The sequence below is a fragment of the Filicampus tigris genome, chromosome 11 (assembly GCF_054856515.1).
Source record: "Filicampus tigris isolate MCC_2025a chromosome 11, RoL_Ftig_1.0, whole genome shotgun sequence".
Lineage (NCBI taxonomy): Eukaryota > Metazoa > Chordata > Actinopteri > Syngnathiformes > Syngnathidae > Filicampus > Filicampus tigris.
Window position 1 is genome coordinate 21,128,150 of NC_141227.1, and position 1,035,000 is coordinate 22,163,149.

A 1,035,000-nucleotide genomic window follows, 5' to 3' on the forward strand; every position below is an offset into this window, starting at 1 on the left:
CCCTGCAAGCCAAATATAAATGTCCTCTAAACTTGACACACCACTGAGAAACGTTTTAACAACCTGACAAATTTTATTGATGAAAAAACTGCACAGTATATAAAATGAGTTTTCAAAATCATGCAAACTCAAACTAGAGTACCCGCTCTCAAATGCTGTGGGATGCGTGACAACGACGTTCCGCTCAGCTCAATCAAATACCGTACCGCTATTATGACCTGAAAATTGGATTCTGCGCCATCTAGCAAATTTCCTATCCCAACAAATCCCAAATCCTGTTTGTGCCACCAGAGCTAGAATCCAATTCAATACCACAGGATACCTGTGAATTGACCTTGGTCATCTCAGTCTGCAGTAGAATGGCAATATTTTCTTCCCATTGCCCAACCATGTCACTTATCAGCTGTTTTTGCCACACCCCAAAAAATTAGGAACACAAAAAAGTTGCTGTTGACTGAAACTTACAGTTAAACTGTACTGAAAGTGCCCTCGGGTTCGCATTGCGAAGCTCATGGAACCACGCCCAAGAAACAGGTGAGCCGTGACGTTCACAATGCGAGCCCGAAGGCACTTTGAACTCAATTTCAGTGGGTAGCGGAGGGCGGTACAGGACAAAATTGCACCTAGTATCCTGAGATTGATGAAAATGGATGGTTTCATTTCCTTGATTTTTATTCCACTAAAACAATATCAATCGGAATACCATAGAACATATTATTGCAAAGAACATTTTTGCCTTGAGTTTCTGTTTAAGGTGAGTGGTACGAATTACAATAATATGACAAATGGCAAAAAATATAGAGCACAGGATTTTGCAGCATGAAATTGAGCCCAAACGGTTTTAACAACAAGCATGCTGTTAGCGAACAGTAGGTCGGAATTCTATTAATGGAATTGTCTTCTGGTGATCCCAGAGCTGGGATCAGCTGTCAATGCGCAGCCAACAGCATGAATGCATAATGGAGGACGCATCACACCGGCTGCACTCGTATTAGCACATTAGCACAATGAGCAAAGCTGCAATTTGGTCCGTAGTCTCTTTTTGGAAACGAGTATTTGGAAAATGACATAGTCTTTACTTTTGAAATTTTGTGCGAATCATGCTCCTTTGCAGGGTTGATTTGTCCAATATTTTACATGATCACAATCCCCTGAAAATGGAGGCACTCTGCATTAAAATGCCTGAAATCCCTCAAACGTAAATATCTTCCTTTTGTGAAGCGTTTTCAATCAAAGCTCAAAGTCTACACTTCAATGTGTTATTGTTGGTGCAATTGAAGCACTGTTTATTCCATGTAATCCTTTAAGTGCAACTCTGCTTGGAGCATATACTGTATGTGGCAAAGATTTTTAAAAAATAAATTAATTAATTTTAAAAATAAAAAAGGAAAAGTGTGCAGGCAGTTGCTTAATCTATCGTCCTGCCTGCTTGAGGGCAGCAAATTGGACACCAACTGTCCTGGGTGTTCATGCCTGGATGTAGTCATTAATATTCAAACATTGTTGACTGAAAAATTAAATGCCAAAAACATGTTTTGCAATGATAAAAAAAAAAAAAAAAAGAAAAAAAAAAGAACATCTTGGAACAGCACCAACATTTAATAGGATTTTTCTTGGCCTGTGCACCACGTTTTATGGAATATGACTGAGGATGTTCTGCTTATTCCTGCTCATGAATAAACAAACAGAAAATGCCAATGGTGCAGATATTTCATAGTGATAAAATGATACTAAATATTTAACACGGGGGTGCCTTAACCTACGAGGGCATTTTTTTGTGTGTGTGATGTGGCAACATTTAACTTGCGACTGAACTTCAGACACTTTACTGCTAGATGTTGGCAAACTTCACAACATCCGGCCACCATCAATTCACGTTGGTGACCTTGCGGTCAAGTGTGTTTTGCGCTTACAGGTATTTTGTCGCATTTCTCATCTTTTTTTTTTTTTTTAAATGAATTTATTTTTCTAACTACAGTTCAATAGTGTGAGAGCAGTTTTTCTTGTCATTTTTTGCGGGGGTCTTGAATGGATTGATGGCATTTCATTTCAGTGGGGAAAATTGATTTGATTTTAGCCAGATAGCATAACTGTCATTTTTTAAAAACGTTTTCATAGAACTAAATAAATAAATAAATAAATAAATAAATAAATAAATAAAATCATCAAACAAGATTGCAGTTGCCACCTCATCCAATCAGTGTTTCTCAACCGGGGCTCATCGGACCCCTACTGGTCCGTGGTGTAATTGCAAGGGGTCCGTGAAAATAAAATATATTCTTGGAAAGATCCTTTGACATTCATCGGATTATTTTACTTAAATGTGACTGGGACCTTTTTTCTACTTAAACTACAGTTGGTAACGAGACTCGTTTCCTCTAATTGCACCTGTTTCACTTCCATTCGTATTGTTAACGTTACCGCAGTACACTGTGAATAAAATACAATTCTGTTTTCTTACATTTTTCTGAAAACTAAATGGGTTGTGTTAGATGACACCTTTGTCTCCATCTCTGGGACAAAGTGCTTTAAAATTCTTAATCAGGCTTGTTTTTATGTGCAAAGCAATTAAGTACTTTGGGAAAAAAAAAAAAAAAGAACGAGCCCAGTAGTTAAAAACGGAGTGTATGACCACCTTGACGCATTGTAAAGTTTGAGGACATGGCGTTTAATGTTCTCCTTGAGATTTTAGCATCAGCATTTTATTTGAACTGTACTTTCTTTATATGTCTTCTTATGGAAAGTGCCCTTGGTGAATGGCTGCATGGAGGGCACACAAAGCCTCCATTCTTGACTTTTTATCCAGAAGTAGATTGAGTGACTGCTTTGAAGTGATTTCTCCAATGGCGGACCTCATTGTCGTGTCTTTACGCCAGCAAAACTACTATAGTGGAGCGCCGTGCGGAGAATATAAAAAGCCCTCTTGATCAAGCTCATCTCCAGCCTCGGCGTTGGCGCGCGCATACGAGGATGGGGAGGCATGTCCTCAGCTTTAATGTACTTTGCGCTGCAGTCCTGAAAAGGCTGAGCACGGCGAAGTTTACCGACTGGGACGGAGGGGCCAAAGAGACGAGAGGATCCGGGCAAGCAGGCGGCAACGCGGCCGCTGGCTGCGTTTGTGAAGGCGCGCTTTGGACCAGAGTCAAAAGGCAACTCGGCTTCTTGAGCGTCTATTTCGCACGTCATAAACTAACATTTGCCGGTAGACCGGCGTGTTTTGAAATGAGAAATGCACATATAATTCTATCTCCGCCGGGAAAAAGACGGAGTCTCCTCTCGTTTCAAGTTTAATTTCAAAGAGGTTTCGCGAAATAATGGCTTTTACCGCGGGTCTTGCCGACTTCACTCTTTGTCTTCAGTAAGTAAGACGCCTTCGCTATTGGCGGGACATCAAGCGACCGACTCGGCCATGAAAGAATACTCCCTTGCTTTGCCTTCAAAAAGTCGTTCATTCTTTCATCTCGGTATTAAAGAATAACTATTAATTAAAATGGTTTCTTTTTGACCCCAAAACTTTTGAGCCCCCGAAAATGGAGGCACAAACTGTTGTAATTCCTCAATTGAGTGTGCCCTGTTTTTGTAAAATGTCTTTAAAAATGCTTTGTTCTTAAGTCATTAAAATATAGTAGCATAAGGCCTTGTCATAAACATTCATCCAAAAACGAGGAGGACTTCATTCCTCAACTCATTCACTGCCATTGACGTATTTATTTGTCTTTTCACAGTCCCACCATTAATCCCAGTAACTTTTTTTTTTTTTTTTGCACACTAGAAATACACAAAAAGTGTATACTTCCCTTTGTTATTATTATTAATTTCAAGTACTGTTCATCCAGTCGTTTAAGTGCACCTTGGCTTATTTCATGTTTGGAGACCAAAAACTACAATTGGAAATAGCGCAAGCAGTTCAATCCAAATACTTTGTAGGTCCGGTAGGAAAAATCACTCTTAACTCAACCCACACCAGAGGATAATCACTCAGGATGATCTTTCAGAGCCATCCGACAATCGGGCCTTTTCCGACACAAGGGGAGGAAAATTGCTCAAATTTGGCCTAATTGTCAGTATTTGTGCACCCCACTTTAGTGACTCTTTTTTTTTTTATGAGGGTTGCATTGTTGCACGCGTGAAACAATTGCACCCAGGAGAGAATCCACCAGGACCACAGACAAAAAGGATGGCAAGACCCGGCTAGAATAATGACTGCGCCATTCACCGCTATTCTAATTTAAGGCTGCTGTGGCCCACAAGCGACTGAACTAACTGTAAGAGCTCTTCTTTTTATTGATTTATCCAAGCATGTGCTCCAAGTAAAGGGCAAATCCTGATATTAACAACAACAAAAAAGTATTGTATTGTATTTAAAGTGAAACCTAAAAATATTCCCCAATAAATGACATTTGCTCAAATTGAAAAAAAATGTTGCGACCGATACAATCGAAATGAACAATTTTGAATAACGACATCGGTTTTATAATCTTTTTAGGAAAGCGCAACAACTGTTTATTTGTATCATACGTAATACTGTACATGCATTAACTTCAAAATCAATACAGGATTTTCCTGAATAAAATCGCTTGAACGTAATGACGACTGCAACATTTCGAACATCAAAGAGACTAGCCCCTATCAGATGAGATGTTCCGTTTCACTCTTCATCATCATTTTCAGATGAATTCCCTATTTATATGCAAAATGGGGCAGTGACTCTGTCGGGGAAGAAGGGCAATAAAACCAAGACCAATTGATTTTATTGCTCTATCGACAATTTAGTGGCTATAGCCGTTAATTCTCATGTACCCATTCATGGTTTCATCATTAAATCCGGGATGATTCATTTAAACCACTAATAACAAAGTCAGTTTGATGATCAATTACGCTGTTAAAGTCCAAGTTCGGGCAGTGAAAATGACATGCTGGGTCATCCCGATGGCGCCAGGAGCAGCACAAAAAGAACAAAACGGCAACCAAACTGCATGGCGGCCTCGTGCGTTCATCTTACCTTGACTTGTCCCACAAACAGATTGGCCTCCTCTTCTTGGACAGTGAAGTTGGTCGGGGAGGCGGGGTCAAACTCGGGGTCATTGTCGTTGACGTCCGTCACAACTATGTCGACTGTTGTCGTGGATGTCTGGGGAGGGACATTTGCATTCGTTTGAAAAGAAGAAAGAAACAACACACGTCCCAACGAAAGGGAACGAACATGAAACCAAAGCAAATCGAATCAAAACGAAGAGGCAGTCTTGAAGGATGAGGTTCATCGTTTGTGTTTCTCCACAGAAATTGTGGAGATCGTCCTTGGTTTTCCCAACCTTTGTCCATGCTCTATTTAGAGTCTTTCCTGTTGAAGTTTGAGCTTGGGGCAGTGTTTTATTTAGATTTGGTCGTGCTACGATGGATTGCTCGCTGTTGTACTCCCACCAGCGTTCCATTCCAAAAGGAACTGGTTTGAGTGGATTTCTTTTACGGTTATAAAGCTTTAGTGAGCCTTAACTCTACGCTTTGTGGAGTTTGCATGTTCTCTCTGTGCTTGAGTTTTTGTTTTGTTTTTCCCCGGGCTTCCTACCACATTCCTAAAACATGTATGTTAGAGTCATTGACGACTCTAAATTGTTCATAGGTATGAATGGTCCTTCGGTCCTGAATACCTTAAAGAAACGCTCATGGAATATAAACCCGGTAAGGTTCTGAGGTCAGCAGACTCGGGTCAGCAAACACGGTGGATCGGTATTTAGCTGTTATGCTGCGCGCGCATGGAATAAGATGCCAAACTGAAGTTAGACCCATGTAAACGCTTTTAAATCGAGGTGAAATGCTTTTCCCCATGTCTTTGATGAAGGTCTTTGAGAGCATTTCTATAATCCATTTTTCCAAAATCATGCCCTGACGCTGTACGTTCTTTTAGTTATTTGACTAAACGACTTTTCATTTCTCTACTTTGCAAGGGCAAAAGAAACTGAATGGATTTGAAAAGACTCAAACACTCACCATCTGTAAGTGATTGCCACCGCAATTGCATCGCCGCAGAATCCGTGGCGGTCTTTGGCAAAGACGACTGACAGGGAACGCAGCCGTATGCTAATCACGGAATAAACGGTCCGTCTTGAAGGGGATGGTTGCAAAGTGGGAGTGGTCGGCCTTCGCAACAGTTCCCTCCAGACGTACGTTTGAAGTTTGCCCTGGCAACTTGAGCAGCGTCCATCCCAGAGGAAACGATCTAGTTCTTCCACCTCGCCGTCCTCACGGGGCGTCATCCGCAATTGTTGTTTGCTTTGTTCGGGCGTAATTGCAGACATTCACGTGGGAGCTGACACGCTGGAAACCGTCACACATGAGGCCCGCTTGATCCACCGCCACGATGGGATGCACTAGCGGGGTATCATTAACATCGGCGTGGTGGTGACAGGCTCTATTTATTCTTCACTTTGCAGAAGACCTGGAGCCAATTAGTGTCACCATCCTGGTGTGGATTTTCTCATCAAAGCCGCAAGAGCCAAGAGCCTGATTAACGAGCGGCTATTATTTATTTAAAGTCAAACGCCCGTGCGCCGTGGTGTCCGAAAGGACGCAGAGATGGGCCCTTCCGCGCGTCGGCTTTTCAAGCGGCAAGCCTGACCGGAAGCCGTGGATAAGAGTATGCTGTTAGGACTCACGTCGCGCGTCAGCCGAGAGCAACGGAACAAAAAAAAAAAATGTTATCCCGGCTGATGTTTGAGCCCAGGAGGTAGTCGGGATTACAGACTTCACACCTGGGAATACTGATTTTGGAATTGGTCGCACGGAGCTGGAGCAAGTTGTGCTGGAGGTATGGACGATGTCAGATTTCGACCGGCAAATAAAGTTTGTAAAATGTATTCTTAGTTCATCATCTCCATGTCATAAATCCTTGAAATGACATGCACTCTTAATCATCTGCATGTAATTGAGCTTTAAATGCAAACCTCTTGAGGCGATCTCGAATCAAATTAAGAGGTCCTCAGAGTTTGGAGGAAAGAGCTTTAGGACGCAAAGAAACTCCGTCGGCAGAATGGAACCCAGTTGATGTATCGCAGATTTGTGCGTCTAATGTTCGTACGTACAATTTAAGCACAAATTTGCGCATACGCACTGCACTAAAGGTAATTGGATTCATGTTCATCCTTCTACGGTTCACATTTGAATCTTTGTGTGTTAAGGTAAAGAAGAAAGTAACAGTGGTGAGATCTTTGATTAGCTCCCTTGGCAAGTGAAATGAGGACATTTTCTTTTTACTTAATAAGAGTTTTCACGGTGTTTTATGAATGTGTCTGATGGCACCAATCTGCAAATGAAGTGAAACGCACCCGAAAACGTCTCTCCGGTTCAATGAGCTGAGGGACAGCGCAAAGTTTAGGTGGAAGAATTACAGCAAAACTACTCAAAAGTCAATAGGTCCGCATAGATTCTAAGTTAACTAGGTCATGGTAGTCCGCAATGGAATCCAGGCAACTGGATTCTTCTTGGTTGTTGAAGATTTATTCCAAAAGGCGTCTTCAGTTCTACATTTAGATTGGAGACGCATGCTGGCTATTTTGTACAATTTAACTCATTCACCTTCAGACATTTTCAGACCTTCTTTTACCCTAACGTTTGACAAATTTCGAAAAAATATTTAAATAAATTCCTGGGATTGAATGGCTGGACTGTGAAAAGACAAATAAATACATAATGGGCAGTGAATGAATTAAGAATGATTTTTCTTGAAAACATTGGCTAAATTTGCAATTGTTCAACCGGCAAATTGTTGGACTTTCAAGGATTCAACGCCTTGTTGGGCGTTTGAAAATTCAGCGTCTTCTCAATGAGAACCATCACTAAAAGAGATGGTTCAGAAACAAGAATTCGGAATCCTCCAAAGTACATTTTTCTCCTTTTAGCTTCGGAAGTCCAGACTTCCCTGTCTCTGGCCGGCTCCTCCAGTTCCACCTGAATGACTCTGAGGCATTGCCAAGTCAACTGGAAGACCCATAATGTGTAATAAGTCTACTCGTCCGCGGTCAAAACCGAAGCCAACCCAGCTGATATTCAAGTGACCAAGCTCTTCACCCTACATCTGAAGGCGAATTGAAAAGCAAACTCATTTCCTGCCCTTGTATCCAAGAGCTTGTCCTTTCGGTCACTATCTCATGACCATTTTACTGATCTCGACGACAGTCTGCGTTCACGTCACTATGAATTGCCATGGTTACCCCAATCCAATTCTAAGTACACCTCCCAAGTCCAGAGTTTCGATCCTTTCCCCTCCTTGGCGCATATTTTTGATCTTTTTTTTTTTTTTTGGTTTCCGACCTTTTTCGCAGCACTTTATCTGGCAAAAGGAGTTCTTCCTTCACTCCCTTGCTCCTTTAACTCCCCTCCTGTTGTGACAGCTTTTCATCCCGCCGCTGACATTTGGCACACCCGAGTCACGCGGCAATTTATTTTGTGCCTGAGACGTTTCCCTCTGCTGCGCCTCGATCTAAAACTCGCACAACACAGGTAAAGGTTATTGGCTCGTACAATCTGTTCATCTCAAGTGAGATGAATAGCCCCATTGCCACCCTACCACTCCCTACACGCTTCTTTCCAAAAAAAAAAGATGTATTCATCATCACTCTGCCAGAGAATGAAGAGAGGCTTCCGATCAGACTATCAACAAAGGAGGGGGCCGCATTTCACCTCGGCCTCGAACGGAGACAGCTGAACCAACCCGGCCAACTGAGGTGACATCTAATTAAATTAAGATGGTTTATACGACTATCAGTGGGGAGCAGAGAAATGGGTGTTCGAGGGTCCCCTAACTCTTATCTGACGGTTGAGGGATTACAGACACTCCGAGGACGGGAAAAAAAAAAAAAAAAAACAATACCTGCAGTCCATCAGGTGTCAATAAACCAGACAGTAGTTTTAACAAACTACAAAACTTAGATTTTTCAATAATTTTTTTTTTTAAATCATAATTTACAACAATACTGTAACCTAACTACTTTGAAATTATTTTATCATCAAATTTCGGTTTTTGGCCTCAAAATGCACTGTAATTGGGTTCATAACTAAAAAAAAAAAAAAAAAACAAACAAAAGGATCATTTAAAAATAATGTTTTGCCCTAACTGGGTTAAATTTGATGGCATCAAGAGTGTGTAAAGCAGAATTTAATAGGATTTTCCACAAAAGTAACACTGTGATGACAAAAGAAACATTGAAAATAATATTGTCTTTTCAAAAATGTGACTAGTTAGTCAAAAATTCAACAATAATCATTTTAATGTAATATTCTCATAACTGAAGTTGGTTAAAATTTTAAGAATCAGAATTTAATAAAGTGGAAATCAAACTATACGTAGAAAATCTACATTTTTGTTGATTAAAAAAAGCTATTCATTAGAAAAAAAGAGCGTCATAATTCAACGGTTTTTAAACGATGGTATCATCGGGTGCAAATCAAACAGAACTTTGCAGTATTTTGTACAAAAGTAACACTGTGAGGAGAAGGAAGAATAAAACAGAAAATAATATTGTCTTCACCTAAATGGTGGGAATGCAGTTTTGCTCTTACAAGCAGATGTCGGTAGAACTAACTTTCCCACATGGAATGTTTAATATACGTTAAGTACCTGCACAAGTCAATAATATCAGCCCGCTTTCGACAACAGAAGGGCAGACATACGCTGACGGCGGTAATAAAGCGGCTTGTGTCTTACCCCTCCAGGGTTGCCATCCGAGGCTGTGACGACCAGACGGTAGCGGTCGTTGGTTTCTCTGTCGAGGGGTTTATCCAAAATGAGAAGACCGATCCTGTGGAGGAAATGTCTGCGTTAAATTCATCAGATTCATACTCATCTTCACAAACAACAACGTTCCCGCGTTATTTGTCCCTTATAAGCACTTGAATATGTCATATGCGTGCTTCTACCAGAACGTATTTACTTATAATTCAGGCACATTCATGAATTCCGGCCACCGGGCAAAGGGGCAGGTGGGCTTTGAGACTTTCCCATGCTTCCCACTCAGACGCACAACAAACAGCAAGAATCCGAGTTGCGGTTCCAGTCACCGTTGCGCGCAGGCGACAATTTGCTGGCAGGGAAGCCGTCCGCATTTTCCCGAGAGCAGCACGCGGAATTATCTTTGTTTGCACACAAACACACATGCCGGCCTATGACATGGCAGCGGGAGCAAGTGCATTAATACAAAGACTCACGGGCGCACAGCACACACAAAACAATGGAACCCAGGAGAGAATCTGCCAGGACCGCAAACAAAATGCGTCGGAACACGCGGATAATAGAATAATGACTGCCACAACTCCCCGTCGTCCTGTTCTTTCCTTTACCGTTCTAATTGAAGGCTGCTGTGGACCACACGTGACTAACTGGATGACCTTTTCATTCATGAATAGCATTTGTTCAGTTTATTCCTCGCTTGCGCTCCTGGTAATGGTAAATGCGTGGCACGGATTTTCACGTTCGTATGATGGCCTTTGAAACGAATAAAGTAATAAGAAGTAAAGTCTGCAATATAGAAATACCCTATTTTAATACAGTATAATCCTGGCACGCTTTTATAGCATTTATTGCACTGAAAATGCTTTAAGGTCTTTAAATATGTTTAAAAAAATAGAAACCAAACATAAAAACATTTGTTCTGAACCCTCATTGTGTATCACTTCCCAGAAGTGTTGAAGAGATGAACAGCTAGCCCAACTGAGTCAGGGGGATTTAATGACACTTTGAACTCTCATAAACAATCGACAAAATGTGAAACTGCAAAGAGCAGCTAAGAATATGATTTAATAAACAGAAGAAGAAAACATAAAACCAGGATGAACCAGCAAATGAAATTAAATTAAAGACTCAGATAACTAGCTAAGTAGCATGGCTAACATAACTTTCAAGTTTCAAGTAGCGGCTCCTTTTTCTGACAAATGAGTACCTTTGATTTTATTTTTGTGTTTCACACCCGACAGCCTAAATCTGAATACCGATATACTCGACAGTTGTACTGTAAAAGGGAGACAACTACTTGGAAGCTGAGGCATTAATATGCAGAAATCGTAATTCGTTTGATTAAGCGCTATTGTTGGTAGATGAGATGCAAAAGAGAGAAGGAAAAAAAAAAAGAAAAAAAAGGAGGTTTCGGCTAAGAAAAAGACCTCTGGCGTGATAAATGTACAGCTGTCACGCTAATGATTCACTCCAGACAGGATTAATGGCTGTAAATCGACTTGAGTTCCACATTTCGGAATGATACATTGACCATTGTTCAGGTTTACGGGGATAAATGATGTAGTGAAAGAACGTGGATCGATATATACGGCATAGAGGTGGACGGCATGATATGATAGCTCGACACAGACGGCATCAATCAAACCTCGGAGCTACAGCCTTAAGTCTATTTTATGAACGGAACAGTTGATTTCTCTATACAGTACGTGGAAACGGATCATTTACGGTTATCCGGCTGGAAGTAGACTTCACAAGATGGGACGATGTGATCGTATAAGGGATGACGAGGTCAGCAACCGTACCAGGCAGGGTGAGTCTTGTGAATTACGCTCAGTTGGCGCTCATGCCGGCGCTTTGCCATCCATTGCTGACTCGCTATGGGCCTCTTTGCAACGAAGACCGTTGACCTGGCACACTTAGAACCACTGCTCTGGTACCTTACAAGCACAAGAATATGATCTAACGCGTCTACTTTGTTTGCCATCGCAGACTCGGCTGTATAGCTTCTGCTGCTATGGCGACCGTCTCCAGCATCCCGTCTCAGGGGGGACCTGCCCCCGTTTGTAAGAAGCGATGGACCGGAGCGCCCATTTTTCATAATAGCTGAACACAAGCGGCGGCATACGCCGAGTGTCGTCTGGAAAAGCAGCAGTGCGAGAATTTCAGCGCGGGAAGGAGTTTAAGGCTTGAAAAATGTCTCGGTGGGTGGATTGTATGTACAACTAGACAAGAGTAGCAGCTAATCAGTCTTAATTCAGAGTGTGCCACATCGGCATCTGCTTGGGCCTTTTTGAAGCGTTTTTAAATGTAGACCGACCCACTGTGCCGTATGTAAGGGAGTGAATTTTGTGGTGTAATTGTATGCTATAAGAGATCATCAGACGTGCCAGGGATAGTCGCAGCCAGCGCTGCACTTTAAATCCCTTTATTGAATGCACACAAACATAATAAACACATGTGAAGCAAATTCGTACGCTAGCTGCACAGCAACCGATGCCAGTTTACAACAGACAAATTTACGCTAGCATTTGCTGACCCCCACGTCACTCGCCAGGCAAGGCCCGGCCTTTTAAAGACACAGACATTCAAAATCTGAGATTCCACAGCGTCGCAGCTCACATGCATGTTTTGTATTGTTTAACCCGGAAATATAGCGGCCGTTCGGGTAATTGAACATATTTTCCCGAAATTCCCGACGGCCACCCTGGTGTCACTAATTCGATTTCGTACAAGAATGAGGCAGGAGATATCAGTAGTGATTTTCAATGGAGAGCCACTCTGGTCAACAAGCTCTGCAGTTTAACAAAAGAGGCTCTAAGTAGGCACACTATTCTCGACATGTCCAACGTTGTAGCTTCAATATGATAGGTGGGAATCAAAATAATCCAAAAGACATATGAGTTTACAGTTACTACTATTTCGCGATAGTGACTTTCTAACTTTCAGGGACATGGGTAGCCTGAATCAACAGCTTGTTGTTGTTAGCATGCAAGTTGCCGCCAGCTGCTAGCTGCTTGCCAGCACTACTGTGGGAATCACAATGACCGAGATGGGAAAACAGTACAAGCTAATGAGTTCCAATACAATTGCTGTATAATAATCTTAATTAGTAGCTGCCTGTTTCTGGGAAGACTTTTACATCAATTCCCCAGCATTAATACCATTGACACTGCTAATCACCGTAGCGCTATCACAGTTAATGAAATCTAATAATGTTGTACACACTTCTTCCCGATTTTCGGTTGAAATTGTGTCTCTTGAAACGCGGAAGCCGGGCAGTGGTGGAGCGCGTTTGGTACCACAGAAGAGTCCAACGAAGCTTGTGAAGAAGCTCCGGAGTCGGCGTCAGCAGCCCGCTCGTAAGACCCATTCAATGATGAGAATCTTGATTTGCTGTCAAAGTCATTAATCCACCGTTTGTAGCAAAACGTTACAAATTTCAATGAGTTCAAGTCACTATTAAAGCAGCACTGGGCAAGAATTCGACCCTAATAAAAACAATTTCACAACCCTTTTGATGAAACACTGACGTACAAGTAGTTGAATGGGACTTTTGTCATGCCCTGGGGGGGGTCGTGGTCCGTATCGTTTTTACTGGCACTAAGCAACTTTGAGGAGGATGGGATCAACCCTGTAGCTGTTGTGAAATGCGCTACATAAATAAAATTATATTGTATTGTACTGTATTGTATAATCAACAAAAACTGACATATGACACGGTGTTGCTTTAACAGGCTTGCGCAGCTTTACTTTAAATTAGTAGAATATCAATGAAATGCTCAAACCGCTTTCTATAACGTCGTAGTCCTGTGAAAAACACTTGAATATTATTTATTATTATTATCACATTAATGCGATGTCAGTAACGTAAGTGTGAGACCGGCTACGTATTTAAAGCGCCTCGAGATAACTTCTGTTGTATATTGGCACCATTTAAATAAAATTAACTTGACATATAGCGCCATCCATGGGGAAGTACAGCATTGTCTTTAAATCAAGCACCACAGCGCAAAGTGTGTAAGAGACAAAACAGGCAGGCAAGGCGTGTGCGTGTTCACGTGCGTGTGCGTGCGTCTTGAATCTCCTCGCGTCTTGGCACTCCAAATTGACTTCCTCATTTACGAGTCGGTAAAAAGGCACCTTAATATTTCATGGCGTTTCCTCGCCACGCGATAGGCGGCAGAGCGGGGTGGGATTTTTTATATGCCGATATTGATTTTGAATATGAGAGCAAGGCGGGTGGGAAACTGTTTGTGTTTCATGTCCTCCCTAGAGGTAAAAAAAAATTTAAAAAAAATAAAAATGGTGGCATCATTTTTTTGGGGGAGAGTTGGTCCATTCTCGGGTTTTATGTATGCAGTTGAGTTATTTCTGCAAACCTTTCCTTACCCTTCCATGACCTTCATTATCAGTCCACGCATAAGCTTAGCAAGGCTACTCATTATCGCCCCGTTTTTGTTAGCCTGAACCTTGATCCCCATTCTCCACATAGACGTTTTTGTAGCTTTTACAGCTAAGATTTTTTCTTTTGCTTTCATATCAGCCTCTTGAGGCTTCCCTTTCCTGAGAATCGTGACACGTGGCGTTTCATGCGCTGTCGTCTCGGAGACAGCAGAGGGGCTTGAAAAGAGGGCGGTTTCAGACAGGAGATAAAGTAGCCGTGCGCGCCGCGCACCGCTCGTTCGCTGCAATTCTCCTCGGCTTCAAATGTTCCCGCGAGCCGGTTCGTTAGGATACTTTGCGGCGTCAAAGCAGGTAACCGGTATCACCACGCTTGAACCAACACATCAAGTGTCAAGATTCGGCAAAGATAATTCCCCATAATAGCATCTCATGTGAAAATATACATTTGTTTCAGCAGCCAATACACACGGGGACAAAGCCGCGGACTTACGTTTCGGAGAGGTTGAACACATTCTGGGAATCTCCGCTCAGAATGTGATATGCAATGGGGTCATTTTCTCTGTCTGTGGCCTGGGGGCAGAAGAGAATGCAGAGCCTTTAAAATGCCATTAAAGAGGGAAAGGCTGAGCAACCGAATTGAGTAAGAACATATGGTTGATGATAAGTAAAGGCACACGCAAGTACGATATGTGCAGTGTGACAAAGCATTATATATATATATATATATATATATATATATATATATATATATACGTAGAAATCTATATATGTATAACATATATATATATATATATATATATGTAGAAATCATTAAATGTCCAACTATTACGTCCGACAAAAACATTCATTTCATTTCAGCCAATCCCAAAAGACACAAAACAAGGGCAAACTGAGGATAGTCAAAATCATCTGCGAAGGTTTGAAGTTTGTCATTTACTCCCGATACGACACTCGATTCCAAAGTTAATAAAGCTACACACAGAAATCAATAAGAAAAACCTCAATGATAATTCTGGAGGGAAACAACAGTATAGTGTCATATCAATCAAAGTCATTGTTTTTCTGTACTAAGTTTTGTCACGTATTGGAGAAGGCCCCAAAAGTCTTTTAGTTATTTATTGTTTAGACTGCCTACCAAAGATGAGACTTTTTTTTCAATTTTTCCACTTGACAGGTTACGGAGAGAAATTAGCGCTGTGGGGGGGGGATGGGTCAGGGGATGTCAGGGTTAGGGTTAATGGGGTTAGCCCCAAAGTGGTTAAGAAACAGAGATTGCGGCTTGTATTAGGCGAACATTTCCCAGTAGAGTGAGTGGTCAGAGAGGCAATGCGGCACCTGTCTATAAGCGGGGTGCTTTTAAACTAGGGTCAGGGTTCTGGTTAGGGCTGAGAGGACAATGAATAGCGATAGGAACATTGTTGAGGTCAGGGTTGGACATAGCGCTGGAAAATGGAATAATAACAAATGGGCGAAGGTCTCAATGATCCACACTGATTTTTCAGCCCGAAATCAACAACTCACCTGCAGATTGAGCAGGATTGCGCCAATCCTCGTGGCCTCGCTCACCTCCAGGTTGTAAGTGAGCAGAGGGAAGCGCGGCGGGCTCTGATTGTTGGGTGGCAACACTTCGATATAGACGGTGGTGATGGAGCTCCTGGCATGAGGATTTAAAAAAAAAAAAAAAGGTTTTATTTTGGTATTGCTTTACATTGGTACAGAAGAAGGAAGGCCAATTGTTAAACTGTTGTTTACCTTATTTTATGACGCAATACTTTTGGACCTTTTGCTCTCAACAAATATTCCATATATTATTGATAAAAGTAAAACTAACAAAAACTCAACTAAGAAGGTCAAAGTTGCTCTAAAAACACATTAAAACTAACCGAATTTAAAAAACAAAAGTCAAAGCTAAATAAAAAGGAACTGAATTCCCAAACTTTTATAACCGTGCCACCCACCCATCGATCCATCTGTCCATCCGACTGGTGCTTACTTTTTTTCCAGTTTATTTCCCGTTTTTGCGAGTGCTTTGTTGCCCATCCCACAAATGAACGTGTGCGCAGGCCACCGTACCTTCTGAGGGACTCGGGCGCATTGTCAGACGCCTTGACGGTGAGCGCGAACGATCGTCCGACGGCGAGGCTGACGCCCGGCGCCACCGTGATGCGGCCCGTGCGATTATTTACGACAAAGTGTCCCTGAGCCCCGGCCAGGATCTCGTAGGTCACCAGCCCGTTTAGCCCCTCGTCAGCATCCTCCGCCGTTAGCTTTGAACACAGGAAGACAGAAAGACAGAGGCGCATCAGCTCGGCACTTTTACACCGCTCGAGCGCGAAAAACGACTTGAACCGATTTTGACGCCTGGCTACCGGCAAACCGAAACGCACGGCTTTGTTCTGGAACATTAAAGGTGCGCGCGCTGCATTGAAGAGAAATCCTCGCCGAGGGCGGTCGCAACTTGTTGACAATAGAGATCAATACAACTTTGGATTGCATCGAATGGAGTCTACGCTTTGAAAATGAAAGTATAAGGCTTGGGATATCGCTTTGATTTCAGGCAATTATTCGGCAGCGGCGGCCCGTCGCGAGTAATTGCGAGCCTCGCCGGGCTTTCCGTACGTCATTCAGGCCCCGGGAACTTTCATCCTAAACTAACCGCACCTTGTTCTCGTGTACAAGTAGGTGCACCGAACACAAAACAGCAGCAGCCTGAGGGAACCTCCCTTGCTTACCCTCTTTCATAAAGGGCTTATAAATACCGGTTACGCCGAACGCCGCACGACCGCCGGCCTCATTTCACGGAGGCCAAACGGACATTTTTTTAAAACAGATTAAAGTCGACCTTTCCGAGCGGGACAGAAAGACAAATGAGCGGAGTCGAACTTCGAATGGAAAGGAAATGAAAACGATGGAAGTCCCTGCATGAGTGGATTTAGCCGAATGGGGTTATGGATTTACGTTTTTAGGACGCGCACGTGCGCGCACGCTAATAATTGGCAACGGCATGTTTGTGCACAGCTGCAATAAAGCAATGATATTTTAAGACAGCGCAATAATGGAATCTGTGGGGGGGTGGGATAATGTCCCTAAACTATTAACATAATCAGAGTAGGTGGAACGTTAAAAAAAGAAAAAAAAAAAAAAATCCTATTGTGCTGATGCTGGAGGTAAAGCTTTTTTTTTTTTTTTTAAATGCATTTCGTGTTGCTGTGTCATTGTGTTTTTCATCGAGTGGCATCTCTCCAAAATATATGAAACACTAACCTACGTTTCCAAAATACATTTGAACATTTTACTCATTTCATAGCATTTTTTTTAGCTGCGCTGTTTCCAGTACACGTCCATGTACAGTATATTCGTTTTTTTTTTTTTTTTCCTCGAATCAGATTTCATCTTCTGTGTGTTACCATGACAATCTGACCTGCCCTGGGCCTTAAGAATAAGTCATGCTGGCCTATAGAACTTATATATATACATATATATATGTTATAGATATTTTACCAATGATAATGTTTCCTTACCAATCGCATTTCAAATTTGCTTCACAGTGCTAAGTAGCTCGGTTTGTCAGTAGCAGTTTGCATACATTCCAATATTTAATGCTCAGCATCTCTGGTGAATGTTATATATTGTATTTAGATGAGTTTTGTCATATTAAAAGAATATTCATTCCCAACTGCTACAGGTGACGAACTGTGTGTGGCACACTTGTGTGCTGTTATATTGGGACATTGTATAGTGTTTATTGGGGCCCAATTAATCGCTAAGCCAATTTAATTATTTAAAATATTTAAAAAAATAAAATAAAAAAAAAGTTGTGTTTTGCAGATTGCATTTTTTATTTTTACAGATTAACATATTAGAACAGAAGGCAAATATAATGACATTACCCCCCCCCCCCAAAAAATATCAGCCAATTTTTGCCAATTTTTCTCTCTGTCGTAGAGTTCAACCAATACAAAAGGACAAAGTCCTGCAAAACATTCAAATGTTCCGCCTGTAAACATTTAGTGACCAAAAAGGAGTCATTTTATCCATTATATATTTTTCTAAATTACCGGCCGATTAATCGGCGACCAGAGCTCTCGTTTGCCCAAATCCACATTGGCCGTAGTATTAACGGTTGTGACCAGATAGTGGCGGAGTAAATCAGCCACTGAAGGCCAAGTGAAAATGACATTTAACGAGTCAGTGTGGCTTTTGTGCAACTGGCCTATTTTCCACCACCAAGCCCTTTTGTACAATGTGGAATAAATAATTGGCTCCATTTCACTCCTTGCCCCCCCCCCCCACAGCTGTGAATATAATGCACTTGCACGCATCGGCGGCAGTGCTAAACATTTGTCGACCTATAGTAATCTCATACATATGACTAAGAAAACAAGCCTCACGACCTATTGATTGCTCTATTTATTTTTATTTTTTTTTACCGGCGTGTGTAGAGACGATATTAGTCATCCAGCGCGGATGCCTAAACAGCCGCGTTTGAATCCCGGAGGGGGCACCCTTCAGTTGTTTATGATACCGAAAAGACTGCAACAAGTGTACGATGCGCTGTAAAAGGTCCCCGCGGTGGGGTATGATCATTTACTTAGTCGCACCACTGCTAATGATAACTTCAGTGTTTGGAGTGTCGTAGTAACAAAATGACTGAAATGATGAAAATGTATATTGCTTTTTGCTGCAAGCAATTCATATAAAAACGTCTATGTTCCAATCTCAGTAATGCTCATGCTGATAAAATGGATACGAAGAAACGGGTTACGTGACCATGCTCAGAAACAACTCAACGCGCTCCAACAAAAAAAAAACTTTTAGAAAAACAGTACTCTGTAATTTTGTACTTTAGAGCAACATAAAAAATATTTAACATAATTAAACAGAATGTAATGGAAAGAATGACACGGTGTAATGCTGCAATTCAATTCATTGCGCTGCTCCTGCTGCCGTTCCCGCCTTGGTCGCTAGTAGGCAGTATAATACAGGCATGCAGACACAAACGTAGAAGAATAGCATTTCTTTTAGTACTACTGTAAGGGACTCAAGTAAGACAATGTGAAATTTGGGGGCCCGACCGATTAATCAGCGAGTTGATTTAAATGAGTTATATTACCTCTTTTAACATCTTCAAAAATCAGCAGTTTTTTTTTAACGATTTTATTGTTTTGTTTGCTTTTTTTTTACACATTATACAGTGGTATTGACTTCAAATACCCCCCCCGCAAAAAAAAGATTTTTCTCTCCGTTGTAAAGTTAAACAAATATTAACGTAAAATATTGTAAAAACAGTCTGCCTTTGATTCACCTTTATTGTTGTGAGCATTAAGTGACGAAAAAAAAGTTATTTGACTTATTATATACTTTTTTTTTTTTTTCTTAATCAAACAGCCGATTGGTCGGTTATCAGAATTTTAATTTGGAATCAGCATGAAAAAAAAATCCATATCAAACGGGCCCTGGTAATTTTTGTAATTCTTCGTCAAGGATCACGAAAACGTGCCTTTGAATATTGTTATATTGTCAATCTACATGTATTGCTCCACCATTTTGTGTTTAAATATCCTTTTCTTCATGGGTTTTAAAACCGTAACTATCGGCGCGAGTGAATAACATTTTCCATTACATACTTTATGCTAACAGTAAGCTAGCGAGCCATTCGTAAGGCAATGTTGCTCGGTTGTTTTGAATACACAATGTGCAATTTTCTTTGTTTTAAGTTTAAACTTCAACTGGAGGTGTCATTAAACAGCTTTAAGCCTCCGTTGCAAGAAGCGTTCACTATCTGCCAAAATCCTGCTTGCTGCGAAGTGAGTTGATTTCATTGCCATCATATTGCTCGCTAGTCAAAGAAAAAATAAATAAATAAATAAATCAGCCAGAGACAGGTTATGTTATCATCATTATGGCTCAGGATACAATCCAAATTACTTTGAAGTGGTTATATTAAGGCAACTTGTATATGAAGCACACCTTTGACAACGAAAATGCTTCCCATGTGGCGGCGGCGCGGATGACTGCGTGTCGAGACTACAGATAAGATTGTGGGTTTCTGAGAGAACGGAACAAGCGGGCAGAAATGTTATTGTGCGGACTGATTACCTGCAGCACCGTCTCCCCGGGTTGCATGTCTGTGAATAAGTCCACGCTGTAAGACACCTGCGCAAACGTGGGCGTGTTGTCGTTGGCGTCCATGACTAAGATGTTGACGGCGACGGGGCCGCTCCGCTGGACGCCGTCCGACGCCACCATCTGCGCGAACGATAAACATATTGCGCAGGGTGGATTTGCTGCGGCCGCGCGAGACAGAAAAAGTACAGATTCGACGAGAGCGTCACAAGCAAGTGTTACGGAATTGTCCTTAAAGGAGGTGAAGGCAGGACAAGGCCACCGCTGAGCGCTATCTGCTTGTTTACGATGTCTGAAAGCATGACCAAGATTGCACGATTTGGAATAACACAATCAAGATGCGTAAGTTCACCTTTAAGAGGTTGTAGAAAAATATGACATTTAACATTCAAGAATTAGAGCCACTATATTGTTATATGTTTGTTGTTTATAGGGCCTCAACGGTATGAGGACGACTGATATAGTTGAAAATATACAACCAAGATTTTAAGATTTTATGTAGTATTATAATTAGGGATGGATGAGTACCGATGCCAGGATTAGTATCCGGGGTGATATCGGTCTTTTTTTTAAGGTATCGGATAATCATGTTGGCTGCCGATACCAGCCAGCGAGACCTAAGGCGGAAAAATATATATATATATGTAACGTCGAGTAAGTCCTCCAAGCTTGTAGTTGGTGCTGTACTGCGGCCGTTTGACACATTTGTCATTCTGTGAAATGAAATTGTATATAGCAAAAGTACTAGAGGTGTCGGTACTCAATACTCTGAAAAAAGTTGTACTGAACATCCCAAATTATAATATCATGTTATTTATTTTATGGTTATGATAATACAATATAATATATTTGGTAATATTGTTTACTTGTATATAATTTAAACAAGTTTCAGTTTGTATATAATATATTCATGCATATTTATAATTGAGTCCATACATACTCTTGTGTATTTCATATTGTTGATGTAACTTTATAATATTTCTGATTATATTTTATATTACAGTATTTCCAAAGTATTTTCCCCCAGTAAGAAAATGTGTTGAGGGTCTGTTCACAATTATATTATTTACACTTATATCAATTCATACAGTATGTATTTATTCATATTCAACACATAAATCTATATAGTATGTACTACTGTGTATTTAATATGACAATGTAAATTTTTTAATTACCGTACCATTTTTAATTTTATTTTTTATTTTTCCAAAGTTATGAAATGAGATGAGGACCTGCTCATACCCTTTTGCTATTATTTATTTGTATCTATATGAATGCATTTATTGTTATATTTAATCTTTTTTTTTTAATTATTATTTTTGTTTAAGATGTCTGCTTTTTATCAGCTCATTATTCCAGACGGTTATATGCCGTTTTCCATACATATTTTTAAAAAAAAGTTTGAAATGGTATTTCTGTTGATCACAGTCGCCGTTTGATCCGAACTAGCCATACATCATTAAAAGAAGAACAAACAAATTTCTTGTCAAACTCGCCCTGCGTAATTTATTCAATTTGTGAATCAGATTGGCCCCTATGTGAACTATGAGTAATGATAACATAATCAAAATATTTTAAGGACTTTTGCATCTGCCCTTTGCCAGATGGATGCTGAAGGTGAAATAAAACAAGTGGGTGAGGTTTTATTGCAACACATTCGCGTTTGACGCAAGGTTAATCTGTCAGGAGAAGGATGTGTTTATTAAATCGAAAACTTTACAAGCAGCGTGCGTAGGAGCGATATTGAGGGCGCTTGTATAAAGCTTCACCTGCAGGACAACCTGTAAATGGATCAAAGAAGGTTTTTTTAGGGGCTTTTTTTTTCTCCCTCCCATATTGATTATCAAGATTTGGCAGCCAGATTAGAAAATGTAGTGGGTAGAGCGATAAAATAAAATGGGAGAATCCATTCTGAAAGAAGCCTTCTACACCCGATTTTACCTTTTGCTGATTAAGCGGCACTTCATATTAAACGGACCCATTGCACCAAGTGCCAGTCTTTCTCATTTAAAGCCTTGTAAAAATCAGCTTCTTTTTAACTGAAGAATTGAACTTGGCACCATGACGCTTTAAAGCCGAGTCCAAGAAGATGAAAATGCTACTGCGTGTTAAAATGAGTGTGTGGCTTCAAGGTTGAACATGATAGAACATTGAATTTGCAATTCGCTTGTCGAGTTGCTCTAAAAAGTCAACGGCGGAGAAACTCAATGTGGGGTTGATATTTTCTAAATGATATATGTTCTTGGTACAATTTATACATCACGTATTTAGTTCTGAGACATGTTCATTTTCGTGTAATTGCACTGTCGGCCACTAGATGGCAACCCACTACTTTTTGGGACATTTTTGTACATTTTGAGAAGAGAGTGAAGCTCATCCTAATTTGAAATCGTCTTCAATCCTGCTTTTTACGCCTACAGACTGTGACGGCGGAAGGGTCGTTGGACTTACTGTATATTATTTGCGGCAGCAGTCCTGGAACATTCCTGACAAGCTGCCAACAGAAGTGAGGTCCGCCCCCGAGCGTAATACCATCTGGTAATTTCCGTAACTTTTGTTTTCTCTGCTTAGCTCTCGAATGCCGTTAACTGTTGAGTTTGTAAATGCTTGTCGGTGTTTGTTTGTTACCTTTGCTTGTGTGACGCACATTGAGTTGCCTTGCGTATGAAATGTGCTGCTTAAATAAAGCCGCCTTGCCTTGCCTTGGCACAAGCACGTACATTCGCAGGAACATACGGTGCCGCCGAATGCCTGCTAAAGGTCACATCGTGCGGGAAGTGCCTGGCCCTAACTTTGTGTCTTCTCTGACCTTTGTCCCAGACAAACAAAACAAAAGGAGACGCGGGTCAAAGGTCGGCGATAATTTACCGCGGCAAGTAGGAGCGGGGCGTACCGTGAACGTGTAGGTCATCTGCTTCTCCCGGTCGACGGGTTTCAGCAGCCTCAGGTAGCGGATTATGCCAGCGGAGGTCAGGCTGAAGAAGGCCGTGTAGTCGTCTAGGGTTATCTTCAACATGGGGTCTCGAGTCTTGCGACAGCGGGGACATGGAAGCACAACACCAAACGCGTTACCATGACGACGTGAACGCTCCGCGTCCCTTCTAAGGCTGAGGGAGGCAGATGTGTGATCCCCATAGCGAGGAGTCGGAGGAAGGCTCGATCAGTGTTTATTTCTTTTTTTTTTTTTTTTTTTTTTTTTTTTTTTTTAACGTGACAATATCAGTAAAAGAATCATTTCTACTCAAACAGCCACCTCCAGTCTCAGTTTTCCACAAAGACAAATAAAAATAAGATGCGCGCTATTGACGAACAATAGCTTTCGCACAAGCGGACAACTTATTTGTCTGCGCGTCGGCCGTGGTCATCGGCGCGTTCGATTAGCGTCTGCCAGCCTGCTTTGGTAAACATCACAACAGAGGGGATTATCGATTACGTTCCGCGTGTCTACCCTTCGCAATTTCTCCTGAAATGCACAGGGGGGGGGGGGGGATGATGTTTTGAAAGGTGAGTTGAGAATGGTAAAATGTCTGTTTGAGGAAGATATATAGAATTGTATAATCGTAAAGGTCTCACAAACACAGCATTATGTCATCAAATGCATGCCAGAGAAGTCCCCTTTTCCAACAATAACAAGACACAGCAGGATTCGAAATGCAAGCAAAGTATATGGCGGCACAGCAACACACTCCAATAAAAGACACGCTTTCACACAACTCAATAACAGATTGACATTTTCACCGAATCACCACGACCTACACTCACTTGGTACACCTTCACAAACTAATGAGAGCGCTGTCCATAATGTTGCCTTTTACAAAGATAATAATGCTCAGTTTCCAGAGGGATGATTTAATGATATGACAAATTTGTCCTTTGTATCTTAATGTGAGAAAAACTTCTTCATAATATAACGCGATGCAATTCTAAACCAACCACAATAATAAACACACTGCTAAATTCACGCCTCTTGGGATACTTTTGTTAAAACCGATTCAGTGTTCTTAATCATTACTAGTTGTGCTTTTCCTTTTTGTCTTATAGCAACATTATAATGCCCTGTGATTGGCCGGCGAGCAGTTCAGGGTGGATGAATGAGTGGAATATACTATAATATATTTAACTCATTCACTGCCATTGACGTATCTATTTGTCTTTTCAGAGTCCAGCCATTCAATCCCAAGAATGTATTCATATTTTTTTTCATTTTTTTTTTTTTTTTTTCAAACGTTAGGGTAAAAGAGGGTCTGAAAATCTCTGGCAGTGAATAAGTTAATGGTATCACAATTTTTTTTTCCTCTAATATATTTTAAAGAGTACTCTCTTAATGCGATTATTTATGAAACAATTGTATATATTAACACATAATTATTCATCAAGACCATTTTATTTATTCACAATTGCTAAATATGATATGCTATACCTAGCACATATTACAATGACAATATTACAAATAGTAGTAATATTAGCTTTAGTAGTAGTAGTAGTACCTTTGGTGTTGTAGTAGTCATTAGTATTATTATTAGTTGCTAGCAGTAGTAATAGTAGTCGTAATAGTAGTTGTCATAATAGAAGTAGTAAAGAGTAATAGCAGTTCAATAATAGTAGCAGTAGTATTAGGTGTGGTGTTAGTAGTAGTGGGCTAGTAGTAAAAGAAAATAGTAATAGAGGTTGCTGCGATAGCAGGTGGTGTAGTAGTAGCAATATCAGTAGTAGTAGCAGTAGTCGTGGTAATAGTAGTAGTAAAAGAAAGCACTAATACAAGTTGATCTAATAGAAATAAAAGTAGTTCATGTGTTAATAATAATAGCAGTAGTAGCAGCAATACGGTAGTCATAGGAGTACTACTCACAGTGGTACAAGTACTGGTATTAGTGATCGTAATTTTTGTAGTAGTAGTGGAAGAAAGTAGCACTTGTAGTACCTCGAGCAAGTGACTCAAAACTGCGCATTATTCTGTCATTGGATTGCGCAGGTGTACGTAATCAAGTGCCAATCGAGCATCTCTGTCATCTTTATCGTCTCCAAGAGTCCTGAGCGCTTTGACCGTGCACGTGACGGAGGGATGTCCCGAGTGGGACTGCAGGGCCGAGCGCCAATCTTGGCTTCATTAGCCAGCAAATGAATCGCAACCTATTTGCAGTCTGCGCTAAATGCGCGCGTATTCTTCCGACGAGCGCCAACGTGGTGCAGCGTCCGTTCGGCGGCACCCTCAACCAAATTGAACTGAAATGCGGGTTTAATGCGGCACCATCAGGAAGCCGTTTTGTACAGGGAAGTCATTATCTCCACCGTATGTTTGATACTTGGAAAAAACTCAGGACATCCCCATGACACGCTCAAGTCTGTTTGTGCGTCAGAGCTTTGGAAAGCCTCCCCGTTTACCTACAGGTGTATCACCAGGAGCCAGCTACAATGATGACAAACACGGGAAATGACTGGTAAACATGGACGGTTATTCTCGGACGCATGTGTGAAAGGACAATGGCTGTGGTTGGCCGGCGCTACAGGTCGGACGGGCTTTACCTCCTCCACGTCGTTATCCAGCGCCACGATCTCCAGCGGCGCGGTGAGGTTGAGACCGGCCGAGATGGTGGCGCCCACCGGGGACGACTCGCTCACGTAGCCCTGGTATGTGACGAACTGGAAGTATGGCGCCTGGTTGTTCTCGTCGAGGATTTCTATGATGAGGTCGGCGTAGGCCGGCAGCGGGTGGCCGTTGTCCTGTTCGGCCTGAGAGCGCAACGTAAAGTGAAATGCAGAAGTTGAATCTTCTTTCCTATCATTTATTTTTGCCGAAAAGCTGACCTATTCCCTGTCTAATATAAGGACATCGAATGGCATCTTTCTGTAAAAAAAAAAAAAAAAAAAAATGTCCGAGCGAGGGGAGGAGCTTCATATACGCAGGCCGCAGCACGGTCTGAAAAAAACGTAGTGCTTTGGCACCACCAAGTAGCATCTTGTTGTAAAGGAACTATGTTAAAATGAGGGGAGGAGCTTCACTTACGCAGGCCACAACCCTGTCGAAAAGTAATGCTGTGGCACCATTTAGTGACATCTTTGTGCAAATGAACTATGTTGAAGTTACTGGAGGAGCTTCATTTAAATAGACCACAACCCTGTCTAAAAGAAAAATGGGACTTTGGCACCGTAGTGGCATCTTGATGCAAATAAACTATGTTGAAGTTCGCAGAGGAGCTTCATTTACTCAAGTCATGGCTCTGTGGAAAAGAAATGTTGCGCTTTGGCACCATCTGGTGGCATCTTGGTGCAGAAACTATATCATAAAATGAGGGGAGAAGCTTCATTTAGACAGGCCATAACCTCATCTAAAAGAAAAGTAGTGGTTTGGTGCCACTTATCGATAACGTACAGTATGTTATGTACGTTATGCTTGTGGTGTTCGAATCCATTCACAACGTGTCTTAAATGTGTTTTGTAATACATTTTAAATGTGTGGAAAACGAAATGGGAGGGATGCTTTTTCTATGTCACGATTTTTTGGGGTGTCTTGAATACAAAACAGCGAGCTGAGTTTCAAATGTATGCAGTGATAGCTTGACATTGCGAAACGCAGGCGGGGCGGGGACGCCGTAATCGCGCAATCGTTCCTCAGAACGTAATTTAAATGACACAAAAAAGTCGAGCAAATTTAATCAGCGGCTCATTGAGAAACGGGGCCTTAATAATTGGCACCGACGCCATCGTAATTAGAGGCTCCGACTGCAAAAGGCAAAGAGGTTCCCAGGCGTTGGGCAACAGGCTGAGTTCCAAACGTAAACAAGTGGTGAGTCTGAAAAGGCTGCGGGAAACTTAATCGTTCGATTCCACTTCCTATTTTGTTGATTTTGGCAAGACGAGGCATGCAAAAGCAAACCGTGTCACTCCACTCGGTCAACTTTGAGGATCCATGAGTCCATTTTCTGTAGCGCTATTTTTGAGCTCATCTGGGTTGTGGGTGAGCTGGAGCCTATCCCAGCTGACTTTTGCGTGATGGTTATCGGGCTTCTGAAAAGCTTGTTGATGAGCTGATCGTATGAATCGGGTGTGTCGGAGGAGGGGGGGGGCATTGAAAACAGGCTGGATAGTGGCTCTCGAGGACCGGATTTGGGCACCTCTGCTGTAGTTCAATTCCAACTGTCCTATCTAATTTTGTTTCCCTTCATTCCTACTTTTTTTGTTGACCTTGTACAGCCGATCAATTAGTAAATTAACTCATTCACTGCCAAAGATTTTCGGCTTGTCCTTTGCCCAAACATTTGAAGAATATTGAAAAAAGTAAAATAAATACATTCCTGGGATTGAATGGCTGGATTGTGAAAAGAAGAATAATGGCAGTGAATGAGTTAAGGATACGGTGGTTTATTAGCCGTTTCTCTTGAAAACATAAAAAAAATATAACCGAAATACGTTTATAAGGAAAATTGTCTGTTTTTGGAAAAATCCTCCAGTTCTTTAAAGTAAAACCGCCAACTATCCAGAGTTCCGTTCCTAGTTGCATGCACACGGCATTGACTATTTTTAACGCAGGAGCAAAGTCACAATTTGCGCAGATATTCGTATGAGAAATACTTCTAATCCATGAATAATCAAATTCGATTGGGATTCTTAAACCACGTACGCAGTTCATAACTTCAAAGTATCGTACTGTATGTGCTGGAGCATCGTTCATTCCCCTTCTATTCGCGGTGCGATCAATTTTTATAACGCGGCGCGTTACCACACATGAACGTGCGTCATCTGATCCGTGTGTCCCCGAAATGTTGACTTGAGAGAAGCCCAACCGGATCAAACTGAAGCAATGTGCTGTGGTTCTGCTCTATCCTTATAAGCGCCCGCCATGCCACCCACAAAGAAACATTACGATTTCAGGAAAAAAAAAAACAGATGAGAGACCGTGGGTGAGCTGCGGTGAGGCAACATCTTAAACCATGACCCGAGACCAATTCCGCACATGGGCTGAATCTTGCCGAGCAGAGCGACAATGCTGCTCGGGATGCTGCTAATTGTTGAAAAAAAAGTGCGCGTGATGATTCCATATTGCCGGTTATTCCGCCTTCAAGCTAGCTGATGACATTACGACCTGGTTTCATTGCCACCGCAATGTCACGCAGGACCGTCCGCGTACACCCACACTCTCCTTACACGAAGATCCAACTGGAACACAGAGAAAGAAAAAAAAAAAAAAAAAAAAAAAACACCCCGGGGAAAATGGCTGTCATTGACAGATAAAGTCTACGCGCCATCTCAACATGATATCGCATTTGAGTCTGGTACAAGACAGACAGGCGGTGCAGGGTTGCCGTGTTCTCTTGAGAGTCTCCTCTTCAGCCGGGTTCCCGTTTCGAGCCGAAGCGGCGCTAAATGACCTCCGCCCCGCTGCCGCCAACCGGGAGATTCACTGCTTATCGCTCGCTCGCGTGTCTCCCAATCCCATCATCCCTTAAAGTGTCACCGTAGATCGTTTCGTTTTCCTCCCCCCACCCCACCCCGCCCCCGGTGTATGATAAGACAACTTCTCTTGGCGCGCAGCTCCATTTGTTCCTGTTTCAGAGGTGCGACGCAATACGTTGTGCTTGATGTGGCGCATTCTCAAGACACCGATGTCTAAACGCTCACTCCGATTCATCGGTAACCGTTCTCGATCGTACTCCCCGCTTCCCCATCTCTGTCAATCAACGCTGCGAGCGTCCTCCGCATGCATCCGCGGTGTTGTTTGCGCTTCTCCTTTGAGCTCATATTCCTCTCATCCCATCCTTCACAGTAAACAGCGAGTTAAACACAGCACCCAGAGGGGTCTACAGGCCGATGATCCTTTCGGTGGTGGTGGTGGGGTGGGGAATAAGGCTTACGGTTCCATCGGTTCAAATTAGATGTCACGCGAGAGATGCTAACTTTTTCCCCTCACGGGTGGTCACATCGACTTAGGCTCGATCACCAAAGCGGCTCCGAGATAAGGTAAGACAGCCTTCAGCGGCTGAGGCTATCTACGTGGAACAGGTGGACTACTAGCCGACTCAAAGTGAACTCATTTTCTGAAAAAAAAAATTAAATCATACACACTTATAAATTTAGAGTGAAGAAAGGTTAACCCAGGTTACAAACTGGACCAGCGCCTCAATAAAGTCTAATCCTAAACGCTTCAATATGAACTGGGCTAGCGCTGAGGGTATTCACCGATCCATCATTAGACTCCAAACTGGATCAGTACCGAAATACTGAACATGGATGACCACCAGGATAAAAACTAACCCTAACACTTAGAGTAGCTAGAAACTGGAACAGTAGGAGAATAAACTGAGGTTAAAAGATGACCAACACCAGAATAAATAAATACACTAACCCTACACTGGGGTTCAAACTGCACCAGCACCAGAAAATAGACAAACACTACCACTGTGATACCAACTGGACCAGAACCAGAATCAACACTAACACTGGAGTTTAACCTGGACGAGCACCATCATATGCACTAAGCCAATATTTGGATAGAAACTGGTCCGGGACCTGAATAAAACACAAACCTTTACACTGGTTACAAACTGGATCAACACCAAATTCGACACTCACCCTAAAACTGGCATACAAACAGGACCAGCACATGTATATAAATTATAAACCGAAACACTGGGATAGAAACTGGACCAGGACCAGAATAAACCTTTACACTGGGTTACAAACTGGATCAGCACCAAAATCAACACTTTGCCTAAAACTGGCATACTAACTGGACCGGCGCAGCCCATTTCCACTGGGACAGAAACTTGACCAGAACCGGAATAAACACTAACACTGTGATACGAACTGGATCATCATCAGGATCAAAACTAACCCTAAAACTGTGGCAGAAACTTGATCGGGACCAGAATAATCACTAACTCTAAAACTGGAATTCAAACCGAACAGCGCAGCACGGACAATAAAGCCCAAAGCAAGCGTTGCATTTTTTTTTTTTTTTTATTCTTTCAAACAAAGGCGACACAGTCAAGCTTCCTAGCAGCCGTGGAAATTGGAGTAAAAGAAAAAGTTGCGCAAGCTTGGCTGATGCAACATTAATGAGCGCATTAAAATTCCTCCTTTACCTTGATAACAAGCGTGAACCTTTGATACAAGTCCCTGCTGATGGGCTGCAGGACGCGCAGCTCCGCCGTGGTTTTGTTCAGGGAGAAGTACTGACGATATGTGACCGGATGGCCTGCGATCAAGAATTACAAAAAAACAAAACAAAAAAAACCACACACACACACGCACACATATATATTTTACGGCACGGCAAAGAGCAGCAAGAGTGATCATTCAAAAGTCAAAGCATGTCGTCGCAGCAGAGGTGAGGAAGATTAAATGAGTAAAAATCAATGTCGAGAGGACGTGATGGACTTACCAACCAGGATGAAGTAAAGAACGCCGGGCCTGTCCGACGGCGGTTGTATGTTTCTGTCCATGTCCACCGCCCGGATTGTTGGGGTCACATTGAGGGGGTTCAATTTGCTCTGCAGGGAGAAGACCGAACAGGCAGATTGTGCAGGTCAAATCGTGGGCAAAACCTCGGAGGAACTGATGCGGAAAATCTACCAACGATCATGGTATGAAGTGGATATAAAGTTCGACTGGAAGGTCGATCAGTTGGCGACACATGACCAGCATGCCAAAAACAAAAAAAGGTCAAAGTTGAAGTTCAAGAAAGTTTTACGTCCCTAACTTTTTGTGAGTAGTTTAAAAAAAAAAAAAAAAAAAAGAAGAGTATCTTTGTATTGTTGAGTCAAAAGTGTAGTTGAAATGGCAAAGAGAATTTTTGGTGCATTTGCACTTTGGCCCAATCTCACTGTATAATAACAACTAGGGCTGCTCGATTAAGCGATTTTGAACCGAAACCGAATTTTCTGGATGAAAAACGATGTTAAAAACGTTCAAATCGGCACATTCGATTTTTTTTTTTTTTTTGGTGTAACTACGTAACCGTAGTTCCCTCTGCATTTCCGCTTCCTCCCACGAGCGCGCATACCGGAAAAATTGCAACACCATGCAAGGCTACCGGCGATTCTGCCATTTGCTCAGGCAAGTGAGCGTTTAGTTAATAAATCGGGCAAATATAGATCTGTAGTGTTGTGTGTGATATTCATGTGCAATACAACCCGCGAGCAAGTAACTCAACGTCTGAGTTACTCTACAACGTCTCCTCTACAACGGACTGTTTGGTTTACAGAATTGACTGTCTACCTTCTCTCATGTTGATTTTGTTTCAGATGGTATATGCGCTTTCTTCTTTCATTCTTGGTTTAATTAAGCACAGATCTGAAATCTATTGTGTAAGTAAAATGCTGTTAATCCCAATGGATTGCTCTGTGTGTATTACGTTAAATTGACTGGCATTTTGAGTTCAAAGAAAGAAAAATGTAATTGAAATAAAAGACAATGAAAATACTTCATTTTTCATTATTTTTTTATTTTACAAAGAAATCGTAATCGTAAAATCGGGTTTGAGAGAAAATAATCGGGATTTTCTCGTTAGGCAAAATCGAGCAGCCCTAATAACAACCAATGGTTTGCCCGTTTCATCATACTCTTAGGATGGCCCGTGGAATGAGATGGGCCCTGATGAGTGAAAAAGGTTCCCCATCCGTGATGTAGAACGTTGCGGCTCACAGACGTCTCCTAAAATAACCGAGCGCATCATTATCCGGCGAATCCAACTTTAGTCGCACAAAATCTGCCCCCCGAAAAAGCAAGACCGTGTCTGTTGTTTGGTATGATAATGCCACAAGATTATTTATTCCGGTCGTGTTGATTTCTTTTTTTTTTTCTTTTTTTTTTAAGTCTCTGTATCAGATTTCAGCTCCTGTGAAAAGCAAAAATCAACAAAGAAAGTCTCCTTGTTTAACGAAATGAGCCCGAAGCTCCGCCCGTTGATATTCTTCTCATAATGTTATCCCTCTTCCGTCTGCGCTGGGAAAGGATTATGCTTGTGCCTTCGGTCGCCAACACCGCAAGCATATATAGTTCATCTTCCTCTTTGTCGTTGTATTAGAAATGCTGTTGCTAAAATCCATAAAAACTGGATAGACCATTCCAGGTGACTGAGGTACTGGGACCAAAAGCTGTTACAACTCGAGTAGTACGGCGCCATACTGCAAGATTTGCTGTCACTCCATTATTAAGTAAATACAGCGATAGTATAGACGACACTGATATCAATACTATTTTTAAGTGATTGTTTTTTTTTTTTGCAGTAAAAAAAATAAATCAAAAAATAAAGAGATTGGAAAATTACAGTATGCATTTTATCCCAAATGCACAGTGTACTGTTGGGTAGGAATAATGATCATTCAATCATCAAATAGTTTTGAATACACAACACTTATAAACACATATCGTCACTCTCCTATGAAAAACACGTATCTCCAATTTTGGAAAAGTTTTTTTTTTTCATATTTATTAATTCATTAATGTGATGTCTGTAATGTGGAAACACCATTCATGTAAAGATAAGAAAAATGAAAACAATGGAGATAACTGTTTTCCACAGGACAGCGACGTTATAGTATACACACACATATATACACTTATACACACATACACTTTTACTTATACATACACACATATACACGATATATAGATACGATATATAGATACAGTACGTACATACTTATATGTACATAAATACATACTGTAAATGTATAAATATACAGTATACCTATTTAAAAACATGTACACATATATATATATATATATATATATATATATATATATATATATATATATATATATAAAATGCTTATATTCAACTAATTTATTGAATATAAGTATGCTAAATGTGTCTCCCTGTCACGTCCATGGACATCATAGTCGCATATTCATCATACTTCTCTATTGTTTCCGTCCACAATAGAGCAACCAAAAGACCAGAAAATGCAATATCCTGATCGGTTTATTTTCTAGTTGATCTAGTAATTGATTTCTCCAAATGTCAACCAATTCGTGTTTAGGGAAGGAGAAAATTCCATTTACATGCATTGCCTGATTTCATACGGGAAATATCGATGTCCACGTAAACGAAGCGGGCGCGCAACTTGTCGACCACTTAATGAAGCACCGCCAATCGAGCTTCCCAATTAGCATGCCTCGCAACGCTTCACGATAACAGCGTTGCGTATCGAGGTTAATGTATTTGCAACGGCGCTGTCGGGTACAATCTGACAACTTCTGCAGCAATTACGCATCCTTACGACGCCATATCTTAACATATAGCCGAAGGGGGATACGTTTAGCGTGTCATATTTTAAGAGCAGTGCTTTCTTTGCAGGTGAGTAGTGGGGGTGGGGAAGAGCTTGGCTTAGTCAGACACATGCCTCTCCACAAACGTCTGGCTGGGGGGAAAAAAAAAAAAAATCTCTCCCCCCAGGGTGTATATTTATATCTCACAGCTCCGGGGTAATCCTCACATCCCTCCCTAAGAAGCCCTCTCGCTTTTACAATGTCGGGAGGTGTGCTAAATCCAATCCCCCTAGCTCGGCACAATGATGATTAGCTTTAATACCCTCCTCCAGTGGTCATTATACACGGGACTCGGGAGCCCGGCGTTATTTCACATCAACTTAATAACAGCCGTCTAGCCATTGTGATTAATTACAATGCAATCATCAATTACGGGGAGACAAAGCTCCCGGTGGGGTGAGACGCCATCGTGACGTTGGGAAGAGAAAAGGAAAAAAATGGAGTGGGTGGGGGTGGGGAAAAAAAGTGCATTGAAAAGGCACAATGTGATCATTTCCAGGTGTGAAATTGGTCACTTTCATTGTTCTTGAAATATAATACGAATACAGCGATATATTCTGATGCTGTTAATAGTAATATGACAGGATTGGATTTGCATACTGCCGGGTACTGTATGAGTGGATATAAAAAGTCAACATACCCCCTTGTTCAAATGCCTGTTTTTGTGCGATGTGAAAAATGAGAACAAGATAAATCAGTTCAAAACTTTTTCCACCATTAGTTTGACGATTTGTGGAAAATGCACTCAATTGAAAAAAATGTAACAAAAAAAGATAACCTACCTATCTGAGGCTCTGGCTATGTCCTGAATAGACCAGTCAAACTCAAACTGCCACGATTTTAAGTGCCTAAGATTAACCTCAAATAAAGTTCCGCTATTCAAGTAGGCTTTTGCAGTCACTTTTGGTTACTTTATTTAGTTACAAAGTTGGGGCGCGGTTGTGTCGGAATTAAGCCAATGCATTTTCAGGTCATGTCAAACGGGAGTCTGCACCTGCACCTGCCACTATTTAAAATGCCTCTTATTAAGCCCGAATGAAGTTCAGATGTTCTAGTAGGCTTTACCTACCATTTTTGCCGACTCCTTTCATGAATTGGTTGCAGTTACAGTTAATTAATTACTTACGAACTGGGGATGTGGTCGTGTTCCAAATGTGTTCCAAATGAACCAATGACATTTCAAACGTATGTTAAATGAGTCAGCACACACCTGCCACCAATGAACGTGCCTCTGAGCAACCCCAAATAAAGTTCAGATGTTCTAGTAGGCTTTCCCCGACTACGATTTTGCTTGGACAATAATAATGGCATGATTTGACTTTAGGAAAACCCAATACTGCAGGTGAGATTCGCATGAATAAATTGACTTGACTTGGGGCTTGACATGACCAGCGCAAGACAAAATAACTTGGGAATCGCCTGCGACTTGAAGGTTACCACTCGAGACGCACTTGAGACTTGCACATGAGTGACTTGATCCCTTCCCGCCTTGACTATGCAGGAAGAAATAGCTCACTCAGCACGACTGCAACATCAGTCATAATTGTCAGCAAAGGGAGTCTGTCACATGCAGCGCTGAGGCGGGAACGGGCGGCGAGACGGCCGGGGGAGAAGAAGGCCAACCTTTTCTTCCAGTGAAGAATTAGCCTCTGCTTCTAAGGCCGCCGCTTGGCAGCGCGCAAAGCTTTTATGATGAATTATGCAGTACATCGCACACGAGGCTCAGCTGAAGGGAAGAGTTCTGAATAAACAACTGTGCCTCGCTCGTACGTCATGTTTTGGAGTCAAACAGAGTCAAACTTGACTCACGGACCAATGAGAATATTTTGAGGGCAGCCATTCAGCCATCCGGTGAGAAGATAAACTTGAATTTCCAATTCCTCTTCTGTTTACTAAAAACCACATAGAAAACATATATGTGCAAATGGTGCCATTTCCATGTACAAAAAAAGATACACAGTATACTGTGTGATTTCATTTTGGACAGTAAAACAGTGAACGCGAGTCGAATGTGATCCTGAACACAAAGCACATCCCCAGTTTGCGAATAAGCCAGTAAATGTAACTAAGAGAGTAACTTCAAGTAAAGAACCGTAACTAAGAAGCTGTAACTCAGCAACTGTAACTAAGTAGCTGAAGCAAGTTGGCAAAAATGTCAATAAAAGACTACTAGAACAGCTGAACTTTATTTGGGTCTAATAAGAGGCACTTTAACTGCTAGCAGTGGGATGCTGACTCCCAATTTAGCATGAGTTGGAATGTCTGATCCCCAGTTTGAAACTAACAAGTGGCATTATAGTATGCGCGTGTAGACTTTCTATAATCACTTGTATGTATGTTTTTAGGGTTCCCAAAAAAAAAAAAAAACACAAGGATCAAAACAGTTTGATTCAACAAATAAGCCATCGTGGACCCTTCACGTAACCCTTCCCTCTCAGTCTTAACTTCATATTTTTAAGCCACTTTGTCGTCCTTCTGAAAATGGTCTCGCTTCTATGAATTCTGCGGGTGTCTTACTGTCATCCGACACAGCCTGCAGCTCTAATTGCTGGTCCAACACCCTGGAAAATTGCCCCGGGAATTACCATAGTGACGCCTCGCAGCCACAACGGCGCTCTCCCTCCATACCGAAAGGAGAAAACAAGAAATGCTATGAGATTATCCAAACACAAGGTTACCGCTATGTAAAAAAAAAAAAAAAAAAAAGTGGGTAATCTGTTCAAACGACTTTGTGTCTTGGCCAGCGTCCGTCCGTCAGCTCTTACCGGTTCGGTGAATTCGGGGATGGCGGCGCGGTAGGTGAGGGGGTTGCAGTCGTGCGTGTTGTTGACCAAAACGCACGGCAGGAACATGGGCCCAAGGTCGTCGCCGTCCAGGACGTCCACCGTCAGCGTGGTGGTGGCCGTGCGTCTGTTGGGAGGGTACGGCGCCCGGTCCTGGAAGCGGAACAATCGATTTCGGGTGTCAACATTTAAAGCTCCCCGCAGAGGCGTTGATTTGTGAGCTGCCGGTGCACATACTCCCAATAGAATCGGTGTCATATATCATATTGTGTGCAGCTGGTTGATAGCAATCAGTTGTAATCTTGGACTATACTACCGCATCGTCACAGAAGAACATTATAACAACTAGGAATGAAAACATTAGCATACTAGCCTAAGTCATTTTCAATTTACTAAAATGTTGTTGTTTTTATGTGCGTGTTTATTCTTGTTTTTTGCAAAATAGTCAAATATGACTTAGGCAACTATGCTATATGCAACAGTAATTTGGACGCATTAAAATATGATGTATATTACATATATATACTGTATACGTATTAGGAACCACAATTATTGACTTTAAAATGCATCGAAATACATATTGAATCATCCCTTATTGAAACAATAAGTTAAGTAATACTTTGAAGGAAATGCAACATTTACAACACTGACCAATGCATTCATATTTATGTAAAATGACAACGAGAAGCTGATTGCATCATACCCTCTCGAACTGAGCCAGACCGTATCGAATTGAATCATAACCCCGTTGAATCGGACCGCATCGAATCCTTCCACTTTCAAATCGAACCATCCTTGAATCGTATCGCACTCCATCAATTGACAATTAACAAAATAGTCTTAGAGAGATGCACACACCATCCGCCCCAAAAAAGAAGATATTTACATATATTTTAATTATGTGCCATATTTATGTATATGTTTAATTAAATTTAATTTAAATTAACTACAGCAAAAAATGTGCATTCAAAAGTTAAAACAAGACATTTTTTAAGTGCCCTTAGAGACATGCAACGTGAGCGCACGCCGCGATGCTGCCTCAAGTTGAAAAACGTAGAGTCACTGCGATGTCAGATGGCGCATCCAACAGGAGGGCGACAGGCCGAGTGATTTCAGAGTGCGAAAAGGCAATAGAGCTACCAGCGGGAAAAAAGCCTTCCTGTTACTTCCGGGTGACTCCGCTACGCAATTACTTCAAAATGTGGGCAAACCTGCAGCGGGACGCTGCTTGCCTTGCGCTGCTAGCCAAGAATACTAAGTGCAGTGTGAAAACCCCTTCAGGGTTGAGTGAGTAAGAGCCATCGAGGGAGTCGTCGCAGTCGGTATGACGAAAGCGAGAGCGCGTTGCTCAGCCATGTCGTTGCTTCGGCTGTTGGACAAAGAAATCAATACGATTGTTTCAAATATTCATCCTTGAATAAAATACAATGAAATGAGGGCTTTCTGTTTTACTCCCGCTCCAATATTCCTAACCGACAAGCGGTTCCTCCCACAATGGCTAACCCTGAGAACTGAGGCGAGCGCTTGAAAAGGAAGTTCACAGAGTCCAAGCACAATTACACTTTTGACACACAGCGAGAGAGTTCTTGTAAATAGTACGCTTTGCTTCCATTTCTTTTTCTGGAAAGCCTCTCAGGGCCCGTGGAGCTTTTTAAAAAGCTGACTCATGTGATCATCCAGGCAGCAAGAAAAGAAATAGGTTCAGCTCCACAATGACCATTAGCAGCTGTAGCCTAAATCTTCTCTCCTGATGTGTTTCATCTCATAAGTTGACTTCTTAGGGTGACTTATCAGTATGTTATAATGAATTCAGACCCCCCCGGCTGTGAAATATTTACTGGAACCGAGCCCGGCCGGAGTCATTTATTTTACCATCTGGAAGCCAAGGGCAAGTGTGTACAAATGCCATCATCAATGATTTGGGTTGCCTTAATAGCATCATTAGGATGACTTGTTTTTACATGTTCTCCACACAGAGATGGACGTTACACCTCTTTAAGTAGCACTTCCATCTCAAATCTATCATGCAAAGTTGACCACAAACTACCTGCGGGAATAACTGAAGCTATGGCGGTACGTCTCATGAGATTGGCTGACAAGCTGTCATTTCGTCTACTTTTCTCAATGGATGGCATACAAATAGAAGGGGTTGATGGAAATGAGCAAAATATGCAATCAAATATTGCTTAAAATATGGGAAATAACGGCATTTGAGATAAAATTATTGAAGTACATTTCCTGTGATATTTGTTTAAAAAAGATGCATCAACGACTTTTAGAACAAATTAAATAATGGCAGAATAAAATCAAAAACACAAATAAAATAATATATAACGAAATAATAATTACAGTATATGGCTAATAATAATGTAAAAATAAAGCTTAGATATCTATCTACGTACAGAGTGACATTTTTTGGTGATTTAGCTTTTATAGTTTTGATTATTTTACCTCACAGCTAACAAAAAAAATCCTGTGTGCCATCTCAAGAAGTTAGAACAACATGCAATCAGTAATCCAAATGATTTGTTTAATTAATCTCGATACTCTGAAAAAGAACAACTTTTTTTTTTTCCACACAGTAAATGTGTCACACAAAATCTCGATCTCCAACTCGGCAAAGGAGAGGTGCTCACTAACAATGATTTCGACAGTTTTGTGAGTAATATTCAACTTTGTGTGTATAAATAAAAAAGTCTTAAAACGTAGACCTCGCAGTTCATCTCTTGACCGACGTGATCCAAAACTAAAGCGTTACATTGAGATTTCTATCAAACGAAATCGGCAAATTTGACACGTATTTAATGCAAATATGTAATGAACATACAACGGTGCGGCAACAAATGAGTGTTTTTGCCGCCTTAGTGCAGTCTGAGCCATGGTGCAGACTGGAAGGAGATTCGTTATGTTTTCGGCATATTTTCATCACGGCTGTCGCAAATATTACATCGGGGCTCAGGGAAGGTTTGGACCTTGTGGTCACACGGTGCGTGTCAATCACTTGAAGGTCAATATCAGTCAAATCGATGAGCTCGTGGCGGCCTCCCTCCCACGTCGTTGACCTTCTGAGGTGGAAATGTGATCATTTCATTTCCTCCTATCTGACACCTACTCTAATGTTAAAGGTGCGCTAAATTAAATTCTCGACTTCATCATCACCATCAAATACCCTTCCAAGCGTGGACGGCTATTTTTCCCTCATGTTCGCCATTAATAATGCCGTGAGAAAATGTTATTTTAAGTTGACCTTTTAGTCGGAGGAGCGTCACGTGCGAACATTTGCATCAAATTCCCTTTTTCGGAACGGGTGGAGACGGAGCACTTATACGGCGTTTCCACTTACGTTGGCTTGGATCAAAACCAGGTAGCGTGTTCTCTCCTCGTAGTTGAGCCTGTCAGCTAGAACAATGTGTCCCGAGAGGGTATTTGCCACGCTCACTGTGCTGTTGGATTCCTGCAAGCAGCCATAAAAGACAAGAAATGATGTAGGCGTGTCTAATGAGTTAGTGATGGCCGAGGAAGTCCCGTAAGGTCGCTTGCCCGTTTCAAAATGGTACGGAGGAAAAACTATGAAAACATGAGCCGCGGTGAGTTTACGCGAGCGTCAGATACGCCGCCATTTGATGGCGGCAGTGAACGTAAACTGCGTTGAGAGCTCTCAAGTTGTGCTCGAGTGATTTCGAGAGATTTTGCGGTTGTGCGTTGCTAAAAGTTACGAACGTGGCGTCCCGGGCTTTGAGACAAGATGAATCAAGCGCCGTGAGGGAGTCAAGAGAGATCTCCTCTGCGTTGAATATACAGTACAAAGTAGTAGAAACGTGATTTTGGCCTTTTTAACAAAGAAATGTTAGCTTAACGTGAAATATAGCATAGCCAGACATGCTTGATAATGTCTACTCCTCCTCGTAAGCAAAATCAGGGCTTTATACATTGTAACTATTTGCTCTTACGTTAGAACAAGCAGGAAAGGGTACCAGGCCACTACCGGTTCGGTAGCTTAGCAACCAGGGCCAAATAAGGGCACACTTGCACCGTGTCGCTGTCGTCTGCGCCGTCCCGCATCCTACTCTGAGTTGTGCGCCACGAAAACCAAGTGCAGTGTCCATGCAGTATCCGCAGCTCAGTTATGTGTTTATTTTCATTATGTCTTGACTAAGGGCTCTATATTCATAGACAGACATCATCCTTATGGGCAGATCTTCTTCCAGTTCCTTATAAACGTAGTTTCCATGCGTGGGATCTCCTGCATGGACTCCAGTGAATCCGTTATGCCTCCACTGTGAATAGCGTGTGCCTCTCCCACGCGGAATTTAAAAGGAATGAGAGGCGCCACTTGAATCGGCCAGGAATCGAATCAGCTGTGTTCACCCCCACAACAGCGCAAACGGCCATTTCTACCAGCGCGCGTACTGTACAGCAGGTACAGTGCAGCGGAAAAAAAGGGCAATACATACCGGGTCATTGGCGTTGTAAAGGATGCTGTATTCTATATGTCCATTTGGCCCATCATCGATGTCGGCGGCTCCATTTCTTCCCGAGAAGCCGGTAAATATGGTCGTTCCCACCGGGGTGAGCTGTAGGAGGGAAATAAAAATCAAATAAAATAAGAGCCGGGAGGTAAAGTCACGTCAGCAGCTCTTACAGCCTCCTGTTTGTTTTTCTTGTTGTTAAGAGAGCGCCTATGCACGGTCACAGCCATTACCGGCGTCCACTCCGCGCCATTACGGCCACGGCCCGAGCAAATCAAAAAGGGAAAACGTCGCCGTCAGCAGCGGGGCCGGCGGCCGAGGGCTTATGCACACTGCTGACGGAATAATAAAAGTAAGTATGAGAATCGCCGTGGTTCCCCTGAGCCCTCAGCGCCGGGCCGGAGGAGAGCGTTTTTGCGCGCCGTGACTCACGCTACGGTAACACACTGGACCTTGAGCGTACGCGCGCAACGCGAGAGTCGAAAGCGGAGATTGATCACAACACTGCGGGGGAATTAGCATCCAACGCTGCGGTCGCGGGGGCGGGGGGGTCGGGTGGGGGGGGGGTCGGCGGGAGACGCGTAGGTGCAGCTGGAGCGGACTCGCGCAATGGCCTGCTGAACCCTCGCAGCTCGAACGTACTCGTGGCACATGAAACACATGCATGAGTTTGAACAGAGGGAGCAAATATGGACATATCAAGTGAGGCGCACTTTGATCTGTGAGAATAAAATCAGGATTAATGGGCCCTCCAGGAATTGCTTTTTAAAAAAGAAAGAATTGCTTTTGGAGAGGGGGTGAACTTGCCCAAAGAATCAAAGTGTGTATAACCTGGTGAAAATTGATGTATTTTGGCAGCCCAAAACAAAAATGTATTCGGTAGCACAACCTCTGGGAAGTTTTCCGAAATTCACCCTCGAAAACAGGTTTGCGAGTTGAACAGGAAGTCAGCCATTTTGGTATGAAGCAGCTATTTTAGGCGTATGCCAGAGTTGGTGCTTTTAGAAAATCCTACGACGGGATTTGCCCAAATGAGCACCAATGTGTGGCAATAGTTTGGGATAGATTTTTCATCATACTTACTTTTTATTTTGTTTTGACGTTTGCACATATCTATCAGAACAGGATGCAAGAAATAGTTTCAAGGAGCTCATTTTGGTTTGAACCAGCCACGTTGGGCAAATTCCGGGGCTCACAGTATGATGAAGTCCTACTGGGGAAATCCCCAATCGGACGCAGGTAACCGAGACGGATGGGCAGGGCTAATTTGACTTTTTTTTTTTTTTTTTTTTTAACCAACGCTAATGTGGGTTGCGCATGGCATCAAAGTTTGATGACCATTTCAAAGATTGAATGAGCAATTGTTGCTTGCGGCTTTTTTTTATTTTATTTTATTTTTTTTACTGTATTTGCATTTACACTAATAACAGTTGCAGGCTGTTCCTCATTTTAATTGGACTTCTAAAAAGCAATTATAAAGCCTCTTTGCACTGCAGGGGCGCAAAAGTGAAAGAGCAATATGAAGACGTTTGAGAGTTTAGGACTTTAGCGCTTTGGGAAAGCGACACGGCCCCAACATTAGGTCCATGTTCACAATGAGATGTGATTGCAGAGGACTATCATTTAGTTGAATGAGTTGATTGTAAAGTATTGCGTCAATTATGTGATATTGGAGAGTGATTAACTGTGGCTCGGAACAAGTGGAGCAAAAACGTAGGCTGTTGTTTGACTCGCAAATATTTTCCTGTCTGAAAAAGCTCAACATGTTGAGTTACATCCATCCACAGACAATGATTTCATGGCTTGTTTTATTAGATGACTTTATGCAGATGTACTTAACTCATTCACTGCCAGACATTTTCAGACCTTTTTTTTTAACCGTAACATTTGAAAAAAAAATAGAAAAAAATATAAATAAATTCCTGGGATTGAATGGCTGGACTATAAAAAAAAAAGACAAATAAATACGTCAATGGCAGTGAATGAGTTTAAGTTTTTTTTTTTTTGTTTTTTTTTTTTATTCTGTTGAAGGTTTATTGTACCAAGATGTCCTTACCTCGTTGACGGCCACATAGTAGCGTGGATGCTGAAAACGCGGCGTGTTGTCGTTGCGGTCCCTCACCACGATCCGGACCTCGTGCAGAATAACGGTTCCCACCAGCTCGTTTGTGCACTGGACTTGAACCACAATGGTGGTAATGTAGTTGGGAGGCTGAAAGAGGGTTTTGGTGGTGGGGGGGGGGGGTGAGACAGAATTTAGGCCAGTGTTGTGTGTTGTTATTTGTTTATGCCCGACGAGTGGTGCTCTCATAAGCAAATGCGGAACTTCCTTTTGTTTTTAAAGCAGACATTTTCCTAAGTGCAGCCTTCCTATCTGAGCTCCGCAGTTGGCATTTTTTCATATGCTCTTGTTGTCAAATGTCTGCATCCATTTCCTCATTAGCACCCATTTCATCAAAATTGCCTGCTATCTGCGTCAACAACTCCAATTGTGACATTTCAGTGAGGCAGCCGTTTATTAAATCGTCATCTACGGCAAACAAATGATTATTTTTCTTGTTTGTTTTGGATTTTCAGTAAGCCTGAGCAGACTTATTTATTTATTTATTTTTTTTAAATACAGCAGCACCTTGGCTACAAGTTTAATTCTCTATAGCTTTTATCAACTCTTTCTGCTTCGGTATAGTGCGGAGTGCAGACGTAGACTACTCGTACTGTTGACCACAAGCGCGTGAGTCACTCGTGTTTTTCTAGGATCAAGCTTCATTTCAATAAATATGATTTGATTCTCCTTCTCAGCACTCACTCTCAAGTTAGGAAAATAGACATTTGGGAAAATAACTGCACAAAACAAAAAAACAACAGATGCCTCTGACTGTGAGGAAACCAAAAGAACTGATGGTGGCCAGATGTTAAATTTGCTGATGCCATTTAGTAGTGGATTGTCTCATGTTCACTCATTAAAAAAAAAAAAAAAAAAAGACAATAGCAGTCTGGAATTAAAAAAATTCTAAAGTCACTTAAATTAAGGTACTCCTGTATTCAATATTTTTTACAATCCTGCATCATCTGAAATTAGCAACAAGGAAGGTGGTCATAAACTTTAATATTTACATTGACTGTCCATCACAAATCCAGTAATGGGAGGAAGCCAGGAGTGTTTCCCGAACATTTTTTTTAATCTAGTGATTGACAATGTTACACACTCCCTGTCACAGATAATTGCTTCCCCCCCCGCCCCTGTTGGCCATCTAGGTATAAAGGCTTTAATAAGTCCACAATTGCAGATCGCTAATTGAGCCTATCAGGCATGTCAAGTTTGATTTATGACCTCTCTTAACGATAAGCAGGATAGATGGATGTGAAAGTGTGCGAAAATGATGACAAAATGACTCAAAAACAGAAAAGGGAAATGAGGCGCTCACGTTGCAATTAGTCCTATTTGCAAATACATGGAATGTAGAACAGCGCAAAAGTTTGCTAAAGTTTTGTAAAATTGACAAAAATTCGAAAAACAATGGTAAGAGAAGAAGAGCAGGAAGAGCTGCAAGTCCAAGTACTATAAGCAAATAGAAATGGGGATGATCACCAATGCTTTTATTTTGGTAGGCTTCTATTTCCTGTTTTTGTTCCCATGCCTTTGGGCTAGACTAACATAAAGCGGAATCTGTGTTGTCCAACTTTTTCTCTTCTGTGACAGATGTTGCGAATTTGAGTCAATCTGTTTGGGCTGTTTAGTAGGAACATAAAAAGAAAATCGTGACACATGCACAATTTTTCGTGACACCAGTCCTGGAACCTTTCTTCCTCATCTTGTATACCATAAAAAAATAAGAATTAAAAAAAAAAAAAAAACGTAAACAAATCCATCCGGCTCCAATTATCACATTATCACACACACCAGCGAAAAGGAAATTTAAATGCCTTTTATTCCAATTTGAGATGACCTATGACCTATGTTCTGTGCCCAAAAAAAAAAAAAGACTATGAATCCAATGTATTCTTCGGGTTGTTCCTCTTAAGCATGGCCAAAACATAAAAAAATAAAATAAATAAAAAACACGCAAGCCAATTTAATGCGACGAGCCTGTTCGGCTATTAATTTTAATTTAATCTATTCTTAATTTTCGTCGCTCCCCTCTATTCTCAGGGTTTAAGAATTAATGACCTCAATAAAGAACGGGCAAGAGTTTCTATGAATATAAAAATAAATGTGTGTTTATAAACCTTTAATCACCAACCATAAGAGCGCTAACCCCGGGCCACAAGGAGACCAATGCTTCTAGAATGCAAATTAACCCAAACGAGAAACGCTTCTTATTTACATACGTATTTATGCAACAAAAGAAAAAAAAAAAAAAAGGGGTGGCCTGGGATACATTTTGAATTTCTTGACCGTGTGCCTACTTACATCTCTGTCCAGAACGCGGCCGGTGCTGTTTAGGTAGAGCCTCTGTCGTGTCGGTTCCAATATCACCCAGTAGTCGTAGTTGTCAGGTAAAGTCAGCGAGATGGTTCTGCCTGGGTCCTGCGCACGGCCATTGATCTGCATGTTTTCCACCAGAACCGTGCCTGAAACCAAGATTGGTTTAAATTCACTTTATGGCGCGGCCTGGGGCATTTATTTACTCCGGGCAGGGCTTTATTTGTGAGCAAATTTTGCATAAAATGAAACAAAGTTACCAGTATACAGTATTTGCGAGCAGGTAAATGATGCCCCAACTACAAATGCTTAGAATTGTCTTTTAAAAAGTTCAAACTATCATACCTAAACACTTTAATATTTCAAATTCATCTTACCACAGTATCCTTAAACGAAGTCAACCCAAACATATTTTTTTCAAGAATAGGTTCTATGCAAATCCACTAGTTGAAACAAGGCATTCTGATAAATACTGCGTTTGTGGAATAAGTGTTAATCCACTCGTTTTTAGCCATCTCCGGGGGCGGCCATTTTGTCTTCTGTCGACTGAAAATGACATCACAACCGCTCACAACGACCAATCACGGCTTTTCTGAATCTGAGCCGTGATTGGAGCAGTTGTGATGCCATTTTCAGTCGACAGAAGACAAAATGGCCGCCCCCAGGGATGGCTAAAAACAAGTGGATTAACACTTATTCCACAAACGCAGTATTCATCAGAACGCCCTGTTTCAACTAGTGAATAAATTTATTAAAAATAAATGGACACATCGTTCGTTGGCACCAAGATGATTTCTCATGGCGGAAAAGCGCTATTTTTGTCCAAATGAAGCACCTCAACTAGCTTCAACAGAGTACCTTGACACCAGATGCCACAAGATGGCAGCAAAGCACTACCTTTGTCCAAATGAAGCTCCTCAAGTCACGTCAACATAGTTCCTCGGCAGCAAGACGTCACGAGATAGACGGTAGTAAAGCACTAAATCGGTTGACATGAAGCTCCGCAATCCACTTCAACACAGTTCCTTGGCGCAAGATGGCAGCGAAACACAACTTTCATCTAATCGAAGCTCCTCAACTTACTTAACCATAGTCCTTTGGCACCAAGATGCCACAAAGTTGCACCAAAGAAAAAAGTATTTCCCAATCGATTTGCAAATGTCGAAACGTGAGTATGCAGGGAGTTAATATCCCTTTCATTTCTTCCTGGTGGGAAAGTGGAAGCTTCTATTTGATCGAGGTATTTATTTCTTTGAGAAAACTGTCATTAGCAATGTTGTCCATCCGTTAAAAAAAAAAAAAAAAAAACAGCTGCCGTAGTGATACTCAAATGTACCATTTTTGTGTCACTATTGTTTTGAAACAGCAAGTCGATTTTCATTTTGGGATGATTACATCGTTGTTTATGTGAACGTGTCCGGTTTGAGCCGTGTCCAAATAAAGTAGCGTTTCTGCAGACCGGTAATGATTAGCCCGAAGGCGGCTAGCACATTGGCGTCAATGGCAAGCCTTGTAATTGCTATCGATTGAACTTGACCGCGGGACCGCCACCTCCTCGGACAACCCCGCCCCCCGCCCCACCCCCACCCCCACCCCCATCCGCTGAAGGCTGTTTTTCAAAGAGCGGCTAAGTCACTTGACTTTTAAATTGCTAGATTAGTACATTAATTAAATAACTGTGGCTTGACTGAAGAACAAGAAAGCTTCGGGCAGGGAGCGTCCCTCAGCTCGATGGTGAAAACTCACACTAAAGGCGGAAATTGTCTGAAAATGTACTGTTCTTTGGAAGCATTTCCGAAGATTGCACTTTGCCTGACCTTGCCATGTAAAGAGTCGTGATGCGATCCTGCAATACTCGCACACCCTTCGACAGGACACTCGGAGTGAGCAGTCAAGCAACTATCCTTGAATCACTCGAAGGTAACTCGCCAGTCGTCTACTGCGTATTCCTACCGAGTGAATTTATCAAAATAAAAGGAACAGAGATGATAATTATGTTATAGTAGCGACAGCTGTGCAGTATAATAAATCCTTTCTTTTTTTCAAATTTAGATACAATTTTCCCATAGGAATTACCACCACTTGTGGAAATTTGCCCTCATCATCATCATCATCATCATCCATGTGTCTGTGTGTAGATTATCAGCCATCCAGGTCTTCTCTAGACCTCAATATTTTTTTCTTTAGCAGGGTGGTTGTTGAATTTCAATATTGTTGTCATCAAAGGAAGGCACTACCACTTGTGTGATTCAACTCATCCGCCAGTTCTGGACGTGAAAAAGTTGCTCTGCGATGTTGTACCGTGCGCTTGTGGAGAGCAGGGGCGGAGCCATGGGTGGGCCTGCGTGTGCACAGGCCCACCCAGATTGACAGACTGCCCACCCAGTGAGACTCATGAAAAAATATATACTTTACAATTTTTTGTAAGTTATTAAATTATTTTGGAATGTGTATTTTTTTTTTTTTTTTTTTTTTTTTTATTGACTTTTATTAAGAATGGCATAATTGCGGTTGTCTAAGGAAGATCTGAACGTCATATTATTCAGTTTGTCATTTTATTTGACTATACAAAGTGTCGGGACAGGAGGATTGTACTCAGTGAGAGAAATATTCATGCCCACCCTGATTTTTCCAGGCCCACCCAATAGCCGCGTTCTGGCTCCGCCCCTGGTGGCGAGGCTGCTTGGTCCTTCCAATGTGGAGCTCTTTGCACTTCTCACTACACCGCACTGCAGAAACGATTTGCAGAGTTTGCTTCTGGGGAATTTGTCTTTGGGATGAACCAGATTTTGTCTGCGGGCGTTAAAGGGTTTGAAATGCGTAAGTATGTTACGTTTACAGAAAATTCTTCCGTTTCTCCGCCACACAAGCCACGTAAGGGGTCACCGTATTACGCCTCTCGTTGCTATCTGCCGATTTGACAAAAGGCCCGGTTCGGATAATCGCAGTTAGTAAGAGACTGCCTGATGTGTGTCTGCTCTTTGTGACTTCTGATCCTTGAAGGTTCTGATAAGCTCCATCTTCTGTTCCAGTACTGGTCAGAGTGGGTAGGTTTTCTCGAGACCTCAATATCGAGGCTTACGTTCTTCCATGCTCACGCTACGCGGTCCAAAAAACATGTTCTCTTTGATGTCTCCCCCAAGTGAAAGGGATGTTCCTGTCCACAGAGTTGCTGTGTTCAGTAAACACATTTATTTTGCAAGCTTTGATCTTCACCCACGGGTCGTACCTGAACCAGTTGCTGGGTTTAGTTCCTCTGAGGGAGTCAAGTGCTTCTCTTTTGGAAGTAGTGGCTGATTGAATTAATCACATGACATGTGTGCTGTATTCTATGTAAGAAAAATGTATCGCATTTAATGTGGCAACTGTTCATATATGAATGTCAAAAAAAAAAAAAAAATAGTTAACTCATTCACTGCCAGACATTTTCAGACCCTCTTTTACCCTAACGTTTTGAAAAAATGTGGAAAAAAATATCAATAAGTTCCTGGGCTTGAACGGCTGGACTGTGAAAAGACAAGTAAATTCGTCAATGGCAGTGAATGAGTTTAAGAGGAAGTCGACCCAAACATAGATTTTTTTCAAGAATATATTCTATGCAAGCCCACTAGTTGATCAAGGAATTCTGATAAATATTGCGTTTGTGGAGAGTTAATCCACCCGTTTTTAGCCATCTCTGGGGGCGGCCATTTTGTTACTTCTGTCGACTGAAAATGACATCACAACTACCCAGGGCTTAGGTAATGACCAATTGCGGCTCTCATATTTTCTGAAGCTCAGCCCCGATTGGTCATTACCTAAGTCCTGAGATGTCATTTTCGGTCGACAAAAAAGACAAAATGGCCGCTCCCTGAGATGGCTAAAAAGGGGTGGATTTTGCTGCTTAGCTCATATTCCGCAAACGCAATATGAATCAGAATGCCATGTTTCAACTAGCGGTCACGCATAGAACATATTCTTGAAAAAAAATGTGTTTGGGTAGACTTCTACTTTAAATGCTCGCAAAAATGGCTACAACACAACCAGAATAATCAATCAATGCTTGCTGATCTGAATTTGACTGTGTGCTTGACGTCAGTTCAAACTCCAGAAGATTTGAACACATTACAGGGACACGTTTACTGGAAATCTTGGCAAATTACTGCCACTGGCTGGCGACTAGTCCAAGGTGTACCCTGCCTCTAAAGTTCTCATGAGGACTAACCAGGGAATAGAAAATGGAATGATTTGGGCTAATAATAAGCCTTCTACTGTTGTATCTTGGCACGGTGCCAAATTTCCATGAGGTGAGGAAACTTTTTCATTTGATTTTTCTTTAGTTCCAAACACAAAAGCGTCTGCTTTCAAGTGGCGCTTTATGTATTTTTGCAGAGTCACCAAGACTCTCAAGTAGGAGCACAGCCTTGGCATAAGAATCATCAGGCCCCCCTGCATTTGCATGCTCCTGGTAATGACTGCTCCCTGTTTGCTTTGCCTGATGCCATCATGGGAAGCAGCGGTCGAATCAACCGTCGCACTTGGGCACGCATCTTTGAAAAATGCTTCCTTGTAGGATTTAATTTGGGAGTCATAACAGCTCCCGTTTGCCGTTCCGTTATCACAATTGGCGTTTTTGCACAGAATAACACATTTAAGTCATGATGAGATTACTCTGACATATCCCAAATTGTTTTTGTTTTTTTTATTCCCCCTCAAATAGCAGGTTTGACTCATTCTGTTACAAAAAAAAAAAAAATAAATCATTTGTACCATGCAATGAAGGATTAAATTTATGGAGTGTCCTCGCTATCGACACCTAATGATCGTATTAGAACCTCTTTAGATAATGAATGAGATTGGATTACGAAGCATGCATGAATATCCAAGGCCAGCAGATTTGATGGTGGGAGAATTATAGTATTAGCCATTCATTAAAAGAAAATGTAAATCATGTAGGCCATAGATCTTATTAGATTCATAAATGAAAATATTTCTGTCATTTATGCTCCATTACAGCTGGCTGGGAAATCATCAATATCAGCACACAATATCGTGGAGGGACCGTGGAAGGCCTTCTTGAAATGATTGCTATTTTTTTGCTCGGCAACAAAATCCCTTTTGGGGTCTGCAACATGGCAGGAAAACACACCAGATCATGCATACTGCATAAAAATGTATTTTAACGGATCCCCAACACGATTACTCATAACTCACTCAGTAGCGCCGCCGTTGAAAGTTTAAAGAAAAATTAGCCACCAGCTTAAAAAAAAAAAAAAAAAAAAAAATTTCAGGATTTCGGCTAGAAATTGAATACAAAGAGGGTTGAAGCAGCCATTTTTCGCAAATTTTACTGCATTCCTACTTGGGAATTCATCCATAATCAGCCCCGCTCGGAAGCGGGTCTTTTTGACAGATGGTTGCCACTAAATTGTCAAGCTTTATTTCCATTTAAAGTGGAGGTAGCACGGCGTCAGTTTGTAGATCATTTTGAGGAATCGCCGTGAATTATTATTATTTTTTTTTTTTTTTTAAACGAGCTAGAGAGCCTGTTCACCATTGCTTTCATTTTCTTTGTAATGCTTTGTTAACCTCAATTAAGCCGCCTGATGAAACATATGATTTCTTTATCCAACCTTCATGCACAAATGACCTCGCGCAGAAAAAACATGCGTACCAGCTGTCAGGGGGCCGCAACGTGCAACATTGCTAAAATCTCATTGCGTATTACACCCACGGCCAAATGAAGATGTGTTGTCTTAAAGCCATCTAAGCTTTCCAAATGCTTAATTGGATGCAATTGCGTTTGATATATTTTGACAAGAAGCGACATATGTGCGTTGTGTCCACGCGCCAGCAAACATCATCTGTTTCATTTAGTGCAAAGCTCTCCATGAAAGCTTTTAAATGATGCAATTACGCACGACACCTCTTTTATCACGTTGCTTTCCATTTATATGGTCGTCATGAGTATGCACCGAGCGGACATTTTGTCAATGCGGGGCAGGGCTCGAAAATGAAAAGTGCCATTCTCCAAAACTGGGTTCATTTCAGCCTGGGCGACACCATCAGCTTTTCGGCATCAGACTAGCAGCCGGCTAATTCGGTTTGGGGAATTGTCCATAATGGCCAGATCGCAAAGGTCCCGTCCCGATTCCAAAGTCCGATATAACAGGAGCCCATAAGACAATTCTGGTGGACTGAAGGGAGCAGACTCGCACTTGTTTGCATGGTGACTGTAAAATACTTTGACACAAAACTGGATTATCAATCGTTGCGGTGGATGTAAAAAGTCTACACACCCCTGTATACTGAATTCCAGGTTTGTGATATTAAATATGAAGGGAAAAGCCTACTAGAACATCTGAACTTTATTCGAGGCTACCCAGAGGCACTTTAAATGGCAGGTAACATAACTTTGAATATGATAATTCTTGAACACAGCTACAGTGTGTACACTTGTGCAACTAAATTATCAGTTGTTGTTTTTTTACTTTCGGACTAAAAAGTATCTTTTTTTCCCCCCAATTTATACCGTTATTGTCCCATTAATGGTGGAAAATGTTTTTGAATGATTTATCTTGATCTCATTTTTCATACCACAAAACCTTGCATCTGAAGAGGGGTGTGTAGACTTTTTATATGTTTTCATTGATCCCGTCAGTGCGTCGCTAATTGGAGCTTTGACAGGCAGTCCCAATTTCACATATTTTACACCACGGTGCGTCCCGTACCTGCAAGTCATGTCCTTACTCCTCATCGGTGTACCTTATAATTCTGGTCACAATACTTAACGAGTATTGATAAGTTTTTGGGGGTGTCCTGTCGGCAAATTTGAAACGCAATGGTACCCAGGACGGACACTTGGGGTGAGTTAGATGAAACAAAACAAGACATTTATGCAGTTGCTGGCGCAACTAAAATTTATTAGCGGGATGGATTTCTTTTCCGTACCTCACCCACACTCTAAAAATAGTTGGGTTAAAAAGAACTTAATTTTGGGTTAAAAATGGACCGAGCCACTAATTGGGTCAATTTGTACAAAACGACCCAGAAAGTTGTGGAAAGTAGTGGATTGGTCCATTTTTGACCCCAAATTGTGTTATTTTCAACCCAACTGTTTTTGGAGTGGGGTTAAAAAGTTGTCTACGTACGTAGTATCCGAGTTCATATTCTGTGATAAAGAAACTGTATATTTAATAATTGATATATCTGACAGACAATCACTCCGCATTGTCGTGCGTGTGCACGCGTACTAATTTGACCAGTGCGGTGTGCTTTGGTTCTTGCCGCTTTGCTACATTTCTTCATTATAGTCATTTTAGGCACTGTGATTGCCTAACGTGTGTTTTTCCATGTTTTAAGTACTAAACTGTTAAGAGGCATGTCAAGTCCAAGTCCTTATCGAAAAATGAGGAGAGGCCTCTCACTGAGTTGTGAAAAAAAAAAAACATTGTCCAAACGAGGACTTGTTGCAAAGTTATTACCTCAACGTGAGCGGAGCAGGCTTCAAGCAATAATTCTTGACGAGAAGAGTATGCATTAGGCGGGAGGCTTTAATCTCGCTGTATAAAATCATAAAAATGGGACATGAGTCTTGAAAACGTAATTAAATGCTACGGCATAACCCAGAAAAGGTCAGACCCGAGCGCCGGTTGTATCCGAGTCCACTGGAGCTTCCAATTCCAAGATGTCATTGTGATTTACAGCCTGGGGCAGCTCGATTGATAATAAATGTCAGGCAGAGTTTGTGAGTTCGTCCCGAGTTGTCCCGAAAGGCATCCAAAGTATCGGAACAGGCGGGTTTTGTCAGTCGTAAGTCATTCTTCATGTTATCGTACACTGAAATCACAGGATGACGAAAATAACATGTCGGCAAGATGCCAGAAAGGTTTAGAAAGTCAGCATTCATTCAAAGCATTTGTATGTTTGATATTGTTTAATGTAATAAAAAAAAAAAAATATTGGCTGTGTTTGCAAAAAAAATAAATAAATAAATAAATAAAATTGAAAAAATAATTGCATATTAAATCGCAGTTGCAATATTGAGGGGAAAAAAAACAATTGCAACCAGATTATTTTTCAAAAGCGTTCACCCCTACCTTTGAGTTTAGGCAGGGAAGTAAACGCCATCCGGACTAACGTAGATCAAGTTACTCAAAGCTGCTTGGCTTTTTAGTAACATAAAAAGCAAACAAAACATAAAGCCACAATGTGCATGTCGGGGAGCTTCACAGGAAAGACCCCCGCCTTTCTTTTGCTCTCTAATCCATGAGGAGCAGGTGTTGTGCGCTAATCCGTTTTTTTTTTTTTTTTTGATCCCCTCTAATTACATATTGATGACCTAGCAATCATCATATCAGGACGCGATCGTACAGTTTAACACGCACCGCGCGCGACACGGGGAACCTGTTCAACATTTAATGAGACATCTGCGTGAAATGATAGGAAACGCGATAAACAGCGCGTCATGCTCACTTACGCGCACTCACACGCATTGTCATTTTCGTTTTTTCCCCTCCCTGCAAACATTTCTCTCCATACATTTTGCAAATGAAACGCACACGAGCTTGTTTTGCTGCGCATAAGCAAATTGGCCACTTGGGTGACTGCAGCATCCAGATGGTTGCTCTCCACCTTGTTTTTGCAACACACTTCAGAAAAATAGGAACAGCCCCAAGTTTTAGAAATGCACTGGAATGGAATGAGAGGAACTGTTGAGGAAGTTGAAATATACAAAAAGCTTGGGAAATTGACATGAATTGCTTGTACAGTGCTGCCTTGAGATACAAGCCGTCGTCCGGACGATTGGTGGCAGTGAACTCAACCCACTCCACAATTCTTCAAAAAACAGGGTTCACCTTGTTTCTCACCCAGTTCAAATTTACTGTCAAATTAAAAAATAAACAAATAACATGCTGTGTATTTTACCAAAAAAAAAAAAAAAAAAAAAAGAACTTTCCATTAATGTCTGCTATTTTAACGCAAATAGCATCGGCATAGCAACCCCTTTAACAACGGATATTTGAACCAAACGGTGGAGCAACACATATGGACAAATCATATAACAAAATTCACAGGCCCATACATACGTGATGTGAATTTTTTTGGGGGTGCAAATCGTCAAATTTTTTGTCTTGGGATACAAGCAAAATTTGAGATACAAGTGTGCTTCAGACCCCCACCGCTAGATGGCGGCGGTACATTTCACAACTTCTATTTAATGATGTCAGTACGTTGTTTTCATAAAGCGCAACGTTACACAGTGCTACTTTCCTCGCTAAAAACACCGTACAAACGTTTCGGTTGTTTTGATTCGCATCTCGAAGCAACACTGTATTTTGTGAGTGAGAGTCAAGACTGGTGTGGCGTACTCTGATCGGCCACGCAGAACATGCACGCAATTAAAAGAGTAAAACACTACAGTAGCTTTGGCTTCTCATTTTCATAAGGGTGGGAGGACAGACTCTAAATAAATTGCATTTAAATGGAAATAATTTGATTTGGTGAAATTTGCTTTTTTTTTTTTTTTTTTTTACAAGCCTGACTTTTCCACCATATTTCCCCCCCAAATAAATCAATAAAACAAATTTGATCACCTTCTGTAAGAGAGAGACAAAAAAGTTTCCACATGCTTCAGGGTGGTTAGTGTGATTAAATGGCGTGGGTTTTATTTTACAGTCTACCAATAAACACGGGCATGCCCCTAATAAAGGATTATTTTGAGGGTTATAAAACATCACTGGTGTTTTTTTTTTTTTTTTTTTTTTTTACAGTACCTTTACACATGGTCAACTCAAAGTAATTAAACTTAACTATGCATTGTTGCCTTTTGACTTTTTCCACCCCCACTTAGTGGCGTTACAAATTATGCTTGTTTATGCAAAGCTGTGTCGAACTATTCGATGCTTCCGTGCTAACAACGACTCTGAGTGACAGCAATGGAATTGAAGAAAATATGTACTCATGTCTTGCAGACTTTCTGAGTTGGTACAAGGTCGTTTTTTATAATGAATCCAGAAAAGTGGCAGAAAATATGCCACTAGGAGCTTATGAGTATCTATCCTAAAATGAACAGGGTGGATGAACACAGAGTCTGCTTTTTTCTTTTTTTTCTTTTTTTTTGTTTTTTTTTTGGGCAGCCTCATTCTTTTTCGTCATTCTTACATTTTACTGACAAGACTCATGCCGAGGAATATAGAGACCAATTTCCATGAAGGAAATGGTGTTAAAATATAACAACGGGAATCACCATTAATCTGTTGCAGTAAGAATTTGTGTAAATAGTTTTTAATAACAAATTAGCACTCAATATAATTGTACTTTATAAAAGTGCATCCTAATTCATTGTGAGTTCATTGCAGCTACTTCTGGTGTGCACACCGTAACCACCGGGGGGCAGTATGATACAGATACAAATGTCCATGGAGACGGTCACAACTAAGATCACGAGCTGCCGTAATATTACTACATCGCCGCAGGGGATAAAGACAATATGCCTGTGAGTATTTTGAAATTGTCTGTCTACATGGCCGCTCCACTATTTGTGTTCAAATATCTGTTGCTGAAAGGGTTACGACACTGCGACACGGATGCTATTTGTTAGCTATGCCATTTTGCATTATTTGTTAGCATTACGCTAAGCCAACTATACCAAGGCAACGCTGTTCTAGTAAACATTTGCCAGACAGTAGTTGCAGTAGATTGACGACAAATTCCATGTCAAAGCGGCCAATTACGATTTGCTGCTATGTAAGTTCAAGACCCGCAACCGAACACCCGGAAAAAAAAATACCATCGCATTTGGTTTGCCTGGATTGGCTCCCGTTGGTTTAAATAGAGATAACATCAACATTGCTCCAATGGCTGCAGTGACAATTGTTTTCCTTATTTAATGGTCTGCGCACCTCTAATGTACCATATTTAGACCATAATTAAAGGGGATATATTATGGAAAATTGACTTTTTAATTGCTTGAATGCAAATAGCTGTGTCTCTAGAGTGCCTGCCCGCCCCTCAAGTGTGAAATTACACAACTAAGTAAATCTTTTGTTAGCTGCTCATTTCCCAAAATGTGCATATTGAAATTTAATAGTCTATCTGATGCAGTGTTGTTTGACTAGGCCCGACCTTACGAAAATAGTGGGCGTGGGCGTGGAGTGCAATTGCACATCCACTACAGTAGGTGGTAGTGCACAGGGACTATAAACAAAACAATCTTAATAAAGTTACTCAGCAGAATTCTATTTCCTTTTTTATGTTCTTTGGTGTTAAGAAGGATGCAATGTTATTCAGAGGTGTACTTGTAACAATTTTATAGACAAATGATGCTATCTATAGTTGTGGCAGAGTGTTGGGGTGTGCAGAATATTTTCTTCTTCATCGGCGGGGGTCGTAGCAGAAAATAACTGAGAAGCACTGCGACAGGTGCATGTGTACCGAAAAGCTTAATAGATCAAATAGATCTGTTTACGTTGCAGTCACATAGACAAATAGCAATCGATCCTTTTTTTTTTTTTTTTTTTCAGTCGGATCCAGATTTGGCCACATGGGATACATTTGGAATACTGTCATTTGAACCTTATAGTGTAGTTTTAGTTTCATCCATTTTAACTTTGTTGGTTGAATTTTTGTTTTTTTCCCTTTTTTTTTTTTAATCATTTTGTTATTAAGATAAAATAATGTTACAAATGATCTAATCTAATTTATTAGCCCCATTTTTTTTTTTCCATGAGTGTCAGAAACGCAGAATCCATTCTCACCAATCAAAAGGCTAAGCTAAGGTCAGTGTCCATTGCGATGAAACGGCATTATAGACGGTTGCGCTGCCGCCCTTGTGACATTTCATTACGAATCACGAGGGAACAGAACGCCGGTATTATGTCAGCAGCTATGGTAAACAGTCTTGTAATGGAAAAGATCAAGTATGGCCACAGCAATAACCAGCGAGATGAAGCCTAATAGTGTAGGTGACTGAATTAAATTGAAGAGAGGATAATGAGCCCATAGCGACGGAGATCTGCACTCACTCGGGCTAGCTCATCTCATTAATTGTTTAAACCGGTCAGATTTCAGAGCCGCCTTGAGACCTTTGAATCCTCAAGGCAAACCGGCGGCCACCTGCTATTTTTGCTATGGAGGAAATACGGCCCTTTTAATACAGGTTGCTAGGTAATAACGATCTGCCTTTCAGCTCAGTGCGGCGTTTTAATGACACAAGGCTGCTCTTAAGTCCGGGCTCTGCGAAGTGAAGCCGTCCAGAGTGATGGCGGGAGAGCTCGGAATGGACCTTTAAGCCCAGGAAAATAGTCGAGAGAAGTTTGGAGTGTCTCGCTCATTCATCCTCGCCGAGGTGACGGCGAGGATGGTCGCTCTCGTTCTACCTGACGAGCTTTGCGAGACTGACTTTTGGGTCAAGTTCGGAGATGAGCTGAAAAAAAAATAAAAATAAAAATAACAGACAAGAATGTCGTCAAGTGCCTCAAGTAATGAAGAAGTCCTGCTGCCTCAAAAGGTGGATCAAAGGTCTCCTTTTAATCAATTCATGAGATTAGAGTCCGAGTACCTAGACAACAAAGTGCAGTTTCGCTTTTAACCAAAAGTGCAAAGAGCAGAAAGTGCAGAGTGAGCGTAAATGAAAGGTACTAATGCTAGTGGAATATAAGTAAAAACATACACAGGGTTTCTCAAAATTCACTATACACTTCTTTCTCTATTTCATTTCTGATATCATTCAGGCAGACGTTTGATTGTCAGCATTTGACAGTTTAGGCTTTTGCAATTTTTGAAAGCATTTATATGGTTGACCAGTCGACAATGGAACAGCGTTGTAACACGCTATCGAGAATTTTTTTCTGTCCCTGACTGCAGCTCAGCGCCGGTTTAGAAGCTTTTACGGCTGTCACGCTGCTCCGATACGTTTCCGAAACAGGATCTGTTCTTCAGCAAATACAATGAAAACTGCTGGGGCCCCCAAATAGAACCCTGTGGAACACCACACGACAGTGGAGCAGAGCGGGACTCAGAGCAACCACGGCTAACACAAAAAGTTTGCTGCAAATGATACAAGAGAAGACTGTGGTCCAACATATCGAACAGTAACGGTGATAAGTGCTAGCGAAAAGTGTTTTTGTTCGCATTGTGAAAACAGAAACGCAGTAATATGTTTGCATCATCATCATCATCATCCTTTCTTTTTAATTAAAAACACACTGGAACCTCCGAAATCAAACGCAATATGTTTCTTCACACCGGTTGACTTCCAAAATTGTTTTTCTTTAACTGCAGGCGAATAAAAATGCTTTGAAATAACAAACCGCTAACTAACCGCTAGGGGGGCATATGTCAGAAGTCCATGTGTGAGTAAACTGAGACAACATGATCATTATTGTCTATGTATATTTATATTTTTGTGTTTGGCAGTAGTCGTCGTTGTAAAACAGGAGCCTCGGCTCGACAAATGTTTGGAAGCACTGCTTTGGACAACTCGCAACAATCAACTTGCCCAGGACTTAAGTGTTTTGTTCTAGTGGGCGTTCCCTTTGACGACGCAGTCATTTATCAGCACAGTGAATACATCCTGGCACATACAGCATATAAAAAGAGCACTGAATTGACTTGCCTTGAACAAAGGCCCTTGGCAGCGATGATTATTCCTTTCCTATATGTGAGCGTGTACACTCGGGGCAACAGTTGGTACAAATCACAAATTTGCAGGGACAAGATAAAAGCCGGGAGAAAGTGCCCTTATTTATGAAGACACTAACTAGTGCTTTGCATCAACCGGATGATACATTTCAGACACTCCCCCTGCTGACATCCACAGCTCTTATCCATTAAATCTCCAATCTAATTAACCGCTTTAAATTTATCTGGTAGGCTGAATAAACAAAGGGAGCCTATAGAAGACAGCCGGGCTTGATGTGCTTATGTGCACCTGAAGCGGCGGCTTCGATAAATTAAACATAGCATGCTTCATTTGAACTCCTCGACAGCGATATTCCCTTGGGACTACTCAGAATTTCTCTGAAGTGTGTGTGGGGGGGGGGGAACATTCCGAATCAAAACAAGCAATAAAACAAAACCCAAAAAAAAAAAAAAAAAAAAAGCAGGAGGGGTGAAAAAAGAACAAGAAAAGGTCTTACTTCTCAAAGCGCGTGTCAAACTTTGTTGCCGTGTTTTAAAAGAATCAAACAGATTTCATCACAGACAACTGTTGATAAAAAAAAAAAACTGAAAGTGCTTTGACAGGTGGAAGTGAGCAACAAACTTCTCCCGCCATGTTTCTCGGAGTTGAGTTAAATGTATTCTGTGAAGAGCCCAGGAGAGTCAGAGTGCATGTTTATTTATTTTAAGGATGGAGCCAGAAAGCAGAAAATGAAAAATGCATGGCAATAGTAAAACTGGTTGCTCAGGTTTTTTTTTTTTTTTAAATAAAAAAATGGTACTTATTATTCAAAATCCAATTTTTAATTACTGATATGCAAATAGTTTGGTTCTTTTTGGTGTGGTCGGATTGTGATGTAACAGTGGGGCAAATTTTCATAATACCATCCGACACAGCTTCATCACATAACTTTGCAGCTTGGCTGGGTGAAGATCCACCACTTTCAAAGCTGCCATATTAAAAAAAAAAATAATAATAATAATAATACAGTTATTTAGACAAAGACTTTCGACTACCGTAAGAGAGTTAGTAATCTGTTGTAATATTTGTTTTGCACAGAGGAGAAAGAATATACTGTATGCCTGCGAGTATTGTGTCTGTCTACATATACTTCTAGATGCTATTTGTTAGCCTTTCTATTGTGTTTTTTATCACACGTAAGCATCGAGCAAGAGAACGTAAAGCCAAAGCTATTTGGTTATTTCAAATATAGAACAAGTACAGTACTCTTTGTTTTACGTTTAGTTTGACGGTAAATTTTAGTGCAACTTCTACTAACTCATTCACTGCCATTGACCAATTTATTTGTTTTCACAGTCCAGCCGTTCAATCCCAGGAATTTATTTGTATTTTTTTTTTTTCACATTTTTTCAAACGTTAGGGGAAAAGAGGGCCTAAAAATGTCCGGCAGTGAATGAGTCAAATGGCATCATGTTTGACGTTTTCAGACAGCAAATGACTTGAAATTGAATCCTCCGGTTGCAACTAAGCAGTGCTCTCCATTTTGAGGCAGATGATTCAAGAGCTAGCAACAATCACTCCCACACAATTCAACCAAATCGCGTCTTGAATTTTGCACCGACGGAAAAGTGAAAACGATCCGGGTGAGCAAATTCAAAGCAACGTAACGCTCCAGTGGGATTACAATAATTACACTCCGGTGATTGTGTTTGCGTGCCTTTTTATGGACGTATTAAAATCAGTGATTAGGAAAGGCCTGCCCGGACAAGGACGCACTCTTATCGCGCGCCACTTCTCCGCAACCGGTGCGACGGCAATGACGAGGTGAAAGACATTTAGACGGATAATGACTTTGGTCAATAGCGCCAGCTTGCTCTGTTTTACATTCCATTACGGCGAGGACGAACGGCGGGTCGTTTCATCACGGTCGGAGATGAATATAAAGGGACGCCGCGGCCTGAAGGGAGTCCTCTCCCAGGTAAATGAGTACTTTATGAGCGGGGGATTAGCGCAAAAGCCCACACACGTACGTTGCGTCAGCAGGGCTTTTGGGCGTGGGCTCATCTGGCCTCCAAGCCCTGAGCCAAACTCCAAATTACAGCCGTACACGCCTGCGATCGTAAACATATATTGCCACCATGCTTGACCCTTACAGACTGTTAATTTTCCACGCCTAAATAGAATGTTGCAGGTCAGCTTTGATTTGGGCCAAGAATAACCTTAAAACGGAAGTCAACGCAAACATATTTTTTTTCAAGAATATGTTTTATGCAAGCCCACTAGTTGAAATAGGGCATTCTGATAAATATTGCGTTTGTGGAATAAGTGTTAATCCATTTGTTTTTAGCCATCTCCGGGGGCGGCCATTTTGTCTTCTGTCGACTGAAAATGACATCACAACTGCTCACAACGACCAATCACAGCTCAGATTCAGAAAACAGGTCAGCCGTGATTGCTGATTGTAAGCAGTTTTGATGTCATTTTCAGTCGACAGAAGACAAAATGGCCGCCCCCAGAGATGGCTAAAAACGAGTGCATTTTGCTGCTTAACTTATATTCCACAAACGCAAAATTCATCAGAATGCCGTGTTTTAACTAGTGGGCCGGCTGGGAACATATTCTTGGAAAAAAAAATGCTTGGGTTGGCTTCCGCTTTAAGGTAATTTGTCTGTGTGAAATTATGAGTTACAGATCTTTTCCCCAAAATTTAATGGATGATTAATCCTTACTCAAAGTTACATAAAAAAAAAAGGGAAAGTGTAGTTTTATGGTTGACATCGCTCGTTTTTGGAGAGAAACAGCAGCAAATGTGGTGGATACACAGACAGTTCTCGGGAGTGTTTTCAAACTGCCTCATCAACACCATCACCGCTGTCTCGTAAAAATACACATTTGGGCCACATTTCGCAGTGAATGAATGACATTTAGGGTATTTTTGGTAGGGTAAGTCAGAAATTTGACCCAACCAATCAATGCTTATCTTCTTGTCGTTTTCCTTTTCATTAACAAGCTTCACTGACTCAAACCACCACCCTCATTAAGCGCCGTGAATGCAAATAGCTCCAGGGGACACACACACCTGTGCCATTTAGACATCAGCATTCGCCATGAACACGGATCTCCTCCTCCCAAGAGCACGCATCGGCCATCCATCACACGGCGACACACTCATCAGCTGCACGCAGACAGCTCGCTATCCAAAGAATAGGTTATGGCTGATGACAGATGTGATAGAGGACCAACTCCAGTGTGTCATGTCTGCCCCCGAGCATCGATGACTCTTGTGTTGCACACATATGACGCCGTATAAAAAAAAAAACAGCTTGTACACATGCTCGCTGGCTTGTGTGTCAGATAGCAAAGTCGCACCTCAGATTTGCTGTCCCGGGCGTCTAATTATCCAAATTAGCAAAGCCGCAATGATTGTGCTTGCGGAATTAGCGCTGGCTCAACTGTAACATCTCCGACGTGCCAATTTGGCTAATGTGTAGCCAGCGCCGGAAGAGAACCACACAAACAGGGAGCGACCGAGTCACTTCCACGAAGGGGCTCGGTACACAACATCACTTCGCCGACGTGTAGAAATTGTTCGCAAATTTACTAGCAAATTTTATAATGAGCACGTTAATAAACGAGGTTCTGTGGCCCACAATTGACAACCAATCGCTCAACACACAGACAGCCAATTAATGGCCAGCTACACTCACATTCACTGACGCACACATCGCTCACCAGGTCAAGCCTTTTAAAGCCCAAAACACTCAAAGTCATAGATACTACAATGAAGAACGCGAACACAGCTACTCAAAAATATAATACCTGCACATCACATGATTCGGTACCCTTCCATTGAGGTCAAGTTTGATACACTTTTGTATCACGGAAACAGACATCGCTCTTTTGTCCTGCTGCTATGCTGTTGAACTTTTTTTACGAAAAACGCAGCTATCCGCGGTGGACATGCAAGCCAGCAATCAGGATTAGCTATTCCAAACCGTACCCGGATGAACCCAACAGTATCGCCTGGTGGAGTTGTGACTGTTTGTTACGTACCGTTGGGGCTCTCCTCGTCGATGGTCACTATAGTAGCGGGCGGGCCGGGCCGGGACAGCTTGCACTCTGTCAAGACAGGAGGAAGTCGGATTTACTGATTGCAGTTCTTAAGAGTTTGAAAATGGACATGTCCCACTAGAATAGCACTGCAAAAAAAAATAATAATAATAACTAGTCATTTTCAAACACACACAACGGGGCAACAATGTTGTTTTTCCACATAATCACAGTGCATTAGCTTTTGTAAATTCGACTAAATTGCTACGACAATAGCTTCTAGTGCGCTGTGTTGAACAGACGGTATGCATAATATGGTGTTGATACAGTAGAACCTCCGCAGTAAGTCGGGCAAGTTGGAATTAAATCAAAACGTTTTCACAAAAAAATAGCATTCAGCTAATGCAGACATCAATTCATTCTGCACATTTGGCATTTTTATTTTTTATTTATTTATCCTTCAAGTTTATTTCAAAAGATGGCGCAGCCTCATCAAGGGTAGCAGCCAGAGCATCTTTTCTTTTCCTCAAAGTGATGAATGAGGCAGTAAAGAATACTTTTAATAAGTGTGTGTTTTGTATTGTAATAAGTTTAAATGTCTTTAAAGCTTGTTTGGGGTCCCCGAACGGTCCCTCTATTTTGTGGACTTTCACCTATCGTGCGTAGGTCTCGAACATATCCGCTGCGGTAAACATGGGTTCACTGCTTATTATAAGGAAAATTTGTCATTCAACACCTTGCGATGGATTGTATTCAACTTGGGAGGTTCAACTGTATATCCCAAAAAAAAAAAAAAAAAAAGAGACCAACAGACATACTAATTGGAGTAAGGCGGGAACAAAACAGGTGACGGATCTTTTTTTTTTTTTTTTTTTTTTTTTATACAGCAGGTGGCATGGTGGACAGCGTGACAGTGACAGCAGACAAGCAGGGCGGTCGGAGCGGCGGCAAAAAAAAAAAAACGCAGATGGAGGTCACGCCGGGCGAGATGCGACGAGCTCACGGGGCGCAGGTAATGAGAGAGGCCGCCAGATGGGGTGGCGGGGAGGTAAGCCGATGAAAGGGGGGCAGGGGGGGTGTGATTGGGGGTCGGATGTATACACGGGGAGGAAACTAAAACAACAGCCCTCTTACCCTCGTATTGCCAGTCTGAAGAGGTTAGTGGAGCCGAAGAGAAGCAGAGCAAGAAGCATGAAATAAAAATAGCGTGAAACAGTTGGGCCAAAACAAAAAAGATCATTATAAAGATGAGCAGTTATTAAAACCCAGAAAAAAGACATTGGAGAAATGCATTACGGCGCCACATTTACTCCTGCTGCCAGGCTGATATTACACCGCGTGAGATGGAGGCCGCTTTATCAACGCGAATCAATTCAAACACCGAAGCTCTCTCAGTAATTTACGTTGCCGTTGGAAGCGGGTAAAGGGAAAGAGAGAGTTAGCGGTTTCTTTTGCAGGGAAACTTTTTCATCTCAGGAAAGAAATTCAAGGCCGGGTACGACCGTAACTGGTCAACAGCCAATAACAGGGCACATACTGTATACAGTGAACGCCCGTTGATCGTGGAGGATAATGTAAAAGAGTCACCAAAAGTAGTTGTGGGAAATCCACATTTAAGGCCACATTTAAAAAAAATAAATTAATTAAAAAAAACTGTTATTTTTACAGTGTTACTCCTCGACCACGCTTTAAAAACATTTAAGCTTAACACATTTTTTTTCCCACCCATTTTAATGAATTTGAAGACAGGCATAAAATGTATAGAAAAACGCTGGCGTGCGAGTCTGGCGTGAGCTGTGACCGACAGCAGCTCCTACAAAAGTAGTGCTTTGCTGCCATTTTATTGCATCTTGGTTCCAAGAGACTATGTTGAAGTGAGTTGAGGAGCTTCATTTAGAAACAAAAAAAATGTGTGTTTCTGCACCACCTTGTGGCATCTTAGTGTCAAGGAACTATATTGGGGTGATTTGAGCCATTTCATGTAGACAACAATTGTACTTCGCAGTCATCTTGTTGCATCTTGGTGTCAAGGAACTCGCATGCCGAAATGAGTTGCGGAGCTTCACGAAGAAAAAAAAATAGTGCTTTCCCGCAACCTTGTGGCATCTATCGGCAATTATAAAGCTTTTCAGAAGGGGGGGGGGGGGGGGGGGCGGGGCTGAGATTCTAACTCAGAGTCTCTCGAACGCCAGGCAGATGTGCCGACCACAAAGTTCACCACATTGCCAGCAGATGTTTGCAAATTTGTTGAGCAGCTATTTTAAGGTATCGAATCCCTCGCAGCACGTCATCAGACCTTCTCCTCTCACATGACGGTGTGTCATCAGAGAGGCCGTCAGTCAGCGACACCGGCTTACGAGTCACAGTCTAAGGTTTCGCGCCGAGCCGCAGCCGCGCAACCACCCCGCGCGCACCTGTCGCAGGTGCAAGAGCGTGCGGCGCTGTCACATGAAATATGCATGTTGAGCGCATTTTAATCAAGAGCTAGGCCGGCGCTGTAGGCGGGCAGACGCGCGCGGCACTTAGCCACCAAATACCAATAAAACCCAGTCTAATATGTTATTGTTCATGCATGATTGATTAAGTGAATCCAAATTCCATTTTAGCGTACGGGCGCCGCTATCTCGGTTTAAAATCCACGCGGCTAATTCCTCAAGTGCGCTCAGCGCTCCCCAACCCGGTTTCCCAAAAATAATTAGGCAACCTGCTCCCATCTGCGGAAATGAAAGCGGAAGCGAGAGTCTGCGGTAATGGGTGCAAATTGAACCCACTAAGTAGATAACGGTCGGTGCGGGCTGAGGAATAAACAAGAGGCTGCATCAAAACTTAAGTATGCAAATGTGTCCTGAGAATAGTCTCTGTGAAGCAGACGAAAAAAGTAAGAGAGCGTAAATGTGAGGAGGGAAGGAAGAATTACTTTGCGTGTCAGGGTATTTTGTAGGTAAGAAATACTGATGCAAAGCAATTCTATGATTCAAACACGGGCTATTCTATGTAATGTGGACGGTATCTAAAACCTCTCTCGATGATAAGCTGTGAACAAACATTACAGACGACCAACAACAATCGCAAATCACATAAACATTCACCCCACCATCAATTCAGCTGTCTCAAAGTAAAATAAGTAATTATTCCATCTAAAAATAACAGTTTCGAAACTGGGTTGATGATGTTTACTAGAATGCATGAATAGTGGCTCTGTATAGAGTGCTACGAACATTGGGCTAAAAATAGTAATATATTCCACAACCCCATGTGGCGGACCGTACTGGTAGTTTTCTTCTTCGATCGCTTTTATTAGGGGTGGGCGTCAAATCACTGGTTTGTAATGATTTTCAGAAGACTAAAGAAACCTTTTCCGCCCAAACCGACTTTTACAGCCAACAATGACACACGCACACGGCATGACCGATGGCAAATGACGGGATGTTAGCGGAGCTTGACGACCAACGTTAGCATGAGGGCTAACATTCCTCTAAACAGGCATCTAAATGATCTTATCTCAAGACACTGACTATGTTTGTAGGAAGGGAAGAAATATTGAGGCAAAGACAAAGGGAGTTATCTATTAGCTGAGCTAACTTGAATCGAACTGGCAATTCATGTAGCTAACTAGCTAGCAAGCAATGTATGTATCTGTCAATCTGATACCTAGCTAACTGGATAAAATAAGATAGGATCCATCTACCTATGTGATGCTACAATATGCCTCTGTGTTTATTTGTATTCGCCACCGTGGCTTAAAATGAACGCGAATGTCATTCAGCAGAGCACAAAACCATGACATTCGATGAAAGAATAGTGGATGATTGATAAAGCCATTAAAAAAAGCTGGGTATCAATCAATTGAAGCATTTGGGTTAGAATATTGTTGGGTTGTGAGGATGGGTGTAACAATCAGTGATTTGATTTGCTTGTATTAAATAACTTAATTGGTTGCACTGTTTCTACTATGGGAATGTTGGATTTTTTTCGTCCAATTCGGTCCCGGCCTTTGTGTTGCCATGTCAACCTAATCTGCCCAGGGCCTTCAAAATCAGTAGCGCTGGCCCATTCAACTTCAACCATGTTTGCAATCACATTTTAAATTCACCTGACATGACATCAGCGTCTCTCCGTCCTCTGATTGGTTGGTTAGAATAAAACCGTTACGGCCAACATGGACTAGCCGAACACATCTGATCATTTAATAATCGTCACCAAGTTAAACCATTAATACAGGAAACTAGTGAAGCCCTTACAAGGCAGACCAAAAGATGACTTCTACTCAGTGACATTTAGTTAGTGTTTTTTTTTTTTTATTCTAAAGTAAAACTTTACTCTTCCTCCAATTGCTTGTTCTTTGCTGTGGCTTCAACTGGAAAGAAATAACCTTTTAAACAACCGATAAATCAAATCCCTTCCTCCATCGGGGTGCAGAATTAAAGGACAGCAAAGTTAACAAGCGGTGCGGTCCAGGATGGACACCGTTTCAATCAATCACGCACAGCCATGCAAAAAGCAAAAATAAAAAGATCACAAATATCTTTAGTTCATTAACCTTTACGCTTTGTGACCTCCTCGCTTCCTTTATTATTTTTTAAAGAAATTCACCTGAGTGGCTGCAAGTGTAATGAAACTTCCTGAAGGTGGGGGTGTTTGTCTGATTTTGTCATGTCCGTCTTCAACTCTGTAAAGATATCAGTAATATAGTGTTTTAAAAAACTATTGTTGCGATTGTGGCGAATTGTTGACAGAGAAAAGAACGCAGATGGCCAAGTGCCAAACAGCCGTAAATGTCCACATGCGGCCGTAAACATCTCTGCCCTCCCATATAAATACGGCAGCGCGTCCTGCAAATATATTTCATCCCGGAAAGCGTTTCAGATGATGCTCTATCGACACGATCCGGTTGATAAGACGTCAAGGGTGGAGGTTAACGACAGTACTAATCCTTAGAGTAGCAGGTGGGAAATTTTTTTTTTCAAATTTCATTTTAATTTTAATTTCCCTGTTGGACTATGAGGGAAATTTGCACGGGTGGAAGTGGGAAGAGTCCAGACAGACGAGGTCTGGCAGAGCAGAGTCAGACGGGTTCCAGTGGTACACGCTGTATGCCAGGCACTGGCTGCTCGTGGGCAGATGGCGGCTCAGAGCAAACAAGCAATGTGTGTTGTATCGACGGCGGGGGCGGGGGGAGGTCGCTGGGTGATCATCGCATCATTCTGCAGCGTACTCATGAAGTTCGAGGTATACTCCATTCGTCTTTTTTGATTGTGCTTCTAGGACTGAATTGAAATCATAATAAAGCACCATAAAGGGAACTTTTTAAATCTTTCATTAACAGCCATTTAAAAAAAAAAAAAAAAAAAAAAGAGAGAGAGAACCTATTGAGTGCCAAGCCAATTCAGAGCATTCAGACTGATCTTTCGAGGCTTACAGAATATTGCGTTTTATGACTACATAGCTTTTTGCGAAGAGAAATATCCACAAGTAGCTCTTGTGCTCAAAACTTTGGCTCGAGTGACACCTCGAACAGCCCCGTTCTTCTGTAAAATACCAAAAGCAACCATGAGAATGTGCTTTTGACAGCAGAACAATGTGGCTACAAATGATCGCCATTGTGACAATTTTACATTTCACAAACTTCACAAACAATTGCACTAGTGCACGTATTGTCCTCACAAAGGCAATTCAGCACAGAAGTGGAACACTCGTAGAATACTCTCGCTGTGTCTTGCTAGTAACGTTTTAAGTATTGCCCTTCACTACAGTATCACATTTCTGCACACTAGTAGGAAGACCCATTCTAATAAAACAACTACATGTTATTATAGAGAGGCCACTACTGAAGCGCCAGAATTTCAAAATTCATAAGTAGGACTAGTAGCGTGCAGTTGTCAACTAGTGTCCAGTTTTGCATCACTAGTAGCATGTAGCTGTCCTTACTAGTGAGGACAAAGTGTCCAAGTGCATGGACTGTTTTTCTTCATCATAGGCGTCTAATGACGCCTATGAAACGCCTATAAAAAAAAAAAAATAAATAAATAGATAGATAGATGATCTTTTAAAGACAGACACAAAATTTGATCGCAGCAGACATTGTTTCCCGTCCCGTATGAAGGCGCGTAATGATAACAGAATGTTAGTCGATATTGTTTGGCAAGATCAAGTCTTTGAAAGGCGATTCATTATCTTGGTACTCTCGTCTGTGTATTTGCGGAAGGCCAAGAATCCGAGCGCGCCACTTGAGCTCCTTCCTCTCCACACTAGGCAATTTGGTGGATTAATGTAGTTCTTTATGACATTTTCCTTAATCAAGCCAGGTGGAGATTTGTGTTCGGCGTGGCTGCCCTCTATTTGCCAGGTTAAATCACTTGGCGCCTGCATTAAAGCGGTCGACGGGGTCAGGAGAAGGCTGGCAGTCGCTCCGACGACCAATCATCGCTAATGGCCGCCCATTAGGACAAATTAAACATTGTTTGTTTTGCTTTTATTCCGTGCTGCAGAATTATGGGATTATCTTTAGATGTAACTTGTAATTTATGTAAACTATAGAGCGACTGCACCTGTCAATATACGGATGAAAGCATTGTAAATCCACTTCATGATGTTATGACGTATTTGGTTAAATCCACAACACATGATTTATGGAGGCCTTGTTTTTACTCAGCGTCTTCATTTCCGCCGTGTTTATAAGCCCTGCTGCAGCCTTGGTCAGGTTTTGGCCTTTTTTTGTAAATAGATTTTGGGCAAAATGGTTTGTTGTGTTGGCAGTCCTACTCGTACTGCACTTTTTAATTTCAGTCAAGCTGGATAAAAATGTAGCACACGCTCATGTTGCTGTCCAGAGTTTCTTATACAGTTTTGTTGCCATGCATAGTGGTTTCCATTTGATTGAATTGTGTGCATGCCTAAGAAGTGTTACGTATGTGAATATATACTTTAATTCGGACTTTTCGAACGCATAAGCGATAGACTCGATCCTCAAACAAAACTCACCATATGTGCTTCTATTGGGCAGGTAACAGTAAGACAAGCACGAGTACGAGTGGCGTGCCTCAGGAGTCATGAGCGAGTACTCCACACTTAGTATATAGGCGGCCCCGAGGCCAGAGGTTCTCAGTAGGTCTCGTTTTTTATTCCCCGTGTGTGGCGCACAAAAACACAACCAGAAAGGCTCCTGAATTACATACTTGCCCGTACTCTGAAGTAAAACTTTCCTCAAGGTTTACTGGGACCGTACGGCCAAGCCCTCGAACCAATCATATTCAAACTACTTAAGACGAGTAGAATGGAACCCTGTTGGAAAGCAACGATTTCAGGTAGGTCTATTAGCCACCGGCGATGTCCTTCAAAACCTCGAATTGCTCCACAATAACATTGTACACTGGGAGTCAAAATTTATAATACAGAGCATATAATACAGAGCGCATAAGGGCATCGCGAGCTTCATGTAAACATGCCATTTTACTTTCACAAGCTGAGGGGAACAAAAAGTAGAGGTGCTGCGCTCAATATCACATTCGCGAATACGGTACGCCCTCATTGTGCACTTATGCACTCATAGAAAAAAAAAAAAATACCTATGGATGATGGCCATGATATGTAAAGAATTGTTAGCACTATTAGCACGATGCGGCTCTTGTATCGGTTCTGTTCGACTCCTCTCTTTTTGTTTGTGTGCAACGACAGCTCTCGAAGCGAAGAACCCGTACGCGGCGGAGGTATCAAATCATTCGCCGGCTCCTCACACCGGAGCAAAATTGCACAGATCGATGCGCAGGCAGACGGCGCCGCGTGGTTTCTTTTTGCATGGTGTCTCCACCGGCACAAAGAAGGCGCTCTGTCTCGCTGCTCGCCGAGCATTACCCGACAAGTCTTTCCCGTGGGGGGGGGGGGGGGGGGGACTTCTAGCCATAATTGCCCGTAGGTGCTTATTCTAAAGGGTGAAATAAGGAGAATGTGTCAGAAGCGACAGGAAAGAGGAGGAAGAGGAGGAAGAGGGCGTGTGAAACTATTGATTTCAACACCAGACAGATAGAGGTGCACGTTCATTCCTGATGTTTCATAATAGATCAGGAATGGGCAACTTAAATGCTGGAGGGGGTCCACAATTTTTCATCAGTCCATGTAGGACTGACCAGACCACACACTTCCAAACCAGGTGTATGACAAAAATGTTATTCATGGGAAAATGTGTGAAATAAGTGCTCTTAATATATTCCATTTTTCATAATGCATTTCTCAATGCATGTAGAAAAAAATCCATTATCCTAACACAACAAAAGGCTTGAAACCAAACAACAAAATAGCCTCACAGTCATTTTTTCCCCAGTGCAAAGGATTCTCTTGCATAAAAAAAAAAAATTACCATTCAAGGACGGCACAAAACTGCTGAACAGCAAACCAACATTAAGTGCAAGAAGTCATTTTGTGCATTTTTTTTTTCATGAAAATCACCTCACTCAAAATGTTCTATTATTGAGTTTATTATATATATATATATATATATATATATATATATATATATATATATATATATATATATATATATATATATATATATATATATATATACATATAGGCGGCACGGTGGTCTACTGGTTAGCACGTCCGCCTCACAGTTCAGAGGTCGTGGGTTCGATCCCGGCTCCGGCCTCCCTGTGTGGAGTTTGCATGTTCTCCCCGTGCCTGCGTGGGTTTTCTCCGGGCACTCCGGTTTCCTCCCACATTCCAAAAACATGCATGGTAAGTTGATTGGACTGTCTAAATTGCCCCTAGGTGTGATTGTGAGTGCGGATGTTTGTCTCTGTGTGCCCTGCGATTGGCTGGCAACCAGTTCAGGGTGTCCCCCGCCTACTGCCCAAAGACAGCTGGGATAGGCTCCAGCACGCCCCGCGACCCTTGTGAGGAGAAGCGGTACAGATAATGGATGGATGGATATATACATATATATTTTTACACTATATATACTATTTGTCCTGCTTATCATTACAAATTGACAAAAAAGACAGTAGTTCTTCTACTCACGGTGTAGTATAGGGCAATATAAGACCCGGTGTAAGTGCAACTAAGACGTGTCTGCCATCTGGTGGTAAATGGTGAAATTGCAATTTAAAACTGCAGTCGACCCCTGCGTATCGTTCGTTTGTGATTGCATCGGGATAGTGGATCTTTTATACGTGCATTGAAAAATGTATTATCAAAAATGACATTCATTAAGAGCACATATTTTGCACGGATGTGAAAACAAATTGCATTTTCGTCATACACCTGGTTAGGAACTGCATCGTCCGATCTGCCCCTCCCCCCCCCCCCCCCCCCGTAGCACCGATGAAAAATTGCGTCCCCCTCCGGCATTTAAATTGCCCATTTCTGTCGTAAAGGAAAACGAGGGGATTGTTTGTCTTCAACTTCAGACACAGTCTTTGCCTCTCTTGGAGATTAAGCGTTGCAATCAGAGTCCCCCATCCCTCGCCCACACACGATCACACACCAAGAAGCTCCCGGCAGGGCCAATTGGTCGAAAAAGCCCCGCAAGCACAGAGCCCCGTCTAACGACGAGCGCCCCTCCCCTCGTCTTCCGTCCTGTACTGCCCCGGAGCCTGATTACAACCTACTGGCGACAGATTAAACCCCATCCGCTGTCAATCCAACGCTCCCCCCTTTTTTTTCCCCCCCCAAAGGCTGCTATAGCCAGAACCAGGCGACACATCTGGCCTCTAATCAGAAAATCCCAAAAATAGACAATCATTGTGGGCCCGAATAAATGTGCAGAGAGAGGACGGCGGTGTGGCGCTCGCATTGGCAGGAAGGAGTGTCCATAGGAATATGGACTAATCCACACCCTACACACTCATAAACACGTAAATCCAGTGTGGGTTTGCATGCGGATTAAGCGACAGGAGGGATTAAGGGGCGATGTATGGGCGCTTTACATCTGGCCACCGCGCTGCGGATTGATGTTCGACCTTCGTTGAACTACCGGGCGCGGTCATCTGCGCTCGTGTTAGCATCAATGGGCGTACACGAGGCGCAAGGCAGGGTTTTAGCATGTCAGGAATACTCCCGGAATGAGATTACAGCAACAAAGTCAAATGGAGAACATGAAGGGAGAAAGGATTACTAATGAAACATGAAACGAGGTAGTGACGAAGAGAGCGAGTAAAAGAGCAGTTCCTTTGGTCTTTTAGATTAACATGGATGAATCATTGGGAAGGATTTTTCTGTTGAAACAAGTATTGTAGTGCATGGTCAGTCACAGAACAGACTGGATTACACCCTGGATTCGTTTCCAGTCAGTCTCAAGGCACAAAGTGGAGATTGTAGAGAAATGGACCAATATTGGGAACTGAGGTTGTAATAGTTTGGGATTTTTTTCTTTATCGTTAGTTTTAACTTGTGTTTTTCAAATTCGGTTAGTTTTCCTTAATTTTTTTAGAGCAAATTTGATTTTGTTTTGGTTCAGTTTTTATTAGTGCTAGTTTTAGGGAATATAGTTTGAAAACGTTTAATGTACATTTTTTTTAAATATATGGAGTATTTGTCGAGTGCAAGATAAAAGAAGGTCACTGATGCGGTTGCGTTTTTCCGACCTCCGACCAGGAAATCCCGCACCGGTTCGCCACTCAAACATAATTTACGAGATTATAAAAACAGATTTTGCTATCTTTATTTATTACATTAATTTAGTTAGTTGACAAAACCACACGTAACACAACGTGACTTGTACTGAAGTCAAGTGAAGATAAACCGCGATCTACCTGCATGAAGTTATTCGATGAAGTGTAATCAATCTCATAACTCATTCACTGCCATTGACGTATTTATCTGTCTTTTCGCGGTCCAGCCATTCAATCCCAGGAAGTTATTTATATATTTTTTTCAAATATTTTCTCAAACGTTAGGGTAAAAGAGGCTCTGAAAATGTCTGGCAGTGAAGGAGTTCATGTGAATGGTGTACTTTTGGTGTATGAAGCACATTGCGTTGCCTTGTGTTAAAAAACCTATTATATAAATAAAGCTGCCTTGCCTATTGTCTAAAAACACAAATTTTGTTTTGTTTCAGTTACGGCAATGAACAGAAGCAGAAGTAAAAAAAAAAAAAAATCGGATTCAATTGATATCAAATTCAGTGATTCAACCATGTTGCAACACGCCAGCAGCTTATATTCAATTCCAATCATGCTGGCATGAGCTAAAGGCTAAAGGTGCCCAAAGGTGGGCCAAGGAGGGAGATTTATGAGTGAGAAGTCATCTTATTGAGGCGAGGTGAAAATAAAATCCTCCCCTACTTAAACCTCTCCCATCCCTGGGTGGAACTAAAGATTTCTACGGGCAATAGCTGCCTCATTGGCTCTGAACTAATAAATACCAGAAAGAGGACACATTCGCATCAATTCATAGCAGGGCGCGCTATGAATGGGTTCAGTTGAAAGTGGCGTGCTCAAAAGGTGGCTAAATGTCAGCAAATGACATCACACACACCGCAACAGACGTGCGCATTTGTGACACCGTTACGTCATCTTTGCACTTTGCATGCCGTCGGATGGTGTGGGCCATTTTGGCACGTATGCGTCGAGTTGCTTCCCTCGCGTAATAATAGTCTGACAGTGAAGCCAAATTACCAATAAAGATTTCGTCATTTGCATATGTTCTCGAGTTTCCTGTCAGGCAACAAGAAAAGCATGAAATAGCTGCTGAAACACAATTAAACACCCACGTGTGCTGCTGCTGCACTTGCACTACACACAATTACAAGAATGAAGCCATTGTAGAGAAAAAAGAGAAGGAAAAAAAAAAAACCTGTTGCGGTAGTGAAAAAGGTAATAGAGCGAGAGTAAAGTTAAGGAAAAAAGATGCAATTAGAGTAAATGTCATAATCAAAAGTTATAATAGTATGAGAAAAATGTTATCTTACAAAAAAGTCCCAGAGAAAAGTGCATGGGTAAAATCAGAATTTTAAGGGGGAAAAAAAGTCAATGCTACAAGAACCAAAAAAAAAAAGGCACAGTTCTCAAAATGAGAAAAAAAAGTTAATTGCATGACAATGAAGTTGTTACAATGAGACAATAAAGGCATAATTTAACTGGAAAAAGTAGCGGTATGAGAAATAATGTCTCATAAATGTTTCATTTCAATAGAATGAAGTTGTAATATGGCAAAACAATCATACTTTCACAATTATAGTCTCGCACATGAAATACTATTGAATTGAAATTATGATACATTTTATTTGATACTTTGGCATTTGCGATTTCGCCTATTCGCAGATTTTGATTTGAACCTATCCCCCTTGAGTCATGTTGCAACGAAAAGTCTGTCGGCCTCCATTGTTAGGCAACATACCGTCGACGACGTATACCACCATTTTCTGCATTGTTGGGTCGCTGTAATTGAATCGAGGAACAGGCCAAAAACAACATCAAACTAGTTGTCTTTTTGCTAATTTCCGCTCAACCAAACCTCTTACGACAGCAGCCTGTTTAGATTCCCGATTGCCAGCCACCATGTCTGCTTTGGGTCACGGCAGTTTCATTCAACAAGGACTAAACACTGCAACAAAACCAGTTCAATCCGGAACAAAAACTCAGCGCACGGTCCCATTTTGAATCCATTTACATTGTGTCGTATTAGCCTCAATCTAGCATAGCACTAAGCTAGCTCCTCTCTTAGGTCCGGCGTAAATTTGCTTTTTGTTTGTTGCTAGCATGGCGTGAGCGACCACTTTACCAGATTGTGAATAAGCTAACATTAGTGTGGGAACAATTATTAATACAATAATCATTTGTTAATCATTCATTTGCTGCTCATGATGCTTTCAAAAACTAACCGCAAGGAGGTCAGGTGGATGCCACGCTAACGATTGCTAATATGAAGGTGATTGCTGAAATATCTTGCTACATTGAATTTCTCTACTAAAGATGTCAACATTTCTTACCACACATGTACTAAGCAATTTTCCAGCTACATGCATACACGTACAAGACGTCCCGACTGCCCTTTTCCTCACGCCATCCTTTAGAGTCCCGAATGCCCATGTATCTAGGGATGTGAATCAATAAAAAGAAAAGGAACGGAGAGACTTTTTTTCGAACGCCTGTAAGAATTGTATTGTACCGTTCTTCTCCGTTCTCCTTGCAAGCCTAAAATTCAAAGCGCGTGTCTTCATCTCCTTATTTTGTGCGAACATTTATTGAACGTCCGCCTGGTAAACGTGACAATTAGCCGCTCTACATTGTGGGATGCGTGACTAGTTAGTTTGGCTTTCGCCAAAAATATGATCGTCGCATTCAACGCCTGAAGAGTTTAATGCGCGCGCTCAGGTTTCCTCTGTTGTTGTTGGAGCGGTGTCGTGACCAAATATTTAATGACAACACTCAACGAATATTAACGGCGGGTCTCGAGAGGATGACTATTTTCGCTTTTTTCAGTGCGGCCCCAATACTTGCTCATACAATATAATGTCAAAGGATGTCACATAGCAGTAATCATCTTTCCATTCTGGCAAAACAGCGTGGCCGCTCTTTGACAAGATAGTCTGCCCCTACCGTCGGTGTCCTGGCCCCAGACGGCGTTTAGTGAAGACAGGATGACCATTCCTGTCGCCAGCCATCTGATAAACCACCGGCCCCGTCGCATCTTCTGTCAAGCCTTATTGCCTGCCAACCTGGAGGAGAGAAAAGAGAGTTGTTGTTTTGGGTTGTTGTTGGGGTTTTTTTTGTTTTGTTTTTTTTTTTCATTTGAGACTCATCACATATATGCTTGGGAAACGCACACAAACACCTCTCCTCCTTCAGTAGGCTGTCACTTTGGGTTTGACGCACACCGAACAGAGAGAGAAGACGCTGGCAGTTTGGGATAAACCTACAGTATTAGTTCCGCCTCCATCTTAATACTTCTGGAGCATTCTTCTCTTGTGCCGCTTTCACCGCAGCAGCTTTCAGTTGTTGTTTGTTTTGCAGGGTTTGACTCCATTGGGGTGAGAAGCATGCTCGATCGGGTTCAAGTCTGGAGGGTGACACGGCCAGTCAAAAAGCTTCCACTGAATCTTTTTTTGTCGTTTTTTTGGCAGTGTTTTGGGTGATTATCTCGCCGGGACTTGAGCTGCAAAATTATGGGACTTTTAATTCATATTACCTGGAATAAACTAACAATGTACTAAATTGAAGGGAGGCCCTTAATAGGGAACTTAACTATAGATGGGGAACATTTATTTTAATATTATTCTGACTAAAACAACCAAATTCACACTTTGGATACGCCAGGGAATTATGATGCACAAAACAAATTCCAGTAAATTTGACAAAACTAATTCCAGTAAATTCCAATAATTCTGCGCTTGCAGATCCCGGTCGTAGCCCCTCCCACTAGCACAATGTTTAAGTCCCTGAAGCACATCACATGATGCAAAAGGAAAAGGAAATGCACAGAAAAAAAAAAAAGATCAAACATCAATAGTCATTGAATCAAATACTTCCGAAGTCTAACTCAATCAAAACGTAAAAAATAAAATGGAATCGAACACCCTAAAACAAAATATGCATGTGAAGTTATTAAGGGGCCTTATGAGAAAAAATGTTGTGAAATCCAAACCAATGCATCCTGGAACAGACTGGCCAACCTTATGAGGTTCCACTGCAGTTATTTACATACTATTCATCCTACACGCCATTTAAAAAACAGTTTTAATGAGTCAATACCAACTTTACAGACTGGGTGTTTTTGGGTCATTATCTTGCTCCCAATCCGTTATTTCAGTTGGCCGCATCTTTCTTTAAATAGGCTGTTTCTGTCGACTTCTAAGTTGATTTTGCTGCTGCCGCCATGCGAAAAATCATCAATTAGATTAGCGAGGCACATCCCAGAAGAAGCAACACAAGCCCAAGTTATGAAATTCTATGCCTCCAATTTTGCTTGAACAATTGGGGGAAAAAAAAAAAAAAAAAAAAAGAACAACCCCATTGAAAAGCTTTCAGATGAGCTGCAAGTGAGAATATGACCTCGCTCAAAACTTCCCATCTGAATGAATTGGCGGGAAATTCCTGCCACCGCGATCCCGCACAATCACGATGTTTAAAGGCTGCCAGTGTTTCCATTTTGTTGAAACCTTACTGTCTGCTAAGCCTTCGCCCCAACTTTTCGCTGGCGAATCCACAGCAGGTAGATCTAATTCTCCCGTCGGAAACTGACGGAGCGTGAAACGCCGTGCCCGTGATGACAGCGTGATCGACCTTAAGTGCCGCAGCACTCGGGGGAACACGGTGCACCACTTCGCCCGATGAATCCACCTCGTTACCCCCGTCAGAAGTGCGTCGACAGGGCCAGGCTTGGAACGTGCAAATTGTAACAGGCTTCTAACTGGCTGGATAATGTGGCGTTAAGGAGTGGTTAGAGTGGAGGCCAACCAAAACATGTTTTTTTTCCAGAGTATGTTCCAGGCTGGCCCACTAGTTGAGACGAGGCATTCGGATTAATATTGTGTTTGCGGAATATGAGTTAAGCAGCAAAATAAACCCGCTTTTAGCCATCTCAGGGGGCGGCCATTTTGTCAATTTAGTCGACTGAAAATGACATCACAGTTGCTCAGGGCCCAGGTGACGACCAATCACAGCTCACCTGTTTTCTGAAGCTGAGCCATGATTGGTCGTTGTCTGAGCCCTGAGCAACCGTGATGTCGTTTTTAGTTGACAGAAGTGACAAAATGGCCGCCCGATGAGATGGCCAAAAATGGGTGGATTTCTCATACTCCACAAACGCAATATGAATCGGAATGCATTGTTTCAACTAGTGGGCCTGCATAGAACATATTCTTGAAAAAAATATGTTTGGGTTGACTTCCGCTTCAAGCAGTATGCGCCGAGATTATAATTTTTTTGTTATCTGACTACTTCTGAAATGTGAGTGAGCTGTAAACCAGCCGTAAAAGTCTCTCCATTGTGATGTAAGAGTGGGGCGAATATATACCGAATAATTACACTGTCCACCAGGGTTGTAATAGTTTGGGATTTTTCGTTATAGTTTTTGTTTTTTAATTCTGTTTATTTTAATTAGTTTTTGGAGCGGCCTTGTGAGTTTTTATTCATTTGTATTTTTCTCAGAAATGCTTAGTTTTTTAAAATATTTTATTAGTTTTAGTTTTTTTTTTATATGCGGTATTTATGAAGTGCCGGATTAACAAAGAATTGCGTAAAATTCTTGGACATCACATGACGGATGTCCTCCATTGTTGCCAAGGATCAATCATTGCGTTTAAATATTTTATTAGTTTTAGTTTTTTTTAATATGGGGTATTTATGAATGCCGGATTAACAAAGTATTGCGTAATAGTCAACTGCAATTCCCCAATTCAGTGAAATTCCAGTTCAACCTTCGTTTCTTCTGTATAGTTGTACAGTAATACTGAAATAAAAACTTCTAAAATACCCCCAAAAGCTCATGCGTATGATAAAATTAATTGACAAAGATGGAAACAGAAAACACATTTGCTATAATTATTTCATAAACAGAAAAAGTAGTTTCAGATAGTTTTAGTTTGTTTATAGCCCTCCCATTTTCATTTCATTTAGTTCATGAAAAAAAAAAAAAAAATCAAGTTTTAGTCTTTTTTTTTTTTTTTTAATAGTTTTTGTCAACTATACTAACCTCGCCGCACACCGAGTTTCACACATCCGTGATACGATACGCTTGGCTGGGCAAAGTCAAGTCTTGAATTCGTCAATTTCCAAAGCAGGGTACAACAAGTCGTACCGAGGGGTGGAACGCCATCGGGTAGTAAGAGACGTGCAAAGACAAACACCTGATACTCCCCGCCTAGCTCCTTATGTGCTAAAAGCAATTGCTGCCGTTGCACTGGCAGTGCGGCTAATTATGGAAATACGCCGTGCTGTGCGATCACACACTTCACAAACACCAATGTCCTGCTTCAAGCGCCGGGCAAATAAATCAGATACAATAAAATTGACCAGAAAGTGGACGCCACACAGTGACTGACTGTTTATCAGCTTTAATTTCGCCCGCCCGTCCTTTACGATCTACGTGGATCAGTCATGACACTGACCCCCCCCGCCGACCCACTCTACTCGATACACTCTAATTGATTAACAAGCAACGTATGAGAGGTCGCACCCTGACCTACATCGACGAAACAGAATTCATTTGGAGTGATCAAATGAAGCTGACCCTAATCTTGAAAAGGGTCTCGCTGGGGGCCGAGATGTGAAGTAATAAAAAAAATAAATAAAAAGAATAGAAAGAAAAAAAAAAACTCAGGTCGACGCAATAAAACTGACGGTGACTGAAGCTGACGAGCGGGTGGGATGTACGACGTGTCGAGCGTAGCGCTCGCAGATCAACGGCGCCGCGGCCATCCGGAGAGCGCAGAAGTGTCATACGGAAAAGAACAGCGTCTCATCATGGTGCTTTTTTTGATGGCACACCTCACTTCCACAAGGCTTTTTTTTTTTTTTTTTTTTTTTTGTCTCCGCAGAGCAGGCGATAAGCTGTGAAAAAAAACCTTCATAGCATATGCTCGGCCCAGGACGACGGGGAACGACAACACCAACATTCAAAGTGGCTCCTCTAATCCCGCTCTTCCGTGGCAACAATGGAGGACGTCCGTCATGTGATGTTCATAAAAGGAGGCGTGTCGTTTTGACGAAAGGTGCCTTTAGTGTCCGGAGCGACAATTTCCTGCCGATCAATCAAAACAATGCAGTGTGTCCAACTAAAACCCCGTGAAAGTGAGGGCTGCCCAATCTTCAGCAACTGATTAGCTAAACGGTATGTTTTCAGTTGACCAATCAAAAGACTCTAGTGTGTCTAACTCCGCCCTTTAAGTACAAACCTGCAGATGGCTCCAAAACAGAGGCTGCCATTGTTTGTTGTGTCTTCTATTCATGTGGCTGTTTGCCGAGATTTTTTTTCCAGACCCATACTGTGCCCCCCCCCCCCCCCCCCCCCTTTCTTAAGTTTTCTTTTCCATCCAAGAAACCCATTAGGCTTCCCGTTGCCCAATCAAAAGACTGCAGTGTGTCCGACTATTTGGGTACCGTAAAACCCACAATGGTTCCAAAGCGAGGGTTTCCCAATCTTGATGAATCAAGTAACTGATCTTCACACTTTGTTCGACCAATCAAATGTCTGTGGTGTATTTAGTGCTGCCCTTTAGGTACCATGAAACCCGTGGATGCCCAATCACAATGAATCGATTAGCTGATTGTCACCTTGTCTGTTGACCGATGAAAAGGCTGCAGTGTTCCACCTTTTAGGTACTGTGAAGCCCAGATAGCGGTCGCCCGATCATGATGAATTGATGAACCGGCTGTTGCATTTTCTGTTGATAAACCTGCTGCGAACACTGCGGTCTATCCAGCTCCGGCCTTAAGGTACCACAAAACCCACAGATGGCTCAAAAACAATGACTGCCCAATCGTGACGAATCCATTAATCGTTACATTTTCGGTCGACCAATTAACGCACTGCATGAGATACTAGAAAACCCTTGGATGGTTACAAAACAGACAGCCGCCAACTCCTGATGAATCAGTTAATCAATGACTTTTCTGTTGCCCAATCAAAAGACTGCAGCGTGTCTAACTACGTCCTTTGGGCGCCGTAAAAGCCACGATGCTTCCAAAATGAGGGCTTCCCAATTATGATGAATCGATTACCCGATCGTTACATTTTCTGTTAAGGGCTGCCGAACGACAGTAAAGTTGGTTGTTTAGCAATTAAAAGACTGCAGTGTGTGAAGCTCAGTCCTTTAGGTGCAGTAAAGTAAAGAATTTTCTTAAAAAAATGCAACCACAAGTGCGCCCAGCTCCTCTCGCTAGCACGATGAACGCACGTTTAAGGCTGTCAAGCACGTCATTTCCCAAAGATATTGCTTAAGTGTCCCTTTGGTTATTGTTACAACTGCAACATCGATTCCTCTCATTTCTACATGAATCTTTCCTCTTGTCATATCAAAAACTGCAGTCCTGCACAAGTTGCAAACCCCAGAGAGAGAGAGAGAGAGAGAGAGAAGTCATTTCATTCCACAGCTTCTTCCATGTCTCCCCTCCTCCACGCTGTGTCACGTTCCCATATCGTGGCACAGTGTCGGCCCCTCAAACTTAATGAAACTAGAACTGGAGACATTTCTTACTGAGCACTGAAGGAAAATTATTTTAAGTGATCCATGAGTCGCAGCGTAAAAAAGAAAAAAAAAAAAAGGGGTGGGTTTGGGGCATTATTTTCACTGTGAAGTTATGATGAAACTCCATTCATACCTTCTGTTTGAAACGCTTGTAGGGAGGGGCCACATCCTGAAATCATCTAACCAGGGTTATCAGAATGCAATCTGAGGAGAATCGCTGGAGGTTTTCTTTTAGCCATCTCGGGGGGCGGCCATTTTGTCTTCTGTCGACTGAAAATGACATCACAACTGCTCACAACGACCAATCACGGCTCACATTCAGAAAACAGGTCAGCCGTGACAAAATGGCCGCCCCCGGCGATGGCTAAAAACGAGTGCATTTTGCTGCTTGATTTATATTCCACAAACGCAAAATTAATCAGAATGCCGTGTTTCAACTAGTGGGCCTGCTCGGAACATACTCTCGAAAAAAATAGGTTTGCGTTGACTTCCGCTTTAAGTAACATTCTTGGGGAAATAATCCTGGTCCTGGAGTCAGTTGCTAATGTTAGCTGTTTGGTAGCTAGCCATCGAGTGGCACTTGTTATCAAAGTTGAAGTTGTGTTTTCTTGTTTTTACATTTTTGATTTACGTACATAGGTGGTTCGCGTCTTTTTATTTTAGCATGACATGGGCTTTTGCTAAGCAATGCTGCCTGCCATCGTTTCTACTTCCTGCTTTTGTTCCCTCATTCCCACTGACTTGATATGACTGCAAACCAACCAACTTTATGTGAACAACGTGCAGTGGAGTCCGTTGTTGAGATGTGTGGGGCTTTAGCTTCTGGCTAGCCCGAAGCGCTTGTGCTCGTTAGCGTTTCACGTGAGCTAGAGCCTATAGAAAAATCATTCCCGATGTTTAAAGCATGACCCATAAGTCTCTGTTCTTTAACAAATAATTGATTATATAAACAAAACATCCCTTACAACGTGACAGATTTAATTATCCGATTCGCAAGACTGCATGCTAAAGAGGATGGCCTCCAAAGAGCACAGGCTTCAAATTTCAGATGCTAAATGGTCTGCCTGTGATTCATCAAGACAAATGAAATGCGCAAGTGCTGATGATCACGTCAAATGTGAATCTGTCCACAGTCTTTATAGACCTACGTATAGCCAATGCTAAAGCTCCAAATTAAAGAGGCCATTTCAAATTGTGCTATCCACGACCACGAGCATTCAACCGGAGAATTGGATGGATCACTTTGCGGAGAAACTTGAGAAACACTTCATCCACTTGTTTCAGTCTGGTCTGATAAGTACCCTGGGATTAAAAAAGAAGAAAAAAAAAAAAAAAAAAAAGTGTTGATAATTACAAGGCTTTTGATAATTGCTTGCAAAACTGTGATAAGCATTCATACTGAATCACAGACCGCTGTTTTCAAACACTAACGATAATGAAACCTTTGCTGCATGGAAATAAAAATCAAAGTGTCAGGGACTTTTTTTTTTGCGGGGTAAACAACCCCCAGCTGTGTAAGCGGCAGGCGCAGCAGTAAAGCGTCTCATTTAAGTCGGAGGAGAAAAATCGCCATTTTCGAGTGGCCCGACGTCCTCATCAGTCTCCCAACCAACACCCCACCGCCTCCTTAACGCAGGTAATAGAATATAGAAGCTGCATCAACACCCCTTTGCCGTTCGAGTGTTTGTGTCAGGCTATCAAAGCCGGCATGTAACAAATGGCCGAGTGCACTGAGGCATGTGATATCAAGGATTTGATACACAAGAATCGACTGTATACACCCCCAACGACCCTGGCGTAGTAAAAATGCGGAAATTGGCAAAAAAAAATGTTCCAGACCAAAAAAATCTAATACAAGTGAATATAATGAATAATTATAAATACACGTCACACAAGTGAGGCCAAAGCTCAGAAAATTTCACAATGCATCCAAAAATTGGGAAGGATTCCAGCTCCCGTGTGCTTTGCTTTTTCTTTGGCTTGGCATGTACTTTGTTTTTCCGCATGAATTAATTTTCGCATTTTAGCAGCATTTGAAGTGGTTTCATTTCATGTTTTTTTATTTATAATTCCCCATATATGGTGGGCATTTGTCACCTTGGTAATAGCAGATATGGAAATGTAAAAAAAAAAAAAACAAATGCTTGTACCGATTATACCAGGCATTGTGATGGCAACAGTTTGTTTAAGTCAGTCAACCGCATCGTGTTATTATTATTAGCATTAATAGTATTTATTTTGAGGAATAATTGGTGTGAAATCCAATAAGTAAATCCATAATTAGGACTGCAACTAATTTTAGTTTATTTCAATTTTAGTTTCCATGACGTTTTTTCGAAAACAGTAAAATTTTTGGACAGGTCATCAAACAAATTGATCATGATTCAGTTCCTGGTTTGTCAGAAAATCGGCAGGAATCTTGATCAAAGATAATCGGTGTGCTTTCTACAGAAAACAAATATTTTCTGTTGAGAATGCGTACATTCAGAGTATTTGAAGAATTAAATTAAACAAGGGTTTTAAATTTTAAATCGATTTAACACTCGATTCACTGTTGATTAATCATTGCATTAATATACACCCCATTTAAAACCATTTTCGGAGTCAAGACCAGCTTTACGGACAAGTGAATCCAATTTCCAACAGAGCCGAGTATTAATAGCATTAAAAACAATCATCATTCTTAAACCTCAATAATCACACAATTTAAACCAAATGGCTCACAATACAATAATGAAGTCTTAACGGGATTACATTAAAGGGACGTGTAATGTCCCAACGCATACCGAAAGCTGATCGTCCTTTGCGGACGTGGCCAAATTAAGCACCCGCTGTAGCAACGCAACACCATTTCGTGCAAGGCAAAACCGAAGGCTGAAACCCGACCTGCCGCCACACACATGCGCGCACCCCTGCGCGCTTTTACAATCAACCTGCGAGCAAGATCAAACGTTAGGACATCCAACCTATTTGCAATTCATTACCTACTGTGAGATATAATCAGCGGTAACAAGGGCGGCGCTTTAATGACAACATTTGCGGCTCGCCTTCGAGATAAAGACAAAGTTCCCATCGGGGTAAACATCCAATCAGACGACGGCCACTAAAAGTTGATATCTCCCTCATAATCTGATCAGCTATACAAGGCATTAACACAATGTATAACACAATTGATATTTTGGGATACGTGCTCCCCCGCTACGTTTAATACCCCTCTTTGGGCACATACGGTAGTTTAAGAACCGCATTTAGGCACACGCAAGCGCTTTCGGTCACAAGTGGAACATACAGTCGCACTACATCAGAGTCAATCTCAAAAATATGGAATCTATCAGGGAAATTTTTAAATGGAATATATATAACCTCACGCGCAATAATTCTCACTAGTGGTACTTTTTATGTGGTGCATAGGCTCCTTCCGGTGGTACTACTGTACAGTAATTAATGTGGTTGACGCAGAAACTGCAGTTAGTCGTTCTTCGCGGAGGATAAAGAATGTGTACCTGTGAGTGTTGTACTCTCTACATGTGTTGTTTATGTATCGTTTGTGCTCCAATAGAATTCATTGTATTTATTGTGCATCCCCACATAGACGCTAATCATGCTATTCGTTAGCCTGTCCATGGTGTTTCCCATTATGCGTTTACGAAAGCAGACTAACGGAAAAAAAAAAAATATTGACGGTACACGCGTCAAGTGTGTTGATCGGTCAATGTACATTCGCTGGCCATCAAAATCATTTTCATTTTCAATTTCAGAGTTGGGAGGCCACCCACCCCTGCCATTCTTCGCACACCACTGAGTTGACTTCCCTTTGAAAAATGCCTACCAGCGTTCAATCAGAATGACAGATATTCCTTCGAAACGACAAGGAAATGTTGACATCATATAACAAACGGCTCATTTTTTTTTAATGTATCGTTTTTCAACCACATAGCAGTGATTGATCAGTGTAAATATTGCATCTAGTCAGGCGCGATTAATTGTGCCATCCAGCACATTTGTTTATACGGCCCTGTGCGATCCCGATAGAACAGCCCCACTTTTTATCTCTCTCTTCCAGGCTGCATTGTGGTCAAATCAAATCGGAGTGAATATTGCAGACGGATTCTCATAAAAAGTACAACTATGCTCGAGTTGTAAAATGCGTTCTCATAAAGTTGAAAAGTATTAACGTGAAACGTATGACTTTATTCTCATCAAATAAGGATTCATCTGGAGCAATAGGAATTGATGGTTTGTCTTGATTCAGACCATACTACACGTCTTTTCATCCATTCTCCGACCTATTGTCCAAAATCCTTTTTTTTATAGTCACAATACTACAAGCCTGAACTTCAAGTTTGTGTTTGGTGATTGGCAGTATGACATCACGCTATTTACGTAAGTGACGCAGCTAGCGCCCTCCTGCCTTTTATCCTCCCGAAGCATCAAGTGGAATGCGAGCTCCTCAATTTCTCGTGTTGGGCTGTGAAGGCGGCAAATACTTCACACCTGTTTATGTAATGTATCTGCAGACGTAAATAGATTTCTTTTTTTTTTTTTTTTTTTTTTTCTTCCATGGTTTGAAGTAGAACAACAGAAGAGGAGGAGACATGAAACAAGGGCTCGGCTCTTTGCAGAGACGACTTCAGTTCTGTGCAGAAGAGGAGGAAAGATGACAATTTTATTGCAATGACGTCTTGCAGGCGATGAAATGTCTTTTTAATTTCGCACGTGCAGAAGAGGTTGCCTCATTTATTTATTTATTTATTTATTTTTACACATAAGCCGTACAACTCTATGAAAAAATGAAAGTGAAATTTCAAAAAAAAAAAATGGTGATTATGCAGTTGCATAAGTGTGCACACCCTCCTGGGGTGTGTTCAGAATGAACCAATCACATTCAAACTCGTGTTTAGTATCCCTGAATAAATAAATAAATAAACCTAAATAAATCGCAGGTGTTCTAGTAGGCTTTTCCTGACATGTTCTGCTCACTTGGCTTTAGTTACATAGACAGTTACAATGACCGAAATAGTCACAACCCGGGCGTGGCTGCTTTCAGAATGAACCAATCACATCCAAAGACATGTTAAATGGGAGTCAGCACACACCTGCCACCATTTGAAGTGCCTCTGATTAACCCCGTATAAAGTTCAGCTGTTCAAGTAGGCTTTTTCTGAAAAGTGAATGAGTCCATTTTAGTTGATTAGTTAGTGATGTGTAATTACCGGTATTTCTTTTCCATCCCAGACGGGGAATATTCTTGCCGATTTTTGCATATTTTCCGATCCCGATCCGCACGTGCTCTCCGCGAACATTTAATAGCGCCCCCACATGCTCTTCATCAGAACTCCCACGAGAGATGAATTATGCTGCCACGATTTGGCACCGTTATGACTACAATGAGATTTCCCCGAAGCAGGAGGCCGTGTCAGACAAGCGCTCAGCATTAACTAATGCAACTTTTGGATGGGACCGTCACTCAATCGATGGCGGAAAGCCTATAACGCCCACCGCGCCCCCCTCCCTCCCCCAACTGCATCTTATTTGTAGTCAGTCAAATATATTGCATTTTCCTGTCCATGGCATTTGCACACGTCACCAGTCAACGTGCTCTTCCTCAAAGCAGACTTACTGGATCTTCTTTCAATGCTTTGTTTGTTAGTGAATTCTTTGGAATTGAAACCATAACCTTTGCCCCCAGGACCTCATTTGCAACCCTGGCTCTTACTCAAAATTCAAAGCCTTGAAACCTTCATTTGGAACTTTAACCTCGTCTTAAAACGTTACTCTGAACTCTGGTTCAAAACCCCCAGGCTTGACGCCCTATTTTGAAACCCTTGCCATGGCTTGGAACCATGATCCAGGCTTCAAGTCCTAGACCTTAACTTGAAACTCTTCTTTTAAGCCCTAACCCTTGAAACCCTCAAGATTTGAACTTGACCCCCAAATACCACAGCCTTTATTTAAAACCTAAATCCTCATTTGAAATCATAACCCCTGCTTGAAGCCTGAATTTAAAAACCTGACCCTAATTTGAAACTCATCTTGTCCTAAAACCTTACTTTGACTTGAAACTCGAACCACACCTTGGAACCCTACTTTGAAATACTAATCTAATCATTTTTATCCACTAACCCACTAATCGTGAAGCCCTAATTTGGAACTTGAATCATAATTTCCCTATAGACCCTATTGTTGTCTTGCACACGTCACACTTTTTTTCTTTTTTTTTTTTTTTTCAAAACAATAACCTTAAGAAACGTGAGCCCTTGTTTGAAACTTTATCCCTCATTTAAAACCCTAACCATGACCATGGCCTGAGGTCCTAATTTGATACCTTAACTCCTGCCAGGTGGCAATATATTCCACCGCGTGTAATGTCAACAAGGCCCGGCGTTCCACTAAACCTTTCATTTTCTCTAATTCGCCGCGAACAACTTGGGGGACCTCGGAGGCTCTAATCCCCACATCTCAGTCATCTCCGACGGCGGCCTAAACCCCCCTAAACGCCGGCTAAGCCCAGCCGACTCCAGGGGCCTCTGCGACCGATCTCCGGCGTGCTCGCCCGCGTGCCCGCTGTGAGCAGACGAAAGCAGCGCTGACTCTTTTTCAAAGCCACAGGTTGACTTTAGCGCCGTTAATCGGAGAGTGGAGGGTCAGGAGGTTGCTCTCATGACTTGAGGATTTCGATCCAAAATCCCAAAGACTTATTTTAAGCACAATAATGAGGTCTGTTATCCACAACATGTGGCTAAGTATTAAGGTGATTTTATTGATGTTGCCATGGCATCAGTTTTGTTGAATTTAACTTAATCTGTCTTGAAACCATACCCCTTGATTGATGCCATAACCAGGCCTCTAGGGATGTCATAATATTGGCAATATCGTGATATCGCGATATTAAAATTGCCACAATATATCGTCATCGTCATGTCAGGATATTAATAGCAGCCCAAAAAAAAACAAAAAAAAAACACTTGACATTCAATATGCATTTCCCACAATAAACGGGGATAAATAGGGAGAAATCACAGAAAAAAAAGAGAAAAATCCCAAATCCTAGCCCTAGGTGTGAACCTGTACCCTGGCTCAAAACCATACATTGAAACAATAATTTTGTTAAAACACCCCAAAAAGAGACTAATGTACTGTTCATTGAGTCATCTTAACTCTCAGCTCATCAGTGCAGCACTAATATTAGGAAGGATCGCAGAGTATCAAGAAAATGCACAGCTCATCTTAAGTCTGCGCACGCTGCAATCTATTGCCCTCGTGTAATTGTACGTAACTTGGGGGCTTTTTAAGCTGGACCTGTCTCCAAACCCTAACTTAAAACTTGATTGGTTTTACTGCAGAGTGGAATCTCCTCCAAGCTAATTAATCATGTTTTTTTTTTCCCCCCAAACACATTATTCTGATCGCTTCTCTTAAGAGAAGCCACACCACAATGACACTTGTATTCATTAACAGACTGACAAAAGAGAGAGCCTGGCAAAAAAAAAAAAAAAAAAAGCTCCACATTAGAAGGACTGTATTAAAAAGGTGTCATTGAACAAAACAAGCAATCCGCTGCCAACTGTCTTCTCCCACTGCACCACTGTCTTTGACTCGTTCCCATGCTGGCTTGCAGCTGTTACACCGGCCCGCTACTAATGCATCCTATTTGCACATTTAATTCCATTAGGCGGTGCAGACTTACAATGTCTGATATGTGACACTGAGCTGCTGATCTGACAGACCTGCCCTTCTCCCTTTGGAAGGAGGCACTCAGTAGGACGCATTGAAATTGGGCTGCAATCTTCCCCTTTCAAGTGAATGGAAGTGCCATCAATCCATTCTGGCCTCCCTAAAAAAAAATAAAAAAAAAAACTCGCAAAATTGTTGTTTCTTATGCAATAAGGAAAATAGCCCTCTGTATTTAATATGAACAAAGGAACTACAATGAAATAGAATGTAAAGAAAAAAAAGAATGTAAAGAATTCACATGTTGGCGCATCATGATTTATGTTTCAATTCACTTCACTTCAATTTGTCTCTCGGATTAAAGTTTAAAACCATAAAACCTTTGGGTTGAAAACAAAATTTTAGACCTTAATCCTTGTTTAAAGCCCTAAAGGAAAACCCTACTTTGAAATCCTAAATTGAGGTACTTTAAAAGCCTAAACCTGTCTCGAAACCCTAATTTGAGACTAATTTACTAACTTTTGTTTGAAACCATACCCTTGAAAATCAACCCTACCTTGGCACCATAATTTGAGACTCAGACCTACCTAAAACCTTAATTTGATATGTTAAGATAAGATGTTTGTTTTCTGTCGACTGAAAATGACATCACAACTGCTCACAACGACCAATCACGGATCAGATCCAGAAAACAGGTCAGCCGTGATTGGTCGTTGTGAGCAGTTGTGATGTCATTTTCAGTCGACAGAAAACAAAATGGCCGCCCCCAGAGATGGCTAAAAACGCGTGCATTTTGCTGCTTAATTTATAATCCACGAACGCAAAATTAATCAGAACGCCGTGTTTCAACTAGTGGGCCCGCTGGGGACATATTCTTGAAAAAAAAATATGTAAGTAAGTAGGATAAGTCCCCTCGGAAGGTCCAGGTACCAAACGCGCTGCCTGCCTCTGGTTTATGTGAAGCAGACCGCTGAACATTTGCATTTCAATATTGTAAATTATTGAAAACGCACGGGATGCCGTCTAGTTCTCCTACAAGCGCAAGCGGCAAGTGACGTGATTAGTTTTATCTTTCTCAACTACTTACCACGCGCTCCTCTCTCTCCATCTTTTGGTCTAAACAAGCCACTCCATTACTGCTACATCTATAATGTATCCCCTCTGGTTCACTTAGGTTACCAAAGCACCTCTTTAATTCACCCTGTTCACACTTAAATTGAAGACGCCCTGAGCTTCCCATCTTCCCGTTGCGATAAAGAGGACAAGCTACCTTCATCTACCACCCCGGAAACTCATAACCCGTGTAAAAGACCTCACCCACGATCATCAGGAAACCACCACGAACCACGAAGAGGAACTTTAATATCCGTCTCGTCTATTGGCCACTTGACTTCGTCAAGAATGCCGACTAAATAGGATGCTTCCATCATGTCTTCAAGTGTGCTGTTAAAACCTTTGTACGAAACCCACGTCAGAGAGCCTACATGCTATTTTGTAAAGCAGACGTAAAAGGATCGTGGCAGGAACATAATTGGAAGGGTAATGGCTTTTTAAATTAACATTTTAATTAGCAACCACCGCGACAGCATATATGCTTTGTAGAACATGATTGACTTTGAAGAGAATTCCTAACTGTGGCATTCGGTGGCTGTAAAACCTCATTTTGAAACCCTAACGTTGGCTTGAAACCCTCATTTGAAATCCTAAAGCTTGTTTGAAATCCCGACCTAGGCACCCAACTCCTGAGAGCTTAACGCCGCAACCTGTGCAGTACTCGGAGCAGACGCGCTATCGTCTACAGCAGACGTAAGACGTCTGAATATAATTGGTAGTGAAATGGGCATTCAAATAAACATTTTAATTGGCAAAAACATTGGGAACATATGCTGAGTAGAAAATGATTATTACCTGGGTATACAAAATTAACGGTGAAGTGGGACACACGCACGCGCAACGCACGCTAATTAGAAGCTAGCCCCAACCGTGCTATCGAGGCGCAGCGCATCAAATCAAATGGCAAAGAAACAGGGAATGCCAATCTGTGCGGAAAAGCGATACATCCGCAACTGGGGGGAACATAAGGACATACAGTGAATAGCCAATGGGAGTTGATAGCCACACACGCAAGGGCAGATGTCCAATTAGAGAAAGGAGATCATGAAGACATCACTCCCTGTTGAGTGCATGCTTCTTGTGGGGAACGCTAGCTCTGAGAACCACACTCTGAGGCACAGTCATGCAAATATATTCAGAAATGAAAGCTTAAGAAGCAGTTTTCTGAGTTAAGTGGTAAGATTATCCGAAATGGGAGGAATCCACAAAGTGGATGAGAGTTCTAAAAGTGTAATGGCGGTCTGGTATTATAATGACGCAGCTCCAGTGTGATTTTTAACAAAATGGTTACATGAAGCATCCCCCACCTCCCCTCAAAAAACTTATTTTACTTTCTCCACAGTCAGTTGGCCCGTCTTAATGAAATATCGACGATCTAATTTGCTTTATTTTGTCTGAACTTGTTTGCATGAATAAAGATGAGGTAAATGGTCCTTTTGATAAGAGCCTGAATGTTGACGGGGCTGCATGGATTGTTTCACAATTTAAAACAGGTCTTTCATTTTTTTAATCATATTAATTATGCGGTAGTTTATATAAGATGTGAGCCCTTACGTACCGATTCAATCAAATTTGGGGGAACATTACAGCTTTCCTGCAGACGGCAGGCTTCGCAGCCAGCAGGGCGCCACCACATCCCAGACTACAGGTGCGCCATAATAGAGGAAGGGACATATAAAAGCCTTTACCGTTCAATATAACCCCCAATCGTATTTATTGGCTACTTCAATATGTAGAGTATTGGGCTAGCTCCATCGTAGCGTCCGAGATAGCGACGGCAGTCACCTTTCTTTTACATCATCCTCGCGCCTTACTCTCCAGGCAAAAGGAGAGCACGTAAGTAAGTTTACAGCAAAGTAAACTTGGCAGCGAGAACAAGGCAGCAGTTTGAGAGCACCATGAGTGTCATCATCAAAAAAACATCACCCCAAAGGATTCCAGGCAATCGCCAAAGGTCTTGAATTTCCTGTTTCCACACTTCATAGTGTTATCAGGAAGTGTCAGACCTAAAACTGCTAAGATGTTTCCCTGACACATGCAGGGGAAAAACTCACAGAAGGCAGCAATGCTTACTGTGGGTTACGGCAATAAAAAAGGATGGGGGGGACATGAAAGACACGTTAAGAGCTTCAAGCTGATGTGGAGTAATCTGAAGTGAAGCCTGTGCTAAAACATCCACACTAAATACATAGAGTGGAGCAAGTTTGTACATTTGTACATTCGAACAGAGGGCGGAGTTGCTTTGAGGAGCTTGTCAGCTTCGAAACGCAGCCCATAAGGAAAAGACATTGTTTGGAGTTGTTGTTTTTTTGTTAAAAACAAAAAACACATGTTTATATCCCTCTTCGTACTAGAAGAATTAGCAGCGACACGTGGGACAGTTTTTTTTTTATTTTATTTTATTTTTTTTATCCAGGGTTGTAAAATCAAGGCACAGAAGCTAATCAGCACAACATGGACTTTGATGAACTGACTATATCTAGCTCAAGCTAAATAAAGCCGTCCAAATAGTTTGACCAAAAAGCAATGTGTGTTGTAATTTGTTCCTTAAAAAGAAAAAGATTTCAACAGTTTGTGCTTCAGTTCAATGGGCGTTGTGCTGCTCCTTCCGGTGTGAGAGCTTTGACCACAAGGGGGCAGTATACTGCAGACGAAGACACGATGAGATGGGATTGTTTTGCACAGAGGATAAAGAGTCTATGCCTGAGTATTGTTATATTGTCTGTCTACATGTGATGCTCAGAACTATATGTCTAAGCCGACAGTTTTTAAAATAATAAAAGCGGAACAGAGAGCTGCTTTTAGTGAAAGTCATGGTCGGTGACTCACCTTGAGTAATTCTCCCTTTGTTGTCACTATGTGAATCATTTTTCATTTAATTCCATTTTTTTTACACTTGTAAGACTCGTAACGTTGGGAGACCGTATTAAAAAAAAAAACCGCAAAAGTGCCCGACTGTGACTCCTTTCCCACGTGCCAGGTCATGACAGTAAGTATACTGTAAAAACACATAAAAGCATTCACTTAAACGATCAAGCACAATATACCAGGTTCAGACTAGACAGTTTAAGGCTTTATGTTGTCAGTTTTATTTATCCAGTGGGAAAATCCATCCATCAACTTTCATTGGCGCTTGTCTTTATTTGTATCGTTGGATTGTGGGAGCAAACTGTGCTCGCATGAGAAATCCACGCAAGCACAGCGTGAGCCTGAAAACGCCACACAGGAACTCCCGAGCCCAAATTCGAACCCAGAACCCCCCACCCGAGAGGCAGGCGCGCATACCACCATGCTGCCCTAATATTGGAAAATGTCATAGTAAAATCAAACAATTTGCTTTTATCCTTGAGAATCCACTGCAGTTCATTTGCAAACCATACAGCAGGTGTACGTTTGGGCTTTTCGGTTTTAAAGTACTTTATACTTCCCACTCCATTTATCTCACACAGCTGCGAGGTTGACAGCAAATGCGACAGAACCACTTGCTCTTTAGAGGCATTTGTTCATGTTATGGAATATCGCAAGTGAAGCCACAACCGCCATTTGACCTTTTTTGATTTTTTTTTTTTTTTAAAGTTGAGTATCTCATTACATTGCTTGTAATTTACTATGCGAGCCTGTAAAAGAAACTGAAGTAATTAAGTTTTGGAGGAGGCCCGTATTTGTCTACCTCCCGCGGCGCAGGGCGCAATGATAAAACTAAGCTCTTATTGATATGCATATGAAGCACATAAGTGAGTAAACTAATAAAGAAACGCAGCTGCTCGCCCTCCGGAGACGAATTGACCTGAGAGACGTTCCGTCATCAGCTTCCTGCCTTGCGAATAAAACGCGGGGCACCGGAGAGAAATGCAGTCAAACCTTGCTCGTATTAAAAGGAGCATATAGAGTGAAGTGCCGTCAATGGGATATAATCCTCCGGTAATCTGGCATCAACATGCACTCGTACGGTGTTGCCTTTAAGAGATTGGTGGCAAAAGTGAGGGCAAAGCTGTGGGGAGAGTGTATGCTATTAAATGGGAGTGGGGGTGTGGGTGGGGGGGGTCATGTATAACACATGGGAAAGACAGCCAACAGGGGCTGTTTACATGCCACACTACAGACGATCGATATCAATCCAAAGAGGAGACGGCGCTTACCATGCTTTAGCTTTCCAGAGAGAAAATCCCTGTTTAGAAGGACAAAGGAGCAAAGTGGGGGTCCCTTCATCAGCTCACAGATATCCCAGTGTCTTTAAAGAAAGGTTTCCCATTCAAGGCTTCCACAACAGGCAGTCCTGTTCAAATCGCTCTGTCTCTCTTCCTCTCTGTGGTCATGACGTGTAAAGCAGGTAATCTTATTACATCGGTCAGTAAAGGTGAGCCGGGCTAAAGCGCTGTAGCCCCTCCTCCCTCACTGCGTATCTGCCAGATATGCAACTTTGTGTTGTAGATAACTGGTTGTCAAACCGGGGGTCTTGGAACCACTGGCATCGGCAAGCTATAGCTCAGGGGTCCGTAAAATGTATTCAGGCAACCCCTTTGGATTTTTACTATCACCCATTAAATTGAAGTTCCTCACAATTAAACGGGTAATGACAACTTTTTAGGTTTAGATTTTCAAATAGTGAATAATTCCTCTGCTATGTACATGTAGTAGTAGTATAGTAGTTTCATTTCTGTTTCGATTTTGAAATGCTTCACCTGAAAGGGGTCCCTGTAACAAAAACGTTTCAGAATCCCTGTTGTGTATATTTACTATTTGTATCCATGGTAAACATTATACTTACATAGCATCCAAATAATGTTTAAATGTATGCTAGTAGTCTTGCGTAGAAAATCTGTGCGAGTACCCTCTGTAACGTTACAAGCTAGCCAGTCGGTGGCTAGCTTGCTACGGGTAACGTGGTAAGCTAACGTAGAAGTCTTCACTCAAACAGATGACAGAAATGCCAAATCAAAGTCCTTTTTTTTTTCGACAAAAAGCTACTCGAACGGAAAAATAACAGGAATTAACAGAAAGCTACAAAAATAAAACTGCTAACAGCTTCAAATTTGGCTTTGAAGCAACATTTTAGCAGTTATCCGCATGGGTAGGCATTATCAATTTAAATCGTCCTTACTTTTGGGACGTCCGAACTTCAGCACTGTTTTAGTTTCAATCCATTAGTCGGATCTGTCTGAGACTGGAAAAAAATAACATGGCTGGAAGCAGTTAGCGGTGATTCACCTGCGACTTTGCAACAATCACTTTTTGCACCAGCCTCTACCTAGCTTAACCAACAACAAAAAGTGCCCCCATCGATAGCCTCTGATTACCTGCCGTGCTGAATAAATCCAGAGGAAAAAGTAGCCGGCTGCTACGCTCGATAAAACAACTTCGGCGCTCTTGAGACTCCGCTGCAAGTGCAAAAAGCAAAGGAAAAAAAAAAGCAAACGACATGAACTTTACGCAGTGTCGTTTGTAGAGAAAGCCCACTCAACAAGCTAAATGGGTTCGACTAATTTTGTTTATGCATGTGTTATGAAAAGAGTATGTTATCAAGGCCATCAAATGATTATTAGGCACTGTGAGGTTTCAAACAAAGAAAATGAGCTTCAATGTTGATGGCTTCACTGCTGTTTACATGCATAGACTGTACTGTGTGATTTTTTAGTGTGGCAGCATTATTATTAATCCCACCAAGCCTAACCCACCTTAACCTAAACCGTAACATACATGATTGATTTCATTTCATTTTGTACAAATGTGATCGATATTTGGAATGGTCATTTCATTACATCTTCATTGCTATACAGACATTTCTTGGATGGAGAAATTAGCATCGGCTAAAAGCGTTAGCTTCAGATAAACCGCACGTGCCTGATTGTTTGGTGTAGTTCAAGGTTTTAAAAGTTAATGGAAATGAACAAAATAATGAAAACTTGAAACTGGGGAAAAAAATAAAATAAAGACTGACTGAAACACTGTTTCAACATGGTCTGTTTAACAAGATAATAAAAATGTCATTTTTCGTCTTTGCCAGTTATTTTCATATATAAGCTTTTTGGGTAGTTTTTTTTTTTCTACTATTTTTGTTGTTTTTACTACACACATCTTATTGTGACCTTTTATAATCTCACAACCTGAAATAAAAAAACTAAAACTAATAGAAAAAATTATGAAAATAAAATGAAAATGAAGCATTTTCAAATAAATAAAAACATATCCCTGAAGTTGTGGTTTATTTCTGCAATCAATTCCAAATGGTTGTATGGTCGACGTTTGCGCAGTGCCTCCGACTGATTTTTAGCACTCCGGCATTCATGTTGGTTACCTCTAACTGACATGAAAAGACTGATTCCAATGGCAAAACCCAAATGAGAAATGGAGTATAGACACTTTTAACCTTTGACATTCAAAAAGTGCACACAGAAGCCTAAAGTGTGCCCTGTTGCTCTTCACATCCATAATTGATGACTTTACAGTCAGCCCCAGTAGAAGATGCGTCATGTCATGCATGTTCGGGGTTATAAATGAGACAGTTGCCGACTGCCTTGGGAAGAACGTATTCCATTCTCATAGGACTGTGACTCCCAAGAAAATTCCTTTAAAAGTGAATTCAGAGATTTCTTTACCCATAATGGATGCCTGATCCGCCACACAGTTGAGTAAATAAACTGCAGACCATGACGGTGCTTAATTCAGCGCAAGATATCCTCCAAAAATCTTAAGAATATGTAGCCCCATTCCTGATTTTAACCTCACTACTCCACTCGGCCAATTTTGTTTTTAGCACGGCAAGGTTTTGGGAGCAAAAGCTCAGTATTAATCAGCCTAAGCTACAGTACTAATTCTCCCCGTGGCGTCTTCGGTACTGCGGAGAAAACAAGAGCCAAGAGTTCAGGGGAGGAGTGAAGACGCTCCTCGGTGCAACGTGATTAAGGGATGTACTGTTTAAAGAGATGGAAAGTGTGGTCTGAGCGCCTGATCGAAAAGGCTTTTGGTGAAAAATCTGAGGCGGCAAAGACGTGGCCGTGTTTGCGTCGTTCCTTTTTAATGTCGTTCCAGGAGCCAACAATAACATTATTGAGGTCTCTTTGGCGATGTAGAGATTGATTATATTTTCTTCAGTTTGACGAATGTCCACGACTTGTATTCATGAAGAGAGTTAATTGCCTAAAGTCAGAAAATAATTTGCTTGAAGAAAACGAATTGAGTGAACTACTGTCGTGCGTCAACTTTTTAAATCTGAGGGATGTTATTTCATGGTTTGCAAAGCGCCGTTTGGGAACAAGGTTTGCAACTTGAATTTTCTCGTGGAATTTCCCCAATCGTCATTAGTCACGAGCCACTTGTGGAATTATATTGAAGCTTTAATCATAGTTACACGGAGAAGTGCAAATGAGAGCTTATCATTAAGGGCTGATATCGCACAGACTGCTGAGGCTGTCCAGGGCAGCAAATTGGGGGTTACATTCGCCCCCAAAAAATGCTAAGTCAAATGATTTTCTATTAGCATCATGAAGTATGAGTTCACTCATCCCGAGAGATATTCTGACACCCCTCTGGATATACAGTAATATTAAAAACTTTATTCCCAGTTTTCCTCATAGTCAATGAAGGAAATGTTGCCAAATGCCTGTACTGATTTGATTCCTACAGCAGCCCATTTAGACAATTGGCTGTGCGTGAACCATTTGCACCACAAAGCAACCTTTCCACATACAATAATTCTCAAAATTAAATCCCAACATCGGATCGGCGAGTTAGCGCTTTTTTATTGATTTTTGACTTGCCATCTCTGACCCACTACTTGAAGGGGTCAAACTTAATGCATGAAGCGTGAATAAACCTTTTCTTGGGTTACTTAGCACTCAATTTCGCACAATTCCAACGATCCAGAGGGGGCTAAAGTTCCTGCGTAGGGATTGATGCCTTCCTCTCGCTTGAGACTCACTTTGCGGCGATCACGTTTCCATTTGAGCTCTGCGAGTCAACGGCGCAAAAAACCATTCACAGACCAGTTTGTGGCAGCACGGTCTCCCACAGATAAGCGGAAAGCGCACTCAATTCCTCAGCTGCCTTTGATACCGCTCCGCTCTGTCCTTTTAAGATGCAATCTTAAGAGTGTGTTCGCCGCAACCTTAAAGTAGTCCCAATGACGCTACAAGCCCCAGGAGAAGGGAAGAGGAAAATTTCATAAAGCATGTCATCTCCAACAATATTTTCTGCTCGGGACAAAGTGATTCTTGTTGGAAGTGTCATTTCCCAGGGGTGCGCATCAAGCGAGTCAACCCCGGCATCCTGGTGCCTGCGAGCTACCTCTCAGCAATCCCAAGGGGATGTGCGCTAAGATATGCATGTATGTACGGATGGAGCCACGCAAAATAGCTGGCGAGCCCTTCAATTATGTAACGGCAATGTATGCAGCTGTGAGAATTGATGTATCCGTTAACACGGGCAAAACAACACAGAAAGGTAGGTGTTTGACTTGAGGAAATGGATGCATGGAAAACAAGGGAAAATATCCCAATACTATGAATAAAGTACGTGAAACAAAATTGATGGCGTGAGGTTCCTTTGGCTAGCAAAGGACACAGACTTACACACTCATATGATCTCACCAATGCAAAAGACAAGTCTCAACGCCTCTTCATTGGCGTCCCCCCCCCCCCTAACCTCTCTATTATGGCGCACCTGCAGAACGGGATGTGGTGGCACCCTGATGCAAAACATAATTTCAGATGGTCAATTGTGGGTTTTAATAAGCTGGAAACTATAATCAAAATACTTTTTTTTTTTTTTCTTTTTTTTTTTTTCTTTTTTTTTTTTTCGAAAATGTAATATTTCACTGTGTCTAGTGCTAAGTCCTTTTTTTTTTTTTTTTTTTTTTTTTTTTTTTTTTTTTTTTTTGACTACCAGTATAAATAGATTTTTCCATTACATGAGAATTCATTGAAAATCTCCTGTATTTTTCCTTTATCATTATTGGAGGAAATATCCTTAAAGGCCAATACCTAATTGTGCCAAATATCTCACATTGAAAGGATGCTTGGCCTAATGCATACCAGCGACGCCTCTTATTTTAAGAAAAAGAAAAAGAAAATGAACCACAATGATTCTAATCTCTCGAGTATATTTTGAAATGCTCTGAAGTGGACTTCATAACTATGTCCTTGAGAGATCAGCATCCCTGCATTCACTTAAAGGGCAGTTCTTTCATCTCCACATTTTATTATTCCTCCATTAGTTCGGAAGCGAACAACAATGAGCGTGAGTGGTGGCTTACAGTACATTATGTGGGCAGCCGTGCAGCCACCCACTCAGGCTAAAGTATTTTTTACCGGCCGTGATAAACCTGCTCTGGAAACTATGCAAACGCCCACCCCTGAGTTTTGCGCTTCCAGTCCTCATTGTCAAATTAATACCAAATAGTGAAATTACTCTTAAAAATGTTAAAAATAAATTTTTTAAAAAAGGCGCAATTGCTTTTTGACTATTTGCTCTTGTGGCACAACGTGAACGATAGCGTATTAGCACAATAGTGCTAAAGATTCTACTTTCTGTGGTGTACCGTCCTTAGGCTACATTTTAACACGGAATACAGATTCAATTTGGCTTTTGTGCAAATGAAAATGCCAAAGGGGCTTTTGAGTCAGATAAGTGTCAAGAGACATTTATTGTTTTTTTGTTTTTTATTTTTTACACTGACAGCTTGTGTGATAATTAGAGGTCAGGGCCACCGAATGAGTCAGTAAGGCAGACAGAAGGGTAGGGAAATGAAGAGAAAGAAGATTGAAGGAAGCCAAAACACATATTAACAAGGGACCGTGAGTGAGTAAATGCTGAGAGGAAACAGGTCAACTAAAACACATAGCAAAGTAAGTAGACATTAGGGGCCTGCAAAATAGCTACAAATCTTTCTCTGCCATCCAAATGACAATGAAAGTGGTGGAGCTTGTTGTTTTTCTTTTCTTTTTTTTTTTTTTTTAACAGCCAACAAGACAAGCAGAGTTTGGCTTTGCAGTATGACTGCCAATGCCTTCTTGTGAATTTCAATTGTCATATTAAACTACACGTTTGCTGATGGGGGGCGGGGGGGCTTTGGGCGAGGTTAAGCTTTGAGCTAATGCTAAGAGTCAAGGCTAGTCACAACCAAGTAAAGCCCTAAGATTTTTAAATGAAAGAAATTGCCTACATTTGAATTATTTCACTATATTATACAGCTAAACTTAAAAAGAATAAAAATACATTTTTCACTCCGGACAGAGTAGTGTTCCAGAAAACCGACCTAACATACTAAAACTAGGTGAGTGTTAAATAGCTACCGTTACTGAAATGTACTGAAAAGTCAAAAAGAGTCCATTTGAAAACTTGTCTTATGCATACAAAAAAAATGAAGAAAAGATCTAAATCTAAATAAATTTGGTAGTCACAGAGGAGGTTAGATCTGGTACAAACATTTTTTGTAGCTAAAGTTGGCGCCATCATTACACTCTAAATTTTTTTCTACTGAATTAAAAATATTGCCAGTAACACAATGTTGAACTAAGATTGAATCACTCAAATTGACAATTTTAGTATATTTGCCTTTCAGGTGAGTCCAATTTTCTCAGCTAGCAACCTAGCGTGGGATAGCATGGCTAACTAACATACAACTGAAAGAATAAGAAGAGTAAGCCTTACATATATGTTGCTCTCTAATGTTTATAAAATCATGGTCAAATCTAATCTTAAATGATTAATACATAATCTAAGACTGTCCACATTTACATTAAGTATTCAAAGAGGGAGTTATATTTGGTAAAAACCTTTTAATGCTTGTTACCAATCAGTGCTAAAGCTAATTTCATCATTGGGCTATCGTCACGACCATAAGAAAAATACAAATAAAATGTTATTTTATTTATTTGTGACACATCACTAGTCTATGGCTAAAGCTAGCTTTGGTTAAAATTGTCAAAAAATGTAATGTTCTTTAACTGAATATTGTTAGTAAAGTTACAGTGAATAGTGCTTGGCGGGCTAGCCAGATACTGGAGCACATATTCATCTACACAAAGCTTATGAATTAAAAAAAAAAAAAGCAAAACTGGAAAAGTTCAACAGTAAGGAGAATTCCATAATCAACAATTATATTCGTTAAATTGAAAAATACAAGGGCGGCACGGTGGAGAACTGATTAGCACGTCCGCCTCACAGTTCAGAGGTCGTGGGTTCGATGCCGGCTCCGGCCTCCCTGTGTGGAGTTTGCATGTTCTCCCCGTGCCTGTGTGGATTTTCTCCGGGAACTCCGGTTTCCTCCCACATTCCAAAAGCATGCATGGTAAGTTGATTGGGCACTCTAAATTACCCTTAGGTGTGATTGTAGGTGCGGATGTTTGCTGGCAACCAATTCGGGGTGTCCCCCGCCTACTGCCCAAAGACAGCTGGGATAGGCTCCAGCACGCCCCGCGACCCTTGTGAGGAGAAGCGGTACAGATAATGGATGGATGGATGGATGGATGGAAAAATACAAATGTGTACCTGATGCCAAGCGCTCCTTTTCCCTGCTGTGTGACGTTAATGCATGAAAAATTATCAAGTGCCAAAAGGCTTTTAGCGTGCTACATGGTTGAGCTGTGCAATTTCATGGGCGTCCTGCAAAGCTACACCGGGTCAATCTCGCCAATCAAAACAAAAAACATCATTCATCTATCATCCTTCGCGCAATTATCTCGACCCCAGACAGATCACATTCACACCTACAGGCAATTTACAGTTTTAATAAAACAAATTCGAGCTCTTTGTGTATACATAGAAAACTGTATGAAAATACAGCGCAGCAGTAACAGCAATAACTGCTTTCGGCAGCATTTAGTGAATAACACGGTAAATATGATTACCTGTAAAACAAAAAGGGTGAGCTTGTCAACAAATATTCGTAAAGGGAGGCTTGCTGCTGTTTACCAATACGTGCCATGTAGCCTGCAATCAGCGGCAAGTGAGTGCACACACTGAAACACCAAATCTGTCATTCCAAAGGCCCCCAGGCAATGAAAGCCCACACGGAGGCTCGTAATGAAAATGTTCCCTTTTTACCTTGTCTTGCTTTCCTTTTCCCCTCGTCACTCCGCTCCCCGGCAACACCATCTGACAGCAAGTTTTCCCTTTTGTGACCAAAAGACACCCTGAGAAAGTCCGGGGAGTCTATTAACACCCGCCGGACAACCTTGTGGGGCCTTGCATTTTAAATTCAGTGGAATACAATCGGGTGCTTATTCAATGGGTCATTTTGAGCAGCCATCGGTTGGCACCTCCCCCCCAAAAATTATGTAGTCTACAGTACTGTACCTTACAAAACCAGACCGTAATAACGTAACGTAATAATCACTGTGTTGATTCTTCAGGTATGTGCACCTTTGATACCAGGGGGCATTATAATACTCAAATACGTATATACGAAGACGATCACAAGTGCTCAGTAAGCTGCTGTCATAGTCGTTTTTCACAGAGGATAAAGAATATATGCTTGTGAGTATTTTGTTGTCTGTCGACGTGCAATGACTAAAATTTTTGGTCGTAACAACGGAAGAGGGGGGAAAAAAAAAATCGTCTCCCGAGCAACGGTTTGTTTCTCAAAAAGCTGGGTCACTTTTAAGTACAGGTACTCTTGTGGAGTGTAAAAACCATTTAAAATATTTGCTTTTGCTTTTTTTTGTGTGCTACTTCAGAGTTGTATTTTTCACAACAATGTCCATTAGGCTGCAACTAGGGGTGTCACAATATCAGTAATATCGTGATATCGCGATATCAAGATGGCCACGATATCGTCGTCGTCGTCATGCCACGATATTAATATCAGCAGATCTGTTTAAAAGCCCAAGTAGTTTTCCATTTGTGCAGTTCCAGCACCTTCTGGTGGTTAGTTTATTAGTGCAGTTTAAGATTCACAATGTGTGCGTGCATTAGCAAGTAAGTGCCTTTGCACTGCTGAGCCAATAGGAGCGCATGACTGGCCAAGCCTATATCTTTGTGCATGCTGTTATTATGTACAAAAACAGAATATTGTGATTTTTTTTTTATATGAGCTCTTTTTTTTCTCCCCACAATATCGTGAGCTTTTATACAGTATCGTGAGCTTTTTATATATCGCCGTGTCGTGAAAATTATCGTATTGTGAGGTTCATATCGTGATATCGTACCGTGACATCCCTAGCTGCAACAGAATTGAAATTAGAGGTTCCACTGTATTAATTTGTTCGTACAACAAGCCTTATATTAATGAAAAATCACCTGAAACACCCCGGAGGCATCGGAAAAAAATCAGGCCTTTCTTGGCTTTGACTGTACGGGCGGAAATGCTCAAATTCGGTGCAATTGTTAGTATGTGTGCACCCTGCTTAAGTTCACTCAGAGGGTTGCTACCACATTCGAATTCACAAGATTAATGGATTTTTTTTCCATTGACTTTTCTCACACATGCAATGGTGTGGAGGGACGTTAAAAAAAAAAAAAAAAAAGTGGGATCAATGCACATGCTGTACAACTGTAGGATTTGTATTAGATCCTTTTTTTGCCCACCTTATCATTCTTAATTCTATGATGCCCACTCTTCGTGTCTTATCTCTTTTTGATGGAAATGAATTGCATCTGCCATGACAGATAAGGGGATAAAGAACATAAAGGGAGATGCTATAAGGAGATAAGACTGAGATAACGATAAGGACAGAACAGCTATACAAAAAGATGACTCGACAAAAAGATCTGTCTAACATCTACGTTGTAACACTGTATGAGAAATGTGACCCCCAAAAAAAAAAAAAAAAAAAAAAACATCAAATGGTTCAAATTGATGTCATGTAAATTTGCCATGTGATCAGTTTTCTTTCAAGGACGAAACAACTAGTGGGCTTCCCTAGTGTTTAAAAGAGTAATACAAAAAGTATTGCCACAATAGAAACTACGTTTCTGTAATCAAAATACTTTTCCCGGAGAAAAAAAAATTAAAGACCCTGTAAAGTGAATTCAGAGATTCATTTCTAAATGTAGTCCATTCATATTTGAACATAAACATGCTAAGACCGAAAACTATGTACAGTAGCGCTTAATTGTGGAGATATGGCTGAACTGTTTTTCACCATTTTTCTTGATTTTTAAATACACGCTAAACCTGCGTTTTAGCCTCCCTGCCTCTCAAACTGTGTGGAAAACCGCTTCAGTTAACTTCAACCTGAATTTTAAATATTTTCCGACAACAAAAGATGGGATTATATGCCTTCCCCCCCCCCCCCCCCCCCAAAAAAAAAAATAGCACACAGCAGATTTGCGTTCTGATGTTTATAATCCGGCTCTGCTCTGCGCATGCTGTATCACATGAAGCCAGACTTCCAGGTCATAATAGAGATGAAGTAAATTGTGCCTAAAACACAGTATCGTTTTCACTTCATCTCATGTAAGGGAATGGCGCGTGGACTAACATCCTTTCATTAACGTGCAACGAGGCTTTGAAAAGAGAATTATTGAAGTAAAGTGCTCCAGTGAAGATGCAAAGGAGGCATACTTTTATGGATTCCAAACTCCTGGCGAGGTGAGATGTGCTTTAATCAAGAGATGAATGGACCGAAGCCGGTGATGCTCATCAGGCTTCGCGCCTTGAAACAAAGCACGCCGACTCATGTGAAGCAATAAGAGGCTCCTGTGACTCGACCCAATAAATCCAAAGCATTGTGGTTTCACTCGATTTTAAGTACCACATAAAAAGCATGTAAAACAAAACGGCATGAATGGCGCGCATTAGAGTGATGATTAACTGTTAAAATGGCAAAAAGTCTTCGCGTCAGATGGGCCGTTTTCCGATTATTATCGTCGTATTATTTTTTTTAAGATGGAGAAAACAGTTCAAATGCCATCCATCCATCTTCCGTAGTGCTTGTCTATGGAAAGCTGTTTTGAGAATTCATCCAATATCGTCTATTTATTTAGACTTTGAGGAAAGGTGCTTCAGGACATAAAGCAAGGCAATGCAAGTCCTTAATCTCAAGACAACGTCCATGACAGGCCAAGGGTAATTTTTCTTCGCTTTCACCTATGTTGTTGTATTTATTTTCATTGTTCAGTTGATCGTGTTTCAACATTTCAACGTTGGCTCCAGAGAGAAGAAATACAACTGAGATATTTCAGTGTTTGACAAGCACCCTTGGAAAGTGGAAAGATAAGAATTGTTTTTGTACTTATACCAAGATAGTTGTACGCTTCACTGGATTCGGCCCTGATCTTTAAACTGCTATTGTGTTCATTTGTATTTAATTTTCACAGTGCGAGATGACCGCACATTGTGTCTGATAGAAGCAATCTGCAAATAAAGTGAAAAAGGAAAACTCTCGCATGTCCCTTTGACCTGAGAGATAGTCAAAACGGGACGTCATCAACTCCGTGTGATTATTTTAGTCAGAAATTCCAAAGAATTTTGCCAACAATTTGAGTGCTAGCTGTGCCAGCTAGCAATGTTAACGACGCAGTCTGGAGAGATTATCAAACATCATGATATCATCAACAACGTCCGACATGGTTACAATTAGTTGCCATGAATTTGGACTACAACTTGAGTGCTAGCCGCCAAGTCCCAAAAATGTTTTGTTTTTTTTAAACAGATGACTTAAAACATTAGCTGTATTATATTCAGAATTTCAGTGTAAAATTCAACCTTGGAGTTTCTCGGATACTGCGTTTTGAGTAACGCTGATCTAAAGCATAAAAATGCTGACGGTGCATTAGATACAAATCTGATTTCTGTTCAACATAACGCATTTTTTTTTTTTTTTTTTTACGACTAACGATAGATAGTCGGAGAGTTGTGGGTCTCCAGTGCCGCCGTCTTGCGCGTTACGGCCCGTTGGCAGACTTTTTGTGCTGCTTGCGGATGTTATTACCGCCCTAAAATATGAGTGCGTGCGTGCGCTTTTTGAGATATGAGGCGTGCGCCGTCCACATTTCCGTTGCAAATCCATCTCGCACACCACTCAAAGGGGGGCCGCCCCCCACACAAGTTGCACTGGATATTTTTTTAAATGGGATAGCACAGTTGGTGGGGCTGGGACTATAAAGAAAGATGTGAAACCCACTGAGGTGAGCGGAGGATATAGGACTTCATATATCCTGTATTTATGATATGCCCAATATGTCCATCTTTGCAATTGGTAACAAGATGGCGTATATACTACATCTCGACAGTAACGTCTCAATGACCCCAATCCAGAGTCAAACTCTAAAGGCAAGCAGGTCACTGACTATCGAGGCAACGGACAAGAATGATGTGGGCGGCGACCCCCCCCCTGCACCTCCCACACACCCCCCTTAAATATTTACAGAGTAGACCCTGGACGAGCAGTTTTATGATGCCAAGAGATTTGCTCAAGACCGAGAGCGTCAGCAAATGTCAGGATGAATCATCTAAGTCACATGAATAAATCATGGCCAAGCTATGCTTCAAAAAAATAAAAAAATTAATAATAAAAAAAAAAAAAAAAGCTCTACCCTGTCTGATTCAGTATGTCTTTGGGATGTCCCACAGGTCCGCACACCAAGGACACTTCTGGAAATACATTATGTCACACACACACACACACAAAACTTTAGAAAAGCAGCAGTACCTGACTGGAGTTGGGTTGATGACACCACATTGCGGCTCGAGTATAATGCAGACACCTATAAAGTTGAGGGAGGGGGGGCAGGGGGAGCAAACTGTTAACATTTCTGCAGACACACTTGAAGCAGGAATGTTGTGAAGCACGTTGTCAAAGAGAACTGCCGTATTATCTTTGTAAACATCGTCTGGATTTTCCAATTCAAATTAAGACAAGATTGTAGCATGTATAACTCATGTACAGTGTTCCCCGCACAATTACGACTTTTTTTTTTTTTTTTTTTTTTTTTTTAATGTATGGAATTTATAGTATACTAGGCAAGGCAGCATTATTTATAAAGCACATTTCATACTCAAGGTAACTCAATGTGCTTCACAATTAAAAGTACAACATTCAAAAGCATTTACATACAAATGATTTAGACTTAAAAGCAAAGTAAAGAAATAAAAGTAGCTTACTAAAATTATTAATAGAACATACAAGTGCAAGAGCGTGATTTTGGCGATCACGGCTCAGCTTCAGAAAACAGGTCAGCCGTGATTGGCCGTTACCTGATCCCTGAGCAGTTGTGATGTCATTTTCAGTCGACAGAAGTGACAAAATGGCCGCCCTAAGAGATAGCTAAAACCGAGTGGATCAACTCTTATTCCACAAACGCAATACTTATCAGAATGCCTTGTTTCAATTAGTGGGCTTGAATAGAACATATTCTTGACAAAAATATGCACAGGCATGTCAGCAGCCACTTCAAGATTTGCTATACTATTGTTTGTATTAAACTGCAACTATAATATAAAAAATAAAAAAAACATGTTAAAAGGTAAAGTGAACTTGTTTTAATGTGTTTGTAGCATGTGGTAGAGGTAAAACTATAAATAAGAAAATGTGATTTTGTGTTTTTGACAATACAGTCAGTCAACCCCTCTCATAGTGAGGTATAGTAAAAAACCCATTAAAAGCATAACTTAAAAACCACACAAAAATTTGCAATATTGAGGGGGTGCGAACGATGAAACTACGATCCAGCGGGGAAACGTTTTATTTTAAAAATGTTTTATTTATTTCAAAACCACTTGATGACTATTGTTAGTTTGATGAAAGTTGTTAGGGGTGACTTTGTAAAGTAATGCAAATGTGGCTGAACGAAAGTGACATGTTTGGATCTGGGCTAAAAATCTATTTCCATCTGTGTCTCACTTATTCGCAGCACACGGGGGCCCCTTTTGCACGCACGGTGCTGTAATGCTTCCTCTCTCTCTCTCTCTCTCTCTCCCTTTCTCTCAGCTGGTGTGTTTTGTGCGTGAGTAAGCCAGAGTGACAGAAGTGCTAGTTAAGTCAAAATCGCTGCATGCAGCCCAACAATATAATACGTCAATATTTGGGATTATTGTTCTCCTTTAAAAAAAAAAAAAAAAAAAAAAAACACCACCACACCACCAGAAAGCACTGGAGCAATTTGTCCTCATTGTAAAGCGTATGGTGTCGGGGTCATAATGCCGTCCGGTACTATTTACGGCGGCGATCGATGGAGGGACACGCACTGCAAAAGGTTTGTTAAATAGTCAATGGCCTGTTTAGCGATAGATTTGTGCGACGCGGAGAAGAAAAGAAGAGCTGACTGACAGCTCCGCAGTTCCTTTTTACAGCGTCGCAAAGAAAATTTGGGAGCCCTGGTGCTCTGTGGGAGCCCTCTCGGTCGAGACCACCCGTCTAGCGTAGCAGAGAGGCTTCACACAATACAATACAACTTTAATCATATGGCGCTTTTTCACAGCAGCTACGGCTGTGACAAAGCACTTGACAAAATGTGACGAAATCACACTTTTTCAAGGCAGATTCCGAGTCTCACTTTGGAATCAGGGCTGATCAAATTTGCCTCACTCCCTTGTGGTTTTTCATACATTTACCGTCATTATGAATTTACCACCTCATTTGCGTTTGTTTGCGATGGAATACAGTGCGTTAGAGTTTGTGTACAAATTCAGGTTGTGTTGCTGCCGTTACAGCAGAACTCTATGGTAAAACAAGGACCCCCTGTAATTGAAGACAATTATCCAGTCCTCAGACGTCTGGAAAATCAGTGTCAAAAGTGGAATGGTCAGTGCTCCGCCCAGTTTGAAGGACCCTCAGGAAAGGCGATTCCTTCGCCAAAAGACGAAATAAAGTGGAAGCAGGAAAACGGATACTGACAGCAGATAATCAGGCTCAACCTGTATCAACCGAATGTGTTCGTGTCTCTTTTAGATTTTGGGATAGCTAAAAAGGTACACACAAGAGAAGCACAGTCGTTTATTGTTAGCATTGTTTTGGAGTGGATGGAAATGTCATCTTGAGTTGTTTTGACAGTTGGCTACAGTTTGCGTACAGTGTGAGCACTCAAGCCAAGGCTACTCAGTATGTCCCGAGAGTGAAAGCACTTCAATCGTTCGTGTTAACTTTGTCGCAGGCGACTTACACGCACAATGCAAGTTAGGATTTAAGACTAATAACCCGTGAAGTGTACGTCCACCTTTTCTTTCCTTTCATCAAGTGACAGCGGGTCCCTTCGATAAACCAATTGACGCAAAGTCATTGCATCGGTACCAGACGATTTTCCTTCAGGACTTGGTACTAAACTAGTCCAGTCTGCACATCAGGTCGTTCCACCCGCAAATAAAGACCTGGGATCGGTATCCCAAAAGTGCATGAATGCCTGAGACCCTTCACAGCCCAAAAAAAAAACAATCTGGAGAGCCATACATCGACAATCAGCCACCAACAAATAAAATGCACGCTCTCGGTCTAATTGCAATACTTTGTCATGGTCCTCCTCACTGAAAAGAGTCACAGAAAGAGAAGACAATCCAATGACATTAAGAGGTTAAGCTTCTAAATAAAAAACACCATCTAGGAATGGACATAAATCAATTAATTAGTACATTAATACATCATTAAGGATTTGTGTTTAATCGTCATTAATCATATCTTGAGTTGAAACTAATTCGGAAAAATGGGATGCACGACTTGGATGCAAGCAGCAGAGACAAAGTTGTTTCAGGCTTATCACATTTCCTGACTGGTTACGATTCCATCACCGATAACCATTGAGGCAATATTTCAATTCTAACAATCACGTCGCGTGAGACAACGGGAGCAATCTTCGAATGACCTTGCCGATCCTCAATTTCATTCGCACGATTATTGCAGGCCGTTGGAATCTCAACCCACCTCAAGATTATATCCGCTCCAGGCTCTGCAATTATCAATCCCTTCTTCCCGACGGGTGAATCCGCTAGGAGCCAATCCAGTGGCGGGCATATTAACATCGTCCGTGCAATCAAACAACATAATCATGATCAAGAAATTGCAGAGAGACCAGTTGAAAAGTAAAGATGTTTTTTTGCCCCCACGCAGGCATACAGTGCTGAAAACAACGCACATTATAAGATGATTTTTTTTTTGGTCAACTAATGAAATGTTGAGTTTCAAGAAAATACCAAAAATCTATTTGTGTGGAAAGTCCATAAAGAAAATATATTTTCTTCCATTGCAGTAAGTGGATGCAGAGAGTAGAAAGCTGCAGCCAAGCAAAACATGAAATAATAATCACGTGCACGGGAATCGGCCTGGGGGGGGCGGCGGGTGTATTCAGGTAAGTGTTTTTTTTTTTTTTGTTCCCTATTATAGCACGATTTCATTTTCACAAATACAACAAAGCTATTGTGGGAAAACTGCATCAAGCCGAGGAAATTACACAACTCCCAAAAGTACAATAAACTGTCAAGATTAGAGGGACGCCAAAGAAAAGAACTTTGCTGCAAAAACAGTATAATGATCAAAGTCATGTGAACAACTGGAGAAATCGCTTCCAGGAGAACATAGGGGAGGATTAGGACTCAGTTCATTCAGCACAAATGAACTCCAGAGTTGCAGATTACGTCCTAAACCCCAATTTTGCTTGATCTCCATTCCATCTTTCAGTAATGAACAGTCTTCATCACTGGCAGCATGTGCTCGTGTCTGCGTGAAAGGAACAACAACAACAGGATTACGACCCATTCTTTTCTACGGACTGCCGTACTGGATTTGCTCAAAGTGTTAACTCAATCAATACTTTCAATTGAGGTTCGCTGGCACCCATTAATTGCGCGACAGTCCTTTGTGCAACTAGTCTCCAATTAGACTGCTGTGAAGGATGAACAATCAGAGACGTGATGCTGGGAGATGAGTCATCGCCTTCTGCTGACATCGCTCCGTTGACGGAGTCGGGAGATGCCTTGGGAGGGTAAAGTTTTATTATATGGCCGGCGTTGACGACGCTCGCGCCCACGACCGTCACCGCAGCGCTGCTCAGGACGAGACTCCAACTGTGCTGCACTGCGCTGGATTCCCCCTGCCATCTTAACGGGGAGTTCTCTCATTGTTTTGCACTTCAAAAGGAAGCGTGAGCGAAGGGAGGGGGGGGCTGAGTGAGAGGAGGACAGAGATGTGGAAATGTTCAACCCGAGAGAGGAAGTGAACATAAAACCGGAGAAAACGGGGGAGTAGTGTAGGCACAGTAGGCAGCAGCTCGTTCGGTTATGATTCAAGACGAGAAGAAAAACCTGTTGTGGAGCACTTGCCTAACTAGGAACCGACCCCCAGGTACAGCCTGAAGCTCCCATAATCCATATCCATGCCGGATTGGGTTTGTATTTCCCCAGGGGGCGATGAAAGAGTTCCTGCCATTAATATGGTCATGCAGGCGACTCTTCCAGTCCTCCGACCGTGAGGTAGTCAGTGTCCAGTTTGAAGGACTCTTGGGACAGGCTTTTTGATAGACTCAAGGGAAAGTGGAAATGGGGATGATTCAAGTGAGCAGAATACAATCCATGATCCGGCTACCAGAATAGCAAGCCTGACTATTTCGTTTCAAAATCTACATCTGGATATTTTTTCAACCAAAACAGACCCTGAATTGAGGATAGAAGACCTCGGATTTACGGACAATCGGTACGAGAAGTGGACTGCTTAGGTGATTAGATCAGGGGTGTCGAACTCCGGTCCTCGAGGGCCGCTGTGATGCCTTTTTTCCATCTCTTCCCGCTGCAACACACCTGTTTCAAATGATCAGCTCATCAGCAAGTTCTGCAGGAGCCTGATCTTGATCCCGATGGTTTGAATCAGGTGTGTTGGACGAGGAAACCTCTAAGGCATGCAGGGAGGGCGGCCCCCGAGGGCTGGAGTTTGACACCCCTGGATTAGATGAATAGATTCCCATTTTACAGGACCCTTGGGAAGGGGGAGATTCCTATGTTATTGATTACAATGAAGAAGAGAACAATGGGAAGCAAACTTTCAATCCAACGGACGCAGGTTCAAACCTGGACTCATCAACGGTGAGATAGTGAGTTGCATGCCCAGTCTGAAGGAGCTTTAGGAGGCTGTTGTGTGACACCACAGAGAAGGGGAAACTCAGGATGTATTCACACCAGAAAATTACTTTGGTCCAGTCCAAAAGCGGACTTCATTTTTTTTTTTCCCTCGTTTGTTCCAGTTCGTATATTCTGTAAACACATCCCACGTGTGTGATGATTCCTGATCCCATTGGACAGAAATGACTAAGAAGGTATACAGAACACAGACCCGGAAATGGAGGAACACACGGAAGTCCCAAGCGCTGCATTCCTGCTCTGTTTATATGTGCTGTTCTTAGAGCTGCGAAATAATTTTGAGTGTCAAAAGCAGCTCATTCCACGCAGGTTTTATGATGCTGCGTTTCTAATTTTGGAACAGCGTCGGCGAATGCGTGTAGCAACCCGAAGGAGACGTTGTGCTCTGCGTTGCCCTGCCCCGCAACATGCTGGCAGCAGCGCGGCTAAACAGAAGAGTGAGGATCAGGAGGATCAGTATTGGCATTAGCAGCAGCGAATGGCTAATTTTTCCCACAATACCTTGCTATGGTGACTTGCTAAACCCAAATAGGAGCATGTCGCTTTGTATTTGGTGGTATTTACATCAGAAGCTAACCGCAGCAGAGTCCATTTAGGAAGTGGACCGAGACTACATCAAAAATGGGTCCTGTTATGGTCGTCTGGATTTGTTTGTGTGTATTCACACTTGCATAAAAGGTCCGGACCAGTGTGGGAAATGAACCGGTCCGTTTAAAGTGGACCAAACAGTGCGGGTGTGAATACACCTTAGGATGCAGACTCTGGAGTAAGGATACAATCCCCCAGCTTTAAAGACAATTGGTGTTAGAAGTGGAATGGTTAAATGGCTTAATTTTTAGTTTGAAAAGCCCTTTGGTAGGGTGTGATAGACTCCAGATAAGGGAGAAAAGACTTGTATCTCGATTTGGAGCGCATTAAATCCAGGTTTAAATCTGGATTGATGCTACAAGTCCTCACATTTATAGCCATTTAGTAGTAGTAGTAGTAGTAGTATAGTCGTAGAATGGTAAATTAAGGACTCTCCCAAAGACTCGTGATTGACTAAAACGACGGGTGTGCATACGGTGTTTATTTGGTCTTGATTTCAATACACCAAAAAGCTTTTGTTAAGAGATATAAATGCTCAGGTTTCCAAACATTTTACCAGGATGTAGACACCTTGCGTTTTGTTTACGGTCCCCTCTTCGCCCTCTATCCTAGCCGCGACGAGTCCTCTCAGCTCATTCTCTACTAGAAAGTAAATAACAGTGAAAACCTACACCACAAAACTAGCAGGATATTAAACCTTGGAACATTGTAAACAGCAGTGAGGAAAAGCGAAAGTAAAACCGTTGGTGGGAGGGACATAAAAATGGTGAATGGGGTGCATTTATGTTGCGCCGTTCGACAAAACCGCACTCAGGGCACTTGAAAATGCTCATTCGCAAGCACAATGATAACAGCAATTAGAGAGGAGAATGGCAAACGGGGAACGAAACCAGCAACTTGCTGTGGCACCAGCAGAATGTTTCCTTTCCTGAAGTCGAACCACAAACTATATATAACTGTATACATCAATCAGTTTTAACAGCCGTCGTTACAGAGATCAATTAGTTCGTGCTCTTAAATCTACCCTGACAACGCGACTGCTGTTTGTTTCTTCAAAAAGTGCAAGTTCCTGGCAGTGCAAAGGTTTATTGTATTGTATTTTATTTTCAATCGCCTTTTCGGAGGGCCCTCAACATGACCGAAAACCCGCCTATTTTCGCAAGTGCAAAATGTATCTATTTCAGTGGCCCCTCGTAACTCATTTTACTGATCGTCACAAAATTGGGTGGAGACAAGTCTCTAGGCCCCATGACTGAAATCGAACAGGAAGTCGGCCATTTTGGTTTGAAGCAGCCATTTGGGTGATAATTGTATATACGCACACCTACAATAGGTGAAAAGCAGCAATATAAAGACCAGATCAAATCGTTTCTAGTTTGTCCCCACACTTAAAACACATTTGAGGTTATTAAAACAACATTGTACTGTCTGTGTACATGCCCGTTCCTCTAAAACAGGGGTGTCAAACTCGGGGGCCACATTGTAGTTATGGTGTCCCTCAGAGGGACTGTGAACCCGTAGAAATGTATGATTGCCTTATATGATCACATATACACAACAAATAGCTAGTTTTGAAATTAGAATCCAGTAAGTAATTGTTCGTTCAATTATTTGTTCAATTTATTTTAAAAAGGGAGGATTGGTAACAAATAACACATTCCAGTATCTAATATCTCAGTGTTGATAAAAATGAAACATATTTGCAAGAAACATAAAGTTGACGCACATGATTTGCCTTCGCGGCCACATAAAATGAGGTTGTTTTTAATTGTCTTTATGACCTAATTTTATGGTTTGGTAAAATATAATAATATAAAATGCAATTTTTCCTCATTCAAAAACATGTTTGTTGTTCTTTTTTTTATCTGGAACAGATTAGCGGCATTTCCGTTCGTTTCAATGGGGGAAATAATTTTGACATAATAAAAATATCAAACAAAAACAACTGACACATGCACAGCTTGGTGATCAGTGAAAGAAAACCGATATGGGGCACGTGTCATTGTATCCGTGGGACCGCAATGTAAACAATACTGTTTTGGTTTTTTTCCCCTTACTCAGCCGCGTGTCAGGAGTTTAAATATGCAAACAGGAACTCTGTGATGGGCGATGCCCAGCTCTGCATACACAGTCGATGAACCACATGCTGCTTCACCAACGTCATTATCATCTGATCACATGGACCATTTGAATGCCGTCTAGTAACGTTCCGACTTTCAAGCATAGCTGTCGTCTTCCAACTTAATGATACGAGTTTCCACACCGCTGGTGCATTCATGAGTGTGAAGTATTTGGAAGTGTGGGGGCGGGGGGGCTTGGGTGATTCATCCCTTGGGGCCACCCCCGTCCTACGTGCTAATCAGTGACTCTGACGTGTGTGAACCGTCAAGGAGGGAATAAATAACCGTCTCCTCCTGTCACTGTCATGTTAGCAATGTTCAAGACTCCCGGAAGGCTAGAAACCTGAAAACGTCGGTACAGTAAAAAAAAAAAAAAAAAAAAAAGGACACTTTACAGCTTTATCGGAGGGAAATGAAGGACTTTGAGGGTGCGTAGACGCCACCCCTTTGCCGCTCCACTACATTCCTAATTACCTGCCTCACGGTCTTGCCGCTATCTCCACGAGAGGGTATTAGTTCATCTTTGTAGAACTAAGAAAAAGATCTGCATAATCACTCTTCAATAGGTTTTCTCACATTGATATTTCATCCTTAATTACTGGGCTTCTTTGAAATATCACCGATACATGGCCGTTTCTTTTTTTTTTTTTTTTATATACCTTCCTACGTTCAATTGAAGCAGACATTTAATCTTAAATGTTTGAAAGGGAAGGTAGGGAGTTAAGTGTGATTGGAGGAGATAAAATGACTCCGTTTAGAAAAGAAAGGGGAAAAAAAGCACTGTAGTCTATAAAAACAAAGAATGTACTGTTAAGGGGAAAAATGATGAAAATGAAAGTGATTACGTACTGTAGTATCCGTGTGTTGTATGTGTGTCTTTAAGGGGAGTGACCTAGAGCAGCTCCTTGAGAGAGTTCTCATTGTGTATTTTGTTAGCCTAATAGGATAATTGCACGTCATTTTTAGCTTACTGTCATGAAAACTACTGAATAAAAAATATGCTTGCTAACTTTTTTTTTTTTTTATTGTCTGTGTAGATTCTCAGCATTCCAAGTCTTGGTAATCAACCAGATTATTTTTCTCGGTTGAATTTGTTGTTTTTTTTGTGTATGTAAAATGTAGAAAAAATGTAAAAAAAAAAAATGGCATAAGCAATTATGCGATTAAGCTCACAATTCGCAGTTGCCCTGGCGGCCAGTAGAGTTTCGTTCAAAGTCAGTGATAGGCTGTAGCTCACTTGCGACCGCAATGAGAAACCGCATTAAGAAAAGCACATAGAAATTAAGCAAAATACAAAAGGTTTCTCCTTCAGACCTTTTGCATATTTTCAAAAGTAAAACATACAGTACGAGTCATAATTGTCTTCTTCCTTGAGCCTCCTTTCATGTCTATTGCAGCCTCGCCACGTGGTCTTGTTTGCACCCTAAACCCTAAATGGTGTTCTGTTAAATCCTTACGCGTGACAACCGGAAGAAAGCATTTTCCATTTTGTGCATTTTTCTCATTTGGAAGAAGCTCGCCCATTTGCACTGCGAGATAAAGCGGCGGCAGCACACAAAGAAGCAGGTCACATCTAATCTGCGACACGCTCGCGTGCGTCCTGTTGCCGGCGCGTGTACACTCAAGCTTGTTTTGTGTGTGTAATTGCGGTCTGCTGGAGCTAGCATTGTAATTCGCAAATGAACAGCGTCACCGTGAATAAGCTGTGTGAGGAAAGCCTGAATCGTGAAATAGGGTGGTTGGATACTAAATATAGAGGTATTTGGGGCCAGAGTTGGGCGTCCGTCGGCAATTCCGGCTTAAACTTTCAACATTGGCATTTAACAACTCACTGCCCAACCCGGTAAGTTAAATTAATTTAGATTCAGACAGTGAAGTCAACACGTCGATCTTCTTTTAGTGAGGAGCTTTTTGAGGCATATGGTTAATGTGATGGCCATGCTAACGTGTGCTAGCTAACTTGAGAGGTTAGACAACATGCAGACCTTGAACTACACCGCTGAAGTAAGATAAATACATCAAAATAAAAACTAAAACACACACCCTTAGATGCACAGGAATTGTTTGCGTACATTGGAGTTTAAGACTCCGCGTGGATGGAGTGCCACTTATGCTAAATTTACCAAAATAGTGGCATTTTACCCAACCTGCTAAGTTCAATTAATTTCGATTCATCCATTGAAGTCAAGACGTCAGTGTTCTGTTAGTTGTCATGAGGTTTTTCAGGCATATGGTTAATGTAAGAGCCATGCGGTGCTAACTTTGCTCATTAGCCAACATGTAGAACTATACCACTGAAGTAAGCTAAATACACTAAAATATTTTTTTTTTAAAAAAGAAAACTCCGCCCACTCACTTTTATTTAAATACTTTAAGAACATTTAATGTGAGAAAATACTGTAACCTTAGATACACTAATAGATTTAATGTTTGCTGAAGGTCACTTGAACTTCTGCCAAAGTTATCTTCTGTTAAGATACTTGTACCTTTCCTCAAGTTTCGCTTTCAGGTACTTTCTACAAGACTGCTAAGTGCTTTTGTGAGCTATTAAGCCACCTCAACACAATTGCATGATGGCCCTGCACCTAAACCGATGTGAGTATTAGGAGAACTTTCACCTTAAAGCACCGCCATGGAGATGTTCTCTCCAAACTGGAAAATAGCCAGCATTGATCATCGCTGCTCGGCGCGAGATGAAATAAAACCCAATGGATTACTTTAGTCTTTTTACTTTGACTTTGGGCTTTAATAGCCTCGGCTGTAATTATCCGTACTAAATGGGAAGATGGCCGCGGCCCCTCTCTTGCGACGCCGTCTCATTTGCCCAAGCCACCCTCACTTCTTGGGAGTTGGAATGTGGCTGTTTTCTCGCTAGTTAAGTGTCTCAATGGCTTTTACTGACCATTAAAGCCCATCAGCCGCCGCGCGCGTTAATAATAAGGGATGTCGCCGCTTTAATGGATGCCACCCCTGGTCCGAGCAGGTCAGACTGTAGCCTGTGCGCTGAATTAATAAATAAAGGGTAGCTGCTTCGGCACCTTTCTGGTGAACGACGCATCAGGCTAATAACTAACTCACTAATGAATAGTTCATGTTTGCGGAGACTGGCACGTCTCATTAAACTTTTAGGCAGGAAATAGTAGCTGAGTTTAAAATGTCATCTGACTCAGCGTGAATCACAAAACATGAACATGACATTAAAAATAGCCATTACGTCGCTTTTTTTTTTTTTTTAATGACAACTACAGTTAAGCGATTGACTATTCTTCTAGCTAGATTCCAACTAATTATCAATACAATTTAGTTTTGATTAAAATGTTGAGGTTTGTGTAATACATTTTTTCAAAATTACATTACAGTAGATTTTTTAATTTTTTTTTTTAATTGTTTTAGCGTTGCTCTTCAAAGTGATAAAGTGGCTACTCAAATGAAGTCAATGGTTCACAAAACTGCTCCGCAAAGAAAAAACAAAAAAAAGATTAATATGCATCTGAGGTGCAGGTATTATTTTTGTCCACTTGGCATCGCCATTCTTATTCAGGAATACGGTCGTATCTGTGACTGAATGTCTGTGGCTTTAAAAGGCGGGCTAACCTGCCTTTTATGCACTTTGGAGTAACAGTTCGTGTGGAAAAAACGATTGCAACAAAATACGATATAGTGAAAAATCCGCAGTATTAAATAGATATGTAAAATTTTAAAATCTTCAAAGCGGTGAAACCTCAAAAAGGGCACTTCGAGCCCACCAAAAAAACAAAATCTTGGTGGGTTACAGGTGTTTAAATAAGGAGCACTGTAGTGTATAAAACAAGCTCAATTTTTTTTATCTCATAAATTGGGACATTCGCAAGTCAAGGTGCCACTGTAAATTGGTTGTTTAATCTGATGGAATCCCTTAATAAAAAATGTTCTAGAAGAATATGTTCCCAATTCCTTTCATTACACTCAAAATGTACTATAATTTCATTCAACGGCGTCATTTTGTAGAAGTGAAACCACCGTCTGGCATTCGGGGCAAGTAGACCCAAACACAAAATAGAACAGCGGACAGGCAGGAACTTATGAGCCACTTACGACCAATTAAACAAAGAAACAAAAGAGCCAACTAATTAAACCGGTGGCATGGGCGAGGACGGCCCAAACTGCACCAGACGCTGACAAGCAGGGAACTTGATGAGTTAAGTCACTGCTGGAAACCCAACAAAAGATTAACAATAAATGAGTGAGTAGAAGTGGAGGGCAGACTCGGGGTATTTGCATGGATAAGACACAGGTGGGAGACGCAAGGACAGAGAGGCGAGGTAAGGCGCTGAGTGATAGACGCGGAGGGGGGCTGGGAGGGCCGGCGAGACCTAGCTGAGAATAACAATCAGGCAAAAGAGACGAGGCACAGAGGGACGCAAGGGAATGGAGCCAAGAAAACTCAACTGTTGGTATCGCAACCATCCATCCATTTTATGCAGCACTTGCCTCATACTTAAAGCAGGAATCAACCCAAACATTTTTTTTTCCAAGAATATGTTCCCAGCAGGCCCACTAGTTGAAACACAGCATTTTGATTCATATTGCGTTTGCGGAATATGAGTTAAGCAGCAAAATTCACCCGATTTTAGCCATCTCAGGGGGCGGCCATTTTGTCACTTCTCTCGACTGAAAAATGACACCTCAGGGCTCAGGTAGCGACAGAAAACAGCAGTTGCGATGTCATTTTCAGTCGACGGAAGTCACAAAATGGCCGTCCACGGAAATGCCCAAAAAACGGTTGACTTTGCTGCTTAACTCATATTCCACAAATGCGTTATTAATCAGAATGCCGTGTTTAGACTTGTGCATCAAATATATTATTGAAAAAAAAAAATGTTAAAAAATATACAGTACTTCATTTAAAACATACAGTAAACATATAATTCAATCAAATGTAAATAATCTAACAGTTTCTAGCATCGATTCAATGGGGATTGTGTCTGGCGTATGCGCCCACCAAGGGGGAAGTACGATGCATCCTGATGTACTACACCTACATTGACCATGAAACGCGGAACAAGACCGTGGCAACTTTCATTAAAATGCCCAACTTAGCAGCATTTGTTCTGAACAATCCATTTAGGGGATTTAGAATCACTTTACATTGACAAACAACCTTTCGTGTACATTTTGAAAAGGAGCGGATGAGCCCGAGGGAAAAAAAAAAAGCCGGAATTATTGCATTGCAGGTTTCATGAAAAGGATCACGAATGCCACTTGAGGCTGCCGCTGCACACTGTCTGCTGCAACTTCGACCCCCACGCGCATTCAATCTGTTGATCGAGGCTATAGCGAAGAACAAATTAATTTATTGGCAGCATTACAAATGCAAACACGCGTGCCGCTGCTCAGTCAATGCCGAGGGCGTGTCGCTTCGTTTAAGGCTATTGTCGATAAACGAGTGGAAACGAGCCACAGTCAGCGGCGGTTTCTGGCATGCGCAATATGTGCGAGCGCGCAGAGCAGCATTTCTTTACTGTATCGATACGCAGCATGAATGTCATCTTTGTAGCTCTATATAAGTATCAGGACTCCACTTGACAACGGCCGTCGCGTTTGCGAGCCGCCCTGGCGGCGCCCGCAAAGTGATAACCTTCGCCGGGGAACGGGAGGTGAATTAACCGTTTTCTTTCTGCAAACGGCCCAGGTGAATAAATGCACTGTGAAATAGGACGGAACGTACTGAGACCCCCCCCCCCCCCCCACCCCCCGTTGCGAATGAAATTGGAACATTACAAGTGGGAGTAAAGGGAGAGAAATGTCACCGTTATACATATGAGAAAGATACTGCAGGTCATGCAGACGGCTTGGATTTGAAATAAACAATGGAAACGGACCAGAACGGGCTGCGTGTGATCCGATAATCATCTGACATGGTGAAGCAGCATGAGGTTCGTTCTCCGAGGCCATTCTTGTGCCCATGTTCCAGGTAACACTACACGCAATTGTTAATTAAAACAGAGGATAGGATCGTTTGTAGATTACGGTCAAAGCATATTAATTGGAGGTGCAACGACTTATCGATTACCAAGTTAATGAACAAATATTTTTGATAACTGATTTAGAAGCACCGTTAAACTTAAAATTGTCCAATAAAAATTATCAAAAATTTTTGGGCTAATGTTACAGGCCAAAACAATAACTGAATCATAATCAGTTTATGTGTGTGCATTTTCTGCACTGTCAGTTTGTGGACATTTTTATCTGATTCATCAATTGATCTGGACGATCGACGGATAAATCGATTAATAAAATTACTAGTTTCAGCCCTAATAATAATAGAATAATTCTCAATTATGTTATTATCCATCCATCTTTTTTCTAAACCACTTATCCTCATATCATAAGTAATCAACCAATGATTTAATAAAATTAATTTTAATTCCAATGATCATGCAAATTGTGCGTTTATTTTATTGTTGCCAATAATTCAATTACTTTAATGATATAAATAAATACTGATTGAATACAAAGAAAATGTAAATACATTTTAACCAACCCATTTTAGGGAAAAAACAAAGACTACTAACTAAATTCCTAAGAAGCTGTTGTAGGCCACAGCTCACACTCACACACAGACTAACACCCTAACTTCAGTTCCTGACATCACTCACTAAACCACGTCACTTAAAGGCACACATCCAACACAGATACTACAGTACCGACAATAATTGCACTTTACAGCATTATAAAATTGTCCCTAACCGCAGTTCAAAAGCAGTTTGAGAGGCTTTATCCATCTGTGACGTGAAGTTTCTCAAAACTGGACCTGCTACGACCGCCTCTGATCAAAACAGTCAACTCGGAGCGCAGCCGTTCGCGCAAAGACAGAGAAATCTGACTCTGGTGTCAGGTTGTTGAACACTGTAATCTTCCACTTGATGCTTCCCAATGCCAAAGACAGTTAGGGCACCCTTCAAAACTTGATTTAAACACTTTTGAAGTTTGATTACAAAATAATGGGCGCCTTCCGTTTTTTCCTGCGAGGCCCCTCCAAAGTCATTTTTTGAATTGGTGACCACTTCAACATGCTTTTATGTGAAAACCCCATTTTTGGGGTGGCCTTGCCCTTTTACTTCAACACTTCCTTGACTAAGTGCTAGAGTGGCCATCTAACAATTGGAAGATTGCTACTTTGACTTCTTCCGTAACATCGGGCCTCGTGCGGTTGCCATGCCGACCAAATGACTACTCCAAACCCCGCCGCAACAACTGGCGCTCTTTTTTTTTTTCTTTTTTATTATTGTTTCCGCTACGGCGTAATCATAATGTAAGCAAGCCCGCATGCTAGGAAATGTGCCGTTTGATGGATGACTATCCCAGTATATGAATAAAAACATTCCTGTCCAGCTGCACAGAATTTCACCGAAGTAAGAAAGTCATTTTCTCTCCACTAGTGTTTCCGTGACCCACCGTTAAGGTAATGGCCCTCGACACATCTCCCCTTTTATTTCATCTTTCCTGCGCAAAACGATGACGCCCGCAAAACAAGCGGCCAGGAAATAAAATGGAACTTTTTTTTTTTTTCCATTTAATTGCACCTCTCAAATGAACTTCAAAGTGACAAGTAATTCCCTGTCTTCAGCGGCGTTTGCCACACACCCCTCCCCCCTCCACGCTAAAACCTTGTCCTCGGCCCCCTTTGAGCCTGTCATGTTCTAACACTTCCCAGGCTCCTTTCCTCAGTGGGATTAATGGAATATTTGATACAAAGTGAGGGTAAAGTATCTCAGAAGCACACTGGACCTTTTTGGTCATTTTACCATTTCATTTTTTTTATTTTTTTATTTTTTTTTCAACAAATAAATGCTCTCAATGACACGTTTTGGATTTGGAATTTCGACGCTGCGTTGTATTTTATCAAATACAATACAATTGTTCATTTTACTGAAACATGTATTTATGAATAGCAAATTTAGAGGTACTGTGCTGGTAATTCTGAAAATAACACACTTAGAAATCCACAACTAAGTGGATGAGTTGCCTGTAGATACAATACAACTTTATTTATGTAGGCAAAGCACTACTTTTGTTTAAATGACAACATAGTCCCTTAGCAGCAAGATGCCATAAAATGACCTTGACAGTGATGCCTCAAAACATCATCTTTCCCCATTGAAATGAATGGAAATCCCTTTAAGACATTGAAGAACCACCCCACCCACCCCCCCCTCAAAAAAAATTGGAATGTGTCTGTAACACTATTTAGAGAATTATTGGAAAAGTATACAAGTATTTAGAAAAATTAAATAGAATGTTTGCTCATCATGATTAAGTCATTGCTACTCCTTCATGTGTATGCAACTTGGCCACCAGGGGCAGTATAACACAGTCATGCAGACACAAACCAAGACGAGTTTCACAGCTTCTGTAAGTGGCAGTTAGCTTCAGTAATTTTAGTCGTGTTTCGCAGAGGATAAAGAACATATGCCTGTGAGTATTGTTATATTGTCTGTGTTCAAATATTATTTATAGTGGGTTATTCCACTGTAACTGTTATCCGTTATCTCTTCTATTGCGTTTTACATTGTGTGCTAGCATTAAGATAGCAGAAGGCAAAGTTGGTTTTGTTTTAGACACAAAGCGTATTTCCCTTTGTTTTATGTTAAGTGTGACAGTAAACTTCAACTTTTTTTTCCCCCCAAACTGCTCGCTACCTGCCACCCTTACTCTAAATTGTCCCTAGGTGTGAATGTCTCTCGTCCAAGTCAGCTAGGCGAGGCTCTGCCGTTCAAGCAGTGAAGCAATTTCAAAGCAGACAAAGTGACAGCTGAAGTTGAAGAAGTAAAAAAAAAAAAAAGAAAAAATTTAAAACGGTGCAGAAGAAAATATGAACTTGTGCAATGTCTCCAAGTTTTTCCCACCGCTACAAAAACACAGATTGCGGGTCAAATGTAGACCTTGCATCACACATCCGTGGGGGTGAAACGGCTTGTTTGGTAAACCTCATCTCAGGAAAGCACACACACACACACACACACAAACACAAGCTGATGAATCGCGACTGAGGAAGGGGGAGCGGGGAGGGGGGGGGGAATCTCCCGAGCAGACGAGCTGAAAAGAAACATGACGTTTGTTGATTTTCAAAAGGTTCACTTGTGGACTAAAGTCAGACACGGCTGAGGTCAAACAATTCCAGATGTAACCTTATACAGCCCAAGGGATCATATACTATATGATGCTTCATTTTTTTTTTCTTCCATGCTTTTTCTTCGGCTTTTTTTTTTTTTTTTTGCATCACCAAAGGAAGCCGCTACAGATAGCTACAAAGCAAAGTGATCATACAATATCAGGGAGAAAGCGAGACATGGGAGCAAGGTTTCCTTTCTTATCCACACACGAAAAGAAAACTATGCTGAAGTCTCACATTAATGTCCGACTTACTTAAGGACTGATTAAACGGCTAAGTATGTTTTGGATTGGGGGAATAGTATAGGTTGATTAAACGGCAGGATGACAAAGGAGTTGAACGACGTTAGCGGGACGTGACTGACATTTACGGTTACATTCATTTACCGGGTTGATTTACATTATAACCACCCCCACGACAAGTCTCTCCACCCATCAAATGATCGACCAAGGCTGGGCGAAGATCCAGAGCCCCTTTCAAGCGTGTCCTCTACAAGTTAAAAGGCTTTTGTTGCCTTTGTGGCGCTCGTTTTCCCCCTCCACGCTCCGGGCTCTGTTCTTGTCGCAACTCTCGAGTCCCGCCCCGTTGTCATGGTAACAAAATCTGAGCCAGGGGCTCATTTCAGCAAGACAAGATATAAGGTGCTGAAGTGTGCTATAATTCTTGATCGTTTTTAAATTACGGAGGGAACAAAAACGCACATGTCCTCTTTAAATACTCGCAAATTTGTGTTGTGTTTCAGATGTAAGCTGATCCACAAATATTGAAACTCCAAATCCTCCAACCGAATTGCTAATAACGTGACTCCAAAGTATGTCGAGTAATATTTTTCTGCGGAAGAAGGTCTCAGTCGCAAGAGATCGTCCCACTTTCCCTCTTGTGTTGTTTGGAGATTTCTCTTGGCCGCTAAATTACTCATGCGATGAATACGTCGCCTCTTGTTCTACACCAAAATACGATGAACGCATCAGCCTGCCAGAACAGATGTGACAATTGCAGGGTGTTAAATATTCAAACGTGGCCTAATATCTGAAATGGAAAGACGAGGCAGATTAAGCCCACAGTGGAATAAAATCAATTCACAACCCATGAAAAGTTAAAAGGCTTTTTACGCGTTAAACTGGCAGGTCTATATTGTATTTTATGAAAAATTCATTTACAGATCCCATACCTTTTGTATTTTATAAAGACAGAATAATGGCAACAAATTAGATTTTGAAATGAAACTATTTATAAAGTTATTCAATTAATCATTAAATTATTACATTTAAAATGACAATACAATTCAAAATATTGTTACAAATCTAAAATACAAATTTAACATTAAGAATATTTTTATTTTATATATGTTACACTATTAATAACATTAGATATGAAAATGTAAAACCAGTTTTCAATATTTGTTGAAAAATATTAAAATGTGGTTAATTTTAAAAAAACCAGATTGACTATATTTGAAGAAAAATACCATAATATAATGATAATCCTTGAATTATTTTTAAAAATACATACTGTATATATTTTAATCAATATTCATATTTGATGTATAGATAGGTGATGTATATTTTGAAAATGTGTATTCATGTTTTACAAAATACATATTTAAATCGTGTTTTTATGCAATTATACTTCAAATACATTAATATAAAATACAAAAAAACACAAACAAAAAAACATTGAGACGTAATTCTTTAAAAATGTAATAATGCATTAAACTAACTCGGAAATATTTTGAAAATAGTAGTAAAAATAAAAAGTAAAAACCTGTTTCATGATTTAGCCTGGCGTCAAGACAAACAAGGTCAAGGAAAATTAATCCGTTCAGTCAACTCACCAAAGGAGTAAATATTTCCTAATCTGCCACGCAAATATTTATGCTTATGGTCCCATAATCATCGTATGTTAATTCACTTGGTACCGCATTTTTGAAAAACTGCTTGCCATCAGCCGTGCGTACATAAAAGAATCACCCCCCCCCCCTTAATAACTTTGCCCCATTTGTGGGTTAAACAATAATGATGCCTTCACCTGTGAGAGGCGAACCAACGTTGACTTGCTATGGTAGGAATGTGCTCCTGCTCGTTCCACGGACATTACCCTGAGGCCGAGCGAGCAGCTGTAGTCTTGATATGCATTTATTGATTCCATTTAGCTAAACATCAGCTCGGGGCCACTTTTAATTGGTGGCCACGGGAACTTTTGCACATCTGGGGACAACAGAAATCATTACAATACATACTGTACAATACATTAGAATCTCCCAAATCGGACAGAAAAGGAAAAACAAAAAATCTGCCTCTACAACTTTTATTCTTAAAATGATTTCTAACTGCTAAGTGGAGAAATTCGGTGTGACCTTGACTTGCAAGTGCCCCAACATATGAGTTTCGAGACAGAGCCATCACTTGTGGACTTGAGGAAAAAAAACTGAGCTTCAGATACAGTTGATAGAAATGAAAATAACGGAGTGATCAAGATGCCGTGATGCCCTCGCATGTGGGCAAGGAGAGCCACGTTTGCCGATGCGCTTTGACATATTTGTTGAACGGTCAAACTCACAAATAGGCCACAACTCACCCCTAGAAGCTCGCACGCAGACTTAACGCGTGACACAGCTCTCTTGATGCCACTCACTAGGCCACAAAGTTAAACGAAAATACTACAGTACGGTAATTGCCTTTTCCAAAACAGATTTCACTGTTTTGTTTTTATACGATGTGGCATTTTTCAGCCCCTGAATGAGATTCGAGCCCAGAACCTTTGCCTGCGAGACCCACGGGGGTAATCAATCATGCAAACTCCACACAAGAAGGTCAGAACAGATTTGAACGGGGAACCTCAGGACTGCGAGGCGGACGTGAAAACCGCCAGCGCATCATGCTGTCTTCCAATGTTAAGAGTAAAATGGAAATACAGTGAAAAGAAAGTGTACATGATAAATGGTAATGTTTGGTCATGCCCAACCAATTACAATAAAACAGTTGGCCTAAAACTTTAACACCAAGTACCATCTCCAAAAAATACTCATCTCTCTAAGTACCACCATAATGACTAACATAAAATAAATGAATGCAGAAAGCTTAAGTGTTCATCCAAAACGGGAGCGGTTTTACTGCTAAATGGTAAGGCAAGGGGAGGCCGCTTTATTTTCATATATTTTTTTGGATGATGAAGGGGCGAGGATTTGAAAATAAATAACTGTTTGTAATTTGTTGTCCGTTCTGGGTGCTAAAGAAAAAGTAGCACATTCTTCTTTGCGTTGATTTTTTTTCTTAGTTTTGGTTCTAATTCCGGTTAGAGCGCCCCTTGCGGTGGAAGAAAAATCCACAGAATAGCCGCATCTTTATATAAGCCGCATTTTTCAAAACCTGAGAAAAAAAAGTAGCGGCTTATAGTCCGGAAAATACAGTACACTTGGGGCCAACTTCAGTTCATTTTTTGTTTGCGTTTCGCTTAAATTAGAGTATATGCAAATGTATTTTACTAAAAGGTAAAAAAAAAGAAAAAAAAAAGAAAAATCACTGTACATGAAAAGTTAAAAAAAATGGTTTTGTAATATCTTTAAAAAAAAATGTAATTCAGTGTTTTTTTTTTCCATGTACCATTATAATAAAATATATTTTTTTAAATGCATGGCGTCGCTGTCCTGGGAAAAACACGCATGTCCAACTTTGTCATTCTTTTTGTCTGTAACGCGGAATCAACAATACCAATAACCAACCAATAACAAAACTTTTTTAAAAACTGACAAATGTTTTCAGAGGACAACAACAACATGATGAATCTAGCACTCATTGCGTAGTTCTCTCTTAACACTCCTTGTTGAGGGTTGATCCCTGCAAAAAAAAAAAAAAAAACCCAGTCAAAACCGAGTCACTCCTCTGATACTCGCTGAACTGAAGTTTTGAATTTGAGTTTTGTGTACTTTACTTTCAACTTCAGCAGTTTCATTGTATTTTATCATACAATGCGACAGCAAAAGGTGTTCTTCTATGCCCCTTTCCCGAAGGGACGGAGTTCCTAACTGTAAAGAGTTTTCAAATGTTGGAGAAATGAAAGCCGCATGCGCGACATATTGTAGTGTGGAAAAAAAAAAAAAAGCGAGGCGGGGAGGACAAGACGAAGGAATGCAACAAATCAGCATTGCATCCACAAAGCGTCGCCTTTTAATATTCACCGCAGGTCGGCTCCTGATTCATTTGGAGACTGTTGGCATTGGCGCGCGGAGATAACTTACACTATATGCAATCATCTCCCTTCATGCTTCGGCGGAGAGCAGGACACAGATTTCTTACAGCGGGTCCAGCTTTGCTCTGGCGAAGGCGGCTTGGAGTTTGAATTAACGGCCCAAGCTCAGGAGAAACTCCGGCTTGCAATCTTATTGACCGTTTTGACGTTTACGGCCAGTGAGGAAAATGAGGAACGGGATCAATTAGCACGGTTTGCGGCTTCCCAATCGGCTCCAATCCATCACGATTATGTCGAAGTAGAACTGAGTTTTATGAGCTCGCAAGATCATACGGAAAGTTTTTTTTTGGGGGGGGGGGGGGGGGGGGTGAATCTGATTCCGGGGTCTTATCTCATGGCTCGCAAATGAGCTACTACTCACCCCACCCGAGAGGTGTGCCGACACGAGGACGGCTTTCGTTACCATGGCGACCAGGGGCAGAGTTACGGGGTGGCTGCTTGTGCACCCGAGCCCCCATGAAGACAAAGTAAAAGCAATGTGTTGTACTGTCACTCGTGAAGGCAGTGATTTGCCACTCTGTGTTGCACATTCTAAAAACATGCAGTACTAATTAAACAGATTGTAAATATCTAAATGGTTTGCGCATCATAATTCAATTGTGCTATTCCTGCCCCATGGCCACCAGGGGGCTGTATAGACATACTCCACTTTAATTTTGATGACAGAGAGATGAAGACCTTTGCAACTAAGCTATCTTAATTGTTTTCCGCAGAGGATAAAGAACATATACCGGTTTTAGTTTTATGCTCTGTCTGCATGTGTTGCTACCTTGTGTTCGAATCTAAGTTGTGTGAAGGTTTATCTATTGTGATATCAATACTAGTTCCGGTAGCCTATCTATGGCTTTTCCCATTGTATGGTAGCATTAAGCTAGTTGAGTGGTTTGGACAAAGTGCAATTCTCAGTTTTATGTTTAGCAGTAAACTTCAATTGAGAGTCGGCTATTGCGTTTTTTTTTTTGTGGACCGCACTGAACTTAAACATTAAATCCCCCTCTTTCCAAAAATTTCAGCCTTTGCTTTTTGAAACTTGCATTCTTCTACATAGCCAGGTTATTTGCATTCGATTCATAGTCCAGCGCTAATTGCGATTGCAAATCTCGGATTTTGCATCAACTGGTTTCTGATCAATGGACTGAGCACAGCAGCAAACAACAAACTGATCTACTACTCTGACTTTCAGGATGCACCAAGTGACCCAGAAGGTGCATCGCTTACTCGGCCCGGAACGAGCACAACACTAAATCCACTTGAAGTGCAGTGTCACGCAGCGGAGCACCTTATCTTCCAAATGATTTTCGTCTGAGTGCAAACAACCGCCTTCGTCAAGAAGCAACACAGGTCCGACAACAAGCACTTGAAAGCTGATACGACCTGCCTCTGTCAATGTTTGTCAATTTAAGAAGACACGGGCACGGTCATCAGCGGCGGCGGGGAAACAAACGGCGCACCTGCACTCGCTCGCGTCCTTTAAGTGGGCGGCAAGATGCTCGCACCGTCGAGTGCGGTGAAGGATGAGCCCGGATACTCGTCTCGCACGGCATCCGATATATGGATTCTCCCCGCGTCTCCTCGTAGTGGAGTGCGGAAAAAAAAAAAAAAGGAAAATAATGAAATGCAAATGAGCAGCGACTTCTAAGTTTTGGAAGGCAGGCAGCCTCGCCGGAATCGTCCTCCTGCAACCACTTGTAAACTTTTGCACTCGAGTGCGAGCGACTCTTCAAAACTTATTTGAACGACTCCTCCAATGGATTTCCTTTGTGGCTCCCCAGCGGTTACTTCCTTTGTGCTCATTTCCATTCTCTCTTTCAATAAAAGGGAGGATTAGAAAAAAAAAAAACAAAGCCTTGATCACATCTACCTGAAATGGAGCTTGCCGGTTTTTTTTGCTTCCCCACCGCCCCCCCCCTCCACCCTTTGGCGAATCAGTCACCCACGCCGGCCCTGGACGCAATACTGCAGAGCATTGCAATTTCATGCACTCGGGACAGATAAATCTTTCCACTCGGCCGACCATAAATCTTCAAGAGGACGCTGAACGGCCACACAGTGTGCCACGACTGCACCTGACGCCATTGAGAGAGAGAGAGAGGGGGGGAAAAAAATCCCTTTGAAATCAGGGATGCACCAGAGCCGCTCCGACATCTCTTAATTTCCAGCCCTGCTGCAAATGGGTGAAAATGAAGGAGCCGCATGGGGCGCCCATAACGACTCGAGGTGGTGCTTAGTGCATGAAACAAACACACAAAGCAGCTTCCATCAGGATGCCGGAAGGTCAAACCAAAGGAATGTCATCAGCCTGCTCAATTTGGTTGTGAAGAAATACTAAAAAAAAAAAAAATTAAAAAAAAAAGCATCCAGCGTGTACACATCATAAAGCCGTGTTAACGTAAACACAAACAAACCACCTTCACGTGAGGCTCATCAATAGTGTTAGCTAGCATGCTAGCGTAAATGACAGTGGCTGGGTATAATCATTACTCTTTTTTTTTTTTCCCCAGATAAAGTTCATCCGACGATGACAAGTTAACATGACCACATTATATACTAAGCAAGTGTTTAAGACACAAACTATGATTTTTTTTCTCCCAGTTTAAAACAGTCGTCAGGTGTCATACTTCAATCAAAATATACAAATATTTTTTTAGGTTCCGGTTTTGTCTCATAAAAATTAGAAGCTGCTCACCACTCCCCATGCTGCGGAGTAAATGTAAATGTAGAGTATGGCTTCCGTTACTATGACGACCGTTGTTGCAATGAGGCAAGTGACGACTTGCCTTAAAGGGGATGTCAACCCAAATATATATTTTTTCAAGAGTATGTTCTATGCAAGCCCATTAGTTGAACAAGGCATTCTGATAAATATTACGTTTGTGAGATAAGAGTTAATCCACCCGTTCAAAATGGCCGTCCCCAGAGATGGCTAAAAACGGGTGGATTTTGCTGCTTAACTCATATTCCACAAACACAATATGAATCAGAATGCTGTGTTTCAACTAGTGGGTCTGCACAGAACATATTCTTGAAAACAATATATATATTTGAGTTGACTTCCGCTTTAAGCATCATTTGGATGTTTTCACTCTTCCCCCCCCCCCCCCCCCATTCGTGAAAACAGCACTTCATCGTCCGGCCGTCAAATCACACATTCCAAATAGCACTCACATTATTACATCAACAAGGAGAAAAGAAAAAAAAAAGTATGCTAATAACGCTAATGCTAATCCGTACAGTGAGTAGGGACCGAGATCCAGACAGTAGGGATGTGCCTATAGCTACTTCAAGTTGACGGAAAAGCACTTTTTTTCCCAATTTGACAATGATATGGCCTTACTAAATAAAGCTTATCCCAGCACCAAGGCTAGCCATATGCCCAACAGCTCACTTTAAGATTCGTTTTCAGAAAAAGCCAGATTAGGTATGATAATGTGGTTGTTCCATTTCACACTTGGTGTGTGGGCGGGCACTCGAGAGACTCAACTATTTGTATACAAGTCAACGTCCCATAGCATGTCCCTTTTAAAATTCGATAAAATTAGCCACCCGGTTCCTCCCAAGCGAGCGTTGATCAGGCTCGATCCCACTGCGCAAACCGTGACAACGGGCTGCCTATTGAGCAAGACACGGGCGGAATATCAATGGCGTCTTCACAACTGGCCTGAACCGAGCTGCTGTTCATCTCTTATTTCCCCAAACGTGAGCGCGCGTGGAAAGAGGCGGCCCGGGCCCTGACTGATCAAGACATCCTGCAGCAAAAAAAAAAAAAGAAAAAAAAAAAAAAAAAAAAGAAGCTTTTTAAGGATTCCACGCACACGTGTAGCGTGCTTACACCCGCCCCGCCCCCACCCACCCCCCTCAAAAAAAAAAAAAAAAAAAAAAACCTGTGGCTACAGCTCAGCGGGGTTCTCATCAGCTAAATCCACATCAGAGAAGAGGGGGTATGTGAAACACATCCTTCAAGAACAGGATAACAGGATCACGGGGGCTTTATTCATTGGAAAGGAGAGGCGATGTTACGCGCAGATACGCTAACAGTATTTGGAATTTCATCCTATTAGATAAGCTCCTGTCAGTTTACGGCAACCTCGGTAATACCGACGAAAAGGCAGGTATTCGGGGATACAATTGGCCAAAAGCAGAGGAGTATAAAATGGGGCCTTTCATACTTATAGTTCACTTGGCGTTCACGCTGACAATTTTCAAAAGTGGACCGAAACAGAGAGGCACAGATAGCGGGTTTGATTAAGACGTATTGTAGTACGACCGGTTTGTCAGTGCCTTATCGTTGCTGCCGGGCAAACACCTTATATGTCCAAATATGGTCAAGTTGGTATTTTTTCACCAAATCAATACTATTGGTCCGTCCCCTCCGTCGTATGTTATTTTCCGCATTACTTCACACCGTTTGTGTAAAATGCTAGCGCACGTTGTGTTTGCCAGCGTGTGATGTCACATCATATCGTCGCTGTCATGTGAAAAGCATTTATGCCCATATTTTTTCAATTTTCTTATTTTTTCGTTAATGGTATTTCCGCGTTACAGACATCACATTAACGTGATTTTTTTTTTTTTACCCCCAAAATTGGACATAATTGTTTTTCACAGGACAGTGACGATATGCTAGCTAATAACGTTGATGAGCCTCATGTGAAGGTGGCTTGTTTGTGTAGAATAATTTAACGACTGTCATTTACAATATGTGACATTGGTTCCTGATTGTGTACATTCTAGAGGTGTGGTGTTGATGCTTTATGAGCCTCGCTATTATAAAGTGCTCTGTCACCACCTTGTGTCAACTATACACCATTACAAAGTCCTTTTCAAAGGGGGCATCTATTTGAGGGGGCTCGTTGTGATTGTCGGCAAAGGTCAAGTTGACGATCTGTGTTATTGGGCCAGTAAACTCCAGACGAAGTTCATGCCAGTTAACTATTACTACGATGGTGACCTTTGAGTGCATTCAGGATGTTCAGTCAGGGCTAAATGCGTGTGCACTTTAACTTTTATGCCAGGACTATTTTTATGGGTTTTCTTTCCTGAAAAAGCCTCACTTTCTTTGGCAGACGAGCTCGTGAATTTTTAATTGTGCAGTCGGTGTGTGGGTTAGGCAAGTGATTCACAAAGTGTGGCACACATGCCACTAGTGGTACACCGCGTATTACTGAACAGTCAAATCGTGCTTTTTTTTTTAACAGTTTAGTTGTATTTAACTTTTAAAGACAGCAATTTGATTTTAATCTATTAAAACTATTTTCAAATTTACTCTTTTTGTAGTACATTTTAATTTCGTTTTATTAATTTATCTATCACACACACACATAAAGTGAAAGCTCCGTCTTGTTTTTGCTGAACACTTGTGCCGACTATGCAACTGGATATTTATTTATTTTCGTTGGTACTTGTCAAAAGTTATGCAACTTTTCCGCCTTCAAAAAAAAAATTGCCAAAAAAGAATTTAGGTCCAACAATAAAACGTCCAAGTGTCATGGATGGTGCCTTTTGTTGCATCACATTTTCTGGCCCGGATGAGAGCAGGTCAATAATTTCTTTCCCCTCCTTTCGTTTTTTTTTTTTTTTTTTTTTACTACGCACACTTGAAAGCACCTTCCGCAAGTATCGATCGCCTTTAAATTCGAAGCCTGTCCTGCAAATTGTCTTCAGCCTCCGCTGCTTCGGGAAATGTCGACTCCCCGGGACACTTGATGGAACGCGCTGCGTGGGTAATAACCGTGTTACTATCCGGTGACACGAAGATAGCTATTTAATGTTTTTTTTTAAGAGTCTTTTAACAATATTTTGTCGACAGGGGTGTGTGCATAAACATCTGAAGCACGACCCACAAAATGTGTATGTCAGGCTCAAAGAACGCGGTGCATATTTATAATTGCTTATAAATAAAATTGCTTCGTCTTACCTCAAAGGCGCGTCCGTTGTATTCCAAGTGCGCCAAAGGTCATTGCGCAAATGTTCAGAGGACAAAAACAGGGAGAGATGACAAGTAGGCAGGAGTGCACATGACCTAATCCTCTTCGGTATATGTCCTTCACATGTGCTCAAGCCTATAATCTTCCAAAGGGGGGAGCTTTCCCCACTTCTCGGCCGTCTATAATCTTCTCTGTCCTCTCCAGGCAGCCTGCGTGGTGACGGCGCGCGGTTCACTTTCTTCCACGCGCATCCGCTGAAGTTGAAGTGATGCGTTCAAGGGTCCAGGCGACTCTGGAAAAGCGTGTGTTGCTCCTTCCAGCGAGGGAGTTTGCCTGGTTGCATCCCTGCCCTGACAGGTGGCTCACATGGTCTCACACACACGCACGCACACGCACATCCATTCACACGGCCGGAGACACAGTGGAATTCGTAAGGGAGACTACAACCTGTGAGTCGCTTGGCTCCGCTCCCCCTCTCTCCCGTCGCTTTCCTTTTGTTGCTCTCTGGCGCCATCCAACGTTGGATTTAGCAAATTTATCTCCCCGGTGTTTTTGGGCTGGAGTGGAATGATCAAGAACTGATGTTAGATAATAACTTGATACAAAATAAGTGGGGGAAAAGTAGTCTACGGCAGCCTGATAGCGATCCTGTGTGTTGCCGTAGGGATACACCTAAAGCCTGTTTAACGCGGCAGGATTTTAAAATCGTCGGCCGACTTCCACACTCTAAGAGACCCCACACGTGAAAAAAAAAAACGTAGTGTGTGTGAGTGTGGTGTGCAGCCACACGGCAAGATCAACACGTAACACACGAACCACATTCATTCACAGATATTCTTACGTCAAAGTGAAAATCTCGCAAAACCCCTCGAGATTAAGCGAGACTTCATAAAACCATAAACAATAATAAAGAAAAAAACAAACAGGTTGTCCATCAAGATTTCATGCTTTGTGTCATCGGACATCGTGCAGCGCCTTCTGCTGTATGCAATAGGCCACCAGGCGGCAGTATAATACAGACATATCCATCCATCCATTATCTGTACCGCTTCTCCTCAAGGGTCGAATGAATGCATATCTATACATAAGAATTTCTTCCAATAAGCTGGAGTAATATTAGTGTTTTTTTTCACGGAGGTTATAAGAATATAATGTCTGTGAGTATTGTTATAGTGACTGTTGCACCATTTGCGATTAAATATCCATTGCTTTAACGTTTATAAGTACCACAACATAGATGCTAGCCCTTTATGCTAGTTTTGTTAGAACAACATCGGTCTTTCATCAGGCAAAGTAATGTGGTTGGTTTGTATACTCAACTTTGTTTGTAACTCTCTTTGTTATGTTTAGTTTTGGCGCCATCTTGTGGTAGCTTGGTGCAGAGGAACTATTTTGAAGTCAGTTGAAGAGCTTCATTCATTTACAGGCAATTTTTACTATTACTTGGCAGCATTTTTTACGGAGGCATAGAACTGCCAATGTGGCGTACATTTTTGACTGCGCAGTCGTTCAAATATACCGACAAAGTCGTTCAAACGTATTTGGTAAAACGCAGGCTACATGCTGAAAATATCGCCATTTTTCCCCATTCCCCAATTCAAATGACTTTACCAAATACGTTCAAACGATTTTGCCATTCAAACAACTTTACAATACACTCAAAAGACTTTACCAACTTGTTCGAATGACTTTGCAGCATGTTCGAACAACATAGCCCAGTCAAAAATGTTTGCTCCACATTGGCAGATCCACGCTTCCCTAATTTTTTTTAAGGTGTTATTTCAGTGGAAGAAGTTTGAGAAGCTTCCATCCATGTTGGAATGTCTTAGATCGCTTGTGTGCCAAAGCTCCCACAGACGTGACGCTTGCATGCCGTGAGCCCGACCTTCCTTCGAGAGATTTGATTTATAGCCCGCCTCAGTCTGTTGTCTGGCATCTTCTGACTCCCTGCAACCTTCTGTCCCTGTCAGCCAGGGAGAGCCCGTCAAAACACGTTATTTCCAAACCAATGCGCACACACTGTATATCCGGCGTTAATTAATTGGAATAAATCAATAGCAGCGGAGGTGTTAGTGCTGCACCGAGCCACGTTTGAGGCGCTTACCCAAAATGGAAGTCCGTTTTCGTGACAACGCAGCACGCAGGGTCTGTTTATGTCTGCTGTGACCAACGCCTTAGGAGACAATGCCCAGCTTGAGGAGAGAAATGTTTGTCTCCACAATGGCTGGCACAATGGCTCGTCTTGCCTGCAGCCACAAACATTACAGTCAGCGCCCCTTTGTGAGGAGCTGGAAAGGGTCAGGGGGAAAAAAAAAAATAATTCACCCACAAGTGTTATCCAAACTCGACAGATGGAATCATTTGCGTCAAAGTTTTAGGGCAAATAGTCTGGAGGCAGTTTAATGATTGTCAGGTCACCTCAGCAGCTTTAAGATGAGACTTTAAAACGATCGATAAAAATCCATTAAAAGGTAAGTAAAGGGTCCTCAAAATGTCTTCAGCTACGTCACCTACACTATAAAAAAATGTTGGGTGAACTTAAAATTGTTTGGGTTGTTTTGTACAAAACCAAGCAAATCGTGTGATGCCATGGCATCTGTAAAGCTGAAGTTTACTGTGGAAAAGTGCTGCAGCGTTGGAGAATTTGGGAGAAAAAGCTGGCAAATACTGACCCAGAAATAAAGTAATGTATATTATTTGAATCATTGTTTCTTATTCATAGGAAAATGGTGTCCACCCCACCATAACGAATGCCTCATGTTGGAACAAAAAGAACGCCCCCCGGCCACTATAAGAGAAAATATGTTGAAAAACTTCAAGCACCCATAAGAAGTTATCACAAGTTAGGGGCAATCGAATGAAAATCCATTAAGTGGTCCACTTTTCAAAAGCCATAACGCATAAAACAGCACACATTTAGCTTGAAGCGTGAGGCCGATTGTCCTAAACAGAAAAAGCACAATAACGGGCCAGAGGCAGCGCAGGTGTGAGGCCACTGATAAGAAGTTTTATCGGCAAAAGAGCAAAAATACAGTGAAAAGATCACATTAGCATACTTTGAAAATAAATGCGTTTTCTTGTTCCTCCGGGCTCTTAACAAAAGTGCTGGATAGCGGCCTGTTGGTAATGGCATCATTTCAAGACCTCACAAAAAAATAACATAAGCAGCTGCATTTTTATGAGGGAAAAACATGTTGTGGTACAAACCACTTGAGTGGGTTTCATACCAGAACTGCTAAGGTGAAAACTTTATCACCCTAATTTATAGTTGCCATTTTCCTAAAATAATGGCCTAAGTGATTTTTTTGTTACATTTTTCCTAAATCAACAGCATTCTTATGATGAAATTATTAATACTTATATACTTTAAAAATAAACAGCACACTAATTTTGTCTTGAGCAGGTGTGCTAGCTTAATGTTATCACACAATGCAAAACGCGATTGATTAGCGATGCTAGTTTTGTTGGCTACTCAATAGTATACTTTTATAAACTTAATTTGCTCCAAATTAGTATAAAAAAGTATTAAATTAGTATACTTTGTAGTACACTACAAGTACATAGTTCAGAGTACACTTACACTTATACTCAAGTATACTTTATAAAGTATACTTCTTGTATACTACTTTTTCATAAGGGCAAAGTTACTGTAATTATAAACCCTTGTAAAAAATGTATTTTGACACATGCAGACAGAGCATACAACAATACTCTCTGGCATATATTCCTCTTTAGCAAAAACTACAACTAATGATATTGCAGCTTATTGTGAATGTTCTTCTGTTTCATCGTCAAATCTGTGTAGTATGGCTGTATACTGTATATTATACTGCCTCCTGGTGGCCAAGGTGCAAACACCAGAATGTTGCGCTAAACTAAACTAAACAAAGAAAAATGACATGTACTTAACCAAACATAACTTGTGAAAGCTTGCTAGCTTAATGCTACCACACAACTCAAAACGCTATAGAAGAGCTAACGAAACTAGAATCGCCGTAATCATAAACCTTTAAATAAATTTTTTGAGCATGACGGGCAGTAACAAAACATGTAGAAGCTGCATTTAACAATACTCACAGTGATGTTTAAAAACAACCAATATCACTGCAGGTTAGGGCTGCTCGATTAGGAACAAATAATTAAGATTATTTTGGTAATAATTGAAATCACGATTATTCAAACAATCATTTACTTTGTGGTACAAGACAAGAAAATCTTTAAACGTAAAAGATAAAGACAAATTTCTTTTTAACACTATAATCATGCAAGTTCCTTTTGGACCAAACAAAATTTATAAAATCATTTATCATAAAATAAAAAAGGTGCAAATGTATGAATTCAAGTATGATTTTCCTTGTGTAAACAGTGTGTTGGATATAAATGCATATAATGATAGTTTTTTTTACAATTATGCCAATTTTCATAGAGTGTAATTGTAATTGAATTTCGATTCATTGCACAGCCCTACTGCAGGTTAGTTGCAACAGACTTCTGTGGTTCAACATCCAACCTATGTTTATTATCTCTGTGTATTATATTGCCCCCTGGTGGCCAGGTTGCACACACCAGAAGGAGCAGCACAATGCCCACTGAATTATCATGATGCACAAACTGTTTGATTCTTCACATCTGGCAGATCACTGAAGGAATTCAAATCGTATTGTGACAAATGAAGTTACTATAGGCAGAATCTCCCCATTAAAAAGGGTCATAAAAAGCATAAGCATAAGTTGCAAGTCAGTAAGTCAAACAGCCAATAAAAAAACAACACTAAAAGGATTATCAGGCACATTTATACACCAAGTTTACAACTGAATTGCCACTCTTGTGTTAAATGTAAAATACAAACTCGGGTGAGCATAATTTGCTAGGTAGAATCTGAACAATAAGTTTCCCAAAAAATATGTACTGGGGCGAAGGCACTGGTTGGGAAAAAAATATATATATTTTAACCTGTCTGGACTGGTGGCCGCCAATCAGTCTGTTATAGGGTCCCTTTGGAATGTGAACAAAGCCAATAAAAAGCCGGCTAAGCTCATAGCTCACCTGCTTCTCAAAGGTGCCTTGGTTACTTTGGGGGACCAACAACTTTTTGCGTGTACCACAAAATGAAGAAGAGTACAAAAAAAGGTCACGTTAGAAAATGCAGCAGAAAAACGGCACCGGAAGGACACAGAGATTGCGTGTGCCTTTAAAAACATTTCCATTTTCCTCACTAGCAACAGTGAACTCTCGAACAGCGGTATTATTAACTGTCCTTGTGAGGTTACACGGAATTGGTTCACTGCGATGATGTCTCAAACCGCGGTGGAGAAACGAGTTATGGCCAAAACGGCGACAACGGGGGTGGGGGGGGGGGTTGGGGGACAAGTGTATTTATGAGGATGGAGAAGAAAAATGGAGGTGATGTTCACCGTAGTAGCATCATCGAGGAACTACAACTGCTCAGATGAGACATTTTTGCATACAAAGACATTTTTTAAATTAGCGTCAAAAATCGGATTAAAATTAGCTGTTTTTGGTTTTCTCACCGGTTTTCTGAGTTTGGTCATGTGACATTCCCAAGCTGAGCCGTGATTGGTCATTACCTGAGCAACTGTGATGTCATTTCCAGTCGACAGCAAGTGGCAAAATGGCTGAATAAAACGGGTGGATTTTGTTGTGCAATTCATATTCCATAAATGTTAAATTAATCAGAATACAGTGCTCAGACAAGTGCTGCCACATAGAACATACTGTAAGGAAAATTTTGGACTTGACTTCACCTTTAAGAAGAGAGGGGGAAGAAAAAAAAAAAAAAAAAAAAAAACAGGTTAGACATAGACATGGTTGTCTATTGGATATGCAGAGTCAAAAAAAAAAGTTTGGGATCCCTATAACTCAAGCAGATCGACTGGTGCCAATCACCAAATTACCAAGACTCCTGCTCTTAACTCTTCATGCGTATAAAGAAGGAAATTATAAGATTTATTATTTTTTATGATTGGTTACTGATTAGACAGATTTTCAAAACATGTACAAAAAAAAGTGAAGAATAATGTCCACTACACTCTGGCGCCAACTATGGTCTCAACTTGTCATGTCTACTAGACAGAAAGTAAGCCTCCTTTTTTTTTTTTTTGCTTGTTTGTTGATTAGACGGCTAGTCAAAAACCTCGAAAGATTGTTTTCTTTTTTTTAAGTAACGTATTGTATCCCTTTGCGCCGCAGAAAGGTCTGCTTCATGTGTCAAACACTAACGATAGAGAGCTGTCAAAAGATGTCAGTGACAAACCTGTAGATTTCCACAAGACTGGAATGGGTCACAAAAGCATGAGCAAAAGGCCTGGTGAGAAGGTCAACTCAGGCGTCTTTATGCAAAAGTAGAAGTCAGGGTGACTCTGCGAAGACGGAGAAACTGCTGTGGTCAAATGGAACCATAAATTAGCAATGCATCAAACTGAAATTTGTCATGTCACGTGTGTTTACCCTTTAGAAGGGTAAAAATCAGCATTCTGTACATCAAGCTCCTTTTCACTCAACACCAGAGATGACTCATGTTGACAGATGACCACCAAAGCATCTCTCCCCACCCCCGACTCATCAATAAAGCAGGAAACTGCAGCTAACGCCCATCCATTCTAGTCACTCACAGGTTTAGGAAGAGAGGAAACATGATTAAATGCACATAATACACATAATGGCGAAATGTCCTCTGTGTGCCACTCTTAAAAATAAGATGGCAACATCGTTTCATTCATTTTTTTTGTTCTCAAAGTGTTTATATCGTCCTCTTGCGGCCGTTTGGGTGTACTGCGAAAATACTCTCAGCCTCATGGTAAATAAACGAATGGGTAGAAAGTAGAACGTGAAAGCAGAAGGAAAGAAATTAAATTAACATTCAACAACTCTGGTGAACATTCAGCATGTAGCAATATTTGCAAGAAATTGGCTTTTTATTTACATCGAAAACGTCTTCGATCTTTAAGGTCAGCTACAAATACCATGTTGAAAATAAAATGTTGTCTTTCAATGGGATACCATGACAAAGGTTTGACATAGCATAATTAGCAGTACAGCGGATATAATGGGGGGGACAGACTTACCTATGCTATCTTAGCTGAGCTCTTAACACACAGTGTTTTGAATCCTCTCAGAAGTAAGGCCAAACTGTATTGAAAGGCTAACAGGAGTATTTATACTGGCCTCCAATTAGGACCCAACAAGGACCCAAAATATTGAAGGATGTCCTGTAAAATGCCTGTTCCATTTCCCAGACACCTCAGTACCACAGATTGCTTTTGTTTAGGTGATGTATTTCACCATAGGAGTATGGCAACAAAGACAACTTTGAAGACAGGATAAAGCTAACATTAAGCTAAAGCCGGCGTGTCTGTGTCTGTTTCCAGCCATGTATCCTCAAATGCTTCACCAGTGAGTGACCGGCAGTACATTACAACGCCCATATGATTCATCCATCCATCCATCCACCATATGATTCATTTCAAATGTTAATTATTTTTTCATATATCAAACATTTGTACAAATTTTCCTTTAATTAAAAGGTGTCTTTCCAAGATTGCCACAGAAATACAAAAAAAAAATACTTTCCACCCATTTAAAATATACAGCCCACTTGTGGGAATTCAATACAGTTAGTCATTGCCACAGAATTTAAACAGAGAGTGTCTTATGTGGCACCCGGGTAGCACTGATGAAAAATTGTGGGGCCCTCGGGCATGAAGTTGCCCATCCCTGACCCAAAGGGAAGTGCATCCAAATGTGAGCAAGGGGATCCGGCCGGAGAAGGGGAGGAGCTCTCTTGAAATCTCAGACCACCCTCCCTCCTTCGGCCAGCCCACCCCAACAACACAGACGCTACATTGAACAGAGGAAACGGAAAAGACCAAACACACGAGAAGACGGCTTTTCATGAGAAAACCCCCCGAAAAGAACGCGGAGTTCCTTCATTTTTTCCGCTCTTTTTTGTGGGGCAGGGGCTCGCTCGTCCGTCCGTCCGTCGGCCTCCGATTTTTGCGGACTTTTTAGGGGGAAAAGTTTCCAGCTGTTTGCAGCTGGCAGAACGCACCCGCCCTGCTCGGGAACAAGGCGCTCGTCGTCGGAGGAGCAAGAGGGGATTGCGAGCAAGACAACGAGGGAGAAGAGAAGCGATGGCACCCCAGCAAGCGCAGTCGCAGGTGAGGCAGCACATGGTCAAGTTTCTCCGGAGCTTCCCGGGCGTCACCCGCCTCCTGCAGATCGTCTTCGGCGCCGGCCTGTGGGTCACCATCGCCGCCAACAAGTACGAGGGCTCCATCCACTTCGTCCTCTTCGTGGCGGTGCTCTTCTGGCTCCTGTGCTTGGGCCTGTTCTTCGTCACGCTGCTGGACAAGCAAGACGCCGTGCCCGTGCTCGGCGGCACCCGCTGGCTGTGCAGCAACCTGGCGCACGACGTGGCCGCCGCCGCGCTCTACCTGCCCGCCGTGGGAGTCATGGTGTACAAGACGGAGCGCAACTCCTACTGCAACCTGGAGCAGTACAAGCATTTCTGTCTATATAAGGTCTACCTGACGGCCGCCGTGTTCGCCTGCCTGTGCTGCTTGGCCTTCCTGCTCTCGGTGGTCTACGGGGCCTGCAGGAAGAGCCGAGGGGAGCAGACGGTCATCTGAGGCTAGCAACTTTTACTTTTGTATTTTTTTAAATATTTTTTTTAAACCACAGCAAGATGAGGAAGAGTTAACTTCACTGGATTTATTTTAATCCATCACATGCAAATGTCTATAGTGTTTAAAGTAAGCGGGGGGGCGCACGAATTGAATTGCAAATTAAATATATTCAGAGATTTCAGAAATCTGTTTTCCACATGAAAATGAAATAAAATGCCATTAATCTGCTCCAGCCCCACTAAGAAAATAAGAAAAATCAAGAAAATGGGCTATTTTGTATCAAAACATAAAAGATGATGTAAAGAGATCATCTCATTGATATGGATTTTTTTAGGCCGATTCTAATATTTGGCAAAGTAAAATTCCAATAACCAATTTGGCCGAATAAAAAAAAAAAAGATAATTAATAGAATAACTTCATTTTTGGTTCCTTAACACTTACAAAAATCAAGATATTAATTACGCCTTTGACTGTTTCACAATACTTTGTCCTATAGTTCTGTATTTGTTAAATTACATCAGAGGGAAAAATTGGACGGGTTTTTTTGTATGTCGTAAAGAAAACGGCGAAAATTGGCACATAATCATGCAGCCCATTTTTTGCCAAGTTTAAAAGAGCTAATATTGGCTGAATAATTCAGTAAGATTCCATGTATTTGCGTGCCTTTAGGAGGCGTGGCCTAGGGAGTGACATCAGGAACTTGAGTTGGGTTGGCCGGTTGTGTGTGAGCCTCTGGGTTGACCTGACTGTGGCTCTCCTCGCCGACATGCAAGGGCATAATGCTACCTTAAAAAATTTGGCTTGCACCACAAAGCAAAAACTTGACCAAGCTATGGTTCAACACCTACAAAAACTGAAAGCACTGGTACCACTGTATTTTACTTAAGAAAAAGCTCACTGTATTGCATCAAACAAAAATGTCATGAAAAGTGGATAAATAGGTTATTGATATAGCCTAAAAGCATAATTGTCCAAGTCGTTTTTAACTTACTGTCACATACCAGTCTGCTAGCTAGAAATTGTGTTGATGTCTGTGTAGATTCTCAGTCTCCAAAATCTTGAAAGGTTTGAACCGAGGCAACTGGACTCTTCTTGTTTTTTGAATTTGTTGTGTGCGTTTTTTCTTGTGTTCTGAAAACATTCATAAAATGACTTGGGGAAATTATGCTATTCGGCTAACGTAGTGTACCTTCTGCCATCTAGTGGAAATTGTTCTTCAATTGTTGCTACATGCTATTCTCAAAACAAATGAAGAGGAAGTGTGTTTTTTTTTTTTTAATAGAAAATAAGACACATATAATCTGTAAATGCTTACAAGGTTGTTGCATCATACCGTTTTTCGTAAAAGGTAGCCCGCCCCTGCTTTTGAAGGTACTTATGCACAGGACTATTTTCATACTTCCACAAAGGGATGCTAACTTTTTTTATGGGGGGGGCGGGCGTGATCAGGCATTGACTACAGGAGTCCTCGGTTTACGGCGAAATTTAGCATCATAGAAAGTCATAATACGTTAAATATTTGTATGAAGAAGTGGTTAGCCTCCCACATTCCAAAAACATACATGTTAAGGTTCATTTAACACTCTAAATTTTCATTCGACGTGAATGGTTATTGTTCTAACCTTATAATGTCATTACGGTATGTGTTTGCATGAAAAACACTTCTAGGCTTTATTTAAGACAATCAACGCGAGCGTGCCTCACCACGCCACGTGACGAAGTATTCTTACGCCGTGCGCCATTCGTAACCGTAAACTGAGTACCCCCTGTACTTTTTTCATCTGTTATGTCACTGCAATAGGGAACATGTTGTCATACATTATGAGTGTTACAGCTACAGAGTTCATATCCATTATCTGTTATGTAGTATGTGTTTACACTTGTTTTTCTGTACTGAAATCTTGCCAAAACTCAATGGATGTTACAGTGTACGACTTTTTCAACTGTTTTCTCAGTGCCTTCTGTCACAATGCTGTCTACTCAAACCCCAAAGGTATGGATGTGATTGTTGCTGCCACACGTGTATTTAACAAACAAAAGTGTTCTTATTGTCAAGCCAAAGATTCAAAAGTGCAAGAATAAAGAGCAGTAAGAGTTCAGGCGATTTAGTTTTTTTTTTGTTGTTCTATTGTTTTCATAAAGTCAAATTTAGAGAGCGAGCCCGGGACACTTTGGTGGCTTTGTCTCAAATGAAACACAGATTTTTGGAAAGACCCGCGACAGAAGCCCCCACAAGCTACTTCCTATCGGGAGATTAAAAGCTTGAGCCCATCAGCAGGGATCATTTATAGTATATGCTCCGGCCACATGAAAGGACCTCAAAACTGTCTCTGACAGTACCTAAAATGATAGCAAATGTGTGTGTGTGTGTGTGTGCTGTGTCTACGTGTGTGTGTGTGATTATCTGGGAAGGGGGCCTGTTCATACCGGAACAGTCTGTTGGGGGCTGCGGAGGTGGGCTGATGTGCGGCCAATGAAAAGAGAGGATGATTCAGTGTCTCAACCTTTTCCAGTCATCTGCCAGCAAGTTGTGTGACTGCTAAATTTGGGGAGCCATTTAGCCTCATGTGTATGCAGCGGTTTGACTTCCAAGTTGTACTAATCTCAAAGCAACACAAAATCCACATATAATTGATAACTATATAACTAATATATACATACAGACCCAAACAAAGAAGAAGGTCACAGCTGCTCCATAAACTGCAGTAAAATTGGTTGTTTTTCACAGAGGATAAAGAATATATGCCGGTGAATATTGCTATATTTTCTGTCATATCACTGCACCATGTGTTTGAATATCCATTGCTTAATAGGTTATACTTTCGTTTGCCCATCTACGGCGCTTTGTGTACGTAGGCAGGATGCTGTGATAGTGGTTAGCATGTCTGCCACACAGTCAGGAGATCCAACTTTGAATCTCTATTGAAAGTGGAGTTGGCGTTTTGTAATTTGTTTTCCACTTCATTTGATCAAATTAGAGTTTGTAATTTATGTATTCTGTATTTTATATTTTAATTTCATTAGATAGATTTTTTTATCTGTTGTACTGATTATAATCCCCTGAAGGAAAATTCACTTTACATTATGAATTTACACTGTGAATGTGAATGTTTTTTTTTTGTCTACATACTGTTAAAATTAATGAACTAAAATTTTCAAGACAACACTTTTTAAGTTGGCCAATTCAACAAAATATTTTATTTTTATAAAGTTTTGCTTTTGTGAAAAGGGGCTTTCCTGCATTTCACACCAAAGAAATGAGAGTTTACAGAGCTAACTGTCCTTTGTATTGCCCCCCCCAACTTAAAGATATTACCAACTTGCTTGCTTTGTTGTGCTAACTGTCAATAATTTATATTTTTAAGTTGTTCCAAGTTAAATGACTGTTTTAGCCCCCCAAAATTACAAGTTGTATTTTTTTACAGTGTATGCTCCCTGGCAACCAGTCCTGGGTGTACCCCACCACTCACCCCAACTAAGATAGGCTCCATCTTGCAAGCACTCAAAAAATGGATTCACGGACAAGTAAAATAAAGTAAAATCGCTCAGTGTTTCAGAGCAACACTCTCAGGGCAGCAAGTAGGAGCGCAAGGGTTAACGTCTGACCATCTGCAGGAGCAGGATGTACATCTTGCACTTCTAAGAGCGAACCACCCACCCCACTCTCTCGCTCTCTTTCCGCCTTGTGGGACTTTTTTTTTTTTTTTTTTTTTTTTTTTTTGGGGCAATGAAGTGTCCACATGTCCACGCCTCTGGGAGTAGACACACACTGCGGTCCATGCGGCCAAATGACCGCATTCAGTGCAGTCTGGGGAGGCAACATTATAAGCGTGTCACAGTTATGATGCGTGTTGATGAGGAAGAGGATTCCTCATGTCTTGTTTGCCACGTTAACAGGCTCCCAGATGTGTCCACATCTGCTCAGATTTCCTATATGTGCTGTTGGATTCAATTTCCGTGCTCAGGCTTTCAAATCTCCACCCATAAATAACATGTTGTATGTCCCATAAAGTCATTGGCCATCAGCAGGTGAACACTACACTACTAATAGCCACAATGGGATCTTATTTTATTTTACAAGTAGTTTATTGGCCAGCATGTTTGCCTCACAGTCTGGAGGTTCAGGGTTTGATTCTCCTCCTGTGTGGAATTTGCATGTTGCCCTGTTAGGTTAATTAAATACTTTAAAGCCAAAGTCAACCTAAACATATATTTTTTTCCAGAATATGTTGCAGGCCCTCCAGTTGAGACAAGGCATTCTGATGAATATTGCGTTTGTGGAATATGAGTTAAGCAGCAAAATTCACCCGATTTTAGCCATCTCAGGGGGCGGCCATTTTGTCACTTCTCTCGATTGAAAATGACATCGCAGTGTCTCAGGGCTCCGATATAGACCAATCATGGTCGAGCTTCAGAAAACAGGTGATTGGTCGTTACCTGAGCACTGAGACACTGTGATGTCATTTTCAGTTGACAGAAGTGACAAAATGGCCGCCCCCAGAGATGGCTAAAAACGGGTGGATTAACTCTTATTCCACAAACGCAATATTCATCGGAATGCCTTGTTTCAACCAGTGAGCCTGCATAGAACATATTCTTGAAAAAAATATGTTTGCGTTGACTTCCGCTTTAAATTACTGCTTGGATGGCTAGGTGGAGAGAAAAACATCTGTATTCCTCCAACACTTGCCCTCGCAAAACACATGAACAGTACGCCCATTCAGTAGTAGGCTGGATGTCGTCTGGGAGGGAAAAAGCTGCTGAAAAGCCACACGCTCTCACCATGTTCAGGAACTATAAACTGAAACACACTACAAAGCCTCACTCTGTGCCAGTTCATGGTTTACACAGACAGGAAGTGTCAATCTGCGGTTCCTACTGGAAGTTTTGTGCATAGTTTTTTTTTTTTTTCTCTCAGGACTTGCCCTCCCTCTCCATTCACTTGTTCACTGTGTGTTTTCCCCATGCCCTCCTCTTCCCCTGCCTCTGACTGTGGAATGTGCATGGCTGCAGTATGCGCTGCGAGAGCGTGGTTAACGGGCTGCTGAGCTGTGTGAGCTCTGTGTCTGTGTTTTCATGTTTTTGTGGGTGTGGGGGGAATAAAAGTGGGTGTCAGCAGGAAAAAAAAAAAAAAAGAGCTGGAGACACTAGGAGAGGAGAAAGTGCTGCCCTTCACTTGGTGAGGAGAAGGATGACAGGGTGCTTCCTATTATTAATAGCTGCTCATTCGTTTTTTCGTAACAACATGCTCTAGTCTAGACACATTCAAATTTTTTTTAAATTTATTTTCAAAATACACTTTAAAATACACTGTAAATGTTTTGTCTTATTTGAACACAAAAAAAGTGTAGAAAATACTGCCCGTATTCTAGTGTCTGTGTAAATGCATGTATCTTAAAGGGGCGAAGCCTGGGTGGTGTGTAACGAGCCTGCATGTGAGTGTCTGAGCGAGAGCTGCGGTCGACAGCAGCTTCTACGTGAGTTTAGTTGGGTACTTTTTATACTTTATGTTATCGGTGGCATTAGCTGTTCCCACATTTTTCTGCATCATTGTGAGAAGTTTACTAACCTGCTATCTCCAGCGTTGACGCCACAAGGAGCCTTGCTCTCCTGTCTGACCTTTTCTGGAATGTTTCATCATACCATTGTTCGCTGGCAAGATGGCATTTTGTGGTGTTACAAAACAGAATGTGTGTTTTTTCCCTTCTTTATTGTATTTTAGCTTTCTATTGACATTCATGGCACATATGCACAGCTGCGTCATAACATAATTTATTCGATAGGGGGCGCCGTTTGGTTACATAACCCAGCAATGAGCAGGAAAAGAAAATACAACGTTAAACATTCACAAAATTTTACTTAAACGGTTTTTTTTATGTTAAACTTTATTTCCAGCATCTATCTGTCTGTGTAATTCATAATTATTACTATGGTTTTTATATTGTAATGTAAGTCCTGTTTTATTAACACACAATTTATTTATTTATTTAGCTGCATCCATTTTGTTGTTGGCTCATTTTAATCACGTCACGTGATATTACATAGGATTTTTATTTCATTCGTATTTTATTTTTAAGTAAATACTGTACTGTATGGCCAAACGTACAGTATGAAGGTCAGGAAACGCCCACCGCCGTCATTGGTGAAAAAGGAGGAAGAGTCATCATTTACTGGAGTCTCATTGGATAACGAAACCAGGAAGCGAGGCGGTGACCAATCGACTGGATAAAAGTCTCCACCGGGTTGAAGTAGTGGACCGCATCAGTGTAATTGTCGCTCTAACCTCCGTCGAGACGGAAATATTCTCTCTAATCGTAATCTTTTTCATCGACGTATTTATCTTTTTTGATCGACAATGGCCGCCTACAAGCTGGTGCTGATTCGCCACGGCGAGAGCAACTGGAACCAAGAGAATCGCTTCTGCGGCTGGTTCGATGCTGATTTGAGCGAGACGGGAGAGAAGGAGGCGAGGAGAGGTGGACAGGCCCTGAAAGGTGAGCGAGGATTAAAAATAATACTAATCATTATTCTGTAACTGCACAAAACGTTGTGTGTTCTTCGTACGGCTATAATTGCATAATCGCATCTCCACCTCCCCTCCTCACCCTGACCATGTGACATCAAGATGAAGATGTGCAGCATTTGGTGAGAAGTGATGATTAAGTACAAATATTAAGTTACTGACCACGTTTCCCTTGTAGTCTCCCACATTCGAAAAAATATGCGCTGGCGGACCGGTAGTGCTGTGGTTCACGTTGCTGCAGTTCACGTTGACGGTGCGGGTTTTTGCCACCCCCGTTGTGCAGAGGTGACTGTATCCAGGGGCATCATGTTTAATTATGTAACCCTCTCAGATCCTAGAACATGCTCCAACAGGCTTTTTCTTCACTGTGGTAACAACACATTTCCATTCTCATTCAAAAAGGGGGAAAAAAACAAGATGCACTCAGCAACAAGTGGAGACATGCTGAATTTGCCACATTGAATTGAAAGAGAAGAGCAAGTCTCACCGTTCTAAAACTGGAACTGTTATAACATAACCCTAAAACATTTAATCCACATACATAACATTTAATATGTTTACATTGATACCTTGACTGACAACTTGAATTGGTACGATCATTGGCATATATCCTTTATCCTCTGCAAAGAACAAGGTTTTATAGGGGGGGAAAACTATAACTATAATATAGTGAAAACGCCCTTTGTTTTCATCTGTTTCAATTAATTTCATACATGAGCTTTCTGGGGGTTTTCAAATGTATTTATTTCAGTATTAGTGTAAGGCCATACGGAAAAAGGAAGGTAGAATTTGGAAATTGTAGTTTACTTTATTACACGATACTTATTGTGATCTTTGTTTTCATCTTGCACGCAACAAATACTCCATATTATAAAAAAACTAATATTAAAGAAAATAAAAATTAAACAAAAATGAACCATTTTGTAAAATTAAAACGAACAAACAGGATTTGAAAGACCGCTTTAAAACCAACTACATTTTTTAAAAAGTCAAAAATGACTAAAAACTAACTATAATGAAAAATCCGAAACTATTATAACAATGGTGAACAACGACTATTATTACCGCAGTTTACTGAGGATTTGTGACCCGTCTTCATGTACATGTACAGTATCCACATCTGTATTATACTTAACCCCAGCTAGCCAAAGCGCACACACCAGAAGGCACAACACAATGTTCATTAAATTTAACCTAAAAATGTGGCAAAAACTGTTTCATTCTTTACATTCTATTTAATCATTTCGTTACTGTCTGGATTTATAAAGTACAATATTAGAGTGCTACTTTTCTTTTGAAAAAGAAAAACAACAATCTGTCCTTTGACTCAAAACAGGTTTGGAAACACTTGAATGATGAAGAACACTGACGACATGGAATTACCACAGAATATAAAGCATTTTATTCTGACAAGTCTAAAAATAGTGCCGCCTGTTCTTCAACCCGCCCAGACGCCAACTTCGAATTCGACATCTGCTACACCTCGGTGCTGAAGAGGGCCATCCGGACTCTGTGGCTGGTCCTGGACGCCATCGACCAAATGTGGCTGCCCGTGCACCGCACCTGGCGCCTCAACGAGCGCCACTACGGCGGCCTGACGGGCCTCAATAAGGCCGAGACGGCCGCCAAGCACGGCGAGGCCCAGGTGAAGATCTGGAGGCGCTCCTTCGACGTGCCTCCTCCCCCCATGGGCCCCGAGCATGACTTTGACGCCGTCATCAGCAAGGTGAGGGCGGGATGCAAACAACACGTAGGGCTCAACTGTTGGTTTGTGAGGCAAGAGTACACATTGAGCAACGCAATTGCGTTAACCTGAACAAAAGAAGAGACTTTAACTTGACGGTTAAGCTAAGCGACAGATAAGTGAAATCAGCAGTAACGTGACCCGTTACTCTTGAGCTACAACAGTCTCAAAGGTATTACCCAATAGTGTGTGAGGAGTTAATATATGACCGCAAAGAACGGGTTAAAGTTCAGCCTCGAGTCAAACTGGAGACCTAGTGAACACTACTCGTCAGTGGTGGCAACTAATGTACATATGTCAGTCTTTCAGTTATTTGTACTTTATTTAAGAATTTAGTTTTCTGACGATGTTAAACTACTCACTGCATTTAGTGACATGAAGTCATTACAACATAAGACAAAGATGACATTCAAACCCCTCCCAAAACATGGAAACAAAATGCCTATTTATTGCTGCTTTTGCTGTCTGTTGTAAGTAAAAAAAAAATAGTAAAGGAAAATTTATTGTAAAATAGTCAAATGTTCTGGCCTTAATTCAGATCATAGGGAAGTAAAAATCTGTGCTGTTGTGGTTCAGTCACTGTATACTACGCCTGTTTTGTTGCTACGTACCCGCAAGGTCCTTTTTTGGTGTCATCACCTGTACCACAATAAAGTTTTGTGTTCAATATATTTATTGCAGTTTAGACAATACAACAACAAAAATGGAAAATACAAAAGAAGAAAAAAAAAACCTCCCCACATAAAATTTAACTCCGCTTTCTCTGTTCAAATAAAAGACAGTAAGCCAATACTTTAGCCAAAATTTTACAATCACCATCCGGAAATGAGAGGAACACTCTCAGGAGTTCTTGTGATTTTTCAGGAGCAAAGTCATGCAATCCTGTTACAGAGCATTAGGAAGAGACTCCCCAATAGAACAGTCTTTACATACTGTTGCAAAAATTGGTGTTAGTTGTTAACAAAATGCAGCATAGAACTCAATTGGTAGGGCATCCAAACCAGGAGATTTGCGGGGTTTCAATCATCTAATTGCTTCCATTATCACTAGTTGCACTTTTGGCATATCCAATGCGGAAATCTGTTCTGGAGACCAAGTTGGAATTTAAAAAAAAATAGAAACTGGAAAGAGAGTGGTTTCAGAGCTAGAAAGAGCCTGGTAATAATGTTAAAAATCACAATATTTTTTGTCAAACTTTATTTAACTTTCATGTAATAGTTCTTTTTTGGACATTTTATTTGTTCCCGGTGTAGGATCGGCGCTACGCGGACTTGACCAAGGAGCAGCTTCCCACCTGTGAGAGCCTTAAGGACACAATCGCACGCGCGTTGCCCTTCTGGAACGAAGAGATCGCCCCGCAGATCAAACAGGGCAAGAGAGTCTTGATCGCCGCGCACGGAAACAGCCTGCGGGGCATCGTGAAGCACCTGGAGGGTGGGTAAACCTGGACAGTGCTGCCTCTCAACTTGCAAAATAGGATTTTTTTTATTATTTTAATTTATTGACTCATATGTTAATTTTTTGGGGGAAAAAAAAAAGGCCAGGTGCTTGTTTCAAGCTGTTTACTGCCACTCCAAGGTCACTGTAACCGGTCACCGATCAAAATAAACTTACAAGTCAAGGCCTCACTTTACATGATGACAGAATTTCAAGACAAACGTTCTCCACCCTTCCCAAAAAGACTCCACAATATCAATCGATCTTTTTGTGCTGCAGGCATGTCCGACGCGGCCATCATGGAACTCAACCTGCCCACCGGCATTCCCATCCTGTACGAGCTGGACAAGAACCTGAAGCCCGTGAAGCCAATGCAGTTCCTGGGAGACGAGGAAACCGTGCGCAAAGCCATGGAGGCCGTTGCCGCTCAGGGCAAGGTGAAGAAGTAAAACACCTGGAACACAAACAATATGTCTCTCTAATGTCGCAAATCATTGTGTGTCTGGTTGGAATACTGTAACTTGTGTGCTCGGAATTTAAGTAAATACAAGGTTGTTAAAACTGTAAATAAAAGGCCTATTAATATAAAAACATTCAAATGGAGTGTTATTGGACTGCGCACGTCATTATGTAACTAATGTTTAATTAAATAGATGATTGAACCTCATACGATTGCAATGTGTGTTTTATGTTCTCATCCATTGATGTTTGCATGGATTTTAATTCTGTCATTGGTGACATAATAGGCCCATTAGAATTCAAAATGTGTCATACTATACACAAGCTGAAGTCTACATTGAGAATCGACGTTTCTGTCATTTAAAGCATTTATTTGCAGACATATAAAAATGGTCAACATATAAATAAAGGCCCAGTGCTTTTTTTTGTCTTAACATTTTACAAGTGTTGTATTCATTAAATATTCATTAAAAAGTGGACAACCATTATGGTGGTATACCATTATTAACTACTTGAACAGAAAAAGGTTTGAAACCCAAACTGTCTTAATGTGCGTCATGCCATTAATGTTGTTGTTATTGTTGAAGTCTGAAATGTTGTCCTATGGCGAATACTGTATGTGTCCTGTGCCGCTAATAACATTGTACTACTGTATTTGCCAAATCCATTGTCAAAATAGCAAAACATAAATAATCTCATTTTACCAGTTAAATTTTGGATTTATAAATCATTTGTCTACCAAGTGTTGCCATTCTGTTGTTTGTAATGTCACTGCCTGAAATTTTAAGTAAAAATGTTCCACTTCTGTCTTCCTTTTGTTTTTGTTTTTTTTGTTTTTTATTTGACCAATAGAGGTCAAACTCACGAGACTCGCTGCGGTGTGGCCATCTGCCTTGACCGGTTGGGTTGAGATAGAGCAGAGGGAGTGGTGTGTACTTTATTAATTTAATTGTGTTGGTAACAATAATTAAGATTCCTGGTTTTTTGGGTGGGAATGTGTGCCTGAAGTCAGATGGGATTTTTGTTTAACTCTAATGTGCAATACATTTTAACTGAATCATTATCTACAGTATTTCCCCTATATTTAAGTACTGTATAATTGTATAATGTTACAAGGGCTTACAATAATATAAAATATGCTTTTTAGGAATAAAACCTCTGTCTCGTTTTTTATAAACTCATAGCCTTACCAGAGAGCTTCATTCGGAATGATTTAATTCTGAATGACAAAAAAATTCTCCATGTAAACAGATTATGCTACAATATAGTGCCACTTCTGGAGTATTTTTTTAGGGAGTACTTTGTGTTAAAATAAATAAATAAATAAATAAATAAATAAATAAATAAAAAACTTCGAATACCACTGTGGTATAGAAAATGGATGGTTGGATGGTCATCGATCCTAACTGAATACATTTTTTAAGTGGTATCTTTTATTGACTTTTGATTACATCATACCTACTGGCACCTGCCAAAACACAGTATAAAACTAACACAGTAACACTAAAACATTTGAATATAAATAAACAAAAACTGAGCATTCTCCAAAAAATACAAATGCTATATAAAACTGAATTAAAAAAAATAAATAAATGAGTAAGACACACAACTTTGACAAAACGATGATCTGAAAAACACCAAAATGTACATGAACAAATATGAAATTGCAGTACGTGTCATTTGTCTGCAGGATGCAGAGCATTGTGTCGCCAGGTCCGTCGTCTGCCGTCATTACGTCAGCACAAAAGAGTGAACGCACAGCCGAAGAAGACGAAAAACCGAAAGAAGACTACAGGGCCCATAATGCAATGCGTGCAAAGGAGCTGTTTGTTAGACGACTTCAGGCGATTAATGGTGTGAGTAGTACTACTGTACCTCCGCGTCTGAAGTCGTTGACACATGACGATAACGAAGGACTACTTTACCCTCAAAATGAAAAATGGAGCTGAAAATAAAGGGGATGCTTGGTGAGTACGCGTGCGGACTTTTGAAAATCACCGCTGTAACGTCTTCCTGATAGCGCCTACTGTCTTAAGCTAGCTTCAAAGGGGACTGTTTACCGTTGGACGGTGCCTGCAAGGTTCGTTGCAGTAACACAATTTTCTTCTACGTGGTGTGTTGCGAATTTGACTAAACAAAAGGGCTCTTAATCATGACAGTGAAACGTGAAGTTCACAACAATTGGCGGTTGAAGGGTCGCAGCGTGTGCTAGCCTTCGTGCTTCTTTGTTTTGAACGCTGAACGTCTGCGTTCAGTATTTACTTGACACAGCTTCAAAACATTTGCTGTTGCACGGCGGTTGTTTTCGTCGCACGCTGTGATTGGCCGATGCGTAGGCGTCTTGTGACGTTGAGTGTGTTATATACGTTCTACATGTCGAATTACTACTGTACATTGGAACACTGCTATTCGAGAATTTACATTTTGCATTCTTTTTCTTAACTCATCCTCCGTTTTTCTCCTTGATCAATTCAACTTTACTTGTGGAGCACTCTAAAACAGACATTGTGCCATGCGAAGTGCTATACATGGAGTGAAATTGTCACACAATACCAAAGACTGTTAGAATAAATGAATAATAACATAAAACAGTAAGCGCCACAAAACACTAACATAATACCGAGTTTCATCCTGAGTCAAAAGCCATCGAATAACAATGTCTCTTAAAACCAGTTTTAAAGATGGACTGGCTGACTCCAAAATTAAGTGCATTACAGTAATCCAGCCGAGATGTAACTAAGGCAAGGGATACTGTTTCTAAGTGCTGTTGAGAAAGGAGAGTCTTTACCTTCGCCTGCTGCCAGAAATGAAAACAGATGGATTTAACAACAGGACCAATTTAAAATCACTGTCCAATTTAAAACCAGAGTTCGAGACTGTTTGCCTTAGATAAGTCGCCATGTGGCGCAAATCAGTAGGGTGGGATGTATGAGGGCCACTGTGACCAAACACCGTAGCTACTGTTTTCTTTTCATCGCAATTCAAGAAATTAAGTGCCATCTCAACAGTAAAAATTCTCTCATTGCCCCCCTTAATGAAAGCAGACTTTTTTTTTTCAAAATACGGCCATTTGCAAGCATCTGCTCTTACTTTGGAAAACAATGATCAACATTTTTTGCCAATTTTGTCACCAATGTTACGGACCAAACCAGTATCTGAATCATAATCATTGTGTTTGTGCATTTTAGCGCTGTCAATTTGGAATGGCAAACAATGCAAAATCTCAAAAGCTTCGCAGGGCTCATTTTTCCATGGGGACTAAATAGCGCCGCAGATTCGAGCGCCACTGCAAATAGAAATCTATTGGAGCCAGGAAGAAACACTCCGTAAAAAAAAAACAGACAATGTCCAAAGTGTTGGTATCATTTCATTCTTAATGCAATGCGTCTACTGCAAAGCAAAAGCGGCATACCACAGCCAACATCTGTGCTCGCAAACACCATATCGTTGTGAGTGATATTAATACAGCCAATTTAATATAGCCTACCACCACAAATTTGAATGTGTTGTAATGCCCGACAAGTGGCCGTGGTGTACTTTGTTGGTGTACTTTGTTAATTTATTGAACAAAAGGAATCAAAAGAAACGCGTAATAGGCTTATTCATACTTTAGCTATTAGAGATGCCACTGATGCCCAGAAGTTGTTCAACTCGCAGGCTAACTGTTAACTAAGATGAGTCTCACACACACTCAAAATCACAGATACTACAGTGTTGAATGTGAGAATTGTGCCTTCTAAGCAAACATAGATAGTTTCAGCACGTCACATCCACATTTGCAATTTTATCGTGTGTTGGTATTATTTAATAAGGCAAAGTGAAATTGCTGCAGCTCCAATTATGACTTGACAACTGTGTGTGTTTTGGTTAGTGACATCGGTATGGGAACGTAAATTGACGACCCCGATGTATACTTCTTTTTTTTTTTCAAATCTGTCCTACTCTTTGGTAACATTAAATTGTTTATGTTTGCAGGACACATAAGAATGCAGAATACTATTCCCCGAGGATTAAAGGTTGGTAAAATAAATACATGTTGTGAATGGTCTTTCTTTCCAGAAAATATTTTCTTTACAAATTGCAAATATAGCTTGACAATCACGATTCTGATTGTACTTGCAATAAAGTTCCCTCTGCATCCGTTGAAGCTGCCCAATTAATTGTATTACTCATAATGTACTGAGCATGCAGCAGGTTCCGTTGGACTCTATCATGGATCACATTGCTCACATGAGACAGTATTTGATTTGTATGTTGGTTTCCAACGTGTGGTTTGCGTGATTAAGACCCACCCAGTTAATATCAATGAGGTACCGACTAAAATTAATTCAAAAGACACGCAAAGCTTCAAAATAAACAGATACACCACGAATTATGCCCATTTCAATAAACACTGTCAGAAAGCCACCTGTATAACAGCCCATTTATCATGAAACAAATTATTGAAATCAATAAAATAAAAACTTTGCCTCGATATTCTAACATTTTTGCCACCCACCTGTATATTTGAACACAAATGGTAGCAACACATGTAGACAGATAATCTAAAAATACTGTACTCACATGCGTATATTCTTTATCCTCAGAAAAATGACAACTATTGCAGTACTCCAGCTTAGTTGCAACAGTCATCTTAACTCCAGTGCGCTCTCACTGAAACTGACAGTTCATGATGCAGTTTGTTGTTTTACAATAATTCTTAACTATATTTGTAAATTCGCAAATACCCGTGGCTCAAAAACCAAAGCGTGGAGAGTCTCTGTCTCAAGAATGCACAATTGCGATGAATGCATTTTCTGCCACTGACAATGATCACAGCCCCCTACACCATTTCACATGTTTTTTTTTTTTTTTTTTGTCCTTCTAATAGAAACTCCAATGAAACCCTCTCAGATCGCGAACCGTCTCATGGCCCCACCCAGGAGAATGTTGCCGCTCCTCAGCCCCGACCTATGCCAGCGCTACGGCTCATCTTCACCCTACCATCCGTCCTATTGTCTGACGCCAGTCCACACACCAGAGTCGCACCATCCGGAGCACCGCAAGTGGCTATCGGGGCGGCCACCCCAAACGCCAGCGACTGCATCTACAGTTGCCAAGAAACACGACGGGGCGCAAGACTGTCGGCCAAATATTTCCCACCTTGAAACCCCCCATCCGAAGAAAGACTTAATCATTCGATCTCTCTCTGCTCACAACGGGAGAGAGCATAAGTCCATGGTGGCGTCGGACTCGGGAACAAGTGGTTCTGTACAAAGACTACAGTCAACAAAGGTACATCTTATCATATGGACTGGCTTGTTACAATGTTGCTGGAATTTATCTCTTACAAAAAAAAAAAAATGCCTTCTTTGCTTTTTAGGAACATTTGGCGACACCTTCAAGTGAAAAATCCATTCCAGGTAATATTTCAGATTTCAATAGTTGGTAAAAAAGGACCAAGGCCTGCCACAGTTAGCGGAATAACAGTGAGTAATTGACTCCTCCCTATAAATGTTTGCAATGACCTAAATTGAGGGGAGGAGCTTCATTTAGTCAGGCCTTAGCATTGTCTAATAAGAAAAAGCGCTTTGCCTCCATCTTGTGGTATCACTAATTTAATAAGTAATACAATTCAGTCATGAGAATGTTTTCATTACATTTTACATGGACTTTTTTTTTTTCTTTTTCAAATGTGGCCTTTGAGCACAAAGGTGTGGCCACCTCACGTACTGTATCAAAAGAAATGAGACATTTTGTGCCACCGCGATAGTAAAAGACGTGCGATTTTGTTTGTCTTCAGCCGTGAGCTTGGACCACTTCTTCCAGAAGCGGCGCAGGGAGAGCGAGGACAGCAACACCGGCGTCAAGAAGCTTTGTGTCCGAGCAGAGCCTCTAAAGCCGCCGACGAGGACTCCTCGGAGGACGTCCCCGGCCTCACTGCCCTTGTTGAAGCAGCCAGAAATTCCAAATGAACGGTCTACATGCTCTGACCCGTCGCCCAAATCCTCGCCCGCCCAGTCGCCGTCCAAGCCTACTGTGACCAAACGGCCGTTTTTAGGGGCGAGGCAGCTCCAAATACATTCCAGTCACGGTAACGTTATCCAATTGGGATCCCTTTCCAACCACAATGGAGACGTCTTCAGGACGACAATTGAGGGATGCGACAAAAGGGAAGAAGCAAATGTTGACACCCACCTAAAAAACACGAGTCCACCTCACTTCAGCCCTCCTCGGCAAGACCAACACAGCTCCTCAGAGTCCTCGGTCAGACCTCCGAAACGCAAGGTTCACGACGTTCCCCATGGCTCGCCCTCCAAGTCCGATTTTTCTCCGGGCACTCCGCCGGCAAAACGGAACAAACTGCATCACCCAAGGAGGACCGTTCCCAGCAATTGTGACGAATTGTTCATCCCAGACGTCATCGTCAGCCCCGCACGCAAGGCCGCCAAGACCAAAACGGACGAGGAGACGGAGAAAAGCCCACCGGGGCGCAGCGCCGCCATCCAATGTTCTGAGAACTCTTGGAGTAAGGGTGAAGACTCTGAAGTCACTTATTCTGCAAAAGTTCCCCCCTCGTTGAAACACCTCCACATTTCCTTGCCATTTGTGTCAATAGTAAGGCTGAATATTGAGTCCTTATACTCCACAGGCGCTAAATGCAAAGACAGCGCTGTCCCTCGGCCACGGAGGCACACGGCGCATGAGAGCCGTAAACATGACGACGGAAACGAAGCCAAGCGACCTTCCACATCCCGTCGGTCCCACGCTCCTCGAATCACAAGAAGCGAAGGCCGCGGAACGCACACGGACAAAGCGGATTCTGCGGACGAGGACCTGGACCTGAGCCTGGGTATTGCTTTCGATTTGGAATCAAGCCAGACGTCCAAAAGCAGCGAGGAGGATCAGCTGCTGTCCTTGCAGGAGATCATGAATCACGTTCGCACGAGTCCAGCTACACCGGGCAAGGGCGCCGCCTTCTCGGAGCCGAGCACACCTGGAAGTTCCAGCAATGCCTTTAATAAAGCTGTAAGAGCCTTATTTTTACTAGCACTTTTTTTTTTTTTTTTTCATGCAAGTGGTCGTACCTTGGTTCAGTGCGTCAAGTGTGGCGTAAACATTAGTATGATTACAACAATAATGCAAATAGGACTGCAACATTGATTATTTCAATAATCAATTCATCGGTCAATTTAGGGATTAGGGATTTTGTCTTTTAATCTTTATTTTTAAAAACTGTTGACATTTCCATCCATTGATTCAAAAAGAGGGCATTATTTCAAATAAACAGCGCACAAACAAATGAGTTATGATCAGTTACTGGTTTGGCCTGGCCAAAAATGTTGATCATTGTTTTCCAAAATAAAAGGAATTGTTTTGTTTTAATTCAACACAAAGATAATCGGTCCGCTTTCATGGAGGACTACATAAAATGGATCATATTTACTGTTGAGAAGCTGAAATCTCAATCGTTTGGACAAGTTCAAATCAAAAAAAGATAACTAAACGGCACCATTGCATAAGCAGTGAATTTATACACACACACACACACATATATATTTACATATGTATATATATATATATATATACACACACACACACACACATATGCTAATTGCTAAAGTGTGTTTAATTGTGACATTTGACTTTATTACACTTCATGAAAAAAGTTTATTTCTTTACATTTCATAACATTTTGTCTTATGTAGTAGTGCCACTTTCTTTTTTCAAAACAGGTGGGGGGGTGGATTGGGGCGGATCGATACAATTTCTGCTCATTTCATTTGGGGTGTAATGGAGTTTCTACACGAGTAAGTTCAGTCAAAGATAGCACCTGTACAGTATTTGGATTACTTAACAGTCATTTTCTGCTGCAGTCAACCGCGACAAGAGGCTCCTACAGGAACAGCCTGAACCAGATGCTGAAAGAGATTGACACCCAAAAGAAGTAAGCAACACATGAAAGTTTTGCCATTTATTTGCGGAAATGTAGCGTTAACATTTTCTCAACATGAGCTGTGTCGCCACAGGGCAAGAGAGAACGAGGCGCAGCTTCGTACCTCGTGCGACGAGGAGCTGTTGAGAGTGGCGGAATACCACGAGGAGGAGAACCGCGACGAGGGCTCCAGCGAACGACAGTACGGCACGCTGGACACTCACTAACCGCTCTTACGCAACCTGTCCAATGAAGATAGGAATGCGATTGTTTTGTTCAATATTGTAATCGTGATTATTAATCACAATTATTCATTGTTAGGAAAAACATCTATATTTTTACTGCACCGCTTTTCAACAAAAATGGAACTTGGCAAAGGGCTAAATGATAAACATATTACAAAAAAATACTTTTAAAAATGTTTCACTTTACAAAGTCCGACAAGTCCTTTATTTTTTGGCCCATCTCACAGATATATATTAGACTATATAAAGGCAAACACAGTTGTGGTAATATTTCACTATTTAAGAGTTTCTTGGTAAAAACCAATGTAACTATTTTGCGAGACATCTGTGCGACGTAGGTTGCCGAAAGACGGTAACTCACTTTATTCTATGGTCATCGTCGCAATTTTTGTTTTTACCTCTCCAGGGAATTCCTGCAGCGCTACTCACTGGAGTCCAGTGCCATCAGAGAGGTGCCTCCTGGAGAAGTGGTGTTCCACCTTGACAAGTTTGGCCAGATCTTCAATCAGGATTCACTGCAGCTCAGACGATGCGCGGTCAAACCGCAGAGCACAGCGCAGAAAACGCTTATTTGGTGAGCTGCCTTTTTAACCAGTCAAAAGTTTGGAAACACCTTCCACTTAACTATTAAGTCGCGATAAAAGCACAGCCGTGAACTGAGAGTCATTACAGGTCATAAAGCATTATCCCCATTATAAAACTGACTTAGAAAATGCCAACATGTGCAAAGCTGTTAACTGGGCAAAAAATGGTCTACTTTGAAGAATCTAAATTCTAAAACGAAGAATATTTGATTTTGATTCACATTATTTGTTCCCCACATAATTCCATCAATATTTCTACATAATTCCAATGACTTAAATATTCATCTACAATTGAGGACAATTTTAAATAATGGAGAGAAAAAAACCCCACTGAATCAGAGGGTGTTTCCAAACTTTTGAGAATGAACTGGTACCTCGACGTAGGGGTGACACGACTCAACTCGTCAATCAATCAATGATGGCATTGATATTTTTTCAGTACAGTGCAGGAGTTCCCAACATTTTTTTTTTTTTTTGGCGCCACTGACCTCTTTTACTTAAAACACATTTTGACACACAGGCATAGTAACAAATCAAAACGAATGATTGAAAATACAACTCACCATTAAGCTAATTGTAGTTGTTGTAATTCCTCCTTATGTTTCTCTTCAACAAACCATTCTATTCTCATCTTGTGTTCCATCATGTAGCATGTTCGAAGACAGGATATCATTGGCAGGCATAAGAAATGGAGAAAAAAAATGTCTGTTTCAATTACGCTTACTTGCTAAAGCTCTTGTTAGTACATTTTCCTCAACACAACCACACGGCTTTACAGACGGCAGTGTCGTAAAGCGATACAAGCGTCGCGATGTTGGTGTGTGTTGTATCAAACAACTTTTATGATGGGGGGGGGGAGGTTCTCGTTAGCACACAGTAGCCGTCATATTACGGCGCTGCCCTAATTCCTCACCGCCACTTCTGAGGTATAGCTTGTTAATCCTCACCAATCGGAATAGCCAACTCTAGCGAGGCTAATCACTATGTTCATCCACCACCAGCTAAAACAGCTAGCAGCTAACATTTATTTGACATGCTACATAATTACTTTTTGCACATTCCTCCGTTCTCTTTGGCCAGGTCCAGCCCAGCTCAGCTAAAACTGCACGTGAATGTCGGCTTGTTCCAGGAAGCTTATTGTTCTCAGTCGCCCTGCCCGACTCAAATCACCGATTTCCTATTCAAGGTGACTAGGACCTCTCGCCTACTGTCAACGATTCAATGAAGCGCTAAAGCACCGAGTCATGTTTTTCTCCTTGTCAGATGATGTCGGTGCATTCTGAGAGGATGTTGTCGGAAAAGATGCTGCAGGCTCTCTGTGACATCGCCAGCTCAGCTGCCATTAATATCGGTCAGTACTTTTCCTTCCCCCACGATTGGGGTTGCAAAATTTTGAGACTTTTCAAAGTTGGAAACTTACCGTTGGAATTAATAAGAATTTATGGGAGCTCGTATTTTGCTTGAATGTCTACTGATGACCAAACCTTTTTTTAAATATATTTTTATGCTAAAATGTGATGTTTTGATAAAACGCCCCAGCTTATAACTTCCCAAGAAAATTTACTGAAACTTTCCTTAAATTTAGTAGACATTTTACACCCCGCCACAATCACTGTGAGCTGTTCTCATGTCCTCAATTGTCGCTGTCTTTCTCAGTGAAAAACAAAAGCCAAGTGTTTACAGTGTGGGTGCCCGCTTTGGCTGACTTAACCTTGGTGCTGATGAACATGGGCGTCGCATTTGTGACACTGTTCCCATTTGAAAACTTGCAGCCTGCGTTCACCGAGGGAGATTTGCTGTAAGTAGTGCTCTATATCACAAATAGTTTTGTTTTTTGGGTTGTTGTAGTTGTTTGTTCTTTTTTTTTCTTTCGACAATACATATACTTTCACTTAGGGATTTACTCACTTTTGTTGCCAACGGTTTAGATATTTATGGCTATTTTCAGCCATTTTGACAGGACAGTAAATTTACAGTTATAAAAGCTGTACGCTGGCTACTTTAAATGATATTATTTTATATTGTCTTTTCTTCAGTGTTGTGCCATCAAGTCAGATATCTTTTTTTTTTTTTTTTTTAAATCACAAAAATGTGAAGGGTGAAGTAACTTTTGTGAGATGCCGTGTGTGTGTTTTTTGAAACAGGAAGAATGTCTACATTCAAAGTGAATGTCCCCCTCGCAAAAAGGAATGCAACACGTTCCCGGAACACAACTGCAACAACATCTTGAAGGTGATAAGCAAAGGCAGAATTCACTTCAAGCAGTGTCCTTGAGCAAATACAGCACACGGGTCATTTTCTCCTTTTCCTCCAGTACCTGTCATACTGCATGAGCGTGTGTCCAAAGGTGTACAGCGACTACGAGCTGCTCTTGCTGCTGACCGTGCTGGCTCGAGTGGCTCTGGACGCTAACTTCATCCCCCTGGCCGGTGTGGAGATTAATACGTTACTCACTAAAATAGTGAGAAACATCAGGGACTGGGACACAATGGTCAGTCGTACACTTGCTGTAACTTGACAAATGAATTTATTCTAACCCAGTGGCACCCAAACAATGGCCAAAAGGGCCATTTGCAGCCTGCCGGCAATTTTTCAACGGCTAGGCTAATGCTACGTTAATTAGCATCTTTGTTGCGGTGCTTTAACCACTGAAGTAACCGATTGCGCCCAAATGGTGCATGAGCATGTACACGAACAATATAATGGTACTCAGGCATATATACTTTATCCTCTGCGTAGAGTGAGAACATTAGTCCCATCCTGATGACGGATGGGAGAGGAGATGAGAGGAGCAGAGGTCCCTCCCTACTTGCGTTTTTTGTTGGTAAACTATTCTGCTTCAAGGTTAAGTCAACTCAAAACTTTTCTTTATAATAATATATTCTCTACAGCCCCACTAGTCTCAACACGGTATTCTGATTGATAATGTGTTTGTGTAATAGCATTTAAGCAGTAAAATCCACCCAAAATGGCCACCCCCTGAGATGACAAAAAATCGGGTCAATTTTGCATCTTAACTCATATTCCACAAACGCAATATTAAAATCAGAATGCCGTGTTTAGACTATTGGAGGCGCATAGAACAGATTATTTTAAAGAAAACTTTTGGCCGGACTTCCCCTTTTAATGCTAGTGGTACAAGCAAGTGCTTGCAGTAGTCATTGTGTTTTAACCTGCCTGCTAGATTTGCCTTCCAAATAAAGTCCCAGCGTAATCCCTGGTAAATTTGTCAACACAGAGCGCATGTTATCATTTGTGATTGTGCTTAATCTGTTTGTTTATGTTGTTTAGCTCCCCAGAATCTGCCAGACCCTCACCGACCTGACCGATGACCACCACAACATGTGCCTTCTGGTTCAGATGCTGCCTGACAACACTCGCGGAAAGTAAGAACGTTTGTAAGTAGAGGCTTCTGAAATAATGCAGGCCCTTGACTTTTTTTTTTTTTTTTTTGGTCTTCATTTTCTTAGGTGCCTGCGACAGCATCTTAGTCTCTCCATGATCTCAAAACTCTTAGACGGAACGAGTAGATACCGACCAACGGGAAGGGAAATTAAGGTTGTTGTCTGTCTATTTTTAACCCATTCAATCCGAAAGACATATTTGTCTTTTCACAGTCCAGCCATTCCATCCCACAAATGTATTCATATTTTTTCAATTTTTTTTTTCAAACAGGGTAAAAGAGGGTCTGAAAATGTCTCGTACTGAATGAGTTCATTTCGACGGGATTTTGTGTCGTGTTCAATGTTGTCAGTAAATCATCGTTCTGTCCTGCGCAGCTCGCCACACTCAAGCCGTACGTGCTCGCTATGCGACCGTCCTCCCTCCGCCGTTTCATACTGAACACTTCCAGCGTGAATTCCTCAGAGGGGGATGTGATGCTTGTGGATCAGCAGGTGAGAGTGCAGGCGTGTACAGTACTACAATGCGATAAAACCTCATTCGTCTCATTTAAAGTAAAACATTTTTTTTAATTCACTATATAAATCAGTGAATGAAAGTTCAGACATTCGTCGGTCAAATTACTCAGCGGATAAAGTATTACGAAACACTTAATGTCCACCTGTCACACTGAGGTTCAAATCAGCTCATGAGTTTTGCTTCTGTTGCCATGGCAACTGGCGGTGGAGCCAAGGCGTTACATCAACGCCAATTCTGTGTTGTCAGCAAGGCAGCGGGGGGGGGGGGGGGGGGGGGGTTTTGATTAGGGTCTTTTAGACCATTTTAAATCGTTTTTCTTTTAGTGACTTTAGAAACCGACTTTTATTTCTTTACTTTTAAAATGTTTTCAAAGTCTTCTGTCGATGTGTTTAAATGCTGTCAATGTACATTCTTTTAGTAATTTTGGCAAGGTTTTCTCTACTCTTGCCTCTGAATGTCGTTAGCTGCTGCGGTTCGTACGAAATGAAAAAAAAATGCAATGAGTGATGCACAAACTGTTTAATTCTCTACATTCTAATTATGTTACTACTGTATGCATCCATAAAAGCCATTTAGGAGTCCAATTTCCTTAATTGGCCCTTTTAAAATGTTTGTGTTCCAGTCCTACTACCTGTGCTACAGCCTTCTGACCTTGACAAACGAAGCCTCCAATTTCCACTTCTTCCCGACCAATCAGAAGGTACGAGCAGCTCTAAATTTGAGTTGTAGAGCGTCGCAGTCGCACCGACATGCCCCCCGTTCCGTTTCGTTTCGCCGCAGGAGCATCTGCTGACTCTCTGCTCGGATCTGAGCTCGCACGTCATGTGTCACATCAGGGAGAGCGAAAAGTGTCTGTACAGGAGTAAGGTGAGCGTTGTCACTGTCACGTCCGATGCTTATTGTGTCCTATTTTTCTTTTTTTTTTTTTTTTCCCAGTTTGTCATCGACGTGAATAGTTTTATTGTGCCTGTCGTGCTAATGTGTCTGCACCTCCATCCTCCAGGTGAAGGATCTGCTGGCCAGGATCTACACCAAGTGGCAGATGATCCTCCAGCGCCTGCAGCCTCTCCATGTAAACCTGTCGCATACTCTTGACATGACATTGAATTTTGACACCACTAGTAATGAATATGTATATATATATATTTATTTTTTTTTCATTTTACAATTGTCATTGTGTCTCACACAGTCTAAGCTTTGCGACTACTGGAATCCCTCGTCCGCGGGAACCTCGACATGCAGCCAAAAGGCGAGCGAAGGTTCCCGCACGGGGAGTGAGAATGCAGAAGAAGAGAAAGCTGGAGAAGTGAAAAAGGAGGCGGCGAGCAAATTAAGCGACGATTTCACCTCCCCCGGGGAGAAAGTGCAGCGCACTGAAGCAACCAGTCGGGAGCTTGAACCACTTGATGCACGGGCAAATAGTTGCCATCAGGTTAACGCACACGGAGGATTGTGAAGCTTTCCCGGATGCGCGAAAAACTCAACACAACAGGTGGTAAGAAGCCTCTTGTGTGTTTGCGTCGTTGCAACATTACGTTGAGTGTCGTTTCCCTTAACGTCGTAACTCAATTTGCACTGCTTACCCTGAATCCGGACACGAACGATTGTCTGGACTGCACATTAGCTGCCCACGATATTAGGTACAATTAAACAGCATAACGCCATCCAATATTATAAGTGTATTATAAATCCTTTGAAGTATTTCATGTGTTTTGTTGTTGATTGCAGCCTTGTCGTGACTGGGTCTCGTTACAATGTGCAGGTGTACCTAATATTTTGGGCAGTTATGGGGAAAAGCAAATCTTTTTCTTTCTTTTTTTTTTTGTGGTCACGTTCTGTTTGGTTAACTCAGGAAGTATGACCCTTTAATTGTTCATATGTTTTATGTGTGTATTGAATACTACGTTTGAATAGTCTGTTGGGGTTTTTTTTTTTTTTTTTTTTTACAACATTTTTTGGACACTGTTTGACCTTTTTTATTTGTCAAAAATGTTTGCTCCTGAAAGGAATTGAAAGAAATTGTGATTCATTTTCTTGAAGTTAGAAATCATTTTAAGTCGGTCTTTATTACCGATTGTCAGTTAAATGTGGATCTTCGACATGTCACCAAAACATAACTCCATGACCAGTCCTAAAAATGCCGCAAGTAAATAATGAGTCGTTTATTTTTGATTGAGTTTTTCCTACTTTTGAAACACAGAATTGTGTTCACCAAAAGAGACGTTGCTTGTTTTGTGCAAGACTGTTGCTATTAACTGTACATTTTTACTGTTAATGTACACTCTGGTTTAAATCTATTTTTATCGATCAGAATGACGTTTATTTTCTAAGAATATTTGGTGTCACTGTCACATACTGAAAATAAAGTTGACAAAAAGACTCACTGACTTTACAGTCAAACATTACACAGCAGAGTCCTGCCAATACTATCGGCAGAAACAAATGAAATTGTTTACAAGACGACGGAAAAGTTGTTGAAGTAATGTTTTGTCTCTCGGCAGCTAAAGGCTTTGTGTCTTCAATGTTAATGTTTCTATTGTGTTTCCAACCTTGATTGAGTAGAAGCACGTGCTGTACAATATTTTACATGGGGGCGGGGGGGTAGATAATCTTGGAACGCACACCACCAAACAAAAATTTGGTTTGTTGGAATTTAGCGGGTTACTAGGGTAACCCAGTAAACCCAATTAGCAATTCACAAAAACAACTATTTACTCAATGCGTGTTCTTTTTATCTTTCAAGAAGGCATCCAATAGAAATTAAACTCAAACCAAGTCGATGGAATTTGGTCGTCTGTTTCTTTCAAACTCTGTGAAGTTCAGGAATTGTACAAAGTCAGATCTGGCCTGCTTTTCGCTCACACCCGAGATGGGCCAAGTCAAAAAAGGCACGGTCTAAAATGCAACTCTCACATTTATAATGTTGTCCTAGCAATGAGTCTAAACAGGATATCGGTTGATTTGTACCTCACCAGCTGGTCCCCGGGAACCTCTGATGTTGACCCTGTGCGGGTCGGGATGCCCTGACTCCAATCCTCCCCTCGTTCCCAAGACCTTGGTTCCTGTAAACAGTATCTCATATTTCCAATATACAAGACTTGTGTGGATGCATGTGTGTGTATCCGTGTGCCTGTACTGTATTATCACGTTGGAGCACACAGAAAATACACGACACAAAGGGTTTCTTTATTCCATTACTGTTCATTATACTATATGCTGTTGATATAAAACATTTAACTGATTATATGTGATGACCATAAATGTAATGCAAATTACTTTCTGATTAATATATGGCTAACAGTGACTAATATAAAACCATGATCACCATAATGTGTAGTACAATTATCACTTGATTAAAATTTGTTTAACATATTGGCTAATATAAAGCCACCCATATAGAGTTAGTATTTACCAGCATGACTAATATGGAATAAATCCTTCAATACAAAATGTTCAATAATGAATAATCTTAGTCTCAAAAACATATATTTTTTTCTTTATCGAAAATGTGTCTTTCTGTAGTTCCCTAATCCATGCAAATGAATTGAAGTAATTAAATTGGGATCAACAATGTGAGTTTAAAAAACAACTTTTTGAAAATCTGATGGGCAAAAAACGTAGTGGAGATGCCGGGGATCGAACCCGGGGCCTCATACATGCAAAGCATGCGCTCTACCACTGAGCTACATCCCCTTCCCGAACGTCAACCCTGGCAACTCTATTTATAAATCCATCCGTAATAGTATCGTTAGTGGACTTAAAAGACGTAGTTAAACAATATTTGCATACTGCTGGTTATAAACGTCACATTTCTGTTGTGCTGCGAAAAGTGCGCATGCGCCCTAAGATTGAGTCGGCAAAACAGAGAGCCCTTTGATAAAAAAAAAGGGGGGGGGGCAAAAATCACAAGCAAGGAGTTTGAAAACAACATTAACTAAATCGCAAAGCGTATGCGCGTCGATGATGATTTTTTAAGCTTGACAGTCTTAACTCAAGAGTGGGCGAATAACGTGAAACATCGCGCCAAAGATTGTGTTCGTTCCACTCCGTCCCACTTACCCTCGGTTGCCTAGCAACCGCAGTCAGGTGACTGTCTGCAGACAGAACATGGCTGACCTGTCAGAAGACCAATGAGGGAAAGGCCAAATTGAGCATAATCGATCATTTGTTCGGCGTCCTTTCTCGTCGCAGTCCAAAGCGTTTCTTCTGGCCAGACGCGTTCAAGGTAAGCACGGTTCCGTTTGAGCTGAAAATGGATTTCACGCGTCTGTGTTTGCAAGCGCTAACGTATACGTTGACTAGCTAAGTTGAGCTAGCTGCTAACTAAACAACCCCTCACTTACTCCCCTGACAGTTAAAACATCTTTCAACTTTTTTTTTCTAAGTAGCAGAAGGTAACAACCGTTTTTGTTATAAGCTTGTTTTTGAAATGCAACACGTCTCACATTTGCCGTCGTTTAACGGTCTTAAAGCTCTCGAATAGCCACAAGTGACACTAATAAAGCTACCGTTTAAATGTTTTTAGCTATTCCAGCTGCCATGTTTAGGTTGGTCTGAATCCTAAAAACAAGTATTTCATTTCTGCCAAGAGGTGGGTTTGTTTAGCAGGGAGGCGTTTTAAAACCTTTGACCAGAGGGCAACAGTTCCAGCTTGGTTCCACTTTGAATCTTCAAATTTGATGCATTTGCCCTTGATTAAATCAAACTGGATAAAAAAAATCTAGACTACGAGATTCAATTCTTAATTTTATGATAGTGTAGTTGTGTGTTTACAAGATTTTTCAAAATGTTGCTTTACATGATAAATTTGTTGCCAGCTATTAAAAGAGAGAGCTCCTATTGAATGCAAATATTAGAGCATTCTGATCGTTCAACGCTCACAGAATATTGTTTTATGACTACATAAACACAGATACAAGTTTGAGTCTAACTTACTCATTTTTGGTGATAAAACAGTCGAAAATTGATTGGTATTAATAACCCAAATTACCTATTTTGGACCAAAACACGCACAAAATAAGCTTTTTGTGAAAAAACATTTCATGCACAACTAACTTTTATGCTAATAATTGTCTCTTTAGTGACACCTCATACATCTAAACAGTCCTATTCCTCTATACATATTGATGAGTACCGATATCAGGTATCATCAGGTATCAGGCCAATACGATCTTACTTTAAGGTAAAATCGTAATCTTATAGAAATACAATTGTATATTTTAGATATTAAGAAAGTTGCAACTTTAACTTTACGAGAATAAACTTGTATACTTTCGAAAGAAAAAGTCCTGTATTTTCAAGAGGAAAGTCATAATTCTACAAGAATGAAGACAGAATTTCATGAAGTTCTATGCTTTCGAGATGTATTGTATAGTTAAAATTATGTATAGAGTGCTGAATGGCGAAATGCTTCTGTGTGTGCAGATGAACGGGATACCAGATGGGATGTCAAATGGCCCAGACGGGAGTGAGCACGTCGGTAACGTCGATGTTCAAGTTTGGGAGAGGCCGTGGACCCTCGAAGAGATGCGGCAGAGCAGCACCAACTGGTCGCTCGCAGCCGACTCAGGGGTAACGTAAAAAAAAAAAAAAAAATGAAAACGCTCCCTGAGAATCAGCTGTACTGATGACTGTTGACCTCCATTTTTTTTTCCAGCTCTTTTTGTTCCTTCAAGACTTCTCTCAGAGAATGCTGTCCAAGACGCACGAGATGGAAAAGCAGCTGGACAGCTTGATCCGAGACACCAAGGCCACGGATAGCAGCCTGCACTCGGTCTTCAACGACTTCCTCATGCTGTCCAATACGCAGTTTATCGAGAATGTAAAGTGTAAACTTGCGCTCTGTGGTCTTCAGTCGGCGTTGCTTGAGAGGTGTTGCGTCAACCTTTGTTTCCTGTTGCAGCGAGTATATGATGAAGAGGTTGAGGAGCCCGTGCCCAAGACTGATGCTGTGGAAAAGCAGGCTGATCAGGTAGCATCACCTTGAAACCTTGAAAAAAGGATTTTGAATATTTTAAGTGTTTGCAAGGGGATAAAATTATCCATTTTGGGAAAACATGAATTTATCAAACAGATTTTCCACCTGCTTCTAAATGTATGGCAAAAAAAAACTAGACTCGAGAAATAATTTATTTGTATAGTCCATAAAAGAGTACTTGTCCAAAAATAAATGTTTAAAAAGCAAACAGTTCAGTCAAACTGAACCATAATTACTTTCCCATGCCACTAGAGGGAGCTAGAGACTGACCGCCATCATGGAAATGAAGCCTCTTGCGGGAATCAGTGGCCTGATTGCGCAGTCTCAGTATTTCTCTGTGTGATGCTCGCCGTTTGCCAACAGAAAACGCGTGAGCAGAAAGAAGCAGAGCTGATCCCCAAGATGCAGGAAGCGGTGACTTACGGCCTGAAGGTGCTGGAGTCCGCCTTCGAACACCTCGACATCAAAGTCGGAAACTCTGACTCAGAGGACGAGGAGGCCAATGACAGATTGGAAGCAATCCTGGAGCCGAAGGTAATGTCGTCGTCATCGATAAACGGAATGTGGTAACAGTTGACGCTGCATAGAAACAATGTTCGTTATTCTTTTTTTTTTTGTTTGTTTGTGTGTTTCTGAAGGACCTTTACGTGGACAGACCGCTTCCATTTCTGATTGGCTCCCAGGCCTTCATGGAACACGAGGATGTCGGCCTTGGCGACCTGTCTAGCGATGGTGATGTATTTGTTTACAATATATATATATATATATATTCCATGTTTTCGATTACAGTTTATAATCTCTTGATTGTGACCGAGAAGTGAAGATCCACAAGTAATTGACGACCCCCCTATAGATGATGCAAGATGGCAAAGCGCTACTTTTCTCGAAATGAAACTCCTCAACTCATCTTGACACAAAGATGCCCTGAGGTGCCGCCAAAGCACTTTTTTTTATCCAAAGCAAAATCCTCAACTCACTTCACCATAGTTCCATGGCACCAACATGACACCCCAGCACTACTTTTGTCAGAAGGAAGCGCCTCAACTTATTTCAACATAATTTATCAGTACTAATTGCCACATGATGCTGACAGAGCACTACTTTTGTCTAAATGAAGCCCCTCAACTCAGTTCAACATCGTGCCTTGGTACTGAGATGGCGCCAAAGCCACGTCGAGTAGGAAAGTAGAACGTTGGCATCAAGGAAACATCTCGACTTTGAGACATTTTGTATGTCAAGGAAAATCAAAGTTTAGTCCGGGTAAGTGGTTGAATAATTTGCAGGAGAGCCTTTGCTGCAAAAACTGCAAGTAGGTGTTTTTTTAGTGAGTAGCCGAGTAAAGGTTCTGTAGATAAAAAACACAAATCGATAAATTTGTGTCTATTGAGCCGTGAATGTGAAGGGGATTACTGTCTTGTGTTTTAATACGATCCCGCATTCCTACCGTTGTTCATGTATGTCAACGGTTGATCGTCACAGAAATGTCGGTGGACAGCGAGCGAGACAGCGTGATCGACAGCGAAGACGGAAATGATGCAGATGTGAGAACTTGTTGCTTTTCCTTCATATTATGATAGCTATTTTTGTAGTTTTAAATTAAGAAAAAAAAAAAAATGATGTCTTTATACAGAATTCAGATGAGGACTTTATGCAGGAGGCTGATGCCCATCACGATAGTGTCAAGAAGGTACGCTTACTTGCCAGCTGACCATTTGAACATGGTTGCTTAGTTGCACACTTGAACACAAAGATGTACTCTTACAGAAGTCATCTATGGTGAGCTTTGAAGAGGACGAAGATGATTCTGACATATTTGGAGAGTCGGACAAGGAGGAGGAGGATGCAAAGGTAGGCCTCGTTTTGTTTACTCACAACGGCCATCACGTTAGGTAGGGCTGGGTAATTACTCCAAATTGAATCGTGATTTCAATATTAGCTTCTCGCGATCTTAAAAACGGAACGGCGTGGTGCGTTTACAAATTTGTGACGTTGGTGAAAGTACCCTGAATGCATCGTGTTGCTTGCGCTCAATTTAACATGCTGAATGTGTGGTCCGTTTTTTTTCGTGCCATGCAGAGCGCAGGCCCGTCATCTTTTGCCGATGAGCTGGCCGCCAGGATCAAGGGCGAACTGGTTAGCAAACCAACGGGAGATCGAGCCTGTAAGTCGCTCCTGTTTGAATTGTCTTTGTCTTTGCCCCTCTCTCATTTATAACCATTTGAATTTGAACAAGAGACATATACAACAAAGCATGCTTCACCCCGCACGCTCATGGATGTTTTCTTCTCATCAAACCAAATCTTTAAAAGCGTTGTCGTCAAGGAAGAAAAGCAAAAGCCGAAAAGAAGCCAAGCCTGTAAACTCGCATGGTACGGACGGGCTTTGCATTCATCCTCATCATTCTGTGTGTATCCATTTTTTTTTTTCCGACTCCAAATCCGTCATGGTGCTCAAGTTTCTCTTCATTCGTACAGCGGCTGAAGACGACAGCGACGACATGTTCAAACCTCCGAAAATGGACTCTGACGTCGACGAAGACGACGACGATGACTTCTCGCCGTTTGGCGGGAAAAGTGGTCTCTTCAGTGGAGGCAAAGGCCTCTTTGACGATGACGACGAAGTAATATCCTCTCTCGATGTTTTTATTTCAGTAAAGATTATATGACGGCATCCAAATGTATGCTTTTTTTTTTTTGTTGCGGGATGGGATGCCACGCAGGGTGATCTGTTCGCTGATGCACCAAAGCTTCCCGTCTCCAAAGAGGAAACGTCACCAGAAGAAAGCATCAAAACCACCATTAAAGCTGCAGGTGAAGTAAATACTAGAGATGTTATGATTATGATTCCACATTTTTACAGATCGATACCAGTACGAGCATTCATTCTTGAATACTCACGGATACCGGTACCACTTGTACTAAGCATATATCAAATTTAAATGAACATAATGACTGATAAGATAAGACCTTTCTATCTTTTTGATGCACAAGGTGATTCACCGGTGCGGCGAACGGCCAATTTATTCAATATAAGCTTTTTTTTTTTTTTTTTTCTGCCTTAAGTATCAGTGGCTGGTATCGGCATCCGTCACAAGTTCCCGATACCTTTAACTCATTCACTGCCTGATATTTTCAGACCCTCTTTTAGCCTAACGTTTGAAAAAAATATAAATAAGTTCTCGGTCTTGAATGGCTGGATTGTGAAAAGACAAGTCAATTGTCAATGGTCTAATGGTAATATTAAGGTCGGTATCGGCCGATACCACTATGGGTGCTCGCCCATCCTTAGTAAATCCAGTTTTTCCTCGGTACTATATTGTCATGAGACTGTTTTCCGGTGACGATCATCTGACCAGAGTGAGCGAAACTGTAGCTAATGCTAGTTCAACTCCGAGAAGAGACGGAATCGTGTCTAGTACGGCCAATAAGCCTGAATTTGTGGACCTACCAAGCTCATTTAGGTTAGCCTCATGGGGGCATGATGTAAACAAAATGTGCTATTATTTCCTTATTTGTTCATGATATGTAGCTATATAGCTTGAAAGGTGACCATTTTTGTTTCTTTCCTCCCTAAAGAGTCTGACAAAATTGTCAAGAAAATTCCACCTGGCGCTGTTTCCATATTTCCAGGTAAGTGCTGCCTGCTAGCTTAGTAGCGTATATCCTTTTCATGTGCGATCAAGCTCTCAAGCCAACAGAATTTTGCTTTGTCGTAAAACAGACAACAACCTCTTCAGTCCAGCGGCTGACTTAATGACGAGCAGAGAGAACGGAGCATCAAGCAGCAAATCCAACATCACCCCTAAACCGGCCCCCGTCAGTGGGGGGCTGTTTGATGAAGAGGAGGATGACCAAGATGACTTCTTCAGTGGTAAAAGCCTGAAAAAATCTTCCACTGGTGAGTGTGCTCTCTTTCGATGAGATCTTTGATTTCCAGTCGTCACCTAGTCCGCGGTGTATTTTTTTCAGACACACAGGTAAAATCCAAACCCAAAAGGGCCCTTGACCTTTTCGAAGAAGACGACGAGGATGGTGACATATTTAGCGAGAAGGCAGCTCAGAGCAAGGAGGCGGAAGAGCCGCTCATAAAGTCGGAAAAGAAGGTAAACATTGGCGTGAAAGTGTGATTTTTTTTCTTTCCATGTTTGTAAACGCGACCATCTTTAAAATGGAATCACAATTCCGTGTGTAGACTAGTGGGGACACATATTTTTGCAAAGAATATTTTTGTGTTTAGTTTCACTTAAAAAAAAAAAAAACGATTAACATTTTTCAGTCATCAGTGTTGTAGCGTTTATCAATCGTTAAAGACCTTATTTTTGATTAATTAATGAATCGAATGTAAAATACCTGCATTTTACTTTCAGCCTATCAAACGAAAGAATAATTTTCAAATGATGTTGACGTTTGAGGAAGTCCAGGCAGAGAGAACAAGCCAAAAATAATAACTTTCTAATTCAGCATTTCTTGTTTTCTAATGACTTCACTTGAATTGTTTAGATGCCTGCTGGTGCCATCTCCATGTTTGGTCCTGGCACGAAAAGCTTACTCTCTGAAGGCCTTAAAAAACGTCAACCACCCCCCAGCGACGAGTCTGAAAAATCTGAGAAGGTTTGTTGCAGTTTCCAGCTCCTAAAGGAAAAAAAAAACCAACTTCATATTTACCTGAATTTTCTTTCAGGGCGTCAATATTTGTCATGAAAGAACGTTCCATTTCAGAACGATATTGACTCTCATCTGCTTCTTTAGAATGGGCTGGCTCCAGATGTTGGACCAGCTGTCACTCAGACCCCAAAACCCCTTACAAGTAGTCTCTTCGCTGATGATGAAGACACGCAAGTAAGCGTCTCAAGTTACTCAACGTTGTCTAACATTTGTCCATCTATTGTATTCATTTTATGCCTCTTACCTCGTCTAGATATTTCCAACTATCCCCAGGAGTCAGTCCAGTCCCCACACGATGAGTCAGAGCAGAATCAACAAGTCTCATGTGTCCTTATTTGATGATGATGAAGAAGAGGTGAACGGAAAAGCTGTTTACATTCATGCCCTAATCGGATATATCGAATTTCCTCAAGTGGTGGCCATCCTTTCAATATTGCTCCAAAAATAGATTTGTACAAATAAAGACTTCCTCCCTGACACCCACCCACCAAAATTGCCCCCCGTGCAACTCCCCTGGCTACTACATATGGAAATTCGGCAATTTACATTATTATCCTTTCTCATTTAAAAAAAAAAAAAAAAAAAAATCTGTTCCATTCTTGTTAGGATCTCTTTGCATCTGCCTCCAAGTCAAAACCGAATCCAGCTAAAACAGTCACGCCACAACCCAGCAAAGCTATCGCCAGCTCCCTCTTCAGTGATGATGAGGTATGTAAGGAGAATATATAAATATCCAGTCTGCAATATGATTTACTAACTTGATTCACATTGTGTCAGGACCCGTGGATGAGCCCTAAAACGAGCATGGCCAAGCAAGAGATCGAGGCGGGAGGAATGAAACCGAGCGCCAGCGCCCCCTCCAGTCTCCCCAGTGTTACGGCATCGCAGAAAAGCAGCCTCTTTGACGAAGATGATGATGACCTGTTCGCTCCAGCAAAAGAGTCGAGGTATTTAAAAAGCATTTAGACTCTGGACCAGTCACTGATGACCTGTTTTCTGAAGCTGAGCCGTGATTGGTCGTTGCCTGAGCCCTGTTGCGATGTCATTTTCAGTTGACAGAAGTGACAAAATGGCCGCCCCCAGAGATGGCTAAAAACGGGTGGATTAACTCTTATTCCACAAACGCGATATTTATCAGAATGCCTTGTTTCAACTAGTGGGCTTGCATAGAACATATTCTTGAAAAAAATATATATGTTTGGGTTGACTTTCTCTATTAAGAGCAGAGCCCACGGGCCATACTTTGCTCACCCCTGCCGTAACTCGTCGTCGTAAATCATTGCTACTCAATAATGAACGCGTTGTACTGCCAGTCATTTCCATCTTGTGTTGTTTTTCTCCCTTCGATGCAGTCAGAAGAAACCCCAGAGAGGTGCTCTTCTGTTTGAGGACGAGCATGATGAAGATAAATCCCTGTTTGGAATCAAAACAGATGACGGCACAAACTCAGCAGCTAAAGTGAGCACAATGGGGAAAAGAAATTCTCGGGAGTTTGTATCTTTAGTAATAAGCGATTGCGCAACATTCTCTGTTTAGTCAACTGTTCTTATCATTTTTTCCCTGTTGATTCTCAGCCCACCTCCCTGTCAGAAAAATCAACAGATTCTCCAGATGCTAAAAAGGAAGCGAAAGAGAAACCGCCATTGCCGCAGAAACCGCCATTGCCTCAGAAACCGGCGGCAAATCCCCCGGAGACGCCTTTGCCGCCGCCGTCGGCTGAAAGTAAGAAGAAGCCCGTCGGAGCCGTCAGCCTCTTCGGGGGCATCGACGTCCTGGCCAAAAAGCAGGCGAAGAACGTGTCGGGTGAAGACGTCGACGGCGATTCCAACGGCCCGCCGCCGGACGTTAAGACGCAAGAGAAAGTCAAAAGGAACGCTCTCAGTTTGTTTGATGATGACGAAGAGGAAGACCAGCACGATCCCATTTTCACCCCAAGTAAACCTACAGCCAGAAACACTGCAAAGGTTGGCGTGATTTATTTTGGCTGTCCGACAAGCACGAGGCAAATGCCTCCCGTTTACCACAAAAACAAAATTAAATCAGTAACTTGTCTCACTTCACGGATGTTATCGTTCACATATGCACGTTGAATAGTTAACGGCTGAGCCCATTTAAGCTCGATTTGTCATTTCTCTTTAGCCCGCAGAGAAGCGACCGCAGGCAAAGAGCACCGGCGTGTTCCTGGATGAGGAATTATTGTTTAGTCCCACCCAGCAGAAAGACAACGATCCAGATGTCGACCTCTTTGCCGTCTCGGACAAAACCACAGTCAGTATTTTTGATCTCTTCTTCACTTCGCCGGTTATACGCTCCTCTGGCCATTTCATTAGGAACACCTCCGCAATCTAATGAGATCCAATACGACAGCTGCATGAGCATGACTGTATGTTGCAGTGCGTGGTGCAAATGACCCAATTGTCTTTCATTCTTAGAGCACCAAGCTCAGCTCAGCGAAGCCGGCGACGTTGAGGCTGTTCTCGGAAGACGAGGAGGACGACCTGTTTGGCTCCAGCAAGCCTCAATCTCTTCCCCCGGTACTGTTTTGATTATGATGTGATTTCATTTAATTAAGAGCATGTAATTGAAGTCAGCCTTTTTTTTTTTTTTTTTTTACGGGCTGACCTTTCTCACTCAGAAAGTAGCAGAGAAACCCAGCGCATCTAATGAGAAGATGCTGCTAGTCAAGCCAGAAACAGTTTCAGATATTCAGGTGAGTCCAGTGTAAACCGCTTGGATAGACTATTTCTCCAAGACATGATTTGATTACATTATGAATTTCCTACAATCCAACTGCACAGAAACCTGCATCAAGTCCCGTAGAACCAAAAGAACCATCATCGAGGATTGGCAAACTTCAAGTAATGTTTTTGGTTCTTGATTCAAAACTGATCTTTTCTCACGTTTCATTCTTTGAAGACTTTTCTGGTTCCCTTTGTTTCCATTTTGTTTTTTGCACATTCTCCCTTCACAGCTCGCTTAAACGACTGCAGCATGGCTATGAAAATGTCGGTCATTTCTCCCTTTTAACTTTGGGGAGATTTCACTTTCACCAGAGTCTCATACATTGTTTGCCTTGTTTCTCTTGTTCGGCTTGATTTACAATTTACAAACCATTTAATGTTAATGTATATCCTGCGACTCTGTTTTCACTCTACATTTAACTCATTCAGTACCAGATCTTTTCAGACCCATTGTGAAATGACATATAAATCCGTCATTGGGATCGAATGAGTTAAAATGACACGGATGCGCGCTTACACTGACAGAACACATGAAACAACTTGATGCGCTGATGCCCAACTTCTATGTAAAAAAAATATCCACAAGTGTCAAAAGCTAGGCAGTGACAGCATGAAACCAGATAAAAATACATAAATAATACAAATATTAAACATTATGTACAGTTAAATTGGCCTGGGCTGACGTTCTCGCCGATAACCTCCACATTACTCTAATGGCTGTTATCGTCAGTTATTTTGCTTCTTTAATGGCCGTCAATTACTCGTCTGTTTGCAGCTGGGTTTGGTTACTATCACCTGTGGAAAGCGAGTTCACTTTAAATCCAACTTGAATTTCTCGAAATATCTTAAAATGCTTGCCTACATTTCAAATAGTCTGTTTCATGATGTGGTTTCTACTGTTAAATTAGTTTTTATTTATTTTTTATTTTTTTAGGCAAGTCTAAAGATCAACCCCGCTGTGTTTCTCCCTGGCTCAGCCCCCAGCATGCCGGGGGCCGTAAGCGTGTTCCCGGGTCTGGATCCCAGTTCCTCTTCTGGGGTCTCCAGCTCCAGCATTAGCCCCAGTCCCGCTACGACGCCAATCGGAGCCCGCATAGACAGTGAGGCGGGAGTCAGCTTCGACACGCCGCTCCAGGTTACGACTTTGCAGAGTGCAAACAAGGTGGGCGGTGAATGCGTCTATTCTGGGCAGCCACAACATTAGCTACCAGAGCTGAGCATTTTTCTAAAAATCGAGCGTCCCTTCCGTCGTCCGTCATTCGCCTTTTTTTCCCGGTGGGGGAAAAAAAATAGTACCGGTCCGCCTCTAATTTTAAACGGCCGTCCGTAAATAGGACCTCTCATATTCAGACGGAAAAAAAGTTCAACATTCCACCAGATGGCGCCAAAATAATTTTATTGCTTTGGCGGGCAAATTTGCAAATGCCAAACTGCTAATATACAATACAATAAAATTGAATGTATACTCTCTGCAATGTTTGTTCAGTGGTGAACTGTGAGATTTTTCCAGTGTCCAATATCTGCCTTCTGGCTGCTCTAACTGGACATCTTTTTACACAGAGTCGTGTCAAAGGTTCCGTACATCGAAGACCGCAGTCCAGAGCGGCGAGGCAAGCGTCTCAAAGATCAGCGGAGGAACAAGAGGACGTTCCAGCCGGGAATCTCTCCCTCACCTCCTCCAGCTCACCTTCAGCCATCTTGCCCCCGTCAGGCCACCTGAGCCAGACTCCGACCCCACAGAACTCCGCTCCGATTACATCCTCGCCCTTACTTTCTCAACCTCAACCGGCTCAAATCCCCACCAAGCCGTCTTTGCCGGCGCTGCCCGTACCCGACCGCGTCAAGAAGGAGGAGTCAAGTAAGGACAGCAGCCAAGACAAGACGCTGCCTCCCTTTGAAGAGGATGACATTTTTGCTTCCGACAGCTTTGTCTCCTCTGTCACGACCACCCTCTCCGTCAAACCCCCCGTCAAGAAGGCCGTACATCAGGCTGCGGTGGTAGTAAAGAAAGACATAAGCAATCTCCCCTCCATTTTCGACGTCAACAGCGACGAGCTTTTCCAGACGGTGAAACCAAAGTCAGCGGCCAAGGCGTCGCCCTTTTTGGAAGATGACGACGATGACGGCGACTTCTTTGGAGTGAAGAGCAGCTCGACGGCTACGTCCACGGGTAGCAGAGATGTCAAGAGCAGCAACAGTTTCCCGAAGCAGGATATTTTTGAGGTGACTTCATTTCTTCAAGTTACACTTACCAGTCAAAGTTTTGGACAGAGTTTCACATTTCATATCAATAGAAAGCGTGTCTAAACTTTTGACATGCGGTGCACAGTGCCCTCCAAAAGTATTGGAACGGCAACGTTAAATCCTTTGTTTTTGTTTTATACTTTAGACATTTACTCCCCGATGAAGTCCTTTCTTTTGTTGGCAGTGTTTTTTGGGTCATTGTCTTGTTGCATGATGAAGCTTTTCCCGATTAGTTTGGATACATTTTTCTGTAAATTGCCAGACAAATGGTTTTTAGACTTCAGAATTCATTCCGTAAACAGGAATTGCGTAAATTTTCTATTTTTAGGAAAGCGCAACGGGAATTATTAGTCTTCTTTTTTGGAAAACGAACGACAATGAAAACCTAAGGCATCAGCAGCGAAATTTCTGTCTTCACAGGACGACGTTGCCGTTTTGCCGAAAGCCCACAAAAAGGGCAAAGACAATCCCGTTGACGTCAGCCTGTTTGACGATAACGTCGACATCTTTGCCGACCTGACCGATTCTTTCACACCAAAGCAGAAGAGCAAGGCCAAGGCGGCCAGCAGGTCCATCTTTGACGACGAAATGGGTAAGCAAAACACAAGCAGATAACCAGTATTTGCCTACTTGAGGGAATGCCTTGTCTCGAATGATTTTGTTAATCATTTTCTCTCTTTTAAGATGACATTTTTGCACCAAGCACAGTCAAAACGGCGACAAAGGCGACTCCGAAAGCGAAGACCTCGCCTCCCCCCCAGGAGACCAGCACAACAGTGGACTCGAGTAACATATTTGATGATCCGCTTAATGCTCTCGGGAAGAATTGAAGTCTATATGTGCAGTTGTGGATCAACTCCGCAGTATTATTATTTTTTTTGATTGCTGAACGTGGAAGAGATCGGGCACACTGTTGGAAGTATTTATTCATATTCATATCATAATGATGTTTTGGTTGATGCAGCATTCCCCAAATTCATCCACTTGTTGCATTGCATCCTTCTTATGTAACATTTAGCGAGGACTGCTAATGATTAGACATGATAGCACTTTATGAGCATACCGTTGTGGTTAGCCTCAGCGCCTGGAGGAATTAACAGTAGATTGATTGTTTTATTTGGCTATGCCATGTTGAGATTTCCTGTCGATAGGTGCCATGTCATGCTTTTGTCAAATTAGCTCTGAAGTTTTTTTGACCATATTTTTATCAAGAATAAGAAAGTCATCCATTTCTTAACTTTTGATGTGATGAAAAAGAAATGCCATTTTTATGAACTAAAATGAAACATATTTTATAGTATCGAAAATGTGTATGCTTATTTTTGGGGGAGGGGCATAGTTTTCCAGAGTGCTGTAAAAATGAAGAGCTCTTTTCCAAAGCACTACAATCCCATTATGGTTATATTTGGCTTTACCTCGTTTTGGTAAAATATCCACGCCTTCTTATGAGCTTTATTTTCAAAATACTTATTGATTAATTCCGAACATATTCAACAGGAGTTTGTAAAGGTATCAAATTAGGATTTTATCTTAATTTGTAAAAAAAGATCTTCAAATAACTTTTTTGTCAAAATCTCTGAGACTTTGTTTTATAAACAATTGGTATATAACAAAATGAAATGTATATATCAACATGAAAATTAGAAACAAAAAAATGGGTCAAAGAAAACAGTAACTAAATCCAGCACCATTTTCTTGTTTTGTTAATTTCAAAGTATGTACAGATTAAATTCTGCAAAAAAGCATTTGAGAATTTGTCAGGGTTTTGGAAATTCTTACAAGTGTAAGTAAATTTGACAATCAGCGTTATGAAATTGATCACAAAGGACAAACACTAATACATCAAACTCGAAATGTCTTTCATTATCTGTAATCCATAAACAACGGTTTTGTTACATTTATGGTGTCAATCAAACATAAGACCCGCCCATTTTCACCTTTTTATAAACACTCAAAATAATTGGTTAAACTGGTGTCAATTAAATCTATGGACCGCCTCCACCTTACCAAGACAACAACCTGGCTATGTTATGGTGTCAATCAAACATAAGACCGCCTTTAACCCCTCCCCCTCGCAACAATTGGTTGCATCGCAGCGTCAATCAAACTCAGCCACGGAGGTGCCGTCTCGCCCTCCCCCGTCGTGAGTGACAGGTACGACGGCGTCGCGAACAACGCCGAACAACAGCCACCTAGCGCAGACGCGACCCGAGTTCGTTCCGTTTGTGGCGTTGAGCGTGATGCAATGCTCTGTGTTCGCGAACGTAACGGCGCCCACGACAGCGACACCGGCACGCGGGGAGCGAGGACGGAACCCACGGGTGTAGCCTAGCTCGCCGGCTAACTAGCTCGCCGTATGTGTGGAGCGGTAGCCATTGTTTGAGTTGTTGGCTAACATGGCAACGTCGGCTAAGGACAGCAGCGTCGGCTAGACGGGAGCTCGCCGCCTTGCTATTCACGGTAAGCAACACTTTCACCTTGCTCCGTTATTTATTTATTTTTTTTCAGAGCGGAATGTTTTAAGCATCGCCTACGTCAACGTTGTCTCAATAGAACCCCCTGGAACGGTGTAAAGACGCTTGGTTGCCATTGAACACCGTTGCCTTCAATGAACCAACCTTGTCGCGGTTTAACGCAATGTTTGACTTTTGCTGCCTTTTGTGTCAGTGTAGCTTGTAAGCGCCTCATCTAAAACACCCTCGCGAAGGCCTCATTGATGAGCAGCCCACAGAGAAAACAAGACATCCCATAATTTCCCATTGTGTGCTTCCTTTTTTTTTATTTAAACCCTTGTAATCGGCTATTGTGCACCGGTTGGTCACAACATTAGGTACACCTGTCCACTCCACCCGCCCCCCACAAGGATGATGATGACACAAAGGTAATGGCATGTTACTGCTTTGTGTGTGCATTCACAGGCCACACCACTGAGGATTTAGTTGATGCTGGTAGACAGTGTTAATTAGCTATGTGTTTTTTTAAAAAATGTGCTTAAAAGTTGCTGCACTACATCCACGCCGAGCTGTTCCTTATATTTCGTCCCCAACTCAGGGTAGCCAAAAAATACATAAGAAATAAGGTGGTGCCTTGAAGTTGAAATCATTCCATGACCAAATTTGTAGCTCAGAACACCGGTATCTCAAATCACCCCTCCCCAATGAAATGAATTAACATCCTATTAATCCGTTTCAGCCCCACAAAAAAAATGCCAACAAAATTTAGGGGCTTTTCAGTTAAAAAAAACAACAACACAGCACTGCACAGTCTTGTGCTTTATAAAAACATAAACGTTAGGGCTGCAGCTATCGAATATATTTGAATCAATTATTGCAGGGTCCTACATTAAACAGAAAATCAACTCAAACATTTTCTGTACTGTAATTTGTTCTATGCGGTCCCTCTAGTCTAAACATGGTATTACGATTAATATTGCGTTTGGGGAATATGAATTAAGCAGCGAAATCCACCTGTTTTTATTCATCTCAAGGCCAGCCATTTTGTTACTTGTTGTCGACTGAAAATAACATTGCAGTTGCTCAGGTAATGACCAATCACATCTCAGCTTGCGAACGTTGCACAACCAAACTCAGAAAACAGAACAAAATCTTCATCTCATATCTGTTGTGGAACGCATAACACATTGATGCTATTCGTTAGCCGTTGTATGGCATTTCGCGTAATATGTTAGCATTAAGCTAAGGCAAAACTATGCGTTTGTTGTAAATACACACGGATTTCTCTTTGTTCAATGTTTTGTTTGACAGTAAACTCCAACAAGGGGTGGCAAACAAAAATGCTTGAAGACCATTTTTTAAAAAGAATTTTTAACGATCATATCTGGCAAATCACTGCTTGTTGCGAAGTGAGTCGTTTCGTTCACTGACACCAAACAAGCACACAAGTCAAAGCAAAAAATCAACCAACACATTGTTTCTATCTGTAAAAGAAAAATGCATAAAGACAACTCATCATCGGCCACGAGACACTACATTTGTCTGCGAAACGTCTGTCGGCCCAAAATCGGGCAACGTTCGTGTAGTCTGACATCGGCATTAGACGACCTTCCTACCGCACACCTGATCTTTCAGTTCTGGCCAATGTCTTGCATGCATCTCTGAATGTTTCATGAGGCCATTGTACTCTCGGACTTGCACCAAGAAGCTCCTTTTAGTTTGTTTGTTTGTTCCAGAGCAGCTCTTTACATCATCCATAATGTAAACGTACCTCTAAAGGTGAAAGTGGAATTCAAAAGCAAATCAAACTCAGCATTAGCGACCCTTCGTTAACTTTACAGAGAATGTTTAAAATAACATTACAATTCCCAACTGCCATGTATTGAAATAAGTTAGCTACTACACCTGAGCACATGAAATCATTTCTTGACACTTTTTTTTTTTCATGTTTCTTTTTAAATTCAATAGCTACTTTTGTCTCCCTGTTAGCGAAATATTTTAACATTTGCACTCATTAATTATATAGAAACAACAAAATACAAACAAAGAGTAGATGAGTGATTAAAAGGAAGTCGTTACCGTAAGTACAATATTATAGATTGTTAACTTCTCTTACTACAATCATATTTACATTTATTTCAAGGCAGTAGCTAAAGACAGAAATTACAATTTTAAACTGGGCCAATTTGACCCACAACATAACAGGAATGTTATGTAAATAAAGCCTCTTCGCCACTATATAAGGAAACATATGCCAAGTCTTTTAGGCGACTGTTTAAATTACACCCGACGTATCGATGTGTCCTGCATTTTATTTTTTGATTTTTTTCTTCACAGTCGTGGTCATCCCACATGATGAGTGACGGTCCCCCAGCCAGGAAGCACAACCTGCCCCTCTCTCCCTCAGCTTGGTCATCACCTCCGCTTTGGCTACCCTCCTAAAGCCCCCGGCCCCCCCCCTCCCCTCCTCCCTCCCCACCCGGCCGAGATGACCGACAGGAAGGAGCCTCCCTTCTTCAACGACGACCGCGTGGGAGCTTTTCACCACAAGCTTCCTCTGTACGACCCCATGGAGCTGTTCATCGAGACCCTGACCGGGACGTGTTTCGAGCTGCGCGTGTTGCCCTTCGAGGCCGTCATCTCGGTCAAGGCCAAGATCCAACGGCTTGAAGGTACGAATAAACGTGCTGAAGAAAACGATTTCCGCGCCTTTCAATGAATCATTTGAAAGCTCGACAGGCTTCGGTTTGCGAGCGTCGGTGTGACTCTGACCTTGTGCGGGATACCTCCGTGTTGTTGATGCGGGGGGGGGGGGGCGTCAGTCAGCTTTTTTTTTTTTTTGTGATGGCGCGCACCGCTCCCACTCCCAAATGGTGGCTTGGCTCCAGTGCCAGGTCACAGAGTGCACTCGCTCACTTCATTTGCATTCCCAAGATTTCCCTCGAGATCAGCCCGCCATTCTCGCCATGCCTTGACTAGACTCTTGAGCTTTCATTTCTTATCAAATGGCAAATGCGTTTCTAAATAGATACTTTAATCAACCGCAAGGGAAATCCTCTGTTCCCGCCGTGCCCACGATGGAAACAACACAAGGCAAAGCCGGGATGTCATATGACTCATAATATTCCAAACAATAAAATATGGAGTCATTTACTGTCGTGGACTTTTTTTATTCATCAACTTGAATCCAAAGGTTTGATACCACCAACGTATCGGCCTACAGTATATACTTATATGTACGTTTTTCAACGGGTGGGCGTGGCAGAGGGTCTCGCCCAGCTTGTATGAGGAAAAATTCCAGTTTGTATACCAAATTGTACTGATTAACAGATCCCTGTAGATGGCGGCATAGCATCACTGTGGACTTGAGGTCTGTGCAGATGCTGAAGATTACGGGGTGAATCTCGTCTTGTTTCGGCGATGATGAGGGAGGGAAATGGCAACAGTCGGGCAAGTTTAGGCACCTCACGCTCAACAGAGAATGTACTGTGAGCTATAAATAGAATATGTGATTGTCATCCAAAGCGCTTTATCAATCACTTGACAGGTTTCTGTTGACAAAAAGCTTGTTTTCTCCGCTTTTTGGCCAGAATTCAGCGTTTTTGGCGAAGGCAATCGAGCCCTTTTGCCAATTACTGAAGAGTGGAAAAAGGTGGATTTATTTTTATTTTAGTTTTGTTCTTATTGTGGGTCTTGAAAGTCAACAGTGACGTAATCGCTCCAAAATGTTGTGCGTCCATGTTTGTCAGTTCTGCCTCGTTTCCTCCTTCTTGTTTTGTTTAAATCTCCACCTTCACTCGATATTAATACTAGAGTGTTCCTCTGCCCCCGTTGTATTGCGCAATATTTGAACGGCAAAATTCACAGCAGCTGTCGAGTTAGATTCAGAAATGTCACCCCAAAAACGCAATATCGCTAACTTTCTGTGAGTAGCGCATGTTGGTACCATTCTGAACCGACCGCCCCCCTACATGAGGAAATTGTAATCCTCAATCTTGGATAACTTGACAGCGACATTAAACCGTCATGTCATCCATCTGTAGCCATTTTATAAACACAAAGTGCAAAACAATCAAAAGACATAAGTGGGCAGGCAGTAAATAAAGCGGAACAAGTGCAGTGCAGAAATGGCGAAACAATGGGAAGCTACGAGCTAAACTCGATTAGATGAGCGATCGACCACCGGGTGGCTGAAGCGGGGCTCCACTTGCAGTAGCGTTGATCTGTCTAAAGAGGGCAGTCATGAATCAACTTTAGTGACTTGAACTAATGACGCTCTTAAACCTGTGCAGCTCTGTATTGATTTCTCTCATGGCCAATGTGTGTGTGCGTGCGTGCGTGTGTGTGTGTGTAAAGGCATCCCAGTTACCCAGCAACATCTCATCTGGAACAACTTGGAACTGGATGATGAACACTGTCTCCACGATTATGGGTAAGCGGTCCCCGCTGCCCCCCACCGCCCCCCTTTTCTTCACTCCAAAATCCACTGTAGGCGTTATTCAACCGGGCTTAATGAATGACTAACTTTTGACGTCTCCCCGCAACCACAATGATTCCTTGTCATGTGCCGCGTACGCCTGTCACTTCGCCACGCGGGCCGCCACCGCATCGCGCGCTTTTGTGTTTTTTGGAAGCGGCGCGTGATGTCTGCTAAAGCAAACGTTGCAGTCAAACAGTCAAATCGATGTGGGAATCAGACGGTTCCTACATTTTTTTTTTTTTTAATTATTAGTTGTTTTTTTTTTTTTTACCCCAAACCTTATTTGCTCTTTGGCTTCTGTTAGATTTTTTTTTTTTTTTTTTTTTCCTGCCGCATTAATAGTCAGCACGTGTGCTTCTTGCAGCATTGCGGAGGGCTGCACTTTGAAGTTGGTCTTAGCTATGAGGGGAGGTCCAATCAACACCAGAAGGGGTAAGGAAAAGACTACTTAAAAGCTGGGCACAGGACTTTTTTTTTTTTGTCTACCAATTATGCAGGCTCCCCTGAAACTCTTCTCTTCTTTTCCCAGTAACCATGGAGGATCCCGTGAAAGAGGTGGCGGACTCGATGGAGGGTACAAAGGAGGAAGGTTGGGAGAAGAGTTCGGCCAACAAACAGGTCACGTTTGTGGTCTACCGCGAAGGCGATCAGCTCAACTTCTTCCGGGTGGTGGACAGGGGAGATGGTTCCCTCACGCCTCTGTCTGAAACGCTCAGGTCCGAAACGCCCCACCTATTTGCGTTTCGCCATTCGCATATTCGCCTATTTGTATTTTTTTTATTTTTTTATAAACCTGCTAAAAAGTCACTTATTCGTAATATTGCGACAGGAATTGTAGGTTATCGATGCCGCAGGCCCTTGCGAATAATAATAATTGGTGTCAAGGACGTTTTGTGCGTTTTCTGTTCTGCTGAGTAGCACTTACTTTTAAATGTAATATTTTTATTTTTTGAGTTTGAAATTCTATTATACTATCTTAGGGTTGTAGTTTGGATATATTTACAGTTTAAACAGTCATTATGACTTGACAGTAGAACATGATAGATATGATCTGTAAAAAAAATAAATAAATAAATCAGCTGTTTCTGGCCCATCTTCTGCTTTCGAATTTGATATACAAAACAACTAGTCAGCCTTGCTTAGCACACGACATGACATTTCGACTTAGCGCGTGACCGCTAAGAATACGCGGTCACACGGCACTAGAAGGCGCACGGTTTCCGCTGTGTACAGTGATTTTTCATTTGTTTTATATTTAGGGCCTAGAAGTGTTTTTCACACAAATATTCACTGTGATTCCGACTTGATGACAGGCTTACAAATTTCGTCACAGGAACAGAATTCTGATGTTAACTTTGACAAATGTACACCCACGCTGGTGCTTTTCAGCGGCGGCTCAGTGTACAACATGTGCACAGAGGAGGACGGCGGCAGCGGCGAGCGCTCTGCTGCTGCGCAGAGCCTGGAGAACTCCATCACCATGAATAAAATGAAGCTGCTCAAAGCCAAGATGGAAGACATGAACATCAACAAGAAGGTATGACCGAAAATTCGTTTTGGAGTTCTTGCCTGGAAAGTGGGAAATCTCCAGAGAAGTCATTTTTATCCTATGGAATTGGTCAGTGAAAACATAATGCCGATTTTCTTGCTTTACATTTTTGATTCATCTCCGGGGGCTGCCATTTTGCCACTTGCTCAGGACTACAAATGACGTCACAGTTGCTCAGGTAACAACCAATCACGCCTCACCTGTTTTCTGAGTTTGCTCATGTGACGTTTGCAAGCCGAGCCGTGATTGGTCCCCGAGCACCTGCGATGTCAACTTCAGTCGACAATAAGTGGCAAAATGGCCGCCCCCTCAGACGGATAAATGTTAGTTGCAGCCCTATGCCAAATATGAAAATGTAAAAATTAGTTCTATCAAGCGATAACGTTTTTAAAACTAATTAATCGCAAAATGTTCCATAATTGATTGTGATTAATCATATTTTTCAACTACAACTTTTTTACGAAGCTTGGAACATATATTTACTTGAGTAAAATCTTGGAATTAATGTGGGGGGGAAAAAAGTTGAAAGTATATTTCTATTCAAAGACTCCTTTGATCCTTGAATAAGATTATTTTTCTGCGAAGTACAACTGTTTAACGATACACCAAAGATGTACAACTAATATGGTTTTGAAATTGGATTTGCATAGTGCGCAAACTATTTAGGATTTCCCCAATGAGCCATCGAGCAACTTTTTAAAGTAAAACTATGTAAAAGTGACTCTCCTCTAAGTTTCGTTGCAAAGTGAGTTAAAAAAATTTTTTTAATTGCGTTTATAAAATTGAAATTAATCTCCATAGTTAATGCTTTAACTTTGACATCCCTAGAAAAAAAATCGATTTTGTGGTTTTAACTGTCTTGCACCGGTTTTCATTCTACAGCCGAAGAAGACGAGCAAGGCAAAACCGCGTCCCCCCGTCGGTCTCCATCCCTGCGGCGGCGGCGGCGGCAACCCGACGCCTTCCATCGCACGGCTCCATCAGCGCCTCTTGCGTTCGCTCCCTCACATTAACCAGTCTCGCCAGCTCGGTGGACATCTACCTCCCATAGCGGACCAAGAACTCCCGGACCCGTCTGCGCCTGCCGCCGCCGCCGCTTCCACTTCTTCCCAGATGCCCGTCCCGAGACGACCGCCTCCCTCGTTCCCCTCGCCGTCTTGCTACATGCTTCAGGAGGAGGAGCCGTGGGAGACGTGCCCGCCTTTCGCAAAGATTCGGCCCCCTCCCAAAGTCTCCCGCTTGGACATCAGCGGCACCAGGCTGATGAGGGACTGCGTGTACCCTCAGCTCCCTCCGCTGTGCACCCGGAGTTCGCCCGACGCCGCCTTCGACCCGCTCAAGCCGGTCGGAGTCGGTTTAATGGAGGAGGCCGGCCGGCTGGCGGCGCCGCCGCCGCCGCAGGCCGCCGCTTCGTTCGGCGAGCTGGCGGACCCCCTGAGTCTGGACCTGCCCCCTCAATCGGAGGAATCTTGTCGAGCCTTCGATGTCGGGGCGCCGCACCAACTGCCGCTGCCCCCCTCCCCTCTCAGCACTTGGACACTCGGGACGGGTGGCGACACGCTGACCAGCCGAGCCGATGTAACGCAGCTCAGCGCTTCCTTCCATTTAAGCCCCTTGTCGCCAGCTTCCAGCTCCCCAAAGCCACGTTTTCAGCCTTTTGACGCCCCGCTCCCCCTCCAAGTCCATTCCGCAGCGCAGGCGAAGCCAGGCAGCCCGTCCACGGTGTCCGGTCACGCCGCGCGCCTGCGGGGCGTTAAAGTGGAGTCGCCCGGCAAGAGGCCCGAGATTCTCTCCAAGAGGGAAGCCAGAGGCATCACCAAAATGGCTAACCAGGCTTGCCGAGAGCAACTGGGCTCCCTGAGCAACTCGGCGCTCCTGGCGTCTCTCGCGGCGAGGCCCGTCGACGGGAGCGGCGCCAGGAAAGGCGGACTGGGCCTTCCCCTGCCCGCCGCTACTCCAATAGGAGCGGGCGGCTTGGGCACCAGGCTGCCGGGCCTCCCTCGGGAGGACGCCGCGCGACACCGAGCGGCGGCCTCCTCGAACACGGTGAGAGCAGCAACCGTCTGTGTTTGTTTCAGAGGGACTCGCTTTCTTTTTTTTTTTTTTTTTCTACCCCAAATTAGAGCCTTTGCAACACTTGAGATTGGATTCGAATTGAACTTGATTAATCAAGCCCCACGAGTTGTTAATTTCAGTGAATAAAACGCATTCATTTAAAAGTATTTCCTGGTTTTCGAACAAATACAGATGGGTTTCAACGCAAGTTTCCCCCATCTGCTGAGCATCTACAATTGAGTCCCTCCTAAAAAAATACTTTCCCCTTTGTTCCCACAGGCCAACAAATGTCTGGTGTCCAGCGGGGGAGTCATGCCTCCATTCGGGAGAATTGGTAAGAAAGACACATGAGGTGTGAAAACTGTCCTCTCATTTCCATACTCAAGTCCTTACAAGTGTTCCGGGCCAGCATAGCCCCTCCCACCACACCCTGTCGGTCAAATTTGCTATACGTCGATTGGCTTCCTCGCCGGGTGTGGCTGCCTTGACTCCTATCTAATGTTAGAGTCGTCTTAGGCGGTGTTATTCTGCTGTTTGTTTATTTTCCGTTTTGCTTCTGCTCTATTTTCTCGCTCTCCCACCACAGAGGGAGTACTTCAAGTTCCCCTGTTGCACAGTAAAAGCATTTGGCATCGAAAAAAAAAAAAAAAGCCAAACACATCCGCCATCCTGCGTGACCAAGCAGCTGAAGAGGAGAGGTTAAAAAAAAAAAAAGAGAGAGATAGAAGATTCACAAAACATTCTTATTTGTTGTAAGAAGTTGTCCTCGCAGAGACTGTTTTTGTGCAAAGGCCTTCGGTTTAAAAGTGTTCATTTTTGCTGAAATGAGGACCGACGTCTGCCTGCAGAAGTAAGTTTGCATAGCTTTGCAGGACTTGTGAAATATTCGCCTTTTCTGACAAATGTCACTGAGCAGGTACCATCTCGTTATATTTTTCCTTCATGATGTTTGTTTCACGATTGCGCTTTTCTGAAACGCCTCGGGGATGATGTGTTTTGCACTGCACGCTGAATATTTGATTTGAATTGAATGATGTTGATTTACAGCTCACGAAAGCCACAAATTACTATCTCCCTGTCACATAATACATTAACAGTCAAAATATTTTTATGATGTAGAAATAGGGACATGCCTTCTGAAAACAATTCTTATAGCTGTGTGTGGTATTTTCTGTATGAATTTTATTTTATTTTATTTTTTTATAAACCATATTCTAATCAGTGCTCGCATAATTTAGCGCGTATGTAAGCAGTTGGTCTACCGTATTTATAAGTTCCAAGGAGCTCTGCTACGGGGTTGACAAGGTGTGCTTGTCGAAGATTATGGAGCAATGCGTGACATCGCTTTTTTGTCAGCGCTTTCAGTGAAGACGTCGCCACACACTGCCGGTCAAACAAGTCCAGCCTGTCGCTGGGCGCGTCACACGGCGCAGCTCCGATCCACTAAATGTCTGATTTGCTGCAGACCAAGGTGCTCAAAAAGACAATAATAATCCAATCTTGGAGCCATTACCGTTTCGTCAGTCTTCTTGCCCTCAGCGCATCCTACTGCGAAGCTGCGCATTATCCTCAATTCTTTTCTTTGTGAACGGTTCTGACTGCAGGATTGGGTTGGGACTGAAAGGAGTCGCGCAAATAAGATGCTGCGCAAACAACCAATCTGTGGAATCCAGACTATTGATCGTACGCCTCTGCTTTCGGAAAATATTTTAAGAGGGCTAGCCCACACTTGTTTTGTTTGTGTGCTTCTGGCTTTAAAGCAGTGGTACCTTGAAGGTCACAAACACCTTCAAGCTAAGTCAAATTCAGAGTCAAAATATCCCTTTATCGTGGTACTCTGTTGAACAGGCCGGGAACTTGGGTGGGATTAAATGGAACAGTCCTAAAATGGTGCGGGTCCTACTTGGAGGAAAGGAGTAATTTTGCGACGGTTTGAAGTTTCAAATCTGATCGAATGGCCATGATGCGGGGTCCCTCAAGGGTCAGTCCTCGGACCCTTTTTGAAGGAACAAATGGCAGCAGTTCAAATTTAACAACTGGATGAACCAAAATTGTCAAGCACATTGAGTTACCTCGTGTGTGAAATGCTATGTAGCGGTAAATAGTCCCATCTGTTCATACTGCTTGACAAGGAGTAAAGTTGTAGACGTTTACGCTAGCTTCTTGCTCCAGCTGCCGATGGGTTGGCTGCCATATGCTACTCGCTTGTGATCGAAAAGGTAGATTGTTTTGTCACATAAGTTGTTGATTTGATGTGTTGCTGTGTGACACTTAACAGTATCAACACACCTTCCTCATTTGCCATTCAAGTTGGGCGGTTCAATTGTTTTTATTGTTTTTCTCTGCAAGGAACTCCGACGTACCACCTACCTCCAGTCAAGGCCCCCGCGGGGGCCAAGAAGAAGAGTTCCAAGCACTGCTTCCTCTGCGGCAAGAAAACTGGCCTGGCCACCAGTTACGAGTGCAGGTACGCGCGCTTGCTGCCTGATGCGAAAGCAAATCCGCTGCCCTTGTATCCGCGCTAGCCGCCCGTTCAGGCCGCGAGCCAGCTTTCTCGAAGGCGACACCTCCCCACCGTGCTCACGTTGAGCGAGCGTCCCGTCTGATGCAACCGCGTGCAACCTTAAACGGCGACTGCTAAATTGGAAAGCTCGTTGCTAGCAATGCTAAGAGTTTATTCAACTGTTTTAACGCCTTTGATGGAGTTGAGTCATTCTCATCTGGAATTTGTTTGTAGGCGCCCTTCCAAAAGCAACGCAACAGTGAGGCCCATTTACGCTATTTGCCGCAGACTGAATATTTTGGGTTTGACGGGAAGAGATGAGACAAAGGTTCAAAATTTCACATTTTATTTCGAGCTACTGACATCGGGAGCTGATGCATATCTTTATAAGATGGCCCCTTTTATGTCCAACTGCCCGTTTTTGTAATGGGGGGAAAAAAACGTGTCGGAACACGTGATTGACAATTCAGGGCTTCTCTTTTGAAGGCGACATAATGTGTTTCCATGAAAACCAGGGAACTGTCGGTGAGTAGTAACACAAAATTGCAAAGCCAACAGAAGGTGGAAAATCAATCGGCGCTGTTGCGCAAACGTTATCCACAGCCGATACAACCATTTGGAATGTCCTAAAGAAGAAGAAGAAGAAGAAGAAAAAATACCAGCGTACTAAGTCACAGATGTAGGCCGAAGGAAACAACAACAGCAGTTGATGACAGGAGCTGAAAGGAAAAACAACCGTTAGTGACATCAGCAACAATCTCACAAGTACAGAATGCTACACGAAAGGATACAAACCACTGATAAGCAAGAATAGGCCCAAAAAAAAATCACAAGGACGAACCCAGGAAATAATTGCAATAACAAATTAATTGGCCCGGCGGAACATTTGACTGTTTTATAATACTTCAACATTACAACTGAGAGGAATTTTCAAGAACAAAAACATAGCATGAACTTCAAAACACAAACCAGATGTCTTTTTCACATATAAAAAAAAAAAAAAAACATGTCATCCATGACAGAGTTCAACTTTTTAACACAAATAATGCCCACTCGGCATGAATATAAACCTTATCAACGTAACTCAAAGTTGCTCAGTCCTCAGTCACCATTTTCGTTGTGCATTGTTATGGAGCTAAAAATAAAGCGTTGTTATTTATAACTGCGACACGGTGACAAAAATATCTGCGTTTGATTGGTCCATCAGGTGCGGCAGCAACTTCTGCGCCGCTCACCGCTATGCAGAGACACACGACTGCTCGTACGACTACAAGGGGACGGGGAGGCGCTTCCTGCAGGACGCCAACCCGCTCGTCAGCGCTCCCAAGCTGCCTAAGATCTAGAAGCTCCTTCTAGAAAACCTCCCCAGGGGATGGGGGGGGCACGGCACGGCACGGCACGGCACGTTCAGCCTGGACGGACGGGATATTATTCACCGATGTGTGCTTTGGGTTTTTATTTTTTATTTTTTTTTTTTTTTGGGGGGGGTTTTGTTTTGTTTGTCCCCCTCTCAGCCAAGGTGAACTCTCCTGTGAAAAAGTGTGGACAAACAGCAGATGATCAATGTGAAAGTGTTTCTTTTATTTCATTTGTTCAATGAATCCATTGAAGTCCGTGTGCACGTACGTAGGTTGTTTGTTGCAAAATATCTGCTGCATGTTCAGACAGTAAAAAAAAAAAAAAAAACGGCGCCGATTGATTTCCATTGGACACGTCTTGGCCAGATGCACTTTAGAAATATCTGATTTAAACTTTTATTCTGGGCTGAGGGGTGTTTTTATTGACATGTCTGTGTTTGTCTCATGAAGTGTTTGTTGTCTTTTTTTTTGTTGTTGTTTTTTTTTTTTTTAAATTGTATCCTGCACATAAAACGTCTTGTCTTGTGGGCACATGCAGATGACCACACAAACGAACTACACCCGCGCGTGTGTTTAAAATATTTATTCATGGAATATTTAAATTCAAGTATGCAGTCTGTGTCTGTTTGAATGCCAGTTACAATTGTGTATAATTGAGAATGGGGGACGGGATATTTCAATGTCTTTAGGGAGTAAGATGGTTGCCATATGAATCTTTTTGTATTTTGTCCATTTTTAAAATTTTATTTCAAATGCTCAGCCTTTGCAAAAATCTCCAATGCTGTCATCATATCTGCAGGGTTTGACTTAAAATAAAGGTTCTTTCCATACCTTCAGATACAATCACTTTTCTCTCATTTATTTCCTCAACTATCTGCCAGCCACCTTAAGACTTAATTCATCCACTTGAGTCAATAGACGCCTCATGTTTCCTCGCAGGAAAATAAAAGCCTGGTAATTAAAGGTTACCTCGGTTCATAGACTTGTTTTTTCAGTCCGTATAACCCACTTAATGTCTGTTGCTAACCAAAACAGCACCACCTGCAGAATCACTTTGACGTATAACGTGGAAGATATTGCAAGTTGTAAATGTAGATTGACTTGCTAACCAAAACAGCAGCACCTATAGAAACATCAACAGATCATGTGTGGAAGTCTTATCGCAGTTCCTTGCTTATTAGTTTTAGAGGATCTGGTGTTATGTGGAGTCCGGCGTCTGTCCAGAACTCCTCTGTTGCTAACCAAAACAGCAGCACCAATTTCACTGCAAAATTCACATTGGAACAAACCTCATCGAGTCATACCTCAAATTAAAGCTCACAATACCAACGTTCTCACGGTGGACTTATTTTGCCACCGACGGGTTGTATGTGGATGTAATGGCCCAAAAACATGTTTTTTGCTTCTGTTTGGTGAATTCTTTTCAACCAAGCCGGACATGCAACTGCCTCCAAATTCCCTTAATAGTTGAAAACTAATACTGAGTCATTCTTGTGCCAGTGTGCTGGTTACTTTGCAACACGATGACATCTTTTCTTGTTTTGATTCCAGATGTATTAAAGATAAATCAGGAAGACTATAGAGTGTTTTGCCACCTAACATGTTTTTCTACTTGGCAGGTGAGTCATGAGGAATGTGCGGTGGTGCTCGGTTGTTTGCGCTCCTGACCCGAGTCACGTATCCGTGTCTGGGTGGTCGCTCTCCGTACCGTTTGTGTTTGCAGGGTTACGGCTCTGAGATAATTGCCCTGTGCACAAACAGGAATTGACCTTGCGAAGCCGTGATGGTCACGCGCTGGCCGGGACATTGCCATCGTAGACCACAATGCACGCCAGCGTTTATGGTGTTTTCCATTTTGACTTGTTTTTTCAAATTCAGTCACTTTTAATCCATTGTCCATGTGGGTTTGGGTTTTTATTAGTTTTAGCTTTATTTGTTTTTAAGATAGTTCTTGTTTAAAGCATCTTTTCTACCGTTAAAACATTTTTTTTTTTTTTTTTTTTTTAAACGGGCCTCTGTGCACGTTCCCATCCTAATCCCTTGATTACACGCATCCTTCTGACACCAAAGACACAAAACACGCATGACAATTTGGCAAACTCACTTCAGGCGGGAGAACAGAGGCTCCGTTGTCCCGCCCCGAGGACGGCGTGGTGGCCTGCGCATTCGTAATCAGGCCGAACGCAAGGACAAGTTTCGCATACATGGAGAAAAATGTGAGATTGTTACATTCCTCTGGTTAATAACTAACTTGACTCTGGATGGTCTTCCTGACCATAAAGTCTACACGCTCTTTGTCAAATGCCAGTTTGGGATATAGTTCAAAACAGAGACCGATATAAATAACTTCAAAACCTTTGCAAACAGCTGCACGCAAATGCAATAAGTTACTAAGTAGCCTAAATGCTTTTAAATCCAACTTTAAAATGACGCTTCCTCCAACATTCCTTTGATGAAGATTTTTTAAAACATTTTTCGAATCACTTTCGCAATATGGTCTTTTAGTACTTTCGGGAAGCTACTTTTCTCGCTTCTGCTTTGAAATGTCTTCAATCTTTTGTTTGTAAATGCAGTTAAATGTTGTAAATGTATGTTCTTTTAGTCATTTTAATCGCTACGTATATTCTCTTTGCTTTGCCTTTGAATGGCTTGAGCAGTTCGATTTGTAAATGTTTTTAGGTGTTGTGCTTTGGTTGCGTGAAGCACACTGAGTTGCCTTGTGCATGAAACGCGCATTATAAGGAACATTATAAATATATTTGATTTGGTTACTGTCAGCGTTGGTAGTGGAAATCTTTTTGCATGATTCATTTTTTTTTACATGCGTCAGTTATCGAAAAAAATGTATACGTATATACTTTGCTTATTCTTCATTTTTAGACGGGGGACCTTCAGCATCCCCACTAATTTCGAACCATGACGACGTGTTTTTTCTCTTCTCTTTCTTTTTTTTTTTTTCATTTTTTTTTTTTTTTAGTTCAAGCCTGCTGGTCTTGCTCTTCTTTCTCATCGCTCTTCCTCCACTGCACGTGAACGCGGAAGTGGGTGACGCGCCTCCACACGCAGCAGCTCCGTGGTGCTCGACTACGGAGCGTCTGACGTGAATTTCTAAGAACATCACAGCCACGCACGACCCGCGACCACCAGTGTCCGCTTTGTGACGACCACAGAGGCACCGCCGTCGCCGAGGAAGAGGCGAGGAGGACGGCTGTGTTTTGTATCGGTTGGTCGAGCCACCGGTTCCGGACGCAGGGACGGTAGTAATTGGATCCTAATCGAGCATCTCCGTGGGATATCAAGGTAGGAGCATTATTTATGATATTTTACCTTGTTTTTATTACAAAGCATCCAAAACTGCTATGTTGCTCAGATGGGTTATGATTTTATTAAATAAACGGAGGCTCCCGTTAGATTGAACTCATTGGACATTGGATTAGGCACACCTGCACATCCCAGTAGGATCGGATACAATTCCCAGTACAGACAATTTGGTATATGTATTGCTGACTTTTGACTCATATGAGGGAGGTATTAAAATGTTTACTATTGTGGTTGTTTGGTAGCTTTGTACGCTTTGCAAAATATGAGGAACTCACCCCAGTATGATGCACTGCAGTTTTTTCCACACAACTCTTGTATTGGGTCTCGTTGAAACCGCCAAGTGGTGAGTGAAAGGAGGAATAATGGATGGAAGGAAGAATGATGGATGGAGGGTGGAGGGGCCTCTGTTTCAGTCCCTGGTGGGATGCAGGCGTGCATGTACAGTAAAGGTGGCGCGTTGCATTTCATTGGCTTTTCTGTAGTGTGCAACTCAGGCTTGTTGCATGTTATGATGATGAAGATGAAGGAAATTATTTGAAGATGATGAACCTTGATGGCAAAATGTTGCCTTTTAATCCAGGAGTGGGGTACCTTATTCTTATATATCTATCTATGTATAGTTTGGAAAATTAACTATTTAATTCAAATTTCATATTGGTTCATTTTGGATGATTTGGGAGTTGCATGGGTTAATCTGCATTATGTACGTTTTGTGTTCTTTATTAGAATTTTCTTATGTTTTCTTACTTCTGTTAAATTCCTTTAATACCTAGTATATATATTAGAGGTGCGACAATTTATCATTAATCCGCAACTAATTGAGGGTCAAATGAATTGATAATCACTTTGATCAGCGATGAATCATTGTGAAATCGTTTTATTTGAAATTGTCCAAATCCTCGGAATTTCAGTCCCTCAACATTAAATATTCTGATCCCTGTCGTTCTTCATGAAAGCAGGCTGAATGATAATCTGTTCACCTTTTCTGCATTGTCAATTAGAAAAAAAAAATTGATCATTGGATGGATTTTAAAATTTCTTTTTGGAATCTGAGTAATAGTCCAATCGACAAAATAATCGATTGCTAAAGTAATTGTTAGCTGCATATTCACTGTAGGCTCTTTGCCACATACTTTTTTTGTTTAGTACTGTATAAATGTTCACATTATGGCAATTCATGACTCATTTTGGCACAACCAAGTTTCTGTTTTGAGCTGAAAGGACACCCTGAAGTACTGTGGAGGCTTGTTGGTTGAAATTGAGCATCATCCACACACACTGTGGATGGTGCGATAATAGGGAGTGTTGCAGAGAATGAGCCCACAGTGTGTGGCTAAATCAATGGAGTGTGGTTTGGCTTCCAGCTGATTGTTAGCGCGCATCTCGCGTTTCAGCGCCGGGCTGCAGGGATCATCTTTCATCCCGCCGTGTGCCACGCGTTGTCACATTCCACGCTTAATCCTTTATAAATGAGCCGCACGTCTCAGTCGGGGCCGCCACTTGTCGTCTTAACTCGACGCCTTTTAAAAAAAATAAATAAACAAAAATATATGTTGTCATCGTGACATGGTGAAGGCTGTGGTTTGGTGGTCAATGGTGTGATTGTGCAACTGTCATCTGTGTTACATCATCGCCGTCGCCTTTGGTTACGCGTGTGCCACTGTCGTGGGAGACTGAAGGCGAAAACCGCATCACCGAGTGTTAGTTGATAGCTTTTACAATTCCAGCCATTCTGCAGCGTCCTCACAAAAGCCACTTTGGGCCTACTAGCACGCAAACAAACCTTACTAGCAAATGACAGTGCTGTTCCAGTCACACTAATTAGGCTCACGTCGTGGGCATGTGTCACCCACTAGTAGCTTCCAGGACTCGAATAGTAGCGCCGCATTGCCCAATAATGTACGTAGATGTTTTCGCCTTACTGGTAACACGTAGTTGTGCTAGTCTGTCAAATTTGTGTGTAAAAATGTCAAACACTAATGGGGGAAAAAAAAAAAAAAACCATGACTAATAAGGCAGTCATTCTACTTGTCATTTTACCAGTGCACTAAATTGTCTTACAAATGAGGATAAAAAAGCGTACAAGTGCATGGACTTCACGGCGTATGTTCAAGGTATTGAATAAATACTCAAACTCTGGAAGGTGGTAGTGGAAACAAAAGTCACATTTTACTTGGAGTCATTCTACTAGTGCGCAAGCTTTGTTTTAAGGTCCACAACTTTGGCACACTCGAAGGAAAACTATATGTGAGCCCCCTAACTGTTTGCTGCTAGTACTACAAGTGAATTCTACTGGTGAAGCGCTGGAAATGTTTTGTCGGCCCTGATCAGTCCTACAAGGGTGTTGGTGTCAGCAAATTTGACAATGAGGTGAATGGGAGAGCAGCAGTGGTGTGTAATTAGGGAGTAGAGGAAGGTACTGGAGAAAGATCCCTGAGGTACCCCTAGGAAGAGAGTGGCATTCTGGATCCAGGTGCACAATGAGCTGCAGTGGAAAATAGTGCGCTGAATCGTCTTACGATACTAGCGAGGATAAAGCGTGTGCGTGCTCCATGGATCTGAAACCGGATTTCAAGGATACGGATGCTTTCCATATCGAGTCTTAGGGGCAGTGCAGAAATCAATAACTGCGGAATCCACAGACTTCTTAGCAACCTCTGCCTGAAACCGTGCCACTATTTAACTTTGAACATACCAGATTGTAGCTGTTGACCCGCGTAAGCAATATGACAGTCTTAGCGGAGGTCGCCGCCGCCGTCTCGGCTGCTCTTGTTGCCTTCGCCATGCCTCTTTACACATGACTAATCCTGCATCATCACACGGGATTAGCGCATATAGATTGGCTTCGACCCGCCCCTGTTTCACTTCACTTTTTTTTTTTTTTTTTTTTTTTTTTCCTCCCCCCGCAGGCAACAAGCTGGCGCGCTAATCTTGGTTTCGTGCTAAAGACACCAAAGATTGCTGTTGGTGTAAGATTGCTCTTTTATTTATGAGCTGCTTTCATCTTGTTGCACTTTTATGGCCACCTCTCGGGTGCTTGATTATGATTCGGGCCTGAGCACGCGCTGCAGAAGGACCTCTTGAAATTGCTTTTGTTTTGATGCCTTTTTATTCTTCAGCCGATATCAAAGAGTACAATATTTTGAGGGTTTTCCAACCTCCGCATATTTGTGGTTCGGGCATTTGCTACGGTAATTCATTTATTTTGTTTTGTTTTGTTTTGTTGAGTTTATTTTTGCAATTTGTCCTCAGTTATTTGCTACAAAAAAAAAAAAAAAACTCGAGAGTTTTCAAAAAAACTGTTTTGCTTTGCTGCCATCTTGTGGCATCTTGGGGCCAAGGAACTATGTCGAATTGAGACGAGGAGGTTCATTTAGTTAAAAGTAGTGCTTTGCTGCCATATCGTGGCATCTTGGTGGCAAGGAACTATGTTGAAATCATTTGAGAAGTTTCACTTAGACCAAAGTAGTGTTTTGCTGCTTTGACTTGAGTGTCTTAATTCAGACCAAAATAGTGCTTTGCTGCCATGTTGTGGCATTTTGGTGGCAAGGAATTATGTTGAATTCATTTGAGAAGTTTCACTTGGACAAAAGTAGTGTTTTGCTGCTTTGACTTGAGTATCTTAATTCAGACCAAAATAGTGCTTTGCTGCCATGTTGTGGCATCTTGGCGCCAAGGAACTATTTTGAGTTGAGGCGGTGCATTTCGACAAACATAGTGCTTTACCGTCATCTTGCGTTATCTTGGTGCCATGGAATTATGCTGAATTGCGTTGGGAGCTTCATTTTTGGCAAAAGTTGTGCTCTGCTGCCATTTTGGTGGCAAGGAACTATCTTGAAGTGAGTTGAGGAGTTTCATTAAGACAAAAGTAACGTTTTGCTGCCACCTTGTAACCTCAGGGTCGACCAAAGTAGTGCTGCGCCGCCACCGCCGTGAGCTTCGTAAGTACTGGTGAGCGATTTTGAAGCGTCAGCAAGCCCGGCGGAACAGAAGACGCGAGCGGCCGTAATTAAGCTTTTGAGAACACGGCGGCGAGAAAGAAGACGGGAGACGCCCGCCGAGACTATTGTGAGCTTGCAAATGAACTCTGCGCTTTCTGTCTTTTGAGCTGCGTTAAGGAGGAAAGTAATTGAGCGGCGGGAAGAATGCAAGGGCGAGTACACGAAGGCTCCATTAGGAGCCGGCTGCCGCCATTGTTGCGCACAATAGCTTGTGATGGTGCAAAGTGTCGTGCCGTAGTTGACAATCTGCAACCGAGGAGGAGTTTGACAGCTTCCATTGTCCGCCGCTGACGCCGCTTCAGTCAAAACTCACCGCCGCGGCCGTTTGATAAAATTCCCATTCTTGATCTGCTCACAAGGCACGAGGCATTTTTCAAAATTTGATATTTGATGGAAATAATGAAAACAAGTCCAAACCCTTCTAAGCATCTTTCCCCATTGAAATAAATGGAAATGCCATCCAACAAAAAAAAAAAGAAATCATTATGACTTGTTGTGTATTCTACTTGGCCACCGGGGGCAGTATAATACAGTCAAGCAGACGCAAACCAAGAGTTTCGCTACTATTGTAAGTAGAGATGGGCAACGCTGAATAATAAGCAATCTAATCGATAATCAATTAAGTCAATCATCAAATAATTTGAGAATCAAAGAATCATTTTGAGCCTTTGTTTAACTTAGAATTGTCCATTTCTGACACATTACAATTCAACCGGTAACCCAATCAGAATCGAATTATGTTTGGGCATTTTCACCACTGTCAATTTGAAATAATGTCCTTTTTTTTTTTATTTAAATTAATATTAAAGGGATGGCTATTGAAAAAATTGTCTGGATCTGATTCATTGATTAACCCAAAAATGAACTGGCAGATGAATCAGTTATTAAAAATTTTGTCACAGCTCAGTAAACGGCAATCATAATTGTTTTTCACAGAGGATAAAGAAAATATGCCTGCTAGAATTGTGATAATGTCTGTCAGCATGTGTTGATGTGCCGTTTGTGTTCAAACATCCACTGGTTATAACCCTTGACTATTCATGCTTTTCGTTAGCCGTCAGTGGCGTTCTGCATTGTGTGTTAGCATTAAGCTAACTTTGTCTGCTTGTTGAGAAATATGATTCCCTTAATGTGATATTCAATTTGAAGACTTGTTCCCTACCTGCGCGTATTTTAGTTCATAAGCCGAAGGCTTGACACATTTTCCACAATTTCCAATTCAAATGTCTTTTTTTTTTTTTTGTTTTCGTCATGAGCTCGTTTTCAAAATGTCAGCCACAGACTGTTGTCTGGCTCGCTCAGCATCTCTAGGCCAGCTGCTTCCACCCCCGTCGCTCCATTCTTCTGCTTAATCTCTCAAATATTATTGATTGCATTCCGCACGGAGACAGGAAATGGATACTGCTAACCGGGGGGGGGTAGCTGGGGTTTCAGGGCCAATGGCACTTTCATGATGCTTCCTGTTCCAGTCGTAGTCTTTTAATCTGGATGTGGGTGGTCGCGCTTCACTCCTCCCATTACGCTCATCGGAATTTTTAGATTTGACTTGTTTGACTTTTTTTCTAACCATGGATGCACTAAGAAAGCGAGTGCTGAGAAGTGGATGATGTCCATTCCGCCCCCCATGAAGCGGAAGTCAACCCAAGCATATTTTTTTCAAGAATATGTTCTATGCAGGCCCACTTGTTGAAAACAGAAAAACAGGTCAGCCGTGATCGGTCGTTACCTGAGCCCTGAGCAGTTGTGATGTCATTTTCAGTCGACAAAAGTGACAAAATGGCCGCCTCGGGAGATGGCTAAAAACGGGTGGATTAACTTTTATTCCACAAACGCGATATGAATCAGAATGCCGTGTTTCAACTAGTGGGCCTGCTGGGAACATATTCTTGGATTAAAAAAAAATGTTTGGGTTTGATTTCCACTTTAAGTGTGCTCTGCGCAGTTTAGCAGCTAGCTTGCGTCAAGCTATTATTGACACTCCCACTCATTGATGTCCCACCGAACATTTTGATTGAGTTTGGTTTAACGATATGACTGAAAGTCTTAGCACAGGTCGCCATATTGCTGTTGTCACATGACCACAAACCAGGGGCGGAGCCAGAACGTGGCTAATGGGTGGGCCTGGAAAAATCGGGGTGGGCCTGAATATCTCTCTCGCTTCGCACAATCCTTCTGTCCCGACACATCACATATTCAAATAAAATGACAAACCGAATAATATGAAGTTCAGATCTTCCTTAGACAATCACAATTCTGCCATTCTTGATATTAAAAAAAATATAATAATAATTTCATAATTTGCTAAAAATTTAAAAGTACATAATTTTTTCCTGATTTATCCGGCCTGTAATCTAATAACGCTAATCAGACGTATTCCCCCTTTTGCGCTGATTTTCACCGCGGCTCGGTCCGTAGAGAACGGCCGATTGATCTCAATCGGATGACGTCACGCGCACGTGAGTGGGAAAACCACAGCCAAGTCTCCATTTCAATGAAATGCTACAGTCCGAGGAGGGGGGCGTGTTTGGGACGCCCGCCATCCATCACCCGCGCAGAGTCGCTAGCTCAGCGGAATAGGCCCGAGGCGACCCTGCAGGTTGCCGTGGCGCCGGATGACATCATTAGGCCGTCAACGCAAGAACGAGCGACCCTCTTACACAATAGATTTATGTTCATGCCGTCTGTTAGGCAGAAAGTGGAGTGATGAGCGGCGCCTCTGCAAACGCGTTAGACGAATAAACCAAGGCGCGAGTACCAAGGATGGATGTTGGAGCATATATCATTCATCGACTCTTGGGCAAACTAACAGTCAATTAATGGATTTCATTTTCTAAATTTGTAATGGGATTAGCTCTGTGAACAGAGCTGGCAAAAGTCATCACTCTGTATTTAAGAAGTACAGATGCTTGTGAAAAAAAAAAAAAAAAAAGTGGTTCAATTAAAAGTATCAGTGTTAGAGTTGGAGATCTGCCATAAATAGTCAAAGTAAATCAGGGCCAAATTGCCCGTTGCTGCCACAAGATGGCGACAGAGTACCACTTTTGCGCAAATGAGTTCATCGACAAGATGCCGCAACGTGGCGGCAAAGCAATACGTTTATCTAAATGGAGCGCCTCGAGTCACACCAACGTAGTTTCTGGTCACTTCTTTTCGACTGAAAATGACGTCACAACTGCTCAGGGCTCAGATAACGACCAATCACGGCTCGGCTTCAGAAAACAGGTGATCTGTGATGCGTCGCTACCTGAGCACCTGCGATGTCATTTTCAGTCGAAAGAAGTGACAAAATGGCCGCCCTCCGAGGTGGCTAAAAACGCGCGGATTAGCGCTTATGCCCCAAACGCAATATTTATCCGAATGCCTTGTTTCAACTAGTGGGCCTGCATAAAACATATTCTTGAAAAAAAATCTGTTTGGGTTGACTTCCCATTTTAAGTACAAAATGCGAGTACGTTTCATCCTCTGCTCCCAGCAGACAGACAACCAAACGAAGCCGAGCGTTCAGGTATGTCGTTTTCCTTGAACTGTGTCAGGCATTTGGACTCCTCCCAGACAAATGCGTCCGTTCAAGCTGTGTCACCTGCAGTGAGTGTTTACTTCAAATTGCTTGTGGGGCATCGGCGTTTGTTGTCGCTGTGTGTTTTTGTGGCAGCTTCTTGGCCAAGCCCGTTAACCCAGCCAAGGAGAGGCGAGGGAAGTGACTGCGGCCCCCGCTTTGTCAACCCAATTAGACGCCGTCCCCGCCGCCGGTTCCGTTCGGCCGCGCGTCTAAAGCGAGACTCGTTGGCGTGCCGGCGTAGCAAATGAATAACGTCCCACGCTCCCTTGGCCTAATGTGCCGCGCAGGTTTAACAAAGTGCGTCCTAACGGGACGGCGTGCCGGGCCTCGCCGCCCCTCGACATCGTCTCGCTGATGACTGACAATTTGTGTATTGGCAACTGAATGAATCGGAGCAGGCTGAGGTTCAGTGAGGAGTATGAAGACCGATTTGAGTTGGAAAATCGGTTTCGATTCAACTCAATTGACATTTTGAAATGTACCATCCTGGAATCGGATCGCGTCCTATGTATCGAATTGTCTTTGATTAGAAGTAAGCAACGGATATAAATCGGCTTGATTTTTCTAATTCGTTACTTTTTAATTCGAGGAAGTTCAATAGTTGGGGTTTGGATAGCTTTTACATGTTTACATGTTGTTACTTTGACCAAAGCGACAGTCAAAATCTTAATCTGACCAAATCGAGTCGTTCCACCTGGAAATGTTCTTGAATCGTACCCCATGAATCGAGATACATATTGAATCATCTCTCATCGGAGAGTAGCACGCCCCTGATAATATGTATGTATATTTTTTATTTCTGCGTTTGGTTATTGCTATAGCGCCGCGATATGTTCAGTGCTAAAGAAGCGCAGTCCACATGTTTACACATCATTGTTTCACGAAAAAGTTAATTTGTTTGCGTTATTGTTGTCATTTGACTTCTGATTTACATTACAGCCTCACTTTATTGGTAGACTTTTGTGGAGCTGTCCCGGAAGTCTGCATTGAAATCTTTCTCCACACAGGACAGGGAAGCCATTGAGATTTTTCACAATTGTTTTTTTTTTTTTTTTTTTTTAATCGATCATAGGGTTGTTAACAACACTCTTGTCTATTTATTTTTCACTTTACAGGGACTTTAGTCAGCCGCTCTGCTTTGAGCTTCAAGCTAAAGGCTGTAACCAAAATGTGACAGCAAGGAAACTCTGTGTTTACTTTGTCACAAGTGCAAGCACTTTGTGTTTGTATTCTGTCTGTCAATTAGTCTTCTGTCAATACAAACTGTAACACTAACAGGCTCTCACGCAGCATAACAAAGATTTCGTTTTCCCTTGTATTCACAAACTAAAGTGAAACCTCCAAAGTCCCAACGTGATCTGCTTCCAAGTACTAATTTTGCAATAATGCACATTGTTCAAATTGACCATTCCCCCCCCCCCCTGCAGTTGGCGTTTTACCAACACCTTTTTTTTCCCGACAATGCCGTGTAGCCTGAAGACGTTTTCCACATTTGCCAGCTGAAATAGTTTGTAATTGAACATTCCAGCCATCCTCCTTTCTCTTGAACTGTGTTGCGACGTGTAAGCGTCCCGCATGGGTTAGTCATAATTACAGCGGTGTGCTTTAGAGAGAAATTCCCTTTCAAATGGAAGTGAATTGATTTGAAAGGGAATTTAATACATTTAATACAAATTGGTGGGCTGGAAGATAGTTGAGTTGTGCTTCTCAGTCATCAATTATGTCATGGGGTACAAAAACAGCAGTTATTTATTTTTTTTTTTTTTTGTGGTAAACCACTTTAGTTTCACATTCAGAATTTTTGATACCGTAGCACTTTTTTGTAGAGGGAGAACTCTGCTATGATTTCACTGCACCGCATTAATATGATCCTGAATATGTGACATATCAGTAATGGTGTTTTTTTTTTTTCCCCCCCTTCCCTTTCTCCGAAATGTCATGAATAATTCATGTTTAATTCGACAAACAATGCGGGTAATGTTCCGATGTGCGCACAACAACAACGACGACGACGCTCCACTACTTGGAGAATTGATATAAATTGTGTACATGCCGCCACTGATCAAATGTGCCGTTGGCAAAGCGCAGCCAGTGAGACCTGCGCGCCAGGTTTCGCTCTGTTGATTTAAAAAGTATGAAAATAAAAATGTGGAGGAAAAGTAAAAACATGCAAGAAGTGCTTCATTAACCTTGGACCTTTGCATTGAAAACAGACAGTGGATTTTTTTAACTAGATGTTGGAACTGGAATGTGCTAATGAAGGACTAAAAAGGGAGACGTTACTCGAGTGGCGCATGGGAGTAAATGGTGGACAAACACTTTAAAAAAAAAAAAAAAAATCAAAATTCTTGTTGCAGTGTTCATTATGTACGTAATCGGGGATGGGCAACCGGCGGCCCGCAAAAAGTCACGTCAGCTAGCTTAAGAGCTAGCTAACCAAGGGGGGCTGCAGTGGACTTGACAACAAGTAGCGGTTTAGCAGATAGTGATCAATTCTTTAAAAAAAAAAAAAAAATGGCTTCAATCTGTTCATTGCCATTTACAGAGGAGGTTGACAAACCAAGTATAAAACAAACAGAATTAAACGTGTATTAAACTAAATTACATTAACTTTGCCTTACCAAAGTCTGCTAGCTTAATGCTAACACAGCCTACTGGCTAACAAACCTAGCTATTTATATATATATATACACCTTATCTGAACTTACTAAAAAGAAAAATTACTTTAACCTTCCTTTTTCTTGTTTTTAAAACACGAACCCACCTGCTCCACTTGCAAAAATGTTTCGGCAATGAAACAAGATGAATTCATATTAAGAACTAAACAGCTTTAGCACCCTTCACTTTTTTATTTTACAGCTTGACGTTAGTTTTTACACTGAATTTTCCCCCTCACCGCTTGCCTGCCTTGCGCACAACTACTTGCGACACTAAATAAAAAATAATTATGGATGTTTAACATTATGAGTTCCTAGAGAGTCTGTTGGTTGCTTGGCAACATAGCAAATGTGATGAGAATGCATATGGCAGTGACTGAAAGGCATCCATGTTGGAATGTATTTTTATACCTCTAACCACAAGGATGTTGGATGCAGTCTGTCAAAGAGATTGACGGCTTGAATTGAGGACGTGATGGAAAATCGATGGCGTGATGTTTTGATGCCGGCTATTTCTGTGCCGAGCTGGGAATGATGCATCCCTCGGAGCTGAACTTTCAGTGACCCACTTTTAAGTGTGTTCACGGGGGCCAACACGGTGCCCCTGTTTTGGTAGCCGTGTCAAAAAGAAACTTTAATGGCGACGGAACAAGCTCTCCTTCCTTTTTTTTTTTTTTTTCCAAATGGAGATGCAATGCTAAATTGGCTAAAGTGGCTCGTCGTTCTCGAGAAATCACTTGCTTCCGGAACGTCTCCTCCCACCAGGAACACGACTTAATCACATCCTAAGTGGGCTTCATTAGCATAGACTCACGAAATGATGTTGTGCAGGTTTATTAGGAAATGCATGATGACATTTGAAGGACTGCAAAGAAAGTCCTAATATTGAGTTGTTTGAGCTGCTGTCTGGATCTGGAAAATTAACGTTGAGCCTCTGCTATTCACTGGCTGCAAAGTTTCATATTTGCTATTGTCTCCTCCTATAGCCAGCAAACTTGTTGGAAATGACATCAAGCAAACATTTTTTCTTCAATATCTTCTACTCAATTGTTTTGACAGAAAATTGTTGAGAGGGAATACACTCCTGAACTCTCGATTGATGGTTGTTGGCTGTAACCATTCGTGCGTAATCATATTCTTTCACTTCTTTTGTCGGCAAGGCCGAGAGATCAGCTGCTGCTGCCACTCTTGAATACTGGACTGCCGATTTTGTTTTTACAAGCAAAGTCTATATCTTTAGCCAACAAACTAGTTTAGAATCAACCCCGACATCTTTTGCTTGATAATGTCTGGAGGCGTTTGTTTGTAATTTGTGTGCAATTCCAGCAAACTGTTTGAATCAATCAAATGCTGATTAATAGTTGCAATTTATTTCGCCAGCATGCTGGTTGAGAACAATGTTATTGTTGAGGAAAAGTGAGACATAAGATAAAGTCAAATTTAATAAAACATTTCAGAACCAAATTTAAAAAAAAAAAAAACTAGATTTTACATTTATCAAACTAACAATAATTATAGAGAAAATGTCCATAGTTTTGGGCTTTTTCAATTAATTTTGTAAATTAGCTTGTTGGTAAACTTAGTAAACCGTTTTTTTTAATTTGTGGAAAAAACTAAAACCAATACTAAAAGTAAACTAAAATGAACCATTTTCAGGGAAAAAAAAGTATGAACCCGGTCTAATAATGAATTAAAACTAACTTATTAAAAGTCAAAATGAAATTAAAAACAACTTTTAATAAAAAATCCCAAACTATTAGAAACCCGGTTGTGAATCAACCCATGCGCCCTCTGCTAGTTGCAGACACGTGTCCTTCTTAGCAATTTTGTCTTCTTTAGCCAGTAGCTCATAGAAAATAAATCAACCCGCGCGTCCGCTGCTCATGACTGGCCGTTTGACTTTTGTGCTGACTTGCAATAGCTGCTGCTTTAGCCAGAAAATCTGTCGCGAATCAAACCCTACACCCTCTGCCGATTTGACTGCTAGCTTTGTTAGCCAGCAAAGTCACCGCGAATCGACCTCTCCGTCGGCTCCTGACTATCGTAACCTTTCATGTTTACTCGCAGTGTCTACCTCCCTCAGCCATTAGAATCGACCTTTGTGGTTTTGGGCCCGCAGACATTGACGTTCGCTATCAGCCTTGGCTAGCTAGCAAACCTTTCAAGACTGAATGATCCCCCGGGACCTTCTTCTGGTCGCAGCTTACATGCCATCTCTTCCGCTTCTTTAGTCAGCAAACTAGTCGAGACTGACTCAAATGAGACACAGCAATGAGGCGGTAATTACTTAACCTTTACGGTGCCTGCGACAATTAACATCTCAGATGTTACTATGGGAATAAGTCTCACAGGAGTCCCACTCCCTCTCTTGGAGTACTCGATGGGGAATAATATCCTTTTAGGAACATTGATGGCCCGTTTTGTCCCCTTTTTGTAACCTGCCAGGAAGACGTCTTGTCGAGATCTCGAGTGCAGCTGTAGTGCTGTAGTGTGGGGATGAGCGGACACACGCATGGTTGCACTTCACGGGCGCCGGACGATTGCCGGCAGACGAATCTCAGGTCTGATCTGACAGCATGGAGGGTAATAGCGGAGCGCAGCTGACCAGAACTTTCTGCCAGGGAAGACAGGGTTGCAATTGACCCTGACAAGGATTTCAAACAGGGAAGACCTACACTCAAGGGCGAGGGGAACTCATCGAAATTCCTTCTCCGGCCAATTAAAAACCCGATTTGTATAGTCGACCTTCATCCGTCCGGCTGTTTACTGTTTTTACCGCGGCCCGATGACTGCTGTGAAAACGGTCATTAAAAGCACACAGTTAACAAAGACGTAGTGGTTTTCTCTCTATTGGCATTGGAGGTTGTTGTTTTTTTTCCCCGATTGATCGGTATTTTGAAGGCTGTTTGCGAAAGGCTGCTTTTGTTAATTTCTCCGTGACATCTTTGACCAGCATTCAATAATTTGGACACGCTGTGAGTGAAATCAAAAGAAATGGACTAGCCAAGAATTAGCTGTTGGGATTTCATGTTGAGTTTTGGCACTGTGCTCTGGTAAATTCATCAATTATCTTGAGTGGGCTTTTGGATTTTAAAAAGATCTGTTACAGTGTCGAACTCATCTGTTTTTGGAATTATTTCTCATCCAGGATCTGACATTACTGACTACGTTTACAGGCAGTCAGGTTAAGGTCAAAATTCCGATTTCTGAAACATTCTGAAATGCCCGTTTACACGTGTGAGTGGACAGTGAGTGGTAACAGATGAACGTTCCTTCCGTGCTTTTTTTCTTTGGTCATTTGAAATTGATTTCCATCGAGCCCTGAAGCTACAACAGCGTGTGCGTTTAATCCATTTACGCTCCCCTTTTTTTGGTCCTCCGCAGGGCATTGCGGTGGCAAACCATCATGCCCGTTGAGCCGACGTCGGGACAGGAAGAGAGCGTGTGAGCGTCCCCTTCGTGCCTTCACGGCCTTGGTCGCTTCTGCTGGGATGAACATGCCACTGCACCAAATCTCTGTCATCCCCCGCGATGTCACCTCGTCGCGGCTGTCGGGCGGTGGCGGAGCCGGCAAAGTTAAGGACAAGGACAAACAGGTATGTGAGGACTTTGGAGAAGTGGACGGCTGATTGGGAAAAATTGAGAATGCGGTGGACAACAACCCTTTGATGTGGGGGTTACCGCGATGGGTGAAAATCTGCAATATGTATGAATAGATCATATTAAATATTTAGCGTTTTTAGACACATTTAAACATAGTAAAAAAATATATTTATTAAAACACACTTTATAAAGTATTTCTCAGCGCCTGTTCTCACTCTCTCACTGGTAAAAAAAAATAGTCGTAAAACATTACCCTGAGGAATGAATTTTACTCGCACAGTTCTCCAATCTAGAGGCCAAAGCGTACTTGCTTCAATTGGTTAATTTGTCAGTCCGAGTTGAAGTTTACTGTGAAACTGACACATAAAACCAAAGAGAATCAAGCATTGTTTTTTTAAACGCCAAAATATTCAAATAAACCATCTGATTTTGTCTAACTGCTAGCCTAATGCTAACACACAATGCGAATGCCATAGAAGGGCTGACGGGAATTAGCATAGATGTTACGATAATTATAAACCTTCAAACAACTGCGATTTCAACAGAGAGCTACAGCACTTATGGTTAGACAACATCAGAGAGTTCAACATTGTATTTTTCAACACCAAAGTGGAACAGCTAGCTTAATGTTAACATATAATGCAAAACGGCATAGACAGGTTTAATGGAAATTAGCATAGATGTTTTGGTAATTATAAAACGTTAAACAACTGCTACTGTGACACACTCGGACATACACAAACAGCATTAAACTCTGTTCTTTCTCTGTTTTCATGACAACTTTTTGGTGTCAGTTTATTTCATTTTGCCGTTTTCATGCTTGGCTGGTAACTGTTGTTGTTCATGGCAGCAAGATGCTGATTTTGGCTTCCAATTTGACAGCGTCACAGTCCTTTTTTTTTTTTTTTTCTTTTCATTATGTTTTCACAATTGCCTGAGCTGATTGTTTCAATGTGCTGTTTTCTGATGTTCATACTGGGAGACATTTGGGCTTTCTGCTTTAAAAATGTGCCTTGAGTTCCTTTGGGTTGTTTGGGGGAAACAAATGGCCTCAGAGGTTGAAACTTGTGAGCATTGAGCTCAGTGAGCATCACAAGCAGGGCGGGCAAAATATAGTCCAAGGGGCACTTTGACTTTGGCATTTTCTGTTTTTTTGGGTATTTTTGTTTTTGTTTTGTTTCATTGTGTGTGTATGTCTTTATTCATTCACTGCAGTTCAATGAAATGAACATTAGTAGTAGAAATCTAGACTAGGGATGGGCAACTTAAAGTACTTTGAACGAACCGTCAATGAACTGTCAACGGTTCTCGTGAAGAATAAATAAATCGCTGTTTGTGTACTTTGTTCATGATTTAAGTGTGTTTATGTTACCTGTAGCTCATCTTGATTAACTGTCACGTTAAATTTAAGTTGCGCGTCGTTAACATGAAACCGTGACTTGTGTACGGAACAGTGACACTACTTGTCTGTTTTGAAAAACTTGAGTGTATCTAAAATGAGCCGCGGTCTCTAAGGACTGAACGATTTTAGGAGAAGATTGAATTTGCGAGATTTTTTGACAGAGCGATTCTATTATTTATCTCTAGATACTTATTCATTGCAATACTATTTTGCTGTTAATAGCTAGATGCCCTCCACCCTATGGTGGTTCTCGCCGGACTTCTGTGAAAAGTATCCTGTACACCTAAGCACGTATTCTGCTCTTTCACAACGCCGCACTACACATTAGCGATTAGCGTTAGCTCTCCATCTTCTCGTGTTCTCTTGTTAGCCACTCCTCGTCGGCCTATAGCGCTAACGCTACTTATTAGAAGTGTAGCTTATTTGCCGCAAGTGCAAGTTAGCTAAGCGCCTAGCGTTCGTGTAGGCTAATGGCGGACGCCGTCGATCGCCAGGAGCTCTGAAATAAGTAACGGCAGTGATATATAGACGACGCGCTTGTGGACTTTGAACCAGTGGAACCAGGCGAACGTGATATGATATGGTTTGTCGACAATGAGGATATTGACGTCTTTGTAACTAAATAGAGGATGGTAATTACCACTCGATTTTTTTTTTTAATTAAAATAGTGCTTCTCTTGCAGTGACACGTTATTTTTACATCTTCGATTGAAACATAATGATACATTATTATTTACTGGTAAAAAAAATAATAAAATCTGCCGGTGTGAAAGCCACATTTCTAAGATCTCTAATTCTTTTGGAATTATGTCTCTGCCCGCTACAGGGGCTGAGATATTAATTATTTTGTAAGTGTTGAATTTCTGGGAAAACTTCAGGTTTTCAAGGGTGACTCCAAAGGCGACCGACGTTTTTGGGGAGCTGTTGAGCCAGGCGCTTTAGCCCTCATCATGAGTTCACGATGCCTGAGATCAAGATTTCGACCCAAATCAACAAATCGCTCAACCCGAGCAGTCACTTTGGCCACCAGGTAGCTACGCCGCGTTTCTCCAGGCCACGCTAGTCAACTCTCTGGCAATCACACGCCTCAAGTGCTCTCTCAAGAGCGAGTCTCCGTATTTTCAAGCGCAGAAACAAAGCGAGGTGCTAAGGCAATATGTGTGACAAAAGGCAGGCACAGGTGTTCTTAAGAGGCCTCTCACATACTGCATGTGGTTTATTTTTTTCTCCCCTTCCCATTACTACAAGCCTCCCGCATATTCACAATTGGGCCTTCTGACATTTTTTTTCGAAGCAAACAAAAAGTCGCTCGGCGGTAATTAATCATTCAGGCGCAGAGGTGATCTGTTCATCTCCAAACGGAACTGAACTTCATAGTGCTTTATCAGCATGACTGGAACAAGAACGTGCGGTTTCGCGGCGTATAAGTGACTGGAAAATCTTGTTGTCGTTAAAATCATTTTGATGTGCAGGAAGTTGAGTTGATAATCGGCCCGATTTTAGCCCCGAATCTCCCCTCCTGACAATCGTAGGTCGGGGCCGACTCTCATAATGGCTCCGAAGATCATCGTAGCAGATAATCCTGCCGTGTGTGATGTACTCAGCCTGATCTCGACCGCTCGGAAATTCAAAACTCTTTTCTTCTAGCTACGTGCGGGGTCTGTCCGAGTTTGGTATTCGACCGATGATTTTTTTATTTTTCTGCTGTGTGAACCGGGCTTAAGTGAGGCGGTCTTCACTTTGCTGTTGAAAGGAGGAGAACTTGAGCGGCGTCATTGTGACACTGGTGTGGAAACAGGCGTTCAGAACATTCAGAGATTCTCCCGGCACGCAGTCGTGAGGTTTGCCTCGGATATTGTTAATATAAAACATAGACTGATTTTTTTTTTACTGCTTGTATAATGAGTGTGTTGGGCAAGATTGGAACGTATCTGCATTTTATTTCATGAGCCCCTGACTGCGGGTGCTATGATATCCAATGACTTCTCAGGCAATGTTGATGGTGTGTTAAGGTGTGCAATCTTGATTAATGCTTACTTAAAAGCATCAAATATTATGTCGCCGTTCATGAATTTTCATAGTCTGTGTGCAGATATTAGCAGGAACTCATCATCTGCACATTAGAATCACATCTAACAAAATCGTCCCCCGGCCGCCTTTGGCCACCACGTAGCTCCACCCCCTGACCAAAACACAACACAAAAGTGATATCTAACAAATAATGATAAATCGATTCCCAGAAGATAATAATCATACAAAACATTTTTTTTTTTTTATAGAGCTAATTGGTGCGCTTTTGAAGTGCCGTTTTGGTTCTTTGCTCATGTGGCTGCGTCGTCTACTCTGAGGAGGCAGAAAAGAAAAGAAAGAAAGCACCTCCCGCTGGAAACAAAATACAGACTTAGCGCACGGCGGACTGGACTGCAGACCAAAGGAAAAAAAAAAAAAAAGGGGGCGTAGGTGGAGAGTGCTTACTTAGAATGCTAATGAGCTTCCCGACGTGTGCGCGTGTGTTTTGTCAGTGTTTGATTGCGTGTGCGTGCACGTGGGTGTATTTGTGGGAGTGTTTTTTTGTTTGTTGGTTTTTGTATTTTTTGTTTGTATGGGTTTGATTTTGTGTGTGTGTGTTTTTGTTTGTGTAATTTTGTTTATCGTGTGTGCTTGTGTGGTTCTGTGAATTGTTTTTGTATTTTAGTGCATCTGTGTGTGGTTGTTTTTTGTGTTGTTTGTGTTCTTGTTTTTCGTGAGCGTTTCGAGTGTGTGTTTTTATTGTTTTTGTGTTTGGCGTGTATTGTGTGTTTTTGTTTATTTTGTGTGTGTGTTTCTGCATGTTTGTGTTTTGTGTGTGTTTTTGGTGTTTACTGCGTGTCTGCATGTTGTTGTTTTAGATGCGTGTTTTTCGTTTCGGTTGTGTTTTTATTTGTCGGAGTCTTGCATGTGATATTTTTTGTGTAGTTGCGTGTTTTCGTGTATTTGTTTTGTGTGTATTTTTATTTTGTGTGTTTGTCCATTTTTTTTTTGTCTGTATTGTTTGTATATTTTTTGGTGTGTGATGTTTTTTTCTGTTTGTATGCGTGGTATTGTTTGTTTTTTTGGTTTTTAATTGTGTTTTTCGTGGGTGCTGCGTGTGTGCATTTTTATTTTGGATGCAATTTTTTGTTTTTTTTTCAAATATTTGTTTGTGTGCGCGTGTTACCGTGTGTTTGTGTGTGTTTGCGGCCAACAGTTTAGTCACACAGCATGTGCCCATCTGGCTCACTTGACAACACAAGCCCTACTTAGAATTCAACGGGCGTCTGCTGCTCATTCAGATGAAAACTTTGTTCCACTTCCTCTCCAGTTCATTTGTCAAGCTCCAAATCTCGCGCTCATCTGTGGTCTTGCGCCAAGAGGAAAAAAAGGCTTCCCTCGCATTTTTGGGCCTCAGCGAATAATTTGGTCCTCCTCTACGAGCGGCTGGCGGTTTTGATAAGGCCCGCTTTGCAGCGAGGAAGGATTACGCATGCTATGAAGTAAGCGCTTGGCAAGAGGTCGGCAGGTCAGGCTGCAAATTCGTCATACAAACATTTTCTTATTAAAACGTTTTTGCTCCCCCCCCCCCCCCCCCGACGGTTTTCGTCTCGCATCAACGTAAACAAACTTTGGAGCGTTCACATGAGCGATGTGCAAACCAGGAAATGCAAAATGAAAAGGCCGTCCTGTGGCTTTCAGTTTCACTTCCTCCATTGTTTTTCTTTCCCAGCACACGTGGAAGCAAAACAAAACTAAAAGAAATGCGTGTACTTTGAAAATTATATAACAGAAGAGAACTTTTGCCGTCACTCTCACAGGGACAATTATATTCTGTAAATATTACAATGACACTTTTTTTTTAGCAAGGATGTTGATGAACATGCTGAGAGATTTGCCAAGCAATACACTTTGCCGTACATTTTTCTAATCTAGTAAGTAACCCAACGCCATCATTTCCCACTTCTGTTATTGAAAATATGCCTGTGCCGCAGCATGTGGCTCATTACTCAAGGTGAACAGAAGATCTCGCGTGGCGCATTGTGTTCGGATTTGGGAACAAAATGGTGTGTTTTGGTTCTACTTTGACGAGACGTATCGAGCACTCAAATCCACCACAGGCATTCTTGGCCGCGTCCGCGGCAAAACTCTCGCGGGCTGACACAAACAGGTGGCGTCAGCTGGCTTCTATTGTCAGCCCGCCTCTGCACAAGTCGTACACGTCTCCGGCAGGGAAGCGGCCGCGTTAAATCCACTTGAGGTTGGAGAGCTAGAAAGCTAATTAAATGTAGAAGAGGAGAAGACGACGCGGCGGCAGCCATGCCTGGTCGAGGATTTCATTAGGCCAGCCTGCGAGGGTGGCATTTAGCTTCCTATATAAGATTTGAAAAAAATGGAAACAAATACAGTAATCCCAACTCCATCACTTATAATCCGACAATATACTGCACATCAATAAGTACGGCCAAAGATGTGGATTATAAAATTCATCACAGCTGTTCACACCCCCGAATGCCGATGCTAAATTTGTTAACCTTTCTATGGCGTTTCAAATGATATGTTAGCATTAAGCTATCTGACGGTCATATTATGAATCAGTTATGTGGTTTGGTTTAGTATTTGTTCTCTGTTTAGTTTTACAGTAATCTTCAACCGGGAGTGGCCATAAATGGGTTTGAAGCAAGCACACTTGCTCTCTTTTTGGAAGCGTTGCATCTGCCAAACTATTACACAATGAGTCAACCTGCTGACGTCATTTAAAAAAAAAAAAGGCTCTGTGGACAAAACTTTATATCCCAAAAATGATAGATATCTTGATTTTATATAACTCAATTTTTCCTTAAATTTACCTGAAAATAATGGACATTTTTGCTGATCGTTTCTCCATTTATTTATAAAAGACATACTTTATATATAATTAATAACCTTTAAAAAAAAAAAAACACACAACTATCCAGTGGCCATTCAAAGTATCTAGTAGTGCAGGTAGAACCACTTTTCAATTCAAGTGCCTTGGGAACTCGAAAGTCAGGTACCAGTGTGCTAACAACGCTTGCTGTCTCGAGAAGGGCAAATTTGAGCAGCATTCATTTGCTCAATAAGTTACGGCGACGGGAACAGGAGTTCAGAACATGCAGAGAGAGCCGGGAAAAAAAGCGAAACAACGGCGTTGAGCACAAACGGTCATCGGCTTCACCTTAGCGGCTCAGATGACTCTTCATCTCCTTAGCCTGCAGCAGAACATGTTCCCTAATGCTAATGCGTTCTCTTCTTGACACAACCTAATGCGGTTCCCATCAACGGGAGGGTGCGCGCCCCAAGTGTAAACAGCCCTCGGCTACGGGAGCCATCGCCTCGGAGCTCGGTCGGCCGCAGATGAGCGAGCGTTTGTGCGCAGTCCCACATTGCGACTGCGGTAACAGATGGACGAGATGAACTGCTTTTGAGGGCCGCGGCGACGCCTGGTTACAGTCTCAAGATTGTCACTCTTTAATTGCGTTGGTCCGCTGGGCCGCCGGGTATGAAATGAGAGGGATAATAGGAAGGGACGTGTTTGCCAGCGAGGCACTTAGAATGCAACTTTAATTTGCATGAACCTTGCTAGGCCAGTATTGGCTTACACGTACACACGAGTCCTGGCTTAACACTCTAGTCTGTGTGTGTGTGTGTGTGTTTTAAAAACATGTTGACTCTATTAATGCAAATGTGATGAAAACTTACCATGGATGCGGAATTGTACGATTTTTGTCATTTCTAACATGATCGCTTTAAATGAATGGTAATTGATTTCAGCCCAAAAAATGACACACAAAAAAAAAAAAGTAGCACTTCTAGTTGGTCTGTGTGTGTGTGTTTTAGAAACATTTTGACTGTGTTAATGCAAATGTGATGAAACGTCCCATGGATGCGGGATGGGATGATTTTGTTATTTGCAACATGGACACTTTAAATCAGTGTTTTTCAAACTTTTTTGAGTCAAGGCACATTTATTTGATTGAAAAAAAACCCGCGGCACACCAGCAGCTGAAATTGTGAAAAAAAAAAGAAGCTTATTTTAACAAGATAAGTGTCATATTGTTTATATAATCCTTTTTTAACATTGAAGAATGACGTTATATTATAATGTCTTGAATAAGAATGAAATAGACACAAAGAAAAAAGTATTTTGTAATGTTTCATATTGATACTTACACAGTGTGAAACATGGGCCTGTTTGGATAAACATGCGTCACTAATTCGCTTGTCTCTAAACAAAGACTATTAGCTACCTTCTGCTGCTGCTGCTGCCACCTGCTGGTATGGAATAGTACTACAACGTCGTAAAGACCATGATTACGCTGCCGGGCGCTAGACCGCACAGCCACACAAATTAGATCATTTCCCACGGAACACCTGACAATATCTCGCAGCACGCACGGTTTAAAAAAACACTACTTTAAATGAATGGAAATTGATTTCAGACCAAAAATGACCCCCCAAAAAATAGCACTCTATTATATTCTACGTTGTAAAAACATGCAGCAAAATGTAAAGAAACGAAACGGTTTGTGCCACATTTTTTTTTGCTTCGATTCATTGGACATTGCGCCGCTCCTTCTGATGGGTGCGCCTTGGCCACCCGGGGGCAGTATAATACAGACACACGGATATACCGTGGTGACGGTAAGCCGCAGTAATATTAGTCATTCGTCGTAGACGCTAAAAGAATATATGCATGTGAGTATTGCTATATTATGTGTCGGGGTGTGCAGCTCTCCGATGAGAGAAAAAAAAAAAAAAAGTATCATTAGAAGCATTCTTCACTGTGAGAGAGTGACAGCAGGAGCTAAAGAATACTAGATCCATTTCAGTAGGTCTGGAACGCATCAGTGTGATTCACAGTAAACCAAATCATATCCCTCAGCCTTGCTTCAGTCCGTGTTGTCATGCAGCCGCGGCAGCACTTGAATCAGAACAACGTCGTCTTTTTTCGCCGAGACCAAGGCGAAGTCATTTTTGTAAGCGCCGTAGCCGCGCGCGCATGCACGCGCTCCCATCACGTTGACTGATGCGTTCGTCAGAACCCGCGACAGCCACAACGCCAGCTGATTGCCGCTCTATTATGCGCCGCCTCGGGTCACTCCGCCCGTAGGGGCGAGAGTCTTGCTTTTTTTTATTTTATTATTTTTTTTTTGCATATTTTTTGCCGCCTCTTCATATCTCTCCTGGCTGCCGCTCTCCCTCATATGTTAGCGGCGCTATGTATGAAACAAACGCCCTGGGGGGGGGGGGGGGTGGAATGTTGTCGTCACTATGGCAACAATCTACCAAGGACTTTGCAGAGACGTCGCCTATTTGCTCTTGTGTGTCTTTTCAATTTAACCCGAGTGCCGGTCATTCGTTTAGTGCTTCGGCACATGGAAGTGCTCGTTTTGCTTCAGTAATGGCGCCAAGCCGAGGCCTGAAATGCATTTCAGGGGAGGTCCTTGAATGTTTTCAACTCTGGAATTACTCTCTCGCTACTGTGAAACGCCCTATACGGTGAGTTTCGCCGCTTTGTAGTGTTGTATGCGCCGTACTTTGAGCGTGATGTCACTTTTAGGTGGCTATACTACTAAGTAAACAAACTCTTCCGTCATTTAACCAAGGCGGACCGATTGAAAAATCAAGGTGTTACGCGATGTCAATTGCTTCAAAGAGCGCTTGAACGTCGGCGTTAATTGATGTGAATTCATTTCAAAAAATGATGTGACGGAAATTCTGTGTCGTTTACATGATCACTGTGGCTAATTTATGGATGAGATTAATGGTACAGATGTGCCCTTTTGACGGTGAAATGAATAGTGCGCTATAGAGCTGACTTAAGCTAGCAGGTTAGCCGTTGTCTTTTGCGAAATTAGTCAATAGAAAATCCATTCACATGTTTTACGCATCATGAGGAAGGGTTTGGCGGAAGTACCTTGCCGTCTTCCGATTTTCAACAGCCGCTTGATTTATCCTCGTCACTCACAGGTTCCGCTGGACTAATGTTGATGTAAATCCAAGAAAAGGTGTATCTGGCCAAAATTCCAAAAACAACAACTAGTTGCCCCCATTTTCAGTTAACGCTCGCGGTTTACCCCTGAAAGTACCCTGGTGCCTATATTTTCACTAACATAATGAAAAAGTGATAGTGGTACATTTTGGTGTCATCACACCCGGACATTTTCTGCCACATTTCATGCCGGAAGAATATCAATATACTACAAAGGCTGCAACCACCTCACAAAAGCAATTCAAAAGGACTTTGCTTGAAGTGGGAGGTACGACTTCCTGATCCTCGTCTCAAAAGTGCGGCCGTGAAATGCGTCCTCCTCCTCTCCCGTGTCTCACCTAACTGCAGGTGATGATGCCAAAGTCAGGCTTAATAGGCAACCTCTTCTTGTAAGGAGACAACCTGTTGGGCCCCGAGGGCATGAGCTCATCCCTGCATTCCTCGCGTTGGAAGTGTTTTTACTGTGACTTTTTGTTGTTGTCGCTTGTAACGGGCCCCAAGGTAAGAGTTGGGAACTGCGGCATCGCGCGTTTGAATGGGCCTTTATTTTCTGGACTAACAACGTTGTCGGTGTGGGATTGTGTTGGATATCACGTCCACAGTGTGCGATGAATCGATTCTTTAATGTTAGGCAACTCTTCCACATCCTTTTCGGTCGATGCCTGTCATCCGCATTCTCCTCACTTAGCATCAAGTGTCCTCGCGTTTCCCCTCACTACATCCATCAACCTTTTCTTGGGTCTTCGTCGAGCTCTCACCCTTCGAACAATATACTCAAAATCAAAGTCGGGTCTCTCTAACTGCGTCTCCGGACGATCTAACCTTGGATGTCCCACTGATGAACTCATCTCTAATCCTAACCAACTCGGTCTCGCTTAAAGAAAAACCTTAAGGCCTAGAAAAAGACAATCCGACGTTGGCCAAGAGTGGCAGACGCTTACCCCCTGCGGCGTCGGGCCGGCTGTCGGCACGTCACTCTGGCAAAACACACACCGCAACGACAGACAGCGACGCTGACCATTAAAGTACCTTCTACGCCTGCGTGCGATGTAATACCCTTCCATACCATCGGCGCCGGTAGTCCCTGTTTCTCATTGTTAGAAAAACCCAACCGGAAAGCTATTGGCCGGGGGGCGGATTATGAAAACGTAAACAATGCATGCAGCCATATTCTTCGCTCACGATGAACTCCCACGCAAAGTAAACCCTCACGTTCTCGACACGGTATTGTGAAATACTTCAATTGTCAACCCTCGCTCTTGTACTTGTAAGAAGATTAAGGCAGCGAAGGCGTGCTCACTGTTTATCCGCATTTGTCACTTCCCGTTGGTGCTCCGAGCGCTGATTTGCTAGCTGACAGCCGATCAGAGTGACCAAATGTCACGACGCCGATTCAACATGCGTAAACGCCCCCCCCAGGCGCCTACGGACGGGTTACGACGTTGGTCACTACGCCGCATTCAGACGCCACCGACGTCGGTTTGGTGTATCTGGGCCTTGAGTAACTCCGTTTCCACCTGCCTCCAGCTCCGCTTCCGGTTGTCTCTTGAGTGCCGCTGCCTCTAAACCGGAGCACGGCCAGACTCACCACTGTCTTATGAACTTTCCCCTTCATCCTCGCAGAGACTCTTCTATCACGTAACACACCTGACACTCTCCGCCACCCAGCCCCCTTACCACACTCACCACCGCCCTGGAATGTTGACCCAAAGTATTTCAAACTCCACCACCATCGCTATTACAGTGCATGCGTCCACCTTTCCAAATGTTCCTCCACCTGAAAGTCACGGTCCATGGGGATTCCAGTCCAACCTCATCTATCAGCCTATCCATCACGACTGCAAGAAGGGGCTTAGAGCTCATCCCTGATGCAGTCCCACCTCCATCTGAAACGACTGCCACAGCTACAGAACACCTCACCACTGTTCCAGTTCCACTACTATCCTAGCATACTTCTCTGAACGGCACAGTCAAGTACAAAACGAGAATATTCGTAAGCAGCTACCGTAGGCCATGTCCTTAGTCAAGTCTGTAGAGTCATTACACCGGATAGAACTAACTAAAACCCACTCTTGATCTGTGGGGTATTTTGACGGCAGACACTCGTGAAGGGTTTTGCCTTTTTTTGTGTTTTAAAATGGTGTGGGGGGGGGCGTGGGGGGGGAACGCACGTCTCCTTTCATATTCATGTGATAGCTGAAGTCAAACAGATATATCGCTGGGTACTTTTTGAAAGAGTAAAGAGAGGCGGCATATATCTCTGTGTGATCTGAGGGAAACTTGTCAGTATCTGAATCCAGCATCTTGACCGCGGCCGTGTGAGGTCAAACGGGAGAAGCCCGGAATGGAAACATTTTCATTCAGTGGAGGCGGCCCAGGTGTCGGCGCGGGTGGGTAAACCTCGCTTTAGATTGAGGTCAAGCAATGGGAAAAAAAAAACAGTCTTGTTACCTCGAGAGGTAGAGGTCATCGTCAAGTGTTACTTGTCACAAGCTGTGTCTCTCCTTAATAAGAGTTCCATCTTATTTTCCCAGCATCTTCTCTGGCATATCCTGGTGAGGTTCCCTAATTAAGAGGCAACCTTCGTGATATTTTCCAACCTGACCAAGGGCGAGATGCAAAGTACACCCGGGACTCGTGGCCAGCCAATTGCAGTGGAATAATAGTTGATCCACAAAATAAAACCTTAAGTGTTGCTCCAAAGTGATATAAAAACAATCTCTTAATGCTGCTTGTCAATCTGTGGATTAGTTTATCCTCTTGATACTACTGCAAATAAGAAATGTTCCCTGGCTCAAAGTCTCCGGTTTGCTATGCTTGTAATTACCGAAGGATCCCGCTAATTAAATCATAAATCTTGTACTTCCTCAAGTTCTTTTTATTATTTCGACGTTGAGCTCTGGGCTTGAGCATTTCCAAGGCATTCAAAATGTAAATGTAGTCAATTCCGGCCATGAAGTTTGTAACTTGATATAAAAAGAGCCTTTAAATACAAATTGCCACTGCTCCCGTGGACTGTTTGTCTAGAAACCAAGAGAATTTGTGGTTGGAGTTTCAAGGTGACGGACTCCAGTGCGAATATTTCTTTCCACATCCTTGAGATTTGACGGTTTGTACGTTCAAGGTTACTTGCCTCAGGTAGAGCAGATTTGCATCTTAACATCAAAACCATTTCAGTGTAGGCGAGTCTTTGAGAATCAGCAGTTCATGTGGATTGGGAAAGTTCAGTGAACAAACAAACCACTGCTATTTTGCAATGGGCATTTGACGCCGCTGACTTAGAACACGGGGGTCCGGGGGTTCAAAACCCAGTCAGGGCGAACGGGAACATCCAGATGGTAACATCCAGGAGGGTCTCTTGACAAGACCCTTTACGCTGGACACCCGATTCCCAGCCAGCGGCAGTCTCAAGCGCGGACAAAAATAGACACTGTTGTGATTAATCGAGCCCTGAGAATTTGGTCTTTTGTGTGGAAATGTCGATTAATGGTGCCTTGAAGCAATTGAGGCTAAACGGAGCGCCTTACTCGGCTGTTGAACCGCTGTCAACTTGTTTTCTGGCTTTGTGGCTTGACGATAAGGCCTGGTACACACAAAAGGATTTTTCTAAATCTTACAAGATTTAAAAAAAAAATTTTTTTATCTGTGACTGTCCACACACATCAAGACAATCAGGCATGTAACAGTTTTGGTCATGTCGCGTGTGGTGTGCCGCACAAGGTTCTGCCCCACCATCCAGTCCTTTGAGGCAGAAATCTTGCATGATCATACGGGATCTAAAAAAAAAACTAAAAAAAAAACCCACAAACAAATCCGATAGGAACAGACACTGCCGGAGTGGTTCCAAAAAGGATCCAATGCGGTAGCGTTGTAAAATGGTAAAGTCACTAAGAAAAGACTTGCTTTGGAAAGTACTTTTTAATGTCTGGGGTACCCACTTTTACACAAAAAAAACCCCAACATTTCATTTACCGCTACTTTGATTGGCTACATCCCGTTGACGTCACAGTCCACGGAATCTAATGACTCAAAAATTGCCTGCTTTCCCCGCACACAAAGACTTTTGATCATAAATATTGAACACATTTCAATGATTAAGATATTCCTCCCGACCTGTTTTGGACCCAATTATTTGGACAAATCCATTTCTATCTCGGACCAAATGCTAATTAATCTTTGAGGACAATTGTATAAAACGTCCTTGCTTGGGAAAAGAGAAAAATCTGAAACAAAAACAACCCGAATATCTTTGTGTGTATCCGCCTTGGGCGTTATAGACAAATGCTGACAGCACTTGGACCTTTGTGCCACACTTGACTAAAGAATCGGCGCCTTAGCTGTTCTTCGTCACGCCGCGAACTTATTCCGAGTGAATCAACCCTGACTTAATTTGCGGTCAAATGCTGCGTGCCACGCGATGAATCAAAAGATACTTGTTTTTTTTTTGCGTCTGCTACATGGGTCTGCGAAGAAGTTCAGTGTTACCTGCACCGCACGACGTCCCGGAGGATTCTCGGGGGGGGACAGGGGGGGGGTCGTTTCCGCTGAGGTCACTTTCACCCGTTTGGTGAATGCGGACGACCAAAAAGAGTTTAAATGCACGACAGGAAGCTTTGTAACCTTGCGCTTCCCAATCCCGCTGGGCCTCGGCTTCCTGCACGCGCGCCGAGAATCCTGATCGGCCCTTTCGAAGGAAGGGGGGGGGGGGGCGGGGGGAGAGGAAGCTTTTTTTTTTTTTTTTTTTTTCACCGCACGTCCAGTGGATTTGCACGCTCGGCCCACCCGTCTCGTCGTCGGTTATGGCGAGCCATCTGTTTACCAGCAGGTGATGGCTGGATGGATGCGGACGTGGTGTGAGGTCCTTCCCGCTGCGTTGCACGCGGACGGGCAAGGTGGCGAGCACATAAAAGTCCAGTACATCCGCTCTGCTCGTAGACACGTCTTTGAAAAATGTTTTTTTTTCCCCGCAAGGCTCGAGCCCCATCATTTGAGCGAGACACGATAACCATCGTATTCCGCTCATCAGGCCGTGATGTATTCCGCCGACTAAAGGCCGGCTCGGCCTGCCTATTGATTTGGCCTCAACGGAAGGGCGCATAATTACTTCATCTGTCGGTAAAGAGGAGCAGCGTGGGCTTTTTTGTAGGTTTAAATTTGTGGAAGCAGTGGCGCCCAACCTTTATGGAGCCAAGGCACATCTTTTACATTGGAAAAATGTCACAGCACAACACCAAATAAAAACAGCTCTAAATATAATACACACAATAATAGAGCTCGTCTCCCTACTTTCGCATTGGCTTCGGGTTGGAAATTGGGCCTGTCTAGTTGAGCACAAAGCTATAATTTTGTCGCATGAAAGGCAACCGGTGGATACGTAATTTTACCTTCTGCCATCTTGGCGGGAGAGCATTATGTATACATACTAGATGTCACTGGCTTACATTATTTATAGAAAATGAATAATTGTTATCCTGGCTTACATTATTTATAGAAAATGAATAATGAAGGCAACATTGCTATATTTTGGTGCCTTGAGATACGAGCGCCTTGACTTACGGGGTTTTTTTTTTTAGATAACGAATCGCCGCCCGGTCGAAAAATTTGACACCCAATTGCACTTCAGACCCCCTCTGCTAGATGGCGCCAGCAAACAGTTGACATTGCTGGTGGAAGGACAATATGAAAAAAAGATGGCTGTGAGGATTCTGTACCGTCTGTCTACATGTGTTGCTGCACAGTATTGGTTTCTAGATGCTATTCGTCCGAGGCATGTCACTTCAATGTGTCATTGACTTCTTTGATGTTTGGTTTGACCGTAAACTTGAAATCCAAAGTTGCTTGGCGCTTACTTTTTGGGAGGAATTTTGAAATCCAACCTTATCGAAGTGGGAGCCGGAAGCATTTCATCATCTGAAGTCAAGGTCAAACTACCGCTGCAGTAGCAAGGTCGGCAAGGTGGTGAATTATTAAAAACACACACACACACACAAATGCGCTGTGTAGACTGCTGTCTGCATCCCAATAACCTTTAATAGCTGCTCGCCGAGCATGCATGCCCGCCTCTAACGTTTAATTAAGCGAGCCCCCCATTTTTTTTTCTCCCTTTTCTTTAATAGTCCTCCACTGCATCTTGACACACTCACAATGTGTTGATGCACTTCTTGTTTTATGAGCCTGAACTCATTTAGAGGACCGTGGCTGGTTGGAGGTGCGGATGCGGATTTTGATAGTTGTCTCCGCACAAAAATGCAGCAAGGTTTTCTTTTGTTCCCCCCCCCCCCCCCCCACTGTTATCTACATGGTAATTAATTCCTAGAAAGAAGACTTGTAGAGGCCTACACGGTCATGTGCTTTAGCACAGGAGAGTTCGGATATGCCCCCCCCCCCCCCAAATTCCCCTTCCTTTCCCACTTTGGTTTTATTTCTCGTTTCATCTTTCCGGCTAATTCCTTTACGATTGTATTCATGCAGTACAATATACGGTGTGTAATGCCTCCGAAAAACATCAGTCGGCTTTTAGAAAATAACAGGCGATGGGTCCCCACAAAGCGTATTTGCGCGCGGTCTACCCGCTCTGAGAAAACCTTTTGCGGACTCAACTCGTGTTTAAGCGCTTCACACTGGCAGTTTAGTACGTTCAAGTGTGACGAGTTAGATAACAGCGCCGGATTTGAAGCCATCTTCTGGCTCATTTAGTATCAACAGAGTAGACGCATGCACTCTGCCGTGCGTAGTAGCCGAATGGCTGCCGCCCCAATTTTCCCGTTTTCGTACGGCGCGTTCCGCTCTGTTCCATAACAGTGAGTCACCCTGGAGCGATAACAGCGGCGGCTCCCCGTTTTCCCCCCCTGCGCTGACGTCTGCGGCCAGCCAATCAGCCTTTGCTGGACATTCTGAAAGGGGAGCAACGCATTCATATTTTTCCTTTGCCGAGGAGAGCACAGAGCGTCCTTGCGTTCCATGGCCGCGTTTGCTTTTAAAACCGGCCGTCTGTGTGTCAGAGGGAAATGTCGCGGGGGTCGCGGTAAACAAAAGGGACTGTTATGAACGCAGTCAAGGTAATGTTTGTGCTCTTTCGCTGTGTGAAAGTTGTACGAATAGAAAAATGCATTCGCCATTGTAAGGTGGTACGATACGTATCTTTGCAAGGGGCAACTCTGTGGAAATGAGCTCGTTTCAACACCCGGCAACAAAAGTGAGTACACTCGTGTGTGAAACTGTTCAAATTGGGCCCAATTAGCAATTTTCCCTCCCCGTTGTCATGTGTTCATGTGGCAGTGGTTAAATTTTGGTGTTATCGCTCTCACGCCTTCTTATACTGCTACTCGGCATTTGACCCCGGTGTGTTGTAATTTTATCGCCGCCAGACGTTAGTAAACCACAGTTCCCCATATTGCCATTACAAAATATTGTTCTGTGTCAATATAAGCACAGAATGTACCTAAAGAAGCAGTAGACAGGCTTCTTTTAGCTTCTCTTTTTTTTCCCCCCATTCTTCAGCTATCAGCAGTACAACATGAGTTGGTTTCCGCTAAAACTGGTTTAACCCATTTAGGCCTAAAGCGCGTAGCTAAACATCTCTCGCAAGCCTGAGGTCCACTTTGGAATCACTGGAAATTATCCCGGAAAGTCAACACCTTCAAAAATTTATATCTCAACCCCTGCAACATTCCACAAGAATTTGAGAGCGTAGACACGTGGCTTTCACACAAGTCTGAGTTTATTCATCTTGTATTGTTTCAACCTGAGATCGACGAAAAATAAAGTGTCAGTGCAAGAGAAGCACTATTTTTAATGCCAAAAAATTGAGTTCTAATTACCATCCTCTATTATGTACAAAGACGTCGATATCATTATTTTCTACAAACGTATATCTTAAAAATAGATCACGTTCGATTGGTTCCACGAGTTCAAAGTCCACAAGTGCGCCGTCTTTCTCACTGACGTCACTTATTTCTGAGCTCCTGCGATCATCTGCCATTGCTGCCCGAAAATATTTCCGGAAATCCTCCGAGGGCTCACGGCACCGTCACGTGCATATTTTGAGGCATTTCATTGGCTAAGAGACCGAGATTGCATTAAAGAGGGAAAATGACGTATACGCTCTCCCGGTCATTAATGGGTTAAATTAAAAGTGGACACAACAAGCCTCTTGTAAAAACAAAACAAAAACGGTTGGGTTTTTTTTTAACTTTTGTGACACCTCAAACTGAAAAACAACAATAATTAGATAGAGATCTTTTCACACCAAAATTATTTATAGATACACAAGTAAACATGTACTTGAGCAACACTGACTCACTGCATGGCTCGAGGCGAATATCATTGTTTTTTGTTTTTTTTACACAGCGCTCATCATTCACGCATCATCATTCATTTACCTACTCCAGGTGTTTTCATATAATGGATTTTTAATGAGCTATATAGTCCACTGTATAAAAAATCCTGTTTAGGGATTTTTCAATGACTTTCTCCACCATATCAAAATCCCTTTATAGTGATTAGGGAGTCAGGAATGACTGAATGATTCCAAACACGGCCACTGTTTTTACCCTTCAATGCAGCTGAGAGGAGCAATGGTGAGAAAATTAGAAGCACTGTGCCGCAAAGCCCGCCGTCGATTGGTGCAGCCCGGGTAGTGACATCGTCTCCGATTGGTCGACGCGGACGGAACCTCACGGCAGATTTACTGGCTTTTACTTGTTTTTTTGTTGTTGTTGTTTTTTGTTTTTTTTTGGCCTTAAGAGGTTGAGGCGGTGCACGTGGGCGCAAGTGTGAAATGGAGGGATGGAGTGTGTGTGTGTGCGCGTGTGGGGGGTAATTTAAGGTTAAGCTCAGTGTGCAGGAGAGAGGGAGTCTATTTAAAGGACACCGCCTCCCTTCTCATGAATGATTCAACAGGGCTAGGCCCCTCCCCCATGTCATCAAGATCAGCTGGAGGAAGAACGGCTCGGCCAATGGGATTACACTGCCGGATTGTGTGCGCGTGGGTGTGCGCGTGTACACAGCTGAGAGTGAGCCTGGACAAGCAGCAGCAGCAGCAGCTCAGCAGCTCAGCTTCTGTGTTTGCAGAAAATGTAGGGCAGCCGTCTCGCTTTCTCTTTTTTTCCACATTCTTTTTGATTTTTTTTTATTGGGGGGGGTGCGGGGGGGGGGGGTCGGTGCCGCCGTATCCGCAGTCGCCACGGTGACGGCTGCCATTGTCGCCGTGAGCTCTGTATTTACAGAGGCTTTCCTTTTCGTTCTCTCTGCGTCTCGGTGAGGATTTACATAGGGGGTCATGTAAACCCCCCCCCCCCCCCGCCTCATAACAACCCCCCGCCCCCCTCCCCTGAGGAACCTTTGTCTGCATCAGTGAGAGAAAGGTGTGCCTCACGATCCAGTCATGAATTCCTGTTGGAAAATTAAGATTCAGGTATGTTGTTTGCTGTCTTTTGTGTGTCATTATGTCATGAAAATGGGGGCTGTTATGTTGAGAACACCCCCCCCCACCCCCACCCCCCGACACAAATGCGTGATTTTGCATTTTGGTGTTCTGTTTTTCTCTTTTGTTTTGCATCAGCACCAGCAGCTCTCTGTTGTGGTCGCCTCTCTTCCTGTTTGTTTGTGCATCTGTCACATCCTCGGTGTGAAAGCGTGACCCATTTTTTTCTTCCCCGTGACCTCAACCCCCCGCCACCCCCCCCCTTCTTTGTTCAGGTCAATGCGAGGGTGGGGTGCACCGGTGAGTGAGGGTGCACAGGGTACTATCTCGGGGCCCCTTTTCCAAGACTCGTTATGTTTCCGGTAGATGCTGAGCTGGGTTTCTAAGCAGTATGCGGCAGGAATTGACAGAAATAAACATGCATGCTAACATTAGCTTAGCCTTTTGCTCTACTTTGTGCGCGCCGCAGTCTCCACTTTGCTGCAATGGGAACTCAGGGCAGAATTCATTTGTTCTTCTCCATTGTTGTTTTTACACTACTACTATTGTTTTTATGAGTGTCCCGGTTGATGTGTTCAATGAGACTTAATTTTCAGTTCCCACCACTGGTAACGGCTTGCGCAGCAGGCATTCCAATAATAAATGCTAATTCAGTTTAAGTTAGATGATCTAATTTTTATACCTTTGCTCCGGGCGCTAGCATATTATGCCCCAGTCTCCACTTTGCTGCAGATGCTCGTCGGACTCACCAAATAAATGTGTCCCTTCGCGGCCAAATAGAGGATCCTTTTCCTCGTTCAGTGTTTTGGTTTGTTAACCTTCCGTCTGATGAATGGAAGGAGGCTTGGTTTTCACGGTTTCTACTATTTTGAAGTGTGGGGGGGAGAAAAAAAACTTAAAGCAAGGTGAGTGGTTATGAGTTGAGCTGATGGTGTCCTTTAGAAGAGGTCTGCAGAAATGATGAAAAAAAAAAAACAACATAATTCATCCTTTGTTTGGGTAACGAGGTTGTGGAGTTACGGAGCCACAGTAAGTGGTTAAGTATATGACATGTTTGCTCTCTCTATTGAGATGAATGCAAACCAGTATAATGCACTCTCATGTGTTCAAATAAAAGAAATAAAAAAAGAGCATCCTAAGAGCAGTTATTGCAACTAGTTACACGTTTATTGCTGTCTATTCATTGGAAAAATGGTAAATCAGATACACGTCCAAATGAACTCAGCCGATGTGATTTGAACTATATTTTGGCTCCCGGCTTAGCGTATTGCATCATGGACCGACGCACCAAATCACAGCTTTGTGTCAAATCCACAGCTGGGGAGGAGACGGAGATTAAGTCAGTCACATGGCGCAGCTTAAAACCTGTTGAAAGGAGGAGTGAGGAAGACTGGGAAAGACTGAGCATCGTGATCAATCCATTTTTTGAATCGGAATTGTCTTTTATAGGCATATTCAGTCATTTGCTAATAATTTTAACACCACAACACGTACAGTATTTTCAAAACATCTTATGCTTGCAGTGCTTTTTATTGTGCTTGAATTACAAGTTGAACTGATCGACTTCACTATTTTGGATTTTTGTTTTCTCCGCAATATTGCGATTGCGATTTAATGTGCGATTATTTTTTTCAAGGTCCCTTTTCCATGTGTGTTTTTTTTTAACAAATACAAGTAATAAAGCTTTTTATTGTGCTTGAATTACAGGTTGAACTGATGAATTGACTTTACAATTTTGGATGTTTGTTTTCGCCCTGAATATTGCGATAGCGATTTAATGTGCGATTTTTTTTTTTCAAGGTACTCTTTCCATGTATTTTTTTAACAAATACAAGTAATAAAAAATCTGTGTTGCAATAAAAAATACAAGATTTATTACACATGAATGTTTTGATCTTATCGGTTAGGCCTACACTTAAATAAAGTCTAATTAACTCATTCACTGCCAGACATTTTCAGACCCTCTTCTACCCTAACGTTTGGGGAAAAAAAAAATGTAAATAAATTCCTGGGATTGAATGGCTGGACAAAAGACAAATAAATGCATCAATGGCAGTGAATGAGTTAAACATTTATCGGGCAAAAAATAAAAAATGAATTGTCTTTCATGGAAATGTGGACAAATGCAAAGCCCTACTGTAACAGATGACAGACTGGGGTAACAGACTGATCTTTAGTTCAGTTTTTTTTGTCTTGGCAAATTTTGAGGAGGAACAAGGGAACAACACATCCAGGGAAGAAAATTGTGTTTTTCTTGAGTACTGCCATCTGGAATTAATACTATAAACCCATAATTGACGTCGTCAATGTGATGCTCAGTCCTAAATGTGATGATTTTGACAGACAGACAGTTGTTGATACTGTTTGGTTAAAGAAAGAAACCACAATGAACGCTGACTTAACTTGAAACTGACAAAAGTCATAATACTTTTTCGAAAATACAGAACTAATGAAAATCAGGCATTGCTTTGGTTTTGTGCTACAACTAAATTTCAGCGTCAAAGAAAAACCCACCGCGGTCACTGGAATAACTTAAAACTGACAAAAGTCATAAATAAAAATCATTGTTTCACACGGCCAAACGTAACATTTTTTGTTCAAGTGAACGAAACTGGCCTGGACAAAAATGACGGTGCTCATAAGTTCACATTATATTGCACACCATTTTGAGACAACCGCTGCAGTTCAAGCATTTCTTTAAAGCCCAGCGAGACTTGCTAATGAGAAATGTTGAACCAGTGGCCAGCACATTTGCTCCCAGAATACCTCGGATACTTCAAACACGTTGTGCCAAATGTAGTGCAAGCAGCCCCAAATAACAGACCAGCCTCCTCCATGTTTCACTTTCATGCTATTTCAGTGACCACTGTAGGTTTTTTGTTCAGCACAAGGGTACCAATAATTGCTTGTCGTCGTTTTTCAGTAGAGCTTTCTCAGTCGTAAGTCGGTGATTTTTCAAACGCGTGGTATGAGTACTTTAGTGATATGCGAAGGAATGGCTGAATTAAATACAAATAAAATTTACATTTAAAACTAGCAAAGTGATCAAACATGAAGAGTGAATCTTGTTTTTTAAATCAGTTGCTTTTTTGAGTAGATTTCAGTTGTATTGACTTTTTTTTTTTTTTATGTTCAAACGGTACATCACGTTACAATGGCTTACAATAATAATTTTTTTTTTTTTTTTTTTTAGGAATTTTATTGATTTTATTTAACCGCATTTGTCCAGGTAAGGCAGTGGGAACAGATTCTCATTTGCAACGCAGGTCTGCCTCTGCCTTACGCATACTTAGCATGCTATGTTACTGTATTTTAATGGCGGTTCTTTATGATGCTACTTGGAGAGCTCCAAATATCTTGTGAGGTGGCACTTTGTGTAAAAAGTTTGTGAATCACGTGGCTTAAATTATTTGACAGAACATATTGCTTGTTTCAGATGTTCTCTGGCTTTTTTAATGTTCCCAACAGGGACTTGCTAGCGCAAGTCACACTAATCTTAAGTAAGCGCTAAGTGCTCGGAGCTACTAAGCGCCTGTTTGGTGTTTTGAATATGAATCTCCCTATTTAAAAATTGAATTTTAAGACTTGACACTATTTGTATGCGGTCAACAGTTGACTCCTTCCCCTCCGTTCTTCATTATGTAAGCATCCCTTCTCTCGCTCTCTTTGCTAGCGTGTAATTGAGCGATCGTATCACCAGGGCAGCGAGGGTGCACGAACTAATAACAGAGCTAATTAACGGATTATCTGTGGCTCGACTTCTTGGCAAAAGTCATAAATAATGAGCCGTGTTGTGAGTAAGGGCGCGACGACCAAGTACAGTCAATGAAGTAGTCCCGGAACGCTTCCTATCTTAGTTAGCATCACATTTTATTTGTCATTGGCAGGCCCCTCAGTGTTAATTGAGATAGATTGAGATAGTAGGCTGCCGCTGTCATATTAGATGCTGTCACAGTCTCTAGTTAGACCAGAAGCAAGGATTGAGGGCTGGGCACTGTTGACGTCCTGATGTAATTACAGTATTTCCGCATATACGCTGGCCAGGAGGGAGTTATCTACTCACGTCAAGAGGCTTCCATTTAGAGAGGATTCTGACTTCCTTAAAAAGCCGTAAATTAGATTTTGCCGAAATGAAGGCTTTTTATGATTCGTCTTTTTTTTTTTTCCTAAGTATAATGCTAGGTTTTTTTTTTTGTATATAAAGTCATCAATTAGATCGATGGCCCTTGAAAATGTCTTAAAAAAAATCTTAAACCTGTGCCTCCCCTTTCTACTCCGACAGGAAAAAAAAAGGGTTTGAACCGCTACTCCCTCTAGTGACCGGTGGTTGTGTTATTACTTTGGCTGCTAAATGCTCTCTTGGTTATCAATTCAACAGCTGTAAACAAGTCAGTACACTCACCAGATCCCATTTTCCAAGCCTGCTCCTCGGCGATGCAGTTTATCGCGTGGTGTTCACAGACGGCAACGATATTGTCCCACATTGTTTTTGTATCACTTCGCTGTGTGTGTCTCTTTGTGATTGTGCTGCGTGCGGCGTCAGTATATTCTTGACGACTGTTGGCTGTCGGTGACGCGACACCACCTAAATTTCGCGTTTGCAAGTGCTGGTGAATTTCGCCACAAACGCTTTCAACCAGTTTTCAACGTGCGCCAAGACATACCCGGTTTGATGCTGCTCTTTTAGTTGACGAGTCAGCAAGAGTCATCAGTTAAAAAAACAACAACGGTATCCTATGGTCTAATCCCCCCACTATCCCGGCAATCCAGGCAGGGAAAACTAATTTGGGGAAAAAGACAAAAAAAAAAAAAAAAAAAAAAACCTTGAAAGGGATATGACTCAGTCCCAGTTGGGGTCTTTTTCTCTGAATGGCTCAGACTGTTCGCCATGCTCGAACGTCTGATATCTGTTAACCTGCATATTTAAAACGTCCCATGTGTGTCTGCTCTTCTGGCCTGCAGCCACTCAATCGTGTCGTTCTGCTTTTCATCCCGGAGAGACTAACAACGGGAGGACAGGAAACTGCAGCAAGACTGTTTGTCTGGGTTGTTCGATAATACTCAGCATGGGCTCGAATGAGGAAGGAACGACGAACACTATGGTGTTTACTTCACCGTCTTCCTTTGTTCGACATTATATCCGCGGCTTTGTGCCGGTGAAGTTTGGAGTGGAATCTTGTCGACGACATAATCAGTTGGTCCATTAAAAAAAAAAAAAAAAGACAGGTTAGCTTATTTATAGGTCTCGCTGTGTCACAATGACTGTGCCTAAAAAAATACAGGAAATGCTAAGCAAGTATTTTCTATGGCACTTGTCCTCATTCGGGTTACGGCTGGGATGGAGTCTGTTACCAACAGACATTATCTCCAAATTATGTGGGAATTTGATTGACTTGAAGCTGTCACAGAGCGTCCATTCTCGACAAACCGAGCCTCGCTTGAAAACAGCTCACCGAGGTAATGAATTTACGGAGAAATCGACATGACGAGATGAGAGAGGCTACATGTCCCACTTTGCCGTGTTCTCCTCCAATTGAATTTGCCCCACGCCCGCCGGCTCACTTCTGATCTCTGATAACCATCATCATCGGCATTCTTTTCAGTGAAAATTTGATTTGATTTGACTGCACGTTGATTAGCGTGTGGTATTTATTTGTTTGGTGGCTTTATTTGAATGTGATTCCACAACTCGTGACCCAGAACAGGAACTACAGTACAGGAAATGAATCCACTTTGATTTCCCTGAACCAGTGCATATTTTATAAAATGTCTTCTGAAGCAAGCATGTTCAATGTTTGGTCCTATTTTTACATCGGTGGATCATAAGGACTCACTATCATGTCAAAGCCAAGGCTAAGCAGAGCTGCGGTGTTGTTGGCTGCCCAATTAGCGTTAGCTGCCCAGTTAGTGTTAGCTGCCCAATTAGCGTTAGCTGACGGCTATCAGGTTTTGATAGCTAGCGTATTAAATTGACTTGAATATCAACTTACTTAATGATATAAGATGGTGTAAAGTTTATCACTATGCAGTATTATGTTTTATTATATTAGTGACTGTTCAGTGTCCACCGCATTTGCTGTTCTATCAATGCCAACTGTTAGCATGTGAGTGACGTTTTCCATTGTTTCTTAGCATTCAGCTAAGCGTTCTTTTCCTCAGGCAAAGTCTATGCCCTTTGTGTTTGTTTACGCAAGATGTAATTCTTTGTTTTATGTTCAATTTGACTGTAAACTTCAACTGGGTCTAGCATGAAATAGTTTGAAGCCTCTTTTTTGGGAATTGTCCACCATTTGCCAAGCTGTTGTTTAGAGGGACCGATATGTGCCATATTTATTTATCCGTGGTGTGTTTTGGTTAGTGTCCTTCATCAAGATACCTGGGGAATGTTTTGATTTGTGGAAAAATGGCATCATACTGAAAGTCTCCTTTAAGTGGATGACGCACCCAGCGACAGACGTCGCAATGTTTTTTGTTTTGTTTTTTTTTAATGGAAGAATGCTGAGCCTTTGTCCCAACGGAGATGAACTTAGTGGCTTCGCGGGCTGTCTGCCACTGTCACGCAATTTTCAGTAAGACATAGTCCGCAAACAACCCACGTCCCATTTTCACTTTTAATTCCGCCTTAGATGACACCGGATTGATCCGTGTGATTCCTCGTCTTTTGTCTAATCCTTGCTGCTGTTTACAGAAGGTCACTTTTTTGGGGCGGGGGGCTTCTCAGAAAGTCTCCGTCTGGGCTTTACTGCGTATTTGTCCAAGAGCTCAGGATTATGGACAACCATCAGTAATTTGTTCTGTTCTTTACTATCCCATCTTCTGTGAAAATGGCTTTTTCGCGGACCTTCTAAGAACGGTCATAAGAAAGACTGTCAAGAGGTGAATTCTCCATTTATGGGCTATCATAATTCAAGATGTATCAAAATAATGACAAATGGATGAGCTCACTGAAGTCCACTACATGTTGCATTCGAAGACTGCTTAGACATTCAGAGATATCCCGCCGGGCTTACGAGGCTTGACCTCGGAATTTTCCAGACCAATTAAGTGGAATGTAAATAAAAAAGACACGGCTCACAATTTTACAGCCGGCAACTTCTTACTCTGATGTCATTGTTGGACTTCAACACCGGAGAAACATGGCTTTAGGCTTAGTCATTGGTTCGAACATTGTGTCTTTGTTTGGCTAGCTGTGTGCACAGTGATGTTTGTATTAAAAATGGGATTTAAATTAACATCACACGTGTTGAAGAGAGTACGATTCCGCTGCGTCCTGTTCTATGAGGATGACCTAAGACACAATAAATGCGGAACGCCTGGTTTCAAACTGTCTTCACTTTAATGGAGCAAATGACGAGTCATGAGAAGATCAATGTGGGCAGTTTAGAAATCGTTTTTCATTCCATGTTTTGTTGTCTTTTAAGAGATGCCATTGCTAATTTTAGTGGAAGTTTAAAGGGTTTTAATGGTCGTAACAGACATGCTAATATTTGTTAGCCCATCTGAGGTGTTCAGCATTGTATGTTAGCATTAAGCTAGCAAGCTTTCGTTCAACAAAATTACGTTATTTGGTTGATCATTTTGGTGTTTCAATAAGGTTGAGTTGTTTTTTGTTTTTGTTTAATGTGTCAGTTGTACAGTAAACTTGAAAATGGGAGTGACAAATAAACCCCTTGAAGCTAGCACACTTTATTTGGAGAGCTGTGCAAAGGAGTGAGAACGAGTTCTTAAGTGTTGTTTGGTACGTTTACACTGAATAAGCGCGTGGAGGGGATAAAAAAAACTATTGACAAAAAACATTTCTTGTTAGTATTTTTATTTATTCATTTTTTTTAAACGCATTTGTACAATAAAAGTTAGCACCCCCCCCCCCCCCCCCCAATTGACGCCTTCCTCCATTTCAGTTGCACGTGCCGCGCCGTGCATCCGCAGAGGCGAATATGCCCTGGTCAAGATTTGTTTGTATGCAAAGCCCTTTGGAAGCACGTGTGAACTCGCTGCACATTATGTAACCGCGATTGACTTGTCATTAAGGAGCCGCGCGAGGCTCTTTATAACGCCAAGGCTACATGCGGCGCAGCACCCCGCAGCAGCACCAGCGGCGGTTCTTCATCAGCGGGGAATTGAGGATCATTACCGCCTCCAAAACACAATTTGACTACGCTGCCAGTGTTCTCCTCCACTCGCCATGTACTTCCGTACTTAATAAAAGTACAAAGACTTCTGATGACTTGCATCGGCAGATATGTCGCATTTTCTGCAAAATTGATGATCGGTTGCAATGGCATAATTGACAGAGCGATCGATGACATCATCGATTGGATATGGAAAATAAGGAATTACAGAATATTCCAGGGACGTTCTCTGCTGCCATAATCCAAAATTTCTCACCATATACAGTCGGATTTTTTCTCTTTTTTTTGTTGTTGCCCAGTTTATTTAACTCATTCACTGCCATTGACATATTTATTTGTCTTTTCACAGTTCAGCCATTCAATCCCAGGATTATTTTTTTTCAAACGTTAGGGTAAAAGAGGGTCTAAAAATGTCTGGCAGTGAATGAGTTAAATGATTCGGTTTTTTTTGGGGGGGGGGGGCGGGGACAGAGACAAATTTTGGGCAGCAGCACACAGCAGAACAAGTTGTTAGTACATTTGCCTCACTGTCGATAAGGTTGACTTTGCCTCAGTTCTCCATGTATGAAACTTTATCAGCATTTTGGGGACATTTTTTAGGGTTTGATTGTTAATCATTTTTCTTCAATGAATGTCAATTATTCCAAATTTTATCTGATTGTGGGCTGGTCTGGTCCCTATCCCCTGCGAATGGTGGGGGTCGGCTGTACGGTAAATAAACAAGTTTAAATAAATTGGGCCAATCTACTGATCGGATTGGTGATCGGTTACCTTTTTTTTTTTTTTTCTTTTTTTTTTTTTTAATTAAACTCGCTCATCTGTGATCGTCTCCAAAATCCTGATTGTGTAAAACTGCTATCCAGCATGTGTTACATGTTTCCTTCCTCCAACGCGCCTGATTCAAATGATCAGCTCATAAGCGAGCTCTTTTGAAGACTGATAATCTTCTCGATATTTGTACGTAATCACGTCCCACCACTGTCGGCTACTTTTTGCCAATGTATCGAGTGCATGACTGCTGTAACAAAGTATTTGTACTTAGTTCCTCCCCACCATAGTTTGGCTCGCTGTATACCAGCAGCTTGGGCCAGACCATCCATCTTGATTTTCCAAATGAAGACGCCAACTGAGAGTTTTATGGAAACATATTAGTGCTCTGCTCCAGCTTCCAACAACACTTTATTATACACCGCAGTGCATCCATTTTCACGCAAACTCGAACCCAAGATTGGGTGTATCGACTGGACAGTGAGGCAGACATGCTAAGCACTTGTTCACCGCGCTGCCCAATATTTTCTTTCACATTTTCAGTTAAGACCGAATTGTCACACTTGATAAAAGCGCCTTATGTTGAGAATGCTGTTGCTGACTCGAGCTGGGGGGTTTTTTCTCTCTCTTTTTTTCAGAATGAAAAACCTCTGGGTCACTCGGCGAGCAGATCCAGCAATATATCAAAGGTAAGCGCAGCACAAATACCGACAACAAAATGCATTCGCGGGCATTTGAAATGGGGCAAAAGCAACAACAACTCCCGTCCTGTCAGGTCATTTTAGCAATCAGTAACTTCTGGAAAACACTTGGTGCTTTCAATGAATGTCTCCGTGCTTTGGCGCTGTTGATTTGTTTAAGCAAGAGAGTTCAAATGAGTGCTGCTGGTGAAGTTTTATGTAATCTTTGTGTATGAGGAATAGCGAAGTATGTATAGGGGCTTCCCATTTTATTTTCCTGATGTGCAAAGGGGGAGGCGTCTATTTTTACTTTTTTTTAAAAAAAATTTTTTAATACCTTGCATTTTCCACCTCAGCGTACACACCTCTCCTCCCCCCATGTGACCTCGGTCTATTTTCTTTCCTCTTCCCTTCCCCTCCCTCGCAATCCTCCTGAGCCTCCTAAGAGGATCAACCTTTTTACTCGCGCGGAGACATGTCAGGGTCACTTAGCGCTCGGCGGCAACGTGTCAGCCACGAGCGGCTCCCGACTTTTAAAACGCGAGCGCATGCCGCTACCGCGGCCCACGTGATCGCTTTTAATGGTTGCGTTTTACTTTAATGGCGGCGCGTGCGATTTTGGTGACTTTCAGACACTTTTTCTGTCACAAAGGGCTGAGTTTTTCGTAGGTTTCAGAATATAATTACAGGGGAAAACATTCAAATTCAATCATTAAATTCAGTTTTAATTTGATTTGGGAGTGGGTTTATTAGTTTGTATTTTTTTGAAAATGTGGTGTTTTGTTTTTTATTAGCTTTAGTATTAGTTGTAGTTTTCATATATATTGAGTATTAGTGGAGTGCAAGATAGAAACGACTGGTGGAACTTCTTTCTTGCGTTTGGCCGAAGATTTAAATTTAAAGTGCTCATTTTGGAAATTAAGTGACAAAAGACGAAAACGAAGGACATTTTTGCAATAATTTTAATTTTAGTTGCCAGTTAGTGTAAAATTGAGTTTCTTTTCTTTCTTTTTTTTTATTTAGAAAAGCACCCTTGTTTTTTTAATTTTATTTAACGAAAATGTTTTTTTTCAATATATATTTTGCTCATTTTCGCTAACGCTTCTAACCTTGCCGCACGCACACGTTTTGTACAAACACGGACAAGAACGGCCAATGTGCAACCTTGATCTCGGTTCCTCAGGCTAAATTGTGTGTAACGTGACAATGAGCTTGAAATATGAGCATTGCTTCTCCAATTTGACAGTTATTGATCATAACCGCGGCACACATCTGCCATTCAGCTGCTTTTTCCATCTCTATGGAGAAATGGCGCTCGCCTAAATGATATTGTTCTCGGTGGCGAGTATGGAAAAGGTCACTTTTGACAGGCTGCGGAATGAGCTGCACTGGTGAATCGTCTTGAGCCTCTTTTATTTTCTCTCTGAAAAATGCAAGTAGTAAATAATGTATCTCAGTTCATAGCTGGATGGTGGCATGACAACGAGGCGCTCTAAAGCTGGCACGCCAGTTTGAAGCCACCGTCCGCACTCTGGCGGACAGGTCAACCCCCCCCCTCCCCCATTGCTCCTCCTCCTTTCTTTTTGTGACATGCGCACACTCAGAGCTGACGACGGGGCGCTCGAAAGGGAACACGCCAGCCCAAAGCATCCATCCACATGCTGTCTGTGAAGTCAGACTCTTCCACCTTTTTCTGCGTAACGTGCGAGCACTCATGGCCAACAACTAGGCACTCTAAAGCGGCTACGCCAGTGGAATATTCAAGGAGATGTTTTTTTACTTTAAGGCTAAGTTACAGTATGTTTGCTTAAAGCAGCACTAGGTCAAGAATTCAACCTCAATAAAAAAATTCCACAACTCTGTTTGATGAAACATTGACTTACAAGTACTTGAACTGGACTTTTGTCATGCCCTGGGAAGGTCTGTATCGTTTTTACTGGCACTAAGCAACTTTGAGGAGGATGGGAGCAACCCTGGCACACAAAAAAAAAATACTGATTTGCTTTACGGCTTACTCACTTCCTCCTTTTCGCTATAAGGACGAAAGTCGATTCGAACGTCTACGCGCTATTACTGGTGTCATGGCAGAAGCCCCAAAACAAACAAAAAAAACAAAGTATTGTTTAAACAAAATTAGATTCATATCCTCATCACTATTCATTTTTCACACAGCCACTGGAAATTTAAATGTAATTCAGTCCAACTTGCAGGCCAGCGAGAGCTCAGGATTTCACGACACTACGCTCTGGAAAATGTGGTTGACCTTTGTCAAAACACTACCGCTTTTGTCCACGTGGCGCCGCCATAATCAACAAAAACTGCCATATGACAACAGCGTTGCTTTAAATACACAACATGTGATTGAAATGTTACCAAACAAAGTTCTACTAGCTTAATGCTAAAGACAATGGGAATCGCCATAGACAGGCTTATGTCAATTAGCATCGTTGTTACCAGAGTGTAGACGTGTGAGGCTCTCCCCTTTTCCTCGGCGCTCTGCTAGGTCAGGAAGCTTATCTGTAGCCCGGTCCCGGCGTTGAGAACAGTGCCAGACGTTTGTGTGTGTGTACTTGTTTGGGATGGGCAAGGAGTGCTGGAATTAAAGTATTACACTGGTCATGAAGTCAAAGCGGGCCAGCCGCCGCTCTGTAGGCTGGTGTTGAGCTTCCGGCCAAACATCTGGCGGTGGCTCTCCGAATGAGTTTTGTGCGGACCGCGATAGGTTTTTCGGCTGTTCTGCCCACGATACGGAACTCCCGAGTCAAGCCAGTCAAATGTTTGTTTCGGAACAAGTGTGGAATTACAACAAAGTCAATCCGACCCGGATAAATGAATAACTTGTTTGCGAATGTGTTATTGTTGTCGTGATTGTTACCACTTTTTGTCAAAGCTGATTTGCAGGATACTGATTTTAGGGCTCCCGAATGGCACGTTAATGGCCGGCCAACCAAATCAAAATGGCTTCTCGTCTCGTTAAAGCGTCGCCGCGCTTTCAAGGAACGTGTCAAAAGTGCCACGTCTTATTCCGTTCATTACCAAACCGTACAACGTGGCGACAGCCGTCGTCAAGCAGGTGGCATCTGCCTGGATCCCCCCCCCCCCCTGGAAGGGCTGATGACATGTTGCGTAATGCCATCATGCTCATTAATTAATTGGGAGATATTCATTAAAGCAACAGCCGCAAATGGGTCCTAAAGCCACCTGCGAGGAGACACGCTGTCATAATCAACACGGCGTCCCGTGCCTGACCAGAACAGGGACCTTAAACTGGAAGAATATCGAATAAGCGCTCAAACGGCTTGCCACGGCCTTCCCGCGGCGTCCGACGCCATGGCGACCCGTCTGCATGTTTGATGCGTTTCCAGCCGACGCCAACGGGTCAGGTACTCGTTTCAAGCGGCGTGTCGCGTCCGCCTGCGTCGTTAAATATAGCCGGCGTTGCGCAACGGCCATTTGCGTGACTGAGCTCCCCCCCCCCCACCTCCGCGGGGGCCCAGACGTCCACGGGATGTGAACTTTGCCTTATGGACTGGAAATAAACAAATAGAGGATGCTAATGAGGAAAATAACTGGCAGCTAGCTGGGAAGAAGCCGGCAGAAACGAAGGAGCTGTTGTCATTTTGGGCAAGTAACCGCCTGTGACCGTTTGTATTAATCGCCATTTGCATAAATTGACATATCTCAAAACGGCCGACGTCCACAGAGAAATTTGTTTTATACACCGCAAATAAAGGACTTTGTGAGAAATACACCAGTTGATAGTTTTCAGAGAGGCCTACAGACACTTTAAAGGAGTGTCAGGAATTTCTGGCAAGTAACTGCCTGTGACTTAACACATGACGGTCAGGAATTTCTGGCAAGTAACTGCCTGCGATTTTACACATGACAGCAATCTCCATTTGTTTAAATTGACATATCTCAGAGCCCCTGATTATTGTAAAATTTGTATTATACACTACAAATAAACACAGCCAATTTAAAGGAGCTGCAGGAATTTCTGGAAAGTACTTTGTTGGACACACAATCTCCATAAATGAGGTTATGTATGACTTACTATTTTAAGGAGTGGAAATAAACGTAACTGGATTTCATGAAGAACATAGCGGTTTGGCAAAAGGCCTAAAGTAACAAGAAAGAAACTACTGGAATTTTTGGCAAGTACCGTCTGTGTCCTACATGTGACAGCAATCTCGTTTGATTACGGAGTGTTCAAAAAAAGTAAAAACAAAAAAAATGAAATTTATTGAAGAACCTCGTGTTTGGGGAGCCTGTAAAGGGACCTACAGGAACATTAAGAGCTGCAGGAACTTAGTGCCGCAAGTAGTGGTTACGTCCTACACTTTACAGCAATCGCCGATGTCCAATGGATGTGGACTTTGTGTCATGGAGTAGAAGTCAAGACAAATATAACATTAAATGATGAACATGTTTCTTGGAGGGACTGTGAAGAAGCCCACTGCAACTGTAAAGCACCTGAAGAAATTTGTGGCGAGTACTGACTGCATCCTACACATAACAACAATCTCCCATTTGTGTGGTGGATCTTATCTCCAATGCCCAGCTGTCCGCAGGGTGTGAAGTTTGTTAGGAAATGGACATAATGATGGACATAGTGGTCCAGACAGAGAATGCCCAAGGAATTTCTGGCAAGTACCGGCTGCACCTTCAATGTGGCAATATTACACAGTCGATTTAGGAATGACGTAGCGTTCGGAGAGGCTTTGGAGGGGCATACAGCAACATTAAAGTAGCTGCAGGAATTTGTAACTTACTGGGTGTGTCCTACACGTGACAACAATCTCCTTTCCCATGGCTGATCTTACCCAGGAGGCAAAGCTGTCCAGGACATGGCAATTTTTGTGTTATATGGTAGGAATCAATACAAAAATAGGAGATGCAGCAATTTCTGGCAAGTACCGGCTGCATCTTACACGTGACAACAATCTCCCAATGCCGAGCCATCCGCGGGGTTATGAAGTGGACATAATGAGTAAATGTGAAAGGATGTCATTGGCGGGCAGGCTGAAGGGCAGATTGCATGACATCACAGCCAATCTATTGATCAGCGTAAGGCCGCCGGCTATAAAATGTCGGCGGGGTTGGAGATGAAATCAATAGCTAATTAGTTTCGCGCTGAAATGATCGGGGGGCCCACTTTTGGATATTATGTTTGCATCCGCTAAGTCGGGAGTATTTCTCAATTCCCCGAGTTGCTTTGCCAACTGACATTAGCTCGTGAACAAGAAGGAAAGCAACGAATGGCAAACAAGGAGGCGGCGGCTTTGGTGTGTTTGGAGAGCAGTGGCGGCGCGAGTGGGGAAAATGAGCACTGTGATTGGCTAATGTGGGGAAAGAGGCGGGGCTGGGGGGGTCATCGCACGGATCCACACGTTTCAGAGTTGACGCACGGTGTCTGCGTTTCAAGTTGAAGTATTTATCAATCATACGTCACGTTCCTAAAATAACGGCCTTTAACTCATTCACTGCCAGACATTTTCAGACCCTCTTTTAGGCCTAACGTTTGAAAAATTTTGAAAAAAATACAAGTTCCTGGGATTGAATGGCTACACTGTGAACAGACAAATGAATACGTAAAGGCCAGTGAATGAGTTAATGTTTTTTTTTTTTCTCTAACACAAAAAAAGTGATTCAAATATTAAATATATTTGTATTTTCATCTTACGGATGGAATTGAATAACTTGTTTAAAAGGATGTAGTTGATTTTAGCAGAGGTAGCCAGCATCATGAGATGTTTAAGGCAAAGAAAAACAAACCCCTAAAATTTCACGTTAGGGCTCACTGTGCTCTGTTTAAAAAAAAAAAAAAAAAAAAAAAAAAGTTAGTCTGGAGCCCTGAAACTGTTGAGGTTGAAGCTTCAGTTCTACAAGCGTCATAATTGCAGCCCGTGTTTGTAAAATGAATCTTTGTATGAAAACAACCCACTAAAAACCACAAGTGTATCAGTGACCTCATCATAACTTGGAAACCTTGCGGGCCTGTGCTGCTCCGATAGCTGAGGGCGGAGTCTGACGCGCTCGTTGGTCCTTGTTGATTGGCCGACAGATTAGTCACTATCCGTCCAAATGGCGACGGGAACGGAATGGGCGCCGATTTATTTATGGTATATTATTTCTTGTATTATTCATGAATCCTTCGGCTTTGTATTTATATACAGTAGCAGATGAAAGTCAGTGTGAATAATTCATCCGCTGCCTTTGCATACGCGTTGCTGACTCCACATTTAAAGCCGAAGCGCGCCTTGTTGTTTCTTTCAGGCCGGCAGTCCGACTTCGGTCAACGCTCCGTGCAGCTTCTCCAGAACGTCCGTTTCTCCCTCCAGCCAAGACATCTGCAGGTACAAAACTCGCCGCACGTTCGGTTTCGATACTGATACGCCGTCGCCCAAATGTTTGGGGTGTTCGGCTTCAGATGAAATTTCCGGCCGAACCTAAAATTCACGATAACCTTTCTGGGTGAACGAACCTCTCAAATTTTGAATGCACGTCCAGCGGTTTGATGTTTCAGTGCCTTTTGCTGTTATTTGTCAAGGAATTGAATCTCGAAAGCGATCGCGATCACAGCAGCTGCTTCTCTAATTCCATCAGACACATTTGTAAAAATAGTCAACATTTTCCATGCAAGCCCACGAGTTGAAAGAAGGCATTTTTGATCAATTTTGCCTTTGTGGAAGAAGAGTTGATTCGCTCGTTTTTAGCCGTCTCTGGGGGCGGCCATTTTGTCACATCTGGCGACTGAAAATGACAGCACAACTACTCAGGGCTAGGGGTGAGTCTTGGCAAGGCTGTCGCAATACAATACGTATCACGATACTTGGGTCACGCTGCGATATTATCACGATATTGCGATATCGTGATATTGCACCCAGTTAATATCAAAATTACATGTAGAGATGAGAAATTAAGTTTCTGAATATGTTAATCGGAAGATATAGATCAGAGGACAAATTAAGTCAAAACTATTTGCTGCAAAACATCCTATTTGTGTTTTTGCACATTTTCTCTGAGAAAAAAAAAAAAGGAAAATGGAGTGTTGCACACTGCCATCATTAAATCGATATTAGAAGTTGAAAAATCGATATTATATTTGGCGGACGAAAATTGCGATATATTGGCAAATCGAGTTTTTTTTCACACCCCTACTCAGGGCTCAGGTAACGACCAATCACGGCTGACCTGCTTTCTGAAGCTGAGCCGCGATGAGGACGCACATTTCGCAACTCTTCATGCACTTCAAACGAAATGTCAACGGTTCTTGCGGGGAAAACGTGCAGTTTGTGTTGTCGTGGCGACTCGTGCTGAAATTTTCTGATAACATGGCTAAGCAAACCCGTCAGGCAACTGAGCATTGGAATGCGGTGAACATTTCATCTGCTTCTTATTTCACCTGAAAGACACTTTTGTGACTTAATGTGAACGTCTAGTGGTCAAGTCTGTTATTACACCTAAAAACTGCTCTGCTAATCTGTTGGAAGAAACATTGAGCAGCCGGACATGTGCATGCAAAAGTTTCGAGGTCAAATTAAGATCCATAATCCATGCGTGTGCCGCAATTTTTTTCCCCCCCACCCCCCATAAAATGGGTCATTCAGTGCCACACGTTTTCATTGTCAGTACCCCCAAACCTTTTTATTTCTCTCAAATGTCCATTTTTTCTCTTTTCTTTTTTTTTTTGCCTTTCCCGTTCCCCCTTTTCCTGCTGTCCTTCCCCACTATGTGTCACACTACATTTACATTCAACACGCGCACACACGAGCAGTGCAGATGAGGAGCGTCAGAAGCAGACCGCGGTGGTTCTCTTGGCCCCTAACGGTAAAATCTCGGAAGGTCGCGGCGGCGTCACGGTGACGGCCGTCTGCGCCGACTCGCCGCCCGCCTCCAAACAGCGGGATTGGCTCTCCCTGCTGCGGCCCGCCCTGGCCGGCGCGCCGCGCCCCCCCGGCCGGCAGCCCCACGGCCCGCTCCGTTTCTCCGCATCGCTCAACGACGTGGGCCAGCGCGTGGACGGCCTCTACCGCGGCCTGAATTTTATCGACCGCACCTGCTCCGAGGGGGAGCTGGAGACCAAGGCCGGGGACGCCGCCCAGCCTCGGGGCGGCTCCCAAACGCGGGCGGCGGACTCCGGCGCTCCCGACCCGAGTCGGGTTTTCTCGGCGCACCCCCACCTGGTCCCTTCTTTCACTAACAACTACAAGTACATGCTAGGCCCTTCCGTCCCCCCCCCTCCTCCCCCTCCTCCTCCTCCTCCTCCTCCCCCTCCTGCTCCTGACCACCCCCACCCCTCGCCCAGCGCCAACTTCCTGCGCCTCCTCCTGCCCTTCTCCCGGTCGTCAACCTCGTCAAGCCTGCCGAAGTCGTCCAGCGCCATCATGGAAGGCAGCGAGTTGGAGTTTGCGCCCGAGGAGATGACGAAGGGCGCTCATTTGGCGCCGCTTTGCTACATGGACGAGGACAGCGACCTGGACGGCTGCCCGTCGCCTATGTCGGCGAAAACGGAGCCGCTGTCGCCCTTTTCGCTGTCGGGCGACTGCTGCAGGTGGGTGACTGTCCGGATGGTGTCGACCACGCCCGCCCTCCCCTGTGACGTGGTAGAGCCAACGGCAACCCCCCCCCCTCCCCACCCAGTGATGCAAGTGGAGTAGTAGACGCTTCTTGTAGGCTGATACCTGCACACACACACACACAGTAGAGGCCTTAGTACATACGCACACGCTCATTTGTCCTCATTTGTGTTTACCCAGCATATCCTTTCCAGGGGGTCCTCGACGGTTTACCGCGGTACCGATACTCTACCCAAAAAAAAAAAAAAAGTTGGGTCAAAAATAACCCAAGTTGGGGCAAAAAGGGACCGGCCCAACTCTTTGGGTTGTTGTATTTAAACCAAAAAGTTGGGTTGAATGAATAACCTAAAAAAAGATTTTTGGGGGATCCGATCCAACTTGTTGGGTTATTTTTTTTTTTTAATTAAAAAGTTTTGTCAAATGAATAACCGACAAAACAATCCAGTTTGTTGGGTTAAAACAAATGAATAACCTGCAAATAACCGTTTGTGGGTTATTTGTTTTGACAACCAAAACATTTTTTTTTAAAAACCAAATTTTGCGGGTTGTTTTGTGGGTTGTTCATTTTGCCTACCTTTTTAGTTTAAATGAACAACCCTTAAAGCGCAAAACTTGTCAGCTCCTTTCTGACCCAATTTGGTTTGTCCGACCCAATTGTTTTTAGTATATTGTGGTTTTGTTTTGTTTTTTTAAGATATCATTTCGTCAGTATTTTTACAGCATGCAGTGATTGCCATTAATCCGTTCCTGCCCGAAAAACGACACTATTTTCAGGTTTTAATTTTTAAAACACAGAAAAAGAGAATGTTAAAATAAAGTTTTTATTCGTGTAATAAGACAAAAGTCGTACACACCCAGTCGTGTTGGTGTGTTGGCATTTGCTTTTAGGGGCGTGGCCAAATGAGTGACATCAGCTATGATGCCAGCTCTGCCAATTTTAGTCAAGTAGCTTGTCCATGCTTGTTCATGTTTTCATTCTAACGTTGGGCTACTTGTCCCGTTCAATTAATGGCTGAATGGGCAAGAGAAATTTTGGCTCACAACACAAGGCAAAAAAAAACCCAAAAAGCGATTGTAACTTAATATCGTAAGTCAGGACACTCAAAGGTGCCACTCTAATTACTGTAATGCATGCTCAGTTATTGCCTTTGGTACTGTTTTTGGACCGTTTCATATTTATGGCCTTGAAGTGTTTTTCATATAATTATGACTTTGCCGAAGTCATTGATAGCTTACGGCTCGTTCCGACTTGCGTACAAAATCGCGTTGCCGCCATAGGAACGGCACAACGTCGTAAACCGAGGAACCCCCTCCCCCCATATTTCAATACCATTTCATTTCCCCTTTTGTGTTTTTGTGATGTCATCGTGGTGGCTTTGTGAACTTTAGCGGTACTCCGCCGTCATACGTTGCAATAGATTGTCATGGGAAAAGTGACTATTTCGGCTTTATTTTCGAGCTGCTGACATCTAGATTGGAAAATAACGATTATTTGTAACCAAACATAACACATTCATGTGAGTAAAAGTCTTGGAAAGGCTTCCAATTCCGTGTAAAATACTGATATGTTAAGTGGGGTTTGAATTTACGATGAGGGCAATAGGCCTTCCACTTGTCCACAACTGTAAACTTCTTCAAGATTTTTTTTTAATACAGTGGTACCTCTACTTACGAACGTCTCTTCATCCGAAATGTTCAAGTTACGAAACGCCTCAACAGGAAAATATTCCCTCTAGTTACGAAAGAAATTTCAGGATACGAAAGGTAAAAGTATGGGCTGATACGCGCAGTATGGGCTGCCACTCGCAGCTCCGGAGTTTCCTGAACGCAACATACTCATAGCTGCTCTGTCATTGGCTATTACCTAGCATCTTCCTGGCATCCCATTGGCTAAGAGGGACCCTCTACCGTACGTGTCTATGTGTGGAGATAGATATATACGTGATAGATATGTCTATGCAGCGTCCTCGTCATTCGCCCCTCGGGCCATGAGGTGTTCCGATTAGTTTTTTACGTGAATTAGAAACGAGGAAAAGAAAAAAAGGAGAAAAGCGTTTTTTTTGTCCATACAAACAAAGCAAGAGACAATAGAAAAGTATGAAAGGGGGATGCGCTTGGTTGATCACGCAGAAGAATATGACCGTAATGTATCGCCAGTCGCCACGTTATCAAAGTTGTTTATAAATTAACGCCAGGCAAAAACCACTTCTGAGAGAGAACATGAAACCAAAGAGGGCCAAAAGCCATGAGGACAGCAATTAAAAGATAAACGAGCATCATTTTTATTCCTTACTCTATTCTTTTTTCTTTTTTTTTTTTTTACATTATGCACAACTCTCATTTATTGTGCAATAATCTAATTGTAACATGTCTCTGTTACATGTTTTCATGCATTTTTATGCTTTATAAAACATTTATGTCTGAATATTGGGGGGCTTGGAACGGATTAGGGCATTTACATGGAAAACGCGTCTCTACTTACAAAATGTTCAACTTAAGAAATTTCTTCCAGAACCATTTAATTTCGTAAGTAGAAGTACGACTGTACTTACATTTTTTTTAAAGCAATACCTTTTACGGCAGAGTCACTCACAATTGGACATTGTGTTGCTGCAGTTGTTGTATTGGCGTCCCTACTGTAGCGTCTTCCGACTGCATTGCCCCCTCGAGCTGAGGTTGAGTGGATTAATCAAAGCGGCGGCTCACGTGCCGATGGGAATGTCCACGTCCACGCTGGGCCATTTTAGGCGTTAATCTCAGCTGTGCTCTTCGTGGACAAAACACGACAGAGGGTGAAGGCGAGGAGATGGCGCGGGGGATTAAAGGCGTCAAATTGGCTTTGTAGTTTCTGCTCACGCACCCAAACAAACAGCAGCTCATTTATGGAAGCTTCCTGTCGGGTGGCCCGAAGCGTGAGCTCACAGCGGCTGATTCACTTCTAATGCTCTTTTTCAGCATCTTTCTGCGTTAGCTATATAGCTAAGCGTTTAGCTTAGACAGTTGGCGAGTTATACTAACTACGAGTTACATCAACGGCCTCATATCCAGGTTCAAGATTGGGCCCTCCTCCCCACGTCCCTGCGGACCTCAAATATTTATATTCATGATGGGTGGATTGAGAGATGCGGAGAAATGAAAAGACTTACGTACGCCGTCGCAGCCAGCTGACCAACGTGCCTACATGGCGGCCATGTTGGAGAGGTCAACGTTCTCATCGAGGGATTGTACGGACATTAAAATTAAGACGTAACTTGCTTATTTTCAATTGATCTTCGTGAGGTGTATTTTTTTTTTTTTTTTAGGAGGATGAGGCGTCCCACATTTTTTTTTTGTTTTTTTTTAAACCTAAGGTTTTTCTAGTTACTATTAGTTTACTACTGCGAGTAATTTTAAATTGGTGCCATGACTCGGATAAGTATATAAGTATATTTTTAACAATGTTCTGTGACCATAATCAAAACATAACCCTAAGAATCGGACACTGAATTTTTTTGAAAGTGAGCAAACTGAAAAAAAAATCATCAGGGAATTAAATCTTAAATTCCACCAATGGGTGGTCCACCCTAGTAAGTGTATATGTCTATGTGTATATATATATAATTTGTTGCTGCGCTTCAGGATCTGTCACTGTGAAGGCGACGACGAGAGCCCTCTGATCACGCCGTGCCACTGCACGGGCAGCCTGCGCTTCGTGCACCAGTCGTGTCTGCAGCAGTGGATCAAGAGCTCGGACACGCGCTGCTGCGAGCTCTGCAAGTACGAGTTCATCATGGAGACCAAGCTCAAGCCTCTGCGCAAGGTATGTCAGTTAAAACTGCAAATGCACTCCCGGGAAGCTCATTTCCCGCCCGTCGGCAGCAGGTTGTTTTCCGAAAGCCAGTTGAGCATTGATTGGATAACTTTTGATATCCAGCTCAAGCGCCGTGTATTGATATGCACTAGTAAGTCGACTTGGCTTTCATTTCAAGCAAAGGTTTATGTCAACATTGTATGATACACTTGTTATTGTGATTTTATTGCTAGTAGCGTCAAGCTATCGGTGTAAATACACGTCATGCCCCTTGCATGTGGGAAAGGAGAGCCACTGTCACCATGCACTTTTCTGCTGCTTATTAAAGGACAGAAACGTAAAACACAAACACAATGAGCACACCCGAGCAGGATCTGCTGTCAGCCACAGCTCACGCAGACTTGTCAACGGCACTTCACCCCCCTAAGACCCCGCCTCTTAAAGATACTTATCTAATCACAGATGATGCAATGTGAACGGTATTTTTTTTTATATACATTCATGCTTGTAATTTGTTTGGTGTGTTTTCAAATACTTTCACAATTTTCATTTTTGCTGTAGTTGTAAGAGCGTTTTTGTTTTTATTTTTATGCTAGCTATGCTTACATAATTTAAAGAAATCCTGCCAACTCAAACTTTTCAGTTTATCGGCACATAATTGCGCTTAAACTAATGTATTCTTCATTTCATGCTGGTTTGTTTAAACCCAATTTTTGCATTACACACACGCCCACGTGTAGCACTCACGTGATGACTGTGGACATGTTATGCTTCGCAAACAAGCCTCGGGTTGCATTGGCTCTGGATCACTTCTAAAAATGTACAAAAAAAACACTACAGCTACAGGGAAAAAGACAGAAAAAAAATCCCTCCAAAGAGCCAATAATAATTGCTCTGCTTTCACTTTTTAAACTATTTGAATAAACATGACTTTAATTTCTGGCAAAGCAACTTGCCGTATGTCACTTGAGCCCGTAACCAGCTGCCACTACTCCAAAAAAAAAAAACATGTGCTACTGTTGTCGCCTAAATACAAGTATGCTAATACTTGTCATTTCGGCTCCTCTGTGCGCCACTTAAAAGTAATAAAGCGCTGTCACAAAAAAAGGCACGAAAGCAATTGATGCATGACTTGCAAGAAGCGAGCAAGGGGCGCCAGAGTCTTTTCAAAATAAGAATCAGACGTGTATTTAAGGCAAACCACCCCAGTCCCCGTTAGCTGAATGCTAACGTACAATGAGAAACTCCATAAGCACGCGGGCTAAGATGTCGGTACTCTTTCAACCAGTGTTTTTCAAACTGTGTGGGGCGCCTCGGGATATTGTCAGGTGTGCCGTGGGGAAATGATCTAATTTGTGTGTTTGTGCGGTCTAGCGCCTGGGAGCGTAATCATCTTTACTACATTGTAGTACTCTTCCATACCAGCAGGCGGCAGCAGCAGGTAGCCAATTGACTTTGCTTAGAGACAAGCGAATTAGTGACGCATGCTTATCCAAACAGGACCATGTTTCACACTGAGTAAGTATCAATATGAAACATTATAAAAGACTTTTTTCTTTGTGTTTACTTAATTCCTATTCAAGACGTTATAATATAACGTCATTCTTCAATGTTAAAAAAAATGCTTATATAAACAATATAACACTTATCTTGTTCGAATAAGCTTTTTTTTTTTCACAATTTCAGCTGCTGGTGTGCCGCGGGATTTTTGTCAATGAAATAAATGTGCCTTGACTGAAAAAAATTTGAAAAACACTGCTTTTACAGATATTTGGACACAAATGTTACCGCCATATATGCGGACAGACCATATAAATATACTCACAGGCATATATTCTTTATCCTCTGTATTAGCGTTCATGCTGAGACTGTCATATGGTGGTTAGCTGTATATGCATTCCTCGCTGGCTTTAATGTCGCTATTGACTTAGTGATTTTTTTTTTTTCTTTTCATTCCGGCAGTGGGAGAAGCTTCAGATGACGGCGAGCGAGCGGCGTAAGATCATGTGCTCGGTCACCTTCCATGTCATCGCCATCACGTGCGTGGTGTGGTCGCTCTACGTGCTCATCGACAGGACGGCGGATGAAATAAAGCAAGGTCGGCCATTTTAAAAGCACATTATCATCGCGGCGTCACTAAAACACGTTTGGGTTTTTTTTCTCAATTATTTTTAGTTTCTTTTTTTGCAGGGAGTTTCAGGGGTTCCCCCATTTCTCCTCGTGATAATTTCGGGGGTAGTCAGTTATTTTTACTTTTTATTTTTTCCCCTCTACATTTCAATGGGTGTCACGGATTATTATGCTGTATGTTATGTACTGTTTAATTGGATCGTACACGTGCAGTTTTTTTTTTTTCTGTTTTTAGCGTCAAGGTTCAAACTGTTCATAATGTTACAGTGACTTTCAGTGTTATTAAATGTACTACACAGGAATGGTGAGGCCACTTTTTCTCCTGCTTTTTCCCCTTTTGCTAGTTAGACATGGTGATAACACATTAATTGGGACGATTCAGATTTGCTTCTAATGCTGCTTGAGCATTTCTAATGATTATGAATAAATGCATTAATGGTTCCCCATACCTCTTGCATATTGAGTTATGCACAGATGGACGCACAAGCTGGGCGGGCACATTTAGTCCAACCTGATGATTCACTTGTAAGGCTGCTGTCGTGCTCAATCGTCACATGCCATAAATGTACTTGTTAAGTTTGTACTTTCATGTAATGCCTAACATATATATGTACACATACATATATATTCTTATATTCTCTTTACCCATGCAGCCCGGAGTATTCCAGGTAAAACTTTTTGAATTTCTAATTTATTTCCACACCCATCAGTCTTGTGTGTGTTCACTCAGTGACACTTTCCACACTCGTTTTTGTGTTAATTTATGTAAATCTAACAGTAAAATCTGAATTTCTTTAAAACTCAATGTTCTGGCTATTTAAAGAAATGCATGGAGTCGTTAAAGCACTGATATATGTATATGTAATAATACCGTTTCTTAAATTTAACCTTGTTTTGATTCAGTATTTAATTTTAATTTACATTTTTTTTGTACATGTGATAAGTTACATTACCTAATTTAAGTATGCTTTTGTTTTTATTCATTTTTAATTGAATGGATTGCTTGAGTTTTCATGTATTTTATTTTTGTATTGAAATGTCTTTTCTGATTTCTGCAATATTTTATCTTTAATGTATCCTTCTACGTTTCGCGCAATATGTTTTTCTTCTAAATTCATGAAATGTTTTTAAATGAGTATTATCGTTTACCTCACTATTTCTATATGCAGTGTGATTTGTTAGTTTTGGTTGAATGGAAACATCTCCCTCTAGCGGCAAATATTAGTAGTGTATGACAGCTTGACAACGTATAATAGCTTAATCTTGCTTTTAAAATAAGGCTCTAAATGACACAATGCTCGGTTGCTCCATCTTACTTGAAGCTCGTGTTTGTTCCCCTCCTTGATTTCCCCCCAACCCTCCCCACAGGCATTATGGAGTGGCCCTTCTGGACCAAACTGGTGGTGGTGGCCATCGGCTTCACAGGCGGCCTGGTGTTCATGTACGTGCAGTGCAAGGTCTACGTCCACCTGTGGAGGAGACTCAAGGCCTACAACCGAGTCATCTACGTGCAGAACCGGCCGGACTCGTGTAAAAAACTGGCTCTGGAGAAGCCGCCGCTATTGGAGCCCAGCGTGGACCACAAGGACACGCTGGCCCCCGCCCATTCCGACACAAACTCCTCGCACTATACGGAGACGGAGGACTACAGTATGGAGGTGCTCCACGTGTGACACGCAGGTATCGAACAGGGAACTCAATTGTTTCTCTACGATTGATCCACAGAGGCGGACGATGGAGCCGAGTTGTTGCGTCTTTGCTGTCAGGATGCTGGTTTTAGGGGACGTAAACAGGCCACACACACACACACACACACACACAGTCTAATGATTTGAGTGACAAGAGATTATCTGAACGTTTTTAAGTCAAAATGTTCACACAGTCACGCTTGGTGCCACATGAAGATAGAAAGGAAAGAATAGACACAATAGTTAATGGCATTTATTTTATTTAACTTATTTAATTTCCCCGCAAAGTGTCTACATCAGAGTGGTCAGCGGTCACGCTAAGATAGAAAGACAAGAATGTATACACACACACACACACAAACACAGCTAAAGAGAGCAACACACGCAGTGTAACCGTAAAAGGAGATCATCTTGTCAAAACACCCCCGGCACATACACCATAATAGTGTCAACTTTGCTGCCACAATAAGATACAAAGACAAGACTAGACACACATGGAGTGTGATAGTTTAAGGAGATCATCATCCCACTTTCTATCAAAATGTCCCCACAAAGAAAAAAGTCCATGCGACCCGTTGTTTGAAAAAAATACCTCTTTTCTGTGTGAAAGAACATCATAGCTTTTTGAGGGGGTCAAAATATCCCTGCAAAAAAATGCCCACTCCAAAATTTCCCCAAATGTAAATTTTGTAAGAACACACATACACACGCATGTTAATATAGTGATACGAGCACGACCCCCCCCCCCAAAAAAAAAAAGCCGTGCTAAGATGGAAAGCCAAGAAGACGCGCATCACAGTGTGTCTTCTTGTCTTTCTATCTTAGCTTAGGTGCCACACAATGATAGGAAAACCAGAACACAGACTAGTTAACATGAAAAAAGATGATCCCAGCAATTTTCATCCGATATGTCCACACCATCATGTCAAGTTTGGTGCCACATAAAAATAGAACAACGCATATAGTAAAAATAGCTCATCCTTGTAACATTTTAGACAAAATGTCCACACATTAATGTCAGGTGTGTTGCCACAGAAAAGATAGAAAAAACAACTCACACGTGCGTGGTCTAATACAGTAGAAGGAGCTCAGCCATGCAAATGTTTGACGCAATGTCCACACAATAATGTCAGGTTTGGTGCCATGTTAAGATAGAATAACAAGAACACACACACACACACACACACAACGCGTGGTTGAGTTTTTTTGGGAGTTGCTGAGCGTCACGGAGACCTCCTGTGAGTCCCGGACCAAACGTGCCGTGGATCTGCAATGTCGGTGGGCTCCACCCACACGTTGCATCCAATCCACCAACACGTGGACGCGCATTGAAGCACTTTTTGGGTTTCTTTTTGGCGGACGCGGACACAACAAAAAAGCTGATAACTGAAGAACACTGAACCAGGATGTGAATTCCCTTTTTCCTTTTGGGAGAAAAAAAAAAAAAAAGAACATCCAAACTTTCTGAAGAGAATGTACACTTTTTTTCTTTTTTTTTTTTTTAACTCAAAACCTAAAAAAAAACGAAACAAAAAATTTGTAGATCTTTTTCTATGTCTTTGAGCTCACCGTGACAACTTTGTACGTTGAAATTCAGGAGTGCGCATGCGAGCGTTTAATGAAATGTGGCTCGCTTGACGTGAGCGTCGTGTATCGACCATTGGCTGCTTTTACAGCATTTGGCTTCCTGCGCACGATTGGCCAAATTGTGGTTGTCGAACTTTGTCCCACTGGCGTTTTGTAAGAGCCTCGACCTGTAAAAACAGCCTCAGGAAAATACATTTGGACTCTCACGCAAACATGTTGCCATATTCCAGTACTGTAAAATTCTTTCCTGGAGAAATCCACCGCTGTGACATCTGCTGGCCACATGCCACACAAATAACAAAATCAATAATCCATAGTTTGGTCTAGAGCCGGACAAATAGTTGTCCAATATTATATTCCAATATTTGGCAGACTGAAATTCTGGGCTGAATAATTAGAATTTGTCCTTTTTAGCATTTTTATTCATTTTACAGCAAAGATAAATCAACACAAATCAGCTGGGATAACATTTAATGGAATTTAGAAGTTTGGATGCAATTATCTTCTTTTTATGGCGTAATTTGTTAATGTGTCAAAAACAAAATGTCGGCAAATATTGTTGGTTTTTTTGTCATAATTTTTGGCGGGGTTTAATGTTTGAATGTCATTAACTTTTTCTTATGATGTGTCAAAAAATTAGCAAAAGCCAGTAATCAAATTGGCTTTTTTGGGTGGGGTCTATTTTAAAAGTGCTGATATGGCCAGCTTATTAATCAGTCTGGCTCTAGTTTAGTCCCAAAAACCAAAAGTGATTTACAGAAAGATTTTTGGCACCAGGGGGAAAAAAAAAATCTTTTTTCCTTTTTGAAAATGTAAACACCTCCCTCAAATAATGCAAACTGCGTCACTTGTCTGGGCTGTGGACTCAGTCTAGCGCCCTCGGGTGGCGGAGCAGAAAGATGGCGGTTGATTTCTCTTGGTTTTTCTGTGTGTGTGTGTAAACGTCGACCTTCATAACCATTCCACACACACAAAAGTCATGTTTTTCAAGGGTCTTTTTGATACTCGCCACTGCCTGGAAAGCGCAATGGTGTCACAACACACTTGGTAATAATGACTGCTCAGCAGCAATAAATGAGACCAACGTTTTTGTTTGTTTGTATTTATGTATATGTCTCATGGTGACTTTGTTTTAATAACATTTTATTTTTCTTTTAGTTTTCAATTCATTTCAGTTGGGAGGATTGATTTCTTCTTCGGCGGCTCGGTGCAATGAGAATTTTTTTTTTTTTAAATGAGGGGGGAAAAAGTGCAATTACCTTTTTTATGTTGTCTTCTATAGTTGCTTACTGTGTTTGTCGTCCACTGGGTATAAAATGATATTTTTGTTTGTGTTGTATTTATTTTCCCCAAATGTATGCTCGTCCTCGTCCCCTTTTCCATGTAATTTTATGAATTCGACATTTTCACCCCTTCTTCCCTGTCCCTGATTTTCAGTACAAATCACTTTTTTTTTATAAAGGATTCCTTATTAAAATGTGTTTTAACATGCTGTATCTGTACATTGATTATTTAATGTGTGTTCATGCTTAAAGTGGATGCGAGGCTGTAGAATGTGATTTTTTTTTTTTGCTTTACTTTTTTTTAAATGGGAGCTGGCTCCTCGCATTAAGTCTTGAGCTTTAGATGTAAACATTCCTTTTTATGATCCCGTTCCGAGAGACATGGCACATACAGATGAAAGTTGTGTCCTTACGTGTACTTTGCTGCTTCGACTCGTCATGTCTGGGCGAGGGAGGGGGAGGAGGGCACCAAAATGTAGCTTGCATAAAGCTACATTTGTTTACTACTGACTGGACTTGAACATAGATGATGACTGTTCCTCCCCCAATCTATATCATTCCACAAGTTTGTCTGTGAACGTCACTTTGGAATAATAATAGTGTAAAAGCGACTTGAAAACAAACACACACACACACAAAAAAAAGTCCTCTTTTTAAACTAAAACGCTTGATGTTTTTTTCTGTTCCCATGTTTGAACAAAAAGTGTGTAGAATTTAAAACAAACAACCAAATAAAAGTGGAGATGCTTTTAAAGTTTGGTGTTTTTAATGAAAGGAGAAAAAAAAAAGGGTTCATGAAATGTAATCAAGGCAAAAGTGAATATGTGTCCTGTGCCTTTTAAGTGCCGCACGTAGTTGGAGAAAATTTTTGTTGACCGGTTCGCACCGGATCTTTAATGTAATTAATGATTACCACCACCAGTTTCATAAAAAACACGATCGGTCCCCTCCACACACAAAAATCTCCGGTAAAATAAGAGACTGTTTACAAAGATAATTATTGTTGACTAGTTCGCACCGGATCTTTAATGTAATTAATGATTACTACCACCACCAGTTTCATAAAAAAACACGATCGGTCCCCTCCACACACAAAAATCTCCGGTAAAATAAGAGACTAATGTTCCTCTTCCATTGGGACGGGCATAAAGCCTGCTTAGCGCATGTTGTGCTACATCTACTGTTGCGTTTATACAACATTAAAAAATGTCGGAATTTCTACCTCCGAATCAGATTGTAATCCACCCTCTTCCTGAAATCGGATCAAAAATTCAGCAAGGTATACGAATCTTACAAGCCGGACATAGAATTGATGCTATCATGTTAACACGTGTTTTGTTGTGCATTTGTAGCGCTGGGAGCAATGCAACTCTGGCGTGACGTGAGCTCTAAATTCCGATTCGCAATTGAACACACGGTCACGGCATGCACGGGTCTTCCCACGCTCTAAAAAATAAGATGTTTGCTCAAAGTGAAAGACCTCACTTTTTCGTTGTTTTTTGTTAACAATCATAGCTTTGATGTGTATGTGAGAGTGGTCTAATTATACAGTGGTACACTTCGGAGATTCCACCGTGTGTTTAAACAGCCACACTGTTGGGTATTTTATCGGGGCACATGTTGTAGTAGGGCATTTTCTGCCCCTGGTTCCTGGTCTTGATGCCACTGCTGATCTCTGCCAGATTCTTCCTGAACTTCTCCACGGAAGCTTTCACCGGCTTCTCCAGGAAGTGCTCGTCAGGGTACATTCCCAAGTAGAGCTGCAAGACAGAAAGGAGAACATGGCAAGTGGAGGCAGGTCTTCCGGGTGCTGAAAGAAAAGACGTACCTCGTTCTTCTGGTACTGGCTGAGGGCCCAGACGGCCCCCAAGTGCCAGCTGGAGCGTCCTCGATCCGGGAGGGTGTTCATGATCAGGGTTGTATTCGCCAAACCCTTTTGATTAGGCGGGGGCTTCCGCATGGTGGACGGAGCGTTGGGAATCCAGGAGTACCAGTCATACTTTGGAAGTGAAGAAAAAGTTTACACTGAAGCTACTCTGTACTGAAACGTAAAAGTATTTTTACGTGACCGTAACACTGCAGTGAGTGAAAGTGGCTAATTTTATTTACAGTGTATATATATATATATGTATTTGTAAGTATTTTAACAGCACTTTCACCTTGTCAAAATTGACTATTCATTAGGGACTGTCCGATTAATTGGCAGGCTAATTTATGTCGGCCGATATTTCTACAGGAGACTTTTCAATATTTATGCTTCGAGTCTTATAAAAGTATTAAACAGGCAAATGTTCTGGCTATAATTTATATCTGTGTATAAGTGTCAAGGGACCCAAACATATTTTAATCAGATATTTTTTTAAATAATCGGACGATTAATTGGTTATCAGAATTTTTTCTTTGCCAAATGTCAGAATCAGCCTAAAAAAATCCATGTGTCGGGCCCTGATATTTTTAAATGATAACATTTTTTAGAAGAACAAATTTTGGAATGTGTCGATCTTTGTGACTGTCTACAACTGCAGGAAACACCTACGCTTGTTTTCATTTAAAATCACTAAACGGTACCGTACTTGTCCAAAGTTGACGGCTGCGTGTTGGGCTGAAGCGGTGAAGACGATGATGGTCAAGTATTCGATCAGTTCCTCGCACGATTCAAGCGACCTCGGGAACCCTGCACAGAAAGTGTGTCACTAGATAGAAGTTAAAGGAGCTCTTGCATACGGTTCCATCAGATGTCCTTCAGGGATACCCACCACAGTGATTGAAGTCTTTCATACCGTAGTCGCACACATCCTTAACGAAGGCCTGGATTTCTTGGTCTCCCTTCACCTTGTCGTCGCTGCTGTAGTAAATGCTGATCACATCGGACACAAAACTACAAAAAAGAAGATCCAAGTCAAGTATGGAGAACCAAACAACTGCATGAGCACAATTTTTGTTCCTCAAAACGGTCTTCACCTCTTGGTGGCCTCCCACACCTTGTAGCCGTCGTCTCTGTAGAAGTAGTTGGGCAGCTCCTGCTTGCTGTCCATACCATGATCTTTGATCATATCCGGGAAGCAGAGGGACCTGAAGGTCAGGGTCTTCATGGTCTTCTGAATCAGTTGCACATGACCACCTCCACCTATAGCATTTGCCTTGACGTGCAGGAAGGAACAAAAGAATGTGTGGACTCTCTACTTTTGAGACTTTCCAAGTTAACTGAGTCCACATACAGTATATGGTGTGTAGTCTGTATGGGGGGGGGGCTCAAACCCCCGTGTCCTCAGTCTCTTCTTTGTTTTCCAAAACTCAAATCTGTATCTGAGTAATCAGTCTTCAATCTTGTCCCTGGTCACACAATGCACAGGCTGTCATCTGTCCCTGAGTCTTCAAAGGTTCAGACTGAGATTGACCTTGTCCCCGAGTGTCCAGAAACCTTCGAGGCTTTCAGAGAATTCCCCAGAATCTGAAATCTCTCCAAGCCTGGGTACATTCAGAGTCCTTAAAGCCTCATAGGCTCATAGGCCAAGCCCTTACTCACAAGAATCTTGATATGCTTTGATATGTCTTTGAGCTCTTGCCCCTGGTCTAGAAGGTGTGGTGACATCCTGTCTTGTCTATGGATAGACCTGGAATTGCCTCCCATACGGGTCTTTGAGTCTTTCAGTCTGCCACCAGGTCTTCAGAACTTGTCTTTCAATCTTCAAAGTGTCTTGAATTTGATCCAGCAGATGTCTTTAAGCCCGTCAAGGCCGAGTCTTCAGTCCTTAAGTGCCTGTTTCTGTTCCCGTTACTCCCAAGATGTGGTCTGTCCTCAAATGGTCAGAACCTGTGCCTGCTCTGAATCTTCGAAGGCTCAAGGGCCAAGCCCGTACCCCAATTCTCAAAGCCTAAGGATGCACTCACACATTCGAAACCAAGCTCGTATAACCTCTCCCTGAATATTACCAGGACTTAGTTTACTTTTTGGCTACCACAAGCCTGATGAAACTAATCCTTAGGACTCATGCAAACAACACCACGGTTGGTCTAAGGTTATCTAACAGCGGTTTACACCCAAAAAACTCACCTTGTCAAAGAGACCACGTTCACAGATGAGCTGTTCTCTGGCCTTGGTGTTAATAGCGATGGTGTAACGGACGTGCGGAATGAGCAGCTGTGAATAAGTACACAAATTACTAGCTTTCAGTCCTTCATTCATTCTAATGAGCAAGAGTTTTCACCTTAAAAACCGGGTGGACTGCGGGGAGCTGCCTGAACACAGCGATGGCAAACATCTCCGAGATCAGATGTGTCCTGAGCAGGTGTGTGACCACCTGGTGGTACTGGAAGTCGGTTGAGCGCACCCACATCTTTGCCAGGAGCCAATCGCATTCACTGTCTGTGGGCAGAAAAATTGGGTTGTCCTCACCTGGAGTCTGACCCAACTGCAAGGCGAAGAGAGAATATATTGGAATGTTATAAATGAGTAAATATCGCCAAAGTATCGGAAGACCTGCTCATATCCTGTACAACCCTACCTGTATGGCTATGGGCAGGATCTCGTTCTGTTTGTTCTTGTACAGAAGACAGATGGGAGCTACCATGTATTGCGGGGTCCTCACGTCTGTATCGTTTGCTTTGATGCCATCTATCATTTCATAGTCCACCATGTAGATGTTACCTGCCTGGAGCAATGACAGAAGCCGTTCTTAAAGCAAAATGTAGTGGTTGATTGATAGATCACACTCCTTTTTCATCATGGGCGAAGCAATGGTAGCTGATACCGTGGCAGGAGTTTCCGACTGAAGGGCAAACGTAGAAAATTTAAAGGAAGGGGGCAAAGAACTCAACCTTGGGGAACACCTTGGCAGTGGGTGAAGTACATGGTACCGCAATCAATTCTTCTTTTCTGGTTCGAATAAAATCTGTGTGGGGACAAATTGCAGTGACTACAGTAAGTCTACCTTTACTTCCTGTTCGAGAGTCAACTCTCTCTCCAGGCTGACAGCAACCATCTCATTGGTGACGGGAAACTTGTCAGGAAGTTTGGTCATCTTTTGGATCAGGACAGGATTACAGCCGTTCAGGAACTGGTAGCTGAACATGAAATCCTCTTTCCAGTGTTGCATCACATACTCTGGAGTGTTCAGTGATTACAGCGAAATGTGCAATTTCAGTCAAATGAGATGCGAACGCGTCAACAAAATATACGGCCGAGGCTTACCCGAATTTGTATTTTTGATGCTCAAAAAGATCCGCTTGAAATGGGCTATGTCGTCCCACGACGACTGGAACATGTTCATGAAGTGGTTTATGAACAGGTTCCGGATTCTGGAAATTCATGTGTGTTATCAATCTGTCTAAAAGTTTATAATACACTTCAACCGGCTGGCGACCAGCACAGGGTTAACCCCAACTCTCTCCTTCAAAGTCCGGGTGAGGCCCCAGATAAGGATGAAAGAGCCACGTTCACTCTGGGTTATTAGAGGATATTCGAGGACCGGGGGCTATTAGAGGCGATACTTACGCTTTCCTGTAATTCAGGACGAAATCCACTTCTTTCTCACTGTCAAACTGAATGTCCCGGGGCAATTTGTTGTACCTCTTTGCATCTATGCTCATCGGAAAGCCGGGCTGCCACTCCGCCCATCTAAGGTACAAAAATTCTGTTAGAGAGCAATGGTGCTCACTGCTCAGTAGCGGACTTCACGGGCAGGTGTGGCATACCTGTAGGCTTTGCGCCTCATTTCCAGCTCATTTTGTCTGTGCAGCTTGAAAAGGCTCATCTTATCATCCTGAGGCAGGTAAGCTAACAAAACAAAGATGCTATGTGATGGAATGAAATGACTACCTAACCGTGCAGTTTGTGACCCTACCTCGTCCGTCCCGCAGTACCATTTCCTTGTCACCCACCAGCCAGTGATAGCATGGGAACTCCACGCTGTCTCCGCCCGGAGTCCTCACCGAGACGTACCTGCAGTACCAGTCGTCCTGAGCCAAGTATTTTTTCTTCTCCAGCTTCACCAACAGAAGCTCACCCAGGTTCTCCTGCACCTTTACCGGGTAAGAATCCACCTGCGAGCAAAAATGCCCTCTGCTTTTATAGAGCTAACATTGGTGTACTTCTGGTGTCATAGTGTGCAGCGGAGTAGCGCTGCATTGCATCACACTGAAAGCTGTTGCAAATGTTTTGACCGTCTCACGCATTTTATAGAGAAGTTATATAGAAGTTTTCTGGAATTCAGTAACGAATCGGCCATTGAAAATGAACGCCAATCAGAATTTTCACCCCCCCCCTATGTCTGCCGTATCTAAACGCGTGAAAGCTACGTATGCGGTTCATTCGAGCAGATGCCCACAGAAGGAGTTATGGGAATATTTGGCCGGCTAATGCCTTGATGTTGGCCGGCTAACGGCGCGCTAGCAAAAACGAAAGGGAGTTTGCAAACTTGTACGCTGGACCTGAGAGATGAACGAGCTTAGTGCTAGCTAAACGAATAGCGGGATCCACTTGTTGGTGGTGAAAGTATAGTCGGAATCGCCGACGGACGCCCGTTTCAAATTAGAGGCGGGCTGGCCTCTAGTATAAACCGGTACTATTTTTTTACCCCGGGGAAAAAAACGTGAATGACGGACGACGGAAGGGTAGTTACGCTGCAGACGGATGATGAATAACAGACGCTCAATTTGTAATAAAACGCCCAACTCTGTGCATTTCATTAAAAAAATTACAAAAAATAAGTCCAAGGCCCATATTTAGTATTCACTTCTCCTGGAAAAAATGCATACCGTTAATGTGTATACAGCTTGTTTTATGAATCCAATCTATTCCTCTTTTATGGCAAACAGTGAAATTTACTCATATCTTGCCTGGCCAGGAAATCGGCACCTGGCCCCTAAGCCTCTGCCTAGACTTGCCCCTGGCATGCCATGTCATTGCTGTGAAAAACAGTGATGTGCAAAAAATGTCAGTCTTCAATAAGTCCAAAGCCATACTGATCTGGGAAAGACATTATCTTCTGCTTTATGTCCTTCTGCTTTATGTCCTTCCCTCGGGGCGGAGATTGAGAGTCGCGTTACACAGGACAAATAGGGTCAGAGACTCCTTTTGTCCCCACAGCGGTAAGATGACTAAATTTGCACAATGCCATTGAGAGCTACAGCGTTAGTTTTCCTCGTGTCCTTGTTTTTATCTGTCAAATGTTCATTTTTCCTCTATAAGAGGGGTCCCCAAACTACGGCCCGTCGGCCGGATACGGCCCACCTTCACATTTGGCCCGGCCCTCTAAACAATACCAGATAGCATTATGATTTTTTTTTTTTTTTTTTTTTCTTCTTCAGTCTGGCAACGCATCAAGACTAGTACACGTATGGAATGTGACATTCTGTTCCAATTGAAGCTTGAGCGCCGCAGCCGAGGCTGCCCGGGGGAAAGCGGCTTGCGGTGTGATGAGGGACTAGCCGTGCATTTTACTTTTTAACCGGCCTAATAAATGGAGGCAACGTAAGCAAAAGCGGGGCTGCCTCGATGGGATGTTTTTGTGTACAGTCGGTGGAAACTAATTTCCCCACGGGGACCAATAAATCTAAATCTAAATCTAAATGGCCACAGCTTGTTGAAGCGCAGCTATCCTAAGTGATATTTTTACTAATCTGCTTTATGTGGTCCTTAAATGTTTTCACCTGAAAATGACCATTGGCACTAAAATGATCGGGGCCCTGCATTTATTTCGAAATATACGTGTGCACATGTATGTGTGCAATGTGCATTGTTGAAAAGTCACTTGCCAAGTAAATAATTGTGACTGATACATTCTCTGAAGAATTCATATCCTGATAGAAATTTAAAAATAGGAACATTAAGATTAAGGAAGGAAGGGAAGACAGGAAGAAAAGAGATAATTTTGCTCTGCCACGACAGATAATACTGTATGTTGTGTATGTTATTTGTTGAGTGATGTAAAAAAAAAAAAAAAAAGTTATTAATTTAATTTTCAGTATTAATTTATGTTGTTCTACATGTCAATGCAAATGTTCCATATCCTTGAGAATTTCAAGATAATTGCACTTGTAAGGATGTACACTTATTATTTTTGCTCTAACATTAGTATGTCAGTGTCATTTAAAAAACAAATGATATTATCGTTTATTGTGGTACTTTCTGGGTAATATGTCACCCGAAAAAAAATTATGAGCATGACGGGCCTACCGATAAATAATTATGTTTAGGCACCTCTGCGATCATCACACTTTTTCTGTTTACAAACTGACGCCATAAACTACATCATTATGCGGCCCTCACAGTAAAAAAAAACAAAAAATTGGGGACCCCTGGTCGAAAACGGTGTAATTTAAAATGAAATGTATTGACACTTCACTATGTCCTGATTGTTTTTTTGTCCTGTCTGCAAAATGAGTTTCCCTTTGAAGGCAATCAAGTATACTGAAACTGACAGGATGAAATGCAACAGAATAATGACCTTTACCATTTAAATGTCAGAATTATGAATTAGAATCTTTATTGTCATGGCAAAGTGTGCATTCAAAAGCTATCCGGTAGACTTAAGTTCAACTTGCCTTTGTTGTGCGTTATCACAGATGAAGCGTAGGAGGGTGATGAGAGCCTGATCGAATACCTCCCTCAGGCAATTTTTTTTTTTACTTTGGAACGTAGAGTAATATGACACCTCCGGGGTTTTTCGTACACAGCAAATCTTTCCTTACGGCCGACTTCATACTCAAAAAAGTGTTTTGAAATCGTCACCTCCGATATGAAGATGATGCGTACGAAAACGTCACTTACAGAGCCCCTCTCAAAGTCATCGTGCTGAGGCTTGTTGAGCCAAGTCTTCTGGCTGCAGCCCTCAGTGCCCACCAGTGTCACGGCGATGTGGTTATCGGTCCCCGACCTGCCTTGAGTTCCCGTGGCCACGCTTACCGCGTACGTGTACGCCATCGCTGTCATGCTGGATGGAAAAGCTCAAGAGAAGTCGTCCCTGAAACTATGAATGTGAGCAGAAGAGGGAAATTGCCCTATATTTATAGTCTCCTCCCCAGTCCGCCCTTACATGTTCCAGTAAGCACCGGAAGGAATTTGAGCGTTGACAACTGATAGCAGTGTAACCTTTCATGAATCCAAGGCACATGTTCTATACCTCACGGCGCAACACATCCGTCCATTCATTATCGATACCGCTTCTCCTCACAAGGGGGCGTGCTGGAGCCTATCCCAGCTGTCTTCGGGCACCCTTGAATCGGTTGCCAGCCAATCGCAGGGCACACAAGAGACAAACATCCGCACTCACAATCACACCTCGGGGCAATTTTAGAGAGTCCAATCAACTGACCGTGCATGTTTTTGGAACGTGGGAGGAAAACCGGAGTACCTGGAGAAAACCCACGCAGGCACGGGGAGAACATGCAAACTCCACGCAGTGAACTGTGAGGCGTACGTGCTAACCAGTCGACCACCGTGCCGCGCACAGCAAAAAGAAAAATGTCACATAAAGTAACAGTCCTGTCATATTTGCTACTAGTTGCGTCCCTTTTTCAACAGACAACAGAGGAAAAATCCGGCGCAATCCTGTCCTGTTTAGCTCAGTTCTACGCTGATGGAAAAAAATACTGAAATGAAAATGTACGGCGCATACGTTAGAAATAGGACCAAAATAAATGTTTGAAAACAAACTGTCCTAAAAGATAAAATGGTGGATGAAAGAACATTACACTGGATTAAAAAAAAAAAAAAAAAAAAAAATTGTAACATTTCATTCTTGCTTAGCGCACTTTGAGAATCAATCCTATGCAGAAGTGAATCAGCCCAAAGCTGTTTAAAGGCAAGTCTTGTCTTTTTATTGTCTGCATATCTGAAAATAAGCAAATGTTTGGACACAATATGGACGAGCACGCCCCTCAAACGGCGACACTGTTGGGTATTTTGTCGGGGGACATGTTGTAGTAGGGCAGTTTCTTTCCCTGATTTCTCATCTTGATGCCGCTGCTGATCTCCGCCAGGCTCTTCCTGAATTTCTCCATGGCCACCTTCACTGGCTTCTCGATGAAGTGCTCGTCCGGGTACATTCCCAAGTAGAGCTAAAGGACGGGAGAAGACGCGGAGGTACATTTTCAGCCACTATTCTTCGATTGCATATCGTCGATATCCTGTGAAAAACACGTATGTAGATTTTTTTTTTTTCAATTTTCTTATTTTTACGTGAATGGGGTTTCCGCGTTACAGACATCGCATTGTGATTTTTTTTTTTCAAAAGTCAAAAATTGGACATGCGTGTTTTTCACAGGACAGAGACGATATGTGACTTGCCCGTGTAAGCTGCTTTTACTGTCTGATGGTTGTTCTTTCTTGCAAGAATGTTACATCAAGTTTATCCAGGTCTCCTCTACATGCTAACACCCACCTCATTTTCCTGGTACTGGCTCAGGGCCCAGACGGCCCCCAGGTGCCAGCTGGAGCGTCCTCGGTCCGGGAGGCTGTCGATGATCAGGGTCACGTCGGCCACGCCCTTCTGCTTGGGCGGAGGCTTCCGCATGGTGGACGGAGCGTTGGGAATCCAGGAACACCAGTCGTACTTTATGCAGTCACAAAGGTTTGACAGTTGAGCACACGCTGGAAAAGATACTAAAACACATTTGCTACAATAGCTATTTTTTTTTTTGCACTTAACACTGCATTGAATATTATTATTTTGGGCATTAGTATTATTACTATTAATGATGATGATTAAAAAAAAAATATTCCATTTAATATTTTTTCAAATATTTTCCCATGACATTTTTAAAAAAAATGTTAGTACGCCTACAGGTTAATTCAAACAATCATTTTCTTATGACAAATCGTTGTTGCCCGTTATAGAAAAGGAGACAATCCATAAAATCATAATAAATTGCGGTGAAATTGTCCAATCAGTTGTACTATGACAATGGTTGTATTTTTATTCAAATCAAATGTTGAATATTTAAATATGTAAAATTTTCAATCGTATTTAATTTTTAATCATCATATGCTTATTAAAAATCATACATAATTGAATTGGCATTTACCAAAACAAATTGCGTCATTTAAATGCAGACTTCATTATAGCTGTAATAAACTACTACTAATAAAATAAATAATAGTTATCATTGATGTTGTTAACTTCAATTAGCAAGATTTGTAATTTATATTTAAAATGTTATAAATCACTATTAAGTTTTACAGGAAATGTATCTATCCATCTAGCAATACAAATTTGTGTTAAACCCAAATTAAAATGCTCCTCTTCAAGGAACATGACACACTTGATTTATATTCTGCTTGAACTGTATAATATTTTGTTATTGTTATTATGATAAATAATTTTTTTTTTTTTAATTGTGTAACACGACATGATTATCCATATAATAAATCTTTCTCATTTCATCAACTCAAAGTATGGTCAAATTATCCAACAATTTAATGGAAAGAAAATAGCCCGCAAAAAAAAATGAAGTACTTCGAACAGAAACGCATGTTGCACATACTTGTCCAAAGTTGACGGCTGCGTGTTGAGCCGACGCGGTGAACACGATGACGGTCAAGTACTCGATCAGCTCCTCGCGAGAGTTCAGCACCTTTGGGAACTCTGCGAGGAATTGGCAAACGTCCAAATGCAGGAAGGCTGGTTTGTTCCCAAACATTTGAACTACTTTTTTTCACGTCGAGCACGTTTCCACTTTTGAGAGATTAGATTTTGGTTTCCCTACCACACGTATCGAAGTCCTGCATCCCAAAGGTGCGCACGTCTTTAACAAAGGCCTGGATTTCGTCATCTCCTTGCACCTTGTCGTTGCTGCTGTAGTAAATCGTGACCACGTCGGCTACAAAGCTGCAAAAGACACAAGTATGGAACCCAAATAACGAGGATATGAAAAGTCTACACACCCCTGTTCAAATGGCAGGTTTTTGTGATTTGAAAACACACTATCGTGACCTATACCTATCAATACAAAAAAAAAAAAATGGAGTGGGAACAATTTGGACGTGGTTGCACAAGTGTGCACACCCTCTTATAGCAGCAGATGAGGCTGTTTTCAGAATGAGCTAAACATTCAAACCCATGTTACTAAATGTGAGTCAGTGCACAACTCCCACCATTTAATGTGTCTGATTAACCCAAATAAAGTTCAGATGTTCTGGTAGGCTTTTCCTGACTCTTTTTGCTTACTTTGATTCAGTTAGGAACAGTTTTTACAAAAACAGTTCACTACAGTTGGTTAGTTACTTAGCTGCAATTAGGGGTGTGGCCCTGTTCAGCGTCAACCAATCACATCAAACTCATAAAGTGTAAGTTAGCACACATTTGACAGCATTTAAAGTACCCAAAATAAGGTTCAGCTAAAAGTTCCTTTTTTCCCCCCTAATTTATTCAAAACAGTCTAGTCTCTTCTTTTTGATGCACTGCTTCCAGAACGTTTTTTTTTTTTGTTTTGTTTTTTTTGGTCCAATTAGATTTCAGCCTCATTGCGTTGACATTTTTCAGTGAGTGCTGGTCCGCGATGACAGCAGCATTTTTCTGTCGTCGGCAAACGGCACCTTTAGCGAGTACGATGTATTTTATTTCGTTTTTTTTTTGCTATGTACTTAAATAAATATTGATTGAAAACTGCTCCAGTTGATGGATGTGGCACAATTACATTCTGTTATACAGTATTGTTGTTTTTGTGTATTATTGCTGGTTTCTGTGTACAGTCCTCTCACCTCTTGGTGGCCTCCCACACCTTGTAGCCGTCGTCTCTGTAGAAGTAGGTGGGCAGCTCCTGCTTGCTGTCCACTCCACGAGATTTGATCATGTCGGGGAAGCAAAGGGACCTGAAGGTCAAAGATTTCGTGGCCTTCCGAACCAGCTGCACGTGACCACCTCCGCCTGTGGCGTTGGCCTTGTCGGACGGAGGAAATGAGAAGTCAGACTCGCACCAGAGCAGCAGTGGTGTAGAGTGGACAATATTTACAAAATGAAAGGGCGCAAAGTCTTTTGTTTTTAGGAAATGAATAGTCTCCTTTTTATGAAATGGGTACGACTTATGTACCCAAGTAACGATGCGCCAGAGTCACTCAAGAAAGTGGACTGTTACCTTTGAATAGGGGCGGAGCCATGTGCACAGGCCCACCCAGATTGACAGACTACCCACCCAGTGAGATTCATGACAAAATATATACTTAAAATTTTTTTGTAAATTATTATGAAATTATTTTTTAATTTTTTGTTTTGTGGTGTTTTTTTTTTTTTAATTTTATTAAATGTTTAGAATGGCATAATTGTGGTTGTCTAAGGAAGATCTGAAGTTTGTCATTTTATTTGAATATACGATGCGTCAGGACAGGAGTATTGTGCTCAGTGAGAGAAATATTCAGGCCCGCCATGATTTTTCCAGGCCCACCCATTAGCCACCTCCTGGCTCCGCCCCTGAGTTAAACGCTAGTAATAATTACATTGGATCGTTGAAACAGTACCCGAGGCTGAAGCTTCTCTGACAGACCAAAACAAATAGATTGCAAAAGCAATCTAGTAGACAGATTGAAAATAAAGTAGCGAGTGGAATACAGCTCAAAGTAATGAAGTACAAGCAATGTTTCTTCTAGATAATAATAATAATTCAGTCAAATTAAAAAGTATGTTGCATCAAAACTATGTTGACATGTACAATTTATCCGCAGTTACTTAAAGGTAACGGAGTCAATTTTAATGTAGTGCATGACCACCAACCTCGGATTATTAACCCACGCTAATACACTAGTAAAGTCATAGATTACAGTACATATTTACATGAAAATCACTTGTAGGCCATGAATACAAAACAATGAAATTGAAAAATATGAAGTACAGAGGAAGCTGAGTGCGCTGGCAAATAGTACCATCAAACCTTACCGCTTATTGTTTACTGTAGTCGACTACATAGTGCAGGGCGTTGCCTCAGCCTGTTGCATCAGTTCAAATTTCAAAAAAAAAAAATGTCAAAAGTTCAAAAAATCTTGTTTGGTTCCGGATAAAGAACCCTTTGTATCCAGTTTGGAGCCGAGTGAGCTCTCGGCACTTTCCTCCCGCAATTCCAAAACAAGTTCTGCTAACCCTAAGTTGGATCATGGAAGATGCGCCGCACACTACTCTTACCTTGTCAAAGATACCGCACTCACAGATGAGCTGCTCTCTGGCCTTGGTGTTAATGGCGATGGTGAAACGGACGTGTGGAATGAGCAGCTGTGGAGGAGCACATCGGTCGCTGGTTCATCACCTTTCAGCTGACAGGTAGATTCATCGATGAGGGTCTGACCTTAAAGACGGGGTGGACCGCCGGGAGTTGCCTGAACATGGCGATAGCAAACATCTCGGAGATCAGATGCGTCCTGAGCAGGTGCGTGACCGTCTGGTGGTGCTGGAAGTCGGCCGAGCGCACCCAGATCTTTGCCAGGAGCCAGTCGTACTGGCCGTCTGTGGGCAGGAAGATGGGGTTGTCCTTGCCTGGAGTCTGAGCCAACTGAGAGACGAGCAGAGGTGAGACACGTAGTCAGCGTCTGTACTTTAGGAGAAGTGCAGCGGACCTCGCTGTTCGCAGAGGTGAGGGAGCGGGGCGGCCTGCGGAAAATGGAAAATCTGCGTAGCCTATTGAAATGCATTGGAGAAAATAGTAATAAACGTCAACCCAAATGAATGAAAAAAAGACTGTAAACATTCAAGATGCATTTTCCATGAAAAACAGGGTGAAATGAGGGGGGTAAAAAAAATACATTTTAAAATTTTGAAAGAAAAAAAAAAATCCACTAATAGATGAATCCGTGGGTGCCAAATTGTGAGTATGCGGGGGTCTACTATACAGTGTTTATAATTTTTTTTTTTTAAAAGTCTTCTAAAAGCAAAAATACTAAATCAACCTGTGTACTAAATATTGTTTTGATAGACGAGGGAAAAATGTTAAAGAGTTTAGACAAAAGACTTCAATAAATATTTCCGTGCATGGAAACAATTCAAATACAATCAGGACGGCTGATTCAAAGTTTTTCCTTATTTCTCCTCAGACAAGGTCAAATATTCACGCTCATGCAACTGGCAACACCCCCCCCCCCCCAAGACTCGCTCGTGTTTCATATCACCGTACCTGTATGGCTATCGGTAGGATCTTGTTCTTTGTGTTCTTGTACAGAAGACAGATTGGAGCTGCCAAGTACTGCAGGGTGCACGGATCCGTACAGTTCGGTCTGATGTCATCTAAGACTTCATAGTCCACCATGTAGATGTTACCTGCCTGGAGGCGGAACATTTGCACGATCGGTCGGCCGACAAGTCAGTAGGTGCAGCGCGTAGACCCGCGACCTAAATCGTCAGCGGAGTGACGGTTGTTCCACCTTGACTTCGTCTTCCAGAGTCAACTGTCTCTCCAGGCTAACAGCAACCATGTCGTTAGTGACGGGAAACTTGTCAGGAAGTTTGCTGAGCTTTTGGATGACGACAGGATTGCAGCCGTTCAGGAATTGGTAGCCGAACATAAAATCCTCTTTCCAGTGTTGCATCACATACTCTGGAATATTAAAAGTGTATTCATATAACATGTGAAAGTGTCAAATAAGAAGAACAACTCGAAAGACAAAATCTGAGGCCGACCTGAGATTGTGTTTTTGATTCGCAAAAATATCTTCTCAAAATCGTCAAAGTCGCTCCAGGACGTCTGGAACATGTGCATGAAGTGGTTGACGAACAGGTTCTCGATTCTGCAAGTTCATTTTTATTATCAATTCGCTGCGCGCCGTGGTTGAGGTTCACAAAGATGCAATGAGAGGCAATACAAACGCTTTGCTGTAGTTGAGTACGAAATCCACTCCCTTCTCACTGTCGAACTGGATATCCCGGGGCAAGTCCTGGTGTCTGTTTGCATCTATGCTCATAGGAAAGCCGGGCTGCCACTCCGCCCATCTACGAGGTTCGAGAAATTCTGTTAAATACTCAACATAACGCTCCGTAACTGACTTTGCGGTGGGAGAAAGCATACCTGTAGGCTTTACGCCTCATTTCCAGTTCGTTCATTCTATGCTGCTTGACCAGGCTCGTCTTATCATCCTGAGGCAGGTGAGCTAACAAACCAAAGAGATGCTATTGTGATGGAATGAACTGAAGGAGTGTAGCTAACCCTCTGCAGTTGGGTGACTCCACCTCGCCCATCCCGCAGCACCACTTCCTTGTCATCCACCAGCCAGCGGTAGCATGGGAACTCTACGTTGTCTCCGCCGGGAGTCTTGACTGAGATGTAGCTGCAGTACCAGTCATCCTGCACCCAGTACTTCCTCTTCTGCAGCTTCACCATCACAAGCTCGCCCAGGCTCTCGTCCATCCTCACCAGGTAGGAATCCACCTGTGAGCAAATCAATTTGTGTGCGGTGGAAAAGTCCAATTTCTCCATTTGTTGGTTCAGCTGTTCTCTAAGGTAGCACTTTTTCACGTTAAGAGGATGGTCCTGTCAGGAATTGCCACCTTACAGTGGTTAAAGAGCGTTAGCGGGGCCAGTCAAAGGAATCCAGTGGTCCTAAAGCGAGGCTCCAGATCCGGAGGGATTCTGAATGGCGGGTTACTTTATTAAATAAGAGGGAGCGCCAGGTACTCTCATGCAAGTGTCTAGGTAGCGGACTTTGTATGTTGTCTGGTTAGACACAGCCCAAAAAAACTGACCAGGAAGAACTGCAATGTAGGCTAAGCAGGTGGCAAGAACAGACATCAGGGTTTGATCAGCTAGAGTCCGGGGATTTGGATACAGTGTTTATCTACCAGCAGAAGCTGGGGAAAATCAGGGGGCAGAAAGTAAAAACTCTGCCACACCTGTGGCTAAAGCCAAACTGTGGCAGGGTTTTTACTTTCCGGATCAGGGAAGTATAGACACCAGTATAGACAAGATGTGAATGTTTGCCAAAGACAATAATAGCTCTGGGACTACATTTATTTGGCTAAGGTTTGCAATCTCTTCTTATCCAAAAATGCTTCTTGTGAAAAAGGGCATGGAGGGTATGGAGATAGGTAGGTTGTTCTGTAAAGCCTTCCGTCAAAGACTAATTATTGACTCTGCGGTCATCGTATCTTTGCCGCTAGGATGAGGAGAGGAACAGGAATTTTTTCTGACTCATCAAGTTAATGGATGGACTGCGAATGTGGGAAACAAAGCCTCCATTGTGAAAGAACCTTATCTGAGGTGCGGCGAGACGTCTGCCTGAAAAACTCAGGTCCGAGAGGATTGATGTGGCCTCTCCGGAGGAGGCAGAACTCCGTAAAGTAAGACTGCTCTACTCGTAGACCTGGTGCTCTGCCCTACAAACTTATGCCCCTTCCGAACTTCTTCCCGTTACACCAAATCTACCAGACGGTAGTCCGTGACATCCTTGGTTCGTTCTTTACTAGCGCCCTATCTCGGCTTTGGTGCAGCCCTTCTCCCATGACCCTTCCTAATTGGTCCATCTTCCATTTCCTCCCATCTTGTTACCCATGCACCAAGTCTACCACGGTCAATAACCACTGCTCGCCGTGGTCCATCCTTTACCCACTCCCGCCTTCTATTTGGTGAAAGCTTCTCTCACGACCACTCCTAAACTGCTCCAGATTCCACATCCTCCCACCTTGGTACTGGCGTGCCAAACTTACCGTAGTTCTTATACCGTGACTCAACTGGTCCAAACTCCACTCAGTCCAATCTCGACTTTTATGCACCTCATCTTCCACGAGCCCTCCTTAAAAATATTCAATTTCCTCCACCCTTGTTCTTAGTGTACCAAATCTACCATGGTCCTCATCATGTCCATTTTGGTTCATAATTTGAGTTTACTCTCCTCCTACCTTGATTTTGCTGAACCCCTTCTCCCCAAATTGCCCCATACTTCACATCCTCCTACATTGTTCCTGGTGCACCACGTCTTCATCGTCAACATTATCCATGCCCTGCCAGGTTCAGGCCGGATGACCCTTGTTTGAATGTTTTTTTTTTCCCACCTATGCTTTCTCCTAAATTGGTTAGTAGGTCATCGAACATGTTCAACCCCTTCCCACTTTGGTCCGTTTTTCTTCTCTTACCTTATACATGGTGCATTCTTCCGCCATGATCCATGCCCCCCTCCTTAATAGGTCCATACTCCACTTCCAATTGTATCTTGATCAAATGTTCTAATCCTTGTGCCCAAATCCCCACCCCCCACCCCCCACTCTTACCAAATGTAATGTTTCCCACCCTCTTACCTTGGATCCCACTTCACTCATCCAAATTCTGAAAGTTGATGCAAACAAACTAATGGGGAAATCAATCAATTCCTGTATTAACACACATTTCATTACAATACTTAATTTCAGACCAGCTGTGTTGTTTTTACTGGGTAGACTCGACAAACAAGACTATCACTCGGACAAAGTGTGCAATAGGTCGGTTAAAATGTCATCACTGCCTCTTCCATTGTAGCTTCCTCTTTTAACATTAGAGCCACGATGGATGGATGGATGGATGGATGGATGTCTACGTCTACCGTGTATCAGACGCATATTTTCCCTCAGTCATCTGTGCGTGTGTGTGTGTGTGTGCTCACTTACGGCACCCCTCTCAAAATCATTGTACAGAGGCTTGTCCAGCAGAGTCCTCTCACTGGAACTGTCAGTGCCCACCAGCGTTATGTAGATGTAGTCATCAGTCCCCGCAAACCACTGGCTCCCCGTGGCGATGGTGACTGTGTACGACGGCATTGATGGATAGACTCCAAAAAACACACTCCTGGATTAAAATGATCAGTTCCGTCACCCATCGACGTTCGCCTAGGTCGCCACGTTTGTCAGGTCCCAAGAGTGCACTTCTCACTTTTTCAGATGTCCTCACTTCTCTTACACAAACGCCACAAGAATGTGTAACTTTGTAAAGCAGATGTGGGCGGTGCACTACGGGAACCAGAGAGACGCTCCCTACCTCATTCACCTGGGGTCATGCTTTCCCTTAAAGCAAAACAGGAAAATGGGTGTGTTTAATTGAAGCTTTATATGAAACATCACATTTACTAGTCAAATCTGTACGTGACCACTGGACAAAGCCTGGTAGTATGCTCAATGCAAATATCACAGTACAGTGATCCCCCTTTTGCATTACGGGCTTGACCATAATGAATTATTCCTGTATACAGTGAACACTCGTTAACCCCGGGGGATGGATACGTTTCAGACCCACCCGCAATCGGTGAAAATCCAAAATATAGCGAGACCGTGCAAAAAAAAAAAAAAAAAAAAAAAAAAAAAAACCTTCCACGTGCTTTAAATACATTTCATTTCATTTTAGAAAGAAAAAACACTTCAACTTATTAAAACACACTTTGTAAAGTTATCCTTAGTACCCGGTTCTCTCCCTTGCACGGACAGCTCCCCAAATTCGAATTTAAGCGTGCTTGCTTCAAATTGTTGTCACTCCCAGTTGAGGTTTACTGTAAAACTGACACATATAACATCCGAAAATTAAATATTGTATGTCTAAATTGTTCAAGTAAACCAATGTAATTTTGTCTAAGGAAAGGCCGCTAGCTCAAAGCGAACATATAATGCAAAACACTATAGAGAGGCTAACGACTAGCACGGCATGTTGCAGCACAACGTAGTACTCGTGTACATTAAAGGCACACAACTCTAAATTTGGACTTTTCTGTATAAAGGGGCGGGGCCTGGGGGGACGAACTAATAGATCACTTCATAAAAATGATCATGAACCATGATATACCCGTGGCGCACACATATTATAAAGACTTCAAGAAGACAGACAGTTTAGTATGGAGTTAACGTGACATTTAATATAATGTCCTGATTTTAAAATTACACAGAAGCCAAACAGACAGAGAATATATGTACATTCAAAGGCATTTTTTTGTTCGTTCAGTCAGTTCTGAAAATGTTGTCAGTCACTTCTCCTTACATGACTTGATCAAGTAGCGCAGCACAAAAATATGTTATGTCATATCATATATTATAATATTTACGAGTCACGAGTTTCCTATTGCTGACATTTTGTGTTTCTGTTGTTGGAGTTCAAGTTTTGGAATGATGCAAGTATGAATTCGAAAAAATTGTGATTTACCTTCATTTTTCGAAATTCTTGTTCGCAAAGCTGTTTTAGAAGATTGTAAATATCAGTGATTGGTTTGTTGTGTTTTTTTGTTACATGTTGGAAGCTGGTAACTTTAACATACAGTATGTTTGCACACACAAACACACAAAAAAGCCTAGGCTGAAATAAGTTCTTTCACCACTCAGCACATGACTGTTGTTTAAGCGTTTGTACTATGAAATACGTTACTGAATGGTGACTGAATAAAACTAGACAATGACTACTACTACATTTTAGGGGAAATAAAAAAAAATCATGTTTGCTAAGGACTTAAGTAAATGTGGGGTGTTTCCAGACGGGAACAGAAGCAAAGGAATTTTTTCTTGGACATTCCACTTCTATTTGAGTGGCCGAGCAGTTTGTTTGAGTTCATAGTGCAGGAATTATTTTATTTATTTCATTGCTATTTATAATAAATCAATTACATGATTTTTTTTTTAAATGTGGTACTGTAAATTAAGAGATAAAAATACAAATCATTTTTAATACGAGGAAAATGGCTAAATTAAAGCAACACAATACAGGTACGTTAATAATGTACATGCTCGATGGGCAGGATTAAAAAATGCAGCGGGTGACGTGACATTTTAAAAGGCTCCCAGCAGATTGAAAATAATAGTCAAATTGTCATTCTGCAAAATATAGCGTCCGTACAGTTTGATCACCTCAGTCCTCCGTACTTGTTTGGCATCTACGATTGCAAGCTCATTCATGCACACATAAACATCGAGGCAAGTCATCAGATGTACACAAAAGACGTTCAGTGCACATTTATGCAAATCAAATTAGCTTTTTTCACTCTTTTTTTTTTTTTGGTCTGAAAATGATTACAAATTATGTATGTGTTATTTTATTTTATTTTTTTTTTAATATGCCAGCGACGTACACTATAGGAAAAGGCAGTACAATTAAATGCTCCACCACTAGATGGCAGACTGTAAATAACTGCTAATTGTAGCCACTTCTTGTGACATTTCTGTTTGGTGGTATCCGGAAACTAAATTGCATGATGATTATTTCTAGGATTTATCAGAAAAAAAAAAATTTAAAAAGATAGTGCGAAGGCCTGTTTTTAACCTCCTTTAGATTAATTAAAGAGACTAATATGACACTTATGCTGTTTTATTTGCATGACTCTCTTCAGCTATAACCACATCATTTCTGCAAGCAAAGTCGCCCTTTAAATCAATAAATATCAGAAGTAAAAAAGGTAAACAGTTAAAGTGCAATTTTCACTCCTTTCAGAACATCGGCCGATCAGGACACGTCGGATCTACATTCATCACAGATCCAAATATGGACATCAACAAGGAAAAAAAAAAAAAATCATAGCATGTATGAATATATATACACTGTGATCACGGAATTGCAAGTGATTATAAACACAGATTAAACATCTGTGGGCATGACCCCAAAAAATCATGATATTGATCTATTCAAAGTTTGAAATAAGACAATGAAAAATCATTCACAAACTGGTCAGTTTCTTTAAGAGAGATTGTTCAAAAAAACAAAAAACCAATCTGAATACTGTATGTCGACATGACAAGGCAAATGTACCACTCGCACCCTGTACACATTTATAAAGCCCCGAATCCTAAATAATGCAAACATTTAATCAGCTTTCAGTGTATCAAACTCATCACAAAAATACAAAGAAATGTGTGCATTTCATGTTACTGCAATGGTAGAAATATAGTTCATAATTTGCTCGCTTGTTTCCGATAGGTACGGTAGGTACAGTGGAACCCCGACTTAAGAGTTTTTTGTGATACAACCCGTCGTTTGGCCGTTTTTCTCTTGAGCTGCGAGCAAAAATGTGAGTTCCAAACGCTAGAACGCGTAAACAATTTGTCCAAAAAATAAGAGGCCAAGTGCTTGCTTCAAGCTGTTTACTGCCACTCCCTGTTGAAGTTTAGTGTAAAACTAAACAGAAAACAAAATTAATTACCGTACACATTGTGTATTCAACCCAACCACATAACTTATGGAAGTCAGCTAGCAAAAATGATACCATAATGCAAAAGGCCATAGACGGGCTAACAAAACTAGCATCCCTCTGTCTGTTATAAAACTTGAAGCAAATCATATTTGAAATACATCAGGAAATAAGACAATACTTGCAGGCATATAAGCATGTTTTCTTTATCCTCTCCTGCATCTTATTAAATCACTGACTTGCGATCGTTTTCTTCCGGTGTACGTCCGGATTATAATGCCCCCTGGTGGCCAAGGAATTAAAGCACTAAATCATGATACAAAAATAATTGTGTTGAATTCTTTACATTCGACTTAATTATGTTAGGATTGTTCGTATTTCATAAAGTACAATACTCCACATAGAGGGCTATTTTTTTCATACTAAAAACAAATTACAAACATTTTGTTGGCGTGGTCACGGAACGGATTAAAATCGTAAGTCAAGGCACCACTGTAGCACAATAATGGAGGGAAAAGGCACGCCCCCCCACGCACACACTGCATTAACGGATTCGCCATGGTTGAGTCTGAGGAGTTTAAGACATACCGAGTACGCATCTGCGCGAGTCAGATGAGTGACGCGGCCCCTAGTTGAGGTGGAGGAGTTGCTTCATGAATTCGTAGGTGGTGAAGGCCACAGCCTGAGAGGGCACGCAGCGGATGTAGTTGAGCGAGAGGCCTCGGTACAGACCGTTCTTGACGCCGTATTCCTTGTAGACGTAAGATAGGGTCTTGCTCAGGGAGCTGTTCGGGGGGGGCACAAGAGATGATATGCTAACGTTTGTTCCGATTGCGAGCCAGCTTGAGATACGCGGCCGCTCGAGTGACATCAGGATCCGGAGCCCACATGCGAGGGCATTTCATTATATTGTTCACGGGTCGCTAATGAAGTGTCCGGTGGCACTGGTGGTACTTACACACACTTGTGCGCGTCCGGAAGCACGGATCCTAGCTGCATCCTTCGCCGCGCCACGTCCAAGGGATATCTAGTGGGATAGAAAGAGAGAAAAAAAAAAAAAAAAAAAAAGATTTAGCTGCCGGTACGCTACATGTCAGGTGAAAGTCGTCGACTCCCGCTTACGATATCGTCTGAGCGATGGCACCGGCAACGCCTCCGCACAGCAGGTTGACTTTGGTTTTAAGAACCAGAACGTCGGGGTTGTCTGAGGACGGCCGTCCTAGCGTCTCTGGAAAATGTTTCAAGCCGAGGCTTTTCAAGGTCCCGAAGGTGAAGAAGGAGAAACCTGCAGCAGTCAGACAAACAAAAACCAACAAAATTCTTCAAATTCATTTTTCTCAAATTCGGATGATTTTATTTCTATAAGTACATATTCTTCAACCAATTCAAACCATCAAGACATTCCGCTCACTCAGTCGATCTTGTAAACTGTTTTTCATATTATCCGAACTCCCAATTTCCCCATCATTCCAAATTTCCCCAAAAGAAACAAAGCCATTCAAATGAATGGCGAAACTTTCAATGCACTTTAAAAAAAAAACTTTTTTTTAGATTTAAACTTCAATGTCAAGGTAATCACAGCAATCACCTGCATAAGGGGCCATTCCAATGAGGGTTGGGGTGAGTCCCCGGTAGAAGCCCAAGAATCCCCCCTCCTGTGCCAACACACACAAAAAAAAAAGCAAAATGCGTGACCGGGTAGCGATAAAACATTTACAAGCATGTATTATGCACGTGTTTATACACCAGCAGCTCACAGTCAGATAGATGGTGTGGAAGGCATTGGCGATTCCAGTGTAGCGATGCTCCCCGGTCACCTGGAAGGCCAGTCTGGCTCGAACCATGTCCAATGGATAGGTGCATATCACCGCTGTCATACCTGACAAGACAAGGGTGAGGCATTCATTAAAGAGAAGATTTGTTATATACAAATTCACATGACATTAAGTACCGGTAGTAATATTATACACAATAGGACAATAATAATGTGTTAATATCACAGCATCAATTGCAGAGCACCAACTCCAGGCAGAGGTGAAAGTGCATTCAAGAACGGAGAAACAAACACCCCTCAATGAATTAAAACCTTACAACACCAAGTTTCCACTAGATGGAGCCAAAGTGATCATTTTTATTGTTTTGGTCTGAGCACAAAAATAGCAAATAGACCTATTTTCAGCCAATAATGGACGATAGGTTCACAAAGAAAACCTTGCAAGTATGCGAATGCCGAACTTCAAATATGCAGACGTTCCTTGAATATGATATTATATTACATCACAGCCTCTGGCATAAATAATTGTTCCACACGGCATACAGCAACACGGTTGATTAAAACTGCAGCATAAACTATAGCTTTACAAATGCCACCAATCTGTGCCCTATAGTAAAGACATGACATGGTTTTATTCCGTTTTTTTTTTTTTCTGACCTACCTGCCATGGATCCAGCCATGAGGCGGTGAATATGTCCGGAGATCCCAAGTTGTTTACTAAGCAACTGTTGAGCAAATGAAAATGTATGTTGTGGTGCAAATTGTCATTTAAGGCCAAGTGCATCCCACAATAAAGGAAGCATCGTACCTTTTTATAATTGTCGAAGGCCATAAACTGGATTGCGCCATAAGGAAATATCCTCACCATCATTGCCCCATTACCCTTGTACAAGCCACGGAAGCCTTCTTTTTTCGGAACGGCTTTTAGAGTGGAAAACACGCCTGCACAGAGAGAGGCACAATGAAGTTTTGCTGCTACAACTACTGGGCGATGCAAAATGAATGCAGTTATGATTTATAGACATATTACCCAGGTGCTTGTAGTGGGGATTCTGGGCCTGAAGCAAAATCTTTACTCGGTCTAGAGGAGCGATTGTAGTCTTGGCACAGCATCCTGCGACACCTACAGCAGAGAAGCACTGAATGAACAATTTTTTCGACCAAAGAAACACAATTTAAAGGGGACAAATGATAAAATATTCACTTTTTAACAGCTTGCATTCAAACAGTTGTCACTCTAAATTGTCTGCTCACCCTATTATAATGCTTTACGCAACACATATACGAAGCAACACATGGAGACAGAAAATTTAACAATACTCATAGGCATATATTCTTTATCCTCTGCAGAAAGAGAATAATGGGCACAACAGTCGTATCAACAATTCTGTGATGACAGCACCAACAACAACACTACTGCACTGCCCTTTCTGTTTTGTTTTTTTTAAATCAGGAAACATCGAACAAGGCAGGAAGCCCATTTTATCATGGTGCCCCGAGATTACATTGCTCAATAACAATAATGTGTCAGGTCCTACCTCCAGCAACAAAGGAGCGGATCCAGTAGTGGTCTATTCGGGCTGGAGTGCTGCTTAAGGCTGCGGGTGTGGAGACAGTCGCAGCATCAGCCTCCGATGTCATCTTGAATGCTCAAAAATCCACCACATGCATAGCTACCAAGCAAAAATATAAAAATTTACACATTATCACTATTAATATATTGGTCATCACCACTGACATTGATTAACATTCCTTATCGTCATTTATCCAATAAATCAGATTTTTGTGTGCGTGTGTTGAGTAAAATCCATCCATTGCATATAAGATGCTGCACTGTACTTACAACGTGACATTCTGTACATACGCCTTTAACAGCAACGTGGAAGGTCGATGGAACAAATGTTCCCTCCGTAAAATTATTTCTCCGTCGCCTTCTTCCTCGACACGATGCTAGCGTGTACCAAATATCAGTGTCGCCAAACATTCATGATCTGACTCCACAACCTGTCAAATAAAAAGCTATAGGAACGTTTGCGGTGTTCATGTAATACTAAACAAGGAGAGTGCCCTTCGCTCTTATATTACCAGCGCACGGTAGTGACGTAGATGACGTCTATTTAGCGCGCCACAGTGAAGTCGCGTTTTCCTTCCAAAACCTGACACCTCAGTCAACATTGAAGCGACCGTCTCCGTTTTAATAGAGCAAAACGTGGCTCAAAATTGAGTTCTTAGTAAAGCTATTGCGCTGTTTCCAACGTTCGCGTAATACTAAACAAGAACAGTGACCCGCGCACTTGGTTTTGGAGCGCACGCTAGTGACGTCGTTTGACCTCAATTTAGCGCGCCACAGTGAAGTCGAGTTTCCGTTAAAAAAAACCCTGACATCTCAGTCGACATGGCAGCGACCGTCTCTGTTTTTAATAGAGCAAGACGTGGCTCAAAATTGAGTTCCGATCATCAAGCCGGCGACGTTATTCAGGTCGAAGCCAGGGAGGATGAAGAGCAGTGCATCAAGCTGGCGGAGATCCTTGAGCTTCTTTTGGCTGCCGGATATTTTCGGGCCCGCATCAAGGGACTGTCGCCTTTTGACAAGGTGGTTGGCGGGATGACTTGGTGCATCACAACGTGTAACTATGACATTGACGTTGATCTTCTTTTTCAAGAAAACTCGACCATCGGTCAGAAAATCGCTTTGACTGAGAAAATTGTGTCTGTTTTACCAAAAATGAAGTGTCCTCATCACCTGGAGCCTCATCAAATCCAAGGGCTTGATTTTATTCACATTTTTCCAGTGATACAGTGGCTAGTGAAGCGGGCCATTGAGACCAGAGAGCAAATGGGCGACTACGTGAGAGCTTACTCCATATCTCAGTTCCAGAAGGCCTACAACCTTCCAGAGGATGAAGAGTTCCATCATAGAAGAGGCAAGGCAGTGGGAGCAGTTCTTGATATACTGGAAGTATACAAACCACAGAGAAAATACAGAAGGCAAAAGGAGGCAGGCGAACTACTGGATGAGGAGTCCAAGGTTCACTCGACATTGCTGGAATATGGCAGGCGATATGGATTCAGCAAACAAGATAAGTCCGGTGAAAAAGCGGCTTTGACGACCAAAGAGTCTGTGGCGCAGGTGTCAGAGGAAGAAGTTCAATGGGCGGCGGAGGAGAAGCGGATCAAAAGCCTGATGAACACGATGGCCGCCATGGCCAATCTAGAGGGCCAACTGACAGCAAGCGCAGTGGGACATATTGTGGGACAACAGTCTGAAGAGATCAAACTGATTGCTTCTGAGTATGCCGAGAAGCAGTTGGAGGTATCGGAGGACTCCTCCGAGTGGTATGGCCCGCTTCAGCAACACCTCAGAGCTGTTGCCTCTCTGAACAAACAGATGCAGCAGATTACAAACCAGCGTGCTGAGCTACGAGCCAAGCACGCTGAAGTCAAGGACGGCTGCGACGAGGCCAAGATGAAGCTGATTGAGGTCGCAAAGCGGTCCGATACACTGATGAAGGAAGTGAGCATTTTAGAGGACATGGAAGGCCAAGCCGACGGCAGCGTGCTCGACAAGCTGAGGTCTCTGGTCACATCGAATGAAAACTTGAAACTTCAAGAACAGGAGTTCCGCACCCACTGTAAAGAGGAGATGATCCGCCTGCAGCAGAGTATTGAAAATGTAAGCACAGCATCTGGAGTCGGTACAGAGGAGGAGAAGGAGAGAAACCAATTGATTGACAGACAGCATAATACTGAAAGAGAGAAACTACAGAAGGTCCGTCTGCTTATGGCGAGGAGGAATCGCGACATTGCCATTTTGCAGCGAAAGATTGACGAAGTGCCTTGCCGTGCAGAACTCGCACAGTACCAGAAGAGATTCATTGAACTCTATTGCCAAGTGTCTGCAACGCACAAAGAGACCAAACAGTTCTTCACCTTGTATAATACATTGGATGACCAGAAAGTCTATCTTGAGAAGGAGGTGAATTTGCTGAATTCCATCCATGACAACTTCCAACAAGCCATGTCGTCTTCGGCCGCCAAGGAACAGTTCCTCAGACAGATGGAACAGATAGTGGAGGGAATCGGACAAAGTCGTATCAAGATGGAAAAGAAGAAGCAGGAGAACAAAATGAGGCGAGATCAGTTGAACGACAAATACGTGGAGCTGCTTGACATCCAGAGGCTTTATTTCCAAACCGTCAAGGACTTCCAAGAGGAATGTCGGAAGAACGAAATGCTGCTGTCCAAGTTGAGAGCAAAAGGAGCATCTTAGTTGGTAAACCTTGTGTTTGTTTGTATTAGCATGCAATCTTCGAAAACACACACGGTTCAATTGATCTCTTTACTGGTTTCTAGGATCATAGTCTTGACTGGATTGATTTGATTTCAAATCCCGCCATTGTATTCTCAATGTCATCTGCTGAATGGAACAAAAATAGACATTAACCTTTTCAACAATAAAAAAAAAAAATTGGTGGGTTAAAAAAAAAAAAAAAGTACCAAAACTGTTGGCCTGAATTAAATCAATGCATGGCAATCCAAATGTAATCATTTTGTCACTCAATTATGATCATTTTTATAAAAAATTATCTTATGACGATTATTAATATTTCCCCTTTTTGAAGAGAGGGACCATAACGATATCTGATGCTGCTCTACAGATTTTGAACCGACTGACCCGGGACAAGAGCTAAGGTGGGCCAGCTCCCCGGAGGCGTTTCTGTGGAGAATTCTGCATTGACCGACCGTCTCGAAGGAGTCCTTCTGCTGCAGCGCTTCATCTTATTAAATGGACTCTCACGCTATTCTAGTTAACATTGCATAGCTTCACATTATTAATAATAATAATAATTCACATTATTACGTGTTGCCCACTCTGCATCCTGCAAGGGGGCTTTCCCCCCCACCATCTTCTCAAGGTGTCTTCTCTCTTCTTGGGGGGACTAGATGAGGGGATGTTGTTAATATTTGTCAGCTGGCTTTTTGAGACTTTTGTGATTAAGGGCTATTTAAATAAATTTGACTTGACTTGACTCGCACCCTTTCCCCCCCAAAAAATGACTTTGTTTTTGTAATAATGCACTCTTAATAATCATCAAACATTACCCAGTTTGGGTAAAAATAGACCGATCCAACACTTGGGTCAATTGAACCCAACTTTCTGGGTTGTTTTGTAGAAAAGTACAAAACGATCCAATTTTGGGGTTATTTTGTACAACATGAGCACATTTTGGGAGCTGTTCTGCATAGTAGTAGTTATTTTGTTTGTTTTTATTTTTTTTTTCCGAAATTGGGTTATTTTTGACCCATCTGTTTTTAGAAAGTAGCCTACGACTTTTTTTCTTCTGAAAAATATGCCATTTGTTTTTTCTTAAAGGGGGAAGCAGGTCAAAAAAAATCTTTACAATATTACGCCTATGTTCGATGTGCCACACTAGTCTAAACAGCATACTAAATTATTGTGTTTGTAGAATATGAAATAAGCAGCAAAATCCACCCATTTTTGTCTGTCTCAGGGGGCGGCCAGTTTGACGCTTGCTGTTACCTGAAAACGATATCACAGTTGCTCAGTACTCCCAAGTAATGACTAATCAAGACTCACCTGTTGGCTGAGTTTGGTCATGTGACATTCGCATGCTGAGCTGTGATTGGTTGTTACTGAGTCCTGAGCAAATGTGATGTCATTTTCAGTAGACAGCGAGTGGCGATATTGCCGCCCTCCTGAGAAGGATAAAAACAGATGGATTTTGCTCTTTATATTACTTATACTATATTTGAAAAAGGCCCTCTAAGGGGGCGTTGCCTGGATGACCATTGGGCTTGTGAGAGGAGAGAGGATTGGGCGTGGTCTGGCTGTGATTGACAGCTACAGTGACAAAGTGCGGCTTGAATAATTTCGAATCTACGACTAGCTATGCTAAACAAACTAACCAGTAACCAAATGCTATGCTAATAAATCACTAACCTAAAAATCTATATAAAAGCAAACACTACTATCGAACTCGCTACGGAGGCGTGTACGAGATTGAGCCGCTTATATACCCCACGGTGGCAGAGTGATTACGTCAAGTTCTCTGCTAGTCCTACCAGAGGACAGAAAGCCAAATTCACATGCAGTGCAGTGTTTAACCTGAAGATGGCTCTACACAGACGGGGTTTGCCCCAAATTGAAGATTTCATCAAACATGCACTAAAATGTCTAAATAATGTCCAGGACATGAAGACATCATTAGTAGACACCCGTTTATACAATTTATCAGCGGGGAAAAAAATGTTATTTGTAGTTGAGTACCTCTTTCCTTCAAATTCCACAAATGCAATATTAATCAGAATACCATGTTTAGACAAGTGGGGCTGCATAGAAGATAATATTGCAAAGATTTTTTTTTTTACTTGACTTCCACTTACTTCCACAACATACGACTTTTGTCAAAAGTACACACATTTCTATCTTAAAGATATGCACGTTTTTTTTCTCGAAAACATTCAACATTTTTTCAAAAACGGGTTGTTTTATTCTCATATTACAACTTCTTCTAAAGAATAGTACTGTTCGCGGAAATAACCTTTTCTCTCAAGAGTATACACCTACGTTTAACTTTTTCCTCGAAAACATAACTTTTTTTTAAAAACTCGGAAATAAATGATTTTTTTTTCCCCCTCGAAAATATGCATGCCTTTATCCTTGTAATATTAAGCTGCAACTTTTTCTCGCAAAGAAATGCTTTTTACACTTGACAAGGACGTGTGGCGGGAAACTGCACTCACGCACGTCCTCACTTCCGATCCGGGCCCCACTGACAGCTGCCATCCGTGTCTGGTTTTCGTGCCTCCCCTCCAGCGCGGAGACGACGAGCTCTACCGGGGCCGAGCCCGAAGAAGGTTGGCGTCTGGCAGGAGGGAACGAGCAGCGCGGAGAGCGAGCGAGCGAGCGAGCGGGGCTACCCTGGCCGTGGCTGAGGCTGTGACAAGAGGGTTTGACGTTTTGACGACGTGAGTCGAGCGAACCGCGCGGCGACGTGGCCACCGGGGGCCCCCCTGCCCGCCCTGCCCTCCCGCCTGTCATGACTGTGTCGGTGTGGGAGCCCAGCAGCCGACCGACTCGCCATCAGCAGCGGCGGGCTAAATTTGCCGAGGAGGGGAAACGCATACAAGGTCTCGCTGTCTCCGTGGAGTATTATTAGCACTTCAGACGGCGCAACTGGCTCTCTCTCTGGTATGTCAAGCATTTTCTGCTTCAAAAAGCCGTAAATAAACCCACACGAGCGACAGAACCGTGCGAAAGTGTCGCCCCCCCCCCCTCCCCAACTAGGCGCTTTAAACGCGGGCGGTCAAGTGCAAAAAAAAAAAAAAAAAAAAAAATGGAGTAAAACGGCGACGCTTAGGCGTCTGTAATAAGGTTGTAATAAGGACATTCGAAAACAGGATTCGGCCCCGAGCACTATTCGGCAACGTATTTGCCCTTTAAACTGATCACGCCAAGGAGGAAGCGCTCGTGTTTGTGTTTAGAACAACTTAGGCTCATTGCTTATCTATGTTTGGCTCGACGTTTTTCAGACTTGGTTGTCACAGGACATAAGTCAGGCGTGGCCAAATTGTCAACGCAGACAATGTAAAGACATATTTTGGATGTTATCCTTTAAAAAAAAAAAAAAAATTGTTAAAAATATTTGCATCATTTTTCTCCCTGAACAAGTACTTAGCACATCCGCCTCACAGTTCTGAGGTTTTGGGTTCAAATCCGGGTGCCGGTATTGCTGTGGGGAGTTCCCATGTTCTCGCAGTGCTTGAGTGGGTTTTCCCTGGGTGTTGTGACTTCCTCCCACGTTCCAACAACATGTATGTTAGGTTCACTGAAGAAACCCGAAGTAAGGGCCCCTGGTAATTGTTTATGCTTGTCTAATGTGAAGTCTGGCCCTGGTTATTCTCTCCATGTTTTTGCCATTCTACTCCCTCCACTATTCTCAATGGATTCAAAACATCCAAATGCAGCGGTGTCTAGACTTAGGAGTAGTAATTCATTCAATGACTAAGCTAGTAACTGGTAGTGTAGTGGTGCCTGGAGTAAGTAATTTGCTCCAGAACATATAAAGTAGATGTTTTACAATGCTGTGAAAAATGCCAACAGTGGGGCAGTTTCTCTGGAGCCAATTATATTTTATGATAGCCTTTTTTTGCTTGCAGCCGGTAATACCTTCTGGGACAAAACCAAGATTGAGGCTTTTGAATGATACACAAATTTCAAAATATGAAATTAAATGAGGCTTGGCTCTTGGATGTTTCTTTGTGTAGTTTTATTACACCGGTTACCTGTTCATTTTGTCTCTATAGGTCATGCACCACCAGCTTCCGCAGCCAAATCAATACAATAGAGGTAGATTTTAAACAGAATCTTGATCCGAATCTGGCTCCCATGCTGGCTGTAAAAAACCCTCCCCTCCATATCCTCAGCCATGCCAGCCACCACCAAATCCGCCAGGAGACAAACCCCCGCTCAGAGAAAAAATGGCCAGAAAGTTACCGGCACCAAACGGCAAACCAGCAACTCAAATAAAGGCAGGGGACGAGTGTCGGAGCGCCTCCAGAAAGTCACCACTGCCTCCACAAGGTCGAGTGCCAAGCCTCGGGCACGGTCGGGCCGGAGCCCCCGAGGGCGAGGGATATGTAGCCGGTCCTCAGGTCAGGGCAGTGCATCCCCTGGTAGGGTTAACCATGCCCTAAGTGTAACAGGATCCGCGAGGCTTAGAGGGTTGAGCACCGTGCCTGACCACTACAGCGAGTTAGATGACACCCTGTGGCGGAGAAAGTCCCCACGGGGGGCGCAGCTGTCAACTGAGTCCTTCTTGCCACCCAAACCGTGCAGGGGCGCGAGGAAGACCAGGGGAGGAGCTAACACCAGAAACCAGCCGTCAAAGACCAGCAACAACCCAACTACTGATGAGGACCTTGAGAAAGCAGACCCCGAACAACTTCTGCCGGTTTCTTTGAAAACGGATTTTCGAGGCCCTGCCCACGTCAAAGGTGCTAAAGAGGGCAGCCCCCTCAAAGCGGACTCACCGCCATGCAATGACCCCATGGAGGACTGTGTGCCACGAGACAACCAGACAAGCATAATCGGTGAGGCTGTGACCGGGGCCCCTGCGAGTGAAGACCTGCAAGCGGACCTCGGTGATGATGCTCGGCAAGATAGCCCCAGCGAACTAGCTGCTCCGAGGATCGCCTCTCCTGTTTCTCAAGGACTGCAAACGTCATCATTCACAGGAAACAAACTCAGTCGTGTCAAAGATGACATCGATGTGTTCCTGGGAGAGACGAGGACCGACAACACGGTAGACTCTGAGATAAATCCGGACATACTGGCAGAGAAAACATCTGACAGTTTGGGTGAGGTCGAGCAAAAGGCGGCGGATGTTGCGGAGGAGCCTGCTGGTGGTCAGGGACGACCAAAACAGAGCAATCCTGCTGAATCCCTCCTCAGTACAACAGTTCTCTCCCAACCTCCGGATAGACCTCAGTCTGTCGAGGGACTGCCAGAACAGTCGCTTGACAAGGTGCTAACTGTCCCAAACACAGCTACCTCAAATCCCACCAAAGCCCCCGACGCTTCGGAGTCATCCCAACCAGAGGTTTCAAGGGAGGACGGGACAGACATGCAAACTATCGTTCAAGGTGCTAAACCTCCAGTCCCGAGTTCCTCTGCTGTACCAGAGACTTCTTTGTCACAACATACCAACCCAGTAGCAAGGAGTACCCCGGTTATTATCCGTAGTGACTCCCTGAAAGCAAGGAGCTTCTGGGAGCGACTGCAAAGCTTGGAGAACCCTCCTCTTCCTGCTCCGCAAGCCAAAGATAGGAAGCCCTCACCAGAACCGCTGGACCACCAAAGTCAGGTTGAGATTCCAGCCGAGAGTCATCCAGTCCTTAACGAGGATAGGCTTGTAGTAGTCGCCGTGCCCGAGCTAGACCCGCCGCCAAAGATCTCGACCCCTTCTCTGGACGGCAGCTCGGCCTTCTCCTGCAGCTCTGAGAGTACGCGCTCTTCCTTCTCCTTGGAAACAGAGTCAGAGTCCGGCTACGGTGAGTCCTCGGTTCCGCCACTATCCTCGTGGAAGCAGCAGCAACGCAAAGAGAGGCGAAAGCGGAGCAGGTGCGGGAGGTGCGAGCCGTGCCTGAGGACCATCAGCTGCGGCCGGTGCAGCTGCTGCCTCAACCGCAGCACCGGCCATCAGATCTGTAAGATGAGGAAGTGTGTGGAACTGAAGAAGAGGAGGCCGTCCACTTCGCTCGTCCTCCCTGTTACACAGGTCAGTCTATTTTTTTTTATTTTTTATTTCGGTCCGGTAGTTGCCCTTAGTAAAAACTGAATGTTTTTTTCGTGGTGCACTGAGATTCGCCAAATGTGGTGCAGCCTTCCTGCGAAATATTTGAGTGTGTGTGTGGGGGGGGGGGCGTGAAGAATACACATCCCATGTGAATGCATGTGTGACTAAGTTGAGTATGCTGGATGATGCCTTCTTTGTTTTCATGACCGGCAGCCGCTCAGCACGTGGTTGGAGTAATGCGCCTGTTATGTGTGCGGTAGTGTGTTTCAAACCTCAACTATGAACACCCAGTTCGCTTCTCTCCGGAGTTTTTGAATACGGTGCCATCATTTCTCATTGTTTTGATGAAACCAGTTCAAGTATAGGCTAGCGTTGAGCACGGCTGCCTCATAGTTCGGAGGTTCTGAGTTCGGCTCTGGCATTCCTGTGAAGGGTTTCCTCCCACATTCCAAAGACACGGATGTTAAGTTCAGTGAAGACTCCAAATTGTCCTGTTGGAATGTAAGTGTCGATGGTTGTTTGTATGTGTACTGTGATTGGCTGGCGACTTGTCCAGGGTTACCCTGCCTCTCAACTAGTCAGGTGGGATAGGTTCCAGCTCACCTGGCACCCCAATGAGGATACACGCTAATGAAAACGAATGGCTGGATAGTCCAACTAGACGTAATAAACATTTAGCTTGTTTAATGTTTTTGTGGGGGCCAGTGAATATGGGGATAATATGCAAAAACGCCATAGCTGATATTTCAACCCGGAACCTAAGAACCCGCCAGTCACTAAAGCTGTCCTTCTCTCATTTATGCCCCTCATAATCTTTATGTTCCCAAAGGCGTTCGTTGCGCACCCTCCAAACACAACATGGAGGTTAAACCCTAACGTTGCTTTGTGTTCATCATGTGTCACACAGCAGCTGTTTGCTAATGCGGCTAATGGGTCGAAATTGTATTATGCGCTAACTTGTTTTGGGGACTATTCTCCCTAGCCAGGGGCCAGCCGGCGTTGCGCCAAGTCTTTATTATGACACGCGGCAATTTGTGTCCGGACAGAAATGTCCTCATTCATTGGAATGGGTTCTCTGAGCCACGAGTATACCATGTGCGTCGCACAATGGTGTCCATGCGGCTGAAGGGGTGGGGGGGGGAAGGGAGAAACCGAGAGCGAGGGTCCATGTGCGTGTATGCGCGCGAGTGCATTGACTGAGTCGCCCTCCCTGTCAGAGGCATAGGCAGATTAGGAGTGACTGTTATATAACACCTGCAGAATCACTCAGTGGAGACCTTTGTGCGCCATTGCCGAGCTTAGGCGGCGACACGGAGGCAAGAGTGTGCAAACGTATTATTAGGAGCGTCCCAAATGTGGGTCAGTGTGGGCTTGTGTGGCTTTAAGGCACACTGGGGTTTGTTTATCTACACACACAAGCACACACCCGTGCATGCTGGCTGGTAGAATGTAAACTGCCTGTCAGAATTCCTCTCATTCATAGCGAACTGGTTCCTCCATTCTGCTGAACTGACATGACATTGGCGCCGGGTTTAAAGCGGAAGTCAATCCAAACATTTTTTTTAATTTTTTTGATAAATATGAAATATGAGTTAAGCAGCAAAATCCACCCATTTTTATCCATTTCTGGGGGCGGCCATTTTGTCACTTCTGTCGACTGAAAATGACATCACACAACCTCAGGGCTCAGATAACGTCCAAATCATAGCTCAGGCTTCAGAAAACAGGTGAGCCGTGTTCAGTAGGTCACCAAAAATGACGGACTGACGAATGGCCGACGGGGACCCTTGGCCACTGACGGATGACAAGTGACGGACCAGCAAAATGTTGTAAAATGCCCACTCCTGTTCATTACCACAAAACAAACCACTTTCCCTTGAGGCTCAGCAGTAGCATTAGCTCGCATTTAGCCTCAATAATACCTCAGCACAAACAGACGTGCCGCCGTGCCGTCTTCAACGAAAACAAAACGCCAAAAGCACTCGTAAGTCGAGGTATAATGTAAACATAACATGACACTGTGATATTTATATCCGCGGCTTGTACGGGTGCCCAACGAGTCAAGGCCAGGGCGAGCGTACAACCGCACATAGCGCGTGCAAACATGTAGCAATACTCCGTCGATATACACTGCGGCCAGTCTTGCTGATCAAGCTCACACACCCTTCCTGACAAACGTCTCTTCCACAGGATTGTGAAAAAGGGCAGAGGCCACATGGAGCAGCTCGTGTAGTGGCTTGCCTGTAGCTGTTCCTGTTTTCCGCAACGCAGCAAGCTCTGACGCCTGCTGTGGGTTGTTTTGGTCCTATATCATAATAATAATAGAAGCCGAAAATACACAATTTGGCCAACAAAAGGCTTCTCTGGTTTTTGCGAGCAGTCTTGTTATGGAGGTTTCCCTTTAAAAAAAAAAGAAAAAAAAAAAAGGTCTGGTTTCACTCAGGCTTGCTTGATGGTTCCCTCATGGCCTCGCCTGAGGTTGGGCAGTCGAGAGAAGGATGGGCCCGGGCCCTCGAGGCACACATGCACATTAGCGCCACACGCTAAATGCTGCCTTTCATAGCGCAAAATCCCCCTTCACCGAAGCGGTCCTTACATGGGCCAGCGCGGTGTTTCGAGTGCTTAGCATGTCTGCTTCACACTTGGGAGGTTTGGGGTTCAATTCTTGGCTCTGGAAGTCCTGTGTTGACTTTGTATGTTGGTTAGCTTGCATGCTACGCTCTTTGAAGACACTAAATTGTCCAAATGTGTGAACGTGAGCGTGACTGGTTGTTTGGCTACACTGTACGTCTTCTGTGATTAATCGATCGATTCTAGTCCTAACATGCTAGCCCCCTTTCTTGAGGGGCTGACCAATAGACTCCCTCATGCAAAACGATACACATGGCCATCATCTGCTTCCAACCAAAAGGGAAATGACCTATTTTGAAATCATTTCAACCTCTTCAGTCAGCCAAAAGTGGCTTGTTGGATTCATGCACCAAATCCCTCTAGAACTGATAACACACTACAGGAAGGGAAAGATTGCATTTTCTTCAATTGCATTTTTCCCCATAGGAAATGCAGTTGTGGAGACTTTCCAGGATCAAATTAAACATCGGAAAACCGTTTTGAACCGGACAGGCAACGTTCTTGGAATCGCTGTGCAATAAAACAAAAATAGCAATAAAGATACCCTGAAATTGGACAACTTCTACTAAGAGCCACTGTTACGGCAACCCGGCCAAAAATGACGACTCGTTGCCGCGCACAAAGCAGTTGAGCGCTTCACATCGAGCGACACACTGACGGAAAAACTGTGATCTGGTTTTAAGGCTCCACGTACAATAGACCCGACGGTAGTATTTTTTTATTGAACCACAAAAACATGGCGCGAATGTGCAAGGAATAAGCAGATGGCCGCATAGAAACGGAAACGGACAAGAATAAGGCTGTTGGCGATAAGCGAGCTGAGACTTTGCTTTCTAGGCAGAGGTACATATAAGATTATACGTATGAGGTTATACGTAGACATATATATATGGATATATATAAATTAAAAATAGTGTACAATACGTATATATGTATAAGTATATATGGGTCTCGTTTATGCTTAAAACCTAACCCAGAGAAGTATTTTTTTTTAGTCTTGTGCATTTTTGATGGATTGATTTTTGACTGTTATACGTGCAACGTTGCACGTCCAATTTTGAATCGCAGCAATCCCGGTAGATCTACGAGCGGCCACTCATGAAAACTAGCTTCCGAATCCGTCACACTGCGAGACACACTGTTGGGCTGCGTTGCTTGGTGTGCTGTGGGCCTGAAGCGACGCAAAAGGCACAAAAATGAAAATATTCAAAAAATGTCATTCTTTTGTACAGGTGCAGTTAGAACAGACAGTTTCAAGGGCCCCCTTGAATACTCTTGTCCTGTAAAAAAAAAAAAATGCACATTTATGGCAAGTACAATTTGAAGATTCCCACCATTTTCCTTGATGTAGCACACACTGCTAAATCTAAAATCCTTTTTAGTCGCAAAAAGTAACAAGCAAGGTTTTTGTTCTTTATTACTTTCCACCACTGTCTGCAAGACCGTGCATGTCGTCAGGCCTTATTTGCAGCGCGAGCATCCCCTACGTAGCTTTCTGTAACCTGCTTTAGCCTCCAACTAGCTCAGCCCGGCTCCTCCTGCCAACTCATTAATCTCTCACACATCATCCAATCCCACTTTTTTTTTTTTTTTTACTGCAGCGGTGCGTTCGCCAGAGGAGTAGTAACCCAGCTGAGATAACACGTGCATCATGAAAACACTTGCACATCCCCCAGAGAGCGAGGGAGAGAGTCGGCGCTTTGGGGGATGTGCAGTTGTAACGCTGTTTGCTTTAGCGCTATTACACATTATCATGAACGCTGCACACGTGTGTGCATCTAGGGAAAGCTGTTGAAGCATTTAGCAATCTCCTTGATATCAAGTTGTAAGACAATTCAGCATACTAGTAGAACGACTGTCTTACTAGTAACGTTTTCCCACTACTGCCTTCCACAACTGTATGACATTTTTCTTAAATGCATCAAGAATATCGAATAAATACGTACTCGCCGTGCACTACTTTTCATTCATAAATCAGCATACTAATATGCACTAGTATGCTCTTTGTCCTCACTAGAAAGGCAATTCAGCACACTAGTAGAATGACTGTGTCTTTACTAGTGTGGTAAAACTGCACTAGATATCACCTGCCAGTACTAGTAGTGACATTACAAGATTCTACTAGTTAACATTTAGCATCTCACTAGTATGCTGATTAGGACTTCCACTAATAATTACTTTAACAATCGGTTAATCCGTCTATTATTTTGTCACTTAATCGATGAATCGGATTATTATAAAAATGTCAATATCCATCCTTACATTTCAAAAAAACCAAATTGACAGTGCAGAAAATGCACAAACAAATTCATTAAGATTCAGTTACTGGTTTGGGCCGGAACGTCAGAAAATAGGGCAAAAAATGTTTGCAAATGTTTTCATTTGATTCAATACAAACATGTCTGCTTTCATGGAGGGCAACAGAAATCGGAGAATATTTAGTGTTGAGAGGCTGAAATTTTGATGATTTGAACCATTTTAAATTGAACAAGGTCTCTAAATGATAAATTGATTATCCAAATAATTGATTATATTGACAGTCAATTAGTTGTGGATTACTCGATTAATCGTGTGCCCGTAATGCTGATCTTGAATACCAACTAGTGCACAATTTGTGCTCCTACTAGTGAGGACAAAGAGCGCATTAGCACAAGGACCTTAAGAAGGGTATCAAGGACATCAAATAAATGCTTTGCATATACGTGTTTTTCATGCGTAAATATTTATTTGAATGTTAGGGTTCACGTACACGTCTTGTACTCGATGCCCTCGTGCAGCGGCCCGCCCGCCCCCTCTATTGTTTCCAAAATGGGAACCTCCTTAATGTAAAGCAAGAGTGATTTGTTCCGAGCAGACGCTCCTGTCAGGACGCTTCCCCCCACTCTGTGCCTTCGGAGGGCTTGAGCGCCGACGGTTGCCACGGCGACCTCATTGTCTGCCGCCCACCTTTGACCCGCCTGCCTACTCTGACGGAGTATTCTCAGGGTCATAATGAGGCTTAGCCAGAGATAACCGGTGGCCACGCACCACGGCCGCTGTTTAAGACTCTGAACTCAGTAACCTGCATCCAGGTAATTAGGCTAAACTAATCTGTGAAAATCAACTCAGTGTTTCCATGTTAGAATGTTAAAATTGATCTTTTGTTGGTGATCAAGCTTGTAATATAATTGATTCATATATAAAATCAAATTACCCACAAGTGCAAGACTCCATAAAGCAACATTTTTTGTTCCGTATTTTTAAAAAAGGAAAATGGCATTGTGTCGTTTTCACTGTGTACTATTCCTGTCTTGTGTCTTTGAGGGGGCGTGGCCTACTGAGTGACATCACTCCCATGTGAGCCTCGAGGTGTGAGTTGTGGCCTACATACTGTATATCGAGCACAAAAGGAGATTGAGCACCGCATGCAACTCCTGTAGGGCGGTCACTATTGAACATTTTTATATTCGATTATTCCAACGATTATTTTCATGGACTCATCGGATAACATTTTTTTTTTTTTTCCCGTTTACTGTTTCCGTTTCAAGTATCGACGCATGCCAACGTTTCCACGGAGCCAACCCGCTATGCGTCGACCTCAGACAAAGTTTATTATGGTTTGCTTTCAACCCGCTCCAAGCCAATTAGCTGGAAATTACCCCTGTAAGGTAGACAGATGCAAATAACAGCCACGCTGCTTGGTTAGTCACCCCAGAAAAGAGCAGATGAAGAGGAAATGTCTGTTTTATGGGAATGTGGCTGTCAGTTGTTCTGCCAGAGCGCAGCGAACATCAGTGCAGATGTGCCGGTTAGCGTGCGCCGTGCTTCAAGGCAACCAGAGATGTCAGGACGGTCGCTCCGATGCAGCCGAAGCCACCAGCGCGAAATGGAAATGCTCTTTCTTCGATAAAAAGCGGATCTATAGACAATAATAGTGCAGACGGATACGGAACAGTAGCCGATATCTTAAATCAAGGCTCGTCTCGGCCCGATGCCGATACCTGGTATCGATACTCGCCCACCCGAACTTTAAACGTATTTGAATTGAGGCAATTAAACGTAAACACTCTTTAAACACATTGTGAACGCTTTCGAACACAAAATTCGAATTGAAAGTATCAAGTGTATAGAAAAATAAATACAAAATACTGTATGTATTGTAGTGTCTGTTGCAGGCGCCTTTAAGAAGTGGGGCTTGGTACTAGGAATGTCGCTATCGAATATTTTACAATCTATAATTCTATCGTTATTTCCATCGATTCATCGGATTAAATTTTATTTTGTATTCAAATGTAGTACAAAACCATTTTCCTTGGCATTGTTTAGTGATAAGAAAACAACAAAGCAAGAATCAAGCAATATCACGCAAAAGGGATTGATTTGCTCAGCAAACCTTTTTAAACCGATTCACTTACTGGTTTGGTCATTGTTTTCCAAAGTAAAGGCAGATGTTTGCAAATGTCTAATTTCGACTAAACAAAACACGTTCAGTCTGCTTTCATGGAAGACGACAGAAATCTGACAATGAGTTTACCTAAGTTAGTGATACAGTATACGAAACCAACACTCTCTCAACTGATGCCATTGTCATTGGTTCCCCTCCACTTGTATGGTGTATTTGTGCTTTCAATACATGTGCACACATGCTGACTCACCATAACACAAACTCCAAAAGTCTTTTTCCACTCTCCTCGTGAGCAGCCACGAGGCCCCCGGCCGGGGGGCCGGGGAGGGGGGTTGGGGGCAGTTGCTTGCCTGCATAGTTTTGCGCATGTGTGTTTTTGTGTGTCTGTGGGTCAACGCGTACGTTTGCGTAAACTGAACTCGCGCTCACCTTTTCCGCGTCCTTCACAAGGAGGAGGTGGGGATGGTTTGCACACATTTACATTTTGAGCTAAGGGAATTCCAACAAATCAACATCTATCTATCTATCTATCTATCTATCTATCTATCCATCTATCCATCTATCCATCCATCCATCCATCTAGATAGCTACATAGCTACATTGCTGGCTAGCCAGCTACATAGATAGCCAGATAGCTAGATACAGTATCTAGTTCGATAGATATAGATCAAGCTAACTAGCTATCTAGCTAACTAGCTAAATGGTATCTCGCTATCTAGCTATCAGTGTTGCACTTGCCTGCTGTCACAATTTCTTAAAAAGAAAAGGTTCAAACTTTTATACATATATTTAATTTCCATTTTATTGTTAAATGCATCTATTGGAGAATTGAATGCTCAAAGTTTGCCTTTTTGAAGTGTCATTAAAGTGGTTATTTTGGGGATTTTTGGAAACCGAAAATGGCAATTATTTGAAAACAAGTTTATAGTGGGGAAGAATGATTTTTCCCCCCCTCAAGATTATTAATTTAACTAGTTCCTCTTCTCATGTATTTGAAATGATAACCAAATCTTTATTTTGAGAAATGTAAATAGTATTACAGAACTTTACCACGTGCATTTTTTTTTCTTTTGCCGTCCTGTATTTTTTACTCATGAGATTTTCATAACAATGTTTGCTGACAAGGTTCTTAAACACTTAAAGACATTTATAGTTATATATTCTTTATCCGCTGCAAAGAACGACATATTACTGCGGCTTACTAGGGAGCTGTGACAATCTCCCTATCCATTCATGTGTGTATTATACTGCCCCCAAGTGGCCACGGTGCACTCACACAAGGGACCAGCACAATGTCTATTGAACAGAAGCAAAATATATCAGAAATTGAAAACAATTGAAATTGTTTTGTCGATACGTGTATGTTTTATAAAGTACAATATTATTGAGTGCTGATCTTGAAAAAAATGACTGCAAATGAAATTGCAGTCGCAATATTTAGGGGGGGAAAAAAAAATCTCAATGACGTTATTTTTCAAAACGGTGTCGAATTGGAACTCCGAATCAATCAATGAAAGAGCACAACTGCCTGCAACACTTTACATCTCACCCTTTCATCGTCCTCCTCCTCCTTGCCTCCATCCCAAAATACGCCTTAACTGTAACCGATATTCCACCGCACCCTTCATTTTCGGCTTTTAAACTAGCCACATGTTTTTCTCTTGAACAAGCAGCCTGGCTCTTGTTAGGAAGAAGTAGTTTGGACATGAATCATCTTCAAATGCGCTACATGCGAGCCGCTCGACAGCGCTGGCTGGAACTGTCCCGAAACATCTGGCAGCGCCAACCCCACTGGAGGCCGGCACAGCCAAACGCGACCGTTGCCAACGGTTGTCATTAATGCCGCAGCTAATGTAAATGTGCTTCTCATTGGCCAGTGAGTGGTGACAACCACAGGCAAACAGGAAAGCGCACATTTGGGTCTTCAGCGTCAACGTGAAAAGCCTAAAAATAATCAGTGTTAATCCAGCAAACACTTCCATTGAGCAAACCAAAGCAATGATAGGTGGTGGAAGTTTATTTTTGACTTGAAAGTTGTACGTTTTGTTTGTCACCCAAGATGAAGCATTAGATTGATACCGCTCAGCCTGTTCTTAATTTAGATCGCTGGCTTCCTTCCTCCAGCCACTAAAAAATATTGTTCAAAATACTTAAAGCGGACATCAACCCAAACATCTTTTTTTCAAGAATATGTTCCCAGCAGGCCCACTAGTTTCTGATTAATATTGCGTTTGTGAAATATGAGTTAAGCAGCAAAATCCACCCGTTTTTAGCCAGCTCGGGGGGCGGCCATTTTGTCACTTCTGTTGACTGAAAATGACATCACAACTGCTCAGGGCTCAGGTAACGACCAATCACGGCTCAGCTTGAGAAAACAGGTCTGCCGTGATTGGTCGTTACCTGAGCCCTGAGCGGTTGCGATGTCATTTTCAGTTGACAGAAGTGACAAAATGGCTGCCCCTAGAGGTTGCTAAAAACGGGTGGATTACGTGTTATTCCACAAACGCAATATTTATCAGAATTCCTTGTTTGAACTAGTGGGTTTGCAGAGAACATATTCTTGAAAAAAAATATGTTTGGGTTGACTTTCTAAATCGATGCACAGAAAAATCTGCACAGAATTATTTTCGGAAGTAAAAAAAAACTGCTCATGAAAAGATTCAAGCAATATTTGAGATGTATTAATTGTCATACAAATATGAGCAATATATAAGGTATAAGACTAAAAAACACTCTGAGAGCACTCTGTTGGCTTTGATGAAGAATGAGTGCTAATAATGACAGAGAACTTTTTGAGGAACAATTCCACAAAAAAAATGCAGTGTTTAGACGAGTGGGGCTGTTGGAGCATTTTCTTAAAACAGCCACATAGCTTTTCTTTAGATAAGACAGTTTAGCTTAATGCTAACAGACACCTGTGTCACGTTGTCACATGCATACAGACAATATAACAATACTCAGTCATATATTCTTTATCTTTTGCCAAGACTAATATCACTACGGCTTAATGAAGGAGCAGCGATGAATATTTCATTGACCTGAAGCAAAAATGTGACAAAACCTGTTCAAGAGTACAACAACATAGAGGGCTAGTTTTCTCTAAAATTTTCAGTTTTTTTGGAGGGACTGTAATGGATTAATGCAATTTCCATTCATTTAAACAGGAAAAGAGGATTTGAAATTTTGCACCAAATTTTTGTGCTCAATTACTCGATTGGCACAACTTTTGGTGCAACTTCAAGAGCTACTACTGTACTATCATCTAGGAAGCAAGCGATTTTCTCTGTGGCCAAGTACTTGTATTGTACACACCATTTCACATTCTGGCTTCGGTAGTGAGCAATCTATCGTCCTCCACTTCTTGTTGTTTGTCTTGGTGTGTAGTTTTGTAGCTTTCCTGCCATTGTCAAACCTGTTCGACGAGCTGCGACAGTTCGCAGGTTCATTGCGGCTCATCCGTAACTGACACGAGACAGCATTAGGCTGCTAGTTTCAAAATTCAAAGGACACAATTGCTCTCAAGTGGCACAATTAGGATTTGGGTCTTGGCAGCATAAATATAAGAATATAAAGTAACAGGGCAGTTTTGCAATCATCTTTATATAATTATTTACAACATCCACTCGATTTATCCTTCTGACCCCCCAAAACTGCGCCTTTTGTGGTATATCTTGCGGCGCACCCCCCAAACACAACACATTTTTGTCATTGTTTCATTTCGGGTCTGCGGTAGTCACTCGCGTTCTGCCACCTGGAAGTATCCTGGCGCCTGTTGTTTACTAACTTGATTAAATGGACAATAATGTTCAAAATCGGACTGCGGTGGTGCGTAAAGGCGCTAAACACCTTTTTAAAGCGTCATTACCAAGCATTTTAAGGCCATACGTTTACGGACTCCCAACTTGGGCTGTTTCCTCTTTCAAGCGCAACCACGGCGCAATCATTTCCTCTGTGTGTGTCTTGCATATTGTTTGCCTCCTCTCGCAAACGCCGAGCTGAGGTGGCCTCATTGGAGCGTTACGCGCAGCCACACGCGCCAACTCCTCTCATGTTGTCCTGATATGACCCTGACGTCTCTTACCTCATGGATGCTTTTATGCTCGCTCACATCTTTTTTTTGTTTTTTTCTTCTTTGTCTCGGCGTTTCAGAGCCGTGAGCATCCTCTGCCTCGCGTCGTCTGCGGTGAGTGCAAAGGACGTGATGTCACAGATCGTCACCGATTGCACTTCATAGCATAGATCACATGACTTTAGTCAGGGGAAGCTGTTTTCGAGGGAGAGGGGCTCAGTGTCACAGTCATGTGAGAGCAAGGAATGCGCCATGTCGAAAGCCTTCGGACATAACTTTTTGACAATGAGTCCCTCGTCAAAGTAGCCATGGCCATAATAATTGATTAATCGAGTCATTTATTGCTCGGAATTAGGTCGAAAGCGTCTTTTCCAGAGATCCTGTAATGCTGCAAATTAGCGACATCACAACCGTGACAGGACATTGGGGAATAAGCGGGCTTTGTTTTAATACACACAAACTAGCAAAATATTGCCGCTACGGGTTGTGCGCTTATGCACAATTGGTACCCTGGCTCCTCCCATAACTTTAACATTATTATTATTTTTTTTTATATTAGACAGGGCTTTAGCCGTCTCCTCCCTTCATTTCAACATAGTTCCTTAGCACCAAGAAGGTATAAGATGGTGCTAAAGAACTACTTTTTCCTTAATCTGAGCTCTGGCGCCATCTTGTTGGCATTTCAGAGGAAGAGCGATTAGGTGGATAGGCTCCCAGAAAAAACAGCAAACAGGTGAATTTGCAAATAGCCAATCTCGAGTAGGCTTGGGAAGACTGAAATTGGACTCCCATTCATTTGCGTAACATTTCTGTCTACAAACAGAGTCTCGGACATCAAGTCTGTTCACCGAGGCGCCAATCTAATCGATCCTTAATTTCTCTCGACCGTGGACCCGAGGAAAATAGGTTTAATTCCCGCGCCTAATCTCCCCCAAATGGTTCCGTTCGGCTTCAGTTGTTTTAGTAGCACCGGGTGGCGCCTCAGGGGTTAATCTCTCCCAGTCACAGAGTTGTTGTCCTCCGAGCCAGATCCAGCGCGTGCGCGGCGTCCATTCCACAGCTTGCCTCCGATCCCCTGCGCATAGTGCCGGAGTAGAAAGCCCACATAGGGGATCCTTTGTTTAAGAGAGTCTAGGCATGGAAGATAATTTACAAACCGCTAAGGTCCTCACGCCATTGGCTGATGAGCCCCCGTCTGCCCCTTGCGAAAGGCATCTCATGTGTGTGTGCGTGCGTGTGTCTACGTGTGTGTGTGTGTGTGTGTGTGTAACCTTCAGCTGTGGCAGCGTTTGGCTACGGCCGACCACAGTCACCCTAGTCATGACACCCGGGAGCTTGCCCTGCGCTCGGCTACTGTAGCCTGTCTTTTGAGGCAAAGCAAGATGGCCACCAATATCTTTTAGCGTGTGAGGGAGGGGGGTTGGTTGGGTGGAGGGGCATGCTGCCGAAAACAGAGGGCCTTCCTCCCAGGACGGATAAGGTAAAAAAAAAAAAAAAAAAAAAAAAGAAGGCTGGCTGAGTGTGTGACTTAGTGGTCATAGTCTAGCTGCAGTGGAGCTCATCCCTTGAATTTAGCTGATTGGAGTGCTTTATTTGGAAGCTGGTTTTTATTCTGGCTGAGGACCTTGAGGGTGTTGGGCTTGTCGTTTCCAGGTGGGTTTAAAGGACCTCCGACCTCCGACGGCGCTTTTGTCTTGTCTTGACCCGCGTCATTTTCTATGACTTTCAAGAGACGCTTTTTTTTTCCGAGAGCCGTACTCGCGCACCTGCTGTTTTTCTGGCAAGCTCAGCATGTTTTGTAATCCTAACCGATCATTTGTCAGGCTACACCTAGGGTAACAGTATTCGCCCCCCCCCCCCCCGCCTTCTCACCCACGCGGTTTCTGGTTCTTTAAAGTTTCAATGTCGTCGTGGTGCGTTTTTTTCTTTTCTTTTTTTTTTTTTTTTTTTTTTTTAAAGTACCACAGAGGCAGGAAATGCACTCAAGTGAATGAAGAAAAAGTCTCACGTGCGTAGAGAAGAGAAACCGCTACTACTTCCACTCTCAGCCAGGAAAGGGGGACACGCTTTCTTTAGCGTAACGTCAAATCAACTCTCACACGCCGTGATGCGTGTTTGTTTGCGACTAGAAGCCGAGAAACACTCCAAACCTCCCCGGAGACGTGTCGCCCCGAGAGAGAGGTTTGTTAGGATTCAAACGTCTGTGACACCGCTGTTGCTAGGGTTCCTCTCTGAGCGTGCGTAAAGATTTCAGCCGTACCACTCAAGTGTTTTGTCAACCCTTAAACGCTTCAACAAGCAGAGGAGTTTTCCAAGGGACATCCAAGGGGACATTTGTTCCCATGTAAAACATTACACACATAAGGAAAGCCTTTTGGGCATTTATATAATATCCTTGATATCCAGTTTAAGCTCTATGTACTAGGATGCTCTTTGTCCTTACTAGTAAGGCAATTCAGCATACTAATATGATTGTGATGCTTGAATAATGGATGGATGGATGGAGGATAAGTGCATGGACCTTAAACTGGAATTCAAGGATATCGCCATTAATTTGGTATCTTTGATATCTAGCATAAGGTTCAAGTACCGGTACACTCTTTGTCTCCCTCCCTAAGATGATTTGTAGAACGACTAGTAGCAATTTTGGCCTACTACTACGTAGGAAAGCAACGATAGCCAAACGTCACAATATTGTGATATCACCGTTCGAGAATATGTTCTATGCAGGCGCACTTGTTGAAACAAGGCGTTCTGATTAATATTGCGTCTGTGGAATATGAGTTAAGAAGCAAAAGCCACCCCGTTTTTAGCCATTTCAGGGAGCGGCCATTTTGTCACTTGTGTCGACTGAAAATGACATCACAGTTGCTCAGGGCTCAGGTAACGACCAATCACAGCTCACCTGTTTTCTGAAGCTGAGTCATGATTGGTTTATTTATTTATTATTTGGTTTGGCTTTTGCTTCTTAACTCATATTCCACAAAGGCAATATTAATCAGAATGCCCTGTTTCAACTAGTGGGACCTGCATAGAACATAGTCTTGAAGCTTTTTGTCATCATTAGTAGAACAGATTTCAGGTCAACTACGTTACTATTGAGGCAAAACTGTGCACTACTTGACAAATGTGTGATACTAGTACTACTAGTAACATTATAAAAGTCTACTAGTTCATTTAGCACTTCACTAGTAGCACACAGATGTCAACTAATGTACTGTTTTGCCTGATTAGTTGTAACATGTAGTTGTCCCACGAAGCCAAAGGTGTCCTACTGTGTTCAGAAATGTCATACAGTAGTAGAAAAAAAACATTTCAAATCAGAAAAAGTCATTCTACTAGTGCACCACATTGTCTTACTAGAGCAGGCAAAGAATATACTAGTACACGGACCTTAAACTAATATCAAAGGTATAGAATAAATGTTAAAACTAAATTAGTAGCAAACACCTGTCAGAAACGCCATACAGTAGTGAAAGGGAGTAGTGGAAAAAAGGTTATGAGTAAGAAACAGTCACTCTCCTTTGTGCCCTAGTCATTCTACTATTGAGGACAAAGAGCATACTAGGACACGGACCTTAAACTGGATACTGATGACATCAAACGGCCTCATCACCTTGCATGTGACTGTAGGCGACCCGAGGCAGACACAAAGGCAGCATCCATATCCCCCCAGAGACCTGCTGGTTAAATGCGATCGCTTGAGTATGCATTCACATCCCGCAATAAGAAATATTTTTATTGTTCTCATCGCTAAGCCAAAGGGAGGAGAATTAAAAGCAGAGGCTGCACTTTGACGTGAGCTTTGAATGTCGAACACAAAGATACACAGCATACAGAGAGGCAAACGCGTGCGTCTGGTGCAGGGTTGGAAGACGGCCAGCAGTGCTTTGTCATTGAAAGCAGTTTTTTTTTTTTTTGTGACAGGAGGATGCCCCCGCCCCCAACTACCCCTCTCATACTAAGCACCATCCTCCCTGTGTGTTGCCCATCTTTCCTTATCCGCTTCCAAAGGTTATCCCTGGGATTACAGTTGCATCAGCAGTTGTATTGCGGGAGGCCACACATATTTAAAATGTGAAGAAAAAAAACACATTTGAAAATTCACATCGCCAATAACTGGGACTAAAGCAGACAAAGTGATACTGGAAAATGAACAATAGTGGTACCTTGATTTAGAGTGCCTCGATTTACGTATTCCAAGAAGCTGAAGTTTCCTTTCCATTCTAAACACTGTCAAACTAGAATAGAATAGAAATGTATGTTATCCATCCCATAAAATGCTTTATAGCTTAACACACTTATATAAAAACTTAAATTTAGCATATAAAACAGCAATAGAAAAGCCCCGCCATCTTAATGCTAACATCTATGGTAAATTGAATGGGAATGCTAATGTTATTTTAGCGAATGCATTAATTCATGTAATCTCTTGTTATCTACTGTTTCTAAACATTCTGCTGTACACAGTATGATACCTGGATATTAAAATAACACTCACAGGCAAACGCTTTCGGCCATTATAGCAAAGAACAAAGAAACTGTATAATTAGGTTTCCTGCTATCTGTTACTCTCTGACTTCCTGTTGTCTGGCGCCTACTTCCTGTTATCCAAACGAGCTACAGGAACCGTAAAGACACAAAATTAACATGACTTATTACAAACAACTGTGTTAAACTAACTAGACATTCAAAAAGTTATGCATGCTTTCATTAAGAGTGAAAGTAAAAAAATGTACATTTTTTTTCTATTATCTTAATTGCTTGATTGTTTGTACAATAACAGATTGATGTTTTTCTTCATTAAAAACACATTAAAAACAGATCAATGCTGGAGAGAATGAATAGATGGATTTATCCCTATTGTTTTCCACTGGATTATTGTATGGCAACTTGAAATCTCAAGTCATTTGTCAAACAGCAGAGTGCGTGGAAGGTGTCGACAAGCTGTAGCTCGAGGTGGTCATAATGCACATTACAAACCGCTTGCCAGCTGCCAACAAAAACAAGGAGGAGAGAACTCTGTCCGCTGTGGAATCAGAGGTTCCATAAGGATAACAAAATGTAATGGTTTGCTTATCCGAATCCGCGGTGAGATGTTATGCTTTCTTCCTGAGTCTGTGCGTGGTAAAGAAAAAGGCAAAACATTTACTGCTACGCTTAGGGAACATTTTTCCTGTCATAGACCATTTCCTTTTTGTAGAGTCCTTTGAGGCCTGTACTGAATTTATGAAAAATATGATGCAATGATCTATCTTAAGTATTACGCGTGTTTGTGTGTTTCATGTTTTTGCGTCTTTTTATATCAGTTCATTTGAGGTTTGGGCATTAGGTTATATTAGGACAAGGGTACTGTTCATAATGCTGGTATTGAAACTTGACTTGTATGATACTTAGCTCTATAACCATACTATCACAATTAGAGGATACCCGGTGGCATACATTGTGCTTTTGTAGTTTGGAATCATGTTGAACTCTTATAACCTTTTCAGTGGGCTCACGTGAAGTCCATGTTGTGAGTACATCAGTGTAAAACATGTATCCTGGAATACAAGCAATGTTGAATGCCTCCACGGGTGTAATAATCCAGATTTAAATGAACTCTCTGAGCTTTGGTTCCTGTCCCGTGTCCTGCTTTTCATGCCCTTTTCCTCGAGGAATAAAATGAGCCAAAATTTGTGGGTTTTTTTCCCAGCTGCGATCATACATTGGAACTTTTTTTTCCCGCTCCACTGACCTCTCCCTCTCTTTAAAGTTGGACCTATTGTTATTGTCCAGTCCGGGATGTTTCTGAGCTTTTGATGCAGATCAACCCAGAGTCAGTTTTGGATTTATCGTTCAAGCCAGGCTAAAATCAACAGTAAGAAATAAATAGAGTGTTTGAGCATCTTAAGAATTTGAGGTTGAACAATGATTTTGTTGTTGTTGTTGTCGACGCTAAGGTGGCGATAGTCGAGTCGACGTCAATTTATCGATGACATCATTGATTTTTTTGAAGCTGTCCGCACCCCCTGACTCGTTAGTCCAATCACAGTCAGACACTTACTAATCCAATATCATTCAGATACCCTCACCTCCTCTCAGGCAGTCTGAACTTTATAAACTTCAACACAAATCTAAACTAAAGTAAACTAACACTACAATACACATTATTACCAAATACGTTTTGTTGAAGCTTTGTAATGATGTATTGCAGCAAGCCTGCACTTGTGTTACGTGGGTTGTTGTGAGTTTTAGTCTTCATTTCGCAGTATATTTTCTTCCTTTTCAGATTGACGTGCATAGCATTTGTATTTTTGTCATATTCGAGGATAGACTGGTCTCATTTTGTAAAATATTTCCACGACTTGAGACACCGCTTCTATTTTACTGTAATAAATGACCAGCTGTTGATTTCAGAGAGGCGACCGCGTTGTTATTGCCAAAACAGGGGTGTGTAGAGTTTATGTAATCACTGCATGCCTGCAAATTTGGGTGAGTTTTTCAGTGTGGGAAAGCCGTCAAAAAGTCTTTCATTTCTATGCCCTGGATACTTGCATCCTAAATACTGTGCAGCAACGGTTTCATGAGTGGTCAGTTGGCTCTTTGGGGTCTGGTGATACTGATGATTACACTTGATGAGTCTGTTAGACACTGATAGAGCTTGCGAAGCGTTTCTTCCATGTAAAAAGAGGAGCGAAACCATGCTGTTCATGAGATCTCGTGTTGCAATCCCCTGTCAAACACTGAAACAAACCTTCATCTCACTTTTTTCAGCAACCAGTGACAGCACACAATGCCATTTTCCACATTGTAATTAAATCAAATGAACGATTTCACTCTTTTTGTAGTGAATTGGAGTTTAACGTTTTGGACTAGTGAAATCAATTAAGATTTCCGTGATATTCTAATAAGGTTAGGTTTAGGGTTATGCACTACAGGAACTAAGAATCCACTGCAACACGTAACTATTCTGTGTCAACATATCAACTGGCAGAAGCGTGTGTCACTCCTTCCTTAGACAATTGTTTGTTCAAATAAAGATCTCCTACAGTCCTACTTCAAACAGACTCTAGGTTCTGTTTGTTGTACAGTAGATAAGTAGCCCTGGACACTATGTGTAAATACGGTAATAACACCATATATCAACACCGTTGACCCTATGATATTCATAGAGGTGACAAAAATACTAAGAGTCTGTATGTAAAAGTACAGATAGAGAGTTGCAAAAGTAGAAGCACTGATTCAACTCATGTTTTTCAAGTAAAAGTAAAAAAAAAAGTCCAGACTGAATTGTGCTGAAGTATAAGAAGTATAAAAATGTGCACTGTCACAATAGCCGTTTGGATAACTTGGCACAGTGAAAAGCAAACTGCACACATTTGATCAAACCAAGAACCTAGCTACAAGTTACCTCAACTTTTAGCTAGCTAGCATTACCTCGACATTTACACACTCAAAAAAACGTGTTTCCATAGCTTTGCTAATGTTCTAAACTGAGTAGCAAAACAGCAGAAATTAGCTAGTGATAGTTTGAAAATTAGATCCTAGTTGTTTGAGATTAGATGTAATAAAAGTTTGAGGTTTTTAGGCTGGCACAGGACACAACACATTCACTGCGAATCATTCTTGTAGCCGACAACATCAAAAATGATCTTATATCTTGCATTTCCAAATTTGATGATGTTATCTTCAATGCTCCCTGGTTCATGTACTTGTATGCTCTGCCTGTTTTTAGTAAGTCCCCAAGATCTCAATCAATCACGGTCTCAACTGCGGTTGACTTTGAGATTGAAAAAATTAACGAGGCCATTTTGACAAAGTAAGGTGCAGAAAGTACTAGTATCTGTTTTCAAATAGAAAAGGTTGTCAGAAAAAGACAGTGAAAGTCAGTATAGATACCTGAAAAATCGACTGAAGTACAGTTACCAAGTATTTGTGCGGTTCTGTCATGCAGTCCTGGAAGAAGAAGAGTATATACACATCTGCTGGTATACACACGCATGTATTCCCCTGGCTCGCATCTGCAAACACAGTACAAACCCACACTAGCGAAAGCATAGTCATGCTCAAAACACACTGACTCTTGGTCGTGATGCAATCCTGAATCTCGCTCCACTCTAATCATTAAATCACAAGTCTTTGTCTGACACAACTGCAGCCGAGCCCCCATCGAGACCTTGAACGTGAGTGTTTTGTTGCCTCGTAGTTGGATTCTTTGTTTGCCACAATATTTTCAACCGTCTTGATGGTGGAGGTGGCAGAATCCCTCGCCATGCTGAGAGGAGGTGTGTTGTGTTTCTGACTAATGCTGAGTCACGCATACCACCACACCACATTGAATCACGCCTTTCTTATTTTCTCCTTCTGTCGCAGGTGGTTCCAGAAAGTGGGTCGTTCAATGGCAAAGGGGAGGCACAGATGGATGTCACCCACACGGCGGCAGGGGAGGACGAGGAGGAGGAAGGCCACATACGACATACAAAAACTCCTCCCGTCAACGACTCGCTTCATCACAACCTGGACCTCGGCGGACGGCCGGCACTTATTCAGCGAGAGCTCGGACTGCAGCTGAGCAACATTGCACATCAACAACATGTACGCTCTTCTGTGAATTTCCACAACGGTTCCTCAGAAAACCCGACTAAGCCTAACGGTGCTAATGTGACCGCCGGGTGTCACGCTGACCTGAAGTCTGCATATCACAGGGCTATGATGGCCTCCGAGCCTCAACGGAGCATAATCGCCAGCATCCCCGCTCAGAACGGACCCAAGACTCCTCCGTATGATACGTCGGGCCCACTGAAGAGGATCAAATTGGAGGAGGATGAAAAAGCAATCGCCGCGCATTTTAGTGACGAAGACGATGTCTGTGAAGACCCTCTGTCCACGCTGGCGGCGGTGGTGTGTCTCTCCGTCACCGAGAGGCGAGGGCTGGAGGAGAAACTCTTCAGCTCGCGTCCTTCCGCTCTTCGGTGCATCAAAACGGAACCACCAGATTTGCACTTAATCAAGAAAGAGTCCGAGGACTTGAGGAATGACTTGTGTCACACTCAGGGGAGCCTACTGAGGACTCCCCAGACGATCAAAAGTGAACCGCCTTCAAATGACCTGTTGCCGAGCGTGCAGTCTTTGGCAGAGAAGAGGAATCTTAGTTTTGACCAGGCTATCGCCATTGAGGCCTTAACTCAACTGGCAGCTATACCTCAACGCACACCAGTGTTTATTAAAGCCGAACGAAAGTGTGAACCTCATGTTTCTGCGGTCACCCCGCAAGCGACCTCAACGCGAGAAGCCAAACCCGCGGCGGCAATCCGCTACAACAAAGTCTCGGTCATTAGCCCGCCAGTTCACCAAACATCAGTGATACACCCGCCTGTGGCCAGACAGGGTAACGTCATCCAGCGTTACCAGGGCACGAGGCCGACTGACTTCACAGGAGACGGTAACGGGGCACCCTGCAGGAGGACGTACCAAAGCTTTGGTTCCCGTGTCATCAAGTCAGAATACGACAACTCGGATCCCGGCAGTGTGAAGCTCGGCAAAGACCACGAGCGTCACTTTTGGGAGGACCGGGAGAGACCGAGGACGATGAGGAACCGAGACGAGGAGGAGGTGGCCGCCCAATTGGCCGAATTGGCCTTCATCATCCAGTCCCGTCAGAGCCAGCTGTCTGAGGGCAATCACGTGAAGGGGACCCCCGTGTCGGCTATCAAATACAACTACCATTCACAGCTATCCCCCAGTCAGAAAAAGACCCCTGTAAAGAAAGCTAAAACGACTCCTTCGAAGCCCAGGAAGAAGATAAACGAGGGACCACAGGACGGAACCAACCGCAGGACCCCTGTCTCAAAACGCATGGCGAACGGAGATACCTCCCATCGAAGCAGAGGAAAGAAACCCCCCCTGTCTGGCAAATCAGGTCTCCCCCATAGGAGGAATCTGTTTCTTCCCCAGGCTCAGATTGATCTGAAGAGGTACCTGGCTGAAGCCCAGGAGGAAGCAAGGCAACTCATCCATCACAGTGCGCAGACTCACCACTACAGGACCAACCAGAGCCTCGGCACAGAGAACCAGCTGTTGTCTTATCTGCACAATCCACTCCACCACCACAATCCTGCAGCAGGACCAGGGCAGGAAAGGTGTTTGTTAACTCAGGTAGCGCAGCCCAGCAAAGGGCTGCCGCACGGTGCTGATCCCGGGGCGGCTCGCCTCGGCCACGCCGCTTACCCTGGTCCCGCCAATGGCCTCTCGGGTGCTCGGCAGTCCCCGCCTCCAAGCCAGCAAAGCTACTACAAGCTGGAGAGGTCGGGGCCTGTCACTGTGTTGTCTACATCTGCTGATGGAGACGCGGGCCACTCGGCGGAGTCGACTCCATCCAAGCACAGCGTCAACAGCTTCCTGGAGTCGCCCATGGCTTTTCTGGACACCCCGACAAAGAATCTGCTCAACACTCCCTCCAAAAAGCTGTCTGATCTTCCTTGCTGTCAATGTGTGGGTGAGTTGATGCTAACAGAGGAGTTGAACCTTTTGTGTTCATGTTTACAATTGATTCAGTCATCTTTTAATTATCTCCTGTTTCGTTACTTCTCTAGTGATTCCATTTTGTCGCAAACAACCCTTTGCAGAATTCTCAACATTACCTGATGTTGCGTTGTTATGCACATATTACCATTGTGTGGGCTACTGTCAAGATACGTTTTATAATGGATTCTTTTTCCCGCCACAGACCAAATCATTGAAAAGGAAGAAGGTCCTTATTACACTCACCTTGGAGCAGGGCCCAGTGTTGCAGCAGTGAGGGAACTTATGGAGACCAGGTACCTTCGCCACTACAATTGAAAAGCCATTTCAACGTTTATTCAATATCCATTTACCAGTGGAAAAATGAGGGCGCACTAGTTTATCATATAAGAACCGTTTGTTCCACTTCTACCTTCTGTTGTTTAAGCGCTTATTCTATATCCTAAGGCCCATGTATTAGTACGGTCTTTGTACTTACTAGTAAGACAACTCTTGGTAACTGGGCATTTATATGAGCATTTATGCACAGTGTGCAGGTTTCATTCATAATTTAGCAAACGGTGACTAAATGCTCAAACGGCTTGCCGTAAAGCTATTTAAGCATTTATTTGCGGCGCACTAGTTTCATACATAGTTCAGCTCACTGCTATGATATCAAATAAATGCTCGAGCAACTTGCTACATTAATAATATTACTGCAACTAGTACTACTACTACTACTCCTGTGATAATTGTTATTGTTTAGCTGGATGTGTGTGGGCGCGTTCACCACTGAACATGCTGAGCGTGTCAAGTACGGGCTTGGTGGAATGCGGCAAGGTCACCGCCAAGGAGTCTGCCATTAAAAGCAAGCACGCTCAGCATGTGCACCTGACACACACACACTTGACGACACACGTACACACATAAACACACATGACATGTTGAGACAAGGAAAACCGTGATGTAACCGACATGAGAGACTGTGTATAAAAGCAGTCTTCATTCGGTTAGAGGTGTCAAATGTGTTTTCATTTAGGCCACGTCGTAGTTATGGTTGTCCTCGGGACCGCTATCGGCAAACAGCGAAAACACATCAATGTATAATGGCGAGACAGAAGCTGAGCTGCATTGAGTTTGTTTACAGAGGCATGTGGCGGGAGCGCAAGGCAGTTATACTTCTTGTTCCATAGCTATGTAATATATAGCTGCAGTTTCTCCGATTTTGCTGTTTCTAGGTAGAGTGGTGCCTTGAGATGAGAGTTTAATTCATTGCGTGACCACAGTCGTAGCTCAGTCTCACAAAGGATAAAGAATATATGCCTATGAGTTTTGTTATACTCTCTGTCTCTCTTTCTTTCTACATGTGCTGCTGCACAGTCTGTGTTCCAAATATCCATTGCTTAAAGGGTTATAACACCGCCTCTCTCCAGTGTCTTTTTTGGGGTCTCTCAACTTTTTCCACAGCTGTATGCAATTATTACCATTTTATGGCTAGTTTTTAACAGAAGTCAAACAAACATTTTACGGCCGCATAAAATAATGGAGAGGGCAAGCTCTGGCCCGCGGCCTTTGAGTTTGGCAATTAGGTGTACTTAATGAAACGTCAACGACATGTCTCATATGCATATTTGTGTCGCAGATATGGCGCCAAGGGAAATGCAGTGCGGTTGGAAGTTGTTGTCTACACTGGAAAAGAAGGAAAGAGCTCCCAGGGATGCCCAATTGCTAAATGGGTATGTGACAACCACATGTAAATATTGTTCATAGTTATATAGAGTATGTGTGCATATAGCGCAAGTATATATATCCTATAATGTGAATAATTGAATAACGGCAGTTGTGTGTGGTACGTGACAGGTGGTCCGGCGAGGCAGCGAGGAGGAGAAGCTGCTGTGTTTAGTGCGGCAGAGGCCAGGGCACCACTGTGACACCGCCGTGCTGGTCATCCTCATCCTGGCCTGGGAGGGAGTCCCGCGGGCGGTGGCGGACCACCTGTACCAGGAGCTCACAGACACCCTCTTCAAATACGGCTCACCCACCAGCCGACGCTGCGCCCTCAATGAAGAGTAAGCCCTTTTGCTACGTTTACACCGTTGTAGGAATTTCGCCGTTTATTCCTCTATATTCAAGTATTGCTACGTTTTCTCAAGGTGTATATAACCGGGCATCCACGGCAATCACGGCCTGTTATGTTGGCCGATTCCTTCCCTCTGCCTTGTTCCACATCCATCCAGTTTTTCCTTCACTGGTCTGAGCTGTGTCGAGCGGAAACGTAGTCTGAACGTGGCATTATACCTCGGTCTTACAGTCAACCATTTCTGCCCTGCTCCCCTCTTTGTGTGCCCTCCACAGTCGGACCTGCGCCTGTCAGGGGTTGGACCCGGATACCTGCGGGGCGTCCTTCTCCTTCGGCTGCTCGTGGAGTATGTACTTCAATGGCTGCAAGTTTGCCCGTAGCAAAGTGCCACGCAAATTCCGCCTTCTTGGTGACTACCGGGAGCAGGTAAGTGACTGTTGTCAGATCACAATTATCGTGACCAAAAGGATCACGATTATCAGTGTTATCCTGATCATACTAACTCATGTCAACCCAAAAATATCACAGATACACACATTGCAAGCAGTTTGATGTGAATCGGCGACCCCATGTACTTTTTGAACATTACCATTTGCAATGTAGTGACTCTCAAGCTTTTTTACAAACATCAAGTACCACCTAAAAAATACCTATGATTAGGTTTTAATATCTCGTCTTTATGACTTTTAGGAGGAAAAGGTAGAGAAAAACCTCCAGAGTCTTGCCACTGACCTTGCACCACTGTACAAGTGCCTCGCTCCTGAAGCCTTCCAGAACCAGGTACGGCAAATAAAACACTTTTATTTCACATTTCATACCCAGTATTTACTCTTCATTAGCCCTTGGGTTTTCTATAGACTGCCGATCAACTACAGTGTGATATATATTATTTTCATTTATTTGTAAATGACACTCATCTCACCACTCATGTTACTTTGGAATCACCTCAAACCAAATGTTCCTGCATCTGTTCTCTAGGTGGAACAAGAGGAGAAAGGGGACTGCTGCCGGCTAGGCTGGAGGGAGGGGCGTCCGTTTTCCGGGGTCACAGCTTGCGTGGACTTTTGTGCGCACGCTCACAAGGACAACCACAACATGAATAACGGCAGCACCGTGGTAAGCGAGTTACACTGTACACTGCAGCAGCCGCAGTCTCCACTCCGTCCAGGGCCCCGCAAAGAAACTGAACAAGAACATATTTTATTGATCATCAAAGTCTGACAGGAGTTTTATTTGAAAAATCAAGTCGGTGGTGAAAAAAATAGCGTGAGCGATGCTGTGATACAGTATGCTCCAACCTCCTTCCCAAGCTCATTGTTTTGCTTGGTGACACTTGGTATCTTCTTCGTGTTCTTTTCATTCAGGTTTGCACTTTAACAAAGGAAGACAACCGCGCGGTTCGGAATATACCGGAAGACGAGCAGCTCCACGTTCTTCCGCTCTACAAGATCTCCGACAGGGATGAGTTTGGTCGTGTTGATGGACAATGGGCCAAGGTCCAAACCGGTGCCCTCCAGGTTCTGTCATCCTTCCCAAGAGAGGCGAGTGGATATTGAATCCTCCGATGGCCTTGACAGCTATGATTGAATGAGGTGTGACTTTCGACCTTATTTTTGTCTTTTTCCCGTCAGGTGCGTCTGCTAGCTGAGCCGGTGAAATCAGCCCGCAAGATAAGGCAAGAAGCTCGTTTGAAAGCTCAAGCTGAGAAGCTGGAGAAGAAGCTCGGCCTGAGCCCTCTCACGCCTGCTAAAGTAAAGCGAGAAACCCCCACCAAAGGTGGTAAGTCATTGCTTTCAGTACGTACACAGTGGAAGCGCTAAGATAAAAAAAAACATGCATAATGGGGATGCTGGTCAAATTCTGGAAACAAATAGTAATTGATTTCATGTGTTAGAGTACTCATAAAAAGTCTAACTGTTGTCATTATAACACTTGTAAATGCTGCACAGACATTATTTTATGTCATTTTATGTTTTGCTGACCCTTATAGTGAAGTAGAGCGAGGGATAATTGGTTGACGTCATGTTCTTAACTGTACAGCGGGGAGAAAAACTGAGTAAGTGTTACAAGATTTCAAATGTTAACATTATCCTCCTGGCCTGCAGGCAATTCCTGATGACAGGGAGGCAGGTCCTAGTCAGTCAAGAGAGGATCTACCAGGAGTCAGCCACAGTAGAAAAGGACTGCATGAGGAAGGAGAAGCAAAAGGAATACAGACACAAGAAGCAGGGACAGAACAAGGAGAGACAGGAGGTGACACAGAGGGAGGAAGAGGATATGGCAATGGCATATACAAGCCAAAGATTATTTATTGTTTACAAGATGGCCAAATTGTGATGAATTCAAAATAAAAAGAGGATTATATAAAATAAGGCTCCGAAGTCTTTCCAGCTTTAGGACTGTGAGGGAATGGATGCTGAAGCCAACTTTCACCTGTCAATCGCTAGCTTGTTAGATTGCTAGCTCATTAGCTTGCGAGCTGACGAACACAAGAAAGAGTTAACTTTCCCAAGTGTCTCTGTTGTGTGGATTTACGCACAGCGCACGGAGCGTAGCTGTGGAATTCTGGATTGTCCGCTAGCCCACTAGCAATTTATAAGCTACTAGCCAAGAGTAGTCAGCCAATTCGCAGCGGAGCCATCCAATTCGCTATCAGCTCGCAAGGTGCGCGAAACACCGCAGGGACGATGCATTTTGGGGCGTTGGGGCTAGCTAGATGGTTAACTGCACACTGTAGTGGTAGAAATGGGCTACGGTATTATTTTGACAGATAGCCACAGATGAAATGATGACACACAGTACTAAATAGTCAAGGAGAGCAGACTGATGCCATGAGAAGCCCAAGTGCATCATTGTGCTACTCATCAATTTAGAGCTAAATGGTTTTCAGTTTTTGCACGTTTCTAGCACTTAGCGTCAAACATTGAATGTACCGGAACCTTGATTAAATGAACTAATTGTGGGAAGGCGGACGTCCATTAGAGCTGATTGTCTGTGACATCTAAGTACTTTTTTGTGGCCTAAGAACATCCAATACAGTACAATATTGTTTTCTAATTTTTCGTAGGCTAAAAATGCTAATGTCCATGCTTTCCCATACCTCCCTGCCAAAAAAACAGCATAGACTAGCATGGTTTTGTGTTTTCGTGTTTGACTTGCTGGTGTCACCAGCTACTAGCAGCAAAAGCACAACAGAAACAGCCAATATTCAAACAGCTGAACCTTCAGTCACTGGGCAGCCCACTCGGCCAACTGAGCCACAGCCACCCAGCAAGACCATATGCTGTTTTTTTAGAAGGTCTTGGATGGGACACAGTCATCTCTGCTGACATGGCACGTTTTTAACCTTTTTAGCCTGCTCTAGTCTACTGTACGTCTGTTTACGTATGACAAGAGAGCAGAGCAACCCGGAAACACGTGACCAAGTCTGTCTGTTCAAAGGCGCTATTGCGAATTGCGGCCAATTGTGGCAAATTCTGGAACTCATAGACTTTCACAGGTACTGAACAAAGGGGTGTTTTGAGTAGACTGGACACTATGTTCTCTCCGTTGAATCCGGGGTTCGTTGGTTCTGGGTGTGTAGCAACAAATCGTGCAAAATGACGATAGAGGGTCTTTAATTGATCTTTTTTCTGCTTTCAAAACAGAGCAACATGCCCTTTACAACAAAGTATCGCCTCGCCCCGCCAGCGTGGACCGGTGCCAGGCCAGCACTTACAGTGAAAGCACCAGCAACTACCACCAACAGAGGGACTTCATGTCCCCCAACCACCACCACCCGCCCGGCTTCCCGTTTGGACCGAGCCGCTCGGTCCCGCCGTATCAGACCCCGAACGACGCGGTCAACGCTTACCCCGGCGGCTACCCCTGTACTTTTAAATGTGAGCCCGGCGAGGCGCTCTCCCCTCCGCGGAGACCCTCGACCAGCGGGAGCGCCCCTCCGTCCTCCTCCTTCTCCCCTCGACCTACCTCTGAGGGCCTCTACAGCAGGCTGAACGGACTCCACGGCTTCGAGGAGGAAGTGAAGCAGGAGGAGGTGTGGTCGGACAGCGAGCACAACTTCCTGGACCACGACATCGGCGGCGTGGCGGTGGCGCCGTCGCACGGCTCCATCCTCATCGAGTGCGCCCGGCGGGAGCTGCACGCCACCACGCCCATCCTCAAACCCGACCGCCGCCACCCCACGCGCATCTCCCTGGTCTTCTACCAGCACAAGTCCCTCAACGAGCCGGGCCACGGGATGGCCATGTGGGACGCCAAGGTGGCCAAGAGGGAGCGGGAGAGGGAGGAGGAGGAGGAGGAGGAGAGATTGAGGATGGAGGGAGGCGGGACTGGACGAGGAAGGGAGCTGGAGGAGGGGGCGGGATTGGGCGGGGAGGCCGCGTGGAAAGCCAGGGACGTCCCCACGCGGCAAACGTGGACGCTACCGAGGGACGGGGTCATCACCGTGTCCCCTTACGCCCTCACACAAGTGACGGGTCCTTACAACAGCTGGACTTAGTCAACACACACACAGACACACACACACACACACACACTGTGCTTATTTATGCCTTACCTCAATCAACTTGAGACTGCTTCTCTTGTTTTTTTTCTACCTGGTTTTAATCATGCTCTTCTGATACCTGTCTATAGAAAGCCGCTTGAGTGTCGATTCAATATCCTTAATATTAAGCTTAAGGTCTTTTGAGACATGATAGGACTACTCTGGCGAACTAGTAGGACCAACTACGTGTTAGTAGTGAGGCAAAAGTGGGCACTAGTTGACATCTGCTCGCTAGGAAAGCCGTTTGAGTAATTATTGCATAGCCTTGATATCCATCTTAAGGTCCATGAACTAGTATGCTCTTCGTCCACACTAGCAGGACAACTACATGTTACTAGTGAGGCAAAACTCTGCACTGTATGAACTACCAGTACTACTAGTAAAGCGCTTCATGTTCACTACTGGAATTACGTCACTAGTGCTGTACAATTGTCAACTACTGCACAGTTTGGACAGACTTGTAGTATGTAGTTGTCCAACTAGTATACCAGAGTTGTCCTACTAGTGAGGACAAAGAGTGTACTAGTACATGCACAGACCTTCAAGATGGCTTTCAAGGATGTCAAATAAATACCTAATCAACTTTACTGAAAGTTGTTTGAGCCTTTATTCGATATACTTGATATCCAGCGTGTTCTAGTACGCACTTTGTCCTCACTCATAAGAAAAATCTCTGCACTAGTAGAATAACTGTATCTTACTAGTAATGTTTTTCCCCACTGCTACGAGCCGTTTTTGGCCTTCTAGTATGACATTGGCTATGAAGCTTATAAAACCGTTTGCGCGTTTATTTGATATTCTTGTTATCCATCTTAAGGTTGTTGCTACTAGGAAGCTGAAGTAGCATTAGTAGTGGAAAAAAAATTCTGGTAAGACAGTCATTCCACTAGTGTGCTCAATTGTCTTACTAGTGAGGACAAAAAGCGTATAGTACATGGACCTTAAGCTGGATATCAAGGATGTCAAATAAAAGCTCAAACAGCGTTCCATACTAGTATCGCACAAATGTCAACGAGTGCACGTTTTTGCCTCACTAATAAACATGTAGTTGTGCTACTAGTATGCCAAAGTTGTCCAACTAGTGTGCAGAAATGTCATACAGCCGTTGAAGGCAGTAGTGGAAAACGCATTACTAGTAAGACGGAGTTGTTCTACTAGTGCGCTAAATCGTCTCACTAGTTTGATGATAGGAAAAAAAAACATTACCAGTAAGACGACACAGTAGTTGTAGGAGATCGAATAAATACTCAAACGCCTTGCCTTTGTGCTCCCTCGTCTTCCTCAGCAAGGAAGACCAAAATATTTGGGGGCTTTTTTTTCCCTTTGTTTTAACTGTGAGTTTTATGATTATAAACGAGATGGTGCTTTGAAGCATTTTAATTTTTCTTTTTTTTTTACTGGTTTTATATATACAGTATATACAGTATACATGTATACACACGATAAAGAACAAAAAAAAAAAAACCTAATTATTTATTTCTGATTTCTATTTAATTCCCGGTGTTGAGCCTGTTTACTGCAAGAGTTCTATGACAACTGTTGCATCCGAATTGACGAATCGAAAGAATGACAGTGGTACCTTACTTTTGTTTCTAGTTCAGTGCCATTCTCACTGTACACACTATATATCATGCATACAGATCTTACTACAGAGGATCTCATGTAGCATAATGGCTTCACACATCTGCTCTCCTGGTTTCTGTTGTTAATGAAAGAAATGATTTGTTGTCTGGAAGGTTGCTAAGAAGCACTTTTTTCTTTTCTTTTTTTTTTTTCCATGTTCTCTCAAGCTTCACTTGAACAATTGTCCCAAACGTTAGGCCTAATTATGTATGTACAGATAGGGATTTATATATATATATATATATATATATATATATATATATATATATATATATATATATATTTCACAGTTTTAATTTACAATGTTCTTGCAATTAAAAAAAAACACTTAGCATTAAGAGCAATTATAATTTACGTCAACAACTGAGTGCTTATCATGAGTGGCACTTATTTTATGTATGTTCACTTTCTTGGAAAATTGGAATTATCGGAGTTGGGATGATAGGATTTTGGAACTTTTTCTGACTCGCTGTACATTTTATTGGTGCTTGTTAAAACCTCTATTTGTCACGTATGCCAACATATTGCCAGTTTGTACTGTATTTGCATACAAAAAGACTGTAAAGCGAGGTGCAAACATGCCGATTTCCACCATCTTAACCAATTTTTTTTTAATATATATACAGTATACAGTATATAGTTTTTTTAAATAGTAAGTTTGACTGGGAATGAGTACCCTTCACTTCAGGTTTTGTTGACACCATCATTCATTTGAGCAATTTTAGACAATTTCATACTCACTTCACAGCATTGGATGGAGTTTAAATATGGTGATTTTATTTATTTTGAAATCCGAAACGTCATATTAAGGACTCTTGAAAGAAATAGCTGCACAAATGTCACATGACTTGCGAAGTAACTTCCTCTTGGTGCTAATAGGATAAGTTAGTTCACTGACTCAACATGGTTTTATACTTACGGATGGTGCTCTTTTTAAAATGGAAAAAAAATGCATTGGAGTCTATACAAAAATAGTTTTGATGCTTTTGTGACACACATTGATCATGATGTATTCTTAAAGTTAAATGCAAATCATAGTCCAGTTCCAATGTCTTCCGGAACAACAAACACAATGAAATGAATGTAAGCATGTTTGGAATTAGTTGATTCACAGGAAACTCCATTCAAAAAAAAACCAACAGGTTTCATCTTATTGTATCAGCCCATATTACAATATGACAGAGGTTTTTTGTTTTATTTAGTTTTTTGTTTTCCCAACAACCACAAACTATCACCAGCATTGAAAAACTTGGGGGGGGGGGGGCACTTTTTACTAGTTAAAATGCTGTGTAAATATGTATGTGAACTATATTGTTTTTACTGTACTGTGTGTAGACGATGGATGCTCTTGCTTATTTTGCAACAGAATTACTGTATGTGGCAAATAAAAAAAGAAAAAAAAGATTATATCCATTTTAGACTTGAGAAGAGACTAAATTTTGCATTTCTTTTATGGATGTCTGATCTCTTTGGGGATTGTGAAATAAAATCATATTTATATTTTGGACTCAGTCATAATATTTTGTTTTTGTTTTGTCACATTTATAGGCTACTGAATAATACAGGCTCTGTCTTTACTTCATTTGGAAAAGTGATGTTTTAATGTTTATTTCCACAACACATTACAGCGCTTGATGTACTACATTAACATTTGACTCACTGCTGTGGAATTTAGACTTTATTCTCTTCATGTGCTACTATGAGTCACACACTTTATTTGATGCAGTGTGACTCCAGAATATTGGACACCGGGTTCTATATTAATGTTCATATTCATCAATTTTTATAAGTAAAATGACAGGGCCATCGTCATTCGTTACATTCAATCGTAAATTGGTCACGGGGGTAATTTTTTGGCAGTATCGGCTTCCGTACGTTATACGTCATATTCCCATATGTTAAACGTGAAAAAAATGTATCAAAAATTAAATTTTAGTTAATAAGGCCGGTTGTAGGAATTGATTTAATTTAATGCTGCAATAAACTAGTGCCGTACGGCCATTTGTGCGGTACGGGTTCCCGTTTTATATAGTAGGCCTACTTGGCACGAATTTGTTTTTCACATTTATCACAACATTACACTATTTCACAATAATAACATTATACACTTCAACTTTATTTCAGGATAGTAACACCTTAGCGTTAAAGTGTCATTTAATCAAATTAATGCAGTAGTTTCCTGTGATGGTCGATCATATTTGTGCGGTATCGTGTTCCGTACTAAACGTGCATCAGCTCACTATAATTTATTAAACGTAAATATTTGCCTTCATGTCAAATTGTATTCGTTAATATGGCAAGGGAGTGGTCATTTATTGCTTTTAATGCTGTAATAATCTGGATGTAGTTAAGTATGTTTGGGCGGCACCGGCTTCCGTACGCAAGTGTCTACGGTGTGACGCAGTGGCCTTAACGGGCAGATCATTTCTACTGTCAAGATGGCGACATCGGAACCGGTAAGTGAAGCCAACGCTAACTGAGAAAATCCACCGGGTTGCCCCGCCAAAAAAAAAGTTGTCGCATCCTCGCCATATTTGCTTTGTAATTTAGGAGCACACAGTTTGAACGGCATCGAGTATTTCCCAAAAAGTCGTTCGCAAGGGGCGTCTGTTGGCGTGGGTAGCTGTTAGCACCATTTAGCATCCAGCCAGTGGCTCACTTTGTCGGCAGGGAGGCAGGCTTGGCTGCCTGGGCGTCGCATCATTCAAACTCCATTCAGTGACTTGTTGGGATGGAATAAAATCATTTAACAGGCTTACCTATCATAAATGGTAACGGGTCCACGTTTTCGTGGCAACTTCGATAAGCTTGAAATGAACGTCGTCTTGAATCGTTAATGAAATTGTGACACGTGTGTGTATGGAAGCTTGAAGCTAGGCTAGCCCCGAAGCTAGCACCGGAGGCAAATTAGATACATAATGAACGACAAAGATAATTGCATCGCATGTTCACAGTCGTGCTTTTGCTAACGTATTTTTCTTCAATTACCGAGTGTAGAGTTGACAGTGTTGTAGATGGTTTTGAATCGGTTGTGAAGAAGTTAATGCTAGCAGTTCTCCTGTGGAGGTTTCGGGAACTTGGGTTGATCAGTTTCCTGATTTCGATCATGCAGTGGTCTTGAAACTCACACATTGACATTTAAGACTAGGCACGCATTGAATAAGCTTAGTAAGGCGTTAGCACGAGGCAAGCGAATGCATCTTCACAAGTTAGGTTGAAATGAATGATGGTAACGTTGGCGTTGTAATTCATCCATCAAACCAACGTTTTCCATTGACGTGAATTAAAGTGATATTATAACGCCCCCAGACCCCCAAAACCACCCACCACTATCATTGTTTAGTGTTTTTGATTAAGAAAAGTAGCACTGTATTGTATATTAGTGACAAACCTCTTAAGGTAATTGTGCTGAAGTAAGGTTGACCCTTTCTATTTGCACAGCATGGCATAATGCCAGCGTACGGCATTTTTATACTTCGCCACAAGTTGTTACTTGAAATCTGTTTCTCTTTATGTCAAAGTTATAAAATAGGGGCGTTTTTTTCAGCCAATAGTTTGTTCTACTAAAAATATGGAGGCTTTATTCGGTAGACTAAGCTACTAAATAGTGAATGATACACTCAAATGTCAAATCAAATATAAGTTTACTAATGTGTTTTGCCTTTCATCTCTTTGCAGAAGGCACCTGAAACTGAAGAGCCGCAACCCGACAGCGAAGTCGCAAACCAGGAACAGTACATCAAACACCCTTTGCAAAACAAGTGAGAATGAAACCAGTCTGTGATTGTGCTTGTGAAAAGTATCCCGAATAAAGCTTGTTACCAATAGATAAGTAGTAGAAGCTTTTTACATGGCAGAACTAAGCGAAGGAGGACAGTGTCGGAAGTGTATTTGCTTTCAAAGAAGAACTGCCGATTCTATTAGAGACACATTTTTGGGTGCAGTATCAAAAGCGGATTGCACGCTTATTGATTTTTAATGTCATAATTGTTTTTAAAATGTGAGGGCCCACATGTGATGCAGAAAAATGGGTTGGTGTGTGTTGGACTCAAGATGACGAACAAACAAGCATTTCTGTCGTAGTACAAAGACTAACGTGCGAGGGACAGAATGGTGCCACAGCGCGTTGGGGACTGATGGAAAATACGAAAAATGTAGAAGGCTCTCCCAGCTTCTCTGGTAACTACAGAGTTATGAATAACTCCCCATTTTAGAATGTATAGCATTTTTTCCCCGTTTTTTTGTTTAATGTAGAAATTTGAATAAAAAAATGGATATGAGACAGGGCTCTACATTGGCTACTACGTTACTTTCGGGGCACCCAGAGTTCACTGGCGCTAGCCCAATCGGGCCAGTTTAAAAAAATTTTAAAAAAAAGGAAAAACTTTTGTAATGTTCAATGCTTTGAGTTTTAGCCAATGAAATTGATCAGTCATCGTTGATGTTTTAACTGTACTGCCAACATTCTTAGTTTTTTCTGTCAGCTTAAATACTTCCAAAATGAATGGCTTGAACAAGATATAAAAGAACATAACATGCAAAAAAAAATCGGATTAATATTACGTTTGTGGAATATGATTTAAGTAGTAAAATCCACCCATTTATGCCCATCTCGTGGGGCGGCCATTTTGTCACTTCTGTCGACTGAAAATGCCATCACTGCTGCTCAGTGCTCAGTTAACGACCAATTGCAGCTCACCTGTTTTCTGAACACAATATTAATCAGAATGTCACGTTTAAACTAGTGAAAGCGCAGAGAACGTATTGCAAAGAATTTAGGGGGGATTAACACAGAATTAAAGAAACGAAATATGTAATAATCATTGAAACGTATAAAATTGGATCATGAATATTACAGTGCCAGTTCTGCCTGGGCCACCACCTTACTCCCCCTAAAAGCCTTAATGTAGGACCCTGTGAGAGCAAAGTTAGCATTTAGCATAAAATGTTATTTCAAATTTGCTACACAAATTCTTCGCTACCCAATTTAGAAGACGTAGTCTTTGGTTTGGTACAGTAGACCTGCCACCCCTGTTTGACACGTTTCTATTCGCCACAAAATTAGTTTTCTCCGTTTTTGGGTCACACGCTGTTATTTTTTTGGTGAAAGCAACCCATGTTTCACAGCTGATTACTAAAGGACGGAAAAAGCGAGAAATAATTTTCCTGTAATTCTCGGATGAAAGTCATTGTCACAGTTGTCATACTAGACTTCAGGAGTTGTGGGGACCTATGCGTGCTTTTTGTGGTGATTGTTTTTGTTTGTGGATGGGTCTCTTGCCAAGTGGTTTCTAGGCCGTTCCGCTTGCGCAGGCTCCTCCCGTTTGCCAGTACCACCCGGTGTTGTTCCGGTGGACAATGAGCATCTTTAACGCCTGGTCCACTGTTGCAGGGTGTAAACAAGCAGACGCGTAGCCCGTCGGTGTTGACGGCTCGGCTGCGGGGTGAGCGAGCGGCCGCTTTGTGATTGTAGCAAGGGGAGTCACGGAGTTCAGCGGATGGCCCCACGTTGCCTCGCCGCCGGCCCCGCCCACTCTGCAAACAAATGAAACGAATCACCTCAGTAGCCGTGGACAAAGGCTGCACTTGTGCTGCACTTTTCGCTCTTGCCCGGCATTCTGGCAGCATTGTCGTCTTGCGCCCCGTCCCCCGTTTATTGCTCCCATTAGCTGCCGATGGGGCTTGGGAATAAAGATGTCGAAGGCGGGAGCCGCTCTCGTGCTGAGACTAACGAGAGAGCGTGTCCGCCCTATAGATCCTTCATTAATTTAGTCAAAAGTTATTTGCCACGAGCGTGTCAAAGCTGACTGTTTGTTGTTGTTTCCCCCCCCCCCCCCCCCCCCCCCCGTCGCAGATGGGCCCTGTGGTATTTCAAAAATGACAAGAGCAAAGGCTGGACGGACAACTTGCGTCTCATTTCCAAGTTTGACACAGTGGAGGACTTCTGGGCGTGAGTTTTCTTTTCTTGTGCACTCCAATCAGCTTTTCCATCACCCCCCCTCACTGGAATTGCACAGTACGGTGTTCCCACGCTATAGCGAAGCGTTTGTTTTGGAAAACAATCCAGTTGTACACCCCCCCCCCCCCAATCCCTCGCCCGACCTCAATATTTTTGTCGCGATTTACTTTGAGATCATTTTTTCGAGGTCCTTTTAATGCATTTTTCAACAAATGCAAGCAATAAATTCATCTGCATCACAATAAACATTCAGATTTATTTGACATAAATTCTTTCTTTTTTGTGCTTATACTATGATAAAGGCAAATGAAGCATTAAGATGACAAATGTATATAAATAAATAAAATGCATGTTTACTTATTGATCTCCAATAAAAAAAATCACATTTCTCATGTATAATACACAATTTAAAATAAAGATTTCATTGAAATTGTTATACGTATGAATGTACAAGGAAAATAACCAAAATTTGTTACATTGTTTAAACCTCTGCCGGTATATCGGAGTCAAAAAGTAAATCAAAACAAATGTGTCTTACGTGATAAGCTTGCAAGCTGATGAACTTAACTGTAAGCGTTTTTTTTGTTCCAATTTTTTTTTTTTTTTTTTTCCAACTACATTAATAGTGTGTTCAAAAAGTGTTTTTTATTCAGCTTTTCTGCGTTAAAAGAATGTGGGAGGATTCAAACTATCAGAGGTTAACTGTAAATTAGCCTGTCTCCGGTTTGGTCATCCGCCACCGCCCTGTGAATCACCACCACTGGTAACTGATCAATGAAGCAGCAACAAGATTTAGAATGATAAATTAATCATTGAACAGCCCCCCAAAATAATAACATCGGAACCCGAGGGGGAGAACACAATCTCGCCTGAGCAGGATAGTGCCTGCACAAACATTTCCCAGAGCAAATAATGGAAATTGAAAGAGTCGATTCCATCATAAAACTATTATTTTCCAAGGGTACTCCTCTGAGCGTCTCATCTGGTTGCCATTTTCTCCTATCGCGGAAAGATGGTCTTGTCAGACTTTGTCCGCTGATGAAATCAAACAAGAACAACCCTGCCCACCACAGCAATCGAATTAGTCAGTGTGAAGTACTAATGTGAGACTTGCACCTAACTAAAGAAGATAAAGGCGTCAATCAACTCTGGAGTTAAAATCTGATCCAAATTCCTTTTCGTGTTTCGATTTAGCCATTGCTTGGTTAATTCCATCCTGAGGGTCCCATCAAAGCGTATCTTTCCCTCCTGAATCTTCTGTTTGGCTTCTTTCAGATTATACAACCACATACAGCAGCCCAGCAAGCTCGTCTACGGCTGCGATTATTGCTTATTCAAGGTACTACCCCCCCCCCGCCCAACCCCAAACAAACTCACAAACCTGCTGCTCGAGACAGCCGTGATGACACGCGTGTGTTAACCTTCCAGGATGGCATCAAGCCCATGTGGGAGGACGACCGCAACAAACTGGGGGGGCGGTGGCTGATGACCCTCAATAAAGTCCAGCGGCACAACGAACTCGATCGCTACTGGATGGAGACGGTGAGAGTGCGCACGGAGCAATACCGTGATTATATTTCAATACTGATTTCATGAATTATTTCAATGGGCATTGTGCGTTTTGTGTGTACGTACTGTGGCCAGCAGGGGGCAGAGTAACACATACAAACATACTACAGGGAGTCCTCATTTTACTAACGAGTTCCGTAGCGATGTAACTTGAATTTCGGCGTATGTTGGATTTCACCGTTAAAGTCGAAATTTGCGTCAAAATACTTTGTCTAAATAAAAAAAAAAAACGAAAATACATTCAAATAAAAACATAAGATGCTGTACTTAGCATTACTGCTGAGAAGTGCCAAGGCGCCACTGTACATGCTGATGTTTGAGTCGTGTGTGTGTGTGTGTGTTTCCATAGCTTCTGTGTTTGGTGGGCGAGTCGTTCGACGAGGCCAGCGACGACGTGTGCGGAGCCGTGGTCAACGTCAGACACAAAGCGGACAAAATAGCCATCTGGACCAGCAATTGCCAAAACAGGGACGCCATCATGACGATAGGGTGAGCAAGATTCCACCAGAGGGCGCCAATGTCATATTTTTTTAACACCGAAATAGCTGGGAAATGTGAACTTGACTCGTGTATATTAAAAATGTTCTGTTTATTTTATGAATTAGAATTGCATTGGGGCCAAACCAAATGTTGTCAGCTGCTTAAAAAAAATAATTTAAAAAAAAAGCAGGTAATGGGGGAAACAAAGTGAGCACACGATGGCGGCATCTGCCTTATTTTTCCATTTTCTCTCATTGGCAGGCAAACTTACAAGGAACTTCTGAGCATCCCCAGCAAAGCCATGCTGGGATACCAGTCGCATGACGACACGTCCAGCAAGAGCGGCTCCACCACCAAGAACATGTACTCCGTTTGAAAGGCCCTCACCGTCGGCACGCCAACTGGCTGCGTTTAGCTTTTAACAACAATTGCAAGCCCAAACCGTCATCACCATGTTAACATTTTGAGTTGGAGTCAACTACTATAGTGTTGTTCCCTCTCACCGAAAAGAACAAACCATCAAACGCACCACTGCTCAATTTCAGTGTGTTCAGATTTTTAGCAGGGCAAAAATACCGTCAATTTATTTTTGTTAAAAGGAAGTGGGGGGCTCTATGCACCTGAAATAGTTGAAGGGCAGTTTTAACTTGATTTATTCTCTCAAGTGTTACACAATGAGCTGACACGCCGTCTTGAAGAATCTACAATATCTTGGTTTATTAAAAAAAATAAATTAAAACAGAAAAAAAAAAAACTGTGGCCACGTTCCCCAGTGGTTTGGATTTTTAAGGCCACTTATTATTTCAGCTATGCTGGAATTGTGAATTATTGCTTGTAGAATTTTTTGTTTTGTTCTTTGTTTCCCCCTTTTGCCCTCTTTACATTTATTTATAATGTATCCCTTGCAGTTGAGGTCGAATGACTTTTTTTTTTTTTTTTCCTTTTTATTTTGTCAAGGATGAAAATGTGGACTACTGCATATTCTTAGATGACATTTTTTACAGTGTACCATACAGTAAAGATACTGACCCAACTTTTTTTGTGTGTGTGCTTTTCACTGTCTTCTCGCTAACAAATTGTAGATAATGACACTTGCTATCTCTCTTTCTCTATTGATGCAACTTTAAAAGATAATATTCATTGTGGAATGATTTTTTTTTTTTCCTTTGCATAGTGTATCTTTATCTGTTCCCCCAGGATGTATATTATCTTCTTTCAAGTAAAGGTTAAATGCTTTGCATTAAAACCACACGCTGCCCTGTGTTGTCTTTGTAGTACCAGTAGACATCTCAAAAGCGCTTTCACATTAATCACATATTTTGATGTGTGTGGAACACTGAGTGGGCACATTCAAGTTGTAAGTGGCTCAGTTATCCTTCAGAATCCCGTAAATTGACTTTTAGTTTGTTTTGCTAACCGCCACAGATGTTTTCTTCAGTGACTTTTTGTAGCATTCATAGAGTGAAGGAGCGTTTTCATGCCGGGTGGAGATCCAGAGCCACTTTCAAGTGAAACAAAATGACTCGGTCTGAAATGCTGTCATCCATCGTGGGAGTACAGAAAGCCATTTGTATGGTACAACCAAAAGGTAGGCAGAGCTGCAGTGAGTTTTGTTTGGATGCATGAGCTAATAAGCAGCACATACTTGAATTCCCGGTGAAGTTGTTCAGTCCTGCATGTGTTTTAAGTGGTGCCTTGAGATATGAGTTTAATTCGTTCCATGCTTGTAATTCAAAACACCCATTTCTCAGAGCAGCTTTGCCCATTAAAATGAATGGAAATGCCATCAATCCCTTCCAGCCTCCCAAAAACAACAAAACATCTGTCATGTGTGAAAAATAGCAGCCCGTAATGCTTTACTTTACAAAACAGTCGTTACATAATTAAATAGAATGTAAAGAAATGAAACTTTTTTTTTTTGGCCTCAATTCGATAGACATTGGTCTTCGGTTCCTCAGTAAGCTGCAGTGATGTTACTCATTCTTTGCAGAGGATAAAGAATAGAGGCCTGTGAGTATATCTATCTGTACCATTGTGTTCCAACAGCCGTTACTGAAAGAGTTATAACAACCCAAAATGAATGCTAGTTTCACTTCAGACAGCTGGGAGTGGCAGTAAACATATCGACGCTTCTTTCTTTTGTTAATTGTCCACTATCTACCAAAACTCACTCATTATCGCTTTAATCCCAAATTTTTGCTCGCACGCCAAAGCGTAAAACTGGCCCATCTCCAAAAACACGTAACGGGTCACTCCCTGGGCACCACTATGCACTTCATATTGAGTGAATACGGTATCACGTAACAATTTCGTGTTCCTTACACTATAAAGGGTGTTTTGTTTCAGCCCATAGATGTCATGCAGGTTGTTGTCCACACCTTGACGAGCAATGTGACGACATCCACATGGATGTTAGGAACGTCCGAGCAATCCAGCCCTACAGGTTTATTTTTCTTTTTTGGCATTGGAGGCATTAAAGGCGTCAACGCAACATGAGTCATCTTCACAGTGCAAACTCAGACATTAATAAATACGGACATCAACAGTCAACCATCAGGAAATCCTCATATCCTCGATGTCTTGTGAAAAATACTTATGTCCAATTTTGGAAATTTTTTAACACCATTCATGAAAAAATAAGAAAATTGAAAAAAAAAATGGACGTGTGCGTTTTTCACAGGACAGCGACGATATATTCAAAGTCCCGGCTGCCCGTCCTCCGGTTGGACCCAGGCAGCCCGCTTGTAGTGTAAGTGTGTGTCTGTCAGGCCAACATGAAGGGCCTCTCCTCCTCACGTTGGCTGTACAGATTGGACAGCATGTAAGAAGAGAAAACGCTGAATTCCACGATGTAGCTGAGCTCGAATAGTTCCAGGTTGGCGCTGAGGATCCACTCGAAAACGGCCGACAGATGCGCGTAGTAGTAGTCGTGGTGGGCGAAGCAGAAAGCGTCTGAGGGGGGATTGGGGTTAAGGTTCACAGGATTCCGGCTCGGAATTCAAGGGGAACGCACAATCTTATTGCCAGGTTGTCCCGTAATAATGTCATGATAAAGTGTGCGACAAGCGCATCTTCACATTTTGGAGTTTTTCATTTTTGTATCAATCCCCATCCGAAAAAGAGTTTCTTCATATTTTAAAAAGACATCTTCATAATTTTACAAGAATGAAAAGTCTAATCTTAAAAAAATATATATTTGTATGTATTTTTTAGATCAAATTATGTATTTTGAGGGAAAAGGACATAATCTAATGAGAACACATTTCTGTATTTTTGAGAATTTCCTGTTTAGAAAAATTTGTGTATTTTAGAAAAAAAAAGTAAAAAAAAAAAAAGAAGGTATTTAAAGATGTAATCTTAGAAGAGTGGTCATACTTTTTTAATTAAAAAGAAGTTTTCTAATTAGAAAAGTTTACGTAAAGCTTAAATGTTGGTTTTAGAAAAGTGTCTATTCTTGTCGAAAAAAGTGGCATGTTCCCAAGAACTAATTTATTCGTTTTTATCTGAAAAAAAAAAGAAAACAATTATAAAAAGTTTTTTTAATAAAAATGTATATTTGAAAAGTTTAAATTATTTTTTTTAAGAATTATTTTTTTAAGAAAAAAGTTGTAATTTTTTGTGATTTGTAGAAAATGCTGTTTATTCTTTGTAGTTCCTTTTCAAGAAAAAATGTCATACATTTAAATAACATTTTAAATTTTTATTTTCTTTTTTTCAGAAAATGTTGTAAACATTTTTAATTTTTTTTTTTCTTGAAAAAATATTATATTTCTGAGAATTTTTTCTGGCAAAAGATGTCATCCTCTTCTAGAAAAACTTGTATATTTTTGAAGAAAAAGAGTAGTTCACACATTCACGTTTGGGCTTGTCAAACAATTATGTAGCAAACAAAAAAAGACTAGAGTGAAATGATTGTAGGTGAAATGTGACCCAGGTTGGGTGAGACAATGTGTGCCGCTGTTGTAGCTGGGCCCACTTTGTCAACAGGATGACGCTATCTCAGACCAGAATTGGTCAGGCCTTAAACATCCTGTTCCAACACCACTATGACTCCACTATATTATAGTATACTAGTGCTTCTGCGACTTTTTACACTAAGTACCACTTCAAAAAAAATATTTAGCTCTCAAAGTACGACCATCATCCAAATATAGCAGCGTAATAGGAGAGGCAGAGGTTTTTTTTTAATTCCTAAAAAGTCTATTTCATACTATTGTTTACGCGGTTGGAACATTGAATTCAGTGATTCTTTTGCATACCAGTAGAGGGACCGCACTTAGAGAATCACTCATATACATGATTAAAAAAAAGGATACAGCAAAGAGTGAGGACGGTCTGTTGCAACGTCGACACGATGCGAAGCGGGTAGAGGAAGTTCGCATATCCCGTCAGCAGACATCTACCTGTCAGTGCGGTGAGCAGGAATGTGTAGCAGCAGATGCACATGAAGCTCACCCCAGCCCCCATGTGGTGCAGCAGGGTCAGGTACCCAGGCTGGTGGCAGTCGAAAAAAAAAAACATACATATGGCTTATTATGTTATGGCATTGTTATTAATACAGTATATTATAACACGGGAACGCCATAACTAGAATCACATGTAATGGCAAATAATGAATCACCCGCTCACCTGTTTTCTGAAGCTGTGCTATGATTGGTCGATATCTGAGCCCCGAGGGTGTGTGATAAACGAGAGGTCTGCGAGATGAATATTATTGCGTAGTGCATTTTTGTCATTTCTACAATTTTGATAGTAGTGGTATTAAGAGGTGGATTAAGTCTAGCAACTCCCCGACTGAAGGCGCAGGCAACAAATGCTAGTTAGTAGTATCATACCGCATTCTTACATGAATGTTGAATATCACATGACGGGATTTATTAGTCAACACGGCATGCATAACTAGTATTATCATGAGTACATTGTTCCACAATTTGTCATCATAGTGAACAAGAACATACAATGTGAGTAATTCTCTCTTCGGTAAACTGAGAAAAGCACATTGTTGAGGAACACGCTGCTACCTGGGAGAACAAGTCGAGGATTACTGTATACAAAAGTGCTTTTATTGTACTGCATTTCCAGTCTGTCAACTGTAGACTTTTCATGCTCAAAACAAGCTCGGGTACATAGTTCGGGAATGGAACAATCTCCTAAAACATGTGAGGTACAGAGAAACACGTTTTTTTGGTTGAGTTCTTTTTCTGCACTGCAAAAATCAGTATCATATATCAAGCCAAAAAGTCTTTTTTGATCTTGTTTTGAGAATAATATACTATGCAGGAGCAGAATTTGTAAGATTATTAATATTATAGTTTTAAGATTATTTGTCTTCGTTTACATGCAAAATCGGCTACATTACTCTCAAAGTCTCAGTTTGATGCTATAGTTTATGTTTTCAGAGAACTTTTAGCTGTAAAAAAACAGCTTCAAGAACCTCCTAGTAACTAGTAACCGGTGACAATACTACAAACACTGATGTTGTACCCTGTGAGGGTTTTCTCAGTATACTCTGCTTTCCTCCCACATTCCAAAAACATGCGTGGTAGGTTAGTTTCAACTTCAATTTACCTAATACAGTGCTTGGAATTAGTGTTTCACCACTTTTCAAAAGATATTTTTTCTTATTTCAAGAAGTCTTATCAAGTGTAGTTATCTTACTGCTCTAGTATATAATTTCACTTGTTTTTAGTCTGAATCTTCTCAAAACAAGCATTTATTTCTTAAATTTAGACAGTTCATTTCTGCAGTGTGTCTGTCTAGCTAGCAAGCTGGCTAGCTAGCTACCTGGCCAGCCAGCCAGCTAGCTAGCCAGCTAGCTAACAATCTGTTCTAGAACTTACATTGCAATTTCCGGCGGCGAATGATCCCATGGAGGCCACTACGCCAAAGGCCAGCGCAAGCCTGCTCATGTTGGCGTGATTTGCGTTTTTTTCCATGATGTGGGCATGGTGGAATATACAGAAGAGGAAAACTACAAAAGTAGATGCTCATATTAACACACAGGTTTTTTGGGAGGTTAGCTTTTTTTTTTTTTTTTTTTTTTTAATTATACAGTGTGTCTGGAAAGTACAGAGCCCCAAAAATGACATGGGACAGAAAATATGTAATTGTGGCGATGAAATAGGCATAATTGCGCACAAAAATTTGTGCCCACGAAATGATTAAAATGTGGGCACCAAATACTAATTTGCGATCATAAAACATTTTTTTGTTTTTTGATTTGTGGCCATGAAACCATACAAATAAATGTCCACAAAATACAAATTGGTAGCACCAAAGTACCGGTACTTAATTTGTGGACATGTAATAGGTATAATGAGTCCATGAAAAACTAATGTGTGACCACAAAATACAAATTTGTGGCCATGAAGTAGATATAATAAATACGCATTTGAAGAGGAATTAGGCATATCATGCGCCCAAAATAATAATGTACTTATTTGTAGGCACAAATATAGCATTTGCGGCCATTATGGGGTGTCGCGTGTTGAGTTTTGGGAGGACAATTAATTAAAACCACAAGATAAGTGGTGTCGAAATTGACAGGAAATGACATCGCGAAATAAGGCTGTGACATAAAATGTGGACAAAGTAAAGCATTGTGAGTACTTTCCAGATGTACTGTACTGTACTGTGTATTGCCTCAAGTCTGGAGCGGGTGAACTCACACAGAAAGGAGCCAGCGTTGATGATTGCGGTGAAAAGTGAATTCTCCGGAGCGTAAGTCCCACTTGTGCTGAACATTTTGTTTTTGCATGAATTCAAATTCAACTCTGTTAACATAATACAGTACATGATGCACTGGGCATATTGTTGTTACCTTATGGTGGGAACTTTACAACAGTCGGTGGTGTGATTGACTGTGCAGAAGTTCTTCCCCCACCTGAGAAAGAACATTCAAATTAATTGTTATTATGATTGCGCTGCTTATGTTGGCAGCAGTGAGATCAAACTCACCAGTCGGTGAGCGAGCACACGTGTCGGCTGGAGTAGGCCAAGCCATATCTGGAAGTGGACAAGACAAGCGTGAACAGATGTAAAAAAAAATACAAAGGGTAGTGACAGTGTAGAAAATGTGCCAAAAATTAATTAGAATTCAGCTACTGCTTTAGTCCATAACATGTCAGAAAACAGGCAAAGATGTTGGTCATTGTTTTCCAAAGCGAAAGCGGGTGTTTTATTTTGATTCCAAACAAAGATGATCGGTTGGCTTTCATGGAGGACTAATCAGAAAATATTCAATGTTGAGAAGCTGAATTCTGCGGATTTGGACAATTTGAAAAGAACAATGGTATCTAAATAATTAATCAATTATCAAAACTAATTAGTAATTAATTTGATAATTGATTAGTTGTTGATTACTTAATGTATGAAATAATTTAATATTGTACCGATGAATACACACTTTGCACATACATTTTATTGTGTTCATGATAACAACGCTGCTCTAGTGTGAGGATAAAAAATGGTCACCTTGTTCCCGTCTTTGTCTCTCACTGATACTGTAGTGAGACAAAGCAAGATGTCTGATGTGTTTGGAGGACGGCAGTTGCGCCAGGACAGATATCGGCCTCTTCATTTTTATATGAATTTGATTAAAAAAAATAATGATAATTGGACACTGCTTAGCAGACGCCATTTTTGTTGGATTTGAACTGTTTCGTGTTGTACACGATTAAAATGTGGTACACTCCACTGACGTATTATTATTTTATTTTCAAGGAGAATAGGTGAAAATGACGTCACTTGATTACATTTTGGCCTTTTTTCCCCCCAGTGTATCTCTCAGTTTTCACAAAGTGCATCTCCTGCCTCCAGTCTATTCATGGCTCACATTTTCCCCTGACACAATTCATTCAAATGATACAAAATTTCAATTATGTACAAAGTTGAATTTAAACTAGGAATGAATGATTTCAAAGAAAAATCCAACTGCGATTTCCCCCGCCCCCTTTCAATATTGCGATTCAATATGCGATTGTTTTTATATTATTATTTTTTTTTTAATGCACTTCTTAAGCATGGAACTGATCTGGACACTAACTAACTATAAAAAAAAAACAAAGCCTATCGGCCAAGCATAGTGAGGTAGAAAATTGCATCGTACTACATTGCAATGTCGATTTGAACTTAATTAATTGAAAAATATATCGATTTCTAAACACATTTAAGCATAGTGTATGTGGACATCTGCCCTTTGCCACCTACTGTTTAAACTGTATTATTTATGAGTATTTGCATTGTCGTGAAAAGCATCACAACTGGAAACAGCAGCTTTAAAGAAGCAGTCATTTCAAGTGTACTTACACAGCCCACGTTCCAATGAAGGATGTCAGCGAGAGGGCCAAAGGAAAGAAAATCCAGAGCCACATGTCTCAGAAAAGGGAAGGTAGGAAAAAGTGAATATTTCCTTCTGTCACTTTCCTTTCTGCCCTTCAGTGTTCTTGTCGCCGGTCTTATACCTACATGCTTCTTATCAAGTGTGAGATGTCGCAAGCGTGTTCTCGTGGCTTGTGTTTTACTATGTTCGTCGCCGCCCTGCTTGCCACACCTCGCCTATGGGACAGAACAAACGTGATGCAGGACATGCGGACTTGAATACTTGTTTGTTCTTGGAGAATCACAGTCACTGTTACATTTTGTTCAATCATTATCTTTTGGGATGTTCATTTGGTGTAGTCAGCAAACCTTTTCTTGTTTGTTGATTTTTCCATTCTTTTTTTTAACTTAAAAATTGTTACACAGGACAGTTGTTCAGAGGTGGAAAAAAACATAATTACAGTTAAGTGGCAAGCCTCGAAATACCTTTTTTTCTTTACTTAGCGGTTTTGGTAACCAATAATTGTATTTAAAGAGCAATTTTGTAATTTTGAGAAGCATTTTTTTTTGTAGGTTAATCCCAAGGGTTTTATGAAACAATAAAAATGTGACAATATTTCCAGTTAAGAATTGTTTTTCTTTTAATCAACAGTTTTTATTTCTTAAATTCACATTGTGCATAGCAGCAAACAGTAGCGAAGCTTTGCGGGACTGTCTCTGCGGTTCAATTGTTGGAAAATTTAAAAAATCTGTCATTATCAATTATGCTATTCAATGTGTTTTGATGAGGCACAAAATGATCATTTTGATTAGCAAACCGCGATGCGAAACAACCTATTTCGAGCCTCGTGTGGCCCCAGACACGACACAAAATCGAGTGAGCAGGTGAATGGACCACACTGATCTGCTGCCTTCAGGCTAGCGAGGACCATTAGCCCCTCAGCCTGCTAGCTCTTTAGCCCATGGACTGGTGTCGTGTGTGTGTCCACATAATATGGCGGTCAAGCGGCCCAGCAGTTTAGCAGACTACAGGGCTAGCGGGCTAGGGTCGTTTGGGATGACAGTGCTCAGTATTTATATAGCTGGGGTGGGCTGATTAATGCCAAGTGCATACTTGGGCTTGGTTTTCCACACCCCAAAAAGCCATCCATCCATCCATCCATTATCTGTACCGCTTCTCCTCACAAGGGTCGCGGGGCGTGCTGGAGCCTATCCCAGCTGTCTTTGGGCAGTAGGCGGGGGACACCCTGAACTGGTTGCCAGCCAATCGCAGGGCACACAGAGACAAACAACACCCCAAAAAGCCATACAATTAAAATGGTTAAAAAGATGCTGTATATCAACAATTCAGAACTAATTTTTTCTCAGTCTTGAGTTGTTTTCAGAACTTATCTTCAAACATATTTGATGTATTTAGAAACAAATCACTGAGATCACTTTACATGGTCTGGAAAAACCCCCCGCTGCTGAAACAAAATGTGATAGGTAAATAAAACGCAAACCTAAATTATAAAAAAAATAAAAATAAAGAAATAACAGATATAGAAATATTCTTTTAAAATAAAAATACAGTATTTAGTCAGTCAATTAGTCAGTTAGTTAGTCTATTTGTTTGTTTATTTATCTTTCAATAACTTAATTTAAGATATTCAGTTTACAATAAAGAACAAAAAAAAAATCAAATTTAGCATTTACATACAAACATAAATAACAATGCTAGTTGGTTTAAAAAAATATTAGGCGCAAATCTGTCGTCAAGTTTATTTAACATATTCAATTAAAGATAAAGAACAAAAAAAATCTGATTTAGCATTTAAACACAAACATAACATAATCATGGTTGATTAAAAATAAAAATAAAATTAGGCGCGAATCTTTTAATGTTATGGTAAAACGACGTCATTAAATAGTGACGTCACCATCGTTATTTTTCAAAACAGTTAAGATGGCGGCGCACACGAGATGGGCTTTGTGCCCATTGCTACGGACAGCGAAAACCACTTTTATTCGGTTTGACCTTCCTAGTACCTACTACTACTACAAAGTATCATTTTTATTAACATTGTTATGCTCCCGGCGTGATAAATGTGTCAAATTAGATGTGTCGTTACTTGCACTAACGAGCATAGCAAGCTAACTCATTAGCGAACTGCTTCAAGGAAACAGCTTTTGTAATTGAAACGTTTCGTTTTTACTTTGTGTCGATAGTCATCAATTATTTTAGCTAGTCATTATAATAACGCCGGTGGCTTCTTTGAGTGTATTGCTATAACCGTTCAGGGTTGAATTATAATTACATTGGCACCGATCAATCTTAAATTGCATACGTAAGCTAACCGCTAACAATGCCTAGCAAAACATATGACACGGCTTGAGCCCTTTGTGTATATTAATGAGCATTTATCCTTTGCTTTAAGTTTTCCAGAGAAGACTGGAATTTCATACCATACCCACTTTCACAGGAGAGTCCCTTCTGAACCCTCAACCAGAAGCACACACGTCCCAAGTGAGAATCTATTATTTGACCCCCCCTTGACCACCGGCGGCCATTTTCCTCACCTTAAACTTAACTTTGACCCTCCTCTTGCTTTTTTTTCGTTATTTAGTTCGTCAGGTTTCCATCCACACTGAAGACACCCCAAACCCGAGAAGCTTGAAGTTTCTCCCAGATAAACCTGTTTTAGGAAGTGGGACACTGGATTTTCCTTCTCATAGCTCAACGGAGTGTTCATCTTTAGCAAGGTTCGGATTATGTCTCCTTTTTCTAACATATTACTGTTTCATACTCACCGAACCTGACAGAATCTTGCTTTTGTTGTGCCATCTCTGAATTAATCACATTGGAGCAAAAAATAAACTAACAACATCCACGTCTTGTACAGAGACCTCTTTGAAATCGAGGGAGTAAAAAGTGTATTCTTTGGCCCGGACTTCATCACCGTAACTAAAGTAAGGATTGCATCAGTTTGCCATGCATGTGGGACATTTTAAACGTATTAAACCCATATCTCAGGCCCCAATGTATTGAGAACTTCAATAACCTTGTGGCGTTCTCAATAGATAGACGAAGACTTGGAGTGGACGGACATCAAGCGCAATGCCCTGGAGGCCATGGCCAAATTCTTTGAGAGTGGCGACCCCATCACAACAGGAGACGTGCATGCAGAAAGTAGTGAGTATAAGAGAACTGATTAGTGAGGAGCTAGCTAAAGAAATTATTCATATGTAATCTTTGTTCCATGCAGGTGTCTCTGAAGATGATGACGAAGTGGTGTTGATGATCAAGGAGCTTCTTGACACCAGAATCAGGTAATAAGAGATGAGGAGATTATATATTATAATTTTTTATTTTTTTTTTTCAAACGTATGCGAGTGGATCAGAATAAATTTGCTAACTTCCAAGTTGTTATAATTAATTTTCAAGCATTCCCCCTCCCACTGTAAATAATTAAAATTGAGTTCATTCGCTCCAAGTCTGACGAGAAGTGAAACACTAAAATGAAGCCAAAACTAAAACTAGCCATTTGAGGAGAGTGTGAAAATGTCTGTAGCGCTGTACTGACACCTAGTGGTGTATTGATATACTGTTGGACTTCGTAAAGTTTGGTGGTAGATTGAATGGCAATGCTCGTATTGAAATGAGCAGCCACACGCCCATTTCTTATGCAAGTTCGTTATTAACGCTGCGGTTTTCAATAAAGGTTTTCCTTTTTGTCGTGACTAGTACACTTCTGTGGTGGCGTTGCGGAAAAAGCCAAAGAAAAAAGAAACAGTGCGTTGATGTGGGGTGGGCAAAGTTTTTTCCTCATGGGTAACATTTTTTATTTACTTTTTAAACTGATAGGCTTGGTGTCAGGTTCACACCAAGTGAGACATTAGTAAACAACGCACACAACGAGGAGAGAAGACACTCGACACGATATTGTCTTTTTTACTTGCAAGGAGAGCGCAGGGAAGTGTACTATTACAGTTCTTTAAACCCTCTGCCCGGCTCGTGCGCCTCCTCCCTTTTATTTTCTTAGGAGTCCTTGATTACAAAGGTGTTCCAGCTCTAAGGGAAAGAGTAGCGAAAGCAGCTGGAACACTTTGAACTTGTTTTGTCTATGCATGCGTGAGCCATTATCATACATAGGTGGAAGCAAAGCACACCAAGCAAGTTGGGCCTAGATATGGAAAAAGCTAAAGCCAAACCCACAAGCTAATAAAGCTAACAAGCCTAATCATGCAAAATCTAACACATGAATCATGATATACATTATTATTCTTACACTTGGCCAAAAAAAAAAGTTAAAATGTGGAAGCCTCATTTTTCATTTGTATTATCTGTAACTAATAGAATTTGGGATGCACTGATACAAACACTGGTGCTGATACTGTACATCTGGATAGTACTCATAAAAGTGGACCACTTCACCGGTCTGATACGAAACATGTAAGGTCCTATTTTGTTTCCCATGACTTAATGAGATAAACAAATAAATACATTTTAATTGGTACTACGGGGGGGAATCAATTAATGCATTAACTATTACAGGACTCATATGTCTGTATTTCCCCTCTGATCCGCGCAGGCCGACAGTTCAGGAGGACGGTGGCGACGTTGTCTTCAAGGGCTTCGTGGACGGCACTGTGCAGCTGAAGCTGGTGGGCTCCTGCACGGGATGCCCCAGCTCCACGGTGACCCTCAAGAACGGCATTCAGAACATGATGCAGTTCTACATTCCTGAAGTTAAGGCGGTGGAGCAGGTGACTGTTGTGTTCAATTATTTATTGCTTATAACAAGGATGCTATTGGTTAGCCTTTTCTAGTGACTTTCCCATTATGTCTTAGCATTAATCTAGCAGACTGTAAATCAAAGTTATGGTGTTATTTGATAAACACAATGTGTAATTCTTATATTTTATGTTTAGTTTAGCGGCGTACAATGTTCATATGTGAAATCCGCGATATGAAGATCAAGTACAAGCACTATTTTAAACTCTACTGGGTCTTTAATTCCCATGCAGGTGGAAGATGAAGTGGACGAAGTCAACACAAAGGTTTTCTCCGAGCTGGAACGCAAATTACAAGAGTGATCATAAAGTTGATCGACAAATGTACTAATTGATCATCAAGAAAAAGGAGGAGAGAAACTAAGAAGCACTGTTGGCGTGCATTTATCTGTGCCTGCTAATTAGAGTTAAAATAATTGTTTTCACTTTTCTTCACAGAAATGTCATGACATTAAGGAGGCTAATGTGCTGTGAAAATACACCCTTTGCATATTTTATCCACAAAAAATGGCCAATTTTGTCAAGTTGCGCCTATAATGTTGTGTTGTATTTATTTTTGCTGTATGAATACTGTATTTTTGGAAGGTTTTGCACAGAAGTGTAATGCAGAACGACGATGATGTAAGTCCTGCTTTATATATTTAAACATGTGATCTATTGGGACCTCATAGATTAAAGTGAAGTAGGAGTATCCAAACTAAAAAGAACACAAGCAATTGTATTGTAATTTGTTGTGTCCACTGCATCACAATAAAGTTCACAAACTAGTACTAGACACTGACTCACAATTATATGCATTGCTAGAGCCATCTGACTCCCCCCATTAATTGTATCCCTCAATTATAAAGCATGATAATTTAATGAAATGAAGTCGCGGTGGCACAAACGATGCAGCGACTCATTTAGACATTCAGTATAACAGTACAGTACTGTCATACATTCTTTATCTTCTGCGAGAAGCTGAGCCATCTAGACTAGCCAATACCTGTTTTTCATGGAAACGCTTATTCGTGCTTATTAAGTAAATAGTTTTAAAAAAAATGCTATTCATGGGCTGGCCCGAGACACCGCTGTAAAACAGAATGAAATGTCATTCCGTTTCGGCCTGTTCCAACTGAGGTGTTTATATGGAGCATTTTTATTCGCTCTGGGATTCTAACCCATTCTAACCTATTCAGAAAACAGTGTAACCCTGTCCTGTGAATTATAAAAGTCCACATACACTGAAATGTATAGATTTTTCCCACCCGAAATATATTTGTTAAAAATGCTGAGAAAATTCCAATGTTTGGCTCCACCCCAACCCCCCCCCCCCCCCCCCCCACCCCCAAAAAAAAAAAACGCGAATAAGTGAATGCGCGGTTGACGAACTACGAGTAATTGGGGAGCCGACTGTACAAGGCTCCATATACAGTACTGCCCCCACGTGGCCAAGACGGGCAGCAGCAGAATCGCCATTCAATTGATGATGTGTGCCAAAAACTAAATTTAAATTGTTAAATTCTGTTTAATTATGTAATTACTGAATGTTTTATAAAGTAAAAGGTATGTAGTATGGTAATATAGTGCTATTTTTCTCATTAAAAAAAATATCAGCTCTTAATTACGCGCATGCGCACTTGCGCAGTTCCCGTCTCCACTCCGACGACCGGATGCAGTGGACAGCGGTAAGTCAAGCTGCGATGATACTCGTAAAAAAACAAAAAAAACCCCGCAAACATAACCTTTAATTATTTGCTCTCGTTGGTTATCGCTAGATGCCGAAAAGACTTGTTTTGCAATCAGGTGTGTTACCACTGGTTACGCTGCGTGTGTTAAACACGAGTGACAACGAGTCAGCTGCTAGTGTCAGCAAAACGTTAGCCGAGGCCTCCATAACAAATCCTGCACGAGGCTACTCCAGCCACGAAGCTAGTGCTAGTGCTAATGCTTATTGATTCCTCGCGGTCCGTGTAACGTTCGTGTCTAAATAATAGCGTTTCTGAACTTTAAATAGAGTTGGAACGAGACACACTTCGGTCATGCAACCGCGGAGATTTCAGCATACGAATTCATTTCTGTATTGACAGCATTTAATTGATGCAATTTATTTGCCACTTCAAAGTGGCAAGTGTAGCCTGATAGCTTTCGGGATTTGCTGTGTTAGCAGGTGCGATTTAAATAGCTAGTGTAAGATGCCCAAATGGTAACCCGCCAGCAAATTGAGGAAAAGTAACGTTTATTCCCCACTTGTTTGTCGTTTCGCGAGAGGAACGAATGTTACATTAAAGCGTTTCAAAGCCTGTGTTAAGTGATTCACGTTCAATTCATTTTACGTTTTATGTCAAATTAAAGGTAAAATTGTGTCGCACGCGCATTGTGAAGTTGCCCTTGACCCGCGTGCTCACGGTGTTAAGGCTAGTTGTTTGCTTTCTGCCTGAAAGTGTGCAGCTCACCATTATTGCAAGCAGTGTGTGCTTGACTGCCTCTAAAAATAAACAGGACAGTGAGTAGTTATGATACTTAGTTGCGTTCACTTTTCAAGCAGTCCCGTGATGGCGCTAGTTTTCATACATTGCATTTTTGTTGATGTACTTTTATTTATTTTTTAGGTGTAAGCAACAAGCTGGCAAGTGGAGACAAGCTTTCATCCGAGTGAGTTATGGCCCAGTTTGGGGGACAGAAAAATCCGCCCTGGGCGACTCAGTTTGCCGCCACGGCCGTGTCCCAGCCGGGCCACACGGCCCACACGGCCCAGTCTCTTGACATCAACTTGCACTGTGAGTATAGTAAACCTGAATTCTTTGCCACTGGTACCTCAAAAAATAAGTGTGAAAAGTCCAAGTTGAAAAGGCAATGACTGTTGAAGAGTGAATTATTATATGCCAAAAACACCAGTGGCATTTGTCACTGCTTTGACTCTATCCGAAGAGCCCCATCAAGTTTTCTTTGGGTTCCGCCTTCCCGCAGCTCTCGGCGTGCAGCAGCCTTCCCTCTTGGGAGCCTCCCCCGCCGTCTACTCCCAGCAGTCGGCCTTGGCCGCCGCCTCTCTCGGGAACCAATCGGCCGCCACCTATCAGCTGTCTCAGCAGACGGCCGCCTTGCAGCAGCAGGCCGCCGCCGCCGCCGCCGCCGCCGCACTGCAGCAGGTCGGTCAGGGCACAAGAAGCAAGTAGCAGACGTGTATCAAACAGCACACTAGCGTCTTATCAGCTGCACACATGTGTCTGCAGTCGCAGATCAATTCGGCCCTCCAGCAATATCAGCAGCAGCAGCAGCAACAACAGCAACAGCAGCAGCAGCAGCAGCAGCCTCCCCCACAGCAACCGCCGCAACAGCCGTTGTACAGTGTGCCTCATCAGGTCAAAAATGCTCTTTGTGTCACACTTAACATACTGAAGGGACAATTTCATTAACAAGTACAAGTGGCGCACTCAAATTGCGTCAGGCCTAGGAATGTTTTTCTAAAGCACTCCCTCGCCAATATATAGTGAGTTTGCCATTTTGTGGTGCCGTTTGAATAATAATAATTGTACTCATCCCTAATTACTGTTAAATGCTAACTCCATGTTTTGCTTCTTGTCCCAGCTTCCACAGCCTCAACCGGCACTGCTGTCACAGGTAACATGCAATAATCTGCAGTGCAATGAGAATCATCTCTAATAGTCATTTGGTTGTGCCTGTAGTTCCAAGAAATAATCTAACCGCTTCTCCTCGCTAGCCGCCAGTGGCTCTGCCCACGAGCCTGAGCCTGTCCAATCCCCAGCAGACGGCCCAGATCACCGTCTCGTACCCGACGCCGCGCTCCAGCCACCAGCAGCAGCCGCAGAAGCAGCGCGTCTTCACCGGCGTCGTCAACAAGCTGCACGACACGTTTGGCTTCGTGGACGAAGACGTCTTCTTTCAGCTCAGGTTAATGAGAGCACACGCAGATCCTGTCGCTAATAGTTCTCAAAAGAGAGGCAAAGTCTTCTTGCGTCAAGCTTGTTTTTTTTTTTTTTTTGGTAGGGTCATGAATTTTGATTCAAAGCACAGAGGAACAGGGAAAATCGGTTTAAGTAGATAATTTCCGTTGTCATTTGTCCTCTTCCAGCGCTGTAAAAGGGAAGACCCCGCAAGTGGGCGACAGGGTGCTGGTGGAGGCCGTGTACAACGCCAACCTGCCCTTCAAGTGGAACGCCCAGCGCATCCAGACTTTACCCCAGCTCGCAAACCAGTCGGTGAGAGCATTCACGGTTTCTACCCGCAGATGATCGTTAGAATTGTTTGAAGACGCCTTCCTTTCAGTCTCTGGGCTGAACGAATTCCACCGTATGAGAGTTGAACCCTTCAAGCCTTAACATGCTTTTAATCCTTTTCTCCCCAGATTAAAAAAAAAAAAAAAAAAAAAAAAAAATCCTGTTTCTGCTGCCGATTAACTGTTGTGTTCTCAATCCCTCCCCAGCATCAGCAGCAGCCTCAGCCTTTACCTCAAGCTTCCCCACAGCTGGGCAGTCTTTACAATGAGCCAGGGATACAGCTGCGCTACTCTGACATGCACCCCGCAGCGGACGTCAGACAAAATGTAACCACATAGACCTTAAATCACACACTTTCTGGCATCCTGGAGACACTTTTCTTCTGCTCGCTCGATTACTTGCTTCCATTTTCAACTTCCATAATCACACATCTCTTCTCAACAGTATTTGCGTTGCCAGTTCCACCCGAAATTTCTTTATAGCGCCTTATCATGGACTCTTGACTGCGTGTTTTTGCTTGGTGCTGCTTTAATCTAGATACCATACAATTTTTGTGTCTATTTGAATAACCTACGTTTCCTTTCAGATGTTCCATCTCATATTTAATGAGGGAAATCAACCCAAACACATTTTTGTCAAGAATATGTTCCCAGCAGGCCCACTAGTTGAAACACGGCATTCTGATTAATATTGCGTTTGTGGAATGAGTTAAGCGGCAAATCCACCCCTTTTTAGCCATCTCTGGGGGCGGCCATTTTGTCACTTCTCTTGCAGTTGTGATATCATTTTCTGTCGATAGAAGTGACAAAATGGCCGCCCCCAGAGATGGCTAAAGAGGGTTGGATTAATTTTTATTCCACAAACGAAATATTTATCAGAATGCATTGTTTCAACTAGTGGTCTTTTTTTAGAACATATTCCTGAAAAAAAATGTTTGGATTGACTTCCACTTAAGGTAGATATAAGACCGAGTCAGTGCCTTTATAACAGTGTGAAGTTGTGTTCTGATTTCAACACAATTTCTTTGAAATTCTCAAGACATTCATTAGTTTCCATCAATTGACATGTATTAATCTCTGTTTTTCCTCTCTTCTCTTTTTTCTCCCCCAAGAGCCATCCTCCGCCTCCCAACATGATGAAGGCTCCCCCCATCCTTCAGTCGCTACCTCCTCCGACCACATTCAGTGTTCCTCCCCCGGCTCCTCCTCCTTCGTTGCTGCAGGCCCAGCTGTCTGCCGCCTCGCTTGGCCCTCTCCTCCAAAACCCGCCCCAGCCTCTGCTGCCGCAGCCGCCTCCCAAAGGTAAAACAAAGTCCCGCCGGTCTAGGCTGAGCTCTGAATGAAAAGGAACCAAATTTGTGCTCCGAGCTGCCGAAGCCAGTATGACATTGTTGTCTAGATGTGTTTCCAGGGGGTCTTCTTCAGCCCCCGGTGAGACTCATGCCACAGCCGCAGCCTGTGAGACGGATTGAGCCTCCTCCACGCTTCCCTCCTCGCAACGACCGCCCTCCGGAGCTCATCCTCCGCAGCAAAGAGGATCGCAGGTCATTGCGGTTAATCAAACCGTTTATAGACGTGGTCACCACGACGTCACCCGTACTTCCTGGTGGCAGAAGACGGAGCTTTTTGCTCGAAAACGAACCCTTTCATGTCATTTGACAGAGCATTTGAGAAAACAGGAATAGGGAAAATGGCTTTTTTTTTAAAAAAAATTTAAACAGGAAGTCAACCTAATCATATTTTTTTCAAGAATATGTTCTATGCAGGCCCACGAGTTGGAACACGGCATTCTGATGAATATTGCGTTTGTGGAATATGAGTTAAGTAGCAAAATCCACCCATTTTTAGCCATCTCACGCGGCGGCCATTTTGTTACCTCTGTCGACTGAAAATGGCATCCCAGTTGCTCAAGGCTCCTTTTTACAAACGATCTTGGTTCAGATTAAGAGAAACAGGTGAGCTGGGATTGTGATATTTTCAGTCGACAGACGTGACAAAATGGCTGCCCCCCTGAGATGGCTAAAAATGGGTGGATTTTGTCGCTAAACTCATAATCCCCAAATGCAATATTTATCAGAATGCCTTGTTTCAACTAGTGGGCCTGCATAGAACATATTTCTGAAAAAAAGTGTTGTTTATGTTTGTGTATGTTTGCATTGACTTCCCCTATAAGCCATCTTCACTTGCATTCTGCCACCCGAAAGCGCCCCGGCGCCTAGGACTATTAAACGGTAGCAGGTGGCGCTTGTGTCACTATTTTGAAGCATCTCCTCTTCTCACGTTTTTAGCCGAGACAGAGAGCGCGAGCGCAGACGGTCGAGAGAGCGCTCGCCCGTGCGCAAACGCTCCCGAGAGCGCTCCCCAAGGCGAGAGCGCTCACCGCGGCGTCCTCGCAGGGTGGCCCCGCGCTACACGGTTCAGTTTTCAAAGTTCAGTTTGGACACGTGAGTCGAACACTGTTTGCACTGGTTCACAGCAGGAAATTTGGTGTTTGCGCTCAAGATGTGTGCTTTTTTTTTTCCCCTCACTATTCCAGTTCAAGCTGTGACATGATGGAGCTGAGGCGGCGCTATCAGAGTCTGTATATTCCCAGCGACTTTTTTGGCGCAGCCTTCACCTGGGTGGACGGTTTCCCCCTGACGCGACCCTTTCAGTTCAGCAATGCGTGTAACTTCCACATATTGCACAAGGAGGTGGATCCTTTTGTCAAAAATACAGCAGTGCTGGATCCGCCCGACGCCAACCACACGTACAGCGCTAAGGTTGGCTTCACAAAAAACCCTCACCTGACATTTTAAGCATTGGGATTTATCGTACAATAGTTAATTTATTTCAGTAAAAAAAAACGGAATTGAGGACATGAAAAATTTGTTTTAAAAAAAAGGGAAAATGCTTTGCAGAAGGCGAATCCCGACAAATTCTCCACACAAAAAAATCCTTTGTATTGTTTATTTAGGTAAATTTCTTGAGATGATTTACGGCTTTACCTTAGTAGTAATTTTAAAAATGTACTGCATCCGTAGTGAATCTGTTATGAGTTCTACTTAATTTCATGTGAATCTACTGAAATTTTGTTTTCCATGATATTGTAATCGTACATAGTAACAAGCTTTTCTTTTTTTCGTTTCCTAGGTGATGCTTCTGGCTAATCCTAGTTTAGAGGAGTTATATCACAAGTCATGTGCTCTCGCAGAAGATTCCCAGGAGGTCAGGGACTCCTTCCAGCATCCTGCAAGACTCATCAAGGTACCCGTCGCTCTTTTCAGTGTGGAATAAACTCATCTGACATTATCTTTATTCGATTTATTAAAAAAAAGAAGGAAGAAAAAAAGTTGTAGCATATTTTATCTCGAAACTTTGCCGTGATCATTTTTCCCCACGAACTAATGTTACACGCGCACCACTCTGTGTAGAAATAAGTTGGCACAATGGCACCGAGCCTAGAAAAAAAAAAAAAGTCCAACATTTGGGATCATTTCACGCTACAAAAAAGAGAGTGCATTGCGTCTACTGCCAAACAGCTAACCTACCACATCAGCACGGCCAGTTCGGATAAGCAGTAGGAAGAAGGGATCCTATGTGACGTGGTTCTACGGATTTGATGGATTTTCGTCACTCATCTGTCTCACCTCCAGTGTTTGGCTCACCCCTATACCCTGTCTACTTTTTCACCTTCAGTTCTTAGTGGGCATGAGAGGCAAAGACGAGGCCATGGCCATCGGTGGCCACTGGTCTCCCTCTCTGGACGGAGCCGAGCCAGAGAAGGATCCCTCAGTCCTCATAAAGACAGCTATACGCTGTTGCAAGGCACTCACAGGCATAGATCTTAGTCTGTGCACTCAGTGGTAAGAGCTCTCCTTTTAAGCGTATTTTTTTTTTTTTTTTTTTTTTCAAACACTCACGGATTATACGAACATGCTCCATGGTGTTCATTTACAACCGCTTATTAATTACTGTTGTTGAAATGCCCCGTGTGTGTTGTCGCCTTGGCTCTCTCTTTCTGTCACACCCTCTAAATTGACACACACACATTTCACCGTGGTGACAAACCAAGCCCACGGGACTGTGGCTGGACGCAGCGGCCTGGAGCCCGACGACGACGCCGCCGCTGTCACTTTTGTGTTTTTCTTTTGTCTTCCTCTATTCTCTCTGTTTAGATATGACATATTTATTGATCCGGCTTTCACGTTCTTTTCTTGTTTTGCACATTCAAAAGTATCCTAGGTTAAAGGCAAGAGCTCGATAATGTGGGGGTGGGCGGGGCTATGTAGGTTGTGATAATCCTGTCATGTTTGTCAACCTTCTCAAACTGGCTCCCATCACCGTGACAACCGTTGGAAAGCAGCAGACCGGGCGGGCCCTTCCTGTGTGTTTTGTGTGAGGGAGGGGGCGTGACTGGAATGACTTAGACGGTCCTTTGATGACTCCCAAGGGGGAAGGGAAGGGAAGGGAAGTGAAGGCAGGGGTAGCTAAGAGGTTTGCCCTAGCCAGGCTTGCCTGTTGTGCTTTGCCCTGACCAGAATGTTTCTTTCCAATGCACCCTCTTCCTTTGCGACAGGTATCGCTTTGCAGAGATTCGCTATCACCGGCCGGAGGAGACACACAAGGGGCGGACAGTCCCCGCTCATGTGGAGACAGTGGTTTTGTTTCTTCCGGATGTTTGGCATTGTCTTCCTACCCGCTCAGAGTGGGAGGCGCTGTCGCGGCGACTCCGGGAGCAGCTGGCTGAGAAGCTGTCGGCCGAGCGAAAGGAGGCGGATGGAGAACAGGCACTGAACCGCTAATCCCTCTTCTTCTCATTTCCGCTTCTCACAGGAAGGCACAGGAATTACAAAAATAAGACACACAACACCTCACGCCACACACCAAAACACATGTACACGGAGTTTACGACTCCAGCCAACCTCACCTAGGCGCACTCTGTTTCCCCCTCCACCTATCCCCTCCCTCTTCTCCTCCATGCCACCATCAGCACTTGGCACCTTCCCCCACATCCAGCAGACACACACAGTGGAAGCAGTGAGACTAGCTTGTGTTTGTGTACGCTCCCCTTTTGCAACTGGTAAAGCAGCTTCCAGCTTGTCTAATTTGCTGCTAATCTGGGGGCCGACGGTTTTAATTTGTTCCTGCTCTTTGCTGACAATTCCAAACAATGTCCTCTTCATCTGAGATGATTTGCTAAATTTCAACCAGTCGGTTGGCTTGTTTGCTTTTTTTTGTTTTGTTTTGTTGTTTTTTTAACGCTGGCATGCGGAAGTGGATTACTGCTGGAATCTGTGGAGTCAGTTGCATGTCGGTAATGTCTGTTGTAGAAATGTCTTATTTTCATATGATTTCTCAACACCAATTTGATTGGGAAACAAGAGATCCCATCCCCCCCCCATCCCCAAGTTGAGTGTTCCTTGTCTTTTTCTTCTTGTTGGCTTCTATTTTTTTCATTTGGACTACATGTAGAGTTTGACGCTTCCAGGGCAGTTGTATGAACATCTCATGTAGTTCCTTAAATCCCCCATAATTGGCAAAGCTGGTAGTTGTTAGGGCCACCCTCACTCTTGGAGACCAGATCTCCTGATGGTACAGCTATACCTCATTGATTCAATTTTTTAATTTTTTTATACTTTTATTTTTTTTTTGTGTTCCGCAGATTGATTGATTGGCAGCTGGTTGTTAAAGAGCTAGAGAGCTTCCCTGTGTACCCCTCAGTAGCAGTGGACTTAAAGCACAGTCGAGCTCACTAGAACCAGACTTTTGTTTTTTGTTGTTGCTTTTTTTTTTTTTTTTTTTTTTGAGAGGACATTTTGTGATCTTGCACGGATCAACTTGAAAGCTTACGAGGGTCACAAGCGACGCGCTGACTTTGTCCTGTCCCTTCTTTCTCCCTCGCTCTCTCTCTGACTCAATGACCTTTTCTCAAGGAGGAAGAGGAGAAGGATGGTGACGAATCCAAGGACGTCTGCACCCCGACTCACTGGACCAAACTTGATCCGAAATCAATGAAGGTAACGTTGAAGCGCACTCGGTGGCATTCATTTCGTTGAATTGTAAATACTGCCCCCATTAAGAGGGGGGATTTTTATTTTTATACTATTGCATGGCTTTTTTTGTTGTTAATTTTTGCAATTGATAGTGGAAGTTATAGCTGTTACAATCTCAGAAATGTACTTCGCAGATCTTATATTTTCCTTCAGAGACGGGGGGGTTTAAATTACAGGGTTCCAGCAGATCCTTAAAAAGTCCTCAAATGCAATGATTCTAAAAACCGAGCCTTGATTAAAATGTAAATGTCTAACACATAAGTAGGACTATATGATTGTAAATAGTCTAAAAAAAAATAAACATTACATTCTTTAAAAAATTATTTACCGAATGACTCTCATGGGAACGTCACGGAACCACTATAGCAGAACCAACGAAACAGTCATGTGGTTTCAGTTGGGATTCTTAAGAGCGCACACGTGTCGTTTGTGTATTGTGGCAACTTTGAACAACATGGGTGACTTTGCAAAGTCGGTGCTTAATTCAATTTCTAAAGGAATTCAAGTCTTGAAATGAACCTATCTTAAGATGGAGGAATCCTGAAAAAATGTCGAATTCCACTCGGGGGTGTACAGTGGGTCCTCAGTCGACGCCGATCCAACATATATCACTTACGAATTACTTTGCGTTACTGCTTAACAGCGCTTTATACATTTGCTTGTCTTCTACGCTACTCATAAAAAAAAAAAAACGTGAGTAGTGCGTTCATTCATATTTACAAATGTGACATTTCATTACAAGTTAAGCACAGTGATTGAACTAGTTTACACCCCAACATATTAGAGGACAGAAGCTGACAGTGCAGGACTTAACGGGTAAATACTTGCGGTCATGGTCGGATAGTTTTTAGCTGCAAGCTACACTCTGAGTCAGACCCCCAGCTGCACCGTGGTCTGATTCAATTTGAGCTTTGCTACATGAAATCACAGTTCAACCTCAGTCAGCATCCTTGTTTTTGTGACTGCTGGAGCAGGTGGACTGAGACATCACCTCACCTTATTTGGTACCAGAGTTGTTTTCCGGCAGCAGCGGCATACCTTGAGCTTGCTTGTAACTCACATTTTGATACCGCCGTGTGACTCGCGACTTTGATTTCCCCAACGCCGCCCTGCAGGTGAACGACCTGCGCAAGGAGCTCGACTGTCGCGCTCTGAGCTCCAAGGGCTTAAAGTCTCAGCTGATCGCCCGACTCACCAAGCAGCTGAAGGTGGAGGAGCAGCTGGAAGAGTCCAAGGAACCCGAAAAGCCAGAAGTCAAACCCCCCGAGGAGGAAGAGCCGTGCCGCACCGAGGAGGACAAAGAGGTACACGAGGGCGTTTCACCGCTAACTGTGATAGGAAGTTGAGTTTGAGATGATGGAACGTCATATCCCTTCCGTGCCAGGAGGAGGAAAGGAAGAGGCAAGAGGAGCTTGAGCGCCAACGCCGGGAACGGCGCTACATCCTCCCAGATGAGCCCACCATTCTCGTTCACCCCAACTGGGCCGCAAAGAACGGCAAGTTTGACTGCAGCGTGATGTCCCTCAGTGTACTGTTGGACTACAGGCTGGAGGACAACAAGGAGACCTCGTTTGAGGTGAGAATTGCAAACAGTTGTCTTCATTGTGAACCCTCGCATATCGTCGCTGTCCCGTGAAAAACACTTTATGTCCAATTTTTGAAAAATTGTACATTTTCACGTTAATGCGATGTCTGTAATGCGGAAACACCACACAAGAAAATTACAAAAAAAAATGGACATATCGGTAATTGTTTTTCACAGGACTTCGACGATATTCGCGGTTGGGCGTTTGCCTGGTAGCTGTTTTGTCTCGGGCCAAAGCAAGTCTTAATACTGTATAAAAATATTGCTTTGGCGCCATCTGCTGACATCCTGGTCAAGGTTATTTTTGTTAGAACTAACAAAATAAAACTAAAATTGAAATTGAAATTGAATTTTTCGCAACGAAATAAAAACAAAACTAAAACTAGCTGGAAGAAGGGAAGGTCGATCAATCATCTGGGAGTTGTAGTCCTCCTTTGTCGCACAGAAGCGACATCCTCAAGCAGAAGCCAATTTAAAAATAAAAATAAAAGTCACCAAATGACGTCGCTCCTAGGAGATGAGCGCAATTGTGTGCAAAGGCTCACCTGCTCCTGTCATTTAACTCAGCCCGAAACGCAACGCTAGGTAAAAAGTGACGTGTTTTTCTGTTGCCGCTCCTTCACTCCGGAATGACAGAATCCACAGAATAGCCGCACCTTTATATAAGCCGCATAGTTCAAAACCTAGGGAAAATGTAGCAGTTTATAGTCTGGAAAATATGGTAAATATTTTGGGGGAAAAAAAACTAAAACTAATAAACACTAAAAGCCACCCCGAAAAACTAATTAAAACTAAATGTAAAAAAACAAAAGTCAAAACGAAATAACTAATTAAAATTCCAACACTATAACGTTGATCCTGGTGCTACAGAGCTTCATTTAGTCAGGCCATAGGTAATTAGAAACCTTTTTGGGTGGGCGTCAATTACTTTTTGCTGTTCTCCCTCCTCTCTGAATAGAGGATTACTCATAGAGACGCCTTGTTTGCCCTCCAGGTTTCCCTCTTCGCCGAGCTGTTCAACGAGATGCTGCAGAGAGATTTCGGTTACCGCATCTATAAAGCCCTCGCTGCTATCCCTGCCAAGGATGAGAAGAAGGAGAAGGAGAAGAAGGTCAAAAAAGAAGCCGAGAAGAAGGAGCCGGAAAAGCGGGAGGTAAAGAAGGAGAAAGACGAAGATGGCGACGAGCCGGCAGCGAAGAAATCGAGAGAGGAGGACGAGATTGAGAGGAGGAAGGTGAGTCACGCCTGCCTGGCACTTTTATGAGGGCTTTTTTAAAAAATTTGTTTTCACAACACTCTTCCCATTTGTGTACGCGGGCAGAGCGACGACAAAGTTGCGAAGAAGGAAGAGTCGCGTGACGACGACGAGAACGAAGATGACGGCAGCACGGCCAACGCGGACGAGTACGACCCCATGGAGGCCGAAGACGCGGATGAAGATGACGACGACGATGGTGATGCGTTTTTTTTTGTTTTTTTTGTTCGTGTCCGCACGCCGTCAATTATTTGAAAATCTCTCATGAACTGAATTTGTGGCCAATGATGAGAAATCATGCACCACTCTGAAACTGTGATGGATTCCATTTCCACTTTCTCTGAGGCTTTTTTCTGCTGAAATCATTCAAATTCGGACATCACATTCAGTATGTTCACTTTTGTGTTGACTTAAGGTATTTCAATTTCCGCCTTTTAGACAAGGATGATGAAGAGGAGAGAAGAGATCGCAAAGATGATCGCAAATCGCCAAAAGACAAGAATTTCAAGGACAAGGTACGCTGCTATTAAAGGAAATGGATGCAACATTTTCACAATTTAAAGCGAAAGTCAACTCAAACATATATTTTTAAGAATGTTCTATACAGGCCCACTTGTTTAAACACAGCATTCTGATTTAATATTGTGTTTCTGAAATTTGAGTTAAGCAACAAAATCTACCCGTTTTTAGCCATGGGGGCGGCCATTTTGTCACTTCTGTCGATTTGAAAATGGCACCGCACGCCCTCAGGGCTCAGATAAGAACCAATCATAGCTCAGCTTCAGAAAAACAGGTGAGCCGCGGTTGGTCGTTTTCAGTTGACAGAAATGACAAAATGGCCGCCCCCGGAGATGGCTAAAAACGGATGGATATTGCTGCTTATTATTAATCATATTGCCTTGTTTCAACTAGTGGGCCTGCATAGAACATATCCTTTGAAAAAAATATGTTTGGGTTGAAATCCCCATTAAAGCTAAGTGTAACCGCTGTAGTGTATATTTTACTTAGTATCCACTTTAAGTTAAAAAAAAAAAAAAAAAAAAAAAAATACTGTAACTGTAAAAGTAGAATACTGTAATTATAGTGTTTTGTATTTTTTTTTTTTTTACCCTCAGGACAAGAAGCAGATGGCCACGCACAACAAGGAGCTGCTGATGGCGTTTGTTTACTTTGACCAAAGTCACTGGGGCTACCTGCTGGAGAAAGACTTGGAGGAAATCTTGTACACGCTTGGGCTGCACCTTTCGCGTGCTCAGGTGAGCAGCAAACATTTCTGTATGCTCGCCGCAAACACTCGAGGCTCTCATTCTAACGCCTCTCTTGCCTTTTTTTCAGATAAAGAAGCTGCTGAACAAGCCTGTAGTGAGAGAGTCGTGTTATTACCGCAAACTAACAGACAGGCCAAACGATGAGCCCGATTTGTCCCCCGCCGAAGCACAAACGGAGAATCTCTTAGGTGAGCTAACGCGCGACGCTTACCGCACAAGAGTTAACAGTATCTTAGGCGAAATATTAAAAGTGTTTCCTTCCCGTCAGGCAACAGAGATTTACTCCCTGCCCCAAAGTTGAGTGCTCGGTCAGAAACCAGCGAGTCCGGTAATCTGATCGTGTACAACGGCGCCATGGTGGACATTGGCAGCCTGATGCAAAAGCTGGAGAAAAGCGAGAAGGCGCGCGAGGAGATCGAGCACAAGCTCATGGTGCAGGACGCCAAGATGGGTAAATACCTGAGGCTTGACTCCACCCGTTTGAATGTTTTTTTTTTTTTGTCTCACGTGTCGCAAGCTACACTCTCTGTCAGACCTCCGGCCGGACTATGGTTTGCCTCAATTTGAGCTTTGCTACACTGAAGCCCCGCTCCACCTCATTCAGCATTCTAGTTTGTGTGACTGCTGTGATAGGTGGACCGGCACATCGCCTTACTTTTACTTGGTAATTCAACTGACTGTGACATCACCGCTAACTTTTGTAGGCCCCTTGAGGTTGTTTGTCAACAATAGAGGCAACGATGCTTCCAGGTGGCAGAACGTGAGTGACTACTGCTGGTCAAAATGTCAGTTATCTCGCCAAATGTTTGCACGACAACTGCTAGCGTGCTAGCATTTGAGCTGTGTTTCTCAATAGCACACAACCACAAAGTTAGCATCCTGAGATCAATAAGGATTTGTCCAAGTCATATGGTAGCACGCCAACTGTTGGCATTTTATCCGTTTTCGTTCAGAGTCGGACCGTTGTAATTCTTTCAATACTACTGTAATACTATGCTGTTATTAATTCACAATAGCAAGAAGGTCTTGCTCACAGGCACATTTTCACAAATAGGCATAAAACGAAACATTTTGGTTGTTAACTTTCACACTTGATGGGTGGCTGTCACTGCAGAGACCCAGCTATTAAAGTCTTTTTTTTTTTTTTTTAATCCACAATGTCCTCTTCAACTCATGCCAGAGGAAGACGCCAAGGTGAAAGCACAACTGGAACAAGACAACCGGTGCTTGTCAAAGGAGCTGGATGAGACGAAAAGCAGCCTGAGGCAAACGGAGAAGATGCTGAAGGACGCCGAGGAGCAGAAAAGCATCTACCACCAGCAGTTCACCAAGACCTGCAAGACTCTGACAGACACGGTCAAAGGGCTGACGGCGGTGATTCGAAAGGTAGTAGCCGGTTTTGTATAAAGTACTTGAAGGCAATACAAAAGTACAAGTAGCCTGTCCAAACAAAATAAATGGAAGAAGTCACCAATGTAGAATAATGTATTTTCACTCCAGTTTTGAAAGTGAATATTGTTAAAAAAAAAATTGAAAGTAAAATTTGTCACTTAGTGAATTCGAACTCTAATTGGAAAGATGTACTTCCATAGTCCAGGCATTTTGTAAACCGACAATCATTTTCCATTTCAGCAGAGGTCTTTGATCCTGTCCCTCGAAGGCCGGTCCCTCAGTTGTTTTCCACCCCTCGCTGCCGCAACCCAACTGATTCGAATGATCAGATAATCGGCAAGGTTTGCAGAAGCTGGATAACAATCCTGACCATGGGAGTCATGTTGTTGCAACAGGGAGGGATGGAAAACATGCAGGAAACCGGCCCTCCAGGAACAGGATTGAAGACCACTGCCCTACAATGCTAAATATGGTTAAGTGAAATGTAGCAGTGTTTTGAAGTATACATTTCATTTTGAAAATTTAGCGGAGTCAAATGTGAATGTTGCCTGAAATACGAATCGCAGAGTAACTGAACAAAGATGTGAAACTCTAGTTGGAGCGACCCAAGTATTTTGCCCTGCATTACAAGACGCACTGTAGCGAGTATCCCAACTGATTTTGTGCAAAAAAAAAAACAGGACGCAATCTCATTTGTTACTCCCCAGCCACCCCCCCGCCAGGATCAAGATGGAAATGACAAGGAGGAAAGTGCGTCGCTTCAAATGAACGGCGCTGACGAACAAGCCACCTCTTGAATCAGAAGTGCGGAACGTGCCGCCTGTGGGCCAAAAAAAGGAGGAGTGGCCCGCCATGCAATGCTAAAAACGAGTAAAACCTCAGAGCAACCGATAGGAAAAGCCCCCCAAAAACTTTCAATATATGTCAAACCCACAAGTCTGTTTGATTGTTGACATGAAAACATGTTGTTGTTTTTTTCCCCCCCTACTTTTTGCATCGCCCATGGTGGGGAAAAAGGTTCTCTACTGCTGTAATAACAATTGACTTAAAACACTCATTGTAAATATTCACAAAAGCAATTTTAATTGTTTGGACCTTGTCTCATTTCCCCCTGTGGGTTTAGTCATTAATTAGTTCCTTTAATGACCTGTGTACATATTTTTATTTTTTCACCATCCTTTGTCATTGAGCTCACTTTGTAACATTTTTTTTTCTTGCCATCTGTTGTGCCAGTTTGTGTGATAGTTTTTTTTTTTTTTTTTTTTCTAATAGGCAATGCCGATGCTTATTTATGTGCAAGAGAATTCCTAATGAACTATATTTAAATGACGATAACTTTGGATTCCACGAGGGTCGCGCTGACTTGTCTTGTAAATAAGACTCCATCCACTGTTGAAAACCGTGTTGAATAAACGCAAACGTTTTTTGGGGTATTTCCTGGTATTGATTTGACTAATCTGAGGTGTTTTTGGCCCGAACGCACCATGCGCATGTCCTTCCTCCACAAGTGTGTAGTGTATTCTGTTGTAATAAAAAAAAAAAAAATCGTCTTTGTTTAGCCAAGCAAGTCAGTAAGAAGTTTGTGATTACAATGTCCTCAGTGATAAGAATGTCTTGTAATGCCACTCCTCGTCAGCAGAGGGAGGCAAGTAGCTACATTTATGACAAGCCCGTGGCCTCTTCTTTCTAACATATTTTATTTCAAGATTTTTTGACAGGTTTGCTTTCAACGCGGAGCATCGAGTGGCTAAGAATGTGACCCGTGGCTGAAAATGCCCCAGGCTTGATTCCTCGCATGATGTGCACTTCAACGAGGTATCAAACCGGCTCCTGGAAGGAATTCTACTACTGCAGTGAGCCCCCAATTGTGAGTGCCTGCCTCCCTTTTGTTAACTTTATGATTTAAGAGTTCATTACCTTTTAAACTCCCCTTTTGAAAAAATCCGTCACAAGGTTTGTACCACTCAGAAGTCTAATGGAAATTCCAATGGTATTTTCCCATTGGGACTTTTAAGGGAATTCTTCCAGGTTCTGATGGTTGTTGTATTGACATCTTTACTTGCTCTCCAGGCAATATTTTGAACAGACATCACCTATATACTGGACTGTAATCTTTCTGAATCCATTTTTAACCAATCAAGCACTTGCAAAGGCTCTGAATACCCAAAGTCGATATAGCGCTCATTCTTGCGTGCGCTTGCCATTTGAGAAGTAATGCACTTCCTTTAATAACATTGTAAAGCACTCAACTGCAACATGCCAGGAAATGTAATCACTATCTGGGGCCATTCTGGGCACGATTTCACACCGTCCATCAGGAATATTATCCTCATGCTTGGAAGAGCAAGATTACGGGTGTGGCCAGACACGGTTGGGATGAGGAATATTAATCATGTTGTGTTGCGAAGTGCGGTGTGGGCGCTGCTAGTCTTTTAGATCTTTTTCTCTTTTGATCCTTTTGTCTCCTATTTATGCTCTCACAAGTGTTCTCACACATACATTGCCATAAATAACCAATATGTTAGGTGCACCTGCGCAATCTTAAATTTGATTGACTGTATCACAGACTTGAATCTTAGATTTTTCTCTAACGATGGCACTACACTGTGGCAGTTTGAAGCATCTGCTAATCATCTGCGTCAGAAAGAAAGTTCTTTGTTTTTTGTTTTTTTTTTAACATCAAAAGTACTAATGGTATCGGTACTCGCATCGATAAGTACTCAAATAGTGAATACTTGCACTAGTATATGTCTGGAAAAAATTGGTATTGAACATCCCTACCTCTTATGTCGCGGGTAAAATTGATTATTTTTAAAATTTGAGAAAATATTCCATAGCGATTTTCGTTCTTTTCTTCATTTGAGTGCATATGTATTTGGAAGTCAGGAAAAGCCTACTTGAACAATTGAACTTTAATTGGGGTGAGCGAGAGGCACTATCAATGGTGGAAGATGTGCTGCGGCAATTTATTTTTTTCCCTCTCAAATTTTTTTTTTTTTGGTCAATACAATTGTGCATGTTATCACATAATTTGGGGGAAATGTTGAAATGATCAAATCAAGGTCCCCCACCCCACACGCTGCAGGTTCCCCATTCCGATTTGAATCCCTCTCACATTGCTGTAGAATGGTGTGAAATTCCTCATTCAAAAAAAAAAGGGGGGGGGGGGGTCACAGGAAGCATCTCTGTGCAAGTGCCTGCAGCTTGTCTGTGTCGTTTCCTTGAGAACAATGTGGATCTGTCACCCGGCGCTTTGCTTATGTGACTGCTTTTGTCCGGCTGCTCAGCGCCGAATAGTTGACAAACAAATCTCGTTTGTGCTCACTCCCCCCAGGAACACACAGAGCTCTTGCACTTGCGAGCTTATGCGTATGCATGCGACGTGTGAAATGAAGTGCGGCGAGCAGGCCAGGTAAGCCCACTCCCCAGGCTGCAACAGAAGCCCTTTGTTGGGCCCCCCCCCCCCCCTCACATCAAAGGCCCTCTCGCAGGCTGACAATCAGCTCGTTTCAATGCGGGGTCACACTCCAGATGAGGTTAGTTAAAAAAAAAAAAAAAAAAAATTTTAAAAAAGCAGAAGTGATCCGTTCACTATAAAAATGAACGGATAAAATTGTAATCCTTTTGTAATGCCTCTAAATATCCTCACAGAGCCAAAGAGCTGGCCCTCGATGACCTCAGCATTTTTCTGTCCTCTGATTGGTTGAAGCAAAACGTGCTCATGTTTTCTCTAAATGATTCTAACCTGCTCCACTTTTTTTGTTCTTTTTTATATCACTGATGATGTCGTGTTCAAAGGTGGATTCAGTCGGGTCAGTTCGTACTAAAGGCCTGACCCGCCACTGCGTTTGGTTCAACCTCGAACCTTGATGTCTTTTTTTTTTTTTTTTTTTTTTCCTCCTTTATCTCCATTCTCAGCACTTTGCCTAATCACTCTTTTCCATTATCGCACCCCCCCCCCGCGTGCATGTCAAAAGTTCAGAGTCGTACTTACCATGACAAGGCTGCTCCCCGTCCCACACTCGGCCTGCTGTCGCTTTTTCAACTCTTGTGTCAGGAGTCGGTGTTTAGTAGGCCACGCAATTGTCTCGGGTCACCCCGCCCACTATTTGGACAACAGGATAGTAATCCCGGCCTACATGAGGCAGAACAGAAGCTTGTGTGCAAAGACAATTTTTTTTAACTGCTGCATCACTAAACTGTAATAGTGTGTTTAAAGAAAAAAAATATTTTTTACCATCATCAAAATGAGCCCGTCTTTTAAGTAAGACTAACTTCCCTTTTCTCAAAAGTTAGTTTCCTCCTCTGATCATTTGGCCTTTCCGAAGAAGCTCTTTAAAAATGCTTTATGTGTTTTTGCTATCTTTCTGCCATACGTTTTTATCGACGTGTGACCTGACCGAGACGGGCGATTTGTGTACACAGGTAGACCCGTTAGTACTTCTCAAAGGTGTTCCGCAGGGTTCTGAACTTGGCCCACCACTTTTCAATATTTACATCTGTACCGAAATAGGTTCTCATGAACATCAAGCGCTCCCTTTTACACTCATCACTGTGAAAAATCGGCCCTCTCTCTAGTCACACAGACAAATTCACGCCGACAAAAAGGATCCCTTGCACGTCCTCTAGGGTCCATAAATCTCACTCTGGCTTTTTGTTCACCGGCAGAGGTTTTGCCAGAAATGTCCTGGTTGCCACAATCAAACAAACAAGTCAACCGCCCTCTTCGGGGCTGTTTGGTATTTTAGGTAATTGATACATAAGAGGCTCTTTTGCGGGTCCCTCGCGGCTGAGTGCGCCGAGAGAGAGGGGCCCCTGTTCGTGGCGAGGACCTCAACGCAAGAAGCCTACTTCCTGTGGAGTGGCACTGCAAAGTTGTGTTGTCGAGGAAGCGATCACCCCCCCCCCCCCCCCCCGCCACCTTCCCTCCACCTCTCAGGGAATACTGACTTTCACTGTGAGAAAGTTGCGCTCTTGTTTTTGACAGGGTGCCTGCGGGGGCGTTCCCCGGCGCAAAGGCAGCGACGCCTCACCTCACTGCCCTTCACGATGGCCGTCGTCATCTATGAATGATGAGACGCTTCCTTTGCTTGACAAATTAATGCAACGGTACACCGCTGCACACCAGCGTCGAGCCAGTGTCACGTTTCAGGCGTCTTAACAATAGTTGGACAAAAACAGCGTTCAGGCGAGGGGGGGGGGGTGGGGGGGGAGCTATTCTTTAACTCATACACTGCCAGACATTTTCAGACCCTCTTTTAGCCTAACGTTTATCGCAGTGAATGAGTGAATTGCCTCTGCGTTATTCGCATACATAACATAATGATTGGCAGTGGAAACAAACACTTCCTATGGCGTATTTTTGCAAACGTGGGCCAAAACAAGCGCGCATCTCCGTTCTCGTGACAATTTAGGAGGGTATTGTATCAAATCTCAGATCAGTTTGCATGTTCTCCCTGTGCTTTAAAAAAAACCCATCTGATTCTTCGATTGATTGGAAAAAATAATCGACAGATGAAGAGATTATTAAAATAGCGTTGGTCAACAGCAAAATGTAATCAGCCAATTTGTTGAGCAGTGTATGATCGTAAAATGGAGCCCAACACGACAACACTTTGGGCTACTAAGTTTGGGATAAAAATAGAAATCAGCAAAAGCTGCAGCTTGGCCATCCATGACCCCATTGATGACAAGGACTCGAAAAATGGTCATAACAGGCCCACACGAGAACATGTTTTCACGCATTGTTTCCCTGCGTTCCTTCCTGCGACTTTTGTTTCCATCACTTCCTCGCTCGGTGTAGCTTTAGAGCAAACATGAAGTAGCGGCGACATATTTCCTGCGTGCTTTTGTCACCTTGACTGAAAGGAAGCCCTTTCCTCCTCACCCGTCTGCGTCCATTTACATTTTGTTCGCTTAGTCCAGCCCAGGCTATTTTTGTGTTCCTGTGCCCAGAGTGCGCCTCACTAATGAAGCACATATGCAGCGCGTCACATGAGCGCCAAGCTCTTCAAAGCCCTTTCGAGATTCTGTTTCCGTTTAGCTAGAGGCTGCCTGGATCCATCATTTGGTGCTAGGTTGACATATTGCAGGTAGCACAGTCGGCCATCAGTAGCTGATTGAAACTGATTTGATCTGTTTTCGGTTTGGGGTAAAACTCCCTAAAAAAAAAACAAAAAAAAAAAAAAAACAATTTTAGAAGGAATAGGATAATGTTCCTGACTATATTTGCATTAAATGTATAATTTTGTCTGGATTGCGCCAGATGTGTTTGGCTATTTGGCTATGAAAAGTTTTGCTCTGAGCAACCAATCAGAGGACGGAAAATTGTTGACATGGAGGGCCAGCTTTCATTCTGGCCCTGTGACGATGAATTTGAAATTTGATTGGATAATGAAATGAGACATTTCTAGTGCAGTTTAAGTTTCATTAAAAATAAAGTGGTTATTTTTTGATACGTAATGTGACTGGAGCACAATCTCAAGGCAGTACCTTCAAAATAAAAGCATGCAGTATAATTTATAATAAGTTTCACTACAGCTTTTTAGCCACACCCACTAAACTGACATTGTTTGGGTGTGACCGCGAAATAAGCCAAATAAGGGACCAAAGAAACCCCTTTTATTTTGAAGGTACCTTGGACAGGATGTTACACCAAAGTTGCCTGAGTGTTGCCGAGCGGACCAGGAGGTTTAATTGCCTTCCAATTCCACTGTGGAATACGACTTGTCATCCGCACCGTTTTCGGGATAAAATTTAGCCGAATAAATCTGTCGGAAGCTGAATTGTACGAAAGAAAGGGCATACGAAAAAGTTCTGCTGTCGTTTCTATTTATGTGCAATACGTTCAAAGTGCAACATTTAGGTACAGTTGGTTTGTTTTCCTCGATTAAACAGTGTTGCGCTTGCGCCACAGTCCCATTTCATTTTTACGTCCGCGCGCGTTGAACCTGCGACGCAGCCGGCTGCGCTCATGCTGCTTCATGAACCAGCCGATCAACGCGTTGATTCCCCGATTTTTGTCCGGCATAAAACCCACTTATGCTTTATCTTTTGGCCCCCCCCTGCGTTGCTCCATAAAGTCACGTGAAAGTCGTCACATGGGATCTCTTAAGCCACACGCCCGTTACGGCTCAGTGGCCCGCATTTAAGGCCTTGCGCCTGCAAACGCTACAAGCGGAGCGCTAGTTGGCCTGTCAGGATTAGCCGAACGCTACGTGACCGATTTCCACTTCTTACGCAGTATTTTGCGAAGAATCTCCGCTGAATGACACTTGGCTCCCTTCTGCTAGCTACCTCTCTTAACGTCTTTGTTAGTCACTCGTGAGCGACAATGAGAATGCAATTGTAAGAACACAAACCGCTTCTTTCCTATTGTTGTTTTATTAGCCCGTTAACACCGCCGGTTCAGACTATTTACCTAGTGCGGACGTCCATCCCGCGCGCTCAACACCACCCAGAACACTTTAGCATTCCCGACAGCCGCGTGGCTTGACTCGGTGTCAACGTGACATTTGGAGGCTCCCAAGTGCAGCTGGCAGACATCTCGCACATGACTGTGACATGTTCATGCCTTTGTGTGTGAAGAAATGGGTGTTAACCTTCTGTCATCGCCCGCAAACTTGACTACAAAGCGCTTAAAAAAAAAAAAAAAAAAAAAAAAAAAAAGGCTTTTCTTTCAGTCTGTCTCATCTTTAGGTTTAAAATCCATCCTGATTGTCGCCCTCGCCGAAGCATGTTGGCAACCTACTAAACCCGAGTGACTCGAGAGCAGACTTTGGTGATCCACAGTTATGGTTTTAAGCACTCTTGGTGAATCTGAGTCTAATTTCGCTTCAAAAACGCACGTTGATTTGTTGCCTTGAATGAAGCGCAGCGTCCGTGGTGACACATGCGCCTGCTTTGATGTCGGAGGCTGAGACAAAGTGCTGAAATGAGGAAATAGTAATAACAGACTAGCAGGGAAGATGGTGAAAACATGTTAACTCAAGCGGGAAACAGCCAATGAATGAAACCCCAAACCGGGACTTTGTCGTCTTTTATAGGATCTCTATCTGTAGAAACGATGTCACGGCTGAACCACTTAATTTGGGGCGATTTTGAAAACAATTTGTCATTGAGCATTGGGAATGGTGTCATCTTTTCCAGGGTCAAACTTCCCACATAAAACCATAACCATTGTTAATGATAAAGTGTAAATCATTATTCCGTTAAGGATATTAATGGGGGGGAAATGTGTTCATTTTTAAGTATCTCAAAGAATAAGTCAGTTTTACTCATGAAGAATATTTGAAGTCATACATTGTCTTTGTAAGAACAGTAAATCACATCAGTATTGGGAAGATTTATTGTTTCTAATGTTCAAGAGTTGTCATTATGCTTAAAAAAAAAAAAAAGTGCCCCTGAGCAATTCTTACTAAGTGTAACGTTATATCGTTAAGCCAGACAAAGCTGTTTTTTTCATGTTTTGCCTTGCTGCTAAGGCTCAGGTGGTAATTGTACACCACCGCCTTAGTGCCACAAGTTTGGACAAGAATTGAGTAGGAAATCATACCAAAAAAAAAAAAAAAATGAATGCTCTAGCTTTTCACTGTGACCTTTGACAGTAATTTGTCATCTGTGCTGATAGACTGACATGGTCATCCACGGTTGCCGATACACTTTGTCGTTTATTGAAAAAGACGTTTATTGCCACTCCCAGGTGAAGTTTGTCACATTGAACATGAAACAATGGGAATTACACTTTGTTAAAAAAAAAAACACACACACAGTCCGTTAGCTTAAAGCTAAATAGCATAAACAGCAACCATGTTGCGAGGCTAAATCTTAAAGCATAAGATTTATCTTTAAACAGATTGAACACAAATGGACACTATAATGGTATACACAGTCATATATTCTTTATCTACAAAGAATTAGTGTCGTACTGATGAGCTGAGAGGAGTAGAGATGTCTCAATGAACAGTATTGAAATACACATTCCAATATTTTTGTTTTTTTTTTGTTTAATATGCTTGAACGGATGACTGGGATGTCCATTCTTCCAATCGGGAAAAATATTGGCAGGTCACTTAACTGCACCAAGATGGTAAGAGTGTACGAAGCGTGTGTTGCCTGACGACGATTCGGGTCAAATTCATTCCTGGCGCGGCGGTAAAGAGGAAGCCCTCTGGTGCGCTTTGGTTGGATCCCGAGAGCCAAGTTCTCCTCGCGGGACCAGATGTTTGTCACACACTGATCACGTTCCAAATATACGCCTTGATCACATCAAGGCCGTCGGCCCCACGCAAGCACCTGAGACTACTTAGCGTATGGAAATGGACGGGCCGGGGGTTTGCCGTAATTATGCTAACTGTGGCCTCAACTTTTGCTTCTTGATAATCACTCCCACCGGCAGACTAAACATTTGGGAAGAAAGACACCTCACATTTGCCACGCGGCTCTAGCGCCGTTGTCCAACAGCAATCCGTATTTGTCATATCAAAATAGAACATCATCTGGAACGCGTTAGCTTCAAACGACGCTCCTGCAAACTTCCTCCCAATGCATATTCCGTAAAAATGGATACAAGCGCGCATGCTGTGTGTTTTTCTACCGCGTATCTGATCTACTTTTGATGAACGGAGTTTTTTACAATAGCAACACTTTTCCCATGCAGGAAATCACCAATTGTTGGAGTTGAGGAATGGTTTATTGTAGGTGTAACCGAGATATAAATCAACTTCTCCGAGAATAAATAACCAGGTCAAGAAGAATGAATTATAGTGGAACCTCTAAAGTCACATTGGTGGAAAAGCACCGTGCGAGACTTGAGCTCACCGGGTATGGAGAGCAGCGTGGCGGTATGCGAAACAATCAGTTGTATTTAACTTTTTTAAATGTTGATGTATGCTTTTGATCAAGGGGGGGATAAAGCTAAAAAATATCACCCCCCGCCCCCTCCCCATATAAATTGTCCATTCGGCCCCAGGCAGGTGGCGAGCGCCACACGCTACTGTGGCCGAGTTGGAAATTATAACCCTCAACCATATCCTTTATTCTCACACGTTTCCTCTCTTAGTGGCCATCTGCTTCTTCCTTGACAATCGCACCATGTTTTTGTGGTTCAGTAAAGAACTAATACAGCACAGTACAGTGCTTTGTATATGGAGCTTCAAAATGGCATCCAGGGTCTCCGTTTTTCTGCAGCACGCCAGTCGATATGCACTGCTTTTTTTTTCTTTTTCTTTTTTTTTGTCGTGTTCAGCCATTGCTCGGTTTACGGTGGGCCTTAGTGATACGACGCTTTTTGTTTTATGCCAACACAGTAATTGTCAATAAGTATAATTTCCCCATACATGCCCGCAAAATCAAGCCCGGGTGAGTTGCAATTTCCTCAATTGTCAACCTGTGGTGACTTTGTGTTGATGTGCTGTTTTTTTTTTTTTTGCTGTTTTTTTTTTTTTTTTTTTTTTTCCCTTCAAATCGCACACCAGATTGAACGTAATCACGTGGCGCCTTCGCTCTGACCTTTTCAACATCGTTCTGGAGGGATGAAGTCAGTTATCGTGTGTTGGCTGCGGCGGTGTATTCTTGATGTGCAGAGGAAGCTCAATATCCTGTTGCACGCAGCCTCTTCATGCTAACAGGCAGAATGGAACCCGGGGGCCTCCCGGGGGTACGAGCGCCGCTTAAAAGTAAAGCCAAAAAAGCTTTCTGAGCGTTTGTTATACGAGGTGCGCGTCCGTCTGCGGGCTTCGCTAAAAGCATGGTCTAAAAGGCAAAAAGGGGAGATGTGGTTCATATTTTGGAGGTACGATGCAGGAGAACAAATGCAAAGGTTGGACATTTGGAAATGAGCTTGACTGACTGACTTTTTATTTTAATGCCATATGGACGGCCAGTCGGCCATTTGGGTCATGTTTCTGCCACTACGTTGGTTACATCTGCACAGTCTATTGAGAGCTGCATCAGTCGTCATTTGCCTTTACAAAGATTCGAATGGACTTTTTTGTATGATAGCATTTTAGCAGTTCATATTAGTGTTGTCGCAATACAAAATAAATAATACACATTTATCTAGTATACTATGAGGTAAATATTTGCATATTTAAAACACTTTTTTTTTTAATTAAATGTACCATGAATTATTTCTATAGTCATTTAATAAAAATATTTGGTTCATTATTAATTCCCATATTTACTTATTTCAATATTTAACGATTTCACTTTCATCCCTCCACCTCTATATTCTGTTTATCAAAATATATAATCAAAAATTGGGAGAGAAGACATGTTTTGCATTCAGTTCCTTGGTTGAAACATTTAAACTCCCACTGTAAAGGTGTCAGGTGAAAAATGTTCCAATATCAAATATCGCCCGTTTTCTGAGTTTGGTCACGTCACATTCGCAAGCTGAGCCGTGATTGGTCGTTGTCTGAGTCCTGAGCAACGGTGACGTCATTTTCAGTTGACAGCAGGTGGCAAAATGGCCACCCCTGGGATGGAGTAAAAAACAGGTGATTTTTCTGCTTAAATCATATTCCACAAACGCAATATTAATCAGAATGTGTTTGGGCTAGTAGGACATCAACAACATATGATAAAGGAAATATTTGACTTCGTCTTGAATTATGTATTTTTTTTTTTCAATTGAGCCTAAAAATGAAAGAAAGTCGTCACTTTTGAAATTGATAAATTGTTGTTGTTTTTAATGATGGGAAATGCACACACCTGTAAGTAGTGGGAGGGACACCTGTGTGTCCCCCTCCTCCTCTTCCCCCCCTCCTCCTTTGTAACCCGCCTAGTCTGGCCCCCTCTGTCTCACACTCCCGTCAGGACCCTCGCAGCAGGAGGACCTCTCGCCCCCCGGCTATGTTTCCAAGACACAAAGCTGCAGTTTAACGCAACAAGTCGACTGAAGTTGCTTTGAATCTGGAGTTCGGAGAGCGGCGGACATGTCGCTCCTCCCGCCGCGGATCGTGCAGCTCTCCGCCGCCTCTCTGGCGGTGGTCTTCGGCCCCGACGACGACGAGGAGTCGGCGGAGGAGAGCCGCCGGAGCTCCGCCGCCACCGGGCTGGAGGTGTTCGCTGACTTCAAGGCGCAGAACCTGCGCAGCTTCTGGAATAAACGGCTGGTGAGGGCCATGGGCGAGGTGCACTTCCAGGGCTGGATGGACAGCTTGGTGCTTTTTATCCAGGGAAGCTCGGCTAGCTTGGAGGTGCTGAGGGAAGCCTGGATGAGAAGAGCGCTCAAGTCAGCCACGGGCTTGGTCATCAGAGCTGTGGGTAAGAACTTACACACTCATTCATACAGTACACTAATGCGTCTTCATTTACACAAAAGTACCTGCTTAAAAATACGTTGCCACCAAGTATCACCTTTCTGAGCAACACAAGTACCCCTGAATTAGCAAAAACAAGTCAAAGCTGTATTCCTTAAAAGTTAACGAATATTTAATATTGTATGCTACTGTAACAGTCTCCATTCCAGCCCCCCATAACACGCCAACGAAAACTATTGTTGTTGTTTTTTTTAGGAAGGAAAAATAGTACTCTAAAGTGTTGTACTTAATTTAAAAAAACATTAATAACAAATAGAATGTAAAGATTTAATCAATTTGTGTGTCATGATGAATTCATGTGGCTACTTTTGGTGTGTGCACCTCGGCCACCGGGGGCAGTATAATCCATGCATACATACGCGAAAAGAACTTCTCAGTAAACTACAGTAATATTCGTTATTTGCAGAGTATAAGGAAGAAATGCTTGTTGTCTGCATGCTTTACTGTACAGTTTATGCTCAAATATCTGTTCCTTAAAGAGTTATAACACCGCATCATCAGTGCTTTTTTCTATAGCACGTCTATGAGTTTTGCATTTTATAGCATCAAGGGAAGCAAACTCTTTTCTTATTTACATTATTTTTCAGACTATAAGTCTCTTTGTTGTCATTGTATGGGCTGGTCCTGCGACTCGGGTGCAATTTATATATTAAAATTATAATCCCTGTTATCTAATCGTGTTGACAGCAGCAAACGAGTTCCGGTTGGATTCAAAACTAACTACAGAAAAGGATTTCTTTTTGGTTTGAAATGGTTTACCTTAAGGTAAATGTGGCGGTATTGCACTTTGCCAAACCAATAGTCACGGCAACTAATGTGTGACATATACAGCTAGCTCTTCAGCTAGGGACTTGAAACCTCAACTTTGAAGAATCGTTCACTAGCTGTTAAACTGCTGCTAGTTGTGAAGCTAGCTGCTCCATCTAGCGCTAGTGGCACAAATTGAAATGCCATTGATCCGTTGCAGCCCCCCAAATATCCATACTTTTTTGTTGGATTAGTTGATTAAAGATAAATAGATCTATATTTTAGACAAATATAAACATGATACAAGAGAATGAAAAGGAATTGGTTTTATAAAATGTGCTGAATGTGAGTCCGCTATCTGGATAGTACTGAACATACATTCGTATTAAGCCTATAAGAAGCAAATAGTTCCATCAAGTTTTATTCATTTATGAGGCTTCACACTGAGGCTTCAACGTGCGTTTACAACTTTGACAAAAATGTGTCAAAGCCATAAAATGGACCCTTTTTAGGAAAAAAAACTAAACATTTTTAAACGTGTGTGTGTATACACACCAACTGGTCACAACATTAGGTACACTTGCACCTTCTATAATGTATGGAAAATTGTGTTATACCATGCTGCCCATACTTTATACTGTACTGTTTTTGGTTTTTTAAAAATTCTCACAATAGATGTAATAATGTATTCATTTGCTGCATCATATTTGATAATACAATTAGAAATGCTGTCTCAGCCTAACAACTGAAATTGCCCCTAATAGGATCATTTTACATATTGCTTTATTAGTACAATATTCCTAGTCATCAGCTGTATGAAATGTCCCAATTCTTCTTCATGTAGCTGTGTAATCTTAAACTATTGGATATGTGATTATTTATTTCTATGAGTATTAACTATTCATATTTTGCCCATCTTGTGATTTCCAAACCATCAGCAGTATTCAAAATTGCTCTCAGAATGGTGCAGTTATGCAAACCACCGCGCTAATAATGTTTTGTGGAACTTGCTCATTTGTGTCCTTGAATGCAGCTTTTGTATTGCATCCCAAACAGTACCAAAGTATGTCGTTTGCTGTGGCCTGATGTCATGTGTTGTACATGCGTGACATCACCATCCACGGGTCAAATGATAAGTTGGACCTTGTGTTATTTTAGCCCTATGATATCTTTGTGAGTGGTCACACTTGCTCATGTTCATGTTTTGTGACGTTACAATCAGGAATTCAAAGTTCAGCGTGTCACGCATATGGAAGAAGTAAATCAGTCCCTTTGCAGGCCTCGCCTCGGCTTTTCGGCTCCGTTTAACCACCAAGTAGGAAGTGGATCGTATTTTTAGTGATTATGTACAGATGACAAAGTTGTCAAAATGGCTGAAAACTTTTTGTTTTTTTTCTTCCTTAAAGTGGAAGTCAACCCAAACATATGTTTTTCAGGAATATATTCTCTGCAGGCCCAGTAGTTGAAACAAGGCAACATGATTAATATGAAATACGAGTTAGGCAGCAAAATCCCGCCGTTTTTAGCCATCTCCGGGGGCGGCCATTTTGTCACTTCTGTTGACTGAAAATGACATCACAACTGCTCAGGGCTCAGGGAACGACCAATCGTGGCTCGCCTGTTTTCTGAAGCAGAGCTGTGATTAGTCGTTATCTGAGCACTGAGCAACTGTGATGTCATCTTCAGTCGACAGAAGTGACAAAACGGTCGCCCCCCACAGATGGCTAAAAATGGGTGGATTTTGTTACTTAAATCATATTCCACAAACACAATCTTGATCAGAATGCTGTGAGGCTGCATAAAACATATTCTTAAAAAATATATGTTTGTGTTGACTTCTGCTTCAAATAAATGACTGCTTTTGACTAGTTTTCATGGACTACTGGTTTTAGATGAACAATGGTATAAGACATCAATTTCCATCCATGTTTAAAAAAAACAAACATTTTTTTTCTGTTTTTACGGATGACCATGACCAACAATAAGAACTTCCACCTTCACTTCCACCTTGTCGAATGTTTGCGTTTTCAGGAAAATGCTGTTTTCACATATACCACTTTTTACCTGTTTTCGTTGCTACCGTTTTTAACATTTAGATGATAATGACATTAAAAAAAAACAACTAAATTTTGAGGCCCCCTTGTTAAATCTTCTAAAATGCCGTTTTGACGTTAACAAATGATCAAAACAATAGTTTGGAGCTAACAACGTTATGTCTTAGAGGCAGTATCACCCACATACACATGGGTTGTGGAGGAATGTGAAGGGGGGGACCACACAACTGGCAGGGTGTGATGTGATGGCCTCTTGGAGGTTGTGGGGGGGGGGGGGGGCGGCTTGACATGTCATCCCCATGTGAGACACTTTGTGCTCCGAAAGACAACAATCAGGCTATGTCAGCGCAATGCACACAAGTTGTTTTCATGGCCGACCTAAAGATCTTCGTACGCGTCCTGGGCTTCACACAGGCGCTAATTTGTATGGAAATGAGCTGCTTTACCGCTTTACTGAATCACTATTTGCCAAACGGCTGACCGCCACAATTAATGTGACCACCCCCACCCCCACCGCCACCACCACCGCCGCGGGACTAGTTGATGCCCAGGGGACTGCTAGATTGATGTCAGGCCTTGACACGGTCCCGCTATACAATAAATATGTCAGTCGGGAACACGAGGAATTGGCTGAAGTCACAAACAGGCAAAGGCCATCGGAAGATTTATATGAGCTAATTGTAAGGTTTTATTTTCATTTCCCTTTTGTTTTTTTTGCTTTGGCTTTAAATCACAAATTTTTTTTTCTATTTGGTTCCTTCCCAATGAAAACCGACCAGGGAGCCATTTGGTGTCCTGAGCTTCAGTTTGGCAGCCGCAGATCTAAGTGATCTATAGGAGTGGTTGTCAAAGTGGGATCCCCGACGAGCCGTAGCTTGGGGGTCCGCAAAGTACAGTGGTGCCTTGAGATACTCACAGGCATATATTCTTCATCCTTTCCGAAAATCAACTATTTTAACTGCAGCTTACTGAGTCACACACATTAGATGTGAAACTCTTCTTTGTTTTTTGTCTGCTTGACGGCATTCTACGGCTGTTTAAAAGCTCACGATATTGTAAAAAAAATAAATATATATATATATATATATACGTAAATAAGTTCCTGGGAGGGCGTCACGGTGGTCGACTGGTTAGCACGTCCGCCTCACAGTTCAGAGGTCGTGGGTTCGATCCCGGCTCCGGCCTCCCTCTGTGTGGAGTTTGCATGTTCTCCCCGTGCCTGCGTGGGTTTTCTCCGGGTACTCCGGTTTCCTCCCACATTCCAGAAACATGCATGGTAAGTTGATTGGACTCTCTAAATTGCCCCTAGGTGTGATTGTGAGTGCGGATGTTTGTCACTGTGTGCCCTGTGATTGGCTGGCAACCGATCCAGGGTGTCCCCCGCCTACTGCCCGAAAACAGCTGGGATAGGCTCCAGCACGCCCCGCGACCCTTGTGAGGATAAGCGGTATCGATAATGGATGGATGAAGTTCCTGGGATTGAATGGCGGGACTGTGAAAAGACCTATAAAAACGTTTTTGGCAGCGAGTTAAAAAAAAAAAAACATTGCAATATTCCGTTTTTTTACATAACAGCATTCACAAAGAAATAGGCTAGGCCAATCGGGCATCAAATTAAACTGCACTAATAAACTAACCACCGGAGGGTGCTGGAACTGGACAAATGGAAAACAACTTGAGCTTTTAAACGGATTTCCTGCTATTAATATCGTGACACGACGACAACGATATATCGTGGCAATTTTAATATCCCGATATCATGATCTTGGCGATGAAATTAAATGATCTAAGTGCACTTAGCCGCATCAGCAGTGTGAACGATCACTTCAGACATGGCGCTTCGGTGAATGGAATAAAATGCAGCTTCTGCCTTTATGCCAATTCACCCAGAGGTACGCTTTCGGGACGTGTTGTGACTAGTTGCGCTATACCAACTATAAGATTACATTGGAAAGGCGCCGTCTTAGCAATAAATAACCATTTTGTCCAGGCCTACCGCTGTGTAAACAATAGAAGAAGAACCTGACACTTTCTTGTAAATGTGGTATTTGACATTTGACAGACTAGGAAGAGGGGCTCATGTTTTTAGCCGAAAGGTGTCGCGTTGCCGTGGCCTCACAACACACAATAGCATGATAACAAGCACTCAAAAAAAGACACTAAAGTTAGTGAGTGGATCCTTCCTTTTCCATAATGGCATCTGACACACGCGGCTCAATTTAATGATCACTGACGTCTCAGTTAGACCTTAAAAACGTGGGAAAGTGGGACAGAGAGGGAATTTTTGACTTAATGCATCGCGGTTATCCGAGCAGGAACGGGCCTCAGTTGTACGGAAGTTGACCTCGGGGTCTTCCTTTTTGTTCCCTTTTGCGCTTGCTCAAAGAATAATATCACATACCCTCAGAAGAATCGTTTTTATTAGCCACCCGAAGCTGTAGTGGTTTATGCTAATGTTTGTCTATGCATTTAAGTGGCATGCAGAGAGGATTTAGCGCTTATTTTACAGTTTCACTGTTTTCTTGAATACAGTAGTTAGCTAAAGACCCAGTAAAGTGAATTCAGAGATTTGTTTCTAAACACGTGTTCATCGTGTTCAATTCATTGCTGAAAAGGTTAAAGCACTGCAACAATGATGGTGATTAGCGTTAGCATTAACTAGCAGGGCCTTCTTTCAACAGTTTACCTGACTGTTTTCAACAGGGAGTCTCAAAAAACTGCTTAAAGCCTCTTTTTTGATTAAATAGTTCACTATCTTCCAAACTGTTCTGTGTTGAGAACGGCGTTAAGTCACCATACAGCACTTGTATCTTAACATTTTGTGAGCAAAATAAAAAGTCAAAGCAAAATATTGGCCAAACTAAAAACTTTGTTAAAAACATAAAAACGATTCATACAGAGGCGAGTCTCTCCACTTTAAAACTAAAAGCACTCCTCAACAAGTCACATCAACGCGTTACATATATATATATAATTTAAATTATTTTTTTTTTTACCAATTTCTACATCAGAAAATCATATCTGATGCCTACTGCTCTGCTAGCATCTTGTCGCTAGCGTTTTGAGGACTTGATGACATGCATACAAGTAACACATTAGGCACTTTCATCTTTCATATCTCAACCTAGTGGAATGAATTAGCCATCTAGATGCTAACTGCTAGCTGCTGCACTTTGTTTCTGCATTATTTAGCCTCTACCAGCTGAAAAATTAATGCGGCTTTAGATGTGAGGTGTAATGAGGTATCCCGTGTCCCACCTACCGCAACACTATCCTCGTCCATCCCCCGATGTGAGCTTAGCTTAGCAATTAGCTTAGCTAAGCATTCCTGAAATGCTTTGTTAACACTTTGCCCGCCCTTTATTTCTCTCCTCGGGTGTTCAACTTTCACATGAGGAGCACATCCTCAAAGTGCACCAGCAGTGGTCATAATTCTTCCAGATGTTAGCTTATTAACCACGATGCCCTCCCACAGTGTCCCGCTGGGCTTTAAAATGGTTTGCGTTGTCCTAATTGAGCAGTGCAGGTCAAAGGTCAAAAAGCCTTCTTGCTAACAAGCTGCCGCGGATCAGGTGGCTTCAGAAACAAACATACGTACACTTATCCAGTGTGTGGACTACTTTTATATTAGGTGTGTGTGGTCCTAATTAGAAGCATTAATAAACTTGTCTTTTTTGGGGGGTAGGTATTTTTTCTTTTTTTTTTTTTTTAATACTTTTGTCTTTTTTGCGAATTCAGAATAACATTGAACTACTACTTTACAGTGAGGCATCAATTAAAGTTACCAAATATGGCTCCATGCCCTGTTAAAGTCAATTGTGTTTTTTTGTTTTTTTTCTGGATTCAATTTTTTTAGCTGCACGTAAAAATAAGCATAGTGGACCATATAAAATCTTCCTTTTGTTTTTGTTTTGTCGTCTTGCTCGACGGGCCGTCTTTGGCCCGTCTCTGCTGTAGCAAATGTTCCGCCACGTTTCCTCGTGCGCTATGTTGAATGTTTATGCTAGCAGGCGGGCAACAGGAAGCCTTGACCTCCTTCACATTGCTTGCACGTGTTGTCTTCATCCTGCATCCTTTCTGCATGGACAAGGAAACTCCCACACATCCCCCCACTCTGCCGGTCCGACATGTTAAACGGAAATTTCGAAGCAGTGGGAATACCAGTACTGTACAGTGAATCCCTGTTTACTGCGGGAGATTTTCAGGTTTCACACATTTACGTTTTTCTCCAAATAAGACGCACAGTGTGCTTGCTTCAAGCTGTTTGTAATTCCCATTTGAATTTCACTCATACTACATAATACCAAAGAGAAGTGAACATTGTATATTTAAACACCAAAATGTTTCATCAAACCATAAAATCGGATATATTTCGTCAAATCCCGTGTTTTTTTGTTGGTTTTTTTATATCAAAAAATGAGAAACTTTTTTCCACCATTAATGTAATTTTCAGTAGTATATTTCAGTATTCAGTATCATGTCAAATCCTGGTCTGGTAATGGGGGTGTGTCGACTTTTTATATCCATTGTATCTGTGGGAACAGCATCTATTATGCGAGGGATGAACCGCGATATAGAAGGGCTTGACTGTAGTATTAGTCACAGTTTTGGTGCCAATAAAAACAGCCGAGAAGTTTGTCCACCATGTCAGCAGCAGCTCGAGTTTCCCTCGTAGGATTTGTTTTGATTCTCACTCTGCCCCTGACAAATGACTCAGCTACAGTATATTACGGTAAATTTACAGTCAAAACACGCTGGGGTCTACTGACACGACTGTATGTTTTTAGGAATCGCGGCGAGTAGTGCCAGCTTTGCGAATTTTTTATTTATTTTCAGGATTTTTTTTTTGTATGTATTTAACAAGCGTCATAGCTGTGGCCGGTCTTATGAAAGGCCGCTAGCTTAATGCTAATACATAATGGGAAGACGGGCTGACGAAACAAGCATCGCCATCGCAGTAGTTATAAATTTCAAAACAGCTTCTTTATGAATACAAGTGAACATATTCTTTATCCTCAGAGAAAAATATTTTTGCAGCGTATTTGTGACGTTCTACTGTTTTTATCATCCGATCTATGTGTGGTGTGTCCTTACTGCCCCCTAGTGGAAAGTTTATGTATAGTGTGCAATTTTCTTTGTTGGAAAAAAAAAATCAGTGTTGCTGGGGGCTGAAACGGATTAATGTCATTGGGATTCATTTTAATTGGGAATGATGATGATTACAGATGTACTTTGTCAGACTTGAAGTGCGTCGAACATTTGGAAGGAGGCTATCATGGTGGTAGAAGTCAAAGGAAATGGTCGGCATCTGCGTCCAATGAGGACCATCACTCTTGATTAAACAGGGTGAGGGTGGGGGGCGGTTGCGTGGGGGGGGGGGGGGGGGGGGAGCATGTGGTCGGCATCTCGCGCACCAACGCTCAGGTTGGAGGTGAAAATAGAGGGAATGCTGAATAAATATTTCGGTGTAAGATGATCCTCACACATCACACTTGACCTTCAGCAACTCCTCCAAGAAAGCAAAAAGAAAGAAAGTTGACGAGGAAGTCGTTAGACCGGGCTGCAAATGAATTGGAACTCGGGGAATCATTGACTGAGGGGCGAATAACTTTGCTCAGCAGTAAATTTTTCATCGGAGATGGCGATTTGTCCCGAAATGTTTTTTTTGAAAATGGAAAATTCTCCTCACATCGGGTTTTTGGAAATATTTTCACATTTCGTTTTTAAGTTTGACCTATAAAAGCTTGCACAATACCGATTTTACCATGGGTTGTCATTTATAGCTATGACGTTTCAAAACAAAATATCTATCTTTCTTTTCATAAATTTACAATTTAATTTTGTTTGATTCCCCCCCCCCCATTGCATTACAACTTTATTTGCATAAAATTGCAACTTTATTTTTTATTTTTTTGCATAAAATAAAAATGCTGTTTGTTTTTATATTGACATTTTTTCCGACCAAAAAATTTATTCTTGTTAAAATTTGCTCTTATAGTTGAACTTTATTACCTTATAAAATAACAATTCTCATTAGAAATAAAAATATTTCAATAGTAATATCTCAACTTTCATCCTCTACTGTTCCTTTTTTTTTTTTTCTCCCTAATACTGTACCTACAGTGCTTTTTTTTTGTTGGGTTTTTTTGTTCTTTTTTCCCCTCTCCCACATCTTTTAACAATCTTGGTTGCACTCTCATTGATCCTCGCTCTTTATAGTCTCCCTTTCCGTCAGAATTTTTTAATAATTGCTCCCAGCCAAGGCCATAAAGAATTCTGGACATATTTGCGATAGAGCCATCGTGACGCCAAACTGCGGGACGTCCAATGTAACGATAAAACATTCAACAACAACAACAACATCATCAAGTTCTTTTGTATGTCTGGCACTGCGAAGGCAGTTCTTTATGTCTGCTGTCTGCCGCTACCCCCCCCCCCCCCCCACTAGTGCATTAGTATCACGTTTCCCACTGAGCTCTCAAAGACACGTCTGTCTTGTTTCAAGTCTCAGGTTTTTCAGTCGGTGGCGGGACGTGTATTTGGTACCGGGGACTTTACCTACCGTACTTCATCATATCACCAATATCATGTCGCAGTGATAAAAATCATCAATACTATACAAAACGCAGTTTTTTCTAATAACATGACACAAATCTTTAAAAAAAAAAAAAAAAAAAAAAAAGTAATAAAGGGAGGTTGATTTATGAAATGGCCGTTTTGCGAGCGCAAAAGTTTTGCGCTGACCAACCAATCAGATGATGGAGCAATGCTGATGTCATCAAGGGCCAGCTAAGTGGCCCTGTGAGGATGAATTTGAAATCTGATTGGGTGAAGAAACATTGTGTCTTGTAATGTTCTAAAATATATTTTTTTGTTTTAATAAAAAAAGTGACATTTTCATCTTTTTTTTTTTTTTTTTTCAACATTTAAAAGTAATCTTTTTTCTCATTTTCCTGCTTTTTAATTTAATGTTCTGATGCATGCCATGTTTGAGTTATGTATTAATGTGTGCCGATCACTATAGACCTGTTTTGCTAGCTGAACACTTTTGTTGTTCTGACTAACCAATCAGAGGACGGAAATATTGTGATGTCATCGAGGGCCAGCGAATTTGGAATCAGATTGGTTAAAGATTCAATGCATATATCGTAACATCATATTTGTATTTAAATTCTTGATTTTTTTTTTTTTCATGGTTAAAAAAAAAAAATACCATCAGTCATTTAAAAAAAAAATTTTTTTTCAGTTTTTATTTTTTAGATCTTGTAACTTTTTTGATTCATTTTAGAATGTTAGGAAAAGTTTGATACGTTTTATTTTTTATTTTTCCTGTTTGTTTTGCTTTTTTTTCTGTAACTACATGCAGCTTTTAATTGCGGGCCAGTAAAATTCTAATTCCAAAAAATGTCTATTCATAAAAAGCCTAATTCACATTTAGCTGCTTTATGGCTTTAAAGTTGGCTTGAGCATAATGTCAATGGTTTACAAAGTGAGTCTAAAAAGCTCTTGTGTGGTTTGAAGGGGCCACAAATACTGGCCTACTGTGCATTCTTCTCTTTTCTTTGGCTTCGGTTGCCACCACGCTAAAGGTTTCCATGGCAACAGTAGGCAACACAAAACTCCTCGAGTCGGGTTGTTTTACTAGTTAGTTTTTTCCACACTTTTTGGGGGGGGTTTGTGCGTGTTGATGGCTTGGATTCAGTACTTCTTATCATTCAGCCTTTTTTTTTTTTTTTTAAAGAGATCTCTGACCATACAGGTCCAGCCAGGACACTTCTCGTCTTAGCATTGGTGCTAATGTCACTATTCAGTCATGGCCATGTTGATGGTATTATTATTACTTCCCATTTCCATGCCGGCCATAAATGGCTTTCATAAATCATTGTCTAATAACGATGGACCAGCCAGGACACATCTCATGTTGTGCTAGCATTAGCATTGGGGCAAACATCACTGCTCCGAAATGTCCACTGTATGAAATGACACCAGACTGGATTCAGGACTTTTTAATCATTCAGATTATGACCATAATTTGCCTTTAAAAAAAAAAATAATCATTTTTTTGTGGTCTCTTAATAATGAACAAGCCAGGACCCCTCTGGTGTTGCGCTAGCATTGGCTTTGGGGCTAACATCACAACCCAGCAATTTAGACTATGAAATTACACCAGCCTGGGGTTAATACTTATTGTCATTAAGATAGCCACTATAAATGGCTTTTTTGTGGCCCCCAATAACAATGGTCCAGCCAGGACACCTCTTGTGATGCGCTAGCATTAGCATCAGCGCTAACCTCACTGTTGAGAGTTATTTTCATGTTGATGGTACACCCTTGCTTGCTGTGTCTGGAGCCATGTTGTTGCTCTGTGGTTTGTGCGTTCGGACTTTTATGAGGCCACTTTGGCTGCGAAAGACGCTTCAGTGCGCTTGTGAAAGACTCGTAAAGTCTAAAAACGTCCTGCGCGTTATATAGATAATTCACAGCTGGGCTTGGAGGGAGGTTTTTGGCGGGCGTAATCCTGCTACCTACCAAACATGAGAGTTGGCAAAAGCATCGGGACTCTGTGTGAAGGTTTAAGTACACTAACTAAATGTTTGTAGATGTTTTTGTTTCCTATATTATATTTTGCAGTTTCTAATACTTTTTGTAGTATTTTATTGTTGTTCTATTTTATATATTTCCTATCTTTCAAATGTCAGTAGAGGTGCAACGATTAATTGACAACTAATCGATTATCAAATTAATCAATTATTTTTAATGATCGATTACCGGTAATCACTTCGATACTTTTTTTGAAAATTAAATTTGTCCAAATGCTCGGAATTTCACCTTTTTATTGTATAAATCAGTAAATATTATCCGATTGTAGCTATCCATGAAAGCAGACGGATTCTTTTTGTTGAATCAAAATAAAACATAATGATCAATATTTTTGCCTTACATGTTATGGACCAAACTGTAACTGAATCATAATTTGTTTATGCAATTTATTTTAAAGAAAGTTTTAGTTTTTGAAAAAAGGAATGGAAAAGATAACATTTTTAAATCCGATTAATCACCAATGTTTTGTCTAATACTTGTCGTTCTCCCCCTAATATTTATATATTAATAATTGTGTTTTTCTGGCTAATATCCCTGCCACATAAAAAAAAAAAAAATTAATGTGTGTATTTTTTTATTTTTTTTACACACGTCATTTCATCCTTTTGTGTCCAGTCAGTGTAATCTACGTTTCTGAAGCGTATAGGAGGCTTATTGTAGGAGTTAAGTGATGGAATGAGACTCATGTGTTGGCTAGCAAAACAGCCATGTGGCACTCATCAGGGTCAGAAGAAGAAAATAAAAAATAAAACATTTAAAAAAGAGAGAGATGAGAAGGTAGACATTTTTCCTGTTCACTCTCAAGGGACCACTTTATTCTCACATGGAAAGTCCAAGCCTTTTTTTTTCTTTTTTATCTTTTCATCAGTGTAGCGGTATTAAAGTACTTATGTAGACTTCTTTGGTTTTTGCATTAGATCTCTACGTTTACTTTTTAACATCTGCTTCCTACATTACCCATAATGCAACTCCATTCCACCCCCTCACAAAAACACAGTCAGGTCAAAGCATTTTGCAAGTGTCCCCGGTGCGTAATCCGCTGCGTGATACCCAAACTGTCTGCCCGGTGACACTGCTGTTGCCATGGCAGCCAGCCAGCAGGGTATTCCTGCTGCGTATAACAAAATGAGTGGAGCGGCGTGGCGTGGCGCGTGCATTACACCAGCGTAGTAAACTGTGAGGGCCCCCGCACACTGCAAATGTCTGACTGACAATGAGAAGTATGTACTTTCTTTTTTTCTATTCGTATAAATATTTTGTATTGTTGTCCAAGATTTTTTTTTTTTTTTTTTTTAAATATGTTTTTGTCATTTTTGAATAGTGTTTTACATGTTTTCTATACTATTTTTTTTTGGGGGTGGGGGGGTAGTTTTAAAGATGTTTGTGTATTCTTTCAAATATTTGTTTTTAAAAAAAATATTTTTGTATTTTTGAAATGGTTTGTTCAATTTTAAAAAAAAATATTTTTCTCATTTTATAGTTTATTTCTCACAGTTCTGTTTTTAATACTATTTTTGTAGTTTGCCAGACATTTGTGTATGTTTTGAGATATTTTCTCATATTTTGTTCTCATATTTTAAAATCATATTTTTTTTATATTTGTATATTTCATTGATTTTTAAAAAATTTCCATTTTAAAAAATATATATTTTAGTTTTTGTTGTTGTTGTCGTTGTTAAATATTCTGAATCACTGTATAATTTTTTCACGTAATTTTTTTTCACGTTTAAATTTGGGGATTTTTTTCTGATATTCTTATATTTTTATCATATTTCTTTAAAAACAATTTCTCTTACTTTGTCGTCGTATTTTTTATATATTTTTTCATTTTGTCCAATATTTTTTCACATTTCTCATTTTCTGTTAATATTTATTGCTAGTATTAATTGAAGACTGTAGTTTTTCTTTTTCAGTCTTTTTTTCCCAAAGCATTTCTACTTAAAAAAAAAAAAAAATGTATTGTCTGAGTTTGTTTTTGTCATAGAATTAATTAACATTATTTTTTCCTAATTTTGGTTTATTCTATATCACGTTTGTAGAAGGCAGTAAAAGGCTTCTTCCAATTCCCGTTGGGCTAAAACGAATAGTGGAAAAGCAGCGCTAAATCATTCGTAAAAAATTGGATTATTGGGCGATTATTGATCCCTCAGATGTTAATTGGTGCCTTTCCTCTCCTGAGCCCAGCCTGCTGACCCCCACCCCCACCTTCTCACCCTTTTTGGGGGGGCTGGTCATCTGACTATGTGCTTTCTAAACATCACATCATCATTTCTATAGGAAGCGCAGCTCAATGAGGAGCCCAGAGTCGGATTGAGATATCCGAGTGGGGGGGGGGCGTTAATGTGCGGGGTTAAGGGCTCTGTTTTTTTTTTTTTTAAACAACCCCACCGTGTGTCACAGGATCAGTCTGACTAAAAAAGACCGCCATCTGTGAGCCTTCTGAGCTTCAAGTCCTGTTGATTGTGTCGTGTTGTGTTGTGCACACAATTCTACAATGCCTTTGTAGTTTTATGCTTTATTTATTTTCAAAATGTCACTTCATAATTCCTCCCCCCCGGAAAAAAACAAGACACTATTCATTCACTTGTGCGACAGATAGTTTGTGATGTGTTGTTTATTTGCCCCGTCTTGTGCATAAGTGGCTCAAATGCGATGGCTGTAAATGTTTCGTTTACATCAAGCGGGAGCTTTGCTGTGTTTGGGGGGGGGGGGGGGCATGTGGCACATGTTTAAGCTTCAAGTCGAGTGGAAACGCGAGGAAAAGCATCTGTCCAAAATTGTTCCAGCAGCATCCATCATTTTCCATGGCGCTGCCATGAAAGTACTTTCTCAAGACAACTCAGCGTTATTTATGAAGTGCTTTGAAAAAACAAGCTCAGATAAAACAGTGTTGATCAGTGATAAAAAATAATTGAACATAAAACAGTCCCATCCAATAAAAATTGGATGGATGAATAAAATGTCCCTTTTTAAGACAAATACTTATTTAAAGATTCCTGTAGTGCCTGCTCTGTCTTTAGACTGTTCATGACTGATAACTCAATTTTAAGTTGGATATTTTAATCGCGGTTGCAAAATATGATATATAAAAAATGTAAAACATTTTCCATATTATAATTTTCTGTCAAGTTTTTTTTATATTTTTAGTACTTTTTTCAAATTTTTGGTATTTTCTATTTTTTGGGGTAATTTGGGGGATTTTTGTGTATTTTCAGATGCTATTTTTTGTCAAATATTTTCTTTTATTTTCTAATATTTTTCTACATGTTTTCATATTTTTAACAGTATTTTTGTATTCTTGTCTGTTTTTGTAAAATTTTGTATTTCTTTGTCAATTTTTTTCTAATTTTCATAAATTTTATTCGCCTAATTATGGATAGCGCTAATATGTTTCCTTTTACTTTCAACACATTTTTTTAAAAATATATTTTCATCCCCAAATTTTTTGCGCCAAAAATATTTGTTTTCAATACATTTTTCACTATTCATACCCAATATTTTTGTCTATTTTTAAAAAAAAATGTATTTGTTGTAATTTTTGTATGTCTTTTTGTGTTGGTGTTTTTTTTTTTTTAAATATTTTGTATTATTTCCTGATATTTTTTTTTAGACATTCTTACATGCCAAATGCAGTGCACATACCAGAGTGCATTTATGATTGATTAACTAGTCAGACTTGTAACTATAAGTGGAGTTAACGTTTCGAATGTTCACGTTTAGTGTTGGCTTTGTCTAATCATTCACTTGGGATGTGGTTTATTTTGGAGCATTACTAATCTTCAAGTAACCTTTTAACGCCGCTAAACCGAGTCATAAACCGCCGACACACTTGTGCTGATGTGAAAACTCCACGGCAACTACCGCGGAATAAAATAAAATAATAAATAATAAAATAATAATCGCTTTTTTCCAGTCGCATTCCGAGACATGTCGTCCGCCCCGTGAGCCGAGCTCCGACGCGGCCAAAATTTGGAACCGGAACCGCTTTGAAGACTACAAGACCAAATATGTCATCAAGTTCTTTCTCACTTTGGTGCTCATGTTTTTCCAAGGCTACCTCCACGACATGGGAGTCTTGATGATACACGGGGGCGAGATATGCGATCCGCCCAGCATGCGGCCTGCGGTCACCGCTGTGGGAGTGGTGGAATTTTGCGGTTTGTCCTGGCGCTGGTGGAATGTCCGTAGCGGCCAGACTTTCACGGTTCATCTAACTTGCATAAATAGACCACCGTGGTCAGGGCTTAAGAAGTGGTTAGTGGACAAATGTCGGGGATTGTTTTTGAAAGAGTAACCAATCCAGGTGCGAGCGCCATCTGACAATCCGCGGCTTTTGTGATGTGTTCCAGGCGACCTGTCTCCGTTGCAGATGTCGCCCGTCCCCCAGTCCCAGTTCATTCCTCTGGCGGAGGTGTTGTGCTCGGTCATCTCGGACATGAACTCCTCCCAGATCGTCGTCAGCCAGGAGACTCTGGTCAATCACATGAGCAAATCACATCCAGGTAAGCTGAGGAAAGATGTACGAAGTAAAGGAGGCCCCTCGGTTTACGACAGCCCCGATTCCGAGGTTGAACGGCGTCGCGCGTTGGAAAGTTTTTTTAACAACCAGCTTAAAGCCGAAAGTCAATCCAAACATTTTTTTTTTTTTTCCAGAATATGTTCTGCGCAGGCCCACTGAGTTGAGACAAGGCATTCTGATTAATATTGCGTTTGTGGAACATGAGTTAATAATTAAGCGGCAAAATCCACCCGCTTTTAGCCATCTCAGGCGGCGGCCATTTTGTCACTTCCGTTGACTGAAAATGACAGTCACAACTGCGCGGCAATCAGGTAACGACCAATCACAGCTCACCTTCAGAAAACAGGTCAGCCGCGATTGGTCGTGACCTAAGCCCTGAGTAGTTGTGATGTCATTTTCAGTCGACAGAAGTGACAAAATGGCCGCCCCCCCCGGGGATGGCTAAAAACAAGTGGATTAACTCTTGTTCCACCAACACAATATTTTTCAGTATGCCTTGTTTCAACTAGTGGGTCTGCATAGCACATATTCTTGAAAAAAAATAAGTTTAGGTTGAGGTCCGTAAAGTATTCAATTCTGTCCTTGCTAGCAAGACAATTTAGCGCACTGGTAGAATGACTGTCTCTTGCTAATAATGTTTTTCCACTACTGCTTTCTACTTCTGTAGGTCATTTATGCACAAATAGGACAACGTGTTACTAGTGAGACAAAACGATTATTTGACATTTTGGTGCTACTAGTCAGGACTGGGAAGCTACTAGTGCGTAACACGTCTACTAGTTGGGCCTAGTGGTGTACTGATAGAGCACACGTTTGTGTACTAGTAGCCCAAAACCGGCTCCAGTAGTGAACAAAAACAATACTAGTAAGAGTCGTTCCACTAGTGCGCTGACTTGCCTTACAAGTAAGGACACAGATTCCATGGATATCAAGGCTATGGGAATAAATTCTCAAATGATTTTCCAAATGAACATGCAATGAACTAGTTTGCACAGTCGAATGCAAGCTTTGTTTTGCTGGAATTCTTGTTTTTCGTTTGTTTTATCTATGGCGAAGCATATTTTTTGGGTGATAAACAACGGCATGTTCTGGCTTATTTACGAAATGAGGTTTCATCAACACGGCAGGAACAAAACAATCTCAACTCAGCGCCGCTTTATTTATAGAGCGCTTCAAAAACAACCATAGCTGCATATTAAGTGCGCGACATAAAGTAAAAAAAAATGTGACGTGAAAACAAAGACGCTTCAAACAATCAATGGATAACAAAGACGGTAAATTCAATAAAACACAAAAAAAATGCCGGGTCTCATGCTGAGTCCAAAGCCAAAGAATAGTTTTAAAAATGGGTAGAGAGGGGGCCGGCCTAAAGTTTAGTGGGAGGTGATTCCAAAGAGAGGGACCAGCAACGGAAAAAGCGTCCTCTCAATCAATCGTAAACCAGGAGCCTCTTTAGTGTTCAACTTCCCAAGCGGATCTTTAAAACATCTCTCTCTATTTTAAAGGTATAACCATCCCAACTCAAGACATCCTCTACAATACCTTGGGCACCCTGATCAAGGAGCGCAAAATTTACCACACCGGCGAGGGCTACTTCATCGTCACCCCTCAGACTTATTTCATCACCGGCAACACGGGCCGAGAGAAGACCTGGTGGACTTCGGGCTCGGCCGAAGACCCTCCCTCGCCGCCACCTATTACGTACCTTCTGAGCAACGATATCTGCGTGGAGGGCGCTCGGACGCCCCCGCCGGCTCACTGCAAGTCTTGCAGCTGCTTCAGCCCGCTCCCGACGTCCACCGGCGTGCCGACCACTAACCCGCCGCCCACGGCTCCCGATCAGCATTCCGTCTCCGTTTCCATCAGCGAATGCACGGCCAAGAGCTTAAAGTGGCCTCGAGCGTCGGATCACAAGCCCTCGGTGCAGAATCAGTCTACCTCCACAACGGCGGACTGCCAGGCGGGAGAGGTCGGCAAGCCCGCGGCAGTGATCAACGCCGTCGCCCGCAAAGAGAAAGACAGCAAGCCGGCCAGGAAATTTGGTCTCGGTTTGTTCCGGAGGAACGGCGGCAAAAAAGAGAAGCCAAAGAAGGAGTATGCGTCATTCGCCGGGCAGTTCCCGCCTGAGGAGTGGCCTGTCAGAGATGAAGATGATCTCAATAACTTGCCTCGTGACCTGGAGCACGCCATCATCAAGCGCATCAACCCCGAACTGACGGTCGACAACCTGACCCGTCACACGGTCCTGATGAAGAAGCTGGAAGAGAGGCGGGACAAGGTACTGGACAAAGGAGTGGACAAGGGGATGTCGACGGAGATCCTAACAAGTCCAAAACCGAGGCACCACCACTCCTCCAGGTCAGCCAAGAGGTCTGCTCAGAAAAGCTCTCGTAGCAAACGGCGGGTGCACTCCACCAGAGAAAAGCAAAGGGAAAGGATCCGGAATAAGCTTCCTGTATGTCCCGGTGGCTATCCAGAGGGGGAGGATTTGATCCCCACCCGGTTGCGAGTGGAAATCCCAATTGACGAACCGGGTAAAGCGGAAGATTCTGTGGACGGTATATCGCTTTACAAGAAACGCATTGAAAACCCTTTCCACGCTCCAGAAACAGTCGGACGGGAGCATCGAAAACCGAAAGAGGGCAGGCCATCGGGGAGGAAGGAACGAGCGAGTCATCGCTCCAAATCGTGGGACGCGCATCGCACCAAGCTGAGTGTAGCAGAAGAAGAGCAACCGGCAAAATCTCCCACATCTGAAGGGAAATACGAGCAGGAAAGGGATGGCGACCGCCAACGTCTGCTGCGACCAGACGCGAAGCTCAATGGAGAGTTGCCGCCGGACTACAGCTCAGCGTACCCACAGAGCTGCACGCTGCGGATTGATGACAAGGTTCGACATCGGAGGGCGGGAAGCGGCGCGGACAACCGGGAAAACCTTCCGCTGAAAGACGGCGAAAGCCAGGCTTTGAACGATGGCCTCTCCAACATGGATCCATACGCCAATTCCGACGCAGTCCCAGCACGGGTCTGGCCCAAGACGGCTTTACAGCGGAAGCACTCGCTCAGATTGACCAAAGCACAACGGGATGACTCTCAGAAGCCCGACGACCTTTCAACACATCAGCACGCAAAGGACCCAAGAACAGTCACTGTCAGTAGAGAGCAAGGGACCCTGGGTTTGATAGAACCGGTAGTTGATGACCTTCCCTCCGTGACAGACCTTGAGGATGACCACAGACCCTATCAGAGAACAGACCATCACGAGGACGAAGATACCTGTAGCTCCCTGTGCTTGAACGAGGAGGACGTTATTCCAAACTACCTCTACCGTCAATACAAGGGCGAATCCAAGTGTCCGGAGTCCAGCGGTCACTATTACGACGCCAACTTTCACTGTCAACAAGTTACCTCTGTCAACAGACTCTCCACCGGCCGGAGGGAGACTTCTCTGAGCCCCAGTAGACCTGCGGAAACTATGTGGGGACGTCAATATCCTCAGCAGAGTGAAGTATCGCCTCAAGATGAGCCAAGTGACAGGAAAGAAACCCTGGTCCAGGAAGGATCACACAAGTCCAGTCTTGAGTTGGACCGACCTGAACCTCCAGAGGCCTTTGACGGTAGCATATTTGACTACTGCCCGGGAAGCGAGGTCGAATCGGAGGCAGAGACTGTCCGCAAGTCCACAGATGAGGGTGATGGCGAATCGGCCCACCGGGCGGCGGAGGTGAAGGAAGCTCAAGAGGAGGATTTTCACGAGAGGGGAGTTCCCCGGACCCCAGGATCTGGTCTAAGGGCAACGGAAAGTGGAGCGGCGGTAGAACTGGTCGAGAACCAGAGCATCACAGGAGACAGCGGAATAGATTCTCCACGGTGAGAGGCTGTCTATTTTTGCTGACATGATTCGACATCAAAGCTCACGTAAGCGGGGTACACACATACCGATTTTTTTTTGGGGTCTTTATTAGCATCCAACAGCAGCGCAAGCTTTCAGGTCGCTTCCATTTGGGTTCACAGTCCATGACTCAACCCAATAGTCTGTTGGTCACCCACTCCAGGATTTGCCATTGTAGATATCGAACAGGTTTATCATTTCCGATTGGTTGGCCCGACCGTTTTCCTGAGCAAAATAATCGCTCTTCACACACCGCACACTACAGAATAATCCCTCGGGATAGTTGTTAGAAACATACAGATAATTGCGCTTTTGCTGACTTTGATCACAAGGCAGGGTAAACGCTCGGCCCAATTGTCCTTTTGTGTGTACCCCGCTTCTGAGACCTGGGATATCTGAAATGACTCAAAGTGGTATAACCTGAGACCGAATGAGAGGTAAAACTTGATATCGCAACCGGTGCTTGAATAACACGCAAGCCGGGCTTTACCCAGCTTCACACCAGAATCAATCCCACGGCTTTCCCTAAGACCACTGCAGTCAGTCAGGCAAAAATAAACACTGCAGTGAGACGTTACACCTCCAGTCTGCATTACTGCATTTAGCCTTTCGCCAATTTGCGTTTCTTCCCTTAAAAAGTAAACGGCAATAAAGCTGAATAAACACCTTGTAATGAATGCTAACGTCCAATATTTGGACAGCAGGGAATGATTTTTGTAATGACGTATAATTGCTGCGCCGTGCTTAAGTTTCCAATCAGAGGAAACAAACCGCTTTGAACTTTCTAGCCAGCTTTCCATGTAGGAATGTATGAAACAGCGCCTTATTAATTCCATTTTTATCAAATATGTCCATCACCACCCCCCCCCCCCCACCCCCCCCCCCGCCCTTCTCCATGCAGGACCCACGTTAGTTTGGCTTCCAGCAACACAGTCATTCTGGAGGGTCTGAAGAGGAGGGGCTTCCTACACAACCTGGACAAACTGCACTCCAAAAGCGGCGCCATTCGACCGCAGAGCTCGCTGCTGCAGCTCACCCCCGTCATGAACGTGTAAAGAGAATGTCCACATCTTCACATGCGCTTTATTCTCAAGTTCTATGCAAAGTGTTCACAGACAAAGCTGGTTGTACAGATGTTGCATGTACAGTATATTTGTCCCTATTGTAAATATTTTCTAATATGATACGCAATATAGGTTTTCTAGACGGCATCGCGTACCTGTGAAATCTGTACCAACGTTCATGGGTTCATCTACAGTTTTCTCTTCGGTTAAAAGTCTTCGTTTTCATTGTTGTAGGACTTCAGAACCAAAAATAAAAGTGTATACATTAAACTGACTTGTGTGCTTATTTAGGGCACGTTTCTAATTTGTTCGACGATAGCCGGGGGCGGGGAGGGGGGCTTCCGACGATGCTTAGTCCGACAATTTATTTTTTTTGAAGTTGCCCGTTTATCGCCTACAAAATGGGCGTCAGTCAACAGCGGATATGCACATAGGCAAATTAGAACCAGACACGGCTCTGGTTTAAATAGTTATTAGAACAAGTTTGTTTTTTTAAATGCTTGATTGGGTTCATGTATTTTTTTGTTTTTTGTCAATGTGTGGAGTGTTTGTTTCATATTTGGTTAATTTTGGTACCGAAAATGTTTTTTTCAATGTTATTTTGTTGGTTTTTGGATCAATAATGACCTTGGTCAGCTTGTTGATAGCTTAGCGTCTGTTTAAAAAAAAAAATCTACGATGTAAAGCAGACACTGCCCTAGACCCAGACCGCTGATAAAAACTGATTAATACTGAAGGTTACAGGCCAGTTTAGCAGCCTTGAGAGTGAACCACAACAACGTAGCCTGAAGGAATGTAAACCCAAGCGGAGTGTGGGAAAAGGCCGGGAATTTCTGGGGACAGACAATTCCAAGAAATTCCTCCCCTTGTGTTGTTTGAAAGAGTAAATTAGGGAGAATTACTACTTCTTTGCATTGGTTAAAGGTGGGGGGGAGCTGTCAGAAACACCTCCCGTCACTGAGCGCAATTTCATGTGGCAAGAGCGACACCTGCAGGATTGCCGAGGGAGTGCAACGCCCATGATCACCGACTGTCACTTCAGTCAAGAGGTTTCTGTTTTATGCCAACTGTTTGTCACTTTTGACTAAAGTTTTCTGGATTCATTAACAATCAGTTCTAATGCTTGATGACATCCATTTTCTACAGGGGAAACTGTCCCTGCTGAATGAGGCAAAGACGGCACAGACCTTGGACGGGTGTTGCGGTCGCCAACCAACCATTCACTCAAGAGGCTCACGTAAGAATTGCCAATAACATCCTTCTTTTTTTTATTGTAATGTATAAGTTAGCTCACACAAGGAAAGGGAAAACAAAAACAATCAGATATTTGAACTCTGATCGCCAGATCTGTAAAACCGCCGTGCTATACCAATGTGCTGTAAAAAAAATCATTTTCTACAGGAGACCAGAAGAGAGTCAACGACCTTTATTTATCCATATATGTGCCACTCAGCAAAAAGGGGAAAAGATGTTACAAGGTTTGCCCTTAAAAGAGAAGCCCGCATGGATTCTGTTACATTTTTTTCCTCTCAAGAATTAGGCCATTTACAAGAACAGAAGAGGGGAGAAAATAAAAGACAGTATACAGTGTAAACACGATAGTATACATGAAAGCAAAAAATAATAAAACGTATCATTGACATCAAATTAAATGAAGGGTATGAATGAGAACTTAAAAACTTTTTTTTTTCCATCAATTAACAGCTCAGCATCCATTTCTACACAGCATGCAATAAGGCACCTAGCTAACACAGGAAGGAGAAAAAAATGCTACAGATTGAAGCAAAACAAATGGGGAGAAACTTAAAAAATATTGCTTGTCGTGCCCTCCCATAAAAACATCTCTTTGCTCCCTTACATATAACCCAAGCCATATCTAAAAAAATACGTTTGTAAAAGATTTTTTTTTTTTCTTTTTTACATATACGAGTCAAGCGTAATGCAGTCTTGGAAAAAATGTCAGCTTTTCTCACAGATTTTTGTTTAGTATGCACAAGCCTTTCAACCAGACTGAGAGTCAACATGAGTAACTGCTATCTATAGTCTATAAACAAGTTATTTCGTTAATTATTCTCAGAAGGGGAACCGGAATAAGGAACAAAAGGAGACTGGTGTAATATGCTAACCAGAAGGTGTTTATTCTCTGTCAGGAATTGTCTTGTGGCTGCGCGTCTCTCATCAGGTTGTCAGCCAGTATTGCTCTCTGTACAGACCGTGTCGTGGTAGACATACAAGAAAATAAGCTCATAAATATACATGGTGGCAAATTCAACTGCTGCTGCTTGAGAACACCCGCAACACAATTAACTGAAAGTGGGGCTCAAAAAAAAAAAAAAAAAAAGTAGAGACAAAGTGGGTCTTACTATCAAAAATGTCATATTTTTGGAACAGCACACTAGTCACCTATACATATATAAAAGAAATCAAGAAGTATTTACAGTGGATTTGCTTCACGTGGGTTACAGGGATGAAAAATGACTAATTGGAGTTCCGGTGTTGCTAGCCTTGAACCAAGTCGAAAAAAAGCTCCTGCGCTCACCACCGAGTAGCTTCATCCAAAAAAAAAAAAAAAAATAGAGAAAAGAATGGGGTTACATTTTTTTCCGGTTTCTTTTAAAAGTGTTCAATATTGAGTTCCTGCGCAAGCGAGAACAAATAATCCAAGCGACGCTTCACCGCAGCTTCTGCTCCGAATGCCAATCAGTCCTTCCAGTCATGTCGTCTTTGTCTTTGTCCATTTCCCCTCAACTGGTCCTCTTCGCTGCAGCTGACCTGACCAGGTACACATCCATAGGAGTCGGCCCAAGGTCTTGTGGCGGGGGCGAGGGGGGGCGCTAGTAGTTACACGAGAAGCCGGGGATTGGTTGAGCACTTGCGTGGGAGCGGGGACCCCCCCCCCACCCCCCCGCCCGCCCCCGCCACTACTCTAAATGGATTCGGTGGTGTCTGGAGAGGGAGGACGAATGGTTGAAGCCTTTCCCGCACTGGGAGCAGCGGTAGGGCTTCTCCACAGAGAGGAGGTGCTGCTTGGGGAAGGCGTTGTTGGGGAAGACCTTAGGCGAGGCGATGGCGCTGTACTGCTCGGGCGTGGGCAGCGGGAGGGGCAGCGGCGGCGACTGCGGCGCCGGCGGCTGCTTGCTCTCCAGGTGGACCCGCTGGTGGCGCGCCAGCGATGAGGAGTGGTTGAAGATCTTGCCGCAGTGGCCGCAGGTGTAGCCCTTGCCCTCGGAGTGGACTCTCTGGTGGCGCGACAGCGAGGACGAGTGGTTGAAGCCCTTGTCGCAGTGGTGGCACATGTAGGGCTTCTCTCCTTGCAGGTGCACCCGCTGCTTGGGGGGGCTGCCGAAGGCCATGGGCTTGCCCGGCTGCGGCGGCGAGAAGACGGGCCCCTGCAGGTGGGTCTTGTGGTGGCGCGAGAGGGAAGAGGAGTGGTTGAAGCCCTTGTTGCAGTGCCTGCAGGTGTAGGGCTTGCCGCCGGCGTGGACCTGCTGGTGCTTCTTCAGGTGGCGCTTGCGGACGAAGCTCTTCCGGCACATGTTGCACTTGTAGGGCTTCTCGCCCGAGTGGATCCGCTGGTGCTCGCGCAGGGTGGCGGCGGCGGCGAAGCACTTGCCGCACTGCGTGCAGCGGTGGGGCTTGTCGGTGAGCACCACGCCGGCGTGGGCGGCGTGGGCCGCGTGGGTCTTCTGGTGCTGCTTCAGGTTGGAGGTGGTGGCGAAGCCCTTGCCGCACTGGCCGCACGTGTAGGGCTTCTCCCGGGCGTGGACCTCCTGGTGCTTCTTCAGGTGCCTCCTGCGGACGAAGCTCTTCCGGCACTGGGTGCACTTGTACGGCTTGTCCTCCGAATGCATCTTCATGTGTTCCCGCAGGGTGATGGCGGCGGCGAAGCTCTTGCCGCACTCCGTGCACCGGTGCGGCTTGTCGGGCAGGTGGATCATCTGGTGCGACTTGAGGCTGAAGGCGTCGATCACGTCCTTGCCCATGATCTCCACGCCCGGCGGCACGTAGGGCTTCTCTTTCATGTGGATCTTCATGTGCTGCTTGAGACTGGCCTCCACGGCGAAGCTCTCGCCGCAGTGGACGCAGATGTACGGGTTGAGGTCCTTGTGGATCTCAAAGTGCTGGTGGAGGTCGGAGATGCTGCCGAAGATCTCGCCGCACTCGTTGCACTGCAGGCCGTGCGCCTCGTGGATGATGACGCCGTTCTCGGACTCCACCGTCAGCTCGCCGCCGTGATCCGACTCCACTTTGACCTCGTGCTCGCTCTCCGTTTTGAGCAGCACCTCGCCGAGCAGCGCCTCGCCCGTCGACGTCTTGATCTCGGCGCCGGCGAAGCAGTGCATGTCGTCGTGCTCCACCTTGATGTAATCGTGGTCCGTCTCCACGATGGCGTCCACGCACGCCACCGCGCCCAGGTCCGTCCCCAGCCCTTGGATCTTTAGTTCCGTGCCGTGGATCTCCAACTCCAGGCCGCGCTTTTCCTCGGTCATGATTTCCGTCTCGGCTCCGTAGTGCAGGTCGACATGGCTGTGGGCTATGACACACTCCGACCCAAGCGTGTCAAGGCCCGGTGTGTCACATTCAGTCTCCGACTCCGCCATGAGCACACACTCCAGCCCCACGACCTCCGTTTTTTCGCCGGACGGTAACTCGACTAAGAATCGGGGTATATTGATCCTGGTTTAGAGGAGCGCGGCGCCGGTGCTGTTTTTTGTCAGTTAGCAGACCTGCAAGAGAGGCCAACACAGCAACGTTAACCACATTGTCTCTTGTCATTTTTATTACGCAACGTCTGTTGTCCCCCTCTCGCCATCAACACCTTCGTTGGCTTCCCTTACAGGAGCTCAGTACAGGGTTGTTGTTGTTCCCCCCCGCCCCCTCCCGCCGCTTCCTTATGTTTTCTTTTCATCTGGAAAGGGCGACCCGGCGGACTCTCGTCTGTATCCCCCTGTTGATCATTGTTTTTCCTATTTGGACAGGTTGTCCGTTCCATTTGGTTTTTGCCTCGTGGCACAATGACAATATGAAGCTATTCCCATTCTTCTGATGAACATATGAGGAGGACAGACTACTCAATTGTTTTCAATCGCCTTCAAAATATTTGATCGGTGTCAATGTGATCTGGTGTTTAACGCGTCTTCCTCGGTCTAGTTGTCTTGTGTTTTGGGAGTCTTTTTCACGTTAACGTTTGAACCTACCACTTGTTAAGACTTTATAAGGGCTCAATCGGACGATGGGCTCAAAAGTGAATGGCTACTTGAAATTGGATTTGACTTTGGGTGAACGTCACCTTATTCAATCGGATGTCGAGGTTTGCATGCTCACCTCACAGTTGCGAGGTTTTGGGGTCAGGTCTATGGTCTGAACCGCCTGCGTGGAGTTTTCATGTTCTCCTCGAGCTAGCTTCCTCCCGCATCGCAAAAACATGCTTTATGGCTTATTTGAAGACGGTTGACATTTCCCGTAGGTGAACCGTTGTTGGGTGTACCCCACTTCTCATCCAAAAGTCAGTCATGGATGGGATGGGATCCTTGGAAATGTTGTGCTTAACAGAACAGTGCTGCACAAGTGTTAGCGTTCTGTGTTATTCTTTAAAAAAAAAAAAAACAACAACAACAAAAAAACTTGGACGCAATCTTGGTGAAACTAAATCGCGCTATCCAATTTGCTTCAAGACACGATTAGCCGTCGCTTGCTACATGAGACATGACACCACTCGATAAACAAAAGGACTTAGTAGAGCAAGTCCACCAAGTCTTGTATAAGATTGTATGTCGTTTTTTTTTTCTTATTGGCCTCTGTTACACCTCAGAAATCAGCTGAGCCATTATAGTGTTGTAGCGGCAAGAAACTCGGCGAAAGATTTCATTTCATTTCTCAAGTAACATTCCAAAGTTGAGTTTTTTTTTTGTCGGAAATGTCAGACAATGGCAAAATGTTAAATTTACATTTTGAAAATTGAGTCTAATCACTTATGTTTAGCACATAACCGCGTTTCGACCACTAGAGCCGGGGGCACTATTCCGTCTTTCTACCTTCAAAGCCAGGAGAGCGGATACGTTTTTTTTTTTTTTTTTTTAAATCCAATTCTCGGTCTCTTAGCCAATGAAACGCATTAGAATATACAAGTGACTGTGTCGTGAGACCGCAGAGGATGTCCGGAATTTTTTCTGTCATTAATGGCGACGCAGACAATCGCGGGAGCTCTGAAATAAGTGACAGCAGTGGGGGAAAAAAAAAAAAAAAAAAAAAAAAAAAAAAAACTCGATGCGCTTGTGGATTTTGAACCAGTGGACCCAGTTGGACGTGATATATAGTTAAGATATTTGTAGACATTGACGATAGCGACGTCTTTGTAACAGAATAGAGAATGGTAATCCCCACTCTTGTTTTTTTTCTTTTCTTTTAATAGTACTTCTCTTGCACTGTGAGTTAATTTTTACACGGACCCTCAATTTGTAGTAAAATACCCAGCTCTGCTTAACACCAGTATTGACGTGCAGCACACAAAGACAGTTGTGGGGTGTGCCAGGGTTTTATATATAAAATTTCCACTTTACTCCAAATGGACATACTTGCCTGAGTGTCTTTTAATTGATGGCTTGTTCGAGAATAAAGTGTGAGGGGCAGATCCGCGGCTGTGACGATCACAGGAACGCTCAGATATCTGTAAAAGATTCTAACTTTAATATGCATTCTTAGACGTTTGTGTCAATTATCTTTGTAAGGGAGGAAAATCATTACACAAAAGAGGACCAAGAGCTGACAACAAAGACTTGTATTAGTCCGTCCTCACCACAAAAGTCATGTCACAAAGGCACATTTGAAAGTATTCTAGATTTCACTGTCACTTGTCTCTCATCAACTGATAACACACTGATCTGCAAGGAGGCTGTAACTTGGCCTCTAGCTTTACTATACATCTTCTCAAAGGAAAACGCCCTTTGTGTTGCTTCTCAACAACTTTGATGAGTAATTAGGGACACATCCCATCTTTAAATTAGGCTCACAAGTTCAAACAAGCACATAATGTGGGGGGGAAAAAAAACAACATTACAATTGTTTGCAGGTCCCGCTACCTGTGTGACTTAGCTTATTACTGTAATATACATCGTCACAGAGGAAATCCACCATTAAAACTTTGCTCTCAGCAGTCTTAATAGGCTGTTCGGGACATACCAAACGTCCAAAAGTGCACGCAATCACAAAGCGTGAGAGAAAAAAAGCAACAAACTATGTAGTTATGTTAAACTATGGTCCTACACTGCTGATGTGGACCTCAACATGATAAATACCAGTAAGATCTGGCAAGGGAGTTTCTAAGTATAGCAACAAATGTTTATTGCTTTCATATATACATTTAGAGGAAATGCCCGTATAACCAACCTTGATAGTCAATTAGTGGCACACCATATTGTTGTACATAAGAGTATGTAAGCAAATTGTGAATACATTTTGGGGGAAATGCATAGATTAAGTTAGAGGTATGTTTACAATGTTGATGTGGCCCTGTCAATTATAAATGCCTACATACTTTAACATGTGGTAAGCATGTTTTAATGTAGACTAGTAATGCTTATTGCTTTTAGTATCTGTCTCAGACGAAATGCCACTTTAAAATGCTTCTCTATCATCTAATTTGACGAGCAATTAGGCACACGACTGATTCGACCTTAACTTATAAACATGCAAGAACAAAGTGGGAAAAAATTGGTCGGAAAAAAGCAACATTGAACTAAAAGGTGGCTATTTTAAAAATTAACCTTACAAGACCGATGTGGGCCTCTCCATCATAAATTCAAACATACTTTTTCAGAAGGATGTTGACTTTTTATCAATAGTAGGCGAACGCGCATCCGATTAGCAAACTCTCCAAAGCCAATATACAGGCTAAGTGTCAATTAGCAGGCTAGGTTAGCAGTCATAACGAGCTAAACAGCATCAAAGTAGCCAAAATCGTCATCGGGCTCTCGAGTGCAGTTTAATCTGCAAAGCGACAGGCCCACTGGCCTGAACCGCTTTCAACCCGCGCGGCTCTTTGTTCCCCACCCGACGTGATATCCACTTTGCGCCCAGGCGTTGTCAAAACGCAGTTTTAATAATAAAACGTTGGACCGATGGCTCGCTAGCCTCTCCTCCAAAACGGCTACAAAAATAGCTCCCGTAGCCGCTAGTTAGCTGGCTACGGTCGAGGGGAAACTGGTTAACGCCACAGCAGCTTTGTGTTAGCCGCTAAGTGGTCGCCATTTAGCGCGCTAACTAGCCCCGTATAGCAAGAACACACCGACGAAGCCAACAAACTGGCGGTGATACTTACGCTGTTGAAAAAAAAATTGGTTTTGAAATTAGGAGGTAAAATGTATTTCGTTGCGACTAAAGGGCGCGGTTGTCGACACGGAAATGGTCCTCTTGCGTGCGTATTAACAGGCCATCTTGTTGTGCCACACCAGCAGCTAGCCAGCTCAAGGACTACAATGCTCGCGTAAGATGGCTGCCGCGAGCTAACGTAAGCCAACTTAGCTTCCGCCCTCCCCAAACCGCATTGGATCAGCAGCAAAGCCCCGAGCCATGTCCAAATAAGTCAACCGCCCCGCGTCTATGTGACAAACCACGAACGTGTTCTTAAAAAAATCTTCTCGGTCATAAAAAAAATGATAATGACGCGACCGTGTCTTGAAAGCTAATGATAAAGTTAGCAAGCTAATAAGAGTTGGGCTAGTAGCCGAAGAGGGACAAAGATGACTAACATCGAGGGCGATGAAAACGGAGGGGAAAGCCCGGGAAGGTTGTCTTTTTGCTATTAAACGAACCCCTTAACTGCCGCGCTAGATCCACAAAGACATGTTGTGATTCAATACCAGTTTCGAAACTTTATTACACGATCACCATAGCTTGGTTCGAGGTGCGTGTATAGCATGTACCACCAAACCGGGTCTTGGTGGACTGCGGCACCCCTTTCAATGGCGGCCTTGCTGGCTAACCAGCTCCAGCCTACGTTAGCGTGCGAGCTACGTAGCCGCGGTGCCAAGCTAACCCGTCGGCTAAGCCACCTCCAGTCCTCCCTGGTTCCCCTCGCAACCCTCAGGTGACCACTTTTAACATCGAAGCTGTTTATTTATTAAACCAACCGTTCGACCACATTATCATAAGCCTATGAATAGACGCCATTTCCATATGGACGGGGTCGTTAAAGCAGTGTACTGCAAAAACGACTACAAAAATCAACAGTCAAGAGAGAATGAGAGAGGGGGGTAACATCGCGTTTAAAACCTTTAATAATCAAAACAATAATACAACAATGTGCATAGTGGATCGAGGCCTTGTATTTTTCCATGACAGAGTTCGCAGGCTGCTTGAACAACTACAACGCGAAAGCACAAATATGGGCGAGCATCCGTGCAAGGATCGGCGTCATTTCCCAACTAAGCGCTCCCCTTGCCTCTCAAGATGAGCCCGTTCCTCAATAATAAAGCAAACCAGGAGGAAAATATCGCCACAGTTTACGTGTTCCACACACATATGCACCCACCCACCTTTATGCCTTCTTCTGGCGTGGAACTAAAGAGACAAACGAAGGGATCGCTCGCGTTTACAAGACGAGATAAAGAAAGTCCGGCTTGTTGTAAGTCTCGTTTGTGGTGTTTGTCTTGGTGTCCGACTGTCCGGGGTACACAAGCGTGTTGTGCCGAGCTGGCGCCACAGTGCTCATCTGGCGCCAACGTTGGACCGCCGACGCGCTTTAGCGAAAAAGCAAGTGTTGTCGTTTCCACACGCCACCCAGGCCGATATCGCCTCCTGCAGCCGAGGAGCCGCGCATCAAGGTACCAAAACGGCCACATCATAGGGTCAGGCCCTCAAAATCTTTCAAGTAAAAGCAACCTTTATAACATTATACAATCAGGAGTTATACAGATCAATGTTTTTGGATTAACGCCCGCCCCGTAATTAATGTCCAATAAAACAATGATTTTGAACAGATGTGCTTTATTATAATAGTATTCTTCCAGTAGCGAGATGCATGATTTCACAAAGCATTACAGATTTTTGCTCCTCTGGTTACGCAACTCAACTTTATTTACAGATAACTAAAACAAAAAAACAAAAAAAACGATGCATACAAAGTGCTGTACATAAAATAAAAATTGGATTTATGAAAGCAAAGACACTTAAAACAATAAATTGATAACAAAAAACAAAACAATAAACACAATACAAAACACAATACAAAACACACACAAACACACACAAAAGTAGAGTCGAAAGCCAAAGAATAAAAATGTGCTTCAAGATGAGTTTTGAAGATGGACAAAAAGGGGGATGGCCTAACGTTTCACGGGAGGTCATTCCAAAGGGAGGGACTGGCAACAAAAATAGATGAATAAACTTGAAACATAAAAATAAACTTGAAACATAAAACATAAGGAAACTGAACACTATTTAAAAGGCAAACAGTCACAAAAGTAAAAACAATAAAAGGAAATAAGATACCAAAACAACTCGTAACGGTCTCATGCTGTGTTGAATGCCATCCGTCCATATTCTAATGATCCTCGTTAGGGTTGCAGGTGTGGTGGAGCCAGCTTCAAATGCATAAAAAGTACAACATGTTTTTTCTTTATTCTGAGCATCCCGAGGAGCGCACCAACATACTACCATGACATCATAAAGGTAAATAGTAGAAAGAAACAATGAATTGGTTTGGAAGTGATTCTCAAAGTGTGGGCTCCCTCTAGTGGTATGTGGAAGAATCACTGAATTAAACGTTGAAGCTGTGTATTATGTTACATTGTCTCAAACGTTTGTTTTTTTTAATCCAGTACAGTACGTTTGTTAGTATAGTTCAGTTGTATTTCACATTTAGGCATATTTAACCCTTTTACAACTGTTTGTTTTCAAACCGTTATCTTGGTACGCTTTTTATCTCTGGCTGCTAAGTCTTATTTCGTGAATACTTGTCCATTTAAAGTAAAGGAGCATGTGTTTGTCTTAGTTTCAGGTAGCGCCACCCGCCCATTCATCGACTGGGAATACTGGTTTTGCAGTGTGAACAGATCACATAGCTCACATTCTGTCACACGCGTCAGTCGCTCAGTTTCACCGAAGCGGCTAACTTCAGGAACTTAATCCCTCTCGTTACTGAGTTTTTGTCTGTGCATCTCAAGACCTGTCGTTTAACCGTGGATTTCGAATCTTTCATATTAACAGTACATCGTTTGTGACTGCAAGGAATAATGTCGCACCCCAGCACTTTGGATTTGGACCGATACAACACCACGGAGAGAGACCGTCGCTCCACAAGCCGCAGCCTGAACAGGACGGCGCAGGCCAAACGCGGCGAGGTCCTCTGCGACTTCTGCACCACCAGGAAGCAGAAGGCCGAGAAGTCCTGCTTGGTGTGCCTGGCGTCCTACTGCGAGATTCACCTCCAGTCTCACTACGACTACCCGGCGCTGATGAAGCACAAACTGGTCAAAGCGACTGGCCAGATGAGGGAGAAGATCTGCGCTCAGCACGACAAGCTGCTGGAGGCCTTTTGTCGTACTGACCAGACGTCCGTGTGCGTCCTGTGTATGATGGATGAGCACAAGCACCATGACATCGTCCCGGCTGGAACCGAGAGGACGGAGAAACAGGTGAGTGGGAGGAGTTACTATATTGGCTTTTTGTGTGGAATTTCGCAATGAACCTAAAATTCACTGTAACCTTACAAGTGAACTTGGTGAATCATTTGAACGGACATGTTCGATTGTTTCAGTACTTAAAGAGAAAAGTCAACCCAAACATATTTTTTTTCAAGAATATGTTCTATGCAAGCCCACTTAGTTGAAACGAGGCAGTATGAGTAATATGAAATATGAGTTAAGCAGCAAAATCCACCTGTTTTTAGCCATCTTTGTTGGCGGCCATTTTGTCACTTCTGTTTGACTGAAAATTACAACACAACTACTCAGGGTAACGACCAGTCACGGCTGACCTGTTTTCCGAAGCTGAGCCGCGATTGGTCGTTACCTGAGCCCCGAGCAACTGTGATGTCATTTTCAGTCGACAGCAAGTGACAAAATGGCCGCCCTCTGAGGTGGACAAAAACGGCTGGATTTTGCTGCTTAACTCATATTCCACAAACGCAATATTAACCAGAATGCCGTGTTTCAAACTGCTTCAAACAGGATGCTCTCGGAGGAAAGTGGCCAATGAACTGAACTTATAGTTTAGGAGCAGTGTCATCAACAGGGTGCAACAGTAGACGTCCTTGGAAATTTTCCTTGATCAAACACCTGTTGTGTCCAACATTTTGCCGTTCAAAAAAAAATAAAAATGGGTGAACTTAAAACTTCGATAACATTTTAAGTTGAGCAATTCAAAGCAAGTCAAATTTGGATTTCCCACATTTCACAGATAGAAATGAGAGTTTACAGAGCTGTTGTCCCTTGCATTGTCCCCCCAAACTAAAGATTTAAGGAAAAATTACTCAGCAAATTGTTTTGGATCAAACGACTTGCTTGCTTAATAACTAAAATTATTGGCATAAATGTCAATCATTTTGATTTCAAAGTTGTTCCAGCTTTAATTTTAAAAATTTTTTATAACCCCCAAAACTACAAGTTGTGTTTTTGCAGTGTAGAACACATAAGGGGGAGCACGTAACTCCAATGATTTGTGACGTATCTTGAGTTCTTCCTGAAATGAATCCCGGAAGCCCGATATCCTAAACTTTTTGTGAAAAGAAAAGTGTCATGTTGTAATGTTCTGTCATTTCCTCCTTAGAAACAACTTGGCGCCACGCTGCACAAATCCCAGCAGAGGATTGACGAGAGGGTCAAAAAGTGGCAGGATCTCCGACAGGCTGTGGAAGCTGTGAAAGTGATGGCATTCAATCACCTTGTTCAGCAAATAGTGGCTATTTATTTACACAACTTCAGATAGGGGAGGCCTTTAATTGTGTTTTTTTAATAAGAAAATAGCACTCTATAACATTTTACTTTGAGTGTTATTATGGCTGTCAACATTTTTACCCCACCAGTTTCGTTTAAACATCTTTTGGTAATAACACCGCAACAACTGATGCTATTTATTAGCCTGTGCCTCTGTAGGCGCTACTGTTTTGGTTAGCAACAGAGTTCAAAATGACTATCAGTGACAACAATAGTGTCTCTGAACCGACACCTTTACAGTTCTGATGGGGAAAGGGGTGCGTTTGTTTGTCTTACGGGAAAAAAAAATGTCCACCCAATCCCAAGAAACTCACGTTCCTCTGGTTTCTTTTGCGACATCGTCAGCACTCAGCGGAGTCGGTCCTGGAAGAGAACGAGCGGATCTTCACGGAGCTGCTGCTCTCCATCGAGAGGAAGTACAACGAAGTCAAGGAGATGGTCCGCTTGCACGAGCGAAGCACGGTGAGCCGCGGGGAAATTCTCCTGGACCGCTTGGAGGAAGAGATCACCCTGCTGAGGAAGAGACACACAGACCTGGAGAAGCTGTCGCACACCGACGACCACATACACTTTCTGCAGGTGAGCATGACCTTGAAAGAGAAGGGAAAAAAAAAAAAGAGGCTCGCAATTGTTATGGCACCGGCTATTTATGAAGGCTACGCGCCAGGAAAACAGCAGTACTGCTATTTCATGTCCTTCTATCCACTTGTCTTCTTTAGTCACGTGTACAGTGAGCTGTGGCCAGCTGACTTTGGGTATGGAGCAGTGGTACATCCTGGATTGCTCTGTATTAAATATAATGTCTGGATAGACACTTCTGGGGGAAATAAACAATGCTGGACCTTTTTTTTGGCATTTTGCTGGTTTTTTTCCACTTTATTTTCTGCAAATAAATCCTCTAAAATGACAATATTTGGAAATTGCGGGTTATGTTGTCATTACTTTATAGAATAATACAAAATATTTTACTCAAACATATCCGGTACCTGTAAATAGCAAAATCAGAGAAACCCATGTTTTTGTAGTGGTCTGTCCATTTTTTTAGAGCTTCATTTATGGGTCCCCTTCAGCGCCAAATACTTTCCACTAGTTTCGATGTTTTTCATCCCCAGTGTTGCCACAGTTACCTTGAAAAAGTAACTGAGTTGCTTTACTGATTACTTGCTTTAAAAAGTAACTAAACCTTAGATTACAGGTTACTTTAATAGTTACATTCAGCAGAGATACTGACAACCCTGCTTAACAAAAATGTGAACAGTGGCATCGAAGAATAAAGTTTGTTTTCATTCATGTTCCTGGCATCAGTGGTCATCCGCTTTGTTTTTTTTCCAGAGTTGGCAGTCTCTGTCCGGCCCTTCGGGTTACGAGGACCTGAACAACGTCAGCGTTGCTCCCAATTACTCCTTTGACGCCACCAAGAGAGCCATCGCTGCCCTGAAATTACAAGTGGAGGAAATCAGCAAGCGAGAGACGGCTAAAATCTCTTCCGCGGGTTGGCAGATTGAGCTTGGCGTGCCGCGCCATTAATTGTCTTCCCTCCTTAAACTGTCACTTTCCCCGTGTTTTGTCACCAGTGAAAGAAGTCTACATCACGCAAGAAAGCGAGAAGAAAACAAAGAGGGAATCAATGTTTTTGACAGAGCCACGGACGATGGAAGAACCAAAGACCAGGGAGGATTTCGTGAGATGTAAGTTGTACCGAACAAAAATAATGAAAATATAAATGCAACATTTCTATGCACACAAGTCTCTGTACGAAGTTACGGGTACATTGGAAGACGTTGAGAAGATTTGGAAAAAGACACATGGAAAACTATCATCTCACACCTGCTCACATTTAAAGACGAGTTAAGAGTTTTTTGTCGGATGCGAACGAGATTGCTGAGAACAGAGGGGGATTTGTCCCGTCGGAAAAAGCTCATCATGGATGGTCGTAACATCATGTGGTGTAGGAACTGACACCAGCGTTCCAATAACACACGTGACAGAACAGAACAGGTTTGGTGAAGTGGGAGAAAGCAAACGTACAGAAAGGTTTTCCTGCAGCAACTTGAGCGAGTCATTCAACAAGCTCTGCTTTCAATATTATGTCAACATTGGTCATCCATGTTCTAAAAATAAAATCAATCTAAATATATCGAGGCTAGAATCTCAACAAGTGTCCCACATTCCACATTTTTAGCCCTTCAGCCAACCCCTCGAATTTTTTTTCCCCACAATCTCAGGCCTCATCATTGACTTGAACGACTTTTGTTGTTTTATTCAGATTCTTGCCAGCCGATTCTGGATGTCAACACTGTGCACCGCAACCTTCACCTCTCCGAGGGCAACCGCACCGCCACAATGAAGAGCGAGCCGAAGAACTACCCTGATCACCCGGAACGATTTGACCACTGGCAGCAGGTTGGCATTTATTATTAGTGTTCCGCCGCAAATTGCGGTCGCTTCATCGTTGGCGCCCACAGGTGATTGTGTTATTTTAAACGATTATATATTTTTATATGGCTTTTTACAGTATACACCTCCTTCACTATCCCCTTCCACGGATAGCAGCAATCTGCAAATAATTCACGCAACAACAAAATGGTGGCAAAACACCACATGAAGCTCCTCAACTCGCTTTAACTTAGTTCCTTGGTACCAAGATGCCACAAGATGTCGGCAAAGCGCTACCTGACGCACCTCAACTCACTTCACATGAAAAAAGTCTACACATCTGTTCAAATGTTACATTTTTGCGATATAAAAAAATGAGACTAAGATAAATTATTTCTAAACTTTTTTCCACTCCATTGATCTGACCTTTAACCTGTGCAACTCAAAGGATTTATTTATTATTTTTTTTATAGAATGGAAGTTGAAGTTGAGTTCACTTCCTAACTAGTTTGGTGATTGTCTTTCCTTCCCTTTGTTCAAGGTGCTTTGCAAAGAAAGCCTGGCCGGGAGTCGCTACTACTGGGAAGTGAGTTGGAAGGGATCGGAGATCGACGTGGCCATCACCTATCGGGGCATTTTCCGAAAAGGAAACGACAACGTGTGCAGTCTGGGCTGGAACGACAAATCCTGGAGCCTCTACTGCTCGCAGTCCAAGTTCTCCTTTGTGCACAACAACAAGAGCACGGACCTACCCGTCCCCAGGTCGTCTCGCGTCGGCATCTACTTGGATCACGTGGCGGGAGTGCTGGCGTTTTACAGTGTGTCCGATGCCATGCAGCTTCTGTACCAGGTTCGCACTACTTTTACTGAAGCCGTGTACCCGGCTTTCAGTGTATGGGGCTACGGTAGCACCATTAGACTGTAGGAGAGTGGAATTGACTTGAGTGGCATCTAAAGTGGGAGAGAAAAAAATTTGACAAGTGTGTGATTACGGCTCTTAGAGGTCAACCACACACATAACTGTCTACATCAACAATTGCGAGTCTCCATCCCCAAAACCAGAAGTCTGGCGTACAAGGCTGACGTGTAAGAGGTAGCACACCATACATCGCAAGATAATCACTCAGGATAATCATTAGAGATACAGAATCGGGCCTTTGCTGACTTTGATTGCGTCTACGTTTAAGTGTATTATATGAGCTACATAAACATGCTTATGTCATTTCTTACCCAAAAAATGCATATGGATTTTGATGCTCACACAAAGCAGGTTTTGCTATCTGAATTTGTGAAATGACTGCAACTTTAATAAATATCATTAAAACTCACAAGTCTTCAAATGTGCAACTAGGATACATGCAGGCAGTACATCCAAACCCACGCAAGTACGGGGAGAACGTGCAAGTACACACAAGCGGGCCTGAGCCCCGGACTCAGAATCTCAGGACTATGAGGCAGAAGTGCTAACCAAATTCCACTGTGCTGACGATAATCAAAACATCCATCCAACCATCCATGGTCTTTTGGCCTCAACTGAGAATCAAACCAAGAACTCAAAAGTGCTATGCTAACCAGTGCTGCTAACCCAATGTTAGACCCAATAGGGTCTAATGTGCTTTGTAATGTAAATATGATTGGCAATACAATCAGTATTATGTATAAGATGAACAGATTTTTTGGACAGTATTTTCAGGCTTTATGCTGCCCATAATATATATATTTTTTTAATTATATTGATATTAAACCATTTTAATTTATTCGTTATCCAGGCTACTAAGGCCAGTCCTTGCGGTGCCGTACAAAGTGAAGATAATAAATGAAAGCTCAGGGGGGCAGCAGAAACACACTTTATTAAACGGCTTTACATGTTTCTCTATCTTACACCATAACTTCTCACTCAGGCACACGGTTTGCTTGTGTTCTTTTTATTTATAAATTTGTCATCTATCTTTAATGAAAAATTGGATAATAATCTCCAATGTTTGTTGTGGAGATGAATTGTGAACGCATACAACTCAATAGCGCCCCCGCCCCACACACAACCTCCCCTAATTAAAAAAACAGTGAAACTCCTGTTTTTTTAAACGAGTTCGTGTTTAATTGATTGTCCAACAATTTTTTTTTTTACAAATTTGTTGCTAAAAGTTGGACAACATATTCTGTAACTGAGCTTACTGTGCAGAATGTATTAATTTGGGGGGTTCCTTAAATCATGACACGCCATTTGAAAAAGAATATTATTTTCATTAATCTTCCAATATTTCTTACAAAGTTTTATACAGCCACATGAATGTAAATTTACAACGTCAAAACCCACATTTGTATGTCTTTGACAGAGTTATACATATATAGATTTACTTTCTATATCTAGTGCTAAAAATAAGAAAGCTGTCAAAAACTTGAACTTGTGTTTCCACTTTAATGTTTTCAATGTTTCTTAGTTTGTATTTAAGGCCCCTGGCATTTATTTATTATTTTTTAAATGTCATTTTTATTTTTTTCTCCTGTGTGTTGTTTCTTTATGTAGTTTACAATTTATTAAATGAATAATCGTTTTTTTTTTTTTAAAGACTGATTGGTAGCTAGATGCTAGTTGAGAAGAGTACTGTACACTTTTTGTTGCTAATTCTCGCAACAAAATTGCTAAATTAGCATTCTTGGGGTACTCTTAGTTGACTCGACAGCGCCCCCCGCGCTACTCTTCGGCACACTCCGCCGGTACAGGTTGCGGGGGGCGGAGTCAAACAGCTGGATACCCCGGACTGTCTCGTGGCGGCTATCATGCAGGTCGGACTACACGTCGAAGGCAGGCGAACTCCCTCCTTCTTTTTCCTTCTATCACTAAATCGTCCAAGCGGAATTTCCTACTAGAAAATACCGGTTCTGCGTCCTTTTTTTTTTGTTTAATTTTTGCTGTTTTTCGGCTACCTGAAGAGGAGCGAGGACAAGTCGACGAACACCAAAGTTAAGCAAGAAGACTCTTGCGGTGGAAAAAAATAAAACACTTGCTTGAAAACGAAGCGGCGGAAGGTGAGCAAAGTGTTCAGGTTCGCTATTGATGCACGCCGTTATTTGTTGCTAGCTTGCGGCACGAGACGCCGCGTAGCATTCGTCGTTATTCATTGCTACTACTGAATGAAGACGTGACTTAATACCGTGTGTAGTGTCAAACAACATACGCGGCGGTAAGATCGATTTAAGTCTCCCTGTGCCCGATAATATAAAACTGTACATTTTGATATAAAGTACCGGTAATAATGGTGCCCTTTCCCTCCTTCTTTTCAGCAGCTGAAACAAGCCGTGTGCCCGACTTGTTAAAATGACTCATTTGGCGTCAGTGCAGATGTCCGCCCCACACAGTTAAATGTTAGAACTACTTGAGCACATATTGCTCGGGTGGTCGAAGAGGAAAAAGAGGAAAGAGGGTTCGAGGTGCCTGCCATGTCTCTTTGGGTGATCCTGCCTGTTAGCCTCCCAGCACTGACCATCACTGGGATCTGGGTCGTGTAAGTATTCACCTCTTTCCCCACACATTCATTTACCACAAAAGCAGTGAAGACACTCATTTCAAGCATCTAAGGCCAAAGTATTCTTGTATGAAGTCATCTGAGAATGCACCCACTGTCCCAGGGTCAGATAAGCCCCCAAAAGTCAGTCAAGATCACCTAGAGAGAACCGATCGAGCATTTGTTTAAATATCCTCGGTATCCAGCTTAAGGCCAATGTTCTAGTAGGCAAAAGGTAGCTTTATTTTGACAGGTTAGCACATTTCATACACAAGACAGCTCAATGTGTTTCACACAAGCAAAGGCGACACACCTAAAAGCATTTACAAACTCAACAACTAACGACAGTCAGAGGCAAAGGAGAGAAAACAAAAGTACCTTACCCAAATTACTAAAAGAACGTACATTGACAACATTTAAAGACATTAGCAAAAGACTTTAAAAACATTCTAAAATGATTCAAAAGCCCGTACTACTGTGAAATTGACTTCATAATGTTTAAAAGACCTTAATCAAAGCTATGGGGAAAAAGCAAAGTTTCCAACTTTTTCTTGCATAGAAACAAGCATAGGCCTACCGCTAATTACAACCACTACATTTAGCATAATATATATTTTTTTGTCCTTTTTTTTTTTTTTTTTTTTTTTTTTGTCGATGCTAGTCTATCAAAAAATACTGCTTTACATGAAACCGGTGCGTGGTGCACACTGCGCAGAAGGTTGGGGACCGCTCGGATATGAACAAAACTGGTGATTCCTCCTGCCTCCAAGAGAGCAACGCTGCTGCATGTTTACCCTGAATTCCTGGGAGCCATGGCAATTGCATGTGGATTAGCTCTCCAGGAAGAGCTTTTTTTTTTTTTTTTTTTCTAAAGAATCGAAATGTGCATGACAGCCTGTACATCTTACCTCTCGCTTTTTGTACACTCAAACGGAGTGAGTACCCCCCCAGTCATGTTCGGGCTGACAGTTCTGGTATTATGCGGCGTTATTAGAAGAGGAATGCAAACCATAGGAGGCCGACAGATGGTGCAACTTAATGTATGCACAATGTCATGCTAGTACACGAATGACATAGCAAAGATGAGGTAATTGGACAATACCGTTGATGAAAAGTCGAAGGCAGTCTGTCACCTAGTGCTGATTGACATTCGATTTGTTTGACTTTTGAAATAAAATAAGAATTAAAAAGGTAGCCATTCATCCATTTTTTTTACACTGCTTATCCTGTTGAGGGTTGCAGTGAGCTGGAGCCTCTCCCAGATGACAACCTGCACTAGTCAATCACGTTCAAGGTTGAAAAATAATGCCTTAAACAGGAAGTCAATCCAACCATATTTTTTTCAAGAATATGTTCCCAACAGACCCACTAGTTGAAACACAGCATTCTTATTAATTTTGCATTTGCGGAATATAAGTTAAGCAGCAAAATGCACTCGTTTTTAGCCATCTCTGGGGGCGGCCATTTTGTCTTCTGTCGACTGAAAATGACATCACAGCTGCTCACAACGACCAATCGATGCTGACCTGTTTTCTGAATCTGAGCCGCAAAATGGCCGCCCCCAGAGATGGCTGAAAACGAATGGATGAATACTTATTCCACAAACGCAATATTTATTCAGAATGTCCTGTTTCAAAGAGTGGGCTGGCATAGAAACACATTCTTGAAAAAAATATGTTTGGGTCGACTTCCACTTTAAAACACGAGATATTAATAGGAGGGACACATTGTTTTTTGTACATCACAAAAGAAGGGAGGAACTGATAAAAAGTGCAGAATGTTTTTGTTCAGTTGTGTGAAGAGGAAGTTTATTTCGTTTATAAGGTTTCTCAACTGGCCCAAAAAGTGTGAATAATGTTATGTACCGTCTGCCATCGAATGGACGGACATTTAATTGTTCTGCCTGACTCAATTCATAGATGAATGATACATGATTTGTATCTTATATTGTATATAAAGGCGTTGATACTGTATGTCTGTACCGTATTCGATACTCGAAAATACTCCGATAATACGCACAGATACTTTAAGGACAGTGATGACGACACTTTTTTTGCGACTGTAAATTATGCTCTGCAAATTGGATGGCAGCGAGTTTTGTGTGCCTCGTCGCGGGTTCCCAACCTGCTGCTCGGCTCCTGCAGTTTTCCCGTTTATAGTTTTATTTTCTACCTTGGGATATAAGTCCTCACATGTAAGTACTTATCCTCATACTAAGTCTGGAAAAAAAAAAAAGTGGTATTGGTGCATCCCTCATTTTTGAATCCCTAAAACTGATTGTGAATCACAGACCATTATGTAATTCAAACCAACCTTTCAAAAATGGAGGGCAGCCTAGGTCACATGTATGTAGACCACCCCTACTGTATTTATGCACGCGCACATTTCTTTCTATGGCGAAACCGGTTCTAACCACCCCCAAAACCCAGGTTCATTCCTGTCGCATTGACAAGGGCGCCTTGTTTCGAGGAGCAGTCAAGGGTCCTTCCCCCCCCCCCCCCCCCCCTGAAGAGCGCAATGTCAAAGGATGTGTGACCTGTTGCATAACTCGGTTCTTCCACCGCAGGCGACAGGATGGGAGTAAAGTAAATACTGCAGGGACGTAACATAAAGCGTGCACTGCTGACCCAATGGCCATGTATGCATTGCGCAACACTTTAAACAACAGTCCCAGGTAGAGTTAGGACATAGGACTGTGTCTATGACTGGAAGGTATGGCCTTGAAACAAAATCTCCTGTTCACCAATTAAAAAAAAAAAAAAAAGCCGAAAATAACAAAACAGCAAATCAAAACAAGTTTGACCGCCCCCCCCCCCCCATCATTGAATTTTATTCGATTATATTTGTAACAATTAGTGCAAACGGCAAAGTTGCAAGTGTGATATTTTTGACAGTTACATAATGTAAATATGAGTCGTAATAGATGGCTGGTGATACTGCGGATATAAAAAGTCTACACACCCCTGTTCACGTGGCAGGTTTTTGTGGTATAAAAAGCAACTGGTCAAGCAAAAATGGCAGTGAGCAGACACTTCCAGGGCCACATCAAAAGAGGTGTCAACCCGGGCTTGCCCACGAGCGTCAAATTTCACACCTGTGTGATAGAACGTTGCAACTTTTGGTCTAAAAATAGCTGGAAATAGCCCACTAGCCACATAGGCTTATAGCGCCTAAATGAATTCATAGTTCAAGCAACACGCCCTTTCCTGTGGTTTCCCTGTGTTATTTTTTGCATAGTTCTTTGGAACTGTGGCAGATTTTTCCATGAAATAACCTCTTACATGTTTCATTTGTACATTAAAAAAAAAAAAAAAAAACACCATTAAAGTTTACGGCCGCAACTTAGCCGCGAGAGACGATTTTGTAAACAAAGCTATATTTTTACTTCATGAGAACTTTCATTTGAGCCCCATCGCTAGTATTTTCATCAGAAAAAGCTAACCGGTGGAATCATTCCTAAACGTCAGCCACCCATGATTCCCTCTCATGTAGTTCTTCGAAGGAAATCCCCCTCGCATTTGGTCATACCCTCTTTTGTATTTGTCAAGATGCTGTCAGCGATTAGGCTGGCATTTAAAAGCTGAGGAGCTCTGTCAGTCGCACTTCACGCTCACCTGTGGGTTTCCTCCGTCTGCCATGTGGCTTATGCCGCTTTGACATAATGATTGACATCGCCTCAAAGGCAAATGTTACTTTTTCCAACCAGGAAACGCGCGTCCGTGTTAGCAATCTGAGGGAACGGGAGTGGGGGGGGGGGACTCTCGTTCACACTTGGCTGAGGCCAGAGGGTTCATAAGATAATAATAATATTATTAATAATAATTTATAATAAAATGTTCTTCCTTGATCGAATATGTTGGTTTATTCAAGGCTCGCACTTGCCTTCAGCCTTGACTGTAACTTGTGCAAATAGTTTACCTCCTCGCATGTAAAATCCAAAGATAGTCAAGCTCTGTTTCAAGAAATTTTCTTAATGTGTTAAATGTTGCATACTGTATGTAAATTTAAAGGGTTCATTTTTTGAGGGGGGCTTTACCTTTTTTTTGTTTTTGTTTGTTTTTGTTTTTCTTGGGGCCTTTTTGCCTTTTTTTTTTTTTTTGCAAACAAACACCAGTGATTGGTGGAAACAGGGAAAATAAAAGATAGTTGATGATGGGAAATGTCACCTGAGCTTCTCAGTACATTATGAGCAATAAAATTTTTAGGGCCGTAATGATACACCACAGTTAAGATATGATTCACATCTCAATAGTTCAATACATATTTTATTTGAATTTTTTAAAGTAATATAATAAATACAATTCTGATCATTTTTAACTATAATTTTTCATTCATAATTTATTAATCAATTATGCTAATGGACTAACAACATGCAATTAAAAAAAAAAAGCCTTGTTCATTTTAGATCATCTCAACAGATTTTAAATGTCTTTGCAGTTTTATGACAAAGGACAAGCAAAACACAATTGATTGTTTTGGTATTGTTACTTGCTTCTGAGATTTTGCGTCGGGCCTTTCTGTGGTTCAAACTGAGTTTTTTTTTTTTTTGTGCCATCTTAGAGGCAAATTGCCCCCCCAAAATAGTTTTGTAATTCCGACTATAGGGTATTGAACCTGTGCTGTATGTCACACAGGCGAGCTCTGTCTTCTAACAGCTTGTGACAACACAATCAATCTCGTCAAGCTGCGTGCAGTTGTACACGTGCGCGGAGCAGGTGCGCATGTCAGAAGACGTTTTATGGCGCCGACATGGAAGACTTCTTAATTGGCACTTCAACTCTTGCTGAACCGCTCTTCATTAAAGTCTGCGTCTTTGATTTTTCCCTTCTCTGCAGAAAAAGACGGTTTTTGATCTGGGTGACCACGAGTCACAAGGCATTTACCGGACACAAACGTATACTGTGAAGTGTATTGAAGCGGATCAGAAGGCCACTTGTGCTTTTGATGACTTGATTCCGTTCATTCGCGTTCGTTCCATCGCTGCTTTATGGGGCTGCCGCGCGTAAGGGCAGATCAGAAATGATATAGTGTAAATCAATTGGACTATGACGGATTATACGACAGTCAGGAGAACAGCCGTTGTCTATATCTTGCAGATCGGCTGGTCGTTGACTTGTGAGCGGCGGAGCTGGTCAGCGACCTGACCAAAGTCAACACGACTGTTGGGCGGAAGCTGCGATGCGATTACCCGAGATTGACTCAAAACAAACCTCTCATAGTGCGTCTGTCTTTCGCCTTATTGAGTGATTGCGACGGAGTGATACGATATGGCAGGTTGCCCGTGCCTAAAGCAAAGCTAATTGGTTGGGGGGGGGGGGGGGCGTAGGAGCAAACGCTAGACACTCGAGAATTCACCAATCAAGAAGCGTCTTTCCAGGAAAAGGCCAAGTACAGAAACAACACCCCATAAAAGAAGTGGATTGTGGCTGTTGCTTTTAGTTAATTACCCTTGCTCTCCTCCCCCAGGTATGCCATGGCCCTGTACAACCAGCACGTCTGCCCCGTGGATAACTGGTATGCCCATTCTGCTGCGCTGACCTATCTTCTCTTTTACCTGATGCACTTTTCTGTTATGTCATGAGGCAATTCTTTCAAATCTTGTCAAGTTCAGACCCAGAAGACACTTTTCACATAGCAACGTTCAATTTGGTCGTCCTGTCTTTCAAGCATAGAACCACAAAAAAAAAAAAAAAAAAAAAAAAAGCCTCAAGGAACCATTCTAGAAAATGGACAGGAAAGTTTGATTTTGAATTTGGTCACTCGTGAGCAAAGAAGACTTAGTAGCAGGGTCCTAAGAATAAAAAAAAAAAAAAAAATCACCACCAAAAGCCAGTTAAACTTATTAACATGAAATTTGGTAGACAACTCTATCATGAGTAGACCCGCAAAAAAAACATTCCGAATGTATGCCCAAAAAGTCACAGGAAGTCTGCCATTGTGGTTGTAAGTGGCCACTTTCAAGGATATTTGGTCATTTCCTAAAAAGTCTCTGTAGCAAAAATTCGGGGGCCAATTTTTTCCTGAGTAACATGAATTGTCAAATTTCCGTATTTCGCTTCCCTTTTTTTTTTTTTTTTTTTAACTTCCTAATTTTACTATATTTTCAAGTATGTTGTTGCTCTGCTTCTGTGCACGTATCTGTCCAAATGCAATAGCGAGTGAATGTGTGCATTACGCATTTGTTGTGTTTTGTTCCTGTTGTTTTGTTTATTACGTGTACACCACTTAATATTGCATTCCCCCTGCATGAAAAGTGCTCTATATCCAAATTTGATTGAATGGTCTACAGGAGGACAACCAATCAGGGCTCATCTGTTTTCTGAAGCCGAGCCATGATTGGTCATCATCTGTGCTGTCATTTTCACAAAATGGCCGCCCCGCTGAGGTGGACAAACACGGGTGGATTTGACTACTTAACTCTTATTCCACAAACAATACCAACCAGAATGCTGTGTTTAGACTAGTGAGGCTGTATAGAACATATTATAAAGATAAATTTGGGGGGGGGGGGTTGACTTCCGCTTTAAAGCAGCCATTTTCGGGTCATTTTGTTCGCCGTCCAGTTGTTTGAAGGCAAGGCGGATGTGGCGAAATGACGCATGCTGTGTTCTTCCAGGTTGTACAACCAGTCGTGCGAAGAGGAGCTGTATTTGCAGAGCGGACCGACGTTGTGCTGCACGCTCGACAACATACCTCTCATCAGGTAAGTGAGGACCCCCCCCCCCCCCCCCCCCCCCCCCCCGCTTGCCCCACCCACACCCGTGCACGTCTTCCCCTCTCCCCTGTCGTCTGTCCATCTGATGATTCTAAACAGGAAGACCAGGCCATTGTGTTTCGCGCTGAATACTCCCCCCCACCCACCCCCCATCCCAGCATCGCCGCCTTGTGGGTAAAAGTCACGTGAGCGTCTCCTTTAAGGGGACACTTCTCCCCACCCGCGTGCGCCGTACGTGTGCGTGCCCGCGTTGGGAAAATGACTCGGGGCTAAAGTATCCTGCCTTCCACTGCGGCTGTACAGAGGCGGAGCCAGGCCCCATGCGATCATGTAAACACACGCTTGAAGAGCAGCCGGTTTGCATCTTTGGGAACAAACCAAGGCGCTCGCTGTTTTGTTTAACTTTTGGGGCTTTTGAACATGAAAGGCGAGTTCGACCCTCGATAGTTTTGCAGTTTATGTAACGTGTCTGGATGAAATCTTTTCAAGAAAAGCCAATTAATCACGCCATGAAAGATGAATAATAAGAGGGACCAAAGAAAGGGGTTATGCAAAATGAACAGAGATGAAACTCTGGGGGGGGGGGGGGGCAGCTTGTCTGAAGTTCTCTTAAATTGAACATGTTTTTCTTGGCCTGTGACGCGGCACTCCACCAGGTTTGGTGAAAATAAGGTTGCCAATTCTTGCGTAATCCAGCTGACAGACGGACATCAGAGCAGTCAGCTGCAATGCAAAGGTGCACCTTTTGACAGAGCGGGGCTAAAAGTTGAAGTTCTCAACCCGCAATTGCAACTTTTTATTCCACTCCAATGCATAGTTTTGGATAAACAAACGTGCATAAATAGGTCAGCTGCTATTCTACAGAACGAAACTTTTGAGGTTGAATGCATTTCCTCCCGTTTGTTCAGTTATTTTCTATTTGTGGTGACGTAGCGCCAAAAAAAAAAGCCAAAAGCCAAAAAGCGAAAACACGCTTGTTGAGTTAATTCTTTAAAGCAGAAGTCAACCTAAGCATATTTTTTTTCAAGAATATGTTCCCTGCAAGGCCCACTAGTTGAAACACGGCATTGCGTTTGTGGAATATGAATTAAGCAGCAAAATCCACCTGTTTTTATCCATTTTAGGGGGCAACCATTTTGTCACTTAAGTCGACTGAAGATGGCATCACAGATGGTCAGATAACAACCAATCATGCCTCAGCTTCAGAAAACAGGTCAGCTGTGATCGGTCGTTACCTGAGCCCTGAGCAACCGTGATGTCATTTTCGGTCGACAGAAGTGACAAAATGGCCGCCCCCAGAGATGTCTAAAAACGGGTGGATGAACTCTCATTCCACAAACATATTTATCAGAATGTCTCTTTTCGACTAGTGGGCCTGCAGAGAACGTATTCTTGAAAAGAAATATGTTTGGGTTGACTTCCACTTTAAGGAGGAAAAAAAAAATCAAGTGTGTCAACTTTATCTGAGTGTGTGAACTGAAGAAGGCATGTGACTGTAGTCAGCTGAGTTGGCTTTTGGTGGGCAGCAGCTCCGGGCACAGACAGGCGGCCTCTATGAGCAGACCACCAACAAAACAATTGCTGTTCACTGAAAGAGAAGCTGCGTATGTAAAAAAAAAAAAGAAAAAAAATGAGATCCAAGCAGCCTCTATCACAATATTTCACATACAGTGATCCCACAATAACGTGGTTCATCATTCGCACCCCGCCTGTAGCACAAATTTCTTTTTAAGCGACCATTTAAAAAAAAAAATCCAGTATGTACAGGCAAGTCCAATTTTAGAGTCGGGTGATTTCAGTGTGTTATTTCCTTATGCCAGTCCTTGAGGTTTACTGGAAGGGATGCATTACTATACCACAACTTTATTTGTGTATCACACCACAAAACAAAAAAAACCACTTTAGAGTTACTATAGTTTCTGTAAAATGTATGCTAAATTGTTAAGTTGCCTGTCTATTGTGTTTGACATTACACGTTAGCATCAAGCTAGCGGACCTTCGTCCAATGTTTTAAGCATCAATTCTAAAGTAAACTTCAACTGGAAGTGACAAATAAACAGCATATTGTAGATTGTAGGGTCTATTCTGGAATTTATCAGGGATAATGGGGGGTTCACTGTAGAATTGTGTGCGCGTGTCGTTAATGTCATTGTCTGTGTTTTCTCATTTTGCAGTAAATGCGGGACGCTTCCGCCGGAGAGTTGCTTCTTCAGCCTTATCTGCAGCACAGGCTCATTCATGGGTAAGGCACGACGTGCACACGCTTACACAAACTCAATCACCCCCGTCATTAGCGCTTTGTTTGTTTATGTCTGTTTCAGTCATTCCTAAACCAAATTTAGATTCTTCCCGAAACACAAGCTATTACATACTGCTAGGCAAGACAGCTTTATTTATATAGCACAGTTCATACACAGCATACCTCAATGTACTAGCTGGGATTACTTTGGCATTATAGCATAATTGGTCCCCTACCAATATTACTGTCTCTGAATTGTAATGCCTTGTGCCACTTTTTGGTATCCTACTTTCACACTATTATATTTGACTCATTGATGGCCTTGACTGCCCCATGAGTACAAACACAGCTGATTGCAAATGATAGTCTACTTACTGGAATATGAACAGGCCTACTTAGCATTTAAAGGGGGGAAGTCAGACCAAACATATTTTTTTGCAGAATATGTTCTGTGCAGCCCAACTAGTTGCGACAAGGCGTTCTGATTAATATCGCGTTTGTGGAATATGAGTTAAGCAGCAAAATCCACCCGCTTTTAGCCATCTCAGTGGCGGCCATTTTGCCACTTTTGTCGACTGAAAATGACATCACAGTGCCCCAGATAACGACTGATCTTCAGAAAACAGGTCAGCTGTGATCGGTCGTTACCTGAGCCCCTGAGCAACTGTGATGTCAATTTCAGTCGACAGAAGTGACAAAATGGCCGCCACCGGAGACGGCTAAAAACAGGTGGATTAACTCTTATTCCACAACAGCAATATTTATCAGAATGCCTTGTTTCAACTAGTGGCCCTGCATAGAACATATTCTGGAAAAAATATGTTTGGGTTGACTCCCCTTTAACAAAATCAAGCTGGGTCCACACAACGATTTTTAACATCTTTTAAAACCTGGACCGACTTCACACATGACTCTCTTATCTTAACACAATTACACCGTACACAGCTCTGTCTCCACATTTGTAATCAATCTCTATTCACCTCGTGGGCCTAAAAATAAAAACCATAAATAAGATTTACTTGACAGGCTTTATTTGCTCCACAAAAAAAAAAAAGTGACATCACCACTGTCGTTGCGCGCTTTGTAGATGAATCGTGCCGCTTTAACGATTGCCTCGTAGTACCTGAGACTTTTGGAACCCTCAGCACTCATCATCCCGTGTCCCTTACACATGCTTCGCAAACGACCAGGAAGAAAATAAATGTTACCGGGAACTCATTCCCGCCATATGAATGAAAAACAACTGTGCCCCACACACACTCACACACACACGTGCGGTAAAAGTGTGCACTCTCGTAGAGCCAAGGAAAATACGTATGAGATGATATGAAGTCATGTGCCGGTCCAAACGTTTTTTTGTTTTTTTTTTGTTAGTCTACACGTGCTGTTCCTTCTGCTAAGTGCTGGTTCTGACTGCCCTCATGTAGTTAATGTTTCCCAGCTGTGGCTGACACACATGCTGCGTGTGTATATGTGTGTGTGTGTGTGCGTGTGCGTGCGTATGAGGGTAAGGAGGGGAGGTTGCGGGGGTTGGTTCTTCGCCATGTTTATTCACGAGGAGTCGCCATTCCGCTATTTACGGACCGTCTCTTCCCTGCGATTGGCTGGCACTGGACTGTTGCCCGAGCCGTACATTTATCTACTACGTTCAATGTGTATCATTTGCAACAGTGACTCCGTTGTTGTGTGAGCTGTTAAGCCCTTCCATCAACAGTGCGCGCAGATCATTTTCGACGCAGCTGGCCGTCGCTGAGAATGGGTTTCCCTGTTTGCAAGTACAGTGTTCAAAAGTAGTTGTCTAAAGTAAAAATGATAATGAATCAAATACAGGGCTTATCTTTTTGCTAAGGGCCGAGAAGTGTAAAGTGCCTTGTGTCTAACCACAAACAATCGGTAAACGGGGTGCAGTTGAAGTTCAGCAGTTCAACTTTTTTCAGCATTTACTGTAAGCAGCCTTAAGACGATCTGTATGATGCCTCACCCCCCCCACACCAATTTTTTTCTTCAAGCTGTCAGTGGTTTGGTTTGCATTTTGTTCCATTACTGTGCCAAATTTAAACACGAACCATGACTCTAAATCCAGGGGACAACAATGTTTGTGTTATAAATGGCCACCTGCGGCAACCATAACTATGATGAAAACAAAATTTGACACCCAAGTGTTTTGCTTTGCTTTGTTTTGTTCTTTCGATTTTTTTTTTGAGCAATAGCAAATAGGAGACAAATGAAGAAGTGTGAGGGTCTGGCTGGTACATTTTTTTTTTTTTTTTTTTACCAAGCAGATGCTAAAAAAAATACATACAGATGATAGCTTAATGATACTGATCACCCTTGCCACTCTCAAATCAAGCTTTTACAATGATCTAAAATGTACTTTAATAGTAATTTATGCATTATTTATGTTGGGAAAACCTGTAATTGTCCATAGGTGTGAGTGTGAATGTTTGTCAGCTCGGTTAATGGTTAGGTTCCAACTTACCACAAGCGCTATAAAAAAAATCAATAGATTGATGTAACACTGGGAAAAAGGGCAGTCAAATTTGTTTTCGTAGGGAGTCGGTTTCAAAATTGGCAAGTATGCTAGCATAATAATGACCAGAGAATCCCTTCCTGTTCCCCTCCCAACACATTTTGTTAGGTTGTCTTCAAAGGCTGTGTTGTTTATTTATTATTTATTTTAGTTTTATAATAGCGCCACTTAAAACATTGCTAGTTACAGAAATAGGAGTTTTACCATGGCCGGTAATTGACTTGACATTTTGGTAGCACGACTTGCGAGTGACCTGACTTTTGAGCCGTTTAATGCAGTTTGCTGTCAAACTAAACCTAAAACAACGACAATTACACATGTTGTATTCAACCAAACTACAAAACGTTCTTACAAAGTTCTTCTATCGTAATGCTAACACCCAATGCGAAACACTACGGACGGGGCTAACAAAACTAGCCTGGATGTTGTGGTGTTTTAATCCTGAGCAACATATATTTGAATACAAACAGTGCAGTAACACATGTAGACAGACAATATAACAATACTCATTCTTTACTCTCTGTGAAAAATGATTAATGTAGATATAGATAGAGATAGATATGTATCTATAATACTGTGAGCCAACTTTGCTGGGCAACGGTTCCACTGCACTTGATTGCTTTGAATCACCCTGATTATAGTCGGATATCAAGTTCAGAACATGCAATGTTAATACCCGTCGTCGAGCTGGTAGCTATGGCTCAGAGAAAGCAGGCTAAGTTGACGTGGTATGTAGCCGTACAAGAACCCATTGTAAACAATCTACGCTTGAGCTTCTTAGCCTATTGATTTATGTGCTCCGAGTCTTAACTCCATGAAGAGATCACTCCATTTGACGCCTTTTTTTTTTTTTTTTTTTTTGTCTATACAATTCTTCAAAGACAATGCTTGTATTATTTCTCCGCATACCTCCTTTCGGAGAGAATGTTTGGGGCTGGAACATGTCCCCTAGTGTGGGACACTGGGGTTTGTTTAACTCTAAGGTGTGGTCCAGTTTATTTGTTGGAACGTGAAATTGTAATGCTTGCTGATTTATTTATTTATTTGTTTTTCCTTGTATGTATGACAGCAGGGTTGCACACGACGGTACGTCTGTGCTGCTGCAGCAGCACCTATTGAATCATTGAAGTCAGCCCGCCACTTCCTGACCGGGGTTTCCTGAGGTTAGAGGGCGTATAATCTCGTCAGGATCACCATTTGGAAGCCGATCAAAGCTCAGTCACGTGTGTTCACGACAAATAATTCCCATTCTTTGCTCCCGCACAGGAGGTTATGTAATGTCTGTAACTGCCATCAGATACGATTTTGACCAATCCAAACGTAACGGCGGGTTAAGTATGATTCGACCAAAGGCATGCTTTCATACCTGAATTTGCGGACTACTAACAGTAGTTAGGGACCTTCTCTGCCTCTTCTTCTGGCTCTTATTTACGCTGCAACTACATCTACTAGTACCTCATTGCTGCCCAGCATCCATCCAGTACTGTAAAACCCCCATTTAAGTGGAGGTCAACCCAAACATATTTTTTTTTCCACAATATGTTTAATGCAGGCCCGCTAGTCTAACCACAGCATTCTGATTAATATTGCCTTTGCGGGATACGAGAAATCCGCCCGTTTTTGGCTAGCTCGCGGGGCTGCCATTTTGTCTCTTCTGTCAACTGAAGAGGACATCGAAGTTGCTCAGGGCTCAGATAACGACCGGTCATGGCTCAGCTTCAGAAAACAGGTGAGCCGTGATTGGTCATTAGCTGGAAAAATACTAGCTAGCATCGGAGGCTAGCTCTTCGGCCTTGTGAGGACGAATCGGAAACAATCCCATTGCTAATATAGTTTAAGTTACATGGGCTAGCCTTACTCATTTTGAAGGCCCCTTTACAGATACAGCAACGCATAGACACTGAAATCTGATTGGACAAAAAAAAAAATCTGTACATTCACATGTACCAGAAAGCAGTGCGGCCTCGAAATTAAAAAAAAAAAATAGACTACTGGACATACATTAATACAATTTCATGGCACCAAGTATTAGAATTTAGGTTGTAATTGTAAGTCAGTGCTTTTGCCGGCAGTCTTCGCAGCAACATTTTTTAATATAATCTACACTTTGACTGTTCTATACGACATGCAGGACACCGTATCTGCTGTAATAAAATAAATGGAGTTAAGACTACAAGGCAAGAGCTTGTCCACAGCCTTTGGATGCACGTCGATCACACGGCTTGCTATTCAGACGCATACATTGAATTCCGAAGGAATCTGTAACCCGCGAACATAACTTGAACTCCAGTACACCCAAGAGAAATCAGTCCACCGAAATAAATGTGCAAACATGCATCTCAACAGTTAAATGTTTCTTATCTTTCACCTTCCGTCAAATTTCGGACCTTTTACAACAAGCTGAAACGTCCTCATCCGTAATGTTTAAAAACTCATTTTGTCGAAAATGGGAAAAGGTCCACAGCCGGCCAGTCTGCCGCAGAGAGACAGAAATGCCATAATCGAATGCAATAAACCGCTGTTGACTTACTTATCCTTTCGGTGAGCCAGCATGTTTCTCATTTTATGCAGGAGGAGGGCAGGAAAAAAAAAAGAAAAAAAAAAGATTGTTTACAAGGAGATGCTGCTGCTTTTTCCATGATTGTTACCGAGCTCACTCTGCCGAGACTTTCAGCCGCTCATGCGAGGAAGCTAGCTGAGATGAACACAATAATTAATAGTTACATGACTATCAAATGATTTGCGGTGTATTTTGCCCGTGACTGTTTCAGCTGAATTTGACTATTGAAGTTGTCGTTTTTGTGTTTGCCCGAAAATGTCGACAATCTTAACATGTCTTGACTGTGAACGATTACTCAACTACGTTAAATATGTAGTGCGAATTGATTATGACTGAGACTTTTGATCAAAGATGCGTTCAAATCTAGAGATAGACCGATGTGTTTTTTTCAGGACCGGTACCGATTATTAGTAGTCTAGGAGGCCGGTAACCGATATTTGGAGCCGATATTCCTTCTCACTAAAAAGGAAAATATTGCCGTCAAAATAAAACAGATAAAATTCTGAACTTTGTTTAATCATCTTGGTGCATATGTTTATTGAACAATTTTTCGGATTTGCACAATATTGATTTTTTTTATTTTTAATAATTGGCCAGTGTGGCCATTTTTGTTGTAAAATTCTAACATAAAATAGATATTGTATTGATTTCAAATAAAAACAATAGGTGCATAGTGTTCCCATGTGGGTCAGTAGAATCTCTTATAAAATTCACTGAAAATTCAAATAAATACTTCCTTGAATACTTCCCCCCCCCCCCCCTTTCCAAAGGTTTTGTTGAGGTGATGTCAAGTGCATGCGTGCCATCATTGAAATATCCACTCTGACATTTCCACATCCCGCCAAAAGCGGTGCTGAGCGTCATCGGCTCCGAACGGCCAAGAGTTTCCTCAGCTCGGCCGCGCTCGCCATGACTACGGCGCCCCGGCGACGAGCGCCCTCCTAACTCTGCTCCCACAAAGAGACGCTGACAACAGTGTAGTCTGAGAGTACAATATATGGGCTGCGCGTCAAGACACCGGGGGCTCCTTGTCCCCTCTCATTTTGCCATCTCGCCCTCCGTGGCCCACTTTTACCAAGAGGCTGCTCGGCCCGCGTCAGCAGCGGAGGAGCCTCAAAGGTTCCAGACAAAGACAAACTAGTGGGGGCTTGCTTGGCGGCGCGCGAACAATATCACCCCCCCCCCCCCCACCTCACAGGCCATTATCCCATCAAACAGTCATCTGCCCCCCCTCCATTTCCCGTCACCTTTTATCTTATGTAAGGCCCCGCCCCCACACTCCTCACACGTTCTCGCCGTCTCATTTTGCCGCCTTGCGAGAGTAATTCCGCTTCCTGTAATTTTCAATCAACTTCCAAGAATTTTTTGGCGCGTCTTGGCCTGACGCTCTTGTGCGCTTGAGTCAACATTTCAAATTGAAGCCAGACTCAATGGCATAACAAAATGTGCATGCTGTAGTGTTTGCTTTTGTTTCGATTTGCCGTACTTGCGGTTCTCGAAACGTTTTTACACAAAGTACCATCTTCAAAAAATACTTTCTCCAAGTACAACCATAATGTCCAACATGAAAATAGAGTGGCACAGTAGACTAGTGTTCATCAGAAACAAGGCTGGTTTTTTTTCTCTCTGAAATGGTATATTTAATATTATGCAAGAAGCAGCGTTTAAACCTGAATAATACCGTGCTTAAATATCGGGAAAAAATGTGCTTTTACGATTCGTTGGGATAGCTGTATCACACATCAAAGTGAAATAAAAATTGTGCCTCCTCTTTTTAAAGCAAGCAGTTCTAAATGATTATTGCTAATGTATTGTACTTCAAAGTTAAATACAACTGAATTGTACTTAACTAATGCACCATATTGGATTGAAAAAAAAAAAAAAAATTGAAGCTACATTTGCACTATGGACAGTTGGAACATTTAATTCTATGATTCTTTTGCATACCTTTAGAGCAGAGGTGTCAAACTCATTTTTTGTCGGGGGGCCACATCGTAGTTATGGCGTCCCTCGGGGGGCCGCCATATAAATGTATTATCGCCTTATATGATCACAGATACACAGCAAATTGATGGATAGCTCGTTTTGAAATTAGAAGCCGGTAAGTAATTGTTTGTTCAATTATTTTTCTATTTATTTTAAGGGGAGGATTGGTTACAAATAACACATTGCAGTATCTCATATCGCAATGTTATTAAATGTGAAAATTTGCAAGAAATGTCAAGTTGACGCAGATGATTTGCCTTTGCGGGCCACATAAAATGGGGTTGCGGGCCGGATATGGCCCCCGGGCCTTGACTTGGACACCTGTGCTTTAGTTTTGAGCCTATGTCCTAGTGGTGCTTATGCCACACTTTTTCGACTCATGAATCTGTCCTACTGTGAATTTTGTGCAAAAAGTACTGAAGCATTGGACTCAAAATGTTTCGAGAAAGGAAATTAAGTTTTGTCTGGAAAAAAAGGTTTTATAGTACATTTTAGGTCCATTGTCACCTTTCACTTGAAAATCAAAAATGATCCCTAACTTTTTGTTCTTTAGTGTATGAAGAATCTGCTCAACTGTCCTTGACAAATGTTCCATTTAACTCATTCACTGCCATTGACGGATTCACTCGTCTTTTCACAGTCCAGCCAGGAACTTGTTTTTTTTTTAGGAACTTTTTTTTTTTTTCAATTTTTTTCAAACGTTAGGGTAAAAGAGGGTCTGAAAATGTCTGGCAGTGAATGAGTTAAGTCTTTTTTTTTTTTTAATGTAAATGAATTAGAAAATGGATTATCCACCAAAAGATCCAGAACGAGCCCAATCCGCCTCGATATTTATGTCGCCCTTTGTTCCACAGTTATGGTGATCGTGCTGCTCCGCTACGCCCACGTCATTGAGAAGCACCAAAATTGTGTCCTCAACACGGCGAGTCTCTCCACAGGCTGGATCTGTGCCGCTGGACTCATCATGGTGGGCAACTTCCAGGTAGGCGCTCGAAGCCAAATGACACGTTTACAAACTAAAGAGGAACAGGAATGAAAATAATGTTCCTCCAAAAAGGATTTTCCAACCAATGTTTTTCTTCCGTGTCTGTCAGACAGCCACAAAAAGTACTTTTTCCTCTTTTGTAGTTTCAGTTGAAAACAAACGATCTCCATTTTTGGTTTTGAAATCCAAACTTCTTGGAAGTCAATCGCCAATATAGGAGACTTTAATTTGACTTCATGGCCCCTCCCCCCCCGCTCTCTCTCGAATACACCCTGACTGTATGTTACATTCAGGAGGAGGAGTCCATTAAAGGTTAATAAAGTCTGTCTGACGGAGCTGGTTCTGTCCTCTCCGATTTTCTGTTGATATTTGTTCTTTGGAAAGAATCTCTGCTTAGTTTAAATATTTGGAGAGTTGGCCGCGCGCCTCGACGGATGTCTGCGTTTGTGCGCTTCTCTGAAAGATGGCCACGCAGACGGAGAGAGCGCTGCGGGAGTGTTAAATGAAACTACCACCTGCGAGCGCGTGGAAACTGGAAGCTAGGAGACGTAACAACGCGGAAATATGGCAAAACGGAATGAACTGAAAACGCACAATAGGCCCCTGCGTGAAATGCTTTTGCAACATTCTAAAATCATCTTGGAACAGCTGGTCTGACAATGAAATCAGCACAAAGATGTTATTTTTCATCATTTCATCACGGTGGGGTGACTCATGGAGTCTGGCATCGACCGCCGAGGCTTTTTGGTGAGACCCGTGCGCCGGAGGCTCCATCTTTAACCAAATGCAGGCCCTTAAACATATTTTTTCTTTTTTTCAAGAATATGTTCCCAGTAGGCTCACTAGTTGAAACACGGCATTCTGATGAATAGCGCATTTGTGCTATATGAGTTAAGCAGCCGTTTTTACCCATCCCAGGGCGCGTCCATTTCGTCACTTCTGTCGACTGAAAATGACATCACAACTGCTCAGGGCTCAGCTAACGACCAATCACGACCAATCGCTCTCCTGTTTTTTTCTAAAGCTGAGCCATGATTGGTCGTTACCTGAGCCCTGGGTAGTTGTGATGTCATTTTCAGTCGACAGACGTGATAAAATGGCCGCCCCCAGAGGTGGATTAAAAACGGGTGGATTAACTCTTTTTCCACAAACGCAATATTAATCACAATGCCTTGTTTCAACTAGTGGGCTTGCATAGAACATATTCTTGAAAAATATATGTTTGGTTTGACTTCGGCTTTAAAGGGAATCTCAGGGGGAGGCCATTTTGTCACTTCTGTCGACTGAAAATGACATCACAGACCCTCAGGGCCCAGGTAACGAGCAGCTCACCAGTTTTCTGAAGCTGAGCCGCGATTGGTCGTTACCTGAGCCCTGAGCAGTTGTGATGTCATTTTCACTTGACAGAAGTGACAAAATGGCCGCCCCCGGAGATGGCTAAAAACGGGTGGATTAACTCTTATTCCACAACCGCAATATTTATCAGAATGCCGTGTTACAACTAGAGGGCCTGCTGGGAACATATTCTGGGAAAAAAAAAAATATGTTTCATTTCATCTTGGCTCATACCCTCCGCATGCTGGCGGGGAAGGAAATAGAGATGTAAATGATGGCGGATGATGAATCGCCACGCTCCATCACGGAACGCAAGAAAGGGAAAAGCAGTTTGGACAGCGCGAAGGAAAACATGGATCAAGAATGCAGGAGACGCGTGATGACATGGCCCGCGCTGTCGCCGCGTCCGGCTGCAGTTTGTTACATAAGGTGCGGGCTGGCAGGACAGCTGCGGTGCGGCCACGGGGGGGGCTTTGGCTGTCAGGCAGACTGACAGTTTGGGAAGGGAAGGACATAAATAGATGAAGCACGTCGCTCGTGAGCGCGGCTCCTTTTGAAAAGTCTTCATCATGCCGCGATAGATGCAGAAACTACTCGTAGATTTGATGATGCGACACAAAAGACTGTTGCAACTGAGCATATTTAGGATTTTTTTTTTTGCAGGGGATAAAGAATTTATGCCAGTGAGTGTTGTTGGATGCTCTGTCTGCATTTGTTGCTACCACTTGTGTTTTAATCTAAGTTGTTTTTATCAAAGGGAAGTCCCAAACGTATTTTTTTCAAGAATATGCTTTCTGCGCCTTCACAAGTCTAAACATGGCATTCTGATTAATATTGCATTTGTGGGATATGCGTTAAGCAGCAAAATCCAGCCGTTTTTAGCCGTCTAAGGGGGCGGCCATTTTTGTCATTTCTGTGGACGGAAAATGACATCACAGTTGCTCGGGGCCCTGATAACGACCAATCATGGCTCAGAATCTGTGATGTCATTTTTTTTTTTCCCGCCGTACTACAATAAAGTGTAATTGCACATCCACTCCAGTAGTTGGCACTGGCGCTCTAATTGAGTATTAAATCTACGGTGTAGGTTTGTTTTGCAATGAGCTGGCGACGTGAAGTGCAGTAAACAAACCCTTCGAGTCTATCTATAAATGTTTTATAGACAAATATTATTTATAGTTGCGGCGGAGAGTGGGTGGTGGGGGTCGCAAATTGTTTTCTTCTTGCTAGTGGGGGGGCGTGACGGAAAAGAATTGAGAAGCTCTTAATTAGAGGAACAAATGTGGCAAAACTGTTGGATTATTTACATTCTATATGTCATGTCATTACTCTGTTTTTGTAAAGTTCAATAGCATAAGAGTGCTATTTTCCCTTCTTAAAATACACATTACATTTTATTTTTTGGGTGGACGGTTGGAACGGATTAATGGCATTTCCATTCATTTCAATAGGGAAGGAGGATTTTGAGGTGAGAGCGCGGTCACGGAACAAATTAAACGCGTCTCCCACTCGATCCCTCTTTTGTTCAATCTATGCTAAGAAGAGATTTGGCGCGGGGGAAATGCTTGTAATATCTGTTCAACGTGAAGAAAATTGCAATTGATTTTCCTGCCAAAACGAAAAGAACAAATCCATTTTTGTAAGAAGCATGAAGCAGACGCACTGCGTTTGCTTTAATGGGGGCGCCAAAAAGTGATGCGGCGGGTTGGATCTGGCCCTCGGGCCTTCAGTTTGACACCTGTGAAATCAGCTCTTCTGTTGCTAGATTTTTCAAACGTTTTTTTTATTTATTTTTTTTTGAAATTGAAGTTCCATTGATTTGTGTCCTCGCTGCCTTTTTGCCACTACATCATTGTGCCCTTTACACCCCGTTCATCACCTGGCGTCCTGTATACACACACACACGCGCACTCGCACACTCGCTCTCCCTTTCGCTAAGTAGAGCAGCGAAGGCTTTATGCATCATTACACCTTCACTCCCTTAATGACGGCAATTAGTCACACGGGCGAGGACACCGAGCAGCAGGCTCACATGTAAACACTCATGCACACGCTTCAATTCACACGCCAATGAATCAGTTATGTAGTAGCTCATCCAAGTCGGTGTGAGATGAATTCATCTTGCCCATCAGTTCCAAACCGGATGCATTCTATCATATCGCGTTGTCTTGTCGACAAAACGAAAAGCTGCTGTTTTGCTGTTTCTCCTTCATGCGATGTCCTCAATGGTTTTTTTTTTTTTTTTTAATTCATTTTCGTCTTTTACAAATGTAGTTTTAAACTCCAGTTTCACAGGTTGTACATAGTAGAGATAGACCGATGTGTTTTCTTTTTTCAGGGCCGATACGATACCGATTATTAGTAGTCAAGAAGGCCGATAACCGATATTTGGAGCCGATATTCATTTTTAGCAAAAAGGAAAATATTGGCGTCCAAATTAAAAGAAAAAAAAAAATTACCGGGTACGACTCTTAACTTTGTTTAAATCTATTTAAGCGTATATTTATTGAACATTTTTTTCAGATGTGCAAAATGTTGATTATTATTATACATTTTTGCCAATATACATCTTTGTATTAAAATTATAACAAAAAGGAAGCTCCCAGGGTCATCAGCATGTCTTATAAAGTGAAATGAAAACCTAAACAATAGCTCCCTATATTTTCGACTGTAAATAAAGTTCTCCAAAATTTCAAAATGACAGAAATGTTCAAATTTCACTTATCTGTGTTTTGATTTCAAACAAAAACAAAAAAAGGTGCAGAATGTTGCCAGGGTCAGTAGAATCTCTTAAAAAATTAACTGAAAATGTACATAAATAGTTCCTTGAAGTTAACACGGTTTTAAATGGATTTATTATCGGCCATCCGATTTTTTAAAAAAGGCCAACACGAATATTCGTCAAAATGCCGAATATCGACGCCGATAATCGGCCTGGCCGACAATCGTTTTTATCCCTAGTACATGGTAACCTCATTTGCATAATATTAAAACGAATACCTAATAAATCTATTCGACAGCCAATTCGCGAATTTGAGGGTCCCATCAAATTTCTTTTGAAATTCCTCGTGCCAGTTCCAAAAAAGTCTCCGCTTCCTGACGCTTGGACTGCGTCGTACATTTGTGAAGCAGTGCAAAGACTTTGCTGTGATTCATCTTTTGTCTGCACCTTCCGTTGCAAACAAATGACAGGCCTGCGGTTCATATCGCAGCGTCTGTAAATCTTCAAGGATTAGGCTTGCGCACAGGAATGTTCGGCATGTTCTCGCCGGGTCAACGGGCAAATAGCTTGGAAGCACGAAGCGTCTTGCTTGTCGCTCTAATCATCTTGCAGAAATTATGCGCCCGGTCACACCGTTAGCGTGTAGGCACGAGATCTGACAAATAGGCAGAGAAGCATCTGAAGTCTGGAGAGCAGGGTTGCTTATTAGAGATAGACCGATGCGTTTTTTTCAGGGCCGATACCGATTATTAGTCGTCGAGGGGCCGATAAAGAGCCGATATTCATTTTCAGTAAAAGGAAAATATTTGCGTCAAAAAAAAAAAAAAAAAAAAAAACCCTCTTAACTTTGCGTCTTTACGCATGTTTTTTGAACATTTTTTTCAGATTTGCATAATGTTGATGTTTTTTATTATTATTATACATTTTTGACAATATGCATCTTTGTTGTAAAATTCTAACAAAATTCAGGGAGCTCCCAGGGTCATCAGCATGTCTTCAAAAGTGACATGAAAACTTAAATAATTGCTCCCTATAGTTGTTATCCAAAATTTCAAAATGACAGAAACGTTAACATTTCACTTATCTTTGTTTTGATTTCAAATAAAAACAACAGGTGTATAGTGTTCCCAGCGTCAGGAGAATCTCTAATAAAGTTAACTGAACATTTAAAAAAAAATACATGTAGTTCCTTGAAGTTAACACAGTTTTCAGTTGATTTATTATCGGCCATCAGATTTTACCGATATTCATCAAAATGACGAATATCGGCGCCGATAATCGTCTATCCCTAATGCTGATAAACCTTCATTCCCAGTTCCAGTCGACCCTCAGCTATTTGTGGGGGGTTGGGACCGGGCCGGTCGACAAATCGCGAAAATCCTCCTAGAATTGAGGCCCATTCAAATGTGTTTTTTGTTTTTTTTGGGGGGAGGTGAAGTGAAAAATGACAAATCTTTTTGCATCCTTGCGTCTGTCCGATAGGTGGACTATGCCAAAATTCTCCACTATGTCGGAGCGGGCATCGCCTTCCCCACCAGTATGCTGTTTGTGTGCCTGCAGTCGGCGCTGACCTATCGACTGGCCAAGACGCAGGGGGAGTACAACGTGGCGCACCTCCGGCTCTGCATGACGCTACTCGCCTTTGTGGCCCTGGTGCTCAGTATCCTCTTTGGCGACGCTTTGTGCCCTGCCCTGCCAGAATAACTGCAGAATTATGCTTTCATCCACATTTTTACCGTAGCCAGGCCTGAACCAAAATCTAATCCAATAGTAGGGCTGCTCGATTTAAAAAAAAAAAAAAACAATTAATAATTGAAATCACGATTATTCAAACGATCATTTATTTTTTGGTACAAAACACGATGTTTAAAAATAAAAAATACAAAAAGACAAATAAATTTCTTTGAAACAACATTTATAAGATTTGTTAGGATAAGAAAAGGTGCAAATGTTTAAATTCATGAATGATTTCCTTGTGTGTGAACAGTGCGTTGGCTATAAATGCATTGGAGTGTAATAATCGTAATTGTAATTGAATTTCCATTAATTGCAGAGCCCTATCCAATAGGGGGTGTAACGAAAACGCATTTGAATCAAAAAATCAGGTTGGATCATGTACCATCCAGAGATACGTGTTGAATCGTCTTTTACAGCATTTCACATTTATTTATTTATTTTTTAATTTTTAAAAAAAATCTTTAAAAAAAAAAAAAAGGTTGTGAATAATGTGGGTCTACTGCAATGAGTCCAGTAGGATACAGTATTTATCTCTCTGGCTGCAGCTTACAATTATTTGAGTTATCAATTAATTTCTTCATGAGTTTGGTAATTAAATCGGATTAAAAAAAAAAAAAAAAAGTTTGAATTTCCATCCCAGTCTTCAAAAACTGGATATTATTTCAGTCACCGAAACTGCGACAACAAATGATTCACGATCCTATGACTCGTTTGGTCCCTAACATCCACCGGAACATCAGCAAAAAGGTTGATCGTTGTTTTCCAAAGTAAAAGCCGATGTTTGCACGTTTGATTATGAAGAAACGTTAAGCTAATCAGGCTGCTTTCATGAAAGAATATTTACCGTTGAGAATCTGAAATTCCAAGCAATTGGAAAATTAAACAAGGTCTCTAAACGATTATTCACTTATGAAAAACAATTATCGATTAATTTCGTAATCCATTCACTTTTAATCAATCGTTGTACGTCTATTTGTCGCCACGCCCCTCTACGTACTCCTTAACAGTGTTTCCAGGCGGCGTGTTTTTCTGCCAGGAGAGCTTCGTCCTCCAACACGCCTCGGCCATCTTCGAATGGGTCTTCTGCGTCATCATCATGCTCTTCTACGGCACGTTCGCCTTCGAGTTCGCCGGCATGTCGGGGGACACCGTGGCCGTGCTGGCCCGAGGCGGCTCCCTGGGGGGCGCGGGACGGGAGCACAAGGTGGACGCGCTGGGGCCGCACCCGCCGCCGCACCAACCCGAAAACATGTCCATCCTGTAGGGCCGCCGGACGGGCCCCGGCCCCGGATTATCCTTCCAAGACAGACGGGGTTGCCGAATCAGTTGAGTCACTCAATCGCGTAATCGATTTGCGCGAAAGCGAAACCCCAGCGGAGAGCTTTTTTTTTTTTTTTTTTTTTTGGCATTACATCAAAGCTTTTCCACCCGCTTTTCGTCTGTCTGCATTTTGCACATGTGTGAAACCAAATTTTCCAGCCAGCCTTGCCTTCAGTTACAAGTATCAGCAGCGGAGAGCCAAAAGGTCCATCAGATTAAGCAAAATCTGTTGTTCCCTTCTCCCGCCCTCTCCGGTTGAACAAGTGACCTTGGATGATTTCCTCTTCAGGTGATTGCAGCGAGGCCTTTCCATTTCATTTGGCGAGTGCGCTGAACGCTAAGCGAGGGGCTGCTGGACAGCCGCGGCTGAGAGTAGAAAGCGCAACGTGGTTCTGTCTGCTGCTTACGTGGTAGCCACACAGGAGGAAGGTCAGGATGGAAGCAATAAACTGCCTTCGTATTGTCCCACAGACCCGTGTAGAACTGTTACGTCAATACTGTTACATATGAGAGAAAAAAAAAAAGAGAAAAGGGGACCTGCTATGTATTTTTTTCATAGTTCGTCTGGGATCATGTTCATATTGAACAATTATGTAAAAAGGTAGTGCTGTCAAGCGATTACATTTTTTAAACTAATTAATCGCAACATTTTCCATAATTGATCGCGATTAATCGTTAATTTTCAACTCCAATTAATTAATTGCAACATTTTCCATAATTGATCGCGATTAATCGTTCATTTTCAACTCCAATTTTTTACGAGGCCTGGAACTGATATTTACTTGGGTAAAATCTTGGAATTAATGTGGAAAAAAAAAAAATTCAAAGACAAAGAAATCATTTTTTTCCTGTAAAATACAACACATGAACGATACACCAAAGACGTACAACCAATATCGGATTTGAATTTGGCTTTTCAAAGTGTGCAACTTTGTATTACTATTACTTTGTACTAGTTTTTAAAGTAAAAAAAACGTAAAAGTCCGTCATTGCGACGGTGACTCTCTTCTAAGTTTGGCTGCAAAGTGAGCAGAGGTCAGCTGCTACAGGAAGTAAATAAAAGTTAACTAAGTACATTTTTTTTAGTGCGTTATCAAATTTAAATTAATCTCCATAGTTAATGCTTTAACTTTGACAGCCCTGGTAAAAAGTCATCCACTCATGTTCGACCAGGGGTGTCCGAATTACGGACCTTTTGAAATTGCCCACGGCGTATACCGTAGTTTCCTGTGACTGACAATTTTTGCAAAAAAAAAAAAAAAAAAAAAAAAAAGGTCCAAAATTGTCCATCAAAAAATTTAACATACCTTTACCATGTTACCAGATTGTTTAAAAAAAAATTATACATACATTCCAACATATCAAAAATGTATCTAATAAAATGTATATAAGTTGTCTGCGGTCACAGCAGTACTGCTAAATAAGATCTTCATTGCCTTATAGCGCCTTATTACTTACCTCACTGATGTTCTTCTCAGTATTGGTTTCATCACAAAAAAAAAGAAGTACGTGTTCTGTGCTCGTATCCTGGATTTGGTCCTTATGCGTCATTGTGCGTCAATTCGCCCGCTAGCCTTGACCGCGAGTCGTTCGCGGCACTTATTGTGAGCACATAAGGAAACGTCGTTGGCCATTTGCATACTGTCGAGTCACCTACCGTTGTAACGATTGTTGTTCCTTGCAAAGTGACCCTGCGGAATTTTACGCTATACTACTGATTGTCCGTATTATATAAGGCGGGGGGGGGGGCGTATTATTTACGGCAAATGACGGCACTACGATTCATACTTTGTAACTAACATGGCCTGTGTTGTTTACCGGCATTGCGCTAGTTACGTTCTACACTAGGTGGCAAGTGAGCAGAGGAGAAGAGATTTCTATTTGGCCCCCCCCCCCCGCCCCCTTCCTTGTTCACCATAAATCACACGTCAGCAAAATAGTCGCATTTCTATTTATAACACCCGATGAATGGAGGTAATTCAGTTACAGCAGCAACGGAATGCCAATTGTTTGGCTCCACTACAGTACAAAAGTATATCCCCCCCCCCCCCATTACGAAAATAATTTCACTCATTTGCATAGCAGGTCCCCCTTTAATACAGTCAATGTTGTTTGTTCACACTGACATCCGTATCACTGTTTGTTTGTTTGTGCTCGTGTTCTCCAAATACTGACGCCGCCTCGCAAGGCAGACGGTTGATTGTCCAAACGTTGCCAACAGACCTCCATCACGATACGATTTTTCCGCCAAAGACGCGTAGATGCGACGCAGAGTCCACAAGTCCTGCGCATTCCACCCACTTACTGTAAGCTTCTTACTTTCTACAGTATTACTCATAGAGACGATGTTACTGTCGTCAAAAGTGTGCCAAATATCAGTGTGCCTGTGGCCTTGGTGCTAATAACAAGCCTCTCTCTCTCTCTATTTTCATTTATATATATATATATATATATATATATATATATATATATATATATACCATGAAAGCAATATTGTACACTCGTTTTTATCACTATTGTGTTACAGAATGTTGCTGGACACAGCATTGGGTACACCACAAACACGTCCGTAAAAAGTTTACAAAGGTTTTACCTTGACTCCAGTTTAAAAAAAAAAAAAAAAAAAAAAAAACTCAAGTGCCGATTTGACAGCCTATTCATGCCAAAATGCCTAACCAAACTCATATCCTTAACCCCAACCCGCAAGGGCGCTGGGCGTTGGTAGGATTTCTCGACGAGTAGGAAGGGATTTCAGAACACAATATATACGTTCCGATCGGGAATGTACGTCATCAGCACCACCGCCCACTATTGTCAGTGAAATATGTACTATCATGAATGGCCATAATAGTCAAAAAAATTGGTGGGAATAAAGGTTGAGGACCACTGCCCTTCAAGACAATGAGTTAGGGAAAAAAAAAAAAGCCTGGGACATATATCCCACACATTTTATATTTTTTTTCAACCCCGTCTAGTCACATTTTTTTTTAAGGTTTAAAAAAAATGTCTTTTTTAATTTGTGGAAAAAAGTGCCCGTAACACATCATCTCACAGTCAGATAATTCTCAATTTCCATTTCACACGTTTGTCGTCTCATTTTTGTTGCGAATCGGACACTGCCTCCGGAGGACGATTGTACCAGTATGTGATCACAAAATGGCGACAAATGACCATAAAAGGGCATGATGAAAGGCAAAAAAAAAAAAAAAAAGCTTCTGATAAAATTGTTTATATCACACTGTCACTTCCAGGTGTACCTAATGTTGTGGCCTAAATTAATAATGTCGACTTGATATGTATTTTAAGAAACATTTTTCAGTCATCTTTTTTTTTGGTCCGTTCATTGTCTCAGTCTGACATTCTACTATGCTGTACTACCGAGTTATGTCAACCAAAATGACCTATGCAGCTTTTGTCGCACTTGTAATGAATGTGTCTTATTAATTCATATTCTCATCATAGTCATCATTCCACAACTGATGGGGGGAAAAAATAAATAAGTGAACCTACGCTTCTTTTCCCCCCCATCAGTCCACTGAATGTGTGAGACGCAACTGGAACTAACTTGTTGTCCCTTGCTCCCTCTACCGGTCAAAACATGTAATTGCAGCCTGTTTTTGGTCCAAATACTATAAAATGTCTTAACTCATTTGTCCCGAAACACTTAAAAAATGGCCACAAAACTGCTGTAAAAATGTTAACTGTACTTTGTCTTTCAGTTGTAACAAGCCTGAAAAATATATCAAAATTAAATATTTCGGGTTTTTTTGTTGTTTTTTTTAATCCGTTAAAGGCCAGTATGTTTACATTTTTTTTCAATTGGGTGGGGAAAAAACGAAATATAATTTTCAAGGTTGTTCTCCTTTTTTTGTGTATTATTTACAGTATATCTAAAACTTAAAAACCACAGGAGAGGTCCTGGTGACCCCAAAAAAAAAAAAAAATTGATAAAACATTTAATTTTAATATTTATCTATTAGATGGCGCTGTTTCATTTTTTAAATTTTTTTTTACCCTTATTCAAAGCATGAAGCAGGAAAAATTAGCTGTTTTCCACCAGGGTGCTTCTTTGTGAAATAAATGTCCCACATTACTCTTTCAGTTCAGTGTTCAATTATTTTTGTATTTATCCACTAGATGGTGCCAGTTTTCCCCAAAGCATGCAGGAGCAAAAATCTCACACCCCTTCGACTGGTTTTCCGCTTGCTAGCCTGCCAATTAAATCATAAACGTACGTTGCTAAAAATGTGCCACATTTTCACATTTTAGATTTTAGTTAATTCTAGATTAGTCCACCAGAAGGCGCTACTTTCCCTCATTCAAAGCATGCAACAGTGATGCCACGCTACTGAAATAAGCATGTCACTGATGTACAACAATGTCCCGCCTTATCTTTTCTGTTCAGTTTAATTTTCATATTTATCCTCCACATGGTGCCACTTCCCCTTCAAAGCATGCGGGAATAAAAAAATTGCCACATTTGTACCGTTTCCCTGCCTCAATTCTGAAATCACATCATTGATGTACCAAAACCAACAAAACATCACCATAGGAATTTGTTAGGAATTTTTTTACCTTTTTATATTCGTCCACCAGATGGTGCCATTTCCCCCCTTCAAATTCATTCAAAGCATGCGGTACAAAAATGTGTCCCTTTTTCCTGTTTTCCACAAGAGGGCCACATACTGAAATAAGCTCATAAGAAAATGTCTTAAGGGATACCACGTTTTTTTTTTTTTTTTCTGCAAATCAGACAATTGTTTTCCCACAATATCATTTTGCTGCCTACAGTCCACATTTGTTCTCAGGAAAGCATTAGGACAACATAATTCACTTTCTTCTGTTCTGTCGCCTTCTGCTGTTGACCCGTCATGTAATTTTTTTTTAACTGGCTTCAAGGTAAAAAAAAAAAAAAAAGAAAAACAAAGGAAAAAAAACATTAGCTCATTGCGCTGCTAAGCCACACCATGTTAAATATTAGCAAAAGCTATCATGCAATCATTAGTAGACTAACCTGTAAACCTCACATTGATAAATATTAAATCGATATATACTGTATGTTTATATTCTGTATTCAACTTTGCTGCCTATGTGCCTTATTGTTACTTTGATAAAGCAAAGCCAAAGAGTTTGAGGTTGTAAATTCTATTTTGATGATTGTATACTGTGTGTGTGTGTGTCTATATGCCTTATTGTTCAACAAATAAACCCTTTTAAATAATTTTTTTTCCCACCCGCTTTATTGCACAAAAACGCAGCACTCTGCACACAGACATTTGACATCTTTAATTTTCTTTGTGGTGTAATTATTTACAGTCCGGTTATACTTAGGCAACAAAAAGATGACAGCAGAGAGGACACCGATCACTATATCAAAGAATACTTTTTATACAATTAAGACATCATATAAAGCTTTTAAAAAAAAAAAAAAAAAATTGTAATTCCCATAAAACACACTTTAAGACTCTCATGTTATTGTTTGTAAATTTGCAAAAATAAATGGGACCCCGGATGATGAAAAAAAAAAAATTGTTATTGCATACTAAAAACAAAGGCACTTGGGCAACATTTTGGCAAAATTTTGAATTGAGTGTGTTTGTGCCATTTTTTTAACGTCTGTTTTAATTTGTTTTTAGGATTGTATGCTTAATTTTTTGATTGTATAAACTTTTTAGAACATTATGATGAGCATTTGTACTATTTTGGGGATTTGTACTTTTCATTTGAATTGGATGATGAAAGCAAAAGCACTAAAGAACTTTTCTAGACTCATTTGCTTTTAGTTGCATGATGAAGGGCACTTGGCAACTTTTGATGGCATTAAATATGACAAGTTTCTTTTTTGGAATAGATGGCAAAAACAAAGGCACTTTTTGAACATGATTAAACATGGACATATATATTTTTTTAGATTTCATTTGTTTTTGGACAAAGATTGGTTTTCCACTTTTTTTTTTTTTTTTTAAAGAACATTTAATGTGATTATGAACTTTTTACATCTGATTTCTTTTTCAATCGCACAATGAACAAAGTCACGAAGGAACTTTTTATGACATCAATGAATGAGATTTTATGACGACTTGTCAATTTAGGGTTTACTGTACTTGTTTTTGGGACTGCATAGCAAAAAACAAACATTGAATAAGACAAAACACCTAGCTTGCACTACAAAGGCACAAAAAGCTTTTTTTTCTTCTTTTTTTTTTAAATATGATGAGCATTTGTACTATTTTGGGGCTTTTTAGGTCCCATTTGTTTTAAGAATTGCGTCGTCAAAACATAAGCACTTAGCATCCAGTAGGAGCTGCACACTTTTTCCCCCCCCCCCCCGAGGCATTATTATATATTTGTGCCATTTGGGGTCTTATTATGTTTTGAGAATGACAATTGAGAATACGTGGCCGTTTAGAAGTCCCCAAATGTGAACATATGTACACATCCGAATGTCTTTTTTTTTTTTTTTTTTTTTCTTCTTCTTGACGTTTGGTTGTAACATGCCTCTGATGAGATGAACATGTTTTTATTGACCTGTTTGGTGGAGCACCGCGATGATCGTGACCAGCTTTCTAGCAGCACAAATGACATACAAACACTGAGAATTGAAGTTTTGGTTTTTAGCAGTAATTACACAAATAATTGTTGTAAAAACATTTCCCGCGTGGGGTTGTTGTACGTTCACAGCATTGAGGTGTTTCTGATTATATATTTATTAAAAAAAAAAAAAAAAAAAAAAAAGCACCGAGCAACAATTTAAAAGGATGGATGTCTTTGTTCTCAGGTATCCTTCACTCACGTTACACCTCCGCACCTCCTTTCTCGGCCCCTTTTATATTTATATATATATATATATATATATATATATATATATATATATATATATATATATATATATATAATAATAAAACTTTGGTTTGATTGGTTTCGCTTTGTTCCAGGTCCTTCAGTAGTATTTTCTGCGAGGACACGGAGCACTTAGAGGACAAGCCTTTTGGGAACCTCCCAGCTGAACTCGGACCGACCGAAATGGCCGTAAGTGGCGGTCTTCTGGTAGATGGGCCTCTTCAGCTGAAGCTCCCTGCAAAGAAATCATTTGGCTCGTTACAGGAAAGTAACAAGCACGCAACGTTAGCTACGGCTAACTCGGTGCCGTCTTTAACCTTATCGGGCATACCCAAACCCGCAATTTTCATGCAAGGCTTGGCCACCTTGCTCAGTATCAGGCAGATGGTGGAGACTGTCTCAGCTCCTCAGTGCGGCACTGATATCAACTCACGTACGCTAGCACTGGTGAGAAGCTCTTCAAAAAGAGAATTCAAGCTGTTTAGGATCTTTTTGTGTATGGAGCAACCACAACGCTTTGCCTTCACGTCTACTACCTTAACGCTAAAGCATGATGGAAAAAAGGCAAACTTGAACATGTGTGGACAGATAAGTCACAGGCATATTTTCCGCGTCTACGTCGACTGAATCAAAGCGCGAAAACGTAGCAAAAACTGTCGATTTTTTTTTTAGCATTCCGTTTAACTACTGTATGTCATTGCTCGGGCTGCTCGATTATGAAAAAAAATATTATTAATCGCGATTATTTTGGTGATGATTAAAATCGCGCTTATTCAAACGATCATTTATTTTTTGGGGTACAAAACAAGAAAATGTTTCAACGTAAAAAAAAAAAAAAAGATCTATAAAGGCAAATACATGTCTTTGAAAGACTATGATTATGTAAGTTCCTTTTGAACCAAACAAAATTCATAAAATTAGGTATTATAACATTTTTAAAAAAGGTGCAAATATATTCCAGTATGACTTTCCTTGTGTAAAAAAAACAAAGGGCGCTTGATATAAATAATAATAATCGCAATTGTAATTGCACAGGCCTAGTCATTGCCATGTTTTTTTTGTTGTTTTTTTTAAAAGGCGATTGGCTTGTATGATACTTTTTGACCTTCTTCTCACGCAGACATAGTGACGATTCCCGCAAGAAAAGAAGCTTTTTCGAGACCCAATGTCATGCGAACACACCTAATAAAGGAGTCAAGTGACACATAAAAGACGTATATTTCATCACATTGTGGTAAACGCTACTCCCCCCCCCCCCCCCACAGCTGATAAAGGATGAAATCTGAGGCGTTAAATAATGACATTGTACTAGAGACACTACCAATGGCTTGCTTGCACGTAAAACTGGAAGGCTCCATTATCGATTGATTCTTATGTTGTGTTTCTCTTCAGCAACAAACTAATGAAGATAAAGTTTTGGCTGGGAGGATTGATCCTATTGGCTCTCGTCAGAGTGGGTAAGAACCTAATTTAATAAACATTACGGTACAGTAAACGGCCCCGCTATTTTGTTTTTGTCGTTCTGCTTTCTTTTTATTTTTGGTGTATTTCCACGAGCAAACTATAATTTTTGACCATAAATTTGAAAACAGGAAGCATTTCAAGCTCAGCCTAGTTTTTGCTGAAATGGAGAACTGCTCAAATCCTCTTTAATCCTGATTTTTATGCCTACAGAAAGCGACGGCTGTATGTTCGTCTTATCATTTTTTGAATTATTGATATATATTAAGTTTGTTAGTTTGGGGGAGGGGGGGGGGGGGGAAACAAGCTTTGTCTTGATATATTTTAAATGTGTTTGTATCATTCTAAAAGACTTTAGAAAAATGGCATAAATGCTATCAAAACATGGCAAAAAAATGTACACATTTAGACCTGGCCCAACACACTCATAAAAGAAGCCGGAACAAAGAGAGCAAAGAAAAAGGCATTATCTAGTAAATTAAAGCTCAACAAATCGTTGATTTTTATTATTTTTTTAGAGAAACCCTGATTGTGGTTGGTATGATAAACAACGATTTGTTAGCCATTTGCGCATTGTAGCCCCGTCATCTTATGATATTGCCACCCTACTGAAAAAAATTCCGGTTCAACCCCACTATTTCTATATTGCATATTTGATTAATTGTGGGTGTGGTCTGAAACGCAACCCAGCGCGATGGAAGGGGGGGGTGGGTTACTCGCTATAATTGTTGTAAAGTTACAAGTGCTTTGGGCTACTGAAACAGTGACTATAGCTTTAAAGCTAAAACAGTAATTGAGTCAAATTGTGTGTCTTCCTCCAACTGTGGCAATCTGTGCCTTGCCTGAATACATGTGAAAATTTCCCGTCTAAGGACTGAGGAATATTCTGTCTTTACTCAGCATGCGGAGCACCCATTCCCAGAATGGACCTTGCCAGGGGTACCATAGGCAACAACGGTAACCCGATTGGTACCATGATGGTCCCGCTCCTGCTGTTGTCTTCTACCATCTTTCTGGCACTCCTCCCCCAAGAGGCTGCCGCCGCTGCTGTGCAGCCATTTTCGCTTGGCACCATTCCTATAATCCTCCATTAATAAACAATGCATTGCATCCATAGTCTGTAATACTTGTTTGAAAAAAAATGTTTAGCTCGGGAGTGCTGTGACGTCAGATATCTAGCGGAGGGCGTTGGCAGAGCGAATGTCAAGTTAAGAACTCACGACGGTATTTTCACTGGTGCTTACTTGTAGGAAAACAACACGAAGTAAAACGGTGGTCTTTGGCGCCCTCTGATGGCACCGATGATCATAACATCATGTCCTTGCTGGACGCCCTGTTGGCTTTTTCTTACCTGACGATGACTCCTGGCCTCAGGTCAAAGTTCTTGTTGACGATGTGCAGCAGCTCGGATTCACTTTGTTTGGATGAGCCGTACGTGAACAATGAGATGGACAGAGGGTGAGCCACACCGATGGCGTAGGACACCTGCAAGTCAAAAGCGTAAAAAAACAACAACAAAAACCCACCGAAACCTACAATAAAGTCAGGAAACTATGCCCCCCCTCAAAAACAAACAAAAAAAAAACAGCAAGTCAGTCATTTTGGTTTGAAGTGTCCTATAGAATTCAAATAAATAAATAAAATTAGGCCTTAAAGGCAGTCTCATTTAACATAATGAAATTTGGTAGACATCTCTCTATCATGAGTAGACCTACCAAAAAGTTTAGAAACTGCCCCAAAAATACAGGAAGTCAGCCATTTTGGGTTGAAGTGCCAATTTTGCTCTAGAATCATAAAATGAGTCCCCAAAGGCAGTTTCACCGCACATTCAGTCGTCATATCTATCAAGGGAAGACCTACAAAATAGTCAAGAAACCATGCAAAAAAAAAAAAAACGCGCAAGAATGCTGCCATTTTGGTTTGAAACAGCCAGTTTGGGGGCAATGTGGTCACATCTAAAACTGCTAGCTAACTAACTAGTTAGCCTCCTGTCCACCCAGGCAATTTCATTTAGCAACATGAAATTTGGAACACGTCTATCAAGAGTAGACCTACAAAAAAAGTCTCAAGAAGCCATTCTAAAAAAAAAAAAAAAAACACTTCAAGGGGAAGTCCCGCCAAACATATTTGAATAAATCCATTTTGATTTGAAACAAACATTTTGGTTCCGTGGTGACCTGAGTCCAAGCCCCCAAAGTCAGTTTCACTTAGCAACATGAAATTTGCATGAGTAGACCCATAAAAAAGCCTCAATAAGCTTTGTCCAAAAAACAATCAGCCATTTTGGTTTGGCTCAATAACACCCTATAGAATTGTTTTAAAAACTCAGCCCCCCAAAGGTGGTTTGGCAGACATGTCTTGATGTCTATCATGTGTAAACCTACAAAAAAAAAAAAACACCTACCTGCACCAAGACCCTCCTGCACAGCTTGGCCTTGACCAAAGATTTGGCCACCCAGCGGGCGGCGTAGGCGGCCGAGCGGTCCACTTTGGAGAAGTCCTTGCCGGAGAAGGCGCCGCCCCCGTGAGCCCCCCAACCCCCGTACGTGTCCACGATGATCTTGCGGCCCGTGACGCCGGCATCTCCCTGCAGAAGACAACCGGTAAACGGAATGGTCCGAGGGGGGAGACGGGGGGGGACGCTCGGGCCGGGGTCTCGAGGGCGTCACCTGAGGGCCGCCGATGACGAAGCGGCCGCTGGGCTGCAGGTGATAGATGGTGTTGGCGTCCAGGTACTTGGCGGGGACCACCGCGTTGATCACCTGTGAGAAGAAAGCGAGTCATTTCATTAGGGTACACCTGCACCCGTCCACGGCGCAGGCGAGAAAGCCGAAGCCCGAGCCCACCTTCTCCTTGAGGACCTTCTTCTGCTCCTCCAGAGAGATGCAGTCGTCGTGCTGCACCGAGATGACGATGGTGTGGACTCTCCTGGGGATCACGGCGCCGTCTTTCTGGTCGTAATGCACCGTCACCTGCGGGACGGACGACAAACGGTGAGCGCATTCTCCACTTTTCTCTCCGAACAAACACATTCAGGAATTCGTTTTTTAGTACTGACACTTTTATGACTTTTGTGATTGTATGAGGGATTTTATCGGCGGACAAAAAGCGCGCCTGTTTATCTGCTGCGAGCATGCTTTGTGGCGCCTTGTGTCAACGTAGGGTCCTTCTGTGCAAGTTTATAATTCAACTTGAAATAACAATAAAAGAATAAAATCATTTGTGAGACGTTCTTATCGCGGATTATGATTATTGCAGCTATATTTGATTTTTTAATGGGGTGTATTTCGACAATGAAAGTGTTTCGGGTTTTACCTTTATTAATGGACTAAATTTGCATGCAGGTCTATTGAAGCTCTTCAAATAAAATTTAAATATATGTAAAGAAATGGTAAATAAAGCTATGAATAAATTAAACAATAAATAATGTATAGTTGTGGTAGTAAGAGGTGTCGAATAAACTGACGTGGCCCATTAGCCCTAAAAACGTAAGCAGACAGTATGAAAATGTCAAAACGAAAAATGTATTATGACATAATAAATCAATAATGCTGAATTAATAACAACAATAGAAAGAAGAAACGGCAATAACAAATGAATGGATTTACACAATAGTGGCCAACTTAACTTAAACGATATTAGCAACGGCAGCGTTTCTTGAAGTAATCACATTTCAAATTGGTTGACCAGAGCAAAACTTGTTTCAGTCAAGTGCGACTAGCAAAACACACGGACGTAATAATCAGCATCTCTGGTGAGTATGATGTCATTTATTTCAATTTTTCATATTTTTAATTGACTTCGATACGCTAAAGGTGCTATAATTGAAAAATGTGATGAAAGTTAGAGCGGTGCTTTTTTACAAGGTTAATTAAATTGGGTGAGTGCATACCCTGCTACTGGCTTATAAATAATAATAATAATATTTTTTTTTTTTTAATCCTACCTGTGTTTTGGAGTCAGGACGCAGCCAAGGAATGGTGCCGTTGCGTCTGAGCTCGGCCATCTTGGAGTTGAGCTTGTGGGCTAAGACGATGGTGAGCGGCATGCATTCCTCCGTCTCGTCCGTGGCGTAGCCAAACATCAGACCCTTGAGAAGACACAAAGGTGAGTCAAGACAAGTTGGCTTCGATGCTTTTGAGACGCCATAATTCAACATGCAACACATGGACGTCAGAGCGGTTAGCGTTAGCTGTTAGCCTCACTTGATCTCCGGCGCCAATGTCCTCCTCCTTGCGGTCCACGTGGACGCCCTGAGCAATGTCTGGACTTTGCTGCTCCAGAGCCACCAGGACATTACACGTCTTGTAGTCGAAACCTGACAGCGACGCAGTGAAGATCATTTTATTTTTTGTCTTTTTGTTGGCTTGTTTGGTAGCAGGATCACATGAAAAATGGGAAATCAAGGAGCAAATCTGGGTTAAGGAGTAGCTCCTCCTGTACTTTACTTTACCCCGCATTTGTGGAGTATCTCAAGTATTTTAAAATATTTTTTTAATTCCTCATACGTTTTGATGACAAAATCCAAGCTTGATTTTAGTGTGTTGTGCTGATCCTCTGGGATGAAAATGAGTACATTTTATTAATAATTACATTTTAAAAACACGCAGAATGAGTGAGTCCAATGTGCTCATTGGACTACGTCCAAAATATTTAATTACAAAAATGTAAAAAAAAAAAAAAATGCTTAATGTCTAATGCATGAATCTTAGTGACACAATTTTGCCACATGCTGAATGCCCACGGTAAAAAATGCGGACATTTTCATTTCATGTCAGTCACGAAAAAATAAAATAAGAATGACTGTATATTTGGGGCTGTCGCTATCAAATATTTTTAGAATCGATCACTGTATTGTTGATTAATCGAATAATTGGACAAAAAAAACCCTCAGTAACATATTTATTTATATTACTTGACCAAGCATGATCACACAATGTGGACTTAACAATTTCTACTCAATGCAATCTCCCTTAATTGAAAAAAAAAGTACTTAGCTTTCGATAATAAAAATAATGAATAATTCACTTTACAATCAACATTAATTAAAAATGTTTTCTCAATTAAAAATAAAATTGGGGGGACGTTACTTAAAAACAATGACTACAACAGACTTGATTAAAAAACAACAACTATTAAGTCAGTGTTCCGCATTAATTGACACATTTGAGTATGACTTCACTTCTCCCAGTGACCTCGGTCGAGGACAATGATTTATAATAATAATAATAATAATGATTTATTGTATCGCTACGAATCACCTTTATCGGAGTTATCGTAGCCGATGTGTTTGATGGCATCCCTCACCACCTTCTGGTAGTCCACGTTGGCGCGGGACGTGATCTCGCCACAGAGCAGCACCATGCCCGTCTTGCACACCGTCTCTGCCCAACACATTCAACAAATACAGCAGCTGAGCATCCTGTGTGAGTGTGCTCTCATCGCTTGCGCCCCTGATAAGTCACAGATTTTGAAGAATTTTGAGTGGCGTGCCTTCAGTGTAACAGCACCTTCTGTCAGGCCACTGGAGAAGATGCAGCACAGTTAAGAGCAAGAAGAAGAGGCAGAGAAGGTCCCCGATAAATACCGTAGTCCCCAACAGTAATAGTTGTTGTTCTTTCATAGCAGACAGAATTTATGTCTAGGATGATTTTACGCTCTGTTTTTATGTGTAGCTGCTCTTGAAGTAGCTATGCTAATTTCCGTTAGCCGGTATATAGCGTTTTATGTTATATGTTAGCCTTGAGCTACTGGACTGAATGATATAGTTTGTTTGGATATTAATTCTCTTTTGTTTTATGGGTCAGTTTCTCGCTGAACTTCAACTAGGCAGCTTGAAGCAAGCACGCTGTGTCTCCGCATTGGAAAAAAAAGTGCTGTTATATGATGACCTCCCGTTTCTAGGAGAAAGGAAGAGAACATGCCATAAGGAATACGTATTGATGTTCAAAGTTGAAATCAACCCAAACATTTTTTTTTGTCAAGAATATGTTCCCAGCAGGCCCACTAGTCGAAACACAGCATTCTGATTAATATTGCGTTTGTGGAATATGACTTAAGCAGCAAAATCCACCCCTTTTTAGCTATCAAAGGAGGCGGCCATTTTGTCACTTCTGTCGACTGAAAATGACATCACACGCCATCAGGGCCGTGATTGGTCGTTACCTGAGCCCTGAGTAGTTGTGATGTCATTTTCAGTCGAGAGAAGTGACAAAATGGCCGCCCCCAGAGATGGCTAAAAACGGGTGGATTAACGCTTAATCCACAAACGCAATATTTATTAGAATGCCGTCATTCAACTAGTGGGCTTGCATGGAACATATTCTTGAAAAAAAAAATGTTTAGGTTGACTTTCTCTAAGTGTGTTTTGATGAACTGAATTGGCAACATCTGTTGAGCAGCCACTTCGCAAGGTCCATCTCCTTGTCACACTTGAAAGCGCAAGAAATGCACTGGATATTCCAGCGACCTCCATTCCAGATGGAATTCAGGCCAGAGTGTTCCGAGCGCTCCGTTTTACACACCACAGGCCACTTTGGCATCGGGGTCCTGCTTGAGGTGCGCGTCCAGGACGGCGTCGCTGATCTGGTCGCAGATTTTGTCTGGATGGTGGGGGGGGGAAGAACACAAATCAATGAAGGATAAGCAAGTGTCAGGTCAGACAGTACTAATCAATCAGGTGTCTGCATATTTTCTGCTTGTGGCCGCGGGAGAAGTTTGAAAATGAGTAAATGTGTGGCGCAGGCAGCGCGCCGGCGGGACAATGGCACGCTCGGCGCCCTATTCTTCTCTTGCGCGCATTGTGCGCACCACCCACAACATGATGAAGCAACGCGACGCAGAGGTTACATCAGAAATTTTTGAGGGGGAGACACACAGTAAATTCATTGAAAAAGAATTGTTGTTTCTATTTTTGTATGACCATAACCAGGCATTGCCTTACTTTGACATACGAAAATCATACTGAAATGAAACGTAATGGTAAGTAAGAAGTGCTGCGTGTGAACATGCCATTAATTCCAGTGTGTTTCATTTGCAAAGAAGAAAAAAAAAAATCAAACTTGGTATCAGCTGCTAAAGCGTGTATCCATTTTTATGGGACACCCTGTATATATAAAATCTCCAGGTCCACATTATATAATGTGCGTGTCTGTGAAGCGGGTCAAGGTGTTTTACCCCCCCCCCCCCCCAGGCTGTGTTTACTGATTATGGATGGAGCAACGTGGACTTTGACAGGATTATGACACATTGACAGGGGGGAGGTGCTGCAAGGAGGGGGTGGGGGGTATCCGAAAAGTCAGACGAATTGAACGATTTGAAGTTCTCTTTTGTCATCTTGAGAGGATTCTGAAAGTTTTCCAAACTGTAACTCGGCATTAAAAATGTAGCCTTTTTTTTTTTTGTCCTGTTCATGCAATTTCTTTGCAAAGGTTGTAGTTTACCAACAGTATATGTTAATTTTTTGGCAGTAAATTGCACATTTTAGCTAAATGTGTTCCTGGAGACATACCGACATATAAATCTGAGGCATGATTATTGTTGTGATAAAGTTTGCATCGTTTTATTGTAAGGAACATAAACAACATCCGTCCATCCAACTTCTCTATGGCTGATTCTGCCAATATACCGTTCAGTTTTATTTAACTTTGCAGTTAACTTTGCACTTTAGAGCTGCTTGTTTTCAAACATTTATTTATTTATTTGTATCTGCTACACATTTTTTTTTTAGGCCAACCCCGATTCCAATATGTGGAAGATTGTAATTCCAATAATTAATTAATGGGCCGATTAAATAAAAAATATATATCTAATGAATAAGGTTACTTATTTTTGGTCCCTTGAGACTTAAAACAATACAGACATGGATTACAGGCAGAACATTTTACTTTCCAAATTTATTTTACAATACTTTCTTCATTAGCATTTGTTTGAATTTAAAACAGAGCTAGAAATGATCTTTTTTGTTTTTTATTAGGTGGGCTATATTTAAATGTCATTATCTTTAGCTTATTTTGTAATGTGTTCATGTGTAAAAAAAAAAAAAAAAAAAAAAGCATAAAAAATTGGTTTATTTATTTATTTTTTTATATTCTTATTTTTAACCGAGCAAATATCCAACTGATAAGCATCATTTTTTAACTTGCTCACTTTTAATGCAACCTTACCCCCCAATCCCCCCGCTTGAAAAAATTGATTGCATTTTACTTTTGTCAGATTTTTTTTTTTTTTTTTAATTGGTTGGATAATTTTGAATGTCATTATCTTTGACTTATGTTGTTAGGTGTTAATGTGTCAAAAAAAAATAAATAAATAAAATCTCCTAAAAATAAAGTGCTAATATCGGCCGATTAATCGGTCGGTTTTGCATTTTTCTTTTGTTCTGTTTTATTTTTGCAGATTTTTTGGGGTGTTGGGTATGTTTGAATGTCATTAGCTTTGTCTTATGTTGTTATGTGTTCATGTGCCAAAAAAAAAAAAATCTCCCAAAATTAATGTGGTAATATCGGTCGGTCCCTCTTGAAAAATCCTTTTTTTTTTTTTTTTTTAAAGTTACTCACTTTTGCAACCTTACACCCCCCACTCCCCCCCCACCACCACCACCACCACCACTCCCTCCCGTCACCCCCACCAGCGTGGTCCATCCGAGTGAGCCTCAACCACATGCGCTATGAATGGGATGCCGAGCATGCCTACCTCGGGAGTAAATAGGCAGTTTTAAAAATAAAGCCCAAAACGTTTTTTTTTTGCATGGCGTGTGAAATGCGAAGCTCACCTGGATGTCCCTCTCCCACAGACTCCGACGTGAACATAAACGAGCCGTCCTCCGGCAGATCACCCATTTTGCCTTTTTTTTTTTTTGCTTACGGGGGGCAGCTTCGGGCAGTGTGTTTGTGTCGGGGCAGGGGGGGGGAGGGGGGCTTGTGAAAGGATTTTCCTCAGTTCCCACAGGCGAGCAGTCCTGATCTTTGACAAGTTTATATTCCCGCCGCTGCTGCTTGTTGTCTTTTCTCTACGGGAGATCGAGGCGGCCAATAGAAGTTCTGAGCTACTAAACTCCACGTCCGAGCCCACATGTTCCCTTTTATAGATGCATGGGCCAACACATGTGTGCGTCATGTGAATCCGTGGGATAGTCCATTCCGGGAGAAGAGGGGGGAGCGGCGCTCCAGTGCTTGTGGTAATGCGACGTTAACCCCTCGTGGCCCGCAAGATGCTGTGTGGGGAGCAAGGGAAATATTAAAATGCAAAAAATCCTTAGTTGATATTAAAAAAAAAAAAAAGTCTACACACCCCCGTTCAAGTGCCAGGTTTTTGTGATTTAAAGAAATGTGTATTGTATTGATCTGACCTATAAAAAAAAAAAAAAAAAGAAACAGCTCAATATGAAAAATGTCTTTTTGAGAGGGGAAGTAAAAATAAAGGAATTATTATTTAATTTAATTTAATTTTTAAAATTATTAACCACCAATAAAACCCACGCTGGTCTAGTAGGCTCTTCTTGACATAATTTTGCTTAATTTGCTTTAGTTACTTAATTACCATTTATTTCACCGCCATTGACGAATTGACTTGTCTTTTCACAGTCCAGCCATTCAATCCCAGGTATTATATTTTTTTCAAATTTTTCAAACGTTAGGGTAAATTAGGTTCTGAAAATGTCTGGCAGTGAATGAGTTAGTTACTTAGTTTCTTCATTTGTTACAAATTAAGTACATACGCTTGTATTCAGAATGAACCAGTCACACTCGAACCCATGTTAAATGGGAGTCAGCGCACATCTGCCACCATTTAAAATACCTTTGGTTAACCCTAAATACTGTTCAATGTACTTTGTATTCATTTTGCGATTTTAACATTTTTTTTTTTTTAGAACTGCCCCCCCCCCCACAAAAAAAAAAAAGATTCTATTTTTAAAAAAATTATTTATGGACGTTTTCTTTAGATCATATGACACGACAGCCCCTGATCTTAACCCCCAGGAGGGCAAGGAAAAACTCCAAAAAGCCCATCTGGTGAAAAGTGAGAAACCTTGAGAAGGGACCACAGACGGGGGAATCCCCCATCCAGGATGATCAGGCTGCAATGGATGCCGAGTGGGCAACATTGAACTCACATTATAGTCCTGTACGGTGTTTGTTAAAGCGATGTGAAAGTTAATCAAGTGAAACGGAAGATGACATCGGTGAAGTGAGCAACAAACTGAATTCAATGTCATTTTTGCGAGCGGAATGATTGGTGTCTTCGAAATCTTACCTTTTATGATGATTATTCTTCTGTCTTTCTGATAATTGCAAAAACGCCCTCATTAGAACTGGCTGATTCAGTAAAAGTTTAAAAGATAACCACTCCAAAAAAAAAGGAGCACAAAAGAAGAGTAATAATTCAATATGTCTACCTGAGTGGAGTACAGCATCCATTACATGACATCGAGGCAATAATTGAGTTAGAAGGAGACATTCACCTGTTTTTCTCAACGCTTGCTTCCATCCCTACGCAGCCCCAGGCTCTGTTCTGCTCTCCACACACTCGGGACCATTTCCGCATCATCGCATCCTAATCCTGGAAAATGTCTTTGAGAAGTGGATGCTCATATAAACAAATCAGAAGAAACAACGCTCAATGCTCATGACCTTTTCTGCCAGAACAGCCGTTCTCAGTGCTGTACATGGAATATTACTGCAAGCTATCTATAGGTGTGCACAGAGAGATTATAATTTATTTATTTACTTATTTTTGTAGTTGTACGGGTTATAGCTCACATTAATGGTGGGAAGGGTTTGCTAGGGGTTGATATCACAAAAACATGGCATTTGAACATGGGTGTGTAGACTTTTTATATGCACCCTGAGTTGCCCTTGTGTATCTTTTCTGACTTTGCAACTTACCCCCACAGGAACCGGATGAAACCAGAGAAGACTTGAATGGTACCAACAGAATCCGTTGAAAGTGTAACAGGTGATCCGCCTCTTATTTGTCTTGGATGGCGATTGGAGGTGGGGGGGGAAAAAAAAAAAAAAAAACCTCTGGATGAAGTGTTGCTTGGCTGTTTGTTAATGACTGACCACGAATGAGCTTATTTTTCTTTTTCCTGACAAGCTTGTTCTGGTTTTGGTTAAAGATAAGTGCTATCTACAAACTGTCCTACATTTCCAATACATACTGCATTGCTGATACCTTCGCCGGACACAATATTAGGTACACCTGTGTTGGTCAGTATGCAGCGCACTGATACATATTTTTGTCAGTATGCAGCGCACTGATACATATTTTTGTTTTTATTGTTTTATTTTTTAAACAAAAACCCCAATCCAGCAATAAACCGAGGTCAGTCTTGTATTTCTGCTGTCTCAGTAAGAAGAAGAGAAAAAATAAGAAATTGGGCTCGAATTATCACCTTTTATTCCTGATTGGCTGAGAGATGTCACATGGTTGGTCTGCCATTTTGACTATAAAGCTAGCAAATACGGTCCCAACCAGGAGCTATTAAATAGGTCAAACCAAACATATTTTTTTCAAGAATATGTTCTATGCAGGCCCACTAGTCGAAACAAGCCAATATGATTAATATGAAATATGAGTTAAGCCGCAAAATCCACCCGTTTTTAGCCATCTCCGGGGGCGGCCATTTTGTCACTTATGTCGACTGAAAATGACATCACAGAGGCTCAGATAACGACCAATCACGGCTCATCTGAAGCTTAGCTATGATTGGTCGATATCTGAGCGCTTTTCAGTCGACAGAAGTGACAAAATGGCCGCCGCCAGAAATGGCTAAAAACAGGTGGATTTTGTTGCTTAACTCTTATTCCACAAACGCAATATTAATCAGAATGTTATGTTTCAACTAATGGGCCTGCATAGAAGATATTCTTAAAAAAAAATGTGTGTGGGTTGACTTCCGCTTTGAGAATTATCTTTGTAAAGGCAGACTTCAAATAACAGTAAAGAGCAAATAATCATATTTGATGTGAAAACGTCTTATCCATAAGCACCGCCTCACTCCTTGCGTTTGTGTTAAAGTACATGAATGGGTGAGGTGGAGGCGGCTTTATGAGTGCGACTTGATCGAGTTGAAAGTCCAGCGTGACGATTGACGCACGGAGTTGTGCCAACGGGCCCCTCGCAGGGACGGGAGCGGAACGATTAAACCCCGGTGACCTTTGTGTTGCCTTAAACAACATTTTCAAACATTAAACTACTCTGTGGCAAACACACACACTGACTCCGGACAAGGGTTCATGACACGATACAGTGTATCATATTAATCAAACTGCGACGTCCTTAATCTGCTTCCAGAGAGAACCCTCTATTTGCTATCAGCCATCAAATGTACCACATAATAGTGGCAGTGGCAATTGAGGCTGAAAACAAACAAACAAAAAACATTTGAGCAAAAAAAAAAAAAAAAAAAATCCAAAATTCTAACCCAAAAAATTACACTTATACCAAATTTGGTCTTTTTTTATTATTATTTTTTTAACTATATGAAATTTAATCAACTGATGCTAAATTTGGGGAAGTACAACAAATACAATGCATTTTTGTTTTGTTTTTAAAATTCTACAAAATATTGGCACAGAAATTACATTCATACTTAATTTGAGCATTTACACTATTCAAAAAATAAGAAAAAATAGACTTGTCCTAAATTTGCACTAAAAAAAAATCCAAAATTGAAACCAAAATAAACACTTTTTTTTTTAAACTGTATGAAATGTTATCAACAAATACATGTATACGTCAAAAATGCTTCATATTCAATTATTTAACAAAAAATATACAACATTTTATTTTTAAAATGACACTAAGTTTTAACACAAAAATAAAATTCATACTAAATTGGAACTTACATTACATGTTTCCAAATATTTATATATACATAACATTTAAGAATTATTAATAAAAAATAAAAAAATTCGAAAACAACTTGCAAATAACACACGCAAAACTACATACACCAAATTAACCGAAATTGCTAAACACAACTAAATTAAGTAAACTTATAAGTAATTGCACAAAAATAATTTTGAACTTTGTGGAATTTTAACAAAAAATGCCTTCATACTACATTTGAACTACCAAATTTGAGCAAAAAAAAGATTTGATCATTTTTCAAGATTTGATCATTTTTCAAAATTACACAAAATTTGAGCAGAAAATTCAACTGTACACTAAATTTGAGTATAAGAAAAATCCATTCTTGAGCAAAACAATAAACACAAAATATCCTTAAAACATATACAGTATGTATTAAATAAATCAAAGTGATATAATTTGACAAAATTAACCCAGGTTTGAGAGCTAGCCCTTTTTGTGCAATTGCTCATCCTAAAAATGTGTCACAGTGACCTCACAGTGTAGGTAGGCTAACACCTTGTCGAGGTCGTCAAGGTTGCGGTGTCGTTTGGGGAGATTTTGACTTGAACGCACAGTATGAGATAAACTCCTACGGGTTGTAAAAGGTTTGTTTGTCTTTCCCCTTCAAGGGTTCAAGGACACGCAGTTGAACGCCACCAATGCAAAACCGGCGCTCGTATGGCCTGCAACCAATGTATTATGGACAGTGAGTTAGCGTGCAAATTTCTTCGGAGGCATGTGCAAATTTTATGGCCAAAAAAAAAAGCTGTTGAGGTTCAAAGAGTGATGGGCGACTCACAAATTAAGTATGGCACGGCAGTGCTTTAGCTTGGGTGCCAGCGCCAATACCAGCTATCGTATCAGGCCGATACCAGCCTTATTTTAAGATATCAGGTACTCGTGGAGGCTGCCGATACCAGCCACTGACATTTACATTTAACAATGCAGCGTTTTTTTTCTGATTAATATTGCGTTTGTGGAATATGAGTTCAGCAGCAAAATCCACCTGTTTTTAGCCATCTCAGTGGGCGGCCATTTTGTCACTTCTGTCGACTGAAAATGACAATACAACTCCTCAGGTAACGACGAATTACGGCTCAGCTTCAGAAAACAGGTGAGCCGTGATTGGTCGTTACCTAAGCCCTGAGCAGTTGTGATGTCATTTTCGGTCGACAGAAGTGACAAAATGGCCGCCCGCAGAAATGGCTAAAAAACGGGTGGATTTTGCTGCTCAACTCATATTTCATCAGATTGCCTTGTTTCAACTAGTGGGCTTGCATAGAACATATTCTTGAAAAAAATATTGACTTCCCTTTAAGGATTTTTAGGCTGAATGTAGAATAGCGGGGTGTCCACTCTGTATATATATTTCTTTCTTTTTAAACCATTTTTTGAAATCCTACTTTACGTTGGCAAAACGTAACATTCATATTAAATTTCTGTCGTCTAATAGTATAGTTGACTAGGTTACATTTGAGCAATTATTTTTTTTTGGGGGGGGGGGACATCATTTTAGCAGGTGCAATCGTATTTTTTAAATCAAAATTGTGATAAGTTAAAAATAACTTTTACAGTTACGCTATTAGGCTAATGATATCAATAAAAATACCCCTGTACCGATGTGTTTGCTGGTCATTTTGTTTTGTTTTGTTTTTTTTCAAAAAATTTTCATTAGGACTTAGCAACTATGCCATTAGACTAACAATGTGAGCAAACATTCCGTTTTTTTTTTTTGTAGCTATTCTTATAAAACACCACTAGGCGACACTATTGCTCTGCAAACGCCTTCCTGTTCCGTCTCCATTTCATTCATCATAGTTTGAGTCGTCTTAATTTTAGTTTTTGAATACAGACTTGGCCTTGTTGCTACACCGTATGACGGTTGAATGCGTTCAAATGTTGGCGTGTGCGGACAATTTCAATGCGGAACACAACTACTCACTCCCTCTACTTCCTACGGCTCGAGCTAGTTTGGAAACAACTTGGAAGTCAAGCGCTGTCACCAACATTACCAGCGAAGTGAAGGCCACGTCCTCTTTTCATTGGCTTCGCTCTCTCACAATAAAGGCTGTGCGCCAACGGCTGCGCGGGAGGCGGGGTGCCGAGCCGACGCTGCCATTGGCTGCCGCCTCCGCCTCCCACCGAGCGCCGCTGTGTGCGTTTCATGTAAATGCGTGCCGACGTTAGACCTCGCCTGAACCTCCCGAGTTGTGCAAAACACACGTTGACTATTCTGAGCATATGGGAGCCTTTAATATTAACTTACATAACATTGCGTAAAATGTTTAGCGCGCTAGTGTCGCACATGCGCGGAGCGGAAGGAATGCAGCAGCTGCTTGGTTGTCATCCTATATCCCAGCTTGCTTGCAGCCAATTTGGACCCAAAGCACATTCCTCTGTGAGGCTGCTACTGAATTATCGCTTGTGGGAAGCGCTTTGAGCATTTTTATTGGATATCGTTCGACGCAATGTGCTAGCATGCGCTTTGGCCTCACTAGTAAAGCAATTCGCTGCGCTAGGAGGGTATCAAAGGAATGTGTATAAAGGGGAAAATGATAGAAATGCACAAATGTTTTTAAAAAGTAAAACTGGTCAAATATTTGTAACATTGTTGTCCCTTTCTACATTGTTGCTAACTATGACAGCAATAATAAACGTCATCATATGCCCGAGTTGTCACCATCTGACTACAAGGTGACTTTGTGGATTATATTGGGTGTTAAAATGCCTAGAAAGGAGAAAAGTTTTTATCACCCACGTGGTGCGTCAACCTGCAAAGTTGTTATCTGCACTGCAAACTGTTAAAAGAAAGTTATAAAATAGTGACAGGATGTTTTTCGACTTACTTTGATGACGTAAGCATACAACGCAGCTGACCCAGAAGCTTGTTAAGATTAGATCTAGTCAACTCCACAATCATCTCAAATCGAAGAGTTTATACGAAAAATTCCAACCTGGTTTTCGTTCTACCCATAGACACTGAGACAGCTCTCATCGGAGTCACCAATGGCCTCCTGATGACCTCTGACTCCGGTTTTATTTCCCTGCTCATTCTGCTTGACCTCTTTGCTACATTTGATCACCATATTCTTTTACATCGCCCCCAATATGACATTGGTGTCTCTGGCACTGCCCTTTAGTGGTTTCGGTCATACCTTGCCGGAAGACCGAGTTCGTAGCCCTGCGGGACGCTAAATCTTGCTCCCACACCGGTATCTGTGGGGTCCCCCAGGGCTCTGAGCTCGGTCCTACCCTTTTCAACATCTACATGTTTCCCCTCGGTCGTCAGCAGGAATGGAATACAATTCCTTTGCTATGTTGGTGACACACAACTTCAATCACTCCCCCCTCTGTCACTCAACTGGACTCGAGATAAAGTGCTTGGATGAGTAACAGCTTTTTACAAGTTAAACAGTTCCAAAACAGAAGCCATTCACATGGGCACCGGTCACCAGCTTCGTTCCTCCCTCATTTCTTCTGTCTCCTCTCTCGGCCATAAATTCTCCCTCTCTCCTTTTGTGACTAATTTGGGAGTCAGGTTTGACCCAACCATCTTAGCTTTGACAATCACATCAACCATATTTGCAAAGCTTCTTTCTTTCACCTCCGCAATATCGGCAATAATATGTGCAGTACTGCTAACTGCCTGCTGGGGTCAGCATTGCTCCAAATCAGGACAATCACAAGCTCAGGGCCTCTGCAGACACTGCAAGACTGACATTGACCTCAGGCTGCATGTAATTTTTTTTTTTTTTTTTTAAATGTTCCTTTTCAAGACATTTACGATACGACAAAGTTTAAGGATTAAAAGTATTTATGTATGTAATATTTTGTTGGGGGCTGGGGCCTCATCACCAATGGCGGGTGGTGCATTTGCAAATGGGCCTTCACAACTTAATCCACCTCTGAATACCTCCGCCATTACATCGCAATTTTAGAAACCATCAAAACCTCATCGAAAATCAGCGAGCCTCTGGAGAACAAATTTCAAACTTTATTTGTTAAAGAAACAGCCCCATTGCTAATATAGTGTCATTTACATCGACCGGCACTCATTCTGAATGCCCTGAGCCGATTAAATTGACATGGCAACACAGATCAAAGTCTGATTGGACAAATTATTCTTATTTTTTTTTAAATCCAATATGCACCCACATATTGTACATGTATATATTAGAATTCACTTCAGGTTGTAGGTCAATACTTCTAAAAGTGTTGGTGACTATACAGCAATAGTGCCTGGTACTTAGGGCTCAGCTCAACAGCGGCCTTGTTTCACGTCAGCCACTTGGAGAGGAATTTTCTCTTCTGTTATGCTCACGTAAGAAAGGCTTTTGCTCAGATTGGGCTCATTTCAGAGCTTAAAGCGCAGATCCCCGCTCATTCGTGGGCGACCACAGGCCGGTGAGTAATGTCTCCTCCCTATGGGACTTTTTGCCGGAGACATTGTTGACGAAATGAAATGTGTAACGTAGGCGGCTATGGTGACGGTGAACACGATCCTGAAGGCGGTCGGCTTGTTTGTGGCCGAGCTCATCAGCTCCGTCACGGACTGGTTCCAGACCTCACCGACATGGGCCGACCCGCAGGTGCTGGGGGACACAGAGCTGAAGACCACCGGCGGTGGTAAGTCTGGGAATGAACACTTAAAACCTCTCTTTTTGGACTGCGTGTGCAACTGCTACCTTTATTTATTTTTATATTTGAACTTTGCTTCACGTATGGACCACACATTAGGTATACACAAGCTCAGCTTTGATTGGAGGGTTTATATATATATATATATATATATATATATATATACTGTATATGTTATGTTTATGTGGGAATCAGTGTAATTATTTTTTAAATCAATAAAATAGATACAAAAAAGTAATAAAATCAGACAAAAAATAAGAAAAAAAATGAATGAAATTAAGAATATAATTGAACATTAAAGACATAAAATCAAAATATAAAACAAAAATTGAATAAAAAAGAAAAGAAAAAATAACAAAAAAGAAAATAGAAATAATGAGTAGAATAAAATATAACATAAAGATTACCGGTAATTGCGATTGTGGTACAGACGTGCAGTTCTTCACCACTGCAAACTGAGCCAAAATGTATTGTACAGTGTTCTTGTTTCTTTTAGTCCACGAGAGACACCGGGCCAGAAGTCTGTGGGAGAAGAGCGGAGCGGTGATCATGGTGGTCCGCCGGCCTGGGTGATGGCTGTGCAGAGAGGTGTGGAACTGATTGTGGAACTGATTGTGGAACTGTTAGCGGAGCTGCGTTATTGTCAGCATTTAAAGTGTCGTTGTTATGGCGGCGCAGGAGGCCACAGAGCTGTCCTCTCTCAAGTCGCAGCTGCAGGACCTGGAGGTGCCTCTCTTTGCCGTGGTCAAAGAGAACTTGGGCAAGGAGCTGGATTGCTTCAAGAAGTATTTCACGGGGAAAGTCTACGTGGATCAGAAGGTCTCCAATTATGCGGAACAGGAATTCACTCTTGCGCAGTGTAAGCCGTTAAGCCGCTTTTCTGTTTCCTCACAGAGAAATTTCTACGGGCCTCAAGAGCGCTGGATGTTCCTCTCCGTCTTCCTGCGTATTGGAGTGTGGAGGAACCTGTGGCGGGCCTACCGCAGGGGCTTCGGAGGAAACTTGAGAGGGGAAGGACTGGTGCTGGGGGGAGTCTTTGTCATTGGGCCTGGAGATCAGGTAGACACCATGTAAACGGCCTCAATGTATTTATGTAGCGCCTTCATTTTCTTGTTTGTTTGTAATTTCCAGGGAATTCTGCTGGAGCACCGTGAGAAGGAGTTTGGGGATAAAGTCAACATGCTGGCCGTCCTCAGAACAGCCCGCAAAATGCGAGATGAGATGAAAAGATAGACCTGACCTAATCATGGCTTATACAATAATAATCAAGGCGGACCATCATTTGCATGTGTAAATGTCTGATGATGTCATTATGAAATGTGTCCAAATGGGCCACTTTGACAGTTTGCCGCCTCATTGTTTATGGTTTGCTGTCGTGGCTTTTTGTGTGCTCTAATGATGATCTGACTCTAAACTCCTCTGAGGGAGCAGCTCTGATGTTTGTACACAATCAACCATGCAGCCTGCCTGACAACATAGGACGAACAAACTGTTAAAGTTTCAGTCCATGCTAATTGTGTTTAAACACGTGATTCAACAATAAATGGGTTGGTGACTAACTGATCCATCTATCCATCGTTCCATCGCCATCCACTCCGCAAGCGATCCATCTGTGCTCGATTAGTTTCCATCCCTCTTTGGAGTATTAGTGCGCATGCGTGGGCACAGTTTCGCTTATCTTGTCGTCGCTTCATATCAGGTAAGTCAACTTGAATGTTTATACAGCTGCTAATGTTATAACTTGTCGACCCGCAGCACGCATATAAAGCATTTAATGCCGAAAAGCAGTAAAACCCCATTTAAATGTCTAACGACTCAAATGCTAACATCGACGCGAGCTATATGCTAGCAGCGTCAATAAAGGTTTGATTCAAAGTTCGTTAACTCTTTTGCTACCGGTGTAAGCTTGTCTTTCCTGTATTCTCTGGGCCACAAAGATGTCATAAATCCATAAATTTGGAGCAGGTGCCATCTTAGAATGTCAGCTAGCTGTCGCGTTGACAGCTTTAAAGGATTAAGCGAGATATTTTGAAGGTTTCGTGCAGTAAATGGTGTCATGGGATATAGCACCTGACATGATTTCCTTCAATTAGAAAAAAAAAAAAAAAATCTCCCATAGACTAACTATAATGTTCTTAACACTTGTAGCCTCGTTGTGCTGTTGTTTGGGCACCTTTTATTGCAAAAAAAAAGGGTACACAAGTAGTCCATAAATATATTCATATATTGATTTATATAAATTTTTGAGTGTAGAAGATTTTAGGGTTTCTCAAAAAAAAAAAAAAAAAGAAATGGAATGCGCACATTCAACTGTTCAATGTTTCAATACTTTTTGCATAACCTGTTCTCTATTAAGGAGCTGGTCGACAATCTTTTTTTTTTTTTTTTTTAATTTCCAAGGACATCCTTTAATGCCAATCTGTGTGGATCTCTGCTGTGAAAACCTGCTGATAAGGTCAGTAGACTCTTCTATCTGAGAAGATTGTGAACAGCATGAAAAATAAATGTTTAAGTAGCAATTCAATTCCAATTGGTCCATTCATGCCTCGGACCTGTGAATTTTGCTATGCCACTCCTTGTTGGAGAACAGCAATTTGTAGAAAAAGTTGGAACAGTTGAACATTTGCCTTCAAAAATTAAGAGATGCGTATAAAGCAGGACAGGAAATGCCTACAATTTCTGTCGCAAATAAGTTAATTCCTTGTTCTACTGCAAGCATCCCTGATATCTCGGCCTGGACAATTAACCAAATTATTAATAAAGAAATTTGTCAGGAATTTTTTGTAAAAAAAAAAAAAAGTATTTTGTATTTGATTCCAAGTTGAAAATATTTTGTGAGGTTCCACTTGTGGAATAATTTTAAGTCCACATTGCCCAGTCCAAATATAACACAAGCAAGCTAATGCAAAAGCACAATTTTTGTGAATTGAGTTATACATTTAGATACTCATTCATCTTGTCTAGCAAAAAAATGTTATCACTTACCTGGGTTATTATCATGCAATAAATCAACGCGTAACCTTGATGGTGTGCACATAGCATGACCGGTGGCACAATTACACAACCTAAACTCTTCCTTGTTGCACTCGCGGGTGTTTTTTGTTTGTTTTTTCTTCTGGCGCGCGCAGTCGTCAGTAGTTCAGGTACTCCTCGCCCTTTCCAAATTGTTGAAATGTTACTTAGCCTCACAAATGCGTTTTGAGATTTGTCTTGGACTGAGCTGATCCACAGCAAACAATGGCGACGAGTTAGTATATTTAAATATCTATCTCTGTTTCCTTCATCGCTCTCAGACTGTCATTTTAGTGTCATTGTGAATTCAGCACAAGAGAAATCAGTGAGTAGTATTTAACCGTGGGAAGTTATAAAAGAGGGCAGGGTGGCCGTTTAGTGGTGAGCGCATCTGCCTCACAAGCAGGACTTTTGGGTTCTTATCTTTTTGACAATCGCTCTTCATATTCCCGGTAGTCAGGTTTCATCCTGCCTTCCAAAAAGATGCATGTCATCGAAGTCTCTAATGTACCCTTTAATGTGAACGGCCCTACGACTGGCTGCCGACAAGTCCATGGTGTAAATTTACCCTGCCTCTCATCCAAGGTTAGCTGGGATAGGTTCCAGCTCACCTGTGAAGGAAAGTTAGATACCGAAACTGTATTTTGCATGATTACTTCCGTATCAAGAATAGTTTGTCATGCAGAGTCACTGAAGGCGTCATGTTTTGCGTCAAGCCTGTACGTTTGTCTTCCAGCACGTGCAGTCAAGTGCTCACGGCGCCGATGCTGGAAGCTTTGAGGCGAATTCTTCCCCCTCCCTTCCGCTGCCGCGTGGCGTTCGCTTCGTGCATCGCTCGCTTTGAAAGAATCCCGGCGGCCCACTTTCACAAAAGTCCCGAGCCAGACAAACGCGCTCCAGGCAAGGATTCACACCGTTTATTATTATTTAGTTGTCTGTCACCTCCCAAAACGCAGCAGTTTGTTGCGGAACCGGTGTGACTGTTAACGGCGTGTAACCCTCGACCTGCGCTGAGCAGGGTTAGAAAAGTTTAGGATGATTATAGTTTTTTTCTTGTTTCACTTTTTGGTTTGTCAAATTCAGTTTTCGTTTGTTTTTAGAGTGGGGTTTTTTTTTTTTTTTGTATTTTTTTAAATGCTTCATTTTAGTTGATTTTCTATTAGTTTTGTTTAGTTTTTTTCAATGTATGGCATATTTGTCAAGTGCAAGATAAAAAAAAAAAAAAGTCACTATTGTGTAATAAAGTAAACTACAATTACCAACATGAGCACATTTGAAATCAACCTTGCAAGCTTATGTGTGAAATTATTTGACCCAAGACGTAAAACTATTTTTGCGGTAATTATTACTTTTAGTCAGATTTTATAAAAGTACAATGTCATTTCAGGTTCATTGATTTATTTTTTTTAACACTCTTGTTTCTATTTTAGTTCATTTACACAATGTTTTCTCAGTTCTAGTTTATTTTGTCCATTTTCATTAACTATCATAACCTTGGTGCAGAGTTTGTTTTTAGTGGAACCTCCAATGGTATAAATGTAGCTTTTTATTTAGGCTTTTTTTTTTGGTGATAATGTAACAGTGTGATTACCATAGCAACCAGAAACAATCAGACTTCTCGTACAATATACAGTATAAGCAATTGTCAGAAGGCTTTATTCATTGCAGAAATACAGAAAATGCAGTATTGCAGTAATGCCTTCTGTTCACTCGTTTCCTGTGAGTTGTCTTCAAAGGGTGAGTGAGCCATTTTTTTTTTTTTGTTTTGTTCTTCCTCCGCTTCACTTGAGTTGAGCGGTGGCGTATCCAAAGATTGCTCTCAACTCCGAATTTGAACTCCGTAGCTAGTGAAGGTCGTGTTGATAAGAAGTTCCAGACTTTGATTTGATGTCACAGTGTGAAGGATTCATTGTATTAAAAAAAAAAAAGAGGATAAGTGGTTTGGATAATGGATGGATTGATGATCATAATAAAGTACATTGTGCCAATCAGTCGGTATCTTATCTGTGTTGCAGATTTGGCGTCAGTGCGTGACGTCGACCAGTTTGGGATGGGCATGTGGTCTCTGGGTCTGGGAGCTGTGGGAGCTGCCCTGGCCGGCATCTTCTTGGTCAACTCCAGTCTGACTCGCCCCAAAGTCGGCAAGGCCTCGCTGGAATCTCTCGCCGATGCTGACCTGCTCTCCACCGCTGAAGGTGCGGCTGACTTCTTCCCCACCTTGGTGGTCCTTCATCCGGAGCCACGCTTAAAGGGAATTGTCATTACCGTGCCAACAAAATATGTGGTGATTTTACAAGAAAAGAAAGTTGTAATCTCGAGAAAATTTCCATGATCACGATACGTTGTCTGCGTAATGGGAGCGCGATCACTTGAGGCTAACAATCAAACCAAAACGTATACATCTTAGTTCATATTGATTCACTTTTGCTTTAGCAATTTGCCAAATGAAAATTGCGATTGTTAGTAAAGGCGAGTGTGTCTCCAGATGGCAAGGTCGTCAAAGCAAAGAGCCTGTGGGAGAAGAACGGCGCCGTCATCATGGCCGTGCGGCGGCCCGGATGATTTTTGTGCAGAGAGGTGAGATCACGCGTTGGACTTTTCCGTGTTGCGCGCGCAGGACGATTTCAAGTCCAAATGCGGCCTTGCAGGAGGCTTCCGAGCTGTCCTCTCTAAAGCCCCAGTTGGAAGAGCTCGGGGTCCCTCTGGTGGCCGTGGTGAAGGAGCGCGTCGGCACCGAGATCCAGGACTTCAGACCGTACTTCGCCGGGGATGTTTACATCGACCAACAGGTCAGCGCGCACGCCATGACAAACTTTCAATACAGAAGTAAGAAGTCGCCATCTAGTGCTAGCAGCAGGCTAACGAAACACTTAATAATTGCGCTGCAATTTAGCGGAAACATGACTAGTCACAAAAAAAAAAAAAAAAAAACGTAAAATAAGTTCTTCTTGTTTTAGGCTCTTCATGCCATAACAAAATAGCCCAAACTTTTTGTGGGTCCCCTTTGAATGATTCATGCAGTGAGTACCTGCAAATGTGTAGTTGAAGTAATTGAAAAGCCATTGATTTGTGACGTGCCAGTCAAAAAGAGAAAATACGGAGGTGGTCTCCCTCAGACTTGTGCATTTTATTCTGGCGCTTTTCATTTGCTTTTCTGCAACCCATTGACGGCCACTCACCACCTTACAGAAACATTTCTACGGGGCAAAAATGGGCGCTGTGGGGCTGCTGCGCTTCGGCGTGTTGCAGAACTTCCTGCGGGCCTGGAGGTCCGGCTACCAGGGCAACATGTTGGGCGAGGGCTTCATCCTGGGGGGCGTCTTTGTCATCGGCGCGGGAGAACAGGTAGCGTACGGAAAACACACAGTGCAGTATGAGAAAAGATGTTTGAGCATTTATTCCATATTCTTTTTTTTTTTTTTTTAATAGTTGTCTTCGAAACAATTCAACTTGTAAATATTTCCCACTACTACACAAATAAGACAACTACATGTTACTAGTGAGGGAAAACCTGCACCATTTTGCACAAGTAGCTTAACGTCCACGTACTTGTATGCTACGAGCGAGAGAGTCGTAACAGTACGATGAAATTCCTCACTAGTGAGGACCAAGGGTATACGAGTGCGTGGACCTCAAGACGGATGATTATAAATAGAATAAATGCTCAAAAGGCTTTCCAGAGACCAAGCACCCGGCGTAAACTCCACCTTGTGGTCTGCAGGGGGTCCTACTGGAGCACCGCGAGAAGGAGTTCGGCAACAAAGTGGAAGTGGCGGATGTTCTCCAAGCCGCCAAGAAAATCGTACCTCGCAAATAAGTGTGTTCGAGCACTGAATATGAAATAGTGAATGTAGAAAGTCATTATTACATAGACACTCCGTCCAGTCTGGGCGTCTTGGCCAGTTTACCGAGTCACCTCTAGAGGGAGACAAAAAAAAAAAAAAAAAAAAAAAGCTGTGAAATGTACAACTGACAAAATTAGTGAAATGTTACTGCTCAAGACACTTTATAAAGCTTGACGGGTATAGAAACTGGATGATACGAACGCGAGATTATTATGCCGTTGAGCTTTGTCGATGTACTCCTAAATGCTGCTCGTTTGTCCCCCGCGCCAACACCACCGGATGGCCTCCGTCACGACGGCCGCGCGTGCGCTTCTGCGGTTGCGCGTGTAACAATGACGACTTGTCTTACAAAACTCTTCAATGAGAGGTGCAAGTTTGATGAGCCAACGCGTGCGTTTTCCTCACTTGGCGCCGCCGCCGTCATTCGGAGGCCCTCTGGAGTGCGGGGGCGGGAGACAGTAGTGTGCACTTGCGCATGTAAAGTAAAGCAATAAATAGAAAAACTACAGGACAACCTCGTTTGACTGTTTGACTTTTGTTTCAACGCGACAGCCGCCCTACAGTAATGGCATCCAATACAAGCGCCAATGTTCACTTTTGGAATTAATACCTGACTTTTTGTGTCTGTAGTTTCCAGGAGTGTTTTTGAAAAGGAACTGACTAAAGTGTCCAAAGTACAGTGGTGCCTTGATTTAGAATCCATGGGATGGAAGTGCTAGTTATCCGTTGAGCCCCACACACAAATTTGTTTTTAATAAAAACTAAATAAAATGATCTTGCCACCAGGGGGCAGTATAGGAGCTCTACTGTATTAACAGACTTAGTTAATTGCAGTTATAGTCATATAAATATGATGTAATTTTTTGTTTTGTTTAGTATCGTGCTTTAGCATTAAGCTAGAGGACTTTTGAACCCACCCAAAAAGGTTTTCAATGGCCTATAGATGCCACAAGCACTATTTCTATCCGACATGGCTGTGGTGTGACAGAATGAAGCCGTTCACCTCACTTCAACATAGTTCTTGGCCCCAAGATAGCACCTAAGACGTTTTTACATTAGTCGTGACTTTTTTGCTTGGTTACGAAAGAAATGACCCGAATCCATAAAATGGTCTGGCAGTAGGAAAAGAAATCCGTCGGTGGTTTAGATACAGCACTGCAATTGCTGCTTAAAAAAAAAAAAAAGGCAACTAGTACAGCTCTCTGATTACGTTTTCATGATTGAGCTTCTAGGTATCCCGAAATTTGCTGGAGGATCAGCCCCATATTCAGTCAAAAATTGAATTTCAAATGGAATGGCGACATAATTGGATGCCAGTCACATCTTTTATTGTAGTACTGAGTAAAATACACGTCAAGTAATGTATATATCATGAAATACAATACCAAAAAAAAAAAAATGCAGACAGCGTGACATAACGGAAAACATTCATGAAGTGTAACATGGATTGTGGAAACATTTGTGCCCATTCAGTACCCATCTTGACGTGCCCGGAAGGCATCAATAACGAACACAATGAAATGTCATGTAGCTCTTTAAAATAGACACATCTTTTTTTTTTTTTTTTTAATTGTTTTTTTTTTTTTTTTATGCATAGTTGACATGGTGCAAAAGCACTTACAATAAAGCTTGTGGGGAAAAAAAACATTTCTCTTTACCTCGTCAACTATTGTGTCCGTCTTTGGATACATTTGTAACAGCAATATGTATCAGTTCTGCGCTGACCTAAACCTGCTCACGAGGGAGACAAATATAAAATCGGAAGTTCATAACTGAGCGCACTTGGCAAGCGCGTACAATCTTCTCCATTTAGCTTCGCTGCATGACAGATAATTGTTGTTCCAAACGGCAACATGATTCCGTGCAGTCTATAGACAGGAGTGACAAATGCTCGCATAGGTTGAAGTGAACGTTGTGCGTCCTGTAGGTGAGGTACGAGATGAATGATTAGATGCAATTGCAGACTCGAGGAAGCTGGAGTGAAACCATTCAGGAATACAACAATGCGAGTCAATTGGACTTCTTGAATCGGTGTGAAATACGCAGATGCGCAAAGCGGAAAGATGTTCTTTAAACACGTTTCTGTGACCCTGAATAAGGACAAGTTGATTGTTAAGAAAAAATGCTGGTCAGCTGGTGCATTCAGGGACACAGGCACATTTCTGTTTACAAAAAAAAAAAAAAAAAAACATCACCTACATTTGTATCGTTTGCAGTACATCCAACAATGACAGAACTGTATTCCCACAAACATCTAAGAAACTGCAGAAAGGAGGAGCGTTTTGGACAAAGAGAGCGGCTCCGCTCAACGCTGCTGTTTTGGTTAGCAACAGAGCTGTTAATTTTCATTCGAATGAGGGTGTTTATGAACTGAGCTAAATTACTTACTCCCCCCCCCCATCATGGCCAAAATTGATTTTATAAGAGGTACGGCCACTATTTGAGGAAATACAGTACAGTGTGTCTAACTATATAAACTGTCCCCTGTTAAAGCCAACACAGCAAAAACACCACAAACACAAAACCAACAAAAAACGGTTTATGTGGGCAGCACCAATATCAACTGTGCTTTCATTTAAACATTGACATTTATATAGCATATTCATTTATATAATTCTATTAACATGTTCCACACCTACTTACACCATATCATGTCCAACACACACACACAAAAAAAAAAATAGTTTCCACCTTCAAGTATGTTTCAAACTTTAAAATAAAACCACAGAGAGGAAACATCGTCCTGCACAATGTCTGCTCCTTTCATTATTGCTGACTGACCCGAAACGTGCGGTCGGCTTACAATGACAACTTTAGGTCCACGTGCCACCCGCTGACTCAACTTGTGTCGCGGAAAGTGTGCCGTCTTGGCGATTTTAAATGTTCATTTAAGCCGACGAGTACGTTCGGAGTACTTTGACTACATACATATACTCAGTTGCTGATTATCTGCAATACTTCGGGGCTTAAGTACGCTTACAAACCCGGGGCGAGGAATTTTTTTTTTTTTTTTTTCCCAGTTTGTATGGAGTCTTCCGAGGGCCATACTAAATTCTAAATATACAGGCATCCGTATTGTAAAAGTGTTGTTTTAGTATGATTAAAACAAAAAAAAAAAGAGAAACTAACCTTATTTCTATTTTGATGATGTCTAATTTCTTTGGCTTTTTTTTTTTTTGTATGCTATGTACTATAATCATTAAAATTACATAGTAAAATCTGTAATTATTTATTAATTAATTATTCTGTAATAAACAGTACACTGAACTGTTATATGTCAGGGGATGGGGACAGCAACCTGTCTGGAAAGCTTTATAATTGCCTATAGATGCCTTTTGTCTCATTTTAACATATTCATCATCAAGTCGAGAACGGATTCTCATATCCAATGCTGACACGTCTCATCTAAAAATGTTACTTGCACGCTGTCATGGTGCCCAGGAAAACATTTTTCAAATTGTTTCCTTGGCACCAAGAATCCACCAGGTTGCGTCACAGAAATTTTTTTTTTTTTTTTTTTTTTATTGCTTCGGCCTGAGTACAACAAAGAATAGAGGTGTGACTGCAAATAATGGAGCATAGGTTAGGGGGGGAAATCCAAATAAGTGAATTTACCAATGTCGAACTTCAACTACGCGCAGGTTTACTGTAATATTCTGAATTTGTGATAGCTAATTAGGGGCTCCTGTTAGCTGTAAGTTACAATTAAAATCACAAAATCTGGAATCATTCCACTCAAGTAAATCGAAATGAATTTCACCCCTTCAATTCAAGCTACTAAAATTCCGGCTTCCGCTATTTTTGATTTATCGCGAGGTCGTAGGTTGCCCGCCCCTAACTTAACGGAAAGGTGCACCACAAGGGAAGTAGACGACAACAACCGGGGTTGAAACAAATCAATAATAGTACTTTTGGAGCAGTACAATTGGGCGGTGACGTTACATTCAAGTTCATGGTACATCCGTAACAGATCAATTTTACAGACACAAACATCTTTGCGCCGTGTGCTTGACTTGGGAGCAGTTCCAAAAACAACACCGGGGGGGGGGGGGGATTGTAAATAAATCGCTCGTGTATCCATTTGTGTGTGCCGTGCGTGTGAAGGTCCTACAGGCCCTTGTTGAAGTAGACCACACTGGTGGCCGGGTTGCTCTGTCGTATTCTGTCCTGAAGCTCCGCCTCCAGTCCGCTCACTTTCATAGAGCTGCAAAAGTGACACGATTGGGCAGTTGTGAGGGTGTGGGACAATTTGATTGTTTACTTAACTGCGTGCTTTTGTGTGGTGTGAACTTTATCGTTGGCCTGTGCTTGTCAGTGTCGTATATAATAGGTAGGCAAGGTTTATTCAATTAGTCATTTAATTACCAAAAAAAAAAAAAAAAAAAAGGTAAGCGAAAATGCACTTGGTGAAACTTCAACTTACGCCCTTCTTTACAAAACAAAACCTTAATTGAACTAAGCATTCGAGGGCCCAACACAAATTTCATCGTCTTACTGAGTAGAAGTAGATTGGGAAAAATGGAAATAAAAGTAAAACAAACTTGATTTCCAAATTGATCACAAAAGTCAAGCTGACACAAGCCAAAGTTAAGAATTCTCTCATTTCAAACAATGGAGTACTATGGCAAAGTCAATTTATTTTGTACATTATCTGTGTAGTTTGAAATTCAATTCAACATAAACGTGTATGTCATGTTTTTTTGTGTGTAAATTGAGTTTTTTTTTAACATGTTTTTTTTTTTGTGAGTGACGTTTTGAAAGTTTTTTTTTTTTGGGAGGTTTTATTTATTTGTTACACGCATTTGTGTGTTTTTGCATGTTCTTTGTATGGTTTTAGAGTGCACATTTTGCGTGTGAATTATTTTTGTTGTTATGCATGGATGTTCTGTGTTTGTGATGTGGGGTTTTTAGTGCATGTGTTTTACTTGTGATTTTTGTACATTGGTGTGGTTTTTTTTGGGGGGGGGGGGGGCGGGGCATATTTTTGGTGCGTTACCTTTTCTGCGGGAACAGGGCACAGCACAGAGGGGTGGCAAACACCAGGCTGTCAATCAAAGAGAGGGCGGGGTTATTTTGCGACTGTTGGAAGTACAAAACCTTGGCACTACCTTAAACCCTAACGTTGACTTACCACAAGCCCACAAGCCCCACCTGGATTGGAGCGTTGAGAATTGGAAAGCGCTGCAGGGAGGCGACATGTTTAGGTTGGAATGTGGAAGAACTCCTTTGAGCCCAATGCTAGCGGGGCCCTTGCATGGGCAAAGAATGTTACCTTCATGAAGGCTCGCTTCTCCAGTGCGTTCATTATGACGGGAGGAATAGCTGCAAGGGCGGGGAGAAAAGAAGAAAAAAAAAAAAAAAAACACCAATAAAGCCCTCGCCAAGTGTAAGCTCACTTCAACTACCTTTACTTGAAATAGCCGCGCTTCCCCCAAGAGGTACGGTTGGGTTGCCAACTCCCTGAAAAAAATAAATAAGGGACACCTCATCGGCAGGGACGGCCGACCTGACTGCCTTCCACTAGGGATGAGCGTATCGATCCCAAAATATCGATATTCCCATCCAGAGTGCTCAATTTTAAGTAGCGATCCTCAAGATAAAAGTCTTGATATTTGCAATTGATTCATATGTATGATGAATTTTTTTGCCAGTCGTCTGTATTTTTGCAATCGTTTCTGCTTTTTTTTTTTTTTTCCGGAGGAGCAGTGCTGCCGCCGGTCGCATTGCCGCTCGACCGTGCTGTCATCCGTGCTGCTTTGTTGACTTCCGCTATCTACTTTGGCAAGCAACATTACCTCGAGCAACGAGGTAAGCGGATCCCATATCCAGATATGCATGAATGTGCTGTCACCTCATTGGTCACGGAGCAGGGGAGGGCCTAGGACCGTTGCAGTTTGTTGTCATAGAAAGGCAACTGTTGTTCATTAATTCCATTGAGATTTTACAGGCTATTTTTTTACGCTCACAATATCAGGAGAAAGTGCGTCCCTTTACGACTCAATACGGGAAAGCGCACTTCTATTTCTAAATACGGGGGCGATTCTGTTTTTTCAAGGGACGGTTGGCAACCCTCGGTTCACTGCTCCCCGCTTTGCTCAAATCGAAACTTTTCGGACACCCTTAAGGCCACTTTAAACAATTGTAAGACCTCTGCTTCACTAAGAGTGAATACACATTTGCACAGTCTTACGGCGGTGCAGCAGGTGCAACTTTAAAAGGCGCGCAGGGTATTCGCTGGTTTAATGAAGCCAAATTGAAGACTTTTAGGATAGTTGAAAGCTAAAATTAAATTTATGGCCTCTCATTTACGAAAGATGACCTCTAAGAGAATACGTCAGAATTTCTTTTGATGTACAGGGTATGTTTAGGTTGAATTTTTAAGACTTTTTAGGTTTCTTCAAGGATACTTTGATTTTGTGACCTCATTTGCTAAATATTACATGAAGAAAACGTACAACATCACAGCCTTAAGGCCATGGAGCAAGTGCAAATTTTTGGTCGATTCCCTTTTTTTTTTTTTGGGACAACTTTTAAGCACCACGTCAATTAAATGTAAGCCTCACAAGTGCATTCACTCAATAGGAGAAATTGAAGACTTTTTTTTAAGGCCACTTGGATTGAATCTTCAAATCTATCAATTTTAAGATAAAAAAAAAAAAAAAAAATGATGTCCACTTTAATCAAATGTAATAACTCTCCATTCACTAAGTAAAACCGCCATGAGAGAATAAATTTCCCGATCGTTTTGACACAATTGTAATTACCCATAGCTGGCACTGCCATGCCGATCCTGGACACCACCACCTGCATGATGGCCTGCTGGGCCGCCTTGGCGGAGTCCCCCAACCTGTTGCCGTTCTCGTCGGTCACGGGAATGCCGTACTTCAACTCCCTGAGGGGGGGGCACGGAAGCATAAGTAGAGTAGAAGAGGAGTCTTGCTGTGGTGAAGGGAGAGCTCACCTCTGTCTCATGAAGGGAATGTTGATACAGTTGGCGGCGGCAACTGCGGCAAAGGGCACGAAGCGGCTGGCGATGGGCGGGAGACGCTAAGGGTGACACGCGCACACTTCAAAACCGGCAGAAAAATCATTTTCCGTTCCATTGGCCAAATAGTCGCTTTGACGGGACGTTACCGTGGCCAGAGACTTGAGGCCCAGGGCGGTGACAACGGCGCCGGTTGTGGCACTCACGTAGGTCGCACCGAGCTGACTGAAAGTACAAGCATGTCAGGTTTTTTTTTTGTTTTGTTTTTTTAAATCAGGCATCAGGGAGGGGAGGGGCAAGCAAACTGCATTTGATATGTTAGGTATTAAAAAAAAAATATATATATAATAGTATATTTTAATAATAGAATAAATGCTCTTATTTTATAGTTTAGTTTAAAAACATAAATTCATAAAATTTAAATGTGTTATTTTTTTATTTACAATAAAAATTAAATTGAACTACATGAATTTATTTTATCCAATCAACTTTAGGGGAAAACTGCTAAATCATGCAACAAAATGGTTTATTTTAAGAATAAAATAATTTTAAAATTGTAATTAGTTTTATAATTTATTATAATGTATGAATGCATACCACAAATGTCAACGGGGGAAAAAAAGGCTAAAAATATTACAAATATGAATTTTAGGGTTAGTAAGAGTGAGAGATGGTGCGTACTTGACAGTGATGGGGGCGTCTCCACTGCGGTTGGTGTAATTGACCACCGCGTTGAAGGACTGGTTAACCCACTGCCAGAACACCACCGCCGGTGTGGTTCTGTAAACATGCCACAAATTTTACAATGCACTCCATTGTCACAAAGCCGTCATGTGAGCACGAGTTCACTTTTGAATTTGGTTACTGAAATGAAGCACTTGACACATGGAAACTAGGTCATCATTATCCACATGACTACTGACATGTTGCCTCCGCCCAAGTTCAGACATTACTTTTTTTTTTTGGGGTGGGGGAGACTTAAAGAGGATTTTCACTCTCAACTGGGATTAAAAATTGAGTCCGGTCTGTGATGCTCTCTCAATGCATCCATTGAAATGAAATGTATCGTCATTGAGCACGAACACATACAGAGTAGAGAGAGTGACGCGCGATTATTAAGACGGTACCTGTAGAAGGTGAGCATGCAGCCAGTGATGGACATGTTCATGGGCACCTGAGCAGACATGCGGCCGATCACGAACATCTTCTCGCCCGTGTCGGGGTGGAAGGCGGAGTCGTACACGTATTTGGCCCGCCACAACTTGTCCTCAGTCAGGCCGGGCGACACCACCCCGGCTCTGGAGGGAAACATCCACTTGAACTTTTCTTTTTGGAGTGTTTTTCTTAAGTCATTTAGTTGCAATTCATTTATTTAAGTTTAAAGTTAAATGATTTTTTTTTTTTTTTAAATAGACTTTACACAGACCTGATCGGCAAATCAGTGATCAGTTTTAATTTCATATATCATGATTTTCCATCAATGACATCATTGAGCAATCCACGTTAGACATTAGAGCAAACACAATCCAGGGACGTTCTGTGCTGCCTAATCTAAAATTTCTCAGCATATACGGTCTGATTTTTTTTCCCGATATTTAATATTTTTTCAGTGGATGTTTAACTGTATTTTAATTTCAGTTTATTTTACATTTTATTTTATTTTAAATTAGAGTATTTTAATTATTTTTGATCTTTTTTTATCTTAAATGAAATCAAAATTAGAATTTAATGCAATTTAGTGCAACATAAAACATGGTGTGGCTGCTCAGTACAACGTGAGCAATACAAATTCATTTGGTATCATTTACAAGTGAAGATAATAACCGGTCATCACTAGTAGTGCGAGTAGCGCGCCGCTGTCAACTTGTGCACATTCGTGATGTGAAAATGTAATGGCTTCTTCCTTTAATCTGTTATCCTGCTTCCGAAGCATGGCGAGCCTTCTACCTGTAGTTCTCCACGATCACCCGGGCCTCCTCCAGTGTCTCGGAGGACAGCAGGACATTCCGAGGGTCTGTGACCATAAAGAAGTGCTTGGCGCGCCCCATGAACGTCCCTTGGTCCCATCGCGGCTCTTTGATGTTGATGTTGAGGGGCAGATCTCCGGACATCTTGGGTTCCCTTGCATTAAAAAAAATATATATATACTATTACTTTATTATTAGGAATAAAGTGGAACCTCCAATTACTGTTGAAGTGAAGTGAGGAATTCCATTGAGACAACGGTAGTCATTTGCCTTTTAGGTTATTTACGAGAGTATAAGTATTTTTAGGGTGGCATCAGTTACTAGGGCTTCAACTTTTTAATGTTTGTATACAAATAGTTGGCTTTCTGGTGTGCCTGCCTTCCCACCAAGGGCGAAATTAATGAATTTATACTAAACTGAAAAAAAAGCATAATATTTTCTCATTGATTAATGGACAACCAGTATAAACAACAGCTGAAATGGTGCATTCAACGGTACCAACATGTTCCAGTTATGATGTATGTTGTGTAAACAACGAACTGAACGGTAAATGGCATTTATTACGTTTACGTTACACTTAAAAAAAAAAAACTAACACATGACTGTGAGCTGTCAATCAAGCTGAACCAACCCAGTGCAGAGCACCGGCGAGCATTCGAGGTTTTTCCATTTAAAAACGTGACATGTTTTCTGATGCGCAAATTTTGGGATTGACTAAACCGACGACCCATCGAATGATACATTGTGGTGGCAAAACAACTGAACAGCTTATTTGCCAAATGCCATCATGTCTGCGCCCTTATGGTTAACGACTCATTCAGGCTGCTAGCCGGCTAGGGCAGCGTACAGCTAGCTCTCCAAGTTTGAGTCGCGAGGGAAAGCAAGGCGGTGAGGTTTCGCGTTATCATATAATATACAAAGAGCCAAGAACGCGCATTAAATCCAAACGTTACCTGTTCAGACTGAATTTGAAGACGATTGACCTCAATATCACTGTACCCGGATGGGAGAGACGTGCGGAGTTCAAGTGACCTTGGGAATTTGGAATTTAATACATGGCGACTGTTCATCAGCCGTGAAATACACACAGAAAGAGACCAGCGGGATCGTGAAGCTAGTTAACCCTTTATAATAAACCCATCGTTAAATTAAAAAAAAAGCGAAATGAAAGATCAGGGGTAGCAGATTATGAAAGATTGTAATGTACTTAAACGCAGCATGGTCGAAGACATATTCAGGGCGCGGTCAGTTGACTGAAATCCAATCAGCGGGGACATATGAGTGAACAACTCGACATTTGATTGGTCAGACCAATGCCCCCTCTCCCTGATTTGAGTTTTTGCCTTTTTTCCAATGACGCGGAAAGAAACCGCTGCTTTCGACCTTGTATTATTCAGCCATATTGTAACATTTTGCACAGTTATATGAATGGACAGTGTTTTAATCAGCACTTTTTTCTCATTGAGAGCTCTGGTGGTACAAACAGTCAAGCCGACAGCACCATACATGTTTTGGCCACTAGATAGTGCTGTTTCACAAGTTGTCACGACACAGCCCTCCACTGTAAAGGTAGTGGTTTCTCAAACAGTTTTTACACTACGTACCAACTCAAGAACAAATACTAAGTCTCCAAAGAACAGTAAACTACAGCAGAAAACAAAGTGTTCATCAAAAATGAGGCAGAGGTTTTATGATTCAACTAAAATGTCTTGACACACAAGTTAAACTGCACTTAAATACAAAAAATATTTTCAAAAGTTTTTGAAGATCAAATGCAAATGTATTGAATTTAAAACGTAAAGCATTAAACTTTGGCAGTGATTCTCGCAAAGATAGCTACCTTTGTACTGGATATGAAAGTTCCATTGCATCAGTTGCAGTTCCATTAATCCGACTAACCTGATTCTTAGCTTCATTAGTGTGGGGACTAGCGGTTGCACAGCTGACCTGGGTGGAGCACACTCATATTTACACTTAAAACTATCGTGAAGAGGCATTTTCAATCGGAATGGCTGAGTAATGCGATGGTCAAAATACTTAAGTACCTGAAGTACAGTAATGATGTATTTGTACTTCATTACTTCCCGCCACTGACAAGTAGTCATTGTATAAAATGGGCCAACTATGGTGGCGGTAAAATGGATTTTTACCACCAGGAAGTAAGTTCCAAAAGACACAGGATCTTCCCAGGATGCCTTGCTACACCAGACACCCTTGTTAATTAAACATGGCCCGGGGGGAAGCACCATGCATTTCAGATTGGACTCCACAAAGAGAAAGAGAGAGGCGCCACGGACCAAAAGGCAGCCACACAGTCCTGAAAAGTGGACTTCCTCCCTTAAATGACCTTCTATTATCCTTTGAAAAATCTGAATGACTGAGGGAAGGCTTGTAGCACTCACGCCATGGCTCACTCCCGGAGGGAGATGACAAGCGGCGGCGGGCTCCCCCACCTCCACAATGGGGGGGTGACCGGGGGGTCCCACAGCTACATGCTGAAGAGGCAACAACAACAACAACAACAACAAGGACACCGACGGAGGTCTTCCTCGCCCATGGGCCGAGTCATCCTCATCAACGCTCCTGTACAGGGTGAGTAAGACAATCCCAACTCCGTGTGACACAACACTGTGCACTTGTTGAAATCTGCGCACCACCAGTACCATTTGGTGGTGTTTTCAGGAGGAGACGACAGTGAAGACATCCACACGGTGACGGTGGACAAGACTGTGGATGGACGTCTGGGTTTCAGCGTCAGAGGCGGGTCCGAGCATGGACTGGGGGTTTTTGTTAGTAAGGTGGATGACCGCAGCTCAGCAGGTCAGCAGGAAACGCTGTGAAAATGCGGTTTAGCTTGGACGACGTCATTCATTTCATTTGCCTGACAGCGTTAGTGCAATACAATGCACATGGGACCCAGCTGATTACGCTCCTACTCATCTGTCTAGCTCAGGCTGGCTTGGCCGTGGGGGACAAGCTTGTGGAGGTGAACGGCGTAAGTCTGGAGAGCATCACCATGAGCAGCGCCGTCAAGGTCCTGACAGGAAACGGCCGTCTGAGGATGGTGGTGCGGCGCGTGGGCAAGATCCCCGGCATACGCTACTCCAAGGAGAAGACCACGTGGTGGGTAGCCATCTTAGCTTCTACCATATCCTCCCGTCTTGGTGTTGTGTTGCAGTAGTGGATGGATTACAGCTTTCACCTCCAGGCCATTTGATGATCTGATAGTGCCTGGCTGGAGATCAACAGCCGAAAGGCACTTATTTGGGGCAGCGCAGTGGTTAGCCGGTTAGGGTTTAGTGTCACATTATGCCGCCTGCCGGTTCCCAAGTAGTCCCAAAAAAAGAATAGTGACACCACAGCACCCTCTGCTGGACGAGTTGGAGCACTGCTGCGCACGCCCGCAATGCAAAACGGCCCACGGCGTTTCACGTATGTTTGTGCTCGTGTATTAGGGTGGACCTGATTCACAGGAGGATGGTCGTGGAGGAGGGCGGGCACACGCCGTCGGAGACCGGCTCGGACAGCGCCCTCCGCAGGATCGTGCATCTCTTCACCACGTCCGACGACTACTGCCTGGGCTTCAACATCCGAGGAGGACGAGAGTTTGGACTGGGAATTTATGTCTCAAAGTAATCATAATCTTCAGTAAGAACCTGGCGACCTCTTGAAATCGCAGTTCGGTATTTTTTCCCCAACAAATTTATCCTGGTGAAAACGTTTATTTTTGGGGCACCTGAACACAACACCCTGAAACTCAGCTGTGGTAATCGGAAGCCCCGACATGATTCACCGATCGACAGAAAATGTTTGGGATTTAGCTATCGTCAAAGTTGGACGAATATTTCAAGGATTCGCCATTAAAAAAAGTTGGGTTTTTTTTCCTTTCCATTTAATTTGAGTCGATTTTTCATGTCCGTGTTCAATGGTCAGGTTGGACCCGGGCGGGCTGGCGGAGCAGCACGGCATCAAAATGGGGGATCAGATCCTGATGGCCAACGGGGTCAGCTTTGATGACATCACACACAGCAACGCCGTGGAGGTCCTGAAGAGCCACACGCACGTCATGTTAACCATCAGGGTGAGTGAGAAAGAACTTTGTGGGCTCAATGGCCTATTAGCAGTGCAGTTACGAGTTGCACCATGTGTATCTATATATATGTATATGTATATGTATGTATTTGTGATTTAAAAAAAATTAAATTTATTTGTAGTACTCTGTAAAAAGGATTTCCAAATGCACTTTTTGTCTGGGGTTTGTTTGATAACAGTGCGAGTTGGAAATTTTTAATAATCACATTTTTAAAATTTAATTGTAAATGATTTAAATAATTTTACAAATGATTTCCAAGTGCAATTTTTGTCCAGAAGCCGTTTTCACTTGTTAGCAGTGATAGTTGGAAATGTAATTATTTTAACTTTTTTGTTTGTTTGCATTCTAAAATATTTTAAATAGACTATATTAGACTAATATTTTCAGATAAATATTCATAAATATTCCAACTATTTTAGATATTTCTGAAATATATTTTTATAGACACATTTCCTCATAGCATGGCTTTTTTTAATTTCATTTTTTTTGTATATTTTTTTCGTTTAATTTGTAAAAAAAAAAAAAAAATACACATTATTTCCGGAATCCGTTTTCACATTAACGAACAGTGCTAGTTGGAATTATAAACATTGTAACATTTGAAAAATTTCCCCTAAAATCTAAACGTGCTTATTATTATTTATTTATTTATTTATTATTTTTTTTTTTAAATGTATTTATTTGTTTATACTGTACCAATGTGACTACTGACGTGACGTGTGACAGCGCTCGTGTGTTTGCTCTGTGACGGAGGGCTGTCTTTGTTGCGACACAATCGGCCAAAGTGTGTCACAAAGTGTGCTCAAGAGCTGGCGTTCTCACGCTGCGCCGCTCACATTTCAGGTTGCGCATTGTACAGCGCGTCCGTTTCATTATTGATAGGCGGTCTCGGATCAGGTTCCAACTGGCCTGTGATGTGCTGCTTCCTGCTTGTGTTGCAGCCATGTATAAAACCTATTCATCACACATACGCTATATCTGACTAAAGTAAGTACACCCCTCGCATTTTTGCGAATACTTGAGTATATCTTTTCGTAGGGTGCGATGTAAGGTAGTCAGTGTGCAGCTTGTATCACACTTTACATTGACTGTGCCCTCAAAATAACGCAGAACAGACATTAATGTCTTAACCGCTGGCAACAAAAGTGACTCCACCCCGAAGTGAGAATGTCCGAATCGGGCCCAAAGTGTACGGATGTCATTTCAAACAACGTGCCTAGGATCTGCACATCTCAATTTGAAAAGAAAAAAAACGAAATGTTTTTGCAAAAGTGTGCACACCCTCTTATAATTGGGCTTATGTCCGTGTTCACAATTAATCACATTCACACTCATGTTAAATGGGGGTCGGCACACATCTGCCACCATTTAAAGTGCCTCTGTTTTACCCCTTTAAAAATTCAGCTGTTCTAGGCGGCTTTTCCTGTCGCTTTTTGTTGCCGACTTTGCTTTGGTTATAGTTACTTGAATGCATATGTAGAATACAATGGACGAGTCACATTCATTGCCACAAATAAAGTGAAGATGTGCAAGTAAGCTTTTGACATTTTTTGTTTTAATTTCTTGCAGAACCCCGAAGGTTTGTGTCATTGTTTCACTCGTTTATTGAAAAGTGTTTTTTTTTTTTTTCTTAACTGCTATGTTCAGGTTATAGATCACATTAATGGTGGAAAAGGAGTTGAAATTATTTATCTATATGTATCATAAAATCTATCATAAAATCTTGCCATTTAAGCAGAGGCTTGTTTTTTTTTTTTTTTTTTTTTTTTTTTTAAACTGAATACTGTATTCACAATATAATTTTTGGTGCTGTTACAGGAAGCTGGACGATACCCCGCATATAAGGAGATGGTGGCAGAGTACGGTTGGCTGGACAAATGTATGTTGAAATATTCCACAATAAAGCAAAATAATATTGCCAAATATAATCGGATAATACTGAAGATGCTTCTGAATATGAGGAGGGGAAAAAAAGCAGGGAATGATTTCAATGTCTTCACGCTGAGTTATCTGGCAAAAAAAAAAAAAAAAAAAAAAAACACTCAACATCTGCGGCTCAGAGTTGATTGTGACAATTCAAGGAGTTATATTGGATACTCCAAAATAAATAAAGAAATACATGAAGATCATTCTTAGTTCATGTACTGTCTGAGAGGCTTAGAGGATTAATAGGACAAGAGGTCGGACTGCTCCTGATCCCCACAAAGTGCACAGAGTGAGGACATTGGCAAAATTCAACTAAGTCCCTTTCAGTCTCCTTTCACCACAAAATTTATTTTTCAAGAAGTAGTGCTTATTTTAGAAAAAAAAAAACTCCTACGAAACAAAAAAATGCAATTAAAAAAAAAATGTATTTAGAAAAATCCATATTATTGTACTTCATAAAAATGTCGTAATGACATCATAAAATAGAACGAAAAGAACGACGGGTTTCCCCACAGTTCAATGGGCATCGCGCTGCTCTTTCCTGGCCACTTGGGGGCAGCGTATTGCAGACGTACATGGAGGCGGTCACTCAGTCAGCTGCAGTTATATTAGTTCTTTGCAGGGGATAAAGAATATATGCCTTTGAGCATCGTTATAGTGTTTGTTTTCAAATATCCGTTCGCGACGCCGATGCAATTCATTAGCCCGTTTTGTTAGCATTAAGCCAAACAGACTGGTTCACTATCTGACAAAGAGCGTAGCGCCTGTAAATGTGGGTCGGCGCCTAATGGTGTCTAACGTTGCATGTTCCAGTTTCGAGCGGGTCGGCGTTGGCGTCGGGTTCCTCCCAAGGCTCCGGCTCGCACTCGTCCATGTCGTCGTTGTCGTCCAGCACCCCCGTGAGCTCCCTCAGTGGTCTCTCCCAGATCCTCTTCCCTCCTCCTGTCTTCGGCTCCGACATGCTGGACGTGGCCATCTCCGCGGAGGACTGCCCCCCCCCCCCGCCGCCGCCGGGGGCTCGCGCGCCACCGCGGACACGGCCATACAGACGGAGGCCCCCTCCGCCCGCGGCCGCCTGGTCGGCGCCACGCTGCTCCTGAAGGACACGGTCATACGTGGGGAGGGAGAAGTGGGCGGGGCCGGTGAAGGACGGCGGCACCAAGGTCCCAAGACCAAAGTCCTCATGGCCCTCAGTAGGCCCCGCAAGCCCATCAGACGGTCCCAGAGTCACATCACCGTGTCAGGTGATGTACGTTTTACGTGATACTTGAAAAGAATGATATACATTATTTAACTGCTACTTCCTGAAACATATACTGTGAAATATTGTTTCTAAATTATGTAAATAATATAAAAAAATATATATTTTTAAAAAAACATACGTTACAGGAAATGGTATTGTAATAAAAACAAAACATATTTATTATACTATTAAAATAGTATGCATGTTTTTAATAATTTAAAAATTTTTCAGGATCATATAAAAATATTTCAGCATAGTTTGAGGGTATTCCAAATATTTTAATGCATGTAAAACAGCACCTTTTTTTGATTAACATTTTTTTTTAAACAATTAAAAATGATCCTGTTTAAATGTCAAACATTTAAAAACACATTTAAGAAATTCAGTAAATAATAATAACTAATACATGTTTTTTTTAGATTTCTAGAAATCTACATGCCTAAAACACATTTTTAAAAATGTACACAACAAATAAATACTTTTTTTTTTAAATAGACATAAATATTTCAAACTGTTTCAATAATTCAATTTCCATCACCTTAAATGGAAAATGAAGATGCTGATGCAAAAAAAAACAAACAAAAAAAACTTTTAAACGCATATAACACAATTGAACTCAATGTGTCCCATTGATGATACTCATCTACTTAAAGACATCACAATTGTGCCCCGGATCCGCCTCATTTCCAAAACAATCATTTCCTGCATGTAGGGGTGCGCGCAAAGATGGACACGCCCGTCCACCATTTGCATAAACAAAGAGTTACATGAACATAGAATGATTTGGAAGCTTGTTGACTTGTTGGCCTTTCCTCCTCATTTGTCAATGCAGAGGGCGAGCCACTTGGCTTATGTTGCGCTCTCTATATAGATGGCCTGTTCGTGCGAGGAGAGCTGCAATTCATCAGCCTTAGAGCATTACTTATACACACGCACACACACGCACACACGCAGGCAGGCGGATTTATTGTGCACTATAGAAGAAGCGACACCAATGCGCATCAGGCCACTTTGAAAGGAACATTGTGCTCACTGCTTCATTCCAAAATTCTAAAAAAGAATGCACAAGTCGGCTTATAAATGTCTTCCAAATATTAAACGAAAAATTGAAAAATGGGGGAAAAAAAAAAAAAAAAAAAAATCTTAGATGATTAAATGAATTAAGAATGGATTACTGGCCCACAAAAATACATTTAGAAATCATTTAAGAATTAAATCTGTTAAAAATATTGTAAATTGTCACTGTCCTGTGAAAAATACTTATGACCCTTTTTTTTATTTTTATTTTTTATGTGAATGGATTTCCACGTTACAGACATCCCATTAACGTGGAAAAAAAAAAAAAAAGACAAAATCGGACAAACGCATTTTTCACAGGGCAGCGACAAGATTTTATGAAAAAATAAAAATAAAACATTTCACTTTCAATTAAAGATGCGATCATTTAATTGAATGTATTTGACAAGAATGAAAACGATTCAAAAGAAAAGTACCTTGAAAATGATTTTTTTTTTTTTTTTTTTCCTTTTAACTTTCAACAAAAGTGTAAATAAAAGGGATTATTGTTGTTTTCCTGATCGCTCTTCTCACAGAGGAGCGGCAGCAGAAGGAGAAAGTCGAAAAGGAGCCCCGCAGCCCAGGAGACCAGCAAGTCAAGCTACGGCGCTCCAAAACTTTTCTCAACCTGTTTTTCAAGAAAGATCGCAAGGAAAGGAGCCATTCCAAAGGTCAGCTCACGTAACGCAACGTCACAGATTAGTCGCACATAACCACGCTTGCTTGAAAACCGCAATAAGTAAGACTAGATTTGGACAAAAGTATTTCGACTTCGGGCCATACAGGAAGTGGAAAAAGAAAGGATTGGAATCTAAATCGAAACGTTTTGATACATATTCCACTTTTGCTTTAGACACTCGGCAGGGTGGGACGACCTCCCCCGGCGAGTCCCACCTGGGCCCGAAAGGGGAGCCGTCGTCCCTGCGCCACGTGGAGGACGTGTCCAGCAAGCTGCTCAGCCGGGACGAGGCGACCGCTGTCATGAGACACTGTCAGCGGGTCGGTGGTCTCTTGCTTCCGGGAGTTACCCAGTGCGTCTTTAGTGACGGTTGTGGAGGATGACCATCAAATATCAAACTTTTGGGGTTTGGATTCACCCCCCCCCCCCCAAAAAAAAAAAAAAAATGTCTTTTGAAATTATTACAACCATTCAAGTACAAAAAATATATTTTTTTAAAATGTAGCAGACACTAAAAATGTCGATTTAAAAAAAAAAAAATAATAATAATAATAAAGATTCAAAAAGTGCTCTACGATTATGTCACATTTCGAAAATAAATCTGTAACCGCAAATAATATTCCCCTGCAGTTTTTGTCCGAGAAAATTCTGGAGGATTTGGTGCGCCCCCTCTTGGCCATCTTGGACCGGCCAGAGAAAATTCTGCTTCTCCGAGAAATAAGGTGTCACGTGTAAAAGAGAAGCGCGTAGGGTATGACGTGACGCGACGTGTTCACACGTCACGCGCCTCATTTTTGTGCCTGAATTGTGTTTGCGACAGGATGCTGATTCCTCCGAGTGACTTGGGCCGTTTTGACAGCCTGGTGATGCCCTTTGAAGTGCAGGCCTACCATTTTCTCAGGAATCCGGCTGGTGAGGAATTATGCTGAACTAGGCTGGCCGATTTAGTCAGCTGATTTTAGCTTGTTTTAAAAAAAACGGCAAAGACTGGACTTTTTTTTTTTAACACATTAAAACATAAGACAAAGACAAAACAAAAAATCCCCCACCAAAAAAATCTGCAAATTTTTGCCCATTTTTCTCTCTGTTGTAAAGTTGAATAAAATACTTAAAGGCAAAGTTTTGCAAAATGGTCAAATGTTGTGCCTGTAATTCAAGTCTTTATTGTTGTAAGCCTCGCGTCCGATGAATCGCTTATCGTTATTTTATTCTGCTAAATTAAAAAAAAACTGGCCTCAAACGAGCCACGTTCTTCATCAGCTATTTATGTTGTTTTTTTTTGTGTTTTTTTTTCACTGTGAAGAAAATGTAAGCGCTTACAGGGCACACTTTGAAATACAGTATGCTCCAAAAATTAAAATCAAATCATTTTTTTCCAACCGATTCTTTATTTTATTTCTTTTTTTTTTTTAAACCCCAAAAACACTTTTAAAAAAGTGAATCTTTTTTGATCCCCTGTTAAGATGTTCTAACATTACACTGTCTTGTTCTTTTTGTTATTCTATTCATATTGTTTACAATCATGATCACAATACACCAATATGACACAAATAAATGAAATTGAGTGTTCCACTGTACAAAACGAACTAATGAATCAATTGCATGGGTGGTTTCTCTCCAGTTCTACGCTCCCCTCGCATGGGCACCCCTCGACGCCGCCTCGTCACGCCCGTCCCAGGTACGCGCGCGCGCACACTGGTTTCCATGGTGACGCCAGACGCGGTCAGTCAAGGACACGTTTTCAGTGTGCGGCTCCATCATGTCGACAAAAAAAAAAAAAACCCTCACGTGCTTTTTTTTTTTTTTTCTCTCTCTTTTTCATTGACATTTTGAGAGCGGTTCATCAAATGTAATTATTTTTTTTCTCAATACAATTGTTCCAGTAATTGAACTTTTTTTTTTTTTTTTTTTTTTAAGTATATTTTGGAATGATTTGTGTCGTTTTCAGACTTCCGTGGCGGCTTCCTTCTCCAGCCCGTGCGGAAGGCGGCGCGGGCCGCTCGCGTGGTTGACAGCGTGGAGGGACTGACTTTGTCTCCATCACAGGTGTTCCCCCCCCTGCTGGACGTACCCGTGGACACTTTCACCTCCTCCACCTCCTCCTCCTCCTCCTCCTCCTCCTCCTCCAACGACCTTGCAGGAGGCGAGCCAGGAAGCTCCCCTGCGAGGAGGAGGAGGAGGAGGAAGGAGGCGAGCCCAGACTCCACTTTGAAGAGTCACCCGCAGGACTTTGCCGAAGTCGGCGTACTCTTTCCCTCGCCGCCGCGGACCAGGACCCCCCTGAGGGATGTTTTTGAGAGCCCCCCCGCCATCACGCTGAATGGACACTCGCAGACGGCGCAAGACGGCCGCGTCCGCACTTTGACCATCTCCAAAGCCAAACAGTCGCTGGGTGAGCACGCAACACGCCAAAGTCATCAAGAGGTCATCTTTAGGCCAAGATACGGTGGATAGAAAAAGTCGACACACCCCGATTCAAATGCCAGCTTGTGCTGTGTAATGTGACCCACAAAAATGCCAGGAAAGGCCTACTAGAACAGCTGAAGTTTATCTTGAGGTAATCAGAGGCAGGTGTATGCTCCTTTGAATGCGATTGGCTGAATTCTGAGCACAGCCACATGGCCCACATCCCTCATTTCGAATAAACTGTAAACAAGTAACTAATTGGTCATTGTAACTAAGTAACTGGATCCAACCCACCATGTAACTGACTGTAACTAAGTTACTGTGACCAAATGATTGCCGCCAAGTAACAAAAGCAAAATCAGTAATGTCAGTAAAAGCCGACTAGAACAGCTGAACTTTGTTTGGGTTAATCAGCGTGACTTAAAAGGAATAAACGACCAGCAGAGGTCAGGCTTGAGTACGTCCTGTGAGTTTGTACAGCAGTGGCAGTAATTATGATACTGTAATAAAATACCATCGCTACTAGTTACAAAAATACTTTAGTGGATTGTGTGTGTGTGTGTGCGCAGGTATGAGCGTGTCTGGAGGGATGGAGTCGAGAATTCAGCCCGTCATCAAGATCGAGAACGTCTTCCCGGGAGGAGCCGCGTCAATGAATCCCGCGCTCAAGGTAGCAGCGCTAGCGTGACGGGGAGCAACCGCACTTGCAACCGCTACAGCCGCTACTCGTTTGGATACCTAGCAAGACATTTTAGTAGAACCACTCCATGTTGCTAGCGAGGCAAACCTCCGCACTAGTTGACGTCTGCACACTTATTTATAGTACTACTAGTGAGTACCTAGATTTGTATCATGTCAGAAGTAGTACTAGTTAGCACACGTTTTTCAACGAGCGCCTCACTAGTAACATTCGTACTAGTGCGCCTTAGTCCTGAATCCTTTTACTAATGAGGACATGAGAGCGCACCTGCACAAGGACAATCCAGCGCACTAAAATGGCTTGCTGGGCCACTACTAGTATTGCGACGAGTACTACTGTCCTCCTACTGGATGATAGTTTGCCCGCCTAATCATGCTGAAACGCATTAAATAAATATATATATAAATAAAGGGGACGGCGCTCAGATTAGGTTGTCATCTATTTAATTCAAATAAATTACTTTTTTTTTAAATGCACTTTTTAATCCCCTCTTTGCGTAAATGGATCCAAATCTTTTGATGCGGCCGCTGCCACGAGGGCCTGCGGCATGAAATAAAAAAAAAAATAAATAAATAAAAAAATGAGAGCGAGAGAGAGGGAATCAAAACAAATGAAACGCTTTGGCTGTCTAAATGTGCTCTTGGCAAATGAAGGCAGAGGAAAAGGGAAGCTGAGTTGTTTGGTGGAACTACAACGCTGGTTCGTGTGTGTTTAACCTTCACCGCACAGGTGCATCCTCATCCTAAAAAAAAAAAAAAAAAAAAAGAGAGAGAGAGGATGACATCAGAGGAAGTCGCTGTCAACGCGAGTACGTACAGAAAAAACTGTTTACACCACAATGGTTCCGAAAACTTTTTACACCAAGTCTCACTTCAAAGAGTTTTTAGTCTTAAAAAGTATAATAAATGTTATTGGAATTATCCAGGCACAACAAGTGTATAGGATCTTAAGATTCAGTTAAAATTGATTGAAAGTTTTTTTTTTCTTAAATGGCCTAACTAAATGTTTAAAAACAAATAGTTTAAAACAATCAAATGACTGTAGAACTGTACTGGATAAAAAAAATAAAAAGAAATGTTCACCACGATGCAGTTTGAACATTGAATTCACTAATCATTTTTGCACACCAAACTTTTTTTCCCCCCCTATTAATTCCCTTTTTTGTATGAATATAATACATATAATATCAAATTTTTCTAAAATATTTATGTATTACTTGTCACATGCACACACATTTAATCATTTCAAATACAATTATTTAATACATAACAAAAAAAAAAAATCTCTGTATTGTTCTTATTGTTACCGGAAAAGTTGTCGTATTGGTATGAATATTTTTCCGACAGAAATATTTTGATATTTTCACAGCAGGAACAAAATGTGTCATTCATCATCATTAAATAATTGTCTTATAATTATTATAATAAAAATGTTCACTTTAACGATATCAATAGATAAATGGCACAGTGTTATTTAAATAAGACCATACCATAGTAAACTGCAGGAATATTTTTTGCAGAGGATAAAGAACGTACGCCGGTGAGCATTGTTATATTGTGTGTCGCCGTCATATTCAAAAGCAATTGCTTAAAAAGCCTTCTAACGCCACAACGTCGTTGCTATTCGTTAGCTGATCTATGACGCTTTGCTAGCTTTGTTAGCATTAAGCTAACTAAGGGAACTTTTGAGGCAAATAGTTGGGTGTTTTTGATAAAAAAAAAAAAAAAAAAGAAAGAGGTTTGTAAGCATGTGTCATCAAGTAGTGTACGTCGCCCGTTTTCACAGGCCGGCTGCGAAGTGCTGCGCGTGGACGGCGAGAGCCTGCAGGGCGTCACTCACCAGCACGCCGTCGACGCCATTCGCCGCGCGTTCGCCGACAAGGCCAAAGAGCCCATGGTGCTGGTGGTCAAGGTCCCCGAGGAGAGGCCCGCCCAGCGCCGTCAGGGAACACGCTAACTTACAACAACGGGCTTCATTTAGCATCAAACACGCATTGTGCAATGTTTTTTTGCATTCGGAATATTAAATGCCACCAAAAAAGTGACTTTTTTTTTTTTCTTTTTTTTGTCGCCATCCATGAAGTTAACATGCGGCCACGGGATAATCCCAAACTGCTCCATGAGATTTATCGCCAGATTAAAGCTGATGTATGATGTCAAAAGCCAAGGTCTGGAGATGATTGCAAAATGGCTGCTGGGCATTTATTTCGCCGCAGGATTTTTGTGCAGCCTGCTCTGGTGCAATCTGCCACTTTGGAGCTTTAATTACATGAGGAGGATTTGGGGGGAAAAAAAACAAAACAAAAAAAACAGGGGAGTATAATGTGAATACATGCTGTAGTGCCTTATTAATAACTATTGTTAATAATCACTGTCCGATCAATTATTTGCACAATCAGACAATGATTTTGCATTATTGCACAATAATACCAATACAATATATGCATGTGAATTGCGTGTATTACTTTTGTCCACTCGGGGTCGTCTTCCTCATGCGTGCCTTTGAATACATTAGAAAAAGAAGAGGGAGAGAAGCAATGTACAGCTCTAAAAATAAAATTGTAAATTGGCAGAAGTCAAATTGTTTTTATCGCATATATATATTTGAAATAATCAAATTAAAGCGGAAGTCAACGCAAACATTTTTTTTTTCAAGAATATGTTCTATGCAAGCCCACTAGTTGAAACAAGGCATTCTGATAAATACTGCGTTTGTGGAGTAAGTGTTAATCCACTGGTCTTTAGCCATCTCTGGGGGCGGCCATTTTGTCACTTCTGTCGACTGAAGATGACATCACAACAACCAATCACGGCTCAGATCCAGAAAACAGGTCAGCCGTGATTGGTCCTTGTGAGCAGTTGTGATGTCATTTTCAGTCGACAGAAGACAAAATGGCCGCCCCCAGAGATGGCTAAAGACGAGTGGATTAACACTCAATATTTATCAGAATGCCTTGTTTCAACTAGTGGGCTTGCATAGAACATATTCTTGAAAAAAAATATGTTTCGGTTGACTTCTCTTGAAGTGATGTTACGAAATATCTAAATTTTCACTTTTCTGTTTTATATTTTTGTCTAGTTGACGTTCATGTATACAGGAAGTTACTCACCAGTTATTCAGTACTTTGATTAGATGTTCCACTGAATACTTGCTCCTACTTCAAAAATATTTGGACGAAAACTTTTCTTCTATTGTTATGCCAGCCTGGCCACCGTATGAGGAAATGCAAGCACATGAAATTGTTCATCCGCATTCACGATACAAAAAAAAAAAAAAAAAAAGGTCAAACAGGTTGAAGGTGTGACAGCTTGCTCTTTACTGAAAAAACACAAGTCATTTATACAAGAACTGTACACATTTACATGAACGACAGCTACTTTATGAACCAAGTGTGACATAACGTATAAAAAGAAGAACCAAAAAAAAAAGCCACAACAAAACAAACCAAAAAAGTAATGAGTTAGGTTCCTTTGGTCTATAGTCACAGTGGCTACATATGAAATATCCGAGATAATGTGTTCTACTATCAACTCTTTTACATATTTACACTCAAAAGTAACAGTCAGGAATCGCTTCCCAGGGCCGTACTAGATATCTTTATGGAAAAAAAAAAATATGAACAAAATGTTTATTATAATCCTTTGCAGGTTCGTTTTTGGGGGGCTCTCTCGCTGACGTTTTATTTCTGTTTATATATTTATAGACATTCATATAGATAGAATTGGCATATGAAACCCACACTGATACCGGTGCTACAACAAGAAGAAAAAAATAGTGGTAGGTGCTTTATTCATATATGTATATAAAAATATACAACCTTCATAATATAGCTCTCCTTTTCGATATTTATTTAGTCTAGAAAATGTAAGCTCTAGTCTCTCGCTTGCCGTAAAAATAATCGGGATTAAAGCTGACCTCGTGGAGCAAATGAAAGTTTGCGACTTTGCCGCCAAAGTCTGCGTTTGTATACGCGGTTTACATTTTCCAGCGGTTGGAGAAAAATGGCGTCTGCCTCACGGTTGTAAGGACGTTGCAAATGAAGGAATTGTTGTTTTGTCTACAGCGTGCCTTGTGATTGGCTCCGGCTCACAAAAGCTTTGGAAGACTCGAGTTCAAATGATTGTGGAGCTAAATAAAGCCCCCGCTGGAAAGAACAAAAAGGAAAACCGTTGCGCATCCAAGCCCACCTCAAGTTCAAACGGCAGCCTGAAGAAGAAGCAGCAGTGAGACTAATAAACTCCGCTTTTAGTTTCTTAACGCTGCCAAAAATACTTTTTTTTTTTTTTTTTTTTGTGAGAAGGAGGCAGACGAAGAGAGCAAGAATCGGCAACATCCTGCTGACTGCACTCTCCCACTGCAGCACTTGTTTTGTTCGTCCGAATGTTTGTACACAAAAAAGTTTAGTCCCTGGAGTGCCTTGTTCGTCATATTACACAACCAAATAAATCTTTAGAAAACATCTTTTGAAATGAAATACTTCCCCAAGTCCGAATTTCGAGTTGCGCACCTTGAGCGTAGTACCACGTTGTGCCACAACACGCCTGGCAGCACTGAGTCGACGGAAAGAGAAGCAGCGTAATTGAAAGCAAGAAGAAGAGGCAGACTTGCGCTTAGCTTACCGACTCCAGTTTGTAAATAATGTAGCGGCAGTTCGTTGAAGGCGTATAACTACTGGACCGCTTTGCTCATTTCCATTAGCCCAGCCATAGCGTTTCGCATTATATGCTAGCATTAAGCTAATTGACTTTCATGAGATGAAATCAAACGGCGTGGTTGAAAACTTTGGTCTTTCAATATACAACGTGTAATTCTTTGTTGTTGCACGCGGTGTTTGTATGCGTTGCGGGTAGCAGTTCCTTGAAGGTTTATAATTCCGTAACATTTATGATAATTCCCGTTAGCCTGTTGTCGGGGGTTTTTTTTTTTGCATTGTTAGCTAACATATTGGATTCAACCTAACCGTTTACATTCACTGTACTATTTGTACTCGGCGGTCTCTGCTGGTTCCAAGCCTCGATTGTAACATTCAAGGAAAAACACGAGCTAGCAATGAAAGACACGCTAACGTTAGCTTAGCCCGTTGCCGCTGTTTTAACTCCACAGCCTCCACTTTCTCACCCTTGGCGGAAAAGCAACCGCGCGTTCGCGAACAGTTTGTCTCGCCCTCCAAGGGTTGGAGTGTTAACTACCAGATGAGAGGAATCTACGTTAGCATGCTCAGGCTAATATCCCCTTTGAAGAAAGACACAACACAACGTTACGTAGCAGACGTTATCGTCACATGACATGCATGCTTGTGCCCCCTTGTTAAGCGTAAGAAAATGTGCGCGTGGCCAACATTTTTTTTCCTTTTTTTTTTTTTTTTTTTAAACACTCCTCCCTGATTTGAACACTTCTCACCGCTTCAGAAGAAAATGTTTTTGTGCTCACTTTGTGGTGGTGGAATAAAAATCTTAAAAAAAAAGAGAGTGCAGGTGAAACACCGTATGAAAGATCACGAAGAAGAACGCACCTTTGGGAGCTGCTCAAGAGGTAAGCCAGCCGTTTTTTTTTTTTGTTTTTTTTTTAAGGGTCCGGCGTCTATATCTCGGTGGCGGTGATCTCTTCAAAGTGGATGTCGTTGCTGCCGCTGTGCACGTCGTAGTCGTCCATGTCCCTGTTGTCCAGCTCCAGGCTCAGCTCCCGCATCACGCGCTCCAGGTCGCGGTTCCGCCGGTACATCTGGATGTAGTTCTGCTGCAGCTGCTTCTGGTAGCGGATCACCTGAGCGTCCGTCCCCAAAGGGCAAGCGCAGACAACTTTGTTTTGCATCGGTCCTTCGAGTCAAGCCAAATATTTTCCTTTGCAAAAAAATATCTCAATATGACTTAAGTAGTAATATTGCGTTTGCGGTGTAAGAATGAAGCGGAGAGCTGCCATTTTGGCCGCAAAATGGCCGCCCCCACCGAGATGCATAAAAACGTCTTTCATCTTAATCCTTATTGCGCAAATGCGTATTCAATTTGTAAACGTGGCAAGACTGAAGCAATTTTGTACCTTTTCCTTCTCCTCCTGCCACACCCTGCGTTCCTCCTCGAATCGAGACAGCTGCTCCTCACTTGTCCTCCTCTCGTACATGAGCTCAGCCTTCAGCCTGTCAACCTGGCACAAAGCACAAAACAGTTCGGAGACGGAGTCCAGCAACATTACTTGGGAAGCTTCAACAACTTTGTGGTCACATTTTTTTTCCCCCCCAGGTATCTCACATTTTTCTCTACCGGTGTTTCTCGAATGTTTGCACCAAGTAGCACAAAAAAAACAAAAAAACTTTGCTTTCCAAGTATGGAATTCTGATTGTGTGAATTTATGTTCAACCGATCGGGCCTGTTTTCATCTGATTGCGACACGCTGAAGACTTTTTGCTGGTGGTGGTTTTTTTTTGTGTTTTTTTGAAGAGCTGGCTTCAGGCAACAATGTGCCACGGATGCAAAGTACCCAAAGCTCATGTTCCAAACGGCCACAAAACGAGGCCCAGAATGAGATATGGAAACATTTTGCGTTCACAGTTGATTGACACTCAGGGGAAGTCAAAAGATCATACGAACTAGGGCCCAATCGATGAATCGGCTGATACTAGCTTTTTAAAATGGAAACTTTGAAACAAAAACCAAAAGTCGGCAAAAAATGCATCCATTTTTTTCCCGATTTCTCTTTGATTGTTCAATTAAAAAAATTTTTTTTTTTACACTTTTCACATGATGCCAAAGCATCGTATCGGTTCGGACTTCGGTATCTGCTCAAAATGAAAAGAACATTGAAAGAGCATATTTGACAAATTAGAGCTCCGACTCTAAATGAATAATGTCTGCGAGAACGAGTGCATCGTAACCCCTGACCGATGATCGAACGGATGAAAAGGCCCCCCCCCCCCCCCCCCCCCCGGGGTACCTGTTGTCTGAGCCCCAGCAGAGTTTCCGCATTCTGCCTGAGCGCCTTGGCTTCATCGCTCTCTCCTCCCCAGTCGTCCAGGTCGCGATACGCACAGGGGCTGGGCCCGCCCCTCCCGGGCAGGCCCCGCCCCTGATGGAGGGGCAAGCCCGGGCACGGGGCCTTGGCGCTCAGGAGGCGCATCGGCGTCGGGTCCTCCAGGCGCGCCAGCTTGTCGCGCAGCAGCTCGGCTTCGCTCTTGCGCCGCTGCAGCTCGTTCTGGCACACCTCCAGCTCCAGGCAGCGCGTGCGCGCGGCCGCCTGCGCCTCCTGGCAGCGGGCCTGGCCGGCCTGCTGCTCCGAGCGGGCTTCTCTCAGCTGGGCCCTCAGCGCCACGATGTCGCCGGCCTTCTGGCTCAGCTCCGACTGGATCTCCTTCAGCTGCTGCTTGAGCAGGGAGATCTCGCCCGACTTCTGGCACACCTGCGGGCCCGAACGCAGTTTGGAATCCTTCACACTATTTTTTTTTTCTATATGCGTGATGTCGCACCCTGCCCCGGAATCACCTTGAAGGAAAGAAAAAAAAAAAGAAAAGAAAAGTGTCCCACCTCCCACTTGGTCTCCTCCAGCCGCGGGCCGAGCTGCGTCTGCTCCCGCTGGATGCTGGCGCACCTCCTCTCCAGAGATTCCCTGTCGTGCAGCAGGGACGAGAAGTCCTCCTGCAGCTTCTTTTTCTCTTGCTGGAGTTGGAATATCTTGACGACAAAGCGGCGGACGTGAGATTGGCGCAATTCGATGCCCACCCAAATAAAACCCGCCGGCGAATAAGCCGACGCGCGGTGAATACATTAGGAAGCGAGTGGCCCACCTGTAACTGCAAGACCTGCTGGGCCCTCTGGGCCTTGTGAGAGGCCTGCTTCATCTTGGTGGCGCAGTTCTGCCTCAGCTCCTCCATTTCTCTTTCACAGCGACGCTGCTTCTCCTCGTACACCTTGCGTGGGGAAAGCATCCGGCGTGCACGTTTTCAGGTCATGCACTGTGTAACCTTTTATCGCTTTACTGTACTGAGGAGCTACTTGTACCACACGGTAGGGACGTAACGATGAATCGAAATCGATTTAGAATCGATCCGCCCCAATTAATCGAATAATTGAGTTGATTACATTCATCTAGAAAATGATGTCTTGAAACCTTTTTTCATTCCACATGCAAATCACATTTTGAATGTGTGGATCAAATGATGCTTTTGCGCCAAACATCATTGCGTATCGCCTTTGTGAACGATTCATCGAAATCGATTTCAAATGGATTCGCCCCAATGAATCGTTTCAATTAATCGGATAATTGAGCTGATTAAATTCATCTAGCAAATGATGTCTCGAAACGTTTTTTCATCCCGGATGCATATCACATTTTGAATGTGTGGATCAAATGATGCTTTTGCGCCAAACATCATTGCGTGTCGCGTTTCGTGAATGGCTGCAGAAGCACACTAGTGCACAGAGACAAGCACGGTAGCAATTTTTTAACAATCAAATCGAAAACTGAAATCGAATCCAATCGGGGCTCGAGTGAATCGTTACATCCCTACCACATGGTCTTGATTACCGCGTGTGAAAATTGGAATTGTTCGCCGAGCTTCGGGTCTCACCTGGCAGATGGCGGCTTCGTTCTCGTCCAGGTTTTCCCTCAGATGCTGAAGCTCCATGTCGCGCTCCCTCAACTTCTCCTCCAGGTCCCTCACCACCACCTCGTAGCCCTCCACAGGCGGCGACGAGCGGCCGCACCAGCCGCTGTCCGACGGGGGCTGCCCGCGCCCGCTCAGCGAGCCCGAACCGCTGCTCTTACTGGACGACGAGCGGCCGCTATCCGAGTGACCGTGAAGCCCGATTCCGCCCGAAGTGTTTCTGACCAGGACCTGCCCGGGCTCCGGGTGGGCGGACCCGGAGCCGGAGCCCTCACTGGGGGCCAAACTGCAGCCTGCGCTGCTGTGAGTGGGCAGGCTGGAGAGCGAGTTCCTCCCGGAGTCCGACGTGGAGCAAGACTGGCTGCCGCGAGCGTTGGCTCCGCCTCCGAACGAGTCGCGCTTCTCCTCCGAAGCGCCGCCGCCGGCCGCGTTTGCTCCGCAGGTGGACCCGGCGAGGGGGAGGAGGAGGTTGAGGCTGCCCTGGCTCTCGGACAGACTGCAGCCGCCCGGTCGCGGGGACAGGTAATGCACCGAGTGGCCATTCTTGGGAACCACGGGCTTGAAGGCCGTTGGACGGATCAGAACTTTCTCCATGTTCTGAAAAGGACAAAATGATCAAAGTTCAGCCGTGCCAGAAGACGCTCTTCTTTCACCAGTAAAAAAAAAAAAAAAAAAAAAAAAAAAGGGCTTCTAAGAATTATTTGTATAATCAATTAATCTGCCAATTATTTTGTCATTTCATTGATGGATCTTTTTTAATTTCCATCCCTTTATTCAAAAACAGGACATTGTTTCAAATTGAACACAAATTGATTATGATTCAGTTTCTGGTTTGGTCCGTGGCGGACTAGCAAAATATGCTATTTATTATTGACAGGGTGAAATTCGGAGCATTTGGGCAATTAAAATTAAAAAAAAGTATCAGAATGATTCATCGGTTATATAAAAAAATCAATTAATTTGATGATTAGTTGTGGATTAATCGTTGCACCTCTAACTGGGTGTCTGGAAATTCAAGCATGACAAGCAGCTCGTGACTGAGCACGTTAACAATCTACGACAAAGAAACGATGACGGAGATTATTTAAATGTAAGTACAAGCGTTGACATAATGTACTCACATACACACACGACTGGCATGATGCACCCACACGCGACTAAATACTATTACTACTAAACAGCGTGCAACTATTTTGCAAGGTTTGTCAAATGTAAAATTGCCACACTGGTGATATTGTTGTTGAAGAAAAAGGCCACGTTTGAGGCATCACTAAAACTCAACTTTTGCGTGATGAAAGAAGAGTCTAATGTTTCACTTTGTTAGTTTCTGTTCTTAAAAAAAACAACAATATTCTGATTCTTGAAAGGTCAGTCACGACATCTATTTTAGCGCAGCGACAAAGAATAAGAAAAGAAATTTGCATGATGCTTTTCCCTCCCAACATTAAACCAGACAGCGGCAAAAGAAAATCTTATTACAGGACAAAGAAGGTAGCACAGTGCAGAGACAAAGTGTGTGCAAGCGCGCGCTTGTTTTCCTGCCCATGAGATGAACGCGAGTTGTGACATTGATCGACGTGAGCCTGCAAGGTGAGCGGCTGTCAAATGATCCATTCGATCCTGACAGCCCAGTGACGAAGCGTCTTTCTCAGCGAGCAATTAACTCATTCACTGCCATTTTCAGACCCTTTTTTTTTCCCCCCTAACGTTTGGAAAAAATTTGAAATAAATATGAATAAATTCCTGGGGTTGAAGGGCTGGACTGTGGAAAGACATAAAAATGTCTTTGGGATTGAATGAGTTAATATCGTTTGGGATTGCTTTTAAATGTTTTCATTTCGGTATTGCTGTACGGAAGGGAGGTGGAATCGTTAGAATCCTTTTTTTTTTTTTTTATCTTGCACTTGACAACTACTCCATATACTATAAAAACTAAAACTAATACTAAAGCAAATACTAAAACAAATACTAAAACTAATAAAAACTAAACTAAAACGCATTTTTGAAAATATAAAAACGAACAAAGCTGCTCTAAAAACGAATTCTTTTTTTTTTTTTTTCTTTTTAAAAAGTCAAAACGAAATAAAAACTGCAATGAAAAATCCCAAACGATTAGAATCCAGAAAATCCAGAGAAACACCAAGAAACACTTGATGGCCAGGTAGAAAATGACAGCCAGGTTATCGTTTATGCAAACACAACAGTTCTCACTACTAAAAAAATACAAAAAACATATATAACATCATTTAGTCTACTTGCCTTCTCAAGCTGCCCGGAAACGGGGATGAGTTTTGGGGGAGGTCCTCCAATGTTGCCATTCACAGTCCTGCTGTCCCGCTGCTCCTCCGAGTCGCTGCAGGGACTCACAGCTGCCGCCGCCGCCGCCGCCGCCGGGTTGTCGTTCCAGTCGCCGACGGCCACCTCGTTGCTCACGTAGCCCAAGTTGGCACGAGCGACGGCGGCGGCGGCGGCGCTCGCCGAGTTGCCGGGCCGAGGCTGCCTCTTGGTGGGCAGCGGCGGCGGCGGCGGCGCAACCTGCGCCTGAGGGTGCTGCTCTTGCGTTTGCTTGCAGATGGCCAGCAGCTGCTCCAAGGAGCTGGCGCTGCGCAAGGTGTCGCTATCCTGAAGGCGGAAGCAGCCGGTAGCCGGCGTGGAGCGCCGCTGCTTGGCCGTAAATTCGCCGGCCGCTCGGCAGCGCCTCTCCTGGTACGTCCGGCCCGATATGAGACTGCTTACGGAACCCATGGCGCCGGCCGAGCCGCGGGAGGCCGGCGGCGAGGGCGGCGAGGAGAGCGGCTGGCGCTGCTGGACTTCGACACCGGGGTTGGGCTGCTCAGCGGCAGGAAGGGCCCGAACCAGAGCCATGGCACCGCGACGGCGTTAGCCACACTGTGGTAGCAGACAGGAGAAGAAAAAGAAATAAATACATTTGGATTTAAGGCGGAGTTCTGCGAGGGACTTTGAATTTGCTTGCGCTGTACTCATTCGGGATATCCGATACCAGCTTTTTTTTCAGACTGATACCAGTACCAGTATTCACTGTGAGTGCTCACCCATACCGAGTACTTTTGATATATACGATTTCATATAACGCAATGACAAAAAATTCCAATTAAAGCAGAAAACAATTACAAACTGAGCATATTTTACTACTTCCTACGACATTTATGTACGTATAATATGAATGTAACGATTCACTCGAGCCACGATTCGATTTCCGATTTTCAGTTCTCTATCTCGATTCGATTTTTAAAAAATTTAAATGAATGCCTCATTTTCTAACAATCAGATGTTTTTATTTTAACATCTGCATTTTGTTCTCGTTACAAACAGTAATGTGGGAAACTTTACCCCCAAAAAAACTAAACATACATTTGACAGTTTGACTACATTTTTGTCTAATTAGTGTTTTGTTAGTGGCAGAACTAAACATGAAAATATATTTTTTTTTAAACAATAGATTTGACTGTTAGTATTACAAATCATTTGCGATCCAAATATTTTTTTTTTTTTTTTTTTTTACTTCGATACACATTTGAACTAGTTTAAATCGATTTCAAATTGACTTTCGATGAATCGTTACTGCTTCCAAGCGAAGTGTAGCGCACCACCACAATGTGGCGTTATTGCTCGGCCTTGGCTGAGGTCTGTCCGCAAGTGTGAGCTCTTGCTACGATTGAAAATCAATACTGGTTATCGGTGATGACTTCACATTATGAGCCAAGCTAGCACTAAGTATTTTTTTTTTTCCTATTACAAATCGTTGCAACAAAAGCCACCAAATGATGAGCGGATCCAATCTCCACTGCCTCATTCCCTGACAAGGCTGCTGCTAATTGCTAATTCGGCTAATGAGCCCGGAGGAGAGAAAGAGTTTGGCTCTAGCGACAAATGAGTCACGATCAGCGACACCTGCAGCTGCTGTGCGATTTTCGGGGGAATGTCCCCGTCGGAACCCGACCGTCCGAAAGTCAGCACTTAACCTACCCCGATGCCAATATTGCGATAGAACGATGCTAGCTTGATGCTGCGCGCGGATGCTATTCAAAGCGCAAGCGTGGCCGCAGATGAAGTCTTTCCGTCGACACCTCAGCCCGTCGCGCCAAGCCTAAATCCTCCGTCTGGCCGAGCGGAATAATCCACAGCAGATATAAGTCTGCCAGGACTAACGCCACCGTGGCACCGTGGAACGCGTCAGTCGGGTCCGCTGGAAAAAAATGTCTGGTTGATATGCTGCGTCAAACTTCAAAATCCCCATGAAGTGTTTTCTTCTTAAGGATAAGAAAAACTTGGAAAAGATGGAAGTGACTGTTATTGTTTACGTTGACTTACAAGTTGTACATCAAATAAATGTGTCATGAATCTGTTCCAGCCATGCAAAAAGAATGCATTTTTAATTTAAAAAAAAACAACAACAACGTATTGAATAAAAACGTAAGACATTTGACAATGTGAAGAAATAAACAGATTTTAGGAACTGTAATGAAATTTTAGATGGGACCGTAGTATCTGTGTGTTGGATCAGTTCGATTAAGGGTTGTGTATGTGTGTAAGCGTCGGGACATGAGTTGTGGCCTACAGCAGCTACTTGCGAGCGTTAAAAAAAAAAAAAAAAAAAAAAAAAAAATTCTAAGAATGCGTTTGACTCTTGGTCCCGTTTAATGAACAAGTCGGTGCTTTTCCTTGACCACATGACGTGACAATTCACTGCGGCGTATCCGGTTCTGCCGAAGCCCTCTCGTACCGTAGCCATTTTGGCTAATAACACATAGCATAAAAAAAAAAAATCAATCAATCAAGCAAGTGGCGACTCGTAGTTCGAAAAACCTGAAAGTTGGGGCAGTCCTAAGGGCACCCGGGATTAAAAGCCCAAACGTTGATCACTCGTCTTGAGTGGAGCGTTTTCACCCGACAGCATGGATCTTATCTCTCCAAAATTAACAACTTTAGGTTGTTTGTGTTGGCCAGTTGTGTAAAGAATCCTGGCCGATCTGTGCAACAGATGTCGGCATTGAAATAAGACAAACAATACTTTCCTGGACAACCTATTGTCGTTTTCAAATGAGCAAAGAGACTAAAATAACTAGCGGAAGGCAGCCGGCATTGTGGAAGTCGCGCTCTCCGGCCCACGGTAAGAAAAACATGAGGCTGACTAATTAGGTGGAATTGATCAGCCAACTGTGTCTATTTCGTTTCTCCGAAGCGGCCTTTGTGACTGCACGTGTGCAAATCATCCCCAACAATTAAAGGACATATTTGCGGCGTGATTGCTTAACGTGATGCGATTACCCAAAATAATAACACGGCGTGACCGCCACCGGTGTTTGGATCCTTTTTATCCCGACCGCCGCTCATTTCCCGGCTCCTGATGAGGACTTCTCAGGCGGGGATAACAGAATTAACAATCCTCTGACAACGTCAAGTGTGGCCCCACCCCCGAGCGCTAACCTAGTGACCAAGCACTAGGATGTGGATGTGGTGGATGTGAGCTGCCCGTCCCACCGCTGTGACCTCCGAGGGTCTGGTTTTGTTCCGACCACTCGGCCAATAAATCCCCAAAGCTAATTCTCCCTCTGATGTTGCAGTGATTTAAGTCTTCCCTCCATGGGTAAAGTTCTAGGACCAACTCATTTGGACTACGCGAACCTCAGAGCAGATTAAAAAAAAAAAAAAAAACCTGTGGTAGACCATCTTGTGTTTGGACTTTGGACTGTGAGAAATTTTGCTTGGGGCTAATGTATCTGGGCCAATAGAAGACCCTCAGGGATAGTACTTTGGCAATGTCCAGGAACTTTTGATCTGAATCCAAATGTCTACCTAAAGCTTTCAGATCTTTTTGTAGTTCCTGGAAGTCCAAATTTCCTGAGGTCAATTGCGTACATACCCTTTGTACGCACAAATGAAAGTACTTCAAACAAAAAAGACCCTTCGTTCAGCTTCGGATGTGTTACCACAGAACGAAATTAAAAACAATAGGTCCAACGGTCCAAAGGATACCACCAAAGGGTTCTTAGGTAACAAACAAAAAAATAATCCATCCAATCTTTTTATACCACTTATCCCGTTCAAGGTGGCAAAGATCCTGAGTCTATCCAAGTTGACTTTGGGGAACGCTATCGGTGACCAGGTACACATTCCGCCTCGCGATTAGAATATTTGACGTACAGAAACTGCTAAAAGGTTCCTCTAACTTTAGGTGGCAATGTGACTTCTGTGTCCCTCTCCACTTTCCTCGTTTCATGCATCGTCCCCGGTATGAGCGCAACAAGGGAGAGAGAAGAAAAACATTTGCCATCAGCCCTAAAAATAGAAAACATCTTAAGAGCCTGAAATCGCCCAGATAGTTTTTCGCTGGATATTTCTCTCGGCGAGGCATTCGAGTCGACGTTTTAAAAATAAACCCCAATCGAGTCGCAGCCAGCGATCGAGGGGTCAGCCCGGGGGCACTTGACACCGCATCCTCACGCTCTGAAACTATGAAATGACGCCCAATGTCTCCAGAGGCAGACTTACTGCAACTTGAAGGTGGCGGCGCGTGCTACCGACCGGCCAGGGACGATGACAGAAGAAAGAGCTTATCAGGTAGCTCTCGAGTAACACTAGCGGGGTCCGTGATGGGCACGTAATCCCGTTATTATAAGACCGTTAATACCGCCAGCCCATCCCCAAGAGCGGAAGCAAATTATTCCGCAGCAACACATCATTCCTCGCAATCGCACGCAACCCTCCGAGCCAAGCCTGTTCCGGAGGCTCGGCGTGACGGCGAAAGAAAAAAAAAAAAAAGGTTTCGGCGGTGATGAGACAAAGGCGGACTGGCTGGAGGTCGTGGCGGGGAATGGGAGGGGCTTAGGAGTTCAGAAGGATTCCATCCATCCAGTACCTGCTTGTCTAAAGAGAGGCTCCGCAGAGGCCTTGGGAAAAGCAGAACTCACTAATCCTGTTTGGCGAGCACACAGACGCCTTATGATGTCCTAGCAGGGGAAATCAATCGTGAAGGGAGACATAATTACAAATAGTACCATCACCCCCCCCCCACCCCCCCTTGCTGAACACCAAATGTCTCTTTTCTTATCTGTCTTCCAAAACATCTGCTTCTTTCAGATACTAAAGCAAGTAAGGCATTTGTGCTTTTTCGACATTTAGTCTGATAGTAAATCAGACCTAAGACTTTGCACGTTTGCAACTCATTGGGACATTTAACATACCAGTCCGAAATTATCTTGACATCTTACAAAGTTTGCTTTTCGTCAACATGTTGCTTGCAAACAGTACTTTCGAGTATTTTGCTACTCGCACTGCTTCAGTGGGACAAATGCTGCCATTTTCATTCCTCACAGTAGTGGCTCCATGTAGGCTCTACTCGGATCTCCTTAAAAAAAAAAAAAAAAAAAAAAAAAAAAAAAAAAAGGGTTGTCTTCTTCTGGCTGACACCCACAATGCAAATGAACAAAAATTGTCACACTGTGTCATGCCGCTATGATGTACAACCAGCAGCGGAAACTCAGATGCTAACTGTTCCAAAATGTACTGAGACGAAACGAACCCGATTTCTCTTCAGGACACCTCTTGCTCGTGATTAATTTGAAAAGCGTCTGTCCAATCTTAAAACCACCCCCCCGCCCAACCCCACTACTTTCCCAATCTGCGTGGTTCGATTTTCAATCTGCTTCTGGAGCAGCGACACGGATAGCGTGACTAACGGCGGGCACAGGTGGGGAGTGTAATATTGTCGGATCACGGCACCCCGTACGGGCAAATGCTGCGTTATACGGATGGGAACCACGGAAAGAGTCATTCATGAAAACATCTCTTGGTATAATATTTCCCCTTTGACGGACGGTCGCAACTAGAGATGGACCGATATGCTTTTTTTCAGGGCCGATACCAACCGATTATTAGTGGTCAGGGAGGCCGATAACCGATATTTGTAGCCGGTATTCTTTTTCACTAAAAAGGAAAATATTGGCATCAAAATCTAAAGAAAATTTTACTCTTAACTTTGTTGTAACATCTTTAAGCATGATTATTGGACAATGTTTAAGGTTTGCATAATGATGATTTTTTTTTTTTTTTAAATCATTATTACAAGACATTTTTGACTGTTTACATCTCTGTTATAAAATTTTAACAAAAGGTTCCGGGAGCACCCGGGATTTCCAGCATGTCTTGAAAAGGATCAAGGAAAACTTAAACAATAGCTCCATGTAGTTTTCTACAGGAAATGAACATTTCGAAATTTCAAAATGACAGAAATGTTCAACTTTCACACATCTTTGTTTTGATCCCAACACAGTTTTCAATTGATTTATTATCTGCCAGTAGAGTTTTAAAAAAAAGGCCGATGCCGATATTCGTCAAAAAGCCAAATATCGGTGCCGATAATCGGTTGGCCCGGCCAATAATCGTTCTATGAAGTTTCGGGTCGCACACAGCGCAACAAGTTAAGCTTCGTCATGAAAGAATGCGGAGTCAAGTTGCGAGTTGGGCATTGGAATGGGAGGAAATATTCCACTTTCCCAGCCGGGGTGGCAGCCGTTAATCCGAAGAGTAGTCAACGGGCTAGTAGGCGAGTCATCGGAACAAAGAAAGATCCACTAGCGCTTGCATTTGTTTGTCTGCCATGCAGCGAGAAATGTCGATTACAAAGACCCCCCCCCCCCACCCTCACCCCCTCGGTCCAACGAGGGGAGTCTTTTCATGTGCCGCCAGAAGACTTGAGGTTATATTGTTCCGCCATTCCAACACTGACTGTCTTGTCTGAGAGGCTGCTTACTGTCACCTTCCCCCACATGGCCTCTCTCTCTCTCTCTCTCTCTCTCCGTCTCTCCGTGGGCCGGTTTGGGATCACAAGCAGCCGCCCGGGTGCCAAAGCTCTTTTTTTTTGTGTCCACGTTGGCAACAGAACACGCTTGATTGCAACTTCCAACAAAAGCTGTGAGATCAAGCGTCCAGGCGGATGGGACTTGATTAAGCAGCCTCTCGCAGATGAAGGAGGAGGGATAAGCGCCCCCCCCCCCCCCCCCCCAAAAAAAAGAAAAGAAAAGAGTTTACCGGTAGTAATTGGCAACAGATGCAGTGCACTTTTTTTCCCTCATCTTTGACAGTCCATTTGTTTGCTTACTTTTCTCCCTCTGTTTGCAAGCGTTACCGAGGAAGCGGGGGCCCGCATTGTTCATGCGCGAGAGGAAAAAATACGTTGGGATGAACGATTTTGGAAGGACCCGACAGTGTGGCGTTACAAGGATAAAGAATAAATATGTTGATTCAAATTCCTGCCCCCGATCGCGGTCGGCAAGTTTGAGGGAAAAGTGTTACAGTGGACTGTTGGAGTGACAAAAAATTGTATTCAAAAAGTACAACGGAGAAAGAGAGAGGTATTTGCAGTGTTTGTGTGGTTTGCTCTAGAGATAGACCGATATGTTTTTTTCCAAGGGCGATACCAATTATTTCTAGTCAAGGAAGCCGATGACCGATATTTGGAGCCGATATTCATTTTCGGTAAAAGGAAAATATTTCGTCAAAATCTAAAAAAAAATTGAAAAAAATTTAAATAGATTTTTTTTTTTTATCTGTTGAAACGTCTTCAAGCATATCGTCGCTGCCCTGGAAAATTGTCAATTTTTTGAATTTAAAAAAAAATTTCACGGTAATGCGGTGTCTGTAACGCGGAAACACCATTCACATAACAATTAGAAAATTGAAAAAAATGGACATATGTGTTTTTCACAGGACAGCGACGACATGTTTATTTATTATTATAAACATTTTTTGACAATATCCACCTTTTGTTAAAAACAAAACAAAAATTCTGGGAGCACGCAGCTTCGTCAGCATGTCTTAAAAAGTTAAATGAAAACTTAAACAATAGCTCTAAATACTTTTCTCCACTAAATGAAGTCCTCCAAAATTTCAAAATGACATGATAACATTTCACTTATCTTTGTTTTGAGTTCGACACAGTTTTCAATTGATCCGATTTTTTAAAAAAAGGCCGATGCCGATATTCGCCAAATATCGGCGCCGATATTCGGCCCGGCCGATAATCGCTCTATCCCTAGTTTGCTCACGGTTAACGTCAGCGACTGTACAGTATGTCAGATCGCTTTTTGAGTCTCCCCGTTTTAATGTCACGCTCATTATGTGGCTCGGGATGAACAGATCCGCACCGTAGCAAACCAAGCCCGGGTGGGAAACGCTGCTTCAATTCCAACGCAAGAGCTCTCTCTCGAGTGCCGGCTGACCAAAGCCGGATCCTACGGGCGCCCTCCAAAATTCTCTGTGGGCGTTGACAGCCAGAGCAGCCGGCGACCGACAAAAAGTAGGATGCATTTGACATCAATTACATGCGAGAGGCCACGCAGTCCCGTGAAGACGAGACGGCCGTCCGGGGGACACAAAGTGTCTAGCGCGTGCTTATTTATGGCTTCATTTTGAATCAACTCGCCCCGTCGGTGTCGCCGCTGAGCGGCTCGGATGAAGAAAACGAGGTTACGAGCGCGGCCTGTCGAGGAAAAGTCATTAGAGCAGACAAAACATCTGGTCGGAGCCTCGTCAACGGGCCTCCATCGGCTAAATGAAAGCGTGAACTGATTGTCCCCTGCACTTTGGACCCTTCAATTTTCTCGAAAGGAAACGCGATCATCTAAAGAATGGCCCGTCTGATTATTTCTTGCGATCCTGGAGCCGATTGGCTTCGCCGCCATTTGGGCAGATGCCGTCTGGCGCAGGTGGAAAGAAACGGGGCGAGGCGTCTGTTACAAAAGTAGCAAGATGGTTGAAATTCCTGATCCGCTGGATGTTGTGTTTTCCAGGAGTTTTTCCAGACGCTGACAGCCACCCGACGGCGGTCAGACAGGCAGACACTGGAAATAGCAAGAGTGTCGTTTTTTTAAAGACGCAGCGGACTTTTGTCTGTTTTGCGAGAGAATCAACGATACCGCTCGAGATGTTTAACTTTGAGGACGCATTGATCCGAGACTTCAATTTAGATGTGCTCTGTCTGCAGAAAGCACAGGTTTTTCCATCCGAAACTTCGCCACCTCTGCCTCAGGCTGTACGTACGCACAGTGGAGGGCCAGTATTTCAGGAGTCTCTCTTTTTTTCTTTTAATGGAAAGATCCCAGAAAATTGCTGCATCAGAGTTGTAACAGTAGCTCAGGCGGGCCCAGAACGAGGCTGGGGAAGGGAGATCGGTGTATGAGGCCCCACGGGGTCCCACGTTAATTGGCCTGGTGGCCCGGGGGCCAGTATGACGCCGTGTCAAGCCGTCGTGTACCTTATACATGCTCAACCAAACATTTCAAAATTAAATGCGATGAAATCAACGCATTCTTTGCGAAATATTTAGGGTTTTATCCACTTAAGTCAATCAAGACATTTTATCGTACTGCACACATTTTAAAAACACTAAATATGAAATAATCATTGAAACCTCTCGGGTTTTTTTTCGTCTCGTCTTTATCCTCTCAACCAGCAGAGAGCTGAAAAGAAAAACTGCACATTGTCCATAACCTTCCTTACTATACCTGGACATTTTTATTTATTTTCCTGGGATAAAAACGACCAACTTTCACGCGGTCGACGCAGCGAGTCTGCCTGACTGGGCCTGTCCAAGAAAACGCCTGATTATACATGGTCGTTCTTTTCGCAAAAAAAATAAATAAAATAAAACCTTACTATACATGGTCGTCTTTTTGGCAAAAACGCCTTACTATATTTGGTTGTTATTTTCAGGAAGAAAAACGCCTTAATATATAGCCTTATTATACATGGTCATTTTTTTTACGCAAAAAAAAAAAAAAAAACTTTACTGTACATGGTCGTCTTTTTGGCAAAAACGCCTTACTATACATGCTCGTTTTTTTTTCGCCCCCCAAAAAAAACCTTTACGATACATGGTCCTTTTTTTCACAAAATAAACGGCTTACTATAGCCTTACTATGTATACATGGTTGTTTTTTTTCGCAAAAAAACCCACCCTACTAGCCTTACTATACATGGTCATTTTTTTTGCAAAAAAATGCCTTACTATACATGGTCGTTGTTTTTTTTTTTTGCAAAAAAAACACCTTACTATTGCAGCTCACTAGCTTGAAAGATGGAAAATTGCTGGGTCGACTCAGTCGCTCTGAGTCCGAGTCACTGGCTATGTTTACATTGACACATTTATTCGGAATAAAAGTCGGATCGGAGTAAAAATGCTTCAGGAACACACCCCATTTGGAATATTCTGACCCGATCAAGCCCATTACGATCAAGATTTTATTCCAAACGAGAGGGGTGGTTTATGTCGATTGATAATCCGATCGGCACACATAAGAACACTTATTCCGAAATAAACCGTCTTTACCGTGCACGTCTGAGACGCCAGTATACACATTTCCGTTATTCCCAGAAGCTAGTAGAAATAGAGCGAGCGAAAGCCATGGCGGGCGCAAGACTGAACTGGATACATTGCAGCTCCGTTTGGAAGTTAACTCGACGTAACAGCCCAAACGGGAAAAATACGCGAAATAACGCTAATGCTTCAAGTAGAATTGGACGACGCCCTGTTTTGTTGACACGGTCGCGACGGCTTCTTCTTCTTCTTCTAATACTATTTCCGGTATATTTGGTCAATCTGCGCATGTCAAAATAACACGCAAGTCCTAAACGTGAAAACATCACAAATTTGAATCCGAACTCTGATCGGATTAAAGAAACTGTGTCCATATCAACGTTAGCCACTCATGGTGTAGCAGTTCACTCGCCTGATTTCAGTGCCGGCAGGCGTGGATTTAGTTCGCACTCAGTGGCGCTATGAATGTGAGTGAGGTTGGCTTTCTGTCTCTTTATCCCAAAGTCAGCTAGGATAGGCGTGACCCTAATGAGGATAAGCGGTATGAAAAAAAAGAAGAAAAAAAAAAATACAATGGCTGAATAGACTTCCTCTATTCTATGTCGTCGATAGAAAACAACGACTGAAAAAAAAAAAAAAAAAAAAAAAAAACGGTAAAAACAATCCAGCTTTTACAGGCTGCGTAAAAAGGCGCAGCAAAGAAGTTTTCCGTCCCAAACTTCCCTTGCTTGACCCCCTGCAGCCTCTGGCTCTATGCGCAGCGGAACGCCATTGTTTCGGCACAACACAGAGACGAGAGAGAAAAAGGCCTGTTAAACTCCCCCGCTTTTTCGAGTGGAAGTGTGGGGGGTGGGCCGTGACCGCTTTACTCATTTACTTATCACGTGTCGTTTTCACCCAGACTCTGTTGTTGTTTTTTTTGTTTTGTTTTTTCCCCCCCCCCCAGCAAAGATGTTGCAGCGAGCTAACGCTTGTTGAGGCAGCGAGCGGCGCTAAACGACATCGCTATTGCATAAGCAGCTACGCCTCAGTTCAACTGCGCCGGCCTTGATGTATAATTCACTTGTGCTCATCTAAGAAAATATCCGACATATGCGTACCGACGCCGCTTCGAATGCGCCTCGCTTGGTAAAGAGGAGAAAGCTGGAGGAGGAGGACGAGGAAGGAGGGGGGAGGTGGGGGGGTGGGGGGACCGGTTTTGGAAAAGTCTCATTCAGCAAAAGCGAAGAGAAGCCAGGCCCACTTCTGCTAATCTCTCGCCGTCTCCGCTTGCTCTCGGTCTCCCGTGCTAGGCTTACATAAACACCTGGCTCGTGAAGTTGAGCTCAACGGGAGCCTCGGAGAAAACGTGGATCTGAGGACAACGGGGAGATGAGGAGGAGGAGGAGGAGGAGGAGTGCAAAAAAAAAAAGAAAAGATCAACCTTGAAGCCTGCCCTGTGCCGTGTCCATATATGAGTCAGCGCGGTCAGGGTGGAGGGGACAAAAGGGTTCCGCGCGACCCCGCGGCGCACGTTGACCTCACCGGTTTTGCTCGCAGGGGATGAGGTAACCCGCCTTGTTCTGATTCAAACCTCATCACCCTCCGCATTTTCCATTTCAACGTTACGTCAGCTCGCCAGCACCTGGCCATTTATGGCGGCCGCGTTCGCGCCGAGCCACTTAACGACGGGCCTTGGCTCGCGGGAAAATGTCAACGCGTCACCGTGACTACTACAAAGAGTGGAGGGCACGCTCTGGCGTCTAGAAACATATCTGCTGACATACCAAGATCTGTGGCCAGGGGCACGCGAGCGCTCTTGTAATCACACACACACACACACACACACACACACACACTGGAGTGTGTGTCAAAGCGATTCATTGCCGAAAGAAACACGACAAGTTCTGATACAGCTCGATTGAAGCGTGTGTTGAGCCTTCTTATCTTCAATGTGTGGTATGTGCGCAGATGGAATAACATCCTCCTACAGGCCAACAGTCTGAGGGTAAGCTAAACCAGCTTCTTTTTTTTTTTTTTTTTTTTGGGGGGGGGGGGTCCTTCAAGGCTGAAATTTCGAATCAATAGCTCAACAGACTCTAATGAGCAGCGCAGAAAGCTCCTCATTCCACAACATCACTTTTAATGGTGATGTTTGTACAGTCGGGATAATTTATAACAACTACTGACAAACAAGTCACTTGCTATCTCGTAGCCAAAAGACACCGAGATGAACATTTCCCATCATTAACGTGACCTGTAACCCGAACAGCAAAAGCCTCAAAACATCACACGAGCAAACCCAGAAAACAGGTTAGCATGCTTGCTGTGTATGCTGCGATAAGTAGCATAACGGGTTGATGAAATTATAATTGTAAATGTAGTTTTCTTTATGACGGGTGTCTTCGGACAAGTTGAATAAACGAAGCGTACAAATATATGATATATGTAAACTCCAACGAAGATCTTTACTAGCTTTTGGTGACATCTTGTGCTAAGCAAAAGACGTTGTAGGCGATTTTTGTCCCAGTCACCTGCTAGAATGTGGAAATTAGTTGTGCTTCTTTTTTTTTTGTTTGTTTTTTTAAAAATCTTTTTAACTCATTCACTGCCAGACATTTTCAAAACCTCTTTTACCCTAACATTTGAAAAATTTAAAAAAAATATATATATAAATAAATCCCTGGGATTGAATGGGTGGAGTGTGAAAGGACAAATAAATACGTCAATGGCAGTGAATGGGTTAATCCCAAATAAAGTCCAGATGTTCTAGTAGGCTTTTCCAGTCACTTCATTTTGATGTCTTTATTAAGTTACAGTTAGTTCACTCAGTTACAGTCACTTGTTTACAAACTGGGGATGCGGCTGTGTTCGGAATTAACCAATTAGCTTCAAACTCATGTTAAATGGGAGTCAGCAAACACGAGCCACCATTTGAAGTGCCACCGAATAACCCAGAATAAAGTTGAGCTGTTCTGGTAGGCTTTTCATTTCCTTTATTATTATTGTTCTTTTCCTTTACAATTCGGTTTTACCGGGTCACACTAACTGTGTTAAAAGTTTTGAAATTCTTTATCTCGGTCTGATTTTTTTTCCCACAGGGGTGTGTAGACTTTTCATAACCACTTTGTTTGCATGATATGTTGCCAGCAACATAACATGACAGGCAGAACAATTAAATGACCTTCTATTAGAAGGCAGAAAGCACATAACTATCGCGTGTATCCAACTTTTTGTCACATTTTTGTTTTAAGATTTTTCTCATGTTAAATATCTGCCTTAGCGCAATACAGGTTGAGAAATTACAGAAAGGCGGTGTAGAAAACGTGCTAACGTTTGAGTTTGTTACCATTTCGGGCTCCGAAGCACTCGCAACACACAAACCAATGGCCAAAATGTCCGTTATCGTCCGTTTGGAGTTCAAAGGTCCCCTCCAATGAAAAGTTGCTGAGCAGCTGAGCCAAGCATCCAGCTGCTGCTTTTACTTTCCAGCATTCATTATTGAATGTCAGAGATGCGATCTGATTGAAGCTTCCAGTGGCGTTAAGTCCATTCGGAATGTCTGAGCGCTGCTGCCAAGCTAACTTTTGGCGTTCAAGCGTCTCGCCTAACTTTTTGCCTCCGTGCGAATGAGGCCAAAAACGGCAGGATGCTGACTTTGGAGCATTCGCGAGGCGCACACGCTACACAGCCGTGACATTATGCAAACACTCACCCCCGTGAGAGCCTGGCATCTCTGCCTCCACTTGGATCTCGGCTCCTTTTGGGCAAGAAAAAAAAAAAAAAAAGTGCGTCCAAATGGGTCCGGCGGCTGCGGGCGCTGCCGTCTCAACGTCTTCCCGGCGGCGCCGGCCTCACCTTTGCGCCGCTCCGCCGCTTCTTCATGTCCTGACACTTTTCAAAACGGACGCCCCTCTTTTCTTTTGCTCTCCTGTTCTCCTCTCTGCGCTCCCTCCTCGCTTGTCTGCTTTAGCACCGCCTCCAACAACACCCGCCCACCCTCACTCCTCCCGCTCCCTCCCTCACTTTTGTCTAACATTAACCCCCCCCCCCCCTCTTCTTCCTCTTGTTTCCATCTTTTAACACCCCCCCCCCTTCCAATTTCCCTTCCCCTTTTTGGACCTACCTCTCTTTCTACCCACTCTTGCCTAGGATTGTGAGCATTGTGTCTTTTATTTATCAGTTTTTTGGGAGGTTGTGCACGAATACAGGCGAGCCAACCAACCCCCCCCCCCTCCGCACAGCCCCTCCCCACCCACTTTCCATCCAATCATCAGCACCCGACACTCTGTGGTGAAATTATTAACATTAATAAGGTGATGATGAGCTTCACGGTTTGATGGACCCACGTGGGATAAATTACGTCACGTTTGATCGCGCGTGCGGAGGTGAGCGAGGGCAACTAACCGCCCTCGCAAGCAAACCGTAGTTGCCGGTGAAAATATGTAAAGACGTTTTCAGTAATTACTCGATATCCTTGAGATGCGGACTAACGTCCGTGTGCTAGTGGGCCCTTTGGTCCTCACGACTGAGACGACTTACCGCACTAGTAGAGCGACTGTCTCTTCTTGGAAACATTTTTTTTTCCCCCGCTACTAGTCACACTTTCGGCCTACTAGTACGCAATTAAAACATTACTATGCTACATTAGTAACACCACTAGGCCCAACTAGTAGCTAGGTGTCATGCACTAGTAGCACCAAAACACCCACTAGTATTTTTGCCTCGCTAGTAACGTAGCTGACCTACTAGTATACCAAAATTGTCCTAGTAGCTTGCAGAAATGTCATACAGTAGTGGAAGGCAGCCATGGAAAAACGTTACTAGTAAAACTGTTGTTTTTTTTTTTTTTTCTACAAGTGTGCTGAACATGGACTTTGAGCCGCATATCCTTGATAACGAACAAATGCTCAAATGTCTTTCGGGCAAAGATGCGCAGAGAAAAGAAGCACACGTCGAGGCTTTTTTGCAACCTGATCCACCGTTGGGATGCTGAAATGAGGTTGACTCCTGCTAATGCACGTGATTAATGCACCAACTGTTTCAGCATCAGGCTATTTACAGATCACACGCACACACACACACGCGCACACACACACACACACACACACACTGCTGAGTCTTGTTGCGTGCCAAAGTGGACAACCAGTAAGAGCCGAGTAATGCTGGACAAGAGCAGACGTGTAAGTGTGTGCGCGCCGGTTTTCCACTTGAATTTTTTACTTAAACTTTATTGGACTCCCCGCGAGTCCCTCGGCGGTCAACAAGTGAGAAGAAAGTTCACTTCGGCTCTCCCCATCTGCACTTTGCTGCCATTAACAGCGGCCACCTCGCCATGAGGAGTGACACGGAAAAGCTTTTGAGCCTCGCACGCCTGCGTGTGCGCGCGCGCGCGCGCGTTTGATTTTCGGCATCGCAACGCGTAAAGACAAAAGTGTACAGTATGACAGCGATCATGTAAAAAAAAAAAAAAAAATCCCTCCCCAACATATGCCTTTGTTGGCATATGTCTCGGAATAAAAGTGCACACTTATTGGAAAACATATGTAACAGCCCAAGGGCCCTCGAGCAAAAACACCGTTATTATGAAAAGGGAGAAACAAATAGTTTTGGACATGAAAATGGATTCGGTTTTGTCATTTTCTTTCCAGCCTTGTAAACTAACCAGCAACAGATGCTAATAATACCTTAAGTGGAATCGTGAAACTACCCATGAAGACAAAAAAAAAAAAAAAAAAAAAAAAAGAGACACAGCGGAGTACTGTATTACTCGCCAAAACTCAAGAAACTTCTTTCTCGGCTGCTACACTTGCTACCGGGCATGTACGTTGCAGAATTTCTAATCTAACTCACACCTGGCCCAATTACAGCAATGAATTACGGGTCGCAGGTGGTCGGTTCTGGAGGGTTGGGCCAGATCACACAATATATTTTGGTAGCACTGGAAAAAGTTGACGTTTCAAGGTAGGCCGCAACCTCCTGCCCAGGTGCTCACACGCAGACTAACTGGCCACATTGGGCCAACCGCACTAAAAGCAGGAAGTCAACCCAAACATATTTTTTTCAGGAAAATGTTCTGTGCAGGCATGCTAGTCTAAACACGGCATTCTGATTAATATTGCGTTTGTGGAATAAAAGTTAAGCAGCTACCTTTTTAGCCATCTCTGGGGGCGGCCATTTTGTCACCTCTGTCGACTGAAATGACATCACAACTACCCGGGGCTCTGCTAACGACCAATCACGGCTGACCTGTTTTCCGAAGCTGAGCCGTGATTGGTCGTTACCTGAGGCTCGGTGATGTCATCTTCAGTCAACAAAAGTGACAAAATGGCCGCCCCCTGACATGACTTCCCTCTTTAAGCTCCTGACATCACTCATTAGGCTACGCGACACTTACAACACAACAGTTGTTATGACATTTGGCTTGTCCAAACGTACAGTAATTACATTTTATGAAACCAGTTTATTCGTTTACAGTCACTCTTTATACAATACAGTGCGTCTTTTTTTTTTCTTATTTGGCCCAACTGTTTACGGGGCGTGTTGGCTTGTCGCTAAAAGTGAGGTAGTAGAAATGCTACAAGGCTACGTGGGGATGCTTAGCTACAATCCTAATGACACAAATCAACGCTCACTTTTTTACGGTCCAAAATATTGCGGAGGGGTTGAATTCAGAGCAAAAATGAGGGCGAGTGAGCCATTTGTATTATGAGAGGGAGCGTGTCAATACAGGCGGTGCAAGTCGTCCCGGTCTACTGAGGGACGGGGGCAGCTGGGCCTGGACAAGAGCAAACAAGGATGCCTGTGATGGGGAAACGCCGGAACGACGATCCGGAGACAGCTGCTGCTGTGTTGTTGCTGTCCGCGCACGCTTATCTCATTTCGCAGAAACAGAATTCCCCCCCCCCCCCCCCACAAAAAAAGACGATAAAGGCGCAGTGTCGCATGGCCCGCAGGAGGCTCAAACATAAACAAACTCTGGGCCGTAGATTGTGAGCGGGAAACGCATTGAAACGGAGGTGCGGCGAGGTGAAAAGCGAGCTCACGGAGAGAGGAAATGTGATTTTGTGTCAGACGGCCGCTCAGCTGTGAATCCCTGACCTCTCCAACTTGACACGCATACCCAAACCCGATCCCCCTTTCGATGACTTCTTCAAGGACAGAGGCCAAAGATTTCCCATCAATACACAACTCACGCAGAGATTGTGATATATGGCTGACATTTGGGTGACAATTCAGATGAAAAAAAAACCACCTCACGATAGTTTGCGCACAATTGTCTAGAGGTGTGACGGTGAATCAATGAATCAACTATTAATCGCTGATCAAATTAACCTAATCGTTTTTAGAGGGCAATTTGAATTTGAAATTGTTCAAATGCTCATCATTTCAACTTGTCAACAGTAAAGGTTCTCCAATTTCCGCTGTCTTCCATGAAAGTAGACTGATTACACTGGGGAACACAATTTTTGTTTGTTGAGTTGTTTTCACCTCATATTTGGAGTGCAAAATGCAAAACTAACCAGAGTTCGTTTTTTTTTAAATGTGTATTGTATGTAAATACAATGCTAAGATGGAATAGTTAAGAAAGTAATAGTGAAGAAAATCCAACTTAGAATATAACTGATATCCGATTCATCGATGAATCACCCAGAATAATCAACAGATGAATCAATTATTTCAAACAATAATTAGTAACGCTTAGCTCTTACAACTGTCCCTGAATTTGATTGCTGTCAGGAGTCTCCAAAAAAATCTCTGTTTTCTGGAAGCATTCTGAAGCAACTTATTTCGTTACACAAAGACAACGCAATTAAAAACCCTGAGAACAAATCAGCTGAACCATGAGAATTGAAATGTTATCCACAAAGCCCAAGATTCCTAAACGTGTGCCTGTGTGCGTTTTGATCGAAGACCCAGTACGCAGGGAGCTTCCTCCGATTTGATTCTTTTCTTTTCCTCACCCTGTTGCTTAAATTGCTCCTCCTGCAGGTGCGGCGGAGACACAGTGATGGCAGACGGACTCATCCCAGGTCGGAGCTCATTTCTGGGCCTCCTCTGACCAGCCGCTAGCCTGCGGGCACACGAAAAGCACAACGATTATGTAAGCAGAGTCTCGGCGCGGATTGCGAGGGGGTAATACCGCCCCCGCCTGGCGATAATTTGTAAGATGATTTGAACAACTCCACAAATGTTTTTTCATTGGCATTTGTTAGCTCAAAAGTCCAAAGCATTTTTCGGGATGGATTTTTTTTTTTTTTTTTCACTTTTTGTTCAACATTTCCCAATAGTAGACAGGTAGCACAGTGATTGATTGATTGATTGATTGATTGATTGATTGATTGGACAGATCATTTAGATTTTGAGCATCAAGTCCCCATAAATTCTGACCTTCTGATTGCTGGGTTTCTTTTGCCCGGGCCGCACTACTAAGCGATGCGATTCGAGTATTGATTTTGGGGTCTCTTGGGGTGAAAAAAAATCTTGGAAGGTTTGCGATTCCATTTATTGAGATGTGTTGAATAATCAATGAAGCGATGCAAGCGTCGCATTGTTTATCAAAGTGACTCTTGGAGCAAAACACGCCTAACCTTGTGCCTGCTTGAGGGTCTGATGGGAACACCCACGGGTGCGGATTAGAGTGAGACTATTAATCCTAGCGTTGGATAGATTACACCACCGTGGCAGCATATGCCCTCACAGCGGTCACCGCGCTTACAGCGAGTATCCGCCGCCATCGTCGGCGGTCACCAAGGTTTCGCCGCTCGTTCGGGGCGTATCGCAGACGCTTGCGCGGGTCACACGTACTGTACAAGGTTAGCAGAGGCCTTTACTGTGTTCCGTCATTTTGCAGAGCTATGCCGCTCCGTCCTGCCAGTGGAGGGTTGAAGGAGAAAGTGGGAGCTGTCAATCAAACAGGCAGGACTGAACCTGTGCCAAGGAGATGGAGCGATCATTACCTCCTCCAAGGAGGTTGCGTGTTTGGCTTCAAGGTCTCACAACGGGGCATAAATTACATTCTGAGTTTTTACTGTTCACGTCCCAGTGCTTTTTTTTTTTTTTTTTTTTTTTTAGGCGTAGGGCTGTGCAATTAATCAAAATTCAATTACAATTCCGATTATGACACTCCAGGATTACAAAATCGGCATAATCGTAAAAAACTATTATTAAAATTCATTTGTGTCCAACGCACTTTGTTTACACAAGGAAATGTACACCTTTTTTTAAATTTTATTACAGCTAATTTTATCAATTTTGTTGCAACGCACTTTGTTTGTTTACACATGGAAATCATAAATTTTCACCTTTTTTAAAAAAATTTTAAGATAACCAATTTGATCAATTTTGTGGGTCCAAAGGGAACTTACTTACATATATTTGTCTTTATATTTTTTACGTTTAAAAACATTTTCTTGTTTTCTACCCCAAAATAATGATTGTTTGAATAATCGTGATTTCAATTATTACCAAAATAATCATAATTAATATTTTTTTCGTCATCGAGCAGTCCTAGTTTATTAACAGTATGCTTACTTACTGTAAGGCCTTCGCATGTGGGAGAGGAGAACCAAAGTCACTGATGCAATTTTCAACCGTTTATTGAACACACACGCAACATTTTCTATACATTTTATGCTTACAATTTTGGGGTATTCAAATGTGTTTAAAAAGTGTATTGTAATAAAGTTAAAGCTTTTTTTTAACATTACACAGTCAAGTAAAAATAAAAGTTTAAAAAAAAAAAAAAAAAAACAGAAATCAAAACCACAAGTTTTTGGTCCGATTATTTAATTTGGTTTCAAATGAGTCAAAACATGATTGATGAGCAATCACCACCAAACAATCAACCGCATTACAGTAGTGTGGGTGTCCTATTTCTACATTGACATTAGCAAGAATCTCAAAATGTATTCCGCGGCTGTTTGCTGTGACGTGGAAAGAAAATAAATAAAAAGGCAAAGCTTCTTTGTTGTCATAATTTGCCCCGTGTGATGCTTGGCCCACTTTTCCAGCCTGCACACATTGTGTAAGCGCGCGTACGTAAAACGTGATTTGCTGCTTCAATTGCTGACTTTTATTCGTCGGGGATTAGGTGACAGACGACGCCCGAGTCATCGGAAGAAGCAAAGCGGAGGAGAGAACGCAAATGTGATCCTTTGAAAGAGAGAGAATGAGCGTCGAGCTCAGGGTTGGCAACTGCGCCGAGAACAGGCTTTTAATCGCTGACCTCCAAACTTGCAACACAAGACAAACGGCCGTGATTAATGAGAGCCATTCGTCTTGGCGGTAAGGAAAAAAAGATGTGTGGGAGCTCTGACGGATCTATCTGCAGGTTATATTTCACTCCCGTCTGGTTAGCACACACTGAACAAGAAATGGCAGTCAGGATTGGTGCATTTTCATCTTGAGCCACTAGAGGGCGAAATTCTGAGCACTGCAGCCGTGATTCAACGTATCCCTGTTCAATTTTTGTGGAGTCACTTTACCTAGAATGTTATGCTACAGATTTTTTTCCTATTTGACGGGATTTTGCGGTGACCATGGCAATAAGCGCCAGCCAGGAGGAAAGAGAGCATAAAAGAGAGAGAATGTCCAACGTTCGGGATCAGTTTTCACATGTTCATGTTGCATTTGTGGAATATGAGTTAAGCAGCAAAAGTCACCCGTTCTTGTCCATGTCGGAGGGGGTGGGGGGGGGGGGGGCATTTTACCACTTTGTGTCAACTGAAAATCAGGTAAGAAATACAGGCGAGCCGTGATTGGTCGTTACCTGATCCCTGAGCAACTGTGATGTCATTTTCAGTCGACAGAAAGTGACAAAATGGCCGCCCCCTGACATGGCTAAAAACGGGTGGATTTTGCTGCTTAACTCATATTCCACTAACACGATATGAATCAAAATCTCGTGTTTGGACTAGTGGAGGCGCATACAGCATATTATCCTCAATTTTGGGTTGACTAGTTCTTTCAAAGGGAAGTCAATCCAAACATTTTTTTTTCAAGAATATGTTCTATGCAGGCCCACTAGTTGAAACACGACATCCTGATAAATATTGCGTTTGTGGGAAAAGAGTTAATCCATCCGTTTTTAGCCATTTTGTCACTTCTGTCGACTGAAAATGACATCACAACTACTCAGGGCTCAGGTAACGACCAATCACCTGTTTTCTGTAGCTCGACCATGATTGGTCTATATCCGAGCCCTGAGACACTGTGATGTCATTTTCAGTCGACAGAAGTGACAAAATGGCCGCCCCCTCAGATGAATAAAAGCGGGTGGATTTTACTGCTTAACTCATATTCCACAAATGAAATATTTAACAGAATGCTTTGTTTCAACTAGTGGGCCTGCATAGAACATATTCTGGAAAAAATATGTTTGGGTCGACTTCCCGTTTAAGGGGTCAGGCCCCAACACCAATGCAAGCACAGGGAGAATCTGCAAACTTTACACAGGAAACCACAACAACAATTTCAACAGGGATGTCAAGGCATCACTGTAAAGCTACTTCATTGACGCAGTGTTCCTCAGTTAAGTAAATAATCCCCCCCCCCCAGCCAGTGTTTACGGAAATACTGTACGCCATTCTTCTCTTCCAACCTCCAAGTCATCTTCCATCTTGGTGGCCGGATTAGACGAGATAAAAGTCTGCTTTTATAGCCCAAAATAAAGCTAGACTGTGAAAAATCGCTTTTGGAAAGAGAACCATTTTGCATGTTCAGACAGCAGATGACTAACGAGGGTCTTCAGTGGGAAATCTGCCAGACGTTGGCAGGCGGGCGGGGGAGCAAAAGGTGACCGTTCGGTAGAATTAAGAGAGATGGGAGAAATACAAACAATCTCGCAAGAAAGGCGCCTGGCGCGTTTCCATTGGCGCTTTTTTTTTTTTTTTTCCCCCGTTGTCAAAAGCTTCCTGTTCGCCTTTCATGCTTCTCCGGTCTAGCTGCTCGCGTGCCTTCGTATCTCTTCCGTTTTCTCTGTCTGGAGCTTTTTTTATCCTCCCCTCCCAAACACTTTTCTACGAACAGACGCCTGGGCTCAAAAAGCAAATGAAACGGACAGATGAAGTTGCCATGGGGCTGTTACGCACGCTCAACTGCGGCATCTGTCAGCGTCTGCCTGCGCTGGCTCGGAGGAGCTTTCAACACAGACGACTTGAAAATGACTTCAGTGGCGGCTGCCCATGACTATTCAGCCGTAGCCAAGTCACGTTTGCCCCCCCCCCCCCGTGAGTGCCAGTCACACACACACACACACACACACGTGTTGACCGTGTCCCCAAAACGCGTGGAAAAATCATCCCATTTTCAGTCTTGGAGGAAGCGACGTGGCACAAGCTCGGGATGGGAAGCAGACGGCGTTCCACGTGCATGTGCGCCAATCGATGACATTCTGTCCAATACGTGGGCGACCGGAGCGCACGAGAGTGTGTCACCTGTGTGTGTGTGTGTGTGTGTGTGTGTCGCCGCCGTGTCATGAGCGACCGACTTAAACAGAAGCTGTTTAACACTTGAATACTACTTACGGCGGCGGACACGGCTTTTCCGGCGCCGCTCGGCCAACTCGCCATCGGGAAGGTCGTCGCTCGGCTAGCATGCTAGCTAATGCTTTTGATCCTGAAGATGGTTTGCTTGCGCTGAGTCATCAAACGGATGAAGACGGTCATTTATGCAACATGGGTTCGTGGTGACTCGCAAGGGGGAGACGTTCACCTTTGGCTGGAGCTTTACGGGCGTTTCTGGCTTTAAAGTGATTGTGGACAAGAAAGGGGTGAAAGGGAGTAGCTTGCTGCTTGAAGTGGAAAAAGTTCAGTAAGGAGACACGACTCGCCTTTGTCTCGTCGTCAGGTCATTTCCTGCGTCTCCGCAGGTTCCGAATTGTGTACGTTCTTGATGTGCGTTGTTGATGGGGTGTTGCGGCGTGTCTGAAATTTCGGCTTGTAACACAAAACCCCCAACCAAAAAGTTGGGGTGCTTGTGAGTCAAGTTGCGTGAAATCCGGTTGCTCGAATCAGAATCACGCCAAAATATAGTTTCCGCTATAGGGCTGTGCAATTAATCGAAATTCAATGACAATTACGATTTATTACACTCCACGATAACAAAATTGGCATAATCGGAAAAAACGATTATTAATGTTTTTTTAACACAAAGAAATGATACGTTATTTATTTATTTTATACATTTTGTTTGGTCCAAAACTAACTTGCATATTTAATTAGAATGAATGATCGTTTGAATGATCGTGATTTCAACTATTACCAAAACAATCATGATTCATATTTTTTTTCCCATAATCGAGCAGCCCTAGCATCCGCAGCCATATCTAAGTTCACTATTTAGATCCATCCGTCAGTTTTGTAACCTGCTGGTTTATATTCCCACGGAAAAGTGAACCTTTCCGTAATTTTGCTTCTCGGTGAAGATGAGGCGCTGATGTTGCGCGGCATCGTCTTCTCGCACGCACGCACACACACACACACGCGCGCGGCGGCGCACAAACACCGCGTGGGTTCTTTTAACTCACATCTGAGTGGCAAAGGTCAGCGCTCCCACGTTTGCGTGACCGGCGTTTTTACGCCCTCGGAGTAATCGTGTGTGTTCGTGTGTGTGTGTGTGTGTGCGCGCAAAGCTAATGTAGACTGACACGAGGACTGACATGGATGCTGAGCTGTGCTGCGTTGGGCCAGGCGGTCTAACCCAGCAGCGGGGATAAACTATAAATAGACTATCTCATCCAGCCTCAACACTACCCCACCCCCCCCTCCCCTTTTTTTCCTCCTTATTCCCTCTTTTTTCTCTTGCAGATTTTTGTTTATTTTCTTCACAGCTGATGCTCTGCTCGCTTTACAAACACAAACACTCACCCTTCCAAAGTCGTCTTGCATTCCTTCAACAGCTCCGAAAACAAACACAAAAGTCCGCAAGTAATTTGGCGCCACCCTAAAAGGTTTAATACTGCGCTGTAATTGGCTGTGGATGTCCCAATATGGCAGCACTTTTGTCGAAATGAAAGACAAAGCCAACCCCCACATTTTATCTAGAATAATATGTTGAATGCGCCGCCGCATTTTTGAGTAAAAATGTTGAGTGCAATTGCGTTTGTGGAATATTAGTTCAGCAGCAAAATCCACCCGTTTTTGTCCATCTCACGGCGGCCATTTTGTCCCTTGCCGTCAACTGAAATGTTTTTCATCCGTATTCCACAAACACAATATTAATCAGAATATCAAGTTTAGACCAATGGGACTGCATAGAACATATCATCGTAAAGAAAATTTGGGGGTTTTACTTCTTCTTTCAGCTACTTCGGAACTGATCCGCGCCAAACCGATCCTGTTATTGCTTTGGCCGAAAGCACGAAAACAAGGTTTCACGCACAGCACTCATGTGTTGGGTGTGACTTGCCACATATGCAAGGGTGTTACAGCACTAATTGCACCTAATGACTTGATGATTCCATAAAATAATCCGACAAGATGTGACAGCGACAACCCCAATACATAAACGCGGAATAAACACGGAATAGACAACGGAATAAACACGGAATAGACACGGAAGACAACGGTCATAGCAGCTCAGTAAACTGAATACTCGTTTTTTTTCTGGGGTTTGAAAAAAAAATATATATATATAAATATATATATATATATATATATATATATATATGGCTGTGAACAGAACAATTACACGCTCTTCCGCTAGGTGGCATAATGTCCATAATTAAACTAAGTATCCACTTTTTGTGACATTTTTGTTTGGCATTGTGCCGTGACGTTTTTTTTTCCCCCCTCGTGTAAAATATGTGCTTAGGCTCTATAAAGGTTGTCTAACACTGCGGTAGACTAACAATCAGGTCAAAAGCAACCTTGTGGTCTTGTGAGAAAGCAGCGGGCAGGAGGGGGGAGGGGGAGGGGGGGGGGGGGGGGGGCTAGTTAAAGAGAGGAGATTGGAAGGGGTGAGTGTTATGTAAGTGATTCTAATCCCTTCCCCAACCCCGCGCCTAAAACTGAGACGGCATGACACGGCCCTCATTTCATCCACTGCCCCCCCCCCCCCCCCTCTTCTATTTCTTCTCCACCGACATCAGGTTGATCTACGGCCGCTTCTCGGCGTATTGAAGCTCTTCCACGTATCCAAGATAACATCTGAGCTCCCTTATGCAGCAGATGACAAATATCCGTTGCTCTTTCGACTCGAACCCCACACCGTGTGACCCCCCGCCGCTCATCACGGGACACGTCCCGGTTGTAATCCGCGGAGGTATGCTTGGATCGCAAAAGGGTCAGCAGATGTAGTTGGTGTTAAAACGACCTTGGGTTCATTCATCTCAAAGGGTTTTGGTGGCTGTGTTCAAGAGTGGGTCGTCGTGTAATTGGAAGAACTGAATTTGATACCGACGGGCGAGACGTTCCAGAATATCCACGCTGGATTAAAATCCTCGATATGGAGACTTCAGAGACCATATGTTTCAGAGATGTACTCCTCCTTCTCAATTAACACTCGATCGCACCGTATTTTTCCAGACGAAAAGCCTTTCATTTTCTCAAAAGTCGACAGACGACAAGCCAGACAGAACCGGCAACGGTAAAAAGCAAGAAAGACGAAAAACAAAATAAATCACCGACAGTGAAAACAAGGACATCGTAACACTTCCATACGTCAGAGGAAGTACGGAACCCATCCGACGTATCTTGAAAAAACATCAAATGCATACTGCAGTAAAAACCATATCAGAAACTAGGGCGGCAACTTGTGCATCCGAAAGACACCATAGCAACGACATCATCTACGAAAGAAAAACATACATTGGAGAAACTGGACGAACATTCAGCGCCCGCAAAAAAAAAAAAAAAAAGAAAAAAAAGAGCATCAAACAGAATGCGAAAAAGAAACATCCCCTAGTTGACTTCCGCTTTAAACCTACGTCACAAATAGCTAATTGTGATTATTCAGGAGAAGGCTGTATGGGTTATCTGAAGTTTAACCAATTGTGTATGACCGATTGGAGCAATTAATCTGTCACCGAAATACATTTGTAAACATTTCACTGACAAACCTCTAACTGACGATTTGCAATCACTTGAGTCTTCTTGATATAGGATAGCAAAGCCCCCACCACGGGAGGGTGGTCCCTGGTACGAAGGAAGCCCCTTAAGCCTCCGCAATCTCACCAATCCCCCAACTCAGACAGGACGCTCCAATAAACTTTGACCCACTTTTGTCCGCTGGACAGTGGCTGAGCGATGTTACGCCAAAGAACACAGCGAGGCACCCCCCCCCCCCCCCCCGTCCCAGCCTGATATGATATGGATATCAAAGGCTTATGAGGACATAGCATGTTTTCAATGTCAAATGCCTTGAAGACGACGCATGAGAGAAGAATCACATTGTTTGCTCAAGTTCATTGAAAATTCGGCCCACAAACACACACACTCAGCGCAGTTTTCTGCTGATCCCACACAAGACAAGACAACCCGCCCCCCCATCGTCCTCCTCCAATTTATTTATTTTTCTTATCCTTTCCGTGCCTCCCGTTTCCAAGAAATCCCACTCAGCAAACGGACACAATCCTCCGTAACCAATTCTCGGCAGGACAATGCGGGGACGACAAAGACACGGAGGCCGACGGAACCTTTCGTCGTTGGAACTGTCAATTAACTGCTACGGAATTGGGGCTCAAACGCTGTTAGCAATTAACCACTTTGATTTTAACATAGAATCGCCTATTCCAAACTTTTTAAGTAACCTGCTTCAACATCAGAGTTGGTCCAACCCACACCGGCACCACAACTTTACCTACCCGTCAAAAAAACAAAACAAAACCCGACTATCGGATACATTCTTCTTCTTTTCGTGTCTTCAAGGTGGTGTGATATGGCGGTCTTGCCTTTCTTGACACAGATCTTTGCATGCGCGTTGGACTCTGCAAAGTCTCTCTGGCTACAGGGACTGGGTAGCAGAGGGCGGATGAGACCATGGAGCACCACGCCGCGGTCAGCTTCCCCACAGTCAAAGATGGGCGGTCCAATCTTGTAGTCCCAAGAACAACCCTGGATCGTCCTGTTCTTGTCCTCAGACGGTTCAGGGTTTTCCATCGGGTCCACGGTGCGTCTGAGCCAGGAAGGAGTTCCTCAGTAGATGCTATCTACATGCCAACGCGTGGGGTTCCTTTTGGAGCTTTTCTAACCACAGCTGGAATCTGGTTTCCTCCCAGGATGTTGTTCGGGGTCGGACATGGCTGGGAAAGCTCCTTCTTGACTTTAGTCGGGGGGTTGACGTCTGTCAGGATTATGTCAAGATGCCGGGGCAATACCAGTAAAGAGATGGAAGTTGTTTACGGGTATGTTAGTCCGACACCATAAAGCAGCATTTCCCAACGTTTTTTAAGATACTCTCACGCAAGAAGCGGTGGAAACAAAGGTCTTAGCCTAACCATACCATGACGTGACATACATAAACTGACCGCCTGGTGAAAACGTGGCTTATCGCTCAAGAAACCATATTCGACAAGAGCCGAAAGTTCTGCGACGACATCCAGGGTCTGCTGGGATGTCTTGGAACACACAGGGGAGAAGGCCGGACTCTTGCACAACAGGGTAGTGGGACAGAATGCCATGAGTTTCTCATGAAAACTCACGTCAGCTCTCAAAGAAGGCACAGACCAACCCAACGTTTTCTTTGGTGCGGGAAATCGGGACGTGCACACAAAACTTCACAGGCCCTCCCTTGTTGTTCACCTCCCAGATTCTACAAGACAAACCCGCCACAGTTTACCAAGGGCAGTCAGCTGACAGGAAGAGGGGGTGGCGGGCGACGACGGGGAGGGTCCCGTGCGGATATTGCCATGGGGTCATCTGGCAGATGCATCCTCCAACGCGCTCAAAAACCCCTCCAAGAGGATTTAGAAAAATGTCCTAGGTGCAAACACGGCGTCAAACAGATATTCGCTTGCTTACGTTACCTCCGAGGAGCCGCAACATCCCGAAAAAGCTCATTCTGCTGAATCAGCTCATCTTATTTTATTTTTTTTTCAACGGAAAGAACATTCCGGGCAAGAGGAGACAGCTGCAGAAGTTATGAGAAACCTTTTTTTTGGGGGGGGGGGGGGGGGGGGGGGGGGGGAGCGTACATTTGATGCTTTTGGATTTCTGGCCGCGCGTGACAACAACCGGACACACCTTCATAGCTAGCCGTAAAGTAGCTCAAACCTGAAGTACAACACAAGAGTCTTCAATTCAACAAAATGTCTGGGAATTATTTGTGATTCTGCCTATTAAAGTCAAACACTAACCTAAAACGTGAACGCTCTCTTCTATCAACGGGTTACTGGCACGCTGCATTTATGGGCCTTCGCATATTTTTCGCCCAGCCAACCACGTGTGAGGATATATCCGTCTTGAAAATCAACAGACGGAGGTATCACTCATTGTTCTTTACTGCAAAGCCAAGGAAGCAGAAAACAATATTGGCCAGTAAATCAGTGCATCTCAAATAAAAACATCTGGATCTTCCTGTGCCGGGCCCCAATACCCGGCCCAATTCCTCTCATCCATCAACTTTGTCTGCACTGGTTTGTGTGTGTGTGTGTGTGTGTGTGTGTGTGTGTGTGGTCTGCTGTTTCAGCACGGGTCATTCGAGCCCTCGTATATCAGCCTCCTGACACATGGCGACACAGCGTTAGCTCACCGCGTGCAGGCAGGGACCGAGTGCAGGGTAGGACGGCAAAGACGGATGCACTGGACGGACGAGATGCCGTTTCAGCAAAGAAGGCGGGCGGCGGCTGTGTCCTGTGTTGAGCAAATTCGCTTTGACTGGCCCACTAATGGATGCTTGGGGAAGCAGTTGGCAGACTTCAGCACCGCCGCTTTGCCGGGTGATGTGCAGCGCGGCCACTCGTGTCCATGACACGCTCGGCATCCATTCCGGCTTTGATTACACATTGCGGAGGCTTTCAGAGCTCGCCGCTATCCGATTGCAATTGACTTGCCATCTACTGTACTTGCGGCGCATGAGACGCTCTCATTCTGGGGGGGGGGGGGGGGGTCCTGGTTTGCCGGCTTCCCGACACGGCGGCAAATTTTCCAGGTTATGAACCAGGGCCGACGAAATACTGTCAATCTGTCTAAAATGCGATCTTTTCCTTTTTTTTCAGTTGTCAAATGAAAAGCGTCAAAATGGCTCATTATCGTTAGGCGTTTTAAAATCTAACATCAAAAATGAAAAACACGGGCGTGCGTATCTTGAGTAATGCTTGTTCCCAGTCATTTTTGCATTCGGTTAAAAAATAAAAATGAGTCACGTTTCATTTTCCAAGGTGACAATGGAAAGAAGCATACGTTGTTTGCCATGCTCGATTACTACCAAACTTTGTTTTTAATTCGATTGTTGTATGGCCCAGAAGTCTTTTTCCATCCCGCAGTATTTCCTCAAATTTGAAGATGGCAGCCTCCGCCAAATTCCAAGCGGCCTCCGCCAACCTATTCCCTGAACATGCTGCGCGCCCTTCGGCCGACTGCCAACAGTTCTCCTAATAAACTCCAACGCTCGCTTCCAGCTGTTTATTTGTCACTCCCATCTGAAGTGTACTGCAAAACTGACACAAAACAAAAGAAAAGAAAGCAATGGATATCCAAACACCAAACCGTTCAACAACAAAAAACAAAACAAAACAAAAAACGAAGCTCTGCTAGCTTAATGCTAACATAATGCGCAACGACCGCTACTAGCAACGACGGCGCAGCAACACATACAAATCGAGCATACAACGACATTTAAGCGTTCACACAATGCATTTGAATATCTAATTTAATATGGAATGGGGTTTCTATTTATTCTATTTTGTATTTTAGTAAAAATGATTTAAGAAAAAAAAATACATTACAACAAAGTTTGTGTGAGTATGGCAAAAAAAAAAAAAAAAGTGTAGGGCTATTTGGGTAGAGTGGCATATCCACACATGCGAATGATCATAATCGCGCCGTCTCCACCTCAATTTGATGCAGGAAAAACCCTGCAAACAAATATTAGCCGCAATTATGAACTACTGAAAATTGAAATTGTTTAAAATGTGAAAAATTCCCCACTGTGCGATCAATAAAAGCCTTCTTATCTTATTTACTGCGTTAGCGCATGCTAGTCACTGATGATGCCGCGTCGCGATGTAAAAAAAATTCAGCTTACGCCATCGCCACGGGAGCAGAAAGGTCAAAGTGTCAAGAACAGCGTAAAGGTTTCCCGCATGTACGACGACAACAGGCAGTACGGCCTTTCATTAGCCGTCTTGTGGTTTGTAAAAGAGTGCCACGAGTTTCAAGACTTCTTGACGATGACACGCGTTGACCATGAACAGTTTGTGCGGCCGCACCTCCTTTTCATTGGGAGACAATAAATATTATTGAGCCTTGGAAATTTTGTATCATTCCATCTGGCTTTCAGTCAGTCAAACAAACGCAAAATGGAATTTGGTTCATAAAAATGGTCCGCCACATGAATTTTCATCTGACATCTTTTTTTTTCCTTTATTTTTTGTTGTTGTTGTTATTGCTTGGCAACGACATTTTCCAGTGCGGCCGCGCTAAATGTGAAGTCGCTTGGGCAGACAACACAAATCAGTGATTCGACATCCTCGCACGGCCTTCAATTTTTAATGAGGGGATGAGCACAACCCCGCTGATGAAAAAGACGTCGAAAAGCACAAAAGGTGGACGTGGGAATGAATGAAACGCGGAAAATGCCCGCCCTCTCTTTTCTCTTTTGATCTTGCGTCCGTCGGCGTTTAAAATGCAATGTGCGCCGTTCTTTATAAGCACTATTTGCCCTGTCTCTGAAAGACAAAAAAAACACGGTAAAGCTCCTAATGAAGCGTCATCAACTCAACTGCCGACCAAACGGCCGCCGCTTAATAGCGATTTATGCCCCGCCATAAAAACAAGCTGTAAACCTGCTCTCGCACAAACCAAACTGTGTAAAAAAAAAAAAAAGAATTATTCTGCTTTTAACAATATACCGGAGGTGATTCTGATATGACCTTATTTAGCCAAATGACGATATAACTCAGAAAAGCGTATGGAGGGAATTAAGGCTTAGAATTTGGAGTGTGGAACCAGCCCATAAAAGCAGGAAAGGTCACCCCGAAAGCAGGCGGCAACAAATGGCAGCTTACAGTTGTCGCATTAAGTGTGCGGCCGCGAGCACAGAGAGCCTTTCTCTAAAATGTTCTGACGGCTGTCCGCGGTGACGTGACGTTGGACGCATGACAGCTGAAGGGACTTGAGAAGCACAACCGGAACCGTGAACAGAGCTAGCAAAACGGCGCGCGCTGAATCGATTGGAGACAATGAAGCTCATCGTGACGCCCGCAATCGACAAATACACGGGCGCTATTTCGCATGAAAGAGTCGCCGTGTTTGTCGCGAGGAGCACGGACGGAGCCCGGTGTGAGGTGGAGTTTCCTGGCATTCATGATCTATATGACATCAGGAAAATAACATTTCTGCTAACGGACTTGGGGGGGGGGGGGGGGGGGAGTAGATTTACTCGTCCACACAGATAGGAATAATATCAAACAACGTTAGCGGCACGTTACAAAAATTCAAGTGAATGCGGTTGGAAAATGCACCCATTCATATCGCAAGTCGTGTATTTTGGTTCTGGACTTTTCCAGCATGGCGTCAAGGCACAAGTTTGGTTAAATTTCACCCACAGCCATAGATTCTTTATCCTCTGTGAGGAGCTAGGACGTCTATACCGTACAGATGTGTGTACAGTCCCGTATTTTTGGTCTGTCTGTATTATAGCGCGCCCCCCTTAACAAAGACAACATGTACGATAGTAATGTGCTGCAGAAATGCTTTCAAAAAACAATATGACCGATATGTCTTTTTCAGGGCCGATACCGATATTTGGGGTCCATATTCATTTGGTGTAAAAAGTGAAAATATTAGCGTCAAAATGTACAAAAAAAAAAACAAAAAAAATATTAAAATGCCATTAAGCTAAATGAAAAACTAAAAAAGTAAATAGCGCCACAAAGTTTTCGACAGTAAATAGTTTTCCAGAATGTCAAAATAACCAAAATGTTATACCATCACCTGTTTTTGTTTTCATTTCTAACGCCAATAAAAAGTTCACAAAAGAGTTCCCAGTATCAGCAGCTATTATAAAGTTAAGGTGACAATTTAGATAAATATGTGAATAAAAAGTACCATGAAGTTAACCCTGTTTTAAATCTACCTATTAAGCGGTATCTCACTGAGCGGTGAATGCTTGCGAATTTTGTTTTATTTTTGTCAGGGTTCATAAAAGGTTGCAAAACCTGTTCAAGATTTCGTTGCGACAAGAAAAAACTGTTTGCAACAAGTAAAAAACATCTGCGAACATCCTTGCAACCTTTTGCATCATTTTACAAACCCTGACAAAACCCCCAAATTCGCTGTTAGCAAACATTCGCCGCTCAGTGAGATACCAGCTTTATCGGCCGTCAGATTTGTAAAAAAGGCCGATGACGATATTTGGCATTTTGACAAATATCGTCATCGGCCTCTTACAACCCAAGGATGATATCGCGTCTCCCGGTAGCGGGTCGGAATGATACTCGAGCATTTCCTCGGAGAGGTGATGTAACGCTATCGAGATGAGGACTTCCGGCGCACGTGTCACGTTGGCGTTAAGACTGAAATGGACTGTAGAAGGGTAAAAACTCAAATAAAATCAAACTCAGCGCTGATTTCCAATGAAAAATGTCATTTGAGATCCACCTCGCTGTTTCCGTTCGACCGTTTGGCTGTGCCTGTCTAGATTTTTTTTTTTTTTTAAATTAACTTTTCGACCAATCACATCGAGCGCGGTGGGTTCAACGCAGATGAGCGGAGATGCTCTGCGGGGGATTATTTATGATCCAATCAGACCTTGGTAGGCTTCCATCCCAACTCCAAAGTAATCCATATATTAAAGTAAGCCGGCCAGGGATCATAAAAACAAAACGTTGCTCTCCGGCATTTTTGGTGACCTTCAACCTCTTCATTAGTGCTCCTGGCTTTCATAAGAACAGAAAACAGCTGGGGGGGGGGGGGGGGGGGGATCAGAAGTCACAGTCGTGTGTGAGAATGAATGTGTGTGGACGCTAACAGCAGCGAACGGAGGTAATAGTGTCTGGTTACATACACTGAGCGCTTAATTCAAAACACAACACAGGAAAAAAAAAACTGGGGGTTGGCCAGAGACTTCAAGTCAGATTGACGACAAACCGTTCTGATGATGTGGATTTCAAACACACACAGACACACAATAATCGGGACAATTTGGAGTATTTTTTCCCACCCTTCAGATCAAAGTGAGCAATGACCGGATTGTCGGATGACTCTCACAAATGAGTGATTACGCTGTGGTCGGGGTTGTGTTAAGAGGGATTTTTTTGCTCTAAAAAAAAACAACATGGGCTGACATTTGCAACTGTTGAATATTTATGAATATTTACTGTATATGAGCAAACAATTATCCTAATGTCTTTTATTTTTTCTTATTTGTATTCTCCAGTAGTCCGGATAACTTGCTACCTTTTACAGGTCAGTCTTGGTACTACAATATAAGTGATCAGGCCTTATAATGAAATCTCACAAAATTCCATTTTCTCCCTTTTAGCAATAGAAAAAAAAGCAAATGACAATGACTATATTCAGGATTGCTTTCCGTTTTCACTCTTTTGTAGATTTGTTTTTTTTCTCCTGACAAATCTCTCCGTTTCCTTTAATAGATTATGAAAAATAAGACCATCCTTTTTAAAACAAGTGTCCCTTCTCAGGGATCCAGACTAACTTTTTTAATAGGAGCACAGTGGGCCCTAACCTGAAATTTCAAGGTTGCACACTGCACATAGCTTGGGTCAAAAATTGCCAACACGTCAATTCCAAAAATTTTGAACGTGTACCCTGCTTCAGTCAAACGATCAAGCTGTCAACCAATTAAACAAAAAAAATTTCATCTTAAAAACATAAACTGGAGCCCCAAAGCACGCAAAAATACACGCACCTCAAAAAACGACCCCGGGGGGCCATTTCGGGTCCCCAACCCTGAGTTTGAGAACCCCTAAATAAGCACGCATCACTGTCACGAACTCCAAACAACATTTACTCTCTATTCAGCGCCATACTAGTTATATTTTACTTCAATTTTCCAAACCACAAACAATTAGGAGCTACAGTCCAAAACATTAGCGTTAAATAAACCTCAAGTCAATATTCAAATCGCAAACAACGACTTTTGGCACTCACCTCAAACAAGATGTCTTGAAGCTCCGCACAACAATTTCCACAGTTGACCGCGACCGTTCGTCGTATCCGAGTGCGACTTCCGTGGCAACCACACGATAAAAATCGACTTTTTTTGTCTTTCTTCCAGCGAGTTGTGTTGGGTTAGTCTGCCCCACGAAAGTGTCCCCTCCGCCGGCGGTTCTCCTTCAGCTCGAGACGACTCGGCGAAAAGGTCCGCCAAGAGAAGCTCAGGCTGAGGCTGCTCGGTGTGCGCACCCGGGGTGCCCGCTCACAAAATGTGGGGGGCGGGGTCACGCGGTTAAAGCTCGTTTGAGTGTAATTGCCGGAGCTCCGCCAAGGGGCGCTGCCACAAAGTAAAAACACTTAACGGTGGGATTTCACGTAACTACGTGTTCCTAGTGAGTAAAACATCTAGCATAAAAGAAAAGAAAAAAAAAAACATCTAGTGGGCATTTTGTTGCTACAAGCAGGGAAAAGTAGTGCCACCTAGTTTTACTAGCAGTTTTCTAATATAGATCTCATTGTTTACTAGTAGGCCAAAAGTGACACTAGTTGTGGAAAACAGTTAAACATATATCCAAGATATCCAATTTAATATCCATGAACTAGTATGCTCTTTGTGCCCACTAGTAAGGCAATTCATCACACTAGTAGAATGACAAGCTCGCACTGGTTGAAAGACAGTCTTACTCGTAACAGGTCTAACTAGTAACTATTTTGTAGTACAAATGTCACAGACTATTTATGAACGCCACTAATAGCACCAAAATGCCCGCTTGGAGAATTTGCCTCACTGGCTAAATGTAGTTGTCCTACTAGTATGTCAAGTTGTCAACATTGACCTATTATTGAGCAGAAAAAAACAGTACACTAGTAAGAAACTATCAATCTACTCAGTCGGGTGCAACCTTGGCTTTAAAGCTGTTGGCGCATATATTCATTATCCTTCATATCCAGCTTAAAGATGAAGTCAAGTCAAACATTTTCCATGCGCCCACATAAGAAACCCCCCCAAATGTCCTCTTGCGATTTTTATGCCAATTATTTACCATGTCAGTTATCATTAAAACGCAGTAGTGTAGAGTATCGAATATTATTCTAAGCCACTGTCACATTTTGCACAATTTGAACATTAACACAGCACTCAGAAAAGGAAAATGTAAAACTGCAATTTATGATTACATTAAAATATATTGCACATAGAAGCTTAAGAAGATCAAATACAAATGTATTGTACTTAAGTTAAAGGGGAAGTCAGCGCAAACATTTTGTTTTCAAGAATATGTTCAAGCCCACTAGTTGAAACGAGGCATTCTGATAATATTGCGTTTGTGGAATAGGAGAAATCCACCCGTTTTTAGCTAGCTCAGGGGGCAGCCATTTTGTCACTTTTGTCATCATGGCTCAGATTCAGAAAACAAGTCAGCCACGATTGGTCGTTGTGATGTCATTTTCAGTCGACGGAAAAGACAAAATGGCCGACCCCCAGAGATGGCTAAAAACGGATGGATTTTGCTGCTCAAACGCAAAATTAATCAGAATGCCGTCTTTCAACTAGTGGGCGTGCTGGGAACATATTCTTGAAAAAAAAAAATGTTTGGGTTGACTTCCGCTTTAAATACAACTGAACTCTACTTAATAAATGCACTGTACAGGATTTAAAAAAAAAAAAAAAAAAAGTTTAAGCTACAGTAACATCATGGCAATTTCTAAACACTGACTCTCGCAGCCATGTTGTCAGTGTAAGCATTGCGCGTTAGCAGGGACGCGCTTTGAACTAGTCAAACCATGAAGAAAAATTCTATTCAATTCAAATTCAATTTATGACAATTACAGCCCAGGTAGATTGATTGATCCCATTTGATCAGAGCATCACCTTGACCGGTTTGATGTTCAGGATGGTGAACTCTCAGTGACCCCGCCCCCTCCTCTGCGAACATGTTCATTTTCCCGCGTCTCGTCCAAGGACGCGACTGACGCCTCTCTTTCATCCGATGCCTTCAAGTCTCGTCCGTTTGATCCTTTGCCGTGCGTGCGTGCGTGCGTGCGTGCGTGCGTCCGTCAGTCCGTCAGTGGCTTCCTTTTGCGCCTCCTTCCTCCGAGCTGTTCTCCTTTAAATGTTCTCCACGCTTCATTTGAAGCCCGCCAAGGCTAATATGATTTCCAGCTGAAATGAGCAACGTGCAAATGTGCCGCATCCCCACCGGGGCCGCCTCTAAAAAAGTCAACTCCATCGTGTCGCGGTGGGGCGTTGAATTTCTTTCCCCGTCTCGAGCCGGAGACGATTAGAAAGGGTCTAAGGAAAATAAATCTTAAAAATCCACCTGGATCCTTTCGTTATTTTTATTAATATTCAGATCTTTCTCTGGACTGACGTTTCGTTGGTTTTATCAATACAATTGAGTTTATTGATCAATTTGTTTTTTTGCAGCTTTTACAGTTCAAAGTACAAAGTACTCCCCTTATACAACTTATACAACATTGACCCAAATAAATTAGATGAACTCAAAAACTTTAAAAAAATATATATATATTTTTTTAGTTGAACTAAAAAGTCAATTTTCCAAAACCGAAAAAGTTGGATGATATTTAACTTGTATTTTTTTACTTTCAGTTTTCAAAACATCGGAATAAGTTGACAAAACTCAAAAAAATAAGTTCAAAACACACCATTTTAAGTTCACAAAATTCAATGTTCATTAGTTTGTGTTGTCATAGTTTACTTAAACATCACTCAAAACCTTTTTTTTTTGTTTCACTTCCAATGAGTTTTGCTGACTTAAGTCCAAAGTCCATTCACTGCCAGACATTTTTTACCCTTACATTTGAAAAAATGAAAAGATACATACTAATAAATTCCTGGGATTGAATGGCTGGAGTGTGAAAAGACAAGTAAATTCGTCAATGGCAGTGAATGAGTAAAGAGTCAAGTCAAGACAAATGTATTTATATTGCCCTTAATCACAGAAAAGTCTCAAAGGGCTTCACATGCGCACAGTTGACAAATAAGGGAAAAAACGTCACAATATTACAACACAAAAGATGTATTTCTTTCGAAAAACGTTGCTAAGGAGAATAAAGATGCATTTCTAAACTTATAAGAATGCGGTCGCAACAGTACAACAAAATGCGATATTACCACAAACTCATAGCATTACGAGAATTAATTTGCAATCTTATGAGACTAAAATTGTAACATTACAATGAATATTCCCCAAATATTTAGTCAAATTCCAAATCGTGCACTATAAAAATAGATCGAAAAACTGATACCTGTCTTTTCATTTCAATTCGAATGAAGTTACGAATTTTTTTTGCCTCTCCTCGAGTCAAATTCAAGCTGAATTGACTATGGAGACTTTTTTTGCTCCGTGCATTTGTGGAGCCAATTGTAGGAATGAAAAGTCACCGCCAGCCAATTGTAGGAATGAAAAGTCTCCTTGAAAGGAATTGCTGGCGCCTCTGCAGAAAGAATACACTCAGCTTTTGTTCCCAATCCTCTTTGCTGAAGTGTCTGCCAAGGCCGAAGAAGCGGATCATATGACTCACTCAGGCTTTGGCGCCCACCTCCAGGGTCTTCGCCCCCCCCCCCCCCCCCCCCCCCCAACCCCCATCGCACACCTGACCCAAGCCCGGCCTTCTGCCTCGCCATGATTCATAAATTCATAAATACCAAAAAAAAAAAAAACCAGCGCCTCCTGCCAAGCGGATGACTCTTTGAACCTAACCACAAATAAGTCTGACTGCCTCATGTTGAAGTCGTAATTGCTTCTGGCTTATCGCTAAAGAAACGCGGTCGGCAGTGTTGAATGGACCCACGCGGTCCCGCGGCCGAGTGGGAAATTTGAAAGGCGCATCCAACGGAGGATTGAATGAGAGGGTGTAGAGTCTGAAGGAAATTGGAAATAGCGGAGCTTAGTTATTAGCCTTTTGTGTTTTATGGTGACTTATCACCGGCGTGCAAAGTCCATTTTGGAAACCACCCAATTGACTTGAACCTGAGTGATTCGAACCAAGAATGACAGATTTTCTCTTCGTTTTCAGGCATGGTTTCTTGAGACTTTTTTGTAGGTCTACTCATGAGAGACAAGTCTACCAAATTTCATGATGGTAAATAACACATTTTCATTTGCAAATCATTTCCCGGGGATGCTCCCAAGTCAATTTTGCAGATCACCCAATTGACTCTAAACTGGCTGTTTCAAAACAACGTGGCCGACATCTCGTTTCTTTTCGGCAATGGTTTCTTGAGACTTTTTTGTAGGTCTACTCATGATAGACAGCTCCACCAAATTTCATGATGCCAAATAAAACAGTCTTAAGGGGCTGAGTTTTCAAATCATTTCCAAGGGATGCTTCCAAGTCAATTTTGCAAATGACCCAATTGACTCTAAACTGGCTGCTTCAAAACAACGTGGCCGACATCTCGTTTCTTTTCGGCAATGGTTTCTTGAGACTTTTTTGTAGGTCTACTCATGATAGACTCCTCCACCAAATTTCATGCTGCTAAATAAAACGGGGTGAATTTTGTAAATGACCCAACTGATTCTAAAGTGGCTGCTTCAAACCAAAATGGCCAACTTCCTGTTACATTTCAGGCATGGTTTCTTGAGCCTTTTTTTTTTTTTTTTTTTTGTAAAGCTACCCATCATAGACATGTCAACCAAATTTCATGTTGCTAAGTGAAAAGGCTTTCGGGGGCTGAATTTTCAAATACCATTACCAAATGCAAATTCTTCCCAACACTTGCCTTGCATATTTGTTGGTGTTTTTCGAGTCTGGAAAAGCTCCGAAACGACATAGTGAAGCCATTGTTTTGTCCCTCTAAAAAAAGACAAAAAAAAAAAAAAAAAGCATCAATTAGAGACACACATGGTCATGGGGAGTCTATTTGCATATTTCCATAATGGTCTGATGAGGAGTGTGCAGTGTAGCATGAAAGGCTTGATTCCCTTTCAGATGGCGTCTCATCCAATATTGAGCGGCTTGTGTACAAGCGAAGCTTCGCATCTCGTCACTGTCGAGGTCCATCTACGTGACGGCTCACTTTCTCCAACATGAGAGGGAATGATTATTTCATATCTCCTCATTAGGAGTAGGGGGGGGGGGGGGTAATATATTCAGTCACCAGCCACCACTTTGATCCTCCCCTTTATTCACCATCCAGATGCTCTTAATACATTTTAATAAGTGGCCAACTGTTCCATGCCCTACACATGACCTCTGTGGAGTTTGTGACGGTTGTACATGACAACTTAAACTTTGTGACCCCATCAGCATTACAGTAGGACATCTTAAAAAAAAAAAAAAGAAAATCCTCCGAAACGTTTTTTTTTTATTAATCTTTTTTTTTTTTTTTTACTTTAGTCCTAAAGGCTTTACAGTCAGCTGTTTAATCGATTTTTAAATGCTGCTACTTATGAGCAAAAGTTGCAATTTTATGAGAACAATCTTACAACAAATTGTGTGACGTGAGAATAAAATCAAATTTACAATTTAAAAGTACGGAATGACAAAAAGCCCTAATTTCACACGTGTGAAAAAAACTAATGAAAAAGCCTCATTTTTGAGAATAGTTAGCATAATAGCATAATTCAACTACAGCGTTGTTGTTGTTTTTTTTTTTTCAAAATTAATTAATTTGTCATTTGTAAGCAAAAAATGTCCAAATATCTCAAGACTAAAACTTGCTTTTCTTCAAGAATAAAGTCTTAATATTCCAAGAAAAATGTGATAATGACGTCTTCCTAGCCTTCTTTCTCCTTGCAATTCAGGGTCACTCCAGGATTCTCTGTTATGAAGCACAACAGGGCTATAAAAATATTGCCGCGCTATTACAGTGGCGCCCTGAGAAATTATTTAAAGCGCGCGCGAGTGTGTGTGTGTGGCATAAATCTGAATTTGAATTACATAAGAGATTTGCTATAAAGGAAGGGGTACTGTAAGAAAAAAGCACCAATACTGACAGTGTATTTCTTCAAATTATTCAGCACAAACAGATTAGCCTCTTTATTAGCTAGCCTTCTAAATAACATGCTAGCACAACGTGACATCACAAACGAGCAAACATATACGCACTAATAATTTAATTTAGAGTTCACTGTAAACTAGTTCTATAAACAGCAATTACAAGATGTAGTGTTTGAGTGTTGGATGGGTGCCTTTAAGGGGTGTGGCCTAGTGATTGTTGATCCCGTTCAATATATGACGACTGTGGCTCTCCTTGCCCTCATGCGAGGGCATCACAGGACCTTAATTGCCCCATCATTCATTTTTTTTTTTTTTTTTTTTTTACAACATTTGTTATTATTTCAAGTTATGTTGGTCCGTGTTATGTTTAGTGCAGGGCGAATGTGCACATGAATGTATGTATGCACATAAGTGGGTCAAACCACTGGGTGTCCACTGGGAGGTAAACACACAGAGATGAGCTTTAATCCACTGGATTGGAGCCGCCTCCAGTAACTCAATTATACACACACATCAGTTTCACTCCACATGCACATCTTCAAATTAACATTTTGACATTTTGACAGCTCTGTATTTTCCTCAAGACAAAAAACAACAACAACAAGAACCAAAACAAAACAACCAAAAAACCCTCTTAGTCCAGGCGTGATGGGAATTCTTCCCTACACACACCAGGAACCCCAAATGGATTTTTTTTTTGTTGTTGTTGCAATTTTGACAAGGATGGTAGTTAAATTTCCCAAATGTTGAAGTTGCTATTTTTTTATTAACTAAAACACGACAACAAAAACATTTCGGTCGTGGAGTGCTACGAATCTTTCCACGCACTGTGGCAAAAAAAAGTGCATTTTATAAGGAGTCTTGTTTTTCAATCCCAATCATCTACGTCTTTTATTGTCGGAAATCTGACGTCGAGAGAGCAATAGTGGCAATAAATAAGCCTTTGGCGGCCTTCAGTGGACAGTAGCGGAAGTGTACCAGCTTGAATTGAAATGACCGCTAGATGTCGCCATATGTGCACAAAACGAGTCTCACTGTCTAAAACGGTCTAAACACAAACGCTGCCCATTTTGTTACAGCTTCATTCCAAAATTGAATTAATTCACATTTTCTATCCCAATTTCCCACACAACATCTCATGACAGCAGCATTCAAATTGTTTTGACGAACCTTTTTTGCGATTTTATTAATAAACATTAAAAAAAAAACCGAAGAAATCAAGTGGAGCCTTTTCAGCACAAGTGCACCGTTTCTTTCGATGAGGATATGACATTACACCTAACACAATGTGGAAAAAGCGAACACTTTGCGGCATGTTGCAACCAGCGTTTGTCACAGTCGGCGCATCACTCGCCTCCAATGACTTCCCCTTTTGCACACATGCCGATAGGCAATAAACACAATAATAAACCTGTGGCTTTTTAGGTGGCAGTTTGAAATGAATGAGCAGAGTGTGACTGACAGCATCTTTCAACTTTGATGCGCTTTCATTTTGACTGGATGCTTGCCAAGGAGAATAAACATTGTTATGAAATGACAGCGCTACCTCGACTTAAGAGAGTAGTGTCCCAACTTAGCATTTCACTCGTTGTACAAGTAGAAAGCGAATGTCAACTAGTGCAAAGTTTTGCCTCACTCGTATCATTTAGCCATCCCCCTCGTATGAACTCCACTTGTTTACCTAAATTGTTCTTCTAGTGCAATGAATTGTCTTAAAAGTGAGGAATAAATGCTTGAATCGTTTTCCATAGTCAAACTAGTAAGCCAAAAGTGGCAGTAGTTACTACTAGCTACTATTAAGAAAGTCATTGTACGAGTATGCGTTGGTCTTTCTACAAGAGCACTGAATTGTCCTACTAGTGAGGACAAAGAGCTTACTAGTAGCTAGAGACCAATGTTGAGTGTAAATAAACGCTCAAACAGCGTGATGTGCTACTCGATAAAATGAAATCGGACGACCGGTAGTTAACTTCTACTGCACTAAAAGCACACAGATAGCAACTAGCGCACAGTTTTGCATCAATAGTAGTAGACAGTTGTCCTACTAGGATGGCCAAAGTTGTCTTACTAATGTGTGGAAATGTTACAAAAACATTACTAGTAAGACTACTAGTGTGCTTAATCAACTTAATAGTAAGGACAAAGAGTGTACTAGTAGATGGACCTACAGGTGGATGTCAAGGTTATGGTACATTCCATCTCATGCCAAATGTGGCCAAGTGTAAAAAAGTTACTAGTGGGAAAATCGTTCTACTAGTGTGCAGTCAAACCGGTCCGGGAGGGGAAAAACAGAAGCGCTGCTGGTTAGCATGCTTGCACTGTAGTTTGTTTCGTTGTCCCAATGTGACAAGATGTGTTGACTCTGTAAACAGGCTCGTCCACAATAATTAATGGAAACACTGACAAAGCAACACAGATGCTTAACAGTTTGAGATTTAAATTGGATACAGGGCCAGGTCAATGGTAGATTTAGAATTGGACTTTTTTTGATTAAATATGTCTGTAAAATTGTTCAATTTAATGATTTCATGTGTGATTAATTTCTAGAAAACAGTTCACTAATACATCAGTAAAATAAATAAAAGCATTACAGTTGTTTATTTTACTCCTGTTTATTGTTTAAACATATTTAAAAATATTTCTGACTGATTTAAAAAAAAAAAAGTCCACTTTTTTTTTTTTTACGAGCACATCCGGTTTTTGAGATTTAAATTCTTTGTTTTTAAACCTAACCCAGAATTCATGAATCTTACTAAGTATATTACTATAGTACATTATTGTTATTGTATTTTTTTTTTTATGGTTATTTTGAAAACCTGACTTGCGAGAGAAATTAAACACATGAATTGACCACTTATTTATTGAAATAGAAAACAAATAAAATAAATAAAAATGTTCTGGTTTTATTCATTTATCTGATTAAATTATCGGGTTCTTGATTTACATTTTTATTATATTGCAGTAAACAATTTTTTAATTAATTCTAAATAAGTTAAGTTTAGTCATGACTCAATGTCAAAATGAGAATTCACACCATATAATAGCCGACCACATCATTTACATTTACTTTTTTACAAAACAGACATGGCCTATGACCACCGATGTTTATCAATCCCCTCCATTTTTTAAAACAATTGCGTAGTAAAAGGTGCATGGGAGTGAGCTGAAAGTAACAGAAACCATCAATTAGGCTCCTTGCGTCTCTTTGCACAGCCTCCCTGAAGCTCATCTTGATGTTTGAAATCCATTTGTTAACCCTCATCTGTCACTCATCCCCGCCAGAATCTTATTCTACCAACCACGACGAGGCCGAGCTGTTTTGATGCCATCCCCTCTCTCCAAAATGCTAATTTGCTGCAGAAAACTGGAGATATTTTTATCTTAAAAGCACCCCAAAATTGACATGCTGTTTCTTTGAGAGGGCGAACACAAACAGATAACTGCTGTCAAAATGAATCGTTGGGTTGAGGAAAAAAAAAAAAAAAAAAAAATCCACTCTCATTGTGCCTGCAGAGTGAGAGTAAACGAGTGAGAACCGGCACTTCCTGCTGGCCCTGTTCAAGGGAAGACGCCTTGACATAAATAACACGGCAGCACAAGACGTGGCTGTGGCGTGCGCGACTAATCACGCGTGTATAATGTATACGACTGCAATTGGGGTTTTGTTGCGCTGCCAGCGAACTCATTCATAAATGTCATCAACATCAGGTCACGTGACATCAGTTAGCTGTGGTGCCATCAATCCGTTTTGCATAACCCCCCTAAAACAACAAAAAAAGGTTGTAATGTGTTAAAAAAAACAACAACAAAAACTTTATAATGTTGTACTGTGTGCATGCCTGCTTAGCCACTTGGGGGCAGTATAACACGGGTATTCAAATATACATGAAGGAGATGGTAATTGCTCAGTCAGCTGCAGTAATATTAGTCGATCCTTACAGAGGATAAAGAATACGTGACTGTGGGTGTGGCTGTATTATTTGTTTGTATTTATTTATGTGTTGCTCCACTTTTTCTATAGCTATGTTGCATTTTAAATAAAGTTTGATTGATTGATCCACTCTGGCTCTGAGCGGCACATTTTATGATCTTAAATTGCTGTACATTCAAAATGTTAATTATATGACATACGTGTTTTAACAAAAAGCACAATTTTTACTCTTATTCTCACATTATCTTTAAAGTCTAGCATTATACTATTATTAGTCTCTATAATTTTTTTTCCTCTTTCTATTTATTTTTTTATGTTTAGTATCAGAAGAACTAAAGCACACAAAAAGTAAGGTAACCCTTTTTCAAAAGTGCCATTTGCGTGAAGGTTAAAAATAATCAATTGCAGTTTTGTGGAAAAAAAACCAAAACTTGAGACTTAATTTCAACTTATTTTCACTGAAGCCATATTTGACTGTGTAGCCAAAAGTGACATTTTATTCCCAAGGGGAAGCATGTCAGCTGTTTCTATAAGCAAAGGGGTAAAAAAAAAATAAATACATTAAATTAAAAAAATATATACAGTATGAATTGTTTTAATTTGAAGCCATATCACCAAGCGCTAGTAGTAGAAAGCTGAAGTTTTGAAGCTACCAAACAACGCCGAGACATTGCGCAAGAAAAAAAAAAATAGTAAAAGACAAGCAATGAGGAAAAGACGGAAGGTCGAAGTAGAAAGTTTATTCGAAGTGAAACACAGAAGCCAACAGCACTCCGTCATCTGCGGCGTTGGTGAAAAACGCTTAAGGGCACACAGGAGTGGAGGAACGTGCAAAAAGAAAAAACAACACGTGGCAATAACAAGCTGAGTCATAAGAGATGATCATTGGTGTAGTGCGGAGAATAGACGGCTAAGTGACTTGAAGGGACACTTTACTAATTTAGCAATTTTCAGAAGTCAAAAGTTCATATTATGTCGATAATGAATTTGATAACTTCATTGTTTTTCCTGAACAATTAACACCTTTAAAAACATCGAAATTTGCTGTCGACTGAAAATGACATCACGCGTGAGGGCTCAGGCCACAGCCAATCACGGCTCACCTAGCGTGAGCTGAGCCGTAAAATATCCCTTTAAGTAACGAAGTGCGCGCTGGCATAGGCTTTGCATGCTGTTGTGTTTCCTACTTTTGTCACGTCAATTTTACAACAATATACAACATTTCTCTGTCTTTTCCGTTTTGTTTTACACTTGAATTGAAATTGACAGGGACAAAGTCAACCTGCCAATTTTTCATTTTTGGAGGTAGTGTCCGAGCGGTAAAAAAAAAAAAAGGGAAACGACGGCTGTAGCAACTTCACACGTGAGTTCAATTTGTTCCTTCCATATTCGGCCAATAACGCCGATTCTAATTATGTGCGTGTATTATACTGTCCCCTGGTGGCCAAGGTGGGCACGCCGTAAGGAGCAGTTCAATTTCCACTGATTTAATTATGCTATTATATTATGTGGTCAAGGAATCATATTCAACTTGTTACTTAGCCTAATAGCATAACTGACCGAATCATTTTCAGTGTATTGTTATCAAATCAATAAAAAGAAATAAAATAAAAATATCAACATGCTTTTTCGATATTGTGTGTTTTCTTGTTTTCCGGAAATGTCTACGAGGCAACTACGCTTTTAGGCTAGCGATATATTCGGTGTGGCAACACTAATCGATCAAAGTTTCAAATATTGACATTTAATAAATAAGAAGTTAAAAAAAAAAGAAAACGGAATTACCTCGGCTGCAACACTGACATTGCCTCATTGTCCCACGTCCTTGTTGTCCTTCTGTTGCACTTGTGTGACGTCCTCATAAATCCAAAATGTCCTCTGCCTTTTTTTGACAAGTCCTTCAGAGCCTTTCAAAATTGTGCTTTCAAACAAAAACAATACAGGGTTTAACAACTTTTTTTTTTTTTTTCCAGATTGTTGTGCAATCATGACTTAATATCAACTCCATTTTTTTTTAAACAATTTTAATCTTAAAAAAAAAAAAAAAAAAGAAAAGCCTACTGTACACCAAATGCAATGTTATTAGCAGGAGATTCAGTCAGGAGTTCAAAAATTGAAAAGCCTTCAAGACATTAGTATCCATTGTTAATTAAGGCAACTGCATGCATTTGTGGGTTGAACATTATTCCTAGAGAAGAGCGGTTCTCAAACGTTTTGTCCAGGGATCGCCATTGCCAGGCTGGTCTCAGAGTGAAGTGACTGCTGAGTTCTGTGTCCTCAGCAGATACCGGAGGAGTCACTGAAAGGCATAGAAGTGGTTGTGTAAAGCTTATAGTGCATTCTAAGGTTCATCTGGAAACTTCCCACTAAAAGCCCAACTCACAATTTGTGAGCTGTCGTGTTGACCTTCCGTTTGTCCCATCGGTGAATGAGCCCCGGCCGTCCAGTGCTCAAATTTTTTTGTGGGTCTAAAAAAATTGCGAGTGACACATTTGAAAAATGCATAGGTCCCGTCTTTGCACCGAATTAGTGCAAACAAACTTTGGCTAGCTGCCCTCGCGATTTTGAGTCTCCACACATTCGGGTTTTTATTCACCATCGGGTTGCAAAGGAGTTTCTGGTAAAATTCCATGGGAATTTAAGGTGGGGAATTTTGGGGCAGTGGCAACTGGTCACTAGATGGAACTTAACCCTGGAACGAGGGTTAATAATCAACGCCAGTCCCTCCCATTCGGACTGCTTTGGGGAAAAAAATAAAATAAAAATGTAAATTGTCTTTTTGTCGATTAAACGCCCTTCCATTGGAGCCATTTAACTGGTGCACGGAAGAGGGAGCACAAAAGGTTCAATTGTCTTCTTGGCGATTTGTATTTATCAGCAGCATTTTGTCTCGACTGCGATTGTTCTTAAATTGCTCGAGACATCCAATTGGCCAAAATGATCAGATAAATACACCGCGAGATTTCAGTGGAAAATATCACATACAAATGGTCAACTTTGGAAACAGTCAGACAAACTACCGCTCACATTTACACTTGTGGACAATTGAGAGTTGTCACTGACCCGAACCTTTTTGGAATGTGGGAGGAAGCCAGACTACTTTCTTCCCCTTTATTTCAATGAATTCATTCCCATGGACAAGTTTGAAAGTTCCTGATATTTTGCAACTCCGATTCCCGAGAGGCTCCTCTCCTCAAGGCTGCGCGTGTCCGTCAGGGCACAAATGAAGTGAGGTAGAAAGTCCCCCCCCAAACCCTCCCCCCCCCCTCGCCTCCTCCATCATTCCCATTTTTCACCCCTCCCAAAAATGTTCCAAAAACTTGACCGAGGCAAGTCTGCCGTCCCCCGGCCTACACGGAGCTCTCGTCCGGCCTGGGCATCAGCTGAGTGCGTTTCCGCTTCTCCAGGATCCTGTTGAGCTCGTCGGCGAAGGACGAGCAGAGCGGCGCGGCGGCGCTCTCCGCGTCGCTCTGAGTGAGCAGCACGTAGCTGTTGCCGTTCATCCGCCGCAGGACGCTGGGCAGGGTGGCTGAAAAGCCGTTGGGGAAGCTGCACTCTGGCGCGGCGGGCAGCGGAGGGGCCGGGGGCGGGGCGGCGGCGCCCTCCGAGGTGCGGGCCTCGCCCGGGACGATCTGCAGGAAGCCGCCGTCGCGGACGTGGCCGTTGGCCGGCTCGCGGACGCCGTGTCCGTTGCTGGAGATGGTCTTCAGCTCCAAGTGGGCGGAATTGCGCTGCCGTTTCCTGTGGTTTCTCCTCCCGCCCGGGTAGGCGGCGGCGGCGGCGGCCGCCGCGGGGAGCGAGTACTTCCCTCGGGTGCCCACTCGCAGGCAGAAGCCCAGGTAGAACAGCACCACGGTGAGAACCACGCACAGGCTGCCCAGGATGGTGATGAGCGAGAGATAGAGGGCTTCCACGTTCTTGGCGGAGAGCAGCTCCGAGTGCGGCATCCGCGGCGCCGGGGCCCCCTCGGAGGGGGCGGGCGGCGGCGGCGAGGCGGTAAAGCGGCGGCCGGGGTCTTCCGTGGGCGGCGAAGGCGGCCGGGGGGCCACGGTGACGTTGTAGGTGACCACGGCGACCCGGATCTGGTTCTCCACGGCGTAGCAGGTGTAGACACCGCTCTGGTCCCGGCGGGCCCGGATGATGAGCAGGCCGTCGGTGCCGGTGCGGAAGCCGGAGCTCAGGCCGTAGCCGCGCAGCTCGCCGCCGTCCAGCGTCCACAGCGGCGCCGCCAAGTTGGAGCTGAGCTCGCACTGCAGGAGCACGTCGTCGCCCACTCGCACCGAGCGGCCGCGCGCGGACACGTCTGCGAGAGGGAGACAGACGAGTCGCATTTTGGATTCTTCATTATTACAGTCGCTCCTTTTTACTTCGGTTTGACATTGGTTTTATGTGTTTTTCCATTGATAAAAAGTGCTCCATTTTAGTTTGTTTTTCATTAGTCTTAGCTATATGCGGAGTACTTGTCAAGTGCAAGAGGAGGGAAAAGAAAAGTAAAGGCAAGGCGAGGCAAGTTTATTTGTATAGCACATTTCACGCGCAAGACAAGTCAAAGTGCTGTACATAAAACATCAAAAGCATTAGAGAAAGAGAAACATTAAGATTTACAAAAATCGAAATCACAAAGAATAATTAGATTAAAATGATTAAAAGCAAGATAAATAAAAAGTCAACAACCCCTGAGCGAATACTTTTAAAGTAAACCCCGTAAGCATTATGAAATTCATATGAGTTAAGCAGCAAAATGCACCCGTTTTTCACCAGCTCATTGGGCGGCCATTTTGTCAATTCTGTCGACTGAAAATGACATCACAACTGCTCAGGGCTCAGATAACGACCAATTGTGGCTGAGCTTCAGACAACAGCTGAGCTGTGATTGGTCGATGGTCATTTTCAGTTGGCAGAAGTGACAAAATGGCCGCCGCCAGAGATGGCTAAAAACAGGTGGATTAACTCTTATTCCACAAACGCAATATTTATCAGAAAAACATATTCTTGAAAAAATGTGTTTGGGTTGACTTCCCCCTTTTAACGAAGATTTTTTTTTTCATTTTAATCATTTCATTCATTTCCGTTGACTATCATAACCTTGGGTGCACACCCAAAATGGCGATTCAGTACATGCCTTCACCTTTCAATCTGACAGACACGTGAACCAACGTTTCATTTTTTTAAAAAATAGCTTTTGTAAAATATTTGCGTCGACAACGTCCTCTGTGTCATATTTCGTAAAACAGTTCCTTGACATCTGGCGCATATTATATATCAAAGGCTGTCCAAAGTTTGAAACTTGTGTTACTTTCAGCCATGTTATCACCTAGCACAGCCCAAAACGAGGAGCTGCCACGTTTGATCAGATTGAACGTGCGGGGAAGAAGGCAGCGTTGGCCTGCCATGAATATCAAGCAGATCTCCCTCGGAATGCGATTAAAAGAACAGAGGAGAGCAGCGCGTGCATAATCAGCTTTCAAAAGGGCTCTCCACGCCCAACTAGCATCCTTCTTTTTTTTTTTTTATTTTGTCGGACTCTTTTTAATTTCACTTTCATCACTTGAGAGGAAACTTTTGGGGAGAATTCTACGCACCGGTTTGAGTGTTGTCACAGCCCCTGCTGCCTTGCTGGATGTCCTGGATTAACGTGGATCTGTGAGGGTGGGGCCAGAAAACAACACACGGACACGTTATTTGAAGCGCCTTGCTCTGACGTCAACATTGTGCACGTAATTTGGGATTCGGTGAACATGTTTGAATATACAAATGAAAAAATTGATCGAGACGCTTTGCTTGTGTGAAAATTAGTGCTGTTAAAAGATTAATCGCGATTAATCGCAAATACGGACTTTTGCTTAAAAAAAGTTACTTGACGGCTCATTGGAGAAATCCAAAATAATTTGCACACTTTGCACAGCCAAATTCAAATACCATATTTGTTGTACATCTTTGGTGTATCGTTCAACTGTTGTATTTTACAGGAAAAGAATCGTATTCAAGGATCAAAGAAAGCTATTAGTACAGTCTTTGAATTGAAATATACTTTTTTCCACATGAATTCCTAGATTTTACTCAAGTAGATAACGGTTCAAAGCTTTGTTAAAAAAAAGCTAGTTGAAAAATACGATTAATCGCGATTAATCTTTCGACAGCACGGGTGAAAACGTTTAACTGCTGAACACCGGCGTTGACGTAACACAGGTTTCTGATTGTGTTCATGCTAAATGCTGGGCAATATTTTCAAAATGTTTTAATGAGGCAAACTTGAGGTGGCAAGACTTTCCGATTTGAAACCATACAAACTGTGGCCGCTTGTTGGAAACGTGGAGCGCGCAGCTGCGCGCGGCGCTGTGTTTACTTTCAGCTGACGGTTGTTTCTGCCAACAGAGCGATGACGTAATACTTCTTGGAAAGGACGCGGTGACAGGTCACAGCGTTGTTTGAGCTGAGTCAAAAGGCGACTGGCAGCTTTTTGATCGCCTCACCTGATTACGCGCACGCACGCACGCACACTGGCCTATCCCGCACATGTTGACTGTGTTTCCATTTCCATGATTTGCTTCGTGAGGAAGTGTCCTCACGTTGGCTAAAATGCAAAGTGGCCCTGTTGTGAAATGCTGCTCGTTGGAAAGAATGACACACGCACACACCGCGTCGCTCGCCTACACGTTCACTCGCACGCTTACCGTACTGACAGTCATCCACTCACTCGCTACATGCGAATGAGCAGCCGAGTGAGTGCGCTAACTCACTCGTTCATTCGCCTGCTCACCCACGCGCTTAGCCAAACGTACTCGCTTGCTCACACTCATTCATTCATTCACTCACTCACGCATACTGACTCACATAGTCACTCTATCACTCACGCTCACTTGCTACACACACACTCGCTAACTCACTCACGGCTCACTCACTCACTCACACTCGCATACACTTACTCATTTGGAAACTTACTCACACACAGTCATGTACTCACTCACTCACTCACTCATAGTCATACTCAGTCATTGACTCACTCACTACATGAAAATGAGCAGCCAAATGAGTGCCCTCACTCATTCACTCGCCTCCTCACTCGCACACCACTCATTCATTCACTCACTCACACACACTGACACACGGTCAGGTACTCACTCACACATTCACTCACTCATTGTATGTGAGTAAGCAGTGAGTGAGTGCGCTCACTCACACTCATACTCACTTGCTCACACTCATTCGTTCACTCACAGAAACTCGCTCACACAGACGCTCACTCGCAACACTTACTCAGACACACACACTCCCTCACTCAGTCACACGCGCACATACGCTGAGATGCTCCCTCGCACTCATTTAGTCGCACGCACTCACTCACTCATTCGCTTGCCTCCACCCCACATTCATTCACTCCCTCACACACGCGCTGATTCACACAGTCACTCTCTCACTCACTCACAGGCTCAAACTCACTCGCGTGCACAATCATTCACACACTTACTCACACACGGCCACGTACTCACTCGCACGCTCATACTCACTTGCTCACACTCATTCACCCACGCAAACTTGCCCGCATAGTCACACACTCATTCTCAACACTCACTCAGTCACGCGCTCACTCGCGCCAAGTCGCACGCACGCACATGCGCTTCGATGCTCACTCGCACTCATTCAGTCGCACGCAGTCACCCGCTCGCCCGCTCGCTCGCTCACTCGCTCACCCTAACTGTCTCACGCACTTGTCTGCTGTGCAGCGCATGACGTCCACGCACTGGTCTCCACTCCAGGCGCAGTGAGGGTCCCTGGCGAAGATGCAGTCGTAGCAGGAAGCGTACCTTTGGCAGGCGGACAGGGGCAGCTGCACCACGCCCGAGCGCGAGCCCACGTACACGCTCGCCTGCGACACAACGGACGAACGATAAACGCCGCGGCGGGGCCAGCCGACGCGGGCGCGGGCGCCGGTCGGCCACGCTACCAGTTGAACCGAGACGAGCACATCGTCCACAGGCTGCGCTTTCCCAAAGAGCTGCAGCTCCTCGATGATGTGCAGCCGACCCTCGGCGCCGACGGCCTTGTGCAGCCAGCCTTCGTCTGAGGGGCACACGGCAGAGCCCGCCGTCCGTTATTTGCAATTTTCACCCCCCCCCCCTCTCCCTATTGGTGCAAACTCCACCAATAGCTGACCGAGGTGACTGTTGGAAAATGCCAAGCTGCCTCCCAGCGCTACCCACCTGTTCCCATGTATAATACATGATACTCGTGCCCATCCAAGCCTTGGACCACGTTCACGGCCACGCGCGTGTAGTCGGTGGTCCTCCGGAACAACAGGGGGCGCCGCTCCAAAGCCCGGACCTGCCGGGACATCAGCGGGTGCCTTCGGACAAAGTTGAGCACGTCATCGGGCAGAGAGGTGGACACGTTGATGCCCCTGGCCCTCGTGCTGTCTGTGATACACTGACGGGACGGGATGGGAAATATGGAGGATGAAGTCTTTGGTGAACGCAGGTGGCAAAGATGGCAAAAATGTTTTGTTTTTTTTGTACTTTAAATAGCGAGCTTTCATGAGATTATCTTTGTGAATAAAATGGGGCCAGAGAGTCAACACAAACATCTTTTTTTCAAGAATATGTTCCAAGCAGGCCCACTAGTTGAAACACGGCATTCTGATTCATTTTGCGTTTGTGGAATATAAATCAAGCACTCGTATTTAGCCATGTCTGGGGGCGGCCATTTTGTCTTCTGTCGACTGAAAACGACATCACAACTGCTCACAACGACCAATCGCGGCTGACCTGTTTTCTGAATCTGAGCCGTGATTGGTCCTTGTGAGCAGTTGTGATGTCGTTGTCAGTCGACAGAAGACAAAATGGCCGCCCCCAGAGATGGCTAAAAACGAGTGGATTAACACTTATTCCACAAACGCAATATTTATCAGAATGTCCTGTTTGAACTAGTGGGTTTGCATGGAACATATTCTTGAAAAAAAAATGTTTGCGTTGTCGTCTCCGTTTAAGGTGGTATCTCACTAAGCGGCGAAGGCAAATTGTTGGCGACCATTAAAACGGTTTGACGTACCCTGATGAAAAAACAACATTCGCTACGTGCGCAACTACTCACAAGCGTTCACCGCTCACTGAGATATGAGTACCGATGACAGGTATCGGTACCGGAGCGATACCCGCCTGATTTCAAGGTATCGGATATTCACGGGAGCTGCCGATATACTGTAAGCCACCATACTGGGAAAAAAATTATAAAAATTCTGTATTTCACAACAAAGAAACAAGAGTTTACAGAGCTAATTTTCCCTTGTATAGTTTTCTACAATAAATGAAGTCCTCCAAAATGTCAAAATGACAGAACTGTTAAACTTCCACCTATCTTTGTTTTGATTTCAACAGTTTTAAATAATTTATCAGATTTTTAAAAAAGGCAGATGCCGATATTCGTTATATAGACCGATTATCCGGGAAGATGGATCGATCTAGAAAAAAAATGTGGTGTCAAACACCCCCTTATCATTTGATAAATATTCTACTGTAGGGGTCACACGGACAGTTTTAAACATGACAAAAATATGATTTTAACGACTAATTCCCGCCTTTAAGTACAGTAATATAGTATTAGTACTTCATGACTTCCCGCTACTAGTTAGAAGTGTGAGGTGGTGTCAAGAGGCTTCGAGAGTATTCAAGCATGCAAAAATACATGAGAGCCCATTTAGCCAGTGAGCTTGAGACACCTGACTGAGCATCCACGGGTCCTTTTGGCAAATGAGCGCGGCCCACTCATCTAAGCGGCTTTCGCGCTCCCTTGACCGATTCGCCTTTAATAGCAAAGTTGAAAATTAAGTGTTGGAGCGACAGGGTATAATGTCTGCTTTTGGCTAAGTGAGCCACATCCCGGGCTGTCGCGCTACTGAGAGCTCGCCGCCAAAGCTGCACGCCGTACTTAATTGCAGGTTGAAGGCGGCTTTCGCCGGTATAAGCCGGTTAGGGTTTAGTCTTCCTCATTTTACAGACTCGTCCTCGTTATCAGCCTCCGTCTTGTAATCTGCCTCCTTTTTGGATCTCTGCTAAGGATCACTTTCATTTGATCTCCGTTGAGAGGCAGGAGCTTCATTTAGCTTCTTATGCCTGATGAGGTGAATGTGGGCCACACTGAGACGAGTGTTGGCGGGGAGGAGAGGGAACGCGTAGGAGAGATAGACCGATGTGCGTTCTTCAGGGCCGATACCGATTATTGGTTGTCAAGGAGGCCGATCGCCGATGTTTGGAGCCGGTATTCATTTTCCGCAAGGAGGAAAATTTTTGCGTCAAAATAAATTAAAAAAAAATTAAAACTCTTAACTTTGTTGAAATGTCTGCAAGCATATGTCTATTGAACATTTTTTCATATTTGCATAGTGTTGATTTTAAAAAAAAAACTTTTATTATTATTAATGTTTGCCAATATACACGTTTGTTGTAAAATTCCAACAAAAAGGGGGCTCACAAGGTCATCAGCATGTCTTCAAAAGTTAAATGAAAACAATTGCTCCAGATAGTTTTCTACAGTACATAAAGTCCTCCAAAATTTCAGTGACAGAAATGTTATGATTTCTTTTATCTTTGTTTTGATTTCAAACATCAACAAAAAGTGCTCCCGGGGTCAGTTGAATCTCTTATTAAATTAAGAGATTATTATCGGCCATCAGATTTTTAAAAAAGGTTGATGCTGATATTTGTCAAATATCGGCGCCGACAATCGGTCCGGCTGATAATCGGTCAAAAAGTCAATTATCTGGTTTAGCACCTTGGGGGGCGGGGGGCAAGCATATTTTGGGGGGGCAGAGTCCCTCTGGCCCCTCCTCTAGCTCCGCCAGTGGTGTGAATGAGTGAGTGAGTATGTGTGAGATGAGGGAGCAAAATTTCTCGCAATGCGAATGCACTGTGCAGTGCGTATGTGAATAACAGACAGCAGACATGGATTAGCGATTCGGTCTGTGTGTGAGCGTCTGAGGCGTCAGTAGTGGCCTACGGCAGCTCCTTGTGAGTGCTCTCATTTCAAGCTGGACTGTTTGTTCTATTAATAAATGGCTGAAAAATCAACCTTGCGATGACTCAGAAGCGGGAGAGCTGGTAGGTCGGTGCACTCGAAAGCCAAGGTGCCACTTACACGTGCAGTTGTGAGTGTGTGTGAGTGTTTACCGTTCCGGGTCGCGGGTCAGGAATTTTTCCACTGTACTCCTTCCAGTTGGAGTCCTGCGTCTCCATGTAAGGGCCTCGGAAGGCCTCTTGGACATCAGACAGGGAGAAGCGACACAATGCAGACGCCTTAATGTTTTTCCTGAAAAAAAAAAAAAAAAAAAAATGTTTAACAGAAACAAACAGGCACATACATGCAGTGCGCGCAGTGTGAGCGGCAACCGCGATAAACCCGGCGTTACCGTGGCAACCACAGTAGAAGTACAGTAGATCAGTGGCGCACCTAGTTGAAAAGATGAAAATAAGATAAATGGGAAGAGGGAAGAGGAGGGAAGGCACAGGAGGAGTTCTGGCAGAGATGTGAAGAGCAGATTAGAGAGTAGGAGGCAAGACGTGTCGAAAATGCAGTCAGAGGTGAGAAGCAGGAGTTGAGAATGTGGAATATAGAATCATGTGAAGTACCGTTGGTTTTTATTTATATTTAACGAAAACTGACTGAAAAAGACTGAAATGACATCTTATGTTGATAAAACTAACTAAAATGAACTCTAATTAGAGTGAAAATGTCCTTTTTGTCTTTTTCAATCAACGTCATACACGAGACTTCGGGATTCATTTGAGATGTATTTCCTTCAGTATTGCTGTACGTCAGTAGCTGCAGAAGGAAGGTCAGTGGTTTGAAAACTGCAGTTTACTTTATTACACAATACTTAGTGACCTTTCGGTTGTTTTTTTTTTTTTTTTTTCCATCTTGCACTTGACAAATACTCCATATATTCAAAGAACGAAAACTAACACTAAAACTAATAAAAACTAAACTGCGACAAAGCATTTTCAAAAACTCAAATAAAACTAATAAAAAATAACAACCCTCCTCTACAAACTAATTACAATTAAATGAATATAAAAAAGTTAAAAGTCAAAACGAAATCAACTGCATTGAAAAATCCAAAACCATTACAACCCTGCATACAATACTGTACGCCACAAATATTTTTGTTCGTGTAGTGCTTTAATGGCATTCCTATTGCTTTTAATAAAATATTGTGAGGTTTCACTGTACGGCAGCTGACTTCTCTCTAAACGGTCTTTTCCCAATGAACCAGATTCAAATCTGCATTTTTAAATCGATTCTCCGCCACATTTTCCGTCCTCGCCGCCTCCTCCTTTCCTACCTTTCATCTCGCTCCGACTGTCTTAACATATCGATCCGTGACTTTCATCACACCTTCCTGCCCCTCCCCCGCTACTCACCAGCCGAGGCCGAAGACGGCGTAAAAGAGCGTGTCCCGCGCCGCGTCTCCGGGCACGACGGAGACGCTGCGCAGCTCGTTGAAGTGGAAGTCGTACTCGGGCAGGGAGCACGTCAAGCGGGCCTTGAGGAAGGACGTCCAGCGCTTCTGGAGAGTGAGAAGGCCTCCTCGGTCTCCCTGAAGAGGAACAGGTGGAGAGAGCGGGTCAGATACAAGAAAAAAAAAAAAACAGATGCTAGGCTACAGTTGGCACACGGAAAGAGAGCAACAGATGGCATGGAAAATCAAAAAAGGAAAAGGCTATGGTCACCTGTGGCTAAGACCACCATCGAAAAGGTCGACGGGAATCATACTGAGGTCGTTTGAATGCATCCAAAGATGCACAACTCTGCCGCACGTCCGATTGAGAGGTTCGCGGAGGTTGAATCAAGGCAATGAGACTCTTGTTATGCGTTGAAGGACTTTCAACTTTAATCTAAAAAGGTATACCTTTGATTAAAGTCTTTGAATCATTTTTTGAATGGTAAAAAATTGCTGAACAGCAAACGGCCCATTTTTTGTGAAAAACATAAACTGAATATGTATCTGCATTTTCTAAAGAATCTTTTGGGTTTGTAAAAAAAAAAAAAAAAAAAAAAAAAAAAGTGTATTTAAAGTGGAAATCAAAATAAACATATCTTTTTTTAAGGATATGTTCTATGCGGGCCCACTAGTTGAAACACAGCATTTTGATTAATATTGTGTTTGTGGAATATGAGTTAAAAAGCAAAATCCACCCGTTTTTGGCCATCTCAGGGGGGCGGGGGGTCCATTTATTCACTTCTGTCAACTGGAAATGACATCACAGTTGCTCAAGGCTCAGATAATGACCAATCATAGCTCAGCTTCGGAAAACAGGTGAGCCGTGATTGGTCGTTCCCTGAGCCCCTGGGTAGTTGTGATGTCATTTTCAGTCGACAGAAGTGACAAAATGGCCGCCCCCCTGAGATGGTTAAAAACGGCTGGATTTTGCCGCTTAACTCATATTTCATATTAATCATATTGCCTTGTTTCAACTAGTGGGCCTTCATAGAACACATTCTTGAATACAAATATGTTTGGGTTGACCTCCTCTGACCTCCTGTGTAATATCCAGGTGTCCCAATACTTTCCTCTACATAGCGCACAACATTCCAACTTGCTCTTTCCCCCCCAAAAAAAAAACCCATTAAATAAGTTACAGTGAAGAAGGCGACGAATGCTTCACAATCTGTCACCATCTCCATTCTCCATCCTTATCATTTATCCTCTCCGCTAACGATCCCCGAAACAAATGCCTTCCGTCATGCCTTATGGTACGCCTTAGCCAAGGCTCGGCTCACCTTGCAAATGCGAGCCACTCGCGCCACCCTGCTGTGGCCGCCGGAGGTGGCGCTGTGTTCCTGGCTGCCCTCGGTGAAAAAGTAGTAGATCTTGTCGTCGTCGCCGGCGATGCTGCTGCTCAAGCTCTCCCGAACCAACGTTGAGGCCACAAAGTTGGCCTCTGGAAGCAGGGAGGGGGACGGCCACAAGGGGAGTGTGAAGTAAAAATACTTACTGCTTCGAGTCTTTTAAGTAAATATAAAAACGCAGGCTCTGAAATGTACTCCCGTACAAAATTAAGAGGTAAGAAAACCATTTATAAGGTCAACTACTGTACATACAGTATAATAATACAATTTTTGTTCTTTTTAATTTATAATTTTTGCACATTTTTTCAAACATTAAAGTAAAAGAGGGTCTGAAAATGTGAGTTAAGCAGTTATATTTTTGGGGCGGAGCTCAAATTTAAGTGAAGTGAAGCGAGAGAGAGGACTAGCTAGGCTGCTTTAACAAAGGACGGATGTCCGATTTCAATTTTAGGCGGTAAAAGTCGATACTAAGTTTTCAGGAAAGTAAATACGCAGGTAAAGTACAGACCGCTGTAATGTCTACGGGAGTACAGTAAGAAATTATCTGTACTACTTCCCGCTACCGGGAAGGACCGATTTTTATTCCCTGTTGAGAAGGAGACCCAATTCTATCCGGAGCTCATGTTTATGCATGGTCTCAGCGAAGTCACTGACATCAACACGAGAGGCTCTTGCTGATCCCGCTTGTTAGAAAACACGCATTAAGATGCACGGCCCGATAATGAGGTTTCACTCAGTAGGCTTGGCAAATATCCAATGAAATGGAGACAAGCACTGCTAAACTTTTCAGGCCCCCCCACCCCACACACACAAAACGGATTTATCCTGCCTCATGTGGACATGGTTCGATTCGGGGTACGCAAGCTTTGGATTTTGACATTGAACATATGGGTCAGGTCATTTGGAGGTGTGGTTACAAAAAAAAAAAGTGTCAATGTAAAATGCGCATGTGAAATAGATTGTCACGATACAAAGAAAAAAAAAAAAAGAATCATTTTAGAGTTGGATTGTAATTTAGTAACTAATTAGTTAATGAAATCAATACAACTGTGTAATATGTAAATGTGAAATTCATTTTTTTTTTACAAAATAATTCTTAATAAACCAATTATTTGTAAAATACATTAAAAGATGAGTACGGTATGTAATATTGTTTATTTTAACGATAAGACAATCATTCTTTAAAAATGTTATTTATAATCAATTCATTTTAAAAAAGCCAATAATTCAATAAAATACTTTTGAATATGGTTACCTGCACGTGTTGATTTTACATTTCTTATAGCTTTTTTATTTATTTACATAAAATGATTAAGAGAATCATTATAATGAGATAAATCAATGAAAGTATGCATTACTATCAATAGATATTTGAAGAACCAGATAAATTAAAGCAATAAATATTACAAGGCTAAATGCTTGTTGGGCCCACCACTGCACGGCTACACTTGATTTCTTTTTCCCCAAAAAATGATCGTGAATGTGACTTCTCACCATTCAGCCATCGCGTGGGAGCATCCTCAGTCTTCAGAGTGGGAGAATTGCGTCGGATATCCGGGAAGCTTCGAAACTCATATTGGGAAGCGGTAAACAGCTCCTCGTCTGAGAGACAGCCAAAGTCACATGAGGTTTTGGTGTTCTTTTTTTTTGGGGGGGGGGGGGGGGTGACAACTTAGTATCTGTCGAAAGTCCCTACCAACGATGAGGCCGGTGTAGCCCGTCGTCGGGCTGTAGGGACATTTGTCTCGGCCCTCTTCGCGCGGAGACATCACAAATTTCTCAGCATCCTGTTAAAAAAAAAAAAATAAAAACATAAAAAATAAAAAAAGGACATGAGATGGAGTGGCTAAAATGTAAAGTGAATGAAATCAATGCTAAAAAAAAATTGTTTAACGCTCATTCATGATGACCATACAAATTTACAAATAAGTTAACTTACGACCAAAATAACTACTCCTCCGCAATAGGTGAAAATTCCCGACATATAGATGGAACATAAAAAAAAAAAAACAAAAAAAACATTTTAGCAATGTACATGTTTTAAAAATAGAGCAAAATAAATTAATTTATTACAGCTAACTTAGGTTTTTAAAAACACGTTTTGAACATTGTGCGCATATTGGAACGTCAGCGAGTGAGTGTCTGGGCGCGAGCCGTGGTCCACAGCAGTTTCTGTTTAACTCATTCACTGCCAGAAATTTTCAGACCCTCTTTTACCCTAATGTTTGAAAAAAAATTGGAAAAAAAAAATATCAATTAGTTCCTGGGATTGAACGGCTGGACTGTGAAAAGACAAGTAAATTTGTCAACGGCAGTGAATGAGTCCAGTGTTTTACTGCTCTCCCATCGCTCAAAAGAGGTTGACTGTGGCTCTCCTTTCCCACACGCGGGGGGGGCATTACAGTAAGTATACTGTGAAAAAATATTTCAAAAATGCTGACTTGAGCCACGCGTTTCCTAACTGACACATGCGTTCCCTCGTTAAGCTCTGTGTTGTCATAACAACCAGACACCTGGGTCCATGGCCTTGTCGGGCTCAAGGCTGAAACGGAGCACAGATGCGCAGCAATGTAACCTTGTTAACTTCGAGGTTGGAACGTGGAGAAAAATCCAAATAAACCAAATCAAGGCAATGACGACGGGAAATATAGTGAAGGCATCGCAGCGCGTCTGCTTCACTAAATCAGCGACATATGAATGTAAATGCAACAAGAAAGCAGGGGTTGAACATACTATATATGCACACAGAGGACTGAAGGCGTGAGTTCCGCACATGTAGAGGTGCGTGGAGTTGAACCTCTGCAGGAGGCGGATGTGATTAAAACACTCCGTCTGGTGGAAGACGAGGGGGGGAAAAAAAAAAAAAAAAAAAGATTCAGTGGGGATATGAATGCAAAAGGAAAGAGGGAAAAGTTAAATGTCTACCTTGTTGTCTTTCCCCTTGAGAAGACATTGGCGTTTTTGCTCTGGGGAGGCCTCCCACTCAATCTGACGTAACAAAACACACAGTCAGACACAACAGGAAGATCCACGGCACTGACGATTGTTATATGAATGGTCACCTTTTTTTGCCCGTGAGTTCAAAGACTGCCTTTCAGTCTACCTAAACCAACACTATTTTTATTTTTAGCGCCTATACAGTAAGTCTCTTTGGAGAGTGAATTGCATTGAACAGAAGGAAATAGAGCGCATCCGCCAATAATTATTACAGCGCTTTACTTTTCACACATTTGATATTAGAGTCGCATTGCAAATTGGACTCAAGTCATTTCCCGCCTCAAAAGTATTCATTGTCACGAAAAGCCTACTAAAACATCTGAGCTTGATTTGAGTTGTGTATTGACTACACGAGCTTGAACGTGATTGTTTCATTTTGAACATCCCCGGTTTCTAAGTGTAGTAATGTAAAAAAAAAAAAAAAAAAAAAAAAAAAAATGTCAGGAAAAGCCTACTAGAACATCGTAACTTTATTTGAGGTTCATTAGAGGCACTTTAAATGGTGCTGGGTGCGTGCTGACCGCCATTCACAACATGGGTTTGATTGCTTATTTTGAACACAGCCAGATTAAAACTGCAACAATGTAGCTCAAGCAAAAAAAAAAAAAAAAAAATGGCAGGAAAATCCTACTAGAGCATCTGAACTTTATCTGTGGTGTATCAAAAGCACTTTAAAATGATGGCAAGCGTGTGCCGACTCCCATTTAATGTGGGTTTCAATGTGATTTGGTCATTGTGAACACGCTGCCAAGGAAAATGGGCCACAGCGGCCAAAGGAAGGTGTGCCAAGCTTGTGGCATCATTTTCCAAAAGAGTTGGCGCTGGGATTTCTGCCAAAGGCGCATCGACAAAGTATTGAGCAAAAAAAAGGGAAGCGCTGAGTTCTTTCCAGATGCACAGTATACTGGAAAGACTGGTTGAGGCACTGTGGCTATCATGCTATTTCATGCTAAAACCCAGGGGCCACTAAAGCAGGTTTAGTGATTTAGGTGGTACAGCTAGTTTTCACAAAGCATACTTTTTTTTTTTTTTTTTTTTTTTTTATCTTTCGCTTATCAAATAATCTATTCCGGAAAAAAATAAAACTAATACAAAATAAACAAGGCATTGTCAAAAATATAAAAAAATATCAAACTTGCTCTCAAAACTGAAACTAACAAAACTAACAAATTGAAAAAAACCCAACAAACGTCAAAACAAAATCAACACTAACTGATGAAAAATCAAAAACTTTTATAACCCTGGTTTGTATTCATTTTTATTTATTCAAAAACACTTCATTTTAGTTTAGTCTTTGTAAGTTTCAGTATTAGTTTTGTAGCTAGCTGTATGAAAATCAGGGGCAAAGATGAAAATGAGGGACATTTTCACAATAACATTTTCAATTCATTTTATAAATGTTATAGTTAGCGATTTTTCAAAAGCAAGCACTCTTGTTTTTATTTTATTTCTGTAATGACTATTTAGTTTTATTTTGCGTTTCAGTTGTTTCGTTTGTTTTGGTTAACTGATAATAACAACCCTTGCCAAGAGTGACCATTCTGGGTAACACCGCATTTAAAACTTGGGACAGCATACCCGAGAAAATTACTCAATTGTCAAAATGCGCTGACGCAGAGTTTTTCCCATCGATTATACAGCATGACTCCTTCTTGTGACTGGCTCCAAATCAGACCTCAAAGCACTCACAAGCTCCATAATTGCATTACTGAATACAAACGATGTCATTTCGGTTTCTGGCATTTCAAAAATGCTTACACGAGCGTCCGCAAGACCCCCCGACCCTTCAAAAACAGGGCGAAACGCCGACTAAAAAACGGTTTCAACCGAAGCACAGAAACTCACAGTGAGCGTAGGACCGGCCGATATGTCAGCGGCGTCGAGTGCAAACACGGCCCCTCGGGCCCCGATGTAGAGGCGCCGCCTGTCAGCCTCCAGCAACATGGTGCTGTAGTCGACGGCCGAGGAGGAGCTGAAGCGCCTGCAGCCCTGCAGATCTGCGGGCACAAGCACAGCCATTTGTTCACAGCCGCGCAGAAAAATATCGGCAACGCAATCTCTTACTTCATGCTGCAGTGACACCGGACCACGTGTGGGAGATGAAAAGAGAGGTAATGACATTTTCAACACAATACAAGGCTATCTTGACTTGCACGCACATGTTGACAGACACTATAACAATACCCGTAGGCGTATATTCTTTATTTCTTACATTATTGCAGTGTATTTAGTCAGCTGTATGTGTGTGTACGTCCGTATCGTACTTTCCCCAGTTGGCCAAGGCATACATTGGAAGGAGCGGCACAATGTCCAGTGAACCGAATCAGAAATTAGGGCCAAAATGGTTTCATTCTCGGATGGGTGGATTTTTCTGATTAAAAATATTTTTTTCTGGTTGGCTAAGTATATGACCTAATGGATTTTCCGTTAGTTTTCAATGGTGAGAGATGGTTTTGAAAATTTTGATCACAGAATGAATTAAACTTACTCACTGATATTAATTGAAATGCCATCAATCTGTTTCTGACCACTTCCACCCCCAAAAAAAACAAAAAAAAACAATTCTTGACACGATCAGGATTTTGGAGCCGATCACCAAGTTGAAAAAAAAAAAAAAAAAAAAAAACCCACCATAACCGATCAACAATCCAATCAAAAGATGGACCATATATTCATTTATATAAGCAACAAAATGCACATATAATTGACACCCATTGAAATGCACTCTTTCCAATATTTGTAAATATTGGAAAAAACGTGAAAACAAATGTCTGTTTAGTCTGCGTGTGAGCATCCGCGCGCAAGCTGCGGCCTACAGCAGCTCTTTGTGAGTGTTGTCATTTTGTATTTGTCCCAAAAAATGAATGGCTGAAAGTTCATCAGTGAGGGGACTACAGTTAATATAATGTAAAAACTGAAGAAAAAAAACCCCCAGATATAGTGGAGTAACTGTATACCGGAAACAATGTCTACTCATCAAAAAAAAACGGCCTCCACCATTCTGCAGTCGATGAACTAAATGCACATGAACACTTTATATGAGGAAATGCCGTGTTTAAAATCAATGCAAGCTCATTGGGACACGTCACTGAATGCGTTTGGATGCGTACTCTTCCTCTGCGACACATCTCGCAGCGTGCATCACTGAGTGTATGCGACTTTGGAATAGTCGCGCAATGCGGTGAGGCGGCCTTTTTGCTCCCCTCCATTATATTGCTCTCTATTCAATCTGCGCTGCAGCCGCGCTGACAAAGTCGGCCGGGCTAAGAAAACAAGGCTGCATCTTCATACTTTATATGGCGCTCCACTGAAATAAAAGAAAATGAAAAGGGGCTTTTCAGTCGGCGCTTTCCGCAGCACTTTATGCGACAGCAAACGTGTTCATTAGAATGAGGTTGACTCTCTGCGAGCGCGGAGCAAAGCGATGTCGCATTGGCGAAAGGTTCTCGCTCGCCAGTCCTGTGACGATGCTTGCGGATGCAAAACGGATCGTCTATCAGGGCGTCAACTTGACTTGAGTAAACGACACCGCAACCGCCCAGCAACATCCAACGGACGTCTCGAGGGAGAATGTTTGACGAGCAGGATCAGACAAAAACTTGGAAAAAAAAAAAAAAAAAAAAAAAAGCTATCGTGAACTCATTTGGCGCGGGGGTTAGGTTACACTCGGCGCGCTTGAATGATGTGAATTCAGGCGTATGAAGTGGGCAGGTATCAGCGGAAGGTGAGCGGCTTTTGGCTCGCTCTATGCTACCGATTTACATTTTAAATACCTATCCATCCACTCACGAGGAAGCAATATGCACTTTCAAGTGTTTAATGGCCACCGAGTACCGTAAATCACCTCCCCGTGCCAGTTGAGATTCTCATCGGCTGTGGCAGTTCTTTCTTTGATTTATCTCTCCAGAAGCACTTTCTTTGATGTGTTCTTGTAGCAATCAATTGTTTCACCAGTGTCTGTGACCACACTTACAAATTGTCCTATTACACTGAAACGTATGGAAATGTAATTAATCTGCCCCCCCAAAAAAACACATTTTAAAAATGTTTTTAACAAAAAACGGTAAGACCATCACTCCTCAGTAACCTGCAGTGAATTCATTCTACACAGAGGATAAAGAATAGATGCCTGTGAGTATTGTTATATTACCTGCCCACTGTTTGAATTCAAATACCCGTTGCGTAAAAGGTGCTAACACAGCGATAGCCCCCCCGTATGGAATTTTTTCTTGCATGTTAGCAATAAGCTAAATGGACGACGGTTGTTTTAAAAACACAATGTGCAATTCTCTTTGTTCAGAGTTTAGTTTGAAAGTAAACTCCTAAATTTGGAATGACTTAACCTGCCTTGCGGGAAATTTAGTGCCGACTTGCTCGACAGTAACTCGGGATTTACTTTACTTATGACTTGTAACTTCCACCTACCTCTGCCGACGCGCCGCGTTTTATTTGCAGACGCGCCGCGTTTCATTCCTGCTGGCTGATTGTGTGCTCACTCCCTCTCAGCGGGAGGAAGAGGAGTGTTAGCGGATGGCTGCGTGGGATTTCCTGGACAATAACTTTGCCTACGTGAGTGCGCACACTATGAGCGGCTCACCGTGGGCGAACACAATGCTGCCAAGCCGAGACGATACCCGGAAGATTCCGCTGTATAATCACAACATCATGACACCTTATATTTTTCTTGCGGCAAATGCAAATTGGGATTGGTTTCTATTACTTCCTGTGAATATAAGTTATCTATAAGTTATCTTTTTGGGGTATTTATATTTTTTTCTGAAATAAATTAAAACATTCTACTATCTTTATTACTAGGGCCGGACAGATTATCGGTTATCAGACGGTTGATATAATTAGCCAATATCAGATATTCTTTTTTTTTTTGTTTTTTTTTTTTACACATTACAAAATAAAACAAAGTTAATGACATCAAACCCCAAAAATTCCCCCGCCCCCAATAAATACATAAATAAATCGATTTTTGCCGATTTTTCTCACCGTTATAAAGTTAAACCGATAATAAATGACAAAGTAGTGTGAAATCAGTCAAACATTTTGCCTGTAATTCTTATGTTTATAGTTGCCAGCGTTCAGGGACCAGAAAAGAAGTTACCGGTACTTTGTTCATTATATTTTCTTTTTAATTAAGTGACCGATTAATTATATTCTGCCGAGCACCGGCATCTGCAACAGCCTAATAAAAAAGCCATATTGGCCAGGTCCTATTTATTACCTTGACAAACCAGCATATTTTCAATGTAATTTAATTAAATAGAATGTATGAATGCTGGTTTCATTAGTGTTTTGTATTGTATGTTAGCATTAAAGTCGAGGTGCAACAATTCATCGACAACTAATCGTTTATTAAATTATTCAGTAATTATTTTGATAATTCTTTGGAGCCATTGTTTAATTCAAAACTGTCCAAAATGTCAGCCTCCCAACAATAAATATTCTCAGATTGAATCCAAATAAAACATTTGGAAACGTCTCCTTTTACATTAGAAAACAGTGATCAACCTTTTTGACAGTTTTCTGAAATTTTACGGAACAACCCAGTAACCGAATCTTAATCTTTATGTTTGTACATTTTCTAGACTACCATTTTGAAATAACGCCATGTTTTTTAATACAGGGATGGAAATTAAAACTTTTTTTTTTTAATTCCAGTTCATCAACTAACCAATTGAATAATCAACTGTTTTATCAACTATTTAAAAACATCATAAGTTGCAGCCTTAGCATTAAGATAGCGTACGTTCATCAGTTATGTGGCTTCGTTTTGGTGTAGAGCTACTTTTGAAGGGCCAAGTCAAAATCCTGATGTTTTCATATTTATAGGAAACAAAAAAAAAAAACCCTACATTTGGGTTAGCGAAAGCACCGGCGCTGGGAGAGCAACACGGGGGGTTGTTCGGTCAGGGTTACATTAACGTTATACGATGAGGGAATAACAAGCCGAGGCACGTAGAGCCGCTGCATTCGGGATTGGAGGTGAAAGTGCGCCTTTTAATACGCTGTTCGGGGTAGAAAAATAAGCGGCGGCAAGACAAGCCTACATCATCCCAAGATACTGGAGTGGAAGGTTATAGCTGTGCATCAAAATGTGGCACATTTGTGGAATGCTAAATTCATCACCGGTGATATTTTAAGTAACGTTGCATCATTCAAGACGAGTTTTTTTTTTTTTTTCTTTTTGCTAGATTGTGCTATTTTAGAGCTATTTTTTTCCTCGGCATTTTTGGTTGAACAGCTCACAATGCAAAAACAGGTGATTTAGTCACCTGGCCGGGGGTCTGTACCTTCATTAGGTTGCTAAGATACTAAGCAACTGGATGACAGGGACGGCGGTATTTCCATATGAAAGCCTTCACGCAGAAGGGAGGTCAATTAACTCGAGGAGGACTTTTTGACATGAAAAGTGCGCGCTAATGAAGAGAAAACAGAGTTGGAGGCACTGAGGCGGGTTGTAGATTAGAGCTGCATTGTTGCAGCCGTGGCGAGTCACGCAGGAGAACCCGCGAGCAAGGCCGGAGCACACCGGCCCGGATTTAGACGGCGAGAGGAGGCAGCCGCTATCTCGATTCGCGGGAGACCTCACGACTTTGAACGATTTTTGCGGGCGACGATTCCAGTTGCGACTGCTCGATGGCGGCAGGGAACCCCGCAAGAAGAAGCAGCCGTTGAGCGGATAGCAAAGACTTCTCAAATGAGAGGCCTTGCTTCAACCTCTTTCTTGCCAATCTCGGCATGCATTTACTAGAAAACTAAACATAAAGAGAATTAGATGTTGTTTTTAACCAAACACATAATTTATTAAATACTAAAGTCTGTTAGCTTAATGCTAACAGACGATTCAAAACGCCACAGATAGGGCAAATTAAGCTAGCATCAATGGAGAAGTAGTTAGAAAACGACCCAAAACAAAAAAGTTATTTGAACAAATACAGTGTATTCTTTATGCTCCGTGAAAAACGACTAATGTTATCAGCTGAGTGCTGTGACTATCTTCTTCGTGAATGTAGTATGTACAGTATGTATCATACTGACACCTAGTGGGCAAGACGTGCACTGCAGAAGGACCGGCAAAATGTTTTAATGAGTTAAAGTATGAAATCATGATGCAAAAATTGTCAAAATTCTTTACATTTGATTTAACGTTATTACTGTACGTTTTTGTACAGTACAATACTGTAGCGTGACAATTTCTTTAACAAGAAAAGCATTTTTAAAAATTGTTGGTGTTTCATTGGAGGCTGGAACAGAATAATGGCATTGCAAATTCTTTTCGGGAAAGATGATTTGAGATGTGTTTTGAATTTAACTCAAAAGTCAAGGTACCACCGCATTAATGTCAGGTGAACGCGGCAGGCGGCAAATCGATAAAATGACGTATCGGCACAGGTAACGTCGAGCGGGACAGTCGCCATGGTGACGGCGCCTCCCTCAAAGACGACGAGACGTCGCCGGTCTGTGCGGGGGATCCGAGCGGGAGGACTTTTTAGAAACAAAGCGCCACGGCAGACGGCGCGTCTATGCAAGTCGGTGGAAAGACGTCGTTAATACCAGCAGGAAGATGTCGGGATGGGAGGAATAAAGAGAAGATTTGCATCAAAAGAGCGGCGAGACCGGGGGGGGGGGGGGCAAACAGTTCAAGGAAATCAAGAAAGCTGAAAACATGATGAAGAGGTAAAAAAGACCACCGAAAAAAGACTGAATCTCACATGATTACAAATAGATACATATTCGAGCCTTCCCCACAAAAACATTTCTCTCCATAATATTGTACTCTATAAAAAATACAGTGTTGACATCATTTAATTAAAATAAAAAAATAAAAAAGTTTACGTCACACTGCATGCATTGAGCCGCCATTGTGCTGCCCTTTTTGGTGAGTGAATCTTGGCCACCTGGGGGCAGTATAAGACAGACAGACAGACGGATAGATCTCTACTCCTCTCCTCTTATCAGTACACCACTAATATCAGCCGTTCCGCGCAGAGGATAAAGAATAGGACTGTGAGTACTGTTACACTGCTCGTCACCTTTTGTGTTCAATCCGTTGCCTAAACGGCTATTTAACATTAGCATTAAGCTTAAAGCTAGGCTACGTGATTATTTTTTAACTACAAAATATGTCATTCTCTTTATTTTATAGTCAGTTTGACGGCAAACTTCGCCTGGGCGTGGCAATAAACTGTACGGGTGCACCTAGTTGGTGTGGTTAATGAGCACCTTTGGTGAGCGAGTGACACGTAACACGCTTACTGTTGCTCAAGACGGTGACACGCGGAGTCACATCGAGATCCGGCGGCGGTCTGAACTGGTAGGCGGCCGCCACGCACACACAGCAGCTAACCAGCAGCAGGAGCCGCAGTGATGAGGAGCGGCCCGCCTTCATCTCCACGCACACTCACACACACACACACACACACACACACACTTGGTGAGCAGGGTGCATGCAGCAGCAAAAAAGCTCACACAAACATATTCACACACTGGCTGCCTGGTTCACTGCAAGGACCTGAAAGAAGAGAAAACGCATCCACCATCAGTCGGCAGGGACAATAAAGCAACACTCAAACTCACACTTGAAGGCCGTGAGTTTGGGACTAGATGAAGTCATTAGAGACCTTTTAATACCACCACTAGCACCTCAGTATTATTGGAACTCTTAATAATAACTATAATACCAACATATGCATACAGTCGGGGCCATAAATTGGGACATGGACATCATTTTCAATGCTCAAGACACCAGCACAAAAAGGATATGAAATGAAACGAATGGGATGTGCTTTACCATCAGACCTTTAATTTGAGGGTTTTTACATCGAAATCAAGGTGAATATGAGCACGGAAGCAAGAAAGGCAGTAGTTTTATTTCTAAAAATTATATTTTTGTATTTTTGTTAGCCATTGCGGCACTGTTTGAACATTAACGCTGCGCTTGAATTTAGCGGGGAAAAAAACGGGACTAATTGTTCAATATTGCACATAAAAATCAAATAGGAATTGCAACTAAATAATGTACATATACATACATATATATTCAAATGATTAAATGTTGATTTAAAATGTATTTAAAAAAATAATACTTGAAGCCAGTGTACCGTGCACAAATCAAACATTTGAGCGATAATTTCGTACACCACTAGAGGGACATACATACTAATAGAGGTACTCGTACCACACTAAAAAAAAAAAAATCACAGAAAAATATACCAGTGTGTGAAGACAGCGACAGATGTGTTTTGCTACTACAAGTTGTCTGACAAATCAATCAGAAGACAGACAAATTTTGACGTCATCAAGGACGACAAATCGGATTGGTTAAAAAAAAAAAAAAAAAAAAAAAAAAACGCTCCCATTGCTAATATAGTTCAAGTGACATGGGCCAGCACGGCTGATTCTGAAGGCCCTGGGCAGATTAAATTGACATGACATCACATGAAGGAAGCAGTGCAGACAAAAGAAATGTAAATAAAGACATTTGACTGTTGGGAATAAATGAATACAAGTTCACAAAACAAATATTCGAATTTGGATTGTAAATGTGAAGGTCGGTGTTTCTGATAGCGTGACACCAAACAGCTGAAATAAAAGCCACACAATGTACTCTCATTCACTCACTGGGCCGTCAGCGTTCCGACACAAAACACGACGTCTGCGAAGCTGCTTAATCTCATAACACACGACTCCAAATATCATTCACCAAACACTGATGTGGAAAGACAGCACTGTTGAATTCACCATTTATAAAACCTAATTGCGAAACAATTCCACATTGATAAGGCATGAATAGAAACAAGTGACAAACGTGAACCAGTCACTTGAAGGAAGAGAAATTGAGTCACAATGAACCCCAGCACACATGTTAGCTAGTGGGGGAAATGAAATGGACCACTTTAAATATTAAGTCGATAAACACCGGAAGGAAGCAAATCCTAGATAATCAATTTAAAAAAAAAACATGCGCCCTCACTATTCGTTTGTCCCGCAAAGTGACAAAGGTCCGTCAGGGGTTTGGACACTGTGACAAGAACACAGGCGTAGGCCTACATGTGTAAATATTGAGAGTGCTCCTTTGACTTTTCAAATATGCACACAACAACACAGGAGAGTGGCGTGCAACCAGTCTCCAATATCCCGCATTTCTAAGTGTTCTTTTTATGGCCCATCAATTTCGCATTACGTATTAGCATGATGCTAGCAGACTTTCGTGAGACAGACTGCGTGCTTTGGTTTAACATTTCGGCGTTCAAATATACAATCCATCCATCCATGTTGAATATTATTTTGTTTTATGCGCTGCTTGTTTGTGTTGCTGCTCTGTGTGTGTTAGAGTAGCAGTTGTTTTAAGATGTATGATTATCGGAACAGCTATGCTAATTTCCTTTGGTTCATGTATAGCGTTTCACGCTGGGATTAAGCTAGAGAACTTTCATTAAAACGTAATTACATGGAGCTCGGTGTGTGTGTGTGTGTGTGTGTGTCAAAGTAGCAGATGTTTTAGGATTTACGATTACTGTAACATCTATCCTCATTTCCGCTAGCTTGTGTATAGCATTTCATGTTGGGATCAAGCTAGCGAACTTTGGTTAAAATGTAACTATATACGTTGGTTGAACATTTTGTGTTTGAATACTGAATGTTCAACTCTTGTTTTATGTGTCAGTTTTACACTAAACTTCAACTGATAGCTTTGCTTCACATTTGGACAACTGTGCGAGCTTGCGTCTTCTTTTAATTTCTTCTCGGGTGATTCTCCATTTCTTGACAGCGACAGAAAGAGCGGGCACTGATGAGTCATTTAAAAAGTGTGTTTTAATAAGTTGAAGTGTTTTAATGAGTTTGAATGTGTTTAAAGCCTGTGCGAGATGTTAAATAGCAACAACTAAATTATGTAGTCAGTCAAAATCGTAAATGTTCTCGTATTGCTCTAAAGTATGGTGCAGCTTTTCACAGAGGATGTTCTACTAAAGGCACCTGTTGTCCAGCTGTTCAGGGTGTGCAATGTAAAATATTTGCATAGTCATATACCCTGGAAGCTTATGAGGGAAGTAAAGTGTTGAGTGCCGTGGCTTTAATAATCCTTCGCACATGTGTGGAGGCCATCAAACGACAAAGACGCAGCAAAATTTAAACTGATGCCTGATCCAGTGGTACCATGACGACACTCAAACTTTGCTGCCGTACTTGGCCAACACACAATGATGTAAAAAAAATAATTCTTCGCAATTTTGCATCGCCCGGCAGTCTGGTATAAGCGATAACAATTTGGTACCAATTAGACAACATCTGTAGTTTAAATCTTTTTTTCAAACAAAATTGACTGTCTTCCTGCGTCTTTTCAGGCATGGCTTCTAGAGATTTTTTTTTTTTTTTTTTTTTCGCGGTCGACTAATTATGTATCCGTCTACCAAATTCCATGTCGATAAGCGAAACTGGCTTTGAAGGCTGAATTCTAGAAATAAACAACCAAACTGACCCCAAACTGTCTGATTCCAACCAAAATGGCAAACTTCGAGTGTGTTTTCGGGCATGGCTACTTGAGCCTTTTTTGTGGGACTACTCATGTGTGACTCTGAGGGCTGAATTTTCAAGGTTCTGACGAGTGCTGCCAAATCAATTTTGAAGAGGACCAAATTGACCGTAAAACGCCTATTTTACTAAATAAAATGGCACACTTTCTGTGCACTTTTCAGACATGACCTATTGAGACTTTTCTGTGAAACTACTCATAAAGAACTTGTCTATCAAATGTCATGTTCAGTTAAATGTAACTTGGTGAGCTTGATTCTTCCAAAAAAAAAAAAAAAAAAAAAAAAAAGGTGGTGCTCCCCAGCCAATTTTGAAAATGACCAAATGACTCTAAACTGGCTTCTTTGAACCAAAATAACATATTTCCTGTTTATTTTCAGGCGGGCTTATTGAGACTTTATCGCAACGACTTTCCAATTCTTTATATCTTGGTGTGTCGCAAATACGCCGTACATTGGGACCACCAATTACCGCTGTGGTGGCTTTGCTCTTGTGACGGACTTCCACCCCGAGAGCTGTCAACTGCAATGAAAAGGTGCCAGTTTGCCTTTACAGGCTCGTCTAAGCTTCTTTTATCGGGTTGCGGGGGGGGGAGGCACGCTGAGGAGCCCTTCAGGAGTCATTTATCTGGCTCGTGCACACTCAAATGGCTGTCATGGCCTCGCCATGCTTTCAGACGGCCAGTCCATCAGTCTGCCAAAGTGGTGCTGATGTGGTCTTAAGAAAGAAAGATGGGAGGCTTTCACACAAGTACAGAAAGAAAGCCCCAGAAGTGACACGAGGCATCGCAAGCTGCGAGCCAGGTGGGTAAAATACTGTCTGACACTCTAACAGCGCCCGGAAAGTACTCCTCGCTAGGCTACGCCCATTAAAAGCACAATCCAACTAGAGCTTGGACTCACACCCAAAAACAATTTGATCATAATGGTAAATGAAAGCACGTATATAGCGCTTTATCTCAAACATATGTTGTCCTAAGTGCTTTACCAAGCCTCATATTCGCTTTTTAAAAACACATTGCCGTGCACAAAAGACCGAATGCGTCTGACGCGCTAACACAGCTGCGTCAACCGACGGAAAGGTTTTCCTTTTTAGTTTAAAATAACTTCCTATAACCTCCAGGATCCCTCGCTGTAAACTGGCCAACGGCAGAAGCTAGGGGATTTCTTCGCTTTTAGTAACGTTTTAATTCCATCTGAATTCTGTCGTACCGGCTAGCTAGCGCTAGGCAAACCGCCTTCAAGTTTGCAAAAAGTAACGGCAGAGGCTGCCTAGATGGCCTTCATTGACCGATTGCTTAACCGTTTAATTTAATGCTCATTAGCCGGCTAAAAATCTCATACACGCGCCAGAAACATTTCCGTGTCGAAATGTATTCGAGCCCCTGTAAATTGAAAAATCTGTAAAAATCTGTACCCAGATTTACAGGTTCTGTTTTAACTACTCAAAATGAAGGCCTACATTTATCTTTTTTTGTTTGAAAACCATGCTCCACTTTACTGTGTTTTATGCCTGATTAAACAAAAGGAACAATAACATTTGATTTAACCAAAGCGTGCTACTGCGAGAACACCCTCAGTGTATACAAAGCAGCTGAAAAATATGACAAGGCGACTTCATTAACAGTCGAACAAAAAAGGCTTGACACTCTTCGCTTCTCGGCTTGTATACAAAGCATGTGTGTCTCTGTGAGACAAATGGTAGAGAAGACGACAGTCAAAGGCATTGCGCGCTTTTCGTAAGCCTCCTTGTTTGACCGCGCGTTTTTTTTTTTTTTTTTCTTTTTTGTTTGTATTGAGTCTACTGTAGACTTTGTAACACTTGGCTTGCGCCGCTATGACAAAAGACAGTAGCAGTTGGGGATGAATCACTTTGCTTTTTGCTTGAGCTTTGTAATCAGCCTAACGCTCAAAACTGGCCAAATTGTCTGCCTTTGTTTGGAGTAAGGGAACAAGGACGCAGCCAATATCCAAGAGAAGAATAGAAACATTGTACCACGGACACGCAGCGCAAACATGTTCATGTTGATCCGCTCGGTTCATTCAAATGTGTCGCCAGTCATGGCAATTCCACATTCACTCCATTCTCAACGGTGGTGGGCTTCTCAGATGGTTTTAACACCATCAGATGCACCGACCAACAATTACAACCTAAATTAAAAAAACAAAAAAAAAATCATTTGTTTATTTCATTGTAATAAATGATCTCAACAGTCTATTTTCCTCACATCAGAGTGTTTTTCGTGGCTGTTCTGTTTCTGGAATGTGTATTTTGACTTTTTGTCCAATCAGATGTAAGCCTGTATGTGTTGCCATGTCAATCTAATCTGCCCAAGCTCTTTAAAATCAGTAGTGCTGGCCCATGTTATTTCAACTAGGTTAGTTAGTCAAAATGAAAGTTTTACTTTAACCAATCACATTACAAAGTCATTCTCACAGGGCCAGTGTGCCGGCGGCTGATTGGTTGGTCAGGGCAAAACTGTTCTGCTGGCAAAACACGTCTGCAATCTGCACACATTAATACATTCAATAAATCAGTATCTCTGGTGAGTCTGAAGTATTGGCTTTCTGCACTGCCGAAGGAAGCCGGCGACAACCTACACAAGCACATGCAAATGCCAAACCAGGAGAACTGAGGCAAGAACACAGAACCTTTCGACTGTGAGGTTTAACCACTACTTATACCACAAGCGCACCCAAAATAATACTTCTCTATTCGATGATTAATTTGTCGAGAGTAACCAAGAAATAGGGACCAAAGTCCTTTAAAAGCTAAATTTAAGGTGAAATTACATTAAGGCACAGTCTTGCCTTGAGATGCGAGTTTAATTTGTTCCATGACCACGCTTGTACTGCAAAAGGTATCTCAAATCATCTTGCCCTATTGAAATAAATGACATGCCAACCGTTATGCTCTGCCTCTCCAAAAGAAATAAGAATTTGTGTAATTCTTTAAAAAAAAGTTACATATCACTCTATTATATTGAACTTTATAATAAAATACAGCACAAAAAACACAATGTAAAGAATTAAACTTTTTTTAAAATAATTAATTCATCGCGGCTCATTCTTGTGTGCACAACTTGGCCACCAGGAACAGTATAGTACAGTCATGCTGACATAAACGAATAAGAGTTTCTCAATTATTTTATGTGAGTCACTAATCTGCCGTGATTTTAGCCATTTTTCGCAGAGGATAAAGAATAGGTCTGTGAGAATAGCTATATTGTCTTTCCATGTGTTGCTGCATCGTCTGTGTTGTATCTTCATTGCTACCACAAAAAAAGATGCTGTTCGTGAGCCCATCTGTGGTGTTCCCCATTATGTGTTAGCATCAAGCGAGTGGACTGTCAAGCAAAAATTAGGTCAAATTATAATTCAGTTTAGTTAGACGGTAACCTAAAGCTTATAGCCTTTTTTGGAGACTTTTTTGAAGAATTGTTAACTACTTGCCAAACTGCTGCTGACTGTGGAATGAGTTGAGTTCTTAACTATGGGCTCGGATGTCAAAGGGCCCCAAAATTGGCTCGTATCTAAAAAAAAAACTTGTCAGGTCCCTCTGATCTCAAGGCACCACTGTGTTTGTTAGCATTATGATAGCGGACTTTGAGCGGACGGATGTTGCAATTTCGCCACTTTCTGTCAAAATTTTAAAAATCAATTTAGCAAGGCATTTTAAGCAAACAAAGTGGGCCACATAACTGATGTGGCCAGCCAAATTTGGGCCCCCAGTCCTTGAGTTTAACACCCGTGCTTAAAAAAATATGTATATATCTTCCAGTGACATGTGATAGCATGTGGAAAAAATAGCTTCAATTGATTAGATCACTTAGTGGTTGATTGATTTTTCATGTGTAACAAAACAGATATGGAAAAACCGCCTTTTTAAACATGATTTACGTTGAGTGAAGGTATTTGAAAGTCGGCTTTGTGGTGTTTATGCTTACCTTAATTGCGTAGAAATCGTGGGGGCGGAAAAAAAGCAGGAAATGTGTGGTCTTCCTCGAGCTGTTCATTCCAAGTGGACTTTAGTCCCTTTTGATAGTCCTGGATATCAACAGACACCCAACGGGAACACTCAGCAAGGCGAACCCGCCCACGACGCCCACACTTGTACGTTCCAAAAAACCTCTTACTTCCTCCTTATCAGCTTCCTTGCGTAAAAGCCGCTTTTAAGCCCGGCGAAGAGTCGTCGTTTACGGTGTGACAGAGAGTGAGTGAGTGAGTGTGTTGCGGGTGGACGAGAGAAGGTAGGGGGAAAAAAAAACCAAAAAAGGTGCACTAGAGCAACCTGTCTGTTTAAACCTTAGTGGGGGGCAGCAGTGACACCATCAGGACACTTGCAGAACTGCAGGCTATACACTCAACTTTATTATACAGTGCTGCGTTTCTCAGTTTTTAGGCGTACCACAAAAAAAAAACAAAAACGTAGCTCCACTTAGTACCACTATGATGACCAGTCTGGTGACCAGTCTTGGGTGTTCCCCGCCTCTTGCCCAAAGTCAGCTAGTATACGCTCCAATCATACAACTGCAAAAGCAAATAAAACCTCAAACATTCCCAACTCCTATGTTATACATGTTGCTAATTACTGTGGCTTTGCAAAGTGCAGGCTCAGCCATTAAGGGACGCAAATGTAGCAACATTTGGCTATGGGCCTGATGAGTCAGAATGTTGCGAAGGGAACGTAGTAAAATAAAAAATAAAAATAAAAAGACAACACAGCAAAGCTCATTGGGAATCTACTGTAGCACATTCCACTTATGGCTCTTTTCGAGCCTGCAGACAAGAAATACTTCTTTGCAGATGAGGCAGATTCAAGATCCAAATCACTGAGGCTATCTCAATACTTAATGAGCAAGTCTGGAAGGTGCAGACATCCCATTGAAATAACCTAAGGGGGGCAGCTAGATCTATAGCTGGCCAGCTATAGATTTAAAATTGGACTTAAAACTTGCATGATCTTGCAGGGCTATTAAATCCAAGCAATCATCAAGCCTCCCCCAAAAAACAAGACATTTTTTGTTCCTGAATGAAAAAAAAATCTATAATGTAGTTTTATGAAAACATAACTGAATAGAATGTTATTTAAAGAATGAATCAGTTTGTGTATCATGATTTAACGTTTCAATTCATTGCGCTGCTCCTTCTGGTCTGCTCCTTCTTGGCCACCAGGGGCCAGTATAATACAGCCCCACAGACATGAAGTGAAGAAGTCACCACTACGCGGGTAATGACAAAGCTGCAATATTAAGTCATCTTTTTTTTTTTTTTTAAACAAAATGATATATTTTTTACATGTGAAAAAGTCATTTCAAACGTATTTAAATGGTTTAAAAATTTAAGTCTTGTTGCATTTCACTTTGTTTTGATTTAACAAATCAAAACTTTGATGCAAACCATCTTTATAATTTAATATTAGAAAATGAATATTGCAGCGGGCACAAAACGGCCACCTGGCCGATTCGTCAGCCCTACCTCTAAAAAAGTTAATGTGGCGAAATGTGAGTAAAGGGGAGAAAAAAACAACAAATGGCTTGGCGTGGTACAAAGTATTTTTATTATAAATGTTGAAAATACTACATACATTTGAGGTTATACTTCTTAGACAGCATACTGAAACATGGTAACAAAAATAAATATATCTGCACTGTGATATATGCATGGTTAAGTTATGCAAGTTGCATCCTGTTAGATTTGACTGAGAAACAATCAGTATTTAGGAACACATGGGAAGTCATCAACTTCTTGTTAATTAGCTTTCGTGGTAGTCAGCTCCACTTGTCACTGTACATTACTTTATTAGCGGGGGAATGGCTGGGAATTTGAGTCATTTTTACTCCTATGGCGTCAAACCACTAGTTTGTGACTAAGGACTAAGAAGCACATTTCTACTAGTGGCATCTCAGCCAAAGCACAACGGCTAGGGAAAGCTGTTTTGAGAATTTCTTCAATATCCTTGATATCCAGTAGAGTGACTGTGTCTTACTAGTAACATTTTCCCCCCAAAACTAGTAATACCTTTGGGCTACTAGTACATATCTAAGCTGCACATCAAGGATAACGGCTCAATACTCAAACTGTATTATTGAGATCTAAAAAAAATGTCCGATGTATTTTTTACTAGCAAGTCAAAATTTTTAATAAATGCTCAAATGTGGTAATCTGTGAGAGCATTTATTGGATATCCATCTTAAGGTCCATGTCCTGATATGCTCTAGACCCTCGCTCGTAATACAATTCAGTGCGCTAGTAGAAAGCCTTTTGGCTTACTAGTGCCTCAAGGTGGTTATCATATCTGTTTCAGCATTTAATCGTTTCCCTTATATTGAATAAATGCTCAAAACTATTGGCGTTTTTCAAAAACCTTACTAGTTGTCCTACAAATATGCCGAAGCAGTCCTACTAGTGTGCAGAAACGTTAGACAGTAGTGGAAGGCAGGAGTGGAAAACTTGTGGCAGAGTCGTTCGACTAGCGTGTTGAATTGAAGGACGAAGCGCATACTTGTGCATGGACCTTAAGATAGCAAATAAATGCTTAAAAGGCTTTCCGGCGTCATCGGCCACGTGATGAACAGCAGTTAATCAAATTGTGCACAGATTTTTTTTTTATTTTTTTTTTTTAGCTTCGCTAAGGAGACTTTCCAGCTCCAGTGCAGATATACAAAGAGAGGCACAGTCGACTAGAAAGAAGCCTCCGCTAAAGATTGTCACGGTAACTGAGCATTTGACGCTGTTCAACTACTGAACCAGAAACCTAACAGCTGCGTAAAAATGTCACATACTGCGTGTTGCGTTTACAGCCACAGTTTCGGTCACTTTAGGAATTTAATTAAAAAAAAAAAAAAAAAAAATTGGTGGAACCGGGACAGAAATGCCGTAACTGTGGAGAAAAGTGCCACAGTTGGGCCACAAAGTGTTCATTAGTCGATCCTTCATTTGAGTGCATTGGTGAAGAGCCTTGGTCAAAAAAGTCCTCGGAGGGCCTTACTAAATTTATGAACAAATACCAAGAGTTGAACTTTTTTTTTTTCCCGACAGGTCCTCTGCATACGGTGCTGTAGGCTCCCCACCTCTGCTTTAGTGTTTCTTCATTGCAGCAGTTTCCTTCTCTTCCTGGATTGTTTGAACCAGTGTGTGTCTTTATATGTAGACGCTACTCACAAAAAGCTAGTGATATTGGGCTACGGTGTGAAATTTCAGGATGAACATAAAATGCATTTCAGCCTTTCGAGATCAATCTAATTTGACCTCGACTTAAACTTTACAACGCCACATGTCAAACTGTTCAATGTTTCAGTGGAGCTGAACAGGTGTTTGACCCATGAACATTTCCAAGGAACCACTTCGACGTCTTTCTGTGAGTCCTTCGGTCTGAGATCCTGAAATTTTACCCGAAAGCCCGATATGTCAACAGAGTAGTGTTTGTGTATATTGAAATGTGCAGGAATCCTTAAGCGAGGCTTCTCTGTCTTGGCTTTATTCGCGGATAAAGCTGCAGGAGGAAAAAAAAAAAAAAAAGATGACAACCAAGCATTAATAACAATGCAACTTGAGGGTGCAAGAAACAATGAACAAGACCTCACAACCTGCCTTTTTTTTTCTCCATTGTGACTCCACAACGATTTACAGGACAATATCGGAAACAACCAAATTTAACCTAAACTGGCTGCTTTGAACTAAAATGGCGGACATGCTGTGTGTCTTAAGATATGAGACTTTTTCATTAGTTATCTTACAGAATGTCATAATGCTAAGTAAAACTGTCTTTTTGTAAAACAACTCCAAAGAGAGGTTAAAACAAAATGGCCAATTTCCTTTGCCTTTTTGGGTGTGGCTTCTTAATCCTTTTTTTTTTGTGGGTCTATGATAGACACGCCTACTAAATTTCATGTTGCCCAGCAAAACCGGCTTTGGAGCCTCAATTTGTGTCTTACCCCAAGTAGGTTGCGGGGAATGTAGCCCTCGTTGTCTCCCAGGCGCGCCCACCACCACTCGATCTCGTCCTCGTCCTCCCTGCGGACGACCGTCATGCAGTCCCCCTCGCGGAAGGACAGCTCGTCGGGATTCTCCCCCGTGAAGTCCCACAGGGCGTAGACCACGCCCCTGTTCATGATGCCCATCTTCTCTTGAACGCCTGCAGGCAAACGTACACACATCATGAGCCCTTTGACAAACCAACCGATATTGCATAACTTTAAGGTTTTTTTTTTTTTTTTTAATCCTTCAGTGGACTACCATGTTGTGCCATAAAATGCCGTCTATGATGTTTTGCATGGTCCCTCTATATTGCGGGTGGTCAACCAAAAAAAACAGCTAAAGTCATTTCCAACTGACCGTAGAGGAACTGAGAGCACTGGGTGTACCCTTCCTCCATCTCCTCGCACTTGTCGGCCGCTGTCTGCATGTCGCTGTATGTCGCGTTGAAGACGGCGGCAGCAGACTCCACCAGGAACTTGCAAACCTGAACGTTGTTGCAGGAGGCGGCGCAGTGAAGAGGCGTCCTGCGGTCCAGGAAGAACAACGACCCGGGTCAGAAAATGGTATATTTGGATTTTTCTCACTAGATGTCACTCACTAGGCCACGCCCTTTTAAAGGCACACACCCAACGGAAAAATTCAACAGCACTTATAGTAATATGTGAAGTATATAAAAATGGTTTATTCTATTAGGTTTTGAGTTTTTTTTTTTTAAATTATGTACATACAGTACTATTTTTTCTTTACTAAATAAACAAAAATTTGTGTTTGTTGGGCGTTTGGAACTGAATACTGGTGTTCCAATTCTTTTTAAATGGGGAAAATTTTATTAAGGCAGCACTTATTAATTTTGCATTTTGCTTCTTCACAGATAATGTGAAACAGGTATATACATACATGTTAACATATTAAAAATCATGCATACCTAAAAATTCGACAAAATACATTATAAACATTTTTGTATTTACATTATGATAAAAATATTTAATATTTTTATGGACTTAAAATTAAATGTTACTGCTGGGAAAAAGCTCAAAGCTCATTGGCAATCAGGCGAAATAAAGCAAAACCCAAAGAAAAAAAAAAAGAATAAACTTACAGTCATTTGCCATTTTGATAAGCAAGGGAGAAAATTGATTAAAATTGGAAATCGCATTTTGTGTTCCTAAACTACAACTCACCAGCCATCGCTGTCTGCGGCGTTGACGTTGACGCCGTACTGGACGAGAAACTTGACAATCTCCGTGTGGCCGGCGCACACGGCGTTGTGTAGCGCGGTGATGCCTTCGTCGTTGGGCTGGCTGGGGTCCTCCACCTGAGCGGGGGCAAGTGGGGGCGAGTGGGGCGGAACACGTCAAGCGTGAATCCCAAACAGAAAGCGGCGCATTTGTGGTTTGAGCGTTTACCTCATAGATAATTCTCTGGACCAAATCGAACTCTCCCTCCAGAGAGGAGTCAAGCAGCAGGGCCAGCGGGTTGAACTTGACTCTCATGTTGTGGTCGATCCGTTCCGAGCCGAGCTTGCGCAGGTTGGTCCTTTTGCCCTTTAAGAAACGACCGTGGCAATGAGTGGAGCGCAAGGCGTCCGCTCTTCGCCGTGCTCGCGCTCGACTGAGAGAGGAGGGCGCTACGTGATTTTGCACACTGAAGCCGAGCGCTAAGAAACAAGTTCGACTCTCTTAATTGAGCGTTACGCAACCTGATTAGCCGGACAAAGAAAAGAGAGGGCGAAGGTCGAGATAAATAGGCCACAACTCAGATTTCTAAAAAACATTCACAAATCCTCCTCTGATCGCAAGGACGTGTAAACTGGTGGTTTATTTTTAACACAAAGTGTGTCTTGGCAAATAAGGAGGAGTGTGGAAATGTGGGAGAAAAGTAAGCTGAACGTCTACTTAGTCAAAGTAGAATAAGGAGCCTTTTCTCCAAGAAACAATAGCATTGCTTGATGGGGATTATTTCATTATATAACGTTGACCCAGCTCATGACCGTTGTTGACTCAACAAAATTTTGAGGCGCCAACAAATGTCGAGAGATTTAAAAACATGTCCTTTATGTATCTATTTAGTTTTGCGCTCTTTTTTTCAAGGTTAGGTTTTCAAGATCGGGTCTCCAATTGGGGTTTAAAGCCTAGGTCAGGGTTTCAAGTTAGGTTTCCAAGAAGGGTCTCAAGACAAGTTCGGGTTTCAGATTTAGGGTTTTCTTTTCAGATTAGCATTTTGAAGTAGGGTTTCAAATAAAACTTTGAAGTTTGTCTTAAGGTTTCAGACGAGGCAGAATTAAGGTTTCAGAGTCATTTTAAAGCCAACATGTCATGACAACTTGCCATTCGGCACGGCACGTTGGTTCTTACCGGGGGCAGAGCAACCTGACCGGTGACTTCAGGCGCTTTCATGTTGAAGGTGTCCTCTCCCAGGCTGTCCTGCTCTGCTCCACTGGGGTACGGAGGCGGCGGGTACGGGGGGAACTCTTCCAGGAAGCCCTCCGGAGGCGGCGGGGGGAGGTTGGGGAGCGGCTCGTCCAGACTGGCATGGGCCGGCGGCGGTGGGAAGAGCGCATCTTCGGGGCGAGGAGCCGGGTGTGACGGGGGAGGAGGGGGGACGATGCGTTCCGCGTCGAGGACGGCGGAGGATGGGCCGGTTTGTTCGCCGGGAGCCGGAATGTGAACGTCCCCACCTGGAAAGTGGGGTGCCTCCGCAGTTCGTCCCCCGTCCGACGGGTGGTTCTCGGTACCACTCGAGTGGGCCGGGAGGTGTGGTCCCACGGGTACCTCCGCCCCCTTCTCCGCTTCGCCAGGAAAGGTGGGAGTGGTCGGCGTGATCACCGTGGTCTCCATGGCTGCCAGGGTGGTTTTCTGATAGAGGAGCTTCTGGATGTTGGGCCCCGCGGGTCCCTCCGGCTCCGTGATGGAGCTGCGCTTTTTCAGAGGCCTGGGGGCGTTGCAGAGCTTCTTCCTGAGGGCCTCCAAGTCGCCGTCGCTCTGGTGCCGGTAAGGGTTGGAAATGAACGGAAGCAGCTTGGTGGGGCTGAGGGGTCGCGGGATGCGCTCCGTCTCGGGCTGGCCGCCCTCGGACGGACTGGGGCCCGCGTGGTTGGCTCCGTGGTCCACCTCCGATTCAAGTGCCGGGGAGCGACGTTCCAGGTAGGGGTTCTCCGGGTGCTGGGAGCCTCCGCTGGGAATCACCGGCTTTCCATACACTACCAATAAAACACATCGGGTGTTAGTGATAAGAAGCCATTCAATGGCAGGTCCTTGAATGCACCAAAAAATAAAAAATAAAAATCTGTGAGTTGCGATTGGCTGGCAATTAATGGTGCATCCCGCCCATTTTCTTGCTCCTCCCACAAGCACAATGAATACATATTTATTGAAGAAACCGATCACCAACGCGGTGCTTGTGGGCGCCAGGTAATCACCAAGGACCACATAAGTAGCCCGCAGGACAGTTCCTAAAATAGCGCACCTGTGACGGGACACTGCGATTTTCTAGGAATGTTGAATAAATGATCGATATTTCTCTTTTTCGTAAATATTGTGAGAAAATCATTAACATGATCAGTGTCTTTCATTCATTCATTTTTAATCACATGCATTTTAAAGGTCATTTGAGTCAGTTTCAGAAGTGTGTATCAAACTGGTAGCCCTTCACATTAATCAGTTCAATTTCAAAAAGGTTGGTGATCCCTTCTCTGAATTGTCCGTAGAATACGAAAGCTTGCTATTCGGCAGGTGAAAAGCAAACTACCGTCAACCGCATCGTGTGACGCAAAACGCAAACCAGTTTACCAGTACTGCGCTGCCCAAAACATCACAAGTGTTGGGGATTTCATTTACCACAAACCCATAGCGTTTTGTTTTTTTTTATGGCAGGCTTACCACTGACAAAGCCGTTGGTGCGGCTCTGAGACCTGTTGAGGGCCCCCTGGATGCCAGCCTGTTGGGTGTACATGGAGTAGATGGAGCTGCCGGCGAGGGTCTGCGGCTTGGAGGAAGGCAGCTCCGGGGTGAAAGGTCGCACGGTGGCTGCGGGAGGGGGGTCCTGCTTCGGAGGCAGGGGGAGTGTCTGGCTCTGGGAGGGCGGCAGAGGGCCGTGGCCGGGGCCGGGCTGCGGCTGGGGCTGCCTGCTGTGCGGCTTCGCTTTGGGGAAGGTGCCCGTGTTGAGGCCCTGTTTGCTGTACGGGATGACATTTGGGCCTTTTGGTTTGGTGGGCACAGGCGGTGGCACCTTGATTGGAGCCTTGGGAGCAGACTAAGATGACAGAAAGGTGAAAGCCATTCGATAACACAGTTGGGCATTGTATTTCTGCAAAGGTTGCGATGGTAATTGCTTTTGCTTCTCACCTGGGCATCCCTGACCAGGTCGTCACTACTCTGGTTTTTGCGGAGTGAGGTGGCGGGAACCTCGGTTGGCTCAAACATGGAAAAAGGACGCACCTTCCTGTCCCTCTTGGGCTCGGTGTCATCTAATCATGAGATCCGAAAAAACAATGACGTTTCTATGCGATTTTAAGATGAAAGGAAGTCACCCCTTTTGTATGCATGGTTGATATGACCTTAGAAATTCTTTTTTTCCCCACCAAAATTGAGGTCCAATTTTAATTTTTTCCCTATAAATTTAAAATTAGTTTTTGACTTGGATTTGCATTATTTGTCCTGATAACAAGCGTCAAAACCTTTTTTCCAGCAAAAATTCAATTATATACTTTAAAATTCTTTTATAGCCTAGCCCTACTTTGTACAAGTGTATATTGCTACCTTGGTCTTTGTGAGAGTGAGATGTCATTCGTGGGAGCGTTGAAGAAGCTGGGACATGACCGTTGGACTCCAGTTTTGATGATTGGTGCCCTAAAGGACAAGCAAAAGATGGATCAAAATAATTAAGAGGCAGTTTGTAGGAGAGGAGGCACACTCATTCAAGTTTCAGCACACTTGCATGTGCCATCTCATAATACGACACTGAATATATTTGGAATTTTTCTGAATCTGGGGTTGTATCTTGGATGTTGTTCATTTCTATCAGGCAAGGTGGCAGTGATCAATATTTTCGGGGGAAAAAAAAAACCACTCGCAGTGGTTAAATGACTACATAATTATCAATTATGAAGGTTTACACGAATTAGTCTGAAAGCTCCTTGTCACATACAGGCTATAATCCGATCCACAGAAAGTCACTTCAACTCAAGAACTATGAAATGTGGAAACTAGGGTGGGGGAGAGGGGCTTCAAAGACACTCATCAAAAGAGAATCACACAACGAAAAAAGATCGCCTGACAACATCAAGTCATCTTTTCTCCACTCACAGAACAACATATCAACAGAAAGCCAGTGAGCAGCACACCCAACAACACTTTGTTTCTACCTTTTCTCTTGGCTCGAAGTTCTTTCAGAGGCTCAAGTAAGAACATGGCTTCTAAGGAAGATGCGTTCCAAAGGAAAAGAATTCAGAAAAAAAACAAAAACAGTATTGCCTTAGAGTAGGACATTTGTTAGCTGGTCCTAGCAGGGGCCTGAAATGCCACGAAAGTCAAATCCAAATCCACAGCTCGGGAGATCAAAGCAACATGCCAGCTTGATTTGTTGATTCATTGGAAAATGCTGAGGTCAATTTTTAGCATTGCGCATTCCCTTATTTATGCCGTTAAATGACTCAACATACAGACAGTATCAGGCATGAGTAAAACGTCTTTTATACAAACACATACGTACAGTACAAAATTATTAAGAGCAGTTTTTGACAGAAATGCTCTGTGTTGTTTACAAATGAATTCAAAACAACACATTCTTTTAATGGAACTGTCAAATCCAGCTTTACAGATGCCATGTCTGCCTATGTTGACACTTCCAGCGCCAATTCGAGAGGAGCTATTTGAGCAAACACTGTAATAAATTTTAAATGCGCATTTTTTTTTCTTAAAAGAAATTACCAGAATGGATGAAGGAGCATTTGATCGCTCCTTTTTACAAAGATCACAACAACTCACTGCAAAAAAAAAAAAAAAAAGTCAAGAAAAAAAACCCGAAGCTCTTTTGAAAGCTAATGCTCAGGAACAAACATGGCAAAACTTGAAAGCTGATGCTCAGGAACAAACACGGCAAACCGGGAGGTAAACTTGCTACCTTCTGAGCTCAGAGTGACGTCACACGCATCGGGAGCGTCACACCGCTCCGCTCCTGCTGGGGGCAGCGCAGCCTTGTCAAATGCCAAGTTATTGACTTGACTACATATCTATTATAGTCGTGTGATTTTTGACTAGTTGATGATGTAGTGGTGGGCAAATATTTGTACTAATGCACCATATTTGATTGTTCTCAACAGACAGACAGAACCAGGTCATTCAAAGATTTCCTGTGTAAATATCCATTGTTACAATGTAAAGAGTCAGTGGGCCAGATTTAAGAACGAGCCATGATTAGTCGACCCCCGAGTTAAGAGGCTATTTTGGGAATGAGAAGGAGGGACACCGGTGGTTTGGTCTTTAAAATCTACAATACATGCAGTGCTCAACTCACCTGTTCCGGCCTTGCCCTGCAGATCGTGCGTGGGCAGGGTGGAGGTGCCGTCCGGGTAGGCTGGTTTTACAAGCAGCTCGTGTCTGCCCGAGCCACCGCGGGGCAGCGTGGACGACTGGATGTACGGGCCGACCGCTGCCACACGAGACGGACCACCTGACTGCTGTTGACTGGCTGGGCCATCTGAAGGCACCTGGGGAAAGAAAAATAAAGAAGAAATGTGATTAGAATTTCGCATAGACTGTATGAAGAGAAGAATAGCCATAACAAAATGTTTTACACCCCAAAACATAAAACAGAATGACACTATTTTAGGTGTTTAGGTTAAAAGCAAAGAAACATGTGGAGCATGCTGAGGCGGACTGCCATTAAATACAAATGAACATTTCTTTTAGCTAAGCAAAATGTCAAATGTACATTTGTTCAATTTAAGAAAAAGAAGGAAAAAGCAGTACAGTGCTACCTTGGTTTGCGAGCACCCCAGTTTATTAGTTTTTCTCGCCCCAATAAACAGCCATTATTCACTGCTGTGTAAGGAAATGCTAATACTTTCACTTTCAACGCGAGAGGATTAGTACACCAACATTAAAATGTCAACGCGCGATGCGCCATCATGCGCTGCCCCTGAAAAACTGGACCTAAGTGACTCACTCCACCTATCACCGTTCTGTATAAGAGCCAATATAACCTGTGCAAAGTCAAACTGCATATATCAGAGAAAATAGGGAACAGATGTTCCCGCCGACGCTAGTTTTGATTACCTGAGGATGTGTGTCTTTTGAAGCCCTCTCTTTACTGGGATAGCCATTCTTGGGAGAACAAAAGCACAAACATGCAACAGCAGTTCAAAATTAAAAAAAAAGCCAACACTGCCCCTCTTTTGAGTTCCTATGAAGTATTAGCCCCGCTCTTGGGCTCTGCTGAACTCTGTGACTCACAGAGGGAAGACCGGCTTTAGTGAGCTGGATGTGTTCTACGTCAGCCAGACACTGGTTGTTGGGTTGGAGGAGAGAGCGGCTTGGGATGGATACAAGTCTTTGTGTGGGTGTGAAAAAGGCCCGCTCATTGTGATTCCGGGCAGGGTGGGTGAATCACCTCCTCGCAAGAACCTTTTTTGGACCTCCCGTCTAAATGAGACACTATTCCTACTTTATTGCGCAAGCGAAAAATTAAATGGGCCTTTTCGAGGACAAAAATATACTTTGGAGTGGTCCGGTAGAATGGAGCAGATGCATCCCAAGAAATTAGCATATCATAGAAAATGCCATTTCAGCAGGTGAATTAAAAAAAAAAAGAAACTCATTTCAGATACTTTTCAAAATTCCAAGCCATTTCAATTTTAGAAATCATTTTGATTGTTTTTTTTTTGTGCAGTGCTCTAAGTTCTTGAGATGGTGAAGTTTATATTAGTTGTAAGATAATCATGAATTCTTTCAACGTGTGAAGTGAGCCTATATGAGCTTCACTTTTTGGGTTTCACATAATCACATTTTTGGACATGCACCTGTCATTAACGCTTCTGTTGCATTCATGTTGGTGAATCAATGTGACCCATGTGGGTATTTAGTGACCAATAAAACAAAAAAAAAATAACCACACCAGAACACCATTACTAACTATTCAGTCAATCATAACGACTAGATGTATCTATAATTATCATTTTTTAAAATCTGTTTTAGAAAACGTTAAATGTGTTATAATTTGACCCGTAACATAACTAAGGGTTAATATTTAAAATTCTTCCTGCCTCATAACTGCTTCATAATCATCACATTGGTTTAGATTTCATGCAAAATAGGACAAAAATAAAATCAAATATAAATGATAATGTGTTAGGATCAAGATCAAATCATTCATCAACCGTGCCGTTTTGACAAAATTAAAAAATATTTTCTTTTTGGTCGAATAAAAGGTGAATTCTATTTCAATTTCCTTAAATAGCTGTGTGGTGAACATGTTCATTTCTCCACCAAGCCTTTCTAGAGTGTTTTTGTTTTCCTTTTTCAAAAAAAAGATGGTTGTGTGCCCTTTACGGAAAAGTAGTCGATCTCGCCCTTTTCCTGTTGCAAGCCAGAGAAGATAACATCTCCCCTGACATTACAGCTCGTCTGCAATGTCAGCAGCACACTTGTAAGTCTGCTCACATGTTACGGGAGTTGTTGCCCTTCAAATGGGACTGAACAGACAAGCTGAAGTGGAATGTGAGTGGAGCAAACAAGAGTTCCTAGATTTTGGTCAACTATTGACCTAGATTAAAACTGGTTGAGTGATGCGTGCGATTCTTACGGGTACGTTCTCTTTCTGCTGCAGCGCCGCCTTCTTCTTCCACAGCCGATCGCGGAGCTCGCTGATTCTCTTGTCCATGGCGGCCGCCTCCAGGTTGCGCTTGTTCAGGTTCTCGCGCTGCTGCTGCAGTTTGGAGTTTTGGTCCTGGTTGAGCTTGTTCCTCAGCTGACGAGACACAAAAGAGTTCCAAGTTAAAACTCCACTGATGCGGTCGTAAAATAAAGTCTCTCGATTTTTCTCTCACCAAAATCTAATTTTCAGATTGAACTCGAGTTCGACAAGCAAGCGGCAATGACGTTATTCAAAATGGTCTTGCTTGTTTTTATCCAACTGGGATTTCTTTTATTTGTCCTGATCTACCAAAAAAAGTGTTGAAAATAATTTTTTCAAGTACGTTTTTCTGAACCTACCATCAATTTCCACAGAAATGATCTATCTATTATAGATCATGTGACAATAAGGGGTTCATTTGAGAAAAATGGCCACTTTTTTTCAAAACAAAATGATTTCACATGTCTTTTGTTGTGGTTTTACTGTCACTGCATCTGCTTTGCATGCTTTTGTGAGTCTAAAATTACACATTTTAGTTATTTTAACATTACTATCCTTTTTTTGTCTTTTATTATGAGCCGGCATGATACATGTTTTAAATCCGTCAGTGTACACCGTAATGTCCGACGTCAATTTTCTCTTTTTAAATTATATTCAGTTTTTTAGAATGACTTTTCATTATCTGTCATGGACTACACATAAATAAATAAGATAAATAAGATAAATCGCTGCTCTTGCCTTCCATCGGGCTTGTTTTTTGTCACATGAAAACGATGTGAAAATGATTCTGCTTATGTCTGTCTCTTGTCTCTAACTGGGAATTAAACCCGCTTGATACTTTCTTGAAAAATATTCGCTCGAGCTGTCGGTAAAGTTGCGAAATACAGCAAACAAAATGCTATGTGGGCAAGCCTGTGCTTTTGTAAACCGTAACTAGGGAAGCCGCAAAACCAAAACCATCCTCAAATTGTCCTGTTTATTCATTTGAACACGTTGATAAAATATATTTATTGCCCAGTTAAAAATTTGTCTTCATTTTTTTTGCCCCAAGCGCATACCTGCAGCTCCTTGTAGAGGCGTTCCAATTCAGCCACGGAGCTCTGGTTGTCGTGGAAGTTGTCCACTTTGCCACTTTTGAGCAAGTCCAGCTGCCGGCTCAGCTCCTCCACCTTGGACGCGGCCATCACCAACTCTCTCTGCTTCTGCTGGAAGAGATTGTTCATCTGCTCGATCTCCTCCACTGCACACAAAAAGAGGGTTGATGAAAGACCAGCCAATTGTATTCCAATAGTGTATTCATGTAAAAAGATTCTCATGCACGCTATAACACATTTGTTGGTTTGGGGAGCTTACCGAGCTTGCCGTTGCTGAGGCGCTTCTGCTCCACTTGGCCCTTGAGGGCTCGGACCTTTTTGAGGCGACCCTCCTGGTTCTCGATGTTGTCGCGCAGGCGCTGCAGCTTCTCCTGCTCTGAGGCCTGCTGCTGATGACGCTGCTCCTGCTGCTTCAAGTAGCGCAGTCGCTGTTCCTGAAGCCACAGGTGGCAAAAATACTCAACTCTGTGTACTCAAGTAGAAGTACAGATATTAATACTGTATTCAAAAATATTTGAAAAATTCGAATTAAAAAAAAAGGAGAAGTGCTGATTAAAATAAAAAGGCTCGGAAGAGTACTTTAGTACAAAGTTACAGTTTTTCCCAATCATATACAATATCCTTTTTGATAACTTGATAAAAATTTCTCCGAATGTGATCTCATGAGAATACTGGAAAAAAAATCATATTAAGACTAAGTTGGTGCGACTTTCATGCAAAACAGAGTTCCCGTATCTTTTCTACCATTATAAATGAGTAACAGAAATATGCTAAATTCACTCAATTGAATTTATACAGCCCTAAAAAAAAAAAAAAAAAAAAAAAAAAAAAAAAAAAACGGAGCAGAAACAAAAGTGCTGAACATATCCAATGATTAAACTTTTTTTAATTAAATATTTTTCTTTAAAACAAAAGCCTATTCAGTGACACCTTACGTTGGCCGGCTGCTGTTCCACCATTGGCCTGGTGGTGGTCTCAAGTTAGATAATAACTGAAAATACACACCTTACATGTAAGTTTTTCAAATTACATGCAGAATGTTTGAATGCCAGGATCTGGTGATTTTTTTTTAGGCTGGCACAAAACAACACACTCTATCCTGAATCCCACTTGTGGCCAAATATGTGAAACATGTACTTATGTACATTGAGGAGGAGCGCAAATTGCGACGAGGAATGAGATTTACCAGCATCAAGCGCATGTTTTTGCACCCTCCACCTTGACATAAAGCAGCTGTTCCCAGCTCGAAACGAGAGGGGAACAAGTTCGGAGACAGTTTGAGGCCATGAGTGCCGATGGGTAATTCCTGTTAGTTGACGTGCGAGTGCTGATGATTGCTTCAAGGTACATTCCTTGTCTTATGCGCACACCAATGGCGGATTGGGGGGGGGGAGAGATAATTGAAGGTTTATTAAACCCGCACATCAGTCTGTAACAGCGGAAGGGAATTATTTGGAAAGGTGCAATATTAAATGTTATATTTAATTCTATCTTACTGTGGTTCGTCTGAGCGCATTAAAACAACACGTTTCATGAGAGTGCACGGGAGGAAGTGTCTCAGGCGTCTCAAATTCCAAACAATTCACCTGCAGCGATTCATCCTACCTGTAAAGAACAACCTCCTTATCTTAAATCGTCATTTTCTTTTTTTACCCCCGTCCTCCTTTAAGCTCCTTTCACTATTCTTCCATCCGCTTGCTGTTACTTTTATCACCGTCACCGCCACCACTTAAGCTCTTCATCCCCCATATCCAATCATCTCTACCAGCCCCAGTCTGGCCTTTCATCTTCCTTCTCCCGTGCTGGTTTGTACCTTGGAAGCGAGGAGTTGCTGTTGGGCTTCGATCTGCTGCTGCTGCCTGGCTGCCATCTCCTGTAGCTCGGCTAAAGTCATGTCCATCCTGGGAGTTGACATCTGGGGGAAAAAAAAAAAATGGGCAAAAATGTCAATTGCAAACATGTAATGAATGAACATCTCTCTGGCGTCGGCAAAATGCTCCTAATTGTGATGTAGGTGGTTTTGGCCTGAAGACAGCGATATATTACGTGTATTATACCTTTTGATTTTTAGTGCCCAGGGGAAAGTGGTAGTCCAAAGTCATTAAACAAGATTCCCTTTCAAACCATAAGCATAAAAGAATACAGGGGGGGAGGGGGACTTGTGGTTGCTGGGGTTACTTAATTTTAGTTTCATGAAACAGTGTTTACATTCCATTTACACGTGTATGATAGTTATAGTTATGGCTGTAAAAAAAAAAAGCCACTTAAAAGCGTGCATGGCGTTCCAATGACAAGACATTCATTCATTTGTGCGCAGTGTTTTTCAAGGCTATGTTTGCGCACATTTTGATGTTCTTATGAAATTACTTGAAAGTCACGCAGACTTTGAAGGTTAAGTCAACATGAACAAGCAAGTCTTTGCACACACGCACCCATTTAATTTCTGATTTGCATTTATATTCAGGATTAATTAGTTCCCTTGCATAGAGAAACAAGATAGTGGGTCACATACTTTGTTTACATGATGTGCTTCAAAGACAACGGCAAGTCAATAAAACCCCAATGAGACACTGACGCCAATGTGGTTTTAATGAGGGTAGAACATAGGTTCGAAAATGTATATACATTTTTTTAAATTACAATTATTCGATTGTTAACTCCCCCAAAGCAAAACAAAGTCCTTCTTAGTATCTTTTTTTTTTTTTAAAGTGTGATAGATTCAGGCACTTACCCCATTCGCCATCCTTCTGTCTGAGGGGCCCTTCACCCCATTTCTCTTTGGCTCTAAACCTCTGGACCCCCCTAAGGAAGCAACATGGTAGAACACCCAGTCAGACATGAGTGCGTAAAAAATAAAATAAAACTATAATAATAATAATAATAACGGTAATTGTTCCTCTTTATAGGCAGCTCTGAGAGTCCCTACAACAAAGGCGCATACACAGTAATGCAGGCGCCTTTCCGTGTTATCTCGCAGGTGCTGCAGTACTGGATGCACATCAGTAGGAAGCGATACAAAAGGCTGGCGGCCGCTCAACGATCTCCCCTCCTCTGGGAAACAAGCGCATTCTTTGTGACCGGCAGTCTCGGGATTGATCTTCATACATAACCGAGCGACTGGTGGGAGGGTCAAGCAAGTACGCTTTCGTCTCCGTGAGGGGTGAGGAAGCTGCGGAGCGCCGGAACAGGTTGCTTACATTTTTTACAGCTGGGGAGGGGGGGACTTGCAGTCTAGATCCTGTAAAGCCCTGCCCCATGACCAAAGCCCTTCAGCTTGCATAATGGCTTTTGATGACCCTTGACATACTATTATGCCTGTTAAATAGGTTTTCTTTTTTTTTCTTTTTTTTATTAAACTCCTTGCCTTCTTGGTGATAGCTGCAGAACCAGGTAAATAATCCAATATCTAGGTTAGGATCGATGACACCGACTCCAACACAATGGAATTACCTTTAAAATACGAGGAAAAGGCATGAAGGGACAGTGACATAAATCCAAGGAAGAGGTGAGCCAACTGTGGGAAAATAAGAGGGGCTAAGATAACAGGAAGAGAAAACAAGCGTCTAATCTCTAGGCCAGACTCAAGCGGTGAGGGGGCAAAAGGGGCTTAGTTACGCAACTGAGGGCTGAGAGGATCGCAGACCACCAAAAATACTCTGGGTTTTCTCTGTTCTTATGGAAAACAGACAGGTAACGAGCTTATGCCAATTTGACTGGGAGACCCTGTGTTCTAATCCCGCTCAGCCGGTACCGCAAGTACGGTGGTGCCTTGAGATACGCCTGACCCCGCTTCCGAGTCTTCGGGGATACAGGCCATTGATTTGGACAAAGTTTTTGCTGTAAGGTGTTTATTGCCACTGTGAGTTGAAGTTTACTGTCAACTAACATGAAACAAAGAACTTGCCTTGACCTCTGCTAGCTTAATGCTCACGCAAAATGGGGATGCCACAGACAGGGGAACTAATAGAATCGATGTCAGTGGTAAAACCCGTTAAGCAATGTATAGTTGAACATAAACCTTGAAGCAGCACATGCAGACAGATAATATAACGATACTAACATGCATTTATTCTTTATCCTCTGCAAGGAATGACTAATATTACTGATTGTATATCCATATGCCTATTATACTGCCCTCATGTGGCCACGGGCTTATTAAAATGTGCCCAACATTTTTTTATTTCTCTACATTCTATTTAATTATGTCAGTACTGTTTTTGCAAAGTACAATATTATAGACTGCTATTGTAGTTAAAAAAAAAAGACAAATATTTTTTCTGAGTTCCTTTTGGCAGGCTGGAATGGATTCGTTATAATTACTCTCCTTTCAATGGATAAATATGAGTGTTTCAATACATTGGACATTTATAATGCAGTTTCGATGCATGTGTACCGATACTGAAACAAGGTATTTTGAATATACTTGACAGGATGAAAACGGCAATTTTCCACCTTTGTGGGGTGAAGCACACTTACCAGATTCCCTACTTGGGACACGGTTGTGACGCAGAAAGAAGCGCACCTCCGACCTGTGTTGTCCCCTTCGTTGGAGCACATCCAGCATCCGCTCGCCGTCCCCAACGGCTCGCTCTGCGACACGGAGGTTAGCAACATTTATACTCCACAAACACAATGACGACTGTAAATGACATGTCGCATTAATTCAGTATGGTGACAAAATCAAAGCCATCATTGTCTTCAGCCTACGCTTCAAATGACCTCCGAGTGTATGATCGAAGCGCGGTCAATTAGTCTTGCCGATATAGAGCCAAATAATTCATTACCCATTCAGGAAATAATTGATTTAAGACGTTCCATAGCATAACACGTTGCTGTCAAGCAGATGTCGAAAAAGGAGAGAATAGTCTGCACTGCGAAATGGCTTCTGAGCAGTTCCCCTTCACGCTACTTGCGCAATTCCTCAAACATGATAATTGGCACAGCGTCACCATGGAAACACAGACGCAACTACCTCCTTCAGCTCCAAATGGGAATGCTTGGATAAGATGCTAGAAGGGGTCTGCGTGCTTTAGTTTGTTGCGGGGATTACGGTTTTCCATTTGCATTTGAGACAGTCAAGAGGCCTTCAAAAAGAAATCGCCATGCAGCGGAGCACACCGCTAATATCCATTTGGGTTCCTCCTCAAAAACCACATCAACAAGCTAATAACTCAGCCGCTCACCAGAGCCACGCCACATTTCTGACAGGTGACAGTCGGCCTCTCCCGCCTCTTTGCACAAGTCCACCACGTCCCGACATAGCGTTTCCGGAGTGATGGGAACCTCAGTAAAATGTTGATCATTATTACTGAGGTAAACTGTCAGGAACATCTGTGGGCAAAGAGAGAGAGAGAGAGAGAGAGAGAGAGGCTGGATTAGACAAGTTCAGATATAATACAGCGGTGCCTATCAGTTGATTTTGGTCCGTGACCACAATCAAAACACTTTTTTTCTCAATTGCTTTTTCCTTATTGAAATTAATGGCAACAATCAAAACACTTTTTTTCTCAATTGCTTTTTCCTTATTGAAATGAATGGCCATTTCATGAGTTCGTTCCAGCCCCATAATCAACACCAACATAAGTGTTTTTTGTAACGTGTTGATTTTCATAAGAGCGCTCTATAGTAGACTATTAAGCAGTTGGTGCGTCATGATTTCACTCTTCAATGCCCACTGCTATTATGTTCCTTCTGGTGAGTGTGCCTTGACCACCAGACAGACAACCCATTTTAACAGACAGATAAATACGTACACACAGTAAAAGACAGTCACAAGTAAGTGCCGTAGTAAGCTGCAGTAATATTCGTCATCTTTTGCAGATGATAACGAATGTGAGTACTGCTATAACGTCTGTCGACGTGTTGCTGCGCCCATTTGTGATCAAATATCCGCTGCCAAAAACTGTATCGATGCTAGTTTTCTTACCCAGTCTATGGAGTTTTGCATCGTGTGTTAGCATTACGCTAGCGGACGCTCCTAAATTATGTGGTTCGGGTTAAAAACGTGTAATCATCTTAACTTTATGTTTAAACTTCAACTGGGAATGGCAATTAAAATGAAAAAAAAAAATGGCTTCTTTTTTGAAGAACTGCTCACTAGCCTGCTTGCTTGGTGTACCGAGGTAGCTCTTTTTTGAAGAACTGCTCACTAGCCTGCTTGCTTGGTGTACCGAGGTAGCCGAGATGCACGAAATCCCTATCTATGTGGAAGCAGCAAGAACAACATGATTCTCTTTAATTGGCATCTTATTTCCGCATGTGTGTGTGTCTTGCTTCACTGATAGCAGTATCAGGAGCCCGGCCTGCATTCCTGTGTGTCAACACAAAAATCAGAGGCCGGCTTCCAAAATTCCATTTCACCCGGTGCCGTGTATCCGCTAACTAGTGTTGACACCACCGTGACGATTTCCCCGGCTTGGCTAAGCTCCATCGTCTCGATTTAGGGTCGCTGTTTTTCTGCTTCGGTATGGTGCAGCAGGAAACCATCAGTCAGAGACAAACATGCTAACAAAAAACAACTGTAGTTCTTTGTCACTGCATCAGGCTGTTGGCTGTGATGCGAAAAAAAAAAACCCCACATGAAATCTGGTGGCATCTGGCGGTGCCAAGGAACCACATTGACATGAGGGGAAGAGACTCATTTCTTCAAGCCATAGTCTTGTTTAATGGAAAAAAAAGTGTGTTGCTGCCATCGTGTGGCATCTATCGCCAACTAAAAACCTTTTCATTTCGTGTCCCTTGCAAATAGCGGCGGTTCACTGCCTCGTCAAGAGCTAAGACACAGTAACATGCTAGGCTAATAGTCTGTGTTATTATTTGGTTATTTCTTGCTCTTGTGGCAATGTTTTCCAACTTTGCCTAGTGAGCCACATGCTGTTTTCACCACAGACTAGTTATCTGGTCACATTCCCACCTGCACCTGAAAGTGATCCATAACCCTACACAACAGGCCCACAGTGGGCAGGCACTACATGAAAAAATGTACGGAATATATCAGCAATTACAAACATGGTCAGATGCATACACACGCACAGTATAGTTACGCAACTCCTGGCGGATGCAGGTGGATATGTATGCACTTCACACGACATTGCAGTTACGCTCATTAGTTTAAAAAAAAAAAAAAAGAACAACCAAAAAAAACGCGTCTTTACGTGCACATCACTTTGCACTTAAAAGCTTTGTGCACTTCTGGTAAGACTGCATTTAATAGTGGCGTGGCATGACAATAAAGCAGAATCTAATCTAATCTAGTTTAATCTAATGCCTAAGAGGCTTTGGGGCCAACACTGGAATATGCTCTCAGATGTAATCTGATCACACAGTCGGAATGGCAGCTTTGATAAGGCTCAAGTAAAAGCAGTGCGGTGCCATACTGCATCGGGTCCCGCTTTAGAATATTGCGTCGCTGTGTAAGTGGCCGTCGCGCTCCGTCGTTTTTCCTCAGTCTCCAACCCCGGGTCGAGCTGTTAAACGGGTTTCTATTCTGGGTATGCTGCGGCCTACGGGGGCCACGGTGGGAACGCGTTAGGTCAGCCCGGTCCCAGATACAAAGGCTTCGTGGGAGCGAGTATGCAAGGCAGCCAAAGCTACTAGGCAGAAACAAAAGTATCGGGGCTGCCTTTATACTGCGCGGCAAAGGAGGGCAATGGTGACACAGACGCAAGTGGCTTTATCAGCCCCTTCTCATCTTCAAGTGGATCAGTGACGTCGGGGGAAGGAGTCGCGTTTACTTAGCGACAAGCACGCGTCGTCTTCCACAGCCGACGGTAAATGTATGGCGCAACTAAAATGGTCTGCTCAATTAAGGTGCGGATAAAAGCTCCCCGTTGATCATGTGAATCAGCGAGTGAGTCATCTTGGGAGAGTAGCGCAGCCAGGTGAGGGTGCTATAAACAGCCCAGTTCACGAGAACGGTGACAAAACCAGCATTTCCTACTCCCGTTTGCTCACCACCATTGTTGCCGAGCGGGTTGGTTGGTTACCATGACGAATTCTCCGAGCCGGCTTCGCTTTACTCGGGATTCCAGCTACAGCAGAGCAGCTGACATCATCTAAACTTCCCAGCAATGTAGGACATTCAAATGACCCTGTTAATATTTGGAGAGTGGAGGAGGGACAACACAGCAAGCGGGGAGGGTTGAGGGTGAGAAAACAGTGGAAGGAGGGGGGAGGGGGGAGGGAATGGTGCCTGCTGTAAAGCCATATTCCTCCTGGCACTAAAGTTAATGCACCGGGGCCAAAATGATCTTGTAGCGAGCAAGTAAATATTTGATGCAGGACACTGCAGGTATGTGCAGTATGTGTGAGTAAGTGTGTACCTTGGATTTTGGGCCACAGCTGAGTACATTTTTTTTGTAACGTAATCAGTAATGCAACTTATTTCAAGTCAACTCCTGATCCTTGTTAAATATTATCCAGCTGATTAGGAGGTTAATACATTCATGGTTTATGACACGTATAGACGGCGTCTTCATTTATTTGCTTGTGGCCCAACAATTTGCAGGTTAACAACATTCATTTGAACAGTGCGTGACATTTTAAAAAAGATTATAAAAAGAAAAAAAAAAACGAATGAGGTTGTCAAAACAAACGGGAGCGCTTACGAGAACGCGCTGCCTGAGGTAACCAAACGATTTAACGGTGAGCCAAACAAGAAGCAAGAACATCGGCCTGAGGCCAAGCGGAGAAGAGGAATCTATGACCTAGATCGTGAAGGAGTAATGACATAATCGGAGATGCCGTACTCTTTTCCCAGCATTTTGGACTGCTATGACAGCTTCAAAATGACAAACTGGCAATTACAGTGCGGGCATGCGGGCTTGAACTCAGGAGGGTTCAATGTAGATACTCTTAAATTGAGCTGCGATACGGCTGAGGCATTGGAACCACATCTCGGGGATTAAATTAATCTGCTATGGAAAAAAAAAAAAAAAAAAAACAGCTTCTCACCAGGCTACTGGCTCAGTATTACAACGGTAAGCTTAAAATGGGCTTGTTGCAACTCTATAACTTGAGAGTTGCCAGCAGCTGACGAATCATTGATTCTGTTAATGTTGCACGCGTCCATTTTCGTCAAGTTCTTACAAAGCAGATTTTTTTTTTTTGGGGGCCATCCAATGTTAAACAGTCACTCATTAAGATGGTAAGAGACGGACAATGATAGGAATGGTGTAATAAGTGCAAGGTATGACTGACTGTGAAAGCATGTCCAATTACGCCGGCGGAACGTGCACAAGCCTCTCTTTCACAGTCACAACCAAAACACAGCCGCCCCAGATGAAAGGCTGCAACATCAAACCCTCGACAACAAGGCAGCGCAACAAGACGACATCTGAGGGACGGCTGGCAGCACTTGCTTGATTTGCCATCTTAAAAAAGGGGCTGCCCAGGAACCGAACCGACAATGAGGGACTGGAACAGGAAAGACACTGGAGCAGTTGCTCTTGGTTATTGAAGGGAACGAGAATCCTTTGTGTCACAATTACATCATAGTAAACGTTAAAAGGTTCAAAACAGACTGAAATCAGGCGCAGTAATCGTGTACATTATCCCTCATTAACTTTTTTAACAGTATTTGAATAAGTTGAGTTTCATTATTCGTTAGTGTTCCGGTCGTTTAGGGCCCAAGGAGTCTTTTATAAATACACATGGCTCCCTGAATAGAAAATGTGTGGATGGACCAATGAGAAGCTTCTGATCCTTCTCTCGGATTACTTTGGTCACGGTCACACTATTAACTGTCAATATAGTTTATTGCTACATGGTCACATGACCACGCAATGATGTGGAAGGCGCCCTAAGTCTACGAGGGATTTATAAAAATACGCAAATCAGACATGAAAACAATGGCTCTCCTCTTGGCGCTTTCACGCTTCTGGGGAGGTATGTAAATATTCCGGATTGTGAGAGAATTCAAAAGCAACTTCGCTTCTCCTTTGCATGCACTATACGGCTTCCTCGGAAATTCATCGGCGTCACACAGCTATGATGGGCATGCTATTTACTGATGTGGTTTAAAAGCAAGCCAGGTCAGCATTCCAAGCGTATTGAGGCAAAGCCAACTCAACCGCTTGGTTGAAACAAGACATTAGATAGCTATTTAGCCTTAAACTCATTTTGGGAGCCGTGCGAAAGATGCCACTGATTGCGTGCCTTGAGAAGCCGGGCTCTTTGTGGCTCTAGGGTTGCTGTTGTTTAGACTGCGAGAAGATCAGAGTTTCAAACGTCAACACTGCAGCCGCAGCCAATCGCGGGTCGGGGAGGAACGCTCGACAGGAGTGGAGCAGTCTCCCGCTGATTATTCAGATATGTGCAGCAGAAAAATGGGTGGACACACGCAGTGCAGCTGGCGGATGATTTATGTCTTAAGAGCGAGTGCATCCGCAGACTTTGAAAGCCAATTGAAATTTCACTTGGAACAGAGGTGGGTTAAAAGCACCCGCATCAATCTCAATCCACGTGTCAAACTTTGAAGCCCTCTTTCTCCTTGTCGGGGTCAAATCGCCTCTGAAGACCATTGTTCAAAAGCGATTGGCCGCATATTGAGTTAAGAGCGATGAAACGTCTCTGACGGGGCACTTTCCCATTTGCGGCGACGGACAGATCACAGGGGATGGCTCTGTAATTGAGTTACTCTGCAACAACAGGATAACCAGCAAAATGTAAGGTCGTCCTCTCGCATTCCGCGTCGGTACTGGCGAGAGGAGAAAGAAAAACAACGACGCTGTCAGAAGGAATTCACTATCTTCATTTGGCATTTGGAAAGTGAGATAAGCTATCCTGGCTGTCGATCTGTGCAGAGCTACATTTTTGTGCTCTCAATTAGTTCTTTGTGTTCACCTCAGCGGGACATAGGAAGAGAAAGCTGACTTCTCACTGTAGGGTCGGGAACAATATTGATTCGTTGCAGCCGTGCATTTTCTACGTTCCTTATCATGTTCAGGGACGTACGTTGCAGCCGATCTCAACCGACTGAATGAAGGGTGAGAGGCGGACTACACCCCGGCAATTCTGTCAGCTACCGCTAACGGTAGAGACAGCACTTGTGGCTTGGCGCAATTAGGTATTGTTGTTGTCCACTTGAGGTTCCAATCCTGACGGTGTGGCTTAGCAAGGTGGGGCGTGGCCGGTGAGTGACGTGGGAGTCAGTGAATGAGAGGGAAGGGTTGGCCATTGTGAGCGCAGGTTAGCGTCTGGCTGTGACCGGGCTAGCCATTAGCCAGTCTGCGTACCGAGGCATCAGCTGCGGCCACAGTAGCTAACGTACGACTGCGCTAATGTGTTTTTTATTTTATAGTTTGTTCAATAAAGTGGTTGAAAGTGCTTTGGCTGCTGTGTCCATTCTTAACCACTAGCGAGGACATTACAATACGTTCTAATTAGAAGTGGTAGGCTGTGTGAAGTTAGCTAAACGATTACCGTGTGTTGGCAATTATAGATATAGTATATCAATTCTGCCACAGTTACCTTCTTTTTGAAACGTGAAATGATCCTATGCTTTTGACATCAGTCTTTTACGGACTCTTTCACCCGCCTTGCCGTCATCACGTCAACTTATTTCTAATGTTGCTCCCGTGTGGAAAAATGATCAGTGTGAAGTTTTGACTTTTTTTTGTCATTGAATTATTCGATTAGTCTTTTCAGCCCTTTATTGACTGTCGTAGTAAGGGTTGATACATCAAGGACACACCACATCCAATTGAATGCCTTGAGGGGGGGAAAAAAAGGAAGCGACTGCAGGTCGTACCCTTGACGATTCCTCCGGAGGGTAATCTTAGTGGGTTGGTCGCACACTTTTGCTACTAGCTGAGGTAAGCAAATTAATCAAGTAGCTAGGAGAGTCACCTCCGAATGTGATTACTGCCCGGTATTGAGACACTGAAGCAGCATTTCCCTCGGTGGCCGTCACAGCTGTCCCCTGCCACAGCTTTGAGAGTTGACACAGTTCCAACGCGTCATCGTGAGTCCTTCAAAAAAAAAAGGCAAGGCAGCAGAAACCGCCCAGATGAACTTTTTGTCTCTGCCCAAACTGACTTTTTGTCTTTGTCTTTTGCGACTTGCCTCTATGCTCTTTGTGTTTCCTCATAGGGATCCGCCACAATGTCCACTGGAATTGTACCACTTGGACTCTAAATTCTTTAACTACAAGCAGTCAGACACGCACAAGTTCGCCGTCGAAATCAAGCCGGTGCATTGCTCCATGCTGAGACGAATACCTCGGCATGCGGTCAGCGCAAAGACGACATGTTGACAAACACCAGGAGCATCATTTCTACTTGTAATCTATAGCCACTCTCACAAGTCTTCCTCTGCAGGTAAAAGTCAAAACGTCGATGTTCATCAACCCTGGTGACGACGCGCTTGCGTAACAGCCACACGGCAACGGCACAAAGCCGATCGCGGCTGCGGAGGCGGCGTGCTCGGGTTTATGTTGACACACACTGAAGACGTGTTGCGGTTTTGCGGTCCAAAAAGTAAAAAAAAAAAAAAAAGGAAAAAAAAATGTGCCTATCTGTTTGGAATCTGCACGATAATCTGCTCCTTTCGCAGGAGAAGAATGAGGAAGAGGTTGGTGACTGAGCTTCCTTTGAATCTTGTCATATCTTACTCTATACAACGAATATTTACATTTATATATGGGCAACAGTCCCTTTGCTCAAGAGAATATTGACATTATCGGCCACGGCCAACTTAACAACGCAAAATGCTGCTGTAGCGTGTGAAATTAGTCGTTACACGGCAGCGGTGTGCCAACAATGTCAGTGGTTTTGAAGGAGCTGCTCTGTACCGTTTCACACAGACACGCTAACGGTGTTGTTGGAACTAGTCAACATTCACATTGTTTAGCTGTACAACCACCAAGAAGTGAAGCACATGCCAGGCCTACCGAAAGCAACATCTTTACCTTTCCATTCTAAGGGGTGTCAAATGATTCAACTCGACACTCTTGGTTTGGGTTACCAACCGGCAGTGATACGACATGGTAAGTTAGCGGTATGGCATTCGAGTGGGTTTCAACTGAATTGATATGATTATTTGAATATCAATTGAAGCTGAATCACCGGAATTGTTTTACGTGAAAACTGTTTCTTTGCATCTTTACATATCTAGAGAAGCACTATATGAAACCAATTTAATACGAAATTGACCGACTTGGGACATAAGAGGTTTTTAGGCGTCAGTGATAATTTTTCAGCACAGTACAGCGGTCCCCAACTTTTTTGCACCAATTTCAGCACAGTACAGCGGCCCCCAACTTTTTTGCACCAAGTCAAGTTTAATGTGAGGAGACATTTTGACAGACGGGCAAGGAAACAAATCAAAACAATTAAAAACACAACTCGCTGTTTCGCTAACTATAGTTGTCAAAATTAGAGGCATGTTTCACTTCAACGAGTCGGCTGAGTCTCATTTGCGTTCCAGAGAATACTGTGTTATAAGACGGGACATCATTGCCAGACTCCCCAAAGGAAAAAAAAAAAAAAAATCATTTGTTTCATTCTTTAAGTTCCTTCTAGTTTTTTTTGCATTGGAGCCTTGCATAGTTTACAAGCGACCACGCTACCAGTATCACTTTTCGTAAAATATTTCCATACGCTTGTAGCATTATACGTCCACAAGAGAAACTGCCACAAGCATTACTACACGGCCTCATGGAGCAATGTGATTGGCGATAAGTCGACATCAAACTTTCACTGTCGATGCGGAGCAGTCTAATTTGCACAACTCCTTCTGTGCTTTTAACATTGCCTCCCAAGTTCATAAATGTTTTATGATGGCCAAATGTACGGTACTCGTTTCCGAGCGGGACCTTGTGGGAGGTTAACCAGCGTCCTGAAATGGACTGTGCTCAACCTTAGGAGGTTTCGCTGTCCAATCATCGAGCAAAAGCAGGTTTGAATGGAGCAGGAGAGTAAATCAGTCACGTGACTTATATTGCGCAGTAAAGAGTGCCTGTCACTTATCGGCGCGCTACAACAGCACAGTCACATACAATCTGCTCTCTACATTACACAGCTGAAGAGTCTCTGCAGCTCATTGTGTTCACTAAAGAAGTCCCTCCCCCTCTATTTACAATCCTGGGAAGCAATTACAACACTGCCATTCTCTTCCGCCTCCAGCGCCCAGGCCTGTAAAAGCGAGGCCATGGGTTACGGCTGTCATTTTGAGACAATACCTCGCATCGGAGGAGGCGTACAAATGCCATTTGTTTTTTTTGTTTTTTTTTTTTAATCAGGCAAACCCCAGGGGCTCTATCTCATTCAAACACTTGCGTATAAATTCAACTAGTGACAGCCTCAAGGCAAATGTGCTCGGTAATGAAAGTAATCTTGAAAGGATGCCGATATTTACGGCCATCCACGCGCCGGTAAACGCTGTTGCGGGCGCAGGTCGCGCACCAGGAGGAAGTCATCTAAACGCAACCTAGTTGCCGCCGCTCAAGGTGATTCATTCACTGATTGAGCCGTCTTACTAGAAGCACCAGTCCGAGCGGAAGGGAAGAGAATCCTTAAAAATGCAACACGTGGGATCACTTGACGTTTTGCACAAAGCATTTTGAACAAGGTGAAACCGCGCTATAATTTCAATTTTAAATTTTAAACACATTTTGAATGTGTTTGAGCAAACAGACTAATTCCAAGCATAAAATGGATAGACAACACTATGCATAGCGTAGTGCCCGTGTAAATGCGTGTGCTTTAAGAGGGGGGGGGGGGCATGTGACAAGTCTGCATGAGTGTCTGGGCATGATCTGTGGTCATCAGCAGCATCTGCGTGACAGTGTTTTACAGTTCTCCCGGTGTTCAATAAAGGGATGAAAAATGCATCAGAAACTATGGCTCTCCTTTCCCTCATGCGGGGGCATCACAAAAAGTAAGCATACTGTAAAAGACACTATCTTCATCAATGCCAGTACTGCAAATCTGTACTCATAGTCGACTGATAACAACATTGATACTACAATACTTCAAATAACTCACATAACCCTGTTTTGAACAGTATTTGATTAAAGTAAAACACATCAAATTTGCAAGCCATAATGGCATGGTAAAGTATTGGTACTTGATATCGGCGAATACTCAAATGTAAGTACTCGTCTGAAAATAAAAACGTGTCATTGAACCATCCTTAATAAAAACTACATTGGGGTTGCGAATTTTGAACCGCGATATAGTGGGGAAAAAAACATCCTCAAAAGAAAAAAAACAATGACAGTTTATTTGATTTAGAAAAAAGTGCAAGGGCTAGGCATATATTTCTCAGCTTCCTGAGCAACCAATAACTATTATGTTTTTAACTCAGACACATATAGATACTAATTTAAAAATCGACATATCGCAAATGACTTTTTTATTGGACACTTACTGTACTTACGTTGAGCAGGTAGCAGTTGATCAGCTGTTAACTTCTATCGTTGCCAATAGTGATCTGAACATTTCTCTGCGTCAGTTTTAATAGTTTACACCACCCTGCCTGGCCTGCCTGTCCGCCCTCAAATGGAGTCTTCCATCACGCTAACAGCTGGTGGCCAACGTTAGCTACTCCTCCGTTAACATGGCACATCTTAGAAGGCAGAGAGCAAATTAAATTTTGAAATTTGACACTATTCACAATCATAAAATCTTATGTGTCTAAAAAAAAAAAGTCTGAGTTTTCCAAGACTAATTTAAGACATTTAATGTCAATTAAAGCCTTGTTAATAATTTAAATGTTTTAAGACTTTAAGAATCTGCGGGAACCACGTCAACGTATGCAATGAGAATCATAGGCCAAGGAGTACCTCAGAAGGAACAGCAAAAAAAATTAAAAATTGTAGCATTACATCAAAACGCACACAGTTTTATATATTTACATTTAAGGCTGCACAATATATCGGAAAAATATCGATATTGAGGAGGGTAGAGCAAAATGCAATTCCCATTCATTTCAATGATTTGAGATACAGTACTAGTGTCTTACATTGACTTCTCAAAGCAACACTGTGTTATACTGTAGAAAAAAAAAACATTACATAAGTGAGTACTGTGCTCTTCCCACCCCTAATATAAACATAAAAGATGTCCCAAGATGAGTGTCAACAGTACCATACGTCAGAAAGTAAACAGAGCACGTCATGTCAATTTTACATTAGAAACCTCAAACAATGTACATGAAAGACACAACGACACCCAAAGACTGCACATTCGCCACATCGAATTGAGGCAACGGTTTGTGTAATCTGAGCATCAAAGTAGGATTGTAAACACGAAAAAAAAAGATGTAGGTAGACAAGAGCTGAACTCACCGGCATCATTTTAGCTTCGTACCGCATTTAGCTTCAGCATGAACCCGCACACCACTGGCAGTTTCGACGAAAGCGGAGCGACTTTAACCCCTGCACAGCCTCTGAAGCCGTTTTGGGCAAGGAGACTTTCTCCTCTCCGTAACCTCCACCGCCCTGCCATTAAAGGAAAAAAAAGGTTATTTCGAGTTATGATCGGAAAAAACACACGGTCCACTGCCGACCTGTTGCAACCAATAACATGGCCTCCTCCGCTAGGAAAGTTTCGACTAAACAACTTTACACACGTTCGTTACTAGCTCGATGAACGCCTTTGAAAAAAAAAATGTTGTATCACCTTGGCGACACGCGGCTTGTTTATTAATGCATATTCGGTAGTACTGTGCGTGACGTGTTTAAAGTAAGACTTACCCGTGAAAAAACGAAGGGAAAGAGCCACAAACTCCGCTTTGATAGACAGCGATGCTCGTTAGCTCGCAGTCGAGCCCATAATGATGTGACGTGGGAAGAAGGAGGAGGAAGAGGAGGACGAGGAGGAGGAGGAATCCAAGCCCAGCCCCCCTGACCGTTTCGTTTCAATACAACTCCACCCACCGGTGTACAGTCAAAACATAATTTACATATTTGACATTTTCATCATTATGCAAAAAAGCAACAAAAGAACTATGAAAAAATAAATGAATAAACAACCCCCGCCCACCCAAAAAACAGAATATATATAATTCCTCCAGCACTAGGTTCTCTTTGATTGCAACAAATTGATGGATAACTTTGTTTTGAAATCATAGATCAGTAAAAAGATTTGAAATAAAGGATACACTCAACAGTGTAACGTTTGTAAAATGAATAATAAAAAGGAGTTTGGTACAAAAGATGTCTTTGATATTTTTTTGCATGAAATAATATTGTGATCTGGCTGGCGACCAGTTCAGGGTGTAGTCTGCCTTCGCCCATTGACGGCTGGGATAGGCTCCAGCAACTCCCCGCGACCCTATATAGGATAAGCGGTTTGGAAGATGACATGACATGACATAATATTGTGATACAAGGGAATACAATCGTATTTTCCCCGTTTTATGTTCTTTTCAATTGCATTTAGTAAGAAAGATGATGACACTATATGATATATAATATTAAATATTTAGGAAATAGTGAATTAAAATAGTCTGCGACAAAGGTGAAAAATCATTTTGAATTCATAACGACACGAGTATTTGGTGACCCAAATTCTTGTATATGAACCAAAATGAACATCGTTGTCGCCGGGAGAGTATTTTCAATTAAAAACTACATTTCCCAAAAACGTCTGCTCTACGGCAAGCGAAAGGGCCAAAGTTAAAGTCTGTCACATTTTCCGCACGTTGGAGTTCGTCGAGACTAACGGTGTGGCAGGTTGTTTACGGCGCGTCTCGTTGTAAACATTAGCCCGGTGCTACGTGGACCATGGATGAGCATGTGGCCGCCATGTGTGAGCAGCTTATCAAGGCTGTGAACGTGACCATGGATGCGGAATCGAGTCAGATATATCGACTGGAGGCCCTGAAGGTAGCATCGTTTTTTTTTGCTTGCTAGCTCGTTGCTAGCCGGCGGCTGAACGTGTGATTTAGTTGATAATGAATGAATTATGAAAAGCTTTAGTGTTGTTACGAGGTAAAACACTTTCTTAACATTAGTGTTGTCTCATTAATGTTGCTAAAGTTGTAAAGTTGCCCTCTACGTACGGCCAGTTGTTTCCCAGATGTTTTGAAAGTTAGCCTGTCATGCTAACATCGTCCACTACGTTCATTCAAACGCTAGCGTCACGTGGAGGATGATTAAAGACCAGTCTAGAGGAATAAAATGGAAGCTATTTTATGTTCATAAAAAAAAAACTATCTAATTTGAATTGTTATGCTATGTTTTGGATATTTACCTGTAAGGATGTGGTTACTTCAACATATCATGCAATGACATGACATCATGTTGTCTTTTTGACAGTTTTTCGAGGAGTTTAAAGAGAAAAGCCATCTGTGTGTCCCGTGCGCCTTACATCTAGCAGACAAAACCCAGCCAGGTGTAATCAGGCACTTTGGCTTGCAAATTTTTGAACACGTTATCAAGTGAGTGTCATATTAACCTGAAGTTTTTGAATGAGAATGAACATTCGCAGAAAACATATTTTTCCCCCTCCCTTGCAGGTTCCGGTGGAATGATATGCAGCAACAAGAGAAAATCCAGGTGAAAGACTGCACCATGCAGCTGTTGTTAAAAGTGAGTATGATGCATTGGTGCACTTGTACAAATGTAACTGCTAGGTGTTGATCCGACTCCTCTTTGCACTCAGGGCACACATCCAATCCTGGAGGAGGAAAGCTACATCAAAGATGTGCTCTCGCGAGTGGTGGTGGAAATGATCAAGAGGGAATGGCCGCAGAATTGGCCGAATATGCTGAAGGAGATGGAAACTGTTGCGAGCGCAGGGGTGTGTACAGTTCAGTGAAACCCATTTTATCGTGTTGGATATTGATGCCACAAAATGGCGGCAAAGCGCTTAAAATGGAGAAGCTTATAAAGCATCAACATTATACCTCTAGCATGTATGTACACTGTCATGAACCCATGTTACAAAACTGTATTCAGTAGTTAAATTATTCAAAATTTAAAATTTAAATCATAAGTAAAATTTCAAAAAGTAGTTCACCACTGTAAAACATCAAAATAACCAAAACACTCTAACCTTGAAGTTAGTGACAAGGTGTATGCTAAACTTGACCCTTGCGAGGTATGCTGACGTCTCATGTAAGCTTACTCATGGGGGCGGTACATCTTTTGGGATACAAGTCACAAAAAAGTCAAATTAAAAAAAACATGAGCTTTCTAAGTTTAAACTTTGATTCACGGAACCATTCACATAGGAGGCCCAGACGGAGCTGGTGATGCTGATCCTGCTGAGGTTGGCGGAGGACGTGATCACCTTCCAGACGCTGCCTCAGCAACGGCGCCGAGACATCCAGCAGACGCTCTCGCAGAACATGGAGAGCATCTTCAGCTTCCTCATGACCATTTTGCACCAAAACATCGAAGAGTACCGAACAGTGGTAAAATAAAGACGTTGAAGAGATGAGATCTTTTTACACTTGGAATAGCTGCATTACAATGACCAAAATGTCCATCTCTTCTGTTTTGTTTAGAAAGGATCGCCACAGCATGAAATGAAGGTGAGTGGCTCTTTTCAATGTGTTGAACACTTGAATCTCAAATCATCTTTCTGCAGTGAAATGACTAAAAATGCCATTAATCTGTTGTAACTTGAAGCCCCCTAAAACACCAATAACGTTTTTTTTTTTTAATTGGACTTCATGAAATCATACAATCGGAACATAATAAATAGAGTTTAAAGAATTAAATAGGTAGAGTTGAGTTTGTGAATCATAATTCCATGCGTCAATCTCCACTGACAATGTGCTGCTCCTGGCATGTATGCCTCAGTCACCATGGGGCAGTATAATTCGGACATTTATATGAAACAAAGAAGAGTTTCACAACTAACGCAGTAAGCTGCAGTCATATTCGGTGATTCATGAAGAGGATAAAGAACCTATGCCTGTGAGTAATGTGATATCGTTTTTTTATGTGTTACTGCAGCGTTTGTTTGCAAATGCCCGTTGCTTAAAGGGTTCTAATGACTATGAAACGTCAGTGCTAGATTTGTTAGCCTGGCTATGGCGATTTACACTTTGTGTTAGCATTAAGCTAGCCGACTTTCAAAAGTTCTGTTTGATGAAATACAAAATGTGTAATTCCCTGTTTAAACTTGAACTGAGCGTGACAATAAGCAGCTTGAAGCAAGCATTGAGCAATTGTGTACCATCTTCCACTCGTTGCAAAGTTTGCGGCTACTATTTAGTGCTCGCAAAAGGCAAAAATCGACCGAATGCAAGCTTGTTTCTTGAAAAAATTGTAAGTTGAGGTACCACTGTAGTGTACAAAATTGGCCCTCTCACAATACCGCGATGGAAATTTGCACACTGTCAGTGTTTTTTTTTTTTTTTTTTTTTTTTTTTTCCCCATCATGCACAACAGCGACAAGGGAAAATGCTGACTTGACAGGCAGTGTATGGCCTTTCAGTCAAAACAATTATGTTTGACAAACTTCAACAATAAAGTTCGCTGTGTGTTACGATGTCAGGCCAGGGCTCACTGCAGAGTGGCCGTGGCGACCCTGAGCACGCTGGCCGGCTACATCGATTGGGTGCTTTTGGCGTACATCACTTCTGGCAACTGCCGTCTGCTGGAGAGCTTGTGTCTGCTGCTGAGCGAGCCGGAGCTACAGCTGGAGGCGGCCGAGTGCCTCCTTATCGCCATCAGCCGCAAGGTTCCGCACGGCAGGGAGTTTGTTGGGTATCATTATTATGGAGTTGTTGATAACAGCTCGTCACTGTGTGGTGGTGGTGTTCCACAGGGCAAGCTGGAGGATAGGAAGCAGTTTATGCTGCTGTTTGATGACGTCGCCATCAATTACATTCTTTCTGCAGCCCAGTGAGTGCGATTCTCGTTGTGCTCCCTCTTCAGTACTTGCTGTCGTTTCAACCTGGTGTGTTTGTTTCCAGGTCAGCAGACAGTCCGGCCTCCTCTGAAACACAGTGAGTAGATGTTACGGATTGGGGCACCGGTACATTAACGTTGGCACGGGGCCACTGCATGAGTGTTCGGGGCCACACTAGCGCTGGCCTGATCGGGCCACAACAATTTTTTAAGTTACGACGAAATCAACATGTTCGTGCTTTTTTTTTATATTAAATAGCCGATAGTTTAAGACCACTTAAATTCGTCAATAATCATTGAATTTATTTTTGCTGTGCTCTGCGCAATTTTTTGCACATTTAAGTTTAATGCTTCCATAAGGAATGCCTTCAAGAAGATATTTATTGATCAACACTTGTGTATTATGGCCTTTTTATTGTTTCTTATTATTATTATTTATTATTGTTTATTGTTTGTAAAGTGCTTTGTTACAGCTCCAGCTGTTATGAAATGCACTATATAAATAAAATGGTATTGTACTGTATCGTATAGTCCAGAAAATGTCAAATGTTAAGTATGCAGTTAGATTTTGTGCTGCAAAAAAAAAATCTGTCTAGGAAGTGCGCGGTGGTCCTACATGCCCCGCCCATAAGCACTGATGAAAAGTTGTGGCCCCCTCCAGCATTTAAGTTGCCCATGTCTTACATCGATGGTGACTGTGTTCATGTATTGTAGACCAGCAGAGGTGGTGGAGCGGCGCTACGTGTTCCTCAAGAGGTTGTGTCAGGTACTCTGCGCGCTGGGATATCAGCTCATCTCACTGGTGGTGCGTATATAAGTCTTTTTCATATGTGAAATGTGTGTTTATTTACACAACGCACATGAGGTCTGTTCACACGACAGCGTGGAGCTGTAAACTAATCAGACCATTCTGGTTGGCCACACAGCAGAAAAGCTACACTACACTTTTGCTCTCGTTTCTTCATTTCAGATGGTTGCGATCATTACCTTGTTGGTTTTTTTTCTCGCTATTTTGCATTTTGTAGTTTTTGGTCGGTGGTGTTCATACAGCTTCATGACCACAAACCCGATTTCAGCGCTTGTTGGAAACAACACTTTCGCATCTCTACTTGGGTCCCCACATCCTGATCCACAAAAATGATATGTTAAATATTTCCCCAGGGTTCCGATGTCAAAGTGGATGTTCCTGCAAACCTCAGCAAGTACTTGGAAGCCTTGTTGGCTTTCACCACACATTCCAGCCTGGTAAGAGGAAAGGAATGGCAACTGGTTAAATTTGACCTTGCATTTAAAATTTGGGATCACGTCTGCCTCTAAATGTTGTGACATTATGAAAAATAATCTGACTGGGATTTTTATAACTGTAATTGCGGCGGTCTTGTATCAGAAAACACTTTGAAGTCACCGATAAATGAATTCCTACTGACAATGTGTCAGATGATTTTGTGCATTTTCAAAGAGGTAAATATTTTCTTTTGTCAGCAAGCATGGCTGATTTGCAGGGAAAAAAAGGTAGCTTTAATCAGCATATCATCTTATGTTTTGGGATTTTCAGAGATCTTAAAAAAAAAAAAAAAGAACAAATATTTTCCAAGAGCAGTGTTTTTAGAAAATGGCTAACAGAAAAAGTGTTTGTTTGAGCCAGGCACACGATACTGTGATCCAAACGGGACCACCGCTGCGTCAATTTGAGACACAAAAAAAACGCATCACTTATTCAACACTACAAAAATCTTTATCTGCCCTACAGCTGACTGTTTTCCCAAAATTTAGTGGCTAGACCTTTCTAAGGTACTTTTTAGTCGAAGATTTTGATTGAACTGAATGTTCCTTTGGCACCACAGTTTCTGAGGTCGTCCACTCTGCCTACGTGGGCGTCCATCTTCAAACATGAGACTCTCTCCCGGGAGCCCGTTGTCGTCGAAATTACCATCAAGTTCCTCCGAACGTCCATAAGCAACCTCGTCAAGGTCAGCGTGTTTGTTGTCATTGCTGGAGTGCTTCGGGGCCAACACAGATGTTCATTCACGTCTTTTTGTTTTTCTCTCTAGACGGGGTTTCCCTCCAGGAACGATCATCCAAGTTGTCAGCACTCGCGTCTGGACTTTGACAGCGACGATGATTTCAACGCTTTCTTTAATTGTGAGCCTTTCTTCTGTTGAAATCGTCGGAATTGTATCCCTCAATTATGCCATGGAATAATTTTGGATGTGTCGCTCTCCCCCTTAGCGTTCCGGGCGCATCTGGGAGAGGACGTGAGGTGCGCGAGTCGCATCGTTCCCTTGGAGGCTTTTCAGATGGCTGCCATGTGGCTGCAATACCAGCTCGGCAATGCCCTGCGTACGTACTTGTGCAAACTAGGCCAGCAAAACACTGGTCAACAGGCGCAGAAACAATTGTCGGGAAAAGTTAACTTGCATCTCGGATTAAAAAATACAGTCGGAAAAAAAAATTGATCAGTGCAATTATTTCTCATATTCAAAAAATCTCTCACTTATAAACTACATAAATTGAAAAAAGTTGTCCTTTTGTGAGGAGGAAAAATCACAATACCATGACAAATTTAATTTTACACCATAGAATTATGAGAAATAGTGACTTTAATTTGCTAAAATTTAACATGCGCTATTTCCTGTAGTATTCCAACTTTTTTTCTCACCCAAAAAGTGTTTTTCGTCATGCAACGATTTTGGCCCCATAAAATTACAATGTTTCTGCTTTCATTCTTGTAATGTGAGTACACCCAGAGGGAGTTGCACAATGAATGCAGAAATCATGATGAGCAAAGTCTTCCATTGTTTAAAATGATTTGAGATATCTCCCGTTTCTCCAGCCAGGGACGAGGGGCTGTGTTCGCTCTTCTCCGCGTCGGTGCTGGAGTGGGACGCCGTGACCGTGTTCATGGAGTGCGTGGTGCCTCAGGTCTTGAAGAGCCTTGAGGAGGAGGTAACGGAACACAGCTTGTAAAACCGACAGGGTTGTAGACGTCTCAATATCGGCTCAATATTTCTGAATGTGACCGTGCAGAAGTTGCCCGTGGACGGGAGCATGGAGCTGCTGCAGGCCGTGCTGAGCTACGACACCAGAGATCCTCTCATCATGTCCTGCATACTCACCAACGTGTCCACGCTCTTCCCTTTTGTCAAATACCGACTGCAGTTCCTGCCTCAGGTCCTTTGCAAGGTCAGGCAGGGGGTGCAGAGGGGTGGGGCCGATGGGGCGGTGGACCCAGGCATCCCCAAACACTGCATTATATCTAATAATATAAGGGTCAAAAAATGCAAAAGGTTTTCGAGCATACGACATTTTTCAGCTAAGGCGCACGTGTCAGCGCTGAACTTTTTATTTATTTATTATTATTTTTTTAAGTAGTATTACTTTTTTTTTTTTTTTTTTTAATGTGTCACAACCTCACAAAATTACTTCTTTCTCAAAATAGTCCAACTTTATGACTTCTGAGGTTTCCTCATATGACGCATTTATTGTCACAAAATTACAATTTGTGTCTAGTCATATTACTACATATTTATTCCCGCTAAGTGTTTTCCCCGTGGTATTACGAGTTTATTCACTCAAAGGTTACGACTTATTTCTCGTATAAGTTTTATTTGACGTTTTTTTCCTTGCAAAATCACATTTTGTTTCTCGTAATACTGCGCCGTTAAGATTACAAAATTATGATGTGAACTTTTTCTTTTGTTTTGAGTTTATTCGCGTAAATTGACATTTTTATTTGTAAATGTACGGATTCTCATAACATCCCAATTTTAATTCTCACAAAATTTCAGCGTATTTTTCGTTATATTATGACTTCGTTCTTGCAGAATTTTGCATCTCTTCGTGAATTACGACTTTCTTCACGCCAAAATGATTTAATATTGCAAAATGGCCACTATTTCTCTCCATGTTCAAATTTTATTAATGCAATTATAACCTTTTTTGTCAAAAATCTGACTTTATTCTGGCAAAATTCCGGTTTATTTTTCGTAATATTACTACGTTGTTTTCACAAAATTACAATTTATGTCTAGCAAAATCACCACTTTTTATTTTTGCTAAATCATTACTTATTTCACCAAAATTCTCAACTTTATTTATAGAACTTTTTTCAAACGCAGCAAATTCTGATTGTGCTCGCATGATTACAACTTACTTCTTGTGGAATTCTGAATTAGATCTCTTAATATTACAATTCGATTCTCACCATTTGCTTGTAAAATTCCAATGGTGATCAGTGTTTGCTTCTGTTGTGGTCGCCATGGTGGTTGATGGCGCAATCCGTCACAGGCTCTCCTCGGTGCTCCGCAATAATTTAGACAGATGCGCCTGTCAGACCACTACGACCTTGCTGCAGTGCTTCTCGAGGCGGCCAAGTTGTCTCTCTTCTCATTCATAGATTTAGAAACCGATTGCCAGTTGAGCGCACGTCAAAAGTCTGCAGTCATTGACAACGAGGACCTTGACGTGTGTCCTCCACTTCCTCTAAGATGGCAGTAACAATATGCAGACTTGACAATTTGGCTATTTTCCTACTCCCGTGCACCACGGAAGCACCACTGGGCCCACCGGACTCGCCCCCTGTGGTGAGGCCGCGAGAAAACTGGAAATCAGAATTAGCTTTGCAGCTGTGCTTTTGAGAAACAAATGTCTCCAATTCTGGTAACAATGTTAAGTTTTCAGTATACATCATAGGAATATTCTTGATAATTTTTGCGAAATGTTAACCTTATCTGTTCTGGCTTTCCAGCTGTTTGAAATCGTTGGGTTTGAGGCTCCTCAGGAAGTAAAGGTAGGTCTTGTACACTCACTAATAATTGCTGCTTTTCCCAATGCATGCAGTTTAAATGCTAAAGGAAAAAAATCTTCTTCAACGCAGACACTACCCGCCCGAGCTGTAATCAACGTGAGGAGGCACGCCTGCTCTGCCATCATCAAGATTTGCCGAGATTATCCACAGTTGGTTTTGGTAATTTCATTGAATGGCAATTGAAGCAACACAGACACTGCAGCACAGGTGCATCTTCATAAATTAGAATATTGGGGAGAAAAACAAATTCTCGAATCTGTATAATAGATATATTTTCTGAATTGAACTTGAATAACTGAACTTTTCTACAATATTCTAATTCATTCAGATGCACCAATTTTGTATATTATTTACATTTAAAAGGTATTGGCAGCCCTTCACTTTTTCTACCTTTTGTAATGTTACATCCTTAGTGCAAAATGTATTACCGGTAAATTATCATTTTCCCTAAAGAATTTTTTCTTTTTAGATTTTGCAAATTTATCAAAATAAACTAAGAAATCACACAGTAGTATGTTAAGGCTTTAACGTGACAAAATTTGGAAGAAGTGAATACAACCGCAATTTTCAAAGTGTGGTATGTGGGCTCCCTCTTGTGGTAGATGAAAAAATACCAATTCTGTTATATTTAACTTGAAGTTAAATGCATTTGCATTTCTTCTTTAAGAACTGTTTTGAACATTTATTTCAATATGCTTATTTATTATTTTTTATTATTAATTGTAGTTATTGATTTTGTTTATTTTTAACGAAAGATGCATCATAGGAATATATCATTTTTAACTTGCAGAACATTTATTACTTCATTTAACACTATTCATTTACTTAATTAAATAATTAAGTACAGTTTTTTTTTTTTTAATATTCCTACATTTAAGTAAAACTGCCTAATTTTTCAGGGGCTTGCAATTGTTTTACTTTTTAGGAATAAACCATCTGTCTCATTTTTGAAGAACACTTGGCCTTCTCTGCTACTAATTTTTAATGTTGGTCTTTATGATGGTACTTGAAGTGCTCAGTATTTTTTTATTTTTTTTATGTGGTACTTGGAACAAAAAGCTTGAGGACCACCGCACTACAGTCCCATTTATTTTCCTCTTCCCCTTGTGGCAGCCTTGTTTCGACATGTTTTACAACCGCGTGAAGGAGATGTACTCCAGCAACGCCACGCTTACGTTCATGCAGAAGTGCGCCCTGATGGAGTCCCTGGTGCTCATCAGTAACGAGTTCAAAGACTTTGAGAAACAGAAGGCTTTCATAGATGAGCTGCTGGCCCCCATAATGGCCGACTGGACCTCGGACGCCACGAAGCAGTGAGTTCAGAATCTCTTCCGCTTTTGCTGTGTTTGCATTTTTTTTTTTTTTTTTAATCCCGTGTGGTGACTTTTTTGCTCATTGACTGTTGGCCATGCTTCGACCCCCAGAGTGCTTTCGGATCCGGCCATGTTCCTGTCCTTCACCGGAGTCGATCAGGTGGTCAGCGAGCAGCACCAAGAGGCGGACGCTTGCGGCCCCAATAGGGGGAGGGTGAGCGTACCTTTGTAGTAATCAACCCCCCTGCCGTTGGTTTGCTATTGCTAATGATTTCCCTCTAACCTTCTCCCAGCTGGCCTTCTGTTTGAACGCCATGCTGGCCGTGGTGAAGCGGGCGCGCTGGCCTGCCGACCCTGAAGCCGCCAAGGCCGGAGGCTTCTTCGCGGGCCACTCGCTGTCGGGCTCTCCCATCTACAGGAACCCCTGCTCAGCCCAATTTTTAGCCTTCCTGCCCAACCTTCTGGCTCTCATCAAGTACGTGCCGGGGATTCAGCGCGCTTCTGAATTCAGGATTGTCACCGTTTTCTTCCATCTCCCCGCAGAACTCAAAACAGTTTGTTCACGCCGGAGAACCGAGCTCGCCTGAGTGAGACTTTCGCCGGCGTTTACGAGCTGACGTACAGCGAGATGAGTATGGTTCTCGGTGAGGCTTATCTGCTAATTTGCCCATGGAGCAATCAGGACATTATCAAACTTTGCTTGGCTTACACTGCTTAATGTATCATGCTCTCCAGGTCTGACTCATAATGTTCAGGAAACGTGTGACATGCTGTCCTTTAAAACATACCTGGAACGCGTGCAGTACTTTTTCGCCCAGGTGTACGACAACTGGTAACTAAAGCCTTCCCCCGCTTTGAGTGTCAGCCCTTAGATTTGGATCCTCGTGTGACCGTTTTTCTGTTCTGCAGTTTCCAAATCCTGGGAAACGGAGGGCTTTCGCTGCAGCAAGAGTTCTACAACATCGACAGGCTGGCCGAAGAAATCTCCGCCTCGATTTTCTTCTCCCTCGACCACGTGCCGGATTACAGACTCCGCCCTGTCTTTCATATCCTCTTTGCCTTTGTTTAGGGGTTCATATGGCCTGGCCACCTGCCAATAGCAGGATACATATAGACAAAAACAAGAGACATTCACACTTGCAATCACACCTTAGGACAATTTGAATGAAGCTAGCATATGCGAACGTGGACCTCCTTTGAGGCAGACACGCTAACCACAAGTGCTGCCTGGAAAAAGAAAATTCGCGGAGGTTCTCAACATTTCCTTAACCGCTGTTACGCTTGTTTCTAAAGCATATGGTGCTGTCGTGTCCCGCGGAATTCAACGACAGCCTCCTCTGCCCCCTGCTCGGCCCGCTGTTCAACTACATTGTGCAGGTTTGATACTTGACGATGAAGTGCGTCGCGAAGCTCCTGTCAAGCCACTTGCGCGCTCACTCGCTTGACCTTTCCTTTTATTCTTGCTGTAGCGTTTAACCATCAAGTGGCAAGTCATTAACCAGAGGACGTCCGTCAAGTAAGCCCGCACTGAATTTTATTTGATGTCACTGTGTTTCAGTGTTCGAATGCTGAATGTCAGAATGTTTATTCTGTCAATTACATGCGCACAGAGTTCATTTCATTTTTTGTCAGTGGTGAGGAGGAAGAGGAGGAGGCGGCACTGAGTGAGGAGAGCCAGATCACAAAGGAGATGTTGGAGGAGCAGCTGTTGCGCTTTCTCACCAGGGACACTCTGGATTTCATCAGTAAGTACATCTTCCACCTAGCCTCCACTTTTTTGTTTTAAAATACAAAAAAATAGGAATGGGCATGATTGACTATTGGGGGCGGGCAGGATGTGTGTTTTTGTCTTACTTTTTCTTCTTTTTAATTTTCAAAAACTATTCAACACACCAAATGATAGGAAAAAGTAACTAAAGGGAAAAAAAATCTCTTTTTTTTGTTTTCAAATTAAATGTGTGGTTTTTTTTCTTGGTGTGGTTTTTTGTGCGGAATGTCGTCTTTGTGTGGTGTGAGTTTTATGTATTGTTGTTTGTAATGTTTGTGGCATGTAAGGTGTTTTTGTGTGATGTGTGAGAGTTGTTTTTGTGCATTGTTTTTTTGTGATGGAAGTGTAACGCTTGTCATTTTCAGCTGCAAGCTGCATTTCACGTAAAGGGCTCGAACCTGGTGCCAATAAGGAGGAAATAGAAGGTGAGAATCAGAAATGGTTTGGAAAAATATAGATACGCTTACACGCTATTATAAATGGGGCATGACCGATTAATTGGTTGGCCGATATTGGCTCTTTTCAAAGTGATTTATTTTCCACAATAACACCCCACAACAAAGACAAAGGTAATGACATTCAAACCAACCAACAAAAATAAAATTGGACAACTTTTTGCAATTTTTTTTTACTGTTGTAAAGTTAATCACATACCAAAGGTCAAAGTATTGGAAAACAGACAGATTTTGCCAGTAATTGATATCTTTGTTGCCGTAAACATTCAGGGACCAAAAAAGACTTTTTTTTTTTTTTTTTTTTAATTAATGTCTGATTAATTTGTCATTAGTTTGTCTGCCACGTATTGTAATTGGCCTCAAAAATACCTATCTATTGGATCCTAATCACGGCATAAGAGACATGAGTACACCCCACCCCAAAATCGTATTATTTTGGTCTTTTATTATGCTTTTGTGCCTTTTGAAGAGGAGGACGTGATGATGGATGCAACGCAGGCGTCGTCCGCTGCCCCGGCCACAGAGGAGCTCACCGAGCTGGGGAAAAGCCTAATGAAGGATGAGGTCAGACCTGCCAGACCCTTCACGTCGCTCACGTGAACACAACCAGGTCACTTGGTTAAACATGCTGAACACGTCAAGTTTCCACTCTCTTTTTTTTTTTTTTTTTCCCTCCTTTCCGCAGAGCATCTACATGACCCTGTTGTCCTTCTCCTTCACCATTCTGTCGTGGAAGGACGCCTCGTTCTGTAACCGCGCGGCTTCCTACATCTGCTGGACCCTCTTGCGGCAGGTAGGACAACCTTCGAATTGTTTGCCGATGCGACTTTTCGGATGATGCCCCGGAAGCGGTGTGACAAGCGACATTGTTCCGTGTGCTGTCTTTGGCGCGGAGGTGATGGGATGCAACCTTCTTCCCGAGGCGGTCTCTTGGTTCTACGTCAGCGTCCTCAAGGGCCTCCAGACGCACGGGCAGCACGAGGTCTGCAACGTCAGCCTCTCTCATCTGGCCATGCAAATCTACGACAACCTGGTGAGGTCAACACACTCGCCGGGACGGGAGTAGTACGGTGTCGAGGGTGTTGTCTGCTTCCTTTCCCTCAATACATCCTTGTTTTCTTCCTTCCGTTCCTCAATCCTTCCTTCCATCCATCTCACCTCCTTTCGTCATCCTTTTCCCCTTGGCTTTCATACATCCTTGTTCTCTTCCCTTCCTTCCTCCCGTTGCTTTCTTCAGTCCTTCCTTCTCTCCTACCTTCCATCCTTCTTCATCTCCTCTTTCTTTCCTTTACCCTTCCAGCCCTCTCTTCTTCATTCATCCTCTTCACATCTTCCTTACTATTTTTCCTTACAGGTTTCATTCATTCCTTCTTTCCTACCTTCCAGTCCTTTTTTCCACCCGTCATTCTTTTCTTCCTTCCTTCTTTCCAGTCCTTTTATCCATCCATCATCAGTATTTTCTACCCTTCCTTCATTCTTCCCTGTTTCCTCCATGTAGTCTTTCTTTCCTTAAAGGGGGGGGGGGGGGGCTAAATTAACCCACACATTTTTTTTCAAGAATATATACCCAGCAGGCCCACCAGTTGAAACACGGCATTCTGATTAATATTGCGTTTGTGGAATATGAGTTCAGCAGCAAAATCCACTGCTTTTAAGCCATCTCACGGGGGCGGCCATTTTGTCACTTCCGCCGACTGAAAATCACAAATGCTCAGGGCTCAGGCAACGACCAATCACGGCTCAGCTTCAGAGAACAAGTTGGCCGTGATTGGTCGTTACCTGACCCATGAGCAACCGTCATGTCATTTGCAGTCGACAGAAGTGACAAAATGGCCACGCCCAGAGATGGCTAAAAACGGGTGAGCTAACTCCTATTCCACAAACGCAATATTTATCAGATTGCCTTGTTTCAACTAGTGGGCTTGCATAGAACATATTCTTGAAAAAAAATATGTTTGGGGTGACTTCCCCTTTAAATAAATGAATTGAAAAAGTGCATACAGCGCCTACATTTGGCCCATGGTGTACAGTACACCAAATGATATGCGTATAACCTGTTCCTGTCCTTCCGCAGCGCCCTCGCTATACAGAGCTGAGGGCGGTGATGAACCAGATCCCCAACATCAATATGGAATCTCTGGAAACGTACGACCAAAGGCTACTGGAGTCCAACCCGAAAAAAGTCTCTGAGAAGAAAAGGAAAGAACAATTCAGGAAGCTCATCGCTGGGACTGTTGGGGTAATGTCAAATATGGTCTTTAGGTGGCGGTGTTGCCTCAGGTTTTTACACTGGCTCCGACACTGCAGCCAGAACACTGCCATGAACTCATTCACTGCAAGCCATTTTCAAAGCAGTTTCCCATATTGCCAGCTGTTTTAGAGCAGTTTGACTGATCTTTCAAGAAACAAGGAATATTGTGCTCTGTGACAATATTAGAATTTACCCTACAAAAAAAAGAAACCAGGGGAAAAAAAAGGTTTGGTTCTAGCTTTTTCCGTTCTTTAATAATCGGCAGTAGAACATGAGTTGGTTTTACCAAAAACACCAATTTCTGACCAAAAAGTGGAGAAAACGGTCTTCGTGTGAAGCAGAACAGTTCATTTGAGGCTATTATTTCCTGCACTTGTAACACCTCAAACTATACAACTGAGAAAGACCTTTTGGTGGCAAAATTAGTTTATTTACAGATGTACAGGTAAAAAACACAACATGAGCGATGTTAACTTATTGTATGGCTCGAATATACACACACACATGTGCTAATCTCAACTCCAAACTGACGTGACGCCGTCATCTTCAGGGTCCTGTTTGTCATTACATACATATTCCACCTTCTTCCTTGCCCACCTGTTGAAAAAACGTATTTGACAAATACATACACAGTATATACGTCAGTGGGAGTAAGCAGTTGGATTCCCGTTGACAAATTTCAACATCCACAGCCATGAATGAGTTAACTATAAACACATTTTTGATCCCAGCCATTAGTTTGAAAAAAAACCCTGCAGAGTTTTCCTGAGTGAATGAGAGAGAGAGAGAGAGGAAAAAAAAAAAGTTTAATAGGCTTCTTTCTTTTCCCTCGCCAACAGAAAGCTCTGTGCCAGCAGTTCAGGAAAGAAGTCCACATCCGGAATCTTCCGTCTCTCTACAAGAAGGTGAAGCCAGACAAGGATGTGCTGAGCAGCAACGAGGCGACCGGGCTGACGGCACTCTTCGACCCGGTGAATAACTTTTTGTAGGAGGAGGAGTAGGCCACACAGCTTCTCGATTGAACTCATTCGGGACTCGACGTGTGTTGCAACCAATATATTGTTAACTTAAAAGTGTAATTACCTGCATCGTTTTTGGACATTTTCATAAAACAAGAAAAAAATCAGCTGACAAGAAGAGCCCAGTTGCCTCGAGTCAACCTTTGCCTGGACGACTGAGAATCGACACAGACATAAAGAAAAGTAATTTTAGTAAGCACATTTATTTTTTTATTGATATTGTGACTAGGTTCAAAATGACTCGGGCAATTATGCTGTTAGGCTAACGATATCTTGGCAGTGTCTCTCTGCTGCTGCTTATGATTACTTTCATTCTTTTTTAGAACATTTTGTTTTTCTTTCTGCGAAGCAAGCTAATTTCCACGAGGAGTAATATTTTCCCCTCATCCACACTAATCAGCTCAAACGTGCTCACCTTGTTTTGTATCAAAATTGTCATTACGGTGTGTTGTATGTAAACAGGAAGGTGGCATGATGCACACTCACACTTTTTTTTTTTTTTTTTAAACAACTGAATTTTACCATCTTAATTAATACTTCTGGATCATCTGTTATTCTGTACCTCATGTAGGAAGTTTCCTATAATGGATATTTAATGGAAACGGTTTAATAATGGAATAAGCTTTTCTGTATTGTATATAATGTACAGTACTTGGTATTTGTCAGTTATTAGCACCCCAAGTACTAATTTATGTTCCGTCATGTTTTGTTCATTATGTGCCAATGCAACATGTTTAAAGAAGGCCACATGACAAACAAGAAGACGTTTGTGTTCATATCAAAATATTCAGGTATTCTTGTATTCATTTGATGTGTGCTGCTTTTCATGAGCTGTGAAAGTAAGGATCAACTTTCTTTTCATTATGTAGATTTAGCACTGTTGTATTTTTAAAATTTTCCCTTCACTTTTTTTGTAAGCATGCAGAAAGAGGCAGCTCAACTGTTATACCAAAAAAAAAAAGTGACTTGGACCCTTGGAACATTCACATCAGTCTCTGTGGTAATTGTCCATTAAAAACAATAATTGCTCGAAACACTAAAATGATCTGTATAAACAAGGAGGGGAAAGCCTTTGTAAAAGTGTAGTTGTAGTGTGGTTGATAGTTTGCTTTTGAATTAAAAAAAAAAACTGTTCATGTTTTTGTCTTCTTCCTTTTGCTGGAAATGTGTTAAATTTTAAAATGTTAAAGTACATTTTGAAGTTTAGATGATGGGATTGGTCAAGGTCAATAGTGAATTATTTGAATGCATGTCATTTAATCTCAAATACGATACGATGCATCTTTGGTTATATTGCGTTTTCACAACAGCTGCAGTTGTAAAAAGCTTCTCACTGAACATTTAACAAAATATTACAACAGAACACAACATGATACATTGACAACAATACAAATGTTACAGTTGCAGGGTTTTGTACATGTACAGTTTGTAATGAAAATTATTAGTAGAGACTTCTGGTTCAAGCCTTCCTTTACATTTCAAAACATATCTGTATTTTCTACTCTTAAGTTGTCAAAATAGGATGATTACTTTTTTCAACCTTTGTGGATGATGACACAATGTAAAAAAAGTGGTAAATATGGAGTAGAACTACTTTGGCCCCCTCAAACAGGAAGTCAAAGCCGAGACGCTACACCTCAAAACTGATGTGATAACCATTAATCACATACTTTATAACTTTTTGCTGTTCTTCTTAATGAGTGGTACGAGTATGACTAGTGGTACACATGCTCCCTCTAGTGGTACGTGAAAGTATCACTGAATTAAATATTCAAACAATACATAACGTTTGTGGTTTCAGCTTTTTATTTTAAATCCAGTACACTGTTCGGTACAATTCAGTTGTGTAATGTTTAAGTAAAATACATTTGCATTTAATTAAAAGTGTTTGTTTCAAAGTTTTGAGGTAAAAACATAACAAATATTCGTTGAAATACATTATATTTGATCCTTTGTTTCCCACCTTTTTAACTCGAAATAAAGTATAATAGTACAAAGCATTTTTGAGGTTGTACTTAGTGTAAAAAGTGTGAGAACAACTGCAAAAATCTAACTTTGACTTTTACTCCACCCGTGACCACCTTGACGGCAGTACGACGGTTGCCAGGCAACTACGACATTTCCTGTCCAGTCAAATGAGCTAATAGTAAACAGGTGAGTTCAACTCGCCTCGAAGTCTTCACAACTGTTTTTTCGGACCCAGGCTAGAGAAACGGGCCCGGTTAACGGTAGTTCGGTTCGACATGTTCGCGAGGGCGTGTTTACTACTCGCGTTTGTGTCTCTTTTGGGAACCGCGACGACCAGCCGTCAAGCCAAGATGCCCGGTCATCCTAGCCGGGTGCCGGTGAGCGACCGCCGGGTGGTGGCGGCGGCTCGCTTCGCCGTGGCCGAATTCAACCGAGTCAACCCCGAGGAGCAGTTTGTCTACAGCTTGGTGAATATAACGTCAGCCAAAGTGCAGGTAACAAAATGGGGGAAAAAAGCGAGAGAAAAAAGTCAAAATAAGTTTCAAGGTGTTTGTTGAAGACAGGTGCCAGAAGTACTCAAACTCTACACAGACTACTAATGAACAAGTCAACACCTGGAAGAAAAAGTACACACTCTCAAATGCACTAAAGAACAAAGTAACATGATTTTACTGCCAATTATATGCAATAGAATTTTCGTATGAGTAATTGACGAACAAAAAATGAGCATCTGCACTTGTTTTCCCTTGTATAGTAAGTTCAAGGTACATAGTGCTTGCTTGTATGTTAAGGACAATTTAATAAGCATCACAGTACGTCACGTGTCACATTGAAGATTATTATAGTTGAAGAAAAACTAACAACTGAAACTATAATTTGGGAAAAAAAAACTTCATGAAATAAAAAATGAGGCACTTGACAAACTAAAAGATAACAAACGTAATACTAAAACGAATAAAGACTAAACTAAAACAAAGCATTAAAAAAAACAACCAACTTTGAAATAAAATAAAAACATTAAAAAACAACTAATGAAAAATCCCGAACTATATAACCCTTGTCACATTGTGAACTGTAAGAAAAAAAATACCCATAACAAAAAAGGCCAATTCACAACAGAGGTTACCTCCAGGCACTTTAGGGTTTGTTAGCACAATTCTTGATACAAATGCTGTGAACTCGACTCGTGTCACATTAAGCAGCACTTTGTCAAATGGTTATCACTTATTCAAAAAAAGACACTTCAAGCTGTTTACTGTCACTGCCAGTTGATGTTTACCGTCAAAGCAAACATAAAACAAAGAGCGTGGCACATTTTTTATTTTATTTTAAACAGCCATAGCTTAGCCTCTCAGTCTGTTTGTCAATGCTCGTTTGCATCTATGTTGTAGTACTTTTTTTTTATTTTTTTATTTTTTTTCAAGCTCCGTACTGATGATCTGAGAGGACTTGAGGCATTGTGAATCCCACAGGGGTTGTAGGCAGGGCACTTTCCGCTAGATTGGCTGCTGCATGCAGTCCTGCCTGGATGCAGCAGCCAATCATTGCATCTGGGCTCGTCCTGCCTAGAATCAAATGGGAGTCATAATGACACCTCACTGAACTGTGTATCTTTCTTATACTGCCCCCTTGTGGGGGGCACACCATGAGGAGCAGCATTCAATTGATGCAAAAAAATACATTCTTTTAAATTCTGTTCAATTATGTCATAGTAGTATTTGAAAGCACTGCTGTATTAAAAACAAATTACAAGCCTATTGTCAGAGTAGAAAGTTCAGATGTCTGTTTTTAAATGTAGGGAGTGAAATTCTATGGGGAAAAATACAAAGGTGGAGTACAGATACCTGAGAAATTTACACAAGTACAGAAACAAAGTATTTGCATTTTCTTTGAACTACTATTGGAATATTTTAAGTGATTCATTCCTGTCAGGTGGTGTCGGGCTTGAAGTATTTCCTGGTTGTGCAGCTGGGCCGTGCACTGGTCTGCGGGATGAACACATCCCCGCAAGCTTGCACTCACCTCATTCCATACAAGGCAAGTTTGACATCGACAGTGCAGTACAGTACAGTACAGTGAACCCTCGCTATTCGCAGGAGTGAGTGAGCAACATTCACAGCAATTGGGGGGAAAAAAATGTGTAGTATGGTAAAAAAAAATAAACTTTGGAATTGACTATAGTAATAGATGAATATTGTAAAAACTTTTGATTTTGAAAACTGACAGATGGGCCAGAATTTTTTCTTAAATGTGCTTGTATGTAATTTTTGTATTTTACTTTAAATTGTAATTAACATTATTTAATCCATTAAGTAATTTTTTTCCCCATCTATTTATGGGCCATGCCTTTTTTAATGTATATTGTGTCTATTTTAATAATAAAAAATCTTCATTTTTAAATTAGTTCATCAGTGATTTAAATATTCATTATTTTTTACTTGTGTGTATATATAGATAAATAGATTTAATTATGGTTAATGGCAAAATATTTATAATTGCATTTTAGAGTCGGACCCCCCCATTTGCTTAAATTTTGTAAATGTTTTTTTTTTTTTTCAATTCAACCTCTAGCTTATTAGCGATAATTTTTTACCCAAACCCTCTGCTTTATTTTTTTGTTTATTTATTTTACCCATGACAGTTAAGGGACCTTCAATTGGTGAATTTTTGCTACCTCCCAGTCGGGCTAAGACCCTATTCTTCATGAATAGCGGGGGTCCACTCACTCCACTGTAATCCAATTTTAACTAACCAGTTGGTAAATAAAATGGTGTGAAAAATATCTTAAGTTGCATCTACTATAAATCAATTAATTTAATGGAGAAATAAGAAAATGCATAGAGCAAGTCAATTTGAATACTTGCATTTTACGAATTAATGTAATTGTAATCAATTTATATGAACTCTGTATTGTAAATGCATATTGTCTATCAAATTTTACGTTATCTAAAATAAATCATTAGCCAATTAAATGAGAAAAATAAAACTGATGCAAAAATTTTAATGAACAAATTATTTTTTTTGGGGGGGGGGGGGGGGGGGGGGCTGAATTTGGGACTCTTGATCAGTTAAATGCTATCTTGGGTCCGATTTAATAACTTAAAATTCATTTTACGACATTACCAGGGGGAAAAGTCATCTCGAGAGATTTGGGGGGGGGGTGGGGAAACAAAACTCGTCAGGTGTGTTTGGACGCTGGTGTAGATGCACCAAACCAATTACTACTTTCCTATGAGCATAGGAAAGAGGCAAAAAGGCATTTTTTAATTTTTTTTTTTTTTTAATTCATATCTCAAACCATCTTCCTGTAGCTTATGGTATGTTAAGCAGATTCCAGTAGCCACCCGGACCTTTCGCTGTATCATTTTGAGACGTTTAACGCCCTGCTTTTCCTGGCGTCAGCTCCGTTCGGAGCCTCGCCCGCCTGTCTGACCTCTACTGGAACCTTCCATCGTGTTGTATGCCGTCAAGCCTTAAATCGATGTGAATAGATGCATTTTTCAGTGGGTCATTTTTAGTTAATTCCTGCAGGCAAATTAGAGAGTGGGCGAGGGCTCACTGTACTGTCGCGGCTCGTTCAAGTGTTCACTTTTTATTAATGTGATGTAATTACAGGAGCTTCAGTGCAGCTTCATTGTTAGCGAAATCCCCTGGGAAGGTTCTTATGTGCTCTTTCAGAGCAGGTGTGCTGCATTCACTGCTTGAGTAAAGTCCTCACAGATTTGTGTGTGTCTGTTCATGTGTGGGGAGAAAAATAGTGCTTATTAATGTAAACAATATTTTATGCGTTGATTAAGAGGCGACTCATTGGAGCCACTTGTTCCGACACTCTGCTTGAATGAGTTCAGTGACCTGCACTCCAAGTCTACATTGTATGGGACCGCCACAAAAAAAAAAAAAAAAAAGTGGCAATTATTCTCATTGAGTGACCGGGGGCAGCTTTACTGCGCTTCATCTCCCAGTGTGAGTCCTGGCAGCTGTAAGGCTCGGCTTGCGTGTCAAGCCTGGACAGACGCGAGGCTGCTAAACGGGGACCAGGCCTTACCTCGCGACGCTAGACCATTGCCGCCGCCTCGCCCTCCAGAAGGGCTCTGTGTGTGTGTGGAGGATTACTGGTATTTTCAGATTACTGCTCAGCAAGACAGAGTTGTCTGATTCTCTGACCTCTTTTTGTTTTTCAGTTTATTTTTTCGTTTTTTTTTTTTCTTTCTTCACACTGACATATCGGTCCACTTGCCGTGAAAGCAAATTCAGCGGAACCTCTGAAGTCCACGTTATGTGGTCACAGATGTACTCGAGTGAAATAGTCTATTACAGTGGTAGCTTGAGGTACGAATGACTCTGCTTCCCACTTTTTCAAGGCATAGGCAGGTACTTGCAAGCATATATTTATCCTCTAAGAACCGGTATTAGTGCTGTAGAGAGGAGCTGAGTCGTCAGCGCAGCGTGTCTTATGCTGCCCCCAGTTGGCTAATGTGTACACGCCCGTACATGACAAATAATTATGCAGTATTGCGAAACACAACATCGTGTAACAGTATAGCTTGATTTGTCTTTTTAATGCCTGAAAATAATTTTGGGGATGGGCCACTGCACCCTGGTTTAGCCACGACATCGGATGTTCCCACTGTGTAAGAATTTGAGAGCCTTTGCATCAGCTACCTGTCCGTGAGCCGCGACCTACTTTTGGGTCTCGACCCACAAGTTGAGAATGACTGATCTAGTTGATGAAAATATTAAGACTAGCTAAGTGGCATTAGGGCAAAAGTGCTCCGTGTTTGTTTACAGTAAAAGCCTCGTGGATAAGTGATCCGCCCCTCCCGCCTCCCTCGCCGTCCATAATGTCTCTAATCACGGATGTCTTAATCAAGCAGGGGCAAAACATAAAGAATTGGCTGGCATCAGTTGGCAGGGGTTGGGAATGTGGCAGGGGGAGGGGCTGGGGGAATACTGGCTTTTAATACGGGCTGTCTGTGGGTGCCAGGACGGTGCCTTGCCCATCTGCCACAACGCCCACCCGCCCACTGACACACTAACAGGTGCATGTGTGTGTATTGCTCGTCCGGCCCCGTCCTCACTTAGCCTGGGTAGCAGATGGTGAGGGGTAAGGCTTGGACCCACCGCCCCACCCACCTCCACTCCAAGCCACCCCTTATTTCCCCACCCCTCTTTGTGTTGTTGAGGAGTGCTGAAAGGCGAACCCCAGTACCCCCCCCATCTCAAACACACACACACACACACAAATCCTTGGCTGGCTGCCATTGGCGGGACTCAGTCAGGTGTCCTAATGCTTCAGTTAGGGGAGGAAACGCTGCTTAATCTGCCCATCGCGTGCCACCGGCCGCGGCCTGGCCTCTTTTGTGTCTGGCACCCCTCTGATCGCTCCCTCCGCCCCCTTCATCTGTCTTTGCCCCTTCCATCCCAACCCAGTTTCTCGACGCCCAAGACGGTGTCATCCTTTTTCTTCAACAGCAGCCATGCCGATTGCAGGACGCTCTGTCATTTTACGAGAATACGGCGTTCACCTGTCGAAATCAGGGTTAGAAAAGTTTCCGACATTCGTTTTCAGAGCGGGTTTGTTTTTTTTATTCGTTTCCAAATCCAAAATCCTTCATTTTTGTTGTTTTTATTAGCTTTAGTTTTAGCTGAAGCTCAGCTTCGCAAAACGGGTGAGTCGTGATTGGTCGTTACCTGAGCCCTGAGCAACTCTGATGTCATTTTCAGCCGATAGCAAGTGACAAAATGGCCGCCCCCTGAGATGGATGGATGGATGGATCAGAATGCCATGTTTAGACTCGTGGACATTTTTGGGTTGACTCCCCCCTTAAAGATTTTTTTTTTCTATAACACCATAATAACCTTGGTAGGAAGTTGCACTCACTTCATTTGGCTCTAATGCACACTTCCTAATCAGAGGTAAAAAAAAATCCAAGTTTCCAAGTTGTCAGGAAGGCCGATTTCGAACAGATGACGCATGCTATATACTACAGCAGGTATAAAGTGAGCACATGCAGTGTTGTTTTTGTGCCAAATAATGTTCTTAGGAACTGTGGCCAAAAAGCTCAACCTTGGGCTCATCAGACCAAAACACATTTTCTCACATGCTTTTGGGACACCTGATGATTTATTCGAGGTTTTTCATCAACTAAAAAAACGCCGCACTACATCACCAGAAGAGCACCATACCACAGTGAAGTATGATGGCGGTGGGAGCATCGTGCGATGTAAGCTGTTTTTCTTCGACTGGAACTGCAGCTTCAGTCAAGGTGTTGGGAATTATGAACACTTACAAATAGCGATCAACTTCCATCCTTCCGTTTTCTATAGCGCTTGTCTTCATTAGTGTCACGCTTGAGCTGCAGCAGATCCCAGCTGACTTTTTGTGAGAGGCGGAGTATAGCCTTTACTGGTCGCCAGTCAATCACAGCGTTCACCATTTTGGCATAGCTGGGATCTTCCAATTTGAAGGTTGTACATCAATCGGGGGACGGTGTTCGAGTGCTTTGGATAGCGTGACCATGGAAAGTGAAAATAAAATTGGCACGACTGGCTGGGCCTTGCTTTCGTTCAACACCCCGAAATCAATTTTTTTTTTTGTGTGCGTGTCTGTGATAGCTTGTCTATTTTAGATTGGCTGTTAAGCCGCTAAACCGTTCACCATTCAAATTTTGAACATTGAATTTTGACCTAACAGTGTTGCGGTACTTTTAAACCTCCAAAAACAGCTGCGCGGAGCAGCAACGTATACAAACACAACATGTAACCAAATCTTTCATTTTGAAAGTACGCTAGCTTAAGGCTAGCAATGCGAAATAGAATAGACCGGCTAACGAAAATTAGCATAGCTAAAACTGACTATCAACGCATACAGTTTTAGCTATGCTAATTTTAGTTAGCCAGTCTATTCTAGCATACATTACTCGCAGGCATATATTCTCTCTGCCCTTTGGGAATAACTACTACGTGAGTACCGTTGGAGATCTCAAGGTGCGGCGCTCTGATTAGGATGAATGATGCTTCTCGGGGATCTTTGATACCATTTGGTTGCGTAACCGGAGGGGGGGGTCATTAACATTTGACCCCTGCTGACCTTGGCTTTAATTGACCCCTGATTTGGTCAGCGCTTGAGAGCACACGCGGTGGTCTATAAGGTCAGAGGTCAAAGTGTCCTCAGCTGTGCTGTCATGGAAACGACAGCGGTTGCTCCTCCTGATGGTCACTTTCAATCTTAGGACAGCGGCCGCCTTTTTTTTTTTGTGTGTTTGTGCGGAAATAGATAAGGTGTCCCCCTTTGGACATGATTTAAAATATGAAGATCTAAGTAACTATATGAGTGAGGAAAATGCAATTAGATGGATAAATGAAACTAACGCGTTCAAACAGCTCTAGATTTTTAGTTCAAATTCTTCAAGAAATGCTGAGAAATTGTGCATTATAGTCCAGATGTAGACGTCATGCAACACAAATGTGAAGTATTTATGTACAGAAGCTCGCAAATATGGTCTTGGCCAACGTACTGATGCTGAGTTTCAGGGTGTTGACAGTATTGTCGCATAGGCCAGGCGTCGCCCCTAAATAGCTTGCCTCTGAGCTGCATTGAGTCTGACTGCTCCCTGTTTTTCTTCTCTTCCTTCGCTTTGTTTTGCTTTGGTCATCAAGTGTATACTCTTGACTTGTCAGCCTGTAGAAGAGGCCCCAAAGTCATTCATTAAGGCCTTTTCACGCTGCACTTGGTTTTCTTGGTGGTCATCGTATGGCAGGCACCACTCCGGTGCCAGCTTGCCCATATTTGGAAGTGGTTGCCGAGCAGTCTACCAGGAAGTAGAATTGATGCTTTTCCTACTCTGCTTTTGGCACTCTGAAGTCACTCCGCCAAAGCCCTCCCCTTTGAATGCAACTTGTGACGTCACCGGGATGCTGCTCCAAAGTTGAACATTTCTTAACTCGATTGGAAAAGTCCACCTTGTGTGATGCGACAGTGTTCAATTGCACATGCACACTAAGTGCAGTGGGAAGAGGTCTTTATGGGAAATTATTCCGCTTTGAGCATTTATTCCTTTTTTTTGTGTGTGTACTTTTCTAATTCAAGCAGTCCAGTCCAAGTGACTTGTGCATGGGCAGTGATGTCACCAAACTGGGGTCAGCAACTCCGGTCCTCGAGGGCCTCTATCCACACTCTTTGAGATGTCTCCCTCCTCCAACACACAAATGCAATCAGCGAATCTATTTTTGGCATCACTTGGCAATCCATATTAGAAAAACACACATACTATTGTAAATAAAGGCGGATTGTGTTTTAAGAAATGGAGTCATTGACAAAACCACACATCTGCCTCGGTCTTGCTCGTCCGCCATTTTTGTCCATCGAACCTCCGACACCCAACTGAACCACCCCACAGTTTTGCTTCCTCACTTCCTGTTTGTGACCGTTGTGAAAGGGTTTCCTTGCAATCAGCGCTGCGGTAGGGGAGGGGAAAATCAATACTTTGAATGTGACGAGTAGCCGCGGAATATGGGAATGATTTATGTCAGGACAGGGAACTGGGGTGGTTGGGGGGGGGGGGGGGGGCGATGATGTTGGCACTATGTGAGACCCCAGAGGAAGCCCTAAAAGCCTTTGCTGCCGTTCGTCCTGGCACCACATCTTCTCCTTCACTCCTCATCTCACTCTCAATCCGTTTTCTCTCCGGCACAACCGTCGCATTTTACCGTCCCGCTCAATCACGATGGGACGTGCCGGAGCGGAGCAGGTTGTGGACCACCACCAGCCATAAACTGCATATATCCCCCCCCCCCCCCCCTTTCGGGATTAATGAGAGCATGTTAATATGAGCGTACAGTCAAGGGGGGTTGGCGGGGGCGTCGGCTTGGGATTGAGAGGGAAGCACGAGGCGGGAAAGAATGTGAAAATGAAGAAGCATAGCAAAATGTGTGTGTGTGTATGTGTGTTTGCTTTATTGCAGTGGCCCCACCTACCCCTCCATCCCGTCGAGGAGGCAGTCCCAAGAAGAAGAAGAAGAAGGAAGAGGACTAGGGGAGGGGTCGGATCCCCTCCCCTCAGCGCCCATTGACACACATGCATACACTGACTTGTTTCTGGCTCATACATGCACTCTGCTCCATGAGGGGAGCAGCGGCTGAGGAGAGAGAACACGCCAGCGTCTGCAGGTGTCCCACCCTCCATCTCCTCTTCCTCTTCCTCCTCATGGATGCTTCATGACGGTACTATTCCCTTTTTTTCCTCTTGTGTACTTTCGTGCGCCCGTAAAGTTTTCCTCCTGCATTGTTGGGGATTTCCTCTCATGCTGCTGGCCTAATCCGTCAGCGTGCATGCGGTCGTGGCGTGCGGATGGGGCAGGCTCGTTTACTTTCTTGTAACCTACATCTGTTTGTGCTTTGAGATAAGTTTTTTATTATTTATTTATTTTTTTTAAACCTGTTATATAGAATACAGGGAATGTGAGCAACCAACGGCTCGTGGGCCACATGTGGCCCGCGGGAGCGTTTGATGTGGCCCGCCGTGCCATTCGAAACGAGTGAAAACATTAGGAGCTTTTATCAAGAAAAAGAACATAACACACAATTGCCGTTAGCGTGTACTAATTGGTTGTTTTTGTTGATAAATGTAATGTGGCGTAAAAGTTGACATTTTTTCAAAGCATCTCCTGTGCTTTACTAATCTTTAATATCTTAGTCTATTCCTCTTGCACGTCTTTGTGGTCACTGCGGCATATTTGGCCTTTCTAGTGATGGTGACCAATGCGAAAGTGAGCAAGCAGCATTCCTCGCAGTCGTCGTAATCGTCTTCGGTAGTCGTATATCCAAATGCGCCGCAAAAGGATGAGTGAGTCAGGACGCTGACTGCTGAAACGCAGCGGCTTGCCTCTAACGTGCCGTATTGGCGAGCACCCAAATACGCCCTTTGGATTACAAATTGGACTCCACGTGTCTCCCATGGACAATTCTGCTTGCTCGCCAACTCGGCAGTTGTGGTTTTGTTGTACTCTTGAACTCTTTGCGACAATTACATTTCTCTCAGCTGGGCTAATCATTTAACCATTTCCTTAGGTATTTTTTACACCCGAACTTCATTGATAGAGTCTCGGTCCTGCTGCTCTTTGGAAACCTCACCGAAAATAAATCTGTATAAGCTAAAACGTATTTAAATCCTACCGCTTCACTGTTGCCTAAGATGAATGATCCATCAAGAAGTTCAATCCCAAATACAGCACATACATTCTTTCATTTCCATATATACACCCATTTACATATCCCTGTCTTCTGCTGATCCTAAAAAAAAAAAAAAAGAAAAAAATCACCACCCCCACCCCAAATCACACACAAGCTTGTATTGACCTGCTAATAATATTATCCAGGGAGTGTGTGACAGCAACGAGGTCACATCCCTCTTGGGTTTTGGATGGTCAGCCCCTCCGGACACTCTCCGGCATCTTTCAACCTTGTGCCTTTTTTTTTTTTTTTTTTTTTTGTGTTTCATTTTATTTATATTTTTTTTACAGCAGAGGTCACACAAGTCAAAGGGTCATAAGTTTAACCCCAGGAGGCAGCAGGAGTCAGGGGTCACCAACAAGGCTGTAGCGAGAAGGTTTGCATCATCAATCAGTTGGCCCGCTGCTCATATCGATGCCCCTTGCTCATTTGCATGTGTTGCTAAGCACTGAAGGGCTAATACGATCGGACATATGGACAAAAAAAAAGAAAAAAAGGTTTGGTTGGTTGGGCCAACTTGGATGATAGTTGTTTTTCTTTCCTGTGGCGTCAAGATAAGTGCAAATATGGAACCCAACATGGAGGTTGGAGTTTGTTTTTGCAGATCCCACAAGCCACACCTTTTTTCAGCGCCATGCGGCATGAAAAGGGAACCCCGAAAAAAAAAAACAAAAAAAAAAAACGTTGGCTACATCATTTTTGCCGTAGTGTTTTTTTGGGGTTTTTTTCTCTGCGGAACTATCATTTTTATTGTTGACCTGAAGCAATTTGGGCATTTTTGGAGATGTTTTCTTCTGTTTTTGGCATCCATCTTCATTTTAAACACATGCAAATGCTCGATTGATGCAAAACGCTCTGGAAACAGATTCTTGTGGATGAATATATACAGTAGATAGAAAGATGAAAAATTGTCTCAGCAGCAATGTTAAGGTACTGTATGGACTTGTCTTAATAATAAAGGCATCAACAAAGTCAAAACAAACTGGTACAGTTACAAAGAGCAGCATTGAGAATGGATCGATACTTCATCCACAAATATCCTTTTATCTAGATCAGAGGTGTCTAAAGTCCAGCCTCGGGGCCGTTATGCGTCTTTTTTTCCTACCGTTTCCCCCCCACCCCATTACTCAGCCGCATATTCTGATAATGAAATTTTAACATAGCCTGCATCAAAAACTTACCAGAAAAGCTTAGTGTTGAAAAATGGCACATTAAGCATAAATGTATGACACAAAAAGTTGAGTTTTACAAGAGGTGAGACTATCTTAAAATGTATTGATTTTTTTTTTTTTAAATATAAAAAAGTAATTAAAATGTCACAGTTTTTTTTCCTAAACGTAAATCAATCCCCCCCCTCATTCTTCCATTTTTCTGCATGTGGCCCTGAGTGGAAACACTTTGGACATACTTGATCTATAGAGATACTCGAAACCTTACTGCGGATAAGTGTATGCCACCTTGTGTGCCTGCACTTCTGTTTCAGCAGCTACACAGGTACCCCCCCCCCCACCCCTGCCCCCCGCCCACCCCCGAAACTTGGCCGACATTAACTGGATGTCAGCATTGCGCTGGGCTGCTTGTGCCGAGGTGGCCTAAAGCCAAGCTGTGGAGCCATGTCTTGGCATTTGATGACAGGAAACAAAACTATGGAAGGTTCGGGAGGGGGGGCGGGGCAGAAATACACCATGTATTCTATGTTTTCAGCATGTAACGATGTATGTTTTTCATGCATGTTCCTTGTGATTCAACAGTGTGTGCCATTCATGGAGCGGAGCCAAGATGGAAGGATGCAAAGCTGAAGTCGCCCCCCCACAAACCGAGCGAGCGAGCATCGTTATTAAAAGGTATGTTTCATCAGTGAGTGTAGACTACATGCTATCAAATGGCCACTGTCCACGTGCACATTGAAGTGGGGGGGGGGGATGATGCGTTGCTTGTTCACGCCCGCACAGAGACCATCAATTAAAAAAAAAAAACAACTAAAAAGCACATTGTGCACATAGTCCTTCTTCGAGGTGAAATTGAGCCAAACTTGACGTGTGAGCATGCGTTTTCTTTTTTTTTTTTTTTGTATTAAATTTTTTTTTAAGACTTCATTGCAACCGGGCATTGTTAGTCTTAGTGTATCAGTGCTTTTTTGTTTTGGTGAAATACTGCAAAAATATGCTTCTATAGAAAAATAATACCCTGGCCTATGCTTTTGTCAACAAAGTACTAGAAGAGGAGCTACAGCTTTTCAAATTTCGAGAATGAGTGGTTTTGGGTTTTGCTTACCGGTATATAATTGGAGGGTGGAGCTCGTGGCACAGTTAGCTATATGTGACAGACCATCTAAGATTTTTTTTTAGTTCAATTTGGGGCTAGACATAAATAAGAATCACCTTCTTACTGCTCCCTTCGAATCATAAAAATTGTTGATTCGAAAAGCCGAAATTGGTTGGTGTAGCATCATGTTATATTGTGCTCTACTTTCATCAGAGGAACAAAATAAAAAGTAAAAAAAAAAGTAATTTAATTATATAAAATAATTGTTCTTTTGTGATTTTAATTTTTTTGTGGTGTAAATTAAATTTGTTTTATGCCTATGCATTATGCAGGGTATGTTTTTTTTCCAATCAGACCCCATTTTAGTTTTTACTCAGAGGCGATTAAATGTATGCAAAGCTATGATTAGACTAATATTTTTGATTTGAACGGCTCCTCTGTGGTTTTATTTGTTTTTAGAATCGCATGGCAGGCCAGATTAAATGCTCTCGTGGGGCCGTATGCGGCCCACGGGCTGTAGGTTCAAAAGCCCTTGTGAAAGGAGCTCCCTTTTGAAGTTTTTTTTCTTTGTGTACATTATACAAAATGTGCTTTCCATTTTCATTTTTTTAGCACTCGTCATTAGGATCGCGGGTGAGCTGAAGCGTGTCCTAGCCGACTTTGAGTGAGAGGCAGGGTACACCGTGGACTAGTCGCCAGCCAATAGCATGGCACATTCATATTCACACCTACTTTATAAACGATTCCGTTTTCAATGCATATTTTCGGAATGTGTGCAGAATAAAAAAAAAAATAATCAAAATTTGAACTACATTAGTGCTGTGGGTACAGCGCATCTGGTTTTTGAGTTGTTCTTGTCAAGACCTTGGATATGGAAAAGCTGGCGTGTTGGCGTGACGCAATGTCACAAGTGCGGCCGAGTAGATGGCGTGTGACAAACGGCAGGTGTGTGCGCTTGCTGTATTGATAACGGGTACGTGATCAATCACGCGGTCAAGGTCTGCCCAGTTAGTTTGATCAGCTGAGAGGTTCACGTGTAATCGTTAAAATGACTTCGGATAAACTTAATTGAATATTTTTGCAAGGAGGAACAAAAGCAGCAATGGTTGTTGAAAGAATTTTGACTTCACACCAACATTACACATCCAGAGTGCATCACTTTGTATTGTCGCTCTCGTGCTTGTTTACGGGAGGCATTTAAGAAGGTAGAGAAAATACAAATTTGTGAAGTCACATTTTTGTCATCCTCTGACCATCCCCCCCAAGCATAAACGTACTCGACAGTCTAATCAGTCGTTTTAAGTATTTTTCTATTGAGCAACTCTCAGATCGTCACTGCCGCACGAAAACCTCCCATGTCCAAATTGGGTCAATTTTGTATTTCTTAATTTTTTTTCTAAATTCGAATCTTTTCGTTGGAATTAACTGGGAATTGAGGTTAATTCAATGGGAAGCTCTCGTATTCAAACAAACATTTTGTCTGATTCAATAATCGATTCTTTTATTAAACCCATCTCTCGACGCAATCCATTCAAAGATTAACAATGCACTCCGTAATTCAAAAAATAATGCCAAAGTCCCATTCAAAAATGTCCTCTTAATTTCCGTGAAAAGTCTCCACCTTTGAAACATTACAGTATTTTGCAACCCTACCTTTATATGTTAATCGATAGGAATGCTAATTTCCAGTATTGGCCAATGGGGTCGAATCAAATGTGAGCACATGGCCTTGTCCTCTAATGGCGCTTGGCTGTTGTAATGTGCACAAATGCTCTTTGTAAAGGTCATGCGTTAACTGCCTGTACCCAATAAAACGCCCATTGAGTGATCCTGTGAAAGGGCACTAATTTAATGTCGGACTTTTTGCCAACACACTGCATGCCGATCGGGGGGGGGTTATATATGGGGGAAAAAAAAAAAAACGGTAGCCGCCGTCTGCCCTCGGATGACACCGAGGATTCCTTTTAGCCTGCGGTCGACCACGTGCGCCGACACTTTGACGCTGAAGCAGTAGATCAGAATGCTGCGCTGCTTGGTTTGAGGTGAAAATCAGGTTACCAAATTCAACATTGGATCACAATGGAATTAGGCTTGCAAAATTATGGGAAGTTTCCATGGGAATTACAGTAAAGAGGGATTTGCAATAAAAAAAAAAATTAAACCGAAAGAAACCAACACCTTTTTGTCATATTTTGTTTAAACAGTCATTGACTTGAGTAGTATATGATAAACGCGATCTGTGGAAAAATTCAGCTGCCCCATCTTGTGCCTCTATTTTGATATACAAGAAACCACCGTGCCCGAAGAAAAACAACAACCCAAAACAGATGGCGTAACTTACAAGGTGTCAGTAATTCGTGAGATACTCGCGGGGCACTCCCCTACGCTGACCTGTTACTTTGTTACCCCAAGAAAGCACCTTTCTAGTAATGGAGTCTTACCTACACACTACATTTTTTTGCGCAGCAGCTGATTTTTGTTTTTCTCTCCCCCCGCACACGCAGATCATATTCGTCATGTACCATTGTCAAGTCATAACTGTTTTAACAAATAGAACTTTTTTTTTTTTCTTAATCGCAAACTCAACCCTTAATAGAAAAATCTGAAATTTACCCTATTGCTCTTAATAGGAAATGCGCATATTTTGGGGCAAAATGTATATTAATAGTAATATATAATTTTGATGAAAACATGCAGATTTTACTCAGATGAATATGAAGCCCATTATCGTCTGAAATGGTTTTGGAAAAACTGCTTTTTTTTGTTCATTTTCGAGTGGGTCGGGCCAGGTTGTTGGAGTGTCTTCGGTGAAAGAATGGATTGTTAAGAGAAATATTTCTAAATCACTTGAAATGTTCTGCTTTTCTCTTGGCTGATGTTGATCCACTATATGTGCAATACTGTACTGATAAAGTCGAGGTTACCTGGGGGACCTTTTTTCAAACAGCATCCCAGAGACTAATTTGACCGCCCCGTCTATCTCATTTGCGCGAGACATAAATTCACATTTTAAACGGTAGAAAATTGCTCCGAGTGGCTTGTGTGACATTCTAATTGTAGCCATCCGCGAGAGCCATAGAAGATTGCGCAGTAAGGGCAGCGAGGAGGGGGAGGGGGGGGAATTATGATCCCAATTACCAAGACGGAATGTAAATACGGAAAAGACGTAGTGTGTAGTCCACAACCAATCACCGTTCAAGCCCCAGATATAAAAAGTCCACACACCCCTGTTGGAATGACAAACTACGATAAATCCTTGCAAAAAATTTTCCACCATAATGTGTCTTATGACCTGTACAGAAATAAACATGTATATTTTCGAGAGGGGAAATGAGCTAGTGTGGTTGCACAAGTGTGCACACGCTCTCTAACTGGAGACGTGGCTGTGTTCGGAATGAGCTAATCACATTCAAAGTCATGTTACTGAATGGGAGTAAGCACACTCCTGCCCCCGTTTAATTCATATGCCTCTGATTAACCCCAAATCAAGTTCCGCTTTTCTAGTAGGCTTTTCATGACACTTTTTGCTGACTTTACTTGAGTTACTCAGCGTTAAGTAGTTACTTACAAGCTAGGGCTGTGGCTGTCTTCAGAATTGATCAGTCAAACTCAGGTTAGATGCGAGTCAGCACACACCTGCTACCATTTGTAAAAGGCTTTTCTTGACATAAAAAAAAAAAATGCATTTATTTTCCCAATTGAGGTTTTTCAGGTTATAGGTCACATTAACATTTAAACTTTAGAAATGATCTTGGTGTCATTTACGTCAAAACACCTTTTGACCAGGGGTGTGTAAACTTTTTAAATCCACTGTAGTCATCTCCTCCAAAATGATCTTCTACCGGTCTGCTCATTTCTTTCACAATTATTATTTTTTTTGCCTGATAATTGATTTTAAACATGACTAAACTCATCATTTTGTCACTTGACTCTGGCTGTGTTGGGAATCAAACACAGTTTGTGTGTCCATTTTGTAGTGCTGTTTGAATGCTTCGTGAATATAATTTATCCCCTATATACGGGTAGTATCCCACAATGCATCTTAAAGTATGAGCAACCAAAGTCATGACGGAAAGGCATTTGTGGGGATACATTGAGGGCACCGCATGGGCGTAACGTATACTCGCTAGACGATATCGTGGCTAGGGAGTGATTTCCAACACAGCCTATGACTAATGTGCACAACAATGAGAAGTCTATGGACTGCATTTTGTTTCTAGTCACCTACCTGCGTGAAGAGTGGCGTGAATGACCCCATGCACCGTTTCCTCTGTCACATCGACTCTACCCTGCTTTCCCCCCTCTCGCATTCGCCATTCTTTTTTTTTTTTTTTTTCCTTCCCTCTCTTTTCACTCCTGCGGCAGGACGCCTAATGCTACATCCAGGAGCGATACGAATGTCACATCAGTTCATGGAGATGCCCATTTTTAAATTTTTTTTTTTTTTTTTTTTTTTTTTTTTTTTTTTTTTTTTAAGCCAGTGCACACTTCGTAAGAAAAGAAAATAGCCAGGCGTCGTCTTGGGGGTCACCATCGATGTTGTGACAGTGACGAGCTCAAGCACCGGAGTCAAAGTTGTTTTGATCACGGGAGCAAATTGTAGTTACGGTTTCCCCCTGAAAATCATATACCGGTCAATTGTGCCTGCATTTCATTGTTGGAATTTGGTGGGGGGGGGGAGGGTAGGATCGGGGAAACTGTAAAAAGTAAACAAAAATTGCAGTTTTTGGCTGAAATAAATTGACATCATGTCTCACCTCCCTTTTGGGTTTGGTTACTTGATGTTCGTAATGCGAGCTTTAGGAGACTTTAGATTTCGGTCGACAGCAGAGGGCGGTAGAGGACAAAATGGCATGAGATTGAACATGGATAGCTTCATCTGCTTACTCCAACATATTGGAAGGATAAATTTTGCCTTGAGGTCCCCGTTAAGCAAATGCTCTGTTCAGTCATACTTGGTCTGCTTGGCTCCCTCTAGTGGTATGCAAAATAACCACTGCTTGAGTACTATTCAGTTGTATTTAACTTACATTCATTACAGTGTTAATGTTCACCACTTTCAATGGTATTTTTAGGAATAAAACCTCACTTGTTTTTGATTAAGCCTTATACTCACTTTTACTCAAAACAATATTATCAAAACGAGAGAAAATGTATATACAGCATGAGCTACGGGGTCATAATGGCCCTCCGAGGGGGAAACATGACGACAATGTGGCCTGCGATGAAAATGAGTTTGACACCCCTAGTCTAAAACATTCTCACATGAGCACTGATGTGCTTTCCGTCTGAATCTCACCCCTCAGGTCCAAAACTGGAGCGTCAACAAACGGTACAATATGGTTCCGCGGCAGGAGGCCCCTTCCAGACCAGTTTCATAATTTGGGCTGGTCCCTCCATTGTATCGGCCTTTCTTTGATAAATGTACCTCCAGCTGATACAATGCGTCAGTCTTTTTGTTCGGGCCCAAGACAATTGCTTGTGGCGGCGGCGGTCCTCGGGGCCTTAATGAAGTGCTAAAGCGCTCGCTCTGCCTACAGGGCACCGGGGTCATTTTATTGCTCTTAACGCCGGCTGACAGCTAACGGAATGGACACCCGCTTCTGAATGGAGCCCAAGACTAAAGTTCATAGGATGATATCATTACGGCATTGTTCGGACCCATGTACACGCTGAGGTCAGCAAAGCGTAAAGGAACTCGCTCAAGACTGAATTGCCAAATATCCGTTGAGTCGCAGTGAGAGACTAACCGAAGGGGACAATAGATGTGAGCGCGTCGCCCGTAACGAGTTACAGAAACACGAGAGACCGTACTTGGATGAACGCTGTGGGCCTGATGGCGGCCATTTGTGGCCGTGCTACTACTACTACTAACGTCACTACCATTACTACTAAAAATCTCTACTACTCTTTAGTAGGAGTGGTGGTCGTGCTACTACGAGTGCAACTACAATGACAGCTACTACAACTGAAAACAATACTTAACAACTACTACTTATTACCACTACGACCGCCACTTATTAGGCTACCACCATTTCTACTGCAACCACCACCAGTACTACTACAAAGTACTCGTACCAGTTATGCTGCAGACGCCACAACCGCTACTGCAATAACTACGACGACGACTAATACCAATGCTAGTACTACTACTACAAATGCTAGCACTACTTGCCCTACTAAAAATACTAGTACCACCACTACTAGAACTATTACGACTGCTATACTAAACTGTATGAGGAGACAGTATTTATTTCTTTTTTCTTTCTTTTTTTTTGTTAGGTGGGGTGCTGAAGATTTTGGGACAGATGGCATTTAGCTCTAGCTGTGCCGAGCTCAGTGGGACCCGAAGCTTAAGAGGTTAGGCCTGTCAAAACCACTCTGTTCATTTAGCGCCTAACAAAGTCGGGACTGTCAGCCTGTTCCGTTTAATAAACTTAAGATTTTCCTTTTTTGTCAGCGTCGGAGCAACATTTTTTTTTTCACAACCCGGTGACCCCGACAATATCCTCGAATGGACTGTGGCTTGGCGGGAAAAAAAAAAAGTTTCAAAATGGATCCTTAAAATATTTTTTTGTAACGGGTGGGGGGGGGGGGGGTGTTACAAATTGAAGGCCTTTAAATGACACTTAATACTTTGATCTACAGTTCCAGGGTCTTAAAAAATGTCACAGACACAAATGTTCTTCTATTCCTTAGAAACCTTCGTAAAGAATTTGTAATTGCCGTGCTCTCATGGTAGAAATATTTCAGATGTCTATAATCTTGTAAATACACAATTTTACCACAGAATTTCTTAAACTATTGCGGTTTTAAGTTTTAGCCTACTCGTCCATATTTAATGAAGCAGTCTCAAATACTTGAAGCGGCCATAAAAAAAGCTCTTTACGCCTTGAATCGGACTTCCTTTAACCTGCAGATTCCCCGGGGTCGAAGTTATACAGAGTAACTTGCGATACAACACTTGCGTAACACGATACAGCAATAATCGATGCATTGGAAAAAAAAACAAAAACCTCACAACTAGACACCGCTAACGCTAATCTGTTTCATATAAACACGACACCAACTCACTTTGAAGTGTGACATTGAAAAGCGACAATAGTGTTTTTCGATGCTGTGACATGACGTGTGGAAGAACATGCAAGCACAGGGAGAAGATTCAAACTCCCCACGTGGGGGCCAGAGCCGAGGTTCCAACCGCGAAATTAGAACTGCGAGGCATAAGCTAACCCTCGAGATCACTGTGCTGCATTCATTTTTCTTTTCCATCGTTCATATGGCCCCTCACGAAGGTTATTGTAGTTCAAACTGTTCATAATGTTACAATCGCTTGCAGCAGCAATAAATATGCGTTTTAGGAATAAAACAACCATCTTGTGTTTGATGAACACTTCGTTCAGCTATGCTAATGTGTTTTAATGTCGGTAAAGTACTTTGCGATGGACTGGTGGTTCTCAAACCTTTTTCCACCAACCTTACGCTCAGTCTTACATTAATTACAGTAAATAAGAGCTTGAAAAAAACACTTGAAGGCTGTAAATGTAAAACAATCATATGACTGAGGAACATACTGTATATACTGTAGATGATTTGAATACAGATTACCACAAGAGGGAGACATAGTGCAGGGTCTAGTTATTCTCCACTGTCCTTGTGCAGTGTGGTATATGAGCAGTAGAATCACCTGCCTTTCCTATCCTGTCTTGGTGCACAAACGTTCATCTCATCGTCTTTTCTCAATTTGTTTCAGTGTTTGCCGCGGGTCAAAGGTTGAAAGCGGGCGAGTGGTGACCTCACAGAGAGGCCACAGTGACATCTGACCCCTAAGCGGGCCTGCGGTCCAACCCTGGAGGATACAGCTCAACAATGGCCAGGCACGTGCCTTGGCCTGGTCGCTATGGTAACAAAGGACCTTTTGGCACAGGGGGCGAGGGGGGGGTGGTGGTGCGTTGGTTGTAGCTGTCCCTTCATTGTGATCTGCGTTAACCATCTGCTGCCAATTGACGTGGATACGTAGGACACATCCTCGCCACCATTGAAGTGGCCGACTGGGTAATCTCTGCAGGCAACTGTGAAGGTGCTTTTTATTCTCACAATCACCTGGAGAGATTCTGCAGTTTGTCTCACAATTGTGGCCTTATCATCATCATCAGTGTGTCAAGATCGCACCGCACAAAAACCTTTTAGCCAGCACGTCTGTTTCTAAGATTTTTTTTTTTTTTTTTTTTTGGGTCAATCATATTCCAGGCTTTGTGTTGCCGTGTCAATTTAATCTAGCCAAGGCCTCCACAATCAGTAGTGCTGCTCATGTAATTTAGACAATATTAACTGTTTCCTAGGGATGTGCAATTAATCGAAATTCAATTACAATGACAATCATTGCACTCCACGATTATAAAATTGGCATAATCGTGAAAAAACGATTATTAAAATAAATGTACATCCAATGCACTGTTTGATTACACAAGGAAATCATACTTGAATTTATACATTTGCACTTAAAAAAATATGTATACATAATTTTATCAATTTTGTCAAATTGGCCTTTATATTTTCTACGTTTAAACATTTTCTTGTTTTGTACCCAAAAAATAAACCATTAGTAATTTTTTTTTATAATCGAGCAGCCCTACTGTTTCCTTAACCATTCACTTTTTCCGTCTTCTCTTTGGTTGGTCAGAACAAAACATATGGCCACCTTCGACGAGCAAAACGCATCTGTAGTGATCTGCTCTTATTATTATTTTCTCCCACTTGTTTTTATAGAAGCATTTGCCAAATTGTATTTTTATCTTTGCATTATTCTGCCCTCTGGTTGGTCAGAGCAAAACGTGTCTCTTAAGATCTGCATACGTGAAAGGGACCATATCACGCTAAATCAAGGTTTTTCCAGCTTTTAGCCATGTTAAACTCTTAATTCCTCACCAAAAACACTCCCAACGTGGTGTTTTCCCTCCATCCAACCATCGCTGGGCATCCCTGCTCGTTCCTCCTCTCTAAGCAACAGCTCCGCCCAATCCAAGAAAACGACTGAGTCCTCACTTTGATACGTCACAAAGTGAGGAGCCACTCCTCTAGCGCCCCTGTCGACTAAACACGGCCACTTTCTCAGAGCAAGCCACCAGATGGCGTGACGATTGTCCCTCCCACCTTCAGGATGGCGGCTTTGCGCAGCTGCCGACCGGCTTCGAACGCCGCAGAGTGAAGGCGTTGGCGAGGGCTTCCGGGTTGGAAAAATAGCCACCGAAATAACTCATATTTCATAAGAAATGAAATCGCTATTGTGCCAAAGGTAATGTATAATCTTAGATATACCTCTAGTTAACTGTGGAATGCTTAAAATGGCATGACATGGCCCCCTTTAATGTTTCTTTTTTTTTTTCATTAAAAAACGTCCAACGGTGTATATAATAAATTACAAGATAAATATTTTTTTTCTAATTATCCATTTCAGCCTCCACTGAAGAAAGACAAAATGCTGGTCATAATGTCACCGAAAAAAAACGGAGAGTTTCTTAAAGGGCCAGTTACGCTAGACGCATGCAAAATGTTCAAAATGATTATAAAAACAGAAAATATGTAATCGAAATGGCTCCTTTTATTAGAATAACTTGTGGGCAATAAAACACAGTTTTTTTTTTTTTTTTTTGATCTATAACTTAACCTCTTATTAAACTCTATGGTTAGTAGAGCAGTTTGTGGGACCTGACAAAAACATGTGCATCCAATGGGAAAAAAAAAAAAAAAAAAAAAAGGTCTAAAATGAAGGAAACGCGTTTTACGAGACGATGGTGTGCAACTGTTTAACCCCCTCACATTTTCATTCCTCTGCCACATTTTCATAACGACCGAGTGATTCTGAGCAGGACACCAAAGGCACTTTCGATCATTTGCCTTAGCGCCGCTGAAATGCTTCAAACAAAGGCGGCGAGGTGGCCACAAATGGCCAATCCAGAGCCCAGGGGGTTAAACACAGCTGCATTTTCCTCCTGGAGGCTGCTGCTTCTCCCTTTTCCCCTTTTGCCTCCTCTTGTGTTATCCCCACTGTCTCGTCCCGCCCCCGTCCACATCTATTCTGCCGTGTTTTGGTGAAATCTCAGCTGGCAACTGTGAGTCGTTCACTTGCTCCTCTCACAATGGCCCCTGGGATTATGCTAAACGCGGCGCCTCGGCCCCCTCGCTCTCCCGCGCCCATCGACCGGCATCAGCGACGCCCTTTTTGGGAGGGCGCGAGGCGAGGAGACCGCCCGCCCTCAATGAAGATGTCACTGCGATTACACAAGGGCGTCTCACCCGGGACCTGTCTGCTCTTCCTCACCTCCCTCCTTCCGCACTTTTTGGGGTAAAAGAAAAAAAAAAAAAATGTCTTTTTGAAGCACAGCCTCTTTTCATAATGCATGCCTCTCTCGGATTTGCATGCACTCACTTCCCAGATGCTTGCGCTGCCATCTAGACTTACAGTGATGTGTAGTGTACACTCAGCCACGTTTTCCCATGGCCGTTAAGGCGCCACCCACTTTTATAGCTTTTCGTTTTTACCAATAATTGCCTTATCATACCTGTAATAAGAGGTGGTCTGACGAGCCAAAAAATTATTCTCACGTGAGACTACTTTTAAAACAATGGTTCTCAATGCATATGTACTATCGCAAAAAAAGTACCACCAGAATGACCAGAATATATATGTATATATATATATATATATATATATATATACACATATATATGTGTGTGTGTGTGTGGACTAAAAATACTATGTAGTTTGAACATTTAATTTAGTGATTCTGTCACGTACCACTAGATGGAGCCCCTGTACCACAATTGCAGCACATTTTTTTTATAGTCCCTGCGCACACTCTGACAATGAGAGCGCCACTGCCACCTACTGTGGTGGATGTGCATTTACACTTTATTCCAGTACAGCAGAAAAAGCATGTTCCCTAGGTCAAACAAACCACCCCATTTTGTGCAGGTCATTTGTTAAGTACAGTACATTTCAGTTGTATTTACCTTTTACACACAAAACATTTGCATTTCATCTTTTAAAGCGGTTTTCAAAAATGCATTTAGCCACAATTTTATTGATGTCCACTTCATCTTAATTCAATCATTAAGTACTGTCCTACAGAGCACAAAAAATCCTTCCAAACATGTAGCAAAGCTTGCGTCAAAGAATTAAATACAATTACAAAATTGAATGCAAGTTAAATATCACATCTTATTTTTATTTTTTACTGGGTCCACCAGCCAGCCAGAACGGGTCCTACATTTGGGCCTCACGCCACTAGTTGAGAACCCTGGTTTGTTTTCCTCCCCTGCACCGATGATGATGATGATGATGATGATGGGATGGGACGGGACGGGACGGGACGGAGGAAGGAAGAGCTTTCTGATGTGGATGGTACTGCATCAGGAACTGATTGGCCCGCTCTCCAAACGCCAACAGTACCTGATGCATTGCCTTCAGCATCGAAAGGAACGTCGCTCACACCCACTTACGGACCACCCATGTCCCCCCCCCCCCCCCCCCCCCCGCTGCACTTTTACACACAAACGCACGCATGTGTGCTCTACATGGGACCAATATCAGAGGTAGGGGCTTGTTTTTGAAAGAAAATATTTTTGGAGATGTAGCACGCACGTAACTGGCAATCAATAACTTGGCATAATTAAATTAAATAGAATGTTAAGAAATTAAACTGTTTTTTGCCCCTTTTTTGCTTGCTCTTTGTTTTATGTTTAGTTTGACAGTAAACGTCAAACGGAAGTGGCATTAAATGGTTTGGGGGCTCTTTTTTGAAGAAATGTTCTCTATCTGACCAACTGCTACTTGATTTTCGGCATATTTATGACTTTCTCGCACTTCTGGAAAAACAACCCACCATTCATTTGTAATCACTGGAGCTGATTGTATCTACTTTTGTCTGTGCATTGCCAACTAAAATAAACATTCAAACAAGAGCCTATTACTTTCTTTGGGTCTGTTTCCCCCCCCCCCCTCCCCCCCCTCTCACTTTGATGAGCAGGAAGTGACGTCACGGCAGCAGATGTTCCTCTTGTAAACATCCCAAAAGCTGCTGACACATCATTGGCTTTGACCACCTGCTGACCACTGCATGCCTCTCACAGGAGAAGGTCAGCATTTGCAATACTCAAGCCCCCTCCAAAGATGATTGACGAATATTAAAAAGGTCAATCCGTACTTTAAAAAAAAAAAAAAAAAAAAATGGAACGAGTGCCAGAGTGCAAAGATTTGATATTGCAACAGTGACGGTTTTACTGAATCATATGTTAATATGCTGGAAGGCAATCAATGATTTGTTTGTTGTTCTTTTCATGCAAGCGCTGTGCTCTATGGGCTGTTGTAAGGTGAATTAAAGGATTATCTAATGTGCGTTATGGCTACTTTTACATTCTTTTAATCAAATAATTGTGTATTTGTCTTTGAGAGGCCAATGCTTTCGTATCCAATAAACAAAAATCTATAGGTTTTTTTGTTTTGTTTTATTTGACCTGAGCTCTTTTTTTTTTTTAGTGAACAATTTCATTTTTTATGAAAATTTTATGATTATTGTTCGGTTATTTTACATAATTTGAAATGTTTTATTTTACCCAAAGCTTTTTCTGTGACACATTGTATTTATTTAATCGTGGTAAATTTTGATGAAGGAAAAAAAAGGTTTTAATACTTTAAATGAAAAATTTTAGTTTTAAAATTGTACTTTTATCTATTTTTAAAGACTGCTTCAAAATATTTTTCATATAAAATAAAACAAATTTAAAAAGGAAACTAGCAGACTGAGATGCTTTGCTATTAACCATTTTTTGTTTAACTTTTCCTTTTTTTTCCAATGAGACCGTAATAAAAACAAAGTATGCATTACCACGACCTGTCGCTAGAGTACGCCGTTGCAGCCTTTTTCGTGACATTGCTTACATCTGTACAATAAAAAGTTACTTTATTTTGAATTTATTTTGCCTTACTTTTAATCATTTGAAATAAATCAAGTATTGACCGAGTGAATCGATAAATTCCATGTTCCAAGGATAAATCAATCCTTAAAGAGCTATGAGCCTGAAATGATGTGCTGTATGACGAATTTCACATCTGCAATACCACCAGGTGTCGATAGAGGGCGACGTTGCAGCCTGTTTCGTGGGCTTCGGTTACAGCCCGGTGAGCGAGACCCAACCTGGCCGGCACACCGCCCCCCGCCTCCCGCCCCCTGCATGTCATCCCCTCAACCCACTCGTGTTCATCCCAAATGCTGCTCCACTCGCGCACCATCCACGCAAAACAACGCTTGACACCTCCATTGTGTCGGACCTTCTGATTTGCATCCACTTGCCTGAGCTCCCCAGGTAAGCCAAGAACCGTTTTTTTCCCTTTTTTTCTTCCTTTCTTTCTTTTTTTTTTTTTTTTTTTTTTTTAAACCCACGCATGTTCTACCCACTGGTGCGTATTTACGCACGGTTTTGACGCAGCGATCGTTCATTTTTCGTCTTCAAATTCCCCCAAGTTCCAGCATCAACATGACATTACAGGAGATGTCAGGACTCGTTAAAGACGTCATCATACGTGCTATTAAAACATGACTGTGCCTCTCTCTCTCTCTCCCTCGTTCTCTCTCTCTCTCTCTCTCTCTCTCTCTCTCTCTCTCTCTCTCGTTCTCTCTCTCTCTCTCTCTCTCTCTCTCTCTCTCTGTCTCTCACTCACTCCCACAGTGACCGTCAACATGTTGTGGATCTGCGTGGGTCTCCTCGCTGCCCTTTTCACCTGCGCCCTCCCACAGGAGGCTCAGGAGCCCATCTCTTATTCGGTAAGAAAGAAAAAAAACAGTTAAATTGTAATGAACAGGGGGAAAAAAATGTCATTTAAATTCCAGAAATAATCATCTTAAAGATTTGAGGTCATTTTAGTCACTGTATTTTTTCATATTCTTTTTATTGCAGTTTTTTTTAATACATAAAATATTTCAGAAAATAATGTAACAGGGTCCTTGACGAGTATAATTTGTTCCGTAACCAAGCCCGATGACTCAGTTTAAGTAAGTTTGAACAACACTGCATTTAAATATATGAAAAAAATAAATGATAAATGAATAATGATTCAATTGAAATGTATTGCACATAAAACAAAAAATTAAAATAAAAAGATAATCGTTCTTGATGATTAAGTTAAATACAACTGATCTGTACTTCGGGGGCGATTTTTGACGTACCACTAGGGGGCACCTATGTACTACTAATTGTACTACTACCACACTTTGAGAATCACTGGGCTTGTACATCAAAAATCCGCCACAAAAATCTTTTATGAGAAATCCAAAGCTATTACTACCCTGTTATTGTTGGTCGATTTATGTCGTTAATATAATTGTGTTTCCTTCACAGTGCACTGAAGGTTATGAGTATGACAGTGTTAGTGAGCAGTGCAAAGGTAAGACTGGTCTATATCTGCGAATATTATTTAATCTTCACGGTATTTTTTTTTTTTTTTTTTACAGAGAAATGTTAATAATAATAATCATCAAGTTCTTGGAGAGTTATGTAATATCAAAACATGGCATGTACCATTCTGGAATTGAACTTCTGCTAAACCACACCCCCAAAATATAGTCCAGCCAATCACATGAAAGCACAGAACGAGAGTCTGGCACTTTCCTCTTCGCTGAATTTGCACATTTTTGAAAGCTGAAAGTCTACATTTTAGTTGTACATGCGTGATGTGGTATGCTTTGGATCATGCCTTCAAAATGGATGTGTATTCTTAATAGCAATTGCTATATTTTTGTGAAACCTCCTTAATGAAATCGTACGCCCCAAAAACCATGGATGTCCAACTCCGGTCCTCGAGGGCCCCTATCCAGCATGTTTTAGATGTCTCCCTCCTCCAACACACCTGATTCAAATCGTTCTCAGGCTCCTCAGTCTCACCGCTCTTTTTGCTGTCCACGTTTAGACATCGACGAGTGCGCCCTGCTGGACGACGCCTGCAAAGGAGGCATGCAGTGCATCAACCACTACGGCGGCTACCTGTGCCTTCCCAAGAGCGCCCGCATCTTCATCAGCAAGGAGGGTGAGGAGCCCCCCCCCCAAGAGCCCGCCGCCCAGCCCAGCCAGCCGCAGACCCCTCGGGTGTTCCCCGGCCGGGTCTCTTACACCGGCCGGACGACGGTCCGCTGCTCTGCCGGATTCATGGCGGACGAGCAGAACATCTGTAGAGGTAAGAGCGATTTCTATTCCTGCAAATGCAGAATTACGTGCCGTGGTCGGTCAGTCAGCAGGAGTGTACGCTAGCTCCCGTAACGGAGGCGTTATCTGTTTTTTTCACAATTTAAATTAGTTAATACCACCAAATCATATAGTGGTAGATATATATGTGTATATATGTTAACATGTAACAAAAAACATTTGAATCTGAAAATGGCTTTTGCAAATCGAATCGTTCCACTAGGGCTGCTCGCTTGTGGAAAAAAAAATATTAATCACGATGATTTTGGCAATATTTGAAATCACGATTATTCAAACGAGCACTTCTTTTTTGGGTGCAAAACAAGAAAATGTTTCGACGTAAAAAAAGTATAAAGACAAATACTATTTCTTTGAAACACTATAATGATGTAAGTTCCAAACAAAATGTATAAAATGAGTTGGTGCAAATGTAAAAATTCATATCTGATTTCCTTGTGTGTAAACAAAGCATATTAGTAATCGTTTTTTTCACTATTATGCCAATTTTGTAATCGTGGAGTGTAATCATCGTAATTGTAATTGAATTTCGATGAATCGCCCAGCCCTACGTTCCACTCTAAAATATATGGCGATACGTATCATATCGTCTTCTATTGGCGAGATATATCTTTGAAGGAAATGCCACATTTACAGCACTGACAAGTTGATTCATATTGTAAAATGACGACAAGAAACTCAACGCATCGCGTACTCTCTCGAACTGAGCCGTACAATACCGGATGGAATTGTAATCCCGCTGAATGGAACCGTTCACATGACAACATTTTTGGCGGGGGAGCTCAGAACGGATTAACAGCGTTTCCATTCATTTGGATGTGGAAAGACGTATTTGCATGCAAGTCCTGAGAATGTCCATTCCCCGCCATACCTCCCGCTTTAAACGCCGTTTGATTGAATTGACCGGCAGCCAAGGCGGCTTACAACATCCCGCTTGCCGATTGGAATCCTCCATCACTGACATCTGCGCAGCGCCGCCGTACTCGACACGCTTCAAAAATATTTGGCCTGAAGGGGATCCTTATCTCCCAAAATATCATCAGTATGCCTCTGTTGCACTTGGCCAAATACAGCAGGGCCGCGCATCGCCGAGCCGGCCCGGCCCGGTATTGGATAATTACGTGTTAATGACTTGAGCGCTCCAGAGGCGAAGTGTTCATCCATCTGCGTGACACATGCGCGCGTGCGCGCCAGCTGTGTTGCAAGCTTGTGTGATGTCACGTTTTGTCAACTGCTTGCTCGTGGCGTGATGTTTTTGGCTTCTCCTCAACAAGCTAACGAACATGTTGAGCTCGCCGACTCTGCGGGGATCAAACTCGATGACCACTTTGGTTCCAAATGCAGTGGAACCTGCAAAGTGTTGCATATGAACCGAAAATTGGTGAGCTGAAATATATTTATTCATTTTTGGGAAGAATTTTTATTCGTTTCCTGTGGTTTGGTCGAGGTGGAGGGAATTATGAACAGTTCCGTGTAAGGCAAGACAAGGCAAGGCGGGCACTTTGTTTATTTATCATTCACAAGTTAACTCAACGTGCTTCACATCATTAAAAGTACAACAATGGATAGCATTTACAAACAAACGAGTTCAAGACATTTAAAAGCAAAGTAAAGAAGTTAAAAGTAGATGACAAAAATCACCAAAAACGTTGCAGTCAGCATTTAGCATAAACCCTTCAGGCTTCTGCCTGAGTGTAAAAAAAATATATCAGGAAAAGCCTATTAGAACATCTCAAATTTAAATGGTGGCAATTGTGTGCCGATTCCAATTTAACATGAGTTTGAATGAGATTGGTTACACATTATGTCAGGTGTTTATTTTTACGTCTCCTCTCCAAAATATTTTATTTTATTTTATTTTATTTTATTTTTTAGTTGTTCAGGCAATCGGTCACCTTAAGAGTGGAAATTAAATGATTTATTTTGGTCTCATATTTTTAGTTTTTTTCCACTGCAGTTCATTGAAAAATAGGTTAACATATTTATTTTGAATAAATAATTAAATGGAATGCCTTTTTTTTGTCAAATAAACAATTTCTCATATTTAATTTTTTGACGTATCTTTTGTAACCAAACAATTATTTAATTGACTGTTATTAAATTCATTGTAAATATTCCAGGTGTTAGTAATGGGAATGAATGAATAATGAATGAATTGATTTATTGCAGAAATACGATTAAAATAAACAAAAAAAAATCTATGGAACTAAACTTTGATTTATCCCAGTAGTCATGTGAATATAGGCCTTTTTTCTCTATTTATTCCTGCACTTAACTAAAAAAAAAACAGAATTTATGTATTTGTGGCAACACGTGTTCGGCGGTGTAACTGCAGCTGGCATGTGCCGAGTGACTGCAGGCGTAACAAATGTGATTTTTTTTTTTTTTTTTTTTTTTTTTTTTTTACACCTAAGGCAACGATCCGTGTGATAGTGTTCCTCATGTGTGTGTTTTTGTGAATTGTAAGCTTTTATTGAGGCGTAAAACATGGCAGCGCTCAATGCTGTTGAGTCAAAGCAGGAGTGCAGCGTCAGGCCGGGAAGAGGAGAAGGAAGAAAAAAAAACAACAAAAAAAACCACAAAAACGAGAGAAACATGAAAGTGTGAGAGCGAGCGCCCGACCGCAGAAGGACTCGTAATAACGTCACGGCTTTTGACGGGCAGCCCCGCTTGTTTTCCGGTGACTCCATGTCGCGTGTGTGGCGAATAAACTGAGAGATCAGCGAAACACTCGGCAGGGAAAAGAACGCGGCCAATTTTCCACAAGTTATACTGCCAAAGGAGTGTTTTGAACAGAAAAATGATGATATGACAAGAAAGAGCAGCGTTGGGAAGTACAAATACTTTTTGGGGTATCTGCACTTTTATTAGTATTCATTTTCAGACTGATTTTTTTTTTTTCTATTACTCCCTACATTCGAACAGAGATATCGATACGATGATGAAAGAACATACAAAAAATGTTTAAAGTGAAAATAAATCTTTTTTTGTTGTTAACAACCCTTACAAATATCAATGATTGAAAAAAATTCAAAGTCGTCGTGGGCTTGTCCCAAATTGCACGACTATAACCTAGAAAAAACAGGATGCTACCCTGTTTAGCAGCTTTCTTATTCCTACAAATCCCGGCGCGTGTGAGCCGCGAAAATACGTCACGCTGTTATAATCATATTTTGAGCAACAGACATTTGAACACAAATCGTGGGGCAACACTCACATAGGCAGCTAATACTTCTCTCCATTTTTTTTTCATTTTCTTATTTTTACCCGAATCATGTTTCCGCGTTACAGACATCGGATTAAAGTGAAAATTAAAAAAGTTTCCCAAATTGGAGGCAAGTGTTTTTCACAGGACAGCGACGATATATTCTTTATCCTCTCCGAAGAACTAATATTACTGCGATTTACTGAGGAGCTGAGACCGTCGTGTAAATCCGTATGTGTCGATGTCTAATTGAAGCCAAAAATGTGGCCAAAATGGGTTCATTTCTTTACATTCTGTTTAATTATGCCATTACTTTTGTCTTGTTTTTATAAAGTAAAATGTTATAGAGTGCGATATTATCAAAAGAGCATCACACACATTTTTGTATTTTTTACGCGAGGGTGGAACAGATTATTGGCATTTCCATTCATCTCAATGGGGGAAAATGATTGTATCTCAAGGCAGATGTGTATTTCAAAAACACATTTTTTTCCCATCTATCGCGAGTGGGTCTGGAACATATTTTCCGCGATAAGAAATGGCCCAAAATGACAGGTACAATACAATATAACGTGATAGTGTTATATATTTACAGACAATAATACAAAAATTCACATTTTCACAAAAGGATGAATAGGCTATAAACGGGTGCGCCGATCATGCATGCTAACTTTTTTTTTTTTTTTCAACACTGATACCAGTTGCTTTTGAAATTGAAAAGACAATCGCGCAAAAGTAGTGCAGACTTCTGGGAACGAAGATCGTCATAAAACCGCCGGAAGGGAGAGTGCAGGTGGCGGTGAGCGGAGAGCGAAGACGGACTCTTGCCAAGGAGCGTTTTATAGATTAAACCACAGCAGATAACAATCCAAGCCCAGATGCAATAGTGGACATATGTCAAATGTGTGACAAAAACGGAAAAGAATTCCCAAGAAGCTGCTCGAAACGTGTACAGGCAGTTCCCAGTTGAGGTTTTAACACAAAACAAAGACGATTAAACATTATGAAACTACCAAACAATGTCACCTTAAAGTGGGGGGATCAACCTAAACATATATTTTTTTCAAGAATATCAATGTCAGGAGGCCCACTAGTTGAAACACAGCATTTTGTTTGATATTGCGTTTGTGGGATTAGATTTAAGCAGCAAAATCCACCCGTTTTTAGCCGTCTCACTGGTCGGCCATTTTGTAATTTCTGTCGACTACGCAAGGCTAAGGGAACAACCAATCACGGCTCAGCTTCAGAAAACAGGTCAGCCATGAATGGTCGTTACCTGAGCCCTGAGCAGTTGAGATGTCATTTTCAGTCGACAGAAGTGACAAAATGGCCGCCCCCGGAGATGGCTAAAAACGAGTGGATTAGCTCTTATACCACAAAATATTTCAGAATGCCTTGTTTCAACTAGTTGGCTTGCATAGAACATATTCCTGAAAAAAATATGTTTGGGTTGACTTCCACTTTAAGAAATGCCTAATGCTAGCTTAGCTTAATGCTAACACGGAATGGAAAATGCTATTGACATGCAAACAGCTAGCATTGACAGTTGTACTTTGAGCCTTTAGGCAACAGACAAATGTGCGGCGACACAGGAAGACAGATAACATAAAAATACTCACAAGCATGTACTCTTCATCTTCTCCGATAAATGCCTGAAAATGTCTGCTTCATATTGAGTCACTCGCTGCGGCGGAGGTAGCTTCTTTATTTCTTCATGATTAGCCTGCCGATATCTTTTGACTCGTAACGCCGGACAAAAACTCTTTGACCTTCACGTTGAACCCAGTCGGTTTGTTGTTGTAGTGACACAAATTGGCACCTACGCTTGCAACAGCCACACGAGCTATAAAACTTAAGTGCGAGTGTGACAGCTTAATGATACTTGCATTTCCATGACCTCGCCCACCCACTAAACACACACGCACCAACACACACACACACACATGAGGGAAGATGGCCACAAGTGGCTGGCTGTAAGTCTTATTTATGCGTATTAAGTCTTATTTCCAACAGTGGTGAGATCACCCTCTCCCGCAAATGAATGTTGTCCATCAAAAGTGGTCTAATTAGTCATTAGCAGTGTTGACAGGCGGTTAGCGTTATTATTTTAGGACACCTTCCAAGACCACCCTAAAAGGCGACTTGGCGTGGCTCGTGACAATACCGCCTGATGCTTTTTCAACACTTTACTTCGGAGTGCCTTTTTTTTTTTTTTTTTTTAATACAGAGCTATGGTATTTTGTGTTTGGAAACAAATGTTAAAAAACGGAATTGCATTAATGACATGCCAATTCATTTCAATGGGGAACATCTATTTGCTAAATTCAGTTGTGAGCTCGGTTATGGAACGAATTGAACTTGTAATGTACCACTGTATACTAAAACCATGATAAGTGATGATATGAATTACTCTCCCGACCCAAATGAATCAATTAATCGACAGCTAATCGACTGTCAAGACTATTTTGTTGATCAAATTGTTTAGAGACGCTTAACTTAAAATTGTCAAAATGCTTGAGCCTCTCAGTAGTTAATGTTAGGGCCTGACTGATTAATCGACTGGCCGATTTAATCGGCCGATATTAGCTCTTTTAAAATTGGCAAAATCGATTTTTTTCTTTGGCCGATTTTGTTTTGTCATGTTTTGATTTTTTTTCTTTTCATGAATTGCTCCATAGGGTTTTATTTCCACCTGTTCCCATCATCCTGGTCCCTTGTGCCAACCAATCAGATGCCAATCTAAAATATTTTTAACACATTTCTTATTTGTCTTTTTGTTTTGGTTTGGAAAATAATCTTTTTTTTTTTTTTGTGAATGACAAAAGACAGAAAGAAACTGAATACAAAAAAACTGATGAGACAACGAGGTACACCCGGCAAGACACAAGTGACACAAGGAGCATGGCTGACGAGAACGGGTGCAATAAAACATATAAAGCGGAAGTCAACGCAAACGTTTTTCTTTCAAGAATATGTTCTATGCAAGCCCACTAGTTGAAACCGGGCATTCTGATAAACATTGCGTTTGTGGAATAAGTGTTAATCCACTCGTTTTTAGCCATCTCTGGGGGCGTCCATTTTGTCTTCTGTCGACAATGTGAATTTGTGAATCGAAAACGACGTCACAAGTGCTCACAACGACCAATCACGGCTGACCTGTTTTCTGAATCTGAGCCATGATTGGTCGTCGTGAGCAGTTGCGATGTCATTTTCAGTCGACAGAAGACAAAATGGCCGCCCCCAGAGATGGCTAAAAACGAGTGCATTTTGCTGCTTAATTTATATTCCAAAAATGCAAAATGAATCAGAAAAAATGGCCGCCCAAAGAGATGGCTAAAAACGAGTGGATTAACACTTATTCCACAAACGCAATATGTATCAGAATGCCCTGTTTCAACTAGTGGGCCTGCTGGGAACATATTCTTGAAAAAAAGATGTTTGGGTTGACTTCTGCTTTCAAGGGAAAGACATGAAAAAAACAAGAACAAGGAAATCACGCCACAAAGTCAACAAAAGCACAGATCGCGACAATAAGTGAAGGCATCATTGTATTTTTCATGGCCAAAATTAGGCACTCATGCGCTGCAGCTAGCGCGGGGCACGCACAGACTTGCCCCTCCTGTTTACCCGTCTGCTCTCGCTGAGGTCACACCGGCCACATTAGCGCCCGCATGCATGCCTGGTGAACTTCAGCGACATCTCCACCTGTCGTGATGGAAATCTTTTACAAATATTAGTGCCGCTAAGACCCCCCGTGTGACATGTGACAGGGGGGGAGAACCTGTACACTTTTCATGTCTTCCCACAGTGCTAACATTTTTTTCCCATTAGCATGCAATGGCTCGAGAGGAATATCTCTGGAATGTCAAAGCGTTTTTTGTTTTTTTTTGTTTTGTTTTTTCTTCTTTCGTTTGCTCCCGTCTTTTGTGATGGTAAAAATTACTCACCACCTTGACAGATAAGCATCACATCGATCTGCGGGAAGCAGGAATGCGGGCGGGGAACGAGCACAGGGAGAGCGAGCGAGCGGGCGGGCGGAACGCCACGCTGAACTTCACAGTTTCACCTTTCCATTTGACAACCTGCTGATATTTGGAGGAAGGAGACACGCGACCAAATTTTTATGGCAATGAACCCCCGTTTATCAAATATCAACCGTATAGAGACCATATCGAAAGTGTTTAGTTTTGCCCCTCCCACGCAATTTAAACATTAAATAAGCCTTCGCCCCCAAAAATGTTTTTTTTGGGTTTTTTTTTGTAATGTGATTTTTAGTCAGAAAAATAGCACACTATAACAATGTAATTGATCAAAACAGAACTAGAATGTAAAGAATAAAACATTTTGAGCATCATGATTAATACATTGGAGCTCCTTCTGGCCACCGGGGGCAGTATAATGCATTCATGGAGAGTCGAATGAAGAAGAGGTTCACAACCACTGTAAGTGATTCAGTAAGCTGCTGTAATTGAAGACGTTTTTCGCAGAGGATAAAGAATACATGCCTATGAGTATTTTTATTGGCTATATGGGTTCCTCACAACTCCAGGTTAGTTTGAAGGAAATCTGAGGGCGAGGAAAACGATTGCAAAAACAGGAATAAACCAAGAATTTCTCAAATCTAAGGTTGGTTCTGAATAGGGGACTTAAATATATTTTTGGGCGTAATCCTGACTAACTGCAAGTTTGTGATTGCCTTGACCTAAGAGCGCCCCGACTTACGAGTGTTTCAAGTTCCCAGAAGCCGCTAGTTTTACAATTCAGAAACGTTCTAAAATTCTGTTGCTTAACTTAAATCCGTGTAGCCTTTGGGTTCAAATTTGGCAGCAAAATCCGTGCTTAGCGTTCGCTAAGCATGCAATCCGCATCGCTGGGACGATTCCCATTCCGTTCAAGGGAAACATCAAATTCCCCGCCTTAGGTTTGGTGGTAACCCAAAGGCCAACTTTTCCTTGCGACGCGTATCCATGGCGCAAGGCAGCAGCACCTGCGCGCTTGCTGACATCAGCGACGGGTGCTTGGGGAGCGGCACCTCTGCGCGGTGTCCTAGGTGAACGTGTCCACAAAGCTGTTGTTCGGCTGTTGTTGTTGGGGCCTGTCCAGGGGCCAGCTGCTTCCTCCACTCATCTGCTCACCGCATGCTGATCTTTCCGTTGACCTCATGTCGGGAAAGGGACACGCAGTGCCTATAAATCTCCACGCAGCGCTTTTTTTTTTTTTTTTTTTTTTTTTATTTTGGCAATCGCGGAGCTTCCCTTTAGCTGCAGATCTCAATTGCCATTACGATGCAATTTTGGGTTCCGTTTTTTCAACAAGTTTTCATTCACCTACACGTAAGGACCAATTCAAATGCCCTGATATGATGGTAACAAATCTTTACTTGAATATGACAAGTTTGACCTTTAAAGGGTTGCGCAATACGGATATTACCGTGCGTTGTAATTTATAGCGATGACATTATAAAAAATAAAAATTAAAAAAAAATCTACCCGTTGCTGAACCTAACCCTACATTCTTAAGTATTACTAAAAATATATAAAGTATTATATATTGTATTGTTGGTGCATATACGGAATCAGCGCATAAAATTCATATAGAAAGGTTTACTTGCATCTGTGATTAAATTTTTTTTTTTTTACCAGTGTAATGTTACAACTTTTTTTCTCTATTTATTGTAACATTATGACTTTTTTCCCAAAATTTTTTTTAAAAAAAGCAGATTTTAAGTTTCATGGTAGGCACTCAAAGGTACATAGATAATTACACCGTACAAATACGCTCAATAGTTGTGCAAATCAGCTTTCCCCATTGAAATGAATGGAAATGAAATGAATCCGTTCCTGCCCGACATTGTTCTCCTTTTGCCGTGAGTGAACAAACGTTGAATGTTACAAGACTGCAAAACTTTTATTCAATTATTTTTTTTAATGTAAAAAATAAAATAAAAATAAAAATAGTGAACATTTGTTTCACTATTTTTTTTTTCTCAGTTAAAAGAATACATTTTACCCACTTGCTCACAGATTGAATACGGTATCTATCTATATGTTAGGTTGTACCCAATTTGAATCCGAAAGTTGGTTTTGATCTCCACAAACATTTTTGCTTGAACTCCAAATGGGATCACTTTTTGGGTCGTTTGACTTCCCAGGAAGCTAGAAAGGTCATTACCAGACAGGAGCAAAAGAGAGAATGTTGCTGGCACACATCGGGCTGTTTTTGACCTTTTGGGAGCACAAATCAAAGTGAGCCGGGCTTTAAGCGTAACTAAAACTCCCCTCTCAACAACATAACACGAAAATATTTCACACTCTAATGCGAATAAGAGTTATGTCTTCGCTTCTTTTGATTTTCTTATCTGCTTTATGCTCCGGCTTGCTTTGAAAGGGAAACACTCCCTTTTTTTTTTTTTTTTTTTCAGTCCAAGCTGCTTTTCATGAGAATATGCATGCAAAGCAAACAAATCGACTGAGCATACTAAAGCAGCGGTTCTCAACATGTGGTACGTGTACTAAAATTGGTACACGGATCCCCCTAGTGGTGCATTAAAGAATCACTGCAGTTCAGTTGTGTTTCGCCTTTAAGTTCAATAGGTTTGCATTTATTCTTTAACCCTTTAACAATTGATGCAAAAAAGTGAGTATTTCATATCTTTAGTGAAAAAAAAATATTTCTTCAAATATTGACTTTTTTCTTTTCCTCCATGGTTTTTTTGTGAAACTTTTTAAACGTTCAAAAAATGACATAGGCAATTATTCTGTTATACTAACAATGTGTACGCCTAAATGCCATATTGTTAGCCTGATAGCATAGCTGCTCACGTCAACAAGACATTTTTGGAAAAGTATCAGAGATTTTTGGACATTGCGACCGTAAGTTAAAAATGACTAGAGCAATCGTGCTACTGGGCTCACGAAAAGTGAAAAAGTCATCAGAAAGACAAAGATTTACACACAGATCAGGGTTATTATTGTTAATGAAAACTATGTAAAAAAAAATAAATAAATAAAACTAATATTAAAACTAATAAAAACTCAACCAAAATGAAGCATTTACAAAATATAAAACTAATAAAAACTAGCAAACTCACTGTAAAATTCTATATAAATGGACTAAATTTGAAAAAAAATGTCAAAGTAACTACAATGAAAAATCCCAAACTATTATAACCCTGATACGGACCCCTAAAAAAGTAACAAAGTATTTTTACTTCATTACTTCCCAGCACTGCATTTTCATGTGCAACCACACGCGCACACACTATCACACACATGCATTCTTTGAGCTCCCTCTCCAAAACTCCCACGAGGCCTTTAGAATTAATCCCGAAAAGAGCAAAGGGAGTTTTAAAACTCTGACATCACGCCGTAAATCTAACTTCAAATCTTCAACAACAACAAAAAAAAGAAGTCCTCCACCCTTTTCTCTCTCTCTCTCTCTCTCTCTCTCTCTCTCTCTCTCTCTCTCTCTCTCTCTCTCCCCCCTCATTCTTTCCACTTCCACTTGTCCCCTGGAAAGCCTCGCTCGAGCGTGTTGCTAACAAGAGAGCTGTGTCAAGTAAATGCGGATGACCTCACACATCATCGCTTTTGGTGGCTTGTTGCAGCTAAAACGAAAAAGGAAAAAAAAAAAAAAAAAAAAAAACGCTTTTATGTGTCAACTATATGGACTTACTCCATGCGCTAAGTTGCGGTCGGGGGTTTTACGGGACCCAGGAGCCCTCCGAGTATGGGATAAACCCTCCCGCCCCTCACCTCACCCGCAAACACACGCAAACACACACACACGCACACACGAGTACTGGCAGCGCATCAAAGGCTGCAGCGACAAAGTAGCAGTTGGTTAGTGAGATGTTGCCGGGCTGCGCATATGCTTTTATTTAGAGCGTTCTTTGCCTTACAGCGCACACACGTGTACTAATCATTTACTTTGAGATGTACTGCATGCCAGGTTCTCTTGTCGTAATCGTGACAAGCCAAACAGCGCTCAAGTTCATCAAAGTGAAACAAATTTGTCAGAAAATGCTGATTCACTTTGAATGCAGACCAAGTGGTTGATGATTCGCGTGCCTGTTATATAGCTGCTTTTTAATAAAGTGGTTTCGGGTTGTTGTTTTTTTTTTTGTTTTTTTTTTTTTTCAGTCCAAAGTGAGTGTAGTACCACATTGTACCACTGAAACATGCCGGGCAGCACTGAGCGCTACTGAAAGACTTTCATCTTAACCATAATGAGAAAAAGAAGACGAGGCCGCAAACGTCAACAGCGAATCAGCTGTGGCGCCATGAGAGACGATTTCAATTGGATCGCAAAAAACGATCGAATCTCAAATCATCTTTCCCCATTAAAACGAATGGCTATCCAAATATTCCATTCCAGCCCTCGAAAACACCCAAAATGTTTTTTTTTGACAAGAAAAATTTGACTAAACTGTAGTGTAAGGATGTCTACTTTTATACCTTCCTGTGTCTCCCCAGTTAAGGTTACAAGAAATCAAGAAATACCTCAAATCGAAACAAGAAATTGTAAATTAAATGAATGAAAAATGAAGGTGTTTAAAAAAAAGCAACAAACTGCAATTTGTGCAAGAAGGACAAAAACAGTGAACTGTTTGACATTCAAATGTTGACAGAAGGTCAAATTACGTTCACCTCGAAAGCTTAGAGTACATTTTAGGTTCATCTGGAAATTTCACCCCACAGCCTAATACCCCTAACTTTAATTTTTGTGTGTGTGTGCGCCATGCACAGTATATCACATTATTCCAAAAATGTGTTTGGACAAATAAAGGCCTCCACCCCTAATCGCCGCCTTCCCCCCTTCTGCAGGAATTTAACTCAAAGTCATTTTGCCCAGCTCTGCAATAAAAACATCCAGCACGAGTCAGGCCTGCCTACTTTTGGCTTCCGCTTCACTCAATTGTCCACAGTGTCAAGCGCCACTCACACAAGACCCATGAGTGGGAGGCAGTTAGCTCAACAAGTGGTGAAAACGGCGAATTTCCCCCCACCCCCCCGTTTTTTGTTTTTTTTCCGGGATTGTTAATGCTCCAGCGGCTTCATGTCAGCAATGTGATGTCACCGAGTTTTTCGCGCTCGTGTTTGTCTGACAGGAGGCACGCCATTTCCAGTCGCTGTGAATCACCAAATACCTTCAGCCGCAAGGTGCGGTCCTGACTTGATCCCGCCTTTAAAGTACATCCGTCTGTTTATTGACACTCATTCGAACACGGTCCTCCGCAATGGGTTGAAAAAATAGACACAGTCACGCGGAAGAAAAATGATTAGAGCGCTTTGGTTCTTCAATTTCTTGTTCATTTGACTGCCTGGTACCATTAAAGTTATTTGAGCTGAAGAATACAAAATGTAGCTTTTGCTACAGCTGTAGATTTTGGTTGCTATGAAGCAAATCTTGGAAAATAGCTCAAATCAGCTGTAGAATTGAACTCTTATGAGCTATTTTTCTTGTCATTGTCATATTTGTCCAAATAAATGCATTGGACCAGGCTTTAAAAATGAAGAAAACAACGAAGAAACATGGGTCGTGAAATCATTATTTCTGTGACCGTACTTAGAGTTTTACCCCTCCCACATGCTTTAAACACATTTAAAATGGTTAAAACAGACTAAAACTTTTAAAATAAAACCTCAAGTGTTCCTATTGAATATGTTCCTTACTCTCTCATCATATAAAATGAAAATAGGAAGCCAAGCGTGCTTGCTTCAAGCTGTTTAACCGACTCATAAAACAAGCCAGCATGAAAACTAAAACTCTACTTTTGAAGTCAAGTCAGGTCAAAGTCTATTTTTGAACTGCAATAAGTTCAACTAAACCATCTCAATTCGTCCTAACAAGTCCACTCGCTTGTTGCTAGCATGTTAGCTTACGGTACTACCCACAGGCTTGTTTTTTTACGACTAATTAGATTCATGGCAAAAAGTTCAACCAAACCATCTCAATTCGTCCTAACAAGTCCACTAGCTTGTTGCTAGCATGTTAGCATGCGGTACTACCCACAGGCTTGTTTTTTTTTTACGACTAATTCGATTCATGGCAAAAAGTTCAACCAAACCATCTCAATTCGTCCTAACAAGTCCACTAGCTTGTTGCTAGCATGTTAGCATACGGTACTACCCACAGGCTTGTTTTTTTTACGACTAATTAGATTTATGGCAGTGCAGAATTTAGAGAGTAGGCAATGTGCTGCCATATTTTGTTGTTGTTGTTTTTTTAAACAGCAATACCACATCCCGTCTTTCCCGACTACTTTCCACGGGGTTACCTTCGTTTACTGTGATGCTATTGAAGTCCGACACAGGTGCCTTTCAAGCCACATCAGTGAGCGTTGGATTTCCCGGCACAACACTGCTTTCATCCTTTTTTTTTTTTTTTTTAAATATATAGTGGCGTGTGGAGCAGTCTTGTCTGTGCCCGTATGAAGTTTGCACCTGATGTCTCTCAGGTTGCCCTTTTGGACCAGACTGGCTTTTGTCTGTTGACACGCTTCAAGGCTTTGCCTCGCCAAGCACTGCGCCAAGTTGTACTTACGGCAGATGCTACGGGTGCAATTAGATGGCCGACGCACACTTTCAAATATTTTGTCTTCAGCGCTTGGGTTTGAATTAAAGGAGACATGTTATGCTTTTTTTTTTCCTCCACCATTTGAAGCGATTCTTGACATGCTGTTTGGTCAACAACGCTTAACATCTACAAAAATTTGCTAAATGTCATTCTTTCACTCTGAAATTTGGAGACTTTTCCGAAAGCCACCCAAAATACACCAAAATGAAAATCAAATTTTGCAAATCAAAGCAGTGATAATGTTGAGACTCTTGAAACGGTGAAAGGCCATACATGTGGCTGCTGGAACAGATTAATTACATTTCAATTCATTTCAATGGGCAAATTTCACTTGATGTTTTTTTTAATGTACGATTAAAATGCGTTACCACTTTTTTGTTTAATTTCAGGTGACAGATGGCTAGGCACTCCAGAGACGCAGCTATTTGTATTTATTCTACGACTGTCAAAATTAAAGCATTAACTATGGAGATTAATTTAAATTTCATAACGCACTAAAATAATTAACTCAGTTAACTCCGTTTGATTGACTTCCTGTAGCAGCTGACATCTGCTCACTGAGCAGCCAAACTTAGAGGAGAGTCACAGTCGCAAAGACGGACTTTGACGTAGTTTTACTTTAAAAAGTTGCTCATTGGAGAAATCCAAAATAATTTGCACACTCCAGCCAAATTCAAATACCATGTTAGATGTACGTCTTTGGTGTATCGTTCAACTGTTGTATTTTACAAGAAAAGAATCGTCTTCAAGGACCAAAGAGGGCTATTAGAACAGTCTTTGAATCGAAATATACTTTTTTTTCCCACATTAATTCCAAGATTTTACTCAAGTAAATAACGGTTGCAAGCGTTGTAAAAAATTGTAGTTGGAAAATATAATTAATCGTGATTAATTATGGAATGTTTTGCGATTAAGTAGTTAAAATGTAATCGTTTGACAGCACTCATTTTTTCATATTTGTGTTTATATTTCAAAGTCAATCCCCCATCATATGTCATGCGGGACATAACCCGAACAATTATGTCGAGCTTTCGACAGACTTTTGGCTCTTTTCTTTTCGCCGCATTGTTCACATCAACGAGCAGCAGCACAATTTTAGCTTTTTCCACTCACTGCAAACATTTGTTTTTTTTTGCACTGTTTTTGATGCGCGCACATGCCAAATCACAAAAATAACGACTCCCTCTTTCCCACTTCTGTGCACGTGTGTGTGTGTGTGGTATTGAGGATCATTCACTTGACATACTGTGAAACTGATGCCCAATGTCTTTCTGCATCGGGGGGACCACCCAGGAAGACTGCTGGTGGGCCTGCTGGGATGAGAGTGCATGGGCGTGTTTGGATGCTCTACGCCTGTGTGTGCGGATGTGTGTGTGTGTGTGTGTGTGTGTGTGTGTGTATGTGTGAGTGGGGTGGGGGTGTAAGTAGACACGCGTTTCGAAAGAAGAGGAAGACTAGGTAGGAGGGATGCAGCAGATGGCGCTCAATCGTATGCTGTATTTCACGAGCGGTATTTCATCAATTTGGAGATAAATAGCTTGCTGTCGAGTTTTTTCCCGTCATGTTTTTGTCCGATAAATTAAAGATTGACAGCATTTTATTTGCAATTATATAATTTTGTCACAAAATGCAGGAAGTGATACATTTTGACAACAAATGGGATGTTCTGGCCAATATACTGTTTGTGTATACAGTCGTACCATGACCAACGTTGTGACTCAATTCACTTATGAATTTAAAAAATTGAATTTTCTTCATTTAAATTGATTGAAATACCATATTCATCCATTCCAGCAAGAAAAGTACCACTGTATTGTATGAAAAATGAGTGCTGTCAAAAGATTCATCGCGATTAATCGCATTTTTCCACTGCATTTTTCACGAAGATTTGAACTATTATTTACATGAGTAAAATGTAGGAATTAACGTGGAAAAAAAGTATATTTCAATTCAAAGACTGTTCTAATAGCTTTCTTTGATCCTTGAATACGATTCTTTTCCTGTGAAATACAACAGTTGTACGATACACCAAAGATGTACAACAAATATGGTATTTGAATTTGGCTGTGCAAAGTGTGCAAATTATTTTGGATTTCTTCAATGAGCCGTCAAGTAACTTTTTAAGTAAAATGACGTAAAAGTCTGTATTTGCGATTAATCGCGATTAATCTTTTGACAGCCCTAAAAAAATGTAAAACATAAAACATCATGAAAGACCATGGAAAGAAATAAGCTGGTTTTATCAAATAATGATTTGTGTGTTGGGTGCGTGCCTTAAAGGGGCGTGGCCGAGTGAGTGACATCAGCAGCTGGAGTGGAGTTGGCTGGTTAGTCTGTGGTGTGAGCAGCAACTCCTCCAGCAACTCCTTGAGAGTGTTTTCATTTTGTATTTGTGTGTTTGACTGTTTTTGCAATTGAATCAATGGCCGGAAGTTCATTGGCAATTTTGGCTCTCCTTGCCCACATGCCATGGCATGACGCTCTCGTCATTGCTCCGTTTTAGTTTCCATTTCACCCGAGTCACGGCGTATCCCCCAAAAAATCGACAACGAGCGGCCGGCAACGCCAAAAACCAAACCCGTTGAGGCAAGGATTTGTGAGCTGACGTAGTGATATGGACATTTGTTGAGAATGGAAAAACAAGGCACCCGTACCGTATATCATACAGAATGATGAGCCATGTGTGTGTTTTTGCCCGCCTGCTTTTTCTGTGTGAGTTTACGATGCGTGCACTGTGTGACCATGTCAGTGACCCCCCCCTACAAACACACACAGCGTTTTTACAATGCAAAACCTCACCTTGCGTCGTATTGCTTGGCTTTGTTTGCCACATGTTTCAGTATGCATGCGTGTGTCTGCGTTTGTGCGTGCGCGTGTGTGTGTGTATGTGTGTGGAGCGCAGACATAGACGAGTGCGCGACAGGCCGACACACTTGCGGGCCCGAGCAGACTTGCTTCAACACCAGGGGCTCGTACAGCTGCCAATGTCCTGCGGGCTATCAGAGGAACAGAGACCAATGTGTAGGTCAGTCTTTGTCATTTACTAAAACATCATTACTACTACCGACACATACATACGGAATAGCGCTATAAGGAAAAATCGGAAAATCGGTTTTGCTTTAAAAGAGGCTGGTGCATGGAATCGAAACAAATGAATTCCTTTTTCAAATAAATGTATGTATGTGTGTGTGTATATATATTCATATATATATATATATATATATATATATATATATATATACGTAGTTTTACGTTAAAAAGTTGCACGACGGCTCGTTGGAGAAATCCAAAATAATTTGCACACTTTGAAAAGCCAAATTCAAATACCATAGGAGTTGCACGTCTTTGGCGTATTGTTCAACTGCCGTGTTTTATACAATACAATACCATGCAACTTTATTTTTATAGCGCATTTCATAGCAGCTACAGCTGTCACAAAGCACTTTACATCGTAACAACAAAACAACAATGATATAACAAGTGAAAGCAATAAATGAAAACACAAAATACTATATACAATAGACACTGGAAAACAGCAGAAAACCTCCAGTCTCACATCGGATCAAAAGCAGGGGAAAGAATCGTATTCAAGGATCAAAGAAAGCTATTAGAAGTCTTTGAATCCAAATATACGTCAACATTTTTTTTTCATATGAATTCCAAGATTTTACTGAAGTAAATATCGGTTCAAAGCTTTGTAAAAAATTGTAGTTGAAAATTACGATTAATCGCGATTAATTCTGGAAAATTTCGCGATTAATTCGTTTTAAAAATGTTATCGTTTGACAGCACTAATATATATAATATATATAAATTACATACCGTATTTTGGTTTTCAACACGTTAAAGAGTGTCCTCACAAATGACTGCAAAGCAGATGGATTGTAACTTGAAAGACCCTCAAAGGATCCATTTATGCTGTTCGTGTGTGTGTGTGTGTGTGTGTGCGTGTGTCTCTGCAGACAGAGACGAGTGTGCGCTGTCCCACTACTGCATGCACACGTGTGTGAACACTCAGGGCTCGTACTACTGCGAGTGCAATGCAGGTCACCGGTTGGCCACCAATAACCACAGCTGTGTCGGTAAGTCAAGCAGAGGACGTGTATGCGTGCGTGCGTGTGTTTGGAAGTAGTAAAAACGGAATGGCACGCTTCGTTGAAAGCAACATTGTATTTATCTTCTGCCAGGTTCAATAATACAAAGGCCCAGCGAAACCGCAGGAGCCGTTAGTAGTAATCGTCATCGCTGATGCTAGAATGCTTACAAGGACGAGGAAATAAGACCACACACGTCATGGCAAAACATTGCGGGCTGAGCAGGCCAAATTATTAGGTACACCTTTGCCATCATTGTAAATATACATTTACACTTTTTTTTTTTTTTTTTTTTAAAGCTATGAACTCATTCACGGTCGTGGGCAATCGTGCACTGCCACCGACGGACGAATAGCTTTTGTCGAGTAAGTTTTTCAGCAGCTAGCGTCTCGCCCAGCGTGTCTGCGAAATTCAGATTTCCACGTCACTGTAATGACAAGAATATGCCGTTAGATGGCAGCGTTGCATCACACGATAAAGAGAAGGCAGTGAATCTCGCCTCGTCACGTCGATTACGAGGGCGGGGAAAACCAAAACTGCTGAGCGAGCAGCATGAACTCCTCCTGCTGACAGACGGCCACCCCGGCTACTGTCACTGTCTACCTGTTGATTTATGTTCCGCATGAACGTGGAATGTGTGCCTTAACGAAATTGCCTCCGGTCACGTTGTCAGATGTCAACGAATGCGACACGCAGAGTCCGTGTCAGCACCACTGCTACAACCTGATTGGCTCCTTCTTGTGCCAGTGCAACCAAGGCCACGAGCTGGCCCCGGATTTGGTCTCCTGTCAAGGTCAACGTCACATACATGCACCTGTTCATCAAAAAAAAAAAAAAAAACTAGAAGCCCAATAGCCATAAATTGATTGCGAGTAGTGTATCATGACATCATCATGTATGTTGCTGTTTCCTGTGCAGACATTGACGAATGCAGCTTCTCCAGCTACATGTGTCAGTACCAGTGCATCAACAGTCCGGGAAGTTACTCGTGCGAGTGCCCGGAGGGATACCAGCTGCAGGGCAACAGGTTGTGTCAAGGTACTGCAACATCCTCCATCAGTCCGTTCTGTTGCTCAGCACTCCTCGCCCCTTATTTGCCGCGCAGACCAGTTTCACATAAAGCGGGAGTCTATCCCAGCTGACCATGTCCACATGCCATCAGAGACATGTAGATTTGAGGTTCATCTTTATTGCTGTGTATTAGCCGGCCTAATGGAAGCATGTGCGGGTTGAATAATAGGGGTGCCAGGATTGACCCCTGGGGAACGCCACTGGTCACAGCCATTTAGCCTGAGACACTGTTGTAAATTTCTGAAAAGGTTCATGTAAATGTGATCACTGCTTGAATGCAGTCACACCACCAAAGTCAAACGCAAACTCCCACGTTGTTCCATTGCGATCAATTATAATCGGACACATTAGTTCGAGGGTCAAACTCTCGTTGTCATTACCTTTATTCAACAGAATCCGTGTCAATCGATGCATCAATTCTTATGCCTCACTCGCGATAAGAACCAAGCCTCCCCCCCGAAGCAGCACAACAAGCCACCGACACATCAACATAGTGTTTCCCCTCAGTGAATTCACACCTACGCACGGTGTTAGTTTTTTGAAGTGGATTTATTTGATGTTATGTTTTTGCCCTCGCTGACTCGGTCAGGTGCAGGCCTCTCGAGGGGCGCCCATGAATCCTGCCGCTTGTCTCGGGGAAGGAGATGAATCCACGTCGCTGTGCCACAAATAGAACTGCGGTTTGGACTACCCGTGACCGGGCTAATTTTTTCACGGCCTTGCTTCTAATGCCTGTTTGCGTAACTGGCGTCAGCCATGCAGGATCCCCCCCCACCCAGAACTACTACTCAGTGGCGGGCCGCGTATTCTGGTACCTGGGTGTCCATGATTGCAACACAGTTGGCTCGCAAATGTGCCACGGACATCATGTGGAGCAGTTCAACATCAATATTTATCTAGCGTGACCCAAGATTTAAATCAGATTTGTTATAGTCACCAGAGATGCTGATTATTTAATTTATTAATATGGGCATCTCACTGTTTCGCCAGTCGAACGGTTTTGCTCTTACCGACCAATCACGGGACATACAAATTTACCTTATTAAAGTGAAGGTAAATATGTCTTCAAAGTTTGCTTTGATTGAAAAATCGCCATGGATTTAAGATGAAGCTTCAAAATGGTGACGCCGTTTTCTCTGATCTCCAAAGTTGTAGGCGTGTCCGCTGAAAGATCGGATCAACTGTCAATAGCCAATCAAACAGCACTTCTACAACCTGGAAAAATCGATGCTGCTTCATCTAGCATCTTATGCTAACACATTATGACATTTTTGAGCTGCGGAAACATCCACTTAAAACCTCGCCGGGAGTTTTTTCAAACGTGACAACGAGGCACGCTAAAGCGGCCACGCCGGAACCAAGCCCCTGTCCGCACCTTTGCTGTCAAATTAAATATTAAAAAAAAAAAAAAAAATGAAAATCCTCCCTCTTTGTTCTTCTGCGTTTCTCTGCATGGCATGTGTGCACTCGTGGCAGACAACGAGGCACTCTACTGGATCTCCATGGATGAGAATGAAATGAAGTTAGTCGTAAAAAAATATTATTTCATGGAATTAATACAAACGTTTTGAATAGATAAATACAGTGCTGTAGAAAATATTGCCACGGCAACCTTTGACAAAAGCGATCTTAACGATGGCTAGCGTTTCAAAACCATGTTCATGGTCAAAATCTGTTGGATTCCTTCTGTAGCTATATTTGAAGACATTTTTTTTTTTTTTGTCATGACTAGACGTGAACGAGTGTGAGACGGGCACACACAACTGCCAAGACGATGAGGTGTGCTGGAACTACTACGGCGGCTTCCGCTGCTATCCCAGAAACCCCTGCGAGGCGCCTTACACGCAATCCTCGGAAAAGTGCGTCAACGCAAGCCGCTTGTTTTGCCGTCTGTTGCCGCGCCGTCGGTAAAAGTGGGGCGATTGCTTTGCTTTTTGCCAGCCGCTGCATCTGCCGCTCTCAGGCCGAGTGTCAGGGCCTGCCGCCGTCCATCGTCTACAAGTACATGAGCATCCAGGCCGAGCGGCCCGTGCCCGCCGACATCTTCCAGATTCAAGCCACCAACATCTACGCCAACACGCACAACACCTTCCGGATCAAAGCCGGCAATGAGGCGGGGGATTTCTTCCTCCGGGTAAGTCGTACAAAGTTACAAAACAACCCAATTTTGGGGGTCATTTTGTTGGATTTTGGGACTCAAATTGGGTTATGTTTGACCCAACTGTTTTTAGAATGTATTATATTAACATAATCAAAGGGAATGTCCAGTAAATAAATAAAATTACTAGTGCTGTCAAACGATTGAAAATGTTCAACTAATTAATCGCAAAATTTTCCATAATTAATCGCGATTAATCGTATTTTTCATCTACAATTTTTTACGAAGCTTGGAACCAAATACTTGAGTAAAATCTTGGAATTAAAAAAAGAATCAAAGTATATTTCGATTCAAAGACTGTTATAATAGCCCTCTTTGATCCTTGAACACGATTCTTTTCTTGTAAAATACAACAGTTGAACGAAACACCAAAGACGTAGAACTAATTTGGCTGTGCAAAGTATGCAAATTATTTTGGATTTCTCCAATGAGCCGTCGAACAACTTTTTAAAGTAAAACTACATCAAAGTCCCGTCTTTGCGACAGTGACTCTCCTCTAAGTTTGGCTGCACGGTGAGCAGAGGTCAGCTGCTACAGGAAGTAAATAAAACTGAGTTAACTGAGTTAATTTTTTTAGTGCGTTATGAAATTTGAATTAATCTCCAGAGTTAATTCTTTAATTTTGACAGTCCTACTATTAACATAATCAAAGTGAATATCCAGAGGATGCCGTCAGCGTATACTGTTGCATTGTATTCATTTGTTGGACGCGTATGTGTGCTTTGTGGGGGGAGTGGCCTAACTTTTCAGCGTTATTGAGCAGTGCCTTGTTCGCGCAGCGTTCCAGCAACGCCAGCGCCATGCTGGTGCTCACCAAGCCTCTGTCGGGCCCCAGGGAGTACGTGGTGGACCTGGAGATGATCACGCACCACCTGGCCATGAACTACCACTCCAGCTCGCTGCTGAGGCTCACCGTCATCGTGGGGGCGTACGCCTTCTGAGCGCCCGCCGCCGTAACGCAGCCAATGTCTGTCCCCGCCGAGCACACTGTACATTTTGCTTAAATGCGCAAGCAGGATCAGATCCAGATTTAACTTGAGTTTACATACGGTTATCAAATTAGGTTGAAGTGACTTTTTAAAAAAAAAAAAAAATAAATAACCATACTATGATGTCATCAAATCGCTACACATTCATTAGATATCCATACTGAGGTGTTAAAAAATAGTCACAGACAAACCCAGCTAAGGCACAATTATATTATAAAAGCTTTTAAATGACATTTTCTGTGGAATTTCTTTTGCATCATCATCATAATCATCACAATCAAGAAGTTTGTGTACTGTTGTGCTCATGAGTAACAATTTCCCAGAAAGCTTCAGAGAGGACATCTTGCCAGTGAGTCGCTTGCTTCATACGCATTAAGTCATGTACATAGCTAGGTAACAAATCAGTGTGTACGTGTGAGCGCGCGCGTGTGTGTGTGTGTGTGAGGAAAAAGCCGCCTCAAAGGGCGTCCTTAATGTGGCCGAGCTGTTTATACTTTGCGCCGATGCACTTCCAACGCCAATAACAGGAAATGTGGACGCAAGCTAGCCAACAGGCCGGGCTGTGGGTCACTCAGCCCCAGTGTTGCTTCACACGTCACACAGTCGTGGCTCTTTAATGCAGCACATATGGAGGACGCGCGCGTGTGTGGCTGTGCGCGTGTTGTGTGTCCTTAACTCACTTAAAAAAATATATATATTATCATCCACCATCGTGCCTTAAAGAGACAGGAGCAAAAAATCCCCCATCACGCAGAGCACTAATCCAGCCGTTAATGCTTTCCATATATTGTTTATATCTATATATTTTTTGGGTCTTATATTTAAAATATATTTTTTGAAATATGTTATCTTGTATCGAATGTTTGTACCCGGGAGAGCAAAAGTTATATTGTGGAATAAAATATGATTTCCAAGAAATAATACGGTCTGTCTTCTTGTTGCAACTGAATTTTCTAATAGTTTATAAGACCCGTATTTTTAAAAAATTATTATGACTAGGTTTCTATGATACAACGGAGGATTTTCGCAATACATACTTTGTGGGGCACGTGGATTTCTTTCAGGCCAAAACCATGTCTCAAAATTCTGGTTTTGAACCATCTTGGTGCCAAGTATATGTTGAACTGAAGGGAAGAACTTCATTTAGTCAGGCCATAGCGTTGTCTAATTGAAAAAGCTGCTTTTACGCCATTTTGTGGCATCTAAAGTCAATTACAAACCTTTTTGTGAGGGTATCACTTACTCACACGTATGCGCACATACGTTAAGTAGGAACAGAAAGCGACAGGAAGTATTTAATCATGTTTATTTTCCTACAGGAAGTAACATACATTGACGTGAGGGTCAAGGTTGAAAGCTGCTTACACTTCCTGTTTGTGTGTGTGCATTGTATCCATTTTTATTCCTTCGTTTTAGTGTCGTACGTTCCTTCATTTTTGTAGGAGCTGACGTATCCCGAGTCGTTGACGATGTCCTCTCGTCCCTCGCGTCCTCGACCTCGTCCGCTCTCGTCAAAGCGTTCCTTGTGCGACCCCGTGTACAAGGACGTGTCCGTCAGACGCCCAACTGCGCCAGCCTTTACGGTTTTCTGAGCAACACAAAAAACAGCAATACTATTTTAAAACAACCGCTAATTCTAAGCCAAACGCCAATGCTACTGCTAATGCTAAGTCTTACGCTATAACTTAATGTTAATAGTACTCAGTCTTGTGAAATCTAATGGCTGACCTTTGACCTCTTAACTCTTTCTTAGTGAAAAGCTGACCATTTGAAATGGTCCTTAAAATAAGTTAGTAGGTTAGTAAGTAATAATAAGTTTTTATTTATTTTTATTTTTTTTTATGTGAGAATTTTTTATTTTTTTTTTCTAGGAAAATGGTCAAATTTATCATTGAAAAGATATGATTTTAGCCAGTCTTGGAGAAACTACTTTTAAGTGATTTTTTTCAAATCTGTCTGTCAAAAAAGAAACAAAAATGGAAAAAAGACAAAAGTTTGAATTATTTAGATTTTTTGGGGGGGTGGTTAAGTATTTGAGATATTTCATTTTTCCAAGGAAATGTTGGAAAAAAACGTGTTTCCATTGTTCTTGAGAACTTGTGTTTTAAAATATCAGATTGTAATTTATTTTTAAAAGAAAAAAGTTGGGTAGGTTTTGTCAATTTTTTCCCATATATGGTATTTTATTTAATTAAGCTTAATTTCAACACATTTGAGAAAGACATTTTTCTTCGTTCCTCTGTTTTCTTTGTTCACGACATGTATTTGACATAAATACAGTATTTTGTCAATTTTTCCAATAAATTGTATTAAAAACATTCTTAATTTTTTAGGGGAAAAGGTCAGATTTTTCAAGAACGAGTGTTTTCCTGACCGTGACTCCAAATTTGCTGGGCTCGCCGGCCTCGACCAGTTGGTGGATGGCCAGGATGGCCTCGTCGCGGCTTTTGCCCTTGAACCTCTTGGGTGCTAACTCCTGCAGAGCTTGCAGGAACTCGTTAAAGATGATCACACGGGCAGACTTCTGCCTGCAAATACACACAAATACGTTATGACTTGATGGAAACCTGGAGTCAGTAAGATTGGCTTTACCACCCGGTTAGTTTAGTGTTGGCATCTTCATGCTCCTTGCAAGTGTTTTCATTTTGCATTGTATTTTTTTGATAGACCCATTCAAAAAATGGCAATGAATTATCAGCCGTTTCTTGAACGGGACACGCAGTCAAACTCACAAATACAAATTGAGAACGCTGGCAAGAAGCAGATTCTCACTTGACTTTGGAGAAGACAATGTCGACGTCGGTTGCGCTGACGTTCTTGCCGTCGATGATCTTGCAATCCTTGCAGAGTTTGGCCCAGTTCTTCCCATTCATTTCCTTTCCGCTGGCCTTGGTGTCTCCGTGGACCGCAAAAAGACTGAACGCGCACAACAGCGACTCCGAGCTCAAGTTCTCTGCCATCATTTGACCTGCAACAAATACAAATAGGACGACAATACCACCACAACTGGAAGTAGAACCTGAAGTAGTAGAACCAGAAAAGGTAGAGCAAAAAAGTAGTAGAACAGGGGAAAAAAAATCACGTTTCCTCGGCGGTGAACTAAACATGAACGCGTCACTCGCAAAAAGCTGTTGAGGTGAAAAAGGTGGAAAAATTGTCTTTTAATTTGCTGTCTATTTTATCTTATTTGTCTTCTGTGTGAAGTTATGTCCAAATTGTTAATTAAAAAAAAAAAAGATGGAAGTGTCGAGAAAAGCCGGGAAAAGCCGAAAGAAGCCGAAGTCCACTTCAGCTTTCCAGATTTGCGATTGCGCGCGCCGAGCAGCAAAAGTCGTTTAATTACATTATTAAAATATTTTAAACGATAATGTATTTGATGTTCCTAACAATTTCTGCCAATGTTTTCCATTGCCTGGTTCGTGTTTGTAGTTTCAAGCAACAAACCTTTTGTTGTTTTTGTTGTTGTTGTTGTTGTTGTTTTCTGACTGTGGCGAAGATATCGTTTGAAATTAAGTAGTTCCGTTAATCGGCAAGCACAAGCGGCACAAACGCAAACAAAGCAAAAACGTTTGAAAACGTTCCTTATGTTTAATTGTGTCACTTCTGTTACGTCACAGCAACGCGACTTTGTGTATTTTGATTCGGCGATGGACGTATGCTTCGTTGTAATGTTGGATTACGTCATGTAAGTATTGCGTGTAGTGTAAATCTTCACGTGGGACGTGTAAGCGTTTTAGTGTGAGCGTGTGTTTTTTTGTGTAAATTCCTACGCGTGTATTTGTTGCATTTGCTCGTTTACATTTATTCAGCATGCAATTAAGAACTCACACGGAGTCACGCAGGTTTTCACTCAAACCACAAAACTAATTTTAAACTAAACTCCCCTCCCGTACGCACACACCTTTACACACACTTCTTTAGAGTAGATTTGGGAGGGGTTTGATGGTAAATGTTACTCAAAGGTGGCGTTGTGTTGTGTTGTGAGGGATTTGTAAAACGATCTGTGATGTGTCATTGTTTCCCATCTTTCGCCCCTCCCCGTTCTTTTTTCTTTCCTTTTTTTTCTGTAAGTGCGTGAGTCAACCCCCCCAGGATGAATACTTTTACCCACCCCTTTTGCCTCCACTTTTTGCACCACTTTCTAACTTTTCGTGTTTGTGATGAACATTCCACTCAGTAAGTCATTAGCGAGACTGCGTGCGACTGAACACTTCATCAATCACGATGACCACATTAATCGTTCAATTGATCAAAGCCGGATTTTTTGCCCCCCCCCCCCACAAATACTTACAAGTAGTTACGTGCAGATTAGGGTTTCAAAGTAGCATTTTTTTTAGCCTGGGTTAGGGGTTCAAATTGGTTTAAAAATAGAGTTTCAATAAAAGTTAGGGTTTCAAGCCAGAGTTAGGATTTCAAACTCGGGTTTCAATACGTGATTGAGGTTTCAAGTTCAGTTATAAAGCAGGGTTTCTGTTTCAAACAAGGATTGGAATTTCAAATTAGTGTTTCAAACTAAAGTTACAATTTCATATTAGGGTTTCATCACTAGGTTAATCTTTTAAAGTACGGTCTCAAGCAAGGGTCAGGCTTTCGAAGTCCAAACAAGAGTCTGGGTTTTGAATTAGGGTTTCAAAGTAGGGTTTAAAATCATTATTACATGTATTCATGTCTGCTGATTAGTCCAGATTTGTTTTGCTGGTCGAAGTTGGCCGTAAAAAGTTACGCTCTTATCAACCAATCAGACGACGGAAAAATGCCGACATCATTGAGTGCCAGCTCGCTGGCCCTGTGAGGATGAATTTGAAATTTGATTGCCTGACAAGACAGTTCCATTGCTAATCTATTTTAGCACTACTCAGATGACTTTGACATGGCAACACATATAGGCTGAAATCTGATTGAACAAAAAAAAATTGAACATTCATATATGCGTACAGGAAGCAGTGTTGCCCAGAGAAACGTTACAAACTAAATAGAAAACATTAATGACCGTGAGGATACTCTTTCTGTTTGAGTTGTTGTCCTCTGTGGACCGTGAGCCTGGTCCCATCTTATGAGAAGCAAAACATACATTTCCTTATTATTTTGACTTAACAAGACAGGCCCCGGGGGTGGAGATGGTGTAATTATATCCTGGCAATTAATGGGCCCACTTCTCAGAGAACACAACCACAAACCTGATCTTTTTTTTTTTTTTTTTTCGTCACTCTTCAGGGAAGCCTTTGAATTATGACATAATTACAAGGCCAAACACGCTGCGAAAGCAGGAAGATTATAGCTACCGTGCTGCAAGTTCATATCGGTGAGAAAATCTTTATAATTCTTGTCAGAGGGCACGTCGAGCATGCTGAGTTCAACGCCCGCGCAATCTAATGCGATCCGATACGAGAGCCGTATCTCAAATTCTGCCTTTGCGGAGGTAATATTGCTCACGATATGTTTATAGACTGAGAGTGTTGTCAATAAAAATTAAAAATATTTTTAATTTCCAAGGAGTCATTACATTGATCGCGTTGGACCTCTGTGCTAAATAAAACATGGTTTCATATGCCAGGCCTCGCAGCGACTTAAATGTGGCCGCTATGTTTTTTTCCCGAATAGATAGCAGGCATGCCATATTGACATTGAAAACAAAAAAAATAGCTGAAAATACTTGTCCAGGATAAACAGAAGCTTGTTCCAAGGCTAATCGTTTCACTGCATTCAAATGCATTACTTCAAAATATCCATATATGAGGTCATTTATTTTATTACTAGTTAGCGTTATATTTCTGTTTCTTCGTTTTGACACTCTCAACATAACTGCAAATGGTAAGTGGCTGCTACAGTGTAGAGGCAAAATATTGTGCGCCTCGCTTGCGCTCTGTATGAGGTTTTAAGTAGGCAAAAAGACAAAATAAGGACCACATAAATATGGAATACATTAGCAAGACTATGGAAAATCTGAATGCATTTTAGAAGAAAACAAAACGTGAGGAGAGAACCAACAGGTACTTGCCACTAATCTCCTCTGTCGTAGTACAGCAATTTTACCAATAGATGGTGCTGTTGCACTGCGCCATTTCTGCTTTTTTGGCAGGGATCGCACAACTTGAGGTGAGGCTGGCTGCTGGCTGCCGCACTTTGCGCCTTGACAATGGACTTGGATAGGAAATGAGAAGATTCAGCACTTAAAAAAAAAAACGATGGGCATTATTGTATATTTGGTCACAAGATTGTTTGTTGCTTTCCGTTCCCTACGCTCATACAGAGAGCTTATGCGTATTCCGCCTCTTATGCATGGAATATGCGACGAGAAGACCGCAAATTTCTTGAACACTTTTAAATCCAAACAAAGAGTTTTTGATTCCACAATATGCACTTGTTTTTTTGTAAAAATAATGATGTAATTGTAGGCTATTTTATGTTCATGTTTGTTGCTGCCTCTTGGCCAAGACTCCCGTGATAAAGAGATTTGTAATCACATTGGTACATTTCCTGGTTAAATGAAAATGAAAAATTGCAAAACAAAATCAATACAAAGCTCCGACCACATAACTAAAATGGAAATTAATTGAATGTCATCATCGTTATTTATTTATTTATTTATTTTACTCTTTGTTCTGGAACATCAGTCTGGAAGGGGTTCACTGCATATCGCTTACTCTACTTTTCCTCTTTTTTTTTTTCTGTGTTTTTTTTTTTTTTTTTTTTTTTTTTTAACTAAAAGGCTGCATGCGTGGGCGTGAGCGCATGCATGAGTGACAGCCATCAAGACGAGCAGGTGAGGGCAGGTGAGGAGCTGGGCTGAAAGGCTCTGGATGCGCCAGTCAGTTAAAAGAAGCTTTAGGGTGTGTTGCTGCTGCTGCTGCTGCTGCTGCTGCTGCTGCTGCCGCCGGGGCTGCTGGGTAATCATAATGAGCTGGAGGCTAGCTGGCTGGCTCGCCGCCTGATCAAATTCCTCGGCGGCCTCGTATCTATGCCTACCAAAAATATTCGGCATACCAGCGAGGTTTTGTTGACTTGTCCGAGCAGGGTGCAACGCTGCCGCCTTGCCAAGCCTTAACAGCTTTTTCCCGAGCAACCATCAGTTCCTTCTCGTCCCGCATTTTCCACTTGACGATCGTGCTTTTGTGTCGAGGAGCATGCCAAATTTATACACTCATCAGCCGCAACGTTAGACACGCAAAAGGCTCAAGCGCGACAACAATTCTGCCTTCACAACTTTGATAATGCTGTTTTGATTGACACTGTGACAGAGGTACTAATTTAGCAGGTTTGTTATTGAGCTTGTACTTTGTAATGGTGTAAAAATGGCGTCATACTGACAGCTCATATTTTGTCCGTTTTTGACCATTTTTTTTCATTGTTGTGCCCACTTGGCACTTTTTCCCAATTCGCCAGTGCAACACTGGGCCACAAACCCAGAAAGTGAGATTCAAAGATTGGTACTAAAGAAGACTCAAGAGAGGAAGTAGTGCTTTAGATTGGGTAGGCAATTCATCGAAAATCTTTTGTGATTTCAATTTCGGCTTCACGCGGCTATAAAAACATTCCAATCGAAGAAAAGTGATTCATATACGGTACGGCGTGGTGAGCGTTTGCAATTTGCTACATTGTAAAAGTATAATCACACCGGGGGGCAATTTAGAGTGTCCGATTAACCTACCAAGCATGTTTTTGGATGGTGGGAGGAAAACGGAATACCCGGAGAAAACCCACGCAGGCACTGTGAGAACGTGCAAACTCCACCCGGGAAGGCCAAGGCCGGATTCGAACCCACAACCTCTGCACTGTGAGGCGGACGTGCTAACCAGTCAATCACCCCAGCAGGAACTTTTTTTTTTTTTTTTTTATTGCAATGATTTTAATACACCATTATTATACTTTAAAACATTTTTTGCTGGTCATTTAAAGTTTTGGTCATTGACTAATTACCAGGTTTTTAACTACATGTCTAATAATCGTGATTCCAATATCAATCTAATTAACTGTGATTATTTTTTCTCCCCATAATCAATAAACTCTATCGCCAGTGCATTATCATTATTATCACTGTTATTGTTTTCTCATCCCAGTTTGTTTCTTGTCTTTCAGGTTACCGTGGGGATACTGACGGGATTCCAACCTGATTTATGAAACTGAAGATGAAGACAGTAAGTCAGCTGTAGATCAAAGCTTCATTGTAGCTCATCAAAATCATTACGTCTGGCATAACGCCCACATCGGAGAATCCCCCATATCCAAAAGTAATCATTACCGCACAAATCACCGGGATATCAATCCCGCAGATTTTACGGCAGCCATAAAACTTGAAATCACTCTCCTGCAAAATGACACGAATGGAATTAGCCCACTATAATTCTCAGTGGCTCGGCTGTGATTAAAATTCGAAGAACATTGAACCCCAAAATACTCATTTTTAGCGTTCAATGTGAAACATTTATTCTACTCTGCTCAGTGTGTCTGATAAATACAGCGGCAGGTATTGTGAGCCATTAATGGCTTTTCACAGCTGTCTCACTAACTCGCTCGTTCTTTGCTCTTTCACTCTCTCTTTTTTTTTTTTTTTTTTTTTTTTTAATTGATGCTTGCTTGTGGGAGCATGTAATTGCATTTGGCCCTGGGTGTACATGCACTCATTAAACCAGTGTCAGTGCCCATTACATTCCGCAGCATTGCAGCTCAGGTGCAGCGTTGGAATCCCAGGCACGAATAACGTTCCCTGGGCGGATGCTCCGAGGATACGAGGGGTGTAAGTCAGTCCCAGGAATAGAGTGGAATCTGCAAAGTCCAATGCAGCGAAGGTTTACAATTCAGATAGCCTTTTAAATTAGTGTACATGATTGTTTTTTGGTTGTTTTTTTTTAAATTAAAACTGATGATAATTAAACTTAAAAAGAAGCATTCAAAATTGAAAAAAAAAAAAAAATCTAACGAACACACTCTAATAACTAATTAAGACTAAAGTAAGTTTAAAAACTGAAGACAAAACAAAATAAAAACTAGCTATAATGAAAATTCCAAACAACCCTGATGTAAATGCTGTGCATTACTCCACAACACAAACTTGAATCCAGCGATACCCACAGAACCACACTAGGTCGCTTTGCAAATCTGCGAGTGATTGATGCCCCCCGAAAGATTTATAATTGCTTATAAATGCCACGAGATGGCAGCAAATCACTACATGGAGCTCCTAAACGCACGTCAACATAGTCCCTACCAAATGCCAAAAGATGACAGCAAAAACAGGTGAGGTTTTTTTTTTGTTGTTGTTGCAAATAACAGAGGAAAGGGTCCTATAAAATATGTAATGGAGCACTGCACATTTTTCCCAAAATTCTAATTTGAAATTAGAACTTGAAAGTAAACCGGGTTCCACGGGAGGGAGGTAGCATTGGATTCCATTATTTGATTGTGCAATTTGATGCGGGCCTTGTTAATATTATCAGATCCAAAATAGAAGCGTATCAAGCTAAATATCTCACTGTGACTTAGAAGGAAAAAAAAAGTGGAGTAATTTAGACGATTCCATTTGTTTGCACTCAGAAAAGATAAGATCTGTTATGTTTGGGAGCCAATCCATTTTGGGATCAGATGTGCAGAATTCCAAAAATGCCCTGATTCATGCCAAAGATTCACTGTCTGACCCCCATTATTTTGTTTCACCGAAACAACCTCGGCTCTTTGTTCTGCGATCGCAAAACATGGGCTGAGACAAAATATTTTTCCCGTGACATTTATTCGGGCAAAGATGAAGAGCGAGAGAGCCTTGCTGCTTGCCGGAGGGTGGAAAATAAACTTCTGATGCCTCCAAGCCGTCTAGAATGTTCTCGGTGGCTTTCAGGTCCCATAATCATCACTTATTGTGATACGTGGCGTCATGCTGAGTCTATTGTTACTCTTGGGGCCTCACTGCTGACGCAGCGGCCAACAAGAAGCTTGGCGAAAAGGTATTCACAGGACTTTCAACTTTTATTGTAGGAGTGACTGAGTTGACTGTAAACATTTAGTTGATAGTGTTGTACTACTTTATGCAGGGATGGAAAGAATATTTGAATATTGACATTAAGACAACCATCATGCATGTTGACAACTGAGACCATTTTTTGGGGGAGCATTCATTGTTTTTCCTCATAAAATCAAATACAAATAATTGAGTTGTAGAATCTGAGTGTGTCATGTCATGTAAATGAATTATAAAAAAATATTAATAGTAATTCAATAATATATGGTAGTAATACAGTATTATAGTACTCATTCATTTCCTGTACCAAATAGTTTAAATAAATCCGAAAATAAAATCCTAACAAAATGAATACAAATGGTGAGTAAATAGTAGAATCGACTGTATTGAAAATATTTTCCTGCTGAATTTGTCCCTTGCTTTAAAAAAAAAATACTTTGAACAAAATGTGCTTTAGTTTAATTACAGAACTGTTAAATTACGTTAATGCGTACACCCCACTACTCATTCCCACCCACTCAAAAAAATAAAAACAAAAAACTTCTCAGTTACCATAACCTGACTACTAGGCTAGTAAAGACTACATCTCATGAGTTTTTTTTTTTTTTTTTTTACCTCTGACTTCACGGATAACAGCCCACCAGTTCACCTGCTTACATTTGTTGGTATGGCCTGACACCTAGAGGCCGCAGCACTCATGCACACACCATGTCCCATTAGTAATATAAATGCCCAAAGGTATTACATCTAAAAAAAAAAATATATATATATATATATATATATATATATATATATATACACTGATGGGTATTTTGATGCTATTTGTTTAGTGTGCATTTATTCACTGTGGGGGGGGGGGTCCTCCATTAAGAAACAATTAATTTACATCAAATCATGTGTGCCACATTTTCTAGCGACCTGATGTTTACACCTTGTACAAGCCCCCTTTGCCAACAAAACGATTCCTAATCTCCACAAGATTGGAGAATACAGGAAGAGCGATCTTTGACCGTTTCCACTTTGCACGATCTCTCTAAATCACCCAGCGACCTGGCTCCTCTCCTCTGCACTCCCCAGGTTTTCAATCGGGTTGAGGTCTGGGGACTGACATGGGCATGGGAGGAGCTTGATTCTCTGTCTGGAGAACCTGTTCTAGCCAACGATTATGGAGGGCACAATACAGTATGTCCCAGGGTGGCGACAGCTGAAAAGCACAACCGCAATAACTGATGAGATGCAATACTGACATCGTACGGCAGATGTCAGTGTCGACCAAATCGTAGCGTTTTGACAGGCAGGCCAGGCCTCACCCTGCGGCTAGGCAGCTAAAGCCTGTTTACCACACAATTAGGATCTCAACTAACCGTAGACAGTACATTAATCCAACAAAACGTCGTGCTGCACCCTTAATTCATTCACTCCACCCGGCGACGATTGTTTTTTTTTCCTTTTTTTAATTTCTTATTTTACTTTGGACCGGTTTGTCAAGGGCCGAACACTCCCTCGTCGCCTTTTACACGGGATTTAAATCAATGTCTCCGCACTGTTTGCTGGTGACTCCAATGAGGAGGAGACAAAGAGAGAGAGGGCGAGCGAGCATCACATACAACAAGAGAGAGAGAGAGAGAGAGAGAGAGAGAGAGAGAGAGAGAGAGAGAGAGAGAGGATCGCAAGATCGCGAGAGAGAGACCTCCATCCTTTCCTGGTGAGAGGTTTTCAGATGCGCATCTTCCTTCCTGCCCTCCCTCTCTCGGTCTCTCCTCCCTCCATCTCCTCCTCCTCCTCCTCCTCGTCTAGTCTGAGCCGGCCTAGCTTTCTCACGTCAAACCCCGGAACCGAACGGAAACCATCAGGGCGCGAGCCGGCCGGAGCCCCAGTTGGCCGGGCAATGCTGCGCTAAGCTAGCCGCCGTTTGCGCACTTCCTGCCGGCTTGGCTTTGTGCTGAGGAAGGGGTGGGGGGGATGTAGAGAGGAAGGTGGGACCCGAAGAAGCCGCGTCTGCTGTGTGCCCGTCCGCCGAGCGGCCTCTTTGCCAGGCTCCCCCCCCTCACACAAGATGTCGACCAGGACGCCATTGCCCACGGTGAACGAGCGTGACACCGAGAACGTAAGTCGTGTCGTCCACCTTTTATTTTTCGGCTTGTTTCGTGAGGCGTTGTTTCAGCGCGGGGAGGAGGGGGGGGGTGTACATGGCAGCGGTTAGCTAGTTCGAGGGAGGGCTAAACCGCACACGGCCAATGAGGACTCGCCCTAGCGCCTCTTTTTGCCTTCCTCTGCCGGGAATAAATCCCACCCGGGACCAGAATAACCCAGCAGCGAAGGTGCACTTGGCGTGGATGTGACACTTGAGGGCTAGCCCACACAACGCACTGCGTCACCGTCCGTGACTGAATATCGCGACGTGAAATTAACTAATCGGGCGGAGCTGTTTCTCGTCAATATTTAGGGTGAGGTGGGGGGGTTATGTTGCCCTACTTTTTCACTCGGAAGCATCGCAATGTGACATCCATCACCTCGTGGGCCCCAAGCTGCACGCTCAGTGCCGGAGGAAGAGGGTGGGGGGCGGTTGGTATTATTCCTAAGATTCCCCCCTCCCTGACACGACACCGACCAGCCTCTTCTGCCCATTTTTATGGAAACATATTTAAGGATAGTAAACTATTACAAAAGAGTAACGGGGATGTCGAGCATGCTGCATGGTGACAGCACAATGACCACACAAAAACCCCCCACCCTCCCTCCTGTTTTGTGTTCAGGGCTCCCCTTGTTGCTTGAAATGCTGACATTGTAATGTTTTGAGGCGCTTACAATATGTAAATGCTTAGATGTTGACGTTTTGGGTGTTGGGGATGATGGAAAATACATTTATCTTGCATGGCGACATTACAATAATCACACAAAACCCTCCCCTTTGTGTTCAGGGGTTCCATTGGAACTTGAAATTAGAATGCTTTGTGTATTTTTTTTTTGGGGGGGGGGGTCTAGACATGCTGTAATTCTAATGTTTCGTGCTGCTTGAAGTTGTCACATGCTTGATTTTGAATGTTTCGAGTGCCAGGGATGCTTGCAACGCATACAATGCAAAAAAGTACCGCACTTGAAAACGCTTTGGTTTTTGTATGATGGCAGCATGGAAAGCCATGTAATAAAGATAATGTTGATGATCAAATGCATTCTAGTTTAGAGCACATGGCGACGGACGGTACAATGACCACGTAAACCCCTCCCTTTTTGTGTTCAGGGTTCAGTCCTTGAAATACTTCAGTTGGTTGAATTTTGATGCTTTGAGTGCCCGGAATGCTTGAAATGCTTGATTCCTGGTGTTTTATTGTTTTCGAATGCTCAGAACTTGTTTGAGTTTGCGTGATGACAGCACAAGTACCGCACAAAACTCCTTCTTTTTGTATTCAGCGGTTCCATTGGTGCTTGAATTTTGACACTTCACATACTTGGAGAAGCTTGAGTTTAGAACGTTATTGTTTCGAGGTGCTTGAAAGTGCTTGCGTTCGACGCTGCCTTAATGTCTTTGATCGGTGACAGCACGATAACTAAACAAAATGCTTCCTTTTTGTGTGTGGAGGTCCAATTGGTGCTTGGATTTGAAGGGTTTGTTCGTTTGGGTGCTTGAAATTGTTGGATTTTAAGGTTTCGAGTGCCTGGGATGCTTTACAGTTTTTGAATTTCAGCATTTTGCTATCGAGGTCTGAGAAGCGCATTTAAATTGCTTAACACTAAAGAACCCCCCCCACAACAAATTGCTATCTGATTGGATAGCTAGCGTTTTGCATGAAGAAATGTAGGGTAAAATATGCCAGTAGACTTGTAGTTTAATTTTTGTTCTACCACCCCAACGATTCAGAGGCACACAGAATACTTTGTGTATGGCTCAATGTCACCGGGAAATTACAGTCTGCATTATTACATTTTTGTAAACACGAAAGTTAGCTCAGCATTAGGATCCTGACAGAGAAAAGGCTTGGAATTTGATTTTAAAGCATGAGCAAAGTGCTTAAACATGACCTTTTGTAGAGGTGTGTGAACCAAATGTGTTCGACGCACTGATTTAAAGGTCACGCCAGCCATTTTCTCTGTTTAACACTTTGGGCTGCAACTCGGACTTGACTCGAAGCTAATGTGGTGGTCTCAACTCTCAAGCTTTACAGACGTTGTATCTGCAGTTGATTTTCAAAAGTCACCACACCCCTGATTGAATGCGGATACTGAAGACAAACCACTTTTTCCACCCATTAAAAAGCCAAGGTTGAACTTTTTTAGACATAAATCCAAAAGGTGTTTTAGGCAATACTACTAATGCGATATCACATTTGCGAGAGCGGCACCCATACCTCTTTGACAAATTGAAAGTAATGTTCTTGTTAATACAACACTGTTTTGAAATGAGCAACCAGCTGCGAGACAGAGAGAGCTGCCTACAATTGGTGAAATAAATACTGTCGACTTGTCTGGTCTAACTAGCTAACTAGCATGGCTAACATCAGTTTGTTTACGCTCTGATGTTGCATCACAAAGCGGAGAAGAGCAGAGAAGTCGCTATTCTTTTTGTGCAAAGTTGCTGTTTTGCTACATTTTGATTTTATGTCGAAAAATTCCATGATGTTCTTTTAATGCTTGCTCATGCATGCTTTCGAGCTGTTTTTCTTCAGCTGGAACTTGTACTTTAGTCAAGGTAGAGGGACTAATGAACAGTTGCAAATCCCAGTCAGTGTTAGCACAAAACCTTCAGGCTTGTGCTACAAAGCAAAATGTGACAGGAAAAGCCGACTAGAACATCGGAACTTCACTTAGGTTTAATCAGAGGCACTTTAAATGGTGGCAGGTGTGCGCTGATTCCCTTTGAAGACAGTTGGATTGGTTCATTCTGAAAATGTATAAGGGGGTGTGCAAACTTGTGCAACCGTTTTATCTCGGTTGTTTACTCACCCGCTCTTATAGATTTCCTTTTGTTTGTTTTTTTTTTCCAATTGAGTTGTGCGGGTTATAGGTCACATTAATGCTGGAAAAAAAGTCTTGAGCTCGTTTTTTATTTTTTTTATTTATTTATTTTTTTTTACATCATCTCCAAAAAATCATTGGAACAGGGGCGCGTGGACTTTTTATATCCACCCTATATGTGTCGGATGTTGAGAAAATCAATGACTAAAAGGCACTCGCAGTAGCCACCCGGGCTGGAATGAGTTGGAGTTCGCAACGCTAGGCCCACTAGCAACTCAACTTCATTGCATAACAACTTAGTACTCAAGAGAGACGCCAGGCTTTTAGTGGAGAAGCTCACGTGCGCGTGCGCGTCAGACCTCCGTGAAAGAAATTACATGGACGATATGGAAAGCCGTTGGGGCGTTTTAATCGATAGCCTTGATATCCAGCTTAAGGTCCATGTACTACTATTACTACGCCCTTTGCCGTCATTAGTAAGCCCAACTCAGCACACTAGTAGAATCATGTCCGAATCATGTCTGTGGCGCACTAGTAGAAAGACTCGTCTTTCTGGTATCATGTGGATTTTTTTTCCAACAAAGGCTTGAATGGTCTTCATTTCGAATAACAGCGAGAACAAAGAATATACTCGCCAATCGACTTTGAGTTTGAATACACGATTGAGTATTTTAGAATAAATAAAAATGAAAGACATGGTCTAGTTTTATCGTAGCGGTGCGCTGAATTGTCTTACTGGTAATGACAGAGTGTACTAGTACACGGACCTCAACCTAGATTATCCAGTATTTCGAATAATTGCTCAAACAGCTTTCCATAATTGTTATGGCATTTAGGCAGCCGTTCTAATTGTGTGCCCGAGCCATTCTACTAGTGCGTTGAATTGTTGTACTATTAATGACAAAGTGCGTACAAGTGCATGGACCTGAAGTTGGCTCTCAAGGATCTTGAATAAATGCGCAAACAGGTTTCCATAAAGCCATTTGAGCATTTCTCGTAATAACGTGATAAGGCAGAGTTGTTCTACTTGTACGCTAAATTTAGCGTATTACTAACGACAAAGAGCGAACGAGTACATGAACCTTAAGATGGATATCGATGGTATCGAATAAATGCTTCAACTGTTTTCTCGAAAGCCAAGTAAGTATTTATAGGTTAGTAGAAACTATTTTTAGATTCTCTTTTAAATTGGCCAAAATCAGCTGATTTAAAAAAAAAAAAAAAAAAAAATTTTACTCATCAACATATTATAACAAGACATTTATGATGAAATTCAACCCCCCCAAAAAATCAGCAATTTGTTTTTTATTGTTGTAAGGTTAGAGGACCAAAAAAGAGGTTATCTTATTCATTATGTATTTATTAAATGAATCGACCGATAGATCGGTTATCATAATTTTCTCCTGCCAAATGTCGGAATCGGCATTTGCCTCGACAAAATCCATATCGGTCGGGCCCTTCTTGTAAGACAGTTCTGCGAGTGCGATCCGGTCTTTCCGCTCGTGCGCTGAATTGTCTTACTAGTTTGGACAAAGCTTACTAGTGCGGGGGCCTTGGGCTGGATATCAAGGACGTGGAACAAACGGCTTTCCGTATCACTTGCCTCTATCATTTTGTGTGGCTGGGAGTCCATGAGAAGCGCCGTTTGTGTAGCGGCGTGACGCACCAGCCCGTCAAGAAGAACCTGTCCCGGTTCCTCGTTTTGGTTCATTCAGAGCGTTTTGGGAGCAGGCCAAGTGTTCAGTCAGACTTTTTATTTTGTTGCTGTTGTTGTTGTTTTGTTTCTTTGAACCAGTTCACCATGCCAACAAGTACTCTCAAGGTGATGCGGGAAATCCAAATTGGTCTGTGCCAGAAAATTGTTTTTGTCCAATGCGCCCGAGTGACTCATGGGATGTCAGCATGCGCGCTCAGGCTGAGGTGATGCGCACCCTGCAGGGTGTAGCGTTTCTCCGCGTGAAACGGGAGCCAGCCGGCCCGGGTTACAGCACCGGCGAATTATCCGCTGGCTGGGTGTGGTGCTCCGCGAGGAGCAGAGGATCATGGGAGCTTTGACCCCGAATGACACAACCGGTTGCTTTTGCCAGCGTCCTATTCCCAGCCGTCCGCCGCTAATTCACCTTCGCATGCCGGAACAGTGCGACTCGTATTGTTCCAAGGCCTCTCGGCGGTGTGCTGGAATTTTTGGGTGTTCTCTCCAGAAGCTCGAAAATGAGTGAGTGTCATCCGGTGCTGATAAGGTCAGTGTGTCACGGGGGGGGGGGGGGGTCACGTGGCTCTTTCATTAGATTAGCATGCAGGCTCCTACTTTGTGCCGCCCCGCGTCAACAGCAGTACAAACTCAAGCTTTGCATGCCTCACGAGTCGAATCACAGCGGAAACAACAAGGACGGATGATCATCGGAGTTGAAGATTCACAATGAAATACAGTGGAGCATAAAGTCTAATATTTGAATACAACAGCACATTTCAAGTGTAGTGAATAACTTCAATCGATGGAAGTCATAGTTTTCCCTAAGAACGGGCGAGTATCGCTGCTGGGCCCATGCCGGTTTTATTTCAAGGTATCGTATACTTTGTGGAGGCTGCTGATACCAGCCACCAATACTTCGGGGCAAAAAAAATGTAGTAAGTCCTCCTCACCAGTAGTTGACAATATGCTGTAGAGATACACCGATATGTTTTTTTTCAGGGCCGATACCAATTATTACTAGTCAAGCCATGATACTTTTTGTTTGATCACTGAGGCACTTGGAGGGTTTTAAAAATGGCTACAACAGGGTAAGCTGTGGCTGCACTTTTATCCCTCTGCTGCAGGTCCCTGTCGCTTTGGTTTGTTGGTTTTTCAAAAAAAATGTAACTCTAAATTTGAAGATCATGGCGGTCTTATCACGTTAAGATAAAATGTGGGGTAATTTGCTCAAAATATGCGTCATGACCGCCAATGTTTTTTCCGTCCCCTTGGGTGCTAAATAATACATCAGTGTCGGCGCCATATTGGCAGAGTGGAGCGATCCGTGAAGATGCATTCACAGATAAATTGTAGATGTCAAAAGGGTTTTGTGGTTCCTCATCCATCGGAAACGGGTGCTAAGTCAGAGTATTTAAGGTTAACAACCCGCTGATCTCGAAGATGTGAACGTTACCGCCGACCAACGCTACCCACGTTGTTTTTTTACAGCACTCGTCGGTGGACGGTTTCACGGAGCCCCCGGTTGCCCCGACAAAGTCGGCCAGTCGCCACAGCCTGCCGCGATGTCGCAACTCCTTCACCTCCACGGAGGAGCACCCGCACATCGGGAACTACCGCCTCCTCAAGACCATCGGCAAGGGCAATTTCGCCAAGGTCAAGCTGGCGCGGCACGTCCTGACTGGACGAGAGGTAAGTTGACCCCCCCCCCCCCCCCCCCCCCAGGTTTGCCAAATTCCAGCGTAACAGGGGCAGAATCGGAAACTCACATATGACTGCTGCGGTCAATGGCTAATAAAAACTGAGGTCAGTGTCAACCAGGAATGACAAAATTCAGGCATATTATGGAGTAAGGAATCAATGATGATGCATTATTTAAATTGGCGGAGGTCCAGGTTGAGCCAAAGTGGACAACAATCTGCGTTGTGCCACAGAATATTTCTTAGCTGCTTGCATCCCTCGGTAAACCCAAGTCAACCCAAACATCTTTTTTTTAGAATATGTTCTATGCAGGCCCACTTGTTGAAACACAGCATTGTGGCGAATATTGTGTCTGTGGAATATGAGTTAAGCAATGAAATCCACTTGTTTTTTTTAGCCATCTTAGGGGGGGCGGCCATTTTGTCGCTTCTGTCGACCGAAAATGACATCACAGACCCTCAGAGCTGAGATAGCGACACATCACGGCTCACCTGTTTTCTGAAGCCGAGCCGTGATTGGTCGTTACCTGAGCCCTGAGCAGTTGTGACGTCATTTTCGGTCGACAGAAGTGACAAAATGGCCGCCCCCTGAGATGGCTAAAATCTGGCGGATTTTGCTGCTTAACTCGTATTTCATATGAATCATAATGCCTTTTTTTCAACTAGTGGGCCTGCATCGAACCTATTCTTGAAACAAATATCTTTGAGTTGACTTCCGCTTTAATCCTCCCGAGTTTGATCCAGCGCGTGGCCACATTAGGAGCTGTGACGCCACAAATGTATTCCTCCCCCGCATTAGGAGCGCTAACGGCGTCCTTGGCGCCGGCCAATGTTAAACAGGCGTATTGGATACCAGGTCCGGGTCGCGACGAGAAGGTCAGTCGCTTGCTCGCTTGCTTGCTTTGTGTGCCCGAGTGGCTTTGCTGGCTCATCAGAATGCAAAGACGCGGATCAGAGTGCGGGAAAGAACACAGACCAATAAAAGCCATGTGATCTGAATGCGAGGGTGAGACAAAACAACCGAAAGCGCGCCGTGAGAGGCAACGGGCCGGCCAAAGCCTGACTGATCACCTCTTCGGATTACTCCACATTTTGGCTCATATGCTAATTTTTCAAAAATACACAGTGGTACCTTCACTTGGAGTTACGAGGCTTGCTGGCGAAAAATTGAAACGCAAGCCTACTGCTGCAGCTGGAGTGAGATAAAGGCGCGATTAAGGTCGTGCAATGCCCTCGTATTTAAGATGCAGTCGCAGATGCACTTTCAGCTGTTTATTGACAGGGCAAACAGACAAATGCAAAATGAGAGCGCTCAAAAGGAGCTGCCGTTGGCCACCACTCACGAACAGATGCTCACACAGATGCAGCTGGTAACCTGACGCCAGCTCCTGACGTCACTCATTCGGCCGCGCCTTTTAAAGGCACAGACCCAGCACACAAATACTACAGGGCGTACAATAATTATTATTAATAATAATAATAATACATCAGATTTCTATATTACACTTTTAACTCATTCACTCCCATTGATGAATTTACTAGCCATTCAATCCCAGGAATTTATTGATATATTTTTTTCAAATTTTTTCAAACGTTAGAGTGAAAGAGGGTCTGAAAATGTCTGGCAGTGAATGAGTTGAAAACGGTTTATTTCTCTTGTTTTTGTACCAGACATTTTTGGGGGTTAAAATTATGTAATAAAAAATGGTGTTTTAGAAAGGCATTTCAATTTATTTCAATATTTTGCAGCATTTATTTTTAACCACACACTGACAAAAAAAAAAAAAAGGTAAGTATAAATATTGATTGCGTTTCCTTTCATTTCAATAGGACGCATTACCTCAGTTTACCATCTTTTCGGGTTACAAACAGGCTCTTGGAATAAATGAAACTCGTAATCCGAGGTTCCACAATATTTACAGTAAATAAACAAGCTATTCAAATAGCTATGTTGCTAAATCGTGTGATCGGTGATCCCTTTATTGAAACTCAATGACGGGTTATCGTTCCCAAAAGTCCTGATGCCGTGAAGCCTAAATCATACCGCTCGATCAAGCTTGCTCGCGTAGCCTGTGCGTTTGCCGCCTTATTCAGCTTTTCTTCTGAATTTGTTGTCACTGGTTCGCATGTCAATAGCAAACAGGAATTTGACTCAAGAGGCTCTCAGCGTATTCGCACGCTCGACAGAGAACAAGTGCCGGGAAGACCTAAATATAGACGCACACTGTGAAAAAAGCAAACATAAGTGCAGAGCTTCTGCGATACGTGGTGAGTTTGATAAGAATCGGAGAAGAAAGTCAAGCACACTGAACGTTTCAAGTTTCATCAATGGAAATCCAAAATGAGTACTTTGGCGACTACTTTTACTGCGTTTTTCTTGTTGTGCTGAAATTGGAGGATGAGCCTGTCTCGTGCATGCGAGCCGGCCCACGTTCTGCTCGGACAGGGTCAGTCACCATGACGACCGGGGGTGGAACTTTGTGATTGAACATCGTTCTAATAATTAATTCTAATGAGCCGGCAACCTAATATCGACCAATGGTTGGTTTGTTAAAATCCGCGCTACAGCGAAACAACTAAGGCGGAATGCAATCTGCTTTGATTGATTTGGATTTCAGAACATTTTGCCCCGTAGGAAATCATGGAAATGAAATGAATCTGTTTCAGTGTGAAACTGTGGCAAACTGTAGCCAGGCAATCCACGGCTAGCGCTAGCAGCTGATGGTAGCGGTGGCACTCAAAATACTCCGTCCACAGCCCACTGACTTTTGTTTATCTTCTTTCAAATACATATTTAATGCTTTCCGGACGTCATGAACTCGCCGTAAACACATGCTGAATAATTCACGGTTAGAGAACCGAAAAAAATGGAAACACTGGCCCGGCATGTATTGTAAGAAATCCAATAAATCACTTGTGAGTCTGGAAAAGAGGTAGCTAACCGCCACTGCGTCTGTTTTGCTTTTATCAGGTGTAGCTTCCATGTTGGGAATTAAGTGTCCAAACCAGCGGATTTTTGCTCTTAAAGAAACACAGCTCCACATGAATAACCCGCACATTCTCCTCACTGTGACTCAGCGCTTTGCTCTTTTGTTTGCCAGAGCTGCAATGTTGATGTTTTTGTAACTTGCGCTGTTATATAACTAATATAGAACAGTGAACCCCCTTTTTATAGTGAGGGTATCGTTCCAGACTCAACAGTGATAGGTGAAAATTTGCAATCTCTTGACTATGTTTAAAAAAAAAAAAAAAAAAAAAAGTAATTAATTCACACTTTTCTAATTTTTATTTCACTCATTCACTGCCAGACATTCAGACCCTCTTTTACACTAACGTTTCAAAAAAAATTGAAAGAAATATAAATAAATTATGGGATTGAATAGCTGAACTGGCAAAAGACAAATAAATTCGTCAATGGCAGCGAATGAGTTAGTTCCCGTTCTCACTCTCGCTATCAAGAAATGGGAGATGATCGTTAAACTTCACGTTCAGGAAAATGTTTTGCACTTTGTCACTCCTAGTTGAAGTTTACTCGAAAACTGACACCAAAAAAGATAATTAACCGTTGTATAATGAAACCTACATTTTCCAATAAACGATAACGAAAGTCCAGCTAGCTTAATGCTAACATATAATGCAAAACAGCATAGACATCTTAACGGAGAAGAGTATTAGATTAGAAAGGGTACGGATTAATGCGTCGGACTACCAGTTTGATACACACTTCTGAAATAACAAATTTACTCAAATTACTTGGCGGGGCAAATCAAAAAATGTGCAGCTCACTGGTGTGCTATTTTTAGAACAGGATTACACCACTTTGGTAACCCCTGGCATAAATTTTGTTTAATAATAAAATCTTCAAGCAACTGCTACTTTATTTAACACATGAAGCATCAACACATACTGCAGCGTACAACAATTCCCGGTTCATAGCTTTGTGCGCGTGTGTGTGCAGAACAGATTTTTATTGAAACTACATTTTAGTATATGACTGGCCCAAAATTGCTCCATCTTCAATTTTGGTAAATGCATTGAATCTTTTATAAGTGGACTTCCCCCAATAGTCAGAAAAAAAGAACGTTTACATAGTGCAGTGAAGCCGATCTATTTTCCTCTTGCACTTTGGGCCGATTATTGAGCTGCAGGCCGCACGTTGCTGACCCGCGCAAGCCGCCGGGACAAGACTGACCTGCAGAGTCATGTACATTTTTTTTTTTCCCCGTTTCACCGCTGTCTTTTATGCTAATCTGTCTGTGTTTGCTGGCACGCCTTCATTTGCATACAGCGCACCACAGAAAAAGCGTCACGTTCGAAAATGAATATTTCCGTTTTATGTCAATCAAAAGCTTTTTTCAAGGCGTTATTCTGCTGCCGCATGTTGCGGCAAAGCTGCCACGTGTGGGGAAATAATGAGGAGGCTTCGATCCAAACAAAAATGAAGCGCCACAAAAGTGGGCTTGGGAAGGAGTTTTGACACTTGCTGAGTTTTGATCTCATTCGCTTTTTTTCTTTCACCCTGCTTTTTGTCTCCCAAGGTGGCAGTCAAGATTATAGATAAAACCCAGCTGAATCCCACCAGTCTACAGAAGGTGAGTCCTGCTTGTCATCTATACGATCTAATAATCAAATTATTGATTTTGAATATCATTTTAATTATTTTTTTTCCCAATATGTTTTTATTTTACTTTCTTTTAATATGATACAGCCTGGGAGAATGTTCTGAATTCTTGTTTCCATGTCGGTGTCATTGAACATATTTGTGCTGATGTGTCAGTCCACTAAAATCATTTTCTTTTCCTCCATTGCAGCATATTTTTTTCTAGAATACTTTCTATACAGGCCCACTAGTTGAAATACGGCATTATTAAAACTGAAGCTGAGCCGTGATTGGTCGTTATCTTCAGTCGACAGAAGTGACAAAATGGCTGCCCCCTGAGCTAGCTAAAAACGGGTGGATTTCTCCTATTCCACAAACTCAATATTAATCAGAATGCAGTGTTTAGACTAGTGGGCCTGCATAGAAGATATTCTGGAAAAAAAAATGTTTAGGTTGACTTCTACTTTAAGACTCATATCGATTCAATACAAGTGACAGAACCAGTGACAGCTTATTCTGTCTTAACGCTAACACATAATGGGAAATGCCGTAGATGGGCTAACGAATAGCATCTATGTTGGGGTGCTAGAAACTTTTAGGGTAAGAGCTTTTCAGCAATCAATCAATCATTTTCGATCCTAGCTAGCTTTAACGCCCAAGGCCATTGGCCCAATCAGATGCTTGATGAAAGTCATTAATGGAAAAGACGCAATGACAGGAATGCTAGTTTTCCCCTAATATCACACCTAAATACTTTCTTGGCCAAGAAGTAGTTGACAAAACCAAATTGTAACGCCATCTCAGGTAAGATAAGGGAGACGATATTTTGTTGTAATGACCTCAGTGTGTGTTCGATATCCTCACCACCACTTCCCAACCACGCCCACCACTTTTTATTCACAGTTTGCTTTGTGGTTTGACCCCAGCTAAAAATACAGCCGCCTGCTTCTTTGTGTGACTTACCTTTTGTCGAACAGTCATGATCAATTACAACAAAAGGGACTGTTTCCTGATTCTAAATCTGGCCCTTTCTCATGATTGCGCGCGCACGTAAACACAGATTTAAAAAAAATAAAAAAATAAAAAATCACTTCCTATAGTAGTATAACACTGCTACTAATGCTACAGCGAACGTGTGTGTGAGCCACCAGCTTTGAGTTTTGCATCTATAAATACTGCGGCTTGACTGTCAGAGACGCTTTATTCCTCTGCACATCACTAGGGTTCGGTATCGTTTGTGTTTGGGCGATTTCGATTCTGGTTCCTCAATATTTGATTCTGGTTCCTAAAGATTCTTGAGTCTGTCGATTGCGCCGCGCCGCGCGCAAGCTATTGGTACTTTGTTTGTTTTGGGCGGCTTCCTCCGCAAGACGGATTAGGAATCGAAATGCGGCACCGACATTTAAAAACCTGAACGATCCCGGTTCCACTCATCCCGGTGCCCAACCCTACACGTCACATTATCACAGGTCCCCTCTCTTGATTCTGGCATTTGGTAGATGACGAACAAATTGCCATGCGGCTGTCGTTGGCGCACATTAAAGGGACATTACAGCAATCACGCCCTGTAAAAACGGCAGTTAATACCTTGATGCATCTCTTGGCTCGGCTGCAATGGAGCACGTGATTACAATATCTCATCGATATTATAGTAGCATTAAGGGAAATAAATCCCCCCCCCCCCCATCCCTACCAGGCTCCCACCAAAGTAGTAAAATGTGATTTACTTGAAAACCATTGTCATACGGAGAACATTTGTTTATCATGGTTCCCAGAACCACCTGCCATTCCACCAGCTATCGAATATTTTAGTAACCGAGTTTTCGACTGAAAAGTCCAGGGGAAGTACTGTATTTACTATTATTTACCGTACGGTACATTAGGAAAGTTATACAAAGGAGCTTATATTGAAAACGCACAGTATTGTTTTTTGTAAAGTATCAATGGTCTATGTAGTTCAAAATGATGTGTTCGGTTTTAATATTGTAACGCGATTCCGACGATATCGTGTCAATCTCAATATCGTGATATCGTCGTTATCCTTACATCCCTAACATACATACGTTTATGCACAAAGAAGACGCTCACGCTGCAGTGCTCTTAGTCATTTTTTTTGCAGAGGATAAAGAATATATGCCTGTGAGTATGGTTATATTGTTTGCTTAAGCACGTTTAGCGTTGTGCTAGGATTAAGCTAGCAAACTAGCAAACACATTAAATTTCATTGATCAATTTTATAGTTGTTTGTTGTCGTGTTTCGTAAATCACCCGTGATGCAGGAAAATGGCACGGTCATGCATTGTCACCACATTTTGCGTCGGCTCGCATTAATCTCATGATGTAAAAAGGCTTTTTAGCTGAAAGGAGAATCAATTCCCTTAAGAGTTGTATCGTTGGCAAAACCGCTGCCGAAGTAATAAACGCATGACGTGATGTTGCAGAACACCTCGGAGTTGAAAGCGTTCTCCTGGTGGAAGCGATGCTTTCAAAAATACGAATACAAAGTCGTTTTTTTTTTTTTTCCACTATTGCGGAATATCTGTCTGGATTGTGTCCCACCAGTGCTGCTCTCCGTCCACAAGCACATCTGTAATCGACTTTGGTCATAATGGGATCTGACTGCAATTGTTCATCTAATCAGCACAAAAGAGACACTCATCTCATCTGACCGAGATTCATTTCAGTACGCGGGCTCTTTTGTTTAACAGCCCATTATGCGCTTTGTAATCCGTGCACACACATCGCAGTAATGAACATGAGCGCCGCTGTACGTGCGAGCGGCTGGACGATTCGGGTTCGGACCGGGTTACAAGACGATCGGTCAGATTGTCCGCCGCCGGTTGTCGACGCGCAGCAGCGGCGTCACGTCATGTTGTGAGAGCGGTGACCAATCATCTCTCTGCTATGAATTATTCAGAGCGACTCTCAGATGTCTGCTTCGGTTGTTCTGTGAGGGTCAACACAAGTAGATGCCCTTTGGAGATTTATGGATTTGTTATTTTGTATGGATACTTTTATCACTTATTTGTTGAAGTAAAAACAAACAAAAAAAAAAAACGTCCTTGTCGTATTTATATGACTTAAATAGGAAGTCACTCCCCAAAAATTCTTTGCAGCCTCACTAGTCTAAACATGATCCTCTGATTAATATTGTGTTTGTGGAATATAAATTAAGCAGCAAAATCCACCTGGTTTTATCCGTCTCCGGGGGCGGCCATTTTGTCACTTGCTGTCGACTGAAAATGACATCACGGTTGCTCAGGTAACAACCAGTGCTCAGCTTGAGAAAACAGGTGAGCCGTGATTGGTCGTGACCCGAGCCCTGAGCGACTGCGATGTCATATTCAGTCGACAGAAGTGACAAACCGGCCGCCCCCGAGATGGATAAAAACGGGTGGATTTTGCATATGAACTCATATTCCACAAATGCGATTGTAATCAGAATGCAGTGTTTTGGCTAGTGGGGGCGCATGCAAAATATTATTGTCAAGAAAATTTGGGGGTTGACTTCCGCTTTAATATGTTGTGAAGTGGAGTTTGTTTCAGAAGGTTGTTCCCATTCCAATTTAATCTGCCCAATAAGAAATAACGACAACAGCACGTATGTCTCCGTCCTCCACTAAGGTTGAATTAAAGGCAAACATCATAAAACTTTATACAAGGGTTCTTCGTTTTACGACCGAGTTCTGTTCCTACATCCAGAATCACTAACCTGTGCTATTATTTGTATAAATAAGACTTGTAGGTCATGAATCTAAAACGACCAAATGGAAAACAGTAATTATGACGGTAACTTGCCTAATGACGAGGCCCAGGCCAATACCAGATTCGGATGGCATGAAACCCGGGAGTAAAAATATTGTGGTATCACGGTATTGCAATTCGATCTCTATAGGCGTGCTGGAGGTACATTAGTCAGTGTAAGAAGAAAATAAACAATTGCATTTTTGCAATAGAAATTTTTATATATATTTTTAAAAAAAAATCAAAATGTGCAACTAAAGTTCAACTACGAGCTACTTCTCTGCTTTGCGAAGTAACGTCACAGTGAAAATGGACTGACGTTAACCATGCTAGTTAGCTAGTTAGCATTTATTTGTAGCTACCTCCACCAGCTGGTTGCAAACGTTCATTTTAAGACCGCACGATATGCACATATTACACGTTACCTTGAATGTGTCAAAGAACGATGGCGCAAATCAAATGTTTGACTTTTGGACCAGATTTTACAACAAAATTCTGCTAAAGTTGAGGTGTAGCTGCTTGCATATTTCAATGTTGTCTACTTCAGCTCTTATGGATGACTGTAACTGTATACAGAGGGCCCATCTGCAATGCAGACGTGTGCGTCTTAAAATGCAGCAGTCGTCTCCTGGGCTGAATCGATGACCTCATTGACTCTGCCTGTCCTATACCATCCTTGGGAACAGCGCTACTCGGGCTGCATTAACTGGGAACGCCCACACTCAACTTTTTTTCCTCTTGGCCGTCTGACATGTGAGGCGAGCGCGAAAGCATCAGCATTGTTTCTGGGCCATCAAGTGTTGCCGGGTTTCACGTGCGTGCCAACCGGGTGACGCTAATTAGAGTCCACAGGGCTTTTAGCCGGGGGGGGGGGGGGTTTGGGGTTTAGATGTCTAGTCGTTCTTTGACGACGTTGCTTGAGGGGTGTCTGAGCTGCTTTTTAGTTTTGCACACAAGGGCATCATTTTAGTAATGAATGACCGTTTAGTCTGTAAGAAGGCATGGAGCAACTTAAGATGCGTTTTACCCCTGAAGATCGGCTACATTGTTACTGGTAGTGGGCGACCAACCCGCAAGTTCGCAACAGGTGAAAATCCATTTCAATAATTTCATCTAAAGAAAGGCCGCTATTTAAATTCCAACCTAGTGTATAATATGAAACGCTGTTGACGGGCAAACAGAAATTAGCATACATGTTACAGTGATTGTCATTAGCACGCACGACGGAGCAGCCACGCAAACAAACAGAGCACAGGCAAATATTCTCCGTTCGATGAGTACAATGATTCCTAAAACAGTCAAAAATGTGGCGCTTAGTGGGGTTGACTTATTGCAGTTTTACTGCATGACAGGTTTTGAAATCTATTTAGATAGCGCAGATTTTCATCATTGATAGCGCAGGATTTTGTGGTGATCATTTTTCCACACTGCGGACTCACGTTAGCACCACAATGCGGGACGGGAGAAAAGAGTGTGAAAAAGACAGACTGTCCAAGGTGAGGCAAAGTACTACGCAGGACTGGCTTACGCAACTGTGCGTATACGTTCCAAGTAAACAAAAATATAATATAGCCTACCGCCGCTAGTTGGAACGTATTGTAATCCTTCCACAAGTGGTCAAGGATAGACACAGCCGCCGGTGCGCTTTTAATCGCTTTATTGAACAAACAGTAAGAAAGCAAACGCGTAAGCACAAGCTGCCAATCACCACAACTTCCGCCGAGTAAATCAACACACAGAGTGGCTAATGGTTAGCCACTTAATAGCCAGCGCTGTCCTGAGTCAACACGACCGAGTCTACGCGCTCATTCGCTGACCCCGACGACAAGAGGCCAGGCCGAGCCTTTTGAGGCAACACGCATTCCCTGTCACAGATGCTACAGTGTAGAACACGAGGATGGCGACCTCAAGCGCACAAGGATATGACCCTCGCCTCACATGCATATTTTGTATTGCTCTTCTGCGTAAAGACCCTCAGACCCTCTTTTACCCTAACGTTTGAAAGAAAATTGAAAGAAATATAAATAAGTTTCTGGGATTGAATGGCTGGACTGTGAAAAGACAAGTAAATCTGTCAATGGCAGTCAATGAGTTAACTACACTGCATTTTTATCCTAGTAGGGCTCAGAGCATGTTCCAGCACAATGTGCTACTACACTGAATGATTTCTACTTGCCTGTATAGTATATAAAAAACAAACCAAAAAAACAATAAAAATCACGATATAGCGGGACGCCGACAATGAACCGTGAAATTAGAAAAAAAACATTTGTTCTTGCAAAATGTCTGTGGCAGGAGAATATTGTCCGACGCTTCTGTTAGTGCAGCTCGGGTTGCTGTCATTGTCGAGATTGATCACAAGTGCCCGTGTCGCGTTAAATACGGCTTCCTGTGTTGCCGAGCGGGCTGTTTCTAAAAGCGGATACGAGCAACATGCAGTTCATCCCTATTGATGAGCGACTCAGGTGTCTTTGTCACGCACGACAGGCCAAAGCTACAGCATCCTTCAAATGCCGCCGAAGGCCGGACACACTTTGCTTGTCTCGTTTGCCTTTCCAGCTTTGCTGCAACCCGGATGTTAATCGTAATCAATCGATCGACAATCAATCACAGGGACCGGAACTCAAGGTAATGAAGGAAAAACACGCTTTCTGCTTGTTATTACTAATATATTTTTGGGGGCTCCTGCGCGAGTGATATAGTTTCCAGATTTCCGCCCCTGGCGCCTTTGTTAGTCTGTCAATCTGACTCTAAATTCTTTTTTGTTTTGTGGCCTCAGAGGAGCCGCGACGCGCTCGCCATCTGGCACCGCACTCGCATCCTTTACCGCTGCATGTACAGAAGCAGATTTTTTTTTTTTTTTTGCTTCATGTAGAAGGCTAGCAGCACTTTATAGACTTAACCCACGTGTCTAGCGTACAATGGTCAAGCTTCCCCCCCCCACCCCCACCCCCCTTCGCTGCGTGACGACAACACCGCGACACAGCGCATCCAGCCAATGACTTCTACCGAGATGAGGAATCCGACACAGTAAACAAAGGACAACGATGGAGGACGTCCAGTGTTTTTTTTTTGTTTTTTTTTCTCCCTGGCTCATGGCTGTTATAAAAAGAAAAGGACAAGCTTTGTTTGGAAAAGACACAATTTGTATTCTTCCCATTCCGTTCCCACTGTTGCACAAAGGGTACTTTTGTATTTATCTTTTTGTTTACCTGCTCGGGTGACTGCAGAATGGGAAATTAGTTTTAGAGTCTTGTCCTAAAATGAGTAGATTTTCTACGTTGGTTCACATATATTGAAGAAGTAAGTCCCGCCTCTTTCTCTATATTATTATGCAGTATTATTACTGCATTTGGTACACCAACAGAAGACCAGCAAAAGCGGTAACTCTTTGGATCCTTTCACTTCAGATTTGGATTTATAGGATCGCGATTAGTGATCACTAATAGATGTGTCAAGATTAATCGACAACTATTTCAATAATTGAGTAATCATTTCAAGACATTAACTTCAAATTGTCCAAATCCTCTGGTTCCAACCTCTCCACCGTAATTACTCCCTGATTTCTCTAGTAGCAGACTGATTATCTTTTGTGTTTAATCAAAACAAGATCCCAAATTCTCATGTGTTAAATTAATTGATAAAGACAAAAGTGAAGGAAATTTTCACTACAATTCTAGTTAAACATAATAATGGAAAATGGTTTTTTTTTTTTTTTTAGTTTTAGTTATTTTAGTTTACTAAAATAACCTTTCTGGAGACTCAGCTCCTCTTGCCTTCTCAGTACAGCAGTAATATTAGTCGTTTTTCACAGAAGATAAAGAATATATGCCTGTGCATATCATTTGTTTACAGATATTCATTGCTGAAAATTATGGACGTCGCCATATACTGCACTTGCTAATTGCGGGTGTGTCATTGTACGTTAGCATTAGGCTAGCGGAGATTGCACTGTAGTTGTTGTTGTTGTGGCAATAATCATCTTAAAATCTCTTTTTTTGAACAACGTTTCCTTTTGTTATCTGCCAAACCGCCGCTCGTTGTGAAGTGAGTTGAGTAATCGTACTTAAGTTTGCGCTCGGAAATGTATTCCCAACACACTTGTCTTTCCAATGTTTTTCGCTGTTTGAAAATAAAAAAACAGCGGTCGTAAGTGATACGCTGGGGAAAAATAACCGCTCTGTTTCCGTACGACCCGGTGGCACCGTCTGGCCCATCGTGACTCTGTGGCACTTTGACTGCACACAGGAAATGAGGTCGGCCCGAGCTTCCAAAGCACCTCCTGAGATCCGCCAGAGGAAACGCATCATATGACATCTGTGGGATGTTGATGCCGTCATGTTTTTTAGGCATTCTATCCTTAAAATAGGCCTCTCTGTTAATCCCTTCTTTGCCCACCGTCCCATCATCCCGCTTTGCTCTGTCGAACTCTCTCACCCTAATCTGTAAATAAGAACCGGTTATTTTGCAGGCTGAAATTCAGACCACTGGCATCCAAATCCAAGGTCGATACAGGTTGGGAATTGCTAAAGCCGTTAGCCTTCCTTTCGATGGCCTGTAACTGAAGTTGACGCGACGCTGCCATAATGGCTGTTTACGTGCATCTCGTGCCTGCCGCGCCGCGTTAGCCAAAGAGATGCCGTCCAGCCTGGGGCCCGACGGCGGCTTTGGTCTGGTTCAGATGAGCGGAAAGCAATTGGGCGGACACGTCAAATGTTGAGGCTGCTAAGTCGTGCATTTATTAATGACTTTATGTGTTCGTGGATGCGTTTTTACTGCTTTTTGTGTGTCCGTTTAAAAAAAAAAAGAAATTCCAGACGCATCTTTTGTGTTGTAAGTGTACACATAGACAGTCGAATGCAGTATTTTAAAGAGTCAAGATATCACATTATTTTCAATTGAGTGCAGTTCTACACCACTGAAATAATAAACGTATTCAAGGGCAGGATATGATTCTTTTTTGAAACCTGATTCACGCTTGACCTATGCGCATACACCACATACACACCCTCATTAGAGCAACGAGGAGTTCCGAACAATAACGTCCTTGTTGGAGGAGCATCTGTGACCGAAATAGTTCAGCCAGTCCGTGTAAGTGTTCACGGTCTGATATGCGTTGGCTTTGCGTGTAGGGACTCTGCTGTAATTAAGGCTAGTTTGGAAGTCTAGGTGCCCCTGGGTGGTTGGAAGTAGGTCACTGGCACAGACTACTGAAACGCAAGCCGTGTTGAACAATGTGCGTGTTGTCGTATTTGCGTAATTAGCGTTTGGGTTTTGCCATCATTTTGGGTCGGTTACTTCAAAGTTCTCTTTTAACTCATTAATCAAAGGGAAACCGTTTTCCGAACAGCCCTAAAAATGGCTTACGGGGGCGCTGTGTGACTCGGCCTTGCGCCGGTGGATATTGACATCGATACCGGGGCCCCATCAAAGATCTCATTATGCCCCGTCAGCCTCGGCGGTGACAACATCCCTATTGACCGCCACCCCGTCTGTCATTTTGCACAGCTCCTCTCAGATTTGTTGTCATTTTCGCTTCCAAGCAGCTGCACGCGTGCTTCCCATGTGAGCGGCTCGGAGGCAGTGACGCACGCGAGAGCGAGGGAGGCAGGAAGAGACAGACATCAAGATGAGATAGCGAGTCTTTAGTCCAGCCCTCATTCATAGGAATGAAGAATGTCCGTCTTGATGGCGAAGTCACATGAACTCAGGCCGCGGCCTGTTTGTTTATTGTCTTCTACTTCAGGCCATTCTCGTCTTGCATCGAGGAATTGCGGTTGATTAATGCGCTTTTTACAGACCTTCAATTTGCTGGGTGATTTGTTTAAAAGGCTTTTTCAATAACGGGGCAGGCAATTATGAAGAGTAGAAAGCATGGCCGTGGCAAAAAAAAAAAAATGGTCACGCAATCCACATAATCATTTCGTTGGGCCTTCAAAGTATCGCAATAGAAAATTAATCAAAGGATCACTTCACGTTTGGGGTGATTTATGATCTTGCAAGGTGAATGCTGGAATGCTGAAAATGGGAGAAAGAGACGCCGTGTGGTCTGGCATGTGGCGGTGAATGCGTGTTGGATGGCCCATATCGATGTAAATTGGCTGGCAATCGCATACAATAACTTGGCAAAACGACATATTCACAATATGCTCTCATCATTATATCACCATACAGCATGATTGACATTTTTGGTAAAAATGTCTTTTCACAGTCGTCAATATAAGTCTTGCAGTTTGTTCCTCTCGGATTTTAATTTAAAGTTAAAGGCAAGTGAAGTGGCACTTGTTCCACATTTTGAGAATCGACGGTTTAAACAAAGTGATGATCAGCTCCAAATGTTAAAAACGCGGTGTAGTAAAATGTGTTTTCATTGGTCGCTTACATGCGCAGTGCAGGCAGAAAAATGTTGGTCCGTATTGCATGAAATCATACCATATCACGTTTCTGATATTTTGTCCCCACCCCGCTGGTTATGCTATAGAAAATGGATAATGTTAGCATTAATGCTAGCGCTAACAACACAAGAAGGGGCTAGGTTGGTCCCTTAATGTTTTTTTTTTGTTTTCTTGTTCTGCAAGCCAAAATTTCAATCTGATATACCGCCATTTGAAAACAATTAAGGCACTGCAATGTCTGCGCGTGTGGGCAAGGAGAGCGGACGACAGTTGCCGATACACTTTCAGCAGTTTGTTGAGCGGTACAAAAAGTAAAACACAAATACAAAATGAGAATACTAGCAAGAAGCTGCTGTAAGCCACAACCCATGCCAAGACGCTCACGCTGAAATAAAGGACCAGACTCTAGATCTTGATATCACCACTAGGCCACTCCCCTTAACGTATTCACTGCCATTGACGGCTACAGACGTCAAGGATCCTTTTTTACTGGGCTGGAAGTAATTGTTAAAGGCACACACCCAAAACAGGAATACTTACAGAGTATAGTACTTACACTTATTATACCAATTATTTACATTCTGTTGCATAATGTTTTACTATGTTTTTATACAATATAGAATTTTGTTTTTGCATGTTTTTGAAAAACAGTCACAAAATTCCACAATTTCAATTCATTTAAATGGGGAACATTTATTTTGAGTTTAACTCGTACCACTCTGTTAAACTTGCATAAATAAACAAACAAAGTGTTCTCCCTTCTCGTTGAGGGTTGTTTTTTTTCGTCTTAATGAGACGAAAGGCGCCTGAAAGAGCAGTCGAGCCTGCGAGCCGAAGACCGAATTAGCGGAGAAAGTACCTGAGAGGTCCCAGCTGGGTCGGGCTCGGGCCTCACGAACCACATTCGATGACCTAGAATCACACGCGCTACATTTACCCGCTTGTGTAACACCTGGAAGTGTAGTTGAATCCTCACAAATATAAATGACTCTTCTCGTACTGTAGGCAGCAGGTAAGCAAAGATGGCCGGCAAAGACCGACGTCGCCGTTGACGTCAAAGGGCTGCAATGTCTCTTTTTGAGAGCGTCGGGCGGGCGGGCGGGGGGGGGGGAGGGGCTCAGGCGGGCAGTCAGCAGAATGTAAATGATTCAACAGCACCTCTAAGTGGCTGCAGGAGCTCGTCTGACATGACGCCAAGTTGCTCTTAAAGCTCTGCAGTCAGTCGATAAACATGATGCTGGCAGAACAAAGATGAGCGTGCATGATTTTATTGGATTGGGCTGGCTGGAAGCTTGTGTACTGATACTGCAGTGTGTCAGTGGATTTCTTTTTTTTTTTTTTTTTTTTTAATATATAAATATATACGCTGCTCATCATCCTTGAGAGCAAGACTTATTGCCAGCTCATCAGTCATGTTGCCTTACATAGCACCCAAGTCCCATGACGCTTCAGCCCTCCCGTCTAATCCACTTTGCAACTTTGTGTGCCGGAGCTGTACGCATAATGGCATTTCGCAAACACGTCTTATCAGCAATTTACAAAAAGACAAATGTCTGTGTGTGTGTGTGTGTCAACAGCTCTTCAGGGAAGTGCGAATAATGAAGTTACTGAATCATCCAAACATTGGTAAGTTGCAACAGCGATTACAAGTAGTGTACTTTTACTCAAATTAAGATGGGAGGCAAGGAACCATATTTGGGAACTTAAATGCATCAGTATCAGTACTCCCAGCTCATGAAATATAATACGAGCGTAAGTTAGGGTGTATCATCCAAATCTGTATGCCGTTATTATAAAATATAAATCCGAAAATTGAATTGGAAAAGCCATTAAAAGTAACTATTTTTGTTCTATATACTCTATAAACATTTGGGTTAGAAATAAACCAAGTTAGGTCAAAAAGGGGTCAACCTAACTTTTTGCGTTATTAATTTAACACAAAAATTTGGGTAAATGAAATACCCTCAAAACAACCAAAATTTGGGGGGTTTTGTACAAATGGGTTGTTTTGTGGGTAATACATTTGACCCAATTTGGGGGTTCAATGAATTACCCAAAAAGTTGGGTCATCACTTTTTGACCCATTTTTTTTTCTTAGCTGTTTTTGAATGTAGTATTTGTATATGTTATAGACCATTTATATACAGTTATTTTTGTCCATTTCAATATCAATTGCAAAAAATTAATTGTCAGATTTTTATTTTATTGACTAGAAAACAAAATTATGAATTACATTATGAATTATATGGTTGTACTAAATACAAATGTCTTTATTTTTCTAATACTAAAAAAAAACGGAATTGTTAATTTTTGGGGGGGATACAAAATAATTATTCAAAATAATATCTAGAAAGACATTATGAAAATAATAACTTTATATTTGTGTGATGTAATGATGATATTTGTTCTGTAAAATTATAGGCTGTTGTATGTATGCAATTGTTTTGTTTCTTGGTTTGTTTAAATGCTTTATTATGTTATTTTAATAAATACATAACTATGTTTTGTGTTTTTGTTTTTTTTAACAAATATATTGTTGAGTAAACCTTTTGCATATTTGCTATCATAGCCAAGCTTGAGCAGGACACAACCTCAAAATTAGAAAATAAATGGGGAACTTCATGTTTTCTCTAATGATTTGTGTTTTTTATTTAAAAAAAAAAAAAAAAAAATCTCCTGTTTGTCCGTTTTTTGCCCTCTGCAGTAAAACTATTTGAGGTGATTGAAACGGAGAAGACGCTCTATTTGGTGATGGAGTATGCCAGCGGTGGTGAGTGACACTCTGTTGACTTTATCAATGCGCCTCCACAATACTGGAGGTGCTTGCTCACGTGCCAAACCACACTTGCTCACTGCAGCCCCCCCCCCCCCCTTCCCATGAGCCACGCCCCACCTCCTCTAACGAGTACTTTAGTCCGACATGTTCTCAGTCCAAATACCCTGGATGCACACTCAACCTTCTCTGTGTGCTACAGGTGAGGTGTTTGACTACCTGGTGGCCCACGGTAGGATGAAGGAGAAGGAGGCCAGGGCCAAGTTCAGGCAGGTGAGTCAGCGGCAGCGTGAGCCGCGTCATGCACCAAGATCACGCTGTGTCACGGACTGCGGCGGAAAGCTGGAGCGCGCCTGGCTTGCCGGGGCGGCTGGCTCACTCACGCTCTGCAGCTGCTTTGCTGACACCCAGTGGTGCGCCATCAGCATTGATCCGGTGGCCCTCGCCGATGCTCATTTGACGGCAAAGCGCAGTGAATGAATGTGCCTTTTATTCGCTTCAGTCGAGCCCGTTTGAAGGAGAATCCACTTGGTTCACATCTACAATATCGCTGTTGAAAAGGAGAAGGTGACTCACGCTGTGTTTGTAGGCTTGTATGCGTGTTACGGTGTGCGGAACATTGGGTGCGATTGCGCAAGACACTAGGTCAGTCCAAGTGCGACCTAAGAAAATGGATAGCTTCATCAACTACCAGGATTCATTTGTGACCTTTAAAAAAAAAAAAAAAAATATCCATTTTCTGGAAATTACGCGATCCTCTTTGATTTCCGATCATGTGATCAAGTGATAAGTCTAGAAAAAAAATCTAAAGTACAAATGTATTGACCAGAAAGGTTCAATGAATATTATACTTAAACAAATGTTGTAAAACAAGCAGTTCTTAAAGATGAAATGCAAATTTATTTCACTTAAGTGAAGAGTTAAATGCAACTCTATTGTGCTTAAAAATAAATAAATAAAAAACATTAAAAGTAAAAAACGTACGTTACTGGATTAAAATAAATGAAACAGGTTTTAATCTTAAAAAGTGTTTATTTTATCTAATACATAATTTATTGTAAACCACTTTAATATCACGCATAGTTTGAACATTAACACCGTGCTGAAATGTGAAGAAAAAAAACTTAATTCAGTTATAATGTATTAACCAAGAAAGCAGTTCTTCAAGATTGAATGTACATTTTATTGTACTTGAAAATTCAGTACAACTGAACTGAACTTGAAATCATTTATTATACTTAAAAAGTACAAACATGCAGTGCCCATATTTTTTTTTTAAAAACAGTTTGAAGAAGCTTTAATGTATAGCTACCAAAGCGTCACTCTCACAAATCGATTCAGTATTTGAAATGTTTCAAACGCTCTCAGCATTTTCAGTTCCGTGATTCATATTCACCGCCAATGGCCATCGCCTAAACTGAATTTCCTCCGAATGTACACGTTAGAACAGAAGATGACTGTCGGCTGGGTGAAGGCGCATTTCCTGCCCGAGAAAAACGTTTCACACATTCCGTGACATTCTTATCGACCTGTGACGTCTGTTTTTCAGATCGTGTCTGCCGTGCAGTATTGCCACCAGAGGAGGATAGTTCACAGGGACCTCAAGGTGACGAGCCAAATCCTCCACTTCATATTATTCATCTGATGAATGAATGGCCTCACGAGTCCACCAAAGCAGGATATTTCGGATGCGATCGCTGAATGCGCCCCTGGTCTCCCCCCCCCTCAGGCCGAGAACCTGCTCTTGGACGCCGACATGAACATCAAGATCGCCGATTTCGGCTTCAGCAACGAGTTCACCGTGGGCAGCAAGCTGGACACCTTCTGCGGTTCTCCGCCCTACGCCGCCCCGGAACTCTTCCAAGGGAAGAAGTACGACGGGCCCGAGGTGGACGTGTGGAGCCTCGGCGTCATCCTCTACACACTGGTCAGCGGCTCCCTGCCCTTCGACGGACAAAACCTCAAGGTGCGAATATGTTATGTACTAGTTACCCTCCTTCCATTTTAAATGGAATTTTTTTGCACACACGACGTCAAGGTCTTGCCACTATAGAAACCTTGCGATTGCTATTTTGGCACCATCAAGACCCGGCCAGGTATTTCCCAACTGGATGTTTTTCTTTTTTTTTATTATTTTAGGTTACATGCATCAACATGATTCTGTGTTTCCTGAATAAACAGATTAAAAGTGGAATTTCCTGTTTCTATCATTGGGGAGAGCGAGACTCTCCGAAGGATTATCTGCCCTACTTGAATAATGCACAACTGTCGAAATGATTCATGAGGCAAGCGGCAGTTTACAGAGTGGAAACGTGATGCACTTTTAATTCATTTTCCTCGCTATGTTTTTTTAGCCTCCAGTATGGAGGTTATGTTTCGATCAGTGGCGGATCATTCGTTTGAGTGTGTGCAAGGAAGTCATTCCCAGAATGTACAGCAAAATGTGGGGCGCAATCTTGAGATTGATTATATCATACACAAAGTTGTTTTTTAAAGCAATCTCTGAAGAGCCCATGCATTTCTCTCTCAAAGGTGACGTTACGCATTCCTATCCACAAAACCTTTCGTAAAAGGTCTCTGATGTCATTATTTGAATACAATTAAAAAATCGCACCGTTTTTCAGGGGGGGATTTCCGTCCAGGTTTTCCGTTGTGATTGGAGAATTCTGGAGACGCTCAGACTTGCGCAAAGCCACCGCTAGCTGATTCATTTTAACTGGAAAATGAAAGTGCATTTTTCATAATATGTCCCCTTTAAATCGTGGCATCTGGTGCATAATTTAGGTTCTTTTTAGTTAAAAAGAAGGATTAAATCCAGCGCTCTCCAAACTCACTGTAAATATTTCAGTAACAGTAAACAGCCCCTAATTTTTGTATTTAGTTGCAAAAATTTGGGTCATGAGCATTAGATGGTGGCAGCAAACCTCACAACAAACATCAAATAGTCAACAGGTCTTCAAAAAAAGGAATTTCGAAGTTGGCGTTTAAATGTGGAAAAAAAAACATGCAACATAGACAATTGCACATTTTGTATTTAGCCAGACCACATAAGTTTGTCCTTAGCTTAATGCTAACACACAATGTGGCCTAGTCTAGCTAGCGAAAACTAGCATCCATGTTGCGGTAATTATACCCCATTAAGCAAAAGATATTTGTACACAAACGCTGTAGCAAAACATGTAGACAGACAATATGATAATCACAGGCACATGCTCTTTATCCTCTGCAACAAAAAAAAAAAGACAAAAATTACTGTACGTCACTTATCTTAAATGAGACGGTCTTCACTGTATGTGTATAATTTTTGTATATTGTCATTGCTAACTTACCTCCTTGTTGCTCGCAATGCAGGAGCTGAGAGAGCGGGTCCTGCGGGGAAAGTACCGCATCCCCTTCTACATGTCCACAGACTGTGAAAACCTGCTGAAAAAACTACTGGTGCTCAACCCGGTCAAACGTGGCAGTTTGGAGGTACTTTTGCATTGTTACCTTTAACGCCATGCCGATTTGCTCCTTTGTTTTTTTTTTTGTTGTTTTTTTTGTGAGGATTCAGATAAGACGGCTTAGGCACTTGGAGCGTGCCTGTTGTGTTTGCAAACATGTTGTTGTCAGTTCCCAGTCAATACCGCCGCAGAGCTTGTTCCACAAACCGGGCCAAAAGCGCCGTGCTAATAACAATTGATCAGTTTGTTATTCAGCTCTGCTAGTGATTTCAAAATGATGGTGCACACAGCCCGGAGTCATTGTCATTAGAAGCCGTCATGAGTGGGGGAAAAAGAACAACATTGGAATTGTCTTTGCTAGCAAATCATGAAAGACCACTGGATGAATGTGGGTCACGAGGAGGAGGAGCTGAAGCCGTACATTGAGCCCGAGGCCGACTTCAACGACACGACCAGAATAGGTTCGTTTTGCCGTACGGTACGCGGAGGTCGTCGTCATGGTTGTCTCGGCGAGAGTAACTCACTTATTGTCCCATTACCGACAGAGCTCATGGTGACCATGGGTTTCCCTAAAGATGAGATCACAGAGTCCTTACAAAGCCAGAAGTACGATGATGTCATGGCCACTTATCTGCTGCTGGGAAGAAAAGCACCAGAGGTCAGATTCGCTCTCATCTCAACACTCATCACTGGGGTTAAATGTAATTGAACCCGACTTCATTCACTGCCGGCCGTTTCCAAAACATGATCCTTCACATCGCCGGTCATCGTAGTGCATTTTTGTCTGATGTTTGACGATCCACAGAATATTTAGTTCTGTGGCAATAAGAACAAAGAAAGAGTAGGCTCCCTTCTTTCACCTTTTTTCCATTTTCTACATCAACGCCATATTGTTGAATTAAATGCAAGATGGCCTCCACATTCAAATAACGGCACACTATTAATTGTCATCATTTGAAGTTCCGCAACCTCGAAACGCGTGACCGTCTCACCGCTCTTTCATGCCAGTTTGAGGGGAGCGAGCCGCTGACCAACAGCGTCCTGGCCCAGCGGCAGCGGCCCACCAGCGACATCAACAACGGCTCCAGTATCTCTCCCGCCCATCCCAAAGTCACGCGCAGCATCTCGGCCAATCAGAAGCAGCGCCGCTACAGCGATCATGGTGGGGATGATGATGGTGATGGTGGTGGTGTAGACAAGCCAAGTTAAAGTAACCCCTTCCTATCCCAGCTCTGAGAGTGCTGCTGCTGAAAGCGACATAAGGGGGGGGGCGGGACGTTGCTGACACCTATTTCCCAGTTACAGTCAAATGTGCTTGTAGTGTGTGGAATTTTAACATCCTACGTTTTTCTTTCGAAGGATAGCAGTAACTTACCGTATAGCCAATTTCTTCTTCTCCGTAGGTGCTCACTGTTCTTTTGGGTCATCGTGATCAGATAGGAAAGGAAACGCCCTAAGTAAAAAGGACAAAAAAATTAGCTCAGCGCTATCCGGCATGTTGCGGTGCAGCAACTCTGCATTTGGACTTGAGTTTATAGTGTAATAAAAAAATTTAAAAAATTACGGGGCAACTTTGTTCGGTAGTTCACTGGAGAAAGTCAGGTGAAAGCAGCTCATGTCATGCGGGACCATTGCGTCTGGCGACATCTGCCGGCTAACTGCTTTCTCTCAGCTCAGCAGCAGCACCTCAAAGCTTTGCGAGTGACGGGCTTGGCTTGGCACACACATTGAAATGAGTGTGTCGATGCACCAATGTGTCAACAGGTGTCTACACTACAGCGGTACGTAAATTGTGCCTTTCAGTGGCTTTGCTTGACGTTAAAGGACACAATAGGTCTCATTCACTGGTATGTTTTTTTAAATTTTTTTTATTTTTTGTTCTTATGAAGTTGTGAAGAAAACTGTAGACACACAAAGAGGTCCAAAATTGCTTGCATTCACATCCCAAACGTCCATTTTTATAGAAATAATTGTATACATAAAATACAAAATAAAAAGTGAGGTATCAACACCAGGGGAGTGTGAGAGGGACCCATCCAGTGACCCCACTGACATTTCCAATCGGTGTCTGCTGCTGTTTTTGTTTAGTCATGTAAAATTATTGTCTTGGTCTGACTTTTTTTTTTTTAAATTTTTTTTTTTAGTGGGGCCCTCCGTGCCACCGGCGGTGTCATACACGCGACGGGGTCAGGCTTTGAGCGTGGAGAGCGACCACCGAGAGGAGTGGGACGGAGCCCGCCGACTGGAGCTCAGCACTTCCAAGGGAGACGTCCCCGCCTCGCCACTGGGAGTGCAGGAGAGGAAGAAAACCACAAGTGGGGTGGGGGTGAGGACTCTTCAGTAGGGCTACACCATGCTAACCTCAAATGTGTTCAATATGAATTCAATGTCTTTATATAAAGCAATACAATACGATACAATTTTAATTACATAGCGCATTTCGGCACCCAAGCACTACCTTTCTATTAGATACGACTTTTGGCAAATAGAAGCTCCTATCCTCACTTCAACATAGTTCCTTGACACTAAGACTCCACAAGATGGTGCCAAAGCACTACAAAAACAGAGAAATGTTCATTTTTCTGTTGATAGCCGAAGATAGGTTCTAAAAAAAAAAAAAAAAAAAAAGCTGCGAGTAGGTGTATAGTATTTAAGAGACTGGTAATTGTTATTTTTTTTGCCTTGTGTATATTCTCTCTCCACAGACCAACGGATCAATGACTCGCAGGAACACGTACGTGTGTGAGCGATCCTCCACTGAGCGCTACTCGGCCATTCCTAACGGCAAAGACAGCAGGTAACCACGTTGGCAGTTCAAACGCAGTGCGAGAGGAGCTGCTGCCACAGTGTCGTTTTGAAACCGGGCGCTCCTGTCCCATCAGCTTGACCGAGGTGTCGGGCAGCACCCCGTCGACCGCCGTGACCTCCACGCGGCCTCGTCACATCAAGTCCATGTCATCTTCGGGACACCCTTCAAAGAGCACACTGCCCCCCATCGATGACAACACAGAGTTGAAATCCAGGTGAGCGCTCACTTTTTACGGTAACAAAAAAAAAAAATGTACGAAAAATTGCACTCTTCGGTATTGTGCTTTATAAAAACGTGCAATGAGTGAAGCATACATAAATGAACGGAATGTGAAAAATGAAACCATTTGCGCATCATTCATTATGACATGACTCGTTCTGTGATATCTGTGTTGGCCACCAGGGGGCATTAAAATACATACAGACATAGTATATGTAGATATGATGATGAAACAAACAAGACTGTTGCATGTAAACTGCAATCATTTTAGTCGTTTTTCGCGAGTCACGTTGTATGCTGTTTGCCAATGTTCATAATGCTTGTCTTTAGATATAAGTGGCTAAAAGTTTCAAATTACTGTGACATTGATGCTAGCTTTATAGCTCTTCTATGGTGTTTGGTGCTGTGCGTTAGCATTAAGCTAACGTGGTGGTTTGCTTAAATGCACAGGTAATTATTTTTGTTTAATGTTAATGTTTAATGTTAAAGTAGACTTCAACTAGGAGTGGCAATAAACTTAAGCAACCACTTGGCTTCTTTTAGGCAAAAATTGTTCACTATTTGCCAAACTGCTGCTTGTTGTGAAGTTTGCGTTGAGCATCTTAACTTCAGGTACCAGTGTAGTCTTTGGATGTTGAAGAAATGGATGTGATGTCCACTTGGAAAAGAGCTCTCCCCAAATAAATACAACGATTTCTAGCTTCCCACTTGCACTATGAAAACGGTGACTCGGCAAGTTTTTCTGCTCTAGCTTGATTGCTCTGTCCTTTTGCCTCTTAACTCATGTGGCAGCTTATCCGAAGCTTGCTCATACCGTAAATGCCTCGTGGCACGAAGCAAAAAAAAAAAAAATGAACCGAGCTACAGCTGTATCATGTTTTTTTTTGTTTTTTTTTCCTTCCAGCTCCCCAAGAGGTCCTTCCACCTCTCCCTCCGCACACAGTATTAGCACCCCCGAGAAGAACCGCTTCCCGCGGGGCACCACCAGCCGCAGCACCTTCCACGGCGCCCAGCTGCGAGACCGCCGCAGCGCCACCTACAACGGGCCACCGGCCTCGCCCACGCTGTCCCACGACACGGGCGCACTGGCGCAGCAGCGACGGGGAACCTCCACCGGCATCATCAGCAAGATCACCTCCAAATTTGTCCGCAGGTCAGTGGGGTAGGGGGGGATGAGATTGACATGCAAATTCCACGGTAGTTTGTCCGGATAAATATGGACCCAAAATGATTTTTTGGGGGGGATTTTTTTGTAATGGGGGCACGTCTTGTTGCTATTTTAGACCAGGGGCGGAGCCAGATTGACAGACCGCCCACCCAGTGAGATTCATGAAAAAATATATACTTTAAAATTTTTAGTAAATTATTATGAAATAATTTTTGAATTTGTGTTTCGTTGTATTTTTTCTAAATTGTATTTAATATTAAGAATGACGTAATCTGAACTTCATATTATTCAGTTTGTCATTTTATTTGAACATACGATGTGTTGGGACAGGAGGATTGTGCTCAGTGAGAGAAATATTCAGGCCCACCCCGAGTTTTCCAGGCCCACCCAATAGCCACGTTCTGGCTCCGCCCCTGTTTTAGACTCTGAACTTTTAAACTCGACCTACATTTCATTCAACAGAACCAAAATGGTTTGAAAATAACCCAGCATCTCATAATTATGTAACGAAAAGTGGCAGGACATCACCAAAAAGATGGAAGGCTAATGGCCACGCAACTTCCTTAGCATCAGAAATCTTTCTGACCTCAAACTGGTGGTGAATTAAAAAAAAAAAAAAAAAAAAAAAAAACTTGATACAGGTATCACATTTCACACCCTCATTCCGAATTTTGGTTAACGCCGTACTTCACCGCCCTTTCTTTTCTTTTCTTCCCCTCCCCTTGGCATAGAGCTCTGTCTTTCAGGTCCACTCGGAGGTAGGACAACACTTTGTTTGTGTCCCTCTTGCCCGACCAGCAACAAATAAACCAAGAGTTGTAATAACTCCTTCAGCCCCTCTGTAGCACCTCCTTTGCCTACTGACACCTACCTGTTGTGATGCTTTTTACATCCTCCCTCTCTTTCTCTCTCTCTCTCTCTCTCTCTCTCTCTCTCTCTCTCTCTCTCTCCCTTGTGTCCACTTACCTTGAGAAGCAACCCTCACACCTCACCGGCTTCATTGTAACATGCTCCTCATGTTGTTGACGCTCCTGCTCCTGACTCGTTTACTCCCCCGCCCCCTCTGCGTCTTCATGCCGGGAGAAAAGACTCAGGCCCAACGGAGTCCTCGAAAGTGATGCATTTGACCAAGGCGGAAGAGTTAGCCGACCACTTTGCCTCATTGTGCGCTCACCCGGATGTGTGGGTTCTTTCCTGGCATGACGCCTGAAGCCCCTCGCTGTGTCACACTGATGATGATGATGATGTTGATGATGCCGGTGGTGGCGGTGGTGTGTGTTTCCATGAAACTGGCGGGAGTAACAGTGTATTGTTATCCCTGGTTTGATTTCAGGGTGCCCAGCGAGGGAGAGGCCAGTGCCAGGACAGAAACACCCAGGTGAGGTTCGGCATTCAAATCAAGCGCTACGACATTCTTAGCTTCATTCACGTAGAGACTCGATACTAAATGCGGCACTTGTCAGCTAAAGCTGAGTATTATTAGCAAGTATTAGCTATATACAGTCCCCTCCAGAAGTGTTGGAACGGCAAGGTCTGTTCTTTGTTTTTGGTCGATACTGAAGACATTTGACCAGATCTACACAAGGCAGCTTCAAAAAACTAATTGCCCACCTACGACTTGTGTGTGAGACCGCTAGCTGATTTAGCACAATAAATTTGCTAAAAAATGTAGATGTTTAGAGAGTCTGGGGACTGGTTGTAATTAACAATGAACAAAATGGGCAGGGGTCTATGAGTTCCTTCATGTTCATATTCATTTGCTCTTAATTTGAAAAGAAAAATGTACTGTGCCTGTCACCAATGTCCAACATGAAACGCCAATGCCACTTAGTGGCAGAAAAATTGCTTCATTACAAATGTTTTACACTACTTTCAACTGTATAATATACCTTTTTAACTTAAAAAAAAATGTGTATGTATATATATATATATATATATATATATATATATATATATATATATATATATATATATATATATATATATGTATGTATGTATTGTGTATTGTGTGTATATATATATACCGGTAATATAAAATTATATCAATGACCTAAAAGACCATTTTTGCATTAGGTCAACGTATTGGTCCAGTTTCTATGTTAACTAATAAGAGTATGAAAAACGTGAGCATTTTTAATTTATTGTACATTTAAAACGGATATAAAATGTGTGATTAATTTGCGATTAAGCGTAAGCTAACTCTGTAAATCATGCGATTAACTTTGCGTTGTTTTAAAAGTGTGTTTAAAAGACCTTGAAGAAACGAAACGCTATAAAAACACGCTAGGGTGTATTCAAATCGAGTCTTTCTGTTTTGCGGATTGCAATTATAGCGCGGGGCGGCCCGGAACATAACATCCGCAGTGTATAATATAACATCATGCCCAATGTTTCGAATTCATCAAACCGCGACTCTCTTCTGCTGTGGTCTTAGAAGCGCGTCGGGGGAGCCCAAGGAGGACGGCGGCCGGGACTCCAAGCCGCGCTCGCTGCGCTTCACCTGGAGCATGAAGACCACCTCGTCCATGGAGCCCTCGGAGATGATGCGGGAGATCCGCAAGGTCCTGGACGCCAACAGCTGCGACTACGAGCAGCGCGAGCGCTTCCTGCTCTTCTGCGTGCACGGCGACGCGCGCCAGGACAACCTGGTCCAGTGGGAGATGGAGGTGTGCAAACTTCCTCGCCTCTCCCTCAACGGCGTGCGCTTCAAGAGGATATCGGGCACATCCATCGCCTTTAAGAACATCGCCTGCAAAATTGCCAACGAGCTCAAACTGTGACGCCAAAACGACGACGACAACGGCAACGACCGCGGGCTCATCTCATCACTGGATTCATGCACTGAACGTCCTCGCCGCGCATTATCAGGGTGGCCCCGGCTGGTAGCGTGCAATACTGGCCACGAATGTACTGCACAGAGGAGATGGCCTCGTTGGAGCCTCTGTGACGACTTACAGCGACGTCTTTTTCGTTTCTTTGAAACTGTCCGTGACGACTTACAGCGACATCTTTTTCGTTTGTTTGAAACTGTCCGTCCACGCCTGTGTGTGTGTGTGTGTGTGTGCGTGTCTCTCTCTTTCAAAGGACACAAAACATGCAGTATGCAGCTGAACACCCTGCAATAATGTTTTTTTTTTTTTGTTTGTTTTGTTTGTTTGTTTTCTAAATGACTACTACCAGATCTTACGCTGAATAACTAGCCGCTTTTTCCACATGTGTTCTGCGCGTATGTAGAGCAGGCTGGAGCTCGTACTAAAAACGATGTAAAAAGAATTGTACTGTATGCATAACATCTGCAGGTACTGTATATTGATTTTTGAGTTGTGTACAGATTTTCTTTCATGGGATTTTTTTTGTTGTCTTTTTTGGTTCCTAACATAAGTGATGTCCCTTAGAGCATTATTATCCATTTTTGCTCTGTGATTTTTTTTTTTATTTTAATTTTTTTTAAGAAGCCACCATTTGAGCATAGTCTTTTTCATTTTATTTAAAGAGCACTAAATTATTTTGCTGAATACAAAAGGGAGAAGTTCCCTTGCCTTTTGTGTTCTGTTTTATTTGACTATGGAGGAAACCAAGAAGAAGAAAAAAAAAACAACACCAAGTTGCACCATGTAGTAGTAAAACTGAAAATGTGTACACTTTGTTTTCTCTGGGCAGTGGGGTTGGGCAAGGTTTGAGGCCCCTGCTGCACTTTGCACAAGTTTCCTCACTATGACAGTATGCACCTGTTGTTTCTTCCCCTCCCCCAACAAGATTTGCTGGTCCTCAGTTCCATTTAAAAGCAGGCATTTGAATTGTTTCGCCAAGAAGCATGAGAAGTTAAAAAGAAAAAGAGAACATTCGTCTCGACAACCTCGTTTGGTCCTGCATCTCCACCAATGTGATACTTGTGTATCTTCTTTTTTGGGGGGGGGGGGTTATTTTTTGTTAATTCAGCAAATTTTATTGTATTTATTCCATTACATTGTAATGTGCTGCTTTGTAGAAATGAGGTGTGCACTTTGTTGGAGAAAATAAAAAGGATTTTATTTGTTTGTATTCCTGTCATTTCATTGCTGACAGACCAAGGACATGCACCAAATTAGTTTTAAACACCGGTGTGCCTAAACATCAGAAGCACGAATTTACATTTACAACCTACATTGTAAAATTGGTGCTATGAAATTATTCCCAACGGTCTAATCTCTTAATTTCGTAGCATTTCTCTTGGCTGTGTAAAAGTACAGTACATACGTGGATGATTTTAGAATTATTTTTTTGTCCAATCAGATTTCATCTTCTGTGTTGCCATGTCAATCTAATCTGCACAGGGCCTTCAGAATCAGTAGTGCTGGCTCATGAAATTTAAACTATACCGTATTAGCAATTTGACCGATTCTTTAGCTAATCGGATTTCAAATTCATCCTCAGGGGGCCAGGTAGTTGGCGCTCAATGATGTTACATTTTTCCATCCTCTGATTGGTTGGTTACTAACCTAAAGTGTAGGATTTGCACACGTCCCAAAAATAATTTGATGCCTTTGGTTAATTTTACTTAAATGTTTGTTTTTTGTCATTGTTATTGGATAAACCTTAAAATGAAATGGGAGATACAAAGATACCTTGTTAATAGAGTTCAACATGTAAATTAGACATCTACTGATTCATAAAGAATGGCACGCATATAAAAAGATGAATTTAGTATTTATGTTATTCATTTCTTTTATTTAAACGCCTGTATTTTCAAAAATAAAATACAATAAATCGACCTGTTTTTGTTGTGGAATTTGTTTGTAGTACCGGGATTGCCCTGTGATGGGCAGCATAGTGCCACGCTGCATTCACATTGCTGAAAATTGACAAACAAGCAAAGCAAGTTGTTAGGCTACTACCTGTACAAGTTAACCACACTTTTCTCCGTTGTCATTTCTTTTGTGATGAATGACTTGGAGCAGTGGTCTCCTGTGAATATTTGCTTTCGGGCTACACAGATAGGGGAAAAAAAGAAAATACAAACAAAAAGAAAAAAAGGTTATTGGGAAAAAACGTCATGCACATCCCCCCCACACCCCCAGGGAGTGAGTGACACTTTTACGACTGACCGCAAGGTAAGTTAAAATGTTTTACCCTCCAATATGTACTGTTTCGTTAATACAATAATGTTATTCTCTGTGCTCCTCACACTTTTTATTATTCCCCTAATTATTTGCCAAATAGTTTAATATCTCAATGTATTTTTACTGCCCATACCTACCTATGACGATCTCTCCGGGAATTTGTTTTGTTAAACATTCCAAGACAATATTATGGCGTCAGAGGCGGTTTTCGCCGGGGGACAATAGACAGCGAGGTGTATTTATTTCACAATGCAAATTTTCATTTAAACACCTCAAGGAAAAGGTGTCCAAACTATGGTCCGCGGGCCATTTGTGGCCTAAAATCAATTGGGGGTGGATCTATTCTAGTGGGACAAGGTCTACTGACAACCCCAGAATCCTGAAAATCGTTATCGAGCTTTTATTTTCATATGCAGTATATATGAAAGTAAAATCATTATAGTTTTGCATGGCATCAGCTGCACTGAAGGCTTATTTTAGTGTTAAATAAGTGAAAGATCAAAAAATGTGGACGCCGCAAACCCAAGCCAGCATCTTTCTGCATATTTGTTTCTTTTTTCGTGGTATGGTAAACCTTTGTGGCACATAAAGAGACAATAAGTGTTGACTTGCATTGAATTTATTGAGAGCATACTCTAGAGATCACCCGTGTTGTTTTAACAGCTGTAGAGTATGTTGATCCTCTTGATGTCCCAATTGGACATGCCCGTCCTCTGGCCGATCTGGATGCCGTTGTCGGGGAACGGGATGATGGTTTCCCCCCCGTTGGTGCTGAAGGCCGTTCTCCCGTAGTGCATGACGGACGAGTAGTCGTACGGGGTGTTCAGGTTGTCGGTGTCCTGCTTGTTGAAGTTGTAGGCCATGGCCGGGTCGATGTTCTCCCAGTTGATCCTGACGTAGCCGTCGCGGTCGCTCCTGTTCTGCTCGTGCTGGAAGCCCAGAGCGTGGTTGAGCTCGTGCTGGATGATGCCGTGGTAGAGGCACCCGCCGCGGTTGATGGACACCACCTGCCCGCCGCCCTGCCTTCCCAGAGCCGAGTAGCAGCCGACTTTGTTCTCCACGCTGATGTAGTCGTACTCGCCGCTCCAGGGCACGAAGCGGACGCAGGTGCCGACGTGGAAGGACCTCATGGCCGTCTCGATCTTTTGCCTCTCCCAGCCGTTGAACTCTCGGCTCACGGCGTAAGGGATCACCACGTAGCCGTTGGTGGATTTCTTCCACAGGCAGCTCTGGGACCAGCACTTAATGGCATTCCTGGTTTTGGGGACCAACATGTCTCCTTCCAGGAGGATCTCGTCAGAGCCGCTGTTGGCGGTCAGGATTGCGGTGGAGATGTCGACTTGGTCTTCCTCGTCTTGCTCTTGGGCTTCTTCTTCCTTGTAGGCCTGAGAGAGACCAAGCAGGAGGAGCATCAGCAGGCTGGCGAAGCGACTCATCTTGAAGTTTCAATGGAGAGACTCTGATGATTTGATGTCCTGCTTGAGTCAGGTCGGCCTCTTTATACTCTGCTCTAAAGGTGTGGCTACGCAAGGATTTGGGCTTGGGGTCTGAGTTGTTAAACTCGCGTAAACCTCTCAAGGGTGGACTCCCGCGTCAATCCTTTTGGACATAATGCTTTGTTATTCTTGTCCAAAAAGGTAAACATGATTTACCGGGTTGGACAAGTTTGGGATTATGTGTTTAGCGCATCTGACGAGCTATAGCGGGGGTCCTCGGTTGATGGGGTTGCTCAATGCTAGTTGTGCGCAAATTGATGCTGGAATTGAGGTTAAAATATCTGTGTTTGTTTTATTAACTTTTTGAAAAGTCATTGTCGGACAATGGTTGAACAAATACAGTATTTTAATGATTGTGGTTGTCGTTTGCGGCGCTGTGACGATGCTACTGTACGGGAGCGGTTTTAAATCTCTCGCGTCGCTACATGAGACAATCAAAATAATCGAAACACGAATATAGTGGAGTCTCACCAAGTAAAGGTGTACCTGATATGGATATGTAAATGTATGAAATCGGGTGTCAACGTAACACACTTCAAAATATTTTTGTGTTTTTAAAATGTAAATACTGAAGTAATAATTACGCTTCTGCTGACATCATTTTTTGCGTGATTGCAGTTCAAGCAATTTATCTCTTACTGTTATACACATTCCCCGTTTCATGCGTCAGACAAACACGAGAAGCAACCACACGTGTAGGAGCCTAAATTCGATTCAAGTTAATCCTTATTTGGATAAAAGATGATTTATGTTCATTCTGAAAAAAGGGGACCTTTCATGTTATATACAAATTGAAATGTTGATAGTTCTTGTGTGCAGTAAATACTGTAATTTATATTGGTCAGTTAGTTTAAAATGGCCGCATTTAAAAGTGTTTGGATAGTTTTTAGGATGTCACGTTTCATTTAGCTTTCGTGATCGCGATGATTTGCATTGTTTTTGATTATTTACGTTTCACATTAATTCATGGTTCGTTTGTTCTCATTTTAGCCGAAACTTTACTTATAAAGCAACCATTTGTTATGATGAATCTGATATTGTTTATTGTCATACAGATGTTTGTTTTGAAAACAAAAACGTGCATGGGAAGAGGGCCTTGAGAAAAATCGCATTTTAAATCGCAATTGCAATATAAAGGGGGGAAAAAAATGATATTACATAATTAAAAAAACATCATCTCTGATGACCAGTGTTTCTGAATGGTACGTTTTTGGACACATGCCACAAGGTTTTGAGACTCTCTGCAATAAATATAGTGTAAAACCAATTCCGTATTTTTAAGATACAGAAAAGAACCATAAGGATCATTAACTCATTCACTGCCACACATTTTCACACTCTATTTTATCCTAACGTTTGGAGAAAAAAAAAAAAGAAAACAAATATATAATTTCTTGGGATTGAATGTCTGGACTGTGAAAAGACAAATAAATATGTCCTTGGCAGTGAATGAGTTAACTGTTCTAACCAAAGCATCCATCATTTATTTATTCAAATATTTTGAAATTCTATGGCTTTGTTGAATTCCATACTGTGCAAATAATGTGAAAAGTACATAAAAATTGAATGTCATGATATTTAGGTGATTTTTTTTTTTTTTTAAAAGAGAGACTTGTTCTACTCAAAAAAACACAAGACCAGGACTAGCATGTAGCTAAGATGTGTTCTTGTTTAAAGTGTACATTTGTGAGAGACACTTAATGTCTTCTTTGGGTCTTTCTGAGCAATTTATACTCTACGCTGCAGGTGTGGCTACAGGAGGATTTTGGGTTGGAGTCCGCGTGGTTAAGTCCGTCAACCTTTCATGGGTGGATCCACTGACAATCCGTTGAGTACACAACGCTTTGTTATTCTGGTCAGTAAAAACGTCGTCATGGTTTACTGGATTGTACGCAAGAGGACTAGGGCCAGTGGGGGGGAAAAAAATAAGGTTGGTAAGATTCTCACTTTTATTTCAGAATTCTGACTTTATTCTCAGAATTCTGACTTATTCTGATTTAAGTGTCAGAATTCCGACTCTACTCTCAGAATTCTGACTTTAAAGTGTGAATTCTGAAAAGTGAGAATTCAGACTTTATTCTCAGGATTCTCACTTTAAAGTCAGAATTCCGACTTTAAAGTGAGAATTCTGACTTTAACTTTATTCTCAGAATTCTGACTTTAAAGTCCGAATTCTGAGAATAAAGTCAGAATTCTGAGATAAAAGTGAGAATCTTGACAACCTATTTTTTTTTTTTTGCCCCACTGGCCCTAATCCTCTTCCGTAGGATTGGACAAGTTAATGAATTTAATACCTGATATAAATGCTGAAACTTTGATGAATTTCAAGTGTTTTTAAAATATGTTATAAGCATTGTCTACTATATTTGCGTGTTTTAGTGATGTGTGTAAAAGTGCATTATTACAATTTAAAACATGATTTCAGTTGTTAATCTTACTGCACAAAGTTTGTTTGACAATAAATGAAAGCCACACAATTCTTGAGGATGAATAACAAGAGCAGTCGTGTGGATGGTGCCGCAAGCTCACGAAACTAGTCAGCGATTGAAGCTTTTATTGGAATAGCACAATGTTAGTCAATGATGATGTGATCCTAACCGCGACACTGTCAGAGCTGCTGCTACAATTCAGAGATTCTTTGCAACTAGACCAGGCGACTAATCGATTGTTGAGGGGGGAAGAGAAAAAAAAAAAAAAAGTCACCAGTTTGTATACACGACAGGCAAAAGTGAAACAATCCTCAGTTCAAGGTTGTGAAAATAATTCGAGCGCTCCTGAAAAACGGTCTCATCAATCGTTTAAAAATACAAACATTCATGATTCAAATGTACAAGGAGAAGAAGGCAGGTCTTTTTAAGATCAATCTAACTGCTGTTGCCCCTTACAAAAGCTTCACTTTTTTAAAATTTTCTTTTTTTACAAATTTGAATCTGAAAAATGTAAACATTTTCTTTTTTTTTTTTTTCTTTTTTTTGGCAGATTGGTTCAAAGGTTCCACGTGAGCATTACTTTGTGCTGATAAATACATTGGCGTACGTACACATGTAATGCGAGTATGGCTGATGGTAAAAATCGGGTTATAATGCACATTCTGGATTTGTGGACGATGACGCGCGGATGGCCTGGTCATGCACAAAGTCTGATTCTAGCTTGAGATGCATGCATTGAGCCTAACCTGCATCTGGGTAGAATATCATGTGTGGGGGCGGGGGCGGGGGGGCGGGGACAAAGTATTGGGACACCCTGGGAAAAAGGGAAAATCGTAGAAAAACAACTGAAATGGCCGACTACCCACGGCAGTAGAGAAGAAGACAACAGTTGGGATTTATCACGTCTCAAATCACTCTGCCTCGATCAATGACGTACTAGAAGGGCCATCTTAGTTTCTGTCATCCGGAAGTGCAAAGTATGTGTAAGTATGCATGTGTAAACGTGGTTTGAATTTGGTCGGAATCGGATAAACCCATAGTACAAGTTAATTTTTGAAGGATTCCTGAAACGATCGCCTCAAAGCAAAATGTCTTCCCGTGTCTTCCTTTTGAGACTTTTTTTGCGGCTCTACTCAGAATAGGCGAATTTCATATTGCTGACTGAACATTTTTCCGGGGTCCGTTTTCTTTTTTCTGAACCAACGTGTCCCAATACTTTTGCCCGCTTGGAAAGGAGAAGACGCGGCATAATAACGCACGCCTTTCTCAAGATAGCATCAGCCGCCATCCGGGCATACGTCCAAGCCGCGGCGCTCAGTCGCTCAGGTCGATGACCAGATGCTGGTAAATCTGCGTTTTCCCTTTGAAACTGGAGGCGAGCAGGAACTGGCGGCCGTCGATGGAGACGGGCGAGAAGGCCCTGGGCGCCTGGATGTTGAGCTCCTGGAAGTGGGCGAACTGGCCTTTCTTGGCATCCCAGCGGTACACCTGAGTGAAGGAGTAGTCGCTGCCCAGGACGGCGTACTGCCAGCCGCCCACCGCGAAGGGCCGGAACACCATGGAGCCGCGCGACGGCACCGTCTGCAGCTCCCGGAAGAGGGCGCCGTCCCAGCGCATCACCTTGGAGTCGCCGATGAAGCGGGTCAGGCAGAGGAAGAGGTCCGACTTGACCTGGAAATGCTTGACGGCGTAGACGTCCTCCATCTCGGGGATGTCGGTGCGCCGCTCGAAGAGCTTGGCGCCTTTGTTCCACTGGTAGATGACGGGCCTCTGGGAGCTGCTGGACAGGATGAGGTGAGGCTTGGACGAGATCTCCACGTGCTCCACGTCGGTGTCGCGGTACCAGGGGTGGAGCGACTGGTGCGAGTAGAAGCCGTTGCCGTTCCACTTGTAAATGGTGGTGGAGCCGGCCTTGGAGCTGTCGGCCACGGCGAAGAAGGACTCCCCGTCGATGCGGAAGGTCTCCACGTCGTTGGGCTTGCGGATCTTGAGGACGTCGATGCCTTGGAGCTTGATGAACTTGTTGGCCGAGGTGTCGCGCTTGTAGATGTGCGAGCCGCCGAACAGCTGAGCCACGATGATGAAGAGCTGGTTGTCGATCACCAGCGGTTTGCAGATCACCGTGGAAGTGCCTGCGGGGGGGAGGGGGGGGCGAGACGGCGATCGAACGATTGAGGCTCACGTCGTTGCGGATGCTATTCGCCTCATCGGCAAGAGAGCAAGAACAGGAGCTAAGGGAATACTTTAGAAGAGACATTTTTATGGGTAGCCGGTGTGTTTTAATGAGCTCATGTTTCGCAAACAAGTTTGCGTGTTAAGGTTTGAATATCTTTAAAGCGCGTAGGAGGGGTGAAATCATTAAAAAAAAAAGAAAAAAAGCTTCTCTGGATAACAGATTTTCCCGCTCTAAACGGGGGTTCGCCGTCGACTAAAATGAACAATGAAAAGTTGCGGCACAGTCTTTTAAAACGTCTCGATAGCTCGTTTCAGAGGGACAAAACATTCTCACTGAAACTCCACTCAATCCATAACCAAATGTTTCTTACTGCACATTCGGAATCGATTTGTGTCTCAGTGATCGTGATCCATGTAAATGACGCGTGGCCAGAGTAAACAGGGCTGACATCATCTTGTTACTATGCGTGTGTGTGTGGCAATTTTATCACATGACGTTACTTCCTGTGTGAATCTGCGGTCTCGCAGATTTCAAACAGAAAACTCAAGACCATTCCGTTCACCTCATTTAGGAGAAACGGTCACCAGTCGAGCAGTCGCAAAGTCTTTTTTGTACTTACTGTCGATGTCATCAAAATTCCTGAAGACCATCTCCACGTGATCCCACTCCATGAAGCTACACTTGCCAATGAAGGGCTGAGCAAAGACCACGTACTGGTCGTCGCCAAAGGTAAAGGCCTCCACCGATATCGATTCGAACTTGAGGGACTGATACGAAGCAAACTCTGTGAGCGAGACAAAAAACAAATCAAGTCAACTGCAAAAGCATTCGGGAGAGCGGAGGTTTCTACAATCGGCTGAATGGTGCTCCGGAAACCGCAAGCCAGTCGATCGTAACGAAAGGAAAAACTCGGGGAGCAACGGATTTTTGTTTACGTGTTGAACGTTATCAGGGTACGACGTGATGGAAGACGGTCGGAAAGGAAGGATAAGACTGCTGGCGTGAAAGAAATGAACAAACACATTGGAATAATAAGCCTTACGGAGTCGAAAACCTACTAACCAAGCAGCCGTGACCGACCGACTAGATTGAAAACCAATAAAACCAACCAAACAACAAGCTAGCTTAGCTGAGTTAAACTAACAGTTGAAACTAACCCACCAACCAACACAACCGTTTAACGAACCAACCAACCAATACCGCCAACAAATCAACTCAGAAGTCGGAGTCAAAAGTTAAAATGAGCTAACCAAGCAGCCGGCTATTTAATTAACCAAGTAGCATGCTCGACGGATGTAAAACGTGGAACCTGTTACTAGCCGACTAACCAATCAACACAAACATTTAGCCAATGATCAACGAACACAACCAACGAATGAACTCACTCAGGCAACCAGTCCCGACAACCAATACAAGCAACCAACCTACTGAGTAACCGACACACATAGGCAACCGATGCGCTTGACCGAAAACCGTCAAAAGTTGAACCTGACCAACCCACCGACAACGAACCAACTTCCCGACCAATGCAACCGGCGCTTGACTGCTAAACATAAAAAGTTGAACCAAGCAACCCACACAACCGTCTCACCGACCGAACAACGAATACAATCAACCAGCTAACTCAACTCGCCAAGGTGCTCGACTGCCGTAAAACGGTGGCGCTCGCTAACTCCACGACCAACCACTTTACGTGTCTGCGTAACCAACTGACATGCTCGCCCGATGTCAAAAGTCCAAACTAACTTACGAACCAACCAACAGACATTTAGCGGCAACTAACACTGCAGCCAACTAATCCGCCGGCAAACACAATACTTCGTAACTTACTAACGTTCATGTTTGAAAACGGCGGGGCCCGGCAGCACCTGTGGTGATGCAGTCGAAGGACTGCGGCGCGAGGTCGTTGATCCTCTTGTCCTGCAGTGCCGACGGGCCTTTGCACTCGATTCGATCCACTGTGGCGTTGGTGCCGTCGATCCACTCCACCAACCACTTGAGCTTGCAGTCGCACGTGAAGCGGTTGCCTCGCAGGTCTCTAGAAAAAAAAAACCCCCAAAAAAAAACACGTGTTGCACTTCAGGGGTCAAACACCTCGAAATATGCCTCCAAAGACACTCCGGACTTCAGGAGGTCGAGCAACGCCTCGGCGTACTTCGCAAGAGTTCAGGCGAGGATTAATTTGCATGTCTGGCTTTTTCTTTGGCTTTTCGTGATATTTGGTCCCTCTGTCGCAGCATACGCGTCCCTAATTGGAGTTTCGGTATTTTACTGAATTTACTCTTAACTGTGGGTTGTGGTATTTTACACAGTGACAATTAAGAATGTAAAAGAATATAAATTTATCTGAGTCGCACTCGTTACGTCTTTCCCATTTAAAGTTGAAACCATTGAATATTTTTTCGAATCGAGCATTCCGCCGATCATCCCATTGATTTATCAACTGATTGAATAAAAACCAGCACCGGGTTTTGTTCACTCGAGGTACCCGTCCGCAATGTTCTACACACCGTCGTATCTCTGACTTTGAAAGGGTTTGGCTTTAAAGGCGGAGCCTGGCCCGGTGAGTGACGTGGGTGTCAGCCAATCAGAGTGTAGTTGACTGATGTTAAGTTGGCCAGTCTGAGCATCGCTTAGCCATAAAATTAGTCCGTGCGGGAGGAAAAAAAATTCCCCCAGCAACTAGGGCTGTTCAATTTTGCCTAACAAGAAAATCACGATTATTTTTCTACCATTGCGATTTCTTTGTAACATAAAAAATTATGAAAAATTAAGTATTTTGAATGTCTTTTATTTGAACTTAATTTTTCTTCCTTGAACTCAAAATGCTAGCGGGATTAACGGCATTTTACTTCCACAATAGATTTCAGATCTCTTCTTAATTGAACCAGTAATGAAAGAAGAAAGTGCATACGCCATCTGAAATGAAATCATCAACATGAGAGAAGGTAGTCACGCTCGCTTGCCTGAGCAAATAGCAGAATCGCCGGTAGCCATGGATGTTGTTGTCGTTGTTGTTATCGGACTGCGCGCTCGTGGGAGGAAGCGGAAATGCAGAGGAAACTACGCTTACGCTTAGATTCACCAAAAATAAAAACGTGGCGATTTGGACGTCTTTTCTAATCGTTTTATCCAGAAAAATCGGTTACGGTTCAAAACCAGCCCTGCCCGCGACGCTTCGAGACAGTTTGACCCCTGGACCGTGGGGAATTTACTGTCATACCCGAAAAGCGCGTCCCCAAAATGCCTTCACCCTTCTACTGTACTCTCATTAAAAGCGAGAAGCACTGGAATGGAGTCGCAGACATGTTCAGAGTCTCATTAGTTCCAAATTCTCCCCCCTCGTGCAATTTTAATGGTGCGAAATGCGCCGGCGGCCCACACGCTTTTCCGAGCCTCGGCCGGAGAGGCGTAATGATGGCGTCGGCTAAAAATAGAGGCCGTTGTACAAGAAAGTCATTGTTCATGTTTGCATAGTTTGGCCTATTATGTAACGGATTATGCAATTCTTCAGACTTGCAAGTGTTAAAAAATGAAATGCGGGGGGGGGTGGAAGTGTGACTTACACTTTTGTCAAGGCTTCCAGGCCCTTGAACAAATCTTTGGGGATGGTTTCAAGATTATTGTAAGCCAGACTCCTGTTCAAAAAGAAAAAAAAAAAGAAGAAAAAAAAAATCACGTGTCATGATCGAGTCCAACAGCACCTCCTCTTTTCTATTCTCCTCCTTGTACGCTATCGCTAACCACACGCTATTGCGCAATAGGAGGAAGAACACCTGAGTGCAGATGTTTTGAGGCGGTGTTTCCTTGCCTGAGGGTATGCGCGGTTTGCGCAGGAACAATGCAGGCACAGTGTTCTTTGAGGAAAAAGAGCGTTACTCTCGTAGTAGGATTATCATTATGATTATTGTTATTATGAAGAAGAAGAACCACTGTGTTAACATATTTTTTTTTAGAGCCAGTCATCATCAATTGTCTCTTGGCGGCAGTGCGGTGTGACCGCGTCTAATGGAACGCCAATTTGCCGTTAAAAATGTTCTCGTCTTCAGTACTCATCTATAACACGCGGCAAGACCACACACATGGATTCATCCGGGAAACGCTTTACATGGTTTAATGCTGCCGTTTTGGTTAGCAGCAGAGTTGAAACAGGCTCCGCACTTAACTCAGCTTTTGTTATGGGTAAAGCGATTCATCTATTTGAGTCGGGTGTTTAATTTTCCCAGCAACTAATTGGGGCATGGTGTCATTTAGGGGTCATTTGAGAAAATATGCTATCCTCATTTATTATTGTCGCATGTTACTGAAGAGGCAGAAGTCAATCCGTATGCCGTATTAACCTTACCTCAAATAATGTCTCCACTCCAATAGACACCGTGCCGCAATGTAATCCAATTAAACGATTCATTGCCTCAGCTCAAATAAAAGCTGTAAACCACTTTAAATACATCGTCTCAAATGGATGCCTACTTTTTTCCCCTTCAGGAAAGAATCTGTGTCTTTATTGTTGGGCAGAAAAAGTCTTGAGAACTTGATTGTATGTTTTTTTTTACCAAAAATTTAAAGCACAATTCGTTTTTTCCTCCAACGCCTCTGCAATATAATTCACGGTGTCCTTATTTTCATTTTTAGGTATCATATCGAAATCTCTCAGTATAGAATCCAGAATCGTTCTAATACATTTCGGAGGGCGTCGTACTCACAGGTGCACCAAGGTTTTCAATCCTCGGAAAGCGTACGGCGATATGGAATTGATCTGGTTGTTTTCAATGAACCTTTGAGGGGAAAAAGATGAGAACATGTTGAATGCTAAGAACCCGTTCTTCGGAACTGGGATTTTCGCGTTGCTCACTCACAGGTATTCCAGATGAGGAAGACCGAGGAAAGCGTCCTCATCTATCGACTCCAGGTTATTGGCTGTGAAGAGGCTGCACAGATGTTTAACATCAGCATTCTACGATTTGAAAATGTTACGACGGAAAGATTTTTAGCTGGATTCCAAAATTTCAAAACCTTTTCAAGGGGGGAATTTAAAATAAACGGAGAATGTGGTTGCACAAGTGTGCATACCCTCTTGCGGCCACTGCCAGCCCTCCCGGGATATTTGACATCTCTTGCCGTCAATGGCAGTGGTCAACCACGTTCCAACTCTTGTTAAATTGGAGTCGGCACACGCCTGTTTTACCCCAAATAAAGTTCTGATGTTCTAGTTGGAGTAATTTTGTTCAACAGCAATAATGATCAAAATGCACTGATTAGACTAGTGCTGGCACACATCATGTATTCCGAACAAAAAAAAAGGACTGCCCCCACTAGCTTAATGCTATCTTATAAAAACGATTAGCGTCAATATTTGTGGCGTTATAATCCGATAGGCAATGGACACAGTGGAAAAAGACGTACAGGAAAATAGAAATACTCACAGGCATATATTCTTTTTTCTCTGCGAAAAATGATTACCATTGTAGTTTGAGTCACTCTTCTTCGTTTGTGTGTATGACTCTATTGTACTGCCCCCCGGTGGCCAAGGCGGGCACACCCAGAAGGAGCAGCACAACCAATTGAAGCATCATGATGCACAAACTGTTGCCGTGGTGACGTACACCCCATTTTCCTTTTTAGAAGACGCGTTCTAAAATATTTTGTTGTTGGAACCTTTGAGATTAGTGTTTTTTTTTTTGGGGGGGGGGGGGGTTTCAGTTCCAAATGCGGCCAAGGATCAATTTTTACTGTTATCACAACGCACCACTGTATTAGAAAGAGCGATCCCAACATGGCGTTAGTTTGCAGCAAAATAAGAAGACAGGGAGGAGAAAATTGCAAGAGTTTGCTCACAGGAGGTGCAGGGCGGGCGTGTGGATGAAGCTCTCCTTGGGGATCTCCGCGAATTCCGACTTGACGAAAGACCTGAAGCGAGGGAATCGAACAAAAAAAAAAAAAAAAAACACTGCAATGAAAAAGAAGAGGAGGGCGAAGAGGGCTGAGGCTGTCTTACAGTGAGATAACATCGGGCGGGAAGGCTCTGGGGATGAGGCCGGCGCTCTCGCACAGCGCGTTGTCTTTGGTGCATGTGCAGGACGCGGGGCACCGCGGCTGCCTGGGCCGCCTGCCGTCGGCCGGCGGCGGCCCCGCGCACGCCAGCGCGAGCGCGAGCGCGACGAGCCACCGGGATGCTCGGCGCGGTGTGGGAGCCATCCTCCTCCCGGGGCGTCCTCCGCGCATCAACCCGCTCTCCTCCACCTCCTCCTCCGCCGCCGCAGCCGCTTGTCGATCGGCGAGACGAGCCTCTCCTCCGTGCTGAGGATCAAGTCAACCCACCCACCCACCCCAAAAAAAAAAAGAATCACGTTGCAAATAATGCGACTCGCTCACTCACAAGAGGGAGCGCGATGTGCACGGGCGCAGGTGGGGGAACCCAGCGGGAGCAGACGGAGCTCGCATCTCCATCCGAGTGAAAACCACGCCTTATGGTTTAGGGGGGGGGGGGCGCAAAGAGGAGGAAGAGGAAGAAGAAGAGGAGGAGAAGGAGGTGTGAGTTCTGTGGTGAACCAGCAGGAGAAAATGAATGTCATTTTCCACTGGTGGCTGGATCGATCCGGGCGTTCCTATTGGTGATATTGTTGAATATCAGTGTGAAAATTCTTGTCATTTCAACTGGTGGCTGGATCGATCCGGGCGTTCCTCTTGGTGATATTGTTGGATATCAGTGTGAACATGCATGTCATTTCCACTGGTGGCTGGATCGAGCCCGGGTGTTCCTATTGGTGATATTGTTGGATATCAGTGTAAAAATGCATGTCATTTCCACTGGTGGCTGGATCGATCCGGGTGTTCCTATTGGTGATATTGTTGGATATCAGTGTGAAAATGCATGTCATTTCCACTGGTGGCTGCATCGATCCGGGTGTTCTTATTGATGATCAGGTTTGATATCAGTGTGAAAATGCATGCCATTGCAACGGTGTGGATCGATCCAGACGCCAATATTGTTGATATTTTTGAAACTGATGTGAAAAGGCCTGTCAATGCCACTGGTGGGTAGATGAATTAGGATATTTGTATCATTGCTATTGTTTGATGTCATTATTAACATGCTTGTCATTGCTGGTGGGGCATTGATCCAGATGTCAATAACAACGATGACATTGTTTGATACCAGTGTGAAACTCATATCATTTACACTGGTGGGTGGATCAATACAGTATCACTAAAATTGATACTATTTGATAGTATGGAACTGCCTATCAAATCCACTGGTGTATTGATCCATACATCAGTACTGTCTTGGTAAAGATTGATAGCAATTTGAAAGTACATGTCTTTTCTCCTGGTGGTTGGTTCGATACAAATATCAATAGAGCCGTAGATACTAATCTTTAACTACGTGAACGAGTAAAGTCTACTGGTGGTTGATAATATTGATAATGATACTGATTTTCATATTAATCGATACCAGAATGAACTGCCATTAATATTGATGATATTGAATGGCTGATACCAATGTGAAAATAAATGTCCTTATCAAACCATCTTCTATTTACTTGTAAGTGTTGCCAAATGTTGTCATTGTTTTTTAATTAATTAATAATCCAAAAACAAAAAAGCACTTAAAGCTCATCAAGATTCATTCTGATTTTTCACCTTGATGGTTCAAAAATATCAGTATTGGCATCGGCGATATTGACCCTGTATTACTTCAGCTTCACAGAAGACGTAAGAAGAGGCGGGCAGGGAACCCCATCAAAATCAATGGCAACAATATGGACCATGTATTCGAGTGATTCTATTTATCAAACTTCCACACAGCTTTCCACTCATTGCCAAAAGGTGTTTCCTGCCCTTTTGCAAACACGTTTATCGTATTTTCTGCTTGATTTTCCATGCATGGTTTCCATGACGACTAATGGACTTGAGACGTGACTGTCCGTCCCTTGTGTTAGCGTGGGTGTGGGGAATGCCCCCTGTTCATAGTGACAGCTGGTGTGCCTCAGTTCAGTAACCGCCCCCGCCTCTTATGCACTCAAACAGAAAACACGTTTGATGTGATCTATGAGGACTCGGCTACATCAATGTTTGTGGTCACAGTAATCGGTACACTAATCGAAAAAGTAACTGTTCCACTGGGATTTATTTTGTGGGGTTTTAAAGTGTACAGTCAAGTCCCATTTTAGAGTTGCGCGCCTTCACTTTTGCTCTGTTTGCAGGCGTCGTTGCTCGGTGTGTGGTAAAGAAACTGTTGTTGGAAGGTTTATAATTACCGTAACATTCATGCTAATTTCCGTTTGCCTGTCTGCGACCTTTTGCATTGCATGTTAGCATTAAGCTTGCGGACTTTTAGATGAAATTAAATGGTTTGGTTGAACATGTTGGTGTTTAAATATACAATGTTTAATTCTAGTTTTTAATCAATCCGTTGTATAGTAAACTTCACCTGTGAATATTTTAATAAGAGTGCTTTTAATAAATAAAAATATGTAAGATAAACGATTCAATTTTTTTTTTTTTGGGGTGGTCTCTCTAAATGGTAGATTTTCACCTATGATGGGTCAGTCTGACCTGGTCCCTAGTTGACGCCTCCCCCATCTGCAGTTGAGTAAATAAACCCCGTGGGGGATCTCCTGTCTGAGGCAATGCGGTATTTAAGCTCTCTCTCTCTCTCTCTCTCTCTCTCTCTCTCTCTCTCTCTCTCTCTCTCTCTCTCTCTCTCTCTCTCTCTCTCTCTCTCTCTCTCTCTCTCTCTCTCTCTAACACAAGCCGACTTTAATGCCTCCTCTAATGATATTACAACATTTCATATCCTGTGTCTGTTTATCATGATAATGCAATTTAGCCAAGGGGCAGTCAGGACTTTCTTTTTTTCTTTCCACGAGCACTCAGGGGATGCAAAAGGTCGGGGGACGAGACTCAAGCTATGAGCAAGCATGTAGAGCAGAGGGAGAGACTGTTCCCAGAAGGAGAGTAAGCGTAATGGACGAATGGTATTTTTCATGACCTCCACCGACAACACTGGACATGATTGTGGTGTGACGAGAAGACGGGTCTTGAAAGAAGACAATAGAATGCACTGTCCACTAACCGCTGATGTGCTCCTGTTGTTCGTATGGCTTGCAGTGATTGAAGATGGCTATCTAAAGGGAAATATATTCACGTTTAAATCATCTGTCATGTCAGCTGTCCAAATGCACTGAATTTCCGATACAAATAGTGTATTTCCTCATATAATGCTCAGGAGCGTTTGGTTATTCAACAGCGTTTCATAGTTGGGGGACTTCATACTAATAATGATAGTTATAGTTGTTATAAATTTGTATTATATCTTTGCCCACACTGTTTTAGCTTATATAACATAATAAATGTAATTTATTAACATATGACCTAACAAAAAATATAACAAAAAGCATGTCCATTTTTTAATTAAAAAAAAAAAATTTCTTGACCCCCCCCCCCCCCCATGACATTTATAGAGATACGTAATTTCTTTGGACATTAAAAAAAAATTTCATTTTATTTTTCTATAATTTAAATAAATTAATTAATACGATTGGTATAATGTATTTTTGGTTATTATAAACAAAAAAATAACAGAATTTGATAGTACGCAGTTCAATTGCGCGTTTTGTAAAAAGTGCTTTGAGGCAAATTCAATTACATTTATGATATGGTGTGTCTAAATTTATGTGCATTTTAATACGCTCAGACTGTGTGGAAAGGGGTGAAACTATATAAAATAAGTGAATATAGATCTATATGGTCGCTATGTATTGTAAATTCTCACTGCTGTGTTACCTTAATACGCCTGCATGTCATGACATAAATACGACATTGGCATGATTTTCAAAAGTCGATTTTATTTACATGTTTGATTCTCTATACAGGCTATTGTTCATATAATCTCGTCCATAATCTGTCTCGTCCTGTGTGTTAGTGTTCTCGGCCTCGCTGGTTGCCACACGTGCCCAGCAGAATTCTAAGCAGGACATCAGTATTTTTTTCTTTATGTAGTAAGCAGGGAGGACTCAAAAAAAAAAAAAAGCCAAGGTACTCCAATGGGCTTATAAACAAATCCAAAAGATTCAAATCTCTTTATGTTGCTCATCATATAGCAGAAGATGTTTTTAAAAGCAAAGGAAAATGACATAACTCATAGTATTCTTTCTTTTTTTTTTTTTGCGTGAAATGCAACAACAACTTAAAAATCTCATTTTAATCATGTAATTCTATTCATATTTGGCATGACAACACATAACAGTTTAAAACTGAAATCATAGTTAAGATATGAAAAGAATCAGTATATGCAACACAAATTCTTGACTTGTGAGTTGAATTCGTTCTATAACCAAACTGGTAATTTCACAGACTCAATTTTCCCCAATCAATTGAATTGAAATGCCAAAACCATGACAATTGTTTGTGTTTTGAAAATAAGAAAATATCTGTATATTATAATATCCGTATCTGAAGCTCACTCGCAACACAAAGCAAAAAGAAATGAATCAATAAATTAAAAAAAAAAAAATTAAAAAATGCAGATTTTGGGGTAGCCCCCGTTTGGTGAAAATCCAACTTTTCCCGTGCATATGCTCAAACAATCCACAGCAGTCTTAGCAGATGACACACGTCTTTGACTTGCCGCTCGCCTCTGCCTGCTCTCCTCCACCCTCCAGTTTTTTCTTCTCGTCTTCAATGGCCTTCATCTTGGCCTCGTGGACGTCGGCGAGCGCTTTCCACTCCCCCCGGTTGTTGTTCAGACCCGCGAACATGGGCGAGATCTCTGTGTGGAAGCGTGAAAACTCCTGCAAAACAAACACGGGGCAGGAGGAGGGCGGGAAAGGAGATCTTCGTTATCAACAAAAACGGCAGTGCGATGTTGGATTGCGACTCAATACTTTTGTCCATAGTCCATATTGTGCAAAAAAAAAAAAAATTGTCCAAAAACATGTCGTTTACCTTGTACACGAAAGAGCAGACAAAATCGATGAAGCCACATTGCATCTTGGGTAGCTCGTCGGCGTGATTTCTATCCATCATTGGCTTGAGAAAACACAAGAAAGAAAAAATGAAAAGGAACACGAGAGAAGATTCAGACACTAAGTGGAGACAACAGAACGTCAGCAAAGAAGACGTAATGCAAAGCTAATTTGAAAACAAATGAAGATAGGCAGCGTTAGCCGCTGATTGCTAACGAAAAGTTAAGAAAAGGAGAAGCTGATCATTTTGACACCAAGGGCTCTTTTTTTCGTGAACAGCCTTAATCCCGTGTGAAGGAGAGGCGAGTTAGACCTGGTGTTGGTAATTTCGCAGGGCGGCGGATCTGAGAGAGGGAGGGACACACTGCGGAGGGAGTGGTCACAGCCAACTTTCTCCTTTTCTCCTTGTGGTCATCCTAATTTTGTTTCTTGTATGGCAAACGAATAAGTAGTACGGCTGATTATCAATCTGACACCGGAGCAGAACGTCATTCCTTTGCACGATTGGCGAACGAAAGTGGACACAAACCGATGAGACTGATTTCCGTCCATGGTTGGCTAAAGAAGTGGAACCTAAAGGACGATTCTAATTGGAAAACGCTTATCACAAGCATGCTCTTACAATAGGCTGCTGCTCAAGGACCGTCCTCTCCAAGTCTCCCTGCTCCCAGAATTCTGCCGCCACCATCAGAGCCACCTGAAAATTACGGAGAAGAAGATTTTGGGAATGTGCGGGTGATATCGAGAAATGACCACGTTTCTGGAGTTGCAGAAACCGCACCTTACTCTGAACCTCCCACGGCTTCGTAATGGCCGACAGATCACACGCCGTCATCATCATTGCCCTGCAGAAGAAAAAAAAACAACAACAACATGATGATATCATCTCATTATTTGTCACAAAAGGAAAAAAAGAAAATACTGGGATCCATTTTGAATTTACATGATGATCTCCTTCCTGGTGGGGTTGTTGGAGACGTAGCTGATTTTGTCTTTCTCGTCCGGAATCGTCTCCATCGAATCCACGATCTTCTGGAACATTGTTCTCTTCCTGGAGGTGATGTAAACCAGGCGGACATTTCCAGAAAGACAAGAAGCAAATTGGCTAAGCTGACGTGAACTGACTTGAAATACAGGGCGAGGTCAGTAGCGATGATGCAAACTTCAAACAGATGCTGCACGGTCTCAAACTGCCGCTTTTGCAGGTTTTGGAAGATATTCAAGTTCTGGAACGAGGAACGTGATGATCGCGGTTGGTTTTGTGGCCTCGGAAAAAGGAAAAAAAAAAGAAAATCTTCGATTGGCGAGGGCCCACCTCGTCCTCCATGAGCGTTTTGCTGTACTCCAGGTGGTGTCGCTCCATTATGGAGCTGCTGTGAAGTTTGGCCAGTGGTGATGCGCTCCTACAAGAGGACACCATCAGCATCAAGTGATTGAATTTGTTCCGTGACCGAGCTCGGAATCTAAGCTAAGTAGCAAAATGCGCTCGTTTTTTAGCCATCTCCGAGGGCGGCCATTTTGTCTTCTGTCGACTGAAAATGACATCACAACCGCTCACGTCGACCAATCACGGCTGACCTGTTTTCTGAATCTGAGCCGTGATTGGTTGTTGTGAGCAGTTGTGATGTCATTTTCAGGCGACCGAAGACAAAATGGCTGCCCCCAGAGATGGCTAAAAACGAGTGGATTAACACTTATTCCACAAACGCAACATTTATCAGAATGCTGTGTTTCAACTAGTGGGCCTGCTGGCAACGTATTCTTGAAAAAAATATGTTTGGGTTGACTTCCGCTATAAGTATTAAGTAACTAGTAGGTAACTGTTATGTTTTTGACGATTAATTGATTGCTAATTAATGTGCTTTGACAATTACCGAAATGTACTTTGACCGTTACTGAAAATAGTGTTTGTTGCTTTGACATCAGCTGTTTTTGTATTAGTGCACCGCTGATAATGCCTCACTTTCTGAATTTTTGTTTGATTTTAACATGTCACAACATGATTTGCATATTAGAAGGCGCTCTGCGATAACGATTGCTGTCTTTCACGGTATTGCATCAAAAATGAAAGAATCCCGTACGGGCATTTTTGAAAGCTTGAAAAGACGGATTCAGCCTCAAATTTGTAGCATAAAGAGAATACTAACGGCATAAATTTCCTCTTATTTGCACTTTTTAAAAACAACAAAAAAAATGGAATATTTTAAGAACTAGAGACAATTCGGGGAAAAAAAATGTCATTCACTGAAACATCAGGACCGGTGGTCTACCCATGTGGTGCTTAGGGGCTACCCGTTGGTGAAACCCGGTCTAGTTCAGTCCCTTCCAAAGTCCTTACTTTGTCTGGTAGAGGTTGTTGGTCCCCCTGTGGTCGATGTCGTGGCAAAATCCAGAAGCCACCATGGCAAAGGCCTCAAGATCCGAGTAGTACTTCTTCAGCTTGCCCGTCTGTTTTGGAAGGAAGCGAGCCCGTGTTTTCACAAACGTCGCAAAGCAACCAGGGAGGGGCAAGAGTAGACTCGTCTTCCACTCACAAGCAGGAGGGTGAACATGGTTTGTCCCACGTTGAAGCCGTGCCTCCAGTTGTGGTAGGTGATGTCACGGTAACCCCTGCGAACCGTGTACATCCAGCGCGTCAGGATCTGCGTAAAAAGGTCGACATACATGCGTGAGTTCTATTTGAAGGGGAAGTCACTAGTCACTAGTTGGGAAAAAAGGCATTATTTTTAATATGAAGTATGAGTTAAGTAGCAAAATCCAGCCGTTTTTTAAGACATCTCAAGGGGCGGCCATTTTGTCACTTCCGTTGACTGAAAATGACATCACAACTGCGCGGCAATCAGGTCAGGCTCACCTGTTTTCTGAAGCTGAGCCATGATTGGTCGCTATCCGAGCGACTGTAATGTCATTTTCAGTCGACAGAAGTGACAAAATGGCCGCCGCCCCAGAGATGGCTAAAAACGGCTGGATTTTGTTGCTTAACTCATATTCCACAATTAAAATATTACTCAGAATGCTGTGCTTTTTCAAGTAGTGGGCCTGCACTGAACATATTCTTAAAAAAATATATGCTTGGGTTGAACTCCATTTTAAGTCCAAATTTAGAGCCTTCAGTGTAGCACCGCGTTGTGAAGCAACATGCTGTTTAGCTCTTTAGTCTATTGAAAAATATGCTAGGTAATTAATAGCAAGAAAAAGAGTCAGGGAAATGTCCCCCACATAGCTCCAGTAATCGTTGTTGTTGTAGTATGTACTTTATTGTGTTTGTATGTCTTGCCGCTGTGTGTCGATTAAAGTTGTTTGAAGGTTTAAAATGACTATAACATCAATGCTAATTCCCGTTAGCATGTCTGCAGCGTTTCACCTTCTTTGTTAGCATGAATCGAGTGATATGGTGCCGTGAAACCTTCTGACGTTTAAATTACGCGATGTTTAATTCCGCTTTGTTTTCAACGTCGTTTTTACCGTAAACGTCCACTAGGAGTGACAAATAAGTGGAGAGGCAGGCTGTTACCTCCGCCGGGACTTTAAACTTCTCAACTACCCCCAGCTCGAAGAAGCAGCGGATGCCGCACTTGATGAGCTCAAACTCAGACAGTGGGAAGTCACTGAAGCTGAACTCCAGCAGATCCACCGTCTTGGATTCGGGAATGTTGGCTCTCTTGGATGCGTGCGACAAATTTGAGTGTCACCAACAGTACAGCGGTCTTGAAATAAGTAACGCGTTCGGGTGCCCACCAGTAGTTTGTACATCGCCTTCTGGTCGCAGTCTTCAGGTGTAGAACCAAACTTTTCTTGAGTGTTCTACGGAGGCGGTTTGACATTCTGAGATTCTGACATACTAAGAGTAACATCAGTTGACCGCCCACCTCTGAGTTTGGAGTCTTACCAAAATGCTTTGTACGTCGTTTGGCGTAGCCTTGGTTTGGTACATGAGCATTTCCTGCGCCACGTCCTTACTCCACTCGGTCCTGTTAAGTTTGTCATACGTGTCGCTGTTCAAAGTGGACCAGCCCAGGAACTGGGTCAGGGCCTATAAAGTAAACGCATAGGCACGTTTACTCAATTGAAATGGATTGCTTTCGCAAGCCACTGAAGCGCTTTGGACGCACTTCTGTAATTTGTTCATCGTTGTCGTCAAAGGGTTTGCCGTCTCTCCTGTTGAAGAAGGTGGCGACGCCGACGATCTCTTCCTTTTTGTTGACGATGGGGAGGGCGAGGACGTTCTTGATCGTCCAGCCACTCTCGTCAACCGCCTCTTTCTGTAAGTTCAAATCCACATGCACGACGTCACTGTTTTCAGACACAAAGCAAACTTCGGGGACACGCTTGATATTTAAAAATGCACAGATGGGCCAAGTATTATATAAGTAGCTTAGTTGAGTGATTTAAATAGTTCATTAAAAAACTTGAATTGTATTATTCCCCATATTAATACAACTATAATTAATTAGCCAATTATTTAATAAAACAAAGTAAAATGTATTTTTAAATTGTTATATGTAGTTGCATTTTTTAATAAGTCATTCAAATGTAATTCATTTAAAATTTGTTTAATAAAGGTTAAAATGTGTACCGGTATATATTTGTAAACATTTTAAGTTTTTTTTTTTATTGTCATGATTTATAATAAATCAGTTAAGCAATTACAGTGGAGCCCCGCATACTCACCACCCGCAGAGTCGCAATTTTTTTTTTCTTCAATATTTTTAAATGACCCCCGCCCACCCCGTCAATTATTTAATAAGCTATTTAAAAAAATTAACTAAGCAATTTCAGGAAAATGCTCAGTGGGTTGGACAAAAAAAAAACAAAAAAAAAAACGAAGTGGGCCGCATGTGGCATTATTTTGCCCACCTGTCCTAATCCCAAAAGAAATATCGTCTCACCTGAAATGAAAAATACTCATCCCCCACTGCATTCATCATGTTGCAAATCTAGAAGTATATGAAACAGTAGATCAATTCAGGTCTTGCAAAATGCTCTCTCCCAAAATGATGAAGCGAAAAAGTGGCTCTTACAAATCCATTCTCAGCCACGTAGGTCGGCAGTCCGCTGACCAGAGCCCAGTGGTCCACAGGGGGGCCGCTGGCAAGTCACACACTACCGGTAATTAGTTACCACGGCACACACTACCGGTAATTAGTTACCACGGCACTCCATACATTACAATATGGTGGAAAAGTTCATTTATTTCAGCAGATTACTTCAAAATGTGAAACGCTTACATTATACACATTTATTAAACACATACAGTAGGAAAATACTTTTCACACGGCCAACTTCTATATTAAAAATCAGTTAGTTTAATCATTTAATTTCTTATGTACCAGTAATCACATTTTTTTTTTTCAGATAGTGAATTTGAGGTTTTCGTTATCCGTAAGCTACAATCATCAAAATTATCCAAATAAAATTGTGAAATATTTCACTCTATGTTTACCAAATCTCAATTAATTTTTAAATATAAATACTGAAGTAAATTTTCCCATAGTACTCAAATTTATCAGGATGGACCTTTAACTTCAGAGCTTCATTGACAATTCTAAAGTCAACATTTTAGTGCCCCGCACGGGAAAGTTCATTTTGCGAGACCTTACGACAGCTGAGTTACCAAAACAAAGATGTCTGTGATTTCTTTTTTTCTTTTTTTTTTTCAGTGCACAGTACTTACGGGATAACTTTAATTTCCTCTTTGTCTTCCAGCAGGTAGTCAATGATCTTGTAGAAGCTGATTTCCTGATTTTACGGAACACAAAAACACGTACATAAAAACAAGTTATGACTCGCTGACGTAATATTTCTGTGTTAAAACCCAGAAAGAAAACAATCACTTTAAAAACGCGTTGTTAAAGTTGTGTGGAAGGAAGAGCGCAAAAAATAACGAGCCTGCTTGGGTAAATGTCCATTTTGATGAACGAACTTACTCTGCCGTCAGGCGTCTTCGGACCCTTGTAGGGCTCCTGATCCCCGAGTTTGATGGCCCACTCATCAAAGAATTCCTGCAGGTTAGAAAAAAAACAAAAAAAAAAAAAAGAGAGGAAAAAAACAGCCTCATGATGAAAAATGTAATCATCAATAAAGTCCCATTTCTCAAATATACATCTCCCTCACTTTGTCTTTGGTCATGTCCAGGAGCCCCACCGAGTACCTCTCGCACTTGATGTACGTCCTGACCGTGTACAGAGCTTTGTGAAACTGCCTCTCGATGTCCGTCAGCTCCTCAAACACTTTGCTGGCCGACCACAGCAGCACCTGAGGGGAGTGTACAGTACGTGCCTTTAACTTTTTACTTCGCCGCGTTGTTCACTGGTGGCGAGGCGTTGAATTGGTATACCTGGCTTCTCCTGGACTCCACGTCCCACATGTAAGCGGTGTGCGCTTGGAGGGCCACCACGGATGCAAAGCTGACATATTTATTGAAGAGCTGTTATAAAAAAAAAAAAAGAAATTGAAAAAAATAAGGTTACTTGCTAATTATATTGTCTTTTCACAGTCCAGCCATTCAATCTCAGGACTTTATATATTTTTTTCATATTTTTTCAAACGTTAGGGTAAAAGAGGGTCTGAAAATGTCTGGCAGTGAATGAGTTAAAGAGGTCTCATAGAAGGGAAAAAAAAAAAATGTCTGAGCTCTTCTCCTCTAAGTGGATTCGAAAACAGACGATGGCTTTAAAATACAGTATACGGGTCAGCGACGGTAAGCGCTCACAGTGACCTTTTTATTATCTGCAAAGCGAGATTAGTATGCTGGATTTACGCCCGTGTTTCTTAAAGCAATGCTAACACGTGAGTCATTTCATTAGGTACACCTGTGCAAGATCAATGGGCGCAAACATTAGGCCTCTACAGGAAGGCAATTTGAGTGTACGTATTTTTTAGCTATTAATTAAGTACTGGTAGTTTAACACTTAGTAAACTGAACAGGAAGAGTAACATCACTGCCTAGTGAATAGCAAGTATCTCGAGGTTGTTGTGTTTTTTTTTCAAAGCACATCTGAATTTTTTTTATTTTAATTGGATAGCAATGACCGATAACCTTAATGTGCACCAGTAGCTGGAACTTGCCAAATAGTGAGCTATGATTTGTACTGTTGAAAGCTGCTGTAAGTCATCTGTTTATCACTATAATGCCATTCATTTATACGGTTAAAGACTCGAGGTTTCGACAATTTCCCACCGGGTCGTCGTGGTGCTTTTCCGTGACAACGAGACGCTCAAAAGTGGCCACACCGGCGCAGAGCCCCTGTCCACGCACTGGCTGTCATGTCGGACTTTTAAAACGTTTATTTTCCCGCTCGCTCTTCCGCTTTCACTCTGTGAGCCGTGTGCACTCATGGCCGACAACGAGGCGCTCCAAAGCGGCCACGCCGCCAGACGACCCGAAGGGGAGATGTATTTTCACGGCGTAGGCATAGCTAGCTAGCTAGCTAGCCAACCTCGACTTGAGAATTTTTCTCGATATGAGCTGCGGCTTGGCCAATTTTTTTCCTTGAGATAGGAGCAAATATTGAGACGCAGGCCTCACCCAAATATTTCAAAAAAGATTATTTTTAGAACTGTAACTTTAATAACATGATACCACAGCACGTTCGCTCACAGTTATCATACCGTCAGAGTCCAATATCGGCCTTAATCTCAAGACACCGCTGTATTATGTATTCTCTGACTTCACTTTACAGGGTCTTTACAACTACCGGTAATCCGTTGACTTTTTTACACGGTCAAAACTTGAAGCTTCGGACTTGAGACCTGTGCTAAAAAGGTTCACTTTTGCATGCAGCCTTTCTTTTGTATCTCCTCCCATGCCTGGGCCAGTGAGAGCAGCACAGTCACCTCCTGATCACTCTTCGAGAAGGCGTCGGCGCCTTGCTTGTTGAGCGCCATGACGACGCCGATGGGATCCTTTCCGCTCAAGATGGGTGCGGTCAACATGCATCTGGTGGTGTATTTTGTCTGCTTGTCCACAAAGTCGCTGAAATGAGAGTCCTGGAAGCACACGCACAAACGCACGACGGCACGTAAGCGCCGAAACGGCGGCATTCGGTCATAACTCGCCTCAAGATGGGCTCACCTTCTTCACGTCGGCGATATTCTGCGGCTTCTTGGAGTGCGCCGTCCACCCGACAATCCCCATGTCGGTGGGGAAAACGATCTCCACATTGGGGTTGACCAGATTCTTGTCGAAGGCGGAATTGTGCGTGACGTCGAAGAGGACCGTGGCCAGCTCAGGCGTCCCGTTGCGCGCCCGGTAGCCGAAATAGCTGCAGCGCTCCGCCCGGACCAGCAGCGCGATCCTCTGGAGAACTTTGTGCATTGCTTTTTCCGGCGGTCCGGTGCCTTGCAGCTCCTTGACCAGCTCGAACAGGAAGCGGGCCTCCTGGATGGCGGTGGCGTCGCTGTACGACGACGGGTCTTGGACCTGCACCTCGTTGTCGAAGGCGGCGACGATGACATCGGCCTTGACCTTTTTGTCATAGTACTCCTTGGCAAACTGGGGGTTGTTATCCAGGAACTTCTCCACGGTGTCTTTATCTCCCATTTTTTTTTTTTTTTTTTTACCCCTCTCGAGTTACAATCCAAAGATGCTCCTGGAAGTGCGGTGAATGTGACGGGACAACTCCCTCACTGAGGCGTCATCCAGCTCCCGCTTTCTACCGCCCCCACCCACCCCCACCCCCGGTGGACAGAAGGCAACCAGTGGCTTACTGGTTAAGGGGATCCCGGTGTGCGCTTATGAGCGTGACGCAAGCGTCATAAAGCCCATGAGCTTTCTTAACGTGCAAATCCAGCCACTTGACATTCGACCCATCACGGATAATGATAGCTGAGTTATGGAAGCAACAGAATGACGTCTGGGTATGCTTAACGTCAGTGACTGACTGTGAATTTGGTGCCCTGGCCTTCGGCGGGGGCTTAATCCACCTCTTAATGCCCTCGCCGCCACGTCGCAATTGTAGAAGCCATCGATACGGAACAAAAAAAAAAAAAAAAGCGATATTACGGCACATAACTGTTGAGCGCCGTAGATTATCTGGAGCGGGTCACAATCAATATTTATCCAATAACAAGACAAAAACAAAATGTGAATCCCAATGTTGAAATAGATTTTTAAAAAAGCAGTTGCGGTTTGTGGCAGTATGTGTGGCCGCTTTGCTGTGGGGGGCATCAACTGCATTTTTCTTCATTTGTGCAATGCAAGAAATCTTTTTTTTTTTTTTTTTTTAATTATTCATTAGTTTCTTATTATTGCGTGTTGAGATTACCGATACAGTGACGCAAAAAAATAAAATTAAGAATTTGATCGATTACATGTAATTGATTGTTGAAAATAGTCTCAACTAGTTTGCTGTATAGGGAAGGTCAACAGGAGTTAAGAACGATTCTGCCATCCCATTAACAAAAATACGATTAAAAAAAAAAAAAAAGATGAATTGATGGTTAATGAACATGAAATGGCAGCGCATTTAAAAAGGGAAGGCCAACGAGAAATCCTTTCAATATCTTTTATGCTAATATTTGTTCAACCCGTGTAAATGAAGTGTCGTGAGTCCGAGGTAGAGTTGACAAGATTAGCGAGGATTTCTCACGTGGGTTGTGAGTTTGATTACCAGTGTCAGTAGGTGTTTTGTAAGCATGGCCTGGTGATGAGCTTACATTGCAGTTTAATGTCTTTAACAAACTCTTTTGTGCTAGCTTTAATTCATCGGTAAATCGTCGCTGTCTAATGAGAAGCGTGTACAGTATCTGCAAAAAAAATGTTTTCTTTTGACCTTTCAAACGTGCTTTTTATTGGACAGTGGCAATATGATCAGTTTAGTCATTTAAAAAAAAAAAAAAAAAAATTATTCTTCATTCTATTTGATTAATGAGCAACACTAGGAACACGTGACACCACTGGCTTCCCAAGAAATAATCTGTGACCTTAAATAGTTCCGAAAGGGATTAACTAAAACAAGCTCTTTTGAGCTATCATCTTATCTGATCTGTGTGAGGAATCGCAGCGGGACTGCGACCAACAGAGGCATGTCAACATATCACATCAATTCATTTTTGAAAAAAACATTTCTTAAATGACAAGCAGAGCACACGAGCGGAACGCGAGAAGATCGTGGCTGTCGTATTTGAAACGCCAACAACTCAAGCGAGTGAGCAAACTCGAAACGCGACCATCTGGAGACGGTTCCGCTCAGTTCGTGCAGACCTCCAGGTGGTCCATCATCTGCCGGTACTTACTGACAGGACAGCGGATCCGACAAACGGGGCAGTCCAGGAAGCTTGTGTCCAAACTGGGCGACGACGTCCGGCAGGGTGGTGTCATTTCTTCATAGACGGGCTCTTCGTCCTCCTCCTTGCAGTCTTCCTCCTGCTGCTTTTTCTGTTAAAGCAGATCAGAATTTTTTGAATAATCATTTAATTTAATTTAGCCATTAAGTCGTTCCTGCCCTCCCCAAAAAGGTTTTTGGGGCTACGTGTTTCTAAAAAAGAAAAAAAAAAAAGTATTTGATTCAAACATAATCAAAGAGAATTTCAAGAAATTACGCTTTATAAAATGTGATTACTGTACTATTTGTGTGTCGGTTGTGTGCCTTTAACGGGCGTGGCCTAGTGAGTGCCAGCGTGAGCGTGAGTTGTGGCCTAAAGCAGCTTCTTGCGAGTGCGCTCATGCGTTCTCCTTGCCCACATCAGAGGGCATTACAGAACATTTATTGCTACATTTTTCTCCTCACGTCACTTGAGTGGAGTTGATGTACACTGAATATTTTATTTATTTTTTTTTTTTTTTTTTAAATGGTCACAAACCTTTTCATAGTATGCCAGTTGGTCGTCGCTTCTTCGCAGCATCCTGAGAAGTTTGACCAGCTGTGTTTTCAAATATGAACCGTTCTCCATCTCGTCCTCGAGGTCCTGGGAGGAATTATGGACCTAAAAGCAGTTACTCGGCGTGAGCCTTCACACTTGATGTCGACGCGTATTTACGCTGCGACATTTCTAGAGTTGTGCCAGTATAATGTGAAGACGACTAATTTGAGCTTTATCGCCCCCCCCCTCAGAAGACTGAGACAGCAACAGCCAATGAGCATTCGTCTCGGCACAAAGAGATTTCAAAAGTGACTTGGGCCCGCCCAACACTGCGACATATGAATCTGTCATTGGGATAGAATGAGTTAAAGGGTGAGTTTTATTTTATTTTAGCTCTACTGTTTGGTGGCTACCTTATTTTACACCAGAATGACGGTTAAAGATGATAGCTCTTCACAGGGCACTCATTGAAATACTTTTGAAATTTAAAAAATGAACTTTAGGGTGTTATTGGGGGCCGTAACCAGAGTTGGAATAAATCTAAAAAAAAATAATCATAATGAATAATTCACCATACTAATAATGAATTTATCTGCGATGTGGGGCGATCTCTTCTGAATGGTTGAATGAGGACCGCATTGACCTCACCGAGGTACGAGAGGGTGACCATTTGCAAAGGATGCGGAAATGACCCAAAATAGTCACTTGCCCTACGGGGTGTTAAAAAGCGTCCAGGCATTTTCAGCCAGCCTCGCTCTCCACTTCGCTACAACTCTGTCACACGTCATCGTTAGGTGAGTAGTTTTATTCTATTTTCGTTTTTATTATCTGGCCGCGACATAGTGTGACGGTTAAGAATACCTGTGCAGTTGATAAAACGCATTCTGCTGATACAGCGAACCTCCGCCTATCCACAGTTCACAAATTTATTTTGGAAGAGTAATGTTGTAAGATGAGTTTTGAATGATAAAGTGTTTTTAGAATTGTAGGTTGTGGTATTTCGGTTGCATTCAGTGACTCGCGTTTAATAATAATGGAATCTGTCTGGGGTACTTGCCGTCAGTCGGGCCTCATTTGGGTCCTAGCTAGTAGGGGCTCACCGAAGTGCTGGAATTGGTCTAAAATGGCCGACTTTCCGTTCAATTTCATGCACTTTTGGGGGGGGGGGACTTTATACATTTTCAGCAGGACACGTACCTGCCACTCCAATTTGGCGGTGCGACGCTTCTCCTCGTCCAGTCTCCACTGGAGCGCTTTCATCTCGCCCATCATCAGTTCTTTCTCCTCGGAGCGACGCCGAAGCTGCTGCTTCAGCTCGCTGGTCTCCATCTCTTTTTCCTCAATCCTGCGCATTTGTTAAAACTCGATTTAGTTTTGTTTTAGAATTTGAAGAGTAAATCTTATGTGAGACTCACTACAGTGCTGTGTAATGTTTCATTTTTCACGCGTGAGAAAACACCATCTCGTGAAATTAGAATATTACATTTCAAAATATATTATTTTTTTTATTGCTCAGAAGCAATGTAAAAAATCCCATGTGTTTAATGAATCTACGGGGGCTGGGGGAATAGAAGGTACTGTGTACACTTTTTAAATTAAATACCTTGATTAAAAAATAAAGTTGATTCTAAAGCAGTATTGAACGAGAATATAGATACGATAGCAAAGAAAATAGAAAAGTACTTTCAAGCAAAGAAAAGAATGATACAAAATAAAAGGCGGGGCTGAGTGAAAGAGGGGAGGAAGGTTGTGATGGAATCAAGGAAAGAAAAAAGTGGGACGGCTGGAAAATCAAAAGCAGGTCTGAGGAAGGAAAGAGGCAAGTGGAAGGGAAGAAGGAAGGCAGAACGCTTAAGTGAACATATGTGACGATGGGCAAATAAAAAGTAGGTCTGACAGAAGGAACGAGTTAGGGATGTTAGGAAGGGAAATATGTCAGTAAAAAAAAAAAAAAAACAAGTCGGAGGGGAAGGAAGGCAGGAAAGAGGTTAGAAAGGAAGGAGGGAAGTTTGAAAAGTAGGTTTCAGCAAAGGAGAGAAGGGTGGCGGTCAGCAAGCGAAAGTTGCCCAGAAAACGAGTACATTGAGAAAGATTGTCCATACATTTCTTTCACTTTGAATTGAACTGATAACAGGAATGAACTTTTTAACCTCACATTATTCTAAAATGAGTAAGAAGCACCATGACTGTTTCTTGTGACGCACCTATTTTGAGTGTCTGCCAGGTCCCGGAGGGTGACGTCGAGCTGCTGCTTGACGATCACCAGGTTGTCTCGGCCAATCACCAGCAGGCTCTCAAAGTGCTCCTTCATCTGGCTCATTCTCTCCTCTGCTGCGAGCAAGGGACACAAACAAAAACATCTTCACAGATCTGGTTGTTGTTGCGACTTTGGCGACACGCCGCCTTGTGTCTTACCCTCTGAATGCTCCTTATTGTGCTGCGTTAACTGGGCCCGGACGGCCTGGTCCAGCTGGTTGTCCAGCCACAGCATTCTGTCCACGACTGTCCTCACGTAGGCCTCTCGCTGTTGGTTGTAGGCCAGCCACTGCTGGTTCTTGGCCAAGGCCTTAGTTTGAGGAGCACATAATAGAAAGGAAGCGAGGCAGACGTGTGAACGATACGCTTGTCGAGTTTGCACTCGCAAGTCAAAGCAAAATGATTTTTTTTTTTTGTTTTATAGCTCAAAAAACTCTTCAGTCAGGACACTAAAATAAAAGAAATCTTGTGATAGAAGGACGCGGAACCTTTTTTTTCCCAAATGTATGAACAACACATGATGCAACAGTCAAACAAATTGTTAGCCTAATAGCTTAAGTGCCCAAGTCATTTTTGACTTACTGTGACAATGTCAGTAAAAATAGAATAAAATAGAATAAAAACGTTTTTTTTTTCTTGTTTTCCAAAAATGTTCAAATATGACTTTGGCAATTATGCTATTAAGCTGACAAAATGTTTATAATTATTAGGTTGCCCACACCTGACTTAGAGCAAAAAGTTACCTACATGTTTGAGACTCTTTTGGAGCTCTGTAACATCACTGGAGAACTGCTCATTTGAAGCGTTGTCCTAAAGCAATCAAAAAAACAAAACAAAAAACGTTGTACATTTTTTATGAATGAACAAATTGCTAAATAATGGGGAACAGGCCACAATGAGGGTGGTATTTTGTGAAAAAAAGTCTTCTGCCTTTTTTTTTTGTGCTCGTGCTAACAAAGGAACGATTTAATAACCGTGACTACCATCTAGTGGCGTAAACTGGTAGGAGACAGAACGGACTTTGAAACTATTTTGTAAAACAGCATCAAAAACAAATGCAGGTGGTCATACATAGACAAACAAGCTACAACCATTCAAATTCACACCAAAAGGAGATTTTTTTTTTATTTTTTATTTCTATTTAGTAAAGTGGGGCTCTGGCGTCCGTTAAAGCAGACGCCACCATTTGGGGAAAATATTCTCACAGCTCAGCATCATTAGCTGGCCTTTATAACACATGCGTCAGCATTCTTGGCTGCGTTGTTAAACAAATCAAACGCAAGAATGAATCGATACATCTACTTTGAGCCTCTTGAGTGTGTTGTTCAATGCAGGACAATGACCAAGTCATGTGCCTTTACCATTGAAACTGATTGATTCTAGTGCTAATCTGATACAAGCATTGACAGCATGATGTCTGTGACACTGATCACCTCTGCCAATCAATTCTTTTCATTGAGTTTATTTGTCAGTAAGACTCAGTGCGACCCCGCTGACATGCTCTGCTTCCACAAACTACATACATGTAGCTGTGGAGCTAGCTTTTCGTGGCTAAATTTAGCAACTTTTCCCACCCCATCAAGAGACTATTTTTCAAAAAAGTCTAAAGTGGATTTAATTCCCGCAAAGAAACAAACAACGTGAGTGCAATCATTTTCATCGTTTTCCATATTTCTCAAGAAAGGGAACCGGTGGAACGTAATAACGGAGTCAATCGTGCCGAGGTCGCCTCGCCTCACTTGTTATATCAACGCGCTTTCACACCGCACTTAGCTTTTGCTGAAACGCAGGACGGCGAACGGACTCCTGTAACAGCGCAAACTTGCCCATATTTGGCACTGGTTGCTTAGCGACCAACCAGGAAGTAGCCCGGTGCCTTTCCTTGTACGGATTTGTCACTGTTTCAATCAAAAGCCCTGACTTTACTTATAAAGGAGGAGGATAAAAGCAGCAGCTAAAAGAAGGGAAGTTTTGCGATTTCATTTGATTCTAATGGCACAGCAGGATCTGAGGGAGTTGAGGCTCATCCGTGGGCTAAAGCTCCATGACAACCAGTTCCAAAGTTCGGGACACTGACACATCGCATTAATGACCAACTCCTCCTTTTTTACGCTTCCATGCTGTTTTCACTGTAGAACTCTTGCGCTGTTTCACTCTGAAATCACTCTGCCACCATTTCTCCAGTTGAGGCACCGGTGTGGTCACAGATGAAATTTCAGGAAGAAATGACCTTTACGGGTGAATTTCATTTGACCTCTAAACCTTTGTAAATATATGACATGTCCAACTGTTGATTGTTTCAGTTATTTTTGCAATGCTTGCTGTTCTCTAAAATGAGCTGAATTGCACAATTCAAAACAGGAAGCCCTTACTTTCACATTACCTGGAAAAAACAAACATTCTTTTATCATTTGAAATCTTATTTCTGTGGGGGTGAATCGGCAATACCTGTGCAGTAGACATGACGGTCCACTCCTACCTCAGATTGAGGCTACTGCTGCAAAATGGATTTGGCTTTTCCCACAGATGTATTCGTTTGTTGCGGGACGTCTACTTGTTGATTAATTGCACCAGGAAGAAAATGTTTTTAATACACGGGAATTAAAGAAGAAAAGTAGTTTTAAGCACAACTAGCAAAAGCAGAGAATTTTACCAAGCTTACAACGTGCACTTGATGTTATATCTAATGCATTTTCCCCATGAATAAATTACAATAATACATAGAAGAATAATCCCCCACATAAAATGAAGCTAACACAGTACTACTTCACGATAACATTCGTAGTTATCTTAACTTGTGTACATTTAAAAAATGATAATACACAAGTTGTTATGCTTGCATTGCCCCCGTAATACGAAAGAAATTCAGTTACCTGTCACAAAATACAAGGGATTTAATACTGTGTGGAGCTAAGGTCAACTTTATCGACTTCTACTGTCGAAGATGAGAGATAACTAATAGTAAAAGTAATGTTTGCCCGAAGATCGGGACGGTTTGAAAGTCAAGGACGCCTTCGGGGGTACTCGGAATTATTATACTTCATATAGTGATCCGGCTATCATGCGTGAATTCGAAAGTATACTTATGTGTTTAATGATAGTTTTTTTTAAACTCAAGTATATATGTGGAGTCTTTGGAAATGTAGACTTGTGTGTGTACTTTATATCAGGAATAAAATGCCCTTACTAGGTATTGGTGGTACTGGAACGCAGCACTGTTTCCCTACCACCACTGGGAGGCGCGAAGGAATCATACTTGTGGCAAATAATGGCGTCGCTAAAAATACAACAATGTTAAACACGTTAAAAGAGGTGAAGTACAGTAAAATACAGTGTTGACAAACGGAAGGCCGAGGAGGCTGTGTTGGTTTTTACTATCATTTCGTAGAATTTTATTGAAGAGGTGGCAAAAGTACCCATACTCTGTACTTAAGTGGTGGTATTTGAGTAAATAAAGACTAGTAAAAGTACAAAGTACTGAACTGGCTCATGTAAAGGTACAGACTCTGAATGTACTTAAGTAAAATCACTTGGCACAACATTTTTTGTGTGTGTTTTTTTAACCTTAGCTAAATTGGCTCAACCCAGAGCTAATGGCTCAGGGTTTTATGATGAAAAAAATTAGCTCATGCATAGCTGACTAACAAAATTATGCCAAATTAGGTAAGGATAACAGCTGGGGGAAAATACAATTTGTGAACTGGCTAATACAAAAAAAAAAAGCTAAATTAGCTTTGACCAATGACATGAAAATGCCAAATTATTCCATGACAAATGAAAACAACATAAAATAGCTAAGAATAGTTTGGGCAAGGCAGGAATACAGCTTACATTATTGACTGATGAACCAAAAAGAAGGCATAATGAGTTCATGACTACTGAAAATATACATTTCACTTTGTTTCACATTTTTTGGAATGATCTCATGATAAATGGAAAAAAAAAACGTTACCTAAAGTTGTGAACAGACTAATAAGAAATGCGAAATTAGCTAGTTCTAACAACTTCACGTGCTCCGGAGAATTGTTGAACGTCATATGGTGGTATAGTTTTAAGATGCAATGATGCATTAGCCAAGAATCATTCTTGGAGCCGACAACATCAAACATTTCTCTTAAATAACGCTTTAAAAAGGGAATATCTTGTTTCTCTGAATCTGCTGCATCATCAAACAATAAAAGCATACAGTATTGCGGTTGTCCCTGTTTTCCCCACCAAACTCTCAGTCACTCAAAATCTGAACTGCTGTTGACTTTACCGCTCTCTCTTTGTTTTGTTTTAGCTTTTTCTTTTACATCGTGTGATCATCTGTGAAGGTTGAAAAAAGTAATATGCCAATTAGTATTAGTAAGGAGTCGTACGTTGTACGTATATCTGTACATACAGAGCAGAAGTATAGAATCATCATACAAATAGTTACTCAAGTAAAGTAGAGAGTTAAATTGTTTTTATTGGTTGCTTGGCTCGAGTCAGCACATTTGACTCAAATGAGGTCGTCCTCCTCTATCTCCTCCTCCCGGAGCCGCTCGTCTCTCCCCTTCACTTCTGCCCCTTACAGTTTTCCTCTGACTCGACTCTAAGGAATATGGTCCTCCTCCTCCTGGTCCTCCTCTGAGAACACATTTTGGATTTACTATGTTGCGGGTAATTGTTGAGTCTGCCTGCGGGATCCCCAAAAAGAAACTGGGCAACCCTGACCCAATTGTTTCTGTTGTGTTCAGAGGTGAGATATTATGAATGACTTTGCATAGTCGAGGGTGGTATTTCAACAATATAGCATTTGGATTGGAGATTTTCTAAGTGTGTTTTGTATCAGTTTACCTTAAGTCACTTTTGATATATGTACACGTTCATGGCATTGACAGATATTTTTCATGAGTTTAAAGTGAATTGGGACAATAATAAGGTAAATAACGCTTACACGTTTGGCCCTTATGGCTTTGTTAATTCCACGCTAGAAGCAATAATAATAGCAATTTACAATTGTGCTAAATAATAATTATATGTAATTTTACCATTACAAACGTATATTTTTATCTTACCTTTTAGATACCTTTAAGTAAATTAATGGAGTTTACGCATTTTATTTTGAGTTCAGAGTGAATGTTGTGACCATGACAAACTCAATAATTCCTATTTGTTCGACTGTAGCTTTATTAATTACATCAGTGACTCTCAAAAGGTGGTATGCGTTCCACAAGTTATATGTGGGCTCCCTCTAGTGGTATGCAGAATAATAATTAACCCGTAATTACAGTTTACTTGTATTCAACCTTTCATTTCAATACCTTTTCTTTTCATCTCTTACAACAGCATGTTTTTAAACATGTTTAGTTATTGTTGATTGAACTTGTATGTCCAATGCATGCTGTTAGAATCAAGTACTGTATAGTTTTTTTTTTGTTTTTCTCTGTGTAAGCACAGTGTAGCTTAAGACGTTATCAACACGATAATAATAGCGATTTAACAAAAATAATCATTGTGTCTATTATTGTGTCTGCACTGCTTTCACAGTCGCATAATGCCACGGCGACACTGTTCTTTTTCCAACGAGGTTGCCTTTGTGATTTCAGGTGAAAAGAAGAAAACCAAAGCTATTGACAATGAGCTGAATCCCGTGTGGAATGAAGTGAGTGCAGCTGCGGGACGTTCATAGTGAAACAAGAAATGAAGAAAGGTTGACTTGACGTGTAGAAAAGCATCTTTGCTAAGCAAATGTATCTTTTTTTTTTTTTTTTGTCATTGCAGGGGCTGGAGTTTGATTTAAAGGGTTTAGAGTTGGACGCGTCTTCATTCATCGACGTGGTTGTGAAAGACTACGAGACTATCGGCCATCACAAGTATGTGATTGTCAAGTTGGAGAATTTATGCACAAATGATCACTTATAAAAAAAAAAAAAAGGGAAATAACACACGCAGTGTTGCAGGCGTCACACAAAAAGTCAAAGTAAATCAAGTAGAATCCCTTTTGATATCGTGTAACCCGATAAAACTGCAGCATTTTATGACAGATTCAATCATATGATTAGTTACTGTCCATCCCATCCCATTTTCTTCTGATTAACTCAATGTCATAAAAAGTATGAATTTACTTATCTTTTGAACCAATAAAAAAAAAAAAAAAAAGGAAACTATGCCCATTTGGTGCAGAACTTTCTAAATTAGGATATTTCAACATTGGACGAAAAATAAATAAATAGTGACTGGAAAAAACAAAATAGCGGTAAATCAACCGGTATATAAGTAATATTTGTTGTTCTTTTAGGCATATTTTTCCTCCAAAAGTTTGGTAGAATTGGAATTCCTGACCTCTTGCAGCCAGTTTCATTCTTCTACCCATTTTCTATAAAACCTCCCCTCAATGCCGTTTGAGCCGTTGTGGGAGTGAACACGCCTGACTTGATACCCGTCCAATGAAAGCGCTTCCTCTCATTCCCTTTAAATTCAGTGCAGGTGTGGCACGGGATCTGCCGGAAGCATAACGGACTCGCTTGCTGGAGTCCATGCAGGACATACGTTCCTTTATAAGAACCTGCAAGATCTCCACTTGCGGATGATGTAAAGTTGGCCGCTGTAAAGTCGGCACTTGGAGACTTGGAGAGTGTTTGACAACCCAATGCCCCCCTCACACACGCAGAGCAGTTGTGCCGCAGTCATAGGGGTGCTTCTAAAAATATATTAAATATCCTAATAATGCATGCAATGAATTGATTTCTACAATTATTCAGAGGGCTTGGCACACGCCCATACCATATTTATGAATGAAATACGACGACACCCATCAAGAAGCCGTCTGCCTGCGCTTCGATCAAATCCACCAAAATCAAGCTTGCCACGCCTGCGCCACAACTTAGACCTGGTAGCACCTGGTCTAAAGTTTACTTTTTGTCCCTAAATTGCCAGGTGCGCTGGCGGCAGGTAATAGAAAACACCCTCGCCTTGGCTTTTCTGTGCCACCAATTCTGAAAATGAATACGATCCCCTGACCGACTGCTATTTCATGAAATAAAAATCCCAAAACGTTTAGCCCTCATGGAAAACCTAAAATGGAACTGTTGAATTGGCAATTTTCACCTTTTAACTATGTGTAGACAGATGATTATAGTCCGTGAAGCACTGAAAACTGTCATTTTAAGCTACTCTATTTTTATTTTTTTTCCAATCAGCATCAACGTCACTGTGGACACACCGACTGTGACTGTGTTCAGACTTGTAGAGTCCGCGAGCGAAAAACATTGTTACCCTCTTCGCTGTGCTTGTAAGGAATGTTGCCTTAAAAGGGCACAATGACTGCTCTTTCATAAACTTCCCCTCACAGGATGCCACACCATCACACTCTGGATAAATCATACACTTTAGATACGCACGTTCATAGCACTGTAATTTGAAGGTTTGTTCAGTGCGGACGAGGGGGGGGGGGAGGGGATGAAATAATCCAGTGACCCATCTTGAGAAAGATTCTGGAATTTCTGTCTGTCGCAGCCAGGAGCACACTGGGATATTTTTCCATGACCGCTGTTCCAGACGCGTGACGGTGGGTCGAGCAAGAACAATGCCTGCGCTGGCTTGCCGTACTGGCACAGCTGAGATTTGCAGAATGGTCTCCTTTTTGCGCCGTGACCTGGATTTTGGGATCAAGGAATGTGGGCCCTGATTTAAGATAAACAAACATTTTGTAACCATGTAGAAACTATGTTGAATTGTGAAGAATCGCTTGGGCAAAACTGTGATGAGATTGATTGGTGATCAATCCAGGATGTAGCACACCTCTCTTCGGGCAAAATCGGATGCGATAGGATTAAGACGAACAGCAGCTCATGAATATGACTGGTGGTGTTGTCATAAGTCTTCTTTTCCTCCCAGCCCCCCCCTTGCCTCTAAATTTGGCCACAACGGGCGCAGAACACAACATGCCTGTGGTGCGTTGTAATTGTTTCCATCTTTAGTCGTTTCTCATGCCATGTGTCCGTCATCCCAAGCATGATTATTACATTAAAAAAAATTCTATTAACTAAAATAAAACTAAAAAGAGTTTAAAAAAATTTAAAAAAAATTACAAGACGATTGTCTAGTCTACTTAACGACATAAAACAAACTGTAATTACTGTGAAAATGTTCATTTTCATCTTTGTCAATTTGTTTCACACATTTGGGTTGGGTTGATTTCTTTTTTTTTTTTTAAATTTTAGGCGGCGGTAATGTCAAATTGTGGACCTGAGAACTGACTGGACAAGAATTGAGCAATTACCCAGAACATATTAAACCAAAAGAGCATCCTTAAAAATGAAAACAACACAAGGCAGAAATGCGGATAACAGGACAAACTAGCGAAATGAACATAGAGACAATGGTGATAATAAGCAATGTCAAACAGTCATTCTGTGTTTTTTTCCCCTTCCAAAACACTCCGCTTATGATAATGGGTGGCGGTTGCAATCCAGGAGACTCCGCCCACCAACGGCCCCCATTGAGGATGGGAAAGCAGAAACGAAACAGCAGAAAACAGGAACATGAGTGATTTGAAAACTCTATTTTGGCTCCACCGGTTGTGCGACAGTATTATGTTTACGTTGTGTGTGTCTCGAGCCTGATTGAATTTGAAGAACAAGAAGTCAATACAAAATTTAAACTAATAGCTGTCCGTTCTGCTGCTGCTGATTTTGGCGCAGACAGAAACTCCTCAGAAAGATGGGAAATTCATCCATCCATAACGATGGGTACTGAAGACGGTGCTTTTTTTTTTTTTTTTTTGTATGGACCGATTTGGGTTGGTAGGATACTACTGAGCACCGATTCCAATGAAATCAATTTGTTTCGGTTCCGACGCACGTTTGGCTCATTTGTTTTGCATTCACGATGCTCTTATTTTGTCAAAGTTTATATATTGAAAAATAAATGGAATATTTTTTTTAGTTTATTGTTAAAGAAATGAACATTCATCACCACAAAGAACAGAATAAAAGCACTGGAAATTGGTACCGTTGAGTACCGATATCGATTCCCAGGTACCGCGAAACTGGTTGAAATGTGAAAGGTACCCATCGGTATCCCTCCATTTTACTATATTATAAAGTCGACCCCCACATACTCAGCGATATTAATGGATTATAAAAAAAAAATAATTATAATTTTTTGAAATATTTTGGCCAGGTTCTGGGATTTCTTTTCCTCCATTTCGCCCAACTTTTTTGTAGAATACAGTACATATATTGAATCTTCATCGGCGCTTTTTTGAGGAACTTTTGTGGGTTCGAACCCCCGCCCAAATGAGCATTAGTTGTGCCCGGTTCTTCAGCTGCAGTGCTTGACAAGAGGTGCACCCTGGTCTTGTCGCCAGGCAGTAGCTGTGCAAAATCGGAATTTTCCGCAAAATAAATGAATCACATTTTGCAATCCGTTGTGGTTAATAACCGCACAACACCATCACAAAGGTGAAGAAGTGGAATGGGGAAGTGGAAGCAGTCCACTCCACACATGGTTATGAACAATTATTCACATAGTGGCCAGTTTCCTCCCACACTAAACTTTTGCCAGCAGCCTTTTTGTATTAAAACAAATGATTAACTCTAAAGATTCGTGTTCAATTCCTCACTTGCTTTTCAGGTTCATAGGCTCTGCGAAAATCTCTCTGAGGGACTTGGCCGGTGGCCACGTGAGATCACTGCCGTCCAAGAATGTGCCCTTGAGCAATGAGAAGCAGCAGCCAATTGGGGTAAAAAGGATTTTTAAAAGCAACAAAAACAAGTGTGTCCGTTTTTCAGTGAATAACGGATGGGGGGGTGGCTTCCAAAAAAAATATGCAAATAGGAGAAATTTTAAAGACACGTCTGACACAGACAGTTTTTTTTTTTTTTGGGCAACTTTTGCAAGCTTGCAATTTGTTTTGTGGTCAAATATGCTCACTAAATATGTGTTTAAAGCACTTGGAAGGGATACAACTATTTGAAAAAAAAAGGCTCTTGCAAAGGTGCCCATTTTGGGACTAATAAAACTTATCTTAAATTATAAGACTTTCTTAAGGTTTGCTTGCTGTAAATTTTTCCCCGCGCTTTTTTAAAGTCAAATTTCTCATCGAAAAGTTGAAATTTTCCCTTTAGTATCCTATTAATTGCATTTAGTAAATGTTATGCTGTTGAAATCCATTTTGCTCAAGCCCTCACATTTTTTTTAACGTGACTACAAGCAAACAATGAACACGTAAACGTCAAAATATGTGAGCGGGCTCACAGGATGGACAGCGACAGGGTGGACATCTTTAGCTAATATTAGCATTTAATCAGCTCAGAGTAGACTTAGCGACATGATTCGGTTCACAAGATATCTGCGTATTCTTTAACAAATGAATTTCAATGATCTGAAAGGTTTTTAAATCAATTGATAGTTCAGCAGGACAGAGTGGACAATGTTGGGCTTACAACATCCAGGTACACACAATAATATTATGAAAATTACAAAGCACAACTTTACATATTTATTCTGCAATAATCCACTCATTTCAGACGCTATTGAAGAAAGACAAAACGCCGGTCATAATTGTCACTGAAAACATTTGAGTGTTTCTTAAAGGGGCAGTTACCCAGTTATGACAGGGTGGACATGAGGACGCCAAAGGCACTTTATAGTTATACTGACCATTCTGCACATTATGGTAAATATAAGTGGCGCTCTTTTTTTTTTTTTCAGGCAACCATTAATTTGCTCATTGGATATGAACCACCTGAGGAAGTGGCCGATGGCGACGTGTCTCATGTGGACAACGGTAGGAAGTGCACTTAAAAGTTAGGTCCCCTTCTAGCTAATGAGATCCAATACACGAGGCGTATCCACAATTCCGCTTTCACCAAAAAAAAAAAAATGCCACTTTTGATCTGTGACGCCAAAGAGGCATACAAACTTAAGCTGCAACAATACATTCTGATAGCTCTGGAAACGAATTTTTTTATTGTTTTGGATCTCATTCGATTACGAACGAATCATTTTGAATGCAACTCTAAATGCCCGGGGCTGTATCCGTCAAGAGAGTACTGTAGACGACTGGAGTGTACTTTTCCTCAAAATAATGCAATGTATACATTCCACCGCGGACACCGGCAGCCTGCGAGGAGGATGACGAGGGGGACGCGGACGTAGGCGATGATGCGGGAAGCCCGGCGGGTCCGGGCACGCCAGTCCAGCCCAGAAAAGCGAGCCACAAGCCACTCCGCATCGGCCGCAAAAAGCACAGAGCCCTGGCTAACAAGCCGCAGGATTTCCAGGTATTGCATTGGAGCGTCAATTAAGGAAGGAACGAGTAATCACTTGATTGGCAGCGGGCGCAAATGAGATGACATCGGTCGTGCACATTTTCGTGGGAACTGCGACTTTACTAATAGAATTGATAAATAAAGAAAAATAGAGAAATCTGCCCTAATGCTTCTTTTCACACATCCAGATTCGTATTCGGGTCATCGAGGGCCGACAGCTGCCGGGCAACAACATCAAGCCCGTGGTGAAGGTGAACGTGTGCGGCCAGACGCATAGGACACGAATAAGAAACGGAAATAACCCCTTCTTTGATGAGGTACTGGGTTTTTGAGAAATATTCAGCACAATCGGGACATCGTGAGAACTATTTTCCCACATTGCCAAATTATTTACATTTTTTTCACGTTTCCGTCATTTTCTGAATTCACAATGAATAGAGATATTTTCCAAATTTGACCCCATTATGCCATATTCCAAAAATGATTCCGGACATTTCAAACCATCGCGACAATTTTTCACGTTAGCCATATTCCCACACTTTAAAATGTTCCACGTTTTCCACGACAGCGTTCCCAAATGAATGCGGCTACAGTATTTTACATTCTGACCTCCTCCTCCAGTATTCCAAGTTCAACCTCATTCAAGACATCTGCTTTGGAACTATTTATCACATGACCAAAATGGCCACATTTTCACAATATAATATGAGTCCTAAAACGTTTGCTACAGTTTTTATGTTGTTTGCATGAACTAATGGTGGATTGTTTTTATTTTTTTTGTTTGTTTTCCCTTTAGATATTTTTCTACAACGTTAACATGCTCCCTTCAGAGCTCTTGGATGAAAGTGTCAGCCTAAGGGTGTGTACTTGTTTTGCTTTTTGAAATGATGGCATTGTTTGACCAATGAAAGGCCCATTTGAATCGAATGAAACGCCGTGCTTTTTCAAAGGTTTACGATTCCTTCTCCCTCCGAGCTGACAGTCTAATGGGCGAGTTCAAGGTATGGCCGTTTCACACTTCTTCTGCTGGCCTTTTTGTCTTCTTTTTAATCTTTCAATGTATCTCTTTTATTGTACTTTGTAATGACATTTGTTGAATTTTCAAGCATTCGCTTGTTTGAATTTTTTATTTGATTTAAAAATTTTTTTTTTTTTATGGTCAAGCATGCAGGTCACATTGACCAATGAGCAAACTCTTATCGAGTGAATGTAGCTTTTTAACAGCATACATATTTTTAAAAATGAACAATCGAGTGAAATCTCTTTCTCTTCCCCAGCTGGATGTTGGCTACATCTACGATGAACCAGGTGAGTCTTGGCCCCTAAGATGTTTCAACGTTTTTTTAAATTTTTTTTTTACAAAGTGTAACCTGCACACTGTGTTCAGGTCATGCCATACTGAGGAAATGGCTGCTGCTGAGCGACCCCGATGACTCCGGCTCCGGCGCCAAAGGTTACCTGAAAGTCAGCATTATCGTGGTGGTGACTGGAGAAGAGCCGCCGGTGCGTGTCTATTCTCCAAGCACAGTAACGGCGGACTACAATGGGCTTTTTTCTGGTTGCTGAAAAATACTCTTACCGGTCATAAGATTAGCTACACTTGCACTCATGGGAGATATAGTTTGGTTAGCCTAACTAGCGTGATTAGAGGGTCCTCTCCGCGCCGAGGGTAATGACAGCCCACGGCCACAGGGGCGCCACGGCCATAGAGAGACCCCATCACGCGTATATAAGCGATCGGGTTGAATATTGCAGTGATGCATTCGAAATAAACGCTCTGAAATGAAATTGGCCCTGCCACACAGACGGAGAGGAGAGAGCTGAGCGAGGATCAGGACGACATTGAAAGTAATCTTCTGGTGCCGGCGGGAGTTAGGATGCGATGGGCTACGCTCAGCCTCAAAGTGTTCCGTGCGGAGGACATGCCGCAAAGTATGTAAACAGTCAAGTACGTACAATACTGTGCAGTGTGTTGTTGGTAAATGGCTTTCAATACTGTACATTTTTTTTTTTTCACTCTTCTCAGTGGACGATGCATTTGTTCAGACGGTAAAGCACGTCTTTGGCGGGGATGGAGACAGGAAGAACTTGGTGGATCCGTATTTGGAGGTCAGCTTTGCTGGGAGGAAGGTAATTAAGTCAGAGTCAGACGTTTTTTTTTTTTAAATTCATTTTTATTTTTTTTTACCCCTCACTTTGGTAAGAAAATAATTGAAATGACCTTCAATTTAGCTGTGCACCAGAACCATTGAGAAAAATGCAAATCCCGAATGGAATCAGATCATCCACCTCCAAGTCAAGGTACAAAATGTAGCGCCATGTAGTGGGTGACATCACGAGTCTTCAGTCACCCGCATTGTCCTCTGCAGTTCCCGTCCATGTGCGAGCGCGTCAAGTTGACCGTGTTTGACTGGTAAGAAGTGAGCGCGTTTCCCACGCCGTAACGTGGCAGCCGTTGTTTGACGTGCCAACGCGCCCTTGGCAGGGACCGAGTCAGCAAGGACGACGCCATCGGAACGACATACTTGAACCTCGGCAAGATCTCCTCCGCCGGCGGAGAGCTTGAAGGTGAGGCGGTTTGTTGTCAATTCAAAAACAATCACATTCAAAAATAAAAGAATATAATCTATAAAAAAACCCCCCAAAAAAACGGTAAATACTGTATATTAAAATAATGTCACATGAAACTAAAAATCAGTATTTGTTTTACATTAGCCACTGCAATTGAAAAATGTGTATGTGTGTGATAGGGTTACCCAAAAGCTACTTAACTGGTTTCTGAAAATTGTTCGTTTGAGTGAATCTTGGCGACCACCGAGGCCAAAATGTTTTTTTGTTTTTTTTAACAAGCGTTGATTTATCCACATCTGCACTAAATGCCTCCTTCCTGACCCCACCTCTGACTGCTCCACCGCGTTTCATGGAAATCGGTCATGTACTTTTTTGTTTTAATCTCATGAAAACACACCCGACCGACCGAAGATGTGGCGAACTCGCTGGTGGTGATAACATATTGTGAAACCGGAAAAATAGTCAAAAAAAAAAAAAAAAAACGAAATCATTGAAAATTTATGAGGGTTGTTAAATGTCTTGTTTCATTTTCAAACAGACACACAAGTTGAACATTGCAACAGCCTGTCTGATTGTACGTAAGAAAGGACCCGTTTTAAGACCTTGGCTTTCCGTCTCAAAGATATCTTAGTTACTTTCTGTGTGTGTGTGTGCGTGCGCGTGCGTGTGTCTGTGCGCTCATTGTAGCAAGCCCTTCAACAAGCGAGTCTGGTTTCCTGCCAACTTTTGGGCCTTGTTATGTCAACTTGTATGGCAGCCCAAGGGAGTTTACTGGACTCCCTGACCCGTACGAGGAACTTAACCTTGGCAAGGTAAAAACAAAAAAAGAAAAAGGAAAAGAAATACAAATCTCATCTGTGCGTGGAATGTTTTGATGATCTCTCATTTGGAATTCTGCATGGAACTCGATTGCACTTGCAGGGTGAAGGTGTCGCCTACAGGGGGAGGGTCCTCGTCGAGCTGTCCACGCAGCTGGACGGAAAGGTGGATAAGAACGTAGACGATATATCCAGCGATGACATCCTGGTGGCACAGGTACGATGGAGAATTTCATTTTGCGTACACTGTAACTTTCCACTTTACTCCCACGTGTGAAGCCTTCGAGATCTGATGCTTTGTTTTTCGCTATGTCCCGAGGTATTTTTTTTTTCCAGATTCCACACTGTGCCCCCAACGTGAGCATTGTTTGGGAATTGCTCCGCCCCCCCCTCATCCCGTGTGTTTTCCGCTTCTTATCTAAGAAATCGGGGGGCGCCGTCTGGCGACCCATCAGGTTCCCGCTCCTGTTTTAGGTGTCACCGTCTTTCTTGGATGGGTTGAAACTGTAAAATGAATTTTATACTTGTAGAACAACAATTGGGCTAATTGAAATAATGCTCCATCCATCCGAGTTTCTCCACCCATGACTTGGTAGCTTGGCTGGGTCGAGTCAACCTCTCTTCACTAAAAAAAAAAAAAAAACTCTGGCCAAAACCCTGTTTAATTCATTCACTGCCATTGACGAATATATGTGTCTATTCACAATCCAGCCATTCAATCCCTGGAATTTATTTCTATTTTTTTCAAATTTTTCCAAACGTTAGGGTAAAAAAAGGGTCTGAAAATGTCCGGCATCGAATGAGTTCACATCAAAATATTGCTTTCACGCCATCTTGGTGCTAGGGAACTATATTGAAGGAAGGGGGGGGGGGGGGGGGGGGGCGGTGGCCCATTTGAACCTGTAACCCCGCCACATCCTTCGCTCTTCTGTGCAGAAATACCAGCGGAGGAGGAAGTTCTCCCTCTGCGCCGTGTTCCACAGTGCCAGCATGCTCCAAGAGCCGGGCGAGCCCATCCAGTTCGAGGTCAGCATGGGAAACTACGGCAACAAGCTGGACTCCACCTGCAAGCCTCTGGCGTCCACTACTCAGTACAGCTTTGCTGTATTCGACGGTACGAATGTCGAGAGATATTGCGGAGCTGCCTGTGGTGGGCTGCGCATTTGGTACCTGGGCCCGGTCTGAATCCGCCCCTGATACCAACGCTACCAAAGGAAATGATATCTTTTCGAGAGCGGGAATAGAAATGAACAACTCACACCATGTGGTTGCGCAAGTGTGAACACCCTCTTATAACTGGGCACGTGGCTGTGTTGAGAATGAACCAATCACATTCAAATACATGAAAGGAGATGGCAGACCGTTAAAAGTACCTCTGATTAACCCACAATAAATTTCAGATGTTCTTGTTGGCTTTTCCTGACATTTTTGTGTGCACATGCTACAACCTAGCGTCTTGGTCTCGTTGTTTTTATGTTAGAAAACAGAGGTGTGTAGACATTTTATATCCACAACTATTCAGTTGGAACCAGTGCAGCCAAGAAAAAACATTCTGAAATTAAGGGAATAGACTTTTAGGAATGAATTTTGAACTTTAATGGAACCAGTATTAGAATTTACTTCTGGAAGTGTGTTTGGGCCACCACAAAAGACCTTCTGGGTGCAAAATGGCCCACCGTTAACCATGCGGAGACTTTTGTTCTAATTTGTGAAATCTTTATCTCCTTTCCTCACGTCTGTAAATCCTGAGGAGAATTTTTTTTGTCATTCCCTCAAGTACGGTACCGGTTCGTATTTTGCCTGCCTTCAGGTAACCGCTACTACTACCTGCCCTGGGCGGACACCAAGCCCGTTGTAACGCTCACTTCGTCCTGGGAAGACATCAGCCACCGTTTGGACGCTGTCAACATTCTTCTCTCGATTGCAGAACGACTGGTAAGATTGTGGCATGATGGCGCGTTGGAACAACACGTCGGCGCCAACCTCGCTCGCTCATCGTCGCTCCCTTTGTCATTTCGACGTAGGAACGCAACCTGTCCTCTTTGAAAAGGGCCATCCAGTCCAAGGTGTCCGAGGACCGACTTCTTGAAATTTGGCTGAAACTCATCAGTCACTTGCTGGAAGACTTGAACGGGTAATTGTTTATGCATTTTGGGAGTCTCTGGTATGCGGCTTTTGAAGGTATTAGCAACTTTTGGAGCGCAGTTTCCAGCTTCCGGTGGTGGATGGTCAGCCCAATGTGACCGCGCTGGATCTCCAGATAAAAAATATGCGCGACGCAGCGCTGGAGAGCCTCCAACAGCTGGCTACTTGCATGAGAGAGGAGGCCACGGATGTCAAGGCAACTGTCAACGACGTTGAAGACTGGCTGGACAGAATCAAACAGATGGCAGATGAGGTCAGAAAAGATGTCCTGACTGCCTCGTCTAAATCGAATCGTTCGTCGCGGCGGGGATACCGTCCACATCTGCAATATAGACAGACCATAGAAAAAAAAAGCTTTTTTAAAAGGGGGAAGTCAACCCAAACATTTTTTTTTTTTCAGGAATGTGTTCTATGCAGGCCCACTAGTTGAAACAAGGCCTTATGGTAAATATTGCGTTTGTGGAATAAGAGTTAATCCACTCGTTTTTAGCCATCTCAGGGGGCAGCCATTTTGTCGCTTCTGTCGACTGAAAATGACATCACAGATGCTCAGATAACGACCAATCACGGCTCACCCGTTTTCTGAAGCTGGAGCTATGATTGGTCGTGATCTGTGCCCTGAGGGTCTCTGATGTCATATTCAGTCGACAGAAGTGACAAAATGGCCGCCCCCCAGAGACGGCTAAAAACGGGTGGATTTTGTTGCTTAACTCATTTTCCACAAACACAATATTAATCAGAATGCTGTGTTTCAACTACTGGGCCTGCATAGAACATATTCTTAAAAAAAAATACGTTTGGGTTGACTTCCGCTTTAAATAGTTTTAAAGTATTGCTTAGCACCTGTTTTCACACCCTCACTCGCATCTTTTTCCAAATAAGAGGTAAAAAAACAACAACAAGAGGTGTTTCAAGCTGTTTGCAACTTCCAGTTGAAATTGACTGTGAAACTGACACATAAAACAAAAGAGTATAAAATAGCTTAGCCTAATGCTAACATGCAGTTGTACACATCTAAAACTCACTTAGCATGTTTTTCCTTCTCTATTGTCGAAAATAATTCTGCCAATCGTACGCCAGCCTCAGAACAGCATGCCCGACGTGATCATCTGGATGTTGAGAGGGGAGAAGCGCGTTGCTTTCGCCCGCGTCCCGGCTCACCACGTTCTCTACTCCGACTTCAGCGAACAGGCCTGCGGGAAACACTGCGGACGCACGCAGACCATCTTCATGCAGGTACACTCACAAGTCACCACGGCGCTGCCGCGTCTTTCATAGCGTCATTTTCTCCCCCTTTTGGATGTTTTTCAGTACCCCATGGATAAGAATAAAGGCGTCAAGATCCCTGTTCAGCTGCGGGTCAACATGTGGCTCGGTCTCTCTGCGTGGGAGAAGAAGTTCAACAGCTTCTCTGAGGGGAACTTCAGCGTCTACGCAGAAATGGTAGCTATGGCTTCTGCTCGGCATCGACAATGTCCCCAAATTCCTAAAAACTCTTTGACTTTTTGCGTTATCACCTAGCTTGTTTTTTTTTTTTTTAAAATACAAATCATTCCCTCCATCTCTATGTGACTTATAATTGCTTAGCATATCTACGATCAATCATTATAGGGTGCTAAATATGTTAAAGGAGAAAAATGTCAAAGTGGCCCACCCCTGCTCTAACCCTAACCTTTATTTACCAACTTAAAGATCCCTATTCTCTCTCCATAGTACGAAAACCAGGCCCAGTTGTTCGGGAAGTGGGGACCCAACGGTCTGGTGGGGCGCCACAAGTCCTCAGACGTGACTGGAAAAGTGAAACTCAAAAAAGAGCGCTTCCTGCCACCACGCGGATGGGAGTGGGAGGAGGACTGGTTTGTCGATCCTGAGCGCTGGTACGGCTAACGGAGATATATATATATATATATATATATATATAAGTGTCCAAGTGCGCTTGCTTCAAGCTGTTTGTTTGTCATTCTCACTTGACGTTCACTGAGAAACTAACACATGAAAAAATGTGAGTGTGTCCACTAGCTTAATGCTAACATATAGTACCAAAGCCATAGATGGGCTAAATGAAATTAGCATACTATTTTACATTAGTTATTATGCCTTCAAACAACTGCTATGTCAACACACTCAGAGCAGCAACACATACAAACGGAGCATACAACAAATGATCACAGGCATAGGACGACTCTCTTTTCTGATGTGTTGGGGCGACAATTTTTATTACTGGCGTTGGGTTTTTACCGACTATTTACTTACGGCAATGCAATGGCATGTGGGAACTTGAGCCTTTCAGCAGTTTATTGAACTGTAAAAGACAAACACAAGGAGCACGCTCACGCGGGAGCTGCTGTTGTCCACAGCTCACAGCCAGACATTCACGCGCAACCGTGTTGACGTACCACCCAACCAGGCACCGCCTCTTAAAGGCACAACAATACGCATGGCATTTGCTGGCAATTTTGGGGTGGTCTGTGTTCATATACATGTACAAAACAAAAATATGTTAAATATTTGACACTATATATATATATATATATATACTATATACTGAAATATATATTTTATTTTCATAAGACAGAATTTGTGATACAGCTCTTAAATGGGCGTTTATTAGATAGTACAATTGGTTGTAATGATCTTATTGAACCATGTACCCTTTATGTCACAGGCCACATTCCAAACCGCTTGGTCGCCTCGGGTTCTGTTATGCTACACGGCTTGATATCCGCACCTTTCAACTGTTTCCTCTTTTAATTGTCAGCAATCATAATTCACTGCACGGTCCAGTCACCGTTACCAACGGCTAATACAATAACAGGAAATGGAAAAAAAAAAAAAAAAGAAAAAGAAGAGATTTCAGCTTGCAGCAGTGTGTTGATATGAGGAGCCCTCTCTTACCCCCCTTAAGGGCCAACGTTCTCCCACCAGGGCTCGTGTGAATAGTTTATCATGGCACACTGTCTGAGTCGCAAAACCTGGCATCAACATGTGTGCCTCGGCTGCTGCTTTTTACAGCCTGTTGACAGAAGCCGACGCGGGCCACACAGAGTTCACGGACGAGGTTTTTCACAACCAAACACGATTCCCTGGTGGAGAGTGGAAACCTGCTGCGGAGCCCTACACCGATGTGGTACACAATACTGCACACGCACACACACACACACACATGTATACACACACACACACTCACACGTTCAACCTGTGTCAACACTATGCGAATAATGCAGGTGCGATTTCAGGACAAAAGCCATGTCTCGTTCATGCAAAATTCCACTTTTTTTTTTATCAGTTTACTCTGCGCTTTTGGTGTCGTCGCTTTTTTCACACGACTGCAGCTGGCCTCAGATGTTTGCGAGCTCTGTCTTTTTGTTTTACTTCCCCTTCTCTGAAGCCTTGACGCTCCAGGCTGCTGTTTTTAAAGGTCAGATTAACTCATGATGTGACACGCAGCTAAAAATAGGCGATTTGGGCTCAAAGTGACCCTCAGGGAAAGCTTCGAGGGTTCAACATGCCTCATTAAAGCCGGTTAAGACTACTGATTCTCCGAGTGTGCTATGAGTACCACTAGTAGTATGCCGCGATTAAAGTACAGCGTTAATGTTCAAACTGTGAATATTGTTGCATCGGCGGAAAATCGTTGTAATGGTCTTCTGACTGGACTCCCTCAAAAGAGCATCAAACAACTGCTTGTCATTCAGAATCCTGCAGCTCGGGTTCCGACCACAACAAAGAGTGGCGCCCAGTCAGCTGCAGAATAGATTTTAAAATTTTGCTAAAGGTCTATAAATCACGAAAAATGGTTTAGGTCCTGAATACGTTAAAGAAATGCTAATTGAATGAATATAAACCCTGAGGTCTACAGACTCGGGTCACTTAGCGGAGCCCTAGTTTGAAGTAAACATGGTGAAGCAACGTTTGGCTGTTGTGCTGCAGGCAAATGGCAGAAGCTACCAAGAGAAATGAAATCAGCCCCAAGTGCAAATGCTTTTAAATCCAGGTCAAAAACGGTGCTTCCCCACAAATCTGCGACTAAGGTCTTTTAAAACATTTGCAAAATCTTTTTTTTTTTTTTTGGTCGACCGGTTGCTTCAGTTGTGAGCGTCGGGGGAGTGATTTGCGCCTTACAGCCTTCTCCTTGTCTGTGTGCCGCAGAATGGCGAAAAGGCGCAGAGCCCCTCAGAGTTCGAGTGTCCCATCGGATGGACTTGGGAGGACGACTGGAGTTTCGACAGCAACAGAGCTGTAGATGAGAAAGGTAATATATAACGTGGGGGCGGGGATTCAATGTTAAAAATGTGTTCACTTTTTTTTTTTTTCTTTTTTTTTTTTTTTTTTTTACTTGAGGCTGGGAGTACGGAGTTACCATCCCACCCGATGACAAACCCAAAACCTGGGTGGCAGCGGAAAAAATGTACCACATCCATCGTAGGAAGAGGCTCGTCCGACCCAGGAGGAAGATATCTGATAAAACCGTCGCCGATGTAAGCGTCAGTTGATGACCGATTTAGAAAAATGGCCCTCAGATGGTCATTGTTGGCTTTTGACTTCTTCAGAGGCGAGAGACAGGGGAAGGCTGGGAATATTCCTCCCTCATCGGCTGGAAGTTTCACCGCAAGGAGCGCTCGTCCGACACGTTCCGCCGGCGCCGCTGGCGAAGGAAGATGGTCCCGTCGGATCGCATCGGGGCCTCCGCCATCTTCAGGCTGGAAGGCGCATTGGTGAGTGGAGTTATTGGACCCTTCAAAAGGTTGTATATTCAAATGTTGATATTAAAAATGTGAGTGAGTTGATTTTTGTGAAAAATGCACAGAGTTCGTTCTTGCACTTTGTTTGCTGTTCGGCAGTCTTGTGCCGTCCTTGAATTGTGCTTTTCATGCAAGAGAGCCCTTTGCGTTGGAAAAAAAAAAAAAAATACAGTTGTGATATTATTATCATGTTGTTTACTTCAAACTCTTTGTTGTTGGGTTAGGATAGTGGATCTTTTATACATGCATTGAGAGATATATGAAGAAAGAAGAAATATTTATAAATATATTCCGAGCGCGTATTTTGCATTTTGCTCATATTTAAAATGTTATTTTTGTCATTCATCCTTTACATTCTATTTAACTGTGGTAATAATGTAGGTGTTATTAATGTAAGTATTTAAAGTGGAATATCCATTCATTTCTGGGGAATTATGAATTCACATATGCGTGTTCTATTTTTAGCAACGAGCCCTTTAATAGCTCTCTCATCACTTGTTTTTGATACAGCTCTCGTGTTGTGTTGTGTTGTATCTTTTTAGATAATATTACAAGTGCATCTTAAGTGATTAACGAATCTTGCATACCAAAATAATATTTTTTCCATGTGGCAGTTGCCATGACAACATGAGCTAATTTATCCTGAGTCATAGCCTTTGTGTTGGTGATTCACTTGTGGCTCTTCCTGTTAAGTTTAAGTGATCTGTTTTTTTTTCCCCAGTTTGACTTAACACAAACAGCAATTAGAGACAAAAGGTCTTTGACTCACGTCCCTCCCTGCGTGTTTTGTTGACAGGGGGTTGACGTGGACGAGAAGGCCAGTAAAATGGATGCTGCCAAACTATTTGGTGCCAACACTCCCACCATTTCCTGCCACTTTGGCCGTGAGTAGTCAGAGTCAGATAAGGCACATGACTGATTAAAAGCCTTTGTGCTTTTTTTTCTATATAAAACTTCCTGACGAGTCCCATTGTAATATAAAACAAGCATTATGCCCCACCATGTTGTTTGGTTATATTGTATTGCTCTCAACAGTGAATGATTTGTAAATGTTCCCTTTAGGGTCCTACGTTTACCAGCTGCGAGTGTATGTTTACCAGGCAAGGAATCTTTGTGCCATGGACAAGGACAGCTTTTCAGGTGAAAATGAGAATAATTCATTGTGCGAGTCAAGAGGGATGTGCAAGAACAACAAATAAAATAACCATTGATATAGAAGATTAAAAAAAAAAAATATATATATATATATATATATATATATAGACGAAAACAGATTTTTGAAACAAATACAAATTTGAACAGTTATATCTAGAAACTATGTGCGAAAAAGCTTTAGTTAAAAAAACAGAACAAAAAACCCAATCTAAAGCTTTAACTTTTTTGTTACTATGTTCTTCCTCAATACTCTTTTGCTGACTGTTAATTGCGCTTGGGGTGCCCCCTAGTGGTCGCGAGGGGCTAAAGCAGGGCCTCAGTTGTCTTAAACTGTACCCCTGCCAATTGACTTTGTCCCGCGCAGATCCATACGCCCACGTGTCGTTCCTTCACTTGAGCAAGACCACAGAAGTCATCGGTGCCACGTTGAACCCTACGTGGGATCAGAGTCTCATCTTCGATGACGTCGAAATCTACGGCGACCCGCAAACCGTCGGCCGCAACCCGCCAGACGTCGTCCTGGAACTCTACGACAGCGACAAAGTGGTGCGTTTGGAGGAAGAAAGTCATGAACCGTGGGCCGTGAATAGACTTGTCTCAGACTCTGATGTCATCCAGGGTAAAGATGAGCCCATGGGTCGCTGTGCGTTCCCCCCGGTCGTCAAACTCAACCCCGGCGTGGCGTCTGGCAATAAACTGCAGTGGTACCCGGTTACCAAGATGGGCCGCAACGCTGGAGAAGTACTGCTGGCGGCCGAGCTTCTACTGAAGGACAAGGTAAACGCTGGACAATGACAAATAACTTGCCAGGCGTGATGTGCTTTTCGTAAATCAATATGTAAGATGAAATGCCGCGCTCTTTTCCTTGCAGGCGAACGAAGGGGATCTTCCTATGGCTCCTCCTCGGCGAGGGGAGAAGCTCTACATGGTTCCTCAAGGAATCAGGCCTGTTGTGCAACTCACTGCCATAGAGGTAACGTCTGTCACATTGATGATTAAAATGAACAACAAATGTATGCTTTTTTTTGTTTGTTTTGTTTTTGTTTTTGTTTTTACCGCTAGGTCTTGACCTGGGGCTTGAGGAACATGAAGAGCTACCAGCTTGCTACGGTCGCTTCTCCCAACTTGATCGTGGAATGCGGCGGCGAGATCGTTCAAACGGCCATCATCAAGAATTTCAAGAAGAACCCCAACTTCCCTGGCTCTGTGCTGCTACTCAAAGTGGTACGATCCCCCCGGAAGGTTGCTAACAATGCTTCGCTAGCGTAATGCTAACAAATGATATGAGGAAAAACAAAAGAAATTGTCATCAATATTGTTGTTGATTGTCGTGGTATGCCGTTGTTTCACATTGGAGCGCTTGGTACATGAGCGCCAAGCGCTAAAGCAGGGGTCACCAAGTCCGGTCCTCAAGGGCACCTACCCCGCATGTTTTCCATACCCTCCCCGCTGCAACACACCTGATTGAAATGATCTGTGTCGTTATCAGGCTTCCGCAAAGCCTGCTGGTGAGCTGATCATTCCAATCAGGTGTGTTGCAGCGGGGAGAAATGGAAAACATGCAGGATAGGTGGCCTTGAGGACCGGACTTGGTGACCCCTGCACTAAAATAAGAAAAACAACAAAAAAAAACGTTTTTTTTAATTCATTATTTTTCACTTGAACAGCTTCACTACTTTCACGCAAAGATATTCAGTTGAAAAACCCGTACAAATGACCAATGATACGGATAAAATGACCTCTCAATGGTGAACTGTGGCAGTCACAACTTGTTAGCCGTTCACTTTGCGAAATCCAAAATGCTTGCAGTTGAAGTGTGACCCTTTCGAATCCTGCTGACTCAGGTGCAAGAGTACACCGAAGAAATAGCGCATGCAAAGAGTATGAACAAAATACATCAATCTATTTCATTGTACGGGTGTTACCAATAAAATTGGACACCACGGTCGACACATAGCTTATTTGGTCGTCGTAGAATAAACAAAAATAGTTTTTAAAAAAAATGTTAACATATTTTACAGTGAACCCATTGAACTTCCTGTTCAATTTACTACTAGGGCTCAGTGTTTGAGCATTCCGCCGGACCATACGTTTTGAGAACCACCCACAATATGTCCCCTTCGTATAACGTGTCGTTTTCCCAGCTTCTCCCCAAAGAAGAGATGTACACTCCCCCCATTGTCCTGAAGGTCATCGACCACAGACCCTTCGGCAGGAAGCCGGTGGTGGGCCAGTGCACCATCGACTGCTTGGAGGACTTCCGCTGTGACCCGTACCGAGTCAACAGTCAAGTCTGCATGTCTGCCAGAGGTAGGGACCCTCGCGTGCATACAGACGCCACTCTGTACGCCGTTATTCACGCATCTTTCACATCCTCTTCACACGTCAGTGGCAATGATAGCAGCTGCTCAGGGTGATGTTGTCATAGACATCGAGGAGAGGCCGACCGTCAAAGCCGAGGTGACTTGTGATGCACCGATGCACTCGCGCACTTACTGTATGTAGATTTGTGATTTGTTAACCTTTTCATTGACACTTACATTACAGGTTCAAACTGATAAGGTGAGTCTCTTTTTTTTTTTTTTAATGCAGTGGTAGCTCGACTTTTGAGCGCCCCAGTTTAGATTTTCCAGTCACGCTTGGTCAATCGTTTGCTTTGTTGTTGCGGGCTAAAATTTGCGGGAGGAGATAGCGGCGGATATTTGACTTCACTGGAGTGAAGTGAAAATAAGATGGAGAAATTAAGTACTTGGTCAAAAATAATTTCATGCCCTCCTCACATGTGGGCGAGAGCAGCCACAGTTGCTGATTCACTTTCAGATATTTGTTGAATGGGACAAATACTCAAAAACACAAATTGTTAGCCTAATAGCATAATTGCCCAAGTCATTTTTAATCTACCGGCACCAAATCGATCAGAAAAAAAACACCAATGCGCTTGCTACAAATGTTCTTTTTCCTTGTTTTCCGAATATGCTCAAATATGACTTCGGCAACTATGCTTTTAGGCTAACAACTTACAAAATGAGAAACAGCAGCAGGCGGCTGTTGTAGGCCACAATGAACAATAACCAGCCAATTTGAGCTCCAGCTCCCGACGTCACTCACTAGGCCGTGCCCCTTAAAATGGAAGTCAATCCAAACAGATTTTTTTCAAGAATATGTTCCCAGCAGGCCCACTAGTTGAAACACGGCATTCTGATCAGTATTGTGTTTGTGGGATATGAGTTAGGCAGCAAAATGCACTCGTTTTTAGCCATCTCAGGGGGCGGCCATTTTGTCTTCTGTCGACTGAAAATGACATCACAACCGCTCACAACGACCAATCACGGCTGACCTGTTTTCTGAATCGGAGCCGTGATTGGTCGTTGTGAGCAGTTGTGATGTCATTTTCAGTCGACAGAAGTGACAAAATGGCCGCCCCCGGAGATGGCTAAAAACGAGTGGATTAACACTTATATCGCAAACGCAATATTTATCAGAATGCCCTGTTTCAACTAGTGGGCTTGCATAGAACATATTCTTGAGAAAAAATTTTTTTTGCGTCGACTTCTCTTTTAAAGGCACGCATTCATCATACAGATGCTACTTTATAAAAAGAGTTTATTTCTTAACATTCTCTTTTATTATATTTTATTGTGTTTCTTAACACAACACGGTACTAGTTTTCTTTGTTAAAATGATTCATTATGACTTATTTTGGGGACCTGGAATGGATTAATGGCATTTCAAGTCATTTCAATAGATAAATTAGATTTTTATACACTACTACAAATAAAAGGAGCTCGGTCACGGAAGGAATCACACCTGTAAGTGAAGGTAAGACTATTTTGTTTTCATGCGTGACCTGGCTCTTCAAATATTGTAATTCATCTCACTTGTGCAGGAAGAGGAAGCAATCGACTGGTGGAGTAAATTCTACGCCTCGATTGGACTGCAGGAGAAGTGCGGGCCTTACCTGAAGAAGGGATATGACACATTACAGGTGAGGACGTGATCGCATTCAGACTTTATGGAAACAAAGATACGATTGAATCTCCAGCACTTTAAACCGTACAGCCGGCGATCTTGTCAGCTGGACAGCATATCCAAAACAACGATGAACAGGAAGGATTTTGTTGTAATCAAATGATGATGATGAAATGAGATGAAGACTTTTTTCTGGGATCACACTCTTCGGATATAAATGTCTACATGTATCAGAATGACGTGAAGAAAAAAAAAAAAAGAAGGGAACGGGACGATCTCGCGATCCAAAGCACATCGCGCATCATAGATAAAAAGTGTACACCATCCTGTCCAAATGCCAGGTTTTTGTGATCTAGAAATATGAGACCAAGCCAAATCATTTCAAAACTTTTGTCCACCATAATTGTGACCTATGACCTGCACAGTTCAATTGAAAAAAGAAGGGAAAAAAAGAAGGGTTAATTCTTGAAGAAGCCTGAAGGTTTTTTGCTACTACTACTATTTTGAACTGTTCATAATTCCTTCCACCAAGTCTAAGGCCCCACTTCTAGCTGACGAAAACAACAGCAGTTGACGCTCCCGGATAAGGTTTAACATTGCCTATGGATGCCACAAGATGGCGCCAAAGAACTACTTTTCTATTCGACATTTGGTGTAGCACAAGCACATCGCATCTTTTAGGGTGTTTCAGAAACCGCAAAGAAACAGTAAATGTTTGTTTTTTTTTAGCAAATAATGGAAAGGCTTTAAAAATATCCATCACACAGGTGGATTTGCGTGTTGATTATTACGATTTCAAAATGAGTTTTGTGCTACATCAAAAACTATCTCGTGATACAAATCCTTTCACTGTCCAAATACTTCCGGACCAAAGTGTATTATTGCCTCGACAGGTGTATGACTGTGAACTGGAGAAAGTGGAGCAGTTTCAGGGACTCACGGATTTTTGCAGCACTTTCAAACTCTCGCGAGGAAAGACAGACGGCGAGGAAGACGATCCCTCTGTTGTGGGAGAATTCAAGGTGAGGTAGCCTGTGTTGTGTATATACCAATCAATGAGTTACCAGCTCGGTCCGGGAAAAAAATTAAGCTTCCTTTTTAAGGCTGTAAATTGCTCACTCATGGTCCCCCCCCCCCCACCCCCCCATTACTGATGCGCAGGGCTCGTTCAAGATCTACCCGCTGCCTGACGACCCTGGCGTGCAGGCTCCGCCCCGACAATTCCGAGAGCTTCCCGAAAGCGGGCCTCAGGAGTGCCTGGTCAGAATCTACGTGGTGCGCTGCATTGACCTGCAGCCCAAGGACACAAACGGCATGGTGTGTTGTTGATGAGGACTTTGTGATGCCGAAGACGCGGCTAATGTCCTTCTCCTTCAGTGTGATCCGTATGTGAAGATTTCACTGGGGAGGAAGACTGTGGATGACAGGGATAACTACCAACCAAACACTCTCAATCCGGAAATCGGAAGGTGAGTCAGCGCAGGTGTTTTGTTTTGTATTTTTGGTGGTGGGAGGGGCCACCATACTGCATGAACTTTTCTTACTTTGTTTAGGATGTTTGAGCTGTCCTGCTACTTGCCACAAGACAAGGATCTGAAAATCGCAGTGTACGACTTCGATTTGCTGAGCCGGGATGAAAAAGTGGGCGAGACCGTCATCGATTTGGAGAACCGACTGCTGTCCCGTTTCAGGTCCTGCTGTGGCCTGCCACAGACTTACTGTGTGTGAGTGTCTTTGCGGTTTCACGATATGGGGAGTGGTTACAAATAGCTACGTACATATCTTATATAACGCTAGCCGCTTTATCGCGGTGGGTCGCTCGTCCCCCATGTTTCTCTAAAGCGATCTATATGTATTTTTACTGTATTCTTACCGTAATGCCATTCATTGCGCATGGGAAAGCAGAGCCATAGTTACCAATGCAGCCATTTATTAAATGTAGGGACAATAGTAAAAACAGGCCAAACTTAAATATTGTTGTACTTTATGATTTCCTTGCAGCTCTGGGATGAATCAGTGGAGGGACCAGCTGAAACCTTCTCGGATCCTCCAAAACGTGGCCAAGATTAGGGGCGTTCCGCCTCCACGCTTTGAGGGAGATGGAAGCACTCTGTCTTTTTCAGGAAAACAATACAGCCTGCAGGATTTTGGTATATTTCTGATTTCCGATTAGCAACCTAGCTTGTCCGTGTGATATCCATGAATGCGTATCCACCCTCCGCAGAGGAAACCACGACCACCCACCCCCACCTTGGCCCGGCCACAGAGAGACTGCCGCTGCATGTCCTCAGAGACCAGGGCTTGGTACCCGAGCACGTGGAGACCAGGACCCTGTGCAGCTCCCACCAACCCAACTTGTCCCAGGTTAAGAGACTTTTCCGAACGTTCACTTTATAGAGCGACTTTGACGACGGACTACTGCGGAACGGACAAGTTGGACGGTGACGAGCTAGTTTTGTTTAAAATGTAAACATTTTCCCCCACAAATACAGGGACGGATTCAAATGTGGGTGGACGTCTTTCCCAAGAGCCTCGGTCTGCCGGGGCCTCCATGTGAGATCACTCCGCGGAAAGCCAAAAAGTATAAATACTCAGCGGGTTTAGCCTTGGAGTGAGTCGATAAAATACAAGGATAATATACTGAATATTGTGTTGTCATTCCAACAGGTACTTCTTGCGTGCCATTGTTTGGAACACAACTGATGTCACTCTGGATGAGACGAGCATCACAGGGGAAAGCATGAGCGATATCTATGTGAAAGGGTATTATAACTTATTAGTGTTTTTTTCTTTTTTTATTGTTTTTTTTCTAACGTCATGCCTGTGTACTTTTTGCTCATTTCTTCTACCGTGTCCTAGATGGATGCCCGGAATGGAGGAGGACAAACAGAAGACCGACGTTCATTACAGATCCCTGGACGGCGATGGGAATTTCAACTGGAGGTTTGTCTTTGCCTTCGACTACCTGCCCGCGGAGCAGCTGTGCGTCGTCTCGAGGAAAGTGAGTGAGGGCGTTACAGGCGGAATGGAACATGGACACTGTGCGGAGGGAAAAAAAAGTCCAATTGCGCTTATTGTACTTTGCTAGGAACACTTCTGGAATCTGGACAAGACCGAGTTTAGGATTCCTCCCAAGTTGATCGTACAGATATGGGACAATGACAAATTCTCCTTGGATGACTACTTGGGTAAAAAAAAAAAAAAAAAAAAAGAGATTCGTACTCTGGAAATGTATGCCATGACATTTTCGACTGAAAACTACTGTATGGTTTGTCCACAGGCTCAATCGAGCTGGACTTACTCAATCTGATCGCCCCTGCTAAGACCCCCGAAAAGTGCAGCTTGAAAATGTTGCCCGGAATGGTCAGCTCCAACTCCTCCAAGAAGTCCGTCTTCAACTCACTCTTCTCCCAAAAGTCGGTTCGAGGCTGGTGGCCGTGCGCCATTGAGCAGGGCGGGAAGAAAGTCCTTGCCGTATGTTTGAACCCTCATTTGTAATTGCCTATTTTTTTCTTTATGCCTATTCAAAGGAGACACATTATGCATGATGCCACCCATTTTCGATTGCACGTGTCCGCATTAGGGCTGAGCTGGAGCCTATCCCGGCTGACTTTGAGCAAGAGGTACACAGTTAGCAGGGTTGATTTTAAATGTATTTATTTCGGTATAGCTACAGAAGAAGGAAGGTCAGTTGTTTCAGAATTGCACCTTTATTCTTAAATCTTGCACTTAACAAATACTCCATATATTAAAAAACCCAAACTAATTCTAAAACCTAAACTAAAACAGAGCTTTTTCGAAAGTATAGAAACTAACAAATTTGCCCCTAAAAAAACAATGAAAACAAACTGCATTTAAAAACAATTGTCAAAACGAAATAAGAACTAACTCTAATGAAACATGCACAACTATTATAACCCTGCTTACCAGTAACACTTTTTCCAGTAAAGGCACATTTATTCAATATGGCTGAGCTTAAGGCCCATGTACTGATGAAAACAAGTCAGCGCACTAGTAACATCTAGCACTTGACTAGTAATACTAGTGACACACAAATGTCAACTAGTGCACATTTTTGGCTCACTAGGAACATGTCGTTGTCCTATTTGAGCGGAATTGTACCGCTGGTGAGGATAAAGAGCGTACCAGTTTCTTGGCACCAAGCTGCCACAACACGGCGCCAAAGCATTGCTTTTATATTAGACAAGGGCTTTGGCGTCGACTTGTGGCATTTTAGCATGCTTCAGAAAGAGCACAAAAAATTGTAAAGAGGTCATTTTTTTTTAAATACAGAGAATGGGTTTGAAAAAAAGTTCAGTGAATTGGTGGGGCAACACCGAATTTGTATACAAGCGATGTCCATGTTTCCATAAGTCAAGTTGATATGTTTTATAGGGGAAAGTAGAAATGACGTTGGAAATCGTGGAGGAGAAGGAGATGGAGGAAAGACCGGCAGGGAAAGGCAGAGAAGAGCCCAACATGAACCCCAGACTGGAACCACCCAAGTGACTATCCTTCCAAATATGTTAGCGTCACATTTTCTTGACCATGCGTAATAATCGTCTCTTAATCCCTCTCCGCCAGCCGTCCTGACACATCATTCTTCTGGTTTACAAACCCTTGCAAGACCATGAAGTTCATTGTATGGCGAAGATTCAGATTGCTTTTCATCGTCGGGATCCTACTGCTGCTAGTCTTACTGTTCCTCGGAATCCTTTTCTATTCTCTACCTGTAAGTTCGCTTGTTTGACATATTCATCCAAAATGTTAGGCACATGAGTTCATAATTTGATACTGACAATTATGTGAATATTTTTGGGCTGGGTCAAAATTACATGGAAAATGTTCATTATGCGAAGGGTAACTTTTTTTTTTTTTTTTTACATTTATCTCCACAGAACTATATTTCCATGAAGATTGTCAAGCCCTTCTCCAAGTGACAGCGAGGAGAATCTTCAAATTGATTGTGCTTCGTGACTTGATTAAAAAGTCATCATAGCTGTTTGCACTATCACTGACAGTTTTTCCCCATTTCAAAGTGTGCAATTTTTAAAAAATAAAATGTACATGTTGATCTTGTAAATTGTGTTGTATTGTTCTTATCAGTTCTGTTTTAGCATTTCCCCGTGTGTGTAAAATGTATTTCATTTCAATCAGGGTTCGTCAATTCATTTAAGGCGTCCAGTAGTACATTACCCTTACGTCATTAGTTTGAGCCGCTGCAGTGATTTGCGCTTTTTCGTCTCTTAGGACGTCGTTACGACAAAAAACTCATTCGCGGCCCAGTCGCTAGGATACCGATGTCTGATCCCTCCTTTTTCTCAAAGTAAACAATTTTGATTGGTCTCGCTTCCTGCTACCGTCAAGCGATAGCCGCTGTCGCGCTGCCATGTCAATAAAGCAGAAATTGGACAATAACCATTTTTAGTGCAGTAATTTGAGAAATATACGATGTGGCGAGTCATTGTTGCGTTTGGAATGAAAAAAAACAACTCCATAATGCATCGAGCTAAGGAATAAAACCCTGCGAGGGACATGCTTGTAAGTTGTTTCTCCTCATTTAACAACGCCCGCTAGCTTGACGGCTTCCTTGCTAGCCAGTAAACAGCAAACATTTCCTAACTAATTTAATATTTTCATCGCTAAATTATCCTTAGCTGTAGATTTGTCTGCCTTATGGTGTCACATCAGGTACATTTCGCCACTGATAGACCGTTATCTAATCGAGAATTACTAAACGGGTTTTCTCAACGTGAATTCGATAGCTGTCATTTTTATACGTCAGGTTTTCCCCACTTAATGCTTGTGTTATTGCTTGTATCAAATAGTTGAAAGCTGACTTTATTTGGTGTCCATGACGTACGTCGACTACTGCTCGCGTTTACGTATTACGTCGAATTTCAACTGGGTTTGTTGAAATTCGCCCAATGTAATGTCTTAAATTGACGTGATTTTTTTCATAGTTAATTTGAAGAATTTTTGTATTTAATTATAATTGTATTCCTTATTCTAATAACAAAACCCATGTTAAACTCTTATAAACAACCAACAACTAATGTTCACAAATGTACTGCGTGGGGGTACAGTCTGCAGTTTTTCTAGTTAATCACTTAAGGCAAGATGGAAAATAGGTAAGAAGAAACGGGGAAATGGATGTTAAGGAAAAGGGAGGAAGGAAAGGGTTCACCCACCACCTTTTAGACTGAGTCTCCACCAGGGCATTGACTTGAAACCCTAATACTGTTCTTGAAGCCCCAATTGGAAACATTTAGCCTTGTTTAAAAACCCTAACGCTGTCTTGAATCTAGGATTTGAAACCAATTTAGGCAAGCAACCCTGACCTATCATAATACAAACCCTGTCTTGAAACCTTATGTTGAGACTAGGGATGATCATGTCATGGTCATTTTTTCCTTGCACCTTTTTCCTTGATTTTTGAGTATCTGCCGATACTGGGCCCCCTATCCGATACCTCGGCAATACATTTAGAAGAACAAAAGAGGCCACATCCAAATCGTCTCAATAGTTTCGATTTTTTTCTTGTCGAATGCAGTAACAAAAATGAATTGTTAAAGTACTGAACACCTGTTGTGTGACAGCAAGTTGTGCAAAAAGTGCTGAAACGTTGGACACTTATACATGTGCATTGAAAAGTTAAAATCAAGTTAACCTGGACAGGTTATAGTGTTTTAAGGTTCATCCTTAAATGTAACTTTTTTGTTACTAGTGTATATTAGCACATGTCATGTCAATCGCAAATGTTTTTTGTGTGTTTTTTTTTTTTTTTTTTTTAAAGTAGATTTCATCCCCTTGCCTTGCCTGACCGCTCCAAAATGGATGCAGAAATGGATTCTCAGAGGAGGTAAATAAAAGAAAACACTCGTGACTGTATGCACTTTGCTTATTATTTTCTTGTGTTCCAGTGTGACCGGTGATAGCCAATCCGAAGGCGGATCAGCCGAACTCTTCTGCAGAGCCCCGGATCAAGATGGAGATGTTTTTTTAGAGGGAGACATGGCCTCTAAGACTTTAATGGACTGCGGGTCTTTAAGCGAGTTCAGCGATCCTCCCCTTGCAAGCATTATAAGTAGTCCAGCCCCTGCGCAGTGTGCTAATGGACAAAAATCAAAGCGGCCCGGTTCTCCCGGCCCTCACCCAGTGAAAACAACCTGTGTCGCCGTACACTCCCCAAATCCTAAACCGGCCTGCTGCGCGAGCCCGAGGAAGGGCCCGTCATCCAACGACGTGGAGATGCAAAGTCCCGACAGCCCTGTTGGTAAAACACTGCTCGTCAACAACTCGGCAGGAGATGGCGCCGCTTGTGTCGAAGAGTGTGCAGAGGCTCGGGGAGACAAATCTCAGCGCTTTGTTTCAGAGCCCGACGCCGCACCTTCGGCCGCAGCAACCGGGGATTCTGCGCCGGCAGATTCTAGCGACCTATCCGATTTAAGCCAGGAATTGATTATCAACCAGTCAGGCGCCACTTCTGAAAGGTATAATATTTCTGGTAAATTTGGGGGGGGGAGGGGGGGGGGGGGGAGTTAAACTGGAGAATTCTGGAAATACAGTGAACCCTTGCATATTTATGTTTTTTATGCTCAGGCCAAAGCAATTAAAGTTAAGGCAGAATTATTTATTTTACACATTTCATACACAAGGTGACTCAATGTGCTTTACTTGCCGGTAATTAAAATGGAATTTAAAAGCATAAAAATGCTTTGAAAGACCCCAATGATTGGCATTGGATAAACACATACTTTTTAACCTTTACTTTACTTTTCAACCCGACTTACAAGCATTCACATTTGTGGCCGGCTTCACTTCTGTTGGCAGCCGTATTCCATTTGTGTGCAGCATAACAGCTGAATGCTGCTTCACCAGCTTTCCTTTGTACTCTGGCCTCCACTAATGGACATTAATGGCGCTATGCTAAGTGCCTTTTTAAGAGCCAACCTTCAGTTGTGTCAATTCCCAGTTTACCCCCTTACATTCCCATTCGTTGCTGTCCGAAAATGTTGCAACACTGCTACTACATTTCTGATGACCTTGTGCTATAACGTGCACCGTTCTCGTCGACTTGTCTTTGCAGTGCTCCATCCCCTGTGCATGAGGTGAACAGAGCATGGCTGGGGACCCCCATAGATGAGCTGAACCGGATGCCCCAATGTGCTCCCCCACTGTCTCACCTGAAAGCCCTGCCTAACCACACTGTCACAGTAAGGGTGAGGGAACCATTTATTCACTTCTTCCATGTCCTATCCTAGGCTCTTGTCACGCCCACTTTTAACGCTAACTAGCATAATTGATAGCTCTCCCACAACCGTCCATGAAAATACATCATGTTTGTTTGTCGATGTTACAGACAGATCTCCTCCGAGAGGGAGAGGTGCCCGTCCCGTACCCGGGCAAGTTCAAAGACGCGTGGGATGACGTGTCCGTCAAGATGCCTTGCTCTGAGAAGAATTTATTTCCGCTGGAGACGGAGGTCCGAGATGCACACGGATTTCAACCCTCACGTAAAGCTAAAGTTGGGAGTGGTAACATTGATAGCCCCCCCCCCAAAAAAATTGTGTGTCGTAGGATGGAGGTGGTGTCCAGAGTCGGTGGGAATTAATCCACTCGGCCTTGCAAGGAGGGTTCAAGAGTTCTCTGGATGTGAGGGTAAGTAAGACATTGGTGGTGCAGTTGCATCTCAATCAATTGGAACAGGATAGAAAAGTTGACTGATTTCAGAAATTCAATTCAAAACATGGAAACTATGTGCACATTTTATGGATTCATTAAAAGTACTACTACACTTTTAAATTCCTACCTCATTTTCATATTAAAAATAATTGTTTCATATTTAATGTTATGCTTTCCTGAGATGGTAAATTTGAGGTAATTTTTATCTTAATGTCCCTCTTACTAAAATGTAAATAGAAACGTATTCCACTGTTTCGTTTCAACTGTGTTTCAACGTCCACATGGTGGCAGTGTTTGCAAATATATCACCCTACAATTTATCTCCTGTTACTTCAGGATGGTTTGCACCACACTAGCTTCTATATACATCTAAATATTGTGTTCAATTCTGCTGTGCTTATATATGATGAATCATATGAAACTGACTTTCTCCCTTTAGGATGCTATCTTGAGATACAACACAGCACATGCGAAGAAATGGGACTTCACCGCCCTCAACCTTCTTTGCACCGAGGTGAGCTGCATGGCATGCTTGAAAAAGAGCAACCTGGAAATCACGAGCAGAAGACTGCCGTTGCGTCATCTTCTCAATTGCAGCAAATGCATTGATTGCAACAATATTGCTTCCCATATCAACAGCAAATCCGATTGCTAGCTACCAAATATGACAGAAGCGCATCATTTTGTTGTAATCGCCTCGCTGAAAGTTCCTGTCACTTCAAGTTATTGCCGACATGATTATCCTAATGGAGCTATTAGGATTTTACTGCATTTTTTTTTTTTTGAGTGGCATCTAATGCATTTCAGCGTCCATTGCAAAATTTTAAACACACGGCCACTGCTATATATAGACCATTTTTAAATGGCCTTTTTAAACATTTCTGCTACTTGGATTAATGTCTCGGTGCAAGGCGGAGCTTGAGCAATTGATCGGCTGCGTGAGCCGCTTTATTGCTTCATCCAATTAAATTAAAAGGGTCCATCCCATCTGAAAGATGCTAACTAAGGCCTTCAAAGTTGCCCTTCATACTAATGTAAGTGCGGCTTTCCTTTGCTTTCCTTTAAAAAAAAAAAAAAAAAAAAAGTGCTGCTAAGGAGTTTTGCGAAAGCTTACAAAAGAACAGAGAACTTTTTAACAATAAAATTAACGTCTTCAGTATATTCTATACTCTTCAAAACTGCCCATTTTACTGTAGTATTAAAAGGAAGGCTTTGGTTTAAAGCTAAACTCAGTGTTGTTTCAGCCACACTTACTGCAAATTTATTGAACGCCGTGAGAACAGTAAAACAAAAACACCATGAGCGCGCCTCACACACCAACTCGCTGAGATCGCACAACACCCCTCCAGGCACCGCCTTTTTTAGGTGCACCTAAGTGTTGTGTATTTCATGATTTTCAAATACTTTTTTGTTGTTTAAAGGAGTAAATTTAAAAAAATATATATATGGCTTCTTATATTGCTGCTTTTGACTTATTGCAGTTGGGTCTGGAACGCGTTCCCCGTGATAAATGGTGGTTCATTGGATCAATATATTTTGTCGCTCAGTTAGCAACATTCAATTTATTCACTTTAACTAGCATTTGTGACGCACTGAATACTTGTCCAGACGCACCACAGCCAAGCTCCACTGACTGACATTTCCCCCGTGGCTGTAGGGGAGAAGATTAAAAAAAAAAAAAAAAAAAAAAAAAAGAATTACACAAATTGGGATGAGCCTGTAAATTGTCGCTGTGTTTCTCTCCTGCCAAATGAAACTGTCACAGTGTCACTTTCTGATAAATATCCGAGTGGCCAAGCTCGGAAGCGGTCCAGCTCTGAGTACAGCTGATGCCCCGAGGGAGTACACAAACATTTGTGCTTTGTCAAGCATTTCCCACTTGTGCACGTCAAAACGCTAAGGCTTATTTGTCGTTCTGACCGCCCCCCCAACATCTGTTGTTAACAAACATTCACACTTGGAATGTGAAGTCGATATTAGCACACTGACTCTCAACGTCACTCGCCTTCTAAAGCCTCACACACTCAAAGTCACAGATATTATAGTTTTAAATGTGACGGTGGCGGCATCAATAATACAGGCACCTCAAATGCACGCTATATTTTTTAAATAATGCAAGTCAATTCATTTGACAATTCATCAATGGAATAAACTATAGAATGAGCAATTCTAAAAATGCTTAAAAAAATCCACCCTACTTTTAGTTTTCATATACCGCTGCTAACTACTTTTATCGATAGATATAGAGTTTATAAGAGGTTAGAATTCAACGTACCATGTATAATTTTAAGCCTGGAGTGAATGAATTCAAAACAAACATTGGCCCTCATTTTGAAATTGGAGCAATTTACAAGTCAACCGGAGTTTTTTTTTTTTTTTTTTTTTTTTTACGGATTGCGTGCCACCGTAATCCACTGCCAGAATAACTTTATTCAGTCAAAATCTAAAAAAAAGTCATGAGTGGAATCTTTAGCCGAGTGATGCCATTTATGGTCAGCCGCTATAACTGCGTGGGGATTTCATATTTCTACCTTCATACTGCCACATCGACCATCTATTAGTCCCACGGGAGCGTTTTATGATGCCTGCCAGCTCATTACTTCTGACAGCGTTTAGTCAGACCTGCTCTAAAAACGCTCCCCGGACAAATTGCCCAACGAAGGCTCCGCCGTTGAAAATCAAGCCGATTGGTCATTTGCATTTGCTCCAGAAGGTCCATTTAATCAGCTGCTCTGCTTACCTTGATAGAATAAGGCACGTGATTGATGAGGGTGGCATTTGAAGCCGATACATTCATAAGTGATTGCGTTGTAAATCTGGCTGTATGACAGAGTAAGTGTGTTTATTTTCGAGGAGATTGCTGAGGCAAGCTGGAGGCTGAAGTATGTGGCTGCTCCCGTTCCAGATTGATGTGCCCTCTCCCCCCCCCGCCCCCCCCCCCAAAAATCGGAGAGGAGTTCCATTTTGTGATGCTTATCCCAAATTGTGTTGAACGACGTACGCTTGGTCTTTCATCCCAGCTACTCTTTGCCACGCCTCCCGAGGGACTTCCATCAAGCTTTATAACCCGAGAGCTTTCCTACCCGGAGAACGTGATGGAAATACGACTAATTAACATCTCAAGAAGCAGCAGCTGATCAGAACTTTTTTAAAATTTTTTTTTTTTTACTATCTATCACCTTAGATTGGAGGCTGCTAGCTAGCTCTGAATTCACTGAAAAAGTGAGAACCGAACAAACGTGTCTTGTGAGCAAGTCCTCCACACAGCCAAACGACTTCAGCATCTGGTGTGGGTGTTTGATTGCTGAAGCGAAGCTCAAAATTGGCCTATAACAACATCAACTGCTGTTATTGTTATTGACGTTTTGTTGGATATGAGAGAACCGAGCCGACTGTTATATTGGCTGCACGTGTCGGGTCGCGACGCCTTTTCAAACTTTTTCTGACTTTTCATTAAGTCTGTGGTGACTCATTTGGGTGATTAAAATTAAAAAAAATCAATTGCATCAAATGATGATACCCCGGAATGTAAAGGTTTTGTACTTCAAAAATGAATAGCACCACCCAAACCCACTAATGTTTAAAGAAATAAGATGAATTCAGGAATAGAAAAATATCAGCCATACATCAGCTCAAGTGCAAAGTATAAGCGCACATTTGACAGACCTTGAATTGAATTTGTGCAATGTAGTAAGCAGTGAGTTATATATATATCCTTAGCAATGTTTATGAAACTAGCTTTGCATTTATTTCCTTTACGCTGCCTTTGTCATCCTTTTAGTGTCTGGAGCATTGCGAGGTTCAGCACCTTTACGAGGCCGTACTTCCTTCCATGGTCAAGCTGGCACTCAGTGCTCCACGCATCTGCACTATGGTACGTACCGCACTCTTATATTGCAAAGTTTAAACCCTGTTCGGAGGTCTTCGCAGGAAGGAATATTGGCTTCATTTCATGGAGATCGGACCAGAATGATGCCTGGAACTTAATTTGGGGTAACATTTCAGGACAATATTATCTTTATTAGCGTAACCCTAACAGTTGCAAGAACTCCACCAGACTCCAGCTCCACCTCCACTCTTTAGGACACGCCCCTTAAAAGCACACATGCAACACACCGATACTACAGTAGATATACTAATTACACTTTATGAAACCAGTTTATTTTTGTTCGTCCACTTTTGTTATCATCACATACAATATAGTGATGTTTTTCTTTACTTAAAACATGTAAGGCAAAGGACCACTGAACATTTTGCACACTACTATTTATTATGGACGTTGTGCCTATATTAATCAAAGCAGATCGTTTCAATTATTGAGCTCAACCATCAGTTGTCATCTCTAATCTGGCACTATGCGGGAATTTCAGGCGAAGGATCCTCCTTTCCAGTGGTTTGTTCATGAAGATTCCATCTGTCTCAGCTTGGCGTTTCGGCAGTAAGCCTCAGGACAGATGTTCAGCGTGGCGTTATTAGAGTCGGTATTGATCCGCTAACTGGGGCAGCCTTGGGAGGCTCTTTAACTCTAATCAGGCAAGATATATGAGCCCGCGTGTCTGACTGGGAGAACATGGGCGAGCGCAAGAAAACACAGACCTTAATTACTTCTCCCCATTTACTTAATGGAACCGCTCTTGTCTCTTCTGCTTGTTAGATGGCTGTACTAATTATCCCCCCCCCCCCCTCCCCCATCAGCCTTAAGATCCCACTCGTGTAACCTTGTATGTATCCTCAGTGTCTCTCATTGGACTGCTCCCCCATTCTGATCTGTCCTTCATCTCTATTGGCATGAACCTGCACCGTCTCCCCTTTGTGTCTCTCTCCCCAGCCAATCCCCTTGCTGAAGTCCCGGATGAGCCACTCCCTCACCATGTCTCAGGAGCAAATCGCCTGTCTTCTGGCCAACGCCTTCTTCTGCACGTTCCCGCGGCGCAACTCCCGCAAGTCGGAGTACTGCAACTATCCCGAGATCAACTTCTACAGGTGAAGGCACTTTTCGGAAAAAGTCCTCGACTTCTTTGCTTCATCCCCTTGCAAGACTTCACAGTTATTAATCCTGATTTACTCTTTTCCATCATCAGGGTCAGTTTGCTGCACTGCTAGTTCCTACTGATTGGACTTATAGGATAATAATAATAATAATAATAATGTGTTCATGATCTAGCTCACTATATTAAAACCTGTCCCAAATTCTGAATTCTTCCATTTACGAGCCATCACTCGGTCTACATTTTTTGCGTTGTCTTGGGAGCAAAAATTCCCATAAGTGCTTTGAAAACTAGTGGTTGATGAAATTAGTTAATTTGTTTCACAACCGTGTCCAATGTTACACCACAGCAACTAATAACATTTGGTCTCAATTCAGTGGCCTGTTTTTCCTGTGCACATCATTTTGTGGGGATTGCGGGACTCTTTTCTCACTACTTGTGTGGGAGTCCAGAGCCACTGGTCATTGGGGGCATCTGGAAAGGATAATTGCAAGTAAATAAGGTGCACTCATAGCTGTCTGTAGTTTCTCTTGGGCTTTATTCATTTTTTGTTAAGTTAAGAAAAAGCTCATGTATGAGTTGCTCTTTTGTTTATATATATATATATATATATATGCAATATGATATAATTCGTTTCATATACAAGCACAAATGGCTCATTAGATGAGACGCGGGTGGTAGCCATGTTCTAATCCCATTAAAAGACCATCTGTCTTATTGTAATCAAAGCCACCTCCTCACCTGGCAAACATAGTCCAGGTTTAGCCTCAACTCGATTTTCCCTCGTCTCCTTGTTAGCGACACGGTTAATAACATCCGGTCTGTTTTTGTGTTTACCTCATTATGCAGTCGGCCGAACATCAAGCGTAGCAGCCCTGCTCTTAGGGACCTGTCAACAGCGGAAACCTCGAAAAATTCCATTTAAGTTCCAGGACGAAAATGCCTCTGGATACAAAACATGAGTCATTTGCAAACCACAGAAGATCTTTCCGTCCACTGATTCTGGGAATGTGTTAAGCTCTTCTTGTGTTTTGTCAGTAATGCTTTGCAGGAGTTTACTTTTTAAGAAGAGAAGACAGGCCTGTCTAAACAAAGCTCCTCCTCTCACTTCGACACAGCTCCTTGGTACTAAGATGCCAAAAGGTGGTGTCAAAGCAATACTTTTATGTGAGACAGAGCCTGAGCACAAGAACAGCAAAGAAAGGAGTTTTTCAGTCAAGTCAAGAGGTTTTTGCTGGTATGATTCGACGACTTTGACTTAACGCTCTCCCAGCCATTCGCTACAACAAGTTTTTTTTTTTTAGCAGCGCGCCAAGTGAAGAGGGCTATGTAATAATGTAAGCATCGATTTCCTCCTATCGCTTGCTTGCAGATACTCGCGGCACTCCTTCGCTATCAGCGTTCCTTCCTGCAGCATAATCTAGAGCCCGGTTCGTGAGGCGATGAGACAAGACGAGCGGCGCAGTCCAAAATGGACGGTGGATCGTTATTGCGCAAGGACCCCCACCTCTCACGCCCCCCCCCCCCCCCAACCCCTTTCTCCCTCATCCACCCCAACCCCCCCATATAATTGAGGGAGTGTCCATCACTTTGCTTATTGGCTACAGTGGCGCTCCGTCTTGGACAGGCAGCGCGGCAAGCAATCTGCTGATTGCTTTTTTGGCAGAACTGTCGAGGTTTGTCCTCGTTAAGTGATGGATATGTTGGAGCGGGAGGATGGAAGGCTGAGGCGCAGCTCTTCAGCTGCTGTTTTCCTCTGCTTGAGAAGGAAATGATGTGGAAAACAATATCCAAGCTGAGACATATTCTTTGTGTGTGTTAATAAAAGAAATGAATAGGAGGTTGGATATTTCATTTAGAAAAATAACACTTGTCAGAAACTGCCAAGTTTGCCGTTTTTATACTGGATAAAGTTGATTGAACTGGGGGGGGGGGGGGGGAACAAAAAAAAACAGCTATGGCTCTGCTGTAAATCTACACGTGTTGTTTCCAGCCCTGACAAGATGTAACAAACTATTTGATTGAAACAACACTTCATCTGCTTCCTCTTGCAGGTTATTTGAAGGCTCTTCATCACGAAAAATTGAGAAGTTGAAAACGCTCATCTGCTACTTTAGGAGAGTTTCGCAGACCAGTAAGCATCAGGAAATCACACTACCGGAACCATCAATTCAAAACATTTTGATTAAAAAGAAAAAAGAAAAAAAAAAAAGAATTAAACATGTTGATTGTTGTTTCCTTTTAGGACCAAAGGGTCTTGTGACATTCACAAGACAAATAATGAACACACTTCCAACCTGGGAGAAGTATTACTCTTTTTTTCTTTTTTTTCTTTTTTTTTTTTAAATAATTTATTTGAAAATGTAAATAAATAAGCAAAATGAATAGAATTTGGGAGTTATGTTGTCAGCGGTTTAAAGAATAAAACAAATTTTGCATGCATACAATTTTATCAAAAAATATGCTAGCGCTGTAATATTAGGAAGAAATGCTTGATGCATTTTAGCGTTGAAATATAACTCCGCTAATCATGTGCGAATTGCTTATTTATTCTGATTCTAATGTAATAGTGCGATTTACAAATACCTCTTTGGTGAAACGGCTTGATTGAGAACTGTCTCTTTCTTTTTCAAGCTGCCAGACTCTGCTGACACGCTTACATATCACTTGCGAGGGGACGATTGAAGATGATGGTTACGGGATGCTGCAGGTATGAATTTGATTTCATGTCGGGTCTGTCCAGTTTTTGCAAGCAAGTTTTTTTTACTGTGCCTTTTAGCCCTCTGTTTAAAAACAAAAAAAAATCGGGTAATAGATGGCCATTAGCGTTTATTTAAAAAAAAAAAAAAAAAAAAAATGTAATTTTGCATTCCGTGTGTCTGGTGCAATGGCTTCACCCTTTTTTTCACTCCTCTCATTGGTCTAGGCATGGCAAATGTATTTTAACATTTTGCCTGACAGCTGAAGTATCCACATGAGTAGCTCAGAGAAGCATAGAGGGGATAGCAAGGACCCTGGGGTGCGTAAAAAGAGAAGAGAGAGATGAAAAGGGTGAGGCATCTTACTGGGGCGACCCAGCCCCGGGTTCAGGAGTCCTGCGGGGGCACTTCGGCTGCGGCGCCGTGCCGAGGTTTTGATCGGGCAGAGTCGGCTGTCATTCTGTCAGGGGAGGTGAGATTGGAGGGTGAGGCGGGTGAGGCTTGGGGTGAACGAGGTGAGGGGAACCGGTTCTAAACCGCGTGCGGGGAAACACACTCGCCGTCACACGGATTGACGTGGCTGTGGGCCAGTGAGCAGGACCTTCCCTCTGACAGACATGTTGAAATAGCAGCGTTTTGATTCAAATGCGCTGTCCTCTCTTATTCTCGTGCTGCCCATGGGTCGACTTACATGGCATAAAATTTTAAAAAATTAGAAAAAAAAAACGTTCACAGTTGTAAGGAAAAAGTACTGGATGTGAAGCCTGTGGATTAACTGGATTTTTGCATAAATTGGTCATAAAATGTGATCTGAAGTTCGTTTAATATACATAATGCTGCACAAACAATTATGTTTTCATGTTTTTGTTGGACACGTCAACATTCATAGTGTCAAAATGGGGAAAAAGTATTTAAACTTCTATGCTAATGACTTCTCCCAAAACTCATTTTAGTCAGAGAATTTAGAATCCAATCAGTGTGATGAGATTGGAGGGAGGAGTTGATTAAAGATGCCTTGTGCCCAGTCAAATTAAAAAAAAACACACTTATTTTTGAGGATAGTTTCCTCAAGAAGCATTGCCCAATATGAACCATGACTCCCACGAAAAAGTTGTAAAATTAAGAATTGCAATTGTTGTAAAGGGTCACAAAAGTCGCGATGAGATGAACTCAGATTCTAATTAGCTCGCAGATCATTTATGCAAAAATGCACGTCATTCCAAAGGGTTCACAAACTTTGTCTTGCAACTGCATTGTACATGTTTCATGAAGTAGCATCTCTGCTCTGTTCACCATTCATTTCAGCGGTGCGAGTTTTTATAGATCAAACATGCGTGATTTTGCTTCCTCATTCGATTATTCCCAAACAGGAAGCAAGCATGTGATCTTTATCGATATTAAATGACCGCAGAGGGTGGCAGGAAATAAGGACATACTAATTGAGTCATTCATCTGCATAACTGCAAGTTAAATCTCACTGTTAGCCCCAACCGTATTGAATGGAGAAGTGAAGCTCTTGGGACTGGTGTCGTCGGGTAATAAAACGCCCTTTTTCCGCACAAGGTGGACTTTGCGAACCGATTCGTTGGTGGCGGCGTCACGGGACATGGCCTGGTCCAAGAAGAGATCCGCTTCATCATCAACCCCGAGCTCATCGTCTCCCGTCTCTTCACTGAAGCATTGGAGTACAACGAATGCCTCATCATTACAGGTAAAAAGTCGCAGGGCTGGCTATAATAGTCATTCGTTGCACTGACGGGAAATTACTCCAGGGGGAGTATTATACAAGGGTCCAGTGGGAAAAAAAACCCAAAATATTTTCACATTGTTTCAAGGTTCACTGGTACCTAGGGATTGTTTAAAAGAAAATAAATAAAAACGTACTTTCATTCCTACATTTTTATGTGTATCGTTCCAAATAAGTTGGTCTCCCGTTGTTACATTTCCTGTTTCCGGTGCGGTCGCAGCAGACTCTCTAAATCAGAGCTTAGTTGCCTTATAACTCCTGATTACTTACCTCTTTGATGCTTTTCTCAGCATTGAGCTAATGACAAAAAGTAAGTACATGATCTGTGCTTGGATCCTGCAATTATAATAGTCCGTAGTCCATTTAAAAGCACTTACAAGCAAAAGAGTTAAAGACATTTAAATGCAAAGTCAATAAATTCCAAGTATCTTACTAAAATTACTTAGAGAGCATAAAATGCAAGAGCTTTGGAAAACATCATTTAAAAAACGGTTTGAAAAACCTTAATCATAGGTATGGGAAAAGCATATTTTTTCACCTGGATTTAAAAGCAATTACACTTTATTTACCGTTTTGAAACGTTATTCCTTCATGTTATTCACTCTTGATACCATCAAATCCGGGGACCGTGTAATACATAAGTCCAGAGAAAAAAAAATGCTTTTCAAGGGTAATTTTGAGGCTGCATTTTTTTTATTCAGGAAATCACGGCAATGGAGTTTTTTAACCGGGACTTTTTTTCCCTTTTTTTGAACAAAAAATAACGTTCTTAGTTGTTTTATAAAGACATATAACGGACTGTGTTTAAAGCGGGAAACACTTTCATACAGCACCCTATAGCGAGAGTTATTTATAGCCGTGCCCCATGATAAGCATATTTGTGTCGATTTCCACCGACGGAGGCTGTAGCACAGCAGAGCAGACAGACGACGACACTCCGGTCCAGCGATGCCACCAAACACACACAAACCGCTTCATTCTGCGCCGTCATGTCAAAATCGACTTTTGTCTTATTAAGTAGCCGCGGCCAGCGACACAGTGGCGCCGCCCTGTCTTCTCCGGTACATTCATCTCTTTTCCGAGTCACCTTCAGTTGTTAGTCACCGTCCTCCCCCAAGCCTCAGACCGTTCCCACCTCCCTCCCTCCCTCCCTCCCTCCTCCTCCTCTCCACTTAACTTTATTACATTTGGACAGAAAGGAATTTATAACCGCACTAAGGTCATCGCCCCACTAATGGAATGGGCCAGTTACGCCATAGATTCATTAAAATCTCGCACGGATATTCTTTGCACGCACGGGGTCTTTCCTATGCGTCTAATCCAGACTATTAATCGTGTTTTTTTTTTTTATGCTCCCAGACGTTTGTTCACCTCTCTCCTCTTATTATATTGCTCACCAACGCCGGTCTTCCCGTACGTTTTCAATGTGACGTCGGTATTCCACCGCGGCGGCATTGTCGGTAGAGGAACGCCGCGATGTAATCTGGTGATGGGAACCTTTACGGCAGGATGCGGAGGAGGAGGAGCCGGACAGTTTCCGGCGCAAATGACATCAAGGTGATTGGGGAGGACAGCGGCTCTTGTCTGTTGATAAAGGCAAGGAGATGGGCGGCTTCTTCCTGGAAGATCAAGTTGCTTGTTTTGTGGAAATGAATGCTTCTTTCTTCTCAGTGGACTTTTCAAGAGGGTCTTGGTGATGAAAAATGTTCCATAGAAACTATTTCAACTGTAGCACCATTGTTGGTTCACGCCCGCCGGCCTCCAATCATAGGCTGCCTTTTCATTGGCAAAGTTTTCACAAAGTGCATTTTCATGCCACTCGTTTGAAAAAAAAAAAAAAATCAATCGAAAGAAACGAGAATGCGGCCATTTAAGTAACTCGACGTTGCTCCTGAAAGTCAACTTTTTCCATTTGCAAGGAAGGTTAAATGCAAATCCGGGCCCCGCTGTTTACTGAGACTGTGGAAGTGCCTCAGACTTGATGTATTCGTCGTCGGCATAAGTCTGAAGGAACGGGTTACGATGATTCAACAATCAATTGCACACAATCAACTCAACTTTGTTAAAAATCAACCGCTATTATGCCCAATAATGGAAAACGCACTCCCGCCACGGTAACTGTCATCCACCGCTCGTGTGCATGTTCAAGGGCTTCTTCTATTCGAACCATTTCTTCCCATTAAGACTTGAAGCTTTTTATTTGAACCCCAAAGCAGGTTCCTTATCAAATCACAAGCTGTTATTGATGGCAATCCAATCTCCATGCCGATACTATGTGCGCACAGAGCACTAAATTTGATTTGAACGACAAGACACGGAAACACATTTAGGTCCACTTTGTGTGCTCTCACCGCTGATTACTTACTCACGTTATTGTTATGCCTCTGCATTAGTGACATTTCGGGGGTTGCCTCTCGAGTGTGACACCTCCGAGAGACTTTTGATGGAATTTTGGGAAAGTTCGCAATTGGACTCAAGGAGAAATCGGTTCGGCCTTTGTAGGCAATGTTCAAAGCTCAAATTGTTGATCACGCATACGTCTTGTCACGGTATTCGGTTTTAAGGAGCTATTTACTTCCCGTTTGTGCGCAGGTGCTGAGCAGTACAGTCGCTATTCTGGCTATGCTGAAACTTACAAGTGGGACGAGTGCTACAAGGATGAGACTCCCAGGTATTCTTTTACTCCTTCCCTGATATTTTGGATTCCCCTTTGCCCACGCAGTTACTTATTAAAGTGAACGCGGGTGTGAAATGAAAGTCGTTCTTTTAATTTGAAGGGATGACTGGCAGAGACGATGCACAGAGATCGTGGCCATTGATGCTCTGAAATACAAAAACTTCTTGGAACAATTTTTGCCCGAAAAGATGACGAGAGAGCTCAACAAGGTGAGAAAATGCTTTTTTCCTTTATGCGGAAACCGAGGACCCGTGTAAACCTTGGAAGATTATAGCCAAATCTTACAGTATGTAAAAAGTACTTTTGCCGAACCTCCTGATCCTCTTTTCTGCTAAACCTTTGGTTCTTCCCGCTCTCCTTTTGCTTTTCAGGCCTACTGCGGATTCTTCCGAAATAATGCCAACCGAAAGCACCTGTCTGCAATTGCCACTGGCAACTGGGGCTGCGGCGCTTTCGGCGGGGACACGCGACTCAAAGGTACCACTCGATCAAATCAGAAGTGAGTTACTGGCTCGCTCGGTTGTTGAAGATAAAAGACAAAGGCGGCCATTTTATGTCATTGGGAACAAATGAGCAGCATTAACAACACAGCGGTTAACTGGGAAATACTTGACCAACATGTTCCCACCGGAATGTCACTGGAAAGACCACTAGCTTAATGCTAACGCATAATGCGAAACACCATAAACAGGCTAATAGAAGTTAGCGTAGCTGTGTCGGTAATTATAAACCTTTTAACTACTGCAACTTTAACATACACAGATACAGAGCAATGTATTGATTGGTTGAAATGAGTCCTCAAAGCATACTGTACATTTTAGTGCGGGACTTTGTAAAGCAGTTCGGAACACCTGAGCCTCCCACGACCCCCCCACTCAATTAGTAGCCGGCCCGCGTGTCACTCATCTGTTCCTTCCCAGCCCCTATCGATCGGCTGACACACGTTTATGCTTTCCATTAAAACGCCCATTGATTACAGGCGAGGCGGACCATAAATCGCATCGTCTGCGGACTCGCGCTACATCACTCTTCATCAGCGAAGGCCCACTTACCGTCCCGGGAAGACTTAACATTGTGCATTTTCTTCAATTGCTCATGGTCAAATGTGTTTGAGCAACATAAATTCAGTTCGGATTTTTTTTGCCTGCTGGACTTGTTGCTGAGAAACCGTACGCTCTCGCTTTGGAGTTATTTTTAGCGTTTTATGTCCACATACTCTTGACATGAGCCTGAGCTATCCCGTCGCTGTAAAGATTACAGCCCTTTTTCAAAATGACGTTTTGAGTCGCGCTTTCATTAATCTGGCGTTAATACCCATTACCGTTAAATATTTAACGGTCCTAATTTGCTATAAGATGGAAGGCCTCGACTCGTGGACTGCGGGGCAGTCCCAGGTCTCCTTTTACAGGTCTCGTTTTGGATTATTGACCAATGACTACCAAGCTGTGTTACTTACGTCCGTTTAATTCAGCTCCAGCGATGTAGCCTTCAAAGAAAATGTCAAAATTCGTTAACTGAAGAAATCTACAAATAGGACGGGGCTATGCACTTCGGCCGCCGTTGTCCTGCGTTTCCCTTCTAAGCCTTCTCGATTTCTCTTTCGTTAGCGCTGATTCAGCTGATGGCAGCGGCAGAGGCGGGCAGGGACATGGCGTACTTCACCTTTGGAGATGCTTCGCTTATGCGGGATGTTCACGACATGCACACTTTCTTGACCGAGAAACAAGTCACTGTGGGTAAGGCTGACAATATTTTTTCCTATTTTTTTTTTTCTTTTTTTAAAGCTATAATAGTGGCACCTCGAAGGTAGAATGGGTCATAACATTCTCAGATGTAAACAAATGAGAGCAGCATCCTGGGATGGTCCAACAAAGGTTCAAGTTTACAGGTTCCCCTGCATATCATTAAATCCAGCGCCTGCCTTTTATGGAGCTGTAATAGTAGAGTACACAATAAATGGGACCGGGGACGATATTCGCCAACCAATGAGCTTGTGAAGATTGAGAGGTTTGTCCTTGCTGCCACTATCAGCGCGCCTGTATGCGTTAAAAAAAAAAAAAAAAAAAAAAAAAAAAAGGCAGCCCATGTGCATGCTAAGTTATTACACCATATGGGCCATGTTTTTTCCTTGGGTCCATCCATTCAGCGTCGGAGTGGATTACTGGTGACCCCAGCCTGCCCCCCACCCTCCCCCTGCCATCCCCCGCTTTTCATTTTTTCTCCCGCTGACATTTATTGAAGCCTTTCAGAGAAATTCCCCTCCAGCTATCCATTTCCTAAAGTGGAGCTGCAGAGATGTACCAGCACGAGCTCAACCAGGCCTTCATTTAGTTCGTTTAGTTTTTTTTTGTTTTTTTTGCATAATCTTATCCACTCTTGCTCGTGTTTTCATTCTCAACCTGTTTGTTCTCTTTGTCTCTGTCACACAAACCTCTCCTTCCTCCTCTTGACCCGCGACGACTACCTTACCCACTCCCGTTTGCATCCTTGACATCGCTTTCCAGGGAGGCTGTACGGCCTTTTGAACCAATACTCCAGTTTGGTTTGCAAGAACTGCCGCAAGACCAGACCCGACGTCAGCCTGTACGATTTCATCTACCGGAGGCTTTCTTCCCCCGCGACCGCCGATGCCTTGGACTCTGCTAAGGACTCTGGGATGTCCCCTATAACAGTAGACTCTCAGTAAAAAAAAAAAAAAAAAAATGCAGGGGACCTCCCCAACTCCCCTCCTCCAGGTTCAGAAACCTCAGTCGTGTGCTTACAATCACTCTTACAAGTGCACCTCAATAATTAAAATATTGCAGAAAACATTCATTTGTAGAAAGAAAATGGACGGATTTAAAAAAAAAAAAAAAAAAAAAATCTCAGATGTTTAGTCAGCCTAGTATCAAAATTGCCTAAGTCAATAACAAACACAAATGTGCTTTTAGTCATCCAAGTAACGGTAATCTGCAAAGGTACAATCAAGGTAAATTGACCCTTATTCATTGAATTTGTTTTGTTGTTGTACAGAAAACGTTTAAAAAATGACCCTAGCCAATTATGACGGTCAACAATCAAAGTGATGTTTAATACAGTATAGACGTCATTAGGTAGGAAAGTGGCCTTCTGAAAAGACTTTTTCGAATTAAACTACTGAAATAAATGAACTTTTCAACGATATTCTAATTTATTGAGATGCGCCTGTCCCCACACTCCCTTTAAGTTTGTGATTTCTCCAACACGCAAACTACCAAAACACAGCCTTGCCTTTCTTGCTGGTGGTGAGTGTATTGCAAGAGCCTTGTAGTAGTCACCTCACGTGGTGAAATGTTTCCGCTTTATAGCAATAGTAAATCCTTGTTGCTGTTCGGCCTTTTTGATCACGCACACGTGGGTTGCGCAATGTCAAGTTTTCATTTCCATATGTTTGATGACAGACACCCAAATGTCGTTTTTCCACTACAGAGTACCGGCTAGGCGAACTTGTTAGAAGTTCTGCTTGCCTCGGTTTGGGGATGGAAACTGCAAAAAAAAAAAAATAATAATAATAATAATATTGCAATGAGAATGAGACATGCTAGCATAAAACGACGAGAACGAAACATCTACAACCAGCTTGTTTTCGTACTCTCAAGTATGTGTATGTAGACTAGGGATGCAACAATATAAAAAAATATTATGGTACGATAGCTTCACGGTTTTAAGGGCACGGTAGACTATTATTGTGGCATTGTCAAAACAAAACTAAAAACTTGGGGTAAAAAAAAAAAAAAAAAATTGCCATAGTGTGGAAAATGAAGTGCCAAGAATATTAAGGGAAAAAAATAAATGACTGTAATAATGCTCAAATGTTCTAATCATATCATTCAGTATTCATTGCTACAACGGGCATTTTCAAGTGCAAAGAACGGTGCAGGAACAGGAACAGGAGTGTTTCAAGAAACTAGCAAACAACTTTGAGTGTCTTTTTAAACGAACAATGTAAACATCGAGTGTAATTATTGGAAAACAGTGTTCAGTTGAATGCCTTTAGACTTAACTGACAAATGTAAACATGTTTCAACAGGAATAAAAGCAATCCGTTTTGTGTCTTTCAAATTGGATCAGCAGAAAGTGACCGGTTAGGGAGTCACAGTTTAAGGCCCACGCGCTTGTTTCTGCAATCGCAAACAAAAATTCGCTCACGCAAAGTTGACAGGTTGAAATTTTCAGTCTTCAATAAAGAAGTCAAACATCAAACTTGATTTCTCATAACAATTTAAGATAATGTTAGTTGGTGCGCAACCGGTGTTGATTTCTTTTTTTTAACTCGACAACACAAGACATGAAGTCCAGGCTGAACCTTTGACTGTTTTTCAATAGTTTGTCCTATATTATATATACATTTTTTTGGGGCACCCTGTACTTTTCCGCATATTATTTTCTGCCATAACGAGGACAATTTTTTTTTGCATGCGCAGACTGAGTGTCGATTTTTGTCAATCCTCAAATGTTACAATTAAGGATGCTCGCTACCACTTTTTTTTTCTGACCAATACCAGTACGGCTATTCACTCTTTTGAGTACGTATCGAAACCGAGTACCTCTAGTACTTGACATATAAAATGTTATTCAAACAATGACAAAACATTGTGAACAAAAACGTTCTTTCTGATGCAGATAATTATTCGCCGACGTGTCAAACTGTTGTAGTATAGCGGCAACCACTGCCGATTAGGATTTACTAAAGAGTTTCCCAGCCTTAAAGTATCGGTGGCTGGTATCGGCAACATCCGTGAGGCCTCAATCCCTAAAAATGAGGCTGGTACCGGTCCTCGCCCATCCTTACTTGGGAGGTCGACCTCGCTGAGGAAAAGGGCCGTTTGAATACGGCCAAATATTTTCCAGATGCATGTTTTTGGACACATAATCCAAGATTTGATGATGCGCCCATTATTATCAGTATTATCTTCTATTCTAGCAAAAGTGGCCGCGAACAAGGCAGCGAGTGACCGAGAGATGCCGCGCTGTAGTCTATGCATGGGTAACATACAATATAACTTATCAACGAGTCCACACGTATATGCTGCTCTTTTATATCTTTGTTTGACCTTCTTTACTCCAAAAGCACGACAGATTATCACCATCCCCACATTATGTACGAAGCGAGGGGAACAAGAAGAATTGCACGTTAAATATAATTTTTCTTTTTTTTTTTCACACCGTTTGGTTATTTGCTGTAAATGATGTATGGACACTATTTAATGATGCTTTGGTTACAGAAACGGGTGTAAATGTATGGCATAGTACTGTCCCGTAGGTTTTTAGGTTGCACTCTTTCTATTCTGTTTTCTTAATTAAAACATACGGCTGTTGAAGTTGTCCCTCCACTCTGTAATTGAATTATTCATAGGTCAATGAGAAATGACAAATTTTTATTGCGGGCTCTTCGAAGCGTGCCTGGGCATCGCAGATCCGTCACTTGATTTCACCAAATCATGCATTATTGAATGATGTGAAATGTGATTGATTTCCGCGTGCCCAAAAGCTCCCACGGCAAATGAAATTGGGCCTTCATACATGCTTTATTAGATGAATTAGGCTCCCTAAGTACCGTCACGACTTGGAAATCCACGAGCGGCACCAAGGCTCGGCTCTCCTAAACGGATTACACATTATACGCCCCGAAACGAGACTTTGGCACAAAGTCACTTTGGGGATGTCAGCCCCTGACGCTGTTGACTTTTGACAGTATGGATCAGCTTGTTTTGTGCCGTGTTTATTTTGCTCGTGTCCTCCGAATTAAAGATTAACTTGTTCTCTGAGCTTTGATCACTAGGAGTCTTGCTGCGGTCAACAACAAGGATTCACATGCTGGCCTAAATGTCCACCTGATTTCTTTTTCTTTCGTGAGCAAACTTGATTTTTTTTTTTTTTTCTTTTTCTTTTTTTTAATCCGTAGTCGTGATGGTAATTATCCTAAACAGGATGTGATTTAACACAAGAGCCTGTAGTCCGTTACCCAGCGGCGCAGGTCTTTGCAACCGCGGAGCCTATTAATGAAACGCCAGGAAAGAAATGGCCCTCGCTCCGTCTTTGTCAGGCGGCAGAGTCGCCCCGGCAAAATGGCATTTCTGTTCATAATTGCCTGACCCTTCCTTCTGCAGGTCATACGGGGAGCAATGGCAAAGACGCATGCAAATAATGAGTCTGCAGGTTGCAAAGATTAGAGATGATGATGACGATTTTTCGGGGATTAAGGAGAGTATTAGCGTAAGAACCTCCACTGCCTGTTTTGGGGAATTAATAAAAATACTAGAATATGAAGTTTCATCTTTTGTCATCTATGATTCCACCGCATTTACTGACTTTTTAGGTTTTTGCTGTGCTATCGTTTCAATATTCGTATTAAGGTACTTTATACAGGTATAGTATTTGAAGTGAAACCACGAGTAAGAAGTAACTTGAGTTTTTTCTGGGTTTTTTTATGTATATAACCATCCCCTTTTTTCGCCCAGCTCGCAGCCAGCAAGTATGAATGATGAAAGTCAAAATGAGGAGCAGCATTTTTAAATTGGGCTAGGCCAATTATTTGATTGTTTTTTAGCCCATCAATCTGAAACCACTTGCCCAAATGACTACCCCCCCCTCACCCCGCTCTCCAAAGTTACATAGCTTCTATAAATGGTTTCCCCCCCCCCCCCCCCCCCCACCCAAAACAGAATAATACTCTGTTTTGATTGTTCAATGCAAGAAAGTACAGCATGGTGGTTTAGTGGTTTGCAATTCGAATCTCTGCTGTCTCTCTGGTATGTGTTTTGTTCTCTGGCTTCCTGTCTCTTTCCAAAAACATGCTTGCTGGCTTCATTGAAGACTAAATTGTCCATTGTGTGAGATGGACTCGCAACCAGTTCAGGGTGAACCCCACTTTTCGCTTGGTTAAAGTAACAGAAGTGAGTTTTTATCATAGAATGAATACATGAAATATAACAATAGCATCTATGCTAATAGCATGTTGAGACAAAGCACATTGCAGTGACTTTGAAGTTGTTCAAAAAAAGAATGTTTTTAAATGTTAAGGTAACAGGACTGCTGTGATTCTACTCCCCTTGTTATAATTAAATATAACATCAAATTTAGAGGAAAATAATGAATAAAAATAAAGTTACATTTGGCCTTCCCATAGCCTGCTCCGCGATGCAACTTAATTTGAACCATGTGTATGCCAACTTTTTTCGAGGTGGTAAAAGAAAATAAATGTAAAGTATAGTTGAGATAAAGTGAATACAATTATGGGGGGGAAAAAAAGATTTTATGGTAAAGTCGAATATCAGTAGTGAACAGGCAACAAATGCTATTTTACCAGTTTACTGAAAAGTTTAAAGTAATCTTTTCAACTAGTTTTATTAAAAATGCAATCAAATAGCAAGACAATTTGCTTTGAAAAATAAAAAGTTTTCAGTTAATTTCACATTCGGTTTCCTGAGGATGCACATTGCACCTATTGGTGGAATGGCCCAGATTCAGATACAGTACAATATTTTACATGAATCTTGCGGTGTTATTCAAAGCTGAGCCAAGACGGCATTTTTGAAATTGCATCCCAAGCAACTGTATTTTATTTTTTTCCTACTAAGTTTGCATAAGTGCTTGAGTGTGTTTGGTGGTAGCACCCATGGGTGCAGACGGTCGTGCAGATGTACCACCTGACTCACTGGCCAGGGGGGGTTGGTCGGGGGCGTATGTGGCGCAAGTGCATTGGAAATCTGTCACCTTCCCCGTGTCACTTGTCCCACACTGGAAGTCTGCGGCGATGACATTGCAGCAGTCGAAGGTAAACGTGAACGCACATAAGTGCTTTTTAAACATGTTGTCCTTTGCACTTATACCCTTCTATATACGTCACACACAGGCCACCGGGCAGATTATGGAGGATTTACATTGAAGGCAGCGGATTAGCGCTCCTGTCACATAGCACACACGAGCATCATAACAAAGGCAAAGTTAAAAGCACCGTTGCAAGAGCAGGTGAGGAGCGCAGCACGACGCCATGTTTGACTTTGTGTTTTTTACGGGGCGCAAATAACTCTTAACTCTTTGCAGCAGCTTCCGCTTGAATTTGTAGCCTCTAATGTTTACGATCGGGCTGCTCGCTCACAAACGCAGTCAAACGATCCTGAAGTAAAAGTTGCCACCGGCAGGATGTTCACTCTGCAGCGCATCTGTGTCGGGGAAAAAAAAAAAGAGCTGTTGCTGATTTAAATGAAAGGTCGGTTGTGGCTCCGATGAACTGCGTTGTTTTAATTGTTCGATAATTCCATAACAGAGGTGACAAAAGTACTCTCAGCAGTACTGACATTTATAGTGAAGAAAAAAAAGTCCGAAGTAGCTTTACTCGTTCAACTTCTTTAATGAAGTAGAAAAGTACAGACTCACAGGATATTTGGGACAAAATTAGCACAACCAAGAGAAAGAGTAGACTTGAAAAAACACCTGTATTTTTATCAATGATATGAGTAATCAGCAGTAGAACACCGAAAATGGAGGTTTCTGACCTAAGAAGTGGTGGAAACAAGCTTTTTGTGGCAAGAAACATGCCAAGCAGAACATTAACTCTGATGCTAATATGTTACACTTCTGCTTCACTTCACTATAAATTAACAATAGGAACAATATGGAGAAAGGGCTTTTGATGGCAAAAGAATTACTATCCAGATATAGAATTACGAAAGCGACTCTGAACCATTGCAATGCTCAAGCCTGTCTTTTTTTACATGGTGTTTGCCATTCACGCAATGCATCATCGCTACATCGTCATTTCATACACGTTGTACCACAGCGTGTATGAAATGAATACCATACCATATACATATTTGTTTGAGCGTCTGGTCCCTAAACTTGTCCGACTTTCATTTAACGTGACAAGCTAAGATTTGCTGCCTAATCTTCATATTTTACTCAAAATCTGTGCTGATCTCAAATCCCCCCCCCCCCCCCCCCAAAAAAAATGCCACAACACACAGTTGACGAATACAAACGTGAGCGGTCAATTTTTTTTCTCTTTCTCCCTCAGACATGAGTCAGTTTCGGGCATTGGCGGGCGCGCTGAGACGCAGTGGAGGAGGTCCGTGGTGGCGAGGGGTTCGAGGGACCCCGGCCAGGTGCAGGCCTCATCCCAGGCGAAGGTGCTCCTCTGACGCTACCCCCTCTCAAGCGGTCACCGGTAGCTCCAGCTATGTGGAGGACATGTACTTTGCCTGGCTGGAGGATCATAATAATGTGCATGAGGTAACTGTGTGCAACAAATCAAAACACACACACACACATGTGAATGTATTTACAAAATGGAGACTTTGACTTTGAGTTTGATCAAGTCCATTTTCTCAAATCAGCAGTTGTGACATTTCCTTGTCATGTTTTTGTCTTCCAGTCGTGGGACGCCTTCTTCCGGAACATCCAGAGCTCCGGTGCGCTTGGCGAGGAGGCGGAGAGACGCCCCTCCGCCCTGCTCCAGGGCCGAGTCGCTTCCCGTTCGCCAGATGTGACACAGAAAGTAGTTGAGGACCACCTGGCTGTGCACACGCTCATCAGAGCCTACCAGGTCATCCACATACGACGCATGAATGTACCGCAAAGTGTGTTTCAAAAATTTGGTCATCCTTTCAGGAATGAATGTCTGAGTAACTGCGAGTCTAGACAAACAAATGAAACGGGTATCAAGATGAAAGCTAAAATGTTTCAACTGATCTCTCAAAGCTGAAGAAATTGTTAGCCTAATAGTATAATTGCCCAAGTTATTTAATTTAATTACTGTCACAACAATGGCAATAAAATGTACCAATAAGATCGCAAAAAATGTTTTTTCTTTGTTTGTCTTGATTTTCATGTGATGGTCATCTTGTTTGTTGAATTTGTTTCTTTTGCATGTTTTCCCAGAATGTTAAAAAAATGACTCAAGCATTTACGCGATTAGGCTAACAAAATGTTTAATTCATGCACCGCATGTTCCTTTTTGCCCTAGTAAGCATATTGGTATTTTTTTTAAATTTTTTTTTTTAGAGAGATTTTGTGACAGTAAGTTAAAAACGACTTACACAATTACGCTATTAGGCTAACGACATTGACACATTTAATGAGTGATTACTTTCCCGATGGACTTCCGTTAACATTGACCCAAATACAATTTTGTCATGTGTGTGAAAACACATCCCAACTTGCTGATAAAGGTGTTGTTAAAATTTGTCACTGCTCCGGATTATGTAAACGACCCACTTTTTGAACGTAAATGTTAATATCAAAGAGACTGGCTGAACATAACAGATGCTGACGCTTCCACTCGCCCGCTAATGAATCAAGTTACTATCTGTTAGATCCGTTCTGAATACTTGTTGCAATGTGGAAACGCGTGGCAGAAAGATATGAAAGAAAACTCCCGCAGGGCTCCTCCGGAGCGACTAAGTGGCATCTCCAGCTGTTCATACTCAACAATATGATGACAAACTATAATTTTTTTTTTTTTTATATGATTGTCTCTGTGCTGCTTCTAGATCCGCGGTCATCATGTGGCCCAGTTGGACCCTCTGGGCATCTTGGACGCGGACCTGGACTCATTTGTTCCCTCTGACCTCATCACCACCATCGATAAATTAGGTGAGCAGCCGAATACACTCATTCGAAAAAAAAACTTGATTGATCTTTCACTATAGGGAAAAGTATGTGTTCGAGCAGCAAGAAGATCATTTAACTACACACAAAACAATGGGAATAGCACCTCGCGTATTGAACAAACCTGCATTAACTTTGTCTGATGATTATCCGCTAGCTTAATGCTAAAAAACAACCTAGCCGGGCTAACAAAAGTAGCATCGTTATTATGGTAATTATAAAGCTTGAAACAATTTTTATTTGAACACAAACGTGAGCAACGCATGCAGACGGCATACAACAATGCTCAATGGCATGTATTCTTTATCCTCTGCTAAAAAACAACACAGTCTTCTTCTGTTTCGTCATCAAATCTTAAGCTAGTCTACCGGTGTGTAAAACCAAGTGCAGGTCTGGTCCCAGGTGAAAGCATGTTACAACATTTGAGTTTTCTTATTTTTGGGATGATGGAACACATTCATGGCATTTCTGTGTATTTCAGTGGGTAGAATTGCATTGCATTCTGTGTTATATTATCACAAGGCCGATATAGCTGGCTAATGAAACATAATGAGCCATTTACTTGGGCAGTACGTGGCTCTATTCTTAGCCCCTTTCTTCTCTTTGCCTTGTCGTTAATGTGATTTGCACCTGTCTCCTCTTATGTGCCTAGTGAGCTTTGAGCTCCAGCAGCTCTCTCAGGTGGTCTGCTCGACTTCTGCGATCGTGTACAATGTAGAAAATACTACATGATAAAATAGTATCATACAAAAGAAAAGACAGACGTTCAGTCAGTGATCAAAACCTAAAAATAATATTATTTGACGTTTTTAAGCCGTCACAGCATATTTACCGCTAATATTTATTGATATAAAAAAATGAACTAAACTGAAAAATATCTTCTTTTAATTACTAAAAAAAAAAACAAAAAAAAAAACATACCCGTTATCCCCCAAAAAAGAGAGGTAATAGTCTTCCGTTCTTAATTAGAGACTTGGCATTGTTTTTGTGTGTTATTGTATATACTTATTTTGTTATTAATTGAATGTTTTAAATTAACCTTCTTTTTTTTTTTTTTTTTTTTTTTAATCTGCCTGATTTTTACTTCATGTCCAGCACTTTGTATGCAGTTGTGGCCGGTTTTAAAGTGCGCTCTCTAAATAAAGTTGAGTTGAGTTACTCAACACTATAGAAAATGGATCCATGATGGACTTAGAATAAGTTATTAAAATGCACATGAATATAATATTCTGCTCAAAGCGCTTTAGATTTAAATCACGTGTTTCTTCACACTAGGTTTCTACGGTCTGCACGAGTCCGACTTGGACCGGAGCTTCCGCCTGCCTCACACCACCTTCATCGGCGGAGGAGAGACGACGCTTCCGCTCAGGGAGGTCATACGTCGACTCGAGGTACACACGGAGCCCCCCCCCCCCCCCCCCCCCCAAAAAAAATTATCGCCGATTATTGTTCGCTCTTTTGAAGCAACCATTTTTTAATTGTTCTTCGAACCTCCCCAATTTGCAGTGGATAGTGACCGAGCCGTGCCGCTTGTAGCGAAAATTTGAGACTAGCCGGCGCACCCCCGAAAAGGGGTTTGTAATTGTGTGTGTATGACATAAGACACAACACCATGCGTCTAGCATGTACACAATCATGAACCCATGTTACATACCCACAGTATATTCAGTAGTTGATTTATTCAACGCCAAGCTAACCACCTTCCCATGAAGCACTTTAGCTAGCAAGGGGTGTACTACCCTTTTTGCTTTTCTCCATTGTCCCATTCCAGGCATCCTACTGCGGTCACGTGGGGGTGGAATTCATGTTCATCAACAACGTGGAGCAGTGCCAGTGGATCCGTCAGAAGTTTGAGACTCCGGGAATCAAGCGGTTCACCAGTGCCGAGAAGAGAACGCTGCTGGCTCGCCTGATCAGATCAACGCGGTCAGCAACAAAATGAGGATCGAGACTCATTAAGGAACAGCACAATACCGGATCATGCGCGGAACCATGCAGCTAGTCCTTATATGAGCTCATTTTTGTCTGGTGATAAATGAGCACAAAAGCTTGACCGCATCATTATTTTTCCTTTTTTTTTTTTTTTTTTTTTTTTTCCATTGCTCATTTGCTCATTTACAACATCAAGAGCACAAACACTCTCAACCTTTAAATCAGCCTTTCCTAACCTTTTTAACGGACCTGAAAAGTGAAAGTAAATGACTTCTAAATGTAACACCCCAGGGAAGTTGTTAACAACCCTGCCAAATTTGAATGATTGCAAAAATTGACAAGTATATAAAATCAAGTTTTAGTCCGCTCTCAAATGTTGTGGGCGTGTGCTGAATGCGCTGGAATCAGACTCCGCTTAACTGTCAATCAAATACCGCAAGTATATCCCATTGGGTCGTCACTGGGCTTTTTTCGTGCTGCGACGAGGCGCTCTAAATCGGCCATGCCAGCATGAAGCCCCCGGTTGGCTGTCAAATCAGACTTTTGAATATTAAAAAAAAAAAAAAAAAGCTTCCTTGCTCTTCTCGTTCTCTGCTTGATGTACGTGCACTCATGGCCAACAACAAGGCGCTCTAAAGTGACTATGCTATCAGAATATCCAAAGATGTAAATCAATTGGATTAAGAATCAACAAGAGACAACTGATTTCCACAAAATTTTGTGGTGGCTGCCACTTTTTCTTTTTGGCAGCAATTTCACTTTTGTAAATGTACCTTCACATTCTCAAACCAGGCTGTACTGTTAATGATCTTGTAGGTTTGAGGACTTCCTGGCCAGGAAGTGGTCATCTGAGAAACGCTTTGGACTGGAGGGCTGCGAAGTCCTCATCCCGGCTCTTAAGACCATCATTGACAGCTCCAGCTCTTCCGGCATCGACAGCGTGATCATGGGCATGCCGCATCGGTAACGTGCATCACTATGACACCTTCTCAAACAACACTTCAACAAAACAAAAATTGTGACATTCAGCAACTTGTCATACCAGGTTATAGTGGTGAAAGCACAATATTGGTCGTTTTTAACTGATGATAAAGAATATATGCCTGTGAGTTTTTTTTTTTTGTATGTCATGTCTACATTTTTTGCTTGTGTTCAAATATAAGTTCTTTAAAAGTTTATAATTGTCGAAACGTTAAGTTAATGTGGTTTGGTTGGATGAACAACAACTTGTAATTCTCTTTATTTTATTTGTGGTTTTGGGTATTTGCTGCTACCGTCGTAAGCCGAGGTACAACTCGATCTATTGATGTGCTTCCAGGGGTCGACTTAACGTGTTGGCCAATGTGATCCGCAAGGACTTGAACCAGATCTTCTGTCAGTTCGACCCCAAATTAGAGGCCGCGGACGAAGTGAGAACAATTTAGCGGCCCTTGTCAACATAGCTTTACGTTAACCTGCCTCTTACTCTCCCGCAGGGCTCTGGGGACGTCAAATACCACCTCGGGATGTACCACGAGAGAATAAATCGGGGGACGGACAAGAACATCACGCTGTCCCTCATGGCCAACCCCTCCCACTTGGAGGCGGTGGATCCGGTAGTCCAGGGCAAGGCCAAAGCCGAGCAGTTCTACAGGGGAGACGCGTTTGGCAAAAAAGTCAGCAATCTCCCAAGATGGAGCTTTCTTACTTGTATTCAAACTTGATAGACAAGATTTTTTTTTTTTTTTTTAGGTGATGTCCATCTTGATGCACGGCGACGCCGCTTTCGCCGGCCAAGGCGTCGTATATGAAACGTTCCACCTCAGCGAACTCCCCTCTTACACCACACATGGTACCATCCACGTGGTGGTCAACAATCAGGTAACGGGATTGCATTGTTTGATTAAAAAAAAAAAAAAACGAAATAAATAAAAGCAAATGGGAATGTGACTTCTATAGTGTTATGTGAGGAATACTTAGCCACAAATCCACTTTATAAATTGGCAACTTGGCAAACGACAGATGGAAAGCGAGACCATGCCGGTTTTATTTAAGACCTTAAGAGTTGTGATGCATTTGACTTTGGAAGCACTGCACTTATTGTATTTCAAAGTCTGTGGACTGTTATGCAGAACCTGTATTTGATTTGTGGACAGTTGTTTTTAAAATGTTTTGTTCATAATATTTTTGTTGCGTTTTTGCTATGCTATACTTACCTTGCAGTTTTTATTTTTTTTAACTTTAACACACACATAAACCCAAAACTGATACTAAAACTAATAACAACTCAACTGAATTCACTAATGGCTATGTGAAATGCCACCGCCCATTTCTCTTTTCTTTTTTTTCTTTTCCCTCCTGTTTTTTTTTTTGTGGAAATGTTAATTTGAAAAGCTCAATAAAGACATTTGAAATATAAAAACTCAACTGAAACGAAGCATTTTTGAAAAAAAAAAAAAATAATAATAATACATACAAACTAACTGAAAAACAATTGAAACAAAGTTTAAAAATCAATAGCCACAATGAAATAAAAATTGATTTTAATGAAAACTCCCAAACTATTATTACCCAGCTCTGGATTTCATGTCCTTTGACGATGTCTCCCGCAGATCGGCTTCACGACCGACCCCCGAATGGCTCGCTCCTCCCCTTACCCCACCGACGTGGCTCGAGTGGTCAACGCTCCCATCTTCCACGTCAACGCCGACGACCCCGAAGCCGTCATTTACGTGTGCCGCGTGGCCGCCGAGTGGAGGAATGCCTTCAACAAGGACGTCGTCATTGACCTGGTCTGTCCACTGGTGGATTTTTTTTTTTTTTTGCTTTGACTGCCAGCCAAAATATTAGTTGTGAGAAATTTTCAAATACACTGACGATGTTTTTTAGAACGCATTAATGACATTTCAATTCATTTCAATGGGGAAAGTTGATTTGACACTTTTTGGTCACGGTATCACTTCATACATTTTTTTAAATTTTTTTAACATGTTTTGAATATTGATTTGAGCCCTTTTGAATGTATCGTATGCGTGTGTGTATTTATGGCAGGTGTGTTACAGGCGCTTTGGCCACAACGAAATGGACGAGCCGCTGTTCACCCAGCCGCTGATGTACAAGCAGATCCGTCGGCAGGAGCACGTGCTGAAGAAGTACTCGGACAAGCTCATTGGCGAGGGAGTGGTGACGCTGCAGGAGTTTGAGGTGATTGCCCCTCGTTGAACGTTCACCATATCAACAAATAGCAGGACAAAATGGACACCGCCTTTGTAACGGTCATCTGGGGAGACTTTTTACAACGTGTGTGTAAGGTTTGTGTTGGTATTGTTTGTGTATGAGTAAGGTTTGTACCTGTGTGTGTCAAAAATATGAAATTAAGCAGCAAAATCCACCCGTGTTTAGCCATCTCCGGGGGCGGCCATTTTGTCATTTCTGTCGACTAAAAACGACATCACAGTTAATCAGGTCTCAGGTAACGGCCAATCACAGCTCATCTGTTTTCTGAAGCTGAGTCGTGATTGGTCGTTACATGAGCATTTGTGATGTCATTTTCATCCGACAAAAGACAAAATGGCCGCCCCCGGAGATGGCTAAAAACGAGTGGATTAACACTTATTCCACAAACGCAATATTTGTCAGAATGCCCTATTTCAACTTGTGGGCCTGCCTGGAACATTTTCTTGAAAAAAATATGTTAGGGTTGACAATCCACTTTAAGATTTTGTGTGTGCGCCGTGTGTGTGTAAAGTATTAGTGTGTTTTTATATAAGGTTTTTCTCTATGTGTGCAGGCATTTTCCAAACATTTGCCACTAGGTTTGAAGCACGCATTTGTCCAAAAGAATAATTAAGATTAAGCTGTGACTAATGGCTGCAGCTCAATCTTTTGATTGATGAATTCATTGATTAAGGGGCGTATGCTAATGTGTTTGCCCACGAAGCATCGCACCTACTATACTGTCTTCTTCGCCTTGCTGGATTGAAATCGCAATTAAATATGCGGACGAATTATATGGCAGCAGTGTTGCCTCTGTTGGTTTCAATTTACTGTTGCAATTCAATCGGCAGATGAAGTCTCACAGACGTCTCCCGTGCGAAACACTACAGTTCAAGTGTCTCACTCACTGGAATCACTCGGCTTCCTCATTTCAAACTGGAGCTTTGTAAAATTTTTAATAAGATTGTCTTAAGATCAGCTACGGTGCCTCTAAGGCTCACAAGTCACTGGTGCTTGATGGACATTGTTTGTCGTCGCGATGTGGACCTTTGATAGTTCATTCATAATCCAGAAGGCTCTTTACAGTCACAAAAAGACTATTTTTCATTCACTCTGCAATATTTGTGGGGTGAAATGTTTTTGACCGTGTGCAGGAGGAAGTGGCCAAATACGACAAGATATGCGAGGAGGCGTACAGCAGCTCCAAAGATGAGAAGATCTCGCATATACGACACTGGCTCGACTCACCCTGGCCAAGTATCTGTCATACTGTAGATTCTGCAAATGTGTCACTAAACGCCCTTAGCCAGTATTTGCAGAAATACTGTGTTGTCTGTTATCCGTTGGCGCTGGATGATGAGGACTAACGTTCCCCTCCGCCCACTTCACTTGTAGAATTCTTCACGGAAGAAGGAGAACCCAAGACCATGACTTGCCCCCCCACAGGACTGGGTGAGGAGGTCCTGCAGCATATCGGCCAGACTGCCAGCTCCGTGCCTTTGGAGGATTTTAACATCCATCCTGGTGAAATACACTTGCACCATATGTTTTCTATCTATCTATCTCTCTATCTATCTATCTATCTATCTATCTATCTATCTATCTATCTATCTATCTATCTATCTATCTATCTATCTATCTATCTAGCTAGCTAACTAGCTAGCTAGCTAACTAGCTAGCTAACTATCTATCTATCTCTCTACATCTATCTCTCTATATCTATCTCTCTATATCTATCTCTCTATATCTATCTCTCTATATCTATCTCTATATCTATCTCTAGATCTATCTCTATATCTATCTATCTATCTATCTATCTATCTATCTATCTATCTCTATCTATCTCTATCTATCTAGCTAGCTAGCTAACTAGCTATCTATCTCTCTATCGCTCTCTATATCTATCTATCTCTATCTATCTCTCTATATCCATCTATCTATCTCTTTCTCTCTCTCTATCTCTATCTCTATCTATGTATCTCTCTCTATCTCTCTATCTATACTGTGAATGTGGCGGTTTGATTCAATGCGTCGTTTGAATCTAAACCGATTCCATCCGTTTTTTTCTTACAGGCCCGATAATACACATAATACACATACATTAGAGCTCATTGGATTGTGTACCTAATGTAGTGGCCTGTGAGAGTGCTGTACAACACCGGTACAGTGGTTGTACAGAGAGTTTATTCGCTTTGGAATTCCTTTCCCAACATCAGCCAGACTTTTAGTGTCCACAATTGACAACACCACCTGTCATTTTACAGTTTCTGCTTGCTCATCAATGTTTTTATTTCTTATTCACCCCCCCCCCCCCCCTTTTACAAGGTCTGTCTCGTATCCTGCGTAGCCGAGCAGACTTGGTGAGGAACGGTCAGCTGGACTGGGCCTTGGGAGAGTACATGGCCTTCGGGTCGCTTCTCAAAGATGGCATCCACGTGCGCCTCAGCGGCCAAGACGTGGAAAGGGGAACCTTCAGGTGAGTCTGCGTCGCGTTGACAACAACCAAATCAGCGCCACAAATCGGCACCAAGATGCGACTAAGTACTCGCTTTGCCTAAAAGAAGCTCCACAACTTAGTTCCTTGGTGCCTAGATGCCACGGCATGGCAGCAAAGCACCACTTTTGTCTTAATGAAGCCCCTCAACTCACTGAAATATCGTTCCATCGTGCCAACATGCCACATGATGGTGTCAAAGCACTATTTTTGTGTAGGTGAAGTTCCTCAACACACTTTACTGTAGTTCCTTGTTGCCAAGATGCAGCAAAGCACTACGTTGGTCTAAATGAAACCCCCAACTCACTTCAATATTGTTCCTGGGCACCGAGGTGCCACAAGATGCAGCTAAGCGCTACTTTTGTCTAGAAGAAGCTTCTCTTAAATGAATTTGAACTTGCCCCCACTTCTTTTCAGACCAGCAGTACACAATATTTCAATAGGGGATATTTGAATTGTAAATTCGACTTAACGTGCTCATTTTTACTTCATGTTTGACGTAAAAAGTTGAGCCTGAAAATCTACTCAAATACCGTAAAAAAAAAATATTTGTACTTAGTTACTTGTCACCACTGTCACACTCTAACTGGCCTTTTTTTGGTTTGTCTTTCTTGACTTTTCTATCGAAAAGGCTTTTTCGAGCCGCTCTGCGGCGCCTTGCTCGCTAGTCTGCCGCGTACCGTACTTCGTACTTGACACCTTGGCGGCCTCCTCCCACCTGCGCTTTGTTTTCCTCCTCCTGCCGGCCGCTCGCGTCCTCTACTCACAGGAGCCGAGCATATTGCCGCGTTCCGCTTGAGCGCGTGCGTCGGCGGCGCGCCAAACTTGACGTGTTTGGGTGTGGGAATGCGTGCGCCCTCTTTTCCCCACTAATGGGGCCCCCGAAGACAGACGACATACCGCGTGTGCGTGCGCGTGTAAGATTGTGTGTGAGCATGTGAGCACGTGTGTAAAGTATTTGAGTGGGCGCGTGTGTAAGGTTTTGTGTGTGTAAAGATTTGCGCGTTACTTTTATGTATGCGTTCGTTTGTGTGTGTATGTAAGGTTGTGTTGCCGTCATATTTGTGTGTGTCTTTGTGTATTAGAATTTTGCATGTGTGTGGGTTGTTGGTATGTTTTTATTTGTGTGAAGTTATGTTTGTGTGTGGTGGGATAATTATCTTACAAATCTCGAACAAGCATCCAACAAACAATTATGTATCATGTAACCTCATTAGAGTACTGTAGATGGTAATTAGAAATGACATTTCAAGTGCTGATATCATGTTTTTTTTTACCCGTTACCCGTTTGTTAAAATATTAAATTAATATTAAAATAATATTAGATACAGTACACTAAAAGTCTGTTTTGATTGACATTATCAAAGAGTAGCATTAATTTAACAATAGATTTTATTTGAAAAATAAATAAATAAATAAAAAAGGCAGGGGTGAGCCAAACCCTATTTTTGTGAAAAATGCTTATTGTAGGCTAATTCTCTTTTTTTTTTTTTCCACAAGAATTTTTTCAGTTTAAACAAATTTTTAAAATTGAATTATGTGCCGATTTTCACTATTGACCGCTTGGCCCGGTCCCTATCCCACAGTGCTCACAGGCATATGTTCTTTATCCTCTGTGAAAATCAACCAATATTTTTTTGCAGTTTTGTCTCTGTAGGAGAGTATTCTACTGCCCCCTGGTGGCCAAACCCGGTACACCAAAAGGGGCAGCCCAATAAATTGAATGATTTTCATTTTGTCATTATTGCCATGTATCCTAATTACATTATGACATGACCGAAATAGATTATCGCAATTGTGCAATATTGTTTCAGTCCTTTTCTGTTGTTTCCTAGTCACCGTCATCATGTTCTCCATGACCAAGAGGTGGACAAACGCATCTGTGTCCCCATGAACCACCTGTGGGCCGACCAGGCCCCCTACACCGTCTGCAACAGCTCCTTGTCCGAGTACGGCGTGCTCGGTAGGTGCCCCCCCCCCCCCCAACCACAAACATCAACCGATCGCCGCCCCGTGACCACCTTTTTTGTGCCCAGGGTTCGAGCTGGGCTTCGCCATGGCCAGTCCCGACGCCCTGGTCCTGTGGGAGGCGCAGTTTGGAGACTTTCACAACACGGCCCAGTGCATCATCGACCAGTTCATCAGCTCGGGGCAGGCCAAGTGGGTCCGCCACAATGGCATTGTCCTGCTCCTCCCACACGGGATGGAGGGAATGGTGAGAGTGGCATTTGACAGTGACAGAGCCAGAGGCACTCCTTTGCAATAATGGTTCGGCTCGTCTAATCAGCAACTTGTGCGAGGCGGATGTCGTGCCTCGGCAAAGGAGAGGCGCTCACTACGTTGGGTTTGTGAACATGGGTTGAAAGAAATAGGCCTTTTTGTGTCAGTAGAAAAGAGTTTTTGGTTATGTTACTTTTGGGTTTTTCATTATAGCTAAGCTTTCATTTGGTTTTGGCTTTAGTTTTTTGAATTTAGTTAGTTTTTTGATTAATTTTTGGAGGGGGCTTGTTAGTTTGTATTTTTTCAAAAAGACTTCGTTTTAGTTGCGTATTTATTCGTTTTAATTTTTAATATGGGGTATTTGTCGAGTGCAAGATTAAAAGGAAAACGAAGGACATTTTTTTCTATAATTATCATTAGCTGTTGTTTTTAAATGTGAAATGCACGTTAAGTTGATCTTTTTTTTTTTTTTTTTTTTTTTTTAGAAGCCCTTTATTTTGTTAACTGAAAGAGGAAGTCAAGTCAAACATTTTCTTGAATTAAGCAGCAAAGTCGACAACAAGTGTCAAAATGGCCGTACCCTGACATGGATCAAAATGGAAGGATTTTGCTGCTTATTTCATATTCCACAAACACAATATGAATCAGAATGCCATGTTTGGACTAGTTGGGCCACAGAAAATCTTTGACTTTTTTCAGGTGTAGTTTTAGTTATTTCACTACTTTTTGTTAACTATAGTAACCTTGACAGAAAAACTATACAACAGTTAAATAAAAAGTAAAAAAAAAAAGGGAAAAAAAAAGCACTTGTGATATTTTTGGGTGGCTGCGAGAGATTTTTCACTTTCAATTCATTTCAATGGGGAAACTCCGTCCGAGTGTATTTCATCACATCCATTTCATCACAGTGCGAGCTGAAACGCTCTCCACCTTGTCTTCAGGGTCCGGAACATTCCTCAGCCCGACCTGAGCGCTTCCTGCAGATGAGCAAAGACGACCCGGACCACTTTCCTGTAGGTCCGCCTGTACAATTGCACATTTGGAAAACGTTTCCGTGGCTACTCCGGCTTCCTCTCACAAACCGACACCAACGCGCTGTGATTTTCACTGAAACCTCTGAAAATATTTCCAACTTGCGTATTGCACTAAAGGATACGGCATGGGGGGGGGGTTGGCCAACTTTATTTCATCCGGTCTGTTTGCAGTTCCTTCTAAACGTACATTGCGGGAGTCGACCTGCTGCGGGACTTGAGCATTCCAGTTTATTCTTCTTCCATGTCAAGGACTAGTAGCAAACAGTCAGCTGTGTTGACACCCACGACGGCGCAACACGCCTTTTTTAAAAAAAAAAAATGTGCCCGCTTGCACAAAATGAGCAAAACTTTGTCTAGGCTGCCTGTGCAGAATTAGACGGCGCCTCCTGCCAGACTTGCACTTGGCATGAAAACAGAGCCCCGAGTCTAATTAGTTTTCTTTTTTTCTTTTTTGCTAAAACTCACATTTCCTCTTTTCCTCACATGAAGGAGTTTGGTGGAGATTTTGAAGTGCAGCAGCTGTACGAGTGCAACTGGATCGTGGTCAACTGCTCCACGCCTGCTAACTACTGTCATGTGCTCAGACGGCAGATTCTGCTGCCGTTCAGGAAGCCGGTAAAGCACGACAAACCGTCTTGTGACTGTATTCCTTTCTCTTTTTTTTTTTTTTTTTAAGCACCATGACACGTCTATGACAAACTGCTCAAAAGTATTTTAACCGCATTGTCATGATATTGGGTCATCATTTTTGATACGTTGGCCATTTGATGTTAGTTAGTCAAACGCATGACCAGGGGCGGAGCCACGGGTGGGCAGTGAGATTCATGAAAAAATAACCACTTTTAAATTTTTAGTAAATTATTAGGAAATTATTTTTGAATTTGTGTTTCGTTGTGTTTTTTTTTTTTTAGCTTTGTTGAATATTAAGAACGACGTAATTGTGGTTGTCTAAGGAAGATCTGTACTTCACGCTGTTTGTCATTTTATTTGAATATACGTTGTGTCGGGACAGCAGGATTCTGCTCAGTGAGAGAAATATTCAGGCCCACCCTGATTTTTCCAGGCCCACCCATTATCCATGTTCTGGCTCCGCCCATGTGCATGACTGAGGTTTTTTTTTTTTGGCTTTCAAGAAGCCGAAATGTTTTGCGCTACTTTCTATTTCAAACCGTTCGCAATTCATGGTGTACGTTTGGAATTGGGATCAAAAAGATCAACCTTGGTTTTCAGAACACTTTATCGCTGTAAAAAGTTTTGAAATGATTGACGTTGACCTTCTTTTTAAGATATATATCCACTGTTTTCATACATACCGCTGTACGTACCCCGACTCTCGCTCAAAATCTGCTGAGAACGGCTCCAGCTCACCAGCGACCCTAATGAAGACAAAGACGATTGAAATGAGGCTTGCCTTCATAATTAGCAGCCCGACTTCTGACAGAAACTTTTAGGCTGTACATGAATGATTATTTTTTTCAATGCACAGCCTTGACTGCTTTTCAGCTGCAGCGACCGTCTTAAGTGATCCCCCGTCGCCTACAAATGTGACGCTCCGTCGAGCATGAGAAAACAAACTACCCCGAGCAAATCAGTGAGGGTGTCAAGAGGGAATATTGCGCGATTCTTTTCAGTACAAAGTCTCAATTCCGGTTTTGCTTGACTGAACACTCCGGCTTTGTCCCTGTGCTGATGGGGGGGGGGGGGGGGGGGGGGGGGAAGAGAAAAAAAAAAAAAAATCAACAAAACTTTCTTTTCTTGTTGTACAGCTGATTATATTCACTCCAAAATCTCTGCTGAGGCACCCCGACGCCAGGTCCAGTTTTAAAGACCTCGCCAAAGGTACACTTTCCTCCGCTATTTTGATGCAAGGTTAAAAAAAAAAGAAAAATGTTTTGATGAACTTGCATAGGCACTCGATTTAAGAGGCTGATCCCGGACGAAGGCCCGTCCAGTCAAAGTCCCGAGCGAGTGAGGAGGCTGATCTTCTGCACGGGGAAAGTCTGCTATGAACTGAGCAAAGAGAGGAAGCGGCAAAACTTGGAGAAAGACGTCGCCATCGTCAGGCTGGAGCAGGTTCGCTACGACATGTTGGAATGGAACGGCACTCGGGGGGGGAGGGGGGGCGGGGGGCTTTGTCAGAATTAGCACGGCCACTAGACAAAAAGAAAAAAATACAATACAATTTTAATCCATTTTCAATTTTAACAAAGCACTTTACAATACAATAAAACAATAACAGGCTGTGGTACATGTATCAATAAATATAGACAATAAATAATATACCAAATATAAATAAATAAAGCCAATAAATTGACATAAAACACTATATACAATTGACACCGGAAAAGTCACGAAAAATTCAGGACTGATCAAAAGCCAGAGAAAACGTTGCCAGAAACTCAGATGGCGCCTTTGTAATTTGCTCACACGTCGGTTATTCATTCATTTGTTCACACTTCATAAAGATGTAAAGTATCAGATTCAATAATAATCATGAAGATACATTGCTATTGGATAGATTTATTCCCTAAAGTTAATACGTTGTCATTCCTTTGCATTTCTCATGGCTGCACTGCTTCTAGTAAATGTTTGTGGATGTTCCATTTTTTTTTTTTTGTCCAATCAGATTTCAGCCTGAGTTGCCATGATGCACTTTATTAAACGTTTGAATGTTTTTGTCGTGTTACTAGAAACATGATAACTAAATGATGCACAGGTATGGTAAAGTTAGTTGTTGGCTTATTGCTTTTTTTTTTTTTTTTTTTTTTTTTTTTTTTTAGCATTGGTCAGTCATCCAACATTGTAACACAGTAGTGTAGTGGGTCAACGTGTTCACGAACATAATACTTTTGCAACTCACTGTAACATTATGCACAGTTTCAACATTGCACCTAAATATCGGAAAATTGTACTAAAAAGTTCAATACAGCTGCGCTATCCACTGAAAAAAAAATGGTGTGTCGAAATTTACTAAATTTCATTTTGTCATCTGGATCTACATGGGTTTTATGACTATACTATTACAGTACTCCACTGAAAAAAAAATATTTGGGTCCAGATGATTTTTCTCATGCAACCACTTGATGAAATAAAATTGAGTGAATTCAACACCGTATTTTTCAGTGTACTTGGGCAGTGATTCTTTCAAGTAGCACTAGAGTGAGCCAGAGTACAGTACCACATTCTAAAAACAGTTGGGTTAAAAATAACACTATTTTGGGTCAAAAAAGGATCCGATCCACTATTTGGGTCAAATTGACCCAACTTTCTGGGATGCGCAAAAATGGATAGTTTTATACAAAACACCCCCAAAAACTGGGCTGTTTTGTACCAAACAATGCAAGAAGGTGGGTCAAATTGACCCAATTTGTGGATTGGTCCGTTTTTGACCCCAAATTGTTTTATTTTCAACCCAACCGTTTTTAGAGTGTTGCAGTACTACAAGTAGTAACCACACGTGAGAGTCACTGTTATATTAGTGGCCGGTCCTTCTTTCGTCTTTTCCAGATCTCTCCATTCCCTTTCGACCTGGTCAGGGCGGAGGTGGAGAAACACAAAAGCGCCGAGCTGGTCTGGTGTCAGGAGGAGCACAAGAACACGGGTTACTACAATTACGTCAGGCCTCGCTTGCTCACCGTGGTGGCCAACAAGAGGCCCGTCTGGTGAGAACGCGCGGATCAAGTTTGACCCGACGTTCGGGCAAAGTCACGCTGGCCTTTTGCTTTCAGGTATGCCGGGCGGGACCCTGCCGCCGCGCCCGCGACGGGGAACAAGTCGACCCACCTGAACGAGCTGAAAAAGTTCATGGACACGGCCTTCAACTTGAGCGCCTTCCAGGAGAGGAAAATTTGAAGGTGCGGCTTTGCTTTATTATTAAGGAGGTGCTCAAAATGGATTGGATATGATTAGGATCCGGGAACATATTTTATAATCTTTTTGACTCTTTATCAATTCGAAGTAATAATAAGCACAGCGGATTCTCGGAACGCTGACACAATCTGTTCCAGGAAGTTGTTTGACATTTGATGTGTTTGCATTTTGAATGTATTCATTTTCCCCATTCCCCAGTCTTGTACCATTATGTCTTTTTTCCCTTAACAATACGACGTTATTCTGGTTCCATTTTTATTCTCATAACATTAAGGAGCTTTTTTTCTGGTAACATTATCACTTTTTTCTTCTATTACACTGGTCAACAAATGTTTAGTATTTTTTTTATTCCTTGTAATGTAATATTTTTATCTTATAACATTACGATTTTATTGTTCTCTTAGATTTTTTTGTACCATTACCAACAGGACTTTTTTTTCATTGTCTAGTGTGACTTTATTCTCGTTCTGTTCCCATGGCTTTATCCTTGTTCTTGTAGCATCGATTTTTGAAAAATAATTCTTTGGCTACTTATGTCACGTAAGGACTTTTTTCTTTCATTTTTAATTTTTGCTCTGAATTTTTCCTGTTTTCATTTTTTTTTGCCTAACATAATTTTTGGGGGAAACATTACATCGTGTAGATTTTTTTTTTTTTCCTCATAACTTCATTTCCTGTTGCATTTTGAGATTATTCGTGTCACAAAGACATGATTGTTCTACCATCGGGTTGCTTAATTTTAAATACTCCTTTGTTGTCAAAAGCACCAGTCTAGAGCAGCTGTTTAACTGTACGTCTTATATGAGGTAATTAAACGTCTCCTGACAGGCATCGGTAGCCGCGTGTACGTGAGCTTCTGCTTTTGCCATGTGATCTGTTGGTGAAGGAATGCCTCTTTATTGTCACAGCTCGCTTCATTAGCAGACATCAGCCAGCTGGCACAGACTTGCTTGCTTTTTTTTTTTGTTTGTTTTGTTTTGTTTAGTTTATAGGACTCATAAGGCGGTAAACACACAAAGGCCGAGAGGCGTGAAGAGCAATACTGACACTCGGTCATCACATTCGGATCCTCACCTGTAAATAATTATAAGATTACAAATGTGCCATGAATGTCTGGAGTCATACATGGTCGCTTTACTACAGACACAATAAGTCATTGAAATGCTTTCATATCAATTCGGTGGCTTAATATGTTGCTTCGTACGGAACGCGTTGATTTTCAACCAATCTGTTTTTTTTTTCTTTTTTTATTTAACTTTTTCAGGCAGGTTCGAATTTTACTGTTGCCCATCTTTAGTATAGTGCCATTTTTTTTCACACAACATGCCGGGCCAACGTGAGGCCTACTGGAAAAGGTGCAGTGTCAAGGTTTATACCGTAATTACCGTAAGATGTACGGTCATGGCGTTTCAAATGATATGTTCGCATTTAGATTTTCATCAGGCGAAATTATATGGTCTGGTTGAATATTTTCAATTTGTTTACCGGTAATTTTCTCGTGTTATTTGTCGTGTCAATTTTACAGTAAACAAATAAACAGCTCGAAGAAAGCATGCTTTGCTTCTTACTTGGAGCACTGTGCGAACGAGTGATCTTTTGGTCTCCTCAAAGTGATGTTATGCAACAGTCCCCCATTTCTACGCAACGAGAGAGTGAAAACGGCCACTAAGGCAAACTAAAAATGTCTATTAATAAGCGTGTGTTTAAAGCAGATAAAAGTGTTAAAAAATGTTTTTTTGTATGGCCCGTATCACAGATCGTTGATGGATCTGGAATGTGTCCCCTCTGATAAATGGAGGAGACTGTATGATCAAAACATTAGTTGGTCGATTAGCAAAAAAAAAAAGACTGAGCAATGTTTACCGCCAGACATTTTCAGACCCTCTTTTATTAACCCTAACGTTTGAAAAAAAAAAAAAAAATAGATAAAAAATATAAATAATTGAATGGCTGGACTGTGAAAAGACAAATAAATACGTCAATGGCAGTGAATGAGTTAAATAAAGCACACAAACACATAAAGACAGTATTGTTGCTCTTTTCATTTGTTCCCAGTCGTTGTGCTATGGTAACGATACTCATGCGAGTATGAACATCAAGTACAATTTTTAAGTCCATCATTTATTAACATTCATACGATACACATCAAAACAGCGGTCACCGACTTTTGTTTTCAATTGCACATGCGCACTCGCCATTATAGACAAAAATAAATAGACTTGCTTCACAGATGCAAGACAGTGACGTCAAAACCGACATTTTTAAACACCGATCAGTTGCACACTTAAGCTTGGCCTTATAATGCAAATCCAAATCATTTTGTTTGTGCAAATACAAATAAATAAATAACTGGAGTAATCTGGTCAGGCTTCATTCTTGTTATTCGCACCATTGATACAAATTTCCTCCCTTTTTTGTTCACGCAACTGGCCCAAATAACTGTTAAGCGTATATTATGGAAAGACGGGTAGCGTATTTTCTCAAACACTCGCTTTGGCTGGTCCACCGCGTTGATGTTTCTACATGGAGGGTTATTTTTGGCACGTACAGTAAGAGACGGAAAACGAAAGTCTATTGCACCAGCTACAGGATTTCTTCGACTTTACCTCCAGCCTGCGCTTTAGTCTGGCTCGGTGTCTTGACAAGAGCAGGTGTCAGTGCTTCCTGGTTCTTGCTCAGGTCAGCCGGCGTCTCCGGGCTAAGACCCTGTCTCGGCTCATGGGTCTTGTGTTTGTGACACAAATCCCTCAAGTCTAACAGCGCCCGCTCCAGACTTTGGACAAACCGTGACGAGCACGTGTGTTGACTCTGCCGAAAGCTGGACACGCAGAAGACCAAATGGTCGGGTTGAGGGTTGTAGCAGACCCCGTATCCGTTGGGGACCACGGGTCCGTAGCAGCAGAACATCTCCGCAGTGGTGGGCACCTGAAAGAAGAGTGACAGGCTCGTTGACTTTGGGATTGTTTGAATGGATTCCCTCCAAATTTCAAATGCTACGTAGTACCTGACTCGTGGAGAGAATGAACTCGTTGCTGATGCGATAGGCGTCGTCCCGAAAGATCTCCGGCTTCTCGATCTTCAGGTCTTGCGCCATCTGGCGCAATCCCAGCAGGTGATTGTCTATGGCCAGCCCCGCGATAGCCTGGAAAAGAGAAATGACACCATGAATTCATTCTGTCGTCTTTGTGATGCTAATTCAAGGTAGTGAGAGGAATCCGACGGCTACCAGTGTCGAATTCTTTGTCTGTGCCGTTATGGCGGCCCGTAACAACTCCGTCTTCTTTGCATCCTGGTAGAAACGAGTAAGGATCAGTGCCAATTCGTGGTCCTTCATGTACCTGAAACATTGGTTGTGATGCTAATATCGGACAAATCCTTCACCATGTAGCTCAAGTTAAAGTTGAGTTGCATATCGTGTCCAAGTCAAGTCATCCCTACCTACTTTTTTTTGCAAAGCAAGTCACCGGTCCTAAAAATGACCGGTCCTTGAGCCTTACTCGAGTCGATTAACCCAAGTCAGCTCCGGACCGCTTGCTTTGAGTTCGATTCAAAGCGGCTAAATGGCGCTGGTGTGAAAGCAACGCGAGTCTAGCGGCAAACCCCTTACGCAGTTGCTCACGTGCCCGTCGCTCATCGCTCGAACAAAGGCCAGGGCCTCCGGCGTGGCCGAGCGAATGTTGTCCACTCGGCCGTCCTTAAAGCGACGTATGGAGGCGCTCTCATATGTGGAAACTGCCCTGGCGTGACATCTGAGCGCACGGGGCGGCAAAGAGTTAGGAAGTCGGTATGTGCTGCGACTTTCGTTTGTTTGTCTCCCACCTGTAGTAGGCCAACTGGAGAGCCACCTGGATGAATGCATCTGGACTCATTTTCAGCCTCTTGATCATTTCTTTCCCGTAATGGTGGAACTTGTGGACGTTCATGTCCAGATCCTTGACGAGCCTTTGTAGACACATTGCTGTTAGCTCGGAGCATGTGCCGCATTTTCGCCGGTAGTAGTGGTCGCTCGTGGTTTTATTTACCAAGTTGTAATGAGCCGGGAGATGTAAGTGTGGGCGGAGAGGGTTTGAAATGAAATGAGAAAGGAGTCGTATGGAGAAATGCAGACAAACAGCTGGAGCGGATTCAGACTGGGAGGAACTGATGGGAAAATCGACATTCATTTCTGTGCATTCTCGCAGGTGGGAACAAAAAGCTAACGAGCAAGACAAAAAACATGGACCCTGGGAAAACAAATGAAACAAAACAAAATCCAATGAAAACCAAATTAGACTAAACACGGACCACGACATTGAAGCATTCATAGTCGCCGGCTCCAGCTCATTCGCGTCCTGAAAGTAAAGTGAAAGCCAAACCCGTGGAGTCTGTCTTCAGATGAGGCGAGGAGTTTGTGCACCGCCGGGGTACATTTCCAGCGGAGTCGTCGCGGAGCTGGCAGCTCGCTCACACTTGCAGGCGGAACCGGCTTGGAAGGGCTGCCGATCGCAGCGCCGCAACGTAGGCCACAGTCAGAACATTCAAGTCTGGTTTTCAAAGAATTCTTTGGATTCAGTCTGAGAGTTGAATACTTACATGTTTTTGAGAAGGTACTCGGTGCACTGCACTAGAACGATCCCTTCAAACGCCGAATGCTCGCACACCACTCCGCAGCAGCCGTCGACCCCTACGACAAACTGGCACAATGACGCTGTTTTCAGAGCAACAGCCTCAACGGGATTTGGGGGCCAAAGAATGGAGTCTCGGGCTAGCTTCTTATGGAGCAATAAGGTGTCCTTCTAGTATGTCCAGAGTAGAGTTGTGCTCAAGATCTGAGACCAAGACTTGCCTGAAACCAGACCCTCACAGAGACCAAGACAAAAACCTTTGGGACACCGACACAGAGACGAGCCGAGACCGTGACAAGATCAAGACCGTGAAAATCCATTTGAAAAAACCCTGACAAGAGCATTTTCACTTGACAACACAACATGGTCACGTGAACCTCAGTCACAATACTGTGAAAGTTGCAGTCATTCTGGAGACGGGGCCTGGGGTGTTTCTGGTTGGTAACATGTGACTTGAAGGTATGTTTTACCAAGTGCTTCTTATTACTATACAAAAATTCAGTTGAAGAATTGCAGATCGGTGCTGGTCTCGAGCGGTCCGGACGGAAAAAAAATTCCGAGTCTGGCCAGTCCGAGACAAACGAGACCAAGACTTCTGGGAGCGGAATCTGAGAGACCAAGACTTTCAAAATGCAATCTCGGTCTTGAGTGTTACAACACGAAGCCATAGCATCTGCTTGGCGCAGATGTTTACGTTTGGCCTATATGTGCTTAGTGTCGCGTGTTGATTCATTACAAATCAAAGGGAACATTTGAAATGACTCTCTTTGGGACTAATTAAAGAGGTTTCTTGATGCTTTCAGCTCCGTGCACACGCTCTTTGTTCAGACACGATCCAAGCGCACCCAAACCGAACCCTCACAGAGATCATACCAGTGACACAACGGGCGCAATCAACGACTTTCTCTGGGCCAACGGCCAGCACAAACCTGCATGCTCTTGTCGTACCACCGGTTGCCCCCGTTCACGGAGCCCCCGCCCCCGTTCAGCATCAACATGGCCCGAGCGCTGTCGCTCAGCTCCGCCTTGCTGCCGTCATCCAGACAGACCAAACAAAGGCAGCGTTCCATCAGGTCCAAAGAGTCCCTGTTGGTCGACTCTGCGGGGGGAGCAAGGAGCCAACAGTCTCAGATTTTAATTGGACCCGCGACGCCATCTCCAGCGGAAAGTTACAGTACCTCTAATGAGTTCTTCGCGCGCCTCCGCCCACTGCGTTCGGCCATCGGAGGTGAAAAGGCCGATCGGCGGCTGCCGCTCGTCGTCGTCATCTGCCATTTTCACGATGGTCTCCAGCTGAGTCAGGATTTCTCCCTCGTTCAGACGGCGGGAACGGATCGCCACGTCCAGTGCGAAAAACTGAGCACAAAGTGGGCATCAGATCACGATCCAGTATTTGCTTCAGTGACATTTCATTCTGGCTTTGGTGGAGTGTCTTGAGCTCAAGTCCGGCCGATTAACCCCAGGTAAAGTTCAGCTGTTCTAGTCGGCTTTTCCTGACACAAGCAGAAGCTCTCGAACGTTTTGTGCTAACATTGAATACGGCGGCGTAACTGTTTTCCATCTGACCTGGTTCTTACGAGCCACAATGATATGTTCTGGTTCTGGCGTCGCTCTACCGTCGTACGCCACTAGCGTGTCCCTCTCACGGCCCGGCAGACGGTAGGCGCTGAAGATCCGATAATGCTGCTCCATGCAAAGCGGCGTTCCGGCAAGTTGACCTCGGGCGTAGTCCACGGGTAGCATGCGTCTGCTCACACCAATCCGCAAGTTTGTCCGACGTTCATTGACCTCTCGTGAATTTCAATCTTCTCTTACTCACGCATCAAGCAAACTTTTGTACTCTAGAATTCCAGAGATCAAGTTGGCGGCAAACCTACGAAGGAAAGACGAAGAAACAACACACCGTGGTACGATCTTTTTCAGTTGACTGACCGATGCGGATTTAACGTGGAAATGTATTACATGCAAGTGTCCTTTTGGATGTTCTCATTCATCCAGGTCATTCCTTTCTCGGGGCGTTCAATCAATGGCAACTGGACTGCCCTGTTTTGTCTTAAGATCTTTCGCTTCTCATCCGAGAAGGCTTCATCGGTTCGTTTAAGAAAAAAAATGAATAAATACCTCCGAGAATCGATGGCAGCTGTGAAGTTCTGGCGTGGGAACACCATGGCGGGGCTGGAGTTGACCGGCAGTGCCAGTCTGTTGTTGAGGTACATGTCGTTCAGCCAGTAGTCGTACACCTACGCGGGCAAAAGGGAACTTTCACTCCAATTGCCACCCAAATCAGGAGTTAGAATCAACGCAACCCGTTTAATCCCTATTTTCTCCAAGTTGAGCATATTTGCGTGTTAGACCTTGAATAGAACGATCATTTCATTAATATTAATACTAAAAAAGCCGATTGTGCCACTAAGGCGACAATTACTTAGTAAGTTAACTTTTCCAATTATATTGTGTATAAGGACAAATCAAAGGCCTCCCTTCTAATAAACCAGTCAAGTAAATTCTAGATGATGCAAAATGCAGTTCAAACTAATGGTCCCACAACATATTTTCTAGTTTCATATATTTTTATTCAGTCACCATTCCGCAATACACAAACAATCAACGGTCGTATTGGCGGCAACCCCTCGTGTGTGTGTGTGTGTGTGGATAAATACGTGCACTCCATTTACCCAGTTGTCCTTTTTCTCTCTCCTCTCCACCAGCTTGCATTGCAGTAGCTCCCCCACGCCTCCGGGGGCGCCAAAGCGCTGCACTGCCTCCTGGGTTTTTTGGAAGCTCCGGTCGGTGAGCAGGTGTTTCACGCATCTCAGGTACGCGTCCAAAGTGTCCTTTAAGGCGGGCAGCGGCAGTTTGGCCACGTTCTGGATGGGGAGGGTGACGCGAGATGACATTTCAGTCAGCAAATGATCATATCATTTGAAAACGGGATGTTTTGTGCAACATATTCACATCGGTGGCCTTGGAATGTTTGGAGTGCTCTTGGTTGAGAAGGGACATGTTGGTGGTGCGCCGGAGAAGTCGATTCCCTTTTATTGACAAAAAAAAAAAAAAAGAAAATGGCTGGCCGCCACTCATACAGTATAACGGGTGCAGATTTTTTTTTTTTTGTATTTTTCCTTCTTTCACAGTCTATTTCAGGAACTTCTAGCATGTTATCACATAATAATAATAATAATGAATAATAATACAGTTATTTTAAAAAAAATGATACAATAATAAAATATATTACCACTATATACTATATTACCACTACTTCTATTGTTAATAATAATTATAGTCATAAAAATGCAAAACAAGGCAATCTTAAAATATAATGTTAATAAATTCATAGCAATAGTCTTTTAAAACAATAGAATGATCAAACTGTGTATGACTACTATTGCTATTTATAGTAATAAGAACAATTAAAAAGTAAACCAGTAAAAGATAACAATAATACTAATTACGGTCGTAGATCCATAATAATAATTTAAAATAATACAATAACAAACCATTGAACTAACACACTACTATGCCTTATAATAATGATCATTATCATCATAATCAGAATCAGAATCATCGTTTTACTGCGATGAATGACCAACACCTGTTTAGCCCATGCACAAATCACAAATGTGATGATGTTGACCATCTTATCATGGAATGAGAAATCTCAAATCCAAAACAATTGAAGAAGTCATTTCAAATCATTCAAATTGGACAATTGTCTTACCTGTAAGTAGACAAAAAGCTACTTCCTTGTCCTCAGGCTCCAGCGAGACGTTTTAATTTGTTTCCCTTCTTTTTTTTTTTTTTTTTTTTCTTCGCGAGCATCCGTCATCCAAAGACATGACCAAGAAGAAGCTCAACTATTAAGTCCCTCGCTGCGGCTCCGCAAAGATGCTGACGGGGGCGGGGGGTGCAGTTTGCTGGTGCCCAAGGCTCCTCCCTGAAGTCCTGCGATTCGCCCGCAACTTTTATTCGCCGCATCACTCGTTCACTCCGCCATCACCATGTCATCCATGTCTTTGCCAATTCATCCCTGTCTGGACTCATTCGGTTTTTGCGTTTTTTTTCTTTTTTTTTTTTACGCACATGCGGGCCACAAATCTCATTTTATTCGTTATTTCCCATTTGAAATACAAAATTCTGGTATTTTCTAACCATTTTCTATCCATTTAAGATCTGATTTTATGTTGCATTTCTCCCAAATAGTGCTAACTTTGGAAAATATTGGGAGGGTTGAATATATATACAGCGCTGGAAAAAAAATAAGACCACCTCAAAATCCTCTGATTTTGCATAAAAGATGTTTGAAAAAAAATGAACATTTTTGTTTTATTCTATAAACTGCTGACCACATGACTCCCAAATTTGAAACGCAACTATGGAGCTTTTATTTGCAAGAAAATGAAATATGGCCAAAATTCCCCTCATGTTGTTTATTTTGCTATTCTAATCATTTTCGAAGCAGTATATATCATTGAAAATAGTACAATGTGAATGAATGTAAACACACACTTTCAAATCCCTCCACTTTTACAAGTATTCATTTTAATCATTAATAGTGTGAAAAAATATCCAACTTCTCTTAATTTGTCCAAAAATGATTATTTCACCTGTTGCCGTTTCATACAGCAGAATTAAGTTTAATTTGGGAATAAACTGAGACAAGGTCATCATTATTTCACTATTCATACTTTAAGTGATTTTTTTTTTTATTTGGTGAGGTGCTGTGAGATTTTTGTGACATGGCTGCTTTGGCTCAATAAAGATTGTGAAAAAAATATGTCATAAATCACAAAGGCCATGCATCAAGCATGTCCACATTCATAAATCCATGTTACATAAACAACTGTATTCAGTAGTTAAATCAATCAAAACCAACAGACCAACTCTACGTGAGGCTTTTAGCTAGCATGCTAGGATAATAGCAACTTGACGTAAGGATTCCGCCCGTCAGGCGGCGAAATGTTTTTTGCGATTTTCGCTTTGGCGTGACGTGAAATATTTCTAACAAACTATACACCTCGGCTCAGTAAAATTTTGGAAACACTATTTTTTAATGATTCCCAAGAGCAAAGCGGTTCACATCATTTCCACTGAATGTCTGTCCACCAATATACACGTATGTACAGGAGCGAATCATACAAAGGACATTGAGGCTTTGCATTCCGTGATTACATTGTCAAAAACAAAAAAAAAACAAAAAAAGACACCAAAAATAAAGATATTCAGGGACGTACACACACACACACACACACACACACACACAACGTTATTTTGCATAATTATCGAGTTGATAGCAGTGCAACTGAAAACATCCATACATTGCCCGTGTGTATTCAAATGCATTGACACTAATAATCCCTGAATTGTAAACTTATACAATCACTTTTTAAAGGCCACTGCATGGCTATCTTCTACTGCAAATAGCTGAAGCTGGAAGGACACAATTGTACATTTGGCACTTCAATTTCAAACTAAGTACAGTGAACCACTTCTGTATTTTTTTTATTTTTTTTAATCTGTGGAACCTATCCTTACCTGTTTGCTGAAAAACTCGCTGCATATTTATTTTTATTTTTTGCCCTTTCTGTAAATGCCACAAAATGGCACCGAATCCCTGGCTAATAGGAAAGTAGTAATTGGTGTGAAGAAAGTCAGTTGAAGTGAGGCATCTCATTTGCTGTAGCATCTTTGCATGGGAGGAGTTAAGTTTAGCCCGGGTTGTTAACGGGTGTTATGGAGCATATTGGCTGCTAAAAAAAAGATGGAAGTGTCGTTTTTTTTTGTTTGTTTTTTTTTTGACAATTGGTATTTTTAATTTTTTTGGGGGGTGGGATATAGTTTTCTGTAAATTTACAGTTTCGACCACAGGTGTCAAACACTCATTTTAATATTAGCAGATAACTTTACCCCAAATTGCCATTATTCTTCACTTTTCAAAAGATATTACAAGAATTATTTTTCGCCACTAAATCCTTTGTATACTTTGCATGCCATAAGTTCCCATGACTTCTGATACATTCTCTTTGATATTCACAATGGATATAACAATCCGTATGCGTTATTATCAACTCACTTCAACAAAGTTCCTTGGCGCCAAGATGTCAAAGGATGGCGGCATAGCACAACTTTTGTCTGAGTGAAGCTTTTCTGAGCACCAAGAAGCAATACTTAAATATTAGAAAGGGCTCTAGGCTGAGCACAAAATCAGCAAATAGGTGAGTTTTTCAGCGAATAACCTAGGATAGGTTTACAAAAAATAAATAAATCTGCAAATTTGTGAATGCCGACTGTTTACATTTAAAGTTTTTCACAGTCATTACGAGCCTCTAAGGGAAACCATAACTACGATGCGGCACTCCAAAAAAAAAAAAAGATGAACAACCCTGGTTTGTTCAAAATGTGCATACTTTTTTTTTTTTTTTTGGGTCAACATTTTGGCCATGATGCCTTTAGTCATGATGGATACTTGGGGAGCTAAGTATATTTAGAGGTGGTCCTTGTGGGGAAAAATTTGAGCACCACTGACAATTCGGGAAAAAAAAATCTATATATTTTGGGGGCGTTATTTGTTGGCTCGTCCTCGGCTAATAGCAAGGGTTTCTCGGCCGTCACTTTCCCTTTTACCCTTCACGCGTACTCCCCGCCCGAGGACTCCTCCTCGGAGAAGGAGCGGCGCACGGAGGTCTCGATGCCGTTCTCCTCCACGGTGGCGCACAGGCCTTTCCTCTTCTTCTCCTTCTGCTCCATCTTGATGGCGTCGTAGAGCCCGGTGGCGCCGTCCTCCAGCAGCATGTTCCTCTCCGAGTGCGAGGGCCTCATCTGCGCCACGTTCCTCAGCAGCAGCAAGGCGGGCGCGTACAGCACGTTGGCCAGGCCCATGCCCAGGTTGAGCTGCACGAAGCCCAGGTCGTGGACGATCTTGCCGGCCACCACCGGCCCCATGGCGTAGGCCACGCAGTAGGAGATGTCGGCGATGGCGTAGACGCTGCCGTACACGGACACGTGGCGCACGTCCACCAGGAAGCCCAGCGTGGGCAGCAGCGCCGTGTCCACGAAGGCGATGCCGAAGCAGATGCCGCACAGCGGGATCATCAGCTCGCCGAAGTTCTTGCACGCCGGCACCGTGCACGAGCTGGCGCCGATGAACACCATGCCGATGGCGCCGTAGAACCACTGCAGGTGCGGGTACTTGGCGGCCAGCTTGACCGTCAGGAAGACGCCCAGCACGTGCGGGAAAAAAGCGGGGAACCACGTCATGCCCATCTCCCACTGGCTGGAGTGCATGGTCTCCTCCATCCACTTGGCGATGGTGGGCTCCAGGAAGGCCAGCGGGATGTTGCAGATGGTCAGCGCCCCGGCCACCACCGCGACGTACGGGTCCAGCATCAACCGGTAGATGGGCGTGCCCACCGGCATGTTGGCCCGCTCCCGGTTGGAGAAGGGTTTGAGCACCGCGAGGCACATGACCCCGTCCGCCAGGCACACGGCGGCCAGGATGAGGAAGGGCACCCGCTTGCCGGCGAACTCGTACAGCACCCCGCCGAAAGGGGGCGCCACCAGGCTGCCGAAGGAGATGAACGCCAGCGCGATGCCCAGCGACTTGCTTCGCTCCGCCTCCTCCGTGTAGCGGTCGGCGATGAGCGCGATGCCCGACGTGTCGGCGAAAGCCGAGCCGATGCCTTGCATGCTGCGCGCCACGAACAGCGTGGCGTAGTTCTCCGCGAAGGCGAACACCAGCGTGGACAGGAACATGATACTCAGGCCGATCACCAGCGGGATGTCGTAGCCCACCCGGTCGATGAAGGTGCCGCTCAGGGGGTTGACGAGCAGCTGCACGATGGCTTTGGAGGCGAACAGCACGCCGATCTGCACGTCGAAGTTGTCCACGGCGGGGGGGTGCGGGGCCGCCGTGGCGTTGCTGGAGTTGCCGTGCGTCGGAGGCGCGGGAACCAGCTCGCGCTCCGCCGCCCTCTGAAGCCCCTCCAGGTAGTCCGGGATGATGGGCACGATGACCATGTAGAGCATGTTGTCCAGAAGCAGAACCACGCACACGATGACCAAGATGATGCGGTTCTGCCGAGCCGGTTCTTGCATGGCGGTGCCCAGTTGCTTAGTTCTGTCCCCCATTTTCGAGAGTTTGGAGGCGGCCACTTGCGCCAAATTAGGCGCTTGTCCCGTACTTGCCTCCGGCTCCATTTAAAAGTGAAAAAAAAATAAATAAATAAAAAGTCTTTACTTTGTGCACTCAACGGAGAATCTCAACTCTTGACTTACAAGTTTCTTTTTTGCCTCCCCATCTCTACGGGTAACTTCTTCTCCGTCCCGGTCCACGCCATCCTCCTCGTGCGGATGTTTTCTCGTGTCACTTGTTTGTAGTCATCGTTTGGCAGCGAGCGGGCTGCTTTTGAGACTCACACTGCGAGGCTTGTTGACTCCCGCGGGTGAAGGCTCACTTGGCTTCCCCCGCCCATCTTGAGAAGCAAAAGGCAGTGACGCACGGTCCTTTTATGCTAATTGGACACACGTACGTCCCCCACGCACTGCCACATTCGGGGAAAAAAAGTAAAGATACTTCCCCCGGTTCTACATTGTACACAACCTGGGGTTCTAGAGGTTTTTATTCAAGTCTTTGGTGCTATAGAGAAGCATTAAGAATGAGTGCTTTATACGGACTAGTACTACGCAAAAGCCGTTCATTCCCAATGCGGGCACGCCAAAGACCTGCAATATGTATAACCTTTATTATTGTTATTTTTATTATTTAGGGTATACACTTTGTTACTTTAAAACAGACACCATTTAGATTTGGCATCCGCGTAATTTTTGTCGTCCACTGAAAAAAGCAAATCAGATGTGTCTATTTCATGTTTCTTGCTAGAATTATTTGTTCTTTTCATTTTGGTGGAAAATCATTACCGAGGTTGCGATTTATAAAATAAGAATGCAGATATTTCAACCACCGAATCTCTTAACATAAATTGAAGAAGGAAACAATAACTACATTTTCTTGAAGTGATCATTCATCGGTGAATTTACCCTTAAAGTAATGTTCATGTGTATATTATCCAAAAAAAAAAAAAAAAAACTTCAAAAATGGACTGGTGTTGAATTACACAACATTCCAAGTGATGAAGTTTTAAGTGAGATTATTAGATATTTATGCCATTTGTCATATATGACACGTGCTGCGATCGCCGATCTCTGTGTGATTGTGTTCTGGTGAATTGCCTTTTTACGGATCAAAAAGTGTCCGAATCCGAATCCTGAATATCATCTACACCCACTTATAGTAAGAGAAATAAACCAGTATACAATGCAATTAGTGGCACAGTATATCATATTTGGCATGATAGCTCCACCTACAGGTGCATTGACGCAGCACATGCATGTGTGAAATACTGTCATCCAGCGTAACCCAACTTTTTTTTTTTTTTTGAGCCAAGGCACACAATTTATCTTTGAAAAACTCTCACAGCATTTCAGCAAACAAAAAATGACAGAAGTATAAATACTGATCTTGTTTTTCAGTGGCGTCAATGAAGGCTACTGTCGTTTGGCAACGACAAAAAGCGGAAACACTCACATCTAGCGGACAAAAAAGGAAATGCTCGACTTTCTTTGTTTTTTTTGTTTTTTTTACTCTTCTAAAATGTGGCACCCAAGAATCCTTCTTGAGATGTTTACAAAATGAAGCTTAAAGCTCAAGATGAGCGCTGTGTGCAATATTTGATTTGTCCAGCAGAGGTCCTCCCTTTCCCATACATTTGTCTGAATAATTGGACCGCACAACGCTTTAAACAAAAGCCTTTACTCAAAGAAATACTTAGAAATATCACATTTTAACTACAGAAATACAGTGTGGTACATTAAAACACATATTTCTTATTACAAAAAACAAACAAAACAAAAAAAAAAACGTTTATAGTAGTTGTGTTTTATACTTTTACTCATTGGAATTACTTAATGAAGTTCAATAATGAAATCATTTTCAAGACAAGTCAAGTCAGCACACACCTGTCACAATTTAAAGTGTAAAAAAAAAAAAGTTCAGATGTTTGAGTAGGCTTTTTTCTGTCAATTTTGGCTTCCTTTAACCCTGACTTTGTTACTCAGTTACAGTTACTTAAGTCGTTACAGTTACTTCATGACAAACTAGGGATGTGGCTGTGTTGAGACTCACCCCACATCAAGTTCGGAAGTTCTAGTCAGCTTTTCCTGACCTTTTGGCATGCTTTGCTTTAGTTACTCAGCGACCATTACAGTTACTTCGCTACAGTTACTTTGTTGAGTTTTTTGGCTTGTGTTCGGAATCAGCCAATCACATTCAAAAATTTGAAATGGGAGTCAGCAGCAGGCAAGCACCTCTGATAAAGCTCAAATAAAGTTCAGCTGTTCCAGTCGGTACAACCTTCGACGGCTAATCCTCACCTTCTGGATGGAACCTAAATGCACAATTTTCACAACACAGGCCACGTGAATGTGACCTGTGTTGTCCTTTCCTCTCGGGTCTTTGTGTGACGTAGGACACGTTAAATCCGGCCAATGAATCCAATCCGAGCGCAAATAAATAAATAAATAAATAAGGGGATCAACATTTTCTGGTTTTATTTTTAGACGACCTGTTACGTCAGTCAGCATCGATAATCACATTTATTTCCCTTGGCGAACATTCTGGAAGTGGAAGGCTTAAGCAACACACACGCACACACACACACACACACGCGAGCGCGCACAAATACATTTTGAAAAGTCTTATGACATGACATTTACATGACAATTCATGCACTTTTAAAAATATGTTTCTTTACCGTTGTACTTTTATTGAAATCCGGGAGCTGAAATTCTAGTTTTGGTCTTGTTTCGCAAAACTTTCCTGTTAGACAGACCAAAATACCCATCTAATAGAAAAGTAGTCATTTGGCGCCAATGTTGAAGTGAGGGGAGGAGCTTCTTTTTGACGGGCCAAAGCCATGTCTAATAGAAAAGCATCTTCTCGTGGAATCATGTTGACGTGAGGGGGGGGAGGAGCTTTTTAGCAGATGTCAAGAACCCAAAGTAGTGTTTTGGCGCCACGTTGTGGCACCTTGGTAGCAAGGAATTGTATTGAAGTGAGGGGAGGAGCTTCTATTGGCCAGGCCATCGTCAGGATCTTGTAGAAAAGTAGTGCTTTGGCGCGGTGCTGCGTTGAAATGTGTGGAGGAACTTCTGTTAGCCAGACGATAATTGTGTCAAATGGAGAGGTAGTGCTTTGACGCCCTCTTTTGGCATCTATTTGCCATTTTCAGTATTGTGCTTGGAGGAGTGGCAATTTGCGAATAAAAAGTGTGTCTGGATACCCTTTTGTGTAATTTAGCGTACCCGCGCACACACACACACTGAAGTGCCACCGGTAGTATTTTTTATTTTTTTTTGCGTGTGTGTGTCTGTGTAGTTTTGTGGCAATTCTGCTGTGATCTGATTTGAAGGCAAGCCCAGGAGATTCAAGATGGCCATGTAATCTTGTACACTTGCCAAAGTATTAATGTCTAAATCCCCCAAACCACCTCAGTCAAATGCCTACGTCGGAAATAACCTTGGCCGCGCATGAATGGTTGCACAATGAAGACGCGTGCGTGTGTGATTGTAAATACCAAGCGGGATGAATGTTGTGATTTGTCAATGCTCGTTCATTTGAACAAAAAACAACGCTGTTGATTCCAATAATATGCAAAAAATATTCTACGTCACATCAATGTGCATTTTTTGATGTAATGGTAGTTGAAGTCATCTGTAATTATATTACCCAAGGCGCTTCCAACATAGGTTGTTGCATTCTCTTAGTTCACCACTAGAGGGCATTCAATTCTACACAATGTCCCTTTAAGGTTTCCTCTGATTAGAATTCCACATAAAATTTATTGTATGGCTGCTCGATTATAAAAAAAAATATATATATTAATCACGATTATTTTGGTAATAATTGAAATCACGATTATTCAAACGATCGTTGATTTTTTTTGGGGGGGGTGCATGGACGGAAAACCGGAATATGTTTGAAACGTAAAAAATGTAAAGACTAATTTATTTGAAACGATGTGTAAGACGCCTTTGGACCAAACAAAATTGATCAAATTAGTTATTATAAAATAAAAAAGGTGCAAATGTATAAATTCACACTGGATATGAATTGGTTGGATATGAATGGATATTAATAATAGTTTTTTACGATTATGACAATTTTGTAATCGCGTGGTGTAATAATCGTAATTGTAATTGAATTTCCATTAATTGCGCAGCCCTAGCGTATTGCACGAGCCGTAATCGCAATGACGATATTTTTTTCCGATTAATTGCGCAGCCCTCATAGTTTTGTTTTTGCATTTGTTGTGAGCGTGTGTCAGTCTGCGCGCGTGCGTGGAGTGCGCGTAAGCCGCGTGGTGCGAACAGTGCGGCGCGTGCGCGCTGTGGTCAACGTGAGCGGTTTAATGAATTAAAAGAGTGATTTCTAAAGAGCAGTGACGCACAGCCAGGCCCACTTTAATCCAGATTACACGGAAACACTAATCCTGTAAAAATACTCTTTCTTCTAGACAAATGATGTCTTCCCCCCCCCCCCCACTCCCTAATGTGCGAGTTTAATTGTTGTGTGCCGATGTGTGCGCGCGCGTGTGTGTGCGCGCTTGGCTCAAGTGGGCAGGCAGCTAGCTAGTCTTTTGCGGTTTTGTAGGAATGTTACAAAGAGTCCATTTTGTCACGTTGCAATATTATCAATGTGGCCTTACATCACTGCTTTGACACACAATTGCCTCGACTGAAGGGGGGGAGGGGGGGTGCCCTGAGAGACGGCAGAAATTGAGATAGAACGATGTTTTTTAAGGAGGCTGATAACCGATATTTGGAGCCGATATTCATTTTCAGTAAAAAAGAAAATATTAATATATAATATAAAAAAAGAAGATAAACTTTTAACTTTGTTTAAATGTCTTTAAGCATATCGAACAATTCTTCAGATTTGCATAATGTTGATTTTAAAAAAAAAAATTATTATTATATATTTTTGACAATATATATCTTTTTTGTAAAATTGTAGCATGTCTTCAAAATTTAAATGAAAACTCAATCTATACCATATCGCTCCATATTGTTTTCTACAGTAAATAAAGTTCTGCAGAATTTCAAAATGACAGGAATGTTAGAATTTCACTTATCTTTGTTTTGATTTCAAACCAAAAAGAAAAGGTGTTCCCGGGGTCATTAGAATCTAATATGAAAATAAGTGAAAATTGAAATAAATAGTTCCTTCAAGTTAACACAGTTTTAAATTAATTTATTATCGGCCATCAGATTAAGAAAAAAAAGGCAGATACCCATATTCATCAAAATGCTGAATATCAGCGCCGATAATCGGCCCGGCCGATAATCGGTGTATCCCTAGCAGGGTCAAATCAGTGGCACTGCAACAACAATATGTTGGGAGTCCCCCCATTAGGGGTCCCTACTAGCTGTTGCTGACTTGTGGCTAGAAGGGGGCTCCTGAGAGATGGCAGAAATTGTCCCATATCAGCGACACAAGTGGAATGAACACGCCAGGAATCCCTCTGAGGAATTCCTCTGATGCCCCCCCCCCCCCCCCCCCAAAGCCAAGCACTTTGACAACCAAACGAAATGAGCGTTTCTTGTTCTTCATTTGATGTGTGAGTTAATCCAACAAACGATATTTTAGCTGGAATCCGTCGTTTAGGCACTTTTCTGAAATGGACTACTACGCATCGGCGCAATGGGTCACGTGACCAACGGCTTGTACAGAAGAGTAAGAGAGACGTAAATCCCGGCCGAGCTCCTCCTCCTTTTGTGTTGTTTCATTTCTTGCACTTTTTCGCCTGTCTGGGAAAGTTGTAGTGCATGGGTGACCACACGCACACACCCCCCCCCCCCACACACACACACAACCCCCCCACCCCCTCCCCCGTTGGTCATGTTGCTGCGTAATCCTCTCAAAAAGCCCATATGACAACTTCATTGGTCGAGCAGACATAATCCTCAGTGAACTCTAAGTACCTGAATATGTTTGATTGTAAGAGCCTCCATTGGGTTCAAGTAGAAAAAAAAACAAAACAAAAAAAACACCACCAATGTCTTGTGGGATTGTGATTCAACGAACTATATGAGAAGCGGATTGTCCATTCATCATTTATCAGTCAATATTGTCTAAAAAGGCAGGCAACAATTTTGTAAAAAAAAAAAAAGTTAATATTGAACTTTTATTTACAATACAGTTGCATTTCAACGCTGTTTGTTTTTAAACATTTATTTAGGTACAATTTGTAGTCAATTATTTACATCTTAATTGATTCAATATTCAAAAGCATTTTTTTTGGGGTGGGTGGGGGGGGGGGGTGTCATTTTCTATATTTTTAACCCAGCGTTAATATTGCAAGTGTGCATAATGTTCCAGTGTCCGAGTGAGATGGTGTAACACGTTCACGAAGCAATTTCAACAAAATGAAAACGACGGCGCGCGTCATGACATAACGACTCCGAGAGGCTGTCACCGGTTAATCTGCTTAGCAAGACCAACCGGGGGGGGGGGGGGGGGGGGGGCTTCCTTGTGTCTGCCGCCACCATCGGGGTGTTATTATCTCCAACCTGCACTTGACCGTAATTACACGCAGGTCACATTCTCTTTATGTTAGTCCGGCGTTGTGGGCTTGGGGGAGGATTGCGAGAGGGGGGGGGTCGGACTAAAAGCGAGTTTTCAACACATGACATCATTTGTTGTCATTTTCAATCAGGTTGATCGACAGAAAAAGTTTCCATTTGTAGGGCGCTGGTTCCAAAAGTGTTTTCCAACCAATTTGGCCATCCCGGACGAGTGGATTGTTGTTCCATTTTGCCGCTTTCGGATCATGATGATATGAGAACCAATATGTGGTCGATAATAATATAGTCATACCGTTATTGATTCTGGGAGGAGACACAATAAAAAAAATAATTAAAAAAAAACCATAAGGAATATGTCATTATTTATTTGCACATACATTGGGATGAAAGAAGAATTCATATTCATGAGGATCGATTTAAATATTGGAAACAATTATGTGAGAGCCCACTATTGTGTTTGTGGTTGTATAGAAACTTGTTGAGCTTCTAAGCAAGTCTGGAGGCGTGTGCTCGTAATCTGCAGCTGCTGACTAATCTCTGATTTGTGGTGAGGGAGGCGGCTGGGGGGGTTTTCCGAGGGAAAAAAAAAAATCTTCTTGTTTTCCGCGATCATCGCGAATTCTACACCCGGATCGAGCGTGACCATTGGCTCGTCAGCGGCATGCACCCCGAGGCGGTTATTCCGAAAATAAGATGACGGGAGACGCGGGGAATCTTGTGCTTGTTTAACGCGATCAATTTGGACGGAGATTCACAAAGTGTGAAACAATCACTGCCCGAGTACAGCTCGATTGTCTTTAACTTTTAATTTCAATACATTTGCTTTTTGTTTTTCAACAAAAAATGATGGTCATTTGTTTCTCATTTAAATTGAATGTGCAATGCATTCTAACTAAATCACCAGAGTACTTTTTTTTTTTTAATTTCCCTACATTTACAAAAATAAAATAATCATTGTCTAAATATGAACCAATTCAAAAAGTAAAAAAAAAAATGAAAAAAATAAAGGGCGGAATCCTGACTTATAATCGAAATAATTGGACTAATTTGGTCTTTCTTGTCAAATTACAAAAATAAGGTCATCGTATGGGGATAACGTTGCAATTTATTTTAAACAATAAAACGAAATATTCCAATTATTGTGGCAATATTACAACTTTGATCTTATCTTTATGCTTAAACTTTTGACTGAGTCACAATTACTTATTACAATATGAACCAACCACTATCTTACTGATCTACAGTCAGTGACCCGGAAGTGGCCCAATTTGAACAGGAAGTGACCCTAAATGACCAGGAAGTGACCCCAAAGTGAGCCTCAATGAAAAAAACGTCAATTTCGTTTTCAAATTAAGAAATAAATGGATTACATTTTAGCGTCTATGATGTTTTACGACTAAAATGACTAATTGGAGGCCAGGGCATGAGGGACAATGCATGTTACGGACATGACACGCACACTCACACACACACACACACACACGGCAACGACATAAGACAGACAAAGCACATCCACTTCTGCAGCTGTGCGAGAAAACCACCACAAGCGAAATGGCTGTGCAACATTTGCAACGTTAACTTTATTTGGACTTGTTGTCAGTTTGAGGCACTTCGATCTTCTCGCCGGTGAGGAACTGCCAGATGCCTCCTCGGTAGTTCTCGTTGCCCAAAGCGTACAGGAAGACGTTGAAGGTGGGCGAGGTCTTGGCCAGGATAGGCGCCATCTGCGGCACGTGTGCGGGAAAATCACAAGCGGGTTAGCGCTCTGAAGGTCAGAAGGTCGTTGAGCAGCTTTCAATTCATTCCAAATACAGGATAGGCCTACATCGAACCACATTTTGAGATGTTGTAGTTGCTATCCCCCCCCCCCAAAAAAAAAGACATTTAAATAAACCTGTAAGCCTGCAATTGCCATTCGTCTCAAGTATAAACAGTTGTGGACCGATCATTGATCCTTGAGGCACTCCGCAAGTAAGACCGTGAAACACTGAGCCACTATTATTCGTTATTCGGTTTCTTTTCCGAGTAGCTTTGCACCCTTGAGAAGCTAACATCTCATATCGCATATTTCTCTACTGTTCTCGGTCATTGTCTGCGGTCGGCAGTATCAAACGCTTTCTGCAAGTTGATATACAAACCAACAAGATACTCGTTTTGATTTGCAATTTGCACTTTCCTTCACCGTTTGCATCACTACTACACCAGGTGGTCCTGTTTTCCTTAAAACCAGGTTTTCATTCGGTGCTTTATTGATTTATGGAATTAACAGATTCAATTGTTTCACCCCTAACTTTTTTTTGGGAAAATTGGGGAAGACCTAGCCGATAAGTTTATCCCCGTTTTTAATAGTTGGGATTATTTCCGTAAATTAGGAAATGCTTCATTAGAAAACCATATTTAAATGATCCTATTAAGAAAAACTCTAAAAAAAAAAAAAAAAAATCATATATTGCATGCAGTATATAGGTCAGAGGTTTTACAATAATCAATGACATCATTAACAATCGATGAGTGTTTTAATCATGTCAACATCACGTATTTATCTGGTGGTAATAACTTCTTTTTAATTGTCTTTTGCGGTATCGACGCTGACTGGACATTTTGAATAATATCACTGATCACCTTGCAAGTCCTTTGGATATACAGTATATATTTTTGGGGGCTTTGAGTATTTTACTATGGTCGTTTTGTGCTCTTATAATAGTCATCATTTTCTTTTTAATTGGCTTGTATTTTTTCGAGACAAGGTGGACTGATAAAGTGTGCGTATGATACTGGATGGATGCTCTTACCATCCTGAGCTTGGGCGAGACCAGGTTGGCGTTCTCCACTGCGGCGTAGAAGGCCAGGAGGCCGTAGGGGCCCCAGCACAGCAGCATGGTCTTCAGGGGGGTGTTTGGGTTGAACTGCGCAGAGCCACAAACACGCTATGGGACTTTCAGCGCACAGACCGAGGTACCCCTCACATGTCGCAAGTGAAGGGTTTGTGTTATAAAGCCTTTACGAAGCACTGACGTACGAAATCGTGAATTGACAAGATTTTCATCCGAGTCAACTATTTTTAAGTTCTTTCTCGCACGATGTTTCTGTTATCGTTCTGCTACTGACTTCTACTTTTAAATGGATAATAAAAAGGTTTGGTAACGCCTTTATAAACCTTTAAGGGAATTGCTAGAAATCGAGGGTTCACTATTTGGCAGGCTATTCCTTGCCCAATGTCGCCGTTGCCGCTCTGATTCGGACTCCCGTTTTTTTTAATTGCAAAAAAAACATTTATAATTGCGTTATAAAGGCTTTATAAACAGTGAAAAAAAACAAAAAAAAACGGTTATAATCAGGGGTTTGGTATTGGGCCAGCTACGTCTTTGCTCAATGTTTTTGTCACGCCTCAGATCTTGACTAAGTTTATAAATTGAAAAAAAAAGAGAGAATTCATTATAATATAAGTCTATTATGAAACAATAAACAGTCAATAATATGGAAGATTATTAGAGTGTTTGATTAAAACGTGTGGTTTCCTGCTAGCTAGCCTGCTAAATATATGCGTCCGACTGATCCAAAAAGTTTTATAGGCCACACGTGGTCGTCCAATCGTACTGCCGTGCAGGTCTTTGACGTTGCAATAAAAGTGTTTCCGCCGAGGCAAGTCCGTATCTGCAAGTCATAACCCCACGTGATGTAAATAGCTTGCGGCAACTAACCGAGTCGAAACGGCCTTCGCCCCCCCCCCCCCCCCCCCCCCCCCCTTGTACATGCATATAGTCGTTCCTCACCGTTCTTTTCTCCCTTATACACGCATCGTTGGACCGTCAGCTCCTGTCCTCATTGCGAACACAAGCGGCGGGTCGTATGTTGACGATGACCTACATAATCTGTTGTGTCGCTCTCAATGAGGAGCTCATGAGGAATGCGTGCGCTTGTGCGTGCATGTGCGTGATAGCGGGAGAATTCCTGCATTTTTTTTCCCCCCACTGAGTCACTTCAAAGCACGTCGGACGGAATCGGGTTTGGAGAATTGCGCTTCTGTTGGCTACCGGATCGCAAGGGTGATCACGTGCGACTTTGTTTTGACCAGTGTTAGCCATTTTTTATTCATGTCACCATTTCCAATTGCGTGGCTTCAATGTAGTACCGCATTGCACCACAGCAACATGCCAGGCAGCACTGAGGCCTGCTTGTATTTACCGGAAGATCCATGCTAATTTACTTTAGCCTGCCTATGGCGTATCACATTATAGGATAGCATTAAGCTAGCGGACTTTCACGAGACAAAATTATATGGGTCGAGTGAACATTTTGGTTTAAATATACATTGTTTTTTTTGTCTGTTGTTCAAATAACGAAATCCAATATTTTCAGAATCGGCTATCCAATTGATTATTCCATCAATTAATCGAGTAATCTGGGAAAAATTTATTTTGCGTTGAAGTATATTATGAAGCAAAATTGTTGTTTAACAAATCATTGTTGTTTATTTGCCGTATTGTTTGGTTTAGTTGAGTTTAAAATGAAAAAAAAACAACGATTAAACGATATGACACGAGAAGGATGTGTGCTCCTCCCACAGCCACGATGAACAAAAGTTTGAGACCCGAGCAAACGATCTCGAAAACGGACGCTTGCAATTGTACTCACCTTGGTGTTTCCAGTCTTCTTGAATTTCTGCGCAATGGACTGGTAGGAGGACATGACAACAAACACCTGGACGGCCATGTTGAAGACGCTCATGGGGATCAAGTAGGAGACGTAGTTTCTACGGCGACGGCGCGCAAGTCAGTACGGCGGACACGAGCGAGACTCGTAACGCGTGGATCGATACCTGTCGCCCTTGCTGTAGTCCAGAGTGCAGCAGGTCCTGAGGGGCTCGTAGTCGTACTCGCCCCAGCCGATGAGCGGCATGGCCGACCAGAAGGCGCTGAAGAGCCAGATGAAGATGACCAGAGTGATGGCGCTGCTCCACTGCAGCTTTGTCCCTGAGGAGAATGTGCAAGTTCCCTTCATTGCTAGGTCAGGACTTTCTTCACCTGGATGTTCCGCGTGTCCCCGACAAGTCTCTTTTGCGGAATGAGAAGCAAGCAGACGAATCCATCTGTTTACGTCCATCTCCGGGGGAGAGGGTGGGGGGTGGGGGGGTGGGGGGGCGTTTGTTTCCGAAACCGTCCTCTGGCATTGACGTCAAAGTGCCGTCGGGATCGCGTTGCCAACGTGACGGCTGGCCTTTTTTTTTCCGGCTTTGGTCTCGTGACGTTATTAGCAATGCGAGCCTGAGGGCGCTTTGATGCAAAACGCCAAAATGGCCGCTCCCTGAGATGGATGAAAACAGATGGGCTAATTTGCTAATTCCATTTTTTTTTTTAAATGCAATGTCAAAGTGAAAGATGAAGACATCAAACGTATGACGCAATTTTCTCCCAAGCTTTAACACCTCATATATTTTCTTTACCACACACTTGTACAAAAAAAAAACATAAGCATAACTATTACAATTGTATATACATTATATATATATATAGATTTTAAGGTTGTCACAATTAATTAATTAATCTAAGAAATATATCTATATTTTAAATAATAACATTAATTCATAATTAATGCATGAAAGGGGTAAAAATATTTTTTTAAATTTACATTAATTAATATAGGCAAAAGCAACTTTTAAATAGCTGTCCACTGTAGTGACAGCACTAATATATTTTTTAAATTAATTTTATGACTAGAATTTAGTCACTCGGTCCTCCTTCAAGCGTCTCCAGTTGTTCCAAAATGCTGCTGCTTTTAATCAAGTGCGTTGCATTTGTTTAGTCGTATTTAACTTTTAACTCCGGTGCTTTGCACTTAATCCTTTAGAACCGCTTCTTCCCCTCATATCATCTAGACAATGTTTTTCGTTTAACCTTTGTGTGCGATACATTTTAATTGGCGGCGCACTTTTGAGGTGATTCTCGGTGTCAACATTTGGCCAACCACCGACGCAGTCAGTACTCACTTGTGCAGTACTGGTGATATCTGTCCCAGGCGATGGCGGCGATGAAGTGGATGCTGGCCAAAGCCGTCATGAAGCCTTGAAAGCCGTGAGTCTGACATCCCTCGGAGCCGTACGGCCAGTACCTGCCGTACGTATGATCCGTATCAGCCCATCGTTTTATACACTGGGCGCGCAACCTTCTTGATCGATTTCATTCCTAAGTGTACTCATTTGATTATCGTTACGATTTCTGCTATGTTTGGGTCCACCGGTGTTCCGATATGTGTTTGGTTCGATTAATAATTACTCGCCACCCACTGGTTTAGCTGCATGTTATACATGTATTTGATGTTTGTCTGGAACGAAGGTGGTAAAAACAAACACATTGGAGATACGTAGGGGGCAAAAAAATACAAAATAAAAAAAAAAACAATGCTTATCTGATAAACAGAAGAGCATTCATTATTTGTAATAAAGAAGTCATTTTTGTATGTATTTTCTCCAGTATTTTAAAAAATACATGCATATCCATATTTTGGCATTTTTTTGCCCCCATGTGTAAGAATAAGATAATATGATCCTTTAATGATCCCCAAACGCGAAATTCACTTTACAGAGGCACATAGGACACAGCAGTGTTTAAAAGAGAAGAAAAACTATTAATAATCCAAATAAAAATACATCGTATGAAACAGTTGTATACACAATATTTTTATTTAAGATAAAACATAATAGGATTTGAATATAAATGTTAAAAAAAAATAGGCCTAATGAACGTAAATATCCCAAAAAGAATGAAAGAGTAAAATAATTGTTCGTAACATTTTTGATACATGTCATCCATGTTATATCTATTTTTCCATTTAGTCTTCGATTCTTTTTTTCCTTTTGCCGTATTTACGTACTTTCTTAAATTGTGCTGTCATCCGGAAAGGTTGGAAAAAAAAGAAGTCCATTTTGTCAAAGTAAGAACTGGAAAGTACGATACCTGTTTTCAAAAGCCGTGAGAAAAATAATTACTCAAATAAAGTAGAGATACATGAAAAATCCACTAAATGTAGTCATGAACTATTCCTTTGTATTGTTTTCCTTGCCACCACTGAGATTAATAAAGCCCTCAACGTATTAGACCAGTCTCGTACTACACGTAGCAATATGCCGGCTCCCTCTAGTGGCATGTAAAAGAATAACTGAATTAAATGTTCAAATTGTACAAATAATGATAGTGACAATTTCCCCCCCTTAAGTCCTGTGCAGTTCAGTTGTATTTAACATTCAATATGTTTGCATTTCAACTTTAACAACTATTTCGTTTTTAAACATTCGGTCTTTTTTAACTTCAGAAAATACAAAAAAAATATTAAATGCGCTTTAGGAATAAAACCCCCGCGACTCTATTTTAATGTTTGTAATAATGGTGAGGTATTTATTTTGAAGTTGACCTCTATGTGAAAAAAAAAAATGAATGTTTTTTTTTTTTAATTTGTAATTACAGTACTGTCCAAATGGGTGATGACGAGAAATGCGTGGAAGAAGCTTGTGCAAGCACGTATACTCACCTGAGGAAGCTGGAGAAAGCCGCGACGGTGGCGTTCATGGAGATGCCCATGTCGGCCATGGCTAAACTGAACACGAGGAAATTGCTGGGGGTCCTCAGCTCCCTCACTTTGAGGAAAGCGGCGATGGTGACCGCGTTTAAGAAGAAGCCCATCAGACCTTTTGACACACGTGATGACAGCTGTCACTCGGGGACCGCGCGCGCGCCGCAAACATTTGCGCGTCGTCGGATAATACAGTATGGCAAGAAACGATTGCGCATAAGTAAAGAAAGAAAGAAAGAAAGAAAGAAAGAAAGAAAGACCCGAGTGCTAATTACAGAGTTGGAATAGATGACGCGCGCAAGGCACCCACGCCCACTGAGGGTGAGCGTCTGCGGGCTTTTCGCGGCAGCATTCCACGCGCCCAAAAAAAAAATAAATTAAAAAAAAAAAAAAAAAAAAAAAAAAAAGCACTCACCCTCGACCAGCAGACATGATCCCAGGGAGAAGACGTCAAACTCGGAGAAGCCCTCCGGCAAAGGGTACGACGAGACCATCCTCGGAGCCGATTTGTCAGCAGCTTTAATTGTCACACGCACAAAAAAAAACCCAAACACGCGCACGCACACGCTCGCTCGCTCGCTCGCCTCCTTTCCGTCCACGCAGTGCCTCGGCCTGATTGGAGGACGCTGGCTTTTTAAAGGGCCATTTCACGTGAAAAGCATGCCGTCGATTATGCAAAGCCACCACCCTCCTCGCGTTGCGTCGCCCCAATCCGCGCAGGAATGTCTTAAAACCGCGCAACCCTTTCGGCTAAAGCGTATTTGCCCTCCGCCGTGCGCGGCAAAGCCTCTCAATTAGTTACACAACGAGCCTTTTGTGTGCGTGGGCGCGCGCGCGCGCGCGCGTGGATGCGCGCGTGTGGCGGCGAGGATGCCGAGGACGAGGAGGAGGCTGATGATGATGTCAAACGGCGAGCCCTCCAAATTTACGTGCACACAACAGGTGTCCGCAAACAGCGCGATTCTCGCGTTCGGCTCCGAAAACAGTCACAATTCTGTAAAATGTGGAGAATGCGCCTCTCACCTGCTAGTACTGTACGTACTGTATATACATCTTCCACCTCTCCATTCAGCATTCCTGATTCAAGGCATAAAAGTCGAGCGAGTGCGAGTGGTGCCCTTTACGTCTGTTTGGTTTACTCATTAGCTAGCTGGCGCATTTAATCATTTAATATTAGCATTACGCGACGGAGATGCTAGCTTGTGCGTTTTATTTGAGCTTTTTTGAGCGCCTTCCGGGAGGGGGGCGGGGGGGGGGGGTGTTCCAAAGCGGTGGTTGGGGAGCACTGTCCTGCACTGTTTCTACAGTCTAAAATTCTGAAATTGAATAACTTACTTCCGGGCAGTGCATGTGTATTATTACATAGAACTGCTGTAGCGTATTGATAAATGACTGATATATTGATCATGTAAGGGAGATTAAAGCGGTAGGACTAGATAAGTTCATACTTCTTCCTACTCCTTTTTGAACATGTAATGGATACTTCATTGCTAGTGACTGCTGACTACTGTGTAACCTTCTCTTGTGTTGCTTTCGTTGACATAATGAATTATGATTACACATTGTCGACATCTCAAAGTTTTTTTTTATTTTATTTTAAATGTCTTGATTTCAGTATTACTGTACGGCTGTGCAGAAGGAAGGAAGGTCAAACAATTGTTTCGCAATTGTAGTTTACTTCACTTTATTACACAATGCATAGTAACTTTTTGTTTTTTTATCTTGTACTCTGCAAATACTCCATATATCTTTTTTAAAAAAAAAACTAAAACTAATAAAAACTAAAATAAAACAAAGCCAGAAAAAAAGCCCTAACTAAAACTAACAAACCCTCTCTGAAAAATGTAAATTAACTGAATTTAAATTCAAAACTAAATAAAAACTATCACGAAAAATCGATTACAACCCTACCGGGGATGTCAAACAGGCGCGCTGCCCTCAACAAAGTGAAACACGCACAGACGTAAAACCGTGCTAGCAGTTAGCCGTCTGAGGAGTTGATTCAAAGGTCAAACGTTCAGCCTCACCAACGTGAAGATAATCACACCGAATGTGCAAAAAACGCCATCCAATCCGGACCTTCGGTGTGGACGACGTCATCGCTCGTAGCTTTTGGTGCCCCTCGCTCGCAGGGTGAACAAACCTGACATTGTGTCGTGTGCCTTGTCGGGATTATAAGATCAGGTATGTTGTGAAATGTAGGTGATCGAGTACCTAATCGTGTTAAATCGGGCCATTTTAAAAGATTCTCAGGTCGTTTCCATTTGTCAGCTTTACGACTCCCTCCGCCCACCCAAAAAAAAAGGCTTAATTACTTCAATTGCACTTATCAGATGAACGAATGCCCTCCGCTCTCGCCCCCAAAAATAGTAATACTAATCGCATCTGTAATTTTGTCGGTGATTGGCTTAAACGTCACGAAGGTCCCACCTGAATAAGCGTTTCTCCAAATGGACACGTCTGCGAGTATTGTTGCGCGCTCCCTTTGTATGTGTTGCCGCTCCGTTTGTGTTCAAGTGGCGGTTGTCGTCCATCGGCGTCAACGTGAGTGCGAATGGTTCGATGTCTTGATGTGCCCTGCAATCGGCTGGCTTGACTTTGAGGACAAGCAAACAGAAAACGGAGGGATGGATGTCTATGCTATGTCAGTGTGTTAGAGGAATATTTAGTTACCCCCCCCCCCCCATGAGCTCCCAGTAAACTGTCAAGCACCCATAAATAAGCATGAGAGCGCTTATACATAAAACGCTACCTGACATTGATTTACAGTAAGGCTTTATCACCATATAACACTGCAATACATTTTTTTTCTCCAAGGTTTACAGCCCTACAAAAACAAAAAAAAATGGGGGGGGGGAATGACTAGAGCAGTTTTTCATCCTTGCACCAGTTATGCCGTGATTTTTAAAGCGATCGTTTTTTTTGTTGTTGTTGGTTTTTGACTAGCTCAGGTCACACGCCACCCCAACATGTCCCGCCTCTTAAGGGCACATGCATGTAGGCTAGAAAATGTGTTTTAGTACGATTGAACGTGTTTGAAGCATATGGGTGGGTTAAAACTGTAAAAAAAAAAAAAAAAATTAAAAAAAATAATTAAATAAATAAAAATCATATGGTCTCTCTATATCAGGGGTCTTCAATCCTGTTCCTCGAGGTCCACTGTCCTGCCTGTTTTTCCCATCTCTCCCTGCTGCAACACACCTGATTCAAATGATCAAATAATCAGCAAGGTCTGCAGAAGCTGGATGACGATCCCGACAGGCAGGACAGGACAGGCCCTTGAGGAACAGGATTGAAGACAACATTGATCTATCGAGGGTTAGGTCTGGAAGTCATACCGCATTTGTCGACTTTAAGCCAAGGAATTTTATGTAATGGGTCGGAGTAGAACTCAAACGCAGTGCACCACAATAGTCATTGACAACGACTTCTAATATCTGACGTGACCGTCCCAGACAAAACCGGGCAAGGAGGAACACAGCTCAAGGACAAGGACAGAACAAGGGTCTGTAGACTTTGGAAGAGTTCCGAGGCCTTGGATGCTGTTCCCCTTGGTAGCACAACTCGCACTGCGATGTCATAGCGGCACAACACCAAACAGCTAAACAGAAAGTGGGAGGGGCCAAGGCAGAAATCCTAGTCAGGTAAAGTGGGCTTGAGGTGATTCTCAGGAAAATAACGACACACGGAGGTCACATAAGGTCAAAAAGGGGAGATTCATCCAAAGAAGAACGCCGGAGAGTCTTACGCATCGAGATCTGGCAAAGAGTGAGTGAGATGAGGCCTCATTAGTGGATTGCTAATTGCTGATTTGGAGCACCTGTGCGCCCAGGTGAGCGGGGTGGCTAATGAGGTGGGCGTGGCCTGGCAGAGTGAGGCGGCGGGGAGGCGAATGGTCAATAATGGAGTCAAATTGCGACACGACCAACATTCAGAAAAGCCGTTTTTGCCCATTTGGTATTATTTGTCAAGATCTTTTTGCAACCTTTTTTAAAAAATTTTTTTTTATCCATAGTAAGAATGACATTGCATCCAAACCGAGTCGACAACACTGACTTGCACCCAGCAAAGAGATTAACGACTTGCGCCATATGGAATGTTTGAGTTTCTTTCAACAATCGATTGCCCAAGAGATTAAGAGGCTCACTGCAGGCCTTGGCAGCAGTAACACTACGCATACTTACTCACAGGGATTTAACTGAAAAAAAAAAAAAGGTGAAATAAAACTTTAATCCAGATGTTATTATGGATTCATATGATTCGCAAATGTGAGAATGTCACATTTTGGTGTGTGGCACAATAGCGAGCAAACACTGTGTGAAGGTCTCTTTCCCTGTCCGATGTTAGCCTGTCCCAGCCTAGGCTTGTCTGTTAAACTCTGTCCTGTCCTATCCAAATCCTTTGCATATTTTGTCCCATCCTGTCCTGTCACATCCATGCCTAAACCTTATCTTATCCTTTCCTGTCCTGTTCTAACCGTGACTTTCCTAATCTTATCCCATCTTTTCCAATCCTAGACTTCGCCTATCCTGTTCTGTCCTGTCCTACCCACCCTCAAACACGTAAAACACCATCCTGGAGCATTTCCTCAGAGTCGGTTCTAGAGTAGGCACGCTTCGCAGGCCAATGACTCATGTTCTCGAAGGTTTCAGGAGTACAAAGTTCGGGTGCTACAAATACACCCAAGTTCTTGGAACGAAACAAAAGCTTTATAGTCGGAAGCACTTTGCACAAGCAGCCCGGGACTGTTGCCAAATGGGTTATTGAGTTGATATCCAAAATCTCCTTTCACCCAGTGGCCACTCACATTGCCGTTTTTTCTCTTTCGTCATGTAATAGAGCCGACGCGCTAACGGCCAGCACAAAACGTTGTAGGACGTTGCCGACGACCACTTTGCTGCAACGGTCAAGGTGCCGCTAGCATAGGACCTAGATTTCCCCTTTAACCGCCAGAGGTTTTTCTGTAAAATATTCACTTTTGATATCACTATTTCGATTTGAAAATGGTTAGCGATAAAAAGACACACTGTCAATGTGTCTTGGTGCAATTTTGCTAATTTGGCGCTTAAAGGGTTAGCACTACCAGCAATGTTGAACATTTTTTCTTGTCGTCTCATGTTCGTCTGTCAGCACCTCATGTTGAGGCTGATCTTTGTTTTGTAGTAAGTTAAAAAAAAGGAAAAAAAAAGCCACAAAAACACACGCACACACACACACACACACTGAAAATGATTCCCTTGATGATTACTGAACACGTAATTCCTGTCCAATATCTGATGTGATGTCATGCATGACAACTCATTTTTGGGGGACTTTTACATTTAAAACTTTCCAGTTTGGACTAGAAACAAAAGGTTGCCGTTTGTGTCGAAATTGCGCTCGTGAGCCACGAACATAATATTTCATTTACCAACAGATCATTTATTGTAATAGCTACTAAAGCAAAGTACGTAGCGGTGTGACAAAAAAAAAAACAACGTTTGAACCGGAAAATCGTTTTTTGAATTAAAATATTACGATTGCATCGCATCGAACCGAATCGTTCCACTTCTAAATATATACAGATACTTATCCAATCGTCTTTTATTGGACAGATATATCTTAGAAAGAAATTAGACAAATTATTTATTTCATGTATATTTTTTCCTCGGCAGAAACGGGCTCCCAATGTCCTCAATGACAGATGAAGGACACTTTGAGAATTTTTGGGGGAAAAAAAAAGTGCAGCAGCGAACATCAGCAGCGGCGCCACTCGGCTGTCATGTTGCAGGGGGCCACCTTGCGGTAAAACACAGCGGCGTCCACTTGCAGATTAACAGTCACGGCACGGCTCAAATGAACAAACTACATTTGTGAGGAAAAGAAGAGAAAAAAAAAAAAAATCATCCAAACATCACAGGGGATTATGACCATTTCGGAAGTGTGTGTGATCATAAACAGGGGACGTCTCTGCGCAGCCTATCGGATTGCGGGATGCAATATACGCATCCAAATGAAAAGAGCGCCAGGCCCCGCACTAATCCTTGTCTATCCTTTTTATCTGGGGACTCATATGCAGTCTGATCACTATGGGACAGCGGAGTGGTGGAGAGAAGCCATGCGGATGATATTCCCGTAGATGAGAGGGGGCAAAAGTTGGACGCAAAGTGTGCAAATGCATGATAGGCGCGCCGCGTAAAAGTGGGCCGAAAATGTTCCTCGTCCTGGTGGTGGGGCTCTCCGCGGCCACGGGTGGACTTTTCTCCCCGGTGAGCAGCTGCCCGTCCCAGTGCAGCTGTTTTTACCACAACCTGAGTGACGGCTCCAAGGCCAGGTAAGCGCAAGCGCTCGCAGGCTGGATTTGGTGCTGCGCTGATTCGGTGCGCTTTTTACGCACATGCACGCACGAACCCGTCTTTTATTGATGACATTTGGTTGCTTTGCACGGGAGGACGAAATGTCCGCCAAAGATAAATCGGGGAGTGCTTGTTGGTCCAATTTTATTTAATGCAGGATTATCTTTCAAAGGCACTTTCAAGACCGCCATCGGTGTGTTTTAGCTCAGTTTGGGTGATTCGCAAAATGAGCCCCCCCCCCTCCTCTGCACACAACCTTGGAGCGCATTAATACCAATTTCGACTTTATAGGAGCATTAAATATGACCACCAAGGAGCTCCAACTCACGAAATATTTGAATAAAAATCTGTAATAACACTACATTTCGATACACCTTTCCTTAATTTCCATATCCAAGGACTCTTTTGATTTTTTTTTTATCTCAATGGGATAAAGGCTAGAAAAAAAGAATACATGGTATCATGGCTATTTTCCAGTACTGTAATTTACCTGCATTATCAACTATGTACACAAATATCCGTCACTCCTTCATACTATTACAAATACAAAATTGATTGCCGTACACACTACCAGTCAAAAGTTTTAGAACACCTTGATTTGTCCAGTTTATTTTATTTCCGATTTTTTCAAGAGAAAATTAAACAATTTAAGTCAAATTAATAGCTAGAAATGGTACACACCAAGTTAAGTGGTCACGTACTGGCGATTATTAAAATAATTTAAAAAACAAAACAAAACAGGTAGGTTACTCCCAAAACACTTGCAGGGATTTCTAGAAATGTTGTTAAATCATTATCATGATTGGCCGTCGTCGCGTACATAAAAGTAATTAATTACTAATAATAACATAATTAAAGGTAATTTGAGCAAATTTCTCATCTCAGATGTCTTTATCAAACTGGTGGCCCTCCGCATTAAATCAGTACCCAAAGAGTAGCTCTCACTTTCCAAAAAGTTTGACCCCTGACCTAGTACAACAGCAATATCGGACTGACGGCCCTCTAAATGCCAAAATTGATATTCAACCTTGAGTAAGACCAGTTTTCATCGGAAAAGATATACCTTGTCTCTATTCATTTCTGCACTTAAAAATGACAACAAAAAAATATTTTCGTATTTTATGGCATGATATTTTAGCGTTGCAAATTCTATCTTAGCGTATCGTATCTCGTCTTAGTGTTTGGTATCTTATGGTATCTTAGCGTATTGTATCTCTTCTTATTTAATTGTATCTCCATGTATTGTATCTTATTATATTTAACAGTATTTCAGCGTATCGTATCTCATCATTTCCTAGCGTGTCATATCTCATCCTATCTAATCTCATCGCAGTGTATCATATTTCATCAAATTATTTCATCAAATTATGTTGCAGCGTATTCCCTTTATCATATCGCAACGTGTTGCATCTCATCGTATCTAATTCTATTCCAGCGCATCATATTGAACGGTATGCCAGCATGATTCTATTTTATCAGCGTATTGTATTTGTCTGTCTGTTATCATATGTCAGCATATCATATCTGTCTATCATATCTCAGCATCAAATTGTATCTCAGCATATCATATCTCACTGTGTATAATCACATCTCGGCGTACTGCATCAAATGATATCGCAGCGTAGCGTACCTCATCGTATTTTATTGAACTGGATTGTTTAGGTGTACCGAATGTTGCGTCCAGTTAGTATATCATACATTGATGTTTTTTTTCATTTGTATTTTTTGATGTGCATTTTGTCTTCCCCAGGAGTGTGATTTGCAACGACCCCGAGATCTCGCTTGTGCCTGTCGGGTTCCCGGCGGATACGTCCAAGCTCCGCATCGAGAAAACGGCCATCCAGCGGATACCGAGCGAAGCCTTCAACTACCTCTCGGGTCTGGAGTTCTTGTGGATGTCCTTCAACGCGCTGTCCGCGCTGGGCGCCGACAGCTTCCGCGGACTCTTCAACCTGGAGGAGCTGCGGCTGGACGGCAACGCGCTCGCCGCCTTCCCCTGGGAGTCGCTCACCGACATGCCCAGTCTGAGACTCCTGGACTTGCACAACAACCGGCTCACCTCGCTTCCCGCGGAGGCCACCACGCACATCAGGAACCTCACTTACCTGGACCTGTCCAGCAACAGTTTGCTAACGCTGCCCGTCGCCGTGCTGGCCAACTGGCTGGCGGCCAAACCCGCCCAAGGGCCCGAGAGCTCCAAAATGATCTTGGGTAAGGCCGTGTCCTAGCATCCACAACTTTGTATCAGCTCTTCATTAGGACACCAATTAGGTCGGTTATACACGTAAAGACAACTGGGCTGTTTTGGTCTGACAATTTTGTCCGTCAAATGCCCGACAATCTAATGTCTTATCTTTTCGGAAGTACATAAACGCTCACTTTAAAAAATGCATTCCGTCATAAAAAAAAACCCCCAAAAAAACCTAATTTGATCGTTTTCTCGCAATGATTGCGAGAAAATGAAAAACTTTGCGAGGGAATTATTCTTTTTTTCTTTCTCGTTCATGTCACCTTAGGGGCTGCGAACAACACTTACAAAATGCGTTAAATGCCTAATTCTTTTTTTATCTCTATGTGTGAGGTGTGCTTAAGGTGAAAAACTCTTTTAAGATTCGAAAAGTCCTTATGTGTGTACCGCGGCCGTACTTGTGAGTACAAGTCAACAAGCTAAAGCTGAAAACTAAAATGAAAGGAAAAGATAATGATCTAGTTTTTTACATTTCTTCTTTTTTTTTAACAATGTTTTTTTTTTAGTTCTAACTTCTTTTCATAAATTTTGCTAAACTTTGACTCTAAAAACAGTTGGGTCAGAGACAACCCAATTTTTGGTCAATTTGACCCCAAAAAGATACGCAACGCAAACAACCCAGGAACTGGGTTACTATATCAGCCCATAACTTGACACAGTAACTTGGTTACTCTCAGAAAAAACGACTCAGAAATTTGACCAAACAAAAGCAAACCATGAATTGGGTTGACAATTTAACCCAGTTGTTTTTTAGAGTGTATTCTTAGCCATTTTTGTTGTTGTTGCTTATTTCGCTCCTCTCATTCATGCTTTCATTCAATGGACATGATCCACATTTTTGAACACTCACTTCCTAAAGACCTAATGTTAAAAAAAAAAAAAGACATTTGGAACATTACCTGCACACAAATGTGGACAAAACACCCACTGCGGGGTGAACTGATGGTGGCCAGATGTTGTGAAGTTCACTGCTGCTATCTAGAGGCGGAGTGTTTGGAGTAACGACGATCTAAAATCTGAGCCGACTTAGGCACAGCCGTTCTTCTGTTTTCTGAAAGGCAACAGAAGGAAATGCGGGTTTGTTGAAAATTCTGCCACCTAGTGGAAGAGCATTTAATTGTTCTGCTGTCACTCTACATCAAGGGAGTCCAACCCCGGTTCTCGAGGTCCCCTATTCGGCGTGTTTTAGATTTCTCCCTCCTCCAACACACCTGATTCAAATGATTAGGGTCGTTAGCAGGCTCCTCGGAGATTGCTGATCAGCTGATCATTTGGAGCCTGAAAACGATCCTTAAAAACGGGTTTAAGGATTATTATATTTGACAGTATCTTCTTTTTTTTTTTTTAGTGGATCCTATGAATTTATTAATTTTGGACTTAATATTGTGCAAAACTGCAGCCAGGCCTGACAAAGTAACACGTGCTGATGAATAGCGCTATGACTGAAAAACAAAATCACCCATTTAGAAGTACTAACCTGGATTACAAATACAATTCTCGAATTGAAGACAATACGGAGAGCAGCTTTTTGCCTTTCCCTTGTAAAAGCTGCCGGTCAAGGGCATGAGTCTGAAATGACCGCAGGACCCGACCTTGATCGCCATCCTCCTCCTCCTCCTCATTGCCATAGTCATGCTCATGATGTAGTTTATGAATTAAATGTTAATCCTCTTACAAGATTAACATCCTCCACATTGCCCATCTGCAGGCCGATCCATCGCGACGCGCCGAGCTTGCTCACCTGTAAACCTCCCCCACCCCTCCCTCAGGTCTCCATGACAACCCGTGGGCGTGCGACTGTCGCCTGTACGACCTGGTCCAGTTCCAGAAGTCTCCCACTCTGGCCGTGGCGTTCATCGACACCAGGCTGCGTTGCTCGGCCCCCGAGAGCGTGTCGGGCGTTTTGTTTAGTGACGCCGAGCTGCGGCGCTGTCAGCCCCCGCAAATCCACACGGCGGTGGCGCGGGTCCGAAGCGCCGTTGGGAATAACGTGCTGCTCCGGTGCGGGACGATCGGGGTGCCCATTCCCGACCTGACGTGGCGGAGGGCGGATAAACGAGTCCTGAATGGAACTGGTGAGTCTGCGGATCTTTGCGCACGTTTACGCTACGAAGACGACTTGCGAATTGTGTTTGTAATGGAAATGGACAAAAACAGGCTTCATGGTGAAGCAGCATGTGGCTCTTTTGCACACTTTGTTCGGAGTACAGTGACCCCCTGAAACTTTGGGGCGGGCATTTGCCTATTTGCAGGTTTTTGTTAAAAATTCAGGTGAACAGCTGACCCTCAAGACTGTGCTAACCGCAAGTCCACCGTGCTACCCTGTGTTTATTCAATTAAAATGTTGCCACAACAGAAGCTAACCGAACATCACGTCTTCTCTCCCACAGTCCAACAGGAAACGTCCAAAGATGGAATCACCTGGTCCATCCTCAGTGTTCCAGCCGTGTCCTATCGCGACTCCGGGAAATACATGTGCAAGGCGACAAACTACGCCGGGAACGCCGAAGCTGTCATTTCCTTAGTAGTATCTAATTCTCCAAAACCGGAAGGCAATCAAACCGGCAACGAGAAGAAGGCCAAAGTAAAAAAATCCAACCCTGTTGGAAAAGCAGCTTACCAGGAGAAACTGGTGGCCCGATACGTGGTGCCAACCTCCACCCCTACGTCCCCGCCGCCGCTCCTGGATCCTGGCCTTCCGCCTGAAATCCCTGAGCCCAGTTTGGACGGTCCCAGTCCTTCCCCCGACCCGGCCGCATCGTCCAACGCAGACACGTTGCTGGATCTGGAGAAGACCAACCTCAGCAACCTGGCTGCAAACACCTCGTCTCTGCAGCAGGACCCGGACCGGGTGGTCCGCTCAGTGAAGGTAGTGGGGGACACGGACAATACAATCTCCCTCAACTGGAGGGCTCCCAAGGCCAAGAACACGACGGCCTTCAGCGTGCTGTACGCCGTGTTTGGCGAGAGAGACATGAGGAAGATCAACGTGGGGGCTGGCCAGAACAGAGTGACCATCGAAGGCCTGGTGCCCAGGACCAAGTACATCGCCTGCGTATGCGTGAGGGGGCTCATCCCCAAGAAGGAACAGTGCGTCATCTTCTCCACGGACGAGGCAGCCAGCGCGACCGGCACCCAGAAGCTAATCAACGTGATCGTGATCACGGTGGCTTGCATCATCGCCGTGCCCCTCACCGTCATCGTGTGTTGCGGGGCCCTGAAGAGACGCATCCAGAAATACTGGGGGAAAAAATCCAAGGACATCCAAGATTCCTATGTGACCTTTGAGACATTGTCGCCCGGGACCAAAGCCAAAGGCCTGGAAGGGGAATACTTGAACAGACTGAACCCGGAAGAGTCCAACAGGCTGCTGTCGGCCCGCTCCAGCCTGGATTCCGAGGCCACGGCTAAAATCGAAGGACAGCCTAACGAGTACTTCTGCTGACGTCATGCTCCAGCTCCGGCTCCTCCGCCGCGTCACCTTCCTCGCGCTCATCCTCCACCTCCTCCACCGTGTCCCAGTCCCAACCACCAATTGCATCCCCACCCGCAGCCCCACCTCCACCCGTATCCGTATCCCAAGCACCACCCGTATCCTCACGCCCGGCCGCATCCTGAAGTGAGCCCCCCCGCCGGCCACCCTCCACACATGCCCTGGGATTCCCCACCTCCCGTTCCTCCTCGCTGGATCACGCCACCGACTCCGCCTCCACCCCGAGCCAATTTCTATCAAAGGACTTTTGCACGCTGCACCATCATGGAAATATCCGTATAGGGGATATCTATCACGCAACCTTTTTTTTTTTTTTTTCCATCCGGATATTCCCATCGCATATCACCTCACCCCCGTTTTCACGACATCATAGTGGTTGATATCACCTTGCATGGCGCAGTGAAGAAACAGTCTGATCCGACCCAAAGGGAAAAAAATAACGATCAACACTCCGTTGTCAATATGTATGTGTATGATTTGTAAATACTTTTATGGACAATGTACACTTACATATACGTTCAAGTCTGTGCCTCTGTATATATCTGTCATATGTTCTCAGAGGAGATTTTTATACAAACATATACACTCGCAGGCACGGTGAACGTAGACACGCTGGAGCTGGAGACAAGTGCAGAAAGGACTGAACTATGACGCCGTGTAAATACGACTTGGAACTATTTCTATTCCCCAGCGCTTTCTCCGTGTATTTGTTTTTGTGCCACCTAGAGGCACCCCTACCCCAGTAACTGTATGAATTTATTCCACTGAGGATTTAAATAGAGCGAAATAAACTTTTCTATATCTATACACTGGTATGTGCAATGTGTGTGTTCCTACGTTACCGTCCTGCGTGTGATAATTAATCTGTTTGGAGTTTGCATTTTTATGGAACTGCACTGCATCCTATTGAGAATTTGTCAGTGCCGAACAAAAAGGTTAAAACAGCAGGCCCGGTAACGTCATCAGCCAGCGGCACCTTTCGATCCCTTACTAAAAGGCTACTTATGAGTGGACGTCACCTACTTAAACGAATAGTGGGTCAGACCTGCTGACTCTGTCAAGAAGTAGGTGTTGTGCACTCGGGGATTAGTCCTAAGAAGCTTCCCTCGTCTGCCTCGCTCGACATGTCTTGAGCACGAATGCCGCCCGCCATTTGGGCAATTTTATACAGACTATGGACAGGATTCCTTACCTTCTAGTTATAGTTTTGCTTCACGTTCAAGGGTCTGAAAGTTTTTCTCAGTGTTTGCGGGGGTGCAGTTGTATAGAAGACCGTCATGGAAGGTAAGACTTTGTCTTTGCCCAGGTAGACCTTGGTTTGGTGTCAGTGTGGCAATGAAAACATCGAGTTTAGCCCATGTTATACTCTCTACTTGACGGCCATACACAGCCGTGGAAAAAAATTAAGTGACCCAAAAAAACCCCCACAAAATACAGATCTTTCATTGGCATTTTGATTATTTCTTCTGCTATAAATTAAAATATTTGTACTGTATTGAATTTTGGAGTTGTCAGTAGACTTAACTAAAATGTATATTTACCAGTAAATAACACAATCAGAGAGACTAATAATTTTACAGCGGTCTCTTGATATTTTCAAGTAGTTTCTGGTGAGTATACTGTAGGTCTGAATTAATGCTTGGATTAACTCATAGGTCTCTCATTTGCATGGAGGAGAACGCGTTTGGGGCCATACCAGAGAATATTCCCCACGATATGACCAAAATCCGAATAGAAAAATCCCATTTCACCGAAATCAAGCGCGGGGCTTTCTCCAGAACGCCCAGCTTGGAGAACCTGTGGTTGAACTTCAACGACATTACCCTGATCAACTCGAAGGCTCTGGAAGGTTTGGCCAACCTGACCGAGCTCCGCCTGCAAGGGAACAAGCTGCGTTCCATGCCATGGACGGCGTTCGAGGACACCCCGGGCCTAATGATCCTGGACCTGAAACACAACCAGTTGGATGTGCTGCCAGAGCACGCGTTAAAAAATTTTCCCGATCTGACTTACTTAGACTTATCCTTCAATCGGCTTACGGTCATATCCAAGGAGGTCTTCCAAAACTGGCCCCTGTACCAAAAACTGCAGAGTGCGGAGGAGCAGGAGGCGAGCTCTACCGGGCCGAACGTCATCCTGGCGCTCCACGACAACGCCTGGCTGTGCGACTGCCGCCTCAAGGGCTTCGTGGAATTCATCCGCTCCCTCAGCCCCCCGATTATTCTGATGAACTCCTACTTGACCTGCTCCGGGCCGGACTTTAGGGCGGGCAAGTACTTCCACGAGGTCGAGCTGCAGGCCTGCGTCAAGCCTGCGGTCACCACCCCGTCGGCCAACGTCAGCCTACCGCTGGGAGCCAACGTCACGCTGCGCTGCCTCGCCAAGGCCCGGCCGGACCCTGCGGTGTGGTGGACATATGGTCTGAAGATAATCAGAGGATTTCATGGTAAGAGTGTGACGTTCAGGCAGGCGGATCGCCTGATATCTTGTGTTAAATTAGATACTTATGCGCGCATTTTAATCACAGACTTCTATAAAGCTTCCTTTAAGAGGAGTCAATCTGGATGATGTGTCAAGCCGCACACCATCGGTGTGGCAGATTATCGTGCGCCGCCGCGTAGGCTCGGGCGGTCGGTGTCAGCAGCCGTGTTGGGACTCCATGGGTAAACCTGCTTGCACTTAAGCTTTTTGCAGGGGAACTACTTTAATTGAATATCATTATTACCAGTATACATTGGTCCAGGTGTACAATGGAGTACCCAAATTTGCAGCGACTCATTGCAAACAGAGAAAGCGGTACAATAGTCATATATTCTCACTATTCTGTGAGAACTAATTTGAAAACAGAAAAACCTGGTACTGTATTACACAGAAGGGGCATCCTCTTCTGTTGATTACGCTGCATCTCTTCCAGTAGACCTCAGTGCTGCCCGGCATAGTGCAAGGCTTGCAACTCGAAATTCTGAATTGCCTGTTTGCGGTAAAAACTCTACAACATAAAGTGGCGGCACAAACGACGAACCGTGTTATACGGACAATGTTCTTGCCATTACTTGTTTGCTTTTCCTCAGTTCTGCTTCTCTAGTATTCAAAAGATACTTGACATTCTTATTATCTTCTGCTCAGAGTCTCAGGAGAGAGTGGATAAAGACACCATTAGATCCCTCCTGGTGATCCCTTCGCTCCATGCGGCCGACCGCGGCGTCTACACATGCAGTGCCGTCAACTTCATCGGAAACTCCTCGGCGAACATCCAGGTGGACATCCTCTCTCCTGACGGCTCCCAGTCGCAGTCCCTTCCCAGCTTCCCGGCGGATGACGAGAACGTCTACATCGACATCCGCATCGCCAAACAGACGGTGCGCGGCATCTCCATTGAATGGTTCGCCGTCTTGGACCGCCCGGACCAGACGTGGTTCACCATCCATTTGGGCCGCGCCAACACCGACAAGAAGGAGACCATCTACATCGGCCCGGGCATCCGTTCATACTCCGTTTCTGACCTAATGCCCGCCACCAAATACGAGATCTGCGTGACGCTCAAGAACCAGACACCGCGACCCGGCCAGTGCGTGGTGTTCGTCACGGGAAGCGACATCACCGAGATGGAGCAGCGGGAGAAGCTGATCCACATCGTGGTGATCGTCCTGGCCATGGTGCTGGCCGTGCCCATCGGCATGTACGCATGCACCACCGACACCAAGTTCAACTGCCTAGAGGGCCTGATGGCGTTCTGGAAGAAGCGGCGCAGCGAGAGGGGATCGGCCGGGTTGCAGCGCGAGAGGCAAGGCACCTTCGACAGCCTGCAGGCGGCCAGCGACGAGGGCCTGGTCCGGAAAGAGTCCAGTGAGGACAGGAAGGTGAGGCGGAGGTCAGATGACAGGCCGCTTAAGAGCAAGGCCGACCACAGCAGAATCACTGCAGAACTCTACTAAACGGCAGCAAACACTTGGCAACCAATCACATTGCAGCAGTTTGTGAGTGTGATGACGTCGTGTGATACCCTGCTGATACTCTCTACTCTCTCCTCTGTTCTAGGGCGGGAGGTTTGTTGAGAAGGTGTGATTGGTCAAGATTGTTATTCAAGGGATTGCACCGGTGTAGGGATGCACTTCATTATTTTCAATTCCTCTCTCTTTCTGATATCATTCTGTTATTATTCACTATGTTTATTATTCTGCTGCCTTTGTGACCGGATTGGGCTTGATAGCACATTTGCTGTTTCTACAGTGGTTTCTGCAGTGGTCCCCAAGCTTTTTTAATCGGCAGGTCACGGTAGGCCAGATGTTTCGCCTACCGGAAACCATTCGTTGTTAGCGGGGGCGGAGGGTGGGCATACATTCGCGGTCGGAAACTAATCACCGATGGAGGTGGGGGTGCTAATGTACATTCCCGATTGGGACGTATAGGCTCCACTAGAAAAACAACAAAACAACAGATGCTTTACCAGGAATTCCTGTTGAATGACTATACAGTGGTGTTTTTCAAGGTACAAGTTTGGCCAATTGTTTGCTTTGACTTTCGAGCAAAAAGCTTGAGGTACGAGTGCTGTATGATTGTAGTGACCTCAACTCACATCGCAACTAGCAGCAGTTAATCAGATGGTATTAGTGAACAAAATGTCTGAATGCAAAACCGTACAGCAACACTTGAAGACAGACAATGTAACACACCTCACAGTCATGTATTCTTTATCCTCTTTAAGAACAACTAGTGCCGTACTGATGAGCTGAGAGGAGTTGAGATGTCTCAATGACAGTCTATCCATCTGTGTGTCTTCAACTGCCCCCAGGTGGCCATACTAGAAAGAGCTTCACAATGGCCACTCAACTGATACAGTGTGACAAAATCATTCAGTTCTTTTTAATACTATTGTACTATGTCTTTATGTTTTAACACAATATATGATGTGATATTTTTCCCTCATTAAAATACACATAACAACGTTTTTTGTTTTGTTTTTTGAGGTGGCTTGTACAGATTAATGGCCTCTCCATTCATTTCAATTGAAGAAGATGATTTGAGACAGCGTAGTTATTGAACATATAATTCATTTCTCAGGGCACCACTATATAATATTCACAAATTACCCCAAAAATGATGTCTTTCATACAAAAAAGAACGTTGTTGTACAAAATCCTACTAAATTCTCTAAATAAGCTCTTGTCTGTATTTGTTTGACTCAATAATGTTCTCATGTAAAAATCATGTAGAGAGATGTATGAATAAAATATCATTGACTGCATGTGTGCGGAATCTTCATTTTACTTAATCGCTGAAAAATCATTTAACTCCAAAGATTACGTGTGGAAAATGTCCATTTACCGTGCTTTGTGAGATAATCACAGTTATGTCCTAAGTGACCAAACTGGTGTGTGTACAGTGTGTGTGCTCCCAAGTTTCATCAGTTGATCTTTAATCCCCGCCTGCGTCACTGCACTCTGACAATACGTCACGGGTTGGATTGCTGCAAACAAACACAAACAAGGCACAGCAGCAGCGGGCATGCGCCGGACATGTGCTGTGCCGAGGAAAGCCAGACAGATGGCACGTCGCATATGTGCGCCGCCGTCCCCGGCCATTGTTCATTTGACTTCAGAGCCCGAACACCAGCAAATACTTAGCAACTCTGCGAACTTGAGCGTCATTGGCGTCAGCTGTTATCCAGCGCAAATGCGAGTTACTAGGTTCATTGCTATCACGACAATAGCTATGCCGACACCCCTCAAAAATGATCTTCACTTGATTACAAAACAGCTCTGTGTTGCTAGTTAAATTCCCAAATGAGGAGGTGACACCACAGACGAGCTTATGGCCCAAGAGAAGCCGCGGTCCATGTTAGCTTGCGAGCTAGCTGGTGGCTAGCGCTTCTTGTCGCAGCTTCCAGCTGCCGGAGGTTTTAAGCGGCACAAACATGAAGCGTGTCTTCTTTTTATTTTTTTTTTCTACAAATCATTGACCATATTTTTTACAGTTTTGTAGAAAAACAGTGTAGTTACGTAGCTTGTAACTTTATAAGACACAAAAATGACTCCGCCTATGACCTTAACTGGACGGAATTTCTTCGTGTTGTTCAGCCGAATGCGGAAGCCCAAGTCATCACGTTTGAACGTAAAACTTCATAATGTTATAACATGATATTTAACTTTTTTTTCTCTTGCGGCAGAAATACACTTCTGTAACTTAGCTACCAAAGTACAGAGCGTGACTACTTTTGCCACATAGGGTTGTTCATCCTATTCACGTGTAGAGTGGTGCTTTGAGATCATTTTTTTTCGTGACCACCGTGGTATCATTTTTCAAATCATCTTTCTCCACTGGAATTTGAAATGCCGTGAATCACTTCCAGTCCCCCAATTTACTTTTTATTTTTTTAATAAGGAAAACTATAAGCACTCCATAATTACTTTATAGAAATAACATACTTGAATAGAATGTGAATTATTAAACAGTTTGTGCATCATGATTTGATGCTGCAATCCATTTCATTGTGCTGCTCCTTCTAGTGTGCCTGCCTTAACCACCGGGAGGCAGTAGTGTGTAATATAGTTAGGTAGACACAAGTGAAGAAGAACAGACTCCTTCTACTATTGTGACTCAGTAGGTAACTGAAATATTAGATACTTTTTCATAGAGGACAAAGAAATATCTATCGACATGTGTTGATCCTCCTTAAAGGAATGTAAAACCACAACTATCGATGCTAACTGTTAGCACGTAAATGGCAATTTCATGTATATGTTAGCATTAAGTTTGCAGGGGCTTTTTAGCCAAAGCTATGTGGTTGTTTTAAACAACACGCGCTTCTCTTTATTTAAGGTTTCTTTGGCAGCTATAAACTCAATGACGGCTTGTATCCTGAAAGACTCAAAGGCTGGGTCACCCGTACCTCAATATCCCTCTCTGAAAACGTGATGAAGTGGCCTCCATGAGACCTGTCCATAGTTTGTGTCCGTCCAGCATCGGTGCTTTTTGCAACTTCCCACTGTGTAATCCTCTGTGCAGCCGTAATCCTGGCTGCCTCTTACATGGCATAATGCACGGTCATTTGGGCTGCCTCGCGTTTTATTCCCTGTCCATTTCTCTTTTAATAGCCATTGAAAGTGTGTCACGATTCCCTCTCAGTTAAAAAAAAAATATATATATAAAGGGATTGATTTAGCCTTGTATGTCTTGTAAATGCTGCCTCGTTTTAAAATGTAGCAAAAAGTTGATTAGTCACATCTTGTGAGGCCAAACCAGATGAGTTCAGATGCACTTTTGGTTTGTAGCCAACGCTGCAATATTGCAGAAAGATGAACAAGTTGGCTCTTGGATTAGCGAGGGGTAATCTGCACATTCCGTGTTTTATGTAATTTTGAAAATACGCCGCTGCTGCATGTTTGGCTCCAAAATGCTCAGAGGGCGCTTTGAGTGTAACTTGGTAATTGGTAGTGCTCGCGCTGGTGGGGCAGCAAAAGGGATTGTTCACATCGGGAGTCAAATGTGACTTATTTGCAAAACATCTGCTCAGTTTTTGGCAAAAAAAAAAAAAAATCATCAAATACTGTTGTATAATTCTACCTCCACTGAGAAGCATATTTCTACTGTCCTACTAAAGTCCTCCACTTCTTTCCTTTTTTTGAAAAAAGAAATGGATGCAATTGATTTATCTCTCGTTTAGCTGGTTTATACTTTAAATGTTTTGCTTTTTTTGCATCCTTTTTTGTAAATGGTCATATGAGGGCAGTCTGGGTGAATTCGTGGTCTGCACATTTCAGGGGTTTGGGCTGCACATTTTATTTTTGACTGGCCCGCCACATATTCTCATAATAAAATTAAAGACGACCATCAGCAAGGTTCGCAGAAGCCTGATAATGCTTCTGGTCATTTGGATTTTGGAGGATTGTAACATATAAAAGAGTCTGGATCAGACTTGGGAACCCCGAGGCTAGACTGATCTCCAGCCAATCGCAGGTTACACAGATACACCACACACTAATACTTTCATTTCTTTCAATCAATTTTAACCAGTTAGCATATCGTGCTGTGAAAAACATTTTTGTCCATTTTTTTCAATGTTCTTATTTTTACGTGAATGGTGTTTCCGCTTTAACGTGAACATTTTTCCAAAATTGGACATACGTGTTTTTCACAGGACGGCGACCATATGTTCACCGATTCCTTAAAATGCATAACCCATCTTGAATTGGTTTTCGGACGTTTCACAAGGTAATACGGGTCCATTTGTCTGATTTCAAGTTTTGCAAACTGAAATGTCTTCTTCACTCCCAGAAGGCGGCGCTGGAGCTTATAAAGAAGCTAATTAACGTAAAGTGTTAAGCTGCTGAATGTTCCTCAGTGTTAAAACATAAACCACCCGAAAGAATGAAAGAAACACGGACAGATCTTTTCAGCAGAACTTCATTGACAAAAACACAATCCAAAAAGAGAGACAAAAGAGTCCATACTGTGAATGTTGTACATATTGTTGACCTGAGAAGGAAACAGACAGTTTACGGGACTGTATTGTGCACCTGTGTGAGCAGCGGGATTAAAAACGGTCTTAACCGGATCACTGTGGTTTCCTTCCTTTGGACCAGCTCAGGCTGATCCCTTTAGCCAGCGCCAGTGTCAGTGAAATCTCCCCGTAAGGAGATTGCCTGGAAACCAAATATACAGTCTGTCTCAAAGCGTCTTCAATCCTTGACAAGAAAATGTACAAGCAACAAAAGTGTTGAGGCTGGAAGCAGAATAACATGCTTGCTCCGTAGAAAAATGGCCACTCATATTGTGCAGCTGCTTAAACTGTGCAAAGTCTTAGACCACTATTAGTTGTTGTCGGTCTTGCAACTTGAGTTGAGGAATAGATATATAAAAAGGTACTTGCGGCACGGTAGGGTAGTTGCTAGCACGTGGGTGACGGACAGTCGTGGAGTTTAAAGTTTCGGAATTTGCAGACACCCCATCCCATGTTTGCGTCGGTTTAATTCCAAAAACAGACTCTAAATTGTCCAGTTTGTACTCCACCGCTTGGCCAAAGTCAGCTGGGATGACTTCAAAAGTCACTGTAGGCTTCGTTTTTGTCCATTTTGCTTGAGTAGCATCCAGACAGATATGAGGACATCGGCATTTGACAACTCAGTTTCAATCCCTTACAAGGGAAGTCAACCCCAAAAAATCTTTACAAAAATATGTTCTATGAGCCTCCCATAGTCAAAACGGCATTCTGATTACTATTGCGTTTGTGGAATATGCGTTAAGCAGCAAAATTCACACGTTTTTCAGCCATCACAGGGGGCGGCCATTTTGTCACTTTTCATCGACTGAAAATGACATCACGGTTGCACGGGGGTCAGGTAACGACCAATCACGGCTCACCAGTTTTCTGAAGCTGAGCTATGATGTTGTTATCTGAGCCATGAGCAACTGTGATGTCATTTTCAGTCGACAGAAGTGGCAAAATGGCCGCCCCCGGAGATGGACAAAAACGGCTGGATTTTACTCATATTCCACAAACGCAATGGATTGAATCAGAAGGCCATGTTTCGACTAGTGCGTCTGCATAAAACATACTCTTGGAAAGAAAATTTTGGGGTTATTGACTTCATCTTTAATGTTTGATGAATTATCTGATGGTTTCCATAGTATCCAAAGCTCGCCGTGGCCTAAGACTTTTGCACAGTACTGCGCACACTCACACAGACGCGCACACACATACACGCACACGCAGCACTAGAAGTGATTGAGGATCCTCTTCTGCTCCAGTCTCATTTTGAGTTCTGACACCAGCGCCTTGTTGACCGGGTCCTGCGCCGCCGACTTCTTCTTGGGCCGCGCCGCCACGGTGGCCGAGACGGTGGGCACCACCCACTTCCTCTCGCCGGGGACGTAGGGCGGCGGCGGGGGCGGGAGCGAGGGGGCGCGGGGCGGCGGCGGCGGCGGCGGCAGAGGCCAGTGCCTGACCGCGTTGACCACGTTGTTGTTGTGGTTGACGTTTTCCGCCACATCGGCGGCGGCCTGCTCGTCCTCCTCCACCCGGAACTTCTCCTCTGGGTTCTCGGCTTTCCTGAAGAGGTTCTTGAAGGTCCACCCGTGTTGGTTGCGGGGCCTCCTCCTCACGCGGCGGTTGGGCACGACCCGGTTGGACTTTTTGTTGCGTACGAAGGTGACGGTGGAGATGACCACCGTGACCGCGACCATTAAGCTAATCGCGCCTGCGAGCACGCCTACGATTTGCAAGGGCTTGTTTTTATTGTGCATTAAAAATGATTCCAAATTCCCCCCTTTGAGTTTGGTCTGTAAAAGAGCACAAGGAGAACGGACAGCCATTGTCACACAATTGTTAGCTTTTAACTAGCTAGCGTTCCCTCTAATTACACATACCCACTATTTTGGCAAAGGCGTTTAAAACATCAGGAAACTAAATAAGCTGCCATAGTAGCGTAGGTATAAAAAAAATACTGCATACACTTGAAATCGAAAAAACGCTAAGTCTGGATATTATAATGACGTCTTTTTGATATTTCAAGACAAGATCAGAGAGGTTGTCCAGGAAACCATTGCTGAGACCATTCAGCATTCCACGATGAAATTCAACATAATTGAGGTGCGATGCTTGTCAAAAAAGAAAAGGAAAAAAAAAGGGAACATATTGAGTCATATTGTGCTCCTTTACAGACACGGCTCATTGCGGAACGAAGCAAATATCCAATCGTTCCAAAAGGTTGAAAGAGCAAAAGAAGAGTTTTTGTTTGTGCTGATTGATCACAAGGCAAGCGTCACTCATGGCCTCCTGATAATCTTTCTGATCTTGCCCTGAGGTTTGAGGCGGGACTTTTTCACGGAGTTCCAGTAAATGAGAGTGGAAATGAAGATTGTGAGGGAAATGGCGAAGGTGACAGCGGTCATAAAAATCCCAAACACAGCGCCCGGGCGTTTCCTTAGTCCCAAGAAGTACGAGACAAATCTGGATTTGACCTGAAAACATGACAATGTGACACAAGAGATCTCATGAGATCAAATTGCTCTCCACGGAGCTTTGGTGGTGCTTTGAAAATCCAAACATGAAATTCAAGGCTTGAAACGTTGTGGGTTAAGGGAACCAGAAAAGCAGTTGAACTTTCAAAGTCGACAACTCTGCGCTCATGCGGCAGTGCACTCTAAAACCACAACTATCGAAACTGCTCATTTGAAACCTTTCTTGTGGCTGTGGAAATGTTTTTCCAACCACACGAACTTGCCTGCAACTGACGGAATTCCCAAACAAATAAACGGCATTCTTGAACAAGTTGTTTGCTGATGACTACGTATTTGACGTGACGCACGATGGTGGATATTAGGAGAGAAGTTTTTTTTTTTTTTAGGTGGTACTTGGTGTCAACAGGTTCAGAAGCCCAGTGCTAGAATATTTCGAAGTGATTCCCAACACGATTGCACTATTGTCGACGTAAAAAGGTGGCTACTCACTGCTTCGGTGATGTCGATCTTGACCACGGCGGTGGTGCTGAACGACGGCTGGCCCAGGTCACGGGCCTGCACCACCAGCGACCAGGTCAAGTCCCTCTGCTTGGTGATGTTCTGAATGATGGCCATGGACTTGATGTACGACTTGAGGTTGATCTCGCCGGTGTCGGCGTCGATGTCAAAGATGTTGTTGTCTGGCTCGGCTTTCATGATGGCGTACTCGATCACGTTGTTGGGAATCTCCGCATCGTCGTCCACGGCCTGGGATGGGAACGGCTTCAGAAGTTAATATTCCATCCTCGGGCAGCGTTTAGGCCAAGGGTGTCCAGACTTTTTTTTTCTGAGTAAGTAATAAGGCAAATCATTTTTTAGGATATCCCACTAGAATAGAATAGAAAACTGTTTCTAACTTTTTCTGTTTTTAGTATTCAGCAGTAAAACGGACTTTGGACACCCCATTTTTTTTGGCAATGACAGACATGACACAAGCATCACCTCTATTTTGACTGGTGCTCCAATCACCATGGTCTTCTCCAGGAAGTTATCATTGAAAGCAGGCGGGTGGTCGTTCAGGTCCAACACGGTGACAAATATCTCAGCCAGGCTGTACTTGCCCTCCGAGTCCTCCGCCTTGACGTAAAAGTTGTACTTGGAGCGCACCTCTGCATCCAGGCTGGCCCACGGCTGCGTGTAGATGATCCCACTGGAAGGTTGGATCAAGAACCTGGAAATGGACCATGTGGTTTCAAAATACACCTGATTCCCATGAAATTTAGTTGAGGGGTGTGCTACATGCTACAAGAGAGAACAGCTGGCAACTATTCTACCAAGGTCTTAAGATCATGTGCAACTAACAATATTTATGAAGCAGCGGTTTGAGTCGCGTTGCAGTGAAGTTACTGACATGCAGAGACTTCACGATACAAAACCCTTCCCTGGTCCCCGGTTAGCTTTTATTCTGTCTCTAATTGCGTAAACTACTGTAACCTAGCGATTGTCAAGCTGAGGAAAAAAAACCAGTTGCACTGTAGGAAATAGTCCAATTCAACTTAATTTCACTTAGTTAGCTCCCTAACTATCTAGAAAGTTAGCTAGCTAACTAGCGAGATACAGTAGTTACATAGCTAACAGGTCCGTTAAATAGCTAGCTAGCTAGATAGCCAACGATCTATCAAGCTAGTTAGCTAGCTCTCTATTTGACGGAGATGGATAGATGGATAGATGTATAGATAGATAGATAGATAGAACCAGAAACTAGTCTGCTAACTGACTTGTAAAAAAAAAAAAGACACTGTTATTTTGTCTTTTTGTTGTTTGAGTCCTGATGAAACCATTCCCGCTCCCCCAGAATAGATAATGGAACATCTTACATGATCCTTCACATTGACTTATTTTGCGTCTGATTGACGAGATTTTACAGAGGCCATTTATTGACATCTACAGCTTCTTTTTTGCCACAATACAGTTCTGATTGCACGAGGGGAAGAAGAAAAAAAGACATCTGGCCTTTGATATCAATCAAGGTAGCTGAGTACGGCAACTGTACATCTTGAGTACTTGACGATCAACTCTCAGCAATAACTTACAAGATAAGAACTAAAATATCTGACACAAGATTGTTGTAAGAAAAAACTGTCTAGCTTGGGCCATCAGTAACCCTCCCTGATTTTAATTGAGATGGAGGTGTTTACTCTCAGGTGACTTTGGCAGCGTGCAGGGTGGTTAGAAGCAAACAACCGTCTATTTTCGCCCCTTATCCCATTACGGGATTAACAAGGGCAAGCGACAAAGGAGCAAACATTTCACGATCCCCGGCAAACGTCTTTTACAGTGAAGCGGCAAGTTGCGTTTGATTGTAGTGCACTCTTTGAAAAGACTGCGTCGTGGCTTAGTAGTAACAGATACTCACTGAAATGCCACTAAAGCAAACATTCCAACTATTATTATTGCCTCCGCAAGATTGTACTCGAGGCTGGGATCACCCTGACATCCAGCGGGCAAAGTGACTCCACCTGAACCGGGATTTTTCTGGCATTATTCGCGCATACAGGAAATCTGTTAATAAAGTTCAGATGAGGTACAATAGCAGGGAATCTTCTGAGGGTTGAGTTCTGATATTACAATAAATCTTTAGCGCTTATTGGCTGTGACTCAGAGGTAGCTACCGTATGTTGCTTTGCTGCCCCCAACAACAAAGAATCATATTACCTGGAAGACGTACACGGTAAAAAAAAATATACCTATATATTTATACTCGTTCGTGGAGTTCTCAATATACTTACAAGTCAGCCCCAGATCCATAGATGGAGTACTTCACATCACCCCACGGTCCCGAGTCTGGGTCTATTGCCTAACGGACAACAGAAATAAAACGTGTTAAAACAATAATATGTAATGGTTTTCTTTTAAAATAATTTGAAACGTTTTATTAGGTGAGGAAGGGTGTTGCTGCCAATATCATGGTGACACCGGACCACTTGCGTGAGTCGACTATAAATGGTGGACCAGACGTGATGTTGAGGCCGATAATTTGAGAATAAATGATTCTATTGATTACTGTATCAATTAATTTTCCGATTACTGATTATTAACAATTCGGCAATATCGCATGAGAGGGAGTGATTTTATATTCACCAATATTTTTGAAACTGAGCTACTTTTTGGATAGTGATTAATGCGAAGGGCTCCTAGTTTGATAAACACTTCTGAGACTGCTTCAGGTTCAAATACGCAACAAAATTGCCCGGCAAACTGACCCCGTTAGAACTTGACAGAAAATTGTGCTGTGTTTTTGGTGGGATTGGAATTGGGCTTGAGTTCAAATTCAAGTCAAGGCACCACTGTATTTTTTTTTGTATCAGAAAATGAAGCGGCGTTGACGCGATGTTGACGGTTATAAAAAAAAAAAATTAAAAAAAAAAAAGCAAGCTGGTTTGATGTCATCATCACATCATCATGTCATCAGCTAATCTGTTGCATCAGTGAGGCCTGTTCACTGTCTCCGTGTGTGCAAGGTCACTTGTCGGCTGTTCTTTTATCTGATTGAAATTGCCCGGGATCAAGGCAGCGAGCCTTTGCCGGTGTTCACGCAACGGGAGGATTTACGAGGGCGCCTCCGTGCCGCTCTCAACTCGGGGCGGCGCTCGTGTGAAGGACGACTGGATGACAAAAGTCAGGGCATTGGTGTCTTTCTGTGGCTTGGATCAAACAGCCAGGCAGTGTTTCAAGAACATTCCACAAATAGCCCAACTTGACCTTAAATTTATCCAGAACACAGTATGCCTGCACATATTTTGCCCAGCTTAAAAAAAAAAAAAAGAGAGAGAGAGAGAGAGAGAGAGAGAGAGAGAGAAAACAGGGAATTTGGTGTTACACAACAAAATGAAAGTGATAGCCATCTGGCAGCTTCCCTTGCCTAGCTTTTATCTACATGTTTTCACATATTATCCTTACCTCAGCACCAAAAGTCTACATTTAGAGAATTAAAGCCTCTTTCTGGCATTCGGTTCAAATGGAGCATTCCTCTTGAGCTGGCGCTGACGTACGCTGATGCGGGTGTATTTTTAGACGGGATGACCGGCGGGCGACTCACCAGGACGGACACGACATTGGAGCCGCCAGGTGAGTTCTCCGGAATCCTGGCGATGTAGTAGTCCGAGGAGAATTTAGGCGCGTTGTCGTTGGTGTCCATCAGGTGGATGATGATGTCGGCGGTGGAGCTGAACCTCTCCGGTGTATCGATCTCAACAGCAAGTAGCTGGAAAGTGACAAAGAAGGCAAACGATGACAAAGGGGACTGCTGGGGAAAATGCTGGCGTGTCCTGAGATAACGTCCACACCTTGTACGTGAGGAAGTGATGTTTCTCGTAATCCATGGCTGCCGAGTCCTCCACCAGGATGGTGACTTGGGCCTCGTTCAGAACCGTCTGCGGGACCACCCGTAGCATTCTTCCAGGCCCGATGAGCCTCAGGTTGAATTTGGCGTTGGCGCCCTAAAAGTACACAACGTGACATGCTAGCGCTGTGCCATGGGTCAGATTGGACGATATTTGCGCAATTTTATGCACGTTTTGTTTCATCGGACTGATTGTTTTGAATTCATCCCTGGATCAATGACCCCATTGATCGGCTGCGCCAAATGAAAAAGGACAGCTCCGGCGTTTTTCACATAACTTTCGTTGCTGCACAGAAAGCCGCTCAGCTGCAAATCACACTTTTTCTTTTTCTTTTTTTCCCCCTTTCCCTTCCTTTGGACATTGCAAAGATTTTTATTAACCTGCCATATTTACATATAAATGCCCTGAGCATCTGACAGTTTCATACTAGTCCATCCGTTCGTTCCACAGTTAAATTCTGCTGCAATCTCCACTGATTTTTTTGCCCTCTTAGCTTAAAAGGGGCAATCAAGGATACCCATTTTGAAGACATCAAGATGGCTGCTTCCGGCGCTGCAGACTATCCTAGAAGAATCTGACGCACCTCCTTACTTGTCATATTCGATATAGCTCTGTCCGCTATTTGTCGGAATGCACTGTGTAGACAAAATAATCCATGCGGCAAAAAAAGCTATCTCAATCACGCTAAAAGCATCATATAGTACTATGAATGGCATTCCAGGAAACAATCAATTGAATATCAGTCAGCGCCATCACATTTTTTTGTCCGGAGTCATAGCGGGACTTGCATAAGCCGATAAAGGAAAAACGGCACATTTTGCTTATAATTTGTGTCCTTGAACAGGATTGTGAGCGATAATGGCAGCTCAAAGGCGTCTCATTTGCACAAAGGTCGCCGCGTCGGTTCAATCCATTTCTCATTAGCGAAATGCGGACATGTGGGCTGTTACGCAACACCAGAGTCCCTTCGCTTTGGTCCGCTCACCTGATCGGAGTCGTTGACTGTGATTTTAAGCCCCCGCAGTATCTCGCCTTCTGGGGGATGTTCATACATGGTCAGCTCAAACGTGCTTTGGGTGCCGTTTTCGCCGTAGAAAGTCGGCGGGTTGTTGTTCAGGTCAACCACGCGGATCACCACCGTGGTCTCGCTGTAGTCCAGTAGACGGCCTTTGGGAATTATTTCAGACGCCTGGAATGCGGGGTCCAAATTAGGCCACATTGAAACATTTTTTCATCATGTATGTGCCCTAAGGAAAAAAATGTTCCTTTTCTTTTTTTCAAGTCAGGCATGTTATGCTGCTTTTAGCTAATATAAGTGCATATCGTTTCGGTAGGGCAGAAAACTTGTAGCTGTGTTTAACCCTTTCATGCACAGCGGTCACTACAGTGGACAGCTATTTAAAAGTTGCTTTCGCCTATATTAATTCATCTAAATTAAAAAAAATATTTTAACCCTTTCATGCATTAATTACGATTTTGATGTAATTATTCAAAATATAAATATATTTTTTAGATGACTAAATACAGGCGAAAGCAACTTTTAAATAGCTGTTCACCGTATTCACCACTGTGCATGAAAGGGTTAAATATGGTCAATTTCATATTTTTTCAAAACAGACATTTCCGAGTACTTACTTTGACTTTAATGTTAAAGATTTCACGCTTAAGAAACATGGGGCTTGTCAGCAGGGTGATACGACCAGTGGTCTCATTGATGCTAAAAACTCCATCATCACCTTTAAAAGAATAACCAAATGTCCACAAGGGTGGCAACATACATGGGACACATTTTGGGGGAATATATTACCACACTTACCTTCTACAAAAGAATAACGAATTGGATTTGGATTTCCCACATCGCCATCTTCGGCCACAACAGTAAAAATTTCAGACCCCTGGGAAAAGGTACACAAAATATCACCGTTACTTTCATCCAAATGTCAATACAAGGCAGAAATGACAAGTACATTTGATTGCGAAAAACGGCAAGCACAGCACAGTACAGTAGATACTCACAGGCAGTGACACCTCGTAAACGTAGCCAAAGTAGGGCGTCCCGATAAAAGACGGCGGCGTATCTTGTGCATCTATCACGTTAATTGTCAGGGTAGAGGAGGACGACAAAAACTGCTCTTTGCCATTGAAAGTGCCTCCGCCATCCTGCAAAAAAAGTCATGTTGTTGTTGGTGGTTACATATTTCTGAAACGGTCATTTGGGGGTGCACACCTCCAATAAACGGCAATTTATTACATAGACGGGAACAAAAATGGGCTTTCAACAATGTTTAGTCGACTATTTTTTTTAAAATTTCCAGTCAATCTGTTATCGCCTACAAATTGGGCGTCCGTCATAGGCGGACCGCTCCGTCACATACGCGGAATCTCGTCATTTACCGCATATTCACAAGGGTACGTTTTAAAATGTGAAATCATAACCAATTTTCTGATTCAAATTGGTTTTCATTACACCCCTATTATATATGCATATATGCGAGGGATGTAACGATTCACTGAAGCCCCGATTCGATTGGATTTTTGAAAAATCACTACCATGCTTGTCTCTGTGCGCTAGTGTGGTGCTGCAGCCATCCACAAACGCAATACGCAATGATGTCTGGCGCAAGCGCATAATTTGATCTACACGTTCAAAATGTGGTATGCATCTGGAATGGAAAAAAATGGAAAGACATTATTTTTTAGCACTCTAAATTAGTATATTCTAATGACCTAGGTATGTTGTCTTTTGTTAAGTGTTGCTCTAGAGGGCTTGTGAGTTTGATTCGTCTCGAATCCAATCGATTATTCGATTAATCGGTTTGAATCGATTTTTAATCGATTTTTCGATTCATCGTTATACCCCTAATATATACTGTAGTAGTCCTCTTGAGAAAACACACCAGCCACCACTGCCACACCACTGTTATCTCGTAATTCACCGTATACCTTTGCCATGACGACGACAAAATGCGTTTTGGTTTTCTCGTAGTCCAACGTTTCCTCGAGCTTGATGCGAATGACCCCACTATGTCTGTCGATGGCAAACAAACTGGACTGTGCATTCTGTAACAAAGGGCACAACAATAGCAGGATTTAGAAATGAATCAAAAGAGCGCATTGACTCAAACGAGGTCACGTGAGTGAAAGCCTCTCAGTTGAAACCCCATTACGAGCGCTCACGTGAGCGAGCGAGGTCGGACGGAAACAGGCATGAGAACACTTGAACTAGGCCACGTAGTGCATTTCTCTTTGTCCATCTGGATGTAAGGAGCCCATATGCTCCATATATGCAGGTGTAAGCTGCCACTGTCCAGATGTGCACCGTCTCACTGGTCCTCGCCACCACGGGCCAGATGCGCTTAAAAGCCCCAAAGTGCACTCTAACGTTGATGGCCGTTCGGTCGCCAAATCAGCCACACGTGCGCAAATGAAATTGTTATGTTAATCCTCACAACTAATGCATGAATGTTCGCTATGACACCAAGGAAATCATTGTTGCCGCTTCTGGGCTGGTCATCACATGCATCATTTGCAGAGTCGGGCATTCGGTCCGTCGGTGACGGAAGCCCGTTTTGCTGACGATGGACGGGAAACTTAAAAAAAAAAAAAAAAAAAAGACGGACTAAGCACAGAAGTGGAAGTGGAGTTTGGTCCGTCCGTGTAACCATCACTAAACTGCTCAAGTCCGAAACAGATCTCAGAGTAATACACCAACATTTTTTTGCCAACCGCTACAGACAGAAGAAGAAGAAGAAGAATCAAATCGGTTCAGGTAATGGATGGATGGAGTTCTCATCTGTTGGACTCTTTTTTTTCCCAGATTGACCGACTGGCGGACCTTTGATGTATTCTGACGGACTGACCGACAGACGATTACAATTAGGTTCGGCTTGAAAAAAAATGACGGATGACGGACGGGTACCCAGGCTGCTGATGGATGACCGAAGCGTCAAACTTTAATAAAATGCCCACCTCTGATCATTTGATGGAAAATAATTCAACAAAGGTGTAAACATGCAGTGGGGTTATCAAAACGTGGAGGGACATTGGTTCCAATTACCAGTAGGTAGTAGTTAACCGATCCTCCCGAACCTGTGTCTTTGTCCACTGCCTGTGCTTTGAAGATGCTGTGTCCCGACTCTGTGGTCTACAATGAGAACACGCATAAAGGACTTCAAGAAAAACTGAAGACACAAATGAAAAAGATATTGAAAATATAAAGAAACTGATGGAATGGAATGTTTGCAAGAATGTGAGGGATTGATCTATCCTTTCCATCTATCCAGCTATCCAACGATCCAGCTATGCTATCCAGCATAGCTATGCCTGCTATGGTGTTGGTTTGAAAATGCCACGTACTTCAAGGACGTCAATGATGGCAGGCATGTTTCGGAATTCGGGCTTCTCATCATTGGTGTCCATCACAAATATTGTCACTCTTTCCACAACCTAAAAAGGAAGAAAGCCACAGAATAAAAGCATATTTAGGTATTTAGATAATACAGTATAAATTGTGCAAATGCCTTGGGCCAGCATTTCGCCATCTATTTCGAGTATTACCAAGTGACAATAGAAACCAAGCCAATTGCTGGCTAGCTAATGGCAAGTGCTAGCAGCTAACCTTAGCCATTAACCGTTTGACACTAACCATGTTTTGTGCCATTTTTGCAAACAGTTCGGCCTGGATGGCCTGAGACTTACTACACAGTACTGACAGATTGCATTACCTTGCTTTTCCCATCTGTGATGCTCACCATTACATCAAAGGAATCTTGTTTCTGAGCAGACAAAGAACACAATGTTATATTTCTTCAAATAATGACCGGTAGTATTCCCGATCTCTCAATTTTAGCGTCCTAATGTTCACCTCTCGATCCAGCTTTTGCACTAAGGTAATATTTCCCGTTTTGGGGTTGACCCTGAAGTACTCCTTGGAACCTGGATCAAAGGAAAGGCCGTAGCTCACCGCTTGGCCCTCAGGGTCGGTGCCATTAAGGCAGTAAATTTGTGTGCCTAAAAAGAGACACGTTCACTTCAAAGATTTGCTTACCACAAAGAAGGTAATGTGCATACTTATAAGTAAGTCTCCAGTCTTAACCTTCAAGTTCCAAGAAAGTCCTGAGTCATGGCAAAAATCAAGGATGTCAAGTTGAGTCCCTGCTAAATTTCAAGTCAGTCAAGTCGTACAACCTTGTTCAATCACAACAAATTTTCATTCGCCCATTAGCCACTTTGCATTTACTATCTGTGCTTGTGTTAGTTAGCTTAAGCCCACAAACACAATCACGTTGATTTTGAACAGTCCCAAATCAGTCTTGGTATTATCTATTAGTTGTCAATTAAACACGCAACTGACATAGCTAACTTAAGCAGCCATCAGTTAGCCGATTTGAGTTTATGTCGCTTGCCTGCCTTTGTAGGTTTATTCATACATTAGTTTTAAGTCTGGCTAGAGTCAAGTCATGTAACTGGAGATGAACTGCGACTGAAGGTTTGAAGGGGAGCCCTCAATTAAACAGGTCGGGACCCAGCAGATGGCAACGGTAGTATGATAGCGTCATGGCGTGAGCATGTACTGTGCATGTCAAACCACACAACATCTGCTGCGCGTTTGACATTGACACATGAGCGTCGTAGCGCGCCGGTGGTCACGAGCCAACCTCACCAACAGGCGTGTCCTCGGACAGGCTGAACAGCGCCATGTTGCCGTTGCTGCTGTACGGTCCATTGTCGAAGAAATACGGGGCAAAGTCGGCTTGAGCTACGGGACGTAAAAGTGAAAAGGTTATGATGATTAGTGGCAGAGTCAGTTAGAAACCAAGGGCGATGTGAAGCAAGGTTTGTCAACATGGCGCCCTTTCTTTTAATGCATTTACTTCATTAGTTCTGTTTTTGGCAACTTTCACTTGGACTACATTTATGAAATCAAATGTATACTTTGACTACATTTCCAACTCTTGTTAGCGCATTACTTTACTCCAAAACTAATTATGAACAAAAGAACTTGTTTGTTGAAAGTTAGTAGTACAGTCTTCTCTGGAATTGTTTTGGCAGATTTGAGTTAAAGGCCTCTTATGCTAAAGTGACAGAAACGTTAGCATTCAAAAACTCCCTGTGCACCCTGAAGAGGTGGAGGCAGGTTATATTAATTAATATGAATCCTGAGGCAGGTTATATCAATTAATATGAATCCAAGTGAAGCCAAAAGGTCAAGTTTCTTTTACGTATCACAAGCTTGTTTAGGCTTATGGCTAACGTGACGGCCAAGCTAGCATGTTAACTAATTCACTCATTTACTTCTCACTGCAGCACAGAAGTAAAAAAAACAAATCAAGCCTTTTTCTTTTCATTCATATTATTATATTTTATCGTAAGAAAGACACACTCAAAAAAAACCAACACAATTAAAATCTATTTCTAACCACTCACTAAAAACATTTTACTACCAATAATTACATTTAAAATCGTCAAATTCCTTTGATGCTTAAATACAGCAAACGTCAAATACTTTTATATTTTTACTAAAGTAATATTCTACAAGGGCTGCCAAAGTTGTACTTTCATTACCCTAGCATCCCCTAAGTACTTTACACAAGACTAGATGGCGCAAAAATTCCCCTTCTCAGTACCTTCGGGATTAAAAGTGAGTTACGTCAGCTTCCTTACAAACCTTTTCTTTACATAAGATCTCTGATGAGCACGCTAATGCTTTTTTTTCCTTTTTTTTTTTTTTAATGTATTAATACTTTAAGATTGTAATTTCACAACAGCGCCCGAGGCTGAATATATCTACATACATGTATGTATACATACATGTATACACAAAATCAGCAACATGGCTACATCTTCCTCCCTTCACACGCACACACTTGTAAATGAGAACAAACTTACCCAAGCAGACGCGCAAAAAGGCAAAGAGCAGTGGCAAATGTGTGAGCTTCACATGCTTCATCCTTTAAAACGTGAAGCGATGAAGTGGCACCATGAAGGCAAGTGCATGAGGTGCACTTCTCAAGGTGTTTGCTGTTCGACTGAAGGCAGATGCGCCCCCGGCTAATCCAATGACACTTCTTAAGAGTCCCTCCTTGTGCTGCTCAACTCCAAATGGGCCCACAAAAAAAAAAAAAAAAAAAAAAAGAGTGTATACTTCATATTTGTAGATGATGGACCGCTATACAGAGTGCTGGTAAGTATTTGTAGTTCGTTGATATACTTGGTGGGGAAAAAAAAGTTACATAAAATGTCTTCCATATTAATTTGTGGTTCATTTGCCTTCATTTTAGCATAAGCCTAACATATAAAACCAAAATATTTAGATCTGATATTGTTTGTCGTAATACAAATTAATGCATTACTTGTATTTGTTTAAAAAGTACATGGGAAGACGTCCATGAAAAGAAATGACCGTATATTAAATCGCAATTGCAATACTTCATTTTTATTTTTATCAATCGTTCAGCATTAATACACAAGTTAATTAAGTACCGTGACCTTCCTAATTCATCCATCAATAGTCAGTCTTTCGATCACACTTCTAACTTCAATCGACAAGTCAAATGCTCGGTCAACTGCAGTGGACAAAAGAGGGATTTTAAAAAAGCAGGCGGCATCTATTCTGTGCCAGAGGTTACTTGATGTTGTGCACCATCTGCTGTGCACTCCGCAACCATCTGTTGCGCTAAGAAAAAAGAAAAAGTCACTATTTGCTCCAATTAGTAGAATCATAAAACAGAGGATGATGCAGATGAAAGCAGCGAATGATCTGATGGGATTACATCGCTCCAGTTGGAGTGTTGCGGCAGGAACAGTGACCTCCACAATGTCAATTCGAAAATGAGGGTCTATACTAATGACACAATGTTTAGTGTAACTCCCCATTTTTTTTTTCAGCCTTTTCACTTGCTTTAAAGCCCACACATGAGGGAAAGGACAGCTGCAGTCACAGATGCACTTTAGCACACACACAAAAGCTGCCGTCGGCCACGGCTCACACTCAGACACTCGCACGCAGACTCGCCACTCACTCGCCCCGTCAAGTCCCAGCCCTGAAAAGGCACCGGCCATTTTTAACACGTTAGATTACTCAATAATGTGTCAAAATAAAACCCACGCGGGTGGACTGACCAATAATATCAATTTTTTTTTTTTTTTTTAAATCTGAAATTCACCAAAATGTGACTTACTAGGTTTTGACCTTGTAGCCTTGTGTATCCCGGTGTGGATAGATTATGGTTGCAACTAGCAATGATTTTGACAATCGGTTAATCTGTTTATTGTTATTTTATCGATAAAGCAATGAATGGGAAAACATGTTTACATTTCCATTACCATTATCAAAAACAGGACATCATTTCAAAATTGATGCTGAAATTCCGAGCGTTTGGACAATTTTTGAATAAAAAAGGGTACCGAAACAATTGATCAATTATCAAAATAATCATTGATCAATTTGCTAATCGATTAGCTGCGGATTAATCATTGCACCTACACACATATATATATACACACGTGTGTGTGTTTTTCAAAAACTTAACTTGTATCTAAACAAAAAGAGGCCACACATTGTTCACTTCGTTGCACGCCATAGGATTAAGAAACGCGGAAAAACCTTTCAGTGTCCATTCTCGTGCTGAAGTACAATCGACTTTATAATCTGAGAGGCGGCGGATGAATGTAAACAACACGAGCTCAGCGGCCGCTCGCCGCTGCTTTGTCGCAAAACAACATGTAGTCACGTACCGCGCATACAAGTACGCAGCTTAAAGTGGCAAACACACGAGTACAAAATGAAAGTCGGCGTTAGACAATCTTAGACGCGCACGTGTCCCGGTTTTGCACTGTGCACTAAAGGCTCATCAGACGTTGTGCATTGCAAGAGGTGGGCTACCTTCTGCATGCATGTATGGCCAAAGCCACGGCTTCAGGTTTAATTCTCATGGCGCTGGCAGATGGCAGGCCTAAAGATTAACCCACTGTGGTCTAATCCAGCCTCATCTTGTAATGCGCAGCCTCTGTCTGCGTGGACTTCAATGGAAATCACAATGGGCGCGCACCATGCGGATGCATCTAACAACTGGCCAATATGAGCGCATGTTTGCAAGCATGTTTTGTGTTTGTGGGGTTTTTTTTTTTTTTTTTTGGGTGACGAAACCAAAAGTTTCTGCTTTACATCATGCACATTGTAAGGAAAAAAAACCGAAAATATATATATATATATTTTTTAAAGAAAACTGATTTAAAGCTGGCTGTTCATCTAATGCTTGACCTCTTGTCAGAAACAGCAGGGCGCCTGCTGGGAAAAGTCAGCCACGCGCTGATGACTTGTGCCAGTGGCCGCAAGCGTAGCCATCATCTGATGTGGATTATTTGTCATCGATGGACGCGGCCAAGTGTGCATTAAATGTGCTTCGGAAATATTTGCAACACAGCCTGCTAAAAGCCACATTTGGGTGGTTGCAGGCCTACAACGCTGTCCCACATGGAAAAAAGTCATCGAAATAGCAGCTGACAATTGTGAAAAGTGCTTCTGATTAAGACTATATACATTTCAGAACTTGGAGTAGGCTTTTCCTGACTATAATCAAATTCAAATCTACATCACAATGAAGTAGAATGCAATTTTTCAAATCTTCATTTCGGTCTATCAGTGGGGTTTCGCAACGCAGCATTTCAGAAAAAGAACATCAAATCAACATTCAAACATGGCGGTGGTAGTGTTACGCTCCGGGGCCGCTTCGCTCTTTCAGGGCCTGGAGAAACTTGCTGTGATTGATGAAAGCATGAATTCTGCTCTTTACCAGAAAAAGGTGAGATGTTCGGCCAATAGTTTGTGACCTCAAAGTGAAGCTCACTCGGGCTCTGCAGCAGAACACATCAGCGAGCCAACTTCCGAATCGCTAAAATGCAACCTCAGGAGGGTCTCAGATGAGATTTGAATCCAGAACCTCGCCAATGCGACCACCACATTTAGTAAAAATGTAACTAAAGTAACAAAAAATGTAATCGGACTAATAGTTGGTGATGTTTATGGTTATTGGTTGTTATAATTCTCCCCACAAAAATTGACATCACTCGTAGTACGATTATCTGAGAAATGTTTCACATTTTGTTTTGGATACAGAACTAATGTCGCATGAAACAGCATTAAAGGGAAGTCATCCCCCCTCCCCCAAATTATTTAAAATAACATGTTCTATGCAGCCCCATGAGTCTAAACACGGCATTCTGATTGATATTGTACTTGTGGAATATGAGTCAAGTAACAGATGCCACCCCTTTTTAGCCATCTCAGGGGGCGGCCATTTTGTCTCTTTTGTTGACTGAAAATGACATCGCAGTTGCTCAGGGCTCATGGAATGACCAATCAGGGCTCACCTGTTTTCAGCTTTCTGAGCCATGATTGGTCGTTACCTGAGCCCTGAGCAAGTGTGATGTCATTTTCGGTCGACAGCAAGTGACAAAATGGCCGCCCCCTGGAACGGCTAAAAACGGATGGACTTTGCCGCTTAACTCATATTCCACAAATGCAAAATGAATCATAATGTCGTGTTTAGACTAGTGGAGGCGGATAGAACATATTATTGCAAAGAAAATCTTTTGGGTTGACTTGACGTGATCATGTCCCAGAAGATGAGTAAAGCAAACAATATTAGAACCCGATCTAGTAAATCACGTCATCCGAATGGAACATTTGAGTGTTGAGTGCATTTAAAAAACGACATGGTGGGATTACACGACAAAACATGTTGGGGCGTGCGTGTGTTGCCGTGCGTTCTTTGGCCTCCGGTCAAGGAGCGATGTCAACGCGGAGAATGACTTTGGCTCTTGGTGCACGACATGTCTCTGCGTAAAAGTGTCGCGGGAGAACATGTCGAGCGCAGGGAACACATGCCAGGAACATTTCAGATTAGTGAAATCCAGAGTGCACCAAATGTACACAGTGCCGGCCGGGGCCGTGCATTTGGTACCTGGGCCTCCGGCGAGCACTTACCCGACTTAATCCACCTCTTAATTCCACCACTATCACGTCGAAATTGGAGAAACCATCGATACCGTGCGAAAATCGAACACGCAACCGCGTCATGTAGATCCTCTGGCGCAAATGAGAATCGAAATGTATCCAATAACATGACAAAAATACTGCTTCAAAAGAAAAAGGCAATTAAATATACCGTACTCATTCCATATTACATAGGACTACAAATATGTTTTGGTAGTGCAAGTTGATGTCATCAAGGGCACTGTGAGGATGAATTTTAATTGTCTGTAGATGCAACAAGGTGGCGACAAAGCACTACTTTTGTCCAAATCAAGATCCTCAACTCACTTTGATATATTTTCTTGGCAATTTGATGCCGGCAAGATGGTGGCAAAGCACTGCTTTTGTCCCACTCAAGCTCCTCAACTCACTTCAACATAGTTCCTTGGCACTGAGATGCCACAAGATAATGGCATAGAATTACTTTTGATTACTGAATGAAGTGCCTCAACATACTTCAACGTAGCTCCTAGGCATCATGATGCTAAAAGATGGTGGCCAAGCACTACTTTTATGTTATTGAAGTTACTCAACTCACTTGAATAGAGTTCCTTGTCACTACATAACACAAAAGGATGGACAATAACTACTGTTGTCTGGATGAAGTTCTTAAACGTACTTCAACATTGTTCCTCTGCACTGAAATGTCAACAACATGTGGCAAAGCACTACTTTTGTCCAAATGAAGCTCCTCAATTCACTTTTGCATAGTTTGTCGGCACTAAACTACTTTGATGATAATGAAGCTCCTCAACTCACTTAAACATAGCTCCTTGGCACTAAGATGCAACTAGGTGGTAGCAATTAACTACTTCTGTCTAAATAAAGAACCTCAAATCATTTCAACATAGTTCCTTGGCACCAAGATGCCACAAGATGGTAGCAAAGAACTACTTTTGTCGAAATGAAGCTCCTCAACTCACATCAATATAGTTCCTTTGCACCAAGAGACCACAAGATGGCAGCAAAGAACTCCCTTTTGTTAAAGTTAAGCCTCCCAACTCAATTCCTTATACAGCAGCTCTTTGGCACCAAGATGCCCCAAAATGGCACCAAAGCACTGCTTTTTGTCCAAATGAAGCTCTTCAACTCAATTCAATATAGTTTATTGGCAGTAAGATGCCACATGATGGCAGCAAAGCACTACTGTTGTCTAAATAAAGCTCCTGAACCCATTTCAACATTGTTCCTTTCAAAAAAAAAGCCTGATAGATGGCGGCAAAGCACAACTTTTTGACAGGTCTGTATTAAGAAGTAAAGATGACACGAAAGTTTTTGCATCACTTGTGTGAGCACAGGATCACACTGTCTGCTCGAGCACCTGTCGTCAAGATACCCAATTCAGTTTTTGCCCATTTTGGATTATTATTAATAATCTCCAATGTGGTTGGCCAAGGGCAGAGGTTTGCTTTTAGTCCCGGTCCACTCCAATAAAACTAGGTCACTCCTTTAATCTGTCCACGGAGAGTGTACTGTGGGGTCACACAGCCTTTTTTTCCTCATTTAATAAACCAGGGAGAGTGTGCGCACAGTGACTACACAGAGTCATAACTCCAGGCAAATCCCAATAGAAATGACACTCTACTTGTGCAAGATTTTTGTTCATGTGTATGTCATCACATTCCATCACAACCACGAGGCCTCACTGCAACTTTAGCCAATGAACAAGTAAAACGATTCAACTGCAGACAACACAAGTATGGACTATTTGAAGAACAAATTCTTTCTTTTTTTTTAATAAAGTGAAGTTTTTATGCTGTTAAATGTTGTGACATTCACATTTGAATCAATAGAACAAAAGTAAACGTCCAACAAACAATTTGTTTTTCTAATCCAATGTTGACAAGAAAATTTCACTTCTTTTAAGTGGACGCTCCCAATGGCCTTCCTCGCATACTCTTGTACACTGCTGCTCTCTAGTGGTCACAAACGGTTACCACACGACAACGTCATACTGCATTGAGATATTGTACTGTATGATGTCACTTGGAATATTGAATATTTATTGACTTTATTGCAACAGGTCCAAAGTAAATTATGAGTATAACTGTAGCAGTAAAACATTAGCACTGTAGTAAGGCAAGGCAGCATTTGTTTTTACACACCAGGTGAATCCATAGTACTTTACAAAGGCAACGAAATCATGATTAAAACAGGATTAAATGATACAAACATAAAAGTGGGAAAAATTAAAATATGAAACAAAAATAATATAAAATTATATATATATATATATATATATATATATATATATATATATATATATATAATATATAATTCAATAAAAAAGCGAAATAAATCACAAATATTTTAAGAAATAATTGTAGAACATTTTTGAAAAAATATCCGAAACTATGGAAATCCGCAAGTGCCGAACCGCGAGTATGCGGGCATCTACTATATAACTATACTATATTATGTTGCGCACTAAACTCACACAGCGGGGAAAGTGTCACGTGACTTCGCCCACCCGAGTCATCCCACGCGCGTCGTCCTGTGACGTCACCCGAGTTGCAGTCGATGGCTCGTGTCGCGTGTTTGCGTGTGTGTGCGCGCGCTCCACTCAGTCAGTGCACAGAATTAGAGAGGGGGGGGGGAAGAAAAAAAGTTCAGAGGAGAAAACGAAGTTTTCTTTTTGGAGACTGGGCAACTTTTGGGATAACTTTTCGTGAGTCCTGACCTCAATTGGAGTTTTTTGTTTGTTTGTTTCCTTTTAAATGAATAATAATTCATCCCACTTTATCTCTCCGTGGATGTTTGTGTGCTGCTCATGTGCCTCGCGTGGACACAACATGGCAGTGTGTCCTTGCCGGGGACAATGCAGCAAGATGTTGCGTGGACGACGGGTCCCCCACGAACACAGAGAGACAGAGCGCAACGTAAAGGTCGGTCAATATTCCCCAGAAAGCAAGGTCATCATGAACAGGCTATTTTGCCGATTGAACGGAGCCTCTTAAAACGAACGCTCCTCGCTAACCGCATGTCAAAGATTCGAGGATCCATCCTTCATCAAGCGCTTATCCTCACCGTAAGTGTCACTTGGTTCACAACACACAGTGGAAAAACAAAACGATTCGTGACACTAGTGACAATTAATGTGCATGCTCGTATAGATGGATGGACGTCCGCTTCTTCGTCTCGTTGACACATGTGAACGTGACGTCACGGCGGTTTTATAAACCGTCTGCACAGATGTGTTGTGGGAGCACAAAAGCTTCATGTTGGACACTTTTTAATGGAATTAGGAAATATTCATGAGTGTGCATTTGAGTTCGCTACATGTGTGGAAATGTGTGAAATGCTTCTTTTCTGTATACCCCCTCCCCCTATATGCTGGCTATAGAATGAAACGACGGGTACCCCCTCCTCCACATGCACACACATACGCACACACACGCGCATACACATCCACGCACAAATACACTTACGGAACACATGCATGCAAACACAAAGAAATACACAAATAATATATATATATATATATATATATATATATATATATATATATATATATATATATATATATATATATTAGTGCTGTCAAGCGATTACAATTTTCTAACTAATTAATCGCAAAATTAGCCATAGTTGATCGCGATTAATTGCATTTTTCAACTACAATTTTTTACAAAGCTTGGAACGGATATTTACTTGAGTAAAATCTTGGAATGAATGTGGAAAAAAACTAAAAGTATGTTTCGATTCCAAGACTGTTCTAATAGCTTTCTTTGATCCTTGAATACGATTCTTTTCCTGTAAAACACAACAGTTGAACGATACACCAAAGACATACAACTAATAAGGTATTTGAATTTGGCTGTGGAAAGTGAGCAAATTATTTTGGATTCCTCCAATGAGCAGTCAAGCAACTTTTTAAAGTAAAACTACATAAAAGTCAGTCTTTGTGACAGTGACTCTCCTCTAAGTTTGGTTGCACAGTGAGCAGACGTCCGCTGCTACAGGAAGTAAATAAAACTGAGTTAACTGAGTTAATTTTTTTTAGTGCGTTATCAAATATAAATAAATAAATAAAATTGTATTGTATTGTATATATATATATATATAGTATATATGTTTGTACGGTTGAAGGATTTCAGTGGTGGCAATGTGACAAACAAAAGCATCTGCATTTGAATGAGCTCCCCGTTGCTTCAGCTGTCTCATTTACATACAGACTCAATGCTGTAGCATAGAAGACTAATCTATGACTACGCTGACATGCAGTCAATATTCGAGTTCAGGTCAAAATTCTGGTTTCTGAAACATTCAGGATTACCCGATTACATGCGTGAGCAGACAGTTACTCCCGGATGGTAATTGCGATCAACTGGAATATCCTGATCCGCCATGTACGGCTAACGTCGCGACGTGAATTGGCCAAATCAGCCACAGAAGCGGACTGTGCGGCAACACAGGCACAACACACGCCCACTGAGCTATTTACCCAACCGATTAAAGCACCAGGCCCAAAATCCACCAATCTGTAATCTGATCGGAGTAACGTTTCACTGGGAATACTTGCGGCGGGGGAGTCATGCCAATGTTACTCAAATGAATAGAAGATTGTTTCGTACAAAGACTTGATTTCACTTGGCCTCGCACTGGAGGCCCGTTGGTCATATTTTGGTCTTGGACCTCCTTGATCTGTTCCGGCAGCACAAGAGGGGGAGGTGAATTCATTTCACCTTTGTTGAGTCCTACTAAGCCTTAATGACAATAGCTCATTGTCTCACTGAGATAGCAGTGAGGTAACGGAGAGTCTGGAGCAAACCAGGACACGGCACCTACTTGGCAAACAGATAAAGGGAAAAATTGGGGACCCGAAGACAATTGTAAACAATTTTCAACCAATTAAAAACTTTCACAGGTGGGTTCATCATGATAAAATTAACATTTAGTATAGGTGGCTGGCATGATATAACCCACCCCCCCCCCCCCGCCAATTTGGTTCCCACCTACGCTAACTTCACTGGTGCAAAACAGGTTAAATATATGTCTCCGTGTTTCAGTACTACAAATGTGCCAGTCTTTGCACACGTTGTAAGCAACTATTTTCCAAATATGTATAAAATTTTACTTTACAGGATCTTTAAAGCGGAAGTGAACCCCCCCAAATTTTCCTTACAAGAAAATGTTTGACGCAGGCCCACTAGTCGAAACACGGCGTTCGGATTAATATTGCTTTGATGGAATGTGAGTTAAAGCAGCAAAATCCACTCATTTTTAGCCATCACAGGCGGCAGCCATTTTGTCACTTGCTGTCGACTGAAAATGACATCACACATCCTCGGGGCTCAGGTAACAACCAATCATGGCTCAGCTTTAGAAAACAGGTGAGCTGTGAGCTGTGTGGTCCTTACCTGAGCCCTGAGCAGTTGTGATGTCATTTTCAGTCGACAGAAGTGACAAAATGGCCGCCCCCGGAGATGGCTAAAAACGGGTGGATTAACTCATACTCCACAAACGCAATATTTATCAGAATGCCAGGTTTGGACTGGTGAAGGTGCATAGAACATAGTGCAAATCATTTTGGTGGTTTGACTTCCCTTTAAGAGATTCAAAACCCGCTTTGAGTTCTTTTTTGACGCACGTGCGGGTCCCAGTTAATCACTGCTGACAGCGTCAATTAATTTCAATGAATTTTTGGTCTATCTAGTGACAGTTGGTGATTTACAGTAACAACCCGGGGAGAAAAAAAAAACAAAAAACAGCCCAGCTTCCAGTGGGAATTCAGCTCTCAGTGTTTCCACTTGCGAAGGCAGCCATTAATGCAATTTGTAGCGAGATGATAAACAGACTGATGGGTGTTTCTGCTTGAGCAAATAGTCCGATTTGCCAAACGCTCCAGCAACTCCTGAATATGTAAAAGCGCGCAAGCTCCAGTGCCTCGGTCTTTGACGCTTTGACGGTCGTGACGTATTAAAGTGAGATAATTGGGTGATATTAACTTACAGCGCACACCATCGCCCAACAAGGGCCTGAAAATTGTGTTTCATTAGATACTTGAAATGTGAAAATTAATCATTCTCTTGACGGGTCCAAATCACATGTTGGGTTATGGGAATAGACAGATTCTCGCAAAGAAAAAGTTCAATTAGTTGAAATAAAAAAAAAAACAACGCAACTTAAAAATAGCTGATGCAAAGAATGCTAACTCACACTTTAGCAAGATCATCATGCGGCGCAATCACTTTTAAAACATGCACATCCACATAAGTGTTTTGAAATCACACAGATGACTTTTTGATGGCGCCACAGGTACGAGTTCCACTATGGGCTGAAAAACATCCCTGTTTGCATGAACCCCCCCGGCACGCCCCCCCCCCACCGCTCATCCATCTAAGCGGTCTTTCTCCGAGGGTCCAAGAAGTGAAGCACGTTATTGACAAAATTCACTTGGTCGGAAAACGGTTGAACATTCCTGAGGTTTTGCACCGAGTGTGACGTCAAAAATGACTGAAACTCTTTGTTTAAAATGAGCAGTTTGATAAGGAGTCAATTTTATTGATCAACTTGTCTTGAATTCTAGGTGATCAGTTCCTGTAAGTACAGCTAACCCTCGCTGTATCGCAATTCACCGCCTTGTCGATTTATGACTATTTTTATCGTACTTACATCGCTGGTTATTCGAAAGTGCCTAAAAGATGGCGGATGTCCAACGTTTGGGATTATTTTACAAAAAGAAGCTAAAGCAATGTGCCTCTCGCAAAAAGTACAACTAGCTTATGTTACACAACTGCGCATGTACGGCAAAGAAAAATATTGTTAGCTAATTTAATACAGTCTGTCATTGCTAGTTAGAAAAAAATATAATATCTTCACGGGTGGTTAGGATAGAGGGGACATTCGCTGGTACACTTCCAATCACTATTCAACAAAAGGTCACAAAAAACACAAACATATATTAGACGACCTGCCGATGGCCTCAGCTGACACCGTCACTCAACACGCAAAATGGCCAACTCTTTGGCCAAGCAGCTAAATCTAATTCTCATTCGCTGACTTCCAACCTCACTCAACAGGCCAGGCCTGCTTTTTGAAGATGCACACACATTCAGCGTCACCGATGCTACAGTGTAGAACACGGGTGTCCAACTCCGGTCCTCAAGGGCCCCTATCCAGCATTTTTTTAGATGTCTCCCTCCCCCAACACACCTAATTCAAATGATCAGGATCCTTATCAGGCTTGGGTTTTTTTTTTTTTTTTGGTGCAGAACGAATCTGCAGAGACCCTCTAGAATTGGACTTGCCACACCATGACATTAAAAGAAAAAATGAAGATGAAATATGCCGTTGTCTTCGTCTTCATCATGGTGTTGGTCATCATCGAAAAGGAAAACAACATCATATCAAGGTGAGAGCTACGCGCAATTTTGCACCTCACAACCTTAAGCCTCTTGACTGAAGGCAAAAATCGACTTGTTTGCTTTTAATCGATCCATCTAATCGAACCTAATATCCGATATCTATTCTCATCAGGATGTCCGATCAAATGATGCAGAGGCAAACTCCACAGCAGACCACACAATCTTCAGTGGATTACAGCAACACGACACCAAATAACCTGACCGTGGCCAACATGCCGCTCTCTACAATCAACGCTTCCCAAGAGAGTCGCAGCAATCAAACTGAGCAGTGGCATGGGGAAGAAGTTGAAAACAGTGGCCCTAAGCACATAGTACTCATGGCCACCACGAGAACAGGTTCTTCATTCATGGGCGAATTCTTTAACCAGCACGGAGAGAACATGTTCTACCTCTTTGAACCTCTGTGGCATGTACAAAACACGCTGTCAAAGACACACAACAGCAGTTTTTTGCCGGCAATTTATCGGGATGTACTCCAGGGCCTCTTCCTGTGTGACTTCTCCCCTCTGGAGAAGTTCCTCTCCCCACCACCTCGGGACCATGTGGCCACGTGGCTGTTCCGCAGATATTCCAGTTTGTCACTGTGTGAAGAGCAAGTCTGTACCCCCTTCATCAAGGAGGTTTTTGAGAGGTATTGCATTGTATACCTTGGAACAATTGAAGCTACCCATGGCAAGATTTTTCAAAACAGGATCTGTTCTTGACAAACCACGCAGTGGAAGGCCTACTAGCACCGCCATGCTGAAAACACACAACTGTTAGAGCAGGCGCTAGCGGCTAGCACAAAGCCAACAAAAGTCTGGAGGGCGTTTTCCCGATTGCGACGTATTATGCTCCCTTCCAAAATAAAACCAAATCCACACCGGATTTCATAGAACTGTACGTCTATACTGGATGTCAGGCTGGGCGATGACCGATCAGGACGAATCTATATGAATATATATTTTTTTCAATCGCTCCATGCAGCCCGGTGTTCTGCCAAAATGTCCTACCCATGCGAAACCTCTTACGGTAGACTGATTCGACAGCCTAAGCCCAACCCACCTCGCTATCGCCGTTATTGGTAGGACGCCTCGACGGGGTAGGAAGGAATTTCAGGACAACGGTATCGTACCGGTCCGTCGACCAGCGGTTGGGAACCATTGATCTCGATTGCCTGAAAGTAGAAAAAAAAACAAAGATTAGAAGAAAACGTTTCACCCAAAACATCTTAAAAATGTCAGAAATGTATTTGTCAATCAGCACAACTGATTCTGCAGCACATAGTGGTTGAAATCTGATCGGACTGAAGAAAAAAATATCAGAAATTACTGTAATGTGTAAAAACACAGGTCGGAGCGTCTAATAGAGAAGGCGTTGGTGGCCCTGATCTGAATGACATGGCAAGATATCATTTGATGTCATTTTGGAAAAGAGCTCTTCAAATTTTGTCTTAAATGTGCGCTCTTGTTTTAGGTTCCGCTGTCCAGATCGGCAGTGCGGTCCGCTCAACCTGACCCTCGCCTCGCAGTCGTGCCTTTCCAAACGATACCGGGCCATTAAGACCGTCCGCATCCATCAGTTGGAAACGCTGCGGCCTCTGGTGGAGGACCCTCGCCTGAACGTCAAAATAATCCAGCTAGTCCGAGATCCACGGGCCATATTAGCGTCGCGCATGGTGGCCTTCCCCTCAAACTACCAGACGTGGAATTCCTTGGTGCAGGACGGTCAGGTGCCCAAGGACGAGGAGGAGTTGAAGAAGCTACTGGGCAACTGCGACGTCTTTAAAAGGTCCGCTGAGTTGGGCCTCAGCCGACCTGGCTGGCTGAGGGGAAGCTACATGTTGGTGCGCTACGAAGACATCGCTCGCAACCCAATGCAGAAAGTCGAGGAGATTTACAGGTTCGCGGGGATCCCGTTCAGCCCCGAAGCCCGCCAGTGGATCCTGAGGAACACCCAAACCACGCAGGATGCCAACAACGTATTCTCCACCCAAAGGAACTCGTCGGAGCAGGCGGAGAAATGGAGACATAGCATTCCTTTCGCACTGGCTCAGGCGGTGCAACGACTGTGCGGACCCACCATGGAGCTGTTTGGCTACAAGTTTGTGGATGATGCTAAGACGCTCGTCAATAAGTCCGTCAGTTTGTGTGAGGACAGGACATTTCACTAAAATGTTCAACCGTTTTCATCCGAGTGGAGGTTTTACGTATTTTTTTGAATTAATATATATTTCTCGAGAAACAGTCTGAAAACAGAAACAGAAACATCTCCATATTCAGGACAAAAACAAGCAGTTGACCTTGACACTGAGCATGAATAGAAATGTTACTATTTTAGTGTTGTGTGATTGGAAATTGGAAATATACGTGAGTGAATTTCTCTCTTCTCCCGCCTTGCCGTCTAGAGTGGGAAGTAAGTTGACACGGGCTGGGTCAATTATGAATTTTAGGGTATGCCACAGGCTGCTAAAAATGGACGACAGGCCACAGGTTGCCCCAGGCTGTCATGAGGACACAACTACCTTACTGTTATCCCCGCTATTTGAGGGGGCTTGGTCGTGAGCCCTGCTGTGAAATGCGAAAAAATGTGAGGCATCGATTCATCACTTAATCATACTTCCTTGACACAGATGATCCGTTTGCTATTTAGACAGAGCATTGGCATCTTGTGCCATCTTTGAAAGAAAGAAAGCACAGAAATCGGAAAAACTGAAGTGTAATAATGTCGGCGATAGTTCACAGACCAAAATGCACATCTCACATTTGGCCTGTACACTATACAGCCGCATGGCCAAAAGAAGTATTTATTGGTGCATTGTGCCCATTGGGAAGCTCGGTACAAGCCTAAACCGTGCATATGAACAAAACGTCTTTTTTGTGAATTCTCTTTCGACATTCAGGGAAGAGTTGTGTGTGTCACTTTCGAAGATTTATGATAATGCTGTGAGAGGTGTGCCCACGAAAATAAAAAGTGCTTTAACTCTTTTGCCTTAGACTCAGGTAAAGTGAAAGCAGCTGAACACAACCAAAAGGAACTCCGACGCTCTACGGGAAAATGACGATTTTACAGAAGTATTCTTATAATGTTAAAGGGATACAATTGTATGTTGAACGTTGGAGTCATTCCGGTAGCGATACAACAATAAACTGCTGTCTGTCCATGAGACTATGCAGACACAAACGTGCTTTGCATTTAAGTCCTGCAAAGTGAATTAACAGATTGTAAATATAGTATACATGTTTGACGATAATTGCTGAAAACATGCAGGAAACTATGTAGTATTTAGCTGTGGAGAAACAGCGTTAAAACCTTTTTCCAACATTGGATTTTTTCAAATGAATCTTTTATGTTTGTGACTAAAACAGAGACCCATCATAAGATGCCTCGACCCCAATATCTACAAACTTACGCGCCTTTGTTCACATCAACGGCTTTCCGGCACAATTTCAATGTGCAGTTAGCTAGCTAGCAAAGCTAGCTAGAGAAAAGGCTGAAAAGTGAAGAGGGCAGAGGGGGTTTGAAAAAAAAAAAAAAAAGTCAGACTTGACAGCCAGCATGTGGATGGGGGCTTCGTACTAGCGTGGCCACTTTAGAGTGCCTTGTAGTCGCAGCGTGGAAAAGTCCCGCAGTGACCTGGTGGGAAGTATCCCAGCCAGATACATTTGAGCAGCTCAATCGTAGTTAAGACGTTTCTTTTCCCTTTACAGGGATTTGAAATCAGTCTCATAATGCGTGTCCGGCTTTTATGAGCTGTGCATTTCTGGATGGGTGTAGGACAAGATTTGAATACACAAACGTGGCCTATGTCTTGAAGTGAAAGCCAGGTGCTGTAGCGTTAACTGTTCCTCTTGATGGCGTATGAAGGTATCCACTGTGACTCAGCATCAATGGCTGCATTGTGTTCACTTTGGCCCGGGCTCGACTCAAATTGCCCTTTTTTCGCCAGTGAAAAGGGATATGTATCGGAGGTGCCTATATGCCAGGGCCTACATTTGCCTTGATTTAAAATGTGCACATGAAAGCACTGCAGTTGGTGCGTCTCGGGGTCAACGTGGAAGCATTTAAGACAAAATGGGTACAGTCAAGTCCCAAGGGAGCCTGAAACAAGTTGTACAGTCAAGACATTCAGATGCCTGAATCACTCCGTTTGGCTTTTACGTTTTAAGTAGAAGCACTCTTGTTGCTCAAGCCTTAAAGGTCAAGTGTGACTCGAAGGCTTGACAAACCCACTCTCAAGTATGACTTTTTTTTTTAATTTCTTTTCTTTTTTTTTTAAATGATGGAAAAGTTAACTACATGTTTTTTCTGTAAGGTTGAAAGAGTAAAACAGGTTTTTTTCGTGCTTAACTCACACAAAGGCAAACTGTCTTAAAATGATTCTTTGAATAATATGGAAGGCATGGTGGCCTATTAAAGTTTAAATGTCTTCATATGGTCTCTATCTATATCACATATTGTCACTTGCTTGTTGAATGGGGGGTTCACTGTTTCTGAATTCAGTATACTTTATCTACTGATGCACAACATTGGCAAAACACATGCGCTACATCCACTTCACCAAATCCCCAAAAGGCAGTGTGTATAAACGTCTCACAGATATGTTGGTAAAACTAAGCCAAACATTTTCAGTGAAACTAGAAATGAGAAAACAACCAATAATCAAATCTGATATTGTTAAAATAATGTGTGTTTAAAAAATATGCTGTCTTGTATATGCATACAATATTTGAGCCTTTTTGTGGAACAATCACAACAAAAAGCCCAAATATAAATTTTACAAAAAAAGTTTCTGTTCTTCATAATGAGATTGCTGTATGGTGGTGTCAGTGTGTCACTGTCTAAAACTAACTTTGATCATTTTGATTTGCCAAAAATAACACGTGCATTAAGATGAGTATTTGTTCAAATATAAAAAAAGCTTAATGTCATCCATTTTGATAAACGACTCCCAATGATACAATTTGAGTGTGTGTGTTTTTTATAGTCACCAGTAAATTTAAGTTACAATTTAGCCCTGCCTGCTCACAAGACGACACTGGCTTACTAAAACTAAAACTACTTGACTGTACCAACAGATACACACAGTGTTCCTTTATGCACTCACGCATTCAATGAGCAGGCTTGTGCAATTGACGGAAATGGAGAAGGGCAAAGGAAACGGGAAGCATCGGCACCCACTCTGCCTACAGGCCTCATCTAAGTCTCATCTGTATGTTCCGTATCTCCTGAACACCACCCAAATCTTCGAAAATCATTAAAGACCCTGTAAAGAGAATTCAGAGATTTGATTCTATATCCATTATTCACATTTGACGATAACAGTTAAACGCATTGAAAGACTGTAGTATTTAATTCAGTTGTTATTAGGCGAGTTATAGCACACCGCTACGTCATGCAGTTAGCTAGCTAGCTATGCCAACATCTCGAACGGCATCTTCCCTGGGTGTTACAATTTACAGAAGTGCTCTGTGTTGTCATTTAAATTCTCGAGCAAGGAGGCGATGGCGCTGGTTGAGCCCCGGAAGCCTTTTAGCTCGCAAGCTAGCTGTCGGCTAGCACCTCTCGTCGTCGCATAGCCCATGATGATTTGGTGGGACGTATTCCAGCCACCAGAGGCGTTAAGGGGATGCCGCTCTCTACATCACCGAATCAAATTGTGTTTACCTGGGTTATTATAGTGTATTTTAGGTTCATCCCTTAATTTCACACGAAAGCTACTGAATCCCGAACTTTTTGTGAGAAGCATACGCTGTATTTTCGGTGTCACACGGGGACTGTACAGCTCATGTTTAGTTCTCCACCTCTGGCAAACACACACATACACACTGTAGCCCTATCCATTTTTTGAGCGTATACTCCATCATCCTGGCCGCCCCTGCTTACAGGGTAAATAAATGCTGTGGTTGGGCCAGAACACTGAGTGCCCTCACATTCCTCCCTAGCTGAAACGGCTGACAGAAGCCTTGTGTTTGGCTGCCCTCTTTTTTTTTTTTTTTTCCTCTCAACCAGTGACTCTGTAAATTGTGTTTTTAGGTAAAATGTGACAATAGTCATAAAAAGCAGAGTCTATGTATACAGTTCTGTGATAAAGTGTCTTACTAGTTCATGCCGACTTGCTCGTGCTTGTTGGTCCTGCAGAGGGAGGCAGAGCCCAGCGCAGAATTTAATTTTGGGGCCCACTCTACTGTCAGTCAGTGGTGTGAAACTTGAATGACTGTTAAGAAATGTACAACAACTCTGAATTAGACACAAGAAATTTTAGAATCATCGAGTCAGGAAATATTTTACTGGAATGTGGAAAAAGAACCTGTTCTTGCCATTGTTTAAAACATGGATGACTGATTTTTATTTTTTTGTTTATGATTCTTTAAACATCTACTATAAACTCTTTGCAGCAGTTTTACAATGTACTCTTGCTGTTTTTTTTATGTGTAGATTATTCCTAATGTCAGACGCATCTTTACCCAGATAGTTTTTTTTATGATTAAATTATTCAGCTACAAGAGCAGACTGGTGTTGATTCAAATTTTACACAAAACTCCAAGTGAACACATTAAGCCAACAAAAAGTTTAAAAAAAAACAACAACAAACCAGTAGGCTACTGGTATACTAGGCACTTACTGTAAACTACCATCTGCTTTATTTTTACTTAAAAAATGGCAATGTGTAAAAAATGGAATGCAAAAACAACAAATTAAAACACTGAATAAAGATAAGTTCAAACGTAAAAAATTATAGTGTTAAATTAAGAAAATATCAAGCAAAACCAAAACAACTAGGAAGGAAAAATAATAATCAGGTCCTTATCATATTTTGACAAAGTTTTGAATCATAAGTTCAAACAAATCTAAATAAACTACCAATAACCCTTAAACTTATTTTTTTTTGGATACAGTACTCTCTTCTTACTAAATGCACTAAGCTCTGTCGACTGGTAGTTACGCTTGAGGGCCCCCTAGTGGCCATGGATCCCTCAGCAGGTGCTCAGCTGTCGTATTTGCTAGGCCCGCTCTGGCTGATTAGTGTATCCAAGTTAACAAACTAAAATGTTTACTCAACAATGCAGAAATGCCTGTACATGATGTGCTTTGTAGGCGGCTACGTGTTTGCATGTATGAGGACGGCGTCGTCTGTGGGTGACTGCTCATATGTGCAGGCTTAATTAACAGCGTGATGCGTTTCTATTAACGGCTGCTTCCTCACCGCCGTGTTGTTGTGGCTCCTCAAGAGCTCAGTGGGACGGAAGTGGCAAAGATGTCCACGTCGAAGCAGGGTGTAGGCCAGCAGCACTAATCCGCAAATAATGACAGCCAACGTTGCACAGGGCACATCGAGACAATTTAGTCAAGGAACCTAACATGCATGTTTTTGCAATGGGGGAGGAGGCCGGAGTACTTGGAGAGAACCTATGCAACTCTGAATCTCAAAAACTGACGAGGACTAATTAACCACGAGTACACCGTGCATAGCATAGCATAGCATAGCATAGCATAGCATTAAGTTACAATTTAGCCCTGCCTGCTCACAAGACGACACTGGCTTGCATGTGGATAATTGTACCTGCCTGAAGGTGCACCTTTGCTACAAAAAGTAGTTTGTGCTCCCACTTAGGCCTACTACGCGCACACACACACACACACATACACACAGGCATTGTTAGCTGTTAGGTGGGCAACAGCCACCCCGGGGTAAATTCTTCCAAACCCACCTGCATCATTTGTGTCCTCAACACTTCCTGTCTAAGTAGCTTGTGTTGATTCAATACAATGGCGGGGGGGGGGGGGGTGTACATCACAGCACCTGTCACACAGTCATTGTGACAGAGTGGAGACTGGAAAGGGGAAATAAATGACAAACAAAGGCACCATAAACTCAGTAGAGTGTCGCCTTGAGGTGCGAGTCTTACCTCTTCACCCTTTACATTCATTCTCACCTATTGACTGCCTTTGTGCACTCTGCAATGCCCCAAGATGCTAACTTGTGCCCTAAGGTGCCACATGATGGCGCCAAAGCCTTGCATAATAACTCTAAAATGCCACAAGACGGTGCCTAAAGCTCTGACTTGGTGCCAAAGAACTTTATCTTGGCTGAGTCACTACATTTTAATCCTATCATTTATGTCAAGACTGTATATTTTCATAAAGCACAAGATCATGGAGTGCTATTTATGTTATTTTTGTTACACAATTTTTGTTTTTGGGGGTTGTCGTCTGGAAGAGAGGAATGGCATGCCCATTCATTTCAATGGGATGAAGATGATTTGAGACAAGCGTGTGAAGCCAACTGGATTTAATCAATTTTTGGGGGACACTTTTATCTATTGATGCAAACACACAGAAGGTTCCACTGCACGTCACCTAATCTCCAGCCGTCTTCTGGGGGCAGCCTCTGTCACCCGGGCCGCGTTTCTGACCTTCTCAAGTTGCTACAGCGGGCATTTTCTCCCCTTTTGAATCTTGCTTTGCATAATTCAAGCACCCGCTCATTCTTTTTAAGACTTTCCCCTTCAGAGAGAACCCGAGAGGTAAGTCCCAAGCCTGCCCCAAACAAAACCGCCGAAAAATAATAATGTTGCAATTTTAATTAGACTACCAGTAGCTGCTTTATAATAGATGAGGAGTTGATTGTAGGTCAACGGGCTGAAGGGGGATCAGGTCCAGAGACCAAATATGACAAAGCTACAGAGCAGACAGCCCATGACGCCAACAGAGCTTTTGTTGCAGCTACGTTCTGCTGCTGAGACACGACAAGGTTTGGTAGTGGAGAAGCGTATTCGGTTCACTGTCAGACACGGCCACATAACAGGGGGTGGACCGAAAATATTGATAGTATCTTGGTCATTGGTATCAGTATTTAGCCATACTTGGGGTGGTGAGGTTTCAGTTTGTTTACTCGTATTGACGTTTACCCACCCTATCAAGTGAAAAAAAAACGTGTAGAAATTTGACACACCACAGAGAAATGTTGGTAACAAGCCTGCCAAATTTGAATGACGAAAAACTAAAATCATCCATGAAATCAGGCTTCAAACCGGTGAAAAATTGAGACTATGTTATCACGTACAGTAGGTCTAAATTTGTAGTGTGAGCCATAATTTCAATAAAGTGTGTCGCTGTGTTTGATAAACAGTTAACCCTGTAAGCTAGCCACCAGTTAGCATAATAAACAGTAAACTTTCCCTCAAGTGTCCCTTTTTATGTGGACTCGCACACAGACAACGCAAAGCAAGGCTCGGACGTATTTGACGACCCCGCCGCAAGGCCGCGACAACCGTAACCCTGCTAGCCTGTAAGCTAGCCACCAGCTAGCACAATAAACAGTTAACTTTCCCTCAAGTGTCAATTTTTTATGTGTGGCCGCACACAGACAACACCAAGCAAGGCTCGGACGTATTTGATGATCCAGCCGCCAGGCCGTGACAGCTGTAAACCTGTTAGCCTGTAAGCTAGCCATCAACTAGCGTAAAAAAACAGTTAACTTTCCCTCAAGTGTCCCTTTTTATGTGGACCCGCACACAGACAACACCAAGCAAGGCTCGGTTGGGCAGTACATGAAGAAAAGTACAGTACATAAAGCAGATTTAAGGTAAGTAAGTAATTTTCCGATTTAATTTGGAGCTAAGCAGTTGGAAAAACCCCCGTGTTCATCAAGCAGCATCCCAAAGAGCTGACAGCTGTCTGCACGTTAGTCACACGCATACAGTTCCGTGTTGTGCTATTTTGACAGATGCTTCACAGAGGTTTGTGTATGTCGCTGTGCGTGTGTGACAAGTCCTCTCTTCCTCCTGGGGATCAATGTCTGTCCTGTTCTATCTGATGTTTATCTGCGGGTGATCAATCACGTCGCCGACAGCTTGCGGGTTAGAGTTACCGCCGCTAACTGAGAGTAAGGATTAAAGGACAGGTAAAATGAGATTTGACCGGAATACGGAACAATAATACAAACTAGGGAAATGTTGGTGTACAACATTTACTGAAATAGTGCTCTCTGTCGTGGGAGACAATCCGTCTCAAATAATCTCTGTCCACAAACACGTGTTAATGTGATTTAATGCCTTGGCAAGCCATTTTATGAATACACGCCTCCCTCAAATAGGTCTCTACAAATTTCAGATGTTTTAAGACCACTTCAATTTATTCACTCAATATGAGCAAGAGTATGTTCCAACATTTTAAAAAAATATCTAAGGGATATTGATGAAACATTTGTACAGTGATTGTGGATTAAAGGCAGCAGCATTTATTGTATATGATTTATTGTATTATTTATTTTACAGGCTTCCCTATTGAGTCTTATCTTTTTTTGTTTGTTTGTGTTACATCTGTCACCTGTTAGTCGGTATAAACTTGCTTAGTTTCTGGTTTTGTGTTCAGGCCAAAGCTCTGTCTAATATAAAGGTAGTTCTTTGGCACCATCTTTTTCCAAGGAACAATGTTAACGTAAGGGGAGGAGCTTCTATTAGACAGGCCTAATGCTTCATTCTAGAAAAGTGGGAAATTGGAATTATCCCACATGGATGGCACCAGTTGCGACTTCAAAGCGCTGGATGGATGGAATTGAATTCATCAAAAAATTATAATGAAACATTTTCAGTTTCTTTTCTTCTTTGTTGCCTCGAGGGATTATTAATAGCAACATGTTATGCGGTTTGGTGTACCTCAGGGTAGGATGTTCAGCCCCTTATCCATCACAATACTCATGAGGTGAATGTAAACAACAAAGATGGCTGATTGCGAGAAATTGTTTCTTGATTTTTTTGCCCCGTCAATTACTGACAGATTTTTGCTTTTAACAATTTAGCTTTTATTTTTTGTCTGTTATCCGAAAGGGGGACAAGGAGGCAGGAGCAAGGTGGCCTTTTTTTCACGTCACTGAGTTCATATGTTATAATTAATCCAAATAGACGACATATATTTTATAAGCACAAAGAAATATTTTTCTAACACCAAAATAAAACACCTTCCACCCCACTTAAAAATAAGTGATTGATGATGACTCTGCTCCCAGTAAATGGACTTTAAGTCAGGATATTCAGCTCTTAACGCAAGTGTCAGTAATCCACCTCGGCCTCTTCAAGTGACGTTTTTGGCCCGAGGAAACGCCGGGCCAGATTCCTCCTCCTCTACCACATAGAAACAGTGTCATCTCTCAATCGTTGACACAGCAAATAAACAGAGCCCCGGCAACTTTATCTCTCACTTCCTTCTACATTGTTTCCTTGATGTGTTTCTGAAGGAACTTGGGGAGAGGAGAGAAAATGGCAGATGTATTTTTTAGCTAACAAGCCCGGGGGGGGGGGGGGGGGGGGGGGGGGGGGGGCTAACAGCCAAGGACTGAAGGTTAAGTGCATGTACTAATACTCACAAAAAGCAATTTAACACCTCAGGATATGATGATATTGCATACGTTTCCTCTCGGGCACTCCATTTGGACCTCCCTTGAAGAGCCAAAGTTAGCTTTCTTGAAACATGTTGGTGGATGAATTCTAACCAGTGGTGGGACACCATAAAAAAAATCAGTTACTTAGAACCTTTGCACTTACAGTAACCCCCAAGCATCAGTGAAATTCACGATATATTAAAACGCAATTTAAATACTCCCTATGCATGTTTTTTAATTGTATTTCCAGCACTTGGATTTTTTTCAGGTCTTTAAGCACACTTCTAAAATAAGACGTGGATTATAAAATGACCCTACAGCTGTTGTTCTGTAGGCGTAAAAAGCAGGACTGAAGAGGTTTGGCAGTGAATAGTTGTAAGAATAACTTGCATAACTTGTAATAAATAACTTGAGCTGAAATACTTCACAAATGTAGTGCAAATTCACAAATGCTGAAGCACAAATACGCAGATGTCCACTGTACACGTTCTTAATCACATATTCAAGTCCTGGCCCGAATCTTTGCGATCATCTGAAAAAATGCACTCACTATCCTGTCATGATCAAATACAGGAAATAATACAAAAAAATAATACCAACGTTTTTGCATGAGGAGTTTTGAACTAGTTAAACAGTGAGAAAAGTGCTAAACCAATCTTGAGAGAAACCAGCCCCGGCTCATGTCACACACTGCAGTATTCACCAACATCTAATTGCTGGCCATTGTCTTCATTTGACTTTTAACCTCTCTCATAAATTATGCCCCGGGATACTTGAACCGACACCACCTGCCCACCCCTGGTCTCGTCTCAAAGGACACCGTGGGATTTCCAACTTGAAGGAAAAGGAACATGTCACAAGGACGCATGCAAGGCTTGCAAATGACATTTGCCAGTGCGCTTGCACTCAGACAATTGTAGTCAAGCTACATTCATTAAATTAAAAATCCACATTTTGGAAAATATGCCCTTGTGATCACCAAAAGGCACAAAAAGCGTACTTTCAACACTCAACTATTCTTGTTAAAAACTATTGCAGCAGTCACTTAGAATGATGCTTATTGACCAAACATTCCAGACACAAGTCTATTTGTGAATCATTTTGGAAATCGTAGCTATGAAATCAAATGTACATATTTCAAGGCTGTATATAACGTTTCAATTCAAGATGTATTAGTTAAGAGGCCAGTCTCTAATCGCTAGAGGGCAGCATTGTCTGAAAACGACCCGGAGCTCAATTATTAATTATGATTATGATAAAGTCCTCCTTATTTCTTACCAACATATTCTTCAAGCAGTTTCATTCACTGGCAATCCCGCTTCTTCCAGGACCAATTACAGAACTTGCATAGTAAAAATGCAGGCCCAAGAGGTCACGAAAATAAATTGTGTGTGCAATAAGCACAATTTTAGACACACGTTGGATGAGTACAACAGTAGCATTCAGTTTTGTGAAAAAACAAAACAATGCACTAAAGCAGTTCAAGCATATTTGTTTTGGCAGACTTGATTGTTTTCATTTGTTTTTTCTTTATCCATTTTCTACACTGCTTACGCTCAATATCGTATTTAATTTGTGGTTTCCTTAATCATTTAGTGTTGCTTCTGTATTTTATAAAGGTTTGACTACGAGTCTCTCCAGCACACTTGCGTCTCTCTCTGCGATTGATATTAGTAACTTGCTACATGTACTTCCATCCAGGGCTGATCTTTGCAATTCTAGCATGTGACCTCTAAGGGGCAGCAGAGGTCTACAACAGAGAGCATGAAGTGAAGAACACTTTTTGGAACAACGGATCAAAGTTCAACAGACAGCTTCAAAGTAATCAGTTACGTTTGCTCTAATTATGTTAAGGGAGATATGAGAAATTAAAAGAAAAAAAAAAAAAAGAAGTCCTCCTTTCGATGAGCTTACTAGTAGTAAATTGAGATTTGTACAGACACAAATGTCATCTCAGTGTGGAGGCAGTGTTGTTCCTGGGTGGGCTGCTTATTTCAAGGCTTCCTAGTCAAGTGTTCTTTCATAAAGAAAGGGAGTCAAATCAAGAAATAAAAGAAAATGGGGGTGGCGGCGGGGTCGGGTCTGTCTGGGGGCCAGACAGCGGAATTCAAATGTGATTAAAAAAAAAAAAGAGTAGCGACAGTATCAGGCCAGTGGAGGGAGAGTTTGGGCCACATGAAAGTGGGAAGGCTCCCCTTCAGCTGTCAGCAGTTTTTAATGTGAGCCATGACTTCATCAGCGGGCTTTCTTTCATTTAAGTCAAAGTGTTGCCTGATCCTGGAAGCTTGTGTTGATTTTCAACCTCTAACTATACCAACAGCACTCCACCAATCGGGAGAGCACATTTATATCCTTAAAGGACCAATTCTAAAAAAGTTAGCTTTTTACTTTTACTTTGGGCAGAAATACGCAGCTCAAAGGTGTATTTTTCTCCATTTTTGTTTTCCTTTTTCAATTCGTGGACAGAAAATATGAAATATTAATATTGGGAATAGCTCACACATTTACAGTAGTGTGCAATAGCATATCTTTTATTTAAATTCGAGAACGGTGATTGGACGAGGGCTCACCCTGGTGGTATGTGAAAAAAAAAAAAAATCACTGAATTAAAAATTCCTAACTGCATAATGCTAAATGGCTTAAAAGTTTTTTTTCTAAGTCCGTACAGTATATTTGTTAAGCACAGTTCAGTTATATTTAACTTTAAAAGTACAATCGATTTTTTTTTACAGATATATATTTTAAATTTTCCTATATTTTGAGCACAGTGTTAATGTTTGAATTGTGCATGTTAGAAGTTCATTTACACACTAGCAAAATTGTATTTACCTTGTAAGTAAAATACATTTTTAAGTAGTGCTTGTTTTCAAACGTGTATTTAGGTAAACTTTGCAACTACTGCGTGCAGTATTTTTTATGAATTTTTTTTTTTTTTTTTACAATTGAAGTGCAGCACCTATGTTCAAATTGTGTAATATTAGTGTCTTCCCTTTTTTTTTAAGACACAATCCAGTAGACTTTAATAACAGTTCAGTTGCACTTAACTTTCAAGGACAATAGATTTGCATTTCATCTTTCAGTCAGGTTTTGAACATTTCTTAAGCTAACAATTTTGTTTTTTAATTCCTTTGAGCCATTTCCCCTAAATTTAAGCGCAATGCTAACATTCAAACTGCGCATAATGGTACAGTGGCTTACAATAATGACCAACTTTCTGGACTTGGGCCTACAATGCAGCTTATTGTCATGTCATTTTTTTTCAAGGTAGTTCTTGGTGTAAAAAAAAAAAATCTGTTGTACAAATATTTGTGGTAAATGTAAAATCACTCCTTTAAGAACACATTATGTACCAAACGCTTGCGCTGGCATCGTAATGTGCTCTTTTGATTGGTTGAACGGGTATTGAAAGATGTTATTATACAGAAGCGATGTCCGGCGTTGTAAGGTTCCTTGTCCAAAACAGTCATCTTTAGCCTTTACAAAGCAGAGTAATTGAACGCAGCCGCGATCTTTCCTCGCCTGTAGTTATTTGACGACGTCGATGACAACAAAAATTGAAATGCACCCCTCCCTCTCTCCCTCCCTCCGTCCGCCCCCCCCCCCCCAACCCCCACCGTGTTCTCATTCCGGCAAAAGGTCAGAAATTCAATCACGGCCGCTGCGGCTATAACAATATATGTATGGGAACGGGCTACCAGTGTTAAACTCTCGTCAAATTCCTGAGCTGCCTGTGGTCATTTTGCCAACAACGGAGCGACGTCTCTCACCCAAGTTATCCATTAACGCCGACAACACATTCTTTTATTCCTGACTGACTCATAGCTCAGGTAATTGGGAAGGAGCTCGGACACATACAAGTAAACGTTTTGTTTTTTTTCTCTCCCCAAACACTATGTTTGCATTAGCAACCGTTTTTAGTAGACTTTCAAGTGAACTTTCCAGGTCCGCTACTGTATATAAAAAATTTCCAATCATTCACTCATCGCACTCTGTAAAAAAAAAAAAAAAAACCTCATTGACAAGACCCCATCTTATAGCTTTGCTTTCTGCTCACCGGGCATACCACCAAACCATACACTCCCCGTTCCAGCAGTTTTATTCACCTCTTCCTTCCTAAAGGTGACACTACTTCTCCATCTTTTCCGTTGGCTGCTCCAAACGACTGGAACACTGCAACAAATAATACAAGTCGCCTCGCCGTGTGCCGTGACGTCATGTATTACGTAACTACGTCACACTGGACCGCTTGTCTTTTGTATTTGCTTTGTGTTACTCTACTACCCGCTGCCAGATTGGCATTGCAAATTAGAATCTCTTCTCTGTAGCCTCACCTTCATAAATGACGCTTACATAAATAAATAAACAAATCCCCGAATCCATAATCACAATGTAGGATTTTTTTTTGGGGGGGGGGGGGAATAGTGGACTACATTGTTCACTCATCAGCCAAATGAAGAAAAGATTTGGAACACCACTTTGGCATGTTAATTACGCCACTGCTGTTGCAAAATTAAAAAGTACCGGATCAACTACGAAATAAACGATCAAATACGTGACTGATAAAGACATTATGATGACATTGTTTTAAAGCGAAGTGAATTTGACACAATTCAGTTTTCTTAACAAGAAGAGACTTATTTTGTCTAATCATGCCGGAAGTCATATTTGTACAAGGTCAGATTTTATCAAATGAATTTCACAAAATACTACTCTATCCTTCTATTATGTACAAAAAAAGATCTTTTGCTCTAGTAAAAACAGTTCTATTCTTTTAATGTGACTTTTGTTCGTTTTTTTACTGATTTAATTGGCGATCTGGTCACCATATTGCGGTATGAAAATAGAACTCGCGGACTTCTGTGGCTCCCCCGGACTTCAGCTTGAGAACCACTGGAAGAGAAGCAGTGAGTGTGCGCGCGCGTGTGTGCGCGCAGCCCACAACACACACACACACACCACCTCCTAATAATCTATTCTGTTCAGCCAGCTGCATACAGTGACAAATGTTGCCAGCATTAAGTATTTACCCAGCGTAAGGTAAAAGATGCAAAGGCTTTCTAAATGCCCCCCGCGGAAAAAAACTGAGAATGACCCTCGAGTATGTCGCATAATTCGAAAGCCATATTGTGGTTTAAATGTAATGTGCAAAATTCTCCTGCATTAACAGTCGGTAAATTTCAGTAATTGTGACCTCACTAACTCCGTCACAGTAGAAAAAAAACCACAACAATGTATTCTCCCTGGACCCTTAACGTGTCTATTAGTCGACTTTGGAGTCATTTTCCATTCTGTGTCGTTGGTTGTGATTCATATTGCCGCCGCTTGTTGGGGGAGTCCAACGGAGGCCGTGCCAGCGCATGAATGAGGCTGTTTATTTTCAACCGAACTTGACTTCCCATTACCCCGCCCCCCCACCTAAAGCAGCAATGCCGGCCCAGTCCAGCCGAGCAGACTTCATCATGATCCCAAAGCTTTCTTGCATGTGAAACATTGTGGCGGTCGTGCTCACGCAATGACATTGGGTGATAGTGGGCAAGAGGATCAAAGTGGAATCAAATCATTTTGCCCTCCTTGCCAAATTGCATTCCTGACAAAACATCAGTGTGTATCCAAAGATATTTTTTTTTTCCATGTTCACAATTACCGCGAGCGTCCCTTCAGACAGTTTTGTCAGTGACGCATATTTGGTTTCTGAGCTGCTTCACTTGTCCTGTTTGTGGTTCACATGTTATAACGAGCTGCTCGAATTTTATGGGAATAAAATTAGAGGGGAAAAAATATACTATTATAATTTGCCCAAAATTGGAGAACATTATATTTATTATATTTATTATATATACATTTAATATAAACAAAGCACATGCTAGAACATTTTTTTTTATTTGTATACATTTTACGACAATAACAAATTTTTACCTCAACCAAACACATCTTTTCTAAAGATTACAATAAAATATGACTTTACTCTCATAACAGTAAACTTCTTTTTCTTAAAAATGAATGGAATTTGTCATTGTAATGACTTTTTTTCTCAAAAATAGGCAACTTTTTAATTTCTATGGCATTTAGGGACATAGTTGTGTTCATTTTTGGAGTCAATATATTTATTGGTCTCAATTGCACAAATTGTAGAATATTAGACACTCTCCTTATTTTACATCAAATGGAGCTAAACAGTTTTCAAATATGAATACACACACACACATATGTAGACATACATTTTACAATATACAAAATAACAATTTTAAGGTCCGTTGTAAGATATTCAGTTAATACTTACTGAATTATTAGTACTTATACATGTTTTGTCAAAGATGTACAATATCAGCATTTTTAATAAATTGTAACAACTGTTTCCAAATGTTGTTAGTAGTTGTTTACACCTGCTAAACCTGTGCCCTAAACAACACAAGTCTTGCCACAAAGTACATTTCCCCCAACACTTAAAGAAGCCAAACATCATTGGCCGTAAAATGTAAATCATCTCCACTAACAAGCACGATAAACAATACAATTAGCCAAATCAGAATAGCCGCTGAAGCTAAATCATTTACAGTGCAATGAAAAAAAAAAATCGCACAATGAGCAGTAACGAAAAGGAATGAATTGTGGCTATTGAGCACAAGGTCGAGTTGCTTCCCCCCCCGCCCCCCCCCCCCGCCCCCGCGTGTGTGCCCATGATGAGTTGTTACGCGGGGGGAATTGATGTGGTTTTGTGCGATGTGGTATTTACATCAAGCCTCATTAGAGATTTACTGCTCGCTCGCTCGCTGCTGCGCGTTCATGAGGTCAACACGGTGGAAAAGAGGCGCTAACGCAGCGCTGTCAACCACCCGGTGACAAGACAAAACAAACAAGCCGCCCAAAAGGGCTCATATAACAAGCGGGTTGTTATTTGATGGGCAACAAAAAAAAAAAAAAAAATGCTTTATTAGTTACTAGTTTTTGCTCATTTAACATTCTTCACTTAATATATTTCCCTGTGAGTGTTGTTGTATGCGTTGCTGCTCCGTGTGTTTTAAAGAAGCCGCCGTTTGAATTTTTATCATCTATGCTAATTTCCGTTAGCCTGTCTATTACCTTTTGCCTTATTTGTTAGCTTAGCTTGTCGTTAAATGAAATTATTAAATTGGTTTGGTAGAACATGGTGGTGGTTACATATATGGGATATGTACGTTCAATTGCCTTGTTCTACGATAGAGTAGAATGGAATATTTGTGTCAGTTTCACAGTAAACTGCTTTAGATTCTTTGTTTAACGTCCAATGTTTCCTCTTTGCTGTGACAGAAAAAAACAAAAGCAAAACACGAACATGCTGAGCTGAAGTTCCAAAATGCTTCATTCATTACCTATTTCTATCTTTTTATTGAGAGGCGTATTTTTCCAGAAAATGTTGGTTGTACCGTGTGTTAGCAAAAACATAAAATCTCCTATTACAAAAATATTCCTTTTTTTTTTTTTTTTTTACAAAAGTAAAAAGTGTTTTACTTGCAGAATGCTATTAATCAAAATGAAACCAATCGGAAAATCCTGCAGGTATGAGGCTTTGTGTTTTGGTCATCTCAGGGATACGTTCTAGACCCACTTGCAATAGGGGACAATCCAATAATATAAAGAGAACCCAAACATTTATTAAAAAAAAAAAAAAGAATTAACAATTAAGTAATTTCTCTATATTCCATTGAATTATGTCATTACTGTGTGTTTCGTATGACTTTAGAGCAGGCCCATTAATTAAATGAGACAAAGCATGTCGACGCCCCCTCTGGCCAGTCCTCCCAGAACGAGCTGAGCAATTGGGAGGCGACGCTCCCAAAAAACATCAATAGCAGCAAGGCCCGCTTTCGGCTCCTGTGGCCAGCGTTTGTGCAAACAGCAGAAAGTTGCGGCGTGTGAAGGGTAATGGGACATCCAGCGCCAGGGGACAGCAGGCGGCAGAGTCACACGCCAGTGCCGAAAGAAAGATGAAGTAATCTCGGGAAACAAGTAGACACACTCCACTTGGAATTTTCGCCCCAAACAAGATTAAAGTGACATTATTCTATGAGAGTGTGGCAAGAGTATTAATCTTACACATCACAGAGGCGGAGGCCAGACAAACAACGGGCCGGCTGCCCGTGAATGGACGGCCGCGCATTTTTTTATTTTGTCACTGCTGGAGCTCACAAGTGGCCGTGAGAGTGCAATCATCTCTTGGCGGAAAAGCTTGCAAATTACACCAGGCCATTTTTAACACTTGCCCTTTGAAGAAAAGGAGTTCCCAACGTTTACCGCATCATGCCCGCACCCCACGTATCCGGGTACGTATCAAATCATCTGTTATTTGAATGATTCACACCCTCACTTGACAAGTTTTGCCGACACTCCAGACATACACTTTCCCTTTGGGTAGTCTGCTGGCGTGACCGCTATAGAGAGCCTCGTTGTTGGCTGCGAGTACACGTATATCACAAAGAGCGATGGGGAATTTTTTTTTTTTTTTTTTGTGTGTGTGGACCAGGGTTTCGAGCTGGCGTGGTCGCTTTAGAGCGCCTCGTCGTCAGCCATGAGTGCATGCACGTCATGGAGAAAAGAGTGTTGGGTACTTTCGCCACCTCCGATCTAATTTAATTTTTTCACAGGTTTCGAACGCCACTTGCACAATTGGAAACTGCCCCGCATTTCGTGTCGCGTGCGTCGCCACATCGCCGTTCGGGTGCTTGTCGGACACGGCGGCACCGGATTGCTCTCTCCCTTGTCCCTGTGGGCTCTCCACCAAGTGGTCTGACTCACCGGCCCCTCCACCCCACCGGGCGCTGGGGGAGGTAGCTTAACACAATGTAACGGCTTCAACTGAGCAGCACACAAACTGTTTTCGCCCCACAAAGAGATTGGCTCCACCAAATGTCATAAGCCTTTAACGAGATAGCTGATCTGTACCAGAGAATAAAAGAGCGGGAAAGAAAAGCTGCCCGTGTCCAGACAGTGGCTATTTGAGCCAATGAGTACAAAAAAAAAAGAAGGAAGGGGGGGGGGTTGTTGCCAACATGACAATGCTGCTCAATTAATTGGTGAAAAAGTGAAAATCCAATTAATTAGGGGCTTAAACCCCACTCATTAAAGCTCGGCCCCTCTCAGCGGGACCGGCTCATTTATGCAACAGGTTGGAGACAAAACCCCAATGTAACGCTTGTTCCCTAGATTGGAAAGTCATGAATGGCCACTAAATGGCGTGGGTGGAGCGGCGTTTGTGTTTCTCGGGGCAATGCTGTTCAATCATCTAACGCGGAGGTTCTCAAAGTGTGGAACGAGTGCCACGGGTGCCATACGGATGCCCTCTAGAATGGGCAGCATCAAAAGTTTATTTTATTGATTTATTTATAATTAATTGAAAAAAAAAGACTTTATTTCTCTATTCTTTTTAAACCCAACACAAATATTCAATATACGTTTTCCACCCCAAAAAAGCCCAGAAAAAAAGGGAAAAATCCAAAATATGAAAAAGTATTGGGACAAATGAGAAAAAAAAAATCGGAGACTATGTGAATGGGCGGGTGATGAGCAGCAAAAATGCAAGGTCGACTGTAGTTTTAAGTTGTAGTATCACCAATCGGCACTAGATGGCAGACGCCCTATACTATGTAAGTAGGTCTAATATTTTCTTGCAGATTTGGAATGATATGAAGGACAAACAGTACCATATTTTTCGAAGAAAAAAAAAAAGAAAATGCAAAATGAGTTCTTGAACTTAATGTTGTTTTCTTGACTGGACATTTGCATTTTCGTTCTTGTATTTTTTATCCACTAGACTACATTTTTTTGAGTACAGTTCAGTTGTGTTTACCTTTAGAGTACAATACATTCACACCTACACTTTTACAATTGGATCTTTGTAAAACAGTGTTTTAAAAAATAAATACTTTTTTTTACTATCAATTATATAAAACTTGACTTGTTTTGATAACTTGGCAGTACAGTGCATGGAAAAATAATTCGCCAGACATGATCTGATGACACACACTACGTGTCGTGCCGTTTCCAATTCGGCTGACGGCGTTCGAAACCCATGAAAGATCACACTTGACGATCTTTTAGTGAGTAGCAAAGACTAACGTGCCTTTTTGTTAACCGTTAACCCAAAGCGGCCATTCGGAGGTCAGATTCAAGCTGCACTGCTTTTGCTTTGCTTTGCCTGTTTAAATATTAGCAAACTCTTAATGAAGTGTACAGTCGGATGCCTCGGTGATGACAAGGATGGATGGCACTGTGGAGGAGGGGGATACGTTCATCCAAAAATGCACTGAAATCGTTTTTCGTTTTTTTTTTTTTAAGCTCCAGTACTTCAGGTATGTGCTCAAAATGAACCTCCATACCTTTTTATAAAGAAATAAAAAGGAGTAAATGAAAAGCTATTCATCAACTGCAAAACAAAACATTTTTCGAACACATTTTAATAAGAAAAATAGCACACGTAATTTATATTTAAAAAAGACAGAAATAACAAAGAGAATGCAAAGAATTCCGTTTTTGCGAATCATGTTTTCATGCATTAATTTCCATATAGATAGATTTGATGATGAAACACAGACTAAGAGAGGTGAGCTTCATTAATGGTAGTTCTTCCCAGATGATAAATAATATATGCCTGTGAGTTTTGTTACATTGTCTGTCTGCATGCCGTGCTACCATTTGTGTCCAAAACAGTTATTTCAAGGTTTTTACAGCGACTACCTCTATGCAAGCCTATCCATGACATTTCCCATTATGCATTAGCATTAAGCTAGCATACTTTTGTGAGGCAAATTTGGTTTGGTTCAATACACAATGTGCAATTTCACAATCTCACAATATACAACAAAAATCCCGAAAAAGGGTGTACAGTTTCAAATGAATATAAAGCCGTTGCTTTTTGTACACATAAAAAGCAGGATTGAAGAGCAAAAACTAGGCAGAGCTAAATTTATTCCTGGTTTTTGTTTTTCTTCCAGCTTTGCAGTTTAAAACTAAAAATTGTGCTGCTATCTAGCGGTTGATCGTGGAATAAAAGCCAATACAAACAGGAGGCAGAACAAAATAGTTACAAACTGTACACCCACAAAAAAAAATTTAACATGATTATGAGAAAGATATTATATATTATTATGACATGATAATTAACATGACAGATTAGCACCTTAAAAAAACCTTTCCTTTGTAACGAATGCCCTTATTTAGCTATCTTGACATATCTTTTCATTTTGTTTTGCATCGTTCTTGTCATTTTATTTATTTTTTTTGCTAAACAACTTCAGGTCAAGATGGCGTGAAGCTTTGCCTGGCGCACGTGCGTTGATGCATTGTTTATTTACCCAAACAGCTGTTAAGTTGTAATCGCAAGTGCAAACGTGCAATTTGTCACAAAAGAATGGAAGACGTTCCATCATTACAGAGAAGAAGAAACGCACTTCTGATTAATGACCGAGGTGGAAACAAACAATTCTGTCAATGACACCGAATGGCTTGCGAGAAATAATTCATTTGTTATATTGAACGTGATAGAGAAAAAGAAACCCCCCCCAAAAAAACGAGGCATTAATGTGTGTGAAATAGTAACATTTTGCATGGGTGACTTTGAGGGGACATGTATTATCGATCCTGCGTGACAATTATTTCCTATAATAGCTGTCTAAATGGTCGCAACTGCGCCAGGTGAGGCACTCGCTCACGCTGAAGTGTACAAAAACAATAGTTGCGGCTCTCTGGGGGCCCATGTGAAGACACTTCATCAGCTACTCCTTTTACAGGCTGCGGCGGAAAATAAAACATTGCCTTGAATCAATACGCCTCCGTCAAGGGAAGGGTGAAGGCTGGAGGTCACACTGCGTGGGAGCTGATTGGTTAATGGAGGCCAAAAGCCTTCATTAAGCGACTGACAGTTCAAGGGGACGCCTGGTTTAAAACAAGTGATGCCCGTAATGCCTTGCTTCAAATAATGACTTCTGCGGGTAACTAGTAATTAGATTATAGTTGCTAATCCAAGTCACTGTGCGTTACTATTTTTTTTTCTAAAAAGTAAAAGTAAAAAGATATGGTGTACCTGTATTCAAATGTGACCTTTTTAAAAACTAACGTCATACATGTTAAAGGGATACTTTACTAATTTTGCAATGTTCAGCTGTAAAAAAGTTAACAAAAAGAACAGCATTTAAATTCAAGCCACAAAAAAGAGGGGTTGCTTGAATTGAGGAATGAATAGAAACTATATAAAAGAAAAACAATAAATGATATAATCACTAGAAAAAAAAAAACAGAACATAATACAAACAATAGTAATAGGCTATTTTCTCATGTCCTGGGACTGTAACTTATCTAACTTTGTTATTTTCAAAATCAAGCAATGAGTTAATAAGTAACCGAGTTACTTTCAATATCATGTAATCAGTAAAGTTACTTTTAATATCACAATCGGTAAGGTAACTGTTACTTCAGTAAAGTAGCCAAATTGTTTTTAATACGAAGTATTAACTAAGTAACGAAGTAACTAAGTTACTTTTAATATCACATAAAGTAACTTTTACTTTTAATAGCAAGTAATCAGTGAAGTAACTATTACTTTTCAGATCAAGTAATCAGTAAAAAAAAAAAAAACGCAACCTGCGCCTCTGCGACAATAAAGGCTTCCGTAGTTGATGTAAAAGTGTCAACGGTACGTCAGGAAAAAAAAAAAAAAACGAGGCATTTTCGCCAGCATCGCCATTTAATCAAGCAGAACTTCATTAATTGAACATAATGAATTGAACAGGCTGTCGTTCCTTGTTGCTACCTTTCCGTTTCTGCTCGGACGGACATGTTTCACCATTATTGTTGTCCCATCCCTTCAAGGCTTGCGAGTTAATCTGCGGGACCCCAGCGCCTGTCACATACTAATAATCACACAACTAATTGACTTTGTTGCCCCACTTATCAGCCGCCTCAGCAGGCAGCGCAAGCGCCGAGATGTTTGTTTACGGCGAGGTGAGCCTCATCTCCTCCGCGTAGAGCTCGTTAGTTCGCTCTTACGCCGGGGTCGTTACCGGGAAGGAACCGGAGACGACGTTCGGATGACGCGACCCTCGAAAAGGGAATTTGGGGATTTTTCGACTCAGGTTTTTTTGTAGTCAAACCACAGGTGTCAAACTCAAGGCCCGGGGGCCAGATCAGGCCTACCACATAACTTTTTGTGTCACCTTTTGTGTCGTTGACTCTGTTTGTTTTCATGTTTTCCCTGTGTCCTTTTATCAGGGCTGTTTCACTCTGCCTTGATCAGGTCTACCCGCTCGTCTCCTCAGTTTGCTCGTATTTAATGAACTGGTTTGCTTGTGTCTTTGTCCGTTTTGTTATTTCTGTTGCGGCCGTTGTCATCCAAAATTGGGGTTGGCTACCTTGAGTCTTGTTTTGTGGGCTTTTGAATAATTAAAAATGACAAAATAAACAAAATATTTGCAAGATTCCTGCACTCCTTTCCTCCCTACGCTTCGGTTTTGCCACCACCACAAATACTCTCAATCCTGACATGCAAGCAAAGTGTGCCTACTTTGTTTCTTGCCAAATGGATTTGTTTCTTTGGGCAGACAATCTGTGTCAAAATTGTAATTTGTCTTTTGAGAATATAAAACACTAGTCTCTGAAATGATCTTTCTGTCTTAAAATGACTGGAAACGGGATTATTCTGTTCGAGTTCCCCAGCCCCCAATGTAGTTTTAAATAAATAAAAAAAAAATCTAGTTTTTTGAAATGCAAACTCAAACTAACTAAAATTATAACCAAATTTACCTCCTTTTTGTCTTTGTCGATTCATTTCATAAATGCGCTTGTACAGAAGGAGGGTCAAACAGTTGTCTCTGATTAGCATTTAAAAAAAACAAAAAAACAACAACCTAATAACGGCATTAATAACAAACCCGCTCTAAAAGCTAATTGAAACAAACTGATTTTAAGAAATCAAAAGTCAAATCTCCATTGAAGACTTCCAACGTATTCTAACCCTGCTGTGTGCGGCCGATCGGGGGTGTCCTTGGGGGGGTGTCAAGAAATGGACAGAGCAACATTTGACTCTTCTCTCACTCTGTTGCTCTTCTTGTCACTTCCCCTTACGCACTTGCGTGCACACTCATGTACACACTCACATACACACGCACACACACACACTCTCTCTTATGGACACAATGGATTTTTGTCAAAGGTTTTGCAGGCTGTTTCTCAGTTAATTAACAGATTAGTGGTGTGGGGCAGCTCTGAAGTTCAAAGGTCAATGCTAAAGCGACTAACTTGATGTGTGTGTGTGTGTGGGGGGGAATCAGTGGCAGGCGGGCCCACACTTCTCCTATACACCCTCGGCCCTTGACTTGTGGCAAAATAAGCCCCCGGCCACCACCTTGACGCCCCGGATTCTCTTGACTCGGGCCACCGTTAAAGTGGAAGGATACTGAAAAAGAAGAAAGTGGAGCGCTTTGGGCCGTTGTTTGTTCAAATGACCTCTAGGAAGCTTTTACAACACATTTCCATTGAATACATGAAGCTGGAAAATACAATCAAATGCTTCGAAGCGAAATGAGGACTTGAGTTGACCCCAAATCACCCCCCCCCCCCCACCAGTAACCCCCCCACCAAGTCCACTCCCGGTTCAGCCTGCTGGAGATGGCCATTGTGAGCTTGTGAATGAGAGAATTTGGGAGTGTCCGTCCTTCTGTTAATTAGGACCGGGCGGCCGGCCGGCCTTTCCGCTCCCCTGCGAGTCGCCCTTCATTATTTCCTGGCACTCTTTTGCCAGAGTTCACCCCCGTTTCTCCGCGCTCACTTCAAAGACGCGCTGACAAAGATGCGGCGGCAGGCAGGGAAACCTGCGAGGCGTCTGTTTGCACCAGACCCGTTTTGTGCATGAAAGGTAACGGAGGAAAGCAGTCAAAGTCAGAGAGGTGACACATTCGGTCCTGACTGTATTTTATGTATACTGAATCGTGAATATATTATTGTATTACATAATATTGCAACCCGATGTGCTAGAGAGGAAATGAGGGCAGATTCGGAATCAACGCGAAAAGTTCATCTGGAAAAGTTGACTTGCAGCTCTGATTAACCAATGTAGTAAATACTGTAACGCTTATGCTCGTTTCAATTAGCCCGTTAATGACGTTTTGTATTATCTGTTAGCATTAGACTAGCCCACTTTCGTTAGATTACAGTTATGAAACAAATCAACAATAAAGAAATGATGTGATTCTCTCTGTTCAGTCATGATCAATATTAAAAAACAAATTGTCAATATTTCACAAATTGCGCCAGACTATATAAACCTATGAGCATAACTGTATATGGTTTGATTGAAAATGTTGGTGTTCAAATACACACAATTAATTCTCTTGTCTGAAGGTTCATAATTGCTGAAACATCATTGCTAGTTTCTGCTAGCCAGTGTATGGCGTTTCTCATTATATGTTAGCATTAAGCTCGCAGCCTTCCTTTAGATGAAATATATGGTTGGGTCGAACTTTTAGTTATCTTTTCGTCATATGCTGTGTTGCTGCTATACGCCACAAGTCGCACCTGGACGCTCACGCAAAATTCGACGGCCAGGATGTGCTCCTTAAAGACAACTCAAATACGTACGCTTCTGATCTGACCAAATACAATGATATCCTTTCTTTATTCAAGGCACGGACTACACCAAAAATAGTCCGAGTTGGTCATCATGACACGGTAAAGTGACTTCACGACACAGATACAAGCCTAATTCAGCCGAGTTGAAAGGAAAAAGCACTTTGCGCCTATTTAGCTACGCGCACTCAAAGTTTGTCACAAAGCCTTAGCTTGAGTCCCGCTAACAACCAACCGTCCCCCCCTCCTCACCCCCCTTAACCAACCTTCTTGTCGTCTACTTGGAGACTTCGGGGGGCCAGATGCACCGTTTGGGTTCGGGTGAGGTCCTTTCTTCCTAGCCCTTTCCAAGCTGGTTTAAGGCTTGTAATTATCTTTTGCTGGGGGAGGCTGTAAATTGGATTAAAGTGGAGGGTCTCGCCTGAGTGGCTCAACCCCCCCCCCCCCCACCCCCCCACTGTGCCTCCACCCCACCTACACCCCGCCCTGCCAACCCCACAGCTGCCCCCCCCCCCCACCCCCCACCTTCACCCTCCACACAATCTCACCACTTGGTGGGCCACACGCTGATAAAGTGCGGAAAACCGGATTTGGATTCAGCCTCGGCATTCATGCCTCCCTGCCGGAAAAAATGGAATTTTCCGACAGAAGAGGCCAGTGTGCCTGTGGTATCTGTCCATGTGGTGCTTTCATCTGGCCTCACTCTTCCAGAAACGTCATTACCTACGTTATCAGCCGCATGCGACTCAGCCTGACCGGACCTCCTCCTCCTCCTCCTCCTCCTCCGCACACACACGCACACACAAACGGGTATTGCCAGCACCAGCTTGAATTTGACTCAATATCAGATTGTTGCTATCAAACATTAGCGGTGGTAAGAATCATGAAACGATGCCAGATGTCCAGATGTAGCTTAAGTTTTTTTTGTTTTCTTCTAATACAGTACAGTACATTAAGTTAATATTAGTTGTGTTTTACTTGTACATTTGCATTTCATCAAATGTTGATCTCTGTTCTTTTTTTTTTTTTTTTCATTTTCACTTTGGTGCATTACATTTTAATTGAATGATTAGTTGCATTTTTTTTTTTTCATTTTCATTTTTTAAAATCTAGTGCATTAGATTTAAGTACAGTTCAGTTGTATTTAGCATACAATACATTTGCATGTAATGTGTTCTTAAAAAAATGATGGTACATTTTTAAAAAATTGGACTTTTGTGTTATACATTTTAATGTAATCATTTCAGTCAAATTTTAAGGATATATTCAATTTGACCCAACTTTATGGGTTATTTTTACAGAAAACAACCCCCCAAAATGGGTAGTTTTGTACAAGACCAAGCAAGAAGTTGGGTCAAATTGATCCAATTAGTGGATCTGACCTTTTATCACCCAAAATTGTGATATTTTAACCCAACCGTTTTTACAGTGAATAGCGCAAGCATTTTTTGCAAACATTGAAAAGATTCCAAAACATGGATCCATTTTTTATGCCCTTTTGAATTTCAACAAAAATCAAATGGTGCAAAAACTGTAAACAAGAGTGACACATTCCTAGCACCAAAAATGTAAAACATGTTCAGGTCAAAGGTCAACGTCTCTCACTTTCATAGCGTAGCCCTCCAAGTAGTATCAGGCTTTCCTCCAAGGTAATACCAACATGGGTTGAGCGGTCCTCTATTGCCGCTACAATGACCTGAAACGTGGAGAGTGCTGACAGAGAGTCTATTGAGTAGGGTCACCCCCCCCAAGCCCCCCCCATTCATGTAAAATGTCAATGCATTTTCCAACAGACACTTACGAGGGGCTCAGCAGACCCTCAAGTGTTCATGAAGAAAATAACCTTTCACTGAGACGCCAGCCGCCTCTAATGATTTAACCAAATAGCTTTGACATTTTACAGGATGAGATTGGGGGGGGGGGGGGGTGCATCAACAGACACTCAGAGTTTACTTTTGCCTTCAAGCAAACGGCAAAAAAAAAAAAAAAAAAATGATGGCCTTCAAGGCCACACAGGGCGAAATGAAGTAACTTATCTGGCTTCTTTGGGTTTTAGTTACCAGTGTAGTGCTTTTTTTTTTTTTTGCCCCCGCCCTTCAAGAAACTCAACTTATCTTTTGATGTTTGGTGGCTCTCTGCCACGGAGATAGATGGGTGGGAGCGATTCCTGCGCACAGTGGGAGCTCAGAGCTGGTACTACGATTGTTTGTCCAAGATACGGGCTGTTTTCACTACTCCCTGCCACTAATTCATTTATTATTGCACACAAGAAATATGTTTGGGGGGGAGGGAGAGGGGGGATATGGACTGTTTTTTTTTCTTTCCTTTTAATTTAAAAGTGTTGGAATTCTGACATTTTAGGCTTTTATGTGGCCATGATAAAGTTAAGGACTGTAGTTATCGTTTTGTTTTTTCCTTATCTCAACTCAACTTTATTTCTTGTGCACTTTAACTACAGCCACAACTGGAACTGGAATCATGTGGAATGATACAGAATGATGCTGAAGGAAATGAAATGATGTGGAATGATATAGAATGATATTGAAAGATATTGAACATTTTTGAATGATATTGAATGATGTGGCATGATATTGGTGAAAATGTGCAAATGTTAGGGGAAATGCGGAATGCTATTGAACGATATTGAAAGATGTGGAATGATTTTGAAAAGTGTGCAATATGCTGGTGAAAAATATGGAATTTTTGGTAAGCGGGAATTTCCAGAAAATCATTCGCAAGGTGAATTAAATAAGATGAACATTTTGAATTTCAAATGGGAATGATGTGAATCTGTTATGTTGAATGTGTCTTTGGGAGTTTTTTGGGGGGGTGAAAAATGTGGAATTGTGGGAGAAATGTGAATTTTCGGAATGGGAAAAATAATAGTGCTCAAGAAAATTCTTAAGTTGGAATGGTGAGAGTTGGTAGAAAATCGTAGAATAACTGATTTAATGAGCCGTTCGCAGTTCGTTGTATTTCCTGTTGTTTCCGTGTGAAGATATTAGTAGATGAGAGAGAGGGGAGTGAGAGACTCAATGTTTCTGTCCGGGATGAGGACAGAAATGTTTAATTCGTAAAAGTCGTCACTCATGTTCGGTACTAGCTGAGGTTGAATGTAAACAAACAACTGCAGTTTTCATTTGTTTTTCTGCTGGTGAATAACACACATACAGAAGAAAAAGTGCGACTTTTCTGTCCCGTTTAGTCCTCTCTCTCACTTCACTTTACTTGATTTTCGCGCCGGCTCTCGCTCGTCTCCATACCTCCTCCGCGTTTGTGTTCTTCGCCAGATGGACGCCCACAAGCAGGGATGAGGAGAGCCATAGTCGCCGATGCACTTTCAGCTGTTTTTTTTTTTTTGAATGGCACAGTTCACAATACACTAAATCCAGACTGAGAACAATCCGAGAACAATCTGACTCCAGGATTCTGTTGTCATTCACTGTGGGTTTTTTCCAAAAATATTTTGATATTTATCTTTTATACTGCAATTTCATTTCCTTCATCAAAACGACGGAATCTCATTTTGTTTGTTGCTCCACAATTGGGGTTCAGATATCTGAAGCTGAAAGGGTGACAACACCACCACATAGATGCTAACTGCTAGCCTGTGCGCCGATGCTGTTTTCCATTGCATGCTAGCATTAAGCTAGCGGAGTCTATTTAATTGTTTTCAATACACAAAGCGTAATTGTCTTTCATGTTAAGTCCGACCGTAACCTTCAACTGAGAGTGACAATAAACAGCTTTGAAGCCTCTTTGTTTTAAAGAATTGTTGCCTATGCTATCCGGGTCACGGCACCAATCGAAAAGTTCTCGGGAGCTTTTACCAGTTCTTTAATGTTCACAATATTGAACAGTAACCAACAGAAGACCGCATATTCTCAGTTGAAGTATTAAATGGATGACAGAAAGATTGAGACACGGCTGTGGAGCCTTTTTCTGATGGATGCGGAATAAGGTGGAATCAGTCCCAAAAGGTTCCTAATTTTCTGCTGTCTTGTGTGCCCCAAGCACAGGAGGGCGGCTGTCCTGTACAAGTCCGAAAAGGAGGCCCCGGTGTTTACCAGACGCTAGTCAGTACCCTCTCTCATCTTTAATTTCCTGCCTTGTCGTGTGAAGACAAAGATCAAACGGAGGACAAAGTGACACTCCTCAGAGGAGAGGCGAGATCCGCCGCCCCGCCCCCACGCCCCCAACCAGACTCCATTTCCCTCGACTTCCTCTCCTCCCTTTAAAGGCAAAAACTTATCAAAGCTATTTGTCTGCAATGACAGCCGTTGATCCCGCGTTACTGATTAGCGATGGACTCGGGAACCATTTGTGTACTGGCAACTTGATTCTGTCATTGACGGATACTCCGTCACCCTCTGCAGTTTAATGTCCCGTGACGGCAACCGCCAATCCGTCAGCCGCCGCATAAGCCGCTTTTAATTTGGATTTTGACTTGCTCGGGTGTCTCCTCCTCGCCGTTCGCCCTCGGCGCTTCTCCTTCGCCGCCCGCAAAAAAAAAACCAAAAAAATAAAAAAAATAAAAAACTTTGATGGCCAATCTGCGGCATCCACGTCAATCAAACATCTGTTCGGCATCGGGTCGTCCATGGCTGCGGCGGCTGACCTCGGCGTGACCCGCGCGGTAAGCGGTGAGGCGGGGAAACGGGAGGCGAGCCGTTTACGCTTGCCGAAGCCACCTTGGAGAAGGGCGAGCCCATCGCACATTAGCGCTGATTGTCCATTTTGGATTCGACGTACTCAATGTTTGATTTTCTCTTTTTCACCGCACCCGCCGCGCGCGAGGGGGCGGTGGGCGGCGGGCGGGGGTGGGGTGTGTGTGAAGGGGAGGTGAAATTTCTCCCTTCCAAATGGATTGCAATTTCCCCCCATTTAGCACCTGAGGGTAATTAGCTTGAGGAGAGTGCAGAGTGAGAAACACGTTCATGGAACATTAACTCTCACACATTCTCCAGTTGCAGGGAATTAATAGGAAAGATTAAAGTTTAAAGAGAGCAAATGCCATTAGCTCGCAAGCTCCTTCTTGGGGGCTGCATCCCAGCAGCCATAATCCAACACCGCTTTTAAAGTGGCGCTTAAAAAATGACGGCCGTTTTCTTCAACTGTTTTTGATTTTGACTTTTTGGGCGTCCTCTACCGTAGTGCGCTAACGGCCTGCTAGCTAAGCGCGAAGGTGGGAGTTTGCCCGACAGCAACAGCAAAATTGCTTGAATTGTCTTTCTTTGTTATCATTTTCGGAAATGAGAACTTGCTGAATACTAAGACACTGCCTTTTTTTCCCCCTCAGCCTGAAATTGACAGTATTCACTGTATCCGCCCCAAAACCTTATAAGTTTGATAAAAGTTATACTTCCCCCTTTTTAAAAAAATTTTTTTTTTTAATCAAACCAGTGGGTGGTTAAAAGTAAATATGCAACATAGCAACCGCTATTAGATTTATGATTGGATGATCAAGAACGAGGAGATGGACCTTCCACCGACGTGCAACGGTTTTCTACTTGACGCCCGCTCGTCTACGACAAAATAACCAAAACAATACGTAAATAGAGGTCTTTTTTATTTTTTGCGTAGCCGGAATTGTTAAGTAAATAGGGACGTTTGTAACTTGAGGTTCCGCTACTTTTAATTCCATCACCTAGTGAGAATCGGTAAGACAATCGGAATCGCTAAACTCTTATCAATTGAGGAAGGTGACTCTTCTGTACAAAACTCTTCATTTTCCTCTTTGAATAATAACACATATTTTCTTTTACTCCTTATCGCCCCTTCTGGGACTTTTTTTTTTCTTTCCGAAGTAGCCATATGTATATCTAATCATTTATTTCCATCATACATGGAGTTTTCCTTGGCTTCGACTTTTTTCTCCACTTATTCGCCCATTTAGCCATTCATCCATCAATCTATCTACCTTAAGGGGATAGAGGAGGAGACGGCAATTGGCAATGAATTTTTAGAGGCCATCCCACTCACAGATTCCATCACAGGCTGAAAAATTCTGTGAGGGCAAGGGAAAAAAAAAAAAAAAAAAAAGAAATTGAGACATGGTGGAATTTATTGCCCATAAAATTCCATTCTACTATCTGATTTGAAAAGTCCAGTCCTCCTAGCTTGAGAAAATCTATTTCCCGCACATTTTAATAGCCGGCGTAGCAGTCCTCATAATTCATTGGAGTGTGTTAGGCTCACTTTTATTAGATCTGAAACAAATTTTGGTGGGGATCCTATAGGTCATTAAGCATGGAGTAATTTTATCCTTGTTTCCCTAATGATGCCATAATGGCGAGTGAATTTCTTAACTAAAGACCAAAGAACATTGTGAAGGTCAGCTTCATCTGCAGGCTCCTTCAAGCGCTTCTCGCAGAGATTGGAAAGCGCGCACATTTTTGGAGGAGTCATTAATAACCTTAAAGCTGAGAGCCTATTTGCCTTCTCGCTCTCCACCTTTTAATTCGCCTCTTTTTCCACATCTTTCCTTCGCATTTTCTTGTCCTCACGCAGCAATTGACTGTGCGTGCGTGTGTGTGCGTGTTGGCAGAAACGGCAGCGCAGTGACATACAGATCCCAGATGTGATGCCGCTATAATTTGAATTTTATGCCTTTGTTATCGCTTTAATCATTTTCTTTATTCGTTTTGTTCCAGTGGTCTGGGAGAGACACCTGATAGGCCAAAGCACCCGGGGAGCCATTTTTATTTGGAATGTGGTGCAAGGTCTAATTAGAATTTGAATTTTGCTGAGCCTTGAAATGGCTGGTACTTTATCCTGATCACTTTAGATATTGTTCCAAGTCAATCATTTGTCATTGCAAAGCATGCCGGGAAGGGCTCGCCTAATGAATCTGCGGGCTTGTTCGCCACTTTTTGCTGCCCTGGCGTTTTTGTCCACTTAGGCGGCGTGATGCGCCGACGACGGTGCTTACATGTCCATGTAACGACGCCGCGTCCCTCGGAGCTCTGCCAACATCGTGCCGGTATGCGCCCCCCCCCCCCCCCCCTGCACGTATGGACGACACCCTCCTCCCGCCCCCTCCCTCTGCTCTCCGAGTGAGCAAAGTCACGAGGAACTTTGGCCGCTTGTACATGGCAACCGATAAAGTTAACCGAGTCAAAGTAATATCAAATATTTTACACAATCGCAAATTTGTTTGTGTCGTTGACGGCGGCCAGAAATTCAGCCTAACGTAGATATAACTATATTCTGACAATTTTCAATGTTTTTGACATTTTGGACATCATGGAGGGAGGTATTGGTTCAATTATTAAGCAAGTAAATAATGTCTGTTATTTTTTGAATTTTGAAGTTTGAAACACCCTTTTTTTGTTTTGTTTTTTACCTTATGCAAAGTTCATTTTTTAGAACCCTTTTACCTGTATCAAATTTCCACTGAATATGGGAAGCTCTCCAATCTCGTCGTGCACCAAGTATAATGACAATAAAGGGCATTCTGATTCTGATTCTCCTTATTATTGTTAAAGTTTAACAGCTCCTAAACATGACATTGATAATTAGTTAATTGATTTCCAAAATAGTGGTACACAAAAAAAAATCCCTGAATTAAATGTTCCAACTGTGCTTAATGTGACAGTGGCTAAAACAGTTTTTTTTTATTTTTTAAGAACAGTCCAGTTGTATTTATCATAAGTCTAACCCTTCCATTTATTTACATGGAAATTTTCTTTAGCTATTATGTGCAATACAGTATAATTGTTTGAGTACACCAAAAAATGGTGTGGTGAATTCACTCATTTTAATTTTTTCCAAATGGCTGCAAACAATGGAATCATCTTCAGATACATTTGGATTTAGATACATTTTTTAAGTAGATGTATAGTCTACTTAAAAAATGTATCAAGATCCAGACGATTCTATTTTGTGACGAAGTCTAAGTAAATTTAACACCATTTTTTTTCAGTGCAGTTCTTTATTTTCCCATGTTCAAACTGCGCATAATATTACATATCGTCGCTGTCCTGTGAAAAACACTTTTGTGTTTTCAAAAAAGGTTTTAATGTGGTTTCCACGTTACAGATATCCCATTAACTTGGGGGGGACAAAATTGGACATACATATTTTTCAGCGACAACCTATTATCCGTCTGCATTTGAATGTTGATCATTATGGCGGTACACGGACAGCCAAGTATTTTTCGAGATGAGACTGACGGAAAAAGTTTGAGAACCTTCCTGTATTTCACTGAGTAAATCCATGACAAGCACTGTGAAACTTTTTGGGGGGGAAACTTCTTTTGTTAAATATAAAATAAACCTCACAATTTCTCTGTCATGTTGACATTTTTGAAAAGTTTTTTTTTTTTTTTTTTTTTAAATCATCACAATCTGTTGTTGAGAATGTTCGCCGTGCGCACGTGTATGAGTCAGAGGCTCGGGTAGACGGCGGAGACAACCATCTGTCCTGTACGTGTCGCTATGTGAAGCCGACAAGGTAATGTTGTTTTGTCACAGCCTATCTGGGAAAACGTGTGTCCCACTCGCTTGCACCTCCCCCCCCCCCTTCACCGCCTCCCTCAGATGTATTTTATTACCAGGACGCCTTCCTGTGGAGAGATTGGAGCTGACAGGCGTTTAGGTTCAGAAATGTAGCAATAAATGGCATTTTCAGGGTGCTGATGTGCACTTTGCCAGGGCGATCTGACAAGCCAAGGTGTGCAACACAGTACAACGGCAATTTCCCCTTTAATTTGTTCGCTCACGTATCTCAAATCATCGTTCCCCACTGAAATGAATGGAAATGCCATTAATCCGTTGCCGCCTGCTAAAAGAATATCAAACATTTTTGTAAGGTGTTTTTTAATACAAAAATAGCACTGTAGAGTGTTGTGCTGGATAATTAGAATGTACGTTTGTGCATCACAATTTCATGTAGATTTGATGATGAAACACAGAAGAAGACGATTGCAATTAAGTAACCATTTTTTGCAGAGGACAAAGAATATATACTTTCAATGTCGTATAAGCTCTGTCTGCATATGTTGCTTCTCTTTGTGTTCAAATGTGTTGGTATTGAGTCTGTGGACTTTCAACAAAGGTATCTAGTTTGGTTCAATATATGGTACGTGTAATTCTCTTTTTTTTCTCCATGTTTTGTTTCGTAAAAAAAACTTGCTCGTAGCAAGCACTTTTTTGAATGTTCATGGAAATGCAGTTAATCCCTTCCAGCTTCAACATAAAAAAATTCGAATGTGTGTTTTTATAAGAAAGATCGCACTTCCAGTATTGTGCTGTATGAAACACTGTTGCAAATAATTACCTTTCATTTTTCGCAGAGGATAAACAATATCTACCTTTATTGCTGTATTCTCTGTCTGCGTACGTTGCTTGAGTTTGTGTTCAAATATAAGTTCAGTATAGTTTAAAATTAGTCTAAGTTTATAACCAACGCAAGGTTGAAGCTAGTTTAGTTAGCCCATGTGTTAGCATTACGCTAGCAGACTTTCAGCAAAGTTATCTAGTTTGGTTGAATACATGTTGAATTCTCTTAGAGTCTTGTATAGTTTTACAATAACCTCCGACAGGAAGTGGCAAAAAAACCCAGCTTTTTATCTGCTGCTTGTTGTGAAGTTGGCTGCCACCCGCTAGCACTCGAAACAACAACAACAACAACAAAAAAATCATCCAAGCGACGGCTCTTATGTTGAAAACTTGTAAGTTGGCTCACTCTTAAGTTGAGGCAACCATTGTATTAGTTACTTGTAACAAATACGCTCATCGTGGTTTAGAAGCTACAGAATGTTTGGTTTTCGGAATAAGCCCCCCCCCCCCCCTCGCCCCCCGCCCTCCAAAAGACGTGCATGAGAGGGCTCGCGAAGACTTTTCCCCTTAATTGCCTTTAAATCTAATCGAAAGTGAAGCGAAAAAGTCAGGAAGGCTGGCTCTGAACTCCTTTGAAAATAAAATAAAATTCTTGTGACAAGATGATGGATCACCTGTAAGCCTACCTGACACTGAAATTAGGCTTTTTTAATGACACGCTGCCTCCTCCTCGATGTGAAATTCAAATTGGCTCCCCTTGCTCTCCCTCCCTGTCGTCACCTGTCCCTTTGACTCGCGCGTACGCCAAACGCAGGCACTTTGTCTTTGTCAGTGGCAGCAGGACAATGTTTTTCGCCGGCAAGCTTTTGTATTAACCAATCTCATATGGAACTGACGACATAGCTCATTGAGCAGCGCGTAGTTGTTACGGGAGCGCTTTCCCCCGCCTTGCTCTCTCTCTCTCTCTCTCTCTCTCTCTCTCTCACAGGGACCAGGTAGATTTCTTAAGCCTCTCCCTTTTAGGCCCACTTTAAGATGGCCGTGAGCACAGAAACCAATTGCTGATTGTCGGCTTTGAAAAAAGATGGAAAATGCTAACATTCTGAATGAATGATATATTTAGTGCTCTCATGTGAAGTCTTTCGATATCCCAAGGACATTTTATGCCATTCATTTTTTTTTTTTGTCTGGTGCCGTTTCGGCGGCATTGAATGAAGATACCGGGAGTTTAAATTTGCCCTTCATAAAATATTTAGACTTGTCATTGCTGTTCTCCTATTTTAATTTCACACCACAAAATACTTGTCACATTTTTTTGTTTGTGACCAAGAAAACATTACCCATAAGAAATCTTATTTTGATCCCACATTTATTTTAAAATGCACAAATAGAGATTAAAAAATGTTTCATTGTGTGAACACTCCAACTTAATCTAATGGAAATCAAATTTAATGCTTCCTTTCGGATCTGTCGGTAAGATTTATTTTTTATATATTGTATGTATATAAGCAGTTAACATGTGTATATGTATATATAGTGTCTAGATAAGTGCTTAAAAGTTTTTAAGTATTTATTTTGATACAAATTGACACAAAACAAACAGAAATTAAACATGGTATATTTAAATAGAAAAATGGTCGAGCAAGCCGTATCATTTCATCTAACGAAAATCTGCTAGCTAAATGCTAACATATAATGTGAAAGTCGTAGACAGGATAACGCCGAGTAATACTGGAGCTCAGTTTGGGACCTTCTCTGCCCTTATTGCCGTGAATTCTATCTCTTATATCTATATCTCTTATATCTATATTATATCACAACCCGGCATGTTGTGGCACGACATGGTACTACAACTCGAATTACAGCGCTGTCTTATTGATTAAAAAATAAATAAATAAATAAAAAATGATTGCTTAAAAACCTGTGATATTGTTGGGGGTCGGGGGGCAGCCGTGATTTGGATGCATGGATTAACCTTCACAGTTTTGAATTCAGACTGAACAGATACTGTGGAATCAGTATAACGCCTTACCTGACACTGGAGATGACGTCACCTGTAATCAGGTGTGGCAGCTCTCACGCAGACCCGCATCATCTGCTGCCCCCTCCTCTTGCTCCTCCCGCTCACAGCGTGATGCTCCGTCTCAACGGCGGTCCCCAGTAATCCATCCTGACGCCTGAAGGAAAGGACCCGGCCGGCTGCGAGATGCGGGGCAGAGGGAGGCAAATGAAAAATCAATGTTACTGTGACACATTAACTTATCCCCCAATTTCATAAGCGGCATTAGGTGTCAGGAAGAATCTGCAGTGTCGGGAGGCGCTATTGGCTTTTCACAAACCACTTTTCGGCTCGCGGCTTGCCTGAGGAAGTGGCTGGAAGAGTTGGCTTAAAGAGCAATAATACTCAAAGGTAGTCTGTACCAGTCGAGGGCTTCTTGTGTTTTTAGTTTTTTCAGAGGCCTATATATACACATGTATTATATATATATATATATATATATATATATATATATATATATATATATATATATATAATACCGTCCGTAAACTAATCATCACTAACCGCACCATGAATGACCGTCCGTCACTGACGGCCGTCCGTATTGCTGACTAATTTTTTGGGGGGGGAGACTGACTGACGGACCGACAGACTTCTGCAGGACTAACTGATTGACTTAACCGATGGACTGACCAACTGCCGATTGCAATTCGGTTCATTACAAAAAATGACGGGCTGACGAATGATGGACAGGAACCCAGGCCGCTGTCGGATGACGAATGACGGCTCAGCAAAATGATATGAGCCACTAGAAAGCACACAATTCGACACACATTTTGCAGAAGAGCTCTACAATCACATCAGATGCACAAACATTTAAAATAATGTCAGAGTAGTCGAGTAGTAGGGAGAGAGAAAAAAAAAAAGACAGCCCTCATTGGGAAAGCCTGCCTAATCAGTACCCCCTCTCAACTGTTAAATGTATTTAAACACTAAATTAACAACCCATAAAGGGCCTTTGGTACGCTACATTCAAATTAGAGCCACTTCTTATTTACTGCCACAGAACTGCAAAAGTGACACTTTGCCTGATCACATTAAGAAAAGCAATGGAATGACCTTGGCATAATGGAGGTGGATGACATACGAGCGTCTGCAGCCGCCTCGTCCTCAAAAACACACACGTTCCCAGCATCGTCAGACAGCAGGAGGGGAATATGGAGAAGAGAGAGCGGGGGGGGGGAAGAGAGAGAAAAAAAAAAAAAAAAAAAAAAAGCAATGACAGAAAGCACATCATTAAATCATCAGCTAATGGTGTTAGCATCACTTGGGCTACGAATGGCGAAGCGAAGCGGTGAGATTTATGGCAATGACTTCCCGGTGTTGGAAAACAGAGCAAAGGGAGAAACTCTGGAGGTCCTTTCTTTTCAACAAAAGCGCCGCCGGCGTCGCCGTGGCTGTTTCTGTTTTTTAGCGCCAGTTGATTGTTCGCACATTTTAATGCTTTAATTACACCTCAACATCTGTGCGCAGTGATTTAAGTTTATGGATGTGGAAGCTCTTAATTATGAAGCAAAATCCATAAAGTCATTTCTGATGGCGGATGCAGACAATTAAATTTATTTAAGATTTCCAGCCGAGGCTGTCTGGAAATGACCCTCAATGCCACACGCCACATGTGATGTGTCCTATAATGGACGATCAGCGTGAACAGACGGCATCAATCACGAGCTATCATCTCAAAGCGAGGAGCCGCGTCTGCTGCTCAGCGTCTATTGCGCATTGCAAATGATCTCTGGAAACAATGAGAAACAAGCGCGGCGTACCCGCAGCACAGCAGCCGCGCAGCTACACCGGAACCTTGCCTTACGGTTTCGATTCCCGTCACCAACCTTGTAAGTCAATTGACTCAAATTTCCAAATCAATGGTCCCCACTGACATTCATTGAAATGCGATTAATCAGTTCCAGCTCCCCAACAAATAACACTCATTTTTTGGTCAATTGAAAAAAGAATGCCCTCGGGCTCGCATTGCCAATGTCACGTGACCAAAGTCAGAAAACAGGGGAGCCGTGACTTTGGCAATGCGAGCCCGAGGGCACTTTGACGTCAATTTCAGTCCACGGGACAAAATGGCAGCACTCTTCGATCGATGAAAACGGATGGATTAAGGCGCTTGATTCTTATTCCACAAATCAGAATATCTTGTTTAGACTAAAGCTATCCCTTCAAAGATTATTTCCAACTGCACCGTTACCCCGAAAGTCGGAACCGCCAAAGTCGTGGCACGAACGCTTTCCAACGTTGGAGAAGGTAGCGTTGGAAAGTTGACCCCTAAAAATGTGAGGGTGGAATATAAATTCGTAAACGTATGATCTACCGTTCAAAGATGATTTCCAACTGTACTGTTCCACAGAAAGTCGGAACTGCCAAAGTGGTGGCTCCAACACTTTCCGATGTCGTAGAAGGACGTGGAAGGTAACGTTGGAAAGCTGCCCCTGAAAAATGTGGAGGTGGAAGAGAAATTGGAACCCCCAAAGTCATGGCTCAAACTCTTCCCAACTGACCAAGCAAGTATGTATGACCTTGCATTTAAAGGTTATTTACATCGGAACTAATTAGCATAGCGCAGATACAGCTAATATCCCGTCTCGGACTCTTCCTAATGATGTCGAAAGATACGCTGGGTCCTGTAGGAAATTTCACCCCTATAAATGTGGAGGTAAATTCGACCCTATGACCTTCCATCCAAAGGTTATTTCCGACTTTAACCGTACCGTGGAAAGTCGGAACTACCAAAATCAGTTGACTCCATCCCTGTGTGACCTTCCGTTCAAAACTTTCCAATGTCGAAACCGAGCACATCAGACACTTCCGATGTGAGTGGTACCATTTGGAAAGTTTATTCCGATTAGTGAGCGCGTAAAAGCCGTACAGATAAACAGATCACATATGTGCATGCACCCCCAATCAAGCACAAACTATTTGAAAAGCCCATTTACTGCGCAAAATGTGCCAGTTTTCTTCACGAGTGTGAAGCTCAACAGCCTTTCCCTCGGCAAAGACAAGGACAGTGGAGTGTGACAAGCATTAAGACACCATGTGCGCCGTACATACACACTTACCAGCTTAATGTGCGGGTGTCCATCAAGATGACTTCCACTTGAGGACTGCAGACGACGCGGCGGCTTTGGCTAAAATGAAAGACCAGCAACGGGCGTAAGAAGCAGGGAAGAAAAAAAAAAAAAAAAAAAAAAAAAAAACGCCCTGCAGGATATTTGTCAGATGAGATCCATTTGTTGTCGGCTGGTCACTGACAAGCTTCCGTGTCAGCGCCACTGATGTGCCTCCTCAGTCAAGTTGGCCTCACATTGTTTGGCAAATTGACTCATAAGTGCGGCTCGCTAAAAGGAACATAATGCGAGCACATTTTTCTTTCGTTTTTCTTTTGTGTCCCTTACTTTTCAGTCCTTCTTCCCAGATGGCCGATTTAAAAAAAAAAAAAAAAAAAAAAAAAAGGGAAGAAATTAACTGCCGCGAGTGTTTTATTTTATTCTTAACGGCAATATGGCGGCCATTATTGATGACATCATTATTATGTGTAGGAGCTCGTGGCGAATAATAAGCCATGATCTGTCATTTATCCTGTTATTGGCACCGCAAGTTGTAAAGGTTAGGTAATTCATTGTAATGTTTAAATGTGTCAGCCGCCATCGCCGACATGGTCCGCGTTTAAAGGCGAGATTGTTCCGTTTCGCCCCCACCCCCCTCTTCGGAAAAGTGCTTGTCATGAATAATCCGCAAAGCCTTTATTTAATCGTCTTCTCTGCGTTTGCGGCCATTTGTGTGGGAACCAGTTTTGGAATCATTTGAAATCAAAGTGAATGCTGGCGAAATGAAATGAATGAATACAAGATAGGTACGACTACATATATATATATATACACGTCCTGGCGTGTGATTTATTTTGGATTTTCCAGACGATTCCAAACTATGAAAAATAGTCCGGCAGCCGAGAGGCAACATGGTACAGGCCTCACATACAAAGACATTTCTGTACAGCATATTCCCCAAAGATGAATAGCTGTTTGGTGGTATGCTCGTGCAGAACAATGAGAAGGATTTCAGGAAAATGGGCTTTTGGGGTGGCATTGTGCGCATACATTGTTGGGGGGGGGGGGGGTTATCTAGAGAGAGGGGGGGGGTGGCTGGCGGTGGTGGGTGTGGTGGGGGTGCTCAGCACGCTTGAGCGCATTTAAATTTACACAAACTCTCCAGGAATGACAGTGATAAATGTTACACTCTATTCTACAATATGTTTAATGCATAGGTCTGAGGAGTTAAGTTTTCTCCCCCTTTTGCTACGAGGCTGCCGCTGTACTTACCACTATATGTTACATCGCATTCCCTTCCATTAAAATGCCAAGTGGCGCCAGTGGAGACAGCAGGAGGATATGACACTGAATTTGTTTACCTGTCACCTCCTGCCATCCTTCATTTTTTTTTTTTTTCTGTTTTAAACCGTCCCCCCTTTGTCATGTTGGGTATAGTGGTGAAGGTTGTTCGCTTGTAAAACATGCTAGAGGGAAAAAAAAAAAAAGATTCACAGGGATTGAGACACAACTTGGTCCCTCAAGTAACATCTTAAGAGGTTTTTTTTTTGTTTTTTCTTGAGTTTTGTCTGTTTTATCTCGTTAACTAGAGGTAAATAAAGTAAACCAAGGCTGTTGTGTCCGTTTTAACATACAGTATATGACAAAAGGTGTTTTGTTTCATAAAACTGCTAACTTCCCCTTTAATGTTAACAACATATATTTTTTCAAACATTTGTAATTGTCATGAAAGTGAATGAATGTGTGTTGCTGCTGCACTTATGTGAAAATTTGCCATAACTTCGAAGCTAATTCCTGTCTATGGTGTTTCACATTCTACCGTATGTTAGCATTAACCTAGTGGTCTTTAGTTGAACGAAATTACACGGTTTGGTTAAACATTTTGGTATTCATACAAACGATGCTTAATGATTGGTTTTGTGTCAGTTTTCAGCTGGTTGACAAACAGCTTGAAGTAAGCACGATGGGCATCTTATTTGCAGAACTGTACAAGCGAGAGAATAGGTCCCGAGGAATACTTGAAAAAAGTACATTTGAATAAGACTAGGTGAGTTTTCATTCGTTTAAAACGTGTGGAATGGGGAAAAGTAAAAATGTTCTCATATGGTCTGGCCATCTCGTATTTTTACCTTCTGCGGGTGGATCCGGGATGTATCCCGTGCGATGAACGGCGGTTTATTTTGAGGCCTCTGAAAGGCCTATTTGTCAAATTCCAAAAAAGGGCCGTTTTGGGGGTGTTCAACTTCAGAGATTCCTCTGTAGCGGGTTGTTATGCAACAACGGTGCCCCCTCATGGGGTCCTTTTAGGCCGCCTCTGTGATGCTCGGGATTCCGCATCTCTCCTTATCGCTCAGGCAAAGTCAGCTGTGACCACATGACCACACTCAAAAACGGACCACCGCTGGTGACACATGCGCAAAACTTGCCTGACTTCCCTCCCTCGCTCGCTTTCACACACACAGAGAAAGAGAGCACCACTGGTGTGGATTATTGCGAGTGCACGTCGGAGTGGAAGGAGGAGGGCGCACAAGTGAGTGTGTACAAGTGCAAGACTGAAAGCGCAGATAAGATACAGCATGTAGGCTTGATCTCTCTTCGGGATAAGTGTTTTTGACTCCCGGTTCGCCTGCAAAGACGCGGTAACACCCCAGTGGGTGTTGGCAAAATACTCTATAGAAAGTGTACATATCAGTGAAGCAGCGAGAGATTACACCGCAAAGTACTCGCTGCAGTATGTATACCAGCCACAGAGATTAACCACTATATTAATATTATGTCGTAATTTGCTCTTGGTTTAGTGGTGCCTTGAGATACGAGTGAGCTGACATTTTCTGTCAAAAAAAATAAGATCCGAACGTTGTATGATGGCATTGGTGAATTCAACTCAACTAGCAGCGGTTACTGCCAAAGTAAACATAAAACAAAGAGAAATGCACCTTTATTTATTTAAAGCTCGCTTAATACTACCACATAATGGAAAATGTAAGGACAGGCTCATGAATAGCATCTTGTAGCAATGTAATGAATGGATATTTGAACAAAAATGATGCAGCAACACAGGTAGACAGACAATGACCACTCATAATTGCAGTTCGGCAGCTGTGGATTCACCTATTTGCAGATTTTTTTTTTTTTTTTACTGTTATTAAATATTCAAAAATAATTGTTGGGGGGGTGAGGCATACCAAAATTTTCATGTAAAACACAATAGCGATTTATCTGCATTTTTTTGGAAGCATTTTTAGGGATTTAATAATAGATAAATATTTTTTCCCCCCGATGTATTTCATTGGCCGTCATTTATACGTAGATTATCGTTCGATCCTTATGTCCCGTATACAGTAGAGCGGGGGTCCACAGCAATTCTCTCCATTCTATTTAATTGTTACTACTGCATGTTTTTGTGGAATGCAATAATATAGAGTTCTACTTCCCTTATTAACACATGACAAAAATAGTGCCAATAATGGCATTTCCATTCATTTTAATGAGGAAAAAATTATTTGAGATACAAGTGTTTTGCCTTCTGAGCACCTGCCATTAATTGCTAATGCGCACTAAATAAAAACACTGTCAATACTGTATGTGTATAAGGATACATTAACAAGTCACTTTCTTCCATGTGGAGCTATTGTGAGTTATTTTATAAAAATTTTCCTATCAAGTTTCTGTCCTCCCAACAACAAGCCAGTCAATCCCTATGGGAACGGTGCGCCGGTGCTTTCGTTTTATGGCCCGTGCATTAAACCTGAGCCAAGCAGAGATCTTTGTGTACCGCAGCAGAGCCACTGTAAAGCACTGTAATATGTAAACAAACAAGACCAAACTTTTTTTCTTTGTGTGTGTGCGCGTGTGTGTGTGTGTGTGATTTACAAGGCGAGCAGGTGGACTTGGCCGGGGTATCCTTCACCACCTCCAACAGGCCCCAGCCTGCCAGCTAGCCAGCCAGCAATTCCGGCCGCAGACAGCTTGAGCACTTTCGATTTTATACCTCAGCAATTTTTATGGCGTCTTTAGCCGTGCACGCGCAGACCTCACTATATCCTCCGGAAGCAGAGCGCCCCGCGTGAGGCGTCGAGGAGGAGGTAAATAACAACGCGGGCGAAAACAAGTGTTGATGAAGGATGCTAAGAAGCCGTGAGCTCACGTGACCGTAACTCGCGCCCGGATTGGCTGCAAGGGGAGCGGCGGGTGGGGGTGGGGGGTGGGATCTCGCCGGCGCAGATTGAATTGGTTGATGGGACGCCTCTCGCCTCAGATTAAGCAAGGTAGAGTAGCCAAGCCTCGGAGGGTTTTAGCATCTGTGCAGGCTTGCTGTAACTGATACTGGGAAGTTATAATTAAAGGTTCCGAGTGAGAGGGCCCCGCTCGATGCAGCTCACACTTTCCATCTTCTGCTGCGGGATAACGGGGAGGGCGCTACTGGGGAAGCGAGGATTGCAAGGAAAACATTTGCAGACAATGTTTTTGTTAAAGCAGCTACTGCAATTCACTGTATAATGACGCCGCTCATCTAATGCAGTATATGCGTTTTGCTCCGCTGCTTTAAGCGGGGTACAAACACAACCATTTTGCAAAAGTGCCTTACGGCGAATTAAACTTTGACAGCATTTGAATGTACATATCCGCAAAGTATTTATTGTAAAAAAAAAAACATAATTTATTAAAAGCATCACATTTGCTTTCATGTACCCATGCGTGTAAGCAAATTTTTTTATCCGCCAGTTCCGGTTTAATATGTGGCTTAATCTACAAAGAAAACCGTACGGAGTTAGTAAATATCCAGCAAGGACATGCTACATATCGTCACTGTCAGACCGACTTCTCGCATATTCAACATTCAGATTTTTGAGGAAATATAAACTTTTTTTTTAAAAAAGTCTTCTTGCTTGAGTTACGATACACCGCATCAGTCAAGTTGCCCTTATACCTTATATTGTATACCGTTGCGCCCCAAAATTATGTTCAGTTTAATATGAGCTGTTATTGATTAAAATTGCTGAATACGGCAGCCGTCCATGTCGGACAGTGCCCAAATAGCCTTTAATACTTCCCAAAAGGAAACGACTGTGGTTACGTCACCTTCCTAAAATTTTTCAAAGGTCTTAGAGCCATGAGTGACGCAATCAATAAGTTGATGAGCTGACTAAGCAATTTGATTGCACACTGTGACACTCCAAGATCAGTGGTCACTTTCTGTTGGAAACCTGGCAAAGGCAAGGCACTGTTGATCAAAATGCCAACAACTTAATGAGGAGGGCTTTTTAAATAACAATTACAATTGAACCACAAAATCTTTTGGCCGATTCGTGCCTCAAAATCCTCTTTTGAATTTTTCTCCTTGTTAGAGAACAGCAAGTTGTGCAAAAGTACAGAAAAACTGAATGGCAAGACAATAAGAGAATAGCAAATCAACATCAGTGTTGTCTGTTTAAAACCGTTTGCGTAATGACTTCAGTGATACTAAAATTTCGACAAATTTTCCCCCACCCTGTAAGATGCCACTTAGTACACTGTATAAAAAAAAAACAAAAAAACTAAAACACACAACGTGTATTTTTTGAGGGCTAAAACTGTCATTTAAGTCGGAACAACTTGACATTTAGAGCAACAATGTTAGTTAGCAAAACAAAGCAAACTAAGCATTTAGCTTGCTAAATTGCTTTTACTTATATCTTTGACTTGGGGGGACGAAACAAGAGATAATAAGTTCTGTAAACTCGTATTTCTTCGTTGAAAATGCAGGAAAGCCGATGTTCACGCTAGCAAAACCTAAAATATTTAGTTGAATTGCCCAAATTAAAATTTTACTGGAGTTTGTTTCCTTGAAATTTTGAATTTAGCCAACTTTTTTTTTTTTTTTAAGTGCAGAGAGCAGAACTCCACCAAGGCCCCCCCCCCCCCCTTTTAAATATAAGTGACCTCTAACAGGATGATGAAAAAAAGTGCCATGTCATCTGTAAGTACAACACCTTGCCCAACTTAAAATTTTACTGGAGTTTGTTTCCTTGAAATTTTGAATTCAGACAACTTTTTTTTTTTTTTTTAAGTGCAGAGAGCAGAACTCCACCAAGGCTTTTCCCCCCCTTTTAAATATAAATGACCTCTAACAAGATGATGAAAAAAAGTGCCATGTCATCTGTGAGTACAACACTTTTTTTAGTCGACTGGAATCTCAGTTAATTGCGATGGGTAAAAAGGTTTTGAAATAGTCACAGAATGAAAATCAAGGTACCGCTGCATTTCTTTTTTGCACGATCTGTTTGACGAAGCAAAGGATTACGGTTTCACCGCGACAGGGGGGAGGGGGGGGGGGGAACACACGCACGGAGCCGAACGTGACCAACAAGCGCACAAATTGACCACTACGCAACCTTGACACGGCTGGCACGCGGCCACCTGTCGACAGCGCCGCCCGCTCGTTACCGCCTGCACGGCTGACGGGAAGACGCGGGGAGGCGGGATTGAGTTGAGGCTGTTTTTACGCCGGCCAGCTTTGGGCAGTTGAGTTTAATTTGGGATTTACAAGTGACATCGCGCCCCCGTGGCCGTCTTCCTAGCCGGGGCCCGAGTTTATGGAGTGAGACAGTGGGGTCTTTTTCCTTGTGATTAGTAGGCCTGCGAGCGGCCATGCGCAAAGTATTATAGCCCACAGCATTATGTATCAGAGTTAAAAGACCAACCCCTCGACCACCACCACCCCCCACCCCCCACTCCATCTCCGCAGACCCCTCTCCATCAAGCAAGCATCACGCCCCCGCCCTCGGTCACACCTTCGGAAGGTCAAGCCTCTCAGACGAGTCGATAGCTAATGAAGACGTGTGGCGCCTCGGCAAAGTTTGCGAGGGGAAAATTTACAATTCAAAAAAAAAAAAAGTACGAAAAGAGAGAAGAAAAAAAAAAAAATTGGGGGAAAAGCGTAAACTCACAGTTCACAGCCACGTGACGACCCTGCGGGCTTATCTCGAGCCGAGGGTGTTTGGCTTAAGCCGCGGCATTAATACACTGATAGCCTACGGAATAGCCAAGCATAAAATGAATGTGAAAGGATGAAGGAACAACAAGAAAAGCGAGGAAGAAAGAGGATGGAAGTGGTTAGGCCTCCAGCCCAACAGAGCAGAAATAGAGAACAAGCAGAAGCATTACGGGGAGCCCCTCATTGATATGACTTGTTGTCCCCCTGTTAACAACAGCGATGACAAACAGGAATAAGTTTCAGAAAGTTCTGCGTTGACAAAAGTGACGGCAAATGAAACACATCCGCAAACAAGTGCAAATTAATAAGCTAATTCAATTACAACGTACACATCCAGTTCCTTTGTAACACGAGCCTTTGCTATAGCGCTATCCCTTTATTTTATTGATTTAAAAAAAAAAAAAAAAAAAAAAAAAAGTCCCAGAGGCGCTAAAATGTAGAGCCAATGATTAATGTCCCTCTCAGAGAAAGAAATTATATGGAATAAATTAAACTACTGCAGCAGCAAATTGAAAAATAAGAATGTAAATGAGCTTTGAATACTTAATATCATGGAGAAAAATAGGCAATGAGGCCCTAAAATGATGAGGGATTAGCACAGAAACATGACATTAGCTCTAATGGCAACGAGTAGATTTGCGCCGCTGTCACAATTTAACTGTCGCATCTGATTTTCTGGCAGGTAAATGAAAAATGGGAGAACGTGGGTGGCACTCCAAACGCTTTGAAAATACTGCCGGCATTGCTTCGCGTCTTAAACGAGCGACGCGCGTACCGATCGTCGGGCCAAATCGGAGCATTATCCCAGGGACGGAGCGGTCTGCACGTCCGTCCCGGCCGGACGCCCATTTTGTGGACGGTCAGACGGAGGACGAGAAATCTTTTAAAAAGGACTGACAGGGATGGTTTTCGTCCGTCCATACCGGGTCAAGTCCCGGTTCACGTGTTTTTTGGGGTTCTTCTAAAAAGAAAGACTGCCTTGCTAAGCCCGCACAACAGCGGAGTGCTCTTTTTCTTGTGCGTTCTCTCCCTGCAGTATTGTTCTCATAGGCATAGTCTGCCCTCTAGTGGACGCCCATTTCACTGACGAGGGGGAAAAAAAAAAACGATGAAAGCTATGACCCGCAAGTGGAAGGTGTTCGTTCTCCTCCTAAAATAACATTGCCTTATTTTGCAATCATTCTTTTTATTGCAAAGTAACCCGATAAAAAGTGAAAAGGTGCAACAAAACCCAACAGTATTGTGTTATTATGCAATCTTAAAGTGGAAGTCAACCCAAACATATTTTTTTCAAGAATATGTTCTTTGCAGGCCCACTAGTTGAAACTTGGCTTTCTGATAAATATTGCGTTTGCAGAATAAGAGTTAATTCACCCGTTTTTAGCCATCTCTGGGGGCGGCCATTTTGTCGACTGCAAACGACATCACAGTTGCTCAGGGCTCAGGAAACGACCAATCACGGCTGACCTCTATTCTGAAGCTGAGCCGTGATTGGTCGTTATCTCAGCGACTGTGATGTCATTTTCAGTCGACAGAAGTGACAAAATGGCCGCCCCCCGAGATGGCCAAAAAGGGCTGGATTTTGCTGCTTAACTCATATTCCACAAATATTAATCAGAATGCCGTGTTTCAACTCGTGGGCCTGCTGGGAACTTATTCTTGAAAAAAAAAATACGTTTGGGTTGACTTCCGCTTTAGATATTCCTGTGATGTGAAATGAAAGTCAGCCGAGGTTTGCGGTCGAAAATCGCCAACAGACGCCCGTTTGAAATTAGAGTCCGGCCTGCCTAGACTGGCGGAAGCAACAAAGTTTGGCCGTACAGATTTGCCATGCGCCTGTTTGAAAAAGTGTCTCCACCTGTACAAATTACGCCGAAAGCGTACGACTTGACAGGTATGTAATGTTCATCAGCAACATTGCGCCGCCATGTGAATAACTGAATATGATCTCCAATGGGAAAAGTTGCTTCCAGATCCAAACTGATGAAAGCTTGATCAGCGTCCCCGAAGGAACGAACGAAGGAACAGACCGCGTTTGATCTTTCCAGGTTCCTCTACATTTGGCCGATTCCCAAAGAAATACATTTGTATGCGCATAGCGGCGACATTGAGTAGGCTGAAGGGGAAGAGGAAATGGTCTCCTTGAAGGCAATCTGCTCATTAAGATAATGTGTTAGTTCCAATTAAACTAACATTAAAATGGTGGCCATAAAGCGCTGGACTCAGCGTTTTTCTTAACTTGCTCTTTTAATTACATCGTTCCTCTCCTGTCATTAAGGATATTAAAAATTCATTAACACGAATAGTCCTGCATGGCGGCAACAAATCAGGCAGAATTTCATCTCGTGTTGTCAGAGGATTATAACCATTAGTGATTTCATGGGAAAGGCGTCGAGGTGCCCCCCAAAGCGATGTTTTAGGACGCGCGTGTCAACAGGTTACTGCCAACTGTCAGGTTGTTAAAGCCTCCCGTTTATTTGAAAGGTGTTTTAATAAGAGCTTTAATGGGGGTGGGAAAAAAAAAAAAAAAAAAAAAAAAAAGTGCGCAGACATTTCAATGATGAATGACTTTTGGCAACAGCAGACTTTATGTGTTGTATTTATCCATTTATTAATCGTACATTTATTTGCCGCCGCATGGCGCGTTCGGCGCTAATGTGATTCCATTGCCGGCTGTTATGTTTTCCGTCAGTTATATTTCTGCCTCCTAATTTGTTTCCATCAAATGTGTTTATGGCTAGCCGAAACTGTTTTACGGCTTCACTATCGAAGCGTGCTGGGGCGGCTGCGGGAAATGAACGTGGCCCGCGGATAACGGCGGTGCCTTTTGACAAAGAGTGAAGAAAAGAAGAAGAGGGATTTAAAAAAAAAAAATAAAATAAAATAAAAAAGAAAAATCTTCCCGGTGCTCACCCCGGGCTGTCCAACAAGCTAACAGACACGAGTGCATGGCAAAACGAGGAAGATTAATCAGATTAAAACAAACATACAAACTCGCGGGAAATGCAGCAGGTGTTAATGTGCAAATAATTACGGCTTTGGCATGAATATAAGAAAATAATTACATCCAAAATGTAAAACAACAGCTTTGAAATGTTTTGTTGGCACAGAAATGTGTGTGTGTGTGTGTGTGTGTGTGTCCCGAATATTTCCCTGGTGGTAAATGTGATCACCTTTATGCAAATCTTAGTCGGTATTAAGAAAATGATGCAGAGCTACATGAGGGAATTATTTGCCAAATGTGAAACTAATGTGAATATTGCATATTCCTGGCATGGATGTCGCACGCAGATTTTGAAGAGCTGCAGACAGTTTCTTATCCTCTCTATTAAATAGCTTGTATGCGTGAGGTGAAAATAAAGACGGACATGGCAGTTATGTAAGGGGACTTTGCAATTCCCGCCCAAGATAAGCTTGGTCGTATTTTGCTCAAATCTCCTGCTGGCTTTGTTCTTTCTTTTTCGTAGTTTGAAAATATACGTGGCGTTTTAAACACATGTATCAGTTTGTTTACTGTCAAACTAAACATTAAACGAAAAGAATGACACGTTGTGTCTTTTCTGACAATCACAAAACTTCGCTTTTAGTCCGCTAGCTTAAGGCTGATGCTAACATCAACAGCGATTTGCATCTATTTAGCGGCGTTATAAATCTTTACGCGGCAGACATTTGAATAATATTTCAAATAATATTTAAAAAAACTAATACTAAAACTAACAAAAACAAAGTATAAAACTAATTTTAAAAAATGAACAAACCCATGGTAAAAACTAATTAAAGCTAACTGAATCCAAAACAGTGAAGTCAATATGAAATCATGAAAAATCCAACACTATTAGAACTCTGATCTCAAGGTACCGTTTAACAACACAACTATGAAAAATGTTCATATTTGAGACTAATTACAAATTCATCAAATTCTGATGTTTATTGCCAGTTTAAAAACTTTAAAAAGGTTGACTTAAGGTAATTCTGAAGTACTATCCAAGGGCCACATACAGAAAAATGGAAGGAAGCAAGGGCCGCTTACTTTAAAAAAAAAAAAAAAAAATTCTATCAAGAATACCAAAATCAGTTACTCAAGCAATTGCATATTGTTTATAAATTTGTGTTTTGAACAAACATGTTATTTGTTTCATTTGAAATAGTTAGTTTGCATATTTAACTAGAAAAGGAATTTATTAGCAGCAAATGTCATTTTTGCTATATGCACTTAAAAATGGACGGTGGGCAACAAACGGCCCTAGTTTGTACATCGCTGAGCCACATGTTTAGCTATCAAAAAAAAAAATCCAAGCAGAAAAAGTAGTGTCAACCCCCTGATGTGCTATAAAATCAATACATGATCAGAGTTTGGCACATTACTGGCGATAAATCGGAATGAACCATGTCTCGAGCATCTAATCGATCAAACAGGAGTGTGACCAGTGTGTGAACCCCGCACCACATGTACACACTCACTGAAAAAACAACAACAACAACATCAAGTGACGACACTATTAATAATCCATTAGGATCTGTAGTTTGTAACAGTAGCACGCGGGCAAGCCACCACTCGAACGTAGCTCACTGAAGTATTCATAAGCTCCTAATTAATTGGCATCGGAGGGACGCCTTGTTTTGTTTCCCAAGTGGTGTAAAGTGATCTGCAGATTAAGACTGAAATATTCACAACAGCGGGGAGTTGGGGGGGGGGGGGTGATGTATTAAGCAATGAGGGGGGGGGACACTCATCCGCATTCAAGTGTGATTCTGAGGTGGTTAAATGTGTTTCTGGGGTTAGGGTATATCAAAGCAACGGGAGATTTTACTGTATGTTGGAATGTTCTGAACTCCTGTTTAGATTCCTGTGTCAAATTGAGAAGGATAAGGCCACACGAAGGAGTTGGGCCTTCTCGACAGCAAGATTGCTGGGACTGAATTAACAGCGCCTCTTCTGAGTGTGCATTTATTTTGCCTCAACTGTGATCAATCGGCAATCAGTTCCCCACAAGCACCCCAAAAATTATAACGGTCACATAATCATCAATTGAGGATTTAAAAAAAAAAAAAAAAAAAAAGAACATTGCTTTCAAAAGTAACCCCAAATGGTCAGATTTCTTCTAATGACAGTGCAATCTTTGTGCAAAATTCAACAGCATTTCAAAATCAAGATTTCTGGCTAGCTTTCAGGTCATATATTGTTAATCATTCAAAAGCACTGCCACATATTCTCTCACAGGTCAAGATATTGGAATAAGTTCGATTGCTCTACACCAAGGGTTCTCAAACTTTTGGGATCCAGGCAATTACAGGGGAGACATTTTTTCCAAGGACCATCTCTTCATCTCAAATGCCAAAGGAATTAAAAGGGTGCCGTTTTTTTGTTTTTTTTGTTAAACGTTGTCATAGTTCCTATTTTTATAGGGGAAAACATTGTAATCATAAGAGAATAAAGTCGTAACGCAGCGGACCCTCACATAGTCTTGGCTCGGCATTTGTGAATTCACGTATTCACGGATTTTGTTTCGGACCCTAATCCTAATCCTAACCTGCCTCCATTATTTGCATAAACCCATGTTTATTTATATATCATTTATATATCATCATTTACCCGGTTCCCCCGCTTAGTCGCATTTTTACGGCTAACATTTTTTTCTTGGTAGCAATTATAATGATCATCAATTTTTGGCGGATTTCCGATTTTTCGATTTTAGCAGTCGGGCCTTGTCAACTGCTTTATCATAATAAATTCAAAGTTTAACAGGGGAGGAAAGTCATATTTTAACAAGAGAATTTCAAAAATACAACTGTATTCACAGATTATTAAGATTTTAATCTAAAAAAAAAAAAAAAAAAAATACAACTAAAGAAATTTCAAAGAAATATGCCTTTTTTTTACCTATGTTACTCCTGTAATTTCATGCCTCTTCTTCTATAAAAAAAAATGTTTGAGTGCCTAAATCGGAGAGGCAATTAATAATAATTCCGATTAAGAGAAGTGCCCCTTCACTTCTGCGCATTATCACTCGTTCTAATCATGCTCGTATATTTCAGCCGGCCCTCCTCTTCTTCAGCACAATATGTTATTGATTAGGCACTCTTTCACACACTCGCACACGAAGTGTTTGTTTGTGTGTGTGTGTGAGGACGGACAACCCTGAGCTGCTGTTTTACGTAGCCCCGCTCTCATCGGCTTCGGTCTGGGGAGCCATATCCCAGCTGTGTTGGAAATCCATCAAGCCTGACAGGTCTATTGTGGCGGCCCGTCTTCACAGGCACTGACCAATGTGCGCTAAGATATCGCTTTCAATGAGCGACCGCATTCATGAGAAGCTGGGGGGTAGCAGGCTAACAGTTATAAAAAATTATGTTCAGGAACGTTGGAGTGCTGGTAAGCAAACCATTGTTCCCCATTGAAATAAATGCAAATGCCATTGATCAGTTCCAGCCTTCCTAGAAAAAGACAAACATATTTGTCATTATGCTGCTCCGTCTGGTGTACCAAGCCAGAGAAGGCAACTCCTCAACAGTGATATTAGTCGTTCTTCACAGAGGATAAACCACATATGCCTGTGAGTATCATAATATAATCTGTTTCCTGTGTTTGTTTTCAAATATCTGTTGCTTCAATGGATAATTATAACAGGACCACATTGAGGCTGTTAGTTAGCCTGTAGCGGCTCCCATATTGTGTTAGCATGAAGCTAGCAGACTCTAAGGCTAAGCTATGTGGCTGCTAGAAATACACACTGTGTAATTTTGGTTTTTATGTTTCATAATATTCGACTGTAGGTGGTAATAAACAGTATCAAGTCTCTTTTGTGTTTTGTAAGAATTGCTCACTAAGTCTTTCTGCCAAACTTCTGTTAACTGTAAAGTGAGCTGAGGTGACTGCCGCCACACAGCATTGGCACGGCGGCTGCGGAAAGCTTCGGAAACCTGTCTCTGAAATACTCTCCATGCGCCGACTATCAGAGACAATCAAGGGACTGAAGCACTCCAAAGCTAAACAAACAGGTCTCGGCGTTCCTGGGAGAAACGGATGTCTGTTTGAATGATTGCCGCTGTGACAGCCTGGCTATGATAGAATAACACATTGTGTCGAACAAATAGGCCCTTGAGTGCTGCCGGCTCCCAGGGGTCTGTTTATAGCCCCGAGGCTGCGGCTTTCGCGGCGATGGGCCGCTCGCAGCACGGATAGACGCTGACAACAACGTGCTAATGCTCCCCATGCGAACGCGCGTTCAACTGGATGTCTTGTGCCACACACACACACACACACACACACAAAGACACATAATGACTGACTACTTCAGTGTTTGGATGAGAAATTACATTGGAAATCACAGTAAGGAAATAGTTTGCTTTGGCTCCAGGGGTCCATCTACAAATAGCAATTACGACTTTCCTGTTAGCCATTTGATTACATTTTAGAGTGGGTGATACACGGAAGTCCTCATTTAAAAAACAAAAAACAAAAAAAAAACAGTAATGCCCTGAATGACAAGTTTAATTTATTTGGTGAAAACGTCAAAAAAATGGACCTGAGTAAGCAAAAGCAACATAAATTTAGCGCATAAAAATGGTCCTAAAAAAAAACCCAGCGTAGTCTTTGGGCCAGCAGACAAGGCCTTGAAGGCCCTGACTGCGCTCCAGGGGTAAAACCGCAAAAGAACACGATATAGCGGGGGGAACTCTGTAATGGCAAACGACATCATCGGCAGCCTTGTGGGAGCGAATGAAAAGGTGAACTCTTGTGCGTTACCTTGTCGCAGCAGTGTGTTAGGAAACTCTCCAGCGGGGCTTCACTGGAGCTCAGCGATGCTCACCGGCGCCTTAAGAGACACGTCGCCGCCTTTTTATAAACATCTCGAATCCGACACTCGGAGCGGCTAGCGCCACACAGCGCGCTTTCCGACGATGTCGCAGGATTTTAGATAGGCGCCATTGTGGGTACGGGCCGTCACGGAGCCCCCCCCCCCCCCCCCCCGCCACACACTGTTCTAACATCTGCTGCAAAAAGAAAACACCCTCCCTGACTCGCTCCCTTTGACACGCTTTTTGGTGAGGGAAGAGCGGGGCACAAAAGCCACCGGTTCTTGTGTGATATCCTGTTGAGGCTGTTCTGGGGCCGGCCAAGCGTGGCCTTCCTTCAGAGAGCCGGGCCAACATCATTCAGCTTCCTCCGTGTGATCCGAGGCACACAACAAACCTTGTGGTCCACAGCTCAGTGGCCAGGGAGAAAGAGCCGCCGCACAATGTCTTTTATCCATACGCGCATTCACGGGGCATGTGGCGTCTATTTGGCCAACTTTTCATCAGCATTATTGATTGGTGATCACAAAAGACTTTTTTCTTTTTTTTTTTTTTTTTTTTCCAATTACACTGGAACCTTGAAAGTTAAATGGCAGGGATTTGCAATTTCATATATGTACTGTATATATATAAATACACAACTTTTTACTCCTTCACTGCCGGACATTTTCAGACCCTCTTTTACCCTAATGTTTGAAAAAAAAAATGGAAAAAATATGTGTGCTGTCAAACGATTAAAATCTTTTAACGAATTAATCGCATTTTTTCCATAATTAATCGCGATTAATCTTTTTTTTTTTTTTTTTACAAAGCTCGGAACCAATATTTAATTGAGTAAAATTTTGGAATTAATATGGAAAAAAATTTGAAGTATATTTTGATCCAAAGACTTTTTAGTAGCTTTTTTTTAAATCCTTGAATACGATGCTTTGACCTGTTCAACGATTCACACCAAAGACGTACAACTAATATGGTATTTGAATTTGGCTTTGCGAAGTGTGCAAATTATTTTGGATTTCTCCAATGAATTCTCCAATTCATTTTTTTGAATGCGTTATAAAATTAAAATTAATCTCCATAGTTAGTGCTTTAACTTTGACAGCCCTAAAAATATATGAATAAATTCCTGAGATTGAATGGCTGGACTGTGAAAAGACGAATAAAGGTGTCAATGGCAGTGAATGAGTTAACGTGCACATTTGTATTTGTTGATATTCTGAATTGAAGTTAAAAATGACATGGGCAATTATGCTATTAGGCTAACCGTTTTTTTTTTGTATGGTCAAATACTGTCCATTTCACCAACCGGAATGGTTTGCATGCAATTAAACATGAGTTCACTGCACATTATTTCCTATGGGAACATTTTTTTTTTTTTTTTTAAATCAACAAATGAACGCCGACCAGCGTCTTGATTATTGTGTTTGACTTTAAAGGTTCCACTGTGCGCTTGCAAGGGTCTTCCTACATCACGCTGAGTATTTGTACTAAAACTGTTCTCACATTGAGCAAGTGTCTACAATAAAACAAAGGCCTTTGTGCTGTCTACTGGGGCGCATATAGAAGCCATCACCCCAATAGACCCTCTGTTTCCACTGAGCTCAATTAGCCCAGCGCTAACTCTGTATAATTAACACCCCTAAGAGGGTAATCAAACAGAATCTAAATTAATGGCAATGACGGTGTATTAAGGAAGGCCTCCGAGTGGTGGGGGTGGTCTGAATGCAGACAGAAAAGACATCTCGGGGGCAAACATGATAGAATTACAAAATGAGCAGCTTGCAAACTGTCTTGGCTTTGATGAAGAAACGTTTAATTATCCCCCTGGTGGAGAAGGTCCCCTATTGTCTAAAGCTAATTTGTCCCTTTTGGCTATTTCCTCAGCCTACAGGCTTGTCAGTCTCAGGTTACCCCCTCCCCGCCCCCACACCGCCGTCCCCGCTCGCGAAGACAACCTGAGTTACTAGTGGACACTATTTTGTTTGTTAAGCGTGGCCCTTTGGGAGAAGATGAAAGGATGGAGAAGATGCCTCCTACCCGGGGAAAAGGATCAAGCAGGTCAATTTCCTCTGACTTTGTCCCATCTCGGGCCACAAAGGCCACCATTGGACCGCGCCAGGGGCCGACTCTCCTCTCTCAGTCAGCCCCCGGTGTTTGATTCACACAATAATGGATGTACAAAACATGCCCCCCTCAACACACAAATCCTCTTGGAAACGTGAAACAAGAGACAACACTCCCCACGGATGATGGGCACATCCAAATAGAAAGGGACACCAGCTCGCTGGCTCTTTCCAACACAAATTTGCAACGCAATGCTGTAAAAACAATGCGATGTCTTTTACCCGTGCTCAAGGAAATACTCCTCTCTGGCAATTTAGATGCTGTGAATCCGTGAAGGGTTAGTTACCAACATATTAGTGTTTTTGCACACAACTGTATTTTCCTCATTTTCGGCCATGTTTTAAAAATGATAGAAGATTTGAGTTTATACAATTGTTGCTTGAGAAAACCATTTCACTTGGCTACAAGTTATTGTAGCGTCCTTTTGTATCGTTGACGTCGATGTGTTACTCAACTCAACTTTACTGATAAACAACCACAGCTGCATACAAAGTGCTGTACGTACGGTAACAAATAAGGCATTGAAACAAACAAGTTAAAACAACAAATAACATAAAAACAGTAAACAACAAGACACTAAAACAATGCCGAGTCTCAAAAGCCAAAGAATAATAATGTGTTTAAAGATGGACAGAGAGGGGGCTTGCCCAACATTTAACAGAACGGCATTCCAAAGTGAGGGGAACGGCAACGGGAAAAGCTTGACTCCCCTTAAGGCTTCGTTTAGTCCTCGGTACCTCCAGTAGTGTCTGGTCCTCAGGGAGGTACGGTGCGGCACGAACATTTAAAGGTTCAAAGGCAAAGAATAGAATAAAATGAACTCTAAAATATGTCTCTCCTCCTACCTAGCTGCAGTTAGGAGGAGAGCAGCAGTATTTTGGACCAACTGGAGACGCTTGATGGAGGACTCGCTGACTCCAAAATCAAGTGCAGTACAGACGACCAGCTGAGATGTCACGAAGGCATGCACTACTGCTTCCAAGTGCTGTTTTTTAAAGGAGAGGCTTTTACCTCAGCCAGCTGCCTTAAATGAAAAAAGCTGGATTCGACTTAATATCAAATATTTATCCTCCGTATTTCGCCCGGAACAATTACTCAGGCTTTCCAGTGAGAACAATTAAATGCAGTCACATTAGGCCCTGACAGTAGAGCCAGTTCACATTTAAATGCAATTTAAAACGGGGGACGAGATGGGTGGGGGCATATATTTGCATAGCGAATTAAAATTAAGACCTAATTATGCAAATGAATGATCAAACGCGACAGTGGATGGGTTTCAATTCAGTTCATATCTCATTCTGTAAGACAATACTTACTTGATAGGCCAAACGACATTGCTCCCATTTTGCTGCAGACATTGCCCGACAATGATGTTAAATATTCAGGTGCTATGTAATTACTAAAGGGGGGGAGAAAAAAAAAAAAAGGAGGGAGCTCATGAATTACAAGCCTTGCTTCTTAAATACACCTTGACAAATCCTCCTCCCTTAGGAATTAGGTCGCCTTGACTCATTTTGCATGGGGCCTTTGAAACAGATAGCAGGGGGGGGGGGGGGGAAAGTCACATAAGTCACTACTTGAAGAGACAGAAACTATTTGAAAAGACTGTAACGCAATTTTAACTCATTCCAAACACACAGCCAAACGTATTTCACCGCCCAGATGTAATAATTGCAATCCGAACCGACGAAAGCGTCAGAAAAAACAAACCGCAACGACTCCCGGGCCCGAACTGAGCAATTAATTAACATGTGTTGAATATTTAAAGGTAGCAGAACGTCTTCTAAATATTAATTATGTGAGAGGAGGAGCAGCGGCCGCAGCAGCGCAATTCCCCAAAGAGCGCAAAGCACAAAATGAGAAGCACGGCAACCAGAACCGACTTGAACTAACAAATTCTCCGTCTGACGCGCAGCGAGCACACAGCCGCTCGCCAGATAAAGAATCTTGTTTACATACATAAATAACAGGAGCAAGCGCTCCTTCAACACGACAAACGGAATCTATTTTAGCGGTGTTTTACCCCCCCAAAACACTCTCGGATGTTTATGCTACTGTCTGTAATTAGCAGCCATTTAATACCACGCCATTAAAAGCGAAGATGCATCGCTTTTGGTGCTGCTAGATGGTTTTTATGTGGACGACGTCTGTCGGTAGTAAGACTTAATTAAAAAGCCCATCAGGATAAGTACAGATATTAAAAGGGATAAAAAGGAAGAAAAATATAACTTCCGTTCAAGCTGATCCTCCAGATTTGGGCAATCAAAGGATGCGAGATGAATAGCGGGAGGTAATGAACTGGCCAAACATGACATTTGCTTCGGTGTTAATTAACAAAGTTGTAAAACAGAGTTATCTGCGACGGCAAGCTGTTAAAGATGGAAAGTGCCAAAAGTGCGACTCTGTTTTTTTTTCCCCCTTTTTCTTTTCAAGTCGTTCCTGTCGTGATAGCAAAAAAGGCGTTGCGTTTCAGCATGCACCTAAAAGCCGATCATTTTAAAAACATTCTAGTTGATAACACGGATCAAAATGTCACACAAGTATAAATATAATAAAAAGTAAATAAATATACTGTATGTAACAGATGTATGAATATGCAGTATATGTATACATTTGTAAATACATATATATATGTATACATGTATCAAAAGAAAAACATACAAAAAAGTACAGCGAAAATATTTGATCTAAAGGATATGATGTGATTTCCAGTGTAAAATTACAATAAAAAAATAATAATGGCAACCTGATTCACTACTGATTTTAAAACTAAAATAAACAGGAATAATGTTGGTTTCAAGATAAAGTTCTGTAAATGTGTTTTTTATTGCACAGTGACAATACAGTATGTGACTTTTTTCATTTAATTAACTCACATAATAGCCTAATTATATTCCCTATTAAAATAAAATGCATTCCCTAGCGTTGTGCGAAACCCATTGTCCGGATCCCGGACTGTATTTTTCCACCAAAAATCTGACTTCGCACTACCCAAAATCCATTCATCTTTTTAAATGCCAGAAAATACTATCAAGTCACGTTTTCCCACAAAAAATGGGTGTTGACCCTCCCAAAAATGTACCGATGACCCTTCCTCCGCATTGGCGATCGGCAGAACTGCTCCGATTAGCCCATTCGTTGTTGACAGAATTACAATCGACAACTTCAATCATACGCAACTGAACCGCGACACTATATCTAAAAATACAAGCTTTTCTCACCGCACTGCCATCTGCAGGAATTGGAGGGGTACTGCCTAAATCGCCCCGAATTCAAAAAGTGAGCCAGTTTATGTACAGTTGACAAATCGCATGGTATGTAGATCGACCCGTGAAGCGTGACGCGGTGTCATTGGGGAGGGGGAGGTGGCGCTGGGTGGAACAGGTGCAAGGTAATGAAGAGTATCATCGGGGTAATTGATGACCCTTCCTCCTCACTGGGGATGTTGTTGTGAGGCTTAATCTTTGTCATCAGAGAGAGGAAAGCGAGAGAGCAAGGCGAAGAGGGTGAAGTGAGCGAGGGGCTTAGTTGTGTGTGTGTCTCTCTCTCTCTCTCTCTCCTGCGGGTCAAGTAAACAGGCTCGGTGGGGACAGCTCAGGGTCCGGCGTCTGACCAGCCAGGCTGAAAATGGCCCTTGTCCACCGCTGCCATGTAGCATTTCTCTCTCCCCAGCTGTTTGTCCTTTGTCACGGACACAGCTTGTAATAAGAAGAGCCAACATATTTATATAGAGTGGCCCGACCTCGCTGCTGCCTTGTATCTGGCGGCCACGAAAAAACAGCTTTGTTACTCCTTAACAATTCGCAAGGTGGAGGAGAGGCCGCCCCGGGGCAAGCGTGTGGTGTACGCCGGCGAGATGTGCGGTGAACCTCTCGCTATATCGCGGTTCATCATTTGTGGCCTTGATGTATTGCGAAGTCTTCGGCAATTGTTTTTTTTTTTTTTTTTTTTTAAACCAGCTGAAATATACAATCAAACCAAACATAAAAGCAAGAATTACACGTTGTATATTTCTAACAACCACAGAACGTTTGTTGTGTAGTCTGCTAGCTTAATGCTAACGATGTGCATAATATTGTTAAGGGTACAGTATTAGCATTTTTGTGGTGGTGCTATAATGCTTTAAGTAACAGATATTTCAACACAAAGGTTTACAATTACTTTGACGGCCATGCTAATTACCGTCACATACCGTATGTTAGCATTTGAGCACTTCCTGTTGAAGTTTACCATCAAACCAAACATAAAATGAAGGATTACACGTTGCATATTGTCATCAACCACATAACTTTGCTTTTAAGATAGCGGTTCATGCTAATACTTGGGCAATATTATTGAGGGGCTAACTATTAGCCACTAAGTGGAGGTGTTATACTGCTTTAAGCAACGAATATTTGAACACAAATGGTTTATGCCTTAACAGTTATGCCAATTTCCGTTACCGCATCTATGATGTTTCGCATATGCAAGCAATTTATCCAAATGCATTTCTGCTTTTTTACAACTGGACACTTCTTAGACTAGTCTGAGGAATGTTGTTGTTTTTTTACTTTTTCGTTTTTTTAAATCCTCATTTATAAGACACTGCTATACGTTACTGTACTGTTCTTGAGAAAGTATGTTGCACTGTATGCCTGGATGTGATTGATTTGATTGATTTTGGCTGTACACCTTTTAGAACCCTGAAGTTTGAAATCAGCGGATTTAATTAAATCAATCCGGTAGACATTTATTAGCTGAAATTTTGGTTGACCGTTATGGTGTTTAAATGTACAATTGTCAGTTTAATAGTGAACTGAGGAATCTTTGAAACAAACACGACTTACATTATATTTAATGGTACTGAGGAATACTTTAAAAAGTGTATTTTGCTCAACTGAAATTCTTTTTGAAGTGTGTTGGAGGTATTGAACTATTCCCCCCAAAATTACACGGACTGGAACAATCCCCCCTTTGCGATAAACGGGGGTTCACAGTATTCCTACATGCCCGCCACCAAGAAAGATGCGGTTTTCCCCTCCACTGACAGGTGCATTGTCCCCGCCCGCGTCTGTGGCTGGCCGCTGACCTCCAAGCCAATTAGGAGCGTTCACGGCGAGTGATTTGTTTTGCCGTGTGCGGCGGCTGTCCACTCAGCAACATTTATGAGTGATTAGTTAAGCTTGGCCTGCGCTCTATGAGCAACCTGCGAGGAGCGACAAAGCCACATTCACGCGGAGCTCGTAAAAGGGGGAAAGGCCAGGGTAGGCTTAGCGCCGCAACTTTTGGAGAGAAAACCAAACGAATAATGAGGCCAACAAAGACGTTCTTTGACAGCGCCGCTGTGTGTTTTCAAGTGGAGGGCAGGGGGAGGCCCATTTACGAGAAGTTACGTGATGACACCAACTAAAGGCCTCGATTGCGATACATTTTGGAGATGTCACTAAGGATGGAACTTGGGTTCCGGGATTAATGTGAAAGATGTGTTATTTCAAACACATTTGCTCAAGTGACCTTTATTTTTATATGATTAATAATGTCATTCATTAATGCGTAGACGCGGATCATGTTAATGATTTAACATGGGAGGAACAGATCAATCAAAATGCAGTACTTTATTTCTACAGCTCTCTGCATGTGTTTACGTTTTCAAATGATCACTTCTACAACATTCCTAGGAAATCACAATGGTGCGCAGAGGTGAGTAGAGTAGCCACAAATTGGACTCAAGTAAGAGTACTGTCATTTTAGAGTAAAATACTAAAGTTGAAGTAAAAAGTAGTCCTCTAAATAATTACTTCAGTACGGAAGCATTGAGTGAAAAAATTCTGAGGAAGTAACTCTGGAAGGAATTCTGGTGAGTAACTTGTGAGGTATTTTCTTTTTAAACAAAGCATGAATGTCAACTATAAAACATAGCAAATGGGAATGTGCACGTTCAGATATCCCCCAACAGTATCACTAACTGATACAATAATATTTTTCATCTTTATAAAATAGCAAACTCTGCCACAATAAATTGCCAAACCCCGCAAAGAAAATGAAATATTCAAAGCCTATTTGGGACAGCATTTATTGTGGCCCACCATGCAATTTTAAAAGCAAAAAAATCTTCAATAAAACACAAATCCTCAGCAAAAAAAAAATGCAACCCACAAATATTTCGCAGTTAAATATAATAAGCTCATGTAAAATCGCATCCGTTTTTGATAGTGTTAGCCTAATGATATAATGGTTACCTATAAGTCATTTTTGAGCAATTTCAGAAAAAAAAAAAAAAAAAAAAAACACTTTTGGCAAGTTGGTATTTTTGAAAAACTTGGTAACAGTTTGTTTAGAAAAAAAAAAAAAAAAAAGGCCGATTGTATAAATGGCCCATGGTAGAAAAAAAAAGTTCCCCTTGCATTGATCTAGACATTCCGATTAAATTTCATGCACGCAACATCTCATTTGGTCCATCAAGGTTAAAGAGTGCGAGTGCGACCTCTTGGCTAAATGAACAGTTCATTTTGCACCGTGGCAGTCGTATCTAATGAATACTGTTAAACAGCCCTAAATGCATTTGGAGCCCCCTCTGCATGGAAGCGTGATTACAAAGGACGGGTATATCAAGTGGTCCTTTCATTTGGTTAACATGATCAAATTGACTCCCGTGTCACGAGAGATGACACCGGCGGTAATTAATTTCTCCATTAACGCCGGGGCCGATGTGACAGTCATGCAAACACGGCGACAGAGCGCCGACAGCGGGGGGAACTCGAGAACTCCGGCGAGGCGGAGGAGGGCCTCGGAGGAGGAGGAGGCGGATGGGGAGGTATCGCATGATCTGTCTGCGGGGAGAGCAGCTTTCGAATAAAACAGCGCGTGCGTTAATATGCTGAGCGAGCACTTTTCAGAGTGCTTGTGAATTTACATATAGTAATGAACTTTTGAAATAAAGGGAGCTGTTACAACATATGGCCTTTGTGGAACTTGCCTTGACGGGTGGATGAATGGCGATCTTAAATCAGCTTTCTGCATGAAAATAAACAGAAATGCCATAAATCAGTTCCAGCATCCACCCCATCTAAAGCACAAATAAATAGGATGTAAAGAATTCAACAGTTTTTGCCATATTTTTGTTTCGTTTCAATTCAATGGACATTGTGTTGCTCCCTCTGGTGTGCGCGCCTTGGCCACCCGGTGGCAGTATAACGCATACTTGGAGACGCACGCGAAGAAGAGTTTTACATCTGACTCAGTAAGCTGCCGTATAAAAGCGTCAGCGTTAATGCTCGGACTGGTAATGTTACAATGACCTACAATGATATGAAACATGCAGCATGCTTTAGGAATGAAACCTTAATAGTACACTGTAAAAAAACAAAACAAAATGAAGCTATTTTTGGGGCAAAACAGTCATTTCAGTTGGAATGGCTTTAAAATAGAAACGATTGAATGGCAAAGATCAGTTAGCACAACAAAGCAAGCAAGCTGTTTGCTCCAAAACATTTGCGAAGTTGTTTTTACTTGTATGTTAAAGTTGGAGATCAATACAAGGGATATTTAGTTCTGTAACCTCTTTTTTATCGGTTTGTTTTTTTTCAATTTTGAGTTCATTCAACTTTTTGTTTAGATTTTTTTTTTTTTAATGCTGGTCATGTGTTTTTCTTAGGTGGTGTAGAACCTTTGAGAACCACATTTCTAGATGATGCTCGACATTAGCAGGATCCGTCAGAATGCTCTCACTATTTCAAAATACACAAAACGATAAGATAATATTTTTCATTTCCAACCCATCCTACAAATAATTTGGAGAGCGTATGAATCCTTTTGGGCTGCGTTTGAGGAATACATTTGTTCAGACATGCATCAGAGGAAAGGGATGCCGCAGATCAAATCAGAAGGCTTACGAACTTATTCCATTCGAGTCAAATCCGTCCCTTAGTGGATTAAAACACAATGATAGCTCACAAATAAAGGAAAAAAGACCTTTTTTCTTTTTTTTTTAAATAAAAAGCGCTTCCTATTTCCTATTTATAAAGCCTGATTCCGCACATGTGTGCCTGCAGGCTGTCTGCTGGCCTTTTTGAGTAAAAGTCAAACCATCCTGGGGAGTGACAGGGGGGGGCGATTGTCCAGCATTTTCACCACAATGCCGGCATATGGGGAACAGAAGGATGATCCGCTGGGCTCCCCGCCTGAGCAAAGGCAAACACCCATCCACATATGCATGCAAGCGGTCATTTGGACTCAGCGCCTCTTTAGCATAACAACACATGAAACACAGCAGTCATTTTGTTTGCGCCAAGAGGCATTGTCAGTGGGCCTCACTGCCTCTTAAGGTGCCTCCATATGAGGCAGGATCAACTTAGGGGCCCAGGCCCGGTGTCAATAACAACAACAACAAAAAAAGTCACTTCCATGCTTCCTAAATCCTATCCAAAGATGAAAAGGAAGGGGGAGCTAAACAGTCCATTTCCTCAGCCCGTGGAAATGAGCTTAACTCAAGACAAAATGCATTTATTGAAGTGGTTGTTCACTATGTGGGTTTTAAGGATCAGCACCTTATCATTTGGAAGCAACCAATGATAATTACATCATTGAAAAGAATGAAATGAAACTGTTTTTGTAATCCTTTTTTTTTTTTTGCTTCCATTCAGAGCACACTGGGCTGTTCATTCTGGTGAGTGCAGCTTGGACACCTGGGGGCAGTATAAGACGGATACAGCGTATCCACGTATGTGACAATGACGGCCATTGAAATGCATTTGACCCCCCCCGACCCCCCCCCCCCAAAAAAAACTAAGAAAATTGCAAACCCCCCAAAATAAATAATACTAAACATTTAATATGTTTTCCACGAAAATCAGGAAGTGGGGGCTGGAGGGTTTGATCTTGGAAAAAAAAAAAAAAAAACATAAAAATATATACAGTATTTATTCTAAAAATATTGAGGAAAAATATTGAAGCCGAACTGGGATGTCACAATTCCTCAGGAGTAATATTAGCTGTTCTTTGGAGATGATAAAGAATATATGACTCTGAGTATTTCTAGACTGCCTGTATGTGTTGCTGCAAGGGTTCCAACACAGCCATTTAGATGCTGATCGTTGTCTATGGCGTTTACAATTATGTATTAGCACTAGCATTAAGATAGCGGATGAAAACCTAAGCAATGTGGTTGTTTGAAATACAATGACAAAATTTTGTATGTCCAATGAAAAATCTCTATTTGCACATTTTGTGAGTTTTGAATTTCTATGAAAAAAAAAAAACGGATTCAAAACAAACTCACGAAATCTTTTCATGTGAATATCTCAAATGTCTATGCCCATTTATCCATTTTCATGCAGCGCTCAAGCAACGCTCAGGTATGAGTCGGCATTAAAAAAAAAAAAAAAAACTAGTTAGCAGGAGTCAGTTCTCCCTCTTTTTATGGCCAAAAGCAATGAGCCGATTGGCCATTTATGTCTGGCTTGTGTGTGGCTTAGCGGCGCTGGTCAGCCAGTCGGCGTGCAACTTAAAGTGTATAGCGCTTTTGTAATAATGACTTGCTGATGGGAGGAAGAAAAAAAAAAACGGCAGCAGTGGAGCCGAACTACCTCATCCGAAACTGTCTGATTATGACTCGGAATGGATGAGTTGATACCTCCATTCTGCGGCCATTAAAATTTTATTGTAAGACAAGAATGATATTTTGTTGTTTGGCGGCAAAAAAAAAAAAAATGCATGAGCAGTTAATATTTTGTGAAGCAAATCCCTCTACTCGATTTCACTACAATGAAACATCGTTTATCGCCGGGGACACATTCCAAACTGCAATAGGTGAAAATCTGTGATATACAGAGTTTATCTAACATGCTATTCTTAAATATAGTTTTACCCCTCCCACACACATTTACACCAATTAAAACACATTTTAAACATGTTGTCAGTGCATTTTAACACAAAAAGCACAAGCATAAAATGTAAAGGAAATACCGCACATCATTTACTGACTATTCTTTGCTGTTTTTCAAAAGTGGAGCATAATGTTGTACGCCCTACTTGTATATGTGTTGCTGTTCTACACATGTGATAAAGTAGCACTTGTTTAAAATTTTATGATCACCATAACCCCTATGCTAATTTCCCGAGCCTGTCAATGGCATTTGGCATTATATATTAGCATTAGCTAACAGATATTAACAAGAGAAAATTCTATGATTTGGTTGAAAATGATGGTGTTTTAATGTACAATGTTTACCGTAATTGCCTTTTTGTTTTATGTGTCAGGTTACAGTCAGTGACACTTCACGCTTGAAGCAAGCACGCTCGACCCCTTATCTGAAAATCCGTGCGAGCCAAAGAGCAAGAACAGGACCTAAGGAATGCTTTTAAAAAAAAAAGTGTTTCAATAGCTTTCAATTTCTTTTAATGATCTTAAATGTGTTTAAAGTGGGTGGGCGCAGCAAAATATTTAAAACGACAAACGGTGTATAAGCTGTATTTTTTTTTTTTTTACCGCCAACCTTAAATTCTCTGTCATTTTTGCTTCCTCCCGCAAAGCGACACAGCAACTAACAAGCAAGCAACATGTATTAGCAATTCATCCAGGAATGTGCTGAATGGCTGGATTACTGACCTTCCCTATTGAAACCAGGAGTGGTCATTTTCTCCTTCTGTAAGCTCAACCTTGATTCTTACCGCGGAGAGCTGACGGTAAATCATAGCTCCCCGCTGAATGAACTCAGCTATAAGGCGACAAACTTAGTGGAAGTATTTATCGGGGGCGCGGTAATGCACTGTGTTTAAGCCACATCCAGTGAAATATAGGTCCCACTTTTAATATCCAGAGGGTGAAGCGGGAGGCAGTCAGGTGCTTCGCTATAACCAAATGTTACAGTATAAAACAACGTGTCACGCCGCCATTTGACATGAATGAGATTAGATGGAATTCGTTTCTAAGTGAGGGGAAATTACAAGCCTATCGGGGCCACACGCGCACCCACCCACCCCCACACACACACACACACACACACATACATACGCGCGTGGCGGCCGCGCTCACCCCCGCCGCCGCCCGACAACGGCGGTGTAGTCGGGCATGAACGTCGACATGAACATGGAATGACCCCGCAAACCACATCCGTAACCACCTTGAGTGCTGCGGGAGGGAGCCGGCGATGTTGTTTTAAAGGTCGGAGCAGCGTGAGGTCACACTGGCATACATGCTACCGTGAACCGCTGTCAAGCGGGAAGATTGCACTTCATACAAACACGCATGTACAGTATTGTCTCTTTACTGCGCTTTTATTGCAAAAAAAAAAATAATAATAAAATAAAAACCAAGTGATCACTTCTTGTGTAGATGGTTGGCAGAATTGGGCTTTACAAAAGTTACATTTGATCCTTGCTGTGAATTGAAAGTCAGTTTTCATACGCGCTAGTTTTTTCGTATGAATCCATATCCGGCAAATGTTTTCGTTTAAATGTTGCCCCAGTTTTCACACATCGGCTGTTTTTTTTTTTAAAGACATCTCCCAGAATTGACGCATCGAAAGTATTTCGTAAATTGTGTGAAAAGGGTTCAACGGACGTCAGCGTTTATCTTGACAACATTAGCATAACATGTCCGGTCATAAATCAAACTTTCAAAATAAAGGTTTTATGAAACAGTTTCATCACACACGGTGGCTTATTACGCAGCCACACTCAACAAGCGAGCACACATACATTGAGTGTGACGACTCAATAAGCAATCATGGGGCCAAAGAATGTGGTGAAAGTGTCATTGTGCTATTGTCCATTTATTTTGAAGGCGTGACCTTTGACAGGGCGTTACGCCGACGTTGCCCTAACTTGAGAGTTTTAACCGTGCATAATCAGTTGTTTTAAACCTAAGTTTGAAAATATATTTAGAACATTTACACATTGTACAAAAAAGTAGCTAATGGCTTATTTTGTTTAAAAAAAAAAGTACAAAAGTTAATTGGAACAAAGGCCTATTCCAGTAAGTGCATCTGAACAGGGGTAGCGCCAGCCTTTATAATTCCAAGACAGTCAAATTATCATCCAGCTAATTTCTTTCACAATGACAATCGTTCCTTTGTAAAGTAACTCGCCCAACACTGCTAATAGTCGCTTGACATGTTCACCCTCTTTCACATGAGTTGTAGCACATCAGGATGACACCTTGTGAAAAGTGACCTCCACCTTTAACTCCTCTTGGGGAACAACACGTGTCAGCAACCCTACCCCCCCCCCCCCCCAACAACCACCAGCACCCCATGGGCCCTGTCAAGGGGTGTCAAGAGGTTAGGCGCTCTGTGCCCGGCCTTCTTGGGGACCACCATAATGACTGCTAATTACGCCCCATCTGCGGGGTGGCCTCTGCTATGTAGACACCTGTTCATTATAACGCAGGGAGAAACTTTTGCCTTTGCTCACAGCGGATCTGGGCAACTCGAGTCAAATGACTTGATTTGAGTCTGATTTAAGATGACAATTTTAGGACTTGGGAAAGGCGTGACTTTAACTGAGACTTGGACTACATGAATTGACAAGTCATGCGCGTTTACCCTTTTTTTTGGACTACGGAATATAAATTGCATTCGTCAAAAAAAATGCATTATGATGAAGAAAAAAAATCGAGCACAGTCTAAGGTCGCTCCACAGTCACACTTTGGGGGAAATGTAAAAACCGAGACCAAGATCAGCAAAACTCAAACAGGCACCCAAAATTCCCCAATCATGTTGACAGGAGCGAATGACTTCCGGTTGGATTCAAAAGTTCCGCTTCTAACTATGAAAAACTTTTTGTTTTCACTTTAAAATGGGTTCACCTTAACTAGAATCCTGCGTCACATTGTGACCAAGGTCCTGGTCAGTTCTTGTGCCTTTTGAGCTGTAAATAGTAAATGCTTAGTAAAGGCGGATGATAGATGATAAAGAAGGTGGTGGTAATGCACCAAAAGTATTTGCCTAGCGCCAAAAGAAAGTATCGTAAAAGAAGAAAAGAAACGGCATCAAATGAGGGACATATGCTAGCTTGCTAGTTTAGCATGTAGCTAATTATCTAGTTAGTAAGTCTTTCGTGTTTATTTCACCATATGTAAACATGCTAGCTCTCTTTGCTGGTTACAAATGTTCATTATAAGACATTGTTATGGTAACATATTAACGTTAACTTGAATTTCTCAAAGAGCGATGGGTGGTGCCCTCGTAGCTGTGACATCATCCTCAGTGCATTCCCTCGCGTGCTATAGCAGCCACTCTTAGTAGGCACGTATTGTTTATCCTTCCTCTACCAAGCTCTGCTACCTGAAAATGTAACAAGAGACACTTTTTTTTTAACTGCTTACTTAAAACTTGCACATATGTGACTTACTCCCTCCACCGGCTCACTATTGAATCTACTCCACGGCGTTTCTGCTCCACACGATGCAAATGTTAAAGTACCCAGCGCGGACGTGACGACCATCATGCCTCCATACGTTAAATATCAATCGAACGTAAGAGCATCGCAGGAATCGGAGTGCCTCTGCGGCGCTAATGATTGAGTGAACTTTGCGTGACACTTTCCCAGCTCTCCGGGAGGCATCGCCAAGGTTAACCAGGCCATCGGGCGGCATTGAGAGGCGGGGTGGGGGGTCGGGGGGGGCATGGGGCGACGGATGGAGGGCTATGTGCCGCGGTGGTGTTGTTCGGAGGAAGAAGCCAATAAAAAGCTCTCCGATATCTGCTGAGGGGGAGCGCAGCCTGTCAATTGTGTGGCCCAAAGAGGTGATCTGCCATTACCGACTCTCGCAAGACTAATGAGAGCCATTGTGCTGCCGGCTCCTTGAATTATATGTCGATACTCAATCAGGGGGTCGCGTCGAACTGTTTTACTTGCTTTTGACGTGGAAACAGTTGACACCCTCGTTGGCTACTTGGCTGCTTTCCGGATCGCTGCAAAGTTGGGTCCACGCACACGCTCAAGGGCGAGTCCGACGCCAGGACAAAACAATCTGCGTTTACCGGTTAGGAGAGATGTTGTCGCTTGGCACTTCTGCCTCACACTCGAGAGGTCGCGGGTCTGAATCTCGTACTCCAGCTTCCTCCCACATATTAAAACCTTGCCACAAACAGTTTTGTAAATTGTCGCTGTCCTGTCAAAAACACTTATTTTCCATTTTTGTCATTTTTCTTATTTTTACATGAATGTTTTTTTCCGCGTTACAGACATCGCATTAATGTGAAAATTAAAAAAGTTTCCAGAATTGGAGATATGTGTTTTTCACAAGACAGCAACAAAATGTTATACTACCCGGTTAATCGGCGCTCTCTTCACACACGCAAACAAATTCACTTGTCTTTGTTTATCTATAAAACACTACGTGGCAAGACCTGAGCCTATCCCCACTCTCTGCTCACCATGCATACCACTACCCCAAGTTTTATTACTTTATTCGCTCCCAAAGTCCGCACTACCTTTGGTTGTTCTTGTTTTCCTTTTTCTGACCCAAATGGCTGCAACACAAAAAAAAAAAAAAAAAAAAAAAAAAAAATGCAGCACGGCTCATTCCTCCTAACGTCATTTAAAAATTTAGAAAAGGATAGCGCATCTATTTTTAGCCTATTATGAACCGTTTGTTCACCGTATGCTATGATGGAATGTAGGCAGCGCCAAGCAAGCGTACTTCCTTCTCGCATCCAGACACACTTGCATTAAAATCCTGATATTTCACTTGAACATTTCCACAAACAGATGATTGCCAGTCTTGGCATATTTGACCATTTCCTCTGCTCGTTTCACCCGAACCGGTCCGACGCAGCAATCCTAAAGCGAGAGCCAATTAAGGATGTTGACGGATTGCCTTTGGAAGACAAATTTGGGGATGTAGAAGGTTGACATAGCTGCTGCGTCTCTTTCAGTGTGCGCGCAGCTTCCAATTAAGTGTGCAGAAGCGTATTTTGCCCCTCGCGCTCTCTTCTTCTCTCTGCGGGATCAGAGTGTCTCCCTGACGGATGAGTCACTAATGAGAGCAAATCTCGCTAAATCCTCAAGAAACATGATGAATGAAATCGTCTTCAGCTCGTTCATTTGTCGTGTTCACAGATATGAGACCAAACACAACATTTATCTAGTCAACAAATTGCAGCCCGTCATTGTTCATTCAATCTTTGCCTCATTAATATATGCTACAATTCCCAATACTCTTTTTTTTCTTTTTTTTTTTTCTTCTTTCCCAACCTCAGCTCAAATTTCGTATAAGTCGCAATAAATGAGCAGACAAATTAGCGAAGCTATCTTGCCGATTATTACACCCCGAACCCTCACCATATGTAGCCCTGTTATTAGACAACCAGCAGTAGGTGTCCCATTCTCAAATTTGAAATGAGCAAGACTAACCTTAATTGGTTACAAACGTTGTTTAGCGGGCGGCATCGAAGTCGGGCTTGGGAGAGGAATCCGACAGATGGCCTAGTCTTATGACTTGTATGAACACCTTCCACGTTTAATGAAGTGTTAATTGCTTTTCTAATATATAATGGGAGCACCGGAACGCACACGGTAATGCAAACAGATTAGCTTGCGGGCGACAGATAAGCGGCCGTCCCGTTCAATGTCACCTTTACATACAGTGCGCGTACTGTATACAAGATGGAGGACAAAAAAAAAAAAAGGCAATAAGTTACTGGTTTGGCCCGTAACATGTCAGAAAATGGGCAAAAATGTTGATCATCATTTAACAAAGTAAAAGCAGATGTTTGCAAATGTCTGATGTAGTGTATCAGTCCGCTTTCATGGAAGACTGGAAGAGAAATCTGAGAATATTTTCTGTTGAGAGGCTGAAATGGAGTTGTAAAACTTTAAATTAAACACGGTATCCAAATGATTAAAGTGAAAGTCCACCCTCATTTTTTTCTTTACAATAATTTGTTTTATGCAGCCCCACTAGTCTAAACACGGCATTCGGGGTTATTGTGTTTGTGGATATGAGTTAAGTAGTAAAATCCGGCCGTTTTTTGTCCATCTCAGAGGGCGGCCATTTTGTCATTTGCTGTCGACTGAAAATGACATCACAGTTGCGCTGGGCTCAGGTAACAACCAATTATGGCTCAACTTCAGAAAACAGGTGAGCCGTGATTGGTCGTTACCTGAGCCCTGAGCAGTTGTGATGTCACAGAAGTGACAAAATGGCCGCCCCCGGAGATGGCTAAAAACCGGTGGATTAACTCTTATTCTGCAAACGCAATATTCATCAGGATGCCTTGTATCAAGTACTGGGCCTGCATAGAACATATTCTTGGGGAAAAAAAAACACACACGTTTGGGTTGACTTTAATTTACCTGTATGGGTAGCTTTTACCCCTTGTTACATCAAAATCATAGCCTGTTTTTTTTCCCTTTGTGCAAGACAAAATATTGACATGTTTTCCTAAGATGAATTTTAAGTAAAAACCAACAAACAAACAAAAGATCAACTCCAGTAGCTCATCAGTGTGTTTTATCTGTGTGGATTGTCCTCAAGTGACCGTAATTGCTCTGCTAACTTCGGGGGAAGTACTTTATTAAATTAAGCCATCTTTAAGGTCAATATACTTCTGTAATGAGTTGTCTCTTTTGATCATCAGAGGTGAGCTTGTACCCCGCTCCTCATTCTTTTTAATGGCCGCCGCGTCGTCGCCGAGCCCGGCGCTAACGTTGTGATTTATTTCTATTTTTTTCTATCCGGGCTTCCACTCAAGTAATGCTTTGCATGCTTAAAAGCCATTTCCATAACTAAGTGTAATTTCCCCTCGGTTTGTTCTTGTTTAATGAGGTGCGGTCTTGTTTGTATGCCTCCCAATGTCACCGGAAAAGTCGTTCAGGCGACGGCCTCCGAGTTAAATCAAAAGGGAATCACTACGCTGTCGTATTAAGCCAGAACATTGGTTTAAAACAACAACGACATCAATGCTGTGCTCTGGTCACTTTGACATCAAATTTGCTTGGCTTTTTTTTTTTTTCCCCCTTCTTTTTCCTGCGTGAGTCGCCACTGAAACTCTTGAGGGTTCCTAATGATGGAATGTGTAAATGACTTTGGGGTGGATGCGCTGAGGCGAGCAGTGATGGCGGGCGGAAAGAGAAAATGACCAACATTGATTTATCCTGACTGTTCTCTTGTCTGCTCGCTGCAGTCAGAACACCTCGCTGCATCCCATTCCCTCCCATTATCTCCCCGCGATCGCCGCAGTCCAATGACTTCCCTACAGGGTCATAAATACTTCCTCGCGGACCCCGTACTGCTTGCACATCATCCCCCCCACCCCCAACCCCCCGCCCGCCCCAGACGCCGGCTAATGACAGCCAAAGACGAGACAATGCATCCTTCGCCTGGTGGCTGCCAGCCTCGGCCCGCATACATTTCACAAGCGGCTGGACGAGGTACGGCAACACGGCGAGAGGCCGCCAGCCGCCGTGTATGTCCGCCGCACTTTGCATTTAAAATGGTACATTAAGGAAAACATGTCGGAAAGTATGGCACATGATTGATGTCGGTAATGACTGTCTTTTTGTGCTGTGGAAGTCACGTGCGTGTTTTTTGTCTACACTGGAGTTTCCAAAGCAACAAGAAGGGAGACAGTGAACAATAACTCGCTATATTGGGGGATCTTTAAGCAATTGATTTTGTTTTCTTGTTTTTTTTTTTTTTTTAGAAAAACATTTTTTTTTTACGGCGCACAGCCAAGGACTTCAGTGCAGTACCACTTTGAGTCCCTTTTGTGTTTTTCCCACCAAACAGAGAGTATTGTTCTATATGCCTTGCTGCTCTGTATATGTTAACGTGGCACGTTTTATTGGTTTTAATTACCATTATAGCTATACTCATTTCCTATCCATCCATCTATCTATCCATCTATCTACATAACTAGCTACCTAGCTAGCTATCTAGCTACATAATTGATAGCTATTTGGATCGCCAGATAGCTAGCAATCTAGTTCAATAGATAACTATCCAGCTAACTAGCTATCTAGCTAATAGTATCTATCTATCTATCTATCTATCTATCTATCTATCTATCTATCTATCTATCTATCTATCTATCTATCTATCTATCTATCCATCTACATAACTAGCTAGCTAGCTAGCTAGCCAGCTATCTAGCTACATAATTGATAGCTATTTGGATAGCCAGATAGCTAGCAATCTAGTTCAATAGATAACTATCCAGCTAACTAGCTGTCTAGCTAATAGTATCTATCTATCTATCTATCTATCTATCTATCTATCTATCTATCTATCTTTAGTGAAAATCCACGAGTAAAGGTTTGCCTGCAGTTGCCGCCAGTAAAGTACTACCGATGTCTAAATGAAGATCCTTAACTCATATAACTTTGTTCCTATGCAAAGCATCAGCTTTATATGAATGAAGCTCATCAACTCACTTGAGCATAGTTCCATTGCATCACGACGCCACACAGATAGATCATCAAAGCGGCAAATAATGGAGGATGTGTTCCAAATAAAAAATTCCTCCAACAGCTAAATGAGTGGATATGCGGGGGGAACGCTATACTGTACGTTAGCAGTTAGCTAGCCGACTTTCATGAGATGAAATTACGTGGTTTAGTTGAACATGTTGGTAATATACCTGTACAATTTTTCATCCTGTTTTGTTGTATGTGTCAGTTTTACAAAAAGTCTCAACTGGGAGTGACAAAAAAACAAAACAGCTGGAAGCAAGCACATCTTAATTGGTGAACTTTAGCGAGTGAAAACAGGTGCTAATGAGTACTTAAAGTGTGTTTTAATAAGGTTAAGCGCGTCTCTCAACAAATTTAAATGTGTTTAAAGCGTGTGGGAGGGGTAAAACTGCTCAAATACATTTTTTATATGGTCTCTCTACAGTGTATCAGAGATTTTCCCATGTGGCTCTGCAACTATACGGTCCAGCCATGTCCTTTGGCTGAGGTAACAAAATCCACGCAACGCTGTCAATCAAATGCTTTCAGGCTAACAGAAGAGCGCATTGAGTCAAGCACACTGATAATGGGAAGGAGACCGTTTATCAGACACAATGACTCCAATTAATTATTTTGATGTGTTGGTCATCCAAATCAATTAGAGAGCAGCACGTAATGAGCCACCAGCATAAACAAATTCCTTCTCAGCACAAACATCCTGCGGGGGCCCTATTAGCGTGCAGGCCACATTTGAAAAATAGATAAATAAATAAATAAATACGGATGAAAGAAAAGAAACGTTTGGTTCTTCTTTTTCACAGGGCCGACCGAGGTCAAGCGGGTCATTGTTTTGCAGATTATTATGTGTACAGTCAACACAACAGCTAACGAGCAAGCAACAAGCAAATGCTTTTCATTTGCTCGTTTGCAAACAGAGGCCGTCTGAATTAACGACCTCTGACCAACATTTGGACAAAAAAACTGCCCGTCCGACTTCTTTGTTAAAGAGTAAATGAAGGGAAAAGCCAGAGAATAGAAAAAGTAGCAAATGGGTGGAAAAGGAAAATGACGGTGGTTGTATTTTCAGTGGTGTACAACTGAAAAGGCCCTCTAATATTTTATCATGTGCTTAATTCAGGAAAGCAAGAAACACAGAGAAATGTCATATTAAATGTATGTTGTTTTTTTTGGGCGGGTGCAGTAATTTGAATAAGCTCCTCATTTTCTTTACTTCGTTTTTAAATGTCTTGAACGCTTTTGTTGGTAAAGTCTTATAAATGTTGTCCTTTTGATTTTAATAAATGTGAAGCACATTGAGTTACCTTGTGTATGAAATGTGCTAACGCTGCCTTGTCTTGTAAAAAGTCGTTTTTGGTACTCTCCAATATAAAGATCATTATGTGGGCTGCGACAAGATTTAAAGACATTTCAAAGTGGAATGATTCATTTCGAAAGAGTGTAAGTGGTGGAGCAAATAGCGATTCCAATCGGAAATCAATTTGGATGTGACAAAACAAATTCATTGCATTTTAAAATCTTTGCATCCTTGAATTGCATCGCACGCCATCTAAATCGGTTTGCCGTTGCTGATGATTTGTTCTTTCTTTGACTTTAATTAACGCGGATTACTTGCTCTTGCATATTAATACCGATTGCCGTACTGAATCGAACCCATGTATCGAGAATCGTATCGAATGATCTTTTATGTCGTTTATGATACATTATTCATTCATCATTTCAGAAGCCTCTTCGCAGACCTCTAATTTGCAACATTGAAGCGGCATGAAACGTTGACGGCTCGGCGGGTGTTGAAGCGCGATGGCGGCGAGCGAGGCGGCCAACGTGTGCCTTCTTCCTGCAAATAAAACCATCTGCACTGCGGGCGCACGTTCTCACGTGCGCCCGCAGTGTGTTTGGCATGCGGGGAAAAAGGGGACAGTTAGCTGGCAGCAATGAACCGGGCACCCGCGGATCTTTTGCATCGCAAAGCCGCCAGAATCTCTATTATGTCCTACGTTTGCAATGTACATAAACTGTATCGTGGATACCCAACCATTGGGAGCCGGCGAGGGTCCAGGTGCCGGATCGCCAACTGTACTGGCGTCGAGGCAGGCGCGGCGGCGGCGGCCGTGATGCTTTTGAGCGACTGTCATCCGAACGCAGGCTGCGTATTGTAAAGCGTAATATACGATGAGCATATTCTCCGCGTGGGTCTCACTCGGGAGGGGACACGATTGGCTGAGCATTGCTCTATGGAGTATGCCCGCTAATAGAACGGCGTGTTGGGGCCTGTCATTGTGTGCGGCGAGGAGGCCTGCGTGCGAAATGAGTGTTTTAGCAGGCATGGCTAATGTCTGCGAACCTGCAGTGTTTAGCTTGCTGTTAAGGGCGACATTAGCGCGCGCGCGCGCAGACATGGGATGCCGATCCAAGCCTGCAGGTCCTAATACACGCAATTGTGTTTCTGCCTCATTTCATGCACCATAATCAAGGCTGTGTGCTTTTTCTTTTTTTTTTTGTTGGTTTTTTTTTTTTTGGAAAGAGCTTAGCGCTAAATCTGGCTGCGTGTCAGCCTGGTGTGCGTCGATCACGCCGGCGATGGCAGCTCTGTGCGGTAGAATGGATTTCTTTACCTCAGCGGAATATTATGTCAACTTTTTTCAAAGGCATTCACGTGAAGTCGTAGGCGGCTTTACAAGGGTGGCAAGGCGTGGCAGCTGCCACCTTTATCAGATGCCTTGCCACCCCGACTGTTGGCAATGAATCAAATACTATATTAATCAATACTAGTTAGTACGGTAAAATCTCGTCAATAATGCTCCTTTTTTGCGATACGGCCGGGGCGCAAACAATGAATTGAAATGATAAAGTAGGTGTTCACTGTACTACGCCATTTTTTTTTTAGCTTTGCATTTTATAGACAAAGTCACAAAAAAAGAAAAGAAATCCAACTGTTTTCCCATTCTTTCATATGGTATTAAGAATCGGCTTATTTTGCCGCCAACCATCACCCCCCACCCCACCCCCCATATTGACACATTACAACATAGGACAAAGATAACATTAAAACAAATATTCAATCAAATCGGCAAGAAATCGACTGGTTTTTGTCCCTCTATTGTAAAGTTAAACAAATACTACAGTAATGTGAAACAGTTAAATATTCTGCCTGTTATTCAAATCTTTGGTATTGTAAATGTTAAGGGATAAAAAAAAAAAATTTAAAAACATCATTTCAGTTATCATATATTTTTTAAACTTAATCGGCCGATTAATCGGTTATCGCAATTTTACTCTGGTAAAAAAAAACCAAAAAAAAAAACCTTGGTCGGGCCTTAATTAAGAGTGCCTATTAAATGCAATATATTGGCCAAGCACTACCACAACAGAGGGGAAAACAGATGGGTTAACTGTGCAAAAACTGTTGCAGTGCTTCCTCAGACAGAAAAAAAAAAACAACACCTTGACGCAGAGGCGAGGGGAGCCGGTGACACGCGCAGCACAAAGTATCCTTCCCTCTTGTTTACGCGTGTGTGCGTTGTGTGTGCGCGCGTAGCCCCGGCCGGCGCTCTCCCGAGCGACAGAAACCTTGTTGTGATTTATGCAGGCCCACATGCGAGCGCTGGTTACGCCGTAGCAAGACATCGATCTGACAAAGCAAAGCAAACAATAAAGAGGCGAGGAAGATGATGTGCCCAGTGGAGTGGAGAAATGGAGAGTGTACCTATAAGAGCTAATTATCTGAGCACATAATTCTTCAGGTTAAGACAGCGGCGGGGCTGCGGGAGAGCGGGCCCGGCCTGCTCTCCACCAGGATCTGCAAGGTCACTCTCTTTGGTCCAACACGGCCATTTGTCGGCAAATATGACTTATGATGAAAACGCACACAGCTGTAATATTGTTAGCGTTGCTAAATCACAGGTGATCGTTTATTTTTAAGACTTTTTTTCTTTTTTTTTTTTTAAATGTGTTTTACAGTGTTCAGTGGAAGTTTACGAATGACCTGGTTTATGAACAATTCCGTTTAGGCACAAACCTTTTTGAGGAGAAATTACCAAGGTTATTTTAGCTCATGAAACAAACTAAATAACTCAAATTAAAATAGAAGAAATATTTACCAGCTAAATAAAACAAAAATGCTTTTAAGAAAACAAAAACTGCATTTTATGTTTTGTGTATGTATATTTTTCACTGTATTGCTTAACCACAAATTGAGAAAAATGTGGTAAATACCGTATACCTTTTCTGGAACGGCTTTATTGCATTTCTATTCATTTCAAGTGGAAACCTTGGCTTGTGAACACAAAATCACGGATGTTATTAAATTTGAAAATAGAAGTTCCACTATTGAGAAAAACATGCATATTTAGAAAGAATTGACTGGCCGTATTATACACGGGTACAATACGAAATTACAAAAGATTTTAACATTTTACAGACGTTTACCAGTACGTTGAGACGGTGAAAAAGATATACTTTCATTTACAATTTCCTGTATGTATAATATCATTCTCTCACTGTTTACCAATAGTCATGACAGCCTCACCAGTGGATTTGTCCCAAAACAGGAAATCCTAATAAGCGACACCTATCATCATTTAACAGTATGTTTATAATTGTCTCTGTAATAAGTTTTTAGTCATACAACAAAAATATTTCTGAGCAATTCAAGTTGGTAGCCTTGCTCCATTTATGTTTATTTACAGCCGCAAAGACATCTCCAAGACGGCCTTTTATTTTCATGTATTTATTTTGCAGGACCTGCGGCTGATGTTATGAGCTGCGAGGTTAAATGTTGCCTCCTCTTTACACGGCTCACAATCCACCAAACAAATATGGCCGCCCAAACTCATATCATCTCCCTACAAGCCGCCGGAATAATAACATTTGCAATTATTGCTTTCTATCTAAGTCCTTCTCTACTCCTGTAAGCAGAGATCTTTTAATTAGACACCAGCAGCAAAAGCAAGCAAACACTCCCTGGGAAAAAGAAAAAAGCACCGGGGGGGGGGGGGGTGGGGGGGGTTGGCGCTGCGTGCTGGCTGCCATTAATAACATGATATAAAAGCAAAGGCAGACAGCCTCTGACACTTTTAGTAGTTGGGGAAACAAGATGTAATCTGTGCTCAGTGCCAGGAGCGGAGCGCGGCGGAGGGAAAAGTACGAGAAAGAAACAACACAAACAGAGCGGGCATCAATTATGAGAACATTATCTCGGGAAGGTTCTACTCGCACGGACAATGGGAGGCCCGCGTGTCAGAAGATGGACGTGTGCCGTTTCCGTCTGCACTTCACTAGTCACTCAAAACATATGAACGTTCAAAAGGAAATGAATCAAAACCTCAGCCTGCCCCCCCCCCTCCTTTTCTTGTTTGTGTGCTTTTTGTTCCTTGCAGCCTTTTATGTTACATTGCGGCAATTTGTGTTGGCCGCGAGACCGCAGAGCGCCGGCGGTGAGGCTCTGGTTAGTGGCACCCTTGGCTCCCATCGAGCCTTGGCATAGTGCTGGGCACGCTCCGCTGGCCCTGAACATGCTGAGGTTTGAATCCAGAAATGCCTTTGTGCAGCACAGGCCCACCAGAGGCGAGCCGGTGGGCTGGTTCGGACGGTTCCCCTGCTGCATGGCACCGGTCAGGGCTGCACTCATTTACCCGCGGATCACATCACTGCTATGAAAGTGGAAAGTGGATAATAGTAGCTCTTTGTCGGGCGAGGAACCGTGTTTGGAAATTTCGGTCGAAAGTGGACGCCTCCTTATAAGGTGTAGAATCATGTGATTTCCTCCCAGCCAATCAGGAAAGTCAAGTAATGATTACAGCAAATCATTCCAGACCAAGTGAATTTGCCATATAGATATAACAATTCTCTTTTTATTCACCACCAGATATGATTTTATAGCATTTAAGGCACTTTTTAAAAAGTCTTTAAACACACTTTTTGTTGTCCCCATATCTCACAATATACATCAATAATCATGCCCAAAGATGTACATTGTAAAATAAACCTACAGCGATCACTTTCTGTAGGCGTATGAAGCAGGATTAAAGAGGATTTGACGTTTAATAATCTTAAAAAAAAAAAATAAAACTAAGAGGCTGAAATACTTCCTGTTTTCATTTTTCTGTCAAATTTACAGTGTCAAAAAAATAGTGTGCCGCCATCTAGGGGTCCGCAGTCGAATTACACCCGAAATAAGCGTGAGGCGGAACAAAATAGTTATAAATTGTATAAAATATAATCCATGAATTACCGGGACCCGCAAACATGGAACCCACAATGGACAGCCTTAAAGGAAAATGGCGGTTTAAAATCACGGGAAGAACGAAAACAGACATCCCTTATTTTAGCTTCAGTTGAAATCTGTTTTTGCGCGCTCAACTTGACTCATGTGAACATTCTTTTCACACATAAGGTCTGCTTGTGTTATTGTTTGTGTGTTTGTTTGTTGAATATACAACATGAATTCTCATTTTGGCAGCCCAGGCTGGCCGCATTACGCATGCATGGCAGTCTGGGATGGGGTCCAGCTGGAAGCATGCACCCCACCAAAAAAACAGCAATAGCTGAGTAGTTTCTTATTTCCCAATGGTGTTTGGAATACAAATAGAAAAAAGAATTACCTATTCAGAGGTAAACATGTGGAATTGAAACTTTTTTTTTTTCCCCCATTCCTGAAATATAATGACACTGTTGTAGATTTAAGGTTTTTATCTCATCTGTGCCAGGAATCACTGATAGGAGAGAGAGGGGAGATATGTTATATTTGGATGATTTCCAAATCCTATTATGACAATCTATTTTCTCCTTACATTTTTTTTTTTTTTTTGCTGGTTTGTTTCCTACACGCGCTCCCTGTTGAGCAGCCAAACTGTAAAAGGAAATCAAAACAAGTGAGTACTACATGGGTAAGATATCAGATTGATTGAAAGGGGACATGCTATGCTGAGAAAAACTAATGATAAAAGAAATCATTTTCCTGGTGCCTTTGTAACATTTCTATAACATATTTTGTGCAAATAAACAGCAGAATGAAAAATTACAGAACACCTATTTTTTTGTCTGGGTGAAAGTCACCCTGTCTTATGCTAGTGAGCAAGTCTCAGCTAGCTTAGATAGCTAGCTAGCTGGCTGGATGAATGGATAGATAGATGTCTATTACCGCACATTCAACCCATTAAGGCCTAAAGCGCCTTCCTCAACATATCTCTAAAACCTAAGGTCGTTTTTGTAATCACCCTCGAAAACCTGAATTTTCCCCGGGAAATTCAACACCTAAAAAATAATCAGTATCTCAGCCCCTGTAGCAGATAAACATAATTCTAAAATAAATAGAAAGCTTAGACGTGGCTTTCAAACTGGCCCGAGCTTGTTAATCGTTACTGATTCAAGCAAAGATGATAATATAACTATTTTTTTTTCCAGTGCAAGAGAAGCACTATTTTAATCAAACTCCATCTTGATAGAAAAAAAAAAATCTCCATTATGATGGCTTATGGACGCAACACATGCAGAACGATAGTATAACAATACTCATGGGCATGTATTCTTTATCTTCTGTGAAGACAGACTAATTTACCGCTGAGTCGTTGTGACGTTTCCTCTAGCCGTGTATAATGCATATGTCTGTATGACGCTGCCCCCAGCTGGCCAAGGCGTGCACTTCAGAAGGAGCAGCGTAATAACCATTGAATTGAAGCAACAAGTGCTGTCAATCAATTTTGGATTCTGACTGATTTAATACATGATATGTTTGCTTATCCATCAACCTGTGTTTTGTTCTTGGGGGGTGCGGTTTGGCCCCATGGTCCTTCTTGCCGGGGCCCGCCCCCAGGGAGTCTGGAAACAGCGCCGCTGTGACACGACTGCAAAGCTATTCAAGTTTCTTGTCCCGCAACACTCCTCCTCCCGCCCTCACTGACCTCTCCGGCGTACAGCGGCCTTTCTCTCCCGCTTCCATCACAATCCCATTTCCCGCCGCGGCCTCGGAGCCCCCCCTTCCTCCTCCTGAAGCTCCGGCCTCCTCTCGGCCGCTGCGGCCGCCCCGTCCGTGATGGATGGCCGCACCTCAGGTCCTCTCAGCCTGTCCATCAAGCCGGCCGATTAAAACACTCGGAATGACCAACATTTTTCTCTCTCCTCGCCGACCCCTCTGCCCCCCCCCCACCCCCCCCCTCCTCGGTGCCACGGCGGCCCTCTGCCCCCTCACCTTTCTCACCCCCCTCCCTCCCACTTCAAGTGTCCCCAGAAAGCCGCAATCCATCTTGTGGAGGGGAAAAAAAAAAAACATCATTTATTCTGTACTTCCCCGATAATTTACTTTTTCTCTCTCTTTGCCTCTTTTTCGTCTTTCCTGTCCTTTCGGCCCTCCCTCCTCTCATACTACAGGAATTCTCCATTTCCCTATAAAATGAAAATTCATCTGGAATTACATCTTATGTCATCATTATGTTTATTAAGCGTGGATGATGTATATGAGGAGCTGCGGTGTGCCGCTGAGTGCTTAATGATGCATAAGATTAAGCCGAGCCTCTCAGCTGTGCTGAGACTCCCCTCTGCTTCCCAGGCTGCAGACACACGCTGGGGGAACAGGCTCCAAACGGCCATCAGGTGAACAGGGGGGAGAATTGAAAGCCTACAATTCTCGCTTTTTTTTTTGTGGCCGCGGAGGAGGAGGAGGAGGAAGTTGCTGAGGGGAGAGAATGGGAGGGTCGGAGGCGACTTGAGAAAAACAGGAATAAACAGGCTCTTGTCAAAGGGGGGGGGGGAAATAACGACACTGCGACCGACTTGTGGTGATTGTCGACAGTAAGGGCGGGCAAAGTCGAGATAAGGCCCCGCTCCATTCTTTCATCCAGCCTGCACAGCATTTACATTGTCAAGAGTCTTGTAATACTTGTTGTATTCATTTTTGCCCTTTTCCCCCCCCGAAAATAAATTAAAATGCAATTATTACATTTTTTTATTCTTTCACTATTGAAAAGTGGTTACACTATTTCATGTAATCAGGAAAAGTAAACATTTTAAATATTTAATTGGGGGGGGAAACGCATTCCGTCTTTACTCTGACTTAATATTCAACTAAAAACACTTTCAATGTACTTAAATAAGTCTTTGAATTATAATTAAATTGATTATTGAAACTACAATCAAAATTCGAGAGAATTGTTTTTTTGTCACCTCATTTCTGAATGACTTGGCCCATCAATGCATTGAAAAAAAAAATTAATGTGGCCCTCGAGTACAAAATGTTTGCCCGTTCCAATCTAAAGGGTGTCGCCCCCAAAAAACAATTTTGTCAAATTTTAAAGAGCTGAATAGAAGATTCTGATGCGAAATATGGGAAAGCCAACTTTCACAAAAGCAAAACTCAACCTTGAAACGCTATCAATGTTTGATGCCTTGAAATTTTAAGGGTTTTTTTTGTGGGTTTTTTTACAGAACGCAAACTGCACTCAACATTACTCACAGGCATAAATTCTTCCTGCTTTGTGAGAACGATAACACTTCTCAAAGTTTTGCTGGGGACCTTCTCTGCCTTTTCTTCTCGCTCATAATTCCGCTGCGTCACTCCCGGTCGTTCTCAGCGCTGCCCGGCGCGTACTATGACACTGAAGGCAAGCAACTCGAAATTCAGCTCGTGTGTACACTGCAGAAAGCCATCAAAAACCAACGCTTCAAAATCTGCAATACAGCGGCGGCGGCCCGCTGATGATGTCACAATGTTGAGCGTACTTCACGAGCAGCGGCCGATTTGCTTCCAGGCGTCCGTGCAGTAGCGACGGCAGCAGCAGTGGATGACAAAAACATTATCCTTCTGGTGCTAAACAATCCAATAAACCTCTCCGCGGGGAAGAACTTAACCTCTCCTCTACTCCGACGCCGCCTTTCACAGCACGTGACGCCTGCCACAGTAAATTCAAATCATTAGTCTTCTCGCTTTGCCATCACACGGGGGAAGGGGAAGTGTGCGTGCGTGTGTGTGTGTGTGTGTTTGAAAAAAAATAAAAAAGAAGTCTGCCTCTATTAGTAATGGAGACCTCGTCAGAGACCTTCCACGGAGAGCCCTGCCTTCCCAATTCCCACAGGAAAAATCCCCGGCACAAAACTAATTCTACTTTTAATAATCTGTCATCAGGACCAGAGGCAGTCATAAATTATGTGGGGGAGCATGTGCGGGAACGGGCCACAAGAGGGAACTCGTGGAGGAGGAGGGATGGGGGGTGGGGGGGGTGCTGAGGGGGGAGTGGTGGAAATCACAGGCTGAGTTTGACAAACTTTGCGGGAAATAAAAATAATAACTCGCAAAGGGGATTTGTTGTCAAGTCCGGCGGTGGGGTGGCACACTGGGCATGAGCTCCTCTTCCTGCCTTTCGCGTCACATTCTCAGCCTGACGGACCATCGGGATTTTCTTCTACTTTCAGGTTCAGGTGCACGAGGAGGAACGTGTTGACTTTTTATAGCTTGTATGATCTGTTTGTATGTGTTGCTGATCCATTTGTTAAAGTGGCAGTCGGTTGAGGGTATATACAGAAATTACCCTCACATCTAAGCTAATCTTTGTTAACCCATCATTTATCGCATTATATGTTAGCATAAAGACACAAACTTACGTTCAACAAAATGATATGGTTTGGTTGAACATTTTGCTGCTTGAATACGCATGTTTAATTCTCTCGCTTGATGTGTCAGTTTTACAGTCAACGTCAACAAAGAGTGACAAATAAACAGCTTGTTCTTATTTGGGGAACTGTGCGAGCAAAAAAGTGAGAACGGGTACTTACGATAGCCTTAAAAAGTTTTTTTTTTTTTTTTTTTAAGTACATTTAAAGGGGAAGTCAACCCAAACATATTTTATTTTTTATATTACCATATTTTATTGGTCGTTACCTGAGCCTCGAGTAGTTGCGATGTCATCTTCAGTCGACAGAAATGACAAAATGGCCGCTCCCAGAGATGGCTAACTCATATTCCACAAATGCAATATGAATCAGAATGCTGTGTTTCAACTAGTGGGCCTGCTGGGAACATATTCTTGGAAAAAAAGATGTTAGGGTTGATTTCCACTTTAAATAGGTTCAAAACGTGGGAGGGATACAACTATAAATAAATGCTTTTTCGATATAGCCTCTCCATAAACGGATTCACTGTGATGCAGGCAATAGGATTAACCTCCTCCCCTGTTATGTAAATCAAAGCTATGCGCATACAAAAATGTCGATGAGCCGCCATCGATCTGGCTTTCACGCCGTGTACGCCCGTGTATCTCTATGAAGACATCTTGGAGCCATACATGACTTTGTGTATGTGTGTGTTCGCGCGCGTGTGCGCGTGTGTGTGTGTGTACTGTTGTTGTTGCCGTGGGCGTGCTGGCTTGCTCGCTGTTTCCATGTCAATATTTGCCGGAACGACGGTCATGCTTCATAATCGGCTCTCTCGATCAAATCGTGGCTAAAGGCCTCAACTCGGTCAGGTAAAAGGTGGGGGTGGGGAGGGGGTGGGGGGGCAGTCAGCTGATGAATACTACGTCCCCCGCCCCAAGAGGAAAGAACTGCACGGAATAAAGGCAGACAAGATTTCTATTGATTGAAATGATCAAAGACTTACAAGATCAGGTCACATTTTAAGGGTTACAATTTCATTCGTGATATTACAGGGAAGCTAACATTGCGCTAACTGTGACATACTTCTGTTTGTTTGTTCCATTTACATCCTTTTTATGAATGTTACCACAGTTATTATTGCAACAGTTAGACATTTTAAGAAGTACTTTTCAAATCATTCTTTCGCACTTGCTCTCACTCTTGCTTGCGCGGTTCCCCAAATAAAAGGCTAGCATGCGTGCTTCAAGCTGTTTAGTTTGTCACGCCTAGCCAAAGTTTCCTGTGAAACGGGTCCATAAAACAAAAGTGAATGAAACATTGTATATGAAACACCAAAATGTCAAACTAAACCATGTAATTTTGTCTAATGACAAAACACATAAACAGATAGTACAATTGTACTCACAGGCTTGTACAGTAGATATAAAAAGTTGACACCCTTGTTCAAACGGCAGGTTTTCATGAGGAAAACTCATTTCAAAACTGTTTCCGCCATTAATGTGACTTATAACCTGTACAAGTTGAAAGAAAAAAAATAGAGAGGGGAAGTAAAAAAAAAAAAAAAAAAAACAGCGGAATGCGGTTCCGAGTTCAGAATTAACCAATCACAATCAACCCATATGAATTGTAGCACACGCCAGCCACAATTTCAACAGACTCTGATTTACATTTAGGGATGTTTGATACCACTTTTTCAGACAATACCAGTACATATATTCACTCTTGAATACTCACCAACGCCGATACCAAGTACCGATAACACTAGTACTTATGATACATAAAATGTCAATGAACACAATGACGGATAATTTGGAACAAAGACTTTTCTGTCTTTATGACGCAGATGACGATTCAACTGGCCACACTGTAGCAGCACAAACTACTGGCAAGGAAGACTTACTCAATACCAGATTTTTTTTTTTTTTGCTGTAAGTATCTGCGGCTGGTAACGGCATCCTTCATGAGTACCCGATACCTTGAAATAAAGCCAGTATCAGTACCCATGTCGAAATCAAATCAAATAAAGTTCCGCTTTTTTCCTGACATTTATGTGGACGGAGCAGCAACTAAACTAGACAAAATCGCAATCAGAAACAAAGGAAAGGCATTCGCTCAATGTCAAAAATCGAACATTTGCATGAAGAGGTTGCGCCGGCTTCCTGACTAACTGAAGAAAAAGTGCTAAACGGCAACTTCTAAACACCCAGCCACATGTGTCCGATCAAGCGCAACATAAAAAAAAAAAAGCGTAGCTGGAGCGTGTCCCGTGAACAAAGAAAAGAAAAAAAATAAAAAAAAAACGGAGCAAATGCATAGATGCAGGACTGGGATTTCAAGGCGCGCAAAGTCAAGTGCTCAATTTTCTCGCCGCTCTGCGGCGATACCAGAGAAGCTCAATCATACGGGGACAGTAATATGAATCAAGGACAGCTCACTCACTCTCAATTGTGGCCCGGGCCTAACTGGGACCCCACGTAAAGCGCAAACTGGGCTCTCAATTCAAATGGGAGAGTCAGTCGGACTTTCCAGCACGTCTGGAGCCTGATAGATTACCTCGCGCTGTAAGGACAAAGGGAATGAAGATGACTACTCTGCCAAAGCTGGCTACAGATGAGACATGCACGGCTGAATGACCATAGCGCACCTCGCCCATTTGTCTACGTGTTCAAGCTTTGCACAAGCCATGACAAAGGAGTCCCCGCACTTCACTATTGACGTATCGTCTGCGCTTATGGATGCCGGAATATCTACTTTTCAACTCTCATTTGCAGTCTGCCTTAAGCATACATCAACTGGAAACGCCATTAAAGCGCCGACCGTTTCGGGTATTTACGACACGCGGGGGTCATAAATCAACACGGGAGTCCTTCGAGATTCTCTGAAAAGTGAAACAATACGCCAGTTGAAGTGGATGTAGTAATTGCGCAGACTACGTCCTGTCTTTGACACTTTTGTCTCATTTTTACTCATTCACATTAATGCCAGATAAGGAACATAACGGGATCTTGTATTGTGAGCCAAAATCTGAGACGGCTTCAAATGGGCCGTCCCTTGAGTGAGGTAAAAAAAAAAAAAAAAAATCAAACAATTCAAACGAAAAGAAAACAGAAGTGATGGCGTTTGGTCCCAGTGGCTCTTCTACGTGTCACCCTGTTGACCTAAATGTAAAAGCCGCCAGTCTCTGCTAAAGCTAGCGTGAGGAATAATTCAATGTCTGCTTTTGTGTCCAGTTTTCTTTTGTTTACCTTGTGGCAAATACAACTAAGGTACTTTCTAATCATTAGCATGTACTTGTGGTTTGCATGAGCACAGCGCACAAATACAAAGTCTTATCGTAGCATCTACGCTAGCGCTTACCAACATCACAGGTCTTCTGGCTGGTCAGCAAAATGTTACAGACGGCTCGAAAAAGTGATCCAGGGTCACATTAAAGCCAGACACTACTTTACAAAGCTATGAACTCTGACACTAGCTAGCTAAACGGCTAGTTTCATGCACAGTGGTCACTGCAGTGGACAGCTATTTAAAAGTTGCTTTTGCCTATATTAATTCATCTAAAAAAAATACATTTATACGTTAAATAATTACATCAAATCATAATTAATGCAGGAAAGGGTTAAAATCATTTGAAAAATTTAGATTAATTAATATAGGTGATAGCAACTTTTAAATAGCTAGCTAGCCCAGTGCTAGTGCCAAAGCCAGAGTAAGGATAATTTGCATTTATGTCCATTTTAGTGAACTTTGTGGTCAATGCAAAAACAAAAACAAAAATCCAGTAAATGCGAAAGATTGTCAAATTATTACTATCATTATAGGCAAGTAATTTCTGAAATATCTTCAAAGGCGCATATCTCAGAATCCACTTTTCAAGGTCTTTCAGGTACAATTTGTACACAGCTCATTTTGCAAGCCGTCGACTTTTTTTATGCAGCCGGCACGCCGTCCCTCCGAGATTAGCCTCCGTGTTCCGGAGGCCCGGTTCACTTGTATCCGAGCCACGCTCGTATATTACGATGCAGCTCAAGTGGCAGCAGCGGTAAGTCATTCTTTTCTCTTCCATTCCGCCTCTGCATATTCCGCAAAGCCCCCACTGCTCCGCACTTAGAAGGTCACCCCTTTCATCAGCTATTCTATTTGCATTCCAAATCGTACGCACATGAAAAATGTGCCACCGGCTTCCAGCGGCTTGCGGGGCCCCCCGTTCGCAGGCAGATTAGATAGAATTTGCCGTAGCAACCTTATGCGCGCTAACCTTTGCAGATGGCCTCGCTATTGTGGGAAAAATGGATTGCCTAATAAACCATATCATCCGACATATTTGCCGCTTGGCCGACTAAATAGAGGCTGTGTTTTCGGAGCAAATTCCCTTTGTCAAATTTGTCAGCGTTCGTGCTGCCGTTTTGGGTTTGGGCCACAAAGAGGAGGAGGCGAGATTCTTAGTGTCAGGTTAAAGTGGTGGCCAATTTGAAGAAGAGACCATTTTTCCACAAGATGTATTATATCTTTTTTTTTTTTTTTCCCCCTTGTGAGGAGGGAGCATTTGTTTGTCATGTTCCCCTTCTGTCCAGACTGTTAGATGTGCAATGATGGATCATAGTTCCAACAGAGACAAATAAATAGCTCGTTTGTTGCTACATTTGTATCTAATGCTGCAGTAGTCCACTTTATTGTTTCATCAACTATCATGCAAACAAAATATGTCGGCCGGACTGTAGACTAATTTCTTTACACATTTAAGCTACACCTTAACTCGATTTTCTTGTACATGAAATAAATTGTACCCATTTAAGTGAATTTAAATGCCTTAAATCAGTTGCAGCCCAACTTCTGTCTCTGATTTCACACAAAAAAAAATAAAAATCAGAAAATCAAGTATTTCGTGTGGTCTGCTCCGATGAGAGCATCGCACACACTCAGAGTCTGTCCCGAGTCAAATCATTTGGGAGGACGTCGGCTTTCCCCAATGCACATGAAGATTTTTGCTCATAAATATTGAACACGTTTCAAATTCAAGATTGTTGGCCCCGACAATGTTTTGGACCCTATTATCGGGACAGATCGACTCTGAACATACCTCGGACATAAGAATAATCTTATAGGACAGAAAAGGACATGAAGATAGTCGGGCGTTTGATGTCCTCGGTTGGGAAGACAGACCCGGCGTGAAAGTAGTTGTGAAACTCTTCTTTTCGTTTCGTTTGTGCCTGCATGACTGTATTATACTGCCCCCAGTGGCCAAATCACACACACACTTCATTACATTTCATTATTTGCTATTTAACAACAACAACAAAAATAATCATGTAACATGTTTTTTTTTTTTGGGGTGGCTGAACGGATTCATGGCATTTCCATTCATATCAATGGGAAAAGATGATTTAAGATATACCCCCCCCCCCTCAAAAAAAATGGAATGTATTCCTGTTCCCTTTGCATCCGTAGCTATCATTGCACCCAGTAAAGAAACAAAGCAACTCTCAAAGCTCGCCAGCCCCCCCTCCCCAAATGTAATTTCACCACTCAGCCCTAATTCATGGCTCCCAGAAAAACCTCTTTCATCAAACTTTGCATATGAGCAGCCAAGTGATGCACAGCCTCTTAACGGCATGCTTTGCCTCCTTTGGAGACTCGGCCAACCAATCCATCTTCCTGAGTGCGCTCGCAGCCGAGGAGTGGGCAACCGATGCTCCCGTCAGCGAGCTCCTGCGGGAGATGGATTGGTGCTCCATCGCCCACCTCCGGTCCGGTACCGGCCCAGTGGCACAATCTGGACCTTAGGCGGCGGGAGCCAGCGGAGGGGGGGTTGGTGGTGGGGGTGGGGGGCTTGGGGCGATGCTATAGTCCAGTCAGTCATGTCCGGATACAGGAGCTGGACCTCCTGTTTGCGTCCCACAGGACAGAGCGTCGAGTGCCCGAGTCACTTTGGGCGTGTGTGGCCACCAGCCGTGAGAAGTAACCAGGTACAAATACTTTGTCATTGTACTTAAAGACGAAGTCAACCCAAACATGTTTTTTTTTCAAGAATATGTTCCATGCAAGCCCACTTGTTGAAACAAGGCATTCTGATTAATATTGCGTCTAAGAGTTAATCCGCCCATTTTTAGCTATCTCAAAGGGCGGCCATTTTGTCACTTCTGTCGACTGAAAATGACATCACAACTACTCAGGTAATCGCGGCTGACCTGTTTTCTGAAACTGAGCCTCAATTCGACGGGAGCACCCAACCTGCAGACTGGGGGACCATTTTTGTCCATTCATCCTGCGGAAAGTTCCTTTGAGTTCAAGTCGGGGTTCTGCGCTCCTGCACCGGTTTACAGGAGCGATAACTCACGTTATGCAAAACATCCCTTGTAAAATGTCACTTTGTGTTTGTAATTACTTCCGACCTAATAAGCACAATCTCTGAGTTATGGCACCCGGGCCTTTATAACCTTGGCCAGCCTCGTAAGAAGGGGTTAGATTGTTATTATTATTATTATTATTATTATTATTATTATTATTTATTTTATTTTTTTTGAAGTTTGTCGGTTTGTGTGTTAACTTTTGCAACATCAGCCCAAAAGAGGGGAACTGAGTTAAGGTCATCCGTCTCATCTATTTGAAAGGGTTTTAAATCTTTATCTTAGCATAAGCCTAAAATGTAAGAGCAAAACATTTCTGTATCATAAATCTGGTATTGATTATTTTAATATAGATTAATAGAGACTATTGCTTTTTTTTTTTTTTTTTGTTAAAAAGTCCATAGTCCCGCCCTCTTGCTCCATATTAGCAGTGTCACTCATTCCGTCTTGTTACTGTCAGGGTGGGCCGCTCCACTGGATGACAAGGCAAAGGAGGAGGGAGCGGTGCGGTGTGTTTGGTTACATCCTATAAAGCCTATCGTGTGTCTTGCGCGTCTAATGCAACCACGGACCCTTGATCAAGAGGAAAAGAGTGTGTGTGTGGGGGGTATGTCTAACTACTGGAGAAATCCGGCCGGGACAAGGCTGTAGGCTTACTGGACACCTTATTAGGTACACCTGCACAATGATGTCAGGAATATGAAACGACGCTTATACAGCGCTCAGTTTTGACGTCAGATGGACATTTTGCCATTCACCTTTTAAAATGAGGACAAGTATTTTTGCGGAAAAAGTAGTGTGTAAAGTACTGGTGGTCTCTCTATTTCCTCAACTGCAAATGGGGGAGACAACGGTGCGGGGGAAACCTTTATTTGCACTTGTGGGGAAAAGGGGCAGTGCTGTATTAATGCCAATTTGCACCTCCAACTTTCCAGGATGCAACAGCCAATCATATCGCAGTGATGGGGGGGGGTGTTCTTGTCTGGCCTAGAACCCGAAGCATCATCATTAAGTGCCATCAGTGTTTAGCAATGCGGCTAATGTGTGTGTGCTAGTGTGTAGTGTTTGTTTTCGAATATGTTTTAACAGCCACGTACTGATGATGCTAATAAATGCCCATGTTAGCATACTCCTCAAGCTAGCCGACCAAAGCCTGAGCTACGTGTTTGTTTAAATGCACAATGTGTATTTTTTTTCTTTGTTTTATGTAAAGTGTGACAGTTGAAATTAAACATTCGCAGTAAAAAGCGGGCTATCTTCTTTGATGTGAATTTTTAGGCTCCGAATCAAATTACAGGAAACAACTGACGGGATCTTAATAGAAAGTCAAGGTGTCCCTAATCGTTTGTCCGGTCAATGCATTTCCATTGAGAAATGACATTTTCCTTCCAATCCAGCCAGCGGCCTGTCAATGATGTGTTTGATCATTTTCATTTAGGGCCCCTTCCTGCCGTACAAGTGGCCCATCTCCGCTCCTACGGGCCCATTGAAGGCCACATCCATAACCTGTCATCTGATATTTCATTCCCATACGGGCGCCGTGAACCTAAGATGTAATCGATACACAGACACACAGGCCTCCTGTGTTATTACAAGGAGCAGGGGGGGGGGGGTGTTCGTGGGCGGCAATGTCTGCTCAGCTTCCCGCGCTGTTACACAGTTCAGGCTTCCAATTAACCTGAGCGGATCTCCACGCCAATCACGGCGGGTGCCTCTATCGACAAGCCGCATGAAAAGAATAATGTTGTTAGGATGATGTAGCGCACGCTAGGAGGGCCCGCTGTGCTACCATTCAAGTCGGCCAGCGAGAATCCAACCGCCCACACAACGCCCCCCCCCCAACCCCACCCCTCCCACCTTCGCTTCCCTCGCCAGTGCTGACAGGGATGAGTGTGGAAGTCATTTATCACATCCTCGCTGGTCACTGAGGGGCCAAACGGGGCCGCGTGCCTCTCGCGGCTCGTCTGCTTCATTGAGAAAAGAAAAGGGAAAAAAAATAAATAAATAAATAAAACAAATCTGAATATGTCACATTGGGAAAACAAAGGCAGAAGAAAGTGTGACACGTTGGAGGAGATGGATGGATGCTTGCTTAAAAAGGTATTTGGCCGCTTTTCTACTCATCGTTTCTAATGTTCTTTTTCAATTACGAAAGCTGTCAATATGAGACAAAAACACAATGGAACAGCAGGCAACTGTTCCACAAACAGCATCTAGAGCAGTTCAGAGTCAATATAATCTAATCACATGAACCCCCCCCCAAAAATATACAAATACTCACCACCTGTTTATTAAATGGATTATTCATGTGTGTGCGGATGTGTTTCGCTAGTCCAAGTTGGCTGAAACAAGTTTTGCGCAGACCAACCAATCAGAAGACTGAAAAATGCTGACATCATCTAGAGCCAGCCCCCCCCCCCCCGGCCCAGCAAAGACTAATTTGAAATCTGATTAGTCAAAGAAAGAGCTAATATAAATAAATCGTCCAGCACTACTGATTCTGAAGGCTTTGAGCAGATTTGAATGACATGGCAACACAAAGAATGAAATATGACTGGACATAATTATCATATTTATGAATGGAATATGATGACATCCACCACACATATCAGTGGAGCGCAGAATCTTTCTGCCTCCACCTAGATGAAATCCACCCAAATCACATCAAACCACTTGCGCCACAACTTAGACCTGCTTTTAGTTGGTCTACAACCTAGTCACCAAATGCTCATGAAATATAAAATGCCATTAGTCCGCCGCGCGGTCTGCCAAATTCCCAAAGACGGTAAACTAGACTTGCCCCGGCAAGTAAACCAAGATGCGCAAGATTTTGAGGTGTGTATTTCTATGGAAATAGAGCCCAATATATACCATAATTATTGTATTCCTAATATAACGTATCTCAGTGGTAAAACTGGTGCTGAAAAAATGACCAAAAACAAGGTCAAGTTGTAATTGTGGTCAAACATTAACTGTATGATTAGAAAAAAAAAAATATTGTGATTATATCATATTGTGAGTTACACCAACCCCTCATATAAACAAAACCAAAAAAGTGATTGCAAAGCGTCACAATCCACACGCCGATCGCACGCACATGATAACAAAAACATTGTCTTCTCATGCAAGCGGGTTTATTGTTTGCACGCGGCAGCGACATCTGTTTTATAAATCCTCCCCAAAATAGATAAGTCGCTACCCGCTGGACCGGGAGACGAGAGATCGATCCTTTTGCCCAACCCCCCCCCCCCGCCCCTGCCGTGTCCCGCGACGAGAGACAACATACAAATTGAGACTGTATCTAAGCTCCACCGGCACTCGAGTGTGGCCTATAGGAAGATTTCATCAGTGATTGAAGAGCGTGTTTGGATGCTCAGGGCCAAACTCTACAAGCATTGTTACATCTACAAGGCCAACGCGGTGACACAGTGCCTCCGCGCTCTTTCTCGGGCGTTGCCCCCGCTGGCGACTCGGATATCGATTCTTTTGCAAGCAAACTCAGTTCAAGGAGCACGATCATTAAGACAAATGTAGTTCCTCCCAATGACAAACGCATGAGAGGCCGCAAATTCTCCGGCGCTTTGTGCTCACTTTGGGACTTTAGATGAGCAGCTCACACGGGTGCACGACTCGGGAACACAAAACGGCACATTTGCACACAGGCAGAGAATAGTTTTGTGCATTATTATTATTATTATTACTATGATTATTATTAGTAGTAGTATTGTAACAAAAAATGATTTGAAATAGTTACGATTCAACCGAACAAAATCCATCCAAAACTTTGACATAGGGCTGTCAAAATTAACTATGGAGATTAATTCAAATTTCATAACGCACTAACAAAATTAACTCAGTTAACTCCGTTTTATTTACTTCCTGTTGCAGCGGACCTCTGCTCACTGTGCAGCCAAACTTAGAGGAGAGTCAATGTCACAAAGACTGACTTTTATGTAGTTTTATTTTAAAAAGTTGCTCGACGGCTCATTGGAGAAATCCAAAATATTCTGCACACTTTGCACAGCCAAATTCAAATACCATATTAGGTGTATGTGTTTGGTATATTGTTCAACTGTTGTATTTCACAGGAAAAGAATCATATTCAAGGATCAAAGAAAGCTACAGTATTAGAACAGTCTTTGAATCAAACATACTTTGATTTTTTTTTCCACATTAATTCCAAGATTTTACTCAAGTAAATATCCGTTCCAAATTTTGTAAAAAATTGCAATTGAAAAATGCGATTAATCGCGACCAATTATGGAAATATTTGCGATTAATTAGCTAAAAATTCACTTGACAGCACCAGTATACACATATATATATATATATACTGTATATTCTTTATTATTTTTGAATATTTAATTGTATTTACTTCACCGTGTTTTAGTACAAAAATGACGTCAGTGTTTCAAATGACCAGAAGTGTAGCCTTTACTTTTGATTAATCACCTAACTCAAATGACAAAAAAATACATATATATATATATATATATATATATATATATATATATATGGTGAATTATTCCACTGCGTGGCATGTACATGATGTACATTAATGCAAACACTTGGCGATGATCAATTTTTCCTGTTTAGCGGCAGACAAAGCTGCGACTTGAGGATGTCATTTCAGATTTAATGTGTCCTCCATACCTTTACAACTTTCCATTTGTTATGTTTGGCCATCCCATTAGTCGCCATTTATTATCATTAGCGTGATAGAAGCATCTTCCTCGCCGAAGCAGGCGAGAAGGGGGGGGGGGGGGGGAGAAAAAAAAAAAAGTACATTTTCACATTAGACAGAGTTTCACTGGTGCGTCAGATTAATGTTGCTTTCACAAAAGCAGAAAAGGTAGGCGGAACGTCAACTTCGCCCGCAAACTATCACATTATCTTGTCTGCTTATTTATTTCTTCATTCTCTTGACGGCCGTAGATAATCGTCTTTTTTTTTTTTCCCCCCCTCCTATCACATCATGTTTAGCGCCTCTTTGCTTCCAACTGACTATTACAAAGTGTAATTGATGAACATCATGTAGACCTGAACGATCCAATGAGATCCAATACGAGAGCTGTGTCCAAAAAAAAAAAAAAACGGCGTGTGTAAATCTGATACAGCACAGAAATATGTCAAAATGTTTATTGACGGATGCGCTGACAACTCGTGCACCGTGCGACCTGTGGTTTCATATCTTAATGGCAGAAGGATCTAGCATCGTTTAGTAAAATAAGAATTGAGAGGCCTCGCAAGGAGCTGCTTTGGACCACACCTCACGGCCCGATGCTCACGCGCAGATTAACCACAACCCAAATCCAGCCCTTGCTGTCATTAACTAGGCCACAGCCCTTAAAGGCACACACCCGGGATGTAACGGTAATTAAACTGACAAGAAAACCGTTTCTTTTCTTTACATCCATGTTTTTTTTAAACAATAAAGCGCCATTTTTCTTTATTTTAAAAATGTAAGAAAAAAAAACGCTGTCGTAATTCATTTAATAGCAGAAAGATGCAACACGACAAGTTGAACTAAGACGACTTGAGAAGTGTATCTATATTGATGTGAATATAGTTTTGTTTTGTTTTTCATAAAAAAAAAAAAGCTAAAAAAAAAAAAAAAAGTAATTAATATGCTGGTTGGGTGACTTTTGAAGCTTTTTGTTTCAGCTCCAGAGCACCTTCAAAACATCCCATGAGGCAACTTGAGCGCTTCCACTGACTAATGGAAATGTTTGGAAAAGTTGAAATTATTTATTTATTTATATTTTTTTTTTTAAACATCCCGCTGTTATCATATCATAAATAATGTAGATTAATGGCCAGAGTCAAAACCACTGAGGATAATCCGTGTGGAATACATCACTGTCACGGCACACTGTTGAATATTGCATTTACACCGGGAGCATTTTTAATCACGGCGGGCTCCACATGTTAATTATGACTATGAAAAAAAAAAAAAAAAAAAATGCATGTGAGAAATGGCAAATAATTAAGACTTTTGCAGAGTTTGGTGGACTTTGAGTTGGACTCTTTTCTGCCTGAAACTCAAGTCGAATGTGAATATGTTTGTAGACTTCACAGAGAAAAGAAAAAACCTTTGAATGGATTAAAACTGTAAAAATAATGCACTTAAAAAAAAAATTTAAAAAAATCTGCAGACAGTAGAAGGTGGAGAGAATTATGAACAGTTTGAAATTAGCAGTCGGTGTGAGGAAAAAATCTTCAGGCCTCCACCAGTAAGGGGAAAAAAATGTCTGGAAAAGCCTACTAGAACAACTGAACTGTATTTGGTGTTAATCAGAGGCACTTTAAATGTGGCAGGTGTGTGCTGACTCCCATTTAACAAGAGTTTAAATTTGATTGGTTCGTTCTGAACACAGCTACATCACTTCACCAGTTTGAAGAGGGTGTGCAACTATGACAAAAAAAACAATAACTTATACCACGACTTTATTTTTACATTTTAATCTTATCCTTTAAAAAATATATGTTTATACTCTTAAAACGGAAGTCAACCCAAGCATATTTTTTTTCAAGAATATGTTCCCAGCAGGCCCTCAAGTTGAAACACAGCATTCTGATTCATTTTGCGTTTGTGGAATAAGTGTTAATCGACTCGTTTTTTAGCCATCTGTGGGGGCGGCCATTTTGTCTTCTGTCGACTGAAAATGACATCACAACTGCTCACAACAACCAATCAGAGCTGACCTGTTCTCTGAATCTGCAGTCAACAGACGACAAAATGGCCGCCCCCAGAGATGGCTAAAAACGAGTAGATTAACACTTATTCCACAAACGGAATAGTTATCAGAATGCCCTGTTTCAACTAGTGGGCTCGCATAAAAGAGAATCAAACAATTTTTTTCATTTCCTTTTTTTTTTAAATCATAAACTTATGTCTTTATTCTTGTTACATTGTTTTCCACATCCCTTTTTTTTTTTTTTTTTTTTTGCATTTATATATTTCTTATTCATAGCTACATTTCTTCCTGTGTAGCCGTTTGAAGTCCATATACAGTACTAGTACCCTCTTTGTCCTGACTAGTATGACAATTGGGTCAACTAGTAGAATGACTCCGGTGCGCAAGCGGAATAACGGTCTCTTGCCTGCTCTGACTTTTCCACTACTAGTGGAATAAAATGACACTCGTTAATAGTCATCCTTGTGTTGTGCATTAAGTCAACCCAAGTGCAAGTTTGCCTCACTAGTAACCTTTCTACATCATTAGCGCTCCTACCACAAGTTGTGCTACTAACGTGCGGAAGCGAATGTGAAATCTTGTGTTGCGAGCGACAGCAAAGACGGCGGCACCGGTGCTGACTTCCGAGTTCCAAATGAGGATTGATGTGTGGCCCCGCCGTTATTAATATATTGATGGCGCTTGTCAGCGCGATTACAAATAACATTGTTTTAATCCATATTGATACATTAGCGCAGGTAATTGATGGAAATCCAATGAAACTCCCTCATTTTCTTCCCTCAGACGCCGTTTATCCGCCATCTGCTCCATTTCGAGCTCCCCCGGGGAGAGTCGTGATGGTTTGAAATCACTGCTGATGAGATTCCGCCGCACTCAGCCCACATTTGGCGTGGCTTTGAGCACTCCACTTCTGCGAGGCGCCGTCGTTTTTTTGCCTTCAAGCTGAGCATTTCAGGAACGCGCCGCTCATTTTCAAAGCAATCGACGTGACTTTTACCATTGCTCATGACCACTATTGTAGACAAACTGGTGCACGTCGCTGCAGCCAAACTGCGCAAATGTGGTGGGAACAAAGAGAGTTCCCAGGACTGTTTCAAATCGCCCCCTAAAAAGATACACATTTATGGCATGTGCAGTTTCCAGATTGCCAATTTTGCTTGATTTAACACACACTGGTAAATCCAAACTAAACCAAAAAAGCCTCAACGTGCACCAACCTTTTTTGCAACTAAAGGACATTTTAACACGTGTCTATTTTGTTGTGTATTTGAGGAAGATGAGGACAACAATCTTATTGAAAAAATTGTGAAAAATATTGAGAGAAAAAAAGAACAACCAAAAGCCCGCAAATTTGCAAATCCGCGGGTGCCGAACCGCAAATATGCTGAGGTCAACTGTAGTCTTACGTTGTCATATCACCATTGACCACTAGATGGCATGTCTTAGTTGTGCTTACAGCAGGTTTTATACTGGCCTATATTAAAACATGAGTAGGCTAAATCATTTTTTTGGTGGCTTTGGAATGATAAGCAGGACAAACATAATACCGCAATAACATTGAAATTTTGATGTTTGTAGACAAAAATGCACAAAATGAGTTCTTGCACTTAATGTTGGTTTGCTGTTCATTCATCCTTGAATGGTCGTTTTTATGCAAGAGAGCCCTCAAAAAAAAAAATAGTATGTGGTTATTTTGTTGTTTGCTTCAAACCCTTTGTTAGATTAGAACCATGGATTCCTTTGCACATGTATTGAAAAATATATTCCAAACAACAAAACATATTAAGAGGGCATACTTTGCACGTATGCCTGTATTTTTTCCATATTTAAAATGCTATTTTTTGCCACACATCCAGTGAGGAAGTGCGCGGTCCTACGTGGCCCCCCCCCCTGGTCGGACTAAAGAAAAATCGTGCCCCTCCCCCCCCCGTCCGGCATTGAAATTGCCCATCGATGATCTAAAACAATCAGACAAATGTGCCACTCATACGCTCATTTCATCCACAGATTTCACACAAGGTTCCTGGTGAGGACGAGATGAGGTCGCAAATTCCCCCCCCCCCCCCCCCCCCCCCCCCCTCTGCTTGTAATCTTTTACTATCAAACTAAAAAGAAGCCTATATGTATATTTGAAAGTGTTCCGTAATAGATTTTTAATGTGCATTTGTCTATGCCCCAAAGGCTTGGATCTTTGACATTTGGAATAATTGTTGTTGTTCACCAGGGGAGGCTTGTGAATAGCGCAGGGACAATTGGAGTAAATGACTGTGTCAGCCTGTTTATTTGTGACATGATTGCCCGCGGCGGAGCTCGGGGACGGCTATTAGAGGCTGCGGCCATAGCGATGGCGAGGGTGGGGGGGGGGGGGGGGGGGTTCGGGGAGGCAGCCCAGCAATCAGCCAAAAGTTTGCACTTAATGCGACAACTTATCAGCCGAGCGCTCCCCCGCGGAGAAAATGAGAGGAAGGGAAGGAGGCAAGAGGACATCAAGGGGAAGGAATCGGAGATAGGAGAAGAGTGTTGAACATCATAATCACAATTGCTCAATGTGGCTGCCGTGTGAGAGGTCACACGTGGTGTTCGATGCCGCCGTCATCCCCCCCCTCTCCCCAACACACACACACACACACACACACATATGTTTGGCCATATTGCACAAAGCTGTCTAATCCATGTAGGCCCGAGGGGAGGTGCGGAGCAGAGGGCGTCCGGCTCCATATCTAATGACATGATGCTAATATCTTTGCCTGTGGCCACGCCACAAGTGCAAGTGGAGTGTTTTTTTTTTTCTTTTTTTTTTTTCTTCCAACTGCCATCTAGAGCGGCGATTCTCAACTGGTGGGTCGGGTACTAAAAATGGGCCATAGACCCAATTTGGGTGGGCCGCGAACAGTTAGAGAGAAAAAAAAAAAAAAAATGACGTCATTTTTCAGAGGCTATTTTTAAACAAACAAACAAAAATGATGAGTGGTTCTTAACTTTTATGAAATAGTTTGCAGCAATAAGAAGATGCGGAACAGTTGACAACCAACTGGTCTAGAGGACTGCTAAAGAACCATGACGCATTGTTCCGGCCGATGTGAGATTGCGGGGTGACAAGGTGAACATGAAGGCGCATCTCAGGTCATCTGAAGTGCTGCCTTGACTTATCTGTTTAATGAATTTAACGAGCAAGCAACTCACTCAATTTATAATGTTTTCCCTTTGAAATGAATTAAAATGAATAATGAAAAAAAAAAAAAACATATATATATATATATATATTTTTTTTTTTCATTATATATTTATAGGGGTGTGCATCTGTTCACAAAAGATGATTCAATATCAATTTCTTTGAATGGGGTACGATACAATTAAAAATGGTCACAATTTTAAAATGTAACACTTCAATTCAGTTGAATTCAGTCGGATTACGAATCATACGCAACGTCAAACTGATTTATGTCTGCATTTTAGACGATTTGACGATTTGTCTCGATGCACGAGGCGTGATACGATTCAAGGACGGAACGACTTTAAAATCGTAAAATTCGATTAAAAAAATTCGATTCGCCAAATCAAAACCGACTTTATATGTAAATATACATTTTTGAATTCTTACTATTTAATTCAATCCCGTACGATAAGAGTGCCAAACAATAATTTTGTAAAGTATTTTGCGTTTTTACGCAACCCCCCCCAAAAAAAAAAGACTTTGATGTACCAGACAATCAGCTCTAACGGACAACCTCTTCCCACTGTGTCAAATTGAGGTTCCGCTTTATTTAAAGATGAGGAAGCATCAACTGTGTCATTTCCCTGCGAGTGCGGCTAAATGGAGTGATTGTGTTTTTGTGCGCGCGTGTATGTGCGTACTGTATGTGCGCGAGAGGCCAAAGCGATGGAGGGGGGCAAATCAAGTCGTTTTTTTTTTTTTCTTAAAGATTATGCTAAATCAGGGCCAGTTGCTGGTGGGGTGGAGTCAAGGGCCAGACAAAGACGGAAGAGAATGCTGCCTCGACTTGGCATTTAAATGGGCGAGAGAGGGTGAGGGATGGACGGAGCAGAGCAGGGGAGGAAAAACAACAAGAAAAATACGAGCGAGATAAACCCCGGGAAAAAAAAAAAAAAAAAAAAAAGCTCAGAGTTTTGCTGCCGCGGCAGACACTTCTTGTGGCTCCTCAAACAGATGCCGAGGCAGATGGCGCAGAATTACCAGAAGATGGGCGAAGAAGAAATGAGAAAGCCTAAAACGGGCCCGTGGAGAACAGACATTAAAATATTTGCTATTTGTGTGTGCGCGCGCGCCGGCGTGTGCGTGTGTGTGCGCAGGGTCCAAGGGAGAGGCTGTTAAACAGTATCTCAGCTGGGACGACTAAAGAGGATGGGTGGAGGATTCTCAGTCAGAGACGGAGCTCGCGATAATAATCACAGGCGTGAAATTACAATGCTGATATTTGTCGCACCCCGGGGTGTCGTGTACCGCCCGCCGTGTGGTGTGGTGGGCTCAAAGGGCCCGCGCGTTACCTGACGCGTGCGGCCCTGCCCCCGACAACCCCCCCCCCCCCCCGCATTTACATACTTCTGCCCACTGACAACTCAAAGTTTGTTTTTCCAAAAAGCCCATTCGCTGTTGTGATTTCAGATCACAAATCGTACAGATACGGCACAATACGTTCCCGGCCGACGACATACCATATTGAAAAACACAACACACTTTAAATACATTTAAACTTGTTAAAAAGAAAAACATAGATAAATGAGGTCCGCAGATATTGTAGCTGATTTTGTATTTAATGAGGGTACTTGCTAACGCCGTCTGTTGCCACACCGGTAAAGCGCAGCGACAATGTCATGGACCGATTTTGTTTTCCTTGAATTAAGGTTATGAAAGCGTTCGATTCGATTTCTGACAGATGCACAATAAAGTCTGCCTGCCCAAAATGATTCTTCATCTTATACTAACAATGTGTGACTCCGTGGTCTGAACTGGGTTCAACTCGTATGTGTGCCAAAGAGGGCCTGATCTGACAATAGTCAAAGACGGCTTCGGACGATTTACTGAAATGAACTACTGTAGCCTTTGATTACACTTTTTTGTAGGATTTCATACTCCCCCCAAAATACGCTGTTGATTGTCATTATAGATTTGGAAGTACATGGGCAGCGCGTTAATAGGATAGAAAGAAAAGAAAAAAAAAAGATAAAACAAGTTTCGTAAGTCAAGGATGGCTTCACTTTTGACTGGTTGATTGCTGAAATGAACTAGCTACTGCAAGAACCCCCCAAAAAAAAACACTTTCATGAACATGAAACACATATTTGCAGGATACGTGAACCGGTGCGTTCTGAAATTTTGCAAAGCAAAATATGGCCGAAGCATAATCCCGAAGAGGTTGGAAGTTAAACTGATCTGCTCCAGTTGTCAATATGAACAACTACTGGAGCCTAGAGACTGTTCGTACATTTAATAGAATCCGGGGGGTTGCTGATATGTTAGGCAAGTAAAAGATGGCCTAACCCTCAACCCCGAAAAGGTTCCTTGCTATAAAATGAGCCACTGCAGTGGAAAACATGAGTTTCTATACTGGAGCCTTTCGTACCACCTTTTAATAGAATTTCATAGTTTGTTTTATTTCTTTTTTTATTTGTGCTGAAACTTGTAAGAAATATGTGAAGGAAATGATTTGTGTTTATAGTTGATGAAAACTAGCAAAATAACTAGCAAATTTTCTTTTTGTTTTATGAAAAACTAATTGCAACTACATGTAATGTTTATGAAACTAATTGAAATTAAATAGAATTCTATACTTTTAGCAAAAATTCAATTTTTGTCATTTAATATCATAGGCTACATAAACTTTCCTGCTTCATTTTAAATGTATTTATTTTGGTATTGCTGTTTATCTGTACAGAAGAAACCATTTTTGGGAGCTTTTTTTAAACCTTGCAAATAGTCAATGTCTTTAAGAAACAAATAAATAAAACTAAAAAAAAAAAAAGCAAAAACTGAATACGAACAAACCTGCTCCGGAAACAAATTAAAACTAACCGAAATAAAAACTACAATGAAAAATCCTAAACTATGACCCTGGTTATAGCACTGCAAGATAGATGCTAATTAGCATTAGCATTTAGCTAGCGGACTGAAAGGCTAAGCTGCGTGGTTTGTTTTCAATGCAATACACAAAGTGTAATTCTTCTTGCTTTATATTTAGCGTGGCAAACTTCAACTGGGAGTGGCAGTAAACGGTTTGAAGCCTGTTTTTAATTGTTTTTATTTTAAGAATTTATCACCGTTTGCAAACGTGCTGCTTTGCCCAATATTGCTGCTGTCACACTTGAATATCTCTTCTGGGGATCATTAAATGATGTTATAATCTGAAATATTTTGTATATTTGTGCGACCGAAATGGTCAAATGTTACTTCAATTCCATTCCATTTTACAAAATCCACTGTACTGTAATAAAGAATAAAATTGACGTGCTGTTGTCACTTGAGTGTTCTCTGTCCACTGTCCTGCCTCTCTACCTGTCGTTTAAGAGTTAAGCAGCAAAGTGACCCGAGCTCTCCTCGGCGACGTGCCAAGCCGTGACAAGATGTGACACCACATTTTCTTCGGCGCGCTCCCGCAGTGCCGGGCGCGAGAAGAAGCTCATTTTCATGTCCGTCATCTCTTGCTCCTGCCGCTGCCTCGCTGAAGGGCCCACTCAGCCTCCCTCTATTACTGCAGCAAAAGTGAAAAGTAGATGTGTTGTCAGGCCAAAAGTGATAATGGCAGGGGAGGGATGATGGAGGGGAGGGGGGGGGCCAGCGAGTGGGTGGGGGTGGGGGGTGGTGGGGGGGGGGGCGGGTTGCGCCGAGTGATCCCAATTGCCCTGCTTTCAGCCGCTGCCACCCCAGCTCCCCCGGCACTAAAGGGTCCACTGACAGATGGGACGGAGCACCGTGGGACAGAGTGGTGAGTTGGCACAAAAAAAAAAAAAAAAAAAAAAAAAACACCAAAAAGGCCTTTTTTTTTTTTTTTTTTTTTTTTTTAGGTCTATGGTGCAACCAAAAATAATTAATCAAAGTAACTTTGTGTGGCCTAAAAAAAAAAGCTTCCAAAATTGTTCCCTGTATTATGTTCGGAACTAGCCATGAAAATGATCATAAAAATGTGATAAATTGATATATGATGCGATGATTTTGGTTTCTACACAGAACATACAGTGGTGCTTTGAAATACAAGTTTAATTTGGTCCGTGACCAATGTAATGCTAACACCGATGTTAATTTCATGAATCCATTCACCCCGCAAAAACACAAAATATTTTAATGTATAGTTTAATGAGGAAAAATACTACTCCATATTATTAGCGTTTAAACATACAGTAATGACACAATTAAGTCAAATGTGAATTTTTTAATTGCTTATGTCACACTTTTTGCTTCAACTCACTGGTCATTATGCTGTTCCTTCTGGTGTGCACACCTTGGCCACCTGGGGGCAGTATAATTACAATTAGAGATGCATTTTTTATTAGGCGGTAGCATTAGCATGAAGCTAGCGGACGTAAAGGCAAAGCTATGCGGTTGGTTTCAAAGTACACGCTCTCTTTGTTTTAGGTTTAGTTTGACAGTAAATTCAAGCCAAATCTCAAGGCATCCCCGTACTTTGAAAACGATCGCTTAAAAAAAAAAAAATGGAAAAAAATGCCGCGCAAACCATCCTCTACCAGATAGAAAAATATCAAAAGTTGAATCCTTTACCAACAAGTATTTCAAGCGTTTTTGCCATACAAACAGAAAGAAAGAAAACATTTCAATTCCCTTTTAATCTTTCGCCTCTCAGCAAAAGGGCGAGATACCCCAGGGATCTATCACCGCGCCCACTGAAGGTCATTACAATGTCATCGCAAAGTCATCCCGTCCAAATCCCGACTATTGCCCTCTGGAGGGTCCGCACGTACGGGGGCACGGAAGGACGGGACGAGGAAAAAAAAGAGACACGCTGACAGACAGGTGGGGCGAAAAAGCGGAATGTGGAAATAAATGCACAAGTGGAGGTAATGTACAAGCCTGCCTGTTAGATTTATACCGCAGAGAATTGGCCGGTAAAGATGCACTTTGTCTTCGGAATATGAAAACAAGCCCTGCGCTCGGGCGCGTTTCCCAGCAGGGAAATTGCTGTTTTTACATTTCGGAATCATTCTCCCATAAGGGATACGGATAACAAATGAAATACTCAAGCCCGTTGTCTGATTTATTCCTTTTATTATCCACAAATATCAAGCTGGCAGTCAAAGGATGAGTTGGGGGGCTCAAAGCCAATTGGGAGCAGACAACCTTGCATAAACAGCCCCCCGAAAAAAAAAAAAAATCATGTAGGAGCTCTAATATGTTATACCAGAAGAGGTGGTGTCCAAAGTATGGCCTGGGGGGGCCATTTGCGGTCCGCTCCATGTTTTTTTTGGGGCCCGCCGCACATTCTAATCAAATAAAAGAGCCCTTTATCAAAAGGCAACGAGAAGTAGTTGAAATGTTGAAAGATAGCAAACTATTCTTTTGGATTTGAAATAAAAATGCCACAGTAGCTGAATGTCGCAAGATGTCCCAGACGCACAGCGGCTAAACGGGAAAGTCCCAGCAGTGTAATCCACTTGAAATCCACCGGCCACATTTGAATAATTGCACGCTTGCATCTACGTCAAGTTTTTTTTTTTTTTTTGTGATTGTTTTTTTTTTTTTTTTTTTTTTTTTTTTTGCGACAGATGCCCAGTTTCGTCGGCGCCGACGGCGTAGCACAATGGGCCTCATTAGATATTAGTAATTGACCATTAATGAACTCCTCTCGATAGCTCACTGAGGAATAGGCGCGAGGGCCCCCGGGGAGCGCTTGGAGGTGGGAAACAGGGGGCCCCCGTGGCATTAACATACTCCCAAGGCTACAAGAGGCTTTTAAACGGCCAATCAATAAAGAGCATTAGCTGGACGTGTGCGGACAAGTGAGCAGTCAAGAGGCCTTTTTCTTTCCCAATGACGGATGCCGGCAAACACAAGCCGGGAGATCGTGTGGCTACGGAAGGAAAATATGACCAAAACCCCCCCCCTGCGCTGCCTCCTTTTTTTGTTGTTGTTGTTGTTGTTGTTGTTGCGACTTTGCATAGGCAAGCCAACATCCAACGGCATACGCGCCAGTGTAAAACGGCGCGAGACAAGGGCGACACAAATATCGTGTGACATTTACAGTACACGACGGTGCGGAGGAGCCGGGACCTTGCCGGCGCCGGGCGGTTTTATTCTTAATTTTCTCATTTGCGTTATATGGCACAATGAAATGGATATCATGGCGTACAAATACCATCCGCCCTTGAAGTGCGGCGTCATAAACGGCTCAGGCCCACGACGGTGGGAAATTTATGGCGGCTGCGTCGTCACAGCAAAGTACTCGGTAAAATTTCATTGTAACTTTCAGGGAAATAAATAAATGTGGCCCTTGACCTTGAAGAACTGAAGCCCCCCATACTACCCCCCCCCCACCCCTCCCAGCCCCCCACACCTACCCAGCTGAGACATTGGGCCGCCCCTGCCTCCATCACTCCTTCCCTCCATATACATAGAGAACAGGCTAAAGATAGGTGTCCCACCTTCACTTGCACTTTGCCCGGACCCCCATGGGATTTGTGTCGCGCTTCTCTGTGCTAAGACCCCCGACAACCCCTTGAGGGAGAAAGATGGAAGAGTGCAGAAAATAGTCATAGAAAAAAAATGTAAAAAAATTGAAAACGTGTGGGGGATGGAGCCTTTTAGAAATTAGATCAAGGGAATTCAAGCCTTTGGTTTGTGCGCCCGTATGATAGAAACACACACTCTTACAACCGCACCAAAGCTAGGGGGTGCTATAGCTCAGTCGGAAAGTCTAGCCCCCAGTTAAGCCCCTACAGAATTTTGTTTGATATTTTGTATATTTATTTTGATATTTTTTATATTTCGTTTTCTGGGTTTGATCGCATTGTGATGTTCGTAATGCGAGCCCGAGGGCATTTTGATGTAGATTTAATTGTCGTATAGATGCATGACTACATATATACATATTCATACAAATATACTGTATAAGTGTGGGTATCCACAAAAAAAAACGACATGATTTTCGATATGTGGGGTTTGATTTGAAAGTGATTGGTTTTGACCCGGTGGGATTTCGATTCAATTTGACACGGTACAGCTCAGTTTGAGACGGTATGACGCAATGCCTTTTTTGTTGTCATTTGACATTTGAATGAACTGGTTCAGTACTGTTGATATAACTCTCCAATAAAAGATGATTCAATACGTATCTGGAGATATTTCAGAGTGGAAGGACTTGATTTGGTTCGAGTCGATGACTTTGCATCTTTGAAATTAAAAAAGAAAAAAAATGATTTGATTCAAATTCTTTTTTTTTCACACCCCTTATACATATACATACATACATATACGTATGTATAAATATGCATATATAAACACACGTATACATTTATATACATATATGCTGTACATATAGGCATATACATATACGTATATATATATATATATATGGTACATATACGCATATACATATATACTGTACATATACGTATATATATATCTACTGTACATATACGTGTATATATATATATATGTAAATATATATATATCTACTGTACATATACATATATATACGTATATATATACGTATATATATATATATATATATACTGAATTTTTGAGCGGAGGAATGTGAAAAACAAAAAGCACTAAAGTTGTACTAAATACCGACAATTGGGTTCAATGTGAGTATTCCACTCCCCCTGCGCCCCTTTTCTGAACAAAAGTCAGCAAAGAAGATGCACGTCCTCCCCGCTCCAACGCCGCAGACTTGGAATTTAAATTTACAGCCTTCTAAACGAGACGCATTGAAACATTTTAATAACCCCGCCGAGCGACGACTTCAATTAGCTTTTATGAATATTTTCCTTGAGGAGCGCCGTCATCGCAGCAGACGGGAATTTAAAAGAGATCATTTAACATTGGGCCGCCATTATTCTTGAAAACGAGGAGTTATTTTTACTCGCCTCATCGTGCGATGAGCTCCCTGGGTTGGATTCGCACGCCATTAAATGACCATCTACGAAAGTGGCTGCCATTTGATCGAGAGTCAAATCCGTGTTTGTCTTGCCGATCGGCTGACGAGAGGCGTCGCCCTTCCTTTATCGACCAGCCGTCGCTTGGTGACGCGATCGTAAGGTATCCGTGTCAAGAAAGTGACATGCGAGTTGGCGCTTGCACGCGCGGAAAAAAAAAACTGCTTTTTTTTTACGCCACAAAGCTATTAAACAAGTCATCCCAACTCCACTTTGTGGAGGGTGAATGTGGGAGTGCAGCAGAGTGTAATGGCTTTAATCTGCCTGTTGTTTGTCTCATGGGCATTAAACACCATCTTGATATGAGCGAGACGACAGTGAACACAGGAGGGGGTCGTCGTAATATTTAATAGGTCATCAAAAGGAATGGGGGCTCGACTGCCGACATCCGCCGGGATAGTTAGGAGAAACCCCGGGAGTTGTCGTATGAGTCATTAGCGGAGCGCTGGCGACGTCGTTCAAAAGAGGCAGGAAAGTCATCATCGGGTAAATGTGACAATTCAAAGCAGCCCCATTAGCTGCCGTGAGATTTGATTTGTGTTTCCACCCTGAAAATAGACTCGGTGAGACTCGATTAGCTCAATTGGGAACGAGGCGGCGGCTAGATTGATGGAGATGGATTGGATTTTGCTCGGAGCACTTCACGCCAGCCTTGGTCAAAGGCTAGCAACTATAAATGGCAACTTGATTATGCAATTTTGGGCAGGAACTGAGCGTAAATGCTGAGGAGCTGACGTTGAATTGAAAGGCTGTGGAATGAATGGAATTGCTGAAATGGAGAATTTGTGGAATGACTTGAACGGAGGGATGTAAATGTCTCTTCGTTTGGTGATTTTCGTGGTGGAAATGCGCGACTTTGGCGGTGGTGATAAATAGCTCGCTAATTGTCTGGAATGAGGTAAGCATTTTGAGATTGGAATGATTTGAAACGGTCAAGAAAGGTGGAAGGAGGAATGTGTGAAATGTCTCCTGCCGTAGTTTTTTGCGATCTTATTGCGAAAATGTGACCGTTTCACAAACGTGAGTTCTCAAGATGTCCTGACTGACAAAGTTAGAAGGGCTTGAATTGGTCAAGAAATGTGGAGGTAAATGGTTTAGAATATGTCGGAAGTTAGGACATTTGCGTGAAAATGTGCAAATGTGGTCGAAAACGTCCTGAAAGAGCTTCATAGTTCTGACCAAAGCCCAAAAACAGGTTAGCAATGCGAGCCCGAGGGCACTTTGTCGTCAAGGACAACATGGCGGCACCCCGAGATGGATGAAAACGGACCGGTTCATCTGCCTGATTCTTATCCCACAATCAATAATGAGCGCCATGCCGTGCTTAGACAAGCGCAGGCACAAGATTTTTTCCGGGCGGTTGGAACACATTAAAAGGTATTTCTATTCAAATGAACGAATGTAATGAGCTTGGCAGTCGAAAAAGTTTGTTTTGATCCAAGATACTTTTTGGAAAAGCCCGAGTAAGAAACACCATCCCCGTCTGGACTAAAAAAAAATTGCTTGTGAGCTTTCACAGGAGAATTCAACTGTCACATTCGAGACCTCTCAAACTTTTCCAAAGAGCAAGCTTATATGCCCCTCACACATCTACTCCCCTCCCCAGAGACCCCCCCCCCCCCCTCCCCCCCGACTTGTCTTGTTTTCAGACTCCGCCCCCTCCCCCTTGCACCGCACTCGAACCTGCGGCGGCCGTCAAAGACGTTCATCCATCCACCCGGCGTGACTATGACTGATCTGGCCACCAAACGATCAATTTGTATCCCTCGCCGCTCTTTCGCCGTCTCCCGTCTCTCTCCCCTCACTTCATTCTCCCGGCTCTTTTCTTGATGCGCGCAATATGATGAAAAAGCGAGAGCGCACACGCCGTTGACACCCGAGCAGCGGCGGAGTAACAATCCTATCAGCGTTTGACCTTGGAACAACGCCTAATTCCTACGTCCATCGATCTGTGCGCGTGTCACACCACAAACGTTTCACTTATCAAAAGCCGCTATTCCATATATCCTTGAAATCCGGTTTCATGAACTCGTCGAGAAGACTTTGTTTTTTTTTAATCACACCCCCTTGTGAATCGATTTTTGCTGCGTCTATTTAGCTCAACCAATCAGAGGGGTAAACACTGCAGATTTTTTTTTTTCCGCTCAACCAATCAGGGGGCAGAAAAATGCAGATGCCAATCCCGAGCCTTCGCAACGGCACAGAATCGAAAATCGTCCTGACGGCACAGAGTGGTGATTCCAAAATCGGATTGGTGAAAATTAAATAAACAAACTAGCGTAGCCGCTACTAGCCAAAGTTGTCCTGCTTGTGAGCGGGAATAAAAGTATTGGAAAATCAAGGCGATGGAGCAAATGCTGAAACGGCTTCCCGCCGCCAGGTGATCGATGCCCTCAAAAATGTCAGCTAATTGCGAGCAGCCTCCATTCAGGAGCGCGGGCGCGCGTCTCCTTCATTCATTACGCCGTAATTGGACGTGACGCTCATCGCGGAACGCAGCGATTCCTCCCGGGCGCGGCGCGGCGGCGTGTTGTGGGGGAAAAAAGAGACGTTAATCCGTCCTGTAATTGCGGCGAGCAGACGGCAGGGCCGCGTCCGTGAAAGGCATTAGTCACCACAGTCACCAGACGTGAACAATAGCGAGCGTGCGCTCGCACGTGGATGCTAGCGTGTGCGCGCGCGCGCTCGCCTTTCCCTTTCAGACAATTTGTAAGGCCGGCTGTCGAAGACAGGCCGAAGACCGCGGAACAGCTGGAGCCCCCTCCGTGATTGATAAACGCGCAGGCAAGAACTTCATCTCCCCGACCCAGAGCTACCCGCCGCCCCCCCCCCCCCTCGCCCTTGCCGCCACGCCGCCAATGAAGACAAAGGCCCCGCAATGCCGCCGTCGGTGCGCTACAAGCCTGCGTGTCGTTAAGTGCGGACCACCGACCAGTCCCTGGTCCTCAGCTGGGGGAGTCGAGGTGCCAAGAGGAAGGTCGAGACCCTAACTGATTACCATTTTATGACAAAACGGCTTCTTTTGTGGTTGTTATACAATTGATTTTACCTTTCACGGGGAGATCATTATGAAGTGGCTCAGGGAGGCTGGGACTGCAAAAAGGGCGGGGCACGGGGGGGCGAGAACAAAACTGGCATAATCGTAAAAAAACGATTATTAATATCCATTTGTATCCAAAGCAAGGAAATAATACTTGAATTTATACATTTGCAGCATTTTATAATAATTAATGTTATCAATTTTGTTGGGTCCAAAAGGAACTTACTTAAATGTATTTGCCTTGATATTTTTTGACATTTAAACATTTTCTTGTTTTGTACAAAACAAATAAGTGATCGTTTGAATAATCCTGATTATTATCAAAATAATCGTGATTAATATTTTTTCTCATAATCAAGCAGCTCTAATATATATATATATAGCTATATATGCACATACAGTATATAGAGCATATGCCTATATACAAATCCCATTAACAAGAAAATTAAAAAAAAATTAATACAAAATGCAGAACAATCCAATACCGATTCAAGGACGGTTCGATTTGAAAATGGAAGGATTCGATTCGACTCAGTGGGCTTATGAATCGATTCGATATGGTCCAGCTCAGTTCAAGAGTGCACGACGCAATCACTTTTTTGTTGTCATTTTTACATACATTTGAATGACCTTGTCAGCGAAGATATACAGTAGCTCTCCAATAAAATACGATTCACTATGCATCTCGATATATTTCATAGAGGAACAATCGAGTCCGTTCGATTGGATGCACTCGCATCTTTGAAATCAAAGAACGATTTTACGGCTCTAACCGTTTGTCGTTACACCCGTATACATATACGTGGAAATATTCATTGCCAGATAACGGAAGAAATCGCTGAGCCGAAGAGCTGTGCGCGTCCAACGTGGCAAAAGCTGGTCAAATAAGCATCTATGGCACACGATTAAAGACACATAAGGATTGTATTGATCCGTACCCGTATCAACATCCGTTCCCAGCATGCAGGCGGCTTTGAACACAACAGACATGTTGACAAGGCTCATTGCCTTTGCCGTTGTAAACTTTTGCCGAGTTTGTGACCCATGCAGGGGCAGGTCAGCGAGTCCCGTCGCCGGCGGCTTTGTCACGGCTGCTGATGCTTATTTTAGGTGCCAATCGGTCTGATCCGACGATACGCTTCTTGATTTCATTATGTTCGCCGATGAAGTTGTTTTGGGCATTTGTTATCGCATTCCATTTCGTTGAATTGAACTTTTTGTCTACTTATTTGATCGGGTTTGCCAGTGAGGTTGTTTTTTTGTCTCATTTGATTTATCCCATTTAATTTTCAGTCACTTTACATTCGTAAAGTCCACTGAATTATTATTATTATTTTTTTTTTTTTACATTTGTATTTATTCATTTTAGTTTATTTAAATTTTCGTTGGGGTGGAGAGGGTGGGGGGGGGGGGCTTCATTGTTCCATTTTAATTCCAGACTGAACCCCAGACATACTCCTTCATGCGACAAAGTGGATTTGAGGCTCATCCATTGCACGGAGCTTGTCCACATTTCGTCTGCCAGGACAGACGATGAATGAGTGAATACTGATGAACACGCACACAATTTTTTTTTTTTTTTTTCCATTTTTGTGGCAGAGGTGAAAAAAAGGAGGCGCCCTCTTGCTCCTTTGGGAGTCAGGGGCAGCCTTCTCCATATTCAGTGAAGTTCACAAGGAGATATCAATCTCAATTTTCAGACTACGAGACTTCATTTGTTTGTGAATGCTCACGTGACGGTTGCCTATTCTTCAACTCCCACTTACAGTATAAGTACACACACACACGCACGCACACACATTGCAGTGCTGTGAATGAGGCCTACAGTGCTGTAAATATATATATATATATATATATATATATATATATATATATATATATATATATATATATATCAAAACAGAAAAATGTATACACTCCTCATTCCCAGCTCATCAGTACGGCGCCAATATTAATCATTCTTCGCAGAGGATAAAGAACATGACTGAGTACCGTTGTATTGTCTGTCTACCTGTGTTGCTCACTGCACCATGGATGCTATTTTGCGCTAGCATGCAGCTGTTTAAACACACACGAGGGTTAGTTTTCTTTGTTTTGATTAGTTTGACGGTAAGCTTCAAAGGGGGGGGTGGCAATAAACAGCTTGAAAGTTCTTTTTTTGAACAATTGTTGACTATTCTGCCAAAATGCAGCTTTTATGTTTCTGTTTCCAAGTCACAGCAAAACAGAGTTTCTTGGCTGTACTGCTTCCAGTACATGAACAATATGTGACTGCGGATTTTTAAAAAAATTTTTGTCCAATCAGATTTCAGTCCTCTATGCGTTGCCATGTCAATATAAATCCGCCCAGGGCCTTCAGGATTAGCAATACCGGCCCAAGTGAGGTCAACTACACTAGCAACGTGACTGTTTGGTGAACCGATCGGATTTCGACTTGCTGACCTAAGCGTTCCGTCCTCCGATTGGTTGGCCGCAGCGCAAAAGTCCAACGAGCAAAACACGTCCGTAGTGATCCGCACACCCCGATGAGCGTCCCGGATGAGTATGATGTGTTTTGATCAAACGTGAATGTTGATTCACATACGTCGTCTCTGTTGTGAACAAAGGCAGCGCGCTAGTCAAGACATTTTGAGGTTGTTCATCCCTCTCTGTTTTTCTCCTCTTGCCGTATTGGCACTTTGGTAATGGCACCCGTGCGTCAGGTGCGCAGCCCGGCTTTGGTTTGGTTTTAGCGAGCCAATGGGCCATGTAGGCCTTTTTGTTCCCCCCACAGCGGCGCGTCTGCCCTTACATGTGTTCAGTTGGGCCCACTTTACCCACACTATTGATTGCAGGTGATGTTCCGGGAGTGGGTCCAGCTGACCTTGAAGCCGAGTTAGATGCATCACTGTCCGCTCCGCGCGAGGCAACCTCCCGAGACCGAGCGGCCGGCCGGCCGCACTTCCGCCGGCGCCAATCTGTCCGCATCGCCGCGTCCGGGCCTGGGCCGCAGCGTTCCGCCGAGCAGCTCGTGTGCACGCGCCGCATTTTGCGCCTTTACCCCCCCCCCCCACCCACTCCCGCTTTGCGCTAATGAGAAATCTTAATATGCAATCATGTTAACATTGGCTCTAATTTGCGGCGCGGCGCATCTTTGTTTGCGCACACACCTCGCAGCAATTGATGGATATCCAATGAGACGGCGAGTGGCTGCCAAGGGGAGTTAGCTGGTGCGGCTTGTGACACATCGGCGAGGCCGGCGGGAAGTGCGCCTTAAATCAATTAACAACGGACCTCTTGTAGCTGCTCACTTCTGTAAACAAACATTTTAATATGCGGTAATTAATTAAATCTGCCAAGCTCCTCTGCCCCCTCCCATAGATCTTCCTTCGGTGTTACTTTGCCCGTCTTGTTAAAGAGTTTATTGTCTGCAAAGAGGCAATGTCCCGTCCCTCCAAGGAGCGGCACGGAAGCGCCTTGCACGAAAAGATTATTTCATATGTTTAAATATCATACCAACTTTTCGGGAGAAAACGTCAACAACTTTAAGGTCTTTCTACTACGGCAGAGGTTCTCAAACTTTTTACACAGTACCATATATCAGATATGCTTGAAAGAAGTGTGTGTGGTGGGGGCGGGGCCGAGGGCGGGGGGGGGGAGGAGAACTTAAGTCACTGATGCACTCTCAGACGTTTCATGAGCGGGACAAACAGTCAAACACACAAATACAAAATGAAACCACTTGCAAGGAGCAGGGTGCTGAAGCTAACAGTGAACTAACCGCATAGTAAACAGCCAAACAAATTGACTTCAGAATGCTGTCACTCACTAGGCCACGCCCCTTTAAGACACAAATCAAACACATGACTATTTATACTGCGCATATATTTTATATATATATATTAGAGCTGCATAAGATCAAAAAAATATTGATATTGACATCGCAAAGACATGCAATAATTTTTCTGATACAATAGTATGCTTTTATCTGAATTTGACCCGTCAGATGCAAACTTAATGCCACCCAATCGTTGGACATTATCTGATGGAATTACAATGAATGAGCTAAGAACACATTAAGCTTGCTTAATTTGCTGCTTGAAAAAAATTACTTCTTTCCTCAGATAGTAAAAATGTCATTTCTTTAGGTACATGATAAATATCGCAATAAGATCGATGTTGCTATGGTCAACATCCATATTGCACGTTTGTCCAATGCCACGCAGCCCTAATATATATGTACATATACATGTACAAAGTATTGTACTTGAAAGCTAAACACAACGGATTACTTCTTTCCTTAGATAATAAAAATGTCATTTCTTTCGGTACAAGATAAATATCGCAATAATATCGATACTGCTATGGTCAGCATCCATATTGCGTGTTTGTCCAATATTTGCCTTTTATATGATCTGACTGAGGTGTTGACATCCACTTTACATCGTGAGTGTGTTTGTGCCATTGCAAGTTTAACGCATCACGCTTTTCTTGTTTAAGTTTTTCCTTGAAGATCATCCCAAAAAGGGGATTTTCATGATTTAAAAAAAAAAAAAGGATGAATAATGAGAAAAGAAATAATATGGAAAGCATTAAATTGAGTTTACTGTAAGTACAGAATCAGTTCAAGTAGATTAAGAGAAAAATTGAGAAATCCCTATATGTAAATTTGAGAAAGGAGGCATTATTGAGTCAAATCGGCAGGCAGCGTGGACTAAAACACTGCCAAATGGATTAAGATGTATTCGGCCCAGATTTCTTCTTCAAGATAAATAAATCGGAGCACTCCAAATAAATCCCTCAAATTATCTACAGTGGGCAGTTTTGCATTTATCAGAGATGAAAAAGGGGGCAGGAGGGCGAGGGGGAGGGGGGGGGGGCAAAAAAAAAAATGTTGCATGAGTTTATGGAAATCCACGTTCGCAGGGGAATAAATGTGGACTCAAGGGGCATCGCTGCACAGGTAAGCTGCTTTTGGAGGGTTCATGTAAATCCTAAAAGTCCAAAAGTCAATTACTGGGCCATCTCAAGCGTGTGTTACTTGAAAGACTGCGATGTTTTATTGAAGAGAGGCTTTAATTCATCGGCCTCCTCAGCCTTCCCTTTCATGCGGCTTGGAGAGGGAGAGGGAGCAAGGCGCCTCCTGCGGATGCCCAGTGTCATATGTCACACAACACACACGTTGAAAAAGAGAGAGAGAACACACACTAATGCCCAAAAACAACTCTCAGGTGGTCTGCTTCACTCCACTGATCACCCCCTGCGCACACACACACACGCACGCAGACGCACGCACGCACGCACACACACACAGCCTTCTCAATGTAGACCACACAGACGGAAGAAGAAACTTGAGGCAACGTCGCTTCCTTATGCCAGGGATGGGCAACTTAAATGTGGGAAAAATGTGGGTGAAAATGGGAGCCACAATTTTTCGGCAGTGGTCGGGGCAGATACTGTAGGGCCAAGTACTTCCCAAGCAGATGTATGACCCCCCCCCCCCCCCAAAAAAAATGTGCATACTTGATAAATACGTTTTGTATAAAAATACTGTTCAAGGACGGCACAAAACTGCTGAACATGAAAGCGACATCAAGTGCAAGAACTGATTTTGTGCTTTTTTTTTTTTTCACAAAAATAATTCACCTACAATTTTTGATATGATTGAGGTGCTATGTTTGTCCTGTATATCATTCCAAATCGGCAAAGAAAAAAAAAAAAAGAGGCCTACTCACATTGTAGTATAAGACCCAGTGAAAGCACAACTAAAACATGTCTGCCATCTATTGGTAAAATGTGATATTACAACTTAAAACTACAGTCGATCCGCTGCATATTCGCAGTTCAGCACCAGTGGATTTGCATGTTCGTATTTTTTTTTTCTTTTTTGTTTCAACATTTGTCATATTTGGGATTACCCCTCTTTTCCCCCATTTTTCGTGGAAAACGAATCTTGAATTTTATCAGTGGTTTTTTTTTTTCACTGAGCGGTACTTAAAAGTTAAAGACAACTGAACTATTTGAAAAATGTACTTTACCTGAGAAGAATGGACTGAAAAGGTCGTGCAAACTTCATTGTAATACGTTGGATTGGATTGCATTGTACGGTGTTGGCATTTTTGATTCAGGGATTCTTTTGCATACCACTAGAGGGAGCCTCGGTATTGTGTTGCTTGTACCACACTTTGAGAATCAATGACAGTCTTTTTTTTTTTTCCATATTTTTAGAAAATTAGAAAATACCCAACCTCGACACCCCCGACCCAATCCTCAACAACCCCCCCCCCCCCCTTTTTCGTGGACTGAATCTATATCAACGTTTTTAGGATTCATTTTAGGGTTTATCTGTTATTATTTTTTCTTTTTGGTTAACGGCTACCTTTTTTGTTGAACTCGCTCCAAAATCCTGATCTCGTAAAGCCTATTAAAAACGACGGAGGCAATTATGCTATTAGACTAACAAAATATCAAGTTGAATAATGAGATCTTAAATTAAAATTGGCAAAAGCTTTAGCAAAAAAAAAAAAAAAAACCCACATGAATCCCTTTAATCTAAACTTCATTTGAACTTTTTGATGTATGCTAATCACCTCCATCCCATTCTCTGCTTTATCCTTATCGTGATTATTAATATTATTGTGAATGTGACACGATAAAACACGTCTCTAATGTCTCCGCAGCCGGAGTTGAGGCACACGGCGACATTGCATCTTTTTTTTTTTTTTTCCCCCCCACTGTGATTAGCCCAAGTGTGCCGCTCATACACAATTGGAAATGGGACGTGCATGCATGAGTGTACCTTACCCCCCCCCCGCCCCCAACTTCTCCTTCTTACCCTCTCACTCCCATCTGTCAAGACAATAGATGTGAATCTTTAATCCATGAGCAGCCATCGAGGAGGCGGGAATTGCAAATTACAGATGTTTTAGTGTGCGTTCACCTCCCGCCCCGCAGCCCGAGGTTCCCCCGATTGCGACGTTTGCACACGTGTGCTGACTTGCGCGATGTTTGCAAACAGACAAAAAGGTGTGTTCGCAGGGACGCGCTCATTCCGTGCCGCGGCGCTACCATCTGACACCGTCATCATTTGGTCATTAAACCCTCGCTGGCTTTGAATGTGAAAAAGCTGGCAAGGGGGGAAGATGATGCGGGCCGCCCGCATTTGCAACAAAGCGTCCCGGCAACCGGGCGCCGAGCATATGCCGTTTTTTCCGGCAGCCGGCGAGAAACGACGATTGTCGACGTTTAACAATAAGCAGGAGCCCGAGATTTCCGGGGGGGGGGGGGGGGGGCCTTCAAACATCTCATAGAAAAAAAAAAACGGATGAATAAAGTTGCCTTCGCTTTAAATTTATTGTTTTGCTTTCTTAATGGCAATGCTAACAATGATAAGACAACGGTTCTCTGTGTGATGTCATGACAATTTAAGCAACAGCTGTTTGAATACAAACAGTAGAGTGGAATATTATAGTGCTATGTTTTATTTTAAAAAACGTATTGGTCATGTCGTGTTTTCTTTGGCAGGAGCATTTGCGTGCATTTCAGTGGTGGAACATGATTTGATTTGAGTGTGGTTGCGAAAAAATGTGACTTGTATCTCAAAGCAACACTATGATTGTTTAAGTCTGAGTTGACGCGCTTGAAAACAATTGGAAATGCTTACTCTCTCATGATTGTTCCGAGTACTCCCCCCTCCCTTTTCATGGAATGGACTATTGCACCTCCTTACTGTCTACGCGCGGACATGATTCAGGAAGACGGCAGCAATTAGCAAACCAAAGTTGCTGGCACACTGTGAGGAAAATAAAACGGAGGAGGGAAAGCGATCCTTAAGAAATATTCAAACTGCTTGAGGTGGTGCACTGGGGCTTTTCATAAACTGTCATCTATAATAGTCAAAGTTATTCAAAAATAAAATTCTTAAATATTTTACAGTGTGTGTAGTGAATTTAGATATTGTATGGCTTTCACGATTAATTGAGACACTGAGAACTAGAGTGGGCTAAATCCATTTTTGTCCATTTGCACAAGGGTCATTTACAGTTTTATGGCTTTATTTTTATTTTATTTTTGACTATTTAACATTGATTTTTTTTTTTTGCCAGCCCTGGTGTATGTGCAAAGTTTCCTGAGTTTTCATGCATGTTTAGGCCCTCATCTTCTCTAGTGCGGCCGCATAGAACATATCGTAAAGGAAACTTTTAACTTGGCTTTTCCTTGACTCTGTTTTACCCTAACGTTTGAAAAAAAAAAATTTGAAAAAAATATAAATAAATTCCTGGGATTGAATGGCTGGACCGTGAAAAGACAAATAAATACGTCAATGGCAGTGAATGAGTTTAAGCAGCGGTCTCCAGCCACTCGGCCGCAAAGATAGAACAATTCATGTTTTTGTTTACTTTTTTATTATTTTTTTTTAATTTTGCGGGGGCCTTGTAGCATATACGTCGCAATTGGGACATCGTTGCGATGCAAGTCAAGTTGCCCCTTGCCCATGCGATGCCATCTGCTGTTGCAAAGTTCCATTCAAGTCCATTCAAGTAACAACCCATATTGGAAGTCATGTTCATCCGTAACATTAAGACACAAACACGTCGGCCATGATGGTGATAGATGACAGGCACAGGCTGGTGCACACAATGGCCTCTGAGGGAGGGGTGGGGGTTGAGTCGGTGGGGTCGGGGGGGGGGGGGGGGGGGGGGCTTGTTTAAAGTTCAGGCTACGAGCGAGTGGGACGCCACACAGGGGGAGGAGCAGGAGGAGGGTGGAAATGCAGGTGAGAGGAGACAGGAAGTGATCGTTTGCAGGTTGGTCAACATTAGTCTGACCCTCCCTGACACACGCTCACACACGCACGCGCACACACACACACGCACTTTTTGAGCCCTCAGGCTTGGACAGTCGACGCCAATGAAGCTATCTAATGGACTAGGCCGCCACAAATAGCCCTCTCCTCTCTGGGCGAGCAAAAATCATTCTTCTCCTACAGACTGGTCACTAGCTGTAAAAAAAAAAAAAAAAAAAGTGAAAAAAAAAATAAAAAAAGGAAAAGTGTTTCGTGGCTCAGGGAAGAGCTTAGGTTCCATTACAGGCAGGCCACATATTTAAGCCCGTCCATTTGGGTTCTTCCCTTTCGGATGCTCCTTTAGACCCGCCCAGAGTGCCGGCCTGTGGTCAGAAAAAAAAATTAAAAAATAACTTCCGGGGGAAAGGGGCTGAACGATTCTGAAAAATGTGATTTTTTTTTTTTCCCCCTCAATATTGCGATTGCGATTTAAGATGCGATTATTTTTTCATGGCTCTTTTCCCATGTGTTTTTTTTAACAAACACAAGCAACAGCTTAATCTCGATTACAATAAACAATATCACATTAATTGCAAATAAATGTTTTGGTCGAATAGATTAGGTTTATGCAAAAATAAAATCACCGCGAACCATGAATTTATATGAAAGACCGTTTCTTTATCTACTTCACTCAGAGTCTTCACTCAAAGTCTTTTAAGCGTTCACGATAATAACGTCACAAAATTCGACCAAACCAGTGTGGTGTAAACATAAATCAGTAAATCGTGAATCAGATTACACCAACAATGCAAATACATCTGTGGTTTTTATCACTTCAACTCGTCAAAATACAACTAATATTACTGCAGTTTACTGAGGAGTTGTGACCGTCTCCATGTACTTTTGCAGGCCTGTACTATACTGCCTCCGGTGGCCAAGGTTATTATTACATATTTTTGTTTTTCAATATCAAATACAATATATTAATTTCCTGAAAAGCATTTAAAAAATTTGTCTGGCGTGAGGCTGGAACGGATTAATAGCATTTCCATTCATTCCAATGGTAAAATATGATTTGAGATGTGAGTCTTTTGAGTTGCCGCAATAGAAATGAAATCCCTATCCCAAGGCAAAATGCTATTTTTGTTTGAGTCTTAAATCACGCGCTTCAAATGTGTAATCTATCATGAAGACTTTGTGTGCTCCCACCTCCCTTCTCACGCAATGGACTATTCCATCTTCAACTCCAACTTATTTCAAGAAGAGTTGTGGCAATTAGCAAGACAAAATTGCAGTCAAGAAAATCAAGTTATCCTAGTGGAGCGGAGAAGAGGACATGATGATACTCATAATTTTCTACTTGTGTTTAAACTTTTTTCCCCCCAGTATTTTTGCACTGTAGTCATTCCAACCAGACCCCCCCCCCCTCCCCCTCCGAAATGAAACATTCTCTCCCAAGGATCCACTTGAATTGGTCCAATGAATAATAATGTTCACGTGCCATAAAGGTTTGATGTCAAAAAAAAAAAAAAAAAAAAAAAGTACTGCGCAATCGACTTTTTAAGCACAGTACCAGCAAGTAGGAGTATTTTAGGGATAAAGTTTGCCACCGTATCCATTTGGGGTCTTTGGTCCAGTGGCGGTCTTATTGCCACTGCTGAACTTCAAGCATTATAAAGAATCTTTTAACACAAAATGTTTGTTAAATAGCCGATAGAGAAGCTATAATCTTTTAATGTTGTATTATATGGCCTTCGCACGCTCTGCCGTTCTTGTGGACATTGTAATATTGCATTTTTACTGGTTACTCATCTGTTAATGTTCCAGTTACTGAGGTTTATCTTCTGCCTGGAACTATTTTGTGCCCCTCCCCGACACCCACCCCCTTCACACTGTTAAACACACACACACACACACACACACACAAAGTTTGGTCTCTGCATCTCTGAGACACCAGACTGCAAAGAGCATCCCGCTTTTACAATGATGGCACATGTATTAGCCAAGAAATTAATGATTGGGATATTCTCATAAAGAACATTATTCACCATGTAATTGTTAGTTTTATATCACGGGTGCCATGTTGTGTATTTCTGCCACTTCCACACAACACAAAATATTCATACGGACAACTGTGCAGGTCTCAAGTGTATTGTTTCGTATCATATCACGAATGGTGAATCATGCAAAGTAAATAAGAAGTAAAACTTTTTTGACCAAACTTGGTAAAAAAAAAAAAAAAAATCGCACATCATTGGAGCAGACTTGTTTCCCCTTTTTTTTTTTTAAATGTGTGTGTGCCTAAACCGTTTAGTTGTGGATGATCGCTTCCCAAAAAAAAAAAAAAAAAAAAAAAAAAAAAGGAGCTCCAGACAACCGGTGAGCCAGCGAGGAGACGCATGATGCCCATGCCGGGGAGGGCGCGCGGGAGGCCGGGCAGACGTAGTGGGCTGCATCGGGGAGACGCACCATTAGACAAGGGAGAACCGCGCCTCTCTGTGCCGCTCGATCAGGTAGGAAACGCCGCCTCGCCTTGCCTCGCCTCGCCTCTTTCGTCACACACACACACACACACACACACACACACACACACACACACACACATATATATATATATATATATATATATATATATTTACAGCATTTATTCTATTTTGGGATGTTGTTCATAAAATAAGACGATGCACTTGCGAGATGGAAATGACCATCATGTACTATTAGACTACAAGAAGTTCGATGTAAAAAAAAAAAAAAAGAAAATTGCAAATCATTATTTTATTGACATGGTTTAATTGGGAAAACATAGATCACAATCCTCGTTTTGGGAGGTTAGGATGGAAAAATCAATGCGTAATGATGTCATTAATTATGACGAAATTAAAGGCAAGTACAAAATCAATCTGCACTGGTTTCGAGGATGTGGACTCTAATTGGAAGGCAAACAGCACGTGGGGTGTTTGTGTTGTTGTTTGCGCTCTTTTGGCGGTGGTGGGGATGAGGAGGGGGGGCTGGGGGGCTTCAGCCTGGACGCAATGATGCAAAAAAAAAAAGTCGATTTATACTACACACGATTCGAAATTCTACCCACACACTTACAGACATCCAATCAAATGATTAAGAACACCCCCAGTATAGCCAATCAATCAGTCAATCAATCAATACCTATTGATCATAATTACTGTGGAAAAAAACGCGATTTGAATTTGTGCAGGTGTGCGTGAAATTTGCTGCGCGAACGCGAACGGTTCAACCCGGCAGAGATTTAAAAAAAAAAAAAAAAAAATGGGGGTGGGGGTGGGTGGCGATACTATCGATTGACTAGAAATGTGCGTCACGGGTCAAAGGTTTGTAAAAACGGGAGATTCATTTGCTCTTCTCCGTTGGAAAATAAAAATCTTATTCAGCATCACAAGTCGATATGGAGGGGGTACAAAGTTTTTTTTTTTTTTTTTGGGAGGGTGGGAGGATGCTATTATCATCTAAATTTAGGAGGAAAACGAATAAGATTTGTTAATGATCGCCACGTTTGTTTTGGGTGTGGTTGGCGCACGGATGGGTGGGTGGGAGTGAGGGCGGCCTGGCAGAAAAAGTCAGGGACGGGGCCCACATTGGGGTGTCATGGACGTGGACGTGTGTGTGTGTGCGTGTGTGTGTGTGTTGGGGGGGGGGGGGGGCAGCAGCTTTAGGGCAAAAGTGCACTGACGTGTGAAATTACAGCCCATGGTGCTACATATTGTACCAGAAGCTCCTAACACCCCCAACATTACACCCCCAAACCCCTAAAAAGAAGAAACCAAAAAAGAATGTATTACCACTATTATCATTGTCATTATAATTATTCGTTACTGCGTTGCTATTATTATATGTTATTATTAACATCTCGTTAACAGGGGTTTCATAAAGGAAAAAAAAAAAAAAGACTACTATTGAATTAATAGTATTATCAACTATAGCCAGACACATTTGTATTATTACAATAGGAACTCAATACAATCAAGTGGAAGGGTATGAAATAATAAATGAACAAATAATTCACTTTAAAAATGTATTATTCATATTCGTAAAGCGAGTAGTTGAGCAGTGTTTATAAAACACACAACACACTACCACAGAAGTATTAGCATGATTACCACGCACTAGATATAAAATACTAGCAGTAAATAATAATACTTTGATATTGAAGCTGCTGCATTATTAGTGACGCTACGGCGATTTAAAAAGTAACTTGATACCAAATAAAGTAGATTCATGATAAATACATTAGCATTGTTTTGTTGCTAAATGACAATAGTTGTCCCCAAATAAGTTACGACTAGTATTACAAAATGAGACACAAGCTATACAAAGTATACACCACGTAGGCTATAAAAACATAATATAAAACCTGATATGTAACTTTAAAAAAAAAAACAAATAATACATGTATATTGAAGCTGCTTTACTTTTAAAGTCAACACACTGATTCGACATGAATATGCATTACCATCAAAATGCACAATTCTGAACAATGTGTTTGATAGTTTGACACTAACAATGCTTCCATTCTTAGTCTTACAATACTTGAACTGCAACCTTATTTTGTCATTTCTCTTCTTTTGATTATGTGCTTCATGACACCAAACACACATGATCAAATCAATTCCAAATTCTACAAATCGACAGCGCAACATCATGAGTAATATCGGAGCTGCAGAGACCCCCCCCCCCCAACACCACCCTCTCTTTTTAACCCTTTGTTCTCCTAATGGATTGAGTCCTATCGGAAGAGATTAGGAAAAGAGGGGGGGGGGGGGGTAAGGGTTTCGAGGTGGGGGGGGGGGGGTTAGGTTGGGATTTTATTCCAGCTACAGTAGGTTTACTCGAGAACTTTAACCCGGCCGAGTTGCAAAGGAGTCGCCTGAACAGCTGAATGCATTGGGCACATGCAGCAAAGCTGCTGTGTGAGCGCCATCTACAGAGCACATCCGCGCATAGCCGCTGAGTGGATGATGATGATGATGATGATGATGATGATGATGGTGGTGGTGGTGGTGATGATGATGATGAAGATGGCGATGGTGGCCTAGTAGTGACTCACTCACTGCAAGCTGCCATGTATGGCAAAAGTAGAATTTAGATATATATATTTTTTGGAAACAAATATATATATATATTTTTTTTTTTTACAGCAAGTTACAGAGTAAATGATATCACACATTTGGTGCCTTTTTTTTTTCTAATTAGTGGCCCCTGGTAGAATAAAGTTTTAAACTACCTATAATGAAGGACAGAATACATGTTTTTTATGCTTATAATTTCTTTTTATTATTTGTTAAGACGTCAGAAAATGTGTTTTAGAAACAGCGCAAGGTTTGGTGCTGGTTGGCCCAATCAAAATGTATTTTTTCATACATTTAGTGGAACTCTAGAAGCCCCGCCCACACCCACTTGCAACCCTACTTTAAAGTCACCCGGGGTAAAAAAAAAAAAATTATATTGCCCCTGATAGAACAAAAAATGAATTCTTTATACCCACCTGGGCAGAAGAAAATAATATAACTGCAGGGGTGATTTGATTTAACTGTAAAAAAAAACATATTAAAGTTATTCACGTACACGTTTACATCAAATATTATGAGCTCTGTATTTTTCAAGTCATCAGAAAAAAATAGCATTGGTTTGGACACAGAATGAAAAGGAGGATTTGTTTTTTTTCTGTTTTTTGCACTTCTAGGACCGATTGCATGTGCACACCAATTACATACTACGAGTGCTATTCATAGATTTTAAACTACCAGTCATTAAAGAACAGCACAAGTGTCACTGTCCTGTCAAATTGTTTTGGATTTTTTTATCCAGACATTTACTGGGACTTGACATGACACCTGATGGTAAAAGGGTTCCCATAATGCACCTGTGGTTTACAGTCAACTGGAAACAAAGTGAGGATCATAAAGCAGCGTGTGGAAACACACACACACACACACACACACACACACGCGCGCACACACAATAATATATTAGGTGCATTTGTATATTGCTAGCTAGAGAGCAGCACAAGTGTCAGTGATGGTCCCTTTAATTCCATAAGGTGTCACATTGAAAAACATAATTTTTTTTTTTTTTTTACTCTCTTTTGAACAGTGTGCATGCTCACATTGATTGCATACCATGTTTTTTAATAAAAGTCATCAGAAACCTAGCACGCTTGGTCCTATTAAATGATTTTTTTTCTTCATACATTTATTGCATGGGACTTTCTATGGACCCTGGAAGGAAAAAGATACCTAATGACAAGTCGCTTTTTTGTTGTTGTTATTATTACATTACAGCAATTTACATGTTCGAATTCGTTTTTTTTGTTGTTTTTTTTTAATATACAAGCCACCAAAAATACATTGGCATAGGTCGCATTTAGTGAGACTTCATAAAGCCCCTGAACATAAAAAACATGAACATAATGTTTGATGACGATTTTTTTTTTTTTTTTTTTGGTGCACTTTTCCAAGGCTAGCACACGTGTCGTTTGTACTGCAGGACGTCTTGAGAAAGCAGCACTTGAAACAACAAAAAATGCCTTTTAATTCCTGCTTTTTTAAAAAAAAAAAAAAAAAAAAAAAAAAAAAAAAGTCTCATCATTTGCCAATCGCTCTCCCTCCTCTTCCTGACTGTCGGATACTCTCGTTTGAGCAGCATCTTTTTTTTTTTTTTTTCCTTCTCTCTTTTGCGTGGGCGAATCACAAAGTGTTGGAATCTATTGCCTTTGTCTGACAAGTCATCCATCTCTATGCGGAGGGGATCTGTGGGATGGAGTGATAGAAGAAGAAGAAGAAGGGGGAGGAGGGTGAAGGAGGGGAGTGGGTGTGGAGGTGTGTGTGCGGGGTGGTGGTGGGGGGGGGTCGTCTGTGGGACTTTTAGAAACAGACACACAAGCGAGTGGGGCTTCATTCTCAGCCCAAAGCTCAGGCAAGCACGGTCCATTCCGGAGGAGAGGGGGACCCGCTTGTTGTCATTTCCGCCCCCCCCACCCCCAGTCACCCCCCCGCCCCACGCGCCCACCCCCTTGTATTTTGTTGGGGGGCTGTGTTCCTTCGTCCGATCCAGCCACCGGGGGGACCCCACGCCGCCGCTCCCGCGCCCGCCGCCGGAGGAGGATTTCTCGGCCGCTCGCTCGCTCGCTCGCTCGTTCGTTCGGACCCCGCGTGGAAGGAAAACAAAACCAAAAAAAAAAAAAAAAGTCCGCTTCTCCGATGCCGCAGCCACACGCGTGGGTCATGCTCTGCACCTGACAGCCCACCACTACCAACCCACCCCCTAATCTTTTTTTTTTTTTTTTGTGGTATTTTTTTTTTTACACGGACGAATTCTTTCTTTTCTGTCTTGGAAGAGCTGAGAAGTTGCTGCGCACTCCACGGGCAGCCCACGCGGACTGTTTATCGGCCACACGGACTGTTTGGCGTGTTTTTGTTCCTTCCTTTTTTTCTCCCCTTTGACGGCTGCTGCACCATCGAGGCGAGACGGCGACCTCAGTCGATTACCTTTCTTTGCTCTGCTATCCCATGGATATTCACTGCAAGGCAGACCCCTTCTCCGCCATGCACCGTGAGTCTTTTTGAAAATATCGCAACAAAAATTAAAAAGAAAGAGAGAGAGACTGAGAGAGTGAGAGAAAATAGCGGCGATCATTTGCAGGCTGCATCCAGTTTGGCTGCAAATGCACAGTTCGGATTAAATGTTTTGAGGTGTTTTTTTTTTTTTTTTTGGGGGGGTGATAGTTTGTGTGAGGTTTTATTATTATTATTATTATTATTACTTTACAATGTTGCCTTTCACCAAGGTTGATTTCGGATATCATACACGTATTGATAAAAGTCAATATTTCTAATGCGCAGGGAAAGAAAATGAGTCATCTTGATTTCTTGAAAGAACAAAAAAAAAAAAAGGAAGCGGAATTATTTTTAAATAATGCAGAATTCGTTCTAAAAATCGAAGTGTGTTAATAGAATTTAATCAGGGACGACGTCGTTATTTTATTTCTGTTTATAAATAATTGAACTATTCAAAAAGAGAATTTTAGTGTGATTTGAATCTGACTAAAAAAAAAAAAATCTATACGCCAGATCGCTCACGTCTTACAAATTCTTCTGAGCACCAAAATACAAATTTCACTTTTTTTAAAAAGTTTCTTTTTTCTAAGTGCTCATTTTGAATACAAAGCTTTTATTACCTGTGACATCACATTATGGAGACCAGTGTGTGCAAATGATGCCAAACAATTTCTCATTTCAGTGCTAAAAAATATAAGAAGAAAGGAAGTATTAAAACCCAGTTCGGCTTGCGCGTCAATTATTTATCCGCGTTTGTAATATGAGTTATCAAAGGTCATTTTAATTATTTACCATAATTGTGCAGAGAAAATTAAACAGGTCGAAACGTAATACGCGCGACATGTGTTGCACTCCATGAGCTGATCTTGGGGAAAATATGACCAGAATGACTTTTACGCACGCAATTTTTACGCAAAAAAAAAAAAAAAAAATTCCCCCCCACACTCGCGCTATTAATCGGCCGAGCAAAATTGAAAATGGCGAATGAAGGCATGCAGGTGAGTCGTCTTCAGGTATGTAATGTTATGCTCCCCTCCCCGGTGCCGCTGTTGTATCCCACGCAGGGCACGGCGGCGTGAACCAGCTGGGTGGGGTGTTCGTCAACGGCAGACCCCTCCCGGACGTGGTGCGGCAGCGGATCGTGGAGCTGGCCCACCAAGGGGTCCGCCCGTGTGACATCTCCAGACAGCTACGGGTCAGTCACGGCTGCGTCAGCAAAATCCTCGGCAGGTAAAAAAAAAAAAGAAGAAAAAAAAAAAAAAAGGAAAAGAGGATCCACGCACGCACGCACGCACGCACGCACGCACTAAAACATCAATCTTGCAGCTCCATTGCAACCTCAGCCATGTTGTAACATAGAGAAGGCAGCTTTTCTTCTTATTTATTTATTTTTTATTTACTTATTTTTTGCTTGCACACTGCGATTTATTTTTAAGCTTTCAAAAATGGGAACACTTTGATGTGTCATTCTAAACACACGTGAGCACGAGTGGTAATATTTTGATAAGAGCATATTTTTTATTTTTTTTTTTTCCCAGCTATCAGAAGGCATTTCAGAGGTATTTCAATGCACACACACTGAATGTTTGTCAGAAACATTGCTTTCGTTTTTTTTTGTTTTTTTTTAGGAATATGATAATGATAAGAATACGTCATGGTGGCATGTCCTGCATGCACACTTGTTTAAACCCACTCCCACTCAGCGCCATGATTACAAGTGCAATCCAACGTGTATTTGTTTGTATTCTGAAGCCATGCACTAACCGGGAAAAAAAAAAAAAAAAAAAAAAAGAAAGAAAAAAAAAGAAAAGAAAAAAACACCAAAATATACCGAATCCACGACTCGTTGACGATATTAAACGTGCACTGTGTGCAGGTACTACGAGACGGGCAGTATTAAACCGGGGGTGATCGGGGGGTCCAAACCGAAGGTGGCGACCCCGAAAGTGGTGGATAAGATTGCGGAGTACAAGCGCCAGAACCCGACCATGTTCGCCTGGGAGATCCGGGACCGGCTCCTGGCCGAGGGCGTGTGCGACAACGACACCGTGCCCAGCGTGTCGTCCATCAACAGGTACGAGACCATCATCATCATCATCATCATCGATATGATTTCCATAAATTTGGGAGTTCTCGAGGCACTTTTGCTAGTCGGCACGGGTGGTCTGTTGCAGGTGCAATTCAATCCACCCCCCCCACCTGGACTCATGTGGCCCTCCAACACGCAGCTTGCGTGGCAGCGTGGAGGGGGGGGGGGGGAGAGAGAGAAGGGGGGTTAGGGGGTGTAGAAAACAAAATCGCATCTGTCTGGATAAAAAGAGATCGATAGTGTGTAAGCAGGTCTGCAGGCGGCGGGAAATGCCCCGCAAAAATGCTTGAAGAGGCGGAGCGCAGCGGGGGTGGGGGGGTGTGTGGTGGGGGGGGGGGGCACGTGGCTGACACGTCGGCTCTCGATTGGGCGACGATCGCCTCGTTGTCATTATGATGATGGTGATAATTATTATTAGCGTTGGAATACAGCTTTTTTTTTTTTTTTTTTTTTTTTTTAGAAATGGCTTGTTGGCTAAAATAGTTTATATCGCTATCAGAAATGGCTTTTCGGGTTATGATGACACCATATTTGCCATCTATAAATTATCCATCATTTTATATGAAATCTAGTGATCTTATGTGTGCTATAGTGGTTTCCATTCCTTCCATAAATGGGTTACGGATCTTATTATTATTGTAACGTGTGTGTTAGCTATAGTATTGTTTATACAAATATTTTTAAATAAATGTTATGTAGCCCAAAGTAGTATCTGTTGCTGTCATGAATGGGTTACTATGCCTTTTATAAAATATTTTTTATACGTAAAATCATATATGTTTATTTTGTGTAACTTCAAATACTTTGCTTTACTACCATATATGGGTTATTAGGATTACTTTTATAACTGTGAA

The 1,035,000-nt window shown here is 42.3% G+C and overlaps 47 protein-coding genes, 6 long non-coding RNA genes, 1 other non-coding gene and 1 pseudogene across 110 annotated transcripts in view; 30 read left to right on the forward strand and 25 right to left on the reverse strand.

Moving 5' to 3' along the window:
* The window catches only part of LOC147140109 (protocadherin-15-like), a 216,314-nt gene extending 66,091 nt beyond the window's left edge, over window positions 1–150,223 (reverse strand). Inside the window, exons 1-25 of one of the 2 annotated variants that reach the window (XM_086045495.1) lie at window positions 150,118–150,223; window positions 141,872–143,397; window positions 141,255–141,406; window positions 141,061–141,166; window positions 136,891–137,032; window positions 134,777–135,343; window positions 107,348–107,402; window positions 76,384–76,502; window positions 63,986–64,000; window positions 62,855–62,920; window positions 45,187–45,347; window positions 42,832–42,987; window positions 40,761–40,880; window positions 39,650–39,760; window positions 36,289–36,459; window positions 30,633–30,741; window positions 30,334–30,446; window positions 25,778–25,984; window positions 23,148–23,282; window positions 20,228–20,377; window positions 16,202–16,395; window positions 15,650–15,782; window positions 14,619–14,698; window positions 9,701–9,794; window positions 5,003–5,131 (exon numbers count right to left, since the gene is read on the reverse strand). In XM_086045495.1, the coding sequence (XP_085901621.1) occupies window positions 5,003–5,131; window positions 9,701–9,794; window positions 14,619–14,698; window positions 15,650–15,782; window positions 16,202–16,395; window positions 20,228–20,377; window positions 23,148–23,282; window positions 25,778–25,984; window positions 30,334–30,446; window positions 30,633–30,741; window positions 36,289–36,459; window positions 39,650–39,760; window positions 40,761–40,880; window positions 42,832–42,987; window positions 45,187–45,347; window positions 62,855–62,920; window positions 63,986–64,000; window positions 76,384–76,474 (2,235 nt within the window). In that variant the 5' untranslated portion in view covers window positions 76,475–76,502; window positions 107,348–107,402; window positions 134,777–135,343; ... (3 more) ...; window positions 141,872–143,397; window positions 150,118–150,223. Of the gene's footprint in view, window positions 1–5,002; window positions 5,132–9,700; window positions 9,795–14,618; window positions 14,699–15,649; window positions 15,783–16,201; window positions 16,396–20,227; window positions 20,378–23,147; window positions 23,283–25,777; window positions 25,985–30,333; window positions 30,447–30,632; window positions 30,742–36,288; window positions 36,460–39,649; window positions 39,761–40,760; window positions 40,881–42,831; window positions 42,988–45,186; window positions 45,348–62,854; window positions 62,921–63,985; window positions 64,001–76,383; window positions 76,503–94,894; window positions 95,049–107,347; window positions 107,403–134,776; window positions 135,344–136,890; window positions 137,033–141,060; window positions 141,167–141,254; window positions 141,407–141,871; window positions 143,398–150,117 lie in introns of those variants that run through there. The other variant, XM_086045494.1, reaches the window with a different exon arrangement.
* marveld1 (MARVEL domain containing 1) lies at window positions 142,559–145,529 on the forward strand. Its single transcript, XM_086045502.1, has one exon. The coding sequence runs from the start codon at window positions 142,937–142,939 to the stop codon at window positions 143,432–143,434; it is 498 nt and encodes a 165-aa protein (XP_085901628.1). The 5' UTR covers window positions 142,559–142,936; the 3' UTR covers window positions 143,435–145,529.
* Window positions 149,640–154,404, forward strand: LOC147140112 (phosphoglycerate mutase 1). The gene is made up of 4 exons (XM_086045497.1): window positions 149,640–149,926; window positions 151,407–151,681; window positions 152,953–153,133; window positions 153,416–154,404. The coding sequence occupies exons 1-4, from the start codon at window positions 149,788–149,790 to the stop codon at window positions 153,583–153,585; spliced, it is 765 nt and encodes a 254-aa protein (XP_085901623.1). The 5' UTR covers window positions 149,640–149,787; the 3' UTR covers window positions 153,586–154,404.
* Window positions 154,405–155,378: 974 nt separating this feature from the next.
* Window positions 155,379–168,640, forward strand: slf2 (SMC5/6 complex localization factor 2). Its single transcript, XM_086045496.1, has 20 exons — window positions 155,379–155,562; window positions 157,571–157,611; window positions 158,466–158,869; window positions 158,958–158,997; window positions 159,378–160,603; window positions 161,452–161,522; window positions 161,605–161,712; window positions 162,162–162,329; window positions 163,420–163,525; window positions 163,603–163,690; window positions 163,996–164,137; window positions 164,484–164,571; window positions 164,654–164,830; window positions 165,631–165,725; window positions 165,810–165,897; window positions 166,119–166,235; window positions 166,883–166,960; window positions 167,041–167,127; window positions 167,264–167,332; window positions 167,450–168,640. The coding sequence occupies exons 1-20, from the start codon at window positions 155,495–155,497 to the stop codon at window positions 167,714–167,716; spliced, it is 3,528 nt and encodes a 1,175-aa protein (XP_085901622.1). The 5' UTR covers window positions 155,379–155,494; the 3' UTR covers window positions 167,717–168,640.
* Window positions 168,641–169,881: 1,241 nt separating this feature from the next.
* On the reverse strand, window positions 169,882–169,953 carry trnaa-ugc (transfer RNA alanine (anticodon UGC)). The gene has a single exon. It is a non-coding gene; the product is annotated as a tRNA-Ala (tRNA).
* A 238-nt stretch (window positions 169,954–170,191) lies between these two features.
* washc2c (WASH complex subunit 2C) lies at window positions 170,192–183,193 on the forward strand. 3 transcript variants are annotated; one of them, XM_086045587.1, is made up of 31 exons: window positions 170,193–170,485; window positions 171,685–171,831; window positions 171,917–172,081; window positions 172,163–172,231; window positions 172,601–172,771; window positions 172,876–172,969; window positions 173,717–173,778; window positions 173,868–173,924; window positions 174,002–174,085; window positions 174,314–174,398; window positions 174,547–174,606; window positions 174,712–174,857; window positions 174,957–175,047; window positions 175,813–175,866; window positions 175,958–176,134; window positions 176,206–176,339; window positions 176,737–176,847; window positions 176,986–177,075; window positions 177,155–177,256; window positions 177,508–177,609; window positions 177,679–177,848; window positions 178,254–178,359; window positions 178,476–178,865; window positions 179,041–179,169; window positions 179,334–179,435; window positions 179,537–179,611; window positions 179,700–179,759; window positions 180,577–180,804; window positions 181,203–181,865; window positions 182,307–182,478; window positions 182,571–183,193. In XM_086045587.1, exons 2-31 carry the CDS (start codon window positions 171,685–171,687, stop codon window positions 182,714–182,716), a joined length of 4,242 nt encoding a protein of 1,413 aa, XP_085901713.1. In that variant the 5' UTR covers window positions 170,193–170,485; the 3' UTR covers window positions 182,717–183,193. The 3 variants fall into 3 exon arrangements, with proteins under 3 accessions (XP_085901715.1, XP_085901714.1, XP_085901713.1); XM_086045589.1 differs by lacking the exon at window positions 179,700–179,759 and having other exon boundaries at window positions 170,192–170,485; XM_086045588.1 differs by lacking the exon at window positions 174,547–174,606 and having other exon boundaries at window positions 170,192–170,485.
* Window positions 183,194–183,962: 769 nt separating this feature from the next.
* On the forward strand, window positions 183,963–197,127 carry zfand4 (zinc finger, AN1-type domain 4). The gene is made up of 10 exons (XM_086044383.1): window positions 183,963–184,346; window positions 186,677–187,011; window positions 188,696–188,771; window positions 189,184–189,251; window positions 189,349–189,535; window positions 190,209–190,356; window positions 191,251–192,414; window positions 192,703–192,757; window positions 194,773–194,890; window positions 196,134–197,127. The coding sequence occupies exons 2-10, from the start codon at window positions 186,828–186,830 to the stop codon at window positions 196,267–196,269; spliced, it is 2,136 nt and encodes a 711-aa protein (XP_085900509.1). The 5' UTR covers window positions 183,963–184,346; window positions 186,677–186,827; the 3' UTR covers window positions 196,270–197,127.
* Window positions 197,128–198,355: 1,228 nt separating this feature from the next.
* On the forward strand, window positions 198,356–258,171 carry marchf8 (membrane-associated ring finger (C3HC4) 8). Of its 5 annotated transcripts, XM_086044388.1 has the most exons (11): window positions 198,356–198,500; window positions 199,262–199,325; window positions 199,455–199,584; window positions 213,207–213,418; window positions 241,813–241,863; window positions 248,131–248,210; window positions 249,632–250,408; window positions 254,052–254,232; window positions 256,186–256,321; window positions 257,007–257,021; window positions 257,722–258,171. In XM_086044388.1, exons 4-11 carry the CDS (start codon window positions 213,314–213,316, stop codon window positions 258,024–258,026), a joined length of 1,650 nt encoding a protein of 549 aa, XP_085900514.1. In that variant the 5' UTR covers window positions 198,356–198,500; window positions 199,262–199,325; window positions 199,455–199,584; window positions 213,207–213,313; the 3' UTR covers window positions 258,027–258,171. The 5 variants fall into 5 exon arrangements, with proteins under 5 accessions (XP_085900514.1, XP_085900513.1, XP_085900511.1 ...); XM_086044387.1 differs by having other exon boundaries at window positions 198,357–198,500; window positions 199,262–199,584; XM_086044385.1 differs by lacking the exons at window positions 198,356–198,500; window positions 199,262–199,325; window positions 199,455–199,584; window positions 213,207–213,418 and adding an exon at window positions 231,574–231,927.
* Window positions 250,492–253,621, reverse strand: LOC147140118 (uncharacterized). Its single transcript, XR_015088557.1, has 3 exons — window positions 253,580–253,621; window positions 253,027–253,200; window positions 250,492–250,538 (listed from the first exon to the last, which is right to left on the reverse strand). It is a non-coding gene; the product is annotated as an uncharacterized LOC147140118 (long non-coding RNA).
* A 3,605-nt stretch (window positions 258,172–261,776) lies between the features above and the next one.
* LOC147140119 (polyunsaturated fatty acid 5-lipoxygenase-like) lies at window positions 261,777–270,001 on the reverse strand. Its single transcript, XM_086044384.1, has 14 exons — window positions 269,682–270,001; window positions 266,755–266,953; window positions 266,606–266,687; window positions 266,406–266,528; window positions 266,103–266,209; window positions 265,843–266,015; window positions 265,417–265,563; window positions 265,120–265,323; window positions 264,966–265,052; window positions 263,873–264,051; window positions 263,668–263,789; window positions 263,485–263,585; window positions 262,740–262,910; window positions 261,777–262,671 (listed from the first exon to the last, which is right to left on the reverse strand). Exons 1-14 carry the CDS (start codon window positions 269,841–269,843, stop codon window positions 262,492–262,494), a joined length of 2,037 nt encoding a protein of 678 aa, XP_085900510.1. The 5' UTR covers window positions 269,844–270,001; the 3' UTR covers window positions 261,777–262,491.
* Window positions 270,002–270,707: 706 nt separating this feature from the next.
* LOC147140120 (polyunsaturated fatty acid 5-lipoxygenase-like) lies at window positions 270,708–279,824 on the reverse strand. Its single transcript, XM_086045869.1, has 14 exons — window positions 279,460–279,824; window positions 277,054–277,252; window positions 276,893–276,974; window positions 276,694–276,816; window positions 276,508–276,614; window positions 276,252–276,424; window positions 276,005–276,151; window positions 275,183–275,386; window positions 275,023–275,109; window positions 273,612–273,790; window positions 272,618–272,739; window positions 272,396–272,496; window positions 271,294–271,464; window positions 270,708–270,970 (listed from the first exon to the last, which is right to left on the reverse strand). Exons 1-14 carry the CDS (start codon window positions 279,607–279,609, stop codon window positions 270,791–270,793), a joined length of 2,025 nt encoding a protein of 674 aa, XP_085901995.1. The 5' UTR covers window positions 279,610–279,824; the 3' UTR covers window positions 270,708–270,790.
* Window positions 279,825–280,690: 866 nt separating this feature from the next.
* Window positions 280,691–287,246, reverse strand: slc25a16 (solute carrier family 25 member 16). The gene is made up of 10 exons (XM_086045651.1): window positions 286,562–287,246; window positions 286,257–286,391; window positions 285,749–285,841; window positions 285,527–285,660; window positions 285,380–285,443; window positions 284,702–284,823; window positions 284,533–284,599; window positions 284,067–284,229; window positions 283,903–283,971; window positions 280,691–283,729 (listed from the first exon to the last, which is right to left on the reverse strand). Exons 2-10 carry the CDS (start codon window positions 286,357–286,359, stop codon window positions 283,573–283,575), a joined length of 972 nt encoding a protein of 323 aa, XP_085901777.1. The 5' UTR covers window positions 286,360–286,391; window positions 286,562–287,246; the 3' UTR covers window positions 280,691–283,572.
* ccdc93 (CCC complex scaffolding subunit CCDC93) lies at window positions 286,825–289,748 on the forward strand. The gene is made up of 2 exons (XM_086045650.1): window positions 286,825–288,991; window positions 289,377–289,748. Exon 1 carries the CDS (start codon window positions 287,114–287,116, stop codon window positions 288,986–288,988), a length of 1,875 nt encoding a protein of 624 aa, XP_085901776.1. The 5' UTR covers window positions 286,825–287,113; the 3' UTR covers window positions 288,989–288,991; window positions 289,377–289,748.
* Window positions 289,749–291,543: 1,795 nt separating this feature from the next.
* On the forward strand, window positions 291,544–326,370 carry tet1 (tet methylcytosine dioxygenase 1). 2 transcript variants are annotated; one of them, XM_086045220.1, is made up of 12 exons: window positions 291,544–291,931; window positions 293,047–295,019; window positions 314,477–316,598; window positions 316,830–316,920; window positions 318,246–318,339; window positions 318,464–318,672; window positions 318,959–319,109; window positions 319,374–319,463; window positions 319,662–319,799; window positions 320,048–320,224; window positions 320,315–320,462; window positions 322,331–326,370. In XM_086045220.1, exons 2-12 carry the CDS (start codon window positions 293,169–293,171, stop codon window positions 323,182–323,184), a joined length of 5,925 nt encoding a protein of 1,974 aa, XP_085901346.1. In that variant the 5' UTR covers window positions 291,544–291,931; window positions 293,047–293,168; the 3' UTR covers window positions 323,185–326,370. The 2 variants fall into 2 exon arrangements, with proteins under 2 accessions (XP_085901346.1, XP_085901347.1); XM_086045221.1 differs by lacking the exons at window positions 291,544–291,931; window positions 293,047–295,019 and adding an exon at window positions 307,656–307,774.
* On the reverse strand, window positions 305,189–310,681 carry LOC147140124 (uncharacterized). Its single transcript, XR_015088651.1, has 3 exons — window positions 310,623–310,681; window positions 310,291–310,362; window positions 305,189–306,230 (listed from the first exon to the last, which is right to left on the reverse strand). It is a non-coding gene; the product is annotated as an uncharacterized LOC147140124 (long non-coding RNA).
* An 840-nt stretch (window positions 326,371–327,210) lies between the features above and the next one.
* Window positions 327,211–334,111, forward strand: eif4e1c (eukaryotic translation initiation factor 4E family member 1c). 2 transcript variants are annotated; one of them, XM_086045341.1, is made up of 7 exons: window positions 327,211–327,308; window positions 328,531–328,613; window positions 330,707–330,802; window positions 332,087–332,150; window positions 332,240–332,353; window positions 332,730–332,869; window positions 333,122–334,111. In XM_086045341.1, exons 1-7 carry the CDS (start codon window positions 327,291–327,293, stop codon window positions 333,234–333,236), a joined length of 630 nt encoding a protein of 209 aa, XP_085901467.1. In that variant the 5' UTR covers window positions 327,211–327,290; the 3' UTR covers window positions 333,237–334,111. The 2 variants fall into 2 exon arrangements, with proteins under 2 accessions (XP_085901467.1, XP_085901468.1); XM_086045342.1 differs by lacking the exon at window positions 327,211–327,308 and adding an exon at window positions 327,466–327,623.
* A 577-nt stretch (window positions 334,112–334,688) lies between these two features.
* On the reverse strand, window positions 334,689–341,411 carry LOC147140126 (transmembrane protein 150A). Of its 2 annotated transcripts, none has more exons than XM_086045339.1 (8): window positions 341,323–341,411; window positions 341,168–341,234; window positions 339,818–339,865; window positions 339,681–339,743; window positions 339,529–339,596; window positions 338,701–338,831; window positions 337,177–337,354; window positions 334,689–335,812 (listed from the first exon to the last, which is right to left on the reverse strand). In XM_086045339.1, exons 2-8 carry the CDS (start codon window positions 341,230–341,232, stop codon window positions 335,625–335,627), a joined length of 741 nt encoding a protein of 246 aa, XP_085901465.1. In that variant the 5' UTR covers window positions 341,233–341,234; window positions 341,323–341,411; the 3' UTR covers window positions 334,689–335,624. The 2 variants fall into 2 exon arrangements, with proteins under 2 accessions (XP_085901465.1, XP_085901466.1); XM_086045340.1 differs by having other exon boundaries at window positions 341,327–341,341.
* A 1,677-nt stretch (window positions 341,412–343,088) lies between these two features.
* Window positions 343,089–346,727, forward strand: LOC147140127 (NFU1 iron-sulfur cluster scaffold homolog, mitochondrial). The gene is made up of 8 exons (XM_086044981.1): window positions 343,089–343,189; window positions 343,597–343,685; window positions 343,786–343,921; window positions 344,062–344,128; window positions 344,240–344,351; window positions 344,425–344,488; window positions 345,751–345,925; window positions 346,187–346,727. The coding sequence occupies exons 1-8, from the start codon at window positions 343,125–343,127 to the stop codon at window positions 346,253–346,255; spliced, it is 777 nt and encodes a 258-aa protein (XP_085901107.1). The 5' UTR covers window positions 343,089–343,124; the 3' UTR covers window positions 346,256–346,727.
* An 856-nt stretch (window positions 346,728–347,583) lies between these two features.
* ccar1 (cell division cycle and apoptosis regulator 1) lies at window positions 347,584–363,136 on the forward strand. Of its 3 annotated transcripts, none has more exons than XM_086045597.1 (26): window positions 347,584–347,619; window positions 348,544–348,711; window positions 348,902–349,080; window positions 349,165–349,293; window positions 349,520–349,552; window positions 349,653–349,843; window positions 350,025–350,151; window positions 350,376–350,495; window positions 351,281–351,470; window positions 351,568–351,712; window positions 352,457–352,612; window positions 352,705–352,930; window positions 353,301–353,414; window positions 353,847–354,013; window positions 354,727–354,937; window positions 356,084–356,167; window positions 357,319–357,507; window positions 357,588–357,779; window positions 358,783–359,022; window positions 359,110–359,242; window positions 359,482–359,558; window positions 360,159–360,299; window positions 360,379–360,499; window positions 360,580–360,762; window positions 361,492–361,697; window positions 362,411–363,136. In XM_086045597.1, exons 2-26 carry the CDS (start codon window positions 348,594–348,596, stop codon window positions 362,498–362,500), a joined length of 3,762 nt encoding a protein of 1,253 aa, XP_085901723.1. In that variant the 5' UTR covers window positions 347,584–347,619; window positions 348,544–348,593; the 3' UTR covers window positions 362,501–363,136. The 3 variants fall into 3 exon arrangements, with proteins under 3 accessions (XP_085901723.1, XP_085901725.1, XP_085901724.1); XM_086045599.1 differs by having other exon boundaries at window positions 351,580–351,712; XM_086045598.1 differs by lacking the exon at window positions 347,584–347,619 and adding an exon at window positions 347,646–347,737.
* A 9,946-nt stretch (window positions 363,137–373,082) lies between these two features.
* On the forward strand, window positions 373,083–395,173 carry stox1 (storkhead box 1). 2 transcript variants are annotated; one of them, XM_086044277.1, is made up of 6 exons: window positions 373,083–373,201; window positions 373,521–373,819; window positions 373,883–373,970; window positions 389,778–389,930; window positions 391,453–393,817; window positions 394,741–395,173. In XM_086044277.1, exons 2-6 carry the CDS (start codon window positions 373,640–373,642, stop codon window positions 394,892–394,894), a joined length of 2,940 nt encoding a protein of 979 aa, XP_085900403.1. In that variant the 5' UTR covers window positions 373,083–373,201; window positions 373,521–373,639; the 3' UTR covers window positions 394,895–395,173. The 2 variants fall into 2 exon arrangements, with proteins under 2 accessions (XP_085900403.1, XP_085900401.1); XM_086044275.1 differs by having other exon boundaries at window positions 373,521–373,970.
* Window positions 395,174–396,314: 1,141 nt separating this feature from the next.
* On the reverse strand, window positions 396,315–404,709 carry LOC147140130 (uncharacterized). Of its 3 annotated transcripts, none has more exons than XM_086044284.1 (3): window positions 404,437–404,709; window positions 401,483–401,570; window positions 396,315–399,630 (listed from the first exon to the last, which is right to left on the reverse strand). In XM_086044284.1, exon 3 carries the CDS (start codon window positions 399,502–399,504, stop codon window positions 397,825–397,827), a length of 1,680 nt encoding a protein of 559 aa, XP_085900410.1. In that variant the 5' UTR covers window positions 399,505–399,630; window positions 401,483–401,570; window positions 404,437–404,709; the 3' UTR covers window positions 396,315–397,824. The 3 variants fall into 3 exon arrangements, with proteins under 3 accessions (XP_085900410.1, XP_085900412.1, XP_085900411.1); XM_086044286.1 differs by lacking the exon at window positions 404,437–404,709 and adding an exon at window positions 403,714–403,905; XM_086044285.1 differs by lacking the exon at window positions 404,437–404,709 and adding an exon at window positions 403,221–403,695.
* ftr14l (finTRIM family, member 14-like) lies at window positions 403,497–411,542 on the forward strand. 5 transcript variants are annotated; one of them, XM_086044281.1, is made up of 8 exons: window positions 403,497–403,688; window positions 406,149–406,536; window positions 407,669–407,764; window positions 408,181–408,414; window positions 409,168–409,327; window positions 409,410–409,523; window positions 410,102–410,238; window positions 410,753–411,542. In XM_086044281.1, exons 1-8 carry the CDS (start codon window positions 403,642–403,644, stop codon window positions 411,134–411,136), a joined length of 1,560 nt encoding a protein of 519 aa, XP_085900407.1. In that variant the 5' UTR covers window positions 403,497–403,641; the 3' UTR covers window positions 411,137–411,542. The 5 variants fall into 5 exon arrangements, with proteins under 5 accessions (XP_085900407.1, XP_085900406.1, XP_085900405.1 ...); XM_086044280.1 differs by lacking the exon at window positions 403,497–403,688 and adding an exon at window positions 403,728–403,988; XM_086044279.1 differs by lacking the exon at window positions 403,497–403,688 and adding an exon at window positions 404,042–404,724.
* A 1,375-nt stretch (window positions 411,543–412,917) lies between these two features.
* LOC147140132 (transmembrane protein 150A) lies at window positions 412,918–444,359 on the forward strand. Of its 4 annotated transcripts, none has more exons than XM_086044291.1 (8): window positions 412,918–413,241; window positions 413,497–413,717; window positions 419,184–419,231; window positions 420,334–420,420; window positions 422,607–422,674; window positions 430,602–430,729; window positions 436,272–436,449; window positions 437,543–444,359. In XM_086044291.1, exons 2-8 carry the CDS (start codon window positions 413,653–413,655, stop codon window positions 437,788–437,790), a joined length of 822 nt encoding a protein of 273 aa, XP_085900417.1. In that variant the 5' UTR covers window positions 412,918–413,241; window positions 413,497–413,652; the 3' UTR covers window positions 437,791–444,359. The 4 variants fall into 4 exon arrangements, with proteins under 4 accessions (XP_085900417.1, XP_085900420.1, XP_085900418.1 ...); XM_086044294.1 differs by having other exon boundaries at window positions 436,350–436,449; XM_086044292.1 differs by having other exon boundaries at window positions 413,500–413,717.
* mat1a (methionine adenosyltransferase 1A) lies at window positions 443,118–455,216 on the reverse strand. The gene is made up of 10 exons (XM_086044287.1): window positions 454,921–455,216; window positions 452,672–452,749; window positions 451,409–451,531; window positions 450,353–450,465; window positions 450,094–450,237; window positions 448,994–449,119; window positions 448,817–448,909; window positions 448,552–448,734; window positions 447,499–447,632; window positions 443,118–444,921 (listed from the first exon to the last, which is right to left on the reverse strand). The coding sequence occupies exons 1-10, from the start codon at window positions 454,985–454,987 to the stop codon at window positions 444,819–444,821; spliced, it is 1,164 nt and encodes a 387-aa protein (XP_085900413.1). The 5' UTR covers window positions 454,988–455,216; the 3' UTR covers window positions 443,118–444,818.
* On the forward strand, window positions 445,546–447,263 carry LOC147140134 (uncharacterized). Its single transcript, XR_015088545.1, has 2 exons — window positions 445,546–446,143; window positions 447,048–447,263. It is a non-coding gene; the product is annotated as an uncharacterized LOC147140134 (long non-coding RNA).
* LOC147140135 (peroxiredoxin-like 2A) lies at window positions 450,094–465,202 on the forward strand (annotated as a pseudogene). 2 transcript variants are annotated; one of them, XR_015088543.1, is made up of 7 exons: window positions 450,094–450,254; window positions 457,042–457,103; window positions 463,481–463,631; window positions 464,140–464,231; window positions 464,322–464,462; window positions 464,538–464,702; window positions 464,775–465,202. The product of XR_015088543.1 is annotated as a peroxiredoxin-like 2A, transcript variant X1 (transcript). The 2 variants fall into 2 exon arrangements; XR_015088544.1 differs by lacking the exons at window positions 450,094–450,254; window positions 457,042–457,103 and adding an exon at window positions 460,569–463,409.
* A 22-nt stretch (window positions 465,203–465,224) lies between these two features.
* On the forward strand, window positions 465,225–471,014 carry LOC147140136 (peroxiredoxin-like 2A). 4 transcript variants are annotated; one of them, XM_086044298.1, is made up of 8 exons: window positions 465,249–465,342; window positions 466,044–466,098; window positions 467,392–467,555; window positions 468,671–468,850; window positions 469,141–469,232; window positions 469,304–469,444; window positions 469,845–470,000; window positions 470,377–471,014. In XM_086044298.1, exons 2-8 carry the CDS (start codon window positions 466,055–466,057, stop codon window positions 470,470–470,472), a joined length of 873 nt encoding a protein of 290 aa, XP_085900424.1. In that variant the 5' UTR covers window positions 465,249–465,342; window positions 466,044–466,054; the 3' UTR covers window positions 470,473–471,014. The 4 variants fall into 4 exon arrangements, with proteins under 4 accessions (XP_085900421.1, XP_085900423.1, XP_085900422.1 ...); XM_086044295.1 differs by lacking the exon at window positions 466,044–466,098 and having other exon boundaries at window positions 465,225–465,342; XM_086044296.1 differs by lacking the exon at window positions 467,392–467,555 and having other exon boundaries at window positions 465,247–465,342.
* Window positions 471,015–471,806: 792 nt separating this feature from the next.
* On the reverse strand, window positions 471,807–482,774 carry sfxn3 (sideroflexin 3). 2 transcript variants are annotated; one of them, XM_086044288.1, is made up of 11 exons: window positions 482,116–482,774; window positions 479,433–479,606; window positions 478,613–478,783; window positions 478,167–478,265; window positions 477,635–477,710; window positions 477,462–477,547; window positions 477,265–477,392; window positions 475,773–475,822; window positions 475,632–475,681; window positions 475,497–475,544; window positions 471,807–474,704 (listed from the first exon to the last, which is right to left on the reverse strand). In XM_086044288.1, the coding sequence occupies exons 1-11, from the start codon at window positions 482,154–482,156 to the stop codon at window positions 474,608–474,610; spliced, it is 1,020 nt and encodes a 339-aa protein (XP_085900414.1). In that variant the 5' UTR covers window positions 482,157–482,774; the 3' UTR covers window positions 471,807–474,607. The 2 variants fall into 2 exon arrangements, with proteins under 2 accessions (XP_085900414.1, XP_085900415.1); XM_086044289.1 differs by lacking the exon at window positions 482,116–482,774 and adding an exon at window positions 480,406–480,652.
* Window positions 475,919–493,599, forward strand: pdzd7a (PDZ domain containing 7a). Its single transcript, XM_086044278.1, is given in 16 exon segments — window positions 475,919–482,044; window positions 482,135–482,272; window positions 482,401–482,575; window positions 482,908–483,084; window positions 483,386–483,533; window positions 485,364–485,424; window positions 486,285–486,460; window positions 486,463–486,715; window positions 488,307–488,441; window positions 488,624–488,769; window positions 489,080–489,171; window positions 489,270–489,361; window positions 490,071–490,127; window positions 490,398–490,841; window positions 491,425–491,525; window positions 493,341–493,599. Coding segments are annotated over 16 exon segments (2,553 nt in total). The 5' UTR covers window positions 475,919–481,857; the 3' UTR covers window positions 493,512–493,599.
* A 1,248-nt stretch (window positions 493,600–494,847) lies between these two features.
* On the reverse strand, window positions 494,848–537,002 carry lzts2a (leucine zipper, putative tumor suppressor 2a). Of its 2 annotated transcripts, XM_086045643.1 has the most exons (9): window positions 536,737–537,002; window positions 520,429–520,538; window positions 502,408–503,037; window positions 500,113–500,745; window positions 499,330–499,452; window positions 499,070–499,216; window positions 498,483–498,944; window positions 497,592–497,696; window positions 494,848–497,318 (listed from the first exon to the last, which is right to left on the reverse strand). In XM_086045643.1, the coding sequence occupies exons 3-9, from the start codon at window positions 503,011–503,013 to the stop codon at window positions 497,136–497,138; spliced, it is 2,259 nt and encodes a 752-aa protein (XP_085901769.1). In that variant the 5' UTR covers window positions 503,014–503,037; window positions 520,429–520,538; window positions 536,737–537,002; the 3' UTR covers window positions 494,848–497,135. The 2 variants fall into 2 exon arrangements, with proteins under 2 accessions (XP_085901769.1, XP_085901770.1); XM_086045644.1 differs by lacking the exons at window positions 520,429–520,538; window positions 536,737–537,002 and adding an exon at window positions 516,180–516,435.
* A 10,355-nt stretch (window positions 537,003–547,357) lies between these two features.
* LOC147140140 (uncharacterized) lies at window positions 547,358–549,875 on the reverse strand. Its single transcript, XR_015088821.1, has 2 exons — window positions 549,021–549,875; window positions 547,358–548,936 (listed from the first exon to the last, which is right to left on the reverse strand). It is a non-coding gene; the product is annotated as an uncharacterized LOC147140140 (long non-coding RNA).
* Window positions 549,876–549,911: 36 nt separating this feature from the next.
* On the reverse strand, window positions 549,912–579,278 carry LOC147140141 (semaphorin-4G-like). Of its 5 annotated transcripts, XM_086044954.1 has the most exons (16): window positions 579,153–579,277; window positions 578,964–579,063; window positions 571,742–571,997; window positions 565,319–565,470; window positions 563,402–563,464; window positions 563,210–563,308; window positions 562,173–562,263; window positions 561,971–562,078; window positions 560,408–560,568; window positions 559,048–559,223; window positions 557,797–557,935; window positions 554,839–555,061; window positions 554,583–554,698; window positions 554,329–554,504; window positions 552,220–552,278; window positions 549,912–550,940 (listed from the first exon to the last, which is right to left on the reverse strand). In XM_086044954.1, the coding sequence occupies exons 3-16, from the start codon at window positions 571,872–571,874 to the stop codon at window positions 549,988–549,990; spliced, it is 2,649 nt and encodes an 882-aa protein (XP_085901080.1). In that variant the 5' UTR covers window positions 571,875–571,997; window positions 578,964–579,063; window positions 579,153–579,277; the 3' UTR covers window positions 549,912–549,987. The 5 variants fall into 5 exon arrangements, with proteins under 5 accessions (XP_085901080.1, XP_085901081.1, XP_085901079.1 ...); XM_086044955.1 differs by having other exon boundaries at window positions 571,742–571,885; window positions 578,964–579,278; XM_086044953.1 differs by having other exon boundaries at window positions 578,964–579,278.
* Window positions 579,279–581,615: 2,337 nt separating this feature from the next.
* Window positions 581,616–609,783, reverse strand: LOC147140142 (apoptosis-stimulating of p53 protein 2-like). Of its 5 annotated transcripts, none has more exons than XM_086044974.1 (21): window positions 609,637–609,783; window positions 609,229–609,381; window positions 604,788–604,909; window positions 598,124–598,271; window positions 597,417–597,530; window positions 595,672–595,742; window positions 594,754–594,855; window positions 593,200–593,374; window positions 592,905–593,086; window positions 591,796–591,960; window positions 590,271–590,318; window positions 589,510–589,702; window positions 587,754–587,843; window positions 587,340–587,461; window positions 586,875–587,247; window positions 585,351–586,195; window positions 584,403–584,540; window positions 584,178–584,311; window positions 583,354–583,520; window positions 582,954–583,153; window positions 581,616–582,511 (listed from the first exon to the last, which is right to left on the reverse strand). In XM_086044974.1, the coding sequence occupies exons 4-21, from the start codon at window positions 598,269–598,271 to the stop codon at window positions 582,470–582,472; spliced, it is 3,309 nt and encodes a 1,102-aa protein (XP_085901100.1). In that variant the 5' UTR covers window positions 604,788–604,909; window positions 609,229–609,381; window positions 609,637–609,783; the 3' UTR covers window positions 581,616–582,469. The 5 variants fall into 5 exon arrangements, with proteins under 5 accessions (XP_085901100.1, XP_085901098.1, XP_085901099.1 ...); XM_086044972.1 differs by lacking the exon at window positions 604,788–604,909 and adding an exon at window positions 608,319–608,507; XM_086044973.1 differs by lacking the exon at window positions 604,788–604,909 and adding an exon at window positions 608,310–608,507.
* A 788-nt stretch (window positions 609,784–610,571) lies between these two features.
* Window positions 610,572–626,496, forward strand: xpo5 (exportin 5). Its single transcript, XM_086045860.1, has 33 exons — window positions 610,572–610,770; window positions 611,203–611,324; window positions 611,403–611,475; window positions 611,549–611,686; window positions 612,120–612,302; window positions 612,396–612,422; window positions 613,394–613,579; window positions 613,667–613,743; window positions 613,815–613,847; window positions 614,464–614,554; window positions 614,911–614,994; window positions 615,594–615,719; window positions 615,801–615,891; window positions 615,979–616,089; window positions 616,583–616,695; window positions 616,777–616,932; window positions 618,497–618,538; window positions 618,626–618,715; window positions 619,670–619,869; window positions 619,981–620,083; window positions 620,163–620,344; window positions 620,413–620,513; window positions 620,605–620,701; window positions 620,779–620,914; window positions 621,148–621,246; window positions 621,339–621,385; window positions 621,502–621,614; window positions 622,003–622,062; window positions 622,562–622,656; window positions 622,778–622,885; window positions 622,988–623,125; window positions 624,167–624,331; window positions 625,183–626,496. The coding sequence occupies exons 1-33, from the start codon at window positions 610,669–610,671 to the stop codon at window positions 625,330–625,332; spliced, it is 3,639 nt and encodes a 1,212-aa protein (XP_085901986.1). The 5' UTR covers window positions 610,572–610,668; the 3' UTR covers window positions 625,333–626,496.
* A 1,025-nt stretch (window positions 626,497–627,521) lies between these two features.
* LOC147140144 (cystatin-like) lies at window positions 627,522–650,599 on the forward strand. 5 transcript variants are annotated; one of them, XR_015088553.1, is made up of 6 exons: window positions 627,522–627,824; window positions 629,263–629,367; window positions 636,294–636,552; window positions 639,312–639,404; window positions 646,108–646,185; window positions 647,579–650,599. XR_015088553.1 is itself a non-coding variant. In XM_086044362.1 (3 exons), the coding sequence occupies exons 1-3, from the start codon at window positions 627,606–627,608 to the stop codon at window positions 631,033–631,035; spliced, it is 414 nt and encodes a 137-aa protein (XP_085900488.1). In that variant the 5' UTR covers window positions 627,522–627,605; the 3' UTR covers window positions 631,036–631,053. The 5 variants fall into 5 exon arrangements, 1 of the variants encoding a protein (XP_085900488.1); XR_015088555.1 differs by lacking the exon at window positions 646,108–646,185 and having other exon boundaries at window positions 647,579–649,120; window positions 649,283–650,597; XR_015088554.1 differs by lacking the exon at window positions 646,108–646,185 and having other exon boundaries at window positions 647,579–647,728; window positions 648,985–650,586.
* Window positions 650,600–653,034: 2,435 nt separating this feature from the next.
* efemp1 (EGF-like fibulin extracellular matrix protein 1) lies at window positions 653,035–678,096 on the forward strand. Of its 2 annotated transcripts, XM_086044359.1 has the most exons (11): window positions 653,035–653,190; window positions 653,554–653,648; window positions 654,223–654,268; window positions 654,791–655,054; window positions 671,766–671,888; window positions 672,826–672,945; window positions 673,631–673,750; window positions 673,876–673,995; window positions 675,761–675,887; window positions 675,970–676,162; window positions 676,966–678,096. In XM_086044359.1, the coding sequence occupies exons 2-11, from the start codon at window positions 653,565–653,567 to the stop codon at window positions 677,125–677,127; spliced, it is 1,359 nt and encodes a 452-aa protein (XP_085900485.1). In that variant the 5' UTR covers window positions 653,035–653,190; window positions 653,554–653,564; the 3' UTR covers window positions 677,128–678,096. The 2 variants fall into 2 exon arrangements, with proteins under 2 accessions (XP_085900485.1, XP_085900486.1); XM_086044360.1 differs by lacking the exons at window positions 671,766–671,888; window positions 672,826–672,945.
* A 368-nt stretch (window positions 678,097–678,464) lies between these two features.
* Window positions 678,465–680,791, reverse strand: LOC147140146 (tubulin polymerization-promoting protein family member 3-like). The gene is made up of 4 exons (XM_086044361.1): window positions 680,620–680,791; window positions 679,948–680,143; window positions 679,550–679,703; window positions 678,465–678,763 (listed from the first exon to the last, which is right to left on the reverse strand). The coding sequence occupies exons 2-4, from the start codon at window positions 680,136–680,138 to the stop codon at window positions 678,575–678,577; spliced, it is 534 nt and encodes a 177-aa protein (XP_085900487.1). The 5' UTR covers window positions 680,139–680,143; window positions 680,620–680,791; the 3' UTR covers window positions 678,465–678,574.
* Window positions 680,792–680,796: 5 nt separating this feature from the next.
* Window positions 680,797–724,659, forward strand: mark1 (MAP/microtubule affinity-regulating kinase 1). 3 transcript variants are annotated; one of them, XM_086044357.1, is made up of 20 exons: window positions 680,797–680,860; window positions 685,252–685,310; window positions 695,259–695,459; window positions 700,006–700,059; window positions 711,784–711,832; window positions 712,911–712,976; window positions 713,182–713,252; window positions 714,529–714,585; window positions 714,709–714,945; window positions 716,331–716,450; window positions 716,784–716,883; window positions 716,968–717,080; window positions 717,431–717,584; window positions 718,567–718,748; window positions 719,128–719,219; window positions 719,305–719,445; window positions 720,355–720,603; window positions 721,350–721,376; window positions 721,952–721,996; window positions 723,053–724,659. In XM_086044357.1, the coding sequence occupies exons 2-20, from the start codon at window positions 685,290–685,292 to the stop codon at window positions 723,396–723,398; spliced, it is 2,325 nt and encodes a 774-aa protein (XP_085900483.1). In that variant the 5' UTR covers window positions 680,797–680,860; window positions 685,252–685,289; the 3' UTR covers window positions 723,399–724,659. The 3 variants fall into 3 exon arrangements, with proteins under 3 accessions (XP_085900483.1, XP_085900481.1, XP_085900482.1); XM_086044355.1 differs by lacking the exons at window positions 680,797–680,860; window positions 685,252–685,310 and adding an exon at window positions 688,797–689,231; XM_086044356.1 differs by lacking the exons at window positions 680,797–680,860; window positions 685,252–685,310; window positions 721,350–721,376 and adding an exon at window positions 688,798–689,231.
* Window positions 724,660–725,463: 804 nt separating this feature from the next.
* LOC147140148 (uncharacterized) lies at window positions 725,464–751,587 on the forward strand. The gene is made up of 6 exons (XR_015088757.1): window positions 725,464–725,708; window positions 728,960–729,068; window positions 746,929–747,049; window positions 748,724–748,793; window positions 748,921–749,056; window positions 750,569–751,587. It is a non-coding gene; the product is annotated as an uncharacterized LOC147140148 (long non-coding RNA).
* LOC147140149 (high choriolytic enzyme 1-like) lies at window positions 726,374–729,358 on the reverse strand. The gene has a single exon (XM_086045797.1). The coding sequence runs from the start codon at window positions 727,151–727,153 to the stop codon at window positions 726,374–726,376; it is 780 nt and encodes a 259-aa protein (XP_085901923.1). The 5' UTR covers window positions 727,154–729,358.
* Window positions 729,753–738,139, reverse strand: LOC147140150 (leucine-rich glioma-inactivated protein 1-like). Its single transcript, XM_086045505.1, has 8 exons — window positions 737,814–738,139; window positions 737,654–737,725; window positions 736,675–736,746; window positions 736,522–736,593; window positions 735,385–735,456; window positions 733,687–733,856; window positions 732,438–732,602; window positions 729,753–731,774 (listed from the first exon to the last, which is right to left on the reverse strand). The coding sequence occupies exons 1-8, from the start codon at window positions 738,038–738,040 to the stop codon at window positions 730,957–730,959; spliced, it is 1,668 nt and encodes a 555-aa protein (XP_085901631.1). The 5' UTR covers window positions 738,041–738,139; the 3' UTR covers window positions 729,753–730,956.
* LOC147140151 (cone cGMP-specific 3',5'-cyclic phosphodiesterase subunit alpha'-like) lies at window positions 741,672–751,426 on the reverse strand. Its single transcript, XM_086045792.1, has 21 exons — window positions 750,860–751,426; window positions 750,622–750,774; window positions 749,123–749,212; window positions 748,900–749,040; window positions 748,713–748,787; window positions 748,460–748,524; window positions 747,807–747,873; window positions 747,675–747,722; window positions 746,898–747,047; window positions 746,675–746,818; window positions 746,524–746,589; window positions 746,300–746,446; window positions 745,320–745,427; window positions 745,124–745,233; window positions 744,101–744,188; window positions 743,911–744,011; window positions 743,729–743,836; window positions 743,567–743,630; window positions 743,408–743,482; window positions 742,766–742,849; window positions 741,672–742,611 (listed from the first exon to the last, which is right to left on the reverse strand). The coding sequence occupies exons 1-21, from the start codon at window positions 751,325–751,327 to the stop codon at window positions 742,420–742,422; spliced, it is 2,544 nt and encodes an 847-aa protein (XP_085901918.1). The 5' UTR covers window positions 751,328–751,426; the 3' UTR covers window positions 741,672–742,419.
* LOC147140152 (centrosomal protein of 55 kDa-like) lies at window positions 751,509–758,851 on the reverse strand. 4 transcript variants are annotated; one of them, XM_086045795.1, is made up of 8 exons: window positions 758,718–758,851; window positions 758,293–758,394; window positions 756,592–756,654; window positions 756,004–756,154; window positions 755,793–755,916; window positions 754,786–754,933; window positions 753,589–753,711; window positions 751,509–753,163 (listed from the first exon to the last, which is right to left on the reverse strand). In XM_086045795.1, exons 2-8 carry the CDS (start codon window positions 758,305–758,307, stop codon window positions 752,975–752,977), a joined length of 813 nt encoding a protein of 270 aa, XP_085901921.1. In that variant the 5' UTR covers window positions 758,308–758,394; window positions 758,718–758,851; the 3' UTR covers window positions 751,509–752,974. The 4 variants fall into 4 exon arrangements, with proteins under 4 accessions (XP_085901921.1, XP_085901919.1, XP_085901920.1 ...); XM_086045793.1 differs by having other exon boundaries at window positions 755,793–755,919; XM_086045794.1 differs by having other exon boundaries at window positions 755,793–755,919; window positions 758,293–758,397; window positions 758,718–758,842.
* A 1,521-nt stretch (window positions 758,852–760,372) lies between these two features.
* Window positions 760,373–787,570, forward strand: myofl (myoferlin like). Of its 2 annotated transcripts, XM_086045789.1 has the most exons (54): window positions 760,373–760,567; window positions 761,418–761,473; window positions 761,593–761,684; window positions 765,448–765,556; window positions 766,528–766,603; window positions 766,939–767,099; window positions 767,276–767,404; window positions 767,884–767,946; window positions 768,038–768,088; window positions 768,365–768,395; window positions 768,475–768,590; window positions 768,893–769,019; window positions 769,114–769,217; window positions 769,320–769,388; window positions 769,457–769,500; window positions 769,573–769,655; window positions 770,197–770,232; window positions 770,346–770,470; window positions 770,580–770,693; window positions 771,413–771,590; window positions 772,287–772,411; window positions 772,501–772,610; window positions 772,682–772,874; window positions 773,702–773,857; window positions 773,933–774,064; window positions 774,335–774,498; window positions 775,634–775,748; window positions 776,771–776,873; window positions 776,963–777,099; window positions 777,172–777,336; window positions 778,160–778,247; window positions 778,426–778,503; window positions 778,883–779,064; window positions 779,137–779,295; window positions 779,390–779,491; window positions 779,581–779,742; window positions 780,663–780,828; window positions 780,908–780,978; window positions 781,066–781,080; window positions 782,405–782,503; window positions 783,381–783,509; window positions 783,649–783,804; window positions 783,865–783,956; window positions 784,041–784,211; window positions 784,489–784,637; window positions 784,712–784,851; window positions 784,980–785,068; window positions 785,155–785,250; window positions 785,347–785,488; window positions 785,576–785,675; window positions 785,768–785,961; window positions 786,883–786,992; window positions 787,072–787,219; window positions 787,386–787,570. In XM_086045789.1, exons 1-54 carry the CDS (start codon window positions 760,480–760,482, stop codon window positions 787,425–787,427), a joined length of 6,132 nt encoding a protein of 2,043 aa, XP_085901915.1. In that variant the 5' UTR covers window positions 760,373–760,479; the 3' UTR covers window positions 787,428–787,570. The 2 variants fall into 2 exon arrangements, with proteins under 2 accessions (XP_085901915.1, XP_085901917.1); XM_086045791.1 differs by lacking the exon at window positions 770,197–770,232.
* A 240-nt stretch (window positions 787,571–787,810) lies between these two features.
* parga (poly (ADP-ribose) glycohydrolase a) lies at window positions 787,811–808,622 on the forward strand. Of its 3 annotated transcripts, XM_086044320.1 has the most exons (19): window positions 787,811–788,028; window positions 789,284–789,349; window positions 789,411–789,763; window positions 789,863–789,980; window positions 790,577–790,709; window positions 790,850–790,972; window positions 791,068–791,148; window positions 791,612–791,686; window positions 794,954–795,046; window positions 796,001–796,155; window positions 798,215–798,294; window positions 798,406–798,466; window positions 798,795–798,870; window positions 800,423–800,570; window positions 803,199–803,277; window positions 803,384–803,492; window positions 803,655–803,760; window positions 804,891–805,019; window positions 805,788–808,622. In XM_086044320.1, the coding sequence occupies exons 2-19, from the start codon at window positions 789,321–789,323 to the stop codon at window positions 805,967–805,969; spliced, it is 2,130 nt and encodes a 709-aa protein (XP_085900446.1). In that variant the 5' UTR covers window positions 787,811–788,028; window positions 789,284–789,320; the 3' UTR covers window positions 805,970–808,622. The 3 variants fall into 3 exon arrangements, with proteins under 3 accessions (XP_085900446.1, XP_085900444.1, XP_085900445.1); XM_086044318.1 differs by having other exon boundaries at window positions 789,411–789,980; XM_086044319.1 differs by having other exon boundaries at window positions 789,287–789,349; window positions 789,411–789,980.
* A 2,686-nt stretch (window positions 808,623–811,308) lies between these two features.
* On the forward strand, window positions 811,309–829,491 carry ogdhl (oxoglutarate dehydrogenase L). Its single transcript, XM_086044317.1, has 23 exons — window positions 811,309–811,513; window positions 812,318–812,532; window positions 812,675–812,845; window positions 813,792–813,894; window positions 815,185–815,300; window positions 815,681–815,835; window positions 816,658–816,804; window positions 817,160–817,250; window positions 817,317–817,496; window positions 817,573–817,701; window positions 818,433–818,612; window positions 818,872–819,024; window positions 820,191–820,293; window positions 820,432–820,560; window positions 821,362–821,512; window positions 823,366–823,493; window positions 823,567–823,745; window positions 824,692–824,763; window positions 825,274–825,399; window positions 826,551–826,623; window positions 826,694–826,857; window positions 828,292–828,446; window positions 828,513–829,491. Exons 1-23 carry the CDS (start codon window positions 811,507–811,509, stop codon window positions 828,634–828,636), a joined length of 3,051 nt encoding a protein of 1,016 aa, XP_085900443.1. The 5' UTR covers window positions 811,309–811,506; the 3' UTR covers window positions 828,637–829,491.
* A 1,206-nt stretch (window positions 829,492–830,697) lies between these two features.
* On the reverse strand, window positions 830,698–837,180 carry chata (choline O-acetyltransferase a). Its single transcript, XM_086044321.1, has 15 exons — window positions 836,977–837,180; window positions 836,214–836,290; window positions 835,934–836,125; window positions 835,380–835,498; window positions 835,078–835,131; window positions 834,825–835,005; window positions 834,437–834,614; window positions 834,188–834,357; window positions 833,227–833,327; window positions 833,010–833,129; window positions 832,474–832,596; window positions 832,262–832,403; window positions 831,881–831,943; window positions 831,659–831,796; window positions 830,698–831,579 (listed from the first exon to the last, which is right to left on the reverse strand). The coding sequence occupies exons 2-15, from the start codon at window positions 836,259–836,261 to the stop codon at window positions 831,238–831,240; spliced, it is 1,971 nt and encodes a 656-aa protein (XP_085900447.1). The 5' UTR covers window positions 836,262–836,290; window positions 836,977–837,180; the 3' UTR covers window positions 830,698–831,237.
* Window positions 837,181–837,616: 436 nt separating this feature from the next.
* On the reverse strand, window positions 837,617–841,714 carry slc18a3a (solute carrier family 18 member 3a). Of its 2 annotated transcripts, XM_086044323.1 has the most exons (2): window positions 841,530–841,714; window positions 837,617–841,445 (listed from the first exon to the last, which is right to left on the reverse strand). In XM_086044323.1, exon 2 carries the CDS (start codon window positions 841,380–841,382, stop codon window positions 839,883–839,885), a length of 1,500 nt encoding a protein of 499 aa, XP_085900449.1. In that variant the 5' UTR covers window positions 841,383–841,445; window positions 841,530–841,714; the 3' UTR covers window positions 837,617–839,882. The 2 variants fall into 2 exon arrangements, with proteins under 2 accessions (XP_085900449.1, XP_085900448.1); XM_086044322.1 differs by having other exon boundaries at window positions 837,617–841,714.
* Window positions 841,715–849,447: 7,733 nt separating this feature from the next.
* Window positions 849,448–856,236, reverse strand: rgra (retinal G protein coupled receptor a). The gene is made up of 7 exons (XM_086045201.1): window positions 855,877–856,236; window positions 855,420–855,576; window positions 853,882–854,003; window positions 852,715–852,868; window positions 852,531–852,648; window positions 850,688–850,801; window positions 849,448–849,619 (listed from the first exon to the last, which is right to left on the reverse strand). Exons 1-7 carry the CDS (start codon window positions 855,953–855,955, stop codon window positions 849,476–849,478), a joined length of 888 nt encoding a protein of 295 aa, XP_085901327.1. The 5' UTR covers window positions 855,956–856,236; the 3' UTR covers window positions 849,448–849,475.
* A 5,240-nt stretch (window positions 856,237–861,476) lies between these two features.
* lrit1a (leucine-rich repeat, immunoglobulin-like and transmembrane domains 1a) lies at window positions 861,477–868,344 on the forward strand. Its single transcript, XM_086045200.1, has 4 exons — window positions 861,477–861,774; window positions 863,547–864,007; window positions 865,814–866,119; window positions 866,435–868,344. Exons 1-4 carry the CDS (start codon window positions 861,620–861,622, stop codon window positions 867,487–867,489), a joined length of 1,977 nt encoding a protein of 658 aa, XP_085901326.1. The 5' UTR covers window positions 861,477–861,619; the 3' UTR covers window positions 867,490–868,344.
* Window positions 868,345–868,583: 239 nt separating this feature from the next.
* Window positions 868,584–872,782, forward strand: lrit2 (leucine-rich repeat, immunoglobulin-like and transmembrane domains 2). Of its 2 annotated transcripts, XM_086046001.1 has the most exons (4): window positions 868,584–868,821; window positions 869,193–869,983; window positions 870,664–871,397; window positions 871,576–872,782. In XM_086046001.1, exons 1-4 carry the CDS (start codon window positions 868,712–868,714, stop codon window positions 871,600–871,602), a joined length of 1,662 nt encoding a protein of 553 aa, XP_085902127.1. In that variant the 5' UTR covers window positions 868,584–868,711; the 3' UTR covers window positions 871,603–872,782. The 2 variants fall into 2 exon arrangements, with proteins under 2 accessions (XP_085902127.1, XP_085902126.1); XM_086046000.1 differs by having other exon boundaries at window positions 870,664–872,782.
* A 3,142-nt stretch (window positions 872,783–875,924) lies between these two features.
* cdhr1a (cadherin-related family member 1a) lies at window positions 875,925–889,924 on the reverse strand. Of its 2 annotated transcripts, none has more exons than XM_086045848.1 (17): window positions 889,767–889,924; window positions 888,541–888,636; window positions 887,743–887,888; window positions 887,603–887,653; window positions 887,235–887,324; window positions 886,936–887,022; window positions 885,822–885,938; window positions 884,895–885,038; window positions 884,695–884,773; window positions 884,514–884,614; window positions 883,864–884,067; window positions 882,822–882,974; window positions 882,575–882,739; window positions 881,265–881,332; window positions 879,478–879,706; window positions 878,986–879,243; window positions 875,925–877,815 (listed from the first exon to the last, which is right to left on the reverse strand). In XM_086045848.1, the coding sequence occupies exons 1-17, from the start codon at window positions 889,825–889,827 to the stop codon at window positions 877,252–877,254; spliced, it is 2,613 nt and encodes an 870-aa protein (XP_085901974.1). In that variant the 5' UTR covers window positions 889,828–889,924; the 3' UTR covers window positions 875,925–877,251. The 2 variants fall into 2 exon arrangements, with proteins under 2 accessions (XP_085901974.1, XP_085901975.1); XM_086045849.1 differs by having other exon boundaries at window positions 877,666–878,496.
* Window positions 889,925–896,474: 6,550 nt separating this feature from the next.
* Window positions 896,475–906,122, forward strand: chst3a (carbohydrate (chondroitin 6) sulfotransferase 3a). Of its 2 annotated transcripts, XM_086044395.1 has the most exons (5): window positions 896,475–896,581; window positions 896,713–896,798; window positions 901,128–901,267; window positions 901,393–901,911; window positions 902,736–906,122. In XM_086044395.1, exons 3-5 carry the CDS (start codon window positions 901,170–901,172, stop codon window positions 903,430–903,432), a joined length of 1,314 nt encoding a protein of 437 aa, XP_085900521.1. In that variant the 5' UTR covers window positions 896,475–896,581; window positions 896,713–896,798; window positions 901,128–901,169; the 3' UTR covers window positions 903,433–906,122. The 2 variants fall into 2 exon arrangements, with proteins under 2 accessions (XP_085900521.1, XP_085900522.1); XM_086044396.1 differs by lacking the exons at window positions 896,475–896,581; window positions 896,713–896,798 and adding an exon at window positions 896,821–896,941.
* Window positions 906,123–1,024,752: 118,630 nt separating this feature from the next.
* The window catches only part of LOC147140163 (uncharacterized), a 97,818-nt gene continuing 87,570 nt past the window's right edge, over window positions 1,024,753–1,035,000 (reverse strand). Inside the window, exon 5 of one of the 2 annotated variants that reach the window (XR_015088561.1) lies at window positions 1,024,753–1,024,854. This is a non-coding gene — a long non-coding RNA (uncharacterized LOC147140163). Of the gene's footprint in view, window positions 1,024,855–1,026,847; window positions 1,027,021–1,035,000 lie in introns of those variants that run through there. The other variant, XR_015088563.1, reaches the window with a different exon arrangement.
* pax2a (paired box 2a) overlaps window positions 1,031,757–1,035,000 on the forward strand; it is a 37,734-nt gene continuing 34,490 nt past the window's right edge. For both annotated transcript variants that reach the window (XM_086044399.1, XM_086044397.1), the window contains exons 1-3: window positions 1,031,757–1,032,052; window positions 1,033,122–1,033,287; window positions 1,033,934–1,034,131. In XM_086044399.1, coding sequence (XP_085900525.1) covers window positions 1,032,010–1,032,052; window positions 1,033,122–1,033,287; window positions 1,033,934–1,034,131 — 407 coding nt within the window. In that variant the 5' untranslated portion in view covers window positions 1,031,757–1,032,009. The remainder of the gene's footprint in view (window positions 1,032,053–1,033,121; window positions 1,033,288–1,033,933; window positions 1,034,132–1,035,000) is intronic.

Coding starts and splice junctions, on each gene's coding strand:
- marveld1 (XM_086045502.1), top strand. CDS start 142,937: ATGGCACCCCAGCAAGCGCAGTCGCAGGTGAGGCAGCACATGGTCAAG.
- LOC147140112 (XM_086045497.1), top strand. CDS start 149,788: ATGGCCGCCTACAAGCTGGTGCTGATTCGCCACGGCGAGAGCAACTGG. Junction 149,927..151,406: donor AGGTGGACAGGCCCTGAAAG/GTGAGCGAGGAT, acceptor CAACCCGCCCAG/ACGCCAACTTCGAATTCGAC. Junction 151,682..152,952: donor TTGACGCCGTCATCAGCAAG/GTGAGGGCGGGA, acceptor TTCCCGGTGTAG/GATCGGCGCTACGCGGACTT.
- slf2 (XM_086045496.1), top strand. CDS start 155,495: ATGACGATAACGAAGGACTACTTTACCCTCAAAATGAAAAATGGAGCT. Junction 158,998..159,377: donor AAGTGAAAAATCCATTCCAG/GTAATATTTCAG, acceptor GTTTGTCTTCAG/CCGTGAGCTTGGACCACTTC. Junction 166,236..166,882: donor TGATGCTTGTGGATCAGCAG/GTGAGAGTGCAG, acceptor TTTGTGTTCCAG/TCCTACTACCTGTGCTACAG.
- washc2c (XM_086045587.1), top strand. CDS start 171,685: ATGAACGGGATACCAGATGGGATGTCAAATGGCCCAGACGGGAGTGAG. Junction 178,866..179,040: donor CAGCCAGAAACACTGCAAAG/GTTGGCGTGATT, acceptor ATTTCTCTTTAG/CCCGCAGAGAAGCGACCGCA. Junction 182,479..182,570: donor CATCTTTGACGACGAAATGG/GTAAGCAAAACA, acceptor CTCTCTTTTAAG/ATGACATTTTTGCACCAAGC.
- zfand4 (XM_086044383.1), top strand. CDS start 186,828: ATGACCGACAGGAAGGAGCCTCCCTTCTTCAACGACGACCGCGTGGGA. Junction 188,772..189,183: donor CACTGTCTCCACGATTATGG/GTAAGCGGTCCC, acceptor TGCTTCTTGCAG/CATTGCGGAGGGCTGCACTT. Junction 189,536..190,208: donor CCTCTGTCTGAAACGCTCAG/GTCCGAAACGCC, acceptor GGTGCTTTTCAG/CGGCGGCTCAGTGTACAACA.
- marchf8 (XM_086044385.1), top strand. CDS start 231,736: ATGAATGATTCAACAGGGCTAGGCCCCTCCCCCATGTCATCAAGATCA. Junction 250,409..254,051: donor CTGTCGGGCGACTGCTGCAG/GTGGGTGACTGT, acceptor GCTGCGCTTCAG/GATCTGTCACTGTGAAGGCG. Junction 254,233..256,185: donor AGCTCAAGCCTCTGCGCAAG/GTATGTCAGTTA, acceptor TCATTCCGGCAG/TGGGAGAAGCTTCAGATGAC.
- LOC147140119 (XM_086044384.1), bottom strand. CDS start 269,843: ATGACAGCGATGGCGTACACGTACGCGGTAAGCGTGGCCACGGGAACT. Junction 266,016..266,102: donor CATCAAAAATACAAATTCGG/GTAAGCCTCGGC, acceptor TGAACACTCCAG/AGTATGTGATGCAACACTGG. Junction 263,586..263,667: donor GAAAGACTTCAATCACTGTG/GTGGGTATCCCT, acceptor CTTTCTGTGCAG/GGTTCCCGAGGTCGCTTGAA.
- LOC147140120 (XM_086045869.1), bottom strand. CDS start 279,609: ATGCCGTCGTACACAGTCACCATCGCCACGGGGAGCCAGTGGTTTGCG. Junction 276,975..277,053: donor GGTGCTGCGGGATGGGCGAG/GTGGAGTCACCC, acceptor TTGGTTTGTTAG/CTCACCTGCCTCAGGATGAT. Junction 270,971..271,293: donor GCCAGTACCAGGAAAATGAG/GTGGGTGTTAGC, acceptor CCCGTCCTTTAG/CTCTACTTGGGAATGTACCC.
- slc25a16 (XM_086045651.1), bottom strand. CDS start 286,359: ATGACATCGGAGGCTGATGCTGCGACTGTCTCCACACCCGCAGCCTTA. Junction 284,600..284,701: donor TCCACACCATCTATCTGACT/GTGAGCTGCTGG, acceptor GTGTTGGCACAG/GAGGGGGGATTCTTGGGCTT. Junction 284,230..284,532: donor TGGAATGGCCCCTTATGCAG/GTGATTGCTGTG, acceptor TGACTGCTGCAG/GTTTCTCCTTCTTCACCTTC.
- ccdc93 (XM_086045650.1), top strand. CDS start 287,114: ATGGCAGCGACCGTCTCTGTTTTTAATAGAGCAAGACGTGGCTCAAAA.
- tet1 (XM_086045220.1), top strand. CDS start 293,169: ATGCCAGCCACCACCAAATCCGCCAGGAGACAAACCCCCGCTCAGAGA. Junction 295,020..314,476: donor TCGTCCTCCCTGTTACACAG/GTCAGTCTATTT, acceptor CTTCTGTCGCAG/GTGGTTCCAGAAAGTGGGTC. Junction 319,800..320,047: donor TGAATAACGGCAGCACCGTG/GTAAGCGAGTTA, acceptor CTTTTCATTCAG/GTTTGCACTTTAACAAAGGA.
- eif4e1c (XM_086045341.1), top strand. Junction 328,614..330,706: donor AAACACCCTTTGCAAAACAA/GTGAGAATGAAA, acceptor CCCCCGTCGCAG/ATGGGCCCTGTGGTATTTCA. Junction 332,151..332,239: donor GCGATTATTGCTTATTCAAG/GTACTACCCCCC, acceptor TTAACCTTCCAG/GATGGCATCAAGCCCATGTG.
- LOC147140126 (XM_086045339.1), bottom strand. CDS start 341,232: ATGTGGCTCTGGATTTTCTTTCCTTTGGCCCTCTCGCTGACATCCTTC. Junction 339,866..341,167: donor TTCATTGGAACGTGGGCTGT/GTAAGTACACTT, acceptor GTCCACTTCCAG/ATATGGCTTGGCCTACTCCA. Junction 337,355..338,700: donor TCGCCGCCGGAAATTGCAAT/GTAAGTTCTAGA, acceptor GACTGCCACCAG/CCTGGGTACCTGACCCTGCT.
- LOC147140127 (XM_086044981.1), top strand. CDS start 343,125: ATGGCGGCGCACACGAGATGGGCTTTGTGCCCATTGCTACGGACAGCG. Junction 343,686..343,785: donor CAGAAGCACACACGTCCCAA/GTGAGAATCTAT, acceptor TTCGTTATTTAG/TTCGTCAGGTTTCCATCCAC. Junction 344,489..345,750: donor CTTCTTGACACCAGAATCAG/GTAATAAGAGAT, acceptor TGATCCGCGCAG/GCCGACAGTTCAGGAGGACG.
- ccar1 (XM_086045597.1), top strand. CDS start 348,594: ATGGCCCAGTTTGGGGGACAGAAAAATCCGCCCTGGGCGACTCAGTTT. Junction 356,168..357,318: donor TTGATCCGAAATCAATGAAG/GTAACGTTGAAG, acceptor GCCGCCCTGCAG/GTGAACGACCTGCGCAAGGA. Junction 360,300..360,378: donor TGCACCTTTCGCGTGCTCAG/GTGAGCAGCAAA, acceptor CCTTTTTTTCAG/ATAAAGAAGCTGCTGAACAA.
- stox1 (XM_086044275.1), top strand. CDS start 373,640: ATGTCGCTCCTCCCGCCGCGGATCGTGCAGCTCTCCGCCGCCTCTCTG. Junction 389,931..391,452: donor CATGAGCAAATCACATCCAG/GTAAGCTGAGGA, acceptor TCTATTTTAAAG/GTATAACCATCCCAACTCAA. Junction 393,818..394,740: donor AGCGGAATAGATTCTCCACG/GTGAGAGGCTGT, acceptor TTCTCCATGCAG/GACCCACGTTAGTTTGGCTT.
- LOC147140130 (XM_086044284.1), bottom strand. CDS start 399,504: ATGGCGGAGTCGGAGACTGAATGTGACACACCGGGCCTTGACACGCTT.
- ftr14l (XM_086044279.1), top strand. CDS start 404,351: ATGAGCCCGTTCCTCAATAATAAAGCAAACCAGGAGGAAAATATCGCC. Junction 404,725..406,148: donor CCGAGGAGCCGCGCATCAAG/GTACCAAAACGG, acceptor GTCGCACCCCAG/CACTTTGGATTTGGACCGAT. Junction 409,524..410,101: donor CAGGGAGGATTTCGTGAGAT/GTAAGTTGTACC, acceptor TGTTTTATTCAG/ATTCTTGCCAGCCGATTCTG.
- LOC147140132 (XM_086044291.1), top strand. CDS start 413,653: ATGTCTCTTTGGGTGATCCTGCCTGTTAGCCTCCCAGCACTGACCATC. Junction 419,232..420,333: donor GTCTGCCCCGTGGATAACTG/GTATGCCCATTC, acceptor GTGTTCTTCCAG/GTTGTACAACCAGTCGTGCG. Junction 420,421..422,606: donor GACAACATACCTCTCATCAG/GTAAGTGAGGAC, acceptor CTCATTTTGCAG/TAAATGCGGGACGCTTCCGC.
- mat1a (XM_086044287.1), bottom strand. CDS start 454,987: ATGGGTGATCTGCCGGAGGACGGCTCGTTTATGTTCACGTCGGAGTCT. Junction 451,532..452,671: donor CGATGCCAAAGTGGCCTGTG/GTGTGTAAAACG, acceptor TGTGTTGGGCAG/AGACGGTGTGCAAGACGGGC. Junction 449,120..450,093: donor GTCCTGACTCCAAAACACAG/GTAGGATTAAAA, acceptor TCCGTCCCGCAG/GTGACGGTGCATTACGACCA.
- sfxn3 (XM_086044288.1), bottom strand. CDS start 482,156: ATGTCTTCACTGTCGTCTCCTCCTGAAAACACCACCAAATG. Junction 479,607..482,115: donor CCTGAAAACACCACCAAATG/GTACTGGTGGTG, acceptor TTTTAATGCAAG/GGAACCCAAGATGTCCGGAG. Junction 478,266..478,612: donor TGCATGCTCACCTTCTACAG/GTACCGTCTTAA, acceptor GCATGTTTACAG/AACCACACCGGCGGTGGTGT.
- lzts2a (XM_086045643.1), bottom strand. CDS start 503,013: ATGGCTCTGGTTCGGGCCCTTCCTGCCGCTGAGCAGCCCAACCCCGGT. Junction 499,453..500,112: donor ACGAAGCCGCCATCTGCCAG/GTGAGACCCGAA, acceptor TCCCCACGCAAG/GTGTACGAGGAGAAGCAGCG. Junction 498,945..499,069: donor TGGAGGAGACCAAGTGGGAG/GTGGGACACTTT, acceptor TCGGGCCCGCAG/GTGTGCCAGAAGTCGGGCGA.
- LOC147140141 (XM_086044955.1), bottom strand. CDS start 571,874: ATGAAGGCGGGCCGCTCCTCATCACTGCGGCTCCTGCTGCTGGTTAGC. Junction 563,309..563,401: donor TCAAGGGGAAAGACAACAAG/GTAGACATTTAA, acceptor GTCTTCCACCAG/ACGGAGTGTTTTAATCACAT. Junction 562,079..562,172: donor CTACACCGGCCTCATCGTTG/GTAGGGACTTTC, acceptor GCTGTCTCTCAG/ACGAGGAGCTGTTTACCGCT.
- LOC147140142 (XM_086044971.1), bottom strand. CDS start 609,255: ATGCGGTACGAAGCTAAAATGATGCCG. Junction 586,196..586,874: donor CACCAACGGCTTTGTCAGTG/GTAAGCCTGCCA, acceptor TTTTATTGGTAG/TGTATGGAAAGCCGGTGATT. Junction 583,521..584,177: donor GCCGCAGACAGCGATGGCTG/GTGAGTTGTAGT, acceptor CCTGGACCGCAG/GACGCCTCTTCACTGCGCCG.
- xpo5 (XM_086045860.1), top strand. CDS start 610,669: ATGGATGAGCATGTGGCCGCCATGTGTGAGCAGCTTATCAAGGCTGTG. Junction 622,657..622,777: donor AAAGCCTAATGAAGGATGAG/GTCAGACCTGCC, acceptor TCCTTTCCGCAG/AGCATCTACATGACCCTGTT. Junction 623,126..624,166: donor TGCAAATCTACGACAACCTG/GTGAGGTCAACA, acceptor GTCCTTCCGCAG/CGCCCTCGCTATACAGAGCT.
- LOC147140144 (XM_086044362.1), top strand. CDS start 627,606: ATGTTCGCGAGGGCGTGTTTACTACTCGCGTTTGTGTCTCTTTTGGGA. Junction 627,825..629,262: donor TAACGTCAGCCAAAGTGCAG/GTAACAAAATGG, acceptor CATTCCTGTCAG/GTGGTGTCGGGCTTGAAGTA. Junction 629,368..630,945: donor CTCACCTCATTCCATACAAG/GCAAGTTTGACA, acceptor ATGTAATTACAG/GAGCTTCAGTGCAGCTTCAT.
- efemp1 (XM_086044359.1), top strand. CDS start 653,565: ATGTTGTGGATCTGCGTGGGTCTCCTCGCTGCCCTTTTCACCTGCGCC. Junction 655,055..671,765: donor CGAGCAGAACATCTGTAGAG/GTAAGAGCGATT, acceptor TGTGGAGCGCAG/ACATAGACGAGTGCGCGACA. Junction 673,996..675,760: donor GGGCAACAGGTTGTGTCAAG/GTACTGCAACAT, acceptor TGTCATGACTAG/ACGTGAACGAGTGTGAGACG.
- LOC147140146 (XM_086044361.1), bottom strand. CDS start 680,138: ATGATGGCAGAGAACTTGAGCTCGGAGTCGCTGTTGTGCGCGTTCAGT. Junction 679,704..679,947: donor ATTGTCTTCTCCAAAGTCAA/GTGAGAATCTGC, acceptor GTGTATTTGCAG/GCAGAAGTCTGCCCGTGTGA. Junction 678,764..679,549: donor CCAGCAAATTTGGAGTCACG/GTCAGGAAAACA, acceptor TGTGTTGCTCAG/AAAACCGTAAAGGCTGGCGC.
- mark1 (XM_086044355.1), top strand. CDS start 689,181: ATGTCGACCAGGACGCCATTGCCCACGGTGAACGAGCGTGACACCGAG. Junction 714,946..716,330: donor TCGACGGACAAAACCTCAAG/GTGCGAATATGT, acceptor CTCGCAATGCAG/GAGCTGAGAGAGCGGGTCCT. Junction 716,451..716,783: donor TCAAACGTGGCAGTTTGGAG/GTACTTTTGCAT, acceptor TGTCTTTGCTAG/CAAATCATGAAAGACCACTG.
- LOC147140149 (XM_086045797.1), bottom strand. CDS start 727,153: ATGAGTCGCTTCGCCAGCCTGCTGATGCTCCTCCTGCTTGGTCTCTCT.
- LOC147140150 (XM_086045505.1), bottom strand. CDS start 738,040: ATGCGCGGAGGACGCCCCGGGAGGAGGATGGCTCCCACACCGCGCCGA. Junction 736,594..736,674: donor CTTCCTCATCTGGAATACCT/GTGAGTGAGCAA, acceptor TTCCCCTCAAAG/GTTCATTGAAAACAACCAGA. Junction 732,603..733,686: donor CTTCGACTGCATCACCACAG/GTGCTGCCGGGC, acceptor TCTCGCTCACAG/AGTTTGCTTCGTATCAGTCC.
- LOC147140151 (XM_086045792.1), bottom strand. CDS start 751,327: ATGGGAGATAAAGACACCGTGGAGAAGTTCCTGGATAACAACCCCCAG. Junction 743,631..743,728: donor ACCAGGAAGGAGATCATCAT/GTAAATTCAAAA, acceptor TTTCTTCTGCAG/GGCAATGATGATGACGGCGT. Junction 742,850..743,407: donor TCCTTGAGCAGCAGCCTATT/GTAAGAGCATGC, acceptor TGTTTTCTCAAG/CCAATGATGGATAGAAATCA.
- LOC147140152 (XM_086045793.1), bottom strand. Junction 754,934..755,792: donor CTGGCAGACACTCAAAATAG/GTGCGTCACAAG, acceptor ACAAATGCGCAG/GATTGAGGAAAAAGAGATGG. Junction 753,712..754,785: donor CCGCCAAATTGGAGTGGCAG/GTACGTGTCCTG, acceptor AACTGCTTTTAG/GTCCATAATTCCTCCCAGGA.
- myofl (XM_086045789.1), top strand. CDS start 760,480: ATGTTGCGGGTAATTGTTGAGTCTGCCTGCGGGATCCCCAAAAAGAAA. Junction 767,405..767,883: donor ATAACCCCTTCTTTGATGAG/GTACTGGGTTTT, acceptor TTTTCCCTTTAG/ATATTTTTCTACAACGTTAA. Junction 779,065..779,136: donor TCTACGACAGCGACAAAGTG/GTGCGTTTGGAG, acceptor GATGTCATCCAG/GGTAAAGATGAGCCCATGGG.
- parga (XM_086044318.1), top strand. CDS start 789,321: ATGGATGCAGAAATGGATTCTCAGAGGAG. Junction 795,047..796,000: donor CTCCACGCATCTGCACTATG/GTACGTACCGCA, acceptor CTCTCTCCCCAG/CCAATCCCCTTGCTGAAGTC. Junction 796,156..798,214: donor CCCGAGATCAACTTCTACAG/GTGAAGGCACTT, acceptor TTCCTCTTGCAG/GTTATTTGAAGGCTCTTCAT.
- ogdhl (XM_086044317.1), top strand. Junction 817,497..817,572: donor GAGACGCGTTTGGCAAAAAA/GTCAGCAATCTC, acceptor TTTTTTTTTTAG/GTGATGTCCATCTTGATGCA. Junction 820,561..821,361: donor GGATTTTAACATCCATCCTG/GTGAAATACACT, acceptor CCCTTTTACAAG/GTCTGTCTCGTATCCTGCGT.
- chata (XM_086044321.1), bottom strand. CDS start 836,261: ATGTCCCTTCTCAACCAAGAGCACTCCAAACATTCCAAGGCCACCGAT. Junction 832,404..832,473: donor CTCCAGTTGGCCTACTACAG/GTGGGAGACAAA, acceptor CCGTGCGCTCAG/ATGTCACGCCAGGGCAGTTT. Junction 831,944..832,261: donor ACGGGCACGTGAGCAACTGC/GTAAGGGGTTTG, acceptor CGTTTCTACCAG/GATGCAAAGAAGACGGAGTT.
- slc18a3a (XM_086044322.1), bottom strand. CDS start 841,451: ATGGAGCCGGAGGCAAGTACGGGACAAGCGCCTAATTTGGCGCAAGTG.
- rgra (XM_086045201.1), bottom strand. CDS start 855,955: ATGGTCTCGTCGTACCCTTTGCCGGAGGGCTTCTCCGAGTTTGACGTC. Junction 855,577..855,876: donor ATCATGTCTGCTGGTCGAGG/GTGAGTGCTTTT, acceptor GTGTGTCAAAAG/GTCTGATGGGCTTCTTCTTA. Junction 854,004..855,419: donor GCTTTCTCCAGCTTCCTCAG/GTGAGTATACGT, acceptor TACGTACGGCAG/GTACTGGCCGTACGGCTCCG.
- lrit1a (XM_086045200.1), top strand. CDS start 861,620: ATGATAGGCGCGCCGCGTAAAAGTGGGCCGAAAATGTTCCTCGTCCTG. Junction 861,775..863,546: donor AGTGACGGCTCCAAGGCCAG/GTAAGCGCAAGC, acceptor TGTCTTCCCCAG/GAGTGTGATTTGCAACGACC. Junction 866,120..866,434: donor ACGAGTCCTGAATGGAACTG/GTGAGTCTGCGG, acceptor TCTCTCCCACAG/TCCAACAGGAAACGTCCAAA.
- lrit2 (XM_086046000.1), top strand. CDS start 868,712: ATGGACAGGATTCCTTACCTTCTAGTTATAGTTTTGCTTCACGTTCAA. Junction 868,822..869,192: donor ATAGAAGACCGTCATGGAAG/GTAAGACTTTGT, acceptor ATTAACTCATAG/GTCTCTCATTTGCATGGAGG. Junction 869,984..870,663: donor GATAATCAGAGGATTTCATG/GTAAGAGTGTGA, acceptor TCTTCTGCTCAG/AGTCTCAGGAGAGAGTGGAT.
- cdhr1a (XM_086045848.1), bottom strand. CDS start 889,827: ATGAAGCATGTGAAGCTCACACATTTGCCACTGCTCTTTGCCTTTTTG. Junction 884,774..884,894: donor TTTACGAGGTGTCACTGCCT/GTGAGTATCTAC, acceptor ACCTTTTCCCAG/GGGTCTGAAATTTTTACTGT. Junction 884,068..884,513: donor TCTTTAACATTAAAGTCAAA/GTAAGTACTCGG, acceptor CCCGCATTCCAG/GCGTCTGAAATAATTCCCAA.
- chst3a (XM_086044395.1), top strand. CDS start 901,170: ATGACATTAAAAGAAAAAATGAAGATGAAATATGCCGTTGTCTTCGTC. Junction 901,268..901,392: donor GAAAACAACATCATATCAAG/GTGAGAGCTACG, acceptor TATTCTCATCAG/GATGTCCGATCAAATGATGC. Junction 901,912..902,735: donor ATCAAGGAGGTTTTTGAGAG/GTATTGCATTGT, acceptor CTCTTGTTTTAG/GTTCCGCTGTCCAGATCGGC.